The 1153433-nt window shown below is 44.4% G+C and overlaps 4 protein-coding genes across 4 annotated transcripts; 3 read left to right on the top strand and 1 right to left on the bottom strand.

Moving 5' to 3' along the window:
* Window positions 1-115707: 115707 nt before the first annotated feature.
* Window positions 115708-197386, bottom strand: LOC139274835 (fibroblast growth factor 9). Its single transcript, XM_070891538.1, has 3 exons — window positions 197021-197386; window positions 141770-141873; window positions 115708-116865 (listed from the first exon to the last, which is right to left on the bottom strand). Exons 1-3 carry the CDS (start codon window positions 197289-197291, stop codon window positions 116620-116622), a joined length of 621 nt encoding a protein of 206 aa, XP_070747639.1. The 5' UTR covers window positions 197292-197386; the 3' UTR covers window positions 115708-116619.
* A 71267-nt stretch (window positions 197387-268653) lies between these two features.
* micu2 (mitochondrial calcium uptake 2) lies at window positions 268654-873757 on the top strand. The gene is made up of 13 exons (XM_070892202.1): window positions 268654-268881; window positions 571632-571776; window positions 627432-627452; window positions 721197-721228; window positions 724864-724939; window positions 734282-734329; window positions 747987-748069; window positions 774526-774582; window positions 817496-817584; window positions 855864-856035; window positions 858831-858939; window positions 859544-859701; window positions 872764-873757. Exons 1-13 carry the CDS (start codon window positions 268654-268656, stop codon window positions 872866-872868), a joined length of 1323 nt encoding a protein of 440 aa, XP_070748303.1. The 3' UTR covers window positions 872869-873757.
* On the top strand, window positions 408622-472285 carry LOC139275335 (uncharacterized). Its single transcript, XM_070892646.1, has 5 exons — window positions 408622-408729; window positions 408841-409001; window positions 409146-409520; window positions 471654-471908; window positions 472236-472285. Exons 2-5 carry the CDS (start codon window positions 408935-408937, stop codon window positions 472283-472285), a joined length of 747 nt encoding a protein of 248 aa, XP_070748747.1. The 5' UTR covers window positions 408622-408729; window positions 408841-408934.
* Window positions 873758-960437: 86680 nt separating the features above from the next.
* LOC139275146 (palmitoyltransferase ZDHHC20-B-like) lies at window positions 960438-1104154 on the top strand. Its single transcript, XM_070892201.1, has 13 exons — window positions 960438-960555; window positions 977762-977788; window positions 1000501-1000595; window positions 1034061-1034181; window positions 1046566-1046635; window positions 1051059-1051091; window positions 1052307-1052427; window positions 1082878-1083010; window positions 1083287-1083413; window positions 1091376-1091465; window positions 1092721-1092836; window positions 1101327-1101390; window positions 1101872-1104154. The coding sequence occupies exons 1-12, from the start codon at window positions 960438-960440 to the stop codon at window positions 1101383-1101385; spliced, it is 1110 nt and encodes a 369-aa protein (XP_070748302.1). The 3' UTR covers window positions 1101386-1101390; window positions 1101872-1104154.
* The last annotated feature ends 49279 nt before the right edge of the window (window positions 1104155-1153433 follow it).

Here is a 1153433-nt window from a genome sequence, read left to right as displayed (position 1 = left end):
TTGCATCTGCTTCCAGCATCCTTTCAGGCAGTGCATTCTAGATCATAACACCTCGCTACATAAAAACATTTCTCCTTGTCTGCCCTCTGGCTCTTTTGCCAATTACCTTAAATCTGTGTCCTCTGGTTACTGTTTCCACTTACCAGTGCAAACAGTTTCTCTTTATTCACTCTATCAAAGCTCTTCATAATTTTGAACGCCTCGATTAAATCTCCCCTTAACCTTCTCTGCGCTGAGGCGAACAATCCCAGCTTCTCCAGTCTCTCCATATAACTGAAATCCTTCATCACTGGTACCATTGTAGTAAATCTCCTCTGCACCTTCTCCAAGGCCTTGACCTCCTCCCTGATGTGTGGTGCCCAGATTTGGACATAATGCGCCATCTGAAGCCTAACTAGTGATTTATACGGTGGCATTACTGTAAGTAGATCTACTTTCAACACATATTTAAGTAATAGACTATAATCTCTCCTTCAATCTACCAGGAATTCAGTGGGTCCTAGATTCAACTGATTTAATGGGGTAGCAGTGTAAGCACTGCAGTTGACTACCATGTCCCCAGGCTGAGGAGGAGGAGGAAAATTCATCTGCTTCTGATCTAGCAACTCCTCTAACCACCCTATCCACACACCACCCATGGGTGCATCTGCAGTTGTAGATTTGAAGTGAGGAAACAATTGGACTCAGCTGTACAATTCCCATTGAAATTGGAGGAGCGATGGAAAAATGTTTCTTTTACCTGATAGGAAACTGTACAATCTATATTAACGACTTGGATGAAGGGACCGAGTTTAATGTAGACAAGTTTGCTGACAATACAAAGATGGGTGGGAAAGCAAGTTGTGAGGACGACACAAAGAATCTGCAATGGGAGATAGACAGGCGAAGTGAGTGGGCAACAATTTGGCACATGGAGTATAATGTGGGAAAGTGTGAGGTTATCCACTTTGGAAGGAAAAATAAAAAAACAAATTATTATTTAAATGGAGAGAGATTACAAAATGCTACAGTACAGAGGGATCTGGGGGTCTTGTGCATGAAACACAAAAAGTTAGTATGCAGGAACAGCAAATAACAGGAAGACAACTGGAATGTTGGCCTTTATTGCAAGTATAAAAGTAGGGAAGCCCTGCTGCAACTGTACAAGGTATTGGTGAGACCACACCTAGAGTACTGCATACAGTTTTCATCTCCTTATTTAAGGATGGATATACTTACATTGGAGGCAGTTCAGAGAAGGCTCACTAGGTTGATTCCTGAGATGAAGGGGTTGTCTTGTGAAGAAAGGTTGAACAGGTTGGGCCTATACTCATTGGAGTTTAGAAGAATGAGAGGTGATCTTATTGAAACATATAAGAAACTGAAGGGGCTCGACAAGGTAGATGCAGAGAGGATGTTTCCCCCATGGGGGAATCTAGAACTAGGGGGCATAGTTTAAGAATAAGGGGTCGCACATTAAAACTGAGATGAGGAGGATGTTCTTCTCTCAAAGGGATGCAAACCAGTGGAATTCTCTGGCCCAGAGAGTCGTGGAGGCTGGGTCATTGAATATATTTAAGGTGGAGGTAGACAGATTTTTGAGCGATAAGGGAATGAAGGTTATGGGGAGCGGGCAGGGAAGTGAAGCTGAGCCCAAGATCAGATCAGCCATGATCTTATTAAATGGCAGAGCAGGCTCGAGGGGTCAAATGACCTTCTCCTGCTCCTATTTCTTAAGTTCTTATGAAAACAATTTGAATTCTATCACTGCAGCTTTGTGGAGATCCAGCATTTTGAGGCTGACAGTCTGCAGACAGCTGCCCAGCTTATGTCAACAACATGTCTGGCAGGGAGCAGCTCTGTAAAATCAGTGGGGATTAAGCATCCTTTTTGGTTCTGGATGCAGATCCCAAACTGTCAATGAGGTATCTGGCCAATCATTCTTTTAAATCATTGATGGCTCCGAATCAGCACCTCGGACTGAAAGGAAGCTAATTCTCATAGATTTCAGGCAGCTGCTCACTGTCTGAACCTCGACTGATTTAGGAACATAGGAACAGACGTAGGTCTTTCAGTCCCTTTAGAAACATAGAAACATAGAAAATAGATGCAAGAGTAGGCCATTCGGCCCTTCAAGCCTGCACTACCATTCAATATGATCATGGCTGATCATACAACTTCAGTACCCGATTCCTGCTTTCTCTCCATACCCCTTGATCCCTTTAGCGGCAAGGGCCACATCTAACTCCCTTTTGAATATATCTAACGAACTGGCCTCAACAACTTTCTGTAGTAGAGAATTCCACAGGTTCACAATTCTCTGAGTGAAGAAGTTTCTCCTCATCTCGGTCCTAAATGGCTTACCCTTTATCCTTAAACTGTGACCCCTGGTTCTGGACTTCCCCAGCATCGGGAACATTCTTCCTGCATCGAACCTGTCCAATCCCGTAAGAATTTTATATATTTCTATGAGATCCCCTCTAATTCTTCTAAATTCCAGTGAATAAGCCTAGTTGATCCAGTCTTTCTTCATATGTCAGTCCCGCCATCCCGGGAATCAGTCTGGTGAATCTTCGCTGCACTCCCTCAATAGCAAGAATGTCCTTCCTCAGATTAGGAGACCAAAACTGAACACAATATTCAAAGTGTAGCCTCACCAAGGCCCTGTACAACTGCAGTAAGACCTCCCTGCTCCTATACTCAAATCCTCTTGCTATGAAGGCCAACATCTTCACCACCTGCTGTACCTGCATGCCAACTTTCAATGACTGATGAACCATGACACCCAGGTCTCGTTGCACCTCCCCTTTTCCTAATCTGTCACCATTCAGATAATATTCTGCTTTCCTCTTTTTGACACCAAAGTAGATAACCTCACATTTATCTACATTATACTGCATCTGCCATGTATTTGCCCACTCACCTAACCTGTCCAAGTCACCCTGCAGCCTCTTAGCATCCTCCTCACAGCTCACACTGCCACCCAGCTTAGTGTCATTTGCAAACTTGGAGATATTACATTCAATTCCTTCGTCTAAATCATTACTGTATATTGTAAATAGCTAGGGTCCCAGCACTGAGCCCTGCGGCACTCCACTAGTCACTGCCTGCCATTCTGAAAGGACCCATTTATTCCTACTCTTTGATTCCTGTCTGCCAACCAGTTCTCTATCCACGTCAATACATTACCCCCAATACTATGTGCTTTAATTTTGCACACTAATCTCCTGTGTGGGACCTTGTCAAAAGCCTTTTGAAAGTCCAAATACATCACATCCACTGGTTCTCCCTTGTCCACTCTATTAGTTACATCCTCAAAAAATTCTAGAAGATTTGTCAAGCATGATTTCCCTTTCATAAATCCATGCTGACTTGGACCAATCCTGTCACTGCTTTCCAAATGCACTGCTAGTGCATCTTTAATAATTGATTCCAAAATTTTCCCCACTACCGATGTCAGGCTAACCGGTCTATAATTCCCCATTTTCTCTCTCACTCCTTTTTTAAAAAGTGGGGTTACATTAGCTACCCTCCAATCCATAGGAAGCGATCCAGAGCCTATAAAATGTTGAAAAATGACCACCAATGCATCCACTATTTCTAGGGCCACTTCCTTAAGTACTCTGGGATGCAGACTATCAGGCCCTGGGATTTATCGGCCTTCAATCCCATCAATTTCCTTAACACAATTTCCTGACTAATAAGGATTTGCTTCAGTTCCTACTTCTCGCTGGACCCTCAGTCCCCTAGTATTTCCGGAAGGTTATTTGTGTCTTCCTTAGTGAAGACAGAACCAAAGTATTTGATCAATTGGTTTGCCATTTCTTTGTTCCCCATTATAAATTCACCTGATTCTGACTGCAAGGGACCTACATTTGTCTTCACTAATCTTTTTCTCTTCACATATCTAGAGATGCTTTTGCAGTCAGTTCCGCCATTCAATTCGAACATGGCTGATCTGCATCTTAACTCTATTTGCCTGCCTTGGTTCCATGGGCTAGAACCTCCACTTTTGTGCTTATCGCCCAAAAATGGGTGTTATTTCCAGTGTGGGCATTAAAAAAGGGTTTTCAGATCGCTGGCTTCTTGCCCATTCTCAAACCACCTAGTCATTTTTGAAAATGGGCATTACCGTGAGTGATATGAAATGGGCGGCAGCATTACATTTTTTAGACCTTCTTAGCAACGGCACGGCAACGCTCGATTCATGCAATTCAAGAGGTTAAGGGTCATCATGACATTCGCAGAAGAAGAGACACAGAGAGAGGGAGCTCAGAGGGACTGAAGGCATGTCTGAGTGTGATGTGGCTGTTTTGGGAGGAAGGAGGGAGACTTTAGAGCTTCACATCAAGTAGGCAAACAAAAATTAGCTGTTACCAGCCACATATTTGCCTGAATTTGACCTATAATGGAAAGAGAGGAGGAAGCATCACAGCACGCTGTGGAGACTGACGCTGGAGGGAGCAGTGAGGTGGGAGAGGAGCACATTGGAGGGCACAAAAGAGCCAGGAGGTTCTCTGATGAAGGCAAATGCCTCCCTCCTGCAGGAGGTCGAGTTACGCTGGAGTGATCTGACACAGGGAGGGTGTGGAAAGCCCACCCCAAAGGCATACCAGAGGATATAGACCGAGATAGCAGAGATGGTCTCGTCGGTGACCAACGAGGTTTGTGAGGACAACCAATGCCGCAAGTAATGGAATGACCTTGTGGGATCAGCAAGAGTAAGTATTGCATTGATTTACATGTACTTATGTATTTATATAATTTGATTTGTAAGTCATGAGTGACTATCAGCAGATGTGAGGTCTTGCACTTTTACCGGGAATGTTTTACTCAAAGCCTGTGGTCATGGTGTACGTCTTTAGGTAAAGAATGATAATTTTCATAATAATCATGATTACATCTGTCGGTTATGTATCAGTCTCTGTGACAGTACCTAGCAATGATATCACGCAATGATCTCATGCCATGTCGTCCTGTCACCTTTTACAGAAGAAGCTATCGATGATGAGGTCCGTGAGAGGCGAACGGGTGGGGGGCCACCAGTCCCCAGCGACATCACTGAGATGGAGGAGCGGGTGCTCACACTCATGGGGAAGCACTCCCGGACAGCCTCAGACGCATCTGCAGACCCTGAAGTGATGCCACGTGAGTAAAGCTTACACCATTGCGTGATGTGAATTCAATAGATGCCACACCCACTCATATCCGAACAATCATATATGATAGATGATTTCTAAAATTGTCCTAGAAATAATGAAAGCCTAATCAAAATCATTGCAATGCAAATGTGTTGATGGTCATGAAATGTGATGCCTGCGATGATTTTGAGAGAGGTGGTGCTTTTGCCGTGCATATGCTGTGTGTAGCGCTGGACTCACCTTGTGACCCTAGCAGCCCCTTCTCCTCTAATAACCTCATTTGGGTTTTGCAGCTCAGCCAGCAACACATCTCAAGGCAAGACCACAGAGGTCAGAAGGTGGGGGCGCGGGGCCCGACTCTCCGGACGATCCTACATCTGGTGCTGAGGAACTCCAATTGTCGCCCGTCAATCCGCTGGGTCTGTTCTCCACGGATGAGAGCGCAGACTTAGAAGAACCTGCATCGCCATGCTCCAGAAGCCATTCCACCCCAAGGCCATCTAGTGGTCCTCCACTCTGGAGGTACTGGCCCCAAGCACCTTGCCGCAGGGCACCCCATTTGTCCCCAGGATGGCACCGACCGACATGGCAGGTCTGTTCCACGAGCGCCACATGACAGCGGAGAGATGGTACAGTTGTCCAGGAGGACTGTAGACATTGGTGACCAGCTCATTGAAGCATTGGGAGGGCATATCCCGACAGCTGGCCAGCATGACCGAGTTGGCGGATGGCGAAGGCCCTGGATGTGATAGCCAGGAACACTGCTGGCACAGGCCTCCCAATGGGGCCCGAATGTGGCACTCCACCCCTAGGTTCTGCACCACCATTACAAACGACAGATGAGAGTAAGGACCAAGATCCTGCTTCTGCATCAGAGAATGTTGCCCCCTCGGCACCCCCCCCTGCTCCTGTACCCGTGCAACGACCACCTCAGCCTTCATCCCCCCCAATGAGGCATCGCCTGAGGAGCTCCTCGGCCAGGCACCGTGGAGCGAGGAGGGGAAGGGGTAGAGGTGGGGAGAAGAAGGGGAGGGGGGAAGAAAAGTGAGGTGCATGTCTGCAGGTGATGGATGTGTTATATCTCCATCTCGGTGTATGCAATTTGTTATAATGTATGGGGACTGGGGACCACGCTCCTGCTTTGCCTTGGTTTTCTGTGTTGCTGGACATGTTGAACATTTGATTGATGTCAATAGTGGAAAAAGTGGGGTGTGGGCGGGGGTTGGGTGTTATTGCCTGTGATACTTATGATTTCAGACCAATGTTGGTATAAAATTTTTGTTATTGAATATAACCTTGTTGTGCATTGTCTCAGATAGCTGCACCGTTACACACAAGTGATTCCTTAACATGAAAGGGTTAAATACAACTTAACATCAATCAACGTAATCTTTAACTGGCACCAAGGTGATGGGCACCATTGATGTCTGAGCTGCACACACACAGCAGCGTGTGAGCATTGTCACTCACATCAATGTTCTTTCAGGCAAATCGTTCAGATATCAGCTCCTTACATAAGAGTCTTGCAGCTATGTAGCCACCATGGGCCCTTTCCTGCAGTCTGGAGGGAGTCGTGGGCATGGGTGCATAGCCAGTCTGATTGTCTGGCCCTAGCTCAGCATCCAGTCCCTCGTCGTCCTCTTCCTCTCTCTCCTGAGATGGAGCATCAGTGCCCTCTGGCAATTCTTGGCCCCTCCTGATAGCCAGGTTGTGCAGCATTGAACACACAACCACGAATTTAGCTACTTGCTCAGGGTTGTATTGTAGCTCCCCTCCTGAGTGGTCAAGACATCGGAAGCGCTGCTTAAGCACAGTTATTGTTTGGTGGTTCCATTGCATTGAAACTCAAATTGCGATTAATCAGAAGCAATGATTTCCTTACGAAACCCCCAATAGTCCAGAGTCTGAAAATATGTCTGTTGAGATGTTCACTTCACCTGAGAAGAACTCCAGAGTCAAGCAAACTCCCCCGAAGTTGAGGCAGCCTTTTGAATGAAGCGACCTGCGATTTTAAAAATGCCAGCCACACCACTGCCGTTCGTTCAGAACAGTTCCACTTTTTCTGAGCGGTTTTTTGGATATGTGTGCGAGGTGGTGAAAATAACGGTGGGCGATCTCCTGGGCATTAGTTTCGGCAAATGTGCTCATTACAACAAAAAAAATGGGCGGGCACTATCACTGAATCTCGGCATTAATTCCGTGTGGAAAGTAATGCTGGGCGATATTATGGGCATTGATTTCGCCCATTCTGATCATGCCGCCCAAAAAAGTGGGCAGGTGGTAACATTTTTTCCCAGCGTTAAGCACATGGGGAAAGTAACGCACGATGATAAGTTTCCTAAAAATGCCCGTCAGTTTCCATTTTGTGCCAAAATGGGCGATATAGGGGCATTATACGTCATTTCAGTGGTTAAGTGGGCATCAAGCATGCAAACAAAGTGCAGGTTCTATCCCCATAACCCTTAATAACCTTGCCGAACAAAAATCTATCAATCCCAGGTTAGAAATGTTCAATTGATCTAGGCTCAACAACTTTTTGAGGCAGAGAGTTCCAGATTTCCAATACTCTTTGTGTGAAGAAGTGCTTCCTGACATCACTCCTGAATGGCCTCACTGTCATTTTAAGGTTATGCCCTCTTGTTCTGGTCTCCTCCACCACAGCAAATAGTTTCTTTGGCCGCGATTTTGCAGGTCCTTGGCAGGTCCAATGTGGCCAGAGTGGGTAGCGAGTCCTGACCTCACTGCTCTGTCGAAATGATGTTATGCCAATTGGGCTTGTTAAGCTCGCCCAGTGCGTTTCCCGGGCCAATTGATGGAAGCGGTTCTGATGACGTCGTTTAATGATACATCATCAGCCAGTTTCTTTAAAGGGATCGTACACAAATTGGTTTTGATGGTTATGCTGTCAGTGTTCTACAGTATCAAGATGCTGCAAACAGTGACAAGCACTGCACAAAGGTGCATGGCTGCATCCGGGCTCTCCCATGACTCCCTCCATATGCTTATTTTTCTGATGTCCCTCTCCTGTAGTTTCAGAGATCATGATGTCCACTTTCAAATAGCATTACACATAGAAAGTGCCAATTGCTTACTTTTGTTAAATATTATATTAATTTACTTCAAGGTGATTTTTCAAATTATTTTCTTATTTCTTCTTTAATATTAAAACATTCACTTAATATCACCTAACTGTTTTTACTGTGGAGAATTCAGTTGTTCTTGCTGCGAGTTGTGGTCTGATTTTCCAATTGACTCTGGATCAGTTCCTATCGAGTGGAGGGTAGCCAATGTAGCCCCACTTTTTAAAAAAGGAGAGAGAAAACAGGGAATTATAGACCGGTCAGCCTGACCTCAGTAGTGGGTAAAATGATGGAATCAATTATTAAGGATGTCATAGCAGCGCATTTGGAAAGAGGTGACATGATAGGTCCAAGTCAGCATGGATTTGTGAAAGGGAAATCATGCTTGACAAATCTTCTGGAATTTTTTGAGGATGCTTCCAGTAGAGTGGACAAGGGAGAACCAGTTGATGTGGTATATTTGGACTTTCAGAAGGCTTTCGACAAGGTCCCACACAAGAGATTAATGTGCAAAGTTAAAGCACATGGGATTGGGGGCAGTGTGCTGACATGGATTGAGAACTGGTTGTCAGACAGGAAGCAAAGAGTAGGAGTAAATGGATACTTTTCAGAATGGCAGGCAGTGACTAGTGGGGTACCACAAGGTTCTGTGCTGGGGCCCCAGCTGTTTACACTGTACATTAATGATTTAGACGAGGGGATTAAATGTAGTATCTCCAAATTTGCGGATGACACTAAGTTGGGTGGCAGTGTGAGCTGCGAGGAGGATGCTATGAGGCTGCAGAGTGACTTGGATAGGTTAGGTGAGTGGGCAAATGCATGGCAGATGAAGTATCATGTGGATAAATGTGAGGTTATCCACTTTGGTGGTAAAAACAGAGAGACAGACTATTATCTGAATGGTGACAGATTAGGAAAAGGGGAGGTGTAACGAGACCTGGGTGTCAAGGTACATCAGTCATTGAAGGTTGGCATGCAGGTACAGCAGGCGGTTAAGAAAGCAAATGGCAAGTTGGCCTTCATAGCGAGGGGATTTGAGTACAGGGGCAGGGAGGTGTTGCTACAGTTGTACAGGGCCTTGGTGAGGCCACACCTGGTGTATTGTGTACAGTTTTGGTCTCCTAACTTGAGGAAGGACATTCTTGCTATTGAGGGAGTGCAGCGAAGGTTCACCAGACTGATTCCCGGGATAGTGGGACTGATCTATCAAGAAAGACTGGATCAACTGGGCTTGTATTCACTGGAGTTCAGAAGAATTAGAGGGGACCTCATAGAAACGTTTAAAATTCTGGTGTGTTCAGACAGGTTAGATGCAGAAAGAATGTTGCCAATGTTGTGGAAATCCAGAACCAGGGGTCACAGTCTAAGGATAAGGGGTAAGCCATTTAGGACCGAGATGAGGAGAAACATCTTCACCCAAAGAGTGGTGAACCTGTGGAATTCTCTACCATAGAAAGTTGTTGAGGCCAATTCACTAAATATATTCAAAAAGGAGTTGGATGAAGTCCTTACTACTAGGGGGAATCAAGGGGTATGGCGAGAAAGCAGGAATGGGGTACTGAAGTTGCATGTTCAGCCATGAACTCATTGAAGGGCGGTGCAGGCTAGAAGGGCCGAATGGCCTACTCCTGCACCTATTTTCTATGTTTCTATGTTTCTAGAAGGGCAGAGGCCTATGTTGAGAGCACACATCCCAGCGGGTAAAATGGAGCCTCCAGCTATTCAGAGAACACGGGCAAGTTTGGTTAATAACTTCTTAATGCAATAGCACCAACATTCTGGAGCTTAATTAATGAACAAAAGATGAACTGCTGTAACTTTATGCATCAAAATTGCTCAAAAATAGTCATACTTTTAGACCTTGTGAAAACTTGTCAAGAGCATTATTACCAAGGGGGTGCTTTATTCAAATGATATGTTTACTGGAAATAGTTTATTTTATATATATATATGTAAAGAATGGCAAGAGGCAGTAGAAAATAATTTACCAAGTGTCAATGGGAAGATGTAGACCATGAGCCTTTAAATTTAAAAACCCAGGTTTGTGAATACACACATGCATTCACATGCACATACATACATACAAACATACATTAACATGCACATGCACGCATGCATTCACATGCACATACATACACACGTGCATTCGCATGCATATACATACACACGTGCATTCGCATGTGCACATGCATTCACATGCACATACATACACATCTTGCAAGTTCCTCATTCTCAACTCCCTTTTAAAATTATTTATTGAAACGGCTTTCAGCACCTTTTCAGATAGAGTGTTCCAGATCCTAAAAATTCTGAAAGAGTAATGGACCCAAGACTGGAACACCACTGCAAACCACCTCCCCATCTGAAAAACATCCATCCACCAGCACCCTCTGCTTCCTGTCACTGAGCAAACGTTACTTTCCCTTTAATTTCATGGCTTCCATCTTCTAAACAATCACATACACATACATACATACAGACATGGAGTCACATTCATATAGACATGCATGCATACATATACACACAGGTATGCTCCACACATCTAATCAGAGTAAGAAGTCTCTTTAAAGATTATTTAATTAAAAGCTGCAAAAGTCAATTACAGAGGGTTCTCTGTGAACAAAAGCAAAATACTGCGGATACTGGAAATCTGAAATAAAAACAGAAATTGCTGGAAATACTCAGCAGGTCAGGTTGCATCTGTGGAGAGAGAAACAGAGTTAACATTTCAGGTTGATGACCTTTCGTCAGGTCTGGAAAAAGTTAGAGATGTAACAGATTTTAAGCAAGTGTAGGGGCAGGGAAAGGAAGTAGGAGAGGAAAGGAAATGTCTGTGATCGGGTGGAAGGCAGGAAAGATTAAATGACTAAAGATATGATAGTGCAAAGCAAAAGGAGATGGCAATGGAACAAGTAAAGAAAGAAAAGTTGAGTCTAGAAGAGCTGTAAATGGGAATGGCAGAATCATCAACAGCTGCCATTTGAAAAAATTGAGACAGAGGTTATGTTCTGAAATTGTTGAACTCAATGTTGAGTCCCGAAGGCTGTAAAGTGCCTAATCGAAAGACAAGGTGCTGTTCCTCGAGCTTATGTTGAGCTTCGTTGGAACAGTGTAAGAGGCCGAGGACAGAGAGGTCAGAATTGGAGTGGAATGGAGAATTAAAGTGACAGGCAACCGGAAGCTTGGAGTCACGTTTGCAGACAAAACGGAGGTGTTCCACAAAGCGGTCACCCAATCTTTGATTGGTCTGCCCAGTGTAGAGGTGACCGCACCTCTGTGAATGTAGAAATGTAAAGAAAGCATTTTTTATAAACTCCATAGCACAGGAAGTTAAATAGATTTTAGCATAACTATCAGTTATCAGTTAATCAAATACGCCAGTTAGCAAACATGAAACTTATTTTCTTCCTGTTGCTTGTCTATACTCCAGTTATTAATTCTGGTTAATCGCAGCGTGACACAGAGGAAATGCATTACTTTGGACATGAATGGCACAACAGCTGAGGTTAGACAGATATACTGTATGGCCACCGTTATTGGTTTGGACAGAAACTATAAATTCTAGTTTCAGAAAAACAAAAGCTACTCAGAACTTATATCTGATCTGGTCCTTTTGGACTTCACTAAAATCCCCATATATCCGTTGCGATTATCACTAGACATTTTAATTACCTACCCTACCGACTGGCGACGATGTGTTCGAAGTCAGCCTGTGGCACAAATAAAGAGCTGCTTAAAAGTGTTGAAAAAAGTAACTATTCTGAACAGGTTAGTGGCGCCATTATTTCAGAACAGCCAGCCCCCTCCCCCAGCCTCCAAAATGGTGAAAAGAGTCTGAGCTTGCGAACAGAAATTCCTGCCAACAACGTACCTGGCTGAGCTCTCGTTCTCAGTGAATAATGAGGTATTACGCTGGCCCATTTAGGTGAACAATTAAATTGAAACTCCAGACTCCAAACAACATATTTAATGTGCTAACCATTCCACCAATATCTAGTTCTTGGCACAAATTCATTTTTTTCTAAATTCATCTACACAGTAAAAACAAGCTTCAAATTGAATATTTTCCATATGCTAAGGGAAGCCAATTGCTAGTCTGGGAAGAAATAGTTACCAGTCTTTTGTCATCAGATGAGAACATAACACTGCTTGCTCCTACGACTTAAATGCATCAAACACTATAGATTGCAACTTGTTAAAATGCAACTTGTTTATATATAAAAGGCACGGAATTGCGCTGAGCCAGGTGGAATCCTTGTTGAGTGCGCAGTTCGCTCATCTCCGCCATGGCAGCAGCAAGGGCTTAATAATGGACCTCAGGAACTCCAGCTAAGAAGCTGAGGAGAGCAACAATAAACCCAGGGTTCTCACTCCTGATTCACTGACACCTGCTGGAGTCCTTACATGTGTCAAATTTAGTTTGTTAACGCTCCTGTGAAGCACCTTGGGACGTTTTACGTTAAAGGCGCTTTATCAATGCAAGTTGTTATTGTTCTTGATGGTGGTGAGGACAGGATCGGAATCAACTACAATGCCATCTGTGGTCAAATAGCCCATTGGAATTCACTGTCTAGGTCCTGACATGAAGAATGATCACTTGTGCACTGTACTGGAGAGCTGGTGGAAATGTACTCCAGCAAGAGTCAGCGCGTCCAAGAGGAGAGGTGATAAAAAATACAGGAAGAAAAAGCGTTATAGTACTGATTAAGAAAAAACTTTCTGTGTGTTAATTACCGATCTACATTCTGGTGCAAGGTACTCAACTCAAAGCAGAAGGTGACTATGTGCGCAAGTACTATCCACCATTTTACCCTGCATAACCTGAATAACGATCCATCTTCTCAACTCCATGCTTAGCAACCAACACTTCCATATGTACTCTGGCAGCCAGAAGGGCAGATATAGGACATTGAACAATGGACTTCCACAGGGTTCTGTCCTGGCACCCATGTTATTCAACGTTTACAGAGTCCCAAGAGTTCAAATACGTTGCTGACATTGCCTTGGCCACGCAAAACACAAATCTGTCATCACTGAAGAGACCCTGACCAGTGATTTACAGGGGATGGAGGCCTACTTCCACCGATGGCGACTTTGGCCAAACCCACAAAAGTCTGTCACCTTGATATTCCACCTCAACACCCATCAAGCAAACCAAGCTTTGAAAGTTTCCTTTTGCAGCGCCGAGGTAAGCCATGCCAACAAACCCTCCTATTTAGGAGTCATGCTTGATCACACCCTGTCATATAAACAACATCTCCAGAATCTTGGGAAGAAACTAAAAGAGTAGGGCCAAGATGATCCAGAAATTCGCTAAATCCACATAGGCAATAGACGCTCAAACCCTCCGTACGGCAGCAATCGTCCTGATCTACTCTACAGCAGGGTACTGCTCTCCGGCATGGCTATCAAGTCTTCATGTCAAATCCGTGAATGTCCAGCTGAATTCTACATCGTTACGCTTTTATCAACACCAACACCTTGGCTGCCCGTGCTTGCAAACATCGTACCACCACACCTACGCCACGAATATGCTGTCTCCAGAGAATACAACTGCTACACCAGCAAAGACATGCCGATCCAGGCCAACTTGAACAACCTATCACCAACCCATCTCAAATTTAGAAGGCCTGAGGACCGTCGCTGGAATTTTCTTTGCCTGGGTGGTTCGGGAGTGGGACGTCAGTATAGCAGGCCATGACCCCATTCTTGCTTCCATCACGCCACAGAAATTGACTTTGCGCTAATGGGGCCTATTAATCCACCCTGCGCATTACCCAGCCCAAGTAAATGGTGCGGATCTGATGACGTCATCGATGACAGCATCAAACAAGAAATAAGGGATGCATGCAATAAAGGTACAGCAGTTATCATGGGTGACTTTAATCTACATATTGATTGGGCTAACCAAACTGGTAGCAATGCGGTGGAGGAGGATTTCCTGGAGTGTATTAGAGATGGTTTTCTAGACCAATATGTCGAGGAACCAACCAGGGAGCTGGCCATCCTAGATTGGGTGATGTGTAATGAGAAAGGACTAATTAGCAATCTTGTTGTGCGAGACCCTTTGGGGAAGAGTGACCATAACATGGTAGAATTCTTTATTAGGATGGAGAGTGACACAATTAATTCAGAAACTAGGGTCCTGAAACTTAAGGAACGGTAACTTTGATGGTTTGAGGCGTGAATTAGCTAGAATAGACTGGCAAATGATACTTAAAGGGTTGACGGTGGATAGGCAATGGCAAACATTTAAAGATCACATGGATGAACTTCAGCAATTGTACATCCCTGTCAGGAGTAAAAATAAAACAGGGAAGGTGGCTCAACCGTGGCTAACAAGGGAAATTAAGGATAGTGTTAAATCCAAGGAAGGGGCATATAAATTGGTCAGAAAAAGCAGCAAACCTGAGGACTGGGAAAAATTTAGAATTCAGCAGAGGAGGACAAAGCGTTTAATTAAGAGGGGGAAAATAGAGTATCAGAAGAAGCTTGCTGGGAATATAAAAACTGATTGCAAAAGCTTCTATAGATATGTGAAGAGAAAAAGATTAGTGAAGACAAACGTAGGTCCCTTGCAGTCGGATTCAGGTGAATTTATAATGGGGAACAAAGAAATGGCAGACCAATTGAACAAATACTTTGGTTCTGACTTCACGAAGGAAGACACAAATAACCTCCTGAAAGTACTAGGGGAACGAGGGTCTAGTGAGAAGGAGGAACTGAAGGATATCCTTATTAGGTGGGAAATTGTGTTAGGGAAATTGATGGGATTGAAGGCCGATAAATCCCCAGGGCCTGATAGTCTGCATCCCAGAGTACTTAAGGAAGTGGCCCTAGAAATAGTGTATGCATTGGTGATCATTTTCCAACAGTCAAGCAACTCGGGATCAGTTCCTATGGACTGGAGGGTAGCTAATGTAACACCACTTTTTAAAAAGAGAGGGAGAAAGAAATCTGGTAATTATAGACCGGTTAGCCTGACATCAGTAGTGGGGAAAATATTGGAATCAATTATTAAGGATGAAATAGCAGCGCATTTGGAAAGCAGCGACAGGATCGGTCCAAGTCAGCATGGATTTATGAAAGGGGAAATCATGCTTGATAAATCTTCTGGAGTTCTTTGAGGATGTAAGTAGTAGAGTGGACAAGGGAGAACCAGTGGATGTGGTGTATTTGGACTTTCAAAAGGCTTTTGACAAGGTCCCACACAAGAGATTGGTGTGCAAAATCAAAGCACATGGTATTGGGGGTAATATACTGACGTAGATAGAGAACTGGTTGGCAGACAGGAAGCAGAGAGTCAGGATAAACGGGTCCTTTTCAGAATGGCAGACAGTGACTAGTAGAGTGCCGCAGGGCTCAGTGCTGGGACCTCAGCTATTTACAATATACATCAATGATTTGGATGAAGGAATTGAGTGTAATATCTCCAAGTTTGTAGATGACACTAAACTGGGTGGCAGTGTGAGCTGTGAGGGGGATGCTAAGAGGCTGCAGGGTGACTTAGACAGGTTAGGTGAGTGGGCAAATGCATGGCAGATGCAGTATAATGTGGATAAATGTGAGGTTATCCACTTTGGGGGCAAAAACGCGAAGACAGAATATTATCTGAATGGTGGCAGATTAGGAAAAGAGGTGGTACAACGAGACCTGGGTGTCATGGTTCATCAGTCATTGAAAGTTGGCATACAGGTGCAGCAGGCGGTAAAGATGGCAAATGGTATGTTGGCCTTCATAGCTAGGGGATTTGAGTATAGGAGCAGGGAGGTCTTACTGCAGTTGTACAAGGCCTTGCTGAGGCCTCACCTGGAATATTGTGTTCAATTTTGGTCTCCTAATCTGAGGAAGGACGTTCTTGCTATTGAGGGAGTGCAGCGAAGGTTCACCAGACTGATTTCCGGGATGGCCGGACTGACATATGAGGAGAGACTGGATCAACTGGGCTTTTAGACATTGGAGTTTAGAAGGGTGAGAGGGGATCTCATAGAAACGTTTAAAATTCTGATGGGTTCAGACAGGTTAGATGCAGAAAGAATGTTCCCAATATTGTGGAAATCCAGAACCAGGGGTCACAGTCTAAGGATAAGGGGTAAGCCATTTAGGACCGAGATGAGGAGAAACATCTTCACCCAAAGAGTGGTTAACCTGTGGAATTCTCTACCACAGAAAGTTGTTGAGGCCAATTCACTAAATATATTCAAAAAGGAGTTGGATGAAGTCCTTACTACTCGGGGGAATCAAGGGGTATGGCGAGAAAGCAGGAATGGGGTACTGAAGTTGCATGTTCAGCCATGAACTCATTGAAGGGCGGTGCAGGCTAGAAGGGCCGAATGGCCTACTCCTGCACCTATTTTCTATGTTTCTATGTTTCTAGAAGGGCAGAGGCCTATGTTGAGAGCACACATCCCAGCGGGTAAAATGGAGCCTCCAGCTATTCAGAGAACACGGGCAAGTTTGGTTAATAACTTCTTAATGCTATAGCACCAACATTCTGGAGCTTAATTAATGAACAAAAGATGAATTTCTGTAACTTTATGCATCAAAATTGCTCAAAAATAGTCATACTTTTAGACCTTGTGAAAACTTGTCAAGAGCATTATTACCAAGGGGGTGCTTTATTCAAATGATATGTTGGCTGGAAATAGTTTATTTTATATATATATATGTAAAGAATGGCAAGAGGCAGTAGAAAATAATTTACCAAGTGTCAATGGGAAGATGTAGACCATGAGCCTTTAAATTTAAAAACCCAGGTTTGTGAATACACACATGCATTCACATGCACATACATACATACAAACATACATTAACATGCACATGCACGCATGCATTCACATGCACACACATACACACATGCATTCACATGCACATACATACACATCTTGCAAGTTCCTCATTCTCAACTCCCTTTTAAAATTATTTATTGAAACGGCTTTCAGCACCTTTTCAGATAGAGTGTTCCAGATCCTAAAAATTCTGAAAGAGTAATGGACCCAAGACTGGAACACCACTGCAAACCACCTCCCCATCTGAAAAACATCCATCCACCAGCACCCTCTGCTTCCTGTCACTGAGCAAACGTTACTTTCCCTTTAATTTCATGGCTTCCATCTTCTAAACAATCACATACACATACATACATACAGACATGGAGTCACATTCATATAGACATGCATGCATACATATACACACAGGTATGCTCCACACATCTAATCAGAGTAAGAAGTCTCTTTAAAGATTATTTAATTAAAAGCTGCAAAAGTCAATTACAGAGGGTTCTCTGTGAACAAAAGCAAAATACTGCGGATACTGGAAATCTGAAATAAAAACAGAAATTGCTGGAAATACTCAGCAGGTCAGGTTGCATCTGTGGAGAGAGAAACAGAGTTAACATTTCAGGTTGATGACCTTTCGTCAGGTCTGGAAAAAGTTAGAGATGTAACAGATTTTAAGCAAGTGTAGGGGCAGGGAAAGGAAGTAGGAGAGGAAAGGAAATGTCTGTGATCGGGTGGAAGGCAGGAAAGATTAAATGACTAAAGATATGATAGTGCAAAGCAAAAGGAGATGGCAATGGAACAAGTAAAGAAAGAAAAGTTGAGTCTAGAAGAGCTGTAAATGGGAATGGCAGAATCATCAACAGCTGCCATTTGAAAAAATTGAGACAGAGGTTATGTTCTGAAATTGTTGAACTCAATGTTGAGTCCCGAAGGCTGTAAAGTGCCTAATCGAAAGACAAGGTGCTGTTCCTCGAGCTTATGTTGAGCTTCGTTGGAACAGTGTAAGAGGCCGAGGACAGAGAGGTCAGAATTGGAGTGGAATGGAGAATTAAAGTGACAGGCAACCGGAAGCTTGGAGTCACGTTTGCAGACAAAACGGAGGTGTTCCACAAAGCGGTCACCCAATCTTTGATTGGTCTGCCCAGTGTAGAGGTGACCGCACCTCTGTGAATGTAGAAATGTAAAGAAAGCATTTTTTATAAACTCCATAGCACAGGAAGTTAAATAGATTTTAGCATAACTATCAGTTATCAGTTAATCAAATACGCCAGTTAGCAAACATGAAACTTATTTTCTTCCTGTTGCTTGTCTATACTCCAGTTATTAATTCTGGTTAATCGCAGCGTGACACAGAGGAAATGCATTACTTTGGACATGAATGGCACAACAGCTGAGGTTAGACAGATATACTGTATGGCCACCGTTATTGGTTTGGACAGAAACTATAAATTCTAGTTTCAGAAAAACAAAAGCTACTCAGAACTTATATCTGATCTGGTCCTTTTGGACTTCACTAAAATCCCCATATATCCGTTGCGATTATCACTAGACATTTTAATTACCTACCCTACCGACTGGCGACGATGTGTTCGAAGTCAGCCTGTGGCACAAATAAAGAGCTGCTTAAAAGTGTTGAAAAAAGTAACTATTCTGAACAGGTTAGTGGCGCCATTATTTCAGAACAGCCAGCCCCCTCCCCCAGCCTCCAAAATGGTGAAAAGAGTCTGAGCTTGCGAACAGAAATTCCTGCCAACAACGTACCTGGCTGAGCTCTCGTTCTCAGTGAATAATGAGGTATTACGCTGGCCCATTTAGGTGAACAATTAAATTGAAACTCCAGACTCCAAACAACATATTTAATGTGCTAACCATTCCACCAATATCTAGTTCTTGGCACAAATTCATTTTTTTCTAAATTCATCTACACAGTAAAAACAAGCTTCAAATTGAATATTTTCCATATGCTAAGGGAAGCCAATTGCTAGTCTGGGAAGAAATAGTTACCAGTCTTTTGTCATCAGATGAGAACATAACACTGCTTGCTCCTACGACTTAAATGCATCAAACACTATAGATTGCAACTTGTTAAAATGCAACTTGTTTATATATAAAAGGCACGGAATTGCGCTGAGCCAGGTGGAATCCTTGTTGAGTGCGCAGTTCGCTCATCTCCGCCATGGCAGCAGCAAGGGCTTAATAATGGACCTCAGGAACTCCAGCTAAGAAGCTGAGGAGAGCAACAATAAACCCAGGGTTCTCACTCCTGATTCACTGACACCTGCTGGAGTCCTTACATGTGTCAAATTTAGTTTGTTAACGCTCCTGTGAAGCACCTTGGGACGTTTTACGTTAAAGGCGCTTTATCAATGCAAGTTGTTATTGTTCTTGATGGTGGTGAGGACAGGATCGGAATCAACTACAATGCCATCTGTGGTCAAATAGCCCATTGGAATTCACTGTCTAGGCCCTGACATGAAGAATGATCACTTGTGTACTGTACTGGAGAGCTGGTGGAAATGTACTCCAGCAAGAGTCAGCGCGTCCAAGAGGAGAGGTGATAAAAAATACAGGAAGAAAAAGCGTTATAGTACTGATTAAGAAAAAGCTTTCTGTGTGTTAATTACAGATCTACATTCTGGTGCAAGGTACTCAACTCAAAGCAGAAGGTGACTATGTGCGCAAGTACTATCCACCATTTTACCCTGCATAACCTGAATAACGATCCATCTTCTCAACTCCATGCTTAGCAACCAACACTTCCATATGTACTCTGGCAGCCAGAAGGGCAGATATAGGACATTGAACAATGGACTTCCACAGGGTTCTGTCCTGGCACCCATGTTATTCAACGTTTACAGAGTCCCACGAGTTCAAATACGTTGCTGACATTGCGTTGGCCACGCAAAACACAAATCTGTCATCACTGAAGAGACCCTGACCAGTGATTTACAGGGGATGGAGGCCTACTTCCACCGATGGCGACTTTGGCCAAACCCACAAAAGTCTGTCACCTTGATATTCCACCTCAACACCCATCAAGCAAACCAAGCTTTGAAAGTTTCCTTTTGCAGCGCCGAGGTAAGCCATGCCAACAAACCTTCCTATTTAGGAGTCATGCTTGATCACACCCTGTCATATAAACAACATCTCCAGAACCTTGGGAAGAAACTAAAAGAGTAGGGCCAAGATGATCCAGAAATTCGCTAAATCCACATAGGCAATAGACGCTCAAACCCTCCGTACGGCAGCAATCGTCCTGACCTACTCTACAGCAGGGTACTGCTCTCCGGCATGGCTATCAAGTCTTCGTCAAATCCGTGAATGTCCAGCTGAATTCTACATCGTTATGCTTTTATCAACACCAACACCTTGGCTGCCCGTGCTTGCAAACATCGTACCACCACACCTACGCCACGAATATGCTGTCTCCAGAGAATACAACTGCTACACCAGCAAAGACATGCCGATCCAGGCCAACTTGAACAACCTATCACCAACCCATCTCAAATTTAGAAGGCCTGAGGACCGTCGCTGGAATTTTCTTTGCCTGGGTGGTTCGGGAGTGGGACGTCAGTATAGCAGGCCATGACCCCATTCTTGCTTCCATCACGCTACAGAAATTGACTTTGCGCTAATGGGGCCTATTAATCCACCCTGCGCATTACCCAGCCCAAGTAAATGGTGCGGATCTGATGACGTCATCGATGACAGCATCAAACAAGAAATAAGGGATGCATGCAATAAAGGTACAGCAGTTATCATGGGTGACTTTAATCTACATATTGATTGGGCTAACCAAACTGGTAGTAATGCGGTGGAGGAGGATTTCCTGGAGTGTATTAGAGATGGTTTTCTAGACCAATCTTGTTGTGCGAGACCCTTTGGGGAAGAGTGACCATAACATGGTAGAATTCTTTATTAGGATGGAGAGTGACACAATTAATTCAGAAACTAGGGTCCTGAAACTTAAGGAACGGTAACTTCGATGGTTTGAGGCGTGAATTAGCTAGAATAGACTGGCAAATGATACTTAATGGCCACTCTCACAACAGCAGAGGAGGCCGCGTAGGAAGTATCGGGAGTGACCGAGCAGCTGGAGGTGAGAGACGGAGAGAGGGGGATATCTCAACAACCTGGTGACAAAATTACATATCATACAGCTACATGGCATACATCAGTCGCTCATAGGGGGACTGATGTCATCAGCCACCGAATGGTCATCATTTGTATAATGGTATGTGTACCCATTCTTCATATGGCATATATAACTCATCTCTTTACTCTCCCACAGGTCCATCCAGAGCCTCCCCCCCACCAGGAAGATGAATCCTCAGAGGAGCCTCCAGCCTCTGAGGACGCAGCATCACCAGACATAAGTGCACCCAGCACCCGTGCAGAGACGCACACCTTGGTGGGTCCCACACAAGATAGAGTAGTGCTGTCACCTGTCTGTCACAAGTGAGCAAGAACAGATGGTGTGGACAGGGACAGCAGCGGAGACTCCTCGCCGGAGGGTGCAGGATGCTCCCACCTCTGCTTAGCTGCATGCAGACACTGAGCCTTGGGGACCTTCCAGAAAGAGGGCAGTCGTGGAGGTGCAGCAAGAAGTGCTGTGGCAGGTTTTGTGACCGCGATGTCTGCAACGATTCAGAGAATGGAGGATTCCATCTCTAACATGAGCACAACCGTGTCGCAGGCAATGGCGACTATAGGCTTTATTATGGATAGGATGGCCACCTGCATGGAGCAGCTAATGCACCACTCACAGGAGCACATGGTCTCTAAGGAGAATAGATGTCTATCAATGGAGAATAGATGGCAGACGCACATACACCTCCTGTCCGTTGGGGATCTAAACATAGACTTGAGTCCTCATGGCCCCACTGATGAGCAGCAAGGTGCTCTCCAGCTCCTTGCTAGCAGGGAATTGCAGGTGACCCATGAGAGGGATAACAGTGAAAGAGGAGAGAGAAATGTGGGCTCCTCTCAAAACGCTCACATTTCTCCTCCATTGCCAACCCCTCAGTCTGAGCCCCAGATGCCTCCTTCGACAGCGATGGCCAAATCTGCCTTTGCACAGTTGCAGGAGGAGCAGACTTTGGTGGGACCATCACAGGCTCGAAAATCTGAAGGACGTCCGCCAAGTGTGCCTAATCAGTTGCAGCATGGAAGAGACTTTGAACAAATATTTTGTATCGCTCTTCACGGTGAAAGACACTAAAAGCATCCCAATAATTGATAATCAAAGGGTTATTTGGAGGGGGGGGGAACTTAAAATAATCACTATCAGAGAAAAAGTACGAGGCAAACTAATGGAACTAAAGGTGGACAAGTCCCCGGACCTGAATTCTGCATCCTAGGGTCTTAAAAGAAGTGGCTGCAGAGATAGTGGATGCATTAGTTGTAATCTACCAAAATTCCCTGGATTCTGGAGAGGTCCCAGTGGTTTGGAAAACTGCAAATGTAACGCCCCAATTTAAGAAAGGAGGGAGATAGAAAGCAGGAAACTTTAGACCAATTAGTCTAACAGCTGTCATTGGGAAAATGCTGGAGACCATTATTAAGGAAGTAGTAGTAGGATATTTAGAAAGCAGAGTCAGCATGATTTTTTGAAAGGGAAATCATGTTTGACAAATTTGTTGGAGTTCTTTGAGGATGTAATGTGTAGGGTGGATAAAGGGGAACCAGTAGATGTTGTGCATTTGGATTTCCAGAAGGCATTCGATAAGGTTCCACATAAAAGGTTACGGCACAAGATAAGAGTTCACGGGGTTGGGGGTAATTTATTAGCATGGATAGAGGATTGGCTAACTAACAGAAAACAGAGATTTGGGATAAATGGGATATTTTCAGGTTGGCAAACTGTAACTAGTAGGGTGCCACAGGGATCAGTGCTGGGGCCTCAACTATTTACAATCTATATTAATGATTTGGATGAAGGGACCGACTATAATGTAGTCAAATTTGTTGATGATAAAGATGGGTAGTTGTGTGGAGGATGCAAATAATCTGCAAAGGGATATAGACAGGCTAATTGAGTGGGCAAAAATTTGACAGATGGAGTACAATGTTGGAAAATGTGAGGTTATCCACTTTGGTAGGAAAAATAAAAAAGCAAATTATTATTTAAATGGAGAGAGATTACAAAATGCTGAGGTACAGAGGGATCTGGGGGTCCTTGTACATGAAGCACAAATGGGCCAAACTTGCCCCCCCCCCCGCTCCTGAAACCGGGCACATGCACCATATTTGACCGTCTGGTACCGCCGATATGGATGAGGTGTTAATAAGATAGAAATTGCCCTTTCTCGTGCCTGAAATGGAGCGGAGTGCTAATTCCCAGTGGTAAGGGCTGCTTTCAGTGGTGTTCCTGCAGAATGGAGTTTGCACCTCAAAATACCCCTCCTATCCATTTGATGCAAACCATCATATTAACGATGCAACTACTCCGTGGCTTTCTTAAAGGGCAGGTTTTGCAGCTGTGTCTTGAGTTCGTCTTGACCTTTCTTTACATAAGATGGCCGCTGCCCTGGAAGCTCAGAATGCTCTCATGCACTCTGGACAATAGGGCACAGAGTGTCTGACTTCTTTCATTTCTGATGGCTTCTAGAGAGTGGTTGCTGTCCTGCAGCCTCAGCTGGAGGCTATGCGAGATCTGACTGCTACCATTGCGCTGGGTCCACCACGGTTCACTGGGGGCTTCACACCCCGCCAACCTATGCTCCAGCAGTTTGGTGGACGATGTGGGGTGCTGCATGTGGGGAATTGGCGACGGCCCCTCGGACCAGGATACTGATGTTGCCTCCCAGGTTCACAGCAGCCCTGAGCCAAGAGTTGCCAATGAGCAGTCCCAATCTTTAAAAAAGGGGACAAGTCCGACTGCAGCAACTACAGAGGAATCTCCCTGGTATCAGCCACTGGAAAGGTCATCGCTAGAATCCTCCTCAACCGTCTTCTCCCTGTGGCTGAGGAGCTCCTCCCAGAGTCACAGTGTAGATTCCGTCCACCACGGGGCACAATGGACGTGATCTTTACAGCATGACAACTGCAAGAGAAATGCAGGAAACAACACCAACCCTTGTACAAGGCCTTCTTTGATCTTACAAAGGCCTTCGACACTGTTAACCGCGAGTGACTATGGAGTGTCCACCTCCGTTTCGGCTGCCCCCCAAAAGTTTGTTGCCATCCTCTGCCTGCTCCACGACGACATGCAAGCCATGGTCCTGACCAATGGATTCATCACAGACCCAATCCACATCCGGACTGGGGTCAAGCAGGGCTGTGTCATCGCGCCAACCCTCTTCTCGATCTTCCTCGCTGCAATGCTCCACCTCACACTCAACAAGCACCCGGCTGGAGTGGAACTAAACTACAGACCAGTGGGAACTTGTTCAACCTTCGTCGTCTCCAGGCCAGATCCTAGACCGTCCCATCCTCTGTCGTCGAGCTACAGTACGCGGGCGATGCTTGCAACTGCGCATATTCAGAGACTGAACTCCAAGTCATAGTCAACATCTTCACTGAGGCGTACAAAAGCATGGACTTTACACTAAACATCCGTAAAACAAAGGTCCTTACCCCTTACCCCACCACACAGCACTGTCCCCAAGTCATCAAGATCCACAGCGGACCCTGGAAAACATGGACCACTTTCTGTTATGTATGAATAACGAGTCTGACTAGATACTGTGAGCTCAAAGTAAAGTGTGACCTTAGTCTTTTATTGCAGGTCTCCAGAGTGCCTCTCCAGCCTATGAGGCCTCCTTAAGTACCAGTGCTCCCACAGATTTGTGGGATCCTTGGGACTCCAGGGGATGAGCCCTCTGGTGGCTACACAAGGTATATACAGGTTTACATATATAACAACATTCCCACCAAAGTCAATGGTGTAACTATTTACAAGGTGAGTCGATCTGGGACCTTTCTTTCCCTCGTTGATCGGCTCAGTGCAAATGCTGGTTTTGCTGAATCACTTGTTGGACCCTCGCTGGGCTGCTGTGCAGCTGACCTTGCTGGGCTGCCTGGTGTGGTGAGTCCTGCTGGGCTGCTGCGGGTGGTGGGTTCTGCTTTGTGGTCAAAAGCGGTGTCGGTTGCCACTGGTGTGTATGTTGGGGGGTCAAAGAAGGTAGGGTCCAATGTGGGTTGCTCCGTGAATAGTCCGTGAATCTGAATTTCATTTGGTCCAAGTGTTTCCGGTGGATGAGTCCATTTGAAAGTTTGACCCGAAACACCCTACTCCCCTCTTTGGCCACAACAGTGCCGGGAAGCCACTTGGGACCTTGTCCATAGTTCAACACAAATACAGGCTCATTGATTTGAATTTCGCGTGACACATTTGCGCTATCATGATATGTACTTTGTTGAAGCAGCCTGTTCTCTACCTGTTCATGTAGATCACGGTGGACTAACGAGAGCCTTGTCTTAATTGCCTTTTTCATGAGCAGTTCAGCGGGTGGAATTCCAGTGAGCGAGTGGGGTCTCGTGCGGTAGCTAAGCAGGACTCGGGATAGGCGAGTCTGCAGTGAGCCTTCAGTTACCCTCTTCAAGCTCGGCTTGATGGTTTGCACTGCTCTCTCTGCCTGGCCATTGGATGCTGGTTTGAACAGGGCAGATGTAACATGTTTGATCCCATTACGGGTCATGAACTCTTTGAACTCGGCACTGGTGAAACATGGAGTGTTGTCGCTCACAAGAACATCAGGCAGGCCGTGCGTGGCAAACATGGCCCGCAGGCTTTCAATGGTGGTAGCGGACGTGCTTGCCGACATTATCTCACATTCGATCCATTTGGAGTAAGCATCTAGAACCACAAGGAACATTTTACCCAAAAACGGGCCTGCATAGTCGACATGGACCCTGGACCACGGTTTGGAGGGCCAAGACGATAAACTTAGTGGCACTTCCCTGAGTGCATTGCTTAACTGCGAGCATGCGTTACATTTGTGCACGCAGGACTCTAAGTCCACATCGATACCGGGCCACCACACGTGGGATCTGGCTATCACTTTCATCATTACAATGCCTGGGTGAGTACTGTGGAGATCACTAATGAAAGTGTCCCTGCCCTTCTTGGGGACCACTACCCGATGACCCCACAGAAGGTAGTCTGCCTGTATAGACATTTCATCTTTGTGCCGCTGTACGGCTTTATCTCTTCCTGCATTTCCACTGGGACACTGGACCAGCTCCTGTGAAGCACACGATATTTTACTAGGGACAGTAAGGGGTCCTGGCTCATCCAGGTTCTAATTTGTCGGGCAGTGACGGGTGATTGCTCACTCTCGAATGCTTCCATAACCATGACTAAATCTGCGTGCTGTGCCATTTCCACCCCAGTGGTGGGCAATAGCAGCCTACTGAGAGCATCGGCACAGTTTTCTGTGCCTGGCATGTGGCAGATGGCGTAGTTGTATGCGGACAACGTGAGCTCTCATCTCTGGATGCGGGCCGATGCATTCGTATTTATCCCCTTACTTTCAGAAAAAAGGGATATCAGTGGCTTATGGTCAGTTTCCAATTCAAATTTGAGGCCAAACAGATATTGATGCATTTTCCTTACCCCATAAACACACGCTAATGCTTCTTTTTCAATTATGCTGTAGGCTCTCTCAGCCTTAGACAGACTTCTGGATGCATAAGCGACCAGTTGCAATTTCCCAGATTCATTAGCTTGTTGCAATACACACCCGACGGCGTACGATGACGCATTACATGCTAGTACCAAACACTTACATGGATCATACAACACAAGCAATTTGTTTGAGCATAACAATTTTCTAGCTTTTACAAAGGCATTTTCTTGGCTTTTACCCCATACCCATTCATCTCCTTTACGCAGTAAGGTGTGCAGTGGTTTTAACAGTGTGCTGAGACCCAGTAAGAAGTTACCAAAGTAGTTCAGGAGTCCAAGAAACGACCGCAGCTCCATCACGTTCTGTGGCCTCGGTGCGTTCTCGATTGCCTCCATCTTCGAATCAGTGGGCCTGATGCCATCAGCCGCGATTCTTCTCCCCAGGAACTCCACCTCAGGCGCCAGGAAAATGCACTTCGAGCGTTTTAACCTGAGCCCAACGCGGTTGAGTCGACTAAGAACCTCCTTCAGTTTCTGCAGATGCTCAACTGTGTCCCGACCTGTAACCAAGATGTTGTCCTGGAAGACCACCGTGCGCAGGACTGACTTCAGTAAGCTTTCCATGTTTCTCTGGAATATCGCCGCGGCTGATCGAATCCCAAACGGGCATCTGTTGTAAATGAAGACAGCTTTGTGTGTGTTGATGCAGGTGAGGCCCTCCGATGATTCCTCCTGCTGCTGCGTCATGTAGGCCGAGGTCACGTCCAGCTTCGTGAACGTCTTTCCTCATGCCAGCGTCGCAAAAAGGTCGTCAGCTTTTGGTAGTGGGTATTGATCCTGCAGGGAAAACAGCCACAGATTCTGACAGTGCCGTCTCTCTTGAGGACTGGAACGATCGGACTGGCCCACTCATTGAATTCGATCGGCAAAATGATGCCCTCTCATTGCAGCCGGTCTAGCTCGATCTCTACCCTCTCTCTCATCATGTACGGTACTTCTCTCGCCTTGTGATGGATGGGTCGCGCTCCCGGAATTAGGTGTATCTGCACTTTTGCTCCTTGGAACTTCCTGATGCCGGTTTCGAACAGTAAGGGGAACTTGTTTAAGACCTGGGCACATGAAGTGTCATCAGCGGACGAGAGCGCTCGGACATCGTCCCAATTCCAGCGTATCTTTCCCAGCCAGCTCCTGCCGAACAGCGTGGGACCAGCGTCCGGTACCACCCAGAGTGATAGCTTGTGCACTGCTCCATCGTAGGAGACCTTTACAGTAGCACTGCCGATTACGGCAATCAGTTCCTTTGTGTAAGTTTTCAGTTTAGTGCGAATGGGAGTCAGGACTGGCCTTGAGGCCTTGCTGCACCACAATTTATCGAAAGTCTTTTTGCTCATAATGGAGTGGCTCGCGCCCGTGTCCAGCTCCATTGACACCGGGAGTCCATTTAATTCAACCTTCAGCATTATCGGGGGACACTTTGTGGTAAATGTCTGCCTCCTCGGTCTGAGGCTCTGGTTCGTCATGATCCGCCGTGGATCTGTCCTCCTCTGCAACCTGGTGGTGTGCAGGATTAGTAGGGTTTGCAGCTCGCCTGCACATATGTAGGAGGTGTCCCATTGTTCCACAGCCTTTGCAAACGTACCTTTTGAAGCGGCATGAATGAAAACGATGATCACCCCCGCAGCGCCAACAAGGTGTTAATGGCCTTGCATTCATCACCCTTGATGGTGGACTCTGAGACATCTGCAGATGGGCAGCTGCAGCCCTGTACGTTGCGATTTGAAAATAACATCATTTTGTTCACAGTACTTGTAGCAACACTCGTGTGCTGAGAGATTTGCTTAGTATTGTCACTGCTGGTAATGTACGCCTGGGCTATCGCTATGGCTTTACTCAAGGTTGGGGTCTTTCAAAAGTTTGCGAAGTATCACTTCATGGCCAATGCCAAGTACGAAGAAGTCCCTGAGCATGTGTTCCAAATGTCCTTCAAATTCGCAATGTCCTGCAAGGCATCTCAGCTCGACGACATAACTCACCACTTCCTGGCCTTCAGACCTTTTGTAGGTGTAGAACCAATACCTCGCCATCAAAACGCTTTCCTTCGGGTTCAGATGCTCCCAGACCAGTGTGCACAAATCATCATACGATTTCTCTGTGGGTTTCGCTGGAGCAAGCAGATATTTTATGAGGCCATATGTTGGTGCCCCGCAGACGGTGAGGAGAATCGCCCTTCGTTTGGCAGCGTTCGCTTCTCCTTCCACCTCGTTGGCCACGAAGTATTGGTCGAGTCGCTCCACGAAGGTTTCCCAATCATCTCCCTCCAAAAATTTCTCCAGGATGCCCACTGTTCTCTGCATTGTTGGGTTCGTCATCTGTATCTCGTCGCCAGTTGTTATGTATGAATAAAGATTCTAACTAGATACTGTGAGCTCAAAGTAAAGTGTGACCTTAGTCTTTTATTGCAGGTTTCCAGAGTGCCTCCTTAAGTTCCAGTGCTCCCAAGGGATTGTGGGATCCCTTGGGACTCCAGGGGATGAGCCCTCTGGTGGCTACACAAGGTATATACAGGTTTACATATATAACACTTTCCATACCTTGGAAGCCTATTATCAGCAAGGGCAGACATCGACGACAAGGTTCAACACCGCCTCCAGTGCGCCAGTGCAGCCTTCGACCGCCTGAGGAAGAGAGTTTTCGAAAATCAGGCCCTCAAATCTGGCATCAAGCTCATGGTCTACAGGGCTGTAGTGATACCCACCCTCCTGCATGGCTCAGAGATGTGGACCATATACAGTAGACACCTCAAACCGCTGGAGAAATACCACCAACGATGTCTCCGCAAGATCCTGCAAATCCCCTGGGAGGACAGATGCACCAACATCAGTGTTCTTGATCAGGCCAACATCCCCAGCATCGAAGTACTGACCACACTCGACCAGCTCCATTGGGCGGGCCACATCGTTCGCTTGCCTGACACAAGACTCCCAAAGCAACCACTCTACTCCGAACTCCTACACTGCAAGCAAGCCCAGGTGGCCAGAGGAAACATTTCAAGGACACCCTCAAAGCCTCCTTGATAAAATGTAACATCCCCACCAACACCTGGGAGTTCCTGGCCAGAGACCGCCCTAAGTGGAGGAAGAGCATCCGGGAGGGCGCTGAGCACCTCGTGTCTCGTCACCGAGAGCATGCAGAAAGCAAGCGAAGGCAGCGGAAGGAGCGTGTGGCAAACCATACTCCCCACCCACCCTTTCCTTCAACGACTGTCTGTCCCACCTGTGACAGAGACTGTAATTCCTGTATTGGACTGTTCAGTTATCTAAGAACTCACTTTCAGAGTGGAAGCAAGTCTTCCTCGATTTTGAGGGACTGTCTATGATGATGATGATGCTGCCAAGCATGGCTTCCCCCCAGCCACTTTCGACTGAAGGCGCACAGGAGGACGTGGCCCAGTCTTCAGCTGGTCGAGGGCGTCGGAGAAGGACATCTGTAGCTTCCTCTTCACACACACAGCAACCTTTCCAAAGCCATGAGGCAGCCACAAGGGAGACACTGCGGCACACTATAAGGATAGGTCTGCGTAAGAGAGGAAATAAGTAGTTGGACAAGGGTGATAATGGATTATGTGAGTGTTTTGAAGACCCATTGTAACAAATCTTTATTCAGTGTTTGGAATTTGTGATCAGGTCTCTCATTTCAGTGTGTAGGAGTGATGTGTGAGAGGGCTCACAGGTTGGTCCATGGAAACATGCAGCTTAAGTGGGCATTGACTTATGTGAACCGGGCAGCTATGAGATGGCGTTGTGCTTCTTTTGCAGGGTTAGGATGGAGCTGCCTCCTCCTCTTCCTCCTCCTCCTCCTGCACAGATGCCACTGCTGCATTGTCCTCCAATGGCTGTGCCCACATGATGGCAAGGGTGTGGCACATGCAGCACACCACCACAAATCTGGAGACACACTCAGGCGAGTACTGCAGCACAACCCCCGAGCGGTCCAGGCAACGGAACCTGTTTCAGAATGCCAATAATGTGTTCGATGATGGTCCTGGTGGCCATCAGACTCTCATTATAGGCAACCTGCCCAGCAATTCTAGGGTTGAGCAGAGGAGTCATGAGCCAAATGCTCAATGTGTAGCCCTTGTCACCAGGAGCCAGCTGCAATGTTCATTGGGACCAGTGAAGACGCGTGGCACACCGCTCTGACGCAGTATGAGAGTCGTGGATGCTGCCAGGGTACTGGGCATCCACTTGCATTATCTTGCAGTTGTGGTTACAAACGAGTTGTACATTGAGGGACAGGAAGCCCTTGCGGTTTCTGAATTGCTCTGCAGCCTGGTGGGGCACCCTGAGACCTACATGGGTGCAGTCAATCGCCCCCCTGGACCCTGGGGAAGCGCGCAATGCACATGAATGCAGTCTGGCACTCCAATTGCTTCTCCCTGATCATGGAGAAGGAGATGTAGTCAGCCCTCCTCCTATAAAGAGCATCTTTAACCTCCCGTATCACTGTGTGGGCAGCAAACTGCAAAATGTTGCAGATGTCCACCGTGGCACCTTGGAACGAGCCTGTGGGATAAAAGTTGAGGGCTATAGTGACCTTCGATGCCACACTCAGGGCTGCCCTGACCAGGGTCTGTGGCTCCAATTTCGGCTGCAGAAGCTTGCAGATCTCAGTGACGACGTCCTTCCGGAATCTGTGTCTGCGAAGGCACTGATCATCACTCATATCAGTGTATGCGAATTGATGGTAGAAGACCCTTTCGCCCCCACTTCCGTGTGGCCGTCTTGCTATGTGAGGTGGCCCATTGGTTGCTCCTTACTGCTGTTCTGCCTCCTCCAACTCTGCAGACTGCTGCTGCCCAGCATCTGGCTCCGCTGCAGACTGCCTCCTGGACGGCTCACCCATTATCTGGTGGGAAAGGTTGGTATACCAGACTCTCCTTGGGGGAGGCCCTTGCTGAGGCCCTTCGTGTGGCACCTCTCTTGCTTGCCCTCTATGAAAATCTCCCTGGCCCTCTCCACGCTGGTCCGCAATGATGCCTGCAGCATTTGCCCGCTGCCTCTGCAGCCGGTGCCGCCTTTTCCTCCATGCCTCGGTGGCACGCACCATGTGCAGGAGGCGTTGGCCTGCAAGCACTGCCCCCATCTCAAAGGCTTCCACAAGCGCAGCCTCCTCGAAGTGGCCTCCTTGTTCTGCAGGTGAACGGTGCCTCCAGTACTTGCTAAGCAGTGCGCACTGTAGCCTTGCATTGCTACTCAAAGAATGCAAAAAAGTCGCCAACACTAATTCCAATGAAATCACCAACCCTTTAAGGCACTTCAGCGGTGTGCATCAGCAACGATGCACCATCCGAATAATCCTACACTTGGCACTGCCGAGCGGCCGGACGATTTTTTAAGGGCAATAGGGCTTCCGGTCCAGGACCTCGGCAGTGCGCGCAGTGATGACGCACTTAGGAGTGCTGTCCATCACCACTGCAGATGTGGGGGAGAAGTGGTGTGTTGCTGCACACCGCCGCTAAAACGTGTCGGGGCAATACCAATCTCGGTGGCCATTTCATGAGAACTCGGCGGCCACTGCACTCTGCAGCGTGGCCGACGGTTTGATGTCCTAACAAGCCTGACCAAGAGGGCCAATTTCAGCGCCAAAAGTTAGTATGCAGGTACAGCAAGTAATTATAAAGGCAAATGGAATGTTGGCCTTTATTGCAAGGGTGGTGGAGTATAAAAGGAGGGAAGTCCTGCTCCAACTGTACAGGTATTGGTGAGACCACACATGGAGTACTGTGTCCAGTTTTGGTCTCCTTATTTAAGGAGGGATATACTTGCATTGGAGGCAGTTCAGAGAAGGTTCAAGAGGTTGATTATTGAGATAAAAGGGTTGTCATATGAAGAAAGGTTGAGCAGGTTGGGCCGATACTCATTGAAGTTTAAAAGGATGAGGTGATCTTATTGAAACATATAAGATTCTGAGGGAACTTGACAGGGTAGATGCAGAGAGGATGTTTCCACGTGGGGGAATCTAGAACTAGGGGGCATAGTTTCAGAATAATGGGTCGCCCATTTAAAACGCAAATGAGGAATTTCTTCTCTCAGAGGGTCGCGAATCTTTGGAATTCTCTACCCCAGAGAGCTGAGGAGGCTGGGTCATTGAATATATTTAAGGTAGAGATAGATAGATTTTTGAATGATTAGGGAGTCAAGGGTTATGGGGAGCAGGCAAGGAAGAAACGGGCAAGGAAGTGGAGTTGAGGCCAAGATCAGAATAGCCATAATCTTATTGAATGGTGGAGCAGGCTCGAGGGGCCAAATAGCCTACTCCTGCTCCTATTTCTTATGTTCTCATGTAAGTGGGCAGTCTGCCTCTACCTCTGCTGCAGCCACAGGGGTAACACCTCGTAGAAGCACGCATAAAAGAAAGATGAAACACAAGTAGATTCACAAGGATAGCCACTTGGGTGTCTTATTCAATGATAATGTCAAGTTTCCGTTAATGTGATGTCAACCATAAAAATCTTTATTTTCACCACTTTCCAGTCTTGGACAAATGTGAGTATACCTTTGGAAGTGGCTTAGTGAGTTGGAGTGAATGGTGAAACATAACGGTACCCCCAGCAATGGTGGTCAGTGTGAAAGGAATGGCTGGGTCATTGTAGGGATCCTTCATGGTGTTGCTATGAGGTGGTGCCAACCTGGCGTAGCATGTGGCAGCCATATGGGTACACTGCATAAAGCTAAGTAAATCTGGCCATGGTGGGCCCATCCCTGGCCTCCCAGGCAGTAATGTGCTGTTTCCTCCAGCATCTGCTCCTCCTCATCCTCCAGCTGGTGCTCCTCCTGCTCCTCCTCCTCTGAAGAGGCTGTGCGTTCAGTGCCTTGCTTCTCATGCAACAATAATCCTCACTGCTGCGCTATGTTGTGCAGGGCACAGCAGACCATGACGATTCTGGAGACCCTGGCTGGTACATACTGAAGGCTTCCGCCAGATCTGTCATGGCATCTGAAGTGCATTTCCAGCATGCCTATTGTCTGCTCTATGACACATCTGGTGGAGATGTGGCTTTCATTGTATCTCTCCTTAGCCTCAGTACTTGGCCTCCTCAAGGATGTCATGAGCCATGTCTTCAGTGGATAGCCCTTGTCTCCAAGCAGCCAGCCGGAAAGTCTGTTTGGAGAAGAGAAGAGCTGAGGGAGGCTGGGCTGGCGCAGGACAAAACAGTCATGGCAGCTGCCAGGGAATTTGGCACACACTGGCATGATGATCTTTCTATGGTTGCAGACCAGCTGCACATTGAGGGAGTGGAGCCCTTTGCGGTTGACAAACACTCCTGGGTGATGATGGGGTGCACTGATGGCCACAAGTGAGCAGTCGATGACGCCCTGCAACCGTGGGAAGCCAGCCAGAGTGGCAAAGCCGAGCACCTGCTCAGTTACACTGGCTTCATCAGTGACAAAGTTGATGAAATTGACTGACTTGTCAAAGACAGCATCGGTGACCTGTGTGATGCATCGGTGAGCAGCCGACTGTGAGATGCTGCAAATGTCTGCTGCAGATCCCTGGAAGGACCCTGAGGTGAAGAAGTTGAGGGCGCTTGTGTCCACCTGCTCCTCTGGGCGGCCGATCTAGCTCGAGCAATGTGCAAATGTATGCAACGACCTGGCAGGATAACCTGAGCCTCTGGCACTGGCACTGCTGCTCAGTCATGTTGAGGAAGCTCATCCTCTGCCTGTATACCCTGTGTTGAGGGTATCACCTCCAGCGCGGTGCAGCCCTGCGCTGATGTCATCTGTCCTGTGCAGAATAAGGTGGTTGAGCAGAAGGTTGGTGGTGTTGTTGTTGGTGCTGCTAGTTAAGTATGGAAGAACTCCACAAGGCTGAGTACTGTGAGCTAAAACTGATGTGACCTTAATCTCTTTAATACAACTCCAGAGTGCCTAAGCAGCATGCCAGACAACCTTTTATACTCCCTTGCACGAAGTGTCCAGGTGACCCTTGGGCCTCCAACAGTTGCGCCCTCTAGTAGAAAGTCTTGCACAGTTACAATGTTTACATACATAACATCACTCCCCCCCCCAAAGTCTTTGAAACAAATTATTTACAAGTTGAGACAATCCGGGGCCCTACGCTCCCTGGTTGATCATCTGAGTTTAAACTCTGACATGGGCGAGTTGGTCGGACCATTGCTGCACTGCGGCGCGACTGGTCTGACAGGACTGTTGGGAATGGTGGGTTCATCCTCTTGATTGACAGCGAGGTCGATTGCTGGTTGGGTGTGTGTTGGTGTGTTGGTGTGTTGGTGGATCGATGATGGTGATGTCCTCTTCAGGTCGTTCCTGGTTGTCGGTGATCCAAATGCTTTCTGCACGTTTGTCCATTCAATAGTTTGACGATAAACACTCTATTCCCCTCCTTGGCCAAGACTGTGCCAGCAACCCATTTAGGACCATGACCGTAATTCAGGACAAACACAGGGTCGTTAACATCAATGTCACGTAATACAGCAACGCGACTGTGGTACTTGTTTTGCCGGTGACGCTGGGTTTCCACATGATCATTTAGATCCGGGTGGACTAGGGAGAGCCTAGTTTTGCATGCTCTCTTCATTAACAATTCTGCAGGGGGAACCCCAATGAGCGATTGAGGTCACGTCCAGTAGCTGAGTAGAACCCGAGATAAGCGGGTCTGCAAGGAGCCTTCCGTTACACATTTCAAATTCTGCTTGATAGTTTGGACTGCCCGTTCTGCTTAACCATTGGATGCATGCTTAAATGGGGCAGACCTGACATACTTGATGCCATTGTGGGTCATAAACTCATTGAATTCCGAGCTGGTGAAACACAGTCCATTGTCACTGACAAGGACGTCGGGCAAGCCATGGGTGGCGATCATAGCCCAGAGGCTTTCAATGGTGGCAGTGGATGTGCTGGATGACATGATTACGCATTCAATCCACTACAACTAAAAACAGCTTTCTGAGAAAGGGGCCAGCAAAATCCTGGCTGGTCCAGGTCCTGATCTGCTGACCCCTCGCTCTCAAAAGCATCCATGACCAGAAGCAAGTTTGTGGGCTGTGCCATTTCCACCCCAGTAGTGGGCAATAGTAGCCGACTGAGGCCATCAGCACAATTTTCCGTACCTGGTCTGTGGCAGATAACATAGTCACGTTATTGCGGACAATGTTAGTGCCCATCTTTGGATGCGGGACGAAGCATTGGTGTTTATACCTTTGCTTTCTGAGAGCAGCGAAATGAGCGGTTTGTGGTCGCTTTCAAGCTCAAACCGAAGTCCCAATTGGTATTGATGCATTTTCTTAACCCCATATACACATGCTAACGCCACTTTCTCGACCTTTCTGTAGGCTCTTTCAGCCTTAGACTGACTTCTAGAGGCGTATGCAGCCGGTTGAAGTTTGCCCAATACATTGGTTTGCTGTAACACACAGCCGACCCCGTACGAGGATGCATCACAATGCACTAATCGTTTACATGGGTCATACAATTCAAGTAACTTATTAGAAAAAGTAGGTTTCTGGCCTTCTCAAAGGCTGTCTCTTGAGATTTACCCCAAACCCAGTCATCACCCTTACGTAGCAACATGTGCAATGGTTCCAGCAAAGTGCTTAACCCAGGTAGAAAGTTACCAAAATAGTTGAGGAGACCCAGGAACGAACGCAGCTCCGTCACATTCTGTGGTCTGGGTGCTTATTTGATGGTCTCTGTCTTTAAGTCTGTGGGTCTGATGACGTCTGCCGCAATCTTTCTCCCCAAAACTTCGACCTCTGGCGCCGGGAAAACACACTTGGAGCGTTTCAGCCTGAGTCCCACTCTGTCTAGGTGACTTAGAACATCTTCCAGGTTGTGCAGGTGTTCGGAGGTGTCACGACCGGTGATCAGGACGTTGTCTTGAAACACAACGGTGCACGGAACCAATTTCAGCAGACACTCCATGTTCCTCTGGAAGATGGCAGCAGCCAAGCGAATCCCAAAAGGGCACCTGTGTTATATAAACAGTCCTTTGTGCGTGTTGATGCACGTCAATCTTTTCGAAGATTCAGCCAGCTCCTGTGTCATGTCGGCGGAGGTTAGGTCCAACTTGGTGAACGACTTCCTCCCTGCTAACATTGCAAACAGATCATCCGCCGTGGGTAGCGGGTACTGGTCCTGTAATGAGACTCTGTTGATCATTACCTTGTAGTCTCCGCAGATTCTGTCTGTACCATCGCTTTTCAACACCGGAACAATCGGACTGGCCCACTCATTGAACTCGACTGGCGACACGATTCCCTCTCGTTGAAGTCTATCCATTCAATCTCGACTTTCTCCCTCATCGTGTATGGAACCGCTCGGGCCTTGTGATGAATGGGCCTTGTGATGAATGGGCCTTGCATCAGGGACTAGATGGATCTGCACCTTGGCACCTGTGAAGTTGCCGATGCCTGGTTCAAATAGCGACGGAAACTTGCTCAGCACTTGAGCGCATGAGGCATCATCCACTGAAGATAGTTCTTTGATGTTGTCCCAGTTCCATCGAATCTTTCCCAGCCAGCTTCTGCCGAATAGTTTTGGGACATCGCCTGGTATAATCCACAGTGGTAAATCATGCACAGCTCCATCGTACGATACCTTAACTACCGCACCGCCAATGACTGGTATGAGCTCTTTGGTGTAGGTGCGCAGCTTTGTCTGAATCGGGCTCAGTTTGGGCCTGTGTGCCTTGTTGCCCCACAGTTTCTCAAAAGCCTTCTGGCTCATAATTGACTGACTCGCCCCCGTGTCCAACTCCATTGATACCGGAATACCGTTCAATTTGACTTTCAGCGTAATGGGAGGGCTCTTGGTGGTGAAGGTGTGTACCCCATACACTTCTTCCTCGGGTTGAGTTACCTCTCTTGTTTGTTCTGCGTGATTCGCGCCGGATCGATTATCCTCTGCTGACTCTGCCACGTGGTGAGTCACAGCACTCTTGCACATTCGCTGGAGGTGCCCCATTGTTTCGCAGCCTTTGCACACGTAGTGCTTGAATCGACATTGAGGGGCTCGATGATTACCCCTGCAGCGCCAACATGGTGCTAATGGATTTGCATTCACGCCGATGGCGGGCTCTGAGTCATCCTAGGTCTTGCAGCTGCAGACATGTAGGTCCTGCCATATGCAGTTCTGCCTGCTAGCAACGTTATTTTATGCACAGCACTTGCTGGTGAGCTTCGACGCTGGGAAGATAGCTGTCTGGTATTATCGCTCATGGATATGAATGCCTGGGCTATCGTGATAGCCTTGCTCAGGTCTAGGGATTCGGCGGACAGCAGCTTGCAAAGAATGACCTCGTGGCCGATGCCAAGAACAAATAGGTCCTGCAGCATTTCCCCCAAAAATCCAGCAAATTCGCAAGTTCCCGCAAGGCGTCTCAGGTCGGCGACATAACTCGCCACGTCCTGGCCCTCGGAGTGGTGGTGCGTGTAAAAGCGATACCTGGTCATTTAGACGCTCTCCTTCGGCTTGAGGTGTTTCCGAACCAGCGTACACAGCTCTGTATATGTCTTCTCTGCTGGTTTCTCCAGTGATAGCAGATTCTTGATGAGGCCGTATGTTGTGGACCCACATACAGTGAGGAGAATCGCCCTGTGCTTGATTGCTTTATCATCCCCATCCAGCTCGTTGGCCATGAAGTACTGGTCGAGACACTCAACGAAGGCTACCCAATCATCACCATCTACAAATCTCTCTAAAATACCAATGGCAGCCATGACCACGTGAAAGTTCGTAATCTGTTACTCGTCGGCAATTGTTAAGTATGGAAGAACTCCACAAGACTGAGTACTGTGAGCTAAAACTGATGTGACCTTAGTCTCTTTAATGCAACTCCAGAGTGCCTAAGCAGCATGGCAGACAACCTTTTATACTCCCTTGCACGAGATGTCCAGGTGACCCCTGGGCCTCCAACTGTTGCGCCCTCTGGTGGCAAGTCTTACACAGTTACAATGTTTACATACATAACATCGCTGGTGTACCTGGTGATGCTGGTGTTGGGGCTGATCGTGGTCTGATTCTGAGGACCAAAGTGACACAGTAGAGAAGGCATCCATGCTAATGGAATAGATGGCAGGTCAAATTGAGATGAGAGAAGCAATCTGTCAATGGAGTGATAGGTTGTACCAATTAGGTGACACTGGGTGGCGACTTTGCTGCAAACACTAGGGGCTGGAATTTCGGGTCATCTGCGTTTTGTTTTTTGCCCCAGAGCAGCAGGAATGGTGGAGGTGTGGTCTTCTGGGCGGGTGATCAGCCTCCAGCGCCCTACAGCGATCCCTGGGTTCGGTTTTGTAGCACCACTCGGAAAAACCCTGGTTGTGACATCGGCCCGAGTTTGAACTCCTGCCCGACCCATCTGCCCGGAAGCGTGAATCGCAATCTGGGAAATCTGAGCAGTCGAACCATCCTGTCGGCAAAGAGATGAGTAATGGACTCCTAAGGTAAGTGTGATTGTTTTTTCTTTTAATTGTTTTGCGATTTGTGTTGTGGTGGCGTGGGCAATGTTTTGGGAATGTTTTTGTGGTTTTTTTTAGGTCCCCCCCACCAGAACCCCCCAACCCCAGGCGTCTCTCGAAGCGCTCCCGGGTCGGCTTTTTAGCTCATCGTAGTACTAAGAGAGGTGTACAACGTCTCCCTTAGTGTTGTGCCCCCTGACGCAGGGCCCACCTGCCCAAACTTACCTACTGAAGCGCAAACTATTCCCGGCCGCTACCTTTCCCACCCCGCCACCATTATCGCCCCAAAACATGATAGCCTAAAATCCAGCCCTAGCAGCTGTAGAAAGCTAAATCTGCTGGGAATACAGTCAGCACCAGCTTCTGCCTGAGGAAAGTGATCAGCTGTGAGATAGGAGTTCTTATAGTACATTTCATGCTGTCATTTATTCAGCTGGATCAATGGCCACTGAACTCCCACCTCAGGCTGATAGACATGGTTCCTGAGCTGCGTGAATCCTGTGGGCAGCCAGGGAAATTTGAAAGGTAGCCTGAAAAAGGCGTTTACAGGTTTAACAACAAGGTGGTATGGATTTGAATTAGGTCGCCCTCCTCTGTCGATCAGGTTGCTGCTGCATCGGCAAACGCCCAGAGGGAAAGGCGCCTGGGGGAAGGATGACAGCGGGTTCCCAACCTGCTCCAACGTATTTCAAATTTCCCACCCAACCCGCCGCCGATCGTGCCCGCGATATTCTGGCCTTGGTGTTTGTGGAGTTCTATGTTCAATTATTCAACATCCCAAAGGCTGCAGTGTAAGCAAAGCTGTGATGTTGGATCAATTGTGTAAGCACTGGTGTGATGTAGGATGATACAGTCACCATGTCACTGACAGCACCACTTTGTTATGTTATGTATTTGCTGAAACAAAAGGGTTTAAATCGGTCCTCATTGCACCCATGGTCACAATGTAGTCCAACTCAGGAGACCAATCTCCCACACACAATCAGCATCAACAAGACATCTGATGCCATATTGGTTCGAGCACTGTAGAAGCAACACTAGCAGCTGCCTGAAACAGCCATTAGTCCCCTCAAATATGCTAATAAGGAACCTGTTTTCTGACTCAAATGGAAATTGATTTAAGCAAAAGCAAAATACTGCAGAGGCTCGAATCTGGAATAAAAACGGAAAATGCTGGAAATCTCAGCAGGTCAAGCAACATCTGTGGAGAGAAACAGAATTAACGTTTCAGATTTGTGACCCTTTGTCAGAACTTGATTTGGAACTTGATTTGCCCTAAATGGAGCAGGTCGCGGGTCTGTTGCCCTCCAGATTATCCGGTCTACATGCGACATAATGGACAGTCCCCTGAAAGGGAGCACTGGAGGCTGCCACCAAAAAGGTACGTTTTTTAAAACGTCCTTACCTTAATGTGAAATTTTGTAAATCGACAATCTGGGGGCTTCCTGCGTTATCGTGGATGGTGGAGGGGAGATTCCCTCAAGATTGGGGAAGGTATGGAGATCTCTCATGATCAGGAGGGTTCGCACGAGATTGGTGATGGGAGACGTTCCCTCAAGATATGCGGCTTTCCCTTGAGATCAGAGATGGAGGGGAATTCTTTTGCGATTGGGGATCTCGTGTTTAGGGATCGGGGGGAATTGCCTCGTGTTTGGGGATCGGGGGGTTCCCTCGTGTTTGGGGATCGGGGGGTTCCCTCGTGTTTGGGGATCGAGGAGGGTTCCCTCGTGTTTGGGGATTGGGGGAATTGCCTCGTGTTTGGGGATCGAGGAGGGTTCCCTCGTGTTTGGGGATTGGGGGAATTGCCTCGTGTTTGGGGATCGGGGGGTTCCCTCGTGTTTGGGGATCGAGGAGGGTTCCCTCGTGTTTGGGGATTGGGGGAATTGCCTCGTGTTTGGGGATCGAGGGGTTCCCTTGAGTTTGGGGATCAGGGGGGTTCCTCATGTTTGGGGGATTGGGGGGTTCGTCATGTTTGAGGGATTGGGGGGTTCTCTCGAGTTTGGGGATCGGGGGGTTCCTCATGTTTGGGGATCGGAGTTCCCTCGTGTTTGGGGATCGGGGGGTTCCTTGTGTTTGGGGATCGGGGGGTTCCCTCATGTTTGGGGATCGGGGGGTTCCCTCGTGTTTGGGGATCGGGGGTTTCCCTCAATTTTGGGGGATCGGGGGGAATTGCCTCGTGTTTGGGGATCGGGGGTTCCTCATGTTTGGGGGATCGGGGGTTCCTCGTGTTTGGGGATCGGGGGGTTCCTCGTGTTTGAGGATCGGGGGGGGGGTTCCCTCCTGTTTGGGGATCGGGGGGTTCCTCGTGTTTGGGGATCGGGGGGAATTGCCTCATGTTTGGGGATCGGGGGGAATTGCCTCATGTTTGGGGATCGGGGGGTTCCCTCGTGTTTGGGGATCGGGCGGTCCCCTCGTGTTTGGGGATCAGGGGGCGTTTCCTCATTTTTGGGGGATCGGGGGGAATTGCCTCGTGTTTGGGGATCGGGGGGTTCCCTTGTGTTTGGGGATTGGGGGGATCCCTCGTGTTTGGGGATTGGGGGCTTCCTCGTGTTTGGGGATCAGGGAGTTCCTCGTGTTTGGGGATCGGGGGGTTCCTCGTGTTTGGGGATCGGGGGGTTCCCTCGTGTTTGGGGATCGAGGAGGGTTCCCTCGTGTTTGGGGATTGGAGGAATTGCCTCGTGTTTGGGGATCGGGGGGTTCCCTCGTGTTTGGGGATCGAGGAGGGTTCCCTCGTGTTTGGGGATTGGGGGAATTGCCTCGTGTTTGGGGATCGAGGGGTTCCCTTGAGTTTGGGGATCGGGGGGGTTCCTCATGTTTGGGGGATTGGGGGGTTCGTCATGTTTGAGGGATTGGGGGGTTCTCTCGAGTTTGGGGATCGGGGGGTTCCTCATGTTTGGGGATCGGAGTTCCCTCGTGTTTGGGGATCGGGGGGTTCCTTGTGTTTGGGGATCGGGGGGTTCCCTCATGTTTGGGGATCGGGGGGTTCCCTCGTGTTTGGGGATCGGGGGTTTCCCTCAATTTTGGGGGATCGGGGGGAATTGCCTCGTGTTTGGGGATCGGGGGTTCCTCATGTTTGGGGGATCGGGGGTTCCTCGTGTTTGGGGATCGGGGGGTTCCTCGTGTTTGAGGATCGGGGGGGGGGTTCCCTCCTGTTTGGGGATCGGGGGGTTCCTCGTGTTTGGGGATCGGGGGGAATTGCCTCATGTTTGGGGATCGGGGGGAATTGCCTCATGTTTGGGGATCGGGGGGTTCCCTCGTGTTTGGGGATCGGGCGGTCCCCTCGCGTTTGGGGATCGGGGGGCGTTTCCTCATTTTTGGGGGATCGGGGGGAATTGACTCGTGTTTGGGGATCGGGGGGTTCCCTTGTGTTTGGGGATTGGGGGGATCCCTCGTGTTTGGGGATTGGGGGCTTCCTCGTGTTTGGGGATCAGGGAGTTCCTCGTGTTTGGGGATCGGGGGGTTCCTCGTGTTTGGGGATCGGGGGGTTCCTCGTGTTTGGGGATCGGGGGGTTCCTCGTGTTTGGGGATCGGGGGGTTCCCTTGTGTTTGGGGATCGGGGGGTCCCCTCGTGTTTGGGGATCGGGGTCGTTTCTTCGAGTTTGAGGATTGGGGGGTTCCCCCATGTATGGGGATCGGGTCGAAGGGGGGGTTCCCTCATGTTTGGGGATCGGGGGGCGTTTCCTTCAATTTGGGGTTTGGGAGGTTTCCTCGTGTTTGGGGATCGGGGTCGTTTCTTAGAGTTTTGGGTTTGCGGGGGTTCCCCCATGTATGGGGATGGGGGGGTGTTCCCTCATGTTTGGGGATCGGGAGGCCGTTTCCTCCAATTTGGGATTCGGGGGGTTTCCTCGTGTTTGGGGATCGGGGACTTTTCCTCGGGATAGGTTAGGGGCCAGGTCTCGGGAGGCCTAAGGACTCTTTGAGGGATGTCAAAGGAACTCCTACTCCTCCTGGCCCATAAGGTGTCCAAACAGAAGCAAATTTCTTAAAGTGACCTTGGTCTCTTCTGGCCAGTCGGCTCCTCCCACCCTGGTTCTGCTGCCGGGTTTTCCAACAGGGGGATCTCCCCCTGCGTTGAAGTTATTATAACTTGCCACAACATCTGCATGTTAAGTAGACCCGCTCCTGCCTTTAGCGGGAGCCACGTTAATGACCTGAATCGCCGTAGTTAATGTTACAGCGGCAGGGAGCAAGGCAGGTTGGAGGCAGGATCACGATTTTCAAGATTTAAACCCCTCGCCCGACCTTTTCCTGACAGTCGGGGGTATGCGGTTAAACTCGAGGCGCAGTTTGTCCCTAAAAAGTAATGTGTACAAAAGTGAGGAATGCAAGCATTGATCTGAAACGTGTACTGTAAGTATGGGCCACAAAACAGCAGGCTTAAAGGAGAGTCATTTTTATTATAATACCTGAATCAGATCCCATTTCCACAGAAGTGATTAAAAGGCTGTTTTGGCTTTTTAAGAACTCGGCACTGGAACAGGTCACACTTCAGTAGAGTGGACTTTAACCCAAGAACCCAACCTGCTCAGACTAGAAAGTTTTAGCTCAACCTTCTGCTAAGAGTGCCATTTTACTTTATAAACTCTTGACTATGCAATACCACAAATCATATTCTGTCGATGGCTGCACACATGCATTTCCTGTCCATCATTTTGCTGTAATTATTTATCCTGCATGTTAAGTTATATTGGGATTTGTATGATTTACCTCTCATAGAATAGAAATAGCATCAAGCAGGGAAAATTTGGCATGGGTCCAATCAGATCATAAGCTTTCATAAAGGTCAGCTAAACTGTATAAAAAACAAAACTTAAGATACACCAACATGGGTGGCCGACTCAAATAGACACAGAGGTTGTGATAGTTGCAAATATCATTATAATATAATATTTATTTTGTGAGCCCTCTGTAATTGCTGTTACTTTTACAGTAATTAGAATAATATTAGTTTACAGAAATTTAAATCAGTTTGACATTCACAATGTTAATACAAAGGAGTGCTAAATGGTGAACATTGGGATAATATGAGGGAAAAGGCATACACACATTTGCAAACAAGCAGCCACGAACCTTATTTAGAAAAGTGTCATCATATGTTTTGGTGGAAATTATGGAATGCTTCCAGATGTCTCCTGTAATGATGTCAACCTTGCGGAAATAAGTAACTTCTAGCCTATAATTACCCCTGACACAAATTGTGCTGGAAGGAATAATTTAGACTCCCTGCCCTGGGCCCCATTTTTCAAAAAAGAGATTATTAAAGATATGTTTTCAGTGGTACAATACCTGTCGGTATGATTAGACCCCTTTTGTTGTATACCCATTTTCTAGATTATATGTAATTTACCTTTTGCATAATAAATAACAGTTCTAGAGGGAAAATCCACCTATTACAATCTGTCAAAAATAAATTATTATAACTGCAGTGTAATTTAATGTAATACTATTGTAATATACACACCATCAGAAAAATGTAATTTAAAAGGCCTAGCGTGTAGTCACCTCTGGGATATGAGTTTGAATCCAGGACAGACAGATGCGATGAAAGCCTTCTCCTTCATATGGCTTTTTAAGGTGGCACAAGAAATGAGTTGCACTGTCTCAACTAGTTCCAGATAGACATGGCTCCACAGAGTAAAAATGTCTTCAAAGTTCACAGATAACATGAATGGTTGAATTTACAACTGTTAGCAATTTTTACACTGACTTACCGCTATTTGAAAGAAATAAAGAACTTGCATTTATATTGTACCTTTTATGTCACCAGGATGTCCGAAAGCACTTTACAGGGAATGAATTACTTTTCAAGTGTAGTCACTGTTGTAATGTATACAAACACATCAACCAATTTGCACACAGCAAGGTACTACAAACAGCAATAAGATAAATGACCAGATAATCTGTTTGGATTGAAGGATAAGTGTTAGCCAGGGCACATGAAGATCTCGCCTGCTCTTCTTCAAATAGTGGCGTGGGATCTTTTATGCCCATCTGAGAGGGAAGACAGGGCCATTGTTTAACGTCTCATCCAAATGACGGCACCTCTGACAGTGCAGCACTCTCTCAGTACAGTACTGAAGTGTCAGCCTGGATTATGTGCTCAAGTCTCTGGAGTGGGGCTTGAACCCACAGCCGTCTGGTGCAGAGACAAGAGTGCTATCATTGAGCCAAGGCTGACACAAATTAGGAAAAGAGAAGTCCAGGCTTTAAATTGTACTTCCTCACAATTAATGTAATACGCATATTTAACACCCTGGTAAGTCTTTTATGTCAGTGGACTAAAAGCATCGATTTAGTTCATTGCAGATCCAATTACCTTCAGTAACACTTTTTAAATTAATGAAAATGATAATCAGGCAGGTACTATAACAGGCGCCTGATACACCCCGCCATTTTACAACACAAACGGTAAAGGTGAAAATGATCTCTGAATCACCATTTAAAGTCAATATTACAGAATAATTTTATTTTAAGTTGTTCAGTGTGTCAGTTAAACTGAATGTACATCACTGTTGCTGTACATGGAGGCTACGTGCACTAAAACTTATACATCATTCAGAGTGCATTGTAATATATACAATGAAGTGTTTTGCATCATAATAATATAACACTGCATAAAATGAGAAATGTCCATTCACCTCATGAAGCCAGTTCCTGCCACTGGCCCTGTATAGAGCTTCGCCGTGAAATTCGGCACTGTAGTACCCAATATTTTGACACAAGGTGTTGTTTGTGTACAAAATGGCATCCACACTGCGCGTGCGTGTACACTTCTGGTGCGGGCTGCACTGGACACCATTTTGGTGAGGTCGTTCGCGCGGGAGCTAGGATGTGTGTGCCGTAATTATGCATGATGTCAGTCAGCGTGTAATGCTGATTTGACGCCAGCACGCCATTTTCGACCTCAACATTCTCACTAATGCCCTCTCTTAAAGACGCACAGCTCAACATGCGTTCAGCAGCAGGAAGGACCCCTCAGGCCAGCACTAATTAACGGCATCATCAACTACTTTCAGGTTAATTGCTGATTGATTTCTACTGGCTCTTGGTGAGTTTGTAGAAGTGCTTGTTGGTTTGTTTTGATGTTGCTGAAGTCTCCAGGGATTGGTGTGCCAGGTTACTTCAAGGCCTCTGCTCAGACCAGTTGCTCCCAGTCATGGGTGCAGCAAATTGTATCCCCCTTGACCTGCAACATGACAGGGAGAATGAGCGGAGGCAACACAGAGCAAGACAAGCTGCTCGAAGAGGGAGGAGGGGGACGAGGAGGAGGAAGGGAGGTGGCAACTAACAAAGACCCTTTCTGGCAGGGCTATCGGTGATCGACTCATCCGACTGTCGTACCAGTGAATTCAACCCAAATTTCACGATCACCAGCAGTCCCACACCTTACCTTCCCCCTGTAACTGACCATCACAGCATCCTCTTGGCCACAATGCTCCAATCAAAACCACCACAATACAAACATTCCAAACCAAATCTATAAATCAAATCATCCAATATTACATACCAAAGTCTACTAATCACCCTTGTGCATTCTCTTACTGCCTGTCTGACGCATGCCTTTATCTATCCTAGTGCTCCTACACAGTGCTACCCCAGTGGCTGCTTGTGGAAGGCTGCTGACTTACAGTGGAGGACACTACAGATGGCCATGGAGGACAACTTCAAGCAGCTCTGGGACTAGAAGGCCCAGCTTTGGACTGCACCATCTCGGCATGGCGGCAGCAGTCCGGGTTGGCTGGATGATGGACTAACCTATCCTCTTAAATATGCGGAGTGGTGTCTGTGAGTGTGAAATCAAGTGAGAATGCTGTGTCTTCAGTATCACTGTCTTCTTTCTCTTCCAATTCTTGCTCCTTCACCATTGCCTGGCAAGGTTTCAGTGCTTGGCTATCTGATAGAAGAAAGGGAAAAGAGTCTCTTCTTCTTAGACAGTCCCTCGGAGTCGAGGATGACTTGCTTCCACACTAGAAATGAGTTCTCAGGTGACTGAAGAGTCCAATGCGGGAGCTACAGTCTCTGTCACAGGTGGGGTAGACGGTGGTTGGAGGATCAGGCGGGTGGGGGGCCTGGGTTGCCCCGTGCTCCTTGAACAATTGACACTTGGCTTCAACTTTGCTCCTGGCGAAGAGACTCGAGATGTTCAGCACCTTCCTGGATGTTTTTCCTCCACTTTGAGCAGTCTTGGGCCAGGGATTCCCAGGTGTCGGTGGGAATGTTGCACTTTTTCAAGGTGGCTTGACGTTGTCCAAGGCCTTTTTGTGGATTTTGATAACGGGGGGGGCAGTGCTGTGTGGTGAGGGCAGGTTGGTAGAGGACCTTTATCTTATGGATGTTTAGTGTAAGGCCCATGCTCTCGTACGCCTCGGTGAAGGTGTTGATGATGGCTTGAAGCTCGGCATCCAAGTGTGCGCAGACGCATGTTCGATGACAGAGGATGGAACGACCTTGGATCTGGTCTGGAGGTGGCAGAAGTTGAACAGATTCCTGTTTGTTCTGTAATTTAGCTCCACTCCAGCGGGGAGCTTGCTGGGGGTGAGATGGAGCATTGAAGCAAGAAAGATCGCGAAGAGCGTTGATGCGATAACACAGCCTTGCTTGACCCCGATCCGAACGTGAATTGGGTCTGTGGTAGATCCATTGGTCAGGATCACGGCTTGCATGTGATCGTGGAGCAGGTGGAGGATGGTAACAAACTTTTGGGGGCAGCCGAAACGGAGGAGGATGTTCCATAATCCCTCGCGGTTGACAGTGTCGAAGGCCTTTGTGAGGTCAAAGAAGGTCATGTACAGGGGTTGGTGCTGTTCCCTGCATTTCTCTTGTAATTGCCATGCGGTGAAGATCATGTCCGTTGTGCCCCTTAATGGGTGGAATCCGCAGTGCAACTCTGGGAGAAGCTCTTCAGCCACAGGGAGAAGACGATTGAGGAGGATTCTTGCGATGACCTTCCCTGTGGTCGACAGCAGGGAAATTCCTCTAGATTTACCGCAGTCGGACTTGTCACCTTTCTTGAAGATGGTCATGATGACAGCATGTCTGAGATCTTCTGGCATGTTCTCCTCCTTCCGGATCTGCAAAGATACGCTCTGCCACTCGACCAAGAAAGACCTTTCTTTAAGACCAAGACTGGTTCGACGAGAATGACCAAGAGATCCAGGAGCTGATAAGCCGCAAGTTCAGGGCATTTCTGAACTTGAAACAGCAACCCAGCTCGAGAACAAGAAATCAGCTCGACAGAGCACTTCGAAGTCCTCCTTAACCGAGATTCTGTCTTCAACATGGGTGTCCTCGACTCCATCCTGCAGCATGCTACCTGCCACCATCTCAGCACAACCCCAGCCCGGCAGAAAAGGCCATCCGACAGCTAAAGAACAAGGTATCAGGAGCAGATTGAATCCTCATCGAAGCACTAAAACATGGCGGAGAAGCACTATTGGTGCAAATATATGACCTCATTTCTCTTATCCGGAAGGAGGACAGCATGCCAGGAGATCTCAGACATGCTGTAATCATGACCATCTTCAAGAAAGGTGTTTCCTGGTCGAGTGGCTGAGCGTCTCATTGCAGGTGCTAATTATGGAGATATTGAGGGCAGAACAGGTGCTGTGGGCACTCTGCATCTCTGGGTCACCGGAAGTCATCAGGTTGCCAGTGAGGTGCTGGCTGAATCGGGCTTTCTTATCGAGGTCTTTGAATGCCCCAGCGTTGATTTTCCTGCAGCATTGTTTCTGTTGCCGCCGCTGCTTTGGGGCTACATTGATGTTGATGACAGAGCGGATTAGACGGATTAGGCCCATATAACGGAGTCTGGTCTCCAGTCTTCTCGGACCCCCTTGCCACTGGGTCAAGCCCGTGTGATAGCCGATGTGCAATGGCCACCCCACGTTAAAAGAACTCATGCACAGGCATTATCCATCCTTCAAAATGAAGTTCAGAACCTGGAACGTCAGGACCCTCATGGACAATCCAAGAGCGACAGACCAATATGGCATACTGCTAGGGTTGCCCGGGAGCTCAGATGTTACGACATTGACATCGCCGCTCTAAGCAAGATCCGATGGGCAGGGAAGGCCAGCTCAAAGAACAAGATGGTTACACCTTCTTCTGGAAAGGTAAACCAGAAGAAGACCGCCACCTCCAAGGGGTTGGCTTCGCCAAAAAAAATAAACTAGTGGGCCGTCTCAGAGACTCCCTTTGCAGGATAAACGAACGCCTCAAGACTCTTCGGCTCACCCTAGCCTGGAACCAGTGCACTACGGTCTTCAGCGCATACACCCCAACACTGGAAGCTACAGACAAGACCAAAGAGGAATTCTACTCCAGCCTCGAACAATTTCTGGCCCGAGTCCCAACGGGCGACAAACTGATCCTCCTCGGCAACTTCAACGCCAGAGTTGGAAAGGACGCAGACCTCTGGGGAGGTGTGATCGGCAGAGAGTGGGTAGGGAACACCAACGGTACCCTGCTCCTGACAAAATGCTTAGAACATGATCTTGTCATAACCAACACCTTGTTCTGTCAGAGAGACAAGTACAAGGCTTCATGGCAACACCTTCGCTCCAAGCACTGGCATCTGCTCGACTACGTCATCGTCCGAGTGAGGGACCGCAAGGACATGCGTATCACCCACGCCATGACAGGAGCTGACGACTGCTGGACGGACCACCGCCTAATCCATTCCGTCATTAACATCAACATTAAAGGCAAAAGAGTCATCAATATTGTCATGTATTCAACCAGCATTGTAACCCATGTATAAACTGACCTAAGTTGTACACCGTGAGAACACTGACCACTACGTGGGAGACACTCCTAACCTGGACCTTCAGGTATAAAAGGGGAAGCTCCACCCACCTTCATCACTTGAGTGATAAGGAATAAAGGACAGGTCACAGACTGACCTTCTCTCAAGCATGGGCCTCGTGTGCATTTATACTGTGTAGTAAGGACGTATCAATGGCGACAAGAAACTGGGATTTAAACCATGCGAGCATGGCCACTAGCAGAACAGACGAGAGGTACTGTGTTAAGGAATGGTTGGGACAGAGATTCAACATTGTTAAAGCAGCACACAGTTCTCCAGGCAGACAAGGGCAGTCAGGCATGCTCCAACATGTAGTCGAACCCAGAGGGGGAGTTCGACAGAGACAATGGCAAGCTGAACAGCGATTCATGCCATTGCAAGGGACAATGCGGACAGTAATGGGGCCATCAACACCTGTTAATGGTGCACTCAAGGACAATAACAGGGGCAGTCAGGGACGATCGACTGGCAAGGGACCTTTTGTTTCAAACCGCAACTCATGCTGGAGGCGTGGAGGCATACATTTAGCCGGAGTTTGCAGAGATGAGCAAAATACCTGCAGAAATTGCAGAAATGGACACTGGGGGAAATCGCTGGAAGCTGAAGTTCAGCGAGTTCATGTGGAGCACGTATACAGTTCATACATTAGGACGCCACCGATAATGATGAAAGTGCTCCTCAATGGCATCCCAGTATCAATGGAGTTAGACACGGGTGCCAGCCAGTCCCTGATGGGTATCAAACAGTTCAAAAAGTTGTGGGCATCCAAGGCCAGGAGGCCAAAATTATCGCCGATTGACGCACAGCTACGGACTTATACAAAGCAGATCATTCCAGTGCTAGGCAGCGCCACGGTAGTCGTGACCCACAAAGATTCGGAGAACAGGTTGCCACTCTGGATTGTCCCAGGGGACGGTCCCGCACTACTGGGGAGGAGTTGGCTTGCTGTCATGAACTGGAAATGGGGCGATGTCAATGCAATTTCCTCTGTGGAGCGAGTATCATGCTCACAGGTCCTGGACAAATTTGACTCATTATTTCAACCCAGCATTGGCACTTTCATGGGGGCCAAGGTAGTGATTCACATAAACCCAGACGCCAGACCAGTACACCACAAGGCCAGAGCGGTGCCGTACGTGATGCGGGAAAAGATAGAAGGCGAATTGGACTGCCTGTTGAGGGAAGGCATCATCTCACCAGTCGAATTCAGTGACTGGGCGAGCCCGATTGTGCGGATGGGTCGGTCAGAATATGTGGCGATTACAAGGCCACCATCAATCGGGTGTCACTCCAACACCAGTACCCGCTACCGAGAGCGGAGGACCTCTTTACGACGCTATCCGGTGGCAAACTTTTTTCAAAATTGGACCTGACCTCAGCTTACATGACCCAGGAGCTGGCGAGTGAGTCGAAGAAGCTGACCACCATCACGACACACAAGGGGTTGTTTGAGTACAACAGATGTCCGTTCGGGATTCGCTCGGCCGCCACGATCTTCCAACGACATATGGAAAGCCTCCTCAAGTCGATTCCAGGGACGGTGGTTTTTCAGGACGACATCCTCATTACGGGTTACGATACTGAAGAACACCTCCACAACCTGGAGGAGGTGCTACGCAGACTGGACCGGGTAGGTCTGCGACTGAAAAAGGCGAAGTGCGTCTTCCTAGCTCCAGAGGTAGAATTCCTGGGGATGAGGGTAGCAGCAGACTTGATCAGTCCTACTGCATCCAAGACGGAAGCGATCCAGAGAGCACCCAGACCCCGTAACACGACGGAGCTGTGTTCGTTCCTGGGGCTCCTGAACTATTTTGGTAACTTTCTTCCCAAATTGAGCACGCTGCTAGAGCCGCTACACGTGCTCCTACGCAAAGGTCATGAATGGGTCTGGGGGGACAGCCAGGAAAGGGCTTTTAATAGAGCACGCAATTTGTTATGTTCCAACAATCTGTTAACGCTATATGACCCATGTAAGAAACTTGTGTTAACGTGTGATGCGTCGTCCTATGGTGTTGGGTGTGTGTTGCAGCATGTCAATGCCAAGGGTCAGTTACAGCCGGTAGCTTATGCCTCCAGGAGTCTGTCCCAGGCAGAAAGGGGCTACGGGATGGTAGAAAAGGAGGCGCTCGCATGTGTATATGCGGTAAAGCAAATGCACCAGTACCTGTTTGGCAGGAAATTTGAGCTGGAGACAGATCACAAACCCCTAACGTCCCTTTTGGCCGACAACAAGGCCATAAATGCAAACGCATCGGCCCGCATACAGAGGTGGACACTCACGTTAGCTGCTTATGACTACACAATTCGGCACAGACCTTGCACCGAAAACTGCGCCGATGCACTCAGCAGGCTCCCACTAGCCACCACTGAGGGGGCTACCGAGCATGGTGCTGAGATGGTCATGGCTGTTGAAGCTTTCGGAAGCGAAGGCTCACCCGTGATAGCCCGTCAGATTAAAGTCTGGACAAATAGAGACCCGCTATTGTCTCTAGTCAAGAAATGTGTCCTGAATGGGGACTGGGCAGCCACGTACAGGGCATGCCCTGAGAAATTTAAACCATTTCACAGGCGCAAGGATGAACTCTCGATTCAGGCCGATTGCCTACTGTGGGGAAACCGCGTAGTCATGCCCCAGATGGGCAGAGAGGTGTTCATCAGAGAACTCCACAATGGGCACCCGGGCATTGTCACGATGAAGGCAATTGCCAGGTCACACGTTTGGTGGCCAGGGATAGATGCAGATCTGGAACTTTGTGTTCGCAGGTGCAACACTTGTGCCCAGCTGGGCCATGCGCCCAGGGAAGTCCCCCTTAGCCCCTGGCCATGGCCCGCCAAGCCTTGGTCACGCATCCATGTGGACTACGCAGGTCCTTTCATGGGGAAAATGTTTTTGGTTGTAGATCCAAATGGATCGAGTGTGACATTTTAAATTCAAGCACATCCTCTGCCACGGTAGAAAGTCTACGGGCAATGTTCGCCGCCCACGGTCTACCGGACATCTTGGTCAGCGACAATGGCCCGTGCTTCACAAGCACTGAATTCCAGGACTTTATGGCAGGCAATGGAATTAACCATGTTAGAATGGCACCGTTCAAGCCGGCCTCAAACGGCCAGGCAGAACGAGCAGTGCAGATAATCAAACAGGGGATGCTCAGATTCCAAGGGGGTTCCCTACAAACCCGCTTATCACGCCTCCTGTTGGCCTATAGATCCCGACCACACTCGCTCACAGGGGTTCCACCTGCAGAGCTACTAATGAAAAGGACGCTCAAAACCCGATTATCCCTTATATACCCCACCATGAAAGAAATTGTCGAGAGCAGGCGCCAGTCACAATATCACTACCGTGACAGGAATGCGAGGGCGCGATGTATTGATGTAAATGATCCTGTTTTTGTCCTCAACTACGCTGCAGGGCCCAAATGGCTCGCAGGCACTTTGGTTGCCAAAGAGGGAAATAGGATTCTGGTAGTTAAACTTACCAATGGACAAATCTGCCGCAAACATGTGGATCAAACAAAAAGGAGGTTCAGCAACCCCATAGAAGAAGCAGAGGAAGAACACGATATAGAGTTCACTCCACCACAGGTGACCGAACACCGGAACCAAAGGGAGGAGAGCCCAGTCACTGTGGGCAGTCCGGACTGGCCTGAGGCACTGCAAACACCAGACACTCAGGCCAGCGCCCAACAACCGGAGCCCCAACTCAGGCGCTCTACAAGGGAGCGTAAACCACCAGAGAGACTCAACCTGTGATCTCAATAAGACTTTGGTGGGGGGAGGTGATGTCATGTATTCAACCAGCATTGTAACCCATGTATAAACTAACCTAAGTTGTACACCGTGAGAACACTGACCACTAGGTGGGAGACACTCCTAACCTGGACCTTCAGGTATAAAAGGGGAAGCTCCACCCGCCTTCATCACTTGAGTGCTAAGGAATAAAGGACAGGTCACAGACTGACCTTCTCTCAAGCATGGGCCTCATGTGCATTTATACTGTGTCGTAAGGACGTATCAAACATCAACATCAACATCAGTAGGGGACACTGCAGATTGCCTTGGAGGAAGCTTCGAGCAGCTCTGGGACTATAAGGCCCAGTTTTGGATTGCACCATCTCAGCATGGGCAGCAGCAGTCCAGGTTGGCTGGATGATGGACTACCCTATCTTTTTAAATACGCGGAGTGATGGCTGTGAGTGTGAAATTGAGTGAGAATGCTGTGTCTTCAGTATCACTGCCTTCTTTCTCTTCCAATTCTTGCTCCGGTAGGTTTCTTGGCTATCTGATTGAAGAAAGGCAAAAGGTTACGGTTGCAGTGAGGGGAGTGGGGAAAGCAAGAGGTGCATGCTTAAACCATCTGCAGCTTATAAATCAGAAGAGATTGTGGGATGAGGATGAACTGGGATGTGAGAAGGAGGATTAGGTAGAATCATTGAATCATAGAATGGTTACAGGACAGTAGGAGGCCATTCGGCCCATCGAGCCCGTGCCGGCTCTCTGCAAGAGCACTTCAGCTAGTCCCAATCCCCCGACCTTTCCCCGTAACCCTGCAAATGGTTTTCCTTCAGGTACTTATCCAATTCCCTTTTGAAAGCCACGATTGAATCTGCCTCCACCACCCTTTCAGGCAGTGCATTCCAGATCCTAACCACTCGCTGCGTAAAAAAGTTTTTCCTCATGTCGCCTTTGGTTCTTCTGCCAATCGCCTTAAATCTGTGTCCTCTGGTTCTCGACTCTTCCGCCAATAGGAAGTTTCTCTCTATCTGCTTTGTCTAGACACCACATGATTTTGAACACCTCTATCAAATCCCCTCTCAATCTTCTCTGCTCTAAGGAGAACAACCCCAGCTTCTCCAGTCTATCCACATAACTGAAGTCCCTCATCCCTGGAACCATTCTTGTAAATCTCCTCTGCACCCTCTCTAAGGCCTTCACATCCTTCCTAAAGTGTGGTGCCCAGAATTGGACCCAATACTCCAGTTGAGGCTAAACCAGTGTCTAATCATAATCATAACTTCCTTGTTTTTGTACTCTATGCCTCTATTTATAAAGCCCAGTATCCGTATGCTTTTTTAACTGCTTTCTCAGCCTGTCCTGTCACCTTCAATGATTTGTGCACATTTCCCCTCAGGTCTCTTTGTTCATGTACCCACTTTAGTTTATATTGCCTCTTTTCATTCTTCCTACAAAAAAGTACTACACACTTTTCTGCATTAAACTTTATTTGCCCCGTGTCCGCCCATTCCACCAGCCTGTCTCTGTCCTCTTAAAGTCTATCACTATCCTCCTCACTATTCACTATACTTCCAAGTTTTGTGTAACCTGCAAATTTTGAAATTGTGCTCTGTACATCCACATCCAAGTCATTTATATATATCAAGAAAGCAGTGGTCCTCGTACCGACCCCTGGGGACCACCACTGTATACCTTCCTCCAGTTCAAAAAACTACCCCTCACCACTACTCTGTTTCCTCCATCATCTATGTCTGTTTCAGCCCCACTGCTGGCCACGGGCTCAGCGATGGCCGATCCAATTACCTCCAATATCGTCTTCCCCATGGGAGTTAGGTCATGCAGTCATGCCTGCCTCCCTGCGGGTAGTCCCTGCTGCCTCCAGTTATGAGCCACCTTTGTCCTGCAAGAGAGAGGGAAGTGTGACAGTGAATGTGGTGCAATGTGTTTGGGTGATGTGCCTGTCATGGTTCAATAGCTGACAGTGTGTGCACGCTGTCAGATGTGGATGTGAGGCTTGCAGCAGTGCTGAGTGTGTGATGGTGAGGTGAAGTTATGAATGTGAGGTATAAGTCGTGATTGATTGAGATTGTTGGTAGGTTTGCTCTCCTCCCTCTCACTTGGAGGGAGGAGAGCATGCCGGGGGATCTCAGAGATGCAGTGATCGTGTCTATTTTTAAAAAGGGGAACAAATCTGACTGTGGCAACTACAGGGGAATCTCCCTGCTATCAACCACTGGGAAGGTTGTCGCTAGAGTCCTCCTCAACCATCTTCTCCCTGTGGCCGATGAGCCCCTCCCGGAGTCACAGTGCGGATTTCGTCCCCTACGGGAAACAACGGACATGATCTTTGCAGCACGACAACTGCAGGAAAAATGCAGGGAGTAGCGCCAGCCTTTATACATGGCCTTTTTCAACCTGACAAAGGCCTTTGACACTGTCGACCGTGAGGGTTTATGGAGCGTCCTCCTCCGTTTTGGATGCCCCAAAAGTTTGTCAACATCCTTCATGATGACATGCAGGCTGTGATCCTTACCAGCGGTTCCATTACAGACCCAATCCATGTCCGGACCGGGATCAAACAGGGCTGAGTCATCACCCCAACCCTCTTCTCAATCTTCCTCGCTGCCATGCTCCACCTCACTGTCAACAAGCTCCCCGCCGGAGTGGAACTAAACTACAGAACCAGTGGGAAGCTGTTTAACCTACGCCGCCTCCAGGCCAGGTCCAAGATCACCCGAACCTCTGTCGTTGAGCTGCAGTATGCGGACGACGCCTGCGTCTGTGCACATTCAGAGACTGAACTCCAGGATATAGACAATGTATTCACTGAGGCATATGAAAGCATGGGCCTTATGCTTAACATCTGTAAGACAAAGGTCCTACACCAACCTGTCCTCGCTGCACAGCACTGCGCCTCAGTCATCAAGATTCACGGCTCGGCTCTCAGAAACGTGGACCACTTCCCATATCTTGGGAGCCTCTTGTCAACAAAAGCAGACATTGATGCGGTGATTCAACATCATCTGCAGTGCGCCAGTGCAGACTTCAGCCGTCTGAGGAAAAGAGTGTTCGAAGACCAAGCTCTCAAACCTACAGGACTGTAGTAATTCCCGCCCTCCTCTATGGGTCAGAGACACGGATGACTTACAGAAGACACCTCAAGTCGCTGGAGATATAGCACCAACGATGTCTCCGCAAGATCCTGCAAATACCCTGGGAGGACAGACGCACCAACATCAGTGTCCTCGCCCAGGCTAACATCTCCAGCATTGAAGCACTGACCACACTTGATCAGCTTCGCTGGGCAGGCCACATAGTTTGCATGCCAGACACGAGACTCCCTAAACAACTGCTATATGCGGAGCTCCTTCATGACAAACGAGCCAAAGGTGGACAGCGGAAACGATACAAGGACACCCTCACAGCCTCCCTGGTGAAGTGCGACATCACCACTGACACCTGGGAGACCCTGGCCGAAGACCGCCCTAGGTGGAGAAAGTGCATCCGGGAGGGCGTTGAGCTCTTCGAATCTCAACGCTGCGAGCGTGAAGAGATCAGGCACAGGCAGCGGAAGGAGCATGTGGTAAATCAGTCCCACCCACCTTTCCCCCAACGAATATCTGTCCCACCTGTGACAGGATCTGTGGCTCTCGTGTTCAGCCACCAAAGAACTCACTTTAGGAGTGGAAGCAAGTCTTCCTCGATTTTGAGGGACTGCCTATAATGGTAGGTGAGTGAAGAGGGTATGGCGAATTGAGCAGTGTCTGAGTCTAATGGTTCAGTTGTAAGAATATGGCATTTCAAGATGAATTCACTGCCCTTGACCACTCGTGTGAGGTTATTAAACTCCTTGCACCACCGCATCCAGGTCCTCAGAGTGTCAGCCAGTGACTCAGTTGGTAGCACTCTCGCCTCGGAATCAGAAGGTTGTCGGTTCAAGTCCCACTCCAGAGACTTGAGCACAAAAATCTTGACTGACACTCCAGTCCAGTACTGAGGGAGTACTGCGGTGTTGGAGGTGCCGTCTTTCGGATGAGATGACTACTCTCTCAGGTTAACTATTTCAAAGAAGAGCTGGGGAGTTATCCCGGTATCCTGGCCAATCTTTATCTCCTAATCAACATCACTAAAACAGATTATCTGGTCATTATCACATTGCTTTTTGTGGGAGCTTGCTGTGCGCAAATTGGCTGCCGCGTTTCCCACATTACAACACTGACTACACTTCAAAAAGTATTTCATTGCCTGTAATGTGCTTTGGGACGTCCGGTGGTCGTGAAAGACGCTATATAAATGCAAGACTTTCTTTTCTTTTTCTTTCTCAGAGCTACATTGCTGGCGTTAACCACGACGGCTATCTGCTCCCATTGCTTTCTCACAGTTTTTCTGGAGGGCCTCCTGGCCCCCTGTGACTAGAGGACCTCTCTCTCTATGCTGGAGAGTCTAGAACTAGGGGGCATAGTCTCAGGATAAAGGATTCGCCATTTAAGACTCAGATGAGGAGGAATTTCTTCACTCAGAAGGTTATGGATCTTTGGAATTCTCTACGCCAAAGGGCTGTGGATGCTCAGTTGTTGAGTATATTCAAGACTAAGATGGATAGATGTTTGGGGGCCGAAATTGCCCACCGGCCGAAACGAGATGCACCTACTGGTTTTGATGTGTTCTGGCAGCCCCATGCATTAGGGTGGTCTATCCATTGAAATTCAACAGTTCGGGGTTTTTTTTCGAGTGGTACGGAAATGACCTCATTATGGGGGGAGAAGTGGGGCGGGGCAGAGTGGCCGCTCCAAAAGTAAAGGAGGGTAATTTCCAAAATGGCGGCCCCTCCGCAGCGAGTCGGCAGCCATTCTGCACCGCCCCATGGCCGCCGTTTTCAGGCAGCCAGAGGCCTTATCGGAACGGGCAATTTCAGCCCCTAGGACTCTAGGGGAATCAAGGGATATGGGGATCAGGCAGGAAAGTGGAGTTGAGGTCAAATATCAGCCATGATCTTATTGAATGGCTCGGGGGGCCATATGGCCCACTCCTGCTCCTATTTCTTATGTGCTTATGTTCCTCCTGCCCAGCTCCTGCACCAAGGCTTCCAGTGCCCGCTCTCTTTCCTGTTATGCCATTAGTACATCTTCTTCCAGCCATTTGCAGCATCTGCTCCAGCCGGAATGCTCCCCTTTAAGAGGTGCAGCTTGCCTTTAAGTGGTGCTGGGTAGGTTTAAGTGGGGCTAGCCTTGCATGAAGTTGAGCACGTGCTGGGGCATTCCATCATCATCATAGGCAGTCCCGCGAAATGAGGTGACTTGCTTCCACACCAAAAAATGATGAGTTCACAGGTGTTTCAATGAAGGACCTAATATTCCAGGTCCTGAACTACATCCTGAAGAGTGGAAGATGCCTGTGCTTGAATTTTTTTAACGTGTGATAGTCGTTGCACACCAGCCATCACACGGGCTTGACAGAGTTACGTCTTGGTCCAGTGGCAAGGATTACCCAAGACAACTGGAGACTTGCTCTGCTGCACGGACCTAGCGCGCACACATATTGTAGTGTGGGCTGGCCCGTGCTGCCCTTGGGTCCCTGGCCCCGAAATCACGCCTCTCCTGGGCCCTGATCACATCCCTCCACAGTCTCTCATCACTCCTGCTGTCTCTGCCCTCGTTCCAATCACCGACCTGGACCTTGATGACATCGCTCTTTGCTGCCGACGCCCTCCTGCACCAGGTCGCGCTGCTCCCTGTAGTAGCCTCCACGTTGCTCCCAGGCCGCCGCACCTCCGCTCCTTTTATGGCCCCGACCTGCCGCGGGTGTTCTCACGCAGGTTGGGGCCTCCACGCTGCTCCCGGGCTGCTGCATCCCCGCTCCGCCGCATACTGCCACTCAGCAGCACATTCAGTGCTGGGCTGCACACTACTATCATTTAAATTACAAGGCAACACAAAGTTTACCCATGTCTGTGTTCGGGAGCTATCGAATTTAGCCCCCCCTTGTGTACAGTCTATTTTAATGGGGGCTCTAGCCATATTTCCAGCCTAGCCCCGGCAACATGGAAACCATTAGACTGTGTGGAATATTTGATCAGTCCAATTTATATACCCATGACAATAGCCTTCAGTCCTGTTCTGAACAACATAGCCATCTTTCTGAAGTAGTTCATTGACATGACATTAACTGCTTGTGCAGGAAGCCTGTTTAACACATCCATGACTCAGTGGAAAATACTTCTTTCAATCCATTGGCACTTAAGGCTTGTTCATTTTGGACCTGTACCCTCTAGTTCAGTGCACAGTTCAACGTAAATTATCTGTTCACATCCACGTAACTTATCCTCTCATCATCCGAAAGAGTTGGATCGTGTCACCTTCAATCTTCTTTGCTCCATTGAAACCAAGTTGAACTCTATGGGGTAGATTTTGACTTTGTGCGATAGTGCAAAACAGATGATAGAGAATCGGCAGCCCATTTTATATCTGTTCCGATTTATATTTCCATTGCCTTCAATCTGGTTCATTGACAAAAACGGGGAGAGGTGTAAAATGGGCTGCCAATTCACTGTCACCTGTTTTACACTATTGCACAAGGTCAAAGGCACTCCCTCTGAGGCTCTCCACCTAACTTAGAGACATGCTTAGGTGTCATCCTTTTTGATCTTTTCTGAACGCTCACCAAAACATCTATGTCCTTTTGAAGGTAGCGGCATTCAAAATTCGAAACATGAGCTCATTGGTGATCTATGCAAGATTAGAATAACCTGTTTCAGTTTATAGTTAATGCTGTTGTGATGTATTAAATAAGCTTTGTTCCAAACAACGTCACGGGAACCAATCAGTGAATAATCAATGAGCACAATCAAATTCTTTTCCTTTTCCACCTGTGTTTATATATCCTATACATATTTCATATTTTCTGCCTCAGTATGCATTGCCTTACATCCAGCAACATTAAAATCCATCAACAATTCCTTGTCAAACCTCCTAACTAGTCTAGATTTCTTTGAATCCTGTCTAACTCCCTTACATATCATATCATATTAGTGCATTATTCTGAATGCACATCATCAAAGATGGTTGAACATTTTACATGTATATGGAAGAAATCATTTTTCTGTTGCATCTGGCACGAGTCAAGACATCCTCCACATGAATCATTGGCAACAGGGCTAACAGGCTAAGAGAGCACCACATGTGACGGAACAGTCCAGGAACCTGTGCACCCAGGAGAGTGAACAGGCAATGTGTTGAAGGGCCACATCCATATATGAACTGACAATGACGGAAAAAAGGACACGAGAGACATAAGTGAAGAGAATAAAGGACTTTTCCTTCAATTACTAGAAAAATACATGTAAATGAAATTTCAACTTGTATTGAAAAAACAATGACCACAAAAACTCAGTGGCCAGTGTTCCCAACACTTACGCCAGGATCGTGCCCATCACAGCCTCCACCACAATGTCAGGGGAAATTCTCTCATTTGTCTAAGAAGGGCGGATGCCTCCACCAGTAGAGGCACGTCTGACATTTGCATGAAGCTGAAATGTCTGGCGTCAGTACCTCTTGGGGGCGGGGGGGGGGGGCATGTTTGGGGGTCCCTTCACCTTGGGTATCAGTGGTAGTTCTCCACAGTAGTCCACTAACAAAGGGGAATACTTTAAATACTGCACAAAAAATTTGGAGGTCCAAAATCTTTTGGGGTTGCCAGCCACAATCGCATTCTGGACACCCCAGATAGTTTCCATATATGTTGATGAGTCAGCCAGTATTCTTGGCTCCACTAGGCCTGGATGTGGAAACTCCAATGTTTAGAGTCTATGCCTGCCCCCCACCCCACCCGACCCCCATTATGTTGATGGCCTTGTAAGGAGTGAGCAGAGGCTCCGCCACCACAAGCCCATCTCTGGAACCTTGGCGCTAGGCTGGTACCCAGGGCTACTGAGTCCTGGCTTAATTCTTTGGCCGTTCCGATAGATCCCTGCCGAAGTTATGGCAAGCGTCTGCCAGAACATCTGTGGATTAACAGGCCCATTATGTATATCACTGCTGTTACTGAGATTTCCTTTTCTCAGGAATAATTTGTATATCATCCCATGCCGCCCAGTTAAAATTAAGTGAATAAAATGATTTTTTAAACATTGCTGGTAGGTATTATGGCCCCAAGTTTCCACACGCGGCGAAAAAGGCGCCCCTCAGAGCTGGGCGCCTGTTTTTCGCACCGAAAACGGCGCCCGAAAAAAAACGCGGTATTCTCGAGCTCCTCGCAGCTCGATGTCTGCTTGGTGCGGCGCACAGGGGGCGGAGCCTACCACTCGCGCCGATTTTGTAAGTAGGAGGGGGCGGGTACAATTTAAATGAATTTTTTTGGTGCCGGCAACCCTGTGCGTGCGCGTTGGAGCGTTCGCGCACGCGCAGTCTGAAGTAAACATTGGCACTCGGCCATTTTTAAAAGTGCTGCAGAAAAAGTGAAAATTTGTTTATTGAACCCTTCCAAAGGCTTGCATTTTAATTTTCTTGATATTTCTGTGTGTGAGGGAGTGCTTTTAGCAGTCAGTCCCCCTCACAGCTAGAAGGCTGCTGCTGCTCCCAACCAGCCACTGACGCCGCTGCAATCCCATGGCCGAATGGCCTCAAGTCCATCCGGGTGCTGCATCTTCTCGGGGAATGAAGGCCTGCCTCAAGCACCAAGGCTGCTTGCTGCCTGCCCCTGCCCCAGAGACCGACGCCACACCGTTGCCTGAAAGGCCTGCCTGAAGCACTTTCACACAGGCAGGAACATGGTTTATTTAATCTTTTCTTTGCTTATTAATTTTTATTCAGGTTGGATTTATTTGTATAATATTTGTATAAGTATAACTAAGGATTGATTGTAGAATTTAATGACTTCCCTTCCCCCCCCCCCCCCCCCACCTCGTTCCCTACGCCTAATTTGTAACCTGCGCCTGATTTTTTAAAGTGTAGACAAGGTTTTTTCAAGCATACAAAAATCTTCACTTGCTCCATTCTAAGTTAGTTTGGAGTACGTTTTCACTGTGGAAACTTTCAAATCAGGCGTCAGTGGCCGTACACGCCCCCTTTTGAAAAAAAATTAAGTTCCAAAGTGAAACTGTTCTACCTGACTAGAACTGCAGAAAACTAAATGTGGAGAATTCTGATTTCTAAGATACTCCGTTCTCCACCAGTTGCTCCTAAAAATCAGGAGCAAATCATGTGGAAACTTGGGGCCATTAAGTTACTGAGGGAAAAAATAATAGTGAATTCAGTGATATATTCAGTGGCATTTGAGGCTTAAAATGATGTAACTTTATTTTATTTACATAGCACTGAAAGGATTCTCCATTGGATAGTTCAGTTCTACTTAGCCACTGGACAACTGGAAACATCCCCCAATAACAACATCAGAGGACCGAGAAATCTCTGAATGGTAACATTCCACAGCAGAGTGAAGGAGGGATGCAGTGACTAGATTGGCTCAGTTGCTCCACCGACTGTATCCCGCTCAATTGCATAATGTAATGCAAGTGAACCATGTCAGTGTGCCTCTGAGTGTTTCAAGGACCTAGCCTGATGCAGAAGGCATTTACCCTCCACCACCAGCCTCATTTGTGAAAGTGAAAACATGTTTCACATTGAAACATGAGTGGTTGCTTATCACATGTATTGTGAATTTTGGGTTTCAAGTATAGTAAATATGTTCACTCAAGTGGACTCTTGTATCACCATACCAGTAGGATATGAAAAAGGGTATATAATCCGACCTTCACTCTGAATAGTTTCCTTAACTCACACCAATCCTGTTCATCCATCACCCCTGTGCTCACAGAATCGGTCCGGCAACACCTCAAATTTAAAATTCTCATCCTGGTAGTCAATTCCCTTCATGGCCTCGCCCATCCCTATCTCTGTAACCTCCTCCAGCCCTACAACCCTCTAAGAACTCTACATTCCTCTAACTCTGGCCTCTAATGCATCCCAGATTTCCTTCACCCCACCATTGGTGACCGTGCCTTCGGCTGTCTAGGTCCTAACTCTGGAATTCCCTCCCTAAACCTTTTAAGACACTCCTTAAATGTTCCTCTTTGCTCAAGCTTTTGATCAACTATCCTGTTGTGTATGCGTGCCTGTTTACTGTGTGATGTCTGTAACACTGTTAGGCCACATTGAATGTACCCTTATACTGCACACACCTTACCGGTACACCAGAGGGTGCTGCTGCTGGAGACCTAGGGGCTGCCTGCACACGGCAGGTAACCCAGTATAAAAGGAAACTCACAGCTTGTTGTCGTCACTCAGGAGCTGCAAATAAAGGACTACAGGTCTACACAGGTTAATTATCATACCCTGCCTCGTGGAATCATTACTAAAGGCCTACATACACTACAACTGGCGACAGGAATATGAGGTCACGCTCGAGATGTCTAACCTCAGCAACTTCCAGCAATTTACAGAGGGGGAAGATTGGGATGCTTTTGTGGAAAGATTGGAACATTTCTTAAAAGCCAACGACCTGGACGGGGACACACCGGCCACACTACCGAACAAACGCAGGGCCATCCTGCTTAGCAGTTGTGGGCCCACCACCTACGGCCTCGTCAGGGACTTACTAGCCCCGGAGAAGACAACCACCAAGAGCTATGAGCAACTTGTAACAATCATACAGGAACAACTAAAACCGAAAGAAAGCATCCTCACAGCCAGGCACCGGTTCTACACTTACCGGCGACCTGAGGGCCAAGAAACTGCCAAGTATGCTGCACACTTAAGAAGACTAGCTGCACCGTGTGATCTTGGCGACCACCTTAATGAAGCACTAAGGGACATATTTGTCATCGGAATCGGCCACGAAGGCCTCCTACATAAATTGCTCTCGGCTGACATCACGGTCACCCGGCAGAAAACAATCCAAGTGAGCCAGGCCTACATGGTTTCAGCCGGCGACTCCAGGCGAATACTGACCCAGGACTCTAAACCGGCGTGAGCAGTGCACCGCATGGACACTTCTAAAGGCAGAAATGCTGCCCCGAGTCCCGCAACCCTCAGTCCGCCACATGGGGCAAACCGGATGGCCCCGTGCTGGTGCTATGGAGGAAACCACAGGGCTCACCAGTGCCGCTACAAAGACTATGCATGCAAAGGCTGCAAAGAGAAAGGGCACCTTCAGAGAATGTGCAGAAAACACTTTACTTACCACGTCTCTGATGAGTTGGCTGATCAACCGGGCTCTGACACAGATGAAGAGGAAGTTGCTCAAACCTTGGAAGTAGAGTATGGAATCTTTATCTGCTCCACCGAAAGTTTTCCATGGACGATGGAAGTAGACATCGACAGGGTCCCAGTTTCCATGGAAATCGACACAGGGGCGAGTCAGTCTGTGATGAGCCAAATGACCTTAGAAAAAAATTTGGATGAATTCTGCTACTCGACCAAAACTGTCTCCTGTCCAGGCAAAGCTGCTCACCTACACCAAAGGTAAAATCCAAATCGTTGGCAACGTAGATGTCCAGGTCTCCCAGGGCGGCGTGTTGAACAAACACCCCCTGTGGATTGTAGCCGGCGACAGTCCCACGCTGCTGGGCAGGAATTGGATAAAGCGGGTCCACATCAGGTGAAGTGGCCCTGTGGAAGAAAAGACCACCACAACCCTCCTGCAGGAAAGCCAGGAAATGGCTGCAGCACCAGCAGCACAAGGAGAAACACTTGTAATCAAAATGGCCACCGCCATGCCACCAGTGAGCATGGAGGAGCATCACATGACACCGAGCGGCCAATTGGATTTGAAGGCTCCCTTAAAGGAGACCGGTAACCAAAGAAATTTAATGGGGAAGTTTCAACTATTTGAGTACACGGACTTTAAAGCTAAAGATGCGATTAAAGGGTGCAAGTATGAAAATGTATGCAATGTAACAATGAATTGTGATGCTGGTTTAACTAATGTGACTAATTATATGAATGCAGGTGTCAGTAAGGTTAAGGACAAGTTTATTATGCTTAACAGTAATGATAGAGATTGTGAAATGCCTAATGTAACCATGTCTGTTGAAACCAGGACACCCAAAAGTGATGCAAATGCTAGAATGTACAATGCAGGCTCGACTTTGTGTGATCAGATCCAAGGTGTCATGTATACCGGTAGGACACTGCCAAAGGATATTGGGTCCTACAGGGACCATGCTGATGCCAATGGAATCCCCCTGTGAGAGACCCCCAGGTCCAGCAGGCTACCTGACCATGTAGCCTGGACCATTGGAACGAATGTGATGCCCCTTGCAGGACACACACACAAGCAGTGGGAGCAGACCCACTACAGGTACAGTGGTCAATGGGCAGCCCAGCCACCACCAATGGAAACCTGTACCAGACCAGCCCTACAGCCTCTGGCCACCAGGGCCAACACCAGGAGCATGAGGCCAATACCCTCCAGCTTCCCTGGCAAACCCTGGGATGACCTGACCCTCATCCCAATTGATGGACAAGGAGCCCACCCAGTCTTGTGGCCCTGCCCACCACCCCACAACTACCCAGATCACAGTGCATACACACCACCCACTGCTGCCGTGGCTACCTCCCAGAGGGATCCCACAACAGTGACACCCACTTGGTCTGTGAGTGAGGGAGGGGAAACGTACGAGGCCAGCCTCAAGCACAGGGGTCACACCTGGCAACCACACAACCCTCACCACAACCTCCCATAGCCCACCACTGATCACCTCCCCTGGTCATGATAATAAGGATATGAAAAATGCTCAGGGGGGAGTATTGTTGTGTATGCATGCCTGTAACACTGTTATGCCACATTGAATGTACTCTTATACTGCACACACCTTACCGGTACACCAGAGGGTGCTGCTGCTGGAGACCTAGGGGTTGCCTGCACACGGCAGGTAACCCAGTATAAAAGGGAACTCACAGCTTGTTGTCGTCACTCAGGAGCTACAAATAAAGGACTACAGGTCTGCACAGTTTGAGTATCATACACTGCCTCGTGGAGTCATTACTAAAGGTGCCGACATACACAACATATCCTAATATCTCCTTACGTGGCTAGGTGTCAATTTTTTGTCTGATAACGCTCCTGTGAAGCACCTTGGGACATTTTACTATGTCAAAGGCACTATGTAAATGCAAGTTGTTGTTGTTGTGAAATGATTTATATAATGAATTACTAGAAGTACAAGTAGTAGCAGCATAATTGAGGAACCATCTCCAGACAGTGACTTCTAATTAAATGGAACCTGAATTCATGTATTTATGCGCTGAACTCTACCATAGTGAAAATGTATCTGAAGTAAAATGCAATTGCTTACATAGCATGGAAAAACTAATCTGAGATCCATCCAATGTCTCAAACTTCCTAAATTAATGGAAATAGCTGAATTCCCTTCCCCTCCCTTATCCATTCTTTACTTAAGTTTACAAACAATCCCAGGAGCTTTTATTTCACCAAGTCCGATGATTAGTATGGAGCTGAGGAAAACACATGTTCATTGAAAGGATTCGAGCGCAACTTGGAGCTTGGCTGCTGTGTTGGTGGGTCTTAGTTTAGGAGTTGTATTGTGATAACTTCTTATCAAGAATAATTCATACATCATTCCATGCAACCCCTGTTACACAGATTATCCCATCTATTGGTATTCGCAAATAATTTGTTTGTACATGATTTCCATTTCTTACATTGAACCTATTTCAATACTTCTTGAACCATCACACTTTGAGTAGTTATGGGTTTAAATTTTCATGTGTAAGTTAATGGTTGGACAGATTTATTCGTAGCAAAAGAAGGATTTTTATTGGATGGTATATCCCCACTTGTGAATAAATTGATACAACAGAAGTGAAAAATCACATGGGAATGCACAAGCTAATTTATCACCAAACAACTACTCTTACCCATCTTTTATAAGTAACAAAAATGCAGGAAAACAATAGCCCCTCATGTATCAAGTAATGCAAGCACTGAAATACTAGAACAAGTGCAATTGTCAGTGACCCATAGATCTGAAACCCAAAATGTGGCCATTGAGTTCTGAGGTATTTGTAATTGTTTGCGTTAAATTGGTTGCATGCATGGTCTCATCATTACTCAACACAAGCAATGTGAAGCCTTAGTGGATGAAGGAGTGGTGAAAATTTGATCTTCTTCATAATTTGGGTTTGGATTTGACATTTGACATTGAACTTTAGAAGCTAAATCCAAATCCAAAATTCATACCTTTGTTGTTAAGATTTTGGCAACGGATGATGGTTCTTCACTAACTTCCCAAGGCAAGGACTCTCACTGCGTGATATACAATTTGATAGCACACAGTGCACAGGAACATTCTGTGTCTTTGCACGTGTCTAGTCTTTCTTTTGAAAGGACAGGGTTCACCAAATCTGCCAAATTTCAGACATCTATGAAGAAATCCAGAATATGCCATTAAGAACATCTCAGATTTTCAGTTCATTTTGGGAATCATTCTGAAGTCTTTATAATGTATGTGTTTGTTTATAGATGTAGCAAAGTGTACACACCTGAAGAAGATAAATGTTTTGGATATCTTTTGCCCATTTTTCTAATGAAATTTGTACCTTTATTCTCAATGTGAAGAACATAAGAACATAAGAATTAGGAACAGGAGTAGGCCATCTAGCCCCTCGAGCCTGCTCCGCCATTCAGCAAGATCATGGCTGATCTGGCCATGGACTCAGCTCCACTTACCCGCCCGCTCCCCATAACCCTTAATTCCCTTATTGGTTAAAAATCTATCTATCTGTGATTTGAATACATTCAATGAGCTAGCCTCAACTGCTTCCTTGGGCAGAGAATTCCATAGATTCACAACCCTCTGGGAGAAGAAATTCCTTCTCAACTCGGTTTTAAATTGGCTCCTCCATATTTTGAGGCTGTGCCCCCTAGTTCTAGTCTCCCCGACCAGTGGAAACAACCTCTCTGCCTCTATCTTGTCTATCCCTTTCATTATTTTAAATGTTTCTATAAGATCACCCCTCATCCTTCTGAACTCCACGAATAAATACCCAGTCTACTCAATCTATCATCATAAGGTAACCCCCTCATCTCCAGAATCAGCCTAGTGAATCGTCTCTGTACCCCCTCCAAACCTAGTATATCCTTCCTTAAGTAAGGTGACCAAAACTGCACGCAGTACTCCAGGTGCGGCCTCACCAATACCCTGTACAGTTGCAGCAGGACCTCCCTGCTCTTGTACTCCATCCCTCTCGCAATGAAGGCCAACATTCCATTCGCCTTCCTGATTACCTGCTGCACCTGCAAACTAACTTTTTGGGATTCATGCACAAGGACCCCCAGGTCCCTCTGCACCGCAGCATGTTGTAATTTCTCCCCATTCAAATAATATTCCCTTTTACTGTTTTTTTTTCCAAGGTGGATGACCTCACATTTTACAACATTGTATTCCATCTGCCAAACCATAGCCCATTCACTTAACCTATCTAAATCTCTTTGCAGCCTCTCTGTGTCCTCTACACAACCCGCTTTCCCACTAATCTTTGTATCATCTGCAAATTTTGTTACACTACACTCTGTCCCCTCTTTCAGGTCATCTATGTATATTGTAAACAGTTGTGGTCCCAGCACCGATCCCTATGGCACACCACTAACCACCGATTTCCAACCTGAAAAGGACCCATTTATCCCGACTCTCTGCTTTCTGTTAGCCAGCCAATTCTCTATCCATGCTAATGCATTTCCTCTGACTCCGCGTACCTTTATCTTCTGCAGTAACCTTTTGTGTGGCACCTTATCGAATGCCTTTTGGAAATCTAAATACACCACATCCATCGGTACACCTCTACCCGCCATGCTCGTTATACCCTCAACGAATTCCAGTAAATTAGTTAAACACGATTTCCCCTTCATGAATCCATGTTGCGTCTGCTTGATTGCACTATTCCTATCTAGATGTCCCGCTATTTCTTCCTTAATGATAGCTTCAAGCATTTTCCCCACTACAGATGTTAAACTAACCGACCTATTGTTACCTGCCTTTTGTCTGCCCTCTTTTTTAAACAGAGGCTTTACATTAGCTGCTTTCCAATCCACTGGTACCTCCCCAGAGTCCAGAGAATATTGGTAGATTATAACGAATGCATCTGTTATAACTTCCGCCATCTCTTTTAATACCCTAGGATGCATTTCATCAGGACCAGGGGACTTGTCTACCTTGAGTCCCATTAGCCTGTCCAGCACTACCCGCCTAGTGATAGTGATTGTCTCAAGGTCCTCCATTCCCACATTCCCGTGACCAGCAATTTTTGGCATGGTTTTTGTGTCTTCCACTGTGAAGACCGAAGCAAAATAATTGTTTAAGGTCTCAGCCATTTCCATATTTCCCATTACTAAATCCCCCTTCTCATCTTCTAAAGGACCAACATTTACTTTAGTCACTCTTTTCCGTTTTATATATCGGTTTTTATGTTTTGCGCAAGTTTACTTTCGCAATCTATCTTTCCTTTCTTTATTGCTTTCTTAGTCATTCTTTGCTGTCGTTTAAAATTTTCCCAATCTTCTAGTTTCCCACTAACCTTGGCCACCTTATACGCATTGGTTTTTAATTTGATACTCTCCTTTATTTCCTTGGTTATCCACGGCTGGTTATCCCTTCTCTTACCGCCCTTCTTTTTCACTGGAATATATTTTTGTTGAGCACTATGGAAGAGCTCCTTAAAAATCCTTTACTGTTCCTCAATTGTGCCACCGTTTAGTCTGTGTTCCCAGTCTACTTTAGCTAACTCTGCCCTCATCCCACTGTAGTCCCCTTTGTTTAAGCATAGTACGCTCGTTTGAGACACTACTTCCTCACCCTCAATCTGTATTACAAATTCAACCATACTGTGATCACTCATTCCGAGAGGATCATTTACTAGGAGATCGTTTATTATTCCTGTCTCATTACACAGGACCAGATCTAAGATAGCTTGCTCCCTTGTAGGTTCTGTAACATACTGTTCTAAGAAACAAACCCGTATGCATTCTATGAATTCCTCCTTTATTTCGAATGCTGCGTGCGTTTAGGTAAAGTGTTTTAATACTAGCTTTTAAACCATGATTTTTAGTTGTGACCCCTCCTGCAGCCCCTTTATATTCATACATATTGTCCCTTCCTATCACCTTGTGGTTTACACTTACCCCAGTGCTACTCTGCTCTGTTGCCTCCTGCCTTTTGCATTATTTCTTGGGGTCCAGTTCATCTGCGCTCTCACCCACTCTAACTAGCTCAGAGCCCTCTCCTGGGTTCCGAATACTCCTCGCATTGAGGCACAGAGCTTTCAGGCTTGCCTTTTTATTACACTTTGACCCTTTAGAATTTTGCTGTACATTGGCCCTTTTTGTTTTTTGCCTTCGGTTTCTCTGCCCTCCACTTTTACTCATCTCCTTTCTGTCTTTTGCTTCTGTCTCCATTTTGTTTCCCTCTGTCTCCCTGCATTGGTTCCCATCCCCCTGACATATTAGTTTAACTCCTCCCCAACAGCACTAGCAAACACTCCCCCTAGGGCATTGGTTCCGGTCCTGCCCAGGTGCAGACTGTCTGGTTTGTACTGGTCCCACCTCCCCCAGAACTGGTTCCAATGCCCCAGGAATTTGAATCCCTCCCTGCTGCACCACTGCTCAAGCCATGTATTCATCTGAGCTATCCTGCGATTCCTACTCTGACTAGCACGTGGCACTGGTAGCAATCCCGAGATTACTACTTTTGAGGTCCTATTTTTTAATTTAGCTCCTAGCTCCTTAAATTCGTCTCGTAGGACCTCATCCCTTTTTTTACCTATGTCGTTGGATTAATTCTGCACTACAGATCATTTGTTCAGTTCACTGAGAAAACAATCCAAGTCTACTGACAGCTGAAAAATCTATTAGCTCAAAACGTTGTGCATGGTTTCTCACATTCGAACTATGTGTATTTAAACTGTATGAGATGGTGTGTCTCTGACTCACGCCTGAATGAAATGGAGGGGTTCTTGTCCTACAGGTTATTTCACATCCATTATGTAATATGTTATAAAGATCTGTTGACAAGGGGTTCTTTGAAATAAAAATTCATCCAATGAAAAATTGAGGAATCTCAAGGTGACAAGGAAACAGGGAGACTTCCCGACTACGAGGAAATTATTCTGACTTCCTGTGGGAGAATCCAGCCCCAAAGATCTTCCATCACAGGATCAGAGAGTAGGCCACCATGGTGCAGATGGCACAACTCCAAAGTTTTACGGTTAAAACCTATAAGGAAGATAAATGAACCCTCCGGCTGACTCTGTGAGAGGCTCACAGGATTCATATTGGATTCAATTTTGGCACTTTGTCTGTCCCCTTACAGATCATAGACACTTTATGGTATTATCATATTACCAGACCTAACTAAAACCTCAAAGGGGCCCATAAATGCTCAGTTCTAGTGTTTCTTCCATGATGGACATGTTGGGGAGAAATTCGGCTGCTTTGCGTCTCCCGTTATTTCCGATGGGGGGGGGCAGTAACAGGGTGCTACGGGGTTACCAACCGGGCAGGGCAAATTCCACGACGCCCGTGAACTTCCTTGCCAGTTTAACGCTGGCACTAACACTTAACGCCTCAGTCTCTAACTCCCCGTAGATCATGACGTCATCAAGTGCACAGCGCCCCGTTATCACCCCGGATGTGAAATTCAATCCCGCCCCCCTCCTACATTGCCGGGCGTCAACAATGGCAACAACAGGAGACATTGTCACCTCGGTTGGCCGCTTGGGCAGCGATAATTAAAGGCAGCGGTGTTCAGGTAGGCCAAACTTTAATCTTTGTGCCAGTCTGGTGCCTGTTGAAAGTTTTTGAAGCCTCACTGCTGCTCGATGTCCAAGCCCTCCACTCTGAGAGTGACTGGGGCTGTAATGGCAGTCGCACAGGTCCCCTAGCCACACAGACTACAAGAATGTTGCAAACCATCATTGGCCCTTCCCTTTAAGCAAGGGAAGGAGCCTCTGATGCCAGTTGCACTGCACTGTACATTCTTCAGCGCTCTCCGCTACCTCTCCTCATACACTTTCGCGTTTGATCTCAAGATTTCAAAAGTTATCGCCCCAAACGGGGAGCAACGGAATTTCTAGCCCGTTGTGTCTTAACTTCCATTGATATATTTCTGGGGCTGTCTAGTCTCTATGTATATGTTAAAAAAATGTACAAAAAATGAATTAACATATATAATTGAGGCCAGTACCTTTTAGTGCATTTGTTGACAATACAAACAACTATTAATGGACTCTTGGTGCTGAAAATCTCTGCAGCAACACACCTATGATTTCATGAACAAATTCTAAGGTAATATCACGTAACCAAAATGGAGGGCTTTGAACAGTTTGGGGCCGAAATTCAGTACCTCCCCAGGCAGTAACAGCCGCAAGGTGGGACTTCCTGCGCCCAGCACAGAAGTCCCGCCCGGCATCAAAATTTGGGTTACCACCCCCAAGAGGAAGTGGAGCACAAAGTCACGCATTCCACTTTCTCTTGGGGGTGGGACTGGGTCGCTAAGCACAGGAATTTTCCAGCACTACGCAGAGCGTCATGTAGCGCTGGCGGGAGCAAAGGGGCCCTCCCCTTCCGTTAAAGGGGTGGGCACACTGCTGACTCTGCATCAAGGATAAGGGGCCACCACTTCGCCATCAGGGAGCGGGGTGCCGTGGCAGCAGCCTGGCACAGAAGCGGAATGTCGGTCTGCAATATTGCGGCACGAACCTTGCGAATTGAACAAGGCAGGGCCGCAACCAGTAAGCCGGCCATTTTAAATAAGTGTACGCTTCACCTCCCCTTTAATTTTCACCCCGCGAGCAAAGTGTGGTCCGGTTCATGATCTGTGAAGCTGGCACAGGCATTGTCCACGGCGGCCTCACGGGACGCTACCAAATTTTCATTCCGGAACGAAAACGGGTCGCTGCACACGGTGATGACATTGTCATCGCTGGTGCAACGGCCCGCGGCACTACCGGCAGGAGCGGGGCACTACCAGTTTGTGCCTCCGCTAACTCCTGCGGAATTTCACAGGAGGCAGTAGCGGCCCATGCCCCGGGTGAGAAATCGTTTGCACCCGTTAGCCCCCGTCCCTGCCGGGCGCTAATAGGAGGCGCAAACAACGCAAATTTCTCCCCTTTATCTCTTTGACTTTGCCTTTATAATTCTGCTTTTACTGGAGTACAGTCATTCATGCCCTTCTGCTGTATATACCCCAGAACAAGAAGGTTCTCTTGCAGGCATTCTGTCACACAGCAAGAGAATATAAGAGAAACTTTCCTCTATGGAAGTCTCCTGAAGAAATTGGAACACTGGAAACTGTTAATCAGATCTGACCAGGGATCACATACAATGACTCATTTGAGGCTGAAATCTTTGGGGGGTTTTTCATAATATACTGTAAGGATATATATAGCATATATAGCATCTGGTAAAAGCTTTTCTCTAAGCATTAAAATGCTAAATAATAGAAGATGGAAATAAAAATGACCAAAATATATATTTGTCATTACTCATAGTTCCTGAATTTAAACAGTCAGAATTTTATTCCACTGTATGTCATTGTAATTTCAATGCAAGTATATAACTGCTGCCCACAAAGAGCTATGGATGTAAGTGATAGCTAAATGACTGTTCAATGCTCTCCCATTCATAACTAAGAAAATAGACAAGACACTTTCCTATATCCTGCTCCATTCCCATTTCACAACAAGATCTAACATTTGATGCTCCCCTCTCTAATAGTTTTAAGCTACCTTTCCTATTATCTTACCCTTTCTGAGCGTGAATGATACTCAACTGTGACACACTGCCCTTCCAATCGTATTTTACTAATCCCTCCAATTATTTGTGCTTGTTTGGAAGGATGAGCTAGATGAGCCAAATGACCTCCTTCATCTACAGTTATCTTGTGACCTTAGTCATCTAATTACAGCTCCCCAATCACATTACATTTACCTTACTTTCACAAACATAGTTAATATGGTGGCAGGTAATATTGTTGTAACAAGTACATGGCCGACAGGTTCACGCCTTTCTTCCCCATTCCCCTTCACTGCAATTGGGACACAGACCCGATATTTGACCTCCTGCTGCGCTTAGCGCTGGAAAGAGCATGTTACACCACTAATTCTCCACACCGCTGATACCAAAATACCGGTGCAACCTGCGCTCTCTCGGCGGGCGGCCGTTAGCCTTGGCCAGCGCTGTTACCAGCAGGTTTCCAGTGATTGGAATTTCTAGGCCCTGGCAAGAAACTTCTCTCAGACCTATGACAGTGTCACTCTGCAGTTGGCCATTATGAGGTGCACAAAATCATTCTACTACTTTTTTCAAGAATTTGTCTGTTTTTAGTCTCACAGACCCACAGCAATATGATTGACTCTTAAATGGCCCAGCAAGCCACTCAAGGGCAATTAGGGATGGGTAATAAATGCTGGCCTTGCCAGTGACGCCCACATACCATCAACAATTTTTTTTTAAGTTTACTTCTTGTTTCCTGAAAATGGGCTCACCCACTCAGCCATTGTAGCATCTCCGATTGCCACACTGAACAACCTGTCAGATTCTAGAAGAAATCAGTGCCAATATTCTCAGGTTTTATTCCTCTACTATATTTTTAGTTCTTCAGAGATGTAGGTATAATCCTCTCCCTGTCTCTAACTGATTGTCAAGCAGATTATCTTGTGGATTGTTTTCCTTGCTTCTTTCAATGCAGCTGAAACTATTGAACCCATCCTGTTAAATTTAGAGAAACAATCGTGAAAATCCACAAAGTATAAAGTATTAGCAAGTTGCACAGAGTATGGTGTTTGGTTCCCATGCAACAAAGAACCAAGCAGGTATACTCCATCCTTTTATCTTTTCTGCCAGAGATGGCTGCAGAGATAGTGGATGCATTGGTTGTAATCTACCAAAATTCCCTGGATTCTGGGGCAGTCCAGCGGATTGGAAAACCGCAAATATAATGCCCCTATTTAAAAATGGAGGCAGACAAAAAACCAGGAAACTATAAACCAGTTAGCCTAACATCTGTCGTTGGAAAAAATGCTGGAGTCCATTATTAAGGAAGCTGTAGTGGGATGTTTGGAAAAGCATGATTCAATCAAGCAGAGTCAGCATGGTTTTTTGAAAGGGAAATCATGTTTGACAAATTTGCTGGAGTTTTTTGAGGATGTAATGAACAGGGTGGATAAGGGGGAACCAGTGGATGTGGTGCATTTGGATTTCCAGAAGGCATTCGATAAGGTGCCACATAAAAGATTACTGCGCAAGATAAAAGTTCACGGGGTTGGGGGTAATATATTAGCATGGATAGAGGATTGGCTATCTAACAGAAAACAGAGAGTTGGGATAAATGGGTAATTTTCCAGTTGGCAAACAGTGACTGATGGGGTGCTGCAGGGATCGGTGCTGGGCCTTCAACTATTTACAATCTATATTAATGACTTGGATGAAGGGACCGAGTGTAATGTAGCCAGGTTTGCTGATGATACAAAGATGGGTGGGAAAGCAAATTGTGAGGACACAAAATATCTGCAAAGGGATATAGACAGGTTAAGTGAGTAGGCAAAAATTTGGCAGATGGAGTATAATGTGGGAAAATGTGAGATTATCCACTTTGGCAAAAAAAAATAGAAAAGCAAATTATAATTTAAATGGAGAAAAATTGCAAAGTGCTGCAGTACAGAGGGACCTGAGGGTCCTTATGGATGAAACGCAAAAATGTAGTAAGCAGGTACAGCAAGTAATCAGGAAGGCAAATGGAATGTTGGTCTTTATTGCAAGGGGGATAGAGTATAAAAGCAGAAAAGTCCTGCTACAACTGCACAGGGTATTAGTGAGGCCACACCTGGAGTACTGCGTACAGTTTTGGTCTCCGTATTTAAGGAAGGATACACTTGCATTGGATGCTGTTCAGAGAAGGCTCACTAGGTTGATTCCAGAGATGAGTGGGTTGACTTATGAAGGTAGGTTGAGTAGGTTGGGCATATACTCATTGAAGTTCTGAAGAATGAGAGGTGATCTTATCGAAACATATAAGATAATGAGGGGGCTCGACAAGTGGATGCAGAGAGGATATTTCCACTCATAAGGGAAACAAAAACTAGGGGACATAGTCTCAGAATAAGGGGGTCACTCATTTAATACTGAAATGAGGAGGAATTTATTTTCTCAGAGGGTTGTAAATCTATGGAATTCTCTACCCCAGAGAGCTGTGGAGGCTGAGTCATTGAATATATTTAAGGTGGAGATAGACAGATTTTTGAGCGATAAGGGAATAAAGGGTTATGGGGAGCAGGCAGGGAAGTGGAGCTGAGTCCATGATCAGATCAGCCATGATCTTATTAAATGGCGGAGCAGGCTCGAGGAGCCAGGTGGCCTACTCCTGCTCCTATTTCTTATGTTCTTATTAATTAGTATTAAATAAAGTCACATGATCCAGCAGGTAACGCAGTTATTTTCTACTTGATTTTTGTGGGGGTATTTTGAGTATTTCCCCCTCATATTTTGTACTTTATCCCCTTTTATTTAATTGTAGCCTGTAGCCAAATGGGCAGGTATACAACCTTCTAACAATACCCTTTGTAAGCAGCTGCTGGGAACAGCTGGAAATTGCTTAAGCTAAACACAATCCTCCAATTGTATCTGCCCACTCCAGGGAGATGGCACATTCTCCCTTCGGCACTTCCCTGGTCAAAACAGCTCAGATGAGGAACTGAGTTGGGACTTAAACCTGGATTTTTTCCGATTTAATGAAATTGAGCACCACTGCACTGCACTATTTTCTTAGCATCCTACTCTGCAGTTAATTGAATTGTCACACAATGCTACATATGGCCTAACAAGGTATAATGATACATTCCCACGCCAGGCTCAGAGCTAAAGGGGTAGAAACTTGTCTTGGGCTGTTGTCTAAACCGGGCGGTATGACATCGTTCGCCTGTTATATGTCCTATTCCACATTCAGTTCCACTGAAGTCAATGAAAAAAAATATTGGGCGGCCATATAACAGCGACCGATTCAATACAGCTCATTTTTCGCTGCCGTCCAAGATGAATTTCTACCCCAAGAGCCTAAATCCTACCTTTGACATTTAGTTAAAAAATTAAAACTCTTTATATTGATATTTTTCTGCTCCCTATTCAACGGAATTTCCTCTCAAATTGCCCATTTACTGCCCAGTTACCGCCCGTTTTCATAAAAAAATGTAAAATACCGCCCATTACCGCTCCTGATTAGCGCCGGTGGTAATTTGGGTCTACCTTACCGCCGCCCACTTTGGACATCCAAAAATGTCGGAAAATTCACTCTCAGCGCTACATTCCATTAATATCTGTTTTTAGGGCCTGCTACCGCCCAGTAACGCTGTGCTGGATACCGCCCATTTCTGAAGTACTTACCTGACTTGGGCCCAGCGTTATGCCTCCCTCCATTTTGCTTGCAGCTTCACAGTGACCCAGAAGATTGTGGATAATGAAGAAAAAACATTTTTGATGCAAATGTAATGAAATGTGCTGTACATATTAACAGATATGTGAGGTTTCCACAACATGACCACCACTATTGTACTTAAGTGATTCTATGCAGAAAATTAATTTTTGTATCATTTGAATGTGATTGGCAGAATTGGGAGAACCTTTTGTTCAGTAGGCTTTGGGCTGACATATATGCTGAGTTTCTGCTGTAAATTAGTTCTGTGTTAGCTGATTGACACTTCGACTCAGTGGTGGACTGGAACATCACCTCACCAACGTGCAAACACTGTATCAGGAAGTCTATGAAGGATTGTGACCTCTAAAAGTCTTGCAAATGATTGGATTGTGTGATTAAGAAGTTCTCATATTCAAAAGGGTATTCAAAGAGGATCATTGGGCTCGGTTTTCCACTTGTTTTGCATGCATAACACCCACTTAACGTCCATTTTACTGCTGAAATGACGTATAACATCCAGATATCGCCCATTTAGCCACAAAATGGAAACTGACGCCCATTTTTCGGACACTTATCGCCGAGCGTTATTTTCCCCATGTGCTTAACGCCAGGAAAAAATAATACCGCCCATCCACTTTTTTGGGGCGGATTCATCAGAATGGGCGAAACCAACGGCCATAATATCGCCCAGCGTTACTTTCCACACGTAATGAACGCCGAGATTCATTAATACCGACCACCCACTTTATTTTGTCATAAAGATGACATTTGCCGAAATTAATGCCCAGGAGATCGCCCAACGTCACTTTCACCACCTCGCACACATCTCGCCCACAATATCGCTCGCCCAAAAAACCGCTGCGGAAAAGTGGAACTAACCAGAACTACTCACAGTGTGATGGACGCCATGTTCTACATCACATGTCGCATCATTTAAAGGGCTGCTCTGCTTCAACCTCGGGGGAGTTCCGATGAACTCTGGAGGTCTTTGGAGGTGATGTGAACATCTGAACAAACATTTTTATCATACTGTGAACGATTGAAATTTAATAGGTGTCTTCATCGGGACATTCGTTCTTTGTGAACAATCGGTGGAAAACAGATAGCTATTGGAGTGGGGCCTGTCCTTTCTCATCCTCTCTTGATGACCAATTACATGCTGCAGACTCGAGATGGCAGAAGGTAAGCTCCACAACATTCATCATCATCGTAGGCAGTCCCTCGGAATCGAGGAAGACTTGCTTCCACTTCTGAAGTGAGTACTTTGGTGGCTGAACAGTCCAATACGAGAGCCACAGACTCTGTCACAGGTGGGACAGATAGTCGTTGAGGGAAGGGGTGGGTGGGACTGGTTTACCGCACGCTCTTTCCGCTGCCTGCGCTTGATTTCTGCATGCTCTCGCCGTTGAGACTCGAGGTGCTCAGCGCCCTCTCGGATGCGCTTCCTCTACTTAGGGTGGTCTTGGGCCAGGGACTTCCAGGTGTCAGTGGGGATGTCGCACTTTATCATGGAGGCTTTGAAGGTGTCCTTGTAGCATTTCCGCTGCCCACCTTTGGCTCGTTTGCCGTGAAAGAGCTCCGAGTAGAGAACTTGCTTTGGGAGTCTCGTGTCTGGCATGCGAAACATAGAAACATAGAAACATAGAAACATAGAAAATAGGTGCAGAAGTAGGCCATTTGGCCCTTCGAGCCTGCACTGCCATTCAATAAGATCATGACTGATTATTTCCTCAGTACCCCTTTCCTGTTTTCTCACCATACCCCTTGATTAGCCGTAAGGGCCATATCTAACTCCCTCTTGAACATATCCAATGAACTGGCATCAACAACTCTCTGCGGCAGGGAATTCCACAGGTTAACAACTCTCTGAGTGAAGAAGTTTCTCCTCATCTCAGTCTTAAATGGCCTACCCCTTATCCTATGACTATGTCCCCTGGTTCTGGACTTCCCCAACATCGGGAACATTCTTTGCGCATCTAACCTGTCCAGAATCTTATACGCTTCTATGAGATCCCCTCTCATCCTTCTAAACTCCAGTGAATAAAGGCCCAGTTGATCCAATAGTACGAACTATGTGGCCTACCCAGCGGAACTGATCGAGTGTGGTCAGTGCTTCAATGCTGGGATGTTAGCCTGAATGAGGACGCTGATGTTGGTGCGCCTGTCCTCCCAGGGGATTTGTAGGATCTTGCGGAGACATCGTTGGTGATATTTCTCCAACAACTTGAGGTGTCTACTGTACATGGTCCATGTCTCTGAGCCATACAGGAGGGCAGGTATTACTACAGTCCTGTAGACCATGAGCTTGGTGGAAGTTTTGAGGATCTGGTCTTCAAACACCCTTTTCCTCAGGCGGCCGAAGACTGCACTGGCACACTGGAGGCGGTGTTGAATCTCATCATCAATGCCTGCTCTTGTTGATAGGAGGCTCCCAAGATATGGGAAGTGGTCCACGATGTACATGGCTACGCCGTGGATCTTGATGATTGGGGAGCAGTGCTGTGCGGTGAGGACAGGCTGATGGAGGACCTCTGTCTTACGGATGTTTAGCATAAGGCCCATGCTTTTGTACGCCTCAGTAAATGCGTCGACTATGTCCTGGAGTTCAGCCTATGTATGTGCACAGACGCAGGCGTCATCCGCGTACTGTAGCTCGATGACAGAGGTTGGAGTGGTCTTGGATCTGGCCTGGAGACGACGCAGGTTGAACAGGATCCCACTGGTTCTGTAGTTTAGTTCCACTCCAGCGGGAAGCTTGTTGACAGTGAGGTGGAGCATGGCGGTGAGAAAGATTGAGAAGAGGGTTGGGGCGATGACGCAGCTCACTTTGACCCCGGTCCGGACGTGGATTGGGTCTGTTATGTCTGTAATGCACTTATGAATGACTCCACGAGGCAATGTGTTGAACTCAAACTGTAGTGACCTTGGTCCTTTATTCGTAACTCCAGAGTGAGGCACAAGCATGTTGGGCAGCCTTTTATACTGGGCCCTGCACACCTATGCAGGTGACCCTCAGGTCTCCCACCGCAGTGCCCTCTGGTGGAAAGCCTCTGCTACAGGGGCAGGAAACCCCGGTCTCCACCCTCTAGTGTATAGTATATACACAGTGTAAACCTTATTGCTAGTACATCGGGTAACAAGTCTGCATCTTATGCAACTATACAGTGACTACACAGAGCTTTTATCTATAGTCTGCAGATATAACATCACTCTCCCCCAAGTCCTTTGTGCTGATTACCTTTGCACTATGTGCTCTGGCGTAGCTCTCCCCAGACGTAAGTGCCAATAGCCCTTGCACCTTGGCTGTGATTTGGCTTGGCTCTCTCTCTGTTAACCCCCAAGTCCTTTTGCCACAACGTTGGGTAGTGGTTACCAGTTCGATGATGCAGTAGAGGTTCCAGTGGGTTCTGGGTGTGATCCATGTGTGTGTCCATGGCTATATACATCCATTTCCTCCCCCTCCACAGCGAAATCGTGCAGCTGGTCAATTACATTAACATACAGGATCGGACACAGTGTAAGTACAAGGAAAGGAAGTTACAGTTTGTATCATGACACCTTGATTAAGTGACTTATATTCGTTACGTTTTGCCGTCATGCGCCAGGATTGGGTAGATTACATTCATGGTTCAGTCATGGTCAGTACTGAGGTAGCAGTACAGGTATGCGAGGATGCAGGTTCCAGAGCAACCGGACAGGGTCCTAGTCGTCTGATGGCGGCGCTGCGCCCCCTGCTAGCGGGGTGGGCTTGGTTCACTCACCTAGCCAGGACTCAGGGCCTTTGCCGTTGCCTAGTGGTGGGCAGAGCCACAGATGTGTGTGGCCTCCCTGTCCTCCTTTGAGGGCTGCAGAATCTTCTGCCTGCTCTCTAATAATGTTGGGAACCTGGCTGTTTCAGGTCCCATTTGGGGAAGTCATTGGTTCTGACCTTTCGCTCCCAGACATGGCCGAGGTAGCGAATGGGTCTGGGGGCTGTGCCGTCTCCACCCGGGTGGTGGGCCATGGCAGCCAACTGTGCATATTGGCACCGTTTTCGTTTCCAGGTCCGTGGCGAATAGTGTCATCGGGTGCCTGCAGCGTGGGATAGATCTGGGGCAGGTATCAGGATCAGTGCCTTCACCCTCCTGAGGTCGCTGGCCTATAACTTGTGCGGACAACTGGGGCAGGGCATCAGGATCAGCGCCTTTACCTTCCCGAATTCACTCGGCTTGCTACTTTTGGGGACATTCTATTCCCGACATTTCACAACAACATTTTGTTCTTTACATTAGGACTGGTACCGATATCTCGCAACAACATTTTGTTCACAATCTTAGTCGGTTCGTTACATTGATTGCCATGCATACAATGTCTCATTAAGTTCAGTTGGTTGCAGGTCTCCTTTAAGAGAACACTGCTGGCTTTAGCCCAATTAAATCCTTTGTTAGACACCACGTGTTGGTCCCTCAGCATTGCATCTCGTGATATGGTCGCAGCCATTTTTATTCAGCCACGCTGCACCTCGCTGCAGCAGGGACACCATCTTGTCTCTGTTCTGGAGGTCGACTGCCTTGATCCTTCTCTCACGCAATCCTGCCACAAAAGCTGGAAGAGTGCCTGTGAATTCGATCTTCCTTCCCAAGAGTCCTGCCACTGGAGCAGGGAAGGTACTTTTAGGTCGTTCCAGTCGGATCATTGCCACGCAGTCATGATGGATGGTCTGTGCCTCAGGTGCTGCACTGGTCTGTTCTCTGGTGCCTGGCCTAAGCGAAGGTAAGGTTTAGCTCTGCCTCTGAGCATGGGAGACATCGATTGCTGGAGTGAAGAGGTCTTCCCATTTCCACTGGATCTTCCCCATCCATTTTCTTCCAAGTAGCGTTGGACCATCACCTGCAACAATCCACAGAGGTAACTTGTGCACCACGCTATTATGGATTACACTTACATCCGCACTACCAAGGACTGGGATCAGCTCCTTGGTGTAGGTGCGCAACTTTTCCTGTACTGGAACCAGTTCGTTCCATAGCCTCTCAAAGGCATCCTGGCTCATCACTGACTGGCTCGCTCCCGTGTCCACTTCCATGAAGACTGGAACGCCGTTTATCTCGACTTTCATCTTCACTGAAAGACAATCGGTGGTGCAGGTATACACTCCATACACTTCTTCTTGGGGCTGACCTGCCTCTCTGGCCTAATCATCATACTCTGCGAAGTCTTTTAGTGTTCCAAAGGTAGCCATAATCGTGTGAAAATCTGTATTCTCGTCGGCAGTTCTTATGCGCTTATGAATGACTCCATGAGGCAATGTGTTGTACTCAAACTGTGGTGACCTTGGTTCTTTATTCGTCACTCCAGAGTGAAGCACAAGCATGGTGGGCAGCCTTTTATACTGGGCCCTGCACACCTATGCAGGTGACCCTCAGATCTCCCACCGCAGTGCCCTCTGGACAGCCTCTGCCACAGGGGCAGGAAACCCAAGTCTCCACCAGTTGCACCCTCTAGTGGTGCCAGCATAGTATATACACAGTGTAAACCTTATTGATAATACAGCAGGTAACAAGTCTCCATCTTATGCAACTATACAGTGACTACACAGAGAGTATATCTATAGTCTGCATATATAACAGGGTCTGTGATGGATCCGTTGGTAAGGGTCACAGCCTGCATGTCGTTGTGGAGCAGGCGGAGGATGGTGATCAACTTTTGGGGGCAAGTGCCCAATGTAAGACATGCCAGACTGATGAGGAGGACCAGACGTTACACCCCCCGGCAAGTACAGGGAGAAGCAGTCTTACCTCGACTTGCCCGATACCAACTGCCTTTGGAGACTGCGCTTCCACAAAGAGGTTATCACTGAGGTATGCCAGCTGATAAGAGCAGATCTGCAGCCTGCCAGCACCATCAGTACTGCACTGTCCATCGAGGTCAAAGTCACCGGGCACTGTAGTTCTATGTGTCGGGTTCTTTTCAGGCATCATTGGTGACATTTGCGGTATGTCTCAGTATGCCACACATTGCTGCATTAGACAGGTCACTGAAGCCCTGTACACACTCAGGATGGACTTTATCAGCTTCCCTATGACCAGGGAGGCTCAGACTGAGAGGGCTTTAGGATTCTACCGAATTGTTAACTTCCCCAAGGTGCAGGGAGCAATAGACTGTATGCACATCGCGATGCAACACCTTTTCAGGATGCAGAGGTTTTCAGGAACCGCAAGGGATTCCACTCCCTGAAGGTGCAACTCGTTGTCGACCACCAGCAAATTATACTGGCAGTGAATGCTAAATTTCCGGGCAGCATCCATGATGCTCACATCCTGTGTGAGAGCACTGTATCTGACTTGTTTAACAATCAGCCACAAGGTCAATGCTGGATGCTTAGTGACAAAGGATATGGCCTCGCCACCTGGCTGATAACCACCCCCCGCCCCCCCCCCGTGCCCCCCCGCCCCCCGCGTGACACGCACACCGAAGCCAAGAAGCGATACAACGAGAACCACAGAGCCACTCGCAATATCATGGAGAAAACCATTGGAGTACTTAAGCAGTGCTTTAGATGCCTGGACCACTCAGGAGGCGATCTCCAATATCACCCTGAGCAGGTAGCCCAATTCATGGTGGTGTGCTTCATGCTGCATAACTTGGCTATCAGGAGGGGACAAGAATTGCCTGATGAGTCTGACAGTCCACCTCAGGAGAGGGAGGAAGAGGAGGATGAGGAGGCGGACGCTGACATCGGGCCAATCAGGCTGATACTGAAGCCATGCCCCCACCCACCTGTAGACCTCATGAAAGGGCCCGTGGTGATAGCTGCAAGACTCTTACGTCAGGAGCTCATAAATGAGCGCTTTGCCTGAAAGAACGTTGCTGGTATTTACAAGGCCGACACACTGCTGGTCATACATCAATGATGGGCATCACCTTGGTGACAGTTAAAGTTTAAGTTGATTGAAGTTAAGTGTAATTATACCCTTTCATGTTAAGGAATCACCAGCGTGTAACGAAGCAGCTATCTGAGCCAATGTGCAACAAGATTTTGTTCAATGCCCAACAGGGAGTCGGGAGGCAGAGCGGCAGCATGGTGAGGCCTACAAAAGGCGAGCGTCGTTCGGAGGAGAGGCCAGCTGGTGCAGCTGCAGGAGGAAGAGAAGGCAAAAAAGTAGAAAGAAATTGAAAGGTGACGTCACAGCCAAGGGGGTAAGTGATTGGCTGGTGATTAGGGGGTAGCTTTTATTTTTATTTTCTATATCAGTAAGTAAGCATTGTTGTTGCCAAATTAAGTTTATCTAAGGGTTAAGTCATGGCAGGACAGCTCGGACACGTGTTATGCTCCTCCTGTACTATGTGGGAAGTCAGAGCGCTTCCGGTGTCCCTGACGACTACGTGTGCGGGAAATGCATCCACCTCCAGCTCCTGACGGACTGCATTGCGGCACTGGAGCTGCGGGTGGATTCACTCTGGAGCATCCATGATGCTGAGAATGACGTGAATAGCATGTTTAGCGAGTTGGTCTTACTGCAGGAAAAGGGTACACAGCCAGATAGGGAATGGAAGACCAACAGGAAGAGCAGTGCAAGGAAGGTAGTGCAGGGGTCCCCTGTGGTCATCCCCCTGCAAAACAGATACACCGCTTTGGGTACTGTTGACGGGGATGACTCATCAGGGAAGGGCAGCAGCAGCCAAGTTCATGGCACCGTGCCTGGCTCTGCTGCACAGGAGGGCAGGAAAAACAGTGGGAGAGCGATAGTAAAAGGGGATTCAATTGTAAGGGGAATAGATAGACGGTTCTGCGGCCGCAATCGAGACTCCAGGATGGTATGTTGCCTCTCTGGTGTCAGGGTCAAGGATGTCTTGGAGCAGGTGCAAGACATTCTAAAAAGCGAGGGTGAACAGCCAGTTGATGTGGTACATATAGGTACTAACGATATAGGTAAAAAACGGGATGAGGTCCTACAAGACAAATTTAGGGAGCTAGGAGTTAAATTAAAAAGTAGGACCTCAAAAATAGTAATCTCAGGATTGCTACCAGTGCCATGTGCTAGTCAGAGTAGGAATCGCAGGATAGCTCAGATGAATGTGTGGCTTGAGGAGTGGTGCAGAAGGGAGGGATTCAAATTCCTGGGACATTGGAACCGGTTCTGGGGGAGGTGGGACCAGTACAAACCGGACGGTCTACACCAGGGCAGGACCGGAACCAATGTCCTAGGGGGAGTGTTTGCTAGTGCTGTTTGGAAGGAGTTAAACTAATATGGCAGGGGGATGGGAACCTTTGCAGGGAGACAGAGGGGAAAAAAATGGAGACAGAAGCAAAAGATAGAAAGGAGAATAGTAAAAGTGGAGAAACCCAAGGCAAAAAACAAAAAGGGCCACTTTACAGCAGAATTCTAAAGGGTCAAAGTGTGTTAAAAAGACAAGCCTGAAGGCTGTGTGCCTCAATGCTAGGAGTATTCAGAATAAGGTGGACGAATTAACTGCGCAGATAGCAGTTAACAGATATGATGTGATTGACATCATGGAGACATGGCTCCAGGGTGACCAAGGCTGGGAACTCAACATCCAAGGGTATTCAGCATTTAGGAAGGATCGACAGAAAGAAAAAGGAGGCGGGGTGGGGTTGCTGGTTAAAGAGGAAATTAATGCAATTGTAAGAAAGGACATTAGCCTGGATGATGTGGAATCGGTATGGGTGGAGCTACGGAATACCAAAGGGCAGAAAACGCTAGTGGGAGCTGTGTACAGGCCACCAAATAGTAGTAGTGAGGTTGGGGACAGCATCTAACAAGAAATAAGGGATGTGTGCAATAAAGGTACAGCAGTAATCATGGGCGACTTTAATCTACATAGTGATTGGACTAACCTAGCTGGTAGCAATGCGGTGAAGGTGGATTTCCTGGAGTGTATTAGGGATGGTTTTCTAGACCAATATGTTGAGGAACCAACCAGAGAGCTGGCCATCCTAGACTGGGTGATGTGTAATGAGAAGGGACTAATTAGCAATCTTGTTGTGCGAGGCCCCTTGGGGAAGAATGACCATAATATGGTAGAATTCTTTATTAAGATGGAGAGTGACAAAGTTAATTCAGAAACTAGGGTCCTGAACTTAAGGAAAGGTAACTTTGATGGTATGAGGTGCGAATTGGCTAGATTAGACTGGCAAATGATATTTAAAGAGTTGATGGCGGATAGGCAATGGCAAACCTTTAAAGATCATATGGACGAACTTCAATAATTGTACATCCCTGTCTGGAGTAAAAATAAAACGGGGAAGGTGGCTAAGAAGGGAAATTAAGGATAGTGTTAAATCCAAGGAAGAGCATACAAATTAGCCAGAAAAAGTAGCAAGCCGGAGAACTGGGAGAAATTTCAAATACAGCAGAGGAGGACAAAGGGTTTAATTAAGAGGGGGAAAATAGAGTATCAGAAGAAGCTTGCCGGAAACATAAAAAATGACTGCCAAGCTTCTATAGATATGTGAAGAGAAAAAGATTCGTGAAGACAAACGTATGTCCATTGCAGTTGGATTTGGGTGAATTTATAATGGGGAATAAAGAAATAGCAGTCCAATTGAACAAGTACTTTGGTTCTGTCTTCACAAAGGAAGACACAAATAACCTTCCGGGTGTACTAGGGGACCAAAGGTCTAGTGAGAAGGAGGAACTGAAGGATATCCTTATAAAGCGGGAAATTGTGTTAGGGAAATTGACGGGATTGAAGGCCGACAAATCCCCAGGGCTGGATAGTCTACATCCCAGACTATTTAAGGAAGTGGCCCTAGAAGTAGTGGATGCATTGATGATAATTTTCCAACAGTCTATTGACTCTGGATCAGATTCTATGGACTGGAGCGTAGCTAATGTAACACCATTTTTTAAAAAAGGAGGGAGAGAGAAAACGGGAAATTATAGACCGGTTAGCCTGACATTAGTAGTGGGGAAAATGTTGTAATCAATCAGTAAGGATGAAATAGCAGCACATTTGGAAAGCAGTGATAGGATTGGCCCAAGTCAGCATGGATTTAGGAAGGGGAAATCATGCGTGACAAATCTTCTGGAATTTTTTGAGGATGTAGCTAGTAGAGCGGACAGGGAGAACCAGTGGATGTGGTGTATTTGGACTTTCAAAAGGCTTTTGACGAGGTCCCACACAAGAGATTGGTGTGCAAAATCAAAGCACATGGTATAGGGGGTAATGTACTGACGTGGATAGAGAGCTGGTTGGCAGACAGGAAGCAGAGAGTTGGGATTAACGGGTCCTTTTCAGAATGGCAGGCAGTGATTAGTGGAATGCCCCTGGGCTCAGTGCTGGGACCCCAGCTCTTTACAATATACATTAATGATTTAGATGATGGAATTGAGTGTAATATCTCCAAGTTTGCAGATGACACTAAACTGGGTGGCGGTGTGAGCTGTGAGGAGGACGCTAAGAGGCTGCAGGGTGATTTGGACAGGTTAGGTGAGTGGGCAAATACATGGCAGATGCAGTATAATGTGGATAAATGTGAGGTTATCCACTTTGGGGGCAAAAACACAAAGGCAGAATATTATCTGAATGGCGGCAGATTAGGAAAAGGGGAGGTGCTGCGAGACCTGGGTGCCATGGTACATCAGTCATTGAAGGTTGGCATGCAGGTACAACAGGCGGTGAAGAAGGCAAATGGTATGTTGGCCTTCATAGCAAGGGGATTTGAGTATAGGAGCAGGGAAGTCTTGCTGAAGTCTTGGTGAGGCCCCACCTGGAATATTGTGTTCAGTTTTGGTGTCCTAATCTGAGGAAGGACGTTCTTGTTATTGAGGGAGTGCAGTGAAGGTTCACCAGACTGATTCCCGGGATGGCAGGACTGACATATGAGGAAAGACTGGATCGACTGGGCCTGTATTCACTGGAGTTTAGAAGGATGAGATGTGATCTCATAAAAACATATAAAATTCTGACGGGACTGGACAGGTTAGATGCAGGAAGAATGTTCCTGATGTTGGGGAAGTCCAGAACCAGGGGACACAGTCTAAGGATAAGGGGTAAGCCATTTAGGACAGAGATGAGGAGAAACTTCTTCACTCAGAGAGTTGTTAACCTGTGGAATTCCCTACCGCAGAGAGTTGTTGATGCAAGTTCATTGGATATATTCAAGAGGGAGTTAGATATGGCTCTTGTGGCTAAAGAGATCAAGGGGTATGGAGAGAAAGCAGGAAAGGGGTATTGAAGGAATGATCAGCCATGATCTTATTGAATGGTGGTGCAGGCTCGAAGGGCCGGATGGCCTACTCCTGCACCTATTTTCTATGTTTCTTTGTTTCTAAAAAACATTTAAACCAAACATTTGTCTGAAATCATCAGTATTTCTGTAAAAAACAACACTTCCCTCCCCCCCCACCCACCTCCCGCTTCTCCTCCTCACCTCTATCCCTTCCCCTTCCCCTCCTGACTCCAAGCCAGCTGGCCGAGGAGCTCCTCAGGCGATGCTTCATTGGGGGCGGGGGATGACGGCCGAACCGCTGCATGGACGGATATGGGATTACACGGTTCTGAGGTGGGAACGTGCTCCAAGCAGGAGCAAGGTGTTGCTCCTGCCTCTCATGTCGTTGGCAATGGGGGTGCGGCAACTTGGGGTGCAGTGCCATGCTTTGGGACCATTGGGAGCCCTCTGCCACCAGTGTTCCTGGCTAACAGCTCCAGGGCCTCCTCCATCCCTTCCATGTTCCATATTATTTGTTGGACAAAAACTCGGTGCCAACTATGTTTTTGGTGCTTAGTAGGCTTTTTGCTGCTGGTAAATCTCCCTCGTGCCTCCCACAACAGCCAAACAAGCACACACCACAGCCACACACGCCTTCAGTCCCTCTCAGCTCCCTCTCTCTCTGTCTCCTCTTCTGCGCATGTCATGATGACCTTTGACCTCCTGAATCACGGGAATCGAGCATTGCCATGCTGTTGCTAAGGACGGCGACATTTTATTGCAGACGGTCAGAGAGATTTAACGCTAACGCCCATTTAATATCGCTAACAGTAACGCCCAATTTCAAAATGGAGACTAGGGGCTTTGAGAATGGGCGACAAGCCGGCGATCTGAAAACGCATTTTTACTGCCCAAAAGTGTAAAATCTAGCCCATTGTCTCAGACACACACCAAGCACTGAATTAACTCCCAGTACAGGATTACAGAGAGAAAGGGGCTCACTGTCTCACTGGGAGGGGGGAAGGGTTGTGTCCACGCAATGAGGCCTCATCCAAGTCACTGTGTGTGCATAATGACCTGAGGCGGCGGGGTGGGGGTCGCAGTGAGGGAGAGGGGAGTCAGTCACTGGGTATACAAGGAGACCTGTGTGGGGAGTGGGGGGGAGGGAGAGGGGAGTCAGTCACTGGGTGTACAAGGAGACCTGTGTGGGGGATTGTGGGGGGGAGGGAGAGGGGAGTCAGTCACTGGGTGTACAAGGAGACCTGTGTGGGGGATTGTGGGGGGGAGGGAGAGGGGAGTCAGTCACTGGGTGTACAAGGAGACCTGTGTGGGGAGTGGGGGGGAGGGAGAGGGGTGTCAGTCACTGGGTGTACAAGGAGACCTGTGTGGGGAGTGGGGGGGAGGGAGAGGGGTGTCAGTCACTGGGTATACAAGGAGACCTGAGTGGGGGATTGTGGGGGGGAGGGAGAGGGGAGTCAGTCACTGGGTATACAAGGAGACCTGAGTGGGAGGGGGGGGGAAGGGAGAGGGGAGTCAGTCACTGGGTATACAAGGAGACCTGAGTGGGGGATTGTGGGGGGGAGGGAGAGGAGAGTCAGTCACTGGGTATACAAGGAGACGTGTGTGGGGAGTGGGGGGGAGGGAGAGGGGAGTCAGTCACTGGGTATACAAGGAGACCTGTGTGGGGAGTGGGGGGGAGGGAGAGGGGATTCAGTCACTGGGTATACAAGGAGACCTGTGTGGGGAGTGGGGGGGAGGGAGAGGGGAGTCAGTCACTGGGTGTACAAGGAGACCTGTGTGGAGGATTGTGGGGGGGAGGGAGAGGGGAGTCAGTCACTGGGTGTACAAGGAGACCTGAGTGGGGGATTGTGGGGGGGAGGGAAAGGGGAGTCAGTCACTGGGTATACAAGGAGACCTGAGTGGGGGATTGTGGGGGGGAGGGAGAGGGGAGTCAGTCACTGGGTATACAAGGAGACCTGAGTGGGGGATTGTGGGGGGGAGGGAGAGGGGAGTCAGTCACTGGGTATACAAGGAGACCTGAGTGGGGGATTGTGGGGGGGAGGAAGAGAGGAATCAGTCACTGGGTGTGCAAGGAGACCTGAGTGGGGGATTATGGGGGGGAGGGAGAGGGGAGTCAGTCACTGGGTATAAAAGGAGACCTGTGTGGGAGGGGGGGAAAGGAAGAGGGGAGTCAGTCACTGGGTATACAAGGAGACCTGAGTGGGGGATTGTGGGGGGGAGGGAGAGGGGAGTCAGTCACTGGGGTATACAAGGAGACCTGAGGCGGGGGGTGGGGGGGAAGTCACTCACATCCAAGTAACCATTCTTCACGTGGCTTGACAGTGTGGTCGTGGGGTTATTCAACTGTAGCAGGCATCACAACTGTAACGTATGCACCTGTGAGAATGCTCACAGGTTGGAAGAGCTGTTGCATTGTGAGTGGCTTACCCTGTTACGTGATGTTCACAAGACTCAAGAAAACCCCAGTCAGTTGGGTCTCGGTCACCCAAGATAAGGTATGAGTTTACAAGGGACACCGTCAATTACACATTTAAAGTTGTCTTTGCAAAAAGTTGTCAAATGGGATATATTTTCCCTTCCTAGAAGTGAGTGAGACACAGTACAATAATGGTTGAATTGGATAAAATTTTATATAAAAGTTGTAATTTTTTTAAACGTTAGCAATGTAATAAAATAACATATTTTTATGAATACAAATTTTGATAATAACAAACATTATGAACAATAAACAACAACAACAACATCAACAACAGTATAAACACCACTGAAAAGACCCTGCACCCTCCCACAATTCTACTTGCGTCCACCTTTCCTAACGCCTTTTCTCCCCAATCCCACCCCCCCCGTGACCTTGGCCCTGACACTTCCTCCTCCTCCCGTTAACAATACCCCTGGCCCTGCCCACGTCGGAAGCAGAATGTTTTGCATCAGCAGAGCACCTCGAGCGTGACTGCTGAGGTGGGGGTGAGAATGGCAGGGCTATGTTTGGGGGTTCTGGAGAAGATGGAGGTGCTAAGGACCCATCTTCAAAGTCAGAAGAAATTGGTTCCTCCCGACGATCAGGTGCTGTCACCATTGGTGGTATGGCACCTTGGGGTGCAGTGCCATATCCCAGGACCGTCGATTGCCGCGTTGCATTGGCATTGGCGGTCTGGGTGTTCTTCCTCACCGCGGCAATCAGCTCTGCCATGTGCTCCGATTGGCGGGCTGCTAAAGCCGCAATGTTTTCGGACAACTCAGCAATGGACTAGAGGAGCTCTCGCATCAAGTCGATGCTCATCCTGGACAGTCCCACCATGTCCAGGCTCGCAACTGCCTGTCGCGCAGCGTTCACACTTTGGCGGATCAGCCGTCGTGGATTCACCACGGGGGTCGGCGTGCACTGTTGCAGTCCGCTTGGTCCCACTTCCTCGGACCGGAATCCAAGAAAGTTGGATTCCGACGAGGAACCAGTGGCCGCAGGTAGAAACGACCCTTGAAGTCCCGCCACCTCCACCTCCTCATGCAACAGCAGCGTTACAACGCTTTGAGGAGTGTTCTCCTGCAACTCCCCCAGCACCATCTCTCTGTCTCCTCCACCACCATCTCTTCATTTTGTCTCCCCTGCAATGACTTCTCTCTGGGAGCAGCAGGCGGCTCCACCTCTGCAACTGTAAAAACATAACATTAATGGTTGGCGACAGGGGTCAGAGGTAACATCAGAGCAATTCATGTTGCACAGGCTTATGTGGAGAACAAACATATTTTACTGAGAATCATGACATCAAAATATCATAAGCAAAGTATAGAGAAAGTGCATGACATAACAAAACTTCAGTCCCAAACAGTTTGGTTTCCAAGTGGCACAATGTGATCAACCAAAAAAATCATGTCACAACTAACAACTTGGTCCCAGCATTACATTACATTCTACATTATATTGCCATAACATTGAATTACATGACCGCAGTACAGTCCAGGGATTATGCAGACTTACCCTCCGGGACAACTGGTTCGGCACCAACACACGTGGCAGTGCGATCATACGCCTCCGTGAGGGCTGCAGCGCGTTCCTCGAGGTCCGGGAGAGGAATAGTCTTGGGCGGACCACCGCCTGTTATGTGTAGCTCCGCCCTATTGCTGGCTAGTTTTTTCTGCAAAGGGGACATAAAATATGTGTGAACTAATTTGACAGCTACTAATACCGAGCACACACATACATACGTACATACATACACAATATATTGGTACACAGCCTCAATTAACCATCCCCCAGTCTTTTCGTCAACGACTGCATGATTTAAGTTTTGTTAGCATGCAAATGTTGCATGATGAACACACTAAAATACAGAGGACTAACACAATGCGATCGATGATGGGAAATAAAAATGACACTAAGCTTTACAACATAATAAATCATGTCACTACTTAAGAGTAAATCGTCAATGCATGATAAAAGTTAGTACTTACTCTCGCAGACCCAATGATGTAATTCCAACGTTTGTGGCCTGGTTCGGCCCCCGCATCACGAGTGCGACGGAGGAAACCGCCTCAGCGATCTCTCGCCATAACCGCTGATACACAAACGGTGACGGTTTCCCTCGCCCACCCGGTGTTAACTCATTCCAACGGGCCTTCACTTCGCCCACCAATGCCTCCTGGGCTTCCTCCGAGAAACGACTGGCCCTTTTTCTCCCACCTATCTCCCTCTCCACTTGCATGGCTTGATTCTCCATTGTATTGATATTTATTTATATATACATATATATATATTTCAATTTAAATAATTAGTTATTATTTATTATTATTATTTTTAAGATTTATTATTATTATTAGTTATATTATTAATTATATTCTTTTATAATATGATATAATTGTCAAGATAGTAAATACTCCTCAAAAGACCTGAAAAATCCTCACAGATCCTCTCTCACTGACATGCACTGACCTCTGCAGCTTGAAAATGTTGAGTGCGCATGTGCGGGGTCACCCTTGACCTCGAAATCACGGGAGGATGGCCGCATATGTGCAGAGAAGTTTTTCCGGCCGTTTTGGACAGAGATTGTGCTTTCCTTTCTACAGGTAAGCTGATCACTGACTTTTGTCCCAGTTTGGCCGCCCGCTCCAGTCTGCTATTGCAACGCTTCGCCACCACCAACATCGACGACCCGAAAACCTCAGGAGCACGCACCAGTGGTATTCCGGCAATTAAAAAGACACAACCACCGGAATACCGCTAACGATCGGGCGGGAGCGATCCAGATGCAAATTCCAGCCCATAGTTTTTTCTTAACTTCCAGATGGGGCTTCTGTTACTTTAACTACATTATTTTTTCTTCATTGCTTCACTCATGTCGTTCCTGCAGAACAAATTCCTTAGTAGAAATCATTTTAGACTTTTCCGGTTTGGTTTGCTAATGATATAACTGTTATTACTAATTGATTACCAAACTTTACAATCTGCAGCACTCATTGTCAAGTTCTTCTGGAAGTGCAACCATATTGTTTTCTGTCAAAATTTGGATCCAGTTTGATTTCTTCTTTAATAATGTTTTTTTATTGTTTCCCAGGATTATCTCAGATGTGGCAGGTTCTAAACTTGTTGGCCCTCCCAAGGAAAAGGCATGAATTTTATGATTTCGCGTTCTTGACACAAACCTTTGTGTGACGGGAATGCAAATCAGGAATTTAGGCTTGGAGGTCACCACGTCCAGATTGCAGCCAAAATGATTTTCCGACCATTAAAATTAATGCACATAAAATTCATGTAGGCCATGAATCAAATATTCTGGCCTCTGAACTAGAATTCCCATTGTGCAATCGTGTTGCACGAAGCTCTTTGCCAGGAGTGCTAAATATTAAAATTTACCCCACATTAGTTACTTGACGAATCAAAATTATTTTTGTTTTACTGCAAAATTCTTAAGTTTAAGGGCTCTCCTGGCAGCCTATGACTGAACCATGTAGATCAGAATGTTCTCAGTCAATTCCTAGTCCGTGCTGAGTTAGCTGATCTCACCTGGGATGGCAACGCAACCATTACATTTGGCCTCAGTATATCCAACTCAGGAAGGAAGGGAAATGTTAGCCAAAGTTTCCGCTTCGAATCACGATACAGTGACCCCTGTTGGAACGTGTACATGTGTGGACATCGGGTGAAGTCAGGAATAGGCTCAGCTGTGACATCTTAGCTGGTTGAATTATCTGCCAATACTTACTGTCTTGGCTCACAGAGGAGGAATAACCACTTGAGTGAGCTATGTTAGGGTGGCTGATGCCCTTGGAACAAAAGCCCAGCTGGAATTCCTGGTTTCAGGAGTGGAAAAGGGGGGGGGCGGCGGGGAAATGGCAACAAAAAAAAAACAATATCCCAATCCATTTGTTTCAGAATCACGCTATATTGTGTTGATGATGATTTAGTTTCTACACACCCACTTACAGTAGCTAATAAAGCCACTTTGAGGTATTGTACCTGCCTCAGATTTCCTCCCATGTGATATGACCAAAACATGCCAGCCTAACATTCAACTCGTCTTCAGAAGTGAACTGAACCTGTGTTGGAATCTCACTGGCTGGGCTCTTATCTGTTACTCTTTATAATTTGATGCAGAAAATTAATCACAATCAAACAGTCTTGGGGCAAAATTGACCCTTTTTAGAGGCCCGTTAGCTAATGGGGCAGGAAACTTTTTGCCCGGGGTGGTGGGAGGTGGCGCTACCGGCCCCTGGGAAATTGCCCCACGGTTAGTGCCCCGGGCCGCTGCACAACTGGCGATCACATCATCGCCGTGTACAGCGTCCCCTCACCGCCCCGCACTGATCCCTTACCGCCCCACGAGTCGTGAAGCTGGCCGGCATCCGCTCTCAGGGCGCTACTTAAAGGGGAGGGCGTCAGCACCTTGCGCCGTCATCTATTCTGGATTGCCGACTCAGGTCGGCTCCAGGATGGCAGCCCTAGTGTGGTCCGGACCGCCATCATGCAGTCCGGCATTCTGTTTTGGGTGCCGGGCTGCAGGCCTAGTCCAATGCTGTCCTGGTGACCTGGTGGAGGCCATCAGAGGTCCTGCATAGTGAGCAGCAGCCCTCCCCTTTAAACAAAGGAGAGGGGCATTGAAGCTTCACTCACCACCCCAGTCGTGTCCCAGCATCCGCCCCGAAAGGAAGTGGAGCGTGCGAGAATGTGCTCTACTTCCTTTGAGGGGCGGTAAGCCCAATTCAGTGGCGGGATCTCTGCGCCGAGCACAGAAAGTCCCAGCCCCAGCTGGTTACCGCCCCAATCGGGGCGCAGGGCAATTTAGCCCCTTCTGTTTTATGCATGTGGCAGCAAAATCTATATATATTCTCAATCATTCTAAGCTTCTGTAATGGATTGTTCAATCTCATAATTATTGTAGAAAACAAAACGATATTTATACAGAGGGCTGTGAGGCTGTGAAATGCACTACCAGAGTTAGTGATTGAAGAGAGACCGCGTCAACATTTAAGACTAGGTCGGATAGGTGACTGAAGGAAAGGAGAATAAAGGATTACGGAAACAGGAAGAGTACTTGGGATTAGTACAGCTGCTCATATGGAGGATAAACAACAACACAAACTGGTTGAGCTGTATGGGCTGTTTCCATGTTGTAATTTCTACATAATTCCATGTAAACAGGATTTAACCATTGTACAATTATATTTGTTATTTTAAGTATCAGTATGTGTGTTATCTTAAATTCTACAAGCTGATCTCTTTGCATTATATCCCTTTCCTAATTTGCATTCTCACACAATGTGCTACCAGCTGCTAACATATAAATTAAATTTCTCATAAATGAACAAATGATAAAGTTCTGTATATAGCACATGTTATACTTTAAATCCGTATGTCACACTTTACTGATAGACACAAAAAAACCATGATCTAATCAGTTAACCATCCCGATATGTTCAAATGTCCAGCTTGTACCACTACTGTTCAAGAACCAACTACCATGAAACCAACCAAGCAAATCACTCAAATCAGGTTTCTATTCCAAACTGTGTTCATCCATCATTTGCCTTCTTCACTCATGTTAGCATACACACCTAAAATAACAGTGATTTCAGAACAAATACATTTTAAAAGTTCACCATTTGAAAGAAAATTCACAACACTTACCTATAAAATGAGTCATACCATGTTAAAAATGCCGACAAGGGATTTCCCCTGGCTCTCTGTGTGAGGCCTAGAGCTTCAGTTCTGCTTCAGTCACACAGCTTGAAAACTCACCAAGGCCTGGGGTGCCAGGGAGTTCCAGCTCCTGTTGCAAATGCATGCGAGGAAGTAGAGCCAAAAGCTGTTATAATGTAAATAGCAGAAGAAGAGGCTTCGAGGAGGGAAGAACAAAATTACTTGGGTCTTAAACAAGCTTTGTATAGCAGCATGTGAACAACATTAGATGTAGACATGTATCTTTCAGCATCAGTAAGGCGTGTAATGTTTTCACCTCATGTTAGTCAGGTGATGTGTTGCTTTGTTAAATTTGCTTCATTACAATGATGGGAAAACCACTATTTAGGCTGTACTGGAACAATGGTAAAGTTCAGAAACTCCATTCCTTGACGGATCTATTTAATATCATTTATATTGTTAACAGCGACAATCAGCTGAGTTAATCTTTCCTATTAAAATTCATACGCTGTTGTTATTTTAGTGATTAAAGTAATCACAGACACAACCAAAATGCTGGCAAACCAAAGATGATCATCCGTGGCATTGCTCATATGTAATCTGGGCCCTGGAAGACAGCTGTAATCTTCAGCTGCTAAGATGGAACATCGCAACATATGAAGCTGTGCTTCAACTCGCTGTTCCCTGTAGGCTACTACCCAAGTAGCTCCGATGAGACAGTAGTTTAAATAGGCAACTCTACACAATTGTAGACACATGTACATTCCTGAAGTCACTTAGAAGTTGCATGTACCTGCTTGTAAAACATTAGCTCCAGTTCAGAAGAATCCTGCGTTAAATAGCTGTTTTCCCTTTTTGCAATTGTGTTACATCTGTCACAAAGTGACCCAGCTGTAATTTGACATTTTGAATGTGACAGACACATGCTGGACACAAGACTCCTATCAGTTTGAGAAAAGGAATAAATGGGGGGAATTTTAACCAAAAAAAAATGGGTGGGTTAGTGTCATGTATGTACTTTTGGGATCACTAGCCACTAGATGGCGTCACTGTTGGAGACCATTGGGCTGCACACACTGGTGTGCAGCCCAAGTATAAAAGGACAGCCATTTTGTATATTAGTCACCTTGGGCCTTAATAAATCAGAGTCAAGGTCATACCTCTTGGAGTTAAACAGTACTCAGTCTAACAGTTACAGCATACACAACATTTGGCAATGAGGCAACAAGAACCTTTGCATGCAAAAATGAACACAATTGGATTGTTGGAGCGTTTCGTGGAAGGAGAAGATTGGGCAGACTGTGAGCTGTTTGAGCCAGTTCTTCATGGCCAACAAAATGGAGGAGGTCAGCAACGCAGATCGGCGCCGGGCGGGGTTCCTCACGGTTTGCGGTCCAAAAATGTATGGTCTGATAAAGAATCTACTCCTGCCTGTGAGTCCAACAGAGAAGACGTGTGAAGAATTGTGTACACTGGTACAGGACCACCTTAAGCCAGACGAAGGCATCATCATCTCGAGATACAAATTTTACATGCATGTTCACTCAGAGGGCCAAAATGCGGCGGAATTCATTGCTGACCTGAGACGTCTAGCGGGACCATGTAAGTTCGGGGCTGTGTTGCAGACATGCTGCGGGACTTCTTTGGCATCAACCACGAGGTGATCCTGCCTAAACTACTGGTGGTGGAGACGTTGGACTCGAACAGGGCCATCACGATCGCTCAGTCATGCATGACGACGGATAGAAGTTTAAAGCAGATATCAGTGAAAAATCGAAACTCGCTAAGTACTGTCAATATGATTGATTCGGCGTTCGGCAGAGCAGCACATGGCAGGGCCTACCCGATTGCGTATGCAAAACCTGTGGCTGCCCAAAGTCCACCAGCGGGAATGCATCCGATTTCTCCGTGTTGGCGTTGTCGGGAAATCACCAGCACCAGCAATGCCGATTTAAGAAATATAGTTGCAAAGGCTGTCTGAGAGTGGGGCATCTCCAGCACAAGTGTCCGCAGATAAGCAAGCGTGCTGTGACACACCACGTGGAGGATGATGGTCAGACTAGCGCGGATCCGGATACGCAATCCGAGATACCAGAGGAGGAAGTGTATGGACTGTACTCATTCCTAACTAAGAGCAAACCGATAATGATCAAAGTGAAATTTAATGGGGTGTCGGTATCGATGGAACTGAACACGGGGGCGAGTCAATCGATAATGAGCCAGAGGGCATTCGACAAGCTGTGGGATACTAAGGCTGTGAGGCCCAGGCTGTGTCCAGTCAATGCCAAGTTGCGCACGTACACCAAAGAACTCATAACGGTGATTGGCAGTGCCACAATTAAAGTGTCGTATGACGGTGCAGTTCACGAGTTACCGCTATGGATTGTCCCAGGCAATGGCCCAACGCTGCTCGACAGAAACTGGCTTGAAAAAATCAGATGTGACTGGAACGACATCAAGGCGTTGTCGTCGGAGGAAGATACATGTGCCCAAGTATTGAGCAAGTTCCCCTCGCTGTTCGAACCAGGCAACTTCACGGGAGCCAAGGTGCAGATCCACGTGGACTCGGATGCAAGACCCGTCCATCATAAAGCTCGGGCAGTTCCGTATATGATGAGGGAGAAGGTCGGAATCAAACTGGACAGACTCCAGCATGAAGGGATCATATCACCAGTTGAATTTAATGAATGGGCCAGTCCCATTGTTCCTGTGCTGAAAAGTGATGGCACAGTCAGAATCTGTGGAGACTACAAGGCTACAATCAACAGGGGAAACAGGATCAGTACCCATTACCGAAGGCTGATGACTTGTTTGCAATGCTAGCTGGGAGGACGTCGTTCACCAAACTGGACTAGACGACGGCCTACATGATACAGGAGCTGGTCGAGACATCAAAGAGACTTAGGTGCATTAACACGCATAAAGGACTGTTTATTTATTATAGGTGCCCTTTTGGAATTCGCTCGGCTGCAGCAATATTTCAGAGGAACACGGAGAGTCTACTGAAGTCCATTCCCAGAACCGTTGTGTTCCAAGGGGACATCCTGATCACATGTCATGACTCCGAGGAACATCTGAACAACCTGGAAGAGGTTCTACATCATCTGGACAAAGTGGGACTCAGACTGAAACGCTCGAAGTGTGTCTTCATAGCACCAGAGGTCGAATTCCTGGGGAGGAAAATTGCTGCTGACGGCATCAGGCCCACGGACGCGAAAACCAAAACCATCAAGAATGCACCCAAGCCGCAGAATGTGACGGAGCTGCATTTGTTCCTGGGTCTACTCAACTACTTCAGTAACTTCCTACCTAAATTGAGCACCTTATTAGAACCACTGCACATGCTGCTAAGAAAAGGCGACAACTGGGTGTGGGGTGTGTCTCAAGACAGATCTTTTGAGAAAGCCACTAATCTGCTTTGTTCTAACAAGCTGCTGGTACATTATGACCCATGTAAACGTTTAGTATTGGCCTGTGATGCTTCATCATATGGAATTGATTGCGTACTCCAACAAGCTAATAAGTCGGGTAAACATCAACCAGTCGCGCATGCTTCAAAAAGTTTGTCTAAAGCGGAAAGAGACAACAGCATGGTAGAGAAAGAAGCACTAGCCTGTGTGTATGGCGTTAAAAAGATGCATCAGTACCTGCTTGGTCTTCAGTTTGAACTGGAGACAGATCACAAGCCGCTCATTTCACTGTTCTCTGAAAACAAAGGTATCAATACCAACGCTTCATCCCGCATCCAGGGGTGGGCGCTGACATTATCCGCTTATGATTATGCCATTCGCCACAGACCTGGCACCGAGAATTGTGCCGATGCTTTGAGCCGTCTGCCGTTGCCCACACCGGAGTTGGAAACGCCACAACCGGTGGACCTATTGTTAGTTATGGATGCTTTTGAGAGTGAAGGAACCCCTGTCACGGCTCAACAAATAAGACCTGGACCAGCCAGGATCCGATTTTATCGGTGGTGAAGAGTTGCATCCTCAAAGGTCTGCCATACCCAAGCAAATGTGCGAGGAGATCAAACCTTACATTCGTCACAAAGACGAACTGTCTATTCAGTTGGATTGTATACTGTGAGGCAATCGTGTTGTTATGCCCAAGAAAGGAAGAGAGAAATTTGTACATGAGCTACATAGCACACATCCCAGCATTGTAATGATGAAAGTCATCGCCAGGTCTCATGTATGGTGGCCAGGAATTGACTCTGAGCTGGAATCATGTGTTCATCAGTGCAACACTTGTATGCTGCTCAGCAAAGCACCAGCGGAATCGCCGCTGAGTCTGTGGTCGTGGCCGTCGAAACCATGGTCCAGGATTCACATAGACTGGGGAAGATGTTTTTAGTTGTGGTGGATGCATATTCGAAGTGAATCGAGTGTATAATCATGTCATCCAGCACATCCACAGCTACCATCTCAGTGTCATGTTCGCGACACATGGTCTGCCTGACATCGTTGTTAACAACAACGGATCGTGCTTCATCAGTCAGGAGTTTCAAGAGTTCATGAAACTCAATGGTATCAAATATGTAAGGTCAGCACCGTTCAAACCTGCATCCAATGGGCAAGCAGAACGTGCTGTCAAAATCATAAAGCAGAGTATGAAGTGAGTAACCCAAGGGTCACTGCAGACCCGCCTGTCATGCATCATGCTTAGTTACAGGACAAGATCACACACGCTTACCGGGGTCTCATCTGCTGAACTAATGATGAAGAGAGGTCTTAAGACTAAGCTATCTCTTGTACACCCTGAATTGAATAAGCATGTTGACTATAAAAGACAAAGTCAGCAAGGGTATCACGATCACGCAGCTGTGTCACGCGATATTTCTGTAAATGATCCTGCATATGTTCTGAATTATGGTCAGGGTCCCAAGTGGATCGCTGGTACTGTCATAGCCAAGGAGGGCAACTGAGTATTTATTGTCAAGCTCAAAAATGGGCAAACATGCAGGAAACATATGGTTCAAAGCTGCGGCACACAGACGAACTGGAACAGTCAGAGGAAGAGACAATCGACAACCAACCAACCCACCCCCAGTCATCAGAGGACTCAGTGATCAACAGTGAATCGGGACTTTCAATCCCTGACATGGCCACTGCCACTCCCACCAGGTCAGCCATCCAGCCACCAGTCACAACAGACTCTGAACACTCACCCAAGGCTGGAGTTGAACTGAGACGGTCAACCCAAGAGTATAAAACACCAGACCATCTCAATTTGTAAAAGACTGTGTTAATATCTCAGAGGGGGGTATTGTCATGTATGTACTTTTGGGATCACTAGCCCAAGTATAAAAGGCCAGCCATTTTGTAAATTAGTTACTTTGGGCCTTAATAAAGCAGAGCCAACCCGCTGCCAGGAGGCAGGTGGTCTATTTAAATATTACTATGAGGCTGGAAGCCTCTTCTTTAACCTACATTTTTTGTTTAATTGTAGCTGGTCTGGTTTTACACACCTCGTAAAACCCAGCAGTTACAGTGAGGCAAGATCTGCTGCATCCAGGAGATAAGTGCCTTTATAGCTACCTCCTGGATTCAGTGTCCCTACATAATCCACGCCCCGCAATCAGAGACACTCCAGAGGCCTATGATCACTCCACGAGAACTCCCCCCCAGGCTTCCAATCATTCCCCCTCCTCCAGCCCTCCCCATTCTGCTCCTCCAGCCGGCAAACCTTTTCGGATCCCACCCACCGATCATCTGCCCGATTCCCTGAATCTGTTAACCGCCAGGCCCGGCACCCTGATCCTCTTAACAGCCAGGTCTGACCCTCAGTCCCACCCCGATCCTCTTAATGTCCCAGCCCGACACCCTCGATCCTGTTAACGGCCAGGCCCGAGCCCCTGAACCTCTTAACAGCCAGGCTCGACTCCCCGATCCTCTTAATGGCCCACCCCAAACCCATGATCCTCTTAACAGCCAGGCCCGACACTCTCTCCCCCCCACCCCAATCCTCTTAATGGCCCAGACCCCACGAGAACCCTCCCTCCATCCCCTGTGCAGCCTGGTGCCAAAGGCCTTCTTCTACCCGCCCGGAGGCCAGCCTCTTAATCTCGTTGGCTGCGGATGGGAAACAGAGGCTTTGCAAATCAGGCCTAGCCGTTAAAAGTCGGCAAGGCCTGCTGGAAACCCGTTCTCCTGGGTCTCCCCACCGCCTTAGCAACCCCAGCCTCTAACCCGCCTGCCCCATTAAAATCCAGCCCAATATGTTTTCCGTTGGTCCCCTTGCACACTATTGAAGTAATTCTATATTACTGGTTTTATTTCTAAATTGTGGCGATGAAATTCCTCCTGAGGATAATTTTTCCACAAAATACCACTTTGTACTCAAACTCGCTTTTTTGAAAAATTTAGCGTTCAGACCCTGATTGGATAAAAATGAATTTCACCACCAAATGAGTATGTGAAGGACCCAAAATTCTAAGTGGAACTGTTTCAGTCCCCTACTACCATAGACTAGCAGATGGTAGTGCTAGGAGACAGCAGGGGGAAATGGCCAAACATACTTAAAATGAGAGGGACGGGGTAAATTATATTACAATAACACTACAGAGGGAACTTTTACTATACACAGGAGACACTACAACCTGGGAACGATCGAAATCTGAGCAGTTCTATACTTTATCGACTAGTCTGACAGTTTTAAAGCACTTGAAAACCACATCTCTGGAATTTGTGGGAAAAAAATGTGATTTGAAAATTGCACTGAGGGAAGTTGAGATGCATCAAGTTTATATGGAGATGCCCCCAGAGGTTTAAAATACCACTTGCACGCATTTTTTGTTACACATCTTGAAAAGCTATGCGTTTCTCAGTGCCGAAAATGCATTGCAAAAATCTGTCACTTCTTTGAAATAAACCAAAACTGTCTGTTCCAAATGATTGCAAATGTGGTTTAAAAAAAAATTCTGGCCCTTTGTTTTGTTTAAAACTAATAAGTTATTTATTTTGTCCAACTCAACCCTGATTGAAATTTTGTGTTCTGGCCCTAATAAGATAAAATGAATAACAAATAGCCCTTTATAATAGACAGAATAGCAAGTCCCATTGCATTATTTGAAAGGAATGTTGTCCCGTTACACTAAACTGCACAGCTGTAATTATTTTGCCATTCCCAGGAAATGACAAGTGGCATCAGAATTTTCCAGATGCAGCTTAACACACAAAGTGCAAAATATGCATTTTCTTTATCAAAGGCCTGTGACGAAGACAAAACAAGTGAGAGGGGTTCTCGCTTCCACACAGCAATAACTAACAAGATCCAATTTGCCTTTCTCCACAAATTTGCAGTACCTGTTATGAGATCGGACGGCACTTTCATTATTTCCAAATCATAGACTGTCAGTTAAACGTTTTTTGGAGTGGCACTTCTACCATTGTTCATCTTCCATTTGACATATTCTGGGCAGAATTCTTGCAACGGCAGAAATGATTTCTAACACAATGCATGGCACAGAATTATTTTAGCTAGTTCTGCAGAAAATAGCAGTCTATTCAATATGTAGATTTTAGCAAAGCTATGAATTAATGCTTTAATGGCAGGGACAAGCTGAGGATATTTGAGCTATACATGCAAACATTGTAACAAATGCCAGTGTGGAAATTCTCTCTAAAAATGGCATTGCATGGCATTTAGCCTGCTGCAGGATTAAGCCCACCTTTGTGGTAGTATGTTGGTGGGACCACATCATTGTTTCCACTTTTAATAACAAAAATGCAGGAATGAACTTGAGTCCAGAAGTCCGTTCTTTCCATTTGTTTCATTGTAAGCACATATCAGTACTATTGGGAAAACACTCATTATCAGTATGTGTGGTCAGGCTTCCTCAATGCTTTGGAATGAGCACAGTGCCACCAAGCAAGTGAAGCAAGCTAGCGATAAATGTAATTGAAAATTTACATATTTAGTTTGCAGCACACACAACCGAATGTAATCACCAAGTGGAATACATTTTGTAGGCCTTGGCAGGATGGCTATCTATTCGCATTAAACATCTACAACTTAATTTGTGATTCTTTTGTAATAATAGTTTTATTATTTTTTTCATATTAACATGGTGCATAGGATCAACACAAGCAACCAATTATATTTTACAAGGAGCAATAAAGACAGATATATAGCCTATTGATATATAGCCTCTCTGGAGGTAGCAAAGAGTTTATCACCAAACCACTATTATGATTCCAATAGACATTATTCCCCTCCTTACAAATTGGGGACATCTTCAGTACAGCGCCGACCTAGAAATGCTGAGAGTGCCAAGATGCATAGGAAGTTAAGGTACCCTTGAACCGGGGAGGGGAATTTAACCAAAGTCAGTTATTATTAAGGGAAACGTAACATCCCATCGGGCCAGAATTTACTCTGGTATGAAGCTGGTTTGCTTTTCCCTTGATGCAGCAGGAAAATTATATCTAGGAAGACTTTGAAAAATATTTTAATGCAATTTCTTTTACAAGCTAGCTTCAGATGAAGAAGACTATTTCGGCCATTTGATCTCATGCCTCCAGAATACCAACCCTACCATCTTCCCATTACAGCATATCATTATCTCTTCAATAAGTCCAGTGTCCTGACCTCCACCACTCTTCCAGACAATATTTGCAGCTGTTGATCACCTTCTGCGAAAGAAATACCTCCCGATGTCTGGACATGTGCCCTCTTGTCCTGCTGCCCTGGTTCAGTTTATTTTTTATATTCTTTTAAGTATCTTATATATAAGATCCCCTCTAAAGCTATGTATGCCTCTATAAATCCACAGTAGATGACAAGGTAATTTCCACTAACCATTAAGCTTTTATATTAGTTAATAAGTAATTTCTCTCTGCACACAATGGCCCTATTTGTGGATAGCAATTATTTTGCTAGTGCTTCAGTGGTTGCATTTAAAAAAAAGATCTAGCCAAATAACAAAATAACAATTCATTATGAAATTGTAATGGTTAATTCATTAATTATTTGTCAAAACACACCCCCTGAAAAAGATGACTACACATAAAAATTATGAAAACAATTCAAAGCAGAAGCCATGTCAAATAAAATTGCACAGCATTCATATGTCGTTAATTAATGATTTCCTCCCTTGTCCAATTTTATAGCTAGAATCATTTCATAATTTGACAATAATTTGACAAATTCCTAGGTTCAATTTAATTTTTTTTTTAAAGTTAATCTCTCTGGAAAAAATCCAATACACAGCGCAGTCTGTCAAAATAGATTTTTAGTGGGGTGATGTTAAAAAAGTTTTAATTCCACAGGAAGGATCACATTCAACAATTAACACATTCACATTAATAGGATCAATGTAAAAGGACGTGTAGGTGGCAAGGTCAGTCTGAGAATGTTATGCTAATTATACAATCTCTTTCGAAGCAGAATAGCCAGACCCAAAGTTCATTTGTAAAATGTTATGGCTCATGCTCCACTCCAGTATTGTATCATTTTTGATGTCTCCATTAGATGTGCATCAGGCTCAAAAAATGCATGAACTTTATTTTTTCCTGATAATTAAATGCCATCAGAGTATTAAGAACTTACTATGAATGGCTCCAAAGGAAATGGAATATCTTACTATTTGTGGCTGTAACATCGACATCAAGATTGGCAGCTTTCTGGTGGATAATTCCACACCACATATAATATACAGAATCCTCTTAGGATTGATATCAGATAAAAGATTCAGAAATCAAGTCCCAGACAGTAAAATAGTTTATATATATATGGTGTAGGCTGAATTCTCCATGTGACAATAGTCTGAAGGTTAAGAAGTACACATTCAGTCAATAGATAGCTTTCCTTTACAAGAGCTGCATTATTCATTCGCACAGTTTGCTAACTCACCTCACTTTATCAGTCACAAACAGAAACTAGCAGTAGCACCTGATCTCATTTTTCATCCTTTTTTTTAGAAGCTTGACAGCAGAACTATTGAGTCAGCAAGTGATGTGAATGAAACCCAGCCCAGTCGGGACTGTGGATTGGCACTTCAGGTCTCCCTTGTGGAATCCCTCTTTTCATAAGCCTCTCACATCTGATGCTGCTGAGTTGGGGGACTGAGCCCTGGGGAGCTGCTGACTGCTTCACGGTTCTGCCGACCATCTCATCAGATTATGTGTCAATGCAAAGGTCTTTAAAGGTCATCTCAACCCTCCAACTCCAGACCTTCCAACCCTGGCCAGAAGCCTCACTTTAATTCTTCCCTCTGTGGGGGAGCTGTCTGTCCAGCCCAGCTGAGAAACAACACATAAGACAAATGTGATAGGATGGTTGGAGTCTTGACCCGCAATGAGGCGCAGACCATTTGGTGATGATTCATACGTGTGTATTATTGCCTTTATTTTCGCTGGGGTGACTTATTATGGTTGACGACTGTGAAATTATCCATCTGTCCATAAAATAAAAAGTGCTGCGATTGAGCTTCAGTCCATTTTTATCCATGTTTTGCTTATAAAATTCAGAGGAAAATGTTAATCCATGTCATTTCTGCATAGTTAGATGAACACCATAGATGTTAACTTGTGAGAAACCAAACAGTGAACCCAATCACTCACAACTCACAAACATGTGCATGCTACAGGAAGAATGCAGTATTTGACTAATGTTTTAAAGTGATTTTCACATCTATTTGTCTGCTTGTCATGCACATTGATTTTAATACAAACATCATGTGCTTTTGTTGAAACTGTGTATCCTTCTCTGTGTTAACAACACTTGCATGTTTTTTTTTCCAGACGTTAGGCGCTGAGAATGGCACAGAAATTATCAATCTGCAATTGGACATTTTAAATCATAAATTGATCAAATAGCCATGTGGTGCTTAGAAAATATTGAGAATGCAATCTGCTGCCAAATAGTTCACATTTTCTATATGTCTCCATAATTAACTTAAAATGCTCATCAGAAATCAGAATGGTGAGAATGTTGAAATGATGGCCTTTGAAGGGATTAACAATAATACATTACAGTTTTGCCCAAGGTATGTTTTAGAAACGTAAACTGATTCCAAAACCATTGGTTTGGTCAGGGCACCGCCTATAAATTGTAAGGAGCCCAGCTTTTACATGTTATTTTTATTGTGTGACCACTAAGACTATTGTGTCACCATAAAACTTATGCAAACATACTGATACTTCAAAAACATTTTAAAATAGCTTCCACTTGCGATATACAAAAGGCTATTTTGATGAAATTCCCTTATTTTTATTTTTAAACCTTGCGATGCAAGCTTCATTAGTGTTTGTTCATGGCATTTGGAAATACAATGCCGCTCTAATGCTCATTTACAGAATATAATGTAAACCTCAGTTCAGCTTTAGTGCCTGCTGTTATGGCAATTCAGCTTGTGAGACTAACACATTGACCTTAAAGCTTTCAGGCAGTAAATGTGCTTTGTGGTTTTCAAAATACAATTCAGACATTTTGCATCATTTACCATCTACAGCTCTCAAATTAAAAAAAATCTAAAATGGAGTTAGTGAATTGTGCGGTACCACAGAACATTCCTGTTTTGACTTTGGTGCAAACATGTTACAGCATAACCTCGGTGTTGCTTTCAATATTGTGTATTAAATGAAGTGGTTTCTGAACACCACACATTAGAAGTAATAACTGTACAGTTGATCCCAGAATCATTACATCAAACTGCAGATTTTAATTTATGACTGTTGTACAGTGTCCAAAAAGAACTATGATATGAATGTTGTTTTCCTTAGTAGATGATTGCTTTACTTTCAAACAGTTGTTTTCTAGCAGTCATTGCAAGACTTTATAGCGTCTGTGATATGAATGTAGAAGCATGTTAGTCATGCTGTGAACACAAGCAATTAAGGCCTAGGTTTAGAAGCTGTTGTAAATACTAGACCTCTGGTTTGTGTATTCATTAAAAGGACAGTAATCCTGTTGACATGTTTACACTACTTGTCAAATAAGAAAAAAAACTTGTGAAGGTTTTCCGTAAATGGTCAAAATAGATTAATTAGTAATTCATCTCATTGTTGTTTAAGAGATCATGCTGTGTGCAAAATCATCCTGTGTGCAAAATGGCTGATGCATTTACCTAAGTTACTGTATTCAAATTAGTTGTCAGCTTTAGTCAGTCAGAAAGTCGTGTATTGAAACACCACCCCAAGATATTAGTCTAGGCTGACACATAAGTGCCGCACTGCTGGAGGTGCCAGCTTTCCCATCAGTCCCTCTTAGGTGGCCGAAAACGATCCCATGACACTATTCAAAGACGAGAAGAAGAGTTTTCCTCGTGTCCTGGCCAACATTTATGCCTCAATCAATCCCTCGACAACGTGGACTATTTCCCATACCTCGGGAGCCTCTTGTCAACAAAAGCAGACATTGATGCGGAGATTTAACATCGCCTCCAGTGCGCCAGTGCAGTCTTCGGCCACCTGAGGAAGAGTGTTCGAAGACCAGGCCCTCAAATCTATCACCAAGCTCATGGTCTACAGGGCTGTAGTAATACCCTCCTGTATGGCTCAGAGGTATGGATGATGTCCTAAAGACACCTCAAGTCGCTGGAGATATATCACCAACGATATCTCCGCAAAATCCTGCAAATCCCCTGGGAGGACAAGCGCACCAACATCAGTGTCCTCGTCCAGGCTAACATCCCCAACATTGAAGCACTGACCACACTCGATCAGCTTCGCTGGGCAGGCCACATAGTTGCATGCCTGACACGAGACTCCCAAAGCAAGTGCTCTATGCGGAGCTCCTTCACGGCAAACGAGCCAAAGGTGGGCAGCGGAAATGTTACAAGGACACTCTTAAAGTCTCCCTAAAGTGCGGCATCACCACTGACACCTGGGAGTCCCTGGCCAAAGATCGCCCTAAGTGGAGAAAGTGCATCCGGGGGGGCGTTGAGCACTTCGAGTCTCAACGCCGAGAGCATGCAGAGATCAAGCACAGGCAGCCGAAGGAGCGTGCTGCCCCCACCCACCCCTTCCCTCAATGACTGTCTGTCCCACTTGTGACAGAGTCTGTGGCTCATGTATTGGACTGTTCAGCCGCCAAAGAACTCATTTCAGGAGTGGAAGCAAGTCTTCCTCGATTCTGAGGGACTGCCTATGAAACATAGATACATAGAAATTAGGTGCAGGAGCAGACCATTCGGTCCTTCGAGCCTGCACCGCTATTCAATAAGATCATGGCTGATCATTCAACCTCAGTACCCCTTTCCTGCTTTCAAGTCTGGGATTGAACCAGGGACCTTCAGATGTTTAGTCGAATGATCTCCTAACTTAAAGCCATGCTGGGAGTCACACCCGATGATGATGATGATGCCTCAATCAACACTACTGACGTAGATTAACTGGTCATTAACTCTTTGCTGTGTGCAATTTGGCTGCCATGTTTTCCTACATTGCAACAGCAACTACACTTCAAAGGTACTTTATTGACTGTGAAGCGCTTTGGGACATTCTGAACATGTGAAAGGCTCTATACAAATGCAAATTGTTTCTTATTTCAATATACGTGAAGCAGTTTAAAATGTTTCTGAGAGACATGATAAGGAGTCATATAAAAGCAAGTATTTCCTTCTTTCTCTCTTTAAATGCTGCTTCCTTCTAAAAAAAAATAATCACTAGGGGCTTTCCTAATGATTCTATGGATAAATACATGTGTCCAGTTCTGAGCCACACAGACCAATAAGATCGCAGGCTTCATCGCTGGTCTGTATAAATTATACAACCTCAGCTAGCAGGAGTGGGGACATTATAATTAGGGGACATTATAATTATTCTCAGTGTGTCTGGGCTACCAAGTGTTGAATGACCTGCCAACACGCACCATCTGGGTCCATGTGTGAAGAATACCCACTTGAACAGGTACTTAACAAGGTTGTTGTTGCCCATGAAAACATATTGAAAACATACCTAAGCATGAGTCACCACCTTTAAACGGGGAGAAACTGTCTGTTTTAAAATGTTGGTTTGACTTGGGATGGTTTCATAATATAACATGTCGCATGCTTGCCTTCTGATCAGAAGGTTGCATTTTCAGTGCTACAATGAGTCCATCAGTCTGAGCTGGGTGAATATCATCACTCCTCAGCTTGGTTATCAGATGATAGAGCATCAGGAGAAAAGAAAGAAAAGAAAAATAGACATTGATCCACTGCCAACCATGTTGTCAAACTGCCTGACTGACATCCAGTGTTGGATGAGCTGCAATTTCCTCCAGTTAAACAATGGGGAAACCAAAGCCATTCTCTTCAGTCCCTGCCACTAATTATGTATCGACAAGTGCAACCAACCCCCCTCCCTGGCCTCTGTCTCAGGCTAAACCATACTGTTCACAACCTCAGCTTTATGAGACTGAGCTTCCAATCCCATAACTTCTCCATCATAAAGACTGCCTACTTCCAGCTCTGTAACACTGCCCACCTCCATCCATCTGTTGCAGAAACCCTCAGCCATGCCTTTGCCACCTCCAGATTTGAATATTCCAATGCACTCCTGGTCACCTTCCATCTTCCACTCTTCGCAAACTTCAGCTCATCCAAACTCTGCTGCCCATATCCTACTTTTCAGGAAGTCCCGCTCACCTAGTTCACCTGTCCTTACTGACCTGCATTGGCTTCCCGGTCCTCCAACGCCTCAAATTTAACATTTTCAGCCGCATGATTAAATCCATCTTAGCTTCACCCCTCCCTATCTCTGCAACCTTACCTAGCTCTATAACCTCCTCCCCAAAACTCCTTTCCTCTGACTCTGGCCTTTTGTACATTCCCCACCACCCCACCCCTTTGTCCGGCCATTGGTAGCCATGCCTTTCTCTGCCGAGGCTCCATGCTCTGGAATTCCCTCCCAATCTCCTCTCCATTCCTTCGCTTCCTTTAAGATCTTCCGTAAAGACTACGTCTTTGACCAAGCTTTTGTTTATCCTCCTAATATCTCCCCCTTTAGCTTAGCATCCATTTTTTTGATTATACATTTGTGAAGCACCTTGGAATGTTTTTCTACATTAAAGACACTAAGTTGTTCTTGTTACTTAGATTGAATTTTACCACTTGCAAGGCATTCATGGAGAAATGCTACCTGTCCCACCTTCCCTCAGTTGAAGAGATGTTATGGCAAGAAATGTTCATGATTCACAAAATTTTAAAATGCAAGAATCTACGGCGGTGAGATTTTTAGAAAGTGATTCGGAAAAATAAACATTCCAGTGACTTAACATATTGGTGTAGCAATGTCCTGTTGCCACTGTGTACTACGATGTGGATTCGTGGTTTCCTACATCGCAAGTTCCTAGCCTCAACTTGGATCATTCTGTGGTGGGCACACAGTGGAGAAAAGGCACCAAGCAATGCAATAAGTTTTCCCACAAGGAGAGAGGGACAATGGATGGGCCACTCACCCACCTTCTAGCAAACAGATCAGAATTTCATTGGCTGTGAACTGGAGTTTAGTACAGGGAGGCCTAAACAGATGGAAAATAACTAGCAAATAAGGCTCCAAATACATTTTAAAAATTCAGTTTGAGTACCACAATGAAATCCTGAAAAGGAACTTTAATGTGTGCTGTGTACACCTCAACATTTTTTGACCAAGCCTACTAAAAGTTGCCTTTAAAATTAGGATCCCAATGGTGAAAAAGAATGTTACATAAATATAGCCCGGTCTTGACAAAACACAGCCCAGTAACAAGCTTGTCTCCTAACCAGACAGTTGAACGTTGCAAAGTCTCTGTGGCTTCAATCCACCTACTTTGGTGAGTCAAGTTCTCAATTGAGATACAAGTTGGAGCACAATGCTAAAAATGAAGGGGAGGCCTGCAGCCCCTCTTTGAATCCCACCTCATCAGCCACTCTTGTATAATGTTAAGACATGTCACAAAGGAGCACTTGATCGGAGACATTTGACTCTTTTACCTGTAGGTTATGTGGAAACAAACAACTTGTATAGAGATGGAAATGGGAAGATAAAAATTGAATCTAAGCAAAAGTCTAGTTGCTTTTTGAAACCTCCACAAAGCACATTCTCTTCAAGTAAGTGCGTTTGAAAAATGGTGTTTCTGGCAAACTAAACAAGTTGTCTGAAATAACTCACCCTCACCTATATACTTAAAGATTTTCATTACTCTGATATAATACTTTGATGGTCCAATATTAATTTATTAATTAAATTACATATTTAATTAGGTGTGTTGTGTTATGCAATAATACACACCTACCAGCCAATCACATTTCAGGAAATCAACCATGGCATTATATAATGAATGCTTAGATATGGCAGATACATTGACAAAGATCAGAATAAAATATATTTGTTATACATCACTATTACCTTTTACAACTCTTAGTCCAGCAAGCTTGTATCACTACTTTAGCCCCAAAGGTAAAAGAACATTAGCATTCCTCAGTGAACCTCCCACTAATCAGCACAGCCTGGTATATAAGGGTGTTCTACAAGTGTATGCATTTAACCCTTCAAGAAGTTGTATGAAGTCAGACTGTAATGAGTCCGGCATAACCCTGCTGTGTCCTCATATTGCAGACAGACCTGAAGCATACAAATTGTAAATGTAGTGCATTAGTGCTTGAAAGCCCCACCAATTGATGGTCAGCTGGATATGTGACTTGCCTACTGTTTGTCCCCCTTGTTATTTTTGATTGGAAATGGCTGAAAGAGTTGGAATCTATGATACTTTTCGGCATTGCCAACAACTAAAATCTGACACGAGGAGAAATCTGGTCTTTATTGGCAAATGCAGCAGCCAGATCCGTAGAGGTTAGGGACATGTTTCTGGCACAATCTGCAAAGACTGCAGCACAAAAGGTAAACGTTCCTTCTGCCCTACGGACTATGTATCAACCACATGGAAAGCAAGCCTGTAAATCTCAAGTGTGTAGACATATGTGAAGCGAGCTGAGTAAGAAAAAAATAATTCAGTACAATATGCTACTATTGCACATCCAAAAATGTGTCACCTCTGTCCCCGTTCTTCAGCTGCAAAAGCCCTAAACTCAGGAATTCCCTTCCAAAACCTCTCCACCTCTCTCCTTCTTTAAGATGCTCCTTAAAACCTTTGACTAAGCTTTTGGTCACCTGTCTTAATATCTCCTTATGTGGCTCGGTATCAAATTTTGTTTGATAACGATCCTGTGAAGTGCTTTGGGAAGTTTGACTATGGTAAAGGTGCTATATAAATGCAAGTTGTTGTTCTAGTGGAAGATCAATGGGACAGTGCCAGTGCCTGGAGCTAAACATACACCCAAACCAAAGACATTTGGCAGATCAATGTCCTAGACACGGGTTTCATCTGGAACAGCTATGCTCATGAACTGTCCATCATGCTCACGATTTTATTCCCTGGACTGTACCCCATGGAATGCTTTAATATTTGATGTGCCTTACGACTATTGATCATTTGAAAGAACTACAGGCATTCAAGGCAGTAGGACCCAATGACAATTACAACAGGAACCTAACTGCCTTTTCTTGACAAATTTCCAAAGCAGTTTCAGTATGTTCGATAGATTTTACATTGCATTGTAACTCTGGTTGACAATATTGCTTTAAAATAAAGTGAGGGCTGCAGTCTGTGTGCCTATGCTCTGCCCAAAGTCTGGGGTCTTATACGTCCAATAGTACAGTTTTCATTTTTAATTCCTGTCATTTGAGCTGCAATAGATTTAATGCCAAGTTAATTTGACTGACGAGTTACCTTTCTACCAAATGTCATCTCTGCAGGTAGAGGAAGTAACAGGGTTCTTTGTTACCAACCTCAGCTTTGGACACAGTGAAACAGAGGCAAATGGACAGGGGCATCGTAATTCCAGCGAATCTTTTCAGGTGTCACTGAAAGTGTGATTGTCTGTGCCCCTAAAATGTTACTTTTACCGCAGTGACTACAGTAGAAATGGATGCTTGAAGAATTCAAACTAATGCACCACAGAGTTGCAGTTGTTCAGAGCCAATATTCAGAAAGGCTGTTAAATACGTTTTTGCACAAAGACCTAAAATACCACAAGAATCTTCAGCAATCCCTCTAAGGCTATGGAAAAGTCACACATTTCTCAGTCCAAAAGAAAAAATTTTTCAGTAAAACTATGTTAAGAATTATTTTGTAATAATTATTATGAAACAGGATTTTTTTTTAAATTTAATGTCCATTACTCAATTTTTTTAAGAGTTCCCCAATTTCTTGGTAACTGTAATACTTAAAAGGAACACTGGTCCTGATAACACTTTACCATGAATACAGGCCCAGATATTTTACTACCAAAACGTTTAAAACTGCAGTCTTTTGGTAATAAATTATACAATAGCAACGGTTAAAGATGTCTAATTTTTGAGATGCAGAATAAGCCAGATACCCAGTTTTAACATGGAACTGCGTTTGACAGAATTGGATATGAAAGAAACAAAGTAAATCTGAAGACCCAACTTTATCTTTAATCCACGAGGGGGGAAGGGCGGAGGAGAGGGAGAAAGCCATGAAACAAGCAGTCAGAAGAGTGATACTCAATATAATGAGTGGTGTTCATAATGTTACAATAATTTGGGCACAAAAGAGATTGTCACTTTCAGAACAGAGGGGTTACTGGAATCCTTTTATATCCATGCACCTTTACATTAACTCACATGAACTTACCACAGGTTCATAGTGGCCACTGGCATTTTTACACTTGCAAAGCCTAAAGCTTCTGAAATGCCTATCTGGCCTGTACATATTTCATTAAAAATAAACTCTATATAATAAATAAATATATAAAATAAATATAATGTTGCCTTTGGAATTTCTATAAATAAATTTAACTTTTCTGTTTTTCTACTAAGAGGTCTTTGCTTAAAGCCCTATGGGATAGTACCATTGACCTGGTAGATGAATTGTCTTTTTTTCTTTTTTTTTTAAATCATTTTTTAAGTACGATTGCGTCCTCCATGCCATTATTAATGCAGTGTGGGCTTGAGCATGTCACCAGCCAGTATCTTGATGAATCAAAGTATGGCAGCTATGCTGATACACAACGAAATAGAACTGATCAAAAAAATTTAAAGCGTGTCCCATCTTGGAGCATGCATCAGGCCAGCTTTCTCCTCGGCATTTCATTATATTCCTCCCTCTTACACATTTTTTTTCAACCAAGCAAGTGGGCACAGGCTCACCTCTGGGAGGACAAACTGTAAGTGCAGAACAAAATCAGCGTGTCCCATCCAAGCCTCCATACACAATGCATGCGACAAAGTTTGGCAACAGTAGAGCTGATGTGATGACACAGCTAATCGTTTAGAACCCACCACATGAACCCATTATAGTGGTTGCTTTTCAGTGGTCCAAACTTAAGGATTGTCTTCATCAACTTTGGCTTAAAACATCCTTGTATAATTCTGGTACTTTGTCAGGGTCCACTGGTCTAGGTAAAAAATGTGTGAATTTTTGATGCCTTTTAGTCCTAGTCCCTTCCCTTGGGGTTCCATCTTTGTTTAACGCGACAAAGTACCGTCTTCCAGTGTCCGCATGCTTATATAGATTCGATGAGTAGGTATTATACCAGTTTTCCTCAAACTGCTCCCGGAAAACACACTCTGCAGTCAGTTTCTCCTGCAAAATAGTAGAATCAAAACATAGTTTTTAAAGCTGAGGGTAAAAATTATTTCATCAAACATACCATACAATCAGAGCCCATTAACTGGATAGATTAACGTGTCAGGTAACTTAGTTTTTTGAATGATCTTCCCAGGACAGTGACCTGGTGAAGTGGATTGTTCGCTTGTTATAGAAACTGCCAGATTTTCATCTTATTGAAATAAATGGGATAAAAATCTGATGGGTCCTACAGTGGCTGGGCAATCCGTTCTGTCAAGTTACCACCAATGTTCCCTGTAATTCTGGGGGGGGCTGGCGCGGTTTTATCAATTTAAAAGCCGGCTCACCGGCTGTGCGGGACACCTAGAGCGCTGCACAGCCGGGAACTTTGATTAGCACTGTTGAAAATGACTCCCATAATCTATAATGTATATAACAAATCCATCAAGTATTCTTTTGCAAGAAACAAATAGCATTTTTCATTAAAACATATTCTCCTAAACTGGCACATTCAAATAATTTCAGACAACAGAAGCAAGCTAAAGAAGCACTACGCCTTATTTTATTTTTATTTATTTACTGATGGTATAGTCCAGCTGCTCAAGCTTCCATCCATATAAAGTACAGTGACAGATACCATAGTGAGCCTACTATATCTGTCTATCTCTGTTGTGTGGGCAGCCTATGCAATAGTGTCAAGCTGAAGCTGAGTGAGGACATGAAACTTCAAATTGTTAAATTGTGTAGCATGGCCACAGTGAAAACGTAAGACAAGGCAATGTATAACATTTAAATTGCTGATGATAGAATCATAATACCAATAATCTTATTCCCAATTATGCTAATTAAGGAATTATAATCATTTTATCTCAAAGGACACCTGAACAAAAAAGAACTATATTTCAAGTTCAATTATCAAAAGGAAATATATCCTTTAACAGTGCCCATCATTTTATTCAGTTATTAAACTCACATAACTGCCTTTCTCAGATCTAAGATGCAATTTGTAACTCAAACTCTTATTCTGAGAGTCAGACTCTCTGCGGTAGAAATTGGTCATCATTGCACCCATTTTACAGTCAGAAAACAGGGGCAAAAATGACCACAGGCATAGCCCTGCATTCCAAGGGCACCTCACTAATGTCCAAAGCAATATTGGCCTCAGACGATTTTCAGGCATCCGTGGTGGCTGCTTAAAACAGGCTTTAGGCCCCTTGCTTATACTAAGTGTCAGCTGTGGCTCAGTAGGTGGTGGGTTCAGATCCCACTCCAGGTACTTGTAGCACATAAATCTAGGCTGACACTCCAGTGTTGAGGGAGTGCTGCACTGTCAGAGGTGCCATCTTTCAGATGAGACGTTAAACCGAGGCCCCGTCTGCCCTCTCAGGTGGACGTAAAAGATCCCATGGCACTATTTTGAAGAAGAGCAGGGGAGTTATCCCCGGTGTCCTGGCCAATATTTATCCCTCAATCAACATAACAAAATAGATTATCTGATCAGCATCACATTGCTGTATGTAGTCGCTTGCTGTGCGCACATTGGCTGCAGCATTTCCTACATTACCAAAAGTACTTTGTTGTCTGTAAAGCGCTTTGAGGCGTCCAGTTGTCTTGAAAGGCGCTATATAAATGCAAGTCATTCTTTTAATGAGAGGCCTAATGCCTGTTTTAGGGCCCCTCAGGTAAATTAGGCAGCTCTGAGTTGAGCCAGCACCACTCAGGTTTTGTTGGTGTGGATGAGGCCTGGTAAGCGGCCCCAACCAAAACAGTAAGTAAAAACAGTCATTAAAAAAAAAGTTTTTTTATTATTTTAGCAAGGTCCGGAAAACCATTAGGGTGTAACTGGCTTTTTTAAAACTACTTTTGACATTTTGAAATGTGGCATCTGAATTGTAATTAATGATTGCTAGACACCAGATTATATATATGGGTTTGCTGCTTTATAATAATAAGGATGTTGCCCACAAATTGTGATTGGAAAAGTGTTACAAGGTTTGAATGTGATATTTACAGGAAGTGGGTGTTATATGCAAGACTTTCTAGACACACTAATGGATCTTCTTGGCATTGCTCATGGTAAGTCACATGATAATCTGTTTTATCATGCAACACACAATGTATTATTTTGCTGCTAAGGTAGATCTATGTCCCTCGAAGGCCACAAAGTCTAGTTATTATTAGATAAGCACAGGCTCAGCTCAATCAAAGTTTAATTATTATTCGCTCATGGAACTTGGAAAATCAGAATGTGCTTGTCAGTTTCAAGCTACAGCTGAGAGACAGTCAGCAGTTTGAGATTCTTTTGTATCTGTAACAAAATGCAGTATCTGGACTATGATGTTTGAGCATACTAGGTGTATCGGTTTTAATTTATTCATTTAATATATTGCCATATAAATGATGTACCTAGTTTAGAATCATAGCTAAAATAATAAACACGCAGATAAGAGGTCTGTAGGCCCATATCATAAATAGGTTATTTTGTACATAAATTATTGTTGTTTTTATTTATTTATTTATATCATAAATATATTTCCTAAATTATATCAATATTATAAGTTGAAACTTTTTAGATTGCATGAATTGTTCTAGGGATGTTAAATGTTTCCGAGCCATGTTATCCTCAACATTGGAATCTTGCCGGTCATAAACCACCAAGTCACTGAACTATGTACACAAATTACACATGGAAACATGTAAATAATCAGATGCAGACCATGCTGTAATTCAATATCATTATCCATATTACTTTCAGAACATTTGGAGATTTCCATGTATTATCAATATTCTATCATTTAAAAATGGAGCCTTGGTATCTGGAAGCTTTTATTAATCAAGTAAATAAAAATTATAATCAATGTTTTTTTAAATCTCACATCTATTTGTATTGAATTGTTTTTAATTGTTTAATGAGGAGTGCTGACAACAGCATCGGAGTTACCGAGCCCAAAAAGCAAAGAGCTGAATGAACAGACATAGATCAATGAAAAAAATTGTTGGTCAATCGTGAGGTGCTCAATTGCTCCGAACTGAGATACCTCTGAGATTTAATTTGTTCAGTAATTGGGCTCAGTATCTCCTTCAAGACAAATCCTCCTCTCATAGTGCCATCAACATTCCAATTTAAACAAAACTATTGAAGAAACTGACAGAAATAAATAAAGAAACCCCCCAAAAATGTGGAAGTTAATCATGATTCTTGTTAATTGTTTTTTAAAAGAGTTTCTGCGATGTGGCTATGTAATGAGACTGCATGTTGGGAGTTCCAGAGAGCTATGTCATGGAGAGGTAGGATCAGGATTTGCCTCATTCAATGATTTCCTGATTTGAGTCATGCCACCTTACTCAGTCCCACCATTTGAGTAGAGACTAGGCATTTCCCCATTGGGATGGCAGGAATATCAGAAGAAGAGTCATTCCTGGTTGCTCTTACACACCTCCTAGCACCCACATACAGAGAGACTCTGGCAGAAGACTAGGAACGGGTAATCTGGCCATCTTCTCAATCAAGTATGGTGTGTGAACTGGGAATACCTGGAGATATGGGAAAGAAAATAGATGCTTTACCAAAATAATATATATATATTAATGGTAGACTTTGTCTGTAGATGATTAAACCAATGAACACTAGCCCCCTGCTTTAATATATTGAGCTCCTGTATTTACCACTTTGATCATATGATATATTCAAACACCAGCTTTAGATTATGGATTACCAAAGGCGGTTTTATACTGAGAAGATAATGTTATTGGCAAGCACTCTCATAGTGGATGGCACAATGTAATATTAATAACCTGACCTCCAAGACTTGTCAGCACCTGAGACCCACATTTTCCAAGATCTCACAAGCTGCCATTAAATCTAAAAGTGCAAAGCCCCATTTCCCAACTTTCAGCAATGAAATCATGGGACATCAGATTCTTGGGGGCTAGTAACAAGAGCGGTAAATAAGGAACATTGGAGCATGGAGCACATGGATGTCCGTTTTACAGCTGCAACTTGGGAGCATTTGACAATGTAAAAGTGGTTTTATTAATTTATTTATTGACAGTAAGGAATTGTTAGTTATGGGTTCCAATTAGTGTTTGATTTTGAATGAGATCTGGACTGAGATTTTACACAGTGTGCAGGAAATCTCAAACAACAGAAGAGATATGGGATTGCACCAAGATGCCATGGCTCTATTCAGCCTTTTAAACAATAAAAATATCAATATATAATTTTTGATTTATTATATAGAAATTAATAGGGATCAGAACATATTTTACTGCTGTCCTATTTGTTTGAACAAACGACTCCTGAATAAGGTTTCCAATAGTCTCATCTTCAGTTATCTTAAAAAATATATATAGCTATATACATGTGCTTTGTTAAAGAGAAATAAAAGACATTAAGGGAGGAAATTGCATAGCGCCCCATTTGGCGGCGAGGCAGGACTTCCTGCACCAAGCACGGAAGTCTCGCCCCGCTCACAATACTGGGGTTATCGCCCACGAGAGCAAGTGGAGCTCAAAATAATGCGCTCCACTTGCTCTGTGTGGTGTGAGCGGAGCGGAAGCAAGAGAGGGGCGCAGCGTTACCACGTAGAAGGCGCCCTCCCTTTCATTAAAGGGGAGGGCCAAAGCTACTGACTCTGCGGGTGCCTACCTGGACCACCAGGGAGCAGGGTGCCATGGCATCAGCCCGGCACTCAAGTGGAGTTGCAACGGGCCGCGACCGGTAAATCATCCATTTTTTTTGCGAGTGCCACCTCCCCTATAACTGCAGCCCGGCACTCGTCCCATGAAGCTGTCGCTGACATCGCCCTGTGCATGTTCAGGGGGCACTCCCGAATTTTTGCTCTGGGGCGAAAACGGGTCGCTGCGCACAGTGATAACATCATCACCGGCGCAGCGGAACGGGGCGCCACCAATTACCACCACCTCTAAACCCCCGTGGAATTTAGCGGGAGTCGTTAGCAGTGCTGCGCCCAGGCGAAAAGACGTTTGTGCCCCATTAGCGCACCCCGGCGGTGCTAACGGGAGGTGCAAACAACCTGAATTTCTCCTCCTAATACTTTTTGCAAACTGATTACTTCGTGATGAGCCTCTTGGTTGGGAATGACATCTTTGCCATGTTTCTGCAGTTCACATGACAATCCATTGCTGAGTCTCAGCTCCCAGCATTCCTCATTATTACCGAAAAGCAAACAGCAGCAGGGAGTGCTGGAAATTGCCGCTCAGTATTAGAATTACATGTTTCCACTTCCAACCTACAGATATAGTGGAAAATAGCATCACTGATCAAGACACCAATTGCTGCATTTAGGAATTTGTGAAACAAAATCTTCGATTTAGCTGGTAAATTCAATGCCCAGTGTACAACCAAGATTCAATCCCCAGTCTGTGCTGAGTTGGTTGGTCTCAGCCAAGGATAAATAAGAGTACCTCAGTTTGGCCATAGATGCCCATTGGTTGGGAAGGGGGAAAAGTGGCTAGGGTTCACACTCCAACAAATTGCACATTAATGAAAGTTGGACAAGGACGGGATCTTGCGTCAGTGCAATGTTCACCGTGTGGCTCCATAGCCCGCTGACACCAAGTAGGGAGAGGGGGCAATTCCTAGGAAGGTTCTCCAGATTCATCCATCATGGGAATCCAGCCAAACCATGTAAATCACATTTCTGCCAGTTTTCCAAGGCATTGCTGGCTCTTCTGCCGAAGTTACGATGGACAATCGGGAGAACCCTGCCTGGAAATTCAACCTTCACATCTAGTTTCACACATTTAGAATAGTCGCTTCAGCTAGATGTACCTATATATGAAGATCTATATGGTGTCTGGCGCCTGTGGAACTGTACCCCTAGAGTGATTCATTACCTTAAGGAACGAAGAGAGAAAAATTGGACAAAAACATTTTACATGGCATGTATTTTTCAGAATATACTAAAAATACTCATTATAGGGCCTCACCTTGATCCCCTAGTTCTACTTTGGTATATTTGGTTTTAGATTTAACTTTTACAGGTTCACTACTTAGTATAGGGTAAATACTACAAAACAAGTTCAACAAGGCAGCCAGTGTTTTGTTGAACCTAAATTACAAAGATCATTTGGAAACCACAAAACTAGCCCTATCATCAGAGGATTGAGGTATAATGGACTGAAGAAACTCGGGATTTTCAACTTTGAAATGAGATCACTTACAGAGGTATAGAAAATGATATAGAAAAGATAAATCCAAACACTACTTTAAATTAAACCGTGAGAGTAAATCAAGGGAATGAAGGTTCAAATTAGAATAAGGCAACTTCATTTCAAGGAGTTATTCCTCACAAATGGACCTCCAGATTGAATAATAGAGGTGAAAACCCTGGAATCATTTGGGAAACAGTTGCATGCTCTAACGACTCACTCTAGGTGTACAGTTTGAGAGGCGCCAGATACCATCTAGATCTTCATATCTTGGTTCCATGTATGGGTTTTGTGGATGGGTGAGATAAGATGAGCTTCCTCTATGTATGTATTTATCTATCAAAACATTTTAAAAATGATGTGAAATGCTTCTATATAAACACCGTAGCAGCATGAATATTAATCCAAATCAGCACATAACCAAGTAACACTCAAAGATACACCTCTTTTTTTCTTAACAGAAGAGAAAAATCCATTTAGCCCAGTCAGGTTATAAAATGTGTAGGTAGCTTTTGGTCAATTTATTCATTCATTCTTTGCTATCCCAGCATTTCCCCGGAGAGGATTGTTCCTGATTAACTGATTTTTTTTTTACTTCAATTGTAAAACAGAGGTCAAGTGCTGTGTGCTTGCTTGTAGCTCTACAGGAAACATGAGACTAATTTAAATGAAGTTTCTGTACTCTCTGCAGGGGACAGAATCACATGACAAGTGGCATGGAAGAAATTCTCACTGGAAATATACATCAGTTTTTATGGAAACACAATCTGCTGGTGTGAAAGATTTTATTCTGTTATGTACAAGCGTGCCTTGATGCTTATTAGTGGAAACAAAACACACAAAAATGAAAATGGAAAAATGAAATGCGTGTTTTAATTGCCTTATTATAACTAAAATACAATCACTAAAGTGGGAAACTGCAGGATATCAGACAGTAAAAGGTCACCTAATTAGTTTCTGTGGTGCTTTCCTGCGGAGAAGTTAATTCACAACCTGATACCTGGACAAAGTAGCGAGATAGATTTTAACACTCCATACTGTCAATTATGTCAAAAGGTTTACAGTATTCTTTGTTTTAGAAAATAGGTACAGGAGTAGGCCATTCGGCCCTTCGACACTCTGCAGGTTCTGTCTATTTTGTGCTATTCAACCATTAAAATATCACAATCAAACCCAAACTTAGTGCTCCATTAACATTCAGTCACACATACTTTCTAGTAGGAGTAAACTGAACAACAATCAGCAACTCCAGTTGATTTGATTCCACATCCCAATGTTAATTTCAGCACCAAAATGCTATTGTAGCTTGGATCAGGTAACAGGAAAGAGGGACCAAACCTGGGTCTATATGGCTCAACACCACAGTGGATGTACTCACTAAAATATCAGTCAGCACGAAGAAACACTTCTACAGGATTTATTTATTTCATTATTTTAAATGTTTTCTTTGTTTAAAAATAGTCTGCTGTTCTAAAATGACATCGTTGGCTAATTATTTGTGTGTTTGTGTATTTAAGCTGCAATAACAGTGATGTGTGCTATTTCCAAAATGCAATTCATGTCAAAGTTGCATTTTGAATGTCATTATATTAAACAGAAACATTTCAAAAAGCAATTTACTTGTATTTATTTATGTGCTACTCCAACTGTATTGCCATAAAAGGTAGTGGTGTGCATTCAATCGGAAACATGTCAATTGGTGGCATTCTACATTAATAGCACTATCAGTATTGGAAATCTATTTGACTTTTTATTATTGTTAATGTTATTATTCTCTTATGAAAGACCCTGGATAGCAAACAGGAGCAGGGACCAATTTTATCTCATTTGTAATTTGTGCTTTTGGTGTAATGTGTTTAAGAATCCAGAAGGTGGCATTTACTTAGTGAGGTTTCAGGATGTGATATGGTTGAACGGATCATGCAGTACAGTAATGCACACAGATTAGATGCAGCATTTCACAGTAGAAGCCTCTAAATAGCAACACCCCTGAGGCGACCAAACCACTGTCTTCACCAATCGTTCCCGTAAAATAAACCCTATTTAAAAACACGTGTACTGATCCATAGAGAAAGTAACTATGTCCTGGAAGTGCACATGAACAAAAGCCGCTAACCCAGCTCCAACAATAGAGATTACTTCAGGGAATGATATGATATTATACAGGTCCACTGGGCTTCTCGGGGTCCCTCAAACAAACATTGGGGTGACAACATCTAAATATTTTGGGAGAAATTGATTGTATTTTGTCTGCTTATGAGAAATATAATAAGCATACATGACAAAAGATGCATGGGTAGCTAAATAAAAATAAAGCCCAGTCTTCTATTAATCAAAAGACAACATTAGCAGATGCCCTTATCTGCAGGTATAATGAGAACTTGGATCACTCACTCAATGGATGTACAAACGTTTTTCTCAATCTGTTGCTCCATTTGTCAGCCACTGTTCACCATCCTACTCATCAAAGCTGCTGCTAGGTTTTAACACTGTTCTGTTTCCCACTCGCAGTGCAAACAGAAGTCTTCCATTTGCTCTATGGAGGCTGGGATAGCAGTCATCATAGAAGCATAGAATAGTACAGCACAGAAGGAAGCCATTCAGCCTATCGAGTCTGCAGCAACAAAGAATCAATTGGGAACGGTAGCATAGTGGTTATGTTACTGGACTAGTAATCCAAAAGTCTGGACTATTCATCCAGGAATGTAAGTTCAAATCCCACCTCTGGGGAATTTAAATGCAGTTAATTAAATAAATCTGGAATTAAAAAGCTAGCATCAATAATGGTGACCATGAAACATAACAAATAGGTGCAGGAGTAGGCTGTTTGAGCCTGCACCACCATTTAATAAGATCATGGCTGATCATTCACCTCAGTACCCCTTTTCTGCTTTCTCTCCCTGACCCTTGATCCCTTTAGCCATAAGGGCCATATCTAACTCTCTCTTGAATATATCCAATGAACTGGCATCAACAACTCTCTGCGATAAGGAATTCCACAGGTTAACAACTCTCTGAATTAAGAGGTTTCTCCTCATCTCAATCTTAAATGGCTTACCCCTTATCCTTAGACTGTGTCCCTGGTTCTGGACTTCCGCAACACCAGGTACATTCTTCCTGCATCTAACCTGTCCAGTCCCGTCAGAATTTTATATGTTTCTATGAGATCCCCTCTCATCCTTCTAAACTCCAGTGAATACAGGCCCAGTCGATCCAGTCTCTGCTCATATGTCAGTCCTGCCATCCCGGGAATCAGTCTGGTGAACCTTCGCTGCACTCCCTCAATAGCAAGAACGTCCTTCCTCAGATTAGGAGACCAAAACTGAACACAATATTCCAGGTGAGGCCTCACTAAGGCCCTGTACAACTGCAGTAAGACCTCCATGCTCCTATACTCAAATCCCCTAGCTATGAAGGCCAACATACCATTTGCCTTCTTCACCACCTGCTGTACCTGCATGCCAACTTTCAATGACTGATGTACCATGGCACCCAGGTCTCGTTGCACCTCCCCTTTTCCTAATCTGCCACCATTCAGATAATATTCTGCCTTTGTGTTTTTGCCACCAAAGTGGATAACCTCACATTTATCCACATTATACTGCATCTGCCATGTATTTGCCCACTCATCTAACCTGTCCAAGTCACCCTGCAGCCTCTTAGCATCCTCCTCACAGCTCACACCACCACCCAGCTTAGTGTCATCTGCAAATTTGGAGATATTACACTCAATTCCTTCATCTAAATCATTAATGTATATTGTAAATGGCTGGGGTCCCAGCCCTGAGCAGTGCGGCACTCCACTAGCCACTGTCTGCCATTCTGAAAAGGACCCGTTTATCCCGACTCTCTGCTTCCTGTCTGTCTGCCATTCTGAAAAGGACCCGTTTATCCCGACTCTCTGCTTCCTGTCTGCCAACCAGTTCTCTATCCACGTCAGTATATTACCCCCAATACCATGTGCTTTAATTTTGCACACTAATCTCTTGTATGGGACCATCGGATTGTCGTAAAAACCATCTGGTTCACAAATGTCCTTTAGGAAAGGAAATCTGTCGTCTTTACCTGGTCTAGCCTCTACATGACTCCAAACCAACAGCAATGTGGTTGACTCTTAACTCTGACCACCACTTGGAAGAAGCACCAAGGGTAGGAAGGGCACAGAATTTATTCTGGCCTAGCAAGCCACTCAGTTGTAAAAAGCCGCTATGGGAAACAATAATAAGAAAAAAAAGGACGAACCACGAAGCATCGAACTCAGCACTGACTACGGACACGACAACGGCACACTCAGTGGACCCTGAAAAGTCCTCCTCGCTAACATATGGGGACTTGTGCCAAAATTGTGAGAACTGTCCCACAGACTAGTCAAGCAACAATCTGACATAGTCATATTCACAGAATCATACCTTTCAGCCAGTGCCCCAGACTCCTCCTTCATCATCTCTGGGTATGTTCTGTCCCACTAGCAAGATATTCCTACCATGAGATGGTGACACAGTGGTATACAGTCGGATAGGCGTGGCCCTGGGAGTCCTCAACATTGACATAGAACCCTATGAAGTCTCATGGCTTCAGGTCAAGCATGGGCAAGGAAACCTCCAGCTCATTATCACCTACCGCCCTCCCTCAGCTGATGAATCAGTACTCCTCCATGTTGAACACCACTTGGAAGAAGCACCAAGAGTAGGAAGGGCACAAAATTTATTCTGGGTGGGGGACTTCAATGTCCATCACCAAGACTGAGCAAGCTGGCCGAGTCCTGAAGGACATAGCTGCCAGACTGGGCCTGCAGCTGGTGGTGAGAGAATCAACACAAGGGAAAAACCTACTTGACCTCGTCCTCACTAATCTACCTGTCGCAGATGCATCTGTCCAAGACAGCATTGGTAGCAATGACCACTGCACAGTCATTGTGGAGATGAAGTCCCGTCTTCACAATGAGAACACCATCCATTGTGTTGTGTGGCACTACCACTGCGATAAATGGGATAGATTTAGAATAGATTTAGCAGCACAAAACTGGGCATCCATGAGGTGCTGTAGGTCATCAGCAGCAGCAGCATTGTATTCCATCACAGTCTGTAACCTCATAGCCCAGCAGATCCCTCAATCTGCCATTACCATCAAGCCACAGGACCAACCCTGATTCAATAAAGAGCATGCCAGGAGCAGCACCAGGCGTGCCGAAAAATGAGGTGCCAACCTGGGGAAGCTGCAATACAGGACTACATGCATGTTAAACAGCAGAAGCATCATGCTATGGACAGGGCTAAGAGATCCCACAACCAACGGATCAGATTAAAGCTCTGTGGTCCTGCCACATCCAGTCGTGAATGGTGGTGGACCATTAAACAACTAACAGGAGGAGGAGGCTCAATGAATATCCCCATCCTCAATCCACAGCACGTGAGTGCAAAAGACAAGGCTGTAGCGTTTGCAATCATCTTCAGCCAGAAGTGCTGAGTGGATGATTCATATCGGCCTCCTCCTGAGGTCCCCAACATCATAGAAGCCAGTCTTCAGCTAGTTTAATTCACTCCACGTGATATCAAGAAATGGCTAAGTGCACTGGATACAGCAAAAGCGATGGGCCCCAACAACATCCTGGCTGTCGTGCTGAAGACATGTGCTCCAGAGCTAGCGTGCCTCTAGCCAAGCTGTTCCAGTGCAGCTACAAGACTGGCATCTATCCAACCATATGGAAAACTGCCCAGGTATGACCTGTCCACAAAAAGCAGGACGAATCCAATCCGTCCAAATACTGCCCCATCAGTCTACTCTTAATCATCTGCAAAGTGATGGAAGATCTCGTCAATAGTGCTATCAAGCCGCACTTACTCACCAATAAACTGCTCAAAGATGTCCAGTTTGGGTTCCGCCAGGACCACTCAGCTCCAGACCTCATTACAGCCTTGGTCCAAACATGGACAAAAGAGTAGAATTCCAGAGGTGAGGTGAGAGTGACTGCCCTTGACATCAAGGCAGCATTTGATCAAAAGTGGCATCAAGGAGCCCCACTACAATTGAAGTAAATGGGAATCAGGGGGGGAAACTCTCCTCTAGTTGGAGTCATACCTAACACAAAGGAAGATGGTTGTGGTGGTTGGAGGTCAATCATCACAGCCCCAGGACATCGCTGCAGGAGTTCCTCAGGGCAGTGTCCTAGGCCCAACATCTTCAGCCGCTTCATCAACGACCTTCCCTCCATCATAAAGTCAGAAGTGAAGATATTCGCTGATCAGTGTTACTTGCAACTTCTCAGATAATGAAGCAGTCCGTGTCTGCATGTAGCAAGGCCTGGACAACATTCAGCCTTGGGCTGATAAGTGGCAAGTAACATTCGCGCCACAAAAGTGCCAGGCAATGACTATATCCAACAAGCAAGAGAATAACCTCCAACCCTTGACATTCAACAGCATTACCATCGATGAATCCTCCACCATCAATATCCTGGGGATCACCATTGACCATAAACATAACTGGACCAACCACATAAATACTGTGGCTACAAGAGCAGGTCAGATGTTGAATATTCTGCGTTGAGTGTCTCACCTCCTGACTTCCCGAAGCCTTTTCACAATCGACAAGGCACAAGTCAGGAGTGTGGTGGAATACTCTCCACTTGCCTGGATGAGTGCAGCTCCAGCAACAGTCAAGAAGCTCAACACCATCCAGGACAAAGCAGCCCGCTTGATTGGCACCCCATCCACCACCATAAACATTCACTCCCTCCACTACCAGCACACGGTGGATGCAGTGTGTAGCATGCTAGGAGGATGCTAGGAGGCTGCAAGGGGACTTGGACAGGTTAGGTGAATGGGCAAAGGCATGGCAGGTGCAGTATAATGTGGATAAGTGTGAAGTTATCCACTTTGGTGGTAAAAACAGGAAGGCAGATTATTATCTGAATGGTGACAGATTAGTAAAAGGGGAGGTGCAGTGAGACCTGGGTGTCATGGTACATCAGTCATTGAAGGTAGGCATGCAGGTGCAGCAGGCAGTAAAGAAAGCAAATGGCATGCTGGCCTTCATAGTGAGGAGATTTGAGTATAGGAGCATGGAGGTCTTATTGCAGTTGTACAGTGCCTTGGTAAGACCACACCTTGAGTATTGTGTGCAGTTTTGATCTCCTAATCTGGTGAAGGACATTCTTGCTGTTGAGGGAGTGCAGCGAAGGTTCACCAGACTGATTCCAGGGACGGCAGGACTGACATATGAAGAAAGACTGGATCGATTAGGCTTATATTCACTGGAGTTTAGAAGGATGAGAGGGGATCTCATAGAAACATACAAAATTCTGACGGGATTGGACAGGTTAGATGCAGGAAGAATGTTCCCGATGTTGGGGAAGTCCAGAACCAGGGGTCAAAGTCTAAGAATAAGGGATAAGCCATTTAGGACCGAGATGAGGAGAAACTTCTTCACTCAGAGAATTGTGAACCTGTAGAATTCTCTGCCACAGAAAGTTGTTGAGGCCAGTGCGTTAGATATATTCAAAAGAGAGTTATATGTGGCCCTTACACTAAAGGGAGCAAGGGGTATGGAGAGAAAGCAGGAATGGGGTACTGAAGTTGCATGATCAGCTATGATCATATTGAATGGTGGTGCAGACTCGAAGGGCTGAATGGCCTACTCCTGCACCTGCTTTCTGTGTTTCTATGTTTCTACAAGATGCACTGCAGCAACTCGCCAAGGCTTCTTAGGCAGCATCTCTCAAACCCGCGGCCTCTACCACCTAGAAGGACAAGGGCAGCAGGCGCATGGGAACACCATCACCTGCAAGTTCCCCTCCAAGTTACACATCATGCTGACTTAGAAGTATATCACCATTCCTCCATCTTCGCTGAGTTAAAATCCTGGAACTCCCTCCGTAACAGCATTGTGGGAGTACCTTCACCACACAGACTGCAGCGGTTCAAGAAGGCGACTCACCACTATCTTCTCAAGGGCAATTAGGGATGGGCAAAAACTGCTGGCCCTACCAGCGACATTTCACATCCCATTAACAAATTTTTTTAAAGTCAGTCCCACTCCCCTGCTCTCTCCCCATATCCCTGCAATTTTTTAGCCTTCAAGTATTTATCAAATTCCCATTTGTAGGTTACTATTGAATTTGTTTCCACCACTCTACTCAGGGCAGTGCATTCCAAATCTTAACCACTCGTTGTGTAAGAAAGTTTTTCCTCATGTCATTTGCTTACTCTAACTGAGAAGAGGGAGCAGCAAAACTATCACTGGCAATGAAAAGCTTTGACCATTCAAGATCATATCGACATAAAGTAAGAGGGAAGCATCTCACTTCAGTTTCTTCCCAATCTGGTAATCTTGAAATATATTTATAGTCTTGCAATACTCAAAGAATCACTGCAAATAGAAATGTAAACTATCTTCCCATAACCAATTATAAACTATGCTATGAATGAGATAGTTCTGAGTGAAGCAATTGGGTAGCGCCAGTCTGCACAGGTAAATACATGTTACAAATGAGAAACTATTGCATAACAATGTATTCAACAGTCTGTCGCACATCTACATCCACAGATATTGTGAATCAATCACAGACACAAGACTGGAAGGGCTTGGAGATATTACACTCAATTCCTTCATCCAAATCATTGATGTATATTGTAAATAGCTGAGGTCCCAGCACTGAGCCCTGCGGCACTCCACTAGTCACTGCCTGCCATTCTGAAAAGGACACATTTATCCCGACTCTCTGCTTCTTGTCTGCTAACCAGTTCTCTATCCACATCAGTACATTACCCCCAATACCATGTGCTTTGATTTTGCACACCAATCTCTTTTGCGGGACCTTGTCAAAAGCCTTTTGAAAGTCCAAATACACCACATCCACTGGTTCTCCCTTGTCCACTCTGCTAGTTGCATCCTCAAAAAATTCCAGAAAATTCGTCAAGCATGATTTTCCTTTCATAAATCCATGCTGACTTGGTCTGATCCTGTCACTGCTTTCCAAATGATATTTGATCATTAATGATTGATTCCAACATTTTCCCCACTACTGATATCAGGCTAACTGATTTATAATTACCCGTTTTCTCTCTCCCTCCTTTTTTAAAAAGTGGTCTTACATTAGCTACCCTCCAGTCCATAGGGACTGATCCAGAGTTGAAAGACTGTTGGAAAATGATCACCAATGCATCCACTATTTCTAGGACCACTTTCTTAAGTACTCTGGGATACAGACCATCAGGCCCCGGGGATTTATCGGCCTTCAATCCCATCAATTTCCCTTAAACAATTTCCCGCCTAATAAGGATATCCTTCAGTTCCTCCTTCTCACTAGACCCTCGTTCCCCTAGTACTTTCAGAAGGTTAATTGTGTCTTCCTTCGTGAAGACAGAACCAAAGTATTTGTTCAATTGGTCTGCCATTTCTTTATTCCCCATTATAAATTCACCTGAATCCGACTGCAAGGGACCTACGTTTGTCTTCACTAATCTTTTTCTCTTCACATATCTATAGAAGCTTTTGCAGTCAGTTTTTATATTCCCGGCAAGCTTCTTCTCATACTCTATTTTCCCCCTCTTAATTAAACCCTTTGTCCTCCTCTGCTGAATTTAAAATTTTTCCCAGTCCTCAGGTTTGCTGCTTTTTCTGACCAATTTATATGCCCCTTCCTTGGATTTAACGCTATCCTTAATTTCCCTTGTTAGCCATGGTTGAGCCACCTTCCCTGTTTTATTTTTACTCCAGACAGAGATGTACAATTGCTGAAGTTCATCCATGTGAACTTTAATTGTTTGCCATTGCTTATCCACCGTCAACCCTTTAAGTATCCTTTGCCAGTCTATTCTAGCCAATTCACGCCTCATACCGTCAACGTTATCTTTCCTTAAGTTCAGGAGAGTAGTTTCCGAATTAACTGTGTCACTCTCCATCTTAATAAAGAATTCTACCATATTATGTTCACTCTTCCCCAAGGGGCGTCGCACAACAAGGTTGCTAATTAGTCCTTTCTCATTACACAACACCCAGTCGAGGATGGCCAGCCCTCTAGTTGGTTCCTCGACATATTGGTCTAGAAAACCATCCCTAATACACTTAAGGAAATCCTCCTCTACCACATTGCGACCAGTTTGGTTAGCCCAATCAATATGTAAATTAAAGTCACCCATGATAACTGCTGTACCTTTATTGCATGCATCCCTTATTTCTTGTTTGATGCTGTCCCCAACCTCACTACTACTGTTTGGTGGTCTGTACACAATCCCACTAGTGTTTTCTGCCCTTTGGTATTCCGCAGATCCACCCATACCGATTCCACATTATCCAGGCTAATGTCCCTCCTTACTATTGCATTAGTTTTCTCTTTAACCAGCAATGCCACCCCGCCTCCTTTTCCTTTCTGTCTATCCTTCCTAAATGCTGAATACCCCTGGATGTTGAGTTCCCAGCCTTCGTCACCATGATGCCAATTACATCATACCCGTGAACTGCTGTCTGCGCAGTTAATTCGTCCACCTTATTCCAAATACTCCTTGCATTGAGGCACAGAGCCTTCAGGCTTGTCTTTCTAACACACTTTGCCCCTTTAGAATTTTTCTGTAATGTGGCCCTTTTTGCTTTTTGCCTTAGGTTTCTCTGCCCTCCACTTTTACTATTCTCCTTTCTATCTTTTGCTTCTGACTCCATTTCATCTCCCTCTGTCTCCCTATGTAGGTTCCCATCCCCCTGCCATATTAGTTTAACTCCTCCCCAACAGCACTAGCAAACACTCCCCCTAGAACATTGGTTCCAGTCCTGCCCAGGTGCAGACTGTCCGGTTTGTACTGGTTCCACCTCCCCCAGAACCGGTTCCAATGCCCCAGGAATTTGAATCCCTCCCTGCTGCACCACTGCTCAAGCCACGTATTCATTTGAGCTATCCTGCGATTCCTACTCTGACTAGCATGTGGCACCAGTAGCAATCCTGAGATTACTACTTTTGAGGTCCTACTTTTTAATTTAACTCTGAGCTCCCTAAATTCGTCTCGTAGGACCTCATCCCATTTTTTACCTATATCATTGGAACCTATATGCACCACGACAACTGGCTGTTCACCCTCCCTTTTCAGAATGTCCTGCACCCGCTCCGAGACATCCTTGACCCTTGCACCAGGGAGGCAACATACCATCCTGGAGTCTTGGTTGTGGCGCAGAAACGCCTATCTATTCCCCTTAGAATTGAATCCCCTATCACTATCGCTCTCCCACTCTTTTTCCTGCCCTCCTGTGCAGCAGAGCCAGCCACGGTGCCATGAACTTGGCTGCTGCTGCTCTCCCCTGATGAGTCATCCCCCTCAACAGTACTCAAAGCGGTGTATCTGTTTTGCAGGGGGATGACCGTAGGGGGTCCCTGCACTACCTTCCTTGCACTGCTCTTCTTGTTGGTCTTCCATTCCCTATCTGGCTGTGGACACTTTACCTGCGGTAAGACCAACTCACTAAATGTGCTATTCACATCATTCTCAGCATCGTGCATGCTACAGAGTGAATCCACCCGCAGCTCCAGTTCCGCAATGTGGTCCGTCAGGAGCTGGAGGCGGATACACTTCCCGCACACGTAGTCGTCAGGGACACCGGAAGCGTCCCTGACTTCCCACATGGTACAGGAGGAGCATAACACGTGTCCAAGCTGTCCTGCCATGACTTAATGCTTAGATACACTTAAATTGGTAACAACAAAGGTTACTTACTGATAAAGAACAGAAAAAAGAAACGCTACTCACTAATCACCAGCCAATCACTTACCCCCTTGGCTGTGACGTCGCCTTTCAATTTCTTTCTACTTCTTTTTTGCCTTCTCTCCCTGCTGCAGCTGCACCAGCTGGCCTCTCGCCGACTCCCCGGACTGCTCAAGTGTGGGCCTTTTATCGGTCTCCACAGACTCTGCTCCCTGGAATCCCGCCTCTCGCCGACTCCCCGGACTGCTCAAATGTGGGTCTTTTATCGGTCTCCACAGACTCTGCTCCCTGGAATCCCGCCTCTCGCCGACTCCCGGACTGCTCAAATGTGGGTCTTTTATCGGTCTCCACAGACTCTGCTCCCTGAAATCCCGCCTCTCGCCGACTCCCCGGACTGCTCGAGTGTGGGCCTTTTATAGGCTTGCAGGACAATGTGAGTTTGATGGTTACCTGGAGCAAATGCTCAGAGACTTTTTTGTACTGGGCATTGGCCACGAGACCATCCTACGAAAACTTTTGACTGTAGAGACACCGAGCCTCAGTATGGCCATTGCGATAGCACAGGCATTTATGTCCCCCAGTGATAAGACCAAACAAATCTCTCAGCACACAAGTACTAGCAATGTTCATAAATTAACTGGAACTGTGTTTGCGAGCAGAAATGTACAGGGCAGAATCCACGAGTCTGCAACTGCCAGCAGGCCTCAGGTGACCCAGATGACTCAGAGTCCCCAACAAAGGATGAATGCAAGGCAATTCACACCTTGTTGGTGTTGTGGAGGCCTCCATTCAGCCTATTCATGCCGCTTCTAAGGGTATGTTTGCAAGAGCTGTGGAACAATGGGGCACCTCCAACGAGCTTGCAAACGAGCTGCAAGCTCTGCAAAACCTGATAATCACCACGTGGCAGAGGAAGATCGGTCCATGGTGGATCCAAACAATTTCGAGCCTCAGAGAGAGGAGGCAGATGCTGCAGTACACGGAGTGCACACATTTTCGACGAAATGTCCACCAAAAATGCTAAACGTAAAATTGAATGGCTTACCCGTAGCCATGGAACTGGACACTGGCGCTAGCCAATCCATCATGAGTAAAAAGATGTTTGAGAGACTGTGGTGCAACAAGGCACTCAGACCAGCCCTGAGCCCCATCCACACGAAACTGAGAACATACACCAAAGAGCTTATCACTGTCCTGGGTAGTGCCATGGCCAAGGTCACCTACGAGGGCACGGTGCATGAACTGCCACTCTGGATTGTCCCGGGCGATGGCCCCACACTGCTTGGAAGGAGCTGGCTGGGCAAAATCCGCTCGAACTGGGATGAAATCCGAGCGCTATCACATGTCGATGAGGCCTCATGTACCCAGGTTCTTAACAAATTTCCTTCCCTTTTTGAGCCAGGCATTGGAAACTTTTCCAGGGTGAAGGTGCGGATCCACTTGGTCCCAAAGGCACGACCCATTCACCACAAGGCGCAATGATGAGGGAGAGAGTGGAAATCGAGCTGGACAGGCTGCAACGTGAGGCAATCATCTCCCCAGTGGAATTCAGCGAGTGGGCTAGCCCGATTGTTCCAGTACTCAAAAGTGATGGCACAGTCAGGATTTGCGGCGATTATAAAGTAACTATTAATCGTTTCTCGCTACAGGACCAATACCCGCTATCTAAGGCAGACGACCTAATTGCGACGCTGGCAGGAGGCAAGATGTTCACCAAGTTCAACCTGACTTCAGCCTACATGATGCAGGAGCTGGAGGAGTCTTCGAAGGGCCTCACCTGCATCAACACGCACAAGGGACTGTTCATCGACAACAGATGCCCGGTTGGAATTCAGTCGGCTGCAGCGATCTTCCAGAGAAACATGGAGAGCCTACACAAGTCGGTGCCACACACGGTGGTCTTTCAGGACGACATATTGGTCACAGGTCAGGACACCGCCGAGCACCTACAAAACCTGGAGGAGGTCCTCCAGCGACTGGATCATGTAGAGCTGCGGCTGAAGAGGTTGAAATGCATCTTCATAGCAACAGAAGTGGAGTTTTTGGCAAGAAAGATCACGGCGGACGGCATTCGGCCCACAGGCGCCAAGACAGAGGCTATCAGGAATGCACCCAGGCCACAGAATGTCACGGATCTGCGGTCGTTCCTGGGACTCCTCAACTATTTTGATAACTTCCTACCAGGATTAAGCACCCTTTTAGAGTCCTTACATGTGTTAATGCGCAAAGGTGAGAACTGGGTATGGGGAAAAAAACCAAGTAATTGCTTTTGAGAAAGCCAGAAACATTTTATGCTCCAACAAGCTTCTTGTATTGTATGACCCGTGTAAAAGACTTGTGCTAGCATGTGACGCGTCATCATACGGAGTCGGGTGTGTATTACAACAAGCTAACGTTGCGGGGAAGTTGCAACCTGTCGCCTCTGCTTCCAGGAGCTTGTCGAAGGCCAAGAGGGCCAACAGCATGATTGAGAAAGAGGCATTAGCGTGTGTGTTCGGGGTAAAGAAAATGCATCAGTACCTGTTTGGCCTCAAATTTGAGCTGGAAACCGATCACAAGCCCCTCATATCCCTGTTCGCTATCCATTCAGGCAGACTGCCTGTTGTGGGGTAACCGCGTAGTGCTATCAAAAAAGGGCAGGGAGATGTTCATCTCGGAACTCCACAGCACACACCCAGGTATAGTAATGATGAAAGCGATAGCCAGATCCCACGTGTGGTGGCCCGGTATCGACTCTGACTTAGAGTCCTGTGTATGGCAATGCAGCGTATGTGCTCAGTCGAGCAATGCGTCCAGAGAGGCACCACTAAGTTTGTGGTCCTGGCCCTCCAGATCATGGTCAAGAATCCATGTCGACTATATGGGCCCGTTTCTCGGTAAAATGTTCCTGGTGGTGGTGGATGCTTTTTCAAAATGGATTGATTGTGAAATAATGTCAGGAAGCACCGCCACCATTGAAAGCCTGAGGGCCATGTTTGCCACCCACGGCCTGCCTGACATACTGGTCAGTGACAATGGGCCATGTTTCACCAGTGCCAAATTTAAAGAATTCATGACCCGCAATGGGATCAAACATGTCACCTCGGCCCTGTTTAAACCAGCCTCCAATGGGCAGGCAGAGCAGGCAGTGCAAACCATCAAACAGAGCCTTAAACGAGTCACAGAAGGCTCACTCCAAACCCGCCTGTCCTGAGTACTGCTCAGCTACCGCACGAGACCCCACTCGCTCACGGGGTACCCCCGGCTGAGCTACTCATGAAAAGAACACTTAAAACCAGACTTTCACTGGTTCACCCCAACCTGCATGATCAGGTAGAGAGCAGGCGGCAGCAACAAAATGTAAACGATGGTCGCGTCACTGTGTCACGGGAAATTGATCTGAATGACCTTGCGTATGTGCTAAACTATGGACATGGTCCCAAGTGGATCGCGGGCACGGTGATAGCTAAAGGAGGGAACAGGGTGTTTGTAGTCAAACTAGACAATGGAAAAATTTGCAGAAAGTACCTGGACCAAATGAGGCTGCGGTTCACAGACTGCCCTAAACAACCCACAGCAGACACCACCTTTTTCGAGCTCACAACACACACCCAAAGGATCAACGACACCACCAGGAAATCGAACCCATCATGCCCAACAGCCCAGCAAGGCCAGACTCACCTAGCAGCCCTGCAGGGCCAACAACACGCCAGCCCAGCGAGGGCACAGCCAACACACCAGAACAGACATTTGTACCGAGGCGGTCCACCAGGGAAAGAAAGGCTCCCAACCGCCTCACCTTGTAAATAGGTTTCACTTTGACTTTGGCGGGGGGAGTGATGTTGTGTATCTGTAAAGCATGCACTCCCATGTTCCGCCACCAGGGAGCTCATCCCCTGAAGTCCCAAGGGATCCCAGCATCCCTTGGGAGCACTGTATATAAGCCGGCCCCTACGGCCTGTTCCTCACTCTGCAGTGTCTTATTAAAGACTGAGGTCACTGTTACTTTAACCTTCCTGTGTGCAGTCTCATCTGTGTTAGGAACACAATAGTCTCTGTAACCTTTTCTCTCTCTTTCTGCAAATCTCTCCTCTCTTGAGTTGGGGTAAGGGGTTCAGGTTAAGAGAGAATAAGTGGGCGAGCCAGAATAAGCAAGAGGTGTGGCCTTATGTTGTCATACAGGAGATAGTTGGTGGGGGCAGGGGAGGCGCCTGGGATGAAACAGGTGTAACTGGGCCCTGGGACTATTCGTGTGGTCTGGGAGACTTGGATCTGGGATTTTGGAGCACTCAGCGGGGCTAGGCAATGAGAGCATTTCAGAGGGAAGGGGTACATGGGCCTGAGACCAATTGGAGGATGGGGAGGCTGGGATGAGGAGTCTGTCGACATTTGGCAGTGAGTCTGGGAAGACTCAAAAAGCTGGGTTTTTGAAATATTACGGATCTTCTGAAAGCACTTGGGGGCTGAGAGCACTTGAAAGAGGCTGGAGCCTGGGAGTATTCGGATGGCGGGGGCGGTGGGCAGAGACGGAGAGGAACCACAACATGGGGGCTAGAAACACCCTGGGGATGCCAAGACACATAACATTGTCGTGCCACCAACTGTAGAGAGATAAAATATGGTCAAGTTACCACATATCGGTAAATGAGGAGCAGTAGCAGGAGGGCTGGTCATACAAGGGAAAAAAATTGGGTTGGAGACATAATATTGCATGCACACACAGGTACCGGAAAAATTGGTGCTGCAGACCAGAAATCATTTGCAAACACGTAACGCCAACATCATCAGCCAAGATTCCCAAAATAGAAAAAGATCATTAAAACACCTTGGAATTTTTCCCAAAGTAGCAAGGAGAAATTTGTAAAATATGCTGAAGTAGACCAAAAATGGGAAAAAAAAGATCGGCCTGGATTGCCAATGCATATAGAGCCAAAAACCAGGGCAGAGAAGCATGACATCTTGCATGTGAGTTAGCCTCACATAAACCATCACTAAAGGACATAGAAGTTGTAAACAACAGGAAAATAAATTGTTTGCAAGATCCTGAGTTCCCCAAAGATTTTTATGGAAACTCTAGGTCGAGCTTCCCTACTCCAGAATAGAGGAAATCCAACTTTGAGGTTCCTGAGAAAGATGTCAGCCTATAATGATGGGCAGAGAACCAACAGATACTAACTGAAAATAAAGAGGAGGGGGGGAAATGAAGTCAAAGAGTATAGCTTATAATGGCAGAACTAATTGAAAAGATAGGGCGAGGATAAGCAAAGGAGATCTGTCATAGCAGCTGACTAGAAGCTTGGAAATTCTTTGAGGGATTTGATTGGTTTGTTTTGTGGCTGTACAATGTGAATTTTTAACGCCCATAAAATTATTTGAGGAAAGGGGTAAATTTTCATCTTCACTGAGATGAAATTTGGACAGATTCTAAAATTGGTGAGTGATGTGCTTTGCCAGGTGACTGCCCTGGTGGTGAAGGTGAAAATTACCCCCACTGTGTTTTTAATTTCAATCAACATGTTTCAAGTCCTATCGAACCACACCAGACGCAAAACTTTTAACTATACAGAGGACAGATAGTTACACCTGCTCAATGTTTACATTTATTAATTGATAAAGCTTCTACTGTAACCGAATGCTTTTTACAACCATAATATTCCTTTCTTTTGGGATTTGTAATTATGGTGCAGTTATCATTAAGTTATAAAAAGACAGGGGCCATAAGGGGTAGTCAGTGTTGTTTTAGAGCAATATGTCATGCCTCACAAATCCACTGGAATTCTTTGAGGAGGTAACTAAATTAGTGGACAAGGGCTATTCCATAGGCTTAATTACTTGGATTTTCAAAAGATAAAGTCCTGTGTCTAAGGTTTGCAAAGACGATAAAAGGTGCATGGAATTAATGGAAAATGAGTTAGCTGGATTGAAAATTAGCTTGGCAACAGAAAGCAAAAGGTAATGATAAATGAACTGGTCTTGTCTGGCAACCAGCGACAACTAAGAGTTTAGGAATTATTTGACAATGTTCATAAGGGATTTGGACAAAATATGGGCTAAGGAATGATGGAATTAGTGTGGACAAATGTACAGTCAAATTAGAAACACGACAATCATACACTCTACATAAATAACCATTGACAAAGGAGGAAGAAGAGAAAGGTCTGATTATTGCCCATTCACTGAAAGTATCCAGTCAATTGGTGGCTGTTGGGTTAATCAGCTATTGTGATGCACCATATTTAATATAGCAAACTCATGTTTGTTTAATACTGTATAATTCATTGATAAGGTTGAAGTTGGAATATTGTGTGCAATCAGTTAAGGCTGAATAATGCATAATAGAGGTAGTGCCTGATTGCCTTTGGGGTCACAAAGTAATTTCAAATTATTATCATCTTGAAAGTTAGTTATTTGGCTCCCTCTGTAGATTAAGTAAATTAAGAAGATTCCACGAGAGGTCAAATTATTTATGGTGACTGGGAAGGGGTGGACTCAGCTGGCCAAATGACATTTTCTTATTCCATACTCCATAACAAATTGCACTTTTATGAAAGTTTGTCAACAATGTAAGAAATGCTGAGCTATTTGGAAGCTGTAAAAACACGATGTAACAACAAAAGTAAGTGTAACAGAATTATGCATCAACATCAAAGGAAAGCAAAGAACAGCAATGAGAAAGTAATGTACTTTTGATTTAAAGTCGCAGTCTGTAGGTCAACATAATGAGACACTAAAGCTTTTGTTGGCGCACAAAGATTGGCATACATTATAAGCTACACTCTGGATCATTTTGAAATACAGCCTAGATAGGCTCACAAAAAGGATACAGTGTCTTTAATGTGACAGCGTAGCCTTGAAACTGCTTGCAATGCACACGGTTTTGGTAAAACGAAATTTAATTTTTGTTCACCATGTCGATTATTCGTAATTAAACATTTATTAATTTCTTTAAAATACATAACTAACTAAAATTAATAAACAGCAGCATTAAATAAATTCAGTTCTGTTTGTGTAAAGCAACCCTAACCTGCTGCTATAGTGAAATATATTTAAAACCACTGAAAACGCAAATTTGGACTTACCGACCCATACAGCTCCCCCTTCTCATTCATTCCGAGGTAGAGTCCACTGTCTACACCACGAATGCTGACCAGGCCCACTGCTATACTAATGAACTCCAGTATACCTGATGATGATGACAACAATAATAATCATAAACACACATTTTATATTTTGACTTTATATATATATTACATATATATGAAAATTAAAGTCCTCTGTAAAAATGATATAGAATTGTAAGAATTGCTCAGCATAATCGGTATAATTTCTTGGTACAAAATGTGCAATAACCCTTACAAAAATCAATTGGAAACTCTGCCTTTTGATTTTATTGGATACTCGATTAGAGGATCAATAAGATATTGTTTGAAATCCTCAAAAGATTTCATCATATCCTTTCTGAATTCTGCATGGGATATCTTGCGGCATAGTAGTGTAAAGAAAGAGGGGCTAGAATTTGCAGTGGGTAATAACCAGACAGTGTTCGCTGTTATTACCCCTTTGAAACTGACCGCAACTTCAGAATATAGCGCAGGCGCATCTAAACGCGGAAATCCAGAAATTGTGGTCAGTCATTCATTGCTCCGACACTGGCTGCACTGTGGCCCCTCCCCCCGCATAGCCAGAAATCAGTGTAATCAGTGAAACTGGCAAAAACTTGGGCTTTTCCATGGTAATATCACTGTGAATAACCCCATTAAATGTTAGGTCTTTTTGGATTAGGTGTAACTGGAATTTTAACAGCATATTGACTGCTAAACAAATGTTATGGCCCTGATTTTGTGGAATGTCAAATTTTTTCATTATGAAAAACATTTCAAGAAACTTAAAAAAAAAATGTTTTTTTAAGTATGTTCATGATTATTTTAGGTTCTACCTTATCCCCCATGGGAGAGCCCCAATCTTTGTTTTGCTCTCTGTAATATTTTTTAAAAGTCGGGATAAAAGCAGGTTCTCATTTCTTGCTTCCGGTCTGTGAGAACTCTGCAATATGATTGGCTGCTTAGACAGCTTGTTGACGTCACAGCAGATCACGGTACATTGCACTGAAATCTCTTGCACGTCAACAAAGGAGATCTCTGTGGGCAGCTTTCTTCGGGGCAAATGGCAAACGCCTTTTCTTCACCACTGACCGCAAATTCCGGGCCGATATGGCTCAACAAAAATTTTTTAAAGGGGAGGTATCCAAAAGAAAGCACTGGGAGTGTAAGACTGCAACATGCATGTCCCCAAAACTGATGATTCAATTACAAACTTTAATTCTTCAGTTCTGTGTAGTTACTGGGGCAAGATGCTAAGAGGGGGTAAAAAAAACTCTTTAAAAATAAGTCACGAGGAGAGCTGGAAGGAAGATTCTCCCCAAGATGCCCATTAAAGGAGAAAACCTCCTAGAAATGGCCATTAACTGGAGATTTGTTAATAGCTTCGTGTATTAATTTCTTTTTTTAATGAAATCACATGATGTACAAAGGAAATAGGGTAAATGTTGTGTATATGGATGTTCAGAAGTCATTTGATATGGTACTGAAAGAGGCTTGTTACAAAGACTGAAAAACATCATATTAAAGGAAATGTAGCTGTGTGGTTAAGGGGATGTGTGTAGGCCAAAAATTAGGAATAAATGGATGTTCTTCGGCTTGGCAGGTAGTGAGTGGTGTGCCCCAGGGATCTATACTAGAACCTCTTTTTTGTTTTTTATTTAGATAAATGATTTGGACATAAGCACAAGAGGAATGATATTAAACATTGCCAATGACAGCAAATCAGAGCCATTGTGAGGAAGGATGCAAGAGGTTATAGAAAGACATAGGTAGGCAGAGTGGTCAAATATATGACACATGCACAGAAAAGTGAAGTAGAACATTTTGGAGGGAAAAAAGTGAAAGAAAATATACCCTAAACATCAAGATTCTTAATAGAGTGGAAGAACAGAGACCTTGGAGTGCTGATATGCACACCTTTAAAAGTTGATAGTAGAGGTAGAAAAGGACAATAAATAGGCAAATGTGAGTCTGTGTAGGGGCATCGCATACAAAAGCAAGGCTGTTAAATTTGTACCAGACATTATTAGGCCACAGTTGGAGTATTGCAAGCAGTTCTGAGCACTGCATTACATGACATTCTCTGGTTTACTGACCCAGGCCTCTGAATTACTAGACCAGAAACATGATCACCAAGCTACCATACCTGGGGTAAGATTCTGAAATGTTGTGGTGCGGGTTGGTTTGGGAGGGGATCGAAGTCACAACAGGTGAGTGTCATGGAGGAGATCAGCTTTGTGAGGTGGGGGGGGCAGGAGAGATGTAGAAGAGAGACAGAAGGTCAGGGCAGGGGTATGGAAGGTCGAGGCAAGAAGGAAGAGCAGTCTGAGGAGGAGGTGGCCTAGGAAATGGTCCGAATTTTCAAAATTAAAAGATCCCTGAGCTATTCACATTTGACTTTGGATGTGAGGCTGGGTGGCGCACAGGAAGGGAGTCAAAGTATTTGATTTGTCAATGAGAGAAGGACTCATGAGAGAAGATTTTGGTTACCCCCAAGGATAATCCTGGAGTAAAAGGATTTAGCCTTGGAAGGAAGAGTGGTATTATTCCAGTCAGATTTGGAAATAAACAACGAGGCCAGATTTGCTAAAGTCTGCAGTAATTAGATTTAAGGATGTAAAGTTGTCAACTAAAATAATAGCTGAGTAAAGGACTTCAAGTGATGAAGTTATCAAAAGTAGTGCAAAGTGAATTATTGAGCAGGCCAAGATCAGCAGTAGTGTTGAGGTTGGTGAATGACCAAAGGAAAGGGAATTGGGTGATTGAAAAGATGCTGGAGAGGGGGTTGGGGGTAATCTTCTCTAGTGGAAGATAATTGTGGAGGATTTGGATACAGTCAAGAGGAGGTCAATGTTGAGGGAAACACAGAAGAGATCAGACCTGTTCTTATCAGTGGTAGATGCAGCAAAACTAAGTAGCACGTTGGTCTAGGGGTATGATTCTCGTTTAGGGATTTTTACTGATTGATCTGTGAGAGGCCCTGGGTTCAAATCCTGGAACGAGCCTTGCTGTATCACCATTATTAGTCCAAGTTGCCAATTGGCATCTCACATTATTATAACCAATGGTATTAAGGGATATGGGCCAAAGGTGGGTTTATGGAGTTAGTTCACAGATCAGCCATGATCTCAATGAATGGCGGAACAGGCTCGAGGGGTTGAATGGCCTACTTCTATACTGTAATGCCAAGCAGCAGGTGGAGGAACAGGGAAAGCAAGTGTGAGTATGAAGAATTATGGTTGAGGAATAGAAGAAGGGAGCTGGTTTGACTATGAGGCTATTCTTTTTATTTCAGGTAAGACAGAGCAGTTGTATGGTCAGAGGGAAGGGGACATTTTTGCTCTGTGGTAGGAGAGGGCCAGGCAAATGAATTCAGCAAATGTCATCGGGTTGGGCTATTGATTATTTCCCCTCATCTGCCTTCAAATAAGCCATATTGGAAAAAAGGGGCAAGGGAACACAGTACTAAAACACTGCTGCCATTACTAATTGTAAAAACAAACATTATTCTGTAATAAGTATTGAAGCATCAAACCTTTTTATTCAAAAATACAAAAATAAAGACCTTTCTTGACAATATCAACCTGTTTCTTAACACAGATAGTACCTAAACTGTAGCTCTGGAAGTAATCAGCACTACTCCAAGAAATTTGTGTCCAGATCTCTCTGACATCATTTGCATGTAATTTACATTGCTTCTCCTTCTTCATGTGCAGTCTGGGGCAGCCACCAGAAACATCATAAAGGAAATTCAGAACCCGTGCGATTCCGGTGCTGAACCGATGCAAAGGGATAGTCCTCAATTTTTATATATGTAGCATCTATTTTTCAGGTACTATTTGGGTAAACACATGGGGCTAGAAATTCGGTTTCGCCCGCTTTGAGGCGGTGACGCCACCGGGGCGCTACCTTTAGTGCCGGGTGATGTCTACCGCCTCAAAGTGGGATATTCAGTTGTATCGCCCCAAGAGAAGTGTTGCGCTAAAGGAAGTGTTGCACAATCCTGTTAGGGTGCTAAAGGCCCATCGCAGGGCAGTAGTGCGGGAGCACTTCTCAAGTTGAGGCACGAGGATACCGGCATCCTAGCGCCTGAAGAGGAGGTGAGGTTGATCATGTGAAACCTGCAAAAAAAATGGAAGGGAGGCTACCAACAGAGAGATAAATAATTATTAAAAATCTGACTCTCAACACTTACCTCTTCATTCCCTGCGATATCGCCTCGGGATTCTCTGTGCATCATCTGCTTCCCCCTGTCGGGAGCAGCGCCAGACGCTATGGCAGACAAAAGCAGTCAATTGTCGGAAACACGTCACAAGTGGTTGGCACTAGAGTGCACAGCGCTAAATGACAGCGCCGCCACTAAACCACCAGTGAAGTTCGCGGCAGGCTGTCATAGTACGGCACTCGGGCGGTAGGTGTTTAGCGCCCCTCTTTAGCGCTAATGGTGGTGCTAAACAACTGAATTTCTCCCCCATGAAATTTCACCCTCATCAGCCATGGAAGTAAAGCTTGAGGCCAAGTTGAAATTATTCTCATTAACTCATTATTTTCACTTTATAACAGATGATCTTCGGCGGCATTGCTCTCAGTTAATCCAAGATCTGGTGAATAGGGTGGGGAATAGAGCATGGGGGTGGGTAGGGGGAAGGGGTAGTGGAACATAGCAGGATGCATGGGAAGAGGATCAGGATGAAGAATTTTCAAATAAAAACTACGGAACCTGGAGAGAAGCAGGAGTATAACTGTTCAATAGAACTGGTAATGCACTGAACTTTGATGACCGCTCTTCTGATATTATTTTCCCTGTACCTGATTTCCAATCAGAGGTTGTTTATGGGACAAAAATCCTTTGTTTGTCCATTCAGAATACTGGCTAAATATATAACATACCATAATTTTATTTATATAATTGAGCAAGAATAGCCATTCATAAAGCAAGCCACAATTCTTATTTGTGACCCTAGCCTGCCTGTCCAGTATCTATACCAGGGGTCAAAAAAGACAACTATAAGTTAATGTAATAATGTAATTCTGTGGTTGTGTAAGAAACCTTGAGCTTGAGGCTCCTGGGGGTGGGGTGGGGTGGGGATGGGGGTGGGGGACACACAACCAGAGCATTATATGGTTGGGGGTGGGGACCAGAATTTGTTGCAGGATGCGTTTGTGCAGAATTCCAACCCCTTTTGTCAATAATAAAAAATTCCAATGCTGTTTCTTGTATTTACCCCCCAACAATACTAAAAATCTATGGACATTATGTAATAAAATGGTAATCACTCCTTTCATGCAAATGACCACATCTCCGGGGTTGGTGATGAGGTCAGAGATGGAGTAGACTGGTGGCTGAAGTCCGGCACTTCCGGCAGTGGAGTGGGGTCCAGGAATTTTGGGCCAATTATGTTTAGTACAATGTCCTCTGGTTACTAAAAGAACAAAATGAAAGCCAACAGAATTTTCAAAAAATAGTATGAGTGATTCAATTGTTTTCCTTCTCCTTCTTGCTAGTTATTTTAATAGTACTCATTGCTGACTATCAATTCTTGATTGGCTATTTTTGTTCCCAATTGCCACTTGTTCATTGGTGCCCATTTGGTTGTAATTTATTGCTACATTATGAAAATTGTGTTTGCAATAATCAGGTGCAACTGTAACATATGCTCTCAAATGTGCTGCTTTTCAAGCGTAACATTTTGATGGGTGCCAGTTTTCATACTTTGAGGTGTGAAACAAACATGTGAGACACCTGAGTTTTATAAGTACTAGCAGATTTCTCATGGTGTTGCTCATGGTAAGTCAGAGGATGCTTCACTTGTAACACACAATGGAGCCAAAATTAACGATTGGCAGTCATCGGGCGTTGCTGGGCGGAGTGATCATACCATTTTCCAGATATCCTTGGCAAGGTGCCTGAGCCATGTTAACGGTCAGATCTCATTTAAAGAAAGAAAAGAAAGACTTGCATTTATATAGCGCCTTTCACGACCACCGAATGTCCCAAAGCGCTTTTTTGGAGTGTAGTCACTGATGTAATGTAGGAAATGCGGCAGCCAATGTGCACACAACAAGCTCCACAGATAGCAATGTGATATTGACCAGATAGTCTGTTCTAGTGATGTTAATTGAGGGATAAATATTGGCCAGGAGATCAGGGATAACTCCCCTGCTCTTCTTCGAAATAGGATCTTTTTCGTCCACCTGACGGGGTCCTCGATTTAATGCCTCATCCTAAAGACGACACCTCCAACAATGTAGCACTCCCTCAGTACTGCACTGGAGTGTCAGCCTAGATTTTTGTGCTCAAGTCTCCCACAACCTTCTGACTCAGCTCACTGATCGCGAGGGGTTGAAATCTGGAGAGCTCCTCCGCAGAACCCAGCTGCAGGTTAGAGGTTTAAACTGGAGGGGGAATGAAAGGACCATTGCGCCAGAATAATTTTTATGGGGTCAGGAGGAGCATCAACACTCCTTGGCCCCACCAAAATCAATGGCTCAGCTTCTAGTCTGGGCAGTTGTGAGCTGCCAGCACAGTGCACCCTCTGCACATTGGGGCCTGAAAATTATATCTGTGCCTTTTGTACATCATAGGACCTGATTTACATGCCTTGACGAAATGCTTACTTGAAATAGGCAAGTGCTCTGGCCACTCTTCTCAAGGCCCCCAACAAATGGTGGTGAGCATATCGGCATCAGGAATAGGGTGGTAAGTTCAACGCTGCAATTTTCAAAGCACTAGTGCCCCATTCCCGCTCGGCAGCCCAGTCTGTTTTCAGACTAATTCATTTAGGATTTTTATCAATTTTAGGAATTAAATTCTATAATCTTGTTCATTTCTATTCATGATTTACCATAACTATTATTGTATGTTCCTTTACGTGTGTATTTATTTTTTTATCTCTAACTGAAAAATTCACTCCGTAGTTTGTTTCCAAATAACTTGGAAAAGCTTTGGATTTTTTGAGTTTTTTTCCAAATCTTTCTTTCACACCACAGATAACCCTCTGGTTATGAGTCATCCTGACACTTTTCCTGACAGAATGCTACTTGATTGACAAGGGGAGATTCTGCCCATGCTCAGGCTATCATCTTCCTGCAACAAAGTGCACTATAACTCTTGATCAAAACATCCACTTCAAGTCCCGACTTTACTGAGCGGCGAGGCCATCACATGAATGAAATTACTCAAATACACAAAAGACAACTCTATAGGCATATTTAATTGCATCATTGATATAATTTGTTGTATTCTGATTATGCTTGAAACCTTATGTGTGACCCATACGCACCAGTGCCAAAAATTGGCTAAAACAAATTCAAATAATGTTTAAAGTAATTTAATGGGTTTTTTTTGGTATGTTCTTTAACCTGGTCATTCAGATTGTTTGTTTTCTTCAGCCCTTAGTACTTTATTCGTTGGTAGTTCTGTAGCGCTCACTTCATTTTTCATCTGTGCATTTCATACTTCTTCAGTTCTGATTTGAGCCAATCAATAAAAAGTGACAGAAAAGTGCAATGAAAGTGTATACTATCTTCAAGAATTTTAATATAATACAAGTGGGTCTGTACAAGTGGGCGGGTAAGTGGAGCTGAGTCCACGGCCAGATCAGCCATGATCTTGTTGAATGGCAGAGCAGGCCCGAGGGGCTAGATGGCCTACTCCTGTTCCTAATTCTTATGTTCTTATGTTCTTATGTATGGATCGCCCTGGCGAAGCTCACAATTCATAGGAGCACATGATTTCCATCATTTAATGTACAATATATTCTCAAGACAGCGATTCACTATGATTGGATAAGTCAAATTGTATATTTTATTCTCAGAAACAGAATTTCTTCGACTTGATTTTCCAAGGTTCTGACTGCAGCCTTGTTGGTGGCTGGTGTAGGTTGGAAAATCTAAGCCAAATTCCCTTATTCATCCAATTCACATCACACCTGATTTTTCAACTGCTGATGAGGCTGCATTACAGACATGTGCAGGGCTCTTTTAAATATATATTAATTATTTAAAGCAGTTCCCATACCAAATCATCCTACTTTGAGCGTGGGCTCACAGTAAACACCTCACCCATATAAAATGTACACATGAGAGTTCTGGGAATTGGGTCTGTTCAAGCAGGCTTCCTGAAGTGAGGTGGTTGTGTCAGTTCCTATGAAAGTTTTTTTTAAATTTTTTATTATATCTTGCTCCTACATTCATTGATTTTGCTCGATAGTCAACCATTTTTCTTTTTCTTGCCAATATGGCCCTTCATTATTCTTAACTGATGCTAACATTTAAATTGCATCATAAAAAGTGGTAATGATGGGTATTCCTTTGGGGATCCAAATGCACTGTATGACTTAAGTAAGAATCATCCACAAGGAGCCAACAAATGCAGGTTCAATCACACTTGAGAGATTTGGTGGGCACCAGTCATGAGGCCGGGATGGGTATTTAAAGAATCCTTCGTGTAAATGGAGGCCTATTTATGTTAACTCCACTTCACAAGAGCAGCTGCTTCCAGAAGGCATTTGATAAAGTCCCTCATAAGAGACTGTTAAAGTTGAAGCTCATTGAATTGAAGTAAAATTACTGAACTGGTTCAGAAATTGGTTGAGCAACAGGAGACAGAGAGTAGGGATAATGGGCAGGTAATCTAATTGGCAGAATGTGACTACTGGCGACCCCCAAGGATCTGTGTTGGGGCCACAACTATTCACCGTATTTATTAACAACTTGGATGATGGGATCGAAAGCCACATATCCAAATTTGCAGATGACACAAAGAAAGGCGGCACTGTAAGCAGTGTAGACAAAAGCATAACACTACAAAGGGATTTTGATAGTTTAAGTGAATGGGCAAAACTTTGCAAATGGATTTCAATGTAAGCAAATGTGAGGTCATCCACGTTGGGCCTAAAAAGGATAGAACAGGATACTTTCTAAATGGTGAAAATCCAAAAACTGTGGATGCCAAAGAGACTTGGGGGTCCGTGTGCATAGATCATTAAAATGTCATGAACAGGTACAGAAAATAATCAAAAAGGTTAATGGAATTCTGGCCTTTATATCTAGAGGATTAGAATACAAGGGGATAGAAGTCTGTAGCTTCAGCTATACAAAGTCCTGGTTAGACCACACCTGGAGTACTGTGAGCAGTTCTGGGCACCACAGCTTAGGAAGGATATATTGGCCTTGGAGGGAGTGCAGCATAGGTTTACCAGAATGATACATGAACTCCAAGGGTTAAATTACAAGGAGAGATTACACAAATTAGGGTTGTAATCCCTAGAATTTAGAAGATTAAGGGGTGATTGAATTGAAGTTTTCAAGATATTAAGGGGAACAGATCGGGTAGATAGATAGAAACTAATTCTGCTAGTTGGGGAGTCTTGGACTAGGAGGCATAGTCTGAAAATTAGAGCCAGAGCTAACAGGAGTTAAATTAGGAAACACTTCTACACACGAAGAGAGACAGAAGTTTGAAACTCTCTTCCACAAACAGCAATTGATGCTAGATCAATTGTTAACTTTAAATCTGAAATTGATAGATTTTTGTTAGCCAAAGGTATTAAAGGACATGGGGCAAAGGTGAGTATAAGGATTGAGGTCAGAGATCAGCCGTGATCTCATTGAATGGTGGAACAGGTTCAAGCGGCTAAATGGCCAACTCCTTTTCCAATGTTCCTAAGCTATGACTTGTACCATCTGCTGCAAGATAACCTTCAGGCAATATCTGGATCAGGAACAGCACTTCCCATAGAAGAGAACCATGGTATGAATCTTTCAACTCATCACAGGTGATGTCTGCCTCTTCAGCCAGGCTGCATGGCACATGTGGGTCAAGCAAATGATGAGCAGTGTTTGCAAAGCACAAAAGGTTTATCATTGTTTTCTGTGGAAAGGAGCATCAGCTGGACAACACACAGTTTTCACTAGATGGCAGAGTTACTTTGAATGCACGATGTTGTGGACGGCACCCATGGCGACATCCAAGTTCTCTGTATCAGTCCCATAGCTTACATGAACAGAAGGGGTTTGCACTCAATTACTGTTCAGGTAGTATCCAACCACAAAACATGTATGTCAGTGGTCATTATCCAGCAAGCAGCCACAATGCCTCCATTGTACAGAGGTGAGTGGTGCCCACATATTTTGAAGAGAAGACTATGGGGCTGAATTTGGTCGCTGCCCATTTCTCGGCGGTCCCCGGGCGGCATCTACCTTTTTGCCGCCCGCTGCCGCCGGGTCCCGTCGGGAGCCACTTTCGGCTCTGTTGTGTGGGCGGCAGCGTTAGCGGCAGTCGCCGGGCGGGTGCGGGAGTGAGCGGGTGTGAGCAACCGGTGTCATCAGTGTGCAGCAGTTGGAGGCCTCTCCACTCAGGGATCTTCGGAGGGCCTTCAATGCACAGGCGAGAGACTTCGCGATTTTTTTTGTTGTAGTTTTTGTCTTCCAACGTGTTGTCATTTCGGGGCCGTTTGAGGCTGATTGCTGTATAGTGCATGCACACCACTTTATTCCACCTGTGAGTGTGAGAGGGGAGAGGAGAGTGTTGGCATTTGAGAGGAAAGAGTTGGAGGTTGGAGAGGAGAGAGTTGGAGGTTGGAGAGGAGAGAGTTGGAGGTTGGAGAGAGGGCCGTCTGAGTTGGAAAGGGGGCAGTCGGAGAAATGGAGACACACAAACTGTTGAGCAGCCAATCATTTCATCATTGACGATGAGTGGACAAAAATCAGCAATGAAGGCCGGCAAAACCAGGCCCAGAGCTCCCAGGTTTAATGAGGAGGAATTGGAGGAACTAGTAACGGAGTGGCGCACAGGTACAAAGACCTGATCCGGGATGGTCGTGCCAAGCCTCCACCACCCCAATATCAATACATTTGGAGGGAGATCGCTGAGATCGTGTCCACAATGGGCAATGTTGAGCGGGATGTGGATCAATGCCAGAAACGTTGGAACGATTTGATGGCGCCAGCAAGAGTGAGTAAAAATTTATTTGCACGCTCCTGTCCAACGCCAAAAGGGTTGTGCACCAGATGTGTGTGTATGTGGGAGTGTGTGTTGGGGGCATCAGCAAAGGGGCTAAAGGCTGCAATGTTTCTTTATGCAGAAGAAAAACGCATCCAAGGCAGCAAGCCTGCGTGTGATGGGAGGGGGACCAGCAGAGGTGGTCGAATTGAACAGGCTGGAGGAGCGTGCGTTGGCATTGGTGAGTGACCATCGCCGTGCAACCACAATGGTTGATGCAGATCCGATGCTACAGCATGGTAAGGTTATACTAATCTGCGGTCTGAGCCACGCTCATGGCATGAAAGGACCTGCAATGTTAAGCCACTCGCGATTTACCGCACACTTTGTTGTCCATTATTGTTGTGCCCGTGTAGAGATGGAACTCCTTGCTGGCAGGATGTGAGATGGCACGGCTCACATCTCAGCTTGACCAGCACCCCCCACCCCACCCCCCCTACAGACTGAAATGTTGTCCTCTACATTCAGATGATGACTCAGATAGCACGGATCAAGGCACACCATCGACCTCTGGTCTTCAGAGAAGCCATCAGACCCCAACGTTTCCCATCCCGATATTGCCCCCAGCCCAATGCAGCAGATCCTTCCTCCACCCCTCCCCCCAGATCACCCATTTCCACTGCTCCCACTGTCACCCAGAGCCACGAAGAAGAGGAGAGGGAGGGAGAAGGACCCGACTTTGTGGCCCTTGAGCTCGAGGAGCCGGAACAGGATGACAGCAGCCTCCTGCCATGTGAGCCGTATGTCCGCAGGACCTCGGCGTCGGGCTCAGAGTTCCTGGGGTTTGGAACGGACTCCACACTGGCAAGCTCTACCAAGAGCAGAGGTCGTGGCGGGAAGGCAAGCAAGGCGCCAGAACCCACCAGGAGTGAGCAACCACCTGAGGATGCAGCACCGCTCTCTGCAATTCAGGACATGGTCCAGCTATCACGGACAAGCGTGCAGATAGATCGCGATAGGTCGCCACCTTCACCCAGCAACATGATGACAGGATGGACCGGCTCATTACTGTGTTGGAGCGCACAACCGAGACCTTTGAGGCGATGAGGCAAGAGATGGCTTCTGGACGCGTAGTGCAAGCCCCCGAGCCCACACCCTCAAGGCAGACAGATCCAGAGGAGCAGGAGATCCCGGTGCCTTCGTTCACGCCCCCTGCCTTCTCACCAAGGCGCACACGTCTGCAGACATCCCGCTGCCCTCCTGCACAACCTCGTCAATCAGAGACAGTGAGGGGCAGGGGAACGGCACGCCATGGTGTACACAGGGCGAGGAAGAGGCGCTTGGGCATCGCTTCAAGGAGGGGAAAGAGAGGTGGTGGTATCGGGTAGAGGGATGGGTGTTGGTAGTGTAAATGTTTGTAAATGTAACCTTTGTTATTGTGCACTTGTAAATACCACTCACATTGTTGACCCTCTCTTGGTGAATGTTTGATTTTAACATCATGTGTGGTGCCTTGTGAGAAACACACATCTGTCCCTCAGGTCATCTGCTTTATCAGAAATATCTTCCCATCCACATATGACTGCCCTGTATAATGGGTACGGTCATCAGGCCATCGCAACATGCTTTATGTGCTGTGAGGGTTATTCGATGTGTCAGATTTATTACATCTCTCAGAATAGACTTATGTCCGTCACTACAACAAGGCATGCTGGGTACAGGTCTTTTGTGATGAATCAGAACAGATTTTATGAAGTAATTTCCTTGCAGTACAAAGAACACATTAACATGGCGATAGTGATAGTATGGTCATTGAAACCTCAACGGTAGGCACTGAGTCACCACGGTGCTTGTCTCTTGCTGTGTTTTATTGACCGTAGTCCTTCCTCAGTTTTCTCTGAAATCGCACTGCCCCTAAAGTCGAATAGCTGTAACTTTATACCTTTTTCCTCCCATACAAATGTTGTCAGAATCTGCAGCTGTCTCAGGCTTACAATGGATCATTCTAACCCTAACCCTCTCACCCTCTATGTGATATGTAGTGCTTCTCTGAGAACTTCTTGAAGGACTGTGTCACAGAATTAATTAATCAGCTTGGATGGACAAAATGTGACTATTCACTTATTCATAATTATTTTGCCTTTGCCATTGTGCTTCTCAGCGAAGGTCTTTCAGCAAGGTCAAAGAAAAATGTTTCCATCAGCTGACACACATTACAGTCGCTTTTATCACATCCAAATTAAACATGACCATCAGCAATAAAGTAAAGCGACATCCACCGAACTTTTTCCCAGCAGTCCCAGTGATGAAGGTCCAGCACCTGCACCATAGCCACGATGTGCAGTGCTGCAGCACTCGGAGCCCTTCTCCCTACCGCCGACTCATGGCCAGGTCGGACCTGCCTTTTGTGAGCCGTTCTTCTGGTGGACGGCAGGTCGATCTGAGGCCAGCATCCCTCAACAAAATGGCCGATTTGACACATCCGGCATGGGTGGGCGGCATGACATCACGCCGGCGGATCCCTCCACAACCAATCTCGCGCCGGGAGGATCCTGGATGGCAGATGGGCGGTTCCGGAGGAATCGCCCAGAAAACATACACTTCCAGCGGATCCTCGTCGGCTGCAGGCGCAACCTGTACCAAATTCGGCCCCTATGTGTATGCCTCTTTGCATTCCATGATTGCTAATCCCACTGAGAAACCCATTAACAGCAGAGGAACACCTCGGACTGGATGCCTCAGCATCTATTTGCTATTCCTTGACTGCTACCTCCATCTTCAAGAAAAGTGTGCCATGTCGCTTTGGCATAATGGTGGAGTGCCAATAAAGCACAACGCTTATGTACACCTATCGGAAGCTGCATTAGTTCCCAGTTTAGGTTTGGGCTATGGCTGGTAAATCTCACGAGAAATTTGAGCAAAGTTGAAGAGTAGAAAGAACTTGCAGTTACATAGTGCTTCTCACATTCCAACGCGTTTTACAGCCAATTAAGTACTTTTTGAAGTGCAATTGTAATGTAGAAAAATGCGGCAGCCAAATGGTGCACAGCAAGGGTCCGCAAACAGCAATGAAATAAATGATCAGATCATTTGTTTTAGATGTTGACTGAGGTATACATGTTGCCCAGGACACCAGGGGAACTCCTCTGCTTTTCTTCGAAAAGTGCCATTGAAATCTTTTACGTCCACCTGAAATGGTAGATGGAGCCCCGCGTTAACGTCTTATATGAAAGACTACACCTCCGGCAATCCAGCACTCCCTCAGTACAGCACTGTCAATCTAGAATATGTGCTCAAGTCGCTGGAGTGGGGCTTGAACCTATCATAAACAAGAGTGCAACCACTGAGCCAAGGAGTATTGTTACCTTCACTTTTCCCGATATCAGGAAACTATTTCTGTATTTGGAGCCAGCGAGATTACAGCACTAACTGAGTTGGTGACCTTCCACAGTTTAGCTTTCAGCTGTGCTTTTACTGCAGAAGGATCTCCAACCATTTAGCATCAAGACTAACTATACAATTGTGTACAATTACTAAACATTCTATCACCACCACAACTTTCTCTTTAATGGAAGCCTGCAGCTCATTAAGAGCTGTTTTTCAGATTTCCCACTCCCCAGCGTGTGCTACTGGCCAAGCTCTCTGGGAAAGCTATTCATGTGCCTGTAGCCTACTCATATTAGCGGAGAAACTCCCGTCAAAACTTTAGTGCAGCCCACTCTCTGAACTGTCAATGCATGTAAGCCTGCGCATTGGGCTATCTCAACCCCATTTTTGAAACTATTGGAAAATCGTTTTCACATTACAACGATCCTATTGCATGAGATTGCAAACTTAAAGTGGATTTAGTCGTCAATTTATGTACCATGGGGTCACATCCACCAGGAATTGGTTCAGACTGTTCAATCATTTTTTATTTAGGACCCTTACAGCCAGCAGAGGAGGGAGACTTTTATTTGTCCCACCAAAAAGGGATACTTTCAAACCCAAATCCCAGAAGTGAAAGGATAGTTTGTTAACCCCCCAGCCAATCCTCTCACAAATGCATCATATGTGCAGAAACCATAGGAGTTAACAGCACCAAAGGGGGCCACTCAGTCCATCATGTCTGTGAACAATCCAAAACTAATTCCACTGCCATGCATTCTCCCCATATCTTCCTCTGCTTCAAACATTTATCCATTTTTCCCTTTAAAGATTAAATGGTCTCTGCCTCAATTCCTTCCTGTAACAAAACATTCCATGCTCTAACCTATCCCCTCGCTCTCTTCGTGACAACTTTAAATTGATGAGCCCTTGGGCTCCCTGTTTACCTGATCAAAACTCTTCATAATTTGAAAACCCCTACCGAATCTTCTCTTGGCCTTCTGCACTCCAGTGGAAATAGTCCCAGTATCTTAAGTCTTTCCTCATAATTATTGATATACTCATAAATAAAGGTGGAAATTGGGTACTGTGTACAATGAGCAAGTGTGACCTTAGCTCCTTTAATAAGATTCCAGAGTGCAGGTACCTCGTGGGTGGCCTGATTATATACTGTGCTCCCAAGGGATGCTGGGATTCCTTGGGACTCCAACAGGTAGGCCCTCTGGTGGTCAAGTGTCATGCAGGTTACAAAGGGTTAAATATATAGCATCACTCCCCCATGAAGTCAACAGAATACTTATTTACAGGTTGAGACGATCAGGGGCTTTACGCTCCCTTGTCGATCATCTCGGTACAAATGCTGGTGTGGGTGGGTTGGTCAGTTCTTCACTGGGCTGTTGGGCAGCCAGCCTTGCCGGGCTGCTGGGAATGATGAGTTCAGTTTCGTGGTCAACCATGATGGCAGTTGCCCCTTGTGTATGTGTCGGAGGGTCAAAGTTGGTGGTGTCTTCTTCGGGTTGTTCGTAGCTGTTGGTGAACCGTAATTTGATTTGGCCCAAATGTTTTCTGTGCGTTTGTCCATTGACCTGAAACAACCGACTCCTCACTTTGACTGTGACCGTGCCAGCTAGCCATTTGGGATCATGCCCATAATTGAGCACAAACACAGGATCATTGATCTCAATATCGCGTGACAAATTTGCGTGGTCATGGTATACACTTTGTTGATGCCGCTTGCTCTCCACGTGATCATGGAGATCAGGGTGGACAAGAGAGACCCTTGTTTTAAGCGCCCTTTTCATGAGCAGCTCGATTGGGAGAATCCCGGTAAGTGAGTGGGGTCCAGTGTGGTAGCTGAGCAGCACTTGGGACAACCGGGTCTGCAGGGAGCCTTTCGATACAAGTTTCAAGCTTTGCTTGATGGTATGAACTGCCCGTTCTGCCTGGCCATTGGATGCGGGCTTGAACGGGGCAGATGTGACGTGTTTGATCCCGTTGCGGATCATGAATTCTTTGAATTCAGCACTGGTGAAGCACGACCCATTGTCGCTGACTAGGACATCAGGCAAGCCGTGCGTGGCAAACATAGCTCGTAGGCTTTCAATGGTGGCCGTGGACGTACTTACAGACATTATTGCACATTCAATCCATTTTAAGTAAGTGTCCACGACAACCAAAAACATTTTGCCTAGAAATGGGCCCGCATAGCCTACCTGGATCCTCGACTACGGTTTTGAGGGCCACGACCACAAACTTAGCGGTGCCTCTCTGGGTGCATTGCTCAGCTGAGAGCAAGTGTTGCACTGGCGCACACATGACTCTAAATCTGAGTTGATGCCAGGCCACCACACATGGGATCTGGCTATGGCTTTCATCATTACGATGCCTGGGTGGGTGCTGTGCAGTTCACATATGAACGTGGCTCAGCCTTTGTTGGGCAAGACCACGCGATTGCCCCACAATAGACAGTCCGCCTGCAGGGACAACTCGTCTTTGCGTCTGTGGAACGGCTTAATCGCCTCCTGCATCTCTACTGGGACACCGGACCAGCTCCCATGGAGGACACAGTTTTTTACCAAGGACAGTAAAGGATTCTGGCTGGTCCAGATCCTGATCTGGTGGGCCGTAACGGGGGACTTCTAGTTTTCGAATGCCTCCATGACCATGAGCAAGTCCGCAGGCTGTGCCATTTCCACCCCGGTGGTGGGCAATGGTAGCTGACTGAGAGCATCTGCACAGTTCTCTGTGCCCGGTCTGTGGTGGATTACATAGTTGTATGCCGACAGCGTGAGCGCCCATCTTTGGATGCGGGCAGAGGCATTAATATTAATCCCTTTGCTCTCAGGAACAGCAATATGAGTGGGTTGTGGTCAGTTTCAAGCTCAAACTTGAGGCCAATAAGTACTGGTGCATTTTTTTTACCCCGTAAATGCACACCAGAGCCTCTTTTTCAATCATGCTGTAGGCCCTTTTGGCCTTGGACAAACTCCTGGATGCATAAGCGACCGGTTGCAAGATCCCCGATTCATTGGCCTGTTGTAACACACACCCGACCCCATATGACAACGCATCGCAAGCTAGCACTAATCGTTTACAAGGGTTGTACAGGACAAGCAGTTTTTAGAACACAACAGACTTCTGGCTTTCTTAAAGGCAGTCTCTTGTGAATTCCCCCATACCCAGTCATCTCCCTTGCGCAGTAACGCATGCAGGGGTTCTAGCAGGGTGCTTAACCCAGGTAGGAAATTACCGAAGTAGTTAAGGAGTCCCAGGAACGACCGCAGCTCCATCACGTTCTGTGGTCGCGGCACATTCATGATGGCCTCCGTCTTGGCATCGGTGGGTCTGATGCCATCTGCTGTGATTCTTCTTCCCAAGAACTCGATGTCCTGTGCCAGGAAAACACACTTCAAGCGTTTCAATCTGAGCCCCACGCGATCCAACCAACTAAGAACCTCCTCCAGATTCTTCAAAGTGCTCCATGGTGTCCCGACCTGTAACCAGTATATCATCCTGGAAGACCACTGTGCAAGGAACCGACTTTAGCAGGCTCTCTTTGTTCCGCTGGAAGATCGCCGTGGCTGACCGAATCCCGAACAGGCACCAGTTGTAGATAAACAGACCTTTGTGAGTGTTGATGCAGGTGAGGCCTTTCGAAGACTCCTCCAGCTCCTGCATCATGTAGGCCGAGATCAGGTCCAGCTTGGTGAACGTCTTCCCTCCAGCCAGGGTCGCAAATAGGTCGTCTGCCTTGGGTAGTGGGTACTGATCGTGTAGCGAAAAACGGTTAATCGTTACTTTATAGTCCCCACAAATTCTAACCATGCCATCCTCCTTGAGTACCGGGACAATCGGACTGGCCCAGTCATTGAATTCCACCGGCGCGATGATGCCTTCACGTTGCAGCCTGTCCAGCTCAATTTCTACTTTTTCACGCATCATACGGTACCACCCGAACTTTGTGGTGGATGGGTCGCGTACCGGGAACCAAATGGATCTGCACTTTCACCCCCGAGAAACTTCCAATGCCTGGCTCAAACAATGATGGGATCTTGCTGAGAACCTGGGTACATGAGGCGTCGTCGACGGATGAAAGCGCTCGGATGTCGTCCCAGTTCCAGCGGATTTTTCCCAGCCAGCATCTGCCAAACAAAGAGGAGCCATCCTCTGGTACAATCCACAGCGGGAGTTCGTGTACTGTTCCATCATAGGAGACTTTGACTTCTGCACTGCCAATTACAGGGATTAGTTCCTTGGTGTAAGTCCTTAGTTTGGTGTGAATGGGGCTGAGCTTGGGCCTGTGTGCCTTTTTGCTCCACAGCCTGTCGAAGGCCTTTTTACTCATTATGGACTGACTTTCCCCCATGTCCAGCACCATAGATACTGGAATACCGTTCAGTTCAAATTTCAACATTATTGGTGGACATTTCATAGTGAATGTGTGTACCACGTACACTTCTGCCTCCTCAGTATGAGTCTCCAATTCAGCCTGATCCACAGTAGATCGCTCTTTCTCTGCAATGTAGTGGTTTGCAGGGTTTGCAGGGTTTCAGCTCGCCTGCACATTCATTGGAGGTATCCCACTGTTCTGCAACCATTGCACGCATAGTGCTTAAAGCAGCATTGATGGGGCCGCTGATCACCTCCGCAGCGCCAACAGGGTGTTAACTGCCTCGCATTAACAACTGATGGCGGACTCTGGGTTATCTGAGGTCGGGCCGCAGCAGCCGGCGTGTACATTCTGCCCTGTACATTTCTGCTCGAGACCGACGTTACTTTATGCACAGTACTAGCCGAAACTTCTTTATTCTGCAAAATCTGCTTGGTGTTGTCGCTGGTGGACATAAATGCTTGGGCTATCATTATGGCTTTACTTAGATTCAGAGTTTCTACAGTCAACAGTTTGCAAAGGATTGCCTCATGTCCAATGCCCAGTACAAAAAAGTCTCTGAGCATTTGTTCAAGGAATCCCCCAAATTCACAATGCCCTGCGAGGCGCCTTAGTTTGGTGACGTAGCTCGCCACTTCCTGGCCCTGCGATCGTTGACACGTGTAGATACGATATCTCGCCACTGAAACGCTTTCCTTAGGATTTAGGTGCTCCCGGACCAGCGTACCCAATTCTTCGTAGGATTTCTCTGTTGGTTTTGCCAGGACCAGGAGATTCTTCATGAGGCCATAGGTTGTTGCCTCACAGACAGTTAGGAGGATCGCCCTTCATTTTGTAGCATTCTCATCCCCTTCCAGCTCATTGGCCACGAAGTATTGATCGAGTCTCTTCATGAAGGCCTCTCAATCGTCCCCTTCTGAGAACTTCTCCAGGATACCAACTGTTCTTTGCATTTTCGAGCGGTTGTTCGTTACCTCGTCGCCAATTGATGCACTCATAAATAAAGGTGGAAACTGAGTACTGTGTACAATGAGCCAGTGTGACCTTAGCTCCTTTAATAAGATTCCAGAATGCAGGTACCTCATGGGTGGCCTGCTTATATACTGTGCTCCCAAGGGATGCTGGGATCCCTTGTGATTCCAACAGGTGGGCCCTCTGGTGGTCAGGTGTCATGCAGGTTACAAAGGGTTAAATACATAACATCTATAGTTTCCCATCCTTGGTATCATCCTCATGAATCTACGTTATATACTATCTACGGTTTTAATGTCCTTTCTATATGGGGTGACCAAAACTGCATACAGTACTCTACCTATGATATAACCATTGTCTTGCACAAATTTAAGGGAGATAGCCAATACTGAGGAGGACTGTAACAAATTACAAGAAGACATTAATAAACTTGCAGAATGGGCATATAATTGGCAAATTAAATTCAACACAGATAAATGTGAGGTATTACATTTTGGTACAAAAAATAGGGAGCTCACATATTACTGGGAAATTAAGAATCTAAATGGGGTAGAGGAGCAAAGGGATCTAGGAGTATAAATATACAAATCATTAAAAGTACTAACACAGGTTAACAAGGCCATAAAAAAGCAAACCAAGCACGAGGGTTTATTTCTAGAGGTATAGAATTGAAAAGTAGTGAAGCTATGCTAAACTTATATCGAACTTTAGTTAGACCACACTTGGAGTTCTGTGTACAATTCTGGTTGCCATATTATAAAAAGGATATAGAGGCACTGGAGAGGGTGCAGAGAAGATTTACAAGGATGCTACCAGAAATTCAAGGGTACACTTATCAGGAAATGATGAACAGGCTGGGTCTCTCTTCTCTTGAAAAGAGAAGGCTGAGGGGTGACCTAATCGAGGTCTTTAAAATCATGAAAGGTTTTGATATAGATACAAAGAGAGTGGTTCCATTTGTGGCGAAGAGCATAACTAGAGGCCATCAATATAAGATAGTCACCAAGAACTCAAATAGGGAATTCAGAAGAATCTTCTTTACCAAGAGAGTGGTGAGAATATGGAACTCGCTACCATGAAGCAAATCATATAGATACATTTAAGGGGTGGTTAGATAAGCACATGGGGGAGAAGGGAATAGAGGGTTATGCTGATAGGGTTAGATGAGGAAAGACGGGAAGAGGCCCGAGTGGAGCATAAACGGAGCATGGACTGGTTGGGTCAAATGGCTGTTTCTGTGCTGTATATCCTATGTAATCCTATGTAATTTTTTTTACTTTCTCTCTTTGTTCCCAAAATTTTATTGGCCTTTTTATGGTTTTATCTACCTGCACTCACACTTTCAAGGAATTAGGTATTTGAACCCCTACGTCTCTCTATTCGCCCAAATTATTCAGCATCTTTCCATTAAATGCATATTTGTATTCCTGTATTTCCTCCCACAATGCATTACCTCATACTTTATTCCAACTTTCTATCATTTCCTTTTATACCATCTGCCTGAATTTTTCCATCTAGCAACTGTGAAATACTTTATCAAAGGCATTTTGAAAAGCCATATACACTACAACTATTGCATTCTCTTTATATATCCAAGCAGTCATTTCTTCAATAAAACCCTCTTAAGTCTGTCAAACGTAACTTGCCTTTAACAAATCCATGCTGACAGTCCTGAGATTAACACATGTATCCCTAAATTCTCACATATTTGGTCTTGAAGAGTTTGCCCAAAACTAGGATTAGACTAAGTGCTCTACAGTTACTCAATTTATCCTACTCTCCCTTCTTAAACAGAGGTATTGACATCCTAGAAAGAGATGGTGACAGAGGTATGGCTTTCATCATAGATAGGTGGGGATACCTCGCCCCTTATCAAACCCTCCCCACCTGGCTATATTTCCTAACACCTGCCCTGCCCAACCTACACTGGTGGCAGTGTGGCCCTTATCACTAAGTCATACCTTAGCCTCTTCTCCCTATTTCTCTGGCATCTTTTCCTCCATCGAGCACCTTATCTTGTTCCACCCCTCTAACCTCGCCTTTAAAATTCTCAGGTTTACCAGCTCCCCAAGCCCCACCCTAAGTTTCTCCCCAAGATATCTTCCCTCCTTTCTTTCCTCAGCCCTAAGAGGCTCCTCATCATCAGTGATGTCAATCTCCATCTCAGCTTCTCCTCTGAATTTACTGTCTTCCTGTCCTCTCTAAAACTCTCCCTCTACAATAAACTCTCCTACCCATAGTCACGGCCACCACCTTGACCTTGTGATTCCTCATGGCCTCTCTATTTCCATGGTTTCAATCACTAACAAGGCTATTTCCAACTGCGTCCTTGTATCCAGCACAACCCATATCCCCCTATCACCTTCAACCCCATTTCTTTCTGCATCCACCCTGTCACTTTCCTCCAAGTCACTTCCAACTACACTCTGAAACCCCCACCTTGTTAGCCTTTAGATTTCCATTCACCATTATAACACTGCAGCAAATGATTTGCTCAACCAGTCCCTCCACCTTTGATGCCTTCCACCCCAGCAAAACCTTTACTCTCTCACATTCCTGTCATTCTCCTCGCTATGGCCCCATCATCACTCCCTCGAGTCCAAAGAACACAAATTTGACTGCACCTACCACATAAATTGTATAGCCTTGCATTGCCAGATTTGGATTGACCGCATCAAGCTCCACCATCCTTGTTCTCCTCTGCCAAAAACTGCCCCCCTATTATAAAATCATCTTGGGGAGCAAAGACAACCCCAGACTCCTTTTCCCGAAAGCCAACCATCTATTTAAACCACTTCCCTATCCTCACCTCTAACAACGTGCAAGGAGCTCCTGGAATATAAATGTCTACATTGCATTGGTGTTCACTACAGAAGATGATGCTGAGTTGCCAATTAACAGGTTGTTGGGGATGATAAAGCTGAAACTGTCAAAGTGAAAGTAAATATAGTCCTGACTACAATAAATGATCTCAAAATAGATTGGGCTGCTGTACCTGATGTAATCCACCCGAGGGCATTCAAAGAAATGGGGTCTGTGCTCTGCAAGCCCTTTGCTCTTATATTTAATAGTTCACTGTACTGTGATTGTTCCCAAGGACTGGAGAGTGGCCCATGTGTTTAAAAAGGGCAATAAATTAGAAACTGGAAATTACAGGCCCATTAACATAATTTCAATTGAAGGCATGTCTCAAGAAAGGATCCTTATAGATGCATTGTATTACCACCTTGAAAGAGAAGGGGATATTAGGGAATTTTAACATGACTTCTGGAAATGATGGTACTGTCTCACCAAACTGGTTGAATTTTTTGGGGGAAGTCACTAGGTTGGTGGAAGTAGGTCGCCCAGTCAACATTGTGTAGCTTGATTTTCAAAAAGCCTTTGACAAGGTGTCAGACAGTTGTCTACTAAATAAGATTGAGTCCTGTGGGACTAGTGGGCAGGTTTTCGGTTGTACAAGGAACTAGTTGCATTTGTGTACTTGGATTAGAAATTCGGCGACTTTGCGACCGGGTTTTTGGCGATATTTCACCCTCCGCAGTGAAAACTCAGTCAGCAGGATCTTTGGTGACCTTTTTGCGGCCATATAACACTGGGGAGAGGAGCACCGACATGCAACACCCAAAATAGCATTTTCAACCAATATTTGGCTCTCTCCACACCAGTATTTTGCCCCCAGAATACCGACAGGGAAAAACCTGGGTTGCAGCCCTGCCAACAACGGTAAGTATGAAGACCTGCAAAAAAGGTAACTTAAAGTTTTTATTTTTAATTCTTTTTCAGCGATTTAGTAGATAAGGATTTTGTGAATATTTTGTGATGTTTTTTTTTGTTTTTTGCGATTTTTTTTTTGTTGTTGTTTTTCCCCCCTCCCAAGGCCTCTCTCACAGCCCTATCGACCCCGGACTAAAGTTGCCGAAATTCGCGGTTTGCGCCGTGAATCCTCATGCAACACCGATTTTTACCGCTGTGAAAATTAAAGGCCGAAAATTGGGCCAACTAACGGTAGCGAAGCGAAAACTGTAATTTTGGTGTAAAAATACCGTTTTCACTGAAAACTGAATTTCTAGCTCAAGGTATTTATTAATGGTAGTGGTTCTGTGTGGGGACTAGACAATAGTGTAGTCCACAGTAGTCAGTGTTAGGGCCTTTACTCTTCACCATCTTTATAAGTGATCTGGATGAAGGCGTTGAGAGAACTGCCCTCAAATTCGAAGATGATACAAAGCTATGTGCAAGGTTGCATGCTCAAGACTGCTGAGTAGAAGAGGACCTGGATGTTATAGTGCATGCATTTTTGAAGGCTCACGATCAGTATCATAGAGCTAGTGCAAAAGCAAATAGAGTATTGGGATGTATTGTCAGGATGTTTAAATATAAAACAAGAAATACTATACTATCTTTATACAAAGCCTTGAATTGATCTCGTCGAGAGCATGGTGTCCAGTTTTGATCCCCTCACATGGGTAATATAGAGGCAATGGAAATTGTTCCAAGGAGGACCACTAAATTAATACTTAGCTTAAAGAATCTATGTTTAGATAGCTGAGGCATTTCACACTAGAAAAAAGTAAACTTCAAAGAGATTTAAATTAGATGTTTAAAATAATGAAACAATTAGATTCAGTCGATGTGAATAGGCTATTTCAACTAGATAGGTGAAGGAGGACTGGGAACATGAGTTTACGTTACTTAAGCATAGAACTAGGTTAGATACTAGGAGCTATCTCATTTCACAGACAGTCTTTGACCTCTGGAATTAGTTGCCAACATGTGCAACCAGTATGGATTCACTGTGACAGCTGTGGCTCAGTTGGTAGCACTCTGAGTCAAAAGGTTGTGCGTTCAAGACCCACTCCAAAGACTTGAGCACAAAAATCTAGGCTGTCACTCCAGTGCAGTACAGGTACTGAGTGAGTGCTGCACTGTCGGAGGTGCTGTCTTTCGGGTGAGATGTTAAACCAAGGTCCCGTCTGCTCTCTCAGGAAGACGTTAAAGATCCCACGGCACTATTTCGCAGGAGATTAATCCCCAGTGTCCTAGCCCATATTTATCTCTCAATCAACATCACAAAAAGAGATTATCTGGTCAATGTCACATTGCTGTTTGTGGGAGCTTTCTATGTGTAAATTGGCTGCTACATTACAACAGTGACTACACTTCAAAGGTACTTCATTGGGACATCCTCAGGTCATGAAAGGTGCTAAATAATGCAAGTGTTTCTTTCTTTCACTGCAAGCACTGAAGGAAACTGGATGAGTTCCTGGGCTAACATAATTGCATACAGAAGGTAAGTGGGAATTGGGGTATATGTTGCCCAGTCACCATGGTTTCCTGGAACTTGTTTGATCAGGTTTAGGGGTCGAAGGGGAATATCTTTCTTTTGTTCTCCCTGGAGATTGTGTCTGGTGGGAGGGGACTCAGAGCTGATGGGGTGATAGTGTGCAAAATTTATACCATGACAGTATAGGACAAGCTCGATGGACGAGCTGGTCTTTTCTAGTTCTTTATTTTGTTCTTTACCACTGCTAACCGTCTCCTTAAACCCTTCTCCCCAGTTTCCATCCTCACCTATGACAATAGGTGTGAGGACCTCATGGATCTCTTTGCCTCAAAGACTGACACCTTCCCTTCACTCCCCTAGCCCACCATGCCAAACTTTCTCGAAGGATCTCCCTTGCCCTAGCCCTGACTTCACATCTTTCTCCAATTTTTCTCCCCTCATGACCTCTTGGAGCTCATTTTGTCCATGAGACCGACTTCCTGCTCCCTTCTCTGCTTCTTCCTTTCACTCCCCTAGCCCACCATGCCAAACTTTCTCGAAGGATCTCCCTTGCCCTAGCCCTGACTTCACATCTTTCTCCAATTTTTCTCCCCTCATGACCTCTTGGAGCTCATTTTGTCCATGAGACCCACTTCCTGCTCCCTTGACCCTATTCCCACCAAACTGCTAACTACCCAACTTCTTTTTCTGGCTCCCATGTTAGCTGACATTGTTAACGGTTCGCTCTCCTCGGGTACTGTCCCCCTCTCACTCAAATCTGCCGTCATCACCCCTCTCCTCAAAAAAACAACCCTTGACCCCTCCGTCCTTGTAAACTCAAACTACGCCCCCCCCCCCCATCACCAACCTCCCTTTCCTCTCTAAAGTCCTTGACCATGTTTTCACCTCCCAAATCCGTGCCCATCTTTCCTGCAACTCCATGTTTGAAACCTCCAATCCGGTTTTCATGCCTGCCACAGTACCGAAACGGATCTCTTCAAAGTCACAAATTGCATCCTTTGTGACTGTGATAAAGAGGCAAACTATCCCTCCTCATCCTTCTTGACATCTGCAGCCTTTGACATGGTTGACCACTCTATCCTTCTCCAACGCCTCTCCACCATCATCTAGCTGGGTGGGGCTGTACTTGCCTGGTTCCATTCTTATCGATCTAATCGTAACCAAAGAATCACCTGCAGCGACTTCTCTTCCCACTCCCGGATCATTACCTCTGGTGTCCCCCAAGGATCTATCCTTGGTTGCCTCCTATTTCTCATCTAATGTTGCCCCTTGGCGACATCATCCAAAAACACAGCGTCAGTTTCCACATGTACGCTGATGACACCCAGTTCTACCTCACTACCACTTCTCTTGACCCCTCCACAGTCTATAAATTGTCAGATTGCTTGACCGACATCTAGTTCAGGATGAGCAGAAATTTTCACCAATTAAATATTGGGAAGACTAAAGCCATTGTTTTCAGTCCCCGCCACAAACTCCGTTCCCTAGCAACTGACTCCATCCCTCCCCCCAACTTCTGTTTGAGGCTGAACCAGACTGTTCGCAACTTTGGTGTCATATTTGATCCTGAAAATGAGCTTTCGACCACAAATCCGCAGCATAACTAAGACCGCCTATTTCCACCTCCGTAACATCGCCCGTCTCCGCCCCGGCCTCAGCTCATCCACTGCTGAAACCCTCATCCATGCCTTTGTTGCCTCTAGACTGACTATTTCAACGCACTCCTGGCTGGCCTCCCACATTCTACCCTACATAAACTTGAGGTGATCCAAAACTCGGTGCGAGTTAGGACACAGGCAGCCAAGTCCCGCTCACCCATCACTCCTGTGCTCGCTGATCTACATTGGCTCCCGGTTAAACTCGCCTCGATTTCAAAATTCTCATCCTTGTTTTCAAATCCCACATGGCCTCGCCCCTCCCTATCTCTGTAATCTTCTTCAACCCCACAACCCCAGAGATATCTGCGCTCCTCTAATTCTACCTTCTTGAGCACCCTGATTATAATTGCTCAACCATTGGTGGCCGTGCCTTCTGTTGCCTACGCCCTAAGCTCTGGAATTCCCTGCCTAAACCTCTCTACCTCTCTTTCCTCCTTTAAGACGCTCCTTAAAACCTCCTTCTTTGACCAAGCTTTTGGTCATCTACCCTCATTTCTCCTTATGTGACTCCTAATACTCCTGTGAAGCGCCTTGGGATGTTTTACTATGTTAAAGGTGCTATATAAATACAAGTTGTTGTTGTTTGTATGTTCATGTTTGTTACCAAGATAGGGACCATCCATTCAGCGCCTCTGCTGCTTCCCTCCTGTCTTTTCCCTTGCCCACTATCAAACCTCCCCCAACTCCCCCTCCCACTTTAGCCCCACACCTCCATTCTGATTCAGTTATACCATATTCATCCTCCACCCACCCGCTCTAATTTCATCTCATCTGTAAGACCTACCTCCAGCTTTTTGGCACTATTTCCATGCTAGCTAATATTACAAATAGCCCACATTATTTGGGCACAGCCCTTTTAAAACTGCCATCATCAAACTCTCCTCAAAAGAATACCCTCAACTGCTTTGCCCTTGCTAACTACCCTACCCCCATCTCCAACCTCTCTTTTTCTCTCCAAAGTCCTTGAATCCCAGATCCATAGCCATCTTTTCCATAACTCCCTGTTTGAATCCCTCCAAACATATTTCCGCCCCTCCCACTGGATTAAAACAGCCTTAACCAAAGTCTTGAATTACATTCTCTGTGCCTGTGGCCATGGTGTATTATCACTATTTGTCCTACTTAATCTTTCTGCAGCCTTTGACATCGGTGACCACAATATTTTCTGCCAATGCCTCATCTATTGTCTAGCCCTGCGGGACTGCCCTCCTTGTTTCCACTCCTACCGATCCCATTATAGCCGGAGCATCTATATCAATGGCTTCTCTTCCTATCCCTGCACTTTCATGTCCCACCAGTATCCATTCTTGGCCCCCTCTTTTTTCTCATGTACATGCTGCCCCTTGGCAACATTATCCAAATGTGGTCAGCTTCTAATATATATATACCCCGACAGCACCCAGCTCGACCTCTCTGCCACCTCTCTTGATCCCACCACTACCTCTGCAGTGTCAAACTGCTAATCTGACACCCAGTCTTGAATGAGTCATAACTTCCTCCAACTAAATATCGGAAAAACCAAAGCTAATATCTTCAGCCACCACCACATTTCCATACCATCAGCACTGACTCCATCTCCCCTCTTTGGCCACTGTCTGAGGCTGAACCAGCCTGTCCACAACCTCAGAGTGTTTTCAACCCTGAGCTAAGTTTCTACTTCCATATCCACCCATCATAAAAACTAGCTACTTCCACCTCCTTTCCATCCTCCACCCTCCTTAAACTTCAGCTCATCCAAAAATATGTTGCCCCTATCCTATCCCACACCAATTCCCATTCAACCATTACCGTTGCCCTTGCTAACCTACATTAGATCCTGGACCCCCAACACCTCAAATTTAAAATGTTCATCTTTGTGTTTAAATCATTCCACAGTCTCACTCCTCCCTATCTAAGTAACTACCTTCAGCCCGACAACCACCCCATATTTTCTGTTCCTCTGGCTCTGACCTCTTTATTTCCCCCTTCTTTTGCCCCACCATCGGCAATAATACGTTCATCTCTCCAACACTCTCTGCTCCTTTAAGACCCTTTTTAAAAACCACTCCTTGATAAAGCTATCTCCTTCTTTGCCTCAGCATTCGTTTACCCACCTGTCTCTGTGAAGCACTTTGGGATATTTTTCTACATTAAAGGCACTTTATATATTCTAGTTTTAGTTGTTATTGTATTACAATGGCTACCCTGCAGTCCTCCAGTTCAATTTACAATCTAAGAAAGATTGAAAAATGATGGTCAATGTCACTGCTGTCTCCTCGGACAGACGATGCTGCATACAATCACGGCCTAGTGCTTTATCTATCTTGAGTTCTACTAATTATTTTGGAACCCAATACTTTTCTACAGTAATCTCCAACAATTGTTCCATATCCTCCTCCAATACACCTACAGTCTCCTTTCCACCATAATTTGTAAAAACAGATATTTATTTAATTTAATCTCCACCATATGTCCGATTAGATTTCCTCCTTTATCCCCGAGTAGTTGAATACCCTCTAATTATTTTTTTATTTTTAATATGCTTATAAAAGTCCTTCCGATTTCCTTTTTCATTGTTCATTGGATATATTCAAGAGGGAGTTAGATATGGCCCTTATGGCTAAAGGGATCAAGGGGTATGGAGAGAAAGCAGGAAAGGGGTACTGAGGTGAATGATCAGCTATGATCTTATTGAATGGTGATGCAAGCTCGAAGGGCCGAATGGCCTACTCCTGCACCTATTTTCTATGTTTCTATATTTTATATTATGAGATTTATTCCCTCTTAGCCCTGCTTATCTCCTTTTTCACCTCCCTACTATATTTTCTATAGTCCTCATAATTATATTTAATATTGTTTTATGATATGCCTCCCTTTTAAGTTTCAGTTTAGTTTTAATTCCTCTATTTATCCACGAAACTCAATTCTTTGATGCACCCTTTAGCCTTGTAGGAATTTTTTTTTGTACTTTCTGTATTTCATAATTGAAGATTTCCCACTACTGATCCAATGTCCTCACATACTCTTCCGCCCTGTTAATTTGGCCCAGATCCCTTATCTCACTGAACTGTATCTATGTATAGGATGTCTTATGCTTACCACAATTGTTTGAATTAAAGTGTAACTTTAAATACTTTTTGATTATTTCCTAATTATTTGGTTGCTATGATATCAATCAGTTTCAAATCTGTACTGCTATTATGTTTATTTTCATCCTTTAACACTAAAATCAGAAGCATACTAATCGCAACGGGCCGCTAATGTTCTGGAGCTTTACAAATAACTAATCACATGTCATTGGTTAGACCCTCTAGGAGTGGAGAAACTCAATTATTCTGCAACCTGAATAGTTGACACTCTTGTTCCAAAAAGAAAATCACTCAAAAGACACACCAGGTAAACAAATTACAGGATATTAATATATTTCCACTATCCTTTCCATTCTTATCACATGCAACAACAGTAGAATGAGAAAATTCAGACCATGTGTTTTTCATGTGTCAACAGGCTGTTCAATCGTGGGGACTGGGAGCCACCACAGTCAAGCCTAATTTTATCCTCATTAAAGGTTCACTGGATACTGATCTAGAGCACGAATTCTCGTTGATTTTCCTTCTGCTCAGCCCCGTGAAGCTGACTCCTTACATACACCCAAACTGGAATCCACTAATTCAACACAAATCAGGGACCATTTGGTTAGTAGTAAACCATGCAATGCATTTACCTGCTGAACCACAAGAGGAGCTCTTATTCCAGTAAAACCTTTCAAGACTGAATTTGAGCCATGAACTCATTGAATGGCGGTGCAGGCTCGAAGGGCCGAATGGCCTACTCCTGCACCTATTTTCTATGTTTCTATGAGCCCCGATTTTATCTCAGGGCGAGAGTTCAGTGTTGGGGCGAGTGGCAGGCTCACCTCACCTCGCAAATGTGCGGCCCAGACCATTGTAACTCCCAGGCCCGAATCGGGCAGGATTGATGAGAAGCCGGCAGGTTGGGTGCATTTGAGCATGACATGAGACCACTGCCGGAGAGATGCTAGAACGGTCATCAGCTGTCAGGTAAGTAGATGGTAGAGGCTCAGCTCAAGATCGCGGACTGGGGAATGGGTACACCCGGGGCAGAGGAGGCCCAAGTAATCCTTGCATGGCCCAGAGGAACATTCTTGCTCCTCCTGAACTACAAGGAAACCTTCAAAAATGCCTCGGGTAAAAATAATGTCAGGGTCTGAATGACCCCGACTTTTGCATCTTGATGTGGTCCTCACCAGCCAGGGACGAGGCTTCTGATATTGCCCAAAATGCGCCTATTAAAATGGCGCAGGACGCTAGTGTGCCGTGGACAAGATCAGTACCATGCTGTTGATATTTTAACTCCTTGTTCTTGTCGCATTGCAAGGGGTTAAAATCAGACCTTTGTTTTCTTCTGAGAGTGATTAACATATAGGGATCAAACTCTACTAATCCGGACCAGAATGTCTATATCATTAGGATTGTAACATGTCACTCATTCGGTTAAGATTTTGCTCTCTACACTTGTGTGTGGTACAGGCATCCTGCAGTTTGTGTTATCACATCATTGTTTCTTAGAAATGTATGAGCAGCACACAGACATTCTATCCTAATATCGATAACATCCACCAACTGATACAGACTCCATAATGAAAACGCTTCATTTATCATCAAGTTCATTTCTGTTTGTAAAAAAACCTCAATTGTGAACATCCCAAAAAAGAAATCATTTGTCACGCTGGAGAAGTCTTCTGAAGAAGTTGGCATCGCCCCACACCAATCTTGCGTCCCGCAGGGGTGATAAGGGGTCAGCACACACAGTGATGGCATCATTGCCATGTGCGCTCCCGCCCAGGGTGAAAATTATGGGGCACACCGCAAACCCGTTTTTGCCCGTGGCATCCAGCGGGCAATTCCTGGCAGGTCGCTTCTGTCGCCGGCCCCTCGGTGATAAATCATTAGCGCTCCCTTAGCACCTCCCGGAGGCGCTAACACCGGGGCTAGAAAAAGGGGCAATTTTGGTCCATTGGACTCTTATTTCCCGGGCGCAGCCAGCCAGATTGAGAGGCTGGATGGCTGTCGGACGGGTAGGCCTGCGGGGCCAGGCCGCAGCTGGGGAGCGGAGAGGAGGGAGTGATTGGGCGTTGGGAGGAATATTGATTGGGGGAGGGTCAGGAGAGATTGGGGGTCAGTAGGACATTGATTGGGGGGAGGGACTTGAAACATCAGGGAAGATGGAGATATCGATTGGGAGGGACAAAAAGATTGAGGGAAAAGATCGTGGTGGGAGAGGAGAACATGGCGGGGGGGCCGGAGAGATCAGGGGAGATGAGGAGAAAATCACCAGGGGGACGAGGCAGACCTCGGGAGGGCATCAGATCGCTGGGTGGGGGGATGGGGGCTGGGGTCTGATCGCTGAGGATTTTAACAGGTTTCCTTAGCGGCCTGGGGCATTGCTGCTCCTCCTGGACCACAAGCAGTGCTGGAAAAGCACTTGCCTGTTCCACGCAGCAGTCCTCACCTCCCTTTAGCAGTCTGAGGTCTGGGAAACATGGCAGGCCAGTGTTAAAGCTGGAACAGAGAATAAATCTGAGGCTCGCTGCCTCATTAAAATATTTAAATGAGGTACCCGCCTCCTGGGAGCGGTTTGGTTTCCCGCCCCCGTCCCGCCTCTGTTAAAACCAAATGGCGGTGGGTTTGAGGTGGGTTAGGTTCGGGTATGGCAATTTTTACATTTTTTACTTCCCACCAGTTTTTGGGGGTTAAAATTCCTTCCATTGTCTTTTCTTTATGGGGCCTATAAGATAGCAATTATATTGCTTCACTATTTCTGCATATCTAATGCAAGCCAAATCTTTTACTTCTTATGCTGCGCTTGAGTATTCCATTACTATCAAGCTGTACTCCTTGTCTTCATTAATAATGCACAGCACTGTAATGATTGTTTCAGCCCCCAGTCCACACACACTGATGAATATATTTGACAGTACGAGCTTTTAGATTCACAGTAAGGATATACATTTTAGGTTTATTTATTTAAATCAATTCAGTCCCACAGGACATCTCAGATGCCTAATGTCCTGATCTAAATTATGATTTATTAAAATAAAACAACATGTTTCTGAGCTGCGTCAAGCAGGGGGGGCATCAAGTGAAGACTACAGTGTGAAGAGGGGAAACCCAGACAGGAGAGTCACATCTAGTACCGAAGACTATACCAGGTAGGTGAAGAATCGATGGAAAAAGGCAAACTAATAAGGAGGAAAATCTACCTAAATGTTCCCATAAAAATTTTAAAAAAGATACAGTTTTGACTTGTCTCCAAAATGAATTCCCTTAAATTATAATCTGTGTAGATCTTCTGTCATTTACATTCACTTCCTCGGGGAATTTTGTCAACATCATTCTGTACTCTAACAATACTATTAAAAAATTACAGAAAACATTATCCCAAAAGAGGAGGGTGTAAAAAGTGTTATCATAATATGTCCTATTCACATAAAACAGGTTCAATCTAATCTGGCCAATTACCACTCTATCAACCTCCTCACAACTAACAGTAAGGTGATGGAAATAGACATCAATAGTGTCATCAAATCTTAAAGCATAATTTTTCTTTGCCCCACCCCCAACGAGCATTCACCAGAATGAATCTACCTTGGCAATGAGCTGTGATTCAAACCATGAACATGGGTCTCTCCCTGACTTACTGTCAGATTCGAAACAGATAGATTCCAGTTATAAAGTGTCGGAACGCGTGACTTCATTGCGGCTCAAACAGATTTAGAAAACAATAGAGTGCCGAGAAGATGATCAAACTTGACTATCTAGAGGAAGTATGGGCCCAAGGGGCGCCTGTTTTTCACGCCTAAAACGGCGCCGGAAAAAAAACGAGCAATTCTGGAGCGCTTTGCAGCTCCTTGTCTGCCTGGCGCGGCGCCCAGGGGGGCGGAGCCTACACTCGCACCGATTTTGTAAGTGGGAGGGGGCGGGTACTATTTAAATTCGTTTTTTTCCTGCTGGCAACGCTGCGCGTACGCGTTGGAGCGTTCGCGCATGCTCAGTGTGAAAAAAACATTGGCACTCGGCCATTTTTCTAGTTCTTTGTAGCTGTTTAGTTTTTGAACATTTTTTAATAAAAGTACATTGCCATCAGCACAGAGGCTTCTTGTAGCAGTGAGAAGGCTGCAGGAAGCCTCAGAAAGTTGAGGCAGCCGTTTCCCGACGACTTCCCCCTTTTGCCGTCGGGAAATGGCTCCTCAATTTCTGAGGCTTCCTGCAGCCTTCTCTCTTTCCCGCCAGCCGTCTGGAACGGCTCCATTCCCTTTCCCCCCCCCCCCCTGTGTTCGGTCGGCTCCCTCCCTCCGCCCCCCGCCCCCGCGTTCGGTCGGCTCCCTCTCTCCCGCCAGCGTTCTGTCAGCTCCCTCCCTCCCTCCCCCCCCCCCCTCGCGTTCGGTAGGCTCCCTCCCTCCCGCGTTCAGTCGGTCGGCTCCCTTCCCTCCCCCCCCCCACCCCCCGCGTTCGGTCGGCTCCCTCCCTCCCGTCCGCCTACGTTCGGTCGGCTCCCTCCCCCGCGCTCAGTCGGCTCCCGCCTGCCCGCCCGCGTTCGATCGGCTCTCTCCCTCCCGCGTTCGTCGGCTCCCTTCCCTCCCCCCGCCACCCCCCGCGTTCGTCGGCTCCCTTCCCTCCCCCCCCTCCCGCGTTCGTCGGCTCCCTTCCCTCCCCCCCCTCCCGCGTTCGTCGGCTCCCTTCCCTCCCCCCCCTCCCGCGTTCGTCGGCTCCCTTCCCTCCCCCCCCTCCCGCGTTCGTCGGCTCCCTTCCCTCCCCCCCCTCCCGCGTTCGTCGGCTCCCTTCCCTCCCCCCCCTCCCGCGTTCGTCGGCTCCCTTCCCTCCCCCCCCCCCCGTGTTCGTCGGCTCCCTTCCCTTCCCTTCCCCCCCCCCCCCCCCCAGCGTTCGGTCGGCTCCCTCCTCCTCCCCCCCCGCCCGCGTTCGGTCGACTCCCTCCTCCCCCCCCCGCCCCGCCCACCCCCGCCCGGTCAGCTCCCTCCTCCCCCCTCCCACCGCCCCCGCCCGGTCGGCTCCCTCCTCCCCCCCGCCCGCGTTCGGTCGACTCCCTCCTCCCCCCCCGCCCCGCCCACCCCCGCCCGGTCAGCTCCCTCCTCCCCCCTCCCCCCGCCCGCGTTCGGTCGACTCCCTCCTCCCCCCCCGCCCCGCCCACCCCCGCCCGGTCAGCTCCCTCCTCCCCCCTCCCCCCGCCCGCGTTCGGTCGACTCCCTCCTCCCCCCCCCGCCCCGCCCACCCCCGCCCGGTCAGCTCCCTCCTCCCCCCTCCCACCGCCCGCGTTCGGTCGGCTCCCTCGTTTTGTGAGGCTTTCTGCACCATTCTTCCTGGCTGAAGCACTTTCACACAGGTAGGAAGATGGTTTATTTAATCTTTTCTTTGCTTATAAATGTTTATTCAGGTTGGATTTATTTGTATAATATTTGTATAAGTATAAGTAAGGATTTATTGCAGAATTTAATGAGTTCCCTCCCCCCCCCCACGTCGTTCTGGACGCCTGATTTGTAACCTGCGCCTGATTTTTTAATGTGTAGAACAGGTTTTTTCAGTTCTACAAAAATCTTCACTGGCTCCATTCTACTTTAGTTTGGAGTACATTATCACTGTGGAAACTTTCAAATCAGGCGTCAGTGGCCGGACACGCCCCATTTTGAAGAAAAAATTCTGTTCCAAAGTAGAACTGTTCTACCTGACTAGAACTGCAGAAAAAAAAATGTGGAGAATTGCGATTTCTAAGATAGTCCGTTCTCCACCAGTTGCTCCTAAAAATCAGGCGCAAATCATGTGGAACCTTGGGCCCTAAAAGTCGTAACAAGGTTCTCTAATGCTCAGTTTGGATACTACCAGAACCTCTCTGCTCCAGACCTCATCGCAGCCTTGATCCAGACATGAACGCAAGCTGAATGCTAGGGGAGCGATGAGAGTACACCTCAACATCAAAGCAGCATTTAACTGGAGTATGGCACCAAGAGTCCTGATAACAATGGGATTCAAGGGGGAAACACTGGCTGGTTATGATTGCAGAAGCCCCAGAACATCACTGCAGGAGTTCCTCAGGGAAGTGTCCTTGGCCTAACCATCTTCACTTGCATCATCAATGACCTTCCTTCTGTCATAAAGTCAGAGAGCAGGGCTGTTTGCTGATGATTCCACATTATTCAGCTCACAACTTCTCTGATAATCAAGCAACCCATTGCAGGACCTGGCTTAGGCTGACAAGTCGCAGGGAACATTCACGTCACATAAGTGTCAGGTAATGACCATCTTTAAAAGAAAAGGCACATTCATCTCGCTTTGATCTTCAACAGCACCACCATCGCCAGTCTTCTACCATCAGCTTTTTGGCAAGTACCACTGACCAGAAGCCTAACTGGACCAGCCATATCAACGCACAGAAACACAGAAACATAGAAATCGATAGCGCAGAAGGAGGCCATTTCGGCCCATCGTGTCAGCGCCGGCAGACAAAGAGCTGCAGAGCCCTCGGTCAGCAGCCCTGAAGGTTATATATAAACCTATGAACAATGAACAATGGCGGACAGATAAAGAGTACCCAGCCCAACCAGTCCGTTCCACACAACTGCGACACTCCTTGCACCAAAACATTCTACATTCTACATTCCATCCTAACCGGAGCCATGTGATCTCCTGGGAGAGGCAAAAACCAGATAAAAACCCAGGCCAATTGGAAAAAAAAAAATCTGGGAAAATTCTTCTCCAACCCATCCAGGCAATCAAAACTAGTCCAGGAGATCACCCTGGCCGTATTCGATTCCCATCAGTACTTACCATCATATCTGCGACACCAGGGCATAGCTACAAGAACAGGGCAGAGGCTGTGTAATCTGCGACAGCAGAAGTAGATTAAAAGGAAAGCACCGAAGATGTTAAGGGTGCAGTGGAGAGGAACAAAGTGAAAACTTGTGTGACACCTAGATAACTAAGTGTATCACCGAAATAAGCTAAATTAAATCATGTACGAGGGAAGTAAAAAGTAAACAAAACATCTAAGGGAAGTCAAAATTAAAAGCGGCCATCAGATTAAAAAGGGAGCACTCTCAGATTGAAAAGTGGACAATGGGAAAAATATAACTAGAACGAGAACAACCACAAGAAGTAAAAACAAGATGGAGATCTTAAAGTGTGTGTGTTGTGGAATGTTCACAAATGAGAAAGGCAGATACAGTAGTGGAGGGATGAGATGTAACATTTGTCTGTTAATCAGTAAGCTGAAAGAGTTATGGCCTTAGAAAACAAGTTACAGGAATGTACAAGTGCTGACAGAAGCAAGAGGATGTTTGAGGCCGAGTGGGTAATTTTAGATTCTCAGGTAAGTGATATGGCCTGTCTAACATCTGACCTCGAAGGTGAAAATTCTGGGATTGGAGCTGGAGACCATCATAATCAAGAGCAGTGTTGTCATAGCAAAGGAACAATTGCTGAAAGAAGCCAAGGTAATGGAAGTACTGGAAGTATTAAGGTTGATAAAGGAAGCATAAGATGTTGGAAACCTATGAAGTTACCCAAGAGGTCGCACTAGCAAACAAATATCAGACAGTGCCCAACTATGCAGAAGGATATAAGATCCCAGAAGTAAAGATTGTTCAAAAATAAGAGAGTACAGTTTGTAGGTCACAGGGAGCTTGTAGTCATAGGTGATTCTTTTCCCAGGATATACCCAGGTCAGCCAAGTATATTTGTCGTAAGAACAATACCTTCAGGAAAGTGAGCTATCTACCTGGAGCTAGAGTGACACATCTTGAGGGAAGGATAGAAGGGATATTGAAGCAGACAGGTAGAGACCCAGTAGTGTAATCCACATAGAGGTAAAGGACACAGGGAGAAGTTACATAGGGGCCTTAAAAGCCACATATATGGAGACTGGCTCCAAACTCAAAGATAGCAGATGCAAAGTAATATTCTCTGGTATATTTCCAGTATTTGGGAATGCAGCGGAGTTCTCCAAAAGAACCAAAGAGATAAATGAGTGGCTGGCAGCATGGAGTAAGAACAGCATTGCTACCTTCATAAATAACAGGGAATCTTCCAGAATAAAAAAGGATTGGTACAGGAGAGACGAGCTACACTTAAACTAAGGCAGGACAAAGAGACTTGCGAGGAACATTGAGACAGCAATATAAAATCGTTTACACCGGACAGGTGGAGGGGGCAGCGGGGAACGAGGATTCCAGACAAGACAGATCGTAAGGGACAAGGTAGTCAACAGCTAGATATGGATGCGGATACCCAGCCAGAATCAGAAACCAGGAATATGCAGACATGAAGCAATACAAGAGGAGGTAAATCTATGATAAGATATGTATTCATGAACACTAGAAGCATTAGAAACTGGAACTAGAGGCTGTTGTGGGAGTAGGGAACTATGCTGTGTTGAGAATATCAAAAAGTTGGCTTAATCCAGAGGGTGGAAATGAATATAACATTCAGGGGTATACAGTATTTCGAAAATACAATGTGGACAAAGAAAGATGGTGGTGTAGCTCTATGGCCCCAAGTTTCGTGCCGCGGCGAAAACGGCGCACCTCCGAGCTGGGCGCCTGTTTTTCGCGCCGAAAACTGCGCCTAAAAAAAAGTCCGATATTCAAGGAGCTCGATGTCGGCTTGGCGCGGCGCGCTCTTCACAGCAGGGGGTGGAGCCTAACACTCGCGCCGATTTTCTAAGTAGCAGGGGGCGGGTACAATTTAAATTAGCCTTCGTGGTGCCGGCAACCCTGCGCATGCGCATTGGAGCGTGCGCGCACGCGCAGTCTCACACAAACATTGGCACTCGGCCATTTTTTAAAATACTGCAGAAAAAGTGAAGATTTGTTTCTTGGACCCCTGCAAAGGCTTGTAATTTAATTTTTTTTGATATTTCTGTGTGTGAGGGAGTGCTTTTAGCAGCACTGCTGAATAAATCACCTGCTGAAATCAGTGAGTTCAGCTTTTCACTGCTAAACTTGCAGAACCGGTGCTGAATTGGTGCATGCAAATTAAGGACTGTGTGTTTGGAGAAATAAGAGTGCCAATTCAACTTTGCAATAATACGTGGTGTTGACAATGCAGCACCCATTCTGCAAATTTAAATATAAAACTGTCGATGTGGCTGCCTCTCCCTGTCCAAATGGCCTCAGTCCCCCTCACAGCTCGAAGGCTGCTGCTGTATCTTCGGCTGCCGGCCAGCCACTGACGCCGCTGATATCCTTTGGCCGAATGGCCTCACGTCCGTCCGCTGCTGATTCTTTGGCTGCCGGCCAGCCACTGACGCCGCCCCTAAAGCGTGGCCGAATGGCCTCAAGAACCTTAATGAGCTGCGTGTGTCCTGCGTTGATTCGTCGGCTGTCGGCCAGCCACTGACGCCGCTGCTATCTCATGGCCGAATGGCCTCACGTCGGTCCACTGATTCTTCGGCTGCCGGCCAGCCACTGACGCCGCTGATATCCTATGGCCGAATGGCCTCGGGTCCATCCGGTGCTGCTTCTTCGCGGCCAGCCACGAAGAGAATGAAGGCCTGCCTCAAGCACTGCAGCTCAGCTCGAAGCTCGCTGCCGCTGCCGTCGAGACACTGACGCCACACCGCTGCCTGTCTCCAACATGAAAGGCCTGCCTGAAGCACTTTCACACAGGTAGGAACATGGTTTATTTAATCTTTTCTTTGCTTATAAATTTTTATTCAGGTTGGATTTATTTGTATAATATTTGTATAAGTATAACTAAGGATTGATTGTAGAATTTAATGACTTCCCTTCCTCCCCTCCCTCTCCCACCTCGTTCCCTACGCCTAATTTGTAACCTACGCCTGATTTTCTAAAGTGTAGACAAGGTTTTTTCGAGCGTACAAAAATCTTCACTTACTCCATTCTAAGTTAGTTTGGAGTAAGTTTTCACTCACAAAACTTTGAAATCAGGCGTAAGTGGCCGGACACGCCCCCTTTTGAAAAAAAATTCTGTTCCAAAGTGAAACTGTTCTAACTGACTAGAACTGGAGCAAACTAAATGTGGAGAATTCCGATTTCTAAGATACTCCGTTCTACACCAGTTGCTCCTAAAAATCAGGAGCAAATCATGTGGAAACTTGGGGCTTATATGTCACAGGAAACCTGGAAAGTAAAAGAAGTTGATCCTATGAAGGTAGAAAGCACTATTGTTTAAAAAAAGTTAACGCTAACTCCGGGGGTATGCAATAGATCGTGGTGAGCATACAAAAGAGGACAATTTGCTCTATGAAGAGATGGAAAAGGTATGTGAGAACAAATAAGTTATTTTAATGGGAGGCTTCAATCAAACAAATATAAACTAGAAATACCCAAGTTGGTAGATGTAGTCCATGACTGAGACCATGACCGAGTGCATCAAGAAAGCAACGATTGGCAATGCTCACCCTGATCAGGTCTTTATAAATGACCCAGATATTGTACAGGAAATGGAAGTCCTAGCACCCTTGGGGTCAGTGACCACAGAATGATAATGCTTAACACGACCTGGGAGTCATAAATATCTAGAACCAGGTACATAATTTTTAAATGGGCTAAATTCAATGAAATTAAAGAACAATTAAAGCAAACAGGTTGGAGGAGATTGTTCAATAATACTTCAGTAGATGACAAATTGCAACACCTAAAAGGTATAATGCTGAGCATGCAGGATAAATACATTTCCAAAACCAACAATTATGTCCATAATGCAAGGAACAGCAAAAAGGACAAGGAAATGGAGCACTCATGATGATAAGATGGTGGATAAGCTTATTTAGAAATTATATAATCTAGATGTTTTCTACATTACAACAATGACTATGGCTGTTATGCGCTTTGGAATGTCCTGAGGTCGTGAAAGGCGCTATATAAATGCAAGTCTTTCTTGTATGTTGCAAAGAGAATTCAAGAGAGAGATCAAGAGTTACATTGTTTTTGCTGCAAATGTTTTGACAGACTATGGCAACATCGCTGGAGAAGGCATAGGCCGAGATGTGAAAAGAAAGTGTACAAAGTTAGTATCCAAATGAACACAATATATGGCAAATGTCAGCATTTTAGGCTGACATCAGCATCTGCAGTGTTGTGTCAGCATGTTAGTATTTGCTGTCAAAAATCAACACTTCCTGAGCTGACAGTCTTCTGAGGTTGCTCTAAATGCCTTGCAATTTTCTGGGTATAGCCTATAGGACAGAGAGGATCTACTCACAGAAATTAGACATAAAAAAATCCGACAGAAGGACCTATTAAACTCTCTGTACTGTTTGGCACAGATGAAATGGCTAATCAGGCTGGGGAGAGGGAGATTGACAGAGAGTGATCTGTAATGCAGGAATGGCACAGACTGACCTGTAATCCAGAGACTGGCACAGATCACTGACCTGTAACCTTGGAATGGGGTATAATAGATTGAATTACTTATTTTCATCATTTTGGGAAGTGAGGCAAAGCAGGGATTAAATTAATTAAATGGGGACTATTGATTTATTGAGTTATTTTTGAGCTTGTCTGTAAACATTTTTTTTTAACCAAACCTATTTTATCTGTTCTGAAATTAAAGGTGGAGAACCTGCATCAAAAGTGTTTAAAATTTCCCATAGTTGCAATTTATTCACTAATTATGTTCTTAACATGAACTTGTAATGGGTTACTCTTTTATTTATGTATATAGTTTACAACCTTCTACTACTTACATTATTATGTCATTTAGCTGTGGATTATTACTTGATATTTTGGGAAACCATTATGCCTACATTTAAATCAACTATGAGTTGTCAGTTTTTTCAGAACCTGAAACCATTTGTCAGCTGTCATGAGTTTGTGGTTGGCACATATGCAACATTTCTGTATGGTGCTGAGCGCTCGATCCTGATGAAGGTTCATTATGGAAGATTGGATGCCCTTGAAATGTACAGTGTAAGGAGGGTATGGATATCATTTGAAATGACAGAGTGACAGTGCTGAAAGAGAAGTGGCTGCATGAAGTAACAGAGTAAATAAATTTCAATGAGCAAGCCAAATATACCATACATTTGAAGATCAATGTCTTTAGAAGGTGATAGAAGTCATGCTGGGGAACGATCACATGGAAAAGTATAGATGAGATGCTGGGATAATGTACAAGAAGGCCTGAATTGAAGAACGATAATGGGCATGACAACTGCAAGAGCTGGCAGAGGGTGCAGCATGATGATAGTGACTTTTGGTGCCCACAGCATGCCTGGTTATGACAGTCGAGAACACTCAAGTCAAAGGCAGAGTCTCGATTGAGGAGATTTTTAAAGTGCTCCTTCCAGCGGGCCCTGACTGCCTCGGTGTCCTTGATGAATGTTTGCCCGTTCTTGGCAGTGGGGTGGGGCCTTCGGTGTTTGAGCCGTAGGTGGCCTTGACTGCGATGAAGAATCCTTGCACATCATGGCTGTCGACCAGTTGCTGTATCTCCTGTGCTTTCTCCATCCACCACCTAGTCTTTAGGTCCCGGGTTTTTTGTTGGACCTCAGCCTTGAGCCGTCTGTAATGTTGCTTTGCTGCTCCCGAGTTGGGTTGTTGTTTAGGGCTCAGAAATGCTTTACGCTTGCGATCTATTAGCTCTTGAATCTCCTGATCATTCTCATCAAACCAGTCCTGGTGTTTCCTGAGTGAGTGACTGAGCGTTTCTTTGCAGGCACTGGTTACGGAGGCCTGGAGGGCAGACCAAGAGCTGTGGGCATTCTGCGTCTCGGGGTCACAAGGCACGCCAGGTTAGCTGTGAGGCGCTGACTATATAGGGTTCTCTTAGCTGGGTCCTTAAGTGCCCGGCATTGACTTTTTTGCGGCACTGCTTCTGCTGTACCCTCCGCTTTGGGGCTATGTTGATGTCAATGATGGATCGGATTAGGCGGTGGTCCGTCCAGCAGTCGTCAGCTCCTGTCATGCCACAGGTGATGCGCACATCTTTGCGATCCCTGGCTCGGACGATGACATAGTCATGCAGGTGCCAGTGCTTGGAGCGAGGGTGTTGCCACAATGCCTTGTATTTGTCCCTCTGGCGCAACAAGGTGTTGATGATGACAAGTTCATGCTCTCGACATTTTGTCAAGAGTAGGGTACCACTGGGGTTGGCTTTCCCTACCCCCTCTCTGCCTATCACGGCGTTGAAGTTACCGAGGAGGATCAGTTTGTCGCCCGCGGGGATGCAGCACAGGGATTTTTCGAGGTTGGAGTAAAAACTCTCCTTGGCCTCATCTGTTGCATCGAGTGTTGGGGGATACGCACTAATGATTGTGGTGACCAACACTGCATGAGGTAGAAAAAGCCATAAGACAGCTAAAAAAACAAGGTTATGGGAGCGGATGGAGTCCCTGCTGAGGTACTGAAGTATGGCGGAGAGGCACTGCTGGTGCGAATACATGACCTCATCTCTCTCATCTGGAGGGAGGAGAGCATGCCGGGAGAGATGCAGTGATCGTGACCATCTTTAAAAAATGGGACAAATCCGACTGCGGCAACAACAGAGGAATCCCCCTACTAACAGCCACCGGGAAAGTCATTGCTAGAGTCCTTCTCAACCGTCTTCTCCCCATGGCCGAGGAGCTCCTCCCGGAGTCGCAGTGCGGATTTCGTCCCCTACGGGGCACAACGGACATGATTTTTGCAGCGCGACAGCTGCAGGAAAAATGCAGGGAACAGTGCCAGCCCTTATATATGGCTTTCTTCAACCTTACAAAAGCCTTTGACACTGTCAAACGCGAGGGTCTATGTAGCGTCCTCATCCGCTTCGGATGCCCCCAAAAGTATGTCACCATTCACCGCCTGTTCCACGACGACGTGCAGCCCGTGATCCTTACTAACGGATCCATCACAGACCCCATCCACGTTCCGACCGGGGTCTAGCAGGGCTGTGTCATCGCCCAATCCTCTTCTCAATCTTCCTCGCTGCCATGCTCCACCTCACAATCGACAAGCTTCCCGCTGGAGTGGAACTAAACTACAGAACCAGTGGGAAGCTGTTCAACCTTCGCCGTCTCCAGGCCAGATCCAAGACCATCCCGCCTCTGTCGTCGAGCTACAGTACGCGGACGACGCCTGCATCTGCGCGCACACAGACGCTGCATTCCAGGACATAGTCGACGTATTTACTGAGGCGTACGAAAGCATGGGCCTTACGCTAAACATCAGTAAGATAAAGGTGCACAGCACTGCCTCCCAGTCATCAAGATCCACGGCGCGGCCCTGGACAATGTGGGCCACTTCCCTTATCTCGGGAGCCTCCTATCAACAAGAGCAGGTATTGACGATGAGATCCAACACCGCCTCCAGTGCACTAGTGCAGCCTTCGGCCGCCTGAGGAAAAGAGTGTTTGAAGACCAGGCCCTCAAAACTGTCACCAAGCTCATAGTCTACAGGGCTGTAGTAATACCAACCCTCTTGTATGGCTCAGAAACAAGAACCATTTATAGCAGACACCTCAAGTCGCTGGAGAAATACCAGCAACAATGCCTCCGCAAGATCCTACAAATACCCAGGGAAGACAGATGTACCAACGTTAGCGTCCTCTTCCAGGCCAACATCCCCAGCATTGAAGCACTGACCACACTTGATCAGCTCTGCTGGGCAGGCCACATTGTTCGCATGCCAGACACGAGACTCCCAAAGCAAGCGCTCTACTCGGAACTCCTTCACGGGCAAACGAGCCAAAGGTGGGCAGCAGAAACGTTACTAGGACACCCTCAAAGCCTCCCTGATAAAGTGCGACATCTCCACTGACACCTGGGAGTTCCTAGCCAAAGACCATCCTAAATGGAGGAAGTGCATCCGGGAGGGCACTGAGCTCCTCGAGTCTCGTCGCCGAGAACATGTAGAAATCAAGTGCAGGCAACAGAAAGTGCGTGCGGCAAACCAGTCCCACCCACCCCTTCCCTCAACGACTATTTATGCCACCTGTGACAGAGACTGTGATTCTCGTATTGGACTGTTCAGCCACCTAAGAACTCATGTTAAAAGTAGAAGCAAGTCTTCCTCGATTCGAGGGACTGCCTATAATGATGATGGCTATGACAACAGACCAACTGACTGAGGGTCCAGTTCAATGTTGCTTTCATGGAAAGCCAGGCAATAGAATTTTCGGAATCACGTATTGTGTTGTCATAATGACATTTGCAATCTAGCAGTATCAGAGTTTCACCCAAAAAATCTAGAAAGCTCTTGCTCAGTGAAAAACATGAAAAGTAACATTTTTATCGATGTTGGTACACAATGTATGATCTCCTAACAACATAAAGACCTACTGAATTTTCAACAATAAATATTGCTACATTGCATTTGTGTTGGTAAATGCATAATAATTCCATGTGACTGACAGCATACGCACTTTTGGATATCAATTAGTACATATGGGACATTTAAATAGGTAGGGATTCATTAAAAACAGTTAAAAGTGAGTGGAGCCGATGTATATAAAATACAGTTGTAAATGTTTAAATGTCTAAATGAGCAGAAATGTGGTCACTGCTGGTACACACCCTGAAAGGTAAATGCTCCAGTTTTAAGAATAGTCAAAGTTGCCATTTTAAATTTGCAACATGGCAGCTTTAATCAAGTTAAATCTATGTCCACTGGCATTTTACGTGGCATTTAAACAATCAAAAGTGTAATTTTTAAGCACTTGGATAACTAAACCGCAATCTAATATATGCAGCCAGTTATTTACATTGAAGAAAAAATCTATCAAGAGAAATTTCTAAATGAGCAAAATCTTTCAATGCACAATTTTGTTCCCTATTTGTTTCAGTGACACTAATTTCCTATTAAGTACATGCTGTACTGCTGATAACAAAATGTATCAGGTGGTGGTGCTAAGAATTGAAAAAACAATTCACAGCAACATAGAGTGAAGGGGAACACGAGTTCTTGCCCTGATCACCCACTGAGTTCCTGATTGAAGACGCATCACTGTGGGAGGAATGGAGGGAAGGAAAATTGTACATGAAGATATTTGTAGGCAGCTTTCACATAACTCCTATCAGACAGCTATAAAACGGCATTGACTGATGCCTGGCAGTGAATGCCAGCCCCTAAACCACAAATATTTTGGCATGGCACTAACTGGGTAAAGGGGAGAAATAAACTTTAAAAAGAGGGAATGTTGCCCTCATTAAAAGAAAGTTCATTTTAATTATGCTTACTCTGAGTCCTAGCTACAACTCTATGTTAGTGAATTGAGCATAGTGCCCCATTTACACTACCAGCTCTTGACTGAAATTTTATTTGTGTGTGCTGGTTTATAATGTAGTTTGTATACCGAAATCAGATGCAGTATTTACAATTACATCAAACGGGCATTTATATATAAGGGAAAAATTTCCAATAAATAGACGGTGACTAGAACAGGCAACAGGTGGAATGGAATGGATATAGCAAGCAGAATGGCAATGGCAATGGAGCGGAATATGGCAACAAATCTGTTGGGCATTTTCATTGCACTGCCTCCAAATTGGTCTTTCCACTCAACTTCCAACTGAGGCGGGTTTACTTTATGCTGTCCCTCTTTCACAATTCAAAATTCAATGAGTTTACATTGGCAAACCAATGTGAAATTTAAGCAGTCCACTATGTCTTCCAATTTCAAGAGTACATGGTGACCTTGCATTATTTTCTTTTTCTGTAGCTTATGCTACTAATCACTAGTTAATAGCCCACTGCTTCAAAACAAAATTTCCAAATGTGTTAATAGCCTGGTCATATGCCAGTTTATTTGAGAAGCACATGCCATCATAGTTATAGCCAGAGGAATTACCCTAATGTAATGTCTGTCAGCTGCTGAAACAAAGATTGCGTTTGTTTTATATTGTATTACTGTACTGGGTCTTAGAGGTTACTCTACTTTAAATCATGTGGCTAAGGAGTAATTTAACTCCATGTACAAAGTGCTGGATCAAGTAGCAGCAAGTGCCAGCAAGGTGAAATCCCGATAACAGCAACTTCAATTTAGAGCAAGGAGAAGAAATCAACTATGGTTAAAGCGGAGTTAAAATTAGTGTGAGCATGGAGCAAAGATTGTCTTTAGATTAAAATAATGCAGACCTGAATACCATATTTTAAAATTGTTGTGATAATAAAACTAAAAAGGCAGTTACTAACTTCTGAGCAATCTCTTAAAATATATATTTTTTAAATCAACGGCACTTTATTTCCTCCCAAAAGGAAGTTACTGCCAGGATCACTTAGTCTCAATCATACATATTTAGAGGTTTAAAAGCTGGACTCAATTTTCTTTTTTTGTTTATTTTTAATAATTTGATATTGGCTCTGACTTCAGACTTGCGGTATACGAACATCATGATTGACAGGATGGTCTATCAACAACACAAAAAAGGTGTTTGTACTAAGTTCAGTTCAATTGACCCATTTTAGTATCTTTCAAACTGAATGGATTTAATTTGTGATGCATGCACAAGTTATATATTTTGGAAAATATTATGAACTTTGACAAAGACAGTTGCCAGCATATGTAGCTTTTACAGCCTAAACTAAAAAAAGCCAAATAAATTATGAAACATAAAATGAAGAGGCTATACATCATAGTTTCATGGAAGCTGTCTCATGCAACTTCGTGTGTATTGTCAGCTGAAAACAGCTGATCTGAATTCTGCAAAAGGCAACACGTAAACCTCTGCAGAATTTTGGTTTTCAAGGTCAAGTGAAGGTCAATTAGATGACGATGTATGAAAAACAAATTGAGAGGCTGCAGTGCAGCAGTGTGCTGGGAGGTGATTATGATTTTGTTTTGTGCTGTAAACTAAAGTTTTTCGAACCTGCCTAGAAATGTACTCATCATAGGCAGTCCCTCAGAATCGAGGAAGACTTGCCTCCACTCCTAAAGTGAGTTCTTTGGTGGCTGAACAGTCCAATACGAGAGCCACGTACTCTGTCACAGGTGGGACAGATAGTAGTTGAGGGAAGGGGTGGGTGGGACAGGTTTGCTGCATGCTCTTTCCGCTGTCTGCGCTTGATTTCTACATGCTCTCGGCGTTGAGACTCGAGGTGCTCAGCGCCCTCCCGGATGCAGTTCCTCCACTCAGGGCGATCTTCGGCCAGGGACTCCCAGGTGTCAGTGGGGATGTTGCACTTTATCAGGGAGGCTTTGAGGGTGTCCTTGTAGCGTTTCCGCTGCCCACTTTTGGCTCGTTTGCCATGAAGGAGCTCCGAATAGAGCAGCTGCTTTGGGAGTCTCGTGTCTGGCATGCGGACTATGTGGCCTGCCCAGTGGAGCTGATCAAGTGTGGTCAGTGCTTCAATGCTGGGGATGTTAGCCTGAATGAGGACGCTGATGCTGGTGCGCCTGTCCTCCCAGGGGATTTGTAGGATCTTGCGGGGACATCGTTGGTGATATTTCTCCAGCAACTTGAGGTGTCTACTGTACATGGTCCATGTCTCTGAGCAATACAGGAGGGCAGGTATTACTACAGCTCTGTAGACCATGAGCTTGGTGGCAGTTTGGAGGGCCTGGTCTTCAAACACTCTTTTCCTCAGGCGGCCGAAGGCTGCACTGGAGGCAGTGTTGGATCTCATCAGCGATGCCTGCTCTTGTTGATAAGAGGCTCCAGAGATATAGGAAGTGGTCCACGGTGTCTTGGGCCGCGCCATGGATCTTGATGACTGGGAGGCAGTGCTGTGCGGTGAGGACAGGCTGGTGGAGGACCTTTGTCTTACGGATGTTTAGCGTAAGGCCCATGCTTTCATATGCCTCAGTAAATACGTCGACTATGTCCAGGAGTGCAGCCTCTGTTGTGCGCAGACGCAGACGTCATCCGTGTACTGGAGCTCAATGTCAGAGGCTGGAGTGGTCTTAGATCTGGCCTGGAGACGGCGAAGTTTGAACAGGTTACCACTGGTGCTGTAGTTTAGCTCCACTCCAGTGGGGAGCTTGTTGACTGTGAGATGGAGCATGGTGGCGAGAAAGATTGAGAAGAGGGTTGAGGCAATGACGCAGCCCTGTTTGACCCCAGTCCAGACGTGGATTGGGTCTGTAATGGACCCGTTGGTACAGATCACGGCCTGCATGTCGTCATGGAGCAGGCGGAGGATGGTGACGAACTTTTGGGGGCATCCGAAATGGAGGAGAACATTACATAGATCCTTGTGGTTGACAGTGTCAAAGGCCTTTGTAAGGTCGAAGAAGGCCATGTACAAGGGCTGGCGTTGTTCCCTGCATTTTTCCTGTAGCTATCGCGCTGCAAAAATCATGTCCGTTGTGCCCCGTAGGGGACGAAATCCGCACTGTGACTCTGGGAGGAGCTCCTCGGCCACAGGAAGAAGATGGTTCAGGAGGACTCTAGCGACGACTTTCCCAGTGGCTGATAGCAGGGAGATTCATCTGTAGTTGTCGCAGTCTGACTTGTCCCCTTTTTTAAAGATGGTCACATGTCCTGCATCTCTGAGATCCCCCGACATGCTCTCCTCCCTCCAGATGAGAGAGATGAGGTTGCGTATTCGCGCCAGCAGTGCCTCTCTACCATACTTCAATGCCTCAGCAGGGATTCCGTCCGCACCCATAGCCTTGTTGTTTTTGAGCTGTCTTATGGCTTTTTCTACCTCGTGCAGTGTTGGGTCTCACTGAGGTGGTGGCGGTAGCATGCTGTGGGATGGAGTCGAGGACACTCGAGTCAAAGGCAGAGACTTGATTGAGGAGATCTTCGAAGTGTTCCTTTCAGCAGGCCCTGACTGCCTCAGTGTCCTTGATGAGTGTTTCCCCATTCTTGGCCAACAGTGGGGTGGGGCCTTGGGTGTTTGCCCGTAGGTGGCCTTGACTGCGATGAAGAATCCTCGCACATCAGTGTTGGCCTGCTGTATCTCCTTTGCTTTCTTCATCCACCACCTGTTCTTTGTGATATAGTACTGAGCCAAACAGCCCAGAAAGTTTCCAGGTTTGATCCCTGATCTCTGCTGAGTTAACTGACCTCAGCAGTAAGGCTACTTAAACTAAACTGAGTATCCCCAAATGAGGAAAAAAAGAAAAAATCTACCACGTTTCCAGTTCCTAATCACAACCTTTTGTGGGTACACATGTATTGACGTGGGTAATAACAGAATCAGGCTCAACTGATTTGGACCCAGCAGCCAATTCCGCCACCCGCACCCCCCCCCATCCACCCAACCCTCACCAGAATTCCCTATGCAGGCACACCCTGCAGACTGGCCAGTTGGCAGGATACTGGAGGGCTGCCATTAACATGAAGCTGCATGGGTTGGATCAGGGAGAGAATCAGAGGAAATTAGAGCAGGAAAAATGTGTATGATATTTATTTTATCCTAGTTTTGCCTTCTGTTGGTTCCTCATGCCATGCTCATCATATCTCAGCCTGGAGTCAGGTAATCTATTCCCGGGTCGCAATCAAAACAGATCCATAACTGACTACTATGAGATGCCTGAGGTGAATCCAGAGTCTAGGGTGACTATATCTCTTGTTTTCTCTTTCCATTTCCCTCAACCCCTCTCTTGGACATGCGTCTGACCTCCACTTGTTGCCTTTTGCAAAGGGACAGCTGAGACCACAACACACTGTCTGATTATTCATGGGCTCCTTTCTCACAACATTGCAAAATATATATTTCTTAAATTGTGGAGCTCCCCTGAAGGCTCAATAGGAAGTTGTAACATGTGGTTCGGTACTGAGCCATACAGCCCAAAAAGGTCCCAGGTTTGTTCCTTGCTTGGTGAACACCCTAAGCTACAATGTACTGAGAGAGAAATCCTGGCCTCGTTTCAGCCTGACAGAACTGAATACTCAATAATTCAATGTGTCCACTGAAGAAAAACATCACCTAAAAATACTTGAAGCCAGGCACTTAGATGGAAAACTCTCCTCCCAAAAGCAAATTGTAAAAGGTTACTAAAATTGATGATGTATATTATATAGATGGAATCAGTCCAGTGGCACAGCATAATAGAGCATCAAGCACAATGTCATGGAATGGGGGAACTCAGAGTTCCCAATCTAAGCAGTACTGTTCAGAAAGGCACCGAGTGCAGGCCAGCTCTCTATTTAAAGTGGTGAGGGAAAAAAACAAAAATGTCTCTGGGCTCACCATAGCTCTTGGCAGCTGGCAAAGAGCAGCATTAGTTGTGGCCAGGAAGCAGGAAAGCTATTGTGCTCTCTCAGGTGGAAAAGGTGCATTGCTCAGGTAGGGGGGGTGGATGTGAGGAGGTAAAGAGATGGTCTTGCCTCATGGGTGGATTTGTATCACTCAAAAGAAAACTATAGCCAAAGCGTTAATCAACCTCCCATATGAAATATTTTTCTTATCAAAATTAAGGCTGACCCTTTAGTGTTTTTTGTTTGGTTCTGGGTGGTGGGTCATTGAGACAATAAAAGCACTGTTTTCAGTTGTTTGCTCTATACCTGTCTGTATTCCAGCAGTTAACTCGATAACATAACAATAGAAAAGTGAATACAAAGATTTTTAAACTTGAAAGCACAAAGGGGGGAGCTCAGCTTTACCAAAGATAGTGTGAGGGGCTTGCACCATGGGTATAACTGTCTTTCCTTTTTTTCTTAAAATATTATTTGTGGTACTCAGGAAGTGATTGGCATGCCAACTGGAGCGCCTGGCTTTGAGCACTTCTGGGTGATATTTTTTCAGCTGACACCTTGAGCTATTGGGTGTTCGGTTCCTTCAGAAGTTAGAATGAAACCAAGCTCTCCCCACACACAGCTCCCGCATGCCACTGATTTCTGCCCTGTCACCGTGTATTTAGAACAGATATAACAGACTTTGTGTGGAAATATCAATGCCACTCCCAATATATTAACAGTAAGCACAGAATACGTGACTTCAAAAAATGGAGTGAGATCATAGAACGCCTGCGTCGTTTACCTTCAGTTAATGCATAAATGATGAATGACTTCGGGCGCGTCTAGTCTTATTGTTCCCATTGTTATCCCAATGCTAGACTAAATAATATACTAAAAATGTAATTAAGTGTATCTATAAGATAAATCTGGTTAATTGAAAGCATATGGTCGAATGAGTAACGGGTATGGAGGAAAAGAATATGTAATACACACATTAGTACAAAGGTATTAAATCTGGAACGCCCCCATAATAAACCGATGTCTCCCTCGTGGTCCTAGCGCCGGCAAATCATCGCGTGTTCAGAGCTCTATGGGCCTTGATTCTAATGCTAAATCCCCATAAGCAACAAATGGAAAATGAAATGCAATGTTTTATCCAATTTCAATCAGCTATGTATCCGAAGTTTGGTACATTTAAATCAATAATGAGACTAAATAAAAGCTGAGGTTTGAACTTCAAAATAATTCTGTGAAATTGTGAATTAATTTTAATTAAAAAGGTGGTATTTATTCAGAACACGTCCATCTGCTGAATATTTCGTCAGCTTTTGTACGCGGTAGTTTTGCTGACACAAAAGACACGCCTACACTTTCCAGTTACTGAATTTCCCAGTGGAGCTCAATCTGGAAAGTGACCTCAATCGAAGAATGTTACATTAAACATTCAGTGTTAGATGTATGTGCAGCTTGCAGTCAAAGCTCGCCGTATAAACTCAACAATTGTACAAGGCAGCAAAGGATATGCTGCAGCTACTGATGCATATCGAGCGGTTGAGACCTTGCAGAAAAAAATGCTGCACATTGCCAAAACGCAGCAGCCACCTCCCCCACCCCCGCAAGTGTCTTTTAGGCAGTGCATTCAGTAAACCGCAACACTGCACGCTTAAAACAGCAGTTCATTTTAGAGCTTGCAGGTAAACTGATTGTAATAATTATTTTATGGAACACGATTGTACTGCGAGTTAAACATTAAACCAGCATTAAATGCAATAAGCATCCGACATAATCTGTACTGACAGTTAACTGTTTAATTTGAGGAAGAAAGTTAGTCAAAGTGTATAGGATGGCAACGAATATACTAGCCGTGGTGAATGTGAGATATAAACAGTCAATAATCTACCATAATGTAAAACTGAGCAATACGGTTCATAAGAACAAAGAACATAAGAAATAGGAACAGGAGTAGGCCATACAGCCCCTTGAGCCTGCTCCGCCATTCAATAAGATCATGGCTGATCTGATCATGGACTCAGCTCCACTTCACCGCCCGCTGCAATTTTGGTGGTCATCTATTTGAAAGCATCCATGTTAATCTTTTTTAGGTTGAAGGCAACGCCACACATTTTAATTGTGAAGTGTTGTACTGAATTTATGGGTACATCATGAAACAGCAATTAGGAGAAGTGCAAAATAATCCCACTCTCGCCAATCTCCTCCATCAGAGTTCAAAATATTAGCTACCTTCTCTGGTGCCCTTTAGTATTTCAATATTGTTTTACAAATATAATAATAGACTTTTTTTTATTAACAGCAACCTTCGCGCAATAAATCCCTAGTCGATTTCAAATGGAATCGATGCAAATACAGTTACTTGGCCGACTTGTCACACAACACTCACTGCAGTGCCCTGTTCATCAGCTGCTGGAAAACTATGACCTTCAGGATAAGACTGAGAAAGTAAATGTCGATTGTGATGTCTAATGTCTCTAGTTACAAAAAGACAACCCTGGAGAGTAAAAAAAAATACATCGGCCAAGTTAAAAATTGTGTGGGTTTATTAAATCTAACAAAACGACTTATGAAATGTAGCAGGTGCGTGTCATCCAGCGCAGAGGTAGGCGAGGGCAGGAGGCACTGCAGTAAAAGAGACACCAGCTGCTTTAGCACAAGCAGCGCCAGGCAACAGCGCATAGAGGAGGATGCACTTCGTGTGGGGACAGTTATAACGGGGGGCGGGGACAAAGAATCTAGACTTTCACCAAAAAAGAGAAAAGGACAGAATCCCCGAAACCTGAGGAGTGAAAAGTAAAATATTGTGTGCGAATACATTGGCCTCTAAAAGCATAAAGTCTGTTGTGCATAGGAAAAGAAGGCTCCTGCACCGATATGACTAACCTCAGGAATCTGGAGGGGGAGAGAGATTGGAAGAGATTATAGTCTCGCGCCAATACAGGTATCAAACTTCCCACATTCTCAGTTTCTACTTCAACCCATTTCCTCAGTCCCCGCTTCTCAATCTCGCGCACCCCTGAAATAGAATGGGCGAAATAGATTCCTGTGCCAAATGTTACTTGCTTACTGAAGAGATAAACATTTTTTAACGCTCTACTTTGTTCGAAAATATTTAGTCTCCGTGTACTAAGTTCTTTTCAAATGTAGTATTTTTAAAAACATTTTACAAGGCCTTTGAGTGTAGATGATAATCACTGCAGCAATTTTGCTCTCTCTCTCTCTCCGCTTTCATATTTGGGGATCTGTCTGTTCGACTATCTTGTTTTGATAAAAATGCATTACCTCAATAGATTAGATCTTATTGTATTTAAGAAATTGATATATCCCCTGCAACACTGACTTTATCCCCAATATCGTTTTTGAAGGCGTGCATTAGGACCCGGGGGATCTCTCTCTCGCTCCCTCTGGAAATGTAGCAGTGCGGCCGCCGTACAGACACCTGCTGGAGGCGTGAACCCAGACCGAGAGGCTTGGCCAGAGCCCTTAGAAAAAAACTATACATTTACCCCCCCCCCCCCCCCGATGACCACAATTGATATGCTTTTGATGTTTAGAAAAATATGCCTTTTAATCAACTATAAAAACAAACAATTCACTGCGAGGGTCATCGCGGACACGTGGCCGAATTTGCTCTTGTGCATTTCGACATTCAAAATTATATTGAGGAAACACTATCCGATTAATAATGTATGGCGATGTGTTAAATAAGTCTTTGCTGTGATCTCCCCGACAATCACCCCCACCAGTGAGTCATATGATTGCAGCAATCCACTGCGTTTGCAATCCCGATCCAACTTTGACTGCACAAAGCTACCGATTATTATTTTACAACCTACCTGTCCGATTATAATTGCACCAATAGGACAGCCCTGCCTGAATGTGTACATGTTATAACAATATACATTTTAAGTTCGTTTCCAGTCTGCCGTCCTGGTAAATGGCATTTGCACAAGATCACACGCATAAGGTCGTCGGAACAGGTAGATGTACGGCCGCAGAAACATATTCCAAAGCAAACGCATCTTAGTCATCTTCCAATAGCTATGCACCTAAATTAACGATACCGTGTGGTTTTATCATTGCACCATTAGTCATAATCGTTTTGTCTATATACGTATATGTACAGGATCTATGTAATATAACCTGTCCATTTTTCGCACCCTATCATTTTAGAAAGTTATTTCTCCATTTGTCATCTAAACGAAATTTAGGTCAGATCCTCTCGTAAACTGGAAGGTAAAGACAGAGGCAGATATACTGATACATTTAAAATTAATTTGCCATTACCAGCGGCTATACACCTAAATTAATGCGATGATCCTATCATTTAGTCATGTCTGATATTCTTAGATCACGTTATAGGAATCAAAATATGTTCCGACTGCTGTCCGCCCGTACCGTAGCGCTGCGCTGCATTAAACTCTTCCATCTGGCATTGTCATGAAGAGGGGAAAAAATCACAAGAAGACGCTTCTTTTATGACCTACTTAAGTGCAATTAGGTGCTTTGTCTCTCTGCTACTTACCAAATCGGCTGTGATCCTGTCTGGTTCCCTGGATAGTTCCATTAGGAAAAATCTCTAAGTGAAAGCCAGTCCTGCAGTAGAGCTGTCTCCGCCTGAGGATCCCCTTTAAGTGAGCCAGGTCCGTGACTGAGCCCCTGCTCAAACCCCCCTCGGACTGGCCGAGATGATCACTCAGGAGAACCGGGTTATCCACCGGCAAAACGGGCACATTCCCAAAAGGTATTGCATCCTGGACACCAAGATAGTTCCCAACTTCACCTAACGGAGCCATCAGTCGCCGCCGGCGATTCTGCTTCTGATAATAACAACAAAAAAACACAAGAATAATAATAATATAGGTGTCAGCCCGAATTGATCTCGTGTGTGTTTTCCTCTGTTTTTCTTTTAGAATGAATTGTTTTGACTGCAATCCATTAAAACATACATAAAAAGTGATATGCTGTTTTGGTTTGGGGCAGGTTCAAGGTCAATCACTGTAGTCTACGAAACCACCACTTTATACTCACACATTAACATATTGTTTTTTTTAAATAATCCCAGGTCTAGCAGGCTGTTTGATCTTCAGGCGATCCAGCTGCATTGAGAATAAAAATTCGTAGTTTCTCCATTGGAAGAAGATAACGATGGTCATAGCAACTTAAAACCCGGCGTTATTGGATTTTTTTTTAGATGAACAAGGCTACGTCAGAATTTATGGATTCTGACTCCAGAAAGGCATGCGCTGTTTTAACTCTATTAAAGACTGCATACATCAGCATGAATCCTTGAGAAAATATAGATCGCACGTTGCTCGCTGGGGCAATCCAAAAACTTTGATCTTATTTTTTTCCCAAACGTCACCTTTTTATTATCCAAAGACTTGAGGGAGATCAGGAGAGTGTCTGAGGCTTCAGGCGCTCGCCTTCATCAGCAGAAAGATCTGCAAGTCCAATGCTGGGTTGCTGGCTGCCTTGAAACAGGTGTTCCTTACGCAGACCCCACTGTGAAATGTGTGTACTATCTGCGTCTGAACTATACTCTCCATAAAGCACGCAGAGTGGCGCAGGAAAGCAGGCATGGGTTGGGTTTAAGGTAGTCTTACCAACGACATATAGGCTCCTTCTCGGTCCTAGTGCCCATGGGTTACTACAGGAGAAATTTAACTACTTGAAGCGGCGTGTTGAGCCTTTTTAAACTATATCGGACACATATATTCATGCCTCTTTAAATTAAACTTTTCAGATGATCTCAGCTATTCGTCTCTGATGAAAGTGCTTTTTGGATTAAGATGATCTTTAACTGATTTTATCAGGGATCAGTAACACTGTAGATTAATTTTCATATCACTGAGACATCACTTCTGGATTCTTCCCAAAAACTATAATCAATCAGAATCAAAGAAGATACTCAGAAAGAGATTATGCTTAACCTTAATAATTGGAAGAATACCTATAGAGTTGACCAGCAAAATACATGTGCAATTAAAATGTTTTTAAACTTTTGAAAACTGTTGTAGCTGCACACTTTCTAATCTTCAGATTAGAGGGTAGATCTGCATTAAAATCTCACTTCTCGCTGCTCCTTCATGAAGGCTGTAGTTTTGTAAGAATTATATAGGAAGGTAATACTAAAATTGACAGCCATCTTTATAAAATAATCTTGACAACTAAAAGCTTCAAAGATGAAGTTTCTTCGGGTTTCTGATCAAAGCTGGCACATGTTAGAAGTTCTATCACATAAATTGCACCAAGTTTGTTTAGGTTTGAAATCCTGTGCAGCTTTTAGGCACCTTCGTGAAGATATCGCCTTCATCGCTTTGGCTACATTGTCTATAAGACAAGCTGCAACCGGAATAAGTTCTGCTTAATATTATGCATTTTAGGAATACATTACTTACCACAGATGTTCACATTACTTATAAAAATATGCCGAAAATGGGCCTGGACTGAAGGTGATTCATGCTTGACAGTCTGTGAAGCGATGAAGACAGGATGGAAAGTAGGATGTTCGATATGTTCAATGGGATGCCACATTTCTGAATAATGTAAAATTCTAGATGTATATTGTTTTACTTAGATACTTGCCCGAAAAGTCAAAGTAAGTAATACAGACCTTTTCCTCACTTGAGAACGTGTGGCCAACAGTAATTTAAGTAGGTGGGGCTTTTTAAATGATGAAAATGGTTGTTGATTAGCTCATTAAATATGCTAATGAACCACGTATTGTGATAGTCTTGCCTCCCTGAGAAATTATAATTTGCAAATTATCAACAAATCCATATACCAAGCAAAGAGGAGCTTGATACAACTTTGGCGAGTCAGCGGTATGAACCCTGCGGGCACTAGGACCCGGGATGGTCTCAGCGTTAATTCGCAGTCCTGACTTTTTTTTAAGAATAATTTGCTGTTTCGGGAATAAAGATTGTCCGGGAGGGGGAGGAGGTGAGGAGTGTTAAAATTAAAATCGGGAGTTTAAAAACGTCTGTTCATCCATCAATCACGCCCCTAACTAGGTCTGGGAATCGGGTCGGCTGAAGGCAGCAATGCGAACTGGCAGGAGGTTCGGATAAAGGGTTGCGGTACTTTCGCTAGAAGTCGCTGTAGAGCCGGCGCTCGTACAGTATGAGGAGCATTCGATCATATTCTTTTGTGTGTGTTTGCTTGTATTATTATTTATCCACTTTCTTTAGTGGCTTTCTATCCAAGTCTGGATTTTTTTAGGCTTGATCATCTCCTTCAATATAATTTATGTAATAATAATTGTTACACTAATAATGACTAGTTGGGCTTGAAGGTTTTATTCAAAAACTACTGGAAAGCATTTATTTGCACCGCTGCTTTTCTCCTGGGATACTCTCACTTTGCCCGTCTATGTCTGGACAATGTCTTCCAGACGATTCCCTTCAATGGGAATTTAATACGTTTCATTTTTCTGTTTTTTTATTTAGCTGAAATGTGTATTTCTGTACAAAATTGTCCAACGATCATCGATTTCATAAAAGCAAGTCTGGGGGAGGTGTCATTAATGTAACCCTGCTCTCGTGGTTTTATGGTGGAGTAAAGTGTTTTATTTGAAGCAAAATCATTAATGACGTATATACTTGTGTGGCCACAGATGTTCTTCAATCGCTAGAGAAACATTAAATGAAAATCGGAAATGTAACATTTCCTGAAGAGATTCCTTTGCTACAATGTAGCAGTAATTGGAGCGGAATCGCATATCTTGCGCTCTTTTCTTAGATCGCCACACACTGTAATTTAAAGGGGCAGGGCCAGGGTTACCTCATCAAGTCACATTCGGGTTTTTTGTAATCGTAGTTTGGCTTTCTCTTTGAGGCCAAAAATAAAAAAAAGAAAGTATATTCAAATATTTAAAGAAATGAAATAGGACAAATATTGAGCACGCTATTTATGTGGTCATGTGGGTAACTATGCTAATGCTGAGCTAAATGCTAAATAGAATTGAAAATCAATATATAAATTATTTAAAGCATCTACTGGCTATTGCATGTGTACACAAGACAAGGCGTTTCCAATTTTAAATAAGGTTTTCATTTTTATTTTGAAGAAGTCAACTCTTTGATTAAATCTTAAAGGCTGTCAATTTACTAATGGGTAATATATCGCTAGTAAGAGAAATCTTATTATCCGTGTTATATTGCCAAGATGTCTACATCCGGCAATGCCACGTACTTCAGTATAGAATTACTTTCACGACTTTTTACAAAACGTAATATTACAGGTAACACACCCTATACAAAGTTGTGGAAGCGACACGGGTGCCTTTGGTTTGACACCTAATTATTGTAGATAGGACGTTTTGACAGGCGGGGAGCATTGTACGTTTAGATTGGAGGGCTAGAATAGCAGTAACATTATTAAGCGCCAGGTACAAAAACAGACTTCAGGAGATCATAATGTTCAACAATTGGCAAATATGAACGGTTTTAATAAATAAGGAAGTAACCACTTCATTCGTTAATCATTCCAGCCATGAAATACAATTGGTGTTAATCAATAAAACTAAACAGTAATACAATTCATCAATTTGAATACCCTGAAATTTTTTTTTTTAATTGCTAGAAATACACAGCAGGTCAATCAGCATCTGTAAATAGAAAAGACAGTCGACCTTTCTGATGGAGACCCTTCTTCAAAGCTGTTTTCTAATCCCATGGCTAATGTTGAGCCCTGGATCCAGAACGCAAGGTCACCATTCGAAATTAGTGCCTCTCATGAATGCAAATGCCCCACTGACAGTTTCCTGAACAAAGAGGCGCAAATTAAATCTTGCATTCTCTATCTACCCCTATTCTGACAACAATTTTAATCCTACACTCCTAGCTCTGATTTTTTAGCTACCAACATACTAAAGATATGTTCAGAGCTGAAGAGTCTACACCTGGCAAGTTAACCTGTTTTTTCTCTTTACAGATACAGATTGATTTATTGTGCATTTCCAGCAACTTCTGTTTTTTATTTCAGATTTCCAACATTTGTAACCTTTTTTTAACAACAACTTGCATTCATATAGAGCCTTTCTTGTAGTAAAAGGTCACATGAGCATAATCAAACAAAGCAATAGACACTGTGGCAAAAAGAAGGAAAGATTATAGGTGAGCTTGGTTCTAAGGAGCACCTTAAAGGAGGAGAGAGAGCTGGAGAGGCAGAGAGGTTTAGGAATGGAATTCCAGAGCTCAGGACCGAGAAAACTGGAGGCTGCCAATGGCCGTCAAGAGGCCAGAATTGGAGGAACACAGAGTTCTGGGAGGGTTGTAGGGCTGGAAGACGTTACTGAGATAGGATAGCGTGAGGCCATGGAGGGATTTGAATACAAGAATGGGAATTTTAAATTTGAGGCTTTGCTGGACAGGGAGACCAGAAGTGTATATATTCTTCTCAGAGACATATTTTGAAAGAAGTTTATATGAATTGTTCTGCAGTGCAAACACTAATTTATATAACATGATTTTGAAGACTAGGAAATTTAAGATTGCTTATATAAGTTAGGGTATAATATTTTCACTAATTAGTCTGTTGGATTTTAAAATTTGTTTTCAAATCCCTCCATCGTCTCGCCACTCCCTATCTCTGTAACCTCCTCCTTCTGAGATCGCTGTGCTCCTCCAATTCTGGTCTCTTGCACATTCCCTATTTTAATCACTCCACCATTGGTGGCTGAGTTTTCAGCCGCTTGGGCCCAAAACTCTGGAATTTCCTCCCTAAACCTTTCTACCTCTCTACCTTTCTCCTCCTTGAAGATGCTTCTTAAAACCTACCTCTATGACTAATCTGTCCTAATATCTCCTTATGTGGCTCGGTGTCAAATTTTGTTATGATAACGCTCCTGTGAAGCGCCTTGGCATGTTTTACTACATTAAAGGCGCTACATAAATGCAAGTTCTTGTTGTTGTTTAGTACCGAATAAGGCCTAAACCGTCCTCTTTCGATGGACAATTAATAGATTAGCATTTGCAAAAATGCAAATTGGCCATTAGTTTGGAAATAGGACATTAAAAAGGTATTACCAATTGTTATTTACTTAACAAACTATGGGCCCGAGTTTGGTCAAACCTAAGTTCTACCCATATACCATCGAACGGACCGCTAAGATCCTGACAGTACTTTGGGCGGAAGTTTGGTGGAAAAATGTGGGAAAAACTGCCCAGCAGAAAAAATGGGCCTTACATGCCGATTCTGGGTGGCAAATATAATCCTCAGCAAAGTAACGCCAAGGATAGAGTCGGGTCCGGGGGCGGGGGGGACGGGAAAAGAAAACATTTTTCAACAAATGGATAAAAAACTTTTCCAAATCGTTCAGAGGACCCTATCCACCAAAATCGCTGAAAAAGAAATTAAGAAAACAAGTGCACTAACCTTTTCTTGCAGGTCTTCATACTTACCGTTCAGGTAAGACCTGCCTCCACGTGGCGGTCTCTTCTACTGCTGGAGCGGAGGACCGCCTGCACCAATCTAGGGAGTGAGCGGGCGGGAGGATTTTTGTCAGCGTTGCACACCATTTGGACGCTCCCCTGCGGTCTTCTTTCCCCACCAGCGTGAGGATCTGACCAAACTGGTCACGGGAATGTGGGAAGGGAGGACCTTGAGACAATCACTATCACTAGGGGGGTAGTGCTGGACAGGCTAATGGGACTCAAGGTAGACAAGTCCCCTGGTCCTGATGAAATGCATCCCAGGGTATTAAAAGAGATGGCGGAAGTTATAGCAGATGCATTCTTTATAATCTACCAAAATTCTCTGGACTCTGGGGAGGTACCAGCGGATTGGAAAGCAGCTAGTGTAACGCCTCTGTTTAAAAAAGGGGCAGACAAAAGGCAGGTAACTATAGGCCAGTTAGTTTAACATCTGTAGTGGGGAAAATGCTTGAAACTATCATTAAGGAAGAAATAGCGGGACATCTAGATAGGAATAGTGCAATCAGGCAGGCGCAGCATGCATTCATGAAGGGGAAATCATGTTTAACTAATTTACTAGAATTCTTTGAGGATATAACGAGCATGGTGGATAGAGGTGTACCGATGGATGTGGTGTATTTAGATTTCCAAAAGGCATTCGATAAGGTGCCACACAAAAGGTTACTGCAGAAAATAGAGGTACGCGGAGTCAGAGGAAATGTATTAGCATGGATAGAGAATTGGCTGGCGAACAGAAAGCAGAGAGTCGGGATAAATAGGTCCTTTTCGGGTTGGAAATCGGTGGTTAGTGGTGTGCCACAGGGATCGGTGCTGGGACCACAACTGTTTACAATATACATAGATGACCTGGAAGAGGGGACAGAGTGTAGTGTAACAAAATTTGCAGATGACACTAAGATTAGTGGGAAAGCGGGTTGTGTAGAGGACACAGAGAGGCTGCAAAGAGATTTGGATAGGTTAAGCGAATGGGCTAAGGTTTGGCAGATGGAATACAATGTCGGAAAGTGTGAGGTCATCCACCTTGGGAAAAAAAACAGTAAAAGGGAATATTATTTGAAAGGGGAGAAATTACAACATGCTGAGGTGCAGAGGGACCTGGGGGTCCTTGTGCATGAATCCCAAAAAGTTAGTTTGCAGGTGCAGCAGGTAATCAGGAAGGCGAATGGAATGTTGGCCTTCATTGCGAGAGGGATGGAGTACAAAAGCAGGGAGGTCCTGCTGCAACTGTATAGGGTATTGGTAAGGCCGCACCTGGAGTACTGCGTGCAGTTTTGGTCACCTTACTTAAGGAAGGATATACTGGCTTTGGAGGGGGTACAGAGATGATTCACTAGGCTGATTCCAGAGATGAGGGGGTTATCTTATGATGATAGATTGAGTAGACTGGGTCTTTACTCGTTGGAGTTCAGAAGGATGAGAGGTGATCTTTTGGAAACATTTAAAATCATGAAAGGGATGGACAAGTTAGAGGCAGAGAGGTTGTTTCCACTGGTAGGGGAGACTAGAACTAGGGGGCACAGCCTCAAAATACGGGGGAGCCAATTTAAAACTGAATTGAGAAGGAATTTCTTCTCCCAGAGGGTTGTGAATCTGTGGAATTCTCTGCCCAAGGAAGCAGTTGAGGCTAGCTCATTGAATGTATTCAAGTCACAGATAACCAATAAGGGAATTAAGGGTTACGGGGAGAGGGCGGGTAAGTGGAGCTGAGTCCACGGCCAGATCAGCCATGATCTTATTGAATGGCGGAGCAGGCTCGAGGGGCTAGATGGCCTATTCCTGTTCCTAATTCTTATGTTCTTATGTTCTTATAAACTCGCTCGGAGGGGAGAGAGCCCAGAAACACCGAGAAAACTCAGTAAGTCCACCAAATTTGGGCCCAAACACTATATTGAATTAAAAAAAATTTACATTTAGAAAACAAATTCTCAGCACGTACAACCTCGAATTAAATTGATTGCAATACAATACTTTAAACTTGTGCTCGGCACAAATGTTACATCTTTAATTCCTTGGCTATTGTTGAGCCGTGGATTCATAACCCAGACTCAATACTCAAAATTGGTGCATTCCATTAATGGACATACAAGCAGGCGCAAAATAAATCTTGCGTTCTCTGGTCCAACCTATGGTGACATCACTGTGGTCCTCCTCCACAAAGGTTTTGTCCTTAATTCCTGGTTTTGTTCCTTTAACTCTCAACATAATAAAGTCATGTTTATATTGTGGACCCGTAATATTTAAAGGGCTGCTGGCGCTCTAGGTTTGCTCTGTTTACATTGATCTGAAATCACTGCACTTATGCAAGAGCAGTCATTCAAAAGTCACTTTTGTGATTTTCAGTATCTGCCTGTGGAGCTTCTACAATATAAAGGAAAGGCATATACAGGCCATCAATGTAAACATCCACACTGCTTGCCTGTACAAGTGAATGATGCTTATGGCCAGAAAAATAGTAGTCAGTAGCATCCATTCATTTCTGTCTCTGGATACTGTATAGCAATAAAGCTAGGCTGTAGTTTTAAAAGCATACATTGACAGCATGTACAGTTCTCATTTCAAATGAATCTTTTATATCCTTCCTTTTGATTTCCATTTGACTGTGCTGGTAGTGGAACAATAAATCCAGTAGGTAAGGTAGGTGAATGAACTATTGATGAAAGGCAGGAGTGATAGGGATTCTGCAGAAAAATGTGGCTTCCACTATGTAGCAGCTGGCTTCTGTCTGCATCTCCCAGATGGATAAAACTAAGTCTTAAAATGGATTTTTCAAATCTAGATTTCAAATTGGAGGTGAATAATCTGGTGTTTTATAGGAGGAAAAAGACTTTGGGCTTTGTATGAATTTGTACTGCAAATGTTACTTTTTTTGTCAAACACAAAACAAATAAAGTGAAGTAAAATGATGGGAATTAAATGAAGTAGTTCAGCTCAACCAGCTCCCAGCAACTAGTTTATTTTCCAGAGATAAAAAGAAAACCTGCAAATGCTAGAAATCTGAGATTAAAAAAATGTAATTGCTGGAAATTTGCAACATGTCAGTCAGCATCTGGAAAAAATGATACATTAACATTTCAGAACATTATGGTAAAGGGTCCAATCTAAAATATTAATTTATCTTCATCTTTCAAATACTAACCAAACTGCTATTTTATGGACCCGTATATTCTGTCTCAATGCTTTATCCTTCTGTTCATCCCTCCAAAATCAGTAATTTATCAATTTTCTTCATAAAATTTTACACAGATGCAGCCCTCACTATAATTTATAATAGTTTATTTCAGAAAGTTACAACTGCAAAATGAAGTTATGACTCAGATCACGGCGAACTGTTGGTTGCCAAAGCTTATGATCATGTGACCCCTAGTTCTTTCCACAATGTCAATTGCTTGCGTAGCTTTAAACATTTAGATCTTATCTTTAATCTTTACTTTTCAGATAAATGAAGATTAGCTCTTTAAACCTTTTCTCATAGCTTGGTGAGTTGCACTACAACTATGCAAATTACAAATTTAGGTGTTCGCCTTTTTTCCTGAAACAATGCAGTCATCGTAGTGACAATGCTCTCATGCGTGGAGCGACATGATCAGGGCCCAGGAAGGTGTGAGTTTGGGGCCCAAAAGAGGCGAGGATCCAGGGGCAGCACCGGCCAGCTCACACTGCAATATGTGTGCGCACTAGGTCCGTGCAACAGAGCTGGTCTCCAGTCGCCTTGGTTAATCCTTGCCACTGGACCAAGACCTAGCTCTGTCAAGCTCGCGTGGTGGCTGGTGTGCAACGGCCACCACACGTTAAAAAACTCCACACACAGGCATTTTCCATAAGAACATAAGAAATAGGAACAAGAGTAGGCCATACGGCCCCTCAAGCCTGCTCTGCCATTTAATACAATCATGGCTGATACGATCATGGACTCAGGTCCACTTCCCTGCCCGCTCACCATAACCCCTTATTCCCTTATCGGTTAAGAAACTGTCTATCTCTATCTTAAATTTATTCAATGACCCAGCTTCCACACTCTCTGAGGCAGCGAATTCCACAGATTTACAACCCTCTGAGAGAAGAAATTTCTCCTCGTCTCAGTTTTAAATGAGCGGCACTTTATTTTAAGATTATGCCCCCTAGTTCTAGTCTCCCTTATCAGTGGAAACATCCTCTCTGCATCAACCTTGTCAAGTCCCCTCATAATCTTATACGTTTCGATAAGATCATCTCTCATTCTTCTGAATTAGAAACATAGAAACATAGAAAATAGGTGCAGGAGTAGGCCATCCGGCCCTTCGAGCCTGCACCACCATTCAATAAGATCTTGGCTGATCATTCCTTCAGTACCCCTTTCCTGCTTTCTCTCCATACCCCTTGATCCCTTTAGCCATAAGGGCCATATCTAACTCCCTCTTGAATATATCCAATGAACTGGCATCAACAACTCTCTGCGGTAGGGAATTCCATAGGTTAACAACTCTCTGAGTGAAGAAGTTTCTCCTCATCTCAGTCCTAAGTGGCTTACCCTTTATCCTTAGACTGTGTCCCCTGGTTCTGGACTTCCCCAAAATTGGAAACATTCTTCCTGCATCTAACCTGTCCAGCCCCGTCAGAATTATATATATTTCTATGAGATCCCCTCTCATCCTTCTAAACTCCAGTGAATACAGTGAATTCCAATGAATAGAGACCCAACCTACTCAACCTTTTCTCATAAGTCAATCCCCTCATCTCCGGAATCAACCTAGTGAACCTTCTCTGAATTGCCTTCAAAGCAAGTATATCCTTTCTTAAATATGGAAACCAAAACTGAATGCAGTATTCCATGTGTGGCCTCATCAATACCCTGTATAACGGTAGCAAGACTTCCTTGCTTTTATACTCCATCGCCTTTGCAATAAAGGCCAAGATTCCATTGGCATTACTGATCACTACCCTTCAACATGTAGTTCGGGACCTGGAATATTAGGTCCTTCATTGAAACACTTGTGATCTCATCCCTTTTTGGCGTGGAAGCAAGTCATCCTCGATACGAGGGACCTCCTATGATGATGAATGCTTTCATGATGGTGCTTAAAAAGTTAATTCCAGGATTTTGATGCAGTAACGATGAAGGAACAGCAATATATGTCCAACTCGGGATGGAGTGTGACATGGAGTGTAACTTGAAGGAGCTGATGTCTCCATGACATTGTCTCTGTCTGTCTCTAACATTCTGATGTTCCCCCTCTCTTTCAGACTCTCCCCTTCCAAACCCATTGCTTGAGTGCAATTAAATTAAAATGCAAAATCTCCTGGGAGTCTCTACAGTCCACCCATCATTTTTCCTTATTCACTGAATAAGCACATTTTAATTCATTCATTTTTATCCGGCTGTCTTCTCCGAGTCTTCACTTGAAACCAATAAAGAAATTTGTAGAATTCATTCACTGGATATGGAGATCTTTCATGCACACACTGATTGCATAAATAAATTAGTGCAAACCTTTGAGCTGGAGCTCTGGCTGTGGGGTGGCTCTTGAGAATTGTAGTCTTTTTTTCTGGACAATGCATCTGTTACTTGTTTAATGCATCTCTGCATAATTAACTAATGTGTGTGGTGTCCTCTGTGGCAGCCAGGAGTGATCCTGTGGCATAAAAGTTCAGGGCAGATGTGACCATGCTTTCTAAAGTACATTTATATAGCACTTTTAACATAGAAAAGCAGCTTCACAGAGATGTAATCAGACAAAAATCGACACCGAGCCAAAGAATGAAGTATTAGGAGGAATCACTAGAAGCTTGATCAAAGAGGTGGATGTTAAGGAGGGACTTAAAGGAGGAGAGTGAGGTGGAGAGGCAGAGGGGTTTAGGGAGAGAATTCTAGATCATTGGGCCTAGATGACTGAAGGCACGCTGCCAACAGTGGGACAAAACAGAGGATACATAAAAGTACAGAGTCAGAGGAATGCAGAGTTCTGGGGAGATTGTAGGGCTGGAAGAGGTTACAAAAATGGGGAGGAGTAGGGCCATGAAGAGATTTAAACATAAGGATGAGAATTTTAAACTGGGGAACTGGGAGACAATGTAATTCAACAAGGACAAAAGTGATGGCTGAGTGGTTCTTGGTGGGAATACGATACAAGCTGCATGCATTTTGGATGAGCTGAAGTTTCGAATGTGGAGGATGGGAGGCCAGCCAGGTCAGCATTGGAATAGTCTAGTCGGGAGGTGATAAAGACATGGATGAAAGTTTTTAGCAGCATATGGGCTAATGCAGGATGGTGGCAGGTGATGCTACTGTTTTAAACAGAATAAAGAACCTCAAAACAGATTGGGATGCTAGCCCAGATTACCTCCATCCAAGGATCCTTCAAGAGATTGGACATTTACTTTCTGAACTCCTTGTCCACATCCTTAACAGCTTGCTAGAGTCAGGGACTCAAATTGGAAAGATGCTAATGTAGTTACAATTTTTTAAAAGGGTGATAAGGCAGAAGCAGGGAACTATAGAATCATTCGTTTGACTTCAGGAGTAGGTAAGATGCTTAAACAGATCATAAGAGAAGGAGCCATCAGCAAAATTTAAAATGGCTTCTGAAAAAGAAAGTTGTGTCTTAATCATGTTTTGAACAAGTCTCTAGATTAGTGGAACACGGTAACCTGGTAGAAATTGTCTACCTGGGCGTTCAGAAAGCCTTTGATAAGGTACCTGTTGGAGAGAAATTTCTTAACTTTTAACCTTTGTAACTTTTATAATGTGTAGTTAGCTCCCCTGTCTTTCTCTGATGAATTATGGGACAGGGAGAGTGGTCAAGTAAGAAATGTATACTTAAGTAGAAGGCATGTGTAGTCTCCAAAGTCCGTTGACCCTGAGTCATGGAGATAGGGGAAGTAAGACAATGGGTGGTTGGAGAGGCAAACAGATGTATATTGCTTGTACTAATAACAGGAAGATAGTTCCTTGTTTTTCTGCTGATGCGGGGAACTAACCTCACTTGTGTGTGCATATGCTAGTTAACCTTTGACTTACCACAATGTAAAGATAGATTGTCATAGCATTATCATATAGGGTAAGACGTTACAAAAATGTTAGATAATTGGACAATGGTGTAAGGGAGTGGGACCGCCCCCAAAGGTATAATTGTAACTTGAAAACTTCGCTCAGAGAGAAGGTGTGGCGAAGCTGCGGAGTTTCCCCACTTCTCCCAGAGCGCTCTGTACGAATAAACTGTGACGTTTCCCTCACTGTTCTCGGACTCGGTGTGGAATTTATTTCCCTTACAGATTTGGTGCTGCAAGCAGGGTGAATATGGTCGCTTCGGGTCGCCTAGCCGGTGGAGAGGGACGAGTAGTCAATGTTTGACCATCCAGTCAATTGAGCTCCTGGAAAGGGCGACTCCCGAGCCCCGATTCACCAAAGAAAAAAATGTCCGTGAACGGTGAGAAAAACCACAGTTGAGCCGCGGGTTAGAGTCTAAGCTAGCTTGGTATGAGTGATGTGTGAAAGAAACGAGTGTTCCTCGCCACCTCGATTGCCACAAACTATCTCAGTCACCTAACTTGAGCCGGAATTAAGAGGGCGAATGCCCCACGTGAAGGCTAAGGATTAAGCTCGAAGGGAACATAGAGAGGACAAAGTGGCGACGTAAAAGTGGAACAGTGAGTGCGGTAGGGACTAATCTCCTTGCGACTTTGAGTCACACAGGTCGGGACATTGGGGATCGTGCGTAGAACAATTAATGTGGTTGTAGTAAGTTGTGGGTGCAGCTGGAAAAGATCGTAGTGGGTCGTGGAGGCGCCATTTTTAACGAATCGCAAGTGTGTTGAAACACCTCTGCCGATAGAGACTGCAAGTCCTGAACGGACCTCTGACAGTAGTAAGACCGCGACGGGAAAGACTGTGATGTCCGGTAAGGAAACGGAGTGGGGCCCCCCGGGGTCCCTGACCAGACTGTACCTAGTCGACCAAAAGGGATTGATAGATAGAATGCAAAAGGAGGGTTGGGACCCGGCAAAGAAGGTACACGAACAACGGGGGTGGTGGGAAACACAGAAGCAAAAGAAAATGAAGAAAGGTGCTGTTTTGTTGGTCCACCAGTTGGTCAATTTGACCGATGCGGTGGAGAATAAAATGACAGAATGTGTAGAATTAAGCGCTAAACTGACAGAAAAAAATAAGCGAATACGGGAGTTGGAAAAACAATTTGAAATGTACAATCCTCCCCGGTTTTTGGTGTTTAACGTAACAGCGGGCAAAATCGGAGGAGAAGGGCCACCTGGGTATCAGGAGGAAGAAGAAGTTAGTCCAACTGCCCCACCGGCAGGGGACGACTCAGACACCAAGGAGGCGAAAGCCGCCCCTCTGAAACGGGAGGGTGGGGATGGCAAACCCTACCTCAAAATTTTGGCCATTCAGCCCGGCCGAAAAACAAATAGTCATGACTGAATTGGGACCCTTAAAACCCAGGTCGAACAACGAGGCTTATTGGGCAAAATTAGACATGTTAAGGGACCTACACAACCTACACCTCCGAGACATTCACGCCATAGTACGCGCCAGTTGTGCACGAGACAAGTGGAGGAATCTACAGGGCACTGGGATGTCGGACGGAGGATGGGCAATGGCGGTGACACTACTCGCGACTTGAGCCCAGCAGGTCGCTGCGTTCCTCCTCTTTAAAACAGCGCTCCAAACCACCCTGGGCAATCCTCAGGTTAATTGGGGAAAAATCATGACATGTAAGCAAAGGAAGGGTGAGGGGAGTAGTGAATTCGGGGAACGATTAGTCGAGGCCTATAAGGAGTTGTCCGGACTGGCCGACCCGCAACTGACCGATCCGCCCTTCGTTCAGATGTATAAAGACGGGTTGCCCGCTAAACACCAAGCGGTAATAAAGTTGGGAGTAATTTATACGATGAGGTTGTCCGCTGGGCATGTTCGGTGGATGCTCAGGATCATGAGGACAAACCTACAGTGGTGAAACAGGAGCGGGTGGGGGCGGCAGGGACCACCTCCAAGGGGGGGTGGGGCATGTTTCCAATGTGGAAGGATGGGTCCAATGGCACGAGACTGCCGCTCTGCCAAATGATGTACATATTGCAATAAGAAAGGCCATGTAGAGGAGAATTGTTGGAAGAAAGGAAAGGGCGCAGGAACGTCCGGAAACACCTTGCGCGATAAAGTAGGAGCCGAGGAATATAACCAGTTCCTAGACTACCTAAAGACCAAGGGGACTCGCTGACAGGTGGTGGCCCTGGCCCGGGGGTGAGGAGACGAGCGGATGTTTGTGTCTGCACTAGTAGGGGGCCGGCCATGTGAAATGCTAGTGGACACCGGAGCCGCCGTCTCAATCACAACCTACCCCTGCCCCTGACTCGGCATAAGATTTACATAGTGGGACTGGGGGAGGAACAAAATCCGGCGTTCAAAAGCGAGTTGCAGGTGGTGGAACTGGAGAATAAACTCTTGTTAGCCCAGTTTTGGGTATGTAAAAATAATGAGGGAACTATCTTGGGAATAGACCTGATGAGGGAATTTAGATTGCTGGCGGACACAATAAAATAATTTGGCCAGAGGCTGACAGACGAAAAAAATAACTCGTCCATCGCCTTACGAAACATTGCAACGATAGGTAGCGCCGCCCTAAGGGTCCGAAATTGGAAACACGAGCTGGGGATATATGGGATAATATGTGAGTCATTAGGAGAGGTCTGGGCAAAAACAAAACAGGACACGGGACGGGTAAATATGACACCAATCCATATTGCGGGACCTGAGCATCAGGCGCACCGACAGTACCCAATAAAGCCGGAAGCGGCGGAAGCCGTATTAAGAATCGTGTCCGAGTTCATCAGCAAAGGGATACTCCGGGAAACGGAGAGTACCACAAACTCTCCAGTATGGCCGGTCGTAAAACCTGATGGGTCCTACCGTCTCACTATTGATTACACTGCCCTGAACAAAGTTACCCCTAAATTACATCCCATAGTGGCTAGCCCGGCTACCATTTTAAATGGCCTGAGCCCACGGCATAGGATATTCACGGTGCTGGACATTGCAAATGGATTCTGGTCCCTTCCCCTGGACCAGGAGACACAGGAGAAACTGGCCTTTACGGTGGGTGGGAGACAGTATACCTGGACCCGACTGCCGCAGGGATTTCACAATAGTCCAGCAATCTTTCACCGGGTCATGGACTCGGTGCTGGAGACCATAGACTTGATTCCCTACCGTAGCACAGTATTGCAGTATGTGGATGACCTATTGATAGCGTCTGAGGCCACCAGACAGCACTTATTGCAGTCCTGGAAGCTCTGAGCAATGGAGGGTTTAAAGTAAACCCCAAGGCTCAGATCGGCCAGGAGACTGTGACGTACCTGGGACAGGAAATATCCCAAGGAATCAGGACCATACCTAGTGATCGGAAGGTAGCGATCCAGACAATGCCCTGACCGATCTCAGTGCGAGGAGTCAGGAAGGTATTAGGACTGTTTAACTATAGTAGGAATTTCGTCCCAGGGTTCGCCGGAATAGTAGAGCCAATCCAAAGATTGGTAAAAGACGGAAAGCCCGCCGCCGCACCCATAGAATGGGGAACAGAACAGGAGGAGGCATATGGACGACTCAAACAAGCCCTGACCTCTGCCCCGGGACTGGGACTGCCCGATATGGGGAAGCCCTTCCACATTTATTGTGAAAACGAAGGAGGGTTTTATGCGGCGGTAGTCGCACAACAGCATGGGGACCAGAAGCGGCCGGTGGCGTATTATTCCACACAACAGTCACCCGTAATAGGCGGACTGTCGAAATGCATGGCTGCCCTCAATTGTGCCGCATGGGCAGTGAAAGTCAGTGAACCCACCGTGATGACTGGGGATATTGTCCTGCACACGAGACACACCTTGGTAGAAATGCTGAATACCGGACGGTTGAAATTGGTCTCCAATATGCGCAGAGCACAATGGGAGGCGGTCCTGCTGCCGGTAGATCAATCCGTAGTGATCATAAGGGATACAGGAGGAAACCCGGCGGAGGGCCTCCTTGCGGATGGGGAACCACATGAATGTAACGAGGCAGAGGATGAGGCCGCCGAGGGCCGCCTTGCAGATGAACCCCTGGTGGGAGCACAGATGACCCTCTACATGGCCGGGTCTCGAAAGTACGTGGAGGGGACGCCCAGAACGGGGTGGGCGGTAGTAGACGACAGGCTGCAGACCATCGCATCGGGATGGCTAGAGGGGGGACTTTCGGCGCAGGTTGCCGAAATCGTGGCCCTCACGGAGGCCCTGAAGTTAGCTAAGGGGAAGACAGTTAATATATACACCGACAGCCGATACGCATTCGGAGTAGTTCACGACTACATGGTAGCCTGGGGGAGAAGGGGGTTCATCACAACAGGAGGGGAACCAATCCGGCACCAGGGGAGGGTACAGGAGTTATTAAAAGCAACAGATGAGCCGTTACAGGCAACCCATCAGAAGGTCAGATCCCCGGAACAAGAGGGTAATCAGGCAGCGGATGCTGCCGTGCAAAGGGCGCTGGAACAAGATTTAGAGGAGAGAACTGAGGGAGTGGGTAGTGTGGCACATGAGAAGGTGGACATAGTCCAACATCACGCGGATACCTCCCCCGAGGAGCGGGAAGAGTGGAAGGCGATGGGAGGCACCCCGGATAAAGACTCAGTGTGGAGGAAAGAGGGGAAGGTCATAGACCCAAATTGTATTAAGCACACTTTGTTGGACCTACACCACGGTGTGGCACATCTGGGCAGAGGGTCCATGACAGAGCTACTCACACGCGAATGGTGGTGGCCTGGAATGGGCCGGGATATAGCCAAACACTGTCAACGCTGTATAACATGTGCGTAACATAACCCTGGCAAGCCGGTTAGGATACGGATGGCCCATCAAACGAGACCAAGGGGGCCATGGGAAAAGATACAGGTAGATTTCACTGGGCCACTGCCGGACTCGCGGGGGAAAAGATACTGCTTGGTGGTAATTGACCAATTCACTCGGTGGGTGGAAGCGTCCCCCACACGAAATTGTACGGCCACTACAGTGGCCAGGATACTGGTCGAGGAGATCATCCCCAGATGAGGGGTGCCGGTGCAAATGGATTCGGATCAGGGCACCCACTTCACGGGACGGGTGATAAAGGCAGTATGTAAACTGATGGGGATAAGACAGAAATTCCACATCCCATACCATCCCCAGAGCTCGGGGATGGGAGAACTGATGAATCGAACCCTCAAGGTGGCGATTGCAAAGGCAATCCAAGAAACCGGGAGGACCTGGGTTGACGTGTTGCCCCTCATTCTAATGAAGTTAAGAGCGATCCCAAACAGGATGACTGGGCTGTCCCCCTATGAGCTAATGACGGGTAGAGCAATGCAACTCCCAGAAGGGATCGTTACAGGGGGGACTGATGTGGGACCCTTAAGGGATAGGATCAGGAGGTACGTCCTGGAAATGAGCAACAGTCTTAAGGAGATGAGAACGCAGGTCAGGGATAAGCAGCTCCGACAGGACGAGAAATTAGAATCCACCGCCCTCCCAGATGTGCCCCAGGCAGGGACCTGCGTAATGGTAAAGGTCACTCCCTGGGAAGCCTGGCTTTGTACCAAAATGGATAGGACCGTACGAGGTTATGATTAGCGGAGATACATGTGCCTGCGTCGACATGAGAGGTCGGGGGCAGTGGAAACACTGGACCCAGCTTAAGGTTTTCGAGCTGAAAAACTAATGTCTGTAGTATCCACCATTCTTTGATTCACCCACAGGTCAATAGAGACACTACAAGCAACATATACGGCCATTTTGCCTTTGACTAGTTGTTAATATAAAGTGATAAGATGAAACTGTGTGCCACAGTCTGTATAGTAGCATTGGTGTATGTCAAGTGCGGCGCGTGGGAAGCGAGACTGAAGCGAGAGCCCCATGTAAACACCTTTTTGTATATGTCTTATGTTTATGCGCGAAATGGGAACTTTTCTAGTTGCTGGGTGTGCTCACATATCCCTATACATTCCAAAGGGGGAATTCCTTTGCGCCCGTTCCACTGACCCTAACTGAGACTGTCAAGTGGCTTCTGAGCCAGAATGGCACGGGAGGAGGGGGGCCAATACAAGAACGAAGGATGAAAGGCGGGTCAAGAGAGGGATCACGGATGGGAGGAGGACCATCATACCGCTACCGTGTGGACAACCACGGGGACGTCACCGAGTGGGAGAGTGCTGGGTACCCCATTAGTCAAACGTTCCAGGGATGGTACCAATCACCCTATGACCATAAAAGGGAGCCCCCATTCCTAGTCCTGACCAATACCTCGGGGATCAGGAGGCCAACCGGGACCATATGTTTAACCCGAAACGACACCAGCAGAAAGGGACATATCATAGGGTACAGCGATTACCCACACAACCTCAATATCACAACAGGCGCACGGGTCACTATCCTCTCACGCCTTCCGAATAAAACAGGTGGAGGTCTGTGGGCCCAGTCTTGGGACCCTGACACAGTATATGAAATTGCTGCATATAACGACACGTATTTTATGTGTGGGCATAGGGCATATCCCTGGTTACCCAGGAGATGGACAGGGTCTTGTTATTTGGGATATGTGGCCCCCTTTGTCAGACAGGTACGTACCCTGGCAGAGGTGCGTACACCAGGTTGATGAAGACGAGCGATTACCCCGGTAGAAAGACTCTTTGGAGTTGTGATGTTCCCATACGGGATAGGGCGCACCATGGATGAACTAAGAAACGTAGAGGGGGTTCTGGAACAAATAACTAACGACACTGCCAAGGCGTTGGAGAGCAAAACAGCTGAAATAGTAGCCATACGTACTACCGTACTTCAGAACTGAATGGCCCTAGATTACGTATTGGCCCAATTTTGGACTCTTCACATGATAGGTGATATTGAAGCTTTGGAAAAGGTTCAGAAGAGGGCCATGAGATTATTTCATTAGAACATAAGAACATAAGAAATAGGAACAGGAGTAGGCCATGAGTAGAGCCTGCTCCGCCATTCAATAATATCATGGCTGATCTGATCATGGACTCGGCTCCACTTCCCCACCCGCTCCCCATAACCCCTTATCCACTTATCGCTCAAGAAACTGTCTATTTCTGTCTTAAATGTATTCAATGTCCCAGCTTCCACAGCTCCCAGAGGCAGCAAATTCTACAAATTTACAACCCTCTGAGAGAAGAAATTCCTCCTCATCTCTGTTTTAAATGGGTGACCCCTTATTCTAAGAACATGCCCTCTAGCTCTAGTCTCCCCCATCAGTGGAAACATCCTCTCTTCATCCACCTTGTCAAGCCCCCTCATAATCATATACATTTCGATAAGATCATCTCTCATTCTTCTGAATTCCAATGAGGAGAGATCCAACCTGCTCAACCTTTCCTCATAAGTCAACCCCCTCATCTCTGGAATCAACCTAGTGAACCTTCTCTGAACTGCCTCCAAAGCAAGTATATCCTTTTGTAAATATGGAAACCAAAACTGCATGCAGTACTCCAGGTGTGGCCTCACCAACACCTTATATAGCTGTAGTAATCCTTCCCTGCTTTTATACTCCAGCCCCTTTGCAATAAAGGCTAAGATACCATTGGCCTTCCTGATCACTTGCTGTACCTGCATACTATCCTTTTGTGTTTCATGCACAAGTACTCCCAGGTCCCGCTGTACCCAGCTGTTGCCAGCTTAAAACAATTTAGTGACTCAGATAAGCTCAAAAAATGTGTATATATACTTCAGAGAGACACGGGCTCAGGGGTGTTTTGATCAAGGCATATAAAATAATGAAGGGACTAGATTGTGTCCATGTTGACAAATTATTTCAATTAGCTAGGTTGGGGAGGACCATGGGTCACACTTCTAAGTTACATATGGGTAGAATTAAGTTAAATGTTAGATGGTTCTTTTTCTAGAGAATAGTAGACCTATGGAAAAAGTGTTGGCTTGTGTGGTGAGTGCTGATTTGCTGTGTACCTTCAAAAGAGTGCTGGGGCGGAGATCACATCATACAAGAGGTAGGTACTAAGTAAAATAAGTCATGGTGAATGTGGTCTCCAGGACTAGTTTTCACCGGGGGCGGGGGCGGGTGATCGAGAGGAATTTTCCATTTTTGCCCCCCTACTTGGCCTTGGGTTTTTAATCATTTCTTTCCTCTCCCAGGAGAGTACTTGGATCCGGGTAGGTAGGAAATGTCTTAATCATGACGCATATGACATCACGACTGTATGGAACAGGTTAAATGGACCTCATAATATAGAGAAACATGGATGCCAATCTGCACAAAGCAAGGTTTTAGTGATGTTTTTAATTATATTGATTGAGGGATAAATATTGGGCATGTCACTGGGAGAATTCTCCTGCTCTACTTTGAAAAGTGCCATAGGATCTTTTACATCCATCTGAGAGGGCAGACCTGATCTCGATTTAATGACTCATCCAAAAGATGGTACCTCTGACAGTGTAGCACTGAAGTATCAGCCTAGGTTATGTGTTCAATTCTATGGAGTGGGGCTTGAATCCACCACCTTCTGATTGAGACAAGAGTGCTAACAATGAGCCAAGGCTGACAACTAAGAATAATGATGCACTAAAGAGGATAGGGAATAATTGTTAGATAAATGCAGGAAAGGGATTGGTTCTGAAAAAAAATAACAGATCTCAAGGTGAATTATTCAAGAGACACTGATAGCATGTATTCTAGGCTGTTGAAATAAGTACAAGAGGAGATAGGAAGACTCTAACCATAATTTTTCAGCCATCCTAAAATTGTGCCCTGGGACTGGAAAGTAGCCACTGTAGCATTTGTCTTCAAAAAAGAAGGGAAGGATAAACTGGGTAACTGTAGACCAGTTAGTCTAATGTCAGTTATGGGCAAATTCTGAGAATCCCTAATTCAAAACAAAATTAATGAGCATTTAGAAAGGCATAGGCCAATCAAAATCAACCAGTACATTTGCTAAAGGAAGTCAAATTTGACAGTTTTGATTATTTTGAAGAGGTGAGTGGATAGATAAGGGGAATGCAGGAGATTAGTACTGTATATATAAATTTCCAGAAGGCCTTTGATAAGGTGTCTCACAAAGCTTGCTAGAAACATTCAGGCGTATGGTACCAGAAGAAATATAACAGGATAGATAGACATTTTAAAAGTATTTATTTGTTCATTCTTGGGATGCAGGCATCGCTGGCAATGCCAGTATTTATTGCCTATCCCTAATTGCCCTTGAGAAGGTGGTGGTGAGTTGCTTTCTTGAACCACTGCTGTCCGTGTGGTGGAGGACACCCCCCAACCTATGAGAGAACAGCATCGGCAGGCGGGTGTATAAATAGGAGAGCAAGCCACTGCAGCGATCGGTGCGAGCTGACCCAGGAGTGCGACCACTTCAAGAAGGGCGACTGAACTGAAGTCACTGGAGTCCAGGCAGCCCATTGAAGCGGCGTCCGTGCCCAGTGGTGGGCTGAGAGTCGGGCCCAGCAGAGGGCTGAGAGTCGGGCCCAGCGGAGGGCTGAGAGTCGGGCCCAGCGGAGGGCTGAGAGTCGGGCCCAGCGGAGGGCTGAGAGTCGGGCCCAGCGGAGGGCTGAGAGTCGGGTCCAGCGGAGGGCTGAGAGTCGGGCCCAGCGGAGGGCTGAGAGTTGGGCCCAGCGAGGGGGCAGGGTCCAAGCCCAGCAGGGGGGCGGCATTCTAACCCAGCGAGGGGCGGAGATCAATCCCAACGAGGGGTGGAGGTCGAACCCAGCGAGGGGCGGAGGTCGAGCCCAGCGAGGGACAGCGGTCGAGGCCAGTGAGCGGGCGGAGGTCGAGCTCAGCGAGGGGCAGGGCAGCATTTAACAATGGAGGGGCCGTGACCCAGGAGTGACTCAGCATTTAACAGCAGCAGGGTTGTGGCCCAGGAGTGGCGCAACAGAGCTTGGTCTCCAGTCGTCTTGGTCAATCCTCGCCACTGGACCAAGACCTAGCTCTGTCAAACCCGTGTGGTGGCTGATGGGCAAAGAACACCACATGTTAAAAAAATCCACGCACAGGCATCTTCCACCCTTTAAGATGTAACCCATTGTAACACCTGTGAGCCCATCTTTTTTTGGTGTGAAGAGCGTCATCCTCATTACGAGGGACTGCCTAGTAGTAGTTGGAGGTACTTCCACAATGCTGTTAGGTAGGGAGTTCCAGGATTTTGACTCAGCGATGATGAAGAAAAGGCGATATATATCCAAATCAGGGTGGTGTGTAACTTGGAGGGGAACTTGAAGGTGATGCTATTCACATATGCATGCTGCCCTTGTCCTTCTAGGGGGTAGAGGTCGCAGCTTTGGGAGGTACTATTGAAGAAGCCTTGGTGAGTTGCTGCACTGCATCTTTTAGATGCTACCCATTGCAACCACGGTGTGCTGGTGGTGGAAGGAGTGAATGTTTAAGATAGTGGATGGGGTGCCAATCAAGCAGGCTGCTTTATCCTAGATGGTGTCGAGCTTCTTGAGCATTGTTGGAGCTGCACTCATCCAGGCAAGTGGAGAATATTACATCACACTCTGATTTGTGCCTTGTAGATGGTGGAAAGGCTTTGGTGAGTCAGGCAATGTCAATTGGCACAGAATACCCAGACTCGGACCTGCTCTTGTAACCACAGTATTTATGTGGCTGGTCCAGTTAAGTTTCTGGTTAATGTTAACCCCAGGATGTTGATGATGGGGGATTCAATGATATTAAGCTATTGAATGTCAAAGGGAGTTGGTTAGACTCTGTTTTGTTGGAGATTGCCATTTCCTGGCATTTGTATGGCGTGAATGTTACTTGCCCCTTATCAGCCCAAGTCTGGATGTTATCCAGATCTTGCTGCATGTGGGCAGGGACTGCTTCATTATCTGAGGAAATATGACTGGAACTGAACACTGTGCAATCATCAGCAAACATCCCCACTTCTGACATGATGGAGGAAAGGTCATTGATGAAGCAGCTGGAGATGGTTGGCCTAGGACATTGCCACGAGGAACTCCTGCAGCAATGTCCTGGGGCTGCGATGATTGGCCTCCAATAACCACAACCTTTTTCCTTTGCGCTAGGTATGACTCCAGTCAGTTGAGAGTCTTCCCCTTAATCCCCATTAACTTCAATTTTACTAGGCTCCTGCGTGCCACACTCAGTCAAATGCTGTCTTGATGTCAAGGGCAGTCACTTTCAGTTCACCTCTGGAATTCAGCTCTTTTGTCCATGTTTGGACCAAGGTTGTAATGAGGTTTGGAGCTGAGTAATCCTGGCAGAACCCAAACTGAGCATCGGCGAGCAGGTTATTGATGAGTAAGTGCTGCTTGATAGCTCTGTTGACAACACTTTCCATTGCTTTTCTGATGATTGAGAGAAGGCTGATGGGGCAGTAATTGGCCAGATTGGATTTGTCCTGCTTATCGTGGACAGGACATTCCTGGGCAATTTTCCATTTTGTTGGGTGTTGTAACTGTACTGGAACAGCTTGGCTAGAGGCACGGCTAGTTCTGGAGCACAAGTTTTCAGCACGACAGCTGGTATATTGTCAGGGCCCATAACCTTTGCTATATTCAGTGCACTCAGCTGTTTCTTTATATCACGTGGAATGAATTGAATTGGCTGAAGACTGGCTTCTGTGATGGTGGGGAGCCCAGGAGGAGGCCGAGATAGATTTTGCACTCAGCATTTCTGGTTGAAGATGATTGCGAATTCTTCAGCCCTGTCTTTTGCAATCACGTGCTGGGCTCCACCATCATTGAGGACAGGGATGTGCAGGGAGCCTCTTCCCCCCCATTAGATGTTTAATTGTCCATTACCATTTACAACTGGATATGGCAGGACTGCAGTGCTTTGATCTGATCCGTTGGTTGTGTGATCACTTAGCTCTGTCTATAGCATGCTGTTTCCTCTGGTTAGCATGCATGTAGTCCTGTGTTGCAGCTTCACTAGATTGGCACCTGATTTTCATGTATGCCTGGTGCTGCTCCTGGCTGCTCTTCTACACTTCACATTGAACCAGGTTGGGTTGCCTGGCTTGATGGTAATGCTAGAGTGAGGGATATGCCGGGCCATGAGGTTACAGATTGTGGTGGAATACAGTTCTACTGCTGCTGATGACCCACAGTGCTTAATGCATGTCCAATTTTGAGCTGTTAGATCTGTTCTGAATCTATCCCATTTAGCACTGTGGTAGTGCGACACAACACAATGGAGTGTGTCCTCATTGCAAAGATGGGATTTCATCACCACAAAGGTTTTGCAGTGGTCACTCCTATCAACACTGTCATGGACAGATGCATCTGCAACAGGTAGATTGGTGAGGACAAGGTCAGATAGGTTTTTCCTTTATGTTTGTTCTCTCACCACCTGCTGGAAGCTCAGTCTGGCAGCTATGTCCTTTAGGACTTGACCAGCTTGGTCAATGGCAGTACTACCGAGCCACTATTAGTGATGGAAATTAGTGATGGTCCCCCACCTAGAGTACATTCTTGCTACCCTAAATGCTTCTTCCAAGTAATGTTCAACAACTGAGGGAGAGCAGTAGGTGGTAATCAGCAGGAAGTTTCCTTGCCCATGTTTGACTTGATCCCATGAGACTTCATGAGATGCGGAGTCAATGTTGAGAACTCCCAGGGCCACTACTTCCGGACTGTATACTGCTATGCTGTCACCTCAGGTGGGTCTGTCATCCCAGTGGGACCATACATACTCATGAATGGTGATGGAGGAATCTGGGACATAGGATGAAAGTTGTGATTCTGTGAGTATAATTATGTCAGGCTGTTACTTGACTAGTCTGAGGGACATCTCTCCCAATTTTGGCATCAGTCCCCAGATGTTAGTGAGGAGGACTTTGTGGGGTTGATAGAGCTGGCTGTGCCTTTATCGTGTCTGAATCCAAATTGGTGCTAGAAAGGAAACTATTAGGTTAAATAGGTGTTGCTCAGATTGAAGAAAGGTTGGAAATTTGAAAGAGGACCAATTTGGCTGAGCTGGCCATGTAAAGTTTCATTAAAGCTCCTCTTTATTTTTATCTAAACATGAAATTCAATGACATAGTCCACAATACGATGCCTTGATTTTTTTTTTATTTTGAAAATATCTACACAAAAACTTTGGGGTGGTTGAATAACGTTAATATGTCAGTTTATAATACTGACACTAAAGTGCATTAATCCAACTAAAATTGAACTATTCATGTCTAAATCGGTATAATGATCTTTGTGGAGAGAATATAAATTTTTTTGGTTTTGCAAGAGCTGAGTATGAAGTTTTACTGCATTATTATGCCATCCTTGTTAAGCAATGTGATGACATTTTAGCAACATGATGATGTTCTAGCCATGCAAGTAGTGTCATCTTGATTTATTTCCTGCAAATTGTTGTAATTTGTGCTCATCTTTATGGAGTTAACTGTACTTTGAGACGTGAATACTTCTGTCAGAGTTGTGTTAACACAGCAGATCTTTAACATAGCGATTGAATTTTATAAGATTCAACATGATTCAATTTAAACGTTAAAAGAAAATCTTTGACACAGCAGACATTTAAATAAGATAAATCAAAGCACTTGCTCTCGGGGACAATGTGGCAGAACATTCTATTCAAGCTCCAATTTTTCATTATATAATTTTTTTTTAAAGTTAGTTCTGGCATCAAAGGGTCAATCAAAACATATAAAATGTCAATAGATACTGTATGGACAACAGATGTAGAGACTCAAATTAAAATTTACTTTGTACATAAAACAAACATATGACATGAAGCGGTGTGCCCATTTTCTTTTAATAAGGGGAGGTGCCTTTACAATAACATTAAAAAGGGAGCCATGAAACTATCTAAAAAGGACTTATGGGGATTTATTCTTTTTTAAAGTGCTGTAGTTCAAAGCAAAATTTCAAATGTGGTCTTTACTCAAAGTATTAATTTGAAAGTTCTTCTGAAACCTTCATTTTAAAATTACAGGTCATAAAATATCTATTATACAAGATCAGTTTCCAAAAATCATATGAATAAAAATGTATTTAAGCATCCCTGTAAAAATGCAAGCTTTGAAACAATTCTGAGATTGACTTTAATGTGATCTGCGATTAAATCACAGTATTTATTTAAAAAAACATTTATATTCTATTAGTAATAAAAATACATCTTAAAATTAAGTTTAAAATTAAAAGCTTAATTTAAAAGTATTTCTTAATGGTAATTCTGCTTCAAAATGTTTTAATAGAAACATAGAAACATAGAAAATAGGTGCAGGAGTAGGCCATTCGGCCCTTCGAGCCTGCACCGCCATTCAATGAGTTCATGACTGAACATGCAACTTCAGTACCCCATTCCTGCTTTCTCGCCATACCCCTTGATCCCCCTAGTAGTAAGGACTACATCTAACTCCTTTTTGAATATATTTAGTGAATTGGCCTCAATAACTTTCTGTGGTAGAGAATTCCACAGGTTCACCACTCTCTGGGTGAAGAAGTTTCTCCTCATCTCGGTCCTAAATGGCTTACCCCTTATCCTTAGACTGTGACCCCTGGTTCTGGACTTCCCCAACATTGGGAACATTCTTCCTGCATCTAACCTGTCTAAACCTGTCAGAATTTTAAACGTTTCGATGAGATCTCCTCTCATTCTTCCGAACTCCAGTGAATACAAGCCCAGTTGATCCAGTCTTTCTTGATATGTCAGTCCCACTGTCCCAGAATCAGTCTGGTGAACCTTCGCTGCACTCCCTCAATAGCAAGAATGTCCTTCCTCAAGTTAGGAGACCAAAACTGTACACAATACTCCAGGTGTGGCCTCACCAAGGCCCTGTACAACTGTAGTAACACCTCCCTGCCCCAGAATTAAAATGTTAGACTTAAAACTTCGAAAACATTTCAATAGGATCTGTAGCTCAATATTATTGAATAATATCATATTATATTGTCAGCTGTGGCTCAATGGGTAGCACCCTCCCCTCTGGGTGAGAAGTTTGTGGGTTCACATCCCACTCCAGAGACTTGAGCACTAAAATCTAAAACTAAGGGAGTGCTGCACTGTCGGAGGTGCCATCTTTCAGATGAGATGTTAAACCAAGGCCCCACCTGCCTGGACGTAAAAGATCCTATGGCACAATTTCGAAGAAGAGCAGGGGAGTTATCCCTGGTGTCCTGGTGTCCCTTAATCAACAGCAATAACAAACAGATTATCTGGTCATTATCACATTGGCTGCCATGTTTCCTACATTACAGCAGTGACAACACTTCAAAAAGTACTTCATTGATTGTAAAACGCTTTGGGCTGGTAGTCATGAAAGGCACTATATAAATGCAAGTCTCTTTTTTTACTATGAATTTTCTACCACTGAAAGTAACCTAACTTTATAAATGGATTTCTTAGAATACTTTGCACAATTCAATTTTGATGTCGGTGAATGGTAAGATGCAGACATTCTACATCAAGGGATTTTCAACAAGAAAAGTGTAAAATAATGTTTAAACTAGCATTAGGTTAAATTGTCAGACAAAATTTGTTGGCACAGACATGATGGGCCAAATGGATTCCTTCTGTGCTGTGTGATTTTATAAAATTAAGGCTTTTCGATGGATAATATTTAAATTTGCTTCTACGTTCTAGTGAAAATGTCATTGCTTCAAGCCCCATTGCAGGACTTGACCATATTATCTAGGCTGATACTTCAGTGCTGAGCTGAGGGAGTACTGCATTGTCACAGATATTGTCCTTTGAATTAAGTAAATTTGAATTGAATTAAATGCCAAATTGAAGCTGCATCTGCATATTCAGGTGGAGAAAGTTAGATGCTCCCCCAAGAGGTGTATGAAGGAAATGTTTTCCAAGCTGTTCTCATTCACCTCCAAGAAGCATTGATAGATTCCTTGAAGCAAGCTTCCCACATGTTAGCCTTCCAATCTCTTGGCTGCGATTGGCAAGTAGACCAAACCGTGTTTTGAAAATCAAAAGAGAAATGTTTGCACTCATAGGCTTGCAGTGTTAGGATGACATCCCAGCATAGAATGTATCTAACTCTTATATGATATTGTGTTTCAACTTTCCAATATATGGCATATATACTTTTTCTCTAAATTTTCACCAGTAACATAACATTGCATTGATATTGAGCCTTGTCACATTGAAATGTTCAGTGTTATATAGGCAAATGTGACAATGATTCCCCATCAACAACAACAACTTGCATTTATATTTCTATATCGCCTTTAACGTAGTAAACATCCAAGGCCCTTCACAGGAGTGTACTCAAACAAAAAACTTGAGACCGAGCCAAAGGAGACATGAGGATTGGTGACCAAAAGTTTGGTCAAAGAGGTAGGTTTTAGTAAGCGTCTTAAAGGAGGAGAGGTGGCGAAGCAGAAGGGTTTAGGGAGGAAATTCCAGAGCTTAGGGCAAGGCTGCCAATGGTGGAGCGAAGGAAGTTGGTGATTGTCAAGTTGCCTGAATTGCAGAATCACAGAGTATTCGGAGGATTGTAGGACTGGAGGAAGTTACATTGATAGAGATTTGAACATAAAGTGAGAATTGAGTCATTGGTGGACCAATGTAATTCAGCGAGCACAGGGATGATGGATAAATGGGATTTGGCATGAGTTAGGAGGCAAGCTTCGATTGATGGCTTCATTGCCATGACCTGTCCCTAGCTTTGGGGGGTGGAGCCTAACGTCTCCGCCAAAAAAACTATGCCCCCCCTTCTGCGCACGCGCGGCAAAAAAAGGACGTTTTTGAGGTGATTGCTGTGGGCGCGCATGCCCAGTACAGCTCCCGGTCTGCATTTGGCCAAATTTTTAAAGAGCCAGTTGTGTGTGAAAACTTTAATTCTCATTGGAAAAATCAGAGCTGCAATACAAGATGCAACGCGGCTCAAGGACCAAGAATTTCTTACAGGATGAAGTAGAGGCACTGGTTACTGTAATTGAGGCCAGATGGCACGAGCTGGACACCAGCACAGGTCACATAAAAGTTTCACCAAAAGAAATGAAGAAACGCTGGAATCAACTTGCAGAAGCTTACTGTGCAAATGGTGACCACTCCGAGGTCTGGAGGCCAGTGCAAAAAGAAGTGGCAGGACCTTGGTCAAGTAGTTAGTGTAAGCAATATTTTCGTTTATTCAATTGTAAATCTGACCATCTGTATTTGTCCCACCCAGCAGAAAGACACCCTCTCTAAAAAGTTACATTTTCATCTTTGCAGAAGAAGGTGGCACACAACAAAAGGGAAAGAACTTAAACAGGAGGAGGCCCGGCAAATCTGCACCCACTGACACCCTTAGAAGAGCGGGTCATTGCTTTGATGGGTTTGCCTGGAGAAAAGCAACCACCACTGCACAAGCTGGGCCCACACTCGAGGGAGAGGGTAAGTCCTGCAAATTCCACAGTCTGGCTTAGCGAAATGTTAAGTACTGCGCGAGCTAGCCATGCTTCGGTTCACCGGGATGTCTCCGTCAGCTACGCTTCGGTTGATGCTATCATTCATCGTGGTCCTTCAAATCAGCCCGCTGCCAGCACTGTGTGTACCTGCTCATGCCACCCTGCCCCCTCCTCTGCTGTTAACCATTTGTCTATTCTGTTATATTTTGCAGAACTTGAGGCCAACCCTGACGAGACTGAAGCCGATACAGAAGAAGATTCAGATGCGGACGAGCCTGAAGAGGAGAACATCTTCCAAATGAGAGTCGGAGAGCAGGAGAGTCCGAGTTCCGTGAGAATCGGAGAACGGGAGAGTCCGAGTTCGGGAGAGTCCGAGTTCTGGGAGAGTCGGAGAGCGGGACGTCGGTGAGTTTGGTAGGCCGCAGAGGCCTGTGACTTCGGGAGGCCACAGAGGTAGGAGATTTTGGGAGGCCGCAGAGGTCAGTGAGTCGGTAGGGCCTGTGAGGTCAGTGAATAGGTAGGCCCTGTGAGGTCAATGAGTCGGTAGTCCCTGTGAGAACGGCGAGTCGGGAGTTCGGACCGTGAGTTCGGAGGACACAGAGGTCGGTGAGTCGGTAGGGCCTGTGAGGTCGGTGAGTAGGTAGGCCCTGTGAGACCAGTGAGTCGGTAGGCCTTGTGAGGTCAGCGAGTCGGGAGTTCGGACCATGAGTTCGGAGGCCACAGAGATCGGTGAGGTCGGGAGGCCACAGAGGTCGGTGAGGTGAGTTGGTAAGTACCTCTCTTTTCTCAATTTCTTTTTAAGTAGATTTTAAACTAGATAAGGCTAACTAGAGGATACAGTGCAGCGCAGTCTCGTGGAGTGCACATCCTGTGGCATGTGGGAAGTCCTGGATGCTTCGCACAGCCTAGACAACCATGTGTGCAGGAGATGTCTCCAGCTTCAACTGCTCGAGCTCCGCGTTTTGGAGCTGGAGTAGCGGGTGGAGTCAATAAGGTGCATCCGCGAGGCTCACAGCTACCTGGATAGCACGTTTCAGGAGGTGGTCACTGTCAGGTATTCAACCAGCATTGTAACCCATGTATAAACTGACCTAAGTTGTACACCGTGTGAACACTGACCACTAGGTGGGAGACACTCCTAACCTGGACCTTCAGGTATAAAAGAGGAAGCTCCACCCACCTTCATCACTTGAGTGCAAAGGAATAAAGGACAGGTCACAGGCTGACCTTCTCTCAAGCATGGGCCTCCTGTGCATTTATATTGTGTAGTAAGGACGTATCAATGGCGACAAGAAACTGGGATTTAAACCATGCGAGCATGGCCACTAGCAGAACAGACGAGAGGTACTGTGTTAAGCAATGGTTGGGACAGAGATTCAACATTGTTAAAGCAGCACACAGTTCTCCAGGCAGACAAGGGCAGTCAGGCATGCCCCAACATGTAGTCGAACCCAGAGGGGGAGTTCGACAGAGACAATGGCAAGCTGAACAGCGATTCACGCCATTGCAAGGGACAATGCGGCCAGTAATGGGGCCATCAACACCTGTTAATAGTGCACTCAAGGACAATAACATGGGCAGTCAGGGACGATCAACTGGCAAGGGACCTTTTGTTTCAAACCGCAACTCATGCTGGAGGCGTGGAGGCATACATTCAGCCGGAGTTTGCAGAGATGAGCAAAATACCTGCAGAAATTGCAGAAATGGACACCGGGGGAAATCGCTGGAAGCTGAAGTTCAGCGAGTTCATGTGGAGCACGTATACAGTTCATACACCAGGACGCCACCGATAATGATGAAAGTGCTCCTCAATGGCATCCCAGTATCAATGGAGTTAGACACGGGTGCCAGCCAGTCCCTGATGAGTATCAAACAGTTCGAAAAGTTGTGGGCATCCAAGGCCAGGAGGCCAAAATTATCGCCGATTGACGCACAGCTACGGACTTACACAAAGCAGATCATTCCGGTGCTAGGCAGCGCCACGGTAGTCGTGACCCACAAAGATTCGGAGAACAGGTTGCCACTCTGGATTGTCCCAGGGGACAGTCCCGCACTACTGGGGAGGAGTTGGCTTGCTGTCATGAACTGGAAATGGGGCGATGTCAATGCAATTTCCTCTGTGGAGCGAGTATCATGCTCACAGATCCTGGACAAATTTGACTCATTATTTCAACCCAGCATTGGCACTTTCATGGGGGCCAAGGTAGTGATTCACATAAACCCGGACGCCAGACCAGTACACCACAAGGCCAGAGCGGTGCCGTACGTGATGCGGGAAAAGATAGAAGGCAAATTGGACCGCCTGTTGAGGGAAGGCATCATCTCGCCAGTTGAATTCAGTGACTGGGCGAGCCTGATTGTGCCGGTGCTCAAGGCGGATGGGTCGGTCAAGATATGTGGCGATTACAAGGCCACCATCAATCGGGTGTCACTCCAAGACCAGTACCCGCTACCGAGAGCGGAGGACCTCTTTGCGACGCTATCCGGTGGCAAACTTTTACAAAATTGGACCTGACCTCAGCTTACATGACCCAGGAGCTGGCGAGTGAGTCGAAGAAGCTGACCACCATCACGACACACAAGGGGTTGTTTGAGTACAACAGATGTCCGTTCGGGATTCACTCGGCCGCCGCGATCTTCCAACGAAATATGGAAAGCCTCCTCAAGTCGATTCCAGGGACGGTGGTTTTTCAGGACGACATCCTCATTACGGGTTACGATACTGAAGAACACCTCCACAACCTGGAGGAGGTGCTACGCAGACTGGACCGGGTAGGTCTGCGACTGAAAAAGGCGAAGTGCGTCTTCCTAGCTCCAGAGGTAGAATTCCTGGGGATGAGGGTAGCAGCAGACGGGATCAGCCCTACTGCATCCAAGATGGAAGCGATCCAGAGAGCACCCAGACCCCGTAACACGACGGAGCTGCGTTCGCTCCTGGGGCTCCTGAACTATTTTGGTAACTTTCTTCCCATATTGAGCACGCTGCTAGAGCCGCTAGACGTGCTCCTACGCAAAGGTCGCAAATGGGTCTGGGGGGACAGCCAGGAAAGGGCTTTTAATAGAACACGCAATTTGTTATGTTCCAACAATCTGTTAACGCTATATGACCCATGTAAGAAACTTGTGTTAACGTGCGATGCGTCGTCCTATGGTGTCAGGTGTGTGTTGCAGCATGTCAATGCCAAGGGTCAGTTACAGCCGGTAGCTTATGCCTCCAGGAGTCTGTCCCAGGCAGAAAGGGGCTACGGGATGGTAGAAAAGGAGGCGCTCGCATGTGTATATGCGGTAAAGAAAATGCACCAGTACCTGTTTGGCAGGAAATTTGAGCTGGAGACAGATCACAAACCCCTAACGTCCCTTTTGGCCGACAACAAGGCTATAAATGCAAACGCATCGGCCCGCATACAGAGGTGGGCACTCACGTTAGCTGCCTATGACTACACAATTCGGCACAGACCGGGCACCGAAAACTGCGCCGATGCACTCAGCAGGCTCTCACTAGCCACCACTGAGGGGGCTACCGAGCATGGTGCTGAGATGGTCATGGCTGTTGAAGCTTTCGTAAGCGAAGGCTCACCCGTGACAGCCCGTCAGACTAAAGTCTGGACAAATAGAGACCGGCTATTGTCTCTAGTCAAGAAATGTGTCCTGAATGGGGACTGGGCAGCCACGTACAGGGCATGCCCTGAGAAATTTAAACCATTTCACAGGCGCAAGGATGAACTCTCAATTCAGGCCGATTGCCTACTGTGGGGAAACCGCGTAGTCATGCCCCAGATGGGCAGAGAGGTGTTCATCAGAGAACTCCACAATGGGCACCCGGGCATTGTCACGATGAAGGCAATTGCCAGGTCACACGTTTGGTGGCCAGGGATAGACGCAGATCTGGAACTTTGTGTTCGCAGGTGCAACACGTGTGCCCAGCTGGGCCATGCGTTCAGGGAAGCCCCCCTTAGCCCCTGGCCATGGCCCGCCAAGCCTTGGTCATGCATCCATGTGGACTACGCAGGTCCTTTCATGAGGAAAATGTTTTTGGTTGCAGTAGACGCCTACTCCAAATGGATCGAGTGTGACATTTTAAATTCAAGCACATCCTATGCCACGGTAGAAAGTCTACGGGCAATGTTCGCCGCCCACGGTCTACCGGACATCTTGGTCAGCGACAATGGCCCGTGCTTCACAAGCACTGAATTCCAGGACTTCATGGCAGGCAATGGAATTAACCATGTTAGAACGGCACCGTTCAAGCCGGCCTCAAACGGCCAGGCAGAACGAGCAGTGCAGATAATCAAACAGGGGATGCTCAGATTCCAAGTGGGTTCCCTACAAACCCACTTATCACGCCTCCTGTTGGCCTATAGACCCCGACCACACTCGCTCACAGGGGTTCCACCCGCAGAGCTACTAATGAAAAGGACGCTCAAAACCCGATTATCCCTTATACACCCCACCATGAAAGAAATTGTCGAGAGCAGGCACCAGTCACAATATCACTACCATGACAGGAATGCGAGGGCGCGATGTATTGATGTAAATGATCCTGCTTTTGTCCTCAACTACGCTGCAGTACCCAAATGGCTCGCAGGCACTGTGGTTGCCAAAGAGGGAAATAGGATTCTGGTAGTTAAACTTACCAATGGACAAATCTGCCGCAAACATGTGGATCAAACAAAAAGGAGGTTCAGCAACCCCAAAAAAGAAGCAGAGGAAGAACACGATATAGAGTTCACTCCACCACAGGTGACCGAACACCGGAACCAAAGGGAGGAGAGCCCAGTCACTGTGGGCAGTCCGGACAGGCCTGAGGCACTGCAAACAGCAGACACTCAGGCCAGCGCCCAACAACCGGAGCCCCAACTCAGGCGCTCTACAAGGGAGCGTAAACCACCAGAGAGACTCAACCTGTGATCCCAATAAGACTTTGGCGGGGGGAGGTGATGTCATGTATTCAACCAGCATTGTAACCCATGTATAAACTGACCTAAGTTGTACACCGTGAGAACACTGACCACTAGGTGGGAGACACTTCTAACCTGGACCTTCAGGTATAAAAGGGGAAGCTCCACCCACCTTCATCACTTGAGTGCTAAGTAATAAAGGACAGGTCACAGGCTGACCTTCTCTCAAGCATGGGCCTCCTGTGCATTTATACTGTGTTGTAAAGACGTATCAGTCACCTCGCAGCTTAAAGGTGTGCAGGCAAAGGGAAAGTGGGTGACCACCAGATGTAGTAAGAATGCTAGGCAGGTAGCGCAGGAGTTCCCCCATGAGTCCATTTCGCTTTCAAACCGATATTCACTTCTGAGTATCGGTAAAGACGATGGTGCCCCTGGAGAGTGCAGCCAGAGCCAATTCCAAGGCACCACGGATGGCTCAGCTACACAGGGGGAAGGGACGAAGAACAAAAGAGCCCTACTGGTAGGGAATTCTATAGTTAGGGGAACAGACGGGCGTTTCTGCGGCTGTAGACGTGGCTCCCGATTGGTTTCGTGGCTCCCTGGTGCCAGGGTCAAGGATGTCACAGAGTGGACGCAGGGCATCCTGGCTGGGGGGGGTGGGCTGGGGAGGGTAAGCAGCTGGAGGTCGTGGTCCATATCGGGACCAACGACATAGGTAAAATGAGGGATGAGGTCCTACATGAAGAATTAAGGGAGCTAGGAAGAAAATTGAAGGGTAGGATCTCAAAGGTTGTAATCTTCAGGATACTATCGGTGCCACGTGCTAATGCGTATAAGAATAGAAGGATAGAGAGGATGAACACGCGGCTGGAAAATTGGTGTAGGAGGGAGGGCTTTAAATTCTTCAGGCATTGGGACCGCTTTTGGAGGAGATGGGACCTGTACAAACCGGACAGGTTGCGCCTCAACAGCGCCGGGACCAATACCCTTGTGGGGAGTTTTGCTAGTGCTGTTGGGGAGAGTTTAAACTAGCTTAGCGGGGGGATGGGAACCTGAGAACAAATTAAAAATGGAAAGAAGTAAAGCAGAAATTGGCTCGCAAGAATCTAGAAAGCGAATCTGTAAGACGGAGGAAACAGGGCTAAGTATGTAGTAAGCAAGGAGGTCTTCCTGTGCTGAATGGTATATACTGTAATGCAAGGAATATAGCGAATAAGGCGGATGAGCTAAGAGCACAGGTAGACATTTGGGAGTATGATATTATAACCATTACAGAAACATGACTGAAAGAGTGGCAGGTTTGGCAGATCAATATTCCTGGCTACAGGATTTTTGGACAAGATAGAGAGGGGGGGAAAAGGGGGTGGGGGCTGTGGTACTGATTAAAGAAACTATTACAGCGGTGAGGAGGGATGATATGTTAGAGGGATCATCAAATGAGGCCATTTGGGTTGAATTGAAAAATAAAAAAGGGGCTATCACACTGCTGGGCGTGTTTAATCGACCCCCAAACAGTGGGAGGGAGATAGAGGAGCAAATATGTAGGCAAATTGCTGTTAAGTCCAAAAGCCATAGGGTAGTAATAGTAGGGGATTTTAACTATCCAAATATTAATTGAGACAAATATAGTGTGAAGGGTACAGAGGGTGCGGAATTCTTGAAATGCATTTAAGAGAACTTTTTAAATCAGTATGTAGCTAGCCCAACATGAGAGGGGGCGGTCTTGGATTTAGTTTTGGGGAATGAAGCTGGGCAGGTTGAAGGGGTATTGGTGGGAGAGCACTTGGGTGCCAGTGACCATAATTCAGTCAGATTCAAGTTGGTTATGGATAAAGACAAGGATAGGCCTGGAATAAAAGTTCTGAATTGGGGAAAAGCTAATTTTGCTAAGTTAAGGAGTGATTTGGCCACAGTGGACTGGAAACAGCTACTTGTGGATAAATCAGCGTCGGAACAATGGGAGGCATTCAAGGAGGAGATCCGGAAGGTGCAGGCCAAATATTTCCCTTAAAAAAAAAGGTTGGGAATAATAATTCTTGAGCCACCTGGATATCTAGGACTTACAGGGGAGGATAAAGAAAAAAGGGATGCTTATACTATAGAATCTTTAGATGAATATAGAAAGTTAAGAGGCAAAATTAAAAAGGATATTTGGAATGCTAAGAGAGAGCACGATAAATTCTTGTCCAGTAAAATTAAGGAAAACCCTAAGATGATCTATAAATATATTAAGAGTAAGAGGGTAACTAAAGAAAGGGTAGGGCCTGTTAGAGACCATAAGGGTAATCTTTGTGTGGAGGTGGAAGATGTTGGTAGGGTCCTTAACGAATACTTTGCATCTGTTTTCACAAAGGAAAGGGGTAACGCAGATACTGCTATTGAGAAGGAGTGTGATATTCTGGATAAAATAAATATAGTGAGAGAGGAAGTATTAAGGGGTTTAGCAGCTTTGAAAGCAGGTAAGTCCCCAGGCCCGGATGAAATGCATCCTAGGCTGTTAAGCGAAGTAAAAGAGGAAATAGCAGAGGCCTTGACCATCATTTTCCAGTCCTCTTTGGATCTGGGCATGCTGCCGGAGGATTGGAGGACTGCTAATGTAGTACCCTTGATTAAGAAGGGGAAAAAGGGATAGGCTGAGTAATTACAGGCCTGTCAGCCTAACCTCAGTGGTGGGAAAATTATTGGAAAAAATCCTGAAAGACAGGATAAATCTGCATCTGAAAAGGCAAGGTTTCGTTAGGGATAGTCAACATGGATTTGTTAAGGGAAGATCGTGTTTGACTAACCTGATTGAATTTTTTGAGGAGGTAACCAAGAGAGTCGATGAGGGTAGTGCATACGATGTAGCATATATGGACTTTAGCAAGGCTTTTGATAAGGTCCCACATGGTAGACTGGTCATGAAGGTTAAAGCCCATGGGATCCAGGGCAAACTGGCAAGTTGGATCCAAAATTGGCTTGGAGGTAGGAAGCAAAGGGTAATGATTGATGGATGTTTTTGTGACTGGAAGGATGTTTCCAGTGGGGTTCCGCAGGGCTCAGTACTGGGTCCCTTGTTTTTTGTGGTATATATCAACAATTTAGATTTGAATATAGGAGTATGATTAAGAAGTTTGCAGACGACACTAAAATTGGCTGTGTGGTTGATAATGAAGAAGAATGTCATGGGCTGCAGGAAGATATCAATCGACTGGTCAGGTGGGCAGAGCAGTGGCAAATTGAATTTAATTCAGAGAAGTGTGAGGTGACGCACTTTGGGAGGGCTAATAAGGAAAGGGTATTAACATTAAGCGGTAGGCCACTTAATAGTGTAGCTGAACAAAGGGACCTTGGAGTGCTTGTCCACAGATCCCTGAAAGTAGCAGGCCGGGTGGATAAGGTGGTTAAGAAGGCATACGGAATGCTTGCCTTTATTGGCCGAGGCATAGAATATAAGAGCAGGGAGGTTATGCTTAAATTGTAAAACACTTTGGTTAGGCCACAGATGGAGTACTGCATGCAGTTCTGATCGCCGTATTATAGGAAGGATGTGCTTGCAGAGGGTGCAGAGGAGATTAATTAGAATGCTGCCTGGAATGGAGAATCTTAATTATGAGGACCGATTGGATAGGCTGGATTTGTTCTCATTGGAACAGAGGAGATTGAGAGGAGACCTCATTGAGTTGTACAAAATATTGAGGGGCCTGGACATAATGGATAGCAAGGATCTATTTCCATTGGTGGAAGTGTCTATTACGGGGGGTCATAGTTTTAAGGTGGTTGGTGGAAGGTTTAGAGGGGATTTATGGGGGGGGGTTTCTTTACGCAGAGGGTTGTGGGGATCTGGAATTCACTGCTTGGAAAAGTGGATGCAGAAACCCTCACCACTTTTAAGAGATGGTTGGATAGGCACTTAAAGTGCAGTAACCTGCAGGGTTACGGACCTAGAGCTGGTAATTGGGATTTGACTGGATGACCTTTTGTTGGACAGCGCAGATATAATGGTAAGTACTGCAGGGAATCAAATACAGCCAGGATGATCTCCTGGACTAGTTTCGATCACCTGGATGGGTCGGAGAGGAATTTTCCCAGATTTTTTCTCCCTAATTTGGCCTCGGTTTTATCTGGTTTTTGCCTCTCCCAGGAGATCACATGGCTCCGGTTGGGGTGGAGTGTAGAATGTTTCAGGATAAGGGATGTCACAGTTGTGTGAGGCAGACTGGTTGGCTGGGTGCTCTTTGCCTTTCCGTCATTGTTCATAGGTTTATATGTAACCTTTAGGGCTGCTGACCAAGGGCCGTGCAGCTCTTTGTCGGCCGGCGCGGACACGATGGGCCAAAATAGCCTCCTTCTGCGCTGTAAATTTCTATGTTTCTATGTTTCAATCCCACCTTCCAGACCAAGAACATGGGGGTGAGGGTGAAAGGAAGGGGATGGATGAAGCCCCCAATTGTACTCATGCTGGAGGAGGTGCAGGTGCCGCCCATTGCAGTGCCAGCCCCTTTCCTGAGTGGTACGAGTGTTGGTGGGACATTTCATGGTTTCACACAGTCTGCAGTTGGGGATTCCAGTGGGGTGCGGTGAGGCACTCCAAGGGCCCCACCATCTGAGGCTGCAGGTCCCAGTAGGATGCAGCGAGGCACACCCAGGGCCCCACCATCTGAGACTGCGGGTCCCAGTGGGATGCAGCGAAGCACACCCAGGTCCCCACTGTCTGAGACTGCGGGTCCCAGTGGGATGCAGCGAGGCACACCCAGGGCCCCACCGTCCGAGGCTGCGAGTCCCAGTGGGATGCAGTGAGCCATACCCAGGGTAAGGAGGGGAAGGAGAGCTTGACAGTGCTTTCCTGAGGTGCAGGAGCTAATAGATGTGGTTCAGATGATGGCAATCAATGCAGAGAGCATTGACCTTACATGATCACTCCTGGACACCATCAGTGGGGTGGGTGATGAGGTATCGGGATTGTTGGGAAAAGTAACAACACTCTCACGAGAAATGGGAACATTGTCCGAGAACATGAGGGAGGAAATGTCGCAGGCAGCTGATGCGCTGTCAGTGAACATGAGGGAGGGAATGTCACAGGTAGCTAATACACTGTCGGCGAACATGAGGGAGGGAATGTTGGAGGTAGTTGAGACACTGTCAGAGCACACGAGGGACGGAATGTCGGAGTTAGCTGCTGCAATAAGGGAACACGCCCAGACCCCGCGCCCATTGACAGAATCAACTGCCACTCCCACTCTAATTCCCAGACCAGCCTCTGAAGAGGCCCAAGCCGAGCCCTCCACATTGCCGCCTGCCCCTCCCCCCACTCCCCTCTCCTGCTCCCCATCAAGAAGTGCACATTACCCGAGATGTTCAAAAGAGTAAGTTTGGTACCAACCCGAGAAATGCTGCACCACCACCTGCGGGCAGGAGTGGAGTCAACACGACCGAGCGCAGCGGGTGGTCTTTGAATAAGTTGGAGGAGAGATGGAGGCAGCCTTTCTTTGCTGTTTTTGTTGTTGTTACTGTTATTATTATTGTTGTTACTGTTGTAATTGTTCTCAAATTAAAAGTTTTTTGTAAGTTATTAAATTTACAAGTTTAAAAGTTTGTATGTGATCTTAAAGTTTTTAATTGATCTTAAAGTTTGAAAGTGATCTTAACTGAAAACTTTAAAGTTTGATAGAAGAATATGTTTATTAAAGTTAAGTTAAGTACAAACAAGTGTTTGTTAAACTTTGGAATAAAATATATTTTCAATTATAACTGAATCATTTCAATTACTTGTTCCATTATTAACACAACTTTTTGAGGTAAAGAAGAATCATTTCCATTATTTGTTCCATTAACACAACACAACATTACGGAACAGGTCCAAACAGTAAACATGGTCCATTTGGAACAGTTGCCGCTGAGCCTTCAGGCAGCAAAGCGTTCACGGATGAGTTGCTGGTGGAAGGCTCGAGCAAAAGTTAAAGAGGCACGAGGCCCACCCCACTCCGCCGTCGTGCTCCGGGTTCATGTAGTTGCATGGCTTCCTCGTCCTCCTCATCATCTGCATCTTCCTCCTCCTCATCAGCCACTCTCACCTCAGGTGGGTCTTCTACTACCAGCTACTGCTGCCTCATAATGGCTAAGTTACGCAGCATGCAACACACAACAGTGAACTGACCGACAATCTCAGGGGAGTATTGCAAGTAGCCTCCAGAATGGTCCAGGCATCAGAAATGCTTTTTCAAGATGCCAATGGTCCTCTCTATTATGCTGTGCATCGCAATGTGTGACATGTTGTATTCCTGGTCAGCTTCCGTCAAGGTTATGCGTGGGGGCGTCATGAGCCAGGTGGCAAGGCTGTACCCTTTCTCCCCCAGCAGTCAGCTCTGCCCTTCTGGCTGCCGCTGAAACATGGCAGATATAGTGCTCTCGCATAGGATGAATGCATCATGGGTGCTCCCAGGGTATCTTGCATCAACTGACATGATGCAATGCATGTCGTCACACAAGAGCTGCACATTAACGGAGTGGAAACCTTTTCTGCTCTTGTACATCCCAGAATCCTGCAAAAGGTGCTTGCAAGGCAATGTGAGTACAATCAATGCAGCCCTGTACCTTTGGGAAGCCAGCAATCCTGGAGAAGCTCACAGCCCTTTCATGCATTGCCTGGGCGGTCATGGGGAACTTTATGTAGTCATTCCTCCGGGCATATAGTGCAGCAGTCACCTGCCGAATGCAGATATGTGTTGCATGTTGAGAAATTGCGCATACATCCCCAGTCGTGGCCTGGAGTGATTCAGAGGCATAGAATGGAAGTGCAGCTGTAACCTTCACTTCAACCGTTAAAGCAATCCTCCTGACGCTTCTAGATTGCAGGACTGCTTTTACTAACTCACAGATCTCAGTTACAACTTCTTTGTGGAAACGCAGCATTCTCACACCGTCTGCAGCACTCAGGTGCAGGTATGAATGCCTGTTTCAATATACCTGACGTGGGTAAGGCCACCTGCCCACCATCCTACGTGCGATGACATCTAATCAATCGTCTCCTCCGCAGCACCATCATGCAGAAGGCTGCACTAGAAATATAGAAACATAGAAAATAGGTGCAGGTGTAGGCCATTTGGCCCTTCGAGCCTGCACCACCATTCAATAAGATCATGGCTGATCATTCACCTCAGTACCTCTTTCCTGCTTTCTCTCCATACCCCTTAATCCCTTTAGCCATAAGGGCCATATCTAACTCCCTCTTGAATATATCCAATGAACTGGCATCAACAACTCTCTGCAGTAGGGAATTCCACAGGTTAGCAACTCTCTGAGTGAAGAAGTTTCCCCTCATCTCAGTCCTAAATGGCTTACCCCTTATCCTTAGACTATGTCCCCTAGTTCTGGACTTCCCCAACATCGGGAACATTCTTCCTGCATCTAACCTGTCCAGTCCCGTCAGAACTTTATATGTTTCTATGAGATCCCCTCTCATCCTGCTAAACTCCATTGAATATAGGCCCAGTCGATCCAATCTCTCCTCATATGTCAGTCCTGCCATTCCGGGACTCAGTCTGGTGAACCTTCGCTGTACTCCCTCAATAGCAAGAACGTCCTTCCTCAGATTAGGAGACCAAAACTGAACACAATATTCCAGGTGTGGCCTCACCAAGGCCCTGTACAACTGTAGTAAGATCTCCCTGCTCCTATACTCAAAACCCCTAGCTATGAAGGTCAACATACCATTTGCCTTCTTCACCGCCTGCTGTACCTGCATGCCAACTTTTAATGACTGATGTACCATGACACCCAGGTCTCGTTGCACCTCTCCTTTTCCTAACCTGTCGCCATTCAGATAATATTCTGCTTTTGTGTTTTTGCCACCAAAGTGGATAACCTCACATTTATCCACATTATACTGCCCCTGCCACGTGTTTGCCCACTCACCTAACCTGTCCAAGTCACCCTGCAATCTTTTAGAGTCCTCCTCACAGCTCATACCGCCACCCAGCTTAGTGTCATCTGAAAATTTGGAGATATTGCACTCAATTCCCTCATCCAAATCATCCACTTGGCCTGTTACTTTCAGGGATCTGTGGACAAGCACTCCAAGCTCCCTTTGTTCAGCTACACTATTAAGTGGCCTACTGCTTAATGTGTATACCCTTTCCTTATTTGCCCTCCCAAAGTGCATCACCTCACATTCTCTGAATTAAATTCAATTTGCCATTGCTCTGTCCACCTGACCAGTCGATTGATATCTTCCTGCAGCCCATGACATTCTTCTTCATTATCAACCACACAGCCAATTTTAGTGTTGTCTGCAAACTTCTTAATCATACTCCCTATATTCAAATCTAAATTGTTGATATATACCACAAAAAACAAGGGACCCAGTACTGAGCCCTACAGAACCCCACTGGAAACATCCTTCCAGTCACAAAAACATCCATCAATCATTACCCTTTGCTTCCTATCTCCAAGCCAATTTTGGATCCAACTTGCCAGTTTGCCCTGGATCCCATGGGTTTTAACCTTCTTGAGCAGTCTACCATGTGGGACCTTATCAAAAGCTTTGCTAAAGTCCATACATACTACATCGTACACACTTCCCTCATCGACCCTCTTGGTTACCTCCTCAAAAAATTCAATCAGGTTAGTCAACCACGATCTTCCCTGAACAAATCCATGTTGACTGTCCCTAATTAATCCCTGCCTTTCCAAATGTAGATTTATCCTGTCTTTCAGGAATTTTTCCAATAATTTTCCCACCACTGAGGTTAGGCTGACAAGCCTGTAATTACTCAGCCGATCCCTTTCTCCCTTCTTAAACAAGGGTACTACATTAGCAGTCCTCCAATCCTCCGGCACTATGCCCAAATCAAACGAGGACTGGAAAATGATGGTCAAGGCCTCTACTATTTCCTCTTTTACTTCACTTAACAGCCTGGGATGCATTTCATCCGGGCCTGGGGACTTATGGACTTTCAAAGCAGCTAAACCCGTTAATACTTCCTCTCTCACGATATTTATTTAACCCAGACTATCACACATCTTTTTTCTCTTCTATAACAGTGAGTAAACTTTAGCATTGTTCTTGCTTATCTAAGGGTTAAGTCATGGCAGGACAGCTCGGTCACGTGTTATGCTCCTCCTGTACCATGTGGGAACTCAGGGACGACTCCAGTGTCCCTGACGACTACGTGTGCGGGAAGTGTATCCGCCTCCAGCTCCTGAAGGACCGCGTTGCGGAGTTGGAGCTGAGGGTGGATTCACTCTGGAGCATCCACGATGCTGAGAATGACGTGAGTAGCACGTGTAGCGAGTTGGTCGCACCGCAGGGAAGGGATCCACAGCCAGGTAGGGAATGGAAGACCAGCAGGAAGAGCAGTGCAAGGAAGGTAGTGCAGGGGTCCCCTGTGGTCATCCCCCTGCAAAACAGATACACTGCTTTGGGTACTGTTGGGGGAGATGACTCATCAGGGGAGGGCAGCAGCAGCCAAGTTCATGGCACCATGGCTGGCTCTGTTGCACAGGAGGGCAGGAAAAAGAGTGAGAGAGTGATAGTGATAGGGGATTCAATTGTAAGGGGAATAGATCGGCGTTTCTGCAGCCGCAACCGAGACTCCAGGATGGTATGTTGCCTCCCTGGTGCAAGGGTCAAGAATGTCTCGGAGCGGGTGCAGGACATTCTGAAAAGGGAGGGTGAACAGCCAGTTGTCGTGATGCACATTGCTACCAACGACATAGGTAAAAAAAGGGATGAGGTCCTACGAAATGAATTTAAGGAGCTAGGAGCTAAATTAAAAAGTAGGACCTCAAAAGTAGTAATCTCGGGATTGCTACCAGTGCCACGTGCTAGTCAGAGTAGGAATCGCAGGATAGCGCAGATGAATACGTGGCTTGAGCAGTGGTGCAGCAGGGAGGGATTCAGATTCCTGGGGGAGGTGGGACCAGTACAAACCGGACGGTCTGCACCTGGGCAGGACCGGAACCAATGTCCGAGGGGGAGTGTTTGCTAGTGCTGTTGGGGAGGAGTTAAACTAATATGGCAGGGGGATGGGAACCAATGCAGGGAGACAGAGGGAAACAAAAAGGAGACAAAAGCAAAAGATAGAAAGGAGATGAGGAAAAGTGGAGGGCAGAGAAACCCAAGGCAAAGAACTAAAAGGGCCACTGTACAGCAAAATTCTAAAAGGACAAAGGGTGTTAAAAAAACAAGCCTGAAGGCTTTGTGACTTAATGCAAGGAGTATCCATAATAAGGTGGATGAATTAACTGTGCAAATAGATGTTAACAAATATGATGTGATTGGGATTACAGAGACATGGCTCCAGGATGATCAGGGCTGGGAACTCAACATCTAGGGGTATTCAACATTCAGGAAGGATAGAATAAAAGGAAAAGGAGGTGGGGTAGCATTGCTGGTTAAGGAGGAGATTAATACAATAGTTAGGAAGGACATTAGCTTGGATGATGTGGAATCTATATGGGCAGAGCTGCAGAACACCAAAGGGCAAAAAACGTTAGTGGGAGTTGTGTACAGACCTCCAAACAGTAGTAGTGATGTTGGGGAGGGCATCAGACAGGAAATTAGGGATGCATGCAATAAAGGTGCAGCAGTTATAATGGGTGACTTTAATATGTACATAGATTGGGCTAACCAAACTGGAAGCAATACGGTGGAGGAGGATTTCCTGGAGTGCATAAGGGATGGTTTTCTAGACCAATATGTCGAGGAACCAACTAGGGGGGAGGCCATCTTAGACTGGGTGTTGTGTAATGAGAGAGGATTAATTAGCAATCTCGTTGTGCGAGGCCCCTTGGGAAAGAGTGACCATAATATGGTGGAATTCTGCATTAGGATGGAGAATGAAACAGTTAATTCAGAGACCATGGTCCAGAACTTAAAGAAGGCTAACTTTGAAGGTATGAGGCGCGAATTGGTTCGGATAGATTGGTGAATGATACTTAAGGGGTTGACTGTGGATGGGCAATGGCAGACATTTAGAGACCGCATGGATGAACTACAACAATTGTACATTCCTGTCTGGCGTAAAAATAAAAAAGGGAAGGTGGCTCAACCGTGGCTATCAAGGGAAATCAGGGATAGTATTAAAGCCAAGGAAGTGGCATACAAATTGGCCTGAAATAGCAGCGAACCCGGGGACTGGGAGAAATTTAGAACTCAGCAGAGGAGGACAAAGGGTTTGATTAGGGCAGGGAAAATGGAGTACGAGAAGAAGCTTGCAGGGAACATTAAGACGGATTGCAAAAGTTTCTATAGATATGTAAAGAGAAAAAGGTTAGTAAAGACAAACATAGGTACCCTGCAGTCACAATTAGGGGAAGTCATAACGGGGAACAAAGAAATGGTGGACCAATTGAACAAGTACTTTGGTTCAGTATTCACTGAGGAGGACACAAACAACCGTCCGGATATAAAAGGGGTCAGAGGGTCTAGTAAGGAGGAGGAACTGAGGGAAATCCTTATTAGTCGGGAAATTGTGTTGGGGAAATTGATGGGACTGAAGGCCGATAAATCCCCAGGGCCTGATGGACTGCATCCCAGAATACTTAAGGAGGTGGCCTTGGAAATAGCGGATGCATTGACAGTCATTTTCCAACATTCCATTGACTCTGGAATAGTTCCTATGGAGTGGAGGGTAGCCAATGTAACCCCACTTTTTTAAAAAGGAGGGAGAGAGAAAACAGGAATTATAGACCGGTCAGCCTGACATCGGTAGTGGGTAAAATGATGGAATCAATTATTAAGGATGTCATAGCAGTGCATTTGGAAAGAGGTGACATGATAGGTCCAAGTCAGCATGGATTTGTGAAAGGGAAATCATGCTTGACAAATCTTCTGGAATTTTTTGAGGATATTTCCAGTAGAGTGAACAAGGGAGAACCAGTTGATGTGGTATATTTGGACTTTCAGAAGGCTTTCGACAAGGTCCCACACAAGAGATTAATGTGCAAAGTTAAAGCACATGGGATTGGGGGTAGTGTGCTGACATGGATTGAGAACTGGTTGTCAGACAGGAAGCAAAGAGTAGGAGTAAATGGGGACTTTTCAGAATGGCAGGCAGTGACTAGTGGGGTACTGCAAGGTTCTGTGCTGGGGCCCCAGCTGTTTACACTGAACATTAATGATTTAGACGAGGGGATTAAATGTAGTATCTCCAAATTTGCGGATGACACTACGTTGGGTGGCAGTGTGAGCTGCGAGGAGGATGCTATGAGGCTGCAGAGCAACTTGGATAGGTTAGGTGAGTGGGCAAATGCATGGCAGATGAAGTATAATGTGGATAAATGTGAGGTTATCCACATTGGTGGTAAAAACAGAGAGACAGACTATTATCTGAATGGTGACAGATTAGGAAAAGGGGAGGTGCAACGAGACCTAGGTGTCATGATACATCAGTCATTGAAGGTTGGCATGCAGGTACAGCAGGCGGTTAAGAAAGCAAATGGCATGTTGGCCTTCATAGCGAGGGGATTTGAGTACAGGGGCAGGGAGGTGTTGCTATAGTTGTACAGGGCCTTGGTGAGGCCACATCTGGAGTATTGTGTACAGTTTTGGTCTCCTAACCTGAGGAAAGACATTCTTGCTATTGAGGGAGTGCAGCGAAGGTTCATCAGACTGATTCCCGGGATGGTGGGACTGACCTATCAAGAAAGACTGGATCAACTGGGCTTGTATTCACTGGAGTTCAGAAGAATGAGAGGGGACCTCATAGAAACGTTTAAAATTCTGACGGGGTTAGACAGGTTAGATGCAGGAAGAATGTTCCCAATGTTGGGGAAGTCCAGAACCAGGGGACACAGTCTAAGGATAACGGGTAAGCCATTTAGGACCGAGATGAGGAGAAACTTCTTCACCCAGAGAGTGGTGAACCTGTGGAATTCTCTACCACAGAAAGTTGTTGAGGCCAATTCACTAAATATATTCAAAAAGGAGTTAGATGAAGTCCTTACTTACGAGGGGGATCAAAGGGTACGGCGAGAAAGCAGGAATGGGGTACTGAAGTTTCATGTTCAGCCATGAACTCATTGAATGGCGGTGCAGGCTAGAAGGGCCAAATGGCCTACTCCTGCACCTATTTTCTATGTTTCCATGTTTCTATGATAGCAGTATCTGCATTGCTCCTCTCCTTTGTGAAAATAGATGCAAAGTATTCGTTAAGACCCTTACCAAAATCTTCCGCTTCCACACAAAGATTACCCTTATGGTCTCTAATACGCCCTAAGCTTTCTAAAGTTACCCTCTTACTCTTAATATATTTATAGAACTGTTCTGTATTTAACCCTTGGCAACCTGTATCACACCACCACCAGAGGGCCTACCTTTTGGAGTCCCAAGGGATCCCAGCATCCCTGGGGAGCACGGTACAGAAGCAGGCCACCCACGCGGTACCTGCACTCTGGAGTCTGATTAAAGAAGCTAAGGTCACACTTACTCATTGCTCACAGTACTCAGTTTCATTCTTTATTATGAGCTTATCAAGAACATCTTAGGGTTTTCCTTAATTTTACCAGCCAAGAATTTCTCGTGCTCTCTCTTAGCATTTCTAATATCCTTTTTAGTTTTGCCTCTTAACTTTCTATATTCCTCTAACGATTCTATAGTATTTAGCTGTTGGTATATGATATAAACGTTCCTTTTTTTCTTTATCCTCCCCTGTCAATCCCTAGACATCCAGGGACTCTAGAATTTTTGGGCTCAAGTTTCGGACTCCCGCTAGAATGGCGCACATTGGAGAGTACCGCCTAATTTGTAGAACAAAAATTGCACCGAATACTTACCTCGCGATTCTCCACTATCTGTAGGCCCATTTCCAGCTCGGCGCGGCACAGCAGGAGCTGCTTGGGGCGGAGCTACAGCCCTGCGCCAAAAACAGTGCCGGCAGCTACGCGCGTGCGCAATGGCTCCTGACCCTCCCAGTGCGTCCAGTCTCCGGGCGACGACCCTATCCCAGGCCAAAGGGACATCCTCCCCTATCCCGGGCCGAGTGGCCTAACACATCTTACCTCATCGGCGGGGCCCGCCCGCCCGCCCGGCCTATCGCTGGGGGCGGGCCCCGCCCGAAGACCTCCTTGGGAGCCCGGTGGCATGGGAACCAATGCAGGGAGACAGAGGGAAACAAAATGGAGACAGAAGCAAAAGACAGAACGGAGATGAGTAAAAGTGGAAGGCAGAGAAACCCATGGCAAAAAACAAAAAGGGCCGCTGTACAGCAAAATTCTAAAGGGTCAAAGTGTAATAAAAAGGCAAGCATGAAAGCTCGGTGCCTCAATGCAAGGAGCATTCGGAAAATAGGAGAGGGCTCTGAGCTTGTTAGAGTGGGTGAGAGCGCAGATGAACAGGACCCCAAGAAAGAATGCAAAAGGCAGGAGGCAACAGAGCAGAGTAGCACTGGGGTAAGTGTAAACCACAAGGTGATAGGAAGGGACAATATGTATGAATATAAAGGGGCTGCAGGAGGGGTCAAAACTAAAAATCATGGTTTAAAAACTAGTATTAAAACACTCTACCCAAACGCACGCAGCATTCGAAATAAAGTAAATGAGTTGACGGCACAAATCATTACAAATGGGTATGATTTGGTGGCCATTACAGAAACGTGGTTGCAGGGTGGCCAAGGCTGGGAATTAAACATACAGGGGTATCTGACAATTCGGAAAGATAGACAAGAAGGGAAAGGAGGTGGGGTAGCTCTGTTAATAAAGGATGATATCAGGGCAGTTGTGAGAGACGATATTGGCTCTAATGAACAAAGTGTTGAATCATTGTGGGTGGAGATTAGAAATAGTAAGGGGAAAAAGTCACTGGTGGGCGTAGTTTATAGGCCCCCAAATAATAACTTCACGGTGGAACGGGCAATAATCAAGGGAATAATGGAGGCATGTGAAAAAGGAACGGCAGTAATCATGGGGGATTTTAACCTACATATCGATTGGTCAAATCAAATCGCACGGGGTAGCCTTCAGGAGGAATTCATAGAATGCTTACTGGATTGTTTCTGAGAACAGTATGTTACAGAACCTACAAGGGAGCAAGCTATCTTAGATCTGGTCCTGTGTAATGAGACAGGAATAATAAACGATCTCCTAGTAAAAGATCCTCTTGGAATGAGTGGTCACAGTATGGGTGAATTTGTAATACAGATTGAGGGTGAGGAAGTAGCGTCTCAAACGAGCGTTCTATGCTTAAACAAAGGGGACTACAGTGGGATGAGGGCAGAGTTGGCTAAAGTAGACTGGAAACACAGACTAAACGGTGGCACAATTGAGGAACAGTGGGGGACTTTTAAGGAGCTCTTTCATAGTGCTCAACAAAAATATATTCCAGTGAAAAAGAAGGGTGGTAAGAGAAGGGATAACGAGCTGTGGATAACCAAGGAAATAAAGGAGAGTATCAAATTAAAAACCAATGCGTATAAAGTGGCCAAGGTTAGTGGGAAACTAGAAGATTGGGAAAATTTTAAACAACAGCAAAGAATGACTAAGAAAGCAATAAAGAAAGGAAAGATAGATTACGAAAGTAAACTTGCGCAAAACATAAAAACAGATAGTAAAAGCTTTTACCAATATATAAAACGGAAAAGAGTGACTAAAGTAAATGTTGGTCCCTTAGAAGATGAGAAGGGGGATTAAAAATGGGAAATGTGGAAATGGCTGAGACCTTAAACAATTATTTTGCTTCAGTTTTCACAGTGGAAGACACAAAAACCATGCCAAAAATTGCTGGTCACGGGAATGTGGGAAGGGAGGATCTTGAGATAATCACTATCACTAGGGGGACAGGCTAATGGGACTCAAGGGAGACAAGTCCCCTGGTCCTGATGAAATGCATCCCAGGGTATTAAAAGAGATGGCGGAAGTTATAGCAGATGCATTCGTTATAATCTACCAAAATTCTCTGGATTCTGGGGAGGTACCAGCGGATTGGAAAGCAGCTAATGTAACGCCTCTGTTTAAAAAAGGGGGCAGACAAAAGGCAGGTAACTATAGGCTGGTTTGTTTAACATCTGTAGTGGGGAAAATGCTTGAAGCTATCATTAAGGAAGAAATAGCGGGACATCTAGATAGGAATAGTGCAATCAAGCAGACGCAACATGGATCCATGAAGGGGAAATCATGTTTAACTAATTTACTGGAATTCTTTGAGGATATCACGAGCATTTGGATAGAGGTGTACCGATGGATGTGGTGTATTTAGATTTCCAAAGGCATTCGATAAGGTGCCACACAAAAGGTTATTGCAGAAGACAAAGGTACGCAGAGTCAGAGGAAATGTATTAGCATGGATAGAGAATTGGCTGGCTAACAGAAAGCAGAGAGTCAGGATAAATGGGTCCTTTTCGGGTTGGAAATCGGTGTTAGTGGTGTGCCGCAGGGATCGGTGCTGGGAACACAACTGTTTACAATATACATAGATGACCTGGAAGAGGGGACAGAGTGTAGTGTAACAAAATTTGCAGATGACACAAAGATTAGTGGGAAAGCGGGTTGTGTAGAGGACACAGAGAGGCTGCAGAGAGATTTGGATAGGTTAAGTGAATGGGCTAAGGTTTGGCAGATGTAATACAATGTCGGAAAGTGTGAGGTCATCCACCTTGGGGAAAAAAAACAGTAAAAGGGAATATTATTTGAATGGGAAGAAATTACAACATGCTGCGGTGCAGAGGGACCTGGGGGTCCTTGTGCATGAACTCTTTTAGGAAAGGATGCATTTCACTGTATTGGCCAAACTTCACTGCAGCATCTATTCACAGGTGCGACCCAACTACTGACCAGCACGGGGGCTTTGACCTGCTCCGTTCCCGAGCTGGGCCGGTTCACCCGTCTTCATCGGACCTGGTGATCCCAGGTTAACCGAGGACCACCATGTGGATACCGGTCTTAGTGTGGACACCCGATCGGCACAGGCGACAGCAGCCCAGAACTCCTGACCTCGAGCAATCCTGCAGCCTCAGCCTCCCAGCAGCGGGATCACAGGCGCGCACCACTGCACCCGGCTCTTTGTGCATGAATCCCAAAAAGTTAGTTTGCAGGTGCAGCAGGTAATCAGGAAGGCGAATGGAATGTTGACCTTCATTGCGAGAGGGATGGAATACAAAAGCAGGGAGGTCCGGCTGCAACTGTACAGGGTATTGGTGAGGCCGCACCTGGAGTACTGTGTGCAGTTTTGGTCACCTTACTTAAGGAAGGAAATACTAACTTTGGAGGGGGTACAGAGATGATTCAGTAGGCTGATTCCGGAGATGAGGGGGTTACCTTATGATGATAGATGCAGTAGACTGGGTCTTTACTCGTTGGAGTTCAGAAGGATGAGGGGTGATCTTATAGAAACATTTAAAATAATGAAAGGGATACACAAGATAGAGGCAGAGAGGTTGATTCCACTGGTTGGGGAGACTAGAACTAGGGGGCACAGCCTCAAAATACGGGGGAGCTAATTTAAAACCGAGTTGAGAAGGAATTTCTTCTCCCAGAGGGTTGTGAATCTGTGGAATTCTCTGCCCAAGGAAACAGTTGAGGCTAGCTCATTGAATGTTTTCAAATCACAGATAGATAGATTTTTAACCAATAAGGGAATTAAGGGTTACGGGGGGTGGGCGGGTAAGTGGAACTGAGTCCACGGCCAGATCAGCCATGATCTTGTTGAATGGCGGAGCAGGCTCGAGGGGCTAGATGGCCTACTCCTGTTCCTAATTCTTATGTTCTTATGTTCTTATGGCAGTGGCGGGGCCCATTCAGCTCCCCCCACCCCCGTTCAGCCTCCCCATTGAGCCCCCCCGTTCAGCTCACCTCCCTCACCCTCCCCAGTTCAGCTTCCCCCCTCCTCCCATTCAGCTCCCCTCCCTCCTCCCCCCATTCAGCTCCCCCCCTCCCCCCAGTTCAGCACCCCCGCCCCCCCGCCCCGGTCAGCTCCCCTTCCCCCCCCCCATTCAGCTCCCCTACCTCCCTCCCCATTCGGCCCCCTTCCCTCACCCCACCTCCAGTTCAGCTCCCCCCCGTTCAGCTCACCCCGCCCCCCGTTCAGCTCCCCTCCCTCCCCCCCGGTTCAGCACCCCCCTCCCTCCGTTCAGCTCCCCCCCCACCCCGTTCAGCCCCCCCTCCCTCCCCCCCGGTTCAGCACCCCCCTCCCTCCGTTCAGCTCCCCCCCCACCCCGTTCAGCCCCCCCTCCCTCCCCCCTCCTCCAGTTCAGCTCCCCCCTCCCCCACGTTCACCTCCCCATGACCCCCGTTCAGCTCCCCTACCTCCCTCCCCATTCAGCCCCCCTCCCCTCACCCCTCCCTCCTTCTCTCCGTTCCCCTCTCCCCTCCCTCCCCTCTCCCCCCCTCCTCTCCCCTCTCTCCCCTCGCCCCATCTCCTCGCCCCTCTCTCCTCTCCTCCCTCCCCTCTGCTCTCTCCTCCCTCCCCTCTTCTCTCCCCCCTCCTCTTCCCCCTCTCCTCTCCCCTCCCTCCTCCCCTCTTCTCCCCTCCTTCCCCTCTCCTCTCTCCCCCCTCCCCCTCTCTCCCCCACCCCCATCTCTCCCCCCCAAACCCCTCTCCCCCATCCCCCCTCTCTTCCCCCCTCCCCCCTCTCTCCCTCCCACCCCCACCCCCCCCCACCCATCGCTGTCAGAAACAGAGAGAGACTCTGACAGAAAGAGAGACACTGACAGAGGCAGAGAGAGAGACACTGAGGAGGGGCCCATCCCAGCATGCTGTTGGAGGGCTCCCGGTGCTGCAGTCGGTGAGTAGAAAGTTAATTTTTTATTTATTGATTGATTTTTTATTTTAATTTTAATTTTAAAAATTTTTTTTGACTTGATTTATTGGTTGATTTATTGATTTATTTATCATTTATTATTGATGATGACTCTTTATTTGTAAAAGTGAAGTGTTTAATATTTGTAAACCCCCCTTTCTCCCCCCCTCTCTATCTCTAGTCCCTAAGCCTGACTTATAAGTGTAGGCAAGGTTTTTCTGAGCGTACAAAAATCTACACTTACTCCATTCTAAGTTAGTTTGGAGTAAGTTTTCGCTGCCTAAACTTGCAAAACAGGCATAAGTGGCTGGACACGCCCCCTTTTGAAAAAAAAATCTGTTCTAAAATGGAACTATTGTGACTCACTAGAACTGGAGCAAACTAAATGCCGAGAATTGCAATTTCTAAGATGCTCCATTCTAAACTAGTTGCTCCAAAAAAATAGGAGCCCATTATTACCAACCATTTTTTTTAAGGGAAATATTTGGCCTGCACCTTCCGGATCTCCTCCTTGAATGCCTCCCACTGTTCCGACGCTGATTTACCCACAAGTAGCTGTTTCCAGTCCACTGTGGCCAAATCACTCCTTAACTTAGCAAAATTAGCTTTTCCCCAATTCGGAACTTTTATTCCAGGCCTATCCTTGTCCTTATCCATGACCAACTTGAATCTGACTGAATTATGGTCACTGGCACCCAAGTGCTCTCCCACCAATACCCCTTCAACCTGCCCAGCTTCATTCCCCCAAATTAAATCCAAGACCGCCCCCTCTCGTGTTGGGCTAGCTACATAGTGACTAAAAAAGTTCTCTTAAATGCATTTCAAGAATTCCGCACCCTCTATCCCTTCGCACTATATTTGTCCCAATCAATATTTGGATAGTTAAAATTCCCTAGTATTATTACCCTATGGCTTTTGAACATAACAGCAATTTGCCTACATATTTGCTCCTCTATCTCCCTCCCACTGTTTGGGGGTCTATAATACACACCCAGCAGTGTGATCACCCCTTTTTTATTTTCCAATTCGACCCATATGTCCTCATTTGATGATCCCTCTAACATATCATCCCTCCTCACCGCTGTAATAGTTTCTTTAATCAGTACCGCAACCCCCCCCCCTTTTACCCCCCTCTCTATCTTGTCTAAAAATCCTGTAGCGAGGAATATTGATCTGCCAAACCTGCCCCTCTTTCAGCCATGTTTCTGTAATGGCTATAATATCATACTCCCAAGTATCTACCTGTGCTCTTAGCTCATCCGCCTTATTCGCTATACTCCTTGTATTAAAGTATATACCATTCAGCACAGGAAGACCTCCTTGCTTACTACATACTCAGTCTTGTTTCCTCTGTCTAACAGATTCGCTTTCTAGATTCTTACTATCCAATTTCTGCTTTACTTCCTTTCCTCTTGAATTTGTTCTCAGGTTCCCATCCCACTGCCAAGCTAATTTAAACTCTCCCCAACAGCACGAGCAAAACTCCCCACGAGGATATTGGTCCTGGTGCTGTTGAGTTGCAACCCGTCCAGTTTATAGAGGTCCTACCTCCCCCAGATGCGATCCTAATGCCTAAAGAAATTAAAGCCCTCCCTCTTACACCAATTTTCCAGCCACGTGTTCATCCTCTCTATCCATCTATTCTTGTACTCATTAGCACGTGGCACCAGTAGTAACCCGGAGATTATTACCTTTGAGGTCCTACCCTTTAATTTTCTTCCTAGCTCCCTGAATTCTGCCTGTAGGACCTCATCCCCTTTTTTTCCTATGTCATTGGTCCCGATATGGACCATGACCTCTAGCTGTTTATCCTCCCCCCGAGAATGCCCTGCATCCGCTCTGTGGCATCCTTGACCCTGGCACCGTGAAAGCACAAAACCATTCAGGAGTCACATGTACGGCCGCAGAAATGCCTGTCTGTTCCCCTAATTATAGAATCCCCTATCCCTAGAGCTCTTTTATTCTTTGTCCCTCCCCCTGTGCAGCTGAGCTACCCATGGTGCCTTGGAATTGGCTCTGGCTGCACCCCCCAGAGGCACCATTGTCCTTATCGAAAGTCAAAAGTGAATATCGGTTTGAAAGCGAGATGGACTCCTGGGGGGATTCCTGCACTACTTGCCTAGCATTCTTACTTCGTCTGGTGGTCACCCACTTCCCCTCTGCCTGCACGGCTTTAAGCTGCGGGATGACCACCTCCTGAAACGTGCTATCCAGGTAGCTCTCAGCCTCGCGGATGCACCTTATTGACTCCACCCGCTGCTCAAGCTTCGAAACGCGGAGCTCGAGTAGTTGTCCTGCACACATGGTTGTCCAGGCTGCGCAAAGCGTCCAGCACTTCCCACATGCCGCAGGATGTGCACTCCACGAAACTGAGCTGCCCTGCCATCCCTCTAGTTAGACTTACCTAGTTTAAAATCTAATTAAAAAGTAATAGAGAAAAATCTCCAAAGAAAGAAAGACTTACATTTATATAGCGCCTTTCATGGCCACCAGACATCTCAAAGCACTTTACAGCCAATGAAGTAATGTAGGAAACGCGACAGCCAAATTGCACACAGCAAGCTCCCACAAACAGCAATGTGATAATGACCAGATAATCTGTTTTTGTTATGTTGATTGAGGGATAAATATTGTCCAGGATACGGGGATAACTCCCCTGCTCTTCTTTGAAATAGTGCCATGGGATCTTTTATGTCCACCAGAGAGAGCAGACAGGGCCTCGGTTTAACATCTCGACTGAAAGACGGCATGTTTGACAGTGCAGCACTCCCTCAGCACTGCACTGGAGTGTCAGCCTAGATTTATGTGCTCAAGTCCCTGAAGTGGGATTTAAACCCACAACCTTCTGACTCAAAGGCGAGTGCGCTACCCACAGAGCCACAGTTAGTTGCCTCTTCAGGTGCCGAAGAAGTTAAAAAAACTGCAATAACATGATTAACACCAAAATGTGTTGCCTGATGCTTATTTAGACAATAATATTCCCAATACATACAGGACAGCACAGTACAGGTGCAGCGTCCCAAATACAGAACCCTTGGGACCGAGGCTGATCCAGATTTTGCGTTTGCCGGATTTTGGAACGTCTTTCTGACATCACGAATCCGGAAATACCCGAGCCCAGGTTCGGGTATTTCCAGATTTCGCAACATCAGAAAAGGCGGGGAGTTGCTCGCCGAAGAGCTGTTCGGGTCACCGTGCGATGAGGTGTTCGGGTCACCGTGCGATGAGGTGTTCGGGTCACCGTGCGATGAGGTGTTCGGGTCACCGTGCGATGAGGTGTTCGGGTCACCGTGCGATGAGGTGTTCGGGTCACCGTGCGATGAGGTGTTCGGGCGGGCCCCCCTGCCGAAGAGCTGGTCGGGTGGGGCCTGCCACCTTGGAGGTGTTCAGGTGGTGCCTCGCCGAAGAGGAGCTGGTCGGTCGGGGCCCCGCCGCCATGGAGTTTTTTGGGCGGGCCCCGTCGAAGAGGAGCTGGTCGGGCAGCCCCGACACGGAGGAGGTGTTCGGGCGGGCCGGCGAGGAGGCCCCGAGGTGTTCGGGAGGGCCGGCGAGGAGACCCCAAGGTCAGGTAGCAGCAGCGAGGTGAGGCCCGAGGTCGGGCAGCGGAGTGGGGTGGTGTGGTGAGGCCCGAGGTCGGGCAGCGCCGTGCGGTGGGGTGGCGTGGTCAGAGGTCGGGCAGCGGCGTGGGGTGGTGTGGTGAGGCCCGAGGTCGGGCAGCGGAGTGGGATGGTGCAGCAAGGCCCGAGGTCGGGCAGCGGTGTGGGGTGGTGAGGCGAGGCCCGAGGTCGGGCAGCGGCGTGGGATGGTGAGGTGAGGCCCGAGGTCGGGCAGCGGAGTGGGATGGTGCAGCAAGGCCCGAGGTCGGGCAGTGGCGTGCGGTGGGGTGGCGAGGCCCGAGGTCGGGCAGCGGCGTGGGATGGTGCAGCAAGGCCTGAGGTCGGGCAGTGGCGTGAGGTGGTGCGGTGAGGCCCGAGGTCGGGCAGCGGCGTGGGATGGTGAGGTGAGGCCCGAGGTCGGGCAGCGGAGTGGGATGGTGCAGCAAGGCCCGAGGTCGGGCAGTGGCGTGAGGTGGTGCGGTGAGGCCCGAGGTCAGGCAGCGGAGTGGGGTGGTGCGGTGAGGCCCGAGGTCGGGCAGTGGCGTGAGGTGGTGCGGTGAGGCCCGAGGTCGGGCAGTGGCGGGCGGTGGGGTGGCGAGGCCCGAGGTCGGGCAGCGGAGTGGGATGGTGAGGTCAGGCCCGAGGTCGGGCAGTGGCGTGAGGTGGTGCGGTGAGGCCCGAGGTCGGGCAGCGGAGTGGGGTGGTGCGGTGAGGCCCGAGGTCGGGCAGCGGAGTGGGATGGTGAGGTGAGGCCCGAAGTCGGGCAGCGGAGTGGGATGGTGCAGCAAGGCCCGAGGTTGGGCAGTGGCGTGAGGTGGTGCGGTGAGGCCCGAGGTCGGGCAGCGGAGTGGGGTGGTGAGGTGAGGCCCGAGGTTGGGCAGCGGAGTGGGGTGGTGCGGTGAGGCCCGAGGTCGGGCAGCGGAGTGCGGTGGGGTGGCAAGGCCCGAGGTCGGGCAGTGGAGTGGGGTGGTGCAGCAAGGCCCGAGGTCGGGCAGCGGAGTGGGGTGATGCGGCGAGGCCCGAGGTCGGGCTGCGGCGTGGGATGGTGCGGCGAGGCCCGAGGTCGGGCAGCGGTGTGGGATGGTGCGGCAAGGCCCGAGGTCGGGCAGTAGAGTGGGGTGGTGCAGCAAGGCCCGAGGTCGGGCAGCGGAGTGGGGTGATGCAGCAAGGCCCGAGGTCGGGCTGCGGCGTGGGATGGTGCGGCGAGGCCCGAGGTCAGGCAGCAGCGTGCGGTGGGGTGGCAAGGCCCGAGGTCGGGCAGCGGCGTGGGATGGTGCCGTGAGGCCCAAGGTCAGGCAGCGGCGTGCGGTGGGGTGGCAAGGCCCGAGGTCGGGAAGTAGAGTGGGGTGGTGCAGCAAGGCCCGAGGTCGGGCTGCGGCGTGGGATGGTGCGGCAAGGCCCGAGGTCGGGCAGTAGAGTGGGGTGGTGCAGCAAGGCCCGAGGTCGGGCTGCGGCGTGGGATGGTGCGGCAAGGCCCGAGGTCGGGCAGTAGAGTGGGGTGGTGCAGCAAGGCCCGAGGTCGGGCAGCGGCGTGGGATGGTGCGGCAAGGCCCGAGGTCGGGCAGTAGAGTGGGGTGGTGCAGCAAGGCCCGAGGTCGGGCAGCGGCGTGGGATGGTGCAGCAAGGCCCGAGGTCGGGCAGCGGCGTGGGATGGTGCAGCAAGGCCCGAGGTCGGGCAGCGGCGTGGGATGGTGCGGCGAGGCCCGAGGTCGGGCAGCGGTGTGGGATGGTGCGGCAAGGCCTGAGGTCGGGCGACAGCGGCGAGGCGAGGGCCGAGGTCGGGCGGCGGCGAGGCGAGGGCCGAGGTTGGGCAGTGGCGGCATCTCGAGGTCGGCAGGTTCCGGATTCCGGTACATTCCGGAATCTGGAACCCCGGATTTTGGACGCTGCACCTATAGTAGCAATGCGCTAAAAATAGTAAAACTTCAAAACTAGAGGTCTAATATAAGATAGATACCAAGAAATCAAATAGGGAATTCAGAAGTAACTTCTTTACCCAGAAAGTGGTGAGAATGTGGAACTCGCTACCACAGGGAGTAGTTGAGGCAAACAGTATAGATACATGTAAGGGCAAGCTAGATAAGCACCAAAGGCAACATAAGAAAAAACATTTTACACAGCGAGTGGTTAGTGTTGTGTATGGAGAAAGAATCAGACTGAACACTGTGAGCTCAAAGTAAAGTGTGACCTTAATCTTTTATTGCAGGTCACCAAAGTGCCTCTCCAACCTGTGAAGCCTCCTTAAATACCTGTGCTCCCAAGGGATTATGAGATCCCTTTGAACTCCAGGGGATGAGCCCGCTGGTGGCTGTACAGAGTAAATACAAGTCCACATATATAACAACACTCTCCCCCAAAGTCAATAGTGTAACTATTTACAATGTGAGTCAATCTGGGACCCTTCTTGCCCTGGTTGATCGTCTCGGTGTGAAAGCTGGTGTTGTTGAATGATTTGTTGGGCCCTCGCTGGGCTGCAGTGCAGCTGGCCTTGCTGGGCTGCCTGGTGTGTTGGACCCTGCAGGGCTGCTGTGGATGATGGATTCTGCTTCGTGGTCAACCGTGGTGCTGGTTGCCACTGGTGTGTATGTTGGGAAATCAAAAAAGGTAAGGTCCAAGGTGGGTTGCTCAGGATAGTCCGTGAATCTGAGTTTGCTTTGATCCAAGTGTTTCCGGTGAATGGTGAATGAGTCCATTTGAAAGTTTGACCCGAAACACCCTGCTCCCCTCTTTGGCCACGACAGTGCCGGGAAGCCACTTGGGACCTTGTCCATAATTTAATACAAATACAGGATCATTGATTTCAATCTCACGTGACACATTTGCGCTATGGTATGCACTTTGTTAAAGCCGCCTGCTCTCTAACTGTTCATGTAAATCAGGGTGAACAAACGAGAGCCTTGTCTTAAGTGCTCTTTTCATGAGCAGTTCAGCAGGTGGGATCCCAGTGAGTGAGTGGGCTCTCATGGCAGTAGCTAAGCAGGACTCGGTATAGGCGAGTCTGCAGTGAGCCTTCAGTTATCCTCTTCAAGCCTTGTTTGATGGTTTGCACTGCTCTCTCTGCCTGACCATTGGATGCTGGTTTAAACGGGGCACATGTGACATGTTTGATCCCGTTACGGGTCATGAATTCTTTGAACACAGCACTGGTAAAACATGGACCGTTGTCGCTCACCAGGACATCGGGTAAACCATGTGTGGCAAACATGGCCCGCAGGCTTTCAGTAATGGCAGTGGATGTGCTAGCCAACATGATCTCACATTCAATCCACTTGGAATACACGTCTACAACCACAAGGAACATTTTACCCAAGAACGGACCTGCATAGTTGATGTGTACCCTAGACCATGGTTTGGAGGGCCAAGACCATAAACTTAGTGGCGCCTCCCTACATTGCTTAACTGCGAGCATGTGTTACATCTGTGAACGCAGGACTCTAAGTCCGCATCGATACCGGGCCACCACACATGGGATCTGGCTATCGCTTTCATCATTACGATGCTTGGGTGGGTACTGTGGAGGTCAGTGATGAAGGTGTCTCTCTCCTTCTTGCGGACCACTACTTGATTGCCCCACAGGAGGCAGTCTGCCTGGATAGACATTTCATCTTTGCGGCGCTCGAACGGCTTTATTTCTTCGTGCATTTCCACTGGGACACTGGACCAGCTCCCGTGAAGCACACAGCTTTTGACGAGAGATAATAAGGGGTCCTGGCTTGTCCAGGTTTTGATCTGCCGGACAGTGACGGGTGGTTGCTCACTCTCAAATGCTTCCATAACCATGGCTAGATCTGTGGGCTGCACCATTTCCACCCCCGTGGTGGGCAATGGCAGCCTACTGAGAGCATCGGTGCAGTTTTCTGTACCTGGCCTGTGGCGGATGGCGTAGTTGTATGTGGACAACGTGAGCGCCCATCTCTGGATGCGGGCCGATTCATTGGTATTTATCCCTTTACTCTCGGAAAACAGGGATATAAATGGCTTATGGTCAGTTTCCAATTCAAATTTTGCTCCAAACAGGTATTGATGCATTTTCTTTACCCCATAGACACACGCTAACGCTTCTTTTTCAATCATGCTGTACGCTCTCTCAGCCTTAGACAGACTCCTGGATGCATAAGCAACTGGTTGCAGTTTCCCAAAATCATTAGCTTGTTGAAATACACACCCGACGCCATATGACGACGCATCACATGCTAGTACCAAACGCTTACATGGATCATACAACACAAGCAATTTGTTTGAGCATAACAATTTTCTCGCTTTTACAAAGACATTTTCTTGGCTTTTGCCCCAAACCCATTCGCCCCCTTTTCATAGTAAGACATGTAGTGGTTCTAGCAGGGTGCTGAGACCTGGTAAGAAGTTACCAAAGTAATTCAGGAGTCCCAGAAACGACCGCAGCTCCATCACGTTCTGTGGCCTTGGTGCGTTCTCGATTGCCTCCATCTTCGCGTTGGTAGGCCTGATGCCGTCCGCCGCAATCCTCCTTCCCAAGAACTCCACTTCAAGTGCCAAGAAAGCGCACTTCGAGCATTTTAACCTGAGCCCCACGTGGTTGAGTCGACTAAGAACCTCCTCCAGGTTCTGCAGGTGCTCGACTGTGTTCCAACCTGTGACCAAGATGTCATCCTGGATGACCACGGTGTGCGGGACCGACTTCAGTTAACTTTCCATGTTTCTCTGGTCGGATTCCAAACGAGCATCTGTTATAAACAAAAAGGCCCTTGTGCGTGTTAATGCAGGTGAGAGCCTTCGATGATTCCTCCAGTTCCTGCGTCATGTAGGCTGACGTCAGATCAAGCTTCATGAACGTCTTTCCTCCCGCCAGCGTTGCAAACAGGTCGTTGGCCTTTGGTACTGGATATTGTTCCTGCAGGGAGAAACGATTGATAGTTACTTTGTAATCGCCATAGATTCTGACAGTACCGTCTCCCTTGAGGACTGGGACAAAAGGACTGGCCCACTCGCTGAAATCAATCGGTGAAATGATGCCCTCTCTTTGCAGCCGGTCGAGCTCGATCTCTACCCTTTCTTTCATCATGTACGGTACTGCTCTTGCCTTGTGATGGATGGGTCGCGCCCCCGGAATTAGGTGGATCTGCACTTTTGCTCCTTGGAATTTCCCGATGCCTGGTTCGAACAGCGAAGGAAATTTGTTTAAGACCTGGGCACATGAAGTGTCATCAGCGGGCGATAGCACTCGAACATCGTCCCAGTTCCAGAGTATCTTTCGCAGCCAGCTCCTGCCGAGCAGTGTGGGACCCATCGTCCGGTACCACCCAGAGTTGTAGCTTGTGCACCACTCCATCGTACGAGACCTTTTTGGTAGCACTGCCGATTACAGGAATCAGATCTTTCGTGAATTTCTTAGTTTCGTGCGAACTGGAGTTAAGACTGGCCTTGAGGCCTTGTTGCACCACAACCTTTCGAAAGTCTTTTTGCCCATGATGGACTGGCTCGCACCCATGTCCAGCTTCATTGACACCGGGAGTCCATTTAGTTTAACATTCAGCATTATCGGGGGACAATTCATGGTGAATGTGTGCACCCCATGTACCTCTACCTGAGGCTCTGGTTCGTTGTGATCCTCCATGAATCTGTCCTCCTCTGCAACATGGTGGTTTGCAGGTTTAATAGGCTTAGCAGCTCACCTGCACACTCGTTGGAGGTGTCCCATTGTTCCACAGGCCTTGCAAATGTACTCTTTGAATCGGCATGAATGGAAACGATGGCAGCGCCAACAAGGTGTTAATGGCCTTGCATTCATCACCCTTGATGATGGGCTCTGAGTCATCTGCGGACGTGCAGCTGCAGGTATGTGTGATCTGCCCTGCACATTACGATTCGAAAACAACATCACTTTGTTCAGAGTATTTGTTGCAGCACTTGTGTGCTGAGAGATTTGCTTCGTATTGTCACCAGTGGCAATAAACGCCTGGGCTATCGCTATGGCCTTACTCAAGGTTGAAGTCTCTACAGTCAAATGTTTGTGAAGTATGGTTTCGTGGCCAATGCCAAGAAAGAAAAAGTCTCTGAGCATGTGCTCCAAATGTCCTTCAAATTCGTAATGTCCTGCAAGGCGTCTTAACTCGGCGACATAACTCGCCACTTCCTGGACTTCAGAACTTTTGTAGGTGTGGAACCTGTACCTCGCCATCAGAACGCTTTCCTTCGGGTTCAAATGTTCTCTGACCAGTGTGCACAAATTGTCGTACGATTTTTCCGTGGATTTCGCTGGAGTGAACAGATTCTTCATGAGGCCATACGGTGTGTTCCCACAGATGGTGAGGAGGATCACCCTTCATTTGGCAGTGCACTCTTCCCCATCTAGCTCATTGGCCACGAATTATTGGTCGAGTCGCTCCACAAAAGTTTCCCGATCATCTCCCTCCGAAAATTTCTCCAGGATGCCCACTGTTCTCTGCATCTTTGGGTTCGCTATCTGTATCTCATCGCCAGTTGTTGTGTATGGAGAAAGAGTCAGACTGAACACTGTGAGCTCAAAGTAAAGTGTGACCATAGCCTTTTATTGCAGGTCTCCAGAGTGCCTCTGCAACTTGTGAAGCCTTCTTAAGTACCTGTGCTCCCAAGGGATTATGGGATCCCTTGGGACTCCAGGGGATGAGCCCTCTGGTGGCTGTACAGAGTAAATACAAGTCCACATATATAACAGTTAGGATCTGGAATGCATTGCCAGAGTGGTGGAGGCAGACTCAATTATGGCTTTCAAAAAGGGAATTGGATAAGTACCTGAAGGAAAAAAAAATGCAGGGCTACGGGGCAAGGATGGGGATCCGTGCTGTAACCATTCTGAATCGATAAGCATATGAGGGAGAAGGGAATAGGGATTATGCTGATAGAGTTAGACGAGGAAGGGTGGGAGAAGACTCGAGTGGATCATGGACTGGTTGGGCTGAATGGCTTGCTTCTGTGCTGTATATTCAGTGTAATTCTATGTAAAAAGTTCTCAAAAATTATTGCAAAGGTCAGACTATTTATTAAGAGGATTTATTTATTATTTATAGTTTGAAATGTAGGCTAATTGCAAACACATAAGAACATAAGAAATAGGAGCAGGATTAGGCCATTTGGCCCCTCGAGCCTGCTCCACCATTCGATAAGATCATGGCTGATCTGATCATGGATTCGGCTCCACTTCCCTACCTGCTCCCCATAACCTTTTACTCCTTTATCGCTCAAAAATTTGTCTATCTCCGCCTTAAATATGGTCAAAGACCCAGCCTCCATAGCTCTGTGTGGCAGAGAATTCCATAGATTTTCAACCCTCTGAGAGAAGAAATTCCTTCTCATTTCAGTTTTAAATCGGTTTTATTCTGAGACTATGTCCCCTAGTTTTAGTTTCCCCTGAGTGGAAATATCATTTCTGCATCCACCTTGTTGAGCCACCTCATTATCTTATATGTTTTGATAAGATCATCTCTCATTCTTCTGAACTCCAATGTGTATAGGTCCAACCGACTCAATCTATCTTCATAAGTCAACCCCCACATAAGGACATAAGAAATAGGAACAGGAGTAGGCCATACGGCCCCTCGAGCCTATGTCTGATCTGATCATGGACTCAGCTCCACTTCCCCGCCTGCTCCCCATAACCCCTTCTCCCCTTATTGTTTAAGAAACTGTCTATTTCTGTTTTAAATTTATTCAATGTCCACAGCTCTCTGAGGCAGCGAATTCCACAGACTTACAAGCCTCTGAGAGAAGAAATTTCTCCTCATCTCTGTTTTAAATGGACAGCCCCTTATTCTAAGATCATGCCCTCTAGTTCTAGTCTCCCCCATCAGTGGAGACATCTTCTCTGCATCCACAATGTCAAGCCCCCTCATGATCTTATATGTTTCTATAAGATCACCTCGCATTGTTCTGAATTCCAGTAAGTAGAGGCCCAACCTACTCAACTTTTCCTCACAAGTCGACCCCCTCATCCCCGGAATCAACCTAGTGAACCTTCTTTGAACTACCTCCAAAGCAAGTATATCCTTTCGTAAATATGGAAACCAAAACTACACGCAGTATTCCAGGTGTGGCCTCACCAATACCTTATATAGCTGTAGCAAGACTTCCCTGCTTTTATACTCCATCCCCTTTGCAATAAAGGCCAAGATACCATTGGCCTTCCTGATCACTTGCTGCACCTGCATATTATCCTTTTGTGTTTCATACAGGTCCCGCTGTACTGCAGCACTTTGCAATCTTTCTCCATTTAAATAATAACTTGCTCTTTGATTTTCTCTGCCAAAGTGCATGACCTCACACATTCCAACATTATGCTCCATGTGCCAAATTTTTGCCCACTCACTTAGCCTGTTTATGTCCTTTTGCAGATTTTTTGTGTCATCCTCACACATTGTTTTTCCTCCCATCTTTGTATCGTCAGCAAACTTGGCTACGTTACACTTCCTTCTTCCAAGTCATTAATATAGATTGTAAATAGTTGGGGTCCCAGCATTGATCCCTGTGGCACCCCACTAGTTACTGGTTGCCAACCAGAGAATGAATCATTTTTCCCGACTCTCAGCAATTCGGGAGATCGAGGCCCTGATAAAAGGGCATGTAGCTCGGGAGGAGGAGCGGCAGTCAAGAGATCAAGGCCGAAGGTAAAACACAGAAGTAAAAAGAAATCGAAGTGTGACATCACAGCCAAGCGGGTAAGTGATTGGCTGGTGGATTGATGAGTATTTAATCTTTTTTTCTTCTTTTTATTTCCTTATCAGTATCAGTAGGTAACCTTTGTCTTTTTGGCCAAATTAAGTTAATCTAAGGGTTAAGTCATGGCAGGAGAGCCCAGACCCGTGTCATGCTCCTCCTGTGCTATGTGGGAGGTCAGGGACGCTCCCAGTGTCCCTGACGACTACATGTGCAGGAAGTGCATCCAGCTGCAGCTCCTGACAGACAGCATTGTGGCACTGGAGCTGTGCATGGATTCACTCTGGAGCATCCACGATGCTGAGGATGTCATGAATAGCAAGTTTAATGAGTTGGTCACACCGCAGGTAAAGGTAACTCAGGCAGATAGGGAATGGGTGACCATCAGGCAGAGCAGTGGAAGGAAGGTAGTGCAGGGGTCCCCTGCAGTCATCCTCCTCCAAAACAGATGCACCACCTTGGGTGCTGTTGGGGGGGATGACTCATCAGGGGAGGGCAGCAGCAGCTAAGTTCATGACACCATGGGTGGGTCTGCTACACAGGAGGGCAGGAAAAAGAGTGGGAGAGTAATAGTGGTAGGGGATTCTATTGTAAGGGGAATAGATAGGCACTTCTGCAGCCGCAATCGAGACTCCAGGATGGTATGTTGCCTCCCTGACGCAAGGGTCAAGGATGTCTTGGAGCGGCTGCAGCGCATTCTGGAGTGGGAAGGTGAACAGCTAGCTGTCGTGGTGCATATAGGTACCAACAATATAGGTAAAAAAACGGGACAAGGTCCTACAAGCTGAATTTAGGGAGCAAGGAGTTAAATTAAAAAGCAGGACCTCAAAGGTAGTAATCTCAGGATTGCGACCAGTGCCACGTGCTAGTTAGAGTAGAAATAGCAGGATAGCTAAGATGAATACGTGGCTTGAGGAGTGGTGCAGGAGGGAGGGATTCAAATTCCTGGGACATTGGAACCCGTTCTGGGGGAGGTGGGACAAGTACAAACCGGATGGTCTGCACCTGGGCAGGACCAGACCCAATGTCCTCAGGGGAGTGTTTGCTAGTGCTGCTGGGGAGGGGTTAAACTAATATGGCAGGGGGATGGGAACCTATGCAGGGAGACAGAGGGAAGTAAAATGGGGGCAGAAGCAAAAGATAGAAAGAAGAAAAGTAAAAGTGGATGGCAGAGAAACCCAAGGCAAAAATCAGAAAGGGCCACATTACAGCAAAATTCTAAAAAGACAAGCCTGAAGGCTCCATGCCTCAATGCGAGGAGTATTCGTAATAAGGTGGATGAATTAACTGCGCAGGCAGCTATAAACGAATATGATATAATTGGGATTACGGAGACATGGCTCCAGGGTGACCAAGGCTGGGAACTCAACATCCAAGAGTATTCAACATTCAGGAAGGATAGACAAAAAGGAAAAGGAGGTGGGGTAGCGTTGCTGGTGAAAGAGGAAATTAACACTATAGCAAGGAAGGACATTAGCTTGGATGATGCGGAATCTGTATGGGTAGAGCTGTGGAATACCAAAGGGTAGAAAATGCGAGTGGGAGTTGTGTAGAGACCACTAAACAGTAGTAGTGAGGTTGGGGTCAGCATCAAACAAGAAATTAGCGATTCGTGCAATAAAGGTACATGAGTTATCATGGGCGACTTTAATCTACATAGTGACTGGGCTAACCAAATTGGTAGCAATGCAGTGGAGGAGAATTTCCTGGAGTGTATTAGGGATGGTTTTCTAGACCAGTATGTCGAGGAACCAACTAGAGGGCTGGCCATCTTAGACTGGGTAATGTGTAATGAGAAAGGACTAATTAACAATCTTGCTGTGCGAGGCCCCTTGGGGAAGAGTGACCATAATATGCTAGAATTCTTTATTAAGATGGAGAGTGACACAGTTAATTCAGAGACTAGGGTCCTGAACTTGGGGAAAGGTAACGTCAATGCTATGAGATGTGAATTGGCTAGAATAGACTGGCGAGTGATACTAAAAGGGTTGATAGGCAATGGCAAACATTTAAAGATCACATGGATGAACTTCAACAATTGTACATCCCTGTCTGGAGTAAAAATAAAACGGGGAAGGTGGCTCAACCGTGGCTAACAAGGGAAATTAAGGATAGTGTTAAATCCAAGGAAGAGCCATATAAATTGGCCAGAAAAAGCAGCAAACCTGAGGACTGGGAGAATTTTGTAATACAGCAGAGGAGGACAAAGGGTTTAATTCGGAGGGGGAAAATAGAGTATGAGAGGAAGCTTGCTGGGAACACAAAAACTGATTGCAAAAGCTTCTATAGCTATGTGAAGAGAAAAAGATCAGTGAAAACAAACGTAGGCCCCTTGCAGTCAGATTCAGGTGAATTTATAATGGGGAACAAAGAAATGGCGGACCAGTTAAACAAATGCTTTGGTTCTGCTTTCACGAAGGAAGATAGAAATAACCTTCTGGAAATACTAGGGGACCGAGGGTCTAGTGAGAAGGAGGAACTGAAGGATATCCTTATAAAGCGGAAAATTGTGTTAGGGAAATTGATGGGATTGAAGGCCAATAAATCCCCGGGGCCTGATAGTCTGCATCCCAGAGTACTTAAGGAAGTGGCCCTAGAAATAGTGGATGCATTGGTGATCATTTTCCAACAGTCTATCAACTCTGGATCAGTTCCTATGGACTGGAGGGTAGCTAATGTAACACCACTTTTAAAAAAGGAGGGAGAGAGAAAACGGGTAATTATAGACCGGTTAGCCTGACATCAATAGTGGGGAAAATGTTGGAATCAATTATTAAAGATAAAATAGCAGCACATTTGGAAAGCAGTGACAGAATCGGTCCAAGTCAGCATGGATTTGTGAAAGAGAAATCATGCTTGACAAATCTTCTGGAATTTTTTGAGGATGTAACTAGTAGAATGGACAAGGGAGGACCAGTGGATGTGGTGTATTTGGACTTTCAAAAGGCTTTTGACAAGGTGCCACACAAGAGATTGGTGTGCAAGATTAAAGCACATGGTATTGGGGGTAATGTATTGACGTGGATAGAGAATTGGTTGGCAGACAGGAAGCACAGAGTCGGGATAAACGGGTCCTTTTCAGAATGGCAGGCAGTGACTAGTGGGGCGCCGCAGGGCTCAGTGCTGGGACCCCAGCTATTTACAATATACATCAATTAATTAAATGAAGGAATTGAGTGCAATATCTCCAAGTTTGCAGATGACACTAAGCTGGGTGGCAGTGTGAACTGTGAGTAGGATGCTGAGAAGCTGCAGGGTGACTTGGACAGGTTAGGAGACTGGACAAATGCATGGCAGGTGCAATATAATCTGGATAAATGTGAGGTTATCCACGTTGGTGGCAAAAACATGAAGGCAGATTATTATCTGAATGGTGACAGATTAGGAAAAGGGGATGTGCAACGAGACTTTGGTGTCATGGTACATCAGTCATTGAAAGTTGATATGCAGGTACAGCAGACAGTGAAGAAGGTAAATGGCACGTTGGCCTTCATAGCTAGGGGATTTGAGTATAGGAGCAGGGAGGTCTTACTGCAGTTGTACAAGGCCTTGGTGAGGCCTCACCTGGAATATTGTGTTCAGTTTTCGTCTCCAAATCTGAGGAAGGACGTTCTTGCTATTGAGGGAGTGCAGCGAAGGTTCATCAGACTGATTCCCGGGATGGCAGGATTGACATATGAGGAGAGACTGGATCGACTGGGCCTGTATTCACTGGAGTTTTGAAGAATGAGAGGGGATGTCATAGAAACATATAAAATTCTGATGGGACTGGACAGGTTAGACGCAGGAAGAATGTTCCCAATGTTGTGGAAGTCCAGAACCAGGGGTCACAGTCTAAGGATAAGGGGTAAGCCATTTAGGACCGAGTTGAGGAGAAATTTCTTCACTCAGAGAGTTGTTAACCTGTGGAATTCTCTACCGCAGAGAGTTGTTGATGCCAGTTCGTTAGATATATTCAAGAGGGAGTTAGATATGTCCTTATGGCTAAAGGGATCAAGAGAGAAAGCAGGAAAGGGATACTGAGGTGAATGATCAGCCATGATCTTATTGAATGGTGGTGCAGGCTCGAAGGGCCGAATGTCCTTCGGCCCTACACCTGGACCTATTTTCTATGTTTCTATGTTTCTGTCTGTTCTCTGTTCGTGAACTTTTATCTTGTGCAGTAACCTTTTATGTGGCACCTAGTCAAATGCCTTGTGGAAGTCCAAATACACCACATCCACTGGTTCCCCTTTATCCACCCTGTTCGTTACATCCTCAAAGAACTCCAGCAAATTTGTCAAACATGACTACCCCTTCATAAATCCATGCTGACTCTGCCTGACCGAATTTTGCTTTTCCAAATGTCCTGCTTTTCCAAATATCCGGAATCAACCTAGTGAACCTTCTCTGAACAACTTCCAATGCAATTATATCCTTCTTTAAATACAGAGACTAAAACTGTATGCTGTACTCCAGGTGTGGCCTCACCAATACCCTGTACAGTTGTAGCAGGACTTCTCTGCTTTTATACTCTATCCTCCTTGCAATAAAGACCAACATTCCATTTGCCTTCCTGATTACTTGCTGTACTTGCATACTAACTTTTTGTGTTTCATGCACAAGGACATCCAGGTCCCTCTGTACTGCAATACTTTGCAATTTTTCTCCATTTAAATTATAATTTGCTTTTCTATTTCTTCTGCCAAAGTGGATAACCTCACATTTTCCCACATTATACTCCATCTGACAGATTTTTGCCTATTCACTTAGCCTGTCTATATCCCTCTGCAGAATTTTGTGTCACAATTTGCTTTCCCACCCATCTTTGTATCATGAGCAAACTTGGTTACATTACATTCGGTCCCTTCATCCAAGTCATTAGTATAGATTGTGAATAGTTGAGGACCCCGCACCGATCCCTGCGGCACCCCACTAGTTACTGTTTGCCAACCGGGAAAATGACCGATTTATCCCGACTCTTTTTTGTTAGTTAGCCAATCCTCTATCCATGCTAATATATTACCCCCAACTCTGTGAACTTCTATCTTGTGCAGTAACCTATTATGTGGCGCCTGATCGAATAACTTCTGGAAATCCAAATACACCACATCCATTGGTTGCCCCTTATCGATCCTGCTCGTTAGATCCTCAAAGAACTCCAGCAAATGTGTCAAACATGATTTCCTTTCATAAAACTATGCTGACTCTGCTTGATTGAATTATTCTTTTCCAAATGTCCTGCTACTGCTTCCTTAATAATGGACTCTAGCATTTTCCCAACGACAGATGTTCGGTTAACTGGTCTATAGTTTCCTGTTTTTGTCCACCTCATCGAATACATCAAAAACAATTTAGCTTTTTTAAAATAAGCGAGTAAACATGGCCCTCTCCAGCTAAGAAATGTAAAGAAGACTGAAAGGCTAGCTGGTGACTCTCCAGATGTTGCACCTCAGGTTTGGGCTGCCACAGACTGACGGCCGCTCTCGCGAGATCTTGTCACACTTCCGTGAAGATGGCGACTTGGAGATGGCTGTCGCCGCTCCTCAGGGAGTGTGCAGCAACTTTCACCGGGCTGAGGAGCGCCGTGAGCCGTCGGAGGCTGAGTCCCCGGGTCCTGCTGGGACTGGGAGTTGCCGGAGCCGGGGCGGTGCTGGGCGGGGGCCTGGTCTTTCACAACGGTAGATGGCGGAGCGGCAGCGGCCCGAGCCGCAGGTACAGCGTGTACGCGGCGGAGCAGCAGGTAAGGACACAGTGCGGGCTGCGCTACCTGTCACTGAGACCGGCCTCGCTGACCACTGCACCCAAAGAGTCACCGCAGTCTCAGCGCCTGATGCTGCGATTCCGACATCTCCCACATTAATAATCACCGACTTATTACATGCCAGAAAGTATCGCGTGGGCTGTCCCAGCTTCGGAGCAAATATAAACTTAAGTTGTTGGATGTAATTCGTTTCAGTTTTGTTTACTTTTTAGTACCTGCATCACACACAACTGTCAGACAGGCTTGGTTGCTAAGGATGTATTGTTGGTTTTACACAGTGGAGGGAGGTACAAAGTGCATTGGTCGGGAGTGTTTTTTTTTATTGTGCAGTGAATGTGTTTTGGGGGGTGCCTAGGTAGAGAATAACATTGTCCTAAACAAATGGTACATGTTAACTGCAAACTTCAGCAGTGAGTATTTCAGAATCGTACGCAGTAGGTTGGGGATTCAAGCCTCACTCCTGGATTTAAGCACATAATATATGTTGACACTTTAGTGTAGGACTCTGGGAGTGCTGCATTGTTGGAATTGCTAAATTTTGGATGTGATGTTAAACTGAGATCATGTTTGCCTGTTCCAGTAGTGCAGATGGATGTAAAAATCAAATGGCACCATTCAAAGAAGACATGGAGTTTTCTACTGGCTATCTGGCTAATATTCCTCCCTCAATCAACATCACCAAGATAGATTTAACTGGTCATTCACCTCATTTGTGGTTTGTGTCAACTTGCTGTGTGCAAATTGGCTGCCACGTTTACTTAAATGACAACAGCCACTGCACTTTAAAAGTACTTTGTTGAAATGTGCTGTGGGGATGTCCTAAGAACACAATGAGGTGCTGTATGAAAGCGAGTTCTTTTGTTCTCCATTTTTTAATAATTTAACAAATTATAAACTACAAATCTTGAGCTTGTACTTTCTTGTCTATTTTTTTCCTTAGTGTAAACTTGTTGCATTTGCATAACCTACTATTATTGGGAAATGCATTACCCTTAGGATAACAAATCTGAAAAGAACATTTGTGCTGCAATGCAGCCTTTATTGTAGTGGCTAAATAGTTTGCAATTCATTTTTTTGTATACTGTAACTGTTTCAGTTTATTCATAAATTTTTTTGTTCAAAGTTAATACACTTAGTGGATTGTCCATTCATTCGAAGATGTCTACTGCCTTGAATTCAAAATCGTTTTTTGTGCAACAGTTGAAATGATTTTGTAATATGAATTAAGCAACTCAAATAAAACAGCACAGGAGCTTTTTTGTTGTTGCAGAATTTCAATTTGAATTAAGCAATTTCAACTTAAGAGGAGTAGCTTGTATAACCTTTAATGTAGCACCTGACACGGTGCTGGAAGAGTACTCTGTTTCTGTACAGCACAAGACAACAAGAAAAAAAATAATGATACAGAACAACATGAGTAGTGAATAATCAAAGTAGTGAATAATCATTGGATTAACGATCACTTTTGTGTTCCTAATATGCCTGCTAAGGAACACAAAATAGTGGTCACGATGCAAAGAACAGCATTAAATACCTCAATGTAATTTGAATATACAACATAGTACATTTAGATATTTAATCGCATTTGATTTACACACACACAATATCTCCAGTCAGTGAAGTGGGTAAGGTTAGGGAGAGTACTTTCAGCACAAATGACACTCCATGTGTATTTACAAAATTGAAGAAGTTATTTCCGAGTTTATGATTGTTTTCCCCTCTCGTGGCATCATTCTGTTTTGGTGCCTGTACCTGGGATTGCTCACGTTTTAGGGACATGTATGTTCCAAGAGGAGCTTTGTTCATTTATATAGGAATCATTGCATTGTCCTGGCTAGGTCATCAGCCAGTACTAATGCTTGCTGACTTGGATATTTCTAGGTCATCTTCCAGGTCAGTCTGAGGTGCCGACATGCATTTTAATGAACTGAGATATTCTGCGATTATATGAAGGTTGTTACAGCAGCTTACCTTGTTGGAACAGGTCATGGTACATACTGGAGGGGGAAAACTAATTACAACAGCAATAGTTTTTGTAAAACGACCATTTTCAGTTTGTTTTTCAAATGGGTGTTGGGGGTATGTGCTTACATTACCAGTATCCATATTTTCAGTACACGTGGCTTGCTGAATGCTTTAATTATATCATAGTTTATGTTTCTAGATTTGAGATGCAATTTTTGTTTTAATTGCAAATATAATCAAATGAACATGAGACTAATTGAAACAGAGGAACTTGTGATCAAGCAATAGGCAGAGTGTTAAATATCTTTTCCCTGAATTATGGAGTTAGACAATGTCAGATATGTTACCTAATGGATATGTTGCTTATCTGTTTAGTGGTCTGGCCTTAATATAATATATTTCCAAATTTGTTGCTCTTTCACTATTCAGTTGAGTCTTGTAAGTACTTTAATCCATTGGACCCCAAAGGGAGATGTATCCTTTTATATTCGATTTACATCTGCAAATTTGTATGATAAAAAGAACAAACTTGGTATAGTGTCCAAAACCGTTTTTGAATTATAGTCACTGTTGTAATGTAAGGACACATGGCAGCTGATTTGCACTCAGCAAAGTCTCACAAACAGCAATGTGATAATGACCAGATAATCTGTTTTTAGTGTTGGTTGAGGGATTGAGGGATAATAGAACATCGCGGAGAACTTCCCTGTTTTTTTTTGTTGAAAAAATGCCATGGGATGTCCACCTGAGAGAGCAGACGGTGCCTCGGTTTAACATTTCATCTGAACGATGGCACATGGACACTGGAGTGTCAGCCTAGTCTCTGAAGTGGCACTTGAATCCACACCCTTCTGACTTGGTGTGTTACCACTGTGCCACAGCTGACATTGTGTAATATAAAATAGAGGGTAATGCATGGCATCACATTAGAGCCACAGTATGTTTTTTTTTTAAATTCGTAGCCAATCGTTCCAATTCTTTGTCAAATCACCTTGGGCCCATTCAAGGATCACTCTGCGCCAATGCTCTTAGCCAAAAGGCCTAGAGCCACTGCACCGTTCCTGGAAGTACTGCAATACCAGGTTCGTGCCATGGAGGTGGATGGGTCAGGTCCCCCACACACCTCCGTGGAGGTGGATGGGTCAAGCCACCCCACCCACCTCTGCCACAAAATGGGAGGATGTACTTTTCAGCTTATGTCCAACAATACTGTTGTGTGAAGGTCAGCTGCTCCCCTACTCTTCTGAGCAGTCATTTTTAGGACCAATAGAATGGCGGGGTGTGGGAAAGTGTCTATCCTCTCTGAGGATAGTGAGTGACAATTCGAGAAAGGGGAAGGAAGTAGGAGCATGATAGAAATTAACCATTTTATATGTTACTATGAGAGCAAAGCTTTATAGTTTATCACGATATGTTGTACATTCCAGGTTGTGTTCTTTATCGCAAACCTACAGATGGTGCTCGCGGGAGAAGTTTGCTTTTTGATGGATGTTATGGCAGTAGACTTTGTTGATCTGGAGTTATTTGCGGAAGTAAAAACAGATTTTCCTGAGTACTTTAATTTTCCTTATAATGATCTAACTTCTGTGATGTTGCAGTATGCTTAAAGGTGCAGGCATATGCCATTTTTGATCAGTTTTAGATGTGCAGTAATTCAAAAATGGCAATATAACTTGGGAACACAAAAGCAAAATACTATGGATGCTGGAATCTGAAATAAAAACAGAAAATGCTGGAAATCTCAGCGGGTAAGGCAGCATCTGTGGAGAGAAAAACAGAGTTAATGTTTCAGGTCGATGACCCTTTGTCAGAACTGGTGAATGTTCGAAAAGAACACGTTCTTAAGGAGCACGGGAAGAAAGAACAAAAGGGAAGGTCTGTGATAGGGTGGAAGGTAGGAAAGATTAGAGAGACAAAAGGGACGATGGGCCGAATTGAAATGGTAATGACAGAAGTTAGAAAAAGGTTAGTCTAGATAAGGGTGTGGATGGCGAAATAATGATCAGCTGCCATTGGGGAAAAAAAACATATCGGGCGGGGGTGGGAGGGGGAGGAAGAGGGAAAGGGAGCCAAAGATGGGTAGAGGTTATGTTCTGAAATTGTTGAATTCAATGTTGAGTCCAGAAGGCTGTAAAGTGCCTAAACAAAAGATGAGGTGCTGTTCCTCGAGCTTGTGTTGAGCTTCATTGAAACAGTGTAGGAGGCCAAGGACGGAGAGGTCAGAGTGGGAGTGGAGTGGAGAATTAAAGTGACAGGCGACCGGAAGCTCAGGGTCACACTTGCGGACTGAACGGAGGTGTTCCGCAAAGTGGTCACCCAATCTACGTTTGGTCTCCCCAATGTAGAGGAGACCCCATCGTGAGCAGCGACTACAGTATATTAAATTGAAAGAAGTATAAGTAAATTGCTGTTTCACTTGGAAGGAGTATTTGGAGCCCTGGATGGTGGGAAGGGAGGAGTTAAAAGGGCAGGTGATGCATTTCATGCGCTTGCACAGAAAGGTGCCGTGGGAATGGGAGGGGGTGCTGGGTGTGACTGTGGAATGGACCAGGGTGTCGCAGAGGGAGCGGTTCCTTCGGAATGCTGAGAGGGGAGGGGAGAGGAGCGGAAGATGTGATTGCTGGTGGCATCACGCTGGAGGTGACGGAGGATGATCCGTTGAACGTGGAGGCTGGTGGGGTAAAAGGCGAGGACAAGGGGAACCTTGTTGTTCTGAAAGGGAGGGGAAGGGGTGAGAGCAGAGGTGCGGGAAATAGAATGGACACGGCCGAGGGCCATGTTATTCACGGTGGAGGGGAATCCTTGGTTGAGGAAAAAGGAAGACATGTCAGAAGCACTAGTGTGAAAGGTGGCGTCATCAGAGCAGATGTGACGGAGAAACTGGGAGAATGGAATGGAGTCCTTACAGGATGCTGGCTGGGAAGAAGTGTAGTCCAGGTAGTTGTGGGAGTCTGTTCTTTTTGAATATTCGTCAGTTCTGACGAAGGGTCATCGACTTGAAATTAACTGTTTTTTTCTCCACAGATGCTGCCTGACCCACTGAGATTTCCACTGAGCATTTTTTAGTAATATAACTTGGGAGTTGAGTCAGTGATCTGATTCCCAAGTACACTAAAAGTGAGTGATGTTAGGCCATCTCTAGTGGGTAATCTTGCCGTTATTCATGTTTGAAATAGATACATCACCACTTAATGCAGAATTGCATTTTAAAAATGCCCTGAACCTCCTGGGAGCTTTATAAATCTCTTTCTGTAATGCTGGGGGAACAAGCAGACAGGAGACAAGAATCTGTTATTAAAAATTAGCAACACAGGAAGTGGAGTAGAACTATTGCTAAGTTTAGTGTGAGATGTTGGGAGTATAATTCAGCTTTGCCAATGCAGTTCAGACACAATTGCTACGTCTCAAACATTTTCTTCTCCCATGCCTGGTCATCTCTGGTGTTCCATCCTCAGTTCCTGTTACAATTTGATTGCTTTCCAGAGGGTTTTTCTTCCACAGGCAACCAATGCTTCCTACGAATTGAACTAGTAACCTCATGTACACAGTGTCTGATAATAGTATGAGATATCTTGTACTCTCCTGATGTCTTTGACAGACAACACTTTAACAGATCGATATCTTGGACTGTAACTATGGATCAGGTTTATTAATAAGTGAAAATAAATAGTGGCCAGACCAAACACAGCAGATTTCATTAGATTACAGATATTTATTCTGGCAATCCCATAAAAGTGAGGTTTAGATTTTTACATGGGCACAACCTACTGGCCAGCATTATTTCAGGCATTTCAAACACAGACAATATAGGTAAATGTAATTATTTTTCTTCTAGATAAGAAATCAAGGAGTTGGCTAAAATAATTTTCTAAAAAATATTTGGAGTCATTTCAGAACCAGAAAAGAGTACGCTTTTGATTCATACATGGCTTGTCTCTTTAGTTCTTATAAGTTGCTGGTTTGTGAATATGAAATTTGAACCAATATGCGCAGGTGTAATGTGTAAAGCACACAATGTGATGGACAAAACTCAAGCTAGACCATTTCATTTTATTTATTTATAGACTAACAAATCTCCTGTGGTGCTACTTACAATAAATCAAAATCCTCACTGTTTTATGAGGACAGAAACACTAATGCAAAATTTTGTTACTGAGGTATAGGCATGTATCTGTTTAAGGTTACAAAATCTAATTATTATTAAGTAGATACTAGGTAAATTTTATGGAGATCAGTTAAGAGTATTTAGCTATTCTGGTTTCAGTATGTTGTGTTCTTTATCTTTTGGTTTTGAAGAGTGATAAAGAAATGTGTGTGTCGGAGAAGTGTGATGGATAGAACTATATTTGGAAAAAAATACAGATTTTTGTGGGCTGTCCACACTTTCCCATTCCCTAGATTGCATTTATTCTTGAATATTGTTAAGGCCAGTTCCAGAATATTCCATGTGTGAACACTTATTAAGATGCTGACTGGTGTGGACGAACATCGGGACCGACAGATTCAAATACATAATTCCCTGAAATTGCGAGTACATGTACAGGCAGATAATGCCATAAAAAAGGCCAGCAGGGTTTTGGGTTCTATAAAAAGAGGCATAGTGTACAAGAGTAAATAAATAATGCTAAATTTATTAGGTCACAGTTGGAGTTTTCAGTTTTAGGCACCTCATTATAAAAGGATGATAAAGCCAAAGTCAAGATGAGGAGTGACTTGAAATAGTAAGACTATTTCCACCAAATCAGAGAAAGCAGAAGAGATTTAATTAAGATTTTAATGTCCTTTCCATAGTGGTGCACCTAAAACTGTACACTGTATTCTACTGTGACCGAACCAATGTTATGTATAAATATGTTGCTTCCTTATTCTTGGACTCTATGAAGGGTGTTCATAGAGTGAATAGTGAAAGACTATGTGGAAATTCTGTCTTCTGCCGCCCCTCTTAGTACCCTGGTGGGGTGACAATGGCGGTAGAAAGCACTTGCTCCCAGGCGGCCAGTTTCCAGCGCCCCGCTGGGACATTCAGTGCAGGTATCGACGGGCATTACTGTCTGGAAATGGCGAGCCATTGTGCAACACCCCTGGTTGCAACATTGGCTCGATTTTTGGTTGCCGCCCAACCTTTAGCACTCTGTAGCGCGCCCTGCTGGGAACGCCTGTGAAAGCGGGCAGTCCGAGCTGTAACGGCTGCAGTGAGGTAAGTAATGCCGACCTCGGGTAAATGTGATTGTTTAAAAAAATATATATATATATTTTTGCGATTTATGTTGTGGTGGCGTGATCTATGTATTGAGAATATTTTTGGTGGGCTTTTTTCAGGCCCCCCCCCCCCCAGGCCTCTTATGGCGTTCCGCTGCCGGCTGTTTAACTCGGGATCTTTCCTTGCTCAACCAGCCTAATGCCTAAAAGAGGCGTGCAACGCCTCCCTTTGCATCCTGCTCCACCCAGTTACTGAATTCTGCGGCAGTAGACGCAAACCATTCACTGGCGCAAACTTCACCACTCCGCCCAGGACACCGCCCCAACAGAGGCACGACCAAATTCCTCCCCCATTGTCTTTTGGTTGGGGAGTCTGTAGCAAGAGAGCATCAATTTAAAATTGTCACTAAGAGTAGGGAGAGAGGGAAGGAGACATTTCTTTATGCAGAAGGTTGTTGGAGCATGGAATGCTTTGCCCGAGAGAGGCAGAACCATTGCAACTTTTAAAGGAAAGTGGGATAGATATTTGAAGCAGATGAAGATACATGAATAAGCGGAGAGAGATGGGCAGTGGGATTGGCTTTAGATTACACAAGCCAAGAGGCAGCAATGATGAGCTAGGCCAAATGGCAACCTCCTGTGCTGTTAACTTCTACCCATCTCCAAGACCTTGACATACTTCCTATTGAGAATTATTGTTGCTAGTTTTGTGAAAATTATTATTGTAAATAAGTAATGATTTATGATGACGTCAGAACATGTTTCTTTATTTTACCGTTTCTTAAAAGACACGAATGCACTTTCCCAAAGCCAGTGCTGTTTGTAGATAATACTGCAGCAAATAAGCTTGTTTGAAGTTTATCTAAAATTTGAGATGTCATACTTCAAGCCAACTAAGAATATTTGTATACATTTAATTTTCTAATGTATAGATCTCAATTTTACTTTCTGAACATGTTGCACTAAAACTCCAAACCATTGCACAGAATTTTAGAAATTGGTACTGTTGTGAATTGAAAGTAAGATTAAAAACGGGCAAAAGTATTCATTTACCTCTGGTGTGCTGTAAGTGAAGTAATTTCCAGATAAAGATCAACTCTTCATAAGGATTGGAAAGCTGAAGTGCACGAGAGACCCTGTTGACACCATTTCACGAACTGTGCGTTAATGATATTGTTAGCAAATTTGGGAACATCCATTAATATTTCCTGAGGTGAAGCGAGGACCAAGTAATTGTTTACAGGGATAAAAAACTTGAGATAATATACAAAATATTTCTTTATTGGTCTCTATTTACTACAGCAGAATACAAGTGCACAGTCCCAAAATTAGGCACTTGTCCTATATTTTTCATTCATAAAAGCATTTAGAGGACTGATTTTGTAAAACTTTCTGCAGTTTAGAGTAAATTAGAAACTGCACTACATTTGCCATTAATTTAGCAATAACGCACCATAATAGAGCGTCATATGTTTACCTTCATAACTTTGCACATATCTGTCATTTAAGGAACAAGACAGCACCATAATGTATATATTGGCAATTTGGCAAAACACATAGGGTCTGAAATTCATGGACATACTGCCCCCGACTGCCCGCTTACTGGCCAAAATGCGATTTTGGTGAAGAAACACCTACATACCACCGACATACCGCTCAGCGGAATATTCATCATTGACGTATCGCCAAGCGGTATGCACACCATCCACCATGCAGAACCGCCCGCAGGCCGGTCAAAAAGTCAGATTTTCATGGCATACCGCCGACATACCACCGGAGCTACATACCGTCCTGGAAAAGGTGGTTTTTACGCGATGTTAAGTGGGTGGGAATGGGCGGTAGTGCTCGGAGCTGCCATTTTTAAATCGGGAATACTCAGCTAAAGCAGCACCTCAGTATTTCTGAGGCGAAGTGACTTTACAGTGCAATCTATAGTGGAAAAGGTATTTTTATTGATACTGAGTAAATTATTAAGATCAAAGGCATTTTAGTTACATTCTTTTAATTGAAAAATATTCTGGAGATTTAAAAAGAATGGGGCCTGTACTATCTCAGCCTGTATTGCTGACTACCTGTCCAATGGAGGATCCAGATGTGAGCAGGTTTATTTATCAGAGTTATCAGAGTAATAGAGCAGGTCTCAGACTGATGAAGAGGAGAAGGAGGAGGCCTTACCCACAAAGGATTTTCAGGGAGAATCGCTCATACTTGGACCTGACCGATTGACGGTGTGTTCGAAGGCTGTGCTTCTGAAAAGAGATGGTCAATGAGATTTGCCAGCTCATTAAGGCTGACCTGCAGCCCAGTCCCACCAACATTACTGCACTCTCTGTCGAGATGAAGGTGACTGCGGCACTTTCCTTTTATGCATGTGGTTCTTTTCAGGCATCAGCTGGGGACATATGCTGTATTTCTCAGTACACTACTCATCAGTGCATTCGACAGGTAACCGAAGCATTGTATGCTCGCCGGATGGAATTTATAAACTTCCCAATGACCAGGGAGGCACAGAGTGACAGGGTTTTGGGATGTGCACACATTGCCGGCTTCCCCAAGGTGCAGGGTGCTGTTGACTGTACCCATATTTCCCTGTAAGCACCATTACAGGAGGTGGTAGGGATTCCACTCCCTCAACGTGTAACTCGTATACGGCCATACAGAGCGCATAATGGCAGTGAATGCCAACTTTCCAGGGAGCATCCATGATGCGCCCATCTTGTGTGAGAGCACTGTGTCTGACCTGTTGAAGTCTGAGGCACAAGGTAAATGCTGGATGCTGGGGGACAAAGGGTATGACCTCGCCACCTGGCTCTTGACCCCCCCTGTGGAACCCTCAGACAGAAGCCGAGCAACGATATAATAAGAGCAATATAGGCACACGTAATATTATCGAAAAAACAGTTGGAGTGCTGAAGCAGACTTTCGATGCTTGGACTCAGGAGGCAGGCTGCAATCGCCCTGAGCAAGTTGCTCAGTTCACAGTGGTGTGCTGCAAATTGCATAATTTAGCAATCATGCGTGGACAGGAATTGCCACAGGCGACTGTGGGACCACCTGAGGAGACAATGCAGGAGACGGAGAAGGAAGAAGAGGAAAATGAGGGGGAGGAGGATGAGGAGGAGTTTCCAGATGAACCCATGGCACCAACCTCCCCCCCCCTCCCCCCCCCCCCCCCACAACACAGCGGTGGGCACACTGAGCGTATGCCACTGCAAAATTGTTACGCCGACAGCTCATAAATGAACGCTTTGCTTGAATGTGGAGAGCTGCTTTTTAGGACCCTGGACCCTGATGACTGTTACCCCAAAAGTTTGACACTGTACAAGAGTGCTTACATTCAATTCCAACATTTAAGTAAAAATTTAAAAAATATACAACAATTTTAAAACTTTGTAAAACTTATAACTATAAAACAACTATAATAACTTTAAAAAAATCAAACTTGAATTATTAAATGAACAAGTACAAGAAAAGACCCTTTACCGTCCTCAACCACGTGCTACACCACCCTTGGGACTATTACCCCCCCCCCCCCTTTCTTACTCCAGCCCTTCTCTTTCCCACTACCCCTGAGCCCGGACCTCCCCGTGGTATCAAGCTGGCATGCAGCACCGCACCCCGAGTGCTGTTGCTGTCGTTGGGGGTCAGACATTGCAGGCGCCTCAGTAGAAGCTCGTGATGTGGAAGGCACGGCTTCAGGGCTGGAAGCTGCTGGCAGCTCATCACCTTCAGGTGCAGTTGACCTGACTACTATGGCACAGGAGGGATTCCGCGCCATGTCCCGATCCCGTCGATTGCCACATGGCTTCGACGGAGTCGGCGGTTCACTCCATCACGGTGATCTTGCCTGACATATCCTCCAACTGCCGCTCTGATAGAGCCGTGATGTTTGCGGCTATCGTAGCCATGGCCTAGAGTAGCTGTCGACCTATGTCGATGCTGGCCTGTGACAGACGCACCATGGCCTGGTACACGCTTATCTGTCGTGCAGCAACCGACCTTTTCAGCACAAACCTCCGTCGCTGCGGCAAAGGCGCTGCAACACTGGGGGTGCCTTGCTGCACATCGCTTGGTTCCTCGGAATCAGAGGAGCCATGAGGGAATCCCCTGAATACAGACTCGGTGGTGGAGGATGTTCCAGCCGGCCCAGATGGAACTGGCGTATCTTCCTCCATCTCCACCCCCCACCTCTAGTGGCTCCAGGATCAGCAGCTCTTCTTCCTCATCTCTGCCAGTGGTGAAGTCGGAAGAGGGCTAGGTGACGACAGAGGTGTAGGCAGTGGATCTGTCGTCTAGTCTCTCTCCGGAGGTCTGGTCTGAATCATCCGAGTCTGGAAGTACAAAACAACATTTAAAATGCGTGGCACCAGGGGGAGGGGTCAGGGTTACATGAGTACATAGTACAATGACTTAGCGCAGTCTTACTTAAATGCCCACTACTGCTGCATTACTGCATTACATATCGCAGACAGACTATTGCGTTACATGCCCCCAACATTGCAGTAACATAGACATAGAAACATAGAAAATAGGTGCAGGAGTAGGCCATTCAGCCCCTCCAGCCTGCACCGCCATTCAATGAGTTCATGGCTGAACATGCACTTCAGTACCCCCTTCCTGCTTTCTCGCCATACCCCTTGATCCCCCGAATAGTAAGGACTTCATCTAACTCCCTTTTGAATATATTTAGTGAATTGGCCTCAACTACTTTCTGTGGTAGAGAATTCCACAGATTCACCACTCTCTGGGTGAAGAAGTTTCTCCTCATCTCGGTCCTAAATGGCTTACCCCTTATCCTTAGACTGTGACCCCTGGTTCTGGACTTCCCCAACATTGGGAACATTCTTCCTGCATCTAACCTGTCTAAACCCGTCAGAATTTTAAACGTTTCTATGAGGTCCTCTCTCATTCTTCTGAACTCCAGTGAAAACAAGCCCAGTTGATCCAGTCTTTCTTGATAGGTCAGTCCCACCATCCCGGGAATCAGTCTGGTGAATCTTCGCTGCACTCCCTCAATAGCAAGAATGTCCTTCCTCAAGTTAGGAGACCAAAACTGTACACAATACTCCAGGTGTGGCCTCACCAAGGCCCTGTACAACTGTAGCAACACCTCCCTGCCCCTGTACTCAAATCCCCTCGCTATGAAGGCCAACATGCCATTTGCTTTCTTAACCGCCTGCTGTACCTGCATGCCAACCTTCAATGACTGATGTACCATGACACCCAGGTCTCGTTGCACCTCCCCTTTTCCTAATCTGTCACCATTCAGATAATAGTCTGTCTCTCTGTTTTTACCACCAAAGTGGATAACCTCACATTTATCCACATTATACTTCATCTGCCATGCATTTGCCCACTCACCTAACCTATCCAAGTCACTCTGCAGCCTCATAGCATCCTCCTCGCAGCTCACACTGCCACCCAACTTAGTGTCATCCGCAAATTTGGAGATACTACATTTAATCCCCTCGTCTAAATCATTAATGTACAATGTAAACAGCTGGGGCCCCAGCATAGAACCTTACGGTCCCCACTAGTCACTGCCTGCCATTCTGAAAAGTACCCATTTACTCCTACTCTTTGCTTCCTGTCTCAATCCATGTCAGCACACTACCCCCAATCCCATGTGCTTTAACTTTGCACATTAATCTCTTGTGTGGGACCTTGTCGAAAGCCTTCTGAAAGTCCAAATATACCACATCAACTGGTTCTCCCTTGTCCACTTTACTGGAAACATCCTCACAAAATTCCAGAAGATTTGTCAAGCATGATTTCCCTTTCACAAATCCATGCTGACTTGGACCTATCATGTCACCATTTTCCAAATGCACTGCTATGACATCCTTAATAATTGATTCCATCATTTTACCCACTACTGAGGTCAGGCTGACTGGTCTATAATTCCCTGTTATCTCTCTCCCTCCTTTTTTAAAAAGTGGGGTTACATTGGCTACCCTCCACTCCATAGGAACTGATCCAGAGTCAATGGAATGACATGAGGCCAACATTACAGTTACATGACATGACAGGACCGCAACACAGACCGGGAATTGTATTCAACTTAACATCCTGTGTGAGTGGGTCAGTTCCAATGCCGGTGGAGGCATGGTTGCTATCCCCGACCAGGGACAGGGCACGGATCTTTATTTCTGTCAATGGCTCTTGGGTTATACGCCGCTGATCGGCTGCTATTGCAGATGTCTTCTGCAGAAAGTGAAGTAAATTATAGTAAAAATCTTCAGTGCATTTAACATCACAGACACACAAAACACTGCATTGATCCTCATCATTGCCTGAAAGCACGAATACATCGCCGTAGCCTTAAGATGAATAACATAATCCGTATGACACTGAACCTACATGTACATGGTACATGGTACATGGGGAGTGCATAAATTAAGTCATTATTTACACTTGCTACTCCACCAGGTCGTTCCACTTCTTCTGGCACCTTTCCCCGGTGCGTACCATGGTACTTGTGGAGGACTCAGCCTCCCCGATCTCATCCCATATTCTATTGTACTCCTTTGGTGGGGGATGGGGGGGGGTTTCCACAACCACTCTTTGTTAGGTCGGAGTACCTCGCTGTAATATTCTCGAAGGGCAGGTATCTCTGTCTTGTCGAAGGCAGATGGCCTCCGCCTCCGGTCCTTTTTGATGTTCCTGCGCTTCGACTTTTTTTTAAACATCTCCATTATATTTGTTATGATTGCTTTGTAAAATATGTCTTATTATTGTTCAAACTGTAGAATTATTATTTATGAATATTTTTTAACTCTGCAATGTGTTTTTAAAGTAACTGACCGTCGACTAGCTTGATGCTCCTTCTCACGCTCTCCCTTGACTTCAACTCACTGCGCTTGCGCGGGTGACCTCTGACCCCCAAAACCGCGGGTGAAACGCTTCTGTGAAAAAAACGGGGGTGGGGGGGGGGGGGGGGGAAATCGCGCATGCACAGTTCAGTGCCGCACCGTCCATCGAAAAGAAAGTCGATCTGGATCGATTAGTTTGTTACCTACTGCCCGCTGCAGACCGCTGGCATACCGCCGAAATAAAATCGACCAATTTGTCCTCTTCGGTCTTGGCGGTATGCCAGCGGTTTGAAACGACGCACCGCCATCCTACCACCGAGAAATGGGCGGACCTTATGTATTGACCAATTTTGAGCCCATAATGTGTATGTATACATGTATGTACTGTATGTTAAAATTTAAGAAAAAATGAAATCTGTCTTTCTGAAGGTTTGCCCCACTGATATGCCTGTTTATATAAAAAAAAAAGGAATATTGATTGTCAAGAGTATGGATGATTCCAATGGACTCTGGGCATGGCTTGGTAAATTATACAATACTACCTCCCAGCATCGCTAACAAGGCCAGCATTTATTGCCCATTCTTAGTTGCCCTTGAGAAGGTGGTGGTGAGCCACCTTCTTGAACCGCTGCAGTCGGTGTGGTGAAAGTACTCCCACATTGCTGCTCCAGAGGGAGTTCCAGATTTTTGACCCAGTGACAATGAAGGAATGGTGATATATGTCCAAGTCAGGATGGCGTGTGAATTCAAAACAGGATCTTGGAGGTGGTGGTATTCCCATGCACCTGCTGCCCTTGTCCTTCTAGATGGTAGAGGTCGCGGGTTTGGGAGCTGCTGTCAAAAAAGCCTTGGCTGCAGTGCATCTTGTAGATAGTACACACTGCAGACATGGTGCGCCGGTGGTGGAGGGAGTGGATGCTTAAAGTGGTGGATAGGCACTTGATCAAGTGAGCTGCTTTGTCCTGGATGGTGTCGAGCTTCTTGAGTGTTGTTGCAGAAGCCCCCATCCAGGCAAGTGGAGAGTATTCCATCACAGTCCTGACTTGTACCTTGTTAGGTGATGGAGAGGCTTTGGGGAGTCATGAGGTGAGCCACTCGCTCCAGAATACCCAGCCTCTGACCTGCTCTTGTAGCCACGACAATTATTTGGCTAGTCCAGTTGAGTTTCTGGCCAACGGTGAGACCCAGAATGTTGACGGTGGGGGATTCAGTGATGGTAATGCTGTTGCATGTTAAGGGAGGTAGCTAGACTCTCTCTTGTTAGAGATGGTCATTGCCTCGCATTTATGTGGCGTGAATGTTACTTGCCACTTATCAGCTCAAGGCTGGATGTTGTCTATGTCTTGCTGCATGCGGATATGGACTGCTTCATTTTCTGAGGAATTGCAAATGGAACTGAACACTGCAATCATCAGCGAACAGCCCCACTTCTGATCTAATGATAGAGGGAAAGTTATTGATGAAACAGCTGAAGCTAGTTGGACCCAGGACGCTACAGTGAAGTAGTCCTGCAACATTGTCTTGAAGCTGAGATGAGGTTTCCAAGAGCCATAGCCATCTTCCTTTGTGCTAGGTATATAAATAAAAGTTGTTGTTGGTATGACTCAAGCCTCTGGAGAGTTTTCCCCCTGATCCCCATTGACTTCAGTTTTACCAGGACTCCTTGGTGCCACCCTCGGTCAAATGCTGCCTTGATGTCAAGGAATTCAGCTCTTTCATCCATGTTTGAACCAAGGCTGTAATGAGGTCCGGAGCCGAGTAGTCCTGGCAGAACTCAAATTGGGCATCGGTGAGCAGATGAGTAAGTGCCGCTTGACAGCGCTGTCGACAACTCCTTCCATCGTTTTGCCGATTATTCAGAGTAGGCTGAACGGATGGTAATTGCTGGGTTGGATTTTTCCTCTTTGCACAAGTATGTCCTGTCCTCAATTTTCCACATTGTTGGGTAGATGCCAGTGTTGCAATTGTACTAGAACAGCTTGGTTACAGATGCAGCTAATTCTAAAGCACAGATCTTCAGCACTGCAGCTGGGAAGTTATCATGACTTGTTGCCTTTGCTGTGTCCGGTGTGCTCAGCCTTTTCTTTATCATGTGGAGTGAATCGAATTGACTGAAGACTAGAATCTGTGATGCTGGGGACCTCAAAAGGAGGTAGAGAAGGATCATTCACTTGGCACTTCTAGCTGAAGATGGGCTGCGAACGCCTCAGCCTTGACTTTTGCACTCATGCCGGGCTCTGCTATCATTGAGGATGGGAATGTTCACAGAGCCTTCTCCTCCTGTTATTTGCTAAATTGGCCACTACCATTTGCGACTAGATGTAGCAGGACTGCAGAGCTTTGATCCATTGGTTGTAGGATTGCTAGCTCTATAGATTATAGATGGAGTATAATGTTGGAAAGTGTGAGGTCATGCACTTTTTCAGCAAAAATCAAAGAGCAAGTTATTATTTAAATGGAGGAAGATTGCAAAGTGCTGCAGTACAGCAGGACCTGGGGGTACTTGTGCATGAAACACAAAAGGATAGTATGCAGGTACAGCAAGTGATCAGGAAGGTCAATGGAATCTTGGCCTTTATTGCAAAGGGGATGGAGTATAAAAGCAGGGAAGTCTTGCTGCAGTTATACAGGGTATTGGTGAGGCCACACTTGGAATACTGCGTGCAGTTTTGATTTCCATATTTACGAAAGGATATACTTGCTTTGGAGGCAGTTCAGAGAAGGTTCACTGGGTTGATTCCGGAGATGAGGGGGTTTACTTATGAGGAAAGGGTGAGTAGGTTGGGCCTCTACTCATTGGAATTCAGAAGAATGAGAGGTGATCTTATCGAAACGTATAAGATTATGAGGGAGCTTGACAAGGTGGATGCAGAGAGGATGTTTCCACTGATGGGGGAGACTAGAACCAGAGGGCATGATCTTCGAATAAGGGGTCACCCATTTAAAACTGAGATGAGGAGAAATTTCTTCTCAGAGGGTTGTTACTCTGTGGAATTCGCTGCCTCAGAGAGCTGTAGAAGCTGGGACATTGAATAAATTTAAGACAGAAATAGACAGTTTCTTAAACGATAAGGGGTTATGGGGAGCAGGCAGGGAAGTGGAGCTGAGCCCATGATCAGATCAGTCATGTTATTGAATGGCGGAGCAGGCTCAAGGGGCCGTATGGCCTACTCCTGCTCCTATTTCTTATGTTCTTCTGCTTCCGCTCCTCAGCATGCATGTAGTTCTGTGCTGTAGCAGAACATTTTCAGGTACACCTGGTGCAGCTCCTATCAAGATTTTATTCACTCCTCATTGAACCAGAATTGGTCGGTTGACTTGATGGTGACAGAGGTGTGAGCGATATGGCAGACCATGAGGTTACAGATTGTGATGGAGTACAATTCTGCTGCTGCTGATGGCTCACATCGCCTCATTGGTGCCCAGTTTTGAGCTGCTAGATTTGTTCTTCATCTATTCCATTTAGCACGGTGGTAGTGTGATACGGCATGTTGGGGGCCATCCTCCGTGCGAAGATGTGACTTTGTCTCCACAAGGATTGTGTGGTGGTCACTGCTACCAATATTGACCGGTAGACTGGTGAGTCTGAGGTCAAATAGGTGTCTTCTCATGTTGGTTCTCTCACCACCTGCCGCAGGGTCAGTCTGGCAGCCATGTCCTTCAGGACTTGGCCAGCTTGGTCAATGGTGGTACTGCCGAACCACTCTTGGTGATGAATATAGAAGTCTTCCACCCAGACTACATTCTTTGCCCTTACTACCCTCAGTGATTTCTCCAAGTGGTGTTCAATATCGAAAAGCACTGATTCATCAGCTGAGGGTGAAGATAATCAGCAGGAGTTTTTATGCCTGTGTTTGAACTGAAGTCATGAGACTTCATGGGGTTCAGAGGTCAATGTTGAGTACTCCCAGGGCCTCTTCCACCTAACTGGATACCACTGTGCCCCCACCTCTGGTGGGTGTGTCCTGCCAGTGGGACAGGACATACTCAGAGATGGTGGTGAAGGAGTCTTGAGCGTTGGTTGATAGATATGATTCTGTGTGTATGACTGTCAGGTTGTTGCTTCAAAAGTCTGTAGGAGAGCTCTCGCTGTTCGTTAGAGGACTTTGTAGGGTCGTCTGGGCTCAGCGTGTCTTCATCGAGTCTGAATCCGATGGCTAATTCAAAGCTGAGTGTTCCGTCCACTTTTAATGTTCTTGTCCTTCTTTGCAGCGGTTTGATACAACTGAATGGCTTGCTAGGCCATTTCAGAGGGCAATTAAGAGTCAACTACGTCGAACTGTAACCACATATAGGCCAGCTTTCCTTTCCTAAAGGACATTGGTGAACCAGTTGGATTTTTACAGCAAACCAACAGCTTCATGTTCACTTGTATTGATGGCAGCTTTTTATTTCAGAATTATTTACTTTAATTTTAAACTGAATTCAATTGTCTCAGGATTATTAGTCCAGTAACATAACCACTATGCTACCATATGCTACAGTGAGTAGAATCAGGGTATCAAGATGTAATGGAAGAATGCTTAAAAAATAGCACACGGACAGAAGATTAGTTGAAAGCTCAATAACAAAACAATGCTGGGTCATGGGTTGTAGACTTTGATATATGTAATATAAAAGCCCTTTTGGATCCTGGAACCACAAAGACTTTGTTTCATTTGATCCTTGGGTCTGTGTTTTGTTTTGCAATTGTAACCCAGTCAATAACTTAGAAACTTTAAACAGTTTCATGTGTGAAATTATTTGATTACTCGCCTGGATGAAGTAATAATATACAGTCTTGGAAATGAAAATGGAAAATATTAATTGTGCAGAATTTATGGATTTTGGGAGCATCATGGAAAATCCTACTAATTTAGAATGCTTTCTTCTTTCCAAATGCCCATCCACGTCCAGTGGCCAAGATAACCTTAACCCTTACCTCTAGCATACTGCATTATGGAATGGTAGCATGTAGGATCCTATCTACCAATTTCCCACATGATGAATAGTGGTGTGTTAAAAAATCTTGCCATCACTGTGAAGGAGGTGCATAGTGAAGGTTAGAGGCTCTCGTAGGCACGCAAAGAAAATCGAGGGAATGTCCTTTCTAGATGCTTCCCACCCCTCCGGTAGGACCAGTCTGAGGGCCAGTTAATGCTCCCTGCCAAGAAGGTGAAAATGGTACATGGTCTAGAATGTCAATAAAGCATAATGGCTTGTGTGAAATTTTTGTGCTGAATCACTTAAACTATGAAAAGCACCCAGGACTGCTGTTATGAATTTTGCCTTCTAAATTTGGATTATGTCATTGAAGAGCATTGTGAGCTAGATGTACAACACTAATTGAGAGCAATTTGAGATGATAAACTGAGAGAAGCACAAAAGAAGCATTAAAGCATATTGGCTTCTGTATAATTTTTACAATAGCATGGTGGTATTAATGTACCAAAGACACCTAATGATAACATGGGACAACAGAGAATTAGTAGGCAAAAAATAAATTCTCGGTCCATGATCGTCCAATACAATGGGCCCAAGTTTCCACATGATTTGCGCCTGATTTTTAGGAGCAACTGGTGGAGAACGGACTATCTTAGAAATCGCAATTCTCCACATTTTTTTTTCTGCAGTTCTAGTCAGGTAGAACAGTTCTACTTTGGAACAGAATTTTTTCTTCAAAAGGGGACGTGTCCGGCCACTGACGCCTGATTTGAAAGTTTCCACAGTGAAAACGTACTCCAAACTAAAGTAGAATGGAGCAAGTGAAGATTTTTGCAGAACTGAAAAACCTGTTCTACACATTAAAAAATCAGGCGCAGGTTACAAATTAGGCGTCCAGAACGAGGTGGGGGGGGGGGGGAACTCATTAAATTGTACAATAAATCCTTATTTATACTTCTACAAATATTATACAAATAAATCCAACCTGAATAAACATTTATAAGCCAAGAAAAGATTAAATAAACCATCTTCCTACCTGTGTGAAAGTGCTTCAGGCACAGAGAATGCTGCAGGCGTTCGTTCCCGCGGGGGGGGGGGGGGGGGGAAGGGAACAGCCGTTTGTTCCCGCGGAGGGGAGGGGAGGGGGGGGAATTAAACAACCGTTTCGTTCCCGGGGAGGGGAGTCGGGCGAATTAAACAGCCGTTTCATTCCCGCGGAGGGGAGGGGAGGGGGAAGGGAACAGCCGTTTCGCTCCCGCGGGGGAGGGGGGAAGGAGACAGTGAGAAGGCTGCAAGTGCTGATGTGCTTTTATTAAAAAAATGTTCAAAAATTAAACAGCTACAAAGAACTACAAAAATGGCCGAGTGCCAATGTTTTTTTCACACTGAGCATGCGCGAACGCTCCAACGCGCACGCGCAGCGTTGCCGGCAGGAAAAAAACTAATTTAAATAGTACCCGCCCCCTCCCACTTACAAAATTGGCGCGAGTGTAGGCTCCGCCCCCCTGGGCACTGCACCAGGCAGACAAGGAGCTGCAGAACGCTCCAGAATTGGCAGGTTTTTTTTAGGCGCGAAAAATGAGCGCCCTGCTCGGAGGGGCGCCCGTTTTTTTATCGTGTGGAAACTTAGGCCCTAAGTGTCCAAGTGTGCTGAAATACCATTTGTTTTTTTGTGAAAAAATGTGTTTGTGCTTGCACTTTGACTTTTGAATTATTCTTGAGCCCTCTGTGTTCACCGAAGTATTTTTTAACTTCAGAAGTGTTGAGTTAACTGGAAAAAAGATAGTCTCTTTTGGTAGGTACCTTGTTCCAGAAAGAATTCACCCAAAATGTAGAATTTATTGCAAACTGTTTTCAACTCTGCTTTCTGTCTGCTATACCAAAGGCTTCAGTTGGAACAGATCTGTAAATGTATCAAAAGTTGCTGACCGGTTTATAGGTTCTAGTGATCCTGTTTTGAACTAGGTAGGTTCCCCTTGGCAGGAAGCCAAGTATTTTTTCTGGTGTTTTATTGCAGCTTTTTAAAAAAAAATTCTCACTGAGACCTGAACTACATTTTTTGATTCTTTTAATGTATTTTATGGCATAAGTATAATCACATTAAAAATTGAAAAGCTCCCCTGATTGCAGGTTCTTAAACATGCTGTGTTTAAATGATGGTTAAATAAGATGAAACTTTAATTTTCATACTTAAAGAAGAGCGATATATGGATCCCGATATTTATGGGGAGGGTGCGGAGGTGGCCGCAAATGGACGAAGAAACCGCAAGGCCGGGGATGTGGAGCTTCTGCCGAACTTAATGGCATGCTCTAATTATCAACTTTGGATCAGTTTCCTGCCTGGTAGCAGGCCAAATTGACCGCCTGGCCAGTGGCCGAGAGGGAAAACCAGCGTCAGGTGACCGCAACTGGGGACCCACTGGGACCGTCGCTGGCAATTGGGAATTTGGCCATTGTGGCATTGGGGAAAGAGGATTTTGGAAGCATTACGGAAAATCTTACTGATTTAGAATGCTTTCTTCTTTCCAAAAGCCCATCCAAGTCCAGTGGCCAAGAAGTTGGACCTCTAGCATACTGCATTATGGAATGGTAGCGTGCAGGATCCTATCCACCAATTTCCCACATGATGAATAGTGGTGTGTTAAAAATCTTGACATCACGGATTGGTGGGGTGGGAAGATCGGACATGGTTTTGAGGGGCTAGGGGTGAGATGACATCGAGGCTGGAGATGGGGGAGAGGGGCCATGATGGGGGAGGAGACTGACTGCTTCTTTGAGGGGCCGGGTGGAGCACTATTGCACCTCCTGGCCCATATGGAGTGCTGAAGAAGGCGCTTACCTTGTGGAGCCAGAAACTCCTGCCTCATTTCACTGCCTTGTTTGGCAACCCCTGGGAAACCTGTGCAGCAGCAGTGAATTTTAATTTGGGCTCACAATTACACTGTGGGAGCCTGATTTAAATATGTTAATGAAGTGTCCCACGTCTGCATGGTGGGACACAAGACACCGCAAAACACATTGGGCGCGTGCACAGTGGGTTAGGGTCGCTTTTCGTACATTTGAAGATTTACCACTCCCTCCTCGACCCCCCTCCCACCTGTTCGGCACTTTCCTTATGATTTCCACCCATTTTATGCCTGGGCATATTCTAATGAGATTTGCTGGAAATTTGAGCATAATGACATCGGCTGTATGGATGCATTTTGGGGTCTAACTTCCAGGTTACGCCCATGGAGGAAATTCCAAGCCTGTCGGGTCTACCTACTTTAAGCTAACTTAAAGACAGGCTCAATATATTATAATATTGAGGGTATGGTAGCATTGTGCTTATTTTACTGGACTGGTAATCCAGAGACCTGGACGAATAATCTGGAAACATGAGTTCAAATCCCACCACGGCAGCGAGGGGAATTTAAATTCAGTTAATTAAATAAATCTGGAATTAAAAAAAAAAAGCTATAATCATCAGTACTGGTGACTATGAAACTACCAGATTGTCGTAAAAACCCAACTGATTCACTAATGTCCTTCATGGAAGGAAAGCTGCCATCCTCACCTGGTCTTGCCTATTTGTGACTATAGAACCACAGCAATGTGATTGACTCTTACCTGCCCTCTGAAATGGCCTAGCAAGCCACTCAGTTGTACCAGACCACTACGACAAAATCAGCACTGTGGGAGTACCTTCACTACAAGGACTGCAGCGGTTCAAGAAGGCGGCTCACCACCACCTTCTCGAGGGCAATTAGGGATGGGCAATAAATGCCAGCCTTGTCAGCGATGTCCACATCCCATGAATTAATAAATAAATAAATAAACTTTCAATGAGAAAGCTGATTTGCCACATACTGCTTTGTGTCAAATTGATTAAAACTAATGTTAGAAATTACAAGTAGCTTATTTGGGTGACTGAAGACAACTCTCTGCAATGTTTTTCCATCATCATCTCTTATTTATTTTATATATATGTAATATTTTAAATAGTCACTTAAAATCCCAAAACAAAGACAGCATTATTTTTTATGAAACTTTTTTTCTTGTAATAGGTTTAGGTATGATTACATAAATAGAAGACAATCATTAAAGTTGTAGTCTATACTGCATTTCAATGAATTGCCTCGTAACTTCTGGATTCTATGAAGGGAAATATCTACGTTTACTAATGTTCCTTTTGTCTCTTTGCTGTACTGATTTTTTTCCTTGCTCAAGGTATCTTCCAATTGCCATCCAGCAAGATTGCAGTAAAACTGCATGCTGATGGAAATAATTCCTTGTTTCATTGGAGAGGCCTCCTACAATGGGAGACCTGAATCGGCAGGTTTCAAGGAGAAAGAAAAATAAGGTCTAAACTGTGCCATGAGTGGAAGGATTTTTTTGTTAATTTTAGTAAGTCTGGAAATTGGGGGAGGGATGAAGAGTACCCTGTATTGAACGTATTCAGCACCAGTTAAAACAGCTGGTTAAAGGTAACTTGTGAATAAATATTTTGTGTGGAACTCCCCTGATGCCAGTCATGAAATGCCAGTGCAGTGGCATGGTGATGTGGGGTGCTGCCCTCAGCTCACTTTTCATTCGTGATGTTACATCATTGGCACTCTATTCCAGTACAGGGTATCTGTTACAACCAACAGTCTTTAACAATAAGATATTGTAATAAGCAAAGATGATCGTACAGTGACTTCCCTTTTTATACTATAAGAATGGAGACAATTCTGTTGGATGTACTTTCCCTTTCTCCCTCCCCTTTTCTGTTTCAGTTTTAAAAAGTAGTTGTAACAATCTTTTTTAAGTGTAGAAAGTAATGTTTTTAAAGATAATCCTAATTTGATGAGTAAAAAGACAAAAGAATATCCACTGTTCGATAAACCTAAATGTAGGTTCTAATACCAGAAAGGTTTGTTCCTTTTGGCATCAGCACAAATTGGCCTCAATAGTAACTGATCTTTCACCGTAGCTGGTTACATGGATACGGAGGCGAAGTTGCTATTTTAATTCTCCATTATATAATCTGCTTGCTAAAATCTACATTTTATTTACAAGGCAGCTATATTCAATGAACACCTCACCCGAGTGGGGTAGGAGGGATAAGGACTATGGTACCTATAGAACTTTGAACTTCATAAGTTCACTTTCCCCATAGTACAGACTCACCAGGATAACTGAAACCATCTTTAATGTACGACTTAAGCAGCAGGATTTTAGTTGGCTTTCTACAGCTGCATTCTTTGTCTGCTCCATTATTTTCTTATTACAGAGAACCAATTTTCCCAATTTCTGCTTGGCTAGAATTTCTCATCAAGGAAGACTGTCCCCAATATGGAACATGCAAGAGTGCATAATTACATCACTTTTAATTACGTGAGTTTGTTAGTTTAATGTTACCCCAAAATTTTAGGATAACTGAGTCAAGTTCAGAAAAGGTTTCTCGGTAATCGGGATTAATTTGTTTATAGAAAAAATTGCCTATGCAAGTCATCCAAAAAAAGGATACTATAGTATAATTACTTCATTCTTGGCTCAGCTAAGTGTAAACAGAATAAAGATGTGTGCAGACCCAAAAAGTAGGAGTGATGATGGGATCACTGAGATTTGATAGCTTAGAAATAAACAAGCTGTTGGGAAACTTTTTGTTCCTAAGTGCACTAATATCAATTTAATCTTTACCATGATTGCAAAGAATTCTAACCCACGGAGCTAAGTGTAATTGATGTAATGAAGATCAGTTATTATCAATATGAGTGCCATTGCTTTTAACAATTTGATATTGGGAGATAATACCTGATGAAAATTAAAAAATGTCCTGTATATGCAGAAACAGAAGTGAAAGATGTAGCTGGACCTCATTGTCTTAAGTACAGTGGGTATGGACATTTCCTGATTAGTGATCTTAGATATTGAAGTCTGTTCTACACAAGTTATGTTGGTGTCTTCCACATTCAAATCCTTAATTTAGAAGTACATAGAACTCAGCCAAATAAATGCAGTTCATTCACATTTCTACCAGCAATTAGTACACCAAAAAAGCAGATTTTTTTTTAAAATTAGTGTTCTAATCTTGGGTGCTTTTTATATTTTGTCCTTGAATTTTCTGAGAAAATTTGGTTAAAAAACATAATAAAATGTATTTTTATTATTGATTAAAATCATTGTTAAGCAATAAAATAATGTGCTTACACTGTGCAGTGTAAAACCCAGAGGACAGGGGTTTCTACCAGGTTGCGATGGTTTTTTCAGCGCAATTCGCCCAAACCAGTGCAAAAGATTGCGGAATTTTAAGCGCAAATCGAGTTTCTGCAAACGTTTGTGCTAGTTTAAAAAAACATCATGCAAGAGGCAGACCCCACCCACAAAACTGGCCACGCCCCCAGATCGAATTAATCACCATTGTGAGTTTCTGATAATTGCGCCAGTTTGCAGGCCTTCGATGAGGCTCTTAAAATTAAGCTTTTGTTTAGGCACAAGGACACTTACTGTTTTAAAAGCTTATAAATAGATATTTTTAAATTTACTAAGAAACTGACTACTGTATACCAATGTAATGAATAAATGGTTATGTATCTGCCCACCGATCCGCCGAGACCACTCTGCTCCAGACCTTATAGCCTTGGTCCAAACATGGACAAATGAGATGAATTCCAGAGATGAGGTGAGAGTGACTGCTCTTGGTATCAAGGCAGCATTTGACAGAGTTTGGCATCAAGGAGCCCTAGTAAAGTTGTAGTCAATGGGAATCAGGAGGTTAATTCTCCACTGACTGGAGTCATACCTAGCACAAAGGAAGTTGTTGTGGTTGTTGGAGGTCAATCATCTCAGCCCCAGGACATCGCTGCAGGAGTTCCTCGGGCAGTGTTCTAGGCGCAGTCATTTTCAGCTGCTTCAGAAGTGAGGATGTTCGCTGATGATTGCACAATGTTTCAGTTCCATTCGCAACTCCTCAGATAATGAAGCAGTCCATGCCCGCATGCAGCAAGACCTGGATGATGTTTAGGCTTGGACTGATACAAGTACCAGGCAATGACTATCTCCAACAAGCGAGAGTCTAACCACTGCCCCTTGACATTCAACAGCATTACTTTTGCCAATTCCCCCACTACAGGTGCAGCGCCCGAATCTGGAATGCTCAGGACTGAGGCCATTCCGGATTTTGCGTTTTGCCAGATTTTGAAACTTTTTTCTGACGTCACGAATCCGGAAATACCCGAGCCCAGGTTCAGGTATTTCCGGATTTTGGAACGTCGGGGGGGGGGGGGGGGGGCGGGAGGAGGCATGTCGATGAGTTGTTCGAGTGTTTGGGTGGGGCCTCGCCGCCATGGAGTTATTTGCGTGGGCCCCGCTGAAGAGGACCTGACCGGGTGGGGCCCGCCACCATGGAGGTGTTCGTTATCTGGCCCGAGGTAGGTGGGGTCGGGCAGCCGAGGTGGGTGGGAGAGAGAGAAGATCGGGCAGCGTGGGGTCGGGCCGAGGTCGGGGCGGGCGAAGTTGGGTTGGGGCAGGACGCACGAAGTCGTGGCAAGCCGAGGTCAAGCGGGGCAGGGGCAGGCCGAGGCCGGGCCGCGTGGAGTTGGGTTGGGTCAGGCCGAGGCCGGGCGAGGTCTGGCCGCGAAGGTGGGGCGGGTCGAGGTTGGACTGGGCGAGGTCGGGTCGCGAGAAGTCGGTGCGGGGTTGGCGAAGTCGGGCCAGGGCGGGGGGAGTCCGGATATCGGAACATTTTCCAGTTTCCGGACGACCCTGCCGCGGATCGGCCTGGTCTCCGGATTCCGGAACATTCTGGATTCCGGAACTCTGGATTTTGGACGTCGAACCTGTATCAACATCCTGGGGTCACCATTAACCAGTAACTTAGCTGTACCAGCCTTATAAATACTGTGGCTAAAAGAGCAGGTCAGAGGCTGGATATTCTGTGACGAGTGTCTCGCCTCCTGACTCCCCAAAGCCTTTCCACCATCTCCAAGGCACAAGTCAGGAGTAATGGAATACTCTCCCCTTGCCTGGATGAGTGCAGTTCCAACAACACTCAAGAAGCTCGACGCCATCCAGGACAAAGCACCCACTTGATTGACACCCCATCCACCACCTTAAACATTCACTCCCTTCACCACTGGCTCATCGTGGCTGCAGTGATGCACCGTCTACAAGATGTACTGCAGCAACTTGCCAAGGCTTATTCGACAGCACCTCCCAAACTCTCGACTTCTACCAGCTAGAAGGACAAGGACAGCAGGCGCATGGGAACACCATCACTTTCAAGTTCCCCTCCAAGTTACACACCATCCTGACTTGGAAATATATCGCCATTCTTCATTGCTGGGTCAAAATCTCCTCCCTAATAGCACTGTGGGAGTACCTTCACCACATGGACTGCAGTGGTTCAAAAAGGCGGCTCACCACCACATTCTTGAGCAATTAGGGAAGGGCAATAAATGGCCTTGCCAGCGATGCCCACATCCCAGGAACGAATATAAAAAAAAGTTTTCTAAAGCCATTTTCAGTTATATAAAATCGGGTTACTCACAGGTGGTCAATTGGACACTGAATTAAATGCTTACTTTTTGTGATAAAACCATTTTCAGCTTACTTAATAAAGCTACGGCAAGTTACCACTTTTAAATATATCAAGGAACATTTTTTTAATGCAAAATAGTTTTCAAATTAAAATTCATCATCATCATAGGCGGTCCCTCGGAATCGAGGAAGACTTGCTTCCACTCCCAAAGTGAGTTCTCTGGTGACTGAACAGTCCAATACGAGAGCCACAGACCCTGTCACAGGTGGGACAGACATTTGTCGAGGGAAGGGGTGGGTGGGGCTGGTTTGCCACACGCTCCTTCTGCTGTCTGCACTTGACCTCTTCACGCTCTTTGCGTTGAGACTCAAAACTCAACGCCCTCCCAGATGCACTTTCTCCACCTCGGGCGGTCTTCGGCCAGGGTCTCCGAGGTGTCGGTGGTGATGTCGCACTTTACCAGGGAGGCTTTAAGGGTGTCCTTGTAACGCTTCTGCTGTCCACCTTTGGCTCGTTTACCATGAAGGAGCTCCGCATAAAGCATTTGCTTAGGGAGTCTCGAATCTGGCATGCGAATTATGTGGCCTGCCCCAGCGAAGCTGATCGAGTGTAGTCGGTGCTTCAATACTGGGGATGTTAGCCTGGTCGAGGACACTGACGGTGCACGTGGCCTCTCAGGGGATTTGCAGGATCTTACGGAGACATCATTGGTGATATATCTCCAGCGCCTTGAGGTGCCTTCTATACATCGTCCATGCCTCAGATCCATACAGGAGGGGCGGGTATTTTTACAGCCCTGTAGACCATGAGCTTGGTGGTAGATTTGAGGGCCAGGTCTTCAAACACTCTTTTTTTCCTCAGATGAACGAAGGTTGCACTGGCGCACTGGAGACGATGTTGAATCTCCGCATCAATGTCTGCCTTTGTTGATAAGAGACTCCCGAGATAATGGGAAATGGTCCACGTTGTCGTGGGCCGCGCCGTGAATCTTGATGATTGGAGGGCAGTGCTGTGTGGCGGGTACAGGCTGGTGGAGGACCTTTGTCTTACGGATGTTAAGTGTAAGGCCCATGCTTTCATATGCCTCAGTGAATACATTGACGATATCCTGGAGTTCAGCCTCAGAATGTGTGCAGACGCAGGCATCGTCCGCGTACTGTAGCTCAACGACAGAGGTTGGGGTGATCTTGGACCTGTTCTGGAGGCGGCGTAGGTTAAACAGCTTCCCACTGGTTCTGTAGTTTAGTTCCACTCCAGAGGGGAGCTTGTTGATTGTGAGGTGGAGCATGGCAGCGAGGAAGATTAAGAAGAGGGTTGGAGCAATGACGCAGCCCTGTTTGACCCCGGTCTGGACGTGAATTGGGTCTGTCATGGATCCATTGATAAGGATCACGGCCTCTATGTCGTCGTGAAGCAGGCGAAGGATGGCGTCGTGAAGCAAACTTTTGGGGGCATCTGAAACGGAGGAGGACGCTCCATAGACCCTCACGGTTGACAGTGTCAGAAGTCTTTGTAAGATTAAAGAAGGCCATATATAAGGGCTGGTGCTGCTCTCTGCATTTTTCCTGCAGCTGTCGTGCTGCAAAGATCATGTCCGTTGTGCCCCGTAGGGGACAAAATCTGCACTGATTCTGGTAGGAGCTCCTCGGCCACAGGGAGAGGACGGTTGAGGAGAACTGTAGCAACAACCTTCCCAGCTTACTTAATAAAGCTATGGCAAGTTACCACTCTTAAATATATCAAGGAACATTTTTTAATGCAAAATATTTTCCAAATTAAAATTGCGCTCTAAAGTGCATGCTGCCCGATTATACTGGATCATATCAGATTTTATGTTCGGTGATGTGCAAATGAGTTTGAAACTTTAAAAAAGAACTTCTCAAAACTAGCCCAATTTTGAGCGCAATTTGTGCAGGATCGCCGATTGTGCCCAACATGAAAACTCTTGCCCCGCATATTGGCCAACTTGATGATTGCTGTTTCGTGTTCGTCAGGATGACATTTAGGACGTTTAATGTGCTCCGAGGCAGTAAAGGATAAAAGTTTGATTGGAAATGTTGCTACAATAGTGTAATTGCCTTTTTATTATCTGTGTTTTGAAGTAGAAAGAAAGTTTTACATTTATGAATGGCCTGATCACATCTGAGACATCTTAAACACAGATGCGTTGGCTGATTTGAAATCCAGTACTTTTGCTGTAATCGTATCTGTAATGAATTGGGAGTTGAATATTTAATTGCATCAGTTTCAAAGAAACCATGTGTTGAATTACGTATGTAACAAGATTGAAAAATGTTTATTATAGATTTTCTTCGTAAACGATCCCGTGTTTGGATCTCTGAAGAGAATGTTGCAAATATTTTGTTGCGTAAGATGAAGGATTCTACTGATGACAACGGGATCGTGCCTATTAGCAATATGCATGATGGGCTAGGATACAGCATCTGTTTTGGTGAGATCGCATGTATTGCCTTTTGGCAAAAGGGTGCACGCTGTAAGGGTTTGTCAGACTGCGGCGATTGATTAGTAATTCGGAGCAAATTGGGAAAACAAGTGACTTTGAATAAAATGGCAGTCTTGTATGAGAAAAATCCAGGGAACTGGAGAGAACATGCCCAGCCATCATTGATGTTATGGTTGCTTGTCTGGGATATCCCACAATACTTCAGTAGGAAAATACTGATAGAATAAACATAGAAACATAGAAAATAGGTGCAGGAGTAGGCCATTCGGCCCTTCGAGTTTGCACCACCATTCAATAAGATCATGGCTGATCATTCACCTCAGTACCCCTTTCCTGCTTTCTCTCCATACCCCTTGATCCCTTTAGCCATAAGGGCCATATCTAACTCCCTCTTGAATATATCCAATGAACTGGCATCAACAACTCTCTGCGGTAGGGAATTCCACAGGTTAATAACTCTCTGAGTGAAGAAGTTTCTCCTCATCAGTTCTAAATGGCTTACCCCTTATCCTTAGACTATGTCCCCTGGTTCTGGACTTCCCCAACATCAGGAACATTCTTCCTGCATCTAACCTGTCCAGTCCCATCAGAATTTTATATGTTTCTATGAGATCCCCTCTCATCCTGCTAAACTCCAGTGAATACAGGCCCAGTCGATCCAGTCTCTCCTATGTCAGTCCTGCCATCCCAGGAATTAGTCTGGTGAACCTTCGCTGCACTCCCTCAATAGCAAGAACGTCCTTCCTCCGATTGGGAGACCAAAACTGAACACAATGGGCCCAAGTTTCGGCCTCAATTGCTCCTGATTTTTTGGAGCAACTGGTGTAGAACGGAGTATTTTAGAAATTCAAATTCTTGGCATTTAGTTTGCTCCAGTTCTAGTCAGTTAGAACAGTTTCACTTTGGAACAGAATTTTTTTTTCAAAAGGGGGCGTGTCCGGCCACTTATGCCTGTTTTCAAAGTTTCGGCAGTGAAAACTTACTCCAAACTAACTTAGAATGGAATAAGTGAAGATTTTTGTACACTCAAAAAAACCTTGTCTACACTTTAGAAAATCAGGCGTAGGAAATGGGGGGGGGGGGGGTTTAAAGGGAAGTTTACAAACATTAAACACTTCAGTTTTACAAATAAAGAGCCATCATCAATAATAAATGATAAAAACATCAATAAATCAATCAATAAATCAATCAAAAAAAATTAATAAGAATTTAAAAAAAAAATCAATAAATGACACATTTTCTACTTACCGACTGCAGCACCGGGAGCCCTCCGACAGCGTGCTGGGATGCCCCCCCCCCCCCAGTGTGTCTCTGTCTCTGTCAGTGTCTCTATCTCGCTGTCTGTCTGTGTCTCTCACTCTCGTCTGTCAGTGTCTGTGTTTCGGACAGCGAGGGGGGGGGGGCAGGGGGAGAGAAGGGGAAGGAGAAGGGGAAAAGGGGGGGAGGAGGAGAAGGGGGGAGGAGGGAGGAGGAGAAGAGAGGAGGAGGGAGGAGGACGGAGGAGGAGAAGAGAGGAGGGAGGAGGGGGGGAGGAGGGAGGAGGAGAAGAGAGGGAGGAGGGAGGAGGAGAAGAGCGGGAGGAGGGGGAGGAGAAGGGGAAAGCGGGGGGAGGGGGGAGAGGGTAAAGGGGGGGGGAGGAGAGGAGAAGAGGAAGGGGGAGGAAAGAGAAGGGGGGGAGAAGAAGAGGGGGGGTGGGGAAGGGGAAGGGGGAGGGAGGCTGAACGGGCCCGGCCGGGCCCGAGACTTCTGGTAGGGCCCGTTTGGGCCCAAGACTTCGGGTAGGGCCCGTCCCCAGTACCAGATTTACAGGTAGGTGGCGTTGGGTCGGGTCGGGTCCGGGGATGGGAGCGCGGGTTGGGTCTGGGGGATGGGGAGGAGGGAGGTCAGGTTGGTTCGGGTGGGGGCGAGGAAGGGAGCGTGGGCCGGGTCGGGGGGGGGGGGGGCAGAGGGAGGTCGGTTCGTGTCAGGGGAGGGAGGTCAGGTTGGGTCAGGTCCGGTCCGGGTGGGGCGTCGGGAGCGCGGGTCAGGTTGGTGGTGGGAGGGGGGAGCGCGGGTCGGGGGCGGGGGGGGGGGGGAGCGGGAGTCGGGTCGGGAGGAAGCAGGAGCTGGGCGTGGGAGGAGCCTTATGCACGCAGCCGCAGTGAGGCCATTCGGCCAGGGCTAGGGCTGCGTGCTTTGGGCCCCTTCCACACAGTTTTGGGCGCCTGGAGCTACTGCATATGCACGCCCACTGTAGCGCGCATGTGCAGAGGTCCCGGCACTGTTTTCAGCGCAGGGTCCTGGCTCCACCCCCTACAGCTCATGCTGCGCTGCGCCTGACTCAAGAGAACCAGCAGGGAGTCGGAGAATCTGTAAGTTTTTTTTTTAGGCACACTTTGTGGCGCGAAAAACGGGCGTCTAGGTCGGGGCTGCGCCATTCTAGGTGCGGACCGAAACTTGTGCCCATAATTCCAGGTGAGGCCTCACCAAGGTCCTGTATAATTGCAGTAAGACCTCCCTGCTCCTATACTCAAATCCCCTAGCTATGAAGGCCAACATATCATTTGCCGCCTTCTCCGCCGGCTGTACCTGCATGCCAACTTTCAGTGATTGATGTGCCATGACACCCAGGTCTCGTTGCACCTCCCCTTTTCCTAATCTGCCGCCATTCAGATAATCTGCCTTCGTGTTTTTGCCACCAAAGTGTATAACCTCCTATTTAGCCACATTATACTGCATCTGCCATGCGTTTTCCCACTCACCTAACCTGTCCAAGTCATCCTGCAGCCTTTTAGCATCCTCCTTACAGCTCACACCGGCGCCCAGCTTCGTGTCATCTGCAAATTTGGAGATATTACACTTAATTCCTTCATCTAAATCATTAATGTATATTGTAAATAGCTGGGGTCCCAGCACTGAGCCCCGCAGCACCCCACCAGTCACTGCCTGCCATTCTGAAAAGTACCCGTTTATCCTGACTCTCTGCTTCCTGTCAGACAACCAGCTCTCTATCCACGTCAGTACATTACCCCCAATACCATGTGCTTTAATTTTGCACACCAATCTCTTGTGTGGGACGTTGTCAAAAGCCTTTTGAAAGTCCAAATACACCACATCCACTGGTTCTCCCTTGTCCACTCTGCTAGTTACATCCTCAAAAAATTCTAGAAGATTTATCAAGCATGATTTCCCTTTCATAAATCCATGCTGACTTGGACCGATCCTGTCACTGCTTTCAAAATGCACTGCTATTTGATCTTTAATGATTGATTCCAACATTTTCCCCACAACTGATGTCAGGCTAATCGGTCTATAATAACCCGTTTTCTCTCTCCCTCCTTTCTTAAAAAGTGGTGTTACATTAGCTACCCTCCACTTCATAGGAACTGATCCAGAGTCGATAGACTGTTGGAAAATGATCACCAATGCATCCACTATTTCTAGGGCCACTTCCTTAAGTACTCTGGGATGCAGACTATCAGGCCCCGGGGATTTATCGGCTTTCAATCCCATCAATTTCCGTAACACAATTTCCTTCGTGAAGACAGAACCAAAGTATTTGTTCAACTGGTCCGCCATTTCTTTGTTCCCCATTATAAATTCACCTGAATCTGACTGCAAGGGTCCTACGTTTGTCTTCACTAATCTTTTTCTCTTCACATATCTATAGAAGCTTTTGCAGTCAGTTTTTATGTTCCCAGCAAGCTTCCTCTCATACTCTATTTGCCCCCTCCTAATTACGCCCTTTGTCCTCCTCTGCTTTATTACAAAATTCTCCCAGTCCTCAGGTTTGCTGTTTTTTCTGGCCAATTTATATCCCTCTTCCGTGGATTTAACACTATCCTTAATTTCCCTTGTTAGCCACGGTTGAGCCACCTTCCCCATTTTACTTTTACTCCAGACAGGGATGTACAATTGTTGAAGTTCATCCATGTGATCTTTAAATGTTTGCCACTGCCTATCCACCGTCAACCCTTTAAGTATCACTCACCAGTCTATTCTAGCCAATTCACGTCTCATACCATCGAAGTTACCTTTCCTTAAGTTCAAGACCCTCATCTCTGAATGAACTGTGTTACTCTCCATTTTAATAAAGAATTCTACCATATTATGGTCACTCTTCCCCAAGTGGCTTCGCACAACACATTACACATCACCCAGTCTAGGAAGGCCAGCCCTCTAGTTGGTTCATCGACATATTGGTCTGGAAAACACTCCAGGCCTACAAAAGATTTTACTAATTGTAAACGTTAGTTTCTGTTCTGTCTAACGAGGTCATTCATTTATACAATATTAGAATTTACTGTAAATAGTAATACCTTTTTGTTAAAATATTTCAACTGATTCCTAGTCATAGCCATCTCTATTGCAAATTTTTGACGAACCAAAAATACATAGAGACAATGTCAAAATTCAGTATCATGAAATTCCTTGTCCTGCTACTCATCATAAGGAGCAAGAGATAGCAGCAGACATATGGTAGTGATCAACACAGTTTCCATCCATTTCTATAAATCGTTCTACACCCCCATTCTAAACACATTTTTCATTGAACTCACTGACCTATACCAAAGATAAAAATAATAATCCAAACATTCATCGATCATAACAAGCTCACCATTGATATCTCTTAATAGAAAAAATAAATTGTACATTGCTGTTAATTTTAGAGAAGCTGGCTGAAGAGTCTACAGCCAAACATTAACCATCTTTTTCCAACTGCTGCATGAGCTGCTTTATATTTCCATGTTCTGTTTTTATTGAACATTTAGTAAAGAAGTTTTTAATTTTCATTGAAACTGAAATTTTTGAGGGTGACTGCGCTGATGGTGGTACCTTCGGTTCATCCTGCCAAGGAACATTGTCAACAGATGAATGACGAATAACATTTAATCATATGTTTTTTCTTTAAAAAAAAGAATTGAAATGGTGTCTGTTCTTTGTTTTTTTCTGACTTTATGCCTGTTATACCATACTTGACCAGAAAATAATTTGTTGCTACTGTCATATTGTTGGACGGAATTTTGCATTGCTGCAAAATCTCTTTCTGAAATTTGTCACTTTATTTAAAGTATTATGGTTGTGCATTCCAGGACAGATTTGGAACAAAATACATTAATATTATTATTTTAAAAATGTTCATTCAACAAATAATCCCATATTTATATGACGATACCAGTATGGGCTGTTATTGGTTTCGCCAACCTGTTTGAACTATCTAGTCAGCTATTTACTTTGTCAACTGACATTTTTCAAATCTAATGTACAAATGATATCCAGTGAAAGCTGTCAAGTTCTAGTACTTATTTCAGGGTCAATATAAACGAGAACCTCCTGAGGCCGCAAACAGACTGTTTTCTTGTATATTCCTATTTTTTTTTAAAAACCTGTGAAGCAAAGGTCTTTATTCTCATGAAGTTCTGTAATGTTTATCAAGAAATATGGAAAAAAAATGATTGATTCCAGTCCAGGGACATACAGAGGCATACAGTTTTCGGAGAAGATAGAAGCAAACAGAGATGGAGGTGGTGGAGCCCTATATTTAAGGGATAACTGGGAGACTATTAAAGTTGGATCCTGCAGTAGGCGGAGAGTTACAAAATTAACAACTTTGGTTAGGTATCTATGTGAAAAAGACAAAACTAACATGAGGGTTATACTGCAGATCATCAAGCCAGAATAAAGAAGACAGTTTGGTGTACAAAGAGATAATAAGGGTATGTGTAAATGGGCAACGATAGTTCACCAAAAACAAGTTGGGAATATAAAAGTAGTTCAGAATTAGTTGGTAAACATAATGCATGCCCCAGTGCATCAGGGAAACTACGGAAGATGATCTTGTTTTGGTAAAGATAACTGACCCAGACAATATATAGGTAAGTCCACAGCATGATCAAGTTCCATACAATCTGAGATTAAGAAATACAAAGACCAGGGAGCCAAAATTGGCCTCTTGTGCGTCTGTCTTGGCGCAAAAGGCTTTTTGGCAGGCGTGGCATTAACAGCACCCCCACCGCGGAATTGAGCGGGGCTTTTGCGGAGGCGCTTAGCGCGTCGCTCCTGCCGGAAGCGCCCCGCTCAGATGTGCCTGGCGATGATGATGTCATTGTGTTAATTTTAAATGATAAAGAAAGAACAAACATTTACATAGCACCTAATACCCCTTCAGAATGATCTAAAGTTCTTCACAGCCAAATAAATATTTCTGAAGTGCAGTCACTGTCGTAAAGTAATCAAACATGGCAGCCAATTGCACAAATGGTAATGAGATAAATGATCAAATCATTTGTTTTTATGATGTTGGTTGAGGGATAAATGTTGGTAAGCATGCAGGACAGCTCCCCATGCTCTTCGAAGAGAGCCATGAGATTTTTTGCATCTACCCGAGGGACCAGATGAGGCCTTGGTTTAATATCTCATTCGAAAGAATCCATGACTCAGGTGGGAGTGCTACCATTGAGCCAAGGTAATAGCAGGTACATAAAGTCATAAAAAAGGCCAATATAATTTTGAGTATTATATAAAGGGCCAAAAAGTGCAAGAGTTGGCAGACAGGAAGCAGAGAGTAGGGATAAACGGGTCCTTCTCAGAATGGCAGGCAGTGACTAGTGGGGTGCTGCAGGGCTCAGTGCTGGGACCCCAGCTATTTACAATATACATCAATGATTTAAATGAAGGAATTGAGTGTAATATCTCCAAGTTTGCAGATGACACTAAGCTGGGTGGCGGTGTGAGCTGTGAGGAGGATGCTAAGAGGCTTCAGGGTGACTTGGACAGGTTAGGTGAGTGGGCAAATGCATGACAGAAGCAGTATAATGTGGATAAATGTGAGGTTATCCACGTTGGTGGCAAAAACATAAAGGCAGAATATTATCTGAATGGTGACAGATTAGGAAAAGGGGAGGTGCAACGAGCCCTGGGTGCCATGGTTCATCAGTCATTGAAAATTGGCATGCAGGTACAGCAGGCAGTGAAGAAGGCAAATGGTATGTTGGCCTTCATAGCTAGGGGATTTGAGTATAGGAGCAGGGAGGTCTTACTGCAGTTGTGCATGGCCTTGGTGAGGCCTCACCTGGAATATTGTGTTCAGTTTTCGTCTCCTAATCTGAGGAAGGACGTTCTTGCTATTGAGGGAGTGCAGCGAAGGTTCACCAGACTGATTCCCGGGATGGCAGGACTGACACATGAGGAGAGACTGGACCGACTGGGCCTGTATTCACTGGAGTTTAAAAGAATAAAAGGGGATCTCATAGAAACATATAAAATTCTGATGGGACTAGACAGGTTAGATGCAGGAAGAATGTTCCCGCTGTTGGGAAAGTCCAGAACCAGGGGTCACAGTCTAAGGATAAGGGGTAAGCCATTTAGGACTGAGATGAGGAGAAACTTCTTCACTCAGAGTTGTTAACCTGTGGAATTTTCCACCGCAGAGAGTTGTTGATGCCAGTTCATTGGATATATTCAAGAGGGAGTTAGATATGGCCCTGATTGCTAAAGGGATCAAGGGGTATGGACAGAAAGCAAGAAAGGGGTTACTGAGGTGAATGATCAGCCATGATCTTATTGAATGGTGGTGCAGGCTCGAAGGGCCGAATGGCCTACTCCTGCACCTATTTTCTATGTTTCCAAGAGTAAAGAAATAATGATGAAATTATGCAAATAGAGTTTTCAAAATTGAGACTTTGGTGGTCAGTAGGGAAAGACTATTTCCTTTGGTTGTGTAGTCAATGACAAGGGGTTATCAATTTATAATGATCACCGAAAGCGAGGAGAGAGCTTAGAAGAAATGTTTTCACGTGGAGGGTTGTTGCGAGCATGAAATAGGGCATAGGGCATAGGCAAAGACTATTGCGTCATTTAAGGGAAAACTGGATACATATTTGAAACAGAAAGATGTAGGGAGAAAAGAGTTACCAGGGTTAGTTCTGGATTCCTCTAGCAAAAGTGGTTATATTGCTAGACTAGTAATCCAGAGGCCTGGACTAATGATCCAGTGATATGAGTTCAAATCCCACCGCAGCTGGGGAATTTAAATTGAGTTAATTAAATAACTCTGGAATAAAAAGCTAGTATCAGTAATGGTGACCACGAAACTACTGGATTATTTTAAAAACCCATCTGGTTCACTAATGTCCTTTTAGGGAAGGAAATCTGCCGTCGTTACCTGGCCTATATGTGGCTCCAGACCCACAGCAATGTTGTTGAGGCTTAAATGACCCCCCCTCGCTTTTGGTGATAATTATAAATTGATAACCCCTTGTCATTGACTACAAAACCAAAGGAAATGGCCTAGCAAGCCACTCAGTTGTATAAAGTGGCTCACCACCACCTTCTTGAGGGCAATTAAGGATGGGCAATAAATGTTGGCGTTATCAACGACACCAACATCTTGTGAATTAATTTTTTAAAAGTGAGCCAACAAACACATGATGGGCTGAATGGCCGCCTACTGTACTATAAATTTATTTGTCTCTACGTTTTGAAATTTTTGTGGTTGGAGGCTGGGGATTGGAGATGAAAAGATTGGGGAGTGTGCTATTTTTACAACGTAGGCTTTTACTATGAAATGTGCCTTATTGAAAATAACAGATGTTGGTTAACCTAATGCTTTACGTAAACCATCCTTTGAGAATATAGATGTCTGCCTAAAAGAAACGTTCTACTTTTATAACCATGTGAGCTGAGAATAGACCATATTAGCAGTCTACAAGCCGAAGTGACCACAGACATTCCAGGGTTTTTAGTCATGTCTAAATGTGATGCAAGTCCCAGTTGTTTAAGCCTTTAGATATCAAAGTAGGTGAAATATGTAGGAGAGTGAATTAATGGATACTGTAAATGGCTGCCAGTTTTGACCATTTGGGCTTTATGTAAGGGAATAAAGTACTTGTCTGGAAAGTAGTAAGACAACATTTATACTAAATCACATGGGAATCTCCAACATTGCTTGTATGTCTGAGTTAACATTGTGGTTCGAATAAATTGTATTTAAAAAAAAAAATAATAATAATATGGCAGATCTATAATATACTTTGAAAGCTGCAGTTTGGATTCAATCCAAGAAAGTTTGTCTGTTGGTGTATATCTTGGAGAGCAGTCAAATAAGGTACACCATCTCAACTGTGCATCAGTTGTTTCCCCCCCACCCCCGCCCCCCATGGCTGTAAATTGCACTGAATGTTAAAGATATGAGCCGTATTGTCACAAGGATTTAACATAAGCCTAATGTTGAGAGAATGAAATTTTCACTGTTCACTTTAAGTTTGAATAATACCTAGCAATACAATTGGACTTGAGTTGTTCCTGCAGAGAGCTGTTTTGAGTGACATAACACGGGGGAGAAATACTGATGGTTTGCAGGTCTGTGATATTTTGTGTCTTCACCTGCTTGTTGCGCATCAAGATATGCTCGAACTATCCCTTTAACATTACTTAGTCACTTTGTGTTTCCATCCTTGATTGATTGATTGCCATGCTTTCAAGGTCTACTGTTTTCCTCTATCTCGGGTCGCTCATGATCGATTTTTTGGGCCGGATTTTTGAGAAGTTTGCGACTGGGTTTTCGCAGCGATTTGACCCTCCGCGGCGAAAGCCCAGGCGGGATCCTCGGCTCGTTTGTAGCGGGGAAAGGTGCGCCAATGTGCAACGCTGCGGATTGCTTTACCATAGGACTTCCGGCTCTCCCCCAACCCATACGCCTTACCTAGAATACCGACAGGTCAAACCTGTCGGTGCAGCCCTGCCAGCAGTGGTAAGTATGAAAACCCATAAAAAAGGCAAGTTAAAGTTTTTATTTTAAATGTTTTTTCAGTGATTTGAGTTTCTTGTAAATGTTATTTGAAATACCGCCCCCCCCCCCCCCCCCGGCCCAAGGCCTCTCTTGCAGTGTTCCCGGCCCCGGATTAAATTTGGCGAAACTCATCTTTTTACGCTGCGAATCCTCGTGTAACGCCCCCCCCCGCCTTACCGCAAACGTAAAACCCGAAAGTTCGGCCTAAAAACGGTAAGTTTCACGTATTGCTACCATTTTCACAGAAAAAAAACCCCCAAAAGCCGAAAATCTAGCCACTATAGTCTGTTAGAAATTGTACTCTATAGGCAAGCGTTGGGAAGATGTGGTAGTGCGACCCAAATTGCTGCTGATGTTCTGTTGTTGCTTGCTTGTCGCCATCTCTCATCACCCCCGCTCCACCCAACACATGTACTACATGAATAGTGCTGTGAAATAGCTGAGGATGAAATTGGAAAAGACCTAGGAGACTTAGTAGACTTGACTCAACATGCCCAACCAGTGCAGAGCAGCAGTTGAAGTATATAGAATGTTGAAATATATACAGCTAAAACAGATCAGAGGGAGTGATGATCAAACTGCATAGTGCTGTGGTCAGACCTCACCTTGACTGCTGTATCCAGCTCTGGTCAATCAGTCACAAGGTTGACAATGGAAAGAGGAGCCACAAGGTCAATACCTACTTTGAGATCTTAGCTATGTGGAAAGACTGAAGAAGCTTCAATCTTAAAGAAAGGGTTCTTAGAGGTGATCTAATAGTTATGTAAGATTGTAAATGGTACGGAAAAGATAAATCTGGAAAATTAAATTCAATTGTGAAAGTGGGACAGGTAGGACATCAACCTTCCTTTTGTACTCACAACCCTAAATGTAAAACAAGAATCCCTATTTTCCTTCATTTTTACCACCTACAATCCTCCTTATAACAAATGTGTATTTGATCTCTCTGTTTCTTCACTCCTCCATTGAGAATGTTACTGTTTTAGGTTATATTTCCAATTTCTGCTACCTTTTCCCCCAAAAGAACATTCTGTTGAGCTGCATTTGCCACTTTTGTGTCCACTCCTCTAACAGCCTCTTGCATTTTTTCTCAGTGTGCCTTGCCGCCTAGTTTAGTTATCATTGGCAAACTGTAAATATTATTTCCTCAATGCCCATGTTCAAATCATTTATGTATATGGAGAATAAGAGTTCCCAACACTAATCTATGGAACATCCCACTGACTACATTTTGCCAAACCAGAAACATCCATTTACTCTTATTGTCTGCTTTTTATCCTTCAGCTGTCCCTCTATCCGTGGAATCTAAATTATTCCAAGTATTTTAGTTTGTATAAAATGCAGCCTGAATGCGGCAGTGTTTTCAGGACTCACAGGCGATAATGTTAGCTGACTCCTGTGGCAGTTACTCTAGGCATAAATGCTGAAAGTTGCTTCAGCAGCTTTGAACCTCTTGTGATGCAGAGTTTGAAACCTAAATGTCTTGCCTACTCATCAAAAACTTGTAAGTGATCTACGTGATGTGGCAGAGGAGATCATTCAAAGTTTGATTTGAGTTGATGTACTGCATCAATACATAATAACAGCATATTTTGTTATGAAAAATGTCATCTTATAAATATTTACCTGAATTTAATTGAAATCACACAAGATCTGTGTCCATGTTAAAATTGTAGGTGAAAATAGTGCTGAATTGAAGAAAGAAATTCAGTCCATGAAGAGAAACTACTGACCAGGTACTTTACTCACGGCCCGTGGCTGGCTCTGCTGCACAGGAGGGCAGAAAAAAGAGTGGGAGAGCGATAGTGATAGGGGATTCAATTGTAAGGAGAATAGATAGGCGTTTCCGCGGCTGCAACCGAGACTCCAGGATGTTATGTTGCCTCCCTGGTGCAAGGGTCAAGAATGTCTCGGAGTGGGTGCAGGACATTCTGAAAACGGAGTGCGAACAGCCAGTTGTCGTGGTACATATAGGTACCAACGATATAGGTAAAAAACGGGATGAGATCCTAAGAGATGAATTTGGGGAGCTAGGAGTTAAATTTAAAAAGTAGTAATCTCAGGATTGCTACCAGTGCCACGTGCTAGTCAGAGTAGGAATCGCAGGATAGCTCAGATGATTACGTGGCTTGAGCAGTGGTGCAGAAGGGAGGGATTCAAATTCCTGGGGCAATGGAACCGGTTCTGGGGGAGGTGGGACCAGTACAAACCGGACGGTCTGCACCTGGGCAGGACCGGAACTAATGTCCTCAGGGGAGTGTTTGCTAGTGCTGTTGGGGAGGAGTTAAACTAATATGGCAGGGGGTTGGGAACCTATGCAGGGAGACAGAGGGAAGTAAAATGGAGTCAGAAGCAAAAGATAGAAAGGAGAATAGTAAAAGTGGAAGGCAGAGAAACCTAAGGCAAAAAACAAAAAGGGCCACATTACACCAAAATTCTATAGGGGCAAAGTGTGTTAGAAATACAAGCCTGAAAGCTCTGTGCCTCAATGCGAGGAGTATTCTGAATAAGGTGGATGAATTAACTGCGCAGATAGCAGTTAACGGGTATGATGTCATTGGCATCACGGAGACATGGCTCCAGGGTGACCAAGGCTGGGAACTCAACATCCAAGGTTATTCAGCATTTAGGAAGGATAGACAGAAAGGAAAAGGAGGCGGGGTGACATTGCTGGTTAAAGAGGAAATTAATGCAATAGTAAGGAGGGACATTAGCCTGGATGATGTGGAATCGGTATGGGTGGAGCTGCAGAATTCCAAAGGGCAGAAAACACTAGTGGGAGTTGTGTACAGACCACCAAACAGTAGTAGTGAGGTTGGGGACAGCATCAAACAAGAAATAAGGGATGTGTGCAATAAAGGTACAGCAATTATCATGGGCGACTTTAATCTACTTATTGATTGAGTGAACCAAACTGGTAGCAATGCGGTGGAGGAGGATTTCCTGGAGTGTATTAGGGATGGTTTTCTGGACCAATATGTCGAGGAACCAACTAGACAGCTGGCCATCCGAGACTGGGTGATGTGTAATGAGAAGGGACTAATTAGCAATCTTGTTGTGCGACGCCCTTTGGGGAAGAGTGACCATAATATGGTAGAATTCTTTATTAAGATGGAGAGTGACACAGTTAAATCAGAAACTAGGGTCCTGAACTTAAGGAAAGGTAACTTCGATGGTATGAGGCGTGAATTGGCTGGAATAGACTGGCAAAGGATACTTAAAGGGTTGACGGTGGATAAGCAATGGCAAACATTTAAAGATCACATGGATGAACTTTAGCAATTGTACATCCCTGTCTGGAGTAAAATTAAAACGGGGAAGGTGGCTCAACCATGGCTAACAAGGGAAATTAAGGATAGTGTTAAAGCCAAGGAAGAAGCATATAATTTGGCTAGAAAAAGCAACAAACCTGAGGACTAGGAGAAATTTAGAATTCAACAGAGGAAGACTAAGGGTTTAATTCAGAGGAGGAAAATAGAGTACGAGAGGAAGCTTGCAGGGAACATAAAAACTGACTGCAAAAGCTTCGATAAATATGTGAAGAGAAAAAGATTAGTGAAGACAAACGTAGGTCCCTTGCAGTCGGATTCAGGTGAATTTATAATGGGGAATAAAGAAATGGCAGACCAATTGAACAAATACTTCGGTTCTGTCTTCACAAAGGAAGACACAAATAACATTCCGATTGTACTAGGGGACAGTAGGTCTAGTGAGAAGGAGGAACTGAAGGATATCCTTATTCGGCAGGAAATTGATGGGATTGAAGGCCAATAAATCCCTGGGGCCTGATAGTCTGCATCCCAGAGTACTTAAGGAAGTGGCCCTAGAAATAGTGGATGCATTGGTGATCATTTTCCAACAGTCAATCGACTCTGGATCAGTTCCTATGGACTGGGGTGTAGCTAATGTAACACCACTTTTTAAAAAAGGAGGGAGAGAAAAAACGAACATCAGTAGTGGGGAAAATGTTCGAATCAATCAGTAAGGATGAAATAGCAGCGCAGTTGGAAAGCAGTGACCGGATCGGACCAAGTCAGCATGGATTTATGAAAAGGAAATCATGCTTGACGAATCTTCTGGAATTTTTTGAGGATGTAACTCGCAGAGTGGACAAGGGAGAACCAGTGGATGTGGTGTATTTGGACTTTCAAAAGGCTTTTGACAAGGTCCCACACAAGAAATTGGTGTGCAAAATCAAAACGCATGGTATTGGAGGTAATGTACTGACGTGGATAGAGAACTGGTTGGCAGAGAGTCGGGATAAATGGGTCCTTTTCAGAATGGCAGGCAGTGACTAGTGGAGTGCCGCAGGGCTCAGTGCTGGGACCCCAGCTCTTTACAATATACATTAACGATTTAGATGAAGGAATTGAGTGTAATATCTCCAAGTTTGTGGATGACACTAAACTGGGTGGCGGTGTGAGCTGTGAAGCTGTAGGGTGACTTGGACAGGTTAGGTGAGTGGGCAAATGCATGGTAGATGCAGTATAATGTGGATAAATGTGAGGTTATCCATTTTGGGGGCAAAATCACGAAGGCAGAATATTATCTGGATGGTGGCAGATTAGGAAAAGGGGAGGTGCAACGAGACCTGGGTGTCATGGTTCATCAGTCACTAAGTGGGAATGCAGGTACAGCAGGTGGTGAAGAAGGCAAATAGTATGTTGACCTTCATAGCTAGGGGATTTGAGTATAGGAGCAGGGAGGTCTTATTGCAGTTGTACAGGGCCTTAGTGAGGCCTCACCTGAATATTGTGTACAGATTTGGTCTCCTAATCTGAGGAAGGATGTTCTTGCTATTGAGGGAGTGCAGCGAAGGTTCACCAGACTGATTCCAGGGATGGCTGGACTGTCATATGAGGAGAGACTGGAGCAACTGGGCCTTTATTCACTGGAGTTTAGAAGGATGAGAGGGGATCTCATAGAAGAGTATAAGATTCTGACGGGACTGGACAGGTTAGATGCAGGAAGAATGTTGGAAATGTCCAGAACCAGGAAACATGGTCTTAAGATAAGGGGTAGGCCATTTAGGACTGAGATGAGGAGAAACTTCTTCACTCAGAGTTGTTAACCTGTGGAATTCCCCACCGCAGAGAGTTGTTGATGCCAGTTCATTGGATATATTCAAGAGGGAGTTCGATATGGCCCTTATGGCTAAAGGGATCAAGGGGTATGGACAGAAAGGAAGAAAGGGGTACTGAGGGAATGATCAGCCATGATCTTATTGAATGGTGGTGCAGGCTCGAAGGGCCTATTTTCTATGTTTCTATAACTAGTTGTGATTGTGCATTTGAGATTTTATTTCAGTAACTTTGTCTTTTTACATTGTAAATTGCAATGTGCTCACTGATGCTGCTCTTGATCAGTCCAAGAATTGCAATACAAGCAAACAGTTCAGAAATGTGTGCTGTAGTATGATCTCGTGGGTGCTGGCTGCCCTCTGGAACTCCCCCAAGTAGCCATTCTCCATGTGTAAGTTGAGATGGTCAATGTTGGCAGGCTATCTGACTGTTGAGGCATCCCAGTCAAGCCCAATCCTGTTCGTGGACTTTTGGCAAGAACATATGCTTTCAAACAGAGATCATTGGAGAGCAATCAAGCTGGCATACCCTTCCCCCATCACTTTTCATTAGCGATGATGAGGCTAATTGTAGCACCCATACTGCCACCTGGCTGCGATTTTCTAACTCAGATTCTTGGTCTGTGTACTTAGCAAGTCCCCAGTAGTATAGTTCTCTTTTGGTATTTTCAGTGGTTTGAGTACAATATTTTACTGTTGGCCATTAAAAGAAAAGAAAGACTTAGATTTATATAGCGCCTTTCATGACCACCAGACGTCTCAAAGCGCTTTATCGCCAATGAAGTACTTTTGGGGTGTAGTCACTGTTGTAATGTGGGAAACGTGGCAGCCAATTTGCGCACAAGCAAGCTCCCACAAATGTGATGATGACCAGATAATCTTTTTTTTTGTTATGTTGATTGAGGGATAAATATTGGCTAGGACACTGGGGATAACTCCCCTGCTCTTCTTCGAAATAGTGCCATGAGATCTTTTACATCCACTTGAAAGAGCAGACAGGACCTCGGTTTAAGGTCTCATCCGAAAGACAGCACCTCCGATAGTGCAGTGCTCCCTCAGCACTGCACTCGAGTTTCAGCCTAAATATTTTATCAAGTCCCTGGAATGGGACTTCAACCCACAATCTTCTGACTCCGGTGAGAGTGCTACCCACTGAACCACAGCTGACACTTAATTTTTTTTTTAAGTTTGTTCATAAAAACATAGAAAATAGGTGCAGGAGTCAGCCATTCGGCCCTTAGAGCCTGCACCACCATTCAATATGATCATGGCTGATCATGCAACTTCAGTACCCCTTTCCTGCTTTCTCTCCATATCCCTTGATCCCTTTTGCCATAAGGACCACATCTAACTCCCTTTTGAATATATCTAACGAACTGGCATCAACAACTTTCTGTGATAGAGAATTCCACAGGTTCACAATTCTCTGAGTGAAGAAGTCAGTCCTAAATGGCTTACCCATTATCCTTAGACTGTGACCCCTGGTTCTGGACTTCCCCAACATCGGGAACATTCTTCCTGCATCTAATCTGTCCAATCCCGTCGAATTTTATGTTTCTATGAGATCCCCTCTCATTCAAGAGGGAGTTAGATATGGCTCTTACGGCTAAAGGGATCAAGGGGTATGGAGAGAAAGCAGGAAAGGTTTACTGAGGGAATGATCAGCCATGATCTTATTGAATGGCGGTGCAGGCTCGAAGGGCCGAATGGCCTACTCCTGCACCTATTTTCTATGTTTCTGTGTTTTTATTCTTCTCAGTTCCTGTGAATAAAAGCCTAGTTGATTCAGTCTTCATATGTCAGTCCTGCCATCCTCCCACGAATCATCTTTATTTCAGGTTTGCCTTTTCCTCATGCGAGAGTCACAATCTTTGTTTTGCTCTCTCTTACATTTTTATAAAGTTAGAATTTTAAGAGCTTACCCACTTCCTTGTTTGCTGTCTGAGAATTCTGCGTTTTGATTGGTTGCTTAGATAGCCTGTTGCCATCACAGTAGTTTGCACAAGGGAATCCCCATTAACTTCTGTTGATTTGAATTGAAAGTTGGAAAACCTGAAATTCTCGACACGGGTATCGCGAGATGTTTATGTGAAGCGTACTTCGGGGCCAGCGACGAACAGCTTTGCTTCACCGCTGACTGCAAATTCCGGGCCTTTATTATTTTGTGTCATAAGCCTTGCGCACTATCTTTTCAGATGCACTCAATTCTACCACAGTTGGGACTGCTACGTGTCTAGGATACAGCCTTTCAACAGATATTGTTTATGTCAATCTGTACTTTTGCTCCCTGAAGATGGGTTTCAAGGAGTGACGGTGACATTAGGGCTGATTTTAACTTCAGACAGATAATGGGTGCATTTACAGGCCAGCAGCGGTAAGTGGGAAATCAGCCGGCCTACCAAATCAACAGTTGGAGCCTTGGGGGCGGGAGGCTATTCTGGAATGGGGGCCACAGATGGGCTGGCAAAGGGCCAGAGCTTTTTTTTTGTGAGCCCAGGAGGAGCACTTCTGGCCGTCCTGGATCCATCAAAACAAAATTAAAGAGTGGCCTCGAGCAGTCCTTTTAAGGACTACTGGTTAGGCTGCTCAATGCCCAGAACATTTAGGCAGCGCGTGTGTGGAAAACACCCCACCCATTTGTACCTTAAAATCAAAAGGAAAATTGAGCCATAATTCTTGCTTCTGATCACTAAAAGTGAATCCTACTGAAAAGTGCTCAACTGTGGGCATTGTCTGTCCCTCAGTTAATGGTCTGCCCACGTTTGCTTCTGGACTCACAGAAAAACAGTTTCCTGGGTGACCCACCAGAGAGCTGCTGGCACCTGTCGCACTATCTATCCCAGCATTAGTTAACATCTTCAAGAGAGGAAGAGAGAAAACTAGTGGAGGAATTCTTAGTGGGGTTTAAAACATGCTTATTTGCAGAAAATTGCAGTACTTTGGTAGTTATACAAACCATTCTTTGATAACCACTGAGTAAACTGATTAGTTTGCGTAAGTTAAGCTCCAGTAAATTAATTGTAGTAATCACAGAAGTCTATTTGGCTTATCATGTGTTTGCTCTTTTTGTTCTAATGTGTTCAAGTGTAAATTTTATTTGATAAGAGGGTATCCCGGATGCCAGATATAGCTCTTTTCATCAACAAACCTGTTCTTTACACAGGTAACTCTGCAATGTGCCTTCAGCTATTTGCAGAGTAAATACTGTCAGTGAATGTTTATTTTCAAACTGGGTTTGCTGAAAATTTAAATGGATCGGATAATTGGTTACAAATTTCTTTTGACAATTTTTTTGTTTTGTTTCATAGATAGAAGCAGCATACATATTTTTGCTGATGAATTTGTTTGATGATTTGTACTTTTCAGAGTAGCTCCATAAGTAGTTCTTCCATCATTACATGTCTAAGACACAAAATTACTGTTCGGCAAATATGAACGAATATTTAATGTGTTCATATGACATTCTTTTAGCAGCGGTGTTAACTCATTTCAAATAATATCTGACTTGTTGAGCTTTTGTCTGCTAATATAACCAACAATAATATTTCGGAAATTAAACGAGGGCTCACCAAGAGCTTGGTCAAACAGATGGGTTTTGAGAAGGTTTTTAGAGGAAGAAAGAGAAGTGGAGAACATTGGAGAGGGAATTCCAGAGAATACGGACATACGCAAATGACAAATCCCTAATCCATCAAGCCTGATCCATGCTGTCATGGTCTCCCTTCCACCCACATTCCCACCATCTAGCCATGCAATTTCCTGGGAGAGGCAAAAAATAGAGAAAAAACTCTCGACCAATTTCAGGGAACAAATCTGGGAGACACATCCAGCTCCCTTTTGAACATTTGCAGCCAATCCTCGCTTACTCCATGAGGAAGCAACTTGCTCCGGAGGTCAGCGACCTTCTGTGAAAAGACAGATCACCTGATCTCTAACGTGGTTCCATGTTTACAGAACTTGTATGCATGTTCTCATGTTCTCTCGAACATACCTAACTCAAATAGTCTATTCATATGGATCCCATCTAATCTTTTCATTATTTTAAAGACCTCAATTACATCTCCTCGAAGTTTACACTTTCGAAAAGCCCCTGCTCTTTATGCCTATTGTAACTCGGGGCCTTTAAACTAAGTATCAATCCTCCTCTGAACCTTTTCCAGGGCCTTTATAGCACCCATCATTTGATGGCACTAAAACTGGACGATGTATTTTAGTTGAGGCCCATCCAAGGTCTAATACAAGGACAGTATTGTGTGTTCTGTTTTTATTGTCCTGGCAGTGCAGCCTGACACTATTTCCTTTTGTTATAGCCTTGCGACGTGTGGTGTGATCCATCAGAGATTCTTGTATTATGGTACTTGGGCCTTTCTCCAGCTCAACAGCCTTAAGTTCACAACCCTACTTCTGTGCTTGGTGTTAGTGCTACCCACATGCATAACACTACATTTATCTACATTAAATGACATCTCCCCGGTGTGGGCCCAATCCTCATCGCATCTAAAGTTTGTGTTGAGATATGCAACTGGAGGAGGTTGAGGAAGTAGGGTGGGATTAGCCGTGGAGAGATTTAAAGATGAGGATTTTTTATTTGAGGTGTTGGGGATAGGAAACTAGTGCAGGTCAGTGAGGACCAGAGTGATGAGTGACCCAAGACTTGGTGTGGGAAAGGAAATATGCAGTTGTGTTTTTGACGAGTTGCAGTTTATAGAGGGTGGAGGATGGTAGAGGATTGGAGCAGTCAAGTCTGGAGGTGATGAAGGCATGTATAAGTGTTTCAGCAGCAGAGGTGGTGGGCAATGTTGCAGAGGTGGAAGTAAATTATCTTAGTGATGAAGAGAATATGGAGTTTGAAGCTCAGCTCAGGGTCGCACAGGACATTGAGGTGATGAACAGTTTGATTCAGTCTGACTGAGTGGTTGGACATGGGGTGAGGAGAGGGGAGGAGTTCATGGAACTGGAGCAAATTTGTGGTTGAGGCTGAGGATGTCTTTGGTGTTCCTAGTGTTGAGCTGGAAGAAGTTGACATTTATCCAAGACTGAATGTCAGGCAAGCAGTCTGATAGCACAGAGATAGTGGAGGGGCTGAGAGCGGTAGAGCTGGGTGTTGTCGACATTCATGTGGAAGCTGACCTTTTGTCCACGGATGATATTGCCAAGTGGCATGTCGATCAGGAAGAGCGAAGCCAAGAATTCTGGAGGTCTCATTGCGGGAAGGCAGTCGGGGGTGTGGGAGTGTTGCTATTGCTGGAGATGCTTGTGGCTACATTTGGCAGGAGCAGGATCACGCAAAGGCAGTTCTCTGAATCTGGACAACAGAGAGAAAGGTGTAGGAAGAGGATGCTTTGTAGAATGCTGCAGAGGTTGAGGAGCCATAATGCAATACACATAGTTATAGAGAATGTCGATCATGACTTCGGTTAGGGGAGATTTGGTGCCATGGGAGGGACAGAAATGGGACTGGAGGGATTGAAATCGAGTTTTGGGAGAGATTGACATGCAGTGGGTGGCATATTCAGGGACCTTAAAAGAGGAAAGGGAGGTTGGAGAGGGGCAGTAGTTGGTGAGAACAAAAAGATCACAGGTGGATTTTTTTGAAGGGGATAACGACAGTTTTGAAGAGGAGAGGGATGGTGCCCGAGGAGAAGGGTCCATTGACAATGTTGGCTACCACGGGGCAATAAAGGGAAGTTGGGTAGCCTGGAGTTGAGTGGGAGAGGGCTCAAGAGCGTAAGAGGTGGCTTTCATTGACCAGCAAAATTGGTTAGGTAAGGGGGAGATGGGAAGAACGTGTAAAGAGATGGGGTTCAAGGCTGGCGTCGGAGGCCTGGAGGCACAGGGGATTCGGGGATGGAGAGGATGAAGCAGAGGCAGTTATATCATGGTCTTGATCTTGGTGATGATAATAGGCAATAAGGTGGATGCAGGAGCCATCTTGGGGTTGAACTAAGTAAGAAATGCTGGGGAAAAAAGGGAATAGAAAGCCGCCTTCACATTATACCCAGCAATGTAAAACTGGCAGCATTTCAACACCGATGGAAATGGGAAGTATATTTACGATGATGATTTGATTTGCTGTGGAAGGGGAGAAGGCCCTGAGTTTATACTAACTGAAATAAGAGGCAAGACGATAGGTCTTTTAATTTGGTTAAATTGAAAGACGGTCTACTGTACTGCCAGAGTTTAAATTTTAAAGTAGATGTAAAAACAAAGCAAGATCTCCTCTTGATTGCTCTGATATAGTACCTACAGGTACATTGTTGGAGTTTCTATAGAAAGAGTAATCAGTCCTACCTGTATGCAAATTCTTCAGAGAGTCACTGTTCTCTACAGGCAGCTTGACTGGTGATTCTGCCAGCAGTAAAGTGTCGCCATCTCTCGATGGAAATCTCCTTGGTAGAGTCAAAACTCTGGAACCATGTCAAAAATTCAACTGCAGAGTCAAGTATAATTTCTTGAACCCTGGATGCTGGACCATATATGAATGTATGGTACCTGCCTGTCGCTGTGTACAATTTTTCTAAGTCTTTCTATGCTTGTGTGTGTCAGCTATGGCTCAGTGGGTAACACACTTGCCTCTTGAGTCAGAAGGTTGTGGGTTCAAGTCCCACTCCAGGGACTTGAGCACACAAATCTAGGCTGGCACTCCAGTTCAGTGCTGAGGGAGTGCTGCACTGTCAGAGGAGCCATCTTTTGGATGAGACGTTAAACAGAGGCCCTGTTTGCTCTCTCGGGTGGACGTAAAAGATCCCTTGGCATTATTTTGAAGAAGAGCAGGGAGTTATCCCCAGTGTCCTGGCCAATATATAATCTTGGCTGTAAAGCGCTTTGAGATGTCCAGTGGTCGTGGAAGGCGCTATATAAATGAAAGTTTGTTTTCCAGCATGGCCAGTGTCAATTTTGTAAGACATTGGGCCCAAGTTTCCACACGCGCCTAGAACGGCGCAGTCCCGACCTGGACGCCCGTTTTTCGCGCCACAAAGTGCGCCTAAAAAAATCCTTGGTATTTTCCACCTCTGGCCCTCGGCGCAGCCAGCACGAGTTGTGGGGGTGCGGAGCCAGGTCCCTGCGCTGAAAACAGTGCCGGGACCTCTGCACATGCGCGCTACAGTGGGCACACAAGTGCAGTATCTCCAGGCGCCGAACTGTGTGGGAGGGGCCCGAAGCACGCAGCCCCTAACCCTGGCCGAATGGCCTCACTGGGGCTGTGTGAATAAGGCTCCTCCCACGGCCAGCTCCTGCTCTCTCTCTCCCCCCCCCCCCCCCCCCCCCCCCCGACCAGACCCGACACTCGCTCCCCGCTCCCCGCTCCCCCCCGCCTCTGGACTGGACCCGACACCCCCCCCCCCCCCCCCCCCCCGCCTCTGGACCAGACCCGACACCCGCTCTCCCCCCCACCCACCCCGACTCGACCCGCGCTCCTGTCCCCGCCCCCCCGACTCGACCCGACCCGACCCTACCCGCGCTCCTGTTCCCGCTCCCTGCCTCCCCGACTGGACCCGACCCGACCCGCCCCCCCCGACCCGACCCCCCCCCCCCCCCACTGGACCCGACCCGACTCCCGCTCCCGGACTGGATCCGACCTGACCTCCCTCCCTTCCCTCCTTCTCTCCCTCCTCCTCTCCCTTCTCTCCCTCCCTCCTTCTCTCCCTCCCTCCTTCTCTCCCTCCCTCCTTCTCTCCCTCCCTCCCTCTCTCTCTCTCTCTCTCTCTCTCTCTCTCTCTCTCTCTCTCTCTCTCTCTCTCTCTCTCTCTCTCTCTTCCCCCCCCCCTCTCTCTCCCTCTCTCTCGCTCTCCCCCCCGACCCGACCCGACCCAACCCAACGCCACCTACCTGTAAATCTGGTGCTGGGGACGGGCCCTGCCCGAAGTCTTGGGCCGGCCCATTCAGCCTTCTGTCCCGAAAGGCCTGCCTGAAGCACTTTCACACAGGTAGGAAGATGGTTTATTTAATCTTTTCTTTGCTTATAATTGTTTATTCAGGTTGGATTTATTTGTATAAGTATAAATAAGGATTTATTATAGAATTTAATGACTTCCCTTCTCCCCCCCCCCCCCACCTCGTTCTGGACGCCTAATTTGTAACCTGCGCCTGATTTTTTAATGTGTAGAACAGGTTTTTTCAGTTCTACAAAAATCTTCACTTGCTCCATTCTACTTTAGTTTGGAGTACGTTTTCACTGTGGAAACTTTCAAATCAGGCGTCAGTGGCCGGACACGCCCCCTTTTGAAGAAAAAATTCTGTTCCAAAGTAGAACTGTTCTACCTGACTAGAACTGCAGAAAAAAAAATGTGGAGAATTGCGATTTCTAAGATAGTCCGTTCTCCACCAGTTGCTCCTAAAAATCAGGCGCAAATCATGTGGAAACTTGGGCCCTATATGCTCAGTCTAGCTGCAACCAATTTTACTACCTGATGTGTACCTCAATTTTTCACATGCACACACGCGCACGCACACACAAGCAGATCTCCTGTGATGTTGCTCATGGTGAGCTGGCGGGTGCGCTGTTTTATGACGATAGTGGTGTGATGGGAAAAGTGTTCAAGGAAGTGTGACACTTGGAGGAAGCACACAACCAGACGCGGTCTAAGATCAGAGAGAAAACCTTAGGATAACCCCAATTCCTTCAAGGTCTTGCATAATGTAGACAGAACCAACAAAGGAGATTGTAAATTGAAGATTAGTTCCTTTCTGAAAGCAATCTATGTCGTAATTATGCTTTGCAGACACAATAAAAGCACGATTCAAAGCATTCTCACCTTGTAACATTTATACCCCTTACTTGGAATAAATTGACTCCAGACACCAACAAATATGCAGAAAGCTTACTTATATTAGCAGAATGCAGTTCTATATCTGTCTCCATACACAGTATATTTTCAAACTGAACCCGTTTTATTTGTATATACCAATGCAGGAAATTCAGCAGTATATTTAGACCAGCTCTGCACATGCTTTTTATTCTCAATTAGAACAGAAAAGGAAATAAAATGAAAATGTTGGAAACATAGCATTAGTAAAGACAGGTTAACATTTTGAGTGTAACTATTTAAGAACATAAGAACATAAGAAATAGGAGCAAGAGTAGGCCATATGGCACTTCGAGCCTGTTCCACCATTCAATAAGATCATGGCAGATCTGATCATGGACACAGCTCCACTTCCCCGCCCGCTCCCCATAACCCCTTATCCCCTTATCGTTTAAGAAACTGTCTATTTCTGTCTTAAATTTATTCAATGACCCAGCTTCCACAGCTCTCTGAGACAGCAAATTCCACAGATTTACAACCCTCAGAGAAGAAATTTCTCCTCATCTCAGCTTTAAATGGGCGGCCTCTTATTCTAAGATTATGCCCTCTAGTTCTAGTCTCCCCCATCAGTGGAAACATCCTCTCTGCATCCACCTTGTCAAGCCCCCTCAATCTTATACGTTTCGATAAGATCACCTCTCATTCTTCTGAATTCCAATGAGTGGAGGCCCAACCTACTCAACCTTTCCTCATAAGTCAACCCCCTCATCTCCGGAATTAACCTCGTGAACCTTCTCTGAACTGCCTCCAAAGCAAGTATATCCTTTCATAAATATGGAAACCAAAACTGCATGCAGTATTCCAGGTGTGGCCTCACCAATACCCTGTATAGCTGTGCAGCAAGACTTCCCTGCTTTTATACTCCACCCCCTTTGCAATAAAGGCTAAGATTCCATTGGCATTCCTGATCACTTGCTGTACCTGCATACTATCCTTTTGTGTTTCATGCACAAGTATCCCCAGGTCCCGCTGTACTGCAGCACTTTGCAATCTTTCTCCATTTAAATAATAACTTGTTCTTTGATTTTGCTGCCAAAGTGCATGACCTCACACTTTCCAACATTATACTCTATCTGCCAAATTTTTGCCCATTCACTTGTCCTTTTGCAGATTTTTTGTGTCCTCCTTACACATTGCTTTCCCTCCCATCTTTGTATCGTCAGCAATCTTGGCTACGTTACACTCAGTCCCTTCTTCCAAGTCGTTAATATAGATTGTAAATAGTTGCGGACCCAGCACTGATCCCTGCGGCACCCCACTAGTTACTGATTGCCAACCCAAGAATGAACCATTTATCCCGACTCTGTTTTCTGTTAGTTAGCCAATCCTCTATCCATGCTAATATATTACCCCCAACTCCGTGAACTTTTATCTTGTGCAGTAACCTTTTATGTGGCACCTTGTCAAATACCTCTGGAAGTCCAAATACACCACGTCCACTGGTTCCCCTTTATCCATCCTGTTTGTTACATCCTCGAAGAATTCCAACAAATTTGTCAAACATGACTTCCCTTTCATAAATCCATGCTGACTCTGCCTGACCGAATTTTGCTTTTCCAAATGACCTGCTACTGCTTCTTTAATCATGGACTCCAACATTTTCCCATCCACAGATGTTAGGCTAACTGGTCTATAGTTTCCTGCTTTTTGTCTGCCTCCTTCTGTAAATAGAGGAGTTACATTTGCAGTTTTCCAGTCTGCTGGGACCTCTCCAGAATCCAGGGAATTTTGGTAAATTACAACCAATGCATCCACAATCCCTGCTGCTACTTCTCTTAAAACCCTAGGACTCAAGCCATCAGGTCCAGGGGATTTATCTGCCTTTAGTCCCATTATCTTACTGAGTACCACCTCCTTAGTGATTGTGATTGTGTTAAGTTCTTGCCCCCCTATAGCCCCTTGACTATCCACTCACCGTTAGAATATTGTTAGTGTCCTCTACCGTAAAGGTTGATGCAAAATATTTGTTCAGAGTTTCTGCCATCTCCATGTTCTCCATTACTAATTCCCCGGTCTTGTCCTCTAAGGGACCAACATTTACGTTAGCCACTCTTTTCCTTTTTATATACCTATAGAAACTCTTGCTATCTGTTTTTATATTACGCGCTAGTTTACTTTCATATTCTATCTTCCCTTAATCAATTTTTTAGTCATTCTTTGCTGGCTTTTAAAAACTTCCCAATCTTCTGTCATCCCACTAGTTTTGGCCACTTTGTATGCCCTTGTTTTTAATTGGATACTGTCCTTTATTTCTTTAGTTAGCCACAGATGGCTATCTTTTCTCTTGCACCCTTTCCTCCTCACTGGAATATAATTTTCTTGAGTTGTGAAATATCTCTAATGTACACCATCAACCGTCCTAAACTTTAATCTATTTTCCCAGTCCACTTTAGCCAACTCTTCTCTCATACCTTCATAGTCTCCTTTATTTAAGCTTAGTACGCTGGTTAGAGATCCAACTTTCTCACCATCTGAATTTGAAATTCTATCATGCTATGATCACTCATTCCATGGGGATCCTTTACTGGGAGATTATTTATTAATCCTGTCTCATTACACAGGACCAGATCTCAGATAGTCTGCCCCCTGGTTGGTTCCATTACATACTGCTCAAGGAACCTGCGTCCCTTATGCACTCTATGAACTCCTTCTCAAGGCTACCCTGACCAATTTGATTTGTCCAATCAATATGGAGGTTAAAATCACCCATAATTATTGCTGTTCACTTTTTACAAGCCCCCATTATTTCTTGGTTTATACTCCGACCAACAGAGTTGCTACTGTTAAGGGGCCTATAGACTACACCCAGCAGTGACTTTTTCCCCTTATTGTTCCTTATCTCCACCCAAACTGTTTCAACATCCTAATCATTTGAGCCAATATCGTTTCTCACTATTGCAGTGATTCCATCCTTTATCAGTAGATGCTGATGGAACTGCTATGTATTTCCAGCATTTTCTGTTTCTGTTTTAGTGAATATCATGAGCTGGGAGACTAAATATCCTTTGGGACCATTGGGCTAGAGTTTCCTCTCAAATCACTCATCTACCGCCCAGAAATACAAGTTTCATCGAAAAAAAACACATTTACCACCCAGATACCGCCCGGCGGTAAATTCCACGGTCATTACCGCCAGGCGGTATTCGATACTATACGCCCGTATATTACCGCCCAAAATGGAAGTTTCATCATTAAGATCCTTTACCACCGGACCTTAATACCGTCCTGAAAAAACAGGTCTTACTGGATCTTTAGTGGGCGGTATGGACAGATCTGACAGGTTTGTTTGTTTTTACACAAATCTTTATAGTTCTCCACAGATTGATGTATTTTTAATTGACTGTAGCATTTTCTAGTGTTAGGCAATAATATAAATGTTCGAATAAAGCCTTATTTACTCCTTTTATCTCTCTCTCTCACCCCTCTCTTCCCCCCCCCCCCATCCCCAGTCTCTCTCTTTCCCCCCCCACCCCCCAGTTTCTCTCTTTCCCCCCCCCCCACCCCCCAGTTTCTCTCTTTTCCCCCCCCCACCCCCAGTCTCTCTCTTCCCCCCCACCCCAGTCTCTCTCTTCCCCCCCACCCCAGTCTCTCTCTTCCCCCCCACCCCAGTCTCTCTCTTCCCCCCCCCCTCAGTCTCTCTCTTCCCCCCCCTCAGTCTCTCTCTTCTCCCCGCCCCCCCCAGTCTCTCTCTCTCTTCCCCCCCCCCCCCCCCCCAACAGTCTCTCTCGCGCCCCCCCACCCCCCCTGCAGTCCTGGATTTTCCTTTTATATCGCCCCTGCCCGATCCTTAGCAGAGAGACTTGTATAGCTGAAGAGAGGACATTGAAGATATTGATTCGAAGATACAAGGGGCATTTGTCTCAATTGTTTCATATTGGGGGTGTCCTAGTGGATGCCAACTTCAGATTAGAGACAATGCATCAGGAACACACTAAAAAGGACAAGGGTCATTTTAATCTTCCTCGTTTTTCTTCAATTATACCAAAGTCTCAGTTCAGGTGAAGCTTGTGGTATGAGATTGAAGACTGTTCAAACAGTTCCACTCGTAGTTTAAAACTTGTCTGCAGTCTTTGACATAGTTGACCACTCCATCCTCCTCCAATGCCTCTCCACCATCGTCCAGCTGGGTGGGACTGCACTTGCTTGTAACCAGAGAATCAACAGCAACGGATTCTATTCCTGCCCCCGCATTGTTACATTTGGTGTCCCCCAACGATCTATTCTTGGCCCCCTCCTATTTCTCATCTACATGCTGTCCCTTGGCGACATCATCTGAAAACACAGCATCAATTTCCACATGTACGCTGGTGACACCCAACTCTAACTCACGAGCACTTCTCTCGACCCCTCCACGGAATTGTCAGGCTACTTATCCGACATCCAGTTCTGGATGAGCAGACATTTTCTCCAATTGAATATTGGGAAGACCGAAGCCATTGTTTTCGGTCCCTGCCATAAAATCCGTTCCCTTGCCACTGACTCCATCCTCTCCCCAACTTCTTTCTGAGGCTGAACCAGACTGTTTGCAACCTAGGTGTCATATTTGACCCTGAAATGAGCTGTCAACCACATATCCGCAGCATAACTAAGACCGTCTATTTCCACCTTCGTAACATCGCCTGTCTCCGTCCTTGCCTCAGCTCATCCATGCCTTTACCTCTAGATTTGATTGTTCCAACGCACTCCTGGCTGGCCTCCCACATTCTACCTATGTAAACTCGAGGTGATCCAAAACTTGGCTATCTCTATCCTAACTTGCACCAAGTCCCGCTCACCCATCACCCTTGTGCTCGCTGACTTACATTGGCTTCCAGTTAAGCAACGCCTCGATTGCAAAATTCTTATCCTTATTTTCAAATCCCTCCATGGACCATCCCCTCCCTATCTTTGTAATCCCCTCCAGCCCCACAAGCCCCCGAGAAGTCTGCGTTCCTCTAATTCTACCCTCTTGAACATCCCTGATTATAATCGTTCAACCATTGGTGGCCGTGCCTTCTGTTGCCTCGGCCCCAACCTCTGGAACTCCCTGCCTAAACCTCTCCGCCACTCTACCTCTCTTTCCTCCTTCAAGACGCTCCTTAAAACATACCTCTTTGACCAAGCTTTTGGTCACCTGCGCTAATTTCTACTTATGCGGCTCGATGTCAAATTTTTAAAATCTCATAACACTCCTGTGAAGCACCTTGAGACGTTTCATAACGTTAAAGGCGCTATATAAATACAAGTTGTTGTGGATTAAGCAATTGGTGATGATAAGCCTGGTACGCAGCACTGGAGTTGAATGTATGGAACATGTAGCTGGCCGACACGACACAAGTTTCCTGTGTAGATCCTTCCACCATACTGATGATGTATAGCTGATAGGAACAACACCCAGCTGACCAAAATATTTCATCTCGGTACTGAACTTCCTGTGTGGAGTTTAGAGCCTTCTTTGGAACTGACAGAAAATCTTTGATTATTCCAACATTGTATTTTTGTAAAAATGTAGTACAGAAAAATAAGCTAAGATTAGGAACACATCTTATTCCTGTGCTGTTCCTACAAATAGTTGGGAATAGAGCTAGGTTGGAAACAGCACCTCCAACCCAGCTTCACATCCCCGTCCCAGCCCCTGACTTTCCCAGCTGATCTAGGTTCCTATTGATATCTAGTACAGGGGCAATGGCTTTGTCATATTAGTCCTTGGTAGACTACACAGGCCATCTGAGTTGGCCATTAAAGAGTGTGCTTGGATTTAGTAATCTGTTTGAAATTAGAATTTAATTACTTTCAATATCATTAGCACTGTCAGCAAAAATAAATAACTTGAGTGTGCTGTTCATGTTTTTTTAACAAGTGTTAGCAGTCAATGGAGATTCTGTACCTAATGTTAGTATATTGGACCAGTTCCGTAAACTTAAAAGGAGCTATTAAAACAGAAATTTGAAAATAGCACATTAGTCATTTGGAATGCAAACTATAGTTAGAGATTTGAAACGCTGCGTTTTATTTCCGAAGATGCCATCCTTTAGCTGCCTAAATTATTTTGTAGACATTTTTGTTTACTATCTTAAATACGCAGAGTGGAAAATGTATTTTCCCCCAAATCTCTGGTATTTTAAAGAGAGGAATGTACGCTAAATTTAGTTGGCATGGTTAAAATGTGTAATGATAAGTGGGTTAGGAAATAAAAAATCAGATGGGGTCCCTGTTTCTAATTTCTATCCAATAGCCTTGTTATAAGTATGCATGTGTGGCAGTATGGTGAGGACTTGATCGGTCTTGGCTCTGATGCCCCTGTAGTCGAATAGTCGGTTGATACTCACTATCTAGGCTCACAGACAAAGAATAGTCACATGAAAGATACGAGAAGATGCCCAGCATCCATAGAACCATACCTACAGAAAGAATGGACAAAACTGGCAGAAAATAAGGGGAAGAATAAAATTTTGGGGTTTTTAAAAAAAGAAAAACACATGTATCTGGGCATGTTTTTTAAAGGCTTCTCTTTTTCACCCCTACCTGACAAACACTTTTTTTTATTATACAGTATTGCCCTTTTAAGCACCATGCCACATACCATTCCACAGCCAAGAAGGTGCCTAATTGACTGTTTCTGATCTCTGCCAGTGCCACGCTAAAGCTGCTTATATGTTACAGAAGTGCAGCATGTAGGGGACATGTAGGTTGTCTCTCTTCACCGGCTGCACTCCATAGTGTAAACGTCCTGTTGTTCAAAAATGTAAGTTAGTGAATGAGTCATTAAAGTGATCCAGTTTTAGTAAGCACCTGGAGGGAGTTTGAGCGTTTGCATTCATTCTATTAAGCAGTTGGACCTGCCCCACTATACAGCTGAGCTCAGCATCAACTTAAAACTAAAAGGGAGAGAGTGGAACATGAAAGTTGCACTTCGAACAGTGGGAAATTGGCAACGTAAAAGCATTTTTCGTTTGACTGTCTAGGTTGACTCTCATTCTATGTTTGTAAGAAACTAATTTCTGCTCCCTAATCTACTTCATGATCATTGATACTGCATGCTACTTATTGATGTAGTTTATCAACAACTTGTTATACAGATATGACAATCCACACTTTTCATGTGCAAAGTTTAAAACTAAAGTTTGATTTTAAACAAGAATTGCAGTTCTATAATTAAAATGCGTTCATAAAATAAATTTAAAAATGTAGTTAAAGTTTAAGCAGAAAAATTGCATTTTCTTTTTGCTTAAATTATAACATTCATTTTAGTGGGAAAAGTTTTTCTTTTTAAAATTCTAATCTTTGTTTTCAAATCCCTCCATGGTCTTGCCCCTCCCTATCTCTGTAACCTCCCCCAGTCCTAACCCCTCAAGATATCTTTGCACTCCTTCAATTCTGGCCTCTTGGACATCCTTCAGTAGCCTGGGCCCGAAGCTCGAATTCCTTCCCTAAACCTCTCTGCCTCTCTTTCCTCCTTTTAAGATGCTCCTTGAAACCTACTTCTGTGACCACCTATCCGAATATCTCATGTTGTGGCTCAGTCTCAAATTTTGTTTGCTAATGCTCCTGTGAAGCGCCTTGTGACGCTTTACTATGTTAAAGCTGCTATATAAATGCAAGTCGTTCTTTAAAGTGAAAGCAACATATTTAACCATCCAAATGATTTTTAGCTTACCGAAAAATATTAAATTTTTCAATCTGCGGAAAGCCAATGCGCAATAAAAACTCCAATTGCCAATTTTAGATACACATTTTCAGCAGGGTATAATTTTAAAGTGTACAAATCATTGCAATAAATATTATGAGTTACCCCATACAGTGGGGATAAGAGCTTTGTATTTGAACCACCTTTATCAGTTAAACATACTGACACATGTTCAATACCAAGTCCATCAGTCTCGTGTCTGACAGCACCAGTACACCACTGATGAGCAAATGCGAATCAACATTCAGTATTGTATAGAATCAATGCATGTATTTAAAAAAATGCTATGGTCACCGTACAAAACACAGGACTAAGTAATTCCACAATTTCTCAAAGCTAAGGATCTTCCTACTGTATTAAGTGATTTTCATCCCATACATTTAATTTCCAAACTTGTGTAATCTGTGACTTTAATATTGAATTCTCTCATTGAGAGCAAAGGGAGCAATATAAATTTGATAGAACTTCTGATATATTGCATTTTAAAACTATAAAACAACATTTACTAAACAAGGACCGATGACTTGTTATTATTTGTTAGCATTTAAAAAAAATAGCAACTCTCTTACAGTAAAATGTGTATTGGGATGTTTGCTGGACAGTAAAAACAGGTGCCAGAAAGTTCTTTCCTTGGGAGGAACAGTGTGTTCTAACAAGTATGCCATGGTATTGTTTTGAATTGAGTAAAAACTAGACTTCGTGTGGAGAGTGCTTTTACTGGACCGTGCTATTTTTAAAAATTTGTTCTAGGGATGTGGGCAGCACTGTCAAGAGTATTTCAAGCCTATTCCGGAGGGCATTAAGAGTGTGTCGGACAGACTGGGTAGGGGCGGCACTGTGGCAGATTCCCCTTCTCTGAAAGACATTAGTGAACCAGTTAGGTTTTTACAGCAATCCAACAGCTTTCATGGTGCTAGCCTACAATTCCACAACCTGCCATGGTTGTTAATCCAGTACCACAACTGCTAGGCTACCAGATCCATCTGCAACACGAATGAAATGGTGTAACCACTGAATTGTGAAAGCGAGCACACTGTTGTGAATGAAAAGTTGTTGCAAAATCTCGATTTGGCTTCAGAGTAAATTCTGTTATCCTGTAATGCCCTCCGACTCATCGTCTGGAAATGGAATGATTCTCAATACTCAGCATGAAGTTAGAGTATTAACCTGTAACATTTCCAGAACCCTTGATGGGGTGTGGTATATATGGTGAGATAGAAACATAGAAAATAGGTGCAGGAGGAAATAGGAGCCTGCACCGCCATTCAATGAGTTCATGGCTGATCACCCACCCCAGCACCTCCTCCCACGCCCAGCCACAAGGACCACATCCAACTCCCTCCCGAACACATCCAATGAACTGGCATCAACAACTCTCTGCGGCAGGGAACTCCACAGGCCAACAACTCCCCGAGTGAAGAGGTCTCTCCCAATCCCAGCCCCAAACAGCCCACCCCCCATCCCAAGAGCATGCCACCCCCCCGGCTCCACCAAACACTGGGAACGCTCCCCCCGCACCCAACCCGCCCCGTCCCGTCAGAATCCTTCCCCAGATGTCGAGCCCCCAGCCCCAGCCACCCCGGAGCCACGCCCCCGCAACGCCAACCACAGCACATCCACCAGCCGCCATTTGCGCAGTCAACCCGTCCACCCCACTCTGAACACTCCCCGCACAGAGCCCCCAGGCCCCACCCCTCCAACACACTTTGCCCCCCCCCCCCCAGACCTTCGCTGCAATGTGGCCCCTCCTGTCCCCCGCCCTGGGTTTCTCCGCCCCCCACCTCCACCACTCTCCCCTCTGCCTCCCCGCACAGGCTCCCATCTTGGGGGCGGTAACCTTTTGGGGCAGGGAATTTTAGCCCCCAGCGTGGAAGTGTCTTGCTCCCGCCGCAGAATTGGCCTTACCACCCCTCAATGGAAACGGAGTGCAATTTCCCACACTCCACTTTCTTTGGGGACAGTTACCGGGGCACGACAGGATGCTTCTGTGACAGTTGGAACTGGTGCTCTCCACTCTCTGTCCTGTGACAGTTGGAACTGGTGCTCTCCACTCTCTGTCCTGTGACAGTTGGAACTGGTGCTCTCCACCCTCCCGTCCTGTGACAGTTTGAACTGGTGCTCTCCACTCTCTGTCCTGTGACAGTTTGAACTGGTGCTCTCCACTCTCTGTCCTGTGACAGTTGGAACTGGTGCTCTCCACTCTCCCGTCCTGTGACAGTTTGAACTGGTGCTCTCCTCTCTCTGTCCTGTGACAGTTGGAACTGGTGCTCTCCACCCTCCCGTCCTGTGACAGTTTGAACTGGTGCTCTCCACTCTCCCGTCCTGTGACAGTTGGAACTGGTGCTCTCCACTCTCCGTCCTGTGACAGTTTGAACTGGTGCTCTCCACTCTCTGTCCTGTGACAGTGGGAACTGGTGCTCTCCACTCTCCACTCTCTCCGTCCTGTGACAGTTGGAATTGGTGCTCTCCACTCTCCGTCCTGCGACAGTTGGAACTGGTGCTCTCCACTCTCTCCGTCCTGTGACAGTTGGAACTGGTGCTCTCCACTCTCCGTCCTGCGACAGTTGGAACTGGTGCTCTCCACTCTCTGTCCTGTGACAGTTGGAACTGGAGCTCTCCACTCTCTGTCCTGTGACAGTTGGAACTGGTGCTCTCCACTCTCTCCGTCCTGTGACAGTTGGAACTGGTGCTCTCCACTCTCTCTGTCCTGTGACAGTTGGAACTGGAGCTCTCCACTCTCTGTCCTGTGACAGTTGGAACTGGTGCTCTCCACTCTCTCTGTCCTGTGACAGTTGGAACTGGAGCTCTCCACTCTCTGTCCTGTGACAGTTGGAACTGGTGCTCTCCACTCTCTCTCCTGTGACAGTTGGAACTGGTGCTCTCCACTCTCTCTCCTGTGACAGTTGGAACTGGTGCTCTCCACTCTCTCTCCTGCGACAGCTAAACTTGATTTGATAGTTAGATGTTTTCTTATTGAAGCACTAAGATGTTGCAACAACTTTTCATTCACAACAGTGCACGCTTTCACAATTAGCAGTAACGCTTGTCTGTATTTGTCAGTACAAAAGCAAAAAACTGCGGATGCTGGAAATCTGAAATAAAACAGAAAATACTGGAAATATTCAGATGAGGCAGCATCTATCAAGAGATGAGTGAATGTTTTCTTGTTGAAGCACTAATCTGGTGTCTACCATGGAAGGATGTTTTGCTTCAGATCTTCATCAATGACCTGGTGTATGTCATAAAAAGTGGTAGATATCCACTTTTTATGCCATCTTATGTCGACTGGAAGTGACTTTGTCATCACACATGCACTATGCATGAATATATTTTGAGAGTAAATGGGCATAGAGATGTTTTTTTTGGAAAGAAAACTATTGAGAAAGATTGTTCTCAAGACAAGTTGGACCGTAACATTCTGAGTTGATCCAAAAGAAATTGTACAGGATGACTACGGTAAAGCCTATCCACTTGTGCTGATGGAACGCTCTCGCAGACATTAGTAGTGGGTAAAATGATGGAATCAATTATTAAGGATGTCATAGCAGCGCATTTGGAAAGAGGTGACATGATAGGTCCAAGTCAGCATGGATTTGTGAAAGGGAAATCATGCTTGACAAATCTTCTGGAATTTTTTGAGGATGTTTCCAGTAGAGTGGACTTTCAGAAGGCTTTCGACAAGGTCCCACACAAGAGATTAATGTGCAAAGTTAAAGCACATGGGATTGGGGGTAGTGTGCTGACATGGATTGAGAACTGGTTGTCAGACAGGAAGCAAACAGTAGGGGTAAATGGGTACTTTTCAGAATGGCAGGCAGTGACTAGTGGGGTACCGCAAGGTTCTGTGCTGTGGCCCCAGCTGTTTACATTGTCCATTAATGATTTGGAAGAGGGGATTAAATGTAGTATCTCCAAATTTGCGGATGACACTAAGTTGGGTGGCAGTGTGAGCTGCGAGGAGGATGCCATGAGGCTGCAGAGTGACTTGGATAGGTTAGGTGAGTGGACAAATGCATGGCAGATGAAGTATAATGTGGATAAATGTGAGATTATCCACTTTGGTGGTAAAAACAGAGAGACAGACTATTATCTGAATGGTGACCGATTAGGAAAAGGGGAGGTGCAACGAGACCTGGGTGTCATGGTACATCAGTCATTGAAGGTTGGCATGCAGGTACAGCAGGCGGTTAAGAAAGCAAATGGCATGTTGGCCTTCATAGCGAGGGGATTTGAGTACTGGAGCAGGGAGGTATTGCTACAGTTGTACAGGGCCTTAATGAGACCACACCTGAAGTATTGTGTACAGTTTTGGTCTGTTAACTTGAGGAAGGACATGCTATTGAGGGAGTGCAGCGAAGGTTCACCAGACTGATTCCCGGGATGGCGGGACTGACCTATCAAGAAAGACTGGATCAACTGGGCTTGTATTCACTGGAGTTCAGAAGAATGAGAGGGTCCTCATAGAAACGTTTAAAATTCTGATGGATTCAGACAGGTTAGATGCAGGAAGAATGTTCCCAATGTTGGGGAAGTCCAGAATCAGGGGTAACAGTCTAAGGATAAGGGCTAAGCCATTTAGGACCGAGATGAGGAGAAACTTCTTCACCCAGAGAGTGGTGAACCTGTGGAATTCTCTACCACAGAAAGTTGTTGAGGCCAATTCACTAAATATATTCAAAAAGGAGTTAGATGTAGTCCTTACTACTGGGGGGATCAAGGGGTATGGCGAGAAAGCAGGAATGGAGTACTGAAGTTGCATGTTCAGCCATGAACTCATTGAATGGCGGTGCAGGCTAGAAGGGCCGAATGGCCTACTCCTGCACCTATTTTCTATGTTTCTATTCAGTGCCTGGAATTCTGTTTTGCAAAAAATAGAAAGCTTTTTCAGGGACACCCGTTTGATACTCATGAATGTATGAAAATTAAACACATTAGCTTGTCTTGTGAACAAAGCCCATGAACCAATGGCCAGATTTTCAAAATGAGTGCTTGTAAAGGGCACCGAGTTGGAAAAAAAATACATTTGAAAGATCTTGTCAATCTATTTATAATCTGAAAATTTGTGCATAAGGCCATTGTGTTTTGAAAAGGGATGTCGATTACTAGCTTGAGCTCAAATTCCAACTACCAACCAATGGGTGAACAATTATCCAGACTTAACAGTAAATCTGTGGTACCTCCAAAAGCAAACTGTAGACGTATCTGCAGTGTTGCAAACCACATCGCCTCAAATCAGGTGACAAACTCTTAAAAACCATGAGATTTGGTATAGAGAACATAAGAACATGGAACAGAAGTAGGCCATACGGCTCCTGGAACCTGCTCCGCCATTCAAATAAGATCATGGCTGATCTGATCATGGACTCGGCTCCACATCCCCGCCCGCTCCCCATAACCCCTTATCCCCTAATCGTTTAATAAACTGTCTATTTCTGTCTTAAATTTATTCAATGTCCCAGCTTCCACAACTCTCTGAGGCAGCGAATTCCACAGATTTACAACCTACTTGAGAGAAGAAATTTCTTCTCCATCTCTCTTTTAAATGGGCGGCCCATTATTCTGTGATCATGCCCTCTAGTTCTAGCCTCCCCTATCAGTGGAAACATCCTCTCTGCATCCACCTTATCAAGCCCCCTCATAATCTTATACGTTTCGATAAGATCACCTCTCATTCTTCTGAATTCCAATGAGTACAGGCTCAACCGACTCAACCTTTCCTCATAAGTCAACCTCCTCATCCCCGGAATCAACCTCGTGAACCTTCTCTGAACTGCCTCCAAAGCAAGTATATCCTTTCGTAAATATGGAAACCAAAACTGCACGCAGTATTCCAGGTGTGGCCTCACCAATACCCTGTAAACTGTAACAAGACTTCCCTGCTTTTATACTCCACCCCCTTTGCAATAAAGGCTAAGATTCCATTGGCATTCCTGATCACTTGCTGTACCTGCATACTATCCTTTTGTGTTTCATGCACAAGTACCCCCAGGTCCTGCTGTACTGCAGCACTCTGCAATCTTTCTCCATTTAAATAATAACTTGCTCTTTGATTTTTTTTTCTGCCAAAGTGCATGACCTCACACTTTCCAACATTACACTCCATCTGCCAAATTTTTGCCCACTCGCTTAGCCTGTCTATGTCCTTTTGCAGATTTTTTGTGTTCTCCTCACACATTGCTTTTCCTCCCATCTTTGTATCGTCAGCAAACTTGGCTACGTTACATTCAGTCCCTTCTTCCAAGTCGTTCATATAGATTGTAAATAGTTGGGATCCCAGCACTGATCCCTGCCCCCACTAGTTACTGGTTGCCAACCCAAAAATGAACCATTTATCCCGACTCTCTGTTCTCTGTTAGTTAGCCAATCCTCTATCCATGCTAATATATTACCCTCAACCCCGTGAGCTTTTATCTTGTGCAGTAACCTTTTTGTGGCACCTTGTCAAATACCTTCTGGAAGTCCAAATATACCACGTCCACTGGTTCCCCTTTATCCATCCTGTTCGTTACATCCTCAAAGAATTCCAACAAATTTGTCAAACATGACTTCCCCTTCATAAATCCATGCTGACTCTGCCTGACCAAATTTTGCTTTTCCAATTGTCCTACTACTGCTTCTTTAATCATGGACTCCAACATTTTCCCAACCACAGATGTTAGGCTAACTGGTCTATAGTTTCCTGTTTTTTGTCTGCTTCCTTTTATAAATAGGGGTGTTACATTTGCAGTTTTCCAATCTGCTGTGACCTCCCCAGAATCCAGGGAATTTTGGTAAATTACAACCAATGCATCACAATCCCTGCCGCTATTTCTCTTAAAACCATAGGATACAAGCCATCAGATCCAGGGGATTTATCTGCCTTTAGTCCCATTATCTTACTGAGTACCACCTCCTTAGTAATTGTGATTGTGTTAAGTTCCTTCCCTCCCCCCGTAGCCCTTTGGCTATCCACTGTTGGAATATTGTTAGTGTCCTCTACCGTAAAGACTGATACAAAATATTTGTTTAGAGTTTCTGCCATCTCCATGTTCCCCATTACTAATTCCCCGGTCTCATCTTCTAAGGGACCAACATTTACTTTAGCCACACTCTTCCTTTTTATATACCGATAGAAACTCTTGCTATCTGTTTTTATATTTTGTGCTAGTTTACTTTCATAGTCTATCTTCCCTTTCTTAATCATTTTTTTTGCCGTTCTTTGCTGGCTTTTAAAAGCTTCCCACTCTTCTGTCCTCCCACTAGTTTTGGCCACTTTCTATGCCCTTGTTTTTAATTGGATACCGTCCTTAATTTCGTTAGTTAGCCACGGATGGCTATCTTTTCTCTTACACCTTTTCCTCTTCACTGGAATATATATTTTTTGAGAGTTGTGAAATATCTCCTTAAATGTAGACCACTGTTCATCAACCATCCTACACTTTAATCTATTTTCCCATGAGTTGCTATTTCTTCAAACATATAGATTGACAGTTGTTTTTTAAACCTCATTAGTGATTTTATTCCCCTTTCCTTCAACTAGCTATCCTTAAATGTTGCATCCCACAGCAGAACAGTTCTTTGTGTAAACCTTGTGTGCCCTTGATCTCGAACCCTGTTAATGGAAACCTGCCTCTTTCTACCTACTTTGTCCCATCTCATTATTTTAAAACATCTCCCTCAAATTAAATTTAATCTTCTCTGTTCTAACAAAAATAGTTCCTTCTTTCCAAAGCCTTTCTTTATATTTGTTAAGATACATTTATTTGTGCAGAGGGCTGTTGGAACATGAAATGATTTGCCACGTGGAAGTGGTTTGAGGCAGAGAACATTGCATCTTTTAAAGAAAACTGTATAAATATTTGAAGCAAATGATGATGCAAGGCAGAGAATGTGGAGTAAGGGATTAGATTTTGCATTGCTTTGGCAAGGAGCCAAGAAATCTGAGGGCCCACCAGGTACTGTACACTGACAGGAGTCGGAACATGGATCTCTCTCTTAACCTGAATCACCTGCTGACCGACTTGGCTGCGTGTTTCCAATTACTGAGCACTGTTATTTAACTCGTGTTAACCCAAATGACCATGGGACGACTGTAGTGCCCAGCAATCGGGACACCGAGTAACGCAGCAACACTGCACCTGCGGGGCTGGGCGCTACTCGCAGGATGCCCAAGCATGTTGTGCAGACGCACCTACCGACGGTGCTGTTGATGCCGGCCGGGCCACGCTGCTCTCACTCCAAGCACTGGGGGCAGAGAGAGTCGGTGCTGGGGGGAGGGGGTCTGGAGCCGGCTTTGGTGATTTTTTCACGCATGCGCAAATCAATTTATTTTGTTGCCCCTAAAAAGTAAACTAGATTTAGGCGTTCATGAATCTCGGGATGGAATCGTGAGAGTTGGCAATACTGCACCTGGTTGCTGATTGTGGAGTCTGACCCCTCCACTTCCTAATTATAAAATATAAATAATTATATTAAGTAACAACAATTGGAATAGAATGTAAACTGGCAAAGGAATCAACTATAAAGATTAAAAACTAACCTTTTGCAAAGATAGCTTTACTCTAACATCTCATTGGTGATGAATTTGACTTCAAGTAGTGGACAACATTTAATCCTATTTGTCTCATTTATCGGGGTAGGTAATCAGATAGCTGTAGTGCCTTGCTTTATGTGTTGATAATTTATTATTTATGATTTTAACCATTCACTTTGTTGCTGCAGTCTCCTTTTCATCCTATTATGTATTAGTTTATTTTTTTATGAAGACTCTGCAGTTTGTAAAGCATAGAATTGGAAAAATCCACGATCATCAGATTTGGAGGTTTTGTAATTGCAAAGTGAGGAGGTTGGAGTCTCCGCTTTATATCTTTTTGCTGTTATGATTGGTGGTCTTGTCCCACCCTTAAATAACGACCGAGCATTGAACAGGAGAAATGCAATCCTCAGACCACAGCAGAGGGATGTGAATGCCTAAATGGCAGAAATAGACGACCTCATATTCTCATTTTTAAGGCTGAACAAATAGTTTCTCAACCAAGGACTCCCCCTTCGTCGTGGTTAACATGACCCTCGACTGTGTACGTTCTATTTCCCGCACCTCTGCTCTCACCCCTTTCCCCTCCCTCTCAGAACCATGACAGGGTTCCCTTCACCTTTCACCCCATCAGCCTCCACGTCCAATGGATCATCCTTCGCCATTTCCGCCACCTCCAGCGTGATCCCACCACCAATCACATCTTCCCCTCCCCTCCCCTCTCAGCATTCTGAAGGGACCGCTCCCTCCGCGACACCCTGGTCCATTCCGCAATCACCCCCAGCACCCCCTCCCCTTCCCACGGCACCTTCCCGTGCAAGCGCAGGAGATGCAACACCTGAATGTACCTCCTCCCTTTCCACTATCCAGGGCCCCAAATGCTTCTTCCAGGTGAAACAGCGATTTACTTGTACTACTTTCAATTTAGTATACTGTATTCGTTGCTCACAATGTGGTCTCCCCTATACTGGGGAAACCAAGCGTAGATTGGGTGACCACTTTGCGGAACACCTCCATTCAGTCCGCAAGTGTGACCCTGAGCTTCCGGTCGCCTGTCACTTTAATTCTCCACTCCACTCCCATTCTGACCTCTCCGTTCGTGGCCTCCTACACTGTTCTAACAAAGCTCAATGCAAACTCGAGGAACAGCACCTGATCTTTCGTTTAGGCATTTTACAGCCTTCTGGACTCGACATCGAGTTCAACAATTTCAGAGTGTAACCGCTGCCCATCTTTGGCTCACTTTTCCCCCCTCCCCCTGAGCGTTTTTTTTCCCTTGTCTTCAATGTCAGCTGGTCATTATTCTGCCATTCACACCCTACTACTGTTTTTTTTAACTCCTGGCATTACCATTTCAATTCGGCCCATAATCCCTTTTGACTCTCTAATCTCTCCTGCCTTCCACTCTCACAGACCTTCCCTTTAGTTCTTTCTTCCCCTCCCCCTTTCAGTGCTTCTTAAGAATGTGTTCTTTTCGAACTCTCACCAGTTCTGACGAAGGGTCGTCGACCTGAAACGTTAACTTTGCTTTTCTCTCCACAGATGCTGCCTGACCTGCTGAGATTTACAGCATTTTATGTTTTTATTATAAATAGTTTCTTATAATTGTTTCAATGCAGGACAAAAGCAGAATAACTAATTGTAATGAGTACAAAATTGAAGAACTGTTCTTCCTTATAAAAGCTATAATTATTTTTATAAACAATTCCATTTTAACAAGCAGCCTAATTAGAAGGATATCTGATTTAAACAGCCTAATTATCAAATATGTGGATAACGTGTTTCAATAAAATAGCTCAGGGTAATGCTGGTGAGATAATCTCAAATTTCTATTCACCAGACTAATGGTTTTGCTTTCTGGCATCTTTTCAAAGCATATTAACAATCAAAGCATTTTCATTATCATAGTTATACTTAAGTCATGGTACAAAAAATGTCAAGAAGATTGATCCAGGTGGCTTTTTTGTCAACGGGAATGACACTGCTGTCTATATAATGCATTGGCAGTTCATTAGACTGGGGATCAGAACTTTGCTGACAGTATGCAATGAAATGGATACTTAGGCACAGCTGTAGGTTGCTACTAGTATAATTGTCGGCAATTTAGTTGAAGCATTTGTGCAGCATTGCGTTTTTTGAATACTGTGTTCAGTGTTTTGTTTTCATTAAGACAGGCTGTTGAGATGTCACCGAGATTGATGGATTAGTAAACACATCAGCAATGCTTTTGTAAAATTTTCTGGCTGAGTAAAAGTTACTGTCCCTTCGAGACTAGGAATTGAAAAATACTATTATTAAGGTACAAATACAGTCGGGTAGGAAGCGCATTAATGGTATATAGACTTTTACTTGTGGATACACTCGGGGACAACAGCCAATGAGTGGGAAAGGCCCGGCGTATGAATTGTACAGTAATTTCCTCATCCCTCAGCATGTGGCAAGTCTTTTCATTATTTCTGATGGATGTAGTTATAATTATTCTTAGCACAGCTGTAGATTTGTGTTAATTAATACAGGGCAAAGTTAAGAGAAGAACACATTGAGCAGTGCTTTGCCTTTTTTACATTTTTGCTGAAGTACTGTACATTAGGGATAGACCATGGTCGTAGGGGTATTCATCGAGTTGTAGATACCCAGCTCTACTCTTGCTGTTTCCCACAATGGCAAATCTGAGCCATTAATGAATAGGTGATCCTAGTGGGTTTCAAAGGTCATCTAATTTATCTCTGTTGTTAGATTCTGTATTTTAATGACACATTATTTTTAAAACTTCACTCATTTAAAAAAAGGTTTTTACAATTGAAGCACCATGTCCTTGGGCGTGTGCTACTGTTTGTAGAGGAGTCCTTGTGAGTGTGTTAATGGCCTAAAATTTCCTGAAAAGTTTCAGGATAACTATGATAAAAGAGCAGAGTTGTGCCATTTTATTCTGCGGAAATTCTCGGTTAACTGATTTACGTCGGTTTTATGCCCAAACATTGCAACATACCTCTCCCGAATTACATCCCCCAAAACCCTTCTCAGCTCATTAACATAGCTCCGCCACCTGCAACTGACCACAGCACGTTTAAGACAATGCAGCTGCGCAAGCTTTTCTCTTTTTCATATAACAGATTCTAGTACCATTTCTTTTGAAAAAGAACCTTCAAAGACATAGAAAATATAGTACAGGACTCAGTAAGGAGAATTTTTTTTTTTAAATTGCTGTGTTGCTGCATTTACACCAGTTCTGAAGGGGTGCAAATTTATGCTCAAAATTCTAACTGCAATAGGACCTAAAGTCACTATTTCTGGTGTTTTTATATGGATTGTTTTCCAGCAATTTTTAACATTTCTCCTTGCAGAATCCTGCACTGTATTTTCTATATCTTTGAATGCTTTTATTTTATGGTAATAGAATCTGTTGTATTATAAAGAGAAAAGCTTACACATTTGCATTTTCTTAAACATGCGATGCTTAATGTATATAAATGATGATTTTATGGCTTCAAACGTTAATCTTTATCAATTAGATAAAGAGGGACTTGAGGAAGTATGGACCGTGCTTTCCTCGAATCCTGATTGTTTACATTGATTTCCCCAGTTTTTAATGTTCTGGCATATGTTAATGAGAATGTCAAGAAATTTTGGCATAAGTTGTCGTCTGCAAAATTGGTATGGAAACTGGCATAAATATCAGTGTAATGTCAGCATAGATCAATGCAGCCTATCTTGCACAATAGGTTACCTCACTTTATTTTAAAAAAATGGGCAAACAGAAATAATTACTGTAATCTAACAGTACTGTTGCATTATTTTATCAAGACCAAATTAAGACCAATGAAATAATGCAACTTAAAAACTAACAGCAGAAAAGTGAAAGAATCTGTAATTGCATGATTAATTTAAGCATTTCACATGCAACTGAGTTGTGGCATATTCAAAACAAGTGTATTTTCCCCCCATTATTTATCCATGTTGGCACTTCATATTCTTTCCAAGTCTATTGTAAGTTATGAACTGAAGCATTTTAAAGATAAGAAAATGTTGCTTTAAGGCAGCCAGTTCCTGATTTGTATGCATTTTTTCCTGAGTCTGCTTGTACTAGGAGATTTCTAAATGTGGCTAATGCCCATCAGTTCAATGATCAGATAATACAGGTACTTATGCTGACTGACACAATCTATGAAAATGACCACTGTAGTAGCATCATGAGGCTTATGGGTTCAAAACAATAGTTAATCTGTAAATTTGTTTTAAATTTGAATGTAGAGATGTTCATAATCCTCAATCTTTTCAAAACTAAATTCTGTTTTGACATATCTCTACATCATTCATTTAGAGCGTACTTCAAATTAATTCATATGCTGGAACAATTCTGAGAAACAGTACTGCATGAAGGTGTTTTTTTAAATCAAAGATTATGCTTTGAATGGCTTTCAGTATGCAGTCACTGTACATGAAGAAACTTGGTAGGGGTTTGCTTTGATCAATCATGGCATCATACAGCCTGCATCCTGGTTAGCATGCTCCATCGGTGCTGGAATAAAGGGATGTCTGATAAAGGTTTATATCAAAAAGTGCCTGAAGCAAAAAAATGTAACATGTGTGGCACACTGTACTCATCAATGACTACTAAATTATGGTGTCTCGTCCGTTTCTTAATTATATTCAATCTAAGTTCCTTCCTGCACCTTTTACTTTGATATCTTTGCAACAAATGGACATTTTTTTTCATTTTGGTAGAGGCATGCCACTCTCTAATCATTAACTTTTGATCTCTAGTGTCTGAAAATATAATATCGGGGAGGAGACGGGGTGGGGCGGGCTTAATTTCAGAAAAATGAACAAAATGGTTGTAATCTATATTGACCTGTTCTGTGAGCTTATGAATGAGACTGCTTTGCTTGGGGGACTTGTAAGAAAGTTATTTTTCTTCAGTACTCTTGTTGCATTTTATAACTTGGAGAAGATGGTCCCCCAAAAAGTCTGAATGTCAGGTGGATGTTTGTTCCACCTTTGTTGGAAAGAGGAGGGAGTTCTTCTGGCTAACACTGCTGCATCAACCATTGACCTGTTATTCCCATTTGCTGATTGTGGGACCTTGCTATCTACATTAGGCTGCCGAGTTTGCCTACATAACAACTGTGACTGCATGTCAAAAGTAATAAGTTGGTTATGAAGTGTTCTTAGATTTGGTAAGATGCTGCAAGTTATTTTTCTAAACAAACAAAGGCCCTGAATTTCCATGGGGCTTTCCTGTCAACTTCAGCAGGAGATTGGTGGAACACCTAAGAGAAACATCGTAAATGGCCGTTCTTAGTTCTTACACTGTTTCACCAGGGGTTCTGCCGATATCATTCCAGCGAAACTCCGTGGAAATTCCAGAGCTTTATAACTCAAACGATTAGACCATATCCCTTTGTACATCATGTAGGTAAATGTTTGCTTTACACAATGGACAGATATCTTTATAAAGATTGGCATTTGTTATAAGTATATCTAAGTAAAACAGATTAACAAATTGGAACTCCATTAACTTGATTTTCACACTTTCTATCCTTGGAGTTGGTTGAAATTTAGCACCATATGGGAAATTGATTAAATGTTCTGACATAATAAAAATCAAAACATCACAGCTGATTCATACCAGGAGTTGTACTACAACACTGACTTACCTTGCAATAAAAGGGTCACTTACTGTGGGTAAACATGGGCAGCTGCATGAAAGGATTATGTTTGTGTTCATATGCAGCATTACAAAGTGGTTCTGTATTGGAGAAATAAATGAATAGTTCTGTAATAAAAAATGTTGTCACTCAGTAACAGAACCGAAATGAAACTTCGTATTATAAATTGCTGGCCAAATTGGCCAGTCGTAAACTGTATTTTAATTGTCTTTTACCAGGCTAGTTAACACAATTGCTCGGAAGTGACAACAGCAATGACCTTGCCGTTGATTTGAATACTCCAGTAGCCAAAGCCTCTGGGGTTCCGTGACAAAAGGTGCAATTCTTTAGCAGGTGTTCTAAACATACTGTAATTCAAAATAGTTTTATTGGCAATGTGAAAAATATATGCTTTTACTCTCATCATCATCATCATAGACAGTCTCTCGGAATCGAGGAAGACTTGCTTCCACTCTTAACATGAGTTCTTAGGTGGCTGTACAGTCCAATACGAGAACTACAGTCTCTGTCACAGGTGGGACAGATAGTCTTTGAGGGAAGGGATGGGTGGGACATAAACAAAAAGTGCCATGTGAGCACTTGTCTTGTTGAACTTTGCTTTTCCCCTGTCATTTTTGTCATTATTTTGTGGTTGAAACAGGAGATGACAGAAGTGTGGATAAATGCCAGATGTTCAAAGAGTATATTTAGAAAAAGTGGGTGTACACGAATAGACTTGACATCCACCTGCTTGGTGATGGTTGGATGGCACACTATGCTGAACCATCGGAGATCAGTACACCTTTATTCTTTCATTGGACACTAGGGGATTTTTTTTTTTATTTTAAAGGAATTTCCCTTCTAGTCAGTTAAAAGCATCTATGGCCAAGACATGTAATGTAGTGAATGTGTTAATAATGTATAATGTATTGTTCGCCTCTAAGTTCAAACAAAATTGGTGCCATTGATCAAAATGTAAACGGCATGGCCAATAAAATAATAGTGCAGAGCCCTGTAATTCTTCCATGGTTGAGTTACTTGATATTTAGCTGGCACAAAGTTCAAATGGTTGTTTCCTTACTATTTTGTAATTTGATTGCAGTCATGCATGGTCTTGTTGACAGCTGTTTACTGTGCTCTACAAAGTGTACTACAAGATAGTCTAGCGTCTATTTCATCTTTAAAAGTGCCTGTGCACTTGCCTTTGTGGTACTGAGTTCTTTTTCTACTAACTAACAGTGTTGGCATGGGCTCAACATCTGGCTTCGGGACCTCTGCAAAAGGAAGAAGCTTCACTTCATCAATAATTGGGAGGTGTTCACTGGACAAGGTAAGTTGTATAGGAGAAACGGCTCCATCTTAACTTCTTGGGAGCTAAAAGGCTGGCAGAGGGTGTTGAGCAATATTTCAGAAAGCATTTAAACTAATTCAGCAAGGGGATAGTGTAGATAAGTTCAAAGTTAGCCTTACTGCACATGATAATTACATAGCTAAATATATAATATCTGATTTGTTGTACCCCTGTAAAGCATAAAATTGTGCACGGTTTTTTGACCTTTTTCATTTTTAAGTAGTATTCTACTTTTTCCCTATGTAATGTTTATCCCCTTTTGCCCACCTGTCTAATGCCTGTGTCATTGAGAGGGCATATGCCCAACCACCACTTAATGACAAGCAGCCAGAAAGGTCTTGGGAATAGCCCTGTCATCACGTTCTTTCCGCTTCTTACATCGTCCTAAAGAGAGAAGTTGAAGCCCCAACTGGTGTTTGAGCAGTGCTCAGCAGGCAGATTTCAAACTGAACTTAGAAGGGTTGTCCCTTATTGCTCAATTGTATTGAATATTAGCGTGCGGCAAGATGTAACCATCTAGTAAAAAAGATCTTCCACTTTTAATAAATCATGCTTAGTGTTCTACAGGATATGTGTTTACATGGACAGAATAACGTGTGACTTGGAGGGGAACTTGAAGGTGATGGGAACACCATCTCTTCCAAGATATCCTCCAAGTCACACACTATCCTGACTTAGACATCTATCACTGTTGCTTCATTGATGCTAGGTCAAAATCCTGAAACCCCTAAACATAACTGTAGGAGCATCTTCACCACATGGACTGTGGAGGTTCAAGAAGGCCCACCACCACCTTCTGTGGGCTACTAGAGATGGGCAATAAATTCTGGCCCACATCCTCAGAAAATTGTGCAAAAATCTTATTTTGTAAACTATATTTGTAAGAGGTTCTATAAAAAAAAATGAAATGAGGAAAAATTATAAAGAGAACATGTATACAAAACTGAGCAAAGCCCACCCATTTAAAATGTTAACCAAAATCTTATTTTCTGAAAATCTGAATCTGTAAGGGATGATTAAAGTGCTTTTTAATACTTGGGGAAATGCGATCATCGGTACCTTTTTTTAAAAACCCCGCCCCCCGGACCACCCCCAATATATTTTGTATGCTAAATTCCAGTCTAGATTTTTTGTTTAGCATTTTCCAATAATGAGCAAATGTTCACATGTACCTGTAACACCTGGTGGACGTGCCCCAATTTTCTGATGGGGGTCTCTTCCTCTAATTTGAATAGGACACAGGAAAAGATTGCCCTTCACTGGGATCAGAAAATCCAGCTCCTAAGCAGCTCTTAAAGAGGAAGTTATAGTGGGGATAAAAAAAAGGTGGAAGAATTGATCACAATGGCATATGGAGACATTTGGGTAACATTGTTCCCTTTGATGCTGAAGAGTTGGAAGCCCTGTTGTGGAAAATGTACAAAGAGGATGGCACTGTTTGGGTACTGAAGACAGTCCTCCAGTAAAAGCACAAATGCAAACCTCATGGAGGAAAGTTGACGGCATGGTCATTACAGTCATCCAGGTCCTTTTCACCTGACTGCAAATGAGGAGATTTGCTAGTATCAGAAATAAGGCAGTGGTTACGTGTTCTCACTTTTGCACACATTCCCTGTGGGGCCCACTAAGTATGTCACAGTCTAAGCTGGAAACTCATACATTCTCTGGGAGGTACCATTACAAGCATTGTACACCACTATGGTACTTTTGCATACGTCCTTCCATTGTTCCAAAACTTTTTTCAAGGTAGATTTGGATAGGCAAATAAATGCTCAGGATTTTAGTACATGGCCCTCCACATTGTTTCTCAATGAGATCACTGGCCTTGGATACAGAGGTTAGAGTAACTGATCTACTCTTACACGATTTATTCTTTTCTCCCTTCTTCAACAATGTGTTACATTGGCTGTTACCCACTCCAGTGGCACAGTTTGAATATTTAAGGTAGACTGAACAAGTGTGGCCAGCTCTGCCTTAATTTTTGATGAGTTAGAATCTAACAGCACACAAGGAGGCCATTTGGCCCATCATGCATGTGCTGGCTCTTTGAAAGAGCTATTCAATTTGTCTCACTCCCCTGCTCTTTCCCCATAGCCTTGCAAATTTTTCCTTTTCAAGTAAATAGCCAATTGCCTTTGAAAGTTTCTATTGAATCTGCTTTGACGGATCCTTTTAGACACTGCATTCCAGATCAGAACAACTCGCTGTGTGAAAAACAATTATTCTTATTTCCCCCCTTCTTTTGCCAATGACCTTAAATCTGTGTCATATGGTTTCTGACCCTCCTGCCAGTGCAAACAGTTTCTCCTTTATTTACTCTTTCAAAACTCTTCATAATTTTGAAAACCTCTAGTAAATCTCCTCTTGATATTCTCTGCTCTAAGGAGAAAATCCCAGCTTTTCTCATCTCTCCACATAACTGACGTCTCATCCCCGGTACCATTCTAGTAAATTTCCTCTGCATCCTCTCCAAGGACTTGACATCCCTCCATTGGGCCATGCTGCGTCACGACGGAGGAGAGGCTGTGGAGCGGCCAAATTACGGAGGTCTTTTTTCGGCGCGCTTGGAGGCGGGCAAAAGCGGCGCAGATCGAGTGAGGGTGCTAGAAAAAGAGGTTCGGGAAATTTGGGCCCATTATCTCTGACATAACTACTTTATCCACAGTTAAATTTGCTACTTCATCCTCAGTGTTTTTAACCTCCCTTTAATTAAAAAAAACCTTTTGTATGCTTGTGAATGCCCTTACTATTTACTTTTAAATTATCTGCTAGTCTTTATTCATATTTTCTTTAACCCTTCTAATCTACCTTTTCACCTCCCGTTACACTTTTCAGAATTTTCATGATTTTCTTTAATATTACTTGCCCTACTTTTATCATTAGTGCTCCCTTTCAAGTTTCAGTTTTGTTTTAATCTCTCTTTATTCACGTAACTCTATTTTATGCATCTCTTATTGCCATATAGGAATATCTTTAATTTGTACTCTATCCATCTCATATTTGGAGAGTTCCCACTTGTCTGTTGATGTGTATGCTAACATTTCTTTAAAGAAAAAGAAAGACTTGAATTTATATAGCGCCTTTCACGATCACCGGATGTCCCAAAGTGCTTTACAGTCAATTAAGTACTTTTGAAGTGCAGTCACTCTTGTAATGTAGGAAACATGGCAGCTAATTTGCGTACAGCAAGCTCCCACAAACAGCAATGTGATAATGACCAGATAATCTGTTGTGTTGATTGAGGGATAAATATTGGCCAGTACACTGGAGATAACTCCCCTGCTCTTCTTCGAAATAGTGCTGTGGGTTCTTTTATGTCCACCTGAAAGAACAGACGGGGCCTCGGTCTCATCTGAAAGACAGCATTCCCTCAATACTGCACTGGGTGTCGGCATAGATTTTTGTGCTCAAGTCTCTGGCACAACCTTCTGACTCCAAGACTGGAGCTTTCTATGCACAAATTTCCTACATTACAATTACTGCACTTCTAAAGTACTTCATTGACTGTAAAGCGTTTTGGGACATCCGGTGGTCATGAAAGGCACTATATAAATGCAAGTCTTTCTTAGTACAAAGCACGTTTGGACTGGAATGAATCAGCACTTGAATGTCATGCGACTGAGGCAAACAATCAAAATAGAACAGTTTGTATCTGAGAAAATGCCTTTTAAATGTAATAGTTGCAGTTGTTCATACTTGCATTTGGAAGTTTCATATATGTTTAGAAATTTGTAGTGAACAACTTGTACTCATGACACAGTGTTCTATTGAATTGAGTGGATAATTTCCAAACAATCTGGAAAAAAAAAATAATTGTTAAGTGCAGAACTCGACAATTGACAATAAAATAAACGAGGTACAAGTTAGCCTTGAACAGAAGGATTTTTTTCCCTCACTGACTTGTGAGTATGTGGAATAAACTTTCAGGTAAAGCAGTTAATGCGGTATCAGTTACTCCTGTATATTCCCTTTTATACAACAGGTGTGCTTTAACAGCAAGCAACCCAATAGCATAAAGTACCTAAGGACTCTTGTCATCAGAGATGCTTTTTAAACCTGGTTTGACACTATACTGGAGTTATACTGCTTGTGATCGCCAGACACGAGACTTCCAAAGCAAGTGCTCTACTCGGAGCTCCTTCACGGCAAAATGAGCCAAAAGTGGGCAGCGGAAACGTTAAAAGGACACCCTCAAAGCCTCCCTGATAAAGTGCGACATCCCCACTGATACCTGGGAGTCCCTGGCCCAAGACCGCCCTAAGTGGAGGAAGTGCATCCGAGAGGGTGCTGAGCACCTCGAGTCTCAACGCCGAGAGCATGCAAAAATCAAGCGCAGGCAGCGGAAAGAGCGTGTGGCAAACCAGCCCCACCCACCTCTTCCCTCAACAACTGTCTGCCCCACCTGTGACCGTCTGTGGCTCTCGTATTGGACTATTCAGCCACCAAAGAACTCACTTCAGGAGTGGAAGCAAGTCTTCCTCAATTCCGAGGGACTGCCTATGATGATGATGGATCTCGAACCTAAGTGGTGTGAGACTGTCTACACACACATCCTTGGGAAAAGGCGCAGACTGCTACTTTATGTGACAACTTTCGTGTCGTCATGAAGCAGAAACTGTTGTGCAGCGATATTGGTTGGAGTATAATCACCCTTGGATTGATTCTGAAAGTGTTTCGTTTGATTTGCATCATTCTGCCTTTTGTAAAGCTACTGCTTAATGAGCCAGTGCATCAAATCAATTCAGTGGGGCAACTACACTATTTTGATTGGAACTTAGAGCTGGGAGAAAGTGTTAACGTTTTCAGAGTTGCTGAACATTCATTACTACCCTAAACAGTTAAAAGTTGTCATATTTTATACAGTCTATGACAAATCAAATTATTTTTACGAAATGAAACTCATAATTGATCTTCCATCACTTATGGCTAAAATTTCAGCATGTTGTGAACAAAGTGTCTATCGGTGTTGATTTGCAACTACGGAGAGTTTGAAGCTGATGAGCGAAATAAAAGTTTTGTTGATATATAAATGTAATTCCCATCAAAAATCATTTGTCCAGGATTGAATAGTTCTTTTAAAATTAAGATATAACCCCTAGTTACAGACATAACTAATTAATGGTCTTAGGCCGTCTTCCATTTAAAAAATCTAAGTCACTCACATTGAAATTGGAAAAAGTAGTCATTTGCTGACTGCGTTTGAAAATGTTTTAAATATTGGTGGTGTAATTGTTATTCACTTTCCTCAGAAGTTTTAAAGCAATCTGTGTGTGGAATTCCAATTGTCACAAAACATTTCTGGCAACACTTGGATGAGCTCAAAATATTTTAATGATAGTAGGGAAAAGGAAAGGTATTTGAGGTAGAGAGTAAAAGGTGGTTTGACTGAGTGAAATAAAAAATGGCCTGAACCATTTTGGCTGATTGATTTACCTTTTGATCACGTCGTTTGCCCAGGAGAAAACTGTGCATTGCTGTGAAGGATAGTTAAGCACAGCAACATGAAAAGATTGTAGAAACTGTAGCTAGCAATCTGAGACCAGTAGATGTGGCATTAGTATCGGCTAGGTAATATTTCATTTTATAGTGCCAGTTCTGATCAAAATTCTCTTCCCCAGCAGAGAGTACTGCCCATATATGCTGGTAGAACACCTATGCCAGCCGTTTAAATTTTGAGGTAAATTATTAAATTAACCTAGAGTTAATTTAAATGTTTGGACAGTATGAAGGATGCATCTGCGCTCTTTAAACTTTTAAGTCAACTGCAGGTTAATTAAATTTGTTAAAAAAGGTGCAAAGGACGGCTGGCAATTTTAAAATCAGATTTACTACTGCACTGGAATTATACTCTGAGAGGAGTAACACATGAGTAGAAAAGCTGCGATTATATGGGTCACTTTCATGAATTAAATGAAGATGCAAGTAAACACTTCCGTATGCAGTATTATGTTTCTAGGATATGTTTTTTTTAGGTGTGTGGTACAATTTAGACACACTGCAGGTACTTTTTCTCATGACCAATGCAAGGGTAAGCTCTTGTTCTCTTTGAACCAAAACGCAACATTACACATCAACTAATCTGAAATAGATCACGGACTAGGAGATAGAAATTTATGTTGAATTTGAGAGTGATTTAGTTAAGCCCGAAACTAAGGTCCTAAATCTCAACAAAGCAAACTACGTAGGTATGAGAGGAGAGTTGGCTAAGGTAGGTTGGGAAGCGAGATTAAAAGATATAACAGTAGAAAAGCAATGGCAAACATTTAAAGAAATCATTCATATTTTGTACGAATATAAATTCCCTTAAGAAATAAAAACACCACGGAAAAAATGGCAAACGAGAAATTAAAGATAGTATTAGATTAAAGGAAGAGGTCTAATAATGTTGCCAAGAAGAATAGTAAGCTGAGGATTGGGAGGATTTTAGAATTCAGCAAAGGAGGACCAAGAAATTAATGATGAAACAGAAAATAGAATGAGAGTAAACTAGCGCGAGACATAAAATAGACTATAAAAACTTCTGTAGGTATGCAAACATGCAGGTGTACAGCAAGCAGTTAGGAAAGCAAATGGTATGTTGGCCTTCATGGCAAGAGAATTTGAGTACAGGAGCAAGGATGTCTTACTACAGTTATACAGGGCCTTGGTGAGACCACACCTGGAATATTGTGTGCAGTTTTGGTCTCCTTACTGAAGAAAGGATATACTTGCCATAGAAACATAGAAAATAGGTGCAGGAGTAGGCCATTCGGCACTTCGAGCCTGCACCACCATTCAATATGATCATAGCTGATCATGCACTTCAGTACCCCATTCCTGCATTCTCTCCATACCCCTTGATCCCTTTAGCCATAAGGGCCACATCTAACTCCCTTTTGAATACATCTCATGAACTGGCCTCAACAACTTTCTGTGGTAGAGAATTCCACATGCTCACAACTCTGAGTGAAGAAGTTTCTCCTCATCTCAGCCCTAAATGGCTTGCCCCTTATCCTTAGACTGTAACCCCTGGTTCTAGACTTCCCCAACATCGGGAACATTCTTCCTGCATCTAACCTGTCCAATCCCGTCAGAATGTTATATGTTTCTATGAGATCCTTTCTCATTCATCTAAATTCCATTGAATATAAGCATAGCCGATCCAGTCTTTCTTCATATGTCAGTCCTGTCATCCCGAGAATCAGTCTGGTGAACCTTCGCTGCACTCCCTCAATAGCAAGAATGTCCTTCCTCAGATTAGGAGACCAAAACTGTACACAATATTCAAGGTGTGGCCTCACCAAGGCCTTGTACAACTGTAGTAAGACCTGCTCCTATACTCAATTCCTCTCGCTATGAAGGCCAACATGCCATTTGCCGCCTTCACCGTCTGCTGTGCCTGTATGCCAACTTTCAGTGACTGATGTACCATGACATCCAGGTCTCGTTGCACCTCCCCTTTTACTAATCTGTCACCATTCAGATAATCTGCCTTCCTGTTTTTACCACCAAAGTGGATAACCTCACATTTATCTACATTATACCGCATCTGCCATGTATTTGTCCATTCACCTAACCTGTCCAAGTCACCCTGCAGCCTCTTAGCATCCTCCTCACAGCTCACACAGCCACCCAGCTTAGTGTCATCTGCAAACTTGGAGATATTACATTAAATTCCTTCATCTAAATCATTAATGTATATTGTAAAGAGCTGGGGTCCCAGCACTGAACCTTACGGCACTCCACTAGTCACTGCCTGCCATTCTGAAAAGGAACCATTTATTTCTACTCTTTGCTTCCTGTCTGCCACCCAGTTCCCTATCCACGTCAGTACATTACCCCCAATACCATGTGCTTTAATTTTGCACACCAATCTCTTGTGTGGGATCTTGTCAAAAGCCTTTTGAAAGTCTAAAATACATCTCATCCACTGGCACCCCCTTGTCCACTCTACTAGTTACATCCTCAAAAAATTCCAGAAGATTTGTCAAGCATGATTTCCCTTTCATAAATCCATGCTGACTTGGACTGATCCTATCACTGCTTTCCAAATGCGCTGCTATTACATCTTTAATAATTGATTCCAACATTTTCCCCACCACCGATGTCAGGCTGACTAGTCTATAATTCCCTGTTTTCTCTCCCTTTTTTAAAAAGTGGGGTTACATTAGCTACCCTCCAGTCCATAGGAACTGATCCCGAATCGATGGAATGTTGAAAAATGACCACCAATGCATCCACTATTTCGAGGGCCACTTCCTTAAGTACTCTGGATGCAGACTGTCAGGCCCTGGGGATTTATCGACCTTCAATCCCATCAATTTTCCTAACACAATTTGCTGACTAATACAGATTTCCTTTAGTTCCTCCTTGTCGCTAGACCCTCGGTCCCCTAGTATTTCCGGAAGGTTATTTGTGTCTTCCTTCATTAAGACAGAACCAAAGTATTTGTTCAATTGGTCTGCCATTTCTTTGTTCCCCATTATAAATTCGCCTGATTCTGACTGTAAGGGACCCACATTTGTCTTCACTAATGTTTTTCTCTTCACATATCTGTCGAAGCTTTTGCAGTCAGTTTTTATGTTCTCTGCAAGCTTCATCTCATATTCTATTTTCCGCCTCCTAATTAAACCCTTTGCTGTCCTCTGCTGAATTCTAAATTTCGCCCAGCCCTCTGATTTGCTGCTTTTTTGGGCCACTTTATATGCCTCTTCCTTGGATTTAACACTATCCCTAATTTCCCTTGTAAGCCACAGTTGAGCCATCTTCCCCGTTTTATTTTTATGCCAGACAGGGATGTACAATTGTTGAAGTTCATCCATGTGATCTTTAAATTTCTGCCATTGCCTATCCTTAGTCAACCCTTTAAGTATCATTCGCCAGTCTATCCTAGCCAATTCATGTCTCATATCGTCGAAGTTACCTTTCTTTAAGTTCATGACTCTAGTCTCTGAATTAACTGAGTCACTCTCCATCTTAATGAAGAATTCTACCATATTATGGTCACTCTTCCCCAAGGAGCCTCGCGCAACAAGATTGCTAATTAATCCTCTCTCATTACACAATACCCAGTCTAGGATGGCAAGCTCTCTAGTTGGATCCTCGACATATTGGTCTAGAAAACCATCCCTTATACATCCAGGAAATCCTCCTCCACTGTATTGCTACCAGTTTGTTTAGCCCAATCTATATGTAGATTAAAGTCGCCCATGATAACTGCTGTACCTTTATTGCATGCATCCCTAATTTCCTGTTTGATGCCATTCCAAACTTCACTATGACTGTTTGATGGTCTGTACACAACTCCCGCTAGTGTTTTCTGCCCGTTGGTGTTCCGCAGCTCTACCCATACAGATTCTACCTCATCCACGCTAATGTCCTTCCTTACTATTGCATTAATCTCCTCTTTAACCAGCAACGCTACCCCACTTCCGTTTCCTTTCAGTCTATCTTTCCTGAATATTGAAGACCCTTGGATGTTGAGTTCCAGCCTTGGTCACCCTGGAGCCATGTCTCCATAATCCCAATTATATCATATCCATTAACAGCTATTGAGGGAGTGCAGCGAACCAGACTGATTCCTGGGATGGCAGGACTGTCTTATGAAGCGAGATTGGGTTGACTGGGCCTGTATTTTCTAGAGTTTAGAAGAATAAGAGGGGATCTCATTGAAATGTATAAAATTCTGACTGGGTTGGACAGACAGGATGCGGGCTGGATGTTTCCCCTAGCTAGGAAGTCTAGAACAAGGGGTCACAGTCTCAGGATATGGAGTAGGAAATTTAGGACTTGAGATGAGGAGAAATTTCTTCACTCAGAGGATGGTGAAACTGTGGAATTCTCTACCACAGAATGCTGTGGAGGCCAAGTCACTGAATATATTTAAGAAGGAGATAGATAGATTTCTAGACACAAACGGCATCAAGGGGTATGGGGAGAAAGCAGGAATATGGTGATGAGATAGAGGATCAGCCATGATATTGAATGGCGGTGCAGGACCGAATGGCCTACTACTGCTCCTATTTTCTATGTTTCTATGTAAAAATGAAAAGGTTAGCGAAAGTAAACGTGGGTCCCTTCCAGGCTGAAACAAGAGAAATTATAACTGGAAAGAAGAAAAATTTGTGACTGTCTTCACGAAAAGATGCAAAACACCTCATGGAAATAGTGGAGAAGCAAGGGTCTAGCGCGAATGAGGAACAGAGAGAAATTAGTACACATATTAGTAAAAAAAATACTGGAGTAATTAATGGAACTGAAAGACGATAAATCCCCTGGACATGACTGCCTGCATCCTAGGGTTTTAAAAGTGGTGACTATAGAGATAGTGGATGCATTGGTTGTCATCTTCCAAAATTCCATAGATTCTAGGTTCCTGCGGATTGGAAGATAGCAAATGTAACCCCACTATTTAAGAAAGGAGGGAAAGAGAAAACGGGGAACTATAGACCAGTTAGCCTGACATCAGTAGTAGGGAAAATGCAAGAATCTATTATTAAGGATGTGGTAACAGGGCACTTAGAAAATAATTATAGGATTGCGCAGAGTCAACATGGATTTATGAAAGGGAAATCATGTTGGACAAATCCGTTAAAGTATTTTGAGGTTGTAACTCGCAGGATAGATAAGGGGGAACCAGTGGATGCAGTGTATTTGGATTTTCGAAGGCATTCGATAAGGTGCCACACGTGGTTATTAAACAAAATTTGGGCACGTGGGATTGGGGGTTATATACTAGCATGGATTACGGATTGGTTAATGGACTGAAAACAGAATAGGAATAAATGGGTAATTTTCAGGTTGGCAGGCTGTAACTAGTGGGGTACCACAAGGATCAGTGTTTGGGTCTCAGCTATTCAAAAGTGAGATAGGTGTGGCCCTGATGGCTAAAGGGATCACGGGGTATGGAGAGAAGGCTGGGGTGGGGTACTGAGGTTGAATGATCAGCCATGATCATATTGAATGGCGGTGCAGACTTGAAGGGCCGAATGGCCTGCTCTTGCACCTATTTTCTATGTTTCTGCAATCTATATTAATGATTTGGATGAGGGGACCAAATGTAATATATCCAAGTTTGCTGATGACACAAAGCTAGTTGAGAATATGTTGTGAGGAGGATGCAAATAGGCTGCGAAGGGATGCAAACAGGTTAAGCGAGTTGGCAAGGACATGGCAAATGGAATATAATGTGGAGAAATGTGAAGTAATCCACTTTGGTAGGAAAGAGAGAGTTTTTTAAATGATGAGAGATTGGGAAATGTTGATATTCAGAGGGACCTGGGTATCCTTGTACACGAATCACTGAAAGTTAATATACAGATACAGCAAGCAATTGGGAAAGCAAATGGTACGTTGGCCTTTATCACAAAAGGATTTGAGTATAAGAGTAAAGACTTCTTACTGCAATTATATAGGGCCTTGGTGAGACCACACCTGGAGTATGGTGCACAGTTTTGGTCTCCTTACCTAAGGAAGAATATACTTGCCATAGAGGGGTTGCAAAGAAGGTTCACCAGACTGATTCCTGGGATGGGGGAGGGATTGTCCTATGAGGAGAGATCGAGTAGACGAGGCCTATATTCTCTAGAGTTTAGAAGAATGAGCAGTGAACTCATTGAAACAAACAAAATTCTTACAGGGCTTGTCAGGGTAGATGCAGGGAGGATGTTTCCCCTGGCTGGGAAGTCTAGAAACAGGGGTCAAAGTCTCGGAATAAGGGATCGGCCATTTAGGACTGAAATGTGGAGAAATTTCTTCGCCCAGAGGGTGGTGAATCTTTGGAATTCTCTACCCCAGAGGGCTGTGAATGCTCGGTCGTTGAGTATATTCAAGGCAGAGATCGATAGAATTTTGGATATTAAGGAAATCAAGGGATATGGGGATAGTGCGGGTAGGTGGAGTCGAGGCAGATGGTCAGCCATGATTTTATTGAATGGCGGAGCAGACTTAAAGGGCCGAATGACCTACTGCTGCTCCTATTTCTTATGTTCTTCTGTTTTTATGTATACACCAGAAATATGGATTACCACTGTGATCTCTCCTGCTGATGGACAAATAACACCCTTGACAGATATCAAACTACAAAGTCCAAATTAGGTTTATTGAGCAAAATTAAATGGAAGCAAGAAGAGATTTCACTCGGTGACAGACCTTCAATTAACTGACAGTCTCTATTACAAAATAATAAAATGCCTTGAAGTTCTGGCAATTCTTTGCAGTATTACACTAAATGTTCATGATTTTTACATGAGACTGAATTCACACAAAGCCCTTTAGCAACCTCTGTCTGTGGTACATCAAGAAAGAAACAGCCTTATTGGGAAGCAGTTGCAGCATTTATTTTTCTGTCAGGCAGATGCTGAGCATGGAGCTGTCAGACAGCCTGGATGAAATGTCTGATACAATGGGGTTTGTCACTCCCTGGTGGGTCAGCAATCCCAGATGATTGGATCGTTCTTTTTCTCTCAGCCTGGTTAAGTTTGGAAACAGCAACATCTTTCTGGCCAGAGATACTGAATGACAGGCTACCTATTGTCTTCTATCCCTTAACAAATCGCCAGGTCAAACAGCATTTATTGCAGACCACATTGTCTTCTGTGCTCTCCTTGCAAAGAATGAGTTGAGAGAGCTTCCAACTCATATGACTTGTCTTGTATATTTTTCTCAAATTACATCACAGGAAAAGAAAAAGGAACTCAGCGACACTACTTGCCATAGATAGTGAGAGTCCTTGTCTGGATAATGTACATATTCTATCTGGACTTTTTACATTATATCTACCATCATAGGCAGTCCCTCGAAATCGAGGAAGACTTGCTTCCACTCTAAAAGTGAGTTCTTAGGTGACTGTACAGTCCAATACGGGAATTACAGCCTCTGTCACAGGTGGGACAGACAGTCATTAAAGGAAAGGGTGGGTGGGACTGGTTTGCTGCACGCTCCTTCTGCTGCCCGCGCTTGTTTTCTGCATGCTTTCGGCGATGAGATCCGAGGTGCTACATTACAACAACGACTACACTTCATTGGTTGTAGAGTGTTTTGAGATGACCGGTGGTTGTGGAAGGGGCTATATAAATGCAAGTCTTTTTTCTTTTGGACTGACTGCTCCCAGCTATGCAGTAACCAATTTAAAATGATCACAATACAAATCTGACCCAAACACCCATAAAGAAATAGTGAATAAAATATTAAAAGATGTCTTGCTATTCAAACCAATTCAGATCTGCCACAGTGTATTAGCTACATTTGCAGGTTTTGATGCAATAGGGTCATTTTAAAATTTTGCATGGCAGATCAATTTAACAAGACATTGATAACACAAAGCTTGCTATTTGGTTTTGCAGCTGCAGTGAAGGAGTGCATAGGAGACTTAACCTCCTTGGAAGATTTATTTATGATTAATTTCTTATCTTGTCTTTGTTAAAGCCCGAGATATTAAAGAAATGTGCACCAGGCTGGCACCAGGATTGTGTGGGAATGGGCTGTGCAGGATACAGAAGTGAGAGTAACTGAGATGTTGCGATAGGACTGAAAGCAGAATCAGGTTCAACTGGTAGCTCAACCGTGGCTAACAAGGGAAATTAAGGATAGTGTTAAAACCAAGGAAGAGGCATATAAATTGGCTAGAAAAAGCAACAAACCTGAGGACTGGGAGAAATTTAGAATTCAACAGAGGAGGTGCAAAGGGTTTAATTAAGAGGGGGAAAATAGAGTACGAGAGGAAGCTTGCAGAGAACATAAAAACTGACTGCAAAAGCTTCTATAGATATGTGAAGAGAAAAAGATTAGTGAAGACAAACGTATGTCCCTTGCAGTCGAATTCAGGTGAATTTATAATGGGGAACAAAGAAATGGCAGACCAATTGAACAAATACTTCGGTTCTGTCTTCACAAAGGAAGACACAAATAACCTTCTGAATATACTAGGGGACAGTGGGCCTAGTGAGAAGGAGAAACTGAAGGATATTCTTATTATTGTGTTAGGGAAATTGATGGAATTGAAGGCTGATAAATCCCTGGGGCCTGATAGTCTGCATCCCAGAGTACTTAAGGAAGTGGCCTAGAAATAGTGGATGCATTGGTGATCATTTTCCAACAGTTTATCAACTCGGGATCAGTTCCTATGGACTGGAGGGTAGCTAATGTAACACCACTTTTTAAAAAGGGAGGGAGAGAGAAAACAGGTAATTATAGACCGGTTAGCCTGGAATCAATCATTAAGGATGAAATAGAAGTGCATTTGAAAAGCAGTGACAGGATTGGACCAAGTCAGCATGGATTTATGAAAGGGAAATCATGCTTGACGAATCTTCTGGAATTTTTTGAGGATGTAACTAGTAGAGTGGACAAGGAAGAACCAGTGGATGTGGTGTATTTGGACTTTCAAAAGGCTTTTGACAAGGTCCCGCACAAGAGATTGGTGTGCAAAATCAAAGCTCATGGTATTGGGGGTAATGTACTGACGTGGATAGAGAACTGGTTGGCAGACAGGAAGCAGAGAGTCGGGATAAACGGGTCCTTTTCAGAATGGCAGGCAGTGATTAGTGGAGTGCCGCAGGGCTCAGTGCTGGGACCCCAGCTCTTTAAAATATACATTAACGATTTAGATGAAGGAATTGAGTGTAATATCTCCAAGTTTGCGAATGACACTAAACTGGGTGGCGGTGTGAGCTGTGAGGAGAACAATAAGAGGCTGCAGGGTTACTTGGACAGGTTAGGTGAGTGGGCAAATGCATGGCAGATGCAATATAATGTGGATAAATGTGAGGTTATCCATTTTGGGGGCAAAAACACAAAGGCAGAATATTATCTGAGTGGTGGCAGATTAGGAAAAGGGGAGATGCAACGAGACCTGGTTCATCAGTCATTGAAAGTTGGCATGTAGGTACAGCAGGTGGTGAAGAAGGCAAATGGTATGTTGGCCTTCATAGCTAGGGGATTTGAGTATAGGAGCAGGGAGGTCTTACTGCAGTTGTACAGGGCCTTGGTGAGGCCCCACTTGGAATATTGTGTTCAGTTTTGGTCTCCTAAACTGAGGAAGGACATTCTTGCTATTGAGGGAGTTCACCAGACTGATTTCAGGGATGGCTGGACTGTCATCTGAGGAAAGACTGGATCAACTGGGCCTTTATTCACTGGAGTTTAGAAGGATGAGAGGGCATCTCATAGAAACGTATAAGATTCTGACGGGACTGGACAGGTTAGATGCGGGAAGAATGTTCCCGATGTTGGGGAAGTCCAGAACCAGGGGACATAGTCTTAGGATAAGGGAGAGGCCATTTAGGACTGAGATGAGGAGAAACTTCTTCACTCAGAGTTGTTAACCTGTGGAATTCCCTGCCGCAGAGAGTTGTTGATGCCAGTTCACTGGATATATTCAAGAAGGAGTTAGATATGGCCCTTACGGCTAAAGGGATCAAGGGGCATGGAGAGAAAGCAGGAAAGGGGTACTGAGGGAATGATCAGCCATGATCTTATTGAATGGCGGTGCGGGCTCGAAGGGCCGAATGGCCTACTCCACCTATTTTCTATGTTTCTATGTAGCGTAATGTAGCGAGGCCGAGATTTATAAAAAGTGTTGGACTCTTGTAAAAGCCATCTGCCCTGCACATCGTTCGCTGCTCATTTCACGTAGTCTTTCTGACAAAATAAAACCTTCAAGCTCAACATGTAACTTTGGTAATTTAAGGAGTTTATTCACCTACTTTAAAATGTGTCTCTTTTCAGTCACAGTGATGGACAGATGGATAAGAAAGGCTGAGTTGTACAAAAGCAAAATACTGCGGATGCTGGAAATCTGAAATAAAAACAGAAAATGCTGAAAATACTCAGCAGGTCAGGCAGCATCTGTGGAGAGAGAAACAGAGTTACTTTTTCAGGTCGATGATCCTTCGTCAGAACTGTAAGAAGTTAGAGATGTAACAGGTTTTTAAGCAAATGTAGGGGTGAGGGAAGGGGAGGAAAAAACAAAAGGGAAGGTTTATGATCGGATGGAAGGCAGAAGAGATTAAGGAACAAAAGGGATGATGGTGCAAGGCAAAAGGAGATGGTAATGGGGCAAGTTAAACCAAAGATGAGTCTAGATAGGATGTAAATGGAAACGGCAGAGTCATCAACAGCTGCCATGAGAAAGAGAGAAAAAAACAGGAAAAAAAGAGAAAAAAATTGGGGCAGGGGTTTATGGTCTGAAATTGTTTAGTTGTGGTCTGTTTTCTTGTACAGAAAACAGTGTAGCTGTGGCACCATCTGACCTATCTGGTATCCCTTACTTGTTTCTTTTGCTTAATACTTTTGGAGATCAAGGAGTATTTCTGCAGAACCCTCCCTTAGCAGATTAAAGTACATGATGAGATACATAGCCTCTGGAAAAGTGGACATGATGGGACATTTAGCCTTTTATCATTCCATGATTTTTTGCTGGGAAATAGGTATGTACATTCTATAGGAAAAATATGACCAAATTAATATTCAATTGATGTTTAACTGAATAGTAGCATAAAATGGTTTTTCAATGTGTATTACAATCATTTAATAAGAAGCAGCCACTATGAAGAAAGAAGGAACTTCCATTTATATAGTGCCTTTCATGATCTCATAAGAACATAAGAAATAGGAGCAGGAGTAGGCCACCTGGCCCCTCGAGCCTCCTCCGCCATTTAATAAGATCATGGCTGATCTGATCATGGACTCAGCTCCACTTCCCTGCCCGCTCCCCATAACCCTTTATTCCCTTATCGCTCAAAAATCTGTCTCTCTCTGCCTTAAATATATTCAATGACCCAGCCTCCACTGCTCTCTGGGCAGAGAATTCTACAGATTTACAACTCTGAGAAGAAATTCCTCCTCATCTCAGTTGTAAATAGGCGTCCCCTTATTCTGAGACTATGTCCCCTAGTTTTAGTTTCCCCTATGAGTGGAAATATCCTCTCTACATCCACCTTGTCGTGCCCCTCATTATTTTCTATGTTTTGATAAGATCACCCCTCATTCTTCTGAACTCCAATGAGTATAGGCCCAACCTATTCAACCTTTTATAAGTCAACCCCCTCATCTCCGGAATCAACCGAATGAACCTTCTTTGAACAGCCTCCAATGCAAATATATCCTTCCTTAAATACGGAGACCAAAACTGTACGCAGTACACTAGGTGTGGCCTTACCAATACCGTGTACAGTTGTAGCAGGACTTCTCTGTTTTTATACTCTATCCCCCTTGCAATAAAGGACAACATTTAATTTTCCTTCCTGATTACTTGCTGTACCTGCATACTAACTTTTTGTGTTTCATGCACAAGGACCCCCCAGGTCCCTCTACTGCAGCACGTTGCAATTTTTCTCCCTTTAAATTATAATTTGCTTTCATATTTTTTCTGCCGAAATGGATAACCTCACTTTCCCACATTATAGTCCATCTGCCACATTTTTGCCCACTCACTTCGCCTGTCTATATCCCTTTGCAGATTTTTTGTGTCCTCCTCACAGTTTGCTTTCTCACCCATTTTTGTATCGTCAGCAAACTTGGCTACATTACACTCGGTCCCTTCATCCAAGTTATTAATATAGATTGTAAATAGTTGAGGACCCAGCACCGATCCCTGCGGCACCCCACTAGTTGCTGTTTGCCAACCGTAAAATGACCCATTTATCCCGACTTTCTGTTTTCTGTTAGTTAGCCAATCCTCTATCCATGCTAATATATTACTCCCAATCCCGTGAACTTTTATCTTGTGCAGTAACCTTTTATGTAGCACCTTATCGAATGTCTTCTGGCAATCCAAATATACCACATCCACTGGTTCCCCTTTATCCATCCTGTCCGTTACATCCTCAAAGAACTCCAGCAAATTTGTCAAACATGATTTCCCTTTCATAAAACCATGCTGACTCTGCTTGATTGAATTATGCTTTTCTAAATGTCCCGCTGCTGCTTCCTTAATAATGGACTCCAGCATTTTCCCAATGACAGATGTTAGGCTAACTGGTCTATAGTTTCCTGCTTTTTGTCTACCTCTTTTAAATAGGGGCGTTACATTTGCGGTTTTCCAATCCGCTGGAACCGCCCCAGAATGCAGTGAATTTTGGTAGATTACAACCAATGCATCCAATATCTCTACAGCCGCTTCTTATAAGACCCTAGGATGTAAGCCATCAGGTCCAGGGGACTTGTCTGCCCTTAGTCCCATTATTTTACCTAGTACTACTTCATTAGTGATTGTATTAAGTTCCTCCCTCCCTATAGTCCATTGATTATCCACTATTGGGCTGTTTTTAGTCTCTTCTACAGTGAAGACCGATACAAAATATTTGTTCAACTTCTCTGCCATTTCCCTGTTCTCCATTATTAGTTCCCCAGTCTCATCCTCTAGGGGACCAACACTTATTTTAGCCACTCTTTTCCTTTTTGTGTACCTGTAGAAACTCTTACTATCTGTTTTTATATTTCATGCTAGTTTACATTTGTAGTCTATCTTCCCTCGATCATACCTTGGGGTATCCGGAAGTCATTGATAGCCAACTTTAGAAATTCTGCATGACTGACTTCTTTAACTACTATGAAGACATCACCTAATGAATGAAAAATTTGGAACTTTGATTTTCTTTTAGAAATTTCAGTAAGCTTGTGACGAAGTTCCACATGAAAGACTTCTAATTAAACAAAAAGCCTTGGAAATCCATAGTCGAATGTGAGACTCGATAACAAACTGGTTAATAAGTAGGAAATTGAGTATTCATGAGAGGTATAGGGTCAGACAAGAAATGCTGTGTGGAGTCCAGCAGTAGAATCTAGATCAGCAGTGCAAATTGACAATCACATTAAATGAAATAATTACAAATATAAATGATTGCATTTTGATCAAAAATGTTTGAAATAAGTATATAACGAATGGATTAGAAATATCACGGAGACTTCGAAGGAGACCTGTGAGTGACAAACTCATCATTTTCAATGTCTAAACAATGTTTCAGAATAAAAGGTCGCACATTTAAAACAGAGATGAGGAGGAATTTCTTCTCAGAGGGTCGTGAATCTTTGGAATTCTCTACCCCAGAGAGCTGTGGAGGCTGGGTCATTGAATAAATTTAAGGTGGAGATAGACAGATTTTTGAATGCTAAGGGAGTCAAGGATTATGGGGAGCAGGCAGGAAAGTGGAATTGAGGCGAAGATCAGCTCAGCCTTGATCTTATTGAATGGTGGAGCAGGCTCGAGGGGCCAAATGACCTACTCCTGTTCCTATTTCTTATGTTATGTAATTATACACGAGCTTGCATTTATCGAATCATAGAAATTTATAGCACAGAAGGAGGCCATTTGACCCATCGTGTCTATGCCAGCTGAAAAAGAGCATTAGATAGAATACTTAATGGCACTCCTTGTTTGCAGTAAATTTTGACTGCTACGTGCTCCAGTCCAAAGGCAGTAACAAAAACATCAAACTTCATTAGTCTCTAGGCTGCTCTACCTCCTTTTCTGTCCGATCTGGCAATCATAGAACCATAGAGATTTATGGCACAGAAGGAGACCATTTGGCCCCTCGTGTCTGTGCCGGTTGAAAAAGAGCTATCCACCATAATCGCACTTTCCAGCTCTTGGTCCGTAGCCTTGTAGGTCCGTAGTCTTCAAGTGGCACTTGAAGTGCATATCCGAGTACTTTTTTAAGGTGATGAGCGTTTTTGCCTCTACCATCCTTTCAGGCAGTGAGCTCCAGACCCCCACCACCCTCTGGGTGAAATATTTTCTCAACTAACCCTAACCCTTCTTCCCATTACTTTAAATCTAAGTCTCCTGGTTATTGACCTCTCTGCTTGGGGAAATAGGTCCCTCCCAATCCACTCTATCTCGGCGCCTCATAATGTTGTACACCTCAATCAAGTCTTCCCTCAGCCTCCTCTGTTCCAAAGAAAGCAACCCAGACTATCCAATCTTTCCTCATAGCTCAAATTCTGCAGTCCTGGCAACATCCTCGTCAATCTCCTCTGTACCCTCTCTAGTGCCATCACATCTTTCCTGTAATGTGGTGAACTGTACACAGTACTCTAGCTGTGGCCTAATTAATATTTTGTATAGTTCAAGCATAACCTCCCTGCTCTTGTATTCTATGCCTTGGCTAATAAAGGAAAGTATGCCTTCTTAGCCACCTTATCTACCTGTCCTGCTACCTTCAGGGATCTATGGACATGCACTGTAAGATCTCACTGTTAATCTACTCTTCTCAGTATCCAACCATTTATTGTGTATTCCCTTGCCTTGTTAACCCTCATTACCTCATTACTCGGGATTCAATTCCATTTGCCACTTTTCTGCCCACCCGACCAGTCCATTGATATCTTCCTGCAGTCTACAGCTTTCTTCCTCACTATGAACCAGACGGCCAATTTTTGTATCATCTGCAAACTTCTTAATCATGCCTACTATACTGAAGTCTAAATCATTGATGTAAGCACAAAAAGCAAAGAACCTAGTACTGAACCTAGCGGAACCCCATTGGAAACAGCTTTCCAATCAGAAAAACATCCGTCGACAATTACCCTTTGCTTCCTGCCACTGAGCTCATTTTGGATCCAACTTGCCACTTTCCCTTGGATCCCAGGGGCTTTTACTTTTCTGACCAGTCTGCCATGTGGGACCTTATCAAAAACCTTGCTTAAAATCCATGTAGATTACATCAAACTCGCTACCCTCAGCAACCCTCCTTGTTACCTCCTCAGAAAATTCATTCAGGGTAGTCAGAGATGATCTTCCCTTACCAAATCCATGCTGACTGTCCTTGATTAATTTGTGCTTTTCTAAATGACGATTAATACTGCCCCTCAGATTTTTTCCAACAATTTGCCCACCACTTGGTCTATCCCTTGCTCCCGTTTTGCACAACGGTACAACGTTAGCAGCCCTCCAGTCCTGCAGACAGAGAGGATTAAAAAAATGATGGTCAGAGCCTCCGCAATTTCCTCTCTTGCTTCTTTTAACAGGCTGGGATACATTTCATCCAAGCCTGGCAACTTATCAACTTTCAAAGATGCTAAACCCCTTAATACTTCCTCTCTCACTGTGTTTATGTCATCTAATATTTCACACTCCTTCTCCTTAACTACAATATCTGCATCACCCCTCTCTTTTGTGAAGTATTCATTCAGAACCATACCCACGTCTTCCACCTCCACACACAAGCTTCCTTTTTGGTCTCTAATAGGCCGTACTCTTTCTTTAGCTATTCTCTTGCTCTTTATGTATTTATAAAACATCTTTGGGTTTCCTTTGATTTTACTTGCCAATAATTTTTCATGCCCTCTCTTTGCTTTCCTAATTTCCTTTTTAATTTCACTCCTGCACTTTCTACACTCCTCTAGGCTTTCCGCAGTATTTAGCTCTCGGTATTTGATATGAGCTTCCCTTTTTTGCCTTATCTATCCTGTATGCCCCTTGACATCTGGGGGCTCTGGATTTCAGAGTCTCACCCTTTTTCTTCGTGGGAACATATTTTCTCTGAACCCCCACTATCTCCTCCTTGAATGCCTCTCACTGCTCTGACACTGATTTACCTTCAAGTAGCTGTTTCGAGTCCTCTTGCTAAATCAAATCTACGTTTAGTAAAATTGGCCTTTCCCCAATCGAGAACTTTTACTCCTGTCTTTGTCCTTTTCCATAACTATGCTAAATCTAACTGAATTATGATCACTACCACCAAAATGCTCTCTCACTGATACCCCTTCCACCTGCCCAGATTTATTACCTCAAACTAAGGCCAGAACCGCCCCCTCTCTCGTTAGGCTTGCTGCATACTGGCTAAAAAAAGTTCTCCTGAATGCATTTTAAGAATTCTGCACTCTCTATACTTTTTACACTGATTCTATCCCAGTTAATATTGAGGCAGTTGAAATCCCCTCCTATTACTGCCCTATTGTTTTAGTACTTCTCAGAAATTTGCCTACATATTTGCTCTTCTATCTCCCTTTGACTATTTGTGGTTCTATAGTACACTCCCAGCATTCTGATTTCCCCTTCTTTGTTCCTCAGTTCAACACATATGGCCTCATTTGATTATCCTTCCAACATATCATCCCCCCTCACAGCTGTAATTGTTTCTTTAACCAATATTGCGACCCCAACCCTCCCTTTTTTATCCCCCTCTCTATCTCGTCTCAAAACGCTGCAACCATGAATGTTGAGATACCACTCCTACCTTTTCATCCATGTTTCAGTAATAGCTATGATATCATACTTCCACATATCTATCTGTGCCCTCAGCTCATCTGCCTATTCACTAGACTGCTTGCATTGAAGTATACACCATTTAAGCACTGCCAAACCACTTTGTTGTCCATTTTCTAGCCTTTGTTTCCTCTGCCTTCCAAACTCACTTACTAATTCACTGCCTTCCATTTCCTGCTTTGCAGCCGCTCAGTGACATCCTTGATCCTGACACCAGGGAGGCAACTTACTATCCTTGAGTCACGACTGCAGCCGCAGAAAGGCCTGTCTGTTCCCCTAACTATTGAATCTCCGATCAATATTGCTTTTCTGACCTTCCTCCTCCCACCTGTACAGCTGAGCCACTCATGTTGCGTGGGCTTGGCTCTGACTGTACTCTCCAGAGAAACCATCGCATCACCAATATTCAGAACAGAATACCGGTTGAAGAGCGAAATTCACTCGGGGGACTCCTGCACTACCTGCCTGGTCCTACTTGTCCATCTGTCAGTCGGCCATTCCCTTTCTGCCTGCAAGTTCTTAATCTGTGGGTTGACCACCTCCTGCAAAATGCTATCATAAGAACATAAGAAATAGGAGCAGGAATAGGCCATTAGCCCCTCGAGCCTGCTCCGCCATTCAATAAGATCATGGCTGATCTGATCACGGACTCAGCGCCACTTCCCTGCCCGCTCCCCATAATCCTTTACTCCTTTATCGCTCAAAAATCTATCTCCGTCATAAATATATTCAAAGACCCAGCCTCCACAGATCTCTGGGGAGAGAATTCCATAGATTTACAACCCTCAGAGAAGAAATTCCTTCTCGTCTCAGTTTTAAATGGCCGGCCCCTTATTCTGAGACTATGTTCCCTAGTTTTAGTTCCCCTCCGAGTGGAAATATCCTCTCTGCATCAATCTTGTCGAGCCCCATCATTATTTTATATGTTTCAATAAGATCACCTCTGATTTTTCTGAGCTCCAATGTATATAGGCCCAACCTATCTTCATAAGTCAACCTCTTCATCTCAGGAACCTTCTCTGAACAGCCTCCAATGCAAGTATATGTTTCCTTTATTGTACGCTGTACTCCAGGTGTGGCCTCACCAATACCGTGTACAGTTGTAGCAGGACTTCTCTGCTTTTATATTCTTATCGCCCTTGAAATAAAGGCCAACATTGCATTTGCCTTCCTGATTACTTGTTGTACCTGCACACTAACTTTTTGTGTTCATACACAAGGACCCCGATGTCCCTCTGTACTGCAGCACTTTGCAACTTTTCTCCATTTAAATTATAATTTACTTTTCTATTTCTGCCGAAATGGATAGCCTCACTTTCCCACATTATACTCCATCTGCCACATTTTTGCCCACTCACTTAGCCTGTCTATATCCCTTTGCAGATTTTTTGTGTCCTCCTCACAATTTGCTTTCCCACCCATCTTTGTATCATCAGCAAACTTGGCTACATTACACTCGGTCCCTTCATCCAAGTCATTAATATAGATTGTAAATAGTTGAGGACCCAGCACCAGTCCCTGTGGCACCCCACTAGTCACTGTTTGCCAACCGGAAAATGATCCATTTATCCCGACACTCTGTTTTTTGTTAGTTAACCAATTCTCTCTCCATGCTAATATATTACCCCCAACCCCATGAACTTTTATCTTGCGCAGTAACCTCTTGGGTATCCAAATACGTCACATCCACTGGTTCCCCCTTATCCACCATACTCGTTACATCCTCAAAGAACTCCACCAAATTTGACAAATATTATTTCCGTTTCATAAAACCATGATAACCCTGCTTGATTGAATCATTCTTTTCCAAATGTCCTGCTACTGCTTCCTTAATAATGGACTCCAGCATGTTCCCAATGACAGATGTTAAGCTAACTGGTCTATAGTTTCCTGCTTTTTGTCTGCCTCCTTTTTTAAATAGGGGCGTTACATTTGCGGTTTTCCAATCCGCTGGGACCGCCCCAGAATCCAGAGAATTTTGCTGGATTACAACCAGTGCATTCACTATCTCTGCAGCCACTTCTTTTAAGACCCTAGGATGTAAGCCATCAGGTCCAGGGGACTTGTCCGCCTTTAGTCCCATTATTTTACCGAGTACTACTTTATTAGTGATTGTATTAAGTTCCTCCCCTATAGCCCCTTGATTATCCACTATTGGGATGTTTTTAGTGTCTTCTACCGTGAAGACCAATACAAAATATTTGTTGAACTTCTCTGCCATTTCCCTGTTCTCAATTATTAATTCCCCACTCTGGGGGACCAACATTTACTTTAGCCACTCTTTTCCTTTTTGTGTACCTGTAGAAACTCTTATTATCTGTTTTTATATTTCGTGCTAGTTTACTTTCGTAATCTATCTTCCCTCTCTTTTTTTTTTTCGTCGTTCTTTGCTGGCTTTTAAAAATGTCCCAATCCTCTGGCCTCCCACTAGTCTTGGCCACATTATATGCCCTTGTTTTAAATTTGATACCATCCCTTATTTCCTTAGTTAGCCACGGATGGTTATCCCTTTTACAGTCTTTCCTTCTCATTGGGATATATTTTTGTTGCGAGTTATGAAGTATCTCCTTAAATGTCTGCCACTACTCATCAACTGTCCTATACTTTAGTCTATTTTCCCAGTCCACTTTAGCCAACTCTGCCCTCATACCTTTGTAGTCTCCTTTATTTAAGCTTAGGACCCTGGTTTTGGTACCAACTTTCTTGCCCTCCAACTGAATTTGAAATTCAACCATGTTATGGTCACTCATTCCTAGAGGATTCTTTACTATGAGGTCATTTATTAATCCTGCCTCATTACACAGTACTAAATCTAAGATAGCCTGCTACCTGGTTGGTTCCACAATGTACTGTTCAAGGAAACTATCCCGGATGCACTCTATGAACTCTTCCTCAAGGCTTTTCTGGCCAACTTGCTTTGTCCAATCAATATGAATATGAAGGTTAAAATCGCCCATGATTATTGCCGTTCCTTTATTACAAGCCTCCATTATTTCATGATTTATACTCCGTCCAACAGTGTAGCTACTGTTAAGGGGCCTATAGACTAAGCCCACCAGTGACTTTTTCCCTTTATTATTCCTTATCTCCACCCAAAGTGATTCAACATCTTGATCCTCTGAGCCAATATCGTTTCTCACTAATGCACTGATCTCATCCTTTACTAAGATCCATGCAGCTCTCAGCCTTGCGGATGCACTGCAGTGACGTCAGCTGCTGCTTATGGTCTAAAGCCCGGAGCTCCAGTTCCTCCAGTTGACAACACTTCCTGCACATGTGGTTGTCCAGGACATGAGAAGTATCCTGGACTTCCCACATGGCACAGTTTGTGCCTTCAATGGGACTGAGGTGCCCTGCCATGCCTCTATTTAATAGACTAGTAACGAAACTCTAGTTTAATCCACTGACCTAAACTAGATTGAAAGAAGACAAAAATGTACTCTAGTTTAACAAGAACCACAGAGATACTAAACACAAAGAAACTATACATTAGATATATAGGCCCCAAGTTTCCACATGATTTGCTCCTGATTTTTTGGAGCAACTGGTGTAGAACGGGGTATCTTAGAAATCGGAATTATCGTCATTTAGTTTGCTCCAGTTCTAGTCAGTTAGAACAGTTTCACTTTGGAACAGAATTTTTTTTTCAAAAGGGGGCGTGTCCGGCCACAAACTAACTTAGAATGGAGTAAGTGAAGATTTTTGTACGCTCGAAAAAACCTTGTCTACACTTTAGAAAATCAGGCATAGGTTACAAATCAGGCGTAGGGAATGGTGGGGGGGTGTTTAAATGGAAGTTTACAAACATTAAATACTTCAGTTTTACAAATAAAGAGCCATCATCAATAATAAATGATAAATACATCAAAAAAAATTAATAAGAAATAAAAAATTTTTAAAAATCAATAAATAAAACATTTTCTACTTACCGACTGCAGCACCGGGAGCCCTCCAACAGTGCGCTGGGATGCCCCCCTCGGTGTGTCTCTGTCAGTGTCTCTATCTCTCTGTCTGTCTGTGTGTCTCTCATTCTCTGTCTGTCAGTGTCTAGTTTCTGACAGTGGGAGGAGGGGGGGAGCAGAGGGAGAGAGGGGGGGAGCAGAGGGAGAGAGGGGGGGAGCAGAGGGAGAGAGGGGGGGAGCAGAGGGAGAGAGGGGGGGAGCAGAGGGGGGAGCAGAGGGAGAGGGGGGGGGAGCAGAGGGAGAGGGGGGGGGAGCAGAGGGAGAGGGGGGGGGGAGCAGAGGGAGAGGGGGGGGGGAGCAGAGGGAGAGGGGGGGGGAGCAGAGGGAGAGGGGGGGGGGGAGCAGAGGGAGAGGGGGGGGGGAGCAGAGGGAGAGGGGGGGGGGAGCAGAGGGAGAGGGGGGGGGAGCAGAGGGAGAGGGGGGGGGGGAGCAGAGGGAGAGAGGGGGGGAGCAGAGTGAGAGAGGGGGGGAGCAGGGGGGGAGAAGGGGAAGAAGGAGATGGCGGGGGGGGGAAGGAGGGTGGGGGGGGAAGGAGAAGGGGGAGGGAGGCTGAACGGGCCGGGCCCGAGACTTCGGGCAGGGCCCGTCCCCAGCACCAGATTTACAGGTAGGTGGCATTGGGTCGGGTCGGGGAGATGGTGGGAGGGAGGTGAGGTCGGGTCGGGTGGAGGGAGGGAGGGAGGGGGGGGGGGAGATCAGGTCGGATCCAGTCCGGGGAGGGGAGCGGGTGTCGGGTCCGGTCCGGGAGGGGGGGGTGTCTGGTGCGGTCCGGGTCCGGGGGGGGGGGGCAATGCGGGTGTCGGGGGCGGGAAGCGGGAGTCGAGTCGGGTCGGGAGGAAGCAGGAGCTGGCCGTGGGAGGAGCCTTATTCACGCAGCCCCAGTGAAGCCATTCGGCCAGGGCTAGGGGCTGCGTGCTTCGGGCCCCTCCCACACAGTTTCGGGCGCCTGGAGCTACTATACTTGCGTGCCCACTGTAGCGCGCACGTGTAGAGGTCCCGGCACTGTTTTCAGCGCAGGGACCTGGCTCCGCCCCCTACAGCTCCTGCTGCGCTGCGCCAAGGGCCAGAGGACCTGCAGGGAGGTGGAGAATACGGAGGTTTTTTTTAGGCGCACTTTGTGGCGCGAAAAACGGGCGTCCAGGTCGGGACTGCGCCGTTCTAGGCGCGGCTCGAAACTTGGGCCCTTAGATACTTAACTTGGAGTCCTCCTTTTAAGTTAGATGTGAGAAACCACCTTCCTCCTCTCTACCAATTCCTACTGTCACCAAATTCTTCCACTCTGCTTGCGATCCACTCCAACAGCTCTGTGCTTAAACCTATGTCGCGCTCCTTATGTCGAAGAACATTTGTGAGTACTTTACCAGGGATATGCATTGGAAAGAGTGCAGAGAAAAGCATGAAGTGACCTTGGTTAGAAATAATGTGAGGTAAGAGAAAAGATTAGAGATGCTCAAGATCTAGTCTGTATAGAAGATGATTAAGGAGGTATAAAGATAATACAAACCCATATTATTATGTCAAATGATTAAGTAAGGCTAGTAGAACCAGGGGGCATAAATTCTAAATGAATTAAATTAGATTTAAAACCAATATATTAGGAAAAAGTTCTTAATTCAGTCAGTAATAACTGTTCCGAATAATCTAACATAAGGTAGTAGCAACAAAAACAATTGTTCAAATTGTTGAGTGTGAAGCTGGGAGAACTAAAGAGATGAGCTTCACCACTTCCCTTTTCTCCTTTAAGACTCTCCTTAAAACCCACCTCTTCGATCAAGCTTTTGGTCACCTCTTTTAATATCTCCTCCTTTGACTGTGTACCCACTTTTTTATGATTGCATCTCTGTGACTGTGACTATTTTTCTGTGTTAAAGGTGCTATATAAATTCAAGTTGTGTTAGCAGAGTTTTTTATGATTGTGGAACAGGAAGTGCCAGAAGATCCCTGCATCATTTTTATCATAGCTTTACACATGCATGTGATGTATTTCAGTACAATTTACATAATTGTATAACAACAACAGCTTATATTTATATAGTGCCTTTAGCATAATAAAATGTTGCAAGGCTCTTCACAGGAGTGTTATCAGAGGTGACCGTGCGGATTTGGGAAGAGAAGTCATTGCAGGTGATTTAATGGCTACGGCTAGAAAGATAGGAATGAAACCAAGCGAGTCCTGTCCCATCCAGCTGGACGATGGTGAAGAGGCGTTGGAGCAGAATTTAGTGGTCAACCATATCAAAGGATGCAGACAGGTCCAGAAGCACGAGAAGGGATAGATTACCGTTGTCGCAGTCAATTAGGATGTCATTTGTGACTTTGGTAAGAGCCATTTCAGTTCTGTGGCAGGGGCAGAAGCCTGATTGGGAGAGGTGGACACAGAGGTGGGAGACGACAACACATTCAAGAACTTGAGGAAAGGCAGGTTGGAGATGGGGCGATAGTTTGCAAGGACAGAGGAGTCAAGAGTTGTTTTTCTGAGGAGGGAGTGTTGACAGCAGATTTGAAGAAAAGGGGGACAATACCGAAGGAGAGAGAACCGTTAACAATATCCGCTAATAGGAATAAGGTCGAGAGAGCAGGATGTCGGGCTCATTGACAAGATGAGCTTTGAAAGGGCAAGAGGGGAGATAGAGAAATTACAGAAATATGCAAGGTTAGGGCAGGGGCAGAACGGAGACGAAGTAAGGTCCAGCAGACTAGGAGAAGGAAGGAAATTGAAAGCAGAGTATAGTATAGCATGTTTCTAAACAAATAAAAATAATTTGTATTTTATCATGAATATGTGGGGTGTAAATCCTTGGGTTTTTCCATGCATGCAGAATGGAAACATCCTCATGAATTTGTTTTAAATAAAATGGATACATAGTTAAAAAAGACTTGCATTTATATCACACCTTCACATTGCTCTCAAACATTTAAAAATGCTTCACATGCAATTAATTACTTAATTGTAATTGGGGGATGGGGGGGTTGAAAGATAATTAATTCCCTTCACTCCCTAGTAAGCTGGAAGAGAGTTTCTCCATCACTGAATTGGAGAAACATTTTATTATTTAAATATATATCTGGTAAACGCAATGGTGGAAGATCCCTTTAGGGAATCCCTGCGCCATCTGCTGTGAGAAGAACGATGTTCCCAAGAATGGCTGGGGACACAACTTTTCTCCGTGAGATGTGGCCACGTTTGGGTGGCAGCAGCGATGGTCAGGTTGGGTCTCAGGTGTACTGTGAGAAGGGAGAAAGCAGCATCAGGAAGAGACAGAGGACCAATTTTGGCAATTTTGAGATGGGCAGCACTGTAGAGAACAGTGCCATCTATCATGGAGGATTACATTTGAGGTAAGTAAAATGAATAGATTAGTCTAACAGAGAAGTAGTGTTATAAGAAGTGAATGTGACACTTAAAGAAACTGTACACGATATGCAAGCCCCGTAATATATTATAAATGTTCTTCATGTCTGATATTTTTTCATTCTGATAACTTTGAGTAACAGCACACTTCATCTACATTATTACAAATATATATTCTGTTATTATGCCATTTTATAAAGAGAAAGAATTGCGATTTTAGTAGTTTTATCTACTATTGAAGCACAATAAGCTGAGAACCATGTTTATCTGTATTGCTCATGTTATCCTAAATGTGATTAAAGCTACCTATCCATCCACTCACAGCTATGTCGCCATGATTTTGTGGTTTATGCTTTGCAACTGTTGGCCAGAAAGAGCCTGAGGGGAACAGATGTTCTTTGAAGAATTTTCCCCTGCACTGACATTTTATAATTCTGCTCCAGTTACTTCATGAATTGGGAGCACTGCCTGCAGCACAGTGTCCCCGTTCATTGAGATCACTGGAGAGACATTTTCTGATGTCACAGCTAGGGAAAGTTCTATGTAAAGTAGAACATTGTAGAAGTGAAGATGTCAATGTGTGTGGTAGAAGTCCCATGCTCAGGCCCCTACCCATGTCCCAGTTCCAGCCACTGCTCCAATCTCCAGATTTTAAAGCATTAAATGTGGGAGACTGGAACACTAGTATGGATTTCAATATCTTCTTTTTAGAACAGTGTGAAAATTCTAATTAATTCACTTTTAACTCAAAATAGTTTTGGAGGCTTTTTAAGCGTGTCACTATTTTTGGCTACTTTTAGTGCAATTGTTTATTCTTGAAATTATTAAAATGCCAAAAATTACTGGGAATAAGAAATTAAATACCTGTCATTGTGTTCTGTCTGATGCACTGCGAAATAAGCAGCATAAAGCCCATTTTTTTGTAAATAAAAGGAATTATGGAAACATTTGAATTTTTCTATACAGCTGTATAACTAAAGCAAAGTACATTACTCTGGTCAGTGATGTATGTATAAAGGATTAATAAGTACTAAACATGAACATAACATAGAGTGGGTGTTTTGTTACAACAGACAGCAGGTATGTACAAAAATCTGTGTGTTGTTCCCTCTAACAGCCCCAGGTGAAAAGTGAACAGAAGATATGTGATGACATTGCTTTGATGTTAATAAACCTAAATGGAAGTCAAAAATCAAAGTGCTGTGTGTGTAAATGGCTGTGTTATGAAAAGAAAAAAGGTACAAGAAAGAGCCTGTAATTAGGCATAATTGGTGCTTTTGGGCTAGTTATTTCCTCCTCCCCATATGAATGAATGGTTTGTCATATTTTTTCGCTGTATAATATAACTATGGTGAAACAACCCACTGTAAACTTAAAGGTGTTTTTTGAAAAAAGGCGATTAAATGTAGACTACATTGCCTGCGTTATTTTTTTCATTCCCTGCCCTCTTGCTTTCTGTCTGGCCAGCTGGCAGAGTAATGTAGGAATCCAAACACCTGCTCCTTTGCTGGAGAAATTAATAGATGAAGCAATCATGAATGCCTTTGTTGTGGTGAGTTTTTAAGTGAAATACAGGAAAACCACAAATTTGGTGTTTTTTTTACCTAAAACCCGTAAGGGACTGACTGTCCCCCGGCGGAGCCAATTCTAACCACATCAGAGCAGATACCAGAGTGGTTGGTGGACAATCTAATGAACACATTTCACATTTTTTCTTTATCGTTTTTTATTTCTATATAGATTTTCTCCTTGCTAGACTAATTGGGAGAAAACTAATAAAATGAATATTTTGAAGGTTTGTAATGAACGCTGCAGATCATAAGGCTGCTATAGAATTGTGGCCTTGATATTCAAACTCATTGTACACATTTTGTCACTTTCACAGTGAAATTGCCTGTTTTCGGCATTAACCATTGCACGTAACACATAAATTGTGGGCAATGTATTTTTTTTTAAAGTTTGCCCAGCTACTTTCTGTAAGGGTCATCAGTGGCTAGTCACCATGCCTGACACAAGTCTCCCAAAGCAAGCGCTCTACTCGGCAAATGAGCACAAGGTGGGCAGAGGAAACGTTTCAAGGACACCCTCAAAGCCTCCCTGATAAAGTGTTACATCCCCTCTGACACCTGGGAGTCCCTGGCCAAAGACCGCCCTAGGTGGAGGAGGTGCATCTGGGAGGGCGCTGGGCAACTCGAGTCTCATCGCCGAGAGCATGCAGAAATCAAGCGCAGGCAGCAGAAAGAGCATGCGGCAAACCAGTCCCACCCACCCCTTCCCTCAACGACTGTCTGTCCCACCTGTGACAGAGACTGTGGTTCTCGTATTGGACTGTTCAGTCACCTGAGAACTCATTTTTAGAGTGGAAGCAAGTCTTCCTCCATTCTGAGGGACTTCCGATGATGGACGGGCGAGTGGAGAGCACCAGTTCAAACTGTCACAGGACAGAGAGTGGAGAGCACCAGTTCCAACTGTCACAGGACGGAGAGTGGAGAGCACCAGTTCAAACTGTCACAGGACGGAGAGTGGAGAGCACCAGTTCAAACTGTCACAGGACAGAGAGTGGAGAGCACCAGTTCCAACTGTCACAGGACGGAGAGTGGAGAGCACCAGTTCCCACTGTCACAGGACGGAGAGTGGAGAGCACCAGTTCCCACTGTCACAGGACAGAGAGTGGAGAGCACCAGTTCCCACTGTCACAGGACAGAGAGTGGAGAGCACCAGTTCAGACTGTCACAGGACAGAGAGTGGAGAGCACCAGTTCCAACTGTCACAGGGGCATCCAGTCGTGCCCCGGTAACTGCCCCCAAAGGAAGTGGAGTGTGGGAAATTGCACTCCGCTTCCATTGTGGGGTGGTAAGGCCAATTCTGCGGCGGGAGTAGGACTTCCACACTGGGGGCTAAAATTCCCTGCCCCAGAAGGTTACCGCCCCCAAGATGGGAGCCTGTGCGGAGGGAGGCAGAGGGAAGATGAGGGGAGACGGGGGCGGGGGATGAGGGGAGAGTGGTGGAGTTGGGGTGCGGAGAAACCCAGGGCGGGGGACAGGAGGGGCCACATTGCAGCGGAGGTCTGGGGGGGGCGAAGTGTGTTGGAGGGGTGGGCCTGGGGGCTCTGTGCCTCGGTGCGGGGAGTGTTCAGAGTGGGGTGGACGGGTTGACTGTGCAGATGGCGGTTGGTGGATGTGGTGTGGTTGGCGTCGCGGGGGCATGGCTCCGGGGTGGCCGGGGCTGGGGGCTCGACATCCGGGGGTGTTCGGCATTTGAGAAGGATTCTGACGGGACGGGACGGGGCGGCTTGGGTGCGGGGGGAGTGTTCCCGGTGTTGGGTGGGTCCGGAGCCGGGCGGGGGGAGGGGGGGGGTAGCACTCTCTTGGGATGGGGGGTGGGCTGTTTGGGGCTGGGATTGGGAGAGACCTCTTCACTCGGGGAGTTGTTGGCCTGTGGGGTTCTCTGCCGTGGAGAGTTGTTGATGCCAGTTCAGTGGATGTGTTCGGGAGGGAGTTGGATGTGGTCCTTGCGGCTGGGGGGGTCGGGGGAGGGGGGGAGATGTGGGGGGGAAGTGCTGGGGTGGGTGATCAGCCATGATCTTGTTGAATGGCGATGAGGGCTCGAAGAGCCGAATGGCCTACTCCTGCACCTATTTTCGATGTTTCTATGTTTCTATGATGATGATGATGATTACAGCCTGGAGTCACCTATACAGAATCAACTATAGCCTGGCACAGTTGCTGCATCTACCGTTGATTTTAATTACTTGTTATATCTGCGGAAGAGTTGTTGAATTCCAGACTGTTTCGTGGTTCTTCAGGCAGTGTCACAAGACTAGGCTGAACTTTAAATTTGGAGACTCTGGGTGTAATCTCCTATAGCTACTTTTGCATTGCTTTGAAGCTTTGGCAGGCTGTCTCACATTTGAGCTTAATGTGTCCTATTTTAAGCAGAGTTTGTTTTTTAATGTTTTGAGAAAATGGACTTTCCTGCTTCCTTACTCAATACATTTAAAGGCCCCCATTCTATCACCTTGATTCACTGTTTCATTAGTAAGTTCCTCGTAGACTGCGGTATGTGTTTTCAGTCATACTGCTGTCTTTTTTCTCCTCCCCCTCTTACCCTGGCTCTAGACTGCTACCATCAATTAAATGAAATGAGTTCCAACATCTAACTCTTTAATTCGACTTGGAATGTAAAATTATTTGTTAGAAGTCTTTTGCAAGAAAGTCTTACTTAACGGCAAGTCTCCTAAACCTCTGACTTCTTGTTAACCACACATGACTGTACAGACACTACTCACAGCTATTTTTTTCATGTCTGCTTTACTTTTTTCTTGTAATTCAGCTAATCAGCATCCTGGAGTGTCAATGAATTTATCGATAGCCTCCTGCTAAATCAGGATACTGGACTCATTTAGGAATAACTATTTGATATAATGGGAAGATGGCAGGTTTTTTTCTGGATCAATGTGACTGGGCTAATGGGCCTTCCTATCTTGTCACTATTCTTCTAGAGCACGTGATGTGATGCATCAGTCATTCAGTTTGTGGTAATACGTGATCTAGGTCCAGCAGGTTGACACAACTATGGTGAGATCAAAATCTGAGGCTATTACAAAATTAGAATCTGCTGTCAAGCATGGCCACACAGAAGGTAGACCATTATTTTCTGGACTTCATAGTAAGATATCGCCAAAGTAGAGTTGATTTGTTTTCAATGCACTTTTGGCATGTTTTCTAGATTATATTCCAAGTATGTGAAGTCATTGCATTTGAAATGTTAATCAGGTCAAACTAACCTGCACACCTGACATGTTACCGAGGTCAGATTGCATTATACACCTGGTTCTGCCAATACCGTCACCGCAATACCTGTATAGTTTTAAATATGGTTGAGCATAATCATATTCGAACGATGGAGAAAAATGTGGGGAATTTTGCATGGCAAAATTTGCATAACCAGTCAGATGTAATCTTGGTTTTAATTTTATTTAGCAAGGTCTGTGACCTTATCCCTATGACTTTTGGCTTATTAAAGTATTTTCTTCAATATTTCTGCAAGTCCAGTGTACATCTTGAAGGGAATTCTAGAAACTAATATGCTGCACTACCTTTTAAGAGTTAATTATTTTGTGGAAAAGAACAATAAAGCGATGATTCTGTTCTGGATTAGCTTTAAAATAAAGCAGCATTATGAATATTAATCAAGGTTTACGACAGTTTTTTGCCGCGTGTTGACCCTCCGCAGCGAAAAGCCGAATGCGTCTGCTGTTTCTTGCCTGGTTGCGATCCTCGGCTCGATTTTTTGCGGTGGCGCTCGGAAGCACCGCCGGGGAGAGCTGCGCCGGGGTGTAATGACTCGGATTGCGACAACATCCGAGTATCGAGACTCACCCGACCTGTACGCTGTGCCCCAATGACCGCCAGGGAAAACACGGCGGTCCAGCCCTGCGGGCAGCAGTAAGTTGGAAAAACTGGAAAAAAAGGCAAGTTAAAGTTTTTATTTTTGCAGTGATTTGTTAGGTAAGGGTGTTGGTAATGTTTTTTTGAATTTTTTTTCCCCCCCATCCCAAGGCCTCTCTCGGAGTGCTCCCAGCCCCGCACTAAAGTTGGCGAGGATCCCGTTTTTGCGCCCTGAAAATAGTGCAGCTGCGCACCTGGCGCAGACCCCAAATGCCGAAAGTTAGGCAATTAATTGGTAACTCTAATTGGCCGGTAATTTTCACACCCCTGTAACGCCTCTGTTTAAAAAAAAAAAAGGGGGCAGACAAAAGGCAGGTAACGATAGGCCGGTTAGTTTAACATCTGTAGTGGGGAAAATGCTTGAAACTATCATTAAGGAAGAAATAGCGGGACATCTAGATAGGAATAGTGCAATCAAGCAGACACAACATGGATTCATGAAGGGGAAATCATGTTTAACTAATTTACTGGAATTCTTTGAGGATATCACGAGCATGGTGGATAGAGGTGTACTGATGGATGTGGTGTATTTAGATTTCCAAAAGGCATTCGATAAGGTGCCACACAAAAGGTTACTGCAGAAGATAAAGGTGCGCAGAGTCAGAGGAAATGTGTTAGCATGGATCGAGAATTGGCTGGCAAACAGAAAGCAGAGAGTCGGGATAAATGGGTCCTTTCGGGTTGGAAATCAGTGGTTAGTGGTGTGCCACAGGGATCGGTGCTGGGACCACAACTGTTTACAATATACATAGATGACCTGGAAGAGGGGACAGAGTGTAGTGTGACAAAATTTGCAGATGACACAAAGATTAGTGGGAAAACAAGTTGTGTAGAGGACACAGAGAGGCTGCAAAGAGTTTTAGATAGGTTAAGCGAATGGGCTAAGGTTTGGCAGATGGAATACAATGTCGGAAAATGTGAGGTCATCCATCTTGGGGGGAAAAAAACAGTAGAAGGGAATATTATTTGAATGGGGAGAAATTACAACATGCTGCGGTGCAGAGGGACCTGGGGGTCCTTGTGCATGAATCCCAAAAAGTTAGTTTGCAGGTGCAGCAGGTAATCAGGAAGGCGCATGGAATGTTGGCCTTCATTGCGAGAGGGATGGAGTACAAAAGCAGGGAGGTCCTGCTTGAACTGTACAGAGTATTGGTGAGGCCGCACCTGGAGTACTGCGTGCAGTTTTGGTCACCTTACTTAAGGAAGGATAGACGAGCTTTGGAGGGGGTACAGAGACGATTCACTTGGCTGATTCCGGAGATGAGGGGGTTACCTTATGGTGATAGATTGAGTAGACTGGGTCTTTACTCGTTGGAGTTCAGAAGGATGAGGGGTGATCTTATAGAAACATTTAAAATAATGAAAGGGATAGACAAGATAGAGGCAGAGAGGTTGTTTCCACTGGTCAGGGAGACTAGAACTAGGGGGCACAGCCTCAAAATACGGGGGAGCCAATTTAAAACCGAGTTGAGAAGGAATTTCTTCTCCCAGAGGGTTGTGAATCTGTGGAATTCTCTGCCCAAGGAAGCAGTTGAGGCTAGCTCATTGAATGTATTCAAGTCACAGATAGATCGATTTTTAACCAATAAGGGAATTAAGGGTTATGGGGAGAGGGCGGGTAAGTGGAGCTGAGTCCACGGCCATCTTGTTGAGTGGCGGAGCAGGCTCGAAGGGCTAGATGGCCTACTCCTGTTCCTAATTCTTATGTTCTTACCCCGCCTCTGTTTTCGCCCCGAAACGGAGAAAGCCGAAAATCCAGCCCATACAATTAGGTTTCAACTTTTGCAATATATTTTGAATTAAACTGTAAATGTTCCCTTATTATTAAAGAGTTAATGTGAAAAGAACAAGTGAAAGCCATGTGTATATATTATTTTTGTTACAGCTTGATGGCACTAGAAAATGGATCATTTCATCTCATCACAATAATATTTCAAAGTCAGCTTTGGTATATTAACTTTTCCCTGCTATACCAAGGTAGCATTTCCATTTCAAAATCCTTCGCACCAAGGTGCCTCTAATCTCAAACTCATCTGCCAAGTTCAGTTTTGTACTATGACAGTTGGCATTAATATAATGTGCCTCACATGTGAAAAATGTCTTGGAGCGCTTTACAGAAGAGAGAAGACCGACCAAGAAGACTGGCATTAAGGGGCAAGGCTGGAAAAAAAAGGTTTTTAGTACGCATTTGAAAGCAAGATCGAGAAAATAAAATAGAGAGAATGGGGTCGGGTGAAAGCAGTTGCCAATTGTGGAGCAGAGATGATGGGAAATAAGGAGTAGACCACAACAACTTGTATTTATAAACTGCCTTTAATGTAGTAAAATTCCCCAAGGCACTTCATAGGAGCATTATCAGACAAAATTAGACATCAAGCCATATATGGAAATATTAGGTTAGGCTTGGTCAAAGAGGTAGGTTTTGCGGAATATCTTAAAGGAGGAGAAAGAGTTAGAGAGGTGGAGAGATTTAGGGAGGGAATTTCAGAGCTTAGGACCTAGACAGCTGATGGCCCGGCTGCCAATAGCGGGCAAAGGAAATTGGGGATGCACAAGAAGCCAGATTTGGAGGAATGCAGAGGGCCATGGAGGGATTTGAACACATGGATAAGAATTTTAAATTCGAGGCGTCACTAGGTCAGTGAGCATAGAACCTGATGGGTGAACGGGACTTGATGCGAGTCAGGATACAGGCAGCAGAGCTTTGGATGAGCTGAGGTTTACGGCGCGTGCAAGGTGGGATGCCAGCCAGGAGAGCATTGGAATAGTCGAGTCTAGTGGTATCAAAAACATGGATCAGGGTTTCAGCAGCAGATGGTTTGAGATAGGTGCGAAGAAGGGCGATATTACGGAGGTGGAAGTAGGCAGTCTTGGTGATGGAGAGGATATGGGGTCGGAGGCTCAGCTCAGGGTAAATAGGACGCTGAGGTTGAGAACAGTCGAGTTCAGCCTCAGACAGTGGCGAGGGTGAGGGATGGAATCAATGGTTAGGGAATGGAGTTTGTGGCGGAGGCCAAAGACGACGACTTTGGTCTTTCCAATATTTAACTGGAGGAAAGTTTTGCTCATCCAATACTGGACCAATGTAAGAGGAGCAAAGGTTACCAGCGGGTATAAGGTTGTCACTGAACTAGAATGGGGTGAGGCCAAAGAAGTATTTGAAGGTATCTTAATTAGTAGAGGCATAAAACACCAATGGAGCTACAAAATAGTGATGGAGGTACAGTGCTTTAAACAAGTAAGTACAGGGACAGCAACTTAGCAAATAAATGGCAGCTGGTAGAGGGGGTGGAAGTGGGGAGAAATGGCACTTCAAGATGATGAAGGCATTAATTAGTGTCTCATAATGGAAAAAGAAATAGGGTTGGAGATGTTATGAAGATGGAGTTCAGGTTAGCAAGGACAGGAATGATCAGAAAATAGAAGAGGATGTACACCATTATGGATTAAACAACATATTAAGATTTCATGTCACTGGATTTAGTTTGAGGTGCCATTTGGGAAGTGTCACGTTTCTGGATTTTGGACCATTTTTCTATAGAAATTTGGAAAAAGGATTGCTCTTAATTTTCGATTTTTAAAAACAATGCGTCTTCTCCAGAGCATACAAGTGAAAGGTATGCTAAATGGAAGTTGTTTCTCCTGGAGTCTAAACAGTAAGTGATTTTTTTAATAGCTTGACTAGGTAATCAGAAAAACACCTCTCTCCATTGTGTGGGAAACCTTTTGATCTCAATTAGTCTGTAAAAAGGGGAGTAGAAGAGCAACAAGCTTTTTGACAGAGTGAGGCTTTTAAAATAGAATAGACACCAAAAAAGCAGTCAGGCAGCAAAGTGCTGTGAGAAGGAGATTGGAAGGAGAGGAAGCTATGCCCTGGTTGTAGGGCAGGATGCAGAGGTGTTATTCTGATTTAAGTCAAGTGGGACAATGTACTGATGTAGGAATGGTATACCTTTTATGTTATATTATTAAGTCAAATTAAGTTCTACCGATTGAAGTGTTGCTCTGCACATTTTCACCTTACTGTGGAATAAAGCTGCTTAACAAAGCTTGATACCAAGCCTCGTCTCATCTGGTGTTAACTCAGTCTGTCCAGAGAGATTGAACAGATACATGTGTGAAAAACATGAAGATCTGGTCAAGAATCCCAAAGGTTTTTTATTGTTACACCTTCCACTATTATACAAGTAGCTATAGAACAGTCGAAGTCAACTCCCATGAAAGTAAGAACGTTCAGACTGCTTATGAGAGTGAGTGATGCTACAGAACCTGTGAAGGTAACTATGGCGCACCTAAATTCGTAACATATAGTTGATGGAGTTAAGGGCAGAGGCATGGAGCTTGATTGTGCTGTTTGTCTGGCATGCAGTCATGAATCAGGCAAAATCTACCCAAACTTAAGAGAATCTAATGAAGACAAAGAGAATCTGCTGAGAAGTGTGCCAAGCACCCTTTTGTATACCCTAAGTTCAAAGAAAATCATCTTGCCCTTGCCATGCAGTCAACCAATCTGGGTGACATATGTAACGGAAGGGTTTACCTCTTTTGGTGTCAATTATTTCTAACAGTTACATAAATGTCCTGGAAGATGTCAAAGTTAATGAGGCATGAATACCTAGGCATACCAAGTTCCATTTACTCCCCTAACTTTTCAATCTTCCTTTAACAAAGGGTCCTAACAGGACCAGATAGGGCATGACATATTTATGTCCAACTAACGAGCTTCTCCTGAGCCAGTACTTAATGTTCGCCGTCTTATCACTGCTAAGGAATGTTCTGTTTAAATAAACAACTTCATGGTTTTAATTAGTTTCGGTTTCCCAGCGTTAAATTTAACTAACTTCATTTTGTGTGGACACCTTTAAGCTGAAACTCCATCTTGAGAACACATTTCAGGCAATTTCCAGGACATTTTCTCACAAGCATGATCTTGTGTTCTTAGCCCTCCACAGTTTATTTTCCTCTCCACCAATTGTTTGTTACCTCAATGTAAACGGACAGGAGTTGAATTAATGAAGCAAAAAGTAATGGGGATAATGGGCATCACTGTTGAAACCATTCAAGAGTAAAGAAACCCACTCTAATGACGACAACTGAGTTGAGAGTAACATATGAAGAATCATCAGACAAAGGTTTCCTCACATCTCAAGGCCTCCAATATGCCTTTCAGAAAAGACAGCTTGATTCTGTTGAAAGTCTTCTTAGCATATAAAAAGAGTGCCAAGTTAAATTCATTCATGGAACTGGCAGATTAATTATATATGTATATGCCAGAGATGAATCTCATCTGATCAAGGTGGACTGGCTTCTGAATCACATTGCCCAGCATCTTTGTAAGATATTTGCTATAATGGTTAAATAGCAATATTGATCTATGTAACGCAGTTCAGCAGAATCTCATCCTTATTCATTAGAGATGTCAATATATATTTAATTGTATTTTTGAACTACAATTGCCACAAAATGCATCTGCATTAGTAAAAAATGCACCGTAGAATTCATTGTTCTTAACTGAAGAATACATTTGAATATATAAGGCTGATATCCCAAAATGGTCATATAACAGTGCTCAATATAAACTTTACTGTAGCCTACAGCACACAAAACATCCTGATAATCAGAGTCCACAAAGATAGCTGGTATGGGTGCAGCAGGGGCGGGGGGTCTTTCCAAAGTTAAAACTAAGATATATATTGTTGGGAGCTATGTAGAGTTGCATTGAAGCTGTGCTATACCTGATCTGGAAGTCCCTGACACTGGGTGCCTGAAATGTGAAAGTTTTTCATTTCTCAGCTTCAACATTTTTCAACTTAATGAGCAGAAAAATTCATCAAAGAACACACTCTCTAGATTTCAAATTAAAGATGATATAAATACTATTTAGAAAGTTGCTGAATGTGATTTTTATTTCACAATTGAAAGAGACTGCATAACTCACTTAAAAAGTATTTAATCAATTAGACAGATCTCCCTCAAGACTGGACTAAATACTGTATTTGCATGACCTGTTTCAATTTCATAAATTATTAAAGTTGCAGTACATTGTTAGCGGAGTTTTTTCCATATGCAGAGCAGAGTATCAGCAGTGATCATTCCTGATCACCAGTTGGCAGGTGGTTGTTGAAGAAGGATCGATTGTGTATATGCTAGTTGTTTATCGCAGTGGTGGCTTTTATATTAGATTTTAATTTGGTTTACTTGCAACTGAGAGTGAGTTCACAACAGTTTATATATGTGGTCTTGCAGTGACTCAACGGAGCAGCATCATCTCACTCCATATCCTGCATGTACAAGATAGTGGCAGAATAAATTCCATATTCCGTATGCACAAGATAATGATGGAATAAATTCCATATCCTGCCTATATACATTTTTTTTTAAAGAGTAAGTTTGATTTCTTTGAACATCATTTAATTCCTAAAGTGTTTGCTTCTCTTCTGCAATTATGGATTATGTACAGATGTTTATATATCTCATGCTGCAGCTGTGCATAGATTTTCCTGACTTTAAAAAAAAATGTGTTGAATCCATAAACTCGACCATCCCATCCTATCCATCTGTGAGCAGACATTTAGCTTATCTTCTCTGTTTGTCTTTTCACTAGAGTTCAAACAGAATACACACCCTCCTCTTCCCTCCCAAGTTGGTTGTACAGCCTAGTAGAGGACTATATAAATTGAAATCTTAAAGAATATGCAGTTTGTACATTTTTTCTCCTCCTTAATCAATACTTTTAAGGAAACTTGTACAACAATGAAATTATCTTAATGAACAATATTTTAGTTTTAACTAAATAGGATGAATTTCTGCCCTGCCAACAAAAATGTAAAGTAATGAGATACATCTTTAAGCTATGAAGTAATGACTGTCTGACTGTAAATTAGTCTGTTTCATTGTCTAACCAAACTCTTCAAGTATTTTACTTGTGCATGCCAAAAGATAATATTGCCAAGTGATCTATTTCAAAAGGACTTGCAGGCAAATATTTCCATTCATTTTCAACAAAACGTTTGTCTAAGGTGACTTCAGTTAGTAACATTATCACCCTTTCCCTTTGAATTTCACATGGAAATAATATAAGTTGTCTCCCTCATTCAATTAACTGCTTATAAATTGGATTTATAAAACCACCATCTGACCATCTCTGAGAAACGTTCATCTTAAAAATTTATCTTAAGTTCTTATCTATTGCACAAGGGATTTATTTTAAGATTAGATTACTTTCCTCTTCCTGGAGAGGGTGGGTAAAATAATATTTTTTACTGGTAAAGAATATCTTGATTTGCCAGCTGTAAGCTCAGATGGACTCATGAGTTTCTGTCCCTGCTGCCTCACAGTTTTCTGGTGGAAGGAATTTTCTGTTTCAGTTAGCAACATTGGGAGCTTGCTTAGGATGGTCGAGGGTCTGTTACCATTTTCACATCTTTTTAGTATCAGCAACTGTGGAATTTGCATCAGTCTGTTACAGCAGGTGTGTTGATTTCAGTTGCCAATAGCTCGTTTGACTGTTGGAAAATTTCTCTGTGGTTATTGCCACGATCTGCCATCTACAACAGGAATACACAAGAGCACAGTATGCCGGCTGCACTCTGTCCTTCCTCTATCAGCATTGGAGATAATATAAATTGTGCTTGCCTGTGAAGGTACATGTACAAAGCCTTTCTTCATTGTGTGGCGTCCATGGCTGCTGTGCAGATATGTCCAGCAGATGAAGTGTGGGAGGCGGTCTTTATTACTTGATTTTGTATTCTTTGTAGCCTCTTGACCTATCTGACTATCGGTGCACCAGGGCTAGATGAGCATAATCCAGGATTAGGCACGTGTAGGCATTGTACAGTTTTAGGAAGGTTTTTGAACTGATACCCTGCCCGTGATGTCTTTGAAGTGCCATGTCCAAGCCATATTCCTCGGGAAAGTTATGTCCAGGAACCTCTGCAATTTGATCTTAATGGATTTTGACAGTCACTCACTCCTGTTCTTTGTGCATGTTTATTTTGGAGAAAAAATGCACTGGGATTTTTAGGGGCTCAGTAAAGTTTGATGGTGACATGCCCATATGACACCAATTATGTGCTCTTCCCGGACATTCAAAATCAATTGAATCAGCTTAGTGGGGATATCAAACTGGAAGATGGCATATCGCACTCTATTATGCCAAACTTTGACAAATCCCTGTTCCACATCCAGGAGCTCTTCCACTGCATATCTCTTTCCTGTGAAGGTTTGGAGAACATGCTTTGACTGTTGCAAAGCTGCTTTGTCTCCTGAATCTTGTTTGGCCTTAGTTAAAGAAATTACCACACTTGAGTTGATGTAAGACGTGGTATGTGATGACAGTCTCCAACAGCTTTCTTAGACAGCTCAGCAGGCTGATGAGGTTAGCAAGTACTGGACTCACCAGTACTGTGGGCCGTTGTGTCTAAAGCTAATTTTCAGCATCCTAGGAAGTACTCCTGCACCAACCACTTGAAAGCCTTGGTGACCATGGTCATCATCTCAGGTATTTTTCTAATTAAATGCTTTGATGGTACATACTCCTTAATCTTAGGCGGAGTTCAGCAGCAGTAATTGGCTGAACCAAGGCATGTTGCATTTTGGAGGGTGCAGTGTCTTCTCAGTGACTTGTAAGGCTCTGCTCAGGTTGGAACCATTTCAGTTGTGTGTGGATATAATGATCTACTTCCTTCCTTTTCTCAATGACAAATTATTTGTGATTTGGTTTGGTGTGGACAGTACAGAGGTGATCTTTGAAGAACTCTCCTTTTTCTGAGTCTGTCTCTGAACTGCAGCCCAGGATTTGCAGAGTTGGTGTTTTTTTTCGCTGGCTCTACCCTGTAGCTCTGCAGCTCTTGTCAGAATTGCTTGAGACCCTGCTTTCAGTCAACCATTTTGCTGAAATAATCCCACTGCTTTTTTCGTCAGTGGCTTTCAGGAATTGTCAGATCTTAGTTCCAGGTGGTTGATCAATGCTTTTGTTTCCGTGAGTTGTAATTCAATGAAGTTCCGCCTCCATCTGTTTTTTTTTAATTGAGTCAGTCTGGTGATGTGCTGAGGTATCACAGTAGCCCTATTGCCAAGATTCTTCTTCATTGGTATTGCTTTTTTTGCTGTTCCCATTACTGCATCAGTCAACTGCTTACCGTCTAGCTCTAGATTGTCTGGGGGTGTTGCAGACGGTTGGGTGATCTGCTAGATGCAGCCTGAAGGCAGTCCTGTCAGCTCTTTTGTAGTCTCAGCCTACTGTTCTGGATGGTTGCATTCATGTAGAGAGGGTCAATGTGAACAGGACTGACAGATGGTCAATTCCCATATCTTCTCTACTCCTCACATTTGAGCACTTGCTGGCCACAGCTGGTGTTAAAATTGCTAGGTCAAGCACGTCGTGGGAGTTTGAGCTGCTGCTGGGATAAGGAGAAGTTTGAGACCTCCAAGATGCTGTAGCCCAGATCATCTGCTATGTACAGTAGCTCTCTTCCTGTAATGTTAGTCAACTGGCTTCCCCACGAAGAATATTTTACGTTGAAATCACCCACGATCAGCATGCTATTTCCAAATCAGAAGGTCCTTCCAAATAAATCTCATGGCAGAAAAGTTTCCGGTGAGCATTAGATAGAATACCTAATGGCATTCCTTGTTTGCAGTAACTTTCGACTGCTACATGCTCCAGTCCAAAGGTAGTAACAAAAACATCAACTTCACTGGTCTCTAGGCTGCTCCACCTCCTTTTCTGTCCGATCTTACAATCGTAGAATCATAGAAATTTATGGCACAGAAGGAGGCCATTTGGCCCCTCATGTCTGTGCCGGCTGAGAACGAGCTATAGAGCCTAATCCCACTTTCCAACTCTTGGTCTGTAACCTTGTAGGTTATGGCACTTCAAGTGCATATCCAAGTACTTTTTAAATGCGATGATGGTTTCTGGTTTCTGCCTCTACCATAGCAGCGAACCTGGGGACTGGGAGAAATTTAGAACTCAGCAGAGGAGGACAAAGGGTTTGATTAGGACAGGGAAAATGGAGTACGAGAAGAAGCTTGCAGGGAACATTAAGGCGGATTGCAAAAGTTTCTATAGGTATGTAAAGAGAAAAAGGTTGGTGAAGACAAACGTAGGTCCCCTGCAGTCAGAATCAGGGGAAGTCATAACGGGGAACAAAGAAATGGCGGATCAATTGAACAAGTACTTTGGTTCGGTATTCACTAAGGAGGATACAAACAACCTTCCGGATATAAAAGGGGTCAGAGGGTCTAGTAAGGAAGAGGAACTGAGGGAAATCTTTATTAGTCGGGAAATTGTGTTGGGGAAATTGATGGGATTGAAGGCCGATAAATCCCCAGGGCCTGATGGCCTGCATCCTAGAGTACTTAAGGAGGTGGCCTTGGAAATAGCGGATGCATTGACAGTCATTTTCCAACATTCCATTGAATCTGGATCAGTTCCTATGGAGTGGAGGGTAGCCAATGTAACCCCACTTTTTAAAAAAGGAGGGAGAGAGAAAACAGGGAATTATAGACCGGTCAGCCTGACCTCAGTAGTGGGTAAAATGATGGAATCAATTATTAAGGATGTCATAGCAGTGCATCTGGAAAATGGTGACATGATAGGTCGAAGTCAGCATGGATTTGTGAAAGGGAAATCATGCTTGACAAATCTTCTGGAATTTTTTGAGGATGTTTCCAGTAAAGTGGACAAAGGAGAACCAGTTGATGTGGTATATTTGGACTTTCAGAAGGCTTTCGACAAGGTCCCACACAAGAGATTAATGTGCAAAGTTAAAGCACATGGGATTGGGGGTAGTGTGCTGACGTGGATTGAGAACTGGTTGTCAGACAGGAAGCAAAGAGTAGGAGTAAACGGGTACTTTTCAGAATGGCAGGCAGTGACTAGTGGAGTGCCGCAAGGTTCTGTGCTGGGGCCCCAGCTGTTTACATTGTACATTAATGATTTAGACGAGGGGATTAAATGCAGTATCTCCAAATTTGCGGATGATACTAAGTTGGGTGGCAGTGTGAGCTGCGAGGAGGATGCTATTAGGCTGCAGAGTGACTTGGATAGGTTAGGTGAGTGGGCAAATGCATGGCAGATGAAGTATAATGTGGATAAATGTGAGGTTATCCACTTTGGTGGTAAAAACAGGGAGACAGACTATTATCTGAATGGTGACAGATTAGGAAAAGGGAAGGTGCAACGAGACCTGGGTGTCATGGTACATCAGTCATTGAAGGTTGGCATGCAGGTACAGCAGGCGGTTAAGAAAGCAAATGGCATGTTGGCCTTCATAGCGAGGGGATTTGAATACAGGGGCAGGGAGGTGTTGCTACAGTTGTACAGGGCCTTGGTGAGGCCACACCTGGAGTATTGTGTACAGTTTTGGTCCCCTAACTTGAGGAAGGACATTCTTGCTATTGAGGGAGTGCAGCGAAGGTTCACCAGACTGATTCCCGGGATGGCGGGACTGACCTATCAAGAAAGATTGGATCAATTGGGCTTGTATTCACTGGAGTTCAGAAGAATGAGAGGGGACCTCATAGAAACGTTTAAAATTCTGACGGGTTTAGACAGGTTAGATGCAGAAAGAATGTTCCCAATGTTGGGGAGGTCCAGAACCAGGGGTCACAGTCTGAGGATAAGGGGTAAGCCATTTAGGACCGAGATGAGGAGAAACTTCTTCACCCAGAGAGTGGTGAACCTGTGGAATTCTCTACCACAGAAAGTAGTTGAGGCCAATTCACTAAATATATTCAAAAGGGAGTTAGATGAAGTCCTTACTACTCGGGGGATCAAGGGTTATGGCGAGAAAGCAGGAAGGGGGTACTGAAGTTTCATGTTCAGCCATGAACTCATTGAATGGCGGTGCAGGCTAGAAGGGCTGAATGGCCTGCTCCTGCACCTATTTTCTATGTTTCTATGTTTCGGGCACTGAGTTCCAGACTCCCACCACCCTCTGGGTGAAAAAAGTTCTTCTCAACTGTCCTCTAATCATTCTACCAATTACTTTAAATCTATGCCCCCCTGGTTTTTGATCCCTCTGCTAAGGGATATAGGACATTCCCATCCACTCTATCTCGGCCCCACATAATTTTATACATCTCAATTAGTTCTCCCCTTCAGCCTTCTCTGTTGCAAAGAAAACAACCCCAGCCTATCTAATCTTTCCTCATAGCTAAAATTCTCCAGTCCTGGCAACATCCTCGTAAATCTCTTCTGTACCCTCTCTAGTGCAGTCACATCTTTCCTGTAATGTGGTGGGAAGAACTGTACGCAGTATTCTAGCTGTGGCCTAACTAGTGTTTTATACAGCGCACGCATAACCTGCCTTCTCTTGTATTCTATGTCTCGGTTAATAAAGGAAAATATCCTGTTTGCCTTTTTAACCACCTTATCTACTTGCCCTGCTACCTTCAGGGATCTGTGGACATGCACTCCAAGATCTCTCTGATCATCTACTCTTCTCAGTATCCAACCATTTATTGTGTATTCCCTTGCCTTTTTAATCCTCCCCAAATGCATTATCTCACATTTCTCCGGTTTGAATTCCATTTACCACTTTTCTGCCCACCTGACCAGTCCATTGATATCTTCCTGTTGGCTACAGCTTTCTTCCTCACTATCAACTACGCTGACAGTTTTTGTTTCTGCAAACTTCTTAATCATGCCCCCTTCATTGAAGTCTAAGCCATTGATGTATACCACAAAAAAAAGCAAGGAACCCCACTGGAAACAGCTTTACAGTCACACAAAAATCCGTTGACTATTACCCTTTACTTCCTGCCACTGAGTCAATTTTGGATCCAACTTGGATCCCATGGGTTTTTATTGTTCTAACTAGTCTGGCATGTGCGACCTCGTCAAAAACCTTGCTAAAATCCATGTAGACTACATCAAATACCCAACTCTCATTGACCCCCCCTTGTTATCTTCTCAAAAAATTAGTCAAGTTAGTCAGACACGACCTTCCCTTAACAAATCCTTGTTGACTGTCCTTGATTAATCCGTATCTTTCTAAATGGCAATAAATGCTGTCCCTCAGATTTTTCTCCAACAATTTGACCACCACCGAGGTTAGGCTGACTGGTTTGTAATTACTCGGTCTATCCCTTTCTCCCTTTTTAAACAACAGTACAACATTAGCAGTCCTCCAGCACCACACCTGTAGCCAAGGAGGATTAGAAAATGATGGTCAGAGCCTCTGCTATTTTCTCCCATGTTTCTCTTAACAGCCTGGGATACCCGGGCTTGGCGATTTATCTACTTTCAAAGATGCTAAACCCCTTAATAATTACTCTCATTATGCTTATGCTCATCTAATATTTCACGCTTCCCCCTCCTTAACTACAATGTCTGCATTATCGTTCTCTCTTTTGTGAAGATAGACGCAAAGTATTCATTAAAAACCATACCCACGTCTTCCGCCTCCACACAGGTTACCTTTATGGTCTCTAATTGGCCCGTCTCTTTCCTTAGTTATCCTCTTGCTCTATGTATTTATAGAACATTTTTGGGTTTTCCTTAATTTTACTTGCCAATATTTTTTCATGCCCTCTTGCTTTCCTAATTTCCTTTTTAATTTTACCCCTGCACTTTCTATACTCCTCTAGGCTTTCTGCAGTATTTAGCTCTTGGTATCTGACATAAGCTTCCCTTTTTTCCCTTATCCTACCCTATCGACATCCAAGGTGCTATAGATTTAGGAGTCTCACCTTTTTTTATTTGTGGGAACATATTTACTCTGAACCCTCACTATCTCCTCCTTGACTGTCTCCCACTGCTCTGACACAGAATTACCTTCAAGTAGCTGTTTCCAGATTACATTTGTTAAATCAACATCTCAGATTAATAAAATCGGCCTTTCCCCAATTGAGAACTTTGAGAATTGTATGCTGTAGTTCAGTTGCTAAATTGGTCTTTGCTGGAGAGATAGATCTCATTTACAGAAGTTATGTGAATTTTTCTTTTCTGCAGCATCCTCAAAAGATCCCCTTTGCTACAAGTAAAGAATCGATGATCAGGAACCACCAATACCGATTAAGATGACAAGTCAAATACAGATACAAACATATAAAAAAGACAGCAAGTTTGTCTTGTACTGACATGGTGCACTCTACAAATGCCATTAATCCCCTCCTTCCCATCTCAATCCACCCCCCACCCCTATATCATGTAGCCTCCTGGAAAAGGCCAATAAATAGAAAAACTTTAGACTGATTTAGGAGGAAAAAAAGCTCCAGAAAATTCATCTCCAACCTTTGCAGACAATCATGTCGAGCAAGCTCCAGAAGACCACAGGGACCGATTATCTCCATTAATCCACCTGCCTTCTGTAACTCAATGTCTTCCAATCGCAGGAACTCATCCAGCTTTTTGAACACTTGCAGCAAATCCACAATCACTACATGTACTAGTAATCTATTCCAGAAGTCAATGACTCTGCAAAACGAAGTACTCATCTAACCTAACTCTGTTTTTGTAACTGGCACTGATGTACCCTTGTCCTCCCCAGCTTGTCGGGCTCAAATAACCTATCCATGTGGACAGAATCGAATTCCTTCATTAGTTTAAATACTTCAATCATGCCCTGTCAAAGTCTATGCCTTTCCTTGAGTTAAAAGACCTTTGAGCCTGTCCTGATGCTACAGATGCTACAATCAAAGCTGGTATAAACTAGCAACCATTTTAACCTGAAGATTCTTGTATCAAATACCAACATCCATTTCCAGTGCAGCTAGCTTTAACAATGGGATAGTGCTGTCTTTAACAAAAATAGGTTTCTGGGATATGGCTCCATACAATGTTATTTAGATTATATCTGTGTGCTTGAATCACTGTTAAAGTCAGTGTTTTAAATGGGCCTCACCATGCAATATTCCTCCAACAAAAGCTAGAAAAAAAAATTAATCTTGGATGGCTAGAGATATCCTCCTCTTCATCTGGCTGTGGAGTTCCAGATGATTGACTTTTCCTAATATCTTTTGGGAGAGGCTTTAGGCAAACCAAAAGGAGGCTAATTGCAGATCAAAACCTCTTCCATTTATTGAAAACCACAGGCCACTCATTGTCAAATCTTCATTTTAGCAGGATAATAGAATACATATTTCTAACCTCCCTCGTGGATTTTTTTTTAACTTAATTGCATTTCATGTTTGATTTCAGTTTAATTCTGATGAAAAACCATCTGAAGCAAAGGCATCTGTTGCATACAAGTCATATTTTGAAGTAAGCCAGTTGAAATGTAACACCAGGCAACCTAGCCCCACAAGGCCTCAATAGAGTGCCTTCCCTTAAAAAGGGCAGCACCATCAAAATTTCTCGGGAGAATTTGGCTCGTACAACTTAATCTTTAAACCAAAATAAATCAACAGGAAGGTTGGAGGAAATCAAAACAAAATTGCATGTGGTGCTCATCTAAGTGCCAAATGAGAGTTAACTCCATAAAAAGACCTTCAGTAGTGACTGTCAAAGGTGACATTGATATCTCAATAACAACTAGTGCAAAATAGTTTCTCCTTGAATGCTTCTGTGAGAAGAACTACCTTTCACTGGAGCAAAACCCTCTCATTGTCACATTTTTGGGTTGTAAGTAAAAATAACAGGAAGCTACTGGAGGTTTATAATAAATCCTTAATTGTTTCTTAGCAATTTATAACTCTGTCATTAACCAATTGTATTGCTGTGTGTGTGTGGTGGTGGGGGGGGGGGGAGAATTATTTTAATCAATCCAACCTGCGATAAACCAATCTCCAGGCAGCTGATCACAAGGAACCAATAGGATATACGACGCAGAAGGAGGCCATTCGGCCCAACTAGTCCATGTCGGCGTTTATGCTCCACTTAAGCCTCCTCCCGTCTTTCCTTACCTAAATCTATCAGCATAACCCTCTATTCCCTTCTCCCTCATATGCTTGCCTCGCCTCCCCTTAAATGCATCTAAACTATTTGCTTCAACCACATCCTGTGGTAGCGAGTTCCACATTCTCAACACTTTGGATAAAGAAGTTTCTTCTGAATTCCCTATTGGATTTCTTGGTGACTATCATATTGATTACCTCTAGTTATGCTCTTCCCCACAAGTGGAAACATTCTCTCTCTATCCACTCTATCAAAAACTTTCATAATTTTAAAGACCTCTATTCGGTCACCCCTCAGTCTTTTTTCAAGAGAAAAGAGACCCAGCCTGTTCATCCTTTCCTGATATGTATACCCTCACATTTCTGGTATCATCTTTGTAAATCTTCCCTGCACCCTCTCCAGTGTCTCCTATATCCTTTTTATAATATAGCGACCAGAACTGTACACGATACTCCAAGGTTTGATACAGGTTTAGCATAACTTCCCTACTTTTCAATTCTATAATCGCTAGAAATAAACCCTCGTGCTTGGTTTTCTTTTTTTTATGGCTTTGCTAACCTGTGTTGCAACTTTTAGTGACTTGTACTCCGAGATCCCTTTGTTTCTCTACTCCATCTAAACTCACACCTTCCAAATAATAAGTGATCTCCCTATTCTTCCTACCAAAATGTAATACCTCACATTTATCTGTGTTGAACTTAATTTGCCAATTATGTGCCCATTCTGCAAGTTTATTAATGTCCTCATGTAATTTGTTGTAGTCCTCCTCAGTATTGACTATCCCCTCCCCCCCCCCCCCCCCCCAAAAAAAAAAATGTTGGTGTCATCTACATATTTAGAAATTATGTTTTTGATTCCAAGGTCTAAATCATTAATATAAATTCTAAACAACAGTTGTCCCAGCACTGATCCCTGTAGAACACTACGACCCACCTTCGGCCCCTGTGAATAGCTACTTTTTACCCCTACTCTGCTTTCTGTCTTGAAGCCAGCTAGCAATCCATTCTGCTACTTGTCCCTTGACTCTGCAATTGTGCCTGTAGAAAAGCTTTCTCATTGCTTAAACCTTCCATGTAAATAAACTGTTGAGTGCTGCACTGTGGATCATTGAAACATACAGCACAATCATTCAACCTATCATGCCTGTGCCAGTTCCTTGAAAGAGCTATCCAATTAGGCCCACTCCCTGCTCTTTTCCCATAGCCCTGCAAATGTTCCTTTTCCAGTATTTATCCAATTCCTTTTTGAAAGTAACTATTGAATCTGAAAGAAAAAAAAAGATTTGCATTTATATAGCGTCTTTCACGATCACCAGACGTCTCAAAGCGCTTTACAGCCAATGAAGTACTTTTTGGAGTGTAGTCACTGCTGTAATGTGGGAAACATGGCAGCCAAGTTGCGCACAGCAATGTGATAATGACCAGATAATCTGTTTTTATGTTGATTGAGGGATAAATATTGGCCAGGACACCGGGGATAACTCCCCTGCTCTTTTTCGAAATAGTGCCATGGGATCTTTTACGTCCACTTGAGAGAGCACCTGGGTTTAACATCTCTTCCGAAAAACGGCACCTCCGACAGTGCAGCACTCCTTCAGCACTGCACTTAAGTGTCAGCCTCAAGTTCCTGGAGTGGGACTTGAACCCACAACCTTCTGACTCAGGCAAGTGTGCTACCCACTGAGCCACAGCTAACACTGTTGAATCTTCTTCCACAATCCTTTTCAGTCAGTAGCATTCCACATCATAACTTGCTGCGTTTTAAAAAAAAAAAATCTCGTCTCCCTTCTGTTTCTTTTGCTAATTATCTTAAATCTGTGTTCTTTGGTTACCAGTGAAACGGTTTCTCCTTATTTGCTCTTAATTTGGGAAATATATGATACGGGTTTAAGTGGTTTTTTTTGCAAAAATGGGGCTTTCTGTTTTTTGCTACGTGATTCCAAATAGGAAAAAATAGATGCTTATCCAAACAATGTTCTATTATACATGTAGAATTCCTTAAAAATAGTGAGTAAAATACTTCAGATGCTGAAAATCTGCAACAAAAATAGAAACACAGCAGCAGTTTACTCAGCATCTGTGGGGAGAATTACAAGTTGACATTTCTGGTGCAAACGCTTCTTTAGAACTGAAGAGTAAACAGACGAACGGGCATTTTAATGCATTCAAAAAGGGGTGGGGGGAAGAATAATGGGACGGATCTTGCTGGAGCGAGGTATCTCTCAGCATATGCAATTAGACTTTTTTCTGCACCCTTCACCACAATTTTTTTTGCGCCGTTACTTGCTGGAATTGTGAGGGTGAACAAGAGTCAAATTAGGTACATAAAGAGCGAGAAAAGAAGATTGTCTTAAGAGAGAAAAGAAAGAAAAGTAAAAAGGAAAATTAAAATTTAACATTTTAAAATTTCTAACAGCAATTCACTGCATGCAGGCATGAGATTGAATAGTTTAAATTGTTGGTTGATTTGCATTGCATTAACAATTATCACATCATTAAAAGGTATTTAAGTTGTAAAATTCCAGCCCTAACTTGCTGTAGCAGGTTTAATGGGCAGTTAAAGTGCAAATCGAGCAAGTGCTTAAAAATAACGGGGAGGCGTAAATCGACCAGCAAATTCTGGAGATTTTCACCTCACGTATCTCTAATTCCCTGAATTTGATGGCCCATTTGCGCATTAATAACTGTGTACATCATTAACACGTCGTCATTTTTCCAGCAAAATCTGGCCCAATATAACCGATCATCTCTGTCAAATAATGCACATAAGCAATAAAACATTTTTAAAAAGCTTCTGAAGAAGAGTCTACACCTGAAACATAAATTTGTCTGTTCTCTGTAAAGTTGTTGACTGACCTGCTGTGCATTTCTAACTTTTCTGTTTGTACCCCAAATTTGATGATGCCTCAGTGAGCTGCCACTGCACATCAATGTTACAGTTGGGAGGAGCATATGGCGAAATGGCTAAACACGCCTCAACCAGCAGTTTAAAAAAAAATATATATATATAGTACAAGTTGAAAACGTTTGTACTATAAATACCTTACACCAATGCAGTCATGGTAAACAATTTATTTTTAGTACTTAACCAAAAAATTCCCTTTAACATTTATTTTTTATTCTCTTGATATTTACAATTATGAAACTGAAGTGACCCATTGTGATTAAAATGTGCTTTTAAAAACTAATACTTCGGCTATGTTTTTTGAAACAATTGGTAATATGCTTTCAAAAGTTTCACAAGTTTGGAGCTAAAAATAAATCTTTAAAATGTGGGTTATGTTTTTATAGTTAGCTGTCCAGATTTACCATTAAAGAAATCACAATCTGCAAATTAAGATGACTTTTTATTTACTGCCAGTTTTTCAGAAAAATATGCCTCTCATTTCACCTGTGTCTAATTTGCACGACAGCAATTCCACTAACTAGAGTAGCCGCCAAGTAAACAGATTTCAAATTATCATGTGGGCCAGTATGCACAAATGGTACTAATTAAAGGGAAACAAGTTCAAGTAGTGAAGTCAGTCCTTTCATTATGCTTCTCAATTTTCTCTTCTGTGATGTTTTTTCTGTTGTTCAAATAGTACTCTAGCATCCTCTATTTAGGACTTCAGAGTTGCTAGGGCATTTTTGATGCTCAGAATTATGGGTACGTCACTGAGACAGTGGTTTCTTGTAAAGAATTTTGTATAATTTCTCAGCCACACTTTTACCCCAGATTCTGAACGGTTACAAAACTACTGAAGGTCTAAATTGGTGATTGCTGCAAGTGTAAGCTGTAAAATAACAGAAAATTCTCTGAAGATGTGTTTGATGTAGTTTTATTTATTGATGCATGTAACAGATGGTGTTTCTAATTTGCTTTATTTTATATTTATATATATATATATATATATATATATATATAATAAAATGACTAGGTCTAGTCAAAGATCACTGGAGTGTGAATATATGTCTCATTAAATTAAGAGGTAGTTGTTGCTGAGATCACAAAGAAATTGGAATGAGGCACCACTGGCCAAATAATGCTTTGGGTAAATTCTTGTTAATATAAAAGCAAAATACTGCAGATGCTGGAATTTGAAATAAAAACAGAAAATACTGGAAATCTCTGAGTCAGAAAGCATCTATGGAGGGAAAAACAAAGTTAACGTTTCGGGTCGATGACCCTTCGTCAGAAATGCCGAATGTTCGAAAAGAGCACATTCTTAAGCACTGAAAGGGGGAGGGGAAGAAAGAACAAAAGGGAAGGTCTGTGATAGGGTGGAAGGCAGGAGAAATTAGAGAGACAAAAGGGATGATGGGCCGAATTGAAATGGTAATGATAGAAGTTAGAAAAAAGTTAATCTGGATGGGGTGTGAATGCCGGAGTAATGACCAGCTGCCATTAGAGGCAAAGAGGAAAAAAAAGAAGAAAAGAAACATAAGATTAGGTGGGGTGGGGGGGGCAAAAATGGCCAGCGGTTACGCTCTGAAATTGTTGAACTTGATAAGTCCAGAAGGCTGTAAAGTGCCTAAACGAAAGACGAGATGCTGTTCCCCGAGCTTGCGTTGAGCTCCATTGGAACAGTGCAGGAGTCCGAGGATGGAGATATCAGAGTGGGAGTGGAGTGGAGAATTAAATTGACAGGTGATCAGAAGCTCAGGGTCACACTTACGGACTGAACGGCGGTGTTCAGCAAAGCGGTCACCCAATCAACACTTGGCCTCCCTAATGTAGAGGAGTCCACATTGTGAGCAGCGAATACAGTGTACTAAATTGAAAGAAGTACAAGTAAATCGCTGTTTCACCTGGAAGGAGTATTTGGGCCCTGGATAGTGGGAAGGGAGGAGGTAAAAGTTGCATTTCCTGCACATGCACGGGCAAGTGCCGTGGGAAGGGGACCCGTGGGGTGACTGCGGAATGGTCCAGGGTGTCGCAGAGGGAGTGGTCCCTTCGGAATGCTGAGAGGGGAGGGGAGGAGAAGATGTGATTGGTGGTGGGATCACGCTGGAGGTGGTGGACGTGGCGGAGGATAATAATGAATATTTCTCATTAATATTGGAGATGTTTATGCTGGGAAATAAAACAGTTCCCTCGGGCCCATTGTCAACATCAAGCAATCCGAGGTCAGTTATACCACAACCTGATGCAGTGTAAAGCTCTCTGTACTCTGATCCTGCAGTATGCCCTTGCTCAAACAAGGTGCTTCAGCCATAGCCTCAACTTCAACCTCTCAAAGCATCCAGTACAATATCTTCCATCCCCACCCGAGGCATTTTGTGGCCTCTATAAATGAATTTGCCAATTTGTGTTGGATTACAGACAGTTTTGTGTTGTGGACCTATGCCTAGTAGCAACAGGGTGGAACTATTCATTTCATTTCAGTTAGGAGTATAAATATTCGCATCAGATTTTCTTTCCCCCCCACAAAGTTTTGTTCGGATTTAGACAGAAGCAGTACTATGAAGTTAAAAACAAAATTACTTGAGCGAGGCTCCTTTTCATCATATCACTTTAGACTGGATTTAAAGGCAGTTCCTAGAGCTGGAAAGCCACTGTACTAAAACACTGTTTCACCAAGATTCCCAAGTGGGAAAGTCTAAGGCTTGGATTCATGCAATAAGGTGAATGCAACTGGAGCAGTTCTTTGTTCCTTATGTAGATGTGGAAGGCTGACTTGCCAACAAATTTTGTGGTACTGCTCCAGCCTTGTGGAGTACTGGGAGCCAGGCCACTATTAATGTGGTAGAGGGTTGACTCTGGTCATCAACGTCCAGTCCACTGTTCTGCTTGGACTTTATGAAGTTTGATTTCATTTCACTCTCCAACAGGACTAGTGTTCCATCACTGGGTAGGATATAGATTTGGTTAAATACTGTTGATAACAAATGGGACAGGACTTTATTGAATATTCTCCATTTTCCAGCTAAATTCACCAATTGTTCCAAAGCTGGATGTGATATCAAGCCTTAGAACTGAAAAAATCATTGCTTTTGTAAAGTAGAAATGGTCGGTAATGATTAGATTTTGCTAACAGTCTTTGGTCTCTGTGCCAAAAATTTGTCCAAATCAGTCCATGGTGCTTTTGTCATTGTTTGTCTTCCAGCTCGAAAGTTAACTACTATGCGTGGTATCAACAAAGAAAACCGACATCCATCAGAAAATATGGAGATCGAAAACAGAGTGGGACCAACCACACTTCCTTGAGGGGGTCACTAAATAAAGACAATAAATGTATATAATTTGATATTTGCATCATCTGAGGAAGCTATGTGCCCAGTTTAGCAGTTTACTAGGTATACCACAAAGACCAGCTTGTCACTGAGGTTTTGATTCCCTACCGAGCACCATTACCACAAGGACTGCAGCATTTCACCACATTCACAGGACAATAAGGATGGGCAATAAATGTGGTCTTGCCAGCAAGGGCCACATCCCAAGAACAAATTAAAACAAAAGCATTTCTTATGCTATGAATGCTGTAGCAGTGCTGGACTACTGCTTTAAATTTGTGCTGGGCATCAAAAGAATCACTCAATTTTCTGGATTGCAAGTGTTCCATAAATTGGCCACTTTGCTCTAAAGCCAGCTTGGCAGACTGTTGTAATTGAGAAGTTGCAACAGCTCTTTGTTTTCTTGTTCTTTAATGTGATTGCCAGAAGGGATACTCACCATTTGCTAAGCCAAGGAAAGAGTGTTGACCAAAAGCTTGGTCAGAGAGGTGGGTTTTAATGAGCGTTCTCAAGGAGGTGAGGGGGAAGGCGGTGGAGAAGCACAGAGGTTTAGAGAGAGAATTCCAGAATGTGGGGCTGCAGTGGAATTCATCTTTTACTATTTAACCCTTTCAAAATGTTGAACATTTTTGTTAGATTCTTGCTTTGCTGTAGTGAATACAGTCCGAGTTTTTAAAATCTCTCATCATTACTATAATATCTTGTGCCTGATATGATCTTAGTGAATCTGTTATACTTTTTTCATATCCTTTCTTTTCTGGGTCCCAGTACTCTAACTAACTGTAGCCTAACCACTATTTGAACAGATTCATCATTACCTCCTTGCTTTTGTGTTCAGTGCCTCTATATATAAAATCCAGAATCCCATTTGTCCTTTTTATGGCTTTTTCCATCGGCAATCTTGCTTTTGAAGATGTGTATCTGCATCCCTAGATTTTTCCGTTCCTCTGTTCCATTGAGGATTTTACTATTTAGGTTATATTTTGATTTATTATTTTTCCCCATTTCACATTTATCTATACTTGAACACAGATCCATAGGTCACACCATTCACTACATCTTAGCAATAAAAGAAATACCAATTTACTCCGACTGTTTCTTTTCTGTCCTTCAACCAACCTGCTATGCATGCCATCACTTTACAACAACAACTTGTATTGATATATCACCGTTAACGTAATAAAACGTCCCAAGGCACACCACAGGAGTATTATAAGACAAAGAATAGATACCAAGCCACATAAGGAGGAATTAGGGCAAATGGCCAAAAGCTTGGTCAAACAGGTAGGTTTTAAGGAGCACCTTAAAGGAGTAACGAGAGGCGGAGAGGTTTAAGCAGAGGATTCCAGAGCTTAGGGATAGGCAGCTGAAGGCACGGCCACCAATGGTTGAACGATTATAATCAGGGATGTTCAAGAGAGCAGAATTTGAGGAGCGCAGATATCTCTTTGCGGGGGGGGGGGCGGAGGAGATTACAGAGATAGGGAGGGGCGAGGGGCGAGGCCATGGAGGCATTTGAAAACAATGATGAGAATTTTGAAATCGAAGTGTTGCTTAACCGGGAACCAATGTAGGTCAGCAAGCACTGGGGTGATGGGTGAGCGGGACTTGGTGTGAGTTAGGACACGGTTAGCCGAATTTTGGATTACCTCAAGTTTACACAGGGTAGAATGTGGGAGGCCAGCCAGGAGCGCATTTAATACCAGGGGTCTTGATCTTCCCCGAGTCTCTTATTTGGCTTTTATCAAACACTTTTTGAAAGTTCAAATATACCACATCCAATGCATTCTCTTTATCTATATGTCTGGTAATTGCCTTGAAGAATTTGATTAAATTAGTCAAGCATAACTTGCTTTTTACAAATCCATGATGACTATCCCTGATGAGCTCATACCTTTCTATGTATTAACTAATGTTATCACTTGTCATGGTATTTAAAAGTTTTCCTAGTGCTAATGTGAAACTAATTGGTCCATAATTATCTGGTCTATCCCTTGCATCTTTTTTGAACACATTCAACACCCTTCAGTCTTTTGATACAATTAACCAAAATGTTAATTTTGGTTAGAACCTCTGCTATTTCATCACTAACCTCTCTGTGAACTGCTTCACACAAAGAGAATATTTGCCAGGAATGGAGTTAAAATAGTTCAATGCATGATTTTTTTAAATTGGGGATGTGAGCAATAATGACAAAATATATTTGTTGTCCAATCCAATTTCCCCCAAGTGCATTAAGAGTCAACCATGTAGTGTGGGACTGGAGTCACATGTAGATTAGACTCGGTAGCGGGGTAGGTTCATCCCTGAAGGACATCATTGTACCAGTTGGGTTTTTACAACACTTTAGCAATGGCAATTTTTCTGATGCCAGCCCACAAATGATCAGATTTGGTGAAATTATCACATGATATGATGGAATTTGAACTCGCAACCTTTAGTTTGCTAGTCCACTACCATAACCACAAGGCATCTATACCCTGAATGTGTTATTTAGCTTCACATCACTCAAGTGATAAACACACACAGTTTTGTAACTGCTAAGTATACTCTAAACAACTAATAAAATTAATTGAGCTGTTGGAGTTGTATTTAAAACATGGCAGAATGGTTGTTATAGCGGCCTGACCTGTGTCTTTGAGTCATATTTAGTTGATGAGGCCATACTGTTGATGTACCATTCAGAAAGTAATGATTAGAGAGGCAAGTATTTTTGGAGTAATGGATAGAAGGCACAGTATTACAGTATTTGTACCATTAACAAAACTGCAGAAGATCTAAAAAAGGAAGTGTAGGTTAACAAGGGGAGGAGCACTTCAAAGAACTCTGAAAAATATGTGATATTGTATTGTGTGTGTCTTGGTTAATCCTTGCCAGTGAACCAAGATCTAGTTCGATCAAGCCCATGTGGTGGCTGGTGTGCAACGGCCACCGCACGTTAAAAAAATCGACACGCAGCCATCGTCCACCCTTCAACATATGGGGCCCAAATTTCCACATGATTTGTGCCTGATTTTTAGGAGCAACTGGTGGATAACGGACTATCTTAGAAATCGCAATTCTCCACATTTTTTTTTCTGCAGTTCTAGTCAGGTAGAACAGTTCTACTTTGGAACAGAATTTTTTCTTCAAAAGGGGGCGTGTCCGGCCACTGACGCCTGATTTCAAAGTTTCCACAGTGAAAACGTACTCCAAACTAACTTAGAATGGAGCAAGTGAAGATTTTTGTAGAACTGAAAAAACCTGTTTTACACATTAAAAAATCAGGCGCAGGTTACAAATTAGGCGTCCAGAACGAGGTGGGGGGGGAGGGAAGTCATTAAATTCTACAATAAATCCTTAGTTATACTTAGACAAATATTATACAAATAAATCCAACCTGAATAAACATTTATAAGCAAAGAAAAGATTAAATAAACCATGTTCCTACCTGTGTGAAAGTTCTTCAGGCAGGCCTTTAGGAAGCGGTTTGCCGTCGGGACCGAAGGCTGAATGGGCCGGGCCCGAGATTTCGGGCAGGGCCCGTCCCCAGCACCAGAGGTAGGTGGCGTTGGGTCGGGTCAGGGAGAGAGGTTCGGTTCGGGTCGGCGGGGGAGGGAGGGAGGGAGGTCAGGTCGGATCCAGTCCGGGGGCGAGAGTAGAGTCGGGTGGGAGCGGCGGCGACAGACGCAGACGGGTCGAGTCGGGTCCGGTCCGGTCGGGGGGGGGGGGGGGGGGGCGGAAGCAGGAGCGGCGGGGAAGCAGGAGCGGCAGCGACCGTCGGGTCCGGTCCGGTCGGAGGGGGGGTGGGGGGGGGGAAGCGGGAGTCGGCAGGAAGCAGGAGCTGGCCATGGGAGGAGCCTTATTCACGCAGCCCCAGTGAGGCCATTCGGCGAGGGCTAGGGGCTGCGTGCTTCGGGCCCCTCCCACACAGTTTCGGGCGCCTGGAGCTACTGCACTTGCGTGCCCACTGTAGCGCGCATGTGCAGAGCTCCCGGCACTGTTTTCGGCGCAGGGTCCTAGCTCCGCCCCCTATAGCTCCTGCTGCGCCGCGCCGAGGGCCAGAGGACCTGCAGGGAGGTGGAGAATACGGAGGGTTTTTTTAGGCGCACTTTGTGGCGCGAAAAACGCGAGCCCAGCTCAGAGGGGCGCCCGTTTTTTATCGTGTGGAAACTTGGGCCCATAGTTCGGGATTATCCCTCGAGCAGCAAGTTCTTTCTAATATGTGATTTTATGTGTGAATGAATTTGTTCCTCCTGATTAGGAGTGACCAAGTCATAATTCATTTCCATAAATTTTCTGAACTGCACTATAAATTTGCTCTGAACATTTTGGGAGATATTCAAAGGAAACATTTACAGAATTACCATTCTTTTTTCTGTCTATTTTCTCCTCTCCTTTCCTTTCCTGAAGGCACTTGCTCCTTGCAGGGCTACAGCTCCACAGGTGTCCGTCTCCCTCAATTACCTCGCCAAATAGCCGTTATTTATGTGAGAGACTTGACAGTAACTGTTAGCAGCGTATTCAATTCAGGAGGGGATCTCCACTAAACCAGATCTTGCCTCCATCCAGTGTCCAAATACACACCTTCAGCAAGGGCAACTAGAATAAACATCCAGGATTTGTGCAAATGTCCCATTTTTAACTAAAGAAACAAATGACACTTTTTTGGTATGCAAGATACAGCTTTTCCACTGTTGAGCTGGAAAATCAACATAAATAATGTTTACGTATTAAAGTGCATTAAAATGTTTACATAAAGCTTCTAAATTCATAGGATATCATTATCTACAAGTGGTGATAGTCAAAGGAAAACCCAAGATTGAATCGTTGTCTAAGCTTTGATAAATAGGTGATAGTAATTAGAGGAAAAAAGCATTGCTTGCAGATTATATTAACCCAAAGCATTTTTGAAACATTTGTTGAGTTTTAAAATGCAAATTATACACAATGAATGAATTTAATAAATTGGGGGAACCTTTGGTTCTAAAACATGACAATAATTTCAAATGTGATTTCCATAAGGTTCTATAATTTAGGTTGGAGTATTCAGTTGTGGGTTTTTGCAAAGTTGTGCGTTGTATTTTTGATGATTTTTGCATCTATGAAAACGACAAAGACAAAGGGGGAGAAACTCACTCAGGATAAATTACGTTCTCGTTCACAACTTGTTCAACCAGTTCAAATGAAATACAGGAGGCCCATTCTGGAGGATTTTTTTGTGAAATAGACTATTAGCTGGTCTCCCATCATGTTTATACTTCCTTTTGTTTCTTCACTTTTCAGTGGCATTGACACTACATTTTAACATTGGTCCGACCAAGAACTTCAGCAACTATTTTCAGCTGGTGCATTTTAGGCAGCGGCACAGTTTTATGGACTTGTACATTTCTCACCTGAATGTAAAAGATCTAGACAGTAGAAAGCTTGGGGTCAAGTTTCGGGCCACGCCTAGAACGGTGCAGCCCCGACATGGACGCCCGTTGGCGAGACAAAAATGTACCTTACAATTCTCGGGCTCCCTGCAGGTCCCTCGGAGCTCGGCGCGGGGGGCGGAGCCACAGAGTCGTGCCGATTCTGCAAGTACAGGGGGTGGGGCTAAGTCAAATGAGAATGTTGTGCGCGCACGCGCAGTAGCCCATAAACATTGGCACTCGGCCATTTTTAAAGGAACTTGAAGAAAAGTGCTGATTTGTTTCGTGGACCTCTGGAAACGCTTGGGATTTAATTTTGGTGATTTTTTTTGGTGTCTGAAGGAGTGCTTTTAGCAGCACTGTTGAAGAAATCACCTGCTGAAATCCGTGAGTGCTGCTTTTCACTGCTAAACTTCCAGAACAGGTGCTTGCAAAATAAGGACTGTGTGTTTTGAAAAATCAGACTGTCAATTCAATACAGCAATGGAACAACATCCATCAAGAACAAAGAATTTCTTGCATGAAGAAGTGGAGATATTAGTCAACGTCATTGAGCAGAGATGGCAGGAGCTAGATACCAGCAACAGAGGTCGCATAAAAGTACCACCTAAAGAAATGAAGAAACGCTGGAACCAAGTTGCAGAAGATTACTGCGCAGTGGTGCATAACATGAGATCTGGAAGCCAGTGTAAAAAGAAATGGCACGACCTTGGTCAAGTAGTTAGTGTAAGTAATATTTTCAATTTTTAATGTAATCGTAATTGTAATGTGACTATCTGTATGTCCCACCCTGCAGAAAGACGCACTCAGAAAAAAGTAATATTTTACTCTTTGCAGAAGAAATTGGCCCACAACAAAAGGGAAGCAACTTGGAGGAGGAGGCGTGCCCAATCAGCATCCACTGACATCCTTGGAACAGAGGGTAGCTGCTATGATGAGTCGTATATGGAGAAAAGCAATTAGTACAGCACAAGCTGGGCCCGCACGCGAGGAAGAGGGTAAGTCCTGAAAATGCATTGTGGCCCTTCAAATCAACCTGCTGCCTGGCCTGCTATGTGTGAGAGTACTCATGCCACCCATCCTGCACCCCCCGCCCCCCAACCTTGCTGTTAAACATTTGACTGTTCTGATGTATTTTGCAGAACATGATGATGATGATGCCAACCCTGAGGATCCTGAAGATACAGAACAAGAACCAGTACAACCAGATGCGGACGATCCAGACTGGATGATGGCGGCGATGACTGAAATGTCCACAGAGGAGAGCTTCCAAATTAATGCTTATGAGCCCCTATTAAGGAGCATCAGAGTTTCAACTCCTTGCATAGGTTCTGGTTCCACCTTCCATGGTTTTGATTCCGATGTTGCAGGTCCCAGTGGTGCTGGTGATATAATGGAGCAGTTTACAGACATTCACCCACCACCCCAGCCCACGGCTCGCACTCGAGTGCTGCCGTCTGGAACACCGAGCGTCCCACCGTCCCAGCCCGCGCCTCCCAGTGTAGTGGTGCCGCGAGGCAGACCCAAGGAGATTGGAGACACGCTCTCCTGAGATGCAGCGTGCAACAGATGTGGCTCAGGTTGTGGCATTGGGTATGGAGACCAATCAGCTTACCCGATCACTCATCGGTGGCGTCAATGCAGTGGGTGAAGAGGTGACGGTCCTGACGGGAGAAATAGCAGTAAGACACGGGAACTTAGGGAGGGAATGTCCGAGGGAGTGCAATCGACGGCACAGGCCGTCAGGGAGGGCATGCAAGTGACGGCACAGGCCGTCATGGAGGTAGCTGCTGCAATAAGGGCACACAGCCCCACCAATCAAATGACACCCCCATGAAGAAGTGAACATTCACTGAGATGTGGATGCGAGATGGTTGCAGCCTTTCGTTGCTGCTTTTGTTCTTGTTCTTGATGTAGCTGTATGTAGTAGTGTTTTTCACATTGAAATTGTTTTGTAACTTTTGTAACTTTGCAACTTATAAGTGATCTTAGGGTTTTTAAGTGATCTTTTTGTGTAAATGCTCTCACTTTTTGTAACTTATTTAATTTTGAACCTAAAAAGTGATCTTGAAGTTTAAGTGATCTTGAGTGTAAGATTTTTCACATTGAAATTGTTTTGTAACTTTTGTAACTTTACAAGTTTATAAGTGATCTTAAAGTTTTTAAGTGATCTTCAAGAGTAATATTAAAAAGTAAAGTGTGATACAATAAATATTTTATTACAGTGACGTTAACTTTTCAATAAAATATTTTTTCATTAAAACTGATTCATCTTCCATTAACACAACACAACGTAGGGGCGTCGTGAGCCAGGTGGTAAGGCCGTACCCTTTGTCTCCCAGTAGTAGCCAGCTCTGCCCTTCTGGGTGCTGCCAGGGTATCTCGCATCGACTGACATGTTACGCTGCTTGTCGTCACACACGGGCTGCACATTGATGGAGTGGAAACCTTTTCTATTCCTGTACTGCTCCGAATCCTCCACAGGTGCTCGCAAGGCTATGTGGATACAATCAATGCAGCCCTGTACCTTTGTGAAGCCAGCAATCCTGAAGAAGCCCACAGCCCCCTCATGGATCGCTTGTGCGGTCATTGGAAAATTGATAGTCATTCCTCCGCAAATGCAGTGCAGTCGTGACCTGGTAAACGCAGGCATGTATTGCACATTGAGAGATGGCGCACACAGTTGTAGCCTGAAACGATCCCGAGGCATAGAAGGTAAGTGCAGCTGTTACCTTCACTTCAACAGACAAGGCAGTTGGCGTTCTGCTTCTGGGCTGCAAATCTGCTCTCAGCATATCACAGATCTCAACGACAACTTCTCTGCGGAAACGCAGCCTTTTGACACAATCAGCCTCGCTCATGTCCAGGTACAAGTGCCTAGCTTGATATTGCCGACGTGGGTAAGGTCTCCTGCCCATCAGCCTACTGGCTATGACATTCCTGGTGCGGTGAGCTCTAATCAATTCTCTCCTATGCAGTGAATTGCTGGCGAACCATTGCATAATCCGTGGTGTTGACAATGCAGCACCCATTCTGCAATTACAAATTTAAGTTTCAAACTGGCTATCTGGCTGCCCCTCCTGTCCCCTGGCCAAATGGCCTCAGCTTCCCTCGCAGCTCGAAGGCTGCTTCCTGTGTCTTCGGCCGCCGTCAGCCACTGCCGCCGCCCCTATCCCGTGACCGAATGGCCTCAGCTTCCCTCGCTGCTTGAAGGCTGCTTCCTGTGTCTTCAGCCGCCGTCAGCCACTGCCGCCGCCCCTATCCCATGGCCGAATGGCCTCAGCTTCCCTCGCAGCTCGAAGGCTGCTTGCTGTGTCTTCGGCTGCCATCGAGCCAGACACCGCCCGTGTCTCCTACATGGAAGGAAGGCCTGCCTGAAGCACCGCAGCTCAAAGGCTGCTGCTGCTTCACACGGGTAGGAATATTCAATATTTTGTATTTGCTTTGTTTATAATTTTTTTATTCAGGATGGCTCTTTTTTTTATATAAGTAAGAGCTGAATGCTTGTAGAATTGAATTACTTCCCTTCCCCCCCCGTTCCCTACGTCTGATTTGTAACCTAGGCCTGATTTCTAAAGTGTAGGCAAGGTTTTTCTGAGCGTAGAAACATTTATACTTACTCCATTCTAAGTTAGTTTGGAGTAAGTTTTCACTGCCTAAACTTTCAAAACAGGCGTAAGTGGCCGGACATGCCCCCTTTTGGGAAAAAAAAAATCTGTTCCAAAATGAAACTGTTCTAACTGACTAGAACTGGAGCAAACTAAATGCCGAGAATTGCAATTTCTAAGATACTCCATTCTAAACCAGTTGCTCCAAAAAAATAACAACTCAGGCCGAAACTTGACCCCCCTTGTGAGCACTTTTTGAGAATTGCCAAAGTGCATTGTAACTACTAGCTGTATGTGTGAATAATTAGTCAGTCTTCAGTCCTTCTCAGCTACCTCATTCTAGGTTCTGTTTCGATAACTGATCTGCTAATTCTCAACCATGTTCATTACTTTGTGCTGAACTTGCAGCAAACTGCAAGATTTGGATTAAGTATACTAAGGTACTCGAGCAAACTTGTCTGACACTTTTAATTTGCTTTGATATTGGTGGCTACCTACATAAGTGGTAGCATCCTCTGTCATTGAACTACAGTACGCAGACGACTCTTGCCTCTGCCCACACTGAGGCCGAACTCTAAGCCATCGTCAACACCTTCACCAAGGCGTACGAGGTCATTGGGCCTTACGCTAAACATTCGTAAGACAAAAGTCCTCTACCAACCTGACCCCACCACACAGCACTGCCCCCTCGTTTATCAAAATCCACAATGAGGCCTTGAACAAAGTGGACCATTTTCCATACCTCGAGAGCCTACTGTCAGCTAGGGCAGGCATTGACAACGAGGTCCAACATCGCCTTCAGTGCGCCAGCGCAGCCTTCGGTCGCCTGAGGAAGAGAGTGTTTGGAGACCAGGACCTCAAATCTGGCACCAAGCTTATGGTCTACAGGGCAGTAGTAATACCCGCCCTCCTATATGGCTCAGAGACGTGGACTATATACAGCACACACCTCAAAATGCTGGAGAAATACCACCAGCGCTGCCTTCGCAAGATCCTGAAAATCCATTGGCAGGATAGACACACCAACGTCAGTATTCTTGCTCAAGCCAACATCCTCAGCATCAAAGCATTGACCATGCTTGATCAGCTCCGTTGGGCGGGCCACATCGTCTGCATGCCCGACACGAGACTCCCAAAACAAGCGCTCTACGCGGAGCTTCGACACGGCAAGAGAGTCCCAGGTGGGCAGAGGAAACGCTTCAAGGCCACCCTCAAAGCCTCCTTGATAAAAGTGCAACATCCCCACTGATTCCTGGGAATCCCTGGGCCACAACCGCCCAAAATGGAGGAAGAGCATCTGGGAGGGCGCTGAGTACCTCAAGTCCCATCGCCGAGAACAAGCAGAAACTAAGCGTAGACAGCGGAAGGAGCGTACGTCAACCCAGACTCCCCACCCACCCTTTCCTTCAACCCCTGTATGCCCCACCTGTGACAGAGGCTGTAGGTCCCGCATTGGACTCCTCAGTTACCTGAGAACTCCTTTTTAGAGTGGAAGCAAGTCATCCTCGACTCCGAGGGACTGCCCATGATAACATATGTGGCAACCTCTGGTATTGCAAGTTAGATTTATTACCTTGAGTTCAGAGGGTTGAGGGATGATTTAAGTGTTTAAAATTATAAAAAGATTTGATAGGGCAGATACAGAGAAACTATTTCCTCTGGTGAGGGAACCCAGAACAAGGAGGCACAATTAGAGCTAGGTCATTCAGGAGTGAAGTCAGGAAGCACCTTTTCACACACAGGGTAGTGGAAATCTGGAATTATTTCCTCAAAAGGGTGTGGATGCTGGGTCAATTGAAATTTTCAAGACAGTTCGACAGATTTTTATAGGTAACGGTATCGAGGGATACGGATCAAAGGCAGGTAAATGGAGTTGAGCTACAGATCAGCTATGATCCAATTGAATGGCGAAATCTACTCGAAGGGCTCAACAGCCTACTCCTGTTCATGCTCAGTCACATTTTTCTTCCTCGCTTCTTAATTTGACAGCCTTTTCCAAGTCTGACACCTTCTTTCCAATATTGTTCCTGGGACATGATTCCACAGTGGCTTCATACGTGATCCCACATCTGCTTTACCAATTGCCATTGGTGGCTTGTCTTTCCTTCATTGTGGGCACTTCATGTCTTCACACCGTCTTGTACGATTTGTAAATCTTGACCGAATAATCTGTTGGACTCACCCTCAAACTATCACAGAAACTAAACATTCCGCCGCTGTAATGACCCATAGTCTGTGATTTCCACTGGTTAAATGGTTATTTAGCTACTTCAGTTGCATTCTTGCACTGCTTTCTGTTTGGCCACTCAGTTGCATCTTACTTTCCCAGCTCATCCTAGAGTTTCCAGAAAGCATCTGGAATAAAGTGGGATATTTTGCAAATATTTTTTTCAAAAAGGGCAACATTTTATCTCCCATTTTAAGGCACTGTCTGTGCACGAAGAGCATTTTGCCCCCTTTCTTTGTTCTTTGCCTTAGGTTACAAGTTCAAACATAATTGCAAAATTTACCAGCACAATTTCCTCTATTTGGATAGTAATATGTAGCGCGCTGATAGCTAAATAATTCAAGTGTTGCAATTAGAAATTTCAGTTAGAAGTTTTTGCTATGTGCCCTCATCTTCAGCAACCAGAATGACTGAAGAAGATTAGAAGTCGCACAGTGGCTTTGTAGGCAAGTACATTGCATGATGTGGCTCTAAGCCATACAGATCGAAAGGTCCCGAATTTGATACCCAGTTTGTGTTGTTATTTGATCACAGCTGGAGCATAACTGGCCTCTATGATTTAGGATTAGGAAGGTGAAACATCAACCAGAAATTCCACTCCGAATCACTGCTGAAAGATTAAAGCTACAGAATTACAACTTTAGACTTGAATAAAAATGGATGACGTTTTACATATTACAGGAAGAGCATGTTTCACTTAAAAATAATCCTGGTTTACTGGGTACTTACTGCCCTGTACATGTAGTGACAATCATGGAAGGCAAAGTACACTTTCAAATGTGGTCTTCCAGGAATGCATAAAGTGTCTGGTCTTAATTGCACACACTGCATTAGGAAAACCTGATCTTCAGTTCAATGAGTTTAGCCTGCCTCTTCTCTTGCTTCCTCCCCACCACCCAAATTCATGGGAATTCACCACCTTGTGCGACAGAAGCTCTATCTTTACCCTTTTTGAGTTACATTATGTCACGTAGTGCTGGGTTGAGCTCGCAGAAAGTAGTAGTATTAGAAACAAAAAGAAAAATAATGCACATGTAAAACTGAAAACAAAAACAAAAAGCAGGAAATACTCAGATCAGGCAGCATCTGTGGAAAAACATTTCAAATCTAAAGACCCTATAATCGGGATTTAGGTCTGAAATGTTGACTGACTGACTTCTGTTTCTCCACAGATATATAGGTGATATTTGGATTTCTCTTCCATTGTAGGGTATTTTCTGTTTTGAGCTGGACTGAAAGGTAGAGCGCTCTACTTCTAGAGGGAGGAAACCCGTCCTGCTGAATTTTCGGAGTGAAATTAGGAAACGTATACACACAGAGGGTAATAGAAGTTTGGAATTCTCTTCCACAAACAGCAATTGAAAGAAAAAAGAAAGACTTGCATTCATATAGCACCTTTCACGATCTCAGGACATCCTAAAGCACTTTACAGGCAGTGCTCTAGACAGAGCTAAATGATCCCAAACCCAATGGATCAGATCAAAGCTCTGCAGTCCTGCCACATCCAGTCATGAATGATAGCGGACAATTAAACAACTAACTGGAGGAGCAGGCTCCATGAACATTCTCATCCTTAATGATAGAGTAACCCAGCATGCGAGTGCAAAAGACAAGACTGAAGCATTTGCAACCATCTTCAACCAGAAGTGTTGAGTGGATGATCCATCTCGGCCTTCTCCTGAGGTCCCTACCATCACAGAAGCAGTCTTCAGCCAATTCAATTCACTCTACGTGATATCAAGAAACTGCTGACGCACTGGATACAACAAAGGCTATAGACCACGACAACATCCCGGCTGTCGTGCTGAAGACTTGTGCTCCAGAACTAGCAGCGCCGTTAGCAAAGCTGTTCCAGTACAGCTACAACACTGGCATCTATCCGACAATGAGGAAAACTGCCCATGTATGCCCTGTCCACACAAAACAGGACAAATCCAATCTGGCCAATTACCGCCCCATCCGTCTACTTTCAATCATCAGCAAAGTGATGGAAGTTTTGTCGACAGTGCTGTCAAGCGACACTTACTCACCAAATAACCTGCTCACCGATGCTCAGTTTGGGTTCCATCAGGACCACTCGGCTCCAGACCTCATTACAGCCTTGGTACAAACATGGACCAAAAGAACTGAATTCCAGAGGTGAGGTGAGAGTGATTGCCCTTGACATCAAAGCAGCATTTAACTGAGTGTGGCGTCAAGGAGCCCTAGTCGAATTTGAAGTCAATGGGAGTTGGAGAAAATAATGGAGAAAATTCTTCATTGGCTGAAGTCATATCTAGCTAGTACAAAGGAAGATGGTTGGGGTTGTTGGAGGCCAATCATCACAGCCCCAGGATATCAATTGCAGGAGTTCCTCAGGGAAATGTCCTAGGCCCAACTATCTTCAGTTGCTTCTTCAATGACCTTCCCTCCATCATAAGGTCAGAAGTGGGGATGTTCGCTGATGATTGCACAGTGTTCAGTTTCATTTGCAACTCCTCAGATAATTAAACAGTCCATGCCCGCATGCAGCATGAGGTTGTGGATATTTCTGCAGCTAGCCGTGGTAGCGTTTCGTCATGCATAGAAGAGACAGTAGAGCTGGGATTTTTCCATTTAGGTCAAATCATATAATCTCTGCATAAACTATGAATTCATATTAATCATGAAGACTGAATTAATATCTCACTAAAGAAAAAATCTTCAATTAAGCCAAAATAGTCTCCAACGGGCTGATGTGAGCTGCAAATTTCTGCTGAAACTTGTTCTCATAAATGTTTAAAAGCAATATGAATCTATTGCTTGCCATAAATTTCTGCAAAAATAGGATCATCCAATCTTTTATGTATAAATTAATACTATTAAATAAATGAGCTAGATTATGTATCAGACCTTTTCTAAATATGTATAATCTGCAGTTTTCCCTCAGTTGAGCTGGTAAATCAACTTAGAAAAGATCTTTATTTGTGGAAGTAAAGTGCATTCACATGTTTACACACAGCTCCTATATCCAATGTCATAATCTACAGGTGGTGATAGTCAAAAGAAAACAGCAATAAATCTTTACTGAGCTTTTTCATAAATTGGATGATGGTAATCAGAAAAAGGTTTGTAAATTACAGTAATCCTAAATATATGAAATGTTTGAAAACTTTAAGTACCTTTTTTCTATGATAATTTACTGTTGGATCAGGAAAGGCATTGTTTTTAAACCATTCTATCTTTCAGCCATTTTGTATGCTTTTGTGTTTTGCAAAGCTTGGTCCATTATATATCTTCCTGTTGTGAGTTGTAGCGGGGTGGGCAATGAGGCTGCTGTGGAAATTAGTAAGTTCAAGAAACATTAAAAATGATGTCCACCTGTAGCCATTTTAAAATTCCTAGTCTGAAGATCATACAGTAGAGGATGGTTTTAGGAACCCACTCACTGAGCATTGCAGCAGATGTATCCATGTTGCCTTCAACTTGTGTTATCAGTTAAAATGAAATACTTACACAAGGTCTGTTGTGATAGATTTGTTTGCTGGAACAAATTGCATTAGATGGCCTCATCCACCTTTATGTATCTTTTGGCGTATTAGTTCTCTTTAATGTCATTGACACTGCATTTTAAATTGTGTATCACCAAGAAATGAAGTTCATGCAGTCTGCCATTAGAAAGACTGACTTTATAAACAATTTTTAAATTTAAATTTAATAGATTTTATCCATAAGTAAATAATTTTTAAAAAAAACAAGGGATTTCTAGTTTTAAATGTTGTTAATTGTTGTCGTTGAAATGATAGAATATTTTCCTATACATGTGTTCAAGTAATATAGGATAGCAATCCAAAAGGTAGCCATTTAGTTTCTTGAGCCCATATGGAAACGAATAGAAAAAAATGCATTTCTTGTTTCAAAATGAGAAAAGCTTTTGCTGAGACGATGGTGTAAATTGTGTGCAAGATGACACTCATAACTCCTCCTTACCTGCCCTTGGTAGAGGCAGTGTGAAACTGGACTGGAGAACACAATGTTGCTCCTCAATTATATAGCTGTTTACTTTGATGTTCATGCAAAACATTTGATGATCAAAGGATTTCTTTTCAGTGGTCAGGCAATTAAGGTGTTAACCATTTCTAACACTTTAGTAGATAAAGCTGAGTATCTCTTGGCCATCTAATTGTTTGCTTTTAAGACTTAGTAGCAGTTGAAACCACACCTTTGTCTGGGATGAGCTAATATATAAAATACTCGTTATCTTCAAAGGACCAATGATTTGATTAGCTTAGGTTCAAAGCCTATTGGGATTTAGCCCAGATACCCATCGGTGATTGTCTATGTTGGATTTTAGGAAAGGACAATAATTTTCATTTTAACTCCCATCTATTTTGTCTGAATTAAAGATACGCATTTCCCTATTTGCCTACATGACAACAGTGACTACGCTTCAGAAGTAATTAATTAGCTGGGAAGTGCTTTGGAATGTGCTGAAAATGTGACAAAGAACTTGCATATAGCCTCTTCCAAACTTCAGTATATTCGAATCAATGAAGTATTTTTGAAGTATAGAGAAAAGCAGCAGGCAGTTTGTGCATAGCAAGATCCCACAGCCAGCAACAAGAAAGAAGAAGAAAGACTTGGATTTATATAGCGCCTTTCAAGACCACTGGACGTCTCAAAGCGCTTTACAGCCAATGAAGTACTTTTGGAGTATAGTCACTAATGTAGGAAACCCTGCAGCCAATTTGCACACAGTAAGCTTCCACAAACAGCAATGTGATAATGATCAGATAATCTGTTTTTTGTTATGTTGATTGAGGGATAAATATTGGCCAGGACACTGGGGATAACTCCCCTGCTCTTCTTTGAAATAGTGCTATGGGATCTTTTACGTCCACCTGAGAGAGCAGATGGGGCCTTGGTTTAACGTCTCATCCGAAAGATGACACCTCCAATTTTGCAGCACTCCCTCAACACTGCACTGGAGTGTCAGCCTAGATTTTTTTTGTGCTCAAGTTCCTGGAGTGGGACTTCAACCCACAACCTTCCGACTCAGAGGCAATGAGTGCTACCCACTGAGCCACACCTGACACTGATGAATAAGATAAATGACCAGATAATCTGTTTGGTGGTGTTGGTTGAGGGGAGAATGTTGGCCAGGACACCAGGAGAATTCCCCTGCTCTTCTCTGACTAGTGCAGTGGGATCTTTTACGTTCACCTGTGAGGGCAGCAACGTCTCGTATGAAAGATGGAATCTCCTGTGCTGCACCCCTCAGTACTACACTGAAGTGTCACACTAGATTATGAACGCTGTCTCTGGACCCATGACTCTGAGGTGAGAGTGCTACCACTGGGATTAGAAACTGCAGCCCTGTAATCTGTGGTCAGCAGCAGTGTGTCCCATTCATATTCAATGAGATGCACCAATGTAAGACAGGCAAGTTTCAATTAGACTGGATTTATGAAGGGGAAATCATGCTTGACTAATCTTCTGGAATTTTTTGAGGATGTAATTAGTAGATTGGACAAGGGAGAACCAGTCGATGTGGTGTATTTGGACTTTCAAAAGGCTTTTGACAAGGTCCCACACAAGAGATTGGTGTGCAAAATTAAAGCGCATGGTATTGGGAGTAATACGTTAATGATTTGGATGAAGGAATTAAGTTTGCAGATAACACTAAACTGGGTGGCGGTGTGAGCTGTGAGGGGGACGCTAAGAGGCTGCAGGGTGACTTAGACAGGTTAGGTGAGTGGGCAAATGCATGGCAGATGCAGTATAATGTGGATAAATGTGAGGTTATCCACTTTGGGGGCAAAAATACAAAGACAGAATATTATCTGAATGGTGGCAGATTAGGAAAAGTGGAGGTGCAACGAGACCTAGGTGCCATGGTTCATCAGTCATTGAAAGTTGGCATACAGGTGCAGCAGGTGGTAAAGAAGGCAAATGGCATGTTGGCCTTCATAGCTAGGGGATTTGAGTATAGGAGCAGGGAGGTCTTACTGCAGTTGTACAGGGCTCACCTGGAACATTGTGTTCAATTTTGGTCTCCTAATCTGAGGAAGGATGTTTTTGCTATTGAGGGAGTGCAGCGAAGGTTCACCAGACTGATTCCTGGGATGGCCGGACTGACATATGAGGAGAGACTGGATCAACTGGGCCTTTATACATTGGAGTTTAGAAGGATGAGAGGGGATCTCATAGAAACATACAAGATTCTGATGTTACGGGACAGGTTAGATGCGGGTAGATTGTTCCTGATGTTGGGGAAGTGCAGAACCAGGGGACACAGTCTTAGGATAAGGGGCAGGCCATTTAGGACTGAGATGAGGAGAAACTTCTTCACTCAGAGAGTTGTTAACCTGTGGAATTCCCTGCCGCAGAGAGTTGTTGATGCCAGTTCATTGGATATATTCAAGAGGGAGTTAGATATGGCCCTTACGGCTAAAGGGATCAAGGGGTATGGAGAGAAAGCAGGAAAGGGGTACTGAGGGAATGATCAGCCATGATCTTATCGAATGGTGGTGCAGGCTCGAAGGGCCGAAGGGCCTACTCCTGCACCTATTTTTTATGTTTCTATGTTTCTATGACCATGATCATGCTAAATATCCGTAGTAAATGTTTTTGAAGACCATTTCAGATGTGTCAATTTTACCAAGAAAGGATTTACTGCAGTTTTCATTGTTTTATGTGAAGTTCTTAGTCTGTATACACTGAAGATTGTTGTTTTTGTGCAGTACTGAATGTTTTTTGTACACAGACAATTTGGGTTTGAAACCAGCTCAGGTGTAAAGTAAGAATGTATTTTAAATAATGTGAGTTTGAACTGGATAGGAATCACTTTTTGACCATGTTTTTAGTCACCTGCCTTTGGCTTAGCATCCATCTTATTCCTTATACCTCTGTGAAGCACCCTGGGACATTTTTTACATTAAAGACACAATATATAAATGCAAATTGTACTAGAGACTGATGACAATACAAGTTAATTCCTAGTATTACTGAATGTTATTCCTTTGTACCAACTCGGCAACTTTGTAAAATATATATTGTACATAAAGTACTGTAAATTTATGAACACTGTTAGAGGTTGTTACCTGCGTTTAGAGAAGAGACGTGAGTTCAGGGGCCATTAGAGGCGTGGGCCCAGGGGAAGCATGGGAAGGGGCAGCAAGGGCCAGTCCACACTGCGATTATGTGTGCGCACTAGTTCTGTGCAGCAGAGCTGGTCTCCAGTCGTCTTGGTTAATCCTTGCCACTGGACCAAGAACTAGCTCTATTAGGTCCTTCATTGAACCACCTGTGAACTCATCCCTTTTTGGCATGGAAGCAAGTCATCCTCGATACGAGGGACTGCCTATGATGATGATAATCAATGGTATGTTCTCTTGGCCGCTTCCTTTGTGCAAAATGTTGGTTTTCTGCAGTGAAGGAGCGAGCCAGCAGAATGTTCTATTAAACTGCACATGTGGTAAGACCCCTACAGTGGAGCTTATTAGTAGGCAAGTGCCAATTTAATCTATTGTTTTTTAAAATGATTTAAAAATCTGTTATAATTGACATGCCATTGAACTGACAAGCATTGTACGGTACATGCTTTTGATCCATTTATTCAGATATTAATCTGCAGACTGATGACTTAACTAAGACTGAAGCGAACTTGCTCAGAGTATAGCTGTGACAAATGTTATGTTACAAAATACATGAGTAAATAGAAGTATATAATTCTTCATATAATAATCGAATACTTTATGAAGAATGAATAATTCTAATCTTCTGTAAAATGCTGCTGCAGATGGTGCATGATTTTTTTGTTTACATCAAAGCATCAAAATACAAGGAAAATAAGTGTAGGCATTCTATAAGGTGTGTCAACATAAAAGGTTATCTTTCAAATTAATGTTCATCAGTAAAAGTTTCAAATATGAATGATTCCATATGTTACAATTTATTCAAAATCTGTACAATCCCCAAATTAATATCTTTAACTAATTTCTTATTGATAGCTCGCAGGATATTTTTTCTTTTGTTTATAGTGAAAGTTTCAAACAGTATTTTCTTTTGGCAAGCTCTGCATGTTGTGTTTTAATTGCAGTAGATATGGCAGCATTAAGTTCATCAGTGTAGGAGGGAGTAAAACTGTTGCCAGACAAAAAGCATGTAATTGTGATTATTTCTTTTCATAGCCTCCATGCATCATTGAAATGGCGAAGGGAAAACTTTGGGACATTGTTTAGTTCTAATTTTATATTATTGAGGTTAGGGTTAGAGCAGCGTAAGGTGAGTTTAAAACTGTGCTTCTTACCCATGTTATATGTGATCTGTGAGTTTGAACACTGGGTGTCAAAGCAGAAAAGCATTCCATTCACTAGCACGAACATACTTCACTTTGAGCTCAAAATTTCCCCTCCAAAATTTAATAAAAGTATGCTTCCAAGTTATAGTACATGCTTCTCAAAGTCGGTATAAAAGTGAGTTCTGTTCCTGTCCATTCTCTAAAATGATATAAGCTTCAAACTAGTCATTCAGCTCAAAATTTAAACCAGCTCCTCAGAAAAATCAAGACAGTTGCACAAAAGGTCATTTTCCATGTAATCTTGGCAGATGGGCTGACCTTTCTTCCAAGAAGCAGCGGAGCTGTTTCCAGAAAATAAGTCTTCCAACCTGCCCACACCCTGTCTCTCACATTTTATTTTCACAAATCCACCATCCTTTCAGGTTAAACATCCCAAGACACTTCACAAGTAGGCATGTAGGTGAGGAAAGAAGCAGCCTGGTTGAACCTGAATGCTCTGTAGTGCGCAGGATGTATGTAATTCTTGGATCTCTCTTCCTTCATAGATGTTCTCATCAAAGCTCTATTTCAATATGTATCTGTTGTTTCAGAAAGAACCATAGTACTTTTCTGGCTGTACTTTGTTTAAAGGGACATTCACATGACTGACAGACTGGCTCAAAAATCTGCTAGGATAAATAAAAAGAAGTACTCCTGTGTCAGGGAAGAGCTCATTGTAGCTCAGGTCTTGGGAGAGGAGCATTTACTTCTGGACAGTGCAACTGTTCTTCTTTTACAGGCTGTACCTGTGGATTTTGCTGTTTGTGCGAAGTGTAAAGCTCTGTACATAGGAAGGAAAGCTGGGGTTGCACACATACTCCCTGAAACATACAAACTTAGAAATTTACAGCGCAGAAGGAGGCCTTTTTGGCCCATTGTGTCCGCGCTGGCTGACAAAGAGCCACACGGCCCTTGGTCAGCAGTCATAAAGGTTACATATAAACCTATGAACAATGACAGAAAGGCAAAGAGCACCCAGCTCAACCAGTCGTCCTCCTCACAACTGCGACACCCTTATACTGAAACATTCTACACTCCACCCCAACTGGAGCCATGTGATCTCCTGGGACAGGCGAAAACCAGATAAAAACCCAGGCCAATTTAGGGAGAAAAAATCTGAGAAAATTCTTCTCCGACTCATCCAGGCAATCAAAGGTAGTCCAGGAGATCACCCTAGCCGTATTCTATTCCCTGCAGTACTTACCATTATATCTGCGTCGTCCAACAAAAGGTCATCCAGTCTAATCCCAATTACCAGCTCTAGGTCTGTAACCCTGCAGCTTACTGCACTTTAAGGGCCCAAGTTTCCCCCCCCTCCCAGGTGCGCCAACTTTCTAGACTAAAAAAGGCGCCGAAAAGTTACCTTCCAATTCTCCCCGCTCCTCAGGACATCTTCGGCCTCGGCGTGGCGCAGTACATCCAGTGGGGAGGGCGGAGCCAGGACCTAGCGCTGAAAAGAGTGCCGGGACCTCTGCACATGTGTGCATGTGCAGTAGCTCCTCGCAGCCCGAATCTCTGCAACGTTCTGTAGGCTGTGTGAGAGGGGCCCGTTCACGCCGCCCCTAGCCCTGGCCGAATGGGCTCCCTCATCGGCGGCCCGTTGCATTCCCTAAGGTAGGACTTCTATTTATTATTTGTTGTTTGTTGATTGATTGCTTATTACTTTGGTCTTGGTGCTTTATGTGCAGATTTCCTTCTATCTTTTTATTTGTTAATTAATTGCTTGTTACTTTTTGTGCTTTGTTTAGTGCTTTGTAAGTCTTGGTGCTAGGTACAGGTCCTCTCAGCTTCCTTGTATTTTTTTATTTGTTATCGAATGCTTATTTTTGTGCTTTTTTAGTGCTTGGTGCCTTAAGTGTATTTATGCTTCTTTAATGTTGTTATGAAGGTGTCTAGTGCTTTGCAAGGTCCTCTGTTCCCTCCCCCCCCCCCCCCCCCACAATCTCTGGCTACCTGCGCTGATTTCTTAGCTCACCACAAGGTTTTTCTTTGCAGACACAAGTGGTCTCATATGCTGGCCTAAGTTAGTTTGAAGTAACTTTTAGCTGGCTAAACTTGCTTAAATGGCCAAAACAAATGTAAGTGGCTGGTAACGCCCCCTTTTGGAAAAAAAAAACTAAACTTTAAAAAAAAACCTAACTAATTCACTTACCCACTGGAACAAATTAAATGGGGAGAATTGAGATTTTTACGTTACTCCAAAAAAATCTAGTTGCTCCAAAAAAAACGGAGCAACTCCTGGGGAAACTTGGGCCCTAAGTGCCCATCCAACCATCACTAAAGTGGTGAGGGTTTCTGCACTCACCACTCTTCCAGTTCCAGATCCCCACAACCCTCTGCGTAAAGAAGCACCCCCCTCAAATCCCCTCTAAACCCCGTAATAGACCCCCTCCACCAATGGAAATAGACCCTTGCTATCCACTATGTCCAGGCCCCTCAATATTTTGTACACCTCGATGAGGTCTCCTCTCAACTTCCTCTGTTTCAACGAGAACAAATCCAGCCTATCCAATCTGTCCTCATGACTAAGATTCTCCATTCCAGGCAGCATCCTAATAAATCTCCTCTGCACCCTCTCTAGTGCAATCACATCCTTCCTATAATATGGCAACCAGAACTACACACAGTACTCCAGCTGTGGCCTAACCAAAGTATTGTACAATTTAAGCATAATCTCCCTGCTCTTATATTCTATGCCTCGGCCAATAAAGGCAAGCATTCTATATGCCTTCTTAACCACCTTATCCACCTGGCTTGCTACTTTCAGGGATTTGTGGACAAGCACTCCAAGGTCCCTTTTTTCATCTACACTATTAAGTGGCCTACCACTTAATGTGTATACCCTTTCCTTATTAGCCCTCCCAAAGTGCATCATCTCACACTTCTCCGAATTAAATTCCATTTGCCACTGTTCTGCCCACCTGACCAGTAGATTGATATCCTCCTGCAGCCCATGACTTTTCTCTTCATTATCAAACATGCTGAATGATGCTGAAATAACGAAGGATGAAGTTGAAAGAGACCTGGGAATCTTATGAGACTCGATGGTCAACATTGTTCAATCACTCAACAAAGCCAATAAAATGTTGAACACTGGGTGTCAAAGCAGAAAAGAAATGTCAGAGGAAGTGTCGCAAAGCCATATTAATTGCTCATCCTTAGTTGTCCTTTATTGATTGTTTTTACAACTGAGGCCACTTTACTTAAGAATCAAGGAGGTGGGTGGGGTGGATTGACCCATCCACCTCCACGGAGGTGTATGGGGGGCCTGACCCATCCACCTCCATAGCACGAACCTGGTATTGCAGTACTTCCAGGAACGGTGCAGTGGCTCTCGGCCTTTTGGCTAAGAGCATTGGCGCAGAGTGATCCTTGATGTGTGCAAGGTGACCTCTGGCGTTTGTGATTTGACAAAGAATTGGAAAGATTGGCTACGAATAAAAAAAAAAAATCAATCAGAGTCACGTGTAGGCCAGACTGGGTAGGGTTAGTGGGTCATGACCAATGTTTCCTTTAAGCTGCGTGGCCGCGCAGTGGGGTGGAGGTCCCACACAGTCGGTCCCTCACTGGCTTTTAAATTGAAAAACAGCCCTTGCGTGGAAATTTGAATGCATTCCATGGTACGTTAAAAAATTAGAAGGAACATTGGTCATGACATTGGCTAAAAGTGAGTTAATCATGCTACAATTAGGAATCATGATGTCTGTGCGTGATGAATTTTGTGCCATTAAATGTGATGTTGCCACCAGACTGGGACATGTACCAGCTCCAAGAAAACCGGCAACACAACAGTCAGAGATCCAGTTAAAAGCTGGTATTCTGATCATCAATATTAGAAAATGTGGCCCATCTAGCTTTCGTGTGCTGCTGCACGACCTGAGTGTCAGGAATCAGTGGCAAATGATCAACATAAAAACAGTGTTGGGCTGCAGACCGTAGCCACAGAATGAATCACAATCAGCAAGACACTTGTTATGTTCTGGGCTGTAAATCGCACTCTGCCTGACAGGAGTGTATTCTGCTCCCTGGCTGGTAAATTTTTAATGTTTTGAGTGTGTCACTTTCTCAAAACATTAAAATAGGTTCTGCAATAAGTTTCTAAAGTGCCTGGAAAATCCAACTGGCTTTGTAAATAATTTTTAAATTCAGTTTCACACCACACTGGAGTTATGCTCCATGTAGTGCCAAAACTAAGCCAAATAGTCTTCTGGACGGGGTCCCACATCTCTTGGTTTTAGTGTGTTCTCGAGTCAGATCAGGATCTCTCTCTGGGGCTATGCTGCCACTTTTACTTTAGGGTGAAGTTGACGATGGGTTGGAGTTCGGCCTCCGAGTGTGCGCAGAACTGTAGTTCAATGACAGAGGATGGGACGACCTTAGATCTGGCCTGGTGGCAGCAGAGGTTGAATAGATTCCCGTTTGTCCTGTAATTTAGCTTTACTCCAGCGGGGAGCTTGCTGAGGGTGAGATGAAGCATTGCAGCAAGGAAGATGGAGAAGAGAGTTGGTGCAATGACACAGCCTTGCTTGACCCCGACCCGAACGTGAATTGGGTCTGTGCTATACTTGGAGTTTCAACATAGCAAGCGAGCCCCAGGTGAGCAGAGGAAATCCTTCAAGGACACACTCAAAGCCTCCTTGGAAAAAGTGCAACATCCCCACCGACACCTGGGAATCCCTAGCCCAAGACCACCCAAAGTGGAGGAGAAGCATCCGGGAAGGCTCTGAACACCTCGAGTCTCATCGCCGAGAGTAAGCTGACGCCAAGCGTAGACAGCGGAAGGAATGCGCGGCAACCCAGGCACCCCATCCACCCGTTCCTTCAACCACCATCTGCCCCACCTGTGACAGAGACTGCAGGTCCCACATCAGACTCTTCAGTCACCTGAGAACTCATTTTTAATGTGGAAGCAAGTCATCCTCGACTCTGAAGGACTGCCTATGATGATGATGATGAGGGTGAATTCAAGGCTGCTTTACATCAAAGTAAAAGTGGCAGTATAACTGCACCAAGACTTTAATAACCTTTTAATTAATTTCTGTTATGGGTGCATGGAGTAGCCACATCAGCCTGTTAATCCCACTTAGGAGGGAAGTCGGTGGGGAAATGCTCCATGGTGACATAATTCATAAAGCAACCCTTGGAGATTGGCCAATCTCTTAAACTATAGATCTGAATTTGTTGTTGCACTAGTGTATATAAATTCAGAGCTTAAGAGATTGCAATTGATGTGAAGTTTTGCTGTGGCAAATGACCGTGTTTCAATTTCAGCCGCAAGTGTAATATGTAGGCACTAGTAAGACTTGCCCGTCTTGAGGTATGTAGTTCTTGATACCGATAACTCGTGCTTATGATGCTGTTTGTAGAAATCTCAAAAAATTTTTTGCCCTACTTCATGTAAATATCAAACAGAATGCAGATTGCATTATCCCCATTTCAGCCCAGTTCTATTGCTATGAGCTAAGGGTGCATTTACACGAGAGTTTTAATGTCAGTGTGAAGTGGTTTCTGTAATAACTAATAACTGTTTCTTTGTTGTCACCGTCCATTTTTTAACATCATTTATTTTTAGCAGAAACCAAAGGGATTTATTGTTGGTTTCCTTATTCTTCTGCCTGTTACCTCCATTGTCAAAAAGACTGAAGGTGATCACATGACGAGCTATATATAGGCCATGGAAAAGCGGCGATCATATGGTTCAGACTGAAAACTCTCAAAGGAATCGGTGTCCCTAATATTTTTTTCTTCATTGATGTTCTGATCATACAGTGGAGCTTAACTTAATTCAAGGAATAAGAGATATTAAATCAAAAAGTAACTGAGCTACTTTTCCTGAAAAGGTCAAATCATACCCTATTGTACCAGAAAATTGCTCAGATTTTTAAATGGCTGTGTGGACAAGAGGTCATCGTAAAAATAATTGAAGGACATTATTACACAGATCTCCTGACACCTTGTGGTCGTAGAATATTACTGCATTCTTAGAAATACTGCATTGGAGCCCCCATCAATTTTGTGTGTTTTTATTTAAAATGACTTTTTAAAGCCGAGGGTATACAGTGCACCCCTGTGTCAGTGTAATGTAGCTGTGTATGCCATTGCTGTTGCAGTTTCCATGGAGATTGTCGAATGAGATCATTGTGACCTGGTATGAAGTGTGTCAGTAAAAAGTCTCCCAAGGAACAATGCCAAGTAAAGTAGCCACTACAGTTCTCTGCTTTAGATGTAAAGCAGAGAATTTCAACAAATTGGGGTTTGCTTAAGCAATAAATTATGTCACAGTTTAAGTGCCCACATCTAATGACCTCTAGTGTATTTTTTTGCCTTTTATGCACAGTGTTTTATATCATCTGAAACTGAACTATGAATAGTATGCATCCTCAGGAGACTGTTAAGTTGAATGTGGTTTTACAGAAAATGCACAGAACATTGTATATTTGTTTATTTGTTTAAAAATTGGTCCCAACTTGTGAAGCTTAATATTGCTTTTGTTAGTTTTGTCCAACAGCTAAATCTGGTTTATTGAACATGAGCGGCACAGCATCAGTTTGGTTGAAGGAGTATCTTTTATGCATTCTCCTAAGGCCACACACCATCTACAGCTGGAAGTCAGGGAGGCAGTCTGCTGCTTAGCTTTTGCCGACGACTTTGAGCTGACCACTAGATTTTGTATGAGTGTATCACGAATAATGACTTTCCTTCTAACTTTCCACATAACCACCCAACCATCTGAAGGGACCTGGTCTTTGCACAGCACTTACTCAACAGGAATATGGCTGAGAAAGGTCGCTCAGCAAAATGGAGTGTAATCAAATCTGTATCGCTGCACTCTATTGTGCAGTGTGTTGGTTCACCAACATGACCATACTCAACTGCATACAATGTTAGCTCTGCTGATGCCAAAGTGTTAACTGAATAATGCACACAATAAATATAATGGGTGACCTTTCATCATCTGTGAAATATAATCTCATGTAAATGTAGTGCTCCTTTATATATTATAACTTATCTAGGCAAAGATAAAGCATCACTGTGTTCGTATAGCTTTGTGTCTGCAGTACGCAACATTGTCAAGAAGTGCACAGACTTGTATTTGATCACAGCTGTCCAAGTAAACTCATTCTGATCAGCCAGTCACATCCTTTTCCAAACTAATGCAAAATATGCTGCTGCAAATTCCACTCGCCGAGAAACCTGTTCAAACAGGTTAATTTATTTAAATTAATTAGAAGCTGGAGCATGGCACCCTCATGTATAACTCCACACCAGTACAAATCAAAAATAAATCCTCCTTGAAGTCCTTGTCCAGACACTGTTATCCATCCAGCTTTAATATCCATGCTGAAAAGCTCCAGATAAGGTGGAATCTGTTTATAATTGACTGATACTTCCTGAGAGAGCACCGTTTGTCATGTGTCCTTTACATCATGTATATTTTTTAAAAGTTGCTTCAAAGGAATGCCCACTACGTGAAAGAACACATGGCAAGTTACATTTTCGCTTAGCTTATAACACGAGTGTTACTGTGATCAACAGGAGCAATTGATACGCCGCTTTCATTAATAAAATTTTAAAAATAGCACCAATTCTGTTAACATTGTCACCGACTCAAATGATGGTACAGGTACTGAGTAGCAATAATGAGCAAAGTCCCTGCTTCTCATCACCAGCACTTCCTGCTAGAAAGTGTGGATGTCGGGTGGACACTGGGTTTGGCTTTTCTGTGACGCCCTTCATAGTGAAATGGTTCACTGATGGTTACAGTCTAAGCTCACATTTGGATGAGTTACTGGAAGGCAGACACTGAAGATGAAACAATACCCTGGTATGTCAGTGCCATGAGAGAAGAGGGGAGAAAATTGGAGGGTTTAAAAAAAAATCTGCTTGCATTTATTTAGATCCTCTCGCATCATAAATGCCTCAGAGCATTTTACAAGAGGGAGCGGAAGTTACCAAGAAGGAGATGGGAAAAGTTATGAAAGGAGTCAATTGCATAGTAAAACGGGTAGATTTTTGACAGAGGAGAATGGTAGCAAGGCAAAGTGTTTTACAGAGCGTGCTCCACAGAATACTCAGTCTCCGATGGTGGAGCAGAGGACACAGTAAACCAGAGTCAGAAGAGCAGAGGGTGAAGGCTGAGATGTACGGTTGTAGGAGATTGCTCAGATAATGTCGGGCAAGACTGTGGAAGGATTTGAAAAAGCATTGCTCAATAGCAGAAAATATTTGCTACCTGAAGCTTAAAGTTCCGCACCAGATGCAGTGCATACCAACCAGACTCTTAACAGAAACATAGAAATTAGGTGCAGGAGCAGGCCATTCGGCCCTTCGAGCCTGCACCGCCATTCAATAAGATCATGGCTGATCATTCAACCTCAGTACCCCTTTCCTGCTTTCTCTCCATACCCCTTGATCTCTTTGGCCGTAAGGGCCATATCTAACTCCCTTTTGAATATATTTAACGAACTGGTCTCAACAAATTTCTGCGGTAGGGAATTCCACAGGTTAACCACTCTCTGAGTGAAGATGTTTCTCCTCATCCTGGTCCCAAATGGCATACCCCTTATTCTTAGACTGTGACCCCTGGTTCTGGAACTTCCCAGCAACGGGAACATTCTTCCTGCCTCTAGCCTGTCCAATCCCGTCAGAATTTTATATGTTTCAATGCGATTCCCTCTCATTCTTCTAAACTCCAGTGGATACAAGCCCAGTTGATCCAGTCTCTCCTCATATGTCAGTCCTGCCATCCCAGGAATCAATCTGGTGAACCTTCGCTGCACTCCCTCAATGGCAAGAACATCCTTCCTCAGATTAGGAGACCAAAACTGAACACAATATTCCAGGTGTGGCCTCACCAAGGCTCTGTACAATTGCAGTAAGACCTCCCTGCTCCTATACTCAAATCCTCTAGCTATGAAGGCCAACATGATATTTGACATCTTCACCGCCTGCTGTACCTGCATGCCAAACTTCAGTGACTGTTGTACCATGACACCCAGGTCTCGTTGCACCTCCCCTTTTCCTAATCTGTCACCATTCAGATAATCTGTCTTCCTGTTTTTGCCACCAAAGTGGATAACCCCACATTTATCCACATTATACTGCACCTGCCATGCATTTGCCCCCTCATCTAATTTGTCCAAGTCACCCTGCAGCCTCTTAGCATCTTCCTCACAGCTCACACTGCTACCGAGCTTAGTGTCATCTGTAAACTTGGAGATATTGCATTCAATTCCTTCATCTAAATCATTGATGTATATTGTAAATAGCTGGGGTCCCAGCACTGAACCCTGCGGCACCCCACTGGTCACTGCCTGCCATTCTGAAAAGGACCCGTTTATTCCGCCTCTCTGCTGCCTGTCTGCCAACCAGTTCTCTATCCACGTCAATACATTACCCCCAATACCATGTGCTTTAATTTTGCACACTAATCTCTTGTGTGGGACCTTGTCAAAAGCCTTTCGAATGCCCAAATACACCATGTCCACTGGCTCTCCCTTGTCCACTCTACTAGTTACGTCCTCAAAAAATTCTAGAAGATTTGTCAAGCATGATTTCCCTTTCATATTTCATCTTTAATAATTGATTCCAACATTTTCCCCACTACTGATGTCAGGCTAACCGGTCTAAAATTCCCCGTTTTCTCTCTCTCTCCTTTTTTTAAAAGTGGTGTTACATTAGCTACTCTCCAGTCCATAGAAACCGATCCAGAATCAATAGAATGTTGGAAAATGATTACCAATGCATCCACTATTTCTAGGGCCACTTCCTTAAGTACTCTGGGATGCAGCCTATCAGGTCCTGGGGATTTATCAGCCTTCAATTCCATCAATTTCCCTAACACAATTTCCTGACTAATAAGGATTTCCTTCAGTTCCTCCTTTTTGCTACACCCTTGAACCCTCTGTATTTCCAGGAGGTTATTTGTGTCTTCCTTAATGAAGACAGATCCAAAGTATTTGTTCCATTGGTCTGCCATTTCTTTGTTCCCTATTATAAATTCACCTGATTCTGGCTGCAAAGGACCTATGTTGGTCTTCACTCATTTTTTTCTCTTCACATATCTATCAAAGCTTTTACAGTCAACTCGTACTTTATTTTCCCCTTCCTAATTAGATCCTTTGTCCTCCTCTGCTAAATTCTAAATTTCTCCCAGTCCTCAAGTTTGCTGCTTTTCCTCTCCCTTAGACTTAACACTATCCTTAATTTCCTTTGATGGCCACGGTTAAGCCACCTTCCCCGTTTTATTTTTACTCCAGACAGGGATGTACAATTGTTGAAGTTCATCCATGTAATCTATAAATGTCTGCCATTGCCTATCCACTGTCAACCCTTTAAGTATCATTTACCAGTCTATCCTAGCCAATTCATATCTCATACCATTGAAGTTACCTTTCCTTAAGTTCAGGACCCTAGTCTCTTGGAAACTTTGGATGTGATGCGAGGAAGTTGGGACGTTCTTATCAGATTAGGGGCAGATCGAGAAATAGATTGAAGATATAAATGGAGCTGAATTCAGCTGAACTGTTGACAATATTTCCTTGATATCCAGTCACTGTTCCACTCGATCTATTAACTGAATAGTGCACATTTGAGTAACGCAACATAAATAATCTGAATTGGCTGTTCCATTCTGCAGTGGTGAATCCCAGTGGTTTGGTGTCAGATTACAATCCCGGAACAGAATTCCAATGTATCTGACCACTTCTCATTCACCCCGTTGCACAAATTCTTAATCCAAGTACAGGTTGAACCTCCATTATCTAGAACTCTTTTATCCAGAACCACCCCTCATCTGGATCCATTCCCGGCCACCAGATGGCGCATGTGCAAAACTTCGACATGAACAAATTGAAGTCCTTCCTCACTGCCAACTCCCTCAATCACTGGCCTGACCCTGCGATCCACCACACTCTCCCCTCCCCCCCCCCCCACCCCTCCCCCAAACCATGATCCCTCTGCCGCACCCAGCCCCAAGCCAGCCAATCTCGATATCCCCTTGCTCAGTACCTGTACCATCCAATTTAATGTGACCACTCCTCGTCTGGAAAAATCCCCTATCTATAACAGGTCAGGTCCCGAGGATTCCGGATAACTAGTTTTGATGTGTGATTTCTATGAGCAATTTATTTGGGTATGATGTGAAGTTGACACGATTTAAAAACCTGACACATGTATGTCTTGTTTGTTTGTTGTTTCTAAGTCATTCTTTTGCATATCATAACTTTCATAAGTATTTACAGAAATACATTTTTAGAAAAACTGATGGAATACCACTAGCTTTAAGGATGTTGTTGGGAGCGATCTTACCATGTGTTTTGCATTACTCTTGTTTTAATGCTCCATGCACTAAACTAGCCAGCGCACTACCACATTGCTCCTGGAATGAATGGGGCTAATTTTCACTTTCACCGTTTGGGCAGTAAACTGGTGGAGGGAATCGCCCGCCCATAACAGAACTCGCCAGAATGGAAATAAAAATCAGAGGGTTCTAGAACGATTGGGTAATTTGCTCTATCAATTTACTGCTCAAGCAGTGAAGGTGAATATTTCTCCCAGTATATTTTAAAAGTCTAATCATTTCTATGTAAATATTTTTGTTGAATGTGTTTTATTTTTCTTTATGTTGAAATTCAGAGCGAATGCTTAAATGAATAGACAAAAATAAAAATGCCGTTGGTACAAATCTCTGCTACAGCGGATTCCGATACAAATATAGAATTGTTCGCAAACTAGTGGTACGTTTGCACAATTTAGTTTATTTTAATAATTAAATAAATTAGACTCTGTCTTCAGAGGTGATGTGTTGTTAATTAAGGTTCCGTACAACATAAACTTTTGTATTCTAACCGCTTTGATGTCAGTTTGGAACGATGTACCAAACCATTCTTTGTTTATAAAAATGAAGAAAGAACTTGCATTTCTATTGCAGCTTTCATGTCCTCAGGACACCCCAAAGCTTCTCGCAACCGGTGAAGTATTTTGAGGTGTAGTTACTGTTATGGAGGGAAATGCGATAGCCAATTTACGCACAACAAGCTCCCACAAACAGCAATGAGATAAATGACCAGATCTGTTTTTGGTGGTGTTAGTTGAGGGATAAATGTTCTAGGACACTGGAAGAAGTCCCCCCACTCTTCTGATACTTCTCTGGAATCTTTTACATCCACCTGAGAAGGTAGACAGGGCCTCTGTTTAATAACCCATCTGAAAGATAGCACCTGCAGCAATGTAGGACTCACTCAATACTGTGCTGAAGTGTCAGCTTAGATTATATCGTCACATTTCTGGAGTGGGGCTTGAACCCATGACCTATGACTCAGTCAGTAGTGCTATTGTTGAGTGAAGCAAGGCTCGCACTTTGTAAATAATTTGGTCTATCTAATTATTTCCCCACCAATTCTGACAACACTGTGTCCACCCAAACACTTGGAGCAAATGGAATGTCAGCCTTTATTCCAAGGGAGTTGGAATACAAAAGTGAGGAAGTGATCCTTCAGTTGTACAGAGCCTTGGTCAGACCTCATCTGGAGTTCAGTTTTGGGCCTCAGGAAAGATATATTGGCCTTTAAGGGGTACAACACAGATTCACCAGAAACATACCTGGGCGTAAAAGATGAAGTTATATGGAAAGACTACATAAACTTGGTTTGTATTTCCTTGCGTTTAGAAAGTTTAGGGGTGATCTAATTGAGGTGTTTAAAATGATAGAGATTTGCTGGGTAAATGCAGATAAACTATTTCTTCTGATGGGGAAATCCAGAACAAGGGGGCATAATCTTAAAATTAGAACTAGGCCATTTAGGAGTGAAATTGGGAAGAATTTGTTCACACAAAGTGGAGTGTAAATCTGGAACTCTCTTCCCCTAAAGGCTGTGAATGCTGGGTCAATTGAAATGTTAAGGACTGAGGTCGACAAATTTTTATTAGGTATCAGGAGAGAAGGTGGGTAAATGGAGTTGAGGTACAGATCAGCCATAATCTAATAGAATGACAAAACAGGCTGAGGGGCTGAATTACCTACTCCTATTCCTATATTCCTATACATTAAAGGTCTGGATTCTGAGTCCACTGGAACTTTGCTAGTGACAGTAGAAGTAGATAACAGATGGATTGACCAAACTTGTGGCGTTCACTACTGACATGCACTCAGCTGTAATATAACAAATGTCACAGTGATGTCATGTTACATGGGAAGGGGGTAGGGAACAGACAACCCTAATGTTGAGAGGACATTTAAAAAGGTGTTTTATACAATGTCTTTTCTCTTTTGTTTTAATGTAATCAAGAATTCATCATCATCATAGGCAGTCCCTCAGAATCGAGGAAGACTTGCTTCCACTCTTAAAGTGAGTGCTTAGGTAGCTGAACAATCCAATACGAGAGCCACAGTCCTGTCACAGATGTCTGTTGAGTGAAGGGGTGGGTGGGACTGGTTTGCCGCGCACTCTTTCCGCAGCCTGCGCTTGATTTCTGCATGCTCTCGCCGATGAGACTCGAGGTGCTCAGCATGATAGAGATTTGCTGGGTAAATGCAGATAAACTATTTGCACTGGAGGATGCACTTCCTCCACTTAGACCAATTACAATAAAGGGAATGATATGTTTCTGAACATGGACATGGCCATTTATATTTTTCCAATTTAACTAAAATGAGAGCAACTGAAAATTGCAAAGCTTATCATACAGATAAAGAGAAATATATATTTTAATGCTCCAATTTTAACCTGTGTCCATATTGCTACAGAACATGTTGAGCCTTGTTGGCTTAAACATGTTGCATTGAAGTCCAGATTTGACTAGCACCAGTATTCAGTCCCGTCATTGCAGCACATCTGAAAATGATGTGGGATTAGATTTTCTATGTTTTCCCTGACTACTCTAATCAGATATTCATTTCACATTTCCATTTTGTTCACATTATTTATGAGTCAGTGTGCTGCTTTCCTGCCTCCCCCCACGTCCACAGCAATATTTATGGGGGTATTAAGGGGCTTAAAATTGCTTAAGCTGTCCCAGGATTTCCTGGTCTTTTACTGGAAAGAAGGAGCTTGGTTTGTGTCTACTGCAGAAACAAGCAAGTCTGAAGCATGTAAATGAGATGGAATGAAATGTTCTCGGCCTCCCGCCTAATTTTCCAGATTTCTGGCGAGGTGGGTGCTTCAGGGCAGAGGTGCCCGGAAACATGGTACTGTAGCCTGCCGCTAAAATCCCACCCATGGGAGGATTGGATGGGTCCTAGGGCAAGCCAAAGACTTCAAGGTAAACCATTTTTAAAACCTCCACAGCCTCCCTCTCCCCTCTAGAATCTTCAGATCAAATCAGGACCTTCCATCTGCCAATCTCCCTCAGCAGCTATCAGATCCTAATGTCTGAGGCCTGATGCACAGCTGGAAGGCCTGCAACGGTGCCTTGTTTTCCTGCTCTTTCCGCTGGTACAAGGTCCTACGGCAGCTGTGTCCCTCGGGACAGGACAAGCCAATGCTTCTGGAGCTGGACAGAAGCAGCATAATATGAGTGTCCCGAACTTGGGGAGGGCGGATGCAGGAAAATCTGCCATTTAAATTTCGAAGAGTTAAAATATTATCTAAGGACATCTTGTACTTTCAGAAAAGGGCAGCACTTGGAAAGCTACGTCACCTTCTTTCATTTAAAAAAAACGTTTAAAAATATTATAATTGTTTCAAAAACAAATACAAAGACTTTTTTTGAGAAGAATATCAAATGCTCATAGGTAGTGTGGGTTTGGTGAGTTTTTAATAGCATCCATGTAGATCTACAAAAACTCTTTTTTCAAAGAATACAGATTATGCTGCAGTCTTAACACATCTCTAGTATTTTCACTGAATTTCAGTGGTTTTTGTAAATGAAAAGTCTGTAATGTTACTTGTTACATTCTTTGGGAGGAAAATGATAGGCAAACATTACAATACTTCTAAATGCTACCAGTGTGTTCGGTATTTAACATTTCAAAAATAATTTTGAATACTGGGACTACTGAAAAATTTCAGGATGAACAGTTAATGGTTTTGACATTTGCCTGTGTAGGCAGAGAGAAAGTGATGCTACAAACTTAACGTTGAATTATATCTAAATCAAAATTATAAAGATGCCCATTTCATTTTGTACTCTCATCAGGCTGTCTTTCAAGTGGCAGATCTAGTTTCGGTTTTGAAGGTCCCAATTTTGCCCAGTGATTTTTCTGGCGCTGAAGTTTAGTTAAAAGATTCCCCAATGTTGGGGCGCTGGCGTCGACTACCAGAATCGGAATGTTTGGCGCCATACATTCTGGCATTGGTGTAAATGTAAAAGAAGGTTACGCGCCATTTCGGGGCATAAGGCCAACTTTCATCACAAACAAAATTTTTAAAACCGGCGTACAGACCCTAGAAGCACCAAAATGCTTTAAGAAGGATGGAACCACATTCAGCAGTGTTTCATTTTAGATTTTGTTACTATTGTTACATATAAAAGTTTGTTTATCAGTCGTTACAAGTCAAGCACATTATTACCTAGACACATTATTTAATTAAAAATTATGCTTCGATAAATGAGCTCAATTTGAACTAAAGCCACGTTTACTTGCCTTGTTTGATACAAGAGTTGAACTTGGCTGTAAAACTTTCATCTCACTTAGAGTATTCAGAGAGTTTGATAGCTCTTTGCAGATGCTGATGTATCTGCTGTGTATTTCCAGTATTTTCTGTTTTTTGAGTATTTGGAACTGGTTTTCTGTTCTAAAATTCTGAAATTCAAGATTTGAACTTTGTAATAAAATAAACACCTTCTATCTAATAGTTATAGTGATGCACTGGAGAACAAGGGTGATGTATCCACACAGTGATGAAAGCACACAATTTGATATTTTTCACACACACATCTAATAAATAGAAAATGACTTTAGCAGCTCCCTGATGGCCTCATGTTAAAGATGTCACTTAGTGTAGCACTAGATTTCAGAACAATATCTCTGGATTCATGACTAAAACCACACACAACATCATGGCGATTGTGACTGCAGTGCACTATCTCTCTTTGTCCAGCCTGACCTCTCTGCAGCATTTGATATGGTTAACCATACCATCTTCTTGTAATGCCTCTCGTCCATAGACCTGTTTTGAAGGACTGCCCTCCAGTGATTCTATTGCTACCTTTCCAAGCATAGCCAAAGCATCTCAACAATCGATTCCCTTCTCACCTGCACTGTCACCTCCGGAATCCCCAACAATCTTTCCTTGGCATCCCTCAGTGACAGCATCTGTAGGCATGGGTCAGCTTTCACATGGGCTCTGATCACAAACAACTCTAACTTAACACCACTTCTTTTAACCACTCAGCTGCCTCCATGCTGTCAGACTCCACCACAAACATCATTCCCTTGCCACTAATTCCATTCCCTCCCATGTCACTATCTTGGGTTGAACCAGGCCATTCACCACCTTGCCGTCCTGTTCAACTCTTAAGCTCAGCTTCAGACAGCATATCCTCTCCATCATCAAGAGGACTGATCTCCATTTCTGCGACACTACCCGCCTCTGCCCCACCTCAGTCTCCACAGCTGAACCTGACTACTTTAATGCTCTCCTTGCTGGCCTCCCAGCCTTTAAAGGTGTTCAAAACTCTATTAGAAATATAGAAAATAGATGCAGGAGTAGGCCATTCAGCCCTTCGAGCCTGCACCACCATTCAATAAGATCATGGCTGATCATTCCCTCAGTACCCCTTTCCTGCTTTCTCTCCATACCCCTTGATCCCTTTAGTTGAAAGGGCCATATCTAACTCCCTCTTGAATATATCAAACGAACTGGCATCAACAACTCTCTGCGGTAGGGAATTCCACAGGTTAACAACTCTCTGAGTGAAGAAGTTTCTCCTCATCTCAGTCCTAAATGGCTTACCCCTTATCCTTGGTCAGTGTCCCCTGGTTCTGGACCTCCCCAACATCGGGAACATTCTTCCTGCTAACCTGTCCAGTCTCATCAGAATCTTATATGTTTCTATGAGATCCCCTCTCATCCTTCTAAACTCCAGTGTATAAAGGCCCAGTCGATCCAGTCTCTCCTCATATGTCAATCCAGCCAATCCGGGAATCAGTCTGGTGAACCTTCGCTGCACTCCCTCAATAGCAAGAACGTCCTTCCTCAGATTAGGAGACGAAAACTGAACACAATATTCCAGGTGAGGCCTCACCAAGGCGTTGTACAGCTGCAGTAAGACCTCGCTGCTCCAATGCTCCAATACTCAAATCCCCTAGCTATGAAGGCCAACATACCATTTGCCGCCTTCACTGCCTGCTGTACCTGCATGCCAGCTTTCAATGACTGATGAACCATGTTGCACCTCCCCTTTTCCTAATCTGCTGCCATTCGGATAATCTGCCTTCGTGTTTTTGCCCCCAAAGTGGATAACCTCACATTTATCCACATTATACTGCATCTGCTATGCATTTGCCCACTCACCTAACCTGTCCAGATCACCCTGCAGCCTCTTAGCGACCTCCTCACAGCTCACACCGCCACCCAGTTTAGTGTCATCTGCAAACTTGGAGATATTACACTTAATTCCTTCATCTAAATCATTAATGTATATTGTAAATAGCTGGGGTCCCAGCACTGAGCCCTGCAGCACCCCACTAGTCACTGCCTGCCATTCTGACAAGGACCCGTTTATCCCGACTCTCTGCTTCCTGTCTGTCAACCAGTTCTCTATCCACATCAGTACATTACCCCCAATACCACGTGCTTTAATTTTGCACACCAATCTCTTGTGTGGGGCCTTGTCAAAAGCCTTTTGATAGTCCAAATACATCACATCCATTAGTTCTCCCTTGTCCACTCTACTGGTTACATCCTCAAAAAATTCTGTAAGATTTGTCAAGCATGATTTCCTTTTCATAAATTCATGCTGACTTGGACAGATCCTGTCACTGCTTTCCAAATACACTGCTATTTCATTTTTAATTATTGATTCCAACATTTTCCCCACTACTGATGTCAGGCTAACCGGTCTATAATTCCCCGTTTTCTCTTTCCCTCCTTTTTTAAAAAATGGTGTTACATTAGCTACCCTCCAGTCCATAGGAACTGATCCAGAGTCAATTAAATGTTGGAAAATGATCACCAATACATCCACTATTTCTAGGGCCACTTCCTTAAGTACTCTGGGATGCAGCCTATCAGGCCCTAGGGATTTATCGGCCTTCAATCCCATCAATTTCCCTAACACAATTTCCTGACTAATAAGGATATCCTTCAGTTCCTCCTTCTCACTGGACCCTCAGTCCCCTAGTACTTCCGGAAGGTTATTTGTGTCTACCTTCGTGAGGACAGAACCAAAGTATTTGTTCAATTGGTCTGCCATTTCTTTGTTCCCCCATTATAAATTCACCTGAATCTGACTGCAAGGGACCCACGTTTGTCTTCACTAATCTTTTTCTCTTCACATATCTATAGAAGCTTTTGCAGTCAGTTTTTATGTTCCCAGCAAGTTTCCTCCCATCCTCTATTTTCCCCCTCTTAATTAAACCCTTTGTCCTCCTCTGCTGAATTCTAAATTTCTCCCAGTCCTCAGGTTTGCTGCTTTTTCTGGCCAATTTATATGCCTCTTCCTTGGATTTAACACTATCCTTAATTTCCCTTGTTAGCCACGGTTGAGCCACCTTCCCCGTTTTATTTTTACTCCAGACAGGGATGTACAATTGTTGAAGTTCATCCATGTGATCTTTAAATGTTTACCATTGCCTATCCATCGTCAACCCTTTAAGTATCATTCGCCAGTCTATTCTAGCTAATTCACGTCTCATTCCATCGAAGTTACCTTTCTTTAAGTTCAGGATCCTAGTCTCTGAATTAACTGTGTCACTCTCCATCTGAATAAAAAAATTCTATCATATTATGGTCACTCTTCTCCAAGGAGCCTCACACAACAAGATTGCTAATTAGTCCTCTCTCATTACACAACACCCAGTCTAGGATGGCAAGCTCTCTCGTTGGATCCTCGACATATTGGTCTAGAAAACCATCCCTTATACACTCTAGAAAATCCTCCTCCACCGTATTGCTACCAGTTTGTTTAGCCCAATCAATATGTTGATTAAAGTCGCCCATAATAACTGCTGTACCTTTATTGCACACATCCCTAACTTCTTGTTTGATGCTGTCCCCAACCTCACTAATACTGTTTGGTGGTCTGTACACAACTCCCTTTGGTATTCCGCAGCTCCACCCATACAGATTACACATCATCCAAGCTAATGTCCTTCCTTACTATTGTGTTAATTTCCTCTTTAACCAGCAATGCTACCCCACCTCCTTTTCCTTTCTGTCTATCCTTCCTGAGTGTTGAATACCTCTGGATGTTGAGTTCCCAGCCTTGGTCACCCTGGAGCCATGTCTCCGTAATCCCAATTATATCATATTCGTTAATAGCTGCCTGTGCAGTTAATTCGTCCACCTTATTGCGCTTGTCATACACTAAGCCCTGCTCATCTGTCTTTGCTGACCTTCATTGGCTCTGTCCCCAAGCATTAAATTCAAAATCATCATTTGAATCTTTACACCCTTCATGACCTCACCCTCACCCTGTCTTTGCAATTTCTGCCAGCTCTCTATCTATTCTATTCCATATCTATTCTATTTCTGTGAATCCAGCCGTTTGTCAGAATTTTAGAGGTGATCTCTCTTCGCCCCACCATTAGGGGCAAAATCATCAGTGTACATTCTTAATTCCCTTCTTAAACATCTCCACCTCTTAATATATTATGCAACTTGTTTTATAACATGTTGTTTGATAAAGGTTTTTACCTAAAGAAGCAGTGAGAGACTATTTATTGCATCTAACTCACTAGCAAACTTCTGGAGCTGAACCAATTACAGCCATTTTCAAAAAATGTCAAGAAAGTAGGTAGGTGGCCTGCTGAGTGTCTCTTAAATTTCTAATTATAGAAAAGAACTGGCCATTCCATTTTTTTTTTGATTAACTTTATTTCACATCTGCTTTTACATAAGTCCACTGTTCTGTTACTCTACTTTAAATCTAGGGTTATTGGATCTAAAAATCCTATTTACTATATTAAACAATCTACATGACTGTCGTCTCGTCTCTGCTTTCTGGTTGCTTCATAGTATGTCTGAGCTTTCTCATTGGTTTACGATTCCATGAAATGCAGCCTTCTTGATATTTATTTATTTGCTTTATCTGCTGCCTTTATCTGCTGCCTTAGTCTTACCTGCCACTCCCTCCATCCGGAGTGCCACCCTCTTACTTGCTACAAGGCCTCTACATACACCACAATTTGACCAGTCCCATTCTTGGGCTGTGAGTCGAGGAAGATGTAATGCCCACATAAACACAGAGGCTAACATGCTGTCAGTGACGAGTTGAATAGTTGATCATAAGTGTGAAGATTAATTGTGAATAATTACAGACAATATAAGAACATAAGAATTAGGAGCAGGAATGGGCCATAAGGCCCTTCGAGCCTGCTCCGCCATTCAATAAAATCATGGTTGATCTTCAACCTCAACTCCACTTTCCTGCCCGATCCCCATATCCCTTGATTTCCCTAAAGTCCAAAAATCTATCTCAACCTTTGAATATACTCAACAACTCTCTGGAGTAGAGAATTCCAAAGATTCACAACCCTCTGAGTGAAGAAATTCTTCCTCATCTCAGTCTTAAATGACTGACCCCATATCCTGAGATTATGCCCCCTAGTTCTAGACTCTTCCATGAGAAATGAAACATCTGTCCTTTAGGAATAAATAGTTATTCAAAATCGTTTATAGCAAATGACATCAGTGCAGCATGATTTTTTTTGCATTTACAACCATTAAAATCTGCAATGTTTGTATGAAAATAAACTGGGGCATATTTTTCTGAGAAGCTGATTCTTTTTAACCCCTTATGTACTGTGACAGAAAGAACCAATACTATGATATATTTTAGGCAGAAGTGCTCAATTTTTGTCATACCTCTTGCTTCTACAAATACAGTTTAGCTGTGTAATCTAAAATGTGATCACACAGATCGAGAAGGCCATTCAGCTCAATCTTCAATCCAAGCGACCAACCATCATGTCTTTCAACTGTTTCCTAAACGATGCAATGGTTATTCCTCCACTATCCTGCATGAAAGTCCATTCCACATGTTGGTCATTCTGTGTGTGCAGAAGAACTTACTGGCATTAATCCTAAATGTGTTTTTTTACTAGTTAAGTAAATAGTTAAGAACATAAGAAATGGGAGCAGGAGTAGACTTATACGGCCACTCGAGCCTGCTCCGCCATTCAATAAGAGCATGGCTAATCATTAATCTCAACTCCAATTTCCCACCCTATCTCAATATCCCTTGATTCCCTTAGAGTCCAAAAATCTATTGATCTCAGCCTTGAAGATACTCAATGACTGAGCATCCACAGCCTTCAGTGGTAGAGAATTCCAAAGACTCAACCCTCTTGAGTGAAGAAATGTCTACTTTTCTCAGTCCTTTACCTGAGACAATACCCCCTAGTTCTAGACTCTCCAGCCAAAGGAAACAGCCTCTCAGCATCTACCCTGTCAGCCCTCTCAGAATCTTATATGTTTCAATGAGATCACCTGTCATTCTTCTAAACTCCAGAGAGTACAGACCCATTCTACTTGCTCTCTCCTCATAAGACAACCCTTTCATCTCAGGAATCAATCTAGTGAGCCTTTGTTGCACCCACTCTAAGGCAAGTATATCCTTTCCAACTCCCTTGCAATACAGACCAACATTCCATTTGCTTTCCTATTTAGAAGCTATGTCCCTTGTTCTTCAACTTATTTTGAAGTAGTGTTACAAATGTATATTTTATATGTACCATTTGTTATTTTATATACTTCTATATAGTTATCTCTGTCATTTGATTTAAAATTAAAATGCCAAGGATCTTTTCCCAGTGGAACATTCATTTCTCCTGGTTTAATGGTCAAGAGAAGGGGGGAATGACCCAGGATTTCAGTGGCTTCACTGAGAGGAGAGACCTGACCCCTTCGGTCTCATGTTCCCGGGATAATGTTCACTGGCCTGGCCAACCCAACCAGGAGCACCAGTGAAACTTGGCACTGTGGTCTACCCCTAGTCCCCATGAACCATTTGGTCAACCGGTCCTCGAGGGCAAATCAAAGACACTACATCTCTAGCAGCAGCCAGATGGCCCCCAATCTAGGAGCCCCGACACACAGCTGCAACTCAGATTTTCTCCCCCTGGTGTTGGGCACTGCTCTCAATTTGCGCTCTTGCTCACCTATGTCATAAATCATTTTTATTCAATACACAACTTCTCAAATGTTAAGATTACCAAAATATCAACAGAAGCTGTAACTCTTTCACTGATCAATGATGTAGTAATGTCACCTGAAACAACTCCAGAAAGCTGAAGTAATGCATTTTCTGGCATTTTTGGAGGTCCCCAAGAATATTATTTTTTAGTCATGACAAGTGCAAAATCATCATTAACACCTAACTGTTGTGATTTACAGTGAGTCTGCATGTACCTTTAATAACGAATCTGTTCCCCAATGGCTCAGAGCAAATGGTTAGTAGCGTCTCATTAAACTTTCTCTCTGTCTTCCTTTAAATACCCATGTTAAAATGTCCTAGTAGAGTACAGAAGATTAGTAAGCTCTTTGCTGGTATGATAAATAGCGCATAGCTGATGATCTGAAAATATGATACAGATGCTTTTGTTTATGATGCTTTTACCATGGCAACCAAAGTAGAACATGTGAGCCTCCGCACATTCATCATCTTCTGTCTAAACCAGTTGAGAAAATCTCTAACTCTGAGGATTGCAGTACCATTTTGCAGTAAAAATCAAAAGTACAACTGCATGTTACATCTCCAACTTATTCAGAGTACTTCATGTTAAGAAATGTTCTGTGGCTCAGTATGACTGACTCAAGATGATTTAGAGAATTGTTACCAAAACAATTGATTATAAAACCTGCATGGAAAAATGGGCAGTCAGTACCCAGAGATCATACTTTTTTGTGTGCATTTTCTCTAAATACTCCAATTTAATTGATTTTTTTCAGCTTCCATAAGGTTACAGTACAGAGAAATTATCATTTTTGTGGTGATTTAACACACTTGCTATGAATCTAGTTCATCATGTAGAATAGGATTATCATGGAACATCTGATTTACTGATTGATGTTATTGCACAGCTAATAAAAGCACTTGAGTATAGCAACTCATAGAGTATTTCTGGTCAAAACAAAATCAATGCATTTACAATTTGTTTTTCAGCCCTCATCTGTCCACAATAAGGTTTTATAGTGATAGGTAACTTGAGCCTATATTTCAGTTTTTGTTATGTGGTGTGATAATTACAGATTATTTTTTCAACAGATTTCCAATGTACACATGAATAGCATGCTTTTTGTACATGCCACTAAACTTGCTGTATGATATTACGGTTAACCTGCTTTTGCAAATTCTCAAAGTCAAATTAATAGATTTTCATTGAGTAAATTTGCAACATTGAAACTATTATTTGAACGTGCAATAAATCATGCATTGATCTTGCACTATATATGTAGAAACCTTGGTCACAACACTGGAGGACTTCACTTTGATATTTAACAGCAGTCATCAATCCTCATGTGTTCAATTATTCCTTTTGTTATCCTGGTTGTTATTTTCCAGAAATCAATTGCAAATCATCATTTGTGAATTACAATTTTCATTCTCCAGAAAGGTTGTCACTGCATTGTGTGGTGCAGCCTCGCAATTAATGCCCACTATGACACTGCTAGCAAAAAAAGGAAGAAAATGCAATAAAACTCCACATCTTATATCAGTCTATACCACTAAAAATTTTATATCTAAGCAGCGCATTTGGAAAGCAGTGACAGGATCGGTCCAAGTCAGCATGGATTTATGAAAAGGAAATCATGCTTGACAAATCTTTTCGAATTTTTTGAGGATGTAACTAGCAGAGTGGACTAGGGAGAACCAGTGGATGTGGTGTATTTGGACTTTCAAAAGGCTTTTGACAAGGTCCCACACAAGAGATTGGTGTGTAAAATTAAAGCACATGGTATTGGGGGTAATGTATTGACATGGATAGAGAACTGGTTGGCAGACAGGAAGCAGGGAGTCGGGATAAACGGGCCCTTTTCAGAATGGCAGGCAGTGACTAGTGGGGTGCTGCAGGGCTCACTGTTGGGACCCCAGCTATTTACAATATATATCAATGATTTAGATGAAGGAATTGAGAGTAATATCTCCAAGTTTGCAGATGACACTAAGCTGGGTGGCGGTATGAGCTGTGAGGAGGATGCTGAGAGACTGCGGGATGACTTGGACCGATTAGGTGAGTGGGCAAATGCATGGCAGATGCAGTATAATGTGGATAAATGTGAGGTTATCCACTTTGTTGGCAAAAACAGGAAGGCAGATTATTATCTGAATGGTGACAGATTAGGAACAGGAGAGGTGCAACGCGACCTGGGTGTCATGGTACATCAGTCATTGAAGGTTGGCATGCAGGTGCAGCAGGCGGTGAAGAAGGCAAATGGCATGTTGGCCTTCATAGCCAGGGGATTTGAGTATAGGAGCATGGAAGTCTTGCTGCAGCTGTACAGGGTCTTGGTGAGGCCTCACCTGGAATATTGTGTTCAGTTTTGGTCGTCTAATTTGAGGAAGGACGTTCTTGCTACTGAAGGAGTGCAGCAAAAGTTCACCAGACTGATTCCCAGGATGGCAGGACTGACATATGAGGAGAGATTGGATCGACTGCGCCTGCATTTACTGGAGTTTAGAAGAATGAGAGGGGATATCATAGAAACATAGAAAATGCTGACGGGACTGGACAGGTTAGATACAGGAAGAATGTTCCCGATGTTGGGGGAGTCCAGAACCAGGGGTCACAGTCTAAGGATAAGGGGTAAGCCATTTAGGACCGAGATGAGAAGAAACTTCTTCACCCAGAGTTGTTAACCTGTGGAATTCTCTTCCGCAGAGAGTTGTTGATGCCAGTTCGTTAGATATATTCAAAAGGGAGTTGGTATGGTCCTTACGGCTAAAGGGATCAAGGGGTATGGAGAGAAAGCAGGAAAGGAGTACTGAGATGAATGATCAGCCATGATCTTATTGAATGGTGGTGCAGGCTCAAAGGGCCGAATGGCCTACTCTTGCACCTATTTTCTCTATTTCTAAATGTATGTATATGTACTTATGTCTAGGGTATGCCTGTGTCAGTTGCACTTACTATGCAAAGCATGCATCTCATTTGCACTTGATTGCCTCAAATTTCACAATTGAACAATTATGGAAGGTAACATATCAAAATCATATAAATCGATTATATAAACTTCATTAGAAAAAACTACGAATAAAACATGAGAAGTTAAACTAATAAAACTGCTCCCAATACTTTTGGGTAATCCTTTTTAGGCTCTTACTAAATTGAGAAACTTCGTGCTGAAAATAACATTTGTAACATAATAAGCAGAGATGAATTGCAACATTTATAATTGATTATATTAACCTATACAATATCATTTTCTTCATTTAAAATGAGTCTAACAAAGGTTTTTATTGGAGGTCTGTTACCCTCTGAAAGCTTAGAGCTCAAGTTCAGTGGGCTTCCCAAAGCTGAAGAAACTTGAGAGGTAGCAATATGCTTCAACGAATAGAATTATTTTATGTTTGACAGCAAGACTTGCCATTCATAGAACATTCCTGGACTTATTTGTTAGTCCCACATCCCATCTGATTTCAGAGAGAGAGATTGTTGGGGTTGAGGCTGGAAAGAATTAACTAAAGAAATAGCAACAGCTGCGACATAAATAAGAACAGTGCAGACTGGGAAGAATTCAAATAATTAATATATTATGTTTTAGCGATGTTAGTCAGGAGTAACTCAGGCTGGAAAGAATCAAATAAAGATTATTATAACGCATGTGCGGACATCACAAAATTAACATCGAGGTGTACTGAATGAACATAGGAGGGAAGGCTGAGGAGAATGGTAGGAGCGCTGATAATGGATCAGAAGACAGTGTCCCTCAGAGGTGATGCCTGTGGAGGCAAAAGCTGATAAAAGTATCATGTAATGAAGATGCTTATTGTCATTTCCCCCACAGTTGCTGAATTTTTATTTGAGGTATTTTGTTATATTATCAATTTGTATTTTTCGAGGTATGTAGCAGAATGGGTTAAAACCAACATAGCTACTCAAAAGACGTGGAGATTTAGTAAAAGATGTGATTGGGCTCCTTTTATGTGAATGATTATTTGTGAGCTTATGACAAATAATAACCATTTTTTTGACCACCTCACATTCAACTTGCACTGAATAACATAAAATCCTCAATTAGGATCCATTAAACAAGTTCACCAGATGTAAACATTTTAATTCTGGATTATGCTGCAGTCTATCTCCCCTAAACCAAAAAATTATATGTGGAATCAAGCTATTGTAATTTAGTTTAACATTTGCTATTGGGATGTGGGTATACCTGACAAAGCTGCATTAATTACCCATTCCTAGTTGATCTGAGAAGATGGTGCTAGGCCTTCTCCTTGACCTGCTTCAGTCCTTATGGTGATGGTGTTAGGTAGGAAGTTCAAGGGTTTTGATCCAGTAATGATGGAGATGGTAATACATGTCCAAGTCAAGATAGTGCGAGACTTGGAGGGTAATAGATGTTGCCATTCTTGTCCTTCTCAGTGGTAGAAGTCTGAGAAGTCGTGTCATAGTAAGCTTGACGAGTTGTATCCTACATACAAGTGCGCCAGTGGTGATTGAAGTAGATACGGGTTCACTGGCAGGGAAGTGATCAAGCGGAATGCTTTGTCATGGGAACTTCTTGAGTGTTTTTACCAGCGCATTCATCCAAGTGAGCGGTGAGTATTGCATCACTCTCCTGGCATGATCCTTGTCAGAAGCTCTCTGGGATTAGATGGTAAGCCACTCATCACCCAGTACACAGCCTCTGCCCTGCTCCTGTCATCAGTGTTGATATGGCTGGTCTAATTTAGCTTCTGGTCAGTGGTGACCCACAGGATGTGGCAGATTTGTCAATGGGTTTGTCATTGAAGTTGCAGGGGCTATGGTTGTGCCTTTTCTTGTTGGAGATGATCATTGCCCAGTGAAATGGTTTTATTGTCACAAGCTTCAATGGACCATCCTTGTGAAATAGTTCCAAACAGCTTTCAAACAATTGTGCAGATGCACATTTGAGTATACACTTTTTAATATTAGTCTGATTGTTGTAGATCCTTCCCCTCGCCCCAAACAACGCAACATCAACGGGGAACCACTGCAAGGAACAGATTTTGCAGCTTCAGTTGAGTATAGTTGTAGTAATATTTTTAAGAATGTAGTCTAAATGCAACTATGATGACAAGTTTGATTGTTTTGAATAAGTTTTAAGTTAAACCACAATTAGAAGTAGCAGGAATCAACTCTATATTGAAAATGAACGTAGAAATCACATTACATCTCCCTGCACATAATTAACTGCACTGCATCACACAGCTATTAATCATTTCTAACATTTCCAATACATTTACCCTGAGTGGGTTAGTTCAATGATATTTTACTGCAGTGGTTCCTTTCCTAATTTGAAGATATATATATATATTCAATTCAGTACTTTACACCCTACTTTAAGTTCTAGTTCACCATGCTTCAACTGAGAAGGCAGCCACCAACAAACTGACAACTAGAGACTGTACAAGGTTTACTTAAGAACAGTGCATTCAATTTGCCAATATTAGGTGATTTGTAGCAAGCCAAAGGGTCAAACAGAAAAGCCTCATCACTGTATTTCAGCCTACTGGTTCTAACATATTCCTTCACATCTTCCTTGACTTCAGAAGCTAGTAGAAAGCACTCTATTAAGCCATGGCGTAGGGTATAAACTGCAAAATAGATTTATTAAACAATAAGTGGATAAATGACCAGTAGCAAAGCCCCACTCTACGTTTACAGTAGTTACCGTTTAACTATCCCTCCTCAGAAGACAGAAAATGACAAACTATTTACAATCAATACTAATACTTGGATGAAGGGACTGAGTGTAATGTAGCCACGTTTGCTGCTGATACAAAGATGGGTGGGAAACCAAGTTGTGAGGAGGACACAAACAATCTGCAAAGGGATAGATACAGGCTAAGTGAGTGGGCAAACATTTGGTCGATGGAGTATAATGTGGGAAAGTGAGGTTATCCATTTTGGCCGGAAAAATAAAAAAGCAAATTTTAATTTAAATGGAGAGAAACTATAAAATGCTGCAGTACAGAGGGACCTGGGGGTCCTTGTGCATGAGACACAAAATGTTAGTATGCAGGTACAGCAAGTAATCAGGAAGGCAAATGAAATGTTGGCCTTTATTGCAAGGGGAGTCCTGCTACAACTGGAAAGGGGGTTGGTGAGGCCATACAGTTTTGGTTTCCTTATTTAAGGAAGGATATACTTGCATTGGTGGCAATTCAGGGAAGGTTCACGAGGTTGATTCCTGAGATGAAGGGGTTGACTTATGAAGAAAGGATGCACAGGTTGGGCCTATACTCATTGGAGTTTAGAAGAATGAGAGGTGATGTTATTGAAACATATAAGATACTGAGGGGGCTCGTCAAGGTAGATGCAGATAGGATGTTTCCACTCATGGGGGAATCTAGAACTAGGGCATAGTTTAAGGTTAAGTGGTCACCCATTTAGAACTGAGATGAGGAGGAATTTCTTGTGAGTTGTAAATCTGTGGAATTCTCTGCCCCTGAGAGCTTTGGAGGCTGGATCATTGAATATATTTAAGGTGGAGATAGACAGATGTTTGAGCGATAAGGGAGTGAAGGGTTATGGGAAGCGGGCAGGGAAGTGGAGCTGAGTCCAAGGTCAGATCAGCCATGATCTTACTAAATGGCGGAGCAGGCTCGAGGTGCCAAATGTCCTACTCCTGCTCCAAATTCTTATGTTCTTATGTAAACTGACATGCTTGCTGTGCTAAACCTCAGTGGGGACTGGTGGTAGCTCAAGATCCCTAACTGAACCTTACACAGAAACTCCTTCACCTCTTTGTATCTCCCTGATGGCCTAAGATACACTTCGCAATTGGAAGAAAACCAGCTAAGGTTCAATTTCAAAATTTGATCTGGATAAAGGAAATTTAAATTTATCTTCAATACCCTCAGAGCTGTCAATCAAATATATATTCCAACAAAACCCACAGGCTTCGTTCTTCCCTTGGATACCTGAACCTCTGTTCTAAGGCCATTCTGTATCAAAACAAATTAGGCAATTGTTTGAGTGAACTGGTCTTAACTCCACGTCTACTATATCAGAAAGAGAGAAGCAAAAACTGGATGTTTAATCGTCTAAAGTACATTTTATTTAATTGTACCAAAGTGTTACAATAACACCAAAAAATTGACTTTAAATCTTTCCAGAATTGGGTTACAGGCTGCTGAGTGTTGTATGTGACTCCATGTGGGAAATTGTAGGTAACAGACTACTACTTCTGCTATGGCTCAGAATGTTAATGCATGACCAGGCTACACTAAACAATCCAGTTAACTGGATTAATCAAATTGGCTCTGATCATGGCAGCTTTTTCTGTAATTTTTTTCCACATTTCCAAAAGCAATTTGCAGCAACTTCAACAATATGTGATTTGATGCACTCAACATCCAATGCATTGATTTTTGACAGCTGAGTAATATATTCTGTAGTGGATACAGAGGAAATACGCAAATGAATACTGCCGGCTTTACAATTGTTTTTTTTTTACAAGCTGAATGCTTTCCTCCATTTCATTTGTGCGAATTTTCAACCAGCAATAATAGAGATGTAGTGTAACTGTTTAGACGATTGAAGAAACTGAAAATAAAAGAGAATTGCATTTTAATTTGGGGTAAATGCTGCTGAAATAATTGTGTCTGCTTCCTCAAACCAGGATCTTTTCACCTCGAGTAATCTTTCATTAAGTTCTATTTAAAACCTATTTAAGTGCAATCATCTTTGAGGTGAGCACATAGAGAGCCCTCTAAAAGAACCAAAATATTTCCACTCTTGAAATCAATAAAAGCAGGCGGGATCCTCATAAAATGAAGCTGATCAGTCAGTGAACATACTACTCTCTAATAACCATATGTTGACAGAAATGTTTCTGTTACCATTTCAATTGTTATTCGCTTAAAAGCTCAGGCAATAGGGAGGGAAACCCACATTTGCAATAAAGTTGCTTATTGCTGGCTGAAGCTAAAGCTTCCTTGTACTTAATCAGATGAGTCAAACACTGTTGTCAGTTTGTTTACTTGTGTGTGGCCTTTAGTGGGTGGTCTGCTGGGGATTTGTATGCACCTAAACGTATAGATTGGCTACTGCAGTACATCATATACACAATCTTGACTCTTTGAGAAATACAGTAATTTCTTTGCACCAAGATAAAATAAACCAAACAAGTTTGTGATGTGAGGTTATTTGGAGACTATTAACATTGCTTTTATTCCAGTACCCTAACTCCGTTTTATGGTACTGAACATTTAACCAATTCTGAATGTGAAAATTATTGTAATTATGCGTATTTTTGAAACTGAAACTTAAAATGTTTTTTTTTTCCAGAGTTAATTTAGCATATTTCTATTTTACTGTAAAGAGCAACATCTTTCTTTTAGAATAGTAATATATTTCAGGCAGATGATGATTATTCTATCTAGTTTGCCCATCGAATTAGTCATAACATCGTCACTGGAATTCCCTACCTAACACCATTATGGGAGCACCATCACAACAAGGGCTACAGTAATTCAAGAGAAGGCCCCCACCACCAGCTTCTCCAGGCAACTAGAATAGTTAATTAATGTGGCCCTGTCAGCATTGTCTACATTCCAAGAACACATTTTTAAAAAATTGCTAGCACTTATTTAATGAGAAAAGAATGAATGCTAATATCAAGTATTTGTTTATTTCATGAATGAAATCCTTAAAGTTTCCTCTTCAATCATATAAAAGTTATATTAAATTATGCTCCCAGTTCTGGATTTCTATATATGGCAGAAGACTTAGCTATTTACAAACTTAAAAATTCTATCAAGTCTCACCATAGTTTTCACTTCACGAGACATTAAAGGCACTAAACTAATACAAGTTGTTGTTGTTGAAAGAGAAAAGACCCAGCACACACACTTCATGCTGCAATCATCACAAATTCTAAAATGAATCCTTCATTGAGCACTATTTAATTACACGATCCTCCTTTTGAAATAGCTGCACCAAAAATGGACAGTCATGATCTCGTCAAGGCCATATGCAATTGTAAAATTGTCTCCATTTATTTGTTATATATAGCCCTTTCTAATTAATGTTTCCAACTTGAAAATGTTGGGCTGATTATGTTGGTAACCTATTAACCACTATTCTAAGATTTCCCTCCTCCATATCTCCAGCATGTGCCTACTAAGTACATATTCTGTGTAACCTTTTTCTCTTGCCAAATCTGATCATTTAATTTTTTACTTGCATTAAACTGCATCGGCCCTTTATTTTAATTGTAGGCTTTCTGAACTTGCCATTAAATGGTTCAGATTGGTAGGCTCCAAAACTGAACAGGATAAACTACAGGAGGATTTGAATTTACTTGGGAATTGGGTAGGTAGGTGGCAAACAATATTCAATGTAGAGAAATGCAAAATACTTCACATGGGGACAAAAATCCAGGAAGGGACTATTACTTAAATGGAAAGAAAATAATGTGCATGGAAAATGAAGGAAACCTGGGGTCCTGTTTGACAATAAATTGAAGCTATTGCAACAATGCTCGGCAATGAGTAAAGAATATCAGATGTTGGGATGTATTAAAAGGTCAATGTTGAGCCAATATATTGGAGTATCCTTCCACTTTACAAATCAGTGGTGCGACCACACTTGGAATAAGGTGTACAGTTCTGGTCGCCACAGTACAAAAAGGATATTGCAGCTATTGAAAGAATAGAGCAATTAGATTGATTGAGGGCATGGAGGGATTGGATTATGAGGAGCGATTTATGTAAATTGGGCAAGCGAAGGTTCAGAGGTGATATTGTTGTTTCTAGGATTCTAAAGGGATTAAATAATAATAGAATCATACAGCACAGAAGCAGGCCATCGTGCCTGTGAAAGAGTCATCCAATTAGTTCCCATTCCCTACTTTTTCACCATAGCCCTGCAAATATAGGTTGAACCTCCTTTATCCGGAACCCTCTGTTCTGGATAAGGGTTTTTTCTGGACGAGGGGTGGTCACGTTAAATTGGATGGTACAGGTACTGAGCAAGGGGATATCGGGGCTGGCTGGCTTGGGGCTGGGAGTGCAGCAGAGAGATCATGGGTTGGGAGGGGGTGGCGGTGGATCGTGGGGTCAGGCCAGCGATTGCGGGAGTCGGCAGCGAGGAAGGACTTCAATTTGTTCATGTCGCATTCTGCGCATGTGCCACCCAGTGGCCGGGAATGGTTCTGGACGAGAGGTGGTTCTGGATAAGGGAGTTCTGGATAAGGAAGGTTCAACCTATAATACTTTTTCAAGTATATAATGTAGACCATGACAAGTTACGTCACCTTATTCAGTCCAGTAGAACCAGAGGACAAGGCAGGTGCTTGAAGGAGATGTAAATACGAAACTAGAGAGAATATTGTTCTTTAATGTAATAGTATTTTTCTCTTTAACATAGAAACATAGAAATTGGGTGCAGGAGTAGGCCATTTGGCCCTTCGAGCCTGCACCACCATTCAATAAGATCATGGCTGATCATTCACCTCAGTACTTTCCTGCTTTCTCTCCATACCACTTTATCCCTTTAGCCGTCAGGGCCATATCTAACTCCCTCTTGAATATATCTAACGAACTGGCATCAACAACTTTCTGCGGTAGAGAATTCCACAGGTTAACAATTCTCTGAGTGAAGAAGTTTCTCCTCATCTCGGTCCTAAATGGCATACCCCTTATCCATCGACTCTGACCCCTGGTTCTGGACTTCCCCAACAATGGGAACATTCTTCCTGCATCTAACCAGTCCAGTCCTGTCAGAATTTTCTATGTTTCTCTGAGATCCCCTCTCATTCTTCTAAACTCCAGTGAATACAGGCCCAGTCGATTCAGTCTCTCCTCATATGTCAGCCCTACCATCCCGGGAATCAGTCTGGTGAACCTTAGCTTCACTCCCTCAATTGCAAGAACTTCCTTCCTCAGATTAGGAGACCAAAACTGAACACACTATTCCAGGTGAGGCCTCACCAAGGCCCTGTACAACTGCAGTAAGATCTCCCTGCTCCTATACTCAAATCCCCTAGCTATGAAGGCCAACATGCCATTTGCCTTCTTCATCGCCTGCTGTACCTGCATGCCAACTTTCAATGATTGATGTACCATGACACCCAGGTCTCGTTGCACCTCCCCTTTTCCTAATCTGCCGCCATTCAGATAATATTCTGCCTTCATGTTTTTGCCACCAAAGTGGATAACCTTACATTTATCCACATTATACTGCATCTGTCATGCATTTGCCCACTCACCTAACCTGTCCAAATCACCCTGCAGCCTCTTAGCATCCTCCTCACAGCTCACACCGCCACCCAGCTTAGTGTCATCTACAAACTTGGAGATATTACACTCAATTCCTTCATCTAAATCATTGATGTATATTGTAAAGAGCTGGGATCCCAGCACTGAGCCCTGCAGCACCACACTAGTCACTGCCTGCCATTCTGAGAAGGACCCGTTTATCCCAAAACTCTGCTTCCTGTCTGCCAACCAGTTCTCTATCCACATCAGTACATTACGCCCAATGCCATGTACCTTAATTTTGCACACCAATCTCTTGTTTGGGACCTTGTCAAAAGCCTTTTGAAAGTCCAAATACACCACATCCACTAAAAAGAAGCCCCAACAATGAAAGGCTACTGTGATAGAATGATCTTCTTGGGCCAAACTTAGTGTAACAACATTACAATTGTAAACCATAATCTTTCAAATCATCTCTTAGCAGATATTTCTAACGATTAATTATTACACTGTCTGTGTTGATGTAATAGATAATCTGCATAAAATGCCTGTGCAAGTACCATAGAAGACGACTGTCTACTGTTTCTGCTGTAAGGATTAATATTGGACATATTTGTGGTGCTCATCTCCATTCCTTGGCAGTTGTTCTTGCCAGGAACCATTGTGAAGAATAGAGTTGGCACTGTAAGTTAATAAGCCATAATTGCAATTAGTACTCCCATTTTTCCCCCAAGCACTAGGTTTCTGTTAGAGACATGTTTTTAACATATATCTTTCATTATCCTCCATCTTAATACCTAATGCAAAGTTAAGATTTTTGCTTCTTGATTTTAAAATCGTACATTATAAAGAATCGCTTTAATTTTTAAAATTCCTAAAATTTGCAAAGTGAGCTTTTAAATTATTTTGAGCATATGTTGTCTACAGAAGTGAATGGTCTCGATGCTTTTCAGCTTCAATTGAACTGTTGGTATAAAACTACACGACACTGTATATATATATTTTCTATTTAGAGCCCACATTTTAGAATCTAGAGGCTGTCATTGTACCTTTTGGTTCATTCAAATAACTTGCTTTCTCCTATGATTACCCAAAAACAGTGGCCAGAATTTTCCCCTAAAGGAAAAACGGGTGGATTTGGAGATTGGGGGCAGTTATATTGTTAAAAATGGGATTCCCAACCAGATCCCGGCTAATTCCGGTTTTAACGGAGGCGGGACAGGGGGCGGCCGACCACCCTACTCCCAGGGGGGGTGATACGTCAATTTAAATATTATGAGACAGGAAGCCTCTTTCTTCACCTCCATTTTGAATTTAGTTGCATATGGACGGGTTTCATACAATTCGTAAAACCCAGCAGTTAAGCCGAGACAGGGCTGCTGCATCCAGGAGGTAAGTGGCTGTATACCTACCTCCTGGATCTAGAAGTCCCTGCCTAACCCAACCCCACAATAGGAAACCCAACCATCAGGCCTCCGCTCCCCAACCCCACCGATGATGCTGAGGCCGGCCACAATCATCTGGTGGCTGGCCCCGATTTCCCCGCCCCCAATTTTTGGGTTGTTAGGTTGTATCTAGTGGGGTACCACAAAGATCAGTGCTTGGGCCTCAGCTATTCACAATCTATATTAATGATTTGGATGAGGGGACCAAATGTAATATATCCAAGTTTGCTGATGATACAAAATTCAGTGGGAATGTAAGTTATGAGGAGGATGCAAAGAGCCTTCAAAGGGCTATTACACTGTGTTGCTGTAATAGATAATCTGCATAAAATGCCTGTGCAAGATCCATAGAAGACGACTGTCTACTGTCTAGACAGGCTAAATGAGAGGGCAAGAATATGGCAAATGGAATATAATGTGGAGAAATGTGAAGTTAGCCACTTTGGTAGGAAAATAGAAAAGCAGAGTATTTTTTAAATGGTGAGAGATTGGGAAATGTTGGTGTTCAAAGGGACCTGGGTGTCCTTGTACACAAATAACTGAAAGTTACCATGCAGGTGCAGCAAACAATTAGGAAAGCAAATGGTATGTTGGCTTTTATTACAAGAGGATTTGAGTATAAGAGTAAAGACATCTTACTGCAATTATATAGGGCCTTGGTGAGACCACACCTGGAGTATTGTGTACGGTTTTGGTCTCCTTACCTAAGGAAGGACATACTTGCCATAGAGGGAGTGCCCACTCACTTAGCCTGTCTATATCCCTTTGAAGATTATTTGTGTCCTCCTCACAATTTGCTTTCCGACCCATCTTTGTATCATCAGCAAACTTGGCTACATTACACTCGGTCCCTTCATCCAAGTCATTAATATAGATTGTAAATAGTTGAGGACCCAGCACCAATCCCTGCAGCACCCCACTAGTCACTGTTTGCCAACCGGAAAATGACCCATTTATCCCGACTCTCTGTTTTCTGTTTGTTAGCCAATCCTCTATCCATGCTAATATATTACCCCCAACCCCGTGAGCTTTTATTTTGTGCAGTAACCTCTTATGTGGCACCTTGTCAAATGCCTTCTGGAAGTCCAAATACACCACATCCATTGGTTCCCCCTTATTCACCCTGCTCATTACATCCTCAAAGAACTCCAGCAAATTTGTCAAACATGATTTCCCTTTCATAAAACCATGCTGACTCTGCTTGATTGAATTATGTTTTTTCCAAATGTCCCACTACTGCTTCCTTAATAATGGACACCAGCATTTTCCCAATGACAGATGTTAGGCTAATTGGTCTGTAGTTTCCTGCTTTTTGTCTGTCTCCTTTTTTAAATTGGGGCGTTACATTTGTGGTTTTCCAATTTGCTGGGACCGCCCCAGAATCCAGGGAATTTTGGTAGATTACAACCAATGCATCCATTATCTCTGCAGCCACTTCTCTTAAGACCCTAGGATGTAAGGCATCAGGTCCAGGGGACTTGTCCGCCTTTAGTCCCATTATTTTACCGAGAACTACTTCATTAGTGACAGTGATTGAATTAAGTTCCTCCCTCCCTATAGCCCCTTGATTATCCACTATTGAGATGTTTTTAGTGTCTTCTACCGTGAAGACCGATACAAAATATTTGTTCAATATCTCTGCCATTTCCCTGTTCCCCATTATTAATTTCCCAGTCTCATCCTCCATGGGACCAACATTTACTTTAGCCACTCTTTTCCTTTTTATGTACCTGTAGAAACTCTTCCTGTCTACTTTTATATTTTGTGCTAGTTTACTTTCATAATCTATCTTCCCTCTCTTAATCATTCTTTTAGTCATTCTTTTAAAAATGGCTTTTAAAAATTTCCCAATCCTCTGGCGCCCACTAGTCTTGTATGCCTTTGTTTTCAATTTGATGCCCTCCCTTATTTCCTTAGTTAAATTTCTGGAATAAGGAGGATTGTCCTATGAGGAGAAATTGAGTAGACTGGGCCTATTCTTTTAAAAGAATGAGAAGTGATCTCATTGAAACATACAAAATTTTTACAGGGCTTGACAGGGTAGATGCAAGGAGGATGTTTCCCCTGGCTGGAACCAGGGGTCACAGTCTCAGAATAAGGGGTCGGCCATTTAGGACTGAGAGGAGGAGAAATGTCTTCACGCAGAGGGTGGTGATTCTTTGGAATTTTCCACCCCAGAGGGCTATGGATGTTCGGTCATTGAGTATATTCAAGACAGAGATAGACAGATTTTTCGATATTAAAGCAATCAAGAGATATGCAGATAGTACAGGAAAGTGGAGTTGAGATGGAAGATCAACCATGATCTTATTGAATGGCAGAACAGGCCTGAGGGGCCGAATGGGCCTATTCCTGCTCCTATTTCTTATGTTCCTCCCTTGCCGCTTCCCGACCAAGCCCATGCCGACTCCCCCCCCCCCCCCCCCTCTCCCCCCCATATCTGATCCCTCTCTGCATTTGCTGGCCGACCCACCCGCAGCCAGCCAACCTCTCAATTTGGCTGGCTGAGGGTGGGAATCCGGCTATGGCGTTAAAGGCGGCAGAGCTTGCAGGGAACCTGGCCTCCGGGGATTCTCGCTCGCCTTGTAGTCCCCCCATCCCCCAAGCCGCCTATCTGGAGAAAATTCCAGCCAGTGTTTCTAGATAGTCCACCAGATTAAAGAACAGGAGGCAAACTTGTCTTATCATGAAGGGTGTGGTCTGCTTTGAAAACTATTGTTTAGGCATTGTCATAAATGGTCTTTCTAAGATAATAAATATCCTCTAGCTGATAAATTGCTCAAATTCCTAATGCAAGCATTTGTTTCTCTGCTGCTGTGGGAGTGCAGCACTGTTGGATGAGCCATTTTTCCAATGAGACATTAAATTGAGGCCCCCATCTGCTTTTTTAGGTGGACGTAAACAATCACATGCCACTATTTTGAAGAAGAGCAGGTAGTTCTCCAAATGTCCTGACCAACATTTATCTTTCAACCATTGTTCATTTATCTTATTGCTGTTAGAATAGTAACTACACTTCAAATGTGCTTCATTGGATGGACATTCCGAGGACGTGAAAAGTGCTCTATGAATGCAAGTTCATTCTTACTGGTGGGAAGCAGAGCCACTTCAGACTGACACTGCAGTTGTAGTGGAAATGCACCCTAAGTCAATATTGCTCTTTGTGCAATTTTAGAAGGTCCTTAGAATGACTTATTTCCAATTGCATCATGTTAGACTGTTAATGTTTAAAAACAGTTCTGAATCTCAACTTACCAGGGAAACTGGATATAGTTCCATTCCTCTTCATCAAATGCCTTGATTTCCTGATATTTCATCCTTCAAAGCATAGCCTGAGTTGTTTCTGCAATTGTTTGGGAACTAAATGGTATGCAGTCACAATGGCATAATTTATGAAGTGCCTTGCATTAATGACTGATTATTTTGAAATTCACACAATGAGCTTCATGAAAGCCAATTTCACCTCTTATGTTTTTGATTGTTAATGGTTATAAACAAAATTAGTTCTACCAGAAAAACGACCAATGTTTATGAAGGTAAGGGATGTCACTGCTGCATAATCAATCTCCGTGTTAGAAACAAGCACAATAGAATTAAGTCAGGTACACATAGGATAGATGCAAAGTAAAACTCCCATTACTCTGCTCCAACAGTATCCTTTGACCCTACTATCAGAATAATACCTCTTATTGTTCTAATTTGAATTTGAGGTGGTGAAAGGCGCTATATAAATGCGAGTTCTTTCTTCCCTTCCTTGAATGAGACTTGCTTAATTTTGTGCCAGGTTATGGGAAATCTAATTGATGTGTGTCCATCATGACATGTTTTGTATGCAATGCTTAACAGCCATTCGATAGGATAAACTTTCAACAGTCTGGTCTGAGATGAAAGGACAATTTACAACCTGCTGCATAATTCTTTCTAATAAACAGTGAGGTTCTACTGTGTTTTCAATGTGTTCAACATGCTCTGACAACACATGTTGAAATTTAGCAAGGCTCTATTTTAAAAGTTTAAATGATAAACTTCACTTATTGTGCACCGAGTTATCTGGAAGGACTTCCGTTTTTATTTTGAGCTACTGGAAACACTTGGTGTCACTTAATGAACTTTAATAATTTTCCTCTACAAGTTTGAACAGGCTCTTTGGCAATTAAAAAACGCCTTTTGGAAAGTACTGTTGAAAAGTGATGTCATTGTCTACACGTAGCACTAAAATAACATAATTTATGTCAAATTTTCATAAAATATCTTTCATCATTGTGTGTAAACTAACAGAAAGCCTTTGAATACTATTAGAGCATGTATAGTATTGCTACATTACTTTAGCAACATAATACATTATCAGATAGTTTCCTTGAGAAACAGAAATTTCATGTTTTATTAGATATATTTAGTTGACTTTATAGGAAAAAGAAAGAGCCGTTCATATGGTAAGAGATGCCTCTCTTGTAACCGCTAATTAGTCCTTACTAACTGATTTTGGCGAATTAAGGTTTGTGGTATTGAAGGAGAGTTTTCATGCTGTGGAGTTATATTGGATAGGTTTAGGAACAGCCTACTTTACAGAACTGTGCATCTGCAGAACAAATTGCGCTGCCCCAAACTTGGCAATGGGAATTTTTTCCCCAAAAATGTATACTTAACTGTGCAAAAGGGTGTGTCACTTTTAATCCTGGTGTGCATTTAAGACATGAATAACTATTTTTTAAGATTGTGTTCACAATATTAACTCCTTACTATCCCCATCCAGTCTGCTTCATATGGCAGTGTTGGGTGGACATTAAGCTGGCTTGTAGCTGCTTATTATATTTGTTCAACAATTTCAACCCTAATCCAGTCCAAATATCATAATCGGATGAGAACAGGAGTGCATCATAGACTTTCAGATCTTAATCTTAAATTACTACTCTTAATCATAATTGACACTTACAAAATGTGTATTAGTGGGAGAGGGATAGCATACTTTGAACTCTTACTGTGAAGTTTGCCATTGTCTACCGTCTTAAACTTATCATTCTTCACAAATAAGCTGTTCTCGTTAAGCAAATACTTTCATTCATCAGTAGTATTGACTCCTAATGTAGTGTTCACATGATATTAAGCAACAGCAAATGGGATTGAGCAAATAGTTCTTGCGCAATATTTATCCTCCCCACCAGCTAGTTTACTTTAATTTTCTTCTAAAATCTTACTCGTTTGTCTTGTAATCATTTTTAAAAGATTCGAAGGAGCTTCTGAAAATATATTATCTTCAAATTATGTCATGTTGTTTCCATGATATCAACCAGAACTGATCAGACTAAGATTTGTTTGGCGATTTAAAAAAATAACTTAATTAAAATAAATAATGAAGATAAATCAAACCAGTTTTTGTATAGAGTATCATCATCATAGGCAGTCCCTCGGAATCGAGGAAGACTTGCTTCCACTCCAAAAGTGAATTCTTAGGTGACTGAACAGTCCAATACGAGAATTACAGTCTCTCTCACAGGTGGGACCGACAGTCGTTGAGGGAAAGGGTGGGTGGGACTGGTTTGCCGCACGCTCCTTTCGCTGCCTGCGCTTGGTTTCTGCATGCAGTCGGCAATGAGACTCGAGGTGCTCAGTGTCCTCCCGGATGCACTTCCTCCACTTAGGGCGACCTTTGGCCAGGGACTCCCAGGTGTCGGTGGGGATGTTGCATTTTATCAAGGAGGCTTTGAGGGTGTCCTTGAAACGGATCCTCTGCCAACCTTTGGCTTGTTTGCCGTGAAGGAGTTCCGCGTAGAACGCTTGCTTTAGGAGTCTCGTGTCCGGCATGCGAACTATGTGGCCTGCCCAGCGGAGCTGATTGAGTGTGGTCAGTGCTTCAATGCTGGGGATGTTGGCCTGGTCGAGGACGCTAATGTTGGTGCGTCTGTCCTCCCAGGGGATTTGTAGGATCTTTCGGAGACATCGTTGGTGGTATTGCTCCAGCAATTTGAGGTGTTTACTGTATATGGTCCATGTTTCTGAGCCATACAGGAATACATAAATAAACCGCATACATTGGAATTATGGAAAACTACCTACAGTGCCATGGGGTCACATCACAAGTGGTTGTTTACCATCATTTGTGTTTGTTTGTTTGTACCATAGCTCAAAATGCTTTATTTTTAAACTGTAAAATGTTGCGACCGAGTTGTGTACTGTCCTGTATCGTTGGTAAACAGATGGAAAAATTACTACTTCATGCTGCTGAGCAAGTTTTCATATGCTATCGTTGCATAAATGATTTGTAATTTTTAAGCTTTACCTGGATTATTTTCAGTGACCCAATTTATTTGAGTATACAAATTTTGAAACTCTGCATTCAACTGTAAATCTATTTCTATGTTTATAATTTTTATTTGATTGTTTTTAAGTAAGATATATTCCACATGGCTCAAATGAAAACTTAACCTTGAACTAAATTCAAATTATGTTTTTGTGCCTTTGATTTGTTGGTTTTTATTTTTCCGACTACATTAATGCCCATAAATTACCTGCTGGAAAATATTTGGTTTCCTTGACTCCAACTTTTCCTGAAAATTAGAGGTTGGAATTTGAATTTCAGATATTAATTTGAGATTCCTACTACTGCTAATCATAATGGTAGTCCAAATAGTGTCCAACAAGGGCAGTTTAATGTTGAGCCAAAAGTGCATGTTGCCATACAGGTGCTTTGCCTGCCTTAAGCTAATTCAGCAATTAGCCTTCTCTATACCTGTATCACAATGTACTATGCAGTTCTTTGTAATTAGAAACTTCTTTTCAAAATGGTTATGTTGCTGTCATATTTAATCCAATTTAAATTGTAGTTGTTTCTTGGGGCTAGAACCTCCACTTTTTTTGCATGCTTAACAACCATTTTACCGCTGAAATGACATAACGCCCATATACCGCCCATTTTGGCACAAAATGGAAACTGACAGGCATTTTTAAGAAACTTATTGCCGAGTGTTACTTTCCCCATGTGCTTAACGCCAGGAAAAAAATATTACCGCTCGCCCACTTTTTTTAGGCAGAATCAGCAGAATGGGCGAACTCAACGCCCATAATATCACCCAGCGTTACTTTCCGCACGGAATTAACGCTGAGATTCGATATTAACGTCAGCCCACTGTTTTTTGTTGTAAAGAGCATATTTACTCAAGCTAGCGGCCATGAAATCGCCCAGCGTCAATTTCACCACCTCGCGCACACATCGCCCACAATATCGGTCGCCCACAAAAAGTGGAACTAACTGGAACGAACGCCAGCGGTGTGGCTGGCATTTGTTAAATCCCACTCTGAACGTGAGGAACTGATATCTGAAAGATTTGCCTGAAAGAGCGCTGATGTGAGTGACAATGCTGACACACTGCTGTGTGTGTGTATGTGTGCAGCTCAGACCTCAGTGGTGCCCATCACCTTGGTGCCAGTTAAAGTTTACTTTGATTGATAAGGTTAACCCTTTCATGGTAAGGAATCACCAGTGTGTAATAGTCCAGCTATCTGAGACAATGCACAACAAGGTTATGTTCAATATCAAAAGTTTAACACCAACATTGGTCTGAAATCATGTATCATAGCCAATAACACCCAACCCCCGCTCACACCCCACTTTTTCCACCATTGACGTAAATCACATGTTCAACATGTCCAGCAACACAGAATACAAAGGCAAAGCAGGAGCATGGTCCCCAGCCCCCATACATTGCAACAAATTGCATACACCCAGATGGAGATATAACACAGCCATCACCTGCGCACATGCGCCTCACTTTCCTTCCCCCCCCATCTCTTATTCTCCCCACCTCTACCTCTTCCGCTCCTCAGGCGGTGCTCCATTGAGGGGGATGAAGACAGATGCGGTCGTTGTACGAGTACATGAGTGGGCGGTGCCGAGGGGGCAACATTCTCTGATGCAGAAGCAGGATCTTGGTCCTTGCGCTCATCTGTCGTTTGCAGTGGTGGTGCGGAACCTAGGGGTGGAGTGTCGCACTCAGGGACCACTGGGAGGCCTGTGGCAACAGTGTTCCTGGCTATCGCTCCCAGGGCCTCTGCCATGTACTCGATCATGGTGGCCAGCTGTCGAGATATGCCCCCCAATGCTTTGATGAGCTGGTCACCAATGTCTACAGTCCTCCTGAACAACTGTACCATCTCTCCGCTCTCATGTCGCGCTCGTGGAACAGACCTGCCGCGTTCATGAGGCTTCCGTGGGGTCAACGCCCTCTTGGGGACAAATGAGGTGCCCTGTAGCGAGGTGCTTGGGCCCGGTACTTCCAGACTGGAGGCGGGAATGACCAGAGGACCACTAGATGGCCTTGGGGTGGAATGGTTTTTGGAGCATGGTGATGCAGGTTCCTCGAAGTCCGCACTCTCATCCGTGGAGAACAGACCCAACGAATTGACGGGCGAGAATCGGAGCTCCTCAGCACCAGATGTAGTAGGATCATCCGCCGACTCCTGCCCCGCGCCCCCACCTTCTGGCCTCTGGGGCCGCGCTGCTGGCAGAGCTGCAAAACACAAATGAGGTTATTAGAGGAGAAGGGGTGCTAGGGTGACGAGGTGAGTCCAGCGTTGCATACAGCATATGCACGACAAAAGCACCACTGCTCTAAAAATCATCACAGACATCACATTTCATGACCATCAACACGTTGTGCATTGCAATGATTTTCATTAGGCCAACATTATTTCTATGACAATTTTAGAAATCATCTATCATATATGATTGGTCGGATATGAGTGGGTGTGGCATCTATTGACTTTACATCACGCAATGGTGTAAGCTTTACTCACGTGGCATCACTTCAGGGTCTGCAGATGCGTCCGTGGCTGTCCGGGGGTGCTTCCCCAGGAGTGCGAGCACACGCTCCTCCATGTCAGTGATGTTGCTGGGGATTGGTTCACCTCTGTACGGACCTCATCGTCGATAGCTTCTTCTGTAAAAGGTGACAGGACAACATGGCATGAGATCATTGCGTGATATCATTGTTAGGTACTGTCACAGAGACTGATACAACACATAACCGACAGATGTAATCATGATTATTATGATGATTATCATTCTTTACCTAAAGACGTACACCGTGACCGCAGGCTTTGAATAAAACATTCCCGGTAAAAGTGCAAGACCTCACATCTGCTGATAGTCACTCATGACTGTTACAAATCCAATTATATAAATACATTAGTACATGTAAATCAATGCAATACTTACTCTTGCAGATCCCACAAGGTCGTTCCATTATTTGCGGCATTGGTTGCCCTCACGCACCTCGTTGGTCGCCGATGAGACCACTTCTGCTATCTCTGTCCATATCTTCTGGTATGTCTTTGGGGTGGGCTTCCCATGCCCTCCCTGTGTCAAATCACCCCAGCGTAACTCGACCTCCTGCAGGAGGGAGGCATTTGCCTCGTCCAAGAACCTCCTTGCTCTTTTGCGCCCTCCAATATGCTCCTGTCCCAGTTCACTGCTCTCTCCAGCGTCAGTCTCCACAGCGTGCTGTGATGCCTCCTCCTCTCTCTCCATTTATAGGGCAAATTCGGTCAAATATGTGGCTTGTAACACCTACTTCTTGTTTGCCTACTTGCTGTGAAGCTCTAAAGTCTCCCTCCTTCCTCCCAAAGCAGCCACACCATACCCAGCCACACCTTCAGTCCCTCTGAGCTCCCTCTCTTTCTGTCTCCTCTTCTGCACATGTCATGGTGACCCTTGACCTCCAGAATCGCGGGAATCGAGCGTTGCCATGCCGTTGCTAAGGACGGCCACACTTTACAGCAGAAGGTCGAAAAAATTTACCGCTACCGCCCATTTTATATTGCTCGCGGTATCGCCCATTTTCAAAAGTGGAGACTGGGTGGTTTGAGAATGGGCGAGAAGCCGGCGATCTAAAAACCCTTTTTTACCGCTCACACTGGAAATATCCCTCAAAAGTGGAGGTTCTAGCCCTTAGTCATTAAAGTGAAGTATGGAGGCAGCTGATTCATTTTTTTCACTAAAATTCATCTGGTATAATCCAGCTCTGTGGACTTAAATTCATTTCTTTTGATTTTAAGATAATTTTAGGATAAATAATGTTCCAAATTGCCCACTGACAGACAGAATAGGAGATATAGTCCAACATGTACTTGTCATGGTCAACACAACCTTGTCCAAGAGACAATTGTACCTATAATAGAATCCGAGCCAATAGATAAAACCAGGTATAGTTTAGGATGATTTACTTGCTGAGGGCAAAGTCAGTATGTGTATGATCAAAGCCTTGCCTGAAGTGCTTGTTAAAATAATATTCCATCCATGTTGTCAGCCATTAACTTGAACTCATTTTGTTTCACCATTGTTTTAACTTTGCATGAACATGGCACCTCTTGAGATTCATTGTCGGATTACGGAGAAAACTGATAGCTTTCTATGATTTATTTTAGAAATGTAGAACCTGTTGAGTCCAAATTGAGCTTTGGATACAATTCAATTTAAAACGTCAAAACTCAAGGTATAGGTGTTCCATGCACTTGGCGTCAGTTCTGTTTAGAGTGACCTTGTTATCAGTAAGAGTTTTTTAAACATTCTGACCCATGTGTTCCATTTTTAGTTGAAACTAGCTAGGGGAAAGCACGGATGGTTGAAGCTGCTTACGACATTCAGTGCTTATCCTAAGTGGTAATTTGTTAAAGGCAAGACGTAACATTTACAAATATTTTTGCGATGAATATATGGATGAGATTCAGATTTGGAGGCTGGTCTCCAGCTGTCTTGTGACAGTGCTAATGATCTTTGCTGGCTGATTGAAGACATGCCAGGAGGCCCTACAGAGCCAGAGTGGGGGAGAATCACCATAATTATATAATTTTATAAGATCAGTACACGTAAACTAGTAGTTTCATAATTTACGTTCAGTTGGTACTACACCTGTATGATCTTGTGTCTGCAGCTTGGACTAAACCGTACATTACAAGGATGTGTTAAGTTGCTTAATAATTAACTGGGAACATCTATATATATTTTATATATAATATATAGTAAACCTGTAATTACTGTATCATTAATAGCAATAGAGGGATATTCAGTATTTGGCATAAAGAATATCAGCTAAAAATTTGTTCAGAATAAATGGTAGTCTGGAAGACACTGCAAATAATGGTTATTATATAATAAGTGCCTGTCCTATTATACTGTAATACATATCTGGAAGAAGGATTGTCTCCCCAAGCACCAGCGTATGAACAGAATGCTGAGGCTGCTTTATATTTCTGTTGCTGGTATCAGACATGGCCATCCTTTTCCTCCAGCAACCACTATTTTTAGACATATTGGCCCCAAGTTTCCACACGCGGCGAAAAAGGCGTGCCTCAGAGCTGGGCGCCTGTTTTTCGCGCCGAAAACGGCGCCGGAAAAAAAGTGCCGTATTCTCGAGCTCCTTGGAGCTCAATGTCTGCTTGGCACGGCGCACAGGGGGCGGAGCCTACCACTCGCGCCAATTTTGTAAGTAGGAGGGGGCGGGTACAATTGAAATGAGGCTTCTTGGTGCCGGCAACCGTGCGCGTTGGAGCGTTCGCGCACGCGCAGTCTGAAGTAAACATTGGCACTCGGCCGTTTTTAAAAGTACTGCAGAAAAAGTGAAGATTTGTTTCTTGGACCCCTGCAAAGGCTTGTATTTTAATTTTCTTGATATTTCTGTGTGTGAGGGAGTGCTTTTAGCAGCAATGCTGAATAAATCACCTGCTGAAATCAGTGAGTTCAGCTTTTCACTGCTAAACTTGCAGAACCGGTGCCTGCAAATTAAGGACTGTGTGTTTGGAGAAATAAAAGTGGCAATTCAACTTTGCAATGGATCAACGTCCACCAAGAACAAAGAATTTCCTGCATGAGGAAGCAAACCATTGCATAATATGTGGTGCACCCATTCTGCAAATTTAAATATAAAGATGTCGATGTGGCTGCCTCTCCCTGTCCAAATGGCCTCAGTCAGTCCCCCTCACAGCTCGAAGGCTGCTGCTGTTCTTTCTTCGGCTCCCGGCCAGCCACTGACGCTGCTGCAATCCCATGGCCGAATGGCCTCACGTCCGCTCCTGATTCTTCGGCTGCCTTCGAGCCACTGACGCCGCCCCATAAGCGTGGCCGAACGGCCTAAAGAATTTTAAATCTGCAGCTGCGTGTGTCCTGTGTTCATTCTTCGGCTCCCGGCCAGCCACTGACGCCGCTGCAATCCCATGGCCGAATGGCCTCAAGTCCGTCCGGGTGCTGCAACTTCGCGGGGAATGAAGGCCTGCCTCAAGCACTGCAGCTCAGCTCGAAGGCTGCTTGCTGCCTGCCGCTGCCGTCGAGACGAGACACTGACGCCACACCGCTGCCTGTCTCCAACATGAAAGGCCTGCCTCAAGCACTGCAGCTCAGCTCGAAGGCTGCTTGCTGCCGCTGCCGTCGAGACACTGACGCCACACCGCTGCCTGAAAGGCCTGCCTGAAGCACTTTCACACAGGTAGGAACATGGTTTATTTAATCTTTTCTTTGCTTATAAATTTTTATTCAGGTTGGATTTATTTGTATAATATTTGTATAAGTATAACTAAGGATTGATTGTAGAATTTAATGACTTCCCTTCCCCCCCCCCTCACCTCCCCCCCCCCCACCTCGTTCTCTATGCCTAATTTGTAACCTGCGCCTGATCTTTCAAAGTGTAGACAAGGTTTTTTCAAGCGTACAAAAATCTTCACTTACTCCATTCTAAGTTAGTTTGGAGTACGTTTTCACTCACGAAACTTTGAAATCAGGCGTCAGTGGCCGGACACGCCCCCTTTTGAAAAAAAAATTCTGTTCTACCTGACTAGAACTGGAGGAAACTAAATGTGGAGAATTCCGATTTCTAAGATACTCCGTTCTACACCAGTTGCTCCTAAAAAATCAGGAGCAAATCATGTGGAAACTTGGGGCCATTATGTGTTTGTCAGAGTATTAGAATATTCATGCATAGACACACCACTACAAGTGAATCACCGAACATTCAGATATTTACCATATCCAGCTTTCCTTAGTACAAGAGGTGTACTTGCGGCAGTCAACACTGTTATCTGATTTTCAGGACTTCCCAGTTGGATTTTATTCAAATAAACCAATTTTTAAAAAAACACTAAAATACTGCAGTACTTTTTATGTGATTGTATGCTTTCAGGTCAAATCTCTCAGCCAGCTAGAATACCCTTCTTGCAGTGCGCTAAACAATTAAACAAAAAAAATCCAAGATCAACCCAAGCAACAAAACAGGGCAGCGAGCACAGCACCTATTACATTACCAGAGGTCCTCTTTGAAGTCTTTGTTTTCCCTGCCAGGTACATGCGCATCAAAAGACAGAAATGATTGTACTATATTAGTCAAAACCCAACTTAGCAACAGAGAATGACCAACATTTCCATGAAAGGTTTCTGTAAAGGCTGTAATTTAGCTTGGTGGTGTGGTGACTAAACCGCTTGTGCTTGGCTCTCGCAATGCATGACGTCATCCGAATACTTTGATTGAATTACATAGACGATAACTTAGAAAATGAGTACAGAAGTTTTTTCATGTGTGTGAATGTCTCAGAACTCATGAGTCCTGCAAGGGTGAGTGAGTTAAGAAGGTTTTTTCCCAGCATATAATAAAACTCTAATTGCTGATTCTTCATGATCTATTTTTATGTGTGTGTTGCTAAGAGTTTACTGTGTTTCCCTGACTTACCCTTTTAAACCTTTTGCACCATGTGGTAACTACACCTATAATAATTTGCATTTATAGTGCTGGTAACTTTGAAAAAGTTCCAAGATGCTTCACAGAAGTATTAACAAAATGGATGCCATGTCAGAGAATCAGATATTAGGAGGGTGATCAAGAGCTTGGTTAAAGAGGTAGGTCTTAAGGTGGATCTTATAGGAGGAGAGCAAGTGGTGAGGTGAAGGAGTTTAGGGAGGGAATTCCAATGAGTGGGGCATAGGTAGCTGAAAGCACAGCAGGCAATGGTGGTGGAAGGAGAGGAGGGGTGCACCAGAGATTGAGTGCAGAATTACCTTTTTTGAGTTTGAAAAGAACTACATTTTGGGGAAGAGAAAATAGTCAGATTTGCATATATTGTGATCTTTTAACTCTCCCATCTTTCCCATCCAGTTCTCTTTCTCCCCACCCTTCTCCAACCTTCTTCCTTCCTTCCCTCTCTCCGTCTCTCTCTCATACACAAAAAACTCTCAGACTCACTCTCTGTCACTCACTCACACTGTGTTCATACTCCCACGATGCCATTCTGTTTTTTCAGCAAGCTGTTTGTGCTTTACATTTATTGATGCCAACAATGGATACCTTTCAAGCACTGATTTTGTCAGTTAAATGCTTACTTTGGATCAACTTAAACTCCATGACCGTGCTCTGGCAAATTAATAGTTCACTGGCAAATCACATTGTATTAAAGGATAACATTAAGGTGTCATTTTAAAATAGTCCTTCCTGCAAAGTTATGACTGATGACTTATGGCTCCATCATAAGGTCAGAAGTGGAGATGTTCGTTGATGATTGCATAATGTCCAGTTTCATTTGCAACTCCTCAGATAATGAAGCAGTCCATGCCAGCATGCAGCAAGACCTGAACAACATTCCAGCTTGGGCTGATGTATGGCGTGAATGTTACTTGCCACTTAAGTGCCAGGCAATGACTATCTCCAACAAACGAGAGTCTAATCACCGCCCCTTGACATTTAGCGGCATTACCATCGCTGAATCCCCCATCGTCAACATCCTAGGGGTCACGATTGACCAGACACTTAAATGGACCAGCCACATAAATACTGTGGCTATAAGAACAGGTCAGAGACTGAGTATTCTGCAGCAAGTGTCTTGCCTTCTGACTCCCCAAAACCTTTCCACCATCTACAAGGCACAAGTCAGGATAGTTGACTGAACAGCACTAATGCATCCTGGGGAATGTACTGCAGATGCTCAAGAGCGCACAATCTCAATTCAGCTCAGTGTCACTTATCAAGTCCAAGCCCAGGTTTTTGGGAGTGGCAGAACTTCAAGTAAAACCTTAAAGAATACATTAAAAACACAAAACATAATTCAGTGGCTAGATTTAATCATTTTTTAAATTCTGATTTTGTTTAAACCCTTGTTTTACAAAATTAAAATTTTAGGTGCGAAAGGAAAAATGATAGATGAAAAAAAGAATTCAGAAAGCAATTGACTTATACCATGTAGTACCATCTATAGATTAACAGGCACTGAGCTTTTTCAATGAATTGCGTGCCCATATACAAAATTTATTATATGATTGCTATATTGCTAACATACAATTTCCTGCTGGATTGGAAGTACTAATTTATAAGGCTAACGAATGTGTTAAACTTTCAAAATACATGGTAACACTTAAAATAATTACAGGTCTTCTAACACTAACATTTTGTATAATGTATTCACATTTCCCCCATTAGTACATGGAGCAAATTTTAACAAAATTCTGTTACCAGCACTATGGGCTAGATTTTCCACTTCACATCGCCCATCTATGGCCCATATATTGCCCATTTTGAGCAAAAAGTGGAAACTAGGCCAGAAAGATCACCGGAAAAATAAGCCCCCGAACTGATCGCCCACACATGGCCGATTTGAAGTTTCAGCACATCACCATCACAAGGCCGGGCTGATCGCTCGCCAAGAACTTCGCTGGGTAATAGTTGCTTTTCCCAGGCTTTACTGAAGGAAATGGGCACGACGGACGCCATTTTGAAGATCGGAGGAAGGGTGGAGACAGCTAAAAAATTGTGCTTAGATAGTTGAGAGTTATATAAGGGTCCTGTATAGATAGATCTATTCAGATTAATTATATTTAATTTTAATTAATTAGTAGCCTAGTGGAATAGACATTTTTTAGTGAAAAGTGCATTTATACCATGAAAAGAATTATTGAAAGTGATGGGCCCTAGTGTTAGACTGGGGCTGGAATAGAGTAATACATAGGAACATAGAAACATAGAAAATAGGTGCAGGAGTAGGCCATTAGGCCCTTCGAGCCTGCACCGCCATTCAATAAGTTCATGGCTGAACATGCAACTTCAGTACCCCATTCCTGCTATCTTGCCATACCCCTTGATCCCCCTAGTAGTAAGGACTTCATCTAACTCCTTTTTGAATATATTTAGTGAATTGGCCTCAACAACTTTCTGTGGTAGAGAATTCCACAGGTTCACCACTCTCTGGGTGAAGAAGTTGCTCCTTATCTCGGTCCGAAATGGCTTACCCCTTATCCTTAGACTGTGACCTCTGGTTCTGGACTTCCCCAACATTGGGAACATTCTTCCTGCATCTAACCTGTCTAAACCCATCAGAATTTTAAACGTTTCGATGAGATCCCCTCTCATTCTTCTGAACTCCAGTGAGTACAAGCCCAGTTGATACAGTCTTTCTTGATATGTCAGTCCCGCCATCCCGGGAATCAGTCTGGTGAACCTTCGCTGCACTCCCTCAATAGCAAGAATGTCCTTCCTCAAGTTAGGAGACCAAAATTGGACACAATACTCTAGGTGTGGCCTCATCAAGGCCCTGTACAACTGTAGTAACACCTCCCTGCCCCTGCACTCAAATTCCCTCACTATGAAGGCCAACATGCCATTTGCTTTCTTAACCGCCTGCTGCATGCCAACCTTCAATGACTGATGTACCATGACACCCAGGTCTCGTTGCACCTCCCCTTTTCCCAATCTGTCACCATTCAGATAATAGTCTGTCTCTCTGTTTTTACCACCAAAGTGGATAACCTCACATTTATCCACATTATACTTCATCTGCCATGCATTTGCCCAATCACCTAACCTATCCAAGTCACTCTGCAGCATCATAGCATCCTCCTCGCAGCTCACACTGCCACCCAACTTAGTGTCATCCGCAAATTTGGAGATACTACATTTAATCCCCTCGTCTAAATCATTAATGTACAATGTAAACAGCTGGGGCCCCAGCATAGAACCCCACTAGTCACTGCCTGCCATTCTGAAAAGTACCCATTTACTCCTACTCTTTGCTTCCTGTCTGACAACCAGTTCTCAATCCACGTCAGCACACTACCCCCAATCCCATGTGCTTTAACTTTGCACATTAATCTCTTGTGTGGGACCTTGTCGAAAGCCTTCTGAAAGTCCAAATACACCACATCAACTGGTTCTCCCTTGTCCACTCTACTGGAAACATCCTCAAAAAATTCCAGAAGATTTGTCAAGCATGATTTCCCTTTCACAAATCCATACTGACTTGGACCTATCATGTCACCTCTTTCTAAATGCGCTGATATGACATCCTTAAATAGACGAGATTGTTAGACTGGGGCTTGTATAGAGAGAGTAGTTTAATAGATTGACATTCTTTAGTAAAAAGTGCATTTATAGCAAGTGAAAATAATTATGGATAGTGATGGGGCCTATGCTTTCTGCATCATTACTCGTAACTGCTCACACGCTGGTTTCTGAAAGGATCAATCAAAGAGGTGGCAGAGTAATGCATAGACTGAGACAGAGGAGGCGAGCGTACAGCCAACGAAGGTACTTGAAAAAGCAATCTTACCTCAACTTGTCTGAAAACGCATGTCTTAGAAGGCTGTGCTTCTGGAAGGAGGTCATCAATGAGATTTGCCAGCTCATTAAGGGGGATCTGCAGCCTTCCAGCACCATCAGAACCGCACTGTCCGTTGAGGTGAAGGTTACTGCAGTCCTAGCCTTCTACACATCAGGATCTGTTCAGGCTTCAGCTGGTGACATCTGTGACACCTCTCAGCACACCACACACTGCTGCATTCAGCAGGTGATTGAAGCCCGTTACGCTCGCAGAATGGACTTTATAAGCTTCCCTATGACCAGGGAGGCACAGGCCAGGAGGTTTCTCGAGAATAGCAGACTTCCCCAAGGTGCAGGGAGCAATAGACTGCACGCACATTGCCCTGAAAGCCCCCTTAAAGAACGCGGAGGTGTTTTGTAACAGAAAGGGATTCCACTCCCTAAATGTGCAGCTTGTTGTCGACCACAACCAAATAACCATGACCGTAAATGCTACATTTTCTGGCAGCATCCATGATGTGCACATCCTACGTGAGAGTGCTATCCCTGACCTGTTTGTCAATCAGCCAGAAGGTCATGGTTGGATGCTGGGGGATAAGGGATATGGCCTTGCCAGTTGGCTGATGATCCCACTGCGTAATCCCGTCACTGAAGCTGAGAAATGTCACAACGAAAGTCAAACAGCGACACACAACATTGTCGAAAAGACAATTGGAGTCTTAAAGCAACGCTTCAGATGCCTGGACCATTCTGGTGGCAGCCTACAGTACCACCCTGACCAGGTCACTGAGTTTATTGTGGTGTGTTGCATGCTGCATAACCTAGCGATAAGGAGAGGACTACGAATGCCAGATGGAGCTGCAGGTCCACCTCCAGAAGGAGGGGAGACGGAACAGCCAGCCGGCAAGGAGGAGGCTGGTGAGGACCTCGGGGAGGATAATCAGCCTGGCGACGTAACCATGGTCCCACGGCCCCCTTTCCCCAGAAGACCATTAGCCCGTGGGAGTTACGCGGCTGCAAAGCTGTTGCATCAGCAGCTCATAAATTAATGCTTTGTATGAGCTTGCATTGGGGACAGTGAAATTTACAGTTATGGTTGAACAAAAGTTGCATTTGCGTTGTTACGTTGAGTTTCGTTTTAGTCTCGTCTGTACTGGCCTTGCCTGCCCATTGTTGTACAACATTTACATTAATGCTTAACTGAGCTAAAGTTATATTATTGTTATTGTAAGACAACACACAACAATATGTTAAATTCATAAAACTTTTAATTGTGACAAAAGATTTTTATTCAATAACCCCCACCCACTCACCTACCCCCCCCCCCAACCCCCACAACTATATATGTATATGAACATTTTAAAGATGAACCCCGCCCCCCCCACCCCCCCACATCTCCCTCCAGATCCTTCCCCCTCCCCCCCTCCCTCCCTGCATCCTAGGCCTTCCCGCCCGTTTTGGTCCCGGCGGACCGAGACATCGCTGGCTTGCAGCGGGCAACGCTAAAACTTCCTGCCGTGGTGGTGGTGTTGGAGTGGAAGACGAGGGTAGTCTTCCGAGTCCAGAGGAACTGTATCCTCCGTACTCGCTTGAATGCTCGAGTTCGTAACACGACACCTTGGGGTGCAGTGTCGGGTCCAGCCAGCAACGCATGACGAAGGGCATTTGTTACGGCGGTCTCCCCCTCACTCTCTCCCTCCCCCTCACTCTCTCTCTCTCCCTCTCTCTCTCCCCCTCTCTCTCTCCCCCTCTCTCTCTCCCCCTCTCTCTCCCTCTCTCTCTCCCCCTCTCTCTCCCCCTCTCTCTCCCCCTCTCTCTCCCCCTCTCTCTCCCCCTCTCTCTCCCCCTCTCTCTCCCCCTCTCTCTTCCCCCTCTCTCTTCCCCTCTCTCTTCCCCCTCTCTCTCCCTCTCCCCCTCTCCACCCCTCTCTCCACCCCTCTCTCCACCCCTCTCTCTCCCCCTCTCCCCCTCTCTCTTCCCCCTCTCTCTTCCCCCTCTCTCCCCCTCTCCACCCCTCTCGCTCCCCCTCTCGCTCCCCCTCTCTCTCCCCCTCTCTCTCCCCCTCTCACCCTCCCTCTCACCCTCCCTCTCACCCTCCCTCTCACCCTCCCTCTCACCCTCCCTCTCACCCTCCCTCTCATCCTCCCTCTCATCCTCCCTCTCTCCCTCCCTCTGTCCTTCTCTCCCTCACTCTGTCCTTCTCTCCCTCACTCTGTCCTTCTCTCCCTCACTCTGTCCTTCTCTCCCTCACTCTGTCCTTCTCTCCCTCACTCTGTCCTTCTCTCCCTCACTCTGTCCTTCTCTCCCTCACTCTGTCCTTCTCTCCCTCACTCTGTCCTTCTCTCCCTCACTCTGTCCTTCTCTCCCTCACTCTGTCCTTCTCTCCCTCACTCTGTCCTTCTCTCCCTCACTCTGTCCTTCTCTCCCTCACTCTGTCCTTCTCTCCCTCACTCTGTCCTTCTCTCCCTCACTCTGTCCTTCTCTCCCTCACTCTGTCCTTCTCTCCCTCACTCTATCCTTCTCTCCCTCACTCTGTCCTTCTCTCCCTCACTCTGTCCTTCTCTCCCTCACTCTGTCCTTCTCTCCCTCACTCTGTCCTCCTCTCCCTCACTCTGTCCTCCTCTCCCTCACTCTGTCCTCCTCTCCCTCACTCTGTCCTCCTCTCCCTCACTCTGTCCTCCTCTCCCTCACTCTGTCCTCCTCTCCCTCACTCTGTCCTGCTCTCCCTTCTCCCTCACTCTGTCCTGCTCTCCCTTCTCCCTCACTCTGTCCTGCTCTCCCTTCTCCCTCACTCTGTCCTGCTCTCCCTTCTCCCTCACTCTGTCCTGCTCTCCCTTCTCCCTCACTCTGTCCTGCTCTCCCTTCTCCCTCACTCTGTCCTGCTCTCCCTTCTCCCTCACTCTGTCCTGCTCTCCCTTCTCCCTCACTCTGTCCTCCTCTCCCTCACTCTGTCCTCCTCTCCCTCACTCTGTCCTCCTCTCCCTCACTCTGTCCTCCTCTCCCTCACTCTGTCCTCCTCTCCCTCACTCTGTCCTCCTCTCCCTCACTCTGTCCTCCTCTCCCTCACTCTGTCCTCCTCTCCCTCACTCTGTCCTCCTCTCCCTCACTCTGTCCTCCTCTCCCTCACTCTGTCCTCCTCTCCCTCACTCTGTCCTCCTCTCCCTCACTCTGTCCTCCTCTCCCTCACTCTGTCCTCCTCTCCCTCACTCTGTCCTCCTCTCCCTCACTCTGTCCTCCTCTCCCTCACCCTCCCTCTCTCTCTCTCTCTCACCCTCCCTCTCTCTCACCCTCCCTCTCTCTCTCTCTCTCACCCTCCCTCTCTCTCTCTCTCTCACCCTCCCTCTCTCTCTCTCTCACCCTCTCCCTCTGCCTCCCCCTCTCTCTGTTTGACTCTTATTTCTGCGTTCAACCCTCATTAAAACATTGCACTTAATCCACTTCACTTTTAAGTAGGATTTAAACTGAACATGTTTCTTCATTTGACTGATTTTTTTTCACCCTATTTTTGAATCTTTCATCCAGATCCCAAAGTTGGTATAAGCAGCAAATCAAGGCACAAAAGGTCAAAAAGAGAAAAGCATTTTCAATATAAAGTGCTCACTCCGTGGTTTTTATTTGAGAAAGGATGGAGATGATAAATTACTAAACATTTCTCTCATTAGGGATTTCTAAAAATATTCTCCCCTCAATATTAGTAATCCAGAAAAGAGCAACTCCATTAATGTCAGCAAAAAGTCTGTCATCGAACAGCTCTCCCTGTGGTAACAAGGAATGGCATGCTTTGTCCGGAATGCCAATCCAGAGATAAGAACATAAGAAATAGGAGCAGGAGTAGACTATTTGGCCCCTCGAGCCTGCTCCGCCATTTAATACGATCATGGCTGATCTAATCATGGACTCAGCTCCACATCTCTGCCCGCTCCCCATAACCCTTTACTCCCTTATCGCTCAAAAATCTTTCTATCTCCGCCTTAAATATATTCAAAGACCCAGCCTCCACAGCTCTCTGGGGCAGAGAATTTCATAGATTTACAACTCTCTGAGAAGAAATTCCTCCTCATCTCAGTTTTAAATGAGCGGCCCCTTATTCTGAGACTATGTCCCCTAGTTTTAGTTTCCCCTATGAGTGGAAATGACACCTCTGCATCCACCTTGTCGAGCCCCCTCATTATCTTATATGTTTCAGTAAGATCACCTCTCATTCTTCTGAACTCCAATCGGCTTAACCCATCTTCATAAGTCAACCCCCTCATCTCCCGAATCAACCTAGTGAACCTTCTCTGAACAGCCGCCAATGCAAGTATATCCTTCCTAAAATACGGAGACCAAAACTGTACGCAGTACTCTAGGTGTGGCCTCACCAATACTCTGTTCAGATGTCAGTAACAAAATGTTTTTACAATATTGATGATTCTAGATTGGTGTACAGGTTTACCACAAGAGGCACACACTGAGCAGTTCTTTTTTTGAGCTTTAGAATTAGCATAGCAGGCCTCCAGTGGGTTACTCATTCAGAGGAGGAAACAAAGATTTTCTCTAATTGTTGGCGCCAAATATTTTGCTTAGCCAACATCCCATCCCGCAGCAGTGTTCTGCTTTGATAGATCTGAACAGACTGCTGCTACTTTTTCCTCAAAGTGCATCCACAGCTGTCTTGGGATTGATTGAAGCTCACACTGATTAGAGTTTTCAGTGGAAAGTCTTGAACCTCCAACCACAGAGGTGTGTTGGATGACATTTCTGAAGCTTCTCTATTGGTTCACCACAGTAACAATTCATGAATTAAATCTCTGTTGCAGGTAAATGATCCTGTACCATTAACCTTATTGCATTTCTGCACTAATCAATTTTGTAGTTTTTAAGAATGCTGTCAAGTGTTTAAAATATCTTTACATTTCTCTCAATTCTAATTCTAATTCATAACTTATCAAAACAATTTTTTTCAGATGTTCTGTAAAAGATGCGCATATTTGGAAGTGCAAATATCCTTTTAATACTCAAAAGGTTAATTAAATCGGTACTGCAATAACAATTTGTATTTATACAGCAATTTTAATGTATTAAATGTTTGAAGAAGCTTCACGGAAGCAAAATGGATAGCAATCATAATTAGAAGGGTTAGGAGAGATAACAGAAGGCATGTTTAAAGGAGGTGTGAAAAGGTTTAGGGAAGGAGTTCCAGAGTTTAGGGCCAAGAAAGCTGAAGTATGTGCAATTGATGGTGGAGAGTATGGTGGTGGTGGGGGCAGGGAGGGCTAGGGGGAGAAAGCACAGATTGCAAAGGACATGGAACATCGGAACAAAAGTAGACCATTCAGCCCCTTGAACCAATTCCACCATTGAACTAACGTCACAAGGGGCAAGGAGAGGATTAATACTCCATCTTTCACCACATCAGGAAATTGCTAATTGCAATCATCATCATGGACTCTGATTAGCTCTTTTAAATAATATCTAACAGATTTTTCAAGAAAACTGCCTGGAGATTTTGTACATTATACAGTTATGCCATTATTTATATCTAGAATTGCTATAAAAAAAGCCACCAGCTGATAAAGGTGCTGCTGTCAACAGTGGCTACTAACTGTGGACCTGGACCTGATGTGATGTAATGGATTCTTTCCCTGTTAAAATACATTCTTAAGCAATGGTTTTACTATTAACTTGTCACATTTTTTCAACCTGCTTTGATAATAAATATTGACTATCCTGTTTATTGTCTTTAAACAATAGCATTAAGCCACAAAAATACATTTTGTATTATGTTCACTGAAGTACAGTGATATTTCAAATACTGTGGTTTGGATTCAGTAAAGCTTTGAAACCATACCTGTTTGAAAAACTTATGGAGAATTAACCATAAATATATATAATTGTGGTTTTAGTAGAGCCGTTGATAAGCACATTTGACTTGTAGTAAAATATCTGTTTTTCAATAGGTGCATAATTAACAATAACAATTGAAGCGTCATTTATGTTCTTCTTTCAAAATGTCTTGTAAGACAGATTTATGTTGAGGTAATTTTCTTTTCATCTAGTAAAAGTTAGTCTCTTCCCCCCACCCACCCCCCATTATAGCATTTAATTGTCTCTATCTTTACGACTCTACCCATATGTCCATTACAAGCGTTGATCACTGTTTTCATGAGAAGAACTTTCTGATACCAGTCCTAAATTTATCTTTAACCAGTTTGAAAATATATCCCCTTATCCCATTGTCAAGATTCACCTTGAAGAAGTACACCAGATTTACCTTCTGAGTACTATTTAATGTCATCTAGCTCTATGGGGTTACCTGCCGGTCTTTATCAAATATATTGTGCTCCCATTGACAGACTGACAAATTTGAGTAAGACCATAATAGTGACATTTGTGGTGACTCTCAAACCCCTCTTGAAAAATTAACATTTTTGCTTCACTGTAATGTCTTCTCCATATTCTAACATGATCAAATTGTCTTGTGCTGTTAATTTAAAACTATACTTATTCATGTTGCATATTTTGTCACAGTGTTGCAAGTCATTTTAATGCTGCATGATGTATTTATCTATGTACATGTTGTTTTATTGTCCAGCATTTGTTGGCATAAAAAGTAATACTATTATGTGATTGTAAGCAGTTTTTGAAAGAGGGGAAAATAAAGGACAGAAAAAAATACAACTACTCAACAACATAATGAAAATCTGCTTAGCGTTGTGGGTTTCTACTTATTTCTGTGTGCCTATGGGAAAAGGATCTTAACTTTGCACACTTCATAACAATCATACAGTGCAAGAAAGCATCAGCAACAATGCCTTGCATTTATATAGCATCTTTAACATAGTAAAACGTCCCAAAACGCAAGACGCGTCACAGGAGCATTATCAAACAAAATTTGACACCTAGCCACCACATAAAGAGATATTGGGACAGGTGACTAAAAACTTGGTCCAAGAGGTAGGTTTTCAGGAGCACCTTAAAGGTGGAGAGGTTTAGGGAGGGAATTCCAGAGCCTCAGGCACAGCAACCAATGGTGGGCTAAAGCTGTTCTTGCCAAATTTTTATATACACAGTACTTTCTACCGTTCATCAAACTTTTCCCCTATTATACTGGTGCCGGTTAAGTTAAGATTCTTGGTAACGAAGCTGGCTTCTTATCCCAGTGGCACACTTGCAAACCCAGCTTTTGTGGGTCTCCTAAAGTGGCAATATTATCAAAGTCACTTAAGATGAGTATTTTCAATATTCTGAAAAGTCAATTAGAAAATACTAACAGCTAAATTGACCGTGCTTTTAAACTTGAAATCTACATAGCAAAACATTCTTAAAAACCAAAATGTTAGGTGATTGCTATAATCTGGTTTCCAAGCAATTCTGTTTCTTCAGTGTCTATGGTTTCTTCAATAACTTTGATGAGGCAAGTACGTGTGTATGTGAATACTAGTACTACCTGTTTGTCTTTACATTTTACCTGAGCATAGAGATTTACACCAGAATGCTGCCAGGTAGGTTATTTATGCTGCTACTGTAATAAACCAAACTTTAATTTGCGTTTCTTTTATTGTATGGGATTACCTTATTTGGAACATTATTTTAATAAGTAAAGATTGCGCTGCAGAAAGTAATGCTTCAACAGCAACTTGCATTTATAGAAACATAGAAACATAGAAAATAGGTGCAGGAGTAGGCCATTCGGCCCTTCTAGCCTGCACCGCCATTCAATGAGTTTATATAGCATCTTTAATATAGTAAAATGTCCCAAGGCGCTTCACAGGAGCGTTACCACATGCAATTTGACACACGAGATATTAGGACAGATGACCAAAAACTTGGTCAAAGAGGTAGGTTTTAAGGAGCGTCTTGAAGAGAGAGAGAGGTAGAAAGGCGGAGAAGTTTCGGGAGTGAATTCCAGAGCTTAGGGCCGTAGCAGTTGAAGGTGCAGCTGCCAATGATGGAGCAATTAAAATCGGGTATGCACAAGAGGCCAGAATTTGAGGAACACAGCGACCTCGACGGCTTGTAGGACTGGAGGAGGCTATAGAGATAGGGCCATGTTAGGGATTTGCATTGCTCAACAGGGAGCCAATGTAGGTCAGCAAGCGCAGGGGTAATGATGGGTGAACGGGACTTGGTACGAGTTAGGATACAGGCAGCAGAGTTTTGGATGAACTCCAGTTTATAAGAACATAAGAAATAGGAGCAGGAGTAGGCCATACAGCCCCTCGAGCCTGCTCCACCATTTAATACAATCTTGGCTGATCCGATCATGGACTCGGCTCCACTTCCCTGCCCGCCCCTCATAACCCCTTATTCCCTGATCGGTTAAGAAACTGTCTATTTCTGTCTTAAATTTATTCAATGTCCCAGCTTCCACAGCTCTCTGAGGCAGCAAATTCCACAGATTTACAACCCTCTGAGAAAATAAATTTCTCCTCAACTCAGTTTTAAATGGGCAGCCCCTTATTCTAAGATTTGCCCCCTAGTTCTAGTCTCCCCCATCAGTGGAAATATTCTCTCTGCATCCACCTTGTCAAGCCCGCTCATAATCTTATACGTTTGATAAGATCACCTCTCAATCAGGCCCAACCTACTCGACCTTTCCTCATAGGTCAACCCCCTCATCTCCGGAATCAACCTAGTGAACCTTCTCTGAACTGCCTCCAAAGCAAGTATATCCTTTCATAAATATGGAAACCAAAACTGCATGCAGTACTCCAGGTGTGGCCTCACCCACCCTGTATAACTGCAGCAAGCTTTTATACTCCATCCCCTTTGCAATAAAGACCAAGATTCCATTGGCCTTCCTGATCACTTGCTGTACCTGCATACTATCCTTTTGTGTTTCATGCACAAATACCCCCATGTTCTGCTGTACTGCAGCACTTTGCAATCTTTCTCCATTTAAATAATAACTTGCTCTTTGATTTTTTTCTGCCAAAGTGCATGACCTCACACTTTCCAACATTATACTCTATCTGCCAAATTTTTGCCCACTCACTTAGCCTGTCTATGTCCTTTTGCAGATTTTTTGTGTCCTCCTCACACATTGCTTTTCCTCCCATCTTTGTATCGTCAGCAAACTTGGCTACGTTACACTCAGTCCCTTCTTCCAAGTCATTAATATAGATTGTAAATAGTTGGGGTCCCAGCACTGATCCCTGCAGCACCCCACTAGTTCCTGAATGAACCATTTATCCCGACTCTGTTTTCTGTTCGTTAGCCAATCCTCTATCCATGCAAATTTATTACCCCCAACCCCGTGAACTTTTACCTTGTGCAGTAACCTTTTATGTGGCACCTTGTCAAATGCCTTGTGGAAGTCCAAATACACCACATCCACTGGTTCCCCTTTCCCATCCTGTTCATTACATCCTCAAAGAATTCCAGCAAATTTGTCAAACATGACTTCCCCTTCATAAATCCATGCTGATTCTGCCTGACCGAATTATGCTTTTCCAAATGTCCTGCTACTGCTGCTTTAATAATGGACTCCAACATTTTCCCAACCACAGATGTTAGGCTAACTGGTCTATAGTTTTCCGCTTGTAGGGTGGAAGATGGAAATTTGGCCAGGAAAGCATTGGAAGTATCGAGGTAACAAAGGCATGAATGAGGGTTTCAGCAGCTGATGAGCTGAAGCGATGTTACGGAGGTGGAAGTCGGTGATGGAGCGAATATGTGGTCGGATGCTCATCTCGGGGTCAAATACGACAGAGTCTGGTTCAGCCTCAGACAGTTGCCAGAGGGAGGGATGGAGCCGGTTGCGAGGAAACCGAGTTTGTATCCATAGTCTTCACATTCCCAATATTTAGTTGGAGGGAATTTCTGCTCATCCAGTACTGGATGTCGGACGAATAGTGTGACAAATCAGAGACAGTGCAGGGGTCGAGAGAGGTCGTGGTGAGGTAGAGCTGGGTGGTGTCAGTGCACATGTAAAATCTGATGTGTTTTTTTCAACATGTTAACTGCATCAGTAACTTTGTTGAAAACAGCCCCCTCTTAACTTACTGTTAGCTGAATCTGTGATACTGAAGTCTTCTTTCTATTTTGGACCAGCCAAACCGAGGAAATATTATGAGGATAAAGATGCAGCTCACTACTGATGGTGCTAATTGTAACCAAGTTGGCTGAGGTTAGAGGGTTGCTTTAAGCCCCTGGAAGTTTTGGGTTGTGACACACTGTTCATATACTCTGATATAAAATATGTAAGTAAACAAAGTAATATAATTGTACAAAGTGTATGTAATAAAATGCTTTCCTTGTACAGTACACTGAGTGTGTCTTCAATGTAGTGATTGTCGAACTTTTTTTTTTTAACTTCTTTCTCATTGGTTGTGTTTGCCTCTTTATTTTCTCCTTCCTAATTGGCTGTTTTCTACTTTCATTATTCACCAATCATATCACAAAGGATCTTTCTCCTCAGTCTCATGCTACCAAAAAAGTTTGACACAATCACATTCTAATCATAAAAACATATTCTGAGATTATAGACATCACTACCATTCACGACTCGTACTATATATTCCTCAAAAGAATTGTAACGCAATAGATATATAATAATTCGGAAAAGTCAAAAATTTGCCTACAAATTGGCCCATTCCATCTTCCAGTCTATGAAAAACTTTCTATGCCCCCCCCCACCCCCCAACTTACACACACAGCAGACTCCAGGCCTACCTTCCTACCAAGAATAAAAATGTTTAACAATAAATTTATATGAAGAGCAAACAAAGTACAGATAGGGAATAATATAAATATTGTTAGATCTCTTAATTTCCAATGAAATATGAACTCCGATGGTAGTTTTAACTTTTTAATCTTGGCAGAGAGCAACAAACTGCTTGGCTTCAAGCCAGGTCTTTGTTCTTACTTAGACACATGGTCAAAATGGCTGTATTTTATACCTGGATCAATTTACAGAAAAGAACTCGCCTTCTTTGACCTTATTGGCTCAATCAATATTCTTTTAACATTTTAATTGGCTTGCTAACCAAGGTCCGAAAATGTCACGTTGATTGATGAGTTAATGCAACATGCCGAACTGCATGTAGCAGCCTTGATTTGGGGGTCAGTGAATTTTCACAGTCTGTCTAAATGAGCCTGTTTGAATACTCTATCAATCCCCCCTTTGATTCTTTCATAAACTGAATCATAAAACATCAGGTATCACTGGTTAAACATTCTACAAAATAATTTCATACATGTTAATAGAGTTTCCTTCTAAAATTTGTTGATGTGTTTCGCCACATGTCTGGACTAGTAGCTTCCACACAAATTTACACCAACCCGAGTTCCATCGTGGCCACAATGGAAGTCTGGTTTTAGTAGGTTAATTAACATTATTCCAATTTAATCCAAATCAGTATCTTAATTCAACCAGTAAACAACCTTTCCTTAAGCATAACATACTCCTATGCCACGTACAGACGGTCTGCTGGGACCTGTAAGGTGTCTCACCTGCGGGACAGCAGCTACAGCCACCTGGTCGCAACAACATTTAATCAACATAAACAAACAATATAAAAGTAAAACAATTACAACAAATAGAATTAAACCTTCCACCAATGAAGTTCCTATTGAACCTAGCCATTCAGTGGCTCCGCTCCACAAAGTGAATGATGGGAGTTGCTTAAGTTTTTCTACCTCCTTTTGGATATGCTCCGCTAAGTGGGTAATTTCTTCGGAGCTATCTGGGATATATGTGCAACACTCAGTTCCGAGTAGGGTGCAAGTACCTCCCTTTTCAGCCAGGATGTAATCAAGGGCCAGTCTATTCTGTAGGGCTTCTGTGCGGATTGCTACCATTTCTGCATTGATTTTAACTAGGGCCTCTGAGGTATCATTGGCTACTCATTCCACAACAGATGCCATGTTAATGGATTCCCTTGCCAGTTTGGCGGTCCCATACCCAGGGATCAGGATGGCAAAGAACCTCTCTGTTTCTGTGATAGCTCTCTTAGGACGGTGTAAATGTTCCGACAGTGACTTTATATGATACATATAAGGCACAATGTAGGCTAAATAGCAGGATCCCATCCAATTCTGGGGCAGCCAAGGGTAGGCCTTGTGGCCACACACCCAATAGGTGCCATTATATGCAATGAATGTTAGCTGTTTCTTTGTCAGCAACACTCCGGGGCCTGTCCAGGCTTTTCCATCTGTTTTATTCAGAATCCCCGTTACGTTAAAAATTCCCACATCGGCCCAGTTTGGACGGTTCCGTGGCTTGATTATATTATAATTCCGGGAGCAGTTACTATACCCCATATTTTGGCCTCCTTTGATGTTTCTAATCAGACAGACCGATTTCCCCGGTCTTCCTATTCCCGTTGTATTAGTGATAACAAAAAATGGGGGCCGTTTGGAATTATTGCAGCATGGTTGGTATCCCCCTTCAAAGGTAGTCAGATTGTAACCTGCTGACTTCCATTTACGTGCCCAGTTTTCCGTATCCTGAAACGCATTGCCCGTTTTATTTTGATTAATTATCCACTCAGCCATTTCCGAGATATTCAAGGGAACTGGCCTCAAGGGAATCCCTCCCTTTGAGTGAATAGGAATATGCGTACACACCCAACAACTAGAAATGTGACCTTGTTTGGCATAAATGTATGACATATATAAAAAGGTATTTACATGTAATTCCCTTGCTACCCTACTATTCCCCTTTGGTGCAGAGGGTCGGCTAGTAAGAAGTAGGCCTATGCCTAGAATACCTACAATCAATAATACAGTAAATTTATACATTTTTTCAAAAAGTAATTGTCCTTATTAGATTTCAGCTTCAGTTACGGGTGCTCGTTTAACGTGTGAAGCGTGGATCCAGGCTTTCTTTTTGGACTTTAACAACTGCCTGGGTGGTCAATAACACTTGATAAGGTCCCTCCCACTTGGCACCCAAAGGTTCTTTATGCAACTTTTTCACATACACCCAGACTCCCGGGATGATGTCGTGTCCTCCTTCGGGTGGATTACCCCAAGCTGCCGATACCTGTCGGGAAACAGAACTAATAGCATTGGTTAAGTTCTGACAGTATGATAACAAAGTGTCACTCATTAAATGAACATCAGCTTTCCGTAAATCGATAGTTCCTGGCAGCGACATGGGTCTTCCTGTTACAATTTCAAATGGGCTTAGACCTGTAGTTCTGTTCGGGGTTGCCCTAATGCTACATAGCACTATTGGTCGTGCCTGGGGCCATGGTGTTCCTTCTTGGTGATTTGTGCTTTGTCGATGCTGGCTTTATGTCCTTTCAGCCGAAGGTGATCCAGCAAAGCTCGTAAATCTTGTTCATGCTGTTCTTTCGTGTTTGAAGCTAGCAGGATATCGTCTACATATTGTTGGGGTAAGCATGTTAATTCCGCCCCTGTGTCTAAAAGACAGTCCACATCCTTATAGCCCACCCTCACAGTTATATATATCCCATCTCCTCTCTGTTGTATTAGTGCGAGGAGGGGGGCCAGGGTGGGCTCTAATCGTTTTTTGCTATCCCAAGTAACTCTTTCTGTTGTTGTATTGTCAGTCGCTTAAATGCTTCTATGAGGTCGTTATCTTGTGACAAGCCTGGCTTGTTGGCTGAATTGTATCCCTGGCTGTGTCCTCTTCCCCAGCCACGACCTTTCTGTTTTGCCCTGCACGTCTTGGTCCAGTGACCTTCTTTCCCACAGTAATGACATTTTCCGGGTAATTTTCCTAATGACTGTTTATCGGAATCCTGGGATTTCCATCCCATAGCCTGTACAGCTCGTACTTTAGCTCCCATATCCCGATCTAATTGGTTACATCGATCCACCAACGCTGCAAAGGTAGTTCCTCTACCTTCCCAGTCCGGTAACACTACCTTAAGCATTTTGGACAGTTCTGGCTTTGGACCTGCCACGAAAGCTGCTTTCAGGGGTCCAAACGCTTGTTCATCCATTTCCTCATCCGTATTATTCATACCCGAATGTTCTAGCCACGTGCATCTAAACTGCTCGTCATACTCCAGGACCTCCTCTGTTCCTTTCTGTTGGCAGGCTGCAATTTTTCCCCAGTCTGTCTTAGCTGGACTGAAGGCTTGCAGCCAGTGTTTAATCGCCTCCCATCCTGCGTCTAATTCTTGCTCATTCTGCCCCAAAGCTTCATCTACCTTGTCGTGCAATTTTTTCCCCTGTGTTTTTGGCACCATTATGGTCTAAATTTGCACTCCGTCCCAGGGATGAAGTTGATATATATTTCTTAAGCGGTCCAATTGGTCCCACGTTTTTACTCCCCCTTTCTTTGGATTGGGCAATTCTTTGGACCATTTATCAATTTTCTCTGGGTCTGCCGGATCATGAACTAAGTATTCTTCGTACACCCTTCTCTTTGCCTTTTTGGTTCCACCCTCATCCGCAGTCTCTTCTGATTTGACTACAACTCGTCTTTTTTTAAACAGGGCAAAGCGCACCCCTAATTCTTCATCATCCTCCGACACTGTATTGCCGGAGGATTCAGAAACCGTATCTATTCCTCGGTCGTGTCTTCGGGTTTGCGCTTTTAATTTATCCAAACATGGGTACCCTGGGAATTGATCAATACATTTTCCTTTTCCTATTACTGTCTCTTGACCTAATGATTTTTTCCATTCTTTAATTTCACTTTTAAGATCTTTAACTTCCGCTTCCACCTTATCAAGTTCAAGCTTTTTCTGTCGCAGCTGTGCACAAACTGCTTGCAATTGATCCTTTGTACTGGTCAGTTCTCGATCATGTTGGGAACGCATTATAATTTCATTCCAGTTTCGGATCTGGCCCATAACCGCGAGGGACCATCTAGTTCGCTCTTTATTTTTCATACGGGTCGTTTTTCCCCAGACCTTTTTAATCTCGTCCAAGGACCATTGTCCTTTGGAGGTTCCGTACTTTTGTTCGATCTTAATACAGGTTTTAGATAAGTTGAATTGTTGCTCTATGTATTCTTTCAACTGTTCGAGAATTAAATCTACCGAAACTCCAGGTGGTGCCTGCCCACCTTTAACAGTTGTAGGCAATTCTTTGTTCTTGTCTCCTGCTGCGATTTCTTTACTGAGTTCTTTACTGGGGTCTCGAGTCGTAGGCCTGCTAGCCGATCAATAGGTCGGTGATTAATTAACTAACACACCGCCGAAGTTTAGACGTCTATGGGACCTCGAGCCGACTATCAACCGGAGGGTTCGCAAACCAGAGGCTTTCGGAATCGCGTAGAAGGAGAGGCGAATTTAGACTTTTGACCGAGGACTTTTTAAAAAAAAAAGAGGAGTCCTTACCTCAATATGTAGGTCCGATGTCCAAAATTCAGTTTCTTTCCTCGGCGATCCTGTTCGCAGCGCCAAAATTGTTAGATCTCTTAATTTCCAATGAAATACGAACTCCGATGGTAGTTTTAACTTTTTAATCTTGGCAGAGAGCAACAAACTGCTTGGCTTCAAGCTAGGTCTTTGTTCTTACTTAGACACATGGTCAAAATGGCTGTATTTTATACCTGGATCAATTTACAGAAAAGAACTCTCCTTCTTTGACCTTATTGGCTCAATCAATATTCTTTTAACGTTTTAATTGGCTCGCTACCCAAGTTCCAAAAATGTCAAGTTGATTGACGAGTTAATGCAACATGCCGAACTGCATGTCGCAGCCTTGACTTGGGGGTCTGTGAATTTTCACAGTCTGTCTAAATGAGCCTGTTTGAATACTCTATCAAATATAATTTGTAAAATATTAAGTAGAATATGGTCACAAGCAAAGAAGGTGAGATCGAAGATTTGTTAGATAACTGTGGGGGAAAGCGGCATATAAAAATGTATATATGTCACCCATCCAGGAGCCTAGCAATCCATCCTGCCCACAATCAGTTTAGATCGAGTTGAAATGTGACATTTGCTTTGATTGACAAAAGCTAAGTCAATCTATGTGACATGCCATTTGGGGTGTTCAACAACTGATTCTAATTAAATGTATCCTGAAAAATGCCTTTAGTTTTGTTAGCTAATCTTTTTAACATTTTAAAGGTAATTTTAAAGACTGTTATTTTAAATTATACAAAGTGATGTTTTGCTGCAGTAGTACTCGGTTTATTCATCTCGTGGATCTTTAATAAGTCTTACTGTCTTGTATCAAATGTGTTGTGTGAAAATTAGTACTTATTTTTCTTGAATATCATCACTGAGACAAATGACAAACTTGGTAAACAACAGGTTGATGGCCAAAGAATGTTCTCTTTACTCCGTGATATTCACACTTTTCAATTAAACTGCTACTAATACCCAACAACAGTTGGAAATGACATTTTTCGACTGCCTTTATGTAAAATGCTCCTGCAGATAAACATTGAGGCTGAATTTGCAATCGGCAACATAGCTAAAGAGTATGCTGCCAACATCACAAAGAAATCTTGTGCAATCCTCCCTGAGAACTTTCTTTCAAATGCTGCAGAGTTCCACGCATGGAGCCCGGGACCGCACAGTTGTGCTTATGCGAACTTGAGATCACGTGGGCAATGGTTCTTTTACTTCCTGACTCTTAGCCAATTGCCAATCCAATACTTCCGGAGTGAATTCTGGGTAAACTCAATGGGAATTCCAGGGACCTTTCTTTGTCTCTTTATATCGATTTGAACTTCTATTTAATTCAACGTAACTTCGGAAAAAATTCTATTGTTCTCTCAAAACAACAAACATTTATTACAAATGCCCTTTTAAAACAAACTATTGCAAAACTTTTTTGTGCCAATTTTTGCTATTACAAACTTCTCATTATAACAATCAGTGCAGACCACTCACCATCATAAACTCTGTTATTACAAATTATTTGTTATGTAAAAATTAACTGTCACAAACTATGCTTTGTTTAAAAAAAATCTAACACTAAAAGGCTGTCATAATAAATTATGTAACTGCTATCTTCTCATGGTAACGATCAGTAATTGTAAATCTCTCATTAGAACAAAGTATGTTTATTCAAAATTCACAAACATCAGTTGTTACAAACTTCTTGGAACAAATATTGGCAATACAAGTCTCCCATTACTTTACACTCTGATTATTAATTTCTCATTAAAAGAATGTTACAAACCACTCATTTAATGCTTTGTTCAGTGTGCTTATAAACACTTAATTCTGATAACCTCTTAAAACAAATCTCCCATTATAGCATTGTCTCGTTACAGATCTTTTTGTTGTAATTATCTCAACTAGTCCCCTTACACTGTACAACAGATTTCCTGCGCCTGTTTTTTAAAAATTCATTCATGGGATATGGGCATTGCTGACAAGGCCAGCATTTATTGCTCATCCCTAATTGCCCTTGAGAAGGTGGTGATAAGCCGTCTTTTTGACCTGCTGCAGTCCATATGGTGAAGGTACTCCTACTGTGCTGTTCGGGAGGGAGTTCCAGAATTTTGACCCAGCAACGATGAAGGAACACCAATATACTTCCAAGTCAGATGGTGTGTAACTTGGAGGAGTACTTGTAGGTGATGGTGTTCTCGTGTGCCAGCTGCCCTTGTCCTTCTAGTTGGTAGAGGTCACGGGTTTGGGAGGTGCTGTCGAAGAAGCCTTAAATCATAGAACCATAGAAATTTACAACATAGAAGGAGGCCATTCAGCCCATTGTATCCGTGCTGGCCGTCAAAGAGCTATCCAGCCTAATCCCACTTTCCAGCTCTTGGTCCGTAGCCTTGTAGTTTACAGCACTTCAAGTGCATATCCAAGTACTTTTTAAATGCTATGAGGGTTTCTCCCTCTACCACCCTTTCAGGCAGTGAGTTCCAAATCCCCACCACCCTCTGGGTGAAAACATTTCTCAAATCCCCTCAACATCCTACCAATTTCTTTAAATCTATGCCCCCTGGTTATTGACCCCTCTGCTGAGGGAAATAGGTCCGTCCTATATAGGCCCCTCATAATTTTATACACTTCAATTAGGTCTCTCCAAAGACTCCTCTTTTCCAAAGAAAACAAACCCAACCTATCCAATCTTTTCTCATAGCTAAAATTCTCCAGTTCAGGCAACATCCTCGTAAATCTCCTCTGTACCCTCTAGTGCACTCACATCTTTCCTGTAATGTTGTGACCAGAATTGCATGCAGTACTCTAGCTGTGGCCCAACTAGTGTTTTATACAGTTGAAGCATAACCTCCCTGCTCTTGTATTCTATGTCTCAGTTAATAAAGGAAAGTATACCGTATGCCTTTTTAACCATCTTATCCACCTGCCCTGCTACTTTCAGGGATCTGTGAACATGCACTTCAAGGTTCCTCTGTTCCTCTATACTTCTCAGTATCCTACCATTTGTTGTGTATTCCCTTGCCTTGTTAACCCTCCCCAAATGCATTACCTCACACTTCTCCAGATTGAATTCCATTTGCCACTTCACTACCCATCTGACCAGTCTATTGATATCTTGCTGCCGTCAACAGCTTTCTTCTTCATTATCAACCACAGGGCCCATTTTTATATTATCTGCAAACTTCTTAATCATACTCTCTACATTCAAGTTTAAATCATTGATATATACCACAAAAAGCAAGAGACCTAATACTGAGCCCTGTGGAAACCTACTGGAAACAGCCTTCCAGTCACAAAAACACCCATCAACCATTACCCTTTTCTTTCTGCCTCCTGAGCCAATTTTGGATCCAATTTATCACTTTGGCTTGGATCCTATGGGGTTTTATTTTCATGACCAGTCTGCCATATGGGACCTTATCAAAGGCCTTGCTAAAATCCATATACATTACATCAAACGCATTACCCTCATCCACCCTCCTTGTTACCTCTTTAAAAAATTCAATCAAGTTAGTCAGACATAACATACCCTTAACAAATCCATGCTGACTGTCCTTGATTAATCTGTGTCTTTCTAAATGAAGATTTATCCTGTCTCGAAGAATTTTTTCCAATAATTTTCACACCACCGAGGTTAGGCTGACTCGCCTGTAACTACTCGGCCTATCCCTTTCTCCCTTTTTAAAACAATGGTACAACGTTAGCAGTCCTCCAGTCCGTCGGCATGGCACCTGCAGCCAGAGAGGATTGGAAAATGATGGTCAGAGCCTCTGCTATTTTCTCTCTTGCTTCTCTTAAACCTTGGCGAGTTGCTGCAGTGTATCTTGTAGATGGTGCACACTGCAGCCACGGCGCATCAGTGGTGGAGGGAGTGAATGTTTAAGGTGGTGGATGGGGTGCCAATCAAGTGGGCTGCTCTGTCCTGGATGTTGTCAAGCTTCTTGAGTGTTGTTGGAACTGCACTCATCCAGGCAAGTGTTTGCACAAGACGTAAGCATTTTCAGCGTAATTACTTCACAATAGGTAGGCAATTAGCCCAATCTTTCGCCAGCATGTTAATTTGTATGAGGAGATGAAAGACGTTTCAAAACCTATGTGTCGTCGGAACTTGACTGATCGCAAGTTTGGGATTTAGCGCATGCGCAAGCGCCATGTGGAAGTTCTGAGGTTGTGGCCAGTTACGCCGTCGTACCAATCGTAAATTCAGGGCCCAGATGTTTCGGGCAGCCTGACATGGATACAAAGTAGCAGGATTATATGTCAGAAATCTACGTTGAGTAGGTTAACAAGGTAACTGTTAGATGAATTCAACTGACATGTGGATCAGTTGAACATTTTGCACCACATGTTCTTAATCACTCAAGCTTTTATATTGGGTTAACTGCTGTGCTACTGCAAACTTGCGGAATTCACTAAAGTTAGTGACTGGGGAGATCTGTTTTTTAACAAGGTCTTTCAGGGGGCTAGTCTTGGGAAAATTTCCAAATTCACTTCGGAGTTTTGCTGCTGATTGCATAAGACCCATGTATCAGGAACCAGCAGCGTTCACATGGTTCTTGCACAATATAAAAGCAGCTGAACTGCTGTGAAGGCTATTTACATTGCCATAACCCTCATGAATTTGGCATCCACAGTTAACGTTGCCACAGAACAAAATTTCTTGAAGAAATCCCAGAGACACATCTGGCTGATGCTATTTTTAATAGTTATCTGACTGGTTTTATATATTTTAAAACAGATCATCAGTTGTGCACTCAAAATTTTGTTAGGTAAAGTAGGGTGACCATATGTCCCCGCTTTCCGCGACCAGTTACCAGATGAGGTACTGTGTCCTCCGATGAGGAACATTGTCCCCGGTTACACGTTTCTCTCATAGGCGCCCCCTGTCAATCACGCCAACCTGAGTGCTGACTGGATATGAGGCAGGCCTGGTGGTGTAAGGGGATGATCTATTGGTTAGCAAGTTGGGCTGCACTCCTGACCCAGCCTCGCTCGACAACCAAACCCCAATTTTTTTCCCACTCGTTTCTTTGCTATGGGTTGTACCAGTTTGAATCGCAAGTGTTCGCAAGCCGATTGTTCAGCGGGCTTGGGTGTTATAATTACCAGAGTCACTGAGCTTAGTTCATTTATAAGATACAAATTTCCCCAGAGTTTATGCACATGTGAATTTCATTCTGTCAAATGGCATCATATAATTATAATCCAGAATAAAATAGAATTTGTATTTATCTTAGGAAGGAATCTTTGCAAAACAGACAAAATTGTTTATTTATTTAACTCCCTCTCTTTCCCCCCCCCCCCCAAAATTTTAAATGGTCGCATTCAGAAGCCGATTGGTCGGTCAGTGATGGTTACGCCCAATGATTCTGTTAAATGTGTCCATTTTTGAAAAATATCAGCCGGTAACGCTCGAGTGCAGCGGAGACAAAAGGGCAGGTGTTAGCAAGAGCCTGCAGCAGTGTTCGCAGCCAAGAGTCAGGGATAACCTTCGGGAGATTAAAGGCCCTGTGAAACCAAACAGTGTTATTGTGTTATTTAGAAATGGTGTCTGAATGTGTTTCAAACATGTTACGTCACATCTGCAGTAATTATATGCACATTTGTTTTGCATTGTAGTATATATGTTCAACTGTTAAAATATAAGCTGCTGAAAAATGTTGCCTTGCTACGCTGCGTAACCTACATTTGCCATCCTGTCTACTTGGCTGTGCTCTCACCCTGTGTGACCCTGGGTTTGGTTTAGAAAATATGGCCACCCTAATAAGGTTATTAAGGGTTATGGCACAAAGGTAAGAAAGAAAGAAAGAAAGAACTTGCATTTATATAGTGCCTTTCACGACCTCGATGTCCCAAAGCGATTTGCAGCCAATTAAGTACTTCTGAAGTGTAGTCACTGTTGTAATGTTGGAAACGCGGCAGCCAATTTGCACACAGCAAGGTGATAATGACCCGATAATCTGTTTTAGTGATTGAGGGATGAATATTGGTCTGGACACCAGAGAGAACTCCCCTGTCCTCCTTCAAAAGAGTGCCATGGGATCTTTTACCACCACTAAGAGAGCAGGTGGGGCCTCAATTTAACTTCTCATCTGAAAGACGCCACCTCCCTCAGTACTGCACTGGAGCATCAGCCTAGATGTTGTGCTCAAGTTTCTAGAGTGGGAATTGAACCACAACCTTCTGACTCTGAGCCACGACTGACATGGAGTTGAGATACAGATCAACCATGATGTAATTGAATGATGAAACAGGCTCGAGGGGCTGAATCACCTACTCCTGTTCCTATGTTGTTAATAACATTATAGATTATTAATTGTTGCAATGAAGTACATATCTCATTCTAGATGAAAACTTCTAAAGTACCAACCAGGTCAAAGTTAACTTTTTCCCTTTCCTAGTATATCTTTCCTGAAAACCCCAGTGCTATCTGAAACCGTAACTATGACACTGAGGGCAAAGGGTTAAACATGTTAAAAATGCTTGTCCTAACAACTTTTAGGCCCATTTAGTATTTTGTTGCAGGGAAGTAGATATAGAAAGAACAGCTTCAGATTTTTTTTTAGAAGAAATGTGAGGAACTGGAGGACCACCAAGTGCTTTGTAAAGCAAAACAATACTCTTGTGTACACAACCTCTTTTAGAGAAGGTCAGCATTGCTGTTAGAAACTGGTGACAGACTGTTGCACCACCTGTTAGCGTCTGGGGTATTATTGGGCGAGACCTTACCAGAAGACCTGTACCCTGGAAAATATCTATAATGCAACCTGTCTCTTCTCTAATGTGGAAAAAAATGTAACTTCTGAAACTCCCATTAATATTTACTTCAGAAATACAGGGTCTGTTTGGCAGTGTGTAAAAGGAATTTTATTGTGCATGTTAAAAGGAATTTCTTCAAGTGAAGTGTGGTGGAAATATTTCTGATCCAGATTACAAACTGCATGCTGTTTTGGCTGAATAGATATTGGCTATACCTTTGTATATTAACATATTATCGTGTTTTGGGGTATGCATAACTTTGTTAGCTTGTGGATGCTGATGTCAAAACACAGCAGGTGGAACTTGATGTTTGCTGATGTGTAAGCTTTCCAATGAAAATCCTGTGTACAAGGGTGGATAGATAATTGCTGCAGTGAATGCATTCCAATTGTGACTTAGGCTATCAAGAAGAGGCACAGAGTAGAGAGCCAGCATTGATATAGAGGGGAGGACATAGTGTGTATTTGGCTGCTGTCAGGATCCTCGTCATAACTGTTTCAAGAGTAAAATGGCAGAGTTTTGGGAGCAGGTTATCACCTTTATCTCTTGAGAGGGAATACTGTATGACATAGTGGACCTAAAACAGCTGAAGCAACGTATTCAATTTTTCTTTAGGCTTCATGAAGTTTAACTGCATGCTTTCTTTCATAATTTTCAGTATTGTAGTTATCATATGGATAGTGTGTTGAACAGAGACCCTGACTCATGTAGATTCCTCTAGTAGTGATGATGTGATATCACGAGATATACTGAGCAAAACTTCGAGAGTGTCTCTAAAACATAATGCAAGAATAAAAGGTGACTGGGAGATACTGGAGAAAAATCTCTGTTTATTAAATGAAAGTCAGTTCAGAGCTAGTTGTTATCTCTATCCTGCACATTTACTTTATCTAATTGAAGATTTGTACTATGCTTTAGGCAGGGAGTTTGATGGTCAACGAATTGTGGAGATGAATTTCACCACAAAGTCTGGAAAAACTATTTTTAAAAGATCTTTATCAAAAAGTAGAAAAAAAATACACGAAAATTGAAGAAAACTCGCAGCAAATATCCAAACATATTTATCTGAAATAATCAATTATGATCAAAAAAACCTTTCAAATTCAAACAGCATTCCATCGTGGCATTTCTTTCCAAAACAGCAAAGCCCTGAAATTATCCCATGGAATACTAACCCTCCTTGTATTTTTCTGCTATTTGCAATTAATATCTCTGTTAAAATAGTGGACACATTTCAGAGGAATGTATCAAGCATTTGTTCGTATTCCACAATATAATTTCTGGGTCGATCAGTCAGAATGGAATGACCTTTAATTGAATTGAAATACGCGCAGGTGATTGGCATTGACATCAGTTAATTGATTATGAAGATCCATCAGAATTGGCCACATCGTTCTGAAATTTAACTCAATTGTTACTGAGAAGAATTTCGGGCAGCTTTGACATTTCGGAATATGTGTTATTCAGGCTTGACTGGATCTTCAAAATCAGAGGCTCTACACTTAGGCAATGCTTACACAAGGAAAACATGTGCAAGCTCTGCAGATAAAATATAGTGCCACAATATAGTCTGTTAAACAGAGAGTCAATAATTGGAACAGTACATACTAATGAACGAAACAATACCAAAGGACATAAAACATTCAATACCATGTATAGTTGTATATGAATGCAACATTTTGTTACTTGGTTGCTGCTAATTGGTAACCCCTCAATACTTTCAGAACAATAAAATAACTGAGATGTAGGCAATAAAGTTTGGAATTTTTAGAGCAGATGGTTTTGGCACACTTGTTAATACAAAGCAGCAGTGGCATGCTGATGTGAGAATGGCAGTGATGGTGCAAAAAGGTCTAATTGGCAATGCCGAGGACTGCGATGAAAATTAATTCATAACCTTAAAGCTCCAACCCCACCATCTGGTAGCTGGAAATCAGAAGTACTTCATCCAACCAGTAATGTGGAAGATGTTTTATAAAAAACAAACCCTAAAGTTAGTCTTCATGTTTACAGGTTTTAAAGTCACTCAATAAACCACGGAAAGATAGCAGTACAGATCAGTTTATTGGTAGTTCCAGAACCGTGAATATACTGTAATAAGTATTAATGATAAAGAAACGTGTGTTGCCTTGAGAATTTACTTGGATGAACAAACCAAATGAACTTTTCATAAAACTACAGTCAGTACTGTAATATGTGATTAAAAATTCCTGGCATTTTAAATGTTTAGGCTTGTTTTAAAACTGTGATGAAGTCATACAAACAGTTTGATGCACAAACATTCTAATTCTCCAAAGATCATATTTCACAAGCTCCTTTACACCCATTGACAAACTGATGGATGTGAACACAGCACACAAAGCTAGTTCAGAAACAGAAATGCACACAAAATAATATATACCTGTACTATGAACACTGACAACAGCAAGCAACTTTTGAAGGGCCAGTGATCTTTCAATGTTACAAATGCTATAGAATGTACTAGTCCTCCTTTGTATATTTGTTTAAAACACAGTAATAACATAAATGTACAAGGTCAAACCATATTTTTTTTTCTAATCTGAAACATTGGTCGTTTATGAGGACGAACGCAGGAGACGAAGGAGAACAGGTGATCACCAAATAAGTGGCAAATGTAGTTCAGCAAAGATAAATGTGAAGTAGTACATTTTGGGAAAAAGAACAGGGAATGACTTGTGTCAGCCGTTGTTCAGTTGGTAGCACGCTCACCTCTGAGTCAGAAGGTTGTGAGTTCAACTCCCACTCCAGAGATTTTAGTGCAAAAATCTAGGCCGATACTACGAAACTGAGGGAGTGCTGCATTGTTGGAATTGCTGTCTTTCGAATGAGACATTAAACCGAGGCCCCGTCTGCTCCGTCGGGTGGATGTAAAAGATCCCATGGCACTATTTCTCAGAAGAGCAGGGGAGTTATTCCTGGTGTCCTGCCAATCTTTATCCCTCAATTACCATCACTAAAACAGATTATTTGGTCATTATCACTTTGCTGTTTGTGGGAGCTTGCTGTGCACAAATTAGCGGCTGCGTTTTCTACATTACAACAGTGGCTGCACTTCAAAAAGTACTTCATTGGCTGTAATGTGCATTGGGACATCTGGAGGTTGTGAAAGGCACTATATAAATGCAAGTCTTTTCTTTCGTAGAAGGTTAAGGATAACAGTGCTTAAAATTGTAGAAGGGTTTGAAAAGGTAAATAATTAAACATTATTTCCACTGATCAGTGAATTGGTAACAAGGGCCATAAAATTTGGATGAATACCAGAAACACAAAGTAGGGTGGTCAGAAGAAATGTTTCCATACAAACAAGTGTTTCCATGATGCAATTGAATTCCATTCACAAAACTTAAGATAAACAGATTAAGAACAGAATCTAATGGGTTGGGGTAAGGACAAGAAAATGCAACTAGAATTGTATCTCTAGTGTTTGGAATGATGGGCTGAATAGTTCCCCCTCTGCACTTAAATTTCTGTGATTCTATAATGTAATCTCATCTAAGAATGAATTAGTTATCAGAATCAAAACTTAGCTTCATTGCGGATTATTTGTGCTTCAATAACTTTGATCATACAATAGAAAAACCTCAATTGGGCATACAATGTGCAAATTTAAAAAATGCAACTTTGTTCTTTCTTTCCTAAAACTCTTAACTAGTATTTTTCACATTTGATTTTTGTGTTGTTGCTTTGACTGGAGGATAGTGAATGTTACATCCCTGTTCAAAAATGGGAGGTGGTGTCTATAAAAAAAATATTCGTCACACAGCCAGAGTGTCTTGGTGAGTTACCAAGAATTTGAAACTCTTGTACTGTGTATACATCACTAAAATGGAATAAAGGGTTTATACATCAATTCTATATGCAAGGAGCATAGATGGTGATATTGTTAAATTTGAAATGCAAACACTGTCCACTGAATCCGCTACAGTGCATGTAAATGTGGCATGGAGATGTGAACTAACTGTGCTAACAATCGATTAATCACCCATTAGTGTAGTCGAAAGTTTTCTGCTACCTGATAGCTGTCCTTTTGGTAAACACGTAATTTGTCAAATTTGACAATGACGTAATAGCCATTTTGGAACGATACAGTGTATTAAAAGAAACTTTAAATCCTAATGCATAGAAATAATTCTGATAATGTGCTGCTTCATGGGCAACTTATAATTTGTCCTTTAAGACATTTCTCCTGTCAATGGTATGTGCTATTATGTCAGATATGCCAATCTAAGTCATTTGCTTCCATTGCCTATGTATGATGGGAAGTGTAGAGTTGACATAATTTAACCTGGTCTAGTCTTGCACCAAACCGATATGTTTGTCCAGACACCATTATCTAGCTTCTGTGAACAATAACAGAGCTATTAATCCTTGCTGTAACATGTTCCTTACCTTGATCTTTTGTTATGGCTACTGCTAATCGGTTTGTATTGTTTATCATGTCACCCAGACATACCTTTAACTTTTTGATACACGGTTGCAAATGTGGATTCATAGCAAAAGCAGCAGTGATGCTTGAAACCTGAACCATTATTCCCTTCAGCTCTCATCCTTTTGACATTTCTTTAAGTGGCATTTTGTAATCCTTTACGCAGGGTTAAATTGCCTTTAGCCAAATACTTTGCAGTAGCTTGATATGGACAGAACTTTTTTATTCTTGTGAACTAACTAACTAACTTAATGGGCCTATAAGTACAAGTAATACATGACTGGCTGTGCAAATTGCTTGCCGGAATTGTTTGCTTTGGGAAAGAAAATTAATATTTTTACTTGTACTTGCATTTATCTAGCACCTTCCATGATCTCAGGTCACCCCAAAGTGCTTTAGATCATAAGCAATAGGAACAGGAGTAGGCCATTTGACCCCTCAAGCCTGCTCCGCCATTTAATAAGATCATGGCTGCACTTCCCTGCTCCCCTTAACCCTTTATTCCCTTATCGCTCAAAAATCTGTCTATCTCCGCCTTAAATATATTCAATGACCCAACCTCCACTGCTCTCTGGGGCAGAGAATTCCACAGATTTACAACCCTCAGAGAAGAAATTCCTCCTCATCTCAGTTTTAAATAGGTGGTCCCTTATTCTGAGACTATGTCCCCTAGTTTTAGTTCCCTCTATGAGTGGAAATAGTCTCTCTGCATCCACCTTGTCGAGCCCCCTCATTATCTTATATGTTTCGATAAGATCACCTCTTATTCTTCTGAACTTCAATGAGTATAGCCCCAACCTACTCAACCTATCGTCATAAATCAACCCCCTCATCTCCGGAATCAACTTAATAAAGCTTCTCTGAACAGCCTCCAATGCAATTATATTCTTCCTTAAATACAGAGACCAAAACTGTACGCAGTACTCTAGGTGTGGCCTCACCAATACCCTGTACAGTTGTAGCAGAACTTCTCTGCATTTATACTCTATCCCCTTTGCAATAAAGGTCAACATTCCATTTGCCTTCCTGATTACTTGCTGTATCTGCATACTGACTGTGTGTTTCGTGTACAAGGACCCCCAGGTCCCTCTCTGCTGCAGCACTTGCAATTTTTCTCCATTTAAAATTATTATTTGCATTTCTATTTTTTCTGCCAAAGTAGATAACCTCAAATTTTCCCACATTGTACTCCATCTGCCAAATTTTTGCCCACTCACTTAGCCTGTCTATATCCCTTTGTAGATTTTTTGTGTCCTCCTCACAATTTGCTTTCCCACCCATCTTTATATCATCAGCAAACTTGGCTACATTACACTCGGTCCCTTCATCCAAGTCATTAATATAAATTGTAAATAGTTGAGGACCCCGCATCAATCCCTGCGACACCCCACTAGTTGCTGTTTGCCAACCGGAAAATGACCCGTTTATCCCGACTCTCTGTTTTCTGTTAGTTAGCCAATCCTCTAACCATGCTAATATATTACCCGCAACCCCGTGAACTTTTATCTTGTGCAGTAACTTTTTATGTGGCACGTTATCAAATGCCTTCTGAAAATTGAAATACACCACATCCACTGGTTTCCCCTTATCCCACCCTACTTGTTGCATCCTCAAAGAACTCCAGCAAATTTGTCAAACACAATTTCCCTTTCATAAAACCATGCTGACTCTGCTTGATTGAATTATGCTTTCCCAAATGTCCCGCTACTGCTTCCTTAATAATGGACTCCAGCATTTTCCTAACGACAGATGTTAGGCTAACCGGTCTATAGTTTCCTGCTTTCTGTCTGCCTCCTATTTTAAATAGGAGCGTTACATTTGCGGTTTTCCAATCCGCTGGGACTGCCCCAGAATCCAGGGAATTTTGGTAGAGTACAACCAATGCATCCATTATCTCTGCAGCTTTATAGCGATTAAGGTACTTTCAAAGTGTTGCTGTCGTAATGTCGGGAATTGTAGCCGCCAAATGTGCGCACAGCCAGGTCCCACAAACAGCAGTGAGATTAATTACTAATTTTACTGAGAGATAAATATTATCTAGGACATGGGGAGAACTCCCCTGCTCCTCTTCGAATAGTACCATGGGATCTTTCATATCCTCCTGAGAGGGCAAATAGGGGTCGCATCCGAAAGACAGCACCTCTGACAGTGCAGCACCCCCTCAGTACTGCCCTGGACTGTCAGCCTAGATTATGGAGTGGGACTTCAATCCATTACCTTCTGACTCAGAGGCGAGAGCGTTACCACTGAGGTCAAGGCTAACACCAAGACTGGGCCACTTAAGTGAGGTCTTGGATGGGAGCCCAGAGTTATTATTTATAATTTAAATTTTAAAGAAATTGGAGGGTCTGACATGGTAGCCATTACTGAGACATGGCTGCAAGACGGTCAGTACTGGGAAATAAATATACCATGTTATAAGATCTACATAAAAAATGGGGAAAATGGTAGAGGAGGAGGAATAGCCTTGGTGATTTAAGGATGAAATCACTTCAATGATAAGAGAGGATATAACGAGACGTAAGTAGGCAGTGGAGACTTTATGGGTAGAATTAAGAAATAGGAAAGGATTTAAGACTGTAGTGGGAGTTGTGTATAGGCCTCCTAGCAGCTGTGAAGTGCTAGATTGTATAAATGCAGAGATTAGACAAGCGTATAGCAAAGGCAGAATGGTTTTAATGGGCGATATTAACTTTCATATAGATTGGGATAAGCAGACTAGGTCGTGAATTTCTTCAGTGTGTCCGGGATAGTTTTCTACAACAATATGTCCTAGAGTCAACAAGGGATAGGCCATATTAGATTTAGTAATGAGTAATGAGCCAGATCTAGTTAACAACCTAACTGTGTATGAACATTTATCTAAAAGCGATCATAACGTGATAAAATTCAACGTCGCATTTGAAAGGGAGAAACGCGAAACAGCTGCTAAGATTCTAAATTTCGGTAAGGTCAGCTTCAAAAGGATGTTTCAGAGATTGTCCACAATAATCTGGGCAAGTCTGTTAATGGGTAAAATGACACAAGAACAGTGGGAGATGTTCAAAAAACAATTTATGGTGATACAGAACCAGTTTATATCCCTGAGGGGCAAGAGCTTTATTTGCGCCACCCCTCCCCCCCATAAAAAAAAACCAGCCATGGACAACTAAAGAGGTAAGAGACAGCATAAAACTAAAAGAAAAGCATACAAAAATGCAAAAAGTTGCACAGATCCTGGCGAATGGGAAAGATGCAAAGAACAGCAAAGGGTCACAAAACAGATAGTAAGAGCTACAAAAAGGAGTACGAAAAGAAACTTGCAAGGGTTAAATTACAAGAAGCAATTACAAATTTTCACAATTCTATTAGAAAAAAGAGGGTAGTCAGGAGCAGTGTTGGTCCCTTTAAAACTGAAAGCAGTGATATTATCAATGATAAGGAAATGGCAGACATGTTGAATAATTACTCTGCGTCAGTATTTACAGTAGAGAAGAGGATAGCATGCCAGAAATCATAAAACTAATACTGATAGGGGCAGGGATTCAATAAAATTAATGTAAGTAAAATAACAGTAATGAAGAAAATAACGGCACTAAAGAGTGATAAATCCCCAGGATCAGATGGTTTGCATCCCAGGGTTTTAAAGGAAGTAGATGAGCACATTGCTGATGCCCTAAATATAATCTTCCAAAGTTCTTTCGATGCAGGAGCCGTTCCTTTAGCATGTCACTCTGCTATTTAAAAATAGTGAGGGAAATCAGGGAATTATCGACCAGTTAGCCTTACATCTGTTGTCAGGAAATTGCTAGAGTTTATAATTAAGGATAAAGTCATAGCACACCTTGAAAATGTTCAGTTGATTAGAGAGAGCCAGCATGGATTTGTGAAAAGTAGGTCATGCCTGACAAACCTGATTGAATTTTGTGAAGAGTAGTGGACAGGGGAATGTCTTTGGATGTTATTTATATGGACTACCAGAAGGTCCCACATAGAGACTGTTAACTAAGGTAAAAGCCAACGGAATTGAGGGCAAATTATTGACCTGGTTAGGAAATTGACTGAGCAGTAGGAGACGGGCAGTAGGGATAATGGGTGGGTACTCAAATTGGCAGGATGTGACTAGTGGTGTCCCGCAGGGATCTGTGTTGGGGCCTCAACTATTCACAGTATTTATTAACGACTTAGATGATGGCATAGAATGTCATATATCCAAATTTGCCAGTGATACAAAGATAGGTGGAATTGAATGTAATGTAGCTGGAAGCATAGAATTACAAAGGACATCGACAGATTAAATGAATGGCCAACAACTGTGGTAAATGGATTTCAATGTAGGCAAATGTGAGGTTATCCACTTTGGACCTAAAATCGACAGGACAGGGCACTTTCGAAATGGTGAAAGGCTAAAAACAGTGGCGGTCCGAAGAGACGTTGGGGTCCAGGTACACAGATCATTAAAATGTCACACAGATAAAAGAAATACTTGGATTTATATAGCGCCTTTCACGACCACCGGGTGTCTCAAAGCGCTTTACAGCCAATGTAGTACTTTTTGGAGTGTAGTCACTGTTCTAATGTGGGAAACACGGCAGCCAATTTGCACACACGCAAGCTCCCACAAACAGCAATGTGATGATGACCAGATAATCTGTTTTTTTTTGTAATGTTGATTGAGGGATAAATATTGGCCAGGACACCAGGGATAACTCCCCTGCTCCTCCTCGAAATAGTGCCATGGGATCTTTTACGTCCACTTGAGAGAGCAGTTTAATGTCTCATCCGAAAGACGGCACCTCAATAAGCAAAAAGGCTAATGGAATGTTGGCCTTTATATCGAGAGGACTAGAACACAAGGGGGTAGAAGTTATGTTGCAGCTATACAAAGCCTTGGTTAGACCACACCTGGAGTACTGTGAGCAGTTCTGGGCACCACGCCTTAGGATGGATATATTGTCCTTGGAGGGAGTGCAGTGCAGTTTACCAGAATGATACTCGGACTTCAAGGATTAGGCTACGAGGAGAGATTACACAAATTAAGGTAGTATTCCCTAGAGTTTAGAAGGTTGGGGTGATCTGATCGAAGTTTTCAAGATATTAGAGCGAACAGATAGGGTAGAGAAAAACTGTTCTCACTTGTTGGGATTCTAGGACTAGGAGGCATAGTCTAAAAATTAGAGCCAGACCTATCAGGAGTGAAATTAGGAAACACTTCTATACATAAAGGATGGTAGAAGTTTGGAACTCTCTTCCGCAAATGGCAATTGATGCTAGATCAATTCTTAATTTTAAATTGGAAGTGAATAGCTTTCTGTTAACCAAAGATATGAAGGGATATGAGCAAAGGCAGGTATATGGAGTTAGGTCACAGATCAGCCATGATCTCAGTGAATGGTGGAACAAGTTCGAGGGGCTCAATGGCCTACTCCTATTCCTATGTTCCAGCTATTAAAGCCATTCAGTGCAGCTTCGAAGTATAAGGTTACACACACACACATTCTTTATTCAGATTATGTCCGAGTATTTTTACTTAAAATGGCAGTCTTTTTTTTTAAGTCTGCCGAACAATTAGTTTGATGAAACAAAATAAAAATTGCTGGAAAGAGGTTAGCAGGTCAGTTAGCATTTGTGAATAGAACAGAAAAATTAATGTAAAAGTAAAATACTGCAAGTGCTGAAAATCTGAACTAAAAACAGAGAATGCTGGAAATACTGAGCAGGTCAGGCAGCATCTGTGGAGACAGAAACAGAGTTAACGTTTCAGGTCGCTCTGACGCAAGGGCAACAATTTGAAATGTTAACTCTGTTCCTGTCTCCCCAGATAAGTTCATTTTTTTGGTGTAAACCCTTTGTCAAAAGTGGAAGAAATTACAGATAGACAGCATTTAAAAAAAGAAAAAGGGGTAGGGGAGGGAGAAACACAAACACACATTCTGCCTTTAACGATGATAAATTTGCTCCCTTTGACTCATTGCTAGATTTTTGGTTACACAGGTACTTGCTCCCCAAGAGGCCATTATTCATATGTGAGTATTGCTAGTGAGTGTTAATAAACTATTTGACCATACAGGCCAACACAACTGGGGCCCTATCTGATGTCCATGCTCGGACAGTTACTAAAGATTGCTGGATGATGATTAGCAACGAGAACTCTGCCTGATTTTGTTTTTTCAGGCATTGACTAGTGGGGTATCGCAAGGTTCAGTGCTGGGACCCCAGCTATTTACAATATCCATTAATGATTTAGACGAAGAAATTGAATGTAATATCTCCAAGTTTGCAGATGACACTAAGCTGGGTGGCAGTGTGAGCTGTGAGGAGGATGCTAGGAGGCTGCAGGGTGACTTGGACAGGTTAGGTGAGTGGGCAAATACATGGCAGATGCGGTATAATGCAGATAAATGTGAGGTTATCCACTTTGGTGGTAAAAACAGGAAGGCAGATTATTATCTGAATGGTAATCTGAACAGATTAGTAAAAGGGGAAGTGCAACGAGACCTGGGTGTCATGGTACATCAGTCATTGAAAGTTGGCATACAGGTACAGCAGGCGGTGAAGAAGGCAAATGGCATGTTGGCCTTCATAGCGAGAGGTTTTGAGTAAAGGAGCAGGGAGGTCTTATTAGTTGTACAGGGCCTTGGTGAAGCCACACCTTGAATATTGTGTACAGTTTTGGTCTTCTAATCTGAGGAAGGACATTCTTGCTATTGAGGGAGTGCAGCGAAGGTTCACGGGATGACAGGACTGACATATGAGGAGAGACTGGATCGACTAGGCTTATATTCATTGGAATTTAGAAGAATGAGAGGAGATCTCATAGAAACATATTAAATTCTGACAGGATTGGACAGGTTAGATGCAGGAAGAATGCTCCCGATGTTGGGGAAGTCCAGAACCAGGAGTCACAGTCTAAGGCTAAGGGGTAAGCCACTTAGGACCGAGATGAGGAGAAACTTCTTCACTCAGAGTTGTGAGCATGTGGAATTCTCTACCACAGAAAGTTGTTAAGGCCAGTTCGTTAGATATATTCAAAAAGGAGTTAGATGTGGCCCTTATGGCTAAAGGGATCAAGGGGTATGGAGAGAAAGCAGGAATGGAGAACTGAAGTGCATGATTAGCCAAAATCATATTGAATGGTGGTGCAGGCTCGAAAGGCCGAATGGCCGACTCCAGCACCTATTTTCTATGTTTCTATCCCAGGAGTAATTGTCCTATCAGCCAGCAGGCTGAGGTCAGTTGACTCAACACAGACCAGAGATCAAACTGGATACTCACTGAATAAAGTTACTGAAACATTAGGTGAGCCTGGAAGAACAAGTCATAACTAATTCTCCGCAAGGTTGAACTTATTCCTCTGTTCCAAACAGGACACGTGCCCATCTAAAGATCGGTTGACGTGCAGGTTCTTTTTGCAGAGACCTGAAATGATCTATGCTGAAAGATATTAGACCTACATGATCATGCGCTTTGTGTGGTGTAATGTTTCAGGCATTCTTATCACCTTTGGCACTGACAAGAGTGGCAATTCCTTTACCTAAATTTAGTATTACAATATTGTGTGGCTAAAAAGAATTTTGCTGTATCGTTTGGTTTGCTCAGTGTTGTCTGAAATGTAACTGCATCATTTATTTCCATAGGTACCCATTTAGTTACTGTCCATTCAGGAAGATACTTAAGTGCCTTTTTTTTTAAGAGGTGGCCATGGGTCGGTAATGACTCGCCGCCTAGTCAGTGCGGAGTAAAAATCTTTTTTGAAATTGCCCTACCTGAGTTTTCCAGCGATAATTGTTCACGCCGACCATGCTCCCGCCCTAGCGGGCACGCGAAGACCCCGCACCGACTGGCGGTGACGTCCTTTCCTCTCCGCGCGGGAAATTGCCTCACTGGAGTGGCGTCGCCGCCGTTGGTGCCACTGACAGCTTTCCTCTGTGGGATGCTGTGAGTGCCTGGGCAGCATGTCCGCCCTTAAAGGGGAGGGCGCATGGCCGTGGACGCCATGGCCAGGTTGGGCCGACCATGATGCCCACAGGTTCGGCCAGGTCGCCATCAGGCAGCCCGGCACCCTCTCTTGGGTGTCAGGCCACTGGCCCGGATGAAACCTTCCCTGGTGGCCCAGTGGATCTAACTTAAAAGAATGCAGAGTTCGCAGCGACCCTCCCCTTTAACTGAAGTGGGGGGGGTGGGGGCGGACATGGTGCGTCCGCGTTGCACTGACGTCATCAGCGCAGAGCCGATGACCAGGCGGGGTGGCTGACTCAACCGAAAGCCACTTATGCCCCGCACCCGCCCGGAACACTGCCCCGCTTGGGAAAAAATTTCCAAGTGCTGAATTTTACCGGACTGAGGATTGAAGTAGAGAAAAACTTCAAAGGTCGGGGTGTGCGCCCCATTTGAGGCGGGGCTCAATTTCCACCCCTTTATCTGGTGCAGTGGTTAAAGCCTGCACTTCTACCAAATAGTTTCTTTGAGACAGATGTTCAATTAAATTACGGATGCGTCTTTTTGTACCGCCAAAATGGCCACCTTGTCTCTGATTGGCTCTCCAATATCACTGGACCTATTGCTGATTGGTCCCCTAGGAGGATAAGCCACACCCTGAAGTTTCTCTGGAATGTGTAATTGGAACCACCCATCTCAAGTTCTGACTGACCGCAAATTGTAATTCGATCCATTTTGACTTCAGAAGCCACAGAGGATAGATCTCTCCAAAAGCCACCAAGTTCCAGCCAAAGTCCCTTACCCCAGCGCAAGTGCATCTCTCCCCCAGTTAAAGTCCTTTACCATGTCCTTTACCTTACACCCCCCCCCCCCCCGCCATAGATGGGGCATTGTGTGTGGATCGTTAACAGGTTTATTGGGTATGAAGTGAATAGTGACAGTGTTGTGACTTCTGGATTGGAAGAACCCCTCTCCCATCCGATTCCCCTCCCCCGGCTCTTTCTCTCTTTTCCCCACCCAAGCTCTCTCTCTCTCTTTTCCCCCCCCACCCCCCCGGCTCTCTCTCGCTCTCTCCATCTCCATCTCTCTCCCCATGCCGCCCACCGTGGCTCAGGGGCTTGCGGCTCAGCTCTCTCTCTCTCTCTCTCTCTCTCCCCGCCCACCCCAGGCTCTCTCTCTCTCTCTCTCTGCCGCTCAGCGGGAGGCTCGGGCTTGTGGCTCAGCTCTCTCTCTCCCCGTCCCGCCGCTTCAACAGGGTGGTGGGACTGATGCAGGCTCGCAGAGGATCAGCAGCTACAACCTGGGATCGTGGAGGGATCAACAGTGTAGTCGGACTGCAAGGTTCCACTTCCGGTTTTGGGCGGGAGGCATCGGGGGCGGAGTCTCGAGGGGACGCAGGTGCAGAAGGATCGAAAAAGGGCAGTGCAAATAGTCAGATCCTTAAATTAGAAGGATTTGCGAAGACTTTAAGCACTGCTGTTTATTGCTATCAAATATACATTTTCCTAATTTTATTTTTCATTGATATCACCGCAGGCATTGAAAGTAGGATAAGTGAATATTTATTTTTACTTATCATGCTTTGCTGGAGCCTTCACTTAGTTCCTTTTTTAATCTTTAAAGCATTGGAAAGGGGCTGATATTTCTTTGAGTACTTGAATCAAGCCTGTTGAAAGTTTGTGAAACACAGAATTGTTTTTTTGAGTGAATTATTCAAATCCTTGTCTTGTGGAATATATTTGTACTCCAGTTACCCAGTGACAAATAAAATCTATTTATCTATCTCGTACTCCATAATGTATAATTGTGCCTCACTTCCTGTCTGTCACACTTCTTGTGTCCCTCTTGAAGTGTCACATTCAACAGTCATACTTGAGGTCTCCTAACTAAATTTCTGATATACAAATCTCTTGCAGTTCAAGAATGACACAAGAAGTGGCGAAGGCTCAGGCAAAGCATGGTAAATGATAAGAAATAATCCTACTCCCAATTCTTGAGGTGATATCAATGCAAGTTTATTCTAGCTCCGTAAATATTATTTCAAGTTGATTGGCTGAAATACAAATGTATTAATTGTGACTTGAATGTGTTAATGGTAATTTGTTCATATGTAAATTCCTTAAAAAGAAGCCAAGTCAATCAAATTGCTAAAACCCCTTGCTCGCAGTCTAGCAAGTATGGGCTAAAAATACAATCTCTAACGGGCAGCAAATTACCCCCATAATCACTTGCTTTAAAACTGAAAGTCAACATCGTGCAGATTTAATTTTGAAGAACTGGGCTCTCCTTTTCCAGTTAGTCACGGTGCAATTGAAAATTATAAACTCTGTGACTGAAGTATAAGTTTGTAATTTAAAAGTTACTTTAAAATTAATTGGACCTGCATTCTGAACAAGTACTCAGTGGTAGAGCTGAAGTGCTGTAAAATGTCACTGATTTTGGGGACAGAAAGCCTGAATTTTGAACCTAAATTTCAATTCAAATAATTTTCAAATTGGTCAAAGGAGAATGCAAAGCAAGATTAAAAAATAGTTTGTCGTGAATTAACATTGTGATTTTCTTTGAAATATAATTTCTCAAAATATCGCACCCAAACAAGTGTTTGATAGTTGCATCTGTTTTGCTGCTGAAATGCTTTGTAAAGATGAGCCACATCACAATGGTTGCATAGTTACAACAGGGACAAATGCTTTTTACATTAATATTCATAACATTTTAACAAAAGGGCAGGTGAGGCAAGAGAATTACAGGGTTGTGACAAGATGGCATTTGCTTATGAAAAACTGAGTAACCTGTGAAAATACTGACAGCAAGTACATTTTTGAATACCTGTACCTCATGCATTGGAGTGTCTAACAAAGTGAAAGAACAGCTCTTATTTCTTCTCACAGTTTTATTGTGAAGAATGAAAACAGGATGAAACTTCTGCCTGTATATAAGCTCTTTATCTATAAAGGGTATCAGTGAAAACTATTTTTGTTGGGAGATACCATGGAACTATAATTCTGTCTATTCATAATCGACATGCATAAAATGTAGCCCATCCATGATTCTACTTAGGACTAACACTTAAGGGTCCATTTCAAATATCTGCCTATGACTTAGAAGTATTAGAAAGGTGTGGGTCACAAAGCTGTATGGTATCTGATGCTGCTCTTCGCCTGCACTTGAATGCAGAGACTGTGACAGTATTTGAGCAGCAATTCAAATGGGTGCTGCAGTTACAATGATCGGTCACATTGTGAAATGGGGCATAGCAGAGCTCCGCAGATACTCAACTTGTCCTTATCATCCTTCTCTTAAAGATACAGGATCTTGGGTTGACCGGTGGAAATGATTTGAAACTAGGGTTCAGTGAATGGCATCTCACCAAATTGCCGATTAATCTGTGGCACTAAAACGCTGTTTCTTTCTCCAGCACAATAATAAATAGAAGGCTTCGCAGGGATTAACAATGTTGAGCTTTGTTTTGGCTTGATAGGACCAAACCACCCAAGTTCAGAGACAGCCTGATATACAGCCCAGATTACAAACCAGCATTGTAATTCATTCTAAATTACTCTAACCAGGGGATGGGTGAACGGAAAGTGCCAGCTATTCAAAGTGTACATCCTGACAGTAATTAAAGGAAACTATTTTATCTTGAATAAATGATTAGTGAACATTTGTGTTTCAAGGTTATACTTCCAATTAACCTTTAAAACTGCTTTCCATTTCATGTGAATACACTCCCTTATGAAGCAATACTATTGCTTATGTGGTATCCTGCACTTGAAAGTGGAGGCCGACAGTTTTTGAGCAGGAATTCAAATGGAGAGCTGCAGTGACCGGCTCTGCAGAGGTATGTTCCCACACTTGTAGTTGGTCTCGAACTGTGATGAGATTTTAACCAATTGAGAGCAGCTAACAACACAACTCTTAAATGAGTAGAACTAGAATGGCGTTCTAAATGGCAACCATACTATCAAAAACATATTTCAAAAGTAGGCTTCACACTACCATTGGTGTCAAGCAAAGTAATAATGCCACACCACATAACTTGCCTTTGTGTGCCTAGTCTTGGCTCAGGATGACCAGCCGAGTTTTACTACTCCACCACGAAGCTGCACAAAGTAGATCAATTTATGTGAGATAAAGGGATCGGACTGCCAGGAGAAGGATGTAAGTTCAGGACTAGGGCAAGAGGAATCCTTGGGTGAAGCTTGGCTTGGTGGGCTAGTGGACGGAAGAGATGCGGCAGAGGCAGCTGAACAGATGCACTCAATATTGGTGACAAAGAAGTCCAGAGCTCCTCGTACTTGTTGTTGGAGGTGAGGGTGGAGGGGGCAAGGGAGAAGGGTTTAAGGAGATGGTTGGTAGTGGAGAAAAGAAAGTTGGGGATTATCTTTGAATTTCAGATGATCCTTGAGTAGTGAACCAGTTTGGAAGAGGAGAGCAGGGCCCTGATAGTGCTTAATGTGGTCCAGCTAGATCTGGCAATGAATGGCTAATACATTCAAATCAGCGTCCCTTGGACTTATTTCTTTAGTGTACTGCTAAATGCGGTGGCATAAATCGTTAGAAAAACAGATTTCCTCTGGCTTGAATAAAATTTGTATCAGATCTCTAAAAACATAGTGAATATATACTAAAATATTGAGAATTACAGTGAAGAATATTTTAAAGGAGCCAATGTAATTATTGAACTAATCCATGTGTATACAAAAGGCAGTGTTTTAAGATAGTTCATTTTATAGTGTAGGAATTTAACCAACCCAAATGTATTGTGGTAAGTACACTGAGCACACTTTCCAAATACAGTTTTATGTAAGAACACAGAAATCCCAGTTTGAAAATCCAAAATACTACAGTATACTGTGGGTGTTTGGAAAAATAGCATGGAATAGATGCTATAGATTTGATAGCCAAAAGTATTATTTTTTATAATGCAAGAGATTTTCTCTGAAACCAGATCAGTGAAGAATCATCTTGTATGAAATGACCGTAGTTGCGATTGACTTTTGCTTTTGTATTTGGAATCTTGGAGAACACAGGGGATCATATTTCAGAGAAGACAACCCGGACAGTAGCAGTTGTGATACTTGTTTGATAAGCTGATGGGTGGACTTGGAGGTGTTTGTGGTGTGGAGGTGGGTGGGGGGTTGGGAAAAGGAGGTAGAACCTGCAGTGAATTTAAAAGGAAATTCAGTCATTCTTTAAATTTACTGTTAAATATATTGTTAGAAAAGCAGACTTCTCCTGACTTCAATGAAATTATAAGATCTCCAAAATCATTATTCGCAAATTGCAACAGAGGTGTAGAAACTTGCAGGTTACGGTGCTGGACTGGCAGTCCAGAGTTCGAGTTCGAGTTTGAATCCCACTATGGCAAGTTCTGAAATGTAATTAAATTCAGTCTGGTGATTGATGGGCCAGCACTAGAAAGAAATTACCATGAAAACTGCTGGACTGTTGGAAAACCAGACTAGTTCACTATTGTCTTTCAGTGATTGGAACCAGCCACCTCTCTTGGTCTGGCCACTTAGGGATGGACAATGAATACAGCCTTGCCAGTGTTGCCCACATTCTAATAATAATTTTTTTTAAAGGTGTGTATTTGCTGTGCATATCTGAGACACTGAATTATGAACAGCTCTGCTAAGTACTGTTCAGGAATGGAATGGAGAGGACCCTGAGCAAAGTTGGATGTATTTTGGCTGAGAAGAACTTAGTTTGATCGTCGCTACATAAACATTCATTAGCTTTTTATTTTATTTTTGCCTGCTATTTAGTAAAATTACAATTATTACATCAAACTTTTCAACAACAAAAAATGTCAAAAGACTGATTTTTATTAACCAAGGGAGTAGTACAAATTTAAACTTGTTTTGGAGTCAATTAAGTAAATCTAGTTTCTCTGGTTGTGACTTTGTGCATAAACCTCTCCTGTAGCGGCAACAATACAATCAAATACCATACATAAATTGCAACTTGTAGTGAGAGTATTTTTAAAAAGAACAGCAAAGTGCTCCAGCTTTATGCGATGGTCTTCATGACAGTGTGTTAGATCTCTTAATTTTCAATAAGATGCGAACTCCGGTGATAGTTTAACATAACTTTATTCTGCCAGCTGCAACAAACGGCTGGCTTTATGCCAGGTCCTTTGTCCTTCTGAAACACATGGCAAAAACGGCTGTACTTATCCTGGATCAATTTACAATAGTGACCTCGCTCCCTTTGACCTTATTGGCTAAATTGATATGTTGTTAGCCCATAATTGGCTCACTGCCAAAAGTCCTGAAATGTCAAGCGTGAGTTATAGCTCAATGCAATGTGCTAACTCTCACGTAGGCAACGGTCTGTGTTTTCTCAACTTTGCAGCCTGTTTGAATTCTCTGTCAATCCCCCTTTGATTCTTTCACAAACTGAATCATAAGTCATCAAGTATCACTGGTTAAACATTCTACAAAATAATTTCATACATGTTAATAGAGTTTCCTTCTAAAATTTGTTGATGTGTTTCGCCACATGTCCGAACCAGTAGCTTCCACACAAATTTACATCAACCCGAATTCCATCATGGCCACAATGGAAGTCTGGTTTTAGTAGGTTAATTAACCTCATATTCCAATTTAATCCAAATCAATATCTTAATTCAACCAGTAAACAACCTTCCCTTAAGCATAACATACCCCTGTGCCACGTACAGGCGGCCTGCTGGGACCTGCAAGCTGTCTCACCTGCGGGACAGCAGCTACAGCCGCCTGGTTGCAACAACATTTAATCAACATAAACAAACAATATAAAAGTAAAATAATTACACCGAATAGAATTAAACCTTCCACCAATGAAGTTCCGATTGAACCTAGCCATTCAGTGGCTCCTTTAGTTGGGACAGCTTCTACCCATCTAGAGAATCTGTCGACCATGACAAGAATGTTAGTGTATCCTTGGCATAGAGGGAGAGATATATAATCAACCTACAGATGCTGGAATGGTCCGACAGGAGCAGGGGGCCTCAGTTGGGGCATTACCATGATGGGTCCAGAATAATTTTTTTGGCAGACCACACAACAGTATGCTACCAGCTGGGCATGTTTTTTAAATCCCCGACCCCACCAGCTTTTCTGGAACCGTGCTGTCATCTGTTGTGAGGCCAAGTGTCCCCACGAGTGGATCTGTTGGGCTAAAAAAGGCATAAGCGCTTGTGGCGCGACTGGCTTGTCGGCAACTCTTTGTCTCCAGACACCATCTTCGCATAGCTTAATTCCTGCCCCAATCCATGTCCATTTTTCCTCTAGGGAGCACTCGCCTTGCATTGTTTGAAGGTCTCGTGTCAGAGTCCTGAGTGCTTTCAAACTGCACATCTGTGTTGGTTCTTCTGGGAGAGTGCCCTGTGAGGCGGCATCTTTAGCTGCCTGGTCGGCTAGGGCATTTCCCTGTGCTTCCGTGGTATTTTCCTTGGTAATTGTATGGCCTCTAGTAAGTCTCGGACTTCTTTTCCATTTCGGATAGGTGTACCAGCAGCAGTGAGGAATCCTCTTTTCCGCCATAACAGACCAAAGTCGTGAGCGACTCCATAAGCATAACGCGAATCTGTGTAGACATTAGCTGTCTGTCCTTCTGCTATTCGACATGCTTCTGACAGGGCCTGTAACTCGGCCTGTTGTGCTGACGTTCCTGAGGGTAAACATCCATTTGCCGCTACCTCATATAAGGTTGTAACTGTCCATCCTGCTTTTCTGGTACCATTGTCAACAAAGGAGGAACCATCTGTAAACAGGATGAGGTCTGGGTTGTGCAGAGGCTCCTCTGCTGCTAAGGCGGCTGCTTCTGTTTCTTTTAAAATCTCCACGCAGTCATGCTCTTCACATTCTCCCCCCTCTTGCTCCCTCGATTCTGACATCGGGAGCATAGTTGCAGGATTAACCGGGCTGGCCCGGACGATATGGAATTTAGGAGCTTCCAAAACCGCTGTCCAGCGGGTCCATCTAGCTGCCGTCACCTGAGACATTCTATTCATAGACAGCAAAGCGTGTACGGTGTGGGGACACTTGACAAACAGCTTTTGGTCGAGGACTAGACCCGCAGTGGTCATTACCGCTCGACATGTAGCTTCCATAGCCCTTAGGCAACTTCCCCATCCGAGGGCTACCGCATCCAGTTTTGCCGAATAATAGCCAATAGGTCTTTGTCAATCCCCATGTTCTTGTGTCAGTATAGCTGTCATATATCCCTCTTTCTCATGAACAAACAGGGTAAATGGCTTACCACTGTCGGGAATTCCCAGAGCCGGTGCCGAACACAAAGCCTTTTTCAAACTCAGGAAGGCCTCTTGCTGTTCCTTAGTGAGGGTGATGGCTTCTTTAGAGGCACATTTCCCCTTTAAGATATCATTCAGTGGCTGAGCAAGCTGTGTGAAGGAGTCAATCCAATTTCTGTTAAAGTTACACAATCCCAAAAGGACCTTAGTTCCTGAATAGTGGTGGGTTTTTTAGCAGCCCGAATGGCTGTAGTTCTATCCTGGGTAAGTTCTCTTTCCTTGTGAAATCTTTTGTCCCTCTTCTTGGGATATTTGTGCTTTGTCGACGCTGGCTTTATGTCCTTTCAGCCAAAGGTGGTCCAGCAGAGCTCATAGATCTTGTTCATGCTGTTCTTCCGTGTTTGAAGCTAGCAGGATATCGTCTACATGTTGGATGACTGTGGATGACAGGGGAGGTAATTCTTGCAAATGGCTTTGTAAAGCCATGTGGAATACCATAGGGCTGTTGTGGAAACCCTGCGGTAACCGGGTCCAAGTATACTGTTGTCCTTGGACAGTGAAAGCAAACCACTGTCGAACCTCCGGTGCCAGAGGCACCGACCAAAATCCGTTGGCCATATCTATAACCGAGAAATATTTATGTTCCAGTTTGAGGGCATTAAAAATGGTGGAGGGATCTGCGACCAAAGGAGCTTTTTGATCAATACACCAGTTAGCTTTCCTATAATCAGCGGTCAAACGCCAAGTCTCATTAGATTTCTGTACGGCCACATGGGGCTATTGGAGGAGCTATGCGATTTAACAAGCACCCTTTGTTTCTCCAATTGCTGAATAACCAGTAAGATTCCAGCGATGGCGGTTGGACTGATGGGATACTGTTTAGTGCATGGAGGCTTGGCCCCAGTAAATGACACAGGCTCCATCTGAAGTAGGTCACAATCGTTCTTATCTTTAGCCCATATCGGGTGTTCCTTCAATTCTTCTTTCTTCAAAGTTCTAATTGACTCTCCTCGAAATGCAATGATGAATCTACTTGGATTAGAACGTCCATTCACAAAAGGGGTTGATCTACTGGGCCTATCCAGACCGGCGTGGTTAGTTCATGTGGACCCAGCCCTATAAGTACCGGTGTTGTCCTTTTAATTTCCATTTTATGGCCCCCAACTCCATAGGCTGTACATGCCCTACCATCCAACGGCAAAAAGTCTCCATATTGTAGGGGTAAGCATGTTAATTCCGCCCCTGTGTCTAAAAGACAGTCCACATCCTTATCGCCCACCCTCACAGTTATATATAGCCCATCTCCCCTTTGTTGTATTAGTGCGAGGAGGGGGGCCAGGGTGGGCTCTAATCGTTTTTTGCTATCCCAAGTAACTCTTTCTGTTGTTGTATTGTCAGTCGCTTAAATGCTTCTATGAGGTCGTTATCTTGTGACAAGCCTGGCTTGTTGGCTGAATTGTATCCCTGGCTGCGTCCTCTTCCCCAGCCACGACCTTGCTGTTTTGCCCTGCACGTCTTGGCCCAGTGACCTTCTTTCCTACAATAATGACATTTTCCGGGTAATTTTCCTAATGACTGTTTATCGGAATCCTGGGATTTCCATCCCATAGCCTGCACAGCTCGGACTTTAGCTCCCATATCCCTGTCTAATTGGTTACATCGCTCCACCAACACTGCAAAGGTAGTTCCTCTCCCTTCCCAGTCCGGTAACACTACCTTAAGCATTTTGGACAGTTCTGGCTTTAGATCTGCCACAAAAGTTGCTTTCAGGGGTTCAAACTCTTGTTCATCCATTTCCTCATCTGTATTATTCATACCCGAATATTCTAGCCACGTGCATCTAAACCACTCGTCATACTCCAGGACCTCCTCTGTTCCTTTCTGTTGGCAGGCTGCAATTTTTCCCCAGTCTGTCTTTAGCTGGACTGAAGGCTTGCAGCCAGTGTTTAATCGCATCCCACCCTGCGTCTAATTCTTGCTCATCCCGCCCAAAAGCTCCTTTTACCTTGTCGTACAATTTCCTTCCTTGTGTTTTTGGCACCATTATGGTCAAAATTTGCACTCCGTCCCAGGGATGAAGTTGATATATATTTCTTAAGCGGTCCCACGTTTTCACTCCCCCCTTTCTTTGGATTGGGTAACTCCTTGGACCATTTATCAATTTTCTCTGGGTCTGCCGGATCATGAACTAAATATTTTTCATACAAGCTTTTCTTCGTTTTTTTGGTTCCGCCCTCATCCGCAGTTTCTTCTGATTTGACAACAACTCGTCTTTTTTTAAACGGGGCAAAACACACCCCTAATTCTTCATCCTCCGACCCTGTATCGTCGGAGGACTCAGAATCTGTATCTATTCCTTGGTCGTATCTTCGGGTTTGTGCTTTTAATTTATTCAAACATGGGTACCCTGAGAATTGACCGATACATTTTCCTTTTCCTATTGCTGCCTCTTGACCTAATGATTTTTTCTATTCTTTAATTTCACCTTTAAGATCTTTAACTTCCGCTTTCAACTTTTCAAGTTCAAGCTTTTTCTGTCTCATTTGTTCACAAACAGCTTGCAATTGGTCCTTTGTACTGGTCAGGTCCCTATCATGTTGGGAACGCGTTATAATTTCATTCCGCTGTCGGATCTGTCCCATAAAAGCTAAGGACCATCTGGTTTGCTCTTTATTTTTCATACGGATCGTTTTTCCCCAGACCCTTTTGATCTCGTCCAAGGACCATTGTCCTTTGGAGGTTCCATACTTGTGTTCAATCTTAATACAGGTTTTAGATAAGTCGAATTGTTGCTCTATGTATTCTTTCAACTGTTCGAGGATTTCGTCTATCGAAACTGCAGGTGGTGCCCGCCCGCCTTTAACAGTTGTAGGAAATTCTTTGCTCTTATCTTCTGCTGCCATAATACTGATTTCTTTACTGGGGTCTCGAGTCATAGGCTTTCCAGCCGATCAGTGGGTCGGTGATGAATTAACTAACACACCGCCGAAGTTTAGACGTCTACGAGACCTCGAGCCGATTACCAAACCGGTGGCTTTCGGAATCGCGTAGAAGGTGAGGTAAATTTAGACAATTGACCGAGGACTTTTATAAAGAGGAGTCCTTACCTCAGTATGTAAATCCGATGTCCAAAATTCAGTTTCTTCCCTCAGCAATCCTGTTCGTGACGCCAAAATTGTTAGATCTCTTTTCAATTTTCAATGAGATGCGAACTCCGGTGATAGTTTAACATATCTTTATTCTGGCAGCTGCAACAAACTGCTGGCTTTATGCCAGGTCCTTTGTCCTTCTGAAACACATGGCAAAAAATGGCTGTACTTATCCTGGATCAATTTACAATCATGACCTCGCCTCCTTTGACCTTATTGGCTCAATTGATATGTTGTTAGCCCATAATTGGCTCGCTGCCAAAAGTCCTGAAATGTCAAGCATGAGTTATAGCTCAATGCAATGTGCTAACTCTCACGTAGGCAAGGGTCTGTGTTTTCTTAACTTTGCAGCCTGTTTGAATTCTCTATCAGTGTTTAAGGGTGAGCCTCGAAGTATCATTTTTAATCATGATGACATCACATGCAGATTTCAACATAATGACGCAGGATTTGCTGGGAAAATAGCGGCTTGTTTAATATGCATGCCGTTATTAGTGTGTAAATCATCCAGCAATTTGTGGCGAGAAAGGGCGATATTCCGTGAGTTGCGAATTGCCACAAATTGTTGGACGATTTGTGTTAGCCGCTCCACAGTTAGCCTTGTGGAAAAGACAGTTCGCCATCAACCTCCCTATGAGTTTCATGAAATTGCTGCATTTGCACAAATATTACCAATTAAACTCGCCGCAGAAATTTAGGGCTGGTATTTAGCAGCATAAAGACCCCTTTAATGATCCTAGAATGCCACTCAACCTCTCCGGCCCAGCCAGGGAACTGTGGAGTCTCAGTCCTGCAGGTAGTAAATTATTTTTAAAGGTTTTTAAAATTTCAATTTAAAAAAAATTATTACATTTCCTTCCTGTTTCTTTTTCTCAATCTAATCTTTCTTTCCCTCTCTTTAATTTTCTTTTTCTACCTAATTTGAGTCTAATTCATCCTACTTCCTTCTCTGTCATTCCTCTGTTTCTTTCTTAATCCATAAATCTCATTGGTTAAGGAGATAGGCTTTTGATCCCATCATTCACCAAGGTCCCCAATGCCCCGCTGCCCTTGCCATGTAGTTATCAGCTCGCACTTCCAGCAACTTGCAACGCAAAAATGTTTCTAGCTGAAGGGTGAGAAATAAAGTCTAACCAACTCAGCACACCATGAAATTCCCCACTCCAGCAAATTCTGGACCAATATGTGTTTGGATGCAATTGTGTCATCAGATATATAAACAAGCAAGGATATATAATTAAATGGGGAAGGGATGCCTGAAGCAGTTACATTTATTGATTGTTAATTGTGTATATATAGATTCCCCTCTTGTCACTTATTGCTGCCCTGTTTTGAAAATTTACACCTGACCTTTCCTGATTCTGTGCATGTGTTACTTCTATAATGATGATCACTAAAGTGGGAGGGGACCCCCATCATGTAGGCTGGAATGCCACTGAAATTTTCACACAAACCAGTTATATACATTAGAAGTGCTGTAACAGCAGATGGGATAGGGGTATGTTATAGATTGAAATGTAATCCGAAGATTTAGATGGCTTTAGAAACTGCTTAAACTTTGCTCTAATGGTTTCAGACATTGACTGCTCCCTGATCAAATTACAGCCTTGCACCACACTCTAGACCTTGTTTCATTTCATTTTTGGTATCTTGCATACATTACAATTTAATTATTTCTAGGTAATGGATCTTTGGGTAGTCTTTTTGAAAGAAGTGTGTAGTAAAGGCAGCATCACTGGATTGCATTTAAACAAGCTTCAAATGCATCATTGCTTGTACTGAAAGGATTAAGATTCCAATTGCAGTTGATTCTGTACTAAGTCTGTTAAGACCATTGAGCTGTAATGCAACATTCTTTAGGCAGGTCATTAAGTGTGTATAGTTGTAATTAATCAAGCAATATTTTTAGACAAATCAATTTAGTTAACAATTATTTATTTATTTTATTATTTATCTGTCTAGCTTTAATTTATTCCATCTTCCTTTGGAACAAATTTTCTCCCTCTTCTCTCCACCCCCCACCCCCCCACCCCAAATAGTTGCAATTCCATTACCAGATACATTGTACACAAGCCCAGTGCAGGATCTGCAAACTACTGACAGTTTATACAACAATATACTTATTTTTTGAGATTCACAACTGAGAAGAGTTATTGCTGTTGACTCACTAGATCAAAGTCAGTAACAGTTAGCAAAGGAGTCTTGGGTCTCTGTTTAAACAAGTACACGTAAAAATTCAAGACATCAAAGGATGTGTCAAATGTTGTGTGCTGACATTTTTAAGCATTGTTGATGACTGCTCTGTAGCTGGAGAAGGGATTACATCAGTGAAACTTTACCCAGATTTCTTTTAGTTTGTTGTACTGTTGTAGACTAAGGTGAAAATTTGGCCCGTTTGCAATGTGAGGTGTTGGGATCGTTTTAAGAACCTTGTTCTACAGCTACAATTACAACTCGCACTTTTGCCTGAGGAATTGTAACAATAATTTCATGTTTGATAAATAAAATACATTTATTTCCATGTTGCTTTCCAGTATGTTTTTTTAAATTGAGCTAAAAGTATTAATATTCTGGAATGTGACCCATTACCTTTGGCAATAGTGTTAGTTCCCTATTGGAAGTTGCAAACCTGAGTCGTATTCAAACTCTGCTCCCCCTCAATAGCAATGTTTGAATCGTTGAAGATTGTAATCAAGTAAGAAAACCATTATGCATCTTCAATATTATGTACTTATGATCCTCAAACAACATGGCTTCGAAGTTTATAATTTAGAGGATGCAGAGAATTTAGAGGTGAATCGTGCAATATTCAGTTTATTTAACATTAGCTTGAGGGTGAAATGTGCAAGTTTTCCTTACAAGAGGAAGAAACTGAATATTTACACATTGATTAAATGTGCAGTAGGCATATGCCTACCATGGAATTTTTTTTGTATATATAAAAATTAAGTTGCATTTAGTTCTTATTTGCATGAAAACGTCAGTACTTCTGACTTTGTGGGAGCTGGCTCTTGCAGTTCTTTTTAGATATACTTGGTGCCATCTTGAAAGTGGGTTTAAGTATTAAGTACATGGGGTTGTATCAACCTCAAATACAAGTTTCACCAGTATATATTTGAGCTAATTTGATTTTTTTTTCTAACTTGGCATTTTCAAAACAAAATCAAATTGTTATTAGTGACTACATGAAAAGAAAAGCAACTCTTGCTGTTAAGATCTTAATTGTGGTAATTCCGCCAGGTTTATGACGGTACTTTACAGACTATGGTCAAAACAATGTTCCAGTAATCTTCCGTTCAGTATAGAGAAAACTTTGCATTCCACATATGTGTAACATAAAATTACTTTACAAAATTGGTGACACTGATATGAATCCTTTAGTAACTGTAACAGCTACTCAAACAGTGACTGACATCACGCCTTATGATTCTATGTTGAAAAGTGTGACACTTAGTAATTCAGGGTGCCATTAAGCTGAAGTTATAGGAGATATATCGTACAAGTTGAAACACCGTGCTATTGGAACATCTTCAGGTAACTCATCTGTGAGGTATTTCTAGCAGGAAACAGTCTCGAAATACTGTCTTTATGGATTTGTGTAATTCATGTTGGACAGTTTTGGTGACAGGCTTGCAATGGATTTAAGTTCGAGTGAAATGTAATACAGTAAAAGCTGTGCTAAAGTGTACCTATATTGTGCATATAGTGCCTGCTTGTCTCTAAAGTCCATCTAATAAGCATTCCAACAATGAGCTTGACATTAATTTATGATTTATTGGTATAGCAACATGAGTCATGAAGTTGTAAGATGTGCAGTTCATTCTTGAAGTACTAAGTTCGCAATCTCAGCTAGAGGCACTGGGTGAAGAAAGGAAAGAAGAGGTGGAATGTAGCCAAGTCTCTGTAGAAAGGGAGGGACAAGGGGGTAGGTCAACCTCAGATGTTCCTCCACACTTCTTGTCAGTTACAGAATAGCATTGGCAGCAGCCTAGGAACAAGCCTGCCCTCTTGATCAGAAAATAGGCTGGCACTGGTGAAGAAAACCTTAAAAGGGGAGCTTAAAAAAAATTGTGTTAGACCTCAATTTATAGATAGCATGCTATCTGTTCATAAGATAACATTATTACGCAGGATTTTATTTGTGTGACCATAACAAAAGTTCATAAGGTGTATATTTTAAAAGGATGAATTCTGAGTGTAATTTAAAGGTAAAGTAGATTTATTAAAAAAGAAAAGCAAAGATAGTTGATTGGTGCTGGTCTATAACAATAGGTATAAACCTTCAAAAAGTAATAAGGTACTGTGTAAAAGAAGTTGTTAGGGGAATGAATGTTCTCGACTTATGTTTTTGTGCCAGATGTCAGTTATGCAGAAACAGAAAATTGAAAAATGTGACTGGCACTATTTTGATCCGTAATTCTGTGTAACTATAGCAGGCTTGCCCTCTTCAGAACACTTCAGTCAGTTTCTTCCCAGTGATGTAGTTTTTAACAAGATGGTTAAATTAGTTTTCTGCAATGTTATGAAAATGTTTCAAATATGCAAGACGTTTGAGTTCTGTGTATCGCAGGGGCAGATTACTGTCTGGATTCCAATGTGCGCCTCTAACGTCCATTGAAAGTGCTTAAGATGATTTAGCCCTTAAATATGGGTAAAGTTAGGACCATTGGATGGAACATAAGCTACAGTGCTGTGGAGATTATGTGGAAAATACCAAGAATTCCTTTTTAAATAGTCCAGGTATAGTGAAGCCACCTTGCAAGCAATCATTTTTATTAAAAAAAAACATTCTGCCAAAAATATTACACTGGTTTATGTTGCAAAGCAATCCTCTTCTTTAGTAGCTGTTGGAAAACAACAGGCATCATTTGCTAGATGCAAGATTGATTTCACCTTCAAGAGAGTGTCTTAACATCAATAGCTTTTTAAAATAAATCACTGTTCCAAAATTGATTAATATTAGTTTTGCTTTTTCATTGCCTATTTCTGTTGAATACATTTATTCTGAATATATTTGTTTAAACTCTAAGTGCTGATGTCATTATGGAGGGGAACTAGCTTAGCCAAATCGCTAAGGCCAAACATTGAGGTGGATGAAGTTTATAAAGTTTCTAAAAAGCATTGAATATTTAAGGCACATCCCATATGAATAATCATAGACGTTACAGCATTTGATATGCTTCATCTGAGCTATCCTGTTCATAACTTCCATCAAAAGTGCTGGTGCTTCATTAGTAGGAGGCATGGGAAGAAATTGCAAAGGGCTTGAAACCAGTGTTCCCCCTAATTCTTTTTTGGGTGCCTGGCCCCTTTATAGTTTTGCGCACGCGTTATTGGTTAAAGCCATGCAGTTTAGAGGGAACGTTGCTTGCAACCGTAGGATAGCCATTTTGCAGTTAAAAACTGGGGTAAAAAATCTGCTACTCTGATTGCCAGCCTGTGATTCCATCCATCCCCATTAAAGTTGTCGAAAAATTGTGGATTGGCAAGTGCCGAAGCAGAATCTCTACCCACATTGAGTTTTTAAAAAAATATTAGCTCTGATAGCTAGTCTATTTTGGTACTTTCTGAAGTGAATCTAGTAATCTTTTGTGAACCCAAGGTTTCACAAAGCTTCCATTTGCGGCAATTTTGGTGACAAATTACACCTTTTGTTGACCATAACTTCAAAGCTTCATAACTTTATGGAAAAAACCATTGTGTCTGCTCAAGATGTTATATTGAATTTAATGCTACAGTCACTGGTTTGAAATTATATCTGTCAGAACTTGGTCATTAATTTTATTTTGATATTTGTTTGAGAACATCATATAAAGCGTTGACTCTTAAATCGCCCGCATCTACCAGATTTGTATATGAATTACATTATTTGAGTGGGTCGTATGCAGTTGCTACTAAATATTTTTTAATTGGGCACTTTTAGTTTACAACATGTGGCGGGGGGGCGGGGGGGGGGGGGTGGAATTGCCCCCTTTAAGGCCCGAAGAGGCAGTAATGGGGTGGTAAGGCCTTTTTGACTGGGGGGCAGGCGGTGGGGCTGACTCATCCGCAATCAACCCTGGGCCAGGAGCGGCGGGAAAGGATTTCTGCTGTGCCCCGTGTTTCTGCCCGGCTCGCTGGCCTCCTACCACATGGCGGTAACCCTTTTTTCGCCCCGCAAGGGAAATTGCCCAGCGGGAATGCAGCTGCCGCTGGTTGGTGCCCGCAACAGCTTTGCGCTATGGGAAGCTGCCAGTGGCTGGGCAGTGCAACCGCCCTTAAAGGGATCGCCGCGGCTGCCATTTTGTCTTAATTGTCGGCTGACTCCTGAGTTGGCCGATAATGGCGGCCATTGGTTCGGCCGAGCAGCCAACTGGCAGCCTGGCACCCCCAAAGGACTCCACGTAGGCCTCACAGTGTGCCTCCCCTTTAAGTGAAGGGGAGGGACGTTGCAACGCGTTAGCACGACGCAGCGGTAATGGACACCAACCCGAACCCGCCCCTATACCGCAAAAACAGTGCCCCAAGGCACTGGGAGGTGGTATCAGAGTTAAAGAGCCAAATTTTCTGTCACTTCTCTCTGACTCCCGCCAGGCGATAAATTTCCGGTTAAATCGAAGCACCCTCCCCAATTTCCCGCTGAGGGCAATTTCGGCCCCATTATAATTTTTCTCATAACAATTTGCTTTTTGGGTGATTTCCGCGACAATTTTTTAGTGTGGGCAGGGAAGGATTTTTTTAGTGTTGCTTTCTAAGTTCACATTTATAAGCATTATAACTGATTCTTTAATTGTCGATCTGGAGTAACATTTCAAATTAGAATAAATGTCACAATTTCGAGGGCACAGCATGACCTGAAAACCTTCTGGAATGCTCTACCAGCCTACACAGTTAAAGCTTCAGATTTATTATAAGTCGAGCACTGCAAATCATAAGATTAGTTTTACAATAATCATACCTTCTTTAATCTTTGAATACCCAGAGAATGTCATACCACCACCACCATATTTATGCAGCATTTAGTATTGTCATGAAAAATTGATGGATAGAATCATGGAATAGTACAGCACAGAAGGAAGCCATTCAGCCCATCGATAAACATAGAAACATAGAAAATAGGTGCAGGAGTAGGCCATTCGGCCCTTCTAGCTTGCACCGCCATTCAATGAGTTCATGGCTGAACATGCAACTTCAGTACCCCATTCCTGCTTTCTCACCATACCCCTTGATCCCCCTAGTAGTAAGGACTTCATATAACTCCTTTTTGAATATATTTAGTGAATTGGCCTCAACAACTTTCTGTGGTAGAGAATTCCACAGGTTCGCCACTCTCTGGGTGAAGAAGTTCCTCCTCATCTCGGTTCCAAATGGCTTACCCCTTATCCTTAGACTGTGTCCCCTGGTTCTGGACTTCCCCAACATTGGGAACATTCTTCCTGCATCTAACCTGTCTAACCCCGTCAGAATTTTAAACATTTCCATGAGGTCCCCTCTCATTCTTCTGAACTCCAGTGAATACAAGCCCAGTTGATCCAGTCTTTCTTGATAGGTCAGTCCCGCCATCCCGGGAATCAGTCTGGTGAACCTTTGCTGCACTCCCTCAATAGCAAGAATGTCCTTCCTCAGGTTAGGAGACCAAAACTGTACACCATACTCCAGGTGTGGCCTCACCAAGGCCCTGTACAACTGTAGCAACACCTCCCTGCCCCTGTACTCAAATCCCCTCGCTATGAAGGCCAACATGCCATTTGCTTTCTTAACCGCCTGCTGTACCTGCATGCCAACCTTCAATGACTGATGTACCATGACACCCAGGTCTCTTTGCACCTCCCCTTTTCCTAATCTGTCACCATTCAGATAATAGTCTGTCTCTCTGTTTTTACCACCAAAGTGGATAACCTCACATTTATCCACATTATACTTCATCTGCCATGCATTTGCCCACTCACCTAACCTATCCAAGTCGCTCTGCAGCCTCATAGCATCCTCCTCGCAGCTCACACTGCCACCCAACTTAGTGTCATCCGCAAATTTAGAGATACTACATCGTCTAAATCATTAATGTACAGTGTAAACAGCTGGGGCCCCAGCACAGAACCTTGCGGTACCCCACTAGTCACTGCCTGCCATTCTGAAAAGTCCCCATTTACTCCTACTCTTTGCTTCCTGTCTGCCAAACAGTTCTCAATCCATGTCAGCACACTACCCCCAATCCCATGTGCTTTAACTTTGCACAATAATCTCTTGTGTGGGACTTTGTCGAAAGCCTTCTGAAGTCCAAATATACCACATCAACTGGTTCTCCCTTGTCCACTCTACTGGAAATATCCTCAAAAAATTCCAGAAGATTTGTCAAGCATGATTTCCCTTTTACAAATCCATGCTGACTTGGACCTATCATGTCACCTCTTTTCAAATGCACTGCTATGACATCCTTAATAATTGATTCCATCATTTTACCCACTACCGATGTCAGGCTGACCGGTCTATAATTCCCTGTTATCTCTCCCTCCTTTTTTAAAAAGTGGGGTTAGATTGGCTACCCTCCACTTCATAGGAACTGATCTAGAGTCAATGGAATGTTGGAAAATGACTGTCAATGCATCCGCTATTTCCAAGGCCACCTCCTTAAGTACTCTGGGATGCAGTCCATCAGGCCCTGGGGATTTATCGGCCTTCAATCCCATCAATTTCCCCAACACAATTTCCCGACTAATAAGGATTTCCCTCAGTTCCTCCTCCTTACTAGACCCTCCGACCCCTTTTATATCCGGAAGGTTGTTTGTGTCCTCCTTAGTGAATGCCGAACCAAAGTACATAAAGGGTTATGGGGAGCGGGCAGGGAAGTGGAGCTGAGTCCATGATCAGATCAGCCATGATCTTATTAAATGGTGGAGCAAGCTCGAGGGGCCACTCCTGCTCCTATTTCTTATCTTATTCTTATGATTCTGCACTGGATCTTTCGAAGTACAATCTAGTTAGTCCCACTCCCCGTTCTTTCCCCATTGGCCCGTAATTTTTTCTCCTTCAAGTATTTCTCCAATTCCCTTTTGAAAGTTACTACTAAATCTGTTTCCACCACCCGATCAGACAGTGCATTCCAAATCCTAACCACTCATTGCATTAAAAAGTTTTTCCTCATGTCCCATCTGGTTCTTTTGCCAATTACCTTAATTTGTGCTCTCTGGTTATCAATCTTCAGCCATTAGAAAAAGTTTATCTTTATTTACTCTATCTAAACCCTTCATAATTATAAACACCTCTATCAAGTCTCCTCATAGCCTTCTCTAAGGAGAACGACCCCAGCTTCTCCAGTTTATCCATGTAACTGTAATCCCTCATCGCTGGAACCATTCTAGTAAATCTCTTCTGTACCCTCTCCAAAGCCTTCACATCCTTCCTAAAGTGTGGTGCCCAGAACTGGACACACTACTCCAGTTGGGGCCGAACTAGTGTTTTATAAAGGTTTAGCATAACCTCCTGGCTTTTGTTCTCTTTGCCTCTATTTATAAAGCCCAAGATGCCATAAGATTTATTAACTGCTTATGTGTCCTGCCACCTTCAAAGGTGTCTAGATTCAGTTTGCTGGAAGTCTGTAATGAGAATGTATATAATGGATTTCTTTTCTTGTTGCCAGTTAGAGTCTATCTCCGTATTGTTGGGCCTACCTTTTCAATTAGCAGCAAATAACAATTGTGGTATTTGAAAGAGTCTACTGCAGAAAGGTAAGCTTAATTATATGGTATAAAAACAGAAAATGTTGGAAATCTCAGCAGGTCAGGCAGCATCTGTGGAAAGGAAGCAGAGTTAATGTTGTTTCAACCTTAATTATATGTTGCTATTTTTTGAAATACTTTTACATAAGTTGGAGCACTTAGAGGACTAAGAGACATAGTGTAGAATATACCTGAACTAATAGTTAATGTGCAGTTAATGTAGAAACATGCCTGGTCTGTCATTCCTTGATCTGGTGTTCAGAGAGCAAATGACACTTAATACATCTTGAATTCCCAACAACAAAGCTCTGCAAGAAATGCACCCAGACCCAAGGCTGCTGTGACCTTCACTATAACAGATGCATGCTTTGCCAATGCTATTGTAAAATTATTGCTATCATGGGGCATGTAGGCACAGAGAAACAGCAAAAAAAGGATAGGAACAACAAAGAGAAATACAAGTGTAAAAGAAATGGAGGAATCAAAAAGGAGAAGATAAATGGCTGATGCTTAGGGAGAGGAGAAAATTGTAGAAGAGGGAGAATTAGAGTTACAAAGATAAATCGGAGATTAACCTCTGCCAGAACTGCTCACTACTCCTGGATGAGAATGATGAACCACATGTTCTCTTTTCCGATACCAACCGTTTCCTCAAACCCCTCTTCTCTACCCCCTCCACACTCAGCAGAAAATGTGAGGAGCACATTGACTTTGTCACTAAAATTGGGACCATCCATTCAGCTGCCTCTGCCATATCACGCTCTTTCTCATTCCCACCAAGCCAAGCCTCGCCCAAGGCTCCCCCGCCCTCCCACCCATCCCTGAACTCTCATTTTTCATTGGTTTCTCTCCTCTCTCTCCTTCATGGCCCCCATGCTAGCTGGTATTGTAAACAGTTTTCTCTACTCAGGTACTATCCCCCTCCCTTTCAAATCTTCTGTCATCACCCCTTTCCTCAAAAAAACCCACTCAACCCTTGCAAACTACCGCCCCATTTCTAACCACCCTTTCCTCTCCAATGTGTTGTCGCCTCCCAAATCTGTGCCCATCTTTCCCGCAACTTCTTGTTTGAAACTCTCTAATCAAGTTTCCGCCCTAGTCACAGTACTGCAACAGTCCCAGATAAAATCACAAATGACATCCAATGTGACTGTGACTGTGGTGCACTATCTCCTGCCCCCCCCATCCTCCTTGATCTGTCTGCAGCTTTTGACGTGGTTGACTGCACCATCCTCCTCCAATGCCTCTTCTCTGTTGTCCAGTTGCACTCACCTGGTTCCATTCTTCTCTATCCAGTCGTAGCCAGAGAATGTCCTGCAATGTCTTCTCTTCTCGCCCCAGCACCGTTACCTCTGGAGTCACCCAAGGATCTATCCTTGGTCCCCTTCTGTTTACCATTTATATGTTGCCCCTCGGTGACACCATCCGAAGATATGACATCAAGTTTCGTATGTATGCTGACAATAGCCAGCTCTATTCCTCTATTCCTCACTACCATTTTTCTCGACACCTCCACTGCCTTTGTGCTGTGTGACTGTCCAACATCCAGTCCTGGATGAAATGTAATTTCCTCCAGTTAAGCATTGGGAAGACCAAAGCCATTATCTTCAGCCCTCGCTACAGATGTCATTCCCTCACTACCAATTCCATCCCCCTCCATGGCCACTGTTTCAGGCTGAACCAGACTCAGCGTTCTATTTGACCCTGAGCATCCTATTCGACCCCATATCCTCTCCATCACACAGACTGCCTACTTCCACCTCTGTAGTATTGCCCGTCTCCACCCTTGCCTTAACTAATCTCTAATCCATGCTTTTGTTACCAACAGACTCGGCTATTCCAATGCGCTCCTGGATGGTCTTGAATCTTCTACCCTCCACAAACTTGAGCTCATTCAAAACTTTTCTGCCCATATGCTAACCCGTACCAAGTCCCGTTCAATCACCATGTCTGTACTCATTGACCTCCATTGTCTGCCAATGCCTTGATTTTAAAATTCTCATCCTCACCCTTCCCTATCTCTGTAACTTCCTCCAGCCCTACAACCCTCCAAGAACTGCATTTATTCAACTCTGGCATCTTGTGCAACCCTTCTCCCTTCATCCCACCATCTACAACCGTGCCTTCAGCTGTATAGGCCTCAATATCTGGAATTCCCTCGCTAAACCTCTCCGCCTCCCCACCTCTCTCTCCTCTTTAAGACCCTCCTTTAAAACCTATTTCTTTAACCAAACTTTTAGTCACCCATGCTAATATCTCATTTGGCTCAGTCTCAATTGTTTGTCTGATTACCCTTCTGTGAAGTGCCTTGGGACATTTTCCTATGTCAAATGCGCTATACAATGTCAAATTGTTGTTGAGATGTTGAGGAAGTAAGAAGGAGAAAATGAGAAAAGCAGAGACAGAACAATGAAAAAACTAAGCAACAAAGAAACAATCAATATATTGTGAAAATGTTCTAAAATACACGAGCATCAATGCTTTAATTGTATACACTGTAATAACATTCTAAGAGAAGTGCCTCACCTCCTGACCGCTCAGTGCCTCTTCATCTACAATGCTGAAGTTTGGAATGTGATGGAATACTCGCCACTCGTCAGGATGGAATGCAACTTGGAATGCAGCTGCAACAACACTCGAAGCTCAACACCATCCAGGACAAAGCAGTCTAATTCATCAGCACCCCTGAAGTCCCTATTCACCCCTCCAGCTCCGGTGTGCCGTGACTACAGTATTTACTTTCTCCAGGATACACTTCAGCAACTGGTCAAGTTTGCTTTGACACCCTCTAGCACCAAGAAGGAAAAGAGCAGTAATGTCATTGGAACACCATCACCTCCAAGTTCCCCTCCAAGTCACAAACCACCCTGACGTGGACAAATATTCCCTCTAATTTTAAATTGGGTGCGCAGTCCCTTTAATAGGCTGCGCGGTCCATTCAAAGTTATGCGCATGCGCGAAATGCGCTAAATTTCACATTGTAAAAACTGGTCCCGGGCTGCATGGGACCAGCAGACAGCCGCGCAGTTGAAGGGGAAAGTTGACATGGACATATATCGCCAAGCCTTCATCGCAAGGTCAAAATCCTGGTACAGGTATTCTTTACCTATAAACACCATAACGGCCTGAAGTGTTTCAAGCAGAATGCTCACCACGTTCTGAGAAATAAGGATTGGCAACAAATGCGGTCTTGCCAGCAGTGCCTACGTCTTGAGAACAAATTAAAAAAATAAAGGATATCCTCTACTTTTCTTAATGTGTTTGCTTAGAGTGTATACAGAAAAAAGAAAATGACAGGAGAAATGCCTGGTATGCTAAAACGATCTAGTTATAGTACAGGACTACTTTGACATTTTGGAATCCATCAAGAGTATCAACTCTTTTTGAGTAAACATAATAAATTAAATCAAGTGCCCCCCGATCTGGGGGACACGCCAAACACTTTTCACGTGCCCTTTTTTTTGTTTTTATTTTTTGTTTTTTTATAGTGATTTTTGAGGGGTTTTTTGGGGGTTTTTTTTGGGCACAAAAATCATAGTTTTTTTTCCAAGTGCCCCCTATAAAAGTGGAGGGGGACACTAAAACCGGCATTTAAAATAAATTAGACTTTAAAACAAATAAAATCAAATTAAAATTTGGTTGCCGGGGGTAATAATGCACTCCAGTCCCTCTGGTGCCCACCTCTCGCGGAAGGCCGCGAGCGTCAAGAGTATCAATATAGACAGCAAGTTATTTTATATTAATCAATAAATTGAACAACTAGCAAGTCACTCATCTCGTTGGGAAGATGCATGAAGTATGCACGCTGAGTAGGCCATAGGTTTAAACTTCAATTCTCAATGTCACAAATTAATTTTTTGTTTGTTTTCTGGCATTCCACTGCTTGTAAGTCAGTTCCTTAATTTATGACAAAGGCTGCAATGTTAATGCAGGTAAAATAGATATAAATGGCTTTTGATACTCATCACCACCAATGACTCACAGTCACAGCACATAAACCGTGGTTATGCATCTGAAAATCTTACCTAGTACATCTTATTAAGAAAGCACACATGGCATTATACAAAATCATAGATAAATCGGGACAAAATTGTACGGTTGTAGTTTAAATCAAAGAATTCCGATGTCGGCACCAATGCTCTTGTGATTTCTAAATGTCATCCGTATTCCAAGAATTAATTATTAACTCTCCTCTTTTTCAGATACTGTATCTGTATTAAACAAATTTAAAACCGATACCAAGGGTTAAGTTATGAGGAGAGATTACATAAATTAGGGTTGTATTCTCTAGAATTTAGAAGGTTATGGGGTGATCTGATCGAAGTTTTCAGAATATTAAGGGGAACAGATAGTTTAGATAGAGAGAAACTATTTCTGCTGGTTGGGGATTCTAGAACTAGGGGGCATAGTCTATAAATTAGAGTCAGACCTTTCAGGAGTGAAATTAGGAACCACTTCTACACACAAAGGTGGTAGATCTCTCTTCCGGAAACAGCAGTTGATGCTGGATCAATTGTTAATTTTGAATCGGAGATTGATAGCTTTTTGTTAACCAAAGGTATTAAGGGATATGGGCCAAAAGCAGGTATATGGAGTTCGATCACAGATCAGCCATTATCTCATTGAATGGCGGAATAGGCTCAAGGGGCTGAATGGCCAACTCCTGTTCCTATGTTTCTATGATAAAGTGGCATTCATGGATATAGTTAACAGGAAATATTGACTTATTCCTCATTCAAATAGAGCACCTGTGACAAATGACATCGGAGATAATGTAATTAAACATTATTTTTCTCCTGAAGGATAATCATGTCTAGTGATAATGTATAATCATGTTTTCTGCACTTTAATGGAATGGAGTGTGTATAGTGTTCATAAATAGCAGAGAAGGGATTAATGGCTGTAATGCAGCCTTAGGCCTTTGATCATTATAAATTACTTGAGATTTGCACTTGTAGTTTATATATAGAATAATAGGCACTAGGAAATTATTATAAAGGCTAATTCAGTTGATAATGTAATATGCTTAGAGACAAAAGTGTTTCTTTTAATAGTCATACGAATTGCAGAGGCTAAGTTTCAACCTTTTTAAATCTTGCAAGTACTTATTTTATTTTTTCTTTCCAGCTATGTATTCAAATTCAGTACAGGTACTGTTTTTTTCTCCTCATATTTGACTATCATGATGCTATTCTATTTGATAACTATTACAAAACCAGATCCCCAGATACAATATTTTCAGATGACACTTTTGAGCATCCTCCTGCTCCAAAAAGGTTCTATATTTTATATACACTATTAAATAACACTTCAGAGCTGTGATAAATGCCATTCGAAACTTGCTTGAGCCTTTTTAGGTGGTTTCCTTAGTGTTAGAATTCTTCCGATAATACAAGGTAATGACTGAGGAACAACAGCATAGTCAAGTCTGATGATGGCTAATCTCAAAGAAGATTGTCACATATCAGGTATTATAAATATTTTATCTTCAGCTATTTACCAGTTTACAGTTCCATATGATATGTATCATAGCATCATGAGAACAACTTATTGAATTACAGCTTTGTAACTTCCTACTGTTTATAATTTGTTCTGCGTGCATCTCAACAGAACTGTGCAAGTGGTGTTAACGTTTGTGGATGTTTTGTTTTTACTCTGGTGCTTGAGCTGAAAGCAAGAACTCCGAGGTTCTTATTCTTGTAGTAGAATCAACTCTTAAACTGCTGGCAGGTGCAGGGAAATTTCCGTTTCACTGGGCCAGACATTTTTCAGATGTCACAAATAGTTTTACTACGATAATATTAACCTTTGACGGTTAAACACTTGGATTTTTTGGGTTTTAGCAATTTCGCCCATTTTCAGGCCATAATCGCGGAGATATATTTTTTGTACCGCTGGGTTACCGTTACCACGAGAGCGCGCAACTTTCAGCAAATGGTGAAGGTCGTTAGCGATAAATCCGGCATTGCACAACAGAATTTGTGCGCCGGAGCAGAAAGTTGCAACCCAAAAAAAATCGGACCTCTGCGCAGGTGGGAATTTTTGGGGGGAGAATTTTTTTTTCCTCCTTCCCATGCTTCTGGTCAGCTGTCGATCGCAAACGCTAATGCAGGCAGGGAGCGCCCGCGCATGCGCAGTACATCCAGGGCTGAATTAGCCATTTTACAATTTGATTTTCACGATGGAGGATGAGGAGAGTAGAGACAGAGAGCCAGAAGGTTCAGCCCAGAGACGAACGAGGCCCTTATCGGTGCAGTAGAACGAAGATGGGCCGAATTAAACAGGAGGGGTGGAAGTAGACCCCTCCCATCGGTCTTTAGAAAAATTTGGAGCGGAATAGCTGAGGAGGTTTCTGTCGTCGACACTGTCCGAAGGACCCCCACACTTTGCCGGAAGAGATTCAATGATCATTGCAGGGTCATTAGAGTAAGTACAATTTTTATTGATGCACTCCTTCATTACTTAAATTATAAACCTGACACACTATTTGTTCTCATGCTGTTGGTATCGGTAGGCTTAGTGTTGCACCCTATTTACCATGAATGATCTTTACACATTATTAAGATTGCTTTCTGAGATCTTAAAAGATGTTTTTGCACTTCAATGTCTTTCACGTGCAACATTTAGGGTCATTAAATAGAGGACTGTATTACATGCACACAGTATGATATAAGTCAATGATGCTTAGACAGCTTAAAAACAACAAGGCTACTGGTGCAGATGGAATCCCTGCTGAGGTACTGAGGTATGGCAGAGAGGCGCTGTTGGCGCGAATAGATGATCTCATCTCTCTCATCTGGAGGGAGGAGAGCATGCCAGGAGATCTGAGATGCAGTGATCGTGACCATCTTTAAAAAAGGGGACAAATCCGACTGCGGCAACTACAGAGGAATCTCCCTGCTATCAGCCACTGGGAAAGTTGTCACTAGAGTCCTCCTCAACCGTTTTCTCCCTGTGGCCGAGGAGTCCTCCCGGAGTTGCAGTGCGGATTTTATCCCCTACGGGGCACAACGGACATGATTTTGGCAGCGGGTGACAGTTGCAGGAAAAATGCATGGAACAGCGCCAGCCCTAATACATGGCCTTCTTTGACCTTACAAAAGCCTTTCACACTGTCGACCGCGAGGGTCTATGGGCGTCGTCCTCCGGATGCCCCCAAAAGTTCGTCACCATCCTCCGCCTGCTCCATGACGACATGCAGGTCGTGATCCTTAACAACGGATCCATCACAGACCCAATCCATAGCCGGATCGGGGTCAAATAGGGCTGAGTCATCGCCCCAACCCTCATGAATCTTTCTCGCTGCCATGCTCCACCTCAGTCAACAAGCTCCCTGCTGGAGTGGAACTAAACTACAGAACCACTGGGAACCTGTTCAACCTTCGCCGTCTCCAGGCCAGGTCCACGACCACCCCAACCTCTGTCGTTGAGCTACAGTACGTGGACGACGCCTGTGTCTGCGCACATACAGAGGCTGAACTCCAGGACATAGTCGATGTATTTACTGAGGCGTACGAAAGCATCGGCCTTACGCTAAACACCCGTAAGACAAAGGTCCTCCACCAGCCTATCCTTGTTGCACAGCACTGCCCCCCCCCCAGTCATCAAGATCCACGGCACGGCCCTGGGCAACGTAGACCATTTCCCATACCTCGGGAGCTACTTAACAACAAGAGCAGACATTGACGACGAGATTCAATACCGCCTCCAGTGCACCAGTGCAGCCTTTGGCCGCCTGTGGAAAAGAGTGTTTGAAGACCAGGCCCTCAAAACTGCCACCAAGCTCATGGTCTACAGGGCTGTAGTAATACCTGCCCTCCTGTATGGCTCAGAGACATGGACCATGTACAATAAACATCTCAAGTCGCTGGAGAAATACCACCAGCGATGTCTCTGCAAGATCCTACAAATCCCCTGGGAGGACAGACGCACCAACATTAGCATCCTCAACCAGGCCAACATCCCCAGCATTGAAGCACTGACCACATTTGATCAGCTCCGCTGGGCAGGCCATATAGTTTGCATGCCAGACGTGAGACTTCCAAAGCAAGCGCTCTACTCGGTACTCCTTCACGGCAAGTGAGCCAAAGGTGGGCAGCGGAAACGTTACAAGGTCACCCTCAAAGTCTCCCTGATAAAGTGCAACATCCCCACTGACACCTGGGAGTCCCTGGCCAAAGACCTCCTTAAGGGGCGCACCTCGAGTCTCATTGCCGAGAACATGCAGAAATCAAGTGCAGACAGCAGAAAGAGCGTGCGGTAAACCAGTCCCAACCCCCTTCCCCCAACGATTATCTGTCCCACCTGTGACAGAGTCTGTGGTTCTCGTATTAGACTGTTCAGCCACCTAAGAACTCATTTTAAGGGTGGAAGCAAGTCTTCCTCGATTCCGAGGGACTGCCTATGATGATGATGATGATGATTGAGTAGATTGGGCCTGTACTCATTGGAATTCAGAAGAATAAAGTATAAGATTATGAGGGGGCTTGACAAGGTGGATGCAAAGAGGATGTTTCCACTGATGGGGGAGACTAGAACTAGAGGGCATGATCTTAGAATAAGGGGTCGCTCATTTAAAACAGAGATGAGGAGAAATTTCTTCTCCCAGCGGGTTGTAAATCTGTGGAATTCGCTGCCTCAGAGAGCTGTGGAAGCTGGAACATTGAATAAATTTAGGACAGAAATAGATAGTTTTTTAAACGATAATGGGTTATGGGGAGCGGGCGGGGAAGTGGAGCTGAGTCCATGATCTTATTAAATGGCGGAGCAGGCTCGAGGGGCCATATGGTCTACTCCTGTTCCTATTTCTTATGTTCTTATGATATAACTGCTTTGGTGGCTGTGTGTGTATGCCACAAGAACAGATGGACCCTAGAGTAACCATTCCCATTGTTGTCTTTGCAGGTAAAGAAGTCCCACAACCGCCGGGAACAGCTGCGGACAGGCGGCGGTCTGCACCGAACTATGCCATTAACAGACCTCAAGGGGCGAGTGGCTGATCTGATCGGTGTCTCAGGGAGGACAACTGCCCATGGGGGTGCTGACACCCCATTGGATAGTGAGGGTAAGTCCTGCACACTCCCCGGGCTGGATTGGGGCAATGTGATGTAGTGCCTGTGGACTAGGGTTGGGGCAATGTCATGCAGTGTCTCTTGACTACATATAATGGAGTAGCAGCGATCCTTCAAATGAACCTGTGCTATGTGACCTTACTCATGTCGCCCTGTCCCCTCCCCTGCTGCTAACCACTCGTCTATTGCTTTCTACTTGCAGATGAGGAGTCGCAGTCGCCAAATCCTTCACTGCAACCCTCCACCTCAGACCGTTATGTGGGGGAGGAGGAGGAGGAGCTTGGGGGAGAGGAGCGTACAGAGCACTCAACACCTCTTTTTCCACCGATCTCCACCTCGTCCGAGGATGAAACATTCCCGGGCTTTGAGCCATCCGAGGCCTCGAGTACTAGTGGCGTGCAGCAACGCACTTCCGGGGTCGAATCCTGTATGCCGTCTCTCTGGAGGGTGAGTCGGCAAAGACAGGCGGACACACAACTGGACATGGTGGGACTGTCCAAGGAAAGCGTGCAGCTCATCAGACAGCTCCTTGGGGTATTCCCGCAAACATCGCGGCACTCTCTGCGACCATCACGGCGGTCGGGTTGCAGATTGCCCGTGCGAGGCTGTCAATGCCCACACGCTATTGATGGCTTCCATCAGTGACACTGCAGTCCCCAGTGTCACACCCAGACCCACATCACCTGTGAGTGGCGAGGCCGAGCAAGAGGCTCGCTAGTCAGAAGCCGTGCCTTCCATACCCTGAGCGTCTTCAGTTGATCCACATATGGCGTCTCCATTGTCTCTCCCCTGAATACAGCAGGACTCTGGCCGCTTTGCTGCATGAACTCTTGGTGCCACCTTGGGTAGAGTCATGATGCGGGTGAGGGAGGGGGAGAGCCGCTGGTAAAAGACAGTCGGTGCAGGGGTTGATGTTTTGTTCTGTTATTTTATGAAAGTTTTCGAAGTTTACAAATTCTGTTCAAGTTTAATATTTAATAAATGTTATTTTAAGTTTCAAAATCATGTTTAACAATTTTGCAATGTTTATTAAATTATTTTGTTCACATTAACCATTCCTGTGTTGTGTCTCATTTGCAGAATAAGAGAGGGAATAGTCAACAGGGTGGGATAGAGTGGCCAGTCAACGGTCAAACGTGATGTTCACTCTTCCAGCAAAGCGGTGAATTATGATCATAAGGTTTTTGCAGCGGCAAAAGCTCCACGAGGCTTCCCCTGTGGTGGTGGGGGTGGTGGTGGCATGGGTTCCTCGCTTGGCTCCTCTTCCTCGTCGTCCTTGTCCTCCTTCTCTTCCTCCTCCGTTCTCTCGTGAAGTGCTCCTGCAGTCCCCATTGGCAAATCCTGTCCCCTCATGATGGCTAGGTTGTGTAGCATGCAGCACACTACAATGAACTCCGAGACCTGCTGAGGGAGTATTGCAGGCAACCTCCGAGTGGTCCAGGCATCGGAAGCACTGCTTGAGCACTCCAATTGTCTGTGCAACGAAGTTCATGTGGCTGCATGGTTCTCATTATAATGATGCTCGGCTTCTGTCTGAGGGTTCCGGAGGAGGGTCATGGGCCAGGTGGCGAGGCTGTAACCTTTGTCCCCCAGCATCCAGCTCTGGCCTTGTGGTTGATGCTCGAACAGGCCTGAGACAGTGCTCTCATGCAAGATGAAAGCATCATGGATGCTCCCTGGATATTGGGCACTGACTGCCATGATGCACTGAGTATGGTCGCAGACGATCTGTACGTTCATAGAGTGGAATCCTTTTCGGTTTCGGTAAACCTCTGAAGTGAGTAAAGGTGCTCGCAGGACGATGTGCGTATAGTCAATGGCACCCTGAACCTTGGGGAAACCAGCAAATCGCTCAAAACCTACAGCCTTCTCATTCTGGGCCTCCTTGGTCGTTGGGAAGCTTACGAAGTCCATCCCGTGTGCGTACAGTGCAGTAGTCACCTGGCAAATGCTGCAATGTGTAGCGTGCTGCAAGATGGAGCATATGTCCCCTGCTGATGCCTGAAAGGAGCCAGAGGCATAGAAGGCAAGTGCCGCAGTCACCTTCACCTTGACAGGCAATGCAGTCCTGTTGTCGCTGGTAGTCTGTAGGTTTGTCTTTATGAGCTGGCATATCTCTTGTGACCACCTTTTTTCAGAAGCGCAGCCTTCTAATGCACTGTGCCTCAGAAAGCTGCAGGTATGAGTGCTTTTCCCTGTAAACTCGTGGGGGGTAAGGCCTCCTCTCCATACATCTGTGACCTCTTCGATTACATTCAAAATGCTCATCAATAAGCCTTCTTGCAGCTCGATTCCATATAGCTCTATAACAACCAGGAATAATGGCTGACATAGTATAGTCCTCATTTTTAAAAATGCCCTCAAATCTCCTTTAAAACGAACTATAAACTCACATAAAACTTCATTGTGAAAAATGCAGCCGCCTTCTCCCAATCCTTTTATGCTCTGAACTTCTGCTCTCTTTTTAAAATGGCGGCGTTAGCGCGGGTGCGCCCTAGGTCCAACCTGGGTTCGACTGCTTTTTGCTGGCGGGCGGACGGTAAATCGGGCGATATGCTCGAAAGTTCCACCTGGGGTGCTGGCGCAGCGTTGCATGCCGATTGACATCATCCAAACGGTATAAACATCGGGCAGGCGCTAAGTTTTAGCGCCGTCGCAACACCATTGCCGAAAGTTCCGCCCGGGCACAAAATGTTGTTCGCCTTGTTTAGCGCCAAAAAAGATCGTTTTTGCGATTTGCCCAGGCGCTAAACTGGTTGCAAACCCCTTGAAAATCCAGCCCTAAATGTTTTTATCTAAATTGTTTTTTAGTACTTTAACGCACCCTATCCTTCATCTATTTGCCATTCTCTGTTCTTCCTCATTCAAATTCTTCTATTTTTATTATTTTGCTTTTAAGCTAGTTAAAAAAAATGAAAATACCATATTTTAAATATTTAAATAAATTGTTTCTTATTTATTGAATTAAAAAAATACTTTTCTTACCTGATTTCCTCTCCCTCTCCAGCTGTCCATGTCCATTTTGAAGGCGGGAGCCACATCAAAATTATTAACCTCTGGTTGAAAAGCCATCTCCAAGTGTCTTTGTTTCACGTGCCAGAAAAACGTGACCAGGTCAAGCTCTAATATATTCTGTAGCACCAAACAGATGAATGCTACTGCAGAACAAATGATTTCATCTCATCACACAATAATGTGCACCCCCAGCACCCGAAAGGTCATAATTAATTATAGGTGAAATTTGATATTGTCTGGTGCTTCAGTCTACTTCATATACCTTCTATTTCATAATGTGAGTGTTACCTGAAATACGTCACTTTATGTACTGTGGTCCTAAACGTTGGCCTTGGGGAAGGACAAGCATAACTTTCTATTTTTCAACTAAAATACACTGTTCTAAAAGTAGTTTGTCTGTCGGGGAATGGACTACAGGTTTCTATCTGTCTCCATAAGAAGCCTCGTGAAAAAGACATCTGCCCGTAGACAAAGGTCATCTTTGTTTTTATGGCAGCTTGAAACTTGTGTCATTTTATTTTGGTTTTTTTGAGTGGCTTTGATCTTGCAACTCTTCATATGTAAACAGACCAGTATTTTCTTAAGTAATGTAGAAAACAAAATGGGTGAAATTAGTTTTTTTTAAGTGAAACTCTTTTTTTAATATTCGTTCACGGGATGTGTGCATCGCAGGCAAAGCTGGCATTTATTGGCCATCCCTAATTGCCCTTGAGAAGGTGTTGAACTGCTGCAATCTGTGAGGTGACGTTACTCCCACAGTGAATATATTTTGTAGCGGTTTGGTACAACTGAGTGGCTTGCTAGGCCATTTCAGAGGACAGTTAAGAGTCAACCACATTGCTGTGGGTCTGGAGTCACATGTAGGCCAAACTAGGTAAGGACGGCAGATTTCCTTCCCTAAAGGACAGTAGTGGACTAGATGGGTTTTTACAACAGTCCGGTAGTTTAATGGTCACCATTACTGATGCTATTTACTGCTTTTTATTCCAGATTTATTTAATTGACAATTTAAATTCCCCAGCTGCTGTGGTGGGATTTGAGTGTATGTCTCCGGATCATTAGTCCAGGCCTCTGGATTACTAGTCCAGTAACATAACCACTATGCTACCATACCCATAAATTAGCAGTAAAGTGCTATAAAGTGAAATATTAAAGGATCGTACTTTGAAATTGTAGTTGGAAAGTTCCAAGTTTTAAAAAGAACACCAATTACTTAGTGTCTTATGGCTGTGGCATTAGCTGATCGTTAGAATTGACAGCATATCCAGACATACAATAATAGTTTGATAAGTTGATGAAGATTTCAACTATAGTAAATGTTTTTAAAACACTTGGACATTTTTTCTGCAGCATTCACTACTATGGCAAAAGTTTGCGTAATTACTTTTACTTTCATATGGTAGAAGAATTACTTATTGAAATAACATTTTCTCCAATAAATCAAATTTGATTTTAAGTTGGTTCCATTATAAAGGAAGGTGAAATATTACAGAGTACGTTGGGTGAAGATCTAGTCAAAATCTTAAGAGCAATTCTTGAGCTCAGGCTGTATTTTAAGATTAAGTACATTTCTTATTACAGAACTTGGCTGCGATCAACTATTCTAATGCTGAAATAGGGAGTTGGCTTTGAAATCAACTTTCAAAAATCAATTGATTACTGTGTGATTGAATGCTGAGAAAAATATGCTCAAATTGGTAAATCGCTATTAAGCATCAGAACCTTGGCTTGTCCAGTGGAAGGAAACTGTAGAGTGGTCCTTGTCTGAGACACAGAATTGATGTACAGCACAGTATAGATAAGGATTTACCAACAACAACAACTACTTGTATTTATATAGCACCTTCAACATAATAAAACATCCCAAGATGCTATACATGAGTATTATAAGACACAAACATTTGACACCGAGCCACTTAAGGAGAAATTAGGGCAGGTGACCAAAAGCTTGGCCAAAGAGGTAGTTTTTAAGGAGCGTCTTAAAGGAGGAAAGAGAGGTGGAGAGGTTTAGGCAGGCAACAGAAGACATGGCCACAAATGGTTGAGTGATTATAATCAAGGATGCTCAAGAGGGCAGAATTAAAAGAGCTCAGATATCTCGGGGCAGAGGGTGGGGTTGTGGGGCTGGAGCAGATTACAGCGATAGGTTCTTGTTTGAGACAAAGGGATTGGTGTATAGTACAGTATGGATAAGGGTTCACCAACAGAACAGTCTAAAATATTAATGTATTTATCTTTGGAAATGTTTGGTAGGTAATTGTTTAACGTTTCTAAGAAATGTGCGGTTAGGAAATCTTTTTAAAGCCCAAAAATGGAACTACAAATTTTTTTTTCAATTTCTTGGAATTTCGACAAGGCTCAGAAGGCCAACATTTCTTGCTTGTCCCTAGTTACCCTGAGCAGGTGGGGTTGGACCTTCTTGCACTGCTGTGGTGCTTGGGGTGATAGTGCTCCTACAATGCTGTTAGGAGGGAATTCCAGGATATTGCACTCAGCAATGAAGAAGGACATAAAGTCAGGCTGTTGTGTAATTTGGAGATGATTATGTTCCCATGATAGTGTTTCTCTTGTCTTCGGTGGTAGAGGCCACAGAGGAGAGTTGTGCTGTCAAAGTAATCTTGGTGAGTTGCTGCAGTGCACCCTTTAGATCATGCATTCTGCAGCCAAAGTGCCAGTGGTGGAGGCACTGGATATTGAAGAGTCCAGTGGCAGGGCCACTGATCAAACAAGCTGCTCTGTTCTGAATTGTGTTGAGCTCCTAGAGTGTTTTTGCAACTATACCCTTCCAGGTGAGTGGTTGTTATTCTTTCACACTCTTGGCTTGAGCCTTGTAGATAGTGGAAAGGCTTGGAGGGGCCAGGAGTGAGCCAGTGGCAGAGTACCCAGTGTCTGCCCTGCTCTTGTGACCACAGTGTTGATATGGCTAGTCCAGTTCAACTTATGATCAATGTCAATAATAGAAGACTCAGTGATGGTAATAACATTGTTTATTATTGATTCACGGGCAAGATCAACATTTATTGCCCATCTCTAGTTGCCCTTGAGAAGGTGGTGGTGAGTCACCGCCTTGATCCGCTGCCGTCGGTGTGATGAAGGAACGGCGATATATGTCTTAAGTCAGGATACTGTGTGACTTGCAGTGGAACTTGGAGGTGGTGGTGGTCTTATGCGACTTTTATCCTGTCCTTCTAGGTGGTAGAGGTCGCGGGTTTGGAAGGTGCTGTCAAAGAAGCCTTGGCGAATTGCTGCAGTGCATCTTGTAGATAGTACACACTGCAGCCACGGTGCACTGGTAGTGGAGGGAGTGAATGTTTAAGGTGGTGGATGGGATGCCGATCAACTGGGCTTTGTCCGGGATGGTGTCGAGCTTCTTGTGTTGTTAAAGCTATACTCATCCAGGCAAGTGGAGAGTATTCCATCACATTCCTGACTTGTGCCTTATAGGTCGCGGAAAGGCTTTCGGGAGTCAGGACGTTAGTCACTAGTTATTGGAGGTCAGATGTAATAGCTGTGCTTCCTCTTGTTGGTTGTTACCTGGCACTTAAGTGTGACACATGTTACCTGCCTTTTGTCAGCCAGAGCCTGGATGTTATCCATGTCCTGTTGTAGGCTGGCATACGCTGTTGGAGGAGTTGTAAATGGAGCTGAATACTACTTGTGCAGTAACCTTTTATGGGGCACCTGCCATTTGTTACTGCACAAGATAAAAGTTCATGGGTTTGGGGGTAATATATTAGCATGGATAGATTGGCTATCGAACAGAAAACAGAGATTAGGGGATAAATGGTTCATTCTCGGGTTGGCAATCAGTAATAAGTGGGGTGCCGCAGGGATCAGTGCTGGGACCCTAACTATTTAAAATCTATATTAATGACTTGGAGGAAGGGACGGAGTGTAACGTAGCCAAGTTTGCTGACGATACAAAGATGGGAGAGAAAGCAATGTGTGAGGAGGACACAAAAAATCTGCAAAAGGACATAGACGGCTAAGTGCGTGGGCAAAAATTTGGCAGATGAAGTATAATGTTGGAAAGTGTGAGGTCATGCACTTTGGCAGCAAAAATCAAAGAGTAAGTTATTATTTAAATGGAGAAAGATTGCAAAGTGCTGCAGTACAGCGGAACCTGGGGGTACTTGTGCGTGAAACACAAAAGGTTAGTATGCAGGTACAGCAAGTGATCAGGAAGGCCAATGGTATCTTGGCTTTTATTGCAAAGGGGATGGAGTATAAAAGCAGGGAAGTCTTGCTACAGTTGTACAGGATATCGGTGAGGCCACACCTGGAATACTGCGTGCAGTTTTGGTTTCCATATTTACGAAAGGATATACTTGCTTTGGAGACAGTTCAGAGAAGGTTCACAAGGTTGATTCTGGAGCTAAGGGGGTTGACTTATGAGGAAAGGTTGAGTAGGTTAGGCCGCTACTCATTGGAATTCAGAAGAATGAGAGGTGATCTTATCGAAATGTATAAGATTATGAGGGGGCTTGACAAAGTGGATGCAGAGAGGATGTTTCCACTGTTGGGGGAGACGAGAACTAGAGGGCATGATCTTCGAATAAGGGGCTGCCCATTTAAAACTGATGAGGATAAATTTCTTCTGAGGGTTGTGGATCTGTGGAATTCGCTGCCTCAGAGCTGTGGAAGCTGGGACATTGAATACATTTAAGACAGAAATAGACAGTTTCTTAACCGATAAGGGAATAAGGAGTTATGGAGAGCGGGCAGGGAAGTGGAGCTGAGTCCATGATCAGATCAGCCATGATCATATTAAATGGCGGAGCAGGCTCGAGGGGCCGTATGGCCTACTCCTGCTCCTATTTCTTATGTTCTTATGAATCAGTAGCAAACAATCCCAGCAGTGTCCTGGGGCTGTAATGACTGGCCTCCAACAACTATAACCATTATCCTTTGTATCAAACCACAGTCGGGTTTTACCTTTGACCCCCATTGAGTTCATATTTACTAGGCTCCTTGATGCAATACTCGGTCGAATGCAGCCTTGACGTTGAGGGCAGCTACTTTCACCTCTCCTCTGCCATTCAGCTCGAGTGCCCATATCTGGATCAAGACTGTGATGAGATCTGGTGGAACCTGTATTAAGTGTCAGTAAACAGGTTATTGATGAGTTGGCCTCCCAGGGTGGTTCTGTTGATATCTCCTTCCATCACTTTACTCCTCAAAAAGACTCTCCAAAATGGCCTTTTGGAACATCAAACTATATAATGTCAATCATCGCCACCATTTGACAGCTTTATTTTATGAACCATAGTAACTGGGCAGAGTTGCTTAGAACTTCAGCAATCTTGCTACTGTGGGGCCCAAGTATTCATTTAAACTATGTTGGATACAGCTTTTAAGCTAGATAGTCCAACAACATTTTCTTATGAGTATTCCAGATGGGGAGAAGTTGGCTCTTGCAAAATGCACAAAAACATTCATATATACTTGTTTGTTTAAATAAAAAATGGCAGTTGTTTGCCACATACTGTTTGGTGTGATTCTAAGTTGCTCCTCAGTTTGGTTTAGTGATTACTAATGATTACCACACCCCACCTTTGTCTTTTTGGGTTTCTATATGTATCACTACATAGACCACCTGGCAAGTAAGACTACACTTCAGGAACGCTCTTTAACACAACCCTCATAGTAAAGTTGCTAGGGCTTCAAGTAGACCTGGAAAAGTATCAGATGAAATCATTTCAGGACATGAACTGCATGAGAGCTGAGTTCCAGACTGTCCAATCAAATCCCCTGCCAGAAAAAAAATCATTTTTTGGATATCCAGAAACAGCTGGTAGCTTTCTTAACTGGAATCAAGAACACAGCAAAAACCTGCTGCTATCTTTTGGTTCCATGTGCCAGATTTTGCATGAAGCGGAATTTCAGACCAATTGCAAATGGTAGTTGACTCGGATCTCCTCTATTGGAGAGGCAGGAATACTGTCACAGAGGGGTTTCTCTGATCACTGCTGCAAATAATTTGACAGGAAGCTCACTTTAGTATTGATATAAAAAGAAAGAAAACCCGTAAATCCCAGAAATCTGATATAAAAGCAGAAAATTGTGCAAAGACACAGCAAATCAATAAGCATCTGAAAAATTTCATTTGGGCATAGATTCTTTGGAAGTTGAAACAGCCTTTCTAAATTGCATGTTCCCAGTCTATGTGTACTGATTGCTCTAGGTGGCTCCTGTCTAAGGCAACACACAAAAAGTTAGTGAATTAGTTAATCTTAAATAGTCTTTAACATTGCCATGAAATTAAGAATGTTTAAGTATATAAAGAATGGGAGATGGTCACATGATGGAATGATGCAGTGTTTTTTTAAGAGGCAAGCATATTTAAAATATTCCATATAGGTTCAGCTGACTGGCTTTTATCTAGTGATTATGTAGAGAATGCGTATTACAAAGACTATTTTGGTGTGGGCATGTTTTTGTTCTAAAAAAATTGCTAGTAGTATTAAGTATTGCAATAATGGCTCGGGATTTATACACGACAACTGGGTATGCAGGTGATTCAACTTCATTGCTGCCATCGAATACCATCTTTGTAATTATAAATAAACTGAAATATTTTTAAAGTGCCATGAAATTTGTTTTTTTGCAAGTGCTCAGATTTTTGCATAAATTTAATGCAGGGTGGAGACGAATGTACAAGCTATAATACCATTAAAATAACAAAGCCATAATTCTATATTTTTTGCCTTTAGCTTTCATTGACTAGATTAAAAATGTTGGAGTAGCACAAACAGCTTTTTACCTTTACAAGATTCAATAAAGCTGTTTGTGAGTTTTGGAAGAAGACAAATAAAAAGTAAGTTTCACAAACCATATAACTTACCAATACATCAACAACAAGAAATAGTTGTGTACTTTTGGAATACGTTATTTAACTGTGACACTAAATCAACTTTAACCATCTAAATATCTTAGTTTGGGTAGATGTCCAAGAAAATCTTTGTAATGCTGATGACATTTTGGCATTAGGACAGAGGAAGGAGACTGTTGGTTTATTTCAAGAATTGCACTTATTTATAATTAGAATCGCAAACTGTTGCTCTGCATTCATTTGCATATAGTATATTTACTGTCCCAAATGTACAAGTGCAGGATGAAATTTAACCTTTTGCACAAGTTTCACAAAAATCATATTGTTTTCATGAAATTCTTTATACGTTGTCAAGTACTTCTTATAGCCAAAGAAGATAAATCGTCATCTTCTGTCAGAGGTGTAAACATCTGTTGCTTAGTTTCATTGGTAGCTTGCGGAGGTGAGTTAAATATAGGCTTCTCTGCTTCCATCCAGCTTTTTACATTATGCAAAACTGGGTATTATGTTACATTTACCATTGGTACTTATATCTACCAATTTCTGCCTGCATGAGAGCATCAATCTGTAATACTTCAGTTGCCACAATTTGGTTTTCATGGAATTTAGTTGGATTGTAGATTTTTTCAATTGTAAACAATTTATATATTTATTAAAAATGTGACAAACAACTAATTTAGGCATGAGTCTATCTTGAGATGATTTTTATTTTGCTGTTCATTACATATATATGTTTGCCTCTGCATCAGCAGGTCAGAAGCCCCACACTCCAATTTACATCACACCTCAAATGACCAAAAATCAGGATGCCCACACTCATGGATGAGAGTTTCAGTAGCAGAAAAATGAACGTACTTATTTGTACTGCCAAAATGGCCACCATGCTCCACCCTTTGTCTTTGATTGGTCCCCTTAGAGAATAAGCCACACCTTGATGTTTCACTGGAATGTGTAACTGGAACCGCCCATCACAAGGACTCACTGACTTAGCAAATTATAACTCGATACTCTTTGATTCCCTGAAGCGACAGAGGACAGAGCTCCCAGAAGACAGCAAGGGCCAGCCGAAGTGCCTTACCCCAGTCCAAGTACATCCCCCCCCCCCCCAGCCTCTCTCTCCCTGCCCCCCCCAAAGCCTCTCTCTCTTCCCCCACCTCCCAGCGCCTCTCTCTCTTCCCCTCCCCAGCCCCTCTCTCTCCCCCCCCCCGCCTCTTTCTCTATTCCCCAATCTCTCTCTTCCTCCCCCTGCCTCCCCTCTCTCTTCTCCGCCCCCCCCCAGCCTCTCCTCCTCCCCCATCCCCCCTCCCCCTCTCTCTCTCTCTCTCTCTCTCTCTCCCCACCCCCCAGCCTATCTCTCTCTCTCTGTCTCTCTCTCTCTCTCTCTCTCTCTCTCTCCCTCTCCCCCCCACCCGCAGGGCTGGGGCCTGAGCGGGCGAAAAGAGTCGGAGCCTCGGGTCCTGCTTCTCGGCATCACATGGATGGAATGATTCGGGCCGGAAGGGGGGGTGGGGGGGCAGAGCCTGTCGTCTGTCTGTCAAAAAAAAGTGCAGTACAAATAGTTACATCGCAGATAAATACAGCCAACAATCTCCACCCATCAAGTAGAAACAAGCACACCAATTCCCCCATCCCGAGTCAGCAGCAATGAGTCCACCGCCACATCCCACGATCTGAAACCAGAGCACTCCTATGATTGATCGGAAATGAGTACACAAACAACTCCCACTCCTTAGGAAGTCATCCAACAACACCCACCCCCTCCCACATTGAACAGAAACTCAGCAACCCACCACCCTAGCTGAACAGACATCTGACTACGAAACTCCCATTCCCCTGAATTATCAGAAATCAAAGCAAAGCTGCACCCCCACTAAGGGCAAACGTGGCCATTCCCGCCACTTACTGAGGACAACGAGGTACTACCAAGCCACTCGGGACTAAGGGCCCGAAATTCAAAGACATACCGCCCGCTTACTGCCGAAAAATACAAGTTTTGTCAAAAAGCAGGTACATACCACCGACACACCGCTCGGCGGAAGATTCATGATTGACATACCGCCCACCCATGTAGAACTGCCCGCATACAGCCCAAAAGTGCAAGTTTCCTTCCATACCACCGACATACTGCCGGAACTGCATACTGTCCTAGAGAAGATGCTTTTAAGTGGATCATAAGTGGGTGGTTGGGACACAGCTGACAGGTATAATTGTTTCATAGCAGTGTGGCCTGTTTGATATTGCACAGATCTTTATAGTTCTCTATAGTTTGATGTATTTTTTAATGGATTGGTTTTCTAGTATTTTCTAGTGTTAGCCAATAATGCAGTTTGAATAGCAATCACTAGAGTAATCTTATTTTATAAATGGTCTAATAAAGCCTTATTTACTCCTTTATTAATGAACTATAACATTTTTATTAGTCTCTTCACCCCACGCCCCCCCCAAAACAGGGATCTCTCTCTTCCGGTCTCATTTCCCTCCCCCCAACAGCGATCTCTTCTCTCTTTCACCCCCTCCCCCCCGCCGCGATCTCAGGTCAACAGTCTCAGGCCTCTCGTCGGTGCTTCTTGGAGGGGGGGGTGGAGCTTGACACCGCGTGCGCGCAACTCTGGAGCCGATGATTCCCGGGTTGGAAGGCCTCCTCCGCCTGCCGCCGCCCACTGCACTCCACTCCTGCTCCCGCTGAGAAAAGCAGGATGAATCTCTCAGCCCCAGCGGTACCGGGCGGGGAAAAAAGCAAGCACCGCCTGGGGACCGCCGAAAAATGGGCGGAACTTAACTTTGATCAATTTCGACCCCGAAGACTACCTAACCACCCCCACCCGCCAAAATAAAAGGTCCACTTTCTTCCTCCCCGCACTGAGCACAAACACAGCTTCCCCCTGCTACAGCAAATCTCCACCCCCTTCTGAGCTGAAGCTTGCCCCCTCCCCAACACCTCCACAGAATAAATTCAGGCATATTCCTGCCCCCTTCCCCCACATGCTCAAACAGTTCCTGTGTGAGCATAGGACTAAGATTGATGTCAGGAACTTTTTTCTTTTCATAGAAGATCATTGACCTGCAGGACAAGTTACCAGTCTGTCCAGATTTGCTGCAAGCATTCAAAAGGGAGCTGGATGAGTCCTGGCTGTGGCTGATATCACAGCATACAAAAGATAGGCTGATCTGTAATGTTTGGAATGTTGGCCCAGAAAAGGACATTAAACTTTTATCACGTGGCAGCATTTCCCGTGGTGCAAGATGTTCTAGGAAGCACCCATGTTGCGATACAGGCCTCGCATCAAAACCTCCAAAACTTTCTAAATCACAGGGGATTTCAGTCCCTCATTGTGCTGTTGGTGTGTGGCCAGCAGCATAAGATCTTGCACATTAGTGCCAAACGTTTAAGAAGCCAACATGACCTTTACATCCTCAAGAACACCAGCATCACTCCTTTATTCCAGGGAGAAGAACAATCTGGCTGGCCCCTTGGTGAGAGGGCTTCACCCTTGCTGGCCTCGCTAATGAACCCTATCTGTGTATCCTCCACTGATGAGGAAGAAGCTATAACCAGGTCTTGTATCATTACGAAGCACACCATAGCCATTCTAGAGGCACATTTCTGCTTCCATAGATCAAGGAGAGCATTGCAGTACAAACCAGTCCAAGCACGACTCCTGAGATCTGAAATAAAAACAGGAAATGCTGGAAGCCCTTAGCAGGCATCTGTGAAGAGAACAGAGGAATTAACATTTATAATGTGGACCCTTTGTCAAAACTCCTGAGATCTAAGTCCCTGAGGCTCTGGACCCCAGCGGGTGACTGCTGTCATACCTCCACTCCCCATCCAGAATCTACTGTGATTCCCTGGCACCCCTGAGATTTGAGACTCGTCCAGTGATAGCTTCTTGGCAACAATTAGAATCCCAGCTGGATTTCTGTGGGCTGGTGAATGACAGAGAAAGGGTGAATGATAAGGACGTTGTCAGGGCGGGGGTAGAATGACAACTGCCCACTTCCAATTCTTCCACCTCCTCCTCTTCCCACATCTTCTTTCTCCTCCCTTTTTCTTTTCCTCCTCCTTGAATGTACCCATTCTAAAGGGAAACAAAGACAAATAGTTTTGAGATGTAGACTGTTTACTGGAAGTCTTATCGGATACATTTTCATGAGGCCAATTACTTGCTTGCGATGCTCTGGTCTACAAACCATGATAATGGCAAGTATCTGACCAGTCTGACAAAGCTGCAGGTGCCACAGGCTTGTAAGCAGATTGGATGTGAATGAAGAATCTAAGCTAGGTGTTGAGCAATATACCAAGATTCTCTCTTTACTCCAGGAACCACTGCAGACTAAGAAGAGGTCGATAGAGTTCGATAGAGATGTTGTAGGCATTTGTGGGAGCTGAAGAGAATGGCGCAGCTTTGCTGATATTTAGTTGGAGGAAGTTAATTTTGCTCAGATTTGGGACCAAGCTTACACCTCTATACCATACAAGGACTGACGCACCAACATTAGCATCCTTGAACAGGCCAACATCCCCAGCATCGATGATGAGGTTCAACACCGCCTCCAGTGCGCCAGCGCAGCCTTCAGCCGCCTGAGGAAGAGTGTGTTCGAAGATCAGGCCCTCAAATCAGGCATCAAGCTTATGGTCTACAGTGCTGTAGTGATACCCGCCCTCCTGTATGGCTCAAGAGACGTGGACCATATACAGTAGACACCTTAAATCGCTGGAGAAATACCACCAACGATGTCTCCGCAAGATCCTGCAAATCCCCTGGGAGGACAGGCGCACCAACGTTAGCATCCTCGAACAGGCCAACATTCCCAGCATCGAAGTGCTGACCACACTCGACCAGTTCCGTTGGGCAGGCCACATTGTTTGCATGCCCGGCACAAGATTCCCAAAGCAAGCACTCTACTCTGAACTCCTACGCGGCAAGCGAGCCCCAGGTGGGCAGAGGAAACATTTCAAGGACACCCTCAAAGCCTCCTTGATAAAATGCAACATTCCCACCGGCACCTGGGAGTCCCTGGCCAAGATTGCCTTAAGTGGAGGAAGAGCATCCGGGTGGGCGCTGAGCACCTTGAGTCTCATCACCGAGAGCATGCAGAAAACAAGCGCAGGCAGCGGAAGGAGCGTGCGGCAAACCAGTCCCACCCACCCTTTCCTTCAACGACTGTCTGTCCCACCTGTGACAGAGACTGTAATTCCCGTATTGGACTGTTCAGTCACCTGAGAGCTCACTTTTGGAGTGGAAGCAAGTCTTCCTCGATTTTCGAGGGACTGCCTATGATGATGACTCTTCTGGATAACTACTGCGTTAATGTATTCTAAGTAATCATGTTTAATATATAGAAAGAAACAAATAGATAAAAAGCTAATTTTATGGTATTACCAAATTGAGGGAAAATGTTTTAGATCTCCATTGTATTATCCAAGCCTTATTATGCCCTTTTATTTTAATTTGGTGCGTAAGTCCGCGAAATTGTCATGAATCCTAATTGTATAGTTGAACATAATTGTGGTACATATGTTTAATGTTGCAGAATTACACCATTTTTATTTTAAGTGTGTTTTATTTATGGATCAAATTGGTATTCTGCTGTGGCGCACATTGATTATCCTTGCTTTTGTTTAAATAGATGATCCTTGCATTGGCTTACTGCAAGAAAGCCAGCTTCACTTAAGTGTTTATGTGCTGAAAGATTATTGTTGAACACACAAACATATTCCTGGTTTCAACCAGTTGTTATCATGTACCTGTCAGGAGCTTATTATTTTAATGAGTCCTGTGGGACAAAAACAGTTGTGAGAACCCACAGCTCTGAATTGTATGTTACTAACTGCACTTTCATTTGAGATTGTATGTTGTGTAATGTTGAGTATTAAAGTGAGGTAACCAACAAATGTCATTTCTATACTTTGTTTTTTTTTCATTTGTGTTGTCCCAACATTAGCAAAGATTAGGCAAGGCAGCTGTAATTGATTTGTTTTTTGCAAGTCCAAGTCGTACGAGATTGAGAAACAAAAGAGTGGAGTTTGGTGATTGAAAATTAGGTAACAGAAACACAACAGGAGACCTAAGGAGAGACACTGATGGTACAGAGAGCTGTATATGATGATTCAAACTTACAGAAAGTACAGAAAAAAGGAATAGATGTTGGAAAGGACTGATGAGTACTTTTAAACAACAGATGAATTGGGCATAAATGTAATATGCTGGTCAGTGAAGCTCACACTAGTAGAATGTAAAGTACACTGAAACCAAACTCGTTATCTGCTTTGGTGTCTTCAGCATTTTGATTGTTTTTTAATTACAGCTTCAAGTTTTGTGAAGGCACATCGAGGATTTACATACAAAAAGTTCCTGATCACAACACTTACAAATGACATTTTCCTTGCACCGATTGAGCACCAGGGAGGGATTCAAATTCCTGGGACATTGGAACCGGTTCTGGGGGAGGTGGGACCAGTACAAACCGGAGGGTCTGCACCTGGGCAGGACCGGAACCAATGTCCTAGGGGGGGTGTTTGCTAGTGCTGTTGGGGAGGAGTTAAACTAATATGGCAGGGGGATGGGAACCTATGCAGGGAGACAAAGGGAAGTAGAATGGGGGCGGAAGCAAAAGATAGAAAGAAGAAAAGTAAAAGTGGAGGGCAGAGAAACCTAAGGCAAAAAGGGCCACATTGCAGCAAAATTGTAAAAGGGTAAAGTGTGTTAGAAAGACAAGCCTGAAGGCTCTGTGCCTCAATGCGAGGACTATTTGGAATAAGGTGGACGAATTAAATGCGCAGATTGCAGTTAACGGATATGATGTAATTGGCATCACGGAGACATGGCTCCAGGGTGACCAAGGCTGGGGACTCAACATCCAGGGGTATTCAACATTTAAAAAGGATAGACAGAAAGGAAAAGGAGGCGGGGTGGCATTGCTCGTTAAAGAGGAAATTAATGCAATAGTAAAAAAGGACATTAGCTTGGATGATGTGGAATCTATGGGTGGAGCTGCAGAATACCAAAGAGCAGAAAACGCTAGTTGGAGTTGTGTACAGACCACCAAACAGTAGTAGTAAGGTTGGGGACAGCATCAAACAAGAAATTAGGGATGCATGCAATAAAGGTACAGCAGTTATCATGGGTGACTTTAATCTACATATTGATTGGGCGAACCAAACTGGTAGCAATGCTGTGGAGGAGGATTTCCTGGAGTGTATTAGGGATGGTTTTCCAGACCAATATGTCGAGGAACCAACTAGGGAGCTGGCCATTCTAGACTGGATGATGTGTAATGAGAAAGGACTAATTAGCAATCTTGTGCGAGGCCCCTTGGGGAAGAGTGACCATAATATGGTAGAATTCTTTATTAGGATGGAGAGTGACACAGTTAATTCAGAAACTAGGGTCCTGAACTTAAGGAAAGGTAACTTTGATGGTTTGAGGCGTGAATTGACAAGAATAGACTGGCAAATGATACTTAAAGGGTTGACGGTGGATAGACAATGGCAAATATTTAAAGATCACATGGATGAACTTCAGCAATTGTACATCCCTGCCTGGAGTAAAAATAAAACGGGGAAGGTGGCTCAACTGTGGCTAACAAGGGAAATTAAGGATAGTGTTAAATCCAAGGTAGAGGCATATAAATTGGCCAGAAAAAGCAGAAGACCTGAGGACTGAGAGAAATTAAGAATTCAGCAGAGGAGGACAAAGGGCTTAATTAAGAGGGGAAAAATAGTGTACGAGAAGAAGCTTGCCGGGAACATAAAAACTGACTGCAAAAGCTTCTATAGCTATGTGACGACAAAAAGATTAGTGAAAACAAACGTAGGTCCCTTGCAGTCGGATTCAGGTGAATTTATAATGGGGAATAAAGAAATGGCAGACCAATTGAACAAATACTTTGGTTCTGTCTTCACGAAGGAAGACACAAATAACCTTCCGGAAGTACTAGCGGACCGAGGGTCTAGTGAGAAGGAGGAACTGAAGGATATCCTTATTAGGCGGGAAATTGTGTTTGGGAAATTGATGGGATTGAAGGCCGATAAATCCCAGGGCCTGATAGTCTGCATCCCAAAGTACTTAAGAGAGTGGCCCGAGAAATAGTGGATGCATTGGTGATCATTTTCCAACAGTCTTTCGACTCTGGATCAGTTCCTATGGACTGGAGAGTAGCTAATGTAACACCACTTTTTAAAAAGGGAGGAGAGAGAAAGCGGATAATTATAGACCGGTTAGCCTGACATCAATGGTGGGGAAAATGTTGGAATCAATTATTAAGGATGAAATAGCAGCGCATTTGGAAAGCAATGATAGGATCGGTTCAAGTCAGCATGGATTGATGAAAGGGAAATCATGCTTGACAAATCTTCTGGAATTTTTTGAGGATGTAACTAATAGAGTGGACAAGGGAGAACCAGTGGATGTGGTGTATTTGGACTTTCAAAAGGCTTTTGACAAGGTCCCACACAAGAGATTGGTGTGCAAAATCAAAGCACATGGTATTAGGGGTAATATACTGATGTGGATAGAGAACTGGTTGGCAGACAGGAAGCAGAGAGTCGGGATAAATGGGTCCTTTTCAGAATGGCAGGCAGTGACTAGTGGAGTGCCGCAGGGCTCAGTGCTGGGACCTCAGCTCTTTACAATATACATCAATGATTTGGATGAAGGAATTGAGTGTAATATCTCCAAGTTTGCAGATGATACTAAACTGGGTGGCGGTGTGACCTGTGAAGGGGACGCTAAGAGGCTGCAGGGTGACTTAGACAGGTTAGGTGAGTGGGCAAATGCATGGCAGATGCAGTATAATGTGGATAAATGCGAGGTTATCCACTTTGGGGGCAAAAACGCAAAGACAGAATATTATCTGAATGGTGGCAGATTAGGAAAAGGGGAGATGCAACGAGACCTGGGTGTCATGGTTCATCAGTCATTGAAAGTTAGCATACAGGTACAGCAGGCGGTAAAGAAGGCAAATGGTATGTTGGCCTTCATAGCTAGGGGATTTGAGTATCGGAGCAGGGAGGTCTTACTGCAGTTGTACAGGGCCTTGGTGAGGCCTCACCTGGAATATTGTGTGCAGTTTTGGTCTCCTAATCTGAAGAAGGACGTTCTTGCTATTGAGGGAGTGCAGCGAAGGTTCACCAGACTGATTCCCAGGATGGCTGGACTGACATACAAGGAGAAACTGGATCGACTGGGTCTGTATTCACTGGAGTTTAGAAGGATGAGAGGGGATCATAGAAACATTTAAGATTCTGACGCGACTTGACAGGTTAGATGCGGGTAGATTGTTCCCGATGTTGGGGAAGTCCAGAACCAGGGGACACTGTCTTAGGATAAGGCCTAGGCTATTTAGGACTGAGATGAGGAGAAACCTCTTCACTCAGAGAGTTGTTAACCTGTGGAATTCCCTACCGCAGAGAGTTGTTGATGCCAGTTCATTGGATATATTCAAGAGGGAGTTAGATATGGCTCTTACGGCTTCGGGGATCAAGGGGTATGGAGAGAAAGCAGGAAAGGGGTGCTCAGGGAATGATCAGCCATGATCTTGTCGAATGGTGGTGCAGGCACGAAGGGCTGAATGGCCTACACCACCTATTTTCTATGGAAAATGGGTGGGAAAGTTGCTTCACGCCTTCTTGAACCTTTGAACAGCTGTAAATGTAATATTGGCTCAGGTTTAGGACCTAGTCTTTGGCCTGTTCTTTTAGTTTGGAGATGGCTGATTGATGGACACCTCATGAGGGAGAGAATTGGGTTAAATGTAGAGTATTCACTCTCACTTGTCCCCGCAACAACTGTTTCAGAACTAATTTTGAAAGCTATAATGAAGGAGAAAAAAAATATTGGACATAAACTAATGCCATTTGGTAGCTTGTGAATCTTTGCCAATAGTTGATTTGACAGAATTAGAAAGTAGCCCTGGCAGGTTGACGGTTGCAAAACTGATGACGATTAAAATGATAATTGTGAAAATGATTAGTGGTCATAGATAAAATAAATATTTTTGATCGCATACTGTCGAGTGCATACTTAAAATTGTGACACATTGGTTTGGGGTTTTTGCAAACTTTGAGTTTCTACAGCCTCAAAATGAATTTTGTCTGGGAGCACTTGGCTCCAATAAAGTGAGTCAATTTTTAAAAAATGTTTTGAAGTTGGTGCCAAACCATATCTAGCGAGCTTCCCAGGTTATTTCAAGTTGCACTAGAAACAACTGGATAATTTCTTTTGAATTTTTGTGACTTTATTTGAATCACTTCACTGGTCAAAACAGTTAAATGGAGACCAGTGCACAGCCTATCGCCACGGGAATATGCACAAGAGACAGCCGGTGGGGCCTGGCTCTATGATGTTTCAAACACTCACTCTGGTAGAGAAGTACCCGGCATCTGCACAGTTCCAAAGATGAGATCAAGGACTTGCCACATGGTAATTGTGGGTACAAACCCACATCCTACTTCTCTGTGGCACAACACATTAGTCCAATCCAATTGTCTCCCCGCATGATGAACTGTAGATGCCAACTCAAAAACAATATAACCGCATTCTTAAATTGGTAGCTACATTTGGGCAGGTCCCCCTGCTGGTATAGGGCTCTTTAACAGTGTGAAGACTTTTGTGCCATTTCTACACCAAAATCTATACAACCTGATTTATCTACTTCAAACAAAGTTTGCTTAACTGTTCTGTAATTTTTCCTAATTCTGTTTTATAACATCATTGGAAACTGACAAAAGACACACAATTGAAAGAAATATGGTCATGTTTCCACAAGCGAAACGATTTGTTGGTGCTCAGATGGATGTGCAGTTAGTGACCTAATATTTAGCCTGGGAGTAGTTACAAATTACACTGCTTTTACTACTGCACTAATCAGTACATGTCCTATATTATTATCTGCTTAAGACTGGAAATGGGAGTACAGACCTACTTTTTGCAAGTACTCCCTGTAAGCATACAAGAAGCGTTGTAAGTACACATGAGCGATAATACAAGTATAATGAGATTTGCCAGCTTAGAAATGATATGATCAGAGAAACCTCGTGTAATATGCAGTAAGAGGATTTTTGCCAGAAAGCAGCTTAACATAGTACCACAGCAAAATACTGCGGATGCTGGAATCCAAAACATGCTGTAAGCACTCAGCAGGCCAGGCAGCATCCGTGGAGAGAGAAAAAGAGTTAACGTTTCAGGTCTGTGACCCTTCATCAAAACTGGAAAAGTTAGAGATGTTACAGATTTTAACTAGGTGCAGAGGCAGGGAAAGGGAGAAGGGGACAAAAGAACAAAAGGAACAGTCTGTGATAGGGTGGAAGGCAGGAGTGGTTAAATATTGCAAAAGGGAATGGCAGAATCTTAAACAGTTGCCGCCTGAAAAAATATGTGCAGAAGTTATGGTCTGAAATTGTTGAACTTGATGTTGAGTCCAGAAGGCTGTAAAGTGCCTGATTGAAAGATGAGGTTCTGTTCCTCGAGCTTACATTGAGCTTCATTGGAACAGTGCAAGAGGCTGAGGACAGAGTGGGAGTGGAGCAGGAAATTAAAGTGACCAGTGACCGGAAGCTCGGGGTCACACTTACGGACTGAATGGAGGTGTTCCGCAAAGCGTTTGGTCTCCCCAGTGTAGAGCAAACCGCAACGTGAGCAGTGAGTACAGGATACTAAATTGTAAGTAGTACAAGAAAATTGCTGTTTCACCTGGAAGGAATGTTTGGGGCCCTGGACAGTGAAAAGGGAGGAGGTCAAAGGGCAGGTATTGCATCTCCTGCGCTTGCATGGGAAGATGCCGTGGGGAGGGGACGGGCTGTTGGAGGTGATTGGAGAGTCGACCAGGGTGTCGCAGAGGGAGTGGTCTCTTCAGAATGCTGAAAGGGGAAGGAAGGAGAAGATGTGTTTGGTGGTTGGAAGGGTAGTCCAAGTAGCTGTGGGAGTCAGTCGGTTTATAGTGGATACTGGTCAAAAGCCTATCCCCACACATGGAGATAGAGAAGTCGAGGAAGGGAAGAGTCAGAGATGGACCATGTGAAGATGAGGGAAGGGTGTAAATTGGAAGCAAAGTGAATGAAATGTTATAGTTCTGAGAGCAGGAAATTGCACCGATACAGTCATCAATGTATCGGAAAAAGAGGTGAGGGAGGGGAACTGAGTGGGGCTGGAACAAAGAATGTTCCACATATGCAACAAAAAGGTAGGCATAGCTAAGGTCCATGTGTGTTCCCATAACCAAACCTTTAATTTGGAGGAAGTGAGTGGAGTTAAAGGAGAAGTTGTTCAATGTGAGAACAAGTTCAGCCAGGCGGAGGAGGGTGGTGGTGGGTGGGGATTGGTTGGGCCTCTGTTCAAGGAAGAAGCGGAGCGTCCTCAGGCCATCCTGGTGGGGGATGGAGATGTAGTGGGATTGGACATCCATGGTGAAAAGGAGACGGTTGGGGCCAGGAAACTGGAAACTGTTAAAGTGGCGGAGGGCGTTGGAAGAGTCGTGAATGTAGGTGGGAAGAGGCTAGACCAGGGGAGAAAAAATAGACTCGAGATAGGAAGAAATCAGTTCTGCGGGGCAAGAACAGGCTGAAACGATGCGTCTACTGGGGAAATCCTGTTTGTGGATCTTGGGAAGGAGGTAGAAGTGGGCTGTGTGGGGTTGGGGGACTATGGGGTTGACGGTCGTGGAGAGAAGATCGCCACAGGAGGTGAGATCAGTGACAGTCTTGGAAACAATGGCTTGATGTTTGGTCATGGGGTCATGATCCAGGGAGAGTTCTCGGAGAAGATGTCACAGCTGGCGTTCAGCCTCTGCATGGTAGAGATCAGTTCGCCAAACAACAACAGCACATGCTTGTCAGCAGGTTTTATGACGTCTTAATATACATGCATAGTCTCATGTGCTGATTAAATGAATAGTTGAATGTTTACAATTGAAAGGATGTCTTGTCTTGACATATGTCCAAGAGCAAACTGAGAAGATGATACATGCAGACATAATGTCAACAGATGCAAGAAACCCCCTCAATGTGATCATACTACATTACATTTTTATTTTCCTAGGTTGAAAATGTTGCTGGTAGTGGATAAATGAGCTCGCTGTAGGTCAATTTTGCCAAATGTACAATGTAAATTGATGGTGGCTTTGTAAGATTTCTAAATCTCTGGCATTAAATTTGACAGTGAGACAATTCTTTCTTAGCAATTAGAACAGTTTATTTAAAAAAAAAACACTCACACATGCACATCCACCTTAGTTACAACAGATACAATGAGGTTATAATAAAGAGTGATGTACGTTACTTCCCTTTGGCTGGCTGGTTCAGGAGAGAGAGAAAAGTATTTTGCTGAGTTCTTTAAACCTCTCAAAAGCCATTGTCTGAAAGCCTCATGATTGGACCTTGGTTCCAGGGCAGTTCCTTAATGGCTCTCCTCACACATGTGGCTGTCTGGCCTGACTCAGCCATCTCTTGATTAATTTAAATGGCTTTCCAATACACAAAACCCATACTGCAACTCTGTGGTCTTCCATTTAGTTTCTTTCAATACTCAGCCCATGCTGGCAAACTGTGGGCTTTCATTTTGTTTCAACACAAACAGGTCTTTCTGTATAACCTACACTTTTAACATTTATACATACACAGAATCAATTTTAATCATTAATAAACACTTTTATTCTTACAAACTCTCCACCTTGAGGGGGAAATATCCTTATTGACCGCTCATATGGTTTATCTCCTCAGAGATCACATATCATAAACATTGAGAGGGAGAGAAAGAAAAGTGGATGGCCTCGTAAGGTGCAGGCCACGTAGGGGATTTACTATAGTCCATTAACATCTCCAGCAGAGACTCTCCCCATCCCGTTTCTTCAGTGCACCGTTGCTTCTCAAAGCACATTGATGATTGATGATGTTCATGAGTCATGCTGCAGCTCCCGCTTCTCCATCTTCCCTCGGCTTCGGTCGTGGCCGGCATTGTCCTGACAATTGTGAGGATCCGTAACATGGTCTGTGGGAAACAAATCAGTGCAGTATTTATTCTGACAGTTTTTAAACTGATTAATGTGAAACCACTTCTTGTACTTAACACCCTTTTTCCCTGGAAACTGAATCAAATAAACCACGGGGTTCAATCGGTCTAATGTTCTTATGACCGCATAAGATTAAAGAACATAAGAATTAGGAACAGGAGTAGGCCATCTAGCCCCTCGAGCCTGCTCCGCCATTCAATAAGATCATGGCTGATCTGGCCGTGGACTCAGCTCCACTTACCCGCCCGCTCCCCGTAACCCTTAATTCCCTTGTTGGTTAAAAATCTATCTATCTGTGATTTGAATACATTCAATGAGCTAGCCTCAACTGCTTCCTTGGGCAGAGAATTCCACAGATTCACAACCCTCTGGGAGAAGAAATTCCTTCTCAACTCGGTTTTAAATTGGCTCCCCCGTATTTTGAGGCTGTGCCCCCTAGTTCTAGTCTCCCCGACCAGTGAAACAACCTCTCTGCCTCTATCCTGTCTATCCCTTTCATTATTTTAAATGTTTCTATAAGATCACCCCTCATCCTTCTGAACTCCAACGAGTAAAGACCCAGTCTACTCAATCTATCATCATAAGGTAACCCCCTCATCTCCGGAATCCGCCGAGTGAATCGTCTCTGTACCCCCTCCAAAGCTAGTATATCCTTCCTTAAGTAAGGTGACCAAAACTGCACGCAGTACTCCAGGTGCGGCCTCACCAATACCCTATACAGTTGCAGCAGGACCTCCCTGCTTTTGTACTCCATCCCTCTCGCAATGAAGGCCAACATTCCATTCGCCTTCCTGATTACCTGCTGCACCTGCAAACTAACTTATTGGATTCATGCACAAGGACCCCCAGGTCCCTCTGCACCTCAGCATGTTGTAATTTCTCCCCATTCAAATAATATTCCCTTTTACTGTTTTTTTTTTCCAAGGTGGATGACCTCATACTTTCCGACATTGTATTCCATCTGCCAAACCTTAGCCCATTCGCTTAACCTATCTAAATCTCTTTGCAGCCTCTCTGTGTCCTCTACACAACTTGTTTTCCCACTAATCTTTGTGTCATCTGCAAATTTTGTCACACTACAGTCTGTTCCCTCTTCCAGGTCATCTATGTATATTGTAAACAGTTGTGGTCCCAGCACCGATCCCTGTGGCATACCACTAACCATCGATTTCCAACCCGAAAAGGACCCATTTATCCCGACTCTCTGCTTTCTGTTAGCCAGCCAATTCTCTATCCAAGCTAATACATTTCCTCTGACTCCGCGTACCTTTATCTTCTGCAGTAGCCTTTTGTGTGGCACCTTATCGAATGCCTTTTGGAAATCTAAATACACCACATCCATCGGTACACCTCTAGTGATCTGTTGGAGAGGCTTTGCTAACAGCATTGCAGGGCTTAACAACTATATCCTCTATCTCCCCATCAATCGCAGCATCCTTGTCTGCTCTGGAATTTCCCTCACTGTGGACCCCCTTTTCTATGGGCTGCTACCTTTCCTATGAAGCAGGGCTGGGATCACTGTTTAAGGTATGACCAGAGCAGGCGTAACCAGGGCCCATGGACCAAGGCCTTGCCATCTATCGTACAATAGTCATTTTTGTGGTATGGGGCAGGCAGAGCATGGTGTTTATAGCATAGGCACTATCTGACCAAATATTCACAGGTCTATCTGAGGTCTCCTTTGCAGCAGTTAGAAGTGCGCCGATTTCTGCATATTGTGAAGACTGTCTGTTGCATCTTCGCTGGATGGTTCTTTCTGGCAATACCACAGCCTATCCGGTGTGAGGGGATCCTTCAATGTGAAATGAGGACCCATCGATGTAGACATCTGGGGCGCACCCTCTATGGGCTCTTTCTGCACAGGATGGGTCTCAAAGTTAATCAGGGCTAACGGACATTCATGCGAGTCCCCCTCATCGATCAGAAATTGTTGCAGCAAGGTGGTGGGTTTGGAAATGGTATCAATGTCTCTTTCCATAAATTCCACTGTCCATTTGAAGAGGCGCTGCGAGGAAACTAGTGAATCTCCAGGTTTCATCAGTAGTTTCAGAGGTGTCTGTCCGCTCTGCAGGATTGTAGCCTGTAACCCAGTAATAAAGGTGAAGTGATGTACCGACCAGAAGACGGCCAGTAGATGGCGCTCACATGCGGTATACGTCTTTTCTGCCCCCTGCAGGATTCGAGACGCATATGCAATGGGCTGTAGTCGGTCACTCGCATTTGGCACAGAACTGCAGTGAGGCTTTGCTCTGTGGCACCAACCTCCAAATGGAGGGGCTGCGTGGGATCAGGAAGGATCAGACATGCGGCTTGTATCACTGCAGTTTTTAATTTAGCCACGGACTGGGTGTGGGCATCAGTCCATGCCAGATGTATGTCATCACCCTGCAGTTTTATTAAATCATACAGGGGCTTTGCACACTCTGTAAAGCCTGGGATAAAGTTCCTTTGGTACCCCACCAAACCCAAGAATGATCGTAGGGCTGTTTTTGAAGTGGGTAATGGCAGTCGCTGTATTATCTCCACCTTGTGAGAGTTGGGAGATGATCCCTCTGGAGAAATGGACACTCCTAGAAAGGTGATCTTTTACTAATTGAGCCTTACGGGGATTTACCTTTAGTCCCGCCTGAGCCAACAATGTCAAAAGTTCGTGCAAAAGGGACAGATGCTCCTCCATGCTGTCGGTTGCCAGCAGTGGGTCGTCTACGTACTGTAGCAAGCAGGTAGGGTGGGAAAAGTCTTTTAAAATTGCAGCCATTCTTTTGTGGAATATCGTGGGGGCATTGTGGAACCCCTGAGGCAAGCATATCCAGGTGTAGCTCTGGTCCTCAAATGTGAATGCAAATTTGTACTGGTCTTCCCCTTTAACAGAGATACTCCAGAATCCATTGGCGATGTCGAGGGTCGACAAGTACTTGGAACCAGCAGGAATTTGAGATAATACGGTGGGAGTTTCTCTTACTACCGGTGAACAAGCTGGTGTTGCAGAATGTAACTTTCTGTAATCAATAGTCAGTCGGCAGCTGCTGTCGGGCTTTTTAACCGGCCCTGTGGGTGAATTGGTCATTAAAGTGCCTGTCCTAAGAACACCCTGCTTGACTTGGGATTTTATGGTGTCTCGGATGTAAGGGTGACTCTCCCTTGGGATGGGGTACTGTTTAGTGAATGAGTGGGGGATCCCTCAATAGATTCCTCACCTGCCATTTTTCCACAGTCATGTTTGCATGTGGCAAACACCGCTAGGTGTTCCTGAATTAGTTTTGCCACAGCTTCATTTTCGTTCCTTGGAGCATCATACTCAGATGGCTTTTTAATAGCAAAGACTGAGTGAGCATCTGAAATTTCTGTCACTCCTGCCTTATCTCTCAATCCCATCCAAACACAGTCCTGATTATAATCTATCACCACGCCATACTGATCCAAAACATCAGTCCCTAAAATTCCCCTTCCGTCGGGGGTGGTCATCAGCATAGGTGCTAGGACCTTACAGATGAGGCCTCCAAACTGAAGTTCAGTGGCCTTCCCTGTATACGCGGTGGTTGTATCACCGTTAAACCCTTTAAGGGTCATATAACCCTTGCCCACCGCTGCATGGCGTTCAGGGTATGGGGTGTGGATGATGGTAACAGCTGAGTCAGTATCGATAAGCATAATCTGTTGCCTGCCCCCTTTTTAAGACAACAAGGACTACTGGTCTCCTGCTACCATCACGTCGGAACCCCACTTCCGACCAATCTTTGGGGGCCGAACCCTGTCATAGGGTCACATCGGGTCTCTCTAATGAGTGTGCATCGGCAATTGCATGCACCGGTAAATGATTTTGCATCCTCCCCGTGGCAATTTGGGTTTGTATGAGGGTTATCAATTGATCCAATCATTGATCTGACCCAGACGGCTTGGATTCTCCCTCGGGAGGTATCAATGCGTTGCCACATGGTTTGGTGCTGGTCTGGGTCTGCTGCAGTCTTTTGATAGGTGGCCTGCCTTCTTACAATTAAAGCACTGTCCCTTAAAGAGGTAGTTTCGAGATCCCACCACCATTGACACTGGTTTATTTGCAGTGGGTGGTGATTTCACCTTTAACTGGTCTTTTACCATCTCCCAGGCTCTTTGAGCGCTGGTCTCTATAATCTGTCCACTGATTGGTGGGCTTCATGGCTAGTCCCAGAGTGATTTTAACTAAAGGGTGGAGTTGGGTCAGGAACATCGATTTAAATTGTTCTTGATTCTTTCCTACTGTAGCATTTGCGGGTGCCTGGTTCTGCGTACGTCGATAGATATCGTACAGTCGATTACTGAAGGCTCTAGGGGTCTCTTCTGGGCGCTGCTTGGTCTGATTAAGCAGAGCCACTAAGTTCAAATTTTGGATCCCTAAATGGTTTAGGATCTCGGTCATGAGTGCATCGGCTGCTGCGTCAGGCTGGAGGACTGCTTCTGGCAGATTATCTTTTAGGGAAGTGGAACAGGCCAAGAGGACTTGTGTTAAGTCTCTCTCTTCCAACTCGAGGTGACCCCTCCTGAAATTTGCCTGCCTCCCATTAACTTCTAGCGGGTCGTCCCCATCATTAGTGGGCCCCAACTCGTGGCTACACGCCGTAGCGTCAGCACTGGATATGGGCTGTGAATTGGTATGGTTACTGGTGATGCGACCGTGCATATTACATTGTAAAGAAGTGGTTACTACGGCTACGATTGGCTCTTGTGTCTCCAAGGTATCCCATTCTACACCACTCTCCTGAGGATTATACTGACTTCCTTCCTCTTCCCAATCTGTCTCTGTTATGGCTCCCCATGTTACTGCTGGCCTGCTGCTCCCCTAACTTACTTTTTAGCCTCATTATTTCTAGTTGGCACTGGGAATGAACTGCCTCCCTATGTGGCTTCTTAATTCTTCCCCCTAGCATCTTCTATCTCTTGCTGGAGCCTCAAATTTTCCAATTTATATTTTTTTTAGCTCTAATTTGTTTTCATTTGCTTCAACAACAGCTGCTGTGACATTTAAGTTTGAGAGATTTTGTTGTAGCAATGAAGCTGCCTGTTTGACCCCTCTTTCTAATTGCTTAATACTGTGGTTTAATTGGCCAATTTCTTGTCTTAAATGCTGTATTTCTCCCTCTTTTAACTACTTCACAAGTTGGAGGTCTTCTTCCTTTTGTTGTTTTATACCTTCACTCTCTTTCTTTTAATTGAATCTCTTTTACTTGCAATTCTTTCAAATCTTGTATCACTGTGGCGTCCTGTCTCATTAATTCCTCATCTCTCCAGGCACAATAAAATGTGCTGAAGGCCACGAGACTGTTTGCCCATTCTGGCCTTATCTCTCCCTTTCCTGGATAAGTTTCACCAACTCCCCAAATGATGCAGGTTGACCCTTGTGGATGTGCCTGTGCCTTTAACTTCTCTCTGTCTTGTATCGGGAACTTTTTGGACAACTTCTCCTGATAAACTAGCTCAACATTTCTTTTTATTGTTGGCTTTCTGTCCATGACCGATCCCTTCATTCTGTGTCTTTTGAATATAACTACTGGTGGGTCCCCACTTAAACAGTTACAACCCACCCCACTTAAACAGTCACAACTATCAAGACGATCACTCCTTAAGACGCAATTTCTCCCGATCCATTTAATTGTTTCAAGCTATACTTCACAACACAGTTTAGAATCGCAACTCCCGAGATTTCCAATTGTTCAAAAGAATCATCAAAAAGCTGTCTCGCCAGTTGCCCGCATTCTGCACCAATTGTAAGATTTCTAAATCTCTGGCATTAAATTTGACAGTGAGACAATTCTTTCTTAGCAGTTGGAACAATTTATTAAAAAAACACTCGCACATGCACATCCACCTTAGTTACAACAGATACAATGAGGTTATAATAAAGAGTGATGTACGTTACTTCCCTTTGGCTGGCTGGTTCAGGAGAGAGAGAAAAGTATTTTGCTGAGTTCTTTAAACCTCTCAAAAGCTATTGTCCCTCCGAAAGCCTCACAATTGGACCTTGGTTCCAGGGCAGTTCCTTATTGGCTCTCCTCACACATGTGGCTGTCTGGCCTGACTCAGCCATCTCTTGATTAATGTAAATGGCTTTCCAAAACCCATGCAGCAGCTCTTTGGGCTTCCATTTTGTTTCTTTCAAAACTCAGCCCACGCTGGCAATCTGTGGGCTTTCATTTTGTTTCAATACAAACAGGCCTTTCTGTATAACCTACACTTTTAACATTTATACATACACAGAATCAATTTTAATCATTAATAAACACACTTAAGTACTGCTGTAATGAACATCTCGTGGTAGTCAATATTTAGCTCAGGAGTCCCATAAAGATTTATCTCCTCCTATTGTTCCCTCCCATTTCTCATCGCTATGCTGCCCCTCGACAACATCATTGGAAGACATGATGTCAGGTTCCACGTGTATGCTGATGACACCCAGCTCTACCTCACCACTGCCTACCTTGACCCCTCCATGGGTTCTGTGTTGTCAGACTGCTTGTCTCACATCCAGTCATGGCTGAGTTACAATTTCCTATAATTAAATGTTAGGAAGACCAAAATCATTGTCTTCAGCCCCTGTCACGAGCTCTGTTCCTCGACACTGATTCCATCCTCCTCCCTAGCACAGTGTTAGGATGAACCAGAATGCTCGCAACCTCAGTGTTCTGAGCTGAGTCTCCGACCCCATGTCCTCTATATCACAAACACCACCTATTTGCAGCCATCTCCACCCCTACCTCAGCTCATCTGCTGCTGAAACCCTCCTTTATTATTTATTACCTCCAGACTCGACAGTTCCAATTCACTTTTGGCCGGCCTCCCATCTTTCACCCTCCATAAATTTGAGTTTATCCAAAACTCTTCTGTCCATATCCTAACTCTTCAAGTCTTACTCACTTATCATCCCTCTGTTCACTGTCCTGCTTTGGGTCACAGTCCATCAAGGTCTCGATTTTAAAATTTACATCCTTGTGCTAAAATCCCTCTGGCCTCACCCCTTCCTATCTATAACCTTCTACAGCCCTCCAAGAACTTTTCGTTACTCCAACTCTGGCCTGTTGTGCATCCCCCACTCCTGTCACCCATAGACAGTCGTGCCTTCAGCCATCGAGGCCCTAAGTTCTGGAATTCCCTCCCTAAACCTTTCCACCTCTCAATCCTTTAAGACCCTCCTTTAAACCTACCCCTTTGACCAAGCTTTTAGTCATTCAACCTCGTATCTCCTTCTTTGGCTCGGTGTCAGTTTTTGTCCGATTACACTCCTATGAAGTGCCTTGGGGCGTTTTCTTATGTTTAAGATTCTATATAAAGGCAAGTTGTTGTGTATATATAAATGTTCAAATTAGTCCTTTTTATGAAAAAGAAAGGTTGGAATAAAACAGTCTGTTATGAAACGTACAAATTATCAAAATTGCACAAACACCTTAAAAATATTGTACATTAGAGACAGGTGATAATGCTGCGGCTGCATCACAGAACAACTGCGGCAACATAAATTCACCAGGATCTTACCAGAGATAAGTAACTATAATTATGAGTAGAGATTTGAGATACTGGGGCTATTTCAATTGGAGCAGAGAAGGCTAAGAGGACATTTAAGAGGATTTTAAAATTCTGAAGGGTTTTGAAAGACTGAATAGGGGGAAAAAACTATTTACTGTGGTTGAAGAATCAATAATGAGAAGTCATCAATTTAAAATTGTTGCTGAGAGTAAAGAGAAATGTCTTTATGCAGGGGGTTACTAGAGTATGGAATGCTTTGCCACAGAATGGTTGCGGTAGAAACCATTGCTTCTTTTAAGGGAAAATTGCATCAATATTTGAAGCAGAAAAACATGCAGGACTTTGAAGAGAGAGTGGGACAGTGGGATTAGTTTTGGGTTGCTTTAGCAAGGAGCTTTCATAAACATGAAGGGCCAAATGGCTTCCTTCTATGCTGTGGTTCGAGATCCTGTTCCTGGAAAATTAAGTAGTTGAAGTGGCTGTCCCTACCAAGGTTAACAGAATCATCTACATGCTACTACCATGAAGAAGTGCCACTTCAGACCTTTAATTAAGGGAATTCCAGGGTGGCAGATTTTTTAAATATCACTAGTAGATCTCTCATGGCATTGCTCACAAGTCAGAGGAAGAGGATTGATCACTTTCTAAAAATACAGGTGTTTATGCCATGTAGTGCATAACTTCAAAGATTTTAGATTGGAGGTTGTGGGGAAAATGTGGCCTTCAATGCCTCTCTTTCTATCCTCTCCTCAATCACTTGTGCATTCCCACCCCTCGCTCTCATACTTTCCCTACCCTTTCACCTACCTCTAATCTCGCCTTTCCTGCCAACCTCTCACTCCCATCACTACCCCTACCTGCTCAACTCCTATATCATTTCCACCATTCAGTCTATTACCACAGATAATGCCATAAAATTGCAGACATTTTTCTGATTAGAGGTGGTACTGAACTTAATGTATATCGATATTTTATTATGCATTGCCCCTTTATTATAGCACTGGTTAATAAATGGAAACCCAGATAACGAGCTTAGATCCCGGAATTTAATGAATGTTACTGCAATTAGTTGTAAAACATTATTTCTTTTTGTTTTAAGGTCCAAGATCCGCTTAAAGAAGAATATGGGGGTGCTGCAACTCGTAAACAGCGCTTCAGACAGTTTGCCTCAATTGAGTATGAGGGTGAATTATATATGACTCCTAGAGATTTCTTGTTCTCGGTGATTCTGGAAAACAATAGCAGTAAGTTGAATATTTCATGACCATTACCAGTACAACCTAGTGCATGTTCGCTAAAAGTACCTGTAGTTTTAAATTTTCTTGTGATGGCCAATCTTTTTCCAAAACAATAAATTCTACAGGCTACATAAAGGTTAAAAATAAAAGCATAAGTAATTAAAAATGTGTGTTTAACATACTATATGCACATTTTATTATTAGACAGCATTCAAAATGAATGAACAAAGACAAAGGTTTAAACTTTGTTGAAAGAAAAAAGTGTTTCAATGTCGTGTGTGGTGTTTGCAGTTCAGATTAACAATAGATGAATAATTTTGCTCATCACATTGATATTTTGTGAAATTTTAAATGGTTGAGAAATTGACTTATTTGTGAGTGGTTCAAATATGGAAACGATAAAAATTTTATTCGGACATCTTTGCACATTAGTTGCTGTGTTGTAGATTGACCTTAAACAGGCAGAATGTAGAAGTGGCAGTGTATGCATAGTCTGCACGATTAAGCTTCACCCACAGCACCTGAAGTCAAAGCAACCTCATGTAGACTTTCTATAGTGGACAGCCGATTCACAGCATCAATTTTACGCCCTGGTGGAAAGTTGAAAATCTACTCCCAAGTATCTGGAAGCTATAAAAAGATACCTGAACATGCAAGTATTTGAAGTCATCTTGAACTGAATGTGGAATATTGAATGAGTAACAGACTGCTTCCAAGCCATCACAAGCTGTTTGTAAAATGTATTATTCCAAGAATAACCTATTCTTTCATTTAACTGTTTCAGTATTTCTGTTGAAATATGTCAGCTCTCAGATTATCCAGAATGAATTTAAATAAGGAGTTCCAATGAGAACCTAAAGTTCATTAGGTTCAAGTATCCAGTCAACAAAAAACACCATAAAGGGGACCATTACTTGGGACTTCTGTGGCAGGAGAACGGAACGGGTGGAAGATAACACAAATGTTCGTGTAAAGAATTCTATTTACTTCATGTTGTTTGAATTTTTAAAAGATTCTCCTATCTGTAAGGAGAATTTTTCTTGAGTTGTCAGTGGAGACCAGCAATGAAGCCAAAAGTAAGCTATCCCACTGACAGGGCACACCCAACAAGTGGCTCACATTCCTGGCCCTGACTGCCAAACCTAGAGAACCAAAGCAATTTAAAAGTTCCATACCAACTGCACATAGTAAATCTCAAAGTAAATATACTCTTGCCCGAGTCTCCAGGACTTCCTGGAATTAATTTATTTGTTTGATATGCTCAATTTTTTCTCATCTTTTCAAGTAGTTCTGACTAGATAAATATAGTAAATCAAGCCCATAAAGTAAAACATGATGCTAGTTTAAATACACCAGAAATGTTCCTTTTAACCAAATTCTTCCTCCTAAGGAGGCATTGTTAATGTACCTATTTTAACATCAAAGTAAAGATAACATATAACTGCCAGTTCCTTGCTTCACACTGCCTCAACTATGCAAAGAGGCTAATAAGGGCTCTGTGCCAGCTCATCTCCGTGTAACATCCATTAACGACTCATTCAGAAGATACTGAAAGGAGCTACAAGGCTTTTGGACATTATCTTGTTTTCAAAGAGTTTGTATATATTCTGTAAATAGTAGACTCATGACTAAGGTCCGAGCATGTGGAGTCAAGGAATAAGTAGCAGAATGGATAGCAAATTGGCTACAAAACAGAAAACAAAGAGTAGGGGTTATTGGTAGTTACTCAGACTGGCAGAAGGTGGGAAGTGGCGTTCCACAAGGATCGGTGTTGGGACCACTATTGTTCATCATTTACGTAAGTGATTTGGACTCTGGAATCATAACTACAATATCAATATTTGCAGATAACACCAAATTTGGGTTATAGTTATACTGAGGAAGACATCAACAACATACAAGACATTAACAAACTTGCAGAATGGCCGTGTGAATGGCAAATTAATTTCAATATAACCAAGTGTGAAGTGGTGTATTTTGGAAAATAAGGATCTAAATGGGGTTGACACGCAAAGGGATCAGGGGGTACAGATTCACAAATTGTTAAAAGTAGCAACTCAGATTAACAAAGCTATAAAAATGAAAACAAAGCACCTGTGGCTCATTTCTAGAGGAATATATTTCAAAAGCAGATAAGTTATGTTATAATGGGCTCAATTTTCCCCAATGCCGTTTTTTGGCATATTGCAAGAGTTACGGCCGTTTTTATTGGCCCCAACTACTCCAAAAGAAAATAACTAGCAAGTTTGCCCGTTCTATTTTTTGAAATTGGCGCTGCGCAGCCTGTCCTTCAGCTTCTGGGGTGGAGCCTAATGTCTGCGCCCCAAAGAATGATGCCCCCCCTCCCCTTCTGCACATGCACGGAAAAAAAAGGACGTTTTTGTCGTGACTGCTATGGGTGTGCATACCCAGTATAGCTCCCGGCCATTTTTAAGGAGCCACTTGTATGTGAGAACTTTAATTTTCATTGGAAAAATCGGAGCTGCAATACAATATGCAACGCGGCTCAAGGACCAAGAATTTCTTACAGGATGAAGTGGAGGCCCTGGTTACTGTAATTGAGACCAGATGACACGAGCTGGACACCAGCAAAGGTCACATAAAAGTTTCACTAAAAGAAATGAAGAAACGCTGGAACCAACTTGCAGAAGATTACTGTGCAATGGTGACCACCCAGAGGTCTGGAGGCCAGAGCAAAAAGAAGTGGCAGGACCTTGGTCAAGTAGTTAGTGTAAGTAATATTTTCATTTATTCAATGGAATTGCAATTGTAAATCTGACCATCTGTATGTCCCACCCAACAGAAAGACACCCTCTCTAAAAAGTTATATTTTCATCTTTGCAGAGGAAGGTGGCACACAACAAAAGGGAAAGAACTCAAACAGGAGGAGGCCCGGCAAATCTGCACCCACTGACACCCTTGCAAGAGAGGGTCGTTGCTTTGATGGGTCCTGCCTGGAGAAAAGCAACCACCACTGCACAAGCTGAGCTCAAACTCGAGGGAGAGGGTAAGTCCTGCAAATTCCACAGTCTGGCTTTGCTAAATGTTAAGTACTGCGCGGGCTAACCATGCTTTGGTTCATGGGGATGTCTCCGTCAGCTACGCTTCGGATGATGCAATGTGCTATCATTCATCATGGTCCTTCAAATCAGCCTGCGCTGTGTGAGCCGACTCATGCCACTCTGCCCCCTCCTCTGCTGCGAACCATTTGTCTGTTCTGTTATATTATGCAGAACTTGAGGCCAACTCTGATGAGGCTGAAGCCGATACAGAAAAAGATTCAAGCGCAGACGAGCCTGAAGAGGAAACATAGAAACATAGAAAATAGGTGTAGGAGTAGGCCATTCGGCCCTTCTAGCCTGCACCGCCATTCAATGAGTTCATGGCTGAACATGCAACTTCAGTACCCCATTCCTGCTTTCTCGTCATACCCCTTGATCCCCCTAGTAGTAAGGACTACATCTAACTCCTTTTTGAATATATTTAGTGAATTGGCCTCAACAACTTTCTGTGGTAGAGAATTCCACAGGTTCACCACTCTCTGGGTGAAGAAGTTTCTCCTCATCTTGGTCCTAAATGGCTTACCCATTATCCTTGGACTGTGACCCCTGGTTCTGGACTTCCCCAACATTGGGAACATTCTTCCTGCATCTAACCTGTCTAAACCCGTCAGAATTTTAAACGAGGAGAACATCTTCCAATCCGACCTTCCAGACCAAGAGCATGGGGGTGAGGTGGAGGGGAGGAGGAGGGGGAGGATGAAGCCCCCACTGTTGTACTCACTCTGGGGGAGGTGTAGGTGCTGCCCATTGAGGTGCCAGGCCATTTCCTGAGTGGTACGAGCGTTGGCACATTCCATGGTTTCACACAATCCGAGGCTGCGGGTCCCAGTGAGATGCAGCGAGGCACACCCAGGGTGAGGAGGGGAAGGAGAGCTCGACAGCGCTCTCCTGAGGCGCAGGATCTAACAGATGTGGTTCAGATGATGGCAATGAGTGCGGAAAGCAATGACCTTACATGGGGCCCAAATTTCGGCTGGAGTTGCTCCTATTTTATTGGAGCAACTAGTTTAATTTGGAGTATCTTAGAAATTGCAATTCTCGGCATTTAGTTTGCTCCAGTTCTAGTGAGTTAGTTTCGTTTCGTTTTAGTTCAGTTTTTTTTTAAAAGGGGGCGTTACCAGCCATTTAAGCCTGTTTTGCAAGTTTAGGCAGTGAAAAGTTACTCCAAACTAACTTAGAACGGAATAAGTGTTGACTTTTGTACGCTCAGAAAAACCTTGCTTACAGGAGGGGGTGGGAGGGGGGGGGGGAGGGAAGTTCGAGGATTTTCCAAAGCATTAAACACTTCACTTTTTGCAATAAAGATCCATCGTCAATAATAAATGATCAATAAATAAAAAGTTTCTACTCGCCTACTGCAGCACCTATCGTCCGGGAGCCCTCCAACAGCACACGCAGCCGTGCCTGCCGAAGAACTGGCCGGGTGGGCCCCACCACCAAGGAGGTATTCAAGCGGGGCCCGCCACCGGGGAGGAGTTCGGGTGGGCTCCGCTGCTGACGGGCCCCGTCGCCGTGGAGATGTTCGGGCTTGACCCACCACCGGGGAGGTATTCGGGCGGGCCCCGCCGCCGAGGAGATGGTTGGATGGGCCCCGCCACCGAAGAGCTGGTCGGGCGGGCCCCGCCACTGAGGTGCTGTTCGGGCGGGCCCCGCCGCCGAGGAGGTGTTCGGGCGGATTGGCGAGGAGGCCTCGAGGTAAGGGCAGTGGCGATGAGACGAGGCGAGGGTCGGTGAGGCGGGCAGGCCACTCGGCCCGGGATAGGGGCGGCGAACATTGCGACGTCCCTTCAGCCAGGGATAGAGGTCGCCCGGAGACAGGACGTGCTGGGAGGGCCAGGAGCTACTCCACTGTACATGCGCGCAGCTACCGGCGCTCTTTTCGGTGCAGGGCTGTAGCTCCGCCCCCAGATGCTTGAGCTGCGCCGCGCCGACTGCTAAACAGGTGTGCTAAACACCGAGACTTGTGAGGTAAGTTTTAGGTGCGCTTTTAATTCTACAAAATAGGCGGGCCTCTTGGAGGTGCACCGTTTTGCGGGACAGCCGATAATCACTCCTGGACACCACCAGTGGAGTGGGTGATGAGGTATCTAGACTGTCGGGAGAAGCAACAACACTCTCTCTCTCTCTCTCTCTCTCTCTCTCTCTCTCTCTCTCTCTCGAAATTGGAACACTGTCTGGGCACATAAGGGAGGGAATGTCGCAGGCAGCTGTTACAATGTCGGTGCACATAAGGGAGGGAATGTCGCAGGTAACTGATGCATTGTCGGGGCACATGAGGGGGGGAATGTCAGAGTTAGCTGCTGCAATAAGGGAACATGCCCAGACCCCACGCCCATTGACAGAATCAATTGCCACTCCCACACCAATCCCCAGACCAGCCTCTGAAGAGGCCCAAGCTGGGCCTTCCACATTACCGCCTGCCCCCCACCCCCCACTTTATCAAGAAGTGCGCATTACCTGAGATGTTCAAAAGAATAAGCTTGGTACCAACCCGAGAAACGCTGCGCCACTGTCTGCAGGCATGGAGTCAACAAGACCAAGTGCAGCGGGCAGTCTTTGAATAAGGTGGAGGAGAGATGGGTGCAGCCTTTCTTTGCTGTTGCTGTTGTTACTATTATTATTGTTGTTACTGTTCTCAAATTAAAAGTTTTTTGTAAGTTATGTAAATTTACAAGTTTAAAAGTTAGTAAGTGATCTTAAAGTTTTTAAGTGATCTTAACTGAATGGTTTAACGTTTGATACAAGAATATTTTTATTAAAGTTAAGTTAAGTACAAACAAGTATTAAACTTTTGAATAAAATATATTTTAAATTATAACTGAATCATTTCCATTATTTGTTCCATTATTAACGCAACTTTTTGAAGTAAAGAATAATAATTTCCATTATTTGTTCCATTAACACAACACAATATTACGGAACAGGTCCAAACAGTAAACATGGTCCATTTGGAATAGTTGCCGCTGAGCCTTCAGGCAGCAAGCGTTCACGGATGAACTGCTGGCGCAAGGCTCGAGCAATCGTTAAAGGGGCACAACAGCCCGTCCTCCTCTGATATTGTGCTCCGGTTTCAGGTAGTTGCATGGTTTTTTCGTCCTCCTCCTCGTCCTTCACCTCATCATCTGCATCATCAGCCACTCTCACCTCAGGTGGGTCTTCTACTACCGGCTGCCACATGATGGCTAAGTTAAACAGCATGCAGCACACAACAGTGAACTGACCGGCAATCTGAGGAGAGTATTGTAAGTAGCCTCCGGAATGGTCCAGGCATCGAAAACGCTGTTTCAAGATGCTAATGGTCCTCTCTATGATGCTGCGCGTCGCAATGTACGACATGTTGTATTCCCAGTCAGCTTCCGTCCGTGTTACGCGTCGGGGCGTCATGAGCCAGGTGGTCAGGCCGTACCCTTCTGGCTGCATCTGAAACATGGCAGATATAACGCTTGCGTCTAGGATGAACGCATCATGGGTGCTCCCAGGGTACCTCGCATCAACTGACAGGATGCAATGTGTGTCGTTACACATGAGCTGCACATTAACGGAGTGGAAGCCTTTTCTGTTCCTGTACATCTCAGAATCCTCCAAAGGTGCTCGCAAGGTGATGTGGGTAGAATCAATGCAGCCCTGTACCTTTGGGAAGCCAGCAATCCTGGAGAAGCTCACAGCCCTTTCACGCATTGTCTGGGCAGTCATGGGGAACTTTATGTAGTCATTCCTCTGGGCATATAGTGCAGGAGTTACCTACCAACTGCAGATATATGTTGCATGTTGACAAATGGCACACATATCCCCAGTTGTGGCCTGGCATGATCCAAATGCATAGTATGAAAGTCACTTCAACTGGCAAAGCAGTCCTTCTGACGCTTCTAGGTTGCAGGTCTGCTTTTACTAACTCACAGATCTCGGTTACAACTTCTTTGTGGAAACACAGCCTTCTCACACAGTCTGCAGCACTCAGTTGTAGGTATGAACGCCTATCTTGATATACCCAATGTGGGTAAGGCCTCCTGCCTATCATCCTATGTGCTCTGAGGTTCCTCATGCGATGACGTCGAACCAATCGTCTCCTCCGCAGCACCATTATGCAGAAGGCTTGCACCAGGTATGGCATTGTCAATATTGCCCCCATAATTAAATTGTACCTTGCAAGAAGCTCAAAACAGCAGGACAAGGAGTTAAAGCTTCTTTGTTCTCTCTCTCTCCCCAAGGTCGACGCCCTAGTATGGATCACATCCAGGTCTGCGCATGTGCAATAGGCTTGCTTAGAACGGGGAGCTGGGAATTCAAATGAGGACATTTGGGGCAACGAAGTCTAATGCAATTCTTTAATTTTAGATTTTTTTCATAGTACCACCCCAACACCGACAATCTCCTCACCGGGCTCGGAGGGTCAACTGGCAGAATCGCTCCCTCGCCCGGACATAGGGGCTTGGTAGACACCACCCGCGCCCCCCCTCCCCGGGCTTCTTTTGATGCTGCTGCATCTTGTAAGGCTTCTCTTGCCTTCAGTTCGGCTGCCACACACCCGCCCCCCCCCCCACTGGGCTTCTCTTGAAACCGAGCCCTGAGCCCCTGTATCCGGGCGAGGGACCGATTCTGCCAGCCGATGCTCCAACCCTCCTGCCCGGTTTGGAGACATTCGGTGGTGGCGTGGCACTTTGGAAAAAAATCCAAAATTAAATAATTGCATTAGACTTCCATTTTCTGCACTTTATATTTGAAAAAAAATTAAGCCTCATGATGCATATTCAATGTGTTCTTGACTCCCTCCAAAACTTCTCATAAAAACAATGGCGTTTTTCTGCGCCAATTTTTTTAATGTGCGCTGGTTTTTCTTAAGTGCCAGAAGGTTTTTTGGAAGTGGTCACATACACCGTCCTAGGAAAAATGTAAGTTGGCCAAACTTGTATAAATGTATAAATGCAGACATCAGGTTACGATGTGATGATGCAAAAAAAAACTAACCTAAGAAAATCATAACTAAGTGAGTTACGCGGGCGCACAAAATTTGGGGAAACTTGGTCGGTCAAAAAAAGTGGCACGCGCCAAAATACCGACACACACAACTGGGGAAAATTGAGCCCATAGAACCTTGGTTAGACGACACTTGGAGTACTGTACACAGTTCTGGTCCAATTACAAAAATTATATAGAACCACTGGAAAAAGTGCAGAAAAGATTACAAAAATGATACCAGAACTGAGCGGGTACCACTATCAGGTTGCTGGGGCTCTTTTCTTTAAAAAGGAGAAGATTGAGAGGTAATTTGATAGAGGTCTTTAAAATTATGAAGAGATTTGATAGAACCGACACAGAGAAGATGTTTCCACTTGTGGGAGAGTCCATAACTAGGAGTCATAAATATAAGATGGTCACTAATAAATCCAATTGGGAATTCAGGAGAAACTTCTTTACTCAGAGTGGTGAGAATAAAGAACTTGTTACCACAGGGAGTGGTTGAGGCAAGTAGCTTAGACACATTTAAGAGAAGCTATATGAGTACACGAGGGGGAAAGAAATAGAAGATTTGATTTTGATTATGGGACTTGCTATCTTTAATTTGGTTGATATGATAATTTAAAGAAAATATATTTCTCTTAGATTATTTTTGATTTTAATTTAATGAGACTTTAATGGTTTCTATGTTCATAACCAATAATAGAGGCTGATGCCCTCTCCAAGCTCATCACGGAGTGAGAATTACCAATAAATTGACCGCTTGACCCTATTCTTATTAAACTGTTGACCACCCAACTTTCCTTTCTGGTTCCCATATTAACTGATATTGTAAATGGTTCTCTTTCCACACATACTGCCTCCTCTCAAAACAAAGGTCATCACCTGCTCTCAAAAAAACCTCTCACATCACCTGTCCTTGTCTGCTTCCACTCTCATCTATCCAATTGTAGCCAGAGCATATTCATTAATGGCTCCTCTTTTCACTCCTGCAGCATCCAGAGACCCCCATTGATCTGTCTTTGCCCCCTCCTCTTACTCATCTACATGCTGCCCCTTAGCGACATCATCCATAGACATGGGGTTAGCTTCCACATGTATGCTGACGATACCCAGCTCCATCTCTCCACCATTTGTCTTGACCCCTCCACTGTGTGAGGTCACTGTGTTGTTCGACTGCTGGTCCATCATCCAGTCTTCGATCAGCTGCAATTTCTTCCAGTTAAACACTGGGAACACCAAAGCATTCATCTTTGGCTTCCACTACAAACTCCATAACTGTGCCACCACCCACTGTCTCAGGTTGGACCAGACTGTCTGCAATTTAAAATTCTGATCCTCTTGTTTAAATCTCTTGCCCTCCCTGTCTCTGTTCGTCGTCTTCTCCTCTTCTCTTCTTAGGCAGTCGAGGATGACTTGCTTCCACACTAAAATGAGTTTTGAGGTGACTCTTGAGACCAGTGGGATCTCCCAGTCTCTGTCACAGGTAGGGTAGATGGTGGATAGAGAGACGGGTGGCTTGGGGTGCTTGATTTGTCGTACTCTCATTCCGCTGTTTGTACTTGACTTCCACATGCTCCCAGCGAAGAAATTCGAATTGTTCGACACCTTCGATGCTTCTCCTCCACTTTGAGCGGTCTTGGGCCAGGGATTCCCAAGAATCGGTGGGGATGTTGCATTTTTCAACGAGGCTTTGACAGTGTCTTTGAAGCATTTTCTCTGCCCCCCTGGGGCTCGCCTGCCGTGACTTAGCTCGGAGTAGAGTGCTTGTTTTGGGAGTCTAGTATCGGGCAGGTGGCCTATGTGGCCCGCCCATCGAAATTGATTGAGCGTAGTCAATACCTTGATGCTGAGGATGTTGGTCTGAGAGAGAACTCTGACATTGATGCGCCTATCCTGCCAATGAATTTGCAGGACTTTGTGGAGGCAGCGTTGGTGGTACTTCTCCAGTGCTTCTTTGTAACCTATCTCTGTAACCTCCTCCAGTCTTTCAGCCTCACACACACCAGCCACCCCCCACGCCCGAACTCTCCAATCCTCTGACTCCGGCCTCTTGTGCTTCCCCTTTCCTTCGCCCCACCATTGGAGGCTGTGCCTTTTGCCGCCTATGCTCTATACTCTGGAATTGACTCCCTAAATCCCTCTGCTTTTCCTCCTCCCAACCATCCTTAAAGCCCACCTTCTTTAGGCTGTTAAAAAAGTGTAACATTAATTTTGTTGTCTACGACTGTCCATTTAAAACAAATGAAAAAAGGGAAAAGTTTTTATTTTAGCACTAATTGTAGCAAACAATTACTTGTACATTGTGGTTCGCACAATGGTCATGATTTTATTTTCAGTAGTTGCATTGCTAGTGTTTTACGTAGCAACAATAACCGATGATGTGTTTAGCTAATTGGGTATCAGATGGCTGTGCATTATTTGCTTTGGTTGCTGTCTTGGTGGTACATTTGAAACATGGGAGCCAGGGTAATTCTGGATTGTGTTGAAAATTCCTTTGTTTATAATCTTGCCAGTATAATCATGTTTCTAATATTATTGTGCCCGGTAACCAGCCATCTGTATTTTTTTTGGGCATGTGAATGCATTTTTAAATTTGCATGATGGGATGCAGTCTCAAATAAAACGTCAATGATGTAATACTGTTTTGGAGAACATTTTCTAAGAAGCTGATTTCAACCATTAATCTTTTTGGTTTGTTGAATAAATTCAGTGAAACATTTTTAATTAAAAAAAAACCTCACAGTGAATGTCTTAGTTGAAAGAATTCTAATATGCTGCAGACAGTTTGGCTACTTCTGTCTCTACTTGTGTACTGTTAGTCACTGTTTAAAAAAAATACTTGCCAAAATTTACCCAACAAATGTGACATTAGACTTTTGAGAATAGTTAATTAACTAGTTAATGAAACTTTTAACAAACTGATAGCCATGTAACCATTAGTTTAACATAAGAACATAAGAAATAGGAGCAGGAGTAGGCCACCTGGCCCCTCGAGCCTGCTCTGCCATTTAATAAGATCATGGTTTATCTGATCATGGACTTAGCTCCACTTCCCTGCCCACTCCCCATAACCCTTTATTCCCTTATCGCTCAAAAATCTGTCTATCTCCGCCTTAAATATATGCAAGGACCCAGCCTCCACAGCTCTCTGGAGCAGAGAATTCCATAGATTTTACAACCCTCTGAGAGACGAAATTCCTCCTCATCTCAGTTTTATATGGGCAGCCCCTTATTCTGAGATTATGTCCTCTAGTTTTAGGTTCCCCTATGAGTCGAAATATCCTCTCTGGTGGAAATCCACCTTGTCGAGCCCCCTCATTATCTTATATGTTTCGATAAAATCACCTCTCATTCTTCTGAACTCCAATGCGTATAAGTCCAATAAACCCAACCTACTCAATCTATCTTCATAAGTCAACCCACTCATCTCCGAAATCAACCTAGTGAACCTTCTCTGAACAGCCTCCAATGCAAGTATATCCTTCCTTAAATACGGAGACCAAAACTGTACGCAGTACTCGAGGTGTGGCCTCACCAATACCCTGTAGCAGGACTACTCTGCTTTTATACTCTATCCCCCTTGCAATAAAGGCCAACATTCCATTTGCCTTCCTGATTACTTGCTGTACCTGCATACTAACGTTTTGTATTTCGTGCACAAGGACCCCCAGGTCCCTCTACTGTAGCACTTTGCAATTTTTCTCCATTTAAATTATAATTTGCTTTTCTATTTTTTCTGCCAAAGTGGATAACCTCACATGTTCCCAAATTATACTCCATCTACCAAATTTTTGCCCACTCACTTAGCCTGTCTATATCCCTTTGCAGATTTTTTGTGTCCTCGTCACAATTTGCTTTCCCACAGAGATTAATAGCAGATCCTGAAAATTCCAAGTTTCCTGGGATGGACAAATTTTTGTGATCTCCATTCATGCATCATGTTACAGGTTGAACCTCCCTTATCTGGAACCCTTGGGAACTGGCCTGTTCTGGATAAGGGATTTTTACGGATGCGGGATGGTCACGTTAAATTGGATGGTACAGGGCATATTGGGGCTGGCTGGCTTGGGACTGGGAGTGCGGCAGATAGATCATGGTGGGCGGTGGGGGGGGAGGGCGGTGGATCGCGGGGTCAGGCCAGCGATTGCGGGAGTCAGCAGCGAGGAAGGACTTCAATTTGTTCATGTCGGAGTTTTGCACATGTGCCACCTGGTGGCCAGGAATGGTCCTGATACGGGAGTTCTGGATAAGGGAGGTTCAACCTGTACTTCAATAAACCCAAATAATACAAAAATAATGTTACTCAGATGTCAAAAATAACTTTATGACTGTAATATTCTTGTTCTGCTAACATAAGCAAGCATTTATCCACATCTTAACTCTATTGGTCCAGCGTAAGATGTCTATTTCTCACATCAGCTATTCTTATAGTTTATCAGAGGAGGTTGCCAATTAGTACCTGTTCTGCAATTTGGCGAGTTTAGTGGTCTCTAGAACGTTTGTTGAGACTACACAAACTTATTTCACTTAGGACCATTCCAGGCAGAGAGTGGATCAATCCTTACCACATTCAAAATCCTAAATTTCAGAAGTAAATTGATATTGTTGTAGTCTGCTGTACTAATGGTACCTTTGTCTTTTGACCACTGGATCCAACATTCACCATTCCATCATTCTAGTGACTCTGTGCTGCACCCCTTCCAAGGCCAATATATCTTTCCTGAAATTTGATGCCCAAAACTTAACCGTACTCCAGATGGGGTTTGGCCACAGCTCTGTACAACTGAAGCATCACTTTCTCACTTTTGAATTCTAACCTCCTTTGAGATAAAGGCCAACATCATCCTTTTTGATTACATTTTGTGCGTAAGTTTTAGTGATTTGTTACATCGACAGCCAAATCCCTTTGTGATAAGAAATGGACCAGTCTCAAACTAGTTCCTATCAAGCATGGCCCACAGTAGAAGAGACACACAGAAGGAGAGGCACATTGATGTAGTGGATGCTTCGAGCTAAGACACATTATTGGGGAAGGATAGAGAGCTTTACTGTTCATTTAAAACATATTAAAATTATAGCACACCCATATTTAGAATGTAAAAAAGCGTCAAGGAAAATGCTGCGTTGCAGCCCTTGGATCAGCGGTAAGTATGAAGACCTGCAAAAAAGCCAAGTTAAAGTTTTTATTTTTTAATTCTTTTGCAGCGATTCGTTAGTTAAGTGTCTTGTGAATGTTTTGGGATTTTTTATTTTTTGTTTGTTTGCAATTTATTTTTTGGTATTTTCCCCCCTCCCTCGGTCCAACTCACAGTGGTATCGGACTCGGAGTAAAGTTGCAGAAAATTTGTGGTTTTCCGTCACAAATCCTCGTGCAACATCGATTTGTATCACTGCGCAAATTGAAATTCGAATTTATTGCCTCATAGCCATAGCGTTGCCATAACGATAATTTGGGCGAAAAAATACAATTATCGCCGAGAACCGAATTTCTAGCCCATTATACTTGACTTGGGGATATTAAGTGCTGATATTCCGGGCTAGAAATTGCATAGCACCCTGTTTGGGGTGATAACTTTTCAGGGAGCGCAAGTGTAGTGCCAGGTGAAAAAGATTTTTTGATCCCGGAAACTTCTGCTTTAGCGCTGCAAGAGGGAAGAGGAGCACTAAACCAAGCGCTATCACTTCCCTTAGAGTGCTTAAGTCAGTGAGAGGGACGATAGCGTGCAGCGCTGCCGTCTTTGGTGGCTCCTTCCCTCGCTTAAAGAGAAGGGCCAATGTTGGTGATTTAATCTTTATCCTATCTCTGTGGGGCCACGAGACTTGCGCTATGAGCATAACAGCCCCAAGCACCAAGAGAATGCAGGGCTGATGAATCGCAGGGTCCAAAAAAAGCAAAAGACACCAGACTGGGGATTAATAAATTTTTGCCCTACCTGACCACCACAGCCTTTAAATATTGCTCCTCTAGCAGCCAGTCGTGGTGATAATGCCTCCTGCAGCTGTTGTGTTGACGCCCTGTGATGCTACAGGGGGCAGGAGTGAATATCACCTCCGGGACGCTGCGCGCCGGGTGACTTCACGATCTACGGGGCACAACAGAGCGAGACAGTATGTGTTAGCGCAAAACCACCAGGGAAATTGAGTTCGCCGCGCCCGGTCGGTAACCCCTTAGCGTCCCGTTCTCCACAGGCGCTAAGGTTGGCGCAAAGCAGGACAATTTCTCCCCCTTAGTATCCAAAATGGGAAACTATTTCCCAGCACTAAAATCCTTTATCTTCCTGTTAGTGCAGTATTTCATGATAGCACAGCAATACATTTTCAAATGCTTACTGCAGAATTAGAATGATAATTTATGAGGAAAGGCTAAAGAAATTGTGCATGTTCTCATTGGAAAAGTGGACACTTTAAGATATGTTTTTGAAAGTTTTTATTTCTTGCAAATTGTTCACACTGAGAATGGATTCAAAAACTAGAGGATATATTTTAGAAATGAGAAGGCTAGAAGTCAATAGGGAATTTAGGCAGAACTAGTTCACACAAGTAATAATACCTATGGGATTTGTTACCAGGAAAGGTTATTGAGGCAAATAATATAAATGTGTTCAAGAAACAATTAGATTGAGGGCAATAGTGAGACGACTGGAAGATTATGGGGGGAAAATTGCGGTCGGAGGCTTCCTTCGGACGAATGCCTCTGATCCAAAACCCAGAAGTTGACTTCCCCATACGTACAGAAATGCTGGAGTGACATGGGACTGGATCACCAATCACTCAGTAGCATTCTCATTGATAAAAATGGGAACTCTGTTTTTATGAGTTGCCATTACTATCAATGAGAAAACCCTCCTAAAACAAGAAACACAGCATAATAAATTTTTAAAAACATCTCTCATAAACTTACCTTAATGGACAGGGTTTTTAATATAAAAATAAATGATTAAATTCAATTTTGATATGTTTTAAAAGTGTTGCGCTGATAACAATAGACTATACGCCTGCTTTTACCAGGCGTAAAAGTTTGAAGGACATTCACTGGGCATGAGTTGGGCAAATAGCCCAATCTCTGCCGCACGGATGTCCTTCCTGTGGGGGTGCATAGATTCGGTCAAAAGAAATCTTGATAGATCGGAAAAGCCGGTTCTCGGCGCATGATAAATTTTGGGGGAGTCACTGTTCGAGGCACTCGGTAAGCAATCTAGCAGATATTTCCTTTCTGGATTTTAATAGCAAGAGATAAAACACATGCTCAGGTAGTCAAGCAGAATATTTTTGAATCAGGCAGGAGAAGGTTGGTGTGCAACAACAACTACTTTTATTTATATAGCACCTTTAATGTAAAACATCCCAAGGCGCTTCACAGCAGTGTTATAAGACAAAACAAATAAATTTGGCACTGAGCCACATAAGAAGAAATTACAACAGATGACCAAGAGCTTGGTCAAAGAGGTAGGTTTTAAGGAGCGTCTTAAAGGAGGAAAGAGAGGTGGAGAGGTTTAGGGAGGGAGTTCCAGAACTTAGGGCCCAGGCAGCTGAAGGCACAGCCACTGATGGTTGAGCAGTTATAATCAGGGGTACTCGAGGGCAGAATTTGAGGAACGCAGACATCTCGTGGGGTTGTGAGGCTGAAAGTGATTACAGAGATAAGGTGGGGCGAAGCCATGGAGGGATTTGTAAACAAGGATGAGAATTTTGAAATCGACCGGGAGTCAATGTAGGTCAGCGAGCACAGGGGTGATGGGTGATCGGGACTTTGTGCAAGTTAGGACATGAGCTGCCGAGTTCAGGATGACCTCAAGTTTACATAGGTAGAATGTGGGAGGCCAGCCAGGAGTGCGTTGCAGGAGGAAATATGAAGAAATTATCTTGTCTATGTCAAATAAACAGTCCACTAATGTGGGGAATCACGGCGTGTTCTTTATGTTGTATTATTATGTGAAGCTAAGTTGTACCTTTTGAATTAAGTAAGTTTGATCATAACTGCTATTGTGTATGTTCACCTTACTGTGAAATAAAGTAGATTATCGATTTGTACCGGGCAGGCCTTGTCTGCTCTGTCTATCCTCATACAGCATTGACGAAGTACACATGCAGAATATACTAGTAGCAGTTCAAGCCGCAAGAGGCCACTATTGTTACGCCCTGAGTCACACTAGCATACAAGTAAATATAGGGCAATGTCAATCAACTCCCATAAATAAGGTCCTAGGGTCTTAAGAGAAGTAGCGGCAGGAATTGTGGATGCATTGGTTGTAATTTACCAAAATTCCCTGGATTCTGGGGAGGTCCCAGCAGATTGGAAAACTGCAAATATAACGCCCCTATTCAAAAAAGGAGGCAGACAAAAAGCAGGAAACTACAGACCAGTTAGCCTAACATCTGTGGTTGGGAAAATGTTGGAGTCCATTATTAAAGAAGCAGTAACAGGACATTTGGAAAAGCAAAATTCGGTCAGGAGAGTCAGCATGGATTTATGAAGGGGAAGTCATGTTTGACAAATTTGCTGGAGTTCTTTGAGGATGTAACGAACAGGGTGGATAAAGGGGAACCAGTGGATGTGGTGTATTTGGACTTCCAGAAGGCATTTGACAAGGTGCCACATAAAAGGTTACTGCACAAGAAAAAAGTTCATGGGGTTGGGGGTAATATATTAGCATGGATAGAGGATTGATTAACTAACAGAGAACAGAGAGTCGGGATAAATGGTTCATTCTCTGGTTGGCAACCAGTAACGAGTGAGGTGCCGCAGGGATCAGTGCTGGGACCCCAAATATTTACAATCTACATTAACGACTTGGAAGAAGGGACCGAGTGTAACGTAGCCAAATTTGTTGATGATACAAAGATGGGAGGAAAAGTAATGTGTGAGGAGGACATAAAAAATCTGCAAAAGGACATAGACAGGCTAAGTGAATAGGCAAAGATTTGGCAGATGGAATATAATGTTGGAAAGTGTGAGGTCACGCACTGGCAGAAAAAATCAAAGAGCAAGTTATTATTTAAATGGAGAAAGATTGCAAAGTGCCACAGTACAGCGGGACCTGGGGGTACTTGTGCATGCAATACAAAAGGATAGTGTGCAGGTACAGCAAGTGATCAGGAAGGCCAATGGTATCTTGGCATTTATTGCAAAGAGGCTGGAGTATAAAAGCAGGGAAGTCTTGCTACAGCTATATAAGGTATTTGTGAGGTCAAACCTCGAATACTGCATGCAGTTTTGGTTTCCATAGTTATGAAAGGATATACTTGCTTTGGAGGCAGTTCAGAGAAGGTTTACTAGGTTGATTCCGGGGATGAGGGAGTTGACTTATGAGGAAAGGTTGAGTAGGTTGGGCCTCTACTCATTGGAATTCAGAAGAATGAGAGGTGATCTTATTGAAACGTATAAGATTATGAGGGGGCTTGGCAAGGTCGATGCAGAGAGGATGTTTCCACTGATGGGGAGACTAGAACGCGAGGGCACGATCTTAGAATAAGGGGCCGCCCGTTTAAAACAGAGATGAGGAGAAATTTCTTCTCTCAGGGTTGTGAATCTGTGGAATTCGCTGCTTCAGAGAGCTGTGAAAGCTGGGACATTGAATAAATTTAAGACAGAAATAGACAGCTTCTTAAACGATAAGGGGTTATGGGGAGCAGGCGGGGAAGTGGAGCTGAGTCCATGATCAGATCAACCATGATCTTATTGAATGGCGGAGTAGGCTCGAGGGTCCGTATGGCCTACTCCTGTTCCTATTTCTTATGTTCTTATCAAGAGGTTGAATCAGTTTGGGTGGAGGTAAGGAATAATAAAGGGAAAAAGTCGCTGGTTGGCGTAGTCTATTGCCAAATAGTAGCTACACTGTTCGATGGAGTATAAATCAAGAAATAATGGAGACATGTAAAAAAGGAACGGCAATAATCATGGGTGATTTTAACCTTCATATTGATTGGACAAAGCAAATTGGCCAGGGAAGCCTTGAGGAGGAGTTCATAGAGTGTATCCGGGATAGTTTCCTTGAACAGTACGTTGTGGAACCAACCAGGGAGCAGGCTATCTTAGATCTAGTACTGTGTAATGAAGCAGGATTAATAAATGATCTCGTAGTAAAAGATCCTCTCGGAATGAGTGACCATAATATGGTTGAATTTCAAATTCAGTTGGAGGGAGAGAAAATTGGTTCTCAAACCAGTGTCCTAAGCTTAAATAAAGGGGACTACAAAGGTATGAGGGCAGAGTTGGCTCAAGTAAACTGGGAAAATAGATTAAAGTATGGGACGGTTGATGAGCAATGACAGACATTTAAGGAGATATTTCATAACTCGCAACAAAAATATATCCCAATGAGAAGGAAAGACTAAGAGAAGGGATAACCATTCGTGGCTAACTAAGGAAATAAGGGAGGGAGGGTATCAAATTGAAAACAAAGGCATATAATGTGGCCAAGACTAGTGGGAGGCCAGAGGATTGGGAAATTTTTAAAAGCCAGCAGAGAACGACTAAAAAAATGATTGAGAGGGAAGATAGATTATGAAAGTAAATTAGCACGAATTATAAAAACAGATAGAAACATAGAAACATAGAAACATAGAAAATAGGTGCAGGAGTAGGCCATTCGGCCCTTCTAGCCTGCACCGCCATTCAATGAGTTCATGGCTGAACATTCAACTTCAGTACCCCATTCCTGCTTTCTCGCCATACCCCTTGATCCCCCTAGCAGTAAGGACCTCATCTAACTCCTTTTTGAATATATTTAGTGAATTGGCCTCAACAACTTTCTGTGGTAGAGAATTCCACAGGTTCACCACTCTCTGGGTGAAGAAGTTCCTCCGCATCTCGGTCCTAAATGGCTTACCCCTTATCCTTAGACTGTGACCCCTGGTTCTGGACTTCCCCAACATTGGGAACATTCTTCCTGCATCTAACCTGTCTAACCCCATCAGAATTTTATATGTTTCTATGAGGTCCCCTCTCATTCTTCTGAACTCCAGTGAATACAAGCCCAGTTGATCCAGTCTTTCTTGATAGGTCAGTCCCGCCATCCCGGGAATCAGTCTGGTGAACCTTCGCTGCACTCCCTCAATAGCAAGAATGTCCTTCCTCAGGTTAGGAGACCAAAACTGTACACAATACCCCAGGTGTGGCCTCACCAATGCCCTGTACAACTGTAGCAACACCTCCCTGCCCCTGTACTCAAATCCCCTTGCTATGAAGGCCAACATGCCATTTGCTTTCTTAACCGCCTGCTGCACCTGCATGCCAACCTTCAATGACTGATGTACCATGACACCCAGGTCTCTTTGCACCTCCCCTTTTCCTAATCTGTCACCATTCAGATAATAGTCTGTCTCTCTGTTTTTACCACCAAAGTGGATAACCTCACATTTATCCACATTATACTTCATCTGCCATGCATTTGCCCACTCACCTAACCTATCCAAGTCGCTCTGCAGCCTCACAGCATCCTCCTCGCAGCTCACACTGCCACCCAACTTAGTGTCATCCGCAAATTTGGAGATACTACATTTAATCCCCTCATCTAAATCATTAATGTACAGTGTAAACAGCTGGGGCCCCAGCACAGAACCTTGCGGTACCCCACTAGTCACTGCCTGCCATTCTGAAAAGTACCCATTTACTCCTACTCTTTGCTTCCTGTCTGACAACCAGTTCTCAATCCATGTCAGTACACTACCCCCAATCCCATGTGCTCTAACTTTGCACATCAATCTCTTGTGTGGGACCTTGTCGAACGCCTTCTGAAAGTCCAAATATACCACATCAACTGGTTCTCCCTTATCCACTCTACTGGAAACATCCTCAAAAAATTCCAGAAGATTTGTCAAGCATGATTTCCCTTTCACAAATCCATGCTGACTTGGACCTATCATGTCACCTCTTTCCAAATGCACTGCTATGACATCCTTAATAATTGATTCCATCATTTTACCCACTACCGATGTCAGGCTGACCGGTCTATAATTCCCTGTTTTCTCTCTCCCTCCTTTTTTAAAAAGTGGGGTTACATTGGCTACCCTCCACTCCATAGGAACTGATCCAGAGTCAATGGAATGTTGGAAAATGACTATCAACGCATCCACTATTTCCAAGGCCACCTCCTTAAGTACTCTGGGATGCAGTCCATCAGGCCCTGGGGATTTATCGGCCTTCAATCCCATCAATTTCCCCAACACAATTTCCCGGCTAATAAGGATTTCCCTCAGTTCCTCCTCCTTACTAGACCCCCCGACCCCTTTTATAACCGGAAGGTTGTTCGTGTCCTCCTTCGTGAATACCGAACCAAAGTACTTGTTCAATTGGTCCGCCATTTCTTTGTTCCCCGTTATGACTTCCCCTGATTCTGACTGCAGGGGACCTACGTTTGTCTTTACTAACCTTTTTCTCTTTACATATCTATAGAAACTTTTGCAATCCGTCTTAATGTTCCCTGCAAGCTTCTTCTCATACTCCATTTTCCCTGCCCTAATCAAACCCTTTGTCCTCCTCTGCTGAGTTCTAAATTTCTCCCAGTCCCCAGGTTCGCTGCTATTTCTGGCCAATTTGTATGCCACTTCCTTGGCTTTAATACTATCCCTGATTTCCCTTGATAGCCACGGTTGAGCCACCTTCCCTTTTTTATTTCTATGCCAGACAGGAATGTACAATTGTTGTAGTTCATCCATGCGGTCTCTAAATGTCTGCCATTGCCCATCCACAGTCAACCCCTTAAGTATCATTCGCCAATCCATCTCGGCCAATTCACGCCTCATACCTTCAAAGTTAGCCTTCTTTAAGTTCTGGACCATGGTCTCTGAATTAACTGTTTCATTCTCCATCCTAATGCAGAATTCCACCATATTATGGTCACTCTTCCCCAAGGGGCCTCGCACAACGAGATTGCTAATTAATCCTTTCTCATTACATAACACCCAGTCTAAGATGGCCTCCCCCCTAGTTGGTTCCTCGACATATTGGTCTAAAAAACCATCCCTTATGCACTCCAGAAAATCCTCCTCCACCGTATTGCTTCCAGTTTGGTTAGCCCAATCTATGTGCATATTAAAGTCACCCATTATAACTGCTGCACCTTTATTGCACGCACCCCTAATTTCCTGTTTGATGCCCTCCCCAACATCACTACTACTGTTTGGAGGTCTGTACACAACTCCCACTAACGTTTTTTGCCCTTTGGTGTTCTGCAGCTCTACCCATATAGATTCCACATCATCCAAGCTAATGTCCTTCCTAACTATTGCCTTAATCTCCTCCTTAACCAGCAATGCTACCCCACCTCCTTTTCCTTTTATTCTATCCTTCCTGAATGTTGAATACCCCTGGATGTTGAGTTCCCAGCCCTGCTCATCCTGGAGCCACGTCTCCGTAATCCCAATCACATCATATTTGTTAACATCTATTTGCACAGTTAATTCATCCACCTTATTGCGGATACTCCTTGCATTAAGACACAAAGCCTTTAGGCTTGTTTTTTTAACACCCTCTGTCCTTTTAGAATTTTGCTGTACAATGGCCCTTTTTGTTCTTTGCCTTGGGTTTCTCTGCCCTCCACTTTTCCTCATCTCCTTTCTGTCTTTTGTTTTTGCCTCCTTTTTGTTTCCCTCTATCTCCCTGCATTGGTTCCCATCCCTCTGCCATATTAGTTTAACTCCTCCCCAACAGCACTAGCAAACACTCCCCCGAGGACATTGGTTCCGATTCTGCCCAGGTGCAGACCGTCCGGATTGTACTGGTCCCACCTCCCCCAGAACCGGTTCCAATGCCCCAGGAATTTGAATCCCTCCCTGCTGCACCATTGCTCAAGCCACGTATTCATCTGAGCTATCCTGCGATTCCTACTCTGACTAGCACGTGGCACTGGTAGCAATCCCGAGATTACTACTTTTGAGGTCCTACTTTTTAATTTAGCTCCTAGCTCCTTAAATTCATTTCGTAGGAACTCATCCCTTTTTTTACCTATGTCATTGGTACCAACGTGCACCACGACAACTGGCTGTTCTCCCTCCCTTTTTAGAATGTCCTGCACCCGCTCCGAGACATCCTTGACCCTTGCACCAGGGAGGCAACATACCATCCTGGAGTCTCGGTTGCGGCCGCAGAAACGCCTATCTATTCCCCTTACAATTGAATCCCCTATCACTATCGCTCGCCCACTCTTTTTCCTGCCCTCCTGTGCAACAGAGCCAGCCACGGTGCCATGAACTTGGCTGCTGCTGCCCACTCCTGATGAGTAATCCCCCTCAACAGCACTCAAAGCAGTGTATCTGTTTTGCAGTGGGATGACCACAGGGGACCCCTGCACTACCTTCCTTGCACTACTCTTCCTGCTGGTCTTCCATTCCCTCGCTGGCTGTGGACCCTTCTCCTGCGGTAAGACCAACTCGCTACACGTGATACTCACGTCATTCTCAGCATCGTGGATGCTCCAGAGTGAATCCACCTTCAGCTCCAACTCCGCAACGCGGACCGTCAGTAGCCGGAGGTGGACACACTTCCCGCACATGTAGTCGTCAGGGACACTGGTGTTGTCCCCGTGTTCCCACATGGTACAGGAGGAGCATATCACATGACCGAGCTGTCCTGCCATGACTTAACCCTTAGATACACTTAAATTGCCGACAACAATGTTAAAAGTTACTGACTAATAAAGAAAAAGAAAAACTACTCACCAATCCGCAGCCAATCACTTACCACGTTGGCTGTGACGTCACCTTTTGATTTATTTCTACTTCTTTTTTGACTTCTCTCAGCTGGAGCTGCACAGGTACGTGTCTCTCAACTCCCGCCTCTCCCTGGGCTGCTGAGCCTTTTATAGGCCGCTGTCTCTCTCAACTCCCGCCTCTCTCGACGCTCCCCGGACTGCTGAGCCTTTTATAGGCCGCTGCCTCTCTCGACTCCCGCCTCTCTCGACTCCCCGGACTGCTGAGCCTTTTATAGGCCGCTGCCTCTCTCGACTCCCGCCTCTCTCGACGCTCCCCGGACTGCTGAGCCTTTTATAGGCCGCTACCTCTCTCGACTCCCGCCTCTCTCGACGCTCCCCGGACTGCTGAGCCTTTTATAGGCCGCTGCCTCTCTCGACTCCCGCCTCTCTCGACGCTCCCCGGACTGCTGAGCCTTTTATAGGCCGCTGCCTCTCTCGACTCCCGCCTCTCTCAGAGTCAGAGTTTTTACAGGTAAATAAAAAGGAAAAGAATGGCTAAAGTAAATGCTGGTCCCCTGGAGGATGAGACTGGGGAATTAATAATGGGGAACAGGGAAATGGCAGAGACATTGAACAAATATTTTGTATCGGCCTTCAAAGTAGAAGACATTAAAAACATCCCAATAGTGGATAATCAAGGGGCTATAGGTAGGGAAGAACTTAATACTATCACTATCACTAATGAAGTAGTACTAGGTAAAATAATGGGACTCTAAAGGTGCCTAAGTCCCCTGGACCTGATGGCTTACATCCTAGGGTCTTAAGAGAAGTGGCTGCAGAGATAGTGGATGCATTGGTTGTAATCTACCAAAATTCCCTGGATTCTGGGACGGTCCCAGCAGATTGAAAAACCGCAAATGTAACACCCCTATTTAAAAAAGGAGGCAGACAAAAAGCAGGAAACTATAGACCAGTTAGCTTAACATCTGCCGTTGGGAAAATGCTGGAGTCCATTATTAAGGAAGCAGTAGTGGGACATTTGGAAAAGCATGATTCAATCAAGCAGAGTCAGCATGGTTTTATGAAAGGGAAATCATGTTTGACAAATTTGCTGGAGTTCTTTGAGGATATAAACAAGCAGGGTGGATAAAGGGGAATCAGTGGATGTGGTGTATTTGGATTTCCAGAAGGCATTCGATAAGGTGCCACATAAAAGGTTACTGCACAAGATAAAAGCTCATGGGGTTGTGGGTAATATATTAGCATGGATAGAGGATTGGTTAACTAATAGAAAACAGAGTTGGGATAAAAGGGTAATTTTCCGGTTGGCAAACAGTGACTAGTGGGGTGCCACAGGGATCGGTGCTGTCTCCTCAACTATTTACAATTTATATTAATGACTTGGATGAAGGGACCGAGTGTAATGTAGCCAAGTTTGCTGATGATACAAAGATGGGTGGGAAAGCAAATTGTGAGGAGGACACAAAAAATCTGCAAAGTGACATAGACAGGCTAAGTGAGTGGGCAAAAACTTGGCAGATGGGGTATAATGTGGGAAAATGTGAGGTTATCCACTTTGGCAGAAATAATAGGAAAGCAAATTATAATTTAAATGGAGAAAAATTGCAAAGTGCTGCAGTACAGAGAGACCAGGGGGTCCTTGTGCATGAAACACAAAAAGTTAGTATGCAGGTACAGCAAGTAACCAGAAAGGTAAATTGAATGTTGGTCTTTATTGCAAGGGGGATAGAGTGTAAAAGCAGAGTAGTCCTGCTACAACTGTACAGGGTATAGGTGAGGCCACACCTGGAGTACTGCGTATAGTTTTGGTCTCCGTATTTAAGGAAGGATATACTTGCATTGAAGGCTGTTCAGAGAAGATTCACTAGGTTGATTCCGGAGATGAGGTGGTTGACTTATGAGGAAAGGTTGAGTAAGTTGGGCCAATACACATTGGAGTTCAGAAAAATGAGAGATAATCTTATTGAAACTTATAAGATAATGAGGGGGCTCGACAAGGTGGATGCAGAAGAGGATATTTCCACTCCGGGGAAACTAAAACTAGGGGACATAGTCTTAGAATAAGGGGGCGCCCATTTAAAACTGATGAGGACATTTTTTTTCTCTCAGAAGGTTGTAAATCTATGGAATTCTCTGCCCCTGAGAGCTGTGGGGGCTGGGTCATTGAATATATTTAAGGCAGAGATAGACAGATTTTTGAGCGATAAGGAAGTAAAGGGGTTATGGGGAGCGGGCAGGGAAGTGGAGCTGAGTCCATGATCAGATCAACCATGATCTTATTGAATGGCGGAGCAGGCTTGAGGGGCTAAATGGCCTACTCCAGCTCCTATTTCTTATGTTCTTATTCTTGTGTTATATTACCATATTTGAATACCAAGACACAATGTACAGAGAATGCATAATGCAGAGCTTTAAATGTACAATGTATTTAATAACCAGAGAGGACTTCATAAAATAAGATTTTAAATTTTTTTTCTCAGAATTGGAGATATAATCGGAAGGTTTACACTACTTGTTAATGTGTACCATTGGTATTGAAATGAAACTGTGTAATGGAGTAAATTGAGAGTTGAGGCTATTTGTAGGTCATGGAAATTGGGGACCAGTTAATGGCCTCTATATTGCCCAGCACTGGGCACTGACTTTTCGACGTCCAGCGATTTTTCTGGTGCTGAAGGTCAGTTAAAAGTTTCCCCAATGTTGGGGCACCGGCGCTGACTACCAGCGCTAGAATGCTTGCCGCCATATATTCTGTCGATGGTGTATGCTAAAAAGCAGGTTTATGTGCCCTTTTTAGCCATTAAAGCCACTTTCCTCAACAACGTTTTTTTTTAAACTGCGCACAGACACGTGAAATACCGTTGGAAATATCCTAACTTACACTTGGAGAATTCGGCGCTGGCCCGCTCCAACCCATGGCTGAAGGTCTTCCATTCGCAAATCTTCGTGAGATGGAGAGTTATTTGCTTTCAGAAAGACAGGCACATGCATATCTACTATCCTTTATAGTTGGGCTAGATCATGGTGCTATGCTCTGAGGAAGAGTTGTCTCAACAATACGAAAGGAAATGAAAAACTGATTTTTCCCCAGGTGTTTTGGGCATGATGTAAATTGCAGCCTTTGAAGGGTTAATATGGATGTCTGTCTACAAGTTTATACATGACGGTGGTATAATGATTCCGACAGTAAAGATCTAAAGTCAGAATGTATTTAAGATGACGAATTGGATATAGTGCACATAACACCGACAGGCAGTGCCTAATAGCTTTAAACTTGTTCCGTTTGCAGCTTTGTGAATGCGCTCAACCTCGGCACTGAAATTTACATTCGGGTCAAAAGCAAAATGATACAATTACGAGCAACGCCTCGAACTCACAATGGGCCCAAGTTTCCACATGATTTGCGCCTGATTTTTAGGAGCAACTGGTGGAGAACGGACTATCTTAGAAATCGCAATTCTCCACATTTTTTTTTCTGCAGTTCTAGTCAGGTAGAACAGTTCTACTTTGGAACAGAATTTTTTCTTCAAAAGGGGGCGTGTCCGGCCACTGACGCCTGATTTCAAAGTTTACACAGTGAAAATGTACTCCAAACTAAAGTAGAATGGAGCAAGTGAAGATTTTTGTAGAACTGAAAAAACCTGTTCTACACATTAAAAAATCAGGCGCAGTTTACAAATTAGGCATCCAGAACGAGGTGGGGGGCGGGGGGGAAGTCATTAAATTCTACAATCAATCCTTATTTATACTTCTACAAATATACAAATAAATCCAACCTGAATAAACATTTATAAGCAAAGAAAAGATTAAATAAACCATCTTCCTACCTGTGTGAAAGTGCTTCAGCCATCGTTCGTTCCCGTGGGGGGTGGGAAAAGAAACCGCCATTTGTTGCCGCGGAGGGGAGGGAGGGGAAGGAGACAGCGGTTTGTTGCCGTGGAGGGGAGGGAGGGGAAGGAGACAGCGGTTTGTTGCCGTGGAGGGGAGGGAGTGGAAGGAGACAGCGGTTTGTTGCCGCCGCGGAGGGGAGGGAGGGGGAGGAAACCGCCGTTTGTTGCCGTGGAGGGTGGGGAGGGGAAGGAGACAGTGAGAAGGGTAGCCTCAGTGCTGATGTGCTGATTGCAATGTGCTTTTATTAAAAAATGTTCAAAAATTAAACAGCTACAAAGAACTACAAAAATGGCCGAGTGCCAATGTTTCCTTCACACTGAGCATGCGCGAACGATCCAACGCGCACGCGCAGCGTTGCCGGCAGGAAAAAAATGAATTTAAATAGTACCCGCCCCCTCCCACTTACAAAATCGGCGCGAGTGTAGGCTCTGCCCCCCTGGGCGCCGCGCCAAACAGACAAGGAGCTGCAAAGCGCTCGAGAATAGCGCGTTTTTTTTCTGGCGCCATTTTAGGCGCGAAAAACGGGCGCCCAGCTCGGAGGGGCGCCCGTTTTTTATCCTGTGGAAATTTGGGCCCTTAGAAACTCGCATAAGTTACATGAAGTATTTTCTGTTACCTGACCAGATCAATGTTTTGTAACAGGAAAGGTAAGGGATTCAGTGTGCAGAGCTCCCCTGCTACAATCAATACTCCAATCCATTGAATGCAGCCTAATTTGCTTCACCTTTTGACCTATTTTTCAAAATATTTCGGTGAAATCTGGCGGGTGTTAAAAAGTCACATTCAAAAGAGCTTGTCAGCTGGTTTTATATTTTCACAACCGCTCTTACTTGATATGTAGAAACCATCACAGTTATTAAGGAAATAATACTTACATGTGCTCTGCTGTTTGATGAAGCCTCATATTCACGATCAGCTCTTGTATCCAAAACAGATTGTTGCTGTTTTACTATAAATATTAGTTTTTTGCATAATTTTAATAGAGCAGCGCATTGATTATATAAACTAAGCAGAATTGATACATAGATCCAAATTGAACCTTTTAAGAAAAATGCATGCGCAGAGTTTTGTTTTGTGCATGCGCACTGAGTGTTTTTTTTTAAGCGCATGCGCAGTGCATTTTAGGCGCACGCTGTTAGCTCCGCCCCCCGAGATGGACTCTGGTAGCACCGGCGCTACATTTAGGTTTCGTTTATTGGAAAATACCGGTGTTTTTTTTCGCCGCTTACGGTGTTGAAAGAAACGTGCATACTGGTAAGTGGCCGCCATAATTTTTGATTGGGGGAAAATAGGGGCCAAAGTAAGGTGAATATGAGGCAATTGGTGGCTATATAATTTTCACACTTCTTCATAAGAACATAAGAAATAGGAGCAGGAGTAGGCCATTTGGCCCCTCGAGCTTGCTCTGCCATTCAATAAGATCATGGCTGATCTGGTCCGATTCTGGCCCCAACTCCATTTCCCCGCCCAGTCCCCATAACCCTTGACTCCCTAATCATTCAAAAATCTGTCCATCTCCACCTTAAATATATTTAAAGACCCAGCCTCCACACCTCTCTGGGGTAGAGAATTCCAAAGATTCATGACCCTCTGAGAGAAGAAATTCCTCCTCATCTCAGTTTTAAATGGGCGATCCTTTATTCTGAAACTATGCCCCCTAGTTCTAGATTCCCCCATGAGGGGAAACATCCTCTCTGCATCTATCCTGTCAAGCCCCCTCAGAATCTTATGTTTCAATACCATCACCTCTCATTTTTCTAAACTCCAATGGGTATAGGCTCAACCTTTCTTCATATGACAACCCCTCCATCTCAGGAATCAACCTCGTGAACCTTCTCAGAACTGCCTCCAATGCAAGTATATCCTTCCTTCAATTAGGAGACCAAAACTGTATACAGTACTCCAGGTGTGGTCTTACCAACACCCTGTACAGTTGGAGCAAGACTTCCCTACTTGTATACTCTATCCCCCTTGCACTAAAGGCCAACATTCCATTTGCCTTCATGATTACTTGCTGTACCTGCATGCTAACTTTTTGCGTTTCATGTACAAGAACCCCCCAGATCCCTCTGTACTACAGCATTTTATATTCACTCCCCATTTAAATAATAATTTGCTTTCCCACATTATAGTCCATCTGCCACATTTTTGCTCACTCACTGAGCCTATCAATAGCCCTTTGTGGATTCTTTCCGTCCTCCTCACAACTTGCTTTCCCACCCATCTTTATATCATCAGCAAATTTGTCTACCTTACACTCGGTTCCTTCATCCAAATTATTAATATAAATTGTAAATAGTTGAGGCCCCAGCACTAATCCCTGTGGCACCCCACTAGTTAAAGTTTACCAACCTGAAAGTGACCCATTTATCCTGACTCTATTTTGGATGATATAATTTTTATTTAGGATTTGAGTTATCAAAATCATCATAAGCATTCCCTTGAAATCGAGGCAGACTTGTTTCCATTCCAAAAATTAGTTCTCAGGTGACTGAACAGTCCAATACGGGAATTACAGTCTCTGTAGCAGGTGGGACAGACAATCGTTGGAGGAAAGGGTGGGTGGGGAGTCTGATTTGCCGCACGCTCCTTCTGCTGCCTGCGCTTGTTTTCTGCATGCTCTCGGCAACGAGACTCGAGATGCTCAGTGCCCGCCCGGTTGCTCTTCCTCCACTTTGGGCGGTCTTTGACCAGGGACTCCCGGGTGTCTGTGGGGATGTTGCACTTTATCATGGAGTCTTTGAAACGTTTCCTCTGTCCACCTGGGGCTCGCTTGCCGTTTAGGAATTCCGAGTAGAGCGCATGCTTTGGGAGTCTTGTATCCGGCATGCGGACATTGTGGCCTGCCCAACGGAACTGGTCGAGTGTGGTCAGTGCTTTGATGCTGGGGATGTTGGCCTGATCGAGAACACTGATGTTGGTGCGTCTATCCTCCCAGGGGATTTGCAGGATCTTGCGGAGGCATCGTTGATGATATTTCTCCAGCGATTTGAGGTGTCTACTGTATATGGTCCACATCTCTGAGCCATACAGGAGGGCGGGTATCACTACAGCCCTGTTGATCATAAGCTTGTTGCCAGATTTGAGGGCCTGATCTTTGAACACACACTTCCTCAGGCGACCGAAGGCTGCACTGGAGGCAGTGTTGAATCTCATCATCGATGTCTGCCCTTGCTGATAATAGGCTCCCGAGGTATGGAAAATGGTCCACGTTGTCCAGGGCTGCGCCGTGGATCTTGATGACTGGGGGGCAGTGCTGTGTGGTGGGATCAGGCTGGTGGAGGACCTTTGTCTTACGGATGTTTAGTGTAAGGCCCATGCTTTCGTACGCCTCGGTGAAGATGTTGATGATGACTTGGAGTTCAGTCTCTGTATGTGCGCAGACGCAAGTGTCATCCGCGTACTGTAGTTCGACAACAGAGGATGGGACGGTCTTGGATCAGACCTGGAGGTGACGAAGGTTGAACAGGTTCGCACTGGTTCTACAGTTTAGTTTCACTCCAGCGGTAGGCTTGTTGAGTGTGAGTTGGAGCATTGCAGCGAGGAAGATCGAGAAGAGGGTTGGCGCGATGACGCAGCCCTGCTTAACCCCAGTCCAGATGTGTAGATTGGATCTGTGGTGGATCTGTTGGTCAGGATCACGGCTTGCATGTCGTCGTGGAGCAGGCGGAGGATGGCGACAAACCTTTGGGGGCAGCCGAAATGGAGGAGGATGCTCTATAGTCCCTCACAGTTAACAGAGTCAAAGGCCTTTGTGAGGTCAAAGAAGGCCATGAACAAGGGTTGGTGCTGTTCCCTGCATTTCTCTTGGAGTTGTTGTGCCGTAGAGATCATGTCCATTGTACCCCATAGTGGACGAAATCCGCACTGTGAATCCGGGAGGAGTTCCTCAGCCACAGGGAGAAGACGGTTGAGGGAGGATTCTAGCGATGATTTTCCCAGTGGCTGACAACAGGGAGATTCCTCTGTAGTTGCCGCAGTCGTACTTGTCCCCTTTTTTTAAAGATGGTCACGATTACTGCATCTCAGATCTCACGGCATGCTCTTCTCCTTCCAGATGAGAGAGATAAGGTCATGCATTCGTGCCAATCGTGCCTCTCCGCCATACTTTAGTGCTTCAGCGGGGATTCCATCTGCTCCCAATGCCTTGTTGTTCTTGAGCTGATGGATGGCCTTTTCTGCAGGGCTGGAGTTTTGCTGAGGTGGTGGCGGGTGGCATGCTGCGGGATGGAGTCGAGGACACTTGTGTCAAAGGCAGAGTCTTGATTAAGGAGATCTTCGAAGTGCTCCTTCCAGCGGGTGCTGACTACCTCGGTGTCCTTGATGAGATCCTCCCCGTTCTTGGCCAGCAGTGGGGTGGGGCCTTGGGTGCAGTGAAGAATCCTCGCACGTCATGGCTGTCAGCCAGCTGCTGAATCTTCTTTGCTTTCTCCACCCACTATCTAATCTTTAGGTCGTGGGTTTTTTGTTGGACCTCGGCTTTAATGCCTCCAGGCACACCTCACTTCATACCAAACCTAATAATATAGTACTATGGGCCCAAGTTTCGGGCCATGCCTAGAACGCCCAACCTGGACGCCCGATTTTCGCGCCCGAAAATGTGGCTAAAAAATACCTGCAGATTCTCCGGCTCCTTGCAGGTCCTTTAGAACTCGGAGCAGCGCAGCACGAGCTGTGGGGGGCGGAGCCAGGTCCCTGCGCTGAAATCAGTGCCGGGACCTCTGCAATGGTGCGCTACAGTGGGCACGCATGTGCAGTAGCTCCAGGCGCCCGAAATTGTGTGGGAGGGACCCGAAGCACGCAGCCCCTAGCCCTGGCCGAATGGCCTCACTGGGGCTGTGAGGATCAGGGTGCACCTCCCTCGTCCAGCTCCTGCTCTGGCTCAAGTTTCCTCCCCTGTTCAGCTGGCTTTCTCAACCTTCCCCCCCCACCCCAGCTCCCGCTCCGACAACCCCCCCACCAGCTCCCACTCCGACGACCCCCCCCCCCCCCCCCCACCTCCCCTCAAGCTCTGGCTTCCCCCAGCCACCTACCTTTAACTCCGGTCCGCTCCGCTCCCTCTTCCTTCGGCGGGGCCCGCCCGCCCGACATCTTGCTGGGGGCGGGCCCCGCCCAAAGTCTTGGGCCTGGCTTCTTCATGTCCGCTGGGCCCGTTCAACCTCCTCCCTCTCATCTCTTTTCCACCCCCCCCTCCCCCTCCCTCTCCCTCTCCCCACCCCTCCCTCTCCCTCTCCCCACCCCTCCTCCTCCTCCCCCCCCCCTCCCCTCGCTGTCAGAAACACATAGACACTGACAGATAGAGAGAGAGACACTGACACTGACAGACAGAGAGTGAGAGAGACACATACACTGCGGGGCCCTGTCCCAGCACGCTGTTGGAGGGCTCCCGTGCTGCAGTCGGTGAGTAGAAAATTTTTTATTTATTGATTTTTTTAAAAATTTTATTTTTTATTAATTTTTTTTGATTGATTTATTGATGTATTTATCATTTATTATTGATGATGGCTCTTTATTTGTAAAACTGAAGTGTTTAATGTTTGTAAACTTCCCTTTAAACCCCCCCCTCTGTTCCCTACACCTGATTTGTAACCTACGCCTGATTTTCTAAGTGTAGGCAACGTTTTTCTGAGCGTACAAAAATCTACACTTACTCCATTCTAAGTTAGTTTGGAGTAAGTTTTCACTGCCTAAACTTTAAAAAAGGGCGTAAGTGGCTGGATACGCCCCCTTTTGAAAAAAAAATCTGTTCCAAACTGAAACTGTTCTAACTGACTCGAACTGGAGCAAACTAAATGCCGAGAATTGCAATTTCTAGATACTCCATTCTAAACCAATTGCTCCAAAAAAACGGGAGCAATTCAGGCCGAAACTTGCCGTCATAATTTCTGGGTTGGAAGAGGGCAAAAATTAGCAAATATATTTTTGTAGGGGCAGGAATTTCTGATGGAGGGTTCTGCTGGAGAAGCGTCCCAGTGTTAACTCCATTCAGCTTCAGGGTGCACTGAAGAAATGCCCAACTTCCCAGTGGCAGCCCCTGATGGAGTTAGGGTGGGATGATACCATCCACTCTAAATTCCATGACTCCGATCTTCCCGTCCACCCTTGAGAATGTGCACCACTTTAAAGGTGCACTTTGCCAGAACCTGTTCATTATGCGGAAGAACACAGTTGAAGGGACCCTGTTCAACTGAGATTGCGTGTGGTACGTTTTGGCCATATCTTGGGATTCACTCCAGGTATTGCAAAGAAAAAATCACACTTAAAAATCAGGAATCAGGAATATCTCCTACATTCTGAACTACACTTGGAAAGCATTTGATTGAAAAAAATAACTGAGCTGGGATATGGGGGCTGTGCGATGGACTTTCCAATTAGAATCACTCTTTATATGAGAGACATGCAGGAGGAAAAAGAGCAGCAGGAGGCTATAAGGGAAGCCAGACTAATCAGTCAGCATTAGTGGAGATCCAGACCATTATCCATTCAGCAAGATGTATAGACCCAACTACATTTGCCAGGTCCTTTTCACCAGGAGCTCTATCTCATGAGGCTGTGCATCCATCATGAATCTTTGGAGGAGCTCTGTTCGTTGCTGCAACCAGATTGGTAACCAAGGTCCACGTCAGTCGCAGTTCTGACTGTGGCAGAGTAAGTGACCACCAGTCTCGCCTGTTATGCCACAGGCTCAATCCAGTAAGCCACAGGAGACTTTAGTCATTTCAGCCAATTTGCTGTGCACTCCTCTATGAGGCAAATCACCAGTGCCCTCTTTGTCAGGGCAGCTAAATTTATACAATTTGACAGTGATCCCACATGGATGAGTGAGAGGGCCATCTGGTATTGTGGAGGAAGAGGGTGAACAGCCAGAGGTCATGTCCCATATCGGTACCAATGGCATAGGTAGAAAGAGGGATGAGATCCTGCAGGTAGAGTTTAGGGAGCTAGGAGAGAGTTTAAAAAGCAGTACCTCAAAGATAGTAATCTCCGGATTGATTACTCCCGGTGCCACGAGCTAGTGAGTACAGAGATAGGAGGATAGAGCAGATGAATGCGTGGCTGGAGAGATGGTACAGGAGGGAGGGCTTTAGATTCCTGAGGTATTGAGACCACTTCTGGGGAAGGTGGGACCTGTACAAGCCGGTTGTGCCTCAACAGAGCTTGGGACCAATATTTACGCGCGTGGGGGGTGGGGGGGAGGGTTTGCTAGTGCTGTTGGGGAGGGTTTAAACTAGCTTGGCAGGGGGATGGGAACCTGAGAATAGATTCAGTAGTGAGGGAAGTAAAGCTGGAATTGGAAAGCAAAAATGTAGAAAGTGAATTTGAAGGACAGAGGAAACAAGGGCTAGAAAGTAGTCAATAAAGAGGTTTGGCTGTACTAAATGATATATACAATGCAAGGAGTATAGCAAATAAGGCAGATGAGCTGAAGGCACAGGTAGACACTTCGGAGTATGATATTATAGCTATTACAGAGACATGGCTAAAAAAGGGGCAGGTATGGCAGCTCAACATTCCTGGTTACAGGATTTTCAGACGGGATAGAGAGAGGGGTAAAAAGGGAAGGGGGTCGCGGTATTGATTAAAGAAACTATTACACTTGTGAGGAGGGATGATATGTTAGAGGGATCATCAAGCGAGGCCATATGTGTCAAACTGAAAAACAAAAAAGGGGTGATCACACTGCTGGGAGTGTATTATAGACCCCCAAACAGTGAGACGGAGATAGAAAGCAAATATGTAGGTAAATTTGTGAGAAATGCAAAAACTATAAGGCAGTAATAGTAGGGGATTTTAACTACTCTAATTTTAACTGGGATAAAATTAGTGCAAAATTCCTAAAAATGCATTCAGGAGAACTTTTTTAGCCAGTATGTAGCAAGCCCAATATGGGAAGGGGCGGTTCTGGACTTAGTTTCAGGGAATGAAGCTGGGCAGGTAGAAAGGGTATAAGTGGGAGAGCATTTAGGTGCTAGTGACCATAATTCAGTTAAATTTAAAATAGTTATGGGAAAGGACAAGGATAGACCAGGAATAAAAGTTCTAAATTGGGGAAAAGCCAATTTTACTAAGCTGAGAGGTAATGTATCCATAGTGGACTGGAAATAGCTACTTGAAGGTAAATCAGTGTCAGAGCAGTTCTGACATTCAAGGAGGAGATCCGGAGGGTTCAGATCAAATATGTGCCCTTAAAGAAAAATGGTGGGCGAACAAATCTAGAGCCCCCTGGATGTCTAGGGACATACAGGGTAGGATAAAGTAAAAAAGGGAGGCTTATAACAGATAGCGAGGGCTAAATATTGCTGAATTTCTAGTGGAGTATAGAAAGTGCAGAGGTGAAATTAAAAAGGATATTAGGAACGCAAAAAGAGAGCATGAAACATTCTTGGCAAGGAAAACCCAAAGATGTTTTATAAATGTATTAAGAGCAAGAGGACAACTAAAGAAAGGATAGGGCCTATTAGAGACCATGAGGGTAATCTGTGTGTGGAGGCGGATGATGTGGGTATGGTTTTTAGGGCCCAAGTTTTCGGTTCTGGCGAAAACGGCGCACCTCCGAGACTTACGTGACCTGCCTGGGCTTGAAAGCGTGCCGGAATCTTCCCGAGCAATTCTCCGGTCCTCCTGGAGCGTAGCGTGGCGTGGCACAGCGGAGTCTCCCTGGGGCGGAGCAAGCCTATCGCAGTCTGCAGGGGGGGGCTAAGCCCCTGCGTGTCTTTCACAGCCGGCTCCCTTGCGCGTGCGCGTTACAACGTGCGCGCATGCGCAATGGGACCTCGACCGTGGCAATAGGCCATTTAAAGGGAGAACGTGGCACTCATTTAAAGCTAGCTGGGATTTTTGGTTGCAGGTAGGAAAAGGAGTAAAAATTATTTTACTGATTCTTGTTGTGCAAAGGAGTGCTGCATAGGTGCAAGCAAGGACATTTAAAGGGAAAACGAGGCACTCTGTTATAGCGAGCTGTGTGATTTTTGGGTGCAGGAAGGGAAAGAGTGAAAAGTCTTAAGTGATTCTTGGAGTGCAAAGGGGTGCTGCACACGTGCATGCAAGGAAAGGACTGTTTTTAAAAAAAATCACTGAGTGGAAATCCAGTACCTGTACAGCAATGCAAGAACGTGCAGCGAGAACAAAGAACTTCTTGCATGACGAAGTCGAGACACTAGTTAATGTCATTGAGCGTAGATGGCAGGAGCTGGACACCAGCAACAGAGGCCGCACAAAGGTGGCACCCAAAGAAATCAAGAAACGCTGGGACCTAGTTGCAGACGAATACTGCGCAGTGGTGAATACCAGGAGATCTCGAGCCCAGTGTAAAAAGAAATGGCAGGACCTTGGTCAAGTCATTAGTGTAAGTAATATCTTCCTTTTCTCAATGGAATTGTAAATGTGACCAGCTGTATATGTCCCACCCGGCAGAAAGGCACCCTCTCTAAAAAGTTATATTTTCATCATTGCAGAAGAAACTGGCTCACGACAAAAGGGAAAGAACACGAACAGGAGGAGGCCCGCCAAATCTGCACCCACTGACACCCTTGGAACAGAGGGTCGCTGCCATGATGAGTCGTGCCTGGAGGAAGGCAATCAGTGATACACAAGCTGGGCCCACACGCTTGGGAGAGGGTAAGTCCTGAAAATGCATCGTGACCCTTCAATTCATCCTGCTGCCTAGCCTGCTATGTGCGAGACTATCCATGTCACCCATCCTGCCCACTCCTGTGCTGCTAACCATTTGACTGTTCGGTTATATTTTGCAGAACATGATGTCAATCCAGAAGATTCAGAGGAAGAGTCGGATGCATGCGATCAAGACCAAGGCGGTTGGGGGGAGGAGGGGGGCATGGATATGTGTTCAGGGAAGAATGTCGATCGTAATATGGATCAGTCCATAGTGCAGGGCCTCACAACCCAGAGAATGAATTCTCCTCCAACATTCCACTCCTTCGTGGTGCTTTAAGTTCTGATGCGGCATGTCTCCTCACGCACCCATCCGCGCATAGTGATGTAAGTTCTGGTAAGACGTTCCATGGTTTCACATCCTTCAAGGTTTGAGGGTCACAGTGGTGGTGGTAGAATGCAGCTTGGAACACCAAGTTCCCCACTATCAGAGGTAGAAGGTCACAGAGATGGTGGTAGAATGCAGCTTGGAACACCAAGTTCCCCACTATCAGAGGTAGAGGGTCACAGAGGTGGTGGTAGAATGCAGCTTGTAGCACCTAGGGCCCCATTATCAGAGGTAGAGGGTCGCGGTGGTGGAGGTAGAATGCAGTGTGGAACACCCAGAGCCCCACTGTCAGAGGAAGTGGGTCCCAGTGGTGGTGGTGGTGGAATACAGTGTGGAACACCCAGGGCCCCAGTGTCAGAGGAAGCAAGTCCCAGTGGTGGTGGTGGAGGTGGAATGCAGTGTGGAACACCCAGGGCCCCAGTGTCAGAGGAAGCGGGTCCCAGTGGTGGTGGAGGTAGAATGCAGTGTGGAACACCCAGGGCCCCAGTGTCAAAGGAAGCGGGTCCCAGTGGTGGTGGTGGTGGAATGCAGTGTGGAACACCCAGAGCCCCACTGTCAGAGGAAGCAGGTCCCAGTGGTGGTGGTAGTGGTGGAGGTGGAATGCAGTGTGGAACACCCAGGGCCCCAGTGTCAGAGGAAGCGGGTCCCAGTGGTGGTGGTGGTGGAATGCAGTGTGGAATACCCAGGGCCCCAGTGTCAGAGGAAGCGGGTCCCAGTGGTGGAATGCAGTGTGGAACACCCAGGGCCCCACCGTCCCACCCTGCGCCTTGCACTGGAGTGGTGCCAAGAGGCAGAGCCGGGGGGAGAGGAAGGAGAACCCGAGTAGGCTCTCCTGAGATGCAGCGTTCAACAAATGGGCTTGACGTTATTGCATTGGGTGTGGAGGCCAGTGACCTTATCCGTTCACTCGAGGACACCATCAGAGGGGTTGGTGATGAGTTGACAGCGCTGTCTGGGCAAATAACAGTTATGCCACGTGAACTGAGTGTGGGAATTGCTGGGGCAGCACAAATGCTGGCAGAGGCCATCGAAAATTTAGCAGCTGCAATAAGCGCACACCTCCCAATGCCCCTCCCACTGCAAGCCCATTATCAGCCTCTGTTGAGATCCAAGCTGGGACCCCCCCCCCCTCTCTTCCCCTACCCCCCATCTCTTCCCCCCCCCCCCACCACCCCTTCTCTTCCCCTACACCCCCTCCACCCCCCCCCTCCCCATGAGGTAGTGCACATGCACCGAGATGTGGATAAGAGCTGGGTTCAGCCTTTCTTTGCTGTTGGTGTTGATGTAGTAGATTTGATGTCACTGTTGTAACTGTTTTCAAATTGAAATTGTGTACTAAGTTTTGTAACTTTACAAGTATATGTGATCTTAGAGTTTTTAAGTGATCTTAATAAGTTGTTTAAATTTACTGCATTAAAAGTTATCTTAAAGTTTTTCAGTGATTTTGTTCACATTGAAATTGTTTACTAAGTTTTCTAACTTTAAAGCTATATAAGTTTGTGGGGTTGTTAAGTGATCGGAAAGAGTCATGTCAAATTTGATACAAGAATGATTTTGTTGCAGTAAAGTAAAGCACATTGTAAAGATTTCAATGAAATATATTGTACATTGAAACTGAATCATGACAAGAATGCTTTTATTATTATTGCACTAAAGTAAAGTACATTGTAAACGTTTCAATAAAGTTTATTACTTAACATTACAACTGATTCATGGTCCATTATCATACCAAACACATCATTTAGGAACACCTGCAAAAGATAAACATGATCTCTCCTGCTGCAGTGGGGTGGGTGTCTGTGGACCGAGGAAGCCAGCGACTAATTGCCCTACAGTATCTGAGACGCACAGATCGGTCCTGCTGTTGGCTGCGAGGGGTTGGATTGGGGTCTCGGGGGGTGGGGGGGGTGAGGAGGGGAAGAGTGCTGTTGGGAGTGCAGGAGTGCAGGAGTGAGGAGGGACACATGGAGTGAAGGGTTGGGAGGTGGGGGTGGAGGGTGGGGGGGGGGGTGAAGAGTGCTGCTGGGGGTGTGGGAGACAATGGTGGGTTCGGGTGGCTTACAACACGTTACTCTAACAGTCAGTCCCTGACAGAGGCACAATGCCAAACAGTTAGTTTTACAAATGAGGTGAGTCATTCAAGTAATAGGTTGGACTAATGATGATTTCCAAAGGATCAAATTAGCCATAATTAGGTGTTGATGTGCCTGCCTCAGCCGGGAGCCTACACTTGTGTATTTATAAAAAGAGAACCAACAACCCTCATTCAGCAGATATAAGGCAAAATATCATCGAAAGAGGTTTTAGGGCATTTTAAGTGATGTGTTTAATGCTTCAGTCCTTTTTGTGTTTAATTCCCAGCCTCCGTCTCCGGCTGTGCCTGCACTGAGCTTAACTCTAGGTAAGGTTGTTCAGAGCTTACAAAAGTGGGCACTTACTCCATTCTAAGTTAGTTTGGAGTAAGTTTTTGCTGCTGAAACTTGCAAAACAGGCCTAAGTGGCTGGACACACCCACTTTTGGGGAAAAAAAATACCTGAACTAAAACCAACCTAAACTAACTCACTAGAACTGGAGCAAACTAAGTGACGAGAATTGCAATTTCTAACATACTCCAAACTAAACTAGTTGCTCCAAAAAAATAGGAGCAACTCCACCTAAAACTTGGGCCCAAATGAGTACTTTGCGTCTGTTTTCACAAAAGAGGGGGCGATGCAGACACTGCTATTGGGGAGGAGAAGTGTGAAATATTAGATGAAATAAACACAGTGAGAGAGGAGGTATTAAGGGGTTTGGTAGCTTTGAAAGTGGAGAAGTCTCCAGGCCTGGATGAAATGTATCCCAGGCTGTTAAGAGAAGCAAAAGAGGAAATAGCAGATGCTCTGGCCATCATTTTCCAATCCTCTCTGGCTTCAGGTGTGGTGCCAGACGCCTGCTAATGTGGTACCTTTGTTTAAGAAGGGAGAAAGGAATAGACCGAGTAATTACAGGCCAGTCAGCCGAACCTTGGTAGTGGGAAAATTATTGGAAAAAATTCTGAAGGACAGGATAAATCTTCATTTAATCAAAGATAGTCAGCACGGATTTGTTAAGGGAAGATCGTGTCTGACTGACTTGATTGAATTTTTTGAGGAGCTAACAAGGAGAGTCAATGAGGGAAGTGCGTATGATGTAGTGTATATAGATATTAGCAAGGTTTTTGATAAGGTCCCACATGGCAGCCTGGTCACTAAAGTAAAAGCCCATGAGATCCAGGGCAAAGTGGCAATTTGGATCCAAAATTGGCTCAAAGGCAGAAAGCAGAGGGTAATGCTTGATGGGTGTTTTTGTGACTGAAAGGCTGTCTCCAGTGGGGTTCCTCAGGGCTCAGTACTAGATCCCTTGCTTTTTGTGGTATACAGCAATGATCTAGACTTGAATATAGGGGGTATGATTAAGAAGTTTGCAGATGATACTAAAATCGGCTGTGTGGTTGATGATAATGAAGAAAGCTATAGACTGCAGGAAGATATCAATCAACTGGGCAGAACAGTGGCAAATGGAATTCAATCCGGAGAAGTGTGAGTTAATGCATTTGGGGAGGGCGAATAAGGAAAGGGAAAACACATTAAATGGTAGGACACTGAGAAGTGTAGAGGCATGTTGACAGATCCATGAAGATAGCAGGCCAGGTAGATAAGGTGGTTAAGAAGGCATACGGAATTGCTTGCCTTTGTTAGCCGAGGCATAGAATACAAGAGCAGTGGGGTTATACTTGAACTGTATAAAACACTGGTTAGGCCACAGCTAGAGTACTGCATACAGTTCTGGTCACCGCATTACAGGAAGGATGTGCTTGCACTGGAGAGGATACAGAGGAGATTTACAAGGATGTTGCCTGAACTGGAGAATTTTTGGCTATGAGGACAGATTGGATAGGCTTAGTTTGTTTTCCTTGGAACAGAGGAGGCTGAGGGGAGACCTCATTGGGATGTATAAAATTAAGAGGGGCCTAAATATAGTGGATAGAAAGGGCATATTTCCCTTAGCAGAGGGGTCAACAACCAGGGGTCATAGATTTAAAGTAATTGGTAGGAGATTTAGAGGGGATTTGAGGGGAAATTTCTTCAAGCAGAGGGTTGTGGGCGTCTGGAACTCACTGCCTGAAAGGGTGGTAAACATAGAAAATAGGTGCAGGAGTAGGCCATTCGGCCCTTCTAGCCTGCACTGCCATTCAATGAGTTCATGGCTGAACATGCAACTTCAGTACCCCATTCCTGCTTTCTCGCCATACCCCTTGATCCCCCTAGTAGTAAGGACTACATCTAACTCCTTTTTGAATATATTTAGTGAATTGGCCTCAACAACTTTCTGTGGTAGAGAATTCCACAGGTTCACCACTCTCTGGGTGAAGAAGTTTCTCCTCATCTCGGTCCTAAATGGCTTACCCCTTATGGTAGAGGCACAAACCCTCACCACATTTTAAAAAGTACTTGGGATGTGCACTTGAAATGCTGTAACCTGCAGGGCTATGGACCTAGAGCTGGAAAGTGGGATCAGGCTGGATAGTCTCTTGTTGGCCGGCATGGATAGACTGGGCTGAAATGGCCTCCTTCTGTGCTTTAAATTTCTATGATTCTATGATTTCTTTGGAAGTGCCAGATTCCTCAAGGTTGTGGAAGCTGTTGATTGCACCCATGTGACATTGTGTCCCACCAAACGTAAACCCTGCATATTTATATGAACAGCAAAGTCTTCCATTCCCTAAATCTGTAGGTCATTTGCAGTGTCAGGCACAATTTCTTGCATGTTAATTCATGACGGCTGGAAGCTGGTCATAATACTTTTATACTTTGTCAGTCCAGTGTCTCAGCTCCATTTCAACAGCAGTGGCAAGGATGGCTGGTGTGTGACAAAGGATAACCACTACTCCAGTGGTTCGCAGTGCCTCTTTATAAGATCACAAATGCTGCAGAGGATTGCTACAATGAAGCACACATGAAGATGAGGATAATAATTGAAAAAACCATTGAGGTGCTCAAAAGATGATTCTGGTGACTGGATAGGTCCAGGGCGCCCTGCAGAAAGTGCCTACTGCCATCTCATGAATTGTGGTACAGGTACAGCGTCGAGAATCCGGAGTTCAGGAATCCAGTCATCGGGACAATCCGTGTTGGGGTCGTCCAGAAGCTGGAAAATGTTCCAGAATCCGGACTCAGGCCGCTGCCGCTCGGCTGCCCGACCCCTCCCCCCCCCCCCCGTCCCCTACCTACCTACCTTGGCTCAGGCATTTCCAGACTCGGGACGTTGGAAAGACGTTCCGAAGTCTGGAAATACACGAACCTGGGTTCGGGCGTTTCCGGATTCGGGACGTCCTAAAGACTTTCCGAAGTCTGGAAATACACAGAAGCAAGAGCCGCTTCGGTCCCGAGGCTTCAGAATTCTCGACGCATTACCTGTAGCATGTTGTGTGCTTCATAACTTTGCAATCAGGAAAGGACTGCCAGCAGATGTCCCAGAGAATATCAGAGAGCCCAGTGATGACGCTGCAACAGCTTCTGGAGCGAGAAACAGTAGTATTAAACTTTTTTATGCTTGAGCAGCTTTGTATCTTAATCTGGTACTTTGCAAATCTCTTGAGAAAAGTGGTAGCTGATGTAAAGATTGAAGAATACATAGAAACATTAAATATGAAAAGGTCTTCGTTCTCATGTATGCAGTAAAGACAGAGAGACTCCCACATCTGCAACAACAATTGCCAGGAATTGAAGCCAGTTATTGCCATTGCTTTCTCTTCATGTGCTGTTAAATGTCAGATGTTGGCACGTTTGCCTCCCTGGCATCTGTGTTGTCCTGCAAGAGGAATTGTTAATTAGTTGCTGCAGTCTCCAGATCCTGCAGGCATAATCAGTCAGGATTCATGGAATGGATGATAGGATTTGGTAAATATCAAGGTGCAAGAACCTAGGATGTGAGACTTGTATGTGCTGGTATGTACAATATAATGTGAAACACTTGATGTGAGTGCTGCCAAGTAACTTCGCTTCCGGGACAAGAAACATGGTGCCACGAGATATTCCAAAGGGAAATGCTTGACTATTGTTCATGGGAAAATCAATGTGCTTCTCTGTGATTCAATTATCTGCCCGGTATTCATCTGAAAGCGCTCTTGCCTTTACAGACCGAGTGCTATCATTAGAGGTGCAACCAGAGAGCTGTGGAGGCTGGGTCATTAAATATATTTAAGGCAGAGATAGACAGATTTTTGAGCAATAAGGGAGTAAAGGGTTATGGGGAGCGGGCAGGGAAGTGGAGCGGAGTCCATGATCAGATCAGCCATGATCTTATTGAATGGCGGAGCAGGCTCAAGGGGCCAAATGGCCTACTCCTGCTCCTATTTCTTAGGTTCTCACGTTATTAAAATTCTTCTGACTGTATGGGCTTATGGAGGCCCCATTCCCAGCTCCTTCCACATACCCCATACTGTTGCATATGATGGCTTCTTCTCTGATACTCCCAACTATTGCATGCTACCTTTCTCTAATTTGGATGAGCAGCACTCCCACTTCAGCCTCTGGAAAGTTAGAAGTTAGATGCAGGTACAGCAGGCATTGAAGAAAGCAAATGGTATGTTGGCCTTCATAGCTAGGGGATTTGAGTATAGGAGCAGGGAGGTCTTACTGCAGTTGTACAGGGCCTTGGTGAGGCCTCACCTGGAATAGTGTGTTCAGTTTTGGTCTCCTAATCTGAGGAAGGACGTTCTTGCTATTGAGGGAGTGCAGCGAAGGTTCACCAGACTGATTTCCGGGATGGCAGGACTGACTAATGAGGAGAGACTGGATCGACTGGGCCTTTATACACTGGAGTTTAGAAGGATGAGAGGGGATCTCATAGAAACATATAAAATTCTGACGGGACTGGACAGGTTAGATGCAGGAAGAATGTTCCTGATGTTGGGGAAGTCCAGAACCAGGGGACACATTCTAAGGATAAGGGGTAAGCCAATTTAGGACTGAGATGAGGAGAAACTTCTTCACTCAGAGTTGTTAACCTGTGGAATTCCCTACTGCTGAGAGTTTATTGGATATATTCAAGAGGGAGTTAGATATGGCCCTTACGGCTAAAGGGATCAAGGGGTATGGAGAGAAACCAGGAAAGGGGTACTTAGGTGAATGATCAGCCATGATCTTATTGAATGGTGGTGCAGGCTCGAAGAGCCGAAGGGCCTATTCCTGCACCTATTTTCTATGTTTCTATGTTTGCCTTATTCCTCCATCCATTTCTCTTCCTCTTCTAAGAGCTGTTTAGTCCTTTAACTGCACTGAGGTAATTAAATACAGAGATTTCAACCTTTGTTTGCCTCCATCCAAAATTTTCTGGGCCCCCCCTGGAATATCTGGCATGCGGTTGGCAGACTCCTGCCCATGTCCCACAGTATTATTTACATTTGCTGACTTCAGCATTTCTGACAGAATCAGCTTCCTCCAATTTCAGCCAGCATTAGTCCCACTCCACCGCCCACAGCAGCCGCACCCCAGCCCCCAATTAAAGTCACCATATCAGTGATACAAGAATTTCCAGCATTTTGGATTTTAATTGCTCCTGTATCCTGAAGACAGCATTCCACATTAGAACAATAGATACAAGATTACAATGGGTCTTGAGATCAGAAGTGGAACAATTTGGTTTGGCAAACATTGTATGACCTTTGATGGGATAGTTCTAGCGGGTGCCTCACATAGTATGACATAGTATTTACAACACATGAACAGGCCATTTGGCCCAACAGGTCCATTCGGGTGTTTATGCTCTACACGGGCCTCCTCCTACCCTTCTTCATCTAACTACACCAACATATCCTTCATCCTTTCTCACTTGTGTTAATCTAGTTTTCCCTTAAATGTATCTATGCTAGTCGCCTCAACTACTCCTTGTGATAGCAAGTTCCACATTCTAACCACTCCCTGGGTAAAGAAGTTTCACCTAAATTTCCTACTGGATTTATTAGTGACTGTCTTATATTTTTGGCCCCTAATTCTGGTCTCCCCAACATCTTCTCTACATCTACCCTATCAAACCCTTTCATAATCTTAAAGACCCTATCGGGTTACCCCTCAGTCTTCTCTTTTTTAGAGAAAAGAGCTCCAACCTTTTCAATCTTTCCTGATAGATATAACCTCTCAGTTCTGATATCATCCTCGTAAATCTTTTTTGCACCTTCTTCAGTGCCTCCAAATGCATTTTATAATATGAAGACCAGAACTGTTCACAGTACTCCAAGTGTGCTCCAAGTAAGGTTCTATACAAGTTTAACATAACTCCTCTGCTTTTCAATTCTATCCCTCGAGAAATGAACCCAATTTGATTTTTATGGTCTAATTAACCTTCATTACTTTTAGTGATTTTGTGTATCAATATCCCCAGATCCATCTGCTTCTCTACCCCATTTAGATATTTATTTTCCAAGCAATATGTGGCCTCCTTATTCATCCACTCAAAATGTACCGTCTCACACTTATCTATATTGAAGTGTATTTTACCAATTACACGCCCATTCTGCAAGTTTATTGATGTCTTCCTGTATTTTGTCGCAGTTCTCCTCTGTATTAACTATACCCCAATTTGATGTCATCCGCAAATTTTAAAATTTCAATTTCCAAGTCCAAATTGTCTATATAAATGGTGAACAATAATGGTCCCAGCACTGACCCTTATGAAATACTACTTCACACCTTTTGCCAGTCTGAGCAACTACCTCTGTTTTCTGATTTGTAGCCATTCTGTTATCTGTCCCCTGACTCCACGTGTCCTGAATTTAGTCATGAGTTTACTATGCAGTACCTTATCAAAGGCCTTTTGAAAATGGAAATACATTGGGCTGGATTTTCGACTTTTTGTGTTTTCGCCTGTTTCCGGGCGCAATTCGCGGCGAAATCAAACATTTAGCGCCAGGTTAGCGTTAGCGCCAGAGCGTGCAACTTTTGCAAAATGAAAGTTCACGAGGAGCGTTAGTACGAACTCCGCCATTGCACCACACAATTTGTGCGCCGGAGCCAACAATTCCGGTGTTAAAAAATTTGGCTGTTCTGCGCATATGCAAATTTGTAACTTTTTTTTCCCCGCGCTTCTGCTCTGCTGTCCGATCGTAAATGCAAATGCAGGGCATGGACGCGCGCATGCGCAGTATACCCGGGGCTGAATCAGCCATTTTAAAATTGGATTTTGATGCTGGAGGACGAGGAAGCAAGACAGTGTGCCAGGCGATTCAGCCAGGAGGCTGACGATTCTCGAGTGGGGGCTGTGGAGAGAAGATGGCAGGAGTTACATCGCAGGGGTGGATCTAGACCCCACCATCCATTTTCAAACGCATTTGGAGGAAAATCGCTGAGGAGGTCTCTGCTTCAGACACAGTGGTCAGGAGTAGCACACAGTGCTGAAAGAAGTTCAATGATCTTTCGAGGGTCATTAGAGTGAGTACAATTTTTATTCATACACCCCTTCATTACTTCAATTATAAATCTGACACACTATTTGTTCTCATGCTTTTGGTGCCTGTCAACACTCTGTGGGTTGCCTCCTAAAATGCATGTCACGTAGGTTAGCTTAGTTTGGCACCCTATTTGCCATGAATGATCTTTACACATTATTGAGATTGCTTTCTGAGATCTCGTAAGATGTCTCCTCACTTCGATGTCCTCCTGATGAACCACATGCAACTTCCAAGGCCATTAAACAGAGGACTGTATTACATTTAGACAAAATGGTATGTACTATGGTGGCTATCTGTGTGTGCCACAAGAACAGATCGGCTCTCTGTAACCATTCCCATATTTATCTTTGCAGGCAAAGAAGTCTCATAATCGGCGCGAGCAGGTGCGGACAGGCGGAGGTCCGTCTCAGACCCTGCCACTCATGGACATTGAGAAGCGAGTGGCAGACCTCATCGGCGTCTCAGGTCAGGCAACTGCCACTGGGGGCGCTAACCCTGCTTGGAAAATGAGGGTAAGTCCTGCACACTCCCTGGGCTGGGTTGGGGCAATGTCATGCAGTGTCTGTGGACTAGGGTTGGGGCAATGTCATCCAGTGTGTGTGGACTAGGGTTAGGGCAATGTGATGCAGTGTCTCTGGACTAGATATAATGGAGTAGCGGAGGTCCTTCAAATGAGTCTGTGCTATGCGACGTTCCTCATGTCACCCTGCTCCCTCCCCTGTTGCTAACCATCCATCTGTTGCTTTCTACTTCCAGATGACCAGACACAGGCGCCACATCCCTCAAGGCAACATTCCATATCAGGCCATCGTGTGGAGGGGGAAGAAGAGGACGAGTTTACCAATCAGTCGACTCCGGTGCAGATGCAATCCACCCCCCTTTTACCACCGGCAATTACCTCGTCTGAGGACGACGACGTGACTTTTTCAGGGTTTGACAACTCTAAGGCTCCTGGGACTAGTGGCGTGCAGCAACGTAGTTCTGGAGTCGAATCCCGTATGCCATCTCTCCGGAGGGTGAGTTGGCAAAGTCGGTCTACTGACAGACAGGCAGACGCAGAACTGGACATGGTGGGAATGTACAGAGAGAGCATCCAGCTCACCCGTCAGCTCCTTAATGTCTTGGGTAGGATTCCTGCGGCCATTGAGAGTCTCACTGCGTCCATTTCGAAGGTAGGATCGCAGCTTGTCGATGCTAGCCGTGAAACCTGCGAGGCCATCAATGTCCCCATAATGCTGGTGGCCTCCATCAGTGACACTGGAGTCCCGGAGAATGTGGCGTGAAGCCTTGTGGAATGTGGTGCATCACAGGCACAAGCTCTGCTTCAGCTTGGACAGGTGATGCAGTCCATAAACCTTCCCGCCATACTCTCTGCGTTCCCCAGTGTCACACCCAAACCCACACCACCTGTGGCTGTTAACGTCGATGAAGAGACTCGCCAGTCAGAAGCCGGGCCTTCCACACCACGAGCTGGTCCAGTGTGTCTCCAGGCGGTGTCTCCATTGTCTCTTTCCCCCCCCCCCCCCCCCCAAACACAGCAGCGTTCTGGCAACGTTGCTGCACGCCATCTTGGTACCACTTGAGTTAGAAGCAGCAAGCAAGGGAAAGGAAGGGGGGGAAAAGTTGGTGGTAAAAAATAGTGGGGCAGGGCTTGCTGCATTATGTTGTTGATGCTGGATGCATCCTATGTTTTATGTTTTATTATTATGTTCTGGATTGTGTTATTCATAATGTTGTTGTTGACTAATCATACTGCTGGATGCAGCTAATTTATGTTATTTTATTAAGTTTCACAGTTAAGTTTACAAAGTTAACAAAGTTTACAATGTTTTATAAATTCTTTTGTTCATCTTAACCATTCCTGTGTAGTGTCTCATTTGCAGAATACAAGGGGGAATAGTCAACATGGTGGGATAGAGTGGCCAGGCAACAGTCAAACATGCTGTTCACTCTTCAAGCAAAGCGTTAAATTATGAACTGCCGACGCAAGTCTTTTGCAGCAGTGAAATTTCCACGATGCTTTCCCTGTGGTTGTGGGTGGGAGTGGTGGTGGCATGGGTTCCTCACCAGGCTCCTCCTCCTCTGCCTCCTCCTCCTCCTCCCCCCCCCCCCTCCCCTCTCCTGAGGTGGTCCTGCAATCCACATTGGCAATTCCTGTCCCCTCATGATGGCTAGGTTGTGTAGCATGCAGCACACTACAATGAACTCCGAGACCTGCTGAGGGGAGTATTGTAGGCAGCCTCCAGAATGGTCCAGGCATCAGAAGCACTGGGCTTGAGCACTCCAATTGTCTGTTCGACGATGTTGCGTGTAGCTGCATGGCTCTCATTATAGTGATGCTTGGCTTCCATCTGAGGGTTCCGGCGGGGGGGTCATGTGACAGGTGGTGAGGCCGTAACCTTTGTTCCCCAGCATCCAGCTCTGGCCTTGTGGCTGACGCTCAAACAGGTCAGAAACACTGCTCTCACGCAAGATGAAAGCATCATAGATGCTCCCTGGATATTGGGGCATTAACTGCCATAATGTGCTGAGTATGGTCGCAGATGATCTGTACGTTCATAGAGTGGAATCCCTTTCGGTTTCGGTAAACCCCTTGATTCTCCAAAGATGCTCGCAGGGCGATGTGCGTACAGTCAATGGCACCCTGAACCTTGGGGAAGCCAGCAAATCGTCCAAAACCTACAACCCCCTCACTTTGGGTCTCCTTGGTCATTGGGAAGTTTATTAATTCCATTCTGCATGCGTACAGTGCAGTCGTCACCGTGCTGCAAAATGGAGCATATATCCCCTGCTGATGCCTGAAAAGAGCTGGAGGCATAGAAGGCAAGTGCCACAGTCACCTTCACCTCGACGGGCAGTGCAGTCCTGTTGCTGCTGGTAGGCTGTTGGTCTGCCTGTATGAGCTGGCATTTCTCTATGACCACCTCTTTTGGGAAGTGCAGCCCTCTAATGCACTGTGGCTCAGAGAGCTGCAGGTATGAGTAATGTTCCCTGTAAACTCGTGGGGGGTAAGGTCTCCTCCCCATACATCTGCGACCTCTTCGATTACGTTGAAAATGATCATCAATAAGCCGCCTTCCAGTTTGACACCATATGAATATAACAACCAGGATTATTGGATCCCGACATAGCATGGCCCCATCTTTTAAAATGTCCTTAAATGTCCTTCAAAGCAAACTAGAAACTCACATAAACTTCACAATCAAAAGTATGCAGCAGCGCAGTGTTCTTCTACCAATGCTTTTAACCACTGACCACTATGACTTTCTCCTCTATTTTCATGATGGCGCTATTAGCGCCTGGTGCGCCCTGGGTCCGACTGGTTTTTCTTGGCGGGTTCTCGGGGAGACACTAAATCGGGCAATATTCTCGGAAGTTCCGCCCGGGGCGAGAGCACCACGATGCACGACGATTTACATCATCCAAACGGTTAAAACAGCGGGCGCAAAACGATTGCCGAAAATTCCACCTGGGCGCAAAATCTTGTGCGCCTTGTTTAACGTCCCAAAAAATAATTTTTAAGCCCCGCCGAGGCGCTAAATGGGACGCAAAGGAGCCGAATATCCAGCCCATTATGTCGACTGCATTATACTTGTCTACCCTTTCTATTACATAGGAACATAAGAAATAGGAACAGGAATAGGCTAATATGTCCTTACTATACAGTATAAATGCACACGAGGCCCATACTTGAGAGAAGGTCACTCTGTGACCAGTAACCTTTATTAGCCAGCACTGAAGTGGAGAAGATGAGTGGAGCTTCCCCTTTTATACTTGAAAGTCCAGGTTAGGAGTGTCTCCCACAAGTTCACCACTAGTGGTCAATGTTCTCACAGTGTACAACTTAGGTCAGTTTATACATGGATTACAATGACAGTTGAATACATGACATTACCTCCCCCCCAAAGTCTTATTGGGATCACAGGTTAAGTCTCTCTGGTGGTTTACGCTCCCTTGTAGAGCGCCTGAGTTGGGGCTCCGGTTGTTGGGCGCTGGCCTGAGTGTCTGCTGTTTGCAGTACCTCAGGCCTGTCCGGACTGCCCACAGTGACTGGGCTCTCCTTCACTTGGTTCCGGTGTTCGGTCACCTGTGGTGGAGTGAACTCTACATCGTGTTCTTCCTCTGCTTCTTCTATGGGGTTGTTGAACCTCCTTTTTGTTTGATCCACGTGTTTGCGGCAGATTTGTCCATTGGTAAGTTTAACTACCAGAATCCTATTCCCCTCTTTGGCAGTCACAGTGCCTGCGAGCTATTTGGGCCCTGCAGCGTAGTTGAGGACAAAGACAGGGTCATTGACATCAATAAATCGCACCCTCGCATTCCTGTCATGGTAGCCACATTGTGACCGGCGCCTGCTCTCAACAATTTCTTTCATGGTGGGGTGTATAAGGGATAACCTGGTTTTGAGCGTCCTTTTCATTAGCAGCTCTGCGGGTGGAACCCTGTGAGCAAGTGTGGTCGCGATCTATTGGCCAACAGGAGGCGTGATAAGCAGCTTTGTAGGGAACCCCCTTGGATTCTGAGCATCCTCTGTTTGATTATCTGCACTGCTCGTTCCGCCTGGCCGTTTGAGGCCGGCTTGAACGGTGCCGTTCTGACATGGTTGATGCCATTTCCTGCCGTGAAGTCCTGGAATTCAATGCTTGTAAAGCACGGGCCATTGTCGCTGATCAAGACGTCCGGTAGACCATGGGCGGCGAACATTGCTGTGGAGCTTCCCCTTTTGTACCTGAAAGTCCAGGTTAAGAGTGTCTGCCCACAAGTTCACCACATAGTGGTCAGTGTTCTCACAGTGTACAACTTAGGTCAGTTTATACATGGATTACAATGACAGTTGAATATATGACATAGGCCACCTGGCCCCTCGAGCCTGCTCCGCCATTTAATAAGAATTTGACTGATCTGATCATGGACTCAGCTCCACTTCCCTGCCGGCTCCTCATAACCCTTTATTCCCTTATTGCTCAAAAATCTGTCTATCTCCGCCTTAAATATATGCAATGACCCAGCCTCCACAGCTCTTTGGGGCAGACAATTCCATAGATTTACAACCCTCTGAGAGAAGAAATTTCTCCTCATTTCAGTTTTAAATGGACGGCCCCTTATTCTGAGACTATGTCCCCTAGTTTTAGTTGGAAATATCCTATCCTCATCCACCTTGTCGAGCCCCCTCATTATCTTATACGTTTCGATAAGATCACCTCTCATTCTTCTGAACTCCAATGAGTATAGGCCCAACCTACTCAATCTATCTTTATAAGTCAACCCCCTCATCTCTGGAATCAACTACCAATGCAAGTATATCCTTCCTTAAATACGGAGACCAAAACTGTAAGCAGTACTCCAGGTGTGGCCTCACCAATACCCTGTACAGTTGTAGCAGGACTTCTCTGCTTTTATACTCTATCCCCCTTTGCAATAAAGGCCAACATTCCATTTGCCTTCCTGATTACTTGCTGTACCTGCATACTAACGTTTTGTGTTTCATGCACATGGACCCCCAGGTCCCTCTACTGCAGCACTTTGCAATTTTACTTATTCAAAGAATTCAATAAGTTTGGTCAAGAATTACCTTCCCTTTTTAAAATCCACGCTGACTATTCTTTATTATATTTTCAGTTTAGAGCTGTTTTTCTATTATATCTTTTAGTTAAGGATTCCAGTATCTTTCCTACTACAGCTGTTAAGCTAATTGGTCTATAACTCCCTGGACTTGTATTATCACGCTTTTTAAATATAGGAATCACATTAGCTGTCCGCCAGTCCTCTGGTACCTGATATGGAGTTTACAGTAAATTGATGGAAACCTACAGCAGGTTGGTTATCACCCGATAGTGAAAGATAAGTTACATTTTTGGCATTACATGCAGCACAACCCAGAGTGTATAGAATGCGTCTTATCAAATGGTATTGTCTGGACTAGTCTGCATATATTTACATTAGAAGGACTTGTTGAGTTACAGTGCACAGAACCAATAATTTAGCGATTGATAGTGGAATAGATCAGGAATAATTTAGTTCAAAGCCATATTACTAACAATTGGAGGGCACATACTCCAATCCTGTATTCCCAGCAGGGAGCCATACTTAGATGTAGCACAGGTTAGAGAATTATTGCTTCAGTATTGTAGCCTTATCTCTACTTCCTTCTATTGAAACTCCCCGTTGAATGCGCAGGATCAATGAATTTATCCTTGATTCCTAATTAGCTCTATCTTATACTTTTGAAGGGAAATTGAATAATTATCATCAATGGCAACCATTGAAATGCTGCATTAATCATATTGTAATTAAAGATTTATTTAGGAATCTTTGACCATTGTCCTACCACAGTTGAATTTAAGCATAATTCAGAAACCATGTTATCTTCCACCTAATGGAGGGCGAGTGAAGAAGTATCTGCTGTCTAGCTGGTGAGAGTTCAATGCAGATTTATAATTCGTCTAATAACCAACTGGTAACTATTCTCCTTGGGGAGTATAGGTGACTGGGTCTTAATGAAGTTGGGTTACTTCAAGGTGAAACGTCTGGTAATAGAAGATTGGAAGAGAATCAGCCTTTCATGGCAGACTTACTAATCCAATTCCTGAGCCAGACAGGTCTATATACTCCAGGAAACTATTGATGATTGATCAGTTAGTCTGGCTCTTAGTGAGACCTGGAAGGGAAGTTCTGTCATCGGCTTTGAGATTTTTCCCACTTGGCTCCAGATACCTCTGAAGAGTGGTTAGAATGTGGAATTTTTGCCAAAAACCTGTTGGAGCAGAGTCCATAAATTCTTTTCAAATTGAATTTTTTTTCCCCCAAAAATGGAATTAGATAGTTGCTTGAAAAAAATTGAATATGAAAAAGGTGTGGGGATTATGCATGAAGGTGAGACTAGTTGGCTTATGTGAGGAAAAATACTGGCACGAATTAAATAAGTCTATTTCTTTGCTGTATTCTGTGATTCTAAGCTAATACGCAAAAGGTGATCCTAAATGGACAGTGACGGAATCGGTCCAAGTCAACATGGATTTATTGAAGGGAAATCATGCTTGACAAATCTTCTGGAATTTTTTGAGGATGTAACTAGTAGAGTGGACCAGGGAGAACCAGTGGATGTGGTGTATTTGGACTTTCAAAAGGCTTTTGACAAGGTCCCACACAAGAGATTAATGTGCAAAATTAAAGCACATGGTATTGGGGGTAATGTATTGACGTGGATAGAGAACTTGTTGGCAGACAGGAAGCCAAGAGTAGGAATAAAAGGGTCGTTTTCAGAATGGCAGGCAGTGACTAGTGGGGTATCACAAGGTTCAGTGCTGGGACCCAGCTATTTACAATATACATTAATGATTTAGACGAAGGAATTGAATGTAATATCTCCAAGTTTGCAGATGACATTAAGCTGGGTGGCAGTGTGAGCTGTGAGGAGGATGCTAAGAGGCTGCAGGGTGACTTGGACAGGTTAGGTGAGTGGGCAAATGCATGGCAGATGCAGTATAATGTAGATAAATGTCAGGTTATCCACTTTGGTGGCAAAAACAGGAAGGCGGAATATTATCTGAATGGTGACCGATTAGGAAAAGAGGAGGTGCAACGAGACCTGGATGTCATGGTACATCAGTCATTGAAAGTTGGCATGCAGGTACAGCAGGCGGTGAAGAAGGCAAATGGCATTTTGGCCTTCATAGCAAGAGGATTTGCGTATAGGAGCAGGGAAGTCTTACTGCAGTTGTACAGGGCCTTGGTGAAGCCACACCTTGAATATTGTGTACAGTTTTGGTCTCCTAATCTGAGGAAGAACATTCTTGCTATTGAGGGAGTGCAGCGAAGGTTCACCAGGCTGATTCCCAGGATGGCAGGACTGACATATGAAGAAAGACTGGATCGACTAGGCTTGTATTCACTGGAATTTAGAAGAATGAGAGGGGTCTCATAGAAACATATAAAATTCTGATGGGATTGGACAGGTTAGATGCAGGAAGAATGTTCCCGATATTGGGGAAGTCCAGAACCAGGGGTCACAGTCTCAGGATAAGGGGTAAGCCATTTAGGACCGAGATGAGGAGAAACCACTTCACTCAGAGAATTGTGTGTCTGTGGAATTCACTACCACAGAAAATTGTTGAGGCCAGTTCATTAGATATATTCAAAAGGGAGTTAGATGTGGCCCTTACAGCTAAAGGGATCAAGGGTTATTGGAGAGAAACCAGAAATGGGGTACTAAAGTTGCATGATTAGCCATGATCTTATTAAATGGTGGTGCAGGCTCGAAGTGCCGAATAACCTACTCCTGCCCCTATTTTCTATGTTTCTATGTTACTCGTGCTGTGTTCTGTTTTATAGCTGGATCCACTCCAGCAGTACTCATGCGTACAGTTGGGGATCCTTGGCTATTACCAACTTGTGCCCTAGTTGTCGTGACTGAGATAAGAGAAGTGTATTCCTTTAGGAAGAGAGTGTGCATCCCATAAACAAGCAAACAGAGCATCGACGTGTTGGATTTCTCAGTAGATTGTTTTAGTGACCCTTAAACATATAGTGGGTTTCCATGCATTTTTAAAAATTCATTCTTGGGATGTGGGCATTTCTGAACAAGCCTGCATTTATTGCTCATATCCTAGTTTGCCTGAGAGGGTAGTGGTGGAGAACCTTCTTGAAGTGTGATTCTTTGTAGTGGTTTAATACAATTAAGTGGCTTACTAGGCTATTTCAGAGGGTAAGAGTCAACTATGTTGGTGTGAGACTGGAGTCACATGTAGACAAGATTAGGTAAGGATGGTAGGTTTCCTTCCCTAAAGAATATTGGTAAACCAGTTGGGTTTTTATAAATATCCAATAGCGTAGTGGTCACTTTCACTGGTACCACATTTTTATTTCCAGAATTCAAGTTTTCAAAATGATGGGATTTGAGGTCATGTTCTCTGGATTATTAGTCCAGACCTCCATTTATCATCATCTTCTGTTTCCCATTACTGAACTGGTTTACAATCTAGCTAGCTAATTTGTTTATTAATTTTATCAACCTTAACCTTTTTTTTCACATTATCGAATGCCTTCTGAAATGCCAAAAAAATCATATCCACTGAATATCTCATCCACTAGTTTACTTAACTCTTCAAAGAATGCCATCAGATTAGTGAGTCATGGTTTATTGCAACTATTGCCCACAGATTACTCCTTGTGGTCTCTTGTGCTCTTTAACTGAATATTGAGAGCCACCATGTGGAATCCTCTCCAGCTTTCTCCCATCTATACATTTTAGGCTAAGCGGCCTATAATTTACAGGTTTATGTCTCACTCCTGCATTACATATTGAGATAATATTTTCATCTTCTAGACCCCAAGGAAAATTGTTAATGGAACTCCTAAAACAAAATGTACCAATGCATCAACTTGTCTCCTGCATTTCCTTGATTCTGAGTTTTGAAGAAGAATAGCTTTATATCTAACTCTGCTCATTTAAGAAGGACCTGTGATGGTAAATGGATAGGTATTTGTCTTGAACCAAGAATATGAATGTATTTTCATGAACAGTAATAAGTATTTGGTTATTTGCTTCATATGCTGAGCCAAAATATATATTTTTAATGTTTTTAAAAGCATTTACTGTACTAACATTTTTATTTTTGTTTTGTTTTCATAGATGGTGGCAACTTTCTTTCAGGTGAGCCCTCTTTATATATTTAGATGTGTTTACTCATTTGTAAACTACTTGCTGTGCTGGCGTGGTTCATCTGTGTCATGTTGCTTTCTCTGAATGTTAGGAACATAGGAAAATAGGAACAGCAGGAGGCTATTTAGCCCCTCAAACCTGTTCTGCCATTTAATGAGATCATGGCTGTTCTGTGACCCAACTCCATATACGCGCCTTTGGCCCATATCCCTTAATGCGTTTGGTTAACAAAAAGCTATCAATCTCAGATTTAAAATTAACAATTGATTTGGCATCAATTGCCATTTGTGGAATAGAGTTCCAAACTTCTACCACCCTTTGTGTATAGAAATGTTTCCTAATTTCACTCCTGAAAGGTCTGGCTCTAATTTTTAGACTATTCCACCTAATCCTAGAATCCCAAACCAGCGGAAATATCTCTATCTTACCCTATTTGTTCCCCTTAATATCTTGAAAACTTCGATCAGATCAACCCTCAACCTTCTAAATTGTATAATCTCTCCTCATAACTTAATCCTTGAAGTCTGGATATCATTCTGGTAAACCTACTTCCCTTCAGGCCAGTATATCCATTCTAAGGTGTGGTGCCCAGAACTGCTCGCAGTACTCCAGCTGTGGTATAACCAGGGCTTTTGTATAGCTTCAGCATAACTTCCAACCCCTTGTATTCTTGTCCTCTAGATATAAAGGCCAGCATTCTATTCGCTTTTTTGATTAATTTTTGTACCTGTTCGTGACAATTTAATGATCTATGTACCTGGACCCCGAAGTCTCTTTGGGCCTCCACTGTATTCTTTCGCTTTTCATCATTTAGAAAGTATCCTATTCTATCCTTTTTCAGGTCCAACGTGGATGGCCTCACATTTGCCTACATTGAAATCCATTTGCCACAATTGTGTTCATTCACTTACTCTATCAATATCCCTTTGTAATTTTATGCTTTCATCTACAGTGCCGCCTATCTTTGTGTCATTGGCAAATTTGGATATCTGATTTTCTATGCCATCATCTAAGTCGTTAATAAATACTGTGAATAGTTGAAGCCCCGACACAAATCCCTGCCCAAAACACTAGTCACATCGTGCCAATCTGAGGACCTGCCCATTGGGCCCAACATCGCCCAACCCCTTTTTTCGGCGCACTGACCTGAAGCACGCCGACTTTGCGCGCTGGAAAGGGCGCCAGAAAAAAGGGGCCTCATCCTGGCCGCTCTTCGGAGTCCCTGGAGCCATAGTGTGACGTGGAGGCTGAAGTGGGGGGTGGAGCAACAGGCCAGCGCAGAAAGCACTGCCGCCACCTGCGTGCATGCTCAGCGAGAGCTGCGCGCATGTTGCTGCCCTCCCAGCACGTCCTGTGGGCTGTGAGCAGGACCCGATGCTCGCAGCCCTTATACCAGGCCGAAGGGACGCCCGATCTCGCCGCACCCTATCCCCGGCTGAGTGGACTCCTACACCGGCCAGCCGGCCCGCTGAGTTCCCGGGCAGGTAGGACTTAGCTTTTATTTTTTATTTAGTGGCTGTGCTTGTGTAGCTGTGCTTGAGACTTTTTGGGGGGCGGGGCGGGAGGGAGGAGGAGAGTTTTTTGGGGGGGGCGGGGGAGGAAGAGAGTTTTGGTGGGGGAAGAGGGGTGGAAGAGATGAGACTTCCAGACCCAGGAGTTGTGATTCCTCCGGTCGCTCGGCGCCCCTCCGCCCCCTGTGAGACACCCCGGCCCGGCAGCTGTGACTTCTCCAGTGCGCGTCTTCCCTCCCCTATCGCAGGCCGAATGGCCTCATGCACAGGTCTGCCCCGCTGCCTTTCCCAGGCAGACTTTAAAGATAAGCTAGGATTTACTTCTTTTTTAATTGTATTTTAATGGTTTGAGCTTTTCCTTAGTGTTTGGTGCCTGGTTGTTGAGGTCCTCTCCAGTTCCCTTCCCTCCCCTATCCCTGCCCTAATGTCTACCTATTGTGCGCTGCTTTTTCTTCACTGCCCACAAGGTTTTTCAGAGCTGGCCACATACACTGACCTAAGTCAATTTGGAGTAAGTTTTTGCTGGCCAAAGTGGCCAAATGTCCAAAACTGTCGTAAGTGTCTGGGAATGCCCCTTTTGGGGAACAAAAAACTGACCTAAAAAAAATCGTACCTAACTGACTTACCCTGGAGCAAATTTTGGGGGGAAAATGGCATTTTTTAACTTATGCCAGAAAAAACAACTTACTCCAAAAAAATTGATGCAAGTCATGGCCAAAGTTGGGCCCATTATCCCCACTGCCTGTCTCCTACCGCTCAGCCAATTTCCTAACCAGGTCAATAATTTGCCCTCGCTTCCAAGGGCTTTCTACCTTAGTTAGCAGTCTCTTATGTGGGGCTTTAACAAATGCCTTCTGGAAATCCATGTAAATAACATCCATAGACATAGAAATAACATCCATATAAATAACAATAATGATGCTAACTTATCATCTCAATACCTCCATGAAAGATTTATCCCCTCGTCATACTGTGTTCCTTTTGTGGAATGATCAGTCTAAGGCATCCATATTTTTTGCTTATATATGTGAAAAGTGGCATGTCCCCTTCAAAATGGCAGCAGATTTTAATCAAGCTTTAAAATGGTCTCATCTCATTGGACACACAACTCCTGTAGAAATTATGTGCTATAGTGCAAGTATCCTGTTCTCAGATCTGCAGGAAGGAGGTATCACCTCAATAACTTGTATTTGGATTTGCTTAAATAATTTTCAATCATTTTCATTTGACTCCTCTTAAAATGGGCATTAAAAGACCTATCCCTTTAGTGGACTCCATTAACATTTAGTCCATTAACGTTCTATATTTAAACATTGTCTTGCCTTCTCAATAACAAAAGCATTTTGATCAGCTTTGATGAGGGAGTGTCTTCGAATATTGATTTCTTTCTGTTAGTGTTTGATAAACTGGACAAGTGCCTATTTGACTTTGATGAGCATAAAAACTTAATTACATTTTAACCAAATTTTGTTAGTGGCTTCCTCTGATTAGACACTCGATTTGTTTCAAAGGTTTGCATAATTGCGTTCAGCGGCGATATAACGGCGATCACCACTGACTTCGAAGAAAGCTGCCCACAGAAATCCTGTGATTTCTGGCGAAAACTTTAGATTTTGCGACATGTAATTGATTGTAGCGCTGACAATAAGGGATTCCCAGCAAAATGCAACAGTGACGTCGTGAAGCTGTCTATGCAGCCAATCACATTGAAGAATTCTCTCAGACAGCAAACCAGGAAATGAAAAACACTGATTATTGGCAGTTTAAAAAAATGTTAGAGAGAAAAATAAAGATTAGGACATACACATGGGGTTAAGGTACAAGCTAAAATATCATGAGAAAACTTTAAAAAAAAAATTGTAATTTTTGTCATAATGGAGAAATTTGATATTCCACAAATATATAAATTAATTTTTCATGGCCAGAACAGCTGTTTAGTAGTCAATATGCTGTTAAAACCCCAGTTACACCTATTACAATAAGGCTTAACATTTAATGGGGTGTTTAACAGTGATATTAGCATGGAAAAGCTCACGTTTTTGTCATTTCCACTGATTGCTGGCTTTGGGGCAAGTCCACACCACAGCCTGTCTCGGAGCAGTGAATGACTGACCGCAGCTACAGGATTTCTGTGCTTAGATGCGCATGCACTAAGTCATGAAGTTACAGTCAGTTTCAGAGAGGTAATGACAGCAAGTGCTGACAGTTTTCCGTCATTACCTACTGCAAAATCCAGGCTTACAGAAACTTACTATCTGTATGTGGTTGCAAACTTTGCTACCTAATATTCTAGGTCTGTGACAGTCGAAAAGTCCTCAGTACTAATTCTGTACTTTGTCTGGTTCTTTTGAACTTATATTTCTCTACAAATTGGCAGAGACACTTTGAATTTTTTGTCATAATGTCATTTATTTTGCATTATCCTTAAAATTATTTTAAGTAAAGCAAATCAGTTTTTTGTCACAGATCAGCAACGAAGGAAAAATATGTCACAGTGGCATGCAGCATTTAAGTGACAATTGAAGCGCTCTATATTGTGGGATCCAAATAAGTAATTACTATTACCTTACACTAGCTTATAGACTTCTGATCATGAAAGCATAACAATGGATGAAGCAGTGATCAGATTGTTTTAAGGTAATTGGCACCACTTTTTTTTTAAGTTGAAGGAACATACTGCAGATACATTTCTGTAACATTTACAGATTTCCATCTGTGGCATTTACAGATTTCCATAACTGAATATTTTGTGAACACCCTTTCCAGTTCTTATGTTTTCAGCAGACTCAGGCCTATTAAATACTTACTAGTGAACTAGTTGTAGTACATTATTGAAGTAACAGCCTCAATTGAATGGCTGCAGCAGCACGACTGAAACTAAGCAAAAAATAGTTAGTTTGTGTTCAAAATGGAGCTATTAAGATACATTAGACTGATGGGATAGTATCAGAGCCTGGTTGATGCAGTGAATTGCAACACTGTCTTTTTACCTTTAAGACTTGAATCCAGTGCAGACCAAGCATAGGAACATGAAGAGAGAAATGTTTGTTCTATCAGATGGCTATTAATGAGTTTAAGGAACTTAGTCTCATGTGCGCAAGAGCTCCTGACACTAAGCCAACTTCAGATTTGGCATAATCAAATTAATCAGTCCTGCTCAGGGAAATCATGAGAATGGATGGGTTGGAAAAAATAGATTATGATTGTGCAGCAAAGGGTGATGACCTGAGATTTGAGTGAAGGAGCTCACCAGGTAAACCAGTAGGAGAAATTGCTTTTAATCTGACCTGTATAATATGTAGCTTGAATGCTTTGTATTGTCACTAGATGCAAAATGGTGGGGGGGCGGAGGAAATAAATTCACTCACTTTCAGCACACAAACTAATATTTTTATTACATTTTCAGAGCATTCCATTTTACTCCCCATTATCCCTCCACATATGAGGAGTAGTATCAGCAAATCAAAATAGGGAATTTTCTGGGATATTTATCCCTTTGAGCCACTTTTCAGATGGAGATGCACGGTTTTCCCTCTTCCTAAAACCTAATCTAGGCTGACACCTCAATGCAATACTGAGGGAGAGGTGTCGACTTTCAGATGAGATCTTAAACCAAAGTCCCGTCTGCCCCTTCCGTGGATATAAAGGATTCCATGGCATTATTCGAAGAACATGGTTCTCTCCGGTGCCCTCGCCAATATTTATCCCGCAACCAACATCGCTAAAATAGATTATCTGGTCATTATCTCATTGCTGTTTGTGGAACCTTGCTGTGTACAAATTTGCTGCAGCCAATACATTACAACAGTGACTATACTTCAAAAAATAAGTACTTAATTGGCTGTAAAGCATTTTGGGATGTCCTGAGGTTGTGAAAGATGCTCTATAACTGCACATTCTTTCATTTACAAATGGTGCCTATATATAAATTTCTATATTTTTCTCCCATCATCCGCATTCTGTCTACTTGTGTTGCTACTTTAAAAGAAAGAAAATTACTGTCACTCCCAACAACTTTCCAGTATGCAGGGATTTGATTTAAAAAGCACAAGGTATGTTTTCAGTTGGTCATATTTTAAAGAATTGGTTTTATATTCACCCGCTTCAGATTGATCTCAACTTCATGAAAACAGTGCTAGAAGAAAGATGAAAAAAGCAAGTGCCAGTAGCTTGAAAAATGGATAAAAACCTGGTTGCCCTGCATTCAAAGTTAAGTCAGATAAGCAGTGAATAGCCCTCAATTCTACCACTTTCCACTCCCATAAGTCTTAAACCATTAAACAACTTAGAGAAAGGTTGAATTAACTGCCATGATGACTCCCCTATGTAATGGAGCATTTCCTAACTGGATTGCAGTGGGATAAAGAATTGGCAGTTGAAAAGCTGTGGGGTGGTGCAATGTTGTTTCACACTTCTAATTCTCCACATGATGCATTCATGATATTGACTATGCTATCCCTGTGACACAAAGAAAACAGTCACATCCCCTATTATTAAATATTTTATTTTATATTATGTTAAAAGTAGTTTTTAAATCATACGGTCAACATGAAGGTAATTAGCATTACAAAAAAAATTGTGCTGATGTAATTTTTCAAGTTTTGAAAAATATTGGTATACATTTTCAGATTTATCATCTGCAGTTTAAAATATGGCATTTGCTCTTTTCCATACACACTCTGCCAGCTGCTATGTTTCTCTCTCATTATATCGTCCTTTGTTCTCAGAGTATAGAATAAGCTCCAGGCCTACATCATTACCAATTTACAATTTCATGAAAACATCAAAACTTTGGATGGCAATAATGAGTAACAGTGCAATGCGTTAATAAAGTCAGTCATGAATGAATTTGGCTGATAGAAGTTATTCAATTGTGTTTGTGCTTTGCTGTTTTCAGGTATTTTAGTGGGGGAAATAAATGTGCCATACAGATTACGTCATTGATTAGCATTTAACAACAATCACAAATTGACTTGAGTTATTTTTTAATTAAATGGTCTATGTTAATTATTTTTGTAGTGGTATTTTTAAAGTAGCAGTAAATTTTATGAGTATTGGTATTTAAATTTGCACTGTGTTCATTTTGAGAAGACTTTCCCTTTGAAAGATCATCTGTATTGAGTCCGTGGGTGTGCAGGTTGCCATGCCTTCAACAAGGTGAAGAATGACAAGATTGTAGGTGTGGGCTTGTAAAGGTGCAGGAGCTGTCATTGATGTTGCCGAGAACATGACCTAACCTTTCAGATTAAGTATAAAACAATAGTATGACATCATCTAGAGCATTCATAGATAACTTCATTAATTTATTAATTTAGATTTTGAAGTTTTGGAAAAGAAATGTGGCAGAGGATCAGTGCAATTTGCCAGGGTCAAAGCAATAGGTTACTCGAAACCGCATTGTGTTTTTGTTACTCTACCGTTACAAAACATGGTTAGAAACACAGGAGATTTGTCTGGATCAGTAACTTACTGATGCATCTTTCACATGTTACTTTTTCCTCTGCATGTTTACTTTTTTTAACATTTTCTTCTTTTCTGGCAACAGTATTAACTAGCTGTTACCATGAACTATCACAGGAAAAGCTCCACTACTGTTCCGACCTGACGCCAAAGCACTTGCACTTTTTAAGTAAGGGTCCTTGGGAGAGTGATCAAGAGAAGAAAACTGGCACACTGAAGTGGCCTTATTGCTATCCTGGAAAATATAAGCAAACACAGCACAGATGAGGATCAAGCTTGAGATGTACTGATTGGTATAGATCAATACTACATCATACATTTACCAGCTTAGTGTTAGAAATAGCCAAGTTACGGCTTTCTCTGGTCACTTTAATAATCAGGATTGACTGTAAACCAATTTGGTGGGTATGTTGGGCTCAATTTTCCCCAGTGATTTGCGCCGTTTTTTTGGAGTAGGCTGCCTTTTTTGGCGTATTGAGTCAAATTTTTGGCATATTTATTTTTTTCAAATCTTTCCTCTGCGATCTGCGCCGGCGTAACTGACTTAGTTACGATTTTTCTATTTCAGTTTTATTTTACATCATATGTTCCCTCATGTCTGCGCTGGTTTTTTCAATTGTTTACAGTTTGGCCAACATTTTTTTCTATTACGTTGGCGAATCTGGCCACTCACGAAAAACCTTCTGGTGAGTTAAGAAAACCAGCGCACATTCACAAATCCGCGCTGAAAGACGCCAGTGTTTTTAAATCAAAGATTTTGGAGGGAGTCAAGAACACTGTCAAAATCAATAATAAAGTTCAACTTTTTTTTACCCGTCAACGTAGAAGTGTAAATTTGTTGGATGTCACAAGTTTTCTCATTTTTTTATTCACTCACACGCCACCAGCAAACGTCTTGAAGAAGGCCTGGAGGGTTGTAGGTTTGGCCGGCAGAATCGGCCTCGTGTCCGGACACAGCAGCTAGGGGTTCGGCTACAAAACAAGCAGTTGGGAGGGGTGGGGAGGGGGGGGGGGGTGAGGAGGAAGGGGGGGGGTGAGGAGGAGGGGGGGGTGAGGAGGAAGGGGGGACGGGAGGACGAGGAGGGGGGAAGGGAGGGAGGAGGGGGGGGGAGGAGGAGGGGGGAAGGAGGAGTAGGAGGGGGGGGTGAGGAGGAGGGGGGGACAGGAGGACGAGGAGGGGGGAAGGGAGGGAGGAGGAGGGGGGGAGGAGGAGGGGGGAAGGAGGAGTAGGGGGGGATGAGGAGAGGAGGAGGGGGAGGGGGAGGAGGAGAGGGGAGCGGAGAAGGAGGAGAGGCGGGGAGGGGAGGAGGAGGAGGGGCGGGGGAGGAGGAAGGAGGAGAAGAAGGGAGGGAGAGAGAGCCGATCTTACGGCTTGTAGCCTGGGGAGGGAGAGAGATAGCCGATCAGAAGGCTTGTAGCCCAGGGAGGGGGAGGGAGAAGGAGAGAGAGGTCACAAGACTCGTGGGGGTGGGGGAGAGAGGAGAGGTTACAAGACCTTTGGGTGTGGCCAATCCTGCAGACCTTGGGGAGAGAGAGAACTATGAACTTGTGCTGCCTGCTTTCCTGCCGTTTTGAGCTTCTTTGAAAGTTTAACTTTAAGTATGGGGGCAATACTATCAATGCCATATCTTGTGCGAGTGTTCTGCATCATTCTGCTATGTAGGAGACAATTGATTAGAGCTCATCGCGTCAGGAATATCAGAGCCTGTAGCGTGCTGGGCAGGAGGCCTTACCCACCTTGGGTATATCGAGACAGGCATTCGTACCCGCACCTGAGTAATGCAGACTGTGTCAGAAGGCTGCGTTTCCGCAAAAAAGTTGTTTGTGAGATCTGTGAGTTGGTGAAAGCAGACCTGCAGCCGAGAAGCGTCAGGAGGACTGCTTTGTCAGTTGAACTGAAGGTTACAGTTGCACTTTCTTTCTATGCATCTGGATCGTTCCAAGCTACAACTGGGGATGTGTGTGCCATCTCTCAACATGCAACACATATCTCCATTTGCCAGGTCATGACTTCACTGTATGCGCGGAGGAATGACTTCTTCAAGTTCTCCATGACCGCCGAAGCAATCCATGACAGGACTGGGTTTCTCAAGGATTGCTGGCTTCCCAAGGGGACAAGGCTGCATTGATTGTACCCACATCGCCTTACGAGCACCTTTGCAGGATTCGGAGATGTACAGGAATAAAAAAGGATTCCACTCCATTAATGTACAGCACATGTGTGACGACATGCATTGCATCATGTCAGCCGATGCAAGATACCCTGGCAGCACCCATGATGCGTTAATTCTACGCGACAGCATTATATCTGACATGTTTGAGCAGCAGCCAGGAGGACAGAGCTGGCTACTGGGAGACAAAGGATATGGCCTCGCCACCTGGCTCATGACGCCCCTATGCGTAATCCGGACGGAAGCTGACCGTGAATACAACATGTCGCACATTGTGACGCACAGCATCATAGAGAGGACGATTGGCATATTGAAACAGCGTTTCCGATGCCTGGATCATTCCAGAGGCTACTTGCTGTATTCCCCTGAGACTGTCTGTCAATTCACTGTCGTGTGCTGCATGCTGCACAACTTAGTCATCATGAGGCAGGAGCGCCTGGTCGTGGAAGACCCACCTGCGGTGAGAGTGGCTGATAATGATGTGGAAGATGCAAGTGACGAGCAGTAGGAGGAGGATGACGAGGATGAGGAAGCCATGCAAGTGCCTGAGGATGGAGCACGATGGCGGAGGAGGGCGGGCCATCGTGCGCCTTTCCTTGCGCCAACAGCTCATCCGTGAATGCTTTACTGATATCCAAGGGCTCAGCGACAACTATTCCACATGGACATGTTTACTGTTTGGAGCTGTTCCGTAATGTTGTGTTGTGTTAATGGAACATGATTCGATTTTAATGTAAAATATATTTTATTCAAAAGTTTACAATGTACTTAACTTAACTTTAATAAAATTATTCTTGCATCAAACTTTGCTTTAATATCACTCTTTAAGATCACTTAAAAACTTTAAGATCATTTATAAACTTGTAAATTTACATAACTTACAAAAAACTTTTAATTTGAGAACAGTAACAATAACAACAGTAACAATAGCAACAACAACAGCAAAGAAAGGCTGCACCCATCTCTCGTCCCCCTTATTCTAAGACCGCCCGCTGTGCTTGGTCTTAGATTCTCCACCACTTCTGCCCGCAGGCGGTGGCGCAGTTTTTCTGGGCTTGGTACCAAGCTTATTCCTTCTCACATCTCGGGTACTGTGCACCTCTTGAGGGTGGGGGGCGTCAGCATCAGGCGTCAAGTTGGAGGGCCCGGTTTTGTGCTCTTCAGAGACTGATCTGGTGATTGGAGTGGGAGTGGTAGTTGATTCTGTCAATGGGTGCGGGATCTGGGCGTGTTCCCTTATTGCAGCAGTTAACTCCAACATGTCGTCCCTCATGCACCCTGACAGTGTCTCAACTACCTGCAACATTCCCTCCCTCATGACCAGTGACGAGGTTTGCACTACCTCTGACATTCCCTCCCTCATGGCCACTATTCCCTCACTGATGGTCCCGGATATCGTTCCCATTTCTCGTAAGAGTGTTGTTACTTCTCCCGACAGTCCCGCTACCTCATCACTCACCCTACTGATGGCATCCCAGAGTGATCGGGTAAGGGCAGTACTCTCCGTACTCATTGCCGTCATCTGAACAACATCTGTTAGATCCTGCATCTCAGGAGAGCGCGGTTGAGCTCTCCTTCCCCTCCTCCCCACGGGTGTGGCTTGCACCCCAACACTGGAACCCGCAGCATGGGATGGTGGGGCTCTGGGTGTGCCTCACTGCACCACACCACTGTGACCTGCAACCTCGGAAGGTGGGAAACGATGGAATGTCCCACCAACATTCAAACCACTAGTCACGGAAGGGGCTGGCACCTCCATGATCATCACCACCTCCATATTCAGTACAACAGTTGGTGAGAGGGGAGCGACCTATCAAAAGCCCAGCGGGAGATCGAGAGCCAGCGGCAGTTGGTGAGAGGGGAGCGACCTATCAAAAGCCCAGCGGGAGATCGAGAGCCAGCGGCAATTGGTGAGAGGGGAGCGACCTATCAAAAGCGTACCGGTGCAGCTACAGCGGGAGAGAAAGCAAAATAGAAGTAGAAAGTAATCAAAAAGTGACGTCACAGCCAATGGGGTAAGTGATTGGTGAGTAGCTTTTCTTTTATTTTTTATATCAGTAAGTGAACTGTAACATTGTTATTACCAATTTAAAGGTATCTAAGGTTAAGACATGGCCGGAGAGCTCGGTCACGTGATATGCTCCTCCTGTACCATGTGGGAACTCGGGGACACTTCCGGTGTCCCTGGGCGCAACGTGTGTGGGAAGTGTATCCGCCTCGAGCTCTTGACGGTCCGCTTTGCGGAATTGGAGCTGAGGGTGGATTCACTCTGGAGCATCCACGATGCTGAGAATGACGTGAGTATCACGTGTAGTGAGTTGGTCTTACCGCAGGAGAAGGGTCCACAGCCAGATAGGGAATGGAAGACCAGCAGGAAGAGCAGTGCAAGAAAGATAGTGCAGGGGTCCCCTGTGGTCATCCCCCTGCAAAACAGATACACTGCTTTGAGTACTGTTGGGGAGGATGACTCATCAGGGGAGGGCAGCAGCAGCCAAGTTCATGGCACCGTAGGTGGCTCTGCTGCAAAGGAGGGCAGGAAAAAGATTGGGAGCGCGATAGTGATAGGGGATTCGATGGTGAGGGGAATAGATAGGCGTTTCTGCGGATGTAACCGAGACTCCAGGATGGTATGTTGCCTCCCTGGTGCAAGGGTCAAGGATGTCTCGGAGCGGGTGCAGGACATTCTGAAATGGGAGGGAGAACAGCCAGTTGTCGTGGTGCACATTGGTACCAACGACATAGGTAAAAAAAGGGATGAGGTCCGACGAAAAGAATTTAAGGAGCTAGGAGCTAAATTAAAAAGTAGGACCTCAAAAGTAGTAATCTCGGGATTGCTACCAGTGCCACGTGCTAGTCAGAGTAGGAATCGCAGGATAGCGCAGATGAATACATGGCTTGAGCAGTGGTGCAGCAGGGAGGGATTCAAATTCCTGGGGCATTGGAACCGGTTCTGGGGGAGGTGGGACCAGTACAAACCGGACGGTCTGCACCTGGGCAGGACCGGAACCAATGTCCTAGGGGGAGTGTTTGCTAGTGCTGTTGGGGAGGAGTTAAACTAATATTGCAGGGGGATGGGAACCTATGCAGAGAGACAGAGGGAGACAAAAATGAGGCAAAAGCAAAAGACAGAAAGGAGATGAGGAAAAGTGGAGGGCAGAGAAACCCAAGGCAAAGAACAAAAAGGGCCACTGTACAGCAAAATTCTAAAAGGACAAAGGGTGTTAAAAAAGCAAGCCTGAAGGCTTTGTGTCTTAATGCAAGGAGTATCCGCAATAAGGTGGATGAATTAACTGTGCAAATAGATGTTAACAAATATGTTGTGATTGGGATTACGGAGACGTGGCTCCAGGATGATCAGGGCTGGGAACTCAACATCCAGGGTTATTCAACATTCAGGAAGGATAGAATAAAAGGAAAAGGAGGTGGGGTAGCATTGCTGATTAAAGAGGAGATTAATGCAATAGTTAGGAAAGACATTAGCTTGGATGATGTGGAATCTATATGGGTAAAGATGCAGAACACTAAAGGGCAAAAATCGTTAGTGGGAGTTGTGTACAGACCTCCAAACAGTAGTAGTGATGTTGGGGAGGGCATCAAACAGGAAATTAGGAGTGCATGCAATAAAGGTGCAGCAGTTATAATGGGTGACTTTAATATGCACATAGATTGGGCTAGCCAAACTGGAAGCAATACGGTGGAGGAGGATTTCCTGGAGTGCATAAGGGATGGTTTTCTAGACCAATATGTCGAGGAACCAACTAGGGGGGAGGCCATCTTCGACTGGGTGTTGTGTAATGAGAGAGGATTAATTAGCAATCTCATTGTGCGAGGCCCCTTGTGGAAGAGTGACCATAATATGGTGGAATTCTGCATTAGGATGGAGAATAAAACAGTTAATTCAGAGACCATGGTCCAGAACTTAAAGAAGGGTAACTTTGAAGGTATGAGGCATGAATTGGCTAAGATAGATTGGCTAATGATACTTAAGGGGTTGACTGTGGATGGGCAATGGCAGACATTTAGAGACCGCATGGATGAATTACAACAATTGTACATTCCTGTCTGGCGTAAAAATAAAAAAGGGAAGGTGGCTCAACCGTGGCTATCAAGGGAAATCAGGGATAGTATTAAAGCCAAGGAAATGGCATCCAAATTGGCCAGAAATAGCAGCGAACCTGGGGACTGGGAGAAATTTAGAACTCAGCAGAGGAGGACAAAGGGTTTGATTAGGGCAGGGAAAATGGAGTACGAGAAGAAGCTTGCAGGGAACATTAAGGCGGATTGCAAAAGTTTCTATAGGTATGTAAAGAGAAAAAGGTTAGTAAAGACAAACGTAGGTCCCCTGCAGTCAGAATCAGGGGAAGTCATAACGGGGAACAAAGAAATGGCAGACCAATTGAACAAGTACTTTGGTTCAGTATTCACTAAGGAGGACACAAACAACCTTCCGGATATAAAAGGGGTCAGAGGGTCTAGTAAGGAGGAGGAACTGAGGGAAATCTTTATTAGTCAGGAAATTGTGTTGGGGAAATTGATGGGATTGAAGGCCGATAAATCCCCAGGGCCTGATGGACTGCATCCCAGAGTACTTAAGGAGGTGGCCTTGGAAATAGCGGATGCATTGACAGTCATTTTCCAACATTCCATTGACTCTGGATCAGTTCCTATGGAGTGGAGGGTAGCCAATGTAACCCCACTTTTTAAAAAAGGAGGGAGAGAGAAAGCAGGGAATTATAGACCGGTCAGCCTGACCTCAGTAGTGGGTAAAATGATGGAATCAATTATTAAGGATGTCATAGCAGCGCATTTGGAAAATGGTGACATGATAGGTCCAAGTCAGCATGGATTTGTGAAAGGGAGATCATGCTTGACAAATCTTCTGGAATTTTTTGAGGATGTTTCCAATAAAGTGGACAAAGGAGTACCAGTTGATGTGGTATATTTGGACTTTCAGAAGGCTTTCGACAAGGTCCCACACAGGAGATTAATGTGCAAAGTTAAAGCACATGGGATTGGGGGTAGTGTGCTGACGTGGATTGAGAACTGGTTGTCAGACAGGAAGCAAAGAGTAGGAGTAAATGGGTACTTTTCGGAATGGCAGGCAGTGACTAGTGGGGTACCGCAGGGTTCTGTGCTGGGGCCCCAGCTGTTTACATTGTACATTAATGATTTAGACGAGGGGATTAAATGTAGTATCTCCAAATTTGCGGATGACACTAAGTTGGGTGGCAGTGTGAGCTGCGAGGAGGATGCTATGAGGCTGCAGAGTGACTTGGATAGGTTAGGTGAGTGGGCAAATGCGTGGCAGATGAAGTATAATGTGGATAAATGTGAGGTTATCCACTTTGGTGGTAAAAACAGAGAGACAGACTATTATCTGAATGGTGACAGATTAGGAAAAGGGAAGGTGCAACGAGACCTGGGTGCCATGGTACATCAGTCATTGAAGGTTGGCATGCAGGTACAGCAGGCGGTTAAGAAAGCAAATGGCATGTTGGCCTTCATAGCGAGGGGATTTGAGTACAGGGGCAGGGATGTGTTGCTACAGTTGTACAGGGCCTTGGTGAGGCCACACCTGGAGTATTGTGTACAGTTTTGGTCTCCTAACTTGAGGAAGGACATTCTTGCTATTGAGGGAGTGCAGTGAAGATTCACCAGACTGATTCCCGGGATGGTGGGACTGACCTATCAAGAAAGACTGGATCAACTGGACTTGTATTCACTGGAGTTCAGAAGAGTGAGAGGGGACCTCATAGAAACGTTTAAAATTCTGACGGGTTTGGACAGGTTGGATGCAGGAAGAATGTTCCCAATGTTGGGGAAGCCCAGAACCAGGGGTCACAGTCTAAGGATAAGGGGTAAGCCATTTAGGACCGAGATAAGGAGAAACTTCTTCACCCAGAGAGTGGTGAACCTGTGGAATTCTCTACCACAGAAAGTAGTTGAGGCCAATTCACTAAATATATTCAAAAGGGAGTTAGATGAAGTCCTTACTACTCCGGGGATCAAGGGGTATGGCGTGAAAGCAGGAAGGGGGTACTGAAGTTTCATGTTCAGCCATGAACTCATTGAATGGTGGTGCAGGCTAGAAGGGCCGAATGGCCTGCTCCTGCACCTATTTTCTATGTTTCTATTTTCTATGTTTCTAACAGTGGGAGCTTCATCCAACTGCATCCCCCCCCCCCATGTTCTTGGTCTGGAGGGTTGGATTCGAAGATGTTCTCTTCAGGCTCATCCTTGTCTGAATCATCATCTGCATTGTCAGGGTTGGCCTCAAGTTCTGCAAAAGATAACAGAAGTAGGCTCACACATCGCAGGTCAGGCACCAAGCTGATTTGAAGGGCCATGATGAATTTGCAGGACTTACCCTCTCCTTCGAATGTGAGCCCAGCTTGTGCAGTACTGATTGTTTTTCTCTAGGCAGGACCCATCAAAGCAGCGACCCTCTCTTCCAAGGGTGTCAGTGGGTGCAGATTTGCCGGGCCTCCCTCCTGTTCAAGTTCGTTCCCTTTTATTATGTGCCATTTTCTTCTGCAAAGATGAAAATACAACTTTTTAGATAGGGTGTCTTTCTACTGGGTGGAACATATACAGTTGGTCACATTTACAATTGCATTGAATAAATGAAAATATTACTTGCACTAACTACTTGACCAAGGTCCATGCCATTTCTTTTTACACTGGCTTCCAGATCTCGTGGTGGACACCACTACACAGTAATCTTCTGTAACTTGGTTCCAACGTTTCTTCATTTCTTTTGGTGGAACTTTTATGTGACCTCTGCTGGTATTCAGCTCCTGCCATCCGTTCTCAATCACAGTAACTAGTGCCTCCACTTCTTCCAGTAAGAAGTTCTTGGTCCTTGCTCCGCGTTGCATCTTATATTGCTCCAGCTGTGATTTTTCCAATGCTCTCACAGCACTCCTTCTCACACACACACAACTGGCTCTTTAAAAATGTCCGATTGCCAAAATAGAGCTGTACTGAGCACGCGGGTCCATTGGAACAACGTCAAAAACTTAATTTTTTTTCCCGTGCATGCGCAGAAAGTACGGCATTATTTTTTGGCGCAGACAGCAGTCTCCATCCCCAAGGCGACTGGACATGCTGCGCAGCGCCAAATTTGAATTATAGATCAGGGAAACTTTGGCAATATATTCCTGATGCATTTCTGGTTAGAAAACCTGGCGTAACTCTGGCAATATACCAGAAAACGGGCTTGGGAAAAATTGAGCCCATTATATTTCATCAGAGTTTAAGATGGAATATAACACATTAGTTATACAGCAAAAACATACGACCGTGACAAGTAGCTGATACTGATCCAATCGGACAAAAGGCTGGCGCAGGTGATCAGTTCTCTGGCTTGCAGATTCATTCTCCTCTTCTAGAGCTTCCTTTGGTAAAGCAGGAATCGCACAAAGAGTGTTTGACCAGTCCAATTTCTGTTTCGTTTTCCTCTCACACTGTTTGTGAGGACAGCCTTGAGGAGGCTACTTTTATTCTCTTTTTAGGGGTGGGCATGACATGGGATATTGACAAGACTTTTTGACCGATAGTGAATCCTCTAAAAGCTCCCTATCCAATGCCGTGTCGAGTTCTTTGTTTTGATTCTGAATCAAGAACCATCCCTAAACATGTCTCATGATTTTGGCCACATTTCTTTTCTATACTTTGTCAGGATTTCTTCCTTTGAAATTCATGGCTTTATCTCTTTCATCCCTATCCTCCCTTTAATCTCATGAGGGCTAAGCCAGAAACCTGCTTGTTTCAGGGTCGTTATCTCCTTTACGACATAGCAAATTGTTTATGTTAACTTCCCTCCATTCTAAGTCTTTCTATAACACGTTAGGGCCGAAATTCAGCCCCGCCGGAAACCTGGCGCACCTACCATTTTCAAAGTGTTTTTACCACCGTCTCAGATGAGGTCTCCTCTTTCACGAAATTCAGTTCTTTGTCGTTTTTTTTTTAAAGAGGCTAGGAAGTTCGTCATAATGGGGGTGGAAGTGCGGAGGTAAATGCTGAAGAGGGGTGGAAGTGGAGACGGGATGGATTCTCCGCCGCTGTCACTTCGGAGCGGTGGAGACGTCATTGCGCGTCTGCGTCACCACGTATCTCCCTTCCTTTTAAAGGGGAGAGAATCCGTGATTATTTAGGATCGGCCACTGGGCCACCAGAGTGGGTTTCGGCCGGCCCAATGGCCTGGCATCCAAGAGTGGGTGCAAAGCAGAGGAAAAGGGGTTGAAGAGCCATGATACTGGGGGGGAAAAATGTAACTTTGGAGGTAGTGGATCGACTGCCCATTATACTCCCTGCTTGATTTTCTTTTCTATTGAAGTCAACTGAAAGGAAAATTGAGCAGGTTGTAAAACAGGATGCCAATCCACTACTTACTGCCCATGTTATGCCCCTGCTGAGGTTGAATTTTACCTTCCAGGATTCCATTATCTTTGCATTGCCCATGTAATTCCAGAGATTTCCCCCAGGCAAGGCAGGGGAGACAGAGCTCCTAGAGCAGGCAAAAGCATGGTAATTCCATGTTAACAAGGTGCGCATGTCATCATTGGGTCCTTGCTTGCTGGAGGTCATAGGGACAACCAATGATGGTAGGCCATTACCCCTTGTGCCCACCCTGCTATGATGTAAGGTTCTCAGAAGGACCCAAGTACAAACTTTTGAAGCCAGCCAGAGATTATTTGTTGCTTTTGAGCAGCAGCCAAAAGACCCCAAAGGTGGTGAACCAAGGGTCACAGTCTAAGGATAAGGGGTAAGCCATTTAGGACCGAAGTGAGGAGAAACTTCTTCACTCAGAGAATTGTGAACCTGTGGAATTCTCTACCACAGAAAGTTGTTGAGGCCAGTTTGTTAGCTATATTCAAAAGGGCGTTAGATGTGGTCCTTACGGCTAAAGGGATCAAGGGGTATGGAGAGAAAGCAGGAATGGGGTACTGAGGTAAATGATCAGCCATGATCTTATTGAATGGTGGTGCAGGCTCGAAGGGCCGAATGGCTTACTCCTGCACCTATTTTCTATGTTTCTATGTGAACATTACTATTGCAGTCAGCATTCAACAATGGTTGGCAATCCACTCTGCCAATTCGCCATCCAAGTGGTGAAGGTGAAAATGATCTCCTGTCATAGAATCATAGAATAGCACAACACAGAAGGAGGCCGTTCAGCCCATCGAATCTTTGCCGGATCTTTTGAAAAGCATTCCAGTTAGTCCCACTCCCCCACTCTTTCTCCATATCCCTTCAATTTTTTCTCCAAGTATTTATCCAATTCCCTTTTGAATGCTATTATTGAATCTGTATCCAACACTCCATCAGTCCGTGCATTCTAAATCCTAACCACTCATTACATAAAAAAGTTTTTCGGCATGTCGCCTTTGGTTCTTTTGCCAATCACTTTAAATCTGTGCCCTCTCGTTATCAACCCTTCAGCCATTGGAAACAGTTTCTCTTTATTTACTCTATCTAAACCCTTCATGATTTTAAACATCTCGATCAAATCTCCTCTTAACTTTCTCTGCTCCAAGGAGAGCAAAACCAGCTTCTCAAGTCTATTCACATAACTGTATTCCCTCATCCCTGGAACATCCTGTAAATCTCTTCTGTACCTTCTCCAAAGCCTTCATGCCCTTTCTAAAGTGTGGTGCCCAGAATTAGACACAGTAACCCAACTTAGGACCAAACTAGTGTTTTATATAGGTTTAGCATAAATTCCTGGCTTTTGTACTCTCTGCCTCTATTTATAAAGCCCAGGATCCCATATGCTGTATTAACTGCTTTATTCACCTATCCTGCCACCTTCAAAGATTTGTGCACAAGGACCCCCAGGTTTCTGTTCTTGCACTCCCTTCAAAATTATACCATTTAGTTTGTATGGTCTTTCCTCATTCTTCCTACCAAAATGTACCACCTCGCACTTCTCTGCGTCGAATTTCATCTGTCATGTATCTGCCCATTCCACCAGCCTGTCTGTCTTCATGAAGTCTATTACTTTCATCCTCACTGTTTACTGCACTTCCAAGTTTTGTATCATCTGCAAATTTTGAAATTGTGCCCTATACCCCAAGTCCAAGTCATTAATGTATATCAAAAACAGCAGTGATCCTAGTACTGCACCTTGGGGGGCGCCATTGTATTCCTCACTCCAGTCTGAAAACAGCCATTCACCACAACTCTCCATTTTCTATCCCTTAGCCAATGTTGTATCCATGCTGCTACTGCTCCTTTTATCGCATGGGTTGCAATTTTACTAACAGGCCTCGTATATGGTACTTCATCAAACGCATTTTGAAAGTCCATATACACAACTGCACTGCCCTCATTCACCCTCTCTGTTACCTCATCAAAAAACTCAATCAAGTTAATCAAACACGATTTTGCCCTTAACAAATCCGTGCTGGCTCTCGTTCATTAGTTCACACTTGTCCAAGTGACTGTTAATTTTCTCCTGGATTATTGTTTCTGAAAGTTTCCCCGCCACCAAAGTTAAACTGATTGGCCTGTAGTTGCTGAGGTTATCCTTACACCCTTTTGTGAATAAAGGTATAACATTTTCACTTCTCCAGTCCCCTGGCACCACCCCGTATCTAAGGAGGATTGGATGATTATGGCCAGTAGCTCCACAATTTCCACCCCTCCCTACTTCAGCATCCTGGTGACTTATCTACTTTAAGTACAGCCAGCTTTCTAGTACCTCCTCTTTATTAATTTTTATCCCATTCAGTATCTCAAATACCTCCTCTTTGATGATGACTTTGGCAACATCTTTTTCCTTGGTAAAGACAGATGCAAAGTACTCATTTAGTACCTCAGCCATGTCCTCTGCCTCCATGCGTAGGTCTCTTTTTTGGTCCCTAAATGGCCCAACCCTCTTCTTACCAACCGTTTATTATTTATATACCCATAGAAGACTTTCGATTCCCTTTTATGCTACTAGTCTATTCTCATACTCTCTCTCTGCCCCTCTTATTTCCCTTTTCATTGCTCCTCTGAACTTTCTATATTTAGCCTGGTTCTCACTTGTATTCTTAACCTGACATCTGTCATCCGCTCCCTTTTTCTAATTCATCTTGCTCTCTATCTCTTTCGTCATCTAAGGATCCTGCCAATCTTTGATTCCAATTTATCTGGGCCAGATCCGTGCTGAACCCACTGAACTTGGCCCTCCTCCAATTAAGTATTTTCACTCCAGATTGTTCCCTGTCCTTTTCCGGTGCTAATCTAAATCTTATGATACTGTGATCACTAAATGTTCCCCTACTGACACTTGCTCCACTTGACTCACCTTATTCCCCAGAACCAGATCCAGCAATTCCTCTTTCCTGGTTGGGCCAGAAATGTACTGATCAAGAATGTTCTCCTGAACACACTGCAGACATTTCCCCCCCTTTCTGCCCTTTGCACTATTACTATACTATCCTAGTCCATATTAGGATAATTGTAGCCCCCCATTTTCACTACTCTATAGTTCTTACACCTCTCTGCAATTTCTCTGCAAATTTCTTCCTCTGTATCCTTCCCACTAGTTGATGGCCTATCCACGAGGATATTGGTCCCAGCTTTGTTGAGGTGAAACCTGTCCAACATAGAAACATAGAAAATAGGTGCAGGAGTAGGCCATTCACTCTTCGCGCCTGCACCACCATTCAATAAGATCATGGCTGATCATTCCCTCAGTACCCCTTTCCTGCTTTCTCTCCATACCCCTTGATCCCTTTCGCTGTAAGGGCCATATCTAACTCCCTCTTGAATATATCCAATGAACTGGCATCAACAACTCTCTGCTAGGGAATTCCACAGGTTAACAAATCTCTGAGTGAAGAAGTTTCTCCTCATCTTAGTCCTAAATGGCATACCCCTTATCCTTAGACTGTGTCCCCTGCTTCTGGACTTCCTCAACATCAGGAACATTCTTCCTGCATCTAACCTGTCCAGTCCTGTCAGAATTGTATATGTTTCTATGAGATCCCCTCCCATCCTTCTAAACTCCAGTGAATACAGACCCAGTCGATCCAGTCTCTCCTCATCTGTCAGTCCTGCCATCCCGGGAATCAGTCTGGTGAACCTTCGCTGCACTCCCTCAATAACAAGAATGTCCTTCCTCAGATTAGGAAACCAAAACTGAACACAATATTCCAAGTGAGGCCTCACCATGGCCCTGTACAACTGCAGTAAGACCATCCTGCTCCTATACTCAAATCCCCTAGCTATGAAGGCCAACATGCCATTTGCCTTCTTCACCGCCTGCTGTACCTGCATGCCAACTTTCAATGACTGATGTACCATGACACCCAGGTCTCGTTGCACCTCCCCATTTTCTAATCTGCCGCCATTCAGATAATATTCTGCCTTTGTGTTTTTGCCCCCAAAGTGGATAACCTCACATTTATCCACATTATACTGCATCTGCCATGCATTTGCCCACTCGCCTAACCTGTCCAAGTCACCCTGCAGCCTCTTAACGTCCTCCTCACAGCTCACACCGCCACCCAGCTTAGTGTCATCTGCAAACTTGGAGATATTACACTCAGTTCCTTCATCTAAATCATTAATGTATATTGAAATAGCTGTACAGGTCCCATCTCCCCCAGAACCGGTCCCAATGTCCCAAGAATCTAAAGCCGTCCCTCTTGCACAATCTCGCTAGCTACGCATTCATCTACTCTATTCTCCTATTTCAGTACTCACTAGCTCGTGGAACTGGGAGTAATGTGGAGATTACTGCCTTTGAGGTCCTGCTTTTTAATCTTTTTCTTAGCTCCCTAAAATCTGCCTGCAGGACCTCTTCCCTCTTTCTATCGATGTCATTGGTAGCGATATGGACCATGACCTCTGGCTGTTCACCCTCTCCCCTCAGAATGTCCTGCAGCCACTCAGTGACATCCTTAACCCTGGCACCAGGGAGGCAACATACCATCCTGGAATTTGCGGCCACAGAAACGCCTGTCTGTTCCCCTAACTGTTGAATCTCCTATCACTATTGCTGGGAAATAACACTGATCCATATATTATGGCATGATAACTGTCCCCATTAACATTGCTAAGCATGTCACAGACTTAAGCGCTGAAGGTGATGGAAATACTTATCTTTCAATATTAATATACAAATATACCTGTAAATTAAGCCATCTCAGTGACATAGTAGACATATAGCTAATAGAGAGTATACGCTGTGTACATGATGAAATTGTAGGATCATTTTGCTTTTACCCATTTACTGTATATATAGCTTGACAAGTTTATAAGCAAATTAATGAACTAATGACTGAGCAATGGACTCGCCTATTTCCACAACTGCATTAGTATTATATCTTCAACACTTTTAAAAATCAATAGAGAAGCCTTCTTCATAAAACCAAAGTTTTGGAAAAGTTATGTGGAGGATGTACACAAAATCATTTACTGTGGTGATTTGTAACATTTCCATATAGCAATTAACAGCTGCAGCATGACTCTCTCTCTCGTGTGTTTTTTATATTAATTATATGGTGTCTGTTGATCTCTGTTTCTAACATGGAAATTATATGAAAATTTCTCTTTATAACATATCCTTCTGTTTCTTCTAAAGACAGCAATTTAGGGATCAATTTTCCCCAGTATTTGTGCCATTTTTTTTTGAGTAGGCTGCTTTTTCTGGCCTAACTTAAAAATCCCCAGTTTCCCCAATCAATTTGCACCAGCGTAACTCAGTTAGTTACGTTTTTTTTAGGTAAGTTTTTTTTTTCCTCAAAAGGGGGCATTACCAGCCACCTACGCCATTTAGGCAACTTTGACCAGCTAATAGTTACTCCATTTCTACTTAGGCCAGTGTATGTGGCCTCTCGAGAAAATCCTTGAGGAGAGTTAAAGAAATCGGCACAGGTAAGTACATCGAAGGCCATTCGGCCTGGGCTAGGGGCGGGAAGCGGAGCAGACCTGGACCTGCTCAGCAGAGGAGGGAGCAAATTGGCCGGCACGAAATCGGGGGCCACAGAATGGCGGGAAGGTACTGGAGAGGTTCGGGGGGGAGGGCCCGAACTGGCGGGCATGAAATCAGGGACCACAGAGCGGCGAGAAGGCACTGGAGAGGCTCGGTGGGGGAGGGAGCGAGCTCGAAGTACAACCCCTAGTAAAATGGGGAGTTTACAGACAGTAGAATTGTTCTTGCATAGTAGGACATCACTATTGCTTTCATTTGCAGTGAAACTCTTTAGACTACAAGAAATTACTTCAGTTGCTGCGTTGGGTTTGCATCACTGATCTTTGATGGTATTGGGTGGGCGTTATGAGTTCAGTCTCTTGAGCGATGCATCAGTTGCTTGGTATTGTAATCGTGATGCCATTCCTCTCAAATTTGTTCTATTCTATCTCATATTCTCCCTCTCTCTTCCACTAAACTGTCAGACTTATTTCCTGTAATGCTTTCCTGTGATGGAAAGCAGGCATGATGAGAATTTCAATCATAATTACGCTCCCTATTCATTTTACCTACCTCTGACTTGAGTCCTTTAAGCCCGGTCTCCAAACTAGGTGGTGATGTTACTTACTTACCACTGAGCAGTCTTGAAGGACCTAAAATGAGTCCTGTGGCCTGATGCTGACTGTCCATTCACTGTTGCCACCTCTCATGGCTGCCATCCACAAGCCAACACTGCCTGCCATTTGCCTTTCTTTGAGTTCTACTGCACATGCGCAGCCATTTCAGCGACATCAAGAACGTAATTTTTTTTCCCCCGCGCATGCGCAGAAGGCCCAACTCCTTTTTCCAGCACAGACCGCAAGCTCTACCCCCCCGAGGCGACTGGCCACACTGCGTGGCTGCAGATTAGAGGCCAAACATCGGGGAAACTTCGGAGATTTTTTTCTGGAGCATCTATTTACCTAATTAAGCGGCGGAACTCGGACAGTACGCCAGAAAACGGGCTCGGGGAAAATTGAGCCCCTAGAGTGGGTCAAATACATTATTTCTCATTGTTTTAGAAATGAGCCATTAAACATGATCAACTGAAGCCATGTCCCATGCAAGGAAATAACTTTTGATGTTGTCTAATTATTGATTTCAGTAGGTAATAGTTCTCTGAGAGAGATCTCAGCAAACTATCATTTACATTCCATTGAACCAGAGTACAAGACACAGACTGCTGCAAACACATATTAAAAGCATGTAATGTGTTTTAAAAGTAGTTTCCCAGTTGTAACGAGTGCCATACACTATCCTGAGTCTTTGAGTGTTATACTTCTGTACCAGTAGCTTTTTGTTAACTATCACTAATGTGTATGTACATTGACTTACTTAGTGATGGACAGTAATGGAAATTTACTTCAAACCACAGGAGACAGTAGTTGAAGTTCAGTCTCACACAGTACACTCCAGTTAGCTTTTACAAAAATCTCAAACTTTCATAGCTGACTCCATTTCTAGTTTACTTTAAGTATTCGTACCAGTTATTACCAGTTGACATAACCTTTTAAAAACATTAAACCAACGTGCACTATTTGCCAGCGAAATCTAAAAAAAATGAAAGCTAAAGCCCTACTTTGTTTTCTTCTGTGCATGTTTCAGCTTGTTTCAGCATGTTTGAGCAGGTTTTCAAAAACTATTTGATGCAATCTTCAGTGTAATAAATGGCACATGCTGTAGTACACTTCCTGCTTACTTACTGAGTTGGAGGAAAAAAGTACATAGTTCAAAGGCAAGATACATGCCTACCTACAGATCCTTGGGGAAACTGACACCTGAATAAATTACAACAGATGCAAAACAAATTGCTGTAATCATACAGATAATTTCTGAAGGAGTGCTTGGGCAGGTTTGCCGTTTTAATTGAACAACTGGGACTTTTGTCAGCACGAGTTGGAAGCCGAGATTTTCCAGTCTCTCACAATTGGCAGTGGAAGTATGGGTGGGCAGGACTTCCGCCTGAACGACTAACCTGCTGCAGATTGTGGCGAAGTTTCCACGTGTTTGAATAAGTTCCTGGCAGCATCTGCACTTAAGAATTCATCACTGAAGGAAGGGTGAGAAATGGCTGCTACTGCAGCAGGCCTGTGCCTGCAGCAGTTTAACGGTACAAGCAGCCTCAAAGATTCCCGTTTTTAATCAAAACTGAAAGGTCATCGACCTGAAATATTAACTCTGTTTCTCTCTCCACAAATGATGCCTGGCTTGCTGAGTATTTTCAGCATTTTCTCTTTTTATTCCAGCATTGCGACTGCAGATATGACGGAAAACTGAATTACGATATTAGTCTGTTATTATTTCCTGATTAGCCTGCCCATATTTGGCCAGCATTTCCAGTACTTGTAGAATTATGGGAACTTATCAAAAGGAGTTAAAATTTAACGGTATAGGATCACTTATAGGTAAGTTGCCATATAGATGGGGGTAAAAAGTGGCTCGCAAGAACCAGTGGCAATCAAAATGAATGCTGAACCAGGAAAACTATTCTGAGTAATTGATGGAAGGAGGCAGCAGCTGAACTCCCTTTTGACGGTTGGTGAAGTGGCAGTATGAAATGAATACAAGCACAGTTGCTCTGTTTAGCATTCCAGAGCACCCTTCCCAGACGACAGCAGTACAGCATGACTGGCAGGAAGTGAGTCAGGATTAATACCCTACACTTCCCTCTCAACCTGGGAACAAATGTGGAAGAAGATGGCACGTATGACGGAAGTTGCTATGGTAAGATTACCCAACAGTAACATTTACCAGATCGATGACCCAAATACGCATTGCTGTAAAGTGTTGCCTGTGTGGCCATTTACTGTAGTACATGCCAAACTCTTGCACAACCTTCGCGCTGTTTCGTTGTTTACCTTGCCATACCCATACTCCAGCAAGACACATTCAAGCTGCAACTTGCAGTTGAGAAGTTTGGTGTACACATATCTTCAAAGATCTTCATATATCAAATTATTTTTATACAACCTAGCTGCATGGCAGATGATCACACAGGATGGACTGCAGGTTAGGCATCGGTCTGTCACTGTATATGTGCCCCTTCAACTTACAGTATCTAAAGACAACCAGGTGGTACATAATGCAAGGGAACAGACCCAAACTTTAGGAGGACTCAGAAATTGCAAGCTTTAGATTCTTGCATATAGGAGTATAGAGGGAGTAGGAAAGTGGGGAAACTGCATTCTTCTCAAGTTCAGGGTTAGTACCATCCGGCATTTGGATCTGATTTCCTTTTTCACTTTATATAAAGAAGCATAGAACTACACCACACACAGAACTATAAAAGCATCATCCATAGTTCGTATTTTGTAATGTGAGCTCTGTTGGAAGGTGTGTGTTGGACCCCATTATAACGTGTGTTCCTTTTAGAAATATAGAAACACAAATTTACAGCGCAGAGGAGGTCATTTCGGTCCATTTTGTCCGCACCAGCTGACAAAGAGCCACATGGCCCTCGGTCAGCAGCCCTGAAGGTTACATATAAACCCATGAACACTGGCGGGCAGGCAAAGAGCATCCGGCCCAACCAGTCCGCCCCCACAACTGCGATACCCCATGTATCGGAACATTTTACACTCCACCCCACCCGGAGCCATGCAATCTCCTGGGAGAGGCAAAAAACAGATTAAAAACCCCGGCCAATTGGGGGAAAAAAATCTGGGAAAATTCCTCTCCAACCCATCCAGGCGATCGAAACTAGTCCAGGAGATCACTTTGGCCGTATTAGAGTCCCTGAAGTACTTACCATCATATCTGCACCAGCTAACAAGAGGTTATCCAGTCTAATCCCACTTACCAGCTCCAGGTCCATATTTCTGCAGGTTACGGCTCTTCAAGTGCCCATCCAAGCACCTTTTAAATGTGGTGAGGGTTTCTGCCTCTACCACTTTTCCAGGCAGTGAGTTCCAGACCCCCACAACCCTCTGCGTGGAGAAACTTCCCCTCAAATCCCCTCTAAACCTTCCACCAACCACCTTAAACCTATGCCCCCTCGTCATTGACCCTTCCACCAAGGGAAATAGGCCCTTACTATCCACTATATCCAGGCCCCTCAAAATTTTATACACCTCAATGAGGTCTCCTCTCAGCCTCTTCTGTTCCAAGGAAAACAAACACAGCCTATCCAATCTGCCCTCATAGCTAAGATTCTCCATTCCAGGCAGCATCCTCATAAATCTCCTCTGCACCCTCTCCAGTGTAATCACGTCCTTCTTATAATATGGCGACCAGAACTGCACGCAGTATTCCAGCTGTGGCCTAACCAGTGTATTATACAATTTAAGCATAACCACCCTGCTCTTGTATTCTATGCCTCGGCTAATAAAGGCAAGCATTCCGTAAGCATTCTTAACCACCTTCTCATTCTAGACCTGGCAAAGGAGCCTTTAAGATGTTATGTCACAGTATACTCTCAGCAACTTTTGCAAGCACCAATACAGATACACATATCTTGAAGGATGCAGTTAGTATTCCTGAGGAGTTAGCTGGCCAGGAGGATCAAGTGGTACTTGCAGAGAAGAATCTGGAGCCTGTTGCCTGAGGTGGCCATCAATGAATGGCCTCTCTACTTTAGAAAATGTGGCAGTGCAGCAACATTTGGCAGCTGCTGCTATTCATTGGGAAGGATGAAGCTGCTGCCTGTTCTGCCCTTTTCATTGATCAGCTGTTTGATGCATGTGTGGTCAGCACATTGGCTGACAATGGGGATGATTCTCTATTAGAGTATGGTAGGAGGTGGAGACATGGTTGAGGTTGGTGGTAACCTTTCCGTTGGCGGTTCTGTTCCTATATAAGAAATTGGTGTAATTGGCTGGAACAGAGCGAAGATATACATCATATTTGCACAACACCTACAGCCTTTAGCTTACAAAGGAATATTTTAAAAGGGAATTTTTTAAAGTAAAATATTTATTTGTAATTTCTAGATTTCTTTCCAGAATAATGCAAACAAAAATTGAATGCTGTGGAAAGAGAGCTGGGCAGTGATAGGGTTGACACAGTGCGATGCACACCTCACTGCCAATCTCTTCAGGAAAATGGTTGTTGCTTCATGTGTTATGTTCTTTCCCACATTACAACAGTGACTACACTTCAATAAGTACTTAATTGGCTGTAAAGCGCTTCGAGAAGTCCGGTGGTCGTGAAAGGCGCTATATAAATGCAAGTCTTTTTCTTGTCTCTGATACTATTATTTTGCATCCAAAGAAACGGCACAAACAAAACTTGGTCATCTAGCTGTAAACCCTAAATTATACCAAGAAACAAAGGGCCCGAACATGATGAGAGCTCCGCCCACAGCCGCTGGTTCCGGCTGAAATTTAAAAAAATATATATATTCTTCAGGTGCCGCCTGCCCGGCAGGAGATTCCTCGGTGAAATACCGCCGGTGCAATTTCCTGCCGCCCGCCCATGCTGGAGACTTAAAAACAGGGATATTCCTTGTGCACGATCCTCTAAGATCGTGCTCCCGCCCGCCAGAAGGACCGCTGGCAAAAAGGTGAGCTGGCTGTGAATCGGGCGGCAGGGAGAATCGCTCAGAGTGCTGCAGTGTTGCACATCCCGGGTAGCGTCCATATGCTGCACCATTATCCGAGGCTCAGAATTAGTTATGTGATCGACCTCAAGCTGCACTGAATGAGTTCAGACATGTAAATGAGAAGTACTCCATTGAAGGGAAGGTGTGGTCTAGAAAGCGGCAATGAGTTCCGAGAGATGGTAAAGGCTCAATGGAGATGCCCTACAAGAATTTTTAGACAATTGCAGGAAGAACAGAGTTATTGACAATGAGTGCACAGATGGTATGAGCTTCTGTCAGCGTAAATAGGGGAAAATGCAACCATGTAATGCTCTGGCAGGTCACTGCATCTGATCGTGAGAACACCATCACCTCAAGTATAGAAGAAGGAAAAAGATATATAATGGACTGCAAGGTCATTGAGGAACATGTGATATCAGGGGTAGGACTTTGTGATGTGGGGCCTAAGAAAAAGTGGACTGAAGTGCAAGCCTTATTTTGTGCCCTGCAAGTAGCGTGACTCTCACTGAATGGCAGCCTTCCTGCATTGATGACCCTTACTTGTCATATCGCAATCGCCTGATGACGCGACCCATTAGTCAGTCGCATCATATGTGGATGGCGAGATTTCTCATACAGCAGTACATCTGAAGGAGATTTGTCTTTTTCTCAGGTAATGTAAAAATGAGACGCTGACCAAGAGTGGGTGAATAATGTGACTGTATTGAATAGTGCAGCGTGCCAAAGGGACAGAATATGCAAACACTTGAGTCCAACATATGTACAGTTGTTCCGAGCCCAGTTAAGTGACTTGACAACTGAAACAACAGCCACAACTTAATGAGTAAACAACATCTCCACCATCAACACCCAACCATCTACCCACTACCACCACCTCTCTTCACCCCCTCGATGTGAGGCCCATCATGGGTCCGCAATCACCACGGCGACCCGCACCCCTGACCCTCACTACCTCTGCTCCATCACGTTATGCAGGAGGGTAGCCGGAGCGCTGCTGATGTGTTCGTCTTGGAGAGAAGGTAGGGGGCGTGATTGAAGGTGCTGGCATCTCCAGCTCCTCGGGATCTGTCGGCTTCGATGGTGTGGGCTTGGGGGGGTTGCATGTCATGGCCAGAAGCCATCGCTTGCCTCATCGCCTCTACAGAGTCGGTGTTGCGCTCCACCGCACGAATGAGCTGTGACATACTGGCAGAATGCTGCTCAGCAAAGGTGGCGATGCTGGCAGCTATCCCAGCCATGGTCTGCAGCACATCTCCACCTAGTTTGACGCTCATCCTCAACAGCTGGACCATTTCTTGAATTGTTGCGAGCCGTCCTCCATCCTCATAGGATTGTTGCATCATCCTGGGTGCTTGCGGCTTGGTGGCTTTTCCGGTACAGCCTTTGCGCCTCCCACCACTTGTTCCTGCTTTATCCGATTCGAATCCTAAGAAGTCGGACCCCGATACCGATGTTGGCCGGACAGGTGGCACACATGTCAGGAGGCTGGAGTCCTCCTCTTCCACCTCCTCTTCCACCTCCTCGACCTCAAGTGGTTCAAAGACTGGCACTTTCTCCCTCCCCTTCCTCCTGGTCTTCGTGACTCTGGGTGGCGGAGGTGGGTGCGGTAGATATGGATGATCTTGGGGAGGGCTGGTGTGTTGGGCTGGTGACAACATCGGGGTGGGAGACGTTGGTGTCACACTCGGCCTTTGTGTGCCAGAGGTGGATGGGGTGCATTGCTCGGTGCTGTCCGATTCAACAGCTGCAAGCAGAGGACAACATTTCAGTGTATACCTGCGGGGTGGGGATGGTCAAGCTGACATGTGAGCCGTCACATTTTACATTCTTACTTCAAGGAGTTCCATCACTACATGAGCACACCATTAATGGCCGACACACTGTGCGTTAAAAGGTATTTGACTGAACATTGCATGACTTTTCATGACATGAGCGTGACGCAGACCGGAGTTTAGGATAAACTTACCATGCTCTTAACACGGGATCTGCATCACCCTTTGTAGTGGCACAGGGGTGGTCACCCACCAATGCCAAGGCACGCTCCTCTAGGCTGCTCAACTTGATGACATCTGATGGGCCCCCTCCTGTGGCACTCAGGCTTGATAAAGCCTTGGCTAATCTTTTCTTCTGCAGAAAGAAACGTTGCAGCCTTTGCCCCTTTTGTTCACGCACGCACGCACGCACGCACTCACAGGCACAGACACAACTGGCACAGAGCCTTTTGGAGTGGTTCAATAAATGTTTACTCACTGTTGTTGACACCACCACAGCGTTCCATCATTTCCGACACTGGTCTCCATCCCGCACTATGCTGCCCACTGAGGACACGGCCTCATCAATCTCCCTCCAAATGCGTCTATATTGGGGTGGTGGAGGCTTGCCACGACCATCCCGGGTGAGGTCTTTATGCCAGCGTTCCACCTCACATACAAGCTCCTCCAGCTCGTCATCATTAAACCAGGGAGCTCTGGGCTTGGCTCCATCAGACTTCTTGGAAGCTTTCCACTCATTAATACTTTCCTTGATGGATGGCTGATGATCAATTTGTATCTCTCTCTCTCTCTCTCTCCAAAACTGACCCCTCTCTGCAGCTGGCAGGTGTAAGTGAGTGCACAGCTTTTATGAGCATGCACAGCTGTGCCATCAGCCCCAATCGCGGCAAAAATGATGTCATCGCCCAGAGTAAACTACAAAAAAAAATCTTGTGTCACGCGCATGCGCGGTGCATGGCCTCTAATTTTTGCCGAGTCACAAGGCCTGCATCTAGCGCCCAGTGCTGCCGCCACCCGTTCCCAACCGCCGACTCCCACTGCCTGCCGCGGCCGCCGACACAACCGCAGCCAAACTCGCTCCTGACTGGCCCCTGTGGCAGCGGGCGGCAAATAGTTACGTTCTGCCCGGGGACCGCCGAGAAATGGGCAGGCCGTAGCGTTCACCAAGTTCGGGTCCAAAGAGTTTAACGTTTAGCAAAATGGAAGAAATGTCAATTATCACCTAAGAGGTAAAGAAAAAGAAAAGAAATACTTGCATTTATCTAGCACCTTTCACGACCTCGGGACGTTCCCAAGTACTTTACTGCCAGTAAAGTACTTTTGAAATGTAATCACAGTTGTAATGTAGGAAACACGGCAGCCAATTTGTGCACAGCAAGGTCCCATAAACTGCAAAGAGATAATGATCAGATAATCTAATTTAGTAATGTTGGTTGAAGGATAAATATTGGCCAGGACACCAGGGTGAAACCCCCCCCCTGTTCTTTTTCAAATAGTACCATAGGAACTTTTATATTACTTCAGCGGGCAGACAGGGCCTCGCTTTAACATCTCATCCAAAAGACATCATCTCCGACAGTGCAGCACTCCCTTCGTACTGCACTGGAGTGTCAGCGTAATTATGTGATACTTGAACCCATAACCTTATGACTAAGTGGTGAGAATGCTACCAAGACTGACGAGGATAAGATATTTTATATTTTGAAAGATATGTTTATTAGCTAGAATTTTGGTGACCTTTCCAGTACATGAACAACAAATGTGAAAACTAACATTCCACTGATGAGCTATGTTGCCAGTTTCTTAGCTTCAAACTGATTTTATTCTCTCTTGTTATACTCATCTTTTTAAACCATGAATAGTAGAACTCACGAAAGGAGATTATGTCTGGAATACAGTTTTCTTTTATGTCTGTTCATGCTAACTTTTAAGTTATGTGATAGCCAAAATGTTATTTTAAGTGCATTATAATTTGGGGAGGGGGGAGAAAGAGGGAGTCCATGGTATATATTTATTTTAGTTGGCCTTTTCCGGTATGTTTTTGAGTGTTAAAGGCAAAATAATCCTAAACTATGAAAGCTTTACCATTGGCATGAGTAATTAACTGTTAAAGTGCTGGAGTATTATGTTTAGAGGAATTGCATAGCAGCTCTGCTGCACCTTGGGGGCAGAGGAAAGGGAGGTTACATAACAAAGTGTCCAATATGGGAAACTGTGAAAGGTGTAAATGAATAATGTTGATCATTCATGACATTGCTCGTGGAAGGTTTGTGTAAAGCCCCAAAAGTGCTGAGATCTGCCCACCCCAGCCCTCTGCTAATGATACCACCAAAGTTTGTGAAGCCAGACGCAGGTCCCACAATTTCCATGCATTGTGAAGGTTGGCGCTGAATCTTGAGACCATAAAGTCTGGCCTAAGTGTGCCAGCCCAGTGGGAATGACTTGCTCATTGAGTAACATTCAGATGGTCACTTTAACACTTAAAAAAAAACAATGTCCTGGCTAACTTTTCAGAAGTCCAGGACACCATTCTGGCCTACAATCCCAGGTAGGCTCCACATCTGCCCCTTGGTTTGCCTGGTCTCACCGCGTGTACCTATGCCAACCATATATTGGGCCCTGGGGCACAAGAACTCTGGGTCCCAGTCTAGTTTTCGGCTGCTCTGGAAGATTCCCACCAAGTAGATTTGGAGGCCATTGATTCTTGCCTGTCCCTGTAGTCTTTGTGTTTGTTTCTCTGTCTATTTTTCAGTTATGGTGTTTTGTTTCTCTGGATCTTTGTTATTCCTAAAATCTCTCTGTTTCTGTTTATGTTCATCTTTCCATTTGGATGTGAGATGGTGTGCAGCAGACAAAAGGAGCCTCGGTGGCCTGTAGGTGAACATTTCCCGTAGCAGGCATGGTGGAAAATACAGTTTGTAATGATCAGTGGTTCTCTTATTATCTGCTGACCACCATTTTCCTTGATATCAGCTTCTACAGTGTACTTCTACCATGCCCCGAAATGTAATAGGGAGTTTACTTTGGAACTTCCTAGAATAACCAACTGTTTACCTAATTTTATCCCTGTTGCACAAATTATGTAATAATTAATCTTTTAAGCCTGGAAATTAATGCTGATATTAGATGAGCGATAATCGATGTATTGATATAACATTCCTTTGTCTGCAGTTTCCCATTTAAAATTAACAAGATAATGTCTGCATTAAAATAGCAGACATAGGTGTGTCATACTAACCCTTGAGTGACCCTCCATCATTATCACCAAAAGTCATTCCAAGGGTCACCTTTCCAACTACAGAAATTAATTTATTTTTGTAAAAAGTCAGTTATCAGATTGTACATTTAATTGAGATTTTTAAAATATTGGTTTATAATTATTTCATTTCAGGTACTTGTTTTCTAGCATGCTTACTGGTTGGGTGCAAATTGGTCCATGGTCAGTGTGGTTTCTGAGATAGGAGCGGAGAGTGTGAGGGCTTGTAAGATCTTTTTGTGGGTGAATATTTTCAAGGATTTTTCTGCGGTGTACATAAGAAACCAAAAATCCTGGTCTAATTATTTATTTTCCAGCAACCAATCTAAAAACACTTGCTTTGCTATCTCTGACAAGTTTCTTTCCAAATTCTTTCACTGACACATGCACCTCTTTCCTACTTCTATACCCCAACCCCTTCCCTATCTCTTCCACCACATAACATCACACTCACCATGAGAAACACAGGAGATTCACAGCTCCTGCTAGCATTAAGCAGCCCAGGCCACCATACAACAGGACATAAGAAATAGGAACAGGAGTAGGTCATACGGCTCCTCGAGCCTGCTCCGCCATTTAACAAGATCATGGCTGATCCGATCATGGACTCAGCTCCACTTCCCTGCCCACTCCCCATAACCCCTTATTCCCTTACCGGTTAAGAAACTGTCTATCTCTGTCTTAAATTTATTCAATGTCCCAGCTTCCACAGCTCTCTGAGGCAGCAAATTCCACAGATTTACAATCCTCTGAGAGAAGAAATTTTTCCTCATCTCAGTTTTAAATGGGCAGCCCCTTATTCTAAGATTTGCCCCCTAGTTCTAGTCTCCCCCATCAGTGGAAATATTCTCTCTGCATCCACCTTGTCAAGCCCGCTCATAATCTTATACGTTTCGATAAGATCACCTCTCATTCTTCTGAATTCCTGAGTAGAGGCCCAACCTACTCAACCTTTCCTCATAAGTCAACCCCATCTCCAGAATCAACCTAGTGAACATTCTCTGAACAGCCTCCAAAGCAAGTATGTCCTTTCTTAAATATGGAAACCAAAACTGTACGCAGTATTCCAGGTGTGGCCTCACCAATACCCTGTATAACTGTAGCAAGACTTCCCTGCTTTTATACTTCATCCCCTTTGCAATGAAGGCCAAGATTCCATTGGCCTTCCTGATCACTTGCTGTACCTACATACTAACCTTTTGTGTTTCATGCACCAGGACCCCCAGGTCCCGCTGTACTGCAGCACTTTGCAATTTTGCTTCATTTAAATAATAACTTGCTCTTCGATTTTTTTTTCTGCCAAAGTGCATGACCTCACACTTTCCAACATTACAATCTATCTGCCAAATTTTTGCCCACTCACTTAGCCTGTCTATGTTGTTTTGCAGCATCCAGGCTGGATATCCTACAGTGAGTGGCTCACATCCTGACTACTCAAAACCTCACCAGCCTCCAGAAAGCTCCATTCAGGAATGTGACGTAATACTCACTACTTGCCTGGATGGGGTGCAACCAGAACAACACTCATAAATGACAACATCCTTCACAAAATAGTTTGCTTAATCTGCACATTGCCACTGAACTCAGCATCCACCCTTTCTACCACCAAGGTACTGTGGCTGCAGTATGTGCTATCTACAGGATGCACTGCAACAACTCGCCAACCTTACTTCACCACCTCCCAGCTCTGCAACCTCTACCACTGCGAAAGACAAAAGCAGCAACGTCATAGGAAAACAATCACCTGCAAGTTTCCCTCCAAGTCACACACCATCCTGACTTGGACATGTACCACTGTTCCTTCATCATTGCAGGGTCAAATTCCTGGAATTCCCTACCTCACGCCATTCTGAAAGCATCACAACCAGAAGGACTGCAGCTATTAAAGGAAAAGGTCCTTCACTACCACATTCTCATGGCAACTAGGGATGGACAATATATGTGGTTTTGCCAGTGTTGCTGTAAGGGGAGCTTGGGGTGTGGGTTTGAATCCACACTCCACTGAGGTTCTGTACGTGCGATTTATGAGGATGGGTGAGTAACGAGGCACCAGACACAGTGGGTAAGAGTGCAAAATGGCTAATATTGTTTATTTAGAATAGTAAACACAAAGATAGAGGGCATAGGAAGAGGTCGTAAATAGCAGTAATAGCACAATCTCACTCAACAACACGAAAAATTCTCGCAGCAGGGAAGAGGAAGATAAGAGGTTGAAACATTCCACCCACACACAACCACACCTCCCACTTCCACCCTTCTTACCAATTCCTATCCTAAATTGAGTCTGTGAGAGGGTTTGGGCAACACTCACAATCCTATCAACTCCGGGGTTCTGGGGGCACTTATTTCAGCTCGGGGTCCCTCTGGGGTGGGTTTTACGTTGTTGGTCGGTTCGGTTTTCCTCCTCGGTTTCTTCTATTTGCCTCTCGGTTGGCTCCTAAGCAAAAAGCTGCTGGAGTTAAGCACACCTTCCCCAGAGCAAGGGCCCTGTGAAGAGCTGACTCAACTCCCCTTTAACTCAACTCAACCACAACGAAAACTGACTCCCACCTTCTTAACTCAACTCTACAACTCAATGCAAAAAGCTGACTCCAACCTCCAACCTCCAACCTTCAACCTCCAACCTCCAACTCCCAACCTCCAACCTCCAACCTCCAACCTCTGTGTTTTTGCAGCTTTTCTTATAGTCCGTTCATCTTCGCGCCAAAACTGCATGCCATTGTCTTGGGTCTTCCTTGAATAAAATGGGGTGTGAATGGCAGTTCGATGTGTATCGATCTGTCTGGAATGGGAGATTAGCCACACCACCTGTATCCTGTCGCTCGCTGATGAGGTGAATGAAGGTGATTGCTCACTATCTCGACAGAGGTACCACTCTGTCTGGGCTGGCCAAAATAATTGCATCAGACCTGTGGGCCTTTGTTTAATTATTCAAACTGATACCCATTGTGTTGCCTTGTGTATTACTGGGGAGATTTTGCCTGGACATGTTGCCTCTTCTGTGAAAAGCTGGAGAAATGTCCTTTTAAAATATAAAGTTGCCTTGTATCCATTTTCCTGGAAGAACCAAATGTACACTCTTCCCCCTTACGGTAGCTGGCTCATCCCCCGCCCGGTTCCGTGTCCCTGCAACACTGTCTGTTACTGTACAGGGTGGCCAGAGTCCCATCATCCTCCGCGGTTGGTCATTTTAAACATGACATCTTCCCATTCTCCCTGCCACATGTCTCCGTGGTTGGTTTTGCAAAACCTTACAGTTGCCCACATTGAGAGAACACATTTATTAAATCTGCTAGCATTATAGAAAAGGGCAATATCATTGGCACATTAAATGTAGTGTTTGCATAGAACATAAAAACATAAGAAATAGGAGCAGGAGAAGGCTATCTGGCCACCTCGAGCCTGCACGCCTTTCAATAAGGTCATGGCTGATCTGATCTTGGCCTCAACTCCACTTCTAGAAATATGAGTTTTGAGCTTTACCTTTCTTTCCCCTGTTCCTTCTCTTCCCATCTTCATAACGTGGCGAATAAAACTGAGGGAGAGCATTGTGGTTTAATGATTAAAATCCCTCACTTTGTACCCTAATACAGTAATTAGATAACAGAATCCTGGCAGATTTCACTGTCTCTATTCTAATTAGTGCTCAACCATGTAATATAGTTCCTTCTCATTAAAACTGTGCTTAGAACCTCTGTTTGAAGCTGTCTTCAGGAAACACCCAGTGTGTTATAATAAGAGGTGTGTTGTATGTAGACTGTCTGTTGAAAAGGAAGTCATAAAATATGCATCAAAGTGGACAATTTATAACAGACTCTCGCTTATCAAATGCTGTTCACTACATTCTATTTCTAACTCAGTTCAATGGACCAGACGGCACACCTTAAGACCACCCAGCAATAACGGGCCTGAATTTGCGGTCAGAGGCTTCCTGCGGGCAAATACCTCAGAACCGCAATATAAGTACAAACCTACCTGATGATCCCGTACCTACGAAGACTCGCGCTCCTGGGCCTGCAGGCGTATGCCTGCGTGATGGCCCACGTATCCCAGGAGCGCATGCGGTTCGCAAGCATCCCTGTCCAACCAATGAGAAAGGGGAACCTCCATTATGTTTATGAGGATTCCATTTACGTACAGAATCCCAATAAGCTTACTAGGAATCACCTAAAAAAACATAAATTTCAAGCAACTTAAATAAAAATAAATCATTACATGGTCAAAATTAATTAAAATACAATTAAATTTAACATTTAAAGCAAAACCTTTAAGTTTAAAATAATTTTTTTAAATGTATTTTAATATTTTTTTAAACCTTAACACTGGTAAAAGAACGCCCTATGCCTGCTTCTACCAGGTGTAAGAGTTTTGTGGGCATTTACTGGGCAGTAGTTGGACAAAGTGCACAACTCTGCGCCAGTAAATGTCCATTTCCCGGAGATTCGTTTGAGCTGTAAAGCTGAAACTCAACAGATCGCAAGTTCCCAGAAAATCCGAGCCAACATTTACCAGGTAGATGACCCAAGTACACATGCCACAGTGTTATGTCGATTTATTGCTGGCTAATGCCAAGCCCACACATAAACATCCAGCTCTTTTATTACTTAGTACACACAGCCATACTCCACCAGGGTACGCATTCAAGCTGCAACCTGGCTGTACAATATATGGTCATTTACTGACGCACAGGATGGGCTGCAGTCTGAGCACAGGTCTATTGCTGTACGTGTGCTCCAAGACGCATCATTCTATGCTGCTTGCATTGTTGAACCAGTGCATTTATATCAAGTTGGTTGCTTGAAGACTAGGGGTACCTCCTGCATCCCTGTCTGTTGACATCTCTCCAGCATCCAAACTCAACAGTGGAGAACAGGTATAATGAGGCTCAAGGCACCACTCAAATTATAATCAAACAGACAATCAGCATATTAGTCTTGTTTCAGGTGCCTTGATAAGTCTGGTGGATTCCTGCCCAGAAAAGTTCTCTCAGAATTACTGTTCCCTGTTGCATGTTGCACAATATATTATTGGGCCTTGCAACATTTACCTCATCATGCCAAGTATTTATTGGAAATCTACAGGCTTAAAGAAGAGTTAGGCCCTGCTATGGATTCTTCAGCAGCCCTTGCAGCCGCCAATCAAAGATAAATGCTTAAAATGTTGTTTAGGAAACATCTTTCTGTGGAGCCCGGAGGAACAGGAGTGATTATGCAACACTTAAGCCAGTTGTTAAACCATCTGAGCAACAGTCTGACTATCTGAAAAGTATTTATATGCCATTTAGGGGGCAAAATTCCTCTGTTGTGCGCCTCCGAGGGGCACGAAAGTGTTTTCGCCCGGGGTGGGGTTCTCGTGAAATTGCACGGGAGTCCATTAGCGCAACGCACCAGGCCGCCACGCAGCGTCCCCTTTCCACCCTGCAGCGGAAATTGGCCAGCGCCCCGTGCGACTGCCGCGGGCAATGCTGCACCATCCTGCTCTCCACTCTCTGTCCTGTGACAGTTTGAACTGGTGCTCTCCACTCTCTGTCCTGTGACAGTTTGAACTGGTGCTCTCCACTCTCTGTCCTGTGACAGTTGGAACTGGTGCTCTCCACTCTCTGTCCTGTGACAGTTGGAACTGGTGCTCTCCACTCTCCCGTCCTGTGACAGTTTGAACTGGTGCTCTCCACTCTCCCGTCCTGTGACAGTTGGAACTGGTGCCTCCACTCTCTGTCCTGTGACAGTTTGAACTGGTGCTCTCCACTCTCTGTCCTGTGACAGTTGGAACTGGTGCTCTCCACTCTCTGTCCTGTGACAGTTGGAACTGGTGCTCTCCACTCTCTGTCCTGTGACAGTTTGAACTGGTGCTCTCCACTCTCTGTCCTGTGACAGTTGGAACTGGTGCTCTCCACTCTCTGTCCTGTGACAGTTGGAACTGGTGCTCTCCACTCTCCCGTCCTGTGACAGTTGGAACTGGTGCTCTCCACTCTCCCGTCCTGTGACAGTTGGAACTGGTGCCTCCACTCTCTGTCCTGTGACAGTTTGAACTGGTGCTCTCCACTCTCTGTCCTGTGACAGTTGGAACTGGTGCTCTCCACTCTCTGTCCTGTGACAGTTTGAACTGGTGCTCTCCACTCTCTGTCCTGTGACAGTTGGAACTGGTGCTCTCCACTCTCTGTCCTGTGACAGTTGGAACTGGTGCTCTCCACTCTCTGTCCTGTGACAGTTTGAACTGGTGCTCTCCACTCTCTGTCCTGTGACAGTTTGAACTGGTGCTCTCCACTCTCCCGTCCTGTGACAGTTGGAACTGGTGCCCTCCACTCTCTCTCCTGTGGGGAACTGGTGCTCTCCACTCTCTGTTCTGTGACAGTTGGAACTGGTGCTCTCCACTCTCCCGTCCTGTGACAGTTGGAACTGGTGCCCTCCACTCTCTCTCCTGTGGGGAACTGGTGCTTTCCACTCTCTGTTCTGTGACAGTTGGAACTGGTGCTCTCCACTCTCTGTCCTGTGACAGTTTGAACTGGTGCTCTCCACTCTCTGTCCTGCGACAGTTGGAACTGGTGCTCTCCACTCTCTGTCCTGTGACAGTTGGAACTGGTGCTCTCCACTCTCTGTCCTGTGACAGTTTGAACTGGTGCTCTCCACTCTCTGTCCTGCGACAGTTGGAACTGGTGCTCTCCACTCTCTGTCCTGTGACAGTTTGAACTGGTGCTCTCCACTCTCTGTCCTGCGACAGTTGGAACTGGTGCTCTCCACTCTCCCATTGGTGTAGGAGGGAGGGCTTTAGTTTCCTGAACAATTGGGACCGCTTCTGGGGTAGGTGGGACCTGTACAAGTCGGACAGGTTATACCTCAACAGAGACGGGACCAATGTTCTGGCGGGTGGTTTTGATAGTACGGTTGGGACGGCTTTAAACTAGCTTGGCAGGGGGATGGGAACCCAGGAGAGGGCTCTGAGCGAGTTAGGGTGGGTGAGAGCTCAGATGAACAGAACCCCAAGAAAGAATGCAAAAGGCAGGAAGCAACAGAGCAGAGTAGCACTGGGGTAAGTGTAAACCACAAGGTGATAGGAAGGGACAATATGTATGAATATAAAGGGGCTGCAGGAGGGGTTAAAACTAAAAATCATGGTTTAAAAACGAGTATTAAAACACTTTACCTAAATGCACGCAGCATTCGAAACAAAGTAAATGAGTTGACGGCACAAATCATTACAAATGGGTATGATTTGGTGGCCATTACAGAAACATGGTTGCAGGGTGGCCAAGACTGGGAATTAAACATACAGGGGTATCTGACAATTCGGAAAGATAGACAAGAGGGGAAGGGAGGTGGGATAGCTCTGTTAATGAAGGATGATATCAGGGCAGTTGTGAGAGACGATATTGGCTCTAATGAACAAAATATTGAATCATTGTGGGTGGAGATTAGAGATAGTAAAGGGAAAAAGTCACTGGTGGGCGTAGTTTATAGGCCCCCAAATAATAACTTCACGATGGGGCGGACAATAATCAGGGGAATAATAGAGGCATGTGAAAAAGGAACGGCAGTAATCATGGAGGATTTTAACCTACATATCGATTGGTCAAATCAAATCGCACGGGGTAGCCTTGGGGAGGAATTCATAAAATGCATACGGGATTGTTTCTTAAAACAGTATGTTACAGAACCTACAAGGGAGCAAGCTATCTTAGATCTGGTCCTGTGCAATGAGACAGGAAAAATAAACGATCTCCTAGTAAAAGATTCTCTCGGAATGAGTGATCACAGTATGGTTGAATTTGTAATACAGATTGAGGGTGAGCAAGTAGTGTCTCAAACGAGCGTACTATGCTTAAACAAAGAATTGGCTAAAGTAGACTGGGTACACAGACTAAACGGTGGCACAATTGAGGAACAGTGGAGGACTTTTAAGGTGCTCTTTCATAGTGCTCAACAAAAATATATTCCAGTAAAAAAGAAGGGCGGTAAGAGAAGGGATAACCAGCCGTGGATAACCAAGGAAATAAAGGAGAGTATCAAATTAAAAACCAATGCGTATAAGGTGGCCAAGGTTAGTGGGAAACTAGAAGATTGGGAAAATTTTAAACGACAGCAAAGAATGACTAAGAAAGCAATAAAGAAAGGAAAGATAGATTACGAAAGTAAACTTGCGCAAAACATAAAAACAGATAGTAAAAGCTTTTACTGATATATAAAACGGAAAAGAGTGACTAAGGTAAATGTTGGCCCCTTAGAAAATGCGAAGGAGGATTTAATAATGGGAAATGTGGAAATGGCTGAGACCTGAAACAATGATTTTGCTTCAGTCTTCACAGTGGAAGACACAAAAACCATGCCAAAAATTGCTGGTCACGGGAATGTGGGAAGGGAAGACCTTGAGATAATCACTATCACTAGAGGGGTAGTGTTGGATAGGCTAATGGGACTCAAGGTAGACAAGTCCCCTAGTCCAGATGAAATGCATCCCAGGGTATTAAAAGAGATGGCGGAAGTTATAGCAGATGCATTCGTTATAATCTACCAAAATTCTCTGGACTCTGGGGAGGGACCATCGGATTGGAAAACAGCTAATGTAATGCCTCTGTTTAAAAAAGGGCGCAGAAAAAAGGCAGGTAACTATAGGTCGGTTAGTTTAACATCTGTAGTGGGGAAAATGCTTGAAGCTATCATTAAGGAAGAAATAACGGGACATCTAGATAGGAATAGTGCAATCAAGCAGACGCAGCATGGATTCATGAAGGGGAAATCATGTGTAACTAATTTACTGGAACTCTTTAAGGATATAACGATCATGGTGGATAGAGGTGTACTGATGGATGTGGTGTATTTAGATTTCCAAAAGGCATTCGATAAGGTGCCACACAAAAGGTTACTGCAGAAGATAAGGGTACGCGGAGTCAGAGGAAATGTATTAGCATGGATCGAGAATTGGCTGGCGAACAGAAAGCAGAGAGTCGGGATAAATGGGTCCTTTTCGGGTTGGAAATCGGTGGTTAGTGGTGTGCCGCAGGGATCGGTGCTGGGACCACAACTGTTTACAATATACATAGATGACCTGGAAGAGGGGACAGAGTGTAGTGTAACAAAATTTGCAGATGGCACAAAGATTAGTGGGAAAGCAGGTTGTGTAGAGGACACAGAGAGGCTGCAGAGAGATTTAGATAGGTTAAGCGAATGGGCTAAGATTTGGCAGATGGAATACAATGTCGGAAAATGTGAGGTCATCCACCTTGGAAAAATAAAACAGTAAAAGGGAATATTATTTGAATGGGGAGAAATTACAACATGCTGCGGTGCAGAGGGACCTGGGGGTCCTTGTGCATGAATCCCCAAAAGTTAGTTTGCAGGTGCAGCAGGTAATCAGGAAGGCGCATGGAATGTTGGCCTTCATTGCGAGAGGGATGGAGTACAAAAGCAGAGAGGTCCTGCTGCAACTGTACAGGGTATTGGTGAGGCCGCACCTGGAGTATTGCGTGCAGTTTTGGTCACCTTACTTAAGGAAGGACATACTAGCTTTGGAGGGGGTACGGAGACGATTCACGAGGCTGATTCCGGAGATGAGAGGGTTACCTTATGATGATAGATTGAGTAGACTGGGTCTTTACTCGTTGGAGTTCAGAAGGATGAGGGGTGATCTTATAGAAACATTTAAAATAATGAAAGGGATAGACAAGATAGAGGCAGAGAGGTTGTTTCCACTGGTCGGGGAGACTAGAACTAGGGGGCACAGCCTCAAAATACGGGGGAGCCAATTTAAAACTGAGTTGAGAAGGAATTTCTTCTCCTAGAGGGTTGTGAATCTGTGGAATTCTCTGCCCAAGGAAGCAGTTGAGGCTAGCTCATTGAATGTATTCAAATCACAGATAGATAGATTTTTAATCAATAAGGGAATTAAGGGTTACGGGGAGCGGGCGGGTAAGTGGAGCTGAGTCCACAGCCAGATCAGCCATGATCTTGTTGAATGGCAGAGCAGGCTCGAGGGGCCAGATGGCCTACTCCTGTTCCTAATTCTTATGTTCTTATTAATTTTGGGGAAGTCCAGAACCAGGGGTCACAGTCTAAGGATAAAGGGTAAGCCATTTTGGACCGAGATGAGGAGAAAGTTCATCACCCAGAGAGTGGTGAACCTGTGGAATTCTCTACCACAGAAAGTCGTTGAGGCCAATTCACTAAATATATTCAAAAAAGAGTTAGATGTCGTCCTTACTACTAGGGGGATCAAGGGGTATGGTGAGAAAGCAGGAATGGGGCACTGAAGTTGCATGTTCAGCCATGAATTCATTGAATGGCGGTGCAAGCTCGAAGGTCCTAATGGCCTACTCCTGCACCTATTTTCTATGTTTCTACGTTTATCCTCACGGGTTGCGAACTGGGCTGCACTCCCATCATGTGGTGAAAGTGAAAGGGAAGCCACGCGCTGCCTTTTTTTTCCCCGACTTGCCGGTCGAGCCGTTGTGCAATGATGTCGCAGGGTCTGGGCCGCGATTGTGCAGCCCTTATCCCTGGTGGCCCAATGAAGGCACATCAAAAGGCCTGCCGAGATCACATGCGTCCCTCCCCTTCCATTAAAGGGGAGGGATGTTGAAATGGGTTAGCTCTTCACGGAGAGGCTGCATAGCGGTGTGCCCCCGATCCAGCCCCAAAAGGAAGTGGAGAACATGACTTTGCACTCCACTTCCTGTGAGGGGCGGTAACCTGAATGTCGCTTCTGGGGCGGGATTTCTGCGCCAGGCACAGAATATCCAGCATCAGAGAGGTTACCGCCCCCAACTGGGGCAATAGCCAATTTCGATCTCTTAGAATCAGTTGTCCTTTTTTTTTTGAATGCTGCAAGGAGAATTTCAGTCACAACTTGCCTGCAAAAATAGTAGCTGTATTTAAAGTGCTGAGTGCCAGGGTGCTATTGAAATATCAGCCAACAATTGCATGTGAGTGGATGCGAGAGGTAACCTTGATTAAACTGTACAAATCTTAGAGAAAGCTATACATAATCCTGGGCCTGGTTAATGCTCGTGGGCCATTTGGATGCTGGTGGCCCAGGGCTCTATGCCAAGAGGTCACAAACTAGGACTGCTGAGAGTTTGCAACCAATACTGCCTAACTTTTGGGGAGTGTCAGTAATCTGGGGCACACTGATGGTATGTGGCCTGGACATCCAACGGTTCAGGCTCTGTTATTAATACAGGGTTTCAAGTAAGTCAGTAGTTGCAACAGAGTTAGAAGTAGCAGCAGAAATACTATGGTTTCTGGAGAGAAACCTGGCTGGTAATGGATCATAGATTCACATCGGGTATCTGTTGCACTACTTGCCTTTATCTTCCAGTAGTGTTCATATTTGTCTTTCTGAAGTCAGGTATCCAGAAGAAAAGCATTTGAATGGCAATTTGTAACGGAATTTCTCCTCCGCTGCTGTTGGATTCTTGATGATGCACTAACTTAAATTGGAACTCTACTTAAATGCTGTTGACAAGATCTCTTATTGTTGGGGACATTGTCGAATAGACCTTTTCCTTTTCATATTGTCAGAAAATGTGAAGTTGGTGAATTACTGATTCAGATAAAGACCTTTGGAGCGTTTTTATTTTGTGGACTGGAAAGCTTCAGTTTTTTTTTTAAATACATTGCAATAGATTGCAGTGCATCCAATATAAAAATACATAACTTTCAGTTTGTTTCTTTACGTAGCGATGAGGGGGGTAATTTTAACCCCCCACGATGGGAGGGAGTGTGCCGGGGGAGGGGGCAAGGTTAAAAATGTTTTAATCTGAAACCCGACCAGAGGTGGCTTGTGGGGGCGGATGACTAACTTTCACTTGTGAGGCAGGTCCGTTATTTAAATATGTTAATCAGGCTGCTTGCCTCAAATATTAACAACCTTTTAGATTTAACAGATGTGGGCCGGGTTTCCCAGGGCTCGGGAAACCCAGCAACTGAAGGGAGCAAGACATGCCGGATCCATCAGATAAATGCCTTTCAGCATTGCTTGTGGGCAGGAGGAGCAGGAGTGCTTTCCCTTGGCCCCTCAAGCGAATCTGTTTCCCGACTCGCAATCTCCCCCATGACTCGTTGATAGAGTATTCAAACAGGCTCATTTAGACAGACTGTGAAAATTCACAGACCCCCAAGTCAAGGCTGCTACATGCAGTTCGGCATGTTGCATTAACTCATCAATCAACTTGACATTTTCAGACCTTGGGTAGTGAGCCAATAAGGTCAAAGAAGGCGAGTTCTTTTCTGTAAATTGATCCAGGTATAAAATACAGCCATTTTGGCCATGTGGTTTCAGTAAGACAAAGGAACTGGCAATCAGCCAGCAGCTTGTTACTCTCTGCCAAGATTAAAAAGTTAAAACTACATCGGAGTTCGTATTTCATTGGAAATTAAAAGATCTAACACTCGTAATCTCCCCATGACTCGTAATCTACCCTTGACCCACGATCTTCCCCCTCCCCCCCCACGACACTCCCTACCTCTGTTCCGATCTCCGACCCACCATCTCCCCCCAACATGCAATCTTCCCCCACCCCACCTCCTCCCCCCCACCGCTGACCCATGCTCCAATCCACTCACGACCCACACTCCAATCTCCCTACCAATCCACGATCTCTCCCCGACCCACACTTCAATCTTACCGCGCCCCATGATTTCCACCCTGACCCACACTCAAGTCTCTTCCCAACCCAACCCAATCCCGACCCACACTCTGATCTCTTTCCCCCCCCCCCCCCCCTCAACTTGCGATATCCTTATCCCCACCCCCACCGACCCGTGCTCCGATGTACCCCCCAGACCCACGATCTCTCTCTCCCTCCTTTCTGCTCCCTGGCTGCGGCCTACCAGTGCAGGCTTTCCCAACCAACAGTCAGCCAGACCCTTAATCTGACTAGCTGGCGGCCGGGAAACAGAGAAAAGAAATTCAATTGGGGTCTTGTTGTTAAATTCGGCAGAACCTCTGCGTACCTCGCATTTTGGGGTTCCCAGCCGATATGACCCTCCACTACCTCCCCACATCCCCATATTGGAGCCAAAGTCTTTGTTACATCGTCTAGCCCTGTTCTAAGTGGAAAATAGAATCCTGGAAAGCAATAACTCATGATCTCTTTCCAAGAAGACTATGAAGTTATATAATTGTAGTTACCGATATTTTAGGTTACCTGGCTGATGATGTATTCCTATTAATTATCTGGGGGAGTTCACGTACCCAGTTATGACTCCGTGATGCAGAGGTTTGTAGCAATCCATATTTACAGTACTGTTTTGTCCATTTTTGCTTTGTTAAAAGTCCTCTTTGGTCCAGGATATAGACCATTTTTTATTAGGCATTAAGATGTGCTTCCATTTCTTCCTAAGTGCAAGCCATCGGGTACATTCCGCTCCTGTTGAAGTAGGATAGCAGGATCCTCTCACCCCCAACCCTCAAAAAAAAAGTCAATGGAAAATAGCCCAATCCAAAACAATGATATACTCCTTGAGGCATAAATCAGAAAATAATCTTTGAAATACCACATTTGCCATATAATTGTATACCAACTCTCTGGAACATGCTCAATTCCCACTCAATAGGCTCATCCCTAAAGTTGTGGTGGTGCAACCAAACCTTAGCAGCCAGTGGCACAGCAGGCAAGAACGGCAATACACTTTAACAATACTCGCTCGCATCTTCTGCAATCATAACTCCAGAATTGTCTACAACCCTGGCCACTCGGTAAAGCTCACTCATGTATACAATGCCATGTCTACTGTGTACTATGTATGGAACACGTCAGTGTATTATAATAAAAACAATTTCAGTTTTAAACATGAAAAGAAATTGGCTTGCATAATAAGAAACACAATAGGTCTACAATCCAACCCTTCACCTCCATTGATTAAGATTTCAAGTTTTCAACCAGCTTCTTTAAGCCTATGCTGGATTTTTCAACTGTCTTTGAGCAATCCCAAATAAGATGTGCAAAATTCAGTTGCCAGCACCATTAGCTATGCATTCAATGGCTGTAAGATAGACTCCAGTAAGTAATTTAATTTGAATTGCTTTAAGCTCACTGTACAATTAGCCTATTTGATAGCCTGCTAGATGGACCTCCATATGTTCAGGCCAGAATTTATTTTGAGGGCATTGATCCATGTTGCATTTGATCTGTTCATCAAATGTTGATCAAGGAGAGCAATTATTAAGAGCTCCATAGAGCAGTAATAGATATCAAAGAATAATAACGTGATGTGCTTATCACCACCAGTGGCTTGACTTAAAGGCACTGATTTCCCTCTTACCGTCCCTCCACAGGGCTTATTTACACCGTCTGCTGCAAAATCCCTCTCAGAGCTTTCTCTGTGTTTATATCCATCCTTCACAAACGTCAGCAAATCCATAATTCCACAGTTCACATACTCCCTCCTACACACTCGTCACTGCCATCCATGGTAAGATTACAGCAACTCAATGAGAAAATGCTTGGCCTTATCTTCAAATCCCTCCATGGACCTTCTTTCCCCTCATTAGAGTGATCTCTGTCAAGCATCCCTACCTACACCCTCTACTTCTCTGACTCAGCATTATAGCTCATTCCCTGCTACTTCTGCTCCATCGGAGACCAAATTTCAGCCATATATCTCGTCCCTCAAATTCTCTTCCAAAACCCTTTGGGGTCAAAATTCGGTTGATCACGCATACTGGGAGTTAGGCGTCTGGGAGTGGCTAACGCCATGGAAACATGCTTCCTTGGCGCCCTTCTCGCCACATTCACTTTTGCCGCCTCACTTAACAGCTGGCTTCCATGTCGCCTAAAAAAGTTGGACTGAACAAGGTGGAGAAAAAAAACTGGGGCGTTATTTAAACGAAGTTTCAGCCGGGGCTCAGAGGTCTCGGTCAGTGCTGCATTTGATGCTCGCACAGACAGTAGCGTGTTGGTGTCGCAGATTGACTACTAGTATCTGGGACACCATCTCGGCTAACTTTGAAATCTCTATCTCGCTGTGACCTGTGCCAAGTGATGGGGGCAGTGATGGCACACCACGTCGTCCTGCGGTGCCAACTTGAAAGGCGTCGGCTGCAGAGACAGCTTATGGTAAATGTGGAACCTCCCCAAAGGAGAGACCCCAGACGGCGGGGCAGCAGGCCGTACATATGCAGGGTTTGCCACGAGCATTACTCTTACCTTGGGATGTCCGACGAGCAGTGCTTAAGAAGGCTTAGGTTCCGCAAGGAGGTGGTCACGTAGCTTTGCCACCTTCTGCGGACATACCTGGCAGCTGACATCGGCTTCGCTGTCAGTGGCAGTGAAAGTGACAGCAGCACTGAACGTCTATGCTACCGGTACCTTCCAGTCTCCTGTAGGCGATATATGCAACATCTCGCAGTTTGCAGTACATTGCTGCATTCGCCAGGTGACCGACGCTCTCTACAGCAAATGATTGGCCTACATCAAGTTCAGCATGTCAAGGGAAGACCAGGATGAGCGTACCCGTGGCTTTGCCAGGATAGCGGGCTTCCCCAGGGTTCAAGGACCCGTTGATTGTCAGCATGTGGCATTGAGGACCCCGTCCCACAATGGAGAGATCTTTCATAATCGCAAGGGATTCCACTCCCTCAACATACAGGTGGTCTGCAATCACAGGCAGATGATCCTCGCTGTCAATGCCCGACATCCTGGCAGCTGCCACGATGCCTTCAACCTACGGGAGACCAGTGTGCCATGACTCTTCAAGTCACTGCATGAAGGCCGTGGCTAGCTCCTGGGTGACAAAGGTTATGGTGGAGCCCCTGGCTGACGACACCCCTCCGCAATCCCACCACCCCTGCCAAGCAGCGCTACAACACCAGCCATACCACAACCCGAGCCATTATCGAGCAAACTATCGAGGTTCTGAAGCAATGTTTCCGCTGTCTTGACCGCGCTGGAGGGGCATCGTAGTTAGTACTCACCTGATAGAGTCTCCATGATCACCGTTGTCTGCTACATGCTGCACAAACTGGCCATTATGAGGGCCCAGCCATTGCCACCAGGGATGGATGGTCCACCTCAGGAGGAGGACGAGGATGACGAGGAAGTCGAGGATCCTCACCGAAGGAGGAGGCAGCATGACACTGATATGGCTGGAAGGACTGCTCATCAGAGACTCATCGCTCAATGACTGAGTCTTGATGTGTTGAATGGCCAGCCTATACACATGGGCATCAACTCAACACACCGTTCCCTACCCTGCAGCCCTCCGTCTTAAATAATCAGTGCCTCATCATGTGTACAATTCAAACATAAATCATGTGTGCTGAAAACAAGCACAAGACAACATCTTCATCCCCAACACATCAACATCAACATACCCACAAAATCCCTTTAAACATTCTCATAGACATCCAAATGGAGCTTTTGACATCAGTTCATTTTGTAATAAGGTAGCCATTTCTGGTGAGTACCAAACAATTATGGGATCATTCATCTAGGTGCAACAATTTACATGAGCTCACGTTGCAACCAGCTAGCCATCTCTGTTGACTATAAACCATATGTTTGGTGCATCATACAACAAAGGTCAGCATATGTGGCCACCTTCAGAAAGGTCTTGACCTTGTCTTAAAGAGGGCTTTACCACCCCTTCCCTTCTCCCCCCTCCCACGCCTACTGCTGCTCCGCAATGGCATCTCAGGGCCTTCAGCAAGACTGGTAGTCGGTTGCTGACTTCAATCTGCAGCCACATATGATGGCCTAGCAGGGCGTCCACGACCAGCTCGGGCCCTGGAAGACCCGGCTGCGGACTGCATTACCTCAGCATGGCTGGAAGCCATGTTATGGATGAGTGCAGAGAGCAGAGGCTGCAAAGGCAGAATTATGTCGTCCCGAGAAAAGACGTCACGGTCCAATTGGCCCAACAGGCTGATACTCCCATGGGGCAGAGCATCATCATCATCAGCAGAAATCTGGATAAGCAAGGTTAGTTCCCTGTTCAACTGATGTGGCCCCAGACCGGATGGCAACAGTCAGTGTGTCCGTTGAATCGATTTGCCTCTTCATCAAGATTATCTGCACCAGAGAGTTTACTCAGGACACCATGCACTGATAACATTTGACTTATACAGTAAACACCTCAAAGCGCTGGAAAAATATCACCAGCGCTGCCTCCGCAAGATCCTGCAAATGCACTGGGAGGATAGACGCATCAATGTCAGTGTTCTCGATCAGGCCAATATCCCCAACATTGAAGCACTGACCACACTTGACCAGCTCCGTTGGGTGGGCCACATCGTCCGCATGCCCAAGACAAGACTCCCTAAGCAAGCACTATACTTGGAACTCCTACACAGCAAGCGAGCCCCCGGTGGGCAGAGGAAATGTTTCAAGGACACCCTCAAAGTCTCCTTGATTAAGTGCAACATCCCCACCGGCACCTGGGAGTCCCTGGCCATAGACAGCCCTAAGTGGAGGACGCTGAGCACCTCGAGTCTTGTCGCTGAGAGCATGCAGAAAACAAGCGGAGGGAGCGTGCGGCAAACCAGACTCCCCATCCACCCTTTCCTTCAACGACTGTCTATCCCACCTGTGTCAGAGACTGTAATTCCCGTATTGGACTGTTCAGTCACCTGAGAACTCACTTTTAGAGTGGAAGCAAGTCTTTCTCGATTTTGAGGGACTGCCTATGTTGATGATGATGAAGATAGGTTGAGTAGGTTGGGAATATACTCATTGGAGCTCAGAAGAATGAGAGGTAATCTTATGAGAGGGCGCGACAAGTTAGATGCAGACTGAGGAGTATATATGAAGACTGAGGAGTAAACAGCATGAGGGGTGGGTCTGCAGAGCCGAGCAGCAAGGTTAACAGCGCATGCAGGCCTTTGCAGTGGGAGAGGCTGCAAATGGGAACCTTGACTGTGGCCTCACTCATTTAGAGCATGGATTCCGAAACCTACATTGAGCAGAGAGTGCACTTTGAGGTCAGAGTATAGCATGTTGAAGTTTGAAATTAAAGATACTCACCCTCACTATCAGTGTCAGGTTGTTCCACTTTTTCCAACATTGCATTGCTGCCCTTGGAACCGTGTCACTCATAGACACTTGCTCTGCTATCTTCCTCCATAGCTGTCGGTATGTTTGGGGTTGGGGTCTCCTCCCAGCCTCTGTCCTCAGCACCTGCTGACACCTCTCCAGGGCATCGAGGAGTGTATCCACTGCGGCATTCATGAACCGATGGACACGCTGACGAGCTGCTGCTGCTAGGTCTGCCATGCTCACGCGCTGAGTGAGTGCACAGGAAGTGAATATAGCCACGAAGCGTTGAGGCGGCCAATCAATGCCTCAATTCAAACCAGGTGGCGCCACTATGTCTGTGGCCGCAGCTCCAAATAATTCCTAAGTCCTTGGTACTTGGTAAGTGCAATGCCATAATTTAATGCTGCAATCAATTCTTTAGGCGGTAGAATATTTCAGTGTTAAGGGGTGTCGCAGTTGTGTGGGGCGGACTGGTTTGGCTGGGTGCTCTTTACCTTTCCGCCATTATTCATTGTTCATAGGTTTATATGTAACCTCCAGGGCTGCTGACCGAGGGCCGTGCGGCTCTTTCTCGGCCGGCGCGGACACGATGGGCCGAAATGGCCTCCTTCTTCGTTGTAAATTTCTGTGTTTCTAACACTGAATTTCGCTTCATTTGGGGAGCGCACCTGAAGTGAGGCATTAAAAATTTCTCTCATGCGGTGACAACGCCTCAAAAATGGCGGTACCAAATTTCGACTCCTTTGGCTTTATCATCCTGCATTTGGGTGCTTTTAAAAAATTCTGCTCTTTCAACTGTGCCTTTAATTCCCCATTCTCCCCTTCCCAAATCTCTGTTCTTCACCTGAGGTACTATTATTTCTTCTTCCCAAGCCTTTCTTTCCCTTTAAGTGTTTGACTCAGAAATCACGGCATGGAAAGAAGCCATTCGTCCCTTTGTGCATGTGGATTTCTAGTTATTTATGCAAAATAAACTGATGGAAGCTTACATAATTGCTGAGAAATGCTGGTACAGATGCATTATATTGAGTGGATTATTCAATATTTATTTTCTACCACATGTAAAATTTTCTTTTGTTTTATAAACATGAAAGTGTGTTTTTTTTCAGTGTCAGTGTTAATAGTGTCCTTTTATCTGTATAGTCGGGATAGTTGCAGAGGTATCATTTGAACCAGGATAGAAAGAGCCGAAAACTGTTTTAAAGCCCCACTGTTTACACAAGGTGCTCCGCAAAATAGATGGTAAAATAAAGATGGAGGTTCAGAGTGAAAATCAAACAGACAAGAATATGGCTAGAAAAACAAAAAAGGAAACACATAAGTTTGGAGAGAAAATGGCACCTGGGAGGACAGAAGCAAGCTAATGGGATGAACAGTAAAAAAAAAATTCCAGAAACAAAGCACTGTTAGAAAGCCCACACAGGTAGTTAAATATTGTTATACATACCAGCTGGATTTTTTTTAAAAGTGCAATATGCACTCAGGAGTTTTCCAACTGGAAAATCCACACCCAACCCAGAAATACATAGCTAAACTCAAATATTTTGCAAAGTATAATTTTACATTTTTGGAAAACTGTGTGGAATGTAATAATTCCTGAGATGTTGACACTGTAGAAGTATCACTTAACATATGACAACCGGTCCAGATATATAATGTAAGGTTTGGTGGGTATTCTGAAGTTTTTATTGATTTATCTTTTGGGGAACAGAGGGAAAGTACAGAACCTTTCTTCATATTTTTGTGTAGACTCCATGGCAGAAGAGATTGTGATCTTTTCTTCTTTGTGCTCTTATGAAAGGACATTGAACTTTGTAGATTCCTACAAAGGAGCAAGTTACTTCGGAAAGGTGCAATACTTGTACCTCTCTCGACCCACCCCATAATGCCTGCAGAAAATGTAATTTCCCATGGGTGACTTCTAACTGATACTGGGCCATATACAAATAAAAAGCAAAAAACTATAAATGCTGGAACTTTGAAATAAAACAGAAAATGTCAGAAACACACAACAGCTTAGTCAGCATCTGTCGAAAGAAAATATAGGCCTACATTTTGACTTGGGATTTGCAAGCATTTTAATAGAAATAGAAAAAAAAACTAGACGGGGAAAATTTCAAGAGCAGAGATGGAGTGAATAGGCTGAATGACCTTCAAACTGTTTAATAAGAAAGGAGATAAAGGGCCCGAAATTCAGTACCGCTGGGAAGCTGGTGCTCCCCCCACCTTTTTATGGCCATTAGCGCCAAAATTGTTTTGTGGCTAGGCCACCCTATATTCAGCTTCAAAAGTGAACAAATGGATTCCAGGCCTAATGAACCCTTCCAAAGTGGATTTTTCAGCAGCGTGACTGTCTTAATTTGAGTGTTATCACCACTGAGAAATTCAGCATGCAGGTAAGGGTTTCTAATGTACCAGCTGCTCAAGGCCAGGGTTTGCAGCAAGGCCCTGAGGGGGGAAGGAGGGGGGGAAGGATGGCTGGTATAAGAGGTGCAAGGAGAAGCCAGCAGGTTCACTGATATAGGGATTGAGACGCTGATGGACAGTGTGGAGGACAAAAGAAGAATACTGTTTCTTGATGTGGGGAGACCTGGCAGACAGGCAGTACATAATGTATGGAGGGAGATTGCAGGGGAGGTGTCGGGCACCTCCATATATGTGAGGACGCACCCTCCCAGGGCGATGGGTCGACGCCTCCTAGCTCTGGGGCGACGGGGATCCTCCTCCTCCTCCTGCGCCGCCTCCTCTTCCTCCTCCTCCTCAGGTGGTACTGCTGGCTCGACCTCCAGTGGCTGTCCCCCCATGATGGCCAGGTTGTGCAGCATGCAGCAGACTACGACGATTATGGAGACCCGTTGAGAGTACTGCAAGGTACCACCAGAGCCTTCCAGGCACCGGAATCTATGCTTAAGGATGCCTATGCACTGCTCGATGATGCACCTGGTGGCACATTGAGCGTCATTGTATGGATGCTCTGGCGCTGTTCTGGGATTCCACAGAGGTGTGAGCAGCCAAGTGGACAGGGGATATCCCTTGTCCCCAAGCAGCCAACCACAATCCTGATTCGGGCCGATGAAGACGGCGGGCACACTGGTCTGGCCCAGAATGAACGAATCATGGCTGCTGCCTCCCTTGCCTGCTGCCTGTCTGCACGATGCTGACGGCGAAGCCTTCTCTTGCGTGCCGTCCTGCTTTTGACTAGATGTACCAGGTGTCACCCTCCCAACACTCCTCCCATCCTCAGGGTGAACCCTGCCAAGCAGGTCTCTGCAGCCTACACGACTCCACTAAAGAGTCAGACCTGAAAGTTGTACAAAAGTACAGGGGTATGTGCAAACCTCTGAGCAGCACTCAGCAGACTTAATGGAGCCAAAACAATTAATAAAATTATATGAAAAGATAAATACCGCGCATGCTGGAAAATGAAATAAAAACAAATAATTAATAAAACTATATCAAAAGATAAATACTGCGGATGCATGCTGGAAAATGAAATAAAAACACTAATAAGTAATAAAACTTTTTACCGACCAAAGGGCCCCAGCAGTGTCGCTTTCGAGCACCACATCAAAAAGCTCGTGGGGGCACTGCTGGGAAAAGTCCTGCCTTTTCCTCGGTGAATTTAGCTGTGGTAGTCCCTTTCCAGCGGCCCGCACGCTGCTTCCTTCTCCGCCTGAAACCTTCCTTTACAGCCACTTCACCCCGCCATTTCCGGCGGAAGTGAACATTGCTCAAATCGAGCTGAATATGGCTCAGAGAGAGAAAAGTACCCGACTGCGGCGGCCAATCAATTTTTTTTTTCAATTGACCGCCCAAACTCCACGGTAGCTGTCCTTTTGGGGCCGGTGAATTTCAGGCCCAAAAGATCTTCTCAAAGAAACAATAAAATGTGAAAATAGCTCAGACAGTGAGAGACCTACCGAAGAACAAAGCTGGGAAAATGGTAGAAAGCCTGCATGTGCACGTCTGAAGTTAAAGCACAAATGCTGGCAAAATATAGTGGGTCTGCCAATTGGCAAAAGAAAAAAAAGTCAACAAGGTTGCAGACAACAGCAACAACTTGCATTTATATAGCGCCTTTAATGTAGTAAAATGTCCCAAGGCGCTTCACAGAACCGTTATCAAATAAAATTTGACACCGGGCCACATAAGGCGATGTTAGAGGCATGTGACCAAAAGCTTGGTCAAAGGTAGGTTTTAAGGAGCGTCTTATGAAGGAAAGCGAGGTGGAGAGGTTTAGGGAGGAAATTCCAGAGCTTCGGGCCTCAACAGCTGAAGTTGTATTTTTTACATCTGTTTTAATGCTACAATTGACGTGAAAATGGGAGGCTGCCAATCTCTCCTCAGTTGCTCAGAGAGAGACCTGCCAGCAGCTCATCAGACTGGGTCTCCCACTGACAGGAGAGCCAGCGTAGCACATATCTATGACTTGTTTTCCAACCTGCATAAATATTTTAAAAAATTTACAGGGAGATGCAATAAACAACCTTTTTAGGGAAGATGTTTAAGTACTCTACTTCTCATTCTGTGCCCCAAGACTAGTGACCCCTGGTTATGAGAACCAAATATCTCTTATGAACTTAAATCAGAAATGCAATTGATATAGAGCCAAATTTGGGCACAGTCACTATTATTTTCCTTCCTCCAATTTTCTGTGCTTTTTCTCCTGTTGTTGTGAATCCAGTGATTAATGTTGGGATACTCTTTCATAATAGTGCTAGTGTTCCAGTACCTTCCCTGAGTAGCTAGGCTTCATATATGAGCTGGGAAATGAGCCTCAAGGACAGGGTTTCGCATCTGTAATTCTGAAAGTGCTAAGTTTCTGCTCTTAACTAGCCTACTGGACAAGACTTGCCGTCCGATTGAGAGCAGAGATAAAGTGCACTCTTGTATCAAACAGCAGCTGATAACAGAGCAGCAATGATCAGGAGACAGATCACCAAATGGTGCGTGGGATAGATGGGGAAAAAGGTTTTTTTTTGAAAAAGGGGGACATTTATAAGTAAGACGGCCTGGACTAATGTTCAGAAGACACGAGTTCAAATCCCACCATGGCAGCTGGGGAATTTAAATTGAGTTAATTAAATAAATCTGGAATAAAAAGCTAATATTAGTAATGGTGACCATGAAACTACTGGATTGTCGTAAAAAACCTACCTGGTTCAATAATGTCCTTTAGGGAAGGAAAACTGCTGCCCTGACCCAGTCTGGCCTATATGTGACTCGAGACCCACAGCAGTGTGGTTGACTTTTAACTGTCGCTCTGAAATGGCCCAGCACACCACTCAGTTGTCAAGAGCAATTAGGGATGGGCAATAAATGCTGTCGATGCCCACATCCCGTGAATTAATATATTTAAAAAAGATAACCAATAATGGAAGGCTTCAGATTAAGACTAATTATTAAAGAAAGAAAAGAAAAAACTTGCATTTATATAGCACCTTTCACAACCTTAGAATGTCCCAAAGCGCTTTACAGCCAATTAAATACTTTTGAAGTGTAGCCACCATTATAATGTAGGAATTACTGTTGGATGTCATCTATCCATATCTCATCCTATTTATGGAGCTATGGATAAATTTGCATTTCATTTTGTTTGGAGGATCCTTTTGTTAATTTTCAAGAATGAATTTAAAGTGGTGCAATGTGTTAGACTAATTTACATTCAAATGTAGTATGATAAGTATCTTTTCACTTTGAGGTATTGCTGAGGAACATTGAACTTAGGGTGGCTGCAGTAAAGGAAAGTAGCACCAAAACATTTTTACGGTTTGCTTTCAGTGATGAACAAAAACTCCCAGGAATTCTTGTGACTGTTCCAATCCCAGTATAAATGTCTCACTTATTTGTAATGAAAAGCACATTTTGCAGAACACTGAACACTATTCAGTCTATATTTAGTGTAACATACCGTGTGGTGTTACACAAAAAATGTCTGTGGCTTTCTTAAATAAGGTTGAGCATCTGATATTGTAGTCTGACAAAATAAGATTTCCCAAGTCTATAAGAGTCTTCAAAACTATGAAGTTTGATCCATTGATATATATAAGACCGTGTGCCAAAGTTGCTTCAGTTCATGGACGTGAACTTACATTGACTTGCGGTTGTTGATGCCATCTTCTAGAATAAATCTGTTTATTAGAGAAGAAGTAACATTAAACTACAGTCTTGATTAGCCACAACACATCCTTAAAAGCAACTAGCTAAAAGGCAAATAGCAGTACCCATTTTCTCTTTATTAATCTATGAGCACTGACCAATGCTTTCAGAATTACAAAATCAAGATTTTTTTCTCTTTATAAGTGCAAAGCTAATTTTCAATGTTTCTAATGCTAACTTTGAATTAGTACAACTAGAGAAATAGAAATATTGATCCACTGTACTATTCTTTAAATGGTGGTGGAATCCAGAACTAGGGGGCATAATCTTCAAATTAGAGCTAGGACAGAAATCAAAAATATTTTTCGCACAAAGGGTAGTGGAAATCTGGAATTTTCTCCCCTAAAAGGCTTTGAATGCTGAATCATCTAAAATGTTCATGTTTGAGATGGATAGAGTTTTGCTCAGTGAGGCTATCAATGGATGTGGAGCAATGGCGAGTAAATAACATAAGAATTAGGAGCAGGAGTAGGCTATGCTGCCCCTCAAGCCTGCTTCACAATTCAATAAGATCGTGGTTGATCTTCAACCTCAACTCCACTTTCCAGTCCGATCCTCATATCCCTTGAATCATTAGAGTCCAAAAATTTCTCAATCTCAGCCTTTAATATACTTATCGACTGAGCACCCACAGCCCTTTGGGGTTGAGAATTCCAAAGATTCACAACCCTCTGAGTGAAGAAATTTCTCCTCCTCTTTGTCCTAAATGGCCGACCCCTTATTCTGAGACTATGCCCCCTGGTTCTGGACCCTGCAGCCAGGTGAAACAGCCTCTCAGCATCTACCTTGTCAAGCCCTCTCAGAATCTTACCTTTTCAATGAGATTAACTCTAATGCTGATTGAGTTACAGATCAGCTATGACCTAATTGAATGGTAGACCAAGCTTGAGGGGCTGAATAGCCTGCTCCTGGTCCTATCTTCAATTTATATTATATAAAAAATGGGAATAGCATTGAGACATTTTGATATAAAATTCACAGAAATGTTTAAATTCACCATTAATTTCAATGCTTTCATTTTATAGTCTGATTATCTGGTATACTTTGGATTAAATTATATTTCTGTTCTGTTTCCAATGTATCAGTTCATAAAATCTTTTATTAACTGCACATTTGAAGATATTTCAATGAGCTACTCAATTTGTATTATATAATAGCATTCAGAGCTGTTCTGATAAATTCACAGACTTGCTTGAATTCCAAAATTTGTACTTGTCTCTAGTAGATTGCTGCTTTACCTATTCTACTTTGCTGCATCCTTCGAGTCTTTTGAACTGCATATTGCAGAGGTGTGTTCTGAAATCTAATTGAGTTCAGCTAAAATGCCACTGCAGCAAAATGCACTGAGTTACATTGAGGTGGATGGTACAAAGGACATTTGAAAACGTCCCTGAAGCAGAAGTAAATCCGGACAACGCAGGTAACCTTTCTGGCAAAGAATGCGTCACACAACACAAATGAAAGAGCAGACATACGCACTGAATGGCAATTGGTATGTTTGTGACCTCTCTGTTGAAAGCCCCAGTAAAGTCCATTATGTATACGATTATATTTTCTTTCACCTAATGAGGAATAATATGTGAAAAACCTTGAGTGAACACTCTAGAAGTGAATAAACCCAACCCATTATATTGTCGGCCGTGGCTCAGTTGGTAGCACCCTCGCCTCTGAGTCAGAAGGTCCCACTCCAGAGACTTGAGCTCAAAAATCTAGGTTGACACTTCAGTGCGGCATTGAGGGAATGCTGCGCTGTCTGAGGTGCTGTCTTTCGGATGAGACATTAAATCGAGGCCCCATCTGTTTTCTCAAGTGGACGTAAAAGATCCCGTGGAACTATTTCGAAGAAGAGCAAGGGCGTTATCCCCAGTGTCCTGGCCAACGTTTATTCCTCAATCAACATCACTAAAACAGATAATCTGGTCATTATCACAATGCTGTTTGTGGGAGCTTGCTGAGCGCAAATTGGCTGCTCCATTTCCTACCATCGTCATCAAATCGAGGAAGACTTGCTTCCACTCTAAAAATGAGTTCTCAGGTGACTGAACAGTCCAATACGGGAACTGCAGTCTCTGTCACAGGTGGGACAGACTAAGTTCAAGACAGTCATTGGAGGAAAGTCGTTGGGTGGGGAGTCTGGTTTGCCGCACGCTCCTTCCGCTGCTGCGCTTGTTTTCTGTATGCTCTCGGCGACGAGATTCGAGGTGCACAGCGCCCTCCCGGATGCTGTTCCTTCACTTAGGGCGGTCTTTTGCCAGGGATTCCCAGGTGTCGGTGGGGATGTTGCACTTAATCAAGGAGGCTTTTGAGTGTGTCCTTGAAACGTTTCCTCTGCCTACCTGGGGCTCGCCTGCCGTGTAGGAGTTCCGAGTAGAGCGCTTGCTTTGGGAGTCTTGTGTCGGACATGCGAACAATGTGGCCTGCCCAATGGAGCTGGTCGAGTGTGGTCAGTGCTTCGATGCTGGGGATGTTGGCCTGATAGAGAACACTGATGTTGGTACGTCTGTCCTCCCAGGGGATTTGCAGGATCTTGCGGAGACATCATTGGTGGTATTTCTCCAGCGATTTGAGGTGTCTACTGTATATGGTCCTTGTCTCTGAGCCGTACAGCAGGGCGGGTATTGCTACAGCCCTGTAGACCATAAGGTTGGTGGCAGATTTGAGGGCCTGATCTTCGAGCACTCTGTCCCTCAAACGGCCGAAGGCTGCGCTGGCACACTGGAGGCGGTGTTGAACCTCGTCATCGATGCCTGCCCTTGCTGATAATAGGCTTCCGAGATATAGAAAGTGCTCCACGTTGTCCAGGGCTGCACCGTGGATCTTTATGATTGGGGCCAGTGCTGTGTGGCAGGGTCAGTTTGGTGGAGGACCTTTGCCTTACGGATGTTTAATGTAAGGCCATGCTTTCGTGCACCTCAGTGAAGATGTTGACGATGACTTGGCGTTCAGCCTCTGAATGCACGCAGATGCAAGCATTGTCCGCGTACTGTAGTTCGACGACAGAGGATGGGACAGTCTTGGATCCATTACCACAGTGACTACACTTCAAAAGTACTTCATTGGCTGTAAAGCGCTTTGGGACATCCGGTGGTCGTGAAAGGCGCTATATAAATGCAAGTTTTTCTTTAAAACCTGGTAATGTTGTGGTAAGATGCATTTCCAGTACTTGTTACTGAACTATTTGTGACTGAAATTAGTGTCACATTTTGCCAAATGCATTGGTACTTTGCAACAGAAAGATCTCCCCTCCGCCCACCGTGATGTTTTCACCCAAATATTCCCCAGATTCTCATTATTGTCTGGGTCATGAAGAACTGTATTCGGCACAGAGAGGTCCTGTGCCAATATAGAATGAGCACTTAAAAAGACTGCTACAGCATTTCCTAGTAGCCCAAGAGTACCATTAATGTTCCTCAAACTTAATGTTCCTCAAGCAGGCATTTCAGGCATGGATGATTCTATGAGTCCAGCACGTGGAGTTTGGAGAGGAAGATTTATTTTTTTAATGAGGAGAGTTGAAATTGCAGAGTGTACTTTTACACCTATCGTCGTTGCTTATCATCTTTTCAACTTCCACATGCAAGTAAATACTGAGACGTCCAACAACAGCTAAGGCCTCTTTAAGCCCTTTGTGCCGCCTTATCCTTATTGCATGCTTTGCTCCACCCCGATTGTATTTAAGACCTGACCCTGACATAGAACATAAGAATTAGGAACAGGAGTAGGCCATCTAGCCCCTCGAGCCTGCTCTGCCATTCAACAAGATCATGGCTGATCTGGCCATGGACTCAGCTCCACTTACCCGCCCGCTCCCCATAACCCTTAATTCCCTTATTGGTTAAAAATCTATCTATCTGTGATTTGAATACATTCAATGAGCTAGCCTCAACTGCTTCCTTGGGCAGAGAATTCCACAGATTCACAACCCTCTAGGAGAAGAAATTCCTTCTCAACTCGGTTTTAAATTGGCTCCCCCGTATTTTGAGGCTGTGCCCACTAGTTCTAGTCTCCCCGACCAGTGAAAACAACCTCTTGCCTCTATCTTGTCTATCCCTTTCATTATTTTAAATGTTTCTATAAGATCACCCCTCATCCTTCTGAACTCCAACGAGTAAAGACCCAGTCTACTCAATCTATCATCATAAGGTAACCCCCTCATCTCCGGAATCAGCCTAGAGAATCGTCTCTGTACCCCCTCCAAAGCTAGTATATCCTTCCTTAAGTAAGGTGACCAAAACTGCACGCAGAACTCCAGGTGCGGCCTCACCAATACCCGATACAGTTGCATCAGGACCTCCCTGCTTTTGTACTCCATCCCTCTCGCAATGAAGGCCAACATTCCATTCGCCTTCCTGATTACCTGCTGCACCTGCAAACTAACTTTTTGGGATTCATGCACAAGGACCCCCAGGTCCCTCTGCACCGCAGCATGTTGTAATTTCTCCCCATTCAAATAATATTCCCTTTTACTGTTTTTTTTTTCCCAAGGTGGATGACCTCACATTGTATTCCATCTGCCAAACCTTAGCCCATTCGCTTAACCTATCTAAATCTCTTTGCAGCCTCTCTGTGTCCTCTACACAACCCGCTTTCCCACTAATCTTTGTGTCATCTGCAAATTTTGTTACACTACACTCTGTCCCCTCTTCCAGGTCACCTATGTATATTGTAAACAGTTGTGGTCCCAGCACCGATCCTTGTGGCACACCACTAACCACCGATTTCCAACCCGAAAAGGACCCATTTATCCCAACTCTCTGCTTTCTGTTAGCCAGCCAATTCTCTATCCATGCTAATACATTTCCTCTGGCTCCGCGTACCTTTATCTTCTGCAGTAACCTTTTGTGTGGCACCTTATCGAATGCCTTTTAGAAATCTAAATACACCACATCCATCGGTACACCTCTATCCACCATGATCGTTATATCCTCAAAGAATTCCAGTAAATTAGTTAAACATGATTTCCCCTTCATGAATCCATGTTGCGTCTGCTTGATTGCACTATTCCTATCTCGATGTCCCGCTATTTCTTCCTTAATGATAGCTTCAAGCATTTTCCTAACTACAGATGTTAAACTAACCGGCCTATAGTTACCTGCCTTTTGTCTGCGCCCTTTTTTTAAACAAAGGCGTTACATTAGCTGCTTTCCAATCTGCTGGTACATCCCCAGAGTCCAGAGAATTTTGGTAAATTATAACGAATGCATCTGCTATAACTTCCGCCATCTCTTTTAATACCCTGGGATGCATTTCATCAGGACCAGGGGACTTGTCTACCTTGAGTCCCATTAGCCTGTCCAGCACTACCCCACTAGTGATAGTGATTGTCTCAAGGTCCTCCCATCCCACATTCCTGTGACCAGCAATTTTTGGAATGGTTTTTGTGTCTTCCACTGTGAAGACCGAAGCAAAATAATTGTTTAAGGTCTCAGCCATTTCCACCTTTCCCATTATTAAATCCCCCTTCTCATCTTCTAAGGGACCAACATTTACTTTAGTCACTCTTTTCCGTTTTATATATCTGTAAAAGCTTTTACTATCTGTTTTTATGTTTTGCGCAAGTTTACTTTCGTAATCTATCTTTCCTTTCTTTATTGCTTTCTTTAGTCATTCTTTGTTGTCGCTTAAAATTTTCCCAATCTTCTAGTTTCCCACTAACCTTGGCCACCTTATACGCATTGGTTTTTAATTTGATACTCTCCTTTATTTCCTTGGTTATCCACGGCTGGTTATCCCTTTTCTTACCGCCCTTTTTCACTGGAATATATTTTTGTTGAGCACTATGAAAGAGGCTCCTTAAAAGTCCTCCACTGTTCCTCAATTGTGCCACCGTTTAGTCTGTGTTTCCAGTCTACTTTAGCCAACTCTGCCCTCATCCAACTGTAGTCCCCTTTGTTTAAGCATAGTATGCTCGGTTGAGACACTACTTCCTCACCCTCAATCTGTATTACAAATTCAACCATACTGTGATCACTCATTCCGAGAGGATCTTTTACTTGGAGATCGTTTATTATTCCTGTCTCATTACATAGGACCAGATCTAAGATCGCTTGCTCCCTTGTAGGTTCTGTAACATACTGTTCTAAGAAACAATCCCGTATGCATTCTATGAATTCCTCCTCAAGGCTACCCCATGCGATTTGATTTGACCAATCGATATGTAGGTTAAAATCCCCCATGATTACTGCCGTTCCTTTTTCACATGCCTCCATTATTCCCTTGATTATTGCCCGCCCCACCGTGAAGTTATTATTTGGGGGCCTATAAACTACACCCACCAGTGACTATTTCCCCTTACTATCTCTAATCTCCACCCAGAATGATTCAACATTTTGTTCATTAGAGCCAATATCGTCTCTCACAACTGTCCTGATCTCATCCTTTATTAACAGAGCTACCCCACCTCCTTTCCCTTCTTGTCTATCTTTCCGAATTGTCAGATACCCCTGTATGTTTAATTCCCAGTCTTGGCTCCCCTGCAACCACGTTTCTGTAATGGCCACCAAATCATACCCATTTGTAATGATATATGCCGTCAACTCATTTACTTTATTTCGAATGCTGCGTGCGTTTAGGCAGAGTGTTTTAATACTAGTATTTAAAACATTAATTTTTGTTTTGACCCCTCCTGCAGCCCCTTTATATTCATACATATTGTCCCTTCCTATCACCTTGTGGTTTACACTTACCCCATGCTACTCTGCTCTGTTGCTTCCTGCCTTTTGCATTCTTTCTTGGGATCCTGTTCATCTGAGCTCTCACCCATTCTAACTAGCTCAGAGCCTTCTCCTGGGTTCCGAATACTCCTTGTATTGAGGCACCGAGCTTTCATGCTTGCCTTTTTATTACACTTTGACCCTTTAGAATTTTGCTGTATAGTGGCCCTTTTTGTTTTTTGCCTTGGGTTTCTCTGCCCTCCACTTTTACTCATCTCCTTTCTGTCTTTTGCTTTTGTCTCCTTTTTGTTTCCCTCTGTCTCCCTGCATTGGTTCCCATCCCCTGCCATATTAGTTTAACTCCTCCCCAACAACACTGGCAAACACTCCCCCTAGGACATTGGTTCCGGTCCTGCCCAGGTGCAGACCGTCCGGTTTGTACTGGTCCCACCTCCCCCAGAACCGGTTCCAATGCCCCAGGAATTTGAATCCCTCCCTGCTGCACCACTGCTCAAGCCACGTATTCATCTGAGCTATCCTGCGATTCCTACTCTGACTAGCACGTGGCACTGGTAGCAATCCCGAGATTACTACTTTTGAGGTCCTAAGTTTTAATTTAGCTCCTAGCTCCTTAAATTCTTCTCGTAGGACCTCGCCCCTTTTTTTTACCTATATCGTTGGTACCAATGTTCATCACAACAACTGGCTGTTCACCCTCCCTTTTCAGAATGTTCTGCACCCGCTCCGAAACATCCTTGACCCTTGCACCAGGGAGGCAACATACCATCCTGGAGTCTCGGTTGCGGCTGCAGAAACGCCTTTCTATTCCCCTTACAATTGAATCCCTATCCACTATCGCTCTCCCACTCTTTTTCCTGCCCTCTTGTGCAGCAGAGCCAGCCATGGTGCCATGAACTTGGCTGCTGCTGCCCTCCCCTGATGAGTCATCCCCCTCAACAGTACTCAAAGCGGTGTATCTGTTTTGCAGGGGGATGACCGCAGGGGACCCCTGCACTACCTTCCTTGCACTGCTCTTCCTGCTGGTCTTCCATTCCCTATCTGGCTGTGGACCCTTCGCCTGCGGTAAGACCAACTCACTACACGTGCTACTCACGTCATTCTTAGCATCGTGGATGCTCCAGAGTAAATCGACCCTTAGCTCCAATTCCGCAACGCGGACCGTCAGGAGCTGGAGGCGGATACACTTCCCGCACACGTCGTCGTCAGGGACACCGGAAGTGTCCCTGAGTTCCCACATGGTACAGGAGGAGCATATCACGTGACCGAGCTCTCCTGCCATGACTTAACCCTTAGATACACTTAAATTGGCAACAACAATGCTAAAGTTTACTCGCTGTTATAGAAGAGAAAAAAGAAAAACTACTCACCAATCACCAGCCAATCACTTACCCCCTTGGCTGTGACGTCACCTTTCTGTTTCTTTCTACTTCTTTTTTGTCTTCCCCCTGTAGCTGCACAAGCCTCTCGCCGAACCCGCGCTGCTCCTGGTCTCAATGGCCTTTTGTCAGCCTCTCCGATCCCCGGAACTCCCGCCTCTCGCCGAACTCGCGCTGCTCCTGGTCTCAATGGCCTTTTGTCAGCCTCTCCGATCCCCGGAACTCCCGCCTCTCGCCGAACTCGCGCTGCTCCTGGTCTCGCTGGCCTTTTGTAGGCCTCTCCGATCCCCGGAACTCCCGCCTCTCGCCGAACTCGCACTGCTCCCGGTCTGATTGGCCTTTTGTAGGCCTCTCCGATCCCCAGAACTCCCGCCTCTCGCCGAACTCGCACTGCTCCCGGTCTGATTGGCCTTTTGTAGGCCTCTCCGATCCCCGGAACTCCCGCCTCTCGCCGAACTCTGCATGCACCATGGTTTTGTTTCCTCCCATTATTGGTAGCTATTGTGATGGTCGCCAATCGAGGTAGAAAACATCCATTATGTTTTTAAAATTAGTGTTTTTATACACTTCAAAAATAGTGCAGTTGTAATAATTTTGTTGCAAAAGTTCTGTCACAGCTTTCACAAAAGCAATGGTTAGATCTAAAGAAAGGCATATAGAATCGTTATAGCACAGTAGGAGGCCATGTGGTCCGTTGAGCTCGTGCCATTGAGCAAGAACACTTCAGCTAGTCCCAATCCCCCGCCCCTTCCCCGTAACCTTGCAATTTTTTTTCCTTCAAGTACGTATTTAACTCCCTTTTGAAAGCCACGATTGAATCTGCCTTCACCACCCTTTCAGGCAGTGCATTCCAGATCATGACCACGCACTGCGAAAAAAGTTTTTCCTCATGTCGCCTTTGGATCTTCTGCAAATCACCTGGTTTTCGACCCTTCCGTCAATGGGAACAATTTCTCTCTATTTACTCTGTCTAGACCCCTCATGATTTTGAACACCTCTATCAAATCTCCTCTTGATCTTCTCTGCTCTAAGGTGACCAACCCCAGCTTCTCCAGTACTGAAGTCCCTCATCCCTGGAACCATTCTTGTGAATCTTTTCTGCACTCTCTCGAAAGCCTTCACATCTTTCCTAAAGTGCAGTGGCCAGAATTGGACACATTGTTCCAGTTGTGAGCAAACCAGTGTTTTATAAAGTTCATCATAACTTCCTTGCTTTTGTACTCTATGCCTCTATTTATAAAGCCCAAGATCCTGTATGCTTTTTTAACTGCTTTCTCAACCTGCCCTGCCACCTTCAACAATTTGTGCACGTATACTCCCAAGTGTCTCTGTTCCTGCGCCCCCTTTATAATTGTACCCTTTATTTTATTTTGCCTCTCCTTATTCTTCCTACCAAAATGTATCACTTCGCACTTTTCTGTATTAAATTTCACCTACCACATGTCTGCCATTTCCACCAGCCTGTCTATGTCCCCTTTAAGTTTATCACTATCCTCCTCATTGTTCACTATACTTCCAAGTTTTGTGTCATCTGCAAATTTTGAAATAGTGCCGTGTACACCCACATCCAAGTCATTAATATATATCAAGAAAAGCAGTGGTCCTAGTACTGACTTTTGGGGAACACCATTGTATACCAACCTCCAGTTCGAGAAACTACCGTTCACCCCTACTCTGTTTCCTGTCACTTAGCCAATTTCGTATCCATGCTGCCACTATCCCTTTTATTCCATGGGCTTCAACTTTGCTGACAAGCCTGTTATGTGGCACTTTATCAAATGCCTTTTGGAAGTTCATGTACACCACATCAACCACATTGCCCTCATCAACCCTCTCTGTTACCTCATCAACAGATCCGTGCTGGCTTTCCTTAATTAATCCACACTTGTCCAAGTGACTGCTAATTTTGACCCGGATTATCGTTTCTAAAAGCTTCCTCACCACCGAAGTTAAGATGACTGGCCTGTAGTTGCTGGGATTATCCTTATACCCAATTTTGAATAATTATATGATAAATATAAGGCGGGAATAATACAGAAGAAAACAATGAGAAATATGCAAATGGAGAAAGAAAATAAAAATGGAGATTAGGAAGGCTGAGGACATAGGCTCAAGGAGAATAATATTGAACTTTGCTGATGAAATCAAATTAGGGGGCATGGTAAACTGAGAAGAATGCAGGCAATTGCAGGAGGGCATAGATTAATAATGGGCAGATAGGTGACATGCAATTCAATACAAAGAAATGGGAATAAGAACAGTGCAATGGTCTAATAGATTTCTGGAATCTATATATAGGCAAAGCTATTGGCCTAGAAATTGCGGTTGGAGGCAAACCTCTGAAGTATACCTCCAACTCGCAAAACATTTACTAAATTACCTGCTCGTGCCCAGGCTGCGAAGAGTTGCGGTTTTAGACCTCGAGGCAGAGGGCGGCGCAATGGCCCACTGATCTCAGAGGCACAGGCGGTTCAGAAGCGCACCTGTGATCACATGGGCCCGGTCCTCCAATGACAAAGGAGAATTCCATTGCAATCATTTGCGAAGGGAATTCCCGAATGATATGCAATGGAATCCCCAAATCTAATATTATACAATGTGCAGAATTGTCATTTTATTCATACTTTCCTTCATTGCACCAACCTCAATAAAAATTAAATTTGTTGATCATTTTAAACATCATTAAGACTGAAATCCAGGCGAATATTTGCATAAACTCATTTAATAAATTGTATGTGCAAAGTTTGGATTTTTAAATGCTTTATTTACACTGATGCAAGCAGGTCCTATACCCTGCTTGCATCAACGTTATGACTTATGTGGGCAGTTGCTGGGTAAATTGCCCAATCTTTGCGCCAGCAATAGCTTTTTCGGAGCCCCCGTGGATGGCCTGTCAACACGGAAATCGGGAACCTGTGGGGCATTTCAAAGAGATTACGATGGCGTGCTCACAGACACCGTAATTGCAGGGTCATTATGTTAAATTTACACAAGATATAGTTTCGGCCACAGTTCGATATTGCAAATTACAATTTAAATGGAGAAAAATTGCAAAGTGTTGCAGCACAGAGGGACCTGGGGGTCCTTGTGCATGAAACACAAAAAGTTAGTATGCAGGTACAGTAAGTAACCAGGAAGGCAAATAGAATGTTGGCCTTTATTACAAGGGGGATGGAGTATAAAAGCAGAGAAGTCCTGCTACCACTGTACAGGGTATTGGTGAGGCCATACATGGAGTCCTGCATTCAGTTTTGGTCTCCGTATTTAAGGAAGGATATACTTGCATTGGAGGCTGTTCAGAGAAAATTCACGAGATTGATTCCGGAGATGAGTGGCGTGACTTATGAAAATAGGTTGGGCCTATACACATTGGAGTTCAGAAGAATGAGAGGTGATCTTATCGAAACATATAAGATAATGAGGGGGCTCGACAAGGTGGATGCAGAGAGGATATTTCCACTCGTAGGGGAAACTAAAACTAGGGAACATAGTCTTAGAATAAGGGGCCGCCCATTTAAAACTGAGATGAGGAGGAATTTCTTCTCTGAGGGTTGTAAATCTATGGAATTCTCTGCCCCAGAGAGCTGTGGAGGCTGGATCATTGAATATATTTAAGGCGGAGATAGACAGATACAGATAAGGGAGTAAAAGGTTATGGGGAGCAGGCAGGGGAGTGGAGCTGAGTCCATGATCAGATCAGCCATGATCTTATTGAATGGCAGAGCAGGCTCAATGGGCCAAATGGCCTACTCCTGCTCCTATTTCTTATGCTCTTATAACCATAAGTGACTATTGAGGCACATTTAAAATCTAATTGAATCGGTGTTTGTAAAGGAATAATATATAATGATAGAACAACAACTTGTATTTCTATAGCGCCTTTAACGTAATAAAATACCCCAAGGCGCTTCACAGGAGCATTATCAAACAAAATTTGACACATAAGGATAGGTGACCAAAAGAATGGTCAAAGAGGTCGGTTTTAAAGAGCATCTTAAAGGAGGAAGGCACAGCCTTCAGTGGTGGAGCAATTAAAATCAGGGATGCTCAAGAGGCCAGAATTGGAGGATGCAGATATCTCGGATGGTTGTAGGGCTTGAGAAGATCACAGAGATAGGGAGGGGCGAGGCCATGGAAGGGTTTGAAAACCACGATGAGAATTTTAATATCAAAGTGTTGCTTAACTGGGAGCCAATGTAGGTCAGCGAGCACAGGGGTAATGGGTGAACATGTTTTGGTGCGAGTTAGGACACAGGCAGCAGAGTTTTGGATGACCTCAAGTTTATGGAGGTTAGAATGTGGGAGGCCGGCCAGGAGTGCATTGGAATAGTCAAGTTTAGAGGTAACAAAGGCATAGACAAGCAGATGAGCTGATACAGGGGCAGAGTCAGGCGATGTTATAGAGGTGGAACTAGGCGGTCTTAGTGATTGCACGGATATGTTGTCGGAAGCTCATCTCGAGGTCAGATATGACACCAAGACTGTGAACAGCTTGGTTCAGTCTCACAGTTGCCAGGGAGCGGGATGGAGTCGATGGCTAGGGAACGCAGTTTGTGGTGGGGACCAACAACAATGGCTTCGATCTTCCCAAGATTAAGTTGGAGGAAATTCCTGTTCATCCGGTACTGGATGTCGGACAAGCAGTCTGACAATTTAGAGACAGCGGAGGGGTCGAGAGAAGTGGTAGTGAGGTAGAGCTGGGTGTCATCAGTATATATCTGGAAACTGATGCTGTGTTTTCGGATGATGCTGCCGAGGGGCAGCATATAGATGAGAAATAGGAGGGGGCCAAGTATAGATCCTTAGGACACCAGAGGTAACGATGCGGGAGCGGAAGAGAAGCCATTGTAGGTAATCCACTCGCTACGACTGGATTGTCATCATAGGCAGTCCCTCGGAATCGAGGAAGACTTGCTTCCACTCTAAAAAGGAGTCCTTAGGTGGTTGAACAGTCCAATACAAGAACCACAATCCCTGTCACAGGTGGGACAGATAGTCGTTGAGGTGGGTGGGACTGGTTTGCCGCACGCTCTTTCCGCTGCCTGCGCTTGATTTCTGCATGCTCTCGGCGTTGAGACTTGAGGTGCTCAGCGCCCTCCCGGATGCACTTCCTTCACTTAGGGTGGTCTTTGGCCAGGGACTCGCAGGTATTAGTGGGGATGTTGCACTTTATCAGGGAGGCTTTGAGAGTGTCCTTGTAACGTTTCCTCTGCCCACTTTTGGCTCACTTGCCGTGAAGGAGTTCCGAGTAGAGCGCTTGCTTTTGGAGTCTCGTGTCTGGCATGTGAACGATGTGGCCTGCCCAGCGGAGCTGATTGAGTGTGGTCAGTGCTTCAATGCTGGGGATGTTGGCCTGGTCGAGGACGCTAATGTTGGTGCGTCTGTCCTCCCAGGGGATTTGTAGGATCTTGCGGAGACATCCTTGGTGGTATTTCTCCAGCGACTTGAGGTATCTACTGTACATGGTCCATGTCTCTGAGCCATACAGGAGGGTGGGTATCACTACAGCCCTGTAGACCATGAGCTTGGTGGCAGTTTTGAGGGACTGGTCTTCAAACACTTTTTTCCTCAGGCGGCCGAAGGTTGCGCTGGTGCACTGGAGACGGTGTTGTCGTGAATGTCTGCTCTAGTTGATAAGTGGCTCCAGAGGTATAAATACCGAGGGTGGGAAAACGACTGGATAAATAAGAATGGAATCAGGCGAATGCAGTGCCAAATGGTGAAGAGACGTTCAAGGAGGATGATGTGGTCAACCGTGTCAAAGACTGTAGACAGGTCGAGAAGGATGAGGAGGGATAGTTTACCTTTGTCACAGTCACATAGGATGTAATTTGTGACTTTGATAAGAGCCGTTTCGGTACTGTAGTAGCGAGAGAGGTGGTGGTGAGGTAGAGCTGGGTGTCATCACTGTTTTCGGATGATGTCGCCGAGGGGCAGTAGTCGGAGGGGCAACCTGATTAGAGTTCCGGGAAAGATGGGCACGGATTTGGCGGCAACAGCATGTTCAAGGAGTCTGAGAGGAAACGGAGGTTGGAGCTGGAGCGGTAGTTTGCAAGGACGGAGGAATCAAGGGTTGATTTTTTGAGAAGAGGGGTGATGACGACAGATTTGAAGGAGAAGGGGACAGTACCGAGGAGAGAGAACCGTTCACAATATCAGCTAACATGGGATCCAGGAAGGGAAGTTGGGTGGACAGCAGTTACATGGGAAAAGGGTCAAGGGAGCAGGAGGGTGGGTCTCATGGACAGGACGAACTCGGAGAGGGCATGAGGGGAGATAAGAGAGAAACTAGAGAAAAATGCAAGTTCAGGGCTAGGGCAGTGAGGAACCTAAGAGGAAGTTTGGCCGAGCGTGCTAGGGGAAGGGAGGGAAGAGCAGAGGCAGCTGATCAGATGGTCTCAATCTTAGTGACAAAGAAGTCCATGAACTCCTTGCACTTGTTGGAGGTGAGAGGGGAGAAGACGGGGAGAGGGGCTAGAGAAGACAGTTTGCATAGTGAAAAGAAACCGGGCGGATAACACGGAAATGGCGTTAGTTACTGTTGAAGGATTAGCACTAGCACAGGCACAATGAGCCAGTTGGCCTCCCTCTGTGCTGTAATTTCTATGATTCTACAGTTTTCAGCTTCACCGACCACTTGGAGGGTAAACGCAGCCTGTGGTGTGATACTCGCAGGGTTTAATCTCAGCTTTCCAAAGTTCTAACCCTGTCATCTTCCCATTACAGCATTGGATACTTTTTTAATGAATTCAGCATCCTAACTTCAACCACATTTTCTGGGAACCCTTTTGAGCTGTTTGTCTATAAAAGTGTCTTGAGTTTAATTTCTCTCAGTGAATCACTTACTGATTTTTACTTGCCACTGCATGCTTCTTCCAGTGATGAGCACAAAACATTTGCTTTCTGCATAAATAGAAATCTTAGGCGTGTATAGAATTGTTGTTTGAGTTGGAAGTAAATCCATTACTAAACAGCATTTATCAAATTGGGTTACAGAATATGTCTTTTCTTTTACTAGTCAGATCCCCCCAGGGAAAGGTAAATGCATTCTATCTCTGGTGTTGCCATCTTGTGCTAACATATGAGGGGATGAGAAGGTTGCCAATACTGTTTACAAGGTTGCTACTTGGAGTAACATTCCTGCTTTCACTTAGCATTATAGTGATGGTGCACTTTGGCACAGCTGTGTTCCAAGCTAGTCTTAATATTTAGGTCAATGGGTCCTACCCTTCGTTTTCACAATGCTTTGCTATTTTTCTTCTGTATGTGAAGGTTGAACAAATGAAGAAGACTGGTTAAATTACCCACCATAGTTCAGGTTTTTCACATCTTTTTGAATACAGTTCAATCATTATGTACAAAGCTCTGATCCTTCCTTCCTTCTGGTTTTCTGAGCCCAGGTGTCAGCTTGGACTCACCCCTGAGTCAGTAGATTGTGAGTTCCAGCCTCACACTAGAGTCTTGAGCTGACACTTCAGTGCTAGAGGGAGTGCTGCACTGTCAGAGGTATCGTCTTTCAGAATTTAATCCTGGACCCTGTCCTCTCACTCCTCAGAGGCAGAGTGGTTTTAATTTTGTACACAAGTAATAAGGTTTTGCATTCAACCACTCTTTTAGACATCCACTAGTCTTCAGTCCTTCCTTTGTACCTAATGACTAGATTCTGTTTAGATCCAACTTCCTTGTACCTACTAGCTCTCAAAGCTGCCTGCTTGCAGCAGATATCTTCAAAGGAGCTGTCACCTTCCTCACCCAATTTCTAAGGCTGCTTCACATCCCTGCATATCAATTCTTTTCTCCCAAGCTACCTTGATTGCTGCATAAGGACTGGTTGAAATAAATTTGAAGTTTTGCAATAGTCAACATTAATCCAATGGAGACGTTGCTTCCCTTTTTCCTCCAACACGTATTTACTTACCCACGAAATCAATTAAATCTTGCCTGACTTTAGCTGGAGGCTCTGCTTGCTTCTATCACCCATGACGTCATCCAAGTGGTACCTGAACCAGTACCGAACAATGGGCGACCATCACAGTTGGGACTTGTGCATCGTGCTGCGTCAGGCACAGGGTTGGCTCTCTGCCACAATATCCTTAACCTACTCAATATCCTATCTACCCCTCGTGTGCTATCAAATACACTTCGTAGACTATTATCACAACTTTACTCTGGGAGTTGTTTAGGTTGGATTGCAGCAGACTCGCACCTTATGCAGCGGTTCCTCACATTTACACTACAAACTAGCTCCCCGAGGTCAGAATCACGGGCCCACTTTTTGAAAGCTGAAGCTTGATTCCATGAAAAATCCTGAAGCTGTACAAAGTTAAAAATATCAACAATTTATGAGTCCGAGAGCTTAAACACCATTTGCATAACAGTACTAAAGAAATTTACTGCCAGTAATTTTTTTTTGCCGTGCATTTACCCTACATCAGCCATCATTTCTTTATATGGAGAATGCAAGTTTTCTGTCAGAAATGTTTTATGATCTCTCACCAGATATTCTTAGGCTTGAAGCCTGATAAGTCCTTGGAAAACTGCCCCTTTTTATCCATGTCTCCCCTTGTACAAGCACTGTTTAAAAAAAAAACTATCCATCAAATGCCGACTGTGATGATAAATTGGAATAAAATCATGCCGGCTTTCAACAAGAAGTATTGCAATATAAGAAAATCTATCCAATGTTTTATTCAGAGATAGATTTCAGTATAGTTCACCATGCTGCCCTGACACTATTAGCCTATTAGAATATTATAGTGTGGAGTTGGATAAACTTTGTTCTTGTTATACTTTCACTAGAAAAGCCTAAATAGTCTCCGTATTGGAGTGTCCCTGTCTGCGTATATGTCCACCTCTGTTGGACACTCCTAAGAGCTGGAATCAAATCCCACTATGGCAGCTGTTGAATATAAATTCATTTAATTAAATAAATCTTGAATAAAAAACTAGTCTCGGTAATTGTGACCATGAAACTGTCGGATTGTTGTAAAAACCCATTCGGTTGACTAATGTACTTTAGGGAAGGAAATCTGCCGTCCTTACCTGGTCAGGCATATATGTGACACCAGACCCACAGTAATGTGGTTGACTCTCAACTGCCCTCTGAAATGCCCTAGCAAGCCACTCAGTTGTAACAAACCGCTACGAGAAACAATGAGAAGAATAAAACTGGACAGCCCACGCAGCATCGAACTCGGCACCGGCTACAGACACGACAACGGCACATCCAGCCCTGTCGACCCTGCAAAGCCCTCCTCACCAACATCTGGAGACTTGTGCCAAAATTGGGAGAGCTGTCCTACAGACTAGTCAAGTTACAGCCTGACATAGTCAAACCCACTGAATCATTATCTTTCAGCCAATGTCCCAGATTCCTCCATCACCATCCCTGGATATGTCCTGTCCCACCCGAAGTGGCGGCACAGTCATATACAGTCGGGAGGAAGTGGCCTTGGGAGTCTTCAACATTGACTCCAGACTCCATGAAGTCTCATGATTTCAGGTCAAGCATGGGCAAGGAAACCTCCTGCTGATTACCACCTACCAGTCTCCCTCAGCTGATGAATTAGTACCCCTCCATGCTGAACACCACTTGAAAAAATCATCATCATCATAGGAAGTGCCTCGGAATCGAGGAAAACTTGCTTCCACTCCTGAAGTGAGTTCTTTGGTGGCTGAACGGTCCAATACGAGAGGCACAGACTCTGTCACAGGTGGGACAGATAGTCGTTGAGGGAAGGGGTGGGTGGGACTGGTTTGCCGCACGCTCTTTCCGCTGTCTGTGCTTGATTTCTGCACGCTCTCGGCATTGAGACTTGAGGTGCTCAGCACCCTCCCGGAAAAAGCACTGAGGGTAGCAAGGACACAGAATGTACTCTGGGTGGGGGACTTCAATGTCCATCACCAAGACTGGCTCGGTCGCACCACTACTGACTGAGCTGGCCGAGTCCTGAAGGACATAGCTGCAAGACTGGGCCTGCAGCAGGTGTTGAGTGAACCAACACGAGGGAAAAACCTACTTGACCTCGTCGCCAATCTGCCTGTCGCAGATACGTGATACATCTGTCCATGACAGCATTGGTAGCAGTGACCACCGCACAGTCATAGTGGAGACGAAGTCCCATCTTCACACTGAGGGCACCCTCCATCTTGTTGTGTGGCACTGCCACCGTGCTAAATGGGATAGATTCAGAACAGATCTAGCAGCTCAAAACTGGGCATTCATGAGGCGCTGTGGGCCATCAGCAACATCAGAATTGTAATCCACCACAATCTGTAACCTCATGGCCTGTCATATCCCTCACTCTACCATCAAGCCAGTGGAAAAACCCTGGTTCACTGAGTGCATAAGAGCATGCCAAGAGCAGTACCAGGCATACCTAAAAATGAGGTACCAACCTGGGGAAGCTGCAACACAGGACTATATATATGAAAAGCAGCGGAAGCAGCATATTATAAACAGTGCTAAACAATCCCACAATCAATAGATCAGATCAAAGCTCTGCAGTCCTGCCACACCCAGTTGTGAATGGTGGTGGACAATTAACCAATTAACGGAAGGAGGAGGCTCCGTGAATATCCCCATCCTCAATGATGGTGGAGCCCAGCACATAAGTGCAAAAAACAAGGCTGAAGCGTTTGCAATCATCTTCAGCCAGAAGTGTTGAATGAATTATTCATATTGGCCTCCTCCTGAGGTCCCCACCATCACAGAAGCCAGTCTTCAGCCAATTTGATTCACTCCACGTCATATCAAGAAGCGGATGAGCAGATTGGATACAGCAAAGGCTTATGGGCCCCAACAACATCCTGGCTGTTGTGCTGAAGACATGTGCTTCAGACCTAGCCGCGCCTCTAGCCAAGCTGTTCCAATACTGGCATCTACCCGACAATGTGGAAATCTGCCCAGGTATGACCTTTCCACAAAAAGCAATCTGGCCAATTGCTGCCCCATCAGTCTACTCTCAATCATCAGCAAAGTGATGGAAGGTGTAATTGACAGTGCTATCTAGCGACACTCACCAATAACCTGTTCACCGATGCTCAGTTTGGGTTCCACCAGGACCACTCGACTCCAGACTTCATTACAGCCTTGGTTCAAACTTGGACAAAAGAGCTGAATTCCAGAGGTGAGGTGAGAGTGACTGCCCCTGACATCAAGGCAGCATTTGACCGAGTGTAGCATCAAGGAACCCTAGTAAAATTGAAGTCAGTGGGAATCGGGGAAAACTCACCACTGGCTGGAGTTATACCTGGCACAAAGGAAGATGGTTGTGGTTATTGGAGGTCAATCATCCCAGCCCTAGGACATTGCTGCAGGAGTTCCTAAGGGCAGTGTCCTAGTCCCAACATCTTCAGCTGCTTCATCAATGACCTTCCCTCCATCATAAGGTCAGAAGTGGAGATGTTCGCGGATGATTGCACAGTGTTCAGTTCCATTCGCAACTCCTCAGAAAATGAAGCAGTCCATGCCTGAACAATATTCAGGCTTGGGCTGATGAGTGGCAAGTAACATTCATGCCACACAACTGCCAGATAATGATCTCTAAAAAGCGAGAGTCTAACCACCTCTCCATGATATTTAACGGCATTGCCATCAACAAATCCCCCACCAATCAACATTCTGGGGGCCAGCATTGACCAGAAACTTAATTGGACCAGCCACATAAATACTGTGGGAACAAGAGCAGGTCAGAGGCTGGGTATTCTGTGGCAAGTGTCTCACCTCCTGACTCCCCAAAGTCTTTCCACCATCTACAAGGCACAAGTCAGGAGTGTGACAGAATACTCTCCACTTGCCTAGGTGAGTGCAGCTCCAACAACACTCAAGAAGCTCGACACCATCCAGGATAAAGCAGCCTGCTTGATTGGCACCCCATCCACCACCTTAAACATTCACTCCCTCCGCCACCAACACCTCCCAAACCCACAACCTCTACCACCTAGAAGGTCGAGGGCAGCGGGCGCATGGGAGCACCATCGCCTGCAAGTTCCCCTCCAAGTTACACATGATCCTGACTTGGAAATATATCGCCATGCTTTCATCGTCGTGGGTCAAAAGCCTGGAACTCCCTCCCTAACAGCACTGTGGGAGCACCTACAGAAGGACAACAGCGGTTGAAGAAGGCGGCTCACCACCACCTTCTCCAGGACAATTAGGGATGGGCAATAAATGCTGGCCTAGCCAGTGACGCCCACATCCTGGAACGAATAAAAAATATATAAATGTTACAAATCATGAACAACATCTTCCAAGCTTCTGAGTTGCAGTATGCCCATCTCACTGAGGGGTAACAAGTCTGAAACTCGTATGTGTAATCCAAGAAGTACAGAAACATCACACTATTAAGCAGCAAGGATCATTTCACTCTTTGGGCTGCTGTATTAAAAAGGCAACTTTTTACGTACCAAGGAAGTAACTTGTTAAGAGAATGTGACATTTTCATATCCTACAAGTATTTTTGGCTTTGTTTGTATTTTATGCAATATGACAATTACTTTTTAAAGTTAGGCCCTATGATTATGACACTAATGACTCATAATAAGAGACCATTTTCTATCAGTACAAATAAATAATGTTTTAAAAATTATTGACTTCAATGTGATTAACTCGTCAAGTAACTGGGACCTTACAAGAGCAATGGCCAAAGACATTTCAAAGAAGGAGTTTTATATTGCCATTTGGTTAACCACAAAGAATGCGTTATTATGGCAACAACTCAATAACAAATAAATCCTCCTCCCACTATAAATCATTACTTTCTCCAACTGTATAGAACTCAATCAAAACTAGCAGTGAAAAAGCTTGTTTTTATGTTTAGTGCTTTTATTATCTATCTATGGTCACATCGATGCTTTAGGAATGGCTATTACATTCCAGTGTTTTTTTTTCATTTTCTGCCACTAATTCACAGATTGTTGCAGTCATAAAGAGCAAATACAACTGTAAAATCCTGTCTGAATTACAATTTGTTTAAACCTATATATGTTTTTTTTTCCTGTGATAGAACTAACAATGATTAATGATTTTATTATTTTCAAATACAACCCTTTCAATGATGCAGAGTCTGACAGAAATGTGTCTCTGATGGCCTAAATCTTAATCTGACTTTTCAATGTTTTTAAAAAATCTTTGTGTGAGCAATACCATTGGTATCTGTGTGACATCATGTGAATAAAATGTACAAAGGACATTTAATTTTCTCTTGTATTTTTCCTTGTCCTGAGTTTGATTCCTCCCTCGCACATACACATTCATATATTCTGAAAAGAGTGTGATGATTCAGTATGCAGGTATCTCCATTCTTGCTATCAATTCCTCTCCTTGCCCTATGGTGAGCATCAGCAGTGTGGGAAGAGCCTGTTTCTCTTTGGCCCGGATTGTTTCTTTTTGTTTCTCTACTTCCTTTCATAGAATCATAGAAATTTACAGCAGGCCATTTCGGCCCATCGTGCCCGTGCCTGCCAACCAAGAGCTATCCAGCCTAATCCCACTTTCTAGCTCTTGGTCCGTAGCCCTGTAGGTTACGGCACTTTAAGTGCACATCCAAGTATTTTTTTAAGAATGGCTGAAACTAGTAAAATGCAACACTTTCACTGGAGTCTAGATTGTGAATGCCATGGACTGGTTATGCTACTTTATAGCACCTTTATTGAAAATTGCTTCCATTGAAAGCAGCTCAGTTATTGTGTTGGTTTCCGTTTTGCTACGTTTGCCCCATATATACTACAGGTGCAACTTTATGAATCTGGCCATTGATCATCCCTGATGCTTACAAGCTTAATCATCATAGGTGGTCCCTTGAACGAGGATGCCCTCATTCGCAGCTCCTCCGCCTCAAACATTCACCGCACTTCAGCCACGATCCCTCACCACAAAAATACTCGCCGCACCTCCGCCACGATCTCCCTCTGCACCAAACATTCGGCAAACCTCCGTCACAATCACCCACCAAATCTCAGCCACAAATGTACTTCATTGGCTGTGAAGCACTATGGGATGTCCTGAGGTCCTGAAAGGTGCTATATAAATGCAAGTCTTTCTCACTAACTTCCTTTCGGTCAGCCCTGCACCAAGGAAATGGCTGAACGAAATCACTCCAATGTTGTCGGTTCGGAACTAGCCTGGCTGCGTCAGTCAGTCTGGAACTTGCTACCACAAGGACCAGTTGAGGCAAATAGCATCAATGCATTTAACGGAAAACTAGATAAACACCAAGGGAGAAAGAAGTAGAAATTTATGCTAATGGGGTTGGATGAAGAAGGATGGGAGGTGGTTCATGTGGAGCAATAACCAGTTGGTCGAATGACTTGTTTCTGTGCTGTAAATACTATAATACAATGTAATCTGTAATTTGTGACAAGCTACTTTTGACATTTTCAATTGAACGCTTCCTTGTCTTCCTCCGCTTCTTACAAGCTGGCAATGCTAAAATAACAGTTTTTTAGGTGGCAACTATTGTAGTCAGAAGTTATTGCAGGAGAGTTTCACTGCCCGTGACAACAGTATTCAGTTGTTTATACTACAGGATTGCTGCCAATCATGCTCTTGTTCTCTGTAGTATAAGGTACATGGAGCGCTGTAAGCCGCAAATACTGCTGGCTCCACACCGCTCGATTGCTAGGGCAGGTGGTAATCTGCAATCAGGTCTTGCATCCTGGAGTTTCACTTCATTCTGATGGGCCAATCAGCTCTCTACTGGAGTTAAAATGACCAAAAATAAAGTTGAAGTTTCCATGCAGTTCCAACAACCACCTGAAAACTCTTTCATGTTTGCTTTGCATCAGTTGCAGTTACACTGCTTTCTTCTCGTAGGTGCATATGTTAAATCAAATTAGTCTGAATCATATTGCATTGATTCAATGAGCTTTTCATTTTTTTTTCAGGCATCCCTGGTAGCTGCCAAAAGTAGGTATTCGGCCCCTTACCTGCTGTCTGTTTTAGCTCCCCTTGCCGAAATTCAATATTGTAGAGTGGAGCAGGAGCCAGGCCCGCTCTGCTCGCTATTCCTCTAACTCCACTGTATTCCCATCACCCCTCCCCTCCCCTCTTAGGACTTGACTTGGAGCCCCTGCTGGTGAGCCAAGCAGCCCAATAACCATTTCATTAAATGGGCGAGCTACCTGTGGAGGCATGATGGGTGCCTGTAGCTTGCCCAATGAATATTAATGAGGCTCAAAACCCAATTCCAGGCCAGCTTTGGACCTCCAGATTCAGACAATGACTAATTTCTACCTCATTATTTGGTCATTTATCTTATTGCTGTTTGTTGGACTTTGCTGTGTGCAAATTGGCTGCCATGTTTGCCTGCAACAGTGACCACCTCAAAAGTATTTAATTGGTTGTGAAGCACTTTGGGACACCCTGAACACATGAAAGGTGCTATATAAATGCAAGTTTTTTTCAAGTGCTTTCTTCTCTTCCAGCAAGTCCTCCTTTTTAATAGTCAGTAATCTGAGTCTGGGGAAATTCTCAGCATTGCCCTCAATTCTCACCATCCACCAATGAGGAAGCAGCGCTGAGAAGACCGTTGAAATTTCTAATGCAACTAAGTAATGGCATAAAAATAACTCTTTAAATCTTTGTTGCACTGGTAAAGGCCGTATGCCATTTATTACTGCAAGAGTGCATCACAAATCATGGCATGTAACAGGCCATAACTTGATTGTGGATAATCCAGTTTTAGTAAAGTCAAGCTCTCGTAATATCAACACATTAGGTTTCCCCAGACAGTGCTGGCAGCAATTCCTTTATGCTTAAATTGTGCTAAAAGATATATGTGGCGTGCGAGTGACATCACCATTGCGCCATTAGTACAAAGAAACATAGAAAATAGGTGCAGGAGTAGGCCATTCGGCCCTTCGAGCCTGCACCACCATTCAATAAGATCATGGCTGATCATTCCCTCAGTACCTCTTTCCTGCTTTCTCTCCATACACCTTGATCCCTTTAGCCGTAAGGGCCATATCTAACTCCCTCTTGAACACATCCAATGAACTGGCATCAGCAACTCCCTGCGGCAGGGAATTCCACAGGTTAACAACGCTGAGTGAAGAAGTTTCTCCTCATCCCAGTCCCAAATGGCCTACCCCTCATCCCAAGACTGTGTCCCCTGGCTCTGGACTTCCCCAACATCGGGAACATTCCTCCCGCATCCAATCCGTCCCGTCAGAATCCCACACGTTTCCATGAGATCCCCTCTCACCCCTCCAAACTCCAGTGTATAAAGGCCCAGTTTATCCAGTCTCTCCTCATATGCCAGTCCAGCCATCCCCAGAACCAGTATGGTGAACCTTCGCTGCACTCCCTCAACAGTAAGAACGCCGCTCCCCAGACCCGGAGACCAAAACTGAACACAATATTCTAGCTGAGGTCCCACCAAGGCCCCGTACAACTGTAGTAAGACCTCCCTGCTCCTATATTCAAATCCCCCAGCCATGAAGGCTGACATGCCACTTGCCTTCTTCACCGCCTGCTGTACCTGCATGCCAGCTTTCAATGACTGATGTACCATGACACCCAGGCATCGCCGCACCCCTCTCTTCCCTAATCTGCCGCCATTCAGATAATATTCTGCCTTCGTGTTCTTGCCTCCAAAGTGGATAACCTCACATTCATCCACACTATACTGCATCTGCCATGCATTTGCCCACTCACCTAACCTGTCCAAATCACCCTGCTGCCTCTTAGTGTCCTCCTCATAGCTCACACCGCCACCCAGTTTAGTGTCATCTGCAAACTTGGAGATATTACATTCAATTCCTTCATCTAAATCATCAATGTACAAAAAAGAAGCAAATTAATTCTTCGCTGTGAAGAATTTTAAGAATGTTCATTGTTTTTAATAGGTTTGGAGGGAAGCCGTTCAAAAATGAAAAGCCATTAATTTAATGGTGGGAAGGAGAACTTTACTGATTGCTATTGTAAAGGAGAATGGAACACACTGTATCTAAATCATTTGGATATATTTGTGTGAGTAACGTGCACAATAGATGTGCTTGAATAGCGACAAAAACAGGCAATTTTTTATTGTAAGCATTTATGAGCCCCTGGCAGAGGCCTGGCTGAAAAAAACATTGCAGTAAGTTATCATCCTTGTTCAGTGAGTTAACATCTGTGTTCAGTACAACACTGCAGTAAGTTATATCTTTCACTGACACAGGCATGATGGGCTAAATGGCCTCCTGTGCTCTAATTCTATGTTCAGTACAACAGTGCAGTAAATTATCATACATGTTCAGTACAACAGAGAGCAGATGTTGGATCAGGATTTCTGGCTCTTAAAAAGCAAATGTTTGTAAAACATATTGTTAAATATTAGCTTCAGATGTGACTTTACATCTGCAGTCAGTAAACCCCAGTAGTGGTTTTCATCTTCCAAAGGCTTTGTGACCTTCCTTGAATTGATGAAATGCAGAAAGGGAGGTTAAGTGGTGACGCTTGTCCCTTTGAATAAACACAGCAGAGTTGCAAGGATGTTGAATACTAGTTAGCCATAAATGAACAAGATTATTTCATAAAACAACCAATTGATCAGGTCTCCGAGTCAGCGTGGAAAAGTTTGGTGTTTACGTTCCTTACCTCTTTCACTTGGTTGTGTTTGGTCCAAATACCTGGCACAAATATCTGGGTAGCTCCAGTGATAACTGGCAAGGTATTGTTTACAGTTAGAATGATGGCGCTATGGGTAAAATTAAGAAAGTAATTGATCATAATCGTTGTGGTTGTGAATAATGGGTTTGTTTTCGACTTGCATTGTGTAAGTGGTTTCCTTTAGGTGTTTTCGACGCACCTTCATGTTACACTAGTTCTAGATCTGGGAGTGATTACTGTACTGAATGGATGAATGAGTCACGGACAAATACCTCGGTCTCAACCATCAATGCTTTATTAAAGCTACTTCAACACAGCAAAACTACAAGTAAATACAGTGATGATGCAGTACAGCCCAATACCCTGGCATGTCTAAACCGCCCCTATTGCGAAGTATAAACCCTCTGCTCAGATCGACAGTATAACGATCTATAACGTTATTGAATCTATAACGATCGGCTGGGTGTACTCCTATGGTCCTCGCAGCAAAACCTCCCCACTAAAATCCTTCTAAGGCTTGGTTGGGAGGACACACGAGACCTTCTTACACATTGGCTGTGATCTTAAAGATGCGTGGGCAGGGATGATGCTCACCGATTCGTTGGCTTACTCGCTGATTCTCCTGGTGAAAACATGTCTCTTTTGGTTCCGTACTGTCTATAGTATCCAAGTCCCAGTCTCAAGATTAGCTTCACAGTTGAATAGCGAGGTCTTGGTTGCTCGTTGATGGTTTCTTCTCTCCGTCCCAGACGGCGTGCTCGGTCCTTGTAGAAGTGAACCAAGCGAGAGCAAAAGAGAGAGAGCGATGGCCACGTGACCACCTTTTATATCCAAAGTCTGTTTGCTTCTTCTGGCCAAGTAAAGTTTTTTCCTTGTTTCGAGGCTTCTGTCTGAGTGGCCCATGTGTATGGCTGGTGATGGGTTTTCGCTTCTAACTGGTCTGGGCTTTTAATGGCTTTCTTTTGTTCTGGTTTTCAGCCTCTTGGGGTTATCTCATCCAGGTCATCATCCGAGGCAGTCCCTCGGAACCGAGGAAGACTTGCTTCCACTCCTGAAATTAGTTCTTTGGTGGCTGAACAGTCCAATACGAGAGCCACATACTCTGTCACAGGTGGGACAGATAGTCGTTGAGGGAAGGGGTCAGTGGGACTGGTTTGCCGCATGCTCTTTCCGCTGTCTGTGCTTAATTTCTGCATGCTCTCGGCGTTGAGACTCGAGGTGCTCAGCGCCCTCTCGGATGCACTTCCTCCACTTAGGGTAGTCTTGGGCCAGGGACTCCCAGGTGTCAGTGGGGATGTCGCACTTTATCAGGGAAGCTTTAAGGGTGTCCTTGTAGCATTTTCGCTGCCCACCTTTGGCTCGTTTGCCGTGAAGGAACGCCAAGTAGAGCATTTGATTTGGGAGTCTCGTGTCTGGCATGCGAACTGTGTGGCCTGCCCAGTGGAGCTGATTGAGTGTGGTCAGTGCTTCAATGCTGGGGATGTTGGCCTGAAAGAGGACGCTGATGTTGGTGCGCCTGTCCTCCCAGGGGATTTGTAGGATCTTGCAGTGACATCGTTGGTGATATTTCTCCAGCAACTTGAGGTGTCTACTCTACATGGTCCATGTCTCTGAGCCATACAGGAGGACAGGTATTAGAACAGCCCTGTCGACCATGAGCTTGGTGGCAGTTTTGAGGGCCTGCTTTTCAAACACTCTTTTCCTCAGGCGGCCGAAGGCTGCACTGGCGCACTGGAGGTGGTGTTGGATCTCGTCGGTGATGCCTGCTCTTGTTGATAGGAGGCTCCCGAGATATGGGAAGTAGTCCACGGTGTCCAGGACCGCGCCATGGATCTTGATCACTGCGGGGCAGTGCTGTGCGGTGAGGACAAGCTGGTGGAGGACCTTTGTCTTACGGATGTTTAGCATAAGGCCCATGCTTTCGTACGCCTCAGTAAATACGTCGACTATGTCCTGACCAATTTACATCTGATCTATTTCTGACTAATTCGCATTGCTTAACAATGAACCCTCCATCTTTGCCCATTACCTGTGATGAGTTGCCTTCTCCTGGCCATTGCAACTTGTCCCAGACCACCCCTGCCCATCAGATGTGGATTTCATGTACAACATGGAAAAATACCTGGGCCCCTCCCACAACAGGCTGCCAGCTCTTTCTGCAGTGAGAAAATATTAAAAACGCCATGTCCAGATAATGCCCATCAATCCTTGGGGAGCCGATGCTTACAATTGTATAATTCTGCTGTTCCTTCTAAAAATGCCATCTCACATTCCTCCTCCCTACGTCCTCGCTGTGTGGAAATCATCATGGGCTAGACTTTCCACTTCACATCGCACATCTAAGGCCCATCTATGGCCCAAAATGGACCTCTATTGCCCATTTTGAGCAAAAAGTGGAAACTAAGCCCAAAATATCGCCGGGAAAATAGGCCCCCAAGTTTCCACTTTGATCGCCCAAATGATCGCCCATACAAGGCCCATCCCAAGTTTCAGCACTTAGCATGCACTTCGCTGGGCCGATGCAAGGCCCAAAAGAGTGCTCAAAAATAGTTGCTTTTTCAGGGCCTTAGAGAGGGAAATGGGCACTACGGTCGCCATTTTTAACCATCTAAGGAAAGGTGGAGAATTGTTCTGAGTTATGTAGAGAGGAAAATTGATGCAAATTGTACTCATAAATTTGGGACAGGGAATATAAATAGGTATTATCACCTTATTTATGCATATATTGGAATTATTTATTAAATAGCTTTTACATAGTGAATTTATTTAATATTCCGTGGAGAAACAGAATAAACAAACAAATCTGCATGAAGAACTGTACGTTGTAAAACTTATGTAAGTAAGAGAGAAGGTTCAAAAGTTGTAGAAATATTTTTTTTTATTAAGAAACAAAGAAACAACACCCTCCCTCCAACCCCCCACCCCCCGCACCAACCCACTCTTCCCTCAAAATCCCCAAAACGTTACAAGAAGAAGAAATGAACATTTTACAGAACAAGTGGCCATTTAAGTAATGATAACAAGTGAACATTTAACTGTTGAATACAATTGGCCAATTTAGTAACAATAACAATAGTATAATAAATTGGAAATAACAAGTGAACATTTAAAAACAGGTGAACTATAGAGAAGCACTCCCCCCTCCCTACCTGCGGCCATGTTTCTCTCCAGATCCTATTCCACCCAGTGTTCGCACCCCACCTGCCCGTTTTGGTCTACGCAGACCGACACCAAGACATCGTGCAGAGTGGGATGTCAAGACTTCCTGCCGTGGTGGAGGTGACGGAGAGGAAGTGGAAGCCTGAGGCTCCACTTCCGGGTCCGGAGGAACTGTGTCCTCCGTACTCGCTTGCGTGCTCGGGGTCTCGCTACGAGCAGACACGACACCTTGGGGTGCAGCGCCGTGTCCAGCCAGCAACGCATGCCATAGGGCATTGGTTGCAGCTGTCTGCTGCCGAATGGCCTCCAACGTCTCCCGGGCAGTCTGTGACTGCTCAGAAGACCAGTTGGAGAAGTTCTGCCAGAACTCGCTCCAGTTCGCAGGGAACTGGCTCCAGTTCGCAGAGAATCCCGCGAACCCCTGGATAAGGTCGCGACCGTCTTCCTGCACAGTGAAATCAACTCTCTGTCTGACCCTCCAAGGCAGGCGATTGGTCGCCACGCTGACCGGACCTCCATGGAGTCGGCGTTTGCAATATGACGCGCCTTGGCGTCACCACCTGCACACCACTTGGTCCCGGTGCTTCTTCCATGTCAACTGAGATGGTCGCAGGTTGTTTTTCCCCCCGCCCCTCCCCCCCCAAAAAATCTCTTCCTCTCCTCCTCCTCCTGCTGATATACCACAGCAGCAGGAGTCCGCAGTGGCTCCCCTTCCTCCTCAGTCTCCTGCGATCTCGGCAAAGTTTCAGTGGTGGTGGTAGTGGATTCCACCGACTCGACGACCACTTGACCTTGAATTTGATGAACAATGTTTAACAATTCAAATCATTACATTACAATTTTTATCCAACTGAAAACATTGCAATACTTTCCATTACCCCATATGCACAAGTGATCACAAGGTTTAACATGATCTCATTCGAAGGTCTATAGTACATCACAATTATATATAAGATTATATTATAATTGCATAACATTACATGCGTAACTACGATATTTTCAATATTTACTAATGATTCATACATTGCACAATGCACATTTTTCATTACTCACATGTCTCAAGGGTGGGTTCGGCCACACCACGGGATGTGACCGAACGGCTTTCTGGTCCCACCAAGGACACCGCGAGCTCCTCGTACTGGCTTAGTGTGTGCATCATGGCAGCAACCCACCCGTCCTCCGTTGCTCCCGATTATTCATTGAAATCTTCTGTAAATGATCCGATAACATTGCATGGCATAAGCAAATGGATCAGGCAATTTAAGACATTGAAGACATTTAAGACTGACAGATTTAAATGCTCTATTACAAATTAGCATTACGTTGCATATTTCGCACTACAACATTTAACTTTATGCTGGGTTATGTAAAATTTAGTTATGTTTAAATGTAACCCAATAACATTGCAGATTCTAGTTACTATTTAGATCATTAAATAATATATAAATATAAATTTCAACTTACTCTCACAGTTGCCAGTAGGCTGTTCCACCGTTTGCAGCACTGGTCCGGTGTGCGCGTTTCATTGGAGGCCGATGTGACTATGTCGGCTATTTCGGACAAAATCCTGCGATATGCACGGGGTGGAGGTTTCCCCTGTCCACCCCGTGTCAGATCCTCCCACCTGGAGCTTACTGCATTTACGACGGCCTCATTTGCCTCTTCGCTGAAGGGTTTGGCCCTTCTCTTTCCTGCACCTCCCTCCATTCTTTATCTGTAATTTGGATAAGACTTTCTGACCTGCTTCCTTTCTCTCTTTCTCTCTCCCAGACCCACCCAGAACTTCTGAGCATATGTGAAGACCCTTGACCTCTCAAAACGCGGGAAGAAGCATCAACCTGAAAAAGAAATCAACCTGCACATGCGCAGTAATGCGTTGCTAGGGAAGCTGTTTTTTTCATTCACTTCCGTTTTCTTTGGGCGATCGTTAGATCGCCGAGAAATGACATCGCCCAATTGACATCGCTGGGCTGAGGCCGAGTGGAAAATCGCCAAAAAAAAATGGGCCTTGAGCCGGCGATCAGCACGGGCGATAGGTCCCGCATCGCTGGAACAAGGCCCATTTTTTTCGGCCTTAGCCAAAAAGTGGAAAGTCTAGCCCCAAGACTCATCACAAAACCTGACGTCTGACTTATGCTTTTCCACTGTGGAGCTACTTAGCTCTTTCAGACTTTCTATCACCTCACAATCCTCAGACTTTTAAAACCCAACTTCCTGTTGTAGCTTGCCTTCCCTTCTACTCTTTTCACTTGTGGTGATGTTTTGCATTATGGATCGTGGCTTTTCATTTTGGTTTCTCTGTAAAAACGCTTTTCAACTCTTACTTGACAGGCTTTGTACTACCACATCACTATTATGCTTGTACTTTGTTGATAACCAAGCTATTGTTCCTAGGTAAACACTGGAAGTTCGCCAGAAACACAGCAAGGTGAAATATGAAACCCATTATTCCTGGGCTACAGTCTTGACACCGCATTACTCTATAAAAGAGATACTTAATATTTTTTCTATTTTGTTTCTTCTCAGCCTCTTCTCTCCTTCCTTATGACTTGGTTACCTTCTGCCTTGCTTAGTTGCGAGGACAGCCAGTCATTAGCAAATGTGTGAACACAGCCTGGAGAGACACGTCATTCCACTCCACAGGCCAGAACTATGTACTGCAGTGCTGTGTTGGCCCCACGGTTTACATTTTTAAAAACACCTGAGGGGTGTGTTCTTAACAGGCTGAGGATGTTACATATGTATAAACATTAAAAACTCTTGAAGACAGGTTAATTAAACCTACTGACTATTCAGTTTAATGGAGCATTAATAATATCATACCCAAAATAATTGCCAACTTACATTAGCTCCGCTGCAAGAAAGTTATGTGTAACAGTACTCAATGCCTGCAGTGTCTCACATTAACAGACAAATAGATGAAAATATGTGTCATTACTACAGTTAGTGAGATAGAAAGTAGATAAGAATTCTGTTCTGTTTCCAGATGATTTGTCTAAATTCTGACATTGTTTTCTTGATGCTTATAATATGTCCTTAAACATGTAAAGCTTGATTTAAACTTCTCAAACTGAAAGCCTTTCAGTCATGTGTACTCCTAACTGATCCAATTAAGTTGTATAAAAGATAAAACTGCACAATGCAAATTCTTCTTTCAGTAGGTAGGAACCTGACAAGGTAAAGATATCTGCAACCAACATGATTTGTTTAACATACTGCACTGGCACAAAAATGTAAAATCCTGCATGATTATCATTATTTAAAAATATAACTGATTTAGTAACATAGCTGTTAGTCTACGCCTCGTACCTACAATTTTACTGGGCCTGTTTACAAGAATGCTTAATTTTTAGTAAGGCCTTTAAAGGTAGCCTGTTTATCTCTGTGGTTTTAAATAACTTGCATACCTAAATACAGAATTGGCTAAACAAGTTTTCAGTGTTGCTATTGACTTTGACAGCTCTCAGCATTTCAAATATTGTTTTTTTTTCCAAGGCACATTTAAATTCACATAAGTACTGTGGTGTTTGATGTCTTCATTACTCTGTCCGGGCACACACCTTGACTCTACATCTATTTTTCACTCATCTATCAATACCTTATCAAAAATCTTACATCGTGCACGCACCCTGTCTGCACCACTTGACTTGACAGAATCGTAGAATGGTTACAGCACAGAAGGAGGCCATTCGGCCCATCGAACCTGTGCTGGACTTCCTGTGTCATGTTTTTGTTACATTTTTTGTCAGCTTCTTCCATTATAAAATCTATGTCCACATTATAATGGAAAATGCCTATGTGAACTCGGCACGCCACAATTACACAATCTAGCTGCTGCTTGTCTTTTCACCTAGTCTGTGAACATCTTCACAGTCCCTCTCCAGAAAATTTCAGATCCTGCAACCCACATATTGTTTACTCTTCAGATTCATTTTAGTTTGTAGTTGTATCTTAATCTTTGCATTTTTAACAGGTTAATTTCAATTTCTTTTTTTTGATCTGAAACTGTTTCACAGCCCTCATACCCTGCTCCCGCCACGGAGAGTTTTGAACTCTCCTGTTTTAAGCCCCCAAAACATTATTTGCCACTAGATCTTGCTTGTCTGCTGGTCCAAAAATAGAAATCTGAAGATTTGAATTATTTTTGATGAAACAAATTCTTCAGATTTTGTACATTTTTACTGTAACTGGCACATGTTGTCAGTGGGATTTTGCCAAGTAATTGAATATAATTGACCAAACAGTTCAAATTGAAATTGATGAAGGTAATGTTTAGAGCACCCCCGCCCCCCCTCTCATAGAAACAAAGAAAATAGGTGCAGGAGTAGGCCATTCGGCCCTTCGAGCCTGCACCACCATTCAATAAGATCATGGCTGATCATTCACCTCAGTACCCCTTTTCTGCTTTCTCGCCGTACCCCTTGATCCCTTTAGCCGTAAGGGCCACATCTAACTCTCTCTTAAATATATCAACAACGAACTGGCATCAACAACTCTCTGCGGTAGGGAATTCCAAAGGTTAACAACTCTCTGAGTGAAGAAGTTTCTCCTCATCTCAGTCCTAAATGGCTTACCCCTTATCCTTAGACTGTGTCTCCTGGTTCCGGACTTTCCCAACATTGGGAACATTCTACCCGCATTTAACCTGTCCAGTCCCATCAGAATTTTATGTGTTTCTATGAGATCCCCTCTCATCCTTCTAAACTCCAGCGAATAAAGGCCCAGTTGATCCAGTCTCTCCTCTTGTGTCAGTCCAGCCATCCTGGGAATCAGTCTGGTGAACCTTCGCTGCAATCCCTCAACAGCAAGAACGTCCTTCCTCAGATTAGGAGACCAAAACTGAACACAATATTCCAGGTGAGGCCTCACCAAGGCCCTGTACAAGTGCAGTAAGACCGCCCTGCTTCTATACTCAAAACCCCCAGCTATGAAGGCCAACATACCATTTGCCCTCTTCATCGCCTGCTGTACCTGCATGCTAACTTTCAATGACTGATGTACCATGACACCCAGGTCTCGTTGCACCTCCCCTTTTCCTAATCTGCCGCCATTCAGATAATATTCTGCCTTCGTGTTTTTGCCCCCAAAGTGGATTAACCTCACATTTATCCACATTATACTGCATCCACCATGCATTTGCCCACTTACCTAACCTGTCCAAGTCACCCTGCAGCCTCTTAGCATCCTCCTCACAGCTCACACCACCACCCAGTTTAGTGTCATTTGCAAACTTGAAGATATTACACTCAATTTCTTCATCTAAATCATTAATGTATATTGTAAATACCTGGGGTCCCAGCACTGAGCCCTGCAGCACCCCACTAGCCTGCCATTCTGAAAAGGACCCGTTTATCCCGACTCTCTGCTTCCTGTCTACCAACCAGTTCTCTTCCACGTCAGTACATTATCCCCAATACCATGTGCTTTAATTTTGTACACCAATCTCTTGTGTGGGACCTTGTCAAAAGCCTTTTGAAAGTCCAAATACACCACATCCACTGGTTCTCCCTTGTCCACTCTATTAGTTACATCCTCAAAAAATTCCAGAAGATTTGTCAAGCATGATTTCCCTTTCATAAATCCATGTTGACTTGGACCGATCCTGTCACTGCTTCCCAAATGCGCTGTTATTTCATCTTTAATAATTGATTCCAACATTTTCCCCACTACTGATTTCAGGCTAACCGGTCTATAATTACCTGTTTTCTTTCTCCCTCCTTTCTTAAAAAGTGGTGTTACATTAGCTACCCTCCAATCCATAGGAACTGATCCAGAGTCGATAGACTGTTGGAAAATGATCACCAATGCATCCACTATTTTTAGGGCCACTTCCTTAAGTACTCTGGGATGCAGACTATCAGGCCCCGGGAATTTATCGGCCTTCAATCCCATCAATTTCCCTAACACAATTTCCCACTTTATAAGGATATCCTTCAGTTCCTCCTTCTCACTAGACCCTCGGTCCCCTAGTACTTCCGGAAGGTTATTTGTGTCTTCCTTCGTGAAGATAGAACCAAAGTATTTGTTCAACTGGTCTGCCGTTTCTTTGTTCCCCATTATAAATTCACCTGAATCTTTTTCTCTTCACATATCTATAGAAGTTTTTGCAGTCAGTTTTTATGTTCCCAGCAAGCTTCCTCTCCTACTCTATTTTCCCCCTCCTAATTAAACCCTTTGCTGAATTCTAAATTTCTTCCAGTCCTCAGGTTTGCTGCTTTCTCTGGCCAATTTATATGCCTCTTCCTTGGATTTAACGCTATCCTTAATTTCCCTAGTTAGCCACGGTTGAGCCACCTTCCCCGTTTTATTTTTTACTCCCTGAAACATAAGCTGAAACCTAGTCCTGGTCCATGTTACCCCTGACCTTCAGATATCAGTGACCAATTGTGGCTGTGAGTTCAAATCCAGCAAAGAAATCAAGAAAACAGGAAAGATGGAACCAAAGTTTCTTCAATGCCCTCTCTAGGGCAGAGCCTATGCCAATTTAAACATGGCCATCGACTTAGGAGGGGGAGAGGCTAGGTTGGGTACTCTGACTGTCCAGAGTTCCCATGTGCCAGGTCTTCAGTGGGACTCAACATATTGTTGGTGAGGCACACATGGTTAGATCAAGCCTACCTTCCTGACAAAGGTCAAAGGTGGGCTCGCCTGGGAGTTCAGGCCGAGAAGAGAGCCATTGGGGTTCGCGTTGTTTAGGGAGGCGAGACTGTCACACCACTCCAGACCTTTCAGCTTCTTTTCTATGTTGGCGCCTTAGATGGGCCCCTAGTGGAACGGGTACCTGCCATTTGTGGCCTAATTAGGGAACGTCCTCCATGACCCTGGCAGGTTCACTGAGTTCAACAGTGGAGGTTTCCACTGGCGTGACACCAGCCTAAGTGTTCGGATCCCTGACCCTACTATCTGCGGTGCCTATGTGCAGCAACATCATAAAATGTTATTTTGGAATGCACTTATGATTTTGCTACACATTGCATGCAATCAGAACAATTCTTCTCTTGAGGTGGTGGACTACACTGCACACTTATCCTTTAGGACGTCGTCCGATGGTTTCCTTTTCAGCAAACCAACCAATATGTTGTTTATTCTCTGTATGCTATGCACAAGTTTGCACATTTAGCTAAATATGGTTTTATTTTATTTCATCCCCAGGTAGGGTGGATAAAAAGAAATTAGCAAAGCAGGTAAGTCATGCATTCATGCATATGGATGACTGTATTCGATTTTATTTAATGTAATTGTCCGTTGGTTCAATAACATCCCTACTTCCACTTCTTCAATCAGCAGCAAATTCTTCAAATTTAGCAGGTTTTTACTGTAGGTTGTAGATGGGGTTTTGCCAAGTAATTGAATATAACTGATCAAACAGTTGAAACTTGAAAGAAGATGCCAGTTCACACCTTGGTCTCAGGAGTGAAATCCACAAATTGGCATGGCTACACTTAGTGTCACTCTTGTAGTAGCTGCAGCAATTTTAATACAATTGCCATTTGACAGGGAAAGGACATTGTGAGGACAGGTAGAAGAATTGCTGGAATCTTTTAAAAAGAACCGTTGGAATTTGTGTTCATTGACCAGGGTGGCAATGAAAAGCAGATACCCTTTTCGGCAACTTCACCCATGCTCAAATCAATAGGGCACAATAAGACCCAACGCAGCACCACCGAGGGTTCTGGGCAACATACCCAAGAACTTCCCACTGCTTGAGAGCTATATCTATTCGATCTTCCGAGAACCCTTGAATAATATCTAACAGGATACCCCAACCCTGCATGCAAGATATGTAGAAATTGTGTCCACTCAGTCTCAATTGTGACTTTTTACTTGGTTTTTCACTAAGTATGAGTATACCTGTGCTTTACTTTGTTAAATGGTTAAGCCTAAATTTTATTTGTGGCAAATTGCAATGTTAGCCTTAGCTTCAGCTAGCAGTGTTAGTGAACTGCAAGTTTGTATTATGGATCAACCATATTTGATTTGGCATAAAAACAGAAAATGCAGAAAACATTCAGCTGTGATTTAGTATCCTGACTCATCTGGAATTTTTACCTAAAGCCAGTTCTCAGTTTCATTTGGGTCAACAATTGTTGTCCTATCATTTCATCTGCCACCACACAGGTCAGAAAGAGAGAAAACAATTGCATTTATATAGTGCCTTTCACAACCTCAGGACGTCCCAAAGCGCTTAATAGGCAATGAAATATCTTTGAAGTGTACTTTGAAGAGCTAGAACATTGCTTCCATTATGTGGATGGTCACAGAGCCATTAGCTACTCTGCGTATCATATGGAGTAATTTCAAAAATCCAGTTAACTGGATGATTGAGTTCCATCTACACTGCTATTAATTTGCAAGGAATAAAGCCCAGATGCAGTTTAAAAGTCATTGCAACCATTCCACAACTGTTTCATGGATAACTTAAAAAAAAATACACGATGCTTGCAGTTATAAAGCGCACTGCCACATGAAAATATCTCAAAAGAGCTTCAAACACTGAGTTACTTCAGACATGTTGTAACTGTTGCGTAAGGCAAACGCAACAACCATTTTCCTTCAAATGCCAATGAGCTGAACAACCAGCTAATCTGTTATTTTAATAATTATACTGTTTGGGAGAAGAATGTTGGCCAGAGCAACAGGGGAGCTCCCTGCTTTTTATTGTCCATTTGATCCACCATTACAGGCAGAGAGGATCTCAGTTTAAAGTCTCATCTGCAGGATAACATCTTCGACAATGCAACACTTTCTTAGTACTGCATTGGCTTATCAATCTGGATCATGCACTTGGGTGTGAGGATTGAACCCACAACTTTCTGACCCAGAGTGCGGTCAACTAAGCCAGTCTCAATAAGTTTCTAATTAACAGCAGGTTGCCAATTGAAGTCATCCTAATACATGTACTAAGCATTATTATTTATTTATAATGATATCAATGGGGTGCTTTCTGTAGTATCCTGACCGTGAGGCATTGTTGCAGAATCACTTGTAATTGGTCCTGAAATCTGGTATTATGGTTCCTGTACAGAGGCCTCCCGAATCCTGGATTATACTAATTTGGTACACTCATATAAAGTGTGGAAAATGCAAAATGAAGACAAAAGATAGATTACAGGTTGAACCTCCCTTATCCAGAACTCCCTTATCCGGAACCACCCTCGTCCAGAACCATTCCCGACCACTGGGTGGCGCATGTGCAGAACTCCGACATGAACAAAGTGAAGTCCTTCCTCGCTGCCGACTCCCGCAGTCGCTGGCCTGACCCCACGATCCACCGCCCTTCTCCCCCCCCCCCCCCGGCAATCTGCCGCACTCCCAGCCCCAAGCCAGCCAGCCCCAATAACCCTTTGCTCAGTACCTATACCATCCAGTTTTACATGACCTTCCCTCGTCCGGAAAAATCCCTTAACCAGATCAGGTCAGGTCCCGAGGGTTCCGGATAAGGGAGGTTCAACCTATATCTGCCTCATCAGGCTTCTTCATTCATTGAATCATATGGGTTCTCCACAAACAATATTCCCACCCTCCATTCTCACGGGCCTTCCCGTAGGGTAGTTTTTGGGAAGGGTTTGGAAGTCAATGATGAGTCAGTTTCAGTTTAGCTTCAAGCCTATCCAGTTGGTTCTGGAGCTTTATATAGCATGGGAATAGGAAGTGTGGTTCTACCTATCAGAAACGTTATGAATTACTTTTTTTTACATGTATGCACAGCATGTCGTTTTCCTAGAACTAGTCGATCTAGACTTTATTTCTATGGTATGTAGACAATGCACACCATTCCAAGTTAAAGAAGACTCTGCAAGGTAGTTAAATCCATTTCTGGCTGCTGGTGGGGAAGAGTGCTTCATCCTGCCAATAAAAGAGTTCGGCACGCTCAAGCCTTGTGTGCCTTCTCCAGCCATTAGATGAAGTGTAGTAGCCAGAAACATAAGTCACAAATCAGAACTTAAAAGCAGCTGCACATGTGCTTTTTTATGGTTTTGGCTGTTGTAGAATCCACCTTGTGATAGCAACAGGGTGCTTTCCGCAATATCACGACCCTGAGGCACTGTTGCAGAATCACTTCTTGAAATAGTACTCAATTAAATGTGCGGCATTAGTTTGAGTGATAGTGTTTTAACTAGTTGGTGCCCTGGAGAAGCACTCTGTTGTCAGCATATGTGTCAGCTGTAAAATACAGTGAATGATGTGGAGCTCAGTCAACTTAATGTCAACAACTTATCTAGGACAGAGGTTCCCAAACTTTTTTTGCTGAGCCACCCTTCATAGATTTATATCCCATGTGCAACCCCTCTTTGTAAGAAACTGGATTGTGTTGATATTACTGACGTCAAGAAGCAGAAATTCTACCCCAATGTATTTGTATGATGAAGTTGCCCCAGGACCCGTCACATTTGCCGCCCATGTCCACTGGCAACAGCGGCAGTCAGTGAAAGCCCCACTCCTGGTGGCTGCCTGTCAGCCCCTGCTCCATGGAAACTGGCAAGAAATCCCTTGATAACATGGGAATGGTAACCGAAAACCATACAAGCAGCAAATCGGCATTAGTTGGCAACCCGAGTACCGGGAAGTGGGTCAGACAAGAGCTAGCGGCTGTGCAGGTAAATAATGTTCCAATCCTCGCCCCCACCCCATAACCCCAAGTTAAGTGGGAAAGGGATATTAAGTTCAACAAGCCTATCCTTTTTTGCTCAATGAATTCCTTGAGTAGTCAGTAAAATGATTCCGAATAAAAACATAATCAGAAGTATTTAGAGAACTACAATAATTACATTTAAGATTATTTTTTAAATCTATTTACTTGAATTGTTTTCTTCTGTAGGATATTGATGCATTTGTGACACAAGCTGCAAATATGAAACAAACTACCAATCTTTTCAGAGACCTTGGTGATGACGGTATGTTTTTTAAAATGTTCTATCTTTAACCACTCATTCAGAGTTCTGTGCTCAAAGGCTTATTATCAAACCAGGCAGATTTGTTGTTGACTGCTATGAATATATGTTTGAAATTGATATTGGTTAAATTGACTACATATATTTCTTGAGCTTTATTTTGTTAAGACTTTACTTTAATCAACCATCTGCTCAAGGTCAGGTATTCCTCTACATGCACAATTCATCTCACATTTATATTGACTAAGCAAAAGATAACCCAAATGAAGCACTTATGGCACACATACAGCAGAATGTCATTGAGATCAAGCTGTCTTTCCCAAAGGACAAATCCACAGATTGAGGCTTTCACTCATTCTGCAGTGTATTCGGTCAGCAATTGTGACTTGATTATATTTTTTTTAACTGTTTCATACGTTTCTTTGAGGTTAGTGGTAGCAATCTAAAGTGGTCACTTCATTAACTCTGAGCCCAGTGTGGCATTATGTTTATTTTTTTTTAGAATTTTATCAGTGTATCAAATCATTCTAGTTTATTTTTAGGCCCACTGTCAGCTGGACATGAAAAGGTGCATTACAACAACCCTAGATCAACTCGCACCAAATGTCTCCCCCCGTATGTTAAGTGCCTACTGTCTGCTGCATTCCAACCTTGCCGTAGAGCCACTGCCTCAACACCCAATCTGGTTATGTTAAACACAAGTAACCAGTAACTAATGAAAAATAGCTCTTATCTTATTATTGCACCCTACTAATATTCTTCATGACAGGCACTATATGGGTCGTTCCACAATCTACAACTGTACATCCATTGAAACCTGTTGAACCCACCAGGAATATTTGGCTATTAATAGCTAGTTACAAACACACGATCCTGCAAACGTTTTTTCTGCTTCCTGCATTCTTACTCGGTTGCAAAATAAGATCTATTGCACGGTCAACAAAAAGCAAACGAACAATTGCAAATGCTGGAAACCTGAAACAAAAGCAGGAAATGTTGGAAACATTCAGCATCGGTGGAGCAAACAAACAAGTTAGTGAAGATCTGATTGATGAAGGGTCTACACCTGAAACATTCACTTGTCTGTTCCCTCCACAGACATTGACTGATCAGCTGAATGAATGCTTCCAGCATTTTCTGGTACTATTGTACTGATTCCCTCTTTAAATTCTGTCAGCCACGACGGGAGATCTGTAGAACTCTCTGTCTCCTTTCACGTCCCTTCCTGCTATGACTTTTTAAAACCTACTCAACACTCAAGGGCCGATTTTAACCCGAGTTTCTGCGATCTTTTGCGCTAGTTTTTAAAACATCATGCTAGAAGCAGGCCCTGCACACAAAACTGCGCCCCCACCCCAGGGTGAATTAATCACCATTGGGAGTTGGCGCTAATTACGCTTGTTTGCTGGCCTTCAAGGAAGCTCCAAGAATTAAGCTGGATCTTTTGGATGCAAGGACACTCATAGGTACGTTGAGAGAGGGTTTGAGTGAATTTCTTTTAACTTACTAAGGAACTGACTACTGTACCCCAATGTAATTAGAAAATAGTTTTATATATTTTTAAAACTTATTTTCAGTAATTTAAAATAGGATTGCTCTCAGGTGGTGGATTGACATTGTGATTTAAATTGCTTATTTTTTGTGATAAATCCATTTTTAACTGTATTCACCAAACTTTATCAAGTTACCACTCTTAAATATATCACGGAATATTTCTTAAAGCAAAATTAATTTAAAAAATTAGATTTTAAAACACTGCCTGATTGCGCTGGTTCATGGCAGATTTTGTGTTTGGTGATACGCAAATGATTTTGAGCTGAAACTCTTGCGGGGTGGGGGGAAGCATTTTTCAAAACTGGCACAATTTACGCTGGAATCATCGATTGCGCCCTAAGTGGAAACTCTACCCCAATCTATTTAAATTGCATTATATTTTCTGAATTTTCAAACCTTTCCAAAATATATAAATATTTATTATGTAGTCTTTTTGGACTCAGCACAGATACACTTATAGGGGAGCTACATGTTCCTTTTTAAATCTGTGTCAAACCACTATTACTAAAGCTTTGTGAACACAAAATGCCTTTAAGTAACATAAGTACATGAAATGCAAAGCTAATTGTTAAATGGTAAAATGTGCATTAACTGCCATCTTGTGGGAACTTGGAGTACTGCGTATGTAAAATATATATACTTTTTAATATCTATATATATTCCCCATTAAATTCCTTACAACCAATGCATTTATTAGTATTTCTTCCATTATTAAAAAAAACACCTTTTACCATCATTACTTGTAGTGCATTTGCTTCATGGGTTCTTTGCTTAAGAATTCACGGCTACACATTTGCTATAAAGAACTAGCTGGTTTATCAGCAAGGTTTAACAATCAAACTGAACATTTCCAGTTCATCCAGCAGGTTCACAACTGCATGCCTCATCGTGGAGAACCTGGATTCAGTTGACTGGGGTTTTATTGAGTCTTGTGAACATCAATCCAACAGCTCCACAATCATGTGAGCATGCTCACAGGTACATACATTACACTATCCAAAGGCTTTTTGGGGGGGAAAAAAGCCCAGTAAAGTCATACTAGACATAATAATTGTACATTTCTTTGACTGATAAGCACACAGCAAGGATTCCACAGGGATTGTTCCTTTTCTTGTGCCTATGAGCTGGGTGGTTCAGTGTCTGTGTGTGTCCATGTATCATTGCATAAAGAACAGACCTATTAGTTCATGTTCTTAAAGAAGCAATTTTAAACATTGGGCTGTCAGTGTAACATGCAGTCTGCTTTTAATCTTAACCAAACTCACAAGGATATTTATTTGTCTTTACCCAATCCTCATAGCTCCAAATGGACTTCAAATTATTTGCAGCAGACTTCTGGAATTAATTCTGGTTTGTGGAACCTTAAAAGATGGCTACATAGGGCTAGAAATTTCACATTGAAAAATAGCTCCGTTTTTGGCACTATTTGCAAATAACGGCCAATTTTTTAATGCCGAAATAGCGCCAAAAAAAGGCCTAAGTTTCGCCAAAAGTTTTTAATTTTTTGGCGTAGCCTTAAAATAACACCATTTTTAATGATGGAGCTAAACTTTTTTGTATTAAAAATAGCACCCGTTCTGCGCATGTCCAAGCGCTGGTGAATGGGTTGGGTGGGTTGGGGGTTGGGGGTAGTCAAACTGGAGTTATTGAGATTTAGTGCAGGTCTGGAAACAGATCAGCAGAGTTACATGCCTCAGGCTGTGAAACACAACAGTGAAATGCCTCAATCAGTTTAAAAATGCAACCACACAGAAAACTTAGTACACAGACCTGTTAATGACTCTACTGGACACTTATTTCCAATTACATTTCACAACTCTGGAGATCCTTCAAAAAAAGTCAGCGTGCCAGCTTGGCCGGACACTGAATCAGGATGAACTTGACAGATTGGGGACTCGGTTAATTTAAACTCTGTGATTGCTGATCCATTCAATGATAACATCCAAATATTATCACCTCACCTCACAAGATGTGAAAACTGTTTTGCTCCCAATGTCTTTATTGATTTCAAAGAATTGACTATAATGTGAAGAAATCCCAGAGCATAAATAACTGCCCTGGTTGTACATGTCTTTAGTTCTGATTGTAAATCTGAACTCCATGGTCTGGAAACACCTGTAATCAATGCAAGTCCGTTTCTGCGGTAGCTCCGTTTTCCAATATGGCACCGTTAGCGCCGATTTCGATGGGACTCGACGAGGTAAGGCAAGCTTTTTAAAAGTGGTATTTAGCGCTGTCCTCAAAAATATCCTTATTGGGGAAACTCGCAAAAACGGCATTATCGCTGGGTTTGACCCCGAGTGGCGTCACAAAGAAAGTTCTCAAAAAATCAGCCCTTATATTTTAAGGATGGCGTTACACCACTGGTGAAACTAGCAAAATGGCTCTAAATTTATTTAGCTCCAAAAAATCAGTTTAAAATTGATAATAGTACAGACACTCCAGATCTGTCAGGTATTACAATAGTTGATGTTCCTAAATAAAAACAGAAAATGATGAAAATACTCAGCAGGTCAGGCAGCATCTGTGGAGAGAAAGGTCATCAACTTAAAACGTTAACTGTTTCTCTCTGCTGACCTGCTGAGTATTTCCAGCATTTTCTGTTTATATTTCAGATTTTCTACATCCGGAGTATTTTGCTTTTGTTGTAGTTGATGTTCCTACTATGTCTTAGAAGTAAAATAAGAATCGAGTGAGCATGTGAGTGTACGAGGTGCAAACTGGAATAGTTGCAGCTTTGGTTGCTGGTCTGTGGTGAGTTAGCTGCATTGGCAGTGGAAACATTGCAATTATGTCTCTATCATTGGGCTACAGAGGGAAAATGCAAATAAATAGCTATCAGGTGATGCTGGGAACCGGCTCAGTTATGATGCCCCACGGGGTAATAGCCCACCAACACTGTCTAGGCTTATACAAAGCCATTTGGACGAGGTACTTGAGTGATATCGGCACCTACGTAACTGTACACAGCACAAGACACTAACTTACGAGCGGTGGTAAGGGAATGGTACAATTAATTAAGAATGTGAAGGATATAGTGTTTGCTACTTATTTGGCCTCCAACTTCAGTTATCAGTCAAAATAAATGTTTTAGACTGGAAAATATTGCCTTAATTTACACTTCGGTTATGTGGTTTATGTTGATATACCAAAACCTGCACTGCACTACATTACATTGCAACTGCAGTTCAGTGTAGTAATATTGGACCCAAATTTGGCCTACCCGTTTTTTCGGTGCACTCATGTGAGATGCGCCAACGTCCTAGGATAAAAATGGCGCCAAAAAGTTGTCCCTGCATTCTGGCCGCACTGTGGCCTCTCCCATGGCTTTGCAATTCATTTAGGGGCGGAGCTAGGGCCCTGCGCTCAAAAGAGTGCCGGCAGCTCAATGCATGCGCACTGGAGCTTTTGCACATGCGCAGTAGCTCCTCTGCAGCGTGGAACCCGATGTCCCGCCCCTATCCCAGGCCGAGTGGTGTCACGACGCACGGCGGGCTGCTGCACATCATGGAGAGAGTCCCGCACCTATCCCCGGCCGGGTGGCCTCCTGCACCGGCCTCTGGCCCGCTGACTTCCCGGGCCGAGGTAGGACTTAAGTTTTATTTTTTATTTATTGATGGTTGTGCTTTGTTTAGTGAGGAGAGTTTTGATTGGGGGGGGAGGGGGAGAGTTTTGATGGTGTTGGGGGGGGGAAATGTTTTGATCGGGGGTGGGGTGGGTTTGATGGGGGGGGGTGATAATTGTTTTTATTTGGATATTTTGAAAAAATTATGTATGTTTTGTCTCTTTACTTCTTTTATTTTTGTAGTTTAACCTTCCATGAATGCTTCTGTTGTATAGTAAATTAACTTTGCGAAATTTGTCATATGTCCTGTATAGCTGTTTGATCCTATTCATATTCTTTAGTCAAGTCATTAAGTACCTACCTGCGCTGATTTCTTAATTCTCCGCAGGGGTTTTCTGTGCAGCCACAAGTGGCCACATACGCTGGCCTAAGTTAGTTTGGAGCAACTATTAGCTGTGCAAAGTGGCTTAAATGGCTAAAATGGGCATAGGTGGCTGGGAACGCCCCCTTTTGAAAAAAAACGAAACTAATAAAATCCTAACTAACTCACTTACACTGGCGCAAATTGAATGTGCAGAATGGGGAATTTTAAGATACTCCAGAAAAATCAAGTTGCTCCAAAAAAACGGAGCAACTCCTGGGCAAATTTGGGCCCATTATTTTGATGAAGTGGTGTTCCTTCTATTGCCACTTAAATATTGACAAGCATGGTCATTCTAGCATTATTTAATCTGAGTATTTATATTTTGCTTAATTGAACTTGTATAGATATTAAATCATACTTTGGTGTGTTGTTGAAGACTGAATTGGTAGTATAGGTTAATAGATTTATCTTGATAAAGATTTTGCAGTTAACAGTTTTTAATTTAAAAAAGGAATTCTGTATCATATCTTGTTAATTGGCTGAAATGATTTGTGTGAAAATAGGGTCTTGTCTGCCGATTGACAGAGGATTAAAAAGAAGAATTAGACTATTTCAATAGGATATGGAAAGAAAACCACTTTCACCTTGTGGAGAGGACATGTTTCTTAAAAAAGCGATGTTCTCTTTTGGCACACGGCCTAGCAGTACTACTGATGCAATCTAGCAGCTTGGCAGCTTTGCGTGTTGCCATTCCTCACTGTGGAATTCAAGGCTGCCTGATTTGGCACAAAGATGAAATACTTGGATCCTTCTAAGTAATATTGTAGTAATTCTTATCTTGGATGCTAAATTTTACAAATTAAGTTGAAATAGTCAAGATTTAAATTATATTTAGTTATTGGTGATGCAAGGTAAATGGGCAAATCCAATAAGCATAAATATTTACAAATAATGCTGACATTTTATTATGTATTGAATCATTATTTAACCATTGTAACATGAGTTTACCTATTTAGGTATTCAATAGTGTAGGAAATATATTTTAACATTTGCTTCCACTTGTTACTTTGCTAATAACCGTGTATAAAAATGTAGTCACTTGTTGGTGTATATATATGTATGTACTAATTCAGTTATTGAGTTTACTATTTCCCAAACTATGTACAATATAACTAATATTTGTAGTAACTATTAAGCTAAGCATTAGAATACAAATCATATACTATGTTGGACTTATTTACACCATATATTTTCAGTAAGTGATAACAAAGAATAGTGTATGCAAAAACAATTATCGCAGCTAAATAAAAATCAGTGTGGCTGAAATTAATTTGAATTATAATTCCTTTTATATGAAATGTCTTGGAAACATCTTGAGAGCAGAGATTGTGAAACCAAAGGACAAAAACAAGAAAAAAGACAACCTCACAAACCCTCTGTCTTAGGTGTTGATGCAGAAAGACTTCTGTCCCAGAGCTCTAAAAGTCAGCAATAGGAGTATCCACTGAGGAAGAGCTAGAACGGGAATTAGTACGGAACAGAGTGCTATCGGTTTCTGAGTTGTGACCTGGTGCTGCAAAAACTGTGTGCATTCAAAGGCACCCATCATAGGCCAGTTACAACCAGTTTGAGGCTGCAGTCCACGTGGCACTAAACTACACATCAGTCCCAGCATAGTGCTGTGCTTCTGTCATCAAAGGATCGCAACAAGTGAAGGGCATCAGGCTTTCTCCACTAGTAATTTAGCAGATGTCAAGGGAAGATTATTAAAAGCAATGAGAGCATCAAGATTTTTGCACTGAAGGAGTGTAAAGCGCAGTACGAGGTCAAAGAAAAATGCACAACCATAGCCGAGGGAATCCATATCATCACGACAATCTTTTACTGTGTGTTGCCAAAGCTTTCAAAACTAGTATCAAAAGAGGGATAATGTTGCTAATCTCAAAGAGATTCACCTCACACCAGTTCTTTGGAGCAGTGTAGCTGGCCATTTAAGGACCAGTCAGCAATACTTGGATCAAGCCTATCCAATCCACAGTCTTCATATTCTGAGCTGATGAGCTTTTTGCTGCCTGTTCACCTTCGAATCTGCACTAGATCTAGTACTGCATTCACACATCTAAGCAATTTTATACAACGTAAACAGTCAGTGAGGGTAGCGAACCAAAATACTGTAGGTCATGCCCTTAAAAAACAACAATTAACTAAATGGAAAGCAGAATGCATGAAGCAGTACTACAAATTAAATGGTCGGCTCCTGCAAGGGAGTATTTGTTGTCATTCAATCAGAGATCGTTTTAGAATTGTTCGTTTAAAGTCTGCCACTTGTACAGAACATGATTTTATAAGGAGCTGCTATTTAGATTTGTCATTTAGCTTTTGGCAAGGCTGTCCTTTAATCAGGAGGTTCCTCATCAAGATGTATGGGATAAAATGGGCCTTCCCATTTCCTGCTACTGTAATGCACTGGCAGCTCGAACTGTACACGAAGGAGAAAGATATAATCCAGCTTTTGCAAATAAAGATCTCCTATATATCAATTCTTCACCCTTTACAAGTTGAAATTCATTCCTAAACAGCAAAGAGATTATGTGGAAGTACTTTAAATGTTACGGCTCCACTACAGCTCAGCTGGCAATGCATTCGGAGCTGCTTATAATGTAAAATGGGATGGTTAAGGCAAACTACAGGACTGATGAATGAAAAAAGAAGAGAAAATACTGAAAATACACAAAGTTAATGTTTGTCTTGTAGAGCTTTTGTCATACAAATCAGTGGCCATTTTATATTCATGGAAGATGCACTGCACCTTGTTACAAATTTATAATAAAACTGCTTTCTCTTCTCATAAATTTGTGCAATAGAAATGAACAGACAAAATCTATAAATTGATAAACTTGAATGAATGCCAGCCATTTGCATTTGAGGGGTAGAACACAGTTAAGTCCCCTGACTCCCCATGTGGGGGAAGATTTCTTCTGTGCACAATGTTTAACAACATTGTAACCCTGATGTTTATTTTTACATTTACAATTTTATCACATATAGATAATCTTGCCCCATGTTGCACTTCTGAATCTGATATCATGGCATGCTCCAGAAGCAGGGAATGGGGGCTGTGTTTCCCCACCGAAAGGGAGGCGAGAAAGTGGCAAAGCAAGTCGGCCCGTGCTCCCTTGCACTTTCGAGACTCTATCGAGGGTGGCCTTGATGGAGGCAGATTGCATGCCTGTCCTCTTAGACCGGAAATGGTATGAGAGACCCTAAAGTGGTGAAGAAAAGTATACTTAAAATGAAGGCAGAGATTTTTAGAACAAAATTCTAAAACAAATTACACTTTTTTATGTAAAGCTACATTCTTGCATGGGAGGGTGGCAGTCAGTTTATCTCTTGAGAAAGCTAATTAATGTTGTGATTTTGTACAAAATCCTAACCCCATTGATTTTATAAAGTATAGTATCTGGTTCATGGATGAAGTTGAAGGAATAATAACTTTGTGATTTTTTTTTACATCCAGAAATAGCATTTTTTAATGTCTGACTAAAAGTAAAAAAATGACATGCTGCTAAAAGGGTTATATATTTCTAATCATGCAGATATGTTGTATCTTAACCAGCAATTTGCAGCTGATTCAGGAGTCCATACTGTGTTAATTGTTCATCTATGCTTGTCCTACAATTAACTAGTTCATCATTAGTCTGCTGTCTTAACAAAAGGTGTTTAGCTAAAAATCTCAGTTGACTTCAGTACATTAAATATATACTGTTTGCATAAGCTACTGCTAAATACCATCAAATGGTTATTATTTGATAGCACCAAGAAAGAAACATTAACTAATTCTCCTTTTTTTGTTTTCCCCTAGGTTTGATATCGTACACTGAATATTTATTCCTGCTGGGTATTCTAACAAGTAAGTGGGGTTAAATGGTAGGATAACCTTGTGATATCATTTAATTGTCATAACACGTGTTTTCTTTCCTTTACAAACAGTTTTTATAATAAAACATAAAATAGTAAGAAAAGGCAAGTTTAAAAGATGTAACAATTTTGAGCACAGCTCAGGACTCCCCGCCAATTTAAAGAAGGTGATGTTGGACCTATCAGAGCAGCTTTGCTGACGCCACATCTGTGCTGAGATACTCCCATAATGCACCTTCTGTGGCTATGCTAGGCTGCACCGCTGGCTCTGGTACTTGTTAGTTTACAACTGCGCATGTTCTTCTGGTAACCTCAGCACTCACCCTATCCCATTCCCCAGTTTGGGAAGCTCTGCATCAATGTATTGATTTTACATATGTTAAGAGAAAAGGTAGAGATCAGTTAATTATTAAAGAAAACACAAGTGCTGGATATTTCATGAAATGTTTGCCCAGTTGGTGAGAGTTATTCAGCAGAAGAAAGGAGATTGCTTTGGCCCTCCCTGATCCTACTACTCCACCAGCCTGTCCTCATCGCACAGCACTGCCCCCCAGTCATCAAGATCCACGGCGCGGCCCTGGACAACGTGGACCATTTCCCATACCTCGGGAGCCTCTTATCAACAGAGCAGACATTGACGACGAGATTCAACATCACCTCCAGTGCAGCCTTTGGCCGCCTGAGGAAAAGAATGTTCGAAGACCAGACCCTCACATCTGCCACCAAGCTCATGGGCTCATGGTCTACAGGGCTGTAGTAATACCCGCCCTCCTGTATGGCTCAGAGACATGGACCATGTACAGAAAACACCAAGTCGCTGGAGAAATACCACCAACGATGTCTCCACAAGATCCTGCAAATCCCCTGGGAGGACAGACGCACCAACGTTAGCGTCCTCGACCAGGCCAACATCCTCAGCATAAAAGCACTGACCACACTCGACCAGCTCCGCTGGGCAGACCACTTTGTCCGCATGCCAGACACGAGACTCCCAAAGCAAGCGCTCTACTCGGAACTCCTTCACAGCAAACGAGCCAAAGGTGGGCAGAGGAAACGTTACAAGGGCACCCTCAAAGCCTCCCTGATAAAGTGCAACATCCCCACTGACACCTGGGAGTCCCTGGCCAAAGACTGCCCGAAGTGGAGGAAGTGCATCTGGGAGGGCACTGAGCACCTCGAGTCTCGTCGCTGAGAGCATGCAGAAATCAAGCGCAGGCAGTGGAAAGAGCATGCGGCAAAGCAGTCCCACCCACCTGTGACAGAGTCTGTGGCTCTCGTATTGGACTGTACAGCCACCTAAGGACTCATGTTTAAGAGTGGAAGTAAGTCTTTCTCGATTCCGAGGGACTGCCTATGATGATGATACTGTACTGAATGTTTAAAAAAAATTGAGTCCCTTCGGCCGGTTCGATGCCGGCCCCGGGCAGGATGTTTCACAGTCGCCGCAGGAAGTCCAGCCGGGAGGCCCAAGTCATGAGACTGCAGTCCAGGGCAGGTCACGGGCTGGAATCACCACCACACCTGCTCTCTCCCCTGCTCCTCGGCTGGATCTGTCCTCCGCTCCCGGCTGGGTCTGTTCGCTCCCGGGCAGCCGGGATAGAAGCGGGCCGCTGCGGGTTCCTTTCCGAACTAACCCCTTAACTAACTACCTTACCAGCAGTTCCATTACAGACCCAATCCACGTCCGGTCTGGGGTCAAATAGGGCTGCGTCATTGGTCCAACTCGCTTCTCAATCTTCCTTGCTGCCATGCTCCACCTCACAGTCAACAAGCTCCCCACTGGAGTGGAACTAAACTACAGAACCAGTGGGAAGCTGTTTAACCTACGCCGCCTCTAGGCCACGTCCAAGATCACCCCAACCTCTGTCGTTGAGCTACAGTACGCGGATGATGCCTGCGTCTGCGCACGTTCTGAGGCTGAACTCCAGGATATAGTCGATGTATTTACCGAGGCATATGAAAGCATGGGCCTTATGCTTAACATCCGTAAGACAAAGGTCCTCCACCAGCCTGTCCTCGCCGCACAGCACTGCCCCCCCAGTCATCAAGATTCACGGCGCAGCCCTCGACAATGTGGACCACTTCCCATATGAGTTAGCCTCTTATCAAAAAAGGCAGACATTGATGCGGAGATTCAAAATCACCTCCAGTGCAGCCTTTGGCCACCTGAGGAAAAGAGTGTTCAAAGACCAGCCCTCAATTCTACCACCAAGCTCATGGTCTACAGGGCTGTAGTAATACCCACCCTCCTGTATGGATCAGAGGCATGCACGATGTACAGAAGACACCTCAAGTCGCTGGAGATATATCACCAACGATGTCTCTACAAGATCCTGCAAATCCCCTGGGAGGACAGGTGCACCAACATCAGTGTCCTCGCCCAGGCTAACATCCCCAGTATTGAAGCATTGACCGCACTCTATCAACTTCACTGGGCAGGCCACATATTTTGCATGCCAGACACGAGACTTCCTAAGCAATTGCTCTATGCGGAGCTCCTTCATGGCAAACGAGCCAAAGGTGGGCACCAGAAATGTTAAAAAGACACTCTCAAAGCCTCCCTGGTAAAGTGCGACATCACCACTGACACCTGGGAGTCCCTGGCCGAAGACCGCCCTAGGTGGAGAAAGTGCATCCGGGAGGGCGTTTAGCACTTCGAGTCTCAAAGCCGTGAGCATGAAGAGGTCAAGCGTAGGCAGCAGAAGGAGCGTGCGACAAATCAGTCCCATCCCCCCCCCCCCCTCGCCCAACGAATGTTTGTCTCACCTATGACAGAGTCTGTGGCTCTCATATTGGACTGTTCAGCCACCAAAGGACTCACTTTAGGAGTGAAAGCAAGTCTTCCTCGCTTCTGAGGGACTGCCTATGATGATGAATGGACTACCACATAGACTATGCTTTCACACACCCTCCTGTCAGGCAAGGAGCCATAAGAGAGGAGGGCTTTGAAATGGCCATGGCAATCCAATCTCACCTTCAGCAATGTGTAAAATTGACTCCAGCTGCATGTAACAATTCCATTTTTGTTATGGACAACTGAGTCTATTAGAACAAAAATAGAAAATGGTGGAAACACTCAGCAGGTCAGGTAGAATCCGTGAAGAGATCAGAAGGGTTGATATTTCGGTTGGGGACCCTTTGTCAAAACGGCACCTGAAGTCAACAAGCAAAACATTCTCTCAACAGATGCTGTCTGACCTACTGTGTGTTGCTAGCGTTTTCTGTTTTTATTTCATGTTTCCAGCATCTACAGATTTTTTTTGTTGCTGGTTGGGTCTACAGGAATACTTATTACTGTGCTCCATGGCAAAAACAACAAGGGAGCACTCTCGACATATTACTGAGCTACAATGGGTATAAAATGTATGTTTGATTTTTTGGGGGGAGAGGGAATTATTGGGGGAATTTTGACCCCCAAAAACGGGTAGGTTTGGAAGCTAAAATGTTAAAAAATTTCAAATCCGAACCCAACCCGCCTCGAACCCAGACACTTCCTGTTTTAGTGGAGGCAGGATGAGGGGTGACGACCAATCCGCTCTCAGGTCAGCTGTGGCTCAGTGAGTAGCACTCTCGCCTGAGTCAGAAGGTTATGGGTTCAAGTCCCATTCCAGAGACTTTAACACAAAAATCTGGGCTGACACTCCAGTGCAGAACTGAGGGAGTGCAGCACTGTCAGAGGTGCTGTCTTTCAAATGAGATGTTAAACCAAGGCCCTTTCTACTCTCTTTCAAGTGGACATAAAAGATCCATTGGCACTATTGTGAAGGAGAGCAGTAGAATTATCCCTGGTGTCCTGGCCAATATTTATCCCTCAATCAACATCACTAAAACAGATTATCTAGTCACATTGCTGTTAATGGGAGCTTGCTGTGTGCAAATTGGCTGCCTTGTTTCCTGCATTACAATAGTGACTACTCTTCAAAAGGTACTTCATTGGCTGTAAAGTGCTCTAGGACATCTGAAATGCAAGTCTTTCTTTTTAAGTCTTTCAGGAAGCTGGTCAGTCACTGAAACCATTTAAGGCGGCTGTGTGCCTCCATTTTAAAAGGATTTCTATTTTTAACTCTTGTCGGCTGGGTTTCCCTGGCCTCCGTTAACCTGGCAGGTAAATGTAGGCGAGAAGGGCTGGGTCTGTCAGGTAAGTGCCTTTGCAGCACTGCTTGCAGACTGCAAGGAGCAGGAGTGTTTCCTCCGGGCCCAACAAGCTACCCTGTAAACCACTGCCCCCGCCCCCACCATCTCCACGATCTGTCCGACCATAATCTGCCCCGACATTCCCCCCACGATCACCGATACCCCCACGATCTCCCCTCACAATCTCTTGGCTCCCCGCTCTACAATCTCTCCGCTCCGTTCCCCCCCACCCTACCCCACCTCCCCATTAGCACTAGAGCAATCTGCTCGATTCCCCGCCCAACAGCCTGTCGAATCAGTTTGGCGGGAAACCTGAAAAAACAAATTAAAACATGCCCTGGAGTTAAAGCTCCATGGCATTCTTTGAAACCCATACTTCCAGGTTTCCCGACCATAACTCCTCCACCCCTGCCCCGCTCTGAATTTGCGTCTTAATAAATATCGGGGCCATTGTTTGCTTCGAAAGCTTCCAACCCATTTATCCATCTCCCAGAGATTCAGAACTACTTACTGCTCTGGGCAACCTATAAAAATGTCCTGGGAAAGGATCTCCACCCACCTCTGCCAAACTGTTTACATTTTTACAAGCATTCGATAGGAGCAGCTGTTTTACATTCCAGGTATAATGAACCTTTTTAACAGAGGGATGCATTGTGTTCAAGTGTTCTTACGGCTATTTAGGCAAGCGATTTGAACCTTGAGGTTTCCCACCACAGATTGATGGCAATACATGACTTGACTTGCGAGACTGAAGTTAATCCACATCAAAATCCTCAACCAAATCCACATTGCCCACATGAGCTTGAATTCTCCCCCAAGCTATAGCAGCATCACCATTTCACGCTGTAGTTATTCTCTAACTTTTAATCCCATTCGCAATCAAATATTTAGTTCATTGATGTAGCACTGCCACCAACTATACCCACTAAGAAAGAACTTGCACTTGTATAACTCCTTTCACAACCACCGGACTTCCCAAAGCACTTTACAGTCAATTAAGTACTTTTTTTGAAGTGTAGTCACTGTTGTAATGCAGAAAACTCTATTGGGGGAAGGGATTATTTTAGTTTCTGTTTAGTTCAGAGCTCACATTCAGTACATAAGAACAAATAATAACATTTAATGTACAATAATAATCTTGTTATGTGGATTTAACCTTTTCCCTGTTGCTCTTTGATAACAGCTTTAAAAAAATGTATTCATTCACGGAATGTGGGCATTGCTGGCAAAGCCAGCATTTATTGCCCATCTCAAATTGCCCTTGAGAAGGTGGTGGTGAGCCGCCGCCGTGAACTACTGCAAATCTGTGTGGTGACAGTACTCTCACAGTGCTGTTGGGTAGTGAGTTCCAGGATTTTGACCCAGCAACATGAAGGAATGGCAATATATTTCCAAGTCAGGATGGTGTGTGACTTGGAGGGGAACTTGGTCGTGTTTTAGCATGTCACAATCTGAAATTTACCCTCCCTAAATGTCTTAGAATCCTCAAGAAAATAAGGAAGGGAATGGGGAAGGCTCTAAAGAATATTTATATGGTATGCATAAACGCGGGAGCCAAACATGAGTGTCATATAGTGAACATTGTCTCAGTACTCAGAAATGGAGTGTGATACATACTGAAAAACTACAAACCAGTTATTCCGTCTATAGTAGGGAAAATACTGGAGAATATTTTATTAAATACCATTGTGCTCATCTGAAGGCCAAAGGTAGTCGGCATGCACTTAGAACAAATAATTCATGCCCTGTGAATCATTATAATTCTTCGAGGAAAGAACAGAATTAGTATCCACTGCATACATTTACTTGGATTTTCAGATGAAGTTCCACAGATCAAATATTTCAGGAGTCCAAGGCTCCTGGAATTAAAGGCAAATGGGATAGTCGGATTGACAACTAGCTCATGAATAGAAAGGTGATGCATGTAAAAAATAAAAGCTTTGCCTGGGTAGGCAATAACAAGTCCATAACATTCACATTATTTGTAAATGATGCTGAAGAGCACTTGAGTATTGGAAAATTTGCTGCTGACACCAAGTAATGTGACCAGATGACGAGGAGAAGATTTTCCACTGGAGTTATGCCGGATCCTTGGATTAGAGCAAGAAATTATTTGGGAACATTTTTGTAATATATATAGCTCCACCTGTGGACTCCTGTGACACTGCAGCCAGTGCTGTTTATAATAAAGGGAACAGGTCACCTGACTGGTGAGTTCCGGTATGTTCTGCCATCTTAAGGCTGTGTGTGTTTCTGTGAGTTACTGAAAATATAACAATGGCGATGAAGATGGGTTTATCGGGGAAAAAAAGCTGAAATTTTTGTTGGTGGAGGATTCAGCTAACCGACAGAGAGACTTTGAGAGCTTCTCTGTTTTGATTAACAGCTACAAATCCGAGGTAAATTACAAGCACACTTGTTTGAACTGCCAATGTCCAGATGGCCGCGCCTATGGAAGAGTTTCAACGCGACCGTGACAGTTTCAGAGCGTATGTGGAGCGGATAGAAATATTTTTCACCACAAATAATATCATCGACGTCCCCAATGATGAAAACCATAACCGGATGGTGTTGGAACGACAAAGGGCTATTTTCTTAACTGAAGCAGGGCCCGAGGTGTGTGAAACCTTGAAAAATTTGCTTGTGCCTGTCGACCCAAAGAACACAACTATTAAGCAGATTAGCACTACAGCCCTGAGCCCCTGGAAATTGCTGAAAGTTATCATTTCGGAATACAAGATCAGTTAACCAAAAGAAATATCAGTGAGTACATTGTAGCATTAAAAAAGCTATCTATTCACTGTAATTTCGGAAACTTTCAGGACCGAGCATTGCATGACCGCTTTGTGGGATGAAAAATGATGCGATCAGAAGAACTCCTAACTTGACTTTTGATTTAGCTTGTCAGACAGCTATGTCAATGGACATAGCCGACCAATATTCCTGAGAATTTCATACTATTTTCAGTCAACAGACAACTGAGGTTGATTGCCTGCAGGTTAATAGTAAAAGACAGTTGGGCCCCAAAGTCTCAGAACCTGGCAATGGTAACAGAGCATTGAAGTCCTGCTATCAGTGCCTGGGACAACACATTGCTCAAAGTTGTACATATGTGAAGGTAGAGTGTTTTATCTGCAGAAAAACTGGGCATCTTGCAAAGGCATGCTGACTGAAGGGTAAACCAGCTTTCAAAGCTATAAGTAGAAATCCCCAGAGACTACATAGCATGGAAGAAAAACAACAGGACGAGGAGATTTTAGAGCTAGACATCATCAGGAGCATGAAGTTAACTAACAACAATTTGAAAAGTATCATAATCCACATCGATGTTGCAGGAACCAAGATACCCATGGAAATCGAAACTGGTGCATCCGTGAGTGTAGTACTGGAGACGCTATACCTCGATAAATTGAGTGATTTCCCATTGGAGAAATCCAAGATAGAGCTGCGAGGCTACTCGGGAGAGAACATTCCTGTGGTAGGTCGTATCACCGTACCGGTGAAATACAAGGATCAAGTTCAGAGCTTGCCTTTATTAGTTGTGGCAGGAGACAAGCCTGTCTTACTAGGAAGAAATTGGTTGGGATCTCTGAAGCTGGATTGGAGTGAGATTTTTCATGTTGAAACGAGATTTGCATCAAAGAATGATGTCATCAAGAATTATCCGAAGGTGTTCTGCGAGACGGGCAGTCTGATCCAAGGCTTCAAGGTGAGTGACAGGGTATAGAAGGACGCTAGATTGGTTTACTGCAAGCCACATTCCGTACCATATGCACTCAAGGAGAAAGTTGAGCAAGAATTCAAAAGACTAGAGACTGAGAACATTATTTCTAAGATAGATCTATGTAATTGGGTTACACCCATTGTTGTTGTACCTAAGTCCGATGGTAAGGTAAGATTGTGTGGTGATTATAAAGTAACGGTAAACCAGGTTCTAGATGGTAATGTCCCCAATACATTGCCAAATGTAGAAGATTTGTTCACAACACTGTGACAGGTGGTCAAATCTTCTCAAAGTTGGATCTTACGAATGCCTACTTACAGCTTGAACTAGATGAGGAGTCCAAGTCATGCTTGACTATAAATACTCATCTTGGCCTATATCAATTTAATAGGTTACTATTTGGAGTGTCTTCCGCCCCTGCCATATTCCAAGGGGTGACGAACCAGATTTTTCAAGGTATTGAAGGGGTAGTATGTTATTTAGCTGACATAGTAATTTCAGCACCAAATAGGCAAATTCATAATAACATATTGAATAAAGTCCTCAAACGGCTCGAGAAGCACAGAGTACGAGTGTCTGCTCGTAAGTGTGAGTTAGTTCAAAACTCAGTGGAGTACTTAGGGTACAAAGTAGACAAAGATTGTTTACATCCAACCAAGGGAAAGGTGGATGCAATCAGAAATGCACCCACTCCCAAGAATGTCACTGAACTTCGATCATTTTTGGGTCTTTTGAGCTATTATGGGAAGTTCCTACCAAACTTGGCGACAGTATTACATCCACTGAATGAACGATTGAAAAAACAGGTCCATTGGAAGTGGTCAGAAGAATGCGATACAGCATTCAAGGAGTGTAAAAGCAAATTGGTAGAGAGTACCATGTTAGTTCACTATGACGTATCTAAGGAGATCAAGCTAGCGTGTGATGCCTCTCCCTATGGAGTTGTGGCAGTGATCTCTCATGTATTACATAGTGGGGAGGAGAGACCAATTGCTTTTGCTTCACGCACTCTCAGTGCCAGTGAGCGTAATTATGCGCAAATCGAAAGGGGAGTTCCTACCAAACTTGGCATTAATTTTTGGGGTCAAGAAGTTCCACAACTACTTGTATGGTCATAAGTGTTATACTCATAATAAATGGTCAGACCGAGTACTGTGTGTGATGAGCAAGTGTGACCTTAGCTCCTTTATTGTAGTTCCAGAGTGCAGGTACCTCGTGGGTGGCCTGCTTATATATTGTACTCCCAAGGGATGCTGGGATCCCTTGGGACTCCAACAGGTAGGCCCTCTGGTGGACAGGTGTGATGCAGGTTACAAGGGGTTAAATACATAACAGTAAGTTTACCATCATTATGGACCATAAGCCCCTGAGAGCAATACTCCATCCAAAGTCCCCAGTTCCAACATTAGCTGCAGCCCGAATGCAGAGATGGACTTTGATTGTGTTAGCTTATACATAGGATATTGAATACAGACGATCAACTGATCACAGTAATGCTGATGCGATGTCTAGATTGCCTTCCCCATCACAAGTTACGCCTGATAGGAAAGAAGTATTCTATTTTTCATACATTGATGAACTGCCAGTCACAGCTGAAGAGATTGGTAGAGCAATCAAACGTGACCCAGTTATGTCAAAGGTGTATGATTATATTGCAAATGGATGGCCAAACCAGGTAACAGACAAAGATATTCATCCATTCTTAATTCGTAGGAATGAATTATCAGTCAATAAAGATTGTATCATGTCGGGTGCAAGAGTGGTTATAACAAATAAATTCAGGTCCAAATTATTAGGAGACCTCCATGACTAGCACCTGGGAATGTGCTTGACCAAGAGTTTTGCACGCAGTTACTTTGACAGAGGTGGAGTAAAAGAGAGAGAGTTCAAATGGAAATCAAGGGCATCCCTTGGAGGAAAACTTTCCTTAGGATCAGCCTCGAATGAGTTTAAATTCGACTCCAAGTTTGGAAGGTTCTGTTCGAGAGCGAAGGTATCCTCTTAAACAGAAACCAAGTGATTAAGCTTGATTTGTAAATATGGCAAAATAAGTCCATATCTTTTGTTATGTATAACCATGCAAGTTATGTATGATGAATATTTTGTTGTAATGACTTCTTCATTAAGGAGGGAGAGGTGTAATATATATAGCGCTACCTGTGGACTCCTGTGGTACTGCAGCCAGTGCTGTTTATAATGAAGGGAACAGGTCACCTGACTGGTGAGTTCCGGTATGTTCTGCCATCTTAAGGCTGTGTGTGTTTCTGTGAGTTACTGAAAATATAACAATTTTCAGTCAGTATTCCACTTACCACCACCACGTCTGGAATGTTTGGCCAGAACTGATGTTGGATGTGCTGCTACTTGTTCACCCTAATATCTGCAGATGTACTGCAATTGCATCAAGAGGAAAGAAAATTGGGGCAGAATTTCCGACGTCCCGGGCCCATACGAAGTTTCTACGGAGCCGGGAAGACATTGGAAAAGCCGGTTTTCAGTGCACAGCTGGAGCTTGACAGATCGTAGCCAGATCGGGTGCGAGGACAGTTGTACGTGGAAGTTTGGGCTACTTACCCATATCTTGCACGGCAAATGTCCTCAAAACTCTTATGCCTGAAAAGGTAGGCGCATAGCCTACTTTTACAGGCATAAGAGTTTAAAAACATAGAAAAAACATGATTAAAATAAAAATTAAAAACCATATTTATGTTAAAACCCTGCCCACTCAGATAATGTTATTTTAAACCCTAACCCTAACTTTTTTTTTAAATCGGCAATTTTTTTTCTTTAAAACAACACGTGTAACATTTTTAATTTCTATTAGATTATTGTGTGAGGTGTTTTTTAAATGTTTTATTCATTTTTTGAGAGTTTTGGGGATTTTCTCATTCATTGTAATCGGAGTTTCGTATTAAACTCCGATTACAATGAATGAGAAAATCCTTACCTGTGATTGGGTGTCCAGGCACACATGACTCCTGTGGACGTCCCTATGAGCACGCACTGCACATCACAGGGAGAGGAGGCCTGTGGAACTGGAGTTCAAGCGGGTGCAGCATCTTCAGGTAAGTGCGCATTTTATTTCTATTCTTTATTGATTTGCCTGTGGGAAATCCTCCTCGGAATTTCTGCCCCATTATCTAACGTATGTCCCTTCATTTGCACCTGAACAATGCTGCGGTTTAGGAAAGCAGATTCTGGGGCCATGGGTAAGGGGGATGGCTTTTAAAACTCAATGGGTCATGGTGCAAAATTACACAGGCGAAAATGTTTCTTTTAAGTTCTTTCTGCTTCTGCCTAAGTGGCTTCATTATAGCAGGCACCTGAAGTTTGCCACAACCATTCTGCAGTTGCTCCCTAGTAAAGGCAAAATAGCCTGGAAAATTGACTGGGGGTCAGGAGCAGATGAAAAGGGATTCTTGACAACATTCCACTGGCTTTATGTCAAAGCAGAAAATCTCAGCTATTCTTTTATTTCTTCTTAGGTTATGGGCAATGCCTATGAGGCCTCATTGGGCCTTTTTTTTGAACCACTGCAACCCTCATTTTTTATTGCAACTGTGTGGTTTTCTTTGCCATGTTTGGAGGGCATTAAGAGTCAACCACATAATGTGGGCCAGATTTACGTGTAGATAAGACCAGGTAAAGGTGTCAGATTTCCTTCCTTTAATGAGGACATTAGTATTTTTTTTGGACAATGTAGAAGATGCCATGGTCATTTGTCCATAAATTAGCAGCACTTTCCATAATAAGGTTTGAATTCACAACCTCATCTAAAGAATTGCAGATGATTTTCAATTATTAAATGTACAGTGATGCCAATTGGCACATGAAACATATTTACAACGAAGAAATCTCTACAACAAAAGCAAAAAGGCAAAAAGAATTTTGATATAATTATTGATCATACTAACCTTTTATGGATTGTTTGAGAGACCATTTTTGAACTATTTTATGCCATTTAGGTGTCTTGCTTTTTAAAAGTACATCAATGTATTGGCCCAAAAAAGACCCACCAATATAATGCTAAGACTTGAGACTCTGAAGTCAGTATTGTCTATCCGGCGGACCATGTGCCAAATCTGGTCTGCAAACTCCTTTCATCGAGCCCACATTTCTCATATTAAACACACTAAGCTGGTTTCAACAACAGTTAGGAGCTGAAGCTAACTATAGTTGAGATTGTCTTTGTATGTTTGATTAGAACGTTGGATTTAGATAAAGTTTAGCGGCGTTAACCCGTAGCACCCTGCTCCACTGCACCGGTGATGATAACACAGCGTCCCGTTTTCACCCCGGAACACACATTGTGGGGAGTGCCTCCTGAAGAAAGAAAGGCACATTTATATATAGTGCCTTTCATGACTACCGGACGTGTCAAAGCGCTTTACAGCCAATGAAGTACAGATGTGATGCCAGTGGCAGCTTCAGGGGACGTGAGCTGGGCTGCAGGCTGCTCGCGGGGCGCTAATTAAAGGGGAGGTGGCGGCCATGTTTTTAAAAAAAGTGCCATTTTTTTTCAGTGTCCCGTTGACGCCTCGATCGCAGGGACCATGCCGCGATTGTTCAGCCCGGCACTCTGCTTGAGTGATGAGCTGTTGCCACAGCACCCCCGCTCCCTGGTGGTCCATGGAGGCCCATTTCATACCTGCAGAGTTTGCAGCTTGGGCCATTCCCTTTAAGTGCGTAGTGCAGTGTCAAACTTCTGACCTGTCCGCCACACTACTGCCCCAGTTATTTTGCACTCCAATTCTTTTTGGGAGCGGTAACCCAAATTTTTCGAGCGGGTCAGGACTTCCACACGTGGTGCAGAATGTCCCGCCTCATGCATGTTACCATCCCCAAATGGAGCGCAACGGAATTTCACCTCGCAAATCTTTATACAAGCTTCTGGTCACTTCTCCTAATCTATCCTTTGGTTCAGCATCCATTTTCCTTGCAACTGTGAAACACCTAGGGATATTTTTCTGTGTTAAACATGCTATATAAATGTAAGTTGTCAAAGTAAAAAATTACGCTGCAATATCTGACTTAAATGTCAATTGTTTCATGCACTCAGCTGCATAGTCTGCAGTAACAAGCAATAGGGCCAGGGTTGGGTAGTCTGCATTTTTGTGTTGGTTTGTGGATCACCTGCAGCAGGCACTTGCAAAGCATTTTGATACACAGTGATGCTGCATTAACTTCAAAGTGAAAACAAAGTATCCCTCACATTCAATGGTAGATTTTTCTCATTGTTTGATTCATTGCCAGAAAGGAATAACTTGCATTTCTATAGCACTTTTTACGACCTTATGATGTCCCAAAATGCTTTACAGCCAATGAAGTACTTTTGAAGTGTAGTCACTGTTGTAATGTAGGAACCACGGCAAGCAATTTGCGCACAGCAAGCTTCAACAAACAGCAATATGATAAAGAATAGGTCATCTGTTTTAGAGATGGCGGTTGAGTGATAAATATTTTCCAGGATACCAGGGAGAACTCCCCTGCTCTTTTTCAAAAGAGTGCCATGGGATCTTTTACATCCACCCGAGAGAGCAGACTGGGCCTCAGTTTAACTTCTCATCTGAAGACGGCACCTCTGACAGTGCAGCTGCCGATGATGTCCACCCTCAATGGGTCAGTAAACATTTTGGGCAGAGCCTGGTGTTAGGCCTCAGCATTCCCCGCCGCCGACCCCCCCACCCCCACCCCGACTTTACACTTTTCGTCACTGGATACACCACAAACAGGCTGCCAAACATTCTGCCTGCTGAACAATGCTAATGAGAGATATTTCTTGTGCTTACAGAGCCACGCACTGGATTCCAAATTGCCTTTAGTATGCTGGACACTGATGGCAACCAACGAGTCGAGAAAAAAGAATTTCTAGTGGTAATTTTTAAAAATATTGTTCAAATTAAGCTTGTATTAACAAAAATGCTTCATGCGTGAATTGATTCAATGTAGATAGATCCAGAAACTAGTTCTGAAATGTATTAACCTGATTTCAGCTGACTTCAATTCTACACCAAGATTTTGAAGAAACATAGAACCATAGAAAATAGGTGCAGGAGTAGGCAATTCGGCCCTTCGAGCCTGCACCACCATTCAATAAGATCATGGCTGATCATTCACCTCAGTACCCTGCTTTCTCTCCATACCCCTTGATCCCTTTAGCCATAAGGGCCACATCTAATTCCTTCTTGAATACATCCAATGAACTGGCATCAACTCTCTGCGGCAGGGAATTCCGAAGGTTAACAACTCTCTGAGTGAAGAGGTTTTTCCTCATCTCAGTCCTAAATGGCCTACTCCTTATCGCAAAGGACTGTGTCCCATGGTTCTGGACTTCCCCAACATCGGGAACATTCTTCCCGCATCTAACCTGTCCCGTCCCATCAGAATCTTATACGTTTCTATGAGATCCCCCCTCATCCTTCTAAACTCCACTGTATAAAGGCCCAGTTGATACAGTCTCTCCTCATATGTCAGTCCAGCCATCCCTGGAATCAGTCTGGTGAACCTTCGCTGCACTCCCTCAATAGCAAGAACGTCCTTCCTCAGATTAGGAGACCACAACTGAACACAATATTCCAAGTGAGGCCTCACCAAGGCCCTGTACAATTGTAGTAAGAACTCCCTGCTCCTATACTCAAATCCCCTAGCTATGAAGGCCAACATGCCATTTGCCGCCTTCACCGCCTGCTGTACCTGCATGCCGACTTTCAATGACTGATGAACCATGACACCCAAGTCTCGTTGCACTTCCCCTTTTCCTAATCTGCCGCCATTCAGATAATATTCTGCCATCGTGTTTTTGCCCCCAAAGTGGATAACCTCACATTTATCCACATTATACTGCATCTGCCATGCATTTGCCCACTCACCTAACCTGTCGAAGTCACTCTGCAGCCTCTTAGCATCCTCCTCACAGCTCACACTGCAACCCAATTTAGTGTCATCTGCAAACTTGGAGATATTACACTCAATTCCTTCATCCAAATCATTGATATATATTGTAAAGAGCTAGGGTCCCAGCACTGAGCCCTGCGGCACTCCACTAGTCACTGTCTCCCATTCCGAAAAGGACCCGTTTATCCTGACTCTCTGCTTCCTGTCTGCCAACCAATTCTCTATCCACGCCAGTACATTACCCCCAATACCATGTGCTTTGATTTTGCACACCAATCTCTTATGTGGGACCTTGTCAAAGGCCTTTTGAAAGTCCAATTACATCACATCCACTCGATTAGTTACATCCTCAAAAAATTCCAGAAGATTTGTCAAGCATGATTTCCCTTTCATAAATCCATGCTGACTTGGACCGATCCTGTCACTGTTTCCAAATGCGCTGCTATTTCATCCTTAATAATTGATTCCAACATTTTCCCCACTACTGATGTCAGGCTAACCAGTCTATAATTACCCATTTCCCCTCTCCCTCCTTTTTTTAAAAGTGGTGTTACATTAGCTACCCTCAAGTCCATAGGAACTGACCCAGAGTCGAGAGACTGTTGGAAAATGATCACCAATGCATCCACTATTTCTAGGGCCACTTCCTTAAGTACTCTGGGATGCAGACAATCAGGCCCCGGGGATTTATCGGTCTTCAATCCCATCAATTTCCCTAACACAATTTCTCGCCTAATTAGGATCTCCTTCAATTCCTCCTTCTCACTAGACCCTCGGTCCCCTAGTACATCCAGAAGGTTATTTGTGTCTTCCTTCGTGAAGACAGAACCAAAGTATTTGTTCAATTGTTCTGCCATTTCTTTGTTCCCCATTATAAATTCACCTGAGTCCGACTGCAAGGGACCTACGTTTATTTTCACTAATCTTTTTCTCTTCAAATATCTATAGAAGCTTTTGCAGTCAGTTTCTATGTTCCCGGCAAGCTTCCTCTCGTACTCTATCTCCCCCCTCCTAATTAAACCCTTTGTCCTCCTCTGCTGAATTCTAAATTTCTCTCAGTCCTCAGGTTTGCTGCTTTTTCTGGCCAATTTATATGCCTCTTCCTTGGATTTAACACTATCCTTAATTTCCCTTGTTAGCCACGCTTGAGCCATCTTCCCTGCTTTATTTTTACTCCAGACAGGGATGTACAATTGTTGAAGTTCATCCATGTGCTCTTTAAATGTTTGCCATTGCCTATCAACCGTCAACTCTTTAAGTATCATTCGCCAGTCTATTCTAGCCAATTCACACCTCATGCCGTCGAAGTTAGCTTTCCTTAAGTTCAGGACCCTAGTTTCTGATTTAACTGTGTCACTCTCCATCTTAATAAAAAATTCTACCATATTATGGTCACTCTTCCCCAAGGGGCCTCGCACAACAAGATTGCTAATTGGTCCCTTCTCATTACACATCACCCAGTCTAGGATGGCCAGCTCTCTAGTTGGTTCCTCGACATTTGGTCTAGAAACCCACCCCTAATACACTCCAGGAAATCCTCCTCCACCGCATTGCTACCAGTTTGGTTAGCCCAATCTATATGTAAATTAAAGTCGCCCATGATAACTGCTGTACCTTTATTGCACACATCCCTTATTTCTTGTTTGATGCTGTCCCCAACCTCATTACTACTGTTTGGTGGCCTGTACACAACTCCCACCAGCGTTTTCTGCCCTTTGGTATTCTGTAGCTCCACCTATACAGATTCCACATCATCCAAGCTAATTTCCTTTTTTACTGTTGCATTAATTTCTTTAACCAGCAATGCCACCCCGCCTCCTTTTCCTTTCTGTCTATTCTTCCTAAATGTTGAATACCCCTGGATGTTGAGCTCCCAGCCTTGTTCACCCTGGAGCCATGTCTCCGTGATGCCAACTACATCATATCTATTAACTGCTATCTGCGCAGTTAATTCGTCTACCTTATTCCGAATACTCCTCGCATTGAGACACAGAGCCTTCAGGCTTGTCTTTTTAACACACTTTGCCCCTTTAGAATTTTGCTGTAATGTGGCCCTTTTTGTTTTTTGCCTTGGGTTTCTCTGCCCTCTACTTTTACTATTCTCCTTCCTATCTTTTGCCTCTGTCTCCCTTTTATTTCCCTCTGCCTCCCTGCATAGGTTCCCATCCCCCTGCCATATTAGTTTAACTCCTCCCCAACAGCACTAGCAAACACTCCTCCTAGGACATTGGTTCCGGTCCTGACCAGGTGTAGACCGTCCAGTTTGTACTGGTCCCACCTGCCCCATAACCGGTTCCAATGTCCCAGGAATTTGAATCCCTCCCTTCTGCACCATGCCTCAAGCCACGTATTCATCTGAGCTATCTTGCGATTCCTACTCTGACTAGCATGTGGCACTGGTAGCAATCCTGAGATTACTACTTTTGAGGTCCTACGTTTTAATTTAGCTCCTAGCTCCCTAAATTCGACTCGTAGGACCTCATCCCATTTTTTTACCTATATCGTTGGTACCTATATGCACCACGACAACTGGCTGTTCACCCTCCCTTTTCAGAATGTCCTGCACCCGCTCTGAAACATCCTTGACCCTTGCACCAGGGAGGCAACATACCATCCTGGAATCTCGGTTGCGGCCGCAGAAACGCCTATCAATTCCCCTTACAATTGAATCCCCTATCACTATCGCACTCCCACTCTTTTTCCTGCCCTCCTGTGCAGCAGAGCCACCCTTGGTACCATGAACCTGGCTGCTGCTGCTCCCCCCTGATGACTCAAGCCCCTCAACAGTACCCAAAGCGGTGTATCTGTTTTGTAGGGGGATGACCGCAGGGGACCCCTGCACTATCTTCCTTGCACTGCTCTTCCTGTTGGTCACCCGATCCCTATCTGGCTGTGCACCCTTTACCTGCAGTTTGACCAACTCGCCAAACGTGCTATTCACATCATTCTCAGCATCGTGGATGCTCCAGAGTGAATACGCCCGCAGCTCCAGTGCCGCAATGCGGTCTGTCAGGATCTGCAGACGGATATACTTCCCGCACATGTCGTCGTCAGAGATACCGGAAGCGTCCCTGAGTTCTCACATAGTACCGGAGGAGCATAACACGTGTCCGAGCTCTCCTGCCATGACTTAACCCTTGGATTAACTTAATTGGGCAACAACAATTTTAAAAGGTTACTTATTGATAAAGAAAGAAAAAGAAAAACTACTTACCAATCACCAGCCAATCACTTAACCCCTTGGCTGTGACGTCACCTTTCGATTTCTTTCTACTTCTTTTTTGCCTTCTCCCTGTAGCTGCACCAGCTGGCCTCTTGCCAACTCACCTCCCGAGCCTCTCCACGCACCTGGAACTCCCGAGCCTCTCCGACGCGTTAGGCCTTTTTATAGGCCTCTCGCCAACTCACCTCCCGAGCCTCTCCACTTTTAGGGAAGTGTTTATTCTGTTGTGCAGTTGGAATACACATAGAATTACATCAAATCAAAAGCACAGTAACAGGCCATACAGCCCAACTTCACAGAAGCCTCCTCCCACCTGCTCCCATATTCCTCTATTCCCTTTTTCCTCAAGCATGCAGCCCCTTAAATGCATCAGTGCTATCTGCATCAACCTCTCAATGAGGCAGGTCTCCAGGTCTATGCTATTCACCTAAACCACTCCATGTGATAGCAAGTTCCATATTATCATCACTGGCCTCAAATCCCACTCCAGCGATTTGAGCGCATAACTTAGACTGACACTTCAGTGCAGCTGAGGGAGTGCTACACTGTCGGAGGTGACATCTTTCGGATGAGACGTTAATCCAAGGTCCCGTCTGCCTTCTCAGGTGGGTGTAAAAGATCCCATGACACTATTAAGGAGATGCATAGTGGAGTTCTCCTCCGATGTCCAGGTCAATATTTAATCCTCAATCAACATCACAAAAAGAACCGATTATCTGGTCATTTATCTCATTGCTGTTTGTGTGTAAATTGGCTCTCGCATTTCCTACATTACAACAGTAACTACACTTCAAAAGTATTTACTTTGCTGTGAAGCGCATTGGGACGTCCTGAGGTTGTGAAAAGTGCGATATAAATGCATGTTCTTGATATTCCACTATATGTTGACTATTTAAGAAAGAAAGAGTTTTCTTTTATTCAGCATCTTACACGTCATCAAGATGTCCCAAAGCTAAACGCATTACTGTTACATATATGTGTTAATTTAACTGTCGCTCACAACTTAATTGTCATCCGGGTTTATGTAGATGCCAAATTGTTTTCTATTGATGCTCCTTTTGTTTTGTTTTTTTGTGGTACAGTTGGTTCTATATAACTGAGTATTCAAGCCAAGCCACTTCCTTCCTATTCATTCCTGTTGTTAGAGAGTTTCAGATTTAGCATAATCTAGTTTTTAAAAAGTGCCATTTTTATGACAAAGTGTTTGACAAACCTCTTGTGGTTTGTTTACAGAGACATTGTGCAACAATATGCATTCAGTCGGAGTATGTCATTGTTTCATTTGTGCTTTACATCAATGGCACAGATTGTAGCAGGGCATCTAACGGCATCTGCCGTTAGTAAGACTTGCCCTTGCATGTTTAAGTTTTAAAACATTTTGGGCCCAAGTTTGGCCATGAGTTGCTCTGTTTTTTTTTGGAGCACCTTGATTTTTTTTTGGAGTATCTTAAAAATCGCAATTCTGCACATTTAATTTGTGCCAGTGTAAGTGAGTTAGTTAGGATTTTTTTTTAAGTTTACTTTTTTTTTTCAAAAGGGGGCGTTACCAGCCACCTCCGCCTGTTTTGGCCATTTAAGCCAGTTTGGAGCTAATAGTTGCTCCAAACTAACTTAGGTCAGCGTATGTGGCCACAGAAAACCCTTGCGGAGAGTTAAGAAATCAGCGCAGGTCGGTACATTTAAAACACCAAGCATTAAACAAAGCACAAAAATAAGCATTCAATAACAAATAAAAAATACAAGGAAGCTGAGAGGACCTGCACCTAGCACCAAGACTTACAAAGCACGAAATAAAGCACAAAAAGTAATAAGCAATTAATTAACAAATAAAAAATAGAAGGAACCTTGCACCTAAAGCACCAAGACCAAAGTAATAAGCAATCAATCAATCCATAACAAATAAAAAATAGAAGAACTACCTTTATGTGAAGGGAAGGCAGCGGGCCGCCGATGAGGAAGCCCATTCGGCCAGGGATAGGGGCGGCGCGCTTCGGGCCCCTCCCACATAGCCTGCAGAGCGCACTCACAGATTCTGGGGGCGAGGAGCTACTGGCAATGCGCGCACGCTCTCATGCGCATGTGCAGTGGTCCCGGCACTGTTTTTAGTGCCAGGACCTGGCTCCGCCCCCGAATCCAGTTGCCGGCTGGGGAGCGGCCAAACTCGGCCTGAAGATTTTTGGCGCCCTTGGAGTTCTACAAAAGCGGCGCAGTGAAGGAAATAGGGCATCTGGGACCTGAGTGAACAGGACAACCAACTGTGCATCTCCTTAACCAATCTGATTGACGGATTGTAAAATAAACAGCGCAAGGACTGAGAAGGAAGTGTAATATGAGTGGGTGAATTCAAATCGGGTGCAGAAAGAGAAATAAAGAGAGGGAAAACAAAAATTGGACTCAGAGAGAGAAAAAAGAGACAACAAGGAAAAGTTTAAAAAATAAACTTTACATTTTTTAAATCTCCAACAACAATTAATACCTGAAGGAATGAAACTCCACACTTGCAATAGTTAATTTTAAGAGCCAGCGAGGTTGCTGGGCAGTAATTAATACCCATCATATTGTTAAAAGGCAACTTAGACTTGAAATAACAGGACTTAACTTTCTGTGATGAGTTTAGTTCGTATCTGCTGTGCAATTACAGTACCTTCACACCAATTAATATATTTCAATGGTGAAGCAGACAGCAAAATGCCATTTTTGCAAAGCTAAATGGGGAGCGGCGCCACTCTTGGATATTCACTTTCAACCACGCATCTGCCCTTCACCTGAACGTGTTGTACCATTTGCGCATAAGTAACAGCGGCGGCTCATTGTTATTTTGATAGCAAATTCTGGTCCTGAAAAAGACACAAGGCTCTTCTCCCTTTTTCCTCTCCAAACAATAAAAGATTTGCCAAACTTTTTCATGAAAACTTTGCCCATTTAATGCTCAGCTCACTTAAATACAGTCAAACCATCACTAAACCTCACCTTATGTGGAGTGCATTATGTCAATCTAATCACTTTTGTTTGAGCAGTTATATGGCTTGTGATACAAAGATTTTCCAATTGGATCTTTTTATCCACAGTTTACAGAAAGCTTGATCCAGGCATAATCCTGATTCAGGCAGAACATTTCTTGGCAAACTAGTCACTCATTTATCATAATTCTGCTATATACTCTTCTCTCCCCCCCCCCCACTCTTTTTCCCACACCATGGGCCCAAGTCTTGAAAAATGTGCTATGTCTAGCCTAAGTATGTTTTTTGCTCCAACTCTACATACATGCCAAAAAATTATTTTACACTACAGCTGTAGATTTGCATTCGATCTGTGATCAACTCTTACTTATGAATAAAAAAGGCTGAGTTTCTATTCCTCATAGATCGAGAAATATTTCAGTGAATGCTGTGGAGTTTAAGATGATGTAGTGTCAAGGGAAATGTCTAAAGGAATGTAATTCTCTAGCCCGACCCCCTGCCCCCAACCTCCACCCATTCTCAAGGTCGAAACTAAAATAAAAAATCTATAATATTCAGCCTAACAGGAACTGTTCAGACTGGGTTTCTCCCTGCATCCAATCCTAATGGATCATCCTTGAACAAAAGAAACAAAACCTTACCTGGTCTTCCCAAACTTCTTGTAAATCCTTACCCAACAGGAGAGTATTAGCAGCTGTAATGGATATTTTACAGTCAATGTCAACAGAATTTAGTATAGCTCTTGTATGTGTACTAACTACATGGAAAGTTAAGAAGAAAAATATAATAGGTACATCAGTTTCTTGACCTGACATTAGCAAGTCTTGACCTCAACCGAGGGACTTGACACGTGTGGAACAGCAATGAATATATGGATCTAGTTTCAAGAGGCAGACCTCAGGGCTTTTAAGAGAATTAGGTTTAAGTAGTCCCTACTGACAGGTATTTGCAAGATCTGTGTTGGTTCACTTTACTGACAATTTAACTGACATTTATCTCAGATCCAGAAATCTTCAGTATGTAAACCTAATTGACATCACATTCAGACATTACTAAAGAGTCTGGGATTTTTTTTGCATTTGCTCTAGGCTGTTTTTTCTAAGTCCGAATTTTGGATTTTTTCCCATTTTTACATGGGAGTATCTACTTGCTTGAATAGTAAAGGGTTAATTGTATTGTTATTTATATTTTATTACCAGAGGTGAGTTACACTGTGATTAAAATTATTTTGATTAAGTACATCAGACACAGCAGTAATAATAACATTTAGTGACCACAGCAAAATTGTTTTGGTTTTATCTTATAATTTCTTGTGATCGTGATTTTTATTCACATAACTGTACGCCGTTTTGTTTTTCCTGAGGGATGTTTGTTGATGTGCAGGTGAAAGGCTAGATGGGATCACCAGTGGCAGCTTGCGCTTCCAATGCCAGAGGCAATTTGCTTTGACATTCAGACACTTGCAACACAATTAAAAACATTTAGAGATGAATTTGGCTTCAGAAGTGAAGTCTGTGGAACTAGTTAGATATTGAAGAGGCATTACTCCTAAGCTGTAAAAACCAGAAGGCAGTAAAATTCACAGTAGATTAGGTTACTGGAATTTTTTTCCCACTTGTCTTTTTGTTCCATTTGTAGTTTTTAAAAATGTATTTCATTTCTTTAAGGGGTAAGATAGTGAAGGGTAAAAATGCATTACAGAACCATGACAACCTCCATTTGAAATTCTTCAAGTACAGATCATGTCTGTTGCACTATGTAATTCAATGGCTTTAGAATGATGCAGTCCCATGAATATGATCAATTGGGGGCTGGCAGGGTTAGTCTTCTGGCTAGTTGAATAGAACTGGTAGTTGGGGAGGGAAGAGAAGCAAACATTAGGAAAAGGAGCTTCATGTATATTCTCGAGTGTTTCATCAAGAACTTTCACAGCGGGATGATTTCATAGCCCACCTTCACTGAACAGACATAAATCTGTCCCATGCAGGATCAAAGCCAGCAGGAATTTTAAAGGAATTTTAAAGTTGCAGTCTTCCTTTTGTAGATCTTTATAAGCCAATTAAAAAGCTATCAAAAATCAAATACACTGAACCTATAATTAACTACAACCGAGGCCTCTCACCAAGTTTCAAAACAAACATCAATGCTGTTATTTTTTAGGAAAACTGAGAATCATGAAAAAGTTGTCGTTTTTCAACATTTTTTTTAAGTTTAAATTTATTGGAATATTTTCTTGAGGTTTTGGAGACTTGACTACTAATTGCTTTTATACCCCCCAAAAATGCTACATCTTTTGGTTGTAATACAAACTTCTTTGTTAAGAATTCATTTTTTTTTACTTTTGGAAATTATTAGTTCCAGAACATTTTTACACATTGTGTCTGATTGCTCTTTCATTCCCCAAGAAAAAATAATTCATTATTTAAAAGCAATGACAGCCTCATACAGACAGTCTTGTCTTATAATGCCTTCGTCCAAGACAGACAAATGGAGTGATACATGATATAAAAAGTTTTATTAAATACCAAAATATTTGGCAGGAAGGCAAAATGTTTTAGGCCAACAAAATTTAACCAGTAGACTTTTCTTATTTGCTATGAGACTATCATGGCATACAATTAGGCTTTGAGGCTACTGTTCAAAATACAGCCTGTGCACATACTTTAAACTTGTTGTGAGTTCTTAAAATTTTTTATCTCAGAATATGGGCATCGCTGGCAAGGCCGGCACTTGTTGCCCATTCCTAGTTGTCCTGAGAAGGTGGTCGTGGACCTTGAACTACTGCAGGTGTTTTGATACAACTTAGTGACTAGCTAGGGCTCCTTAACAGGCATTTAAGAGTAAAGGACTAGAGTAACGTATAGATCAGACTGGGTAAGAACGGCAGATTTCCTTTCCTAAAGGACATTAGTGAATCGGTTGGATTTTTGTGATAACCAGCAGCTTCATGGTCATTTTTACGGATACCAGCTTTTTATTTCCAGCTTTTAAAAAAAACTGAATTCAAATTCTCATGTTGTTTGCTTTATTAGTCCGAGCCTCTGGATTACTAGTCCTATACTCTATACAACCTCTATACTACCATCCCCCTATAAGAACATAAGAAATAGGAGCAGGAGTCGGCCATTTGGTCCCTTGAGCCTGCTCCGCCATTCAATAAGATCATGGCTGACCTGATCATGGACTCAGCTCCACTTCCCTGCCCGCTCCCCATAACCCTTTCCTCCCTTATTGCTCAAAAATCTGTCTATCTCCACCTTAAATATATTCAATGACCCAGCCTTCACAGCTCTCTGGGGCAGACAATTCCACAGATTTACAACCCTCTGAAAGAAGAATTTCCTCCTCATCTCAGTTTTAAATGGGCGACCCCTTATTCTAAACGATGCCCCATAGTTTTACATTCCCCCATGAGTGAAAACATCCTCTCTGCATCTCCTTGTCGAGCCCCCTCACTATCTTGTATGTCTCAATAAGATCACCTCTCATTCTTCTGAACGGCAATGAGTACAGACCCAACCTGCTTAACCCTTCTTCATAAGACAACCCCTTCATCTCAGGAATCAAGCGAGTGAACTTTCTCTGAACTGCCTCCAATGCAAGTATATCCTTCCTTTCATAAGGAGACCAAAACTGTATGCAATACTCCAGGTGTGGCCTCACCAATACCCTGTACAGTTGTAGCAGGACTTCTCTGCTTTTATACTCTATCCCCCTTGCAATAAAGGCCAACATTCCATTTTCTTTCCTGATTACTTGCTGCACCTGCATACTAACTTTTTGTGTTTCATGCGCAAGGACCCTGCAGGTCCCACTATATTGCAGCACGTTGTAATTGTTCTCCATTTAAATAATAATTAGCATTTTATTTCTGTCACAGTGGGTAACCTCACACTTTCCCACTTTATACTCCATCTGCCAAATGTTTGCCTACTCACAGCCTGTCTATATCCCTTTGCAGATTTTTTGTGTCCTCCTCACAACTTGCTTTCCCACCCATCTTTGTATCATCAGAAACTTGGCTACATTACACTCTGTCCCTTCATCCAAGTCATTAATAGAGATTGTAAATAGTTTAGGCCCCACTACCAATCCCTGTGGCATCCTACTAGTTATTGTTTGCCAACCGGAAAATGAACCCGACTCTGACGATGTCTCCGCAAGATCCTACAAATCCCCTGGGAGGACAGGTGCACTAACCTCAGCATCCTCATTCAGGCTAACATTCCCAGCACTGACCACACTCGATCAGCTCTGCTGGGCAGGCCACATAGTTCGCATGCCAGACACGAGACTCCCAAAGCAAGTGCTACTTGGGGCTCCTTCATGTCAAATGAGCCAAAGGTGGATAGTGGAAACGCTACAAGGACACCCTCAAAGCCTCCCTGATAAAGTGCGACATCGCCACTGGCACCTGGGAGTTCCTGGCCCAAGACCGCCCTAAGTGGAGAAAGTGCATCCAAGAGGGCGCTGAGCACCTCGAGTCTCAACGCCAAGAGCACGCAGAAATCAAGCACAGGCAGCGGAAAGAGCATGCGGCAAACCAGTCCCACCCCACCCCTTCCCTCAACAACTATCTGTCCCACCTGTGACAGAGTCTGTGGCTCTCGTATTGGACTGTTCAGCCACCAAAGAACTCACTTCAGAAGTGGAAGCAAGTCTTCCTCGATTCCGAGGGACTGCCTAGGATGATGATGATGATGTTTTCTGTTAGTTAGCCAATCCTCTATCCATGCTAATATATTCTCCTCAACCCTTTGAAATTTCATCTTGTGCAGTAATCTTTTATGTGGCACCTTATCGAATGCCTTCTGGAAATCCAAATACACCACATCCACTGGTTCCCTCTTATCCCCACCCTGCTTATTATGTCCTCAAAGAACTCCAGCAAATTTGTCAAACATGATTTCTCTTTCATAAAACCGTGCTGACTCTGCTTGATTAAATTATGCTTTTCCAAATGTCCTGCTTCCTTAATAATGGACTCCAGCATTTTCCCTATGACAGATGTAGGCTAACTGGTCTATAGTTTCCTGCTTTCTGTCTGCCTCCTTTTTTAAATAGGGGCATTACATTTGCAGTTTTCCAATCCGCTGGGACCTCCCCAGAGTCCAGGGAATTTTGGTAGATTACAACCAATGCATCCACTATCTCTGCAGCCACTTCTTTTAAGATCCTAGGATGCGAGCCTTTAGTCCCATTATTTTACCGAGTACTACTTCTTTAGTGGCAGTGATTGTTTTAAGTTCCTCCCACCCTTTAGCCCCTTGATTATCCATTATTGGGATGTTTTTAGTGTCTTCTACCCTGAAGACCGACACAAAATATTTGTTCAAAGTCTCTGCCATTTCCCTGTACTCCATTATTAATTCCCCAGTCTCATCCTCTAAGGGACCAAAATTTACTTTAGCCGCTCTCTTTCTTTTTATATACCTGTAGAAACTCTTACTATCTGTTTTTATCTTCCTTGCTAGCTTACTTTTATAATCTATCTTCCCTCCCTTTATTTTTTTTTAGTCATTCTTCGCTGGTTTTTAAAAATTTCCCAATCCTCTGGCCTCCCACTTATCTTGGCCTCTTTGTATGCCATTGTTTTCAATTTGATACTATCTTTTATTTCCTTAGTTAGCCACGGATGGTTACTATATTGGTTACCATACTGCTAATTAAACTGAACATTAACGGTGGCTGTTAGAAACATCTGTTAATGTTATGATCATCTGTTACTATCTTTAACCTATGTCTAGTAATACATTATCAAGTGTACTATATCTGCTCCCCTTCAATTTAAAAATTCTGACTCAAACAACAACTTATATTATGGGGCTAAAATTCCGGCCTCACTGGTACGAAGTGCGAATGGACCCGTCAAGGCCTCGCAAAAGCCGGTTTTCGGGGCGTGAAGCGCATGCGCCGAAAACCGGCTTTTCCGATCTGTCAAGATTTCTCTTGACAGCTGATCCGCATCCCCGGGAGAAGGACATTCGCACGGGTGAGATTGGGCTATTTACCCATCTCTTGCCCAGCAAATGTCCTTCAAACTCTTAAGCCTGGTGAAAGCAGGCGCATAGCCTATTTTTACCAGCATAAGCGTTTTAAAACATATAAATATTTAATTTAAATACAATTGTTATAGTAAAAACCCTATCCATTAAGGTAAGTTTATTTTAAACCCTATTAAAACACGTTAAAAAAAAATTCCAAATTTTTTTCTAAATCATTTAATTAACTTTAATTTCAATTAATTTTAAATATGTGTGGTGTTTTTTTATTTATTATGTCGTGTTTCTTGTTTTAGGGGTGTATTCTCATTGATAATAATGGGAACGCGGAGAAATGGAGTCCTCAATATTATCAATGAGAATACTGCAGAGTGATTGGTGGTCCAGGCCCATGTGACTCCAGCCTTCTTGTACGTACAGGGAAGTCTTTTCCCTGTACGCTACACATCGAATGAAGGCCTCCGACCGCAATCCAAGGCGCTGCCGGGACCACCAGTAAAAGAAATTTCGGGTCGGAGGCGTTCGTTCGTCTGAAGGAAGCTTCCAACTGGAATTTTAGGCCTAATGTTTATAAAAGCAATAAACCATCTCTGAAGTAAACTTGAAGATTTCATACATGATAATAACCTAGTAAATTGCTTCCAATAAATATTCAGAAGGAGAAGATGCTGCCAGCCCAATATCCTTAACCTTTTTGAACAAGGAACACTCCAAATGGACTGTGGAAATCCTTAAAGTGTGGTGTACCTAGACTTCCAAACAACTCTTTGACAATTTTCTACATGGAAAGCTGCTACCAGAGTTTAAAGTGGTGGAGATTCAAGATAATATCTGGGAATTTCAGAAATTGGCTGAAGGGTAGAAAGCTGTGGGTACTTTTCATGGGAGTAATGTCAGGTGGAGGGTGTGTTCCTGTGGACAGCATCAGCTGGAAAGAATAGAGTGAAAAAGAAAGTGTATGAGTCTACTTTGCAGTCAATATTTATGTATGATACTTAAGAGCTGGACTCTCATAAGCGCACAGAAGCAGTAACTGGATAGTTTTGAAACACTGCATTTTCTGAGACTTCAAGCTCAGCCATTAAAATTAATAACCAGAAAATCAGGAGCGCCCCGAATCAAGCATGCTGACCTTCACAACAAATTTTCCAATGAGTGCTCCTGTCAAGACTCCTGGATAATTTACCATACTGTGTAAGGAGATGGTGGAATTATACATAGAATTACATAGAGATAATAGCACTGAGACAGGCCATTTGGCCCAACTGATCTGTGCTGGCCTTTATGCTCCACATGAGCTTCCTCCCACTATTCTTCATCTAACCCTATCAGATTATCCTTCTATTCCTTTATCTCTCATGAGTTTATCTAGTTCCACATTCTTACCACTCTTTGGGTAAAGACGTTTCTCCTCAATTCCCTATTAGATTTATTGGTAACTATCTCATACTTGTAGCCAATGTTCCCCGTAATTTTTTGGGAGGTCACGCGTCCCCTTTAACAGGCTGCACAGCCCATTCAACAGTCCGCCATGTGCATTTTTTTTTTTCCAAGTTAAAAGCCAATTAATTCACCAACTGCATGGGACCCCTGGAGCGTGCATAGAAACATAGAAACATAGAAAATAGGTGCAGGAGTAGGCCATTCGGCCCTTCTAGCCTGCACCGCCATTCAATGAGTTCATGGCTGAACATTCAACTTCAGTACCCCATTCCTGCTTTCTCGCCATACCGCATGGTTGAACATTGTTTATGGCCCAGGATTTTGGTCTCTCACACAAGTGGAAATATCTTCTCTACATCTACCCTGTCAAACCCTTTTGTAATCTTGAAGACCTCTATCAGGTCACCTCTCAGCCTTCTCTTTCCTAGAGAAAAGAACCCAGCCTGTTAAGCCTTTCCTGCTAAATATATCCTCTCAGTTCTGGTATACAGGAATACCTGAATGGAAGAGTGACAATGGCTGGGTCAGGAGCTAGCTGAGCGGAGAGCACAGTGGTGAGGCTTCTTTGTCCACTCCCCTACAAGCTGTTTGTAGATATTGCCATGATTAGCCCAGAAATTCTGATGTTGTTAGTAATTAGTTTTTCTCCATTCGAGTAGGATGGATTTGAGCCTTCACAATCCCAACAGTCCTTTCCTTTGCCTCTAATTGTTCTCACCTGTACTGTTTTAAAAAGTAGTGGGTTAGAGATTGTTCTTTCACCACTGAGATCAGGATTTGAATTTAACCCAGACTAATGGTTGAAAGTTTCTTCTCAGTGCCGCCAGTAACATCCTATGTGAAATGAATTTAAACAGTCACAACCCAGTTGCTGTTGGCCGCTAGCCCACATAAAACTTCCCACAATTAGACTCAAATTGGCAATCTCAATTATGGAGATCTAAGGATGTGTGGAAGTTGGAAATATTCACACTGGTGCAATAGGAGTGTTTTCCTGTGGTTGGGATTAAGGTACATTGTTGAGGCAGTTTTACTCTCTCTTTAATGTGTATTGCACCTCACCTGGAAGTACTTGACAAACAAGCAATGCAGACTGATTGGCTGGTGATTGGTGAGTAGTTTTTCTTTTTCTTTTCCTTTATCAGTAGGTAACCTTTATCGTTGTTGCCAAATAGTTAATCTAGGTGTTAAGTCATGGCAGGAGAGCTCGGACACATGTCATGCTCCTCTTGTGCTATGTGGGAACTCAGGGACCGCTTCCACTGTCCCTGACGACTATGTGTACGGGAAATGTATCCTGCTGCAGCTTCTGACACTGGAACTGGTATTGCGGCACTGGAGCTGCGGGTGGATTCGCTCTGGAGCATCCGCGATGCTGAGGATGTCGTGAATAGCACGTTTAGTGAGTTGGTCATACTGCAGGTAAAGGTTACACAAACAGATAGGGAATGGGTGACCAACAGAAAGAGCAGTGCAGGGGTCCCCTGCGGTCAGCCCCCTCCAAAACAGATACACCGTTTTGGGTACTGTTGGGGGGGGATGACTCATCACGGGAGGGCAGCAGCAGCCAAGTTCATGGCACCGTGGGTGGCTCTGCTGCACAGGAGGGCAGGAAACAGAGTGGGAGAGCTATACTGGTAGGGGATTCCATTGTAACGGGAATAGATAGACGTTTCTACGGCCTCAATTGAGACTCCAGGATGGTATGTTGCCTCCCTGGAGCAAAGGTCAAGGATGCCTCGGAGCGACTGCAGAACATTTTGGAGGGGGAGGGCGAACAGCCAGTTGTTGTGGTACCAATGATATAGGTAAAAAACGGGATGAGGTCCTACAAGCTGAATATAGGGAGCTAGGAGTTAAATTAAAAAGTAGGACCTCAAAGTTAGTAATCTCAGGATTGCTACCAGTGCCACGTGCGAGTCAGAGTAGGAATTGCAGGAGAGCTCAGATGAATACGTGGCTTGAGGAGTGGTGTAGAAGGGAGGGATTCAAATTCCTGGGACATTGGAACCGGTTCTGGAGTAGGTGGGACCACTACAAACCGGACGATCTGGACCTGGTCAGGACCGGAACCAATGTCCGAGGGGGAGTGTTTGTTGGGGAGAGGTTAAACTAATATGGCAGGGGGATGGAAACCGATGCAGAGAGACAGAGGGAAATAGAATGGGGGCAGAAGCAAAAGATAGAAAGAAGAAAACTAAAAGTGAAGGGCAACAATCAAAAAGGGCCACATTACAGCAAAATTCTAAAGGGGCAAAGTGTGTTAAAAGGACATGCCTGAAGGCTCTGTGCCTCAATGCGAGGAGTATTCGTAATAAGATGGACGAATTAACTGCATAGGCAGCAATTAATGAATATGATATAATTGGCATCACGGAGACATGGCTCCAGGGTGACCAAGGTTGGGAACTCAACATCCAGGGGTATTCAATATTCAGGAAGGATAGATGGAAAGGAAAATGAGGCTGGGTAGCATTGCTGGTTAAAGAGGAAATTAACGCAATAGTAAGGAAGGACATTAGCTTGGATGATGTGGAATCTGTATGGGTGGAGCTGCGGAATACCAAAGGGCAGAAAACGCTAGTGGGAGTTGTGTACAGACCACCATACAGTAGTAATGAGGTTGGGGACAGCATTAAACAAGAAATTAGGGATTCGTGCAATAAAGGTTATCAGGGGTGACTTTAATCTACATATAGATTGGGCTAACCAAACTGGTAGCAATACGGTGGAGGAGGATTTCCTGGCGTGTATTAGGGATGGTTTTCTAGACCAATATGTCGAGGAACCAACTAGAGGGCTGGCCATCCTAGACTGGGTGATGTGTAATGAGAAAGGATTAATTAGCAATCTTGATGTGCGAGGCCCCTTGGGGAAGAGTGATCATAAAATGGTAGAATCCTTTATTAAGATGGAGAGTGACACAGTTAATTCAGAGACTAGGGTGCTGAATTTAAGGAAAGGTAACTTCAATGGTATGAGACGTGAATTGGCTAGAATAGACTGGCGAATGATACTTAAAGGGGTGACGGTGGATAGGCAATGGCAAACATTTAAAGATCACATGGATATGAACTTCAACAATTGTACATCCCTGTCTGGAGTAAAAATAAAACAGAAAAGGTGGCTCAACCGTGGCTAACAAGGGAAATTAAGGATAGTGTTAAATCCAAGGAAGAGGCATATAAATTGGCCAGAAAAAGCAGCAAACCTGAGGACTGGGAGAAATTTAGAATTTAGCAGAGGAAGACAAAGGTTTAATTAGGAGGGGGAAAATAGAATGAGAGAGGAAGCTTGCTGGGAACATAAAAACTGACTGCAAAAGCTTCTATAGATATGTGAAGAGAAAAAGGTTAGTGAAGACAAACATAGGTCCCTTGCAATCAGAGTCGGGAATTTATAATGGGGAACAAAGAAATGGCAGACCAGTTGAACAAATACTTTGGTTCTGTCTTCACGAAGGAAGACACAAATAACCTTCCGGAAATACTAAGGGACCGAGAGTCTAGTGAGAAGGAGGAACTGAAGGAAACCCTTATTAGGTGGGAAATTGTGTTAGCGAAATTGATGGGATTGAAGGCCGATAAATCCCTGGGGCCTGATGGCCCACTCCTGCACCTATTTTCTATGTTTCTGTGATTATAGCTACAAAATACTGTGTAACGCATATAAAACATTCACAGACTTGCACAGTTTTGGACTAATTCTGCAAATTTTATTAATTCAAACATTGATATTTTTATGTTCCTTAAAGGGTGAATAGCATAGATACATTTACGAGGAAGTAAGTGCATGAGGAAGAAAGGAATATGCTGATAGGGTTTTGTGAACAAGGTTGGGAGGAGGTTCGTGTGGGGCATAAACACTGGCATCGACCAGTTGGGCCGAATGGTCTGTTTCTGTACTATACATTCGATGCAAGTAAAAAATCTCTATAATTGTGTTGCAGATAAATATATTATTGATACATGAGTAGATTACAGTAATGGTGCCATTGTAATAAGCCACTACAGCTGAAGGGATTCCATGTGCATTTTAGCTGCATCAGACCCAAGTAACAGAACCCTCCTGCACAATTTTTTTAAAAGGGACTACAGATTTTGGAGATCTAAAATAATAACCGAAAATGTTAAAACACACAGCAGGTCAGGCAGCATCTGTGACGAGGGAAAAAAAGTGACTTTTTCAGGTATAACTCCTCATCAGAACTGGAAGATATCAGATAAAAAGCTTGTATGAAGGAATAGAGCGAGGGAAAGGAGGAGGCAGAAAACTACATACACAAGAAAAGAAAAAGAATGACCTGTAAAGTGATGGTTAAATGACAAAAGTGTTCGTGTGCGGCAAAAGGAGGCGCAATGAGAGGAATTAGAGGCATAACAGATAATGTATGCCAGTAATTATGTGAATATTTAAAGCAGGATAACTAAGCGGAGAGGGAAGCATGAAAAATTAGAAAAATGGAGCAAGTTCCAGTGACCCAGGAGTCTCGTGGAAGAAGAAGGTGGGTCGCGACCAAAGGTGCAGACCATCCTGCCGCTAATCAGCCCTATCACAGTTCCGGGAGGGGGTGAAGAGATGAGGAAATAGGATAGATTCGGTCAAAGGCCCTGTCAACCACGGAGGAGAAAGATTTGGTGTGGAAAGTGGCATCGTCCAAGCAGATGCAACCGAGACGAGAAACTGGGAGAAGGGAATGGAGTCCTTACAGGAAGTGATGTGGGAAGAAGTACAATCCAGGAAGTTATGGGAGTTGGTGGGCTTGTAATAGATGGTTAAGAGAGGCAAAGAGGTTCAGTGAAGGAATTCAAGAGCTTACAGCCAAGACAACTGAAGGTACAGCTGCCAATGGTAGAACAATTAAAATCAGGGATGCGTGAGAGGCCAGAATTGGAGGAAAAGAGTTCTGTCATGTTTTTGTATTATGCTTTTGACAGGCTTTATTGTCTAAATACTGTCTAATATCTCTGGTATTAAGTGTAATGAGGTAATTGCGGTAAGGTTGCTGCACTATGATTAGACCTGATGATTTTAGGTTTAACCTGATTAAACTTGATAATTAACCCACTACATCAATGCTAAAATTAGAGTCAAAAACCCTAAAAGACAAATTTCCTATTTAAGAGAAACAAAATTCTAAGTTAAAAGGACTCCTGACTACACCCCTCGTCATCCCGCCCCCCCAACCCCGACACAAACACACGCACACAATACATGAGTAGAATAATTCACGGCACATGGCATGCTTCTCCCCTTGCAAATAATAGAATTCTTGCTTATTGACTAGTGCACGGCCCGATGTCACATTAGCGTAAATGTGCTTTTGACTTGCTGTGATTTCCAATTAAATCCAAAGTTTCTTGATGATTAGAAACATAGGGCCCAAGTTTCCGCCCTTTGTAAGGTGCACCAACTTTCTGGAATAAAAAGGGCGCCGAACACTTACCTTGTGATTCTGCGAGCTCCTCAGGACGTCTTTGGCCTCGGCGTGGCGCAGCACAAGGGGTCGGGGCGGAGCCGGATCCCGGCGCTGAAAACAGTGCCGGGACCTCTGCACATGCGTGCTAGAATGTGCGCGCATGTGCAGTAGCTCCTCGCAGCCCGAATCTCTGCGACGCTACGTGGGAGGGGCCCGAAGCGTGCCGCCCCTAGCCCTGGCCGAATGGGCTCCCCAGGCATTGAAGATGTGCTTAAATGGTTCGGGCTTCCCTCCCGTTCAGCTCCACACCCCCGCCCTCCCTCCCGTTCAGCTCCCCCACCCCTCCCCACCCTCCCGTTCAGCCTTCCCCCCCCCCCACTCCCGTTCAGCCTCCCTCCCGTTCAGCCTCCCTCCCGTTCAGCTTCCCCTCCCCTCCCGTTCAGCTTCCCCTCCCCTCCCGTTCAGCTTCCCCTCCCCTCCCATTCAGCTCCCCTCGCCCCCCCCCCCTGTTCAGCTCCCCCCCTTCCGTTCAGCTGCCCCCCCCCCGCCCTCCCGTTCAACCTCCCTCCCACTCCCACTCCCCCTCCCCCTCTTCCACACCCTCCCTCCCCCCATCCCTTGCTGTCAGAAACGCAGAGACACTGACAGAGACCGACAGAGAGACACTGGGGGGGGGTTCCCATCCCATCCCATCCCACCCCACCCCATCCCATCCCAGCACGCTGTTGGAGGGCTCCCGGTGCTGCAGTCGGTGAGTAGAAACTTAATTTTTTATTTGTTGATTTTTTAATTTTTTTTATTTTTAATTTTTAAATTATTTTTGATTGATTTATTGGTTGATTTATTTATCATTTATTATTGATGATGGCTCTTTATTTGCAAAAGTGAAATGTTTAATGCTTGTAAACTTCCCTCTTCCCCCCCCACCTATTGTTCCCTACGCCTGATTTAGAAGTGTAGGCAAGGTTTTTCTGAGCGTACAAAAATCTACACTTACTCCATTCTAAGTTAGTTTGGAGTAAGTTTTCGCTGCCTAAACTTGCAAAACAGGCGTAAGTGGCTGGTAACGCCCCTTTTTGAAAAAAAAACTGTTCTAAAATGAAACTATTCTAACTCACTAGAATTGGAGCAAACTAAAAGCCGAGAATTGCAATTTCTAAGATACTCCATTCTAAACTTGTTGCTCCAAAAAAAAGGAGCAACTCGAGCCGAAACTTGAGCCCATAGAAAATAGGTGTAGGAGTAGACCATTCAGCCCTTCGAGCCTGCACCACCATTCAATAAGATCATGGCTGATCATTCACCTCAGTACCCCTTTCCTGCTTTCTCTCCATACCCCTTGATCCCTTTAGCCATAAGGGCCATATCTAGCTCCCTCTTGAATATATCTAATGAACTGGCATCAAAAACTCTCTGCGGTAGAGAATTCCACAGGTTAACAACTCTCTGAGTGAAGAAGTTTCTCCTCATCTCGGTCCTAAATGGCCTACCCCTTATCCTTATTACTTAAAGGTTGGTAGTCCTCAAAGTATAAAAGTCACGCGGTCTGGATGGGATGAATATGGGGGTGGTGCCAGAGGACTGGAGGATTGCAAATGTTACAACCCTGTTCAAAAAGGGGGAGAGGGATAAACCCGGCAATTACAGGCCAGTCAGCCTCAGGTCGGTGGTGGGGAAACTTAGACAATAATCCAGGACAAAATTAATTGGCATTTAGAAAAGTATGGACTAGTAAATGAAAGTCCGAATGGATTTAGTAAAGGCAAATCATGTTTGACTAATCTAATCAAGTTCTTTGATGAAGTAACGGAGAGGGTTGATGAGGATAATGGGGTTCATGTTGTGTATATGGACTTTCAAACGGTGTTTGACAAAGCATCACATAATGTTAGACTGGAATTAAAGGGACAATGGCAGCAGGGATGCAAAATTGGCTACGGGATAGAGAGTAGTGGTGCATGGTTGTTTCCAGACTGGAGGGAGGTATACAGTGGTGTTCCACAGGGGTTGGTATTAGGACCACTGCTCTTTTTGATGCATATTAAAACACTGGTTAGACCTCAGCTGGAGTATTGTGTACAATTCTGGGCACCACACTTTAGGAAGGATGTCAAGGCCTTGGAAAAAGTGCAGAAGAGATTTACACAGGTGCTGCCTGACCCGCTGAGATTTCCAGCATTTTCTGTTTTTATTTACTAGAATGGTACCAGGGATGAGGGATTTCAGTTATGTGGTGAGATTGGAGAAGCTAGGGTTGTTCTCCTTTGTTAGAAATAGCCATGTTTAAGGCTATCTCTGGTCACTTTAATAATCAGGATCGACTGTAAACCAATCTGGTGGATATATTGTGTTTAATCAGAGTTTAAGACGGAATATAACACATTAGTTATACAGCAAAAACATATGACCGTAACAGATAGTTGATATCAATCCCGATCGGACAAATGGCTGGTGCACGTGAGCAATTCTCTGGCTTGCAGTCTCTTTCTCTTTGTCTAGAGCTTCCTTCGGTAAAGCATGGGATCACTCAAAGAGTATTCAACCAGCTCAACTCCTGTTTCAGTCTCCCCTCACACCGTTTGTGTTGAAAAGATCTCAAAGTGTTACTTTTATTCTCTTTTTAGGGGTGGGCCTGACCTGGGATATTGACGAGACCTTTTGACCTATAGAGGTTCCCCTAAAACTTAATATCCAATAAGAATTCGAGTTCTTTGTCTTGATTCTCGAAACAAAGCTCGCCCTAAAGATGTCTCCTGATTTTCTTGGCCACATGTCTTTCTTGTTTATACTTCCCAGTTTGTTCTTTGAAATTTGTTTCATCTCTCTTGTCCCTATCCTGCCTATTGATGCCATGAGGCTAAACTAGCAAACTGCTCACTTTAGAGTCATTCTCCTTTACGATGTAGCAACATGTTTACGTTAACTCCATGCATTCTAATTCTTTCTGTAACAAATTGTCTTATTGATACATAAACAAAGCTGAAGTTTTGACTTGAAAACAACAGATAATCGCTTAGCACCAGGGAGGTTGTATAATAGTACAAAGAACTATACCCTCCGTAGGAAACTAAGACATTAGCATTTCTCTGATCTGAAGAGACTTTCCGTCTGCAATTCGCACATCAGAGTTTAAACAGCATTTTTTTGCGTCACAGTTTCAATCGCATAACCATATACATTTTTAGGCATCCCTGATTTCTAACACCTTAAAGCAGAGAAAATTAAGAGGAGATTTGATAGAGATGTACTAAATCATGAAAGGTTTTGATAAAATAGATACAGAAAAACTGTTTCCATTGGCAGAGGGGTCGGTTACCAGAGGACACAAATTTAAGGTGATTGGCAAAAGAACCAGCAGCGACATGAGGAAACTTTTTTTCCACAGTGAGTTGTTGTGATCTGGAATGCACTACCTGAAAGGGTGGTGGAAACAGATTCAATAGTAATATTCAAAAGAGAATTGGATAAATACTTGAAGGGGAAAAAAAATACAGGGCTATGGGGAAAGAGCAGGGGAGTTGGATTCATTGGATAGCTCTACCAAAGAGGCACAGGTGCGATGGGCCGAATTGCCTCCTGTGCTGTATCATTTTATAATTCTAATATGAAAATTCTGTTCTATTTTTGACCTGAAAAAGAGGATATTAACAGCTGATTTCACCTAATTTTTTGATCTGAATTCACATAAAATGAAAACTCAAAAATCAGAAGAGCTAACTATGATCTTCTTTTACCTTCATGTTCAGCTCGTGGCTACCATGCAGTAGCAGGCTATAGGGGTGTACAGATGTTGCCCCGTTATGACTTTTCCTTTCATTCATTTGGTACCTCCTCAAGGTAATGCAGCTAAATTGGGAACTCAGAGGTATGGGGGAATAAATTTTATAAAACCATGTCCACAAGCTCTAGATTGCCACATACTTGATCATGACGATTGGTGCATCAAATGTTTAAGGGACTCTTTAAGAAAAAACTGATCAGGATGAAATAATTTTGCAAATTGGAAGCGGAAACTGGTTACTTTTATTGTGCAGATAGAATCCCAGAGAAGGTATCCTGAAATCTCCTTTCTTGATTTTTTTTCCCAAACAACATGCTGAAAGCATTCCAAATATCCCCAGTAAAAGGTATTTATAATTGGGAGGGGAGGGGGAGCAAGGTGGATAAATAATAAAGGAATAAGTAGGTCCATAAAAAGTAGATGATTTTTGGGAAGGGAATGAAATGAACGTTTGTTAGGGTATGTCTATCCATCCAAATCATTTTCCTAATTGGGTTACTTCATATTGCACTGCAATGGTTTTTGACTGTTTTGATTAACAATGCTTCCCATATGTTTTTATTAATGCTGCTCATATGAGGAGTTGTGCAAGTTTCAATGAAAGGTATGTAAAACATCTGGAACTGGATTTCAGTAAATGTTTCTGTTCTGTGTAACAAGCAATACACAAGTTTTTGGAAACAATGCAGAGTCAGTAACGTTGGAGTTTTGAAGCACAAGAGGCGCCTGTGATAAAAGACTTGTATCTGATCAGATGCATGCAGTTAAAAGTGTTCTCTGAAGTATTTATGATGGTTATGAAGCATCAGCTGATTGATTTTGTGAGCAGATGTTAGCCTTGATTGAGAAAGCAAAGGCGAATGAACTGTTGTCAGAACTTCAACACGTTTTAATGTCACCTCAAGATAGCCACTGACATGATGCCAATTCCATCAGCAGCATCAATAAGCATTTTTGAAATGATTGCTAAAGGAGAAACTGCAGGCCTAAGGTTACTGAGGGGAGTGATACGAATATTCTACACTCACTGATCCATTTATGAAAATCCACTTATGACTTTTGAAGCCAGGATTATCTTTCAAAGAAGCTGAAAGTTGTATGTTTTCTTTCCCTTTCTGTTCAGTTGGACTTATTTATCCAGATTCAGAACCATGTAATTCTAAATAAAATATTAACTTAAAGGGGTATCCCAGGCCAGACACCGAAATATAACTGAATAGAACCTACCAACAATGGTAATGAGTCTGCTAATTCCCCATATCTTTATGGAGGAATGACCATTTTGAGCGTAGTATGTTGAGACACAGTAGACTTAATTGCAACACCCAAGTCACAGTATTCCATACAAAACAATATTTAAAAGTAAGGATTGAAGTATACATGGTTGGGTCTTGCAAATATTGTTACCAGTATTGGTTAGACCTTTTGACTTACATTTGAACACTGGATTGGAGTACTTGAAATGTAAGCTATCTCGGGCCAGCTTTAATTATGATTCAAATCATAATTCTGATGCAGCTCATTAAATTTCCCATTGTACATCGGATATTTCAATGTGAATCCATAAGAAGATAATCTTGGCATGGAGAGAGCTACATGAGCATAAGCATTGTGCCTTGATTATAGTCAGGTTTAAAATAATTGCGTCTTTTTCATTTAGTTCATTTTTGTTAAATGATTATCTCCTGCCACGCTACACACTGTCCTAACCAAAGGAATTTTCTCTAGGCCACTTTCTGTGTTGAGCTTGAAACAATTAGTGACTGAGTGCACTGAGTTTACTCTTCCTAGATTTGCACCCCTCCCGCTAGCGAAACTGCTGGTATCTAATTGCTACCTCTTTGCACAGCTGAATTTGATGTGTGTTAAATCAGAGATGTTTAGTGGTTTAACCCCACTACCCACCACGATCCTCTCCCGCCCATCGTGGCGGGGGGGTGGGGTGCCGCTGGGAGGTAGGGAGGGTTAATATCGAGATCCTAATATCTATGTTAGGTCTATATTTCAATAATATAGATAAAATCGCTTCTGTGTGCGTAATAGAGATTTTTATTTTCATTATATCTTTAAAAATATATAATTGTTTTAAATGTTCAATGTTTCCTTTAAGAATTCAGTTTACAGATAAACATTGAAGATGAATCTCTGTTTTCAGTTTGCTAGACTCCATCATTTTGCAATGACATTTGACTGCAAATTTATTGTAGTCTTGAAGAGCCCTAAAAAAAGATGGTACACTGTATCTAGTTTTACTATTCGTATTACCCTACACACAACTGAACATAATGCTTTTAATCAAACAGTGTACATCTTCAAAAGCAAAACTTACTGCTCGGAAAAAGTTGGACAGAATCCTACAGTTACACTCTAAAAGCAACATGATGTGATGATATCTTCAACTGTACTGCGGACACAGATTCGTTTTTTATTTCCCTGATTTGTAAACTGTACCCTGCATGAACTTCACTGAACATCTGATTTCTAAACTGGCATTGCATACGTTTGACTTGTTTACAAATGTAGTCTCTGTGTGCAGTTTAAATGGTTCAGTGGTTTAGAAAAAGAACTGTGACATTTTAAATTATTGAGAACTGTAATCTGATTTCAGCTGCAGAGCATCATTGGGCAAAAAAAAGAGGTTAAGCTGGAAGCACATTCTACACCGGTAAGCCATCTCCTCCTTTCAGGTTACTGCCTGCTACATTTAACTCAGAAATAACCATTTCCTCTTAAAAAGTCTTAATACCACAGTTGAGCCTTCCATAAAGATGGGGTTTGTTTGAACAAGCTCTGGCTAAAAGTTTCTGAATGTAGTTTGCAGGGCATGTAGATAACATCATTACTGACAATTCCTGTTACTTTGATTGATGACGGATCTAATCTGTCATTCTGTATTTTCACCTGCAAGTAACTCAAGTTATTATGATACAACAAGGAGATTCTGTACAGGTAACGGTAAGGAGCGGAGATATTGTCACCTAGAAAACGTATTTAATGTTATTTTTAACATTATTGAAAGAAAGGGTATTAGATTATATGTAAGATTAAGGAAAGTGATTGGTTTAGAACTGTTTTAAAGCTCCTGATTTTCAAATTTTTATTTGCTCTGAAAATATTTCATTGGACTACATCAAAGCTGTTTCAGGAAAATAAGGAGAATTTCACAGAAACTGAGACTAAATGTTAAAAATGAGATCACTTGTAAATTATGAGCAAGTTATTTGTGGTGACAAGTGACTTTATTGCTCTTATTTGCTCAGAAATTGACATTTTAATGAACTCTGATCTTTAATCAAAATTGGGCAACAAATCACATTGAATATAGTAAAGCTAAAGATTCATTTCTGGGTACTGCATTCTGCCAACTCTGCCCATACTTTAATGATGAGTTAATTCAAAGGCTTTAGCACTTCATTCACCTCTTGCTAAAAGAAAGGTATGCTAAGAATCCACAATAATGAACATCACCATTATCGCAGCTGATTTACTTAAGATAACTCAGCAGCAACAAAGGTGGTGTTCATTATTGTGGATTTTAAGCAAGAGGTGAAATGAAGTGTTAAAACCTTGGAATTAATTTTTATCATTACAGAATTATATTCAAAGTGGAAGAGAACTAGAAATTTCTAGCAACTGCACTGCTATAATGTTATAAATGGCACTTATAGCTCCATAATACAAGTGATTTTAAGACTTCCATTCATGCAGGCATTGCCCAAGCAGCTCTAGTATGTGAGAGAAAACCTTGCATGCCCCCAAAAGCCTTTATAAAATATTGTAACATTTAGTTTGGGGTTTCTAAGGAGAAAAAGCTAACAGAAGATTGCAGTCGCAGTGAAATGCACTCTGGTTAAAATTGCACATTCCAAGTATCTGTGCTGGCTGAGAGTGTCTCCTGGGGTTAGCAAAGACCATTTTGCAGCACTGTAATATTCTATAAAAAAATATCTCAAACTCTCTTAAGTAATTTATTACTTTATAAAGACTTCCAGTGAGTTTCAGACAAAGCCATCATCGTAATTATAAATTCAGGTTGATAACAGACAATAAAATTAAGTACTGATTCAAATATAAGAAAAAATAAACTGAATATATTTTCTTTGTTTTAAAATGTATTTCATTCTAGTTGACAAGTTCCAGAATTTCCAGATCAAAAACAACATTTGTATTAGCAAATAGATTCCAGTTTGATTCTTTGGGAGTAATTAAAACTCTGCTGCCTTGTTTCTTCTGCTTTAAGAAATAACAGAGTAAAGAATACAACCAATCATATGGTGATTGTAAATCAGTTGAAAGGTCCCTTACCGATTTGTTTATTGCATTTGTTTCCATCTGAGCCAAAAAGCTGGTGTCAGAAACTGCAATTAAACACACCCTAGGCTTTTTGTTCTTTGCATATCAAAGTAGCATTCCTGGACCCAAATTTAGAATATAACAAAATTAACAAATTTACTAATCAGGACAAGAGTAAGTCACAGATGTTAGGACTGGGAATAGTACAGCCTTTGCAAGCCCTGCCCATAATGCCATCACCACATCATTGTCAGCAGCATGTTTTAAACCATCCTGTTGGATATTATATGCCGATGAGTGATTCATAAATTTCTCTCTGCCTTTTTTTTTGTAATTCATTTAGGTTATTTTTCAGGTGATAATGTCACAAAGTTAGCTTGCATCAATACTTACTTCTTTTGCTGAAAACATTGTCCTTCCTGGAACAAGATGTGTTTTCCCAACTTTGTACATTCACATTAATGGTCAATAGAGCATGTGATGGGATGTGCACTTAATGGGCTCAAATTTGCCCAGGAGTTGCTCTTTTTTTTGGAGCAACTTTGATTTTTCTGGAGTATCTTAAAAATCCCCATTCTGCACATTTAATTTGCGCCAGTGTAAGTGAGTTAGTTAGGATTTTTTTTAGTTTTGTTTATTTTTCAAAAGAGGCCGTTACCAGCCACCTACGCCTGTTTTAGCCATATAAACCAGTTTGGACAGCTAATAGTTGCTCCAAACTAACTTAGGCCACTGTATGTGGCCACGTGTCCCGCACATAAAACCCTTGCGGAGAGTTAAGAAATCAGCGCAGGTAGCCAGAGGTGGGGGGGAGGGAAGGGAAGCCAAGAGGACCTTGCAAAGCACTAAACAACATTAAAGAAGCATAAAAACCATAAATAATAAATAAAACAAAACTCCCCCCCCTCTGATCAAAACACTCTTTTCCCCCCCCCGCCCCCATCAAAACTCTCCTCCTCTCCCCCCTCCCCCCCCAATCAAAACTTTGCTCACTAAAAAGCACAACCATCAATGAATAAAACTCAATTCCTACCTCAGTGCGGGAGGCCACTCGGCCGGGGATAGGTGCGGGACTCTCTCCTTGCCGTGCAACAGCCCGGCGCGCATCGTGACGTCACTCGGCCTGGGATAGGGTTGGGGCATCGGGTCCCACACTGCAGAGGAGCTACTGCGCATGCGCAAAACCTCCAGTGCGCATGCGTTGAGCTTCCGGCACTCTTGAGCGCACGGTCCTAGCTCCGCCCCCCACTGTAATTGCCACGTCGTGCCAAGCACAAGGACAGTCGACAGAGCGGGGAGAGTATGGTGATATCTTTTCAGCGCCGTCTTGAGCGTGGAAAGTCAGCACACCTCACGTAAGTGCGCCGAAAAACCGGAGGACCAAATTTGGGCCCAATATTTTGAGTTGATTCAAAGATTACCATTAATTAAAATGTTATTTTTCATAATAATCTGAATAAAATGCTAAAAGTGTAATAATTCCCACAGCACTTTTTATTTCCCTCTGAATGTTTAATTTATTTTGTCTGCAACTTCTGGCATCAGAGGCTTTGCTGAGCTAACAGTAAATTCAAGGGACCTCTCAACCTTATCCATAATTGCAATTCATAATCAAGCTTTCTAGCTTATCAATGATTGTAATTAGGGTGGAGTTATCCTTGAATGGAAGACTGAAGTTGCCAGACTTAAACTAGTTCTAGAAATTAAGATAACAGACAGCGAAGTATTGACTCTCAACGGAAAGGAAATCAGTCTTAGTGATTTTATGAAGCTTTAATTATTCTTTAATAGTCCTGTAATCACTGGACTAGAGGTACAATTATTTACCAATAACTCTCCAGTTAAATTAAAATTGCAGCTCAGTATACAATTTAAAAAAAACACATTTTAGCTTGCAAATTTCAATCGTTGCAATTCTTTTGTACTGAGATGGCCTTGTAAATGAAGGTATCTTGATTTTATATTCAAACGTTAGTTGAGTATCACAAGAGCTCCTTTGTCATAGAATTACTCCACCCAAAAATTTCCTTTTAGTTTATATAGAAACAAATGAAATCCATCCACACTGAGATCACATTGATCTGAAACCAGCCATAGTGAACTTCAAATTTTAAGTTATCTTTGGCATCTGACACGCTCTAATTTATAATGATATTGAAGCATCTTGGGATAACAAGCTAGTTCATTTTCTGGACTAGTGATTCTCTTTGTTAGCACAAATATTTGAAATGCACTGAACGCAGTTTTAGAGGTCAAGAAAGACCTTAGCATTGTGGGTCATCCCACTGGCGACCACTGAGCTGTGGTAAAGAATAGCAGCCAGGCATGCTAGCTGTATAAAATGCAATGTTTCACATGTCACATGCACAAGAAAACAGAGAACAAAGGAAGGTCTAATGGGACTTGTTACTGCTGATGCTGAAAGCTAAATAACCATTAGTAATAAGTTTTATGAAAAGACTGCTGTCTTTTATCTTGGGTTTTCAGTGGGATAAAGCAAATAGGGCTATTTTGCTGTCATGAGAATACTTGTGGAATCCATACACTTGAAACTAAAACATGTCTAGTCTATTGGTTATGTTCAAAGCATATTAGGGGTGAAGAGCTAGGCTGCCATAAAAGTCAGTTAAACTGACTTTTAAAAGGATTTTGTATGGATATGGAGGTTGTGACTTCCCTTCTAAATGTATATATCATTCTGATCTCTCCCTCACACTCAAATACATATTTCATGCTTAACTCCAATCCGTGGATTCTTTTTGTACCCCTTTAAAAATAAGACAAGGTTGAAATTGGTTGTTCAAAGAGTACTGACACATTCAATACTAAATTATTTTGCATATTTCAAAGCGTGGTTATATTCTACTATATAGGCCCTGATTTTGCTACACTAATAACAATGAGGTTGTCAGCGCTTGCCGTTATTACTAGGTCAAACTGACAGCGACTTCTGCCATCCGCACGTGTAGTTAAACATGGAAATCCAGAAGTTGCTGTCAGTGATACCCTGCTTCTCCACAGGCTGCAGATGGCGCAAATGTTGTGGCTGGTGCATTCAGGAGTAACTGAGTTTTTAATGGCATAATAAGTGATTACTGCTGAACAACCTCTCTAGCCCTGAAGAATTAATTGTGGGACCTCATTCCCTCAGAAGAAAATTAATGTTGCAGATGTTTTTTTAATTAAAAAGAATGTACTTTTCTGTTTTCCTCTTTTATATCTCTCCCTTAATCCCATGTCCATGTCCCAATCTTTATTTTGCTTCCTGTACAATGATTTAAATGTAATGTATATTTCCTGTTTTTTGCTTCCTGCTTTGTAATCTGCGTGTATCGGTGTGGATTCTTCAATCTGATTAATTGAATAGCCTCCTTGCTGCTTGATCTGCTCACAGACACCACAGATCCCTTGTAGAGGGTGTTTCACTGGATCAGATGCCCAATTACTAGAAATATCTGCTGACAAGCCTGCAAGATGTCTCTGGGCAACTATGTGAGGTGAATGGCAAAAGCCATTCCTTTGCCGTTCACAGCCAAGCCTGCAAGATGTCTCTGGGCAACTATGTGAGGTGAATGGCAAAAGCCATTCCTTTGCCGTTCACAGCAAAATTTGGGCCATTATCTATTCACTGCATTATGACACAAGTTACGTGCAAAATCCATTGATGTTAATAACTTCATTAATTTAGGAGGCAACTGGATATCTTGCTGGTGAGTGGACAGATCGAAGGCTATTATGAGAAGACAAGTAAATTAAGTTCAGGTCAATGAAAAGGATAGGGCTCAGTGGCACTCCTGGCCTTTTCCTGTTCCTTAAAATTCTTATATTGTCTCGGTGCTGGTCATCAGACCATAACAGAGCCAAAGACCTTTACAAAGTCCTCGTGCCACAAAGGATCTTATCTGATATAGGTAATTACTTCGGGGAACAAGTTTCCTCTGCCAGGTGTGACTCAGCACAATACATTTCATTACATCAGGCTGTCCCAGAAGCAGCCCACAGACCTGATGTAGCCCAGAATTCTTTTGATTCAGTCCACAAAGCTCCTGCTGGTTTCTGTCTTCTCGGGGTTTGTTTAAAAACTTCTTTGGACATCATAAATTTCAGTGACCGAGGAAAGAAAATGGCAGAAGAAATCTATTTGAAAAAGCATTTTGAGTGATTCGATTGGTTCTTCGAGAAACTGTGACAGTGAAAGTAAATGTAGCAAAATTGAACAGAAAATGTGGACCATAGGTGGCTGAGGGCACGGCCAGGAATAGTGGGGGTAAGGGTGGAGATGCACAAAAGGCCAGATTAGAAGGAATGGATCATTTGTAGGGGGCTTTTGGGCTGGGACATGATATGGAGATAAACGTAAGGATGATAATGTTCAATTAGAGGTATTGGGACACTGGGAGCCAATGTAAGTTAGCAAGAACAGAAGTGATGGGTGAGTAGGACTGCGTGTTGGATAAGATAGGGTAACAGAGTTTTGGATCAGCTGAAGTTTATAGAGGTTGGAGGAGGGAAGGCTGGCCATGAGAGCGCTGGAATAGTAGAGTCTGGAGGTGAAAAGGAACTCGAGCTGCAACACCTTTGCTTTTTGTAAAGATATGTCTAGTCCATACCCTCATTACCTTTCCGTTGTATTTTTACCGCCTTATCTTCTAATTTTTCTTTCCAATTTGCTTGGTATAGTTCCCTTTCTTTCTCATTGAAATTAGACTTTTCCAGCAAAGTACCTTTATCTTTATCTTCTTTCCTTTTCAATTTTTAAATCAAGCCTAATTATGTGATAGTCAATATTTTGTAGAAGTTTCTCTAGACTCAACCATTCCAACGCTCTCCTGGACTCCCATCTTCCACCTTCCATAAACCTGAGCTCATCCAAAATTACGCTGCCTGTATCCTAACTAGCAGCAAGTCCTGTTCACCCATCCTCATCATCATCTTAGGCAATCCCTCGGAATCGAGGAAGACTTGCTTCCATTCTTAAAATGAGTCCTTAGGTGGCTGAACAGTCCAATATGAGAGCCACAGTCCCTGTCACAGGTGGGACAGATAGTTGTTGAAAGTAAGGGAGGGTGGGACAGGTTTGCCGCACGCTCTTTCCGCTGCCTGCACTTGATTTCTGCACACTCTCGGTGATGAGACTCGATGTGCTCAGCGCCCTCCCAGGTGCACTTCCTCACTGACCTACATTGGTTCCCGGTCTGGAATTACTCGATTTTAAAATTCTCATCCTTTTTTTCAAATCCCTCCATGGCCTCACATTTACCTATCTTTATAACCTCCTCCAGCTCTACAACCCTCTGAGATCTGTGCGCTCTTCCAATTCTGGCATCTTGCTCATCTCAAATTTTAGTCAATCCACCATGGCGGCTGTGCCTTCAGCTGCTTAGGCCCTAAGCTCTGGACGTCCCTCCCTAAACTTCTCTAACCCTCCTCCTTGAAGACGCTCCATAAAACCTACCTCTTTGACTGTCCTAATATCCCCTTCTGTGACTCAGTGTAAAATGTGTTCGATAACGCTCCTGTGAAGTACCTTGGCACGTTTTACTACATTAAAGGCACGAGATAAGTGCATTATTATTGTTCCCAACTTTACTACTGGCTGCATTTCATTTCCTAGAACTAGATCCAGGACTGCCATCCTCCTTGTTGGACTAAAAATGTACTGGTCTTAAAAAGTAGTCTTTAACATATTGTAGAAGCTACTCCACTTCTTTGCCACTTGCATTAAGAAAGAAAGAACTTTCAGTTGTATACCACTTTCACATCCTCAGGACACTCCAAAGTGTTTCACGACGAATCAGTTACTTTTTGAACTGTTGTCACTATGGTTATGTAGGCAAATGCAGGAACCATATTGCAAGTAGTAAGGTCCCACAAACAACAGTGAGACAAATGACCAGTTAATTTGTTTTGGTGGTGTCCATTGATGGATAAAAGTTGGCTAAGATGTATAACTTTCACCCTAGTCTGTCTTTGCATAATTAAAGTCAGGTCAGCATGAGAAGTATGGAGGGGAAAATCAAGAGTACATTACCTTACACTGCTGTCCAGCACTTTTGCCTCCTGGTAACCAATTGTCGGCTGCAATGGCAGAGTCCTGGGACCAGCACTGCTGTGTATCTCGCTAGAATGCCCAAGAAAGCCTAAACGAGAAGGGCAACAAACATGTGAGAAAGAAGCGACACAGCCTTCTACACAACTGCTGCCTATGTCTAAAGTCACGACATAGTTGCTGTTTTGTTTTTATTCTTTTTCTCTGGTTCTCCAGATTTTTGAGTAAACGTTGTTGGCTTCCATTCATTGTGTTCAAAACATTTGCTAAGACTTTTTTTTTAACACAGGCTTTGTATACATTTTGATTATAACCTTTTGACTTCAATGTTCAAGTTTTTCTTTGCTTGAAAAATCAGTTTATGAAAACAAAGTAGATAGTAAAATAATGCAGTTACCAACTTTAACAAAATGTTAGTTGCTGATGGTTTTTGCAAAGGTACAGTGGCCAATTTCCAACAGCTACTTCATTCCAAGGTTACCTAATCTTGTGTAATCCCAAGAGCTCAAACTAACCTGTTTCTCACTAGAGGATCCTTCAGAGAACCAGCACTTTATGATGTGCTTCTCACAAAGTATTGAAACTATAAAGGGCTCATTTCTTTCTTCCAGTTTTTGTAAAGCTTGAATTCTCTGCATGTTTCACTGAGGATAAATTTATAAGGAATGAGACATAAATTACATTTTTCACCAGAGACGAAGGTTCATTAGCACTTGGCATGACTGAGGCAGACTGAGTGAAACAATGCATTAGCACTGTCCTTTTGCCTTTGGGAACTGAATTTAAATCCAGCCCAAACAGAAAGGATGATCATCTCATCTCTTTGACAGCTGGTATGGGTCAGAAGTGAAGTTATTGCTGGCAGTCTCAATCCATTTTGCAATGGAATGAGTACTGAGTACAATTTGTCAGGCTCACTTTTGGAGGCCCCAGAGTAGTGTGTGGAGAATAGAAATGTCATGCCAGCACAGTAGGGGAGGCACTTATGAGCAAACTCAACTGAAATCTGCAGAAAACTGTGGCAAAATATGAAGGGGATTTTTATGAAATCTTCAAGGCATTTTACTTATTTATCAGCAAAAGCTCCATTAAGATGAATTTAATGTTTTTAGAAAAGCAAAAGCAAGAACTCTGCTCAGTCAGTCCCAAACTTTGTCAATCTGAAGCCATGAGTTATTTTTAATCAGGAACAAAAGGACTGCCTGTCCACATAAATTTAATGAAATTGTTCACTGGTGAGCGTGTCCCAGGACTGGCAGACTTGTCAGGTCTTTCTGTAGGTATGAGTGAACAATTGAAAACAAGGTGTTCGACCAGATAGTTTTTTTTAAATAACTGTAACTTACTTTGGTGGGAGAGCTAAGATGCAAAACTGCTTTGATTTGAAAGTATTCTCCTTCCTCAAAGTCTTTTTTTTAAGAATTGGCCCTTCAGAGAGTCATCCAATTGACCTATTTTCACACTTTTGAGAGAGATTTGTGGTGATTGTAATGTTCATTACTGATTGACTAATTAATACTGCAGACCAGCAGACCTGGGAAAAGGGATTATTGTTAGAGGGAGTATAATTTAACTTACACTTTCACTTTGTACAGATAGGCATGATGGAAATTTTAAGTTATGCAGCAACCATTTTATTGGTGGCCATTTTCAATGCTGATCATTTTTAATGGTATCTGCAATTAGACACTGTTCAAATACTATGATTTAATTATGGTTTTGTTCAGAGTTCTCGAAGGGCTCACTATTAAGCTGTCCTTGTTTGTACCATATGTGACGAAGTAATTCTCATAATAAAACATTTTTTGTATTTCATGGGCATGATGTCACAGTAATATGGCCTCGCCCCTTGTGTATCTGTAAAGCATGCACTCCCATGTTCCGCCACCAGGGAGCGCATCCCCTGAAGTCCCAAGGGAACTCAGCATCCCTTGGGAGCACTGTATATAAGCCGGCCCCTAAGGCCTGTTCCTCACTCTGGGGTGTCTTAATAAAGACTGAGGTCACTGTTACTTTAACTTCCCTGTGTGCAGTCTCATCTGTGTTAGGAACACAACAACTGGCGACGAGTATACGAATCCAACTCAAAGATGCAGAAAACTGTGGGCATCTTGGAGAAGTTCTTGGAGGGTGAGAACTGGGAAGCCTATTTCGAACGGCTAGGCCAGTACTTTGTAGCCAATGATCTGGACGGAGAAGGAAGCGCTGCAAAAAGGAGAGCGGTCCTCCTCACGGTCTGTGGAGCAACGACCTACAGCCTCATGAAAAATCTTCTGGCTCCAGTGAAGCCCATAGATAAGTTGTATGAGTAGCTGTGTACACTGGTTCGGGAGCATCTTAACCCAAGGGAGAGCGTGCTGATGGCGAGGTATCGGTTCTACACGTGCCAGCGATCTGAAGGTCAGGAAGTGGCGAGCTACGTTGCCGAGCTAAGGCGACTTGCAGGACGATGTGAGTTTGATGGCTACCTGGAGCGGATGCTCAGAGACTTTCTTGTGCTGACCACGAGACCATCCTACAAAAACTTTGGACTGTAGAGACACCGACCCTCAGTAAGTCCATTGCGATAGCACAGGCGTTTATGTCCACCGGTGATAACATCAAACAAATCTCCCAGCACACAAGTGCTAGCAATGCTCATAAATTAACTGGAACTGTACAGGGCAGAAACCACGCGTCTGCAACTGCCAGCAGGCCTCAGGTGACCCAGATGACTCAGAGTCCGCAACAAAGGATGAGCGCTATCACATGTCGATGAGGCCTCATGTACCCAGGTTCTTAACAAATTTCCTTCCCTTTTTGAGCCAGGCATTGGAAACTTTTCCGGGGCGAAGGTGCGGATCCACTTGGTCCTAGAGGCACGACCCATTCAACACAAGGCGCGAGCGGTACCTCACGTGATGAGGGAGAGAGTGGAAATCGAGCTGGACAGGCTGCAACGCGAAGGCATCATCTCCCCAGTGGAATTCAGCAAGTGGGCCAGCCCGATTGTTCCAGTACTCAAAAGTGATGGCACGATCAGGATTTGCGGCGATTATAAAGTAACTATTAATTGTTTCTCGCTACAGGACCAATACCCGCTACCTAAGGCAGACGACCTATTTGCGACGTTGACAGGAGGCAAGACGTTCACCAAGCTCGATCTGACTTCGGCCTACATGACGCAGGAGCTGGAGGAGTCTTCGAAGGGCCTCACTTGCATCAACACGCACAAGGGACTGTTCATCTACAACAGATGCCCGTTTGGAATTCGGTTGGCTGCAGCGATTGTCCAGAGAAACATGGAGAGCCTACTCAAGTCGGTACCATGCACGGTGGTTTTTCAGGACGATATATTGGTCACGGGTCAGGACACCGTCGAGCACCTACAAAACCTGGAGGAGGTTCCCCAGCGACTGGATCACATAGGGCTACGGCTGAAGAGGTTGAAATGCATCTTCATGGCAACAGAAGTGGAGTTTTTGGGGAGAAAGATCGCGGTGGACGACATTCAGCCCACAGACGCCAAGACAGAGCCTATCAGGAGCGCGCCCAAGCCACAGTATGTCACGGAGCTGCGGTCGTTCCTGGGACTCCTCAACTATTTTGGTTACTTCCTACCAGGATTAAGCACCCTCTTAGAGCCCCTACATGTGTTATTGCGTAAAGGTGAGAACTGGGTATGGGAAAAAAAACAAGTAATTGCTTTTAAGAAAGCCAGAAACATTTTATGCTCCAACAAGCTGCTTGTATTGTATAACCCGTGTAAAAGACTTGTGCTAGCATGTGATGCATCGTCGTACGGAGTCGGGTGTGTATTATAACAAGCTAACGTTGCGGGGAAGTTGCAACCTGTCGCCTATGCCTCCAGGAGCTTGTCTAAGGCCGAGAGATCCGACAGCATGATTGAGAAAGAGGCATTAGTGTGTGTGTTCAGGGTAAAGAAAATGCATCAGTCCTTGTTTGGCCTCAAATTTGAGCTGGAAACCGATCACAAGCCCCTCATATCCCTGTTCGCTGAAAACAAAGGGATAAATACTAATGCTTCAGCCCGCATACAAAGGTGGGCACTTGTGATATCAGCGTATAACTATACCATCCGTCACAGGCCAGGCACCGAGATCTGTGCGGATGCTCTCAGTTGGCTACCATTGCCCACCACGGGGGTGGAAATGGCGCAGCCTGCAAACTTGTTGATGGTGGCGCAGCCCGCAGACTTGTTGATGGTCATGGAAGCGTTTGAAAATGATAAATCACCTGACACGGCCCGCCAGATTAGGACTTGGACCAGCCAAGATCCTCTGCTGTCCCTAGTAAAAAACTGTGTACTGCATGGGAACTGGGCCAGCATCCCCGTTGAAATGCAAGAGCTAATCAAGCCGTTCCAGCAGCGAAAGGACGAGCTGTCCATTCAGGCGGGCTGCCTGTTGTGGGGTAACCGCGTAGTGCTACCCAAAAAGGGCAGCGAGACGTTCATCTCGGATCTCCACAGCACACACCCGGGTATAGTAATGATGAAAGCGATTGTCAGATCCCACGTGTGGTGGCCCGGTATCGACTCTGACTTAGAATCCTGTCTACGGCAATGCAGCGTTTGTGCTCAGTTGAGCAACGTGCCCAGAGAGGCACCACTAAGTTTGTGGTCCTGGCCCTCCAGACCATGGTCGAGGATTCATGTCGACTATGCGGGCCCGTTACTCGGTAAAATGTTCCTGGTGGTGGTGGATGCTTTTTCAAAATGGATTGAATGTGAAATAATGTCGGGAAGCATCGCCACCGCCACCATTGAAAACCTGAGGGCCAAGTTTGCCACCCACGGCCTGCCTGACATACTGGTCAGTGACACCGGGCCAAAAACTGACCGCAAAAGCTTCGATAGATATGTGAAGAGAAAAAAATTAGTGAAGACGAACGTAGGTCCCTTGCAGTCGGACTCAGGTGAATTAATAATGGGGAACAAAGGAATGGCAGACCAATTGAACAAATACTTTGGTTCTGTCTTCACGAAGGAAGACACAAATGACCTCCGGTGTCCCTGACGACTACGTGTGCGGGAAGTGTATCCGCCTCCAGCTCCTGACGGTCCGCGTTGCGGAATTCGAGCTGAGGGTGGATTTACTCTGGAGCATCCACGATGCTGAGAATAACGTGAGTAGCACATGTAGTGAGTTGGTCTTACTGCAGGTGAAGGGTCCACAGCCAGTTAGGGAATGGAAGACAAGCAGAAAGAGCAGTGCAAGGAAGGTAGTGCAGGGGTCCCCTGCGGTCATCCCCCTGTAAAACAGATACACCGCTTTGAGTACTGTTGAGGGGGATGACTCATCAGGGGAGGGCAGCAGCAGCCAAGTTTATGGCACCGTGGCTGGCTCTGCTGCACAGGAGGGCAGGAAAAAGAGTGGGAGAGCGATAGTGATAGGGGATTCAATTGTAAGAGGAATAGATAGGCGTTTCTGCAGCCGCAACCGAGACTCCAGGATGGTATGTTGCCTCCCTGGTGCAAGGGTCAAGGATGTCTCGGAGCGGGTGCAGGACATTCTGAAAAGGGAGGGTGAACAGCCAGTTGTTGTGGTGCACATTGGTACCAACGATATAGGTAAAAAAAGGGATGAGGTCCTACGAGACGAATTTAAGGAGCTAGGAGCTAAATTAAAACGTAAGACCTCAAAAGTAATAATCTCGGGGTGCTACCAGTGCCACGTGCTAGTTAGAGTAGGAATCGCAGGATAGCTCAGATGAATACGTGGCTTGAGCAGTGGTGCAGCAGAGAGGGATTCAAATTCCTGGGGCATTGGAACCAGTTCTGGGGGAGGTGGGACCAGTACAAACCGGATGGTATGCACCTGGGCAGGACCGAAACCAATGTCCTTGGGGGAGTGTTTGCTAGTGCTGTTGGGGAGGAGTTAAACTAATATGGCAGGGGGATGGGAACCAATGCAGGGAGACAGAGGGAAACAAAAAGGAGACAAAAGCAAAAGACAGAAAGGAGATGAATAAAAGTGGAGGGCAGAGAAACCCAAGGCAAAAAACAAAAAGGGCCACTGTACAGCAAAATTCTAAAGGGTCAAAGTGTAATAAAAAGGCAAGCATGAAAGCTCGGTGCCTCAATGCAAGGAGTACTCGGAACCCAGGAGAGGGCTCTGAGTTAGTTAGAGTGGATGAGAGGTCAGATGAACAGGACCCCAAGAAAGAATGCAAAAGGCAGGAGGCAACAGAGCCGAGTAGCACTGGGGTAAGTGTAAACCACAAGGTGATAGGAAGGGACAATATGTATGAATCTAAAGGGGCTGCAGGAGGAGTCAAAACGAAAAATCATGGTTTAAAAACTAGTATTAAAACACTCTACCAAAACGCACGCAGCATTCGAAATAAAGTAAATGAGTTGACGGCACAAATCATTACAAATGGGTATGATTTGGTGGCCATTACAGAAACGTGGTTGCAGGGTGACCAAGAGTGGGAATTAAACATACAGGGGTATCTGACAATTTGGAAAGATAGACAAGAAGGTGGGGTAGCTCTGATAATAAAGGAAGGTATCAGGGCAGTTGTGAGAGACGATATTGGCTCTAATGAACAAAATGTTGAATCATTGTGGGTGGAGATTAGAGATAGTAAGGGGAAAAAGTCACTAGTGGGCATAGTTTATAGGCCCCCAAATAATAACTTCATGGTGGGGCGGGCAATAATCAAGGGAATAATGGAGGCATGTGAAAAAGGAACGGCAGTAATCATGGGGGATTTTAACCTACATATCGATTGGTCAAATCAAATCGCACGGGGTAGCCTTCAGGAGGAATTCATAGAATGCATACGGGATTGTTTCTTCGAACAGTATGTTACAGAACCTACAAGGGAGCAAGCTATCTTAGATCTGGTCCTGTGTAATGAGACAGGAAAAATAAACAATCTCCTCGTAAAAGATCCTCTCGGAATGAGTGATCACAGTATGGTTGAATTTGTAATACAGATTGAGGGTGAGGAAGTAGTGTCTCAAACGAGCATACTATGCTTAAACAAAGGGGACTACAGTGGGATGAGGGCAGAGTTGGCTAAAGTAGAATGGAAACACAGACTAAACGGTGGCACAATTGAGGAACAGTGAAGGACTTTTAAGGAGCTCTTTCATAGTGCTCAACAAAAATATATTCCAGTGAAAAAGAAGGGCGGTAAGAGAAGGGATAACCAGCCGTGGATAACCAAGGAAATAAAGGAGAGTATCAAATTAAAAACCAATGCGTATAAGGTGGCCAAGGTTAGTGGGAAACTAGAAGATTGGGAAAATTTTAAACGACAGCAAAGAATGACTAAGAAAGCAATAAAGAAAGGAAAGATAGATTACGAAAGTAAACTTGCGCAAAACATAAAAACAGATAGTAAAAGCTTTTACTGATATATAAAACGGAAAAGAGTGACTAAAGTAAATGTTAGCCCCTTAGAAGATGAGAAGGGGGATTTAATAATGGGAAATGTGGAAATGGCTGAGATCTTAAACAATTATTTTGCTTCGGTCTTCACAGTGAAAGACACAAAAACCATGCCAAAAATTGCTGGTCACGAAGGACCTTGAGATAATCACTATCACTAGGGGGGTAGTACATAAGAACATAAGAATTAGGAACAGGAGTAGGCCATCTAGCCCCTCGAGCCTGCTCCGCCATTCAATAAGATCATGGCTGATCTAGCCGTGGACTCAGCTCCACTTACCCGCCCTCTCCCCGTAACCCTTAATTCCCTTATTGGTAGTGCTGGACACGCTACTGGGACTCAAGGTAGACAAGTCCCCTGGTCCTGATGAAATGCATCCTAGGGTATTAAAAGAGATAGCGGAAGTTATAGCAGATGCATTTGCTATAATCTACCAAAATTCTCTGGACTCTGGGGAGGTACCAGCGGATTGGAAAGCAGCTAATGTAACACCTCTGTTTAAAAAAGGGTGAAGACAAAAGTCAGGTAACTATAGGCCGGTTAGTTTAACATCTGCAGTGGGGAAAATGCTTGAAGCTATCATTAAGGAAGAAATAGCGGGACATCTCGATACGAATAGTGCAATCAAGGAGACGCAACATGGATTCATGAAGGGGAAATCACGTTTAACTAATTTACTGGAATTCTTTGAGGATATAACGAGCATGGTGGATAGAGGTGTATCGATGGATGTGGTGTATTTGGATTTCCAAAAGGAATTCGATAAGATGCCACACAATAGGTTACTGCAGAAGATAAAGGTACGCCGAATCAGAGGAAATGTATTAGCATGGATAGAGAATTGGCTAGCTAACAGAAAGCAGAGAGTCGGGATAAATGGGTCCTTTTCGGGTTGGAAATCGGTGGTTAGTGGTGTGCCACTGGGATCGGTGCTGGGACCACAACTGTTTACAATATACATAGATGACCTGGAAGAGGGGACAGAGTGTAGTGTAACAAAATTTGCAGATGACACAAAGATTAGTGGGAAAGCAGGTTGTGTAGAGGACACAGAGAGGCTGCAAAGAGATTTAGATAGGTTAAGCGAATGGGCTAGGGTTTGGCAGATGGAATACAATGTCGGAAAATGTGAGGTCATCCACCTTGGAAAAAAAACAGTAAAAGGGAATATTATTTGAATGGGGAGCAATTACAACATGCTGCGATGCAGAGGGACCTGGGGGTCCTTGTGCATGAATCCCAAAAAGTTAGTTTGCAGGTGCAGCAGGTAATCAGAAAGGCGAATGGAATGTTGTCCTTCATTGCGAGAGGGATGGAGTACAAAAGCAGGGAGGTCCTGCTGCAACTGTATAGGGTATTGGTGAGGCCGCACCTGGAGTACTGCGTGCAGTTTTGGTCACCTTACTTAAGGAAGGATATACTAGCTTTGGAGGGGATACAGAGACGATTCACTGGGCTGATTCCAGAGATGAGAGGGTTACCTTATGATGATAGATTGAGTAGACTGGGTCTTTACTCATTGGAGTTCAGAAGGATGAGGGGTGATCTTTTCGAAACATTTAAATTCATGAAAGGGATAGACAAGATAGAGGCAGAGAGGTTGTTTCCATTGGTCGGGGAGACTAGAACGAGAGGGCACAGCCTCAAAATACGTGGGAGCCAATTTAAAACCGAGTTGAGAAGGAATTTATTTTCCCAGAGGGTTGTGAATCTGTGGAATTCTCTGCCCAAGGAAGCAGTTGAGGCTAGCTCCTTGAATGTATTCAAATCACAGATAGATAGATTTTTAACCAATAAGGGAATTAAGGATTACGGGGAGCGGGCGGGTAAGTGGAGCTGTGTCCATGGCCAGATCAGCCATGATCTTGTTGAATGGCGGAGCAGGCTCGAGGGGCTAGATGGCCTACTCCTGTTCCTAATTCTTAAGTTCTTATTATGTTCTTATGTTCCAGATGTACCAGGGGACCGGGGGTCTAGTGAGAAGGAGGAACTGATGGATATCCTTATTCGGCGGGAAATTGTGTTGGGGAAATTGATGGGATTGAAGGCCGATAAATCCCCGTGGCCTGATTGTCTGCATCCCAGAGTACTTAAGGAGGTGGCCCTGGAAATAGTAGATGCATTGGTGATCATTTTTAAACAGTCTATCGACTCTGCATCAGTTCCCATGGACTGGAGGGTAGCAAATGTAACACCACTTTTTAAAAAAGGAGGGAGAGAGAAAAAGGGGTAATTATAGACCAGTTAGTCTGACATCAGTAGTGGGGAAAATGTTGGAGGCAGTCATTAAGGATGAAATAGCAGCGCATTTGGAGAGCAGTGACATGATCGGTCCAAGTCAGCATGGATTTGTGAAAGGGAAATCATGCTTGACGAATCTTCTGGAATTTTTTGAGGATGTAACTAGTAGAGTGGACAAGGGGGAACCAGTGGAACCAGTGGATGTGGTGTATTTGGACTTTCAAAAGGCATTTGACAAGGTCCCACATAAGAGATTGGTGTGCAAAATCGAAGCACGTGGTATTGGGGGTAATGTACCGGCGTGGATAGAGAATTGGTTGGCAGATAGGAAGCAGAGAGTCGGGATAAACGGGTCCTTTTCGGAATGGGAGGCAGTGACTATTGGAGTGCCACAGGGCTCAGTGCTGGGACCCCAGCTCTTTACATTATACATTGATGATTTGGATGAAGGAATTGAGTGTAATATCTCCAAGTTTGCAGATGACAATAAACTGGGTGGTGGTGTGAGCTGTGAGGAGGATGCTAAGAGGCTGCAGGGTGACTTGGACAGGTTTGGTGAGTGGGCAAATACATGGCAGATGCAGTATAATGTGGATAAATGTGAGGTTATCTACTGTGGTGGCAGAAACGCGAAGACAGAATATTATCTGAATGGCGACAGATTAGGAAAAGGGGAGGTGCAACTAAACCCCGGTGCCATGGTTCATCGGTCATTGAAAGTTGGCATGCAGGTGCAGCAGGCGGTGAAGAAGGCAAATGGCATGTTGGCCTTCATAGCTAGGGGATTTGAGTATCGGAACAGGGAGGTCTTATTGTAATTGTACAGAGCCTTGGTCAGGCCTCACCTGGAATATTGAGTTCAGTTTTGGTCTCCTATTCTGAGGAAGGATGTTCTTGCTATTGAGGGAGTGCAGCGAAGGTTCACCAGACTGATTCCAGGGATGGCTGGACTGACATATGAGGAGAGACTGGATCGAATGGGCCTTTATACACTGGAGTTCAGAAGGATGAGAGGGGATCTCATGGAAACGTATAAGATTCGGACGGGACGGGACAGGTTAGATGCGGGAAGAATGTTCCCGATGTTGGGGAAGTACAGAACCAGGGGACACAGTCTTAGAATAAGGGGTAGGCCATCTAGAACTGAGATGAGGAGAAACTTCTTCACTCAGAGAGTTGTTAACCTGTGGAATTCCCTACCGCAGAGAGTCGTTGATGCCAGTTCATTGGATATATTCAAGAGGGAGTTAGATATAGCCGTTACGGCTAAAGGGATCGAGGGGTATGGAGAGAAAGCGGGAAAGGGGTACTGAGGTGAATGATCAGCCATGATTATATTGAATGGTGGTGCAGGCTCAAAAGGCCGAATGGCCTACTCCTGCACCTATTTTCTATGTTTCTATCTATGTTTCTATGTTTCACCAGTGCCGAATTTAAAGAATTCATGACCCGCAATGGGATCAAACATGTCACTTCGGCCCCGTTTAAACCAGCCTCCAATGGGCAGGCAGAGCGGGCAGTACAAACAATCAAACAGAGCCTTAAACGAGTCACAGAAGGCTCACTCCAAACTCGCCTGTCCCGAGTACTGCTCAGCTACCGCACGAGACCCCACTCGCTCACAGGGGTGCCCCGACTGAGCTACTCATGAAAAGGGCACTTAAAATCAGACTCTCGCTGGTTCACCCCAACCTGCATGATCAGGTAGAGAGCAGGCGGCAGCAACAAAATGTAAACGATGGTCGCGCCACTGTGTCACGGGAAATTGATCTGAATGACCCTCTGTATGTGCTAAACTATGGACATGGTCCCAAGTGGATCGCGGGCACGGTAATAGCTAAAGAAGGGAGTAGGGTGTTTGTAGTCACACTAGACAATGGACAAATTTGCAGAAAGCACCTGGACCAAACGAGGCTGCGGTTCACAGACTACCCTGAACAACCCACAGCAGACACCACCTTTTTCGAGCCCACAACACACACACAAAGGATCAACGACACCACCCAGGATCAGGAAATCAAACCTATTACGGCCAACAGCCCAGCAAGACCAGGCTCACCCAGCCGCCCTGCAGGGCCAACAGCACGCCAGCCCAGCGACAGCACAGCCAACACACCAGAACAGACATTTGTACCGAGGCGGTCCACCAGGGAAAGAAAGGCTCCCGACCGCCTCACCATAGTTTTCACTTTGACTTTGGGGTGGAGTGATGTTGTGTATCTGTAAAGCATGCACTCCCATGTTCCGCCACCAGGGAGCGCATCCCCTGAAGTCCCAAGGGGTCCCAGCATCCCTTGGGAGCGCTGTATATAAGCCGGCCCCTGAGGCCTGTTCCTCACTCTGGAGTGTCTTCATAAAGACTGAGGTCACTGTTACTTTAACCTCCCTGTGTGCAGTCTCATCTGTGTTAGGAACACAACACCCCTCCCTATCTCTGTAACCTCCACCAGCATTAAAACTCTACAAGATCTCTGCACTCCTCCACTTCTGACCTCTTGCACATCCCAGATACCTAGGGCTCAATTTTGGCTGAGCCCGTTTTTCGGCACGATTACCGGAGTTGCGCCGCTTATGTACGTTCCCAGCTGCGCCTCAAAAAAAATGTTGGAACTTCCTGGCCGCTGTGTGGCTTCTTCACTGCAGTCGCGCAGCGTGGCCAGTCGTTCTGTGCTGGGATGTCTGCACATGTGCAGTGGTGATTAGTGATGTCCGCATATGTGCAGTAGTGCTGCAGGTTGGCAATCGGCCATTAAAGAGTTGCTTGTGTCTTCGCGACCGAATTTCTGAGGTAGAATATCTTGCTTTCTTGTTGTTTTATTCATCAGTTCACTCAGGGCTGATGTGTTAATGCTCTCGCTTTTAAAGCTAGCTAGGATACAGAAAAAGGCAATAAGAGATGATTCTCAGATGCAAGGAATGCGGAGAGAGACAGAGCTGAACTTTGTTTCATTGGCAAAAAGATTAAAAGGGGAGGGGAGAACATGAATCCTGTCTTAAAATTCTGAGAAGCACTAATTATGTGCTATTTATTTGGATTGAACTCTGGACACAGTGAGACTAGCGACTGGAAGCTTTTTTGCTAGCTCTCTCCCCCCCAAAGCACTAAGAGATCGCACCGGGAGGCCACTCGGCGAGGGCTACGGGCGGACAGGCGAACTGATATAAATCACTGGCAGGCAGGAGCTCTATCAATTCGCTTGCCCGCCCCTAGCCCTGGCTAAGTGGTCTCCCGGTGCGATCGATCTCTTAGTGCTCCTGCCTGCCGGTGATTTCTAAGAGATCGATCGCACCGGGAGACCACTCAGCCAGGGCTAGGGGCATGCAGGAGAACTGATGGTGCTCCTGCCTGCCAGTGATTTCTATCAGTTCTCCTGCACGCCCCTAGCCCAGGCCGAGTGGCCTCCCGTTGCGTTGTCCCGCCCCTAACCCAGGCCCAGTGGCCTCGCATTGCGTTGTCCCGCCCCTAGCCCAGGCCGAGTGGCCTCCCAGTGCGTTGTCCCGCCCCTAGCCCAGGCCCAGTGGCTTCGCATTGCGTTGTTCGGCCCCTAACCCAGGCCCAGTGGCCTCCTGCACCGGCCCGCTGCCTTCCCGGGCTGAGTGCAGAAAGGTGAATTGTAGTTTGAAGATGAAGGTAGGACTTTAATTTTTTTATTTCTTATAGAATTGTTAGTAATTTTTGTTTGCAAACATTGCTAACGGTAAGGCTTGGTTGATTTAGGTCCAGGTTCTCTCAGCTTCCCGCCCCTATCCCAGGCCGAATGGCCTCCGTACCTACCTGCGGCGATTTCTTTAACTCTCCGCAAGGGTTTTCTCAAGTGGCCACATACGCTGGCCGAAGTAGAAATGGAGTAACTATTAGCTGGCCAAAGTTGCTTAAATGAGCAGAACTGGCATAGGTGGCTGGTAACGCCCCCTTTTGAGAAAAAAAACGAACCTAAAAAAAACGTGAGTTACACTGGTCCAAATTGATTGGGAAATTGGGGATTTTTATGTTACGCCAGAAAAAACAGGTTGCTTCAAAAAAAACGGAGCAACTCCTGGCCAGAATTGAGCCCCTAGGCTCTAACCTCTGGAATTCCCTCCCTAACCCCCTCCACATCATTCTTGTCTCTCCTCCTCTAAGTTGCTCCTTAAAATCTACCTCTTTGACCAAGTTTTTGGTCACCTGTCTTAATGGCCCTGAATTTGCGGCCCCTACGGGCTCGTACGAGGTGTGCACGTGCCTGTAGGGACCCTGCAAGTTCTGGGTTTAGGCATGTGAAGCCTAAGAATCCTCGTGACAGGTCACTCACATCCGGAAGAAAAGGGCCTCCGCAGGCAGCGAGTTGATCTATTTGCCCAGCGAATGCCCGTGAAATTCTTACGACTGATATAAACAGACAGGCGTAAGGCCTGTTTTTATCAGCGTAAGACTTCTAAAGGACAGAAAAATACATTTATTTCAAAAATGTAAAGATTTAAAAACCTGTGAAATAAGAAGTTTCTTTTTCGACCCTTTAAAACATGTAAAAAAAAAAATCAAAAAATTACATTTTTGTTTTCAATAATTAATTACATTCCATTTTGATTAATTTTAAATATTTTTTAATTTATTTTAAATGTTTGTGTTTTTGTATTCCCATTCATACTTATGGTGATTCCGTACATATGGAACTCATAAGTATGAATGGCAATACGCCTACTTGGATTGGTTGGGCCAGCCCATGTGATCTCAGGGACGGGTGCGAAGCGCCTACTCCCCTGGAATACATGAGCCTCTGTGCCGCCTTCGCGTAGGGGCCCAGGACCAAAAGTCTTCGAACCTCCAGGACCACCAGGTAAATTCATACTTATTTTTTAGGTTGGAGGATTCCGCCCTCGGGAAGCCTTCGACCGCAATTTCTGAGCCAGCATCTTTTTATGTAGCCCGATGTCAAATTTTGTGTGATAACACTCCGGTGAAATATCTTAGGACATTTTACTACATTAAAGGTGCAATATAAATGCAAGTTGTTGTTCCGACGGTTGACTACTCTGTGGGGGAACAATGTTTTGCCGTGACACCAGCAGAACCACTCCGCAATCCAGGTACTAAATTAGTGGCCATTTACATAGAAAATATAGAAACATAGAAAATAGGTGCAGGAGTAGGCCATTCGGCCCTTCGAGCCTGCACCACCATTCAATATGATCATGGCTGATCATTCATCTCAGTACCCCTTTCCCGCTTTCTCTCCATACCCCTTGATCCCTTTAGCCGGAAGGGCTATATCTAACTCCCTCTTGAATGCATCCAATGAACTGGCATCAACAATTCTCTGCGATAGGGAATTCCACAGGTTAACAACTCTCTGAGTGAAGAAGTTTCTCCTCATCTCAGTCATAAATGGCCTACCCCTTATCCTATGACTATGTCCCCTGGTTCTGGACTTCCCCAACATCGGGAACATTCTTCCCGCATCTAACCTGTCCCGTCCCGTCAGAATCTTACACGTTTCTATGAGATCCCCTCTCATCCTTCTAAACTCCAGTGTATAAAGGCCCAGTTCATCCAGTCTCTCCTCATATGTCAGTCCAGCCATCCCTGGAATCAGTCTGGTGAACCTTCGCTACACTCCCTCAATAGCAAGAACATCCTTCCTCAGATTAGGAGACCAAAACTGAACTCAATATTCCAGGTGAGAACTCACCAAGGCCCTGTACAATTGCAATAAGACCTCCCTGCTCCTATACTCAAATCCTCTCGCTATGAAGGCCAACATGCAATTTGCCGCCTTCACCGCCTGCTGCACCTGCATGCTAACTTTCAATGACTGATGAACCATGGCACCCAGGTCTCGTTGCACCTCCCCTTTTCCTAATCTGCCAACGTTCAGATAATACTCTGCCCTCGTGTTTCTGCCACCAAAGTGGATAACCTCACATTCATCCACATTATACTGCATCTGCCATGCATTTGCCCACTCACCCAACCTGTCCAAATCACTCTGTAGCCTCTTAGCATCCTCCTCACAGCTCACACCACCACCCAGTTTAGTGTCATCTGCAAACTTGGAGATATTACATTCAATTCCTTCATCCAAATCATTAATGTATAATGTAAAGAGCTGGGGTCCCAGCACTGAGCCCTGTGGCACTCCACTAGTCACTGCCTCCCATTCCGAAAAGGACCCGTTTATCCCGACTCTCTGCTTCCTGTCTGCCAACCAGTTCTCTATCCACATCAGTATATTACCCCCAATACCATGTGCTTTGATTTTGCACACCAATCTCTTATGTAGGACCTTGTCAAATGCCTTTTGAAAGTCCAAATCAAATTTTACATTAACTTGGTTCACTAACTTACTTGCATTGCATGGGACAGTATAAATGGACCAGAGGGTCTTTTCCTGTTCATCATTGTTCTCATGTTGCCTAATGTGTAGTACTACAAACAAAACACATAATAAAGATCTCGATCATAATTGTGACACTGGCTGTACAACTCACTCCCAACTTTGCTCCAAACCATTGGTTAGGCCGCAGTTAAACAACTGAGCTTGGGCTTTGCCTAAGGGAGTGTTGCATTTTTTTAAGAGAAAATTGGATAAGTATGTGAATAAGATACAGGATTAAAGGTAGAGCTCAGGGCAGTGAGATTTATTTTGGATTTTGTAGTAAAGAGCAGCACAGACATGATGAACTGACTAGCCCCCTTCTGTGCTGTAAACTTCTATGACTTTATGGTTCTCTGCTCACTCACTCATTTGATACAAATTGTGACCCATGATTCTTCATTGTGTTCCCTCTAACTCCGCAATACCCTAACATATCTTTCCTATTTAGTAAATTGTCTCAAAACTTACCTCTGTCTATATCTTTGTCCTCTTCGGTCTCTGCGGTATGCCGGCGGTTTGAAACGACGCACCACCGGCATACCACCAAGAAATGGGCGGACCTTATGCATTGACCAATTTCGGGCCCAAGATGTTGGGAAGTCTGCATCCCTTCTGGCTGTGAACATAGGGTGACACATACACGGGCAGTCAGTTAAGTTTTAAACAGAAAGCTGTGAGGGTAGGCTCAGAAGGAGAATGCAGGAAGGTAGTTGTGAGTTATTTTGTTTTTAAGTCAGTCTAGAGGACCCATTGATGTGGAGAAGCATGGCGTGTTCTTTATTTTGTATTATTAGGCGAGGACAGCTGTACTGTTTGAACTAAGGCAATCCAATAATAACTGTTGCTCTGTGAAATAAAGCAGCTTAAAGATTCATATCTGGCCTTGTCTTACTAAATATTTTCTTAGTCTATCTTCAAAGAGATTGAAAAAGCACATGTGCGAAAGACATGCATATCCAGCTCGGATCACAAGGGGATACTTTTGTTGCACCCAGAAGTTAAGCATAGAGACATTGGGTAGTACAGATACACTCCTAAATAAAAGGCACTCATACAGCTTATATAAATGACTACCATCATGGAAATATCTATGCCAAGAGCATAAAATTATAATATCCTTCGATCATTCCTAGTTAAGAAGATGAGGCAGTCAAGCCCATAGCTGCATCTATAGTATGTTGGTCCCCTAGAGGATGAGACTGGGGAATTAATAATGGAGAACAGGGAAATGGCAGAGACATTGAACAAATATTTTGTTTCGCCCTTCATGGTAGAAGACACTCAAAACATCCCAATAGTGCATAATCAAGGGGCTATAGGGAGGGAGGAACTTAATACAATCACTATCACTAATGAAGTAGTACTTGGTAAAATAATGGGACTAAAGGCGGACAAATCCCCTGAACCTGATGGCTTACATCCTAGGGTCATAAAAGAAGTGGTTGCAGAGATAGTGGATGCATTGGTTGTAATCTACCAAAATTCCCTGCATTCTGGGGTGGTCCCAGCGGATTGGAAAACAGCAAATGTAACGCCCCTATTTAAGAAAGGAGGCAGACAAAATGCAGGAAACTATAGACCAGTTAGCCTAACATCTGTCATTGCGAAAATGTTGGAGTCCATTATTAGGGAAGCAGTAGCGGGACATTTGCAAAAGTATGATTCAATCGAGCAGAGTCAGCATGGTTTTATGAAAGGGAAATCATGTTTGACAAATTTGTTGGAGTTCTTTGAGGATGTAATGAGCAGGGTGGATAAGGGGGAACCAGTGGATGTGATGTATTTGGATAAGATGCCACATAAGAGATTACTGCACAAGATAAAAGCTCACGGGTTGGGGGTAATATATTAGCATGGATAGAGGATTGGCTAATTAACAGAAAGCAGAGAGTCGGGATAAATGAGTAATTTTCCGGTGGGCAAACAGTAATTAGTGGGGTGCCACAGGGATCCAAATACCTTCAACATATAATGCGATTTAAAATAAATCTTTTTAAAGCAATTAGTAGGTGGTCCAGATACATTTTGTAAATTTGCAAGTTTAATCTATTTTCATCAATAAAAGCAATGCTCTATTTCACAACAAACTCAATGATTTGATATTAAACATGTAGCATTGCTCTCAATGCAGTAAGAATAACTTGTAAAATGTTGTTGTTGAATATGATGGAGTGGATTAAAAAAAATAATATTTTGTGGGTGCAGTTATAATGTCACCACATCAATGTAAAATGATTTTGGACACGCATCAATGCAAAAGACTCCGGAAACTACAGAGTGCTATAAAGCAGTGAGGTCAGAGACGCCTGTCAGGAGGCCATTTCACACCAGCTTGAGTTCATACCAAGTGCAGTATAACTCCAGCCTTTACGACTCATGATAAAGGAAAAAGAAAAACCATGTATTGAAATGGTGCACAATTGTAGCAAGGTAAACAGTTATTAACTAATAGTTGGAAGAAATTAATGAGATAACACAAGCAGATTTTGTGCCCTCAGAAAAAAGCAGGACAAAATGAAAAGATTTTGTTGTAAGGAATCTGACTGCATTGTTCGGTCACAATAATTTTGAATTTACTGGCAACAACTGGATTTTGTTTCCATGCGAGCACAGTAGTTAATGTGCGAGCACATTTAAAGATCACATGGATGAACTTCAACAATTGTACATCCCTGTCTGGAGTAAAAATAAAATGGGAAAGGTGGCTCAACCGTAGCTAACAAGGGAAATTAAGGATAGTGTTAAATCCAAGGAAGAGGCATATAAATTGGCCAGAAAAAGCAGCAAACCTGAGGACTGGGAGAAATTTAGAATCCAGCAGAGGAGGACAAAAGGTTTAATTAGGAGGAGGGAAATAGGGTATGAGAGGAAGCTTGCCGGGAACATAAAAACTGACTGCAAAAGCTTCTATAGATATGTGAAGAGAAAAAGATTAGTGAAGATAAACATAGGTCCCTTGCAGTCAGATTCAGGTGAATTTATAATGGATCACAAAGAAATGGCAGACCAGTTGAACAAATACTTTGGTTCTGCCTTCACGAAGGAAGACACAAATAATCTTCCAGAAGTACTAGGGGATCGAGGGCCTAGTGAGAAGGAGGAACTGAAGGATATCCTTATTAGGTGGGAAATTGTGTTAGGAAAATTGATGGGATTGAAGGCCGATAAATCCCCGGGGCCTGATGGTCTGCATCCCAGAGTACTTAAGGAAGTGGCCCTAGAAATAGTGGATGCATTGGTGATCATTTTCCAACAGTCTATCGACTCTGGATCAGTTCCTATGGACTGGAGGGTAGCTAATGTAACGCCACTTTTTATAAAAGGAGGGAGAGAGAAAACGGGTAATTATAGATCAGTTAGCCTGACATCAGTAGTGGGGAAAATGTTGGAATCAATCATTAAGGATGAAATAACAGCGCATTTGGAAAGCAGTGACAGGATCGGTCCAAGTCAGCATGGATTTATGAAAGGGAAATCATGCTTGACAAATCTTCTGGAATTTTTTGAGGATGTAACTAGTAGAGTGGACAAGGGAGAATCAGTGGATGCAGTGTATTTGGACTTTCAAAAGGCTTTTGACAAGGTCCCACACAAGAGATTCGTGAGCAAAATTAAAGCACATGGTATTGGGGGTAATGTACTGACGTGGATAGAGAACTGGTTGGCAGACAGGAAGCAGGTCCTTTTCAGAATGGCAGGCAGTGACTAGTGGGGTGCCGCAGGGCTCAGTGCTGGGACCCTAGCTATTTACAATATACATTCATGATTTAGATGAAGGAATTGAGTGTAATATCTCCAAGTTTGCAGATGACACTAAACTGGGTGGCGGTGTGAGCTATGAAGAAAATGCTAAGAGGCTGCAGGGTGACTTGGGCAGGTTAGGTGAGTGGGCAAATGCATGGCAGGTGCAGTATAATGTGGATAAATGTGAGGTTATCCACTTTGGGGGCAAAAACACGAAGCAGAATATTATCTGAATGGCGGCAGATTAGGAAAAGGGGAGGCGCAACGAGACCTGGGTGGCATGGTACATCAATCATTGAAAGTTGGCATGCAGGTGCAGCAGGCGGTGAAGAAGGCAAATTGCATGTTGGCCTTCATAGCTAGGGGATTTGAGTATCGGAGCAGGGAGGTGTTACTGCAATTGTACAGGGCCTTGGTGAGGCCTCACCTGGAATATTGTGTTCAATTTTGGTCTCCTAATCTGAGGAAGGACGTTCTTGCTATTGAGGGAGTGAAGCGAAGGTTCACCAGACTGATTTCCGGGATGGCTAGACTGACATATGAGGAGAGACTGGATCGACTGGGCCTGTATTCACTGGCGTTTAGAAGGATGAGAGGGGATCTGATAGAAACATATAAAATTCTGACTGGACTGGACAGGTTAGATGCAGGAAGAATGTTCCCGATGCTGGGGAAGTCCAGAACCAGGGGACACAGTCTAAGGATAAGGGGTAAGTCATTTAGGACTGAGATGAGGATAAACTTCTTCACTCAGAGAGTTGTGAACCTGTGGAATTCCCTACTGCAGAGAGTTGTTGATGCTAGTTCGTTGGATATATTCAAGAGGGAGTTAGATATGGTCCTTACAGCTAAAGGGATCAAGGGTTATGGAGAGAAAACAGGAAAGGGGTACTGAGGTGAATGATCAGCCATGATCTTATTGAATGGTGGTGCTCGAATGGGGCCGAATGGCCTATTCCTGCACCTATTTTCTATGTTTCTATGTAAACAGACCTCACAATAGAGACCAGATACAGGTTGTCTTGGAAATAAGGTACAGTCTTCGGCCACTGAACAGATACCATCCACTGTTCAATAATCAAGATAGAAGAGACAGCTACAAAACTAGAGAAGATAGCTGGAACAAAGATGCAAACCGTAAGACACAGCAATATTGTAGATATGGGGACTTTCATGAAGGTGAATAGCCATGTATATTGTAAGGACAACAGAGAGTGCTGAGTTATTTAACTGGAACTAGAATAATGCACATTGAGGAAAGATTAGCAGGGCTATTGAAGGGGCAGGAAAAATCCCAGTGGTAGTAGTCCAAGTTGTGGTAAATGATGTGGGAAGAAATTATATATGCGAGGATGTTCTTTGGTATACTTATGCTGTTAAATAAAAGAGGAGAGTTCACCAAGAAGATTGAGGATATAATAAATGGCTGTTAACCTTGTATGAAAATAATGATGCTAGTTTCAGAAGTACAATATTGGGAATATTTTTAGGCTGTATCTAAACAGAACAGGAACATCTGAGTAAATTGTCCACGTTTAGATCAGTGATGAGATGCCTCACCTGCCAGTGCATATTGGAAAATTTAGGGTAATAATACTTGCAAGGAACAGTGAGGCAGGTGTCGAGAATAATTTAAACTAGCTAGATGGGGAGTGGATAGGGAGGAAAATGGACCCCGAATAAGATTAAAATGTAGAGTGGCATACCGTGAGCAGATTTGTATGGACACTGAAATTGAGGGAAACATAGAGGAATTAATTACCAAGAACAGGCAGACACTGACAATCAAAGAAGGAAGCAAATGTACAATGAATACAATGAAATGTATATACATCATTGTTAGAAGCATTGTTAGAAATAAAATGCCAAAATTGAAAGATCTTGTGACAGTCGGGAACTGCATTGTATTAGAGTATTGGGCACATGGCTAATCCCAGAGAATGGTAATGAATACAACATATAGTGGCATACAGTTATCACACACAATAGGGTTTCTAGATTCCTAGTGGTAGAGTTATGGTAAAACCTGGAGAAACATAAGCTTTTGGGCATTGAAAGGGGGCAATTGCGAGATGATCCTTTAGATCTGAGGAGTGGAGGGTGAGGGACTTGAGGCAACACTTCACTCTCCCAGGGATTAGTTCCCGGCTGAGGGCAAACACTGGGGCCCCATTCATGTTTTTTAACTCCGTCCCACTCCATCTTTGTTTCTCGGTGGGTCGCAGGAGGGGAGAGAGTGGCCGCCACCATTACACGCACCATGTGTCCGCCGTGATTCCTCCAGCTGTCTTCGCCTCCACAGTCGAGTGGGGCTGGTGGCCGAAGGAGAGACGAGGCGCCAGCGAGGTCAGGTCGGTGAGTACTCGTTGGCTCCAAACCTGTGAGTTGGTCGGGAGCTCCCCGGACGCCAACGGTACTTGCGAGGAGTAGTTGGGCCGTCCACAGCCAGTGGGGGAGCGAAGTCTTGGCGGATTTCCCACCATCTAGGTCCATACAGCAGAGCTGGTCTCCAGTCATCTTGGACACCCTTGCCACTGGACCAAGACCTTGCTCTGCTAAGCCAGTGTGGTAGCTGTTACGCAACGACCACCCCACGTTAAAAGTACTCATGCACCCAGGCATCTTCCACCCTTCAAAATGAAGGTCGGGACCCTCATAGGCAACTCCAACAGTGACAGACCGGAACGTTGCACTGCTATCGTTGCCCAGGAACTCGGACGCTTCGATGTTGACATCGCCGCCCTAAGTGAGATCCAGCGGGCAGGGGAAGGTCAGCTCAAAGAACAAGGTGGTGGCTACACCACCTTCTGGAAAGGCAAACCAGAAGAAGAACGCCGTCATCAAGAATGAGCTGGTGGGCTATCTCGGAGACTCCCCCTGCGGAATAAGCGAACATCTCATGATTCTCCGGCTCACCCTAGCCTGGAACCAGTGCACCACAGTCATCAGCGAGTACGCCCCAACACTTGACGTAACCGATGAGACCAAAGAGGAATTCGACTCCAGCCTCGAACAATCCCTGTCCTGAGTCCCTACGGACGAAAAACTGATCCTCTTTGGCGACTTCAATGCCAGAATCGGTAAGGACACAGCCCTCTGGGGAGACATGATCGGCAGAGAGGGGGTAGGGAAAACCAACTCAAGTGGTACACTGCTCCAGACAAAATGTCTAGAAAATGACCTTGTCATCACCAACACCTTGTTCCGTCAGAGGGACATGTACAAGGCATCATGGCAACACCCTCGCTCCAAGCACTGGCATCTGCTCGACTACGTCTTCGTCCGAGCGAGGGACCGCAAGGACGTGCACATCACCCGCGCCATGACAGGAGCCGACGACTGCTGGACGGACCACCGCCTAATCTGCTCCCCACCTGGGACAGAGACTGTACTTCCCGCATTGGACTGTACAGCCACCTGAGAACTCACTTTGAGTGGAAGCAAGTCTTCCTCGATTTCGAGGGACAGCCTATGATGATGATCCTTTAGAGGTATATAAGATAGCAAACGGCATGTGGGTGAGATGTCAAGCACATATCCTGAAGTATTTACATTAATAGGACAAGATGTGACTGGTAAAAGGTAAAAGATATTTAAATTCACTATGAAATGGCTGAGGTGCAAAAGAAGTTACAGCAACGTAACATAAAAATGATCAATGAATAAAGCAGGAAAGTTGAAAAAGCATGTTTTTTGCCCTGATGGGAATACATGCCTCACTATAGACCGATGTATTAAACCATTTGATGGAATGTTCTTTCACCTCATCTTATTCAAGCATTCCTTTAATCCTATTCACTGACACTTTGTGTTTACTGAAAGTCTGTTGATCCAACTTTAAACTCTGGGTGGTATGAAGTTATGTTTGACATTCACTACAGTTTATTATTGGTTTGGTTTGATTCTTTTTAAATGCATATACAATGTTACTGTCGTAACACAAACAAATAAAATAAAGTCCTAATCATACATTGCCTTCTATATTGATGATGTTCTAGGCATTTGTAATTGTAAAGATGAAAAATAACCATGCAAAGCGCTATCTGGTTTGCCCATCCTGAATATTTATTGATGGAGCCTATGTGTAAGTATGAAAGGGTTAATTTACTTTGTGGAAAGCAACGCAGCTTAAACTCTAAATACATAATCTGAAAATTGATTTCTTTAGTCACTCTCTTAAACCAGTTTTTTTAAGGGAGTCCAATTCCACTCGAATATGCTTTTAATTCTTTAATGTCACATATATATAGATATATCGAGATAGAAATATTCAGCTAACGCTTTGAAAGAATAGAGGTTGTCTTGGTGAGGTTTGGTTGATAATCCCATGTTGTTCTTGTTTTTTAAACACATATAAACCTTTAAGCAGTCTTTGACAGGTATTATTGCCATGAACAAGTAATAAGGTGCCTGTATTAGGATGCTTTTCGTTGATCCGTGAAGAATTGAATGACTGTTTTGCACTTCAAGTCTTAGCAAGATATTTTCCATCGCATTACTGTGCATTCTAAGTGTTTGGCTAACTATCCCCTGTAAATGGATTCCCACCATTTAAAAACTGCAAAATCTCACTTCATATTTGCTAATTTATGTTATTTTCTCCTAATATCTTGGTACTTTTAGCTGTGTATGCCCATATTATTTCAGTGTGAATTTGGAGCTGGTGATAAAACAGGGCAATGTTTTACAATACTTGGCCGGACTTTTATTTCATAATACTCTTTACATTCCCGTACATCTAGTGATCCTGGACACTGAGAGAAATCCTAGTTTGAGGGTTTTGATATCTTTAGTGATTTTTTAATTTATTTTGTGCGCAGATATTATTTTAAGCAGAGCGAACTTTAGCCACCTGCAACACCCAGATTTTGTGAGGGGCTCGGGTTGCTGATAAATTATGCCAATTACATCAGAGAAAAATTAGTATAAATCGAAAATGTAGGAAACACTTATCAGGTCAGGCAGCATCTGTTACGAGAGAAACAGAGTTAACATTTCAGGTCAATGAACATTCAGCAGAACTCACTGAAATTTCCCAGTTTTTTTACAATCTAGTTTTTGCCTCTTTCAGGACTACTGGTACAAGGGAACACTGGGAGTCATAATGCTTTGTTGTGTACATGCTTTGTTGGGACATTGAAGAGACGGACTGGAAAAGACTAGCTGGTCCATCTAGCCTGTCGCAACAAAGCATTGTGACTCCCATGGATACATTTGGAAACCCTCTGGAAACAGAATGAAATGTTTTTGTTCAGTTTCTAAAGTTAATTAAGATTTTTTCTGCCTTTTTTGAAGCCATACACTATCTATTTTTAAAGCAATTTCTAATAAGGTATATTTTATAAGATAACCTGTCATCATCTTTAACATCTCAATACTCCTGCAGTATTGAAGCTCTTTTATTATTTTTAATTACATACAGTATTTCTGAGGAAAAAGAGGAACATTTTGTAATCCTGCCAGTTAGTTTTGTGACTAATTTGAAACGTAGTGAAGAGTCTGGTTGAATGCTCATCTCTCTATTAGCTCTGACATTGATTCTTTAAAAATTGTCTTGATTCTGCCTTTCATCTCACATTTTCTCAAATATTTAGGAATATTAATATTTGTATATACTGAGATATTAGAAACTATTTATTTTTAGCTATGATCATCCTGCATTTAAAAAAAAGTGAAAATGAAAATCTAGTGATGAGAAGCCAAAATGGGTTCTAACAAACTATTGTTGGAGGATCTGTCAGTTCCCATTTGATTTAAAAGTTATGAGTTGAAAAGCATAAGCCTGGTGAGGGGTCTCAAAATCCTATGCATTGTTTTTTAAGACTAAACATACTATACATGCAAAAAACAAACATTGGAGATCTAGGCCCTGAACTTGCTGGACTCACCGCCCGTTGCTGCCGACTGCTACCGAGTTTTCTGGGCAGTCTGCCCTCAGTGTCAATTTCGTGGAGGCCTCCCGCCGGCGGGGAGGGAACACCACTGGGAACCGTTCGCTAGCGCGCATTGTGCGTAAGTGTCCTCCCGCCCGCCGAACTGCCAGTTTGGTCCAGGCGGGAGTCGGTGGCAGCAGGGGGAAGGACCGCCGCATGGAGCTAGGTCTAACCTCAACGGTAAGTATGAAGACCTGCAAAAAAAGGTTAGTACACTTTTTTTTTACAGCAATTCAAGTGGATGGGGTCCTCTGAAGGTTTTCCAGTCGGTTTTTTTTCATGTAAATTTTTATTTTTATATGTTTCCCCCCCCCCCCCCCACTTCCCTGGACCTGACTCAATCCTCGGCGGTACTTTGGTGAGGATTACATTTGCTGCTAAGATTGGGACCTCCTGCCCACTGCCGCCCAGATTCATGGCGTAAGTCGTTTTATTTGCCGCCGGGCAGTCTTTCCAGGACTTTTCAACGAAACTCCCGCCCAAAGTACTGTCGGGTCTCTGAGCGATCCTTTGGGCTGCATTTGGGCAGAACTTAGGCTCCACCAAGTTCGGGGCCCATGGTGTTTTCAGTCAAATTGGACACATTTTCATTATGTTATGTGGTAAACACAGATGTTATTCATAATTGCATAAGAATGTTTTGCTGTAATTAATCAGGCAGCATTTCTAAAGAATCGTAAAAGTTAACTGCCAGACAAAACCACAATTACTTGCCTGCTACCATGAAAACTTGATGGCTGCAATAGCATTTCAAGTTTGTTCCCATTCCTAACAGATTTTCAGGTTACTGCAGTGAGACTGTTTTTCCTTACAGGCATGTTTAATTTTGTTGCATTAATCATCATGTGAATCTAATACAGACACGGGTAGGAGTAGCACAAGTTGTGACACTTACACATTACAAGTGCCTAAGCAGTGTTGATGAACATGGCTCTATGGCCAGAGAAAACTGAGCTGAGGGCATGCAAGCACATGTACATGGATCTATGTATGTGTGCATGCATGCATCTTTTTAGTTCCATTTTCTTGAGCCATAGAGCCAGCAGTATAATTGTCAGCCTGTCAAGTACCTGAAACCATGCCTGTTGCATAATAATGGTGATTATGTATTAGCGCAGAATCAAACATTTTCTAAATATTAATAGATCTCCCATGGAAGTTCCAGAGGATGTAATGGTACAGGATACAGTGGAGCTATATTGTCACCGAATGGCTGCAGCCTGCAGCTACAGTGTTACTGGCATTTGTTTACATAGGGAATTCCCATTACAATGGATTACATATCAAGTTAAATGTTGACATTAGAAAATGACCAAAAATCATGGCAACAGGAAGTGAAGTTTATGGGCAGGAAATGCAGGTTTACACAACATTTTTAATATAGATAAAATGTTCAGGATAGAGAAAATTACATTTGAGTATATTTCTTTTGTCGGATGTTTGTTTATAACATAGAATCATAGAAATTTACGGCACGAAAGGAAGCCATTTCAGCCCATCATGTCCGCGCCAGCCGACTAAGTGCTATCCAGCCCAATCCCACTTTCCAGCTCTTGGTCCATAGCCCTGCAGGTTACAGCACTTCCAGTGCGCATCCAAGTATCTTTTAAATGTGGTGAGGGTCCCTACCTCTACTACCCTTTCAGGCAGTGAGTTCCAGACCCCCACCACCCTTTAAACCTCCCCCCAGTTACTTTAAATCTCTGCCCCCTGGTTGTTGACTCATCTGCCAAGGGAAACAGGTCCTTCCTATCCACTCTATCCAGGCCCCTCATAATTTTATGCACGTCAATCAGGTCTCCCCTTAGCCTCCTCTGTTCCAAAGAAAACAGACCCAGCATCTCCAATCTTTCCTCATAGCTAAAATTTACCAGTCCAGGCAACAATCCTCTGCACATTTTCCAGTGCAATCATCCTTCCTGTAATGTGGTGACCAGAACTTCACACAGTACTCCAGCTGCGGCCTAACCAGTGTTTTTTTACAGTTCAAGCATAACCTCCTTGCTCTTGTACTCCTTGCCTCGACTAATAAAGGCAAGTATTCCATATGCCTTCTTAACCACCTTATCTACTTGGCCTGCTTACCTTCAGGGATCTGTGGACCTGCACTCCAAGGTCCCTTTGTTCCTCTACACTTTTCAGTGTCGTACCATTTAATGTGTATTCCCTTGTCTTGTTAGACCTCCCCAAATGCATTACCTCACACTTATCCGGATTGAATTCCATTTGCCACTGTTCTGCCCACCTGACCAGTCCATTGATATCTTCCTGCAGTCCACAGCTGCTTTCTTCTTCATTATCAACCACACAACCTATTTTAGTGTCATCTGCAAACTTCATAATCATACCCCCAACATTTAAGTCCAAGTCATTGATATATATACCACAAAAAGCAAGGGACCTAGCACTGAGCCCTGGGGAACCCCACTGGATACAACCTTCCAGTCACAAAAATACCCATCAACCATTACCTTTTGCTTCCTGCCTCTGAGCCAATTTTGGATCTAACTTGCCACTTTGTCCTGGATCCCATGGGCTTTAACCTTCTTGAGCAGTCTACCATGTGGGACCTTATCAAAAGCTTTGCTAAAGTCCATATACACTACATCATACGCACTGCCCTCATCAACCCTTCTGGTTGCCTCCTCGAAAAATTCAATCATGTTAGTCAGACACAACCTTCCCTTGACAAATCCACGCTGACTGTCTTTAATTAATCCATGTCTTTACAAATGAAGATTTATCCTGTTCCTCAGGATTTTTTCCAATAATTTTCCCACCACCGAGGTTAGGCTACCTGGCCTTTAATTACTTGGTCTATTCCTTTCTCCATTTTTAAACAAACGTATAACATTAGCAGTCCTCCAGTCCTCTGGCACTGCACCTGTAGCCAGGGAGGATTAGAAAATGATGGTCAGAGCCTCTGCTATTTCCTCTTTTGCTTCTCTTAACAGCCTGGGATACATTTCATCCGGGCCTGGGGATTTATCAAAGCTGTTAAGCCCCTTAATACTTCCTCTCTCACTATGTTTACCTCATCTAATATTTCACACTCCTCCTCCTTCATTGCAAAGTTGCATCGTCCCTCTCTTTTGTGAAAACAGATACAAAGTATTCATTAAGAATCCAACCTGATACGTCCTTACTATACAGTATAAATGCACACGAGGCCCATGCTTGAGAGAAGGTCAGTCTGTGACCTGTCCTTTATTCCTTAGCACTCAAGTGATGAAGGTGGGTGGAGCTTCCCCTTTTATGCCTGAAGGTCCAGGTTACGAGTGTCTCCCACCTAGTGGTCAGTGTTCTCACGGTGTACAACTTAGGTCAGTTTATACATGGGTTACAATGCTGGTTGAATACATGACATCACCTCCCCCCACAAAGTCTTATTGGGATCACAGGTTGAGTCTCTCTGGTGGTTTACGCTCCCTTGTAGAGCGCCTGAGTTGGGGCTCCGGTTGTTGGGCGCTGGCCTGAGTGTCTGCTGTTTGCGGTGCCTCAAGCCTGTCCGGACTGCCCACAGTGACTGGGCTCTCCTCCCTTTGGTTCCGGTGTTCGGTCACCTGTGGTGGAGTGAACTCGATATCGTGTTCTTCCTCTGCTTCTTCTATGGGGTTGCTGAACCTCCTTTTTGTTTGATCCACATGTTTGCGGCAGATTTGTCCATTGGTAAGTTTAACTACCAGAATCCTATTTCCCTCTTTGGCAACCACAGTGCCTGCGAGCCATTTGGGCCCTGCAGCGTAGTTGAGGACAAAAACAGGATAATTTGCATCAATACATCGCGCCCTCGCATTCCTGTCATGGTAGTCATATTGTGACTGGCGCCTGCTCTCGACAATTTCTTTCATGGTGGGGTGTATAAGGGATAACCGGGTTTTGAGCGTCCTTTTCATTAGTAGCTCTGCGGGTGGAACCCCTGTGAGCGAGTGTGGTCGGGATCTATAGGCCAACAGGAGGCGTGATAAGCGGGTTTGTAGGGAACCCCCTTGGATTCTGAGCATCCCCTGTTTGATTATCTGCACTGCTCGTTCTGCCTGGCCGTTTGAGGCCGGCTTGAACGGTGCCGTTCTAACATGGTTAATTCCATTGCCTGCCATGAACTCCTGGAATTCAGTGCTTGTGAAGCACAGGCCATTGTCGCTGACCAAGATGTCCGGTAGACCGTGGGCGGCGAACATTGCCCGTAGACTTTCTACCGTGGCAGAGGATGTGCTTGAATTTAAAATGTCACACTCGATCCATTTGGAGTAGGCGTCTACTACAACCAACAACATTTTCCCCATGAAAGAACCTGCGTAGTCCACATGGATGCGTGACCAAGGCTTGGCGGGCCATGACCAGGGGCTAAGGGGGGCTTCCCTGGGCGCATTGCCCAGCTGGGCACACGTGTTGCACCTACGAACACAAAGTTCCAGATCTGCGTCTATCCCTGGCCACCAAACGTGTGACCTGGCAATTGCCTTCATCGTGACAATGCCCGGGTGCCCATTGTGGAGTTCTCTGATGGACACCTCTCTGCCCATCTGGGGCATGACTACGCGGTTTCCCCACAGTAGGCAATCGGCCTGAATCGAGAGTTCATCCTTGCGCCTGTGAAATGGTTTAAATTTCTCAGGGCATGCCCTCTACGTGGCTGCCCAGTCCCCATTCAGGACACATTTCTCGACGAGAGACAATAGCGGGTCTCTATTTGTCCAGACTTTAATCTGACGGGCTGTCACGGGTGAGCCTTCGCTTCCGAAAGCTTCAACAGCCATAACCATCTCAGCAGCATGCTCGGTAGCCCCCTCAGTGGTGGCTAGTGAGAGCCTGCTGAGTGCATCGGCGCAGTTTTCGGTGCCCGGTCTGTGCCGAATTGTGTAGTCATAGGCGGCTAACGTGAGTGCCCACCTCTGTATGCGGGCCGATGCGTTTGCATTTATGGCCTTGTTGGCCAAAAGGGACGTTAGGGGTTTGTGATCTGTCTCCAGCTCAAATTTCCTGCCAAACAGGTACTGGTGCATTTTCTTTACCGCAAATACACATGCGGGCGCCTCCTTTTCTACCATCCCGTAGCCCCTTTCTGCCTGGGACAGACTTCTGGAGGCATAAGCTACCGGCTGTAACTGACCCTTGGCATTGACATGCTGCAACACACTCCTGACACCATAGGACGACACATCGCACGTTAACACAAGTTTCTTACATGGGTCATATAGCGTTAACAAATTGTTGGAACATAACAAATTGCGTGCTCTATTAAAAGCCCTTTCCTGGCTGTCCCCCCAGACCCATTCGTGACCTTTGCATAGGAGCACGTATAGCGGCTCTAGCAGCGTGCTCAATTTGGGAAGAAAGTTACCAAAATAGTTCAGGAGCCCCAGGAACGAACGCAGCTCCGTCGTGTTACGGGGTCTGGGTGCTCTCTGGATCGCTTCCATCTTGGACGCAGTAGGGCTGATCCCATCTGCTGCTACCCTCATCCCCAGGAATTCTACCTATTTCAGTCTCAGACCTACCCGGTCCAGTCTGCGTAGCACCTCCTCCAGGTTGTGGAGGTGTTCTTCAGTATCATAACCTGTAATGAGGATGTCGTCCTGAAAAACCACCATCCCTGGAATCGACTTGAGGAGGCTTTCCATATTTCGTTGGAAGATCGCGGCGGCTGAGCGAATCCCGAACGGACATCTGTTGTACTCAAACAACCCCTTGTGTGTCGTGATGGTGGTCAGCTTCTTCGACTCACTCGCCAGCTCCTGGGTCATGTAAGCTGAGGTCAGGTCCAATTTTGAAAAATGTTTGCCACTGGTTAGCGTCGCAAAGAGGTCCTCCGCTCTCGGTAGCGGGTACTGGTCTTGGAGTGACACCCGATTGATGGTGGCCTTGTAATCGCCACATATCCTGACCGACCCATCCGCCTTGAGCACCGGCACAATCAGGCTCGCCCAGTCACTGAATTCGACTGGCGAGATGATGCCTTCCCTCAGCAGGCGGTCCAATTCGCCTTCTATCTTTTCCCGCATCACATACGGCACCGCTCTGGCCTTGTGGTGTACTGGCCTGGCATCCGGGTTTATGTGAATCACTACCTTGGCCCCCATGAAAGTGCCAATGCCGGGTTGAAATAATGAGTCAAATTTGTCCAGGATCTGTGAGCATGATACTCGCTCCACAGAGGAAATTGCATTGACATCGCTCCATTTCCAGTTCATGACAGCAAGCCAACTCCTCCCCAGTAGTGCGGGACCGTCCCCTGGGACAATCCAGAGTGTCAGTCTGTTCTCCGAATCTTTGTGGGTCACGACTACCGTGGCGCTGCCTAGCACCGGAATGATCTGCTTTGTGTAAGTCCATAGCTGTGCATCAATCGGCGATAATTTTGGCCTCCTGGCCTTGGATGCCCACAACTTTTTGAACTGTTTGATACCCATCAGGAACTGGCTGGCACCCGTGTCTAACTCCATTGATACTGGGATGCCATTGAGGAGCACTTTCATCATTATCGGTGGCGTCCTGGTGTATGAACTGTATACGTGCTCCACACGAACTCGCTGAACTTCAGCTTCCAGCGATTTCCCCCAGTGTCCATTTCTGCAATTTTTGCAGGTATTTTGCTCATCTCTGCAAACTCCGGCTGAGTGTGTGCCTCCACGCCTCCAGCATGAGTTGCGGTTTGAAACAAAAGGTCCCTTGCCAGTCGATCGTCCCTGACTGCCCTTGTTATTGTCCTTGAGTGCACCATTAACAGGTGTTGATGGCCCCATTACTGTCCGCATTGTCCCTTGCAATGGCGTGAATCGCTGTTCAGCTTGCCATTGTCTCTGTCGAACTGCCCCTCTGGGTTCGACTACATGTTGGGGCATGCCCGACTGCCCTTGTCTGCCTGGAGAACTGTGTGCTGCTTTAACAATGTTGAATCTCTGTCCCAACCATTCCTTAACACAGTACCTCTCGTCTGTTCTGCTAGTGGCCATGCTCGCGTGGTTTAAATCCCAGTTTCTTGTCGCCATTGATACGTCCTTACTATACAGTATAAATGCACACGAGGCCCATGCTTGAGAGAAGGTCAGTCTGTGACCTGTCCTTTATTCCTTAGCACTCAAGTGATGAAGGTGGGTGGAGCTTCCCCTTTTATACCTGAAGGTCCAGGTTAGGAGTGTCTCCCACCTAGTGGTCAGTGTTCTCACAGTGTACAACTTAGGTCAGTTTATACATGGGTTACAATGCTGGTTGAATACATGACACTACGTAGCCATGTCTTCCGCTTCCACACACAGATTTCCTTTATGCTCTCTAATAGGCTCCACTCTTTCTTTAGTTATCCTCTTGGGGCTAGACTTTCCTGAGAGCTCCTCAATGCCCGATTGCCCGCTTAGAAAAACTGCTAATGTTTGGTAAGTAACGCTAGTGAAAATTTACACTTTTATCTTAAAACTAATTAAATCTAATCGCCCGGCGAGAAAATGGGCACTGCACCTTTATTCTCTGTGGTTTTCTCGGCGGTTAAGGGGAGAAACTAAGTAAAACGGGCGTTTTAAAAAAAATTTAGTCCGAGGCAGTGGTTGGGCCCAAGGAGGAGGGTAAAACTGTTAAAAAAAATTTCAGTAAAAAAAATAATAAAAACATAAAAAGCATTCCCAAGACGCTTTTACACCTAATCGGCATTTTAATTTAAAAAAAATAAAGAACCTTTAACTTACTTTTCTTTGCAGAGTGCTCACCTGCCGCCCTGTTTAAGCAGCTTTTACAGGGCGGTTCCCTCGGCGATCTGGACGGGCTTCCGTTGAGGTCAAACTTACGCCCTGGTGATTTTCTTGGCGTTGCACGTCGGCGGTTTGGTCCCGGCGGGCGTGTTCAGATTTGGGCGATGCCACTAAAAACACTAAGGGGGAAACTTTCGTCAGGTGGAAAAACAGCTGTATTGCTGAGAAAATCACCAAAACCCTGCTGAAAATGATCGGAAAGTCTAGCCTTTGCTCTTAATGTATTTATAAAACATAGTTGGGTTTTCCCTGATTTTACTTGCCAACATTTTTTCATGCTCGCTCTTTGCTTTCCTGATATCTGTTTTATTTGCACCCCTGCATTTCTTATACTCCTCTAGAGTTTCTGCAGTGTTGAGTTCCCGGTATCTGTCATAAGCTTCCCTTTTTTTCTTTATCTTATCTAGTATGTTCCTTGACATCCAGAGGGCTCTAGATTTATTAGCTCCACATTTTTTTTAAGGGAACATACTTGCTCTGTACCCTTGGGATCTCCTCCTTGAATGCCTCTCAGTGCTCTTACACTGATTTACCATCAAGTAGCCATCTCCAGTCCACTTTGTCCAAATCCTATCTCAGCTCAGCAAAATTGGCTTTACCCCAATTCCTGGTTCCCCCCCCCCCCCCTTGTCCTTTTCCATAACATTGAGGCACTTGTGGGAAAACATGCATGGAGGGAAATTGCTCACGAAGAAACTGGATTCTGAGCATGCAACATCCTGAAATGTGTGGAATTTTGGTGGAAATGTGAATGCTGTTTGATTATATTTAAGAAAGAAAAACTTGCATTAAAATGGCATCTTTCATGACCACCGGGCATCCCAAATGCTTTACAGCCAATGAAGTACTTTTTGAGGTGTACTCACTCTTGTACTGTAGGAAACGTGGCAGCCAATTTGCGCACAGCAATCTCCCACAAACAGCAATGTAATAGTGACCAGATAATCTGTATTTGTGATGTTGATTGAGGGATAAATATTGGTCATGACACTGGGGATAACCCCCCTGCTCTTCTTCGAAATAGTGCCATGGATCTTTTACATCCACCTGAGAGAAAAGACGGCACCTCCGCCAGTGCAGCATTCTCTCAGCACTGCACTGGAGTGTAACCTGGATTTTTGTGCTCAAGTCTCTGGAATGGGACCTGAACCCACAACCTTCTGACTCAACTGAGCCACAGCTGACACATAATATTTTAGCAAATTGTAAATGATTTTCTTTCATTAATTAACCTTTTTCCATAACATTCACATGTATGTCAGCATATAATATTCAAATTAATAATTTGTGCCCAGAAATTTGAGCATTTAAAAGGACAATTCTATGTACTTTTATCATTTGTGACTGCAAGTAAAGCTTTTGTTTGCTTTTAGTCCTTAAAAAATGGCTGACCTGATAACCATTGTGGACACCAACTGCCAGAATATGGTTGGTCATTGATGTGTGTTGGCATTCATGTTGAACGATTAGTAATTTGATTATTGCAAGTTTATAGTTGATAACAGGTAAATAAAATGGGCAGAACATAATCCAAGTGATAGTTTACAGCAGCAAATTATCACTCAGTACCAGTGTTCCAGAACTGACTGAAACGTTATCAACTGCATCCTTGAATATTGCCCTAGCAGCTGTGCTTTACGGGTGTTCGTTGGCAAAAGGTTTATAATTGTGAATTGTAACATTGCATCACCATCGCAGTCTGTTGCATTTCGATGGTAAAGATCTTCTATGTGTCGAAGTGTCCCTACTGATTGGCCAGTTTAAGTGCACTGCAGTCAAGCAGGCCGATAATTGATTTCTGTCTTTGCAACAGGAAGGTAACAAAGAAATAAAGACGACACTGCTGGTACACTTCTTTGGGAAAGGAGGAGAACACAAGCTTCAGTACAAAGACTTCTACAGGTAAGGAACTCATCCATCCAAGCTAATTTGCTGCTTTCTAGAAGAACACTGTGACCTTGAGTACAATGTTTCCTATGCCTTACACATACCTCAACCATGTGGCAAGTCTCATAACCCTTTGAACAAGTAGGCCCAATAAGATGTAGCATGGCAGCACTTTAATGTGTTTTGAAAGTTTTGTGAGTAAGAGATCCCTGCCTACCACAGAGATAGAAAACTTTAATTGAACTTAAACTCCCACATCTGACTGTTAAGAGCTGTAGATCCTGTTTTTACGGTCTAATGCAGATGATTTTTCAACATTGGTAGGTGTTTGAGTACAATGAGGGAGTTGTACATTGTCTTTATGGTTAAGGTATGTGCTTTTGATCCATCCATTAAAGTGCTTAAGAGTTTGTTACTTGCCAGTAAATCTGATTTTGCACATTTGTATAGAAGATAAAAGGGTCAGTGTGATTTTTACCGTGGTTCAGATATCACTTTTTACCCAAATTGTATTTGTTGGTAAATCAACCAAATCATCATTCTAGTTCTTCTTAATGGAAAAAATGTGATTTTATCTGGTCTTTCTTCAGAACACTTTACCACACACAGGAAATCATTGTTGGTCATTGATCAAAGTGCCTGCGTGTTTTGAAAGGAGATGACTGATGAGCCATACAGATATGTATAATTGCCAAAAGGAAAGCAATATTTTACAATGAGATTATTTTGTTTGATGGCCATGAGATACTATAGTTTTGAAATGAAGGAAGATTCTGCATGAAGACTGTGGGAGATTATTAGACACAAATTGTAAGGTCCACGTTTCTAAAATTATTTTCAGCTAAACCTGGAAGTATAAGCACGTCAGTGACCAGTGGTAACGCTTACATAATTAGTTGTTCACTGGTTTATTTTAGGGGCGTGAATGCTAAGCTGAACATTAAGAAGCTCCCCCAACAGCATTAATTATGTTTATTCCCACAATGCTTTATGACTCGATGCCCCTCAAGAATTGATCTGTTTGCTTTGTGATTTATTGGAAACTGAGATCATAGAAATTCATTTGAACAGGGATGTCTAATTCCTTTTGAATATGTCTGCTCTGACTTTGGCAAAAAGTATTTTTCACAATCTTTTTTTATCTGATAGTTAATTATCATCTAATGCGGTTATGCTATATATACAGTATATGAAAACTGGAATATGTCAGACAGGAAATACCAATTTAGAATGGTTGCAGTCTGAGTGTCACTGCCCACACGGGCACTCCCATGTGCTCCCAGGGACCGCTGGGAATTGGATAGATGACATGCTGACGTTGATTTTCTATCCATTTTCTGTGAGCGCTGTTTCTTGGCAAGAGCATCCAATTAGGGAGCCAGCCCTTGGATTTTCACCCAGACTAATGGTTAAAAAAAATCACCTCACAGAAGCATTACAATTAAATGAGTTGCAATCCTGCAATTCTGCAGGACTTGAGGCACAAACAGCCAAATAGTGGAAATGTTGATTTCTTACTAGGAATGAGCAAATTAAAGAGAAGTGATCTAAAGGGAGCTGACTTCAAATCTGGAAGGAATTATGTAAAATGCAGAAAACAAAAATGAGAAAACGGACGAATAGCAAAAAAAAACAAAGTAAAAGAATATAAGAAATAGGAGCAGGAGGAGGCCATTTGGCCCCTCGAGCCTGCTCCACCATTCAATAAGATCATGGCTGATCTGATCATGACCTCAGCTCCACTTCCCTGCCCACTCCCCATAACCCTTGACTCCCTTAACATTCAAAAATCTGTCTAGTTCCACCTGTAGTAAAGGAAAACAAACAGTTAACAACAATAAACTTAAAAGAACAATACACCAACAAAGTGAAGAAATAAATAAGTGTAATTCAGGAGGAATTAAGATTTGGGAAGAATTTAAAATGTTGCAGTTCAAAAGAATTGGCTAATTTGCAAAAGATCTGAATTTTTAGATTCCTAAATGGCAGCTTTTTCTGCTGTTTATTGGAGATTCTTGCTATTTATTACAAGAAAAGGTAACAAAGGGGAATGAAGTCAATCATGTGGGGCTGGATATTCCCACTGATGAATGAAAATTAAGCAACTTGCAGGTGTAAAATCATTAGCAGCGGTAATCTGATATTACACTCGCCAGTGGGTAAGCAAAAAATGCTGGAAATACTCTGCAGATCGGGCAGCACCTGTGGAGAGAGGAACAGAGTTAATATGCTCTTTGCTTTTGGAGTGGGAGTCATCAGTAGCACTTGCCAAAAAAGTTTGGCCTGTGTGAAAGAACTTCTTTTGTCTCAGTAATGCTGGTGTTGGAAACACAGTAGCTTACCACAGTAGCTGTCCCCTCTGTCATAGGACAACAGGGACAGACTTTTCACTTAGGAGTGCCACTCATCTCAGACTAAGGAAAATGAGGTGGCAACTTGTAATGACTGTGCAGTGAACATTTGAGTATTTCAAATTATGGTTTGTACTAATAAGTGGAGAATGCTAACTTGAGCAATATGGGTATTTCTATTGCAGCCTCACTGATGGTAATTATGTGGTGTTGCACAAAGGTGAAATTAATACCTCAGGTGTTACTTTTGAATTGTATAATCCCATATCGCCTAAAAAAAATCTGTACTTTTTTCTCACCAATTTTCTTTCTTTCTCTCTTTCCTCTCCTGAAGACCTTGACTCCATGCTGGGTATAATTTTCAAGTCAAGGTACCTCACCCAAGTAGCCATTATTCATAATGTTGTAATGTAATGTTATTCCTACATTACAACAGTGACTACACTTCAAAAGTACCTAATTGACTGTCAGGTGCTTTGAGATGTCCTGAGGTCATGAAAGACGCTATATGAATGCAAGTCTTTCTTTATGAGCTTTAACAGTGTGTGAGGACTATCAATTGTAAAAATGTCATAGCCAAGCTGAGTCCTTACTTGGCTCAGTGTCCAGACATGCATTTACTGGAGGCATTTCTGGATAATCAAGAAAGGGGACAATGGTTGTGTTTCTCCCCTCCCTAATTTGGAACATTAAAGTTAATTCTAGCACCCGTATTGTGCCTGGTGAGAATAGTTAGCTCAATACAGACTGTGGATTGAACCTGGGACCTTTCTGCTTAATGTGATTCAGCTATTAACTAGATAAACTTGCTGAGCGATTTGAGAAGCTACAATTCACTTTGCTGTTAAACTCCAATTTGGATTTTCCAAATTCCAACCTCCTTAACCTTGATCAGACTGAAATGACTCAAGATTGATAACAAAATAAAGTTCCAATATACACAGAGAGAATGACTTGGTGGGGGTGGGGGGGATAAAGTCAGTGTATGATGTTACACTGAGCCATGCCAACTAGAAAGTTCATAGTCTGTGTTGAGTTGGCTAAGCTTAGCTAAGGCATCAGTAAGGACACTGCTGTTTGACCTCAGTCTCCTTGGACTCGGAAGGGGGATAAATCAGTACTGGGTCCTGTTCCTGATTGTTGGCCCTGCTGGGAACTGCACATGTGAACATCTAGTGAGCACAAAGTTGGGCACGGCTTCTATCCCTAGTTGAATAGCCTGCTAGCCCTCATAGCAAAGTGAAATGAAGGTTATATTTTATTATCAAAATATTGGTTGCAAAGTTAGTTCTGCTAACCACGTGAAGCTGCTGTTTGTTCAGCAAAATGGGGAATGTAACTTGTACACCAACTTGTATTGATAATGACTTAATTTAAACCTTAACTTTAATTATGTATGGGATGCCCAGTGAAAAATATGATTGACAGAAACATAAAGCAGAAAGTGATGATCCTATGATCAGCCATGATCTTATTGAATGGTGGTGCAGGCTCGAAGGGCCGAATGGCCTACTCCTGCACCTATTTTCTATGTTTCTATGTGATGATGGGCCTAATGACTCGACTGCCACAGGCGTGAATGAGTTACAGACTAAACTCATGACATATTCCCATAAACCATTGCTCCCCATTGTGTATCATATTCCGAACACATGTTGAGTTAAAACCAGTATTTCCCATTAATAATTAAAAAATGTGTAAAGGAAAACAGCATGGACAGACGTGAGCACTGCAGCTGGCAGCAAATGGTACCTTTTTACAGGTACGTTGCATTGTGCTGGTGAGTTTAGAATTCTTTTGATTTCTGGTGGGTAGGAGGAAAACCTGCATTTATATAGCACCAAGTACCGTCTCCTGACATCCCAAAACGCTTCACAGCCAAGTAAGTACTTTTGAAGTTCAGTCTCTGTTGTAATGTAGACAAACGCAGCAGCCAATGGGCCCGAATTTGGTGAAACTCAAGTTCCACCCGTTTTTCAGCGGTCCCCAGACGGTGCATCTTTTTTGCCGCTGGGGTCGAGTGGTCGGGAGTTTCATCCCGCTTTTCTCGGCGGCAGCGGGAGCGGAGTGCAACAGGCGGTTGCCGACGGAGGAGGCCTTTCGACTCGGAAATCTTCGGCTCCCGAGTTGTGCGCACGCAGCTGTCGAGCTCTGTCCCCTGAGAGGCCAGAGACTGCCGGACTGAGATCACTGTTTGGGGGGGGGAGCGTGTGAGAGAGACTTGGGGGGGGGGGGGGAGGGGACAGGGGAGAGACTGGGGGGTGGGGATGAGAGAGACTGGGGAGGTGAGAGAGACTTGGGGGGGGGGGGGGGAGGGGACAGGGGAGAGACTGGGGGGTGGGGATGAGAGAGACTGGGGAGGTGAGAGAGACTTGGGAGGAGGGAGACTGGTGGGGTGGAGAGACTGGGGGGTAGAGACTGGGGGATGGGGGGGTAGAGAGATTGGGGAGGTGAGAGAGACTTGGGGGGGAGAGAGACTGGTGGGGTGAAGAGACTGGGGGGTGAGGGGGGGGGAGAGACTGGCGGGTGGGGGGGGGGTGAAAGAGACTGGGGAGGGAGAGACTGGGGGCTGGGATTGGGAGAGACTTGGGGGGTGGGGTGCGAGAGACGGAGAGGGGGGTGGGAGAGGCTAATAACATTTTTATTATAGTTCATTAATAAAGGACTTTATTAGACCATTTATATTATTGCCCAACACTAGAAAATACTATAATCCATTTAAAAATACATCAAACTGTGGAGAGCTATAAACATCTGTGTAATATCAAACAAACCTATCAGCTCTGTGTGCATACCGCCCACTTAAGATCCACTTAAACGCACCTTTTCCAGGACAGTATGCAGTTCTGGCGGTATGTCATGAAACTTGCACTTTTGGACGGTATGTGGGCAGGCGATATGCATACCGCCCAACGGTATGTCACTCATGAAACTTCCACCGGGCGGTATTTCGGCGGTATGTACCTGTTTTTTGACGAAACTTGTGTGTCAATGAATTTCGGGCCCAATATGTGCACAGCAAGATCCAACAAACAACAGTGAGACAAGATCGATTCATGAGTGGCTGGGGCAAGATCCCTTGTAGCTGTGCATTTGTGATTATGCCAGTGAAACAGTGGCCCACCAGAGATAAACCCATATGTGTATGGTGCATCAAAATACTCAGCTGGGTTTGGATGGATTAAAACTGATGCAGAAACAACTGGATCCTAAAAGAATCAAAAGTGAAATGCGGAAGTTATTGGCATCTGGCAAAAGTGGGATTGGATTGCAGTGTTGTGCAATTTTGTTACATCTATAAATCATGTTGCCTTTACCTTTTACAGTACAAATTTGTAATAAGTGAAATTCAGTGAATTACAGACTTTTTCAAGGGTTTTCTGCTCCCACAACAAGTATGTTTCTTATTTAGAGAACTTGTTTTAGTTTGTGTTTTCAATAATAATTTAACTGGAGGTAGTGTAATGGAGACTGACACACTAGTGTCTTTACAAGTAAAATTACAAGTTCACCATGTGCAGCCTAAATTTTAATACTATATTAGGGCTGAGGCGTACACAAACTAAGCAGGAGTTTCGTACCCAAATAAAATGAGAGCGGGTTAGAAATTAAACAGCTGTGAGTTAAGAAATAGTGATAGCACTTCATCTTTAGTCATTTTCTCCTGAAAGTTTATCCAAATATCATCATGCAAAATCCAACAACAGTTCTACCAGCGGTGAAAAATTACCTTAGAACTATGAAACATTAGCCCCAAAGTTTGTCTGAAGTGCCGCAGCAACCGATTTAAATCTTTCTTTTAGGATCCAGTTGTTCTGCATCAGTTTTAATCCATCCAAACCCAGCTGAGTATTTTGATGATTGATTCCAAAGCTCTCTTAAATACCCTGTTTACAAATCCTTCAAATGCTGCTTTGCAGAATGTGCTTACAAAGTATATTCTCAAATGCCTATTAATGCATTAGTTCTGGATAAAGCCCCCCTGTAATGCAACAGTGTTATGATTCTAATCCTAGGTTTATTCACTCAGAATCAATTCCATTTTAATGTATTAAAAAAATTCAAACAGCGGGTAAGCTACTGTTTTATTTTCACTGAGCCATGGCAAATTAAATTCTCTGTTTACATTTGTTTCTAACAGTTGAAAGAAGGAACTAAATGATTGCATTTTTAATGCTTCGTTTCAGGATTTTCATGTGATTTAATATAGACACAACAATACGATCTCCAGACTACTTTGCCTTTGTGAAAGAGCAAATGCAGGGTGAACCATTGTTGTTCTTCGTGAAACACTGCACTCTCAGCCAGGGGGCTATGTTTTAATGCTAGCTTCAACTGGCTTTACAGCTTGGCAGCCCTCACTGGGCAAGTTTAATCAGTTATCAGCTGAGCTGGTAAGTACAGTGCTGCTTGGCTGCATCTTGGTGAGGGGGAACGGGGAAACTAGCAGGAACCATCCCAGACTGTAAAACCACAACTCCTTTCAGCCAGTTATAACCGCTGTGATGTTCACCATGCTATCTATGGCATGGAGGAACCATTGCAGCAGTGGGGTCACCTCAAAGAGCAAAGCAGCAAGATTAGTCTTTCTGTAATAACTTGCATACTAGAATCACACTTCTTCCACCTCACCCCTAGTTAATGACCACACTCCACTAATTCTATAATTGTCCCTTTTTCTATATTTTTTTTAAGATTTGATTTTGAAAGAGGAGCTCTTAAACTAAGAAAATTGCAGTCTTGTGAAACAATTTATTGCAGTTTTCAAGCAACATTATGTCATACAAAACAATGAGCAATAATGATTCAGTTTTCTTTTGGATATTTAGCAGATCCAAAAATCACAATTTGTGTCCTATTTACCAACAGTGTCAAAATAAATAGTGGTTTATGCACAAGACCAAAATAAATATTGGACCAAAGGGCCTTGGACGTTTTCCTACATTAACGGCTCTATATAAATGCAAGTTGTTGTTGTTATGTACACTTAAACAGGACCACAATAAATACTGTTTTATGCATACTTAAACAGGGCTGTTGCTGGTTTTTATTGATCAAAGTTCCTCAGTGAGTGCCATTGAAAGTCTTCTGGCGCCCTCTGCTGGAGCTGTAAAATTACCATATAATGGAAGCCTGTGATACATATTTTGCTTGGAACAGTTCAACAAGTGAAATATTTATTGTATTTTTCTTGCGGTTTTTTTCAGTATCTAGTGCTATTTTGTACATAAACTGTGTTCAAAATAATGGTTTGAAGATGGAGTCCAGTTTCATTTATTCAATACTTTCAAATCCCAGTGCATTTTCGAGACAATCAATTGTGGTTATTGTCTTTCCTTCTGTGGTCACTTCTTGCTTATTGACATTTTCGTTAAGTCTGCGTGAGTATCTGAAGCAGTCTCAGGTGGGCAAACCTTATAACAGACCGAAGCACCTTGGGACATTTTTCTGTTAAAAGCACTATACAATTGCAAATTGTTGTTGAGTTTGAAAGTTCATCGTATCAGCTCTAGGTTTTGTATAGCATAAATATGCTTTTCCGATACAAATATTTTCTTAATTTTGTAACATTATAGTATTATCTCCCCCCAAACGCACCAGCATCAACAGACCTCTCTTGGACTAAATTGACACAAATGGAAATCCACTACTTCCATGTGGCAGCCTCTGCTGTTCATCTTCCTTCCTGCTACTGCTCCAATTTAGGCCTGTTAGAGGTTAGGGAGCCACGATCCATTGCTAAAGATGGGAAACCACATCTACACATTTAGTTATCACGCATCATCATAGGCAGCCCCTCGAAATCGAGGAAGACTTGCTTCCACTCTAAAAGTGAGTTCTCAGGTGACTGTGCAGTCCAATACGGGAATTACAGTCTCTGTCACAGGTGGGACAGACAGTCGTTGAAGGAAGGGATGGGTGCGGAATCTGGTTTGCCACATGCTCCTTCTGCTGCCTGCGCTTGATTTCGGCGACGAGACTCAGAGTGCTCTTCCTCCACTTAGGGCGGTCTTGGGCCAGGGATTCCCAGGTGTCAATGGGGATGTTGCATTTTATCAAGGAGGCTTTGAGAAACGTTTCCTCTGCCCACCTGGGGCACATTTGCCTTGTAGGAGTTCCGAGTAGAACTAGTTCAACTCGAATCAGTTCTGTTTTATATTCCACTGCTCTGGAATTTACCCCGTTAACATTGCAGGGCAAACTGCAGAGTATTTGCACAACACAAAGTAACTGCACATGTACAAGTTTGGACATGGGTGCTTGTTTAAAAGTCCCAATCACGACTAATTTTCTGGCTGTCAATATTCCCTGACCTTGACCCAGAAGAAGGTTTGTACAAACCAGCAATACAAAAAAAGCTGCATTGTTGCCTTGTATGGGTGCACTTAACATTCTTCCAGCGGTTTATAAAAATAGCAATTGATGGTTGCCAGTTATGTTTGACAGCATTGACAACGATGAGGGAGGAACCACCCTCTAAGCAGCCCTCCATGATGCTGGAGGTACTAGCATCACTTTATTTATGACCATGCTGCTGCCAAAGTTGAGGCTACCATTGACATCGGCTCTGTAGTATAAAGAAATGAAAAGCACTGAATGAGGGCAGACTCTAGGATATACCCAGCGGAGTTTTTCCACAAACCACATTTAATCTGCCTTAACACGGACTTCGCCCAATTTATTAACTCGCCTGAGAAAGTTATGGAAAATTGTTCCCTCACCTCAAGCAAATCCTCGGACAGCTACCTAATCTTACAACTTCCATTATTCAAACCTGCCCTGTTATTTACCACAGATAACATTTCATATCCCATTAGCACAGAGCATTTGATCTTCTTTGTCTTTATTTATCCCTCCAACTTCAATTCCCTTCCTATCCAAGGCCCAAAAATCCATGGCCATTCTGGAATATTCCCACCATAACTTCAGCAGGAGTCTGCCATAACAGCTGGAAACTAGGCTGGGTCCAGTGCCGTGGCCAGGACTCTTTCCGGGCAGACTCTGACACCTCTCCTCCATCCAGGCCAATTTCACCACACTTTACAGCATCTTTACTCTGCCGGGTACCACTTGTGGTATGGTCACCTGCTGTTGGCATGTATATGTGGGAACCTCCCCCGACCCCTGGATGTCCACCAGAGAAGGCAGCAGAGGTCCAATTATTGGCACAGCCATTTTTTTTAATGGATGTAAACCAAAAAAAGTCTGCAAAAGGACATAGACAGGCTAAGTGAGTGGGCAAAAATTTGGCAGATGGAGTATAATGTTGGAAAGTGTGAGGTCATGCACTTTGGCAGAAAAAAAATCAAAGAGCAAGTTATTATTTAAATGGAGAAAGATTGCAAAGTGCCTCAGTACAGCGGGACCTGGGGGTACTTGTTACTAAAACACAAAAGGATAGTATGCAGGTACAGCAAGTGATCAGGAAGGCCAATGGTATCTTGGCCTTTATTGCAAAGGGGATGGAGTACAAAAGCAGGGAAGTCTTACCACAGCTATATAAGGTATTGGTGAGGCCACACCTGGAATACTGCGTGCAGTTTTGGTTTCCATATTTAGGAAAGGATATACTTGCTTTGGAGGCAGTTCAGAGAAGGTTCACTAGATTGATTCCTCACATTTATCCACATTATATTGCATCTGCCATGCATTTGCCCACTCACCTAACCTGTCCAAGTCACCTGCAGCCTCTTAGCATCCTCCTCATAGCTCTCACTGCCACTCAGCTTAGTGTCATCTGCAAGCTTGGAGATATTACATTCAATTCCTTCATCTAAATCATTAATGTATATTGTAAATAGCTGGGGTCCCAGCACTGAACCCTGCGGCACCCCACTAGCCACTGCCTGCCATTCTGAAAAGGACCCATTTATTCTGACTCTCTGTTTCCTGTCTGCCAACCAGTTCTCTATCCACGTCAATACATTACCCCCAATACCATGTGCTTTAATTTTGCACCCTAATCTATTGTGTGGAACCTTGTCAAAAGCCTTTTGAAAGTCCAAATACATCACATCCACTGGTTCTTCCTTGTCCACTCTACTAGTTACATCCTCACAAAATTCCAGAAGATTTGTCAAGCATGATTTCCCTTTCATAAATCCATGCTGACTTGGACCGATCCTGTCACTGCTTTCCAAATGCTCTGCTATTTCATCTTTAATAATTGATTCCAACATTTTCCCCACCACCGATGTCAGGCTAACCGGTCTATAATTCCCTGTTTTCTCCCTCACTCCCTCCTTTTTAAAAAAGTCGTGTTACATTAGCTACCCTCCAGTCCATAGGAACTGATCCAGAGTCAATAGAATGTTGGAAAATGATCACCAGTGCATCTACTATTTCTGGGGCCACTTCCTTAAGTACTCTGGGATGCAGCCTATGAGGCCCTGGGGATTAATTGGCCTTCAATCCCATCAATTTCCCGAACACAGTTTCCTGAATAATGAGGATTCCCTTCAGTTCCTCCTTCTCGCTAGACCCCCTGGACCCCTAGTATTTCCAGAAGGTTATTTGTGTCTTCCTTAGTGAAGACAGAACCAAAGTATTTGTTCAATTGGTCTGACATTTCTTTGTTCCCCATTATAAATTCACCTGATTCTGACTGCAAGGGACCTACATTTGTCTTCACTAACCTTTTTCTCTTCACATATCTATAGAAGCTTTTGAAGTCACTTTTTATGTTCCCTGCAAGCTTCCTCTCGTACTCTATTTTCCCCCTCCTAATTAAACCTTTTGTCCTCCTCTGCTGAATTCTAAATTTCTCCCAGTCCTCAGGTTTGCTGCTTTTTCTGGCCAATTTATATGCCTCTTCCTTGGATTTAACACTATTTTTAATTTTCCTTGTTAGCCACGGTTGAGCCACCTTCCTCGTTTTATTTTTAAGCCAGACAGGGATGTACAATTGTTGAAGTTCAACCATGTGATCTATAAATGTCTGCCATAGCCTATCCACCGTCAACCCTTTAAGTATCATTTGCCGGTCTATCCTAGCCAATTCACATCTCATACTATCGAAGTTACCTTTCCTTAAGTTCAGGACCCTAGTCTCTGAATTAACTGTGTCACTCTCCATCTTAATAAAGAATTCTACCATATTATGGTCACTCTTCCCCAAGGGGCCTTACACAACAAGATTGCTAATTAGTCCTCTCTCATTACACAACACCCAGTCTATGATGGCCAGCTCCCTAGTTGGTTCCTTGACATATTGGTCTAGAAAATCATTCCTAATACACTCCAGGAAATCCTCCTCCACCGTATTGTTACCAGTTTGGTTAGCCCATTCTATATGTAAATTAAAGTCGCCCATGATAACTGCTGTACCTTTATTGCACGCATCCCTAATTTCTTGTTTGATGCTGTCCCCATCCTCATTCCTACTGTTTGGTGGTCTGTACACAACTCCCACTAGCATTTTCTGCCCTTTGGTATTCCGCAGCTCTACCCATACAGATTCCACATCGTCCAAGCTAATGTCCTTTCTTACTATTGTGTTAATTTCCTCTTTAACCAGAAATGCTACCCCACCTTCTTTTCTTTTCTGTCTATCTTTCCTGAATGCTGAATACCCTTGGATGTTGAGTTCCCAGCCTTGATCACCCTGGAGCCATGTCTCCGTAATCTCAATTATATCATATTCGTTAATAGTTGCCTGCGCAGTTATTTCGTCCACCTTATTCCGAATACTCCTTTCATTGAGACACAGAGCCTTCAGGCTTGTCTATTTAACACTCTTTTTAACACTCTTTGTCACTTTAGAATTATGCTGCAATGTGGCCCTTTTTGATTTTTGCCTTGGATTTCTCTGCCCTCCACTTTTACTTTTCTCCTTTCTATCTTTTGCTTCTGCCTCCATTTTACTTCCCTCTGTCTCCCTGCATAGGCTCCCATCCCCCTGCCATATTAGTTTAACCCTCCCCAACAGCACTAGCAAACACTCCCCCTAGGATGTTGGTTCTGGTCCTGCCCAGGGGCAGACTGTCATTTTGTACTGGTCCCACCTCCCCCAGAACCGGTTCCAATGTCCCAGGAATTTGAATCTCTCTCTTGCACCATTCCTCAAGCCACGTATTCATCTTAACTATCCTGCTATTTCTACTCTGACTAGCACGTGGCACTGGTAGCAATCCTGAGATTACTACCTTTGAAGTCCTACTTTTTAATTTAACTCCTAGCTCCCTAAATTCAGCTTGTAGGACCTCATCCCGTTTTTTTACCTATGTCGTTGGTACCTATATGCACCACAACAACTGGCTGTTCACCCTCCCCCTCCAGAATGCCCTGCAGCCGCTCGGAGACATTCTTGACCCTTGCACCAGGGAGGCAATATACCATCCTGGAGTCTCGGTTGCGACCTCAGAAACGTCTATCTATTCCTCTGACAATAGAATCCCCAACCACTATAGCTCTCTCACTCTTTTTCCTTCCCTCCTGTGCATCAGAGCCACTCACGGTGCCATGAACTTAGTTGCTGCTGCCTTCCCCTGATGAGCCATCTCCCCCAGCAGTACCCAAAACGGTGTATCTCTTTTGGAAGGAGATGACCGCAGGGGACTCCTGCACCGCCTTCGTATTCCCTACCTGCCTCTGTAACCTTTACCTGCGGTGTGACCAACTCACTAAACGTGCTATTCACGACATCCTCATGCTTCAGAGTGAATCCATGCGCAGCTCCAGTGCTGAAATGTGGTCTGTCAGGAGCTGCAGCTGGATACACTTCCTGCACACATAGTCGTCAGGGGCACTGGAAGTGTCCCCGATTTTCCACAGAGCACAGGAGGAGCATGACATGGGTCTGGGCTCTCCTGCCATGACTTAACCCTTAAATTAATTTAATTTGGCAACAATGCCAGGAGTAGGAGTGGGAGGATCGAGAGGCCCATAAAAGGGGCCTGAGAGTCGGAGGAGCCACAGGAGCAGGAGCGGGAAGATCGAGAGGCCCATAAAAGGGGCCCGAGAGTCGGACGAGCCACAGGAGCAGGAGCGGGAAGATCGAGAGGCCCATAAAAGTGGCCTGAGAGTCGGAGGGGCCACAGGAGCAGGAGCGGGAGGGTCGAGAAGCCCATATAAGGCTCCCGAGAGTCGGAGGAGCCAGCTGGTGCAGGGACAAAACATTTTAAAAAAATCAAAATCGAAGTGTGACGTCACAGCCAAGCGGGTAAGTGATTGGCTGGTGGATTGGTGAGTATTTTTCTTTTTCCTTATCAGTCGGTAACCTTTGGCATTGTTGCTAAATTAAATTAATTTAAGGGTTAAGTCATGGCAGGAGACCCGTGGTCATGCTCCTCCTGTGCTATGTGGGAAATCAGGGACTACGACTATGTTCACTCATAAATGGTTCATTCTTTGGTTGGCAACCAGTAACTAGTGGGGTGCCGCATGGGTCAGTGCTGGGACCCCAACTATTTACAATCTATGTTAACGACTTGGAAGAAGGGACTGAGTGTAAAGTAGCCAAGTTTGCTGACGATACAAAGATGGGCTGAAAAGCAATGTGTGAGGAGGACACAAAAAATCTGCAAAAGGATGTGGGCAGACTAAGTGCCCACTTAGTCTGTGGGCAAGTTCTACAACACTTGTTTTGTGTGGGCAAAAATTTGGCAGATGGAGTATAATGTTGGAAAGTGTGAGGTCATGCACTTTGGCAGAAAAAAATCAAAGAGCAAGTTATTATTTAAATGGAGAAAGATTGCAAAGTGCCTCAGCAAGACCTGGGGGTACTTGTGCATGAAATACAAAATGATAGTATGCAGGTACAGCAAGTGATCAGGAAGGCCAATGGTATCGTGGCCTTTATTGCAAAGGGGATGGATATATAAAAACAGGGAAGTCTTGCTACAGCTATACAGGGTCTTGGTGAGGCCACACCTGGAATACTGCATGCAGTTTTGGGTTCCATATTTATGAAAGGATATACTTGCTTTGGAGGCAGTTCAGAGAAGGTTCACTAGGTTAATTCCGGAGATGAGGGGGTTGACTTATGAGGATAGGTTGGGCCTCTACTCATTGGAATTCAGAAGAATGAGAGGTGATCTTATCGAAACATATGATATTATGAGGGGGCTTGACAAGATGGATGCAGAGAGGATGTTTCCATTGATGTGGGAGACTAGAATTAGAGGGCATGATTTTCGAATAAGGAGCTGCCCATTTAAAACAGAGATGAGGAGAAATTTCTTCTCTGAGGGTTGTGAATCTGTGGAATTTGCTGCCTCAGAGAGCTGTTGAAGCTGGGACATTGAATAAATCTGAGACAGAAATAGACAGTTTCTTGAACGAGAAGGAGTTATGGGGAGTGGGCAGGGAAGTGGAGCTGTCCATGATCAGATCAGCCATGATCTTATTGAATGGCGGAGCAGGCTCGAGGGGCCGTATGGCCTACTCCTGCTCCTATTTCTTATGTTCTTATAGTTCAGATTGATTGTATACTTTCATGAAAATTAAATAATCGCTCCCAAATTTGTTTCCTTTTCCTCTCCTTCACTATTCACATATAAAGAAAGAACTTGCATTTATATAGCACCATTCACAACCTCAGGACGTCCTGAAGCACTTTACAGCCAATGGAAGTACTTTTGAAGTGTAGTTCCTATGACTCCTATGTTGTGCTTCAATGTTTATTAGGCCCCAGCCGTTTATAGAAACTGACTGGTTAGTTCACCATAGTAATATAAACTTATGCCTATGTTGCACCATGAACTTCAGAGCAAATTGATATCTATGACATCATAAAACCAATCCTATTTCAGGTCCTACCCAATAGGTGATTTGGCAATGGAGTCTCACTTTGTTGTAATAAATATAGCGATCACACCACCAGAATCCAAAGTGCTACATATGCATTGAGGCCACCATCTCTACTTATTGATGAGGAAGTCATTATGGCCTCAATTTTAACACCCACCCGCCCTCGCACATGGGTGGGAGAGGGTCAGGGGGGTCGGTTAAAATATCAGGATCGAGCAAACCGAACGCATCCCTGGCCTTTTAAATTTTAACATAAAGAAATCAGGCCATTGACGAGGCTCCCGTAAAACGCAGGCAGGGACCTAATAAACATTCCAAAGTTGTGGCCTGATGGCATCATCAGTAGTGCAACTTAAATTTAACTAGAATTGAGGGTTTGGCCCAAGGTGGCAACTGCCGACTACCAAAGGCAAGTACTGAAAATCTGCTCTTTTAGCATTCCTCGTGAGCCAGGGAGGAGCATGACTGCTTCTCCCAGCCTCTCAAGGCAGGCTTCAGCCATCTCCAGCCCCAATCGCTGCCCGCAACTGTTTGCTTTTCTCCCAGTCCCCAAAGTCAGGCCTCCCCCAAGCCCCGATCTCCAGTCTCCCCCCAGCCTGACCTCTAGCCCCCCCCCCCCCGTTCCCTATGAGGTGCATGCGAGAGGCAATCGGAGGGGGGAGGGGGGGGGAGAGAGAGAGGGAGACTGGGGGAGAGATAGAGAAAGACTAAGAAAGAGAGAGCGCGGGAGACTGCGGGGGGAGAGGGGTGGTGGGGGGGAGACTGGGGTAGAGAGGGAGAAAGAGAGTCAGGGTGAGAGAGAGAGTGAGACAGGGAAAAAGGGAGCGAGAGAGGAGTGGGGTTCCAGACGCGTGTAGTCCTATCCCAGGGACTGGTACATAGGTGGAGGCGCAGCACATGTACAATGGCTGCTGGAAGGAGGCTAAAGCAAACAGGTTTTAGGCCTCCGGTGAAACAAAAATGAGAACTTTAAAAAAAATTCAGTAAAATGTTTAAAGCCGGAAAAAATACATGAAAGTAATGTTGATTGTCCCATGGTAAGTTTCAGTTAAATTTTGCCAGGTGTTGTTTACTTTTTCAAAGAGTCTATCAGAGTTATTTAAATCGTTGTGGGGGGGGGGGGGGGGGGGAGTTTGTGCTCTGTTTGCACCTCAGAGTCTGTGAGAAACGGAGTGAACGGCAGCAGAAAAAGAGCAAACAACTTCTCCAAAACTGATCCCAACTCATCGCTAAGGCCGGGGATAGATAACCTCACCGCCTTCTTCAGGGGTTTAACCATTTTATTCACTTTCTTATTTGAGCTCCGTTTTTAATTAGTTTCCTTTTTTTTTTGTTGTATGTTTAACAACATCGTTGAAAAGGGAAAGAGAAACTTGGAGCAACTTCTTCTGTCAAAGCTGCAACAAGACTTGAATGAATTTAAAGATTTTTAATTGAACGTTTCACAAAAAATGAGTGTTAAAAACACTCTTTTTTTCCCCTTAAGTTTCAAATATGATTTTGGAAGAAACAGAAACAAAAATCAATTTTCCCCTCACATAAACAAGTTTTAACCAGATCATGAAGTCCAAACACTATTCATCATCATCATCATAGGCGGTCCCTTGAAGCGAGGATGACTTGCTTCCACGCCAAAAAAGGATAAGTTCACAGGTGTTTCAATGAAGGACCTAATATTCCAGATCCTGAACTACATCCTGAAGGGTGGAAGATGCCTGTGCGTGGATTTTTTTAACATAGGGTGGCCATTGCACATCAGCCACCACATGGGCTTGACAGAGCTGGGTCTTGGTCCAGTGGCAAACATAGAAACATAGAAAATAGGTGCAGGAGTAGGCTATTTGGCCCTTCGAGCCTACACCATCATTCAATAAGATCATGGCTGATCATTCACCTCAGTACCCCTTTCCTGCTTTCTCTCCATAACCCTTGATCCCTTTAGCTGTAAGGGCCATATCTATAACTCCCTCTTGAATATATCCAACGAACTGGCATCAACAATTCTCTGCGGTAGGGAATTCCACAGGTTAACAACTCTCTGAGTGAAGAAGTTTCTCCTCATCTCAGTCCTAAATGGCTTACCCCTTATCCTAAGACTGTGAGCCCTGGTTCTGGACTTCCCCAACATCAGGAACATTCTTCCTGCATCTAACCTGTCCAGTCCCGTCAGAATTTTATGTGTTTCTATGAGATCCCCTCTCATCCTTATAAACTCCAGTGAATAAGGGCCCAGTCGATTCAGTCTCTCCTCATATGTCAATCCAGCCATCCCAGGAATCAGTCTGGTGAACCTTCGCTGCGCTCCCTCAATAGCAAGAATGTCCTTCCTCAGATTAGGAGACCAAAACTGAACACAATATTCCAGGTGAAGCCTCACTAAGGCCCTGTACAACTGCAGTAAGACCTCCCTGCTCCTATACTCAAATCCCCTAGCTATGAAAGCCAACATACCATTTGCTGCCTTCACCGCCTGCTGTACCTGTATGCCAACTTTCAATGACTGATGTACCGTGACACCCAGGTCTCGTTGCACCTCCCCTTTTCCTAATCTGCCGCCATTCAGATAATATTCTGCCTTCGTGTTTTTGCCACCAAGGTGGATAACCTCACATTTATCCACATTATACTGCATCTGCCACTCGTTTGCCCACTCACCTAACCTGCCCAAGTCACCCTGCAGCCTTTTAGCATCCTCCTCACAGCCCACACTGCCACCCAGTTTAATGTCATCTGCAAACTTGGAGATATTACACTCAATTCCCTCATTCAAATCATTAATGTATATTGTAAATAGCTGGGGTCCCAGCACTGAGCCCTGCGGTACCTCACTAGTCACTGCCTGCCATTCTGAAAAGGATCTGTTTAACACGACTCTCTGCCCAAGCTTCAATCACGGACCTGGACCTTGATGACGTCACTCTTCGATGACGTCACTCTTCGCTGCCGTCACCCTCCTGCATCAGCTCGCGCTGCTCCCTGAAGTAGTATGCCTCCACACTGCTCCCGAGGCCGCTCGCCGCTTCTTTTATGGCCCCGGTCTGAAATTCTTAAAACATTTTTAAATTTAAATATCTTAATATTTAACATAAGAAGTAGGAGCAGGAGTCGGCCATACGGCCCCTCGAGCCTACTCTGTCATTTAATACGATCATGGCTGATCCGATTATGGACTCAGGTCCACTTCCCCGCCCGCTCCCCATAACCCCTTATTTCCTTATCGTTTAAGAAACTGTCCATTTCTGTCTTAAATTTATTCAATGTCCCAGCTTCCACAGCTCTCTGAGGCAGTGAATTCCACAGATCCACAATCCTCTGAGAGAAGAAATTTCTCCTCATCTCAGTTTTAAATGGGCGACCCCTTATTCTAAGATTATACCCTTTAGTTCTGGTCTCCCCTATCAGTGGAAACATCCTCTCTGCATCCACCTTGTCAAGCCCCCTCATAATCTTATACGTTTCGATAAGATCACCTCTCATTCTTCTGAATTCCAATGAGTAGAGGCCCAACCTACTCAATCTTTCCTCATAAGTCAACCCCCTTAGCTCCAGAATCAACCTTGTGAACCTTCTCTGAACTGCCTCCAAAGCAAGTATATCCTTTTGTAAATATGGAAACCAAAATTGCACGCAGTATTCCAGGTGTGGCCTCACCAATACCCTGTATAACTGTAGCAAGACTTCCCTACTTTTATACTCCATCCCCTTTGCAATAAAGGCCAAGATTCCATTACCCTTCCTGATCACTTGCTGTAGCTACATGCTAACCTTTTGTGTTTCATGCACAAGTATGCCCGGGTCCCGCTGTATTGCAGCACTTTGCAATCTTTCTCCATTTAAATAATAACATGCTCTTTGATTTTTGCTGCCAAAGTGCATGACCTCACACTTTCCAACATTATACTCCATCTGCCAAATTTTTGCCCACTCATTTAGCCGGTCTATGTCCTTTTGCAGATTTTTTGTGACCTCCTCACACATTGCTTTTCTTCCCATCTTTGTATCGTCAGCAAACTTGGCTACTTTACACTCGTGGTCTCTTCCTCCAAGTCATTAATATAGATTGTAAGTGATTGGGGTCCTAGCGCTTGATTTTGAACGATGGATTGAAGTGAATAACTTTACCCAAACATGCAACCCTGCTGTTGAGGGGTGGTGTGGGGCGGGATTTGCAGGAGTTACATATTACTTTTTATTGACTTTTTAAAAAGTATCATTAAGACGTTTAGGAAGAGAACCAAAAATTGTGAAAAACAGAAACTGTAACCGTGTAACTGAGTGATGTTTCTGAATTGATAATGCAATATTATGCAGTTCTTTTATATCTCAGTCATTTCTGACAAGTAATTTTTTAATTAAATAGAGTTAGTACATGATTAAATAAAAACTTTAAATTAATTCTACCATAAACAAACTTGCAGAATAGGCATGTCACCATCATCATATCATCATCATCATAGGCGGTCCCTTGTATCGAGGATGACTTGCTTCCACGCCAAAAAGGGATGAGTTCACAGATGTTTCAATGAAGGACCTAATATTCCAGGTCCCGAACTACATGTTGAAGAGTAGAAGATGCCTGTGCGTGGATTTTTTTAACATGTGGTGGCCGTTGCACACCAGCCACCACACGGGCTTGACAGAGCTAGGTCTTGGTCCAGTGGCAAAGATTAACCAAAACAACTGGAGACCTGCTCTGCTGCACGGACCTAGTGCGCGCACATATCGCAGCGTGAGCTGGCCTGTGCTGCCCCTGGGTAGCATAGGCATGTAAATGACAAATGACTGTCAATATAGATAAGTGTGAGGTGGTGCATTTTGGTCGGAGGAATAAGGAGGCGACCTAATCCTTGGATAATAAGAGTCTAATTGGAGTAGGGGTGCAAAGTGATCTCGGAGTATATATTCAGAAATCATTAAAAGTAGCAACGCAGGTTAAAATAGCCAAAAAAAGCACTGGTGTTCATTTCTAGATGAATAGAATTCAAAAACCGAGAAGTTATGTTAAACTTGTATAGAACCTTGTCTGATTGTGTCATGATTTGAGACGGTAGGTGACAATATGGCATTACTGTATATATGCTTTTAAGTGGTTGCTGTTGCTGCCGTTGTTATAAAAGTTGTTTTTAAATTTTCTCACTGACGAAAAAGTCACACTCATCGGAGTTCGTGGCCCACTCAGTACAAAAAGAAATTAGAGGGAACATTGCCTATGAATCCCTCTCTTTTCAGGGATAGTAATACGTAGTCCAATATGTATGCAGTGGGTGAAATGGGTTGCTTGGTTCCACTTATATGTGTGTGAGTGAAATAAGAAACATAGAAAATAGGTGCAGGAGTAGGCCATTCGGCCCTTCGAGCCTGCACCACCATTCGATAAGATCATGGCTGATCATTCCCTCAGTACCCCATTCCTGCTTTCTCTCCATACCCCTTGATCCCATAAGCCGTAAGGGATATATCTAACTCCCTCTTGAATATATCCAATGAACTGGCATCAACAACTCTCTGTGGCAGGGAATTCCACATTAACAACTCTCTGAGTGAAGAAGTTTCTCCTCATCTCAGTCCTAAAACTGTGTCCCTTGGTTCTGGACTTCCCCAACATCGGGAACATTCTACCCGCATCTAACCTGTCCCGTCCCGTCAGAATCTTGTATGTTTTTATGAGATCCCCTCTCATCCTTCTAAACTCCAATGTATAAAGGCCCAGTTGATCCAGTCTCTCCTCATATGTCAGTTCAGCCAGCCCGGGAATCAGTCTGGTGAACCTTTGCTGCACTCCCTCAATAGCAAGAACTCCCTCAGATTAGGACACGAAAACTGAACACAATATTCCAGGTGAGGCCTCACCAAGGCCCTGTACAACTACAGTAAGACTTCCCTGCTCCTATATTCAAATCTCCTAGCTATGAAGGCCAACATACCATTTGCCTTCTTTACCGCCTGCTGTAACTGTATGCCAACTTTCAATGACTGATGAACCATGACACCCAGGTCTCTTTGCACCTCCCCCCTTTCCTAATCTGCCAATAATTCAGATAATGTTCTGTCTTTCGTTTTTGCCCCCAAAGTGGATAACCTCACATTTATCTACATTATACTGCATCTGCCATGCATTTGCCCACTCACCTAACCTGTCTAAGTCACCCTGCAGCCTCTTAGCGTCCCCCTCACAGCTCACACCGCCACCCAGTTTAGTGTCATCTACAAACTTGGAGATATTACACTCAATTCCTTCATCCAATTACATGGTTCCATTTCCTCTAAAATTCAGAGCACTATTTGCATGTACAAGCATGTAGACACAATGGGGCTGAAATTCACCCCCGCCCGAAAGGGGTCACAGCTTCCGTTTTGGAAGTGATTTCTCCGCTGCGTCGGATGAGGTGGCCTCTTTTGCGAAATTCAGCTCTTTGTTGTTTTTTTTAAACGGACAGGAAGTCGGTCATAATGGGGACAGAAGTATGGCGGTTTGTACTCTCGAGGGGCAAAAGTAAAGGTGGGACGGACTCTCCACCACTGTCAGTCACCACGTCTCTCCCCTTTATGATTCTTTGGGTTCGATCCACTGGGCCACCAGAGAGGGTTTCGGCCGGGCCCGCGGTCTGGCACTCAAGAGGGGGTGCCATGCTGCCTGTTGGCGGCCCAGCCGAACCCGGGGGCACAATTGTCCGGTCAACCTGGAAGCTGGCCGGCAAAAAAAATAAAATGGCGGCCGCGGCAGTGGGTCCTCGCTTTTAATGGCCATCGTGCAGCCAAGTCCCACACATAGAAGACAAGGTGCACCAACAGAAAAAGCTGTCAGGGGCACCACTCGGCGGATCGAGGATTTTTACAGCTGAATTTGGCTGGAGGTGCAGGAAATTGGCAATGCACGCTTTGATCATGCACTTAGAACCGGTCGGCAGCAGCGGAGTAGAAATGGAGACCACCAGAAAATTCCCCGAGCTGAATTTCGCTGGTGGCAGCCATTGGACCGGAAGTGGGCGGCCACTCGACTCTGCCGCTTGGCCGCCGCTTTTGGGCAGTATGTGGCCTTTTTGGGGAGCTGAATTCCGGCCCCAATACAAGTTGTTGAATGTACATACCTACCTTTACTCAATGGTGCTTGATATTTCATTTAGAACATGAGAGCCACCTTGCACAGTTAGCATAAGCTGACCAATGCAAAGTGAGATGAAGTTGCTAATGAGCCTTATTCATACCAACAAAGTAAATGTAATAAAGCCAAAGACAGGAGCACAAACTCTACAGAATCCTCACTAGGACAAAAGGTAAAATTGTGGAAAACCAATGCACCACATAAAATTGAGTCTCTGCCAATTTTCTCCAAGCTAATGATTTCCACAAAGTTGCTTTGTTTTTCATGCTTTTCAGATACTGCTCCAAACACAATTGTGTTGATTGCAGGGGAAGTATGTCTCCCTTGGTAGCTATTAAAAGTAATCTCGGGGTGACCTGTACTATTTTAGGTGTGTTGTTTATATACTAGCTCACCTTTGTGTGACAGTGCCTCAAGGTACTCTTATCTACTTTACGTACTTGTTACATTTGTGATGGATGTTACTGCAAAGCCAATACAGGTGCAGCACTTAAAATCTGGGACCGAGGCCGTTCCGAACTTCGAGTTTTTCCGGACTTTCGAACGTGTTTCTGATGTCACGAATCCGAAAACACCCGAGCCCAGGTTTGGGTATTTCCGGATTTCGGAACGTCAGAAAGACGGGGTGAAGGGGGCCCTGCCAAGGACATGTTCGAGACGGCTGTGGCCCCGCTGAGGAGATGTTCGGGCCGACCGGGCCCCGCCGAGGAGGTGTTCAGGCGGGCAGGCCCCACCGAGGAGGTGTTTGGGCAGGCGGGCCACGCCGAGGAGGTGTTCAGGCCGACCGGGCCCCGCCGAGGAGATGTTCGGGCCGACCGGGCCCCACCGAGGAGATGTTCGAGCCGACCGGGCCCCGCCGAGGAGGTGTTCAGGCGGGCAGGCCCCGCCGAGGAGGTGTTCGGGCCGACCGGGCCCCACCGAGGAGATGTTCGAGCCGGCTGGGGCCCCGCCGAGGAGGTGTTCAGGTGGGCAGGCCCCGCCGAGGAGGTGTTCAGGCCGACCAGGCCCCGCCGAGGAGGTGTTCGGGCCGACCGGGCCCCACCGAGGAGATGTTCGAGCCGACCGGGCCCCACCGAGGAGGTGTTTGGGCAGGCGGGCCACGCCGAGGAGGTGTTCAGGCCGACCGGGCCCCGCCGAGGAGATGTTCGGGCCGACCGGGCCCCACCGAGGAGATGTTCGAGCCGACCGGGCCCCGCCGAGGAGGTGTTCAGGCGGGCAGGCCCCGCCGAGGAGGTGTTCGGGCCGACCGGGCCCCACCGAGGAGGTGTTCGGGCGGGCAGGCCCCGCCGAGGAGGTGTTCGGGCCGACCGGGCCCCGCCGAGGAGGTGTTCGGGCCGACCGGGCCCCACCGAGGAGGTGTTCAGGCGGGCCCCACCGAGGAGGTGTTCAGGCGGGCAGGACCCGTCGAGGAGGTGTTCGGGCCGACCGGGCCCCACCGAGGAGATGTTCGAGCCGACCGGGCCCCGCCGAGGAGGTGTTCAGGCGGGCAGGCCCCGCCGAGGAAGTGTTCAGGCCGACCGGGCCCCGCCGAGGAGGTGTTCAGGCGGGCAGGCCCCGCCGAGGAGGTGTTCGGGCCGACCGGGCCCCGCCGAGGAGGTGTTCGGGCCGACCGGGCCCCACCGAGGAGGTGTTCGGGCAGGCGGGCCACGCCGAGGAGGTGTTCAGGCAGGCGGGCCCCGCCCCGAGGAGGTGTTCAGGAGGGCAGGCCCTGCCGAGGTAGTGTTCGGGCGGGCAGGCCCCGCCGAGGAGGTGTTCAGGCGGGCGGGCCCTACCGAGGAGGTGTTCGTGCGGGCGGGCCCTACTGAGGAGGTGTTCGGGCGGGCGGGCCCTACCGAGGAGGTGTTCAGGCCGACCGGGCCCCGCCGAGGAAATGTTCGGGCGGACGGGCCCTACCGAGGAGGTGTTCAGGCGGGCAGGCCCTGCCGAGGAAGTGTTCGGGCGAGTGGGCTCTGCCTAGGCGGTGTTCAGGCTGGCCGTCGAGGAGGTTTCCGGGCGGGCCAGCGAGAAGGCCCCGAGGTAAGGGCAGGGGCAGCGAGGTGAGGCCTGAGGTTGGGCAGCGGCGGCGGGTCCATATTCCGGAAGATTTTACGAATACCGAACGACCCTGCCACCGATCGTCCCAGATTCCAGAACTCCGGATTTTCGATGCTGCACCTGTATAACCCATTTCAGCCCTTTGGTGGTAAGTCCTCTGCTGTGATAGAAGTAACATGAATGTACTTGGCTTTACTTCATCTGCATTCTAAAACAAGTCCTGGTGAAGTAAAGAATGGATTGCTGACAGACTGCACAAAAATATCCAGATGATGCTTTTCAATCTGTATAGTGACTTTGTCAAAATGCCTTGTGTTCATATCCTGTTTTACAGAACAAGTATTTCAAATGTTCTATACCATTAATTTTGTTGTTGTTCAGTTGATTCCCTAACCATTTCCTTTGTTGTCACTTAAACTGCTGATTGGCGTCGCAATTTTGTGTTTATTACAACTATTGACTTAGAAATCTCAGTCCTCTGGTTCCCGTGGGCGCTCAACAGAAAAAGGTAAAAAAGATGCGCACCTACCTTATCCTGCTGCGCCTACCAACGATCCCAGTCCTGAGGCCTCCACTCACTGCGCATCGGAGCACATGCACGTCGGGACGTCCATATGCTGGAGCTGGAGTCACATGGCACTAGGCAGCCAATCAAGGAACAGTATTTTTGCATTCATAATAATGGGAACTCCGTAAGTAGGAGTTCTCATTATTATGATTGCGAAACCTCCCCACCCCCCCCCGCAACACCAAAACACAAATTAAAAAAATAGAAAAAAGACATCACATATTTAAGATTAAAGTTAATAAATGTCATAAAAAATATATATACTTTTGCGATTTAAAAAAAAAAGTTTTTAATTATGGTTTAAAATAAACTTACTTTAATGGGCAGGATTTTTTTAACTAAAATGTATTTTTTAAATTTTATTTTACTATGTTTTTGTATGTTTTAAAACTCTTACGCCTGTAAAAGTAGGCTATACGCCTGCTTTTATCAGGCGCAAGAGTTTTCAGGAAATTCACTGGGCAAGATATAAGTAAATACCGCAATCTTGCCCATGCAAATGACCTGGCTGCTGAGATGCGTTGGATCTGTCTGACAGATCGGAAAAGCCGTTTTTCAACGCATGTGCATTGTGCGCTGAAAACCGGCTTTTGCGGGGCATCCCCGGGTCTGTAGACACTCCGTACGGACCTGGGGAGGCCAGGATTTTGATGCTCACGATCAAGCTACTCTTACTCTTCACGTTTTTCCCCTCTATTTGTAATCCGATTTTAATTTGTGAATACAAACATGCTAAAAAAGTTTGATAGAGCAATTAAACTACCTCTCTCGTTTCTCTTAAATGTGTTAATTTCCTTAAAAATGGTTTCCCCTCTAAATGATATAACTATTTGTATCTACTTTCATATTCTAACTCTCAATGCCTCTCCTTTCTGCTGCTTAAGTTTTATTCCTTGTTTCTAGATTTCTTTCTCTGTTATTTCACTGGCTCTTTTCTTTCCCTTTCTGCTACTTCTCTTTTTTGATTTCTCAATTAATTTAATTCATTTCTTTTTTCCACTCTCGTCCCAAGTCCCTACTGCCAAACCCAAAGATAAGTTGTGCAGACATGTATCCTGCAATAAAATAACTATTGAAGTTCCAAGAGTAAGTTTGACTTATGGAAATTTTCTCAGTGAAGCTTCTCAGTGGCCATTTAATAGTTCCCATGGGAATCAAAAGGTCCAAGGACAGCATTGTTAGCAATAATTTCAATCTTTTTTTAAGCTCTGGATACTTTGAAACATGGGAATCCCCATAGAAATGGAACACTGGATCATACATGAGAGTCAAATAGCCAAAACTCGACTGCCTGTGTCCTAAATTCACCCATCACCCCTGTGCTCGCTAACCTACATTGGCTCCTGGTTACGCATCACCTCAATTTCAAAATTCTCATCCTTGTATTCAAATCCCTCCAAGGCCTGGCCCCTTTCTATTTCTGTAATATTCTCCATTCCCACAACCCCTTGAGATGTCTACGCTCCTCTAATTCTGCCCTCTTGAGCATCCCTGATTATAATCACTCAACCATTGGTGGCCGTGCCTTCTGTTGCCTAGGCCTAAGCTCTAGAACTCCCTGCCTAAACCTCTCTGCCTCTCTACCTCTCCTCCCTTAAGATGCTCCTTAAAACCTACCTCTTTGACCAAGCTTTTGGTCATCTGCCCTAATTTCTCCTTATGTGACTTGGAGTCAAATTTTTTGTTATATAATACTCCTGTGAAGCGCCTTGGGATGTTTTACTACAGTAAAGGAGCTATATAAATACAAGTTGTTATTGCTGTGCAGCTACTTAATATTCACATCTTTCCACTTGGTAGAGTCCCTTTACGAAAACTATATGTTTGAAATTCTTTGCAAACACTGGCAAAGTATTTATTGAAAGTAAGAACTTAAGAATTATAAGAAATAGCAGCAGGAGTAAGCCATACGGCCCCTCAAGCCTGCTCCTGCTGCACTGCCATTTAATAAGATCATGGCTGATCATCGACCACAACTCCACTTTCCTGCCCAATCTCCATATTCCTTGATTCCCCTAGACTCCAAAAATCTATCTATCTCAGCCTTGAATATACTCAGAGACTCAACATCCACAACCCTCTGGGGCAGAGAATTCCAAAGATTCACAACTTTTCCCTCTGTGAAGAAATTCCTCCTCATCTCTGTCTTAAATGGCTCACCCCTTATCCTGAGACTGTGCCCCCGAGCCAGGGTAAACAACCCCTCAGCAATCTACCCTGTCAATTTCCGTCAGAATCTTGTATGTTTAAATGAGATGATCTCATTCTTCTAAACTCCAGAGAGTATAGGCCCATTCTACACAGTCTCTCATCATAAGACAGCCCTCTCATCCCAGGAATCAATCAGTGCAACAAAGGTTCACTAATCTCCAAGGTAAGTATATCCTTCCTTAGATAAGGAGACCAAAACTGTGAACAATACTCCAGGTATGGTCTCACCAAAACCCTGTACAATTGTAGTAAGATATCCTTACTCTTATACTCCAACCCCCTTGCAATAAAGAACAACATGCTATTTGCCTTCCTTATTGTTTGCTGTGCCTGCATGCTAGCTTTCTGTGCTTCTTGCACAAGGACACCCAAATCTCTCTGAACAATAACATTTAAAAGTTTCTCACCATTTAAAAAGTATTCTATTTTTCTATTCTTTCTACCAAAGTGAATAATCTCACATTTCCCTACATTATTCTTCATCCGCCACCTTACTGCCCACTCACTTATTCTCTCTATATCCCTTTGCAGACTATTTGTGTTCTCTTCACAGCTTACTGTCCCCACCTAGCTTTGTATCATCAGCAAACTTTAATACATTACACTCGGTCCCTTCATCTACATCATTAATGTAGATTGTAAATAGCTGAGGCTCCAGCACTGATCCTTGCGGCATCCCACTAGTTCAGCCTGCCAACCTGAAAAAGACCCGTTTGTCCCTACTCTGTTATTTGGCCATTAACCAATCCTCTATCTGTGCTAATACATTGCCTCCAATCCCATGAGCTCTTATCTTGTGTAATAACCTTTTATGTGGCACCTTATCGAATGCCTTTTGGAAATCCAAATATACTACATCCACTGGTTCCCCTTTATCTATCCTGCTAGTTACATCCTCAAAAAACTCTCTTAAATTTGTCAAACATGATTTCCCTTTCATAAAAACCATGTTGACTCTTGTAATCATTTGATGATTTTCTAAGTGCCCTGATACCACTTCCTTAACAATGGATTCCAGTATTTTCCCAATGACTGATGTCAGGCTAACTGGCCTGTAGTTCCCTGTTTTCTGTCTCCCTCCTTTCTTGAATAGGGGTGTTACATTTGCCACCTTCCAATCCGCTGGGACCGTTCTAAAATCTAGGTAATATTGGAATATCAAAACCAATGCATCCACTATCTCTGCAGTCACCTCTTTTAGAACCCTAGGATACAGACTGTCAAATCCAGGGGATTTGTTGGCTTTTAGTCTCATTAGTTTCTCTAGTATTTTTTCTCTACTTTTATTAATTACATTAAGTTCCTCACCCTCATTAAACCCTTGGTTTCCCACCATTTTAGGTATGCTTTTTGCATCTTCTACTGTGAAGACAGATATAAAATATTTGTTTAACGTTTCTGCCATTTCCTTATTCCCCATAAAAATGTCTCCTGTCTCAGCCTCTAAGGGACCAATGTTTACTTTTGCTACTCTCTTCCTTTTTACATATTTGTAGAAGCTCTTACAATCTGTTTTTGTATTTCTTGCTAGTTTTCTCTCATATTCTATTTTTTCCCTTTTTGTCAATGTTATGGTCATCCTTTGTTGATTTCTGAAACTCTCCCAATCCTCAGGCTTACTACTTTTCTTCACAACATTATAGGCTGCTTCTTTCAATCTAATGCTATCCTTAGCTTCTTTAGTTAGGCACGGATGGATCACTTTTCCCATGGAGGTTTTGTTTCTCAATGGAATGTACTTTTGTTGAGAATTATGAAATATTTCTTTAAATGCTAGCTACTGCTTATCTACTGCCATACCTTTTAACCTATGTTTCCAATCTACCTTAGCCAACTCGCCTTTCATACCTATGCAATTGGCTTTATTTAAGTTTAAGACTCTAATTTCGGATTTGGACAAATCACTCTCAAACGTAATGTGAAATTCTATCATATTATGATCACTCTGCCCCAGAGGATCCCTTATTCTAAGATTGCTAATTAACCCTTTGCCAATTTGATTTGTCCATTCTATATGAAGATTAAAGTCCACTATATTATTGCATTACATTTGTTACACACTCCTACTATTTCTTGATTAATATTCTGTCCAATGGTATAGCTACTGTTAGGGGGTCTAAATACTACTCTCACCCGTTTTTCTGCCCCTTGTTATTCTTTACCTCCACCCATACTGATTCTACTTCCTGATCTTCATAGCCAAGGTCCTTTCTCTCTACTGTCCTCATGTCATCCTTTATTATCAGGGCTACCAACCCCCCACCCCCCCCACCCTTTACCACTCTGCCTGTCTTTTCAAAACATCAAATACCCTGGAACATTTAATTCCCAACCTTGGTCACCTTACAACCACGTCTCTTTAATGGCTATTAGATCAAATCCATTTATCTCTATTTGTGCCACTAGTTCGTCTATCTTGTTACGAATGCTTCATGCATTCAGATAAAGAGCCTTTAATTAATTTTTTTACCATTATTCTCTGCTTTGACCGTATTCTCTACTGCACTGCTACTGTTAAACTCTCTGTCCCTTCCTGTCACACTCTGCTTATTTTTACCCAAATCGCTACACTGCTCTATTGCATTGACCTTCTTTAGATTTCTAAATTTCGCCTCACCTGACCTCTTGCCCCCCCCCCCACCCCCCCAATTTTTTTAGTTTAAAGCCCTATCTACAACCCTAGTTACTCAATTCGCCAGGACACTGGTCCCAGCCCGGCTTAAGTGGAGCCCGTACCGATGGAACAGCTGCTACTTTCTCTAGTACTGGTGCCAGTGCCCTATGAATTGAAACCATTTCATCCCACACCACTCTTTGAGCCACGCATTTAACTCTCTGATCTGTTTGACCCGATGTCAATTTGCGTGTGGCTCAGGTGCTAATCCAGAGATTATTGCCCTTGAGGTAATTTAGATCCAAGCTCCTCAAACCCCCTCAGCAGAACCTCATTCTTAGTTCTACCTATGTCATTGGTTCCTACATGGACCACGACAACTGGATCCTCCCCTCCCCCTCCAAGTTTTTCTCCAGCCACGAGGAGATATCCTTAACCCTGGCAATAGGCAGGCAACACAATCTCCAGAACTCCCTGTCATGGCTGCAGAGAACAGTATCTCCCTCACTATACAGTCCTCTACCACTACCAAATTCCTCCCTTCTACCCGCACTTAGATGGTCCCCTGGTACCACAGTGCCGTGGTCAGTTTGCCCATCCTCTCTGCTTTTCCTCATCCATACAGGTAGCAAGTACCACATACCTGTTGGACAGGGTGAGACTGAGGTTGCGCCTTTACTGCATCCTGGGTCCCCTTACCTTCCTGACTCGCAGTCATACCCTCCAGTCCCTGACCATTGACTAACTCTGAAGTACTATTTAAACTTAAGGGTGTGGCTGCCTTCTGGAACAAAATGTCCAGGTAACTCTCCCCCTCCCTGATGCATCGCAATGTCTGCAGCTTGTACTCCAGCTCAACAACTCTGAGCTGAAGTTCCTTGAGTTTCAGACACTGCAGATGTGGTTGTTCGGGATCGTGATGCTCTCTGTCAACTCTCACATGCTGCAGTTACGACACACCACCTGCCCTGCCATCTCTAGCCTTGTTTTATTTATTAATTAATTAGTTAAAGCTTTTATTCAATCGATACTTGTATTATTGTTTAATTATTTTATCTGTTTTAAGTTACTAATTTAGTAAGTACTAGCAAGTTACAGTTTCTCAGCACTTAATTAAAACCCCTTCCCTAACTTAGTTAGCAAAAAAGCTGTAATACTCACTAGCCAATCACCTACCTGCTCTCCTGTGACATCACTGATTTTTTTTGTTGTTCTTGAATCGGAGCCTCGCCGCTGCTTTAATTCAGTCCGCTCTTGGGCCGCTTTTTATCCTCTTGCCGCTGCCACTGCTTTTCTCATGATAGGGGATACACAATATAATGTGCATCTCCTACAATTGTAAAGGGGTGAGGAAATTAACAGCAGGACTCAACTCCAGAACATTATGACTGGGACTTATCATGCAAGTTTTGCACCTGTATCTTATGTTCATTTTTTCACTTTCTTGAAGAACCTCGGTGCCTGGCACTGGCTTGATGAGCTGAATGGCCTCCTCCTGTGCTGTAACCATTCTATGATTCTTATGTTCTTAAGCTCTAGTCAGCTACATCAAAATCATCAACTTCTATATTTTGCCCACAGTTATAGGTGCAAGAGCTGCTGGCACTGGTTGATTTCTGATGAGATTTGTACTTGTTGACCCTAAAGGATGTTGCTCCTAGGGAGGAAATCATTTTTCCACTTTCTTGAAGAACCTTGGTGCCATATATGTGCCATCCAGTATTAATACTGAGCATTCCAAGGTCAGGCAGCAAGATAAAACTCCATCTACACTGGTCCAGTAATGCACATTAATCTGAACTTCCTAAGAACACAGTGACAGTTTCCATTTCTCGTATCATCAACCTCTGTGATGTTTTAGAATCAAACTGCCAAGTTAGTGGCAAGCAATGTCAAATTTATAGACCTTTCTTAAGTGCCATTGTGTCCAGTGGAAAATGGATTAAGATGATCTTCAATTCATTTTACTTAGGTCCATTGGATCTGGCAGAGACAGAGTTTCATCCAAGCAGCTGGTTTTGGTTCAAACCCATGGCCAAAAATTAAAGGGCTCCATGCATGGGTTAGTCAGAAACAACCAGCCCGAACTTGTTAAAAGCAAATCGTGTCTGACAAATGTAATAGTTTTTTTGAAAAAGTGACAAATTGGATAGATAAAAGGCATGCAATAGATGTAGTGTATATTATTTTCAGAAGGCAGTTGATAGGTTTATCTCACAAGAAGCTAGGAAGAGAAATTCAGATGTATGTTCTAAGAGAAAATATAGCAGCATGGATGGAAGGTTATGTGATGGACAGGAAACAGAGTTAGAGTAAATGGGTGTTCTTTGGATTGTAGAAGGTTTGGAACTGGTGTAACCCAGAGGTCAGCAGTGTTCTCAGTATATATAGATTGTTTGGACTTGGGCATAGGAAAAACAATCTCAAAAGTTCTTGATGACATAAAAGTTAAGGGTTTGGCAAACAGCGAGAAGGACTGTAGAAGACATGTTAGTGCAGTGAACAAGTAAGTAGCAACAGTAACAACGTGCATTTATATAGTGCCTTTAACATAGTAAAGCGTCCCTAGGTGCTTCATAGGAGCGCTATCAAACTATAAAAAAAAGTCCAAGAGCCTTTAGGGTTTTATGAAGAGGGGCATTGAGTACAAAAGTAAAGAAGTAATGTTAAAATTTTCCAAAACATTGGTTAAACCACAGTTAGTTAAAGCCATAGATAGTTTATAGTGACTACACTTTAAAAAGTACTTCATTGGCTGTAAAGCGCTTTGAGACATCCGGTAGTCGTGAAAGGCGATATATAAATGTAAGTCTTTCTTTATTGATGCCAGGGCCAGGAAACTATAGTTATGGGGAGAGACATGAGACACTGGGACTATTTCCCCCAGAGCAGAGAGGATAAGAGGAGATTTAATTGAAGTTTTAAAAATTATGCAAGACTTTCATGGAGTGAATATGGAAAGGCAATTTTTTTTAGTTTGGGAGTCAATGATGAGGTGCTATCAATTTAAAGTTGTCACTAAGAGAGGTTAGGAGAAGTTTCTGTATATTGGTACAAGGAATACTTTTGACAGGGAGTGATTTGAGACAGAGACCATTGCATATTTTAAGAGAAAATTGGTCAAATAGTTGAAGCAGAACAAGAAACAAGGCTATGGGGAAAACACGGGGCAGTATGATTAGTATTAGATTATTATAGCAAAGTGCTGGCACCAACATAATAGGCTGAATGGCCTCCATCTGTGCTGTACATTTCTATGGTATTGGAGTACCTGTTCCCTAGTCATGGTTCTTTCCAGTAGATCACTGTTTGCTTGACCAATAATATCTTTTTTATCATCAACTCCTACATTATTAAAAAAAAATCATGATTGAACCATCTTTAGAAAGTTCTTGTAATAGGAATCAGTTCTAAGTGTTACAACAAGCATTTTAATTCAAATTTTTACAGAATTTCAGAGCAGTGCCTTTAAGAGAATCATTTATTCTCTCACTCCAACTCAGTGTCCAAAAACTATAGAGAGTTTAAGTAACCAATAACAACAAGGCTGTCACCTGCCAAATGTATGGAGTATATTTTCAACTTCCCGCCCCAGCTTAAAACTGGCATTGTAGATCGCCTATCCATCATAGAAACCGCCCAATTTTCAATATCCATTCAAATCAATGGGAATGAAAATCTGGCGGTTTCTATAATGGGCGGCTGATCCACAATGCCAGTTTTACAACCAGGCGGCAAGTTGACAATTTACCCTATGGACTTATTCTTCATTGCTGGAATTAATCAAAACAAGGATAAGTGATGAATTGAAGTGAGAGTCCAGAAGGATAGAATGAACGTGGGCAGAGACTTGGATGCTTCCATGACCTGTGGAGAAAACTGAATGGTACTATGTGACCTCACTCCCAGGAATATAATCTTTAGTACACTGATTCTGTGACCTGAACATTCCTGGGGTTAGTGAGAGACTGATGCCAGAATATACCAGTTCAGTCCATTAAGTTACATTTTTTTTCAACTCCATACTAACCGCCGAGAGGTATCGAAGTAGTTCTTATGAGTAATTGGAGTACCATTCAGAGCACCTGGGATAAAGTCACAATCTGGAACATCATTTGAGCTCAAATACCACTGTGGGTAGCACCCTCAGATTCTCAACCAAACTATTAGAATGACTGCCTCAAAACGGTTGATCTCTGTATCTGCAAGCAAACACAATCCACTCAACGACATGATTGAATATTATAGTCCTGTTTGACAGGCTGCTCCTGGATTCAGCACAGTCCAGAACCAAGCAATTTGATGAGGATGATCTGATGCCTGCCAATTTCTCGCTGCATAACATAGACATATGGCCGGGCTGTCAGTCCTTTACAGAAGCGGCAATGCAAGTGATGCTAGCACATAGTGCAAACCTCTATATTTATGTCAAGAAAATGAGAGTTACTGTAGCTCCAACATAACACTCTGTCTTGATCCAAACAATGACTAACTACTAGCATTGAAGTTACTTTGTTATCTGAGGATCACTCTGCCAGACAGTGTTATCACATAGAACTTTAATGAAGAAATTCAAATACACAGTTAACCATACCTTCCCGAGCCATGGTTGTTGAGCATGGATTAGCCTATAACTTGCCAGTTTCTCCAAGCCAGGTGAAAGAGGACACCACAGAGCTGGAGAGGCAGCAGAACACAAGAAATAGAAGCAGGAGTAGGCCTTTTGACCCCTCGAGCTTGCTCTGCCATTTAATAAGATCATGGCTGATAAGATCATGGACTCAGCTTCACTTCCCTGCCCGCTCCCCATAACCTTTTATTCCCTATCGCTCAAAAATCTGTCTATCTCCGCCTTAAATATATTCAATGACCCAGCCTCCACAGCTCTCTGGGGCAGAGAATTCCACAGATTTACAACCCTCAGAGAAGAAATTCCTCCTTTGGGGAGCGGGCGGGTAAGTGGAGCTGAGTCCACGGCCAGATCAGCCATGATCATTTTGAATGGCGGAGCAGGCTCGAGGGGCTAGATAGCCTACTCCTGTTCCTAATTCTTATGTTCTTATGTTCAACGTAATAAAATTATACAATTTGCAACAATCAAAATACCAAGTATCAGTACAGACCACTGTAGAACCAAACATGGGAGTTAATACTTGTTCGTGAAGTTTTGTGCTTCTCTAATATGCAGACTCTGATGATATTTGTATCAGCCTCATGTCAAGCCAATCTGTGATGGTTAAAGGAATGTCATCATGTGAAAAACTAAATTGGATAGGTCAAGGGCAAAAGTACAATCTTTATATATCAGATGTCTGTCTTTGAAGCACTGTTTTCTACATTAGCCCTCTTGGCTGCCCTTGTAGATTTTTAATAGGACTTCAGTGCTTCGTGTTTGTCTGTCTTTTTCAAAGCTTCTCAATAAATTTCTAAGTGCTGACATTGTTTCTGTTCATAAGTGTTTCTTGCTGCCTCTGCCAAGCTTCTTAACAATAACACAAAAAATAAATTTATGTTTAATTGTACCCTTGAGCAAGACAGTGAAGAAATAAATAAAGTAGAATCAAGCCCAGAAACAATAAAACATCGTACAGATTGCCAAATTAAAGAATTGTTTAAACATCCCAAGATGAGTAATGCAATATAAACGAAAATGAGGCAAGGGGCATGGTAAGACATAAGACAACAGAAACCAGAAAAAGCCATTTGGGCTATTGGCTCAACTTGTCATTTAGATCTGTATGCAGAAGGCACTTGCACCAAGCTGTGCCCATTTCTTTCTAATACCTTTGGTTATCATTGATAGTAAGGCTTTCAAGCCACATGACCTGACAGTATGCAATTTACTTCCTAAACCCCCCACTTTGCTACCTCTGTTTACTCCTTCAAAAGCTTCCTCAAAACTTATACCTTTGATCATGCTTTTGTTCACCGCCTCTAACTACAGGTACTACCTCCTTTCTGCTCAGTAATCACTACTCACGCAAAAAGCACCTAAGGACCTTTTTTCACATGAAAGGCACTATATAAAAGGCCCTATTAAATCAAGAATCTATCTCAAATATACTTCAGTCCAATTTTCATTTACTGTGCTAGGTGGCAGTCTATTCCTTCAGTTGTTCGAAGTATTTTGTTAACTTATGAATAGAACACACTCAGCTTATACTGAGATAAAGAACAAAATACAAACTCTGACTTTTCTTTGACAGTATTTTATGCTGGTAAATTCAGCCTTGAATCCATTGTGCTAATGTACACTGGTTTAGTTTCCATTCCTTACATATCTTCTATGCCATTTGTATTTATAATAATCATAGAATGTTTTCCAGGCTTTTGTAGTGAATCATAACTTTCAATTTTTAGTATTCACTAATAATTATTGATATGAAAACAAAGCTTTTCCTTTTTCAATATGAATTTCAAATTGCAACCTTTACTACTGTGTTGTTTTGGCATAGATGGTGTAATCCTCAAAAATCTCAGCAAATGCTTTAAAGTTCCAGTTCATGAAGAGCAAACAAATGTAGGTGCAGCAACACCTGGGGCATTTTGTCCACAACTGCCACTACCCCAGGGACTCACTATTTTACACTCCCGCATGTACCTGAATATATTTGAGCATACCCATCTTTACCATCTCCAGAGTTCTACTATCTGATGCAGGAAATATCTGAAACAGGGACAGCTCTTCCTATAGAAGTAAAGGTTACCGCAGCATGAAGCTTTCGTGCTACTGAATCCTTTCAGCTGTTCCAGGGGACATCTGCCACATCAGACAGTCTGCAATGCACAACGTAACAAGCAAGTGTCGTACACCACATTTGCAAAGGGCAGTCATAAGGCCACATCATTTTGTCAAACTCATAGAATTGTAGTTTTGATGTCTCAAGTTAAACCATCCACCTAGGCTTCAAGCCCATTTTCAGCTGTTAAATGCATGCTAAAGACAAAAGTTATAGTACTTTCTGATTGACATAACCATGGGCTCAATTTTCCCCAAAGCCGTTTTTTGGCATACTTGAAGAGTTGCGCCGATTTTTTTGGGCCCCAACTACGCCAAAAAAAATCAGCCAACTTTCCCTGTTTGAATTGTTGATTTTGGCACCGTCTAGCCTATCCTTTAGCTTTGGGGGTGGAGCCTAAGATCTGCGTCAAAATGATCGGGTTGCCAGGGTAACGAGGGACACACTGCGGACTGAGGCTGGAAAGTGAAATATACAGCACATTCTGGCCAGCTCACAGCAACCTGCACAAGCACCTTGCACATTGGCATTTAAATAATTAAATGCCATTAAATTATTATGCCAAAAGTCTATTCCCCCCCCCCCCTCCCCCGGATGTCGCTGCTAGCCCTGGCCAAAAGACCTCCCCCCTCCCAATGCCTCTAACTGAGGTCTTATTAAGGTTTTATATAGACTCATCATTAGCTTTTATTTATAATCCTATCAACCTGAGGTGCTGCGTTTATTGTTCTGTGAACCTGTCCCTCTGCTGTTCCACAGTACTGAGATACTTCCATTCAAACTATAATTAACGCTACTATTTCTTTTCACCAAAATACACTTTCTGACATTGAATTCCATTTTTTAGCCCATTCTCCCATCTTATCAATATCCTCTTGCAGTTTCCTTTGGTCTTCTAAAGAATTAACTATACCTCTGTTTTGATATCATCTGCAAATTTTTGCACCACTGCTTCTGTACACAGTGAATTTAAAGCTGAATTGTACTCAAAGGGTTTGAGTGTCTGATATATATATATAAATTGTCAGATACCCGAGAATGAATTACAGGCTGGAATCTAAATTAATGGGTTTGAATGTTTCATACATAGAACAATGGATAACCAGGAGCGAGTTTATAGCTTCGAATCCAATCAAATGTTTTCAATTATATGTACATAGAATATCAGATACCTGAGAGTGAGTTGTAGACTGAAATGTAATCGAATGGTTCAGATGGTTTCTTTATAAAATAATAGACACCTGGGAGTGTGTTACAGGCTGGAATCAAATCCAGGGGTTCAGATGGTTTACATATAAAGTAACAGGTACCCGGGATTGAGTTACAGGCTGTAATCTAACCAAGGCCCTCGGATAGTTTATATTTAGAATAACAGATACTGTTCAGGTGGTTGCCACAGCTAACCCTGGCCGAAAGGCCTCCCTCCTCCCGGTGCCAGTTGTCGCTCCTAACCCTGGCCGATAGCCCCCCCCCCCCCCCCCCAACCCCACTCTCTCCTCTCCTCTCTTCCCTTCCCCCTCCCCTCCTCCCCACTTCTGCTGCTGCTGTTCAGCCGTGGAACTGCATCTGCTGTGCTGATTCTCTTACCTGTGCTGATTTTGTTAACTGCCCAGAAGGTTTTTACAGATTGGTCACATACACCGTCCCAAGAAAAATTGGAGTAAATCGGAACTGGCCAAACTTGCTTAAATGGCCATAATTCGCACAGGTGGCAGGTTACGCCCCCAATGAGGTAAAAAAAATCCTAGCTAAGTGAATTACTCCAGGGAAACTTGGAGATTTTAATTTACTCAAAAAAAACAGTGCAAGCCAAAAAAACGGCACAGATAATTGGGGAAAATTGAGCTCAATGTCTTTCAAACAGACTCTTAGGCTGGACTTTGACTTTTTAACAGCTTTGATCTCTGGTGTATCTTTCTTTTAGATTTATGGAAGACCTGCAAACCGAGGTGCAAGAGATTGAATTTAGAGAGTTCTCTCGAGGCATGAAAACCATGAGAAGAGAGGAGTTTGCAGCATGGCTGCTCCACTTCACCGAAGAGCAAAACCGTGGTATTTACTTGGAAAACGCGAGGAGGAGAATTCCTCCAGGAGAGGTTAGCATTTACCTCATATCAAGATAGTCACTCGAGCTGGATACTTCTCTAAATAGCAATGTTTATATCATACCATTTCAATCAGTCTGAATGAATATAGGTATTTCAGCTGATTTCACCCCATATCTCACTGGAATGCTGTTATATGCAATGAATCACAGTGGATAAAAGAGATGCATATAAATATCCTTTCTATGTAATAGGAGCTTGTAACATTACCATCTAAAATGAAAGATATTTGCATTTATACAATGGGAGTTTCATAATCCCGCCGGATGTTTAGTTGTCAATTATTTTTCTTCATACAGTGTCTCTCAAATTCAAATTTTGGGCTATTGTTAGGATGTCACGAAGGGAAACATTCCTTCATGTTCCATAACTTACTTATGAAAGGAATGGTACTGTATTTGTAGCCCAAATGGCCAAATGAATTCTATACCTAATTGCCTACTAGAAGAATTTTCAAGATGGCAGCCAGTCACATCCGGAGAGTTGAGAAGACATTGACATCAGTATTAGAGTACGCTCTTTGTAGTGTTCACTGTTAAAGCAAAACTCAGTAAAAACATTTTTTTCGCCATTTACCTTCCTGTCCTGAAGGCATTGGCTTCTTGCTGAAGTATGGATCCCAGGCCGCAATAGCAGCCCTGTACATTATCTAAACAGTTATTATCCATGTGCGAACCTAGACAGTGAATCTGGGCAGGCTAAACGATCACAGTCATTACTGCTGATCCCAATCTTCCCCTCACCCAACATTTACACACATGCACATCCAGCAGGGTTCACTTAGGGAGCATTTAGGAGCTTTGGCAGATTTTTATTCCCCATGCCCTAATCCAGTGCCATTTTGGCCAATTGGAGCTCCTAAATGCCTTCTGGCTGAGTTTAACTAACTCAGCACAGACTCGAGATTAAACCTGGGACTTTTTCTGATTTGTATGGCTGAGTAACTTACTGGATAAACTTACTAAGCCATCACAAATGCGACAAACTTAAATTTGAACCATAATTATTCAGTTTTTGTTTGATGTTTCCCCTTCCTTTCTAATATATTTCTGAATTTATTCTTTAATTTTAGTTCTTATGACTTCATAGCAGAATTCAGAAAAGCTGTTAATCATTCTATTACAAATAGATCTGTGTGCCACATTATCAGATCCAATGATGGTGCTCAGCCTTCCCTTTAAATTTCCCAATATCTCACTCTGACTGATACTGAATCAAATGTGACCTCTTCTGGAGTCCCGTTAGTAACTTGCTGTGTTGAGAAACAGTCCTGCACTGGTATCATGAACTCACCTCATCCTTTTGAATGATCCCTTCCACTCTTCTACTGTACATTAGGGTAATAAAAATCCCCATAATTATCAGCTTCCTTTCCCATGTATCTTTTTCAGTTGATCAGATAACTCCAAACCTATTTTTATGTAATCAAATAACTTCATATCAATTTCTTTCTCTTGCCCTATTAACTTGTTACAATACCCAATTATTCGTTTATTTCTGTTGGTGATACAGATTTTCACCGAGATCAATTCAGACTTCCATCAGTTCAAAGCTAAATGAACTCTTTTGTTAACTTCAGCACATTCCCTGACTACCAAATACATTTCCTTCACCCCATACATGAATTTCAAACCCGTCTATGTGGAATTCATGTCCACTATGCATTTTAATCAGTCTGGAAATTGTTCATTGCAATATCTGTGGGGGATTATGGTTTGTATTGGTATGTAGTTAGGACAGAGAAGGTAGGCTAGTTAATTATACCGTATCATATTAAGTAACCCTTATTTCATATGTTAGTATGAAGAAAATTTAATTTGGAAGTATTATAATAATTTGTGGCGTCCTGACGTCATGAAAGGTCTTGCACAAATGCAAGTTATTTCTTTCTACAATTCCTATCAACTACTAATTTGTTGTTTACCTCCTCTGACCTGACAACACATTGATACACTGTTACAAAACATAATTCTCCATAGATATTGCAATCTCTAGATAGTTGTTATATGGGGTGGGTCTGTTTAATTATACTAGCTTCTGTCTTCCTGGCCGGTGTAACATTCTAATTGATCCTTGCTGATTGACCTTCTGTTCCAGACACATTTGCTTCCATTTCATATCAAATATTTTTTTTAGACATAAAGGGGCCATAAATCCACACCCATTCTGGTGTACTCCTGCTATAGCTTCAACGGACATCTGACAGAACAGTTGTAAACTGGGCCAGGATCCAAGTACACCACATTCACGCCTTGAGCTCCAATTTTGGTTTGTATTATGGGCTGGAATTTCTGCCCGCCCACACATGTCCAGCAGCATAAGAGGGGTAGGGGCCGGGGTGGGACCATCCTATGTTTGGGAGTTCCTACAATATAGGACCTCAAAGGAACCAGACGTATCCTTGGTACGAGCTCCAATCCAGCCACTTGTGTCGTAATATTTGGCTTTCTTGGCAGGCAGATGCCCCAGATTTGTTTCCCCCCCCTGCATGGCACAAAGGACCACCAGTGGGATGTAAGTAAGGGAACATCCCACTGACCCTAGAAGGTCTGCCCGAGTCAGTAGTGGAGGTTCCCAGCTGGTATGTCCCCACACTCACTCCAGAATGCAGCCACTGTGGATTTCCAGTCCCATAGTCTAAGAATCTCAATCAATCTCTCTCTCCCTCTCTTTCTCTATCTCTCTCTCTCTTTCTCCTCTCCTCTACTCTCCTCTCTCTCTCTTCCCCCATACATTTCACATGGAATATGTCCTTAAATACTAACTGGTGTTCCATTATGTTCCAGAGCATTTCCTTTGAAGAATTCAGGGCTTTTTGCCGTTTTATGAATCATCTTGAGGATTTTGCTTTCACCATGAATATGTTCACTGCAGCCAATCGTCCTGTTGGAATCGGTATGTATGTGCAACATTTCAGATTCTGAAATCAGAAAGACATTTTGAGTGATAATGAATTTTTCATTCCAACAGTAACAAAAATGAAAGAATGTGCTGGCTTTGGGTCATCTCAAGTCACATGAGATCCAAATTACCGTTCTGATCATTTATGTTGAATTTACCCGCTCTGATCATTCCACTTTCTTTATCTTGCTGTCCTAAATATGCAATAATACTTCCTCCAGTATCTTGCCCCAGTGAGACATTTTTTAGCTGTAGCCCTGGTCAATAACCAAGATGAGAAACTTCTTGACTCAGAGAATTGTGAACCTGTGGAATTCTCTACCACAGAAAGTTGTTGAGGCCAGTTCATTAGATATATTCAAAAGGGAGTTAGATGTGGCCCTTACGGCTAAAGGGATCAAGGAGAGAAAGCAGGAATGGGGTACTGAGGGAATGATCAGCCATGATCTTATTGAATGGTGGTGCAGGCTCGAAGGGCCGAAAGACCTACTCCTGCACCTATTTTCTATGTTTCTATGTTACATATGCGGGGAATGTTTCCAATGATATTGGAACAACTCTGTGTAAATTTTATGTATGTTTTTCATATTAAATTTAGGGCACTTCAAGAGAGCTGTTAAAATTGCAACAGGGCAAGAACTGTCAGATAATGTTCTTGACACTGTCTTCAAGATCTTTGATGTAGATGGAGATGGATGTCTGAGCAAACCAGAATTCCTTGGAGTGATTATGACCAGGCTCCATCGTGGCTTGAAGGTAATATTAAAGTTCTAAATAAGGTTGCTGCATTTTCCAAACCAATGGACAGAAATACAAATGATGCAATATTATCCATAACTTCACATTTTACAGACCTGGTATCCACAGCTTTTTGGGGAAGATTTCCACTATCCTCTTTGTGGAAAAAGGTGTTTCCTGCTTTCACTCCGAAATGCCCTCACTCTGATTATTTTAAGATTATGCCCCCCTGTTCTGTATTACCCCACCAGAAGAAAAAGTGTCTCCATATGTACTCTAACAAATCCCCTTAATCATTTTAAATATCTCAATTAGATCACTGCTCAACCTTCTAAACTCAAGGAAATGCAAGCCAAGTTCATGCAACTTGACCTCATAATTTAATCTTGGTGAATCTGCTGTACCTTTTCCAAGGCCAATATATATTTTCTGAGATTACTGAACACAGTACTCCAGATGGGGTCTGACCAAGGCTCTGTACAACTGAAGCATCATTTCCTCAATGATCTGGAATCAATTATCTGGTGTAAATTTGATGATTAGCTGTACAACAGTAACCTAGTAAACAGCAGACTATATGGTTTCAGAAGGGGTAGATCCTGCCTGGCCAATCTCCTGGCTTCTTTGAGGAAGTGAAAACCCAAAAACATGGTGAACCTAGACATCCAAAAGCCATTTGACAAAGCTCAATATGAAAGACTACTAGTTAAACTCAAAGCTGTGGGGATCCAGGTTAAAACTTGTGAATACATAGAATTACATAGAATGTACAGCACAGAAACATGCCAGTGTTTGTGCTCCACACGAGCCTTCTCCCACTCTACTTCATCTAACCCGATCAACATATCCTTGTATTCCTTTCTCTCATGTTTATCTAGCTTTCCCTTAAATGTATCTATGATAGTCACATCAACTACTTCTGGTAGTGAGTTCCACATTCTAACTACTCCCTGAGTTAAAATATTTCTCCTGAATTCATTATTGGATTTATTATATCTTATATTTATGGCCCCTAGTTTTGATCTCCCCCACAAGTGAAAACATTTTCTCTACGTCCACCCTATCAAAGCCTTTCAGAAACTTAAAGACCTCTATCAGGTGAACCCTCAGGCTTCTCTTTTCTGGAGTAAAGAGTCGCAGCCTGTTCAATCTTTCCTGGTCTGAATAAGTTCAGAATAAAAAATTGGCTGAAGAGTCAAAAACAATAGATGCGTGTTAGTTATGTCAGAGTAGGATGCCCCAGAGCTCTGTGTTGTGACCACTAATGTTTCCAATTTACCATTTGATTCAGAAATTCAATGCAAATTAGTTAAATTTTAAGTTAATACTGAACTAGAAGGAGCAGTGGCAGCCCAGAAATTACAGAGTGAGTTGAACCATCTATGAATGTAGGCAAAACAATAGCATAGGGAATTTAATGTAAATGAGTGTAAAGTAGACCAGTACAGAGCAGTAATCAACAAAGCCAATAGAATGTTGAACTGCATAGCCATACAAGTCAAAGGAAGTCTTGATTCAACTTGTACACTGTTCTGGTTATACTGCACCTGAGTTTGTATCCAGTTTTGGTCGCCAAGACATGAGGGAGATATTCAAGCGGTAGAAGCAATGCAGAGAAGTGCCACGAAGTTGATCCCTTGTCTCAGGTCTGAAAATTTGGGCTTTTCAATGATCTTACAGCACTGTGTGAAATAGTTAAGGAAATGGGAAAGGTATCCAGAATATTACTTTAGATTAAATTGTGAGAGAAGGACAAGGGGACACAGGTTTGAACTCATAAAAGGTAAAGTTAAGAATAATATCAGAAAGTTCTTCTCGCAAAGAGTGATCAACACATAGAAATGGACTTTACATGGGATATATGACACAGAAACTGGCCCTTCGGCCCAACCAGTCCATGCCGGCGTTTATGCTCCACTCGAGCTTCCTCCTGTCTTCCTCGGATCATAATGTATCAGCAGCTTGTTAGAGCAAAGCAGATTAGTAGCTTTCTGAAAAGCTCTGTCTTGAGACGCACCCCAAACCCAGTTGTCGCCTTTTCTTAGCACCATGGCTCTAATAAAGTGCGCAATCTAAGTAGGAAATTACCAAAATAGTTGAGTAGACCAAGGAACGAACGCAGCTCCGTCACATTCTGAGGCTTGGGTGCATTTTTCATGGCCTTGGTTTTCGAGTCAGTAGGCCTGATGCCGTCAGCAGCAATTTTCCTCCTCAGGAATTCGACTTCTGGTGCCATGAAGACGCACTTCGAACGTTTCAGTCTGAGTCCCACATTGTCCAGAAATACATAAAATAGGTGCAGGAATAGGCCATTCGGCCCTTCGAGCCTGCACCACCATTCAATAAGATCATGGCTGATCATTCCCTCAGTACCCCTTTCCTGCTTTCTCTCCATACCCCTTGATCCCCTTAGCCATAAGGGCCATATCTAACTCCCTCTTGAATATATCCAATGAACTGGCATCAACAACTCTCTGCGGCAGAGAATTCCACAGGTTAACAACTCTCTGAGTGAAGAAGTTTCTCCTCATCTCAGTCCTAAATGGCCTACCCCTTATCCTGTGTCCCCTGGTTCTGGACTTCCCCAACATCGTGAACATTCTACCCGCATCTAACCTGTCCCGTCCCGTCAGAATCTTATATATTTCTATGAGATCCCCTCTCATCCTTCTAAACTCCAGTGTATAAAGGCCCAGTTGATCCAGTCTCTCCTCATATGACAGTCCTGCCATTCTGGGAATCAGTCTGGTGAACCTTCGCTGCACTCCCTCAATAGCAAGAACGTCCTTCCTCAGATTAGGAGACCAAAACTGAACACAATATTCCAAGTGAGGCCTCATCAAGGCCTTGTACAACTGCAGTAAGACCTCCCTGCTCCTATACTCAAATCCCCTAGCTATGTAGGGCAACTCTTCACCGCCTGCTGTACCTGTATGCCAACTTTCAATGACTGATGAACCATGACACCCAGGTCTCGTTGCACCTCCCCTTTTCCTAATCTGTCGCCATTCAGATAATATTCTGTCTTCGCGTTTTTGCCCCCAAAATGGATAACCTCACATTTATCCACATTATTCTGCATCTGCCATGCATTTGCCCACACACCTAACCTGTCCAAGTCATCCTGCAGCCTCTTAGCGTTCCCCTCACAGCTCACACCGCCACCCAGTTTAGGGTCATCTGCAAACTTGGAGATGTTACATTCAATTCCTTCATCTAAATCATTGATGCATATTGTAAAGAGCTGAGGTCCCAGCACTGAGCCCTGCGGCAATCCACTAGTCACTGCCTACCATCCTGAAAAGGACCCGTTTATCGCGAATCTCTGCTTCCTGTCTGCCAACCAGTTCTCTATCCACGTCAGGAGATTACCTCCAATACCATGTGCATTGATTTTGCACACCAATCTCTTGTGTGGGACCTTGTCAAAAGCCTTTTGAAAGTCCAAATACACCACATTCACTGGTTCTTCCTTGTCCACTCTACTAGTTACATCCTCAAAAAATTCCAGATTTGTCAAGCATGATTTCCCTTTCATAAATCCATGCTGACTTGGACTGATCCTGTCACTGCTTTCCAAATGCACTGTTATTTCATCCTTAATAATTGATTCCAACATTTTCACCACTACTGATGTCAGGCTAACCGGTCTATAATTACCCGCTTTCTCTCTCCCTCCCTTTTTAAAAAGTGGTGTTACATTAGCTACCCTCCAGTCCATAGGAACTGATCCAGAGTCGCTAAACTGTTGGAAAATGATCACCAATGCATCCACTATTTCTAGGGCCACTTCCTTAAGTACTATGGGATGCAGACTATCAGATCCCGGGGATTTATCGGCCTTCAATCCCATCAATTTCCCGAACACAATTTCCCATCTAATAAGGATATCCTTCAGTTCCTCCTTCTCACTACACCTCGGTCCCCTAGTACTTCCGGAAGGTTATTTGTGTCTTCCTTCATGAAGACAGAACCAAAAATATTTGTTCAATTGGTCTGCCATTTCTTTGTTCCCCATTATAAATTCACCTGAATCCGACTGCAAGGGACCTACATTTGTCTTCACTAATCTTTTTCTCTTCACATGTCTATAGAAGCTTTTGCAGTCAGTTTTTATGTTCCCGGCAAGCTTCTTCTCGTACTCTATTTTCCCCCTCTTAATTAAACCTTTTGTCCTCCTCTGCTGAATTCTAAATTTCTCCCAGTCGTCAGGTTTGTTGCATTTTCTGGCCAATTGATATGCCTCTTCCTTGGATTTAACACTATCCTTAATTTCCCTTGTTAGCCACGGTTGAGCCACCTTCTCAGTTTTATTTTTACTCCAGTCAGGGATGTACAATTCCTGAAGTTCATCCATGTGATCTTTAAATGTTTGCCATTGCCGATCCGCCGTCAACTCTTTAAGTATCATTTGCCAGTCTATTCTAGCCAATTCATGCCTCAAACCATCAAAGTTACCTTTCCTCAAGTTCAGGACCTTAGTTTCTGAATGAACTGTGTCACTCTCCATCTTAATAATGAATTCTACCATGTTATTATCACTCTTCCCCAAGGGGCCTCACACAACAAGATTGCTAATTAGTCCTTTCTCATTACACATCACCCAGTCTAGGATGGCCAGCTCCCTAGTTGGTTCCTCGACATATTGGTCTAGAAAACCATCCCTAATACACTCTAGGAAATCCTCCTCCACCGCATTGCTACCAGTTTGGTTATCCCAATCAATATGTAGATTAAAGTCACCCATGATAACTGCTGTACCGTTATTGCATGCATCCCTAATTTCTTGTTTGATGCTGTCCGCAACCTTACTACTACTTTTTGGTGGTCTGTACACAACTCCCACTAGCGTTTTCTGCCCCTTGGTATTCCGTAGCTCCATCCATACTGATTCCACATCATTCAAGCTAATGTCCTTCCTTACTATTGCATTAATTTCTTCTTTAACCAACAATGCCACCCCACCTCCTTTTCCTTTCTGTCTATCCTTCCTAAATGTTGAATACCCCTGGATGTTGAGTTCCCAGCCTTCGTCACCCTGGAGCCATGTCTCCATGATGCCAATTACATCATACCCGTTAACTGCTATCTGCGCAGTTAATTCGTCCACCTTATTCCGAATACTCCTCGCATTGAGGCACAGAGCCTTCAGGCTTGTCTTTCTAACACACTTTGCCCCTTTAGAATTTTGCTGTAATGTGGCCCTTTTTGCTTTATGCCTTAGGTTTCTCTGCCCTCCACTTTTACTTTTCTTCTTTCTATCTTTTGCTTCTGCCCCCATTCTACTTCCCCCTGTCTCGCTGCATAGGTTCCCATTCCCCTGCCATATTAGTTTAACTCCTCCCCAACAGCATTAGCAAACACACCCCCTGGGACATTAGTTCCGGTCCTGCCCAGGTGCAGACCGTACGGTTTGTACTGGTCCCACCTCCCCCAGAACCGGTTCCAATATCCCAGGAATTTGAATCCCTCCTTTCTGCACCACTCCTCAAGCCACGCATTCATCTGAGCTATCCTGCAATTCCTACTCTGACTCGCACGTGGCACTGGTAGCAATCCTGAGATTACTACTTTTGAGGTCCTACTTTTTAATTTAGCTCCTAGCTCCCTAAATTCGTCTTGTAGGACCTCATCCCGTTTTGTACCTATATTGTTGGCACCTATATGCACCACGACAACTGGCTGTTCACCTTCCCTTTTCAGAATGCCCTGCACCCGCTCCGAGACATCCTTGACCCTTGCACCAGGGAGGCAACATACCATCCTGGAGTCTCGGTTGCGGCCGCAGAAACGCCTATCTATTCCCCTTACAATTGAATCCCCTATCACTATAGCTCTCCCACTCTTTTTTTCCTGCCCTCCTGTGCAGCAGAGCCACCTACGGTGCCATGAACTTGGCTGCTGCTGCCCTCCCCTGATGAATCATCCCCCTCAACAGTACCCAAAGCGGTGTATCTGTTTTGCAAAGGGATGACCGCAGGGGACCCCTGCACTACCTTCCTTGCACTGCTCTTCCTGTTGGTCATCCGTTCCCTATCTGGCTGTGTACCCTTTACCTGCGGTAAGACCAACTCACTAAACGCCCTAGTCACGTCATTCTCAGCATCGTGGATGCTCCAGAATGAATCCACCCACAACTCCAGTGCCGCAATGCGGTCCGTCAGGAGCTGCAGGCGGATACACTTCCCGCACACATAGTCGTCAGGTACACCGGAAGCGTCCCTTACTTCCCACATAGTACAGGAGGTCCGAGCTGTCCTGCCATGACTTAACCCTTAGGTAATCTTAATTTGGCAACAACAATGCTAAAGGTTACTGATATAGAAAAGAAAAAGAAAAACTACTTACCAATCACTAGCCAATCACTTACCCCCTTGGCTGTGACGTCACCTTTCGATTTCTTTCTACTTCTTTTTTGCCTTCTCACCCTGCTGTAGCTGCACCGGCTAGCCTCATGAACTCCTGCCGGGCCTTTATAGGCCTCCCCACGCTCGCCTCTCCGACGCTGCTCGGACTGCCGCCTCCTGCCGACATTGGGCCTTTATAGGCCTCCCCGCGCTCACCTCTCCGACGCTGCTCGGACTGCCGTCTCCTGCCGACATTCGGCCTTTATAGGCCTCCCCGCGCTCACCTCTCCGACGCTGCTCGGACTGCCGCCTCCTGCCGACATTGGGCCTTTATAGGCCTCCCCACGCTTGCCTCACCGACGCTGCTCGGACTCCTGCCGACGTTGGGCCTTTATAGGCCTCCCCGCGCTCGCCTGTCCGATGCTGCTCGGACTGCCGCCTCACGCCGATATTGTGCCTTTATAGGCATCCCCACGCTCGCCTCTCCGACGATGTAGAACCTCTTCCAGGTTGTTCAGATGTTCCGCGGTGTCACGACCTGTGACCAGGATGTCATCTTGGAACACGACGGCTCTAGGGACGGACTTCAGTAGACTCTCCATGTTCCTCTGAAATATGGCTGCAGCCAAGCGAATTCCGAAAGGACACCTGTTGTAGATAAACAGTCCTTTATGAGTGTTGATGCACATAAGTTTCTTCGACGTCTCGACCAGCTCCTGTGTCATGTAGGCCAACGTCAGATCCAGTTTAGTGAACGACTTCCCCCCGGCTAGCGTTGCAAACAGGTCATCAGCCTTTGGTAACGGGTATTGATCCTGTTTCGAAATTCGGTTGATCGTAACTTTGTAGTCTCCAGAAATCCTGACATTCTTTAACACAGGAACAATGGGGCTGGCCCATTCGTTAAATTCGACCGGTGATATGACCCCTTCAAGCTAGAGTCTGTCCAGTTCGATTTCGACCTTCTCCCTCATCATGTACGGAACCGCCTGAGCTTTATGATGGACGAGTCTTGCATCCGAGTTCACGTGGATCTGCACCATGGCTCCCGTGAATTTGCCGATGTCTGGTTCAAACAACGAGGGGAACTTGCTCAACACTTGAGCACATGGAGTATCATCCTCCGAAGACAACGCTTTGATATCGTTCCAATTCCATTCGATTTTTTTTTAGCAAATTCCTACCGAACAGCGTTGGACCATTGCCTGGAACAATCCATAACGGTAAATCATGAACCGCACCATCATACGACACCTTGACTACTGCACTGCCAATCACCGTTATGAGTTCTTTGGTGTACGTACGCAACTTTGCATTGATTGGACTCAGCTTAGGCCTCTCACAGCCTTAGTATCCCACAGCTTGTCGAATATTCTCTGGCTCATTATTGATTGATTCGTACCCGTGTCCAATTCCATCGGTACCAGCACACCGTTAAGTTTCACATTAATCATTATCGGTTGGCACTTTGTTAGGAACGAATACAGCCCATACACATCCTCCTCTGTTATCTCGCATTGCAAATCCAGATCCGCGCTATACTGGTCATCATCCTCCACGTGGTGTGTCGCAGCACGCTTGTGCAGTTGCGGACACGTGCGCTGGAGATGCCCCCGTCTCGAACAGCCTTTACAAATGTACTGTTTAAACTGACACTGTTGAGGCCGGTGATTGCCTCCACAGCGCCAACACGGCGAAATTGGATTCATTCCCGTTGGTGAACTTTGGGCAGCCACAGGTTTCGCATAAGTAGTCGAGTAGGCCCTGCCGTATGCAGCTCTGCCAAATGACGATACGATCTTGTTTACAGTACTTACCGAGTTCCGATTTTCCGATAATATCTGCTTTAAGTGTTTGTCCGTCGTCATGCATGCCTGGATAATCGTGATGGTCTTGCTGAAGTCCAGCGTTTCCGCCGCCAGTAGCTTACGCAGGATCACCTCGTGGTTGATGCCGATTACAAAGAAGTCCCGCAGCATGTCCCCCAATGCGTTTTCGAACTTACACAGTACAGCTAGATGTCTTAGGTCGGCAACGAATTCCGACACATCCTGGCCCTCAGAACGAACGTACTTGTAGAATCGATAGCGTGAGATGATGATGCCGCCTTCTATTTTGAGATGGTCACGTACCAGAGCACACAATTCCTCATAGTCCTTGTCCGTTGGACTTGCAGGCGAGAAGATTCTTTGAGTCCATAGATTTTCGGACCGCAAACCGTGAGGAAGACCGCCCTGCGCCTAACTGCATCAGTGGGTTTCTCCATTTTGTTTACCACGAAGTACTGCTCCAGGCAAGCTACAAAATCTGTCCAGTCCTCTCCCTCCACGAATCTCTCCAGAATTCCAATTGTGCTCATTTTTGCATGCGAAGGTTCTTAAGTTACCTCGTCGCCAAATGTTATGTATGTAATAACTCGATAGTTTACTGAATACTGTAAACTAACACAGGTACAACCCTGGCTCTGCTTTATTAGGGCCCAAAGTGATTACATTACATGATGGCTTGTCTTTTATACCTGCGCTGCACACACATGTGTACAGCCCAATGACCTCCGATAGTCGCACCACCTGGTGGCTAGTAACCCCAAGCATACATACATGACAATTTACTTCAACCACTCCCTGTGGTTGCAACTTCCACATTCTCACCACTCTTTGGGTAAAGACATTTCTGAATTCCCTATTGGATTTCTTGGTGACTATCTTATATTGATGGCCTCTAGTTATGCTCTTCTCCACAAGTGGAAACATTCTCTCTGTATCCACTCTAACAAAACCTTTCATAATTTTAAAGACCTCTATTAGGTCACCCCTCAGCCTTCATTTTTCAAGAGAAAAGAGACCCTCGCATTTCTGGTAGCATCCTGTAAATCTTCTCTGCACCCTCTCCAGTGCCTCAAAATCCTTTAGACAGATCCTATGCATCCACGCAGGAAGGACATTCGCGGGGCAGAGATTGGGCTATTTGCCCAACTCTTGCCCAACGAATGTCCTTCAAACTCTTACGCCTGGTAAAAGCAGGCGTAGAGCCTACTTTTACCAGTGTAAGACTTTTAAAACATAGAAAAATTATATTTAATCACTCATTTTTAGATTTAAAAACCCTGTCCATTAAGGTAAGTTTATTTTTAACCCTATTAAAATACATTAGAAACATTTTTTTTTTAAATAATAAATTTTCTAAAACATTTAATTACATTCAATTTCAATTCATTTTAAATATGTGATGTGTTTTTTTTTATATTTATTGTGCTGTGTTTCTTGTTTTGGGGGTGGTGGGGGAGTTCTCATTGATAGTAATGGGAGCTCGCACAGAGTTCCCATTATTATCAATGAGTATACTAGATAGTCATTGGTGGTCCAGGCTCACGTGATTCCAGCATATGCGTTCGTACATGGAAGACATCTTCCCATATGCTGCGCAGCAAATGAAGGCCTCTGTCCGGAATCCTCCATTCCTCCGGGACCACCAGGTATTTTCGTTGATATTTTTCGGGTCAGAGGCGTCCGTCTGAAGGAAGCCTCCAACTGCAATTTTCGACCCATTGTTCCTGCACTCTGTTAAACACTGTTTTAAATGTTTCCCATTGCTGTTCTACATTGTTTTTTTCTCAATATTGTTGCCCATTTTATTTTACCAAGTTCTATTCTCAGCCCCTCAAAATCAGCTTTTCTCCAATCTATTACCCTGGTAATCATCACACTTATGTCCTTCTCAATTATCATCTTAAAGCATATTATGGTCAACAGGCTCAAGGGGCCATATGGCCTATTCCTGCTCCTATTTCTTACATTCGTATGGTTACTATTGCTTAGGTGTTCCCCTACTTTTAATTCTCTTATCTGCTCTGATTCATTCCCCATTACTAGATCCAATAGCGAATCCTCCCTTGTTGGGCTTTTTACATATTGGGTTAGAAAGGAGTCCTGTACATGTTGTAGGAACTCCATTCCCTTATCCCCTTTACCTACCTCTTCTGTCCAATTAATATCAGGATAGTTGAAATCTCCCATGATTATTACTCTATGTATTTTACTAATTTCACTCATTTGTTTGCATATTTCTTCCTCCACCTCCCTTCCACTATTAGATGGTCTGTAGACTACACCTATTAGTGTGATTGATCCTTTATTATCTTTTATCTCTATCCATAGAGATTCTATTTTTGTCTTACGTGATAGCTGCATCACTTTTTTCTACCAGCATTATGTTATTCCCTAAGTAGTACAGCTACTCCACCTCACCTTTTTCCCTTCTATCTTTTCTATATATATTTAATTCCCGGTCCTGATTTTTCTGTAACCGCATCTCAGTAATCCCTACTATGTCTGGTTCCTCTCAATGCATGATTGCCTCCAGCTCCCCTGTTTTATTACGGACACTGTGTGCATTGCTGTACAGATAGTTCAACTAATTTTGAATGGGATTTCCTCTCTCTTTATGTTTAACCATGTTTTTAGACTCCTGTGCTATAACTCTATTTATATTTATTCACTTGCCATCGGTGTTCTCCCTTACTTTATTCTTTCCTATGCTCTCTTTTGCTGTTTTGCTTATATTTCGGCTGGTTACATTTCTTGTAGTTCGTTCCCCTATCTTACTAGTTTAAAGCCTTTGCCACCTCCCTACTTACCCTTTCTGCTAAGACATGGATCCCATCTCAGTTCAGGTGGAGTCTGTCCCATCGGTACAGCTCCTTCCTGTCCCAGAACTGGTGCCAATGTCCCATGAAAAGGAACCCCTTTTTTCCACACTAGCCCTTTAGCCACGTGTTAATTCTCCTGATCTGTTTGCTTCTATGCCAATTTGCACGTGGCTCGGACAATAATCCAGAGACTATTACCCTCGAAGTCCTGCTTTTTAATCTAGAGCCGAACTCCTGATACTCTTTCAGCAGGACCCCCTCCCTGTTCCCAGCTATATCGTTTATTCCAACGTGGACCACGACAACTGGATTTACCCTCTCCCTTTCCAAGTTCCTCTCCAGCCGCCATGAGAAATCCCTTACCCTGGCACCGGGTAGGCAACACACCCTTCGGGATTCTCGTTCTTGGCTGCAGAGGATGCAACCTATCTCCCTAATTATAGAGTCCCCTATCACTGCCACATTTCTATTCACTGCCCCCCGACCCCCCCAACACCTGTACAACCTTCTGAGCCACGGTGCCTTGGTTTGCATTGTGGCTGTCCTCCCTGCAGTCTTTCTCCTTGTCCTCACAGGTAGAAAGTACATTGTATCTTTTGGTCAGGACCAGTGTCTGCGGGACCTCCTTCTCAACCGCTCTTAAATCCCCGCTACCCGTCTCCCCAGCAGTCACACCCTCCCTTTCCTGAACCTGTGCTTTCCTCTGGGGTGTGACTGTATTCTGGATAAAACCGTCCAGAAATTCCTCCCCCTCCCTTATGTGTCGGAGTGTCTCCAACTCACATTCCAGCTCAATGACTGAGCCGGAGAGATTTGAGATGGAGACATCTCCTGCAAATGTGTTTGCTCGGGACAGTCTCACTGTCCACAAACCCCCACATACTGCAGTCCAGACATACAACCTGCTCTGCCATATCCTAGTCTAGCCTTATTTTTTTAAATTTAATTAGTTAAAGTCTTTATTCAATGATTATTTATAGTTATATTAATTAGTTTAACTAATTACGCTATAAGTTTAATACAGTACTTTATAGTTTCCTGCACCTAGTTTAAACTACAGGTTAGTGAGAGAAGAGAGAGAAAAAACCCTTAATGCTCACCAACCTGCTGTCCTTGTTTTTTGGGGAAATTGTCAAAGGTTCCGCTGCTGCTGATACTTCCTCCAATTAGGTCCTCCCTATTCTTTATCTGAATTCCCACTCTTTACAAGTTCCCAAATAAAACACTCTGTTTAAGTGCACTCTGGTTAAGACGGATCACTTTAAGATAGAGTAGTGGAGATGAAAGCCTTGGAATCATTTAAGAAACTATTAGATGCTGCAATGGGGGTGCTGTAGGGTCTTTCTTGATAGATGGATGAATTAAGGTGGAATGAATGGCTTTTCTGATCTTGTAATCACTGAGGAAGCTCACATGACTTTGATTGGATGTTAGTACTTGTGATATGAAGTTTATTTTGTTCAGAAATATTAGTTCCTGTTTAAGCCACTTAAAGTTCTGACATATAGAGGAGCCCATGCAACAACTTTTGTATATCAGTAAGGAACAGTGTTCTAATTTAATCAGAAAGGCATTAATTAATGAGGCTGAAAGGGTAGCCTTCAATTATTAAATGTTATATGAGAAATAAAATGGATGGTTCCCAATCAGGGTAACCCAGTAGCACAGCACAATAATGTTCACAAACCTAGTGCTATGGACATGTATGAGACAAGGCTTCCCCATAAGCTTCACACTGTTTCATATTGCAATACTGATCTGTCTGGAAAGAGTGCGTCTTCCCACTATTTTTATCAGAATGTCGGAGTCAGGGGAAGGTGGGCCTCACAGAGCAATAAGGTGGCAAATTTATATATTTAAAAAATATAGGATGTATGTGAAAAGGTGGCAGGCAAATAATATTTGATAGTTTTACATCCATTGGATAGTATTTATATCACAGGTTTTATAAAAAATATTGAATAGTAATCTAAAACTATGCAAAATGGTTTAAACTGGGACAGAATGGCCCAGGTAGATTTATGACAGAAAACAACAACCGTGTCTGTTTACAGAAACTTAGACTCATTACTTTGGTTTCAACAGGCACCAACACAACATGGTTTCAAGGGCTATTTTAAATGTGTGAAGAAAGAGACTATTGTTGGAGTTCATGAAGCCTGGAAGCAGTCTGGAAGAAGCCCCTGTTAATGCTACTGAGCATAAGGTAGTTCTATATAAAATAATCCAATACCATACATGAGAGCTTGCTTATTGAGGAAGCTTGTCACAGTGGATTTAAAAAGAGCTACAGAATATCTAGGGTTCCTAGAAAGTGTCCAGAGTTTAATAAAATATCATAAATATATCTTTTTTACATACATAAACTGTGTTTACAGAAAAATAAAGCAACATTGTCTTCATGAAAATGTATTTGGCAAGTCTTTTCTCATTTGTTTACAAACGTAGAATATAATAATGTAGATCACTTCGAAACATATCATTGTGTCACTTATATGTGAAATATTTGTGATGAAGATGGTACATGGTGTTTCTGGCTCTTTTCGTTCTTCAAATAATATCCAGCACTTTTTCATGAAGGCAATGCACTTTAAATAAAATTAGACCAGTTCTTTTGTGTTTTTTTTAGTTATTCATATATAATGGGGATGGTAATTGTATCCGTTTATTAAGAAATACTCATTTAAAAAAAACAGTAAATATTTAATCTGTGCAACTTCAATGTAAGGCATGAAATATTGAATGTTTATTCAATTTATGTTGTACAACTGTGCTTTAAGAATCTCAGACAAAAAATTACCTAAAAAAATTAATGAATTTAGTTTTAAAAAATCAATTAGTCTAATGTAAAATTCTACAATACATTATAAAATTGAAGGTAATTTTCGCACATGGTGCATCTATTGTGGGGATCACGAGGCAATTATTCTTCACCCCTATTTACTTTTTAGATGTTGGATAAAAGAGCCCTTTGATTTTGTTATTCATATTTGAATATTTAAGGAATTATTTTCTCAAAATCTGGAATCTCTTAAATCTGCACTGTTTCTTTTGCACCAATAAAGTTTAGCTTGTGAAATCTGTTTTAATTTATTATGTGTCAGAACATGCATGACCAGTACAAGCCTTTTCTTAGCACACCAAGGGAGCAACAAACATTCCTTTTATCCAACTGTTATTGAAATATTTGCTGTAATCATGATGGTATGCAACTACATGATGTGTAATTGCCAAACTTAAGTCACGGAATCATCTAAATATTAGCTGAGGCAAGTCTGTAAATGAGAACATTAAGCTTGTTTGGGACTATGTTTATTTCACAGTAGATTATCCTGATCCTGTACAGATGGCGTGTAATGCATGCTAGCTATACTGCACCTGTTTACAATGAGTGCTGGCTAGTATTTTTGTAAACAGTCATGGATCTTGGCTATCTACATGCAGACGGAATTCTGTTTATATTTAGTGCTTTTCCTGCTTTTCTCAGAACAGATCCAATGTAGCATTACATAATGATTGGTTCTGAAAAGCAGTGACCTCAGTCTAAACTATTTCCACAATCCAGTAGTTTTTCTGTTAAATTGCAGAGAAAGAAATTAATATTTGAGTGAGTTGAATCCCACAGTAGGGCAATGCTTTTCTGTATTAGTTGCAGATAGTAACATAGATGATTCAAGAACTAAAGTGCTAAATAAGAACTTGGTTCAACAACACTTCAGCTTGACATTCCAATCAATAAAAGTTCAAACTAGTTCAGTTGGTCAATTGCTTCCAATTGGAATTATCAGGAGTGCTAGCCTTCCTCTAGAACAACCTGTAGGAAAAATACATGACTCTGAATCCTTTAAACAATATGTGCCTGTAACTGATGGACAGTTTATTGAAAGCAAGGCTTTATGAATTGGATTAGTAACTGATTTAGTACCTGGCTTTTTTTTTGGCATCATCTATATCTACAAACATGTGAAATGATTCTAAATTTGACACAATTTAATCTAGTCAGAAGGGATGAAACTATTTAAATTAGATTGTTTTGGTTGTCATAAAATAAAGACAAATTGTGTAAAAAATTGGATATTTGATTCAATTTTATTGCTAGAATTAATAGATATCTTCGAAAAACATAGAAACGTAGAAAATAGGTGCAGGAGTAGGCCATTCGTCCCTTCAAGCCTGCACCACCATTCAATATGATCATGGCTGATCATGCAACTTCAGCACCTCATTCCTGCTTTCTCTCCATACCCCTTGATCCCTTTAGCCGTAAGGGCCACATCTAACTCCCTTTTGAATATATCTAATGAACTGGCCTCAACAACTTTCTGTGGTAGAGAATTTCACAGGTTCACAATTCTCTGAGTGAAGAAGTTTCTCCTCATCTCGGTCCTAAATGGCTTATCCCATAGCCTTAGACTGTGACCCCTGGTTCTGGACTTCCCCACATCGGGAACATTCTTCCTGCATCTAACCTGTCCAATTCGTCAGAATTTTATGTGTTTCTATGAGATCCCCTCTCATTCTTCTAAGTTCCAATGAATATAAGCCTAGTCAATCCAGTTTTTCTTCATATGTCAGTCCTGCCATCCCGGGAATCAGTCTGGTGAACCTTCGCTGCGCTCCCTCAATAGCAAGAATGTCCTTCCTCAGATTAGGAGACCAAAACTGAACACAATATTCCAGGTGAGGCCTCACCAAGGCCCTGTACAACTGCAGTAAGACCTCCCTGCTCCTATACTCAAATCCCCTAGCTATGAAGGCCAACATACCATTTGCCTTCTTCACCGCCTGCTGTACCTGTATGCCAACTTTCAATGACTGATAAACCATGATACCCAGGTCTCGTTGCACCTCTCCTTTTCCTAATCTGTCACCATTCAGCTAATATTCTGCCTTCCTGTTTTTATCACCAAAGTGGATAACCTCAAATATATCTACATTATACTGCATCTGCCAAGCATTTGCCCACTCACTTAACCTGTCCAAGTCACCCTGCAGCCTCTTAGCATCCTCCTCACCCAGCTTAGTATCATTTGAAAACTTGGAGATAATACATTCAATTCCTTCGTCTAAATCATCAATGTATATTGTACATAGCTGGGTCCCAGCATTGAACCTTGCGGCACCCCACCAGTCACTGCCTGCCACTCTGAAAAGGCCCCGTTTATTCCTACACTCTGCTTCCTGTCTGCCAACCAATTCTCTATCCACGTCAGTACATTACCCCCAGTACCATGTGCTTTAATTTTGCACACTAATCTCTTGTGTGGGACCTTGTCAAAATTCTTTTGAAAGTCCAAATACACCACATCCACTGGTTCTCCCTTGTCCACTCTACTCGTTACATCCTCAAAAAAATTCTAGAAGATTTGTCAAACATGATTTCCCTTTCATAAATCCATGCTGACTTGGACCGATCCTGTCACTGCTTTCCAAATGCACTGCTATTACATCTTTAATAATTGATTCCAACATTTTCCCCACTACTGATGTCAGGCTAACTGGTCTATAATTCCCTGTTTTCTATCCCTCCTTTTTTTTAAAGTGGGTTACATTAACTACCCTCCAATCCATAGGAACTGATCCAGGGTCTATAGAATGTTGGAAAATGATCACCAATGCATCCACTATTTCTAGGGCCACTTCCTTAAGTACCCTGGGATGCAGACCATCATGTCCTAAGGATTTATCGGCCTTCAATCCCATCAATTTCCCCAACACAATTTCCTGACTAATTCGGATTTCCTTCAATTCTACAAGAACCGCACCCTCCGTGTGGGATGGAGAGAAGAAACCAGAAGAAACACATTTTCATCAGGAGAAGCAGTGAGCATCATCTCTGCACACACATCTTTTAAGATCACAGCCATGGTGTGAGGGGGTATTGTGTGTTCTCCCAACCAAATCTTAGGGGTTTTCAGGGGAGATTTTAGACGTGTATACTTTGCGATAGCGGCCTGTTTAGACGGGCCAGACTCTGTATTGTACTGCATTTGTTTGTTTTACACACCAGGGTGTGTGTGGTTTTACTGGGTGCAAGTGTGTGCTTTAACTTTAATAAAAGCATTGCCGGTTGAGACCAAGGTATTCGTCCCTGACTCATTCATCTGTTCAGTACAATAATCACTCGCAGCTCTAGAAGTATTTTAAAATGGGGGTGCATCGAAAACACCTAAGGGAAACCACTTACAATAGCCTTTTCTAATAGTCTGTTTATTGTCACTTTTTGCATGCAAATTTAGATGTGTGATGTACACATTTTGCTGCAATAAAATGCAATTTGACAGATTTTCCAAAAAGACCATGTAATTAAAATGTCTGTAAAAATTGATGTCACTGTGGGAAGTGAGTGGCTTAGACGGAACCAGATTGGAGGCACTTGAACAGCAAGTAGTAGAAGAAATAAGCATACAGTTGGGTGACAAAAATGTGTTCAGAAACTTTTGGAGAAAAGGGCTGGTTAAAGATAGGATGGGTAGGTTAGAGGATATTGGGATGGTCTTTTCAAAAGGAGCAGGTGATCATTTTACAAGCAGAGCAAGTATTTTCCAAAGAATGGGAAGGATTGGCAATTCAACAAGCATGGATCCAAGAATGAACAGGCTCGAGGGGCCATATCGCCTACTCCTCCTATTTCTTATGTAAGGAGAGTTGCATGTTCAGGAGCTTGATTGAAATGAATCAAGCAATCATGTGGTGGAGAAAGTGAATCTGATGAGAGCTCGGGTAGAGATGGAGAGAAGCTCTAAAGTTTGAGGGAAGTTAGGAAGAGAAGGGGGCAGAGGCTGCAAAATGGCCTCAGTTTAGAAACAAAGATATCTTTGATCTCTTCACATCTGCAGTCCGACAATGCAGGGGAAGAACTTTTGAATGGTGCAAAGAGAATTTTCAGGGTTATTCTTGACCTCCAGATGACCTAGTAATAGGAATATTTGGCTGTAGAGAAGGAGAGATGATCAGATCTGGCAATGTACACTCAGGTGAGTTTTATACCATGTGCACTTTAAACTGCAGCCCACAGACCTGAAACCACAAGGGTGGCTATTGTAGGAGGGAAACTGTTGGGGACACGGATATCCGAAGATCAAGGCAAGGAAATTCTTGAGCAGATGCAAGTGCAATTGATAGGTTAGAGGAATGTGATTTGGGAATTGGAGAGGGGCTTGATGAGAAAATGTTTTCATGGGTAGAAATAAGAGTTAGTGAGGTTAAAGGCTGCCAGGTGGGATTGTGTATGAAAACAGATAGGAAGAAATTACTAAAGATAACCCAGTCAGAAATTGTGACCTTGTATCTGACCAGATGTGATGGTAAGGCCTTGTGTACTGTGTATGTCGGAGGGAGAGGAGTCTCCCCTGGCTATATGGTGTTGGCCATCACATGTCTGACTGGGCAAGTGGCTGTCTTTATTCTATGTTCACGTCAAGTGAAAACTAGCAGGTTATCTACCCAACACGGTAGGTCCATCAATAATGACTAGATCACTTGAAATAAGTGATTCTGGTGCTGAGATTCCAAATGCTTATCTTATCTGCTCTGATGACATGGAGGACAGAGAAGAGCGGTAACCCTGTAAAGGGCCTTTAACAGACCGGCCTAAGAGTCTGCAATCCTGCTTTACCATTCTAACTGCTGTGGAGCAAAAACTGCAATCTGCTGATGACTTATGCTTCTGACCCTGATCCAGAGCTGAGAGCATGATCAAGTTATGTAAATAAATTCAGCAACCACCTGCACCATATGAGCACATATTGGGCAACTGTTAGAGCGGAGGAAGAGAAAAAGTCACAGCGCAGCATCCCCATATGAGACCTCCGCCAGCAGGCCTGCCTGACAAGGGAAAGTACTGCAGTTAATCGACCCCCTCCATGAGAACTGATTAAAAAAAATAATTCAAAGCAATTCTGGAGTCACCCAGGCCATGACCAAGCCTGCACCCCTCTGTGGGCTCTACTTTTGCCACTCCATGGACCGAGACACCGATAACTTGCCAACATCAAGCTTACTCAGTGCAAAGGAGGCAAGAACTCCAGTGGGTGACAACATTCTGCCAGCTATTAATGGAGTGAAGATAACTTTCATCCCCCTGTAGGAAATCCCAGAGTTACATCTTCAGGACAGAGAGCTGCCATTTCTGGGTCCCACCTCTCCACCAGTCCACTTTCACGGCTTTTTCATTGGGAGTCTGTCCCAAGCCCCAAGAAAATTTGGTGTCATTTTGTTTGCAACATATCTGGTGATTCAAGACAGTTTCTTTGAGAAATACAGTGGTACACCATCAATACCCAATTGGACAGCTAGGTATCAAAGAGTACAAATATCTGGAAGTTCTCCATTATCATCTAGTGGAGGAAAAATATAATCATACAAACAAAACAAGGATAATTCTCTTATTACAGGAATTTAAACATGACATCTAAAAAAAAGAACTGGATGACCGTTCCTGAGTGCCTGATAAGCCAGGTAATAAAGAAGTAAATAGCCTGTAGTGAAATAATGTTATTGCTATTGATCCTCTGTGTTCCTTTCAGCTCATATCTCTGGTAAGCTGAGTTAAATAGGGTTTAAACCAACATAGTCCTGCTGTTAATCAAAAAGTGGCATAATTAATGCTAACTGGACCAGTATAAGTAGAATGAGAGTTGCAGATAGACAATTAAGTGTCATCCTATTCCACTTTCCCTGCATACTCTTGAGGAAACCTGTGTGAGAATCTCCACGTAATATATATATAATATTGGAATTGTGACGTACCCCTTTCTGTTTATGCCTCCAATTTCAGACTCTCCACTGTTTTCCATCTGTAAATAAAGTCACCCATTCAAACTAAGGTGTCGGTCCTTCCTGAGAATCTAAATTATTTTTCTCTTGCTTACCACTCATTTAGTAATGGGGCAGGGACCTGTACTGCTGGATCCTCACCCCTTTTTCATAAGCTATATTTTCTATGTCACTTTCACGAACAGGTATATTTAAATGAAGCAGTAATGACATAGAGAGATCATACATCCCATTTACTGCCTCATCAATACTAGACCTAAGTAACGTCTGTATAAAACGGGCATCCAGCATTCCTTGAGGCTGTAAAATGTAGACGTCATTTTAGTGGGGACAATAGGCATTTTAAAAAGAGGGGTAAGATACTGCAGGAATTTCTGAACAAGATTGCAGGCAGCTTGAAGTTTCCGTTTAGGGATGCTGCCTGGCCCGTTAAACTGCAAGCTTTAAAAGCTGCAACAACAACCATTCTGACCACCCCACCAACCCCCACCAACATTAACAAGCTCCCAAATGCAGGTGGCAATATTGGCAAAAATATGTAAATTGAGCTGACCATGAAAAATTACAGAGGTCAATGCCAAGTCAGCTGGGCAGGCATAAATCTTGTCCCACCATGCTTCCCACTGACAATTGCCCTGACAAGGAAAATCCTGGCTATGTGCCCAGTGGACTCAAATTCTTTCCAAATGATTTACATTGATATACTACCTTATATTGTCCACAGCACTTCACATCCAACGAATTACTTTTAAAATGTACTCACTGCTGTTAAGTAGCCAAATGTAGCAGCCCCTTTCCACACAGCAAGGACTGTTGGCCAGGAGAATTCCCTGCTCTTTGAATAGGAGCATGGGATCATTTACATCCAGCTGATGGGATCTGTGACAATGCAGCAGTCATCAGTACTGCAGCAAAGTTTCAGATTATAAAGCACTGGGTAAAGTACATTTATAGCAACCAACTTGCAGAGAACCATAGAAATTTACAGTAGAGAAGAAGGCTATTCGCCCCATCGTGTCTAGTAACTATTTGATGCTGCAATCCAAAACTAAACCCATTGCTCTGCTCTGCCCCACAGTCCTGCATATTCTTATGCTTCAAGTATTTATCCAACTATCAATTAAAATATGCAATGGTCTCTGCTCAACCACACCTTGCAACAAAACATCCCATGAATCAACAACCCTCTGTTCATCCACATCCTTCAGCATCATTCCATTAAATGTATACTCCCACTTCTTTCCAAAATGTATTACTTCATACTTATCCACATTAAATTCCATCTGCTACTGCTACCTGTCTGCCCATTTCACTAACCTATGTCTTTCTGAAGGCTATTGCAGCATTCCTCGCATTTTGGCAAACTGCCTACTGTTATGTCATTATGAAATATCAAGATTGTACTCCCTGTGCCAAAGTCCAAATTATTTACATATATCGAGAATAAAAGTAGACCCATTGCTGACCCTGTGGTACACTATTTCCAATCCTTGTCCAATCTGACTAATATCCATGTACCCTAACTTTGTTTCACACCTGTCAATCAACCTTCTATCCGTGCTGCTATGTTGCCTTTTTACACCATATGCCTGAATTTTACTAACCAGTCTCTTGTGAAATCCCTTATCAAATGCCTCTGAAAATCCACACATACATCTGCTGTATTCCTTTTAACTATCTAATCAGTCAATCTAATATGTAAATATTAATAGGTAAAATCAAAAGGTAACTGATTGGCTGGTGATTGGTACGTAGTTTTTCTTTTTCTTTTCTTTATCAGTAAGTAACATTTAGCATTGTTGTTGCCAAATTAAGTTTATCTAAGGGTTAAGTCATGGAAGAAGAGCTCAGACACGTACGATGTGGGAAGTCAGAGACGCTTCCGGTGTCCCTGACGACTACGTGTGCAGGAAGTGCATCCGCCTGCAGCTCCTGACGGATGCACTGGAGCTGCGGGTGGATTTACTCTGGAGCATCCATAATGATGTGAATAGCATAGTTAGTGAGTTGGTCTTACCGCAGGTAAAGGGTAAACAGCCAGATAGGGAATGGAAGACCAACAGGAAGAGCAGTGCAAGGAAGGTAGTGCAGGGGTCCCCTGCGGTCATCCCCCTGCAAAACAGATACACCGCTTTGGGTACTGTTGGGGGGGATGACTCATCAGGGGAGGGTAGCAGCAGCCAAATTCATGGCAGCATGAGTGGCTCTGCTGCACAGGAGGGCAGGAAAAAGAGTAGGAGGGCTATAGTGATAGGGGATTCAATTGTAAGGGGAATATATAGGCGTTTCTGCGGCCGCAACCGAGACTCCAGGATGGTATGTTGCTTCCCTGATGCAAGGGTCAAGGATGTCTCGGAGCGGGTGCAGGGCATTCTGAAAAGGGAGGGTGAACAGCCAATTGTCATGGTGCATATAGGTATCAACGATATAGGTAAAAAACGGGATGAGGTCTTACAAGATGAATCTAGGGAGCTAGGAGCTAAATTAAAAAGTCGGACATCAAAAGTAGTAATCTCAGGATTGCTACCAGTGCCACGTGCTAGTCAGAGTAGGAATTGCAGAGTGGCTCAGATGAATACGTGGCTTCAGGAGTGGTGCAGAAGGGAGGGATTCAAATTCCTGGGACATTGGAACAGGTTCTGGGGAAGGTGGGACCAGTACAAACCAGACGGTCTGCACCTGGGCAGGACCGGAACCAATGTCCAAGGATAAGGGGTAGGCCATTTAGGACTGAGATGAGGAGAAACTTCTTCACTCAGAGAGTTGTTAACATGTGGAATTCACTTACCGCAGAGAGTTGTTCATGCCAGTTCATTGGATATATTCAAGAAGGAGTTAGATATGGCCCTTATGGCTAAGGGGATCAAGGGGTATGGAGAGAAAGCAGGAAAGGGGTACTGAGGGAATGATCAGACATGATCTTATTGAATGGTGGTGCAGGCTTGAAGGGCCGAATGGCCTACTCCTGCACCTATTTTCTATGTTTCTATATTTCTAAAGTAATGGGACTAAAGGCAGACAAGTCCCCTGGACCTGATGCCTTACATCCTAGGGTCTTAAGAGAAGTAGCAGCAGGGATAGTGGATGCATTGGTTGTACTTTACCAAAATTCGCTGGATTCTGGGTCGGTCCCAGCAGTTTGGAAAACCGCACATGTAATGCCCCTATTTAAAAAAGGAGGCAGACAAAAAGCAGGACACTATAGACCAGTTAGCCTAACATCTGGCGTTGGGAAAATGCTGGAGTCCATTATTAAGGAAGTAGTAGCGGACATTTGGAAAAGCATAATTCAATCAAGCAGAGTCATCATGGTTTTATGAAAGGGAAATCATGTTTGACAAATTTGCTGGAGTTCTTTGAGGAGGTAACGAGCAGGGTGGATAAGGAGGAACCAGTGGATGTGGTGCAATCGGATTTCCAGAAGGCATTCGATAAGGTGCCACATAAGAGGTTACTGCACAAGATAAAAGCTGACGGGATTGGGGGTAATATATTAACATGGATAGAGGATTGGTTAACTAACAGAAAACAAAGAGTCAGGATAAATGGGTAATTTTCCGGTTGGCAAGCAGTGATTAGTGAGGTGCCGCAGGGACCGGTGCTGGGTCCTCAACTATTTACAATCTGTATTAATGATTTGAATGAAGGGACCGAGAGTAATGTAGCCGATTTTGCTGATGATACAAAGATGGGTAGGAAAGCAAATTGTGAGGAGGACACAAAAAATCTGCAGAGGGATATGGAGAGGCTAAGTGAGTGGGCTAAAAATTTGGCAAATGGAGTATAATGTAGGAAAATGTGAGGTTATCCACTTTGGCAGAAATAATAGAAAAGCAAATTGTAATTTAAATGGAGAAAAATTGCAAAGTGCTGCAGTACAGAGAGACCTGGGGATCCTTGTGCATGAAACACAAACAGTTAGTATGCAGGTACAGCAATTAATCAGGAAGGCAAATGGAATGTTGGAGATACAGATTTTTGAGCAATAAGGGAGCAAAGGGTTATGGGGAGCGGGCAGGGAAGTGGAGCTGAGTCCATGATCAGATCAGCCATGATCTTATTGAATGGCGGAGCAGGCTCGAGGGGCCAAATGGCCTACTCCTGCTCTTATTTCTTATGTTCTAATGCCAAACGTGACTGACCTTTGACAAATCTGTGCTGGCTGCCCTTCATTAACCCATGCGTTTCTTAAGTGCTAATTAGTTTTATATTGCATTATAGCATCACCGCACATGAAGCTTCTCTGGCTTGAGACTTTTTTTCTATAATCAATGTAGGTAACATTGCACAAGCAGTAAAATAACTGCAGCAACCAATTTGAGTGCACCTAATAAGGATTCCGGAGAGCAGCTCAGGGACTTTCGCTATAGGTTCGTATTCAAATTTTCAGGTTTCCACCTGAACCTCTAAAGAGTTTGTTTTTTTTTATTTCAAAATATACTTTATTCATATAAAAATTTGTACAGTACATTCAAAAGCAGTTCAGTACATTTAGCTGCGGTCAGCAATCCCATACACTACATTTGGGTGCTGACGGCAGTTCCGTTCGATACATTTCCTTGCTTTTCAGTTCAAGTACAATTCGGTACAATATGGGATACATTGTAGTACATTCAACAAATTACATTACATGTGTCACTATACAGTACACGGAATGGGTGACGGTACATTTACATTTTTCTTTTCAACGTGCATTACGAAACAGACCTTGCATTGTACATGGCACGACATAGGTGTTTACAGATCACGGTGCTCCATGTACACAAAAAAGAAGTACAAGTACAGCCCGTGGGGAGTTTTGTACTGATTCCTGCCCCCGGGTTTACCGTGGCAGAAGGGCTTTAAACTGTGGCCCTTCCCCACCGTGCCTTTGCGGCGAATGCACCAATTTTAAGTGCGTCCCTCAGCACGTAATCCTGGATCTTGGATTGCGCCAGTCTGCAACACGCAGACGTGAACATCTCTTTGCTCTGGAAGACCAGCAAGTTTCGGCAAGACCAAAGAGCGTCTTTGACCGAGTTTGTTGTTTTTTTTTAATTTTTCGTTGCCAATCTTTCCAATTCTTTGTCAAATCACAAACGCCAGAGGTCACCTTGCACACATCAAGGATCACTCTGCGCCAATGCTCTTAGCCAAAAGGCCGAGAGCCACTGCACCGTTCCTGGAAGTACTGCAATATCAGGTTCGTGCCATGGAGGTGGATGGGTCAGGCCCCCCACACACCTCCGTGGAGGTGGATGGGTCAATCCACCCCACCCACCTCTTCCTACCGAGTTTGTTGTTGCTACCTTTGTGAGGAAAAAACTGTAATTGTAGGTTGAAGCTGTTGCGATTGTTCCCACTCCTGCTCCACCCAGCTCCACATTCAGGTAAGTATTTTTTTTTAATTTACCTTTTGGTTGGCAGCCTCCAGCAGTTTCTTAGACCATACTAGGTTCTCCTGAATGCAGCTGACCCCAATGTCAGATGCATTCAGGGCAGCCCAATTCCGGGAAAGGTTCCTGATGTAGGTATTAGGCCCCCGATATGCATATGCAAAGGAATTAACATCTGAGGTTTTGGACACCTCTCCTTCAGCCTTTACCAATATGGCAGGTGGTACACCTCCAGCATAGAATGCGTTGTGTACACAACGCCTGCCATATTGGACGCTTAGGCACCTGTGTCACACTGGGACCCATGTGATAACTTCTGTTTTTTGCATGGTGTATTAATATCAAGACCGGTTCTATTTTACCTTTTTATAACTGTCCTAAATTAATCTGGACAACAGCACAATATTTAAGTGCTAAGGGGGTGATTTTCTGCAGAGTTCTCCCGCTCACCCACCATCATTTCGGCGGAAGAGCTGTGGAAACCCTGGGTTACAGCGGATGAGCGAGTCACTTCACAGAAATTCACGCCCTGCGTACATGCTGCTAGGCAACGCTTAGCCATTTATCCAACAATCTCGTCTTCAATAGTGCATCTGTATGCCAGCCTGCCAGGTGTTGACACAAGATACACCCTTCCTATTATGTGCAAAGGCCAGGAATTTATGTCAAACACACACACACAGAAAAGTTAATGTACTGCATTTGTGCAGCGGGCATGTGAAACTTATTCATGCAATCTTGTTCCTTGTGTGCTACTAGACTTGTTCTTGTGACCAACAGTTTATTACCCCATTTCCATTAAATATCTGCTTTAGTAAAGCACTTTTTTGGTTAACTCAAGGCACAGAAGCAGCTATTTTTATAAGGGTTTAAACACGTCAGCGTGACAAATGGCGAAGCTACCAGACTAGAATATTAATCACCTGTGTTTATCCATTCAATACAATCACAAATCAAATATTACAAATTAATAAGTAAAAGAAACTAGCACTGATATCTCATAAGTAGATTTGCACAGCCTTTGCCAGCAACAGGATGTTTAAAGAGGCATAACAAACAAGTATTTCTATTAGGAAAAGCAAAGAAATATATCTAAGGGACCTGAAATATCCAACACCTGGTATGATTAGTTTTACATAAAAGTCCTAACACTGGTAATTGTTCTCTTTGCATCAATGGATCAATTTATCTAAGCTCACAAACTCTCGAACCGTGTTGAACTTGATGTTATTAGTGGAGATGGGGCCTGGAATTTTCATGCAAAAGCCACCCTTTTTTGGGTGTTGTGCAGTATTAGGCAGTCCCTCATATCGAGGATGATCCGCTTCCACACCAAAAAGGGATGAGTTCATAGGTGTTTCAATGAGGGACCTGATATTCTAGGTCCCGAACTACATATTAAGGGTGGAAGGTGCTTGGATTCTTTTAACGTGGGGTGGCCGTTGCACACCAGCCACCACACGGGCTTGACAGCTAAGTTTTGATCCAGTGGCAAGGGTTAACCAAGATGACCGGAGACCAAGCTCTGCTGCACAGATCTAGTGCACACACATGCTCCTACTATCCATAGATCGCAATGTGGACTGGCCCATGCTGCCCCTGGGTCCTCGCCTCTCCTGGGCCCCGAACCCCCGCCTCTCCTGGGCCCCGATCTCTCACTGCTCCTCTGCCCCGATCAAAAATAGAGCAGTCAGTTACAGGGCATAAATTAGTCTCGACTTATCTTGCAGACATCAAGGTAGTCTGGCAAGTAAAATGGGGTAGAGAGGCCTTCTGCTGATACTGTGCCTGGAAATTCCATCACAACTTCTCTCCCATGACCCTGACACAACCCTGAGCTGTAAGGGATTTGCATTTATACAGTGCCTCTCACAACTTCAGGTCTTCCCAAAACACTTTACTGCCAATGAAATACTTTTTGAAGTGTAATCACTGTTGTAATGTAGGAAACGTGGCAGCCAATTTGCACACAGCAAGCTCCCATGAACAGCGTTGTGATAACCAGATGAGCTGTTTTAGTGATCTCCTTATGTGGCTCAGTGTCAAATTTTTGTTTATTAACGCTTCTGTGAAGCGCCTTGGCACATTTTACTACATTAAAGGTGCTTTATAAATGCAAGTAGTCTTTGTTGTCTGTACTCGCTGAGTCCACTTACCCTGGATATCTCTCTTTTACATTATTCTGTATTGTGTTCATTTGTATTTGCTACTATAGCTGACCCAGAAACATGGTTACTGTTGTGTATGGAGAAAGAGTCAGACTGAACACTGTGAGCTCAAAATAAAGTGTGACTGTAGTCTTTTATTGCAGGTCTCCAGAGTTCCTCTCCAACCTGTGAAGCCTCCTTAAATACCTGTGCTCCCAAGGGATTATGGGATCCCTTGGGACTCCAGGGGATGAGCCCTCTGGTGGCTGTACAGAGTAAATACAAGATATATATATAAAACAACACCCCCCCCCGCCCCCAAAGTCAATAGTGTAACTATTTACAATGTGAGTGCATCTGGGGCCCTTCTTGCCCTGGTTGATCGTCTCTGTTTGAAAGCTGGTGTTGTTGAATCATTTGTTGGCCCTCGCTGGGCTGCTGTGCAGCTGGCCTTGCTAGGCTGCATGGTGTGTTGGGCTCTGCTGGACTGCTGTGGATGATGGGTTCTGCTTCGTGGTCAACCGTGGTGCCGGTTGCCACTGGTGTGTATGTTGGGGGATCAAAAAAGGTAGGGTTCAAGGTGGGTTACTCAGGATAGTCCATGAATCTGAGTTTGATTTGGTCCAAGTGTTTCCGGTGAATGAGTCCATTTGAAAGTTTGACCTGAAACACCCTGCTCCCCTCTTTGGCCATGACAGTGCCGGGAAGCCACTTGAAACCTTGTCCATAATTTAATACAAATACAGGATCATTGATTTCAATCTCGCGTGACACATTTGCGCTATCATGGTAGGCACTTTGTTGAAGCCGCCTGCTTGCTACCTGTTCATGTCGATCAAGGTGAACTAACGAGAGCCTTGTCTTAAATGCTCTTTTCATGAGCAGTTCAGCAGGTGGGATCCCAATGAGTGAGTGGGGTCTCGTGCGGTAGTTAAGCAGGACTCGGGATAGACGAGTCTGCAGTGAGCCTTCAGTTACCCTCTTCAAGCCTTGCTTGATGGTTTGCACTGCTCTCTCTGCCTGACCATTGGAAGCTGGTTTAAAAGGGGCAGATATGACATGTTTGATCCCGTTAGGGGTCATGAATTCTTTGAACTCAGCACTGGTAAAACATGGCCCGTTGTCGTTCACCAGGACATCGGGTAGGCCATGTGTGGCAAACATGGCCCGCAGGCTTTCAGTAGTGGCAGCGGACGTGCTAGCCGACATTATCTCACATTCAATCCACTTGGAGTACGCGTCTACAACCACAAGGAACATTTTACCCAAGAACAGGCCTGCATAGTCGACGTGTGCCCTAGACCACGGTTTGGAGGGCCAAGACCATAAACTTAGCGGCGCCTCCCTGGGTACATTGCTTAACTGCGAGCATGTGTTACATCTGTGAACACAGGACTCTATAAGTCCGCATCCATACCGGGCCACCACACGTGGGATCTGGCTATCGCTTTCATCATTACGATGCCTGGGTGGGTACTGTGGAGGTCATTGATGAAGGTGTCTCTGCCCTTCTTGGGGACCACTACTTGATTGCCCCACAGAAGGCAGTCTGCCTGTATAGACATTTCAGCTTTGCGCTGCTGGAACGGCTTTATCTCTTCCTGCATTTCCACTGGACACTGGACCAGCTCCCGTGAAGCATGCAGCTTTTGACTAGAGATAATAATGGGTCCTGGCTTGTCCAGGTTTTGATCTGCCAGGCAGTGACGGGTGATTGCTGACTCTCAAATGCTTCCATAACCATGGCTAGATCTGCAGGCTGCGCCATTTCCACCCCCGTGGTGGGCAATGGCAGCCTACTGAGAGCATCGGCACAGTTTCCTGTGCCTGGCTTGTGGCAGATGGCGTAGTTGTGTGCAGACAACGTGAGCGCCCATCTCTTGATGTGGGCCAATGCGTTGGTATTTATCCCTTTACTCTCGGAGAACAGGGATATAAGTGGCTTATGGTCAGTTTCCAATTCGAATTTTAACCCAAACAGGTATTGATGCATTTTCTTTACCTCATAGTCACACGCTAACACTTCTTTCTCCATCATACTGTAGGCTCTCTCAGCCTTAGGCAGACTCCTGGATGTATAAGCAACCGATTGCAGTTTCCCGAAATCATTAACTTGTTGTAATACACACCCGATGCCATATGACAACGCATCACATGCTAGTACCAAACACTTACATGGATCATACAACACAAGCAATTTGTTTGAGCATAACAATTTTTTCGCTTTTACAAAGGCATTTTCTTGGCTTTTGCCCCAAACCCATTCGTCCCCTTTTCGTAGTAAGACATGCAGTGGTTCTAACAGTGTGCTGAGACCCGGTAAGAAGTTACCAAAGTAGTTCAGGAGTCCCAGAAACAACCGCAGCTCCATCACGTTCTGTGGCCTCGGTGCGTTCTCGATTGCCTCCATCTTCGTGTTGGTGGGCCTGATGCCGTCCGCCGCAATCCTCCTTCCCAAGAACTCCTCTTCAGATGCCAGGAAAACGCATTTCGAGCATTTTAACTTGAGCCCCACGCGGTTGAGTCGCCTAAGAACCTCCTCCAGGAGGTTCTGCAGATGCTCGACTGTGTTCCGACCTGTGACCATGATGTCGTCCTGTCGTCCTGGAACCGACTTCAATAAACTTTCCATGTTTCTCTGGAATATCGCCGCCGCCAATCAGATTCCAAACGGGCATCTGTTATAGCAACCGATGCTGGAATTATACATTGTTTGCTTGGTCTGTTCTGCAGTGATCTCAGCAAAGTCACTATCTTTCTCAGCCTTAGGGTGGTTCATTGTCCTGTCCTCTGCAATCCCACCTGGACGGCATTTTAGTTTATGTTTCTGAGGATTTCTGATATTTTTATGAATCACTATAAACTGATGTAATATGATTGTGTGTGTTGATGTAGGTGAGGGTATTCAATGATTCCTCCAGTTCCTGCGTCATGTAGGCTGAAGTCAGATCCAGCTTCGTGAACGTCTTTCCTCCCGCCAGCGTTGCAAAGAGGTCGTTGGCCTTTGGTAGTGGGTATTGGTCCTGCAGGGAGAAACGATTGATAGCTACTTTGTAATCGCCACAGATTCTGATGGTGCCATCTCCCTTGAGGACTGGGACGATAGGACTGGCCCACTCATTGAATTCGATCGGGGAAATGATGCCCTCTCTTTGCAGCCGGTCGAGCTCGATCTCTACCCTTTCTCTCATCATGTACGGTACTGCTCTCGCCTTGTGATGGATGGGTCGCACCCCTGGAATTAGGTGCATCTGCAATTTTGCTCCTTGGAATTTTCCGATGCCTGGTTCGAACAGCGAAGAAAATTTGTTTAAGACCTGGTCACACAACGTGTCATCAGCGGGCGATAGCGCTCGAACGTCGTTCCAGTTCCAGCGTATCTTTCCCAGCCAGCTCCTGCCGAGCAGCGTGGGACCATCGCCCGGTACCACCCAGAGTGGTAGCTTGTCACCACTCCATCGTAGGAGACCTTTACGGTAGCACTGCCGATTACAGGAATCAGTTCTTTCGTGTAAGTTCTTAGTTTCGTGCGAACCTGGAGTTAAGACTAGCCTTGAGGCCTTGTTGCACCATAACCTTTCAAAAGTCTTTTTGCCCATGATGGACTGACTCGCGCCCAGCTCCATTGACACCGGGAGTCCATTTAGTTCAATACTCAGCATTATCAGGGGAGAATTTGTGGTGAATGTGTGCACCCATGTACCTCTGCCTCCTCGATCTGAGGCTCTGGTTCGTCGTGATCCTCCATGGATCTGTCCTCCTCTGCAACATGGTGGTTTGCAGGTTTAACAGGCTTTGCAGCTCGCCTGCACACTCGGAGGTGTCCCATTGTTCCACAGCCCTTGCAAACGTACTCTTTGAATCGGCATGAATGGAAACGATGATCACCCCCGCAGCGCCAACAAGGTGTTAATGGCCTTGCATTCATAACCCTTGATGGTGGACTCTGAGTCATCTGCAGACGTGTAGCTGCAGGTATGTGTGACCTGCCCTATACGTTACGATTCGAAAACAACATCACTTTGTTCACAGTACTTGTAGCAGCACTTGAATGCTGAGAGTTATGCGTTGTATTGTCACTGGTGGCAATGAACGCCTGGGCTATCGCTATGGCCTTAATCAAGGTTGGGGTCTCTACAGTCAAAAGTTTGCAAAGTATGGTTTTGTGGCCAATGCCAAGTACGAAAAAGTCTCTGAGCATGTGCTCTAAATGTCCTTCAAATTCGCAATGTCCTGCAAGGCATCTTAGCTCGGCGACATAACTCACCACTTCCTAGCCTTCAGACCTTTTGTAGGTGTAGAACCGGTACCATGCCATCAGAACGCTTTCCTTCGGGTTCAAATGCTCTCGGACCAGTGTGCACAAATCGTCGTATGATTTCTCCGTGAGTTTCGCTGGAGTGAGCAGATTCTTCATGAGGCCATACGTCGGTGCCCCACAGACAGTGAGGAGGATCACCCATCGTTGGGCAGTGCTCTCTTTCCCATCTAGCTCGTTGCCACGAAGTATTGGTCGAGTCGCTCCACAAAAGTTTCCCAATCATCTCCCTCCGAGAATTTTCTCCAGGATGCCCATTGTTCTCTGCATATTTGGATTCGTTATCTGTATCTCGTCGCCAGTTGTTGTGTATGGAGAAAGAATCAGACTGAACACTGAGCTCAAAGTAAAGTGTGACTGTAGTCTTTTATTGCAGGTCTCCAGAGTGCCTCTCCAACCTGTGAAGCCTCCTTAAATACCTGTGCTCCCAAGAGATTATGGGATCCCTTGGGACACCAGGGAATAAGCTCTCTAGTGACTGTACAGAGTAAATACAGTTATACATATATAACAGTTACCACCCGAGGTAGGACCTGGAACATGAGTACAACTATATAATAATTAATTGAAGATGCACAGCCCATTTGTGTGCCAACTTCTTCTACCTCAGAGTGAGGGAGGGACACAAGTTCAATTTTCCCCTCTTCTGCTCACGATCTCAGCAGTGATCCTTTGAGGGGTTGGGCAGGGAGGAGTGGAGTTGATAGTGGGCTGCTTTCGTGTAGCTGACTGGAGATTAATATTGAAAATGGTTTGGGAGAAGGAGGCGATTCTGCAAAGAAAATGTCTATACCCCTTTCTCTTTCCCCACATCCCTCACCAAATGTCATCCCTTTTTAAAGCATATTAGGACATTTTACTACATTAAAGGCGCTATATAAATACAAGTTGTTGTTTATAGACCCAACTCTCCTGGTCTTCAAGTTTCTGGGTTGGTAAAGTCAGCGTGTAATGGAAATGTGCAGTCCAAAAGGTCCAGGTTTGATACTGTATGCTGAATTAGCTGATCTAAGCTGGTACACTAGTAGGGGAAGTGACATTTAGCCTCTGGGGCAGGACAGGCAAATTTTGGCCAGAACTGCTGTTATTAGGTATGTGGAAACATTGGATAGGCTGGGGTTGTTTTCTTTGAAACAGAGAAGGCTGAAGGGAGACTTAATTGAGGTGCATAAAATTATGAGGGGCCTAGATAGCGTGGATGGAAAGGGCCTATTTCCCTTCCGCTTCTGGGTCCCGACGACACTCCTTTCCAGGAGCGGAGTAAGGTCGGGACTCAGCAGTGAGGCTGAGGCCCAGGAGTGGCGCAGCGTTGACCAGCAGCAGGTCGGGGCCCAGGGAAGACGCAGCACGGGCCAACAGTGATGTCGGGAGGCTTACATTACATCCTATGAAATCCAGGGAGAGAGGACCTGTGGGAAGGACGGAGGAGGACAGTCGGAGTAGGTGTGTGTGTGTGTGTGTGTGTGTGTATGTGTGTGTACTAGGCCCATGCAGCGGAGTCAGGTCTCCAATCATCTTGGACCCCCTTGCCATTGGACCAAGACCTTCCTCTGCCGAGCCTGTGTGGTAGCTGGTATGCAACGGCCACCCCACATTCAAAGAAGTCACACACAGGCATCTTCCACACTTTAAAAATGAAGTTCGGGACCTGGAACGTCAGGACGCTGCAGAACAACCCCAACAGCGACAGACCAGAACGGTGTACTGCTATCTTTGCCCAGGAACTCAGATGATTCAACATAGACATCGCCGCCCTAAGCGAGACCCACCGGGCAGGGGAAGGCCAGCTCCAGGAACAAGGTGGTGGGTACACCTTCTTCTGGAAAGGTAAACCAGAAGAACACCACCACCTCCATGGCATAGACTTCGTCATAAAAAATGAGCTTGTTGTGCATCTCAGAGACTCCCCTTGCGGGATAAATGAATGCCTCATGACCCTTTGGCTCAATCTAGTCTGGAACCAGAGCACTACGCTCATCTGGAAGCTACAGACGAGACCAAAGAGGAATTCTACTCCAGCCTTGAACAATCGCCGACCCGAGCCTCACCGCATGACAAGCTGATCCTCCTTGGCAACTTTAACGCCAGAGTTGGAAAGGGCACAGATCTCTGGGGAGGTGTGATCGGCAGAGAGGGGGTAGGCAAAGCCAACACCAATGGTACCCTCCTCCTGACAAAATGCTTAGAACATGGTCTTGTCATAACTAACACCTTGTTCCATCAGAGAGACAAGTACAAGGCTTCATGGCAACACCCTCGCTAAAAGCACTGGCATCTGCTAGACTATGTCATCATCCGAGCGAGAGACCGCAAGGACGTGTGCATCACCCGCGCCGTGATGGGAGCTGACGTGCTGGACTGACCACCGCCTAATCTGCCCTGTCATTTCCATCAATGTAGCCCCAAAACAGCAGCAGCAACAGAAACGCTACCACAGGAACATCAATGCTGGGGCACTCAAAGAGCCTGCTAAGAAAGTCCTATTCAGCCAACGCCTCACAACCAACCTGACGACTTCCAGTGAACCAGAGATGCAGAGTGTCCACACTCCCTGGTCTGCCCTTGAGGCCTCCATAATTAGCACCTGTGAAGTGATGCTTGGTCACTCCACCAGGAAACATCACGACTGGTTCGACAAGAACAACCAGGAGATCCAGGAGCTGATAAGTCGCAAGCGCAAGGCATTCTTGAACTGGAAACAACAACACAACTTGAGAGCAAGAAAGCAGCTCTATAGACATCTGAAGGCTGAGGTCCAGCATAAAACCCGTGACCTAAAGAATAGATGCTGGGTGGAAAAAGTGCAGTAGATCCAGCAACTAGCAGACAACCATGATGTGTGTGGATTCTTTAGCGCAGTCAAGACCACCTATGGCCCAAGCACCCAAGGTCCTACCCCACTGCGGGCCAAGAACAGAGAAGTACTCATCAAGGACAGAAAGGTAGTCAGTGCCCGCTGGAAGGAGCACTTCAAAGATCTCCTTAACCGAGACTCTGTCTTCGACGTGAGCGTCCTCAACTCCATCCCGCAGCATGCTACCCACCACCATCTCAGCACAACCCCAGCCCGGCATGAAGTTGAAAAGGCCATTCGACAACTGAAGAACAACAAGGTCTCAGGAGCAGATGAAATCCCCATCGAAGCACTAAAGCATGGCGGAGAAACACTATTGGCGCGAATCCATGAACTCATTTATCTTTTTTGGAAGGAGGAAAGCATGCCATGGGATCTCAGAGATGCTGTAACCATGACCATCTTCAAGAAAGGTGACAAGTCCTATTGCGGTAATTACAGAGGAGTTGCCCTGCTGTCTGCCACAGGGAAAGTCATCGCAAGAATCCTCCTCAATCGCCTTCTCCCAGTGGCTGAAGAGCTCCTCCCAGAGTCGCAATGCGGATTCCTCCCAGTAAGGGGCACAATGGACATGATCTTCACCGTGTGTCAAATCCAAGAGAAATGCAGGGAACAGCACCACCCTCTGTACATGGCCTTCTTTGACCTCACAAAGGCCTTCGACACTATCAACCGAGAGCGATTATGCAGCATCGTCCTCAAATTCGGCTGCCCTGAAAAGTTCATCATGATCCTCCGCCTGCTTCACGATGACATGCAAGCTGTGATCCTGACCAACGGATCCACCTCAGACCCAATATATGTGTGGACCAGGGTCAAGCAAGGCTGTGTCATTGCACCAACGCTCTTCTCGATCTTCCTTGCTGCAATGCTCCATCTCACCCTCAATAAACTCCCTGCTGAAGTGGAGCTAATCTACAGAACAAACAGTATCGGGCATGCGGACAATGTGGCCCATTCAAACTGTTCAACCTCCGTCGCCTCCAGTTCAGATCCAAGGTCGTCCCATCCTCTCTCATTGAATTACAACATGCAGACGATGCTTGCATTTGCGCGCACACAGAGGTCGAACCCCAAACCATCGTCAACGCTTTCACCAAGGCGTACGAAAGTATGGGCCTTGCACCAAACATCCGTAAGACAAAGGTTCTCCATCAACCTGCCCCCACCACACAGCACTGCCTCCCGATTATCAAGATCCATGATGAGGCCTTGGACAACATGGACCATTTCCCATACCTCAGGAGCCTACTGTCAACAAGGGCAGCCGTCGATGACGAAGTCCAACACTGCCTTCAGTGTGCCAGTGCAGCCTTTGGTCACCTGAGGAAGAGGGTGGTTGAAGAGCAGGACTTCAAACCCAATACAAAGCTTATGGTCTACAGAGCAGTCATGATATCCGCTCTCCTATATGCTTCAGAGACATGGACTATGTACAGCAGGCACCTCAGAGCACTGTAGAAGTACCACCAACCCTGCCTCTGCAAGATCCTGCAAATCCATTGGCAGGATAGGCGCACCAATGTCAGTATTCTCGCTCAGGCCAACATCCCCAGCATCGAAGCATTGACCACGCTCGATCAGCTCCGATGAACGGGCCACATTGTCTGCATGCCCGATACTAGACTCGCAAAACTAACGTTCTACTCAGAGTCGACATGGCAAGTGAGCCCCAGGTGGGCAGAGGAAACACTTCAAAGACACCCTCAAAGACTCCTTGAAAAAGTGCAACATCTCCACCAAATCTGGGAATCCCTGGCCCAAGATTGCTCAAAGTGGAGGAGAAGCATCCGGGAAGGTGCAGAACACCTCTGTCATGCATCCCACACTACTGTACATAACTGTATCTTACCATGCTATACATGACTGTAACTAGATATGACCTGTAACCACAAGCATACCTTACCACCAGGGGTGCACTTGCAGGATTCACTACATACCTGTTCCACACAGGTATATAAAGGAAGGTCTCAGACAAGTGTGGCATTCGAGAGCTGTGAAATAAAGGTGCAGGTCCTGAGTGACCTTGACTTCAGCATGTGTCTCGTGTGATTCTGTACTGCAGGGACAGGACTTTACAGTGGCGGCGAGTTACGGGATCACAGAATCCACAGAATGGCGACCAATGGCTCAGATGAAAAATACAATTCTGGAGATAATTGGGAGGACTTTATAGAAAGGCTCCAGCAAAGCTTTGTAACCAAAGACTGATTGGGCGACGATAAGCCAGACAAGAGAAGAGCCCATCTCTTGACCAGCTGTGGCTCGAAAACATACGCCTTAATGAAGGACCTGCTGGCACCCGAGAAACCAGCAAGCAAGTCGTTTGAAGAGTTGAGCACACTGGTAAGAGACCACCTGAAGCCAGCGAGCAGCCTACACATGGCCAGACACAGGTTCTACAACTACAGATGCTGTGTGGGCCAGAGCATACCCGACTTTGTGGCGGAACTTCGAAGGCTGGCTAGTTTATGTGAATTCTCCGATGAACTAAGGAGAGATGTACTGAGAGACTTTTTTATTGAAGGAATAGGCCATGCAGGCATATTCCGAAAGCTCATAGAGACCAAGAACTTGACCCAAGAGGCAGCAGCACTGGTCGCACAGACATTCTTGGCAGGAGAAGAAGAAACGAGGTTGATCTATACTGCGGGTACGACAACTAACGAAACATCGGAACAAGGGGTTCACAGCGTGAAACAAGCCGCTACCCCCACACACAGACAAAGGCAGGAGAGCAGGCCCTCAACAGCAGGCAGTGGCGCCAGAAGCCATCAAGGGCCACATGAACGGCTGTTCACACCTCATCAACCCACAATGCGAGCAATCAACTACAAACTGAGAGAAGCTCAAGAGAGATCAGCCAGACGCAGCTCATTTCTTGGAAACAATGGAAGCGGTCTGTGCTGGAGATGTGGGGGAAGGCACTCATCAAGGGGGTGTCGATTTCAGAAACTGCAACTATACAGGGCATCTGGCCCGCATGTGCAGAAAAACAGCAGCTCGGCTGGTATACGAATCGGAAGGGTCGGAAAGCGGACCAAAAGACGGTGTGGACAGTGCCCGGGACACCGAGGTACAGCGGGTCAACACGATCAATGGCCACTGTTCTTACAACAAGATGCCTCCAATAATGATGAGGGTCCTACTCAACGGGATACCCGTCAACATGGAACTGGATACAGGAGCGAGTCAATCTCTCATGAGCATTCAACAATTTGAACAGCTGTGGCCGCACAAAAACAACAGACCAAAACTCACAGGGGTCGACACCAAACTAAGGACCTTTACCAAAGAAATTGTCCCAGTCCTTGGCAGCGCAATGCTCTCAGTCACACACAAAGGGACGGTGAACCGACTTCCCCTGTGGATTGTCCCCGGAGAGTCTGTACTGCAGGGACAGGACTTTACAACCTCAAGTCTCTTCGCTGGGAGCATGCAGAAGCCAAGCACAAACAACGGAAGGAGCGCACGACAACCCAAGCACCCCAACCTCCCGTCCCTTCAACCACCATCTGCTCCACCTGTGACAGAGACTGTAGGTCCCGCATTGGACTCATCAGTCACCTGAGAACTCATATTAGTGTGGAAGCAAATCAACCTCAATTCCGAGGGACTGCCTAAGAAGAAGATGGAGAAGGATTTCCCTTAGCAGAGAGGTCAATAACCAGGAGGCATAGATTTAAAGTAGTTGGTAGAAGGATTAGAACACAAGAACATAAGAAATAGAAGGAGGAGTAGGCCATTTGGCCCCTCAAGCCTGCTCCGCCATTCAATAAGATCATGATCTTGGGCTCAGCTCCACTTCCCTGCCCGCTCCCCATAACCCTTCACGCCTTTATCACTCAAAAAACTCTATCTCCACCTTAAATATATTCAATGACACAGTTCTCTGGGGCAGAGAATTCCACAGATTAACAACCTTCTAAGAGAAGAAATTCCTCCTCATCTCAGTTTTAAATGGGCAACCTCTTATTCTGAAACTATGCCCCCTAGTTCTAGATTCCCCGAAGATGGGAAACATCCTCTCTACATCTACCTTTCGAGTCCCCTCAGTATTTTATATATTTCCATAAGATCACCTCTAATTCTTCTAAACTCCAGTGAGTATAGGTCCAACCTATTCCACCTTTCCTCTCAAGTCAATCCCTTCATCTCAGGAATCAACCTAGTGAACCTTCTCTACAAGTATATCCCTCCTTAAATAAGGAAACCAAAACTGTACACCATACTCTAGGTGTGGCCTCATCAATACCCTGTACAGTTGTAGCAGGACTTCTCTGCTTTTATACTCCATCCCCTTTGCAATAAAGACCAACATTCCATTTGCCTTCCTGATTACTTGCTGTACCTGCATACTAACTTTTTGTGTTTCATGTACAAGGACCCCCAGGTCCCTCTGTACTGCGGCATTTTGTAATTTCTCTCCATTTAAATAATAATTTGCTTTTTTATTTTTCCTGCCAAAGTGGATAACCTCACACTTTCCCAAATTATACTCCATCTGCCAAATGTTAGAGGGGACTGGAGGAGAACTATTTTCATTGAGGGTGGTGGGGGTCTGGAACTAATTGCCTGAAAGGGTAGTAGAGGCAGAAACTCTCATCGCATTTGAAGTGCTGTAACCTACGGACCAAGAGCTGGAGAGTGGGATTAGGCTGGTTAGTTCTTTTTTGGCCGGCAGACATGATGGGCTGAATGGACTCCTTCTGTGCCATAAATCTCTATGATTCTATGAACTTTCTGACTTAGAGGCAAGAGTGCTACAAAAGTGTGCCCTGCTGCATGCAGGAGGGGGTGGGAATTGATTCTCTCCAGGATTTCCCTCAGTTTCTACCCACTTATTGCCCTGCATTTCACCACCACTACTATTATGATGCTGAGGCAGTACAGTGCCCCCACCGAGGCAGCAACAGATTGGAAAGATGAAAGTGATTCTGCAAAATTGTTTTGGCTGGAAGTCACTTCCAATACTAAAAATCTGTAGTATCTGAATATTTCAGAATATTTGTTGAATCTTGCAGAGAATTTAAGGATTGCTGTGCTTAATCAAATAATGGATTTCCATCTGCCGATTAAATTGTTCCTGTGCTTTGAGGAGGAAGAGGCTGATGAGGACATAAAAGAAAGGACAGAAGCCAGGAGAGTGTGCGCAAAGGAGAGTGTATCCACACCTCAAGATCTACGGTCCTTAGAGTCCAATCTGGATTTTTCCCAAAGGCAATGTCTGAGAAGGATGTGTTTTTTGCCCGGATCCTATGACAGAAGTATGCCAGCTGTTGGAATCTGACTTGCAGTCTTTTTCCACCAACAGCACTGCTCTCGGATAACCACTGTTCACATCTGTAATATCTTCTTGGCAAGAAGCCACTTGGAAACCTGCATCTCCATACAAGAGAGGCCTCCATGGATAAAATACACAAACACTTTAAATTGCCAAATATGTACATGCTTACTACATCTTGGCCCTTCATTACGTTGTACTACAACAGTTACCTCTTATAACCATGACTACCTAAAACTCGGTCTGTGTCTTTCTTCCCTCCTGTCTGTCTCTCCTCCATCCCATCTATGTGTCTTGTCTCCATTACTTGTGCAATTTTTTCTCCTTCCCTTCTATGTGTGCTTCTCATCTGTGTATTTCTGTCTCCTTCCTGTGTGTGTGTCTCTCTCCCTTCCTTCCCATGTGCAGGTCTTTATTCCATCAGCATGCCTCTCTCTTTCCTCCATCTTTCTGTGTCTTTCTCCTTCCCTTCTGTGTATCTCTCCCTCTTTCGCTGCTGTGTGAGACACCTGCAGGTAAGTGCTCGAGGGAGACGGGGAGATCGTGATACCCAGGCCAGGCCGGCAGTACTTTTGTGGAGCTAGCAGAAGCACATCTGCTCCGTTCGACTCCACAAAGATTTTTTTTTTCAAATTTCTGGCCGTTTCCTGTTCAGACTTCCAGTACACATGAGCGGAGCCATTTGACTCCTAGCTAGTAGCATAAGAGGGCTACTCAATCCTATCATGTTGCTGGTTTCCCGAAAGTTCAGGAGGCAATGGATGTTGCATTCCATGTTCCATTGTAGACCCACTGAATTCCCTGAATAGAAAGGGATTCCACTCCCCCAATGTTCAAATTCTCTGCATCCAGCTATAACTTGGAATTGTCATGACACATGATTTTTAGCCTCCCAGCTGCATTCAGGGAAGACAATCGGCCATTGAGATGGCTTCTGGGAGACCAGACGTAACCCTTGCTTCCAGGTTCGTGAACTCATTTCAACAGTTGAACTCAGCAGCAGAAATGAAGGCAAGTACTGTGATCAGTCAGAGGGACTATAGGGGTTCTGAAGGTAAGTTTTTGCTGCCTTGGCAGGTCAGAAGGGGCTCTGCAATATGCTCCAGCTTGTGTGTCCCACATAGTTACAGCCTGCTATGTCCTGCACAACTTTGCCGTTCAAAAAGACCAAAACAGAGATAATTAAAGACTTACGTTTATAAAGCACCTTTCACGACCACCAGATGTCTCAAGGTGCTTTACAGCCAATGAAGTACATTCTGAAGTGTAGTCACTGTTGTAATGTGGGGAAACGCGGCAGCCAATTCGTGCACAGAAAGCTCCCACAGACAGCAATATCTGTTTTTGTTATGTTGATTGAGGGATAAATATTAGCCAGGACACCAGGGATAACTCCGCTGCTCTTCTTCAAAATAGTGCCATGGGATCCTTTATGTCCACCTGAGAGACCAGACAGGGCCTCAGTTTAACGTCTCATCCGAAAGATGACATCTCAGCACTGCACTTGAGTGTCAGCTTAGATTTATGTGCTCAAGCCCCTGGAGTGGAACTTGAACCCACAATCTGACTCAAGAGGCGAGTGTGATACCCACTGAACCACAGCTGACACACTAGGGTCCTGAACTTAAGGAAAGGTAACTTCGATGGTATGAGACGTGAATTGGCTAGAATAGACTGGTGAGTGATACTTAAAGAGTTGACGTTGGATAGGCAATGGCAAACATTTAAAGATCACATGGATGAACTTCAACAATTGTACATCCCTGTCTGGAGTAAAAATAAAACGTGGAAGGTGGCTCAACTGTGGCTAACAAGGGAAATTAAGGATAGTGTTAAATCCAAGGAAGAGGCATATAAATTGGCCAGAAAAAGCAGTAAACCTGAGGACTGGGAGAATTTTGTAATACAGCAGAGGAGGACTAAGGGTTTAATTAGGAGGGGGAAAATAGAGTATGAGAGGAAGCTTGCTGGGAACATAAAAACTGACTGCAAAAGCTTCTATAGATATGTGAAGAGAAAAAGATTAGTGAAAACAAACATAGATCCCTTGCAGTCAGATTCAGGTGAATTTATAATGGGGAACAAAGAAATGGCAGACCAGTTAAACAAATACTTTGGTTCTGTCTTCACGAAGGAAGACACAAATAACCTTCCGGAAATACTAGGGGACCGAAGGAGGAACTGAAGAAAATCCTTATTAGGCAGGAAATTGTGTTAGGGAAATTGATGGGATTGAAGGCTGATAAATCCCCGGGGCCTGATAGTCTGCATCCCAGAGTACTTAAGGAAGTGGCCCTCGAAATGGTGGATGCATTTGTGATCATTTTTCAACAGTTTATCGACTCTGGATCGGTACCTATGGACTGGAGGGTAGCTAATGTAACACCACTTTTTAAGAAAGGAGGGAGAGAGAAAATGGGTAATTATAGACTGGTTAGCCTGACATCAGTAGTGGGGAAAATGTTGGAATCAATTATTAAAGATGAAATAGCAGCACATTTGGAAAGCAGTACAGGATCGGTCCAAGTCAGCATGGATTTATGAAAGGGAAATCATGCTTGACAAATCTTCTAGAATGTTTTCAGGATGTAACTAGTAGAGTGGATAAGGGAGAACCAATGGATGTGGTGTATCTGGACTTTCAAAAGGCTTTTGACAAGGTCCAACACAAGAGATTCGTGTGCAAAATTAAAGCACATGGTATTGGGGGTAATGTACCGATGTGGATAGAGAATTGGTTGGCAGACAGGAACAAGAGAGTCGGGATAAACGGTTCCTTTTCAGAATGGCAGGCAGTGACTAGTGGGGTGCCGCAAGGCTCATTGCTGGGACACCAGCTATTTATAATATACATTAATGATTTGGCTGAGGGAATTGAGTGTAATATCTCCAAGTTTGCAGATGACACTAAGCTGGGTGGCGGTGTGAGTTGTGAGGAGGACGTTAAAGGTTGCAGGGTGACTTGGACAGGTTAGGTGAGTGGGCAAACGCGTGGCAGATGCAGTATAATGTGGATAAATGTGAGGTTATCCACTCTGGTGGCAAAAACACAAAGGCAGAATATTATCTGAATGGTGGCAGATTAGAAAAAGGGGAGATGCAACGAGACCTGGGTGTCATGGTACATCAGTCATTGAAGGTTGGCATGCAGGTACAGCAGGTGGTGAAGAAGAAAATGGTATGTTGGCCTTCATAGCTAGGGGATTTGAGTATAGGATCAGGGAGGTCTTACTGCAGTTGTACAGGGCCTTGGTGAGGCCTCACCTGGAATATTGTGTTCAGTTTTGGTCTCCTAATCTGAGGAAGGACGTCCTTGCTATTGAGGGAGTGCAGCGAAGGTTCACCAGACTGATTCCCGGGATGGCAGGAATGACATATGAGGAGAGACTGGATCGACTGGGCCTGTATTCACTGGAATTTAAAAGGATGAGAGGGGATCTCATCGAAGCGTATAAAATTCTGATGGGACTGGACAGGTTAGATGCAGGAAGAATGTTTCCGATATTGGGGAAGTCTAGAACCAGGGGATATAGTCTAAGAATAAGGAGTAAGCCATTTAGGACTGAGATGAGGAGAAACTTCTTCACTCAGAGAATTGTTAACCTGTGGAATTCTCTACCGCAGAGAGTTATTGATGCCAGTTCATTGGATATATTCAAGAGGGAGTTAGATATGGCCCTTACGGCTAAAGGGATCAAGGGGTATAGAGAGAAAGCAGGTAAAGGGTGCTGAGGTGAATGATCAGCCATGATCTTATTGAATGGTGGTGCAGGCTCGAAGGGCCGAATGGCCTACTCCTGCACCTATTTTCTATGTTTCTATGTTGCGCCTTGATACACTGAACTAGTTGGCCCAAACTGCTTTGGAGGCAGTATGTCATGGAGGAGAATGTTAGGATGTCCATCATTCTAGCGACTCCTCAGTTGCTGCTGCAGGAGCATCAGTGAAGTGTTCTCACCTATTTAACACAGTCTACATTTGTCACAACTGGCATTACTCCTTCTCCCCACCTTCAATTTATCAATTCCATCCTAGAACACCACAACACATCAGACCTCTTTGCCTCTACATGATCATCCCACAATCATCGCATGATATATTATGTCAGCACAAAGTAAGTGCACCCTCTACTGTACGCCTGTAATCCCCATGAATAACAAAGCACAGCAAAAGCACAAGTTAGCCTTTAATACAATAAGCTCCAACGTGAACAGTAGCCAACCTACTGCTTCCTTTGGGTGCAATGGTCTAAGGTGTCCTTGATGTTGCCAAATATGAGGGCTGTGAACTCCACCGTGACCCCTGTCATCTGCTGCACCTCCTAGGAAAATAAACTCAATATCTGCACATGGGTATAATGGTCATCAAACATCTTTCTTTTCATAGCAGGACCATGAGATCTCATTCCGCGGCCTGCTCAGCCAAGGGCAGCTGTCTCTACAGACTCCACTAGGGGGAGGGTTCCCAACTCTCCCGGAATGACCAGGAGTTTCCCAAAATGGGTGATTCCTATCCTGAGCACTGCATACAGTAGCATGGGAGATCAGCGATTTAAATTTTCTGCCACTTGTGAGGTACTGTAAATAATTACTAACTGTTAACCTTCTTTTGACTCCCGACACAAGGCTATGCTGCAATCATTTTAAACAGAATCATTTCTCAACCTTTTTCCCGGAGTTCCTCACTGGCTGGAGTGCAACAACAACAACAATTTGTATTTATATAGCGCCTTTAACATAGTGAAACATCCCAAGGCACTCCACGAGTATTATGAGATAAAAAATTTGACACCGAGTCGCATAAGGAGAAATTAGGGCAGATGACCAAAAGCGTGATCAAAGAGGTAGATTTTAAGGAGCATCTTGAAGGAGGAAAGAGAGGTAGAGAGGCGGAGAGGTTTAGGCAGGGAGTTCCAGAGCTTAGGGCCTAGGTAACAGAAGGCATGGCCACCAATGGTTGAGCGATTATAATCAGGGATACTCAAGAGGGCAGAATTAGAGGAATGCTGACATCTCGAGGAGGGTTGTGGGGCTGGAGGAGATTACAGAGATAGGGAGGGACGAGGCCATGGAGGGATTTGAAAACAAGGATGACAATTTTGAAATCGAGGCGTTGCTTAACCGGGAGCCAATGTAGGTCAGCGAGCACAGGGGTGATGGGTGAGCAGGACTTGGTGCAAGTTAGGACACAGGCAGCCGAGTTTTGGATCACCTCTAGTTTACATAGGTTAGATTGTGGGAGGCCAGTCAGGAGTGCGTTGCAATCGTCAAGTCTAGAGATACCAAAGGCATGGATGAGGGCTTCAGTAGCGGATGAGATGATGCAAAGGCAGTGATGGGCAGGGCCGGATTAACCCATAGGCTAATAAAGCTGTAGCCTTAGGCCCTCATTTTTTAGGCCCTTGACTTTAGGCCCTAATTTTTATATCATTAACCCTAAATCTTTGTCACAAGGTTGGTTAAGCAATATATATAACTGCATAATTATATCTTCAGAAGTGCAAAATATTGCATCTTTATGGCTCAAAGTGTGTGTAAAATTCTGTGACAATCTTGAAACATGTATAAATATCCAAAAAAAAAATTCACCGGTAGAGTTATGTGCGCCTACAGAATCACTACCAAAGGGATGTCATGTGCCCAAATCACTCTCCGGGACATGGTGGAGTGCCAACGCCGAAGCTCATTCTGGGATATTGCAACATCCTCGAGTCCCTCAAGAGAATCAAAGATGTTGAATCTCAAAAACCTGATTTAGAGTCCGCCTGAGGATCCACCCAGAAAAACCAGATGGACCCACGGCGCACCAGGCGCTAACAGCGCCATGTTGAAAGCAAAGGAGGAAGTTGCAGTTGTGAGTGATTAATACGGTTGAGAGAAGAACGCTGTGTTGCTGCATACTTTTGATTGTGAAGGTCCTGGCTGCTATTGCCATATGGCTTCAAGCTGGATTATTGTTGATCATTTGCAACGTAATCGAAAAGGTCGCAGATGTATGGGGAGGAGGCCTTACTCCCCACGAGTTCACAGGGAACATCGCTCATACCTCCAGCTCGCTGAGTGCGTTAGAAAGCTGAGCTTCCGAAAAGAAGTGCTGACAGAGATATGCCAGCTCCTACAGACCTACAGACTACCAGTGGCAACAGGACTGCATTGCCCGTCGAGGTGAAGGTGACTGTGGCACTTGCCTTCTATGCCTCCGGCTCCTTCCAGGCATTAGCAGGGGACATATGCTCCATCTCGCAGCACGCTACACATTGCTGCATTCGCCAGATGACTAATGCACTGTATGCACGCAGGATAGACTTCATAAACTTCCCAATGACCAAGGGGACCCAAAATGAGAGGGCTATAGGATTTGTTGGCTTCCCCAAGGTTCAGGATGCCATTGACTGTACGCACATCGTCCTGCGAGAATCCAGAGGTTTTCCAAAACTGAAAGGGATTCCACTCCCTGAACATACAGATCGTCTGCGACCATACGCAGCGCATCATGGCAGTCAATGCCCAATATCCGGGGAGCATCCATGATGCTTTCATCTTGCATGAGCGCAGTGTCTCACACATGTTCCAGCGTCAAGCACAAGGCCAGAGCTGGCTGCTTGGGGACAAAGGTTACGGCCTCGCCACCTGGCTTATGAACCCCTCCCCTCTAGAACCCTCAGACAGAAACCGAGCATCGCTATAATGAGAGCCATGCAGCCACGTGCAACATCGTCGAACAGACAATTGCAGTGCTGAAGCAGCGCTTCCAATGCCTGGACCAGTCTGGAGGCTGCCTACAGGTCTCTGTGTTCATTGTGGTGTGCTGCATGCTACACAACTTAGCCATCATGCGAGGACAGGAATTGTCAATGGGGATTGCAGGACCACCTCAGGAGAAAGAGAAGGAGGAGGAGGAGGAAGAGGAGTCTGGTGAGGAACCCATGCCACCACCACCACCACAACCACGGGGGAGGCATCGTGGAGATTTTGCTGCTGCAAAAGCCTTACATTGGCAGCTCATAATTGAACGCTTTGCTTGAAGAGTGAACTGTAGGTTTGAGCATTGCCTGCCCACTCTATCTCACCATGGTGACTATTCTCCCTCTTATTCTGCAAATGAGACACTACACAGGAATGGTTAAGGTGAAAAAAAAATGTGTAGAACATTGTAACATTGTAACCTTTTTAACCTTCATTGTGATACTTAAATAAAATAATGAGCTGCATCCAGCAGTGTGATAATTCAAGAACATAATCCAGCAGTGCAATACTTAAATGAAATCCTGCCCCACTATTTTTTGCCACCACCTTTTGTCCCCCTTCTCTTCATCCCCCTCCCTTGCCTGCTGCTCCTCATCAAAGTGGCACCAGGGCGTGCAGTAAGACTGCCAGAGTGTTGCTGTGTTTGGGGGAGGGCACAATGGAGACAGCTTCTGGGGACGCACTGGAACAGCTCATGGTGTGGAAGGCCCAGCTTCTGACTGGCTAGCCTCTTCATCGGCGTCACCAGTCACAGGTAGTTTGGGTTACAACTGTCGCTGATGCTTGGTTGGCGACTGAGCGGGGGAAGACGGAATGCTGTCATCCAGAGGAATGACACCAACTCCCATATCCCTGGAGCCACTCAGTCGCTGACAGGGCTGGCCCCTAGCAACTGGAGCACGATGTAAACTAACACCTCGCTGGCCTCCTTTGGAACCGTCACTTCCCCGTGTGACAGTGCGGAACGCAGAGAGTATAGAGGCAGGCATGGACTGCATCACCTGCCCAAGCTGAAGCAGAGCTTGTGCCTGTGATGCACCATATTCTGCAAGGGCTCGCGCCACACTCTCCGGGACTGCATTGTCGCTGCTGGAGGCCACCAGCCTCGTGTGGGCATTGATGGCCTCGCTGGTATCACGGCTCACACTGACAATCTGCGACCCTACTTCTGTAATTGTCGCTTTCAGACTGTCAATGCTCGTGGGAAGGAATCCTTCCCAAAACATCAAGGAGCTAACGGCTGATTAGGATGCTTTCCCTGGACAGTCCCACCATGTCCAGTTCCACATCTACCTGTCTGTCAGCAGACCGACTTTGATGACTCGACCTCCGGAGAGATGGCCTGTGGGATTCCAACCCAGCACTGCATCGCTGCACACCACTGGTGCCAGGAGCCTCGCAATCCTCGAACCCCAAGAACGTCATGTCATCCCCAGAGGAGCTGAGTGCCGATGGTGGAGCAGGGGTTGGCGGATGTTGCGCCTGAGTCGGCTCATCCATATCGTCCTCTTCCTCCTCCTCCTCCTCCAGATGATGCCGCGGAGGGGTCCCTTCAGGGATGCGCCGCCTGTGACTGGTCATCTGGAAGTAGAAAGCAACAGACGAGAGGTTAGCAACAGGGGAGAGGGCAGGATGACATGAGGAAGGTCGCATAGGATGGAAGCAAGTCGATTTTGAGGGACTGCCTGTGATGATGATTTGGATGTAACGTGTAATCATTGAATCCAATGTGATGGAATGTTTCCCAAATGTAGAAACTGTATTACGGCTGTATTTGTCATTAATGGTCACTAATTGCAGTGGAGAATGTTCCTTCTCTCTTCTCAAAAGGATAAAATATGTATTACGATCCATTATGAATCAGGAGCATCTCGCTGCTTTATCTCTTTTGCGCATTGAGAGTGAAATTGCCAGGTCTTTAAATTTTGATGATTCTATTTATGACTTTGCCATAGCTAAGGCCAGGATGAAACCAGTCTTTGTTTGAAGAGACGTATTCAGTGAATTTTTTCTTTGATATCGCAGTTTAAGCAAGGAAGAAATCATTCTCTGCTTGAACTGAATGCTGTTTTTGCTGTTTTTTTAATGTACATAGCTTTGATTTTTGTAATTTGTTTGCCACAATCAAGGCTAGAAACTTACCTTTGTTTGAAAATATGCCTTCAGCGTATTTTTGTTTGACATCACAGTTTAAAGCCAGGAAGAAATCATTCTCTGTTTGAATTGTATGCTGTGTTTTAATGTATATAACTTTCATTTTTGTTAGTTGTTAAAAGTGGATAAATATACTGTAATGACTCAAGCATCTGGTTACTGTAAACTCACTTAGGTGCAACCTGATCCATCTTTATTCCAGCCCAAGAGCGCCAGCTTGACAAAGACACACAGCTTATATACAGGTGACCAAGCATACATGCCACATGCGTACAGCCCGATGACCTCCGACCGCGGCGCCCTCTGGTGTCTGGTAACCCCCAAACATTAATACATAACATCCCCCTTTTAAAATCTTAACAACAGTCTTTTTACAAAATAAGACAATCTGGGGCTTCCCTCTCACGAGTTGATCGTCTCTGTTCAACTTTGGCTCTGGGAGAGCGTTGTGAGTCTGTTGAGACTGAAGGCTGAGTAGCGGATCTGATGGGAGTGGTCATGACCACATCAGAGACTGAAGGTTCAGAGTCAGTATTGTCAGCAGAGTCCTCTGATGAGTGAACAATGTTTGATTGGTCACTGACTGCATCTTCCTCACTTGGTTCCAGTTCATCCGTGTGCCGCAGTTTAACCTGGTCAAGGTATTTCCTGCATGTTTGCCCATTCTTGAGCACAACAATAAACATTCTGTTTCCCTCCTTGGCTGTACAGTGCCGGCGATCCACTTAGGACCTTGACCATAGTTCAGTACATAAACCGGATCGTTGACCGAGATGTCACGTGACACGGCAACACTATCACGACGCCATTGCTGACTTTGACGTCTGTTTTCAACACGATCATTCAAATCAGGATGAACAAGAGAAAGCCTGGTCTTGAGATTTCTCTTCATCAGTAGTTCAGCAGGAGGAACCCCAGTAAGCGTATGAGGTCTTAACCTGTAACTGAGCAATATACACGACAATCGTCTCTGCAGTGAACCCTGAGTTACACGTTTCATACTTTGCTTGATCGTTTGAACGGCACGCTCTGCTTGACCATTAGAAGCAGGCTTGAATGGAGCTGATCTCACATGTCTGATGCCATTGAGTTTCATGAACTCCTGGAACTCAAGATTTGTGAAGCAAGATCCGTTGCCGCTCACAACAATGTCAGGCAAACCATGAGTAGCAAACATGATACAAAGGCTCTCAAGGGTAGCTGTAGACGTGCTGGATGACATAATAACACACTCTATCCACTTAGAATATGCATCCACTAAGACAAAAAAAAATCTTTCCTAGGAACGGACCCGCAAAATCAATGTGGATCCTCGACCATAGTTTGGACGGCCACGACCAAAGACTCAGCGGAGATTCCGCTGGTACTTTACTTAGCTGCATGCAAGAATTGCAGTGATGCACACATGATTCCAGATCAGAGTCAATTCCAGACCACCATACATGAGACCTAGCAATGGACTTCATCATGACAACACTAGGATGAGTGCTATGAAGTTCATGTACAAATTTTTCTTTACCTTTCTTAGGCATGATTACACGATTACCCCACAGTAAACAGTCTGACTGAATGGACAGCTCATCCTTGTGACAATTGTAAGGTTAGGTCTCCTCACGCATCTCCATAGCTATGGCAGACCAATCACCACTGAGTACACACCGTTCACAACCGATAAAATAGGGTCATGGCTGGTCCAGATCCTAACTTGTTGAGCAGTGTCAGGGGTTCCTTCACTCTCAAAAGCATCCATTACTAACAAATAGATCTGCAGGTTGAGGCGTCTACATCTCAGTTGTGGGTAAGGGCAGACGACTCAGTGCATCGGCACAATTCTCAGTACCAGGTCTGAGACGGATGACGTAATCATAGGCAGACAATGTCAGCGCCCACCTTTAAATACGGGACGATGCATTGATATTAATACCTTTGTTTTCTGCAAACAATGAAATGAGTGGCTTGTGATCCGTTTTTAGTTCAAAACGAAGACCAAACAGGTACCGGTGCATTTTTTTTAACCCCATTCACACAGGCCAAAGCTTCTTTCTCTACCGTACTGTAAGCTCTTTCCGCTTTAGACAGACTTCTCGAAGCATACGCAACAGGTTGTAAATTGCCCGATTCATTTGCTTGCTGGAGTACGCAGCCAACCCCATATGATGAAACATCACAGGCCAATACGAGACGCTTACATGGATCATAATGAACAAGCAACTTGTTTGAACATAGCAGGTGGCTCTATCTGCTTCCTCAAAGGCTCTATCTTGAGACGCACCCCAGACCCAGTTGTCGTCTTTTCTTAGTAACACATGCAGTGGCTCTAGTAAAGTGCTCAATCTGGGTAAGAAATTACCAAAGTAGTTGAGTAGCCCAAGGAACGACGCAGTTCCATCACATTCTGAGGCCTGGGTGCATTTTTGATGGACTCGGTTTTCGAATCAGTGGGCCTGATGCCATCAGCAGTAATCTTCCTCCCGAGTATTCAACTTCAGTTGCCATGAATACACACTTTGAGCGTTTCAGCCTGAGTCCCACTTTGTCCAGATGCTGTAGGACTTCTTCAAGATTGTTCAGATGTTCAGCAGTGTCACGACCTGTGACCAGAATGTCATCTTGAAACATGACAGTTCTAGGAATGGACTTCAGTAAACTCTCCATATTCCTCTGAAATATGGCTGCAGTCAAACGAATCCCAAAAGGACACCTGTTGTAGACGAACAGTCCTTTATGGATGTTGATGCAGGTGAGTTTCTTCGAAGTGTCAACAAGCTCCTGTGTCATATAGGCCGACGTTGGATCCAGTTTCATGAACGACTTTCCACCAGCTAGCATAGCAAACATGTCATCAGCCCTCGGTAACGGATACTGATCCTGTTTCGAAAATTGGTTAATTGTAACCTTGTAGTCTCCACAAATCCTGACAGTGCCATCACTCTTCAACACAGGAACAATGGGACTAGCCCCTCGTTAAACTCGGCCGGTGATATGATCCCTTCACGCTGGAGTCTGTCAAGCTCAATTTCAACCTCTCCCTCATCATGTACGGAACAGACCGAGCTTTGTGATAGACAGGTCTTGCATTGGAGTCCAGGTGAATCTGCACCTTGGCTCCCGTAAAATTGCCAACGCACAGTTCAAACAAAGAAGGAAACATTTTCAATACTTGAGCACACGAAGTATCATCCACCAAGGACAACATCTTGACATCATTCCAGTTCAGCTTGATTTTCTCGAGCCAATTCCTGCCGAACAGCGTTGGACCATTACCTGGGACGATCCATACTGGTAGCTCGTGAACCACACCGTCATATGGCACTTCGCTTGCTGCACTGCCGAGCACCGGTACAAGTTCCTTCGTGTAAGTACGCAACCTGGCATGGACTGGACTCAGCTTCGGTTTCGCAGCCTTAGTGTCCCACAGCTTGTCAAATGTCCTTTGGCCCATTATCGACTGTCTCGTACCCGTGTCCAGCTCCATTGATACAGGCACGCCTTTCAGCTTCACATTTACGACTATGGGCTGGCTCTTGCTCAGGAACGAATACAGTCCATTCACTTCTCCTCGGATTGTGTATCCGGGCCATCAATGAACTGGACCTCATCAACCACGTGGTGAGCCACACCATGCTTGCTCCATTGTGGATATATCCTGTGAAGATGTCCCACTTTTGAACATCCATTGCATGAGTATTGTTTAAACTGATACTGATGAGACCGATGATTGCCCCCACATCGCCAACAGGATGAAATCTGGATCGAACCAGTTGGCGGGCTCTGAGCAGCGGCAAGTTTCACGTAAGCAGCTCTGCTCGAAGACAACGCCATCTTGTTTACAGTATTTGCCGTGGAACTCCGACTCGTTGATGATATCTGCCTCAAATTATCATCCGTCGTCATGCATGCCTGGGCAGTCGTGATGGCTTTTTTCAAATCCACCGTCTCTGCAGCCAACAGCTTCCTGAGTGTCATGTATTCTACATGGCTACTGTTGGTACTATCACAAGGTGGGCCACCAGAGGGCACAGCAGTGGGAGACTCGTAGGTTACCTATAGGTGTGCCTGACCTAGTATCAAAGGCAGACCACCAGGTGTGATCCACACTCTGGAGTTAACTAAGATCACTACAGTTTAAGTAGGAGTCATTATTAGAGCATCTAAGGACACAACAATTGGCGACGAGATTCCGAACTTTCACGCGGAAATGGCGACCCTTGGTACGTTGCAGCAGTTCACCGATGGTGATGATTGGGACGCCTTTGTGGAGAGGCTAGATCATTTCTTCACAGCAAACGACCTGGCAGGAGACGACCCGGCCACACTGGCTGATAAGCGCCGTGCTAGCTTGCTAACCAGTTGTGGGCCCAACATCTATGACCTCATCAGGGACTTGCTGGCACCAGCGAAGACAACGACCATGTCGTACAAGGAGCTCATAACCCTGATCCAGGAGCAACTCAAGCCCAAGGAGAGCATCCTCACAGCCAGATAGCAGTTCTACACCCACCGACGGTCCAAAGACCAGGAAATCGCGAAGTAGGCTGCAGACCTCAGGAGGCTGGCGGCACCGTGCGAGTTCGGCACCGACCTCAACGAAGCGCTGCGGGACATTTTTGTCATTGGAATTGGCCATGAGGGCCTTCTTCACAAGCTACTGTCGGCGGATACCACAGTCACACTGCAGAAGGCCATCTCTGTGAGCCAGTCATTCATGACCTCGACCTGTGGCTCTAGGCAGATGTCTCACCCTCAGGACTCAAACCCGGCAGGTACTGTGCACAGAGTGGCGCCATTCAGCGGCTGGACTGTAGAATGCGAATCCTCTCAGGCAAGAGAGAACAGGCCCCACCGAGTCCCTTAACTCAGAGTCCGCCGAGGGGGGCTAATCGAGTAGCACCATGTTGGCATTGCAGAGGGAATCACAGGGCTCACCAGTGCCGTTTTAAAGACTATGTATGCAAAGGCTGCAGCACAAAGGGCCACCTCCAGCAATGTGTAAGAGAAATCTCACTCACTGTGTCGATGAAGAGTCTGCAGATGGCCATGAATCCAGCGTGGATTATGAATCAATAGACAGATAGAGAGGCAGCCCAGTCCCATGGGGAGGTACATAGCATGTTTACCTGCACCACCAAGTTTTCCCCGCTGAAGATAGAAGTTGAGATCGAGGGAGTTCCAGTCTTCATGGAAGTGGACACGGGGGCGAGCCAGTCAGTGATGAATCAAGGAGCCTTTGAGAGGCTATGGGACAATCAGGCTGAACGACCCGAGTTGGTTCCGGTTCAGGCAAAGCTGCGCACCTACACCGATGAAATTATCCCAGTCATTGGTAGTGTGAATGTAAAGATACTCCATGATGGCGTGATGCACATGTTACCTCTGTGGATTGTTGCAGGTGATGGACCAACACTGCTCGGCAGAAGGTGGATGGAGAAGATCCATTGGAAGTGGGATGACTTCACCCCTCCAGCGATCGACGTCCTTTGCGCTCAGAGGCAAAGCAAGCCCTCACCTGCGGGTAGACCCGACACCAGAGAGCAGACCAGCACAGCACCCGAGACACAGACCGCTCAGCATGACTGCGTGGAGATGATCCAGCTGAGACGACCCGAACGCACCTTCCAGGCTCCAGTGGCAGGACTCCGGAGGAAGAAAATCGGATCCAGAAGCGACTTCCCAACTTCGGAGGCAGAACCCGGGAGAAGAGGATCACCGCAGTCGACATCGTGGATGAAGGAAAGATGGCGCCCAAACCACGAGGTGAAGCACTGAAGACAAAGATGGCCGCGGCCAGACCACGAGGTGCAATGTTGGCTGATGGAGTAACATGTGGCACCAAACGGAGAAGCGGATTGGGGTAAAGCAAGCAAGGCTCTCTTAAAGGAGGCCTGCAACCCACTACAATTAAAGGGACAGTTCCACACACTCAAGCAATGTAATAGTAACTGTAAGTCAGAGACAAAATGTGTAACTGATAATCTGAATTTTGTACATGCAACCAGCGAAGAAAAGTCGCGCGATCACAATCGGACCCACAGAGTGTCCATCATAACTAAGGAAAAGCTGTGCGATGCAGGATTTCCACTGCACGCAGCCAAAGCAGTGGGCAGACACCCATCGGGTGCACACAGGTCCAGCGAGCTACCCAATGCTGTAGCCTGCGTCCCGGGGACCAGAGTCATGCACCATGAAGTGTGGCCACAAACAGCCAACACACAGGAGCTGCAGAGCAAGCGACCTCAGCAGGGCAACAGCACCGGTATTGATACCATGCCCCGGGTCGGCTCCATCTCTCAGGTAACCGATGGCACCAACTGCCACGAGCCTGAAGGAGAAGACTGTACAAAGGCACAGTCCCCAGACCCCATTGCCACCAAGGCCATACCCCTAGATGTAGGATCACCCGCCACTGTTCCCCCAAAGGAAACAGGCACCAGCCAGGATTTCAAACCAAATGATGCTCAGGACAGCGAGGCAGCAGTGCCCTGTGCACTACTTGACAACAGCTCCTCAGGGAGCAGCAGCCACCCGGGGCGCAAAGAAAGGGCAGGGAGGTCACAGGCATTTGTGAATTGTCCCGACGCTAGGGACCACAGCAACAGCCCTGAGAGCAGGCCACGCGAGCCAACCGGGTTCCACCTGCCAGCACCGGACACTGAGCCGCCACCAGACTGCAGGGACACAACCCAGCAGCTCTGGAACTAGCTTGTCCTCACACACTGTCACTGCATTGATAAGGCATCTAATGCACTTGTTGCACCACGGAACCACACACAAAAAAAAAATGCAAAACCCACTTACCGGAACTTGAATGTACATGAATGCCAGGAGCCCCCACCATAATCGATGTGGGAGAGGGGGGAGAATGGAGTGGTCAGGGACACACACACACACACTAACAGCAACCACCAACTACTCACCCAAGGTTGAAGTGACCGCCAAGGTTCAACCAGATAGAGCCCACATAGAGCTAAGCCCAGAACACAGGCAATGCAGAGGCGATTTGCACTGACGGCGCAGGGGGAAGTGATGTCATGTATCCTACATGGTTACTGTTGGTACTATAACAAGGTGTGCCACCAGAGGGCACAGCAGTGGGAGATTTGTAGGTTACCTGTACAGGTGTGCCTGGCCTAGTATAAAAGGCAGGCCACCAGGTGTGATCCGCACTCTGGAGTTAACTAATAAAGGACTAAGGTCACTACAGTTCAAGTACAGTTCACTGCCTCGTGGAGTCATTACTAGAGCATCTAAGGACACTACACTGAGGATCGCATCATGGTTGATGCCTATCACGAAGACATTTCGCAGAATGTCTTCCAGCATGTTCCTGAACTTACACGGCTCAGCAAGATGTTGCAGATCAGCGACAAATCCCGATACGTCCTTGCCCTCAGTACGAACATGCGTGTAGAAACGGTAGCGTGATATGAGGATCCCCTCTTTTGGCTTCAGATGGTTACCCACCATCGTACACAATTCCTCGTACCCTTTTTCTGCCGGACATACAAGCAAGAGAAGATTTTTCATGAGGCCTTAAATTTTCGGACCACAAACGGTGAGGAGAACTGCCCTGCGCTTAACTGCGTAGGCCTCTGCCTCCATGCCATTGGCCACAAAATACTGATCCAGGCGGTCGAAAAAATCCGCCCAATCCTCGCCCTCCACAAATCTCTCCAGGATTCCAACAGTGCCCATTGTGCATGCGAAGGTTCTTAAATTACCTCGTCGCCAATTGGAATGACTCAAGAGTCTGGTTACAGTAAACTCACTCAGGTGCAACCTGATCCATCTTTATTCCAGCCCAAGCGTGCCAGCTTGACAAGACACACAGGTTATATACAGGTGACCAAGCACACATGCCACATGCGTACAGCCCGATGACCTCCGACCGCTGCGCCCTCTGGTGTCTGATGACCCCCAAGCATTAATACATAACATATACAATTATATTTGTTTGATTTTATGAATTGTATGCAATATATAGTACATATATAGGCCCTTCTCTCCTATTAGCCTTAGTCACGACCTTAATCCGGCTCTGATGGGTGATGTTACGGAGGTGGAAATAGGCAGTCTTAGTTATGCTGCAAATATGTGGTCGAAAGCTTATTTTAGGGTCAAATATGACACCAAGGTTGCAAACAGTGTGGTTCAGCCTCAGGGAGTTGCGGAGAGGGATGGAGTCAGTGGCTAGGGAACGGAGAAAATTTCTGCTCATCCAGAACTGGATGTCGGAGAAGCAATCTGACAATTTGAAGACTGTGGAGAGGTCGAGAGAAGTGATAGTGAGTTAGAGCTGTGTGTCATCAGCGTACATGTGGAAACTGATGCTTTGTTTTCGGATGATGTTGCCAAGGGGCAACATATCGATGAGAAATAGGAGGGGGCCAAGGATAGATCCTTGGGGACATCAGAGGTAACGATGCAGGAGCGGGAAGAGAAGCCATTGCAGGTAATTCTCTGGCTACGATTAGATAGATAAGAATAGAACCAGGCGAGTGCAGTCCCACCCAGCTGGAGCATGGTGGAGAGGCGTTGGAAAAGGATAGAGTGGTAAACCGTGTCAAAGGCTGCAGACAAGTCTCGAAGAACAAGGAGGGATAGTTTGCCTTTGTTACAGTTACAAAGGATGTCATTTGTGACTTTGATGAAAGCCATTTCAGTACTGTAGCAGGCGCGGAAACCGGATTGGAGGGATTCAAACATGGAATTGCAGGAAAGATGGGCACGGATTTTGCAGGCAACAACATGTTCAAGGACTTTGGAGAGGAAAGGGAGGTTGGAGATGAGGTAGTTTGCAAAGTCGGAAGGACCGAGGGTTGGTTTTTTGAGGAGAGGTGTGATGACGGCAGATTTCAGGGAGATGGGGACAGTACCTGAGGGGAGAGAATCGTTAACAATGTCAGCTAACATGGGAGCCAGGAAAGAAAGTTGGGTGATCAGCAGTTTAGTGGGAATAGGGTCAAGGGAGCAGGAAGTGGGTTTCATGGACAGGATGAGCTTGGAAAGGTCATGAGGAGAGATCGGAGAGAAACTGAAGAAAGATGTGGGGTCACGAAGTTTGGCCCCGCGGGCTAGGAGGAAGGAAGGGAAGAGGCAGAGGCGGCTGAACAGATGGTCTCAATCTTAGAGACAAAGAAGTCCATGAGCTCCTCATACTTATTGACGGAGGTGAGGGTGGAGACTGGGGAGAGGGGTATAGAAAGACAGTTAGCAGTGCAGAATAGAATTCAGGGATTATCTATACATTCCAGGATGATTCTGGAATAGTAAGCAATTTTGGCAGACGAGAGCAGGACCTGATAATGCTTTATGTGGTCCAGCCAGATCTGGCGGTGACTGGCTAAACCAGTTGTCTGCCATATCCATTCAAGTTTGCGTCCTTTTGACTTAAAGGAGCAAAGATCAGGGCTGTACCAGGAGGACTGGCCAGGGTGAGATAGAGTCATTGTTTTAACAAAGACTGGGGCATGCAATCGGGAATTGGGGAGTTCTCTGAATCTGGGGTGTCTATGAAATTGGGGAGGAGGGCTCTGAAACCAGGGATGGGGGTTCTCTGAAATGGGGGGAGGAGAGGGATGGAGACTAAGGAATGGGGCTGGGGAGAGATGAAGACTGGAGAATGTGGAGAAAACTGTACCGGGGTTTGGAGGGATTGGGGCTCAAGCGGGTGTGGCGGGGGGGGAAGAATGGGGTGGAATTGGGCATGGGCACCAGCATTTCCTGCAGAGCTTGGAGTAGCAACAACATGCTGAGTGGAAAAGGCACTGAGTGAGGAGCAGGCAGTAAAAGGGTGAGTGAAACCCAGAGACTTTACTGTGGATAAATAGTGAAAGATTGGCCTTAATATGAATCCGCCACAATGAGCAGGAGAGGGTTAAAAATGTTAAAACATTGAATGCGTCCCATTGCACTGAGTAAGCGCCCATTGCCGCTTTTACCGCAGTGGGTTTGAGACGTACAAATTGTTCACAATGGAGAGGCGGGACATTTCATTAACATATTTAAAGCAGGCTCCCACTGTACAATTGGGATTTAACTTTAACGATTGCCACATGAGTTTACCAGGGAGACCTGGCAGTAAAAGGAAGGTGGGAGTTGCTGGCTGCACAAGGTAAGTGCCTTTTACAGCACTCCTTGTGCACCAGGAGAAACAAGATTGCTCACCCCCACCCCCGCCCTCAGGAAGCCTTCAGCCTCTCCCCCCACCCCGCCATGATCGTCGGCCTCCTCCACCTCCAGCCCCGATCTCTTGCTCTCTCTTTCCCGCAATGGCCTCTCTCCCCTCAAGCAAGAACACAAGAAATAGGAGCAGGCCATATGACCCCTCGAGCTTGCTCCGCCATTCAATATGATCATAGCTGATCGGATCATGGACTCAGTTCCACTTCCCTGCCCGCTCCCCATAACTCTTTATTCCCTTATTGTTCAAAAATCTGTTCTCTCCACCTTAAATATATTCAATGGCCCAGCCTCCACAACTCTCTGGGGCAGAGAATTCCACAGATTTACAACCCTCTGAGAGAAGAAATTCCTCCTCATCTCAGTTTAAAATGAGCGGCCCCTTATTCTGAGACTATGTCCCCTAGTTTTAGTCTCCCATATGAGTGGAAATATCCTCTCTGCATCCAACTTGTCGAGCCCCCTCATTATCTTATATGTTTCGATAAGATCACCTCTCATTCTTCTGAACTCCAATGTGTATAGGCCCAACCTACTCAACCTATCTTCATAAGTCAACCCCTCATCTCCGGAATCAACCTAGTGAACCTTCTGTGAACAGCCTCCAATGCAAGTATATCCTTCCTTAAATATGGAGACCAAAGCTGTACATAGTACTCCAGGTCCCTCTGTACTGAAGCACTTTGCAATTTTTCTCCATTTAAATTATAATTTGTTTTTCAATTTTTTTGCCAAAGTGGATAACCTCACATTTTCCCACATTATACTCCATTTGCCAAATTTTAGACCACTCACTTAACCTGCCTATATCCCTTTGCAGATGTTTTGTGTCCTCCTCACAATTTGCTTTCCCACCCATCTTTGTATCATCAGCAAACTTGGCTACATTACACTCGGTCCCTTCAACCGTCATTAATATAGATTGTAAATAGTTGAGGCCCCAGCACTGATCCCAGCAGTACCACACTAGTTACTGTTTGCCAATCGGAAAATGACGCCTTTATCCCGACTCTCTGTTAGTTAGCCAATCCTCTATCCATGCTGATATATTACCCCCAACCCTGTGAACTTTTATCTTGTGCAGTAACCTTTTATGTAGCACCTTATTGAATGCCTTCTGGAAATCCAAATACGCCACATCCACTGGTTCCTTCTCATCCACCCTGCTCGTTACATCCTCAAAGAACTCCAGCAAATCTGTCAAACATGATTTCCCTTTCATAAAACTCCGCTTCATTGAATCATGTTTTCCAAATGCCTTGCTACTGCTTCCTTAATAATGGACTCTAGCATTTTCCCAACGACAGATGTTAGGCTAACCGGTCTATAGTTTCCTGCTTTCTGCCTGCCTCCTTTTTTAAATAGAGTCATTACATTTACGGTTTTCGAATCCGCTGGGACCGTCCCAGAATCCAGGGAATTTTGGTAGATTACAACCAATGCATCCACTATCTCTGCAGCCATTTCTTTTAAGAGCCTAGGATGTAAGCCATCAGGTCCAGAGGACTTGTCCGCCTTTAGTCCCATTATTTTACCGAGAACTACTTCTTTAGTGATAGTGATTGTATTAAGTTCCTTCCTCCCTATAGCCCCTTGATTATCCACTATTGGGATGTTTTTAGTGTTTTCAGCTGTGAAGATCAATACAAAATATTTGTTCAAAGTCTCTGCCATGTCCCTGTTCCCCATTATTAATTCCCCAGTCTCATTCTCTAGAGCACCAACATTTACTTTAGCCACTCTTTTCCTTTTTATGTACCTGTAGAAACTCTTACTATCTGTTTTTATATTTTGTGCTAGTTTACTTTCATAATCTATCTTCCCCCTCTCTATTTTCTTAGTCTTTCTTTGCTGGCTTTTAAAAGTTTCCCAATCCTCTGGCCTCTCATTCATCTTGGCCACATTGTATGCCCTCTAACTCTCACTCTCTCCCTCCCACAATGGCCTCTCTACTACGCCCAGCTCCCTCCCCCCAAATCCGAAGCTCTTATCCCTCGTTCCTTCTTCCCTCCCAATTGCTGGGCACCATCCTCGGCTGTGGCCTCCGTTGGCTTTCCCTGCTGGCAACCAACAGGACCTCCAAGTCCCCGCAGCCTTGCCAGATTTTCCCCATGCTACCGCGCACCTCCAACCCCCTCCCCACCTCCTCGCAAATAAAGGGGCCATTGTTTCCATTGGTGGGCGAATGGGAAACTAGGGAACGGAAACCACAGATTCTCACTGAAGAACCAAGGGAAAAGGGAGGAGGGAGATTCTTGAACTGAGGGCTATTAGACCATGGGATCCTTCACTACATGTGGCTATTGACTAAAACAATTTAAAAGGGTAAGAGATAAATATTCAAAAAGGAGGAAGATAAAAGATCTGGGGGGGAATGGGTTTACAGGATACAGCTCCAGCACTGGGGGCCAAATGGTCCCCTTCTGTGCTGTAATTTATATAAAATCTCTCCTTTATTGAGGTTGAGCCTGGAGAATGGTTTAGAAAGGATGATGCTGAGCTGAGTTTAGGGCGATGTGCCCTTTGGAAGTGCCCCAAACACTGAGCCTGCAGCTCTTGGGCAATCTCTCGGTTTGGTTCAGGTCAGTTTTGTCATGTATGTACATGCTGTTTGTAGCCACTAGATCGTGTCATTGTTGGAGGCCACTGAGCAGCACGCACACGGTGTTGCTCGGGTATAAAAGGCCAACCATTTTGTGTGTCAGGCACTTTGGGACTAAATAAAGCACAGGCAAGGTCGTACCTCACTTAATTAAACAGTACTCAGTTCGAACCTTTATTGTTTATATCACATTTGGCGACGAGAATACAAGAACCTTTGTTAGCAAAATGAGCATGATTCGATTTTTAGAGCAATTTGTGGAGGGAGAAGATTGAGCAGACTTTGTGAGCCGTTTGAACCAGTACTTTGTGGCCAACAAAATGAAGGGGGTCGACGATCCAGGTCGGCACTGGGCCGTGTTGCTCACTGTGTGCGGTTCAAAGATCTACGCTCTGATAAAGAATCTACTCATGCCTAGTGATCCAACAGAGAAAACATACAAGGTGTTGTGTACATTGGTATGGGAGCACCTCAAGCCAGACGAAGGCATCATTATCTCGAGATACATGTTTTATACACACGTTCGATCAGAGGGTCAGAGCGCGGCAGAATTCGTTGTCGACCTGAGATGTCTAGCGGGACCATGCAAGTTCGGGACAGTGTTGGCAGACATGCTGCGGGACTTCTTTGTTATCGGTATCAACCACGAGGTGATCCTGCGCAAACTTTTGGCGGTGGAGGAGTTGGATTTAAAAAGGGCCATCCAGATCTCTCAATCATATATGACGACGGACAGGAGATTAAAACAAATAGCGATGAAGAACCAAACCTCGACAAGTATTGTAAATGTGATTGAATCAGCGTTCGGCAGAGCAGCACTTGGCAGGGCCTATCTGGCTGTGTTCGCAAAACTTGTGGCTGCCCAAAGTCCGCCAGCGGGAATGTATCCGACTTCTCCGTGTTGGCGTTGTGGGGAAAATCATCGGCACCAGCAGTGCCGATTTAAGCAAAATAGTTGCAAAGGCTGTCTGAGAGTGGGGCATCTTCAGTGTAAGTGTCCACAAATGAGCAAGCAAGCTGCGACACACCACGTGGAGGATGAGAGTTAGACTAGCGCGGATCCGGATACATAATCCGAGATGCCAGAGGAGGAAGTGTATGGACTGTACTCTTTCATAACCAAGAGTAAACCAATTTTGATTAATGTGAAGTTTAACGGGATACCGGTATCGATGTAACTGGAGACGGGGTGAGTCAATCGATCATGAACGAGAGGGCATTTAATAAGCTGTGGGATACTAAGACTGTGAGGCCCAAGCTGAGCCCTGTTAACGCCAAGCTGCGCACGTACACCAAAGAACTGATAAAGGTGATTGGCAGTGCACAAATTAATGTGCGGTTCACAAGTTACCGCTGTGGATTGTTCCAGGCAATGACCCAATGCTGCTCAGCAGGAGCTGGTTGGAGAAAATCGAGTGGAACGACATAAAGGCATTGTCGTCGGAGGAAGATACATGTGCCCAAGTATTGAGCAAATTCCCCTCGCTATTCGAACCGGGTATCGGTAACTTCACGGGAGCTGAGTTGCAGATCCACGTGGACTCAGATGCAAGACCCGTCCATCATAAAGCTCGAGCAGTGCCATTTCTGATGAGGGAGGTCAAAATTGAACTGGACAGACTCCAACGTGAAGGAATCATATCACCGGTCGAATTTAATGAATGGTCCAGCCTCATTGTTCCTGTGCTGAAAAGTGATGGCACAGTCAGAATCTGTGGCGACTACAAGGCTACGATCAACAGGGTTTCGAAACAAGATCAGTACCCGTTACCGAAAGCTGATGACTTGTTTGCAACGCTAGCCAGAGGGAAGTCGTTCACAAAACTGGACTTGACGTCGGCCTATATGACACAGGAGTTGGTCGAGACGTCGAAGAGACTTACGTGCATTAACACGCATAAAGGACTGTTTATTTACCACAGGTGCGCGTTAGGAATTCGCTCGGCTGCAGCAATATTCCAGAGGAATATGGAAAGACTACTGAAGTCCGTTCCCAGAACCGACGTCTTCCAAGATGACATCCTGATCACCGGTCGTGACTCCAAGGAACATGTGAACAACCTTGAATAGGTTCGACTGCATTTGGACAGAGTGAGATTCAGGCTTAAACGCTCGAAGTGCGTCTTCATGGCACCGGAGGTCGAATTCCTCGGGAGGAAAATTGCCGCTGATGACATCAGACCTACTGACGTGAAAACCAAAGCTGCAGAACGTGACGGAGCTGCGTTCATTCCCGGGTCTACTCAATTACTTTGGTAACTTCCTACATAAATTGTGCACCTTACTTGAAACACTGCACATGCTATTGAGAAAAGGCAACAACTGGGTGTGGGGAGCATTGCAAGACAGAGCTTTCGAGAAAGCCACCACTCTGCTTTGCTCAAACAAGCTGCTGCTACATTATGACCCATGTAAACGTTTAGCTTTGGCCTGAGGCGCATCGTCATATGGAATTGGTTGCGTGTTACAACAAGCCAATGAGGCGGGGAAACTTCAACCTGTCGCATATGCATCCAAAAGTTTGTCTAAAGCCGGAAGAACCTACAGTATGGCAGAAAAAGAAGCTTTAGTGTGTGTGTACGGTGTTTAAAAGATGCATCAATACCTGTTCGGTCTGAGGTTCGAATTAGAGATCGATTACAAGCCGCTCGTTTTGTTGTTTTCCAAGAGCAAAGGTATCAATACCACGCTTCATCCCGCATCCAAAGGTGGGCGCTGACATTATCTGCCTATGATTATGTCATTCGCCACAGACCGGGCACAGAAAATTGTGCCGATACTTTGAGCCTGTTGCCTTTGCCCACACCGGAGGTGGAAACGCCACAACCGACAGATTTAATGTTAATCATGGATGCTTTTGAGAGTGAAGGTACCCCTGTCATGGCTCAACAAGTTAAGACCTGGACCAGCCAGGACCCGATATTATCGGTGGTAAAGGGTTCATCCTCAAAGGTGATTGGTCTGCAATACCTAAGCAAATGTGCGAGGAGACCAAGCCGTACATTCGTAAGGACGAACTGTCTATTCAAGCAGATTGCATATTGTGGGGCAATCGTGTCGTAATGCCTAAGAAAGGGAAAGAAGTTTGTGCATGAGTTACACAGCACACATCCTGGTATAGTGATGGTGAAGGCCACGTATGGTGGCCAGGAATTGAGTCTGAGCGGGAAGCATGCATGCATCAGTGCAACACTTGCATGCAGCTCAGCAAAGCACCAGCGAAATCGCCGCTGAGTCTGTGGTCATGGCCATCCAAACCTTGGTCCAGGATCATGTAGATTTTGCAGGTCCCTTCTTGGGCAAGATGTTTTTAGTGGTGGTGGATGCTTATTCCAAGTGGATAGAATGCATAATCATGTCATCCAGTACGTCCACGGCAATCATAGAGAATCTCAATGTCATGTTTGCGACACATTGTCTGCCTGACATAGTGGTGAGTGACAATGGGTCATGCTTCACCAGTCAGGTGTTTCAGGAATTTGTAAAATTTAACGGCATAAAACATGTAAGGTCAGCACCGTTCAAGCCTGCGTCCAACAGGCAAGCAGAACGTGCAGTACAAATTATCAAGCAAAGCATGAGGAGAGTAACCCAAGGGTCACTGCAGACCTGCTTGTCTTGCTTACTGCTGAGTTACAGGACAAGACCCCACACACTCACAGGGGTCTCACCTGCTGAACTCATGATGAAAAGAGGTCTTAAGACCAAGTTACCTCTTGTACACCCGAATTTAAATAATCATGTTGAATACAGAAGACAGAGTCAACAAGGGTACCACGATCGCGCAACTGTGCCACGCGAGATTTCTGTTAATGATCCTGTATATGTGTTGAATTATGGTCAGGGTCCCAAATGGATCGCTGGTATGGTCATGGCCAAGGAGGGCAACAGAGTATTTGTTATTAAGCTCAGGAATGGGCAAATTTGCAGGAAACACATGGATCAAACAAAGCTGAGGCACACAGACGAGCCAGAGCAGTCGGACAAGGAAACCGTTGATGACCAACCAACCTACCAGCAGCCTTCAGTGGGCTCAAGGGTCATCGGTGAACCCGGAATTTCCATCACGGACTTGTTCAATAAAAATGGACTTGCAATTCCTAACATGGCCACTGCCACCCCCAACAAGTCAGCATCCAGCCAAAAAAGTCCGATATTCAAGGAGCTCGATGTCGGCTTGGCACGGCGCGCTCTTCACAGCAGGGGGTGGAGCCTAACACTCGCGTCGATTTTCTAAGTAGCAGGAGGCGGGTACAATTTAAATTAGCCTTCGTGGTGCCGGCAACCCTGCGCGTGCGCGTTGGAGTGTGCGCGCACGCGCAGTCTCACACAAACATTGGCACTCGGCCATTTTTAAAAATACTGCAGAAAAAGTGAAGATTTGTTTCTTGGACCCCTGCAAAGGCTTGTAATTTAATTTTTTTTGATATTTCTGTGTGTGAGGGAGTGCTTTTAGCAGCACTGCTGAATAAATCACCTGCTGAAATCAGTGAGTTCAGCTTTTCACTGCTAAACTTGCAGAACCGGTGCTGCATTGGTGCATGCAAATTAAGGACTGTGTGTTTGGAGAAATAAGAGTGCCAATTCAACTTTGCAATAATACGTGGTGTTGACAATGCAGCACCCATTCTGCAAATTTAAATATAAAACTGTCGATGTGGCTGTCTCTCCCTGTCCAAATGGCCTCAGTCCCCCTCACAGCTCGAAGGCTGCTGCTGTATCTTCGGCTGCCGGCCAGCCACTGACGCCGCCCCTAAAGCGTGGCCGAATGGCCTCAAGCACCATAAAGAGCTGCGTGTGTCAGGTGTTGATTCTTCGGCTGCCGGCCAGCCACTGACGCCGCTGATATCCTTTGGCCGAATGGCCTCACGTCCGTCCGCTGCTGATTCTTTGGCTGCCGGCCAGCCACTGACGCCGCCCCTAAAGCGTGGCCGAATGGCCTCAAGAACCTTAATGAGCTGCGTGTGTCCTGCGTTGATTCTTCGGCTGCCGGCCAGCCACTGACGCCGCTGCTATCTCATGGCCGAATGGCCTCGGGTCCATCCGGTGCTGCTTCTTCGCGGCCAGCCACGAAGAGAATGAAGGCCTGCCTCAAGCACTGCAGCTCAGCTCGAAGCTTGCTGCCACTGCCGTCGAGACACTGACGCCACACCGCTGCCTGTCTCCAACATGAAAGGCCTGCCTGAAGCACAGCAGCTCGAAGGCTGATGCTATTTCACACAGGTAGGAACATCTTTTCTTTGCTTATAAATTTTTATTCAGGTTGGATTTATTTGCATAATATTTGTATAAGTATAACTAAGGATTGATTGTAGAATTTAATGACTTCCCTCCCCCCCCCTCCCTCCCACCTCGTTCCCTACGCCTAATTTGTAACCTACGCCTGATTTTCTAAAGTGTAAACAAGGTTTTTTCGAGCGTACAAAAATCTTCACTTACTCCATTCTAAGTTAGTTTGGAGTAAGTTTTCACTCACGAAACTTTGAAATCAGGCATAAGTGGCCGGACACGCCCCCTTTTGAAAAATAAATTCTGTTCCAAAGTGAAACTGTTCTAACTGACTAAAACTGGAGCAAACTAAATGTGGAGAATTCCGATTTCTAAGATACTCCGTTCTACACCAGTTGCTCCTAAAAATCAGGAGCAAATCATGTGGAAACTTGGGGCCTTAGTTTCTCCTCTTCTCTGCCATCGGTTTCCCCTCTTCCCCACCTCATCCTCGCTTTTAACTTCCCCCCCGCCCATAGTTCCCCTTCTTCCCCGCCTTCGAGTTCCCCTCTTCCGGACCCTCGGTTTCCCCTCTTCCCCGCCCGTGGGTTCCCCTTCCCCATCCTCGGTTTCCCGACCCTCGGTTTCTCCTCTTCCCGACCCTCGGTTTCCCCTCTTCCTGAGTTTCCCCTCTTCCCCTGCTCACAGGTGGTCTCCTGGTTCTTAGAACTTCTCACATAGCAATTGCTGGTGTGAAACCACAAGCAATGATTCTTAACGACATGGGATAAACCGTTATAAGATAAATGCAAGTTACATTTGCAGAAGTCGTGTGATCATATGTCATGTGATCAGGCAGCATGTGATCAACCTTCCAGGAATGCCTTTAACCAGAGACTAGATGGTTCGACCATCAACTATTCCCCACTCCTCTGGCTCTCTCATCTTTTCGGAATCACCCAAAGCAATATCCTGATCCCCACTATCTTGCTCCTCCCAGATGATAATCTTAGTCGGAAGTCCTGGTGCCAGCATTACTGCAGCATAACTAGTCCCGTGGAATTTTGGGTCCCTTCTTCATACCTATAACCCTTCATTCCTGGTAACATCCGAGTAAATCTATGCTGCCCCTTTTTGCTTGTTTTTGTTTTAAACATTTCTGAACAATTACTGGCAAAAAAAAATTACTTATTTTCTCTCACACATCTATTGTCACCATGGTAACTTGTTTCCAAGCCTTTGACTTTACAGCTGTTGTACCACTTATGCTTCAGTTATCTTTCATCAAGAGTTTAGAATCCTGAGGGCAACATAATTCACTGCACCTCAATGTTGCTAGCTTCCTTTAAAATCTAGAGCACCAGGGTATTTGCACAGGTATTTATGTTGTGTCACGTATGTATTATTATGCCCTTGAGTTTCAAAGGATGTCAGCCAAACTGATGCATCATCTGTTGACCTGGAGTCAAACTCATGGCCAGAGATAAATATTAACAATAGCATTAACGCACATTGTGATATCAAGACCCTCGGTGGATTCTGAGGCAAGCGTGAGCTCCTTGAGTTATAGAGTACTGCTCCAAGGATACACGACCACCTTGTGGAGGCTAGCCAGAAGTGAAATCATTGGAATTGGTAAGGAATGTATGTAAAGATTTTAGTGTGGCACTTATAATCAAAGCAGCATGAATGAAGTACAAATGTACGGTAGTTTGGAGCAAAAATGATGTGAGACAGCAGTCTAGAATGATTAGTCCACTGATTTTCCTCCTGTCATGAGGAGAATTGATTAGCCTCTTCTAGACAACTCACCCTGCCATGGCCAGATTCTGAAATGTGGGAAATTGGGCCTCGAAATTCGATGGTTTCTGTTATGTGGACTTGTATTTACTCTGTACAGCCACCAGAGGGCTCATTCCCGGAATCCCAAGGGATTCCATAATTCCTTGTGAGCACAGGTATTTAAGAAGGCTTCACAGGTTGGAGAGGCACTCTGGAGACCTGCAATAAAAGACTACGGTCACACTTTAGTTTGAGCTCACAGTGTTCAGTCTGACTCTTTCTCCATACGCAACAGTTTCTGCCATCTCTTTGGGCATTAAACTGTTGAGTCCTTAACTCTTAAACATAATCACACGAGGTACGTACTGCAGACATAGTCACTCTGTGACCTTCACCTTTATTACCTGGACCAAGGAGTGCTGGCCCTGCGAGGGACCTCCCCTTATATATCTGAATCTCCAGGTAAGGAGTGTCTCCCACAAGTACGCCCCCTATGCATTTCTAGTAAGTATGTACAGTATGTAGTGGTTACATGGGGGTTACAATTGTATAAGGGTTACAGTAGTATGCTGGTTACATACATGACATCACCTCTCCCCTCACGTCTTTTTGACTCACCGGTTAAGTCTATCAGGTGGTCGACGCTCTCTCATGGAGCACCGCAGTTGAGGCTCTGGTGGCTGAGCCTTGGCATGCGTTTCTGTCACCTGAGGTGATTCCGGCCTGTCCGGGCTGGCCGCAGGGACTGTGCATGCTGGTGATTGTCCTTGTTGCTCGTCCACTGGCAGTGGTGTGGTTGACATCTCATGATCTTCTTCATGTTCATCGGTATCAATGCTGAACCTTTTCTTTACTTGGTCCAAGTGTTTGCGGCATATCTGCCCATTATTGAGTCTGACCACTATGACCCTGTTTCCCTCTTTACCAATTACAGTGCCCTCCAGCCACTTGGGTCCCAATGCATGGTTAAGTACAAATACCGGATCATCCATTTCTATATACCTCTCCCTTGAGTTACGATCGTGGCACTCGGTTTGGGACTGGCGCTTGCCCTCAACAATGTCTGCCAGGGTTGGGTGGATGAGGTACAGCCACGATTTGAGCGTACGTTTCATGAGGAGTTCCGCTGAACTCCCGTGAGCGAGTGCGGGCGGGACCTATAGGCCAGCAGGAGGCGCGATAAGCAGTACTGCAGAGAGGGTCCAGGAGCATGCCCTGCTTTATGACTTGGACTGTACGTTCCGCCTGGTCATTGGATGGCGCCGTCCGGACATGTTTGATGCCATTACCCGACATAAACTCCTGGAATTCATGGCTGGTGAAACACGAGCCATTGTCACTGACCAGAATGTCCGGTAAGCCGTGGGTCGCGAAAACTGTGCGCAGGCTCTCCACGGTGATGGATGCCATGCACAAGTTTAATATGATGCACTCGATCCATTTTGAGTATGCATCGACAATTATCAAGAACATTTTTCGCATGAACGGGCCCGCATAGTCCACATGAATGCGTGACCAAGGCTTGGTGGGCCAGGGCCACGGGCTGAGCGGGACCTCCCTGGGGGCGTTGCCCAACTGGGCACACGTTGTGCACCTGCGAACCCAGTGTTCCAGGTCTGAGTCAATCCCCAGCCACCATACATGTGACCGGGCAATGGCCTTCATTAACACGATGCCAGGGCGCTCGCTGTGGAGTTCCCTGATGAATGCTTCCCTCCCCTTCTGGGGCATGACCACTCGGCTGCCCCATAGCAGGCAGTCGGCTTGGATGGAGAGCTCATCCATCCGTCACTGAAACGGTCTGACTTCCTCGGGGCACGCCCTGTGTGCGGGCGCCCAATTCCCAGTCAGGACACATTTCTTTATCATGGCTAGGAGGGGGTCCCTGTTAGTCCAGAGTTTGATCTGGCGGGCTGTGATGGGGAGCCTGCGGTGTCAAAAGCCTCAATGGCCATGAGCATCTCAGCACTTTGCTCCGCCGCCCCCTTGGTGGTGGCCAGGGGAAGCCTGCTGAGCGCATCAGCGCAGTTTTCGGTGCCTGGCCAGTGCCGTATGGTGTAGTCATACGCAGCCAGCGTGAGAGCCCATCGCTGTATGCGAGCTGACGCATTTGCATTGACAGCCTTGCTGTCGGACAACAGAGAAGTTAACTTGAACGGTCTGCCGAAAAGGTATTGGTGCATTTTTTTCACACCATAAACGCAAGCGAGTGCTTCCTTTTCGACCATGCCGTACCCGCGCTCTGCCTGGGAGAGCAACCTGGAGGCATAACCGACCGGTTGGAGTTGACCGTCTCCATTACCCTGCTGCAACACACACCCAACCCCATATGATGATGCATCGCATGTTAAAACTAGTTTTTTACAGGGGTCATACAACGTTAACAGTTTGTTCGAACAAAGCAGGTTCCACGCCCTGTTAAAAGCCCGTTCTGGACAGTCCCCCCAAAACCATTTTCAACCCTTACGCAGGAGCACGTGTAACGGCTCCAACAATGTGCTTAAGTTTGGCAGGAAGTTCCCAAAATAGTTCAAAAGTCCCAGGAACGATCGCAACTCCGATGTGTTGCCGGGCCGGGGCGCACGACGGATCGCCTCCGTTTTGGATTCGGTATGCCGGATCCCGTCTGCGGCAACCCTCCTGCCCAAAAACTCGACCTCTGGGGCCAAAAACACACACTTGGCCTTCTTCAGCCGCAGGCCTATCCAGTCCAATCGGCGTAGCACCTCCTCCAGGTTGTGGAGGTGTTCCTCGGTGTCTCGACCCGTTATTAGGATGTCCTCCTGGAATACGATTGTGCCGAGAATGGATTTCAGCAAGCTTTCCATGTTTCTCTGAAAGATGGCGGCCGCCGAACGGATGCCAAAAGGACACCTGTTGTAGATGAATAAACCCTTGTGCGTCGTGATGGTGGTCAGAAGTTTGGATTCTTCAGCCAGTTCCTGAGTCATGTAGGCCGAAGTGAGGTCCAATTTAGTGAACAGCTTGTCACCTGCCAACGTGGCAAAAAGGTCCTCCGCCCTCGGGAGCAGGTATTGGTCCTGCAGGGACACCCGGTTGATGGTAGCTTTGTAGTCACCGCAGATCCTAACTGAGTCGTCCACTTTAAGCACAGGAACAATGGGACTTGCCCAGTCACTGAATTCAACAGGCGAAATTATGCCTTCTCTGAGCAGTCTGTCCAGTTCACTCTCTATTTTCTCACACATCACGTACGGCACCGCTCTGGCTTTGTGGTGCACTGGTCTGGCGTCCGGGGTGATGCATATAACTACTTTTGTGCCCTTGAATGTTCCGACACCGGGTTGAAACAGTGACCCGAATTTTTGTAGTACCTGTGAGCATGAGCTTCGCTCCACAGATGAAATGGCGTGCACATCCCCCCATTTCCAGTTCATCTCAGCTAGCCAGCTCCTTCCCAAAAGCGCGGGGCCATTTCCCGGAACAATCCAGAGTGGCAGCTGGTTCTGTGACCCATTGTGTGTTACCACCACATTTACACTGCCCAGCACTGGAATTATCTCTTGGGTGTACGTCCGTAGCTGCGTATTAATTCATTCCAGTTTGGGCCTGCTAGCTCTGTGTGGCCATAGTTTCTCAAATTGTTGGTGCACTCATGAGGGACTGGCTAGCTCTCATGTCCAGCTCCATGCGCACTGGGATGCCATTCAATAAAACTTTCATCATCATGGGTGCTGTTTTGGTGTATGAGCTGTGGACGTCAGCCGCATGAACCCGCTGAACTTCAGCATCCATGGCTTTACCCTAGGCATTGTCCTGCACTGCAAGCCCCTCGCCTGATTCCTCTGTTTCATGGATTAGCCTCGCTACTGGCTGTTTGCAAACCCTAGCCAAATGTCCTCTGGCATTACAATTCCTACAGGCGAACTGCTGAAATTTGCAGCTTTTCGCATAATGTCTGCCCCCGCATCTCCAACATTGGCTGAGATCGTTGTTCACAAAAGGACTGTTAGCAGGCATTCCTCTCTGATTGTTCCCTTGGTTGTTTCTAAACACTCTGATGATGGGTGTTAATGGTCCCCTTGATGGCGTGAATTGCCGCTCCCCTCTCCATTGTCCCTGTCGGGGCCCACCTTAGAGTCGGTTTCAGCTTGGGCAGTTACAAAATGTCTTTGTCTGACTGCTGCAGTTTCAAAATGCCTTTGCCTGACTGCCAGATCTTGAGCCACGTTTATCACGTTAATTCCTTGGTCCGTCACCACGTTGTACCCAGGACTACTCACGTAAATTAGCTTGGTCTCTTCTTCCACCGCTATGAAAGTTTGAGCTATCAATGCTGCCCCTTCTAGAGTTAAGTCCTTGGTCTCTATGAGCTTCCTGAAGATCCCGGCATGGCTAATGCCCTCAATGAAAAATTCCCTTAACATCTCCCCCCTGCAGGCGTCTGAGAACTTACAGAGGCTGGCCAAGCACCACAAGTCTGCCACGAAGTCCGAGATGTTTTGCCCTTCCCGACGTCGGTGTGTGTAGAACCGGTGCCGGGCCATGTGTATGCTGCTCGCCGGTTTTAAGTGTTCGCTGATCAGCTGGCTGAGCTCTTCAAAAGACTTGTCAGCCGGTTTGTGGGGTGCGAGCAGGTCCTTCATCAGCGCGTACGTTTTTGTCCCGCAGCTTGTTAGTAGATGCGCCCTCCGCTTGTCCGCCGCATCCTCTCCCAGCCAATCCTTCGTGACAAAGGTCTGCTGGAGTCTCTCCACAAAATCGTCCCAGTATTCACCCACACAGTAACGTTCCTCTGAGCTACCGGTGGCCATCCTCTGGGTTCAGTGATTCCCGTTTCCCGTCGCCAGGTGTTGAGTCCTTAACTCTTAAACATAATCACACGAGGCACATACTGCAGACACAGTCACTCTGTGACCTTCACCTTTATTACCTGGACCAAGGAGTGCTGGCCCTGCGAGGGACCTCCCCTTATATACCTGAATCTCCAGGAAAGAAGTGTCTCCCACAAGTACACCCACTATGGTCAAGGTGTGCATTTCTAGTAAGTATGTATAGTATGTAGTGGTTACATGAGGGTTACAATTGCATAAGGGTTACAGTAGTACGCTGGTTACATACATGACATAAACGAGCACCTCAGCCTTCAATACGGCAGACAGGAAGTGCACACTCATTACGAGCCAGATTCACCTGGTGTGACCTAGACTCCTCCCGGTCACTGTCACTGACCTCCCCTATCACCATCACCACCCTCCCTAATCCCAGCCACCGCTACTCACTCTCCCAATCGCCCCCCTCCCAGTTGCTCCATCTCCCAGTCCCGTCAGAAATATCTGAGGGCTGCTGCCAGCAATACAACAGCCCGATCTTCGCAGTTTCTTCTTTGGCAAGATGCCTAGGGATGCCCGTCAGCTCGCCGGTTTAGTGATAATGATGCCCGAGGCCCAATATTAGCTGTACCTCGGGCGTATCGATTGAGGCACAGGAATCACTCTCTGCACCTCCTGCTAGCCATTTTTGTGCACAATCAGATTTTTTCTCCTTGTACATTTTAACACAAATCCAACTATCCTGTGGCATAGTGTGTCAGAGCACCAGACAGAATTTCCTTCGATGCATATTTTGTGACTTACGGTTGTCCTCAAGAAAAGTGCTACTCTTAAATCGACGGATGCAGCTAGGAAATAAACTTCCAATCGGGGTCCAAATTTGGTTGTTGTGATTCAGGTTCTCCAGATACCTTCTGTTATGTTCAAAACAAAAGCCAGGTTCCATAATCAAGCCTGTACCTCCTATTAACTGCAGCAAGATCTTGTGCGACGAACATTTTTATATAGCACCTTATCGAGTCCTTAGGGCATCCCAAAGTGTTTGACAGCCAATGAATTATTTTTAAAGTACTGTCACTGTTGTTATGTAGGCAAATGCGACAGCCACCTAAGCGGATAGACATAGCCTTAGATTAACATTTTGGGATAGAAATTGGTATGCGCTGCACCCATTTTTCGGGCACAAAATGGTGCAATGACAACAAATTTAATAGTGGAATAGCCTGCGCCCAATTTGTGTGTGCATTCAGGCCACTGCTAAATTTGTCAAACCCATTTTTAGGCATTCTGGGCAGCTGCCTAAACCATTCATTTGGCTCCTTGCATATGTTAATGAGAGGCCTAATGCCTTATACCTGTTTCTCTTCGAGAGATGCCATTCAGGAATCTTCAATGGGCACTGTGGCCTAAGCAACAGCCTCCACCAACAGGTAGGTTTAATAAAAAATTGGCAGAAAAATTCCTGCGGAGCCAGGAAGAGTCGGTGTGCTTCCCGACTCCACAATCCTCATGATGGTCACCTCCTGTTGCAACTCGAACCGCCCTCCCGGGATTTATCTTCAGGAAACTGCCAGAAAGGCAAGTGGCCTGATACTCAACTTCGTAAAATGCGTGACACGCCTGTGCTGTCACGACAGGTGCTGGCAGCTCACGCCAATAATAATGAGGTTCGAGGATGCCCAAAATTGGATCAGGCCACGTCCCAGATGTCAGTCGGCTACCTAAAACAGGCATTATGTTCTTTACATTTGTAAATAAAGGACCTAATGCCTGTTGAGGGCTCCTTACAGAAATTGGTCTGTAATGAGCGGGACAGGAGTTGAGCTGCTTGTGGTTTGGCTGCTACGATCAATTTATGGAGTTGATCCAATAATACATGTCAATTGTTTTTAGCACTTGAAGGTACTTGATGAATTTTTAACCAGACACACAAAAAAAAGGAAACATTGCAAATGCTGAAAATCTGAAATAAAAACAAAAAAATTGCTGGAAATACACAGCAAGTCAGTCAGCATTGTAGGATCCATTCCTCCCCCACCCCCAATGGTAAAAATTGGACTATGAAATACAAAACCCAGAACTGCATTACAGCCTATAAAAGGAGCTGGACAGTAAGGGGTTAATTCAGACATTGCAGCCGTAAACCATGAACTCTCAAGAGACTGGACAATCCACAATGGCACACATTCCTATACTAATGTTTACTGTCTGGAAAAGATACACGAACACTCACACATTCATTTACCTTAAGGGGTTGCATTGTTAAAAGACTGTACTTTGGACCATGGCCCCAAATAGACTGGTATCAGTGTAGGCCCAGACAATGGGCTGGATCCATGAATCATTTGAATACAAATGCTACTAGAAACCAACATCTACATATGCAGTAACCTTGGGACGGTGGCATTGTCACAAAGACCTTATCATACAGACAGGCTGTGTGGTCAAGGTAATCATGGAAAATTACCCTAAACAAAGGACAATTAGCATCAAGAGTGTTTCTGCTAGAGACATTCACACATTTAATACTGCCATCATGTTCACATGAGGGCAACGGAAAATCTGTTTCAAGATATTGTAAGTTGGATTTTGTAGAAAGAAGAGCCACTTCAAAGAGGGAAGAGGAGTGTTTGGACAGTCAACAAGAAGGGCGCAAGCTGGTAACTATGGTCCAGGCCTACAATCAACATCAGGAAACAACCGATGAGTGGGTGATTGTATGTTTCAGTCAAATCATAGAAGGGTTTTTGTGATTTAGTCTGAGTAATTTTATATGTAACAGTCAAATTGCGGACAGGTTTAACTGTGTCATATTGTGTCGATGCAAATTACCGTTGTGTAGGGGTTTGTATTTTGGGTTTTGTTATTCCGATATAAATTGTAGAGATTTATACTGGGGAGGTAATTGTATGTATGTTCAATAAATAAACAAATGTAAGGTTGAGCCAAAACCCTGTGCCGTGTGTATTTTGTTCTTAAAAATCCTGAAGTCAAAGAACTGTGTGTAATGGGGGACTAGTATCAGAAACCCTTACAGCATCTGTAAAGTGAAAAGATAGGCTATGATATTTTGAGTGCGTGAAATTCTTCCTCATCTCTGCCTTAAATGGCCGACCCCTTATTCTGAGACTGTGCCCCCTAGTTCTAGACACATATTTCTGTTGGTAAAGAACTTTTGTTAGTACGAACAGGAGTAGGCCATTCGGCCTCTCGAGCCTTTTTCGCCATTCAATATGATCTTGGCTGATCATCGTCCTCAAATCCACTTTCCCGCCTGATCTCCATATCACTTGATTTGCCTAGACTTTAAAATGTTCTCTATCTCAGCCTTGATTATAATCAGAGACCTAACATCCACAGCCCTCTGGGGCAGAGAATTCCAAAGATTCACACAAATGTGAAGAAATTCTTCCTCATCTCTGTCTTAAATGGCCGACCCCTTATTCTGAGACTGTGCCCCCTAGTTCTAGACACTCCAGCCAGGATAAACAACCTTTCAGCATCTATCCTGCCAATCCCCTTCAGAATCCTTTATGTTTCAATGAGATCACCTCTCATTCTCCTAAACTCCAGAGAGTATAGGCCCATTCTACACAATTGGTCATCGTAAGACAGCCCTCTCATCCCACGAATCAATCTAGTGAACCTTCGTTGCACCGGCTCCAAGACAAGTATATCCTTCTTTAGATAAGGAGACCAAACCTGTACACAGTTCTCCAGGTGTGGTCTCACCAAGGCCCTGAAAGCAAGCCTCCCTTACTCTTATACTCCAACCCTCTTTCTGTGTTTCTTGCACGAGGACACCCAAATCTCTCTGAACACCAACATTTAAAAGTTTCTCACCATTTAAAAAATATTCTGAATTTTTATTCTTCCTACCAAAGTGAATAACCTCACATTTCCCTACATTATACTCCATCTGCCACCTTACTGCCCCTCACTTAGTCTATCTATATCCCTTTGCAGAATCTTTGTGTTCTCCTCACAGCTGTGTCCTACTAGCTTTGTATCATCCGCAAACTTGGATACATTACACTCGATCCCTTCATCTACATCATTAATATAGATTGTAAATAGCTGAGGTCCCAGCACTGATCCTTGCATCACCCTACTAATTACAGCCTGCCAACCTGAAAAAGACCCATTTGTCCCTACTCTGTGTTTTCTGTCCGTTAACCAATCCTCTATCCATGCTAATACATTACCTCCAATCCCATGAGCCCTTATTTTGTGTAATAACCTTTTAGGTGGCATTTTATCGAATGCCTTTTGGAAATCCAAATATACTGCATCCACTGATTCTCCTTTATCTATCCTGCTAGTTACATTCTCAAAAAACTCCAATAAATTTGTCAATCACGATTTCTCTTTCATAAAACCATGTTGACTCTGCCTAATCATGTTATAATTTTCTAAGTGCCCTGTTTCCACTTCTTTAACAATAGATTCCAGTACTTTCCCGACGACTGATGTCAGGTTAACTGGCCTGTAGTTCCCTGTTTTCTCCCTCCCTCCTAATCAACTGTATTGAATCTACTGACTCTTTCCTTATACACTATTGCAGAGTCAAAAGAATAAAAGCCATTCTCCTATTATGCAGGGCCCAGGTACAGCGGAGGAGCGGGAAGGTCAGGGCAGATGAGTGGTGAGAGATCGTGGCGGAGGTGCGGCGAATGTTTTTGTGGTGGAGGAGTGGTGAGAGATCGTGGCGGAGGAACAGTGAGAATTCGTGGCGGAGCTGCGGTGAATGTTTGTGGCGGAGGAACGGCGAGAGATCGTGGCAGAGGAAAGGTGAGAGATCGTGGCAGAGATGCGACGAATGTTTGTGGCAGAGGAACAGTGAGAGATCGTGGCAAAGGTGCGGTGAATGTTTGTGGCGGAGGAACGGTGAGAGATCGTTGCAGAGGTGCGGCAAATGTTTGTGGTGGAGGAGCGGCGCGAGATCGTGCCAGAGGAGCGATGAGAGATTGTGGCGGAGGTGCGGCGAATGTTTGTGGCGGAGGAGCGGCGAGAGATCATGGCAGAGGTGTGGCAAATGAGGGTACGGGGCCCAGAAGAGCCGAGGGCCCAGGGGCAGCACGGGCCAGTCCACACTGCGATATGTGTGCGCACTAGGTCCACACAGCAGAGCAAGTCTCAGTCATCCTGGTTAACCCTTGCCACTGGATAAAGACCGAGCTCCGTCAAGCCCGTGTGATGGCTGATGTGCAACGGTCACCACACGTTAAAAAAATCCATGCACAGGCAGTTTCTACCCCTTCAATTGGAGTTCAGGACTGGAACATCGAGTCCTTCGTTTAAACATCTGTGAACCCATGTGGAAGCAAGTCATCCTCGTTCGAGGGACCGCCTATGATGATGAGTTGCACAAGCCAATTTCAGAGTGATATTTTTCTTTAAAGAATCTAATTTAAGCTAATGAACATACTACAGAGAGAAAAGCCATAAATTAGCAACAAAGCATTCCATTTTTGTCACAGCCTTTCTTTTCATTTTGTATCTGTGGGTACCCTCCAATAAAGAGCATGCACTCACAGATTATTGTTCCTTGAGGGCGATTTGATGTCACATACCTCTGCAGTGAAGCAATCTCTTGCAGATCACCTTGAATCCCTCTTTCACCTAAATTTAGTTGCAGGGTCCAGCTCTGTGTAGAAACCACTGTTAAACTGCCATAACTATGTTAACTGCTATTTCGCCAAACTTAGAATCTGAATTATTTAGTTATTTTCATTTCAGATTGTTCCCTTCTAGCTGAGATAGAAAATGCTACTGTAGTCCATAAAAGGTCTGTTGCACAGAAGCAGTCTGACACAAAACGCGTTTATTTGCTCTATGCATTAAAGCTAGGACATGTGTTACGTAGGCATTGAGTTGTAGTAACATTGAGGCTGGTTTTCGTCCCGCTACCACCCTGTTTAAATGGGGAAATAGTGGGACGAAAATTGATAAGAGTTCTGCCAATTTACCGCTGGAGTTTCAACAGTTCTGATTTTCAAGTGGGCCTTAATTTGGGAGGCCAGCATTCCCACTGGAAACAGGTCGCAGCCTCATGAGCAACGTTCCCTTTAAACTGCATGGCCGCACTACCACGCAGCACTCTGGAGCTCCCGCGCAGCCAGCTCACCGGCTTTTCAATGGAAAAACTGCGCATGTGGCTTTGCCAGGGTAACAGGTTTACCCGTGATGCAGGGTGCCATTGACTGCACCCACATCGCTTTGCGGCCACCGCATAACAATCCTGAGCTATTCTGCAACTGCAAAGGTCTGCGACCACACATGCAGAATCCTGACCATCAATGCCCGCTATCCTGGCAGCAGCCACAATTCCTTCATCCTGCTCCAGACTGATGTGCCAGCTCTATTCCAGCACCACATCAAGCTCGCGGCTGGCTGCTGGGAGATAAGGACTACACGCTCTCCACCTGGCTCATGACTCCCCTCCGCAACCCCAACATTCGTGCCCAGCACTCATATAATGACAGCCATGCTGCCACCAGATATATCATTGAGCTGCCTTGATTGCTCGGGAGGAGCCCTCCAGTACTTGGCTGAGCGGGTGTCCCTTTTCGTCGACACCTTCTGCATGCTGCACTACTTGGCCATCATGGGTGCGCAGCCATTGCCACGAGGCATAGCCACACCAGCTCAGGAGGAAAAGGGAGACGAGGAGGAGGAGGTGGAACGGGAGCACAAACAGCAGCAAGGAAGGAGGCAGCCACTCAATCGGCCTTGTGGAAGGGCGGTCCTTGACCGCCTCATCAGAATTCGGTTCCAATGGATTCGAGGCCACTTCCCAGTTGCTCTACATGTCCCCCTCATTCCATTAATTTCTCATTCCATATCACAGTGCAAAGCTGAAATGAGACACAGCACCAAATCTATCACATTGCATTAATACATTTATTCAAATTTAGAAACCACATATATACAACAATATTAACTAATCACCCTTGTGCAAACCCTTACTTCCCCTCTTTACCGTGCCTTTTCCTAATCTGCTGCTCCTACGTAGTGTCACCCCAGAGGCTGCAGAAGGGCTGGTGGAAGGCTGCTGAGTGTCAGTGCCAGAGACTACAGATCGCCTTGCAGGATGCGCTCAACCAGCTCTAGAAGGCCCAGCTGCAGACTGCACAACCTCAGGATGGGTGGCGGCAGTGTGGGCTGGCTCGATGACGGGCAGCGACAAATGCAATGATGATGATAGCAGTCAGAGCTTGCGTGGCAACAAGCTGAGACTGCAGAAAGCAGTGTGAGACTCGATGCTATCATGTCTGTAATGTACCTATGAATGACTCCACAAGGCAATGTGTTGTACTCAAACTGTAGTGACCTTGGTCCTTTATTCCAAACTCCAGAGTGAGGCAGCCACATGATGGCTCCCCTTTTATACAGCCCCTGCCACCAGGGCAGGAAACCCCGGTCTCCACCAGTTGCAGCCTCTAGTGGTGCCAGCATGTATATTCACAGTGTAAACCTTATTGACAATATATCAGGTAAACAAGTCTCCATCTTATGCAACTATACAGTGACTACACAGAGTATAACTATAGTCTGCATATATAAAATCACTCTCCTCCAAGTCCTTTGTGCCAATTACCTTTGCACTATGTGCTCTGGCTTAGCTCTCCCCAGACTTAAGTGCCAATAGCCCTTGCACCTTGGCTGTGCTTTGGCTTGGCTCTCTCCCTGTTAACCCCCAAGTCCTTTTGCCACAACGTTGGGTAGTGGTTACCAGTTTGGATGGTTCGATGATGCAGTGGAGGTTCCAGTGGGTTCTGGGTATGATCCATGTGTGTGATCCATGTGTGTGATCCATGGCTACATACATCCATTCCGCCCCCTCCCCCTGCCCCCCCCACAGCGAGATCATGCAGCTGGCCCGTTACATTAACATACAGGATCAGACACAGTGCAAATATAAAGAAATTGTTTACAGTTTGTATCATGACACCTTGGTTCAGTGACTTACATTCATTACGTTTTATGGTCGTGCGCCAGGATTGGGTAGATTGCATTCATGGTTCAGTCATGGTCAGTACTGAGGTAGCAGTACAGATATGCGAGGACGCTAGTTCCAGAGCAACCGGACAGGGTCCTAGTCGTCTGATGGCGGCGCTGCACCCCCTGCTAGCGGGATGGGCTTGGTTCACTCACCTTGCCAGACTCAGGACCTTTGCCGTTGCCTAGTGGTGGGCAGAGCCACAGATGTGTGTGGCCTCCCTGTCCTCCTTTGAGGACTGCAGAATCTTCTGCCTGCGCTCTAACGGTATTGGGAACCTGGCTGTTCCAGGTCCCGTTTGGGGAACTCGTTGGTTCTGCCCTTTCATTCCCGGACATGGCTGAGGTAGCGACTGGGTCTGAGGGCTGTGCCGTCACCACCCAGGAGTGGGCAATGGCGGCCGACTGCGCATATTGGCGCCGTTTTCGTTTCCAGGTCCGTGGCGAATAATGCCATTGGGTGCCTGCAGCGTGGGATCGATCTGGGGCAGGTATCAGGATCAGTGCCTTCACCCTCCTGAGGTCGCTGGCTTGCTACTTTTGGGGACACTCTATTCCCGACATCTCGCAACATTTTGTTCTTTACATTCTTAATCGGTTCGTTATATTGATTGCCACGCATACAATGTCTCTAAGTTCAGTTAGTTGCAGGTCTCCTTTAAGAGAACCCTGCCACACCACGTTGCACCTCGCTGCAGCAGGGACGCCACCTGGCTCTGTCCTTGAGGTCGGCTGCCTTGATCCTTCTCTCCCGCGATTCTACCACAAAAGCTGGAAGATTGGCTGTGAATTCGATCTTCCTCCCCAGGAGTCCTGCCACTGGAGCCAGGAAGGTACTTTTAGGTCGTTCCAGTCAGATCATTGCCAAGCAGTCATGATGGACGATCTGTGCCTCAGGTGCTGCGCTGGTCTGTTCTCTGGTGCCTGGCCCAAGCGAAGGTGAGGTTTTGCTCTGCCTCTGAGCACAGGGGACATCGATTGCTGGAGTGAAGAGGTCTTCCCATTTCCATTGGATCTTCCCCATCCACCTTCTTCCGAGTAGCGTTGGACCATCGCCTGCAACAATCCACAGAGGTAACTTGTGCACCATGCCATTATGGATTACACTTACATCCGCACTACCAAGGACTGGGATCAACTCCTTGGTGTAGGTGCGCAACTTTTCTTGTACTGGAACCAGCTCGGGTCGTTTTTCGTTCCATAGCCTCTCAAAGGCATCCTGGCTCATCACTGACTGGCTTGCTCCCGTGTCCACTTCCATGAAGGCTGAAATGCCGTTTATCTCGACTTCCATCTTCACTGGAGGACAATCGGTGGTGCAGGTATACACTCCATGCACTTCTTCTTGTGGCTGAGCTGCCTCTCTGGCCAAATAATCATACTCCCTGCTGGATTCAAAGTCATCTACCGACTCTTCTGCTAGACAGTAAGTCGTATTTCTTTTACACATGCACTGGAGGTGGCCCTTTGAGTTACAGGCTTTGCATACATACTCAGCAAACCGACACTGGTGAGCCCTGTGGTTTCCTCCGCAGCGCCAGCATGGTGCGACTCTATTAGCACCCCTCGGCGGACTCTGAGTTCTGGAACCCTGAGGTCTGTGCTCTCTGCCCTGGGCAGAGCCACGTTCTACAGTCTTGCCTGTGAAAGGCACCATTCTGTGTACAGTACTTGCCGGGTTTGAGTCCACAGGATAAATAATTTGCTTGGTGCTGCAGGTCGAGGTCATGAACGCCTGACTGATGCTGATGGTCTTCTGCAGGTTGACTGTGGTGTCGGCAGATAATAGCTCGTGAAGGAGGCTCTCGTGGCCAATTCCTATAATGAAGATATCTCGCAATGCTTCGTTGAGGTGCATGCCAAAATCACACGGTGCCGCAAGTCTCCTGAGGTGAGCAGCATATTTTGCAATCTCCTGGCCCTCGGGTCTACGGTGAGTGTAGAATCTGTGCCTGGCCGTGAGGATGCTCTCTTTTGGTTTTAGTTGGTCGTGAATTAGTTCAGTCAGCTCATCGTATGTCTTATCCTTGGCCTTCGTGGGTGCCAGCAAGTCCCTGACGAGGCGGTAGACCTCGGGCCCACAACTGGTCAGCAGTATAGCCTTGCGTTTCTCCGCCAATGTGTCCATCTCCCCTGCCAGGTCGTTTGCCACAAAATATTGAGCGAGCCTTTCCGTGAAGGCATCCCAATCATCACCCTCTGTGAAGTCTTTTAGTGTGCCAAAGGTAGCCATAATCGCATGAAAGTCCGGATTCTCATTGCCAATTATTATGTCTGTAATGTACCTATGAATGACTCCACGAGGCAATGTGTTGTACTCAAACTGTAGTGACCTTGGTCCTTCATTCCAAACTCCAGAGTGAGGCAGCCACATGGTGGCTCCCCTTTTATACAGCCCCTGCCACCAGGGCAGGAAACCTGTTCTCGACCAGTTGCACCCTCTAGTGGTGCCAACATATATATACACAGTGTAAACCTTATTGATAAGGTAAACAAGTATCCATCTTATGCAACTATACAGTGACTACACAGAGAGCATATCTATAGTCTGCATATATAACAGATGCCACCAACCATTTCCTGCACTACAGCATTAAGACTTTGCGTGGCTTCTGCCTGTGCTGCAATGGAGGCTGCCACATCATCCATAACACGCGTCATGAGGTCTGGGTCCCCACCGTCTCTCTGGGAGTCCACCATCCTCTGCAGAGTGGAAATGATGGGCTCCATGGTTTGTGCAGAGCTCTGTGCAATGTTGGAGGCAGACTCCTCCACACTCCTTACCATTGCCGAGATCTATCGGGCACCCTTGCCATTGCAACTATCATCTCCAAGTGCATGGCCATCATCCTTCTTGTGAAGGAATCCCCATCGAGTCCTGTGCAGCAGAACTCACGCGCGAACTTGTCGTCTGAGGAGCTGGCTCCCGAGCTACTCTTTCCCCCTGGCCTTCCTGCAGCCCACTCGTTCCCGGTGCATCACCCAGTGCAGACCCTTCTACTAAACTTGCCTCTAAAGATCACGTACTGCCAGTGTCTGAGGTGGTGCCTGCGGGTGAGAATTGCAGTGACGCGGTGCTTTGATCCTCCTCCTCTTCTCCTACCTCACTCTCACTGGGAGGCTCAGGGACATGCTGGTCATCTGGTTGCTGATTATCTGAAAGCATAAAGATACAAAACTCACATTAAAGTGAGGGCAGGGGGGCAGGAATGGAGCAAGGAATGCAGACAGTATCAGGAGCTGGAAAGTGATAAAGGCTTGTGGTGTGAGGGGGAAGTGGGATGAGAGAAGGAGAGGGGATGAAGATAACATTGTTGCCCGCAAGGCGATCGTGTCGCCGATGGCCACGGCACCCACCACCTAGTGTCCAATGAGTCGCAGCACTCGTTCCTCCAGGTCTGAGAACTGCTGGAGCTGCCCATCACCTCACCTGTTCTCTGCTGCTCCCTCCTGTTGTGGGCCATCTTGGCCTGCAAGAGAAACGAATGTGTGTGAGTAAGAGTGCAGCTATGTGTTTGGGAGATGTGCGTGCCATAGTTCAATAGCTGTAATTGTAGGCAAGGTGTAAGATGTGGATGTGAGTTTTAGTAGGTGAAGATGCTTGGTGGGTAAGTGATGGGGATGTGGTGGTGTGTGCAGTATGTACAAACTCAGGTTCAGATGCTGGTATGTAGGACCGGTTGAAGCATGTACTCACCCTGACCGAGAGAGGTCGTTGAATTTCTTGCGGCACTGTGTCAGGCTCCTCACAACCACACTGCTGGGTGAGATTTCCTGGCCCACTACCCTGCACATTGTCCTGAAGACCTGGGGCAATGGCCACCTTCCAGTGGCCGGGAACAGCACTGCTCTCCTTCGTTCCAATCCAATGCCTGGTCACTGAAACTACGAGCTCTCTCCCTGGGACTGGGATCAGCCCTGAGATTTACCGGATTCAATTGCTTGCAGGTCGCCTTCACGGTCAAGAATGTTGATAATGAGGATCTGCACAATGATGGAATCTCCCCTTTAAGAGTTAGAGGGAGCCAATGTGAATGAAACTCTTTTGAGTTTATCTGTAAAATAAAAAAACATTAAACCATGCCACCCGCCCTGGATGACACAGCAGACATTTACAAGGCCCTTTTTTTTCCTTTTTTGTGTTTTTCTTTTTTTTTTGGTTTTTTTTTTGGCGCTAAAATCACATTTTTCCAAGTGCCCCCTATAAAAGGGGAGGGGGACACTAAAAGCACCGGCAATTAAAACAAATTAAACTTTAAAACGTAAAATCAAATTAAAATTTGGTTGCCGGGCGTGATGATGCACTCCAGTCCCTCCGGTGCCCACCTCTCACGGAAGGCCGCGAGCGTACCGGTGGACACCGCGTGCTCCATCTCCAAGGACACCCTTGACCGGATGTAAGAGCGGAAGAGAGGCAGGCAGTTAGGTTGAACGACCCCCTCGACCGCCCGCTGCCTGGACCGGCTGATGGCACCCTTGGCCGTGCCCAGGAGCAGTCCTACGAGGAGGCCTTCGGACCTACCCGCTCCCCTCCGCACAGGGTGCCCAAAGATCAGGAGAGTGGGACTGAAGTGCAGCCAGAATTTCAGGAGCAGCCCCTTCATATAATGGAACAGGGGCTGCAACCTCGTGCATTCAATAAAAACATGGAACACGGACTCCTCCAGACCGCAGAAATTGCAGGCGGCCTGGGAGTCCGTGAACCGGCTTAAAAATTTATTGCACGGCACTGCTCCGTGCACCACCCTCCAGGCCAAGTCCCCGACAAATAGTGGGAGGACCCCTGCGCCAGTGTGAATGATCATTCCCGATTGCATTGCAGCTGAAATTCATTATCGCTCTGCTGATAGAGCCCGTGTAGTGCCCTACTGAGGTCATTAGCATTTGATTTAGCACTCCAGATCTTGCCTGGAGCGCCAACAGCCAATTTAGTGGAAGCGCAGAATCATTAGTGCCTGGCACTACTTTTCGAACATTTCAAAAATTAACATCCCAATTGGGGCGCTACCGAATTTGTAGCCCATATGTCTTTACTTATACTGGGTTGGATTGTTGGCTTCGGTGATTTGGGGGTGGTAATAGCGGCGAGGCGGTCGTGATACTGCCCGGAAACAGTCTGAAAAATTGGCCAAAAGATCAGTTTTGATGATTGGGGGGTGCAAACTCAGGTGTTACACCAGGAACATTTAGCACCCGAGCGGAAAATCGTGGAGGTAAAGAAGGTCGCCATTTTGCACATGCGCAGATGCACTTCGAGTTTCCCGGGCGCAGTCGGTATTTCTGGGTGCAGCGGTTTCCTGCGCGCATGCGCAGAAGACTCGGCCCCGCACAGCCCGCTGCTACCTCCTTCCCAAGATCCACAAACAGGACTGCTCCGGTAGACCCATCGTTTCAACCTGTTCTTGTCCCACGGAACTTATTTCTTCCTATCTCAACTCTATTTTTTCTCCCCTTGTACACTCTCTTCCCACCTCATCCGCAACTCCTCCGACGTTCTCCGTCACTTTAACAATTTCCAGTTTCCTAGCCCCAACCATCTCCTTTTCACTATTGACGTCCAATCCCCCTACACTTTTATCCCCCACCAGAATGTCCTGAGGGTGCTCTGCTTATTTCTCGACCTCCATTCCATTCTCCCAGTTTCTCCGTCTCCATCGCATCTGCTCTGACAACGCCACCTTCCACACTAGTGCCTCTGACATGTCTTCCTTGTTCCTCAACCGAGGATTCCCCTCTGCCATGGTTAACACGGTCCTCGACCGTGTCCGTACTGCTTCCCACACCTCTGCTCTCATCCCTTCCCCTACCTCTCAGAACCACAACAAGTTTTCCCTTGACCTCACCTTTCACCCCACCAGTCTGCACGTTCAACGGATCATCCCCCGCTATTTCTGCCATCTCCAGCGTGATCCCACCACCAATCACATCTTCCACTCCCCTCCCCTCTCAGCATTCCGAAGGGACCACTCCCTCTGCAACACCCTGGTCCATTCCACAGTCACCCCCAGTATCCCCTCCAATTCCCACGGCACCTTCCCGTGCAAGTGCAGGAGGTGCAGCACCTGCCCTTTTACCTCCTCCCTTCCCACTGTCCAGGGCCCCAAACACTCCTTCCAGACGAAACAGCGATTTACTTGTACTTCTTTCAATTTAGTATCATCATTATCATAGGCAGTCCCTCGGAGTCGAGGATGACTTGCTTCCACACTAGAAATGAGTTCTCAGGTGTCTGAAGAGTCCAATGTGGGACCTACAGTCTCTGTCATAGGTGGGGCAAACGGTGGTTGAAGGAACAGGTGGTTGGGATGCCTGGGTTGCCATGCGCTCCTTCGGCTGTCGACGCTTGGCTTCAGCTTGCTCTCAGCGAAGGGATTTGAGGTGTTCAGTGCCTTCCCGGATGCTTTTCCTCCACTTTGGGTGGTCTTGGGTCAGGAATTCCCAGTTGTCAGTGGGGATGTTACATTTTTTCAAGGAGGCTTCGTGGGTGTCCTTGAAGCGTTTCCTCTGTCCACCTGGGGCTCGCTTGCCGTGTCGGAGCTCCAAGTAGAGCGCTTGTTTTGGAGTCTTGTATCAGGCATGCGAGCGATGTGGCCCGCCCAGCGGAGCTGACCGAGTGTGGTCAGTGCTTCGATGCTGGAGATATTGGCCTGAGCGAGAACATTGACGTTGGTGCGCCTATCCTGCCAATTGATTTGCAGGATCTTGTGGAGGCAGCACTGGTGGTACTTCTCCAGTGTTTTGAGGTGCCTGCTGTACATAGTCCATGTCTGAGCCATATAGGAGGGAGGGTATCACCACTGCTCTGTAGACCATGAGCTTGGTGCCAGGTTTGAGATCCTGGTCTTCAAACTCTCTCTTCCTCAGGCGACCGAAGGCTGCACTGGCACACTGAAGGCAGTGTTGGACCTCATCTTCGATGTCTGCCCTTGTTGACAGTTGGCTCCCGAGATATGGAAACTGGTCCACGTTGTCCAAGGCCATCGGCACACCCGACCTGGGTGGGAACAGCAAGAGGGGCGGAGCAGGAGCAGGAGCATAAAGAGAGGTTAGTCAATTTAGTATACTGTATTCGCTGCTCACGATGTAGTCTCCTCTACATTGGGGAGACCAAACGCAGATTGGGTGACTGCTTTGCGGAACACCTCCGTTCAGTCCATAATCATGACCCCGAGCTTCCGGTCGCTTGTCATCTTAATTCCCTGCTCCACTTCTACTTCAACATTTCTGTTCTTGGCCTCCTACCCTGTTCCAATGAAGTTCAACGCAAGCTTGAGGAACAATACCTCATCTTTCGTTTAGACACTTTACAGCTTTCTGGACTCAAAATTGAGTTCAACAATTTCAGATCATAACCTTTGCCCATTTTTGGCTCTCTTCCGTCATTTTTGTCAACAACCCCCACCTTCCCCCGATCTTATGTAATTTTCTCTCTGCCTTCGATGGCAGTTGATAATTATTCCGCCATTCACACCCTATCTAGACTAACATTTTTCTAACTTCTGCCATTACCATCTCAAGTCGGCCCATCATCCCGTTTGTCTCTCAAATCTCTCCTGTCATAGATCCACCCTATCATAGATCTTCCCTTTTGTTCTTTCTACCCCTCCCCCTTTCAGTGCTCCTTAAGAATCTGTTCATTTCGAACATTTACCAGTTCTGACGAAGGGTCATCGACCTGAAACGTTAACTCTGTTTTTCTCTCCACGGATGCTGCCTGACCCGCTGAGATTTTCAGCATTTTCTGCTTTTATTTCAGATTCTAGCATCCGCTTTATTTTGCTTTTGTGTTGCATAATAATAAGAACATAAGAACATAAGAATTAGGAACAGGAGTAGGCCATCTAGCCCCTCGAGCCTGCTCCGCCATTCAAAAAGATCATGGCTGATCTGGCCGTGGACTCAGCTCCACTTACCCGCCCGCTCCCCATAACCCTTAATTCCCTTATTGGTTAAAGTCTATCTATCTGTGATTTGAATACATTCAATGAGCTAGCCTCAACTGCTTCCTTGGGCAGAGAATTCCACAGATTCACAACCCTCTGGGAGAAGAAATTGCGGTAATAGGTCTGGTTGGATTGGTCCATCTTTTTGTGGACAGGACATCGTTGCCAATTTTCCACATTGTCAGGTAAATGACAGTGTTATAGCCATACTGGAACAGCTTGGCTAGAGGCGTGCTGGTTCTGGAGCAGTACAGTGCAATCAGCCGTTTCTTGATATCACATGGAGTGAATCAAATTGGCTGAAAACTGGCATTTGTGATGGTGGGGACCTCAGGTGGAGGCCATGAAGGATCATCCACTCTGGCCGAAGTGGTTTGCAAACACTTCATCCTTGTTTCTACCATCATTGAGAATGGGGATGTTCATGGAGCCTCTTCTTCTTAACTAGATGTGGCAGGACTGCAGAGCTTTGACCTGATCTGTTGGTTGTAGGATAATTCTGTCTAGCATGCTGCTTCTGCTGTTTCGCATCGATGTAGTCCTGTGTTGTGGTGCTTCATTTTCTGGTTTGCCTGGTGCTGCTCTTGGCATCCTCTTCTACACTCATTGAACCAGGGTTGGTCATCTGGCTTAATTATGATAGAGGAGTGTAGCATCTACTGGGCCGTAAGGTTACAGATTGTGGTGGAATGCAATTCTGCTACTGCTGATGATCCACAGCGCCTCATGGATGCCCAACTTTGAGATGCCAGATCTGTTCTTAATCTAAATATCATTTAACATGGGGCAGTGCCACAGTACACACTCAATATGCTAATACGAAATTAATCTCTAAATTAAAAAAATTATACCTTTTTGCCAATCACTTTAGAATATCATTCTGTTTGTTTACCAACATGATGATGCAAAACATGTTGAAACATGTTAACATAATATATGCCATTGCACCACTTCTACATTGGCCCAGAAATTGCGGTCGGAGGATTAATGTTAAAAATAAACTTATCTTAATGGGCAGTGTTTTTAATATAAAAATTAGTCCATATTTTTTTTTCTATCTTTTAAAACTCTTACGCTGGTAAAAGCAGGTGTAAGAGTTTTAAGGACATTCGCTGGGCAGGAGTTGGGCAAAGAGCCCAACTCTCCACCCGCGAAGGCCCTTTTCCTGGGGATGTGTGCGATCTGTCAAAAGAAATTTTTACAAATCGCAAGTGTCGGGTTTAGGCGCATGCGCAGTGCACGCCTAAACCCGAAACTTGCAGGGCCTCTTCGGGCACGTGCACACATCATACGTACCCGGAGAGGCCACAATTTACAGCCCAGTATGTCATCAAGATGAAAATGATATGTGGCCCTTCTGACAGTCCTTCCATCCAACGACTAAAAAGTTCTCACAAAGTTTAAAAGGATATTATCAGCCTTTGTTGTGATAATGAGTTCTAGCTGAGGACTGTTCCCAAGTTACCTACAATGACATTCATTGGATTCTTTCAGGTTTCAGATTTATATAAAAAACTCATGGACTATTCACTATTAGATTGTATTCACTGTTCACAGACATTTGAACTGAGGGAAATCCTTATTAGTCGGGAAATTGTGTTGGGGAAATTGATGGGATTGAAGGCCGATAAATCCCCAGGGCCTGATGGACTGCATCCCAGAGTACTTAAGGAGGTGGCCTTGGAAATAGTGGATGCATTGACAGTCATTTTCCAACATTCCATAGACTCTGGATCAGTTCCTATGGAGTGGAGGGTAGCCAATGTAACCCCACTTTTTAAAAAAGGAGGGAGAGAGAAAACAGGGAATTATAGACCGGTCAGCCTGACATCGGTAGTGGGTAAAATGATGGAATCAATTGTTAAGGATGTCATAGCAGTGCATTTGGAAAGAGGTAATATGATAGGTCCAAGTCAGCATGGATTTGTGAAAGGGAAATCATGCTTGACAAATCTTCTGGAATTTTTTGAGGATGTTTCCAGTAGAGTGGACAAGGGAGAACCAGTTGATGTGGTATATTTGGACTTTCAGAAGGCTTTCGACAAGATCCCACACAAGAGATTAATGTGCAAAGTTAAAGCACATGGGATTGGGGGTAGTGTGCTGATATGGACTGAGAACTGGTTGTCAGACAGGAAGCAAAGAGTAGGAGTAAATGGGGACTTTTCAGAATGGCAGGCAGTGACTAGTGGGGTACCGCAAGGTTCTGTGCTGGGGCCCCAGCTGTTTACACTGTACATTAATGATTTAGACGAGGGGATTAAATGTAGTATCTCCAAATTTGCGGATGACACTAAGTTGGGTGGCAGTGTGAGCTGCGAGGAGGATGCTATGAGGCTGCAGAGTGACTTGGATAGGTTAGATGAGTGGGCAAATGCATGGCAGATGAAGTATAATGTGGATAAATGTGAGGTTATCCACTTTGGTGGTAAAAACAGAGAGACAGACTATTATCTGAATGGTGACAGATTAGGAAAAGGGGAGGTGCAAAGAGACCTGGGTGTCATGGTACATCAGTCATTGAAGGTTGGCATGCAGGTACAGCAGGCGGTTAAGAAAGCAAATGGCATGTTGGCCTTCATAGCGAGGGGATTTGAGTACAGGGGCAGGGAGGTGTTGCTACAATTGTACAGGGCCTTGGTGAGGCCACACCTGGAGTATTGTGTACAGTTTTGGTCTCCTAACCTGAGGAAGGACATTCTTGCTATTGAGGGAGTGCAGCGAAGGTTCACCAGACTGATTCCCGGGATGGCGGGACTGACCTATCAAGAAAGACTGGGTCAACTGGGCTTGTATTCACTGGAGTTCAGAAGAATGAGAGGGGACCTCATAGAAACGTTTAAAATTCTGACGGGGTTAGACAGGTTAGATGCAGGAAGAATGTTCCCAATGTTGGGGAAGTCCAGAACCAGGGGACACAGTCTCAGGATAAGGGGGAAGCCATTTAGGACCGAGATGAGAAGGAATTTCTTCACCCAGAGAGTGGTGAACCTGTGGAATTCTCTACCACAGAAAGTTGTTGAGGCCAATTCACTAAATATATTCAAAAAGGAGTTAGATGAAGTCCTTACTACTAGGGGAATCAAGGGGTATGGTGAGAAAGCAGGAATGGGGTACTGAAGTTGCATGTTCAGCCATGAACTCATTGAATGGCGGTGCAGGCTAGAAGGGCCGAATGGCCTACTCCTGCACCTATTTTCTATGTTTATATGTTTCTATGATATGCAAAGTATGTGTTATTTTTCCATTTGATATTAAATTAATTCATCAATCCTGACAATAATAGAGCCTGAATTGCTGACTCTTAATGCCGGCTAATTGCCGATTTAGAGTTCAGCATGTGCCCCCTTTTTAGAGCGGCTCAATCAATAAAGACAGTAAATTAAATTAAAAACAAATTGAAAGGAAACTTAACAAATTAAATTAAAATTCTATACCTGGGGGTGATAATGCACTCCAGTCGTTCCGGTTCCCACTGGTCGCAAAAGCCTGAATTGCTGTACTCCTACAATCCTTAGCACAAGTAGAGTGAGAGCTGATTTCATGGGTTTCAGTGAGGTCAGCTTATTATCATAATTTATGGTCGCGCTTATTTGTGCTGCCAAAATGACCACCATGCTCCACCCTTTGTATGATTGGTCCCCTTGGAGGATAAGCCATACCCTGAAGTTTCACTGGAATGTGTAACTGGAACTGCCCATCCCAAGGTCTCACTGACTTTGCAAATTGTAACTCGATCCACTTTGACTTCCTGAAGCAACAAAGGACAGAGCTCCCCGGAAGACAGCAAGGGCCAGCCAAAGTGCCTTACCCCAGTCCAAGTGCATGCCTCCCCTAGCCGAAATGTCTTACACCAGTCCAAGTGCATGCCTCTCCCAGCCAAAGTGCCTTACCCCAGCGCAAGTACATCCCTCCCCCAGCCAAAGTCCCTCCTTACACCAGTGCAAGTGCATGACCTTACCCCCCCACCCCCGCCACATCCCACCATAGATGGGTCACTGTGTACGGATTATAAATAGGTTTCTTGGGTATGAAGTGAATAGTGACAGTGTCGTGACTTCTGGATTTTATTGACTCCAACCATGTCCCTTGTAGAGGGCTGGAAGAACGAGATCCGTCTTCCCTGAGTTCCCTCCGATCTCTCCCCGACCCATGTCTCTCCCTGCCCCCCATCTCTCTCCCCCGCAGTCTCGCTTTCTCTCTCCCCCCAGTCTCTCTCTCTTTCTCTCCCCAGCCTCTCTCTCTTTCCCTCAGCCTCTCTCTCTCCCCCCCCAGTCTCTCTATCTCCTCCAGCCTCTCTCTTTCCCCCAGCCTCTCCCTCTCCCAGCCTCTCCCTGCCTCTCTCCCTCTCCCAGCCTCTCTCTCTCCCCCAGTCTCTCTCTCTCTCCCCCAACCTCTCCTTCTCCCAGCCTCTCTCTCCCTCAGCCTCTCTCTCCCCCCCCAGCCTCTCTCTCTCCCCCAGCCTCTCCCTCTCCTAGCCTCTCTCTCTCCCCCAGCCTCTCTCTCCCCCAACCTCTCTCTCCCCCAACCTCTCCTTCTCCCAGCCTCTCTCTCTCTCCCCCAGCCTCTCTCTCTCCCCCAGCCTCTCTCTCTCCCCCAGCCTCTCCCTCTCCCAGCCTCTCTCTCTCCCCCAGCCTCTCTCTCCCCCAGCCTCTCTCTCCCCCAACCTCTCCTTCTCCCAGCCTCTCTCTCTCTCCCTCAGCCTCTCTCTCCCCCCCAGCCTCTCTCCCTCTCCCAGTCTCTCTCTCTCCCCCGGTCTCTCTCCCTCTCCCTCCCCCAGTCTCTCTCTCTTTTCCATCCCCCTCTTGGCCCCCTGCTGCTCTCAGCTGCCCGCCATTCCTCTCGGTTCCCTGCTGCTTCTCTGCCTGCTATCGCTCTCAGCCGTCCGCCGCCACGCTCACCCATTCGCCACCGCTCTCAGCCCCCTGCCGCTGCTGTCGGCCGTCCGCCCCCGCTCTCAGCCATCTGCCGCCGCTCTCGGCTGTCCGCAGGCCCTCTCGGTTCCCCTCCACCGCTCTCGGCTGCCCACCGCCGTTTTCAGCCCCACGCCGCCGCTCTCGGCTGCATGGAATGAGAGCAGGATGCCACTTCCAGTTCGGGCAGGAGGCATCGGGGGCAGAGCTTGACAGACGCATGTGCAGAAAAAATGCAGTACAAATATGTACTCACTGCACACTTTCCACATACCTATTTGTGTATGCGCATGTGTGTGATAGAGAGAAAGAGGTCTCTGTGCACTACGAAAATTAAAAAAGGCCTACAAAAAAACAGTGCACAATGAAAAAGTGTCCATAAAATAATTGGGTTTGGCATATAAGAACAGCATCAAAACGATTAAACAAACTGGTTCAACAGGATAAACAAAGAAATTAAGATTGCAGAGAGAGGAAAGGAAAGGCTTCTATAAGTATATCCAGAATAAACAGGAAGTCAATGTAGTAGTGGAGCTTTTGAAAGGCACTGGTGTATGTAGTATGGGGCAACTGGGAAACATTGGGTTTCCTGAACAATTTCTTTGCATCCATGTTCATGGAAGAAACTGCTGACTCTATCCCAGAAGTGATGATTGGTTTTCCAGGAAATGAGGAGAACATTTTAACAACAATAATTGTGATGTTATGTATTGATGTGTGTATCGTCCTGGTACCTTAAATGTAATGTAAGCACAAGCGGGCGCTGTGGTGGGAAACCTGGAAGTACCTGCAACAGGCAATATAAAAGGCTGACCACCACACGTGAGAGGCACTCTGGAGCTGAACAATAAAGGACGAAGGTCACAGCAGTTAGATTTACACCAGACCATGTGGAGTCAGTGATTTGTGTGCTACATACACCACATTGGCGACAAGGAAGCAGACGAACTCCATGCAACCATGGCTACTCTGGGCTCGCTAAAGGATTTTACCGTGGGCAATTTACAAAAAGGCTCGAGTACTACTTCACAGCAAACGACCTGACGGAGGACACGAACGCAATGAGAGATAAGTGTAAGGCGATATTGCTCTCCAGTTGTGGAGATGAGGTTTACTGTCTCGTCAGGGATTTGCTGGCACCCGGGAGGGCCAGGGACAAGTCATACGAGGAGCTGGTCGCACTCATTCGTGACCAGTTGAAACCGAAGGAGAGCATCCTCACGGCCAGATACAAATTTTACCATCACTGCAAACCTGAGGGCCAGGATGTCACCAAATATGCTGCAGACGTCAGGAGACTCGCGGCGCTGTGTGATTTTGCCGCACACCTTGATGAGGCGTTACGGAACGTTTTCGTTATGGGGATTGGCCATGAGGGCCTCCTTCACAAGCTGTTAGCCACGGAACCCACAGTCACTCTGAAAAAGGCCATCACCATCAGCCGGGCATATATGACCTCGACTTGCAGCACTAAGCAAATAATCCACACAGTCTCGAACCCGGCAGGCACTGTCCACCGGATAGTGCCCACCACGCACAAAACTGCAGAACGTGGCTCTGCCGGGGCAGAGAGCACGGACCTCGGGGTCCTGGAACTCAGAGTCCGCTGAGGGGGGCCAATCAAGCAGCACCATGCTGGCGTTGTGGAGGAAGCCATGGGGCAGAGTAGCACTGGGGTAAGTGTAAACCACAAGGTGATAGGAAGGGACAATATGTATGAATATAAAAGGGCTGCAGGAGGGGTCAAAACTAAAAATCATGGTTTAAAAGCTAGTATTAAAACACTTTACCTAAACGCACGCAGCATTCGAAATAAAGTAAATGAGTTGACGGCACAAATCATTACAAATGGGTATGATTTGGTGGCCATTACAGAAACGTGGTTGCAGGGTGGCCAAGACTGGGAATTAAACATACAGGGGTATCTGACAATTCGGAAGGATAGACAAGAAGGGAAAGGAGGTGGGGTAGCTCTGTTAATAAAGGATGATATCAGGGCAGTTGTGAGAGATGATATTGGCACTAATGAACAAAATGTTGAATCATTGTGGGTGGAGATTAGAGATAGTAAGGGGAAAAAGTCACTGGTGGGCACAGTTTATAGGCTCCCAAATAATAACTTCACGATGGGGCGGACAATAATCAAGGAAATAATAGAGGCATGTGAAAAAGGAATGGCAGTAATCATGGGGGATTTTAACCTACATATCGATTGGTCAAATCAAATCGCACGGGGTAGCCTGGAGGAGGAATTCATAGAATGCATACAGGATTGTTTCTTAGAACAGTATGTTACAGAACCTACAAGGGAGCAAGCTATCTTAAATCTAGTCCTGTGTAATGAGACAGGAATAATAAACGATCTCCTAGTAAATGATCCTCTCGGAATGAGTGATCACAGTATGGTTGAATTTGTAATACAGATTGAGGGTGAGAAAGTAGTGTCTCAAACAAGCATACTATGCTGAAATAAAGGGGACTACAGTGGGATGAGGGCAGAGTTAGCTAAAGTAGACTGGGAACACAGACTAAACGGTGGCACAATTGAGGAACAGTGGAGGACTTTTAAGGAGCTCTTTCATAGTGCTCAACAAAAATATATTCCAGTGAAAAAGAAGGGCAGTAAGAGAAGGGATAACCAGCCGTGGATAACCAAGGAAATAAAGGAGAGTATCAAATTAAAAACCAATGCGTATAAGGTGGCCAAGGTTATTGGGAAACTAGAGGATTGGGAAAATTTTAAATGACAGCAAAGAATGACTAAGAAAGCAATAAAGAAAGGAAAGATAGATTACGAAAGTAAACTTGTGCAAAACATAAAAACAGATAGTAAAAGCTTTTACCGATATATAAAACGGAAAAGAGTGACTAAAGTAAATGTTGGTCCTTTAGAAGATGAGAAGGGGGATTTAGTAATGGGAAATGTGGAAATGGCTGAGACCTTAAACAATTATTTTGCTTCGGTCTTCACAGTGGAAGACACAAAAACCATGCCAAAAATTGCTGGTCATGGGAATGTGGGAAGGGAGGACCTTGAGACAATAACTATCACGAGGGGGGTTGTGCTGGACAGGCTAATGGGACTCAAGGTAGACAAATCCCCTGGTCCTGATGAAATGCATCCCAGGGTATTAAAAGAGATGGCGGAAGTTATAGCAAATGCATTCGTTATAATCTACCAAAATTCTCTGGACTCTGGGGAGGTACCAGTGGATTGGAAAGCAACTAATGTAATGCCTCTGTTTAAAAAAGAGGGCAGACAAAAGGCAGGTAACTATAGGCCGGTTAGTTTAACATCTGTAGTGGGGAAAATGCTTGAAGAAATAGCGGGACATCTAGATAGGAATAGTGCAATCAAGCAGACACAACATGGATTCATGAAGGGGAAATCATGTTTAACTAATTTACTGGAATTCTTTGAGGATATAACCAGCATGGTGGATAGAGGTGTACCGATGGATGTGGTGTATTTAGATTTCCAAAAGGCATTCGATAAGGTGCCACACAAAAGGTTACTGCAGAAGATAAATGTATGCGGAGTCAGAGGAAATGTATTAGCATGGATCAAGAATTGGCTGGCTAACAGAAAGTAGAGAATCAGGATAAATGGGTCGTTTTCAGGTTGGAAATCAGTGGTTAGTGGCGTGCCACAGGGATCGGTGCTGGGACCACAACTGTTTACAATATACATAGATGACCTGGAAGAGGGGACAGAGTGTAGTGTAACAAAATTTGCAGATGACGCTAAGATTAGTGGGAAAGCGGGTTGTGTAGAGGACACAGAGAGGCTGCAAAGAGATTTAGATAGGTTAAGCGAATGGGCTAAGGTTTGCCAGATGGAATACAATGTCGGAAAATGTGAGGTCATCCACCTTGGAAAAAAAAACAGTAAAAAGGAATATTATTTGAATGGGGAGAAATTACAACATGCTGCGGTGCAGAGGGACCTGGGGGTCCTTGTGCATGAATCCCAAAAAGTTAGTTTGCAGGTGCAGCAAGTAATCAGGAAGGCGAATGGAATGTTGGCCTTCATTGCGAGAGGGATGGAGTACAAAAGCAGGGAGGTCCTGCTGCAACTGTGCAGGGTATTGGTGAGGCTGCACCTGGAGTACTGCGTGCAGTTTTGGTCACCTTACTTAAGGAAGGATATACTAGCCTTGGAGGGGGTACAGAGACGATTCTCTAGGCTGATTCCGGAGATGAGGGGGTTACCTTATGATGATAGATTGAGTAGACTAGGTCTTTACTCGTTGGAGTTCAGAAGGATGAGGTGATCTTATAGAAACATTTAAAATAATGAAAGGGATAGACAAGATAGAGGCAGAGAGGTTGTTTCCACTGGTCGGGAAGACTTGAACTAGGGGGCACAGCCTCAAAATACAGGGGAGCCAATTTAAAACCGAGTTGAGAAGGAATTTCTTCTCCCAGAGGGTTGTGAATCTGTGGAATTCTCTGCCCAAGGAAGCAGTTGAGGCTAGTTCATTGAATGTATTCAAATCACAGATAGATAGATTTTTAACCAATAAGGGAATTAAGGTTATGGGGAGCGGGCGGGTAAGTGGAGCTGAGTCCACGGCCAGATCAGCCATGATCTTTTTGAATGGCAGAGCAGGCTCGAGGGGCTAGATGGCCTACTCCTGTTCCTAATTCTTATGTTCTTATAAGAGCTAACAAGGAAATCAGGGATCCGTTACCAGTCAATAACTAGTTAATGTACCAGATAACATGTACCATACTAATGCACTGTCTATGCCTACCTGCCTTCCGTTGGACAAGTGTGATGTTTTGTATTGATGTGTGTATCGTCGTCCTGCGTCCTGGTGCGGGGGAAGTGTGATGTTATGTATTGATGTGTGTATCGTCCTGGTACCTTAAATGTAATGTAAGCACAATGGTACACCATAGAGGGCGCTGTGGTGGGAAACCTGGAATTACCTGCAACAGGCAATATAAAAAGCTGACCACCACATCTGAGAGGCACTCTGGAGCTGAACAATAAAGGACGAAGGTCACAGTAGTTAGATTTACACCAGACCGCGTGGAGTCAGTGATTTGTGTGCTACGTACACCACAATAATAATTAAAATACTGATAAGGAAGTGACAGAAATATTGAAGGTAATGAATGAGGATAAGACCTCAGGGCCAGAAGGTCAGTACAAAAGGATACTTAAGAAAACAGCTGACAAAATTGGTCACATTCTAGTGCGGATCTTTGGGAAATCATTAGAATCAGGTATTTTACTAAATGTATTGGAGAGAAGGGAACATAACATAACAGTGAGCCTGATGTCTGCCGTGGATAAAATTTTGTAAACTATCCTGATGAAGGGTCATGCAAAAAACTTAGGGTAATTGAAGTCATCAGGGCAAGCCAGCATGGCTTTATGAAGAGGATGATCATGCTTGACAAACACATTAGAATTATTTGATAAGGAATCGGAGCTTGTGAATAAAGGAAACTCTATGGACATGGTTCAGCTAGATTTCAGAAAAGTTTTTGATACAATGCCATAAATTAAAAAAGCATAGGGTAGAAATTGTATGTGTTTTTTGGGTAATAAAAAGGAGCGCAAAGCTTACCAATTTAACAGTGGGATGGCCTGTTAAAGGACACGTTTTCAAAATTTATCAGCGATGGGTGAGGCAGATGAAAGACAAATGATAAAACATTGCCTGTGGAACCAGGAGGAGTTGCAGTGATGATGATGATGATAAGGAGTACTTCTCCAGCTCCACAGGAGTCGCAATCAAACTCCCCTATAGCCTGCTCCAATCCTTCTACCCGGGCCGTTACCTGAGGGCCGCTGCAACCCGACAAAGATGTCTTTGCTTGGGTGAGCTGCTGTGAAGTGTTTTGAGAAGTCCTGAGGTCGTGAAAGGCGCTATATAAATATTAGTTCTTATTATATTCCTTGATTTGTGAATGTATGGGAGAAGCTCAGCACATTAACAGCACCATCCCCTATTAAATCCAAATAAATGAGTTACATATAGTTACATAGTATTTACAGCACAGAAACGTTAAAACATATCCTTTCTCCAAATAGATGGTGATGGACCTGCTGTGGTATTTCCAGCAATTTCTGTTTTTATTCTCCACTAAATCTTTGAATCCTCCATAGAATATAATTGCAGCAGGAGTCAACATGGTGCAGAAATATATCATATATAAATAAAAGGTGGGTATTTTCAGTGAAATTATAAATGCAAATCTGAAACATTTAACTCATTCCCGGGATAGGCATTTATGATCAACATATTTCATGTTGAAGAAAGAAAAAGAAGTTGCATTTATATAATGCTGTTCACAACCTCAGGACATAACAAAGTGTCTCCATAGCCAATTAACTACTTTTGAAGTGAAGTCACGGTTGCAATGTATGGAAGCTTTATTTTGACATATACGTTTTTAAACCAAAATATATCAGTCCCAATGATTGAAAGCTGTCAGGTCTAAAAACATTAAAAACTCAAATGAACCATGGCCATGCCAGTTCACTATATTGAATGATTGGCAGCTGCCTGGTATAAACACTTTAAAAACTCAATGAACTACGGCCATGCCAGTCTTTCCTGCAACTAGACCAGGTGACGGATGCCTCCGAGGTCCCGCCCATAGGCGGCGTGCCCGTGCGTGCTGACGCTGTTCGCGATGACTTCAGATAAGGGGAGGGAGGAAGATGGCGCCGTCTCATGTTCTGAGGTGTTGTCAGCGGGTGGTCGGCTGGATCCCTGTCATTTTTATCGCGCTCGTTGCCTGTTGGTCTTACTACGCTTACGTGGTAGAATTATGCATCTGTGAGTAAAAGATAAACACACACGCATCGATCTGTAGCCGTTCCTTTTTATTTAACCATTCTATTAATACAGGCGGGGCAGAACTGGAGTTGGAGCAGGCGAGCGCTAGAGGAACGGACCGTGTCGGTCTCTCTGTCAAAGCCGGGAGAGGAGCCTCTCCCCGGGCGCCGCGCACAGGCTTGGGACCGGCCGGGGCTTTAAAGGTGGAGGCGCCAGTCACTGTCACATGGACGGTTTACAATCTGCAGGCAGCGACCTGCTCCCCGGTCCCCGGTCCCCAGCAACTTGCACTCAGTCCGGCTGTAGATGGCCACAGTAACAACCCTGTGCATTTGATTCACTTAAACTCAGGAGGCTGGCCAGCAAAAGATTTAACTTGCGATCGAATCGATTTTGATTCTGATTATCGTCACCTGTAGAATTGCTTTGTTGTTTTTCAAAATACTTGCTCTAATAACTGGAACATAGAAAAAAAACTGCCTTAAAGCGTGTTCCATTGGCGTTGGAAAATGGTAGCTTGAACAGCTTCTTGAAGAAAGAGCAAAACAGAAAGTTGTTGACTTTGATCTAATTGTTAAATCTAAATAAGATCGACTCCTACTTTTGACTTACAGTAGATAAATGGAAGAAAATTGTGTAGATGATGTAAAATCTTCCTTTTAATTGTTAAACTTCTGTGATTTTTCTGGTTCAGACAGTAACTAGGCGATTCTCCGACCAGGAAGTCGCAGATTCGTTGTGCTACCTGATCTCACTCGGAGTGGCACTCATCATTATCATCATAGGCGGTCCCTCAAACGAGGATGACTTGCTTTCACATGGGTTCACAGATGTTTAAATGAAGAACCTGATATTCCAGTCCCGAACTCCAATTGAAGGGGTGGAAATGCCTGTGTGTGGATTTTTTTAACGTGTGGTGACGGTTGCACATCAGCCACTGCATAGGCTTGACAGAGCTAGGTCTTTATCCAGTGGCAGGGGTTAACCAGGACGACTGGAGACCTGCTGTGCTGCATGGACCTAGTGCGTGCACATATCAGTGTGGGCTGGCCCATGCTGCCCCTGGGCCTTCGGCTCTTCTGGGCCCCATACCCTCATAGGCCGCTCCTCCGCCACAAACATTTGTCACACCTCCGGCACAGTTTCTCACCACTCCTCTGTCACGATCTATCACCGCTCCTCCGCCACAAACATTCTCTGCACCTCCGCCACGATCTCTCGCCGCTCCTCCGCCGCCGCGATCTCTCGCCGTCCCTCCGCTGTACCTGGGCCCCGCCGATGTTCCTGCCCACACTTCAAATGGCGACCTGGGTTTTGATGATATCACCCAGTCGCCCATTTCGAAGGCGTCGCACACTTGTAGCAGCTCGCGCTGGAAGCTGCAGTGGTATGCTCTTTTATCTTCCTGACCTGCGGTGGTATCCTCTCACAGGTTGGGGGGGGTGCTCCATGATGTTCCAAGGATGACACTACAGTGCTGCAGTCAGTCTTGGTACTTCTGGGTTCGAGGGTACTTGCCTCTAGTCACCACTTCTGCACACTAGCGAGTCATTTCTGCTGGCAATGCACATATGTGTGGATATTGAGTGAGGACAGGATCAAACTTGACTGATGCCTCTGCATTCAAATGCTTAATGTCCAGTGGCTCTCAAATGCAGAGGGAAATACTGCAAAATGCTTATGGAACTGTACTCCAGCAAAGAGTTCCTATGAGATGATGCCTTCAGGAAGAGGGAGAAGTAGTAAAAAAATCTGTAATTAAATTACTGTTCAAAAACCCTGATGGACAAAAGGTAGTGTTTTTTGAGAGATGAAACATTTAATTTATTAGTTTATACTACAACAACAACTTGTATTTATATTGTGCCATTAATGTAGTGAAATATCCCAAGGCACTTCACAGGATTTTTGAGAGAAAGCATTTGACAAGGAGAAATTAGGGCAGATGACCAAAAGCTTGGTCAAAGAGGTAGGTTTTAAGAAGCGCCTTGAAGGAGGAAAGAGGGGTGGAGAGGTTTAGGCAGGGAATTCCAGAGCTTGGGGCCTAGGCAACAGAAGGCACGGCCACCAATGGTTGAGCAATTATAATCAGGGATGCTCAAGAGGGCAGAATTAGAGGTGCGCAGACATCTCTGGGTGGGGTGGATGGGTGGGGTTGTGGGGCTGGAGGAGATTAGAGATTGGGGGGGGGGTGGAGGGGGAATGGCAGCGAGGCCATGGAGGGATTTGAAATCGAGATGTTGCTTAAATATGAGCCAATGCACATCGAGTACCGGGGTGATGGATGAGAGGAACTTGGTGCGTGTTAGGACACGGGCAGCTGAATTTTGGATCACCTCTAGTTTACGGAGAGTAGAATGTGAGAGGCCAGCCAGGAGTGTGTTGGAATAGTCAAGTCGAAAGGTAACAAAGGCATGGAAGGGCTTCAGTATGGATGAGCTGAGACAAGGGCGGAGACGGGCAATGTTACGGAGGTGGGAATTGGCGGTCTTAGTTATGTTATGAATATGTGGTTGAAAGCTCATTTCAGGATCAAATATGATACCGTCATCATAGGCAGTCCCTCGAAACAAGGATGACTTGCTTCCAGGCCAAAAAGGGATGAGTTCACAGGTGTTTCAATGAAGGACCTAATATTCCAGGTCCTAAACTACATCTTGAAGGGTGGAAGATGCCTTTGCGTGGATTATTTTGACGTGTGGTGGCCATTACACACCGGCCATTACACACCAGCCACCACACAGGCTTGGCAGAGCTAGGTCTTGGTCCAGTGGCAAGGATTAACCAAGACCACTGAAAACCAGCTCTGCTGCATGGACCTAGCGCACACATATAGTTGTGTGGGCTGGCCCGTGCTGCCCCTGGGCTCTCGCCTCTTCTGGGCCCCGAACTCTCGCCTCTTCTGGGCCCCGAACTCACGCCTCTTCTGAGCCCCGAACTCACACCTCTCCTGGACCGCGATCACGTCCTTCTATCGCTGCTCCTCCGCCCCGACCTCACCGCTCCTCCGCCCCGACCTCATCACTCCAGCTGTACCTGCCCACACTCCAATCAGCGACCTTGATTTGGGTGATGTCAAATCCAATCGCCCTCCTGCAGCAGCACGTGCTGCTCCCTGCAGTGGCATGCTGCTGCACATTGCTCCCTCTAATGGCCCTGGCAAACTGATGGTCTTGCAGGCTGGGACTGTGCCAAACTGTCAAGTTCAGCCTCAGACAGCAGTTGGGGAGAGGGATGGAGCCAGTGGCTAGGGAATAGAGTTTGTGGCGGGGGCCGAAAACAATGGCTTTGGTCTTCCCAATATTCAATTGGAAAATATTTTTGCTCCTCCAGAACTGGATGTCGGACAAACAGTCTGACAATTTACAGACTCTGGAGGGGTCGAGAGAAGTACTTAAAGCTCCAGATGATGAATATTGATAATTGCCCTAATTACTTCCACTTCTGTACTATACTGAGATGTAACTTGCAGTATATCTGCAACCGCCTCCAGCCCTGCAACCCTCAGAACTCTGCACTCCTCCAATTTTGGTCTTTTGCGTATCCCCAATTTTAATCGTTCCACTATTGGCAGCCATACTTTCAGCTGCCTGGGTCTTAAGCTCAGGAATTTTCTCTCTAAATCTCTCTGCCTCTCCACCTCTCTCGCTCTTCCTTTTGAAACACTCCTTAAAACCTACTTCTTTGACTAAGCTTTTGGTCAACTGTTTATAATATATTCTTGTGTGGTTCAACAACAACAATAACTTGTATTTATATAGCGCCTTTTAATGTAGTTGGACATCCCAAGGCATTTCACAGGAATGTTATAAGACAAAGCAATTAAATTTGATACTGAGCCACATAAGAAATTACGGCAGATGACCAAAAACTTGATCAAAGAGTAGGTTTTAAGGAGCGTCATAAAGAAGGAAAGGGAGGTGCAGAGGTTTAGGGAGGGAGTTCCAGAGCTTGGAGTCTAGGCAGCTGAAGTCACAGCCACCAATGATTGAGCAGTTATAATCAGGGATGCTCAAGAGGGCAGAATTTGAGGAGCGCAGACATCTCCGGGGGGGTTCAAGTTTTGTTTGATAACGCTCCTGTGAAGCACCTTGGGACCTTTGGCTCTGTTAAAGGTGCAATATAAAGGCAACTTGTTGTTATAACCATTTTGCTACATTAAAAAAAAATCTGCAACCCCCCCCTCCCCCCTCCCCTCCACCAAACTAATATTGTTTGTGTATTATAAATACCACTATGCAAAATTTATCTGAATGTGAGATATCCAGGGCCATGTTCAGGGCGTGTGTTGGTATTAAATAAAGTTGGTGCAAATTGAACATTAGCTGCTTTAGACCTCATTGCAATAGTAACGAAACAGAAGATGAAAAAAGAATGACTTTTTTTTAAGATGTATTTTTTCTATTTATTTCTGAATCTCTTCCCAACGATAATCACCTGCGCAATCTTACTGGACAGAAGTGTTGTTATCAAACCCTGATGTACCAATCCCTTATGTACATATTAATTTTAATATTATAAGCTTCACAACTCATAACATATGATTCAAATGTACCTGTACTCAATTCATTCACTAAATGTAAAGATGAAAATCAACTTGTTTGATTTTCCAGAAGATTCATCATTTATTTAAAAAAAATTGGAAACACATAGCAGGACAATCAACAAGTTCATATTATTCTTAAAAACAGGAGATATACAGAAATATTAAAAGCAAAAAGGGGGTGAAAATATATCAAACATGCACAGAGAAGAAGCATTATGATGTAACGGTCTCAGTTGAGCAACAGAAACATTGAGACATTAAAGAAACAAGGGATACATGACTGTGAGACCTGACATTATGGTGACAAATGGAAAACCTAGGGGGTCAGGTATGAAATTAAAATAGTTTTAAAAATGAGGATGTAACTAAAAGCTGAAGTTAATGAAGTCACTGCTCAGACCATACAAATACATAACTTGTGTCACAACTCTTAGTGATTTAACAAGTCCATAAAAAAGCAAACTAAGCACTAGGGTTTATTTCTAGAGGTATAGAATTAAAAAGTAGGGAAGTTATGCTAAACCTGTATCGAACCTTGGTTAGACCACACGATGTTCAGTTCTGGTCGCCATATTATTAAAAGGCTATAGAGGCATTGGAGAGGGTGCAGAGAAGATTTACAAGGATTGCAAAGGTATAAATATCAGGAAAAGATGAATGGGCTGGGTCTCTTTTCTCTTGGGGGGGGGGGGGAAGAAGGGGGGGGGGGGGAAGAAGGCTGAGGGGTGACCTAATAAAGATCTTTAAAATTATGAAAGGTTTTAATAGAGTGGATACAGAGAGAATGTTTCCACTTGTGGCAAAGAGCATAACTAGAGGCCATCAATATAAGATAGTCACCAAGAAATCTAATAGGGAATTCAGAAGAAACTTCTTTACCCAAAGAGTGGTGAGAATATGGAACTTGTTACCACAGGGAGTGGTTGAAACAAATAGTATAGATGCATTTAAGCGGAGGCTGGAGAAGGGAATAGAGAATTATGCTGATAAATGTAGATGAGGAAAGACAAGAGGAGGCTCAGGTGGAGAGTAAACACCGGCATGGACTAGTTGGGCCGAATGGCTTGTTTCTGTGCCGTATATCCTATGTAATCCTATAACATTGTAGGATACCTAGGTGAAAGATGAGGTAACAGTGAAGGAGGTCTGTAACAAGAAAAGTCAGAGGGGAAATTGGCAGAAGAGTTAGATAAGGTCCCACATAGACTGGTCACATAGAAACATAGAAAACAGGTGCAGGAGTAAGCCATTCGGCCCTTCGAGCCTGCACCACCATTCAATAAGATCATGGCTGATCATTCACCTCAGTACCCCTTTCCTGCTTTCTCTCCATTCCCCCTGATCCCTTTAGCTGTAAGGGCCATATCTAACTCCCTCTTGAATATATCCAATGAACTGGCATTGACAACTCTCTGCGGTAGAGAATTCCACAGGTTAACAACTCTCTCTGAGTGAAGAAGTTTTTCCTCATCTCAGTCCTAAATGGCTTACCCCTTAACCTTGGACTGTGTCCCCTGGTTCTGGACTTCCCCCAACATCGGGAACATTCTTCCTGCATCTAACCTGTCCAATCCTGGCAGAATTTTATATGTTTCTATGAGATCCCCTCTGAACTCCAGTGAATACAGGTCCAGTCGATCTAGTCTCTCATATATCAGTCCTGCCATCCTGGGAATCAGTCTGGTGAACCTTCGCTGCACTCCCTCAAAGCGCACTCCCTCAAAGCACACTCTCTCCTGCGACAGTTGGAACTGGTGCTCTCCTCTCTCTCTCCTGCGACAGTTGGAACTAGTGCTTTCCACTCTCTCTCCTGCGACAGTTTGAACTGGTGCTCTCCTCTCTCTCTCTCCTGCGACAGTTGGAACTAGTGCTTTCCACTCTCTCTCCTGCGACAGTTGGAACTGGTGCTCTCCTCTCTCTCTCCTGCGACAGTTGGAACTAGTGCTTTCCACTCTCCCGTCCTTGACATTGGAACTGGTGCTCTCCACTCTCCCATCCTGTGACAGTTGGAACTGGTGCTCTCCTCTCTCTCTCCTGCGACAGTTGGAACTAGTGCTTTCCACTCTCTCTCCTGCGACAGTTGGAACTGGTGCTCTCCACTCTCTCTCCTGCGACAGTTGGAATTGGTGCTCTCCACTCTCCCGTCCTTGACATTGGAACTGGTGCTCTCCACTCTCCCGTCCTGTGACAGTTTGAACTGGTGCTCTCCACTCTCTCTCCTGCGACAGTTGGAACTGGTGATCTCCACTCTCCTGTGACAGTTGGTACTGGTGCTCTCCACTCTCTGTCCTGTGACAGTTGGAACTAGTGCTCTCCACTCTCTGTCCTGTGACAGTTTGAACTGGTGCTCTCCACTATCTCTCCTGTGACAGTTGGAACTGGTGCTCTCCACTCTCTCTCCTGTGACAGTTGGAACTGGTGCTCTCCACTCTCCCATTGGTGTAGGAGGGAGGGCTTTAGTTTCTTGAACAATTGGGACTGCTTCTGGGGTAGGTGGGACCTGTACAAGTCGGACAGGTTACACCTCAACAGAGACGGGACCAATGTTCTCGCGGGTGGTTTTGATAGTACGGTTGGGAGGGCTTTAAACTAGCTTGGCAGGGGGATGGGAACCCAGGAGAGGGCTCTGAGCGAGTTAGGGTGGGTGAGAGCTCAGATGAACAGAACCCCAAGAAAGAATGCAAAAGGCAGGAGGCAACAGAGCAGAGTAGCACTGGGGTAAGTGTAAACCACAAGGTGATGGGAAGGGACAATATGTATGAATATAAAGGGGCTGCAGGAGGGGTCAAAACTAAAAATCATGGTTTATAAACTAATATTAAAACACTTTACCTAAATGCACGCAGCATTCGAAACAAAGTAAATGAGTTGACGGCACAAATCATTACAAATGGGTATGATTTGGTGGCCATTACTGAAACGTGGTTGCAGGGTGGCCAAGATTGGGAATTAAACATACAGGGGTATCTGACAATTCGGAAAGATAGACAAGAGGGGAAGGGAGATGGGGTGGCTCTGTTAATGAAGTTGTGAGAGACGATATTGGCTCTAATGAACAAAATGTTGAATCATTGTTGGTGGAGATTAGAGATAGTAAGGGGAAAAAGTCACTGGTGGGCGTAGTTTATAGGCCCCCAAATAATAACTTCACGGTGGGGCGGACAATAATCAGGGGAATAATAGGGGCATGTGAAAAAGGAATGGCAGTAATCATGGGGGATTTTAACCTACATATCGATTGGTCTGATCAAATCGCACGGGGTAGCCTGGAGGAGGAATTCATAGAATGCATACGGGATTGTTTCTTCGAACAGTATGTTACAGAACCTATAAGGGAGCAAGCTATCTTTAGATCTGGTCCTGTGTAATGAGACAGGAATATTAAACGATCTCCTAGTAAAAGATCCTCTCGGAATGAGTGATCACAGTATGGTTGAATTTGTAATACAAATTGAGGGCGAGGACGTAGTGTCTCAAACGAGCATACTATACTTAAACAAGGGGACTACAGTGGGATGAGGGCAGAATTGGCTAAAGTAGACTGGGAACACAGATTAAACGGTGGCACAATTGAGAAACAGTGGAGGACTTTTTAAGGAGCTCTTTCATAGTGCTCAACAAAAATATATTCCAGTAAAAAGAAGGGCGGTAAGAGAAGGGATAACCAGCCGTGGATAACCAAGGAAATAAAGGAGAGTATCAAATTAAAAACCAATGCGTATAAGGTGGCCAAGGTTAGTGGGAAACTAGAAGATTGGGAAAATTTTAAACGACAGCAAAGAATGACTAAGAAAGCAATAAAGAAAGGAAAGATAGATTACGAAAGTAAACTTGCGCAAAACATAAAAACAGATAGTAAAAGCTTTTACCGATATATAAAATGGAAAAGAGTTACAAAAGTAAATGTTGGTCCTTTAGAAGATGAGAAGGGGGATTTAATAATTGGAAATGTGGAAATGGCTGAGACCTTAAACAATTATTTTGCTTCGGTCTTCACAGTGGAAAACGCAAAAACCATGCCAAAAATTGCTGGTCATGGGAATGTGGGAAGGGAGGACCTTGAGACAATCACTATCACTAGGAGGTAGTGCTGGACAGGCTAATGGGACTCAAGGTAGACAAGTCCCCTGGTCCTGATGAAATGCATCCCAGGGTATTAAAAGAGGTGGCGGAAGTTATAGCAGATGCATTTGTTATAATCTACCAAAATTCTCTGGACTCTGGGCAGGTACCAGCGGATTGGAAAGCAGCTAATGTAACGCCTCTGTTTTTTTTAAAAAAAAAAGGGGCAGACAAAAGGCAGGTAACTAAAGGCTGGTTAGTTTAATATCTGTAGTGGTGAAAATGCTAGAAGCTATCATTAAGGAAGAAATAGCGGGACATCTAGATATGAATAGTGCAATCAAGCAGACGCAACATGGATTCATGAAGGGGAAATCATGTGTAACTAATTTACTGAAATTCTTTGAGGATATAACAAGCATGGTAGATAGAGGTGTACCGATAGATGTGGTGTATTTAGATTTCCAAAAGGCATTCGATAAGGTGCCACACAAAAGGTTACTGCAGAAGATAAAGGTATGCGTAGAGGAAATGTATCTGCATGGATAGAGAATTGGCTGGCTGGCAGAAAGCAGAGAGTCGGGATAAATGGGTCCTTTTTCGGGTTGCAAATCGGTGGTTAGTGGTGTGCCGCAGGGATCGGTGCTGGGACCACAACTGTTTCCAATATACATAGATGACCTGGTAGAGGGGACAGAGTGTCGTGTAACAGAATTTGCAGATGACACAAAGATTAGTGGGAAAGCGGGTTGTGCAGAAGACACAGAGAGGCAGCAGAGAGATTTAGATAGGTTAAACGAATGGGCTACAATGTCGGAAAATGTGAGGTCATCCACCTCGGGGGGGGGGGAGGGAAACAGTAAAAGGGAATATTATTTGAATGGCAAGAAATTACAACATGCTGCGGTGCAGAGGGACCTGGGGGTCCTTGTGCATGAATCCCAAAAAGTTAATTTGCAGGTGCAGCAGGTAATCAGGAAGGTGAATGGAATGTTGGCCTTCATTGTGAGAGGGATGGAGTACAAAAGCAAGGAGATCCTGCTGCAACTGTACAGGGTATTGGTGAGGCCGCACCTGGAGTACTGCGTGCAGTTTTGGTCACCTTTCTTAAGGAAGGATATACTAGCTTTGGGGGCGGTACAGAGACGATTCACGAGGCTGATTCCGGAGATGAGGGGGTTACCTTATGATGATAGATTGAGTAGACTGGGTCTTTACTTGTTGGAGTTCAGAAGGATGAGGGGTGATCTTCTCGAAACATTTAAAATAATGAAAGGGATAGACAGGATAGAGGCAGAGAGGTTGTTTCCACTGGTCGGGGAGACTAGAACTAGGGGGCACAACCTCAAAATACAGGGGAGCCAATTTAAAACTGAGTTGAGAAGGAACTTCTTCTCCCAGAGGATTGTGAATCTGTGGAATTCTCTGCCGAAGGAAGCAGTTGAGGCTAGCTCATTGAATATATTCAAATCACAGATAGATAGATTTTTAACCAATAAGGGAATTAAGGGTTATGGGGAGCGGGCGGGTAAGTGGAGCTGAGTCCACGGCCAGATCAGCCATGATCTTGTTGAATGGCGGAGCAGGCCCGAGGGGCTAGATGGCCTACTCCTATTCCTAATTCTTATGTTCTTGTGTTCTTATTAATGTTGGGGATGTCCAGAACCAAGGGTCACAGTCTAAGGATAAGGGATAAGCCGCTTAGGACCGAAATGAGGAGCGACCTCTTCACCCAGAGAGTGGTGAACCTGTGGAATTCTCTGCCACAGAAAGTTGTTGAGGCCAATTCACTAAATATATTCAAAAAGGAGTTAGATGTAGTCCTTACTACTAGGGGGATCAAAGGGTATGGCGAGAAAGCAGGAATGGGGTACTGAAGTTGCATGTTCAGCCATGAACTCATTGAATGGCGGTGCAGGCTCGAAGGGCCGAATGGCCTACTCCTGCACCTATTTTCTATGTTTCTATCTGTTTCTAATAGCAAGAACGTCCTTCCTCAGATTAGGAAACCAAAACTCAACACACTATTCCAGGTGAGGCCTCACCAAGGCCCTGTACAACTGCAGTAAGACTTCCCTGTTCCTATACTCAAATCCCCTAGCTATGAAGGCCAACATGCCATTTGCCGCCTTCACCGCCTGCTGTACCTGCATACCAACTTTCAATGACTGATGTACCATGACACCCAGGTCTTGTTGCACCTCCCCTTTTACTAATCTGCCGCCATTCAGGTAATAATCTGCCTTTGTGTTTTTGCCCCCAAAGTGGATAACCTCACATTTATCCACATTGTTCTGCATCTGCCATGCATTTGCCCACTCGCCTAACCTGTCCAAGTCACGAAAGTAAAAGCCCATGGGGTGGGATCCAGGGCAAAGTGGCAAGTTGGATCCAAAGTTGGCTCAAAGGCAGGACGCAGAGGGTAATAGTTGATGGGTGTTTTTGTGACTGGGCGGCTGTATCCAGCGGGGTTCCGCAAGGCTCGGTGCTCGATCCCTTGCTTTTTGTGGTATACATCAATGATCTAGACTTGAATATAGGGGGTATGATTAAAGAGTTTGCAAATGATACTAAAATCGGCTGTGTGGTTGATGATAATGAAGAAAGCTATAGACTGCAGGAAGATATCAATCAACTGGGCAGAACAGTGGCAAATGGAATTTAATCCGGAGAAGTGTGAGTTAATGCATTTGGAGAGGGCGAACAAGGAAAGAGAATACATATTAAATTTGAAGTGTAGAGGAACACCAGGACCTTGGGGTGCATGTCCACAGATCCCTGAAAGTAGCAGGCCAGGTAAGAAGGCATATGGAATGCGTGCCTTTATTAGCTGAAGCATAGAATACAAGAGTGGGGGGGGGTTATGCTTGAACTGTATAAAACACTGGTGTTATGCCACAGCTAGATTACCGCTGTAGTTCTGGTCACCGCATTACAGGAAGGATGTGATCGCACTGGAGAGGGTACAGAGGAGAGTTACGAGGATGTTGCCGGGAGTGGAGAATCTTAGCTATGAGGACAGATTGGATAGGCTGGGTTTGTTTCTTTGGAACAGAGGAAGGCTGAGGGGAGACCTCCATTGAGGTGTATAAAATTATGAGGGGCCTAGATATAGTGATAGAAAGGGCCCATTTCCCTTAGCAGAGGGATCAACAACCAGGGGACATAAATTTAAAGTAATTGGTAGGGGATTTGAGGGGAAATTTCTTCACGCAGAGGGTGGTGGGGGTCTGGAACTCACTGCCTGAAAGGGTGGTAGAGGCAGAAACCCTCACCACATTTTAAAAAGTACTTGGAAGTGCTGTAACCTGAGGGCTACGGACCTTGAGCTGGAATGTGGGATTAGGCTGGATAGCCTCTTGTTGGCCGGCATGGACCCGATGGGCTGAAATGGCCTCCTTCTGTGCTGTAAATTTCTATGATTCTATGATTAGTGAGCCGTCGGTAGCTTAATGTCACACTTGCTGACAGAACAGAGATAACAAGCATAGTAGTCACTCTTATCTGCATTTTGTCTCCCCATTGTGTAAGAGACTGCACTGTGAGCAGTGAATACAGTATACTAGTTGAGAGGAACTACGCATAAATTGCTTTCATATGGAAGAAATGTTCGGACCCTGGACAACCGTGTGGGTGGAGATGAATGCACAGACCATACATCTCCAGCATTTGCATGGAAAGTTGCCAGGGAAATAGCAGCTGGAAGTTGGGGTGGTGGAAAAGTGATCCAGCATTGCAAATCAGCAGTCCACCTGAAAGCAGAGTGGAAGGCAGGATGTGTAGCGTGATGGAATTATTTTGTAGGTGGCAGAAATCGCATATGATCTGGTGGGCATGATCACACTTTGGAATCCACCTTCCCCCTCCTCTTCCCCTCCCTTTCCGTTTTCCGGGGAGACCATTCTATCAGCCTAACTTCCAGCTGTCCTACCCCAGCCCTTTCTCGTGCAAATGCAGAAGTATCACTGGCCCATTCACGTTCTCCCACAATTGTCAAGGAACACAAACACTATTTCTTTGAACAACCGCAATTTATGTGTACTTCCTCTAATCTAGTAAGAAAAGATGGTCAGACTTGCATTTATATAGCACCTTCATGTCTTGAAGACCTCAAAGTGCACTTCAATCAGTGAATTTTTGAAGTGATATTATGTAGGCAAACATGGGGTCAATTTGCACACAGCAAGGTCCCACAAGCAACAAAAGAGATAATTGGCCACTTAATCTCTTTTGATAATATTGGTTGAGGGGTAAATGTTGTCTAAGACATCAAGAACTCCCTGCTCCTTTTCAAATAGTGTCATGGGATCTATTATGTCCACTCGAGCAGGAAAGTGGGCCTTGATTTAATCTCCCATCTAAAAGATGGCACCACTGACAGTGGACCGCTCACTATTGTATTATATTTGCTGCTCAGTCTCCTAGATTGGGGACACCACATCCAGGTCAGGTAACTGCTTTTCCAACCCTCTCCATTCTGTCCGCGTGTGCGACGCCAAGTTACCTGTGGCTCCCCACTTCAATTCTGCTCCTATTCTCTGACCTTTGTCGTTGGTCTTGTATTCTGTTGCAATGGAGCTCAATATAGATACACTGCAACCGTCAGGTCTGAACGTTGACTTCAGACTTTATCTGCATCCACATTTTTAAACTTGTTTTAATTTTACCCCTACCTTCCCTCCCCCAAGGAGGTTATCCATTTCATAAATTTTCTCTCATTTACCCCAGAGCGCGCTCTTAGTTATTCACAACCTGTTTATTTCTTTAAATGTCTTAACACTACTTTCTATAACTTGACTGAGATTATATGGTACATTATTCTACTGATGCTCCCTCTGTGTTAGTTTCTTTGTTTTAGTTTGATCATCTTTTCTTAGTAGATTAGAGGAAGTACACATTAAATTGCGGTTGTTCTCTTTTTCTGATTGTATTAATAGGCTTTTCTGTCTTTTATTCAGTTTTGAAGAAATGTACATACCCAATACATCGATACACTGTCTTCTCCAAAAATTGTTGACTGACCTGTGATTTCAGCTGTTTTTGTTTCAAATTTTCAGCACCTGCAATATTTAGCTTTTTGCATCCTTATTAAATTGATATTATTCTGTGGTGTAATTACATGCCAGAAATACTTCTTCATTGACTAGGACTTGAAGAAAAATCAGGCCTTCATTTACTACAATAATTTTCTGAACATATTCAAAATTCTGCTGGGGAGGGTGTGAGAGAAATCAAAGTTTGGCTTCCCTCCAAAATATACCATTTGTACTGTGGTCTGATTTTACATAAGTACACAAGAGTATAATAATTAGGAACAGGAGTAGGCCATCTCGCCCCTCGAGCCTGCTCCGCCATTCAACAAGATCATGGCTGATCTGGCCGTGGACTCAGCTCCACTTTCCCGCCCGCTCCCCATAACCCTTAATTCCCTTATTGGTTAAAAATCTATGTTTCTGTGATTTGAATACATTCAATGAGCTAGCCTCAACTGCTTCCTTGGGCAGAGAATTCCACAGATTCACAACCCTCTGGGAGAAGAAATCCTTCTCAACTCAGTTTTAAATTGGCTCCCCCGTATTTTGAGGCTGTGCCCCCTAGTTCTAGTCTCCCCGACCAGTGGGGAAAAAAACCTCTCTGCCTCTATCTTGTCTATCCCTTTCATTATTTTAAATGTTTCTATAAGATCACTCCTCATCCTTCTGAACTCCAACGAGTAAAGACCCAGTCTACTCAATCTATCATCATAAGGTAACCCCCTCATCTCCGGAATCAGCCAAGTGAATCGTCTCTGTCCCCCCTCCAAAGCTAGTATATCCTTTCTTAAGTAAGGTGACCCATTTATCCCGACTCTCTGCTTTCTGTTAGCCAGCCAATTCTCGATCCATGCTAATGCATTTCCTCTGACTCCGCGTACCTTTATCTTCTGCAGTAACCTTTTGTGTGGCACCTTATCGAATGCCTTTTGGAAATCTAAATACACCACATCCATCGGTACACCTCTATCCACCATGCTCGTTATATCCTCAAAGAATTCCAGTAAATTAGTTAAACATGATTTCCCCTTCATGAATCCATGTTGCGTCTGCTTGATTGCACTATTCCTATCTAGATGTCCTGCTATTTCTTCCTTAATGATAGCTTCAAACTAAAGTCCTCCCTCCTACACCAATGCCCCAGCCACGTATTTATCTGACTAGCCTTCCTATTTCTACCCTCACTAGTATGTGGCACAGGCAGTAATCCCGAGATTACCACCTTTTGAGGTCCTGGCTTTCAATCTTACTCCTAGCTCCCTAAACTCAGCTTTCAGGACCTCACCCCTCTTTCTACCTATGTCGTTGGTACCAATGTGGACCACAACCACTGGCTGTTCCCCTTCCCTCCCCAGAATGCCCTACAGTCGCTCAGTGACATCATTGACCCTTGCACCAGGGAGGCAACACACCATCCTGATGTCACTTTTGCTGCCGCAGAAGCGCCTATCTGCTCCCCTAACTATTGAATCTCCTATCACTATAGCCCTTCCCATCTTCTTCCTTCCCCCCCTGTGCAGCTGAGCCACTCACGGTGCTGTGGACTTGGCCCTGGCTGCACTGCCCAGAGGCATCACCGCCCTCGCCAGTAGTCAGAATAGAGTACCGGTTGGAGAGCGGGATAGCCTCAGGGGACTCCTGCACTACCTGCCTCGCCATACTCTTGTGTGCGACAGTCACCCATTCCCTATCCTCCTGTACCCTTTTAATCTGTGGGGTGACCAACGCCTGAAACGAGCTATCCACATTTCTCTCGTTCTCTCGGATGCTCCTCAGTGCCTTCAGTCCTCGCTCAAGCTCTGAGACTCGGCGCTCGAGTTGGAGGAGCTGCAGACACTTCCTGCACATGTGGTCATCCCCGTTGCAGGAAGCGTCCAGGAATTCCCACATGGCACAGGTGTTGCATTCCATTTGAACGAGCTGCCCTGCCATCCCACTAGTTACCCTTAAATTACCCAGCAAAAACACTGACTCCCACTACACACACTAAACAGCTATTTAGTAATTTATCCTCTTATCTATTAGAACACAAAATCAAAGCGATATACTCACCAGCCGATCAGCCAACCACTTACCAGCTTGGCTGTGACATCACTTTTTGATTTCTTGTCCCTCCTCCCCGCACTGCTCGCTCACCGACTGCCGCTGGGCCTTTGTAGGCCGCTGACCCCGGACTGGCGCTGACGCTGCTCCTCCCCGCACAGGAAATAGAGAGTGGTACCGGATCTTAATTGCTTTTTCTAACTAGTTGCTTTAAAATAAAGGAAACAATGAACTGACAAACTAAGCAACAAATATAGAAAATGAATGTTGCATAACCGGCTTGCAATTTTGGCCTGTTTCTTTTCTGCTTCCTCTTTAATTGGTAGCAGTGGGCACGACATGGAAACTACTATTGTTCTATGTGCTACATGTGTAATGTGCAACTTGTGCCAGGAAAGAAAAGTACAGTGATAAAGTTAAATTTTTTTCACTCCCTAATGGGTTGTATCTTCCTGCATATTTAAATGCCATTTATTGTTTAGATGTATTACTATATGTAAATCTGGTCTAAGTATTGGGATATCAAAACTTGACAAATCCGTATGCAACCTGTTTAGTTTAGCTTGTACTTCAGTGTGTAATCCAGTTCAGATTCACTTTCTGAAAGCTTTTTATGAGCTGATTTAATAATGTTGGAGAAAGTTTTTGCTAAGCATTGGAGTTCCAACTTCCCAAACAGCTCCACTGCCATCAGATCATAAAGCCATAAGAATGGGAAAATTATCAGGGTTCCTGATATCTAGTACCCCTGTTGGAAAGTGCACATGTAGATGTTTGATGAGGGTAAGATCCAGGTTTGGTTATGATGTCTAATAGTCACCAAGTAAGCTCGCACATGAAGGATGGCTTGGAGGGCGACCCATACCTGTGGAACCATACTCGAGCAGGGGTTAACAGCTTGAGGAGAGGATAAAATTGCTGAAAAGAAACAAAAGGAGATTCTCACCATTTGAAAAGGTCTCGTCATTTTAAGCCTGGCAACTTTATCCATAGAAATAGAAGCAATTCTGCTATAGTGTGCTCGACTCCCAATTACTTTGGAAGCGACCTGTATGCATTGGGAATACAGTCCATAGCACTGCAACACCACTAGAAGCAACTGTGCATACAGAATCATGTACATGTACAGTTGTTTTAAAGTTGCACGTTGTGAGTTTGTTTCCTTGGTTTGAGGAGCTATTTAATGACTTAAATATTCATGGCTGACCTTTGACTCCCGAGTGGGACTGTTTTCAAGAGGCGCTTGTGAAAATCGCCCCTTTAGGTAGATCGCCTTTGGGTAGATTATTGCACTTTCAGAGGCAGCAGTGCCACTTTGTGTATTTTATAGCCCATAAAATCAGGGCTGCCATTGGGTGCAGAACTGTAAAATAAATGGGATATTGTGTTTTGACTACCTATTATTAATGTGGGTGTCATGGCTTGGACTTGCTGATCAAAATGTGAAAGTAGACCTTTGTTTAATGTGTAAGCTTTGTTTCAAGTATCGCATGGTTCAACAGTTTATTTTTCTATCTTGCAGTTACCATCCAGAGCATTGGCGAAAAAGGTGAGGATTTATATTTACCTGTGCTTTGATGTCTCAGAAAAGTAACACAATAAAAATGTTTTGTATTTGAATATGGACATTTTTCTCATTTTGTTTTCAAGTAAACATCCAGAACTTAGCTGTGATGTGACTACAATTTCATTTTACTGTATAATTTCTGCAGTCATCAATGGGAGGGCTAACAATTCCAGGGTAATTACAGCATGAGCCATATGGAGAATAAAAGTTTCTAAATCCCAACCGTAGAAGTCACAACAGGTATCTCCTAGGGTATAAGTGTTTAATCTTGTATATCAGCCATTTTTGTTGCTTCTTTGATATTGCAATCTAGTGACAGTTATTGCTGGATTTGGTAGTTTTGTGATACAGTATTGTATCAGTCAAAGACAAAGTTACATTGTTCAGACTGCCCTGAATTTGAACTCCTGTACCAAAGGTAAAAAGTTGGCGTCCTTAAGATACTGTGCAGGGAGTTTTTCACTCGTTTCTTCCCCTCCCATCACAATTTATTATTCCTAAATGGTCATATTATGTTTGACAAAATAGTATTTAGCTTATCTAGTGTATTGCAATACAGCAGTTTACATTATTTTGTGAGGACTATTTTGTTGCTGTATGTGCAGGCATACATAGATGAGGAGTTAGGAAGATGGACTTGAAAAGTTGGGGCTGAGAAGGTTGACCTCTGAGATCTTCAAGATAATGAAAGATAAATAGTGATAGTTGTTTCCATTGGCTGGTAAGATGATAAAAATAAATCACACATTTAAGTTCACAACGGTACAGTAGTGTAGTGATTGTTATGTGACTGGACTAGTAATCCAGAGGCCTGGACTAAAAATCTGGAGACATAAATTCAAATCCCACAATGGCAGTGTGTGAATTTGAACTTTTTTTAAAACCAAAAAACAATTGTAGAAAGCTGATAATGGTGACCTTGAAGCTATCGGATGTTGTAAAAACCCAACTGATTCACTAATGTCCTTTTTAGGGAAGGAAATCTGCTGTCCTTACCTGGTCTGGTCTATGTGACTCCAGACCCACATCAACGTGGTTGACTCTTAATTTCCCTCTGAAATGGCATAACAAGTCACTTAGTTGTATCAAACCGCTACAATTAAGGATAAGAATAATAAAACCGGATGGACTACTTCGATTCAAATTAGGCTTCGGATTCGGAGACATCAAAGATACACCCAGCCCAGTTGACCCTGCAAAGTCCTCTTCACTAACATCTGGAGACTTGTGCCAAAGTTGGGAAAACTAGTCCCACAGACTAGCCAAGCATCAGCCTGATATAGTCATACTCCCAGAATTGTATTTATCAGCTAACGTGCCAGATTCTTCCATCACCATCCCTGGGTATGTCCTGTCACATCCAGATGTGAGTGGTGATGGACAATAAAACAAATAATAAAACAACTAACCATTAACATCAAGATCCACGATAAGACCTTGGACATCATGGACCACTTTTCATACCTTGGGAGCCTCCTCTCAGTGAGGGCAGACATTGATGATGAAGTCCAACACTGCCTGCAATGTGCCAATGCAGCTTTCGGTCGCCTGCGGAAAAGAGTGTTTGAAGATGATGATCTTAAACCCGGCACCAAGCTCATGGTCTACAGAGCAGTAGTGATTCCTGTCCATGTCTCTGAAGCATAAAAGAGGGTAATGTACAGTAGGCACCTCAAACCATTGGAGAAATACTACCAATGCTGCCTCTGCAAAATTCTGCGAATCCATTGGCAGGATAGGTGTACCAATGTCAGCGTTCACTCTCAGGCCAACATTCCCAGCATCGAAGCATTGTCCACACTCAATTGGCTCCGATGGGTGGGCCACCTAGTCCGCATGCCCGATACAAGACTCCCGAAACAGCACTCCGAGCTCCGTCACGGCAAGCGAGCCCCAGGAGGGCAGAGGAAATGCTTCAAATATTCCCTCAAAGCCTCCTTGAAAAAATATAACATCCCCACTGACTGTTGGGAATCCCTGGCCCGAGATTGCTCAAAGTGGAGAAGTAATATTCGGGAAGGCGCCAAACACTTTTAGTCTCTTCATCGGGAGCACGTGGAGGATGAAGTCCAGTCCAAACAGCGGAAGGAGCGTACGACAAACCAAGCACCCCACCCACCAAAGTGAGGGGCGGTGAGGCGAGGCCCAAGATTGGGCGGCGGTGAAGCGAGGCCCAAGGTTGGGCAGCGGCATGATGAGTGACTGGGAGGCCCGAGGTCGGGCTGCGGCGGGACCTCGTGGTCGGCGGGTCCGGATTCCACAACATTTTACGGATTCCGGACGACCCTGCCACCAATCAGTCCAGATTCCGTAACTCCGGATTTTGGACGATCAACCTGTACAATGTTTGCAAACATGGGTAGCCAAGGTGATGGTGTCGATAAAAGCATACCAGTGATAATTTTCTCAGTAGGATTCAGTTGGACATCAACAGATTTGACATGCAGACTTGATAGCCATGCCGCAGAGCAGTACTCCGCTGTAGAGTACATCAGGGCAAATGTTGCTGTACGGAGGGTTTGACCGTCTGCTCCTCATGTGGATCTGGCGACTTTCTGGATCAAGTTGACCCTACTCTTTAGTTTCTTACCAAGGTTCTGGAGATGTTGTATATGTGACTCTTAAATAGGAGGGCTTTTTGGCATGGTTTACCTCTGCCCCGAAAAAGGAGACTTTCAAAGCTTGGTTTGCTTAATAGGTGTTGTGGTGGAATGTCGAGGTGACAGACTTTTGCGGGTTTGGCCGAAGTCGCCATCGGCGGAAGTAGGCCTCCATCCCCTGTAAATCACTGGTCAGGATCTCTTTAGTGATGACAGATTCATGTTTTGCATGACCAAAGCAATGTCATCAGCATATACAAACTTGTGGGACTCTGTTTCGAGCAGGTCACTGGTGCAAACGTTGAATAACATGGGTGCCAGAACAGAGCCCTGGGGGAGTCCATTGTTCAGTGTCCTATATCTGCTCTTCTGGGTGCCAGGGTACACATGGAAGCGTTGGTTGCTAAGCATGGAGTTGAGAAGATGGATTCTTGTTCTGCAGGATAAAATGGTGGTGAGCTTGAAAAGCAGTCCATGCTTCCATACTGTGTCATACACCGCTGACACGTCCACGTGCTACAGCAGTCTTCAGCTGGAAGTCTGATTCGATGTGCGTTGTTAAAGCTACCACTTGGCTGCTGCAGTTATGGCTGCTACGGTAGCCTGCTTGCACCTTAGGAATGGTTGGCTCGATGATGGGGGTTAGTCTGTGGGGTAGTAGCATCTCCAGCTGTAACAAGCTTATTTTGAAGCATGTATTGCAAGATCAGTTCAAACTAGCTTTCAAACTGTAGGCTTGAGGGGTAGAACCAAGCTAAGTTTTAAATCCAACAGTAATTATTAAAATTCCAAACAAGCCACAACAACCAGTGAAAGTGTATTTAAGTGGCTGGATTAAATCACTAAACTGAATAATCAGAAGATGGTTAAACCGATTAGAAAATTCACAGGAAAATATAAAGTATACAGGGAATTGCCATTAGGCAGAAAAGATTGTAATTTTGAAAGGGACTACATTTATAAAAATCATCTATAAAAGATGAGTTAAATTGTGACTACCTATTTTGTTTACTTTTGATTTAGACAAGACTTTCTACTTTAAAAATATGCAATAATTAGATCACTGTTGTATTATTCACTTCATTGTGAAAATTTGCTGGAAAACAAGGTATTCTGTGATTTGATGCCCCTTTCAGAGTTTGAAGTCTGGTCTTGGGACTGTGTAAGATTTGAGAGCTGAAATAATGTAGAATAGAAAGACCAAAAAATTTAATACTTTCCTTGATGGGTATTATCCCACTATTTTTCAGTCGGGCAGGTTCACCTATACAGGCCAATTTGTTAGTCCGTACCGACTTCCCTCTGACATCAGGGAAAGTCTGTACAGATATTGGGGAAGATCCTGGCCAGAATGACAGTCGCAAATGTGGACTTAGCTGCATGAGGCTTGAACCTCTGCAGTTCTGTTAAAGTTGTATTCATTACTTGGAGCATATGTTTTGCACTTGTGTATTTGTCATCGTTGCTGAATCCACCCTGAAATCTAAACTGGGCAGAATAGTAGGAAGGGAGCCAGTAGAAGCAGCTCTTTTTTTTTAATACAAATTAACCCACAAACCTTCTGACTAAGAGGCAAGAGAGCCATGGCTAACACCTAAACAAGAGACAAGATGGTATCAGAACTAAGCAGTTCCTGCCCAAAGGGAGGAGGACAGAGGAGTGGAAGTAGAACTGCAATGCTGTACCAAGAGCACAGTATTTCTAGTGCTGACTGAGATCGTGCTTAACTACTCAAATCACGTATTGCTGCATAATTGAGGTCATCTGTCACAAGCAGCTAATAACTTCAGCCCAGAGATTAACTTTCAAATTCCACTTCTGCATCTCCTAGCAATTTGACAGCTCGAGTCAGTAGTTGAGGAGTTGAGGCAAATAGCATAGATGCATTTAAAGGAAGCTAGATAAGTGCATAAGGGAGAAAGGATTAGTAGGATATGCTGACATGATTAGATGAAGTAAATTGGAGGAGGCATTAACATTGGCACAGACCTGTTGGGCTGAAAGTCCGATTTTTGTGCTGTAAAGTTAATTTAAAATGGAGAATGAAGAGGGGCACCGGTGTTCCATGATTCTGTGGCTGCAGAAGCCGCCACAATCTGTCCCTAGTTTTTTTTTGCACTTGTGCTGTTGCTGGGATTCACTCTTGTTTGGCATCCAGTTATTACACTTGCTTTCCGTACTTGAGAACTGTGACCAAAAACCATTGAAAGTACAATCAGTAAGCACAGTAGGCAGGAGCCAAATAAAGTGAGTTCCAGCAACAGAACTACATTAAAATGTAAATACTCTGCAGAAGGCAATGTGAGTTTCGAGATAAAATCCAGGTTCTCAAAGACTGCTGTAGGGTGGTGAAGGAGGGAGTATTGATATCTTTGTGGCAAAATGAATCAAAATCTCCACTGAAACCCCCCTGTCACTTCCTTTTATTACAAGTTACAATTTCTTGCCCAGTTTTCTACTATTAGATACCTTTGTAAATAAAATACAGTATTTGCTAAGTATGATAATACCACAGATAAATACTGCACCAATCTTTATTCTATTACCGATTGACAAATTTGGAGCACCTGGATTGTTTTATGATGCTGAATTGCGATACCAGCTATCCATTGGGCTATGGCTAATAATGCTATTACAGAAGAAGTTGCTCATTGGGTTGCATTTGTTTCTTGTAATCTGTTAGGCTGTCAGTAATCCATTAGTTTGAATTTCTATAATATGGTATTTGTCAATGCTAATTCCTTCAATAATTTCAGACCAGTAAAAATAGAATGGAAGGGCGGTTATTGAAATGAAGGAGCAGATTTTCTAGGTAAATATTCTGCGAAGTATATGAAGTATACTTGAATATAAATATGAGTAATTTTGTGATGTCCCCTCAATAGTATTGATCTACCAAGATCCATAGCTGGGGAGCACTTTGTACAAGGAAGTAGTATGTGATTCCAAAAAAGGTTGGGTTGCAATACCTTTGGTGAAAAGTTTTCTCTTGTTTTCTTCCCTCTGGATCAATACAAATTCTTGAGATAAAATTTTCTAAATCAACTCAATTGTAGTTATAGAAGTAAATTGAATTAAACCTCTACTTAACTGGCTTTTAAAGTTTATTAACTGAAGGTAAACTCTGTTAAGTTGTACACCTCCAGTGATTCTAAAAAGTACTGAATTAACTTTCGGAATGAGTGATCACAGTATGGTTGAATTTGTAATACAGATTGAGGGTGAGGAAGGAGTGTCTCAAACGAGCATACTATGCTTAAAAAAAAAAAAGGGGACTACAGTGGGATAAGGGCAGAGTTGGTTAAAGTAGACTGGAAATACAGACTAAACGGTGGCACAATTGAGGAACAGTGGAGGACTTTTAAGGAGCTCTTTCATAGTGCTCAACAAAAATATATTCCAGTGAAAAAGAAGGGCGGTAAGAGAAGGGATAACCAGCCGTGGATAACCAAGGAAATAAAGGAGAGTATCAAATTTAAAAAACAATAAAGTGGCCAAGGTTAGTGGGAAACTAGAAGATTGGGAAAATTTTAAACGACAGCAAAGAATGACTAAGAAAGTAATAAAGAAAGGAAAAAGAGATTACGAAAGTAAACTTGCGCAAAACATAAAAACAGATAGTAAAAGCTTTTACCAATTATATAAAATGGAAAAGAGTGAATAAAGTAAATGTTGGTCCCTTAGAAGATGAGAAGGGGGATTTAATAATGGGAAATGTGGAAATGGCTGAGACCGTAAAAAATTATTTTGCTTCGGTCTTCACAGTGGAAGACACAAAAACCATGCCAAAAATTGGTCACAGGAATGTGGGAAGGGAGTACCTTGAGACAATCACTATCATTAGGGGGATAGTGCTGGACAGGCTAATGGGACTCAACGTAGACAAGTCCCCTGGTCCTGATGAAATGCATCCCAGGGTATTAAAAGAGATGGCGGAAGTTATAGCAGATGCATTCGTTATAATCTACCAAAATTCTCTGGACTCTGGGGAGGTACCAGTGGATTGGAAAGCAGCTAATGTAATGCCTCTGTTTAAAAAAGGGGGCAGACAAAAGGCAGTAACTATAGGCCAGTTAGTTTAACATCTGTAGTGGGGAAAATGCTTGAAGCTATCATTAAGGAAGAAATAGCAGGACATCTAGATAGGAATAGTGCAATCAAGCAGACGCAACATGGATTCATGAAGGGGAAATCATGTGTAACTAATTTACTGGAATTTTTTTAGGATATAACGAGCATGGTGGATAGAGGTGTACCGATGGATGTGGTATATTTAGATTTCCAAAAGGCATTCGATAAGGTGCCACACAAAAGGTTACTGCAGAAGATAAAGGTACGCGGAGTCAGAGGAAATGTATTGGCATGGATAGAGAATTGGCTGGCTAACAGAAAGCAGAGAGTCGGGATAAATGGGTCCTTTTTGGGTTGGAAATCGGTGGTTAGTGGTGTGCCACAGGGATCGGTGCTGGGACCACAACTGTTTACAATATACATAGATGTCCTGGAAGAGGGGACAGAGTGTAGTGTAACAAAATTTGCAGATGACACAAAAATTAGTGGGAAAGCGGGTTGTTAGAGGACACAGGCTGCAAAGAGATTTGGATAGGTTAAGCGAATGGGCTAAGGTTTGGCAGATGGAATACAATGTTGGAAAGTGTGAGGTCATCCACCTTGGTGGGGGGGGAGAAACAGTAAAAGATTTGAATGGGGAGAAATTACAACATGCTGCGGTGCAGAGGGACCTGGGGGTCCTTGTGCATGAAACCCAAAAAGTTACTTTGCCGGTGCAGCAGGTAATCAGGAAGGCGAATAGAATGTTGGCCTTCATTGCGAGAGGGATGGAGTACAAAAGCAGGGAGGTCCTGCTGTAACTGTATAGGGTATTGTTGAGGCCGCACCTGGAGTACTGCGTGCAGTTTTGGTCACCTTACTTAAGGAAGGATATACTGGCTTTGGAGGGGGTACAGAGGCGATTCACTTGGCTGATTCCAGAGATGAGGGGGTTACCTTATGATGATAGATTGAGTAGACTGGGTCTTTACTCGTTGGAGTTCAGAAGGATGAGGGGTGATCTTTAAGAAACATTTAAAATAATGAAAGGGATAGACAAGATAGAGGCAGAGAGGTTGTTTCCTCTGGTCGGGGAGATTCGAACTACGGGGCACAGCCTCAAAATACGGGGGAGCCAATTTAAAACCGAGTTGAGAAGGAATTTCTTCTCCCAGAGGGTTGTGAATCTGTGGAATTCTCTGCCCAAGGAAGCAGTTGAGGCTAGCTCATTGAATGTATTCAAATCACAGATAGATAGATAGATAGATAGATTTTTAACCAATAAGGGAATTAAGGGTTATGGGGAGCGGGCCGGTAAATGGAGCTGAGTCCACTGCCAGATCACCCATGATCTTGTTGAATGGCGGAGCAGGCTCGAGGGGCTAGATGGCCTACTCCTGTTCCTAATTCTTATGTTCTTATGTTTGTTCTTTGCTCATTCTAGAGCATACTTTCTCAAGTATTATATAATCTAACTTTTTTGTTTCTATTTACTGATCATTTAAGGCTCACTTAGAAGTAAGTTGCAATGATCACTGCAGCGAGCTATATAGACCCAGAATTTGCAGTCAGAAGTGTACCTCCTTGAGCAGCCCTCCGACCCGCTAAAAATATCCGCACTTGCCTTCAGACTTCGGGTCCTGGGCCTGCATAAAGACTCTCAGTCTTGACAGCATGTCACGCATGCGGGCAGTTCAGAAGCGTCCCTGGGATCATGTGCGTCAGGTCCTCCAATCAGAAAGGAGGATTCCTAATATGCTTATGGAGATTCAGTCTACGAACGGAATCGTTAAATAATTTATGCAATTGGAATAAAAATAAATGTTCCCATTTTCAACTTTAATTAAAAGTCCCTTCAATAAAGTATATACAATAAAAATTTAATTTTTTGAAAAATAATTTTAACCATTTTAATCTGGGCCAAAATCTGCATGCACTAGTTTTAAGTGTGCATGTTTTTTTATTTTAAAATGTTTCATTTAAGGTTAATACTAAACTTTACACTGGTGAAAGATGGCCCTACACCTGCTTTTACTAGATTTAACAGTTTCATGAGCATTTTGGTGGGCAGTGTAGATCTGTCAACCTTGACTGATCGCAATTTCCAGGTTTTCATGTATGCGCAGCTTTTGCAGAAACCCGGAACTTGCGAGGCCTTGTGCGTACACCATCATCTGCACGGCAACATCTGGCCCATGGTCACATATATATTTATATATATATAATTGACATACTAATATTGAAAATAAATTTATTATGCACATTAAAATGTGAAGTACTAAGCCCACTCTGGCTATGGATCCTATCTACTCATCAGTTAGCTTAAATAAAGGAGACTATGAAGGTATGAGGGCAGAGTTTGGTAAAGTGGACTGGGAAAATAGATTAAAGGGTAGGACAGTTGATGAACAGTGGTATACATTTAAGGAGATATTTCACAACTCAAGAAAAATATAATCCAGTGAGGAGGAAAGGGTGTAAGAGAAAAGATAGCCATCCGTGGCTAACTAAAGAAATAAAGGACGGTATCAATTTAAAAACAAGGGCATACAAAATGGCCAAAACTAGTGGGAGGACAGAAGACTGGGAAGCTTTTAAAAGCCCGCAGAGAACGACTTAAAAAATGATTTAAGAAAGGGAAGATAGCCTATGAAAGTAAACTAGCACAAAATATAAAAACAGATAGCAAGAATTTCTATAGGTATATAAAAAGGACAAGAATGGCTAAAGTAAATGTTGGTCCCTTAGAAGACGAGACTGGGGAACTAGTAATGGGGAGCATGGAGATGGCAGAAACTCTGAACAAATATTTTGTATCAGTCTTTACGGTAGAGGACACTAACAATATTTTGACAGTGGATAGTCAAGGTGGGGGGAGGAACTTAACACAATCACAATCACCTAAGGAGGTGGTACTCAGTAAGATAATGGGACTAAAGGCAGATAAATCCCCTGGACCTGATGGCTTGCATCCTAGGGTCTTGAGAGAAGTAGAGGCAGGGATTGTGGATGCATTGGTTGTAATTTACCAAAAATCCCTGGATTCTGGGGAGGTCCCAGCAGAGTGGAAAACTGCAAATGTAACGCCCCTATTTAAAAAAGGAGGCAGACAAAAAGCAGGAAATGATAGACGAGTTAGCCGAACATCTGTGGTTGGGAAAATGGTGGAGTCCATTATTAAAGAAGCAGTAGCAGGACATTTGGATAAGCAAAATTCGGTCAGGTAGAGTCAGCATGGATTTATGAAGGGGAAGTCATGTTTGACAAATTTGCTGGAGTTCTTTGAGGATGGAACGAACAGGGGAAACAGTGGATGTGGTGTATTTGGACTTCCAGAAGGCATTTGACAAGGTGCCACATAAAAGGTTACTGCACAGGATAAAAGTTCATGGGGTTGGGGGTAATAGATTAGCATGGATAGAGCATTGGCTAACTAACAGAGAACGGAGAGTCGTGATAAATGGTTCATTCTCTGGTTGGCAACCAGTAACTAGTGGGGTGCCGCAGGGATCAGTGCTGGGACCCCAACTATTTACAACCTACATTAACGACTTGGAAGAAGGGACTGAGTGTAACGTAGCCAAGTTTGCTGACGATACAAAGATGGGAGGAAAAGCAATGTGTGAGGAGGACACACAAAATCTGCAAAAGGACATAGACAGGCTAAGTGAGTGGGCAAAAATTTGGCAGATGAAGTATAATGTTGGAAAGTGTGAAGTCATGCACTTTGGCAGAAAAATTCAAAGAGCAAGTTGATTTAAATGGAGAAAGATTGCAAAGTGCCACAGTACAGCGGGACCTTTGGGTACTTGAATGCATGAAACACACAAGGATAGTATGCAGGTACAGCTAGTGATCAGGAAGACCAATGGTATTTTGGCCTTTATTGCAAAGGGGACGGAGTATAAAAGCAGGGAAGTCTTGCTGCAGCAAAACAGGGTATTGGTGAGGCCACACCTGGAATACAGCGTGCAGTTTTGATTTCCATATTTATATTCCAAGGATATACTTGCTTTGGTGGCAGTTCCGAGAAGGTTCACTAGGTTGATTCCGGAGATGAGGGAGTTAGAAACATAGAAAATAGGAGCAAGAGTAGGCCATTCAACCCTTCGAGCCTGCACCACCATTCAATAAGATCATGGCTGATCATTCACCTCCGTACCCCTTTCCTGCTTTCTCTCCATACCCCTTGATCCCTTTAGCCATAAGGGCCATATCTAACTCCCTCTTGAATATATCCAATGAACTGGCATCAACAACTCTCTGCGGTAGGGAATTCCACAGGTTAACAACTCTGAGTGAAGAAGTTTCTCCTCATCAGTCCTAAATGGCTTACCCTTTATCCTTAGACTGTGTCCCCTGGCTCTGGACTTCCCCAACATCGGGAACATTCTTCCTGCATCTAACCTGTCCAGTCCCGTCAGAATTTTATATGTTTCTATGAGATCCCCACTCATCCTTCTGAACTCCAGTGAATACAGGCCCAGTCGATCCAGTCTCTCCTCGTATGTCAGTCCTGCCATCCTGGGAATCAGTCTGGTGAACCTTCGCTGCACTCCCTCAATAGCAAGAATGTCCTTCCTCAGATTAGGAGATCAAAACTGAACACAATATTCCAGGTGAGGCCTTGCCAAGGACCTGCACAACTGCAGTAAGACCTCCCTGCTCTTATACTCAAATCCCCTAGCTATGAAGGCCAACATACCATTTGCCGCCTTCACCGCCTGCTGTACCTGCATGCCAGCTTTCAATGATTGATGTACCATGACACCCAGGTCTCGTTGCACGTCCCCTTTTCCTAATCTGCCACCATTCAGATAATATTGTGTCTTTGTGTTTTTGCCCCCAAAATGGATAACCTCACATTTATATTGCATCTGCCATACATTTGCCCACTCACCTAACCTGTCCAAGTCACTCTGCAGCCTCTTAGTGTCCTCCTCACAGCTCACACCGCCACCTAGTTTAGTGTCATCTGCAAACTTGGAGATATTACACTGAATTCCTTCATCCAAATCATTAATGTATATGTAAATAGCTGGGATCCCAGCACTGAGTCCTGCGACACCTCACTAGTCACTGCCTGCCATTCTGAAAAGGATCCGTTTATCCCGATTCTCTGCTTCCTGTCTGCCAACCAGTTCTCTATCCACGTCAGTACATTACCCTCAATACCATGTGCTTTAATTTTGCACACCAATCTCTTATGTGGGACCTTGTCAAAAGCCTTTTGAAAGTCCAAATACACCACATCCACTGGTTCTCCCTTGTCCACTCTACTAATTATATCCTCAAAAAATTCCAGAAGATTTATCAAGCATGATTTCCCTTTCATAAGTCTTTGTTGACTTGGACCGATCCTCTCGCTGCTTTCCAAATGCGCTGTTATTTTATCTTTAATAATTGATTCCAATATTTTCCCTACTACTGATGTCAGGCTAACCGGTCTATAATTACCCGTTTTCACTCCCTCCTTTTTAAAAAAAAAAAAAGTGGTGTTACATTAGCTACCCTCCAGTCCATAGGAACTGATCCAGAGTCGATACTGTTAGAAAATAATCACCAATGTATCCACTATTTCTAGGCCACTTCCTTAAGTACTCTGGGATGCAGGCCCCAGGGATTTATTGGCCTTCAATCCCATCAATTTCCCTAACACAATTTCCCGCCTAATAATGATATCCTTCAGTTCCTCCTCCTCTCTAGACCCTTGGTCCCCAGTACTTCCGGAAGGTTATTTGTGTCTTCCTTCAAAGTATTTGTTCAACTGGTCTGCCATTTCTTTGTTCCCCATTATAAATTCACCTGAATCGGACTGCACTGGACCTACGTTTGTCTTCACTAATCTTTTTTTCTTCACATATCTATAGAAACTTTTGCAGTCAGTTTTTATGTTCCCGGCAAGCTTCCTCTCATACTCTATTTCCCCCCTGCTAATTAAACCCTTTGTCCTCCTCTGCTGAATTCTAAATTGTTTCCAGTCCTCAGGTTTGCTGTTTTGTCTGGCCAATTTATATGCCTCTTCCTTGGATTTGACACTATCCTTGGTTTCCCTTGTTAGCCACGGTTGAGCCACCTTCCCTGTTTTATTTTTACTCCAGACAGGGATGTACAGCTGTTGAAGTTCATCCATGTGATCTTTAAATGTTTGCCATTGCCTATCCACCATCAACCCTCTAAGTATCATTTGCCAGTCTATTCTAGCCAATTCATGCCTCATTCCATCGAAGTTACCTTTCCTTAAGTTCAGGATCCTAGTCTCTGAATTAACTGTGTCACTCTTCATCTTAATAAAGAATTCTACCATATTATGGTCACACTTCCCCAAGGGGCCTCTCACAACAAGATTGCTAATTCGTCCTTTCTCATTACACATCACCCAGTCTAGGATGGCCAGCCCTCCAGTTGGTTCCTCGACATATTGGTCCAGAAAACCATCCCTTATACACTCCAGGAAATTCTCTTCCATCGTATTGCTACCAATTTGGTTAGCCCAATCTATATGTCGATTAAATTCGGCCATGATAACTGCTGTACTTTTATTGCACGCATCCCTAATTTCTTGTTTGATGCTGTCCCCAACCTCTCTACTACGGTTTGGTGGTCTGTATACAACTCCCACTAGCGTTTTCTGCCCTTTGGTATTCTGCAGCTCCACCCGTACAGGTCATCCAAGCTAATGTCCTTCCTTACTATTGTGTTAATTTCCTCTTTTTAACCAGCAACGCTACCCCACCTCTTTTTCCTTTCTGTCCATCCTGCCTGGATGTTGAGTTCCCGGCCTTGGTCACCCTGGAGCCTGCACAGAGCCTTCAGGCTTGTCTTTTTTTAACACACTTTGCCCTTTTAGAATTTTGCTGCAATGTGGTCCTTTTTGATATTTACCTTGGGTTTCTGTGCCCTCCACTTTTACTTTTACTTCTTTCTACCTTTTGCTTCTGCCCCCATTCTACTTCCCTCTGTCTCCCTGCATAGGTTCCCACCCCTCTGCCATATTAGTTTAACTCCTCCCCAACAGCACAAGCAAACACTCCCCCTAGTGCATTGGTTCCGGTCCTGCCCAGATGCAGGCCGTCTGGTTTGTACTGGTCTCACCTCCCCCAGGATCGGTTCCAATGTCCCAGGAATTTGAATCCCTCCCTTCTGCACCGCTCCTCAAGCCACGTATTCATCTGAGCTATCCTGCGATTCCTACTGTGACTAGCACGTGGCACTGGTAGCAATCTTGAGATTACTACCTTTTTGAAGTCCTACTTTTTAATTTAACTCCTAGCTCCCTAAATTCAGCTTGTAGGACCTTATCCTTTTTTTTACCTTTATGCACCACGACAACTGGCTGTTCACTCTTCCCCCTTCAAAATATCCTGCACCCGCTCCGAGACATTCTTGACCTTTGCACCAGGGAGGCAACATACCATCCTGGAGTCTCGATTGTGGCCGCAGAAATGTCTGTCTATTCCCCTTGCAATAGAACCCCCTACCTCTGTAGCTCTCCCACTCTTTCCTGCCCTTCTGTGCAGCAGAGCCACCCATGGTGCCATGGACTTGGCTGCTGCTGCCCTCCCCTGATGAGTCATCCCCTTCAACAGTACCCAAAGCAGTGTATCTATTTGGCAAGGAGGGGACCCCTGCACTACCTTCCTTCCACTGCTCCTCTTGTTGGTTACCTATCCCCTATCTGGCTGTGTACCCTTTACCTGTGGCCAACTCACTAAACCTGCTATTCACAACATCCTCAGCATCGTGGATGCTCCAGAGTAAATCCACCCGCAGCTCCAGTGCCGCAATGTGGTCTGTCAGGTGCTGTAGGTGGATACACTTTCCCCACACGTAGTCGCCAGCGTCCCTGACTTCCCACATAGCACAGGAGGAGCATAACACGAGTTGACTTATGAGGAAAGGTTGAGTAGGTTGGGCCTCTATTCATTGGAATTCAGAAGAATGAGAGGTGATCTTATCGAAACGTATAAGATTATGAGGGGGCTTGACAAGGTGGATGCAGAGAGGATGTTTCCACTGATGGGGGAGACTAGAATTACAGGGCATGATCTTAGACTGAGGGGCTGCCAATTTAAAACAGAGATGAGGAGAAATTTCTTCTGAGGGTTGTGAATCTGTGGAATTCGCTGCCTCAGAACTGTGGAAGTTGGGACATTGAATAAATTTAAGTCAGAAATAGACAGTTTCTTAAACGATAACGGGATAAGGCATTATAGAGCTGAGTCCGTGATCAGCCATGATCTTATTGAATGGCGGAGCAGGCTCGAGAGGCCGTATGGCCTACTCCTGTTCCTATTTCTTATGTTCTTATGATGATTTTATTTCTCAAATTTCCATTTCATAGGGTGCAAAGCACTGATTTATGTTTCTGATATCTTGGTGTTATCGACTACTTTACCTATTCTGTTTAGTATTACACAGTGACATTTGAATTGCCAGATTTTAATTCTGGCATTTGTATCTGTTTCTGGCATGCCAGAATTCCCTGTGTATCAGAAGAAATGGATATGCTAGAGTTGTGTACGTTGCAAAGAAATCTTACACAAGACCAATAATTCAAGTTTATTATAATATGTACAGTGCCAACCTCTCTTTGGATTTTCATATAATGCTGTAGATGTAGCCGGTATAACTCCATTAAAAGCCTTCGGGTTGGCACCTGGGAGTCACTTTCCCCAGACTGCAAAGTGCTTGGTGTTCAGATTTGACTGTTGTCCTACAGTGCTTATTTTTCTGTTTACTTTGATGAAGAACGTTATTCTGAGTACAGTCTGAAAATATAAGATGGAAAAAGAATGATTGTTGCAATTAGCATTTTGAAAAGTTGAGACAAAACTTTCTAGGATGGTTTATAAATAAGGACACAGAGCTCAAGAGCAGAGGAGTAGTAAGTTTGTGCATGGCAATGGTTAGACCACATCCAGAATACTGTGTGCAGTTTCAGATACCACATTGGAGAAAGGACATGAAAGCTATGTAGAATTTTAATGGGGTAAATAAGCAAAGATTATTTCCTCTGTTTGGGGAGTTAGTGATGAGCCAGTCATACAATTTAAAATCCTCGCTGAGTGGTTGAGTGCCTAGTCGGTCTTATTATTCATTATCATGCATTGCTTTCCTCAGTCAAAACCACTTTCTATTCCAAGATAATCCTGAAAACCAAGTCAAGGACGACTCGGGCCTCACATTCTTGGGGCTCGCATTCTCGGGGCTAACTGCCTCCTCAAACATTTCCCCTGCTCTCACCTGGAAAATGAGGTGTGAAGAACTCCAAGATTGAGACATTCTGTGCTGCTGTATCTCCTGCTACTATCCCTTGCTCTCCCCCTTCCTGTGCATCTGACTTCCACCCCCCCCCTTCTTCAGGCAGCATCACTCTCCCTTTCAAAACCTTTGTCATCAACATCTCCCTCTGTCCTCTTCAGCTACCATCTCCTTTCTCACCTCCATTTCCTCGAAGATTGTCACCTCCTAACTTTGAGCCTGACTGTCTCAAAACTCACTGTTGGAATTCCTCCAGGCAAGCTTCACGCCTGCTTATAGCACCAAGTCTACCCTAGCCAAAGCCTTGAGTGACATCCTTTATGACTGTACCATGGCAGGTTATCCTTCCTTGTCTTTTCCTTTTTATCTCCTAATACTTCTGTGAAGCTCCTTGGGACGTTTCACTACGTTAAAGGCGATATATAAATACAATTTGTTGTCGTCATTCTTGACTTCTCCACTACATTAGACACAATCCTCTTTCATTGCCTCTCCTCCACTGTCCACCTTTGTGGAACTGCCATTGCATGGTGTAACTCCTACTTGTCCAAATGCAGCCTGCCTATCTCCAGCAATGGCTTCTAATCCCTCCATAGCCTTGCTCCACTCTATCTCTGCAACTTCCTCCAGCCATATCTCTCTCTCCTCATCCTTCAGTCCTCCAATTCTGACCATTTGTGGATTCCCACCCTCCTCCTTGCTCCACATTGGTGGCAGAACCTTCAATAACCTCAACCTTCTCTCTGGAACCCCTCTGTGCTTCCATCTCTCTTTTTTTTTAAACTTCTGTAAATCCATCTTTTTGACTAAGCTTTCAGTTACAGCCCCCCAGGCTCTCCTTTCATTTACTTATACTACTTTTTTTATTTCTCTTTCTGTAAAACACCTTTGGTCATCTATGTTAAAGGCAATATATAAATGCAAGTCATCGGTAGGAGAAATTTCCTTATACAGAGTTGTTGGAGCATGGAGTACTTTGCCACAGAGAGGAGTTGAGACAGAGGGGCCGAAATTGCCCTCCGCCTCTGACACATAGCAAGATCCCTCCTCTTCACTTAAAGGGGAGGGATGCCGCGAGGCATTCTTGATGCCCACTGGGCCACCAAGGAAGGCTTTGGCCGGGCCAGCGGCCCGAAACCAATGGCCGCCATTGTTGAAACGACTAGAGTCGGTCGACAATTAAAATAAAATAAAACGGAGGCCGCTCGAGTACGTCCTCCCCTTTTAAGGGCACACGTGCCGCCCAGCCACTGGTAGCTTCCCACCGCACGAAGCTGTCAGTGGCACCGACCGGCAGCGGCTGCGCTCCCTTGTGGGGCGGGAAGGGGCCGCCGTGCCCGGTAAGGGGTTGGCGCATGCCTGACAATGGGTCAGTGCCCGTCCTGGGGGCAATTCTGCATGGGTCGGACCATCTGCCTGCCCTCGGTCAGAAATGCCTTACCGGGTAACGGGCCTTAAAGATGGGGCAATTCCCCCCCCCAGAGAATATTATCGGGAAGAAATTGGCCTGGTTTGCAACCCCCCCCCACCGTTGGCGCCTGCGGCGGGCAGTAATGGGGTGGTAAGAGGCTACCTACTGGGCGCAGCGAATTCATCGACATCGAGAACTTCCCTGGCAGTTTTGCGCTAATGCTACCGCCTTGCTCTCTTACACCCCGTAAATCGTGACAACATCTGGTGCGCAGCGCCCCAGATTTGTTATTTTCTTCCACACCCTGCAGCATCGTCAGGCATCAACCATGGCAGCTGGAGAAGGCGTTGTCACCTAGCCTGGCCATTTGGGGACCGATATTTAAAGGCAGTGGTGGTTAGGTAGGGCAAAATGTATTTATCTCCCCAGTCTAGTGCCTCCTGATTTGTTTTAAGTTCGCGATTCCTCAGCCCTGCACTCTCATGGTGCTTGGGGCTGTTATACATGTAGTGCAGATCCCGTGGTCCCACAGAGATAGGATGAAGATTGAATCACACCAACATTGGCCCTTCCCTTTTAAGCGAGGGTAGGAGTCTCAAGACGGCAGCGCTACAGGGAACATTGTTCAGCGTCTACTGCTACCGCCCCTCTCACTCACTTTTGCCCTCTAAGAGAAGTAATAGCACTTGATTTAGCGCTCCATTTCCCTCTTGAAACGCTATAGCGGAAGGTCCTGGGAGTAAAAGTTATTTTTCGCCTAGCGATACTTTTGTGCTCCCTGAAAAGTTACTGCCCCAAATGGGGCGCTAGGCAATTTCTAGCCCTATTTCTTTTCAGGGAAAGTTGGATAATTATTTGAAGCAGAGGGAGGCACAGGTCTATGATCACAGTGCAGTATGATTAATTTTAGATAGCTCTGGTAAAGAGCTGGCACAGTCACAATGTACTGAATGTGGCACTAAGCTGGATGGCAGTGTGAGCTGTGAGGAGGATGCTAAGAGGCTGCAGGGTGACTTGGACAGGTTAGGTGAGTGGGCAAATGCATGGCAAATACAGTATAATATAGATTAATGTGAGGTTATCCACTTTGGTGGCAGAATATCATCTGAATGGTAACAGATTAAGAAAAGGGGAGGTGCAACGAGACCTGGGTGTCATGGTACATCAGTCATTGAAAGTTGGCATGCAGGTACAGCAGGCGGTGAAGAAGGCAAATGACATGTTGGCCTTCATAGCGAGAGGATTTGAGTATAGGAGCAGGGAGGTCTTACTGCAGTTGTACAGAGCCTTGGTGAGGCCACACCTTGAATATTGTGTACAGTTTTAGTCTCCTAATCTGAGGAAGGACATTCTTGCTATTGCGGGAGTGTAGCGAAGGTTCACCAGACTGATTCCTGGGATGGCAGGTCTAACATATGAAGAAAGACTGGATCGACTAGGCTAATATTCAGTGGAATTTAGAAGAATGAGTGGGGATCTCATTTAAACATATAACATTCTGACGGGATTGGACAGGTTAGAAGCAGGAAGAATTTTCCCGATGTTGGGGAAGTCCAGAACCAGGGGTCACAGTCTAAGGGTAAGGAGTAAGCCATTTAGGACCGAGATGAGGAGAAACTTCTTCACCCAGAGAATTGTGAACCTGTGGAATTCTCTACCACAGAAAGTTGTTGAGGCCAGTTCGTTCGATATATTCCAAAGGGAGTTAGATGTGGCCCTTGTGGCTAAAAGGATCAAGGGGTATGGAGACAAAGCAGGAATGGGGTACTAAAGTTGCATGATCAGCCATGATCATATTTGTTATGTATGTATGGAGACCATACCCAAATGTAAGACTTGCCACTAGGGGGCACACCTGTGGGAGACCTAAGGGTCACCTGTGCACCCTGGGGCAAGCAGGTATAAAAGGTGATTCTGCTTCCTCACTCTCTAGAGTCTGAATAAAGAGACCAAGGTCACAACAGTTTGAGCTTGCGATATAGTCCTGTGAATTTATTCTGAACATCATAAATTGGCGACGAGTACAGATCACAAACTTTCATGCGGTAATGGATGCCGCTGGTATTTTGAGAGATTTGTTGAGGGTGATGATTGGGAAGCCTTCATTGAGCACCTCGACCAGTACTTCGTGGCCAATGAATTGGACAAGTCTGAGACGGCGACTAAGCGCAGCGCGATTCTCCTCACCGTATGTGGGTCATCGGTATATGGCCTCCTTAAAATTTTGCTACCACTGGTCAAAATAACAGACAAATCTTACGCAGAGCTGCGTACACTGGCTAAGGAACATCTCAAGCCAAAGGAGAGCATCCTGATGTCCAGGTGCCACTTTTACATGCACCGTCGCTCCAAGGGCCAGAACGCGGCGAGTTTTGTCGGGGCAGTGCGACTATGCAGGATCCTTGGGGGAAATGTTGCGGGACTTTTTCATGCTTGGAATTGGCCACGAGGTCATCCTTCGCAAACTGCTGTCTGTCGAATCCCTAGATCTCAGCAAGGCCATCATGATAGCCCAATCCTTCATATCCACGAGAGATAACACGAAACCGATATCTTCACAGAATCGAAGCTCACCGGCGAGCACCGTGCTCAAAATAATGTTTGCGGCAGGCAGAACAGCACAGTGCAGGGCCCACCCGATTTGCAGAGGCCAGACCTAGGCCTTGAGTGACTGAGTCAGCCGTGGGGCGTGAATGTGTATCTATTAGCATCATGTTGGCGCTGCGGGGGCAGCCATAGAGCTCATCAATGTAGATTCAAGCTCTGTTTGTGCAAGGGCTGTGGCACAATGGGGCACCTCCAGCGAATGTGCAAACGATCTCTGACTCACCACATAGCAAGAGTCAGGAGAGGATGACCGATCCAGCGAGGATCAAGAACGAGCAGGAGAGGCAACTGAACCTGAGGATGAAGAGAAGTATATGAGATACACACCTTCACCACCAAAAGCCCTCCGATAATGTTAAAAGTTGAACTTGACTCCAGTCTCCGTGGAACTAGACACTGGGCGAGTCAATCCATCATGAGCCAGAAGGCTTTTGAGAGTCTGTGGAGCGACGAAGCACAGCGACCCGAGCTGATCTTGATTCAGTCAAAGCTGCACCCCTACACCACTGATGTCAGTTATTGGCAGTGCGGACATCAGAGTATTCCATGAGGGAGCGTGCACGATTTACCACTGTGGATTGTTTCAGGTGATGGGCCAACGCTGCTTGGCAGGAGGTGGATGGGGAAGATTCGATGGAACTGGGAAGACCTCTGCGTACCCTCTCCGGTGAATGAGGCCTCCCTTTCCCAAAGGCTGAGCAAACCTCCACTTCCAGCTGAACCAGGCATCGAAGTGCAGATCCATTTTCAGATCCTCAAGACACAGGCCACTCATCACAACCACGAGGAGGTAAAGTTCAACCGAGCAGCGGTACAGATGCGGTACCCACCACCCGAAGCCGACGACCCCTTTGCGACGCTAGAAGAGGCTCCAGGTCGACCATATGGAGTGGGACTCCGGCCGAAACGATCTGAATGTGTCTTCCCGACGCCAGAGGCAAAATACCTGGGGAGGAAGATCACAGCAGTCGGCGTCCAGGCCATGTGAGGAATGGAGGAATGTGTCGCCCAGCAAGAAAGACGACTGGGTTTGGGGCAAAGGTTAAAGAGGTGGTCGCGGTGAATGCCAGGAACACACCACGCTCAAATAAATTGTGTGCACCATGTAACCCTTGCGAGTGGTCTTTCGAGGCCAATGATTTACCATTGTATGGGGTTGGGGGTACCTTACGACAAGCCAAAGTAGCGGGCGAACACCAACCGGTCGTATATGTATCTAACAAAGTATTCGTAGCAAGTGAGATGTTGCTGCACGGGGTCGGGAGTATTGTGCAGCATGCCAAAGTAGTGGGCGAGCCCCAAACGATTGAACATGTATCAAATAAGTTAAACAAAGCAGCAGCCTGTGTTCACTGAACTAAAGAGACATACCAAAGACCCTTCTGCTCTTGGGAGAGCAGAGGCACCATTATCGATGCGTTGTTTCGAGAATATCCAACACTGTCTGTGCACTGTAACATGATCTGCCACGGGACAGGCACAGAGTGCGGCACCTATGCTCTCGGTTGGCCACCGTTGCCCACCACCGGGGTGGAAACTGCGCAGCCTGCAGACCTACTCGCAGCCGTGGAAGTGCTAGAAAGCGAGGGGTCAACCGTAACGGCCCCCCAGCTTAGGACCTGGATCAGCCAGGATCCCATGTTACCGCCGGCCAAAGGTGAACTGCTAGACGGGATGTGGCAACCTATCCACCAAAGAGACAATTGACCCATCCCAACGTTGCAAAGCAGGGCAGGGCGGCTACACACAGTTGATGGTTCGGGGCCCCCATACTACGGTCCAATGTCCACGGGGACCACTAGGCCTCCCGCCACTACCGAAAGTCTCAAGGCCATTGCAGCCATCCTGGGCTTGCTAGACCCCAGGGTCAGCGCCCAAATCACTAAACCTAGCACCACGCGTGCCATGGTAGACTCCCTACAGACCTGGCTATCCTGGGTGTTACACAATCACCAGACAGAATCTCTCAGAACCGTGCCTTCCACATGCCATCAGCAAAGAATGCACCATAAGTGCATGGCCCCTCCACACGACATCAGAATAAGTGATGTAGACCATTGCCGGGCCCGAGTTGGGCCGCTAGCACCATATTAGCTGAGGGGGGAAATGGAGTGTATGTGATGAAAACGGAGCGTTGGATTGTGAAACCATGTACTAGGCTAACGAGTAAAGCAGTTAGACAAAACCAAACTATGAACGACAGATAACCAGGAACCACTGTGAAGGGACCTGGCCCCCAGCGACCCAATAACACTATCAACTTCGCCATCAACCACAAGGATGAACCCATCATGTCAGGACTTCAACCCAGGGGTGCCAGATCGCCTCAACTTGCACAATAAGACTTTAGGGGGGGAATGATGTTTATGTATGTATGTAGACCGTACCCAAATGTAAGACTTGCCACTAGGGGGCACACCTGTGGGAGATCTAAGGGTCACCTGTGCACCCTGGGGCAAGCAGGTATAAAAGGTGATTCTACTTCCTCACTCTAGAGTCTGAGTAAAGAGATCAAGGTCACAACAGTTTGAGCTTGCGATATGGTCCTGTGAATTTATTCTGAATATAACTATTGAATGGTGGTGCAGGGCCGAATGGCCTACTCCTGCACCTATTTTCTATGTTTCTATGTAAGCTTCTGTGGTTGTAGGATCCTGATTCTAGGATAGATGGACTTCTGGAAAAAAAAAATACATCTCTAACAATAGAGCATTATTTTTGCTCATTTTAAAATGCTCTTTTTTGTCCCTTCTCTGTTTCAGTTGTCTACCTTGTAGTGTTCCATCTATCTTTTGTCATGTTTGTGTGGTCCTATTGGAAGACTATTTTTACACCCCCAGCCAAGCCATCAAAAGAGGTGAGTGCTGCATTGCCTGAGAACATTTGATTTGAGTTCTATGAGTGATTATCATTTAAAAGTTCGAGGAAATGATTATTCTAACACAGTAATTAAAATCATAAGAACATAAGAATTAGGAGCAGAAGTAGGCCATCCAAAGATTCATCATCCTCTGAGTGAAGAAGTTTCTCCTCATCTCCGTCCTAAATGGCCGACCCTTTATTCTGAGACTGTGACCCCTGGTTCTAGACTCCCCAACCAGAGGAAACATCCTCCCTGCATCTACCCTGTCGAGCCCTTTAGAGTTTAAAAGAATGAGAGGTGATCTCATTGAAACATACAACATTCTTCGAGAATATCGACCTAGTCTACTCAATCTCTCTTCATAGGACAACCCCCCCGCCGCCCCCCCCCCCCCCCATCCCAGGAATCCGTCTGGTGAACCTTGAAGTAGGAGCTGGAGTAGGCCATTTGGCCCTTCGCGCCTGCTCTGCCATTCAACAAAATTGTGGCTGATCTTCCAACTCAACTCCACCTTCCCACATATCCCCATATCATTTAATTCCCTTAGTTCCCAAAAGTTATTGACCTATGTTTTGAATATACTCAACAATTGAGCATCCACAGCTCTCTGGGGTAGAGAATTCCAAAGATTCATCACCCTTTGAGTGAAAAAATTTCTCCATCTCAATCCTAAATGGCCAACCTCTTGTTCTAGAATGTGACCCCATGTGCTAGAATCCCCAGCCAAAGGAAACCTTCATTGCACTCCCTCTAAGGCAGGTATGTCTTTCCTTTTGGTAAGGAGACCAGAACAGTACACCGTACTCCAGGTGTGGCCTCACCAATGTCCTGTATAATTGTGGGAAGACTTCTTCATTCTTGTATTCTAATCCCTTTCTATCAGTTTGTTTTATTAAATATGGAGACTGGGAGATTTTCAATAAAATACAACTTTCTGAATTTTCTGGGAGTCAATAAAAATGTCAAGCTGGATCATATTCTAATTCAATATATTAGAGGTTAAATCTGAAATATAACTATTTGTCAATAAGCATTTATTTTCTTTCTGGGTATTCAATAATGATGCATCTTAACAGAAGAGGGTACATTAAATCTAAGGTATTTCCTCTTATTCTCACTTATTTCACCTCCATTAAATTTCACCTCCAATAAATTATGTACAGCTAAGACTTTTAAAGACTTGACAGATTGGGAATATTTTTAATTTATTTTTTGTGCTCTATGTGGCTATAGGTCCAGCCAACAAGTGGCTCCAGAAGGGATTCATACAGATTACCAATTTGTTTTTAGTCCTGGATACTGATCTGGACACATTCAAGCAGAGAGACTTCAGCACTGGCTGAATCCTTCTCTGACCTCAGCTGCTACCTTCCTACTTTCCTAGTTTATACGCCCCTGATTGTGACCATCAGAAAGCATGTTCATCTAAATTTAATCTCAAGACATCACTTTACTGGTTATCAGTTGAGCTTAATTTGAGGATCTAGAATAACCGGTTACTTCTCGTCTCGGAGTAACTTTCAATTAAAAAGATACCATCATGTGGGAGTCTTGATAAACAATATTTTTTACTTGCTTAGACAGATAGTTTGAAGGTAACGTCCAGGCATTCTTAACTTCTCCTTTTTAAAGATTAAATGCAAAGCCAAGATGGCGACAAACAATACTACTGTGTCAACAGGATACAGGTTGAACCTCTCTTATCCGGCACCTTCAGGACCTGGCCTGTGCCGGATAAGAGGATTTGCCGGACGACGCGAGGTCACGCCGACCCTCGACTTACCCAGTCCTAATGACAGCACTCATGGCCCTGACTACCTCCACCATGTTCCGGCTCCAAAACGCCCGCCACGATTCTTCTCCGCGTTGCTTCTCCGCACGATTCTTCTCCACACCTCACAAGATGGCATCCCGACCCGAAAGCTGAAATCTCGGGCACCTCTCGCGATGCTGGTTTGCCGCTGCTGACAATGACATTGTGCAGAAGCCTACTGCGCAGCATTTTGGGTTTAAATTCTTGCCACCTGTCCAATATCATCTATCTGCAAGATTCATTACTGCTTCCAGTACGAAATTAAATAAATTGGGCAACAGTATGCACCTTTTATCTCATTCCAATTGTTGATCTAAAACACATCGTTACGTTTCCTGTCCCACTCGAACGGTACTTGGGGATGTTATAAATGTTTTCCACGTTCTGTGCATGCGCCCCCCCGGGGCCGGGAATGATGCCAGACAAGGGAGTTTGCCGGTTAAAGGAATACTGGATAAGAGAGGTTCAACCTGTATCAGCAAAGCGAATAACAGAAAGGAATGATTACATTTAGGGGTTTAAAAAGACATGGACTGTCTATTATGGTGTTGAGGAATGTATGATTAAGTGAGTGAGTATTTTGCAGAATTGTTTAAACACTCCAGGTAGTTACTCCATCATCAAGAAGAACAGGCGTTGACGACGAGATCCAACACCGACCGCCTCCAGTGCGCCAATACAGCCTTAGGAAAAGAGTGTTTAAAGACCAGGCCCTCAGAACTGTCACCAAACTCATGGTCTACAGGGCTGTAGTAATACCTGCCCTCCTGTATGGCTCAGAAACATGGGCCATGTACAGTAGACACCTCGTCGCTGGAGAAATACCACCAATGATGTCTCTGCAAGATCCTATAAATCCCCTGAGAGGACAGACGCACCAACATTAGCGTCCTCAACCAGACCAACATTAGCGTCCTCAACCAGGCCAACATCCTCAGCATCGAAGCACTGACCACACTTGATCAGCTCCGCTGGGCAGGCCACATAGTTCATATGCCAGACACGAGACTCCCAAAGCAAGCGCTCTACTCTGAACTCCTTCACGGCAAACAAGCCAAAGGTGGGCAGTGGAAACGTTACAAGGACACCCTCAGCCTCCCTGATAAAGTGCAACATCCCCACTGACACCTGGAGGACCCTGGCCAAAGACCGCCATAAGTGGAGGAAGCGCATCCAGGAGGGCACTGAGCACCTCGAGTCTCATCATCGAGAGCGTGCAGAAATCAAGTGCAAGCAGCGGAAACAGTGTGCGGCAAACCAGTCCCACCCTCTCCTACCCTCAATGACTGTCTGTCCCACCTGTGGCAGGGACTGTGGCTCTCGTATTGAACTGTTCATCCACCTAAGGACTCATTCTAAGAGTGGAAGCAAGTCTTCCTCGATTCCGAGGGACTGCCGATGATAATGAGGCAGACTTGATTCCACTCCAAAAGTGAGTTCTCAGATGACTGAACAGTCCAATACAGGAATTACAGTCTCTGTCACCAATGGGACAGACAGTCATTGAAGGAAAGGGTGGGTGGGAGTCAGGTTTGCCGCATGCTCCTTCCGCTGCCTGCGCTTTTTTTCTGCATGCTCTTGGCGACGAGACTCTAGGTGCTCAGCGCCCTCCCGGATGCTCTTCCTCCACTTGGGGCGGTCTTTGGCTCCGGTGTCAAAAAAACATAGAAACATAGAAAATAGGTGCAGGAGTAGGCCATTCGGCCCTTCGAGCCTGCATCACCATTCAAGAAGATCATGGCTGATCATTCCCTCAGTACCCCTTTCCTGCTTTCTCTCCATTCCCCTTGATCCCTTTAGCCATAAGGGCCATATCTAACTCCTCTTGAATATATCCAATGAACTGTCCTTAACAACTCTCTGTGGTAGAGAATTCCACAGGATAACCACTCTCAATGAAAAAGTTTACATAACATAAGAATTAGAAACAGGAGTAGGCCATCTAGCCCCTCGAGCCTGCTCCGCCATTCAAAAAGATCATGGCTGATCTGGCCGTGGACTCAGCTCCACTTACCCGCCCGCTCCCCATACCCCTTAATTCCCTTATTGGTTAAAAATGTATCTATCTGTGATTTGAATACATTCAATGAGCTAGCCTCAACTGCTTCCCTGGGCAGAGAATTCCACAGATTCACAACCCTCTGGGAGAAGAAATTCCTTCTCAACTCGGTTTTAAATTGGCTCCCCCGTATTTTGAGGCTGTGCCCCCTAGTTCTAGTCTCCCCGACCAGTGGAAACAACCTCTCTGCCTCTATCTTGTCTATCCCTTTCATTATTTTAAATGTTTCTATAAGATCACCCCTCATCCTTCTGAACTCCAACGACTAAAGACTCAGTCGACTCAATCTATCCTCATCTCCGGAATCAGCCGAGTGAATCGTCTCTGTACCCCCTCCAAAGCTAGTATATCCTTCCTTAAGTAAGGCGACCAAAACTGCACGCAGTACTCCAGGTGCGGCCTCACCAATACCCTATACAATTGCAGCAGGACCTCCCTGCTTTTGTACTCCATCCCTCTTGCAATGAAGGCCAACATTCCATTCGCCTTCCTGATTACCTGCGAAGTAACTTTTTGGGATTCATGCACAAGGACCCCCAGGTCCCTCTGCACCGCAGCATGTTGTAATTTCTCCCCTTTCAAATAATATTCCCTTTTACTGTTTTTTTTTTCCCCAAGGTTAATGACCTCACATTTTCCTACATTGTATTCCATCTGCCAAACCTTAGCCCATTCGCTTAACCTATTTAAATCTCTTTGCAGTTTCTCTGTGTCCTCTACACAACCCACTTCCCCACTAATCTTTCTGTCATCTGCAAATTTTGTTACACTACACTCTGTCCCCTCCTCCAGGTCATCTATGTATATTGTAAACAGTTGTGGTCCCAGCACCGATCCCTGTGGCACACCACTAACCACCGATTTCCAACCTGAAAAGGACCCATTTATCCCAACTCTCTGCTTTTTTTAGCAGAGGCGTTAAATTAGCTGCTTTCCAATCCACTGGTACCTCCCCAGAGTCCAGAGAATTTTGGTAGATTATAACGAATGCATCTGCTATAACTTCTGCCATCTCTTTTAATACCCTGGGATGCATTTCATCAGGACCAGGGGACTTGTCTACCTTGAGTGCCATTAGCCTGTCCAGCACTACCTCCCTAGTGATAGTGATTGTCTCAAGGTCCTTCCTTCCCACATTCCTGTGACCAGCAATTTTTGGCATGGTTTTTGTGTCTTCCACTGTGAAGACCGAAGCAAAATAATTGTTTAAGGTCTCAGCCATTTCCACATTTCCAATTATTAAATCCCCCTTCTCATCTTCTAAAGGACCAACATTTACTTTAGTCACTCTTTTCCTTTTTATATATCGGTAAAAGCTTTTACTATCTGTTTTTATGTTTTGCGCAAGTTTACTTTCGTAATCTATCTTTCCTTTCTTTATTGCTTTCTTAGTCATACTTTGCTGTCGTTTAAAATTTTCCCAATCTTCTAGTTTCCCACTAACCTTGGCCACCTTATACGCATTGGTTTTTAATTTGATACTCTCCTTTATTTCCTTGGTTATCCACGGCTGGTTATCCCTTCTCTTCCCGCCCTTCTTTTTCACTGGAATATATTTTTGTTGCACACTATGAAAGAACTCCTTAAAAGTCCTCCACTGTTCCTCAATTGTGCCACCGTTTAGTCTATGTTCCCAGTCTACTTTAGCTAACTCTGCCCTCATCCCACTGTCGTCCCCTTTGTTTAAGCATAGTATGCTCGTTTGAGACCCTACTTCCTCACCCTCAATCTGTATTACAAATTCAACCATACTGTGATCACTCATTCCAAGAGGATCTTTTACTAGGAGATCATTTATTATTCCTGTCTCATTACACAGGACCAGATCTAAGATGGCTTGCTCCCTTGTAGGTTCTGTAACATACTGTTCTAAGAAACAATCCCGTATGCATTCTATGAATTCCTCCTCCAGGCTACCCTGTGCGATTTGATTTGACCAATCGATATGTAGGTTAAAATCCCCCATGATTACTGCCATTCCTTTTTCACATGCCTCCATTATTCCCTTGATTATTGCCCGCCCCACTGTGAAGTTATTATTTGGGGGCCTATAAACTATGCTCACCAGTGACTTTTTCCCCTTACTATCTCTAATCTCCACCCACAATGATTCAACATTTTGTTCATTAGAGCCAATATCATCTCTCGCAACTAATATCATCCTTTATTAACAGAGCTACCCCACCTCCTTTCCCTTCTTGTCTATCCTTCCGAATTGTCAGATACCCCTGTATGTTTAATTCCTAGTCTTGGCCACCCTGCAACCACGTTTCTGTAATGGCCACCAAATCATACCCATTTGTAATGATTTGTGCTGTCAACTCATTTACTTTATTTCGAATGCTGCGTGCGTTTAGGTAGAGTGTTTTAATACTAGCTTTTAAACCATGATTTTTAGTTTTGACCCCTACTGCAGCCCCTTTATCTTCATACATATTGTCCCTTCCTATCACCTTGTGGTTTACACTTACCCCAGTGCTACTCTGCTCTGTTGCCTCCTGCCTTTTGCATTCTTTCTTGGGGTCCTGTTCATCTGCGCTCTCACCCACTCTAACTAGCTCAGAGCCCTCTCCTGGGTTCCGAATATTCCTCGCATTTGAGGCACCGAGCTTTTCAGGCTTGCCTTTTTATTACACTTTGACCCTTTAGAATTTTGCTGTACATTGGCCCTTTTTGTTTTTTGCCATGGGTTTCTCTGCCCTCCACTTTTACTCATCTCCTTTCTGTCCTTTGCTTCTGTCTCCATTTTGTTTCCCTCTGTCTCCCTGAATTGGATCCCATCCCCCTGCCATATCAGTTTAACTCCTCCCCAACAGCACTAGCAAACACTTCCCCCTAGGATATTGGTTCCGGTCCTGCCCAGGTGCAGACTGTCCGGTTTGTACTGGTCCCACCTCCCCCAGAACCGGTTCCAATGCCCCAGGAATTTGAATCCCTCCCTGCTGCACCACTGCTCAAGCCACGTATTCATCTGCACTATCCTGCGATTCCTACTCTGACTAGCACGTGGCACTGGTAGCGATCCCGAGATTACTACTTTTGAGGTCCTACTTTTTAATTTAGCTCTTTAAATTCGTCTCGTAGGACCTCATCCCTTTTTTTTTTTAACCTATGTCGTTGGTATCAATGTGCACCACGACAACTGGCTGTTTTCCCTCCCTTTTTAGAATGTCCTGCACCACATGTCTGTAGGAATGTTGCATTTTATCAAAGAGGCTTTTAGGGTGCCGTTGAAATGTTTCCTCTGCCCTGGGGCTCGCTTGCCATGTAGGAGTTCCAAATAGAGCGCTTGCTTTGGGAGTCTTGTGTTAGGCATGCGAACAGTGTGGCCCGCCCAACGGAGCTGGTCGAGTGTGGTTAGTGCTTCGATGCTGGGGATGTTGGCCTGATCGAGGACACTAACATTGTTGCGTCTGTCCTTCCAGGGGATTTGCAGGATCTTACGGAGACATCGTTGGTGGTATTTCTCCAGCGACTGGAGGTGTCTACTGTATATGGTCCACGTCTCTGAGGCATACAGGAGGGCGGGTATCATTGTAGCCCTATAGACCATAAGTTTGGTGCCAGATTTGAGGGCCTGATCTTCGAACACGCTCTTCCTCAGGCAGCCAAAGGCTGCGCTGGAGATGGTGTTGAACCTCGTCATCTATGTCAACCCTTGCTGATAATAGGCTCCCGAGGTATGGACAGTTGTCCAGGACCACGCCATGGATCTTAATGACTGGGGGGGCAGTGCTGTGTGGAGAACCTTTGTCTTATGGATGTTATGTGTAAGGCCCATAGAAACATAGAAAATAGGTGCAGGAGTACGCCATTCGACCCTTCGAGCCTGCACCACCATTCGATAAGATCATGGCTGATCATTTCCTCAGTACCCTTTTCCTGCTTTCTTGATCCCTTTAGCCATAAGAGCCATATCTAACTCCCTCTTGAATATATCCAATGAATTGGCATCAACAACTCTCTGTGACAGGGAATTCCACAGGTTAACAACTCCCCGAGTGAAGAAGTTACTCCTCATCTCGGTCCTAAATGGCTTACCCCTTATCCTAAGACTGTGTCCCCTGGTTCTGGACTTCCCCAACATCGGGAACAATCTACCCGCATCTAACCTGTCCCGTCCTGTCAGAATCTTGTATGTTTCTGAGATCCCCTCTCATCCTTCTAAACTCTAATGTATAAAGGCCCAGTTGATCCAGTCTATCCTCATATGTCAGTCCGGCCATCCTGAGAATCAGTCTGGCGAACCTTCGCTGCTCTCCCTCAATCTGAGGAAGGACGTTCTTGCTATTAGGAGACCAAAATTGAACACAATATTCCAAGTGAGGCCTCACCAAGGCCCTGTACACCTGCAGGAAAACCTCCCTGCTCCTATACTCAAATCCTCTTGCTATGAAGGCCAACATACCATTTGCCTTCTTTACCGGCTGCTGCACCTGCATGCCAACTTTCAATGACTGATGAACCATGACACCCAGGTCTCGTTGCACATCCCCTTTTCCTAATCTGCCACCATTCAGATAATCTGTCTTCGTGTTTTTGCCCCCAAAGTGGATAACCTCACATTTATCCACATTATACTGCATCTGCTATGCATTTGCCCACTCACCTAACCTGTCTAAGTCACCCTGCAGCCTCTTACCGTCCCCCTCACAGTTCACACCGCCACCCAGTTTAGTGTCATCTGCAAACTTGGAGATATTACACTGAATTTCTTCATCCAAATCATTGATGTATATTGTAAATAGCTGGGATCCCAGCACTGAGCCCTGTGGCACTCCACTAGTCACTGCCTGCCATTCTGAAAAGGACCCGTTTATTCCGACTCTCTGCTTCCTGTCTGCCAACCAGTTCTCTATCCATGTCAGTATATTACCCCCAATACCATGTGCTTTGATTTTGCACACTAATCTCATGTGTGGGACCTTGTCAAAAGCTATCTGAAAGTCCAAATACACCACATCTACTGGTTCTCCCTTGTCCACTCTACCAGTTACATCCTCAAAAAATTCCAGAAGATTTGTCGAGCATGATTTCCCCTTCATAAATCCATGCTGACTCGGACCGATCCTGTCACTGCTTTCCAAATGCGCTGCTATTTCATCCTTAATAATTGATTCCAACATTTTCCCCACCATTGATGTCAGGCTTACCCGCTTTCTCTCTCCCTCCCTTTTTAAAAAGTGGTGGTACATTAGCTACCCTCCAGTCCATAGGAACTGACCCAGAGTCGAGAGACTGTTGGAAAATGATCACCAATGCATCCACTATTTCTAGGGCCACTTCCTTAAGTACTCTGGGATGCAGACTATCAGGCCCTGGGGATTTATCGGCCTTCAATCCCATCAATTTCCCGAACACAATTTCCAGCCTAATAAGGATATCCTTCATTCCTCCTCATCACTGGACCCTCGGTCCCCTACTACTTCCGGAAGGTTATTTATGTCTGGTTCTGTCTTCACGAAGGAAAAGTATTTGTTCAATCGGTCTGCCATTTCTTTGTTCCCCATTATAAATTCACCTGAATCTGACTGCAAGGAACCTACGTTTGTCTTCACTAATCGTTTTCTCTTCACATATCTGTAGACGCTTTTGCAGTCAGTTTTTATGTTCTCGGCAAGCTTCCTCTTATACTCTATTTTCCCCCTGCTAATTAAACCCTTTGTCCTCCTCTGCTAAATTCTAAATTTCTCCCAGTCCTCAGTTTTGCTGCTTTTTCTGGCCAATTTATATGCCTCTTGCTTGAATTTAACACTATCCTTAATTTCCCTTGTTAGCCACGGTTGAGCCACCTTCCCTGTTTTATATTTACTCCAGACAGGGATGTACAATTACTGAAGTTCATCCATGTTATCTTTAAATGTTTGCCATTGCCTATCCACCGTCAACCCTTTAAATATCATTTGCCAGTCTACTCTAGCCAATTCACGCCTCAAACCATCGAAGTTACCATTCCTTAAGTTCAGGACCCGAGTTTCTGAATTAACTGTGTCACTCTCCATCCTAATAAAGAATTCTACCATGTTATGGTCACTCTTCCCCACAGGGTCTCGTACAACAAGATTGCTAATTAGTCCTTTCTCATTACACATCACCTAGTCTCGGATAGTCAGCTCCCTGGTTGGTTCCTCGACATATTGGTCTAGAAAACCATCCCTAATACACTTCAGGAAATCCTCCTTCACTGCATTGCTACCAGTTTGGTTAGCCCAATCAATATGTAGATTAAAGTCACCCATGATAACTGCTGTACCTTTATTGCATGCATCCCTTATTTCTTGTTTGATGCTGTCCCCAACCTCTCTACTAATATTTGGTGGTCTGTACACAACTCCCACTAGCGTTTTCTGCCCCTTGGTATTCCGCAGCTCCACCCATACCGATTCCACATCATCCAAGCTAATGTCCTTCCTTACTATTGCATTAATTTCCTCTCTAGCCAGCAATGCCACCCCGCCTCCTTTTCCTTTCTGTCTATCCTTCCTAAATGTTGAATACCCCTGGATGTTGAGTTCCCAGCCTTGGTCACCCTGGGGCCATGACTCCGTGATGCCAGTTACAGCATACCCGTTAACTGCTATCTGCGCAGTTTAACATAGTATAAGTAAGCTTTTGATTTATGCCCATTTTTGTTTTATCTTTCCTGCTTTCAAGTTCTTCAATCCTCGTGTCTTCTTAACTGAGCATATGGGACGGGACTCCATTTCCAGGCTCTTGCCTCTAATTATTTGCCAGTGTGTGCATGAAACGTCTCGTAGTGACTCCTGGCTCTTCTCTCTCTTCCCCTGCTCCCACTCCAGTGAGGATTCATCGGTCCTTTATTCAATTCCTTTACTGGTAGTTTCCTAGCTCCAACCAAACTGTCTTTTGAGAAGGTGGAGTTAGAATGCATATCTGTAGTGAAGTTTGTTGAAACACCCATTATGTTTTGCTGCTATTCAGTATTCTAATACCAAAGTAATAATACTGAATAGCTTTACTAAAGGTTATGTATGATTAAGCAGTGAATTACAGAAAAGTTGCAGTGGTGTGTATGCTCACTTTTTTTTTTTATACCTGTACCACACTTTAATATTATTTTTGAAAACCAGTCCTATATGTTCATAGTGCTGCATCCCTGTCTTGCATTTCAAATTACCTACATTTTGGGGCCAATTTTTATTTTCATATGCAAGTAATGAAAAAATAATTTGATATTTTGTGTAGTTATTTCTAATATAGTGTAAAATTTTTAAGTATGAAAATATTCTTCCAATGCTGGTAGCTGCTGTGATCACAATAATGCTAGCTAGTTACATGGACCTGTGTTTGGGAGCTGACCCAAAGCCTAAATATACACTGAAATACAGGAGATATAGTGGATACAGAGAATGAGCTAGTAGAGGTGGGGGAACAACGGAATAGAAAAACAGGATGAGTGGGGGGGCGGGGGAAAGGCACTAAACTATTCTAAAAAGGCAGAGAAATAATCCCTTAGTTAAGTAGAGAAAAGGATCAGATGTAAAGAGGATGAAGAGACGGAGCAAAATGTATTTTAAACCTTATGGTGCTGGCCCCCCAGCCTTGCTGTCAATAGCCATGAGTTGATCTGACAGGTGGGCATAAACACACTGATACAGGAACCATTTGTTTAGTGATTAAAATAGCTTCATCTTTTTCTGCAAAACAATTTACTGCAAAGAGAAGGAATTATTAATTTGATACTGTTGGTGTTATGATGGGTCACAGGTCAATTAATTTGTTTATGCAGCACAATATACACATTGGGGGAAGATCTATAGATGGGAGACCAGCCAAGATAATATGACCAAGGTAGCATGCAAGCAAGAAAGATTATAGACTATATAATAAGTGGTAAGAATGCAAGAAAAGGGAATGGAGAGGTCGAGTATGTTCTAATTTTCTTTGCAACTGAGTAGTAGCATAGTTATTGACATTCATAATTTCATCTATATTATATTCCAGTGCTTTCTTAGCCGGCCTCCCATTTTCCTTCCACCATAAACTTCAGTCCCTCCAAAACTCTGCTGCCCATATCCTAACTCTCATCAAGTTCCATTTGCCCATTGCCACTGTGCTCACTGATCGATGTTGGCTCAAATTTAAAATTCTCATCCTCGTGTTTAAATCCCTCCATAGCCTCACCCGTCTCTATTTCTGTAACTCCTCCAGCCCTACAACCCTCTGACAACTCTGCGTTCTTCCAATTCTGGCCTCTTGTGCACCCCAAATTTTTTTCACCTCACCATTGATGGCCATACCATCTGCTGTCTGAGCCCTAAGCTCTAATTCCCTCATTTAAACTTCACCATTCTACCTTCCTCTCCTCCTTTTTAAGATGTTCCTTTAAAACCTACCTCTTTAATCAAGCTTTTGGTCATCTGTCCTAATATCTCCTTATGTGGCTCAGTGTCAAATTTTGTCTGATTTATGCTCCTGTGTAGCATCTTGGGATGTTCTACTATGTTAAAGGCACTATATAAATGCAAGTTGGTGTTGTTGATTAGTTTTTCATTTAATCAGTGCTGAACAGGCTTTATCTAGTTGATTTGTTTTTGATGTCACTAGCATGGTGGATAGGGGAGAGTCTATCGATGTTGTCTGAGAGATAGGAGACAGAGTAGGTAGGGATAAAGGATTTGTTCTCTGGCAGGATGTGACATAGAAAATAGGTGCAGGAGTAGGCCTTTCGGCCCTTCGAGCCTGCACCGCCATTCAATAAGATCATGGCTGATCATTCCCTCAGTACCCCTTTCCTGCTTTCTCTCCATACCCCTTGATCCCCTTAGCAGTAAGGGCCATATTTAACTCCCTCTTGAATATACCCAATGAACTGGTACCAACAACTCTCTGCGGCAGAGAATTCCATAGGTTAACAACTCTCTGAGTGAAGAAGTTTCTCCTCATCTCAGTCCTAAATGGCCTCCCCCTTATCCTAAGACTATGTCCCCTGGTTCTGGACTTCCCCCAACATCGGGAACATTCTTCCCGCATCTAACCTGTCCAGTCCCGGTAGAATCTTATACGTTTCTATGAGATCCCCTCTCATCCTTCTAAACTCCAGTGAATAAAGGCCCAGTTGATCCAGTCTCTCCTCATATGACAGTCCAGCCATCCCTGGAATTAATAGCAAGAACGTCCTTCCTCTGATTCGGAGACCAAAACTGAACACAATATTCCAGGTGAGGCTTCACTAAGGCCCTGTACAACTGCAATAAGACCTCCCTACTCCTATACTCAAATCCTATAGCTATGAAGGCCATGATACCATTTGCTGCCTTCACCGCCTGCTGTACATGCATGCCAACCTTTAATGACTGATGAACCATGACACCCAGGTCTCGTTGCACCTCCCCTTTTCCTAATCTGCCGCCATTTAGATAATCTGCCTTCGTGTTTTTGCCCCCAAAATGGATAACCTCACATTTATCCACATTATACTGCATCTGCCATGCATTTGCCCATTCACCTAACCTGTCCAAGTCACCCTGCAGCTTCTTAGCGTTCCCCTCACAGCTCACACTGCCACCCAGTTTAGTGTCATCTGCAAACTTGGAGATATTACACTGAATTCCTTCATCCAAATCATTAATGTATATTGTAAAGAGCTGGGGTCCCAGCACTGAGCCCTGCGGCACTCCACTAGTCACTGCCTGCCATTCTGAAAAGGACCCGTTTATCCCGACTCTCTGCTTCCTGTCCACGAACCAGTTCTCTATCCACGTCAGTACATTACCCCCAATACCATGCGCTTTGATTTTGCACACCAATCTCTTGTACGGGACCTTGTCAAAAGCCTTTTGAAAGTCCAAATACACCACATCCATTGGTTTCCCGTTTGTCCTCTCTTGCTAGTTTCATCCTCAAAAAAATCTCCAGGGATCTGTACTAGGGCTTCAACTTTTCACGATATGTTAATGACTTGGATGACGTAATAGAGAATTGTCTATCCAAGTATGATTCGGTAGCGTAGTGGTTATGTCACTGCTCCAGTAATCCAGAGACGTGAGTTCAAATCCCACCACAGCAGCTGGGGAAATTTAAATTCAGTTAATTAAACAAATTTGGAATTAAAATGCTAGTGACCATGAAACTACCATTTTGTCGTTTAAAAACCCAACTGGTTCACTAATATCCTTCAGGGAAGGAAATCTGCCAAAATGGTCTGGCCTATATATGACTCCAGATAACAATGTACTTGTCTCTTAACTGCCTTCTGAAATGGCCGAGCAAGCCCAACCAGTTGTACCAAACTGCTATGACAAAGTCAGCACTGTGGTAGTATCTTCATCCAACGGACTGCAGCGGTTCAAGAACGTGGCTCACCACCATCTTCTCAAGTGCAATTAGGGATGGGCAATAAATGCTGGCCCTTGCTATCGCCACCCACATCCCTTGAACAAATAAAAAAAAAAAGTTTGAAAATGACACAAGAAATAGGAGCAGGAGTAAGACACACGGGCCTGCTCCGCCATTCAGTAAGACCATGGCTGATTTATTCGACTTCAAATCCACTTTCCTGACATCCTTGATTCCCTTGGAGTCCAAACATCTTTCAGTCTCAACCTTGAATATACTCAATAACTCAGCATTCGCAGCCCTCTGGGGTAGAGAATTCCAAAGATTCACAACCATCTGAGTGAAGAAATTTCTCAGTCCTAAATAGCCGACTCCTTATCCTGAGACTATGCTCCCTAGTTCTACTCTTCAGCCAATTTGGATGGGAGCAGGAAGTTGCAATGCAACATAAACAAACTGAGTGGGCGAAACTATGGCAGATGGAGTTCAATGTGAAGAAGTGTGAGGTCGTCCACTTTGAATGGAGTTCTTCGAGGATGTAACGAACAGGGTGGATAAAGGGAAACCAGTGGATGTGGTGCATTTGGACTTCCAGAAGGCATTTGACAGGCCACATAAAAGGTTACTGCACAAGATAAAGGTTCGCAGGGTTGGGGATGATATATTAGCATGGATAGAGGATTGGCTAACTAACAGAGAACAGAGAGTTGGGATAAATGGTTCATTCTCTGGTTGACGACCAGTAACTAGTGGGGTGCCGCAGGGATCAGTGCTGGGACCCCAACTATTTACAATCTATATTAACGACTTGGAAGAAGGGACTGAATGCAATGTAGCCAAGTTTGCTGACGATACAAAGATGGGAGGAAAAGCAATGTGTGAGGAGGACACAAAGAATCTGCAAAAGGACATAGACAGGCTAAGTGAGTGGGCAAAAATTTGGCAGATGGAGTATAATGTTGGAAAGTGTGAAGTCATGCACTTTGGCAGAAAAAAAATCAAAGAGCAAGTTATTATTTAAATGGAGAAAGATTGCAAAGTGCTGCAAAGCGGGACTTGGGGGTACTTGTGCATGAAACACAAAAGAATAGTATGCAGGTACAGCAAGTGATCAGGATGGCCTTTATTGCAAAGAGAATGGAATATAAATGCAGGGAAGTCTTGCTACAGCTCTTATAGGGTATTGGTGAGAACACACCTGGAATACTGCGTGCAGTTTTTGGTTTCCATATTTACGAAAGGATATACTTGCTTTGGAAACAGTTCAGAAAATATTCACTAGGTTGATTCCGGGGATGAGGGGGTTGACTTATGAGGAAAGGGTGAGTAGGTTGGGCCTCTACTTATTGGAATTCAGAAGAATGAGAGGTGATCTTATTGAAACGTATAAGGTTATGAGGGGGCTTGTCGAGGTGGATGCAGAGAGGATGTTTCCACTGATGGAGACTGGAACTAGAGGGCATGATTTAAGAATAAGGGGCTGTCCATTTAAAACAGAGATGAGGAGAAATTTCTTCTGAGGGTTGTAAATCTGTGGAATTCGCTGCCTCAGAGAGCTGTGGAAGCTGGGACATTGAATAAATTTAAGACAGAAATAGACAGTTTCTTAAACGATAAGTAAGGGGTTTTGGGGAGCAGGCGGGGAAGTGGAGCTGAGTCCATGATCAGATCAGGTTCGAGGGGCCATATGGCCTACTCGTGTTCCTATTTCTTATGTTCTTATGAATCTGAGAAAGACAAATCATAATTTCTTAATGGTGAGAGAGGAGCAAAGGAATTTTGGTGGCCATGTACACATCACTAAAAGTTAATGCACAGGTACAAAAAGGCTGATAGAATTTTGGCCTTTATCTCAAAGGGGATGGAATTCATAAGTGAGGAAGTAATAGAGAGTCTTGGTCAGACCTGATCTGGAGTACCGCATTCAGTTTTGGGCACCAAACTTCAGGAAAATTACATTGGAAGGTGTGCAGTGCAGATTCACCAGAATGATACCAGGACTTAAAGGTTTATATTATGAGGATAGATTGCATAAATATGGCTTGTATTCCCTTGAGTGTTGAGAGCTAATCTAATCGAGAGGTTTAAAATGTCAAAAGGATTCAATAGGATAGATACAGAGAAATCATTTCCTCTGGTGAGGAATCTGTAACAAGGGAGACATGATCTTAAAATTAGAGCTAGGCCATCTAGGAGAATAATACAATTGCATCAAATGCCTGATTAATATAATATATTCTGATAACTACACCATTCAATAAATTTGAATGCAGTGGATGGGTTGGTGCTGTTTGTTATAGTTTATGTGCACCAAGTGTTTTATGTTCACTGTTGGAAGCGGACCATTTAAATGCATTCCCTGCAGTGCAACAAAACAAAGCACCATGTCATTCAGGGACAGTGAAATGTTAATGAGAAAGGTCAACTTGGACCTGACACGGTATTTAAGTGCAGTAATTGTAAGTCTGTGAATCATATTGACGTGAAGCATACTAATTGTTTAATCTACAAGAGTGGTCATTTAGGCAATAATGATCCAAGCACAGCAGTTTTCCTGTAATTTGAAAATTGGAAAAGCAGAAGCTGCACAATTTTTTTTTTAAACCAGTGGAAAGATTCAAGTTTTAGTGATGCTGTTGCTCCCTGAAGCACTACAATAATATTTAGATTGTTTTAAGTTATAATCGGCAGAAACTCAACAACTGAAATATCTGTTTAGAGAGCAGGAAAAATCCAATTGTCCTGCTCCAATCTTGCCTTTTGGATTTCCATATATGTGTTCTCTCAAGTAGGTATTGCAGTCTGCTATTGTATGTTTTGATTTATTTGGAGCTGGTGCAGATTCAGATAAAATTTAGAAGAATGAGATGTCATAACTGAAATTTGCATACTTTGATAGCTTGTTTAGTAAAATTATAGCAATAAATATTGACTTGGTTATGCAACTGAATTTTGGAAATTCTTTATTCTCAACTCATTAAGTCCTGATGAAGTGATGATGTGAAAAATTTTCCATATGAAGTTGGTTTAATAGAGTTGTTTGCTAATTCGTGTTTGAGGTGTTTCCAAACTACATCATAGGCGGTCCCTCGAACGAGGATGACTTGCTTCCACAAGAATTCATACATGTTTCAATGAAGAACCCGCTGCTCCAGTCCTGAACTCCAATTGAGGGGGTGGAAGATGCCTGTGCATGGATTTTTTTAACGTGTGGTGACTGTTGCACATCAGCCACCACACAGGCTTGACAGAGCTAGGTCTTTATCCAGTGGTAAGGGTTAACCGGATGACTGGAGACCTGCTCTACTGCACGGGTCTAGTGCGCACACATATCGCAATGTGGGTAGGCCCATGCTGCCCTGGGGTCCTCTGCTCTTCTGGGCCCTGTACCCTCATTCGCTGCACCTTCGCCCAAGATCTAGGCCCAAATCCAACCCAGACAGAAGGTGCTTTTACATTTAGCTGCCATGCAGTTTGGCTGCTGGGAGAGCGGCATTCATACAGAGTGAGCTTTGCCAAAACTGCCTCGCTTACCCTGATGACAGGTTGGTTCTCTTCTGCATTTTTGTGGACAGGGCATACCTGGGCGATTTTTCCACAGTAACCTGTTGAGTATCATCTCCGTGTTGAAGTGTTTTTCCTTGACTTGAGTTCCACAGAGAACAAGGTGCGTCACTGTCTCTCATTTATTCAGTCGACTGCAGCTGACTTCTGTTCCAAGTGTTTGCTGTGTGCTTGTAACATGAAGACTTTCTTGAAAAACTGATGTTCAGCTGATCCTCTGCATCAATTTGCTTGCATTAGAATTCTACTATGTTGTAAGCACTCTAGCATACTAAATCAGCTCAGGACATTTACAAAGCCAATTAGGGAGCACTTTCTGAACATGCATGGCAATGAACAAATAAAGCAAACAGCAATATGTTATTATTGTACCAACAAATGCTCCAAGCATGAGATGGACTCATACTTTAGTGAATGAATATAACAAGATATTTGGACCCAGAAAGTTTGTTATGCAGCTATACGAAACATCGGTCCGGATTTTGCAGCCTCCCTTTGAAAACCTCCAAGTTTGGGATTTCCGCGTGCACGTGCACGAAATTGGGAACTTGCGGTCTGTCGATGTACACATTGACGGGCCATCTGCGAAGACCATGAAAAAGCAATCGCTGCCGCAGAGTTGGGCTATTTACCCACCAACTGGCCAGCGATTGTGCACGGAAATGTTATGGTTGATGTAGCAGCATAAGGAGATACCTCAGGCATTAATTAAACATTTTTATAAAGTAAATTATACACATACACTGAATTGAGTTTCTGAAAATATTGGCCCGGATTACAGTTTTAATGTCTCAAATTATCAAAAAATAAAATTTTTAGTGCGGTTGGTGGAATGAAACTGCTTACGAATGAAATTCCAATTTGATCTAATTTCGGAATTACATTAAATCTCATGATGGGATTCCCTTCGGAAATGGTTAAAATGGAATTCTGTTTTGTGATTGGAGGACCAGGCCCACGTGATCCCAGGTACACTTCCGCACCGCCTGCGTCCCTGGGATCCATGAGCCATTACGCTGCCCTCCACCTCGCGGCCCGAGACTGCAAGTTTCCACCAGCAGGTAGGTGTGTAATTCTTTCACAGGTTGGAGGCGTGTTCCAGAGACATGCCGCGGACCGCAATTTTTGGCCCATTATATTACATATTCTGCTTGGAAGATTATATATTGTATCAATATAGGAAACTTGATGAAATTGAAATTGCTGGTTATTGGGTAAACGTAATAAGTTATAGAATTGTACGAGAGAAATGGTGAGGTCTCAAAACATTAGTTTTTGAGCATGTTTATTCAAATATATAAAAATGTTATGTAGTTATGATTGAAGTTTGGAGTAATTTAAAGTGGGACTTAGAAACAGAAATTTACAGCGCAGAAGGAGACCATTTTGGCCCATTGTGTCTGCGCCGGTTGACAAAGAGCCACACTGCCCTCGGTCAGCAGCCCTGAAGGTTACATATAAACCTATGAACTGTGGCGGAAAGGTAAAGAGCACCCAGCCCAACCAGTCCGCCCCACACAACTGCGACACCCATTGCACTGAAACATTCTACACTCCACCCCAACCGGAGCCATGTGGTGATCTGGGAGATACAAAAACCAAATTAAAAACCCAGGCCAATTGGGGGAAAAAAAAAATCTGGGAAAATTCCTCTCCGACCCATCCAGGCGATCAAAACTCATCCAGGTGATCACCCTGGCCGTATTCGATTCCCTGCAGTACTTGCCATCGTATCTGCTATCTAATCCCACTTACCAGCTCTAGGTCCGTAACCCTGCAGGTTACAGCACTTTAAATGCCTATCCAAGTACCTTTTTAAATGTGGTGAGGGTTTCTGCATCCACCACCCTTCCAGGCAGTGTGTTCCAGACCCCCAAAACTCTCTGCATGAAGAAGCCTCCCCTCAAATCTCCTCTGAACCTTCCTCCAACCACCTTAAAACTATGCCCCCTCGTAATTGATCCCTCCGCTAAGGGAAATGGGTATATCCATTATATCCAGGCCCCTCAAAATTTTGTACACCTCAACGAGGTCTCCTCTCAACCTCCTCTGTTCCAATAAACCCAGCCTATCCAATCTGTCCTCATAGGTAAGGTTCTCCATTCCAGGCAGCATCCTAGTAAATCTCCTCTGCACCCTCTCTAGTGCAATCACGTCCTTCCGATAAAATAGCGACCAGAACTGCACGCAGTACTCCAGCTGTGGCCTAACCACAGTATTATACGATTTAAGCATAACCTCCCTGCTCTTGTATTCTATGCCTTGGCCAGTAAAGGCAAGCATTCCGTATGCCTTCTTAACCAACTTATCCACCTGGCCTGCTACTTTCAGGGATCTGTGGACAAGCACTCCCAAGCTCCCTTTGTTCATCTACACTATTAAGTGGCCTACTGCTTAATGTGTATACCCATTCCTTATTCGCCCTCCCGAAGTGCATTACCTCTCACTTCTCCGAATTAAATTCCATTTGCCACTGCTCTGCCCAGTAGATTGATATCCTCCTGCAGTCCCTGATTTTCCTCTTCATTATCAACCACACAGCCAATTTTAGTGTCATCTGCAAACTTCTTAATCATAGTCCCTATATTCAAATCTGGATCATTGATGTATGCCACAAAAAACAAGGGACCCAGTACTGAGTCCTGCGGAACCCCACTGGAACATCCTTCTAGTCACGGAAACATCCTTCTAGTCACAAACATCCATCAATCATTACCCTTTGCTTCCTACCTCGAAGCCAATTTTGGATCCAACTAGCCATTTTGCCCAGGATCCCATGGGCTTTAACCTTTTATGATCAGTCTACCATGTGGGACCTCATCAAAAGCTTTGCTAAAGTCCATATACATTACATCAAATGCACTACCCTCATCGACCCTGCTGGTTACTTCCTCAAAAAAATTCAGTCAGGTTAGTCAAACACGATTTTCTCTTAACAAATCCGTGCTGACTGTCCCTAATTAATCCTTGCCTTTCCAAATGTACATTTATCCTGTCTTTCAGGAGTTTTTCCCAATAATTTTCCCACCACTGAGGTTCGGCTGACAGGCCTGTAATTACTCGGCCTATCTTTTTCTCCCTTCTCAAACAAACCTTGGACCACCTACCATCAAAGGCGTTACCCAGCACTGAGCCTGTGGCCAACACCTCGCCGGAAGGCAATTAGGCCCATAGAGCAGTGCCTAGTCTCCAGTCATCCTGGACCCCCTTACCACTGGACCAAGACCTCGCTCAGCTAAGCCCATGTGGTAGCCGGTGTGCAACGATCACCTCACGTTAAAAGAAATCACGCACAGGCATCTTCCACTCCTCAAACATGAAGTTCGGGACCTGGAATGTCAGGACCCTCATGGACAACCCCAACAGTGACAGAATGGAACGCCGCACCGCCATAGTTGCCTGGGAACTTAGATGCTTTGATATCGACATTGCAGCCCTAAGCGAGACTCAGCGGGCAGGGGAAGGCCAGCTCAAGGAACAAGGTGGAGGTTACACCTTCTTCTGGAAAGGGAATCCAGAGGCAGAATGCTGCCTCCACGGAGTCTGCTTCACCATCAAAAACGAGCTGGTCGACCGCCTCAAAGACTCCCCCTGTGGGACTGACGAACGCCTCATGATGCTTTGACTCTCCCTATCCCGGAACCAGTGCGCCACAGTCATCAGTGCTTACGCCTCAACACTCAATGCAACAGATGAGGCCAAAGAGGGTTTTTACTACAACCTCAAATTCCCTGACCTGCGTACCCGCAGACGACAAACTGATCGGTGACTTCAACGTCCGGGTCGGCAGGGACACAGACCTCTGGGGAGGCGTGATTGACAGAGAGGGGGTAGGGAAAGCCAATTCCAGCGGTACCCTACTCCTGACAAAATGTCTAGAACATGAACTTGTCATCACCAACACCTTGTTCCGCCAGAGAGACAAGTACAAGGTATCGTGGCAACACCCTCACTCCAAGCACTGGCACCTGCTCGACTATGTCATCATCCGAGCCAGGGATCGCAAGGATGTGTGCATCACCCATGCCATGACAGGAGCTGGTGACTGCTGGACGGACCACCACCTAATCCGATCCATCATTGACATCAACAGAGCCCCAAAGTGAAGGGGGCAGCAGAAGCAATATCGCAAAAAAGTAAATGCCGGGGCACTTAAGGACCCAGCTAAGAGAGCCCTTTACAGTCAGCGCCTCACAGCTAACCTGGTGTGCCTTGTTGACCCTGAAATGCGGAATGCCCACAGCGCTTGGTCTGCCCTCCAGGCCTCCATAACCAGTGTCTGCAAGGAGACGCTCGGTCATTCAACCAGGAAACACCAGGACTGGTTTGATGAGAATGATCAGGAGATTCAAGAACTAATGGACTGCAAGCGCAGGGCATTTCTGAGCCTTAAATAGCAATCCAACTCTGGAGCAGCATTACAGACGGCTAAAGGCTTAGGTCCAACAAAAAACCCAGGACCTAAAGAACAGATGGTGGATGGAGAAAGCACAAGTGATACAGCACCTGGCCAACAGCCATGATGTGTGAGGATTCTTCACCGCAGTCAAGGCCACCTACGGCCCAAACACCCAAGGCCCCACCCCACTGCTGGCCAAGAACAGGGAAACACTAATCAAGGATACCAAGGCAGTCAGGGCCTGCTGGAAGGGGCACTTCGAAGATGATCTCAACCGAGACTCTGCCTTTGACTCGAGTGTTCTCGACTGCAGCAGGCTACCTGCCACCATGTTAGTGAGACCCCAACACTGTATGAGGTAGAAAAGGCCATAAGACAGCTAAAAAACAAGAAGGCTACGGGAGCAGATGGAATCCCTGCTGAGGCACTGAAGTATGACGGAGAGGCACTACTGGCGCGAATACATGACCTCATCTCTCTCATCTGGAGGGAGGAGAGCATGCTGGGAGATTTTAGAGATGCAGTGATCGTGACCAGCTTTAAAAAAGGGGATAAGTCCGACTGCGGCAACTACAGAGGAATCTCCCTGCTATCAACCACTGGGAAAGTTGTTGCGAGAGTCCTCCTCAACCGTCTTCTCCCCGTGGCCGAGGGGCTCCTCCCAGAGTCGCAGTGCGGATTTTGTCCCCTCCGGGGCACAACAGACATGACCTTTGCAGTGCGACAGCTGCAGGGAACAGCGCCAGCCTGTATACATCGCCTTCTTCGACACTGTCAACCGCGAGGGTCTATGGAGCGTCTTCCTCCGTTTCGGATGTCCCCAAAAGTACGTCACCATACTCCGCCTGCTCCACGACGACATGCAAGCCGCGATCCCTACCAATGGATCCATCACAGACCCAATTCACGTCCGGACCGGGGTCAAGCAGGGCTGCGTTATCGCCCCAACCCTCTTCTCAATCTTCCTCGCTGCCATGCTGCTACCTCACAGTTGATAAGCTCCCCGCTGGAGTGGAGCTAAACTACAGAACCAGTGGGAACCTGTTCAACCTTCGCCGTCTCCTGGCCAGATCCAAGACCACTCCAACCTCTGTCGTCGAGCTACAGTACGCGGACGACGCCTGTGTCTGTGTGCATACACACAGGCTGAACTCCAGGACATAGTCGACGTATTTACCGAGGCGTATGAAAGCATAGGCCTTACGCTAAACATTAGTAAGACAAAGGTCCTCCACCAGCCTGTCCTCGCCGCACAGCACTGCCCCCCAAACATCAAGATCTATGGCGTGGCCATGGACAATGTGGACCACTTCCCCTATCTCTGGAGCCTCCTATCAACCAGAGCAGGCATTGATGATGAGACCCAACACCACCTCCAGTGTGCCAGTGCAGCCTTCGGCCGCCTGAGGAAAGGAGTGTTTGAAGATCAGTCCCTCAAAACTGTCACCAAGCTCATGGTCTACAAGGCCGTAGTAATACCCGCCGTCCTGTATGGCTCAGAGACGTGGACCATGTACAGTAGACACCAAGTCGCTGGAGAAATACCACCAATGTTGTCTCGGAAAGATCCTGCAAATTCCCTGGGAGAACAGACGCACAAACATTAGCGTCCTCATCCAGGCCAACATCCCCAGCATTGAAGCACTGAGCACACTTGATCAGCTCCGCTGGGCAGGCCACATAGTCCAGATGCTAGACATGAGACTCCCAAAGCAAGCACTCGACTCGGAACTCGTCCACGGCAAATGTGCCAAAGGCAGGCAGAGGAAACGTTACAAGGACACCCTCAAAGCCTCCCTGATAAAGTGCGACATCTCCACTGACACCTGGAGTCCTTGGCCACAGATCGTCCTAAGTGGAGGAAGTGCATTCGGGAGGGCACTGAGCTCCTCGAGTATTGTCGCCGAGAGCATGCAGAAATCAAGCGCAGGCAGCGGAAGGAGCATGCGGCAAACCAGGCTCCCTGCCTGCCCTTTCCCTCAACGACTATGTGTCTGACCTGTGGTTCTCATATTGAACTGTAGAGCCACCTAAGAACTCGTGCTAAGAGTGGAAGCAAGTCTTCCTCAATTCCGAGGGACTGCCTGTGATGACGAATGTCATACACTCGAGTGTCGACCTGTGCTCTTAGCTCATCTGCCTTATTTGCATTAAAGTATATACCATTTAGCACAGGAAGAGACCTCCTTGATTACTACTTACTAACCCTTGTTTCCTCTGTCTTACAGATTCGCTTTCTAAATTCTTGCTATCCAATTTCTGCTTTACTTCCTTCCTTATTGAATTTGTTCTCTGGTTCCAATCCCCCTGCCAAGCTAGTTTAAACTCTTCCCCAACAGCACTAGCAAAACTCCTCGTGAGAATATTCGTCCCGGCGCTGTTGAGCTGCAACCCCTCTGGTTTGTACAGGTCCCATCTCCCCCAGAAGTGGTCCCAATGCCGTAGGAATTTAAAGCCCTCCCTCCTACACCAACTCTTCAGCCATCATCCTCTCTATCCTTCTATTCTTGTACTCATTAGCATGTGGCACCTGGAGATTACTAGCTTTGCGGTCCAACCCTTTAATTTTTTTCCTAGCTCCCTAAATTCTGCCTGTAGGACCTCATCCCTCTTTCTACCTATGTCGTTGGTCCCAATATGGACCACGACCTCGAGCTGTTTACCCTCTTTCCCCCCAGAATGCCTTGTGTCCACTCTATGACATCCTTGACCCTGGCACCAGGGAGGCACCATACCATTCTGGAGTCATGTCTGCGGCCGCAGAAATGCCTCTCTAAAGGGATATAGATAGGCTAAGTGAGTGGGCAAAAAATTTGGCAGATGGAGTATAATATGGGAAAATGTGAGGTTATTCACTTTGGCAGAAATAATAGAAAAGCAAATTATAATTTAAATGGAGAAAAATTGCAAAGTGCCACAGTACAGAGGTACCTGGGGATCCTTGTGCATGAAACACAAAAAGTTAGTATGCAGGTACAGCAAGTAATCAGGAAGGCAAATGGAATGTTGGCCTTTATTGTAAGGGGGATAGCTATAAAAGCAGAGAAGTCCTGCTACAATTGTACAGGGTATTGGTAAGGCCACATCTGGAGTATTATGTACAGTTTTGGTCTCTGTATTTAAGGAAGGATATACTTGCATTGGAGGCTGTTCAGAGAAGGTTCACTAGATTGATTCTGGAGATGAGGGGGTTGACTTATGAGGATAGGTTGAGTAGGATGGGTCTATACACATTGGAGTACACGAGAGGTGATCTTATTGAAACATATAAGATAATGAGTGGGCTCGACAAGCTGCAGAGAGGATATTTCCACTCAGAGGGGAAACGAAAACTGGGGAACATAGTCCCAGAAAAAGGGGATGCCCTTTTAAAACTGATGAGGAGAAATTTCTTCAGAGGGTTGTAAATCTGTGGAATTCTCTGCCCCAGAGAGCTGTGGAGGCTGGGTCATTGAATATGTTTAAAGCAGAGATGGACAGATTTTTGAGTGATAAAGGCTTATGGGGAGTAGGCAGGGAACTGGAGCTGAGTCCATGATCATAGAAACATAGAAAATAGGTGCAGGAGTAGGCCATTCGGTCCTTCGAGCCTGCACTGCCATTCAATACGATCATGGCTGATCATTCCTTCAGTACCCCTTTCCTGCTTTCTCTCCATACCCCTTGATCCCCTTAACCGTAAGGGCCATATCTAACTCCCTCTTGAATATATCCAATGAACTGGCATCAGCAACTCTCTGCGACAGAGAATTCCACAGGTCAACAACTGAGTGAAGAAGTTTCTCCTCATCTCAGTCCTAAATGGCCTACCCCTTATCCTAAGACTATGTCCCCTGGTTCTGGACTTCCCCAACATCGAGAACATTCTTCCAGCATCTAACCTGTCCAGTCCTGTCAGAATCTTTTATGTTTCTATGAGATCCCCTCTCATTCATCTGAACTCCAGTGAATACAAGCCCAGTTGATCCAGTCTTTCTTGATATGTCAGTCCCGCCATCCCGGGAATCAGTCTGGTGAACCTTCGCTGCACTCCCTCAATAGCAAGAATGTCCTTCAAGTTAGGAGACCAAAACTGTACACAATACTCCAGGTGTGGCCTCACCAAGGCCCTGTACAACTGTAGCAACACCTCCCTGCCCCTGTACTCAAATCCCCTCGCTATGAAGGCCAACATGCCATTTGCTTTCTTAACCGCCTGCTGTACCTGCATGCCAACCTTCAATGACTGATGTACCATGACACCCAGATCTTGTTGTACCTCCCCTTTTCCTAATCTGTCACCATTCAGATAATAGTCTGTCTCTCTGTTTTTACCACCAAAGTGGATAACCTCACATTTATCCACATTAAACTTCATCTGCCAAGCATTTGCCCACTCACCTAACCTATCCAAGTCACTCTGCAGCCTCATAGCATCCTCCTCGCAGCTCACACTGCCACCCAACTTAGTGTCATCCGCAAATTTGGAGATACTACATTTAATCTCCTCGTCCAAATCATTAATGTACAATGTAAACAGCTGGGGCCCCAGCACAGAACCTTGCGGTACCCCACTAGTCACTGCCTGCCATTCTGAAAAGTCCCCATTTACTACTACTCTTTGCTTCCTGTCTGCCAACCAGTTCTCAATCCATGTCAGCACACTACCCCCAATCCCATGTGCTTTAACTTTGCACATTAATCTCGTGTGTGGGACCTTGTCGAAAGCCTTCTGAAAGTCCAAATATACCACATCAACTGGTTCTCCCTTGTTCACTCTACTAGAAATATCCTCAAAAAATTCCAGAAGATTTGTCAAGCATGATTTCCCTTTCACAAATCCATGCTGACTTGGACCTATCATGTCACCTCTTTCCAAATGCGCTGCTATGACATCCTTAATAATTGATTCCATCATTTTACACACTACTGATGTCAGGCTGACCGGTCTATAATTCCCTGTTTTCTCTCCCTCCTTTTTTAATAAGTGGGGTTACATTGGCTACCCTCCACTCGATAGGAACTGATCCAGAGTCTATGGAATGTTGGAAAATGACTGTCAATGCATCCGCTATTTCCAAGGCCACCTCCTTAAGTACTCTGGGATGCAGACCATCAGGCCCTGGGGATTTATCGGCCTTCAATCCCATCAATTTCCCCAACACAATTTCCCGACTAATAAGGATTTCCCTCAGTTCCTCCTTACTAGAGCCTCTGACCCCTTTTATATCCGGATGGTTGTTTGTGTCCTCCTTAGTGAATACCGAACCAAAGTACTTGTTCAATTGGTCTGCCATTTCTTTGTTCCCTGTTATGACTTCCCCTGATTCTGATTGTAGGGGACCTACGTTTGTCTTTACTAACCTTTTTCTCTTTACATATCTATAGAAACTTTTGCAGTCCGTCTTAATGTTCCCTGCAAGCTTTCTCTCGTACTCTATTTTCCCTGCCCTAATCAAACCCTTTGTCCTCCTCTGCTGAGTTCTAAATTTCTCCCAGTCCCCAGGTTCACTGCTATTTCTGGCCGATTTGTTTGCCACTTCCTTGGCTTTAATACTATCCCTGATTTCCCTTGATAGCTATGGTTGAGCCACCTTCCCTTTTTTTTATTTTTAAGCCAGACAGGGATGTACAATTGTTGGAGTTCATCCATGCGGTCTCTAAATGTCTGCCATTGCCCATCCACAGTCAACCCCTTAAGTATCATTCGCCAATCTATCCTAGCCAATTCACGCCTCATACCTTCAAAGTTACCCTTCTTTAAGTTCTGGACCATGGTCTCTGAATTAACTGTTTCATTCTCCATCCTAATGTAGAATTCCACCATATTATGGTCACTCTTCCCCAAGGGGCCTCGCACAACGGGATTGCTAATTAATCCTCTCTCATTACACAACACCCAGTCTAAGATGGCCTCCCCCCTAGTTGATTCCTCGACATATTGGTCTAGAAAACCATCCCTTATGCACTCCAGGAAATCCTCCTCCACCGTATTGCTTCCAGTTTGGTTATCCCAATCTATATGCATATTAAAGCCACCCGTGATAACTGCTGCACCTTTATTGCATGCACCCCTAATTTCCTGTTTGATGCCCTCCCCAACATCACTACTACTGTTTGGAGGTCTGTACACAACTCCCACTAACATTTTTTGCCCTTTGGTGTTCTGCAGCTCTACCCATATAGATTCCACATCATCCAAGCTAATGTCCTTCCTAACTATTGCATTAATCTCCTCTTTAACCAGCAATGCTACCCCACCTCCTTTTCCTTTTATTCTATCCTTCCTGAATGTTGAATACCCATGGATGTTGAGTTCCCAGCCCTGATCATCCTGGAGCCACGTCTGTGTAATCCCAATCACATCATATCCATTAACATGTATTAGCAGTTAATTCATCCACCTTATTATGGATACTCCTTGCATTAAGACACAAAGCCTTCAGGCTTGTTTTTTTAGCCCCCTTTGTCCTTTTAGAATTATGATGTAGTGTGGCCCTTTTTGTTTCTTGCCTTTGTTTACTCGGCCTTCCACTATTGCTTTTTACCTTTCTACCATCTGTTTCTGACTCGATATTACTTCGCCCTATCTCACTGCATAGTTTCCCATCCCCCTGCCATATTAGTTTAAACACTCCCGAACTGCAAATGTTACCCCTAGGACATCAGTTCCAGTCCTGCCCAAGTGCAGACCGTCCCTTTTGTACAGGTCCCACTTCCCCCAGAACTGGTTCCAATGTCCCAGGAATTTGAATCCCTCCCTCTTGCACCACTGCTCAAGCCACGTATTTATTCTAACTATCCTGCTCCCTCTACTCTGATTAGCACATTGCACTGGTAGCAATCCAGAGATCACTACCTTTGGAATCAGTCTGGTGAACCTTCACTGCACTCCCTCAATAGCAAGAACGTCCTTCCTCAGACTAGGAGACCAAAACTGAACACAATATTCCAGGTGAGGCCTCACTAAGGCCCTGTACAACTGCAGTAAGACCTCCCTGCTCATATATTCAAATCCCCTAGCTATGAAATCCAACATACCATTTGCCTTCTTTACCACCTGCGTGCCCACTTTCAGTGACTGATGAACCATGACGTTCAGGTCTCGTTGCGCATCCTCTTTTTCTAGTCTGCCGCCATTCAGATAATATTCTGCCTTCGTGTTTTTGCCCCCAAAATGGGTAACCTCACATTTATCCACATTATACTGCATCTGCCATGTATTTGCCCACTCACCTAATCTGTCCAAGTCACCCTGCAGCCTCTTGGCGTCCTCTTCACAGCTCACATCGCCACCCAGTTTAGTGTCATCTGCAAACTTGGAGATATTACACTCTATTCCTTCATCCAAATCGTTAATGTATATTGTAAAGAGCTGGGGTCCCAGCACTGAGCCCTGCGGCACCCCACTAGTAACTGCCTGCCATTCTGAAAAGGACCCGTTTATCCTGACTCTCTGCTTCCTGTCTGCCAACCAATTCTCTATCCATGTCAGTATATTACCCCCAATACCATGTGCTTTGATTTTGTACACCAATCTCTTGTGCGGGACCTTGTCAAAAGCCTTTTGAAAGTCCAAATACACCACATCCACTGGTTCTCCCTTGTCCACTCTACTAGTTACATCCTCAAAAAAATTCCAGAAGATTCGTCAAGCATGATTTCCCTTTCCTAAATCCATGCTGACTCGGTCCAATCCTGTCACTGCTTTCCAAATGGGCTGCTAGTTCATCCTTAATGATTGATTCCAACAATTTCCCCACTACTGATGTCAGGCTAACCGGTCTATAATTACCCGCTTTCTCTCCCTCCTTTTTTAAAAAGTGGCGTGACATTAACTACCCTCCAGTCCGTAGGAACTGATCCAGACTCGATAGATTGTTGGAAAATGATCACCAATGCATCCACTATTTATATGACCACTTCCTTAAGTACTCTGGGATGCAGACTATCGGGACCCGGGGATTTATCGGTCTTTAATCCAATCAATTTCCCTAACACAATTTCCCGCCTAATAAGGATATCTTTCAGTTCCTCATTCTCACTAGACCCACTGTCCCCTAGTACATTCGGAAGGTTATTTGTATCTTCCTTTTTGAAGACAGAACTGAAGTATTTGTTCAATTGGTCTGCCATTTCTTTGTTCCCCATTTTAAATTCACCCAAATCCGACTGCAAGGGGCCTACGTTTGTCTTCACTAATCTTTTTCTCTTCACATATCTATAGAGGCTTTTGCAGTCAGTCTTTATGTTTCCGGCAAGCTTCCTCTCGTACTCTATTTTCCACTTCTTAATTAAACCCTTTGTCCTCCTCTGCTGAATTCTAAATTTCTCCCAATCATCCGGTTTGCTGCTTTTTCTGGCTAATTTGTATGCCTCTTCCTTGGATTTAACACTATCCTTAATTTCCCTTGTTAGCCACGGTTGAGCCACCTTCCCCGTTTTATTTTTACTCCAGACAGGGATGTACAATTGTTGAAATTCATCCATGTGATCTTTAAAGGTTTGCCATTGCCTATCCACCATCAACCCTTTAAATATCATTTGCCAGTCTAATCTAGCCAATTTGTGCCTCATACCATCAAAGTTACCTTTCCTTAAGTTCAGGACCCTAGTTTCTGAATTAACTTTGTCACTCTCCATGTTAATAAAGAATTCTACCATACTCTTCCCCAAGGGGCCTCGCACAACAAGATTGCTAATTAGTCCCTTCTCATTACACATCACCCAGTCTAGGATGGCCAGCTCTCTGGTTGGTTCCTCGACATATTGGTCTCTCAAACCATCCCTAATACACTCCAGGAAATCCTCCTCCACCGCATTGCTACCAGTTAGGTTAGCCCAATCAATATGTAGATTAAAGTTGCCCATAATTACTGCTGTACCTTTATTGCACACACCCCTTATTTCTTGTTTGATGCTGTCCCCAACCTCACTACTACTATTCGGTGGCCTGTACACAACTCCCACTCATGTTTTCTTCCCTTTGGTATTCCGTAGCTCCACCCATACCGATTCCACATCATCCAAGCTAATGTCCCTCCTTACAATTGCATTAATTTCCTCTTTAACCGGCAACGCCACCCCGCCTCTATTTCCTTTCTGTCTATCCTTCCTAAATGTTGAATACCCCTGGATGTTGAGTTCTCAGCCTTGGTCACCCTGGAGCCATGTTTCCGTGATGCCAATCACATCGTATCCGTTAACTGCTATCTGCGCAGTTAATTCGTCCACCTTATTCTGAATAGTCCTCGCATTGGGGCACAGAGCCTTCAGGCTTGTCTTTTTAACATACTTTGACCCTTTAGAATTTTGCTGTAAAGTGGCCCTTTTTTGTTTTTTGCCTTGGGTTTCTCTGTCCTCCACTTTTACTATTCTCCTTTCTATCTTTTGCTTCTGTCTCCATTTTATTTCCCTCTGTCTCCCTGCATAGGTTCCTATCCCCCTGCCATATTAGTTTAACTCCTCCCGAACAGAACTAGCAAACACTCCGCCTAGGATATTGGTTCCGGTACTGCCCAAGTGCAGACCGTCCGGTTTGTACTGTTCCCACCTCCCCCAGAACCAGTTCCAATGCCCCGGGAATTTGAATCCCTCCCTTCTGCACCACTCCTCAAGCCACGTATTCATCTGAGCTATCCTGCGATTTCTACTCTGACTAGCACGTGGCACTGGCAGCAATCCTGAGATTACTACTTTTGAGGTCCTACTTTTTAATTTAAATCATAGCTCCCGAAATTCATCTTGTAGGACCTCATCCCGTTTTTTTTACCTATATCGTTGGTACTTATATACACCACGACAACTGGCTGTTCACCCTCTCTTTTTAGAATGTCCTGCACCCGCTCCGAGACATCCTTGACCCTTGCACCAGGGAGGCAACATACCATCCTGGAGTCTCGGTTGCGGCCGCAGAAACGTCTATCTATTCCCCTTACAATTTAATCACTATCGCTCTCCCACTCTATTTCGTGCCCTCCTGTGCAGCAGAGCCACCCACGGTGCCATGGACTTGGCTGCTGCTGCTCCCCCCCTGATGAGTCATCCCCCCAACAGTACCCAAAGCAGTGTATCTGTTTTGCAGGGGGATGACCGCAGGGGACCCCTGCACTACCTTCCTTGCACTGCTCTTCCTGTTGGTCTTCCATTCCCTATCTGGCTGTGTACCCTTTTCCTGCGGTAAGACCAACTCGCTCAACGTGCTATTCATGTCATTCTCAGCACCGTGGATGCTCCAGAGTTCATCCACCCGCAGCTCCAGTGCCACAATGCGGTCCGTCAGGAGCTGGAGGCGAATACACTTCCCGTACACGTAGTCGTCAGGAACACCGGAGGCATCCCTGACTTCCCACATAGTACAGGAGGAGCATAACATGTGGCCGAGCTGTCCTGCCATGACTTACCCGTAGATAAACTTAAATTGGCAACAACAATGCTAAAGGTTACTTACTGATAAAGAAGGAAAAAGAAAAACTACTTATCAATCACTTACCCCCTTGGCTTTGACGTCACCTTTCGATTTCTTTCTTCTACTTTTTTGCCTTCCTGCTGCAGCTGCACAAGCACGCCTTTTGTAGGCCGCTTCCGCTCCGACCCCGGAACTCCCGCCTCTCCTCGACTCTTCGACGCCTCACCGACTCTGGGCCTTTTGTAGGCTGCTGTTGCTCCGACGCCGGATCAGCCATGATCTTATTGAATGGTGGAGCAGGCTCGAGGGGCCAAATGGCCTACTCCTCCTATTTCTTATGTTCTTTTATTCTTTGTCCCTCCCTCCTGTGCAGCTGAGCCACCTGTGGTGCCTTGGACTTGGCTCTGGCTGCACTCCCCAGTGGCAGCATTGCCCTCACCAGTGCTCAGAAGAGAATATCGGTTTGAAAGCAAGATGGACTCATGGGGGGACTCCTGCACTACCTGCCTAGCATTCTTCCTCCATCTAGTGTTCACGCACTTCCCCTCTTCCTGCATGCTTTTAAGCTGCGGGGTGACCACCTCCTGAAACGTGCTATCCACGCAGCTCTTAGCCTCACGGATGCACCGTATTGACTCCAGCCGCCGCTCAAGCTCCGAAACGCAGAGCTTGAGTAGTTGAAGCTGGAGACACCTCCTGCACACATGGTTGTCTAGACCATGCTAAGTGTCCAGGACTTCCCACATGCCACAGGATGTGCAGTCCACGGGAGTGAGCTGCCCTGCCATCCCTCGAATTAAACTTCTCTAATTTAAAATGTAATTCAAAGAAAGAGAAATAATACTTACTAATCAAACAGACTTATAATGGATTCTGAGGCAAATGATTGTCGTGAACTGTAGAACTGAATGTAATGGCGCTCCATTTTCTTCTTGCAGTTCAGTTTGGTCAAAACCGATAAGGAACAGTATGAGCGGGAAGAAAGAGCAGAAACACAGCAAGAAATTCTCAAAAGAGCTGCCAAAGACTTGCCTCTATACACCAGAACTGCAAATGGAGGTAAATTGCCGTTCCAGTTATATGAAATATTAATAGAGCGAGTCGTGAGTGACATGGAAGGTAATTCATTGTTTGGAAAAGTGCTTTTTATAGTCACATACTGCATTATTTTCATATCCCTTTGCTCCCATGTTGGTTATTGTATTTGTGTTACAGATTCTTTTTAAAGCTGGCAGGGACCTAAAGTTCAAGAAAATCCCACTGCTGATCCCCACCTAGTGTTCCTCAAATGACAAAACTACTCGTCCATGTTGAAAATCACTTGAAAGCACTTGAGAAAAGCAAGGGCACAAAATGTGCTCTGGGCGTGGGACTACAGTGTTCACCACCAAAAGTGACTCGTTAGCACAGGGCTGTAGTAATACCTGCCCTCCTGTATGCCTCAGAGACATGGACCTTGTACAGTAGCCATCAAGTCACTGGAGAAATACCATCAACGATGTCTCCAAGATCCTACAAATCCCCTGGGAGGACAGACGCATCAATGTTAGTGTCCTCGACCAGGCCAACATTCCCAGCATCGAAGCACTGACCACACTTGATCAGCTCTGCTGGGCAAGCCACATTGTTCACATGCCAGACACGAGACTCCCAAAACAAGCGCTCTACTCGGAACTCCATCACGGCAAACGAGCCAAAGGTGGGCAGAGGAAACGTTACAAGGACACCCTCAAAGCCTCCCTGAAAAAGTGCAACATCCCCACTGACACCTGGGCGTCCCTGGCCAAAGACCGCCCTAAGTGGAGGAAGTGCATCCGGGAGGGCGCTCAGCACCTCCAGTCTTATCGGCGCGAGCATGCAGAAATCAAGCGCAGGCAGCGGAAAGAGCATGCGGCAAACCTGTTCCACCAACCCCTTCCCTCAATGACTATCTGTCCCATCTGTGACAGGTACTGTGGTTCTCGTAGTGGAATGTTCAGCCATGTAAGGACTCAGATTTTTGGAGTGGAGGCATGTCTTCCTCGATTCCGAGGGACTGCCTATGATGATGAAGGCTGCCAGACTGAGTCTTTGTCAGGTTACTGAGGGAACCACTGTGAGAAAGTAACCTACTTGGCCTCATCTTCACCAACCACCTGCCTGTCACAAACAAGTCATTGGTATGAGTGATTACCGCAGAATTCTTGTGAAGGCAAATCTCATCTTTAAAGTGATGACATGTTCCATCATTTAGTGTGGCACTACTGCCATACTAGCTGGGACAGACTAAGGACAGATCTAGCATTGGGCAGTAGAGGTGCTGTGGGCTTTCAGCAGAATTTTCTACCAATCTGTAACCTTGTGACGCAGTACATTCTTCACTCCTCAATCACCATCAAGCTGGGAGATCACTACTGATTTATTGAGGAGTGTAGAAGGGCATGCCAGGCACAGCAAAAGACATAACCTTGGAATAAGTGAAGCTAATACATAGGGAAACCTGCATGCTAAACACAAAGTAGCAGACTGTAGACCGAGCTAAGAGATATCACATTGTCAAGAATGTGGAGAACCAGTTAATTAACAGGAGGAAGAAGTGGCTTCATGAACATTCTCATCCTCAACTGTGATGGATCCTAGAACACGAGTGCTAAAGACGAGACTGGTGTTTAAAAGTACCGAATAGACAATCCTGTTCTTGAGGTTGCAACATCAGAGAAGCAAGTGTCCAGCCATACGGTTCACTGCACGTAACAATAAGAAGCAGCTGAGTGCAGAGGACACAGAAAAGGCTGTGGCTCCTGACAATCTCCTACTTGTAGTGCTGAAGATCTGTGCACCAGAACTAGCCACTTCCCTAACTAGCTGTTCCAGCAGATCTATCACAGGGGAACCTGCCAGACAATAAGGAAGATTGTCCTATCCACAAAAACACAACGGGGGAAAAATTTCCAGCACCGCATGCCATATCGGTGGTGCCACTAGCACTGCCGGTAAACCCTATTGCCAAGGAGCTCGCCATTGTGGAGATTGTGATGTTAGTGAGTGGGCAACGCTCACTGGATGCCCAATCTCCAACAATGGATTTGGCCGCTTACCTTAACGTCAGCGCAGAACAACATCAAGGGGAGCCGACACCTACAAACAGAAAGCAGGCTGCAGAAGCGTTGTGTTGAGATTAACTTATTTCTGGTCTTTCAAATAATCAGGATCAAGTGCAAACCAATATGGTGGGTATATTGTGTTCAATCAAAGTTAAGGACGGAATATAACACTAATTATACAGCAAAGTCATTCGACCATGACAAGTAACTGGTACCGGACCCAATCGGACAGACGGCTGGCGTACACAAACAGCTCTCCCTGTCTCTGTCTCTCTCTCTGTGTCTCTCTCTCTGTGTCTCTCTCTCTGTGTCTCTCTCTCTGTGTCTCTCTCTCTGTGTCTCTCTCTCTGTGTCTCTCTCTCTGTGTCTCTCTCTCTGTGTCTCTCTCTCTGTGTCTCTCTCTCTGTGTCTCTCTCTCTGTGTCTCTCTCTCTGTGTCTCTCTCTCTGTGTCTCTCTCTCTGTGTCTCTCTCTCTGTGTCTCTCTCTCTGTGTCTCTCTCTCTGTGTCTCTCTCTCTGTGTCTCTCTCTCTGTGTCTCTCTCTCTGTGTCTCTCTCTCTCTGTCTCTCTCTGTCTCTCTCTCTGTCTCTCTCTGTCTCTCTCTGTCTCTCTGTGTCTCTCTGTCTCTCTCTCTCTCTGTGTCTCTCTCTCTCTCTCTCTCTCTGTCTCTCTCTCTCTCTCTGTGTCTCTCTCTCTCTCTCTGTGTCTCTCTCTCTCTCTGTGTCTCTCTCTCTCTCTGTGTCTCTCTCTCTCTCTGTGTCTCTCTCTCTCTCTCTGTGTCTCTCTCTCTCTCTCTGTGTCTCTCTCTCTCTCTCTGTGTCTCTCTCTCTCTCTGTGTCTCTCTCTCTCTCTCTGTGTCTCTCTCTCTCTCTCTGTGTCTCTCTCTCTCTCTCTGTGTCTCTCTCTCTCTCTCTGTGTCTCTCTCTCTCTCTGTGTCTCTCTCTCTCTCTCTGTGTCTCTCTCTCTCTCTCTGTGTCTCTCTCTCTCTCTCTCTCTCTCTCTCTCTGTGTCTCTCTCTCTCTCTCTGTGTCTCTCTCTCTCTCTCTCTCTCTGTGTCTCTCTCTCTCTCTCTGTGTCTCTGTCTCTCTCTCTCTCTCTCTCTGTGTCTCTCTCTGTCTCTCTCTCTCTGCCTCTCCCTCGCGCTCTCACTCTCCCTCTGTCCCTGCCTCGCGCTCTGTCCCTGCCTCGCGCTCTGTCCCTGCCTCTCTCTCTCGCTCTGCCTCTCTGGCTGTGCCTCTCTCTTCTCCCCCTCCCCCCCCCCCCCGTCTCTCTTCATCCCCTCTCTCTTTCCCCCCTCCCCCATATCTCTCTTCATCCCCTCTCTCTTTCCCCCCTCCCCCATATCTCTCCTCTTCTCCCCCTCTCTCCCCTCCCCCTCTCTCCTTCTTGAACTACCCAAGAGTGTTAAACCGGTCAGCATGGTATCCACCCTTAGGAGTCCTTTCTTCACCTTCTGCGCTGAGTCTTCCTTTTATTCTATGGACAGGACCATTTAACCTATATAGGTGCCCAATGGTAAGCCATGGAAAAAAGACCAACCGGGCTGTCTTGAGTGTAATGAATCTGGGTTAATTAATCTCATAGTGAAGGACCTTCTTGGGAAGAGTGATCATAGCATGGTAGGATTTCAAATTCAGTTTGAGGGTGAGAAAGCTGGGTCTCAAACCAGTGTCCTGAACTTAAATAAAGGCAATTACAAAAGTATGAAGGCAGAATTGCCTCAAGTGGACAGGGAAAATAGATTAAAGTGTAAGATGGTCGATAAGCAATGGCAAACATTTAAGGAGATATTTCATAACTCTCAGCGAAGATATATTCCAGTGAGCAAGAAAGACTCTTAAGAGAAGGTGGACCATCCGTGACTAGGTAATGAAGTAAAGGATGGTATCAGTTTGAAAACCAAGGCATACAATGTTGTGAAAAATAGTGGAAGGCCAGAGGATGGGAATTTTTTAGAAACCAGCAAAGGACGACTTTAAAAAAAAAAAATAATAAAAAGAAAGAAGATAGTTTGAGAGTAAACTAGCAAGAAATATAAAAACAGACAGTAAAATCTTCTACAGGTATATAAAAAGGAAGAGAGTAGCTGAAGTAAATGTTGATCCCTTCAAAGATAAGACTGGCCAATTAATAATGGAAAACAGGGAAATGGCAGAGACTTTGAACAAATATTTTGTATTCGTCTTCTTCTTCGGTAAAAGACACTAAAAGGATCCAAAAATGGATAATCAAGGGGCTTTTTGTGGGGTGGGGGACGGAACTTAAGACAATCACTATCACTTGGGAAAAAAAGTACTCGGCAAACTAATGGGACTAAAGGTGGACAAGGCCCCTGCACCTGATGGTCTGCATCCTAGGGTCTTCAAAAAAGTGGCTGCAGAGATAGTGAGTGCATTGGTTGTAATCTACCAAAATTCCCTGGATTCTGGAGAGGACCCAGCGGATTGGAAAACCGCAATTGTAATACCTCTATTTATTTAAGAAAGGAGGTGGACAGAAAGCAGGAAACTATAGACCAGTTAGCCTGTCATTGGGAAAATGCTCGAGTCCATTATTAAGGAAGTAGGAGCAGGACATTTAGAAAAGCATACTTCAAATCAAGCAGAGTCAGCATGGTTTTATGAAAAGGAAATCGTTTGATAAATTTGCTGCCATTCTTTGAGAATGTATTGAGCAGGGTGAATAAAGGGGAACCAGTAGATGTCATGTATTTGGATTTCTAGAAGGCATTCGATAAGGTGCCACATAAAAGATTACTGCACAAGATAAGAGTTCACGGGGTTGGGGGTAATATATTAGCATGGATAAAGGATTGGTTAACTAACAGAAAACAGGGTTGGAATAAATGGGTCATTTTCAGATTGGCAAACTGTAACTAGTGGGGTGCCACAGGGATCAGAACCGGGGCCTCAACTATTTACAATCTATATTATGACTTGGATGAAGGGACCGAGTGTAATGTAGCCAAATTTGCTGATGATACACAGATAGGTGGGAAAGCAAGTTGTGAGGAGGACGCAAAGAATCTGAAAAGGGATGTAGATAGGCTAAGTGAGTGGTCAAAAATTTGCCATATGATGTATAATGTGGAAAAATGTGACGTTATCCACAGGGAAGATAAAAAAGCAAAATTATTATTTAAATGGGGAGAGATTACAAAATGCTGCGGTACAGGGGATCGGGGGGGGGTTCTTGTACATGAAACACAAAAAGTTAGCATGTAGGTACAGCAAGTAAATAGGAAAGCCAATGGAATGTTAGCCTTTATTGCAAAGGGGATGGAGTATAAAAGTAGGGAAGCCCTGCTACAACTGTACAGGGTATTGGTGAGACCACACCTAGAGTACTGTGTACAGTTTTGGTCTCATTTTAAGGAGGGATATACTTGCATTGGAGGCAGTTCAGAGAGGGTTCACAAGGTTGATTCCTGAGATGAAGGGGTTGTCATGCAAAGAAATGTTGAGCAGGTTGGACCTATACTCATTGGAGTTTAGAAGAATGAGAGGTGATCTTATTGAAACATGTAAGATTCTGAGGGGGCTTGACGAGATAGATGCAGAGAAGATGTTTCCCTGGTGGGGGAATCTAGAACTCTGGGGCAAAGTTTCAGAATAAGGGGTTGCCCATTTAAAACAGAAACGAGGAGGAATTTCTTCTCTCAGAAGGGCCATGAATCTTTGGAATTCTCTACCCCAGAGAGCTGTGGAGGCTGGGTCATTGAATATATTTAAGGTGGTGCTACAGATTTTTGAATGATAAGGGAGTCTAGGGTTATGGGGAGTGGGCGGGGAAGTGGAGCTGAGGCCAGGATCAGATCAGCCATGATCTTATTGAATGGCAGAACAGGCTCGAGGGGCCAGATGGCTTATTTCTTATGTTCTTATGTAAAACTCTCCATTGGCTGGAGTCATACCTAACAAAGGAGATGGCTGTGATGGTTGGAGGTCAATCATCACAGCCCCAGGACATCGCTGCAGGAATTCCTCAGGGCAGTGCCCTCGGCCCAACCATCATCAGCTGCTTCATCAGTGACCTTCCCTCCATCATAAGGTCAGAAGTGGGGATGTTCGCTGATGACTGCACAGTGTTCAGTACCATTTGCAATTCCTCAGATAATGGAGCAGTCCATGCCCGCTGCAGCCAGACCTGGACCACATTCAGGCTTGGGCTCGTAAGTGGCAAGTAACATTCGTTATACACAAATGCCAGGCAATGACTATCTCCAACAAGCGAGAATCTAACCACCACCCCGTGACATTCAACGGCATTACCACTGCCGAATCCCCCACCATCGACATCCTGCGGGTCACAATTGACCAGAAACTTAACTGGACCAGCCACATAAATACCATTACAACAAAAGCAGGTTAGAAGCTGGGTATTGAGCGACGAGTGTCTCGCCTCCTGACTCCCCAAAGCTTTTCCACCATCTACAAGTCAGAAGTGTGATGGAATACTTTCTACTTGCCTGGATGAATGCAGCTCCAACAACACTCGAAGCTCGACACCATCCAGGACAAAGCAGCCTGCTTGATTGACACCCCATCCACCACCCTAAACATTCGCTCCCTCCATCACCGATGTACCGTGGCTGCAGTGTCCATCTACAAGATGCACTGCAGCAACTCACCAAGGCTTCTTCAGCAGCACCTCCCAAACTCGCGACCTCTACCACCTAGTAGGACAAGGGCAACAGACACATGGTAGCACAACCACCTCCATGTTCCCCTCCCAAGTCACACACCACCCTGACTTGGAAGTATATTGCCATTCCTTCACCGCCGTTGGGTCAAAATCCTGGAACTCCCTCCCTAACAGCACTGTGGGAGTACCTTCATCACACGGACTGCAGTGGTTCAAGAAGGTGGCTCACCAACATCTTCTCGAGGGCAATTAGGGACAGGCAATAAATGATGGCATTACCAGCGACGCCAACATCCCATGAACGAATTTTTAAAAACTGCTTATTGACGCTCAGTTCAGGTTCCGCAAGAGCTGAATGCCAAAGGAGAGGCAAGAGGAGCTGCCCTCAACATCAAGAATTCAAGTGTGACTCCAAACTGCCCTAGCAACGTGAAAGTCAATTGGGGTTCAAAGGGAAAACCTTCCAGCAGCTGGAATTGTACCTGGTGCAAAGGAAGATGGTTGTAGTTATCGGAGACCAATCATCATAGCATTAGGACCCTGTTGCAGAAGTTCCTCAGGGAAGCATCCTTGACTGAACTTTAGTTACTTCAAAAATAACTTTCACTCCATCATATGGTTAGAGTGGGGCTGTTTGTTGTTGATTCTGCAATATTTCCAATTTAGGTGTTGTTCAGTTTAACCAGACATGTTAGGGACTTATAATGGACAAGTTTTAATGAGCGGTGAGATGCTCAACTTCCATTCTTTTCTCAGATTTAAATGACTTTAACAAGACATTAAACTAAATAAAATTGACAATCTCTAGGGTACTCTCAGGTATTCATTATCTGGCCAGACAGCATGTCCCAATTAATCAGTGCTCATGATAGACATCAGCCACCAACTGGTAGCAATTGCTATTTCTAAGAGTCTTTGTTCATCTCATTTATTTGAGTGCTGAGATAGCTTCCTGAAATTTTAGTATTCCCAGAACTCAGCAGCATGATATTAAACACTATTTGTATTCTACTTTTTCTATATCCTGCTCCACTCCACTGAGCCATGTCTACGAGGAAAGTGCCAAGTGGTGTTTCTGTGACATCTCTTGGAGGGAGAAGTTGCACCTGGATGGTCATTAAAACCATCTTGAGGCTGTCTATGGGGAACATAAGTTCAACAATGCTGGGTTTTTAAAAAAAAAATAGTTTAATAGGGCCTCATTCGATCCTGGGTTTTGGCAGCATTTTCTTTCCCTTCTTGGTTAAATTCTCCCAGTTAATTAGTTATTTTTTTCTTATCGCCATTGATGAGCGGGTGTAAAAAAAAAGAGAACAAGGGAGGAGTTCCATCGTTCTTTTTCTTCCATCCTTTCTTTATCTTAATTTTTCTTTCCTCTCTTTCAGATCAATATAGTGATGGGAATCCTAATTTAAGTTGCTGATTCCTCATGTTTCATTCATTCATTCTAATCAAAATTCAACATTCCAGTCGAACTCATTTGGTAGTCCACAGTGTGGACTCATATGTGTTTTATTCAGTTGTATTCTCTCACGTGTAGAAGCCCGCTTCTGCAAGCCTGACGATATTGCGAGCTCGTACACGGCCTGTTGTTTACTATCAGCACCTCCAAGCTTGCCGCGCATCTTGTCGGGCACATTGACGAGGAGCATTTCACCCAGTCATGTCTGTGCTGGCTTTCTCAAATCCAATTTGTCCCACACTCTCCTGCTTTTCCTGTATAGCCCTACCATTTTCTACCCTCTTCCATCACCCTTTCAGGTAATGTAATGCAGATCATAATAACTGCTGCTTGTCCCTCATCTCACCTCTTGCTAATTGCCTGGAATCTGTGTTCTCTGGTTACCGACCCATCTGCCACTGGAAACAGCTTTGCATTTACTCTAATAGCCCTTCATGATTTTGAACGTCTCTGTTAAATATCCCCTTGCCCTTCTCTGCTCTAATGAGAACAATCCCAACTTCTCTAGTCTATCTATGTAACTAGTGCCTCTCACCTCTGGTACCATTCTAGCAAATCTCCACTGCACACTCTACAAGGCATTGACATCCTTCCTAAAGTGAGGTGGCCAGAATTGGAAACAATACTCCGGCTGAGGCCTACTCAGTGATGTATAATGGTTCAGTATAACTTCTATAAAGCCAAGGGTCCCGTATGCCTTTTTAAAGTCTTCTCAACTTAGCCTGTCAACTTCCAAAGATTTATATACACATACCCCCAGGTCTCTCTCTTCCTGTACCCCCTTTAAAATTGTACCTTTTAGAACTGGTTAATAAAATGCAGGGGTGAGCATTCTGGCCAGTGATCTCCTGAAGGAGCCGATTAAAGGAAATAAACTGTTTGTCATGACTTGTTAGAGATTAAATAAAGCCACTAATGAGGTTTATAAACCAGAAAATAGCAACTGATTTCATGATTTTTAAGAGTTTGTCTGATTGTCTCATGATTTTTGAAACAGCCAGGTGGCAATGGCATTACTGTGTGTGTGTGTGTATACTTTAAGTGGTTGTTGCTGCTGCTGCTGCTGCTGTTATTGTAAACTGCCCAGGGACAAAAAAAGTCACGCTCTGAGGAGTTCGTGGCCTGCTCAGTACCAATATAACTTAGAGGGAACATTGCTAACGGCCCTAAGTATAGTCACAAATGATATTCTCTCTGATTTGAGACTACAATGCATTTTCCCTCCTCGATCTCTCTGCATTCTTCATCCTCCTTCAGTGTTTTTTTTTTCAATTGTTTTGCTCAGTCAGATTGCCCTCACTTGGTTCCACACTTACCTATCCAAATCAAAGCTGCAACATCGCCATCGATGGCTCCTCTTCCCACCCTAGCGCCGTTGCCTCTGGAGTCCCCCCAAGGATCTGGCCTTCCTCTACATACTACCCCTTGATGACATCGTCGACAAACAAGGGAGTCAGCTTCCACATGTATGCTGATAACACCCAGCTCTATCTTTCCATCACCTATCTCAACCCCTCCACTGCCTCTCTGTTTCTGATTGCTTGACCGATATCCAATCTTGGATGAGCCACAATATCCTCCGTTAAACATTGGGAAGACTGAAGCCATCGGCTTCGGCCCCCACCATAAACTCTCTACCTTCGCCACCAATTCTATCCCTCTCCCTGATCTACTCTCCGGCTGAACCGGACTGCTCTCAATCTTGATATCTTATTCAGCCCCGAGCTAAGTTTCCAACCTCATTCTTTCCATCAGAATGACTGACTGATTATTTCCTTCTCTAAAACATCGCCCACCTCCACCCCACCTCACCTCATCTAATCTGCCACCGAAATCCCTATCCATGCCAATGTCACCTCCAGACTCTGCTACTCTCGTGGACGACCTCCCATCTTTGTTATATGGGTAGCATGGATACACAGCTGCTCATAATTTTGCACTAAGTAGCCAGCCTCTCTGTGGCTTATGTGAGAATGAAAATGTCATTAATACTTTAAGGAGCACATTGTTTGGAAGTTTAAATTAAGATGCATTGTCCAGTAGATGTAGAGAAAGCATTGTTAGCCGACCAGTGACTTGAGAGTCACATGAAGCTCTTCTGTGGCTGAGCTGCAGTTCTTTGAATGCTTTGTTTAGCTGAACAGACTCTTCTCTGTCTCTCTCTCTGTCTCTCTCTCTGTCTGTCTGTCTCTCCCTCCCTCTCACTCTCTCTCTCTCTCTCTCTGTCCTAATGTGAGGAATGCAGAATAAGAGAGGACACCATCTGCCACATAATGACTAAGAATGTGGGAAGGACAGTTTAAGTATTCAAGGAGCGACACTTCAGTCACTGAAGCAGGAAGTGATTGCTCATTTGTACGGAAGCCTCAAGTTCACTCTATTGGTTATGAAAGTACTGCAATAATTACATCATTAAATGTTGAAAAGAATTCGGCTCGGTTACTGCAGGATAACACTGCCAATCTGATGCAAATAACAGAAATCTTTCACACAAAGGGCAGTGGAAATCTGGAACTCCCTTTCCCCACCCCCAAAAAAAAAGACTGGAATGCTGGGTCAACTGAATTTTTTTTAAGACTGAGATTGATAGATTAGTGTTAGGCAAGAGTATCAAAGAATATGGAGCAACGGTCGATAAATGAGTTGAGGCACACATCAGATATGATTGAATTGCTTGGCAGAATAGGCTTGATAGGCTAAATGGTCTACTGTTTCTATAAATGATTTTTGTCTGACTTTTTTGTAATCTGATTTACCCACAGAGCACTAGAATCATGGAATAGTGCAGGACAGAAGAAGGCCTGCACCAGTTCTTTCGCAGAGCAATCCAGTCAGTCCCACTCCCCTGCTCTTTCCCCAGATCCCTGCAATTTTTTCTCCTTTACGTATTTAACCAATTCCTTTTTGAAGGCTACTATTGAATCTGCCTCCACCACCCTTTCAGGCAGTGCATTCCAAATCCAAATTCAAATGGTTGCATAAAAAAGTTTTTCCTCATGTCGCCTCTGGTTCTTTTGCCAATCACCTTAAATCTGCAATGTCTCGTTATCGACCCTCCAGGCATTGGAAATAATTTATCTTTATTTATTCTATCTAGATCCTTTATGATTTTAAACACCTCTATCAAATCTCCTCTTAGCCTTGTGTTCAACAGTAATTTTGCATTATCCTGTGCCGATCAGTTTTAAATTATCACCAATATATCTTGGTCATATTTTAACCTCCATTACATTCGTTGAAGAATGGAGGATAACTTTACTGCGATGTAGTCCTTGTGACTGAGCAGTGAGAGCAAAAACAATAGCTTTTTTTGCTTGAATAAAGATGATGATTTTTATTTGCACCTCTATCCCATTTGAAGTAAAATGATAGAAAAGGAGGAACTGGAGAGAAATGGAATGATTGAAAGGAGAGAGAGAGAGGCAGAGTGTGAGGAAAAGAGAGAGGGAATGACAGGTTATGAGAAGCGTATCAAAAGTCACATTAATGAGCTAGATTTCAAAATTTGTTGGATGGCATACTTGGTGAGAATATTAATAACCTACTCGTACACTGTATTTAAAACTTGTGGCTCTTATCGGTATGCAATTTCTTATGCTTTGAACACCCCTGCATTATAAAGACCAGTAGCATGTCCTGTCATGACTTTGTCAGTCTGATGAGCTGCATGAATATGGTATATATCATGTTCCATTATCTTAATGTATAATCATAAAAGAAGAATGATGGATGAGGTGTAGAGGATGCATTATGTAGATGGCTGCCAACTCTGATTTGACCTATTCCTGGATAATTGATCATGTAACATTTGATTACCTGACACTGTTCATGTGATGCTTAACCACATGACATTTGATTACGTGACTGTTATGTGTGCGCACTAGGTCCGTGCAGCAGAGCAGGTCTCCAGTCGTCCTGGTTAATCCTTGCCACTGGATAAAGGCCTAGCTCTGTCAAGTCCGTGTGGTGACTGATATGCAATGGTCACCACACATTAAAAAAATTCACGCACAGGCATCTTCCACCCCCTCAACTGGAGTTCAGGACTAGAACATCGGGTCCTTCATTGAAACATCTGTGAACTCTTGTGGAAGCAAGTCATCCTCGTTCGAGGGACCGCCTATGATGATGGATGTAGATTCTCCAGAAACTTGTACATTGATCAGATATAACTAGACAATACATCTTGCCTGTTAGATGGATTTCTTGATGCCAGAGTTCATCCATATTCAAATACGTTTCTGTCTCTTTGCAGCTATCAGGTACTGTGATAGGTGTCAAGTAATTAAACCTGACCGATGTCATCATTGCTCTGCCTGTGACATGTAAGTAAATTCTATACATTTGTAAGTTTAGGACTTTGTTTAGAGATAAAAAATGGAAATATTTGTCCCCATTTCCCACAAACATATAGGGTTCAATTTTGCCCAATTATCTACATCGTTTTTTTGTCGTGCACCGCTTTTTTTGGAGTAAATTAAAATGTCCAAGTTTCCCCGAAGTTTTTGCGCTAGCGTAATTCACTTAGGTAGGATTATTTTTGGCCTACAATTTTTTTTTACCTCATTCGGGGCGTAACCTGCCACCTGCGTCAATTCTGGCCATTTAAGCAAGTTTGGCCAGCTCCGATTTACTTGAATTTTTCTTAGGATGACATATGTGACCACTCGGGATAAAACTTCTGGGCAGTTAACAGAATCGCCGCAGAAGGTCCAGTTCCGGCCGAGAGAGAGAGAGAGAGAGAGAGAGAGAGAGAGTGATGAGGGGGAGATGGACTTTTGGCATAAACTCGTTAATAATTTCATGCTGGTAAGCTGCTGCAATGTGTAAGGTGCTTGTGCAGGTTGCTGTGAGCTGGCCAGAATGTCTTGTTTGTTTCATTTTCCAGCCTCAGCCTGCAGTGTGTCCTTCATTGCCCTGGCAACGCGATCTTTTTGGCGCAGAACTTAGGCTCCACCCCCAAAGCTATAGGACAGGCTACACGGCGCAAACTCAGCAATTCAAACGGGGAAAGTTGGATGATTTTTTTGGCGTAGTTGGGCCCCCAAAAAATGGGCGGAACTCTTCAAGTACACCAAAAAACGGCATTGGGGAAAATTGAGTCCAATGTCCGTAATGTACTATCTGTGTAAAGCTAATCTGGCTCTACTGCATTTGGGTTTAACATTATGAATGCACGGAGTGCTGAGATGTAGCTTTGTACCTCTGTATCGCCACAGGATAATTTTAAAAATAAATTTCGTAGACTTTTTCAAATAATTCCATTTATGATACAAATTTCTGGAAACATAATGGTACAACCGCACTATTGCCTCGGTTATACTAAATTGGTTGAGGAAATTGTGTTTAATAGCAGGGTGTTCACGAGACTGAATCAGTCTCGCTTCTCATTCACAGTACTGTACTTTGGCTCTACTTGGAATGTGTTTGGGACTTGCTCTGTGTTCTGCTTTTGCTCATTGTTAATTTGATGTGAAACTTAAATTTTCAGCTTTAAGGTTTGTTTCTATGGTTGTTCCTGGAATAGGAAAGATGTGCACCTCAACAATATAATGAACACTGATCAAGTATGTTGCAATTCTAAATCTGGTACTTGCGGTGTTGTGGCTGAGACGCTCTTTTTGGCTACTGCTCACTATGCTTTGGTGCAGGTAGAGCCACAGTGTCACAAGCTTAGTCAGCAAGTATGAACCTGCACTAAAGCACAATGAGCAGAGTCACACACAGCAAGTCCCAGCCACAGCACCACAAATACAATTTATGGTTTAAAATTGAAACTTGGCTGTGCCTCCCATATTTGAAGTGTAGTTCTTTCATATTTAAGGAATAGCAATGGAAACATATCAGCTCCTGAACACCATATCCGTCAGTTTATTTTTTATAAGTGGGAAGTAAGCAATAGATGAATGGAGTCACAACAATTTAAGTATAGTCGGGGTGGGACTTGGGTTCATTACAACAGTTTTTACACCATAATAGCGAAATACAGAATTATTGCTGCAGGCTACAGCATATTAAATTATTTTCTCTCCTCAATTTATGCAGCCTCTTTAATGGATAGAATATTTAACAATTGTAGTATTCTCTGTTTATCAGACTAGCTTTGTGAAGAAAAATCCTATGGTGGGATTGCTTTTTATGTGGGATGTATTAGTAACTGTGCCAAATGCAACTTTATAATCAATGGTTGTGTTCGAGGTGAGAATCTTTTAAAGAGGGTCTGTTGTATAATATATAAATGTTGATCATGTGCATTTTATTCCACCTGCAAGTTTTATGTGTATATATTTGATCATGCTAAAATTTTGTAAGATGTACAATAGTTTCTATTTGACAAGTTCTTTGAAAATGCATTTTAAAATTTATAAATAAATTTTTCACTAATGCACTTTGTGCGGCAGTCATTGACACAACATCCATTGCTTTATGGTAGGTTTATGGTTTTTGGATTTAGCCGATTAAAACTTGATTTTTCACTCCTCTTTCCCATAATTTTTTCTTAAAGTTGATGTTTATCTCTACAACAGTAATAAACTAAGTAAATATTTAACTAAATCTGTCCATTCCATTTATGGGTTTTGACATTGCATGTTCATTGGCATTGCTCGCTTCTGTAGCCGGACATTGCATCTGCGAACCAGATTGTGCCTTTACCTGATCAGTATCTAAGTAACTCTAGGTAGACCTAGGGATTAAACAGAGAAACCTTGCTCTATATTCTGGCTTACTACTGCACTATAGCACATGCTGCCACATGATCTCCTTGACTTTTAAAGACAGAAGAATATGCATTTTATTGGCTCAAACATTTATATATATGTACACCAGGGGTGTATTGATTATTCACCAACATTTTCAGAGATATTTATACATGTTAAATCACCATTCAGCAGTACAAACAGTATATTTACAATAATTACATAATTACCATTCTCCTCATTGTCAAAACAGCAAAGACTATTGCACTAACCCTCAACTTGAAATTGATCCTCGAAATATGGTCACTCAAATATGGAGCAAAATTCTATCACAGTGCCTCAGGATATCTTTGTACCCTTAATAGCCTCAGACTAACTGCTTACTGGGAGAAAATCAGCCGCAGATACATTTTAAATCATTCGAAGATGTGAACAAAAGACGTTGAGATACTGTATCTCCTAACTGTATTAGGTAATCAGCCATTCACTCATTAAATACTTATATTTGCCCATTTAAAAAAAAAACAGCTGCCACTTGCAGTAAAATTCAAAGTTGCTTGTCCGTATTAATCGAGGTGTCACATTCACCAAAGTGAATAGAATGACGAATAAAAAGCAAAATATAGCAGATGCTGGAAATCTGAAACAAAAACAGAAAATGCTGGAAACACTCAGCAGATCTGTCCATATTTGTGAAGCCAACAGACAAGTTAACGTTGCATCAAAACTGGATACAATTACAGATAAACAACATTTAAAAGGAACAAAGGGAAGTGAAGGGAAATGTGTTTTTTTTCCCCCCATCTAATTCCACTTGTTTTGTTCTGTTCCTTTTAAAATGCTGTTTGTGTAATTCTGTTCAGTTCTGATGAAGAGACTATACCGGTAACGTTAACTTGTCTGCTCTCTTCACTGATGCTGACAGATCTGAGTGTTTCCAGCATTTTCTGAATACAATGACACCTACACAAATATATCAAGAAATTATTCTTGGGAATAATACGTCAGAAGTGATTCTTATACATCTCAGAATGTAATGTACGTATTATGCAGTTGAAAAGTCCCTTCTTACTACTTAGCCTGTGTATACTGTCTCTGCCAATCAATAACCCAACCTAGACAAAAGTACAAAATAATAAAAAAAAGGAAATATATTTGCTAAACCTGCAAATAAACCAAATACAACAATACTTTCATGAAGCTCTGTTCTACATTTGTCCCATAATGAGTCTAATATTGCTCGAACTCCAACTCTTAGATGGATGGAAAAGATCCCATGGCACTATTCGAAGATCATGTGAGTTCCTAGTGTGTTCTGGCTAATATTTATCCCTCAACCAGCATCTAAAAACAGATTTTATATCATTTACTTCATTGCTGTTTGAGGGACCTTGCTGTGCACAAATTGCCTGCCACATTTCCTACATAAAAATAGTGACTACAGTCCAGAAGGACTTCATTGGCTGTAAAGTGCTTTGGTACATCCTGAGGTTGTGAAAGGCGCTATATAAATGCAAGTTCTCTTTTCTTTGTTTTGCCATTGTAGTAATCATGGAGCAACATAGGAAATGTAGAGAAAGAGGAAGGAGAGGCTGTTAAAATGAAATTTTGCACCCTCTCTGGACTACCACGTTTAGCAAATGTCACCGAAGTTGGCACGTTGCATATATCAACTGTTACAACACACTGCTTGCAGATTGCATGTAAACTGAATCATAAAAAGTTGGAGAGATTTCACCTGATTTTGCACCAATGTTAACTTTCTAAAGACCGAAATGCTGAAAGCCTACATAATATCTGGATTTAGTGCAACTGAGAAATGGTTAAAATAATAAACTAACTACTGAAAATTAAACCAAAAACCAGAAACTGCATTTAAGGTTACATCTCAAAGGAACAAATTCATATGCATTCATATCTATTCACATTTATTCACAAAGACAGTCTTGTAGAATGAGTTCAGTATATTAGTTTGCATGGATTAGTTGAAGGCCCAGTGGACAAAAACTCTATTTGTTAGTTTTGTGCTAACCTTTGATCTTTTTTTCAGGTGTGTATTAAAAATGGATCATCATTGCCCTTGGTATGTTATGTCATACAGTAAACATTTTAGTTATACTTAAAGTAACAATACAATTTGTGAAATGTTTTTCTTTCACAGAAGGGAGATACACATTGTGTGGAGGAGGGGACAGGACTTGTCATTTTTTAAAGGAGACCAAAAAGGAAAATATAGAAATTAATTTGGGGGCTGAAAATTCCAATACACCTATTGCATCATCTCACTTTTTTTTTTAAGCTTTATTTTAGTGTTAAGTGCGAAGAATTATCAAAAATAAATGTAATACATGGTATCTTGGCACCATGGGTAAAATATACTGTTTCACCCTTCTTGCAGATATGATCATACATTGATGCTTTCAGTACAGGAGTTGTTTAGTTATCCATGAAGCTTACATTTTTATTATGCAAGTATAATTTTATAACTTTTCTAAAACTACAGCTATGTTGTGGCTGTATTGTTGTATTTCATTGCATGTAAAAAAAAACTACACGCAGTAGAGTAGTAGGTTTGAGTATCAGTGTGCATTACAATGGCATAGTGGAACACAACTTTGATTTCCTGCTTAGAGTTTCTTTATTCTCTTATGTGATATTGAGAATGCAGAAACTTGGTGTCTCATCTTTTAGAAGGAGCAGAAATCAAGGGAGAATTTCCCCCAAGTTTGCTCATGCACCAACAAAGAGAAAGTCCAGGATACATTTACACTATTGCTATAGGATCAGTGCAAAAGAGCTTCACTTAATGCTGATACTCAGTAAATTGTGTTAAATGCACCTTATATCCAAAGTCCTGACCTGACACTTGGACAAAGTGGAGGAGTCTCCTTCCTCTTCATGCCAATGCTAAACTTGCAGTATAAATCCATTCTCCGTGATATGGACAGAGGACTCGGAGAAGGTTTCCCTGCACTCTTAAAAGTGTGTGGCGCGTGGACTTGGTAGACTAGAAGGGCAAAATAGGTCATGCATAATATTGGGAGACCACGTGGTGGAAAAATGGAGAAACAATAAAATGAAATACCTAACTCCTTTTTTATATTTTAAAAAAAAGTTTAATGCCAAATATGTACATTTTGTTCAAACCTAATCCTAAGTTTGTTTTCAAAGATTAAAATATATGAATTGCTGCCAACTATGTTGTAAGTTGTAATGGACTATTGTGATATTTTGTAGTAAATTGGTGTATGCATGTGTACTCTGTATTACCTAATAACATGCAAACTTTTCCTCTTAGGGTGAATAACTGTGTGGGATTTTCGAACTACAAATATTTTATGCTCTTTTTGGCATACTCTTTGTTATATTGTTTGTTCATTGCGGCAACTGTGCTACAATATTTCATCAAGTTTTGGACAGTAAGTTCATCTTTATTTTGTCATTGCATCTTTTCTGTTGCATGTTCTGTAGAAGATGAACATGTGAAAATTGCATTTTGTATTTTTTCTTTTAAAACGAAATCCAAAACTACTTTGAAGTCTTGATGAAAAACTGTGTAGATTGGAACCTCAATTATCCACAGCAGCAGAGAGCATCCTCTCCTCAGAAGATTATGAAAAATTGGTAGATAATCAAAAGTCCTAAATTATATCACTTTGCTCTGCACTTTGAAGGCTGTGCACCTCCCTACTGCTTCTTTACCAGCATTCACCTTACCAACCTACCTACCTCAGTCATCTCCAGGCGTATTAACTTTTGTTTAGCCTGCTGACAATTTCAGCCTATCTGCTAGCTTGCAAATCAACAAAGACCAAGATAGTTAGCTAAATTTGCTCCCATTGCCAATTGTGGACTTCCGGGCTACAGAATTAAGTGTTAAATGCAGTATGTTGTCCCATGCGATCCAATTGGCAGCCCCATAAGTAGTGTTCTAAGTGCAACTGCCAAATATAAAATTCAGACATCCTGACTGTTTAACTGTGCTACTTGCCAGTATTTAAACAGACTCTTTAAAGTCATCAACTCTGCCGAGATTAGTGCTGTAGATTGTTGGAGGTGAGCATGCAGCTGCATTAGCGTAGGGTACACAGTTGAGCATTTTTGGCTGACTGGTTCAAAGCTGCATTTGTAAATGTTGAGGGGGGGGGGGGGGTTTGAACTGACTGATCATCTGACTGGACCAATATAGGCATGTGCAGCTGAGAATTTGCACTTGCCCATCCTTACAGATAATGGGAGCATGGATAATTAAGGTTCCATTGTATTTGCAAGCTTGATTGAATCAATTCAGTATTCTTAAAGCCTTATCCAAGTTTTTTAAATTGCTGACTTGCATAATTACTTTGATCATTATATTTGCATAATTGAAAGAATATTCCTCAAAAGCTTTGTTTTATAAAATAATCATAGGATTAGACAGTTCAATCCTGATAAACGCATAACCTGTAAACTGTGGTTAACATAGCCAATTGGCAACTATTTCTACCACAGCCCATTTAATTATGCAGAAATGCAATATGAACACAACATGCATATGTTAAACAAAACAAAATCGTTTATGCAAAAATGACTCCCTCTCTTCTGAAATGTACTGCTGTCCCTGTGTGAAATTTGTGAATTTGCTATATTTAATATGCTGGGGATTATTAACTGAATCGTTGGATAATATTTTGCATTGGTTTGGGTCATGGATTGTTCTAAAATACCATATTGATAAATTTGAGTGATCATCAAGGTGAGGGATGTTGATTGAAACACTTTTCCATATTTTGTACACAGTGCCAGCATCAAGCGCTCCAAGATCTGGTGTAGAATGGATTAAAATATCTCTACTCTGCTCCAACAATGTACCTTAATCCAAACTAGTGAGCACTGATATCAGTGTACCAGTGTGATATTTTCTTTTTGGTGCACTAGTCATACTTAAGATTAGCAATTTCTGCTGAATGAATTATGGCTGGCTTGGTGCCCAGTAGGAATTGAACTAAGGCTATAGACTCATTTCATGTGGAACCAACAGAGGGAGGAGATCTTCAACCCATCAGACTAGGCTGGATACAGACCCAGGTCCTAGAGATGAAAGAAGTATGTGCTTAACCCACTGCTCCATCTAGCCCTTTTGATTCAAGAATTTCAAACAATGGGACTGAATGGAAATGCGTTTTATTTTTAAACATTGGAATTCTGGACTAGGTATGCGTTTATCTGGAGTTGATTTTATTTCAAAGGAAAGTTAATTCTGAAATACCTTGCTGTAAAATCCAGTGTATAAATTGCTCCCGTTATATTTAGAGGACATTAAACTGTAACTTGTATACAAGATTCTAGTACCTAATTTCCATTCATGCACTTGAAAGTGGCCTTTAAATTTACGAATGTGAACTGATAGGAGAATCTCATTTACATTGCCTTAGAAACAACAGTTGCAAGTCATCAATTGTTGCTTACTGAAATACAAGGGACATTGATTTATGTGACTAATATAAAAGTTTGTTACATATAGATGAACAGTTTCTAGTGAGCATTAGATACCTTTTAACATTTTCCTCCACCCTCTCCAAAATAGAAAAATGCCTGCAAAATTCTGGGGTGAATTGTCATTTCTCCTGATTTCATAGACCATGTGTGCTCTGATCCAAATATTTGGAATGAAAAAAAAGGAGGCAGACAAAAAGCAGGAAACTGTAGACCAGTTATCCTAACATCTGTCGTTGGGAAAATGCTGGAGTCCATTATTAAGGAAGCAGTAGCGGACATTTGGAAAAGCATAATTCAATCAAGCAGAGTCATCATGGTTTTATGAAAGGGAAATCATGTTTGACAAATTTGCTGCAGTTCTTTGAGGAGGTAACGAGCAGGGTGGATAAGGGGGAACCAGTGGATGTGGTGTATTTGGATTTCCAGAAGGCATTCGATAAGGTGCCACATAAGATAAAAGCTGACTGGGTTGGGGGTAATATATTAGCATGGATAGAGGATTGGCTAACTAACAGAAAACAGAGAGTCAGGATAAATGGGTCATTTTCCAGTTGGCAAACAGTGACTAGTGGGGTGCCGCAGGGATCAGTGCTGGGTCCTCAACTATTTACAATCTATATTAATGACTTGGATGAAGGAACCGAGTGTAATGTAGCCAAGTTTGCTGATGATACAAAGATGGGTGGGAAAGCAAATTGTGAGGAGGACACACAAAATCTGCAAAGGGATATAGAGTGAGTGAGCAAAAATTTGGCAGGAGTATAATGTGGGAAAATGTGAGGTTATCCACTTTGGCAAAAATAATAGAAAAGCAAATTATAAAGTAAATGGAGAAAAATTGCAGTACAGAGGGACCTGGGGGGGTTCTTGTGTATGAAACACAAAAAGTTAGTATGCAGGTACAGCAAGTAATCAGGAAAGCAAATGGAATGTTGGCCTTTATTGCAAGGGGGATGGAGTATAACAGAAGAGAAGTCCTGCTAGAACTGTACAGGGTGTTGGTGTAGCCACACCTGGAGTACTGCGTGCAGTTTTGGTCTCCGTATTTAAGGAAGGATATACTTGCATTAGAGGTTGTTCAGAGAAGGTTCACTAGGTTGATTCCGGAGATGAGGGAATTGACTTATGAAGATAGGTTGAGTAGGTTGGGCCTATACCCATTGGAGTTCAGAAGAATGAGAGGTGATCTTACTGAAACATATGATAATGAAGGGGCTCGACAAGGTGGATGCAGAGAGGATATTTCCACTCATAAGGGAAACTAAAACTAGGGACATATTCTTAGTTTTAAATGGGCGGCCCCTTATTCTGAGATGAGGAGAAATTTTTTCTGAGTCGTAAATCTATGGAGTTCTCTTTCCCCAGTGAGCTGTGGAGGCTGGGTCATTGAATATATTAAAGGTGGAGATAGACAGATTTTTGAGTGATAAGGGAGTAAAGGGTTATGGGGAGCGGGCAGGGAAGTGGAGCTGAGTCCATGATTAGATCAGCCATGATCTTATTGAATGGCAGAGCAGGCTCGAGGGGCCAAATGGCCTACCCCTATCCTATTATGTTCTAATGGTGCTGAAAGTACATGTAATGCTTGTCCTGCCTGTTAATCTCCCTCTATATGAGGAAATTTAAACTTGCTGAACCTGCATTGTAAAGTACTTGCATCCTAGGATCAAATTTGAAAGACACCTCTTTAGTTGCCTTCAGCAGCATCCTGTTATACCACCAAATGTATTCAAAAACGTTATACATATTCTCCAGTGTAAAGATCAGAATATAAAATGTCTTTGAGGATTATTTCCTACTTTCAATGTGAAGCTTAAATATTTCAAATAAATTTCTTAACTATTCAGCTGTAGCAAAGTGACTAGTTGAGAGGAGATTTATAATCCAGTTTTAGCTGTGTTCCTGTTACTTGGTATGAAATTAGCATAGTTAGCAATTTACTGATGATCAATCTACTTGTTTTTACTGAAGGGCTTGTTTTGGTTTTTAAGTTTGCATCTTTTCTTGCTTTGCTCTTTTGTTTCAGGCACTTCAGCTACTGTTTCTCTGTAGAATGTGTCTTTGTTTCAGCGGTAATTGTTCTTCCTACATTTTGTAGTGTTTGTCATTTCTGTTGGGACTGAAGTCTCACTGTTTTTCTGGAGTGTTGTAGCACAGATCACAAATGTGTAGAACCTTTTATACTTTGTATAAATGTCTTAGAGCTGTTGCACAATAATTTGCCGATTGAGTGGTTTCATTTTTTTAAACAAGGCATGTTTGAAGGGTATCCTCCACTTGTCCCAATTATTCTTTAAACTGTGAAATATGAATTGTTTTCAGAAATTGTACTCTATATATCTGTGTGTTTTTTCTTGTGTAGGGGGATTGGTATCACCTAAACTGAATGTTTTAATTTTGTTGGCATTTAATGCTCTTGGGTTCATCTATGCACCAGCATCAACAAAATTTGATAGATATTGCAACATCTTGAGTATATTTTTTCAATTAAATAGAAATATAGCTACTGCTGTATTCTGTCTAATTTATTTTCATTTTCAGTATAACAACCTGTGGAATCCCAGTTTTTTTCCTATCAAATGCATTAAATGAGATTATCCCTGCAGTTTTATTGGCACTATCTACTACTAAGCGGAAACTTCCGTTTAAACCCTTATTAAAACCTTATTTAAATTTATACATTATTATTGGTCATTAGGTACTAGCTATTTCTTTGATCATTTTTAGTAAGAATTACTCCTATTGTATGAGGTCTGTGTCAACCTTTCTATTGCCATTTTCAATGTTGTTCTCCTGGCCCCTTAATTTTAGCAGTGTTACTGTTATAATGTCCTCGTGCATTTGCAATCTTCAAATGTATCACAAATATCACATCTGTACTGTAAGAAAAACGTTGCATTAAAAATTCACAAAAGTAATCATTGAAAGTTATCAATTGGAGTGATACAATGTTTAAGTAGAAGTGAGCAAATGGGAAAGTTGATCATAATTTGTGTTCCAAATCTAATGCTAGTGACGGATGCTTTATGTAGATGAATAATAGTTATACTTTTCCTATTTAAAGGGAGTCTTGTCTGTACCATTGAGAAATTCAAAACCATTACAAAAAATTGTAATTAGCTTAAGCATTTTTATTTAATCGTATTTTTGTTAAAGTTATTAGCATATATTGTTAGGAGGGCAGGGAGCTGCCTTGGAGAAGTTACTTGCCCCAACAGTATGAATTACCTGAATTATCAATAGTAATCCATAACCTAAAACAGTTCATTAATTAACAGTTGAACTGGGGTTATGCCAATTCCATGGACTTGTGCTGTTGGGCAGTAATTCCTCCTTGCCAGTTTTCCCACTGTAACAGTCTTGCCATTTAAACAAAAATTTACAAAATCAGTAACAGAAAAATCAAGATATTATAGGTAAGTGCAATTTTTAATAAAATGATCAAGAACAATGCTGTATAATGTGCCCCTCGAGTGTTCAGAAGGAGGTGGTGCACTCATGCTGTCACACTCAGCCAGACCCTATCAAAGGTCTGTGGTTTCCTGTTTTGCACAAAATTACTATTTCACTTTCTGTTTGAAATTGGATGTTAAGAATATATTTTTCAGTCAAATCTTTGGGGATCAGGCCATTGGAGGGATTTGTATGGAATACTCCTTTTAAATGGAATACTTCTTTTAAAAGCTTTATTTTGAAGAGATACTGGTGGCAAGACTCTCCTTAATCTCCATAATGAGTCTGCAGTGTTTGTATAAAAGTAGTTAATTGAAATTCCTTTATGAACAGCAAATAAAATTATGAAGACCGTAACATATATTCAGATACTTTAGAATAACTGCATATAGAATATAAATATATAATCTTTTAATTTGGCCATTTTATAGAAAGTCCTGTACCCTGACGTTCAAGATCAACACTCTTGAGTTGTTGTAGGGTGTGTGGCGTGAATGACTAGAGCATTTTCAGTAAATCAGACAGAACCTCATCCTTTTAATAAATCAGAGATCATCAATTAATCACAGTCATCCACTAGGCCACCTAGTTTTGAAGAAGTAGGCAGTCCAAATATTTTCTGCAGTGGAAGATTTGGAGGCTTACAGAAGTGGACAAGAGCACCATAACGTGGCTCACAATATTGTTTAACATTTTAGATTACCTCAGTAAGCTTCAGACTAATAGTTTTCCATTTCTCGCCTGCAAATGTTATTTTTCATTATATCTTGTTTAGCTAAATTTATTTTAAAATAAATTTCAAAGGTGAATCCAGCTCCCCAAATGACTCGGTACCTAAATACACTGCATGATATGGTACTGATCCATATAGACCAGGAAGATTCCAGGTTACACTGCATGATATGGTACTGAGCCATATAAACCTGGAAGATTCCAGGTTACATCCAATGTTAAGTGCTGGATTAGCTTGTCTTGAGAATGTTAATAAAAGCACTATAATGACCTCTGTGTCCTTGGGGAATTTGATCGCAGTGACTCCTGTTGGAAGTGTACGTGTGTGGACATCAGGTAAAGCGAGGATGAAGCTCCGGTTTAATGCCTTGAATCATTAAATAGCCCTCTGCTTTATGTTGGGTCACATACGTGAAGAATTACCACTTGGGTGAGATATCACAGGGGTGCTGGTATCCTTGGAACCATACGCCAGAATTTCACTGCTTTCAATAGAATGGAGATAAAGAAAGTAAACCTCTTCACCGAAGTTTTGCTTTATGGTATCGGTAGTAGATTTATCTCTGTTCTGCAGACAAATTGAGGAAGTCATTTGGGGACATGATAAAAGCTGTTTTCTACACGTGACAGCTCTTGAGCTGATCACATTTAGAGTTTTCAGTCCTTTTTCTTTTAAGTATCCAATAACTGTACAACTAATGCTTCCTTCATTGCTCCCAAAAAGGATATAAAATGTATTCTGCAATCCTCATTATCACCATTACAATACTTCAACTTATTTGCCGTGTGTACCTATAGTGTTGTGCAACAGATATTAGTCCTCAGTCACGTAGCAGCGAAAATTGTGAGTGTCACCTGTTTGATTTATACTTTTTAATCAGCGTATACATAGCTGTAGTAATCCTTTGCATTACAATATATTTAGAGTGCCATAATTTGACTCTTTTATATACCTGAAATTGCAGTCTTTATTTTTTATTGCAAGAGAAACCATATTGCTAAGTATCAAATTTCACACATCAGTTGATAAGCAAATGGGCCTTTCTGAAAATGTACCTGATTTTTAGTCGGTGAATCAGTCTTAATGTAGTTTTATTGCATATCCGCTCATGCCTACTGTGGTTTTATATATATAGACCACCCTACATATTCCTGCAATTTTCATCGGTCATAAAGTGAAAATATTCCCCGATTGGCAATGTTGTGAAGCTGTAATCCAAAATTTATTTAAATACACGTAGTAGAAATGGGAAGAGCGTAATAAATTAGTGTGAGCTATTTAAAAAGAAAGTAGATGCATTTATACTACAAATACTGACAATGGTGCCCAGAAAGCCATCCTATTTTTATTGCTGTATTGCATATCTCCAGAAACCTGTTTTACTGCTACAACCACTCAATCCTATTGACTGTCAAATAGTAAATGAAGAAAAGTTAAAGCGATGCCCAGAGATGACACAACGCTTGTAAATGTTGTAAACAGTGTGGAGGATATTAGTGGACTTCAGGAGGACATAGACAGAGTGATGAAATTGGCAAGTTAATGGCGGATGAAGTTTAATGCAGCAAAGTGGGAAGTGATAAATTTTGGGAGGAAAAATGAAGAGAGGCAGTACAATTTTAAGGGAGTGCAAAAACTCAAAGATCCGGAGGTTCACATACTCAAATCTCTGAAAGTGACAGGACAAGTAAAGAGCTGTTTTTTTTTAAACAGATAGAGGATCCATGGCTTTATAAATAGGGGCATAGAGCATAAAAAGGAAGGAAGGCATGCTAAACATTTATAAATTGCTGGTTAGACCTTGGCTAGAGTATTGTGTACAATTTTGGGCATCACACTTTAGGAAGGGTGTCAAGGCCTTGAGGAGGATGCAGAGATTTACTAGAATGGTACCAGAGATGATGGTTTTCAATTATCTGGAGAGACTAGAGAAGCTGGAATTATTCTCCTTAGAGCAGAGAATGTTACGGGGAGATTTTAATAGAGGTTTCAAAATTTAGAAGGATTTTGATGGAGTAAATAGGGTAAAACTTTTGCTACTGGCAGGAGGGTCAGTAATTAGAGGACACCAATTTAAAATAATTGCCAAAAAAAGCTGAGAAGGCGATGAGCATTTCTTTTACTCAGCGAGTTATGATCTGGAATGCATTGTCTGAAAGGAAGATGGAAGCAGATTCAGCAGTAACTTTCAAAAAGGAATAGGATCTCTACTTAAAAAGGAAAAATGTGTGGAGCTGTGAGGAAAGAGCAGGAGAGTGAGACTAATTGGTAGCTCTTTCAGAGAGCTGGTACAGGCACAATGGGCTGAATAGTCTCCTTTGTTGTATGATTCTATGAGGCTTTCAGATATTGGGCTTATTGAATCAGCAAGTTGCAGGGTTGTGTAGAATAGTGATTTCCTTGTACAAGAATAGATTATGGTTGTCTCGCCATGAAAGTTTCACAATACATTCATAAATTTATTGCTCATTGTGATATTGAAAACAAATGAAAAATATTTGTGCTAAAGGCTCTTTAAACATTCAGGAAATAGCATTAAAATGATTTTTTAAAGTCTCAACTGGTTTCAATTTCAGATATTTCACCTAACTATTCCATTAAAGTCTGTTACTTTAACAATCTGTAAAAGGTATATTTTTCTCTTTAAAACTGTAAGACAAAATAGAATCTCAGCAGTAGTACCAACTTCTGGTACTTAAATCTTATGATAAACAATTTTTTTAATGGTTTCTGATTGGTATACCTTAAACGTAATTGCTGTACAAGTAAAGTTGTCGCCGTCTTAGGCGGTCCCTTGAATTGAGGATGACCTGCTTCCACGCCAAACAGGATGTGTTCAATGAGTTCACAGGTGTTTCAATGAAGAACCTAATATTCCAGGTCCCAAATTGCATATTGAAGTGTGGAAGATGCCTGTGCGTGGACTTTTTTAACGTGTAGTGGCCGTTGCACACCAGCCACCTCATGGCCTTGACAGAGCTTGGTCTTCGTCCAGTGGCAAGGGTTAACCAAGATGACTGGAGATCAGCTCTGCTGCATGGACCTAGTGCACGCACACATCGCAGTGTGGGCTGGCCTGTGCTGTCCCTGAGCCCTTGCCTCTTCTGGGCCCTGAACTCAGGCCTCTCCTGGGCCCTAATCACATCGCTTTGCAATCTCTTGCCGCTCCTGCGCCCCGACCTCACCGCTCCTGCTGTACCTGCCCATGCTCCAATCACCAACCTGGGTTATGGTGACGTCCAATCCAGTCTCCCTCTTCACTGTCGTCGCCCTCCTGCACCAGTTTGCGCTACCCCCTGAAGTGGTATGCTCCATGCTGGTTCCAGGGGCCACTCGTCTTTTATGGTCCCGACCTGCCATTGGTGTTCTCCTGCAGGTCGGGGCCACCACGTTAAAAAGTAATGTAATGACTTAACCACATCACACAATTCGAGCAAAGAAAAATTATGGATACTCTCGGCGCTGTGGAATACTAGCATGTCAGTTCAAGGTTACACCGTCTGAGTTCCCACACTATAAAGGTAGTTTCTGCACACTAGCTGCTATTTCAGTGGGAGGGATGAAAAATTCAGAGGCCATGTCACCATTGCAGTTCTTGTGCTCTTTCCAAAGTTTGGTAACAGAAAAATATTGACAAAGACTTGGGATCATGTTGTCTGTTGGTCTTGTCAAAGAATGTAAGGATTGGCATGGGGAAACCAAATGATTAAGAAAATAGAAACGTTTTGAAAATTATATAAAAAGTTTAAAGATCTTGTTAAAGGACTTCATTGGTAAATGCACCACATGATATGTTACTGAATGATATAGATTGCAAAGGTGCTGGGTTCAAACCCTGTTTTGTCATATTAGTTGATCTCAGTCAGGGTGGTGGTGGGTGCAGTATAATTGTCCTCTGTGTTCCTGGGCCAGGGAATTAGTGGACCATTTTGATGTGCTGCATCACATAGTGGTTCCTCAGCTCAACTGGTAGCATTCTCACTTGTCAGCATTGTCTGTTCAATATCTAGGATTAGAGCACATAATCTAGTCTGGTATTCCAGTGCAGTATTAAGCAAGTGCTGTATTGTCAGAGGTGCTGTCCTTCAGATGAGGTGTTAACTTAACGTCACAATATTTCTTGTGGTTCAAGTAGACATTAAAGATCTTTATAGCACCACACAGAGAAGAGCACAGAGTTCTCCTGATGTCCTGACCAACAACATCTAAAACAGATTAAACTGGTCAGTCATCTGATTTACTATTTGTGGGACCCTATGGTTGCTGCATTTGCTGTTCTGAAAGTAATTAGTTGTGGTGCTTTAGGATAGATAGGTGTCTTGAAGATGTGATAACATGCTATATAAATGCAACATTTTCTGAAACTGAAGCCTGTACCTCCCTCAATAAAGCTGTCACATTTCACAGATAATATGTATGTACAGACATTCTAATTTACGGTTCCTATATTCGATAATTAAATTTTCCTCACATGTAGGAGCAAAAGAATCCTACCTCCAAAAACAGGTGACACAGTAGGTAGTTCAATTTTCAAATGGCTTATTGTGTACCAATGGAATAGTTGAACTTAGACAAATTCATCTTCCCTTCCCTTCCCTTCCCATCCCATCCCATCCATGCCTTTTTGCATGGCAGATGAATCAATGAATTAATCTGGTTTTCATTAAAGTGTGTCTTTATTTGCATATAGCTTTGTCGCAGGAAATCATCAGTGAATTGCCCCAAGGTAAAATGCCAATGCGTTCCTTATTTGGTGTACTTTTGGTATCGAAAATAGTGGAGTTGAAGTTGTTCAGTGCATGTGACTTTTCAGTATGCTGCTGTTATAGAAGGTGAAAGGCTCAATATATTTTTAATAAATGTTCTATATTATGCAGCCAGATGGGGTATATTTTGAGTGTTGTTTACAAAAGTAATCACTGTTTAATATAAATGACGGGATAATCGTGAAATATTAAATACATTGAACTGAAGTTTCCTCCTTGGGTGCAACCCAGATGTTAGACCTAAAATGTGTCCAATGCATCGCCCATTTTTACAATGTCTAGTTACGCCCAAGTATTCTACCATTCTCATTAGAGTACGCCTGAACTTAAATTTGGCATACATCAACGAACCACACCGTATATTTTTCCTTTCGAATCTTGAAATTTAAATTTCAACTCATTTAGCCATCATTTATGCACATTGGGCACAGATGTTTAAGAATCTGCAATCGGGGAACATAACATAAGAAATAGGAGCAGGAGTCGGCCATTTGGCCCCTCGAGCCTGCTCCGCCATTTACTCAGATCATGGCTGATCTGATCATGGACTCAGCTCCACTTCCCTGCCCGCTCCCCATAACCCTTTATTCCCTCAAAAATCTGTCTATCTCCACCTTAAATATATTCAATGACCCAGCTTCCACAGCTCTCTGGGGCAGAGAATTCCATAGATTTACAACCCTCGAGAAGAAATTCCTCCTCATCCTCAGTTTTAAATGGGTGGCGCTTTATTCTGAGACTATGCCCCCTAGTTTTAGTTTCCCCTACGAGTGGAAATATCCTCTGCATCCACCTTGTTGAGCCCCCTCATTATCTTCTATGTTTCGATACGATCACCTCTCATTCTTATGAATTCCAAGGAAGTATAGGCCAAACCTACTCAAACTATCTTCATAAGTCAACTCCCTCATCTCTGGAATCAACCTAGTGAACCTTTCTGAACAACCTCCCATGCAAGTATGTCCTTAAATATGGAGACCAAAATTGCACGCAGTACTCTAGATGTGGTCTTGCCAATACCCTGTACAGTTGTAGCAGGACTTCTCTGCTTTTATACTCCATCCCCCTTGTAATAAAGGCCAACATTTCATTTGCCTTCCTGATTACTTGCTGTACCTGCATACTCACTTTTTGTGTTTTATGCACAAGGACCTTCAGGTCCCTCTGTACTGCAGCACTTTGCAAAGGGATATAGAAAGGCTAAGTGAGTGGGCAAAGATTTGGCAGATGGAATATAATGTGAGAAAATGTGAGGTTATCCACGTTGGCAGATAAAAAATAGAAAAGCAAATTATAATTTAAATGAAGAAAAATTGCAAAGTGCTCCATTTAAATTATAATTTGCTTTTCTTTTTTTTTTACTGCCAAAGTGGATAACCTCACATTTTCTCACATTATATTCCATCTGCCAAATCTTTGCCCACTCACTTAGCCTTTCTGTATCCCTTTGCAGATTTCTTGTGTCCTCCTCATAATTTGCTCTCCTACTCATCTTTGTTTCGTCAGCAAACTTGGCTACATTACACTCGGTCCCTTCATCCAAATCATTAATATAGATTGTAAATAGTTGAGGCCCCAGCACCAATCCCTGCAGCACCCCAATATTTAATGTTTGACAACCGGAAAATGGCCCATTTATCCGACACTCTGTTTTCTGTTAGTTAGCCAATCCCTATCCATGCTAATATATTATCTCAACCCTGTGAACTTTTATTTTGTGCAGTAACCTTTTATGTGGCACCTTATCGAATGCCTTCTGGAAATCCAAATATACCACATCCACTGGAAGCTTTTCAATTTTTAATGTGACTTACATTTATCCTATCTGTCTCAGTGAGGATAATGTTTTTTTTTTTAAACGCTCAAAAAGTTGCAATTAAAAGACCAGAAAAGTGACTTTGCTTTCTGGTGTGCCTAAAAATCTGGTCGCAATGTTGGGGTCCCCTTCGAACAAGCTCACTTGGGGGATACTCTCATTTGAGAGTCAGAGTCATGGCCAGTTTCATTGGTGGTGATTTGTTCGGACGTAATAGATCGAGGAGTCTTGGGCGTACTGTAGTTATGCCTGTAACTTACACTCAAAATTCTGGAATCTTTTAAGCCACGTAAATTTGTTTGCACCCAGATTACGAGTGTATCGGCGCAAACATGGAGGAAACTCCAGGCTAATTTCTCCTGTTTGCCGCAGTCACCATTTTGAACCTAAATATGTGTCTTCAGACTTTTTACCGATTTTCTGAATAAGGTGTTTACATGATGGCAACCAAGTCATAGTTAAAATCTAGCTTTGTTCCTGATAAAGTATGTTGAAATTTATTGATGACCTGGATAAAATTAAAACCATCCCTTTAGGATACTTTGAAATCAGAATGTATTGAAGTATTACTGAATTGTTACTCCTAACCAAAAATTACTATATGGCAATGTTCTTGAAAATATACATTCTTTGCTAATACTGTAGCATATATTTTAACAGTAAATATATTATTGGCTAACTTTCATGCAAATGTTTTAATTTTACTGTGCTTTTATATGCAGATAAGCTTTCGGCAATCATCTTTTTGGCAAGTTATAACCTCACTGATTTTCCCAAATAACATCCTGTGTGGAGCAATCTAAAATATACATGCATGCATATATACATACCTACATACCTACATGCATACATGCATGAAATGTTAATGTTAACTTCAATTTATTGACGTCTTCAAAAAGTGTAACCAACTCAATTTCAGAAATGCCATTAAAAATACTCCAGTATTGAGTAAAATTTCATTTTATTTTTAATTAACTGATGTTTTTATGTTGGGCAGTTTATTTAAAATAGATCATGAACGCTAGTTTAGTGTGATGCCTATTTAGTCCGTGCGTCTAAAATTGGGTAATCAGTAATATTTGGGTGATCAATTCCAGAAATGATACAAATCAAGAATTGATTCAGTTACTTATTGCCAAGTATCTGTTGTGTCCCGGAGCAATCCATCTGCTTACCTTTTATATATAATTTTAAAACATGAACTCACCAAAGGAAGCTCCAGAGTTTTTGAATGCTTTCTAAATGTTTAGGTTTGTATTCTTCCTTAAATATATGTTGTGGTTTTGTCTAATTCCAGGTGTATTTACACTTCCCCCTCCCTTAAATGCATCTTTTGCTTAAACTGGTTGATGTGAGGAAGATTTTGGCTTAGTTTGATCTTAATCCACTGGAACAGATATTGTGAATTTGCACTAACCCAGACAATAAAGATACACTGATATAAATTTATTTCATCACATTCCTGTTATCTCAACACCAACATTGGGTCCTGGCAGTAACTAAAGTCTTGTGATTTAAAGCCAATACTGGGAATGTTTTTTGGAGTATAAACTACCCCTTCTGTACACATTCTATAATTGTCTGCCTGACCAGAATCTTATAATGGGTAAATAAGTGCTAAATGACAGTGATAAGCAAACTCAGCAACTGCACTTGATTTCATCCAACAGTTATCATTACAATAGTACAATTAGTACTACACCACTTGGAAGAAGCACTAAGGATAGCAAGGGCACAGAATGTATTCTGGGGGACTTAAATGTCCATCACCAAGAGTGGCTCGGTAGCACCACTACTGACCGAGCTGGTCGAGTCCTGAAGGACATGGCTGCCAGACTGGGCCTGCAGCAGGTGGTGAGAAAACCAACATGAGGAAAAAACCTACTTGACCTCGTCTCTGCCAATCTACCTGTCACAGATGCATATGTCCATGACAGCATTGGTAGCAGTGGTCACGCACAATCCTTGTGCAGAGTCCCACCTTCACACTGAAGACACCCTCCAGTGTGTTGTGCGGCACTACCACTGTGCTAAATGGGATAGATTCAAAACAGATCTAGCAGCTCAAAACTGGGCATCCATGTGGTGCTGTAGGCCATCAGAAGCAGCAGAATTTTATTCCACCACAATCTATAATCTCTTGGTCCGGCATATCCCTCACTCTACCATTAGCATCAAGCCAGGGGACCAACCCTGGTTCAATGAAGAGCATGCCAGGAGCAGCACCAGGCAACCTGGGGAAGCTGCAACACAGGACTACATGCATGCTAATGCGGAAGCAGCATGCTCTGAACAGATCTAAGTGATCCCACAATCTACGGATCAGATCAAAGCTCTGCAGTCCTGCCACATCCAGTCGTGAATGGTGGTGGACAATTAAACAACTAATGGGAGGCAGAGGCTCCATGAATATCCCCATCCTCAATGATGGTGGAGCCCAGCACACAAGTTCAAAATACAAAGCTGAAATGTTTGCAGCACTCTTCAGCCAGAAGTGCCGAGTGGATGATCCATATCGGCCTCCTCCTGAGGTCCCCACCATCACAGAAGCCAGTCGTCAGCCAATTCGATTGACTCCACGTGATATCAAGAAACGGCGGAGCACACTGGATACAGCAAAGGCTATTTCCCGGCTGTCGGGCTGAAGACTTGTGCTCCAGAACTAGCTGCGCCTCTAGCCAAGCAGTTCCCGTACAGCTACAACACCGGCTTGTTTTATTTCGAATGGAAATAAATGCAACTGCTATTGTTGTGGAATTTCATGGAAAGCCTGTCTATTCAACTCGGTTTGTAATGGTTAAATATTCAGTAACGCTATTGCATTGCTCTACTAAAGGGTAATACAGGTAGAACCTCCGAAATCCGGAAACCTCGGGACCGAGGCCACTCCATTTTTTTTCCGGATTTCGGAACAGAAATCCGATACCCCCGAATCCGGAAACCCCTGGGCCGAGTTTCGGGTATTTCCGGATTTCGGAAACGGAATCCAAAGTTCCGAATCTGGAAACCCCTGGGCTGAGTATGAGGCTATAAGAAGGTTGGAGTGGGAAGGAAAAAGCTTGATTTTGCTTTAACAATGTATACTTATGATCGATACTATGGGTTGGAAATTCACCAACCTTGCACCTGTTTTTTTGGCACTATCTCGCTGTTTTTGGCGAAAAACTCCATGCAGTTTTAGAATAACTGCTAAAACAGTATTTCAACTCGTATCCTGATAGCTAAATGTAGACCATCGTGGCTATTCAACAAATACTGTTACCCCTACAGTTCTGAATAATCAGTGACTTGTGTGGTTCAAGAGCACAGTTATGAGTACATTGGCTCCTGCAGTCGCAAACAAACGGCATGCGTGCGGCGGCCCGGCCCAGCCCAGAAATCGGTGCAGTACCAGCCTGCAAGACCATCAGCAGGCCGGGGCCATTAGAGGGAGCAGCGTGCGGTGGCATACCACTGCAGGGAGCAGGAGGGCAACAGCTGATTGTAGCGTGGGCAGGTACAGCAGGAGCGGCGAGGTCGTAGAGGGATGTGATCGGGGCCCAGGAGAGTTGTGAGTTCGGGGCCCAGAAGAGCCGAGGGCCTGCCCACACTGCAATGTGTGCGCGCACTAGATCCATGCAACAGAACAGGTCTCCAGTCGTCTTGGTTAATCCTTGCCACTGGACCAAGACCTAGCTCTGTCAAGCCTGTGTGGTGGCTGGGGTGCAACGGCCACCACACGTTTTATATAAAAAAAAATTTAAAAATCCACGCACAGGCATCTTCCAACCTTCAGGATCTGGAATATCATTGAAACACCTGTGAACTCATCTGTTTTCGGCATGGAAGCAAGTCGTCCTCGTTTCGAAGGACTGCCGATGATGATGATGACGACGACACCGGCATCTACCTAACAATGTGGAAAACTGCCCAGGTATGTCCTGTCCATAAATAGCAGGGCAAATCCAATCCGGCCAATTACCGTCCCATCAGTCTACTCTCAATCATCAGCAAGGTGTCGCCAACAGTGCTATCAAGCAGCACTTACTCACTAATAACCTGCTCACCAATGCTCCATTTGGGTTCCACCAGGACCATTCGGTTCCTGACCTCATTACAGCCTCAGTCCAAACATGGACAAAAGAGCTGAATTCCAGAGGTGAGATGAGAGTGACTGCCATTGACATCAAGGCAGCATTTGACAGAGTGTGGCATCAAAGAGCCCTAGCAAAATTGAAATCAATGGGAATTGGGGGGAGGGTGGGGGGGAACTCTCTACTGGCTGGAGTCATACCTAGCACAAAGGAAGATGGTTGTGGTTGTTGGAGGTCAGTCATCACAATCCCAGGACATCGCTGCAGGAGTTCCTCGGGGCAGTGTCCTCGGCCCAACCATCTTCAGCTGCTTCATCAATGGCCGCCTCTCCATCATAATGTCAGAAGTGGAGATGTTTGCTGATGATTGCAGAGTATTCAGTTCGATTCGCAACTCCTCAGATAATGAAGCAGTCCATGCCCGCTTGCAGCAAGACCTGGACGACAATTCCGGCTTGGGCTGATGTGTGACGCGAATGTTACTTAGCACTTAAGTGCCAGGCAATGACTACCTTCAATAAGCGAGAGTCTAACCACCTCCATTTGATATTCAATGGCATTACCATTGTTAAAAATCCCCCAACATCAACATCCTGGGTGTGACCATTGACCAGGACCTTAACTGGACCAGCCACATAAATACTGTGGCAACAACAGCAGGTCAGAGGCTGGGTATTCTGTAGCGAGTATCTCACCACCTGACTCCTCAAAGCCCTTTCACCGTCTACAAGACACAAGTCAGGAGCGTGATGGAATACTCTCCACTTGGAGTGCAGCTCAAGCAACACTCCCATTCAGGACAAAGAAGCCCGCTTGATTGGCACCCCATCTACCACCTTCAACATTCACTCCCTCCACCACCGGCGAACCATGGCTGCAGGATGTACCATACAAGATGCACTGCAACAACTCGCCACAACCTCTACAGCAGCACCTCCCAAGCCCATGGCCTCTACCACCTAGAAGGACAAGGGCAGCAATTGCATGGGAGCACCATCACCTGCAAGTTCCTCTCCATGTTACCATCCTGACTTGGAAATATATTGCTGTTCCTTCATCGCTGGGTCAAAATCCTGGAACTCTCCCGAATAGCACCGTGGGAGTACCTTCACCACAAGGACTGCAGCGGTTCAAGAAGGTGGTTCACCACCACCTTCTCGAGGGCAATTAGGGATGGGCAATAAATGCTGGTCTTGCCAGCAATGCCCACATCTCACAACGAATTTTTTAAAAGAATAGATAATTTCCCAGTGCAAAGAGATACAGAAGTGAATCTCTGCTAAACAGTTTTGAGGTGCATTGTTTTAGCCCAAAAATGTAGATTTGTTTTAAAATGTTTTAGTGGAGTGGTCAAAGTACAAATATTTTTAAGTCCTTCACCAATATTCCCATCTCCAGTTAAAGACATGAATGAATTAATGTCGTATCTTGTCACCACTAACAGCCAAGTTAATTTTGACAAATGTGTGTACAATCATGTGTTTGTATAGAATGCCATTTATTGGGACTTAAACAGTGCACAAGACTGAGATTGATAGATTTTTGTTGGGTACAGATATCAAGGGATTATGGAACAAAGGCAGGTAAATGGAATTGAGGTAGTGATCCACCATTACCTAACTGAATGGCGGAACAGGCTTGCGGGGCTGAATAGCCTACTCCTGTTCCTATGTTCCTAATAGTGTCTGAAGGCAGTTGCCTTTTTCTCAGGTATTTGAAATCATGCTGTTAACTGGGTATTTTGTCTCTTTCCAACTCGGAACATTTTTCTGGCTATTTATGTAAACACACAGTTGAAAGCTGTATACTAATTTGGAAAAAAAGATGAAAAAATCATATTACACAATGGAAAGATTACAGAAAACATGGAAGTAGACTAAAAGATATTTTACAGGTGCAGATTAAAGCATCAGCGTGTCCAATATATATTAATGACTTGGATTAAGGAATAGAGAGTTGTATGTTCAAGTTTGTAGCTGATACTGTTTGAAGGCTCTATGTTATGTGGATGGGAGCAGGAAGTTGCAAAGGAACATAGACAGAGTAAGTTGGTGGACTAAACTATGGCAGATGGAGTTCAATGTGGAGGTGTGAGGTCATCAGAGGGCCCAAATTTGCCCAGGAGTTGCTCCGTTTTTTATTAAGCAACTTGATTTTTCTGGAGTATCTTAAAAATCCCCATTCTGCACATTCAATTTGCGCCAGTGTAAGGGTGAGTTAGTTAGCATTTTTTTTAGTTTAGTTTTTTTTTCTGTGCCTGTTTTGGCCATTTAAACCAGTTTGGACAGCTAATAGTTGCTGCAAAGTAACTTAGGCCAGCATATGTGGCCACTTAGAAAACCCTTGCGGAGAGTTAAGAAATCAGCGCAGGTAGCCAGAGATAGGGCGGGCGGGGGGGGGGGTGGTGGAGAGGACCTTGCAAAGCGGCAGGCCACTTGGCCCGGGATAGGGGCGGAACACTTTGGGTCCCACGCTGCAGGCACACATCATCACAATTGTGGGAGGAGCTACAGTGCATGCGCAAACGCTCTACTGCGCATGCGGACAGCTGCCAGCACTCTTTTAGGTGCAGGGTCCTAGCTCCACCTCCCAATGGACTCGCCATGCTGCGCCAAGCCCTGGGAGAGTTGGCAGAGGGGCCAGAATACGGGATATCTTTTTGGCGCCATTTTGAGCGCAGGAAGTCGGTGCACCTCACATAAGTGCGCTGTAAAAAAATGGAGGGCCAAATTTGGGCCCAGAGAAACTATGTTCTCTGACTGATGAATCGAGAGCAAGAGGACATAACCTTAAAATTAGAGCTGGCCATTTAGGAGTGAAATCAGGAAGCACTTTTTCACACCGGGTTATTGAAATCACTCCCAAAAAGCTGTGAATGCTGAGACAATTGAAATTTTGAAGATTTTGATAAACTTTAGTTGGGTAGGGGTATCGAGTAATTTGGAGCAAAGATGGATAAATGGAGTTGAGATACTGATCAGCCATGAAAAGAAGCTGCAGTCACTGCACTTCAAAAGTGCTTTCAGAGATTTCAACTATATGAATACAGAGTTTACCTTTTATATTAAATTTGGTATGTGGAGCTTGTGTTTCATTGGAAGGCTCATTATAAGTACCTGTTTCACTTATCAGTAGCACTGTAATGGCACCTCAATCTTAACTCACCAACATAGACACGATGGGCTGAATGGCCTCCTTCTGTGTTGTAATTTTGTATGAACTGTTAAGTTGTGTGATGCACTCTAGCTGATATTTATAAACTATATCAACATGATGGAAAAGTCTGGCCATGGGTTCCTACAAATTGCTCAAAATGCTTTTTGAAGAGTTTTTCCATCCTTCTTGTTTTTTCTCAGTAATTAATGTAGTAAATGAGGATTTGAACAAACTTTTTAAAGATTATGTATTTCACAATGCATGATTAAATTTCTCTGGTGTTTTTTAATACCGCCATTAAAGTTTTTACTTAAATGCCTCAGTCTCTCCTAAAAGCCGAGGCTTAGATTTAGATTTTTTTGCCCACAGGTGTGACTCTGAGCTGAATTTTAATTGTGCAGTCCGAGCATATAGAGTGTACCTAAATTCCCAAGATGCATAAGCACTGATGTTGTACTGCTGAGATTTATTTTTATTTAGCAATTTCTACCCAGTAGCTTTTCCTAAAATAATTTTGAAAAATAAGAGGACATATTTCAAAAGCTTTACTGAAGTAAAATTTATATATTTTTTTTTATGGCTACGTATAGTGACACCACTATTCCCAGCCACAACGAAGATGGTTGTGAACTTGCCCCGTGAATCACTGCTGTAAGTGACTAGGATTGATTTTACACACACAATTTGTATTATGTAACTATCCTCCACTCACTGCATTTTTCTGGAAAAATAACCTGGTCTTTATTAAGAGACTTTGCTGTAGTTACAGTCATGTATTCTGATTGCAAAAGTTTGTAGAGACTTTTTAAATAGACTCAGTTGGCTGAGTAAATACACTGCTGCAAGTCCTGCCCCGCCTCCGGCTCATTGGCTGACACTGTGGTGTCAATACTCACTTTATTTTTTAAATTTGGCTGTGTGAGAGAGTGCTACTCAACTGTTGTAGTTTTTGTTTTGCATTATGTAAACTTTAGAACATGTATATTAAGCTGAGGAGGAGAGCGAGATATTGAGGTCAAAGAGATGTTTAGAGAGAAAGTGTAGTTCTTTGCTTAATATTGGTTTAGTTTTCAAAATAAAAATGAGTTGAATTTTGAGGCCAACTAGTTAATCTCAAGCTGTTTTTCATTGACTAGAAATGTCAGTGTTGATTCTAATTTCTAACATCACTGAGGCAGGCAGGCATTTTCTTTCCTCACTTTAATTTGATTTAGATTTTTTCTTAAAAGTTGAATTCTGAAAGCAAACAATCTTGAGGGAAATAGATGGCAGAAGTGAAGAGAAAGTGGTTGAGGGTGAGTGGCCTCTGGCCTCTCGGCACCATCCCTGAAGAAGGAGGGGAAGCAAGCGAGAGTGGATGACAGGGTAATGGTGAGGTGAATGACAATGGAAGAAGTGAGAAATGGAAGTACAAGAGTTGAGTTGGTAGTATGCTGGAAGAGGTATTGGAGCGAGGGGATCATATGAAATGGGGTAGTGGGCAGTTGAAGGAATAAAGGGCTGTGCTGGAGTTGAGTGGCTGGGTGATGGGGGAAGGAAGAGGAAACATAGAAAATAGGTGCAGGAGTAGGCCATTCGGCCCTTCGAGCCTGCACCACCATTCAATAAGATCACGGCTGATCATTCACCTCAGTACCCCTTTCCTGCTTTCTCTCCATACCCCTTGATCCCTTTAGTCGTAAGGGCCATATCTAACTCCCTCTTGAATATATCCAATGAACTGGCATCAACAACTCTCTGCGGTCGGGAATTCCACAGGTTAACAACTCTGAGTGAAGAAGTTTCTCCTCATCTCAGTCCTAAACCCCTTATCCTTAGACGATGTCCCCTGGTTCTGGACTTCCCCAACATCGGGAACATTCTTCCTGCATCTAACCTGTCCAGTCCCCTCAGAATTTTATATGTTTCTATGAGGTTCCCTCTCATCCTACTAAACTCCAGTGAATCCAGGCCCAGTCGATTCAGTCTCTCCTCATATGTCAGTCCTGCCATCCCAGAAATCAGTCTGATGAACCTTCGCTGTACTCCCTTAATAGCAACAATGTCCTTTCTCAGATTAGGAGGCCAAAACTGAACACAATATTCCAGGTGAGGCCTCACTAAGGCCCTGTACAACTGCAGTAAGACCTCCCTGCTACTATAATCAAATCCCCTTGCTATGAAGACCAACATACCATTTGCCGCCTTCACCGCCCGATGTACCTGCATGCCAACTTTCAATGACTGATGTACCATGACACCCAGTTCTCATTGCAACTCCCCTTTTCCTAATCTGACACCATTCAGATAATATTCTGCCTTTGTGTTTTTGCCACCAAACTGGATAACCTCACATTTATCCACATTATACTGCATCTGCCAATCGTTTGCCCACTCACCTAACCTGTCCAAGTCTTTTAGCGTCCTCGTCACGGCTCACACCGCCACCCAGCTTGGTGTCATCTGCAAACTTGGAGATATTACGCTCAATTCCCTCATCCAAATCATTAATGTACATTGTAAATAGCTGGGGTCCCAGCACTGAGCCCTACTAGTCACTGCCTGCCATTCTGAAAAGGACCGGTTTATCCCGACTCTCTGCTTCCTGTCTGCCAACCAGTTCTCTATCCACGTCAGTACATTACCCCAAATACCATATGCTTTTATTTTGCACACTAATCTCTTGTGTCTGACCTTGTCAAAAGTCTTTTGAAAGTCCAGATACACCACATCCACTGGTTCTCCCTTGTCCACTCTACCAGTTACATCCTCACAAAATTCTGGATGATTTGTCGAGCAGGATTTCCCTTTCATAAATCCATGTCAGCATGCAGCTATTGATAGCTCCTTTCCCTGCCATACCACCCATCACTTCCCACTTTCCAGCCAAACTGTCCAGCCATTGACCCTCCATTCACCACGACATTTCTGCAGCTACCGATCTGCTCAACCACACCCTCACCACCACCTTTGATGCCCTAGTCCCTATTAAAACCTGTTATTCTCTCTTGCCCTGGCCATTCCTCCTGGTACGGCACTCGTCTTCGCTCCCTCAAGTCCAAAGGGCACAGACTTCAACGGATGTGGCAGACAACTGGTTTAACCATTCACTGCCAGGTCTGGCTGGACCATATGAAGCATTATCGGGTCCTACTCTTGTCTGCCAAAACTGCTCTATTCCAGGATCATTCGGGAATGCAAAGAGACCCCCTGGCTACTAATCTCTACTCCTAACCGTCTTCTTAAACCTCTCACCCCTGTCTCCACCACACTCACCTCCAACAAGTGTGAGGAGCTCATGGACTTCTTTGTCACCCGTCTCAAAAAAAAGAACAACCTTTGACCCCACTGTGCTTGCAAGCTACCGCCCCATCTCCAACTTCCCTTTCCTCTCCAAAGTCCCTGAACATGTCGCCTCCCAAATTCATGCCCATCTTTCCCGGAACTCCATGTTTGAATCCCTTCAATCTGGTTTCCGCCCCTGCCACAGTACCAAAACAGGTCTCATCAAAGTCCCAACTGACATCCTTTGTGACTGTGACAAAGGTAAACTATTCCTCGTCATCCTTCTCGACCTGTCTGTCTTTGACACAGTTGACCTCTCCAACCCCTCTCCACCATCGTCCAGCTGGGTGGGACTGTACTCGCCTGGTTCCATTCTTATCTATCTAATCGTAGCCAGAAAATCACCTGCATGGCTTCTCTTCCTACTCCTGCATCATTACCTGTGGTGTCCCCCAAGGATCTATCCTTGGCCCCCTCCTATTTCTCATCTATAAGCTGTCCCTTGGCGACATCATCCGAAAACACGATGTCAGTTTCCATATGTATGCTGACGATACCCAGCTCTACCTCACCACCACTTCTCTCAACCCCTCTACAGTTTCTAAATTGTCAGACTGCTTTTCCGACATCCAGTATTGGATGAGCAGAAATTGTCTCCAATTAAATATCGGGAAGACCGAAGCCATTGTTTTTGGTCCCCGCCACAAACTCCATTCCCTAGCCACCGACTCCATCCCTCTCCCTAATATCTATCTGTGGCTGAATCAGACTGTTCGCAACCTAGGTGTCAGATTTGACCCCGAAATGAACTTCCGGCCACATCCGCGGCATAACTAAAACCGTCTATTTCCACCTCCGTAACATTGCCCGTCTCCGCCCCTGCCTCAGCTCATCTGCTGCTGAAACCCTCATCCATGCCTTTGTTACTTAGACGTGACTAGTCCAATGCGCTCCTGGCTGGCCTCTCACAATCTACCCTACGTAAACTTGAGATCATCCAAAACTTGGCTGCTCACGTCCTAACTCGCACCAAGTCCCGTTCACCCATCACCCCTGTGCTCGCTGACCTACATTGGCTCCCAGTTAAGCAATGCCTCGATTTCAAATTTTCATCCTTGTTTACATATTCCACCATGGCCTCGCCCCTTCCTATCTCTGTAATCTTGTTCAGCCTCACAACCCCGCAAGATATCTGCGCTCCTCAAATTCTGACCTCTTGAGCATTCCTGATTATAACTGCCCAACTATCGGTGGCCGTACCTTCAGCTGTCTAGGCCCGAAGCTCTGCATCTCCCTCCCTAAACCTCTTCGCCACTCTAACTCTCTTTCCTCCTTTAAGATGCTTCTTAAAACCTACCTCTTTGATCAAGCTTTTGGTCATCTGCCGTAATTTCTTCTTATCTGGCTCGGTGTCAAATTAATTTTTTGTCTTAACACTCCTGTAAAGCACCTTGGGATGTTTTATTATGTTAAGGCTATATAAATACAAGTTGTTGTTGTAATCGGAAAGAAGAAAAAGAGGAATTTTGGCGAGTGAAGTAGCAGAGGATAGAGAGAGCGAGGGAGAGAAAGAAACAGCAACATGAAGGCATCAGAGACTGATAAGAGTGTTACCATATTCTCTGACTTGCTGTGGGAGATCAACTAGAATAATTAAAAAAGGATTGTGGGCAACGTGTATTTGTAGTGTATGGGAAAATGTACCTCGCACTGGAAACTATTTGCCACACTCCCACCTGATTGGTTTAATTTGTACCCTAGTAAATGAAGATGACTTGCTTAAATAGAAAATAATATCTGCCAATCCAAATTAAGTCAATCGAACTGTTCCAAATAAATTGATTTATTTCAACTGCCATGTTGTTTTCCTCAGCTGACTATATACAGATTTTTAAAAAAAAATACAATTTAACAAACTCAAAAACTTAAATGATTAAGGAACAAATATTTTTCAAATTATTCACATTCTATTGGAAATACATCTAGGGCCCAAACTTAGTCAAAGCCAAGGACCGCCAAGAGACCTGGCGATACTTTGCCAAGGAAATTCCTCTAAAAGTTATGCCAGTACCGCCCGGTGGCAAAAAACTGACTTACGCCGTGGATCTCGGCGGCAGCGGGCAGGAGCTCCCAATCTCGGCGGTAAATGCGATCCTCGCCAAAGTGCCGCCGAGGATTGGGTGGGGGGGGGGGCAACAGCTAAAAATAAAACTTTTAAAAAAAAAAACAATGGAAAACTTTCAGGGGACTCCATCCACATAAATCGCTGGAAAAGGTCTTGTTTACTGTCTGGGTTAGACCTGCCTTCACGCAGCTGCCGCCGACTCCCGCCCAGAGGAATCTGTCAGCTCTGTGGGCGGGAGGTCACTTATGCAACTTGCGCGCTAGCGGCCGTCAGTGCGCAGTTCCCAGCGGTACTCCCCTCCCGCCGGCGGCAGACCTAGAGGAATCTGTCACCGAGGGAAGACTGCTGAAAAAAACTCGTCAGCAGTGAGTAGTAAGGCCACCAATTACAGGCTCCTAAAGTTTTGCCCTACCAGCCTACCCTTTCTTATGGGAATGCAGCTTGAATTTTACTCTTTCTTTTCCTGAAGCTTGCATTGTTCAGCTAGACTTTTTTTTTGCTATTTAGATATATTCCAGGCTCTGCAGATGTGTGACTTAATTGCCCTGCTCAGTTGCTCAGTTGCTCACTCCGTGCTTTTCTCCTATAGAGGAATAATACCTGGGTGTGTTCTCAGGCTGCCACAGCCACGTTGTTTGCTCTTGATGCAGAACACCAAAGGGCAAAAAAACGTTAGTGGGAGTTGGGTACAGACCTCCCAACAGTAGTAGTGATGTTGGGGAGGGCATCAAACAGGAAATTAGGGGTGCATGCAATAAGGGTGCAGCAGTTATAATGGGTGACTTTAATATGCACATAGATTGGGCTAGCCAAACTGGAAGCAATACGGTGGAGGAGGATTTCCTGGAGTGCATAAGGGATGGTTTTCTAGACCAATATGTCGAGGAACCAACTAGGGGAGAGGCCATCTTAGACTGGGTGTTGTGTAATGAGAGAATATTAATTAGCAATCTCGTTGTGCGAGGCCCCTTGGGGAAGAGTGACCATAATATGGTGAAATTCTGCATTAGGATGGAGAATGAAACAGTTAATTCAGAGACCATGGTCCAGAACTTAAAGAAGGGTAACTTTGAAGGTATGAGGCGTGAATTGGCTAGGATAGATTGGCGAATGATACTGAAGGGGTTGACTGTGGATGGGCAATGGCAGACATTTAGAGACCGCATGGATGAACTACAACAATTGTACATTCCTGTCTGGCGTAAAAATAAAAAAGCGAAGGTGGCTCAACCGTGGCTATCAAGGGAAATCAGGGATAGTATTAAAGCCAAGGAAGTGGCATACAAATTGGCCAGAAATAGCAGCGAACCCGGAGACTGGGAGAAATTTAGAACTCAGCAGAGGAGGACAAAGGGTTTGATTAGGGCAGGGAAAATGGAGTACGAGAAGAAGCTTGCAGGGAACATTAAGATGGATTGCAAAAGTTTCGATAGATATGTAAAGAGAAAAAGGTTAGTAAAGACAAACGTAGGTCCCCTGCAGTCAGAATCCGGGGAAGTCATAACGGGGAACAAAGAAATGGCGGACCAATTGAACAAGTACTTTGGTTCAGTATTCACTAAGGAGGACACTAACAACCTTCCGGATATAAGAGGGGTCAGAGAGTCTAGTAAGGAGGAGGAACTGAGGGAAATCCTTATTAGTCGGGAAATTGTGTTGGGGAAATTGATGGAATTAAAGGCCGATAAATCCCCAGGGCCTGATGGACTGCATCCCAGAGTACTTAAGGAGGTGGCCTTGGAAATAGCGGATGCATTGAGTCATTTTCCAACATTCCATAGACTCTGGATCAGTTCCTATGGAGTGGAGGATAGCCAATGTAACCCCACTTTTTAAAAAAGGAGGGAGAGAGAAAACAGGGAATTATAGACCGGTCAGCCTGACATCAGTAGTGGGTAAGATGATGGAATCAATTATTAAGGATGTCATAGCAGCGCATTTGGAAAGAGGTGACATGATAGGTCCAAGTCAGCATGGATTTGTGAAAGGGAAATCATGCTTGACAAATCTTCTGGAATTTTTTGAGGATGTTTCCAGTAGAGTGGATGTGGCATATTTGGACTTTCAGAAGACTTTTGACAAGGTCCCACACACGAGATTAATGTGCAAAGTTAAAGCACATGGGATTGGGGGTAGTGTGCTGACATTGATTGAGAACTGGTTGTCAGACAGGAAGCAAAGAGTAGGAGTAAATGGGTACTTTTCAGAATGGCAGGCGGTGACTAGTGGGGTACCGCAAGGTTCTGTGCTGGGGCCCCAGCTGTTTACATTGTACATTAATGATTTAGACGAGGGGATTAAATGTAGTATCTCCAAATTTGCGGATGACACTAAGTTAGGTGGCAGTGTGAGCTGCGAGGAGGATGCTATGAGACTACAGAGCGACTTGGATAGGTTAGGTGAGTGGGCAAATGCATGGCAGATGAAGTATAATGTGGATAAATGTGAGGTTATCCACTTTGGTGGTAAAAACAGAGAGACAGACTATTATCTGAATGGTGACAGATTAGGAAAAGGGGAGGTGCAACGAGACCTGGGTGTCATTGAAGGTTGGCATGCAGGTACAGCAGGCGGTTAAGAAAGCAAATGGCATGTTGGCCTTCATAGCGAGGGAATTTGAGTACAGGGCCAGGGAGGTGTTGCTACAGTTGTACAGGGCCTTGGTGAGGCCACACCTGGAGTATTGTGTACAGTTTTGGTCTCCTAACCTGAGGAAGGACATTCTTGCTATTGAGGGAGTGCAGCGAAGGTTCACCAGACTGATTCCCGGGATGGCGGGACTGACCTATCAAGAAAGACTGGATCAACTGGGCTTGTATTCACTGGAGTTCAGAAGAATGAGAGGGGACCTCATAGAAACGTTTAAAATTCTGAAGGGTATAGACAGGTTAGATGCAGGAAGAATGTTCCCAATGTTGGAGAAGTCCAGAACCAGGGGTCACAGTCTAAGGATAAGGGGTAAGCCATTTAGGACCGAGATGAGGAGAAACTTCTTCACCCAGAGAGTGGTGAACCAGTGGAATTCTCTACCACAGAAACCAGTGTTGAGACCAATTCACTAAATATATTCAAAAAGGAGTTAGATGTAATCCTTACTACTAGGGGGATCAAGGGGTATGGTGAGAAAGCAGGAATGGGGTACTGAAGTTGCATGTTCAGCCATGAACTCATTGAATGGCGGTGCAGGCTAGAAGGGCCGAATGGCCTACTCCTGCACCTATTTTCTATGTTTCTGTGAGACCACCTTTTCTCCCATGTGGCTGTGACTGCTAAACATACTGATTAATAACTGTGAACAGTTTTTTTCCTGTTGAGCATTCATTGCCTGTGCACCTGCTACATCCACTACATATGTTCCCAGATGTCTTGAATGTGCCCTGTCCCTGCCCAAAACTGCCAAACCCCAGTTTCCCTCATCCTACCTTCCCCACTCCACCTACCAACCTGTCAGGCTTATCCCAGGGTGCACAGACCCCAATACTCCAACATTGAATCCGCGCCCTATAATTCTCTCCAACTGTAGACACCCACCCCTGGTATTCTTAGACCAGCCCGTGCTGCCATACACACAACCTTTCCAAATGGTCCCAGATCCTAGCCTGCCTTCCCCTCCCTAAATTCTCCTGAACCTCAGCGCCCCACCATTGCTTCCAGACCTCTATATCCCTACCTGCAGAGTACCAATGAACATCTAGCTAGCCACCTCCAACCCCAGAGCTAGATCCCACTGAGTGCTCCCAAGCTCCAACTCTCTCTCCCATCTTCCTCCCATGACCCACTACAGACCCCCACATTTTCCCAGCTCCTCATTTGCATGTGTTCCACCACCTGCCACATAACTTTTTCTGTGCCCCGTCTCAATATTTTTATTTTATTCAGGATACATTTCATTGGTCGAACTCCAGTGAAGGTGAAAGTAAGTTACAAGCAAAGTTTATTACCAGTGCTAATAAATCATTTAGTATGCAAAATAGTGTTGGTTTCAAAAGCATTTGCCTTTCTGATTGTTTGAGAGCCATAATGTTTTTCCTTCCCTGCTATTCCACCAATTGGGGTACACTTCTATTTTCTTCTTGATATGCCTGACTTCTTCTGTATAATCAACAGCTTAACCTGCACTAGACTCTGTTTGGAGCCTTATCACATACTGTTATCAGGAACTCAGCAACATGGGGGAATTGAAATAGAGCTGTTCTCTTCTTGCACTCCCTCACCCCACTGTTATTGCTTCGATATAATACCTGATGCTGATATTTCTGTGCAAAATGATTCTAATATCAGTTAAAGCTATAAAGGATGAACAGATATTAAATTATAAATGTTAGGACAGCAATACTGGAAAACACATTGGTATGACGTGGTTTAGACTGCCACTCAGCTAAGTTACTTCTTTGGGGTAGGGCCAAGTGTAGACCAACAATTTCCTCATGGTGGGGTGAAAGCAATCAGAGAGGCAGTCATAACTAAGTTACTCCTGCACACCACATAGATGCCCAATCAAGAGTGGCATAGATGGAGAGTTGGCCTACATGCCTTCTTGGTTGCGGTTGGTCCATGGCCTGGGGTTAAGTAAAAAGGTAGGGAGAAGAAAATCTGAAAAATTAGATGCATGCATAATGGTTGACTGTTTTTGATTTTAAATAATGTTTGAATATGATGTATTGTGTAACTATGATGTAATTTGACATGGTGTTCATTTTGTTCCAGGAAAAAAGCTATGAGGAACTCGAGTCTCTGGCATTGTAGTTAATAATTCAGACATTATGAACAAATGCATCTTGAAGCATTACTGAACAGCTGAAAATATCAAAAACGTTATTGATTTTTGATTTTTAAACAAATATTCCAGAAAAATAAAATTTAACGAAGATAAATTTTCTATAAAAGTATTAGAGATCTGACAAAGGTGGTTTGAAACCTAGTATATAAGACACATTGCCTGACTGTCGGGTATCATGCTCGTGACAAAATGTTATATAGCTGAAGTTGTTTTTGTTCCCTATAGGGTGATCTGCCAGACAATCATGTGAAATTCCATGTCTTGTTTCTTTTCTTTGTGGCCGCCATGTTCTTCATCAGTTTACTGTCACTCTTCAGTTATCACTGCTGGCTGGTCAGCAAAAATAGGTCTACAATAGGTAAGAGAGTCTTTAAACTGATTACAAATTTGTTTTGATAATTTGAGTTAAGTTAAAGCCTCAATTGTGGCTTGTACAGATGCCTTGCTACCTTTGGTTATTGTTGCAGAGTAGAAAAGAGAAAGATGACATATTTTTCTTAATTCTGGCTGTCCTATTAAAATAACATCAAAAAGAGTTGTTTTTTTAATCTATGTAGTAGGATCTTGGTCTATGTCTGTATTAGTGATTTGAAGAAAATATTGCTGTTAACTGAGTACTTTTTTTTTCCCCCAGAGGCTTTCCGTGCACCAGTGTTTCGAAATGGCCCTGACAAAAATGGATTTAGTCTTGGAATTACCAAAAATATAAAACAGGTGTATGGGGATCAAGGGAAATATTGGCTTGTGCCTATTTTTACAAGGTATGCTTTGTTCAGAGCTAAGGTGCAGAGCGTTAACCACAGATCACAACGTGAACGGAGTGCATCGTAAACAGAGTAGGAAGTTGAGAATTTGGTGAGGGGGGAAGGAGGTGCTATTTTTTTGCCATTAACACTTGTAGTGGTTTGTATCAGCTTGAAGCAGTAAGTATTTAAAACTAGGAACCTATAACTAATACTTTATTAAATTAATAATTTAAACTAGTAAAAAAACAATTTTAACTAAAAAATAAACACGATTTAATGACATAAAATGAACAGGGTTATATAAAGATGGCAGTATAGGAGGAGTGCTGCATGTGGGTATTTGTGGAGAGCAATGTGAACCCAGGCAAGCACATCTGCAGTAAGTGTCTGCAACTTGAGAAACTTCAGCTCAGAGTTGTTGAGCTAGAGTCCGAGGTGCAAACATTGCGATGCATCAGGGAGGGGCAGAGAGTTGCCTGGACATTTTGACCCAGGAGGTAGTCACATCCCTTAGGTTGGGTATTGGTTTAGATTTGGTTAGTGGTCAGGGACAGGAGGATGTGACTGCAACTCAAGCAGGTAAAGGGACTGCAGATGCAGTGGTGGAGGAGCCTCAGCCTTTGTCATGGTACTTGCTACCAGTGTGGCTAAGAACATAGACTGCAGGGGGATGGGCAAATGGACCACAGTATCGAGGCACAAGTGGCCATTCAAGTAGGGGGAGCGAAAAGGAATGTGGTAGTGGTAGGGTATAGTGTAGTCAGAGAGATAGATACTGTTTTCTGCAGCCACAACCAGGAATCTCGAGGGTTATGCTGCCTCCCAGGTGCCAGGGTTAAGGACGACATCTTGTGGTTGGAGAAGGAGGGAGAGGATCCAGTTGTTGTGGTCCATGTAGGAACCAATGACATGTGTAGAACTAAGAATGAGGTTCTGCTGAGCGAGTTTGATGAGCTAGGGTACAAATTAAAAGTAGAACCTTAAAGATGATAATCTCTGGATTACTATCTAAGCCATGCAAAAATTGGCATAGGGACAAACAGATTAAAGGTTTCAAATCATGGACTGCTGACACCAGTACTGGGGAAAGTATGAGCTGTTCCGTTGGAATGGACTCCACTTAAACTGGGCTGGGACCAGTGTCCTGGCAAATCGAATAACTAGGGCGGTAGATAGGGCTTTAAACTAATAAGGGGGAGGGAGGGTTCAGGTAAGGGTAAATTTATAAGTCTGAGGAAAAATGTAAAGGCTGTAGAGCAGAGTAGTGATTTGGGTAAAATCAAGCAGATTGCGTAGGGAAAGGACAGAGTTTAACAACGGAAATAGGGCATTAGTAACTAAGGCCACATCAGGGGAAAATAGTAAAAAGTTCAAAAGGCGCCATATCTGAATGCATGAAGCATTCATAACAAAATAGATGAATTAATGGCACAAATAGAGATAAATGGGTTTGATTTGGTTGGTAGCCATTACTGATCGTGGTTGCAGTGTGACCTAGGTTGGGAACTAAATATTTCATATTCTTGATTTTTAGAAAAGATACGCAAAATGGAAAAGGAGGTGAGGTAGCCCTGATGATAAAGGATAAGATAAAGGCAGCAGGGATAAATGATCTTAGACCAGAAAATCAGATGTAGAATCAATATGGAGCTAAGAAATAACAATGGGCAGAAAACACTCGTGGGAGTTTTTTTTATAGTCACCCTAAGTAATACAAACATAGAAACATAGAAAATAGGTGCAGCAGTAGGCCATTCGGCCCTTCGAGCCTGCACCTCCATTCAATGTGATCATGGCTGATCATTCACTTCAGTACCCCATTCCTGCTTTCTCTCCATACCCCTTGATCCCTTTAGCCGTAAGGACCACATCCAACTCCCTTTTGAATATATCTAACGAACTGGCCTCAACAACTTTTTGTGGTCGAGAATTCCACATGCTCACAACTCTGAGTGAAGACATTTCTCCTCACCTCGGTCCTAAATGCCTTACCCCTTATCCTTAGACTGTGACCCCTGGTTCTGGACTTCCCCAACATCGGGAACATTCTTCCTGCATCTAACCTGTCCAATCCCGCCAGAAATTTCTATGTTTCTCAGATCCCCTCTCATTCTTCTAAATTCCATTGAATATAAGCCTAGTTGATCCAGTCTTTCTTCATATGTCAGTCCTGTCATCCCGGGAATCAGTCTGGTGAACCTTCGCTGCACTCCCTCAATAGCAAGAATGTCCTTCCTCAGATTAGGAGACCAAAACTGTACACAATATTCAAGGTGTGGCCTCACCAAGGCCCTGTACAACTGTAGTAAGACCTCCCCTGCTCCTGTACTCAAATCCTCTCGCTATGAAGGCCAACATGCCATTTGCCGCCTTCGCTGCCTGCTGTACCTGCATGCCAACTTTCAATGACTGATGTACCATGACACCCAGGTCTCATTGCACCTCCCCTTTTACTAATCTGTCACCATTCACATAATAATCTGACTTCCTGTTTTTACCACCAAAGTGGATAACCTCACATTTATCTACATTATACCACATCTGCCATGTATTTGCCCACTCACCTAACCTGTCCAAGTCACCCTGCAGCCTCTTAGCATCCTCCTCACAGCTCACTCTGCACCAAGCTTAGTGTCATCTGCAAACTTGGAGATATTACGTTCAATTCCTTCATCTAAATCATTAATGTATATTGTAAATAGCTAGGGTCCCAGCACTGAACCTTGCGGTACCCCACTCGTCACTGCCTGCCATTCTGAAAAGGACCTGTTTATTCCTACTCTTGGCTTCCTGTCTGCCAACCAGTTCTCTATCCACATCAGTACATTACCCCCAATACTACGTGCTTTAATTTTGCACACTAATCTCTTGTGTGGGACCTTGTCAGAAGCCTTTTGAAAGTCTAAAAACACCACATCCACAGGCTCCTCCTTGTCCACTTTACCAGTTACATCCTCAAAAAATTCTAGAAGATCTGTCGAGCATGATTTCCCTTTCATAAATCCATGCTGACTTGGACCGATCCTGTCACTGCTTTCCAAATGTGCTGCTATTACATCTTGCGTTGGACAGAATATGAATCAGAAAATTAGAGGAGCATGTAACATTTAGGACTTTAATCTTCATATAAACTGGGCAAACTACTTTGGCAAAGGTAGTTTGGCGTACAAGTTCATAGATTCCATTCCAGATAGAACAATATGTCGAGGAACCAACTAGGGAACAGGCTATTTTAGATCTAGTATTGAGTAATGAGACAGGGTTAATAAGTAATCTTCAGTAAAGGATCCTCTGGGGAAGAGTGATCATAATATGGTAGAATTTCATGTTAAGTTTGAGAGTGCTGTGGTTAAGTCCGAAACTAGAGTTTTTAATTTATACAAAGCCAATTATGGAGATATGAGGGCGAGTTGGCTGCTGTAGATTGGGAAATTAGATGAAAAGATCTGACCGTAGATAAGCAATGGCAAACAGGAGAAATAATTCATAATTCTTAATGAATATACATTCCCTTGAGGAATAAAACTCCATGGGAAAAGTGGCACAGCTGTGGTTAACTCGAGAAGTTAAGGATAGTATTAGACTAATAATTAAATTAAAAAGTAGGACCTCAAAGGTAGTAATCTCAGGATTGCTACCAGTGCCACGTGCTAGTCAGAGTAGGAATTGCAGGATAGCTCGGATGAATACGTGGCTTCAGGAGTGGTGCAGAAGGGAGGGATTCAAATTCTGGGACATTGGAACTGGTTCTGGTGGAAGTAGGACCAATACAAACTGAACGGTCTGCACCTGGGCAGGACCGGAACCAATGTCCTAAGGGGAGTGTTTGCTCGTGCTGTTGGGGAGGGGTTAAACTAATATGGCATGGGGATGGGAACCTATGCAGGGAGACAGAAGGAAGTAGAATGGGGGCAGAAGCAAAAGATAGAAAGAAGAAAAGTAAAAGTGGAGGGCAGAGAAACCCAAGGCAAAAATCAAAAAGGGCCACATTACAGCAAAATTCTAAAGGAAAAAAGTGTGTTTAAAAAGATGAGCCTGAAGGCTCTGCCTCAATGCGAGGAGTATTCGTAATAAGGTGGATGAAATAACTGCGCAGGCAGCAATTAACGAATACGATACAATTGGCACCACGGAGACATGGCTCCAGGGTGACCAAGGCTGGGAACTCAACATCCAGGGGTATTCAACATTCAGGAAGGATAGACAGAAAGGAAAAGGAGGTGGGGTGGGGTTGCTGGTTAATGAGGAAATTAATGCAATAGTAAGGAAGGACATTAGCTTGGATGATGTGGAATCTGTATGGGTGGAGCTGTGGAATACCAAAGGGCAGATAATGCTAGTGGGAGTTGTGTACAGACCACCAAACAGTAGTAGTGAGGTTGGGGACAGCATCAAACAAGAAATTAGGGATACGTGCAATAAAGGTACAGCAGTTATCATGGGTGACTTTAATCTACCTATAGATTGGGCTAACCAAACTGGTAGCAATACGGTGGAGGAGGATTTCCTGGAGTATATTAGGGATGGTTTTCGAGACCAATATGTCGAGGAACCAACTAGAGGGCTGGCCATCCTAGACTGGGTGATGTGTAATGAGAAAGGATTAATTAGCAATCTTGTTGTGCGAGGCCCCTTGGGGAAGAGTTGCCCATAATATGGTACAATTCTTTATTAAGATGGAGAGTGACACAGTTAATTCAGAGATTAGGGTCCTGAACTTAAAGAAAGGTAACTTTGATGGTATGAGACATGAATTGGTTAGAATAGACTGGCGAATGATATTTAAAGGGTTGACGGTGGATAGGCAATGGCAAACATTTAAAGATCATATCGATGAACTTCAACAATTCTTCATCCCTGGTCTGGAGTAAAAATTGTACATCCCTGTCTGATGGGTCAACCGTGGCTAACAAGGGAAATTAAGGATAGTGTTAAATCCAAGGAAGAGGCATATAAATTGGCCAGAAAAAGCAATAAACCTGAGGACTGGGAAAATTTAGACTTCAGCAGAGGAGGACAAAGGGTTTAATTAGGAGGGGGAAAATAGAGTATGAGAGGAATCTTGCTGGGAACATAAAAACTGACTGCAAAAATTCTATACATATGTGAATAGAAAAAGATTAGTGAAGACAAATGTAGGCCCCTTGCAGTCAGATTCAGGTGAATTTATAATGGGAAAACAAAGAAATGGCAGACCAGTTGAACAAATACTTTGGTTCTGTCTTCACGAAGGAAGACACAAATAACCTTCTGGAAATACTAGGGAACCGAGGGTCTCGTGAGAAGGAGGAACTGAAGGAAATCCTTATTAGGTGGGAAATTGTATTCAGGAAATTGATGGGATTGAAGGCCGATAAATCGCCGGGGCCTTATAGTCTGCATCCCAGAGTACTTAAGGAAGTGGCCCTAAAAATAGTGGATGCATTGGTGATCATTTTCCAACAGTCTATCGACTCTGGATCAGTTCCTATGGACTAGAGGGTAGCTAATGTAACACCGCTTTTTAAAAAAGGAGGGGGAGAGAAAATGGGTAATTATAGACCGGTTAGCCTGATATCAGTAGTGGGGAAAATGTTGGAATCAATTATTAAAGATGTAATAGCAGCGCATTTGGAAAGCAGTGACAGGATCGATCCAAGTCAGCATGGATTTATGAAAGGGAAATCATGCTTGACAAATCTTCTCGAATTTTTTGAGGATGTAACTAGTAGAATGGACAAGGGAGAACCAGTGGATGTGATGTATTTGGACTTTCAAAAGGCTTTTAACAAGGTCCCACACAAGAGATTGCTGTGCAAAATTAAAGCACATGGTACGGGAGGTAATGTACTGACGTGGATAGAGAATTGGTTGGCAGACAGGAAGCACAGAGTCGGGATAAATGCGTCCTTTTCAGAATGGCAGGCAGTGACTTGAGGGATGCCGCAGGGCTCAGTGCTGGGACCCCAGCTATTTACAATATACATTAATAATTTAGATGAAGGAATTGAGTATAATATCTCCAAGTTTGCAGATGACACTAAGCTGGGTGGCAGTGTGAGCTGTGAGGAGGATGCTAAGAGGCTGCAGAGTGACTTGGACAGGTTAGGTGAGTGGGCAAACGCATGGCAGATGCAGTATAATGTGGATAAATGTGAGGTTATCCACTTTGGTGGCAAAAACATGAAAACATAATATTATCTGAATGGCGGCAGATTAGGAAAAGGATAGGTGTAACAAGACCTGGATGTCATGATACATCAGTCATTGAAAGTTGGCATGCAGGTACAGCAGGCGGTGAAGAAGGCAAATCATATGTTGGCCTTCATAGCTAGGGGATTTAAGTATAGGAGCAGGGGAGGCCTTACTGCAGTTGTACAGGGCCTTGGTGAGGCCTCACTTGGAATATTGTGTACAGTTTTGGTCTCCTAATCTGAGGAAGGACATTCTTGCTATTGAGGGAGTGCAGCGAAAGTTCACCAGACTGATTCCTGGGATGGCAGGACTGACATATGAGGAGAGACTGGATCAACTGGGCCTGTATTCACTGGAATTTAGAAGGATGAGAGGGGATCTCATAGAAACATACAAAACTCTGACGGGACTGGACAGGTTAGATGCAGGAAGAATGTTCCTGATATTGAGGAAGTCCAGAACCAGGGGACGCAGTCTAAGGATAAGGGGTAAGCCATTTAGGACTGAGATGGGCAGAAACTTCTTCACTCAGAGAGTTGTGAACCTGTGGAATTCTCTACCGCAGAGAGTTGTTGATGCCAATTCGTTAGATATATTCAAGAGGGAGTTAGACATAGACATAGAGACATAGAAAATAGGTGCAGGAGCAGGCCATTCAGCCCTTCTAGCCTGCACCGCCATTCAATGAGTTCATGGCTGAACATGAAACTTCAGTACCCCCTTCCTGCTTTCTCGCCATAACCCTTGATCCCCCGAGTAGTAAGGACTTCATCTAACTCCCTTTTGAATATATTTAGTGAATTGGCCTCAACTACTTTCTGTGGTAGAGAATTCCACAGGTTCACCACTCTCTGGGTGAAGAAGTTTCTCCTCATCTCGGTCCTAAATGGCTTACCCCTTATCCTCAGACTGTGACCCCTGGTTCTGGACTTCCCCAACATTGGGAACATTCTTTCTGCATCTAACCTGTCTAAACCCGTCAGAATTTTAAACGTTTCTATGAGGTCCCCTCTCATTCTTATGGCTCTTATGGCTAAAGGGATCAAGGGGTATGGAGAGAAAGCAGGAAAAGGTTACTGAAGTGAATGATCAGCCATGATCTTATTCAGTGGTGGTGCAGGCTCGAACGGCTGAATGACTTACTCCTCACCTATTTTCTATGTTAGTAGACGAGGCTTATAATGTTGTCAAAAAGAATAGTAAGCTTGAGAATTGGGAGCTTTTTTAAAAAAAAAATCAGCAAAGGATGACCAAGAAGTATTTTTAAAGTGTAGTCACTGTTTAAATGTACGAAATGCAGCAAGCACCACACACACTAATGGGATAATGTGATTTTTAGTGATTAATTGAGGGATAAATATTGGCCAGGACACCGAGGATAATTCCCCTGCTTTTCTTTGAAATAGTGCCTTAGGATTTTTTACGTCAATCTGATGGGACAAACGGGACCTCAACGTCTCATCTGAAAGATGGCACTTCCGACAGCACAGCACTCCCTCAGCACTGGAGTGCCAGCCTAGATTTCTGTCCTCAAGTCTCTGGCGTGGGACTTGAACCCACAACCTTCTGACTCAGAGGCAAGGGTGCTCCCAACTGAGCCACAGCTGACACTGTAAAATTGTAAAACAAGTTTTCTTTTATAATGTTCACAGAGGAGTATAGCCATTGGCCCATCTTGCTCATTTTAATCCTCCCCAAAAGAAACTAATTTACTATGCTCCAATCATGTTTGAAAATGCTTACTTTCATGAGAATCCCATTGTTGGTCGTGAAAATGTATTGTCTTGACTTTTTATCATTCAGCCTAGGTGATGGGTGTTCTTATCCAACTCGCCTGGTCAGTCAAGATGCAGAACAACCCAACACAATCAACCATACTGAACCTGCCAATAAGTATTTACTACTTTTGTTTATATTATCTATTAATTTATTATTCCATTTAGTTAACTCCATTTGCTGCTGCCTGTTGAATTGTTTTTCATGTTGTAATTTGCGAAAATGTTCAAGCAAAATCAAAGTTAGCTGATAAAGCAAACTGCAATAATCAAGCTTCCAACTGCAGCAATTAGACTGGACAAATACTTGTTGCAATAATAAATTTACACGCTCTTCTTTCATCTCCAGCATAACTCGAGATTGAAGAATGCATTTGGTTTTCATTTCTCCCCCTACTGGTGACAAAAAGTATTCGTTTTGAAACTTTCAATTTTCATTATTAAAATATGTTTGCCTTTTTCCTCTAGTTGCTTAACCTAGATAAATCTGGCATATCTCTTAAAGCATCAGATTTATAGATGGCACTTAATCTTTTCTGAGCCCCAATGAAAGGATGAAGTAATTATTGGAAACCATTTATTTGTTGCTGCTGCCAGGATTTAAACTTTATATGTGCCTCCCTAGGCTCCATGATGCAAAAGCTTGGACACCCTCGCTTAATGTTTTGGACAAATTCAGCATCACCACTTTGTCTTTATATTCAATGCTCCGATGTATCAAAACAAGAATCCCATTTGTTTTTCTTCTCTCTACTCTCGCCTATAAAGATTTATGTATCTGCACTCCCAAATCTTTCGTTCTCCACTCTGCTCATTTAGAGCATAGGGGAGATTTTCCTCTGCCCCGCACAAGGCAAATCAGCATTCCACTAGCACAGGGTCAAAACCCATTACGTCAGGTCTCCGTACCCATTATGCTGCCCCAGAATTTCCTGGAGCTTCCACATGAGTGTTAATTGAAATTAGGCAATTTCCAGTCGATCATCTTTACCTCCACTTTTTTTTCATTTTCTTTATTTGTATTGTGAACCAAATTAGGTTTGGGTCACTTACTTGTTCTGTTTCATTGTCCAGACCCAGACTAGCACTATATCCTTGCCTGTTGCATATGTAACAATAATCTTTCCGCCGCCACCCCCCCAACATCTATAACCCGTGAAAAAGTTCTAGCCAGAATTATTTGGTTCCCATTCTTTTCCCAGCTCAATTTCTTCTCCTTTTAATATGCTCCTTAAAGCCTACCTAACCTGCCCCTTCTTTGGCTTGGTGTCAATTTTTGCCTGATTACACTTCTGTGAAGCGACTTGGGATGTTTTACGATATTAATGGCTCCATATTAATGCAAGTTGTTGTTGTAATTGGTATTATTACAGTATTGCAGATGGACAGTCGCTTCCTTCTAGACCTTTGAGTGAATCTCAAAACCGATTGTTAGGAGGGACAGATCAGCACTGGATAGATGACGAATCTGATGAAGAAAGTTCCAAAGGTGGTAATATTTTCCACAACATTAAGTATTGTTGGCTATATATGTTGATAAAGAATACATTTATCTTAATTAAAATACATTTTACTTGGTCAAGAAGAATTGTCTTGAAAAACAACAAACATAAGCATCCCCCTTCATTTTATACATGTTTAATGTTTTCTCCTGCAACTTCCTATTGCCAAGCCAGTTTTCAATTCATCTGGCTAAATGGTCTTTAATTTCCCAATCTCTAGTCTTTAAAAGTAGCACATGTAGCTTTATTAAATACCTTCAGAAAACCACTGTAAATTATATGCACAAGATGCCCATATCCACTAATTTACTTATCATCTTCGAAGTCCAGAGGATTTGTCATGTTTCAACTGTTTCCTCAAATTATGCTGACTACTCCTAGCCTTTTAGGTTCCTCAGATGGACAATGATAATGTGATTTTGTGTATTTTTCATACTATAATGTTAGGTTAGCTGGTGTTCGAGAAGTTGAGTCTATAGGTTACGAAAGTGTGGATAAGAGTTTTGTTGGTGGAGGGAACGAGGTGAGCAATGTTAGAGATGATAAATTAGTTGTCTTGCTAATGTATCGTCTGTTGGATTTGAACCCCAACTCCGGGTCGAACATGATGCCGAGATTGGAAACGGTCTTGATTTAACCTGAGGAAAGACCCAGTGGGCAGGAAGCGAAGTTTTTTTGCAGAGGCCAGAAACGATGGCTTCAGTCTTCCAAATGTTCTGTTGGAAGAAATTCTCCCTCGTCCATGACTTAATGTTCAGTCAAGTAGTCGGATAGCTCTGAAGTGGTTGTGGGAATGAGGCAAGCAGCAAAAAAGTAGGGTTGAGTTCCGTCAACATACTTAAGCAAACTGACCCCATTCCTACAGATGAGGGTAATGTTTCTGCTTTGGGCGTAATTGCGCTAGTTTTGAGAAGTTTTTTTTCTCTCTCATGTTTCTACTCAAACTAATTTACATATCGCCGAGCACAAAATCTGCCATGAACCAGCACAATTGGGCAGTGTTTTACAACATCATTTTTATAAATTTGGCTGCAAAATAATTCCTTGATATATTTAAGAGTGGTAACTTGATACAGTTTAATTAATAGTCTGAAAATGAAAGTTGAAAATGGATTTAACACACAAATAAGCATTTTTAATCACCGTGTCATTCCACCACCTGTGAGTAACCCAATTTTAAATGACTGAAAATGACTTTTTTTAAATATACAGAACCAGTTGTTGGTTATAATGAGGTAGAATAGTCCGTTTCTTAGTAAATTGAAATAGTCGCATTCAAAAGCTCTTAAAATGTGCCTGTTGGTGTTTTTGCACCCAAATGAGCCAGCTTCATTTTTAGAGGCTCCTCGGAGGCCTGCAGATGAGCGCAATTAGTGTAAACTTCCAATGGTGATTAATTCACCATGGGGGCATGGCCAGTATTGTGGGTGGGGAAAACTTCTAGAGCGATTTTTTTTTTTTTTTTTCCTTCCTCCCCCACCCCCCCCCCCCCCCCCCCGGATGAGCACAAAAGATTGCGGCAAGCGCCGAATGTAATTTTCACTTAAAATTCCGCAATCTTTTGTCCGCATCCCGATGATTTTGGGCGAATTGCGGCAAAAAAACAACGCAACTGAGCAGAATCTCTACCCCACAATGTCACAGAGTCAGCATGTAGGGGAGGGACTGAAGTGGATCCTTTGAATAGCTGTGTCAAGGCAGGAGGAGGAACCATTGTTTGAGATGTGCTGGCTACATTGGTACAGGTAGGAGTGCAAACATGCAGGACAGTCCCACGAAGCTGGAGAGCTGGTGGAGAAGGACCATGCTGAATACCACAGAGAGGACTGCGCTGCAATCGTACACATGGAGGATGCTATTGGTGACTTTGACTAGCATAGTCTGGGTGCTATGAGCATGATGGAAACTGGACTGAAGGGATTCAAATCGGGAGCTGTGGAAGAAGGCATGGAGTTAGGAAGCAATGACCTGCTCAAGGGCCTTGGAAAGGAAAGGGAGGTTAGAGAAGGGAAAGAGAAGTGCAGTTGCCAGTGAATGGTTGATTCTTTGAGTTATTTCATAATCATACTTTACTGGTCTCTACTCATGCTGTAGGTACCTGAACCAACATGACTGGATTTGGAATTCATACGCAATTTCTATCCGAGAAGAATATAACAACAAATGTCATACATTTGTCATTTCCAGCTGCTCAGTATTTCTACTTTTACCCTTAAAATAAGCTATCAGATCTTTAACAAGCCATCAGCTACGAAGTTTTAAAAATAATCTTTGATGCGTCGTGTTGCTTGGTACATTCTGCTTATCTACTGCCCTCTTATCTCTTCTTCTCATTTTAATGGTCCTCAACTAACCTTTTTATGACTCCTAAACCCCGCTACATTTTGTTTCAGGCTTGACTATTTCTGTTTGGCCTTTAAATTATTCTTGACCTTGTTTAGCCACTGTAGTCGTGGTCTGCTGTTTCTTTTTCTTGGGGCAGAAATTGCCTCTTTCTATAAGACTTGTGGTCGCCTGAAAGCGGCGGCCACAGGTCGGTGCAGACTGGCTACCGAGTCTCCGCGGAGAAGCCACCATTTTAGGAATTGCCCTTCCTCAATTTTGGAGCGGTGTAGGGGATTGCTCCGTCCATTTTCCCGTCGTGGTGTGCGCGCGCGCGCCAACCCCTTACCGACTGGCAGCAAACCCTTCCCAGAATTGCCCAGCGGGAGCACCGCCGCCGGTCGGTGCCATTGACAGCTTTTGCTGTCGGTACCCTTGCTATGGCTTGGCGGCATGGCCAGGTCGGGCCGACAATTGTGGCCGCGGGTTCGGCCGGGCCACTAACCTGATCCATAGACTCTGGATCAGTTCCTATCGAGTGGAGGGTGGCCAATGTAACCCCACTTTTTTAAAAAAGGAGAGAGAGAGAAAACAGGGAATTATAGACCGGTCAGCCTGACATCAGTAGTGGGTAAAATGATGGAATCAATTATTAAGGATGTCATAGCAACGCATTTGGAAAGAGGTAATATGATAGGTCCAAGTCAGCATGGATTTGTGAAAGGGAAATCATGCTTGACAAATCTTCTGGAATTTTTTGAGGATGTTTCCAGTAGAGTGGACAAGGGAGAACCAGTTGATGTGGTATATTTGGACTTTCAGAAGGCTTTCGACAAGATCCCACACAAGAGATTAATGTGCAAAGTTAAAGCACATGGGATTGGGGGTAGTGTGCTGACATGGACTGAGACAGGAAGCAAAAAGAGTAGGAGTAAATGGGTATTTTTCAGAATGGCAAGCAGTGACTAGTGGGGTACCGCAAGGTTCTGTGCTGGGGCCCCAGCTGTTTACATTGTACATTAATGATTTAGACGAGGGGATTAAATGTAGTATCTCCAAATTTGCGGATGACACTAAGTTGAGTGGCAGTGTGAGCTGCGTGGAGAATGCTATGAGGCTGCAGAGTGACTTGGATAGGTTAGGTGAGTGGGCAAATGCATGGCAGATGAAGTATAATGTGGATAAATGTGAGGTTATCCACTTTGGTGGTTAAAAACAGAGAGGCAGACTATTATCTGAATGGTGACAGATTAGGAAAAGGGGAGGTGCAACGAGACCTGGGTGTCATGGTGCATCAGTCATTGAAGGTTGGCATGCAGGTACAGCAGGCGGTTAAGAAAGCAAGTGGCATGTTGGCCTTCATAGCGAGGGGATTTGAGTACAGGGGCAGGGAGGTGTTGCTACAATTGTACAGGGCCTTGGTGAGGCCACACCGGGAGTATTGTGTACAGTTTTGGTCTCCTAACTTCAAGAAGGACATCCTTGCTATTGAGGGAGTGCAACAAAGGTTCACCAGACTGATTCCCGGGATGGCGGGACTGACCTATCAAGAAAGACTGGATCAACTGGGCTTGTATTCACTGGAGTTCAGAAGAATGAGAGGGGATCTCATAGAAACGTTTAAAATTCTGACGGGTTTAGACAGGTTAGATGCAGGAAGAATGTTCCAATGTTGGGGAAGTCCAGAACCAGGGGTCACAGTCTAAGGATAAGGGGTAAGCCATTTAGGACCGAGATGAGGAGAAACTTCTTCACCCAGAGAGTGGTGAACCTGTGGAATTCTCTACCACAGAAAGTTGTTGAGGCCAATTCACTAAATATATTCAAAAAGGAGTTGGATGTAGTCCTTAATGCTATGGGGATCAAGGGGTAGGGCGAGAAAGCAGGAATGGGGTACTGAAGTTGCATGTTCAGCCATGAACTCATTGAATGGTGGTGCAGGCTCGAAGGGCTGAATGGCCTACTCCTGCATCTATTTTCTATGTTTCTATGCAGTCTGACATCTCCTCTTGGATGCCAGGCTGTTGGCCCAGCCGAAACCCTCCCTGGTGGCCCAGTGTTTGCCACTGAAGTGGCTGCAGTGTTCGCAGCGGCCCTCCCCTTTAACTGATGGGGAGGGATGTTGTGATACATCAGCGTGACGCTGATGACTAATCAGGGCGGCCGACCCGCTGCAAGGGCATTTCCGCCCCGACCCTCAAAAAATTTCAAAGGTATGAATTTCTCCGGCATTTCAGAAAAACTTTCAAAAATGGTAGGTGCGCTCCATTTGGGGCGGGGCTCAAATACGGCCCCCTCATTTCTTAGTGTTTTTTTTAAACAAGTTCTATTTTTGCTTGTATTGTTTAATTCTGTAGCCTATTTCATCCTTTCTAGAGTTCCTCTCAGATCACCCAAATCTGCTTCCCTAAAGTATTTCATTTTTGTATCCTATAAACCTTTATTACAATATCAATGAGCATCAGACTCCACTTGAAAGCTTCTAATCACATCTAGCTTCTAAATATCACACACAGAAATATATGGATGTTACAACACAGCCATTCCGTCCAACCAGTTTATTTTGATATTTGCCCTCCATGCAAGCAATATCATATTTATTGGTTTCATATCCCTTCAACCCCTTTCCTTCATGCACTTTGTCAACATTCAAGATTTGATTGGTTTAGTTTCTGCCTGAACCACTAACCCTGGAAGTGAATTCCACAGCCTCACAACTCTTTAAAGAAGTTTCTCTTGCTGTCCTAAATCTTTTGCAATTAATTTTATATCTATGGCTTCTTATGTGATGCCTCTCAATTTGTGGGAGCAATCTGCTTCTATCTACTCTGACCCAGCCTTTCATAACTTCTATCATATCATATCGCATCACCCCGTAATCTGCATCATTCTGATGGGGAAAAAATCCACTTTTTCAAGTCTTTCTTTATATTTCTTCACATTGGGCTGCATCGTATAGAAATTGTGTTGTAAACCTCTTAAATGTCTCTCATTCCTATAGTGTGGAGCCCAATACTGCACTCAATACTCTAATTGAGATCTTCTAAGATTGTATATAGGCTTATCATTAACTCTTGGCTTTTATATTCTATACCTCGAGTGATTGCATTAGGTTTTTTTAAAATATTTTTATCGACTACTTTGTTGCCTTTAATGTCCTATGAACAAACCTCTGCCTCCCAAATTCCTCTACTTTTCCATAGTACCAAGCATACTTCCAGGCAGAGTATAATTAATGCTAGTCAAAGTCACCAATAGTATCCTCCATGAGTACGACTGCAGCGCCATCCTCTCTGTGGTATTCACCTCATCATCACCTTGAGTGTTGTTCCTCCGCTCCTCCCTTTTAATAGGACGCGGGGGAAGGGGGGGGTGCGGCTGATATCTATGGAGGTAGCTTCAATGGGCCATCATTTGCTGTAGCAGGGCAACAAGCGGCGTCTGCCATTTAGTTAGACTTGCCTTTGCCTGTTTAAACGCAATATTTTGCGCCACAAATTGCTGAAAGTGCAAGTTGAGGGAAACTGGGCATCTAGGACCTGAGTGAATAAGGCATAAACTGCCTTTCTTAACCAATCAGATTGAAGGATTGTGAAATTAACAGCCAAAGGACTGAGATGGAAATATAAATGAGAGCGGGTGAATTCAATGCCAAATCAGGTACAGAAAGAGAGGGAAAGGTGGTGTGGATTAAGAGAGAGGAAAAAGAGACAAAGGAAAAGTTTTTTAAAAACTTAAATTTTTTTCATTTATAAAATCTCCAATAACAATTAAAACCTGACTGATTAAGACTCCACACTTGTAATAATTTTCAGTGTCAGAGAGGTTGTTTGGCAGTAATTAATACTTATCACGTCATTAAGAGTTCATGGACTGAAATGGAAAAGACAAAACTTTCTGTGGCAAATTTAGTTCATATCTACCGTGCAAATACAGCAACTTCATGCTGTTGAATATATTTGAATAGTTAACCAGACAGCAATATGGCGTTTTCACAAATCCTCTTTTGGATTTCCATGCTTAACCTGCATCTGCCCTCGCCTGAAGTTGCTATTAGCATTTGTGCATAAATAATCGGTGACTATTTGCACTAGGTTTTTCTGTGTCCTATGTATGCGTGCATTGGACTCCGCCCCCTTTTTGAGCATGGGCCCTCGATTCAGTCACACAGTGCGAGGTACAGGAAGTGGGGAAGTTGGGAGTGGAGCGCGAGACAGAGAGCCTGGAGCTGCTTCTAGCTTTTGGATTACGAAACAATTTTGTGGCCTTCTGTGGGAGAGAAAACATCGGAGGTAGTGGGAGAGAGAGCGAGACTGGGGGAACAGCGAGGGAGAAAGACTGGGGGAGAGAGAGAATGAGACTGGGACTGGGGAGGGAGGGGGGGAAAGAGAGAGACTGGGGAGGGGGAGTGAGTAAGAGAGAGAGACTGGGAAGGGGGAGTGAGAGAGAGAAGGACTGGGGAGGGGAAGAGAGAGAGACTGGGGAAGGGGGAGAGCTTCGGGGAGTTGGGGAGAGAGAGAGACTGGGGGGGGGGAGAGAGAGAGAGAGAGAGATTGGGGAAGAGGGAGGGAGAGAGAGAGCGAGACTGGGGAGGGAATGGAGAGAGAGAGACTGGGGGGGAGGAGCGTGGGGAAGAGAAGAGAGAGATGGAGAGAGCTTTTTGGGGAGAGATGGAGAGAGAGAAGGAGAGAGAGATGGGTGGGAGGGAGAGACTGGGTAATGAGGGGGAGGAGGGGAAGAGAAGAAAGAGAGAGAAAGACTGAGGGGGGGGCGGGGGAGAGAGACTGGGAAGTGAGTGGGACCAAAGTGGGGAGAGAAAAAAGGAGTGACTGGGGAGGGGAGGGAAGAGAGCGACTTGGGGCTGGGGAGAGAGAGCTCGATGAGGAGCAGGGGGGACAGAGATTGGGTGGAAGAGAGCCAGTGGGGGGGGGGGGAAAGAGAGAGAGAGAGAGGGAGTGACTGGGGGGAGTGAGAGACTGGGGGAGGGAAGAGAGAGAGAGAGAGAGACTGGGATGAGGGGGGAAGAGAGAGAGGGAGATTGGGGAGGAGGAAAGAGGAAGGGAGAGGGGTAGACACTGGGGACTGGGGGGAGGGAGAGAAAGAGAGACAGTGGGAGGGGAGAGAGAAAGAGACTGGGGTGGAGAGAGAGATTTGGGGTGGGGTGGAGAGAGAGATGATGTCAGGAACTTGGACTGAGGGTGTCAGGCACCTTGGCTGGAGGGGGCATGAACTTGGTCTGGGGAGGGGTCAATGAACTTTTGCTGGGGCAGAGGGCATGAACATGGGCTGGAGGGTAAGGAACTTAGGCTGGGGGGGGGGGGGGGCGCATGAACTTGGGCTGGGGTTGTCAGAAACTTGTGCTGGGATGGGGGAGCTCTATCCTGTCTGGGGACTGAAGTCAGAATGGCTTGAATTACATTTTGCAAAATCACTCAGAACTTGGATGGTTCCAATTACTCATCCCAGAGAAACTTCTGGGTGTGTCTTCTCCTCCAAGGGGACCAATCAGCAATCGGGTCATGTGATCATGGAGAGCCAATAAGAGCATTTTGTAGTGCAAATAGCTGCGTCCATAAATAATGGTGAGCACCATTAGCCTCCGTTATTTTGACAGCAAATTATGGCCCATTGTGCCTGCCTCTGAGAAGGACCACAAGTTGCCTGGTATTTAGAAGTTACTTACTAAGTATGCACCATCCCAAGCACTGCCGCTGATAGCCCCGACCCCTGATTTCCTGGCCCTGACAAGCGCAGTTCCTCTCTCCCGACCTTGACCTCCAGGCTCCCTGAGGCCGGCGATTTATTTTTTTTTCCCCCGTTCTCTCCCTCCCATATCTCCCGATGCCAGATTGCGACACCCCCTCCTCCTTCACCACATCTCCTGAGGCTTGCAATCCCTGAGGGCCACTGGCGCTAGAACAGGCCTGATCTTTGTACCTTCTTCCCAGAGGGCTCCTCCTGCAATGGTGACCACATGGTAACAAGGTCCGAGGCCCAATTTACGGGATTCCTCGGACCACGCAGTTTGTGCAAGGGATAACTTCGTCCAAAAATCTAGGCCTAAATATTTTACCTAAAAGTTTTCAAATGAGAAGAATGGTCCAAAGCTCAAAATGTTCATTTTAATGGTTATTTTATCTCCCCAACGTTTGCAGTTCCAAATCAAAGTACTTCAGTTTCAATAAACCAGGAATCGACAAAGCATTCAACATAATGAAGGTAAAAATAGTAAAAGTACTATTTGTAATATATGTAATATCATAGCAGAAATACGTCAATTTATAATATCTGTTGCATTCTGTATTATCACATGGTATCATGTTTTGTAAAGTTAATATAAAGTTTGCTTTCTGATATTTTCACACTATACATCTTCATGCTGGGTTTTTTTTATGCTTCATATACTGTAGATAATTTCAGTATATCAATGAGGCAAATCACCGGGGATTCTTTTTTAAGACAGGGTGCTCTCACATGGTCATTTTTTCTCTTCCTGTCCAAGTACTGAAATTCCTCACCTTAATGAGCACAATAAAAAATCTAAAACAAAATTATCTGCAATTACTCATCAACATCTTTAGGGGGAAAATTGGAAGGGGAAACCCGTATCTAATTCTGTGTAAAGTACCTTAAATAAATTAATTCCCTTCAAATGATGTTTTGTTACTTTTTAAATTACTATGAATGTTCTTCCATTTAGATGTTTCTGGTACATTACGTTGAAATTGGAATGCTGGTCACTTCACTAGAAGAGGAACTGATGACATATGAAGAACATCTTGTGTATCAAGTGCTATGAAACAGACATTAACAGTAATATCACCATGTTGAGAAAGGCAATAAATTTAAAATCAACATAGCTTGTTGCCTTAAATAATAACCTTGTACATGGGGCCCACAGACTCTGGTAGATGATACAAATGGAATCAGTGTCCTAGATTACCAAGCCACTTGTCTTCTCTATGTCTCTATGAACAGATCATAAAACTATTAATATAATCTGTATCCTGCAACACAATAGTCTTGCAGTAGCTGGCGTGCAGTTGTGATTTGAAATGTCCAATCACATAGCTGTATTTGGGTTATTTGATTGGATGCTTAGATGCCAGTATCTAGTCAGATGACTTGATTTTAACCTATACTAACTGCCAGGTTATAGTGTTACAGGATATAAAAGGCACTGAAAGGAATTATTATATTAACATGTTTTAAATAAGCAATATATATATCAGTTGTACAACATATATGTGGGATGCAAGGGACTAAACTTGTATAATAATTGTAAATTGTACTTACAAGGATCTTAAAATAACTATTAATGACTGCAAGCTGTAACATAAAATCAATTGCTGATGCAGGTCTGTACTTTAATCAAGCAAAAGCCAGTAATCTAGAGGGGAGTGTGCTATTACTTCTCTAAATTTATGCAAGAAATTTTGAAAAACAGACTTTCTGCACTAATGTTTGATGTCCTTGTTGTGTATTGTTATTCAGAGCTGTTGTGCACCAAAAAGCAGTTACTGTTTATGAAACACTTTTATTTATTATTCACTCAGAATGAACAGTGGTTTACAAATGCCATAAGGTTTTAGTTTTTCCTTTTTTATTTGTGGTCCAGATTGCTAGTTATCTTGTTTGCTGGTTGTCTTGTTTTTTTTTATATATGGCCTATAAAATGTTTTTTATTATTTTACATAGTACCTGTAGTAGTCATTCATGTTCAGTAAATGACCTGTGGTAGTCATCAATCGATCAAGATGTAAATCAGAAATGGTTTGGGAAAGAGTTGCTGATTGATTAAAATGTATTATAGTAGACTTTATACTTGGTGATTCAACTTTTCAATGTCTTGAACAGTTGACGTAAGCACTGCTATGTACAATATATGCATACTATGTAACTTTTTAAATTGCAGAAGTTGCAATCCAAGTGCAACCAAACAAAATTATACATATTAGAAATGAGCATACCTGGTGAGACGGGCGAGAAGAGAGATTATGATTCAGAACTGAGACTCTGGTTCCTATAATTGATTTGTTTTGTAAATTGCTTTGGGCGTTGCCTGTTGCTGTATTTACCATTAATTAGTAGTTGTGATATCTGAATTAGAAAGTTCATGAAGGTGTAGTAGGAATCAATCACGTAGTGCATCCTCAGCATACTTGTTATGCTGTGTTGTTCAACTTGTATTCCATAACTAGGGTAAGTGAGTATATTTTACAGCCAGAGTAATGTATGTTCTCATAATTTCAACATTGCAATTTTTACCTTAAACTTATTTTATCAGGGTTCTGATGCATTCTTCACACAAAAACATAAAAACTTGTCTGTTACTAAAGTGACATTTTTGCTATAGTAATTCTTACCATTGTGTGTATGATCTGTGACATTTAGCATTAAGCAGAAAAATCATATGCAATCATGAAATTTGTGACAGTATTAAGCTAACAAATAGGTTTATCCCAGAAAGAAATCTATACAAGAATGCAACATTGATGTTATCAGATCAACAATAGATGTCGTATTGATGATGTTTACCAATGGATTATCCAAATAAAAATTGTCAAGATTGTTTGAATATAGTTTAATATAAACTACGTGGTGTGCACTTTTTCTATCATTGTCTGCTTCTTTTCTCGCCATCTCTTGTGCTTATGGACAATTAATACTTGTCTATGAAATGTCTTGAGGACAGCCATTTTTCAGTAACATTTTCTTTAGATTAATAATTGAAGCCAATGTAACCAAATTATTACCAGTAGACAAGGATGAATGACATTTGTACATTGCATGTTATGCAATCATTTAAGCTGTGTTTTATTTTTTCCTCCAAAGGATAGCCAAATTAGAATTAATACATATATCGCATATCGAATATGCATGTCTTGCACCTTTTTCTGTCATTTCTAGATTATTCATAAGTTAAACTGGCTACTATTATTTTGTTCAATCAACCTTGTCAATAAATGCAGAGAATAAATAAAAGCCAAAAGTGATTTTAAAAACTACACCGATCTTGTTGCTTACTGTGAACAATATTGTGACAACTGTGCTATGCTTGTGCATTTGACTTCAATTGTACATTTACATTGTAGCAAATGCATAATTTTGGAAAGACCCCAATAATTGTTTTATGTGGAAAGGGACAGAACTCCCATCATTTTGCATATACTTATCATTACGTGTTTAACTTAGAAACAATTGTACAAGGTACAAATGGAGCACTGTGGTTATCATAAGGAAGAAATGTTAATTTAGCAAGAATATATTTTGTGGTCATCACCCTATTCTTGCTGACCTACATTGGCTTCCAGTCCCCTATTGCCGTAAATTGAAAATTCTTGTCCATGTGTTTAAATACCTTCATGGCTTTGCCACTCCATATCTCCTTTGACCAGCTCCCCAGAACTTTGTTTCTTTGGCTCTGGTCTTTTGTACTCTTGACTCCACAGCCCCATTGGTGGCTATTTCATCAGCTCCCCAGGCCCCATGCTCTGCAGTTCCCTCCCTAAAGCCCTCTATTTCCCCCTCTTTCTTTAAAACTCACCGTGACCAAGATTGTAGCCACCTGAGAGGGCAGATGTACGCCTGCGTAAAGGCTCACGGATCCCAGGGACGCAGGCGGTTTGGACATTTTATTTCCTGTTGCTACTTGTTGATAGCTGCTTCATAACCTATTCAGTTATGATTTGTTGCCAATGTAATGACACACATTTACACATACAGAAACACGTGTGACTGAAAATATGCATGCTAGATGTATAGATGTTGTATCTATTTGTGGAACTCCTGTAGCTTTGCTCTCAGTAATTTGATTTTTTTTTTGAAGGAACAGAAGTGTTGTACTGTATAATCAATTAGGCTAATGGAATGTTGGCCTTCATCTTAGAGGTTGGAACATAAGAACACAAGAAATAAGAGCAGGAGTAGGCCATTCGGCCCCTCAAGTCTGCTCCGCCATACAATAAGGTCATGGCTGATCTGATCATGGACTCAACTCCACTTCCTTGCCCGCTCTCCATAACCCTTGACTCCTTTATCATTCAAATATCTGTCTACCTCCACATTCAATATATTCAATGACCCAGCCTCCATAGCTCTTGGGTAGAGAATTCCAAAGATTCAGAGAAGAAATTCTTCCTCATCTCTGTTTTAAATGGGCGCCCCTTATTCTTAAATTATGCCCGCTAGTTCTAGATTTCCCCCATGAGGGGAAACATCCTCTCTGCGTTTACCCTGTCAAGCCCCCTCATACTCTTATGTTTCAATAAGATCACCCCTCATTCTTCTAATCTCCAATAAGTATAGGCCCAACCTGCTCAATTTTTCTTTATAAGACAGCCCCTTCATCTCAGGAATCAACCTAGTGAACCTTCTCTGAACTGCCTCCAATGCAAGTATATCCCTCCTTAAATAAGATCAAAACTGTATGCAGTACTCCAGGTGTGGTCTCCCCAACGCCCTGTACAGTTGTAAGAAAACTTCCCTACTTTTATACTCCATCCGCCTTGCAATAAAGGCCAACATTCCATTTAACTCCCTAATTACTTGCTGTACCTGCATGGTAACTTTTTGTATTTCATGTACAAGGACCCCCAGGTCCCTCTGTAATCTCTCCCCATTTAAATAATTTGTTTTCACAAGTTACAGTTTGCCAACCTAAAAATGACCCATTTATCCTGCTCTTTGTTTTCTATTAGTTAGCCAATCCTCAATCCATGCTAATATATCACCCCAACTCCATGAGCTCTTGTACAGTAACCTTTTATGTGGCACCTGATTGAATGCCTTCTGGAAATCCAAAATCACATCTACTGGTTCCCCTTTATCCACCCTGCTCATTACATCCTCAAAGATCTCCAGCAAATTTGTCAAACATGATTTCTCTTTCATAAAACCATGCTGACTCTGCTTGACTGTATTATGATTTTCTAAATGTCCTGCTACTACTTCCTTAATAATGGACTCCAGCATTTTCCCAGTGACAGATGTTAGGCTAACTGGTCTATAGTTTCCTGCTTTCTGTCTCTCTCCTTTCTTAAATAGGGGTGTTACAATTGCGGTTTTCCAATCCGCTGGGAATTCTCCAGAATCTCGGGAATTTTTGATAGATTATAACCAATGCATCCACCATCTCTGCAGCCACTTCTTTTAAGACCCTAGGCCATCAGGTCGAGGGAACTTGTCCACCTTTAGTCCCATTGGTTTGCCTAGTACTTTTTGAGTGATAGTGCTTGTTTTAAGTTCCCCCCGCCCAATAGGCCATTGATTATTATTGGGATGCTTTTAGTGTCTTCTACCGTGAAGACTCAAACAACTTGTTCAAAGTCTCTGCCATTTCCCTATTGCCCCAGTCTCATCCTCTAAGGGACTAACAGTTTACTTTAGCTACTCTCTTCCTTTTTATGTACCTGTAGAAGCTCTTACAGTCTGTTTTTATATTTCTTGCTAGTTTAGTCTCATAATCTATCTTATCTTCTCTTATTTTTTTTAGCCTTTGATGGTTTCTAAAAATTTCCCAATCCTCTGGCCTACCACTAATCTTCGCAATATTGTATGCCTTCGTTTTCAATTTGATACCATCCTTAATGTCCTTAGTTAGCCATGGATGATTCATCCTTCTCTTAGATTCCAGTAAGAAAGAAAGACTCTATCTTTGCTGAATGTTATGAAATATCTCCTTAAATGTCTGCCACTGCTTATCTACCGTCTAATAATCTTGACCATCTTTAAAAAGGGGACAAATCCGACTGCGGCAACTACAGAGGAATCTCCCTGTTATCAGCCACTGGGAAAATCATCACTAGAATCCTCCTCAACCATCTTCTCCCTGTGGCTGAGGAGCTCCTCCCGGAGTCACAGTGCAGATTCCATCCACTACGGGGTACAATGGACATGATCTTAACGGTGTGACAACTGCAAGAGAAATGCAGGGAACAGCACCAACCCTGATACATGGCCGCCTTTGACCTTATAAAAGGCCTTTGACACTATTAACCGTGAGGGACTATGGAGCGTCCTCCATTTTGGCTGCCCCCAAAAGTTTGTCACCATCCTCCGCCTGCTCCACGACGACATGCAAGCCGTGATCCTGACCAACGGATCCACCCAATCCACATCCGGACCAGGGTCAAGTAGGGCTGCATCATCGTGCCAACCCTCTTCTCGATCTTCCTTGCTGCAATGCTCCACCTTACGCTCAACAAGCTCCCCGTTGGAATGGAATTAAACTACAGAACCAGTGAGAACTTGTTCAACCTTCGTCTCCTCCAGGCCAGATCCAAGACCCCATCCCATCCTCTTTCATCGGGCTACAGTACGCAGACGATGCTTGCATCTGCGCACATTTAGAAGCTGAACTCCAAGTCATAGTCAACATCTTCACCGAGGCATATGAAAGCATAGGCCTTACACTAAACATCCATCAGGAAAAGGTCCTCCACCAACCTGACCCCACCACACAGCACTGCCCCCCAGTCATCAAGACCTACAGCGTGGCCCTGGACAATGTGGACCGCTTTCCATACCTCGGGAGCCTATTATCAGCAAGGGCAGACATCGACGAGGTTCAACACCACCTCCACTGCGCCAGCGCAGCCTTCGGCTGCCTGAGGAAGAGAGTGTTCAAAGATCAGGTCCTCAAATCTGGCACCAAGCTTATGGTCTACAGGGCTGTAGTGATATCCGCCCTCTTGTATGGCTCAGAGACATGGACCATATACAGTAAACACCTCAAATTGCTGGAGAAATACCACCAACGATGTCTCTCCAAGATCCTGCAAATCCCCTGGGAGGACAGATGCCCCAACGTTAGTGTCCTCGATCAGGCCAACGTTCCCAGCTTCGAAGTACTGACCACACTCTACCAGCTCCGTTGGGCGGGCCACATTTTTCGCAGGCCTGGCGCAAGACTCCCAAAGCAAGTGCTCTACTCAGAACTCCTACACGGCAAGCGAGCCCCAGGTGGGCAGAGGAAACAGTTCAAGGATACCTTCAAAGCCTCCTTGATAAAATGCAAGAGGATCCGGGAGGGCGCTGAGCACCTAGAGTCTCGTTGCCGAGAGCATGCAGAAAGCAAGCGCAGGTAGCGGAAGGAGCGGCAAACCAGACTCCTCACCCACCCTTTCCTTCAACGATTGTCTGTCCCACCTGTGACAGAGACTGTAATTCCCGTATTGGACTGTACAGTCATCTGAGAACTCACTTTTAGAGTGGAAGCAAATCTTTCTCGATTTTGAGGGACTGCCTATGATGATCGTCTTACCCTTGGGATGTTTGTGTGTGTGTGTATGAGGTGTGTATTTGTGCGGCGGCCCAGCCTGAAATTGACGCGGTCCCAGCCTGCAAAATCAGCAGGCCGGGGCCATTGGAGGGAGCAGCGTGCGGCGGCATACCACTGCAGGGAGCAGCGCGTGCTGCTGCAGGAGGATGACTGCTGCGAAGCCAGGTCACTGATTGCAGTGCGGGCAGGCACAGCAGGAGGGGCGAAGGCGAGGCGAGAGTTTGTAGAGGGAAGTGACTCGGGCCCAGGAGAGCCGAGGGCCCAGAGTCAGCACAGGCCAGCCCACTGCGATATGTGTGCGCACTAGGACTGTGCAGCAGAGCCTGGTCTCCAGTTAGTCTTGGCTAATCCTTGCCACTGGACTAAGACCTCACTCTGTCGAGCCCGTGTCGTGGCTGGTGTGCAACGGTCACCACACGTTTAAAAAAAAATCCACGCACAGGCATCTTCTACCCTTCATGATGTAGTTCTGGATCTGGAATATTGGGTCCTTCATTGAAACACCTGTGAACTCATCCCTTTTTGGCGTGGAAGCAAGTCATCCTCGTTTCGAGGGACTGCCGATGATGATGATCACCCTTTAATCTATTTTCCCAGTCCACTTAACTCTGTCTTCATACCTTTTATAATTGCCTTTATTTAAGTTCAGGACACTAGTTTGAGACCCAAGTTTCTTACCCTCAAACTGAATTTGAAATTCTAACATACTATGATCGCTCTTCCCTAAAGGATCCTTTACTATGAATCTAATGAAGTGATGTTTCAGTTGTACAGAGCCTTCGTCAGACCCCACCCAGTTTGCTGCATTTAGTTTTGGGCATGCTTAGCGAGGAGTTGGCTTGCATGATGCTTTCATGGGATTTAGAAAATTGTAGTGTAAAGTTTACAAGTAAGAATAAGGATTTTAGGCAGAGCAAATTTTTATCATGGGATTATGTTACATTAATTTTAGTTGTAAGTTCCCCAAGATGTTAGTTTTATCTGTAAATTTGGGGTTTGAATCATCATTGTAATTGAGGTGTGATGTCTTGCTGCTTCACAAATTTGCCGATTTAGTGCAACAGATAAAAATGTGATGCACAGCCAAGAAATGCATGTACACGTACCATCTTTATTCCATTAATAGTGTATCTTTCTCAGCCTTTATTTTATATTTATTGCCACAAGAATACTTTGTTCATAATGCTAGAAATCTCACTGAACTCTACCTTGAACTTTGCTTTGAGATATGTTGCTATTAATGAGACAAACTGTTTATTCCAGAGATTTTTTTTGTCATGTCTTTTGAAGTAGAAATGTTTAAGCTAGTTTTAAATGCTATTGCATGCATAAGAACAAGAAATAGGAGCAGGAGTAGGCCCTTACAGCCTGCTCCACCATTCAATAAGATCATGGCTGATCATCGACCTCAACTCTACTTTCGGGCCCAATCTCCATATCTCTTGATTCCCCTAGACTCCCAAAATCTATCTATCTCAGCCTTGAATATAATCAGGAACTCGGCATCCACAGTCCTCTGGGGCAGAGAATTCCAAAGATTCACAACCCTCTGAGTGAAGAAATTCCTTCTCATCTCTCTCTTAAATGGCCTACCCCTTATCCTGACACTGGGCGCTCCTGAGTTCTAGACACTCCAGCCAGGGGAAACAACCTCTCAGCATCTACCCTGTCAATCCCCTTCAGAATCTTGTATGTTTCAATGAGATCATCTCTCATTTTTCTAAATTCCAGAGCGTATAGGCCCATTCTACACAATCTGAATGCACGTCAAGTACTGAGTACAAGACCCCATTATTTGCAGAATTGATGTGAATAATGTATGTTTGCCAGTGGATATCTAATCTCATAAAATGAGATTTCATTGTTGATTGGAGAGCACTAATTCAATATTTATTTTTGTCCATTTATTTTTTTTAAATGTGCTCTTCAGGGAAGTTAGTGTTAAGGACCACAACACTTTCCATTTCAGGCACCAAGTATGAATATTAAGCATTCCCAAGTTTGGTATGACATGGATAATACAAATTCAAAATTCTCTCAACTACCTCAATAATACGCCTTAAGCCTCAGAACAGCTCCCTCAGTCTACTGCACCAGTGTTAACAATTTTCCATTTTGTTCACCAGCCATCCTGAGAACTCCCAAGTGAGATTGCCTTTCAGTGCCTCATTAGGGACAGTTTGCATTGTAAGCCCACAGAAGTAGATCAATACTGCTAAAATTCATTTCATATAAAAATTCACCCTGCAAAAAAAGCATCTGATTACACCAGTGTATCCGACTGTGATGGCGGAGCTCCATCATTGCAAGAAACTGAAGGAGAGCAATATCCTCTCAACACAAGCACATACTCCGCATTTGAAGTAGGGAGTACTTGCTCTTGTACTTGGGTTAATGCCAGTCAGTACAGATATCATTCTAAATTAAGCTAATTCACTGCAGAAATATTTGAAGCATGCTCCAAGAAATTAATATTAACTTTCCAAAATGTACTTACCATAGCTGTTAAAAATGATGTTTGTTAGAAATATTGATACTTTCCCACTAAACAGCAACAACAATTTGCATAAAGATAATGGCCAGGATTTTTAAGTCAGCGGTGAAGAAACGGGGCTGACCATTCACCTCACTGACAGCTGTCCACAAAGTTTTGACCAGTTTTCGAGCACAGGCCTCCTCTAATCCAACATCTGTTGTAGCATGGCACCCTCTACATGGCATTTGTGGCATCTTTGAGCATGTTAAGAAACAGTGAGGCTCTTCAACCAATCAGATTGCAGAATCATCAGTGAGTCCAAACCAGGAAGTATAAAGCAGGAAATATAAATTAGATTTAAATGACTTACAGAAAATGAAATAAAGATTGGGGAATACAGGTGGGATTAAGGGAGAGATATAAGTGACTGAAAAAGTTTTTTTAATTTTAATTTAACAAAAAAATTACTAACATAAATGAGGGAATGATACTCCACACTTGTAAAATTAATTTTTCAGGACCAAAAAAGTTGTTATCACACCGTTAAAACTCACTTAGTCCTCAAAGTACCAGCCCTAACATTTTTAGCTGTCTTTATGGGGAACTAGTGGACAAGTACAGCAAGTTCACACCCTTGCAGTCATTTCAATGCCAAGTCTATTGGCGAGGACTGTGACAGTAACTTTCAGATTTCCGTGTTTAACTGCATGTCAGCTGTGGCTCAGTGTGCCTCCGAGTCAGAAGGCCAGAGACATGAGCACAAAAATCCAGTGTAGTACTGAGGGAGTGCTGCACTGTCTGAGGTGCCGTCTTTTGGATGAGATGTTAAACTGAGGTCCCACCTGCCCTCCCAGGTGGACATAAAAGATCCCATGACACTATTTCTAAGAAGAGCAGGGGAGTTATCACTCAATCAACATTACTAGAATGGATGATCTGGTCATTATCACATTGCTGTTTGTGGGACCTTGCTGTGCGCAAATTGGCTGCCGCATTTCCTACATTAGAATAGTGATTGCACTTCAAAAGTACTTCATTGGCTGTAAAGCACTTTGAGCTGTCCTTAGGTCATGAAAGGCATTATATAAATGCAATTCTTCTTTGTGCGGATGCCAGAAGTCGCTGTCCAATTTACCCTGTAATAAATCACTTTTCATTTATCAATGGGATACATTTTTCCCCTTCATTTTTTTTCCACCAGTTGTCTCCCTACCCTTCCCTTCTGTATGGTGAGATCTTACTGTGATATCGTTCCATGGCTATTGAATGGACTCTAGTACCTGGTTCAAATAACCTTGCTTCAGATGTAAGCTCAGACAGTGAGTGGTCAGCAGCTATTCAATATCGGTTAAACCTAATGCTTTCCTCTCCTGATGTCCACATATAGATACTTACAGCTAGAGATCCCTGGATAGTGATCAGGAAACAATGGAGGCCGTACTGCTTCTCTGATTGATATTAGCTAACTCCTAGGTCCTTCCAAATCTGTCTGGCTTAGCTGCTCACTTAATCAGCTGCACCATTAGGAGACCTGGAGAAACATTTATAATGACCTTTTCTACTTTGAAAAGGAAATTAGTTTTGACAGGTTAATGGGATTATAAACGAGGAGCATTTAGTTACAAAACTTGTTGATTGAAGATGAATTTTAAATGCGTATGACCGTGTATTAAGATCTAGGATTTCAATTCAATAACAAGAATGTACAATGGACTGGATTTTGCTGGTAGCGGTGAACAAATGTCACCAGCTGTTTTAGACTTGCACTTTCTATGGAGTTTTACACTGGAATTCAATGTAAATTAGAGAACAAAAAAATGCAGCACCCTCAACAGGGGATCTGGGACCTGCGTGAACAGGGCAAGCAACTGTTCCTCCTTAACCAATTTGATTGAAGAATTGTTAATGAGCAGCACAGAGTCTGAACCAGGAAGGATCATAGAATCATTTGTTTACAGCACAGAAGGAGGCCATTTTGGCACATCGTGTCCATGCTGGCCAACAAGAGACTATCCAGCCTAATCCCACTTTTCAGCTCTAGGTCCGTAACCCTGCAGGTTACGGCACTTCAAGTACACATCCAAATACTTTTTAAATGTGGAGGGTTTCTGCCTCTACCACCCTTTCAAGCAGTAAGTTCCAGACCCCAACAACCCTCTGTGTAAGAAATGTCCCCTCAAATCCCCTCTAAACTTTCTACCAATTACTTTAAATTTATGCCCCTAGTTGTTGACCCCTCTGCTAAGGGAAATAGGCCCTTTCTATCCACTATATCTAGGCCCCTCTTAATTTTATACACCTCAATGAGGTCTCCCCTCAGCCTCCTCATTTCCAAGGAAAACAAACCCAGCCTATCCAATCTGTCCTCATAGCTTAGATGCTCCACTCCCGGCAACATACTCGTATGTACTCTCTCCAGTGCAATCACATCCTTCCTGTAATGCGGTGACCAGAACTGCATGCAGTACTCCAGCTGTGGCCTAACCAGTGTTTTATACAGTTCAAGCATAACCCCCCTGCTCTTGTATTCTATGCCTTGGCTAATAAAGGCAAGCATTCCTTATGCCTTCTTAACCACCTTATTTACCTGGCCTACTTTCAGGGATCTGTGGACATGCACTCCAAGGTCCCTTTGTTCCTCTATTTCTCAGTATCCTACCATTTAATGTGTATTTCCCTTTCCTTGTTAGCCTTCCCAAAATGCATTACCTCACACTTCCCTGGATTAAATTCTATTTGCCACTGTTCTGACCAGTTGATATCTTCCTGCAGTCCGCAGCTTTCTTCTTCATTATCAACCACACAGCCGATTTTAGTATCATCTGCAAACTTCTTAATCATATCCCCTATATTCAAGTCTCGGTCATTGATGTAAATCACAAAAAGCAAGGGACCTCGGGAAGTGTCAATTAGAATAGTGAATCAATGTCACATCGGGTACAGAAAGTGAAATACAGAGGAAATTGAAAGATTGGATTAAGAGAGAAAGAGACAAAATAGTAGTTTATGAAACCTTCCTGATTTCCGCTTTTAACTGTGCACGTGCGGTCACTGAAAGTTGCTGTCTGATTCCACATAAATAATGTTGAGCGCTGTTAGTTTCAATGTTATTTCTGCTGCAAAATATACCCCATTATAACTCCTCTTTTGTGTGCTCATCAAGAATTATTGATTTAGTGAAGCTTCTCAAGAACTAAACATTACATTTTTCTCAGTGATAACATAATTCTATGTAGCATAAATTATTCAGTTCCTAATGCATTTTAGTGCACAATCCATTTAGATTCCCAGTTCCAGTGGAGTGACACCACCATCTACATCATTCCCCTACCCCCACCAATTAGATTTTTATTCATTGCACTAGCTATATTGATTCATCTCAGTACTGTAGTGTTTAATCCACTTTTGTCAGTTCTGGACAAATTTACGCTCTGCACTCTAGAGATTAGAATCTGATTTTCAGAAATCATTTAATTTGCAAGCTTTTAACAGCTATTGGAAATAGGTAAAATTTGTCATCTCCTAAGCTAAGGCTCAGGAACATCTAAGTTTGTGCTTTATTCTATTTCTCATCTAAAGGGACAACACCATCCGAAAACACTGTCAGTTTCCACGTGTATGCTGATGACACCTAGCTCTACTCACTATCACTTCTCTCGACTTCTCCTAAATTGTCAGACTGCTTGTCCAACATCCAGTTCTGGATGAGTAGAAATTTTCTGCAATTGAATATTGGGAAGACTGAAGCCATTGTTTTCGGTCCCCACCACAAACTCCGTTCCCTAGCCACTGACTCCATCCCTCTCCCCAACTTCTGTCTGAGGCTGAACCAGACTGTTCGCAACCTTGGTGTCATATTTGATCCTGAAATTAGCTTTCGATCACATATCTGCAGCATAACTAAGACCGCCTATTTCCGCCTCCAGAACATCACCCGCCTCCACCCTTGCCTCAGGTCATTCGCTACTGAAGCCCTCACCCATGCCTTTGTTACCTCGCGACTTGACTATACCAACGCACACCTGGCTGGCCTCCCACATTCTACCCTATGTAAACTAGAGGTGATCCAAAACTTGGCTGCCCATGGCCTAACTCGCACCAGGTCCCATTCAGCTATCACCCCTTTGTTCACTGACCTACATTGGCTTCCAGTTATGCAATGCCTCGATTTCAAAATTCTCATCTTGTTTTCAAATCCCTCCATGGCCTCACCCCTCCCTTTGATGGTAATCTCCTCTGGCCCAACAACCTCCTGAGATGTCTGCGCTCCTCTAATTCTGCCCTCTTGAGCATCCCTGATTATAATCGCTCAACCATTGGTGATCGTGCCTTCTGTAGCCTCGACCCCAAGCTCTAGAACTCCGTGCCTAAACCTCTCCATCTCTCTACCTCTCTTTCCTTCTTCAAGACGCTCCTTAAAACATACCTCTTTGACCAAGCTTTTGGTCACCTGCGCTAATTTCTACTTGTGTGGCTCAGTGTCAAATTTGTTATCGCATAATACTCCTGTGAAGCGCCTTTGGATCATTTCACTATGTTAACGGTGCTATATAAATACAAGTTGTTTAGTGTTAGAAATGAAATAATTTTATACTAAATATAGCCTAGAATCTCTTCAATGATTCAACGAAGCGTTGTGTTTCATTTGTTTGGTTGTAAGGAAACAAAAGGTTACACATACGAACTGGAAATGTATATTGTGCTAGGAAAAATAAAGTTTATGCCTGCTTTCCAAGTTTATCTGAGCACTACTCAGACTTAAATCATTTTAGCTTCTATGATCAGATGAGATTGAATGAATGCTTGATATGATTGTAGCTACACTTCAAATGTCACATGTTCTCTCTTCAATCATACAATCTAGATAATAGTACAGAGTTACACGTGTTTATTTGAAGATATCTTTACAATTAAAATTTTGAATCTGGCACTTGTTGGTATCACAATATGTCGGAAGGACATGTCATAGGGCATAGGATTCTGTGTGGCTATAGTGTACGAAACATACTGAACTGGCTCACATTTCGTACATTCCAGAAAAAGCAATGAAAAAATAAACTCTTACATAACCATCTCTTTTTTAAAATCGCATTCACAACATCACATGCCTGATCCCATAATTCAGCAGCCATGATAGTTCCTCACCCACCCCACAATAAATGGTCCAAAAATTATATTTATTGCAATTTCTGTGATTTGGATTTCTTTATCGTTAACGCCAGCCAAGATTTCTGTCTAGAGAGAGCTTCTATTACAATTTCAGAGAAAAGTTATCTTGGAGTTGTTTGTGATCTTTAATTTCATAATGAAAGACACCTTTAGGAATTGTTGAGAAAAGATGTCCTCTTTCTCTCAGGATCCTAACAGTCTTCCTTGTCTACACCCCACTTTCGATTCCCAGATGTAATGTGTGCCTTTTGAAGTGTTTTCTGTTGAAGTAGTTTGTGAGGCTGTTGAATGCACTACTTGAGTTAGTGATTGAAGCAGCGACCTTGTCACCATTTAAGAATAGGTTAGATAGGTGTTTAGGAGGATCAAAGGATATGGGTTTGGGATTAGAACTACTACTTGTGGAGGATAACTACTAACACAGACAAGCTGGGCTGAACAGTCTGTTTTTGTGTTGTAATTTCTATGTAATTGTCCACACTCAGTGTACTGCCTCACTATCCTCTTCCCTCCTGTACTGCATTGTTTCTCTTCATTCATTTTGTACAAATGAATCTTGGGTCAGAAATGGTTTAGATTAATGGATACATTTTACAATTTAGTGCTCCTGGCCAAGAACTTTGCATGACAGGATTGTATATCGGGAATTCAGGTGAGGTCATCACACTCAATTCTTAGCCTGCAGAATTTTCAATCTCTTAAAATTAATTCAAGCATGAAATTTACCCCTAAATACAGGATGGTACTCCTCCTACATCAACTGACTTACCGGAACCTCAGAAGAGCAACCCTTTTATGACTTCAGTTACTTAGGACTTACATAGTCTCCCTTTTATAAGAACATAAGAACATAAGAATTAGAAACAGGAGTAAGCCATCTAGCCCCTCGAGCCTGCTCCGCCATTCAATAAGATCATGGCTGATCTGGCCGTGGACTCAGCTCCACCTCCCTGTAACCCTCAATTCCCTTATTGGTTAAAAATCTATCTATCTGTGACTTGAATACATTCAATGAGCTAGTCTCAACTGCTTCCTTGGGCAGAGAATTCCATAGATTCACAACCCTCTGGGAGAAGAAATTACTTCTCAACTCGGTTTTAAATTGGCTCCCCCGTATTTTGAGGCTGTGCCCCCTAGTTCTAGTCTCCCCGACCAGTGGAAACAACCTCTCTGCCTCTATCTTGTCTATCCCTTTCATTATTTTAAATGTTTCTATAAGATCACCCCTCATCCTTCTGAACTCCAATGAGTAAAGACCCAGTCTACTCAATCTATCATCATAAGGTAACCCCCTCATCTCCGGAATCAGCCTAGTGAATCATCTCTGTACCCCCTCCAAAGCTCGTATATCCTTCCTTAAGTAAGGTGACCAAAACTGCACGCAGTACTCCAATACCCTATACAGTTGCAGCAGGATCTCCCTGCTTTTGTACTCCATCCCTCTCGCAATGCAGGCCAACATTCCATTCGCCTTCCTGATTACCTGCTGCACCTGCAAACTAACTTTTTGGGATTCATGCACAAGGACCCCCAGGTCCCTCTGCACCGCAGCATGTTGTAATTTCTCCCCATTCAAATAATATTCCCTTTTACTGTTTTTTTTTCCCAAGGTGGATGACCTCACACTTTCCGACATTGTATTCCATCTGCCAAACCTTCGCCCATTCGCTTAACCTATCCAAATCTCTTTGCAGCCTTTCTGTGTCCTCTACACAACCCGCTTTCCCACTAATCTTTGTGTCATCTGCAAATTTTGTTACACTACACTCTGTCCCCTCTTCTAGGTCATCTATTTATTTAGGAGATATTTATCATCTTAATAATATCTTACTTATTTCAACTGACCAACAACTGATAATGTTTCTGAAAATGAAAGAAGGTATAGAATAAATTAGTGTAAAACCAAAGTTACATAAAATTATAATTCAAATTCAATGAAAATTCCTGCGCTCAAACAGTAAAGGCAAAAACAAAGAGCAAAAGCATCATAATGGCTTGGTGGTTGGAAGGCAAGTTTTATCTTTTGAATTCTACAAAACAAGGAAAGCTGTTGTAACAGGTATAAAATAAGAGGAAACTGAAAATATTTCTTTCTATCAAAAAAACTAAATTAGCAAAAATATTTTTGTTAAAACCAACAACGAGAAGTCCATGGTAAATAATCATAGCTGATCTCTGGATGAAGCAGACTTGGTGGGTTTTGCTCTGAATTTTTTCTTGTGTTCTTGAGGGATTTGGAAAAAAAAATATCTTATTGCAAATTTGAGGAGTTTATTATTTTAAAGAGGAATGTTCACAATTGAAGTCATATTGATAATGAATTTCAAATGGTACTTCTGGAATTCCCCATTCCTCCTCAATATTCTCAGTGGGTTATAAAAACATAACATTTAAAGGTACAGGTTGAACCTCCCTTATCCGGAACAGTCAGGACCTGGCCTGTACTGGATAAGGAATTTTTCCGGATGAGGGGTGGTCACGTTAAATTGGATGGTACAGGTACTGAGCAAGGGGATACCTGGGCTGGCTGGCTTGGGGCTGGGAGTGCGGCAGAGAGATCATGGAGGGGGGGGGGGCGGTGGCGGTGGATCGCAGGGTCAGGCCAGCAATTGCAGGAGTTGTCAGCGAAGAAGGACTTCAATTTGTTCATGTCGGAGTTCTGCGCATGCGCCACCTGGTGGCTGGGAATGTTTCCAGACGAGGGATGGTTCCAGATAAGGGAGGTTCAACTGAGTTATACAGAGCCAAGTCCCACACTTGGCCCTTGGTCTATCAGTTCACCAATCTAATCCAAGGCAGCAGATGAAGTGTTAAATTGTCTTCAGTGCTCCTGGGCTATGATGAGAAAAATTAGCCATTGCTCTTTGCATACAGTAGAGTCATTGGGCTTTGCTGTGATGCACTTTATGATTGAATAACCTCCGACTTAAGATACTACTCTGAATTGCTGCCTATTTTGAGGCATATTTGGAGTGGTAAATAGAGTAAAATCTATTCTTAAAGGCTACCGCCTCAAAACCGTTCCCCTCCCAAAGAATCTATAGTTCCCTATAATACATGCTAAGCATGGCCCAAATAATTATTGCTACTATATTGGTGGCAGTAAAAGGTGCTGCAAGGTTTCCTTGAGACAGATTTCACATTGAGTGTGCTGTTACTGAAGGCTGGTGTTACTTTGCCTACATAGTAACTATTATGCTCATAATAAAGGATGAAATTGAGTACTGTATACAATGAGTAAGTATAACCTTAGCTCCTTTAATTGAACTCCAGAGTGTTGGGACAGCGTGGGAAGCCTGCTTATATACAGTGCTCCCAAGGGATGCTGGGATCCATTGGGACTCAACAGGTAGGCCCTCTGGTAGTGGTGTGATACAGGTTGCCATGGGTTACATACATAACATCACTCCCTCAAAGTCAATAGTACACTTATTTGCAGGGTGAGACGATCTGCGGCTTTTCGCTCCCTTGTCGATCGTCTCAGTACAAATGCAGGTGTGGGTGAGTTGGTTGGTTCTTCAATGGACTGCTGGGCAGCTGGCCTTGCCAGGTAGCTGGGGATGGTGAGTTTGGCTTCGTGGTCAACCGTCGGTGACCGGTTGCCACTTGTGTGTGTGTTGGAGGGTCGAAATTGGTGGTGTCCTCTTCGGGTTGCTCATAGCTGTTAGTGAACCGCAATTTGGTTTGGTCCAAATACTTTCTGCACGTTAGTCCATTGGCCAATTTGACCTGAAACACCCTACTCCCTTCTTTGGCTATGACCGTGCAAGCAAGCCATTTGGGACCATGTCCATAATTGAGTACAAACACAGGGTCATTGACCTCAATATTGCGTGACAAGTTTGCACGATCATGGTGCATGCTTTGTTGATGCTGCCTGCCCGCGACGTGATGATGGAGATCAGGGTGGACAAGAGCGAGCCTTGTTTTGAGCGCCCTTGGGGAACCCCGGTGAGCGAGTGGGGTCTGGTGCGATAGCTGAGCAGGACTTGGGACAGTCGGGTCTGTAGGAAGCATTCCGACATGCGTTTCAAGCTTTGCTTGATGGTTTGAACTGCCCGTTCTGCCTCGCCGTTGGATGCGGGCTTGAACGGGGCAGATGTGATGTGCTTGATCCCATTGCGGGTCATGAATTCCTTGAATTCAGCACTGGTGAAACACGGCCCATTGTCGCTGACAAGGACATCAGGCAGGCTGTGTGTGGCAAACATGGCTCGTAGGCTTTCAATGGTGGCAGTGGACGTACTTGCAGACATTATTACACATTCAATCCATTTTGAATAAGCATCCACAACAACCAAGAACATTTTGCCTAGAAATGGACCCGCAAAGTCAACGTGGATCCTAGACCACGGTTTGGAGGGCTACGACCACAAACTTAGTGGTGCTTCTCTGGGTGCATTGCTCAGTTGAGAGCAAGTGTTGCACTGGCGCACACATGACTCTAAATCTGAGTCGATGCCGGGCCACCACACATGGGATCTGGCTATGGCTTTCATCATTACTATGCCTGGGTGCTGTGTAGGTCGCATATAAATATTTCTCTGCCTTTCTTGGGCAAGACCATGCGATTACCCTACAAAAGACAGTCTGCTTGTAAGGACATTTCGTCTTTGCGCCTGTGGAATGGCTTAATCTCTTCCTGCATCTGCGCTGGGATGCTGAACCAGCTTCCATGGAGGACACAGCTTTTTACCAGGGACAGTAAAGAATCCTGGCTGGTCCAGGTCCTGATCTGACGGGCCGTAACGAGTGACTTTTTGTTTTCGAATTCATCCATCACCATGAGCAAGTCTGCAGGCTGTGCCATTTCCACCCTGGTGGTGGACAATGGCAGTCGATTGAGCACATCAGCGCAGTTTTCTGTGCCAGGTCTGTGGCGGATTACATAGTTGTATGCCGACAGCGTGAGCACCCATCTTTGGATGCGGGCAGAGGCATTGGTGTTAATCCCTTTGCTCTCTGAGAATAGCAAGCAAAGGGATTATGGTCAGTTTCTAGCTCAAATTTGAGACCAAACAAATACTGGAGCTTCTTTTTCAATCGTGTTGTAGGCCCTTTCGGCCTTGGACAGACTCCTGGATGCATAAGCGACTGGTTGCAAAATCCCCAATTCGTTAGACTGTTGTAACACACACCCGACCCTGTATGACGACGCATCGCAAGCTAGCACTAATCGATTACATGGGTTATACAGAACAAGCAGCTTGTTTGAACATAACAGATTCCTGGCTTTCTCAAAGGCAGCCTCTTGTGAATTCCTCCATACCCAGTCATCTCCCTTGCGCAGTAGCACATGTAGGGGTTCCAGCCAGGTGCTTAACCCGGGTACAAAATTACTGAAACAGTTGAGGAGTCCCAGGAACAACCGCAGCTCCATCACGTTCTGTGGTCTCGGCGCGTTCTTGATGGCCTCCGTCTTGGCGTCGGTGGGTCTGATGCCGTCTGCTGCGATTCTTCTTCCTAAGAACTCGACCTCTGGCGCCAGGAAGCTAGGAGTTAAATTAAAAAGCAGGACCTCAAAGATAGTAATCTCTGGATTGCTACCAGTGCCACGTGCTAATCAGAGTAGAGGGAGCAGGATAGTTAGAATAAATACGTGGCTTGAGCAGTGGTGCAAGAGGGAGGGATTCAAATTCCTGGGACATTGGAACCAGTTCTGGGGGAAGTGGGACCTGTACAAAAGGGACGGTCTGCACTTGGGTAGGACTGGAACTGATGTCCTGGGGGTAACATTTGCTAATGCAGTTCGGGAGTGTTTAAACTAATATGGCAGGGGGATGGGAACCTATGCAGTGAGACAGGATGAAGTAATATGGAGTCAGAAACAGATGGTAGAAAGGTAAAAAGCAATAGTGGAAGGCCGAGTAAACAAAGGCAAGAAACAAAAAGGGCCACACTACATCATAATTCTAAAAGGACAAAGGGGGCTAAAAAAACAAGCCTGAAGGCTTTGTGTCTTAATGCAAGGAGTATCCATAATAAGGTGGATGAATTAACTCTGCAAATAGATGTTAACAGATATGATGTGATTGGGATAACAGAGACGTGGCTCCAGGATGATCAGGGCTGGGAACTCAACATCCAAGGGTATTGAACATTCAGGAAGAATAGAATAAAAGGAAAAGGAGGTGGGGTAGCATTGCTGGTTAAAGAGGAGATTAATGCAATAGTTAGGAAGGACATTTGCTTGGATGATGTGGAATCTATATGGGTAGAGCTGCAGAACACAAAAGGACAAAGAACGTTAGTGGGAGTTGTGTACAGATCTCCAAACAGTAGTAGTGATGTTGGGGAGGGCATCAAACAGGAAATTAGGGGTGCATGCAATAAAGGTGCAGCAGTTATCATGGGTGACTTTAATATGCATATAGATTGGGCTAACCAAACTGGAAGCAATACGGTGGAGGAGGATTTCCTGGAGTGCATAAGGGATGGTTTTCTAGACCAATATGTCGAGGAACCAACTAGGGGGGAGGCCATCTTAGACTGGGTGTTGTGTAATGAGAGAGGATTAATTAGCAATCTCATTGTGCAAGGCCCCTTGGGGAAGAGTGACCATAATATGGTGGAATTGTTCATTACGATGGAGAATGAAACAGTTAATTCAGAGACCATGGTCCAGAACTTAAAGAAGGGTAACTTTGAAGGTATGAGGCGTGAATTGGCTAGGATAGATTAGCGAATGATACTTAAGGGATTGACTGTGGATGGGCAATGGCAGACATTTAGAGACCACATGGATGAACTACAACAATTGTACATCCCTGTCTGGCGTAAAAATAAAAAAGGAAAGGTGGCTCAACCGTGGCTATCAAGGGAAATCAGGGATAGTATTAAAGTCAAGGAAGTGGCATACAAAAGGGCCAGAAATAGCAGCAAACCCGGGAACTGGGAGAAATTTAGAACTCAGCAGAGGAGGACAAAGGGTTTGATTAGGGCAGGGAAAATAGAGTATGAGAGGAAGCTTGCAGGGAACATTAAGACGGACTGCAAAAGCTTCTATCGATATGTAAAGAGAAAAAGGTTAGTAAAGTCAAACATAGGTCCCCTGCAGTCAGAATCAGGAGAAGTCATAACGGGGAACAAAGAAATGGCAGACCAATTGAACAAGTACTTTGGTTCGGTATTCACTATGGAGGACACAAACAACCTTCCAGATATAAAAGGGGTCAGAGGGTCTAGTAAGAAGGAGAAACTGAGGGAAATCCTTATTAGTCGGGAAATTGTGTTGGGGAAATTGATGGGATTGAAGGCCGATAAATCCCCAGGGCCTGATGACTGCATCCCAGAGTACTTAAGGAGGTGGCCTTGGAAATAGCGGATGCATTGACAATCATTTTCCAACATTCCATTGACTCTGGATGAGTTCCTATGGAGTGGAGGATAGCCAATGTAACCCCACTTTTTAAAAAAGGAGGGAGAGAGAAAACAGGGAATTATAGACCGGTCAGCCTGACATTGGTAGTGGGTAAAATGATGGAATCAATTATTAAGGATGTCATAGCAGCGCATTTGGAAAGAGGTGACATGATAGGTCCAAGTCAGCATGGATTTGTGAAAGGGAAATCATGCTTGACAAATCTTCTGGAATTTTTTGAGGATGTTTCCAGTAGAGTGGACAAGGGAGAACCAGTTGATGTGGTGTATTTGGACTTTCAGAAGGCTTTCGACAAGGTCCCACACAAGAGATTAATGTGCAAAGTTAAAGCACATGAGATTGGGGGTAGTGTTCTGACGTGGATTGAGAACTGGTTGGCAGACAGGAAGCAAAGAGTAGGAGTAAATGGGTACTTTTCAGAATGGCAGGCAGTGACTAGTGGGGACCGTAAGGTTCTATGCTGGTGCCCCAGCTGTTTACATTGTACATTAATGATTTAGACGAGGAGATTAAATGTAGTATCTCCAAATTTGCGGATGACACTAAGTTGGGTGGCAGTGTGAGCGGCTATGAGGCTGCAGAGTGACTTGGATCGGTTAGGTGAGTGGGCAACTGCATGGCAGATGAAGTATAATGTGGATAAATGTGAGGTTATCCACTTTGGTGGTAAAAACAGAGAGACAGACTATTATCTGAATGATGACAGATTAGGAAAAGGGGAGGTGCAAAGAGACCTGGGTATCATGGTACATCAGTCATTGAAGGTTGGCATGCAGGTACAGCAGGCGGTTAAGAAAGCAAATGGCATGTTGGCCTTCATAGCGAGGGGATTTGAGTACAGGGGCAGGGAAGTGTTGCTACAATTGTACAGGGCCTTGGTGAGGCCACACCTGGATTATTGTGTACAGTTTTGGTCTCCTAACTTCAAGAAGGACATCCTTGCTATTGAGGGAGTGCAGCGAAGGTTCACCAGACTGATTCCCGGGATGGCGGGACTGACATATCAAGAAAGACTGGATCAACTAGGCTTATATTCACTGGAGTTCAGGAGAATGAGAGGGGATCTCATAGAAACATTTAAAATTCTGACGGGTTTAGACAGGTTAGATGCAGGAAGAATGTTCCCAATGTTGGGGAAGTCCAGAACCAGGGGTCACAGTCTAAGGATAAGGAGTAAGCCATTTAGGACCAAGATGAAGAGAAACTTCTTCACCCAGAAAGTGGTGAACCTGTGGAATTCTCTACCATAGGAAGTTGTTGAGGCCAATTCACTAAATATATTCAAAAAGGAGTTAGATGTAGTCCTTACTACTAGGGGGATCAAGGGGTATGGCGAGAAAGCAGGAATGGGGTACTGAAGTTGCATGTTCAGCCATGAACTCATTGAATGGTGGTGCAGGCTCGAAGGGCTGAATGGCCTACTGCACCTATTTTCGATGTTTCTATGTTTCTAAAACACACTTCGAGCGTTTCAACCTGAGTCCCATGCGATCTAGCCGATTTCGAACCTCTTCCAGATTCTTCAAGTGTTCGATGATGTCCCGACCTGTGACCAGTATGTCATCCTGGAAAACCACGGTGTGTGGAACCGACTTTAGCAGGCTCTCCATGTTCAGTTGGCCGAACGAATCCCAAACAGGCATCTGTTGTAGATGAACAGACCTTTGTGCGTGTTGATGCAGGTGAGGCCTTTCGAAGATTCCTCAGCTCCTGCGTCATGTAGACCAAGGTCAGGTCTAACTTGGTGAATGTCTTTCCTCCAGCCAGGGTCGCAAATAGATCGTCTGCCTTGGGTAGCGGGTACTGGTCCTGTAGCGAAAAATGGTAGATCGTTACTTTATAGTCCCCACAAATTCTGACCGTGCCGTCACCTTTGAGTACCGGGACAATTGGACTGGCCCACTCGTTGAATTCCACCGGCGCAATGATGCCTTCTCGCTGCAGCCTGTCCAGCTCAATTTCCACTTTCTCTCACATCATATACAGCACCGCCCGTGCCTTGTGGTGGATGGGTCGTGTACCGGGAACCAAGTGGATCTGCACTTTCGACCCCGAGAAACTTCCAATGCCTGGCTCGAACAACAATGGGAATCTGCTCAGAACTGGGGCACATGCGGCGTCGTCGACGGACGAAAGCGCTCGGCTGTTGTCCCAGTTCCAGCGTTTTTTTCCCAGCCAGCTTCTGCCAAACAGTGTGGGGCCATCCCCTGGCACGATCCATTGTGGGAGTTCGTGCACTGCTCCATCATAGGAGACGTTTACTGCTGCGCTGCCAATTACAGGGATTAGTTCCTTAGTGTAAGTTCTTAGCTTGGTGTGAATGGGGCTGAGCTTGGGCCTGTGTGCCTTGTTGCACCACAGCCTGTCGAAGGCCTTTTTGCTCATTATGGACTGACTCACACCCGTGTCCAGTTCCATGGATACTGGAATTCCGTTCAGTTCAACTTTTGACATAATCGGACATTTCGTGGTGAAGGTGTGTACCCCGTACACTTCTGCCTCCTCGGTTCAAGTCTCTAGTTCAGCCTGATCCACCATGGATCGATCTTCCTCTGCAATGTGGTGGTTTGCAGGGTTTGCAGATTACCTGCACATTTGCTGGAGGTGTCCCATTGTTCTGCAGCTGTTGCACGCAGTGTTTGAAGCGGCATTGATGGGCCCGATGACCACCTCCACAACGCCAACAAGGTGTTAACTGCCTCGCATTAACGATCAATGGTGGACTCTGGGTCATCTGAGGTCATGCAGCAGCTGGCGTGTACATTCTGCCATGTATATTCCTGCTTGAAAACAACGTTACTTTGTGCACAGTACTAGCCGAAACCTCTTTATGCTGCGAAATTTGTTTGGTGTTATCGCTGGTGGACATAAATGCCTGGGCTATCGTTATGGCTTTGCTCAGATTCAGTGTTTCAACAGTCAATCGTTTGCGAAGGATAACCTCGTGGCCAATGCCAAGCACAAAATAGTCTTAGCATTTGTTCAAGGAATCCATCGAATTCACAATGTGCTGCAAGGCGCTTTAGTTCGGCGACGTAGCTCGCCACTTCCTGGCCCTCCGACCGTTTATGTGTGGAACCGATACCTCGCCATCAAAACGCTTTCCTTCGGATTTAGATGCTCCCGGACTAGCGTACACAATTCTTCATAGGATTTGGTTGTTGGTTTCACCAGAGCTAGAAGATTCTTCATGAGGCCATAGGTTGTTGCCCCACAGACGGTAAGGAGGATCGCCCTTCGTATGGCAGCGTCCTCGTCCCCTACCAGCTCATTGGCCACAAAATATTGGTCGAGCCTCTCCACGAAGGCCTCCCAATCGTCCTGTTCTGAGAATTTATCCAGGATACTGTCATGTTTGTAAACTTCACATAACTGTAACCTTAATGTAACAACACTGTACACTGTATACACCTGAGTAATGCACATCTTGACCACAGGGGGTGAACTTGTGAGAGACACTCCTCACCTGGTCATCCAGGTATATAAAGGGAGGTCCCACGCAGGGTCAGCACTTCTTGGTCCTGGGAATAAAGGTTCAGGTCACGTAGCGACTTTGTCTACAGTACATGCCTCGTGTGATTCTATAGAAAGGTGTAAGGACACCACATTTGGCGACAAGAAACGGGAATCAACGACCCACGAGGATGGCCACCAGTAGCACAGAGGAACGGTACTGTGTTGGTGAGGACTGGGACGATTTTGTTGAGAGGCTCCAGCAGAGCTTTGTCACGAAGGACTGGCTGGGAGAGGAAGCAGCTGGCAAGCGGAGGGTGCATCTACAGACCAGTTGTGGATCCAAGACGTATGCGCTGATGAAAGACCTGCTCGCACCCGAGAAGCCGGCAGACAAGTCTTTTGAAGAGCTCAGCACTCTGATCGGTGAGCACCTCAAACCGGCGAGCAGTATACACATGGCCCGGCACCGGTTCTACACACACCAGCGTCGGGAGGGACAAAACATATCGGACATCATTGTGGACCTTTGGCATTTGGCCAGCCTCTGTAAGTTCACAGACGCCTGCAGGGGGGAGATGGTAAGTGATTTCTTCATTGAGAGCATTGGTCATGCCGGGATTTTCAGGAAGCTTATTGAGACCAAGGACTTGACTTTGGAAAGGGCAACATTGATAGCTCAGACCTTCATGGCAGGGGAAGAGGAGACCAAGATAATTTATGCGCGCAGCCCTGGTTCCAACGTGGCAGTGGACCGCAGGCAGGCTGAAGAATCCAAGCTTCTGACCACCATCACTACGCACAAGAGGCTATTCGTTTACAACAGGTGTACGTTTTTCTCAGCGGCCGCTATCTTCCAGAGGAACATGGAAAGCTTGCTTAAATCCATCCCTGGAACAATCGTATTCCAAGATGACATCCTAATCACGGGTCGAGACACAGAGGAACACCTCCACAACCTGGAGGAGGTGCTACGCCGACTGGACCGGGTAGGCTTGCAACTAAAGAAGTCCAAGTGTGTGTTTTTGGCCATAGAGGTCGAGTTTTTAGGCAGGAGGGTTGCCGCAGACGGGATCTGGCCTACCGAATCCAAAACTGAGGTGATCCGTCGCACGCCCAGGCCCGGCAACACATCGGAGTTGCAGTCATTTCTGGGACTATTAAACTACTTCGGGAACTTTCTGCCGAACTTAAGCACATTGTTGGAGCCGCTGCACGTGCTCCTGCGTAAGGTTTGTGAATGGTTTTTGGAGGACTGTCAAGAATGGGCTTTCAATCGGGCGCGGAATCTGCTTTGTTCTAACAAGCTGTTGACCTTGTACAACCTCTGTAAGAAACTCGTTTTAACATGTGATGCATCATCCTATGGGGCTGGATGTGTGTTGCAGCAGAGTAATGATGAGGGCCAACTCCAACCTGTGGCTTATGCCTCCAGGTCGCTCTCCCAGGCAGAACGGGGATATGGGATGGTTGAAAAGGAAGCACTCGCATGTGTCTACGGGATGAAAAAGATGCACCAGTACCTTTTTGGCAGAAGATTCGAGTTAGAAATGGACCACAAACCGATAACATCCCTGTTGTCCGACAGCAAGGCTGTCAATGCCAATGCATCAGCTCGCATACAGCGGTGGGCCCTCACGCTGGCTGCGTATGACTACACCATACAGCACCGTCCTGGCACCAAAAATTGCGCTCACGCGCTCAGCAGGCTCCCACTGGTGACCACCAAGGGGTGTCGGAGCAAAGCGCGGAGATGGTCATGGCTGTTGAGGCTTTCGACACCACAGGCTCCCCCATTAAAGCCCACCAGATCAAAATCTGGACCAACCGAGATCCTCTCCTATCCCTGATAAAGAAATGTGTCCTGACTGGGGATTGGGCGCCCGCACACGGAGCGTGCCCTGAGGAAGTCAGGCTGTTTCATAGACGGATGGACGAGCTCTCCATCCAAGCCGAATGCCTGCTATGGGGCAGCTGGGTAGTCATGCCCCAGAAAGGAAGGGAAGCATTCATCAGGGAACTCCACAGCGAGCACCCAGGCATCGTGCTAATGAAGGCTATTGCCCAGTCACATGTATGGTGGCCGGGAATTGATTCAGACCTGGAACACTGAGTTCGCAGGTGCAAGACATGTGCTCAACTGGGAAATGCCCCCAGGGAGGCCCCACTCAGCCCGTGGCCCTGGCTCACCAGGCCATGGTCACGTATTCACGTAGATTACGCAGGCCCGTTCATGGGAAAAATGTTCCTGATTGTTGTCGATGCATACTCGAAATGGATCGAGTGCATCATATTGAATTCATGCACGACATCCACCACCGTGGAGAGTCTGTGTATGGTCTTTGCGACCCACGGCTTGCCGGACATCCTGGTTAGCGACAACGGCCCGTGTTTCACTAGCTATGAATTCCAGGAGTTTATGTCGGGTAATGGTATCAAACACGTCAGGAAGCACCGTTCAAGCTGGCTTCCAATGGCCAGGCGGAACGAGCAGTTCAATTCATAAAACAAGACATGCTCCGGATTCAAGGACCCTCCCTTCAGTACCGCCTATCGCGCTTCCTGCTGGCCTATAGGTCCCGGCCGCATTCACTCACGGGAGTCCCGCCCGCGGAACTACTCATGAAACGCACGCTTAAAGCGCGGCTGTCCCTCATTCATCCAGCCCTGTCAGACATTGTTGAGGGCAAGCACCAGTCCCAAATTGAGTGCCATGATCGCAACTCAGTAGGGAGAGGCATAGAAATCGATGACCTTGTATTCGTTCTCAATCATGCTTTGGGACCTAAGTGGCTTGAGGGTACTGTAATTGGCAAAGAGGGGAATAGGGTCATAGTGGTCAGACTTAACAATGGGCAGATATGCTGCAAACATCTGGACCAAGTAAAGAAAAGGTTCAGCATGGATACTGAGGAACCTGAGGAAGATCATGAGATGTCACCCACACCACTGCCAGTGAACGAACAACAAGGACATTCACCAGCATGCACAGTCCCTACGGCCAGCCCGAACAGCCGGAATCACCTCGGGCGACAGAGACGCATGCCAAGGCCCAACTACCAGAGCCCCAACTGTGGCGCTCCACAAGAAAGCGTCGACCGCCTGAAAGACTCAATCTTTGACCCAAAGACGTTGGGGGGAGGTGATGTCATGTTTGTAACCTTCACAAAACTGTGTCATGTTTGTAACCTTCACATAACTGTAACCTTTATGTAACAACACTGTACACTGTATACACCTGAGTAATGCACACCTTGACCACAGGGGGTGAACTCCTCACCTGGTCATCCAGGTATATAAAGGGAGGTCCCACGCAGGGTCAGCACTTCTTGGTCCTGGGAATAAAGGTTCAGGTCACGTCGTGATTCTATAGTAAGGTGTAAGGACACCACAGATACCAACAGTTCTTTGCATTTTCACGCGGTTGTTCGTTACCTCATCGCCAATTATTACGGTTGTTCGTTACCTCATCGCCAATTATTATGCTCATAATAAAGGATGAAACTGAGTACTGTATACAATGAGTAAGTGTGACATTAGCTCCTTTAATTGAACTCCAAAGTGTTGGTACAGCGTGAGAGACCTGCTTATATACAGTGCTCCCAAGGGATGCTGGGATCCCTTGGGACTCCAACAGGTAGGCCCTCTGGTGGTGGTGTGATACATAACAGTAACTGTTGGAGTATTTGGAGAATTTTGTGAGGACTTTTACTGCTCCTTTTACTCAGCTTTGCTCAAAGTAATGCCTTGCATTCTAAACATGGATTTCTCAATGGGGAATATATTTATTTTGATATGAAGAGGAGGAGGACGAACGCATGCAAAAGGATCGGTTAGTAATCTCATACCTTCAGTGATGCACGAGTCTCTCTTCTCTGACCATAGATACTCATTCACCAGGGCCTACTGACTAAGAAGACCTTACCACACAACATGAGGGTGTGCAGGAAGGAAAGGAAGTGAACAGGAGAGCCAGTAGCCAGCTACCAGAACAAGAAAAGCACAACTGACAGCCCAAAACTTTCAATAAATAAAGGTTGACTCATCAAATGAAGTCACTTCACATCTATCTGTTAGACCATTCCCACATTCCCTTAAAAAGCCCCTAGCTTTCCAAAAACTCCACTTGGCTAATGGTCTTCCCAATGTTTAGCTGGAGAAAATTGACAAGCAGTCTGACAGCACAGGCAATGGAGGGGTCCAGAGCTAGGTGAAATCATTTGGATGCAAAACAAGTAGATTAGAAATGGCAGGAATTTTGGTGAGCGAGTGCTTTCCTCAGAAACTGAAAGTGCTGTACCTAACCTGAAAAAGATTGATGTTGACACTGATGAAACAATATTGCCTTGGCTACCACTGACATTTCTTACCTTGGTAAGTGCAGAAAAATAACAGGCCCTGGATAGCCAAAATGTTCAGTGTCAGCCTTGGCTCAATGGTAGAACTCTTTCCTCTCAATCAGAATGTCATGGGTTCAAGCACCACTCCAGAGACTTTAGCATATAATCTAGACTGATGTTTCAATACAGAATTGAGGGAGAGCTGCACTGTCAGAGGTACTGTCTTTCTGATGAGATGTTAAACCAGGTGGGTGCAAGAGATCCCATGACCCTATTCGAAGATGGGCAGGAGAGTTCTTCTGATGTCCTGGTCAACATTTATCCTCAACGAACACCACCAAAAACAGATTATCTTGTCATTTCTCTCATTGCTCTTTGTGGGTTCATTCCATACTGTTTGAAAGTTGGCTGCTGCAGTTATCTACATTACAACATACAATCATAGAAAGTTACAGCACAGAAGGAAGCCACTTGGCCCATTGAGTCTGTGCCGGCTGAAAAGAAGCTATCCACTTTCAAGCTCATGGTCCATAGCCTTGTAGGTTACAGCACTTCAAGTGCATATCCAAATACTTTAAAAATGCGATGAGGGTTTCTACCTCTACCACCCTTTCAGGCAGTGAGTTCCAGACCCTCACCACCCTCTGGAATGTGGTCCTCAACTCTCCTCTAATCCTTCTACCAATTACTTTAAAACTATGCCCTCTGGTTATTGACCTCTCTGCTAAGAGAAATAGGTCCTTCCTATTCACAATATCTACGCCCCTCAATTTTATGTACCTCAATTAAGTCTTCTTTCAGTCATTGGTTATGAAGCACATTGGGGCATCCTGATATTGTGCTATAGAAATGCAAGTTCTTTCTTTGGATATCATTGTTGGCACTTTCTTCATTATGAACTATGGGTTATGCCATACACTGTATTGATGTACAATACACTGTGCTGACAGCATGCTATGCTCTGATGGCAGCGCAGTATATCGGAATATTCGCCAGGTTTCTCGCAGCATTATCCTGGAGATTAATCTTTAATTCCTGGAGATTCCAGAACAATTTTGGAGGCTTGCCAGCTCTAAAGTGTACAGGCAGCGAATCAGGTCCGCAGTCATATACATCCAATTTCCCAAACTATGGTTTCAGCTCAAAAATTAAGGTCTCACATTTGTGTATGGGTTGGGGGTCTGGGGGGGCTTATGGTTCTGCATAATCATTTGGAGCTCACTGGACATTCCCTCGTCTAACTAAATCCTGAGAGAATATAATGTAAAATGTAATTAAATTAAACATGGCCGTCAAACCTTTAATGACCGAGACTTGGGTATACAGGGCATTATTTCAAAGTTTGTAGATAATACAAAACTCGGAAATGTAGTAAACAGTGAGGAGGATGGTAACACACTTCAGGAGGATGTAAACAGTCTGGTGAGATGGGCAGACACATGGCAGATGAAATTAACACAGGGAAGTGTGAAGTGATACATTTTGGTAGGAAGAATGTGGAGAGGTAATATAAACTAAATGATACAATTTTAAAGGGGTTGCACTTGTAGGAACAGAGAGATCTGGGGGTGTACGGACACAATCTTTGAAGGTGGTAGGACAAGTTGAAAAGGCTGTTACAAAAGCATATGAGATCCTCGGCTTTATTAATAGAGGCATAGAGTACAAAAGCAAGGAAGTTATCCTAAACCTTTATAAAACACGTTAGGCCTCAGCTGGACTATTGTGTCCAATTCTGGGCACCATACTTTAGGAAGGATGCCAAGGCCGTGGAGAGGGTGCAGAAGAGATTTACTACAATGGTACCAGGGATGAAGGACTTCAGTTATGTGGCGAAACTGTAGAAGCTGGGATTGTTCTCCTTAGAGCAGAGAAGGTTAAGGGGAGATTTAATAGAGGTGTTCAAAATCTTGAAATGTTCAAGAAATAGGAGCAGTGGCCCCTCGAGCCTGCTCCGCCATTCAATAAGATCATAGAATCATAGAGGTTTACAGCACGGAAGGAGGCAATTTCGTCCCATCGTGTCCATCGTATCCAGCCTAATCCCACTTTCCAGTTCTAGGTCCGTAATCCTGCAGGTTACAGCACTTCAAGTGCACATCCAAATACTTTTTAAATGTGGTGAGGGTTTCTGCCTCTACCATCCTTTCAGGCAGTGAGTTCCAGACGCCCACAACCCTCTGCGTGAAGAAATTTCCCCTCAAATCACCTCTAAACCTTCTACCAATTACTTTAAATTTATGCCCCTTGGTTGTTGACCCCTCTGCTAAGGGAAATAGGCCCTTTCTATCCACTATATCTAGGCCCCATAATTTTATACACCTCAATGAGGTCTCCCCTCAGCCTCCTCTGTTCCAAGGAAAACAAACCCAGCCTATCCAAACTGTCTTCATAGCTTAGATTCTCCACTCCCGACAACATCCTTGTAAATCTCCTCTGTACCCTCTCCAGTGCAATCACGTCCTTCCCGTAATGCGGTGACCAGAACTGCACGCAGTACTCCAACTGTGGCCTAACCAGTGTTTTATACAGTTCAAGCATAACCCCCCCCCTGCTCTTACATTCTATGCCTCGACTAATAAAGGCAAGCATTCCATATGCCTTCTTAACCACCTTATCTACCTGGCCTGCTACCTCCAGGGATCTGTGGACATGCACTCCAAGGTCCCTTTGTTCTTCTACACTTTTCAGTGTCCTACCATTTATTGTGTATTCCCTTACATAGAAACATAGAAACATAGAAATTAGGTGCAGGAGCAGGCCATTCGAGCCTGCACCGCCATTCAATAAGATCATGGCTGATCATTCAACCTCAGTTCCCCTTTCCTGCTTTCTCTCCATACCCCTTGATCCCTTTGGCCGTAATGGCCATATCTAACTCCCTTTTGAATATATCTAATGAACTGGCCTCAACAACTTTCTGTGGTAGAGAATTCCATAGGTTAACCACTCTCTGAGTGAAGAAGTTTCTCCTCATCTTGGTCCTAAATGGCTTACCCCTTATTCTTAGACTGTGACCCTTAGTTCTGGAACTCCCTAGCAACAGGAACATTCTTCCTACCTCTAACCTGTCCAATCAGAAATTTATATGTTTCCATGAGATCGCCTCTTATTCTTCTAAACTCCAGTGGATACAAGCCCAGTTGATCCAGTTTCTTCTCATATGTCAGTCCTGCCATCCCAGGAATCAATCTGGTGAACCTTCTCTGTACTCCCTCAATAGCAAGAACGTCCTTCCTCAGATTAGGGGACAAAAACTGAACACAATATTCCAGGTGTGGCCTCACCAAGGCTCTGTACAACTGCAGTAAGACTTCCCTGCTCCTGTACCCAAATCCTAAAGCTATGAAGGCCAATATGCCATTTGCCTTCTTCACCGCCTGCTGTACCTGCATGCCAAACTTCAATGACTGATGTACCATAACACCAGGTCTCGTTGCACCTCCCCTTTTCCTAATCTGTCACCATTCAGATAATATTCTGTCTTCCTGTTTTTGTCACTAAAGTGGATAACCTCACATTTATCCACATTATACTGCATCTGCCATGCATTTGTCCACTTACCTAACCTGTCCAAGTCACCCTGCAGTCTCTTAGCATCCTTCTCACAGCTCACACCACCACCCAGCTTAGTGCCATCTGCAAACTTGGAGATATTACATTCAATTCCTTCATCTAAATCATTGATGTATATCATAAATAGCTGGGGTCCCAGCATTGAACCCTGCGGCACCCTACTTGTTGGCCATCCCCAAATGCATTACCTCACACTAGTCCGGATTAAAAGGCTGATCTGTTTCTTCTGGCAGGAGGGTCAGTAACCAGAGGACACAGATTTAAGGTAATTATCAAAAGAGCCAGAGGGGAGGTGAGGAGAACTTTTTTTATGCAGCGAGTTGTCATGATCTGGTATGCAGTGCCTGAAAGAGTGGTGGAAGCAGATTCAACAGTAACTTTCAAAAGGGAACTGGATAAATTCTTAAAGGGGAAAATATTTGCAGGGCTAGGGGAGTGGGACGAATTGGATAACTCTTTCAAAGAGCCGGTACATGCACGATGGGCCGAATGGCCTCCTTCTGTGCTGACTCTTGCTGGCAATTGCCTACTTAAAGTTCAGCATAAGCCCTCTTTTTAAAGGAGCATAACCAATAAAGACTGTAACTTAACAAAAATGTTAAAGGAACCTTAACAAATCAAATTAAAATGTTATTCCTGGGATGATGCTGCATTCCAGTCCCTCCAGTGCCGACGATTCGCAGAAGCCTTTTGTTCCGTATCGTTCTATGATCAGACCGTAACTTCAGCGAAACTCCCATGGAAATGGCACAAAGGGTTTTTTTCAGCAGTTTCACGGCGGGCCACCTGTGAAAACTCCAGGTGAAACAGAGATTTACTTGTACTTCTTTCAATTTAGTATACTGTATTCACTTTTCACGATGTTGTCTCCTCTACATTAGGGAGATCAAACGTAGATTGGGTTTCACCTCCGCAAGTGTAGATTTCTGGATTCTTTTCCTTCAATCTGTTTCAGTGAATACACTGAGGCGAACACCAAAGGAGCTTGTAACAAAGCAGTCTTTATTTGTCTTACCGGCCGAGACTTATCAGACAGAAGGAATACTCTCTTGATAGAGCGTACCCACTTCCTACGGACAAGTGTTGTTATAACATAGAGGCGCAATATTTATACAATTTCAGTACAGAATACAATTGAAAGACATTTAGTTCACCCTATTCTTTGTGACCCCTCCTTCCCTTTGTCCACTCATTAGCCGATACCTGGCCTTCTTTGCCCAATTAAATACGGGCAAGTGATTACAGCATCTGTTTCTTACAAGTAGCTTTCTTACACATTGCTTGTAAATGTTACAATTATGTTACAATTATACTGGCATGATTAGTAACAAAAACCTTGAGAAAGTCTGTTAATTGTGCTGATGTTGTATTATTTGCAATCTGACATTCTCTTAGTTATTTTTCCATGGCTTATACATTTTTCATATATCCAGTTCACTTCAGTGTCTTCATTTTCATATATCCAGTTCACATATCCACATTCCCCCCTTTTATCATTCCATGATAACATTTAGGATCATTCTAGGAGTATTGCATTCATCCATTCACACTCTATTTCCTGATTCATATTGTTGTTATTGTCGAGTAGTTCTTTAGTTCGTTGGATCATAACCCGGGAGTCCTTGACCACAAGAGGGTTTGCTAACCTTGCCATCATTACTTTACAGCAGAAGTTAAGGCAACCAACAATCAGACAACAGGTAATTATTACTTTGATGAGAATAATTGCCCCATGCATTAGATAGGATCTCCAAGATCCACCTAACAGCCAATCAGACTTGCTAGATCCTCTTGCTGGTGTGGATAACTTCTTTACCTCCCTTCTTATGTGATATCGGGGATGTAAGTGCAACATTCAGATCCTATCAGGGCACACGTTCCCCCTTTCTCAGCTAACAGGTAATCGAGGGCCATTCGGTTTTGTAATGCTACGGTCCTTATTGCTACCATTTCAGCTGTGATGCCCTCCAGAGCTTCAGCAGTATTGTTAGCTATCTGTTCCAATATCGTCTCTAGGTTCTGTACTTCATCCATGAGATGTCTTATCCCGATTGGAAATATCATGACCCCAAAGAACTTGTCGGTGGGGGTGATGGCTCGCTTGTATCGGCTGGAGGCATGTGCTTCCGCCAGGGTACGTACTTGCCGCACAAATGGCACCACATATCCCAGATAGCAGGACCCTGTCCATCGCCTAGGCAACCAAGGATATGCCTTATGACCGCACACGAAATACGTGCCGTTAAAAGCTGCTTTCTGATATATTGCTTCCGGGTCCCAGGACTGGGCCCACAAACTTCCACCTGTGTTATTCGGATCATGAGAGAGGATGGTGACTCGTGCACCTGTGGTGAGGTTGAGACTGTGTGGGCAATTGCTGTACCCTATGATATGTCCCTTGTTACTGGTGTCATTTCGGGTTAGACATATGTCCCCGGTTGGCCTCCCAATCCCTGAGGTATTGGTCAGGGCTATGAATGGGGGTTCCTTTTCACGGTTGTAGGTTGGTTGGTACCATCCCTGGAACGTCTGACTAATGGGTACTCCAGCACACTCCCACTTGGTGACCTCCCCGTGGTCGTTCATGTGGTAACGGTATGATACTCCTCCTGGTCTCCGTGATCCCTCTCTTGACCCGCCTTTCATCACTCGTACTTGTATTGGCCCCCCTCCTCTTATGATAGTCTGGCTCTGAATCCATCTGACAGTCTCAGTCAGGGTCAGTGGAACGGTGCGCAAAGGAATTCCCCCTTTGGAATGTATAGGGATATGTGAACACACCCAGCATCTAGAAAAGTGCCCATTTTGCGCATAAACATAAGACATATACAAAAAGGTGTTTACATGGAGCTCTCGCCTCTGTCTCCCTTCCCATGCGCCGAAACGGTCATATATCAATACTATTATACAGACTGTGGAAAACAGACGTGGTTTCATCTTACGGCTCAGAATTCAATTAAATAGTCCAATTTTGCTGATTAATAGAGTTCAGTTTTCTCGTCTCTCTTCTCAGGTCACTGTGGTGTAGCTATCGGTGTAGCTGGCTGTCTATTAGAATGTCGACGGCCTTGTTCAGCTATGGAGAAGAGGAAATCTGGAACAGAAACAGGAATTAGAATAACCAGTAAAATAGGTTTGTTAGAGGGTGGTGAGCTTGCAGTGGTGCAGGTGAACCCAGGCATTTTTCCCCTCAACCTTGGCTGCAGTAGGGGTAGTGAGTAACACCTGAAAAGGCCCCTCCCATCATGGCTCTAATCCCTTTCAAATCCATTTCTTAATCAGGACATACTTCCCTGGGACCACGAGGGATGATTCGGGTAAAACTGGGGGGTCGAGGTGAGCATCTCGAACCTGGTTGTGGGCTATTCGCAGAGCCTGAGTCAAGGAAAGAACATAGGTGGTCATCTCCTCAGTCATGTGGTGGAACTGAACAGTGGAGGGGACATTCTGATTCCAGGGGGTCCTAAGGGGTCTACCATAAATGACCTCAGCGGGGGTCAGTCTAGCCTTACCAGTAGGAGTAGTGCGAATCTGGAAAAGGGCTATGGGAAGGAGTTTAAGCCAATTGAGTCCGGTTGATGCTACCAGTTTTGCAAGCTTGGTTTTAAGAGTTTGATTAGCACGTTCAACTAATCCCGCAGCTTGGGGTCGGTAGGCACAATGCAGCTGCTGGTTAATGCGCATCTGGGAACAGAATTCTTTGTTAACTTGGCCAATAAAGTGAGGGCCATTATCGGAACTCAGTCGAGCAGGGATACCATATCTAGGAACAATTTCCCTCATTAACACTTTAACAACAGTTTGAGCCTTATTGTCCAGGGTAGGGTAAGCTTCGATCCATTTGCTGAACACATCCACTATTACTAACACATATTTGTAACACTGAACCCTTTGCAACTCAATGTAGTCCAACTGCAAGGTCTCAAAGGGACCGTCTGGTAGGGGCGTCTTACCCCAATCACAGGGGACTCCCTTCCCTGGATTATGCTGTTGGCAAACAAGGCAACGACTACTGATGTTCTGGGCCAATGCCTGGAGTCTAGGGTGCTACCAAGTAGCCAAAAGTGTATCACTTGTTTCCCTTGCTCCACAATGAGTAGCAAAATGCATACATTCAATAACCCATGAGGCCAACTCGTCAGACATGCAAGTCTGTTCCGCGGGAGTGGTCCAGAGTTTAGAGACATTGTCACAGGTACATCCATAATCTTTCCACAACAGTTTATCTTTTTCAGGAGCGTCCTCCTGTGCTTTAATGACATCTTAGATGGTTAGCATTGGTTTTTCCGAGGCTAACTTATCCTTGGCAGGATTTTTAGTTTGACTCATCATTCTGGGCACTACCATTTATTATCTACGAGAGGCCTGTTTGGCCTCTTTGTCAGCACAGTGGTTCCCTATATCAACCGGAGAGTTTCCAGTAGTGTGGGCGGTACATTTGACAATGGCAATGCGCTTGGGGAGCATGAGGGCTTGCAACAAGTCAGATACTAGCTGCTTATGGGATATCTCATTCCCATTTGAAGTTAGGAATCCCCTATTTTTCCATAATTGTCCGAAATCATGGGCTACCCCAAAGGCATACCCAGAGTCGGTATAGATATTAACCTTGAGGTCTTTAGCCAAGATACAGGCTCGGGTGAGGGCAAATAGTTCAGCTTGTTGGGCGGAATAGGCGGTCTCAAAGGCGGCAGATTCCACGACCTGATTCTCCTGGTTTACTATGGCGTATCCCGAATTTCGTCTGCCTCCTGGGTCAATGGAAGAGCTTCCGTCAACATACATAATACAGTCAGGGTCCTCCATTGGTACATCAACTAAATCCTCCCTGACCGAGTTAGCTTCTTGAATTAAAGATAAACAGTCATGACTCGGTTCTTCCTCATCTTGGGGTGGCTTGGTAAGAAAACAGGCCAGATTAATGGCAGTACAGTGCCGAAAGGTCAGCCTTGGATTATTTAGTAGTAGATCTCATATCTACTTTGCCTGGCCATGGTAAGATATTGAGTCTGCAGTTGACCCAAGAGGGCAGCTACAGAGTGAGAGGTATATACAACAATATCCTGCTGAAGGGTAAGGTTGGCGGCAGATTGAAGGCTATTGTAGATGGCAGTTAATATTTGAGTACATACAGGGTGCCCCAAGGCAACGGGGTCTATTTTAGAAGAGTAGTAGGCAACAGGCCTATGCTTATCACTGTGTTTCTGAGTTAAGACAGCGGTAGCACAATCTTTCAAGATCGTACAATACAGTTGAAAGGGCCAGTCATAGAGGGGCCAGCCCAAAGCCGAGCTTGCAGCAGGGCTGTTTTTAGTTCCTTAAAGGCTTGGACGTCTGTGGTTTCTATTTCAAAGCTGCCTTCCTTGGTAGTGTATGGTGTGAGTTGCTTGGTCATCAGGGCAGCATTAGGGATCCAGGAACTACAGTAATTTATCATCCCCAACCACTGCCGCATTTGTCTAGCCATGCTAGGGACTGGAAACTGGCAGATGGGTTCGATTCGACATGCCTCCAAGGCTCGGTGGGTGTCTGATAAAATGATCCCAAGAAATTTGACTTGAGACTGGCCAATTTTGACCTTTGACGGGGAAACTATGTATCCCAGGGAGGACAAGTAATTCAGTAACTGATTAGCATTCTCCCGATTACTTGGTTCATCTGCGCTGGCTACCAGTAAATCGTCCACATACTGAATTAAAGTGGATCCTTTAGTCAGCGTGAGGGATTGTAACTGTTTCTGCAGGCACCTTGAGAATAAGGTCGGGGAGTGGATGAACCCTTGGGGAAGTCTAGTCCAGGTATATTGCTGTCCCTGGTAAGTGAAGGCGAATAGGTACTGACTTGCCTGGGCTAGCGGCAAAGCGAAGAAGGCATGTTGAAGGTCTATTATAGCGAAGATCTTGGCGTTTGCTGGGATTATTGACAGTATCTGTGCTGGGTTGGGAACCAGAGCGTGCAGGGGCTGGACGATAGCATTGATAGCTCGAAGGTCTTGAACTAAACGGTATTCGTTTGGTCTGCCTGGCTTAGGGACTGCCAGTATAGGAGTATTACACGGGGACTGGCATTGGACCAAAATCCCCTGTTCCACTAGCCCCTTAATCAGTCGGTGGATACTCGGTATTGCCTGTGATTTCAGTGGGTACTGTCGGATAGAGGGCCAGTCCACATTGCCCTGCACTGGGATCTTAATCGGATCAATGGGAGTATAACCCACTTGGGAGGGGTCCTCTGCCCACACATGAGGATCCACATAGTCAGGTATGTCAGAGACAGTATGATGCTGCCAAGTCGTTAAGACCTTCTCGGGGTCCCCGTGGAATTGGACTGTTCGGCCATGTTTTACAATTTGCACATCCCGGCTGGTAGGGTCAGCCTCGTCTATAGCCTGGCGCACCATAACTCCCAAATCTTTAGCGTGGTGAGGAGCTAATACTTCACGAGTAATTTGTGGTGCCACCATTGGGGGCTGTCTCCACAGATTCTTATCCATTTCCACAAAATCTGCCTTCCCTTCCAGTCCAGTCACTCTAGCCCTTAATAGAATTTCCTTCACTTCCCCTTCGTGATCCTGATAAAAGTTCTGCAGGTCCTGATTCTTTCCACTGGTAATCGTATGCTAGGGTCACATGATAGGGTACCTGCGGCAGGTCCAGAGACCACCACTGAGGGGTTCTAGTGGTATAATACTGCCGCTTAAGGGTTCCTTGTTTTACAATAATCCCATCATCTCCACACTCCATATGCAACTGGAATTTGCAGAGGAGGTCTCTAGCCATCAAGTTACAGTCCAGATTGGTAGTGATAATAAATCGATGTTCCACCGATTCTTCTTGGTAACCCACTTTAACCGGTTCTGACATTGGGAATGTAGAGACTTATCCCAGGAATCCTGACAGTCCCTGTGTTTCACTGGAGGTGGGGAGTTTAAGCTTTGATTGTACAGAAGACATGAAGGCTCCCGTATCTATCAAGAAGGGTTGCCACGCATTCCGAATTTTTAACAATATCATCGGTTTGTCATCCAGGGAGGGTCCCTGCACAATTAAGCTACGTAGTTAATACGAATAATCGGGGGACGGTTGGCCAAAGGGGTTGTTCTGGGAGAAGTTAGTGTAAGATCCTCGTCCTCTCCCCCCTTGCCCCCCTCCTCTTCCTCCTCTTCCTTTTTCGTGCTGACGGTAGGGACAATTTCTATTCCAATGTCCTTCTTGCCCACAAATAAAGCATCCATCTCGTCTTTCCCAGCCCCGATCTCTTCCCATACCAGGCCGGGGACAGTAGGGCGGTCCTTAATTAGCAGGGCCCGGGCCGTTTGGGTGTTTAGTATAACCGTATCCTTGCTTATCTACCCAACCCTGCATGCAATATTGCGGTTCCATCTGGTATCCCCTTGGGTTGGGTTTTGGTCCTTCCACCCGAGACGGCTCTTCCTTTCTAGTCACGTATTCAGTCTTGACCTGGGTTGGGGGTGCACCTCCCCCCTCTCCTTTCTTTTCCTGCCAATAATATTTAACTGCCCTTTCCATCTGGGCTTTACTGTTATCTGCCCAATTCTTATTATTTGTCCGGATAGCGTGAGCAATCGAATAGGGCAAGCACTGAAGTAGGATAGCGCAGAATTGAGGAGAATCCTCTCCTTCCCTGAAGGCATTATCTCCTGATTGACTCCCGTATATTTCAATAAATCTTTCCATGAATTCATCGGCAGTTTCTTCTCGTTTGGGTTTAGTTTCTAATACTGCGGCCATACTGATGGGCTTCTGAAGGGTCGAGGTGAGAGCATTAAAGATAGCGTTTAGGCGATCCTGGACATCGTTAGGGTGTGCAACCACCAATGCATCATGAGTAGCACGTACTAAATTAATTAGAAATCGGGTATGCTCAGTTGGGCTCAGGGTTTGTTTTACCAAGGCCCACAGGTCCCTTGATTCTGCATTATAAACTGAAATAGTAATTCGAAGATGATCTATAAATTTAATAGGTTCTTTTTTTCGATCTGGTATGCTGGCCATAAGGGCCATAATTTTGTTCGGTTTCCAGGGCACATAGACATCTATGGTGGGGTGGTTTGCAGCTTGTTGTGCATCAGGGTTTGGCATTGGTCGGACTGGGAATTGGTGTCGGGGCTTTGGGATCTTGGAAGGCATTTCTAGGTCGGAGGATGTTTCGGAGTTGTCTGACTGCTCGACACCTCCGCGTCTCGATCGGCGGGAGTGTTTGCTATGCTTTTCACAACTGGGACTGGTAGTTTGACTAGAAGATTAACGGGACTGTCTGTGATGTCGAGATATAGTTCTGCCCTTCTGAGTGTGAGATCTGGTCCTCTCAGCTATATTGCCTGTGAACTGGGGATCCGAATCGCTATCAGAGGATGAGGAGTCCGTTTGGGCTTGTTGCTTCGTTGGTGTGGGGTTACATTTATCTTAAACTCCTCTCGCCGGAGTGTAAGGTGGAGGGGGATGGGAAAAGGACTGGGGCAAGGGGCTAGGGGCTGCAGGAGGCGCCGTTGGGCACCGAGTCAGTGACCATTCATCAATTTCATCATCAGCCTCGGTCAACGCAAAGCCAGCCATTTGACTACGTAGTCAGTCAATACCTTTCTCAGAGGTCCCAGCGGATCTCTTAGTACGTTTTTCGTGCGCGCATTCTTTTTTTAAGACGTCTACGGTTTTAACATGTCCTCCCTCTGTCAATGGGAATCCTAATTTAATGGCGTTTACTTGCCAACTTGACAGAAGTGATGCATATTTTAATTTTTGACAATAGTGTCGCCATGTTGCAATTAAATTTTTGTCCCTTTTCCCTCGTCCCCTTCTCCAAATCAATCCCTGTGCCTTTTTTGCTACCTCCACGCTTCTAGTGCCACCTAGGGGCCATTGGTCATCTCCTAATAATTTGTTCAGGGCTCCTGATAATTTTCTAAATTGTTCAGCTCTTTCAGGGAATTCCTCACATAACTTTTGTAGCGGATTATCCGCATCTGTGGTTTTATCTAACTGATTACCCATTTTCGCGTCGCCCCTCGTATCTTAACTGTTTCTAATTAGTCCCGATGTCCCCACGTCGCCCCGTGGTAGTTTTGGTTAACTTATCCAGAGCGTAGGAGGACCAAGTGATATACAAGATCGACGCCACACCTGGCATAAGTACAATTTTAATTTTAATTTTACACAGTCCCGCGGCTTAATATTTCTCTAACCTCCGCGTTGCTGCGCGGTTTCTTTTTCTCTGCGTCACCCCGCGGTTCGCATCGCTGCGCGATTTAAACTAACCCTATCTCCCGCGTCGCCCCGCGGTTCACGTCGCTGCGCGATTTAAACTAACCCTATCTCTCGCGTCGCCCCGCGATTGGATCTAACCTTATCTAGCCCTATCTAGTCCTACCTTCCGCGTTGCTGCGCGAATCGCGTCGCCCCGCGATTGGATCTAACCTTATCTAGCCCTATCTAGTCCTACCTTCTGCGTTGCCGCGTGATTCGAATCCAATCAGTGCCTAGACGGGCCAAGTGATATACAAGGTCGACGTCACACCTGACTTGGATGCTTATCCCCTATGAGTCTTACTTAATTTGTTCTAATCTCCAGATCTCCCTATCCTTTCACGTCACCGTGCAGTTTAAATCCAATCAGTGCCTAGACGGGCCAAGTGATATACAAGGTCGACGTCACACCTGACTTGGACACTTATTTCCTAAGTTTTGAAAGATATTCACCAGATTGTCCTGGATCTCATTCAGACACTACCTGAGAACCAGCGAGTGGCCAAACTTTCCTCAGACTTTTGAAACTGGGAGAAACTGAATTAGTATTGAAAGTATACTTACTCCAGTGGCCACTTTCCTCTCGTCTCGTCCAAGGCTAGTCCGGCTCTTAATTCGCAAGTTTTCGGCAGTCGTCCGTTGAGATCCCACTTCTGACACCAAATGTAGATTTCTGGATTCTTTTCCTTCAATCTGTTTCAGTGAATACACTGAGGCGAACACCAAAGGAGCTTGTAACAATGCAGTCTTTATTTGTCTTACCGGCCGAGACTTATCAGACAGAAGGAATACTCTCTTGATAGAGCATACCCACTTCCTACGGACAAGTGTTGTTACAACATAGAGGCGCAATATTTATACAATTTCAGTACAGAATACAATTGAAAGACATTTAGTTCACCCTATCCTTTGTGACCCCTCCTTCCCTTTGTCCACTCATTAACCGATACCTGGCCTTCTTTGCCCAATTAAATACGGGCAAGTGATTACAGCATCTGTTTCTTACAAGTAGCTTTCTTACACATTGCTTGTAAATGTTACAATTATGTTACAATTATACTGGCATGATTAGTAACAAAAACCTTGAGAAAGTCTGTTAATTGTGCTGATGTTGTATTATTTGCAATCTGACATTCTCTTAGTTATTTTTCCATGGCTTATACATTTTTCATTTATCCAGTTCACTTCACTGTCTTTATTTTCATATATCCAGTTCACATATCCACACAAGGGTGACCCATAGCTTCTGGTCGCCTGTCACTTTAATTCTCCGCTCCGCTCCCAATCTGACCTCTATGTCTTCGGCCTCCTACAATGTTCCTGTCATGTATTCAACTGTCATTGTAACCCATGTATAAGCTGACCTAAGTTGTACACCTTGAGAACACTGATCACAGGGGGCGAACTTGTGGGAGACACTCCTAACCTGGACTTTCCGGTATAAAAGGGGAAGCTCCACCCACCGTCTAGCTCTTGAAGTCTTGGTAATAAAGGTTACTGGTCACAGAGTGATCTTCTCTCAAGTATGGGCCTCGTGTGCATTTATACTGTATAGTAAGGACATATTATTGGCGACGAAAAACTGGGATTTAAACCACGCGAGCATGGCCACTAGCAGCACAGAAGAGAGGTACTGTGTTGGTGATGATTGGAACGACTTTATTGAGAGACTACAGCAAAGTTTTGTCACTAAGAAATGGTTGGGACAGGATTCGGCCGACAAACACAGGGCTCATCTCCTGACGGTTTGTGGATCCAGAATGTACTCCCTGATGAAGGACCTTCTAGCGCCAGAGAAGTTGGTGGACAAGACGTTCGAAGAGCTCAGTAAGTTGATCTGGGAACACCTTAAACCGGCGAGCAGCATGCACATGGCGAGACACTGGTTTTACACGCACCGGCGACGAGAAGAGCAAAGCGTTCCAGACTTCATGGCAGATCTCCGGCGACTGGCATGCCTATGTAAGTTCCCAGATGCATGCAGAGCGGAGATGATGTGAGACTTTTTTATTGAGGACATCGGGCATGCTGGGGTTTTCAGGAATCTGATTGAGACTAAAGACTTGACCTTGGAAGCGGCGGCTATGATAGCCCAGACAATTATCTCAGGGGAGGAAGAGACCAGAATGATTTATGGCAAAAGTCTTGGCTCAAATGTGGCAAACGACCAGTGAATCAACATTGTTAACGCGGCACACAGTTCTCTAGGCAGACAACAGCAATCGGACATGCCCCAGCATACAGTCGAACCCAAAGGGGGAATTCAACAGAGACAATGGCTAGCTGAACGGCGATTCATGCCAATGCAATGGATAATGCGGCCAGTAATGGGGCCATCAACACCTGTTAATGGTGCGCTTAAGGACAGTTACAGAGACAGTCAGAGACGATCGACTGGTAATGAACCTTTTGTTTCCAACAATGGGGCCTCTAGCTCATGCTGGAGGTGTGGAGGCAAACACCCAGCCAGAGCTTGCAGGTATCAGCAATATACCTGCAGAAAGTACAATGTCAGCAGTCACTTGGCGCGTATGTGCAGGAAGCCTGCAGCCAGGTTGATGTACAAGGAGGACGGGCCCGATGTAAGCCCTAAGAGGCCAAATGAATACTGGGGGAAATCGTTGGAAGCTGAAGTTCAGCGAGTTCATGTGGAGCACATATACAGTTCATATACCAGGATGCCACCAATAATGATGAAAGTGCTCCTCAATGGCATCCCAGTATTAATGGAGCTGGACACGGGTGCCAGCCAGTCCCTGATGAGTATCAAACAGTTCAAAAGGTTGTGGGTGTCCAAGGCCAGGAGGCCAAAATTATTGCCGATTGACGCACTGCTACAGACTATACAAAGGAGATCATTCCGGTACTAGGCAGCGCCACGGTAGTCGTGACCCACAAAGATTCGGAGAACAGGATTACCACTCTGGTTTGTCCCGGGGGACGCAGCAGACGGGATCAGACCTACTGCGTCAAAACAGAAGCAATCCAGAGAGCACCCAGATCCCATAACACGACGGAGCTGCGTTCGTTCCTGGGGCTCCTGAACTATTTTGGTAACTTTCTTCCCAAATTGAGCATGCTGTTAGAGCCGCTACACGTGTTCCTACGCAAAGGTCGCGATTGGGTCTGGGGGGACATCTAGGAAAGGGTTTTTGATAGAGCACGCAATTTGTTATGCTCCAACAAACTGTTAACGTTATATGACCCATGTAAGAAACTAGTTTTAATGTGTGATGCGTCGTCCTATGGGGTCGGGTGTGTGTTGCAGCCTGTGAATGCCAATGGTCAGTTACAGCTGGTAGCTTATGCCTCCAGAAGTCTGTCCCGGGCAGAAAGGGGCTACGAGATGGTAGAAAAGGAAGCGCTAGCATGTGTATATGCAGTAAAAAAAATGCACCAGTACCTGTTTGGCAGGAAATTTGAGCTGGAGACAGATCACAAACCCCTAACGTCCCTTTTGGCCGACAACAAGGCCATAAATGCGAATGCATTGGCCTGCATACAGAGATGGGCACTTATGTTAACCGCCTATGACTACACAATTCGGCACAGACCGGGCACTGAAAACTGTGCCGATGCACTCAGCAAGCTACCACTAACAACCACTGAGGGGGCAGCTGAGCATGATGCTGAGATGGTCATGGCTGTTGAAGCTTTCAAAAGCGAAGGCTCACCTGTGACAGCCCGTCAGATTAAAGTCTGGACAAATAAAGACCCGCTACTGTCTTTAGTTAAGAAATGTGTCCTGAATAGGGACTGGGCAGCCACGTACGGGGCATGCTCTGACGAGTTTAAACCGTTTCATAGGCGCAAGGATGAACTCTCGATTCAGGCCGATTGCCTACTGTGGGGAAACCGAGTAGTCATGCCCCAGAATGGCAGAGAAGTGTTTATCAGAGAACTTCACAATGAGCACTCGGGCATTGTCATGATGAAGGCAATTGCCAAGTCACACGTTTGGTGGCCAGGGATAGATGCAGACCTGGAACTTTGTGTTCGCAGGTGCAACACGTGTGCTCAGCTGGGCAATGCACCCAGGGAAGCCCCCCTTAGCCCCTGGTCCTGGCCCGCCAAGCCATGGTCACACATCCATGTGGACTACGCAGGTCCTTTCATGGGAAAAATGTTTTTGTTTGTAGTAGACACCTACTCCAAATGGATTGAGTGTGTCATTTTAAATTCAAGCACATCCTCTGCCACAGTAGAAAGTCTACAGGCAATGTTCGCCGCCCGTGGTCTACCGGACGTCTTGGTCAGCGACAATGGCCCGTGCTTCACAAGCACTGAATTCCAGGACTTCATGGCAGGCAATGGAATCAACCATGTCAGAATGGCACCGTTCAAGCCAGCCTCAAACGGCCAGGTGGAATGAGCAGTGCAGATAATCAAACAGGGGATGCTCAGAATCCAAGGGGGTTCCCTACAAAGCCACTTATCACGCCTCCTGTTGGCCAATAGATCCCGACCACACTCGGTCACAGGGGTTCCAGCCGGAGAGCTGCTAATGAAAAGGACGCTCAAAACTAGGTTATCCCTTATACACCCTACTATGAAAGAAATTGTTGAGAGCAGGTGTCAGTCACAATGTGACTACCATGAAGGAATGCGAGGGCGCGATGTATTGATGTCAATGACCCTGTTTTTGTCTTTAATTACGCTGCAGGGCCCAAATGGCTTGCAGGCACTGTGATTGCCAAAGAGGGGAATAGGGTTTTGGTAGTTAAACTTACCAATGGACAAATCTGCTGCAAACACGTGGATCAAACTAAAAAGAGGTTCAGCAACCCCATAGAAGAAGCAGAGGAAGAACACGACGTAGAGTTTACTCCACCACAGGTGACCGAACACCGGAACCAAGTGGAAGAAAGCCCAGTCATTGTGGGCAGTCCGGACAGGCCTGAGGCACCACAAACAGCAGACACTCAGGCCAGTGCCCAACAACCGGAGCCCCAACTCAGGCACTCTACAAGGGAGCGTAAACCACCAGAGAGACTTAACCTGTGATCCCAGTAAGACTTTGGGGGGGAGGTGATGTCATGTTTTCAACTGTCATTGTAACCTATGTGTAAGCTGACCTAAGTTGTATACCTTGAGAACACTGACCACAGGGGGCGAACTTGTGGGAGACACTCCTAACCTGGACTTTCCAGTATAAAAGGGGAAGCTCCACCCACCGTCTGCCTCTTGAGGTCTTGGTAATAAAGGTAACTGGTCACAGAGTGATCTTCTCTCAAGTCTGGGCCTCGTGTGCATTTATACTGTATAGTAAGGACATATTAGTTCCAATGAAACTCAACGCAAACTCGAGGAACAACACCTCATCTTTCGCTTAGGTACTTTACAGCCTTCCGGACTCAACATCGAGTTCAACAATTTCAGACCATAATCTCTGCTCACATTTTGTTCCCTTTCCTCACTTTCTTTTTTAACAAAAGCTCCCCCTTCCCCCCGCATTCTTTATTTTTAGTTTGTTTCTCGCTGTTTTCTGTGGCAGCTGGTAATCATTCTGCCATTCACACCCAATCTAGAATCAGTGGAAACCAAGATGGCGCATGGGATGGCAGCTCCCTAGGGAGCTCTCCCTGAACAAATTTCCCCTCGGCCATCCATTACTATCCTTCATTCTTTCTCTCCCAATCTCTCTCCGTCCTCCCCCCACTCTTTAAACTTCCCTTAGCCCTAATTGTAAAGTCCTGTCCCTGCAGTACAGATTCAGACGAGGCACATACTGAAGTCAAGGTCACTCAGGACCTGCACCTTTATTACACAGCTCTCGAATGCCACACTTGCTTGAGACCTGTCCTTATATACCTGTCTGGGACAGGTATCCAGTGTCTCCTGCAAGTGCACCCCTGGTGGTAAGGTAAGCTTGTGGTTACAGGTCATCTCTAGTTACAGTCATGTATAGCATGGTAAGATACAGTTATGTACAGTAGTGTGAGATACATGACATCACCCTCCCCCAAGGTCTTATTGTCTTTATAGGTTCAGTCTCTCAGGTGGTCTACGCTCTCGCGTGGAACGTCTTATTTGTGGTTCAGTTGTTTGCCATGGTGCCTGGTTTTTTTTCGGTGTGATTGCTGGTATCTTGCCTGGGCTGTCTGTTTCGTTCAGTATGATTGTTGGTGTCTTGCCTGGACTGTCTGTTGGGATTGCCCTCAGGTTGTTCCCTCTGTCTGTCCACCAGGTGTGGTGTGAGTTCCACATTGTAGTCTGCCTCTGGTTCAGCAGTGTTGTTGGTAAATCTACTTTTGACTTGGTCTACATGCCTCCGGCAGGTTTGGCCATTGTCCATTTGTACCACCAGTAGCCTGTTTCCTTCCTTGCCTGTTGCTGTCCCTGCATGCCATTTGGGACCCCTGCCATAGTTTAGCACAAACATTTTGTCCCCTATCTCATTCCACCACCTCCTCGAATTTCAGTCATGGTACTCGGTTAGCTTGCGGCGCTTTGCCTCAACGATTTCATGTATGTCTGGGAGGATTAATGAGAGCTTTCTCTTTAAGGTCCGTTTCATTAATAGTTGCGCGGGGGGAACTCCAGTCAATGAATGCGGACAAGATCTGTATGCCAGCAGCAGTCGCGACAGGCGGCCCTGCAGCGTGGTACCTTGGATTTTGAGCATGCCTTGTTTAATGATCTGCACTGCTCGCTCCGCCTGGCCGTTGGAGGCCGGCTTGAACGGTGCCGTCTTAACGTGATTTATGCCGTGGTCACTTATAAAATCTTGGAATTCTGCGCTGGTGGAGCGCAGACCATTATCACTGACCAATATGTCAGGAATGCCGTGCGTTGCGAACATGGTTCCAAGGCTCTCCACAGTGGTGGAGGTGGTGCTCGAGTTTAAAATGGTGCATTCGATCCACTTAGAAAATGCATCTACAACTACGAGGAACATTTTGCCCATGAATGGGCCCGCATAGTCTACGTGCACCTGCGACCACGGCATGAATGCATGACCTCAGCTCTCTTATCTGGAAAGAGAGCATGCCAGGAGATCTCAGAGAGGTGGATGAATTAACTGCGCAGATAGCTGTTAACGGATATATTGTAATTGTGATTATGGAGACATGGCTCCAGGCTAACCAAGGCTGGGAACTCAACCTCCAGGAGTATTCAATATTCAGGAAGAATAGACAGAAAGGAAAAGGAGGTAGGGTAGCGATGCTGGTTAAAGAGATTAACGCAATCGTAAGGAAGGACATTAGCTTGGATGATGTGGAATCTGTATGGGTAGAGCTGCGGAACACCAAAGGGCAGAAAACGCTAGTGGGAGTTGTGTACAGACCACCAAACAGTAGTAGTGAAGTTGCGGATGGCATCAAACAGGAAATTAGGGATGCATGCAATAAAGGTACAGCAGTTATCATGGGTGACTTTAATCTACATACAGATTGGGCTAACCAAACTGGTAGCAATACGGTGGAGGAGGATTTCCTGGAGTGTATAAGGGATGGTTTTCTAGACCAATATGTCAAGGAACCAACTAGAGAGCTGGCCATCCTAAACTGCGTGTTGTGTAACAAGAGAGGATTAATTAGCAATCTTGTTGTGCGAGACCCCTTGGGGAAGAGTGACCATAATATGGTAGAATTCTTCATTAAGGTGGAGAGTGACACAGTTAATTCAGAGACTCGGGTCCTAAACTTAAAGAAAGGTAACTTTGATGGTATGAGACGTGAATTGGCTAGAATAGACTGGCGAATTATACTTAAAGGGTTGAAGGTGGATAGGCAATGGCAGACATTTAAAGATCACATGGATGAATTTCAACAATTGTACATCCCTCTCTGGTGTAAAAATAAAACAGGGAAGGTGACTCAACCGTGACTAACAAGGGAAATTAGGGATAGTGTTAAAATCAAGGAAGAGGCATATAAATTGGCCAGAAAAAGCAGCAAACCTGAGGACTGGGAGAAACTTAGAATTCAGCAGAGGAGGACAAAGAGTTTAATTAGGAGGGGGAAATAGAGTATGAGAGGACGCTTGCTGGGAACATAAAAACTGACTGCAAAAGTTTCTATAGATATATGAAGAGAAAAAGATTAGTGAAGACAAATGTAGGTCCCTTGCAGTCAGAATCAGGTGAATTTATAATGGGGAACAAAGAAATGGCAGACCCGTTGAACAAATACTTTGGTTATGTCTTCACTAAGGAAGACACAAATAACCTTCCGGAAATACTAGTGGGCCGAGGGTCTAGCAAGAAGGAGGAACTGAAGGAAATCCTTAATAGTCAGGAAATTGTGTTAGGTAAATTGATGGGATTGAAGGCCGATAAATCCCCAGGGCTTGATAGTCTGCATCCCAGAGTACTTAAGGAAGTGGCCCTAGAAATAGTGGATGCATTGGTTGTCATTTTCCAACATTCTATCGACTCGGGATCAGTTCCTATGGACTGTCGGGTAGCTAATGTAACCCCACTTTTTAAAAAAGGAGAGAGAAATCAGGTAATTATAGACCAGTTAGCCTGACATCGGTAGTGGGGAAAATGTTGGAATCAATTATTAAAGATGTAATAGCAGCGCATTTGGAAAGCAGTGACAGGATTGGTTCAAGTCATGAAAGGGAAATCAAGCTTGACAAATCTTCTAGAATTTTTTGAGGATGTAACTAGTAGAGTGGACAAGGGAGAACCAGAGGATGTGGTGTATTTGGACTTTCAAAATGTTTTTGACAAGGTCCCACACAAGAGATTAATGTGCAAAATTAAAGCACATGGTATTGGGGGTAATGTATTGAAGTGGATAGAGAACTGGTTGGCAGACAGGAAGCAAAGAGTAGGAGTAAACAGGTCCTTTTCAGAATGGCAGGCAGTGACTAGTGGGGTACCGCAAGGTTCAATGCTGGGACCCCAGCTATTTACAATATGCATTAATGATTTCGACGAAGGAATTGAATGTAATATCTCCAAGTTTGCAGATGACACTAAGCTGAGTGGCGGTGTTAGCTATGAGGAGGATGCTAAGAGACTGCAGGGTGACTTGGACAGGTTAGGTGAGTGGGCAAATGCATGGCAGATGCAGTATAATGTAGATAAATGTGAGGTTATCCACTTTGGTGGCAAAAACAGGAAGGCCGAATATTATCTGAATGGTGACAGATTAGGAAAAGGGGAGGTGCAATGAGACCTGGGTGTCATGGTACATTAGTCATTTAAAGTTGGCATGCAGGTACAGCAGGTGGTGAAGGCTGCAAATGGCATGTTGGCCTTCATAGCGAGAGGATTTGAGTATAGGAGCATGGAGGTCTTACTGCAGTTGTACAGGGTCTTGGTGAGGCCACACCTTGAATATTGTGTGCAGTTTTGGTCTCCTAATGA

Source organism: Pristiophorus japonicus, chromosome 10 (genome assembly GCF_044704955.1).
Source record: "Pristiophorus japonicus isolate sPriJap1 chromosome 10, sPriJap1.hap1, whole genome shotgun sequence".
Classification (NCBI taxonomy): Eukaryota; Metazoa; Chordata; class Chondrichthyes; family Pristiophoridae; genus Pristiophorus; species Pristiophorus japonicus.
This window is presented reverse-complemented; position numbering and strand designations above follow the sequence as displayed.

Excerpts from the sequence above, each read along its gene's own strand:
- LOC139274835 (XM_070891538.1), bottom strand. The coding sequence starts at position 197,291 with ATGGCTCCGTTAGGTGAAGTTGGGAACTATCTTGGTGTCCAGGATGCA. Across the intron at positions 141,874-197,020 it reads ACAGGATCACAGCCGATTTG|GTATACTGGAGTTCATTAGT; the intron begins GTAAGTAGCAGA and ends CATCATCATCAG. Across the intron at positions 116,866-141,769 it reads AGGGGGAGCTGTATGGGTCG|GAGAAACTGACTGCAGAGTG; the intron begins GTAAGTCCAAAT and ends ACTATTTTGCAG.
- micu2 (XM_070892202.1), top strand. The coding sequence starts at position 268,654 with ATGGCGACTTGGAGATGGCTGTCGCCGCTCCTCAGGGAGTGTGCAGCA. Across the intron at positions 571,777-627,431 it reads GATTCTGGAAAACAATAGCA|ATGGTGGCAACTTTCTTTCA; the intron begins GTAAGTTGAATA and ends TTGTTTTCATAG. Across the intron at positions 721,229-724,863 it reads AAAAGAAATTAGCAAAGCAG|GATATTGATGCATTTGTGAC; the intron begins GTAAGTCATGCA and ends TTTCTTCTGTAG.
- LOC139275335 (XM_070892646.1), top strand. The coding sequence starts at position 408,935 with ATGATGAGTCGTATATGGAGAAAAGCAATTAGTACAGCACAAGCTGGG. Across the intron at positions 409,002-409,145 it reads GCCCGCACGCGAGGAAGAGG|AACATGATGATGATGATGCC; the intron begins GTAAGTCCTGAA and ends TGTATTTTGCAG. Across the intron at positions 471,909-472,235 it reads TACTGTGGCTATAAGAACAG|GTGCGAAAGGAAAAATGATA; the intron begins GTCAGAGACTGA and ends TTAAAATTTTAG.
- LOC139275146 (XM_070892201.1), top strand. The coding sequence starts at position 960,438 with ATGGCGCCGTCTCATGTTCTGAGGTGTTGTCAGCGGGTGGTCGGCTGG. Across the intron at positions 1,000,596-1,034,060 it reads CAGCCAAGCCATCAAAAGAG|TTCAGTTTGGTCAAAACCGA; the intron begins GTGAGTGCTGCA and ends TTCTTCTTGCAG. Across the intron at positions 1,083,414-1,091,375 it reads CTTGTGCCTATTTTTACAAG|CCTAGGTGATGGGTGTTCTT; the intron begins GTATGCTTTGTT and ends TTTATCATTCAG.